Source organism: Paramacrobiotus metropolitanus, unplaced genomic scaffold (assembly GCF_019649055.1).
Source record: "Paramacrobiotus metropolitanus isolate TYO unplaced genomic scaffold, Prichtersi_v1.0 Parri_scaffold0000015, whole genome shotgun sequence".
NCBI classification, from domain to species: Eukaryota; Metazoa; Tardigrada; class Eutardigrada; order Parachela; family Macrobiotidae; genus Paramacrobiotus; species Paramacrobiotus metropolitanus.
In genome coordinates, this window is record NW_026570235.1 from 300,215 (window position 1) to 1,385,545 (window position 1,085,331).

General features: G+C 41.2%; 171 protein-coding genes, 8 long non-coding RNA genes and 1 pseudogene across 354 annotated transcripts in view; 80 read left to right on the forward strand and 100 right to left on the reverse strand.

The window, feature by feature from the left end:
• The first annotated feature begins 298 nt into the window (after positions 1-298).
• LOC129585125 (gamma-aminobutyric acid receptor subunit beta-like) lies at positions 299-16,998 on the forward strand. Of its 6 annotated transcripts, XM_055477686.1 has the most exons (13): positions 299-1,802; positions 1,887-2,086; positions 7,302-7,591; positions 12,015-12,082; positions 13,546-13,741; positions 13,988-14,030; positions 14,157-14,239; positions 14,367-14,516; positions 14,579-14,698; positions 15,090-15,550; positions 15,995-16,185; positions 16,362-16,388; positions 16,462-16,998. In XM_055477686.1, the coding sequence occupies exons 2-13, from the start codon at positions 1,941-1,943 to the stop codon at positions 16,544-16,546; spliced, it is 1,860 nt and encodes a 619-aa protein (XP_055333661.1). In that variant the 5' UTR covers positions 299-1,802; positions 1,887-1,940; the 3' UTR covers positions 16,547-16,998. The 6 variants fall into 6 exon arrangements, with proteins under 6 accessions (XP_055333661.1, XP_055333660.1, XP_055333663.1 ...); XM_055477685.1 differs by having other exon boundaries at positions 299-2,086; XM_055477688.1 differs by lacking the exons at positions 299-1,802; positions 1,887-2,086 and adding an exon at positions 2,219-2,339.
• On the reverse strand, positions 9,203-11,269 carry LOC129585126 (uncharacterized). The gene is made up of 3 exons (XR_008689971.1): positions 11,120-11,269; positions 10,750-10,942; positions 9,203-9,328 (listed from the first exon to the last, which is right to left on the reverse strand). It is a non-coding gene; the product is annotated as an uncharacterized LOC129585126 (long non-coding RNA).
• Positions 16,999-18,391: 1,393 nt separating the features above from the next.
• Positions 18,392-23,321, reverse strand: LOC129585123 (N-alpha-acetyltransferase 16, NatA auxiliary subunit-like). Its single transcript, XM_055477684.1, has 17 exons — positions 22,915-23,321; positions 22,677-22,761; positions 22,417-22,521; positions 22,197-22,285; positions 21,616-21,976; positions 21,435-21,548; positions 21,265-21,360; positions 20,778-20,884; positions 20,640-20,715; positions 20,212-20,381; positions 19,992-20,144; positions 19,806-19,934; positions 19,591-19,740; positions 19,280-19,531; positions 19,105-19,213; positions 18,945-19,043; positions 18,392-18,842 (listed from the first exon to the last, which is right to left on the reverse strand). The coding sequence occupies exons 1-17, from the start codon at positions 22,984-22,986 to the stop codon at positions 18,688-18,690; spliced, it is 2,322 nt and encodes a 773-aa protein (XP_055333659.1). The 5' UTR covers positions 22,987-23,321; the 3' UTR covers positions 18,392-18,687.
• A 288-nt stretch (positions 23,322-23,609) lies between these two features.
• On the forward strand, positions 23,610-30,599 carry LOC129585048 (polyadenylation and cleavage factor homolog 11-like). Its single transcript, XM_055477563.1, has 13 exons — positions 23,610-23,803; positions 23,968-24,238; positions 25,693-25,818; positions 25,880-26,044; positions 26,117-26,251; positions 26,422-26,804; positions 27,078-27,973; positions 28,215-28,542; positions 28,665-28,879; positions 28,949-29,118; positions 29,398-29,511; positions 29,646-29,786; positions 30,135-30,599. Exons 2-13 carry the CDS (start codon positions 24,029-24,031, stop codon positions 30,300-30,302), a joined length of 3,051 nt encoding a protein of 1,016 aa, XP_055333538.1. The 5' UTR covers positions 23,610-23,803; positions 23,968-24,028; the 3' UTR covers positions 30,303-30,599.
• Positions 30,600-31,237: 638 nt separating this feature from the next.
• LOC129585128 (protein SERAC1-like) lies at positions 31,238-34,034 on the forward strand. The gene is made up of 2 exons (XM_055477697.1): positions 31,238-32,472; positions 32,878-34,034. Exons 1-2 carry the CDS (start codon positions 31,569-31,571, stop codon positions 33,801-33,803), a joined length of 1,830 nt encoding a protein of 609 aa, XP_055333672.1. The 5' UTR covers positions 31,238-31,568; the 3' UTR covers positions 33,804-34,034.
• A 1,026-nt stretch (positions 34,035-35,060) lies between these two features.
• On the forward strand, positions 35,061-64,384 carry LOC129585127 (fat-like cadherin-related tumor suppressor homolog). 5 transcript variants are annotated; one of them, XM_055477696.1, is made up of 32 exons: positions 35,061-35,112; positions 39,348-40,962; positions 41,937-43,052; positions 44,050-44,715; positions 45,138-45,338; positions 48,769-49,080; positions 49,178-49,239; positions 49,328-49,420; positions 49,639-49,866; positions 49,937-50,150; positions 50,492-51,589; positions 52,190-53,223; positions 53,328-53,736; positions 53,799-53,957; positions 54,260-54,658; positions 54,743-54,922; positions 55,139-55,564; positions 55,670-55,758; positions 55,819-55,957; positions 56,244-56,953; positions 57,163-57,498; positions 57,695-58,637; positions 58,749-58,939; positions 59,001-59,144; positions 59,565-60,642; positions 60,741-60,896; positions 60,960-61,117; positions 61,203-61,328; positions 61,452-62,742; positions 62,891-62,998; positions 63,094-63,120; positions 63,200-64,384. In XM_055477696.1, exons 2-32 carry the CDS (start codon positions 39,507-39,509, stop codon positions 63,895-63,897), a joined length of 14,247 nt encoding a protein of 4,748 aa, XP_055333671.1. In that variant the 5' UTR covers positions 35,061-35,112; positions 39,348-39,506; the 3' UTR covers positions 63,898-64,384. The 5 variants fall into 5 exon arrangements, with proteins under 5 accessions (XP_055333671.1, XP_055333670.1, XP_055333667.1 ...); XM_055477695.1 differs by lacking the exon at positions 35,061-35,112 and adding an exon at positions 37,979-38,062; XM_055477692.1 differs by lacking the exon at positions 35,061-35,112 and adding an exon at positions 38,807-39,136.
• On the reverse strand, positions 64,125-66,061 carry LOC129585129 (DNA repair protein XRCC2-like). The gene is made up of 5 exons (XM_055477699.1): positions 65,970-66,061; positions 65,750-65,807; positions 65,321-65,660; positions 64,880-65,122; positions 64,125-64,670 (listed from the first exon to the last, which is right to left on the reverse strand). The coding sequence occupies exons 2-5, from the start codon at positions 65,801-65,803 to the stop codon at positions 64,471-64,473; spliced, it is 837 nt and encodes a 278-aa protein (XP_055333674.1). The 5' UTR covers positions 65,804-65,807; positions 65,970-66,061; the 3' UTR covers positions 64,125-64,470.
• Positions 66,062-66,255: 194 nt separating this feature from the next.
• On the forward strand, positions 66,256-68,008 carry LOC129584830 (septin-10-like). Its single transcript, XM_055477163.1, is given in 2 exon segments — positions 66,256-66,658; positions 66,661-68,008. Coding segments are annotated over 2 exon segments (1,329 nt in total). The 5' UTR covers positions 66,256-66,444; the 3' UTR covers positions 67,776-68,008.
• Positions 68,009-68,561: 553 nt separating this feature from the next.
• LOC129584831 (26S proteasome non-ATPase regulatory subunit 13-like) lies at positions 68,562-71,667 on the reverse strand. 2 transcript variants are annotated; one of them, XM_055477165.1, is made up of 12 exons: positions 71,318-71,667; positions 71,084-71,165; positions 70,875-70,909; positions 70,747-70,805; positions 70,521-70,654; positions 70,280-70,451; positions 69,982-70,061; positions 69,784-69,912; positions 69,610-69,672; positions 69,373-69,453; positions 68,870-68,986; positions 68,562-68,784 (listed from the first exon to the last, which is right to left on the reverse strand). In XM_055477165.1, the coding sequence occupies exons 1-12, from the start codon at positions 71,413-71,415 to the stop codon at positions 68,683-68,685; spliced, it is 1,152 nt and encodes a 383-aa protein (XP_055333140.1). In that variant the 5' UTR covers positions 71,416-71,667; the 3' UTR covers positions 68,562-68,682. The 2 variants fall into 2 exon arrangements, with proteins under 2 accessions (XP_055333140.1, XP_055333139.1); XM_055477164.1 differs by having other exon boundaries at positions 69,763-69,912.
• Positions 71,668-71,854: 187 nt separating this feature from the next.
• Positions 71,855-73,567, reverse strand: LOC129585016 (protein unc-50-like). The gene is made up of 3 exons (XM_055477517.1): positions 73,292-73,567; positions 72,774-72,992; positions 71,855-72,579 (listed from the first exon to the last, which is right to left on the reverse strand). The coding sequence occupies exons 2-3, from the start codon at positions 72,903-72,905 to the stop codon at positions 71,938-71,940; spliced, it is 774 nt and encodes a 257-aa protein (XP_055333492.1). The 5' UTR covers positions 72,906-72,992; positions 73,292-73,567; the 3' UTR covers positions 71,855-71,937.
• A 193-nt stretch (positions 73,568-73,760) lies between these two features.
• On the forward strand, positions 73,761-79,658 carry LOC129584908 (serine/threonine-protein phosphatase 1 regulatory subunit 10-like). The gene is made up of 6 exons (XM_055477330.1): positions 73,761-74,287; positions 74,403-74,567; positions 75,013-75,286; positions 75,894-76,234; positions 76,417-76,518; positions 78,985-79,658. The coding sequence occupies exons 1-6, from the start codon at positions 74,017-74,019 to the stop codon at positions 79,332-79,334; spliced, it is 1,503 nt and encodes a 500-aa protein (XP_055333305.1). The 5' UTR covers positions 73,761-74,016; the 3' UTR covers positions 79,335-79,658.
• Positions 79,659-79,908: 250 nt separating this feature from the next.
• On the reverse strand, positions 79,909-93,427 carry LOC129584971 (myotubularin-related protein 6-like). Of its 6 annotated transcripts, none has more exons than XM_055477434.1 (15): positions 85,957-86,270; positions 85,589-85,787; positions 84,137-84,280; positions 83,806-83,968; positions 83,518-83,675; positions 83,327-83,455; positions 83,129-83,263; positions 82,934-83,066; positions 82,621-82,751; positions 82,328-82,450; positions 81,803-82,119; positions 81,248-81,382; positions 81,054-81,180; positions 80,718-80,975; positions 79,909-80,427 (listed from the first exon to the last, which is right to left on the reverse strand). In XM_055477434.1, exons 2-15 carry the CDS (start codon positions 85,658-85,660, stop codon positions 80,218-80,220), a joined length of 2,235 nt encoding a protein of 744 aa, XP_055333409.1. In that variant the 5' UTR covers positions 85,661-85,787; positions 85,957-86,270; the 3' UTR covers positions 79,909-80,217. The 6 variants fall into 6 exon arrangements, with proteins under 6 accessions (XP_055333409.1, XP_055333405.1, XP_055333407.1 ...); XM_055477430.1 differs by having other exon boundaries at positions 85,883-86,270; XM_055477432.1 differs by having other exon boundaries at positions 85,877-86,270.
• A 2,572-nt stretch (positions 93,428-95,999) lies between these two features.
• LOC129584893 (frataxin, mitochondrial-like) lies at positions 96,000-97,878 on the forward strand. Its single transcript, XM_055477299.1, has 4 exons — positions 96,000-96,463; positions 96,567-96,690; positions 96,753-96,847; positions 97,394-97,878. The coding sequence occupies exons 1-4, from the start codon at positions 96,210-96,212 to the stop codon at positions 97,545-97,547; spliced, it is 627 nt and encodes a 208-aa protein (XP_055333274.1). The 5' UTR covers positions 96,000-96,209; the 3' UTR covers positions 97,548-97,878.
• Positions 97,879-97,913: 35 nt separating this feature from the next.
• On the reverse strand, positions 97,914-100,129 carry LOC129584892 (snurportin-1-like). The gene is made up of 5 exons (XM_055477298.1): positions 99,775-100,129; positions 99,168-99,495; positions 98,807-98,998; positions 98,602-98,679; positions 97,914-98,539 (listed from the first exon to the last, which is right to left on the reverse strand). The coding sequence occupies exons 1-5, from the start codon at positions 99,915-99,917 to the stop codon at positions 98,207-98,209; spliced, it is 1,074 nt and encodes a 357-aa protein (XP_055333273.1). The 5' UTR covers positions 99,918-100,129; the 3' UTR covers positions 97,914-98,206.
• Positions 100,130-100,332: 203 nt separating this feature from the next.
• LOC129585095 (deoxynucleoside triphosphate triphosphohydrolase SAMHD1-like) lies at positions 100,333-106,198 on the forward strand. 9 transcript variants are annotated; one of them, XM_055477622.1, is made up of 14 exons: positions 100,333-100,772; positions 100,846-100,873; positions 101,025-101,109; positions 103,021-103,190; positions 103,274-103,307; positions 103,408-103,534; positions 103,726-103,841; positions 104,016-104,083; positions 104,208-104,390; positions 104,507-104,683; positions 104,819-105,169; positions 105,265-105,465; positions 105,594-105,728; positions 105,808-106,198. In XM_055477622.1, the coding sequence occupies exons 3-14, from the start codon at positions 101,073-101,075 to the stop codon at positions 105,937-105,939; spliced, it is 1,731 nt and encodes a 576-aa protein (XP_055333597.1). In that variant the 5' UTR covers positions 100,333-100,772; positions 100,846-100,873; positions 101,025-101,072; the 3' UTR covers positions 105,940-106,198. The 9 variants fall into 9 exon arrangements, with proteins under 9 accessions (XP_055333597.1, XP_055333600.1, XP_055333596.1 ...); XM_055477625.1 differs by lacking the exon at positions 100,846-100,873 and having other exon boundaries at positions 100,333-100,822; XM_055477621.1 differs by lacking the exon at positions 100,846-100,873.
• Positions 106,199-106,689: 491 nt separating this feature from the next.
• LOC129585094 (H(+)/Cl(-) exchange transporter 5-like) lies at positions 106,690-111,096 on the forward strand. Its single transcript, XM_055477619.1, is given in 16 exon segments — positions 106,690-107,382; positions 107,468-107,665; positions 107,731-107,879; positions 108,129-108,468; positions 108,471-108,496; positions 108,561-108,641; positions 108,714-108,896; positions 108,960-109,174; positions 109,257-109,398; positions 109,462-109,547; positions 109,618-109,854; positions 109,920-110,182; positions 110,245-110,366; positions 110,435-110,529; positions 110,595-110,637; positions 110,708-111,096. Coding segments are annotated over 16 exon segments (2,445 nt in total). The 5' UTR covers positions 106,690-107,165; the 3' UTR covers positions 110,756-111,096.
• Positions 111,097-111,401: 305 nt separating this feature from the next.
• On the forward strand, positions 111,402-115,195 carry LOC129584895 (protein FAM114A2-like). The gene is made up of 6 exons (XM_055477301.1): positions 111,402-112,027; positions 112,387-112,452; positions 112,796-113,519; positions 113,616-113,846; positions 113,937-114,372; positions 114,498-115,195. The coding sequence occupies exons 1-6, from the start codon at positions 111,795-111,797 to the stop codon at positions 114,878-114,880; spliced, it is 2,073 nt and encodes a 690-aa protein (XP_055333276.1). The 5' UTR covers positions 111,402-111,794; the 3' UTR covers positions 114,881-115,195.
• A 242-nt stretch (positions 115,196-115,437) lies between these two features.
• LOC129584998 (uncharacterized) lies at positions 115,438-129,859 on the reverse strand. Its single transcript, XM_055477473.1, is given in 16 exon segments — positions 115,438-117,500; positions 118,796-119,795; positions 120,948-121,168; positions 121,246-121,387; positions 121,577-121,681; positions 122,038-122,115; positions 122,221-122,387; positions 122,390-122,442; positions 122,520-122,656; positions 122,826-122,945; positions 123,135-123,266; positions 123,396-123,623; positions 124,141-124,295; positions 124,406-124,581; positions 125,487-125,606; positions 128,651-129,859. Coding segments are annotated over 16 exon segments (4,674 nt in total). The 5' UTR covers positions 128,740-129,859; the 3' UTR covers positions 115,438-115,749.
• A 14,902-nt stretch (positions 129,860-144,761) lies between these two features.
• Positions 144,762-147,981, reverse strand: LOC129585017 (glutaredoxin domain-containing cysteine-rich protein CG12206-like). The gene is made up of 4 exons (XM_055477519.1): positions 146,599-147,981; positions 145,984-146,220; positions 145,419-145,484; positions 144,762-145,210 (listed from the first exon to the last, which is right to left on the reverse strand). Exons 1-4 carry the CDS (start codon positions 147,136-147,138, stop codon positions 145,025-145,027), a joined length of 1,029 nt encoding a protein of 342 aa, XP_055333494.1. The 5' UTR covers positions 147,139-147,981; the 3' UTR covers positions 144,762-145,024.
• Positions 147,982-149,475: 1,494 nt separating this feature from the next.
• Positions 149,476-154,610, reverse strand: LOC129585011 (GRB2-associated-binding protein 1-like). Of its 5 annotated transcripts, none has more exons than XM_055477497.1 (8): positions 154,389-154,610; positions 153,781-154,054; positions 152,143-152,271; positions 151,901-152,081; positions 151,423-151,721; positions 150,699-151,353; positions 150,464-150,633; positions 149,476-150,188 (listed from the first exon to the last, which is right to left on the reverse strand). In XM_055477497.1, exons 2-8 carry the CDS (start codon positions 153,832-153,834, stop codon positions 149,898-149,900), a joined length of 1,779 nt encoding a protein of 592 aa, XP_055333472.1. In that variant the 5' UTR covers positions 153,835-154,054; positions 154,389-154,610; the 3' UTR covers positions 149,476-149,897. The 5 variants fall into 5 exon arrangements, with proteins under 5 accessions (XP_055333472.1, XP_055333475.1, XP_055333474.1 ...); XM_055477500.1 differs by having other exon boundaries at positions 154,471-154,595; XM_055477499.1 differs by having other exon boundaries at positions 154,263-154,400.
• Positions 154,611-160,098: 5,488 nt separating this feature from the next.
• LOC129584901 (calpain-15-like) lies at positions 160,099-164,583 on the forward strand. The gene is made up of 14 exons (XM_055477320.1): positions 160,099-161,079; positions 161,269-161,473; positions 161,551-161,693; positions 161,763-161,822; positions 161,891-162,035; positions 162,096-162,156; positions 162,227-162,352; positions 162,427-162,579; positions 162,837-163,001; positions 163,078-163,237; positions 163,300-163,330; positions 163,413-163,561; positions 163,649-163,728; positions 163,970-164,583. Exons 1-14 carry the CDS (start codon positions 160,267-160,269, stop codon positions 164,241-164,243), a joined length of 2,565 nt encoding a protein of 854 aa, XP_055333295.1. The 5' UTR covers positions 160,099-160,266; the 3' UTR covers positions 164,244-164,583.
• A 388-nt stretch (positions 164,584-164,971) lies between these two features.
• On the reverse strand, positions 164,972-165,711 carry LOC129585031 (40S ribosomal protein S21-like). Its single transcript, XM_055477541.1, has 3 exons — positions 165,551-165,711; positions 165,417-165,480; positions 164,972-165,233 (listed from the first exon to the last, which is right to left on the reverse strand). The coding sequence occupies exons 1-3, from the start codon at positions 165,598-165,600 to the stop codon at positions 165,099-165,101; spliced, it is 249 nt and encodes an 82-aa protein (XP_055333516.1). The 5' UTR covers positions 165,601-165,711; the 3' UTR covers positions 164,972-165,098.
• A 372-nt stretch (positions 165,712-166,083) lies between these two features.
• On the forward strand, positions 166,084-171,505 carry LOC129585032 (V-type proton ATPase 116 kDa subunit a 1-like). The gene is given in 19 exon segments (XM_055477542.1): positions 166,084-166,307; positions 166,520-166,703; positions 166,765-166,843; positions 166,916-167,013; positions 167,074-167,202; positions 167,397-167,500; positions 168,085-168,294; positions 168,359-168,452; positions 168,514-168,726; positions 168,798-169,088; positions 169,257-169,406; positions 169,474-169,656; positions 169,738-169,775; positions 169,838-170,084; positions 170,147-170,245; positions 170,307-170,417; positions 170,526-170,643; positions 170,706-170,877; positions 171,030-171,505. Coding segments are annotated over 18 exon segments (2,556 nt in total). The 5' UTR covers positions 166,084-166,307; positions 166,520-166,586; the 3' UTR covers positions 171,133-171,505.
• LOC129585029 (uncharacterized) lies at positions 171,417-174,360 on the reverse strand. Its single transcript, XM_055477535.1, has 5 exons — positions 174,108-174,360; positions 173,741-174,008; positions 173,077-173,675; positions 172,219-172,902; positions 171,417-172,137 (listed from the first exon to the last, which is right to left on the reverse strand). Exons 2-5 carry the CDS (start codon positions 174,003-174,005, stop codon positions 171,646-171,648), a joined length of 2,040 nt encoding a protein of 679 aa, XP_055333510.1. The 5' UTR covers positions 174,006-174,008; positions 174,108-174,360; the 3' UTR covers positions 171,417-171,645.
• Positions 174,361-174,450: 90 nt separating this feature from the next.
• On the forward strand, positions 174,451-177,040 carry LOC129585030 (N(4)-(Beta-N-acetylglucosaminyl)-L-asparaginase-like). 5 transcript variants are annotated; one of them, XM_055477537.1, is made up of 8 exons: positions 174,451-174,603; positions 175,070-175,310; positions 175,384-175,496; positions 175,747-175,859; positions 176,027-176,220; positions 176,328-176,435; positions 176,516-176,649; positions 176,717-177,040. In XM_055477537.1, the coding sequence occupies exons 2-8, from the start codon at positions 175,075-175,077 to the stop codon at positions 176,833-176,835; spliced, it is 1,017 nt and encodes a 338-aa protein (XP_055333512.1). In that variant the 5' UTR covers positions 174,451-174,603; positions 175,070-175,074; the 3' UTR covers positions 176,836-177,040. The 5 variants fall into 5 exon arrangements, with proteins under 5 accessions (XP_055333512.1, XP_055333511.1, XP_055333515.1 ...); XM_055477536.1 differs by having other exon boundaries at positions 174,455-174,603; positions 175,010-175,310; XM_055477540.1 differs by lacking the exon at positions 174,451-174,603 and adding an exon at positions 174,664-174,751.
• Positions 177,041-177,925: 885 nt separating this feature from the next.
• LOC129585082 (ragulator complex protein LAMTOR1-like) lies at positions 177,926-179,775 on the forward strand. Its single transcript, XM_055477600.1, has 5 exons — positions 177,926-178,350; positions 178,427-178,578; positions 178,695-178,772; positions 179,004-179,133; positions 179,372-179,775. Exons 1-5 carry the CDS (start codon positions 178,303-178,305, stop codon positions 179,462-179,464), a joined length of 501 nt encoding a protein of 166 aa, XP_055333575.1. The 5' UTR covers positions 177,926-178,302; the 3' UTR covers positions 179,465-179,775.
• LOC129585081 (leucine-rich repeat-containing protein 51-like) lies at positions 179,210-180,873 on the reverse strand. The gene is made up of 5 exons (XM_055477599.1): positions 180,735-180,873; positions 180,538-180,643; positions 180,187-180,395; positions 179,995-180,120; positions 179,210-179,792 (listed from the first exon to the last, which is right to left on the reverse strand). Exons 2-5 carry the CDS (start codon positions 180,584-180,586, stop codon positions 179,631-179,633), a joined length of 546 nt encoding a protein of 181 aa, XP_055333574.1. The 5' UTR covers positions 180,587-180,643; positions 180,735-180,873; the 3' UTR covers positions 179,210-179,630.
• Positions 180,600-183,853, reverse strand: LOC129585080 (E3 ubiquitin ligase Rnf121-like). Its single transcript, XM_055477598.1, has 8 exons — positions 183,585-183,853; positions 183,161-183,323; positions 182,601-182,742; positions 182,207-182,361; positions 181,961-182,139; positions 181,718-181,767; positions 181,273-181,406; positions 180,600-181,162 (listed from the first exon to the last, which is right to left on the reverse strand). The coding sequence occupies exons 2-8, from the start codon at positions 183,256-183,258 to the stop codon at positions 180,940-180,942; spliced, it is 981 nt and encodes a 326-aa protein (XP_055333573.1). The 5' UTR covers positions 183,259-183,323; positions 183,585-183,853; the 3' UTR covers positions 180,600-180,939.
• A 105-nt stretch (positions 183,854-183,958) lies between these two features.
• On the forward strand, positions 183,959-185,027 carry LOC129585083 (40S ribosomal protein S17-like). Its single transcript, XM_055477601.1, has 3 exons — positions 183,959-184,113; positions 184,172-184,323; positions 184,606-185,027. The coding sequence occupies exons 1-3, from the start codon at positions 184,111-184,113 to the stop codon at positions 184,943-184,945; spliced, it is 495 nt and encodes a 164-aa protein (XP_055333576.1). The 5' UTR covers positions 183,959-184,110; the 3' UTR covers positions 184,946-185,027.
• A 201-nt stretch (positions 185,028-185,228) lies between these two features.
• Positions 185,229-192,897, reverse strand: LOC129585079 (chromatin-remodeling complex ATPase chain Iswi-like). Its single transcript, XM_055477597.1, has 23 exons — positions 192,390-192,897; positions 191,403-191,832; positions 190,877-190,987; positions 190,657-190,808; positions 190,503-190,597; positions 190,323-190,423; positions 190,209-190,245; positions 189,885-190,027; positions 189,651-189,806; positions 189,273-189,583; positions 188,900-189,126; positions 188,720-188,841; positions 188,587-188,656; positions 188,398-188,480; positions 188,019-188,297; positions 187,659-187,946; positions 187,486-187,596; positions 187,304-187,429; positions 187,109-187,219; positions 186,784-187,043; positions 186,561-186,699; positions 186,107-186,460; positions 185,229-185,831 (listed from the first exon to the last, which is right to left on the reverse strand). The coding sequence occupies exons 2-23, from the start codon at positions 191,739-191,741 to the stop codon at positions 185,490-185,492; spliced, it is 3,957 nt and encodes a 1,318-aa protein (XP_055333572.1). The 5' UTR covers positions 191,742-191,832; positions 192,390-192,897; the 3' UTR covers positions 185,229-185,489.
• A 5,089-nt stretch (positions 192,898-197,986) lies between these two features.
• On the forward strand, positions 197,987-204,371 carry LOC129584948 (RNA-binding protein 27-like). Its single transcript, XM_055477393.1, has 19 exons — positions 197,987-198,209; positions 198,295-198,460; positions 198,660-198,787; positions 198,925-199,040; positions 199,123-199,196; positions 199,816-200,015; positions 200,108-200,281; positions 200,341-200,481; positions 200,546-200,739; positions 200,829-200,966; positions 201,957-202,088; positions 202,145-202,372; positions 202,434-202,565; positions 202,629-202,763; positions 202,930-202,983; positions 203,115-203,339; positions 203,466-203,558; positions 203,635-203,859; positions 203,940-204,371. Exons 2-19 carry the CDS (start codon positions 198,396-198,398, stop codon positions 204,003-204,005), a joined length of 2,520 nt encoding a protein of 839 aa, XP_055333368.1. The 5' UTR covers positions 197,987-198,209; positions 198,295-198,395; the 3' UTR covers positions 204,006-204,371.
• A 426-nt stretch (positions 204,372-204,797) lies between these two features.
• LOC129585119 (NF-X1-type zinc finger protein NFXL1-like) lies at positions 204,798-209,296 on the forward strand. Its single transcript, XM_055477679.1, has 13 exons — positions 204,798-205,098; positions 205,215-205,519; positions 205,815-205,948; positions 206,032-206,187; positions 206,297-206,319; positions 206,392-206,650; positions 206,853-207,054; positions 207,119-207,161; positions 207,223-207,371; positions 207,451-207,591; positions 207,671-208,114; positions 208,277-208,708; positions 208,765-209,296. Exons 1-13 carry the CDS (start codon positions 204,960-204,962, stop codon positions 208,990-208,992), a joined length of 2,655 nt encoding a protein of 884 aa, XP_055333654.1. The 5' UTR covers positions 204,798-204,959; the 3' UTR covers positions 208,993-209,296.
• LOC129585121 (post-GPI attachment to proteins factor 2-like) lies at positions 209,150-212,270 on the reverse strand. The gene is made up of 5 exons (XM_055477682.1): positions 211,817-212,270; positions 211,376-211,634; positions 211,063-211,281; positions 209,512-209,625; positions 209,150-209,444 (listed from the first exon to the last, which is right to left on the reverse strand). Exons 1-5 carry the CDS (start codon positions 211,967-211,969, stop codon positions 209,407-209,409), a joined length of 783 nt encoding a protein of 260 aa, XP_055333657.1. The 5' UTR covers positions 211,970-212,270; the 3' UTR covers positions 209,150-209,406.
• A 93-nt stretch (positions 212,271-212,363) lies between these two features.
• Positions 212,364-215,205, forward strand: LOC129585120 (rRNA methyltransferase 1, mitochondrial-like). 3 transcript variants are annotated; one of them, XM_055477681.1, is made up of 8 exons: positions 212,368-212,803; positions 212,953-213,211; positions 213,538-213,654; positions 213,756-213,835; positions 214,004-214,103; positions 214,242-214,368; positions 214,435-214,557; positions 214,624-215,205. In XM_055477681.1, the coding sequence occupies exons 1-8, from the start codon at positions 212,763-212,765 to the stop codon at positions 214,674-214,676; spliced, it is 900 nt and encodes a 299-aa protein (XP_055333656.1). In that variant the 5' UTR covers positions 212,368-212,762; the 3' UTR covers positions 214,677-215,205. The 3 variants fall into 3 exon arrangements, 2 of the variants coding, with proteins under 2 accessions (XP_055333656.1, XP_055333655.1); XM_055477680.1 differs by having other exon boundaries at positions 212,370-212,793; XR_008689970.1 differs by lacking the exon at positions 214,624-215,205 and having other exon boundaries at positions 212,364-212,793; positions 214,196-214,368.
• A 294-nt stretch (positions 215,206-215,499) lies between these two features.
• On the forward strand, positions 215,500-218,912 carry LOC129585122 (mucin-2-like). Its single transcript, XM_055477683.1, has 4 exons — positions 215,500-215,534; positions 215,959-216,311; positions 216,579-217,742; positions 218,020-218,912. Exons 2-4 carry the CDS (start codon positions 215,960-215,962, stop codon positions 218,613-218,615), a joined length of 2,112 nt encoding a protein of 703 aa, XP_055333658.1. The 5' UTR covers positions 215,500-215,534; position 215,959; the 3' UTR covers positions 218,616-218,912.
• A 228-nt stretch (positions 218,913-219,140) lies between these two features.
• On the forward strand, positions 219,141-223,107 carry LOC129584912 (autophagy-related protein 13-like). Of its 2 annotated transcripts, none has more exons than XM_055477334.1 (6): positions 219,141-219,905; positions 220,898-221,169; positions 221,242-221,338; positions 221,404-221,642; positions 221,840-222,251; positions 222,614-223,107. In XM_055477334.1, exons 1-6 carry the CDS (start codon positions 219,735-219,737, stop codon positions 222,863-222,865), a joined length of 1,443 nt encoding a protein of 480 aa, XP_055333309.1. In that variant the 5' UTR covers positions 219,141-219,734; the 3' UTR covers positions 222,866-223,107. The 2 variants fall into 2 exon arrangements, with proteins under 2 accessions (XP_055333309.1, XP_055333310.1); XM_055477335.1 differs by having other exon boundaries at positions 219,143-219,899.
• A 321-nt stretch (positions 223,108-223,428) lies between these two features.
• On the reverse strand, positions 223,429-236,945 carry LOC129584859 (uncharacterized). Its single transcript, XM_055477235.1, has 6 exons — positions 236,067-236,945; positions 234,859-235,029; positions 234,498-234,762; positions 228,730-228,928; positions 227,539-227,943; positions 223,429-225,889 (listed from the first exon to the last, which is right to left on the reverse strand). The coding sequence occupies exons 2-6, from the start codon at positions 234,986-234,988 to the stop codon at positions 223,676-223,678; spliced, it is 3,213 nt and encodes a 1,070-aa protein (XP_055333210.1). The 5' UTR covers positions 234,989-235,029; positions 236,067-236,945; the 3' UTR covers positions 223,429-223,675.
• Positions 236,946-237,490: 545 nt separating this feature from the next.
• Positions 237,491-240,991, reverse strand: LOC129584860 (protein hsr-9-like). Of its 3 annotated transcripts, none has more exons than XM_055477236.1 (10): positions 240,740-240,900; positions 240,416-240,501; positions 240,083-240,161; positions 239,566-239,772; positions 239,344-239,447; positions 238,966-239,061; positions 238,612-238,751; positions 238,352-238,545; positions 237,947-238,089; positions 237,491-237,802 (listed from the first exon to the last, which is right to left on the reverse strand). In XM_055477236.1, the coding sequence occupies exons 2-10, from the start codon at positions 240,492-240,494 to the stop codon at positions 237,621-237,623; spliced, it is 1,224 nt and encodes a 407-aa protein (XP_055333211.1). In that variant the 5' UTR covers positions 240,495-240,501; positions 240,740-240,900; the 3' UTR covers positions 237,491-237,620. The 3 variants fall into 3 exon arrangements, with proteins under 3 accessions (XP_055333211.1, XP_055333212.1, XP_055333213.1); XM_055477238.1 differs by lacking the exon at positions 237,491-237,802 and adding exons at positions 238,166-238,250; positions 240,977-240,991 and having other exon boundaries at positions 237,966-238,089; positions 240,416-240,900; XM_055477237.1 differs by having other exon boundaries at positions 240,122-240,161; positions 240,416-240,900.
• A 286-nt stretch (positions 240,992-241,277) lies between these two features.
• LOC129585028 (uncharacterized) lies at positions 241,278-244,451 on the forward strand. Its single transcript, XM_055477533.1, has 8 exons — positions 241,278-241,664; positions 241,818-241,979; positions 242,136-242,214; positions 242,337-242,439; positions 242,493-242,551; positions 242,635-242,895; positions 243,209-243,463; positions 243,740-244,451. The coding sequence occupies exons 1-8, from the start codon at positions 241,561-241,563 to the stop codon at positions 244,196-244,198; spliced, it is 1,482 nt and encodes a 493-aa protein (XP_055333508.1). The 5' UTR covers positions 241,278-241,560; the 3' UTR covers positions 244,199-244,451.
• Positions 244,452-244,835: 384 nt separating this feature from the next.
• LOC129584899 (60S ribosomal protein L8-like) lies at positions 244,836-246,265 on the reverse strand. The gene is made up of 5 exons (XM_055477315.1): positions 246,029-246,265; positions 245,806-245,947; positions 245,368-245,586; positions 245,166-245,281; positions 244,836-245,088 (listed from the first exon to the last, which is right to left on the reverse strand). The coding sequence occupies exons 1-5, from the start codon at positions 246,164-246,166 to the stop codon at positions 244,924-244,926; spliced, it is 780 nt and encodes a 259-aa protein (XP_055333290.1). The 5' UTR covers positions 246,167-246,265; the 3' UTR covers positions 244,836-244,923.
• LOC129584900 (E3 ubiquitin-protein ligase RNF4-like) lies at positions 246,115-248,507 on the forward strand. Of its 4 annotated transcripts, none has more exons than XM_055477318.1 (6): positions 246,115-246,379; positions 247,206-247,309; positions 247,412-247,465; positions 247,527-247,618; positions 247,715-247,849; positions 247,939-248,507. In XM_055477318.1, exons 2-6 carry the CDS (start codon positions 247,240-247,242, stop codon positions 248,077-248,079), a joined length of 492 nt encoding a protein of 163 aa, XP_055333293.1. In that variant the 5' UTR covers positions 246,115-246,379; positions 247,206-247,239; the 3' UTR covers positions 248,080-248,507. The 4 variants fall into 4 exon arrangements, with proteins under 4 accessions (XP_055333293.1, XP_055333291.1, XP_055333294.1 ...); XM_055477316.1 differs by lacking the exon at positions 246,115-246,379 and adding an exon at positions 246,490-246,794 and having other exon boundaries at positions 247,939-248,506; XM_055477319.1 differs by lacking the exon at positions 246,115-246,379 and adding an exon at positions 246,490-246,794 and having other exon boundaries at positions 247,724-247,849; positions 247,939-248,505.
• Positions 248,508-249,965: 1,458 nt separating this feature from the next.
• On the forward strand, positions 249,966-253,038 carry LOC129585018 (uncharacterized). 2 transcript variants are annotated; one of them, XM_055477521.1, is made up of 8 exons: positions 249,966-250,152; positions 250,261-250,814; positions 250,976-251,244; positions 251,456-251,603; positions 251,941-252,000; positions 252,092-252,235; positions 252,299-252,427; positions 252,492-253,038. In XM_055477521.1, the coding sequence occupies exons 2-8, from the start codon at positions 250,631-250,633 to the stop codon at positions 252,596-252,598; spliced, it is 1,041 nt and encodes a 346-aa protein (XP_055333496.1). In that variant the 5' UTR covers positions 249,966-250,152; positions 250,261-250,630; the 3' UTR covers positions 252,599-253,038. The 2 variants fall into 2 exon arrangements, with proteins under 2 accessions (XP_055333496.1, XP_055333495.1); XM_055477520.1 differs by having other exon boundaries at positions 249,966-250,814.
• Positions 253,039-255,155: 2,117 nt separating this feature from the next.
• Positions 255,156-258,677, forward strand: LOC129585002 (POU domain, class 4, transcription factor 3-like). The gene is made up of 3 exons (XM_055477477.1): positions 255,156-255,726; positions 256,328-256,618; positions 257,616-258,677. Exons 1-3 carry the CDS (start codon positions 255,529-255,531, stop codon positions 258,240-258,242), a joined length of 1,116 nt encoding a protein of 371 aa, XP_055333452.1. The 5' UTR covers positions 255,156-255,528; the 3' UTR covers positions 258,243-258,677.
• Positions 258,678-265,214: 6,537 nt separating this feature from the next.
• On the reverse strand, positions 265,215-278,681 carry LOC129585049 (uncharacterized). Its single transcript, XM_055477564.1, has 14 exons — positions 278,433-278,681; positions 278,156-278,274; positions 277,362-277,554; positions 277,202-277,291; positions 277,028-277,135; positions 276,803-276,961; positions 276,675-276,740; positions 276,293-276,608; positions 275,297-276,066; positions 271,158-271,653; positions 268,094-268,788; positions 266,464-266,722; positions 266,249-266,360; positions 265,215-265,963 (listed from the first exon to the last, which is right to left on the reverse strand). The coding sequence occupies exons 3-14, from the start codon at positions 277,545-277,547 to the stop codon at positions 265,822-265,824; spliced, it is 3,399 nt and encodes a 1,132-aa protein (XP_055333539.1). The 5' UTR covers positions 277,548-277,554; positions 278,156-278,274; positions 278,433-278,681; the 3' UTR covers positions 265,215-265,821.
• Positions 278,682-279,922: 1,241 nt separating this feature from the next.
• LOC129584842 (SH3 and multiple ankyrin repeat domains protein 1-like) lies at positions 279,923-300,481 on the forward strand. 5 transcript variants are annotated; one of them, XM_055477185.1, is made up of 16 exons: positions 280,374-280,477; positions 280,630-280,733; positions 283,692-284,066; positions 288,845-288,916; positions 289,802-289,927; positions 292,657-292,728; positions 292,907-293,015; positions 293,130-293,281; positions 294,163-294,330; positions 294,893-295,009; positions 295,244-295,388; positions 295,809-296,696; positions 296,929-297,030; positions 297,387-297,955; positions 298,459-299,761; positions 299,822-300,479. In XM_055477185.1, exons 3-16 carry the CDS (start codon positions 283,884-283,886, stop codon positions 299,869-299,871), a joined length of 4,056 nt encoding a protein of 1,351 aa, XP_055333160.1. In that variant the 5' UTR covers positions 280,374-280,477; positions 280,630-280,733; positions 283,692-283,883; the 3' UTR covers positions 299,872-300,479. The 5 variants fall into 5 exon arrangements, with proteins under 5 accessions (XP_055333157.1, XP_055333160.1, XP_055333156.1 ...); XM_055477182.1 differs by lacking the exon at positions 280,374-280,477 and adding an exon at positions 279,923-280,283 and having other exon boundaries at positions 298,459-300,480; XM_055477181.1 differs by having other exon boundaries at positions 298,459-300,480.
• On the reverse strand, positions 300,214-304,793 carry LOC129584843 (proton-coupled zinc antiporter SLC30A9, mitochondrial-like). 2 transcript variants are annotated; one of them, XM_055477186.1, is made up of 16 exons: positions 304,385-304,793; positions 303,971-304,253; positions 303,813-303,905; positions 303,277-303,359; positions 303,118-303,203; positions 302,999-303,048; positions 302,814-302,916; positions 302,696-302,751; positions 302,289-302,424; positions 301,927-301,966; positions 301,790-301,861; positions 301,495-301,705; positions 301,371-301,433; positions 301,139-301,268; positions 300,816-300,929; positions 300,214-300,623 (listed from the first exon to the last, which is right to left on the reverse strand). In XM_055477186.1, exons 1-16 carry the CDS (start codon positions 304,464-304,466, stop codon positions 300,579-300,581), a joined length of 1,647 nt encoding a protein of 548 aa, XP_055333161.1. In that variant the 5' UTR covers positions 304,467-304,793; the 3' UTR covers positions 300,214-300,578. The 2 variants fall into 2 exon arrangements, with proteins under 2 accessions (XP_055333161.1, XP_055333162.1); XM_055477187.1 differs by lacking the exon at positions 304,385-304,793 and having other exon boundaries at positions 303,277-303,354; positions 303,971-304,112.
• Positions 304,794-304,984: 191 nt separating this feature from the next.
• Positions 304,985-307,061, forward strand: LOC129584847 (microsomal glutathione S-transferase 2-like). The gene is made up of 5 exons (XM_055477191.1): positions 304,985-305,440; positions 305,655-305,754; positions 306,181-306,251; positions 306,426-306,507; positions 306,574-307,061. Exons 1-5 carry the CDS (start codon positions 305,338-305,340, stop codon positions 306,716-306,718), a joined length of 501 nt encoding a protein of 166 aa, XP_055333166.1. The 5' UTR covers positions 304,985-305,337; the 3' UTR covers positions 306,719-307,061.
• On the reverse strand, positions 306,975-310,245 carry LOC129584846 (uncharacterized). 2 transcript variants are annotated; one of them, XM_055477189.1, is made up of 7 exons: positions 310,091-310,245; positions 309,279-309,951; positions 308,890-309,060; positions 307,828-307,937; positions 307,647-307,750; positions 307,416-307,545; positions 306,975-307,346 (listed from the first exon to the last, which is right to left on the reverse strand). In XM_055477189.1, exons 2-7 carry the CDS (start codon positions 309,740-309,742, stop codon positions 307,210-307,212), a joined length of 1,116 nt encoding a protein of 371 aa, XP_055333164.1. In that variant the 5' UTR covers positions 309,743-309,951; positions 310,091-310,245; the 3' UTR covers positions 306,975-307,209. The 2 variants fall into 2 exon arrangements, with proteins under 2 accessions (XP_055333164.1, XP_055333165.1); XM_055477190.1 differs by having other exon boundaries at positions 309,279-310,245.
• A 99-nt stretch (positions 310,246-310,344) lies between these two features.
• Positions 310,345-312,786, forward strand: LOC129584844 (uncharacterized). The gene is made up of 8 exons (XM_055477188.1): positions 310,345-310,631; positions 310,693-310,845; positions 310,906-311,154; positions 311,386-311,505; positions 311,598-311,712; positions 311,833-312,089; positions 312,213-312,412; positions 312,501-312,786. The coding sequence occupies exons 1-8, from the start codon at positions 310,513-310,515 to the stop codon at positions 312,539-312,541; spliced, it is 1,254 nt and encodes a 417-aa protein (XP_055333163.1). The 5' UTR covers positions 310,345-310,512; the 3' UTR covers positions 312,542-312,786.
• A 238-nt stretch (positions 312,787-313,024) lies between these two features.
• Positions 313,025-315,398, forward strand: LOC129584918 (uncharacterized). Of its 2 annotated transcripts, none has more exons than XM_055477347.1 (2): positions 313,025-313,187; positions 314,100-315,398. In XM_055477347.1, the coding sequence occupies exon 2, from the start codon at positions 314,160-314,162 to the stop codon at positions 315,132-315,134; it is 975 nt and encodes a 324-aa protein (XP_055333322.1). In that variant the 5' UTR covers positions 313,025-313,187; positions 314,100-314,159; the 3' UTR covers positions 315,135-315,398. The 2 variants fall into 2 exon arrangements, with proteins under 2 accessions (XP_055333322.1, XP_055333323.1); XM_055477348.1 differs by lacking the exon at positions 313,025-313,187 and adding an exon at positions 313,548-313,684 and having other exon boundaries at positions 313,802-315,398.
• Positions 315,399-315,411: 13 nt separating this feature from the next.
• LOC129584916 (periodic tryptophan protein 2 homolog) lies at positions 315,412-318,447 on the reverse strand. Its single transcript, XM_055477346.1, has 11 exons — positions 318,391-318,447; positions 318,121-318,328; positions 317,860-318,008; positions 317,647-317,794; positions 317,431-317,587; positions 317,180-317,360; positions 316,906-317,053; positions 316,667-316,841; positions 316,158-316,382; positions 315,867-316,092; positions 315,412-315,728 (listed from the first exon to the last, which is right to left on the reverse strand). The coding sequence occupies exons 1-11, from the start codon at positions 318,405-318,407 to the stop codon at positions 315,635-315,637; spliced, it is 1,728 nt and encodes a 575-aa protein (XP_055333321.1). The 5' UTR covers positions 318,408-318,447; the 3' UTR covers positions 315,412-315,634.
• Positions 318,448-318,769: 322 nt separating this feature from the next.
• On the reverse strand, positions 318,770-319,942 carry LOC129585050 (periodic tryptophan protein 2 homolog). The gene is made up of 4 exons (XM_055477566.1): positions 319,544-319,942; positions 319,242-319,354; positions 319,000-319,094; positions 318,770-318,873 (listed from the first exon to the last, which is right to left on the reverse strand). The coding sequence occupies exons 1-4, from the start codon at positions 319,559-319,561 to the stop codon at positions 318,770-318,772; spliced, it is 330 nt and encodes a 109-aa protein (XP_055333541.1). The 5' UTR covers positions 319,562-319,942.
• A 140-nt stretch (positions 319,943-320,082) lies between these two features.
• Positions 320,083-321,458, forward strand: LOC129584919 (V-type proton ATPase subunit D 1-like). Its single transcript, XM_055477349.1, has 2 exons — positions 320,083-320,287; positions 320,372-321,458. The coding sequence occupies exon 2, from the start codon at positions 320,411-320,413 to the stop codon at positions 321,164-321,166; it is 756 nt and encodes a 251-aa protein (XP_055333324.1). The 5' UTR covers positions 320,083-320,287; positions 320,372-320,410; the 3' UTR covers positions 321,167-321,458.
• An 809-nt stretch (positions 321,459-322,267) lies between these two features.
• On the forward strand, positions 322,268-325,145 carry LOC129584921 (V-type proton ATPase 16 kDa proteolipid subunit c-like). The gene is made up of 3 exons (XM_055477352.1): positions 322,268-322,517; positions 323,909-324,095; positions 324,376-325,145. Exons 1-3 carry the CDS (start codon positions 322,439-322,441, stop codon positions 324,581-324,583), a joined length of 474 nt encoding a protein of 157 aa, XP_055333327.1. The 5' UTR covers positions 322,268-322,438; the 3' UTR covers positions 324,584-325,145.
• An 802-nt stretch (positions 325,146-325,947) lies between these two features.
• Positions 325,948-327,750, forward strand: LOC129584920 (40S ribosomal protein S3-B-like). Its single transcript, XM_055477351.1, has 5 exons — positions 325,948-326,118; positions 326,278-326,502; positions 326,750-326,844; positions 327,179-327,366; positions 327,505-327,750. Exons 1-5 carry the CDS (start codon positions 326,083-326,085, stop codon positions 327,690-327,692), a joined length of 732 nt encoding a protein of 243 aa, XP_055333326.1. The 5' UTR covers positions 325,948-326,082; the 3' UTR covers positions 327,693-327,750.
• A 1,096-nt stretch (positions 327,751-328,846) lies between these two features.
• On the reverse strand, positions 328,847-345,865 carry LOC129584915 (uncharacterized). 3 transcript variants are annotated; one of them, XM_055477344.1, is made up of 19 exons: positions 345,253-345,865; positions 337,197-341,482; positions 335,535-335,612; positions 334,511-334,684; positions 334,181-334,297; positions 334,031-334,123; positions 333,685-333,861; positions 333,348-333,398; positions 333,137-333,249; positions 332,953-333,041; positions 332,616-332,844; positions 332,015-332,183; positions 331,749-331,939; positions 331,172-331,468; positions 331,015-331,101; positions 330,505-330,721; positions 330,234-330,408; positions 329,718-329,888; positions 328,847-329,501 (listed from the first exon to the last, which is right to left on the reverse strand). In XM_055477344.1, the coding sequence occupies exons 2-19, from the start codon at positions 340,686-340,688 to the stop codon at positions 329,227-329,229; spliced, it is 6,195 nt and encodes a 2,064-aa protein (XP_055333319.1). In that variant the 5' UTR covers positions 340,689-341,482; positions 345,253-345,865; the 3' UTR covers positions 328,847-329,226. The 3 variants fall into 3 exon arrangements, with proteins under 3 accessions (XP_055333319.1, XP_055333320.1, XP_055333318.1); XM_055477345.1 differs by lacking the exon at positions 345,253-345,865 and adding an exon at positions 342,434-342,582; XM_055477343.1 differs by lacking the exon at positions 345,253-345,865 and adding an exon at positions 341,633-341,983.
• A 1,177-nt stretch (positions 345,866-347,042) lies between these two features.
• LOC129584977 (rho guanine nucleotide exchange factor 10-like) lies at positions 347,043-359,430 on the reverse strand. Of its 2 annotated transcripts, XM_055477443.1 has the most exons (21): positions 359,144-359,430; positions 355,145-355,560; positions 354,220-354,621; positions 353,092-353,183; positions 352,600-352,677; positions 352,353-352,538; positions 352,162-352,278; positions 351,987-352,079; positions 351,691-351,930; positions 351,010-351,095; positions 350,793-350,935; positions 350,486-350,589; positions 350,263-350,390; positions 350,106-350,197; positions 349,939-350,048; positions 349,536-349,870; positions 349,053-349,198; positions 348,811-348,956; positions 348,528-348,745; positions 348,374-348,453; positions 347,043-348,132 (listed from the first exon to the last, which is right to left on the reverse strand). In XM_055477443.1, exons 2-21 carry the CDS (start codon positions 355,437-355,439, stop codon positions 347,396-347,398), a joined length of 3,828 nt encoding a protein of 1,275 aa, XP_055333418.1. In that variant the 5' UTR covers positions 355,440-355,560; positions 359,144-359,430; the 3' UTR covers positions 347,043-347,395. The 2 variants fall into 2 exon arrangements, with proteins under 2 accessions (XP_055333418.1, XP_055333419.1); XM_055477444.1 differs by lacking the exons at positions 355,145-355,560; positions 359,144-359,430 and having other exon boundaries at positions 353,092-353,244; positions 354,220-354,391.
• Positions 359,431-359,574: 144 nt separating this feature from the next.
• On the forward strand, positions 359,575-361,459 carry LOC129584914 (COMM domain-containing protein 5-like). 4 transcript variants are annotated; one of them, XM_055477339.1, is made up of 6 exons: positions 359,575-359,977; positions 360,056-360,220; positions 360,356-360,548; positions 360,658-360,804; positions 360,874-360,949; positions 361,224-361,459. In XM_055477339.1, the coding sequence occupies exons 2-6, from the start codon at positions 360,064-360,066 to the stop codon at positions 361,317-361,319; spliced, it is 669 nt and encodes a 222-aa protein (XP_055333314.1). In that variant the 5' UTR covers positions 359,575-359,977; positions 360,056-360,063; the 3' UTR covers positions 361,320-361,459. The 4 variants fall into 4 exon arrangements, with proteins under 4 accessions (XP_055333314.1, XP_055333313.1, XP_055333315.1 ...); XM_055477338.1 differs by having other exon boundaries at positions 359,575-359,949; XM_055477340.1 differs by having other exon boundaries at positions 359,575-359,945.
• Positions 361,363-363,329, reverse strand: LOC129584913 (GDP-D-glucose phosphorylase 1-like). The gene is made up of 3 exons (XM_055477337.1): positions 363,015-363,329; positions 362,125-362,805; positions 361,363-362,062 (listed from the first exon to the last, which is right to left on the reverse strand). Exons 1-3 carry the CDS (start codon positions 363,144-363,146, stop codon positions 361,538-361,540), a joined length of 1,338 nt encoding a protein of 445 aa, XP_055333312.1. The 5' UTR covers positions 363,147-363,329; the 3' UTR covers positions 361,363-361,537.
• Positions 363,330-363,823: 494 nt separating this feature from the next.
• Positions 363,824-365,719, forward strand: LOC129584883 (vacuolar ATPase assembly integral membrane protein VMA21 homolog). Of its 2 annotated transcripts, none has more exons than XM_055477281.1 (4): positions 363,824-364,124; positions 364,459-364,664; positions 364,940-365,058; positions 365,235-365,719. In XM_055477281.1, exons 2-4 carry the CDS (start codon positions 364,483-364,485, stop codon positions 365,372-365,374), a joined length of 441 nt encoding a protein of 146 aa, XP_055333256.1. In that variant the 5' UTR covers positions 363,824-364,124; positions 364,459-364,482; the 3' UTR covers positions 365,375-365,719. The 2 variants fall into 2 exon arrangements, with proteins under 2 accessions (XP_055333256.1, XP_055333255.1); XM_055477280.1 differs by having other exon boundaries at positions 364,479-364,664.
• A 58-nt stretch (positions 365,720-365,777) lies between these two features.
• LOC129584882 (N-acetylglucosamine-6-phosphate deacetylase-like) lies at positions 365,778-368,458 on the reverse strand. Its single transcript, XM_055477279.1, has 8 exons — positions 368,058-368,458; positions 367,820-367,962; positions 367,675-367,729; positions 367,290-367,502; positions 366,914-367,002; positions 366,710-366,854; positions 366,431-366,607; positions 365,778-366,322 (listed from the first exon to the last, which is right to left on the reverse strand). The coding sequence occupies exons 1-8, from the start codon at positions 368,254-368,256 to the stop codon at positions 366,105-366,107; spliced, it is 1,239 nt and encodes a 412-aa protein (XP_055333254.1). The 5' UTR covers positions 368,257-368,458; the 3' UTR covers positions 365,778-366,104.
• A 300-nt stretch (positions 368,459-368,758) lies between these two features.
• LOC129584972 (LON peptidase N-terminal domain and RING finger protein 3-like) lies at positions 368,759-372,603 on the reverse strand. 3 transcript variants are annotated; one of them, XM_055477437.1, is made up of 10 exons: positions 371,872-372,603; positions 371,356-371,636; positions 370,521-370,714; positions 370,346-370,460; positions 370,168-370,289; positions 370,024-370,095; positions 369,727-369,959; positions 369,604-369,666; positions 369,310-369,450; positions 368,759-369,233 (listed from the first exon to the last, which is right to left on the reverse strand). In XM_055477437.1, exons 1-10 carry the CDS (start codon positions 372,446-372,448, stop codon positions 369,097-369,099), a joined length of 1,935 nt encoding a protein of 644 aa, XP_055333412.1. In that variant the 5' UTR covers positions 372,449-372,603; the 3' UTR covers positions 368,759-369,096. The 3 variants fall into 3 exon arrangements, with proteins under 3 accessions (XP_055333412.1, XP_055333411.1, XP_055333413.1); XM_055477436.1 differs by having other exon boundaries at positions 370,521-370,717; positions 371,872-372,602; XM_055477438.1 differs by lacking the exons at positions 370,346-370,460; positions 370,521-370,714 and having other exon boundaries at positions 371,872-372,602.
• Positions 372,604-374,297: 1,694 nt separating this feature from the next.
• Positions 374,298-379,600, forward strand: LOC129585100 (steroid hormone receptor ERR1-like). Of its 3 annotated transcripts, none has more exons than XM_055477641.1 (3): positions 374,298-374,864; positions 375,702-376,878; positions 378,192-379,600. In XM_055477641.1, the coding sequence occupies exons 2-3, from the start codon at positions 376,179-376,181 to the stop codon at positions 379,148-379,150; spliced, it is 1,659 nt and encodes a 552-aa protein (XP_055333616.1). In that variant the 5' UTR covers positions 374,298-374,864; positions 375,702-376,178; the 3' UTR covers positions 379,151-379,600. The 3 variants fall into 3 exon arrangements, with proteins under 3 accessions (XP_055333616.1, XP_055333614.1, XP_055333615.1); XM_055477639.1 differs by having other exon boundaries at positions 374,298-374,793; XM_055477640.1 differs by lacking the exon at positions 374,298-374,864 and adding an exon at positions 374,884-375,040.
• Positions 379,593-381,761, reverse strand: LOC129585102 (mediator of RNA polymerase II transcription subunit 7-like). 2 transcript variants are annotated; one of them, XM_055477644.1, is made up of 4 exons: positions 381,483-381,761; positions 380,577-381,049; positions 380,370-380,407; positions 379,593-380,263 (listed from the first exon to the last, which is right to left on the reverse strand). In XM_055477644.1, the coding sequence occupies exons 2-4, from the start codon at positions 380,958-380,960 to the stop codon at positions 380,008-380,010; spliced, it is 678 nt and encodes a 225-aa protein (XP_055333619.1). In that variant the 5' UTR covers positions 380,961-381,049; positions 381,483-381,761; the 3' UTR covers positions 379,593-380,007. The 2 variants fall into 2 exon arrangements, with proteins under 2 accessions (XP_055333619.1, XP_055333618.1); XM_055477643.1 differs by having other exon boundaries at positions 381,419-381,760.
• LOC129585101 (dnaJ homolog subfamily C member 17-like) lies at positions 381,659-383,251 on the forward strand. Its single transcript, XM_055477642.1, has one exon. It carries the CDS (start codon positions 382,116-382,118, stop codon positions 383,013-383,015), a length of 900 nt encoding a protein of 299 aa, XP_055333617.1. The 5' UTR covers positions 381,659-382,115; the 3' UTR covers positions 383,016-383,251.
• A 188-nt stretch (positions 383,252-383,439) lies between these two features.
• Positions 383,440-387,014, forward strand: LOC129584987 (xaa-Pro aminopeptidase 3-like). 5 transcript variants are annotated; one of them, XM_055477459.1, is made up of 10 exons: positions 383,440-383,659; positions 383,723-384,052; positions 384,310-384,540; positions 384,601-384,706; positions 385,121-385,639; positions 385,722-385,755; positions 385,838-385,885; positions 385,959-386,219; positions 386,428-386,614; positions 386,674-387,014. In XM_055477459.1, exons 2-10 carry the CDS (start codon positions 384,004-384,006, stop codon positions 386,775-386,777), a joined length of 1,539 nt encoding a protein of 512 aa, XP_055333434.1. In that variant the 5' UTR covers positions 383,440-383,659; positions 383,723-384,003; the 3' UTR covers positions 386,778-387,014. The 5 variants fall into 5 exon arrangements, with proteins under 5 accessions (XP_055333434.1, XP_055333433.1, XP_055333435.1 ...); XM_055477458.1 differs by having other exon boundaries at positions 383,440-383,583; XM_055477460.1 differs by having other exon boundaries at positions 383,440-383,583; positions 383,845-384,052.
• Positions 387,015-390,242: 3,228 nt separating this feature from the next.
• On the forward strand, positions 390,243-393,800 carry LOC129584889 (ubiquitin-like protein 3). 3 transcript variants are annotated; one of them, XM_055477292.1, is made up of 6 exons: positions 390,243-390,442; positions 390,784-391,166; positions 392,379-392,487; positions 392,598-392,684; positions 392,775-392,852; positions 393,176-393,800. In XM_055477292.1, exons 2-6 carry the CDS (start codon positions 391,137-391,139, stop codon positions 393,241-393,243), a joined length of 372 nt encoding a protein of 123 aa, XP_055333267.1. In that variant the 5' UTR covers positions 390,243-390,442; positions 390,784-391,136; the 3' UTR covers positions 393,244-393,800. The 3 variants fall into 3 exon arrangements, with proteins under 3 accessions (XP_055333267.1, XP_055333266.1, XP_055333268.1); XM_055477291.1 differs by lacking the exon at positions 390,243-390,442 and having other exon boundaries at positions 390,504-391,166; XM_055477293.1 differs by lacking the exons at positions 390,243-390,442; positions 390,784-391,166 and adding an exon at positions 391,270-392,078.
• Positions 393,801-394,281: 481 nt separating this feature from the next.
• Positions 394,282-396,282, forward strand: LOC129584994 (repressor of RNA polymerase III transcription MAF1 homolog). Its single transcript, XM_055477470.1, has 3 exons — positions 394,282-395,134; positions 395,241-395,365; positions 395,714-396,282. Exons 1-3 carry the CDS (start codon positions 394,721-394,723, stop codon positions 395,931-395,933), a joined length of 759 nt encoding a protein of 252 aa, XP_055333445.1. The 5' UTR covers positions 394,282-394,720; the 3' UTR covers positions 395,934-396,282.
• Positions 396,283-398,058: 1,776 nt separating this feature from the next.
• Positions 398,059-401,967, forward strand: LOC129585014 (platelet-derived growth factor receptor beta-like). Of its 3 annotated transcripts, none has more exons than XM_055477513.1 (7): positions 398,059-398,398; positions 398,662-398,944; positions 399,997-400,165; positions 400,332-400,565; positions 400,727-401,118; positions 401,240-401,451; positions 401,727-401,967. In XM_055477513.1, the coding sequence occupies exons 2-7, from the start codon at positions 398,711-398,713 to the stop codon at positions 401,920-401,922; spliced, it is 1,437 nt and encodes a 478-aa protein (XP_055333488.1). In that variant the 5' UTR covers positions 398,059-398,398; positions 398,662-398,710; the 3' UTR covers positions 401,923-401,967. The 3 variants fall into 3 exon arrangements, with proteins under 3 accessions (XP_055333488.1, XP_055333490.1, XP_055333489.1); XM_055477515.1 differs by having other exon boundaries at positions 401,240-401,475; positions 401,727-401,857; XM_055477514.1 differs by lacking the exon at positions 398,059-398,398 and adding an exon at positions 398,404-398,534.
• An 86-nt stretch (positions 401,968-402,053) lies between these two features.
• LOC129585015 (BTB/POZ domain-containing protein KCTD16-like) lies at positions 402,054-406,589 on the reverse strand. The gene is made up of 9 exons (XM_055477516.1): positions 406,182-406,589; positions 405,980-406,077; positions 405,820-405,839; positions 405,048-405,315; positions 404,918-404,968; positions 403,674-403,724; positions 403,406-403,577; positions 402,841-402,887; positions 402,054-402,692 (listed from the first exon to the last, which is right to left on the reverse strand). Exons 1-9 carry the CDS (start codon positions 406,324-406,326, stop codon positions 402,645-402,647), a joined length of 900 nt encoding a protein of 299 aa, XP_055333491.1. The 5' UTR covers positions 406,327-406,589; the 3' UTR covers positions 402,054-402,644.
• Positions 406,590-410,060: 3,471 nt separating this feature from the next.
• Positions 410,061-418,021, reverse strand: LOC129585008 (gamma-aminobutyric acid receptor subunit beta-like). 4 transcript variants are annotated; one of them, XM_055477492.1, is made up of 11 exons: positions 417,137-418,021; positions 416,873-416,994; positions 413,760-413,827; positions 413,440-413,663; positions 413,278-413,339; positions 412,541-412,561; positions 411,665-411,802; positions 411,268-411,420; positions 411,029-411,049; positions 410,722-410,963; positions 410,061-410,605 (listed from the first exon to the last, which is right to left on the reverse strand). In XM_055477492.1, the coding sequence occupies exons 1-11, from the start codon at positions 417,196-417,198 to the stop codon at positions 410,189-410,191; spliced, it is 1,530 nt and encodes a 509-aa protein (XP_055333467.1). In that variant the 5' UTR covers positions 417,199-418,021; the 3' UTR covers positions 410,061-410,188. The 4 variants fall into 4 exon arrangements, with proteins under 4 accessions (XP_055333467.1, XP_055333466.1, XP_055333469.1 ...); XM_055477491.1 differs by having other exon boundaries at positions 410,061-410,608; XM_055477494.1 differs by lacking the exon at positions 411,029-411,049.
• A 1,339-nt stretch (positions 418,022-419,360) lies between these two features.
• Positions 419,361-436,061, forward strand: LOC129585004 (protein furry homolog-like). 4 transcript variants are annotated; one of them, XM_055477480.1, is made up of 36 exons: positions 419,361-419,979; positions 422,303-422,590; positions 422,655-422,806; positions 423,075-423,392; positions 423,517-423,596; positions 423,653-423,736; positions 423,886-424,009; positions 424,071-424,307; positions 424,506-424,663; positions 424,749-424,905; positions 424,981-425,369; positions 425,857-425,997; positions 426,070-426,268; positions 426,505-426,807; positions 426,874-427,169; positions 427,341-427,520; positions 427,585-427,767; positions 427,825-428,150; positions 428,236-428,341; positions 428,418-428,571; positions 428,763-429,020; positions 429,114-429,554; positions 429,638-429,772; positions 429,838-429,912; positions 429,972-430,177; positions 430,291-430,482; positions 430,565-430,665; positions 430,883-431,710; positions 432,260-432,585; positions 432,646-432,843; positions 433,170-433,334; positions 433,772-434,090; positions 434,175-434,356; positions 434,652-434,726; positions 434,791-435,278; positions 435,483-436,061. In XM_055477480.1, exons 1-36 carry the CDS (start codon positions 419,871-419,873, stop codon positions 435,556-435,558), a joined length of 8,049 nt encoding a protein of 2,682 aa, XP_055333455.1. In that variant the 5' UTR covers positions 419,361-419,870; the 3' UTR covers positions 435,559-436,061. The 4 variants fall into 4 exon arrangements, with proteins under 4 accessions (XP_055333455.1, XP_055333458.1, XP_055333456.1 ...); XM_055477483.1 differs by lacking the exon at positions 419,361-419,979 and adding an exon at positions 420,814-420,927; XM_055477481.1 differs by lacking the exon at positions 419,361-419,979 and adding an exon at positions 421,374-421,519.
• Positions 436,062-437,026: 965 nt separating this feature from the next.
• On the forward strand, positions 437,027-442,304 carry LOC129585006 (gamma-aminobutyric acid receptor alpha-like). Of its 3 annotated transcripts, none has more exons than XM_055477484.1 (15): positions 437,027-437,348; positions 437,562-437,872; positions 438,315-438,555; positions 439,064-439,077; positions 439,149-439,202; positions 439,270-439,299; positions 439,403-439,608; positions 440,153-440,219; positions 440,621-440,636; positions 440,725-440,865; positions 440,995-441,109; positions 441,238-441,272; positions 441,343-441,378; positions 441,470-441,720; positions 441,809-442,304. In XM_055477484.1, exons 2-15 carry the CDS (start codon positions 437,822-437,824, stop codon positions 442,217-442,219), a joined length of 1,668 nt encoding a protein of 555 aa, XP_055333459.1. In that variant the 5' UTR covers positions 437,027-437,348; positions 437,562-437,821; the 3' UTR covers positions 442,220-442,304. The 3 variants fall into 3 exon arrangements, with proteins under 3 accessions (XP_055333459.1, XP_055333460.1, XP_055333462.1); XM_055477485.1 differs by having other exon boundaries at positions 441,500-441,720; XM_055477487.1 differs by lacking the exons at positions 437,027-437,348; positions 437,562-437,872 and having other exon boundaries at positions 438,459-438,568; positions 439,064-439,202.
• Positions 442,305-442,601: 297 nt separating this feature from the next.
• Positions 442,602-447,909, reverse strand: LOC129585007 (gamma-aminobutyric acid receptor alpha-like). Of its 3 annotated transcripts, none has more exons than XM_055477489.1 (17): positions 447,698-447,909; positions 447,091-447,323; positions 446,441-446,508; positions 446,250-446,369; positions 445,612-445,718; positions 445,494-445,523; positions 445,384-445,411; positions 445,063-445,087; positions 444,958-444,993; positions 444,758-444,871; positions 444,544-444,671; positions 444,341-444,424; positions 443,898-443,923; positions 443,668-443,720; positions 443,379-443,521; positions 443,027-443,283; positions 442,602-442,894 (listed from the first exon to the last, which is right to left on the reverse strand). In XM_055477489.1, exons 1-17 carry the CDS (start codon positions 447,706-447,708, stop codon positions 442,780-442,782), a joined length of 1,578 nt encoding a protein of 525 aa, XP_055333464.1. In that variant the 5' UTR covers positions 447,709-447,909; the 3' UTR covers positions 442,602-442,779. The 3 variants fall into 3 exon arrangements, with proteins under 3 accessions (XP_055333464.1, XP_055333465.1, XP_055333463.1); XM_055477490.1 differs by having other exon boundaries at positions 447,618-447,909; XM_055477488.1 differs by having other exon boundaries at positions 447,399-447,909.
• A 1,860-nt stretch (positions 447,910-449,769) lies between these two features.
• LOC129584885 (proton channel OtopLc-like) lies at positions 449,770-462,837 on the reverse strand. Of its 4 annotated transcripts, none has more exons than XM_055477283.1 (13): positions 462,700-462,837; positions 462,240-462,579; positions 454,603-455,187; positions 454,240-454,354; positions 453,590-453,835; positions 453,350-453,520; positions 452,789-452,836; positions 452,324-452,620; positions 451,913-452,086; positions 451,660-451,724; positions 451,017-451,527; positions 450,790-450,848; positions 449,770-450,427 (listed from the first exon to the last, which is right to left on the reverse strand). In XM_055477283.1, the coding sequence occupies exons 2-13, from the start codon at positions 462,482-462,484 to the stop codon at positions 450,352-450,354; spliced, it is 2,592 nt and encodes an 863-aa protein (XP_055333258.1). In that variant the 5' UTR covers positions 462,485-462,579; positions 462,700-462,837; the 3' UTR covers positions 449,770-450,351. The 4 variants fall into 4 exon arrangements, with proteins under 4 accessions (XP_055333258.1, XP_055333259.1, XP_055333257.1 ...); XM_055477284.1 differs by having other exon boundaries at positions 462,730-462,811; XM_055477282.1 differs by having other exon boundaries at positions 462,240-462,795.
• A 1,451-nt stretch (positions 462,838-464,288) lies between these two features.
• Positions 464,289-468,895, forward strand: LOC129585037 (proton channel OtopLc-like). Its single transcript, XM_055477548.1, has 13 exons — positions 464,289-464,392; positions 464,715-464,924; positions 465,463-465,732; positions 465,819-465,854; positions 466,114-466,192; positions 466,295-466,690; positions 466,765-466,818; positions 466,876-467,101; positions 467,213-467,691; positions 468,023-468,286; positions 468,342-468,403; positions 468,494-468,541; positions 468,697-468,895. The coding sequence occupies exons 2-13, from the start codon at positions 464,731-464,733 to the stop codon at positions 468,800-468,802; spliced, it is 2,214 nt and encodes a 737-aa protein (XP_055333523.1). The 5' UTR covers positions 464,289-464,392; positions 464,715-464,730; the 3' UTR covers positions 468,803-468,895.
• Positions 468,896-469,078: 183 nt separating this feature from the next.
• Positions 469,079-471,524, reverse strand: LOC129584991 (splicing factor YJU2-like). The gene is made up of 6 exons (XM_055477466.1): positions 471,289-471,524; positions 471,122-471,222; positions 470,964-470,995; positions 470,341-470,453; positions 469,828-470,144; positions 469,079-469,664 (listed from the first exon to the last, which is right to left on the reverse strand). Exons 1-6 carry the CDS (start codon positions 471,310-471,312, stop codon positions 469,253-469,255), a joined length of 999 nt encoding a protein of 332 aa, XP_055333441.1. The 5' UTR covers positions 471,313-471,524; the 3' UTR covers positions 469,079-469,252.
• Positions 471,525-471,669: 145 nt separating this feature from the next.
• On the forward strand, positions 471,670-472,676 carry LOC129585019 (aprataxin-like). Its single transcript, XM_055477522.1, has one exon. It carries the CDS (start codon positions 471,721-471,723, stop codon positions 472,441-472,443), a length of 723 nt encoding a protein of 240 aa, XP_055333497.1. The 5' UTR covers positions 471,670-471,720; the 3' UTR covers positions 472,444-472,676.
• Positions 472,677-472,960: 284 nt separating this feature from the next.
• On the reverse strand, positions 472,961-482,029 carry LOC129584969 (transcriptional regulator ATRX homolog). The gene is made up of 22 exons (XM_055477427.1): positions 481,113-482,029; positions 480,895-480,994; positions 480,629-480,710; positions 480,256-480,383; positions 478,868-480,133; positions 478,729-478,781; positions 478,484-478,612; positions 478,371-478,418; positions 478,185-478,308; positions 477,290-478,128; positions 477,123-477,230; positions 476,821-477,033; positions 476,553-476,699; positions 476,263-476,428; positions 476,058-476,195; positions 475,566-475,969; positions 475,276-475,343; positions 475,047-475,211; positions 474,770-474,964; positions 474,443-474,620; positions 473,923-474,387; positions 472,961-473,800 (listed from the first exon to the last, which is right to left on the reverse strand). The coding sequence occupies exons 1-22, from the start codon at positions 481,734-481,736 to the stop codon at positions 473,252-473,254; spliced, it is 6,189 nt and encodes a 2,062-aa protein (XP_055333402.1). The 5' UTR covers positions 481,737-482,029; the 3' UTR covers positions 472,961-473,251.
• Positions 482,030-482,574: 545 nt separating this feature from the next.
• LOC129584925 (alpha-N-acetylgalactosaminidase-like) lies at positions 482,575-486,360 on the reverse strand. Its single transcript, XM_055477356.1, has 12 exons — positions 485,483-486,360; positions 485,051-485,135; positions 484,879-484,961; positions 484,725-484,816; positions 484,503-484,640; positions 484,399-484,435; positions 484,231-484,325; positions 483,919-484,106; positions 483,665-483,845; positions 483,460-483,541; positions 483,160-483,386; positions 482,575-483,079 (listed from the first exon to the last, which is right to left on the reverse strand). The coding sequence occupies exons 1-12, from the start codon at positions 485,562-485,564 to the stop codon at positions 482,774-482,776; spliced, it is 1,596 nt and encodes a 531-aa protein (XP_055333331.1). The 5' UTR covers positions 485,565-486,360; the 3' UTR covers positions 482,575-482,773.
• Positions 486,361-486,950: 590 nt separating this feature from the next.
• Positions 486,951-488,635, forward strand: LOC129584926 (protein arginine methyltransferase NDUFAF7, mitochondrial-like). Of its 2 annotated transcripts, XM_055477359.1 has the most exons (3): positions 486,951-487,070; positions 487,189-487,582; positions 487,681-488,635. In XM_055477359.1, exons 2-3 carry the CDS (start codon positions 487,340-487,342, stop codon positions 488,602-488,604), a joined length of 1,167 nt encoding a protein of 388 aa, XP_055333334.1. In that variant the 5' UTR covers positions 486,951-487,070; positions 487,189-487,339; the 3' UTR covers positions 488,605-488,635. The 2 variants fall into 2 exon arrangements, with proteins under 2 accessions (XP_055333334.1, XP_055333332.1); XM_055477357.1 differs by having other exon boundaries at positions 487,029-487,582.
• Positions 488,615-490,627, reverse strand: LOC129584927 (proteasome maturation protein-like). The gene is made up of 6 exons (XM_055477360.1): positions 490,115-490,627; positions 489,932-490,047; positions 489,772-489,832; positions 489,455-489,556; positions 489,177-489,270; positions 488,615-488,990 (listed from the first exon to the last, which is right to left on the reverse strand). The coding sequence occupies exons 1-6, from the start codon at positions 490,115-490,117 to the stop codon at positions 488,920-488,922; spliced, it is 447 nt and encodes a 148-aa protein (XP_055333335.1). The 5' UTR covers positions 490,118-490,627; the 3' UTR covers positions 488,615-488,919.
• Positions 490,628-491,194: 567 nt separating this feature from the next.
• Positions 491,195-500,408, forward strand: LOC129584862 (vascular endothelial growth factor receptor 1-like). The gene is made up of 16 exons (XM_055477240.1): positions 491,195-491,965; positions 493,719-493,852; positions 494,054-494,237; positions 494,737-495,036; positions 495,113-495,255; positions 495,351-495,552; positions 495,719-496,006; positions 496,081-496,431; positions 496,648-496,986; positions 497,225-497,631; positions 497,715-497,868; positions 498,048-498,275; positions 498,558-498,812; positions 498,894-499,030; positions 499,100-499,311; positions 499,531-500,408. The coding sequence occupies exons 1-16, from the start codon at positions 491,869-491,871 to the stop codon at positions 500,165-500,167; spliced, it is 4,068 nt and encodes a 1,355-aa protein (XP_055333215.1). The 5' UTR covers positions 491,195-491,868; the 3' UTR covers positions 500,168-500,408.
• Positions 500,409-500,496: 88 nt separating this feature from the next.
• Positions 500,497-503,285, reverse strand: LOC129584864 (probable dolichyl pyrophosphate Glc1Man9GlcNAc2 alpha-1,3-glucosyltransferase). 3 transcript variants are annotated; one of them, XM_055477243.1, is made up of 5 exons: positions 503,182-503,285; positions 502,795-502,897; positions 502,562-502,617; positions 502,344-502,467; positions 500,497-502,222 (listed from the first exon to the last, which is right to left on the reverse strand). In XM_055477243.1, the coding sequence occupies exons 3-5, from the start codon at positions 502,580-502,582 to the stop codon at positions 500,613-500,615; spliced, it is 1,755 nt and encodes a 584-aa protein (XP_055333218.1). In that variant the 5' UTR covers positions 502,583-502,617; positions 502,795-502,897; positions 503,182-503,285; the 3' UTR covers positions 500,497-500,612. The 3 variants fall into 3 exon arrangements, with proteins under 3 accessions (XP_055333218.1, XP_055333217.1, XP_055333216.1); XM_055477242.1 differs by lacking the exon at positions 502,795-502,897 and having other exon boundaries at positions 503,182-503,267; XM_055477241.1 differs by lacking the exons at positions 502,795-502,897; positions 503,182-503,285 and having other exon boundaries at positions 502,562-502,739.
• Positions 503,286-503,418: 133 nt separating this feature from the next.
• On the reverse strand, positions 503,419-517,334 carry LOC129585051 (uncharacterized). The gene is made up of 15 exons (XM_055477567.1): positions 516,646-517,334; positions 516,445-516,549; positions 516,081-516,281; positions 515,478-515,612; positions 515,329-515,411; positions 515,184-515,260; positions 514,950-515,122; positions 514,015-514,447; positions 513,822-513,939; positions 513,006-513,754; positions 512,452-512,935; positions 508,980-509,177; positions 506,023-507,140; positions 504,721-505,632; positions 503,419-504,335 (listed from the first exon to the last, which is right to left on the reverse strand). The coding sequence occupies exons 1-15, from the start codon at positions 516,796-516,798 to the stop codon at positions 503,968-503,970; spliced, it is 5,307 nt and encodes a 1,768-aa protein (XP_055333542.1). The 5' UTR covers positions 516,799-517,334; the 3' UTR covers positions 503,419-503,967.
• A 480-nt stretch (positions 517,335-517,814) lies between these two features.
• On the reverse strand, positions 517,815-520,102 carry LOC129584865 (calsequestrin-1-like). The gene is made up of 2 exons (XM_055477245.1): positions 519,081-520,102; positions 517,815-518,796 (listed from the first exon to the last, which is right to left on the reverse strand). The coding sequence occupies exons 1-2, from the start codon at positions 519,817-519,819 to the stop codon at positions 518,021-518,023; spliced, it is 1,515 nt and encodes a 504-aa protein (XP_055333220.1). The 5' UTR covers positions 519,820-520,102; the 3' UTR covers positions 517,815-518,020.
• Positions 520,103-520,553: 451 nt separating this feature from the next.
• On the reverse strand, positions 520,554-522,230 carry LOC129584866 (zinc finger CCHC domain-containing protein 10-like). The gene is made up of 4 exons (XM_055477246.1): positions 521,934-522,230; positions 521,750-521,796; positions 521,384-521,498; positions 520,554-521,162 (listed from the first exon to the last, which is right to left on the reverse strand). The coding sequence occupies exons 1-4, from the start codon at positions 521,990-521,992 to the stop codon at positions 520,901-520,903; spliced, it is 483 nt and encodes a 160-aa protein (XP_055333221.1). The 5' UTR covers positions 521,993-522,230; the 3' UTR covers positions 520,554-520,900.
• Positions 522,231-522,541: 311 nt separating this feature from the next.
• Positions 522,542-525,837, reverse strand: LOC129585084 (myotubularin-related protein 2-like; annotated as a pseudogene).
• A 4,516-nt stretch (positions 525,838-530,353) lies between these two features.
• Positions 530,354-531,105, reverse strand: LOC129585088 (uncharacterized). Its single transcript, XR_008689964.1, has 3 exons — positions 531,040-531,105; positions 530,790-530,943; positions 530,354-530,712 (listed from the first exon to the last, which is right to left on the reverse strand). It is a non-coding gene; the product is annotated as an uncharacterized LOC129585088 (long non-coding RNA).
• Positions 531,106-531,209: 104 nt separating this feature from the next.
• Positions 531,210-531,651, reverse strand: LOC129585089 (uncharacterized). Its single transcript, XR_008689965.1, has 3 exons — positions 531,582-531,651; positions 531,444-531,493; positions 531,210-531,355 (listed from the first exon to the last, which is right to left on the reverse strand). It is a non-coding gene; the product is annotated as an uncharacterized LOC129585089 (long non-coding RNA).
• A 3,057-nt stretch (positions 531,652-534,708) lies between these two features.
• On the forward strand, positions 534,709-535,875 carry LOC129585087 (uncharacterized). Its single transcript, XM_055477606.1, has 2 exons — positions 534,709-535,274; positions 535,476-535,875. Exons 1-2 carry the CDS (start codon positions 534,947-534,949, stop codon positions 535,478-535,480), a joined length of 333 nt encoding a protein of 110 aa, XP_055333581.1. The 5' UTR covers positions 534,709-534,946; the 3' UTR covers positions 535,481-535,875.
• Positions 535,876-536,138: 263 nt separating this feature from the next.
• LOC129585086 (zinc finger CCHC domain-containing protein 10-like) lies at positions 536,139-538,021 on the reverse strand. 2 transcript variants are annotated; one of them, XM_055477605.1, is made up of 4 exons: positions 537,547-538,021; positions 537,363-537,409; positions 536,911-537,025; positions 536,139-536,613 (listed from the first exon to the last, which is right to left on the reverse strand). In XM_055477605.1, exons 1-4 carry the CDS (start codon positions 537,603-537,605, stop codon positions 536,358-536,360), a joined length of 477 nt encoding a protein of 158 aa, XP_055333580.1. In that variant the 5' UTR covers positions 537,606-538,021; the 3' UTR covers positions 536,139-536,357. The 2 variants fall into 2 exon arrangements, with proteins under 2 accessions (XP_055333580.1, XP_055333579.1); XM_055477604.1 differs by having other exon boundaries at positions 536,902-537,025; positions 537,547-538,011.
• Positions 538,022-538,266: 245 nt separating this feature from the next.
• LOC129585085 (myotubularin-related protein 2-like) lies at positions 538,267-541,494 on the reverse strand. Its single transcript, XM_055477603.1, has 5 exons — positions 540,616-541,494; positions 539,840-540,364; positions 539,267-539,662; positions 539,002-539,205; positions 538,267-538,914 (listed from the first exon to the last, which is right to left on the reverse strand). The coding sequence occupies exons 1-5, from the start codon at positions 541,321-541,323 to the stop codon at positions 538,573-538,575; spliced, it is 2,175 nt and encodes a 724-aa protein (XP_055333578.1). The 5' UTR covers positions 541,324-541,494; the 3' UTR covers positions 538,267-538,572.
• Positions 541,495-542,016: 522 nt separating this feature from the next.
• LOC129584896 (uncharacterized) lies at positions 542,017-547,082 on the reverse strand. 8 transcript variants are annotated; one of them, XM_055477306.1, is made up of 18 exons: positions 546,849-547,082; positions 546,537-546,575; positions 546,127-546,202; positions 545,372-545,508; positions 544,878-545,066; positions 544,654-544,804; positions 544,537-544,593; positions 544,375-544,434; positions 544,040-544,142; positions 543,805-543,890; positions 543,604-543,647; positions 543,290-543,391; positions 543,155-543,204; positions 542,872-543,023; positions 542,705-542,745; positions 542,446-542,599; positions 542,286-542,368; positions 542,017-542,192 (listed from the first exon to the last, which is right to left on the reverse strand). In XM_055477306.1, exons 3-18 carry the CDS (start codon positions 546,193-546,195, stop codon positions 542,099-542,101), a joined length of 1,572 nt encoding a protein of 523 aa, XP_055333281.1. In that variant the 5' UTR covers positions 546,196-546,202; positions 546,537-546,575; positions 546,849-547,082; the 3' UTR covers positions 542,017-542,098. The 8 variants fall into 8 exon arrangements, with proteins under 8 accessions (XP_055333281.1, XP_055333280.1, XP_055333284.1 ...); XM_055477305.1 differs by having other exon boundaries at positions 546,845-547,082; XM_055477309.1 differs by lacking the exon at positions 546,127-546,202.
• LOC129584898 (transmembrane protein 165-like) lies at positions 545,384-550,218 on the forward strand. Of its 4 annotated transcripts, none has more exons than XM_055477312.1 (7): positions 545,384-545,632; positions 548,238-548,526; positions 548,679-548,922; positions 549,069-549,167; positions 549,372-549,634; positions 549,704-549,809; positions 549,866-550,218. In XM_055477312.1, exons 2-7 carry the CDS (start codon positions 548,314-548,316, stop codon positions 549,946-549,948), a joined length of 1,008 nt encoding a protein of 335 aa, XP_055333287.1. In that variant the 5' UTR covers positions 545,384-545,632; positions 548,238-548,313; the 3' UTR covers positions 549,949-550,218. The 4 variants fall into 4 exon arrangements, with proteins under 4 accessions (XP_055333287.1, XP_055333288.1, XP_055333285.1 ...); XM_055477313.1 differs by having other exon boundaries at positions 548,254-548,526; XM_055477310.1 differs by lacking the exon at positions 545,384-545,632 and adding an exon at positions 547,256-547,407.
• On the reverse strand, positions 550,177-560,171 carry LOC129585052 (FRAS1-related extracellular matrix protein 2-like). Its single transcript, XM_055477568.1, is given in 16 exon segments — positions 550,177-550,477; positions 550,611-550,741; positions 550,882-551,305; positions 551,376-551,740; positions 551,876-552,046; positions 552,112-552,322; positions 552,467-552,538; positions 552,632-552,837; positions 552,985-553,167; positions 553,386-553,784; positions 553,865-554,203; positions 554,374-554,625; positions 554,824-554,952; positions 555,125-555,220; positions 555,288-557,860; positions 558,511-560,171. Coding segments are annotated over 16 exon segments (7,341 nt in total). The 3' UTR covers positions 550,177-550,348.
• A 1,602-nt stretch (positions 560,172-561,773) lies between these two features.
• Positions 561,774-569,197, reverse strand: LOC129584946 (F-BAR and double SH3 domains protein 2-like). 4 transcript variants are annotated; one of them, XM_055477390.1, is made up of 18 exons: positions 568,934-569,197; positions 567,906-568,214; positions 567,590-567,681; positions 567,122-567,167; positions 566,812-566,960; positions 566,552-566,702; positions 565,920-566,056; positions 565,788-565,827; positions 565,113-565,241; positions 564,911-565,033; positions 564,160-564,405; positions 563,956-564,076; positions 563,720-563,865; positions 563,398-563,592; positions 562,849-563,236; positions 562,552-562,772; positions 562,232-562,309; positions 561,774-562,078 (listed from the first exon to the last, which is right to left on the reverse strand). In XM_055477390.1, the coding sequence occupies exons 2-18, from the start codon at positions 567,948-567,950 to the stop codon at positions 562,022-562,024; spliced, it is 2,364 nt and encodes a 787-aa protein (XP_055333365.1). In that variant the 5' UTR covers positions 567,951-568,214; positions 568,934-569,197; the 3' UTR covers positions 561,774-562,021. The 4 variants fall into 4 exon arrangements, with proteins under 4 accessions (XP_055333365.1, XP_055333364.1, XP_055333366.1 ...); XM_055477389.1 differs by lacking the exon at positions 568,934-569,197 and adding an exon at positions 568,487-568,646; XM_055477391.1 differs by lacking the exon at positions 568,934-569,197 and having other exon boundaries at positions 561,774-562,075; positions 567,906-568,461.
• A 1,463-nt stretch (positions 569,198-570,660) lies between these two features.
• Positions 570,661-578,551, reverse strand: LOC129584947 (cyclic AMP-responsive element-binding protein 3-like protein 3-A). Its single transcript, XM_055477392.1, has 9 exons — positions 577,912-578,551; positions 574,295-574,514; positions 572,398-572,777; positions 572,110-572,259; positions 571,989-572,047; positions 571,858-571,926; positions 571,689-571,796; positions 571,346-571,513; positions 570,661-571,283 (listed from the first exon to the last, which is right to left on the reverse strand). The coding sequence occupies exons 1-8, from the start codon at positions 577,999-578,001 to the stop codon at positions 571,495-571,497; spliced, it is 1,095 nt and encodes a 364-aa protein (XP_055333367.1). The 5' UTR covers positions 578,002-578,551; the 3' UTR covers positions 570,661-571,283; positions 571,346-571,494.
• A 3,710-nt stretch (positions 578,552-582,261) lies between these two features.
• On the reverse strand, positions 582,262-586,901 carry LOC129584857 (glutamine-dependent NAD(+) synthetase-like). Of its 2 annotated transcripts, XM_055477227.1 has the most exons (17): positions 586,662-586,901; positions 586,425-586,485; positions 586,238-586,354; positions 586,112-586,165; positions 585,755-585,896; positions 585,524-585,612; positions 585,341-585,458; positions 585,150-585,281; positions 585,016-585,090; positions 584,800-584,930; positions 584,567-584,718; positions 584,109-584,416; positions 583,911-584,017; positions 583,722-583,853; positions 583,596-583,665; positions 582,898-583,203; positions 582,262-582,727 (listed from the first exon to the last, which is right to left on the reverse strand). In XM_055477227.1, the coding sequence occupies exons 1-17, from the start codon at positions 586,744-586,746 to the stop codon at positions 582,560-582,562; spliced, it is 2,247 nt and encodes a 748-aa protein (XP_055333202.1). In that variant the 5' UTR covers positions 586,747-586,901; the 3' UTR covers positions 582,262-582,559. The 2 variants fall into 2 exon arrangements, with proteins under 2 accessions (XP_055333202.1, XP_055333203.1); XM_055477228.1 differs by lacking the exons at positions 586,425-586,485; positions 586,662-586,901 and having other exon boundaries at positions 586,098-586,165; positions 586,238-586,300.
• Positions 586,902-587,106: 205 nt separating this feature from the next.
• Positions 587,107-588,413, forward strand: LOC129584906 (60S ribosomal protein L31-like). Its single transcript, XM_055477326.1, has 4 exons — positions 587,107-587,312; positions 587,404-587,529; positions 588,095-588,207; positions 588,285-588,413. Exons 1-4 carry the CDS (start codon positions 587,215-587,217, stop codon positions 588,317-588,319), a joined length of 372 nt encoding a protein of 123 aa, XP_055333301.1. The 5' UTR covers positions 587,107-587,214; the 3' UTR covers positions 588,320-588,413.
• LOC129584905 (ER membrane protein complex subunit 7 homolog) lies at positions 588,411-589,927 on the reverse strand. The gene is made up of 4 exons (XM_055477325.1): positions 589,500-589,927; positions 589,164-589,431; positions 588,967-589,047; positions 588,411-588,797 (listed from the first exon to the last, which is right to left on the reverse strand). Exons 1-4 carry the CDS (start codon positions 589,730-589,732, stop codon positions 588,660-588,662), a joined length of 720 nt encoding a protein of 239 aa, XP_055333300.1. The 5' UTR covers positions 589,733-589,927; the 3' UTR covers positions 588,411-588,659.
• A 5,057-nt stretch (positions 589,928-594,984) lies between these two features.
• On the reverse strand, positions 594,985-598,524 carry LOC129584936 (rho GTPase-activating protein 8-like). Its single transcript, XM_055477373.1, has 9 exons — positions 598,078-598,524; positions 597,588-597,828; positions 597,112-597,243; positions 596,921-597,007; positions 596,488-596,586; positions 596,233-596,337; positions 596,097-596,167; positions 595,708-595,914; positions 594,985-595,643 (listed from the first exon to the last, which is right to left on the reverse strand). The coding sequence occupies exons 1-9, from the start codon at positions 598,190-598,192 to the stop codon at positions 595,360-595,362; spliced, it is 1,341 nt and encodes a 446-aa protein (XP_055333348.1). The 5' UTR covers positions 598,193-598,524; the 3' UTR covers positions 594,985-595,359.
• A 752-nt stretch (positions 598,525-599,276) lies between these two features.
• On the forward strand, positions 599,277-601,259 carry LOC129584943 (uncharacterized). Of its 3 annotated transcripts, XR_008689949.1 has the most exons (4): positions 599,277-599,438; positions 599,642-599,671; positions 600,112-600,883; positions 600,949-601,259. It is a non-coding gene; the product is annotated as an uncharacterized LOC129584943 (long non-coding RNA). The 3 variants fall into 3 exon arrangements; XR_008689947.1 differs by having other exon boundaries at positions 600,112-601,259; XR_008689948.1 differs by having other exon boundaries at positions 600,119-601,259.
• On the reverse strand, positions 599,873-605,196 carry LOC129584928 (proton channel OtopLc-like). Its single transcript, XM_055477361.1, has 6 exons — positions 603,950-605,196; positions 603,201-603,312; positions 602,222-602,525; positions 601,845-602,014; positions 601,507-601,759; positions 599,873-601,143 (listed from the first exon to the last, which is right to left on the reverse strand). Exons 1-6 carry the CDS (start codon positions 604,981-604,983, stop codon positions 600,131-600,133), a joined length of 2,886 nt encoding a protein of 961 aa, XP_055333336.1. The 5' UTR covers positions 604,984-605,196; the 3' UTR covers positions 599,873-600,130.
• A 1,497-nt stretch (positions 605,197-606,693) lies between these two features.
• LOC129584942 (60S ribosomal protein L21-like) lies at positions 606,694-607,927 on the reverse strand. The gene is made up of 3 exons (XM_055477384.1): positions 607,695-607,927; positions 607,516-607,628; positions 606,694-607,017 (listed from the first exon to the last, which is right to left on the reverse strand). Exons 1-3 carry the CDS (start codon positions 607,821-607,823, stop codon positions 606,777-606,779), a joined length of 483 nt encoding a protein of 160 aa, XP_055333359.1. The 5' UTR covers positions 607,824-607,927; the 3' UTR covers positions 606,694-606,776.
• A 207-nt stretch (positions 607,928-608,134) lies between these two features.
• Positions 608,135-613,482, forward strand: LOC129585053 (large subunit GTPase 1 homolog). The gene is made up of 18 exons (XM_055477569.1): positions 608,135-608,390; positions 608,490-608,616; positions 608,684-608,804; positions 608,887-608,973; positions 609,288-609,374; positions 609,530-609,673; positions 609,865-609,949; positions 610,026-610,418; positions 610,485-610,586; positions 610,839-610,982; positions 611,062-611,194; positions 611,251-611,330; positions 611,776-611,952; positions 612,067-612,108; positions 612,197-612,238; positions 612,765-612,842; positions 612,966-613,073; positions 613,219-613,482. The coding sequence occupies exons 1-18, from the start codon at positions 608,298-608,300 to the stop codon at positions 613,336-613,338; spliced, it is 2,163 nt and encodes a 720-aa protein (XP_055333544.1). The 5' UTR covers positions 608,135-608,297; the 3' UTR covers positions 613,339-613,482.
• Position 613,483: 1 nt separating this feature from the next.
• Positions 613,484-618,792, reverse strand: LOC129584937 (uncharacterized). Of its 4 annotated transcripts, none has more exons than XM_055477377.1 (10): positions 618,627-618,792; positions 617,501-617,589; positions 617,258-617,368; positions 617,047-617,140; positions 616,915-616,975; positions 616,474-616,742; positions 615,297-615,365; positions 614,704-614,878; positions 614,031-614,638; positions 613,484-613,833 (listed from the first exon to the last, which is right to left on the reverse strand). In XM_055477377.1, the coding sequence occupies exons 5-9, from the start codon at positions 616,929-616,931 to the stop codon at positions 614,044-614,046; spliced, it is 1,125 nt and encodes a 374-aa protein (XP_055333352.1). In that variant the 5' UTR covers positions 616,932-616,975; positions 617,047-617,140; positions 617,258-617,368; positions 617,501-617,589; positions 618,627-618,792; the 3' UTR covers positions 613,484-613,833; positions 614,031-614,043. The 4 variants fall into 4 exon arrangements, with proteins under 4 accessions (XP_055333352.1, XP_055333350.1, XP_055333351.1 ...); XM_055477375.1 differs by having other exon boundaries at positions 617,247-617,368; XM_055477376.1 differs by lacking the exon at positions 618,627-618,792 and adding an exon at positions 617,787-617,985 and having other exon boundaries at positions 617,247-617,368.
• On the forward strand, positions 618,731-621,823 carry LOC129584935 (large subunit GTPase 1 homolog). Its single transcript, XM_055477372.1, has 11 exons — positions 618,731-618,883; positions 619,104-619,247; positions 619,444-619,528; positions 619,646-619,996; positions 620,063-620,164; positions 620,418-620,561; positions 620,641-620,773; positions 620,830-620,909; positions 621,040-621,216; positions 621,331-621,371; positions 621,460-621,823. Exons 1-11 carry the CDS (start codon positions 618,867-618,869, stop codon positions 621,599-621,601), a joined length of 1,416 nt encoding a protein of 471 aa, XP_055333347.1. The 5' UTR covers positions 618,731-618,866; the 3' UTR covers positions 621,602-621,823.
• Positions 621,824-622,181: 358 nt separating this feature from the next.
• Positions 622,182-623,905, forward strand: LOC129585054 (probable ATP-dependent RNA helicase DDX41). Its single transcript, XM_055477570.1, has 4 exons — positions 622,182-622,825; positions 622,987-623,205; positions 623,440-623,542; positions 623,605-623,905. The coding sequence occupies exons 1-4, from the start codon at positions 622,423-622,425 to the stop codon at positions 623,903-623,905; spliced, it is 1,026 nt and encodes a 341-aa protein (XP_055333545.1). The 5' UTR covers positions 622,182-622,422.
• A 494-nt stretch (positions 623,906-624,399) lies between these two features.
• LOC129584941 (50S ribosomal protein L20-like) lies at positions 624,400-625,766 on the reverse strand. The gene is made up of 5 exons (XM_055477383.1): positions 625,532-625,766; positions 625,339-625,449; positions 625,093-625,170; positions 624,903-624,968; positions 624,400-624,736 (listed from the first exon to the last, which is right to left on the reverse strand). The coding sequence occupies exons 1-5, from the start codon at positions 625,640-625,642 to the stop codon at positions 624,617-624,619; spliced, it is 486 nt and encodes a 161-aa protein (XP_055333358.1). The 5' UTR covers positions 625,643-625,766; the 3' UTR covers positions 624,400-624,616.
• Positions 625,767-626,279: 513 nt separating this feature from the next.
• Positions 626,280-630,216, reverse strand: LOC129584929 (uncharacterized). 2 transcript variants are annotated; one of them, XM_055477363.1, is made up of 5 exons: positions 630,032-630,216; positions 629,289-629,945; positions 628,634-629,097; positions 627,208-628,153; positions 626,280-626,834 (listed from the first exon to the last, which is right to left on the reverse strand). In XM_055477363.1, the coding sequence occupies exons 2-5, from the start codon at positions 629,829-629,831 to the stop codon at positions 626,367-626,369; spliced, it is 2,421 nt and encodes an 806-aa protein (XP_055333338.1). In that variant the 5' UTR covers positions 629,832-629,945; positions 630,032-630,216; the 3' UTR covers positions 626,280-626,366. The 2 variants fall into 2 exon arrangements, with proteins under 2 accessions (XP_055333338.1, XP_055333337.1); XM_055477362.1 differs by having other exon boundaries at positions 630,025-630,216.
• A 42-nt stretch (positions 630,217-630,258) lies between these two features.
• On the forward strand, positions 630,259-632,248 carry LOC129584940 (uncharacterized). 2 transcript variants are annotated; one of them, XM_055477382.1, is made up of 5 exons: positions 630,259-630,538; positions 630,622-630,725; positions 630,995-631,312; positions 631,405-631,677; positions 631,875-632,248. In XM_055477382.1, the coding sequence occupies exons 2-4, from the start codon at positions 630,650-630,652 to the stop codon at positions 631,662-631,664; spliced, it is 654 nt and encodes a 217-aa protein (XP_055333357.1). In that variant the 5' UTR covers positions 630,259-630,538; positions 630,622-630,649; the 3' UTR covers positions 631,665-631,677; positions 631,875-632,248. The 2 variants fall into 2 exon arrangements, with proteins under 2 accessions (XP_055333357.1, XP_055333356.1); XM_055477381.1 differs by having other exon boundaries at positions 630,260-630,538; positions 630,635-630,725.
• Positions 632,249-632,317: 69 nt separating this feature from the next.
• LOC129584939 (uncharacterized) lies at positions 632,318-634,732 on the reverse strand. The gene is made up of 3 exons (XM_055477380.1): positions 633,953-634,732; positions 633,322-633,788; positions 632,318-632,853 (listed from the first exon to the last, which is right to left on the reverse strand). Exons 1-3 carry the CDS (start codon positions 634,013-634,015, stop codon positions 632,715-632,717), a joined length of 669 nt encoding a protein of 222 aa, XP_055333355.1. The 5' UTR covers positions 634,016-634,732; the 3' UTR covers positions 632,318-632,714.
• Positions 634,733-636,788: 2,056 nt separating this feature from the next.
• LOC129584933 (ATP-dependent RNA helicase DDX19A-like) lies at positions 636,789-641,179 on the forward strand. The gene is made up of 12 exons (XM_055477369.1): positions 636,789-636,915; positions 637,143-637,301; positions 637,513-637,579; positions 637,655-637,793; positions 637,855-637,941; positions 638,193-638,295; positions 638,359-638,476; positions 638,548-638,725; positions 638,851-639,091; positions 639,183-639,345; positions 639,411-639,602; positions 640,742-641,179. Exons 2-12 carry the CDS (start codon positions 637,167-637,169, stop codon positions 640,825-640,827), a joined length of 1,509 nt encoding a protein of 502 aa, XP_055333344.1. The 5' UTR covers positions 636,789-636,915; positions 637,143-637,166; the 3' UTR covers positions 640,828-641,179.
• Positions 641,180-645,693: 4,514 nt separating this feature from the next.
• On the forward strand, positions 645,694-648,924 carry LOC129584938 (protein giant-like). The gene is made up of 2 exons (XM_055477378.1): positions 645,694-646,224; positions 647,611-648,924. The coding sequence occupies exon 2, from the start codon at positions 647,622-647,624 to the stop codon at positions 648,639-648,641; it is 1,020 nt and encodes a 339-aa protein (XP_055333353.1). The 5' UTR covers positions 645,694-646,224; positions 647,611-647,621; the 3' UTR covers positions 648,642-648,924.
• A 1,726-nt stretch (positions 648,925-650,650) lies between these two features.
• LOC129584932 (calcium-independent protein kinase C-like) lies at positions 650,651-656,371 on the reverse strand. The gene is made up of 14 exons (XM_055477368.1): positions 655,454-656,371; positions 654,387-654,450; positions 653,967-654,147; positions 653,868-653,902; positions 653,699-653,781; positions 653,501-653,630; positions 653,266-653,435; positions 652,984-653,139; positions 652,681-652,875; positions 652,462-652,616; positions 652,253-652,391; positions 651,886-652,074; positions 651,592-651,738; positions 650,651-651,506 (listed from the first exon to the last, which is right to left on the reverse strand). The coding sequence occupies exons 1-14, from the start codon at positions 655,790-655,792 to the stop codon at positions 651,270-651,272; spliced, it is 2,220 nt and encodes a 739-aa protein (XP_055333343.1). The 5' UTR covers positions 655,793-656,371; the 3' UTR covers positions 650,651-651,269.
• A 560-nt stretch (positions 656,372-656,931) lies between these two features.
• Positions 656,932-664,556, reverse strand: LOC129584930 (calcium-independent protein kinase C-like). 4 transcript variants are annotated; one of them, XM_055477367.1, is made up of 16 exons: positions 663,964-664,556; positions 663,202-663,541; positions 662,294-662,357; positions 660,715-660,898; positions 660,610-660,644; positions 660,441-660,523; positions 660,250-660,379; positions 660,017-660,186; positions 659,541-659,646; positions 659,337-659,464; positions 659,058-659,252; positions 658,829-658,983; positions 658,499-658,637; positions 658,227-658,415; positions 657,974-658,120; positions 656,932-657,868 (listed from the first exon to the last, which is right to left on the reverse strand). In XM_055477367.1, the coding sequence occupies exons 1-16, from the start codon at positions 663,966-663,968 to the stop codon at positions 657,629-657,631; spliced, it is 2,310 nt and encodes a 769-aa protein (XP_055333342.1). In that variant the 5' UTR covers positions 663,969-664,556; the 3' UTR covers positions 656,932-657,628. The 4 variants fall into 4 exon arrangements, with proteins under 4 accessions (XP_055333342.1, XP_055333340.1, XP_055333339.1 ...); XM_055477365.1 differs by having other exon boundaries at positions 659,337-659,476; positions 660,715-660,895; positions 663,964-664,555; XM_055477364.1 differs by having other exon boundaries at positions 659,337-659,476; positions 663,964-664,555.
• Positions 664,557-665,461: 905 nt separating this feature from the next.
• LOC129584934 (splicing regulatory glutamine/lysine-rich protein 1-like) lies at positions 665,462-669,838 on the reverse strand. Its single transcript, XM_055477371.1, has 6 exons — positions 669,253-669,838; positions 668,149-668,743; positions 666,346-666,508; positions 665,972-666,114; positions 665,829-665,909; positions 665,462-665,759 (listed from the first exon to the last, which is right to left on the reverse strand). Exons 1-6 carry the CDS (start codon positions 669,620-669,622, stop codon positions 665,678-665,680), a joined length of 1,434 nt encoding a protein of 477 aa, XP_055333346.1. The 5' UTR covers positions 669,623-669,838; the 3' UTR covers positions 665,462-665,677.
• Positions 669,839-670,003: 165 nt separating this feature from the next.
• On the forward strand, positions 670,004-671,658 carry LOC129584989 (E3 ubiquitin-protein ligase RING2-like). Its single transcript, XM_055477464.1, has 2 exons — positions 670,004-670,996; positions 671,061-671,658. The coding sequence occupies exons 1-2, from the start codon at positions 670,249-670,251 to the stop codon at positions 671,294-671,296; spliced, it is 984 nt and encodes a 327-aa protein (XP_055333439.1). The 5' UTR covers positions 670,004-670,248; the 3' UTR covers positions 671,297-671,658.
• Positions 671,659-672,591: 933 nt separating this feature from the next.
• On the forward strand, positions 672,592-681,689 carry LOC129584855 (ALK tyrosine kinase receptor-like). Of its 2 annotated transcripts, XM_055477224.1 has the most exons (29): positions 672,592-673,781; positions 674,365-674,590; positions 674,691-674,854; positions 675,127-675,258; positions 675,348-675,469; positions 675,769-675,939; positions 676,029-676,201; positions 676,272-676,327; positions 676,534-676,569; positions 676,636-676,695; positions 676,827-677,004; positions 677,118-677,467; positions 677,542-677,688; positions 677,825-677,857; positions 678,070-678,182; positions 678,307-678,394; positions 678,493-678,591; positions 678,690-678,923; positions 679,017-679,084; positions 679,312-679,506; positions 679,611-679,702; positions 679,769-679,861; positions 679,983-680,084; positions 680,157-680,181; positions 680,398-680,474; positions 680,592-680,627; positions 680,809-681,002; positions 681,288-681,321; positions 681,392-681,689. In XM_055477224.1, exons 1-29 carry the CDS (start codon positions 673,541-673,543, stop codon positions 681,450-681,452), a joined length of 3,600 nt encoding a protein of 1,199 aa, XP_055333199.1. In that variant the 5' UTR covers positions 672,592-673,540; the 3' UTR covers positions 681,453-681,689. The 2 variants fall into 2 exon arrangements, with proteins under 2 accessions (XP_055333199.1, XP_055333200.1); XM_055477225.1 differs by lacking the exons at positions 672,592-673,781; positions 674,365-674,590; positions 674,691-674,854 and adding an exon at positions 674,858-674,966.
• Positions 681,690-681,750: 61 nt separating this feature from the next.
• Positions 681,751-686,190, reverse strand: LOC129585009 (pleckstrin homology-like domain family B member 1). Of its 2 annotated transcripts, none has more exons than XM_055477496.1 (4): positions 685,788-686,190; positions 684,969-685,190; positions 682,409-682,629; positions 681,751-682,299 (listed from the first exon to the last, which is right to left on the reverse strand). In XM_055477496.1, the coding sequence occupies exons 2-4, from the start codon at positions 685,101-685,103 to the stop codon at positions 682,098-682,100; spliced, it is 558 nt and encodes a 185-aa protein (XP_055333471.1). In that variant the 5' UTR covers positions 685,104-685,190; positions 685,788-686,190; the 3' UTR covers positions 681,751-682,097. The 2 variants fall into 2 exon arrangements, with proteins under 2 accessions (XP_055333471.1, XP_055333470.1); XM_055477495.1 differs by having other exon boundaries at positions 684,969-685,193; positions 685,788-686,188.
• Positions 686,191-687,809: 1,619 nt separating this feature from the next.
• Positions 687,810-692,828, reverse strand: LOC129584984 (enoyl-CoA hydratase, mitochondrial-like). Its single transcript, XM_055477455.1, has 9 exons — positions 692,272-692,828; positions 690,393-690,577; positions 690,108-690,201; positions 689,773-690,013; positions 689,614-689,713; positions 689,045-689,149; positions 688,578-688,697; positions 688,445-688,512; positions 687,810-688,216 (listed from the first exon to the last, which is right to left on the reverse strand). Exons 1-9 carry the CDS (start codon positions 692,346-692,348, stop codon positions 688,154-688,156), a joined length of 1,053 nt encoding a protein of 350 aa, XP_055333430.1. The 5' UTR covers positions 692,349-692,828; the 3' UTR covers positions 687,810-688,153.
• A 364-nt stretch (positions 692,829-693,192) lies between these two features.
• Positions 693,193-698,959, forward strand: LOC129584981 (cell surface glycoprotein 1-like). The gene is made up of 12 exons (XM_055477451.1): positions 693,193-693,454; positions 693,526-693,615; positions 694,441-694,536; positions 694,729-694,820; positions 694,886-695,066; positions 695,193-695,305; positions 696,308-696,456; positions 696,770-696,951; positions 697,013-697,103; positions 697,439-698,293; positions 698,469-698,515; positions 698,603-698,959. The coding sequence occupies exons 1-12, from the start codon at positions 693,389-693,391 to the stop codon at positions 698,717-698,719; spliced, it is 2,079 nt and encodes a 692-aa protein (XP_055333426.1). The 5' UTR covers positions 693,193-693,388; the 3' UTR covers positions 698,720-698,959.
• On the reverse strand, positions 694,810-705,052 carry LOC129584982 (neuroendocrine convertase 2-like). Of its 3 annotated transcripts, none has more exons than XR_008689957.1 (15): positions 704,478-705,052; positions 703,574-703,675; positions 703,364-703,498; positions 702,978-703,086; positions 702,599-702,636; positions 702,428-702,504; positions 702,197-702,285; positions 701,877-702,052; positions 701,037-701,350; positions 700,518-700,751; positions 700,212-700,376; positions 699,918-699,987; positions 699,121-699,783; positions 696,285-696,505; positions 694,810-695,326 (listed from the first exon to the last, which is right to left on the reverse strand). XR_008689957.1 is itself a non-coding variant. In XM_055477452.1 (13 exons), the coding sequence occupies exons 1-13, from the start codon at positions 704,685-704,687 to the stop codon at positions 699,580-699,582; spliced, it is 1,923 nt and encodes a 640-aa protein (XP_055333427.1). In that variant the 5' UTR covers positions 704,688-705,052; the 3' UTR covers positions 699,095-699,579. The 3 variants fall into 3 exon arrangements, 1 of the variants encoding a protein (XP_055333427.1); XR_008689956.1 differs by having other exon boundaries at positions 694,811-695,326; positions 696,285-696,489; XM_055477452.1 differs by lacking the exons at positions 694,810-695,326; positions 696,285-696,505 and having other exon boundaries at positions 699,095-699,783.
• On the forward strand, positions 699,489-701,548 carry LOC129584985 (uncharacterized). Its single transcript, XR_008689959.1, has 4 exons — positions 699,489-699,991; positions 700,235-700,364; positions 700,643-700,739; positions 701,014-701,548. It is a non-coding gene; the product is annotated as an uncharacterized LOC129584985 (long non-coding RNA).
• A 1,236-nt stretch (positions 705,053-706,288) lies between the features above and the next one.
• On the reverse strand, positions 706,289-713,455 carry LOC129584983 (sprouty-related, EVH1 domain-containing protein 1-like). Of its 2 annotated transcripts, none has more exons than XM_055477454.1 (5): positions 712,903-713,455; positions 708,707-708,914; positions 708,091-708,259; positions 707,950-708,026; positions 706,289-707,579 (listed from the first exon to the last, which is right to left on the reverse strand). In XM_055477454.1, the coding sequence occupies exons 1-5, from the start codon at positions 712,923-712,925 to the stop codon at positions 706,551-706,553; spliced, it is 1,506 nt and encodes a 501-aa protein (XP_055333429.1). In that variant the 5' UTR covers positions 712,926-713,455; the 3' UTR covers positions 706,289-706,550. The 2 variants fall into 2 exon arrangements, with proteins under 2 accessions (XP_055333429.1, XP_055333428.1); XM_055477453.1 differs by lacking the exon at positions 712,903-713,455 and adding an exon at positions 711,216-711,705.
• A 1,754-nt stretch (positions 713,456-715,209) lies between these two features.
• LOC129584867 (low-density lipoprotein receptor-related protein 2-like) lies at positions 715,210-718,586 on the forward strand. The gene is made up of 5 exons (XM_055477247.1): positions 715,210-715,606; positions 715,774-716,197; positions 716,490-716,820; positions 716,891-717,212; positions 717,467-718,586. Exons 1-5 carry the CDS (start codon positions 715,219-715,221, stop codon positions 718,279-718,281), a joined length of 2,280 nt encoding a protein of 759 aa, XP_055333222.1. The 5' UTR covers positions 715,210-715,218; the 3' UTR covers positions 718,282-718,586.
• LOC129584869 (uncharacterized) lies at positions 718,440-721,438 on the reverse strand. Of its 2 annotated transcripts, none has more exons than XM_055477250.1 (4): positions 721,395-721,438; positions 719,946-719,985; positions 719,272-719,588; positions 718,440-718,936 (listed from the first exon to the last, which is right to left on the reverse strand). In XM_055477250.1, the coding sequence occupies exons 3-4, from the start codon at positions 719,582-719,584 to the stop codon at positions 718,605-718,607; spliced, it is 645 nt and encodes a 214-aa protein (XP_055333225.1). In that variant the 5' UTR covers positions 719,585-719,588; positions 719,946-719,985; positions 721,395-721,438; the 3' UTR covers positions 718,440-718,604. The 2 variants fall into 2 exon arrangements, with proteins under 2 accessions (XP_055333225.1, XP_055333224.1); XM_055477249.1 differs by lacking the exon at positions 721,395-721,438 and adding an exon at positions 720,140-720,245 and having other exon boundaries at positions 718,441-718,936.
• A 539-nt stretch (positions 721,439-721,977) lies between these two features.
• On the forward strand, positions 721,978-724,863 carry LOC129584870 (IDLSRF-like peptide). The gene is made up of 4 exons (XM_055477251.1): positions 721,978-722,325; positions 722,386-722,526; positions 723,837-723,989; positions 724,430-724,863. Exons 1-4 carry the CDS (start codon positions 722,160-722,162, stop codon positions 724,627-724,629), a joined length of 660 nt encoding a protein of 219 aa, XP_055333226.1. The 5' UTR covers positions 721,978-722,159; the 3' UTR covers positions 724,630-724,863.
• Positions 724,864-726,623: 1,760 nt separating this feature from the next.
• LOC129584868 (serine proteinase stubble-like) lies at positions 726,624-732,539 on the forward strand. Its single transcript, XM_055477248.1, has 7 exons — positions 726,624-727,422; positions 728,598-729,076; positions 729,523-729,973; positions 730,276-730,607; positions 730,840-731,206; positions 731,470-731,630; positions 731,994-732,539. Exons 1-7 carry the CDS (start codon positions 727,233-727,235, stop codon positions 732,228-732,230), a joined length of 2,217 nt encoding a protein of 738 aa, XP_055333223.1. The 5' UTR covers positions 726,624-727,232; the 3' UTR covers positions 732,231-732,539.
• A 513-nt stretch (positions 732,540-733,052) lies between these two features.
• Positions 733,053-740,306, forward strand: LOC129584954 (EH domain-binding protein 1-like). Its single transcript, XM_055477400.1, has 18 exons — positions 733,053-733,778; positions 734,852-735,061; positions 735,125-735,182; positions 735,973-736,122; positions 736,307-736,488; positions 736,555-736,766; positions 736,840-737,011; positions 737,146-737,218; positions 737,362-737,522; positions 737,653-738,355; positions 738,431-738,526; positions 738,855-738,993; positions 739,191-739,223; positions 739,350-739,450; positions 739,640-739,766; positions 739,892-739,950; positions 740,027-740,135; positions 740,206-740,306. The coding sequence occupies exons 2-18, from the start codon at positions 734,958-734,960 to the stop codon at positions 740,304-740,306; spliced, it is 2,580 nt and encodes an 859-aa protein (XP_055333375.1). The 5' UTR covers positions 733,053-733,778; positions 734,852-734,957.
• A 3,795-nt stretch (positions 740,307-744,101) lies between these two features.
• On the reverse strand, positions 744,102-747,150 carry LOC129585091 (uncharacterized). Its single transcript, XM_055477608.1, has 5 exons — positions 747,115-747,150; positions 746,907-747,036; positions 745,832-745,887; positions 744,438-744,583; positions 744,102-744,354 (listed from the first exon to the last, which is right to left on the reverse strand). The coding sequence occupies exons 2-5, from the start codon at positions 746,914-746,916 to the stop codon at positions 744,225-744,227; spliced, it is 342 nt and encodes a 113-aa protein (XP_055333583.1). The 5' UTR covers positions 746,917-747,036; positions 747,115-747,150; the 3' UTR covers positions 744,102-744,224.
• A 6,214-nt stretch (positions 747,151-753,364) lies between these two features.
• Positions 753,365-759,478, forward strand: LOC129584993 (homeobox protein OTX1 B-like). Of its 2 annotated transcripts, none has more exons than XM_055477468.1 (3): positions 753,365-753,939; positions 756,588-756,760; positions 758,470-759,478. In XM_055477468.1, exons 1-3 carry the CDS (start codon positions 753,759-753,761, stop codon positions 759,196-759,198), a joined length of 1,083 nt encoding a protein of 360 aa, XP_055333443.1. In that variant the 5' UTR covers positions 753,365-753,758; the 3' UTR covers positions 759,199-759,478. The 2 variants fall into 2 exon arrangements, with proteins under 2 accessions (XP_055333443.1, XP_055333444.1); XM_055477469.1 differs by lacking the exon at positions 753,365-753,939 and adding an exon at positions 754,554-754,653.
• Positions 759,479-759,528: 50 nt separating this feature from the next.
• Positions 759,529-766,325, reverse strand: LOC129584891 (GTP-binding protein 2-like). 3 transcript variants are annotated; one of them, XM_055477296.1, is made up of 15 exons: positions 765,884-766,325; positions 764,676-764,766; positions 763,877-764,202; positions 763,114-763,185; positions 763,022-763,048; positions 762,778-762,962; positions 762,343-762,439; positions 762,085-762,282; positions 761,590-761,654; positions 761,035-761,500; positions 760,900-760,958; positions 760,520-760,627; positions 760,351-760,417; positions 760,119-760,283; positions 759,529-760,006 (listed from the first exon to the last, which is right to left on the reverse strand). In XM_055477296.1, the coding sequence occupies exons 3-15, from the start codon at positions 763,877-763,879 to the stop codon at positions 759,860-759,862; spliced, it is 1,659 nt and encodes a 552-aa protein (XP_055333271.1). In that variant the 5' UTR covers positions 763,880-764,202; positions 764,676-764,766; positions 765,884-766,325; the 3' UTR covers positions 759,529-759,859. The 3 variants fall into 3 exon arrangements, with proteins under 3 accessions (XP_055333271.1, XP_055333270.1, XP_055333269.1); XM_055477295.1 differs by lacking the exon at positions 764,676-764,766; XM_055477294.1 differs by lacking the exons at positions 764,676-764,766; positions 765,884-766,325 and having other exon boundaries at positions 763,877-764,319.
• Positions 766,326-766,946: 621 nt separating this feature from the next.
• Positions 766,947-771,881, reverse strand: LOC129585097 (serine/threonine-protein phosphatase PP1-beta catalytic subunit). Its single transcript, XM_055477633.1, has 8 exons — positions 771,640-771,881; positions 770,478-770,518; positions 770,301-770,391; positions 768,427-768,657; positions 768,271-768,325; positions 767,980-768,101; positions 767,568-767,854; positions 766,947-767,394 (listed from the first exon to the last, which is right to left on the reverse strand). Exons 1-8 carry the CDS (start codon positions 771,692-771,694, stop codon positions 767,293-767,295), a joined length of 984 nt encoding a protein of 327 aa, XP_055333608.1. The 5' UTR covers positions 771,695-771,881; the 3' UTR covers positions 766,947-767,292.
• Positions 771,882-773,245: 1,364 nt separating this feature from the next.
• Positions 773,246-776,823, reverse strand: LOC129585096 (tetratricopeptide repeat protein 8-like). Of its 2 annotated transcripts, none has more exons than XM_055477631.1 (6): positions 776,243-776,823; positions 775,910-776,114; positions 775,685-775,841; positions 775,381-775,580; positions 774,550-774,634; positions 773,246-773,784 (listed from the first exon to the last, which is right to left on the reverse strand). In XM_055477631.1, exons 1-6 carry the CDS (start codon positions 776,664-776,666, stop codon positions 773,353-773,355), a joined length of 1,503 nt encoding a protein of 500 aa, XP_055333606.1. In that variant the 5' UTR covers positions 776,667-776,823; the 3' UTR covers positions 773,246-773,352. The 2 variants fall into 2 exon arrangements, with proteins under 2 accessions (XP_055333606.1, XP_055333607.1); XM_055477632.1 differs by having other exon boundaries at positions 773,445-773,692.
• Positions 776,824-777,624: 801 nt separating this feature from the next.
• On the reverse strand, positions 777,625-784,271 carry LOC129585099 (uncharacterized). 4 transcript variants are annotated; one of them, XM_055477636.1, is made up of 6 exons: positions 783,820-784,271; positions 782,729-783,149; positions 782,400-782,561; positions 782,202-782,239; positions 781,627-781,767; positions 777,625-778,074 (listed from the first exon to the last, which is right to left on the reverse strand). In XM_055477636.1, the coding sequence occupies exons 2-6, from the start codon at positions 782,820-782,822 to the stop codon at positions 777,877-777,879; spliced, it is 633 nt and encodes a 210-aa protein (XP_055333611.1). In that variant the 5' UTR covers positions 782,823-783,149; positions 783,820-784,271; the 3' UTR covers positions 777,625-777,876. The 4 variants fall into 4 exon arrangements, with proteins under 4 accessions (XP_055333611.1, XP_055333610.1, XP_055333612.1 ...); XM_055477635.1 differs by having other exon boundaries at positions 782,729-783,287; XM_055477637.1 differs by having other exon boundaries at positions 782,799-783,366.
• A 2,177-nt stretch (positions 784,272-786,448) lies between these two features.
• On the forward strand, positions 786,449-788,101 carry LOC129584992 (sorting nexin-12-like). The gene is made up of 4 exons (XM_055477467.1): positions 786,449-786,765; positions 786,851-786,946; positions 787,008-787,132; positions 787,589-788,101. The coding sequence occupies exons 1-4, from the start codon at positions 786,601-786,603 to the stop codon at positions 787,692-787,694; spliced, it is 492 nt and encodes a 163-aa protein (XP_055333442.1). The 5' UTR covers positions 786,449-786,600; the 3' UTR covers positions 787,695-788,101.
• A 606-nt stretch (positions 788,102-788,707) lies between these two features.
• LOC129584894 (troponin I 4-like) lies at positions 788,708-792,157 on the reverse strand. Its single transcript, XM_055477300.1, has 8 exons — positions 791,793-792,157; positions 790,281-790,329; positions 790,174-790,210; positions 789,865-789,996; positions 789,535-789,759; positions 789,363-789,448; positions 789,199-789,301; positions 788,708-789,115 (listed from the first exon to the last, which is right to left on the reverse strand). Exons 2-8 carry the CDS (start codon positions 790,319-790,321, stop codon positions 789,059-789,061), a joined length of 681 nt encoding a protein of 226 aa, XP_055333275.1. The 5' UTR covers positions 790,322-790,329; positions 791,793-792,157; the 3' UTR covers positions 788,708-789,058.
• A 1,076-nt stretch (positions 792,158-793,233) lies between these two features.
• Positions 793,234-799,770, reverse strand: LOC129584999 (uncharacterized). The gene is given in 11 exon segments (XM_055477475.1): positions 793,234-793,868; positions 793,932-794,142; positions 794,311-794,487; positions 795,154-796,321; positions 796,323-796,479; positions 798,411-798,478; positions 798,547-798,568; positions 798,678-798,729; positions 798,787-798,794; positions 798,888-798,893; positions 798,957-799,770. Coding segments are annotated over 11 exon segments (2,283 nt in total). The 5' UTR covers positions 799,132-799,770; the 3' UTR covers positions 793,234-793,629.
• A 1,522-nt stretch (positions 799,771-801,292) lies between these two features.
• LOC129584973 (uncharacterized) lies at positions 801,293-804,002 on the forward strand. The gene is made up of 2 exons (XM_055477439.1): positions 801,293-802,574; positions 803,152-804,002. Exons 1-2 carry the CDS (start codon positions 801,748-801,750, stop codon positions 803,651-803,653), a joined length of 1,329 nt encoding a protein of 442 aa, XP_055333414.1. The 5' UTR covers positions 801,293-801,747; the 3' UTR covers positions 803,654-804,002.
• Positions 804,003-804,491: 489 nt separating this feature from the next.
• LOC129585027 (uncharacterized) lies at positions 804,492-808,946 on the reverse strand. Of its 2 annotated transcripts, none has more exons than XM_055477532.1 (4): positions 808,696-808,946; positions 806,133-806,447; positions 805,583-805,849; positions 804,492-804,982 (listed from the first exon to the last, which is right to left on the reverse strand). In XM_055477532.1, the coding sequence occupies exons 1-4, from the start codon at positions 808,807-808,809 to the stop codon at positions 804,875-804,877; spliced, it is 804 nt and encodes a 267-aa protein (XP_055333507.1). In that variant the 5' UTR covers positions 808,810-808,946; the 3' UTR covers positions 804,492-804,874. The 2 variants fall into 2 exon arrangements, with proteins under 2 accessions (XP_055333507.1, XP_055333506.1); XM_055477531.1 differs by having other exon boundaries at positions 805,583-805,855.
• Positions 808,947-809,651: 705 nt separating this feature from the next.
• LOC129584909 (mucin-19-like) lies at positions 809,652-814,917 on the reverse strand. The gene is made up of 21 exons (XM_055477331.1): positions 814,777-814,917; positions 814,524-814,706; positions 814,365-814,464; positions 814,232-814,296; positions 814,007-814,163; positions 813,761-813,944; positions 813,480-813,672; positions 813,318-813,417; positions 813,181-813,245; positions 812,964-813,120; positions 812,730-812,904; positions 812,489-812,672; positions 812,324-812,426; positions 812,192-812,256; positions 811,966-812,122; positions 811,707-811,896; positions 811,446-811,617; positions 811,318-811,377; positions 811,000-811,205; positions 810,750-810,906; positions 809,652-810,576 (listed from the first exon to the last, which is right to left on the reverse strand). The coding sequence occupies exons 2-21, from the start codon at positions 814,603-814,605 to the stop codon at positions 809,969-809,971; spliced, it is 3,180 nt and encodes a 1,059-aa protein (XP_055333306.1). The 5' UTR covers positions 814,606-814,706; positions 814,777-814,917; the 3' UTR covers positions 809,652-809,968.
• On the reverse strand, positions 814,747-819,556 carry LOC129585055 (pneumococcal serine-rich repeat protein-like). The gene is made up of 21 exons (XM_055477571.1): positions 819,153-819,556; positions 818,939-819,003; positions 818,715-818,871; positions 818,482-818,656; positions 818,234-818,414; positions 818,073-818,172; positions 817,942-818,006; positions 817,717-817,873; positions 817,480-817,651; positions 817,236-817,416; positions 817,082-817,181; positions 816,944-817,008; positions 816,715-816,871; positions 816,470-816,653; positions 816,195-816,381; positions 816,038-816,137; positions 815,897-815,961; positions 815,668-815,824; positions 815,379-815,596; positions 815,009-815,177; positions 814,747-814,951 (listed from the first exon to the last, which is right to left on the reverse strand). The coding sequence occupies exons 1-21, from the start codon at positions 819,347-819,349 to the stop codon at positions 814,747-814,749; spliced, it is 3,057 nt and encodes a 1,018-aa protein (XP_055333546.1). The 5' UTR covers positions 819,350-819,556.
• Positions 819,557-820,359: 803 nt separating this feature from the next.
• Positions 820,360-834,774, forward strand: LOC129584854 (signal-induced proliferation-associated 1-like protein 1). 15 transcript variants are annotated; one of them, XM_055477213.1, is made up of 27 exons: positions 820,360-820,515; positions 820,748-820,862; positions 821,479-821,550; positions 821,771-821,875; positions 822,793-822,937; positions 827,595-828,080; positions 828,384-829,279; positions 829,487-829,663; positions 829,727-829,802; positions 829,878-829,976; positions 830,066-830,169; positions 830,246-830,403; positions 830,588-830,694; positions 830,934-831,071; positions 831,140-831,234; positions 831,316-831,467; positions 831,546-831,654; positions 831,754-831,891; positions 831,995-832,110; positions 832,230-832,409; positions 832,541-832,920; positions 833,149-833,378; positions 833,445-833,554; positions 833,677-833,771; positions 833,834-833,945; positions 834,016-834,127; positions 834,305-834,774. In XM_055477213.1, exons 6-27 carry the CDS (start codon positions 827,678-827,680, stop codon positions 834,515-834,517), a joined length of 4,200 nt encoding a protein of 1,399 aa, XP_055333188.1. In that variant the 5' UTR covers positions 820,360-820,515; positions 820,748-820,862; positions 821,479-821,550; positions 821,771-821,875; positions 822,793-822,937; positions 827,595-827,677; the 3' UTR covers positions 834,518-834,774. The 15 variants fall into 15 exon arrangements, with proteins under 15 accessions (XP_055333188.1, XP_055333198.1, XP_055333182.1 ...); XM_055477223.1 differs by lacking the exon at positions 822,793-822,937 and adding an exon at positions 834,231-834,243 and having other exon boundaries at positions 834,305-834,455; XM_055477207.1 differs by lacking the exon at positions 822,793-822,937.
• A 2,350-nt stretch (positions 834,775-837,124) lies between these two features.
• Positions 837,125-839,132, reverse strand: LOC129584911 (uncharacterized). 2 transcript variants are annotated; one of them, XM_055477332.1, is made up of 4 exons: positions 838,979-839,132; positions 837,906-838,552; positions 837,679-837,787; positions 837,125-837,587 (listed from the first exon to the last, which is right to left on the reverse strand). In XM_055477332.1, exons 2-4 carry the CDS (start codon positions 838,542-838,544, stop codon positions 837,544-837,546), a joined length of 792 nt encoding a protein of 263 aa, XP_055333307.1. In that variant the 5' UTR covers positions 838,545-838,552; positions 838,979-839,132; the 3' UTR covers positions 837,125-837,543. The 2 variants fall into 2 exon arrangements, with proteins under 2 accessions (XP_055333307.1, XP_055333308.1); XM_055477333.1 differs by lacking the exon at positions 838,979-839,132 and adding an exon at positions 838,696-838,904.
• Positions 839,133-839,461: 329 nt separating this feature from the next.
• LOC129585013 (uncharacterized) lies at positions 839,462-846,532 on the forward strand. Of its 3 annotated transcripts, XM_055477511.1 has the most exons (9): positions 839,462-840,016; positions 841,228-841,278; positions 841,460-841,812; positions 842,018-842,239; positions 842,503-842,865; positions 842,955-843,116; positions 844,951-845,064; positions 845,590-845,848; positions 846,056-846,532. In XM_055477511.1, exons 3-9 carry the CDS (start codon positions 841,494-841,496, stop codon positions 846,222-846,224), a joined length of 1,608 nt encoding a protein of 535 aa, XP_055333486.1. In that variant the 5' UTR covers positions 839,462-840,016; positions 841,228-841,278; positions 841,460-841,493; the 3' UTR covers positions 846,225-846,532. The 3 variants fall into 3 exon arrangements, with proteins under 3 accessions (XP_055333486.1, XP_055333485.1, XP_055333487.1); XM_055477510.1 differs by lacking the exon at positions 841,228-841,278; XM_055477512.1 differs by lacking the exon at positions 841,228-841,278 and having other exon boundaries at positions 844,954-845,064.
• A 1,921-nt stretch (positions 846,533-848,453) lies between these two features.
• On the forward strand, positions 848,454-850,526 carry LOC129584978 (heterochromatin protein 1-like). 2 transcript variants are annotated; one of them, XM_055477445.1, is made up of 2 exons: positions 848,454-848,489; positions 849,548-850,526. In XM_055477445.1, the coding sequence occupies exons 1-2, from the start codon at positions 848,469-848,471 to the stop codon at positions 850,154-850,156; spliced, it is 630 nt and encodes a 209-aa protein (XP_055333420.1). In that variant the 5' UTR covers positions 848,454-848,468; the 3' UTR covers positions 850,157-850,526. The 2 variants fall into 2 exon arrangements, with proteins under 2 accessions (XP_055333420.1, XP_055333421.1); XM_055477446.1 differs by lacking the exon at positions 848,454-848,489 and adding an exon at positions 848,533-849,133.
• A 693-nt stretch (positions 850,527-851,219) lies between these two features.
• Positions 851,220-867,557, reverse strand: LOC129584903 (uncharacterized). 3 transcript variants are annotated; one of them, XM_055477321.1, is made up of 35 exons: positions 867,169-867,557; positions 863,153-863,354; positions 862,934-863,092; positions 862,652-862,858; positions 862,277-862,380; positions 862,074-862,155; positions 861,714-861,905; positions 861,067-861,216; positions 860,809-860,991; positions 860,285-860,388; positions 860,131-860,206; positions 859,876-860,049; positions 859,293-859,505; positions 858,974-859,165; positions 858,808-858,911; positions 858,528-858,609; positions 858,056-858,415; positions 857,614-857,772; positions 857,274-857,492; positions 856,871-856,980; positions 856,531-856,777; positions 855,951-856,364; positions 855,716-855,880; positions 855,297-855,506; positions 855,039-855,227; positions 854,651-854,767; positions 854,221-854,583; positions 853,729-854,067; positions 853,508-853,669; positions 853,204-853,371; positions 852,552-852,920; positions 852,181-852,413; positions 851,889-852,113; positions 851,582-851,626; positions 851,220-851,516 (listed from the first exon to the last, which is right to left on the reverse strand). In XM_055477321.1, exons 2-35 carry the CDS (start codon positions 863,226-863,228, stop codon positions 851,382-851,384), a joined length of 6,327 nt encoding a protein of 2,108 aa, XP_055333296.1. In that variant the 5' UTR covers positions 863,229-863,354; positions 867,169-867,557; the 3' UTR covers positions 851,220-851,381. The 3 variants fall into 3 exon arrangements, with proteins under 3 accessions (XP_055333296.1, XP_055333297.1, XP_055333298.1); XM_055477322.1 differs by lacking the exon at positions 867,169-867,557 and adding an exon at positions 864,086-864,486; XM_055477323.1 differs by lacking the exon at positions 867,169-867,557 and adding an exon at positions 863,454-863,578.
• Positions 854,188-856,331, forward strand: LOC129584904 (uncharacterized). Its single transcript, XR_008689946.1, has 3 exons — positions 854,188-854,722; positions 855,077-855,237; positions 855,312-856,331. It is a non-coding gene; the product is annotated as an uncharacterized LOC129584904 (long non-coding RNA).
• Positions 867,558-871,567: 4,010 nt separating the features above from the next.
• Positions 871,568-893,196, reverse strand: LOC129585092 (toll-like receptor Tollo). 9 transcript variants are annotated; one of them, XM_055477610.1, is made up of 6 exons: positions 893,072-893,196; positions 885,903-885,964; positions 877,913-878,197; positions 876,944-877,232; positions 874,729-876,533; positions 871,568-873,589 (listed from the first exon to the last, which is right to left on the reverse strand). In XM_055477610.1, the coding sequence occupies exons 4-6, from the start codon at positions 877,215-877,217 to the stop codon at positions 871,988-871,990; spliced, it is 3,681 nt and encodes a 1,226-aa protein (XP_055333585.1). In that variant the 5' UTR covers positions 877,218-877,232; positions 877,913-878,197; positions 885,903-885,964; positions 893,072-893,196; the 3' UTR covers positions 871,568-871,987. The 9 variants fall into 9 exon arrangements, with proteins under 9 accessions (XP_055333585.1, XP_055333587.1, XP_055333588.1 ...); XM_055477612.1 differs by lacking the exon at positions 893,072-893,196 and adding an exon at positions 889,462-889,591; XM_055477613.1 differs by lacking the exon at positions 893,072-893,196 and adding an exon at positions 889,492-889,560.
• An 8,522-nt stretch (positions 893,197-901,718) lies between these two features.
• LOC129585034 (protein bark beetle-like) lies at positions 901,719-915,567 on the forward strand. Its single transcript, XM_055477545.1, is given in 14 exon segments — positions 901,719-902,552; positions 903,810-904,024; positions 904,231-904,421; positions 906,071-906,247; positions 906,395-906,556; positions 906,689-906,924; positions 907,212-909,383; positions 909,385-909,553; positions 909,556-909,765; positions 909,899-910,420; positions 910,617-911,671; positions 911,673-911,913; positions 912,145-913,128; positions 913,418-915,567. Coding segments are annotated over 14 exon segments (8,703 nt in total). The 5' UTR covers positions 901,719-902,231; the 3' UTR covers positions 915,466-915,567.
• Positions 915,525-920,264, reverse strand: LOC129585035 (C-1-tetrahydrofolate synthase, cytoplasmic-like). Its single transcript, XM_055477546.1, has 17 exons — positions 920,134-920,264; positions 919,930-920,041; positions 919,755-919,844; positions 919,587-919,666; positions 919,444-919,499; positions 919,133-919,306; positions 918,901-919,037; positions 918,462-918,694; positions 918,299-918,401; positions 918,144-918,229; positions 917,908-918,048; positions 917,510-917,578; positions 917,229-917,340; positions 916,730-917,012; positions 916,473-916,650; positions 916,082-916,342; positions 915,525-915,925 (listed from the first exon to the last, which is right to left on the reverse strand). Exons 1-17 carry the CDS (start codon positions 920,206-920,208, stop codon positions 915,836-915,838), a joined length of 2,280 nt encoding a protein of 759 aa, XP_055333521.1. The 5' UTR covers positions 920,209-920,264; the 3' UTR covers positions 915,525-915,835.
• A 470-nt stretch (positions 920,265-920,734) lies between these two features.
• On the reverse strand, positions 920,735-922,746 carry LOC129585001 (uncharacterized). 2 transcript variants are annotated; one of them, XR_008689961.1, is made up of 4 exons: positions 921,807-921,821; positions 921,441-921,687; positions 921,035-921,216; positions 920,735-920,809 (listed from the first exon to the last, which is right to left on the reverse strand). It is a non-coding gene; the product is annotated as an uncharacterized LOC129585001 (long non-coding RNA). The 2 variants fall into 2 exon arrangements; XR_008689962.1 differs by lacking the exons at positions 921,441-921,687; positions 921,807-921,821 and adding an exon at positions 922,730-922,746.
• Positions 922,723-924,043, forward strand: LOC129585000 (uncharacterized). The gene is made up of 4 exons (XM_055477476.1): positions 922,723-922,939; positions 923,013-923,106; positions 923,672-923,775; positions 923,866-924,043. Exons 1-4 carry the CDS (start codon positions 922,875-922,877, stop codon positions 923,945-923,947), a joined length of 345 nt encoding a protein of 114 aa, XP_055333451.1. The 5' UTR covers positions 922,723-922,874; the 3' UTR covers positions 923,948-924,043.
• Positions 924,044-924,211: 168 nt separating this feature from the next.
• LOC129585025 (DNA replication complex GINS protein PSF1-like) lies at positions 924,212-926,268 on the reverse strand. The gene is made up of 4 exons (XM_055477529.1): positions 926,007-926,268; positions 925,543-925,607; positions 925,125-925,443; positions 924,212-924,549 (listed from the first exon to the last, which is right to left on the reverse strand). The coding sequence occupies exons 1-4, from the start codon at positions 926,079-926,081 to the stop codon at positions 924,406-924,408; spliced, it is 603 nt and encodes a 200-aa protein (XP_055333504.1). The 5' UTR covers positions 926,082-926,268; the 3' UTR covers positions 924,212-924,405.
• A 179-nt stretch (positions 926,269-926,447) lies between these two features.
• Positions 926,448-927,688, forward strand: LOC129584967 (uncharacterized). Of its 2 annotated transcripts, none has more exons than XR_008689950.1 (2): positions 926,448-926,672; positions 927,034-927,688. XR_008689950.1 is itself a non-coding variant. In XM_055477423.1 (2 exons), exons 1-2 carry the CDS (start codon positions 926,842-926,844, stop codon positions 927,474-927,476), a joined length of 525 nt encoding a protein of 174 aa, XP_055333398.1. In that variant the 5' UTR covers positions 926,814-926,841; the 3' UTR covers positions 927,477-927,688. The 2 variants fall into 2 exon arrangements, 1 of the variants encoding a protein (XP_055333398.1); XM_055477423.1 differs by lacking the exon at positions 926,448-926,672 and adding an exon at positions 926,814-926,923.
• A 1,782-nt stretch (positions 927,689-929,470) lies between these two features.
• LOC129584965 (uncharacterized) lies at positions 929,471-937,740 on the reverse strand. Of its 3 annotated transcripts, none has more exons than XM_055477418.1 (3): positions 937,412-937,740; positions 931,426-932,062; positions 929,471-930,734 (listed from the first exon to the last, which is right to left on the reverse strand). In XM_055477418.1, the coding sequence occupies exons 1-3, from the start codon at positions 937,439-937,441 to the stop codon at positions 929,824-929,826; spliced, it is 1,578 nt and encodes a 525-aa protein (XP_055333393.1). In that variant the 5' UTR covers positions 937,442-937,740; the 3' UTR covers positions 929,471-929,823. The 3 variants fall into 3 exon arrangements, with proteins under 3 accessions (XP_055333393.1, XP_055333395.1, XP_055333394.1); XM_055477420.1 differs by lacking the exon at positions 937,412-937,740 and adding an exon at positions 933,982-934,310; XM_055477419.1 differs by lacking the exon at positions 937,412-937,740 and adding an exon at positions 932,268-933,374.
• Positions 937,741-938,937: 1,197 nt separating this feature from the next.
• On the forward strand, positions 938,938-947,696 carry LOC129584964 (eIF-2-alpha kinase GCN2-like). The gene is given in 29 exon segments (XM_055477417.1): positions 938,938-939,237; positions 939,296-939,347; positions 939,350-939,410; positions 939,493-939,595; positions 939,977-940,150; positions 940,223-940,303; positions 940,406-940,512; positions 940,588-940,703; positions 940,768-941,045; positions 941,394-941,674; positions 941,744-941,997; positions 942,073-942,370; positions 942,446-942,733; positions 942,968-943,256; positions 943,339-943,434; positions 943,520-943,708; positions 943,777-943,890; positions 944,174-944,410; positions 944,465-944,540; positions 944,604-944,722; positions 945,039-945,190; positions 945,265-945,448; positions 945,520-945,675; positions 945,738-945,818; positions 946,019-946,153; positions 946,261-946,365; positions 946,446-946,892; positions 947,183-947,349; positions 947,418-947,696. Coding segments are annotated over 29 exon segments (4,872 nt in total). The 5' UTR covers positions 938,938-939,129; the 3' UTR covers positions 947,542-947,696.
• LOC129585056 (glutamine synthetase-like) lies at positions 947,651-950,014 on the reverse strand. The gene is made up of 6 exons (XM_055477572.1): positions 949,816-950,014; positions 949,042-949,179; positions 948,696-948,857; positions 948,452-948,600; positions 948,168-948,312; positions 947,651-948,061 (listed from the first exon to the last, which is right to left on the reverse strand). The coding sequence occupies exons 1-5, from the start codon at positions 950,012-950,014 to the stop codon at positions 948,277-948,279; spliced, it is 684 nt and encodes a 227-aa protein (XP_055333547.1). The 3' UTR covers positions 947,651-948,061; positions 948,168-948,276.
• A 1,303-nt stretch (positions 950,015-951,317) lies between these two features.
• LOC129584968 (uncharacterized) lies at positions 951,318-953,843 on the reverse strand. The gene is made up of 2 exons (XM_055477426.1): positions 953,203-953,843; positions 951,318-951,604 (listed from the first exon to the last, which is right to left on the reverse strand). The coding sequence occupies exons 1-2, from the start codon at positions 953,323-953,325 to the stop codon at positions 951,347-951,349; spliced, it is 381 nt and encodes a 126-aa protein (XP_055333401.1). The 5' UTR covers positions 953,326-953,843; the 3' UTR covers positions 951,318-951,346.
• Positions 953,844-955,170: 1,327 nt separating this feature from the next.
• LOC129584966 (neuronal acetylcholine receptor subunit alpha-7-like) lies at positions 955,171-963,109 on the reverse strand. 2 transcript variants are annotated; one of them, XM_055477421.1, is made up of 14 exons: positions 962,444-963,109; positions 962,164-962,363; positions 960,341-960,489; positions 960,153-960,197; positions 959,186-959,295; positions 958,804-959,057; positions 958,691-958,743; positions 958,470-958,611; positions 958,088-958,174; positions 957,931-957,971; positions 957,803-957,871; positions 957,052-957,363; positions 955,592-955,710; positions 955,171-955,475 (listed from the first exon to the last, which is right to left on the reverse strand). In XM_055477421.1, exons 2-14 carry the CDS (start codon positions 962,219-962,221, stop codon positions 955,367-955,369), a joined length of 1,548 nt encoding a protein of 515 aa, XP_055333396.1. In that variant the 5' UTR covers positions 962,222-962,363; positions 962,444-963,109; the 3' UTR covers positions 955,171-955,366. The 2 variants fall into 2 exon arrangements, with proteins under 2 accessions (XP_055333396.1, XP_055333397.1); XM_055477422.1 differs by having other exon boundaries at positions 955,592-955,695; positions 962,164-963,109.
• A 213-nt stretch (positions 963,110-963,322) lies between these two features.
• LOC129584886 (fibroin heavy chain-like) lies at positions 963,323-967,805 on the reverse strand. 3 transcript variants are annotated; one of them, XM_055477287.1, is made up of 6 exons: positions 965,795-966,007; positions 965,452-965,540; positions 965,179-965,389; positions 964,974-965,111; positions 964,380-964,586; positions 963,324-964,229 (listed from the first exon to the last, which is right to left on the reverse strand). In XM_055477287.1, the coding sequence occupies exons 1-6, from the start codon at positions 965,831-965,833 to the stop codon at positions 963,831-963,833; spliced, it is 1,083 nt and encodes a 360-aa protein (XP_055333262.1). In that variant the 5' UTR covers positions 965,834-966,007; the 3' UTR covers positions 963,324-963,830. The 3 variants fall into 3 exon arrangements, 2 of the variants coding, with proteins under 2 accessions (XP_055333263.1, XP_055333262.1); XM_055477288.1 differs by lacking the exon at positions 965,452-965,540 and having other exon boundaries at positions 963,323-964,229; XR_008689945.1 differs by lacking the exons at positions 963,324-964,229; positions 964,380-964,586; positions 964,974-965,111; positions 965,452-965,540 and adding exons at positions 967,073-967,213; positions 967,303-967,805 and having other exon boundaries at positions 965,251-965,389; positions 965,795-967,017.
• A 93-nt stretch (positions 967,806-967,898) lies between these two features.
• Positions 967,899-970,370, forward strand: LOC129584963 (26S proteasome non-ATPase regulatory subunit 10-like). The gene is made up of 6 exons (XM_055477416.1): positions 967,899-968,275; positions 968,499-968,597; positions 969,143-969,289; positions 969,350-969,516; positions 969,650-969,731; positions 969,889-970,370. Exons 1-6 carry the CDS (start codon positions 968,138-968,140, stop codon positions 969,958-969,960), a joined length of 705 nt encoding a protein of 234 aa, XP_055333391.1. The 5' UTR covers positions 967,899-968,137; the 3' UTR covers positions 969,961-970,370.
• On the reverse strand, positions 969,800-972,337 carry LOC129584961 (protein canopy 4-like). 2 transcript variants are annotated; one of them, XM_055477411.1, is made up of 6 exons: positions 971,799-972,337; positions 971,227-971,340; positions 970,837-970,968; positions 970,623-970,710; positions 970,428-970,548; positions 969,800-970,348 (listed from the first exon to the last, which is right to left on the reverse strand). In XM_055477411.1, exons 2-6 carry the CDS (start codon positions 971,322-971,324, stop codon positions 970,176-970,178), a joined length of 612 nt encoding a protein of 203 aa, XP_055333386.1. In that variant the 5' UTR covers positions 971,325-971,340; positions 971,799-972,337; the 3' UTR covers positions 969,800-970,175. The 2 variants fall into 2 exon arrangements, with proteins under 2 accessions (XP_055333386.1, XP_055333385.1); XM_055477410.1 differs by having other exon boundaries at positions 971,227-971,347; positions 971,799-972,325.
• A 564-nt stretch (positions 972,338-972,901) lies between these two features.
• On the forward strand, positions 972,902-975,920 carry LOC129584960 (actin-related protein 2/3 complex subunit 1A-B-like). The gene is made up of 8 exons (XM_055477409.1): positions 972,902-973,142; positions 973,321-973,648; positions 974,456-974,563; positions 974,631-974,734; positions 974,813-974,994; positions 975,067-975,170; positions 975,239-975,328; positions 975,405-975,920. The coding sequence occupies exons 1-8, from the start codon at positions 973,040-973,042 to the stop codon at positions 975,499-975,501; spliced, it is 1,116 nt and encodes a 371-aa protein (XP_055333384.1). The 5' UTR covers positions 972,902-973,039; the 3' UTR covers positions 975,502-975,920.
• A 2-nt stretch (positions 975,921-975,922) lies between these two features.
• Positions 975,923-979,895, reverse strand: LOC129584956 (uncharacterized). Its single transcript, XM_055477402.1, has 8 exons — positions 979,547-979,895; positions 979,221-979,450; positions 978,598-978,854; positions 978,150-978,331; positions 977,696-977,979; positions 977,348-977,609; positions 976,914-977,210; positions 975,923-976,729 (listed from the first exon to the last, which is right to left on the reverse strand). Exons 1-8 carry the CDS (start codon positions 979,725-979,727, stop codon positions 976,299-976,301), a joined length of 2,124 nt encoding a protein of 707 aa, XP_055333377.1. The 5' UTR covers positions 979,728-979,895; the 3' UTR covers positions 975,923-976,298.
• Positions 979,896-980,346: 451 nt separating this feature from the next.
• LOC129584959 (casein kinase I-like) lies at positions 980,347-984,363 on the reverse strand. The gene is made up of 10 exons (XM_055477408.1): positions 984,025-984,363; positions 983,295-983,389; positions 982,774-982,884; positions 982,455-982,603; positions 982,317-982,388; positions 982,100-982,256; positions 981,840-982,010; positions 981,631-981,779; positions 981,432-981,555; positions 980,347-981,125 (listed from the first exon to the last, which is right to left on the reverse strand). The coding sequence occupies exons 1-10, from the start codon at positions 984,084-984,086 to the stop codon at positions 980,902-980,904; spliced, it is 1,314 nt and encodes a 437-aa protein (XP_055333383.1). The 5' UTR covers positions 984,087-984,363; the 3' UTR covers positions 980,347-980,901.
• A 328-nt stretch (positions 984,364-984,691) lies between these two features.
• Positions 984,692-987,715, reverse strand: LOC129584957 (probable Dol-P-Man:Man(7)GlcNAc(2)-PP-Dol alpha-1,6-mannosyltransferase). Of its 3 annotated transcripts, none has more exons than XM_055477405.1 (8): positions 987,043-987,367; positions 986,835-986,970; positions 986,585-986,758; positions 985,956-986,254; positions 985,642-985,868; positions 985,350-985,577; positions 985,245-985,273; positions 984,692-985,127 (listed from the first exon to the last, which is right to left on the reverse strand). In XM_055477405.1, the coding sequence occupies exons 1-8, from the start codon at positions 987,253-987,255 to the stop codon at positions 985,033-985,035; spliced, it is 1,401 nt and encodes a 466-aa protein (XP_055333380.1). In that variant the 5' UTR covers positions 987,256-987,367; the 3' UTR covers positions 984,692-985,032. The 3 variants fall into 3 exon arrangements, with proteins under 3 accessions (XP_055333380.1, XP_055333379.1, XP_055333378.1); XM_055477404.1 differs by adding an exon at positions 987,374-987,715 and having other exon boundaries at positions 984,695-985,273; positions 987,043-987,271; XM_055477403.1 differs by having other exon boundaries at positions 984,696-985,273.
• A 473-nt stretch (positions 987,716-988,188) lies between these two features.
• LOC129584958 (tRNA-dihydrouridine(20) synthase [NAD(P)+]-like) lies at positions 988,189-991,170 on the forward strand. The gene is made up of 2 exons (XM_055477407.1): positions 988,189-989,019; positions 989,839-991,170. Exons 1-2 carry the CDS (start codon positions 988,447-988,449, stop codon positions 990,592-990,594), a joined length of 1,329 nt encoding a protein of 442 aa, XP_055333382.1. The 5' UTR covers positions 988,189-988,446; the 3' UTR covers positions 990,595-991,170.
• On the reverse strand, positions 990,984-994,177 carry LOC129584962 (low-density lipoprotein receptor-related protein 8-like). Of its 3 annotated transcripts, XM_055477413.1 has the most exons (6): positions 994,069-994,177; positions 993,860-993,968; positions 993,429-993,495; positions 992,453-993,293; positions 991,975-992,195; positions 990,984-991,758 (listed from the first exon to the last, which is right to left on the reverse strand). In XM_055477413.1, exons 4-6 carry the CDS (start codon positions 992,701-992,703, stop codon positions 991,484-991,486), a joined length of 747 nt encoding a protein of 248 aa, XP_055333388.1. In that variant the 5' UTR covers positions 992,704-993,293; positions 993,429-993,495; positions 993,860-993,968; positions 994,069-994,177; the 3' UTR covers positions 990,984-991,483. The 3 variants fall into 3 exon arrangements, with proteins under 3 accessions (XP_055333388.1, XP_055333389.1, XP_055333387.1); XM_055477414.1 differs by lacking the exon at positions 993,429-993,495; XM_055477412.1 differs by lacking the exon at positions 994,069-994,177 and having other exon boundaries at positions 993,860-993,995.
• A 1,302-nt stretch (positions 994,178-995,479) lies between these two features.
• Positions 995,480-1,005,114, reverse strand: LOC129584861 (somatostatin receptor type 2-like). Its single transcript, XM_055477239.1, has 8 exons — positions 1,004,464-1,005,114; positions 999,589-1,000,073; positions 999,051-999,269; positions 998,002-998,233; positions 997,863-997,872; positions 997,614-997,699; positions 996,680-996,989; positions 995,480-996,387 (listed from the first exon to the last, which is right to left on the reverse strand). Exons 3-8 carry the CDS (start codon positions 999,249-999,251, stop codon positions 995,772-995,774), a joined length of 1,455 nt encoding a protein of 484 aa, XP_055333214.1. The 5' UTR covers positions 999,252-999,269; positions 999,589-1,000,073; positions 1,004,464-1,005,114; the 3' UTR covers positions 995,480-995,771.
• A 6,447-nt stretch (positions 1,005,115-1,011,561) lies between these two features.
• On the reverse strand, positions 1,011,562-1,020,962 carry LOC129585109 (uncharacterized). 4 transcript variants are annotated; one of them, XM_055477657.1, is made up of 14 exons: positions 1,020,263-1,020,962; positions 1,018,928-1,019,563; positions 1,018,090-1,018,695; positions 1,017,386-1,017,948; positions 1,014,960-1,015,277; positions 1,014,784-1,014,893; positions 1,014,610-1,014,718; positions 1,014,362-1,014,506; positions 1,014,204-1,014,297; positions 1,014,099-1,014,133; positions 1,013,927-1,014,034; positions 1,013,775-1,013,869; positions 1,013,333-1,013,548; positions 1,011,562-1,013,260 (listed from the first exon to the last, which is right to left on the reverse strand). In XM_055477657.1, the coding sequence occupies exons 1-14, from the start codon at positions 1,020,675-1,020,677 to the stop codon at positions 1,012,037-1,012,039; spliced, it is 4,674 nt and encodes a 1,557-aa protein (XP_055333632.1). In that variant the 5' UTR covers positions 1,020,678-1,020,962; the 3' UTR covers positions 1,011,562-1,012,036. The 4 variants fall into 4 exon arrangements, with proteins under 4 accessions (XP_055333632.1, XP_055333631.1, XP_055333630.1 ...); XM_055477656.1 differs by having other exon boundaries at positions 1,011,563-1,013,260; positions 1,014,960-1,015,274; positions 1,017,386-1,018,695; XM_055477655.1 differs by having other exon boundaries at positions 1,011,563-1,013,260; positions 1,017,386-1,018,695.
• Positions 1,020,963-1,021,231: 269 nt separating this feature from the next.
• LOC129585108 (dedicator of cytokinesis protein 7-like) lies at positions 1,021,232-1,041,744 on the forward strand. Of its 3 annotated transcripts, none has more exons than XM_055477652.1 (31): positions 1,021,232-1,021,643; positions 1,022,014-1,022,244; positions 1,022,313-1,022,436; positions 1,022,652-1,022,707; positions 1,022,961-1,023,055; positions 1,023,213-1,023,308; positions 1,023,523-1,023,645; positions 1,023,726-1,023,924; positions 1,024,002-1,024,082; positions 1,024,145-1,024,297; positions 1,024,365-1,024,580; positions 1,024,639-1,024,885; positions 1,025,062-1,025,196; positions 1,025,699-1,025,841; positions 1,026,101-1,026,208; positions 1,032,151-1,032,799; positions 1,033,367-1,033,963; positions 1,034,350-1,035,396; positions 1,035,530-1,035,789; positions 1,035,858-1,036,032; positions 1,036,109-1,036,210; positions 1,036,631-1,037,782; positions 1,037,850-1,038,145; positions 1,038,375-1,038,821; positions 1,038,973-1,039,233; positions 1,039,326-1,039,538; positions 1,039,659-1,039,742; positions 1,040,088-1,040,513; positions 1,040,739-1,040,903; positions 1,040,966-1,041,096; positions 1,041,289-1,041,744. In XM_055477652.1, exons 2-31 carry the CDS (start codon positions 1,022,185-1,022,187, stop codon positions 1,041,467-1,041,469), a joined length of 8,022 nt encoding a protein of 2,673 aa, XP_055333627.1. In that variant the 5' UTR covers positions 1,021,232-1,021,643; positions 1,022,014-1,022,184; the 3' UTR covers positions 1,041,470-1,041,744. The 3 variants fall into 3 exon arrangements, with proteins under 3 accessions (XP_055333627.1, XP_055333628.1, XP_055333629.1); XM_055477653.1 differs by having other exon boundaries at positions 1,025,702-1,025,841; XM_055477654.1 differs by having other exon boundaries at positions 1,025,783-1,025,841.
• Positions 1,041,745-1,044,571: 2,827 nt separating this feature from the next.
• Positions 1,044,572-1,045,103, forward strand: LOC129585057 (uncharacterized). Its single transcript, XM_055477574.1, has 2 exons — positions 1,044,572-1,044,889; positions 1,045,056-1,045,103. Exons 1-2 carry the CDS (start codon positions 1,044,572-1,044,574, stop codon positions 1,045,101-1,045,103), a joined length of 366 nt encoding a protein of 121 aa, XP_055333549.1.
• Positions 1,045,104-1,049,490: 4,387 nt separating this feature from the next.
• LOC129585111 (glutamine synthetase-like) lies at positions 1,049,491-1,053,840 on the reverse strand. Of its 4 annotated transcripts, none has more exons than XM_055477663.1 (8): positions 1,053,459-1,053,840; positions 1,053,037-1,053,260; positions 1,052,504-1,052,665; positions 1,051,312-1,051,473; positions 1,050,840-1,050,986; positions 1,050,535-1,050,701; positions 1,050,135-1,050,460; positions 1,049,491-1,049,957 (listed from the first exon to the last, which is right to left on the reverse strand). In XM_055477663.1, the coding sequence occupies exons 1-8, from the start codon at positions 1,053,524-1,053,526 to the stop codon at positions 1,049,822-1,049,824; spliced, it is 1,392 nt and encodes a 463-aa protein (XP_055333638.1). In that variant the 5' UTR covers positions 1,053,527-1,053,840; the 3' UTR covers positions 1,049,491-1,049,821. The 4 variants fall into 4 exon arrangements, with proteins under 4 accessions (XP_055333638.1, XP_055333637.1, XP_055333636.1 ...); XM_055477662.1 differs by having other exon boundaries at positions 1,050,535-1,050,617; positions 1,053,037-1,053,362; XM_055477661.1 differs by having other exon boundaries at positions 1,053,037-1,053,362.
• LOC129585112 (uncharacterized) lies at positions 1,050,332-1,055,856 on the forward strand. Of its 2 annotated transcripts, XR_008689966.1 has the most exons (8): positions 1,051,828-1,052,091; positions 1,052,466-1,052,579; positions 1,053,049-1,053,173; positions 1,053,445-1,054,110; positions 1,054,348-1,054,788; positions 1,054,979-1,055,143; positions 1,055,207-1,055,337; positions 1,055,453-1,055,856. It is a non-coding gene; the product is annotated as an uncharacterized LOC129585112 (long non-coding RNA). The 2 variants fall into 2 exon arrangements; XR_008689967.1 differs by lacking the exons at positions 1,051,828-1,052,091; positions 1,052,466-1,052,579; positions 1,053,049-1,053,173 and adding an exon at positions 1,050,332-1,050,433.
• Positions 1,055,857-1,056,314: 458 nt separating this feature from the next.
• LOC129585110 (negative elongation factor D-like) lies at positions 1,056,315-1,059,365 on the reverse strand. The gene is made up of 3 exons (XM_055477659.1): positions 1,058,502-1,059,365; positions 1,057,590-1,058,014; positions 1,056,315-1,057,325 (listed from the first exon to the last, which is right to left on the reverse strand). Exons 1-3 carry the CDS (start codon positions 1,059,079-1,059,081, stop codon positions 1,056,519-1,056,521), a joined length of 1,812 nt encoding a protein of 603 aa, XP_055333634.1. The 5' UTR covers positions 1,059,082-1,059,365; the 3' UTR covers positions 1,056,315-1,056,518.
• Positions 1,059,366-1,064,864: 5,499 nt separating this feature from the next.
• On the reverse strand, positions 1,064,865-1,069,905 carry LOC129584856 (uncharacterized). Its single transcript, XM_055477226.1, has 5 exons — positions 1,069,629-1,069,905; positions 1,069,375-1,069,542; positions 1,067,221-1,068,966; positions 1,065,979-1,066,991; positions 1,064,865-1,065,765 (listed from the first exon to the last, which is right to left on the reverse strand). The coding sequence occupies exons 1-5, from the start codon at positions 1,069,633-1,069,635 to the stop codon at positions 1,065,232-1,065,234; spliced, it is 3,468 nt and encodes a 1,155-aa protein (XP_055333201.1). The 5' UTR covers positions 1,069,636-1,069,905; the 3' UTR covers positions 1,064,865-1,065,231.
• A 668-nt stretch (positions 1,069,906-1,070,573) lies between these two features.
• Positions 1,070,574-1,085,331, reverse strand: part of LOC129584858 (adhesion G protein-coupled receptor L3-like) — a 26,104-nt gene continuing 11,346 nt past the window's right edge. For 4 of the 5 annotated variants that reach the window (XM_055477232.1, XM_055477230.1, XM_055477229.1 and 1 more), the window contains 10 exons: positions 1,079,045-1,079,208; positions 1,076,321-1,076,531; positions 1,076,124-1,076,233; positions 1,075,222-1,075,704; positions 1,073,544-1,074,515; positions 1,073,352-1,073,481; positions 1,072,782-1,073,172; positions 1,072,425-1,072,700; positions 1,072,185-1,072,337; positions 1,070,574-1,071,892 (listed from right to left, as the gene is read on the reverse strand). In XM_055477232.1, coding sequence (XP_055333207.1) covers positions 1,070,945-1,071,892; positions 1,072,185-1,072,337; positions 1,072,425-1,072,700; positions 1,072,782-1,073,172; positions 1,073,352-1,073,481; positions 1,073,544-1,074,515; positions 1,075,222-1,075,704; positions 1,076,124-1,076,233; positions 1,076,321-1,076,531; positions 1,079,045-1,079,129 — 3,759 coding nt within the window. In that variant the 5' untranslated portion in view covers positions 1,079,130-1,079,208 and the 3' untranslated portion in view covers positions 1,070,574-1,070,944. Of the gene's footprint in view, positions 1,071,893-1,072,184; positions 1,072,338-1,072,424; positions 1,072,701-1,072,781; positions 1,073,173-1,073,351; positions 1,073,482-1,073,543; positions 1,074,516-1,075,221; positions 1,075,705-1,076,123; positions 1,076,234-1,076,320; positions 1,076,532-1,079,044; positions 1,079,209-1,084,081; positions 1,084,313-1,085,331 lie in introns of those variants that run through there. The other variant, XM_055477233.1, reaches the window with a different exon arrangement.

Consider the following 1,085,331-nt stretch of genomic DNA (forward strand, 5'->3'; position numbering starts at 1 on the left):
GTTGGCCATGGCCGTTTGTTTAACGGCCACGGCGCCCGACCTGAAGGGGGTGCAAATTGGAACTGTAAATGGTTCTCGAGAGCAGGAAAAACTCCATGTTGACCAATCTGCCACAGCAGCCGCTCCTCCAATCGAACGCTACATACAATATATATCCACATTCAGTGTACACATGCCTACACACGCAGGCGAAACTGGAACCAGCCGTTAAATATTAGGGATTGTTCGTCAATCACCAGATAAGCAGACAGACCCATGTCACGTCTACCATAGCCGGCACGTATATAGTTTATATCGCCGGAGCGCCGGGTTACAAACTAGGCGGTTCGGGAATTGTACTGTTGCGCCAGCTGGTGCATTTGTGCCGTCACATTAGGCACCATATCGTTACCAACACACGGCGGTTATAGGCACTGGTCCTGCCGAATCTGATGACGTAGAAATTGCATTTATTCCTGCCAATATCACTTCGTAAGATTCGGGTTGCCTCTTGTTCCCCCTCCGTGCGCGCCTGTTCTGCTTCCCACTTGTCTACCGGGCATTGTTAATTCTGTCTTTGTGTACTGTATGTATGAGCGACCGGGCAGTGAAGAGGATGATGTAGTCTGCCCTGGAAAAAAACCAGCGCACAGCTGATTGGAAGCGGAAGTGCACAGTGCCGTCTGTGATTAATGCAACCTTTACTGTTATGCATACATCTTGGCCCATTCGCCGTTGAGCTGGCCTTTGAACTGCACGGTTTTGTTAGGGGGGAGAAATGATTTCTTCTTCCCTATTACTTTGACGTCGGCAATATTTTTCTAATCCTCTGCATCGTGCCGCCTGATGAAGACGCACTCTGTCAATTGCCCTCTTCGTATTGTGGGCACCGTCGATATACTTAAAGTCCATGTACTGCGCCTCCTTGTACCGGAATATGCTGTTTATTATTGGCTGTTTATTATTGGAGTAATTATGGGTATATACTGTCGATTGCCGACATGGCATTATGTCTGTTTGAAGTTTCATCAAACTGTTTATACAAAAGGCTGTTGGGCCCCGGCGATGATATTATCATAGAGTGCTGATGATGTGCCCAGTGCATATGATGCACCACAGCGGAACTAACCATAATCATTCCGGCAAATGCAGGCTAAGGAAAAAGTCACTCAATCGGATGTCATCATCATTGAAGAATTAACGACCGTCGATTTCCCGTCAAAAATGTACATGTGTCTAGTATTAGCCAGCGAATTGTCATCTCTAACTATAATGTGCTGCCATTGTATCCCCTTCGAGTGGTTAGCATCTCTATGTGCCAGCTCTATGCAATATACGGCCGGGAATGCCAGATAGCTATAGCGCGCGGGACCTTTTATGAATTCTGCTGCTGCTGTACATAACACGAATAATACACTTCAGACCGGTCCCAGGCCAGCGTCCTTCTCCGACGGCGGATGTCGCTGCTTTAGGGCAATCTGGCCGAATTATAAACGAAAATCTAAGCTAAAAAGACAGCTGCAATTGCCCGTGACGTCACGGCTGCAGACCCGGCGAATATATACGTTACGTTGTGTGGCTGGGTGCGCGCATTAGCACTGCCGCGCATTACACACAGCGTATACACTTGTGACAAGTGACTGGGCATTAGCAGCGCGTTGGGCTCCGTTATCCCCCCGAAATTTGGCCCTACAACAACGCTCTCTTCGCGGTGGTGTACGTGTGCAGTGCGCCCGCACGATGCAAACTCCTCGGTGTAATTACTATAATGCGGCTCTTCATTAACCCGATCGAAGCCTATTTGTGGCCGAGGAGCCTATTGTGTAAGCTTAGGAGGCAGATAGCGAGCTGGCTGCCGTTGGTGGCCATATAATCTTACTCAAACACTCTTTGTGTGTGTGTGACAGTGTGGTGCACTGCGCGTGTATTTGTTTCCTTCGCCAAGCGACGGTCGACGGGAGATGGCAAGCGTTGACGAAGGGAGTTATTGGATTAGAAGTGCCATGGCGGTACTATCAACCATTTGGCTAATCAGCCAGAATCACAGTAATATGTGGCTGATAGACGCTGCTACCGTGCAGCAGCTGGCAACGGAGAACAACACAAGGTACGTGGTCAATACTGGGTGTGTGCCTGTGTCGTGTGGTGTGTGCACATAATAACGTCATGATTGCAAACAGTAAAGTGCCGGTTGTCAGTCATTCCAGTGTAATGGTGATTGCGTTAGCAGCTGAGCGTAGGCAGCAGCAGAGGACAGCCCCACAAATTCATTGAAATGATCACATTTCACACTTTTACGTCCCCGTTAAGTGCATCTAAACAGCAATTTATCTTGATTGCTATTGCATCACGTTAGCCGGGTATTTTATTGCGGGAAATTTGTTCCGCCAAATAAATTTCTGGATCACATATATTATAAATGGACGCATCCATTCTAATGCCCATCCCACACTGCACTTCACGGTGGCACTTGCCGTATCAACTTGCGGATATGCATACCGTACTGTGCATGAATATGACAATAGATTATGTATATCAGCTGATCGAGTTATCAATACCACCTTCTGTACTTGCTTCCGTTATTCGAAAATGATAAACCCAAAACCAATACTGGAATGGACTGAACGACTTATGTGCTGATCGGTCCAACGCTCAAGAAAGAGCCGACGTAGCAGAGTGGACAAAGGGCAGTTATTTTGCAAATGGGAAAATGCGCGTTTGCCATTAAAGCATGGACAGCATTTGTACAATATCCTGTAGAGATATAGCACAGCACTTTAAATTCTGATTTGAAGTATTCGACAATTGCATGACTTACTAACGTACTTCCTGTACAACACACACACTGACACAACAGGTAAAGAAATCTGTAACAACAACATAGGCCAGTGAATCTAGATTCAAAGTTTGCTCGAGGTAGATGGATTATTTCTTGTATTATTTTTCATAAAATGTGTTTTCCAGAAAATCTTTACCCATTTGGAATATTGTGTGTAGAAACGAGTGCTTGCATGCTTGACGGTTGTACAATTCTGCGACAGCAGTGTAGTCTTTTCGCGAATGCTCTGTAAAAGAAAATTCGATCGAAATTGCAGCGGAAAACAGTGGCATGCTGGTGTAAACGGAAGAACTGGCCACCAGCGCTGCAGTAAATGATTCAACAGAAACTCAACACTAAATACATAAACAGCACAGTATTTTGCGAAACAATATACCGTCACGATACTTGGGCTATCGAGCCACGCAATCCATATTTTTGCTGCAATATTATATGCATAGCCATAACTGAGTTCTAATATGCTTGTAAGGAATTGTAAACGACCCACTTATGCATCCCTTGAGTAACGATTACTTCGATTAAAAAATCGTACCGTGAAATGTCGAAAATGACGATTTACAGCAGTACTCAACAGTCAGGACTCCGGATTGCGTTGTAAAATAAGTTTGTCAATGAATACTAAAAAATGTTACTTGATTGTTGTTCAACAGTATTCCCCGGCACTGTACTGTACTGTACATACATTTGCATAGGTACAGTACTGTACCTATGCAAATATATGTAAGGATTGATGGTTGGCTAGCTATCCGATATAGTTGTATGCTATTTTATTGTCATGAAAAGTTGTTTATGAAACCCAGAAACTGTGGTAAAATTACTTATATGTCAAAAATTGCTGCATAGTTCAGATACAGTACTTCTATACCTACTAGCGAAGATTTAACTATCAGTGTACAATTTGCAAATAATTACCGGCATCATTATCAGAGTTACGTACCCTTAACGTTCGTTTTTATGATATCTACTGCACTGGTTGTTTTAGCGTTATTGTTCGTAATGAATGATTAATATTGTTGCACTTGAAGAGCAGAAAAATTTCCAAAATTTTTTGAAGCTGTAATCAGACTGACATACAGTACAGTAATTATACATGATTACAGATGTTTGATTCAAGAGATAGCCGCACAATTGTGCATTATTTCATTATTTATTTGGTTAAATAACAAAATCATTAACTGCTGCCGACAAAAATTCCTCGAAGGTTGTGAAAAGTTAATTATAATTATGCATGCATCATTGTTCGTCAACATTAAGTGCTGCGTCGCCTGTCGTATGTACTCATTTGGCATACATATACTTTAACCCGTTTACTGGACGAATGTACATTTTTCAGATTGCATTGTCAAAAACAATCTTTTTCTTGTATTTATAAATGACATTCCGTGGAAGACCCGACTGCAGTGATTACCAGGCTGGTCATCGACGTAACCTAAAAATATTACCTCTGTTGTAGTATAATAAACAGATTGTGTTTAAGTGTAATCGCAAACTTAATTGACGAACTGTTTTGTATTTCTTAAAAGTTCGCTTTTTTTTATTGTCGGTTTACATGTGCACACAGTTTTAAATTACGAGCTACCGGTATATGTGATCAACTGTTAATTAAACGGTTGTGATGCACGCTGCTATTAATTTTTTAATTAAGAAAGTTATGATTTTGTGGTCTAGTATATTTTCAAACGTGGAAACTGAGTTAGCTTTTATTCATAATTTCTTTAGCTCGGTTTTTGACAAATACTAAAAAAATTTGAAAACTAAGAGTAGTCATAATTTTATGTACCAAGTAATTACGAGCTATGTAGAAGTTGTTTTTACGCAAGTGTAGCTAGCTATAGACAGTCTTTCTGTATAAACTCACCATAAGGGAATATTTAAAAAGTGTTAGCTGTACTTAGAACAAATTTTTCTGCCGTGTGTGCTTGCCGTACCTTTCTACTCTGCATACCTGGACAGCAAAGCCGCGTTGTTTATGTGCAGTTACCCTAAAAACTGTTATCCATGTGGATTACCTATTAAACATGTAAACAATTTTCCAAGATACTTGCTTTATAACTTTGTGGACCTCATTGTCTCGACTGCTTTTAATTTCATTTTTTTAGTTACTAAGAAAAATAGCGAAATGTGTTTTCTACGAAAAACAGGTATAATTAAGTTTTGCAAATTAAAATTTTATTTAACGTTTTAAGAAATTTATGGGCAAATTATGGTGAGGGACGACGAATACCTGTAATAGACCGCCAACAGTAGTGATGTCATAATGAAAGATTTATGGTGATAGAATATCTTTCATTATGGAAGTGCTGCACAATACTTAGTAAAGTTTTTGAAATTTTTGTATAGGTTATGGCACAGAATACAGTAGGAGATGCAGTTTTGGCATGTTACAAAGTTGATACTTTTTTGTACTGCACCTGCCCAATGACAAGTTCTAGTTTAATTTTTCTGCTCTGATTATAATGCTTGACTTGTTGCCACTTCAGTTCGTTGTTGATATTTTCGTGACGTCTGTTTCACAATTTTGTTAAATTAAGATATTAACAGTATAAAAAGCCCATAAAAAAATTTAATACGTTAAGACGCCGCACTATCGTCTGGATTCTAAATGCCCGTGTGCTGTTCTAAAATCTTGTATATACGATATGTCCAAATAATTATTTTTACCCACAAGCCAGCGCACCAACAATAACAATGAGGCAGGTAAACCTGTCCGTTTAAAACTGATATACACTGATCCCAACTGTATTGTAGATACACTTACATATATCTGTTCAACTTTGACTGCTTCGCAACTACCAAGCCGACCGTAAATTTTATAAGTGCGTTAATGCTATACTTTATTTCGTAAATTTTATAAGTATGGAAGTCAACTTGTGAACCCGGTGATTAACGAAGCCAGATTTGATTAATTAATACGGAATTGATTAATTAGTAGAAACTATATAGTATATAACGAAAACCACGCGTATATACCGGTACATGTACAGATTATTTACTCCCGGATCGTACTTCCGTCCGAAGTGCTGTTGTAAATAAAAACCTATCTGTAATTTATGGAAACCTCCTTGAGTTCCTAATTACTAAAAATTAAGGCAGTCAGCTTGCGCTTGGAACCGCAAAACTAATTGTTGTGCTTTGCTTAACGGCTGCGGATCATTCACACTGTTTTGCTGTGATCACCTTAATTTCAAACAGAAGTGCACTCCAAATTTTCCAGTTTAGAAGTAATTAAGTTGCCGGGTCGGATTAGAAAGTGTTGTTAAGGAAGCCAGTGATGCAGACGTAATGCAAACAAATGGGATGTACAGATGGCGCATTCATAGGGCCTTACTGCCTGGTCCGTGTACATATAAAAAGCGGCACACGTACAGAAAACCATATCAATCTTCCGGGCTGACGAGTAGCTGGGAATGACGGGTTTAGTTCTTTGCTGGGCTTTAAGCACACAGCCTCAAATCCCGATTGCAGCCTTAGCACAGACGAACCGCCGATCATCAATGACCGATCAGGGCCGATCAACATTTTCTTGCAGTATCACCGGGGTTTTGTAAGCAACGCTGCCAATGACATTCGCAGTGTTGGCTTAACATATAAATCCATCTCTGCATTTCATAATTCACACATGCTGCCAGCACTGACAAATATACAAAATCCCATGTCGTTTTCCCTCTTCTATTCGTGTGCTGCGTTTTTTTCTTGCGTTTTTACAGTGGAAATTAATCATAAGTGACGAATCTTACGGACAGAATCCTTAGCGTGTCTGGCGGCAGAAAAAGGATTTTCCTGTACGATCACCGACAAATATGCGTACATCCCCCACGCGTTGGGTGCATGAAGTATGATTATCATACACACTTGCACAGCACAGATCAGCTGCTCAACCGCTGTGCGAAATCGCCCATCCCTAATAGAGCCGGCTGTGTATAAGCATTGTTCAGAAATGCCATTATCAAGTGCCGACTAAGCATCCCCAACCACTGCACCAAGAGCCCTGCTATCCCGATTACAACAAATAGACATATTAGCTACTTGAATCCCAAGCAAGCTTACTCCCGTCCTTTTTTGGCTGCCGTTATTTGGCTGTCTGTCAAGCGAGGCATGTCGTATATGCGGCATTACGTGCCGACAGTTTCCGACTGACTTTCCACGGACACTCCAATCACCACTTCCCAGCATCTAAGTTGTTGCAGCCCGGGCAACGCCTGGCACATGGTCACTATGTGCGGAGGATGCTCGAGAATTTCCCGCGTTCCTTGCTACTTGTGTCTATAAACTGTAATTGCACATAGCGGGCACTCCAGAGTCTCTCTCCGCTCTCCCGACAATCATGTTGAGTGACCCCGAAGATACTACATTGTCTTATGCATACGTTTATGTGCACTTTTGACACATAATCGGTGATTCGTGTTTAAGTAATGCAGTACAAGTGAGGGAAAATTATTCCTGTGTAAAGACTTTGTGTGTCAGCTGATTTGTTCTCCCGCAGTCGAGACGCCGTTCGGGTCATGTCCGCCGCATCGGTATCAGCATCATCCGCCAAGAGCCTTCCATTTCATTCACTGCCTCTTATGCTGGCCATGTCCTTATTTATTAACAGCTCCACTTCGCCAACCACTTCAGGTATCGCCGGCGCTGAGCCCAGTCCGCTGCCACCTGGACATGTTGGCCCCGGAAGTGTGAGCGCTACGGATGATCCTCCACCCAAAGTATCCGTCACCAAACTACTCAATGATCTACTTGCCGATTATGACAAACGAGTGCGACCAAATTATGGAGGTAAGATCTGGAATAAATAACTACTTGGCTGGAAAAATTATATATTTTGCCTCCTAAAAATAGAATGTAAAACATTTTTGCCTTTTACAGAAATGGGTGTTGATTTGTTTTCCGTCTAGAATTTTACCCACAATTAACTAATTTATTAAAAATACTAGTATAAATAAGGCGCCGATCGGCTTTGATGGCGTAAAAAATCAAAGCAGTTAAACCTGCAGCATGAATGCATTCTACAGTACTCTGTAAGCATAAGTATCCTTCAATGAAAGAAATTCCTGTATTTCAGATTTTGAATTAAGATTAGAAAAAATTATGAAAAATGTGTTGCATCCTGTTAAATGGTAGTTTATGGTGTACATGTAACTGTTGCAGCTGTGTCTTAAGTCATTTTATATGAGGTCACCCTTGTAATCACCACGATCATGAGCGTCTTCATAGTACACTGTTTAAGTTTTTAAATTGGTAACTGTCCATGCTGGCTTCGTCTACATAAATTCCTGGTGCAGTTATTAGTGGGTTTGTTAGTTTATTTTATTAATTTGCTCTGCAAAGTGAACAGATTGATTTGAAATCTTTCTGGCTATAAATAAATGAAATTGATAAGTGTCTATAATAAAATCATGAGTCAACTTGAAAGGTTTTCGCTCGACAAAAATTAGATTTGCCTTGTCGGCAATGCATATTTTCGAAAAACGCTGTGACGTTTGTTTGGATAGTGTACTGTCACTGCTCGCTAATAATTGCTAGAATTTCTTTTCGTGTACCAGCGTAATCGTGCTGTCATTTCTTAGAGGTATAGTGCTTGCGTATTTTTAACTGCAAATTAAAAAGGAAGGATGAAAGTAGATTCTCTGTGATAAATACCGTTTGCGATTGTTAGGTAATAATCAAGCTGTTCCTTTGTAGTACTAACAACCATTTGCCAAACGCGCAGCGTTTTGCCGCTTGGCAAAAATGCATTTCCGCTTATACCTGAGAAAATCGATTTTTACCCGAAAAGATTTAGGTTCGTCTTTTTCTCTTCCTAAAATGTTTTTGCATTTTACGTGCATCCAGATTTGGAATAATCTGGGTGGACTTCTCGAATAGGCCTTGAATTTAGGATCAAGAATTTTGCGTGTATGGCTGCATTATTATGCAAGCTGACTTACCCATGCATTAATTCAGTAGTTGTGGCAGTTGCATAATACGTCAAAATTGTTGGGAATTCTGATTTGCAAAAAAATCGTCTTTCCGATCAGTATCTGCGTTACAGGCGGCGGCTTCGCGTACAAAAATACGGACAATGTGCAATGCAGTCATTATATCGTTGCTGGTTTTCAATGACAATAAGATCCAAGTTAAAGTGTTTCGGAAAGAGCGCAGAATTAATGGATTAGTACATTTCCAACTGTAAGCCTCCCTTAATCTTATTCCAGTCTATTCTTTAATTCATCCTTAACGAATCGAATGATATAGAAGTCAACAGGCATACAAAAGATTGCATATTTAACAACAGCATAAGTGTTTGGTCGTATTCCATCTGGGATTCGGTAAATATAGTCGATATTCAAAGATCCATTTTTTCCTTACAGAACACTTTTGAATTAGTTAAAGCAATATAGCCTGGAAGCCGGTTGTGACTTCTTGATAACGACACAGGAAAAAGAAATTAGATTTTCTACTGCGTCATACTTTCTGATTTGATTACGCAGTTTCTGGCTTTTGTTGTGCGGACTTCGGTACGCGGCTACAGCACTAGAATCACAAAAATAAAGATATGGGCATTTGAGGCAGTGAATTGTGAGCCATATTATAACATCGTACCAATACATATATCGTTGTTCATATACATCTTTCCTTCCTTACAGTTAGCTCTTCGTTTGTATTATTCGCTATACAACACTACATTTAAGCACAACAAAATAAAAAATTTGTAAGCTTGTGGTATTTGCTGATTTCGGTTTATTTGAAAAAGCCGAAGTAGACAGTATAATGTACAGTACAGTAAAAGCAGCTTATGGTGTGTCGGGAAAGGAGCCTACTTGTACTTTTACAACTACAGCCTACATTATATTATTTAAAAGCGTGTGTAGGAAACAGGCTGCCATTTCCTCGACAACAAATGTTCCTTGTGTAATTTGGTTGTGCGAGGGAATTCTATTATGTACGATTATTTATCACTCGTTGTTGTACCTGACTGACGTTTATCTACCTTTTTGTTCGGTGTTGAATAGCTGAGAGAATATCGATGCGGAAGGGTGCTATATAAGAATCGTTTGATTCCTATTATGCAAAAATCTGTATTTCAATTTCAATTCTTCCGTGCCAACTAATGTACATATTGGCAAAAAAACTCGAATTACGGACACTGCCTATTGATTGGACGCTAACTGAATAAATATCCGTTTGGAATATATTTTGGGTAAATCGTTGGGATTCATATGATTCCGCGGTCTGGTATCCCGCTAATTAAGTCAAATAGCCTCCGGTGGGGCTAACAACAAATGCAAACATTGTGCATGTGCGTGGTTCTTGATCAAGAGCTGCAACAGGGCGCATATTGGGTCTTTTTTCGATTACGGCGGCAATGTATTGGAAAGAGAGAAAGAGAGTTAGAGCATCTCTCAACACGATCCGAACGGTAACGGTCGGTGCCGGGAAGTAGTGGAGACGCAGATAATTTCCGATGAGCTCTTATATACTTCATCGATGTAAATACACTCCAGTCTTGTAGCTACAACTTTAGTCTTTATCGAAACTATATTTCTGTTTGGATTCTCATCCATTCGAATGTAAATGTGCAGCAGTAATCCGTCCAGTGCTCCGTTAACTACATTAACAATATCGATAATCATATAATTACGATGCTGTCAACACAAATTTCTATTAATGTTTGTAGTAGTTAAATATGCAATATGAAATGCAGTTTACGATTCCGGCACAGTCAAAAAGTGATAATAACATTCCAGTGTCAGTTGCGTGGGCATGTCAGCAGTAATTACCGAAATTACGGGGCTGATATATTTTTGCACGGCTTTAATTCGCCTCTTCCATCGCTATCATCACGAAATAATTTCCAACTTGATAATGGATAATTGTGATAAAATATACGCGTAACATGATAACAAACGTTATATGTTTGCATTAATAATTAAGGAGTGCCCTGTTCTTCGAACCTTTTTTTGCATTTGATCTTGGGTATTTAATTTGGTCCGCGAGGAACGTCAACCGGTTTCACTGCGTCTTTGTGCAGATGTACATAACGCTTGACGTAACATGCCTTCGATGCGGTGCTTGATGATGAAATCAGATGCTTCGTTTTGGAAATCATGTCGTGTCCCTTCGCCTGAGGGACTTATTATACATATCCTGAAACAAAATCTGGTGATAACTGTGACCGGAAGAAACTCATTTTTGAACTGTCGCGCTTGCGTGTTTCAGCTATTGACTGCGTTAATACAATGAGATCATGCTTCGATGCATCGATGGATAAATAGTTTTTCGTGCTGCGTCGTAAAATGAAATACTTCTTTTTGAAAAACATACATCATTTCACACGATGCCTGAGGACGCTAATTACTATCTCACAGTCAGCGCAAGACTGCGCCGAAAAGTGCAGTGAGATCTAACTAATCACCAGCTCTTCAGACTTCAGCTATATGCACCATTCCACATTTCATATTAATTTAAGTAACAATTTACTGACTGTAAAAAGTGCGATAGAATTGATGCGTTTTGCTTGCACTAACACCTACCTATATATACGAAAATGCAAATGCGAACTGTAATTGGTAACCGTCTTCCATTGATTTATGATGCAATGAGGAAATAGCCAAATATTCCATGCATGAGCAAACATACAAGTGCGTCAGAGAGTGATTACAGAAGATCTTGGTTTACAAATGCATGCCATTTTTTATGAATAACAGTTACTCAGTTTGGTAAGTTATACGCAAATAATGTATTCAGTTTGAACACTTTTACGGTCACAAGGGAAAAATTTTTGGTGTTTTGGTCAGCCGTGGCGGTGTGTTCCATGCTGACAACTCGTTTATTCTCAAAAAGCAGAATGATGTTAGCGCATCCAGTTGTCATATCAAATAATATTAAATTCCGTTTAATAGCTAAATGGAATCATCCATCTACTTACTGGTTACTTCCTTGAAAAATGGATACAATTTCTGAGTCGTGGAAAAATATACTGTACTAAACGGGACACGCGAGCACGTACAATATCTCTTGGTTTCAGAGAACATGCATGCTGTTAATATGCTCTCACATAAACTTTATACTTACAAGTTAATTGCAGTAGACTTTAAATTGAACTGCGTTCGTATATTGTGCCGATTACACTAAAGTCGTAACTGTCCAGTTATTTCTTGTACATTTGCGCGTCACGTTTATTGCTAGTCTTAGGCTGATCATTTTCTTATTTTTGTAGCCAAGCCCGTAGAAGTGGACGTTACGATGCATATTTCATCCATATCCAGCATGTCGGAAGTGGACATGGTATGTCGGCAGCTGTGTACCATACGTATATTGTACAAGTACATTCCAGGTCGACGCGCATTACAGTATTGGTCGCTAGTTTTGGTTTAAACTGGCCGACGAAAGTATTTGCTTAGCGCAGGCATTCCGTGCAGTAAAATACAGTTAAACAGGATTGCAGCTACCAGTCTCAGTCTCAGAATGGTAAACAAGAGACCATTAGAACGACGTTTTGTAGTATCAATAAATTATCTGTTACGAAGTATAATAAGCAAATGTTTTGTAAATTGTATACAGCCCCACGTTGTGAAAGCTGGATGTTTTCATGGACTAGAAGCGCATTGACCACACAGGAAATGAAATACTGCGAAGTTTATGATCAGCACGAAAAATAAATGCGCCCGCTCTCTCCATAAACTAACCAACCATGGGAAATCATTTCCGATTAAGTCTATATATATCTATTGTGTAAATGAGGATAAAACAAGCATGCCCTCCCGAAAATCGGCACGCTAACGACCAAAGAAAGCACATCTACAGCGTAACAGTCCAATATATAGCAAGTAATAAATGACACGAGGGGATAAGATCAGGTAATAAATATTCCTCGATAATTCCCACAGATTTTAAATTGTGACAAGCGGAAACGGCACATTAAAGTCATGCACAAAATCGATTATTCTCTGGCTTGGGTAGCCGGCCACATTTGTTCTGGCCGCTGTTTTTTCCACACGCACGCATGGAGCTTGAGCCGTGTACGCAGCGGCACAGACCAATTTACGAGGCTCGATAAGAAAATATTGTGGGATTTGATGGGATCTCCAAATTAATTGTGACTTCACAAATCTCTTATTTGTCCCAAATACAACGTTTCCTGATGTTCAACCAAGTAAAAAGTATTTTCGAGTATGTCTTGAATTAAAAGCGCCTTATTTGCAAATACCGGCAATAATGACCTTCTTTCGAACTTTCTAATAGAAAAATATTTTTGTAATGTGGTACGATGTAATAGCTTAATTTTGAGATTATTGTGTGGTAATAAAAAAGGACAACATATAGAGACATAATGCTTTGGAGGTGTGTAGGTAAAAGTGGAAATGAGAAAATCAGGTCTGAGGTCAGATCGCATTGGGAAAACCAATACAAGGAATACAATGGATATAGTATTTTGCCAATCGCTTCTACATTGCATAGCTCTATTGATTCTTCGATCGGTTTTTGCTCGAGGTTGTTGATCGAACGGGTTGCATATTGGTTATTCATTTTTTAATTAACCATAACGTTACTCTGAAAATACAGTAAGGAAACTGGGATCAGAAAGCAATCGGATTCGGAGCACGTATGTTCCCCGTGTCGTGAAGCTGTGAACTGTACGCTAATCTATAAACGATAATGATTTTATATATAATATGTGCTACCGCGAGTGGCTTACGCTTCACGTCAGCTCGTAAATTTTTGATGCATCTTATACCTTTTTCTAATAGGATTTCACTATCGATTTTTATTTCCGTCAATTTTGGAAGGATCCACGATTAACAATCGAAACATTCCCCAGCAAAGTATCCGGCGAAGAGCAGATAACCGTAGGTTCCGAAATGATGGACAAAATATGGATGCCGGATACATTTTTCCCCAATGAGAAAAATAGTTTCTTCCATCAAGCAACTACAATGAACAAATGTAAGGACTCTTACCGTAGTAAGCAAAAACAACATGGTAAAGCAGTGTTTTGTGAATGAAGGATTTTGAAAGAAATATAAAATATTTTGAAATAAGTGATATGCTAGTTGTATACGAAGTACACGCTTTGCTCCTGCATATGAAACTATAGGTCTGTTTGGTGGTTGCACTGGCCACCTTTGAAACTGGGAACCTAATTTATGTTTGGTGCGTTCTTATGACTTATCAAATGCGCCATATTTTCAGTTTTAAGGATAAAACGTGGAGGAAGTGTATATACGTCTGTACGGTAAGGTCAAACAGTTTAAATCATAATGCGATATGCTGTTAAATTTTAATTAGTAAATCAGGCGGAATTCACTTCATTTTATATGTATCGTGCACGTACAAGCTAAAATTTTCTTTCCGTTTACAGATTAACAACCACTTTAGCATGCGAGCTGGATTTAGCCCATTTCCCCCTAGATTATCAAAATTGCTCAATGGAAATCGAATCATGTTAGTAAAGTCGATCCTACTGCCGAAAATATTGGCGGATAGGGCCGATCGCGGTCGCGTTCGTTGTGTGTGTATTGCGTATATATATGGGAGCACTGGCCTAACTAGTCATTTCCTCTTTTCATAGATGGTTATGCAACTACCGACATTAAGCTGTTCTGGAAGCGCGATGTTCGAGTAAAGGACCAAGTCGAATTCAGTGCCAAGAAAATCAAATTACCGCAGTTCAGAGTGCTCAGTGCTACGCCCAAAAGCCGCTTGGAAGGGACAGGGACCGGTGTGTGTTTATCTAAGAAAAAACCCTTTGTTATTCATGTGAATGTGGCTTCTGTTCAACAGGAGAGTATTCGCGGCTGTCTTGTGAATTCAGCTTTTCCCGGCGCATTGGATATTACGTTATTCAGATCTATTTGCCTTCCAGCCTTATTGTTGTGATTTCATGGGTTTCTTTTTGGTTAAGTAAGTGACTTGTGGTAGGGACAGTGTACCGACGTGGTGTGCCTAGAAGTAAAATATTAAACAAATATTCATGCGTGTATTAAAGCGTAACGGGCCTGTATATGAAAGACCAAAATTTTACATGCAAACCAAACAGAATAATCTGACAGTTGGTTGCTTTCGTCAGTGAGTATTTACTATTTAGTCTTCAAAGTCTTCTAGTAAATATGGCATATTTAATACTGCTGTTAATCATTCGCGCGAAAAATTGAATCGATTATGTAATAAGGCGTCTACGAGAATATTATAAGGTGGGTGTGGTCTACGAGACCACAGAATGATTTAATAGTGATCACGCTATTATAAATCTTTCAATCAAAATTTACAATTACTAACTGAGCCGTTGATGTAGGCCGCGAGAGTACACCGGCCCGAGTGTCGCTGGGTGTCACCACCGTGCTAACGATGACGACTTTAATGTCCAGCACCAATTCCCAGCTGCCAAAGGTCAGCTATGCCAAGGGTATCGATGTCTATTTGGGAACGTGCTTCGTGATGGTGTTCGCTTCCCTGCTGGAATACGCCGCCGTTGGCTATTGTACCAAACGGATGAAGATGCGGGCCGCCAAGGCCGGCCGACCCATGGCACCGCCCGTGGGATCCGTCATAACCTCGCACAGCCATACGGCCGGGTCGCCCACGAAAGCCTTGCAGCATATTCTAGGCAGCAACCATTCCCTGCAACATCCTCATACGCAGGAACAGCAACCGTTAACTTGCCGGAATGCCCTCAGTTCACCGGGTTTGGATACCCATGCCGAGATCGGCTCACGCTATGCCGAACACGGATCTTTACACGGCAGGCGAAGCGTGGTTAGTTTGTTAATAGTGATTAATACCGTATTACAGATAATCTTGTTTATTTAATGAATTTCGCCATATGATGAACTTGATCATTATCAGCTGCTCACGGTAATTTTCTTTTTTCGTTTCCAATTTTTTTGACTATTTGCTTGTGGAGTATTATTTTAGTTAGTTGTGGAAACCATAACCATATTAGTAAATTGTATTGTCCGAATGTCACCGTGCAATTACCATGCGACATGCATATGCACTTCTTGCGCGTCCTTACACACGCATCCTTCGAATTTTTCACACACGCTGTGCTAAGGGTACAGTTTTGCGCCATGCGCGTTACGCGACGAATTCATTGCATGCCGTAAATGTCTTGCCGGTTTTGCTGTGTAAGATCCTATTGAAAATCTGTGCTCATTGCTAATGGATATCATGTGTATTCGTAATTAATTTCCTTGTCAGGAGTTTCGCTATAAATCGTGGGGGAGCGACCAGTCCGCTCACGCACATCCTTCGGGAGATCCCTTTCCTCCGCCACCAGGCAATGGGCCGGTCGATATTGAGACCGGACTCTGTAGAAGCTACAGCTTGCCAAAAGTTACTCCCAAAAAGAAAAGAGAATTTAAATCCAGTGAAATAGACAAATACAGCAGGTACGTGCTGTTCAAATAAATAGAGCAAAAAAATTTAACTAATAACCGACAGAGATAGCAACCGTTGTATGGAATGAATTTAAAGTACAAATGCGTGATAAAAACGTGTTACGTATTTTATAATACACTATGTCAACAGTACCGGCTTCTACATTACGTGACCTTTCCTTTTACAGGATTTCGTTTCCATTAGTTTTTGTGGCGTAAGTTTTCCTCCGTTCGAGCAAACACTGTGGAATTACTTATTTATTTAACATAGAACTGCTGTGGTTTTAGATTCAACTTGGCGTATTGGTTTATCTACCTTAACATTAGCGCTCCGCCAGGATTAGATTTGGAAGCTATACAAGACGAGGGCTGAGCCCCCACTGTTGTATGGAGTACAGTTATATACCTGAATCAAAACGGGTATCCATTTAAGCCAAATTAGAAATGCTCAAGAACTGATAAGGAATCACGCTAAAAGGAATTACCTCCTGGAAAGATGGATATAATTATCTCCTGGAAGATCAGCTTATGCACAAGCCTTCCAAACCCGTGGCCAAATTTCCTCTTTAAATACTTGAGCCTTTCCGTTATTTCTGTTTCTTTAAGTAAATTTTATTTGGCTCACAAATTGATTTTACGATTTTAAATCTAATAGCAGAAAGTATTAAGCACCGGCTTATGCTGGTTAAGATGGAATACAAAAGATATTGTGAGTTTGTTAATAATAAGCGCGAGTACAGGAAAACGTGACGCAGATTTTTCTATGATGGAGATGTCTGGAAATTCTTGTCTGTATAGTAAAAATTATGGCGTATAAATTTGCGGAAGCAGTGGTGTCTTAATAGTAATATCAAAGTTGATGCACCGCGGTACGATAAAGTAGCCGGCATTTACCAGGCCATTTAAACTAGAGTGCTCGGCCGTGAATCGCATATGTACAGAAAGTCTGCAACCAATTGATTTTTAACTCTGTGGCTCGGCAATTTTACGCACTTGCCTACAAATGCCTCAACACCAATTTTAAAAATTAGTGACCAATTCCTACGTACTGTATGGATCGGCAGATATCATCTGCGAACTAATCGTAAATTGACATATGCGAAGTTCGAGCATGATGTCCCCGATCTTTTCTAATATGCGCTACCTAAAATGCTGAAAATGGCTTATATTCAGCATGTATCATCAAATTAATTTAGGGGTGTCGTGTATAAGCGTTCACGCCGGTTAAGGCTCCATGAACAATCTTTACTCTTCCACGCCTGTAATGCTCAATCGGTAGGCACTCGTACTCTCAAACTGTAACAGAAAATCTATGGTGGAATATGACGAACGAATCAGGAACACAGGAACTCAGGAATCCCTCAGGAACGAGCTAACCACAACTTCCGGTCGTAAGTCCTGTGAGGATCGGCAAGAGCTAGGACGATTGTGTCACGAGCAAACCTGTATTCTATGCAATAATCCGGGAGCGATCATGTACATCAGAAGGAACAAGTATTGCTGTCTCTTTATCCAATTCACATCACAGTTCACAACGCTAGAAATTGTAATTAGAAGCAGTCTCAGAAGTAAATCTCAGACTACTGATTCCGATATTAGGCATCACAAGAACTTATATAGACTTCGCGTTATGACATCATATACATCGCTAGTAAAAGAGAACAGCAAATCACAGCAGAGATTGACTAGATTATTCGTTATGTTGCAGGTGGAAGGCGGACAGTCAGCATCCGTACGTACATCCGGCGTATGATCCTACTCCCATACGTCAGGGGTGCACGAAATCAGGTGCAGTACTCTGAAGTATCGCACTGTGTTTGCTAAAGACCTTTCACGTTTTCCTAGAGCAGGCAAAAGCACATTACAAGAAAATTCTACTTAGAAAAAGTAGGTATATCCTATATAGTATATACAGCGTGTGAACACACTTTATGCGGCTCCCGACATCAATAACTAGTTAATATTACTGACATAATATACAGATATGTACTTTACTCGAAGCAGTATTTATTAAAAGCAGCTAAAATTTGGTGACCTTGCCTACGTCTGTATTCTGTAAGATTAATGGAGCCTTTTTTGTAACATTAATGAGTTCAAAGCATTCAGTGTCCCTTTAGCAGATACAACTAAGTACAGATAAGTTTTGCATAAGGCGTACTTGGTTTCAAAAGGCTATCCTATTTTAATTGCCTATCAGTCATCGCTCTTTCATAAAACGGACAGAAGGATAATTCATGCACCGGAGAGTTAAGTCCACATTACTTCAGCACAGTAAAAAAGTCCGGAAGTCCACAAAACAGTTTTCCCCAGAAAGAAGAACAGTAAATTTCGGTTCATAGAAAACAAAACATTAACAGGTGCCGAAGTGAGCAATATTAAACACGGCGTCAGAGGAAAACAACACCCAACTGAAATCATCTGATCAATCGTACTTCATTCAAAAACGAAGAAGACACCGACCGACTAATATTCACATTAATTTATTTAAACACACTGTTTTTGGTCACATTTTCTTTAATGGTGATTTTCCACCACCCGATTATGCAGAGCATCGCCACTTTTTGTAAGACCTCCATTGTCAACCGGCAGCTGGCAGTTCTTAATTTGGGCGAAAGCTTCCATAACGATTTCCTGAATCGCTTCGGGAATATTTCCAGTTTGATTATCCGCTGCAAGAAATACAACGATATGCCAAAGACTGTGATTAATAAAAATAAATACTATATTAAAAGAATAAAGCTGGTCCAATAAGTGAACAGCAAAGGACTTACCGATATCCAAGTATAAACTTCTGTATTCGGCAAGTTTCGGGTTAAGAGGTTCCAAGTTTATCATCCGGACAAGCGAGCGCAAAGCCACAGCATGCTTGCCTATTTCGCCAAAAACCGTTTTAATTCCAAATGGAAGAGCATGTTGCACCGTAATGCTTACCTTTGCGGTGATACACTTCAAAGATCATCTGATGCAAATCGAACCGGGGGATGTCAAGAACAACCAACGGTCGAAGAAAATAACATGCCATTTCCAGCGGATCATCCGGCTATAAAAGAAGCATTACAAACACCATCACATCACCATCACATGAGACCCTGCAGCATAACGATACCTTAGCCAGTTTCTCTGGTATCAAGTCCTCTTTATGGGTAGCTGCTGGCTCATCATCGTCCTTTTTTAGTTTCGCCTGCGCTTTAGATTTTTCCATGGCTTCCTGTTGTAATTTCTCACTTTCTGCTTTCTTCTTCGCTTTTCGCTGTTTGTTCTTGAGTTTTCGTTTCTCCGCCGCAGAAATCGATGGATCGGTACCGATGTCGTCATCATCCGAATCAGACGGGTGCTTGTCGTAAATTGCTAAATAAATCTGCAGAGAAAATAAACCTGGCGCACAAATGTCACGTTTTGTTTGTAACGTAATCCCACCTCAGCGGCTAAGATGGCGCCATCAACATAAAACTTGTGCTGACGAACAGAATCCTCCATTCGTATTAATTTGACATAGCTCTCGATGGTTGATTTTCGAAGGCAGTAAGCGTGAAAATCCAACTGATCATCCACAATATCCAAAAAATGCTGCACACACACACAACACCCGTAAATTCAAGAAACACAAACTATGTAGCACTCGATGAGCGTACCCGATCCAGGACGTGTAGAAGTTTCAGTGCTTCACCGAACTTCCCTAACCGCTTCATCGCACGGGCACTTTCGATCATGAACCAAAAACATTGCATATCACACAAATTTTCCGAAGGCTTCATACCCTCCTGTAGACATGAAAGATATGCAATGCCATTTCAATGTGATCTTAATAGTGCATTTACTCTGGTAAATTTTCCCAAAATAGTTTCCGCACGTTCCAATAAATTAGCTCGCAGCAGGTACTTTCCGGCTTTGTAATTGATAAAACGATCTGATGTATCAAGCGATTGGGCTTCTTCCATGCTGGTAGCCGCTGCTTGGTGATCGCCCATATGCTAATAGTAAAGTAAGTAAACGCAGATCAGGATACAACGTTCCATCACCGTTTTTTAAACAAAATACCTTCAAGATCTTCGCTTTGAACGAGTAGGATTCCACCAGTGTTGGAGTATGTGCTATCGCCAGATCAATAAACTCCATGGCCTTGTCATAGTCTTTTTTCTGATCATAATGTTGAGCAAGGTAGTAATACAGCCATAGGAGTGTGCTGGGAAGCACCGAATCATCACCACCTATCAGCAAAACAAAAGAATATATTACCGAAACAGTTAATTGTAATCGAAGTGCAAGTAAATAGCCTTTAGAAACAAACGAACGAAAACCACTATCTGAAGTCACGGGCTCTAATGTACGCTACTAATAATTTCGACAAAATCCTGCACTGAACGTCGAATTCGAACCACATCTAATTCGAACGTTTTCCACAGACAGACTGGCAAATATACGGACAAACAACAGTCAGTTATAAAACAATGTTGGCAGCCACGTACCTCCTGAATTTATCGCAGCTTCTTTGGACTGTATTTCGGCAAAGATACGGAGAATTTCCTCTTCAGCTATCTGGGCCTGCACAAAAAATAAGCTCGAGCAAACGAATTATCCAAGCAGACTGTTAAAGCCAGACTTACTTTCACCGGATTTTCGTAGACGATTTTAATATCATTAAATAAAGCAGGTAATCCCTTCTCTAGGCTTCGCCGTAAATAGCTGCCAATAAACTGTCGAAATTCTTCTCCTAAGGAAATAAAAATGCCATAACACTCAATCAAATGGTAGCAAAAAACACATACCGTATTTATCGAATTAGAAGCCCAGGGTTACAAATATTTCAAATGACCCACGGGGTGGGCTCCAATTACGGGCATGGGCTTGTATTTAGGGGGGGGGGGTTCAATTTTTCAAACCAGCTTTTTGGCATTTTTTAATATTTTTTAATATGGGGTTTACGGTATTTAATTAAGCCCATGGGCCTCTATTTCGGGGGGGGCTTATAACTTTCAAACCACCTTAGGGGTGGGCTCTAATTACGGGGGGGGCTTGTATTTTGGGGGGGGGGGGGCTTCAAATTCGATAATTACGGTATCTGAGTAAATCTAGAGTAGTGCGGCCACTCACCTTCCGTCAAAGTAAGAGGAATTTTATAAGCAGTTCTAGAATAAGGATCAGTTTTCTGCATATCCACACAAAAATCCAATAATGAATTATATTTTTCTACAACACAAAAAAATGTAGATGCATGTAAATAGATTTCAAACCCGGCGTTCCACCTTTTTTTTCCACCTTACCAAAAGGAAATGTCAACTGGCGATAGTAGCTCCAGTTTTCGGAATTTCTCCGTATTAGCATTGTTAATATAGAATTAGCTTCTTTCGTCCTCTCAAGAGCGGCAAAAGCCCTTGCTGCAAAACAACGTTGCTAATAACAACTACAAAATGAAATCGTTTCCATGTGCTGTTTGAAGTATACCTCGTTTTTCCATTAGCGCAACTTGATCAAATATGTAAGATTCATAGCGAAGTGAATGTTCCACAACGTCATGATATCTGCCGGCTTCCAGCATCAGTTCCAGCTGATACAGAATATATTCTCCATATTCCACATCACAATCATCCTGTCGCTCGGGATGGGCCAACTTGCGACATTCTTCCATCACGCGAATAGCCAAATTAACGTCACCTTGTAGATGGAGTGCCACGGCGTATGCAAGCCAATGGCTTTTCTGACTAGGCCGAAGAACAGCAATTCGATAGCGTGTATCACTGAACCCATCTAAATCGCGCAGCTGTATCTGAAGGGTCGCTAAGTCACGCAAAATCTGGACGTTATCCTGCAAAAAAACGATACTATGCTCATTATCCTGACTACTGAAAATTATCAAACTACAGAAATAAATTAGTGATGAATATATATATAAATGAAAAAATTATATCAGTAATTCTATATTAAGATCACAAGTACGTAGAAAATTGCTGTACAATCTTATCGAAAATCACAGGTACGTAATCTTGCAAGATTATTGTTCCAAATCCACAAAAATATCGCCTAACCTTATCGATTTTTAACGCATTCACAAAACACTTCATGGCTTCTTCGTATTTCTTGTCCCCTCTTTGTAATAATCCATAGACATGCCAACCTAAAAACCAAAACAAAACACAGACTGAGCCAAGAAGCACTACTTCGCCAATACATTCATCACGAAAATTCGTGGTATAAAACACCAATGCGACGTGACAAGAAAATTTTGCAATATTTCGGATTACTTACAGACATAGCTCTTTAAGTCACATTTCAAACCCCGTTTGACATCTTCGTAGGCTTCTTCCTTGCGTCCCAAATAGCTCAAAGTCAGACCTTTCATAGCCAATGTTTCTGGATGAATAAAGGATACATCGTGAGCAAAATTGACCCAACAGCTGTTTCACAAATAACTGCACTACGTATTATTTTACAATCCATAATAAATTTTCCGGCAAGATTTTACTGAATAAAAAGATAACAAAAAGAAGAACATTTCTGACTCTCACCGCCGTGGTCCGCGCATTTCGGGTTCGACAGAATTTGTTTAGCAATTTTCAGCGCACTCTTGTATTGCTTCTGCTCGTACATTTTCTGTAAAAGAGACCATACTGATATAACAGAAGCGAGTCTATAATAAGGGCCTGCAGAAACGCTCAAGCGAAATTATTACACCGTGGGCGCTGCTTCGACCGGTGATAGGTTCGACGTCCAAACAGCAGGCTTCCCAGAAACCTGATCACTTACCAGCAATCTCTTAAACAGGGCTCCTTCTTTCGAAGGAAGCGTAGAATGGTGGTTCTCAGCTATTCCCGCCATCCTTAATTCTGTATGAACGGTGTGGTCCCCAGCTGTTCCGCTTTGCGTTCCAAATCAAAACAAAATGGTTATTCACTGGCAGGCAATCGCTGCAGTTCTTCCTCTAGATTTGATTAGCACGTCGTTTTCAAGTATCAGCCGCAAGATCATTAGTACGGAGCAGAATATTAAAAGAAATGTTGACTGGACAATTTGAACAATAACAAAACAAATGCAACATCAATTTTTGCGATATTTTTATGAAATTTCAAAAAAAAACATTCCACAACGAAATATCAGTTTTTATAAAAAACTTTTTACAGTTTTTACTTTCTGCTGTAAAATTGTAAAAAGCTTCTTCAAAAAGTTATGTGCTGCCTTCCGTTCACATTATTACTTATTCAAATATCATCTCTACCGCTTTGTGGTAGGCGACTTCCTGGGTTGATTATGGTATTCACGTTCGGTTCGATTCAATTTTCTCGAATATCAATGAGCCGTGTGCGCCTGGGCGGCTTGCCCGTGAGTCGGCCGTCGGATGATAAAACAGCCTATCATAGCTCTGCTATGCCTTTTCTAGTTGGCTGTTGCTGGGTGACTCCGCCCGCACAATTTGCGGATGCTGCCATGATGCAGTCATCGCAACGACAGCTGGCAAAACTGAGTCCGTCAGAACTCAAACATTTGCCATTTTGATAGCTGCGAACTTGATGGTGCGAGGTACTTCATCATCTGTTGATCGCTAAATTTTGTTGAATTAACGTGTCCAACTCGAATAATTTGTAAATCTTTCGGCCCAGAAACAGTTTCTTTGGTCTATTTTCGCATTTGTATGAAGGTAAGTCGTCCTTGAGAAACTGACACTGTTGCTGCAAGAGTCGTAAGACCGTAACGTTAAACTTCAGAAGGCGTCCAGTGTGATCATGGGTCCACAATTGTTATTGAATCTTTAGTAAAGTGTACTCTTTGTTCTTGGATTTTGTGAAATTTGGATTTTGATAGGACACATCAGACATTGGATGAAAGTTAAGGAACTTAACGTTACCAGTTCCTGCTGGAAAGGATGGTGATAATGATGACGCCTATGGCTTCGCATGACAGACAGGACCCCGATCGGGCCATGTTTCAAGAAGTCCGGGATTCATACCATGAAACTTTAACGGACCTGGACCGAAACGACAAATACAGGATCAACATGCTGACCATGTTGGCCGAGGAGAATTTCCGTTATGGAGCGGCTGTTGTAGATGCCATTGAAAGGCGTATCGAACAGGTTCATATTATACGTTAATATTTTTGTTTTGTTTTTTCTATTGATTTCTGCAATGGCGTTTTTTAACGATGAAAGTGAGACCTAGGTCCCTAAGCATTCGTATTGCGATTTCAATTCCTCACTTCAGAATCTCATTCAAGTCTTTCATGGCATGTGATATAAGACAAAGAAACGTTGTAATAATTTTGTGTAATCGAGTTCGCCCGAAGGCCAAAATCTCTTGGCTGAATTAAAGAAATGCTTGGCAACATTTCTTCAAGCGAACTCAGGCGTAATTACTAATTAGTCAGATGATTTACGGGAAAGTCTCATCTCAGAAACGGCATAGCAAAGCGCTTTTCGGATGTTTACCGTAGCGCGGCGCAAGAACTTTTTGACGTTAGTAATATAAAACTAAGTAAACAATATTAAATACCCATGTCACCCAAGCCCATCTGTGTCAACATCACAACTGCAAGCAATGAAATAACCGATATACTTTGTGCCGAAAGTCTGGGAAATATTGCGGCACAGGAAGCGTAAATATGAAATTCTTCCAAACCACGCTTTTTGAAGCCCTCATAGTTTCGCAACGAAAAATAGTCGAATGATGGTGGTGTTTTGATTGGGTGCTGACGAGAGAGACACGTTAAGAAGCAGAAAAACAGCTTTTACAGCAGCTTTTCTGGTGTATAAGTTATTTTGTGCAATTTTGTTCTCCTCCACGGACCAGGTTTTTGACAGTATAAACTTTTTTTTGTTACTGGTAGAACCAGAAACTCAGGTTTTTTAAAGACTGCTTTCCATTTATTCGGCAAATAATAGTACAGTTCCTTTCACTTGTAATTTTTTATGCTTGGCAATAGGTGGTATGTTTATTGAATTGTAGAAGATTAGATCTAACGATACATTGTCAGTTTGTCACAGTAATTAAAAATACTTCGAAATATTGCCTTTTACATGTTTTTTGGCACTTGAAAAAATGGCGCAGACTGCGTAATCACACCGATAGAAAACTGAGAATTGTACGTGAGACATCAGTATTTTTACGATTTATACGAGTACTATAGAATAGGGAAACGTTCCTTTTGCACCGTATTGATTGTGAATCAATCTTGTTTCACTCAACTTGCAACAAAATGACATAATTACAGTTGTCCGGTTGATATCATTATTATGCAGCAATCAAGCATCAACTATCTGCAGTTGGAAACACGATCGTTATCTACTGTAGAAAGTTGTAGCTGCGTAATTGTTGCTTAAAGCGATTACCGGATACCGAGAACTTGTAATACATACCTGTCATCCGAAGTTCCGAACTAGCTACAAAGTTTACCAACCGGAAATTAAACTACTGTAGTACTGATCGCTAATGTGATCAGACGATGATTGCGCGTTGAGGCTGATTCCAGTTTAAATATGCAATTTCCCTGACCAATATCTGCTTTTTTTAATTGATTTTCCTGAAATCGTAGGTCTCGCCTTCCCTAAAGCTGGTCTTGCTTTATGTGATTGATTCCATTCTCAAAAACAGTAAAGGAGATTATAAGCCGCTTTTCCGGCCGTACTTGGTGAAGATGTTCACAAGTATATTCAAACAGGTTAGGAGAGATTTTCGTCCGATTTCTTAAGTACAAAACACTATCAGATTGCGATTTTTAGTCGGACGAACGTATCAGGTCGTCTATGTATAAAGTACGTTGTACATGGAATCAGTTGTACGAACCGTCGTACCTTCAGTTGCTGGATGAGAAAGTTAATGAAATTGACCCGAAATGGCCGGTTATTATGGCTCCACCAGTTGTACCTCCCGTGGCCAAACTTCAGGTAAACAAATAATCTACTGTGCTTTTCAGTCAATTAACGCTCGCTAATTGCATGTCTTGCTTGTTTTTTTAGGTCATCGAAAATTCCTCTCCAGCTGTTGTTGTTAACGGTGTACCGGCGCCTGCCAGCGCGGTCCCGGCTCCGGTGCCGACAAGATCAATAACACCCCCTTTAATGAAACCAAGCCCATTCCACACCTGCCATGGTTCCTAATTTGTCTCCTGTAAAAAAGGTACGTAGTGCGTTCTATCTTTGCCTCGAGTATGCTTGTGCTGCAGTTACTTAATATGACAGTACCATTATGTCCATTTGAAACTCAAAAAATTGCCTTTATCTTTTTGATACAAGTGTTTAAATTTCAAAATTTGACATTTTAGGAAGCCGTACGTAACGATACCGGCCGCGTTCCCAGTATGGAGTCTCCGCAAAGTTCTCAGTCCTCAGACGGATCCGAATCACCTGAAAAGGCGGCGAAACCTTCGGCACCTGCTCCCCCACAGCCCTCCGCCCTGAAAAATCTCCCACGCATTCCGAAGAAGCCCGGTGTTAAGGACAGCATGAATACGGATGTCGCTCGACCGGCGCCGCGCGGGGCCATCCCGAGCCCGGCTGGGCTGGCCGCACGTGGGCGAAGAGGGCGTGGTGCTTCTCAGCCCGTTGTTGTGAATAAGGAGAAACGTTCTCTGGACCAGGCCAATAACGGATCAACGGATGGAGTGCCGCCGAAAATCAAAATCCCGAAAATCATTCACAGTCAAAGGTATCGTTCATAATAAATGAGAAAGAAAAACAGCAATAGGATTATGGACGTAGTGATTGTTCTGTTTTCTGTCAATCGCCTGTACCTATTGTTAGTTTAGATGCATAACGTCTTAATTTGAGCAAGTCCACAGAGATCAGTTATCAAGCCATAGTAATTTTGTGGCATACTTCGTAGTCGTTTTAATATGGCCATTATTTCATTGTGTTTACTCTGCATGTGATATGTGACTGGCTTCAAGTAAGGCTCCTATGAAGGTGTTCTGTGTTGCAGAGACGCATCGGAACCACAAGAGAATCACGAGAACTTCGCTGATGGACCCACAGCAGCGCCACTTATTCCCCGTCCTGGGACCCGCGGTGCTCCCCGCATGGTCATGCGTCCCCGGGGAGAGCTTCGCGGTGCACGCGGCGGTCGCCCTCCATATGCTCATCCAACGCGGCCGCACTTCGAGCGACCAGAGACCGGATGGCGCGGACATCACCCTGATAACCGCATGACGCAGCCGCATCATCTGGACGTGCCCATTCGGCCGCCGGTGGGACCGCTACTGCCCACACCGCGACCCACAGAGTCTGACGTATACGACTCGGAGAAAACGGAGATCGAGGGAAAGTTACAGCGGGGACATATCAATTTTCAAGACTACCAGAAGTTACTGGTAAAGTTAAAAGAAGACCACGAGCTGCGCTCGTTAAAGAACGCCATTAGCCGCTCACTGCCGGGACCTCATCCTACTGATCTACCAAGTGCTAGTAATAATGATTTTATATGTCTCGGTGACAATAATGAACTGTATGAGGTGCGGTGGTTTCGTGGCCGCACGGTTGTGATAATGAATGGGTTAGTTTTTGATATCAGTTTTAAAGGGAATGACGTTCTTTTTATACTTGATAATCACGTGTCAACCGCCATACCCTGTCAGTTGAATGAACCGAAGCGATTATTTTTTGGTACTGGATGGCATACAATAAAATTGGGTGGTCCGAACTTTCAATTGGTAATAGACGGTGTACCATTTCGTGTTGAGTTCACGCCAGAGCCAGTAGCAATTACTGTTGATCACCAACAACACTGGGTACGGCTGCAATCTCAAGAAATGGGAGGACGTCCGCCCATAGTGGACATTGGGTCAATCCCATTAAATGATGAAGTTTTCGGTGGAGGGGGTAAGTGAAATACCAGAAATCGGCATTTTCAATTCTTTTAAGTTTGTAGTTGAAGATTTGGTTTTCTAAATATACCTTTATTATATTAAAGCCTTTTGAAATCGAAAGAATTTTTCCAGTATTCACCTGTTTTAAACGTTTTTGTATAAGATATACAGTTTTCGGTTTGTTTTCTTTTGATTATTTCAGTTTGCTCGATTTTTACTTCTGTATCGGCTAAATGTGTATTTAAATGCCATAGTATCCGAAGAAGAGAAAACGAAAGAGCCGATGCCAGATATCGCCAAAATTCTGGCAGTTATTGCGCAGTTGTCTAACGCACCAGCCGCGATAGCAGCAGCACCGGAAACTCAGCCACCGACGCCTCCTCAGCCTTCCAGTTCCGATAGTTCAATGGAAAAGCCGAAATCACCGGAAGCTTTTGACTTCGAGATCTCGTCCGACTCGATTGCTGGCGTATTGAGAAGCAATATGTCGAAATCAGAGTTTGTTCGGCTACCTCTGCAGGAAAACGTGGTTGACCTGAAAAACTGGAACGAAACCGGCGAGATGAACGAACGTTTTAACCAGTAAGTAACGTTTTAAAGTTTAGGCAACACTGGAATATTGTGCAAGTTGCGGTGCTTTTCCTATCATGGTTATGTGGTGGTCTTCTCTTGCATTTGGGATTATCATAGTTTCTATCGTGCAGGTATTATCTGCCAACACTCGAAAAACTTGGACTGAAACTGAGCAGAAATGGGTGTTGTGGACTGCGTTTTATGGCGTCAGAAAGTGAAGCCGCGAAATGGGATCTGCTGATCCATGATGGATGGAATAAAAAGGACCAGGTTGACACTGGAGATTGGGATATTGACGAAAATGCATTTGTCCACGACAAGGCCTTCTTCGAATCTGATGATAAAGGTCAGTTAGCTTAAGCATATTTAAATATTTTCCTTTCCAGCTCTTATTAGAATTTTTGTGCCGTTGCAGTTATAGAGAGCATGTTTAAGGATTTTGTAAGATCACGTCTGCCCGAAAAGGCTAACGAAATTCTGGAAATACCGGAAATTCCCGCGGTCACTGATGATGCGACGGTAGTTGTTGCCGAAAGTGTCGACGACAATATCGAATTAAACCCCGTTGCGAAATCGAGAATAAAGGTTAGCGATGCTTTGAACATAGTGTAGAATATTAAACGTTAAAAAAAGTGGTAAATAGCTACAGTAGAGTACCGCTTTTGGGATCTTCTAAAGCGTAGTAAGATTGGCTTATGATGGTTATCCAATAGATCCTTCTGACGAGCTCGTACCCAAATCGCTCGCATTTATGGAGACAAATATTAGTCTGAGGCCATCTGGTTTGATTTGAGTTATTTGGAAACCGTTGGCACACTATTTTTTTATCAAAGTTGCGACAGTTAGTGCACGAGTATTTTGCAGGTTAATTGTGATCTTTGCTTGGAGCAACTGCATGATGAATATGTGGATGAAGACGAGGAATTCATTTTCAAGGACTGTGTCCGAGTGAAAAATCCTTTAGATGGAACAGAAAAGGTAAACGAGCGTACTCATTGTTAGATTATTCGTCGCCGTGACGCCGTCATTTGGTCGATGCACATCGATGATAGAATTGGGCTTTGCTGCTAACTTGTTGTGTATACCATATGCAGAAATTCTTTATCATTTAGATTTTTCATCGAGAGTGTTACGAGGAAAGTAAGCGAAAATCCGAAGAAGACACCGTCGTCATTTCTAAACCAAGCAGGTGGAAGACTGGTGTAATAACGGAGCAGACCCCAGTAAAGGCGGACAGTGTGCAATCTGGACCGGTAAGTGGGCAGTCTGCAATCTGGACCTTTATAAAAATTTAGGCTGGTACCTAGTTGTTTATGCCGTTGATTATCGTGTACCGTTCAATTTGTTACGGCATAGTACGAATGGCTTATGATGGTTATCCAATAGATCCTTCTGACGAGCTCGTACCCAAATCGCTCGCAATTATGGAGACAAGTTTCAGTCTGAAGCCATCTGGTTAAATTCATGTTATTTAAAAACTTTACCTGCTCGGGTTTTTGCGATAGTTAATTCTCGGGTAGCGTTACACAAACACGGTTTTTTAGCTTTAACCGGAATGGTACGTACGAGTAAATACTCTACTTCATTAATCAATATTGCAGTTACCGAAGTCCAAGTCTGGAACCGCAATTTCCGAGATATCGAAGACGAAGGCGGAATCGGTCCAGTCTACCTTAAATGATTTGGAAGAAAAGTTTGTGATTATGTTTGAGGATGATGATGAAGATGAAGGAGAGGAATCACAGGATCCGGAAGAGAATACCGAGTAACTTTAGTTTAGTCATAAGTGTTTTGTTGTCAGGATTGGGATTGGTAGTTAATATAATTGACCTCTTGATGCTGGATACCTTTGATATTGTACTTTGTATTTCCTTGCTACCTTTTCATTTGAACATTTCCGCGGACCAGAAATTTCACTATGATACTGATGGACTCAGGGCGATTGTCTTTGTATTCATGGTGGTTTACGTTCATTTGGTGAGATGACGCAGTTGCAGGCCTTATTTGTTTTAGAGAGGATTTATTCGATATTTCATTTGGAAATTAAAGTTTCGGTTGTTGCAGAATAGTGATTTTGTGCCAATACCAGCGAGAATTCCGAAAATTCAACTATAACAGCGTGAATTTAAGATTTACGGTGCTAAACTGCCACTCTAATAAGTACAGAGTAGGTGTGCTTAACAAAAGCGCGGTATGGTCATTTTGCGCCCAACTGACACAAAACTTTATGGCAAAACAAATGAAAAAAGGAGCTGACAATCAAGTGAACAAGACCCAAACAATAATAGTATTACAATACAAACCGCACTGGTAATTGTCACGGACCTACGGTAATCAGCATGAGCTTCCCAAAATGTGATACTTTGTTAAATTCTGCTATAGTGTGGGTGAAAAGCACTATAAAATCTACCCCTGAATCCTTGATCATTAATCATGTTCAGTCAGCTCCCGTCATCCCGATATTTCGAAAAAAAGAATACACAACTTCAAGTAATAATAACGTACACGACTTCAAGTAATAATAATAATATGTCCCGTACGCCGAAATCGTCTAACAATAATGATTAGCAGGAACTTTTTACTACAGTACATAGTTACTTTGTTTACTCGTAGTATTTGCTAAAGCAGCGCTGTGTGAAGTGTGATAGGAGATACGGCGGTATACCGCCTTTGTTATAACTTACATAAGCGTCTGTATTGATAACAAAACTTACAATATTAAAGCCAGGACTGCGTATATTTTTTATGGTTATTCTTAGGTCATTCTTAGGTTGTCTGTTTACTGGAACACTAGTTAGCTGTTAGTTCACTTGTTGCGGCATTATTATTATGAGTCGGATGAGACTAACGGCTATTAAACCGTAAGTTATACTCGGTAAACTGTTCAATGCTTTATTCTGCACGGTCTGCACCATAAGAGAAAAGTTGACGACGTAGTAGTGGTTGTTTCGGATAACGCTGAGAACTTTAAGGGCTATCAGTATCTGGATCGGTTTTATGGATCGTCGTGAAATGAGAGGAGTTTGTACGTCGGAATGCAGCAGTCGACGTTCTGGACTCGACGGCGATATTTCGTTATTGCTGGTGTTGGGAGTTTCTTCGTCGGTATCGCCACCGGCAGCTGTACATTATACGTGATACAAAAATGGCGTCGCACTGAGATCCCTTCCGTTACTTTGGATGGCCGTGAAAAGTACATCTATATTGAACGCAATAAGTCCACGCAGATTCAGGACCGTATCCCTATACGCATCGACAAGTTCGTGCCCGATCTGTTCAATGCATCCAATCTGGTGCGCGCCGTTCTCCTGGATGAGGAACGGCGGGGACGGATCATCGACGATCTGGCGCGGCGCTCCTGGATGGCCTTCGAAGCCTACCAGATCGCGCAGAAAGCCTTTGCATACCCGAAACTAATGATTTCTCTCGCGCGCGCCGAGAATTTCAATCCTGATTTATTGTTCCGACCTGGGAAACTCAAAGATCAATTCCTGCGAGAAAATCTGTGCGACGATTTAATAACTATCCTGAAAAAATGCCCGGCCACGAAAAACATGCCGCGCTTGGCTCTGAAGAAAGACAGAGCGTTGCGTTATGCTGCACGGACGTCGAACATGGTCTCTGAGTATTTAATGGGCCTAGCTGGGCCGCCGTCGGAAACCCAGAAGAGTAAATTCCTTCTGGAAACGCTGAGTGAAATGTCCGAACATCCGGAGTGTTGTCTCAAAATGAGGGATGATGGAATTATCCGAGTGTTGATTAGACTCTCCAAAGAGCTTTCTCTGAATATTGATGATTACCGATGCATTGTGAGAATACTCGCCAATGTTTCGGCTGTGGCTTACGACGATGCTCTGCTTGAAGAAATTACCAGGTCTGGTCTGCTGAAAATGTTAGCTGAATGGTCGAACTCTTCAGATTTGGATCTGTGTCTGCGAGGTAAAATATATGTTTTGCATTGGGCCTTTATATAATGAATTTACATATTATGGAACTGGAAATGACATGTTTTGTTCCTAACGTGATATATATGTAATTTAAAATTTTATAGTACTTTCTGTAAATGGCAACAGCTCGCGCCCGCTAATCGCTAGTACAGTACGGTTCAACAAGTGCTTTTCGATATTTTCTTAATGATTTTACAAAGAAATATGATCTGCATAAAAATAATAATGATGACAATTTCACTTTGCATTTGTGATGATCTGTTCGTGCTTTATAATGGATTATTTTGATTTTGTGAGTTTTGTCACGCAAATCTTAGCTGGTTAGGTGGATTTGGTTAGTAAATTTCGCCAGCAGCAGTTACGGTTTTGATTGCGTGCAGTATTATGCTTATTGCAGCATCCAAAACTCTGTCCAATTTGGATAAAGAGTCAGATCCTTACTTCTACACCAGCGGAGTTTACCTGCTTCATCCTCTGAAGTTGCCAAAGACGGAACCGGTGTTCGACATTGTGTTTGTGCACGGTTTGCGCGGTGGTGTTTTGAAGACATGGCGGCAAAATGATGCCGCCAGACGCAGTACGAATCGCCAGCAGCTTCCCATGAATGTGGATGAACCTTACTTACATACCCAGTGTTGGCCTAAAGATTGGCTGCCAGTGGACTTCCCCTCCAGTCGCATAATCGCTGTGGATTACGAAACGTCCTTTGTTCTGCCGACTTTCCCAGCAACAGGAAATGGTGGTAACAGCGGCGTTCTGGAACTTCGCAGTGCTGACCTACTGGAACGATTGCACTTGGCCGGAATCGGAAAGCGACCAGTGTTCTGGATATCGCACTCAATGGGTGGACTTCTGGTTAAGCAGATGTTGCTGTTGTCTTTGGAAAAACCGGAAACGTCCGATTTGCTGAAGAAGACCCTGGGTTGTGTCTTTTATTCGACACCCCATCTTGGTTCACCGTTTGCTGACCAGATGGCCCGCCTTTTCAAAGTCTCTCCAGAAGTACAGGATCTGCGGATCAACAATCCTTATTTGCTCAAATTGCAAGAGAAATTTTCCCATCTGGTTCAAGAGCATGCGTTGAATTTGCTGAGCTTTGGAGAGACACTGCCTGATTACAGGATAATCTCTACGCGATTTGTTCCCGTAGATAGTTCGAATATGCGAATTGGGAAGTTTGTTGAGCTGGGCGATGCGACGCATTTTGTCTCATGCAAGCCTTCTCATCCTCGTTCGGCCATGTATTGTGAACTGATAAATTTTTTGCGAGAATTGCTCATTTCTTATGAAGATAATGGAAAAGCAAAGCCTGATACCAGCTAGCTCGTGCACTAAATTGGTACAGTTTATATGTCTGTGTTAATTCTTGCTATGTGTAGCTTTACATTTTTCGGTTCGCAGTGTGTACTTGCTCAAGTCATTACTACTCAAATCTGTGATCGGGATCTTCGGCCATTGTATCATAATTAACATTTATGGATCCATAAAATTACTATCACATTTGCACTTTGCAGATGAATGTTAATCTGTCGCTCTCGCTTCGAAAAACTTGTTTCTCTGACAAAGTTGCGTTGCACAATGACAACCGCAAGCGCACCGGCCATTTATTTGGCGTTTACTGTTCAGTTTTCTTAGTTAGGTAAACCTTTTTGTGATAAAAGTTGTACGAAATTCATGTCTGCACACACAAGCACTTAGAAGTCTAGATATACAAGTAATTTGCTGATCCTGAATATCTAGATTATTGCAAAAACGTAAGATTAAGAAAAGCAGAAGGAGTTTGCAAAACTTCGAAAAACCCAGCTCGCAAAGTCCCTGGTACGGGCACATGTGACATTTCCAAAGCCGGTAGTTCAAAGTGTCGAGTACATTCAACTGGGATCCGGAGTTTGGTTTCCGCTAGTCACGATCAGAATTAAACCTTTATTAATGTATTTTTCTGCTCAAACTCAAAGAACCTATTTTTTGCTAACGCTTAAATGAGATTTTTACAATATTAATTTTGCATAACTCCGTAAAGGAAATGAATTTTCTGAAGACTTTTTGGCACACATGACCACAATAAGTACCTGTGGGCGGATTTTATGGTGAGTTGGCCAATGGGCAACGGTCATGGTGTTGCACGCCAAAATTGTGTAGTGTTGTCGTACATCCTGACGGCTGACGATCTGTCCGGAATAATAATATATGCAGATCGATACATAAAATTATTATGATTTGCCTCCCGACGGATTTTTCCTCACAAGTCAAGTAAATTCAAAAAATTTTCCTGCTTTCCAGTGAACGAGAAAATTTTTCAATTTTATTATCGGTTACTTGTAGAGTAGCAGCTGTTTGCAGCGGAGAAGTGACCATTGATTCCCGCTTTCCCGGCAGCAGAGGCCGCTAACCAGTATTCCGTATACCAACTGTTAATCAATCCTATCGGATTTCAAAATGGATTTCCACTTCGGACATACATAAACAATTTTTATTTGGTGTATGTCTGGACCTTATTTTTTAGTGTATGTCCAGTCCACTTATTATTTGGTATATGTGAGGGATTCCTGAATCTCGGGTTGACTTCGTGACTCGTCGTATTCGTAATCAGTGCAGTGGGATTTATAACTCCTCTGCAGGATTGTATTAGAAAGTGAGTAAAAAGTGTATATAAATATTTTGTTTCCTTTATACGTACAGCCATGTCGGAAGTTTCTTTTTTTTATACTCAACTGCAATATTAACATGATGTATTTTGTCTTCGCCCAAAAACTTTTAATTTAAGAACCTATGTACAGTACACATTCTACGCTAGTTGTTCTACCATGGACAGTTAAATCATGCACTTATTGGTATACATTATAATTGGTATGGTTTCAAAACGCATTTTGTATATGTTTCCATGCCGGTTTAGAAGGTGTGAGAATTTTAATGCTCTATTACATTAGTGACTATTTAATTGCTCTAGGCTGTTGACAAACATGTAGCAGAACATGCATTCGGCACTTCACCTGAAACGTATCAAATATTTTGTGCTTGTGTCATATAAAACGCAAAACGAATTTTAACTCTTAACGTCATTGTAATTTTGGATAAACTTGTTGCAAACTTTTGTACGCGTTTTGCGCATATTCTTGCATCGAAGTTCTGCTACTAAAAGTAAGGCATCTGGATGTACCGTATGTATGTGCATGATGATAATTATGTCTGCACAGCAGTAGCCTATTCGGACACATAATTTTGCGCAGGAAAGTATTTAATATTGTCGAACTGAACAACTTTACATTGCTGAGGCCTGGTGGTGGTGTCTGGTTACGTAAATAACACTTACAATGTTCTTTTTTATTATATTGTGTGCACAGTGAAGCAAATTAGATTTCTGTTTGGTCTTACCGTTAGTACGGGGCCGTTTTTTATATAACGCAAGCTTGATTACCCACCCCGATATGGTGAACAATCTGTAATATTTTGTATGAAGTATGGTGATCGCCAATAACTGCCCGAATCGAGTACTGTATTTGAATAGTGACGTTGTTGTCTCCATCTATTGTAATTACGATAGGCGAGTATGGGTTGGTGATTGTTATATCGAGTGTTTGCCCGGTGCTGCTGCAGTTCATGGAGTCTCCTCTAGCGACCATAATCCGTTTCATAAAGGTCTAGAAAGCTCTTTGTTCTTTCATGGAGTCTCAAATTGGCACGTTAGTGAGAATATAGAGAGAAAAGGCCCTGACATTACCCAATAAATAACGTCGTTCGCCGGCGCACATTATAACTGCAGTTCACTTAGCGGTCTGTTTCTGAAGGGCAGCTTTGGTCTGGGCGCGACTCCGGTGGAACAGAGGTGGCCATGCTGAGCCAGCTTGCTTTTGTGTCTGGCCGGGACACACTGATTAATGGTCGTCGAGGAAAAGGAAAAGAAAAGTGAAAACATGTGTTCGATAGAAATACGTGCGCAAATATATTCTGTTAAATTCGGCTATAGATACGTGTGCAAGACATCTCTGAATGACCATTCACAGTGCTGCATCTCAATGAAAATACTGAATTTTGCCACTAGTGTTTTGACAAAAGTGTTCCCATTTAGGCCCGGTATCTTCGTCTCTTTTATAAAATATAGGAATAGAATATCTTCAGTGTTTTTGCAGCCTGGATACAAATTTTCTAAACGAAACGTATATGTAATGTAATACAAGGTTTTATAGAAGTGAGTATTCGGATTGAGAAAAATAGATGCTAAACCGAATCCGACCAAAGATAACTATTAAAATCAAATCTGATCCTGAAGAGACGTTGATTAGCATTATGATGCGCATCAACCTCTGGCCAGTATGTCATCGGAATTCTTGGCCATCTGGGTCTCAAAGCAGACGCAGTGTTGCATCACTTCAAACATCACCGCACCGCTTGTAGCATTCATAATATTATTGTAGTCTTGAATTCCACATTACACCGGTGCGCATCAGCACAGGATATTAATACGTGTGAATGATATTGTACTATTTGCTCGAAAAGACCATTTTTTTCAAAACTACTGATAAATTCAGATATGCCGGCCGGCACTGGAGATTGGAGTGCTAACGGTCGCACTTTATTAAAATAGACAACTTTCAGAGTTCAGACTACACCGACATACATGTTGGTTCTAGTGCAAAAAAATCGTAGATACAGTAATAAATCAACGGCACATTTCAGAATTAACTAATTTATGACAGTTTGTCAGCTTCAACTTTAGGTAACCCCCTGCTTGCTGCTGTGCTCTGTCTACCAAGCGCTAACATTTAGTAATGTGCCATGTAAATATACTTGGCCAAAATCAACAGAACGTGGTCTGTTACACCTTTTATACGACACAATCTCTTCACATACTAAAAATTTTATAAAATTTGTTAAGTGCAACAGTTTATCTCGAAATTTGTCCCAGAAAGTTGTAATAAACGCTTAAGTGTTTTGTCTGCGTACGTGAAACGGATCTTTTGCAAATGAGTATTGGGAAGTTATTCCAAATATTTGGCACGACACAACAAGGTTTAACGAAAGGATAAAAAACGATTGATGTTTGGTATATTTTTCAATATTTGCTTGATGATCCGCGCTATTAAGCTGACCTAACAGCTGAGCTGACCGGTTTGACTTGTTATGCACAGCGTCGGATCTGGCATCAAAATGAACTGCGATCTGATCATCTCATTATTATATGGATCCTAAATGTTGATGTTCTTGTTTGAACATATTACCACTAAATTTCTCGAACTGAAGTACAAATTTCCCTGACGACGAATGCTAACTGGCCTAAAAGTCGGCTAGACGTGTGTCTAAAATTTTCTTTTCTTTGAACAATGTTTTTGTTTGTGTAAGATGATCTGCATCGTTGTTACGCAGATGGTCATTTGAGCCGGTCAGCTTCACTAACACCACTGCTTGGCTATGCACTTTCAATGTCACTGGCAACAATATCAGCATTGTGTGATTATGTATGGGGACTTCACGGAAAAGTGGTTAACGATGGACATCTATGTGTAAAACCTAACCTAATTTGAAGTCTCCTGCTTGAGTGCTCGCACACCTTTCCGTACCGCAAACACGTTTTTGTTCTGCAACTGGTTAGCAGCTCTTGTACTCGTATGTATATACGGCGTGTGGATTCTGAAAGATTCGATGGTGTTTTTTCTAAATTTTTTGCCTAAATTTTCTCAGTTTTCTCTTTGCAAGTACTGTATATATATAATTATCTCACGTTACACGCCGCAATCATGGGTATAATTGCGACGGTAATTCTACTACGGCGTTTTATTTAATTATAGTCGCGTATGCTGATCAATATTTAACCGTAAATTGAATTTATAAAGATCAAGATCAAACAGACACTATAGGATCAAATAAAATTTGTTTGTATGAGCCGGTAACGATAAATACTAACATCCGAAGTGTCGGTGTTGCACAACTCTTTTTTTCTTGCAAACGTCTACCTAAATGAATCTCGTGCACATAACAGCCCTCTTCTGCTGCGCACGAGGTAATTTTCTTTTCAGTTCAACAAGAACATTTTATAGGTATTTGAGTAGGCATACGATAATCGAGTAGCAGAAAATGCATACCTCGTTGTGTATATGGTATTTGTAATAGTAATCGATAAGATGCTGCCGGTATACTTTCCTGTTGACCGTACTAGCCAGTTCTGATAGAGAAAATGGACCAATAACATTACGCTGACAGCTTACTTCCTAACAGCACCGCCAATAACACATGTATCGTAATCAGACGTGGGCGTTTATGGATGCTAACGGCTGTGTATGCAGTGCCAAAGTGCATTATGACCAACTCAGTTTATCTGAAATATTTTACAGCTATTTTGTAATATTTTTGATAAGCGTGCATCACTTTTGAGAGCAAGTGTCTGCCTGCCTACTCATATTACGGCGCAGCATGCTTTCCAGTCGCCTTGTGAGCTAATCGGTCTAAGTTATGAACTCTTAGCGATAATAATAATTTCTTTGTATTTTATTCCCCACCAGCCATGCACTGGCCAGTTAGATGTCTTTGCAAATTGTATGCAGCGGAAGTTTGTATATGCCGTATATGTGTCGTCTTGTACTGGTTATTCTCCAGTGGAGCATGAAGCGAAATGACCATTAAAAAATCCGCGAGAGTGGCTTTAACGCGGTATTGATGTTTTGGTCTGTGTTATCGAAAACTTTCTCTTGCGACTTTTCTACCAAGCAGTTACGGCTAATGTTTTTTCTCTTTATTTCCGTCACGAACGCACACATGGCCTCCTGACGTCTGCATTGTGATTTTTCGCGCGCATCTCTGGCTAAAAAACAAGCGTAGAGTGATTTGTTGCCATTTGGCTATGCAAAAATCAATTGTTTTGCCTTGTTGTTGCAGCTTGGAATTAAATCCGGACTTTTCACATGGTGAATATTCAGCGCCGTCGCACGAGCAACAACCAGTCTGAATTCGTAATGAATGCCATGAGCAGACAGTTCCGGTCGGATTTTATTATATGGATGTGTTGAACTGCTGCAGCATTGCACGGCAGCAGCCATGTTCGCTCAATTCCGGAAATGGCGATGGAGGTGGAAAAGCAATTTTCCTACCGTTATTGCCGTTGTATTAGTAGTGCATTTAATTGTGGAATGTTGTGGCCTCAATCAAGCGTCTTTCAAATTTACCCAGCAGTCATACAATGTTAGCATTCCGGAGAGTCCGGACGGTAAAGCCTACGCGGTGCCCGATATACATGCTGAACGCATGGGCATTCCCATAAGTGATCCTAATGTGGAAATTAGATACCGCGTCATTAGCGGTGATAAGCGGAAAATCTTTCGCGCATTACCGGTCCGCATTGGGGATTTTCGCTTTTGTGTACTGCGACCGCGTTCCAGCACCGGAAGCCGGCTTAATCGCGAGCTGGACAGGTATTATGAGTTGACAATTGAGGGGACAGCGAAGGGATTTCCCGGTTTAGCGGCGCTGACGTCCGTTAATGTGACGGTACTGGATAAGAACGATCTCAGCCCGCTCTTTTATCCCACCAAATACACCGTCACAATTGACGAGGATGTACCGCTACATTCCAAAATCCTCCAAGTCACCGCAACGGACGCCGATGCGGGATTAAATGGCGATATTTATTATGTGATCCATGACCCGACGGCCGGCAGTTTTTTCACCATCCATCCCCAAAGTGGAATATTGTCAGCCATTCGGCCGCCGAACGTCGACATACAAAAAGACTTTCGAATCAGCGTTAATGCACACGACCGTGGGGTGAAAAGCAATAAAATATACATGGCCGGTGGAGAAATGCCGTCGAACGCCGACGTTATTGTTCAAGTTCGCCGGGCAAACCGCAACGCACCCGGCATTCTCGTACAGTCCCTGTCGGCACTGACACTCAAAACACATCCTCTGGCGGTGGGAATACTGCAGGTGACCGATCCCGACCCCGGTCTGCATGGTCAAATTGACACGGTGCAAGTGGTCGATAAGGGAAACTACAGTAACTGGTTTTACACGACACCTGCCGGCACGCCTGGCAGCTACTACATCCAAGTGCGCGATCGAGCCTGGCTGCAAAATATGGATAATATCGTGCTGACGATCAAGGCCACCGACCGGGGACTTCCGGCCCAGTCCAGCTGGAAGGTTGTCAATGTGTCCTTATTTCCGGTGAACGAGCATGCACCCAAACTGCAGATAGAGCATTTAACCTTGGATATTCCGGAGAATCTGCCGGTTAACACATTTCTCACCCACATACGTGCCACGGATGAGGATGCCGGTCGCAATGGGCGAGTGCGTTTTAGCCTGTTGACGCGAACGGACATATTCCGCATCAACAGCATAACCGGATGGATTATCCTGCTGCGCCCCCTGGACCGCGAAACAAGAAACGTTTATGAATTGGAAGTCGTCGTCACAGATGATGCACCCGAGGGACAGCAGAAATCTGACGCGGCCAAAATTACCATGAAAATTGTTGATGAAAATGACAATGGTAAGTACATGTACAACCACGCTACTATGTGGCGTTTAGTGAAACATAAAATGCGTAGCTTATAGAGCGGTCCGACGAAAAGTAAAAGCGCATTCGAATATTATAGGCTTAAATGCTTTAAAAGTTACACCTGCTCCTAGTCGCCGTTTAATCCAAAGCCTTAAAGCAAAGTTAAACCCCACGCCAAATTAAATGCGTAGTTTGTAATATTTGTATATAAATATTCAGGTAGTAAGGAAGCCGACACGTATACCTATGAATGTAAATAAAATTGCATTTTACGAAATCGTTTTGGCACAATAATAATTTTACATGACTACGTGGTCACGTTAAAATAATTATGATGCAAATCTGATTTCCGAAATTGATTTTTTTAAGGGAGCTTGTAAGCATTGTACCTTGTTTTGTTTTGTACCTAATTTTGCCACAATTTATACAACTCGGTAATCAAAACAAGATATTCTTTTTGCTGGTATTTCTGTTTTGATCTAACTGGGAAATAAACAAGACTACAGATTTTCTAACTGATGTCAATAATAATAAAACTGGCTAGACTACAGTATTTGGGTAATACTAATCTTTAGTAATCAGCGCAAACTACTGCATTTCATTTGGTTTGAATCTGTAGTACTTTCATGTGATTTACAGTATGGCACGCAGAAAATATTTGTGACTTGACCACAAATATGTGGCTGAGAAAAATCGATTATAGGGCACAAAGGATAAGATACTTTAAATGGTGCTATTGATTTGCCATAAAGCTTCGCAACAGTGGAATGCAGACGTTAAAAAAGCAAATTGCCGGACTTATCAATTTTCATTACCGCACTTTTTGCAGCATATGTCGTTGTACACTGGCAGATTGTATTGATATTTGATTACGATATTTCCTGCAGATGTCCTCATGTAGACTTTAGAAGATCTGAATGGTAATTACTTTCTTTTGTAATTTGTGTCTGTTGTATGATCTGTAGATCCAGTTTTCGCCGCTGCCGAAGTGTCAGTGGACATTGTGGAGAATGAGCCGGCTGGATCCATTATTTATACCGCATCCGCGCACGATCAAGATATCGGCGATAATGCGCTGATCAGCTACAGCATCGCTAATTTGAACGAGATTCCCTTCCAAATCGACGCACACACTGGCCAAATTAGGCTGCTTCGTAATCTGGATTACGAAGTCGACAAACGGGATTATTTGCTGCGCGTACGTGCTGCCGACCGCGGTCAGCCATTACGACGGGAAAGCGAGATGACCCTAATTGTCAGACTACGGGATCGCAACGACAATGCGCCTGTCTTCAAAAAACTCAACTGCCACGGCACAATTGCGGTCAGCAGCAGCAGTGCAACGACAGCGGAAAGCAATCTGTTGACATTATCGGCGATTGATGCTGATGAGAGTGATGCTGTCACTTACAAACTGCTAAATGACGAAGAACCCATTAGGAAATGCTTCGGTCTCAACCAGTCGACCGGTGACGTCACGTTAACGTGTGATTTAAAAAAGGATTTAATAGCCCTTAATGGGAATGATATTGCGCTGCGCTTTACCGCCACTGATGGCTCCTTGGAGGCCGACAAGATGTTGTGGGTCAACCTGACACTTAGCCGAACCGACGCCCGACTTAACACGCCGACCGACAGGTCAATTAATATCCAATGTCAGCCCAATCCCCAGGCGAGCCTCTTGGCCGGCATACAACAACAATCCGCCGAGAACAATGCCCGCATGGACACGTTTCCCCACATGCCCGAATTCGCGCTGACCAACCGACGCACACCGAAGTTTCCCACTGACTTCCCGGCCATTATCCATCTGGATGAGGATAGTGAAGTGGAGAGTAAAGTGCTACAACTTAATGCCATAGACGAGGATTACGGCTACAATGGGTTATTGCGCTATTCAGCTGTGTCGGATGACGATTATTTCCGCTGCAACCCCGAGGGACAGCTTGTGTTAGCGCGCCCGCTCGACCGGGAATCCAAGCTGATGCACAGTGTGAACATTACGGTGGAGGACAGCGGCAGCCCGCCACGGACATCATCCCGCTTACTACTCGTTAAAGTCCTCGATAAGAACGATAACAGTAAGTTAAAGAGTAGCCATTTCATCATCAAATTGTCTGCCCGTATATATACATGTCCGGCAAGGCAGAAATGGTCATCTGCTGCACATAGCAGAAGCGATGCGATTACATTCGATGAAATGTTAGTGTATATCGATCAATCAGTATGTTAAGCACATTTTTGACAACCGATTAAACAGCCGTTTCACTAGCGATGCGCTGAGTTATTCCGAAAACTTGTTTCAGCTTTAGAATGGAGACGTCTAACTAGATACATAAACAAGACTGTTAAAATCGTAAAACACAGATTTTGCATTAACGTCTAGCTGAAGGTTGCGGGTCGGCTATATCTATATGTTGACGCTAATATATTCAATATAGTCGAATAATGTTTATTGCCGGCTCACTAAAGATTAATTTGTTTTTTCGCTTTTCTCAAAATTACTAGCAAATTACAAAGAAATTTTATTTACTGTGCGAAACCGCTTACCGAAATAGGGCATTCTTTTGCATAGTGGAATGAGTGTTAAGTTGAATCCTAAATGTGCTGTTAATAAATAATTCATAGCATAGTCCTTATTAAATTTACTGGCGTAGAGAACGCCCAAAACAGCTTGTGGCGAGCCGTAAATTTAGCAAACCGGCACATATAAATATTAATTAGTTCTACATCGATCAAGCGATAAGTTGTATTTGCCATGTGAACTATGTACTCGTATTCTTTTTTGAGTCTCCAGAATAAAAGAATTTCCGCTCGATATGTGTAGTCTGGAAATTGAGTCTCGTTAAAAACTGTAGAAACAATCAATACAGAAAACATATTGTCGTGAGTGCTGTTTGCCGGTGAAATTAAACTGGACTTGCCTCACAGTCAGAAATTTAATAAGTAAATGAACATCCTTCTCTGTGCGCTGTTTTTTGCGTTTGCACGCTTAATCCGCAGCTGAATTGCTAATCACTCAATTGCCGTCAGTGTGTGTTGACTCTTAACACTGTTTTTTTGATTATAATCCGTTAGGTCCCCAGTTCGATCCAGTGGGCTGTGCGTTTTCCGTGGCGGAAAACAGTGCACATGGCAGCGTGATCGGTTTCATCAAAGCCACTGATGCCGACGAGGGTCTCAACGGAAGAATCACATACTCGACACCATCTGCACGTGAGCCCTTTGCCATTCATCCCGAATCGGGTGCATTAAGCATTCATGGCCGTATTGATTACGAAACGGTGAAGGAGTACAGATTCACTGTACTGGCCAGTGATAGCTCCGTGGACACAGCGCCGCGCACATCCTCCTTAGAGTGCTCGGTGGCGGTGGTGGACGCTAACGATAATGCACCACTTTTCCCATCAAGTTTGATTAAAATTTCCATCCCAGAGGATTTCCCGGTTGGAGCGGTGTTGACGTTTGTCACAGCGCTGGATGTGGACAGCGGCCACAACGGGCAAGTGGAGTACAGTTTGGCAGAGGAAAATGATATTTCCACGAGCGAGACGGCAGCAGCCGCTGACCGGAAACAAACAACTGAAGGCCATCAGCCGAATGCCGACTCACTCTTTGCTGTGCATCCACTCACCGGGGCTCTGACGCTGCGGCATGCGCTCGACTTCGAGATGGTGTCAGTTTACAATATTTCGGTTGTGGCACAGGATAAGGGACAGCCGAGGCTCTCGTCCACTGCTTGGGGTAAAACAGCATTTCTCGAATTACCACCGGGACAATCTTTCCGTATTAATTGTAGCAAACAAGTTGCAAATTAGCGGCATAAGTAATTTGCGAAACTGGATACAGATGTCGCAAAAATCAACATCATCTAATCAAGTCTTTTCAGTAAAGCGGTTTAGGTTACGGTACATACTACCCTACAGTTTTGCGTTGTTTTCAACATATTAAAACTTACTGTGCAAATTTTTTTTATCTAATTGGTCTTTTTATTCGTGCTTTTTGTGAAATACACATGCGACTTCCGCTGCCTAAACTCACTAAAGAAACTAGCTCGGTCGTCCTTACAAATGAAAGGCATTTTTCAAAACAACTTTATTTATTGTTTAGCCGGCAAAAAAATCAAGTTATGTCTCAGATTATGGGTATACTATTTCCTGTTTTAGTTGAAATTTTTGTGGAGGACGTGGATGAGAATCTGCATGCGCCGAAATTTAAAGACTTTGTATTGTCAGCCAGTGTTCTGGAAAATCAGCCGGTTGACACATTCGTCACACAGGTGAAGGCCATTGACGAGGATGGCGATAAAGTGGCATATTCCCTTGTTGGTGGATCTGGATTACACCTTTTCCGAATGGATAGTGACGGTACAGTAAAGTTAATTAGCCAGACAGTCTCACGTTCCATGGATTTTTCTCACAGAGTATCAGATAGAACGCACACACAGTACACTACACAACCCAGCAGTTTCAATTACCGCCTTACTCCAAAACCAGCATGAATTCATTTTCCGCTCTAAATGACGGCCGGCTGCACACCACTAGCAGCTGCCGGCAGAGAATTCCGAATTAGCTTATTGACAAATTTGCCGCTTGCGGGGGTGTTGTATGTAGCTGGCTAACTGTTTAATCTTTCAAAAATTGTCATTTTGACCTCAGCCACAGACCGAAATTGGGAGAAAAATCTTTCTCCATTACTCACTGTTAGCAAATTTTTTCCTTTCATTTTTATTTTGTCAATAGTACAGTGTATGGTTTAGTAATTTTGGGGCAGAATCATTGTACGCCGTTCGGCGGCTGGCGGGGATTTATTTTGACAATTAGGTCATCAGCGACCAAGCTTATTGGTAGCGCACATTTTTCTCCCCTGGATTACCACTTTTTGCCATATATATCAATCAGGTCCGCACATTTATTCAGCGGCTGCTAAATCGGAAAATGATAGTTTTGCCAATAAACTCTACTCTGCAGCCCTGACACTAATGGACTTGTTGAGTATATTTTCTGGCTATTTCGCGCGGAAATATGGAATTACTCCTATTAGTATTAGCAATTAAAGAGGAATGGCATCTTTTGAGATGCATTTATGTTAAGTTGACCTAATATGCCGATGGGGCGATGTATAAAAGCGAGGGAATGAGGCTAAAATGCTGATAACAAGATGTGGATTTTAACGCGCACGCTTATATGCATGGAGCAGGCATACACACTTATTTGGAGAAATATATGCATATAGCGGTCAGCGTTTGTCTAATGGCGCATGGCAATGTATGAATAAATTGGGTTATGAATCTGATAATACATTCGCCGTTCAATAAATGTGCCCGAGTACAGTGCGCGTCAAGGGCATTAGGTATTTTCGATTATGCTAAAGTGTATTTGACGTTACTATTAATAGAGGAAAAGCCGGTCCATGCCCTCTGAAGGAGCAGGTCCTTTGTGAGATGAAGCGGAAGCAATCGGTTTATAGTTCGATTGATAAATTGTCCCCTTGCAGTTTAATGCGCTTTCGAAAATGAATTAGGTAGTCTTCCTGGTTTTGGATTACCGCGCTCTTTAAGAAAATTTTTAAATATTTTAGCTTTCAGTTATTATTTTATTAAAAAATATTATCTTGGTGACTTGATATAAAATCACATGTATGAAAATTAAGTAATGGTTTGTGTGTATGGGATTACGCTTATGAGAGACGCATATAAGGCAATACTGGTTGTGAAGTTCAATAAAATTAGGCGATTGTGCCAGCTGTTAAACTTCGAATTCTACAAAGCTTGAGCCTTGAAGACAGTTCGAACCACCTCCACTTCTTTTCTGCTTTAATGATCTCCTTGTTTGTGCGTAACGACATACGTAATTTCACGACTGCAATAAAACATAATATCAATTATCGCCGCGGTGGTAAAATAATCCTCAACAGCGCCCATAAAAAGTTCAACAAGCACGTATACCGCTGCTTCTTTCCACATGTATTCGAGCAATCTTTTGTAATCTGAACAGCATGCGGTAAGCAGTGAGGTGGAAGTCGGTTATAAGCAAGATAGGTGGATGTAAACGCATCTACAAATACTTCAGTTTCTGCTTATTTTTTAAGACAACCGCAACATTATGTAATTATGCTGCCTGAAACAAAAAATTGCCAATATCTTGAAGTGGGGACTACAAAGCTCAAGATGTTTTTCCAAATGATATGTACCGCTAGCATAACGAAACTCTTGGCATCTTGATGTCTTTTCCAACGTTTCTATCAAATTTCCTTGAGTTTCGTGTAAATAGTGGAATTGTGTGACGCTTGGCGCCGCACAGGAAATTGTTTTATTATCGATATTTACTGAAGTATTCTCTGCAGGCTAATTCGATTGCCATGTACACAATCTCAGGTGATTTTGTGCATGTCTACAAATGCAGGCCGTACTCGCTTATTACTGACCATTTGCTTTCCTGGGCCAGTGCATATATTACAATTCCCATGCCAAACACCATTAATATTAAAAATTTACACCCGACACCGCGGTGATAACTTGTGTAGCCACACCGGCGCATGCTCACTTTTAACTGCAGACTTACCGGCATTTTCTGATAGCGCCGTAATTACATTTTATACAGGGATAAGATAATCACTGGGGTACTTAGCTGTGCATTTGGGCGCACTTTTTACGGTAGATCACGGCTTCGATTTTAGAGATAGTCAGATAGAGAACAGCAAAACAGAAAAAAGTAGAAGATATACGAATTACCAAATTTGTAGAGTTATTTAATGCCGTCCATTGGTTTGGCACACTAACACATAATAATTATGCCAACTGCATGTCCTAGAGAACGCTAAAGTTTTCTTATTTATATTGGCACTTCTATAAAACTGCACAGATGGTCAGTCCCGCAACTCTATTCAGTTCTGAAATCGGCTAAGCAAACAGAGCTGTTGGGGAAAGTGGTCAAACTTGTACGAAATATGGTCAGCGAATTATTGTGTTATAGGGTTATTATGCTAGCCGTTTTTACAAATGATATTGTCTGCACATTTGCACATACATGGGTCACTGTATTCAGGACACATGTTTTTCGAAAGGGAATACATTAATTTCTGATCAGTAATATTTTCTATCCGTCGGTAAACGTTAGCTTAATCACATGCTTTATCAAAACCTCATCCGTCATTATCAGATTCCGTGTGCGAAGAAGGAGCATTCCTTATCGATTAGATGATCCTTAATGTCAAAAAGAAAACTGTATATTAAGGAGAAGCTTGAAGTATTTTTATAGCGGATAGTGAAGCTTTTCCGGATGCAAATATTTGTTCTTACTCAGAGTCTATTTGCGCAATGTATGTTGAACGTTGATCAGAAATTTACAACTGAACACTTTTAATTTTATCAGCGTATTTGTATGCGCAACTTGACTGGGCACGTAATCTCAGAGTCTACATCGGTGAATAACAAAATTTAGAGCAAATCGATCAAATCATCGTGTCCACTCAGTGAGAACACTGCAGTACCATTTCCTCAGCACTCAGTAAAATCAGAAACTGTCCAAAAATGTTCTAAGTATTAATAATTGATGCTCGTGTTGAAAGAAGAAAAGAAACAGTGGGCCACTAAGCAGGTCACAGAGAAAAATCAAATTTGGACGATTAGTGATATTGCATAGAACTACTCCTTGAAAAGCTGCTTCAAGTTTCAGCTGCGATTTCATATTGTCAATGATATAATTTATGAAAAATCTAGGATTTTGTCCTCGTATTTACATTTGCTGTACAATCACTCTCTAATGATGGCTTTGTAAATTATGCTAATTTTTATAGGTTTAATATTGACCAGTGCCGTGTTTGATCGGGAAGCTCAGGAGCATTACTGGTTGAAGATTCTGGCGAAAGATTCGGCTGCTGTGCCAAAATATTCCGTCCTACATTGTTACGTGAAAATCGGTGATACGAATGACAACAATCCCATGACAGCCGAGCCGATCTATTATACCAGTGTACCAGAAAACAGCCCACCCGATACGGTGGTGGCCACGCTGGATGCCTTTGATTTAGATTCCACCAGTTCACAATTAACCTACAAGATCACAGCCGGCAATCCCCAGGGATTTTTTACTATTCAAGAAAAAACCGGTATGTTACGATTATTTGCTAGTCCCTTGTGTCACATGGTCGATTGAGTTGGGTGTACGGTTTGCAAAGAGGATGTTAATTTGAGAATGTCATGTAGGGATTATTCGAACAACGAACAGGAAATTTGATCGTGAGACCCAGGCTGAACACACGCTGGAGGTTAGCATTGCGGGGCTTTTCTGCAATACACGCACCAGACGTATTCCTGACTATCAGTGTCGCATTGTACGGTATTTTGTTTCGGCAGATCACCATCAGCGACAACGGTGAACCGACAGCGCTGCAGTCCACAACTTTTGTTGTGGTGACGGTACAGGATGTCCAGGATTCGTCTGTTTCTGTAAGAAAATAACTGCTTTGAGAAAATGAATACTAAAACTGCCTGCTCAAACCGCGGAGTGCAAGTAAAATATATACATTTAGGGCGCACATACAACTAATTATATTTTGACCATTTTCATGAACTGTTTAATAAAGCGCACATGATATGTGGGTGCTGACTGTGTTCCTTGAAAGAATGAGGAAATTAACTTTTTGTTATTCTATATTGTATTGCAGTTCCTTAAAGAACATGTGCAGAGATACGTAGTCCCAGCTTGGAAGCCACCGAAAGCGCTGCCATTATTTCGAGTAATCGCTTTCGACACTGACATCGGAAACAACGCAGAGATTCGATTTTCGCTCACCGGGAAGAAAGTGGAAAATGAACGCTATCGCATTGACACTCAAACTGGGGAAGTATTTGCTGCGCAGCCCCTGAATGTTGGCGAAGATTATAATGTGGTGGTAAGTTTTTTTACAAAAAATATAGTTTCTGTAACATATGCTGCAATAATTGAAGTAATTCACTTTAAAGGTCAAAGCGTCTGATCCCGAAGATTCTGCCCAAAAGAAAACACTTCGAGTTGTACTGGAAGCTTCAGCTATTCCTGGCTCTACTACAAAACCACCGCAGGTCACACCGACTACTGCTTCTGTGACTGTGTCCGAAACCAGTGCTGTTGGGCATTTGGTGCATTTACTGGAAGCCGAAGATCCAGATGGAGATATGTTGTGGTATTACATAGTCGGTAAGTTCAGCATGCTGACGGCTTGTTTGCTTAACGTTGTTAAAAGTTATTGATAAAATTATTCTCGATTAATTGATTTTGTCAGGAGAGAAACTTAACCGCAGGGCAGTTTAGCGGGCATGGATGTCTATAAACTATGAGCATACCAGTTCAATGCAAATTTCCATGAGATGACCATCTTATTGGTGCTGTATAAGATGCACAAATAATAAGATAACGAAGACTTATAGAGGCAATTTCTTTTATATACCGTTTGTTTTTATCGAATGCCATATAAATCGCTTGTATTTGATCAAGAAAGTTTGCACAACGTTGTATGTTGATTGCGGTTTCTTGTGTAGGTGGTGATCCCGAGAAGCAGTTCCACATCGGCCCCAACATGGGCAATTTAATCGTAGCCCGTCCGCTCGACTGGGAAGCCCATCGAAATTACACTCTAACAATTAATGTAACGGATGGTGTGCATTTTGTCTCAACTGTTCTCCTCGTCAAGATTGCCGATGTCAACGAACACCGCCCCCAGTTTATTAAACGCTCTTTTATCGCCTCCGTCCCGGAGAATGCCAGCCCGGGCAGCGAAGTGGTGCGTGTGGCCGCTTCGGACCAGGACGAGGAGCAACGCCTGCTATACAGTATACATGCCACCGGCAGTCCGGTCAGTGCCGGCAAATTTCATATTGACGAACACACCGGGGTGATCACGACAGCGGAAGCACTGGACAGAGAGACCGTCGCCCAGCACATCCTGACGGTAATGGTCAAGGATCGCGGGGCACAGTCGCGTGGCGATTTAGCTAAAGTTCTCATCAATGTCATTGACCTGAATGATCACGCTCCAGTATTCACGGAAGTCAGTCAGCCTGTTGTGGTGCAGAGAGGCTTACCAGCCGGCGCCACCGTCCTGACAATGCGGGCATCCGACCGCGACACGGGTCTCAATGCAGAGGTCACCTACAGTCTCACGGCATCACAGTCACTGCTGGAAATCGACGCCCTCACTGGTGATGTTCGACTACTGCAGAATGCCGAAAAATTGGGAAGTGATGAATTAGCTGTTAAGATAGTAGCGAGCGATAAGGGTATCCCCCCGTTGAAGACGGAAGCGCTTGTTCTAGTTAAACTGGCCGACGAAAATGCACTTGCACCGTTCGGATTTCCTCAGCGTGAACGAATGACCTTTATTGCGGAAAACGCGCCAGCTGGAACATTCGTGGCTGTCGTGGCCGTTGGGGTGCAGTCATTCGTAACATACCAACTCTCGGACCGTGGCAATGGGGATAAAAATGCCTTTATGGTCGATCCGTCGTCCGGACTGGTCACTACCAGCATGCCGTTGGATTATGAGAAACAACGCTCGTATGTCATTAATGTCATGGCCGTAAATCGGCATTACGAAACCGCAACATGCACCGTGTCCGTTTTCGTCAAAGACTTAAATGGTAAGGTTGGCGTCTTACGTTGGAGTAAAAGTGCGATCTAAATGAGTTCTGGCATTAAAAGGCTCATAATAATATTATCAGGTGCATATGTCCACTTAATGGAGATAAATGGCGCGTAGGAAGCTAATCAAAATGCAGAAATTTGACATCGGTTACATAAATTACTTTTCACTGAGAATAGCATCAGTAAAGCATGAAATTTTATAAGAGTGAACATATATTACAATTTATTATTTTGACATCAATGCGAGAACCATGTTCGATGTTTTATATTTGTCGAATTATTGCCGCCATGCTGCTTAGAAATTATGATAAGTACATTTCGTCAATTAAGTTGGCAAACATACCTTTCCCGAGCAATAAATCATGTATTTTTAAATATAGGCAGTAATATGCAGAAATACCGGTCGTATTACATGAAAATAAAATAAAGTTGTTTATAAATTGCATAATTAGCGGTTTCCAGATAAATTTAAAAAAAAATTTTTCTGGGTATGATATGAAAATTTGAATTATTTTTTTTGTGTATTTGCAATCTTAGTCTATTATCTTACAGCAGTAAACCATACGAAATTAATAACGATGTCATTATATTTGTAGACAACGCACCCAGAATGAATTTCACGAGCTTGATTGGTTCCGTTAGCGAGGCATCACCTGTCGGCTCTTCCGTTCTGGATCCATCGGGTCGACCGTTGATCCTAGCGGCATGGGATGCTGATAACGGTGTGAATAGCCTGTTATTTTTTGAAGTTCTTCAACCGGAAATTAGTCAGTACTTTGAAGTGCTGTCCAGCGGAAGTGTTCGTTTGCGTAGTCAGATTGATTACGAGAAGCACCGGCAGTTCCAGTTTCTGGTACGTGTATCCGACGCCGGCCGGCCTCGCCTGTCATCCGACCAGTCGACACAACTGACTATCAACGTCATCAATGTCAACGACTGCCCGCCGGTGTTCACGGCTGACGAATATAACTTCACCTTGACCATCCCTGTTTATCCAGCCATGCATGTCGGACGCGTGACCGCCGAGGATGCCGATCTGATCAACAGTACACTGACGTACAAAATCATCGCCGGAAACCCCAACCGTACCTTTACACTGCATCCCGCCAAGGGCGATCTGCAGCTGAACAACCACTCGCTGGATGTCAGTGCGGGAGAAGTGCGCTCGTTAACGGTGCAAGTGTCCGATGGACTGCACACTGCCACCGCCAAGGTTTTCGTGACATTTACCGAAGTGGAAAATAAAGTTCTCAAATTTTCACAAGCCAAATATACGGCAACTATCAAAGAGAACGACGAAGGGGGAAAGGAAGTGTTTGTTCCCAAATTAAATGGGCGCTTTTTGGGGGAAAATATCCGGTATGAAATGATGACTGAAAATCCCTGGACAGTCGTCGATTCGTTGACGGGGGCTGTGATGACCACAAATGTTTCGCTCGATCGGGAGCAGACGAAAACGATAACGCTTGTTATGGAAGCTGTCAGCTTTGCCGAGGCAACAAAACAAAAAGCGCGCACGGAAATCGAATTCACTGTGCTGGATGTAAACGATAATCCGCCCAAATTTAACGATTCTGTTTACGTTATGGCTGTACCGGTTTACGGCAAACAAGGATTAATTGTGGGCAAGGTGATTATTGCCTGAACCTATCACGATTTAAACGTCAATAATAAAATAACAGTTACGCGGTAAACTTTTTAGCTGATTTATAATAATTTCATTATGCTTTTTAGGTGACCGCAACCGATGCGGACGAGGGGAAGAACGGTGTTATAAGTTACGCAGTGATTTCATACCAACCGTTAATATCAATAAACTCTTCCACCGGCGATGTGAGTTTGGCGAGGGATTTGACCGAACAAGAGTTAACACAGGAATTTTCGTATACAATCCGTGCGAGCGACAGTGGTAACATCAGCCTGCATTCCGACGCCACCGTTCTCCTTCGCATCGTGGCGGATACGGTGCCCCTTTTCCCGCAAAATACGTACCGCACGAGTGTCTCGGAAGCCGCCGAAGTCGGGACACCGCTTCTTACTGTCAGTGCGACTTATGCCAGCTTGGTCAACACGTCCCGGGACATCGTCTACACTATCATGGAGGGCGACCGCTTCAATAATTTTGACATTGATTTCACGACAGGTATCAATATTGACGATATGAGTAGTGAGCTAACGGAAATATGATAGCGCCGGTAATTACAGGAGTGATTCGTCTGCTGGAGCCGGTTGACTTCGAACTGCAGAAACAGTTTACGCTGCGTGTACGTGCCATGGATCCGGCCAAATGGGAAACTTTATACTCGGATATTGTGGTATTTGTTGACATTCTCGACGCCAACGACAATGCCCCCAAAACCAAAGGTATACATGCCATACATCAATCAAAGAGTTATGTTGCGTAATGTTTGTTTTGGTCGAATGAGATGGATTTCTGTCATCTTGCCGACTCTTGCGAAATTTGTTTCATAAAATGATTCATTCTACTATACCTGATACAATGCAAAAATGAGCCATAATTAACGTGTACAGTAAACATTAAGAACCAAAAAAAATTTTAGTTTCTTAATATATCGGACTAATATAATTTACCGAATTTTTTTAATGAGAAATATTTCTCAAACATTAATCAGATACTACAGTGGTAATGAAATAATGGTTTTTAGATGGAGTGACCTTTCAAACAATCAAACTAGCCGAGACTACACCACGGGAAACAGAAATCTATCAGCTTCTGGCATCGGATGCCGATAGCGGCGAAAACGCGGAACTCCACTTCAGCCTGCAATGGTCGGAAGACGCTGCACGTGAAACCGTAAGCCGTATTCGCAACCGGAAATCCGATGAAGATGTGTTTTTCCGATGCGGCATCAAGAAGGGCCTTAGCGGTGCGGAGGAGTTCAAAGCCGGCGATTATTTCCAGATTGATTCCACTAGCGGCAAAGTGTATCTGATTAACGAACTGGATCGCGAGATGATTGACCAACTTGACCTGACGATAATCGTATCAGATGCCGGCCATCCTCGCCGCAGCTCAGCCATGACCCTGCGCGTCGTAGTGAAAGGTGAGATACAAGTGACTAAATAAACTTGTTTATCGGTAAGGAAAGTCCAACCGGCCTCTTGAGGGTTGTTTGCTCCTTTAACAGACATCAACGACGTTGCGCCGTGCTTTACCGACTCATCTTACGATTTTGTGGTGAGCGATGAGATATTTCCGGGAAAGTTCATTGGCGGTGTGGTTACCGTTGATCATGATGCTGAATCCGATATGCAGTATAGCATTGTTGATGGAAATGGAGATGAGCTGTTCACCATCGACAGACAAGGTACTAAACTCTTTTGCTAATAAAACATCATTGGCCGAAGGCATTTGTGAAAATCTAAAAGTATTGTAGTTAAATTTGCCTGAAGATGACGTCATCATTCTTGAATTTTTATATGATTTGCTTCGAAAATACATATATACTCGTAGACACATGCAAAACAAAGCCCATAATCTTCAGAATAAAAAACAGCATAATGGTAACAGAGTGGTTCTTTAGGAATAGTTGCGTTTTCCTCTGGAGCAACGGGTTTCCTGTGGAGTTCTGCCCAGCTGAATATTTCCGCGTCGGACGGTGTACATGTCGCGTATACTCAGGTGAACATTCTTCCGGTCATTTCCAATCGTCATTCGCCAAAGTTTGATTGGCCATTCTATGCATTAACTACTGCCGAAAATGCTCCACTGGGCAGTGTCATCGGCGCGGTTCGGGCCAGTGATTTAGACGCTGGACGCAATGGTCAGCTGCGATACTCCATTGTGGAAGATGTGTATGACGATCGTTTTGTTGTTGACGCCGAGAGCGGTGTCATTTCCGTGGCTGGTAATTTAGATCGTGAGCGTCAAGCTGATTACCTATTCTGGATTCAGGCGGTAGATTTGGGCGGATTACGGGACTTTTGTCAAGTCAACATAACTCTCACTGGTACTTAACCGCAATTTTTAAATTTATCTCTGCTAAGCTTCAACACAACCACCTCTTTCTACGTGGCCCAGTAAATAGTAACTGATTGATTAATTGGTGTTGCAGATATGAACGATAAAGCGCCAGTCTTTGCTAAGAAGATTTACACTGTCACTGTCTTCGATAACCTTGCTGCTGATGCAGCCATACTGAAGGTGATTGGTGAAAACGATTGCTCAAATATGACAGCGCTAAGAATTGTTTTTTTCATGAAGGTTGAGGCGACGGATCGAGATCTTGGACAGAATGGTTCCGTTGTGTATAGCATCAGTTTAGAGAATTCCAGACATTTTAATTTATTTTACATCGACTCCCGAACTGGCATAATTAAACTGAAGAAACCTTTTGGCACCGGTAAGGCACGCAACAGAAATTATCATATCATACATTTTTTACGAAGACAATTTAAGACATGCCGAACGAAGTGTCGGATCCGTATTAAATGAATTGACAGTGTTCACAGTGACACTGTCACCTCCATCCATTTATCAAATGTGTAATTATTTTTATGTTTGTACGAAGTATATGTATATACACGTGCTGCATGATTTAAAATTTAATCGAAGATATGGTTATGCAGTTAAACTCGCGAAAACAAAAATTAGCGTTGCATGTGTTGCACCTAATTTATTTATTGCAGAATTCCCAAACGAGAAGTTGTCCTTTTTCGTCGATGCATCGGATGAAGGGAGCCCATTGCAGTGGTCTTCAGTGGCTGTCGAAATTTTCGTGGTGGATAACACCAACATTCTGCCAGAGTTCGACCAGTTGCTGTATCTTTTCAGTATCCACGAGAACGCTCCAATGAACACAACTCTGCTGACCGTGAGACTGAAACAACCAAAGCCAGTCATTTTTACCGTGATATCCCCGTCGGCGTTAAACCAAACTGAACTGCCGTTTTCCATTCGCCAAGACGGCCGTCTCGTTGTGTCTAAAGAACTGGACTTTGAAGCGCAGAACAAGTATCGCTTTTTCGTGCAGGCGACGTTCAAAGACAATCCGCTGTTGGTCAGCCATGTCGAGCTTCAGGTCCGTATTAACGATGAGAATGACAATGCGCCCGTGTTTTTCGCCGATAAGGTCACCGTCCAGACGCCGGAGAACTACACCGCTCCGGTCCGATTAATTCCCATTTCGGCGTATGATTTGGATTATGGGCAGAATGCGATGATACGCTACGAACTAGTCAACGCGTCACACTTGCCAGTTGCGTTAGATCCAAAATCCGGATGGTTGACGCTGGAAAGGACGATAGATCGAGAGATGGACAGCAAAATTGTTGTGAAAGTTATGGCAGTGGACAGTGGCGTACCGGCTCTCAGTTCGACAATGATTGTGGAAATTGATGTAAGCCTCTGCAAAGCATTTTTCGTTTCTGCCGTTACAGTCGAATCACCGTACGGTCCGTACCACAACCTGTACACCAACCACCTGTACAAAGTTCCGTGCTAAAGTCATGTGTGCTTAAAGGCTTTGATAATCTTTTAGTACTGTACAGCCATACAATGTTTCTGCCTTTTCGAAGCAAGTGGCAGTTATATGAATTCCCTTTCCAGGTTCTGGATATTAACGACAATCCACCGTATTTCCCAGTGACCCACACTCAGGCTAGCGTCAAAGAGGAATTCGTTCCGGATATTCCCATTGTGGCTGTGCGAGCCACGGATTTGGATCAGACTGCGGCGTTGGAGTATTACATTACCAAAGGCGATCCTTCTCGGCATTTTGTCATCAATTCCAAAGGGGAAGTATCGGTAGTGGCCGCACTGGATCGTGAAGAAAAAAGCTCATATGATTTGACGCTTGTTGCCACTGACGGCTTGGGAACAGCAACCACGCAATTGCACATTGATGTTCTGGATATTAATGACAATACCCCTATATGCACCAAGGTATACATTTACCGTAGTTGCGGAATGGCAGCAAGTAATGATTTACTAAAGCTTCCGAAAAACTGCGTAATAATTTTTCTTGGTCATAGCTAAAAGAACCAAAGTCTATGATGTTTAATTTCGATTTTTTGAAGGATAATTTTGAAGTGATACCTTATAGTAGATGATTACAGCGGGCTTACTCATTTTTCTGTAGTCCTCCTTCCATGAAATCTTACCGGAAGATATGGACGTCGGCCACATCGTTCTCCGCATGCAAGCCACTGATGAAGACATCCGCAACGAAATCGAGTACGTCATTGTGGGCGACAATTCCGACGATTTCACCATGGACCGCGCAACCGGTCTGCTGCGCATTAAGCAACATCTGGATCGCGAGACTACCGATCGCTACGCTCTGCTGGGTATCGCTTCCGACGAGGACGGTCGCTCCTGTTCAGCCAGCATAGAAATCGTCGTGACCGATGTCAACGACAACGCTCCGTCATTTCCGGACAATCTTACGGTCGCTGTCTCTGAGAGTACCGCACCGGGCACTCTGTTGTATCGCCTCAAGGCCCGCGATCGTGATCTGGGTATGAATCGCCTTGTCAAATACGCATTCCTTCCTAACGACCAAGAAAGCGAAGATAACATCAAACTATTTTCTTTAAACGAAACCAACGGGTTCATTCATCTCACTGGTGCGGTTGATCGCGAGACAACGCCGCGCTACGATCTGCGCTTCCGAGCAAAAGATGCCGGCTCACCCTCGCTGTGGAGCATGGTGAACCTCAAAGTGTTTGTGCAAAATGTCCGCGATGATCCACCAAAGTTTTCCGAAGCGCAGTACCAGTTCAACGTACCGGAGAACACTCGAATCGGAAGCAAGGTCGGTCAAGTGGAAGCGACCAGCCTGGATGATGCTGTGCGCGGTGACCTTTACTATCGCATCACGGATGGCAACCAGTTGGGCGTCTTTGATGTCGACGGTCGGAATGGGGAGATGGTATTACTGAAGGAGCTGGATTTCGAGAAGCAACCGGAGTTCATCGTGTTCTTGGAAGCACATGATTCCAGCGAACCACCTTTGGTTGGAATTACACAGGTGTTGATCCATGTGACGGACTTCAACGACAACCCACCGATATTCTTGCAAAGTAAGTCAGGCCGGGTGTGGTGGTGGTGGTTAAACATTAAGGAACAGTGGCATATTCCGACGTTAAATACCGCATTTTTCCAGTCTTTCAGATTTTGCTTAATTTTTGCAGATCAATATGTCGTTAAAATATCAGAAGATGTGGACGTTGGAGCGCAGGTCATCCAGGTCACTGCCAATGATGTCGACACGAAGGAAAACGGAAAAGTCAGTTACATGTTTCCCGAAAACAGCACGTATCCTTTCCATCTTGATCCGGAAACTGGTTGGGTCACCGTCGCATCCGCACTGGACCGGGAGCAGGCAAGACATTCTGAACTCAAGAGATGAAGGATTGATTTTATTGACCTTACATATTTTGCAGAATTTGGTCTTCCTGTTGACTGTTAAAGCTATTGATAGTGGTACACCGGCTCTTTCAGCACTTACTACTGTGGAAATTGCCCTTTTGGACGTCAATGATTGCCCGCCACAGTTTAGTCAACCAAACTACACGGCAGTTTTACAGGTACCTGAGTGACCCTAAACATTTTGGCTAGTACGTACTTTGGTTGGGTGTATTTTTACATAAATTACGGTGTGGGCTGTTTCTAACTCTTGTCTTGTTCTCCTTTGTCTTGTGCTGCGTGAAGGCTGTGGCTAATATGTCACAAGTAAGTTACTACGTAACTCGATTAGTGTTGTTTTCTTTCATTGTATAACTTCGAGGAGCAAAAGAACCGAACTCACAAGCCACGTTCCTTCCTGGCAAAACGATTTTTAGTAACTAAGAGTTTTGAATTATTTCATAGTTCTCGTTCGCACAGACGCGTGTTTATAGATACACATAAAGGCAAAGTGCTGGTTATAAAGATTGCGATCATGGATAGTTCCTGTACAGTTGCTTTGTTAAAACTCATTTCAACTCTACTGGGCGTTTATCTTACAGGAGAAGAGACCAGGTGGCTTTACAATTCTTCGTTTCGATCTGAATGACGCCGACTTGGATCCGAATGGCCAACCGTTTGCGTTAGAAATAACTGCTGGTAACGACGAAGGCCTTTTCCAAGTGACCTCTAGCGATCTGTCACTCCGCACCACTCGCCCTCTTCTCGACCGGCGACATTCGGAATTCAACTTGACCATCACTGCCACCGACAACGGAAGTCCCTCGATGAATGCGTCCACATGGATTACAATCCGCATCGTCGAGGAAAGCCAGTTCCCGCCCAAAATCAACCCCACCCAGATCTCCGTTCTGTCCACGAATGGTAAATTTGCGGGTGGTGTCATTGGTCGGATTGCGGCAACGGATGCGGATATCTATGATCTGCTTAACTACGACATTGCTTCACCGGAACTGAAGACGTATTTCGACATGGACGCGCTACAGGGTAATATCATCGCTAAAGCCGGCGTCGTGCCAGGACTGTACGATTTGAATGTCTCGGTGACGGATGGACGCTTCACGACATTCGAAAAAATCCCGATCTCTGTCATGGATGTGAACAATGAAATGCTAGACAGCGGTGTCACCGTGCAGCTGGATGATGTGTCAGTGGAGGAATTTGTTAGCACGTACAAACGGGATTTCATCCGAGCGGTGAGGCAACTGTTCGGGCTGCGACGCAATAAGGATGTCCACATTATCAGTGTGCAGCCGTACGAGGTCAACGATCTGGACCGGAAGAAACGGGACATCAGGGATTTCAGTGAATCCGTGCAGGTGTTGTTTGCACTGTCAAAAGGGAAAAACGGAGACGGCTATATCGAGGCTGAGGAAGTGCGCGGGACGTTGCAAACACAGCAAAGCACTTTTGAAAATCTGATGGATCTGAAGGGTGTTCGGGTGGTGCCGAAATTATGCGCGGCGGATACATGCGTGTTTGGCCAGTGCCAGGAGAATTTAAGGTTACTCGATCATTCCCAAGCGCAATATGTTTCGGTCACCGGCAGTAATGGCCAGTCGTATGTCTATCCTCGACATGAATGGAGTTATCGCTGTGTTTGTCAATCTGGTTACAGCGGTAAGTGTGACAAAACCGTAGAACGTGGGCTTGCATTTACCTCGAGTCTCGGCGGTCTAAATTGAAGTAGATTTGAACTTTTGATTTTTCGGTTTTAGGTCTGCGATGTGAGCGCCCGTTCGACGAATGCGCTACTAAAGCATGTACTGCGCCTAAAGAATGTGTGTCCATGGGTAATGGTGAAACAAAGTGTTTATGTCCGAACGGCAAAGAAGGTCTGAAGTGTGATCAGCGTTCGCCTTTCGGCGAATATGGCAAGTTGATCTTTTGTGCAACTAAATTCTCCCAGAAAGTAATTATAAAAAATTATTCTTTAGATGACGAAGCGATTACATACAGTGGTAACAGTTATGCCTGGTACGATCTGCAAAAACCCATTGAGCGACACTTGAGCTTGTCTATGAAGTTCAAAACGAGGTTCGATTTCGGCAATCTGATGTACGTCGCTGGCCGGCTGGACTACAGCATATTGGAGGTGCGTACTACATAGTTGTATTATCAGAAAAGGTTACGAAGCCAAAAGCAGTTAAACGTAATGATTTTCTATTGAATTTTTTTAGATCAAGAGCGGAGTGGTGCAATACCGTTTTGACTGCGGTAGTGGAGAAGGATTAGCTAAACTGGAAGGAATTTATGTTAGCGATAATCAGTGGCATGAACTTACAGTCCAACGACATGGGCGTCATGTACGTGCTCTCGTAAAAACTGCATAACAATTTTTAGTAATCATCGCATTCATGCACTTAATATTTCGCAAAAAAACAGCCACCAGTGGTAGCAATTCTTACGGTAATCTGTTATGTTACCAGGCGGAAATTCGATTGGACGGAAAATTCGTTGCACAAGCTACCGCTCCCGGGATCAACGACATCCTCAATTTGGAAGGCAACGATGTGTTTTTCGGCGCTGAAGTTCCAGGTCGCTTTTCCGCTGCCAGCGCGCAGCGTTCTTCGCTGGAAAATATCATTCGGGATGTACGACGCGGCTTCATTGGCTGCATGAAGCGCATCCAGATTAACGGTGTCGAACTGCCCAAAGTCGGTCGCAACCCGGAAGCCACCCTGATCCAACTGGCCAACATCCGGCACGGTTGTCACATCACCACTGGTGACCTCGGTCCGTGCGCCTCCATGCCTTGCCAGAACGGGGCCTTCTGTGAGCCGAATTCGCAGACCGCGTTTGTATGCCGATGTCCGCCGCGTTTCTCCGGGACATTCTGTGAAAACGATTCCAACCCCTGCGCCAGTCTTCCGTGTCTGCACGGAACGTGCACCAACCGCCCACCCAACGATTTCCACTGCTCGTGCCCGGCTGGATTGACCGGCAAACGGTGCGAATACGGCCGCTTCTGTAATCCCAATCCATGTAAGAACGGCGGATGTGAGGAGGGCACGATGGGACCGATTTGCCAGTGTCTGCACGGATACGAGGGCACACTGTGCGAACGCGATGTCAATGAGTGTCTGCAGTCACCATGTCATAATGGCGGAACATGTGAAAATTTGATGGGCGGTTTTCGCTGCAACTGCTCCGTACAGTTCCGCGGTACCATGTGCGAAGAGTCGGTGTTTATTCCCAACATCACCCGCGGCGTTATCGCTGGTTGGACATGGATTGAGATCCTTATTGTCATTGGTATCGTTTTTCTCGTAACGCTGCTGGGTGTACTGTTAGTGTTATGCCGCAAACGCTTCCGTAAACGGCGTGCCACCGGACTGGAGTATCAGTTTTCCCAAGACTCAACCGGCTCGCCCACAACGCATACGATTAACAATGATATCAGCCGGTTGAAGCTGTGCAATAACCGGGTGGCTGCCGAAGATACGCTGCTAAAGCGAGGAAGTAAGATTTCGAATTTAGAAGCTGCGGAAGCGCGGCAGCCGATGCTGATAAACGAGCATGGCTCGGTACGAGGTAGTGGGACAAGAAATCGGCCTCCATTCCGCCCGATGACCCCGCCACCACCATCACATTCGGCAACATCGTCGGAAACAGCTTCGTTGCACCGACGCAGCAATATGTTTGATGGGGATGATGAGCGTAAGCGACACTCGAAAGGTTTTGTAGTGGATATGCCCAACGCAAAAAACACTCTTTCAGGTATGTATAGCTTATTTAAATGTTAATAATACCTCGCATTATGGTGTGATACTTTACATAAATTAAGTTCTGTCTAATTCGGTTTCCGGTGTTTTTGGCTTTTGTATTTGATGTTCTGCTGAAACAGTAACAAACTTTTTTATTACAGCAAACAATTTCCGGAATATTGCCAAAAATAAGAAAGAAAGTTCATCTACAATTAACCGAGCATCCAGTGCAACATCACCGATGATCAGCGACGAAGACGATCATGCAGGTAAATTAAAGTGACCTCTCCGTAAAACCATGTTCGTCTATCTTTTCGTGGGGATTTCATTTCATTGGTCTGACTGTTCTGTCCCTTTTGCACAGTTTCTTCATTGAACGATGACCGAAAAGGTAGCGTTCTCACTCACTTTGTCTTTTATGTGTAATGTTAGCTTTCGGTTAAAGTTTGAATTCATTGTGGTGTCTGTAGATCTTCTATGGGATCCGACCGGCACTACACTGGAAGCAGGCGATTCAAGCGCTGCAACAGCCACTGTTTCCGCGGACGGCCCAGACGGATCATCGTCCATCCATAATGAACTGCTGGGCGACGATGAACTAAGCGAGAGTGACTGCTTCGAAGTGGCGGATTTCGTGGAAGACGAAGCCGACGAGACGGCGGCCTTCCTGTCTCCCATTCAGCCACCGACACAATTCCGCGATTTACTGCAGAAACGCATGCACTTGCCCGATGACGACTACGTACTGCCGCTGAGCATGGCTAAGAGGTTCAGCGATTACATTCCCGCGGCCGACATTGATGGAAGTCGGGAGAACGTGTCCGAGGTCAACGGCGCCAAGCTGGCCAAAGGTGACTCGGAGCTGGATTTACCGGTTAAAATTGACATTCCCCCGCCGATGAAGGATTTGAACGGTTATGAATCGTTTCGCAAAAGACAGGATGCCGAAAGCCGGCGGCCGTTTCTGAGCAGTGAAACCCTGTCGGCAGCGGAAGCCGAGGATGATTTGGAAAACGGTGCCATGCTGAACGGACGCACCATGGATGACCTGTATCATCGACAGATGTCGTTGCCGGACACAAGTGAAGCTAGTGGCAAACTTTGGGACAAAGAACCTAGCCTTGGCACCAAATTGTCGTCTGCTTTAGGGAAGCAGACTCAAGTGTAAATCCGTAACGTTTGTTACGCCGTGAAGTGTACTCCCACAGACCAAAGTGAACTGCACTGCAACGCACTTGCAGCAGTTTGGGAGCGGTTTGCTGCCCCTTTTGGTGCATAACCAAATGGCCGACAATTGCAAGGACCAATTGTGCACACGCATCTTGTGTGTCATGTTTTTTCAGATACGTGCCAACGTCTTTCACAAAATGGAAATTGTTTGGGGGTAGGAAAGGTTATGGTTTTAGTTTGTAGCCTATAGCGAAGAATTGCCTTTGTACCAGGATCTTGTTTGCCTGTAAACTGCAAAATTCTGAAATTGAATCTGTAATTATTTTATTCATGATTAACTGTTGTCTTGTTGGAGTGTAGCGAGTTGTTTTGTAAAACAGTTTTGTTCAAATAACTTTCGACCTTTCGTATTAAATAACACAAGCTATGAGATTCATTTCACGAAGAAATTTAAAGCACAACGTTAATGTGGTGTACCCGTATAAAACACCCAAAAGGCAGCAAAAAGAAGACACCTTGTTTTTGGTTGTTTACCACTAACAACATTCTTCCCTTCCTCAAAAGGGTACTGTTAAGAAACATTTTCAATGAAAATGCCATCCTTTTGTATCGTCATTTCGAAATTCTTTTCCGTATCTGGCAGTAGTTCGGACTGGCTCCCTCGAATTTCCAGTTTCAGTTCGCGTTTATTGGAAACCAGCAAATCTCCGGTTACAAGTCGAACGGTGGGTAGTTTCTGCCATAATCTTCCCATAAAATGGCTGCCACTCACTGCAATAAACAACAAGTCAGACCGTGTACAAAATAAGGACTCCATCAGCAATTCACCATGACAGAATCGGTCGGTGAACAAACCCGAACACAGTCCCAGTTAGTCATAGAGCACCCAAATATAAATAGGATTACTCAGGTTAATAAATTTAAGAAATCTGAAATAAAAGTGACTAGCGCATTTTAATTTTCTCATCAAAGTTACTTACTCGGTTGTTGGAGAAGTGCCTGGCATGAAATAACAAACGACACCTGGTGCTCTTTCGATATCCGGGATATCATACCGGCTATCTTAGTGAAAACGGGATTTTCATCGCGAATAACCACCGGAAAATGATCGAGCGAACGAACATGCCAGTAAAAGGACGAAATACTGTCAATAAAGAGAATTCCGATGTTTTGATTTTGATATAGAACCATTTCCAAAGTGTACAGGATCCTGGAGAAATCATCTAAAATTTTTTTGAAAAATGAGGCACCCGTAATTGATTGGAAGTGGGTGTTACTTTCCCTTTAAACTCCATCAATTTTACATACAGTACTAACAAAACGGCGCACAAACCGATACAGCATTCAGCCTCCTATATACTGTAGTTACCACTAATCGCAACTGATCAGACGATTCTTTTCGGACGATATACAGTACTCACTCAAACCAAAACATTTGAAAATGCGCAGTCTTTGGAGGCAATTTTCCACGCGTTCCTCAACATTATCCACATCTCTGATAAGGAAGACTTTCCGCAGTACCTCAGACAGGCGTATTACACTGAAATGGTGATCCAAATCGATGAAAACCGCCTCGCATCCACAACCGCCGCAGTCGCTGTCCAAGATACAATTCGCAATTAAGTTTGTTATCAAGAGTGTCTTCCCAGTTCCGTAAGGTCCAAAAATTTCTACTATATTCCTGTCTGGCAGTGATCCTGGCGGAAACAGCACAGGATTCAGCGTGGAAAAGCACAGACTAACCCTCGACTCGGCCCGCAACTGCAACGTTTTGTTGAGTTTCACTCTATGGGCATGTGTTCCATACTTTTGCTAAAACACATAGTTCCTAAAAATATTACTATACTGACCTCAAAAACGGTTTCACTCTCAAACTCTTTAACTCCTGGATACTCGGACTCCATATTCCTTGAATTGCAGAAAATAATTTTAATAAGTATAGTCAAGACTCTTCTTCTTGCTCGTACGCTCGCTCGCGTATTCACTTATTGGACCAGTACACAATATTTCGAAAAATTTTAAAACTGGAAAACCAATATCGTCCCCTCATCCAGCAAGTATATAGAATACCTTAGCCAAACAAACTCAAAACGGGAATGACGCTAAGCCTCACAACGGAAGTCATCCAGTCCAAATATTTTTACAACGAAGCGCACCGGAAGTCGTTTTGTTTTTATGCGGTCCGCTTTTCTGCGAGTCCACACGGGCGTTGCCAATACTTACGTATGAGCCTACGCTTCGTAACGCAGCCGCGGCGGTCCCCTACGCACGGCTGTTATTGGTCAATGGTTACCGCGTTTACGTCTTTACGTAGCCACGCAGAGCGCATCGTAAAAAAGTTGACTGACACGGTTCCTGTGTGAACTATTCAACTGCATCTATTTGACTTTACATACATCGTCGCACTTGTTACCTTGTATCAGTTGTATTTCAAAAAATTTTGATGAGTGCAACTTGGTTCAAGTGGCAGTTGTTTATGCCAACAAGACTGTTAATGTCAAGGTTTGCTTGCGTTTCATTATCCATACCAAATCCTTGATGCTCAATGGATAAGGAGAATCATCCAAGTTTGCGTCTGCACGAGCGCACCGTCGATGAGTTTATCGATGCTAGAAGTGGCAACGACGAGCCCGCCTCGTCCAGCTCCTATCTAGACGATGAAGGGGTGCGGGTGCGCCATATTAAGCTGGGATCCAGCCAGTGTGTGGGCTTCGAGAGCCTCCCACAGCAGTTCGTCAATAAAGCCACTCGCGCAGGCTTCGTTTTAACATTCTGCTGGTGGGAGAGACAGGCATCGGGAAATCTACCTTAATCAATTCCCTCTTCAACTACGACTTTAAGTTACCAGCCGGGAATTATGAGCTGGACCACGTCGCTTTGGATAAGCATACATTCCACCTGGAAGAGGGCACCGTGCGCCTGCAACTGACGATTATCGAGACGAAAGGCTACGGCGACCAGCTGGATGTCACCGACAGTTGGCAGGGTATCATTGAGTATATCGATCAGCAGTATGAAGCGTATTTCCAGGAGGAGAGCCAGGTGCAGCGCCGTCTGAATGACTACAAGGACACGCGTGTGCACGTCTGTTTGTTTCTGTTGGCGCCCACGGGTTCCACAGTGCGAGCTTTGGACATTGAGTGCATGAAACGGCTCGGCAATAAAGTCAATATCATCCCCGTGATTGCGCGTGGGGATTCACTGACGAAGAAGGAGATGGCGGCGTTCAAGCAGCGCATCAACGAGGAACTGCTGCGCCATAACATCAAGGTGTACAAATTCCCGGAGGATGATAATGTAGTGGCCGAGCAGAATAAGCGGATGAACACCGATGTACCGTTCTGTGTGGTGGGCAGCTCGGAAGTGTGCGAAGTAGCGGGGCATAAGACGCGGGCCCGTGTCTATCCGTGGGGTATTGTGGACATTGAGAACGAGATGCACTGCGATTTTACGCGCTTCCGTGAGGCTCTGCTGCGCGTCAACATGGACCATCTGATGCAGACGACGCACATGCTGCATTATGAAACATACCGCGATCGACGGATGACGGAATTGGGATACGGGGATTCGCGCAACAACAGCTTCATGGACACCATTAATCAGCTGCGAACGAGCAATGAGCAGCGCTTCCGTCAGAAGGAGGAGGAGACCCGCAGCCAGTTTGTCCTGAAGGTACGCGAGAAGGAGTCCCAGCTGAAGGAGCACGAGCGGGAGCTGCATTCGCGTTTCGAGAATCGCCGGACGGAATTCACCGACCAGATGACGGATATTGAGACTCAGCGTACAGCTATGCAGAGGGAAATTGAGATCTTCAATCGCGTTAAAAGTGAACTCATCAACAATCCGGCCGGAACAATTAAGGGCAAAAAGAAGTAGTGAACTGTTGTTTCAAGAGGTATAAAATGGTTGTCTTATAACGGCAATAATCAGTGTCATATTGTGCAACACTTTAGTTTCTCTTAGTTCCTGACTTCCCTTTTTTTATGATTCCAGCGTCTATTTTTATAAAAGGCTTCGTTTCGTTTGCTTTGCTGTTTTTACTGAATCTGTTACATTTTGTTGATGTACTTAATTTTTATACCGAATCTCAGAATGAATCTGGCTTTTTACTTTGCTGCTCTTGTTGTCTGTTTTACCGTTAGCTTCACCAGAAACGAGCTATTTTCGTCTGCTTTGTCACAAATACAAGTAGTAACAAAGAATTATATCTTCTCATTTTCGCACGAAATTTGATTACACTCTACTACGGATTGGTTTCTACAGTAGTATTGTACTTGCGTAATATCTATATTCAGTATATTGGTATCAACTCCTATGATGCTGCTTTTCCATTGTACACTCAACAGTTACGGCACAACTTTTCAAAGTTCATGTGCGAAGCCGCTTCAAACGCTTTTTTCGCAGGCAATGCCCACGCATGGCATGCTTGTGTTTTCTCCCTTGTGGTCGTATTTTGCTACAGTACGCGGAGTAGTGAACCGTTCTGCGAGAACCTATCGCTCGCAAAGGTGACGGCGAATACAGAAGTGTGTATTTCATTCAGTACTATCCATGCCTATTCACGAGAGTGTACACCGACTATTTGCGTTCATGATTTTGGCGGTTCCGATCAGACTTTTGTTTTTTTCTTATTACTTCCACGTATTGAAAAAGCTACATGAGAAGTGGAGACAATTTTGTTTTGCTAGTATCTGGGTATTCGGATAACTACAACGGATTACGTATGAGAAAATAAAACAAATAACAGGAAAGATAGTATAATAAAGAAAAAACATTCGACATATTAAACTGCAGCCAGCATTTCATGGCCCCTCAACTGAATCAATCGCTCCATAACATCCACATCGTTGCACCAATCTTTTAAGTTCTTCGTTAATTTCGTGATCTGTAAAATTGGGTGATTCCATAATAAACAAATGTACGTATTCGGAAGGTAGACATACGCTGATGGTTCAAGAATTAACACCAACCTGCTCCATATTAAGCACTCGGGGCTTAACCCACGTCATGTAAAATGTCTGCGCCTTCTCATCGATATCACCGCGGATAAGTTTCAAAGATAAAGCACGCATCAACAACATTTCAACCTGTACAAAAGGAAATAATGTCAGGCAAGAGAATCAGCGGTTTATTAAATTAATCTGCGTGGGCAGAAAAACTGAGGTGCTCAAAAGCCGATCAACACTCGCTCATTATCATTATTATTAACTGTTATGCATTTTGATCCTTCGCAGGTTCAAAAACAATCAATTACCACAGTTCGCAATGGAAAACGGCGAAAGTCTTATGCACATGGCAACACGTAAAACTACGTCTGCATTCATACCATCCGAATGCTTTACTGGGCTAGCGGTAAAAAAAAAATTAATCCAAACGATTTCAGAAATTTATGCCTACGCTGCCTTTGATTACAGTTTACACTACTTCATACTACAACAGACAGTCGGTAGTCCGCTACGGGTAGAATTCGCACCTGGTCCACAGGAACATTACTGGTAGCAGCAATCTCCTTGAAAGTGAGATCCCGCTCGTGAGGGGGTCGTTTGAAGCCCATCTACGAAATCGAGCTGTATACCAGACGTGGAGACTGCATTGTGAACGAATAAAAAATGATTCGCCCGATCCGGGCGAATCGCCCCACACCGCGATAAATCGTACTCGTATCATAAACCAAATACAAAAGAACCGGCGGAACCTTTATCACACTAACCTCTACGATGCCCATAAGCTGCAACTTTTCAGTCATTTGCGGCTGAAGCTTAGTCGATTCCGGCTGAAAGAGCAAAACGTTTCACTGGTTCTCCACTGAGAACATCACACTTTGTTCGAATTTTACCAGACACATGCAAAATATCTACCACACATTTTTACGAAGAAACTTTACAATCTGTCGCAGCCACTGGGCTTTCAGTGCTTCAAATGCCTTTTGATCGCCATAGTTGAAGGCTTCCAAAGATTTCAACAGCCATTCGTATTTGGGATTTTGCAAAGCTTGGATAATCGGATGAACAAGCTGTCAACCGGAAAATAAGACATTCTCGTTTACCAGAAAATTATAACTGAACATTAGGGCGAAACTCACGAGTTCTCCAAAACTGTAAATATCATCCCCCAAAATGGCAGCGATAGCCAAACGCTCCGCTTGACCACGCTTCTCTTCAGCTAAACATGAAACATGAAGAAATTATCTCTTGCATAAAATCAAACGTCCAAAACTGCTCAATCAAATTACCACTACATAGACTCGCTAGAGTAACACTTGAATCTTGCACGAAAGACGAGTACAGTACAAATACAAACAGCCGAAGCTGTAAAACCTAATTACCGGTATGTTAAATCTGTATGAAGGAAATTTACATTAGCAAATAGGTGGAACCTACACGACAACTTTTCCAGATCCACACATCCCAAATATTTAAGCGCTTCCCGAAAATATTCGGCATATGTTCCATGCAGCCGGTAGAATTCGCTGCTCAGTTCATAAAACTGCGGATGTGCTAAACTGACGTTATCAATTCCGCGTAGTTTCTTCTCGGTCTCTTCCAGTAAGGTCTACAATTCGCGAAGTGCCGGGAGTATGTATAAGAAAAATCTCCTGTGCAGGTTTGGAAAAGTACAAACCTTGACGGCTGCGACATTTCCCTTTTTTAAAGTCGCAGTACCGATCGCAGTAAGAACAATACAATCCGCCGCAACATCATTCTTCAATTTTTTCCTCGTTCCTTCCAAAAAGGCAATCTGCTCATCCAAATTATCTACGAGTGCACCGACATCACACAGTGAAAGTTGACAAGGATTTTTGAAGATTTCTCGAATTAAATGTCTGACTGGACAAACAACATATTACCTGGGAAAATCCGCGGAGACAAAAAAGTTGCGGTTTCTGCTAGTTTATAAGCTCCAATTCTGAACCAAAAACGGAAATTCTCATAAGTTCATAACACACTGCGAGTGAGTAAAATCATTATTACCCACCTCGATTCCAAATCTTGAACAAATCGTCGGTAGAGCTGAAAAATAATTCAAATAACTAGATAATATCAATAAAAATACTGCATTCAAAATTCACTCCAGTCAGCCAATGAAACAACTACAATCTAGTCAATCTAGCTAATGTAATAACAATATTATAACATATTCCGATACATGCGGTAATAGCTCAGAAATACTCGTAGCAGTCATACCTCGCCATAACCTCCTGCGCTTTGTATGAAATCGGAACTCCTCAACACTTCTCCCAGTTTTACGGAAACCTGATACCATAAGCTACAAAATGAAAGCAGCGATAAGGCAATAACTGCATTATAGTATTATACTGAAAACTGCACGAATCTTCGAGGCCAGATGACAAAAATGAGAGATGGAGATCAACAGCCTCCATTCCCACAAATCGACAGATTCACTGGCGACAAACTTACCGGCGCTCATATAGATCTGACAGTTCGGCCCAGTTAGATTTCTGAGGAGATTCCGCATTGGCGGCTAATCTGGTAGCCAAATATTCCTGACTGGCCATTTCGATCTTCCCTAGCGTGGCAGCGGCTTCAGCTACAAGGTCTCAATCAACTTCGCCGTAGCTTCAAATTACTGTATTCCGTCCACCAAACAGCAGACTCAGGAGCGAATTGTGATGATGTAATATTGGTACGATGTCAAGTTTTCAACTGTAAAACACTGCCACACAGGACTGGAAGCGAAACAACGTGATCAAAACGAAAGTTACGAAACTCAGGCAATGAAATGAATAGATTGTAAATTTTACGACCTACGAAAACGAAAAAAGCGATGGAAACAGCATCGTGACAAGCAACTTTCCGTGCCCAATCGCATTTTAACTGCCATACGGAAGCGCTTGTCGCGCTGAAAACTTCAGTGTCTTGCTACCGCACACAGAAGCCATGCACCTTACATTTTTCGTTGGGTAAATAAAACTTAAAAACCAGGCAACTTCAGACTCACGAGTGCATTTTATTGCAATCGCCGAACAAATTAGCGAAAAACTTAACAAATTTTTTTATCGAAATAAATAAAAAAATCTCTAAAGAGCAAAAACAGACTGATAAAGGCTGACAACAGTGCGAGAAATATTCCATTGCATTACTATGCAAACAACATACGTCGCTAACAAGAGAGGAAGAAGCGTTAAAAATCTTTTCGTATTCCGAAGATATGGAAGGGAGGAATATCCCAAAAATGTTATGTACACATAATACGAACAGGCCAGCAGATAAATAGTATCACCCAAAAACACCGACAACAGATTTGTCGAGTTTAACACGTTTTCATAGAAGAGAGGCTGCACAACGTGAATGCAGGCCAAAAACGGGAACGCTGCATTCAGATGTATGTCAAACGAATAACCCCACTCAACATCCTGCGTCAGATCACTGCGAAATAAATGATTTGTCAATGTCCATAAGGCGGTGGCAATCAATAAGCCCGTCCCAATGCAGTCCACAAACACTGTCCAGGCCAGGAGTTTGAAAAAACCAGCCACGTATCCCAAAAACTGCACCGGGCCATGGTGAAACATCACGGTCATCAAAGCCGAAGACAGGCACAGAAATCCAGCAAACAAAACCAGAAAAGCAGGATCATCACGGGCAAACTGATTCTTTGTCTCTTTGCGACTAACAAAGTGGCGATAAACTTTCCGGGGAGCAATGATAAGATTGACCATCTGTAAAAACAGTTTCGAAATTGATATACACTGGAAACATGAAATCAGAGGTAATTATCCAGTTACCAGTTTGTCGCCACTGTACAGTAACGAGTTACAAATAGCTACTGGTTACATGTCAATGTGTGATGTGTTGCAAAACAAGTCACATTCGAAAATCGAAAACTCTTAATCACTGTTACAATCTTAAGCACCTGCCACGCAGCGAACTGAAAATCCATTTGGTCATAGCGCTTCAAACGTCGTAAAAATCTCCATCGTTTGGCGGCTGCTGAAAGTCTTTCACTACAGCCATATGTGGAAGGAATGGTCAGCGTAATTGCCATGGTCGCTAAAAGCAGCTAGACTGCTTCCACGTAATACATGCGACAGGTCCAGTTCAGATTTCCACTTGACGATGGTTGGACTTTTGTCTGTAAACACCAGAAACACAAAACAATCGAATGCCCACAAACAGCTGATCAAAACGACCAAGTCAGGCTCCGCTTAAATGAATAATGAATAAGATGCGATTATGAATAAATAAGCAAGTAAGTAAAGCACCATAATTCCATTTTTCCTAGATCCGGTCTACTCGTTCAATAATAATGATTTAGTGAGTTCAGTGACTTTAGTCTACCTAGTATCTATGAATATCCAACGAGCTGCAAAGTTCTAGCGATTAACAAATTTTTAAATGAGCAGAGACCACAGCGTATCGCATGTACTGTACCTTCTTGCAGCCTGAAAATCCAATTTTTTGTCTCTTCGTAAACGGTAAACAGTGAACTACGTACTAAAGATGAGTAAAAGAATAGGTTTCAAACTTTCAAGCCTCCGATAATCAAGTTTCATCAACATAAGTACGTAAGAAGTCACTATGAACTATGCACGGAATAGTTTGAAGAACCTTTGAAATCTTTAAAATAATCAAAGAGTAATCTGTAACATTCTAAAAATTATCTAAGAATTTCAATTATTCCGAATTTTTTGACATCGATTTTTTAAATACTTGAAGTAGTCATTTGATTGTTTGTGTCATGACGTAGCACCAGCCACTGTACTAGTGTGAGCACTACTCCAGTCGGAGTCGAAATCGTCCAACGTGGGTGACTCAGTCAAAGTCAAGCATTGCAAGCTGGCTCCTCATTGAATGAGTTCTGAGTGCCAAGATCTCGTGAAATCTATGAGCTGCAGTCACCAGACACTAGATGCCATCGTAGTGTAGTAAGATATTTATGCAATCGAAAAAAGTGACCTTAAATTCTGATTTTCTCCCACGAAGCTTGTTTAGAACTGTGAAATGCATTGTATTTGAGTAAACCTACTTATTATTAGTTCTTGGACTTGACAATACAAAACTCAAAAGGTTGAGGTACAAATACGAAACCCTGAACGAAAAAACCACACTCGACTGTCATCGACAAATCTTCCTTGTCGATAAGGCTTTGTATCAGAATGTCTAGCTACCTCGGAGGCCCACAAAACCTCACTTCTTTCCACAATGCATTAGATGGATTCAAAAGAAAGCCTTTTGAAGATACACTTGACAATGTAAAACGCAGGAAGGCTGACGCTGATGTGCCTAGTTACGCTGGCACAGGCCTTAAAAGAACGCCATCCTACGACGCACCTCCCGATTCTCAAACAGAGGATGCTCCTGTTAACAAGTATATCGCAGATGTTGATCAGCATGAGGAGGATGAACTGTCAAAGATTGACTGGTCCAGTAAGTGTTAAATTATATGTATTTTTCCATAATATATTTATTAACATTTTTAATTCTTGGCAATCGTAATAAATCTCCCATTATTGTCCGTGTAAGCCATATCCTGAATTTTTAGATGGACGGCGCCGAACGATTGCAGGACTGCTCACCTGTTTGTACGACAGGAGGAGAGAAAGAGAATTCACACCACAGGCCAAACCAGTGAAGAAGAAAGTTCGTTTCGTGCGCGATGAAAAATTGGTTAAAACTCGATTTTTTGAAATGGACGAAGAAGAAAGAGGTAAACTACGTGAAAACTACTTCCGCGAAGAAATCTGTGAAGGCATAATAAATGTCCGTTATGCATACGAGGAATTGTTTTGTACACATTTGTATTTGTACGTCCCACAGGCACCAGTGCATAAATTTTCCTTTTGCATAAACACAAAGTTCAACGCATAAGTTTCCTTTTTGTAATTAATTATTATTTCCCGTTGGGAAATTATTATTTGATCGTAATCGGGAAATTGCCGTTTAAACTGTATTGTCTAAATAAAATCTACTTGTTTTTAATGCTCCATAGGCTGGTTAAGGGGAGACTGGGGAGTCGAGACGGTCCTCAGACGGATAATCGTATTTAGTTAATATGTAATTATCTTACGTTTTGTGGTATTTTAAAGAAGGGTGTGCCGTGGTGGCAGTTTACAATTTTATAGAAATAATATTGAAGTATATCTTTTTTTTAGCAAATGTGTACAAGAACAAAATTCAGGCGGAACAACTTGGTATAGACTTGAAGCAGTTATCGGCGGAAGAAGAACGGAGGAGCTTGGAACAAGCTGCCCAGAACGAATTAAACCACCATGTGGAAAGTACCGATGAAAATCCCTGGTTTTCACCGCCTCGAATTGCCCGACTTCCGGCACCTTTGGTTGAACGCGGATTCGACAGTGTAGAGAAGCTGGTTTTTCATGCAAGACAAATGACTACGCTCTCCGCACTGTATCTTAACAGAGAAAAGTATGCTCATAAATCGCTATGTAGGAGAAACCAGAATAGTAATTCTGCTCTGTACGCTTCCGGTATGAAAGATACACTTAGGCAGTCGTTCTGTTGGGTTCATTGCACTGGGTTGATCTAGAAGTCCAGTCTTGTCGGGATGGTGGAGAACGCAGCATTGAAGTGCTTGACCACGTCATTGACATGATTCTTGGGCTTCCGGCACCAATGCGTTCGGCTCTTCCCGATCCTCGTTACCGAAAGAAATGCTAAACAACTGAGTGATTTCAAATTCTCATTTTTTGACGTAAAGGCCATCAGCTTGGTCTGAGGAAAGCTCTCGTCTGGCGTTCGTCCTAGGCGACAGTATTTACGTTGTTTCATTAGCCACATGATCTATGAATGCGCTGTAGTAACTGACTTCCGAAGGGCATCGAGTTTCCTCGCGTTCGAGAGCAGACATACGATTTTGTGGTCAAACGGTCGAAGTGCAGCTCAGTGCCCCATTAACTGTAGTGTTAATTTGGAGCGCAATGAATTAGGCCCAGCAACGCCCAAGGCTGTAATATACCACGGCAATTAATCGATTATGACCATAAATCTAATTTAAACTTTTTTTTTAATTTAGCCTCCCAGATAGTCCAGAAGAGCCAACTGAATCTCTGCCGACATCAAGTGTAAAACATGTCCTGCTAGTGAGGCCAGGGATGAACATGAAACAGCCACTGCCCGCCGAAATAATCCCTAGCGGCCCCTTACCGGAAGTGCCTGAGTTACCTCCAGCACCAGCTCCGGTTACACCTACCTTTACCGTTCAGCCAGTCACTGCAGCAGCTCCGGTGAATAGCACGTCGCACAATACGTTTCCGGTCGGTCAGTTGCTTCCGCCGAATGGTCTAGCGTTGCCGGCAGATCCAGTTTCCAGACCTGCACAGCTTGTTGCTCCGATGTCAGCACCAAAGTCCACAGGTAATTAGAGTTAGCAACTAGCATTCTTATTGAGGCTTAAAATTTAGAACTTCCAAATAGGTACTCAAATAGTCAAATGTAAGTGTATAGTTTCCGGCTTATTGTTAAAAAATGTCCAAACTAATGTTGGTGGAAGTAAGTGCAGCTGTGTGGATAACTACTATTACATTGCAATTGTTTAGGATTTGGAGATATTGCTCATTCATCTTCCGCAGTTCCATCCTTTGCACCCTCTAGGCCTTCTTTTCTACCGGCGCCAATAGATGCTTCCTTTCGCGCACAAGGTTCCCGTTGTTAGAGATAATCTCGAAAATCTCAAGCTGCTTCCGAAATCTCAGAGCACATGCGTCCGTTATTACGTGCTGTTGTACAGATCCTGCACAGTATTCTATATTGGTGATTTTTGTTGTTGCTCTTTGAAAATACGTACAGATTATTCAGGAATCTCCGGCGTAATTCCACCCTGTATATGCATCTCAGAGGTACAGTAACATTCTTCCGGTTGTTGAGTACATGTTCATGTACTGCAACTGGCGACCAGATTGAAAGTGGTAAGAGAGTGCCGTTGCGCGTTCGATGGTTTTCAACATTAAGTATAGGTTTCCAGTTTCCAACAATATAAATTACTTATGTAGCAAACTGGCAGTGAAGCCGAGGAAGCGAATTCGACTTCATATTACATAAGGACTGTTTCACCGTAAACTACATCGTTGGTATTCGGTCACTATACGTAGCAAGCAGCACATTAGCTGCGTTTTACATTCAGGGATAGATTGTTAAGGAATGCCAGCCCAAGTGCCGAACCCACAATCGCCATACTCTTTTTATCAAAATGTATCAAAGTATTGCTTTTTCTCTCGATTGAAATTATAGCAGTTTTGGCCAGATCCTACTTATTTTTAACGACCAGATAATCGATTACAAGCTGTGGTGATATGCCATACAGTGTAAAACTTGCATCCCAGACAAGTTGAACAACCCTTTTTGAAAGGTCACCGGGAGCATCGTATGTATATTGTATACCCATTGCTGTTTGTCAGTCTGCCCTTAACATTCTATAGTCTGTTTAAAGAAAATTAATTGAATTTATGTTAAAAATTGTGTAAATTTGGAACGAGCGAGGTATAACTACGGCATACGAATATTTTGCTTGAATACGCGTATTATTGTACGTATTACCGTAGCCTCCGAAAATTTACTGTATTTGGCATATGGTATAGCGACGGGCAAATAAAGAGCGTTGACGGACGGGCAATGGTAGTCGCTGAGGTCCCGCATTTTTTCGGCTCGTCCGGGTCTCATTTTGAGACCAGGTAACCAACAAATCCCGACCCGTATGATGTACTCTAGACGTATAGAAGTATTGTACATATGGCGATCAAAGCTCCGGCCCGTTTGAAGATTAGCAAAACGGGAGTCGGTCTCTTTTTCAATCCCAACCCGTAGAGTCATCACTCATCACTATTCGTGTGTCTCATATAATTTGGTAGTGCGACTGTGCCAGAACAAAAGCACTTAAAATTACGAATATCTATATTTTTGGGAAATGAAAGCACTTTCTTAATTGTCTGTCCTTGGCTATATATGATGCGGGTCACTTTTTTCACGGTGCTAATCCACAGCGTCATACCCTTTCTCAAAAACAAATTGTTAGGATTTCGCCTTTTTCGGGGTTCACCATGGTTCATTTCTGTTTGTTCCGTAGACTAATGTTTTTCATAATACAGATTAACTATTAAGTGTTGCTTTCTGATCCGTTCAACCATAGGGCTTATACCCCTCACGGTGCCATTTTGTTGTACGTGATAAAATCATAAAACATTATGCTCAATGTGTTATCGATCGCAGACAAGTTTTCCTATGTTTAAGAACTACCGTAATTAGCGATTTGTATCCCCAGGGTGGCATATAGAATATTTCGATCGCCTCACTGAGAAACCTTTTACTGCGGAGGGGTAGGGTGGACTAATAATTCGATAGACACGGTATTTTTGAAACTGAAATGATTATTTTGTTCTAATTGTAAGTTCGGACTTTACCTGTACTAGGCCCTTAGTGGTAATTACTGCTGCAGGATTGTTGAAGTATAAAACTTCTTTTATGGGAAATACATTCCCCTTATTTTAATTAGTATAGGAAAATAGTGCATTTCAAGACGTTCGATTAACTTGATGATGTGCATGCCTTCTTGTTTGGCTAGGACGACTGTGATTTTTACAGTATATTGGGTTTTTGCATGCACCGCTTTCTTTGCCAGTAGCCACTGTAGTTTATATTTATAGGTCTATTTTGAATTCACCGATGCATTGATGCAAAGGTCAAAGTGCGCTGCTTCAGCCTGCTTGCAAATGCCGACACGGTGTTTTGATGGTCACAACCTAGAGTAATGTCAGTACACTACATTAGAAAAAAATCGGTTTTGGTTAAAATCTGCATTAAAGTCGTAAGGATCTGTTAAGCCTTGTTATACAGTTAAAAGTTCAAATTTATGAGATTGTATAAATAAGCGTGTATTTATGGAATTTGTGAAGTGTTGTGTTGTTTACCTATTAGTATTAAATTTGTTCTGAGAAGGATTGTTCAATCTCAAACGGTATAATTTGATTTTAATATACGATCGCGACGATAACTATGAAATTCGTGTCTGACGATGTGCTCTCAGGTTTGGAAGCTTAAAATAATGAGATACTTCACTGGAAGTGACCTTTCAAAACCTGAAATGTGGAATAAAACAGTTGTTGTCTTTCTAGGAAGCGGAAATTCTGCCTTCCAGCCGTCGTTTAACGGAATTCCACAGTATCAAGTTGCCGGTGGACGAACGGACGGATACAGCCCGATTGCACCGGCGCCCCTGCCCTCTGCACCGTCCACTCGACAACCCGATTATCGTCCTGCCTTCCCTGCCCACAATGTTCGCCACAATGGGCCTGCTCCCCCCGTCCGGCATGATACTAACGGTTTTCGACCACATGCCGGCGATTTCGGTAGCCGTGGTCCACAGCAACGGCCGCCTGCGCGAGTGTGCCAATATCAACATTTGCCCGGAGGTTGCCGGAATGGAAATGCCTGCCGCTTCCTACATGTCTCCTCGAAACCGTAACCTTGGCAGCTTCTTGCGTTATTATTCTGGTGCATGAGTTTGTTCACTTGTTTGGTGACGTACGGTGGGGTTTGGCATTTGTTGGTGTCAATATGGACGATGAGATTTCGTTATTTTCCTAGGGTGACCAGTGCTATCGTCTAGCTAACACTATGGTTTTTGAATCTAAGCAATCTAATTTTATAAAAGGACGAACATGTGGTACCTTGATTTCACAAATGTTTGAACTGCCTGGTACGATTCTGATGGTATCGTATTAATATCATGATTATTATTAATTTTGGAAATACTACCATACCGTAATTTACTGAACTTGATAAACTGATTTAGTACAGTGTATGTTCGATGATTAAACTGATACCGTGAATCGTTCAGGGACTACCGGAAATAGTTGTGCAGGCAAATAGAAATGTTGTGAAATAGTTGTACTCGCAAAATCAGCATGCAACGGCCAACGAGTAACTTGTCACTGAATAAAGTCTGTGTCGGCTTTTAGCGAAATTCTTTCGAATTTTTGTAGAGGTTTTCAGTCATATTTTTTGCAGACTTTTTTTAGGTAAACAGAGTAGAACTTTGCAGTATAGAGCCAAATGCCAGGTAGACCGAAATGCTTTACTTGGGTTAATTGCACACCATCCCGTGCAGGCTCTGGCTACTTCCACATTGACATGGATAACTAATAAAACGAGTAACTGCACTTTGCAGACAACCAGTCACCGGGATTAGACAGAAATAATAAATTAATAGAAAACAATTTGATTTTAAAAAAGTATAACCATTGGTGGATATATATAAAATATCGTTTTGTAACAAAGGGAGCAGACCAAAATCAAATCACAATCAAATTGGGCAGAACAACTCGAACTTATACGAAATGGCAGTCTTAAGGAACCTTCTCGGTTTTTTGGCTCTTTTGTAGTTTGTCAGATTTCTCCGCAAAGGTGGCATTTTTTTCTTTGATGGGAGAAACGCGCGATCTTTCGTAGCACAGCTGGCATACCGGCACGGGTTTGTTTGAATAAAGGCCTATTAAAGGAGCGTGAGTATCCGTGCAACGACGACATACCACATCACCGCACTTCCAACAATGGTACTAAAAGAAACATAACAAATTGTAAACCCATACAGCATTTTTTAAAAAATGCGGTTCAGGAAGCATGTTTATGAAATTTAAATGATTACGTGAAAGTGGTCATATTACGAGTACTAAAGTTAGGTATAAAAAGAAGAGGGGGTTTAGAAATTAAAGCGCCACCAAACTGAAGTATACATTCCAATCTCCAGAAACACCATTTCTACACGGGAACTAATACTTCACATTCGAAATTTCAAACTACTACTGCTTTCGAAATTCGAGAGAAGCCGTAAAGGCAAAACACGCACCTTGACTGTAAACTGCGAGAAAGGTGTTGAGCAAACACAATATCTGACATAGCGTATGGGCTTCCAGTCAAGTGCTACGGATTTAATTATCACAGAAGCGTTCGGATAGTCATCCCAATTCATGGAAGAGCCCATACTGATGCTGCTCAGACTACCGTGTGGCGACGACATTCCCGCTCCGTTGGCTGTCACCGTCACGAGGGGATTACGTCGATGATGAGGAGGATTTGCCAGCATTTCCTTTAATAATGCTATTCGCTACAACGCGCAGAACACTATGTCACCGGCTGGAATGATGAAACCATTAGATGTAAGGAAAAAATCGCACACACATACACGTTCGAGGTACAACGCATGATCCTCCAGGGCACTCGAGTGATCAATCAGCGATGTTACCGTATCCAAGAGCGGCTCACGTGGATGGACACCCTCTTCGAAGCGGCTATAGAGGGTCACCCACAATCTGAATGCAATCAACAGAGTGCATTATCACATCAGCAACATCAAGAGGAAATAGTCGCTCGCGGTACCTCAGCTGCTGAGCTGAAATGTCAGGAAATAATAATGGAGTTAATCGGCATCGTTCCGGATCGTATAAAGGGTTCAAGTACTCGTTCAAATGCCGCTTCATGTAGCCCCATAACGAGTAGGTTCGCTCGGACAGCCTAACAAAGACACGAAACTGTAGACACTGTGTGGCATTTTTACAAAGAAAATTAGTGCCAAGTTTCGTTCGAAAATTAGTGCCAAGGTTATTCCAAATTTTGTTATAAACGTACGGTTCGGGAACCGTACGTTTACCCGAACCGCACGTTTATAATAAAAGTAGCTTGCTCTCCAGTATACTGTACAATTCCACTAGTGCAATAAAAAATTCAGTACAGTACTAGTAGTAAAAATAAAAATTATCGTTCAATTATTTATAATAGACTGTAACGGCTAATATTCAGTTCGTTCTTAATCTAATCAAAGCCCCTGGAAAAGGCTCAGCGTTGCCATTTCCTCTGCCTATAACCTATCCACCCCAGCGTGCACAAAAATAAATCACTGATGCGCATGCCGTCAGCAAAAGCCTAAATATTTACTTCAAATCTCGCCGCTCCTTCTCATTATTCCCAATGAATGTCCCAAACTGACAGCTATACAGATGATCATGTAGCACCAACAGGAAGCGTTCGTTGAACTGAAATGCGTAGGGCTTCTGACAGAGCAATTGCCAAACACAATCCAGGAACTGCGCAAACACCGGGCTCTGCTCCCTTGATGTATCAATAACCATGTTGACGGCACTACTCGGTGTGATGGCTGGACTGACACCTCCGTTTCCGAATACCGGCCGCAGGTGTCCGGCACGATCGGAAAACTTATGTCCAAATGCCAACCATTCTTTTTCAATCAGCGCCTAAAACGCAATACTTATGATGCAAAAATTAGCAAGATTTGCAACTACACAGTTATCACAGTAAGTTTACGACAAGTCAGCCCAGCAAACATGCATGCTGTTTTCTAGTGCTGCGTCGGCTGCGACGAAAAGGTACTGCTTAATCCCTTCATTATATTTTTACCGTTGTTCCAGTTTCTGTACACAAACATTAACATTTGGCACTCACCATGAATCCATGTAGCGTACGATAGTATGGATCCAAGAACAAACATGCGAGGGAGCAAGTCTGAGCAGTCCTATCCCAACCATCAGAGCAATGCACTAGGACACTATGACCTTCAGTTATTTTCTGCAAAGGACACAAGGTATAATGAAGACCTAAGAATCCGACCTCTCTAACTGTAAGAATTAGGCCTTTATACAGTTAGAACAACGAGCGAATTTTTGCGTGCATACCGGGAAAGGAAGTCCAGATACTGGAGTACAGAATCTCATACTCTTCCAGTTTGAACTACTTACCTCAGCAATAAATAAAGACGCATCCAAAATGGAACGAATATGTTTTAACCAGCCGGTGGCTTGTAACCCGCTTAAGAAGGTAGAATGCGAAGGTAAACTTAAGTCCTCGGATCCAGTTTTCAAATCACAAACTAAAAGTCAAAACATGGGAAGAATTATTGTATGGACGGTGACAGCGCATCCGATCAATTCTTATTTTTACAGAAATTTCCAAGAGTCGAGCGTCCACTGCTCTCATGGATGTGAGACGATCACTCACCACAGGGATGGTAAACCCCTTTAACGTAAGTAATTAGTTTTACACTTTACTAACCTTCAACCAGCTTCTGCAACCCGCTGCGCATGACATGGATGTTTTCAATGCTGAAAAATTGCACTTTCATTCCGACGTAATTTGCTTCAGTCTCATAACCTTTTCCTGTAGCTCGATTAGCCATCGCGTTGATCTATAAAATACAACGCATTTCGTAAAACAGACATTTATAAAAGGAAAAAAAACATTCCTTACACGGGGTCGAGTGTCGATTATAAATACGGTTTTCGACTCCGGTGTCGACCGCAGTATGCAGTTTAGCATTTCCTCGTCTTCCTCACAACGAGCACTGAAACCTGATAATGGCTGTGAACAGCGACAAATGGCAGCCTAAAAAATCAACAATTTAAAACCACGAAAAAGCAAGACAGGGCTACTACGTATCATCCTCACGTTGGTTTTAGGATACAAATACGATAAAACAGGAAGTCGACCCCGACTACGAAATCCGGCGCTGCCTAGCAAAATTTTTGGCGTTGCCGAGGAAGGAACGTAAAGAAACTGTGGATAGGTATCACAAACCTACGAGAGAGCATTAAACGTACTCGCAAACAATCAGATTCAAAAGCGTTCCTAATTCCTACTTCATAATGCTGGTTCATCTTGGACAACACCCAGTGCTGGTTTGGAACGCCGATTCTTTGATACTCAGACTGCAAGTCGAAAATATTCCATCCGGACGTTCGGTCAAAGCTCTCCTCGGGTGGATTGTATGAAAAACAGTACAGCTCTTCATATGTAGCTAAAATAATCAAAAACAGCTGTAAATGCACACTGGCATTAGGTCCAGACACCTGTGTAATTTGACCTGTTTTCTGGAGCTCACGAAGTTAGATTTTCGTTATTTTGAATAACACAGCACAAGTGTTCACCTGGTTGTGCTAAGCGTAAAAGAGCTGCATAAAGCTCCTGGGAATCTCTGTCTTTGGGAATGACTAGTATCAAGGACAGAAATGTTTTGCACCGGATCTGTAAGGGTGAACCGCCAACTGCCATCGATAAACGATCAACACTTCCGATATGCCCCAGAAGAACCTGCGACGACATTGCAAGTAAATTCTAATGTATAAACATGGAAAGCATTTCAATTTCTATTGCTAAATACAGCGAAACATTTATTGACAGTGTGAATTTGCTGAAATTTATGCAGTAAATGACTCTGCTTAATCAAGGAATGTGAATATTCATGACGATCGTATTTACCCAAGTTTCCCGCTTCTCGACGGGATTAACGAAGATTAGATGGGTCGGCGTCAAGTACAGGGTACCAGTGGACGGTGTCGTAGATTCCATAGCGTTTCGGTTTTGCCAATGGTAAAATCGATCAAGTACACGGACATTCTCTATCTGCAAAATAATGCTAATTGTACATCCGACAATCTTATGGCACCATGAGATTTGCACATCTCCAATCGACTTTTTTCGTTCGATTTTGCCCGGCCTGATGGGTTGCCGGCAGTGGGAATTACGCCAATGTTCCCGTATCCACGCTAGATTAATTCGGCTAGTATTTTCCCTGTCTAGATAACGGTTTTTTGATGAACCGGTGATAATTGTTTCACAGGCAGTGAAACGTAAAAACCATTTGCTAAAGCACAATGATGACGCCGGTGCTGGCGCATGCAGACAGTTGGACGCATTATCGATCCTGAACACTGGGACAACGCTATGATCCCGCGGAGAGAAAAGAACAGATTGTCGGGTCGGAGTAATGAAGCTCCCGTTAAGAATAACCCAGAATCCTTCTGACTTACATTAAGGAAGCAATTCCATTAACGCTTTCCTAATGTGCAGTTTACGTCGGCAAAAGACAGTACCAGTAGTTTAATTTACGTAGGATTCCAGCGCGTTAAAAAAGCTGAAGAGACAGGATAATTTGTCAAATTCCCCTCAAACGATTCTCACACCATTAAACTTTTTGACTTATGAGTACCACCCGGTATTTAATAGTTATATAGCATTTGTTGCATTTGCTGACCTTGCTTTGAATTTCAAACCTGGTAAAGTGGCAAGATTAAAAAGCAGCAAATACGTTCCCGAAAACGATGTCATTCATTCAGACAGTCATATGAAAACTGTCTCTGATCGAAAGTACACCTGGGTAATGCACTTTGCGGACACTCAGTAGTCAGTACTAAAATCGCAGAATTGTGAACTAAAAATTTTAAATAATACCATTTCGTTATAATACTCGTACTGTAAGTATAGATATTGCACACAGTACCGGTACAATAGTCTTCTCTTCGAGCTATAAAACAAATGTATCCCGAAGAGGAGATCACCTAATATTTATATTATTATTTATGGTTCCTGGTTCCACTCAAGATTCGATATCCACGATATCATACGCTACGCTAAGAAACGTTATGCTAAGAAATCCAGGATTAAAAACATGAATCTAAAAATGTACGTGAACTTTACCAAGATACGGTTCGCATACAACAAGTAACGTTGTACAGAAACGTAGTACGCGAAAAGCTGACAGTAACAATTTCGCTCAAAATTCATGTCTATCATTTTATAAAGAAACAAACAACAATATAACGCGTTTTACAGGTGAGAAAGAGACGGAATGCACTAAAAAGGCACCACCGTAAACACCTAAACACTCCTACAGTGCGCTGCAACTGCGCGAACTAAAAACTCTAGCTCTACCTGAAGCAATGGATTCTCCAGAATCAACGCCGTGGAATCAAGACCACCAACATTACGATAAAACGCTTCCATCCTTACGTCAGCTGGCTGTCAAACTTCAGTATTCTAACCAAACACTGATACTTGAAATTAACAGCAACAGCCAAACTCGATCAGCACTGCACTGCATCCAACCATCCCGTAATCTTCAACAGATCCTCTGCATACATTAAGAACGCTGATCAGAATTAGAGAGCCTCTTGCTACTTTCTACACACACAAACTTCACAATTCACATCGTCTGCTCACGTCCACCTCAAAGAACCGACATATCATCATGTGCTACGCGGCTATTGATCCAAATCCCGACCACTTAACGATGCACGCACATCCTGTTCCCGTCCGCTTTTCCAGCTTTTTGTATTAATGTCAACTTTGCGATTTACTGACAGAGAACGGTAGCACGTAAAAAGATCAGCAAACAAATCTACTTTTCCTGCTTTTATGTACGGGCAAACAGAAAACGGATAACAAGTGGATAATTTTTGACTAAAAAAGTGTAAATAAACGCTGTAATTGCTGTTTCTGGAATCTCAGGATTCTCAATCCAACGCGAAAAGGATCACTCAGCACAGGCCACAGCTGGCCGGGGTTGGAATATTTGCAGGTTGAATGAATGCACGAATGAATGGACCGCGAATGAATGAAATTGTAATCATGCAGTACCTCTCTACCAATGGCTTCAGTAGACGAATGTGTCGGCAGTGACTCGGCTCTGTCTGCAGCAGCCGAGCGAAGCTGATGAATAAAAATACTCAATATTATACAAATATTGAAAAAAATATACTTTATCCAAAATGAGATTTTTCAACTTTTAGGTGTCAGCAAGTTGTACAGGTGTAGTTCGAAGAGTTTATTCATGTACTACAAAAATACCGCGGGTTCTGCAGAACAATTAGAGCTTCGAGCCAAGCTGTTGTGCAATATACAAAGTACTAGTGTTGTGCTACTAAATAAAATTAAATAACGGCCATTTACTTAGTAAAAGTCCGCCTAATATTAAAAGTCTAGTAAATAGTAAGGTTTTGGAAATAAAGTAAGTAAAATGTGCTGACGGAATAGTAAAAAGCAAGTAAATATTAAGGTTCAGCGTTGAATAAATAAAAATCATTTACTAAATTATTTACTAAATCGTTTTATCAGCGTTACGGAAAACTGGCGTGTCAGCCGCCGCCACTCGCAGGTAAAGTGAGTGTGCGCAGTAGTCGGTAGTCGGCTGCTAGCCTGCCACCCTCCAAAGCAGCAGTATTTATTTTTCAGTATGCACCTGTATAGCTCGATTAATGCATAAGAAATTTATCTGCACTATTTTCAGTAGTCTGTTGCTCTTTGAAACTAACGCAATTCGAAACTTTCAATGCTAAATTAAATTTGTTTAGTAAATTTACTTTAATTTAGAAAGTAAATGTCCTTGGGAAAACTGAAATAAAAAGTAAAAGTAAGTAAAAGTCCCCAAAAATTTTGAATAGTAAGCAAAAGTAAGTTAACTTTCAAAAGCAGATAGTAAAAATAAGTATATTGGCAAGGATTTTTACTACCTAACACTACAAAGTACTCTGCATACCGCAAGGTGCCGCGATATTATTAATATTAAGTTTTGGTAAAAGTGTACTTACAGTGCACACCTACGAGTAAGTCAGCTCTAAACCGCCAGGCGCAAGCCATACGGTAAGACGGTGAGAAACAGTGTAAAATTACTTGTATTACAGGTATTAAATCGTATACACAATATTTTTGGCACAAATTTTAGACTAGGGATGAAAAATGTTTTTACGTGTACTGGCTTTTGCTGAATAAAACCACAATCAAATAGCTCCGTTTAAATTAAATTAGACAACCTTAAAGGAAAGGTTAGCATATGGATTGCAAACCCTTGTCGACCACGCCAGTGTCGGCTCGATCAATAAGATCGTCTTCGTATAAGATATAGCAACAGTAGTAAACAGCAACAGGTACAATATAATCTTATGAATTCTTAATTTAAATGAGTGAATATCAACTGTAGAAATTAATAGTGTCAAATCGAGATTGACGACTGTAAATTAACTGCACAACATTTTAATATACGTACGTCATTTCCTAAAAGAGACTCCTGTAGTATATATAGACGACACACTGATAGAGTTCTAGTGTTTCTAAACCTGACCTTTTCTAATGAATTTCTAGTTTTTCGTGTGTAAGTGCTCCGCATGCTCATACCCAAGTCGCAGCAATGATTGCGAACGTGATCTGTTGAATTGGATCTGATCCATATCCATTCAAACGCACGAAGTAGTATCCCAGTGATGTCATTCGTAAGCACTGTACCAACTGACTTTATTTTCCTATGTCGCTGTGAGCACAAAGCACGAAAGCTGCCCAGAATTGTTAAAACATCCGTGTTCAAATTCATTATGTTTAATTCCAAATTATCCGCAGTGCAACGGATATTTTGGAAATGAGCTTACCCAAAATTCTACATGTACAATTTCGGGTAATAACGTAAAAGCAAAAATAAATTATTCGAGAAGAGTCACATTTATTTTTGTTTTTCACAAATGTCTTTTAGGAATAATCCATTGCTATGTACATAATTTTCATCATCATGTACATGAAACAAATGGTTACTGTATATTATATTGTATACAACATATAACTGTATGGCACGCAACTTTGTCGGGATACTCGATCCTACTGTTCATAGCTACGCCATGTGCTGCAATTCATTTGATCTATACCGGCTGCCCGTTGAAGTCGCAACTTACTCGTAGATATAAACTTGATTTCAAAATTTGCACAATGCATTCGTTAGGCAAATTAGGATTGTTGTTGTAATTGATCACAGGAAGTATGATATGCAATAACAGTTTATAACTATCCGCTTTAAGACGCTTCAGCTGCACTATCCGATCCGGCTGAAATTCATATGCGGCATTCTGCATATGGTAAATTATTTCCGTCACATTGGCTCCAGCGGATTCCGCAAACTGGTTTATATTGCGCAAAAATAAATATACATTTGATTCAGATGACATCGACACCGTTATTAATGAGTTAGCGAATAAATTATTTCAAAACGACACAACAGCAGATGATCTGGTCAGATACAGTTAAAAAGGGGTTTTTGTACGTAGACTTTGAATTTCTGTAAACCACGCAGGCGAAATAAAGTGTAAACAATCAAGAACCGAAATGGTACGTTTTTCCGTCGCAGGCACTGGAGTAGTAATAATGTAAGCAAACGTATTGCGCGCATAAAAAGGAATTAAAAATTATTATAAATTGATAGTAATCTGAGCGTCACATTAAGCTAATCCATTAGCAAATACAGATCCGTTCGCATATGCAAATTGTCTGGTGTCGCACAAATATTATGTACAAGTACATCCCGATTATACATGCTATAATCGAATAATCAAACTGACACCAGTGATTATTTCACACACCAAATAATAATTTGAGGGAGGGACGTGAAACAAAAGTGCGGTAAATGGTCTGAAGTCGAAAATCCACCACGAGTTTGAGGCGGATTATTAATTGCCGTCAAGGTTTGTATTTGGGGTCGTACTACATGTACAGATATCTGTGCCACTGGATTCTGGATAACCCTGTGCATTGGTGTAGTATGTGCGTATGCATAATGTCCAGCAGCATCCTCGTAGTTCCGGTGTCGTATAAATGAGAGTGTTTGGGATACTCCCACAGTGTGATGTGAATAAAAGAGTGGATGATACACGCGCACATATGATGTACAACCCTAAGTGTGACACTACTGTAAAGGGATCTAATGACATGCCGACGCGAGCAGGTTATCGGCACTCCTTCAAAGTAATCAAATTTTGAGTACAGTACGTCATCCCTGCAAAATTCATTACAGAAATTACGTGAGCGGTTACGTTTTTTCGGGTAAATTGCTTTCCAAACGGTAATTGTTATTTCGCTAGCATTGTGGTTCCTCTTTTTGCTAGCATACTAACGCTAAAAATTAGCGAACGTTTGCAGAATATGGTTGAAATAAAATTATAAGCCTTATTTTATCGGTTATTATCTACCATGCAGTAATTCCTTTATTTATATATCGTCACTTATTATAGTTACGGCGTAGCAATATGCTTATCGGTATCCGGCTTTTTGAAGCTTTTCCCAAAATGAGATTCCTTGGGTATTGTATTTTTGAAAATTTTGTCCTCGTTGGACTTACACAAAGTTTCCGTTAGAACGAATCATGCCAGCCCTAGCTAACTGCCCCGCCACGAAATTGGCACTAAATGAAAGAAAGCAACAATGAAAACCCTGGGCTGCGTCATATTTCGCGCATGTACTTGTAAATAATTATAGCATGCTTAATTGCGTCATTATTCACTTCATTGGCGCAAGCATGAAAGTCGGAAGTGGCCGGCTCGTCAATTCCGGTAACACATACAGAAGATCTGGAGCAATTCAAATCCTTGCAAACTAAACATACAGGTCCAACAATAAATCCTGTTGCTTGAAACTTCAATTCTACGTGCAAATAATATGACACTGTAGCAGCAATAGTATGTACATAGCTTACGGTGAATTTAAGGACTGACAGATAATTTTTGAAGGTGATATGAATAAATAATAATATTACATTCCTGAACAGTTTGCAGGCATTACTCGTTTTATTCAAGCAGTATCCAAAATATACAGTGAAGTTATGTAAGACTCTGCCCGCGTTTACAAATTCTAAGTAACCCAGAATTTTACGACGGGAACACCTGTGAGGACCAACGCAAGAAATCGATTGACCGAAACTGACTTACGAGTAATACTTGTATTTTTGGCAGCTATGATCGTAAGGATACAAGCAGAAATTACTAACGCAATCATATAACGTGAAGCCCACCTACACATTCGGTTATGTGCTGTAATGGTCTATATTATCGAATTTGGGTGTAATACAGTGTATTCTACGTGTACGTAGTTTAATTCTCTTTCAAGTTCATGCAGCGAGCAAACTTCAAAACTACTCTACGGTTTATGCCTACGTAGCCTTTTCGGTGATTCGGCTAGAGCAGAAATTCTACTGTACTTACAATTAGGAAACAAAACTTCAAAACTGCTCAGATCGGGAGAAAGCCGGTTTAGCACCATATTACCAATTTCTCACAGGTGTGCCATAATCAGTGCATTTTATTATAAATAAACAAAAAAATGATAGCTGTATGACGCTATCCTTGATCATGTAATAATATTGGACATTGATGCGTTTAGGTACAATACGTGCCGTGCCAGCGTGTACAATACGTACACAGATTTTCAGAATTTTTCGATGTACCAGAGTTGCTATTCGAACCTTTAATGACTTACTATACGAGTTATTGTACAAGCATTCACTATCCATCTTTCAAACGATAACGTACCATTTCACACCCGCCATATATACGTTTTATTAACCTAGTTCAATGAAACCAACTTTTATCGGTATTGCATGGAACGTCGGTGTTACAATGTAATTTATGCTCATTAGGAGCTGTTACCTCACCTATGAGTATACTTGCCTATAGTAGGAATAAGGAAGTACTATAAGTACTCGTACTTACTTAATTATTCATCTTAGTAATGATTTTATAATGAATGTGTACGTACATACAAGCACAGTATGCGGTACGAGCAACAACTATTCAGGCTGCAGCCAAAGTCGCAATTCAATATAATATTATACTGTCGTATATTAATTATAATAATTATTGTAATAATTTTAGTTAAAATTCAAACAAGCAGGCTTGTGCTTTACATGACGATATGGGGTAGATATTTATCCCTTTTGTGAACCAGTACCCTACTCGAGGGGCTTTTTATACGTAATAAAAAAAGCCCCATGAATACTGTACGGTATTGGTGAAACAAAAATATACAGTATGAGTAATCATAAAAGCAGAGTCGGTATTAAGCTAACGCATAATAAGGTATACTGATAAAATTAAAATATTTGAATAATTTATTTACCTTATTTTTTTAATTTTTCAAGCCAGACGACAGTTGTGCTAGTTCTGAATAAGCTGTATAAGGATAGGAACATTTTCTTGAAAGCTTGCAACTTCATCACCAGGAAATAATACTCGTAATTATTTATGTTGTGTAGGTGTGTCGTTCGGTGTTTCTGTTCTGGATAAAATTTTCTCACAGTTTTATATTGAACAGTATATGTACCAAAACATACGTGCGTTTACTTGAATAGAGTCCAGTATTTGATTACATTAATAATTTCTTGATTATTCTCTTATAATTTTTCCACTTGATCTTGCATCTCGTGTAACAAAGTGATTGCATCGAAATGAGCTTTGCGGTCGGTAAAGAAGTATATAATATAGTATAAGTGGATCGCTCTTGACAAATCGACCCAACTCCTGTGTTAAGTATTATACTAGGCCATGAGTAGAATAATAATTTAATAAGATAGATCTTGTCAAATTATTATCTAGTATTTATTCAGGAATCAATGCATTTTTGGAAAATCAGATCTGTACGCTTGCGACGGCTTGCATATGCAATGCAAATAAAAACTCACAAAATGCCATCGTACGCGCAAAGACGAACGCGTATCTATGCACCATAAAATATAACTGTATTCGTTTGTGGCAGCAATTTACATATACGTAAAAGTACAAATTCGGTAATATAGATATTCGTATTTTGCATGCGGCAGTGCGAGACCCATACTGCTGTAAAATGACTAAAAAAACGGCTTATCATAAAAAATGCATCTGCTTTGAAAAATAACCTACCACATTTTTGCGGAGATGTTGGCTAAAGAAATGACCGTGTAGAAAAGACAGACTCCTTATGAATCTTATATTATCACAATACTGATTTTTTAAAAACTTTTTAACACACTGTGGAGTAACTCTTTCAGTAGCTTGATTATAAAATATACATACATCCAGCATATGCATAAGGCGGTTAACATAAGAAAAATAATAATGTTATTATGGATAGACCTCCTTGCAAAGCCGCGTGTTTATCGTACCTTTGCAGTTATTTATACAGTTTTTTGTAATAACTGATTACCTTCGGAGTTCGAATTCTCTCCATATAATCTTCGATGTGTAGATACCGAAGCAACCGGATGTGAAGATCGTTTCATTCCATCGACGCATGTACAGATAAGAGGATACCGAAATTTTTCATTAGGACTTGCAGAAATCAACGACAGCACGTCCATGCAGCACTTGAACAGTGACATGTATTTAATCGTTTTTGTACCCTAATGTCCAGTGGAGATAATCGTAAGTAAACCAATAAAGTGAATTACTCGTGTCAGTTTGCCAACAGGTAATTCGATTCATCCAACATGAGTGCCATATAAAACAGGTATTACCGTAGTCACCATATATACGTGAACTTATGGGCTGCATGTCCCGGTGGCTCGTTAATATACAACAACGCATATCAACGCTCGCGCCATATCTAGATCCAATTTCTCGGCTGTGACATTTACAGTTGTGGGATAGGTCCTCCATAAAATGGTGAAATATTAATTTTACCGGCAGCCACACACAACGACAATGATGCTGATTGTTGACATGACGCGGTCTCCACGTTGGGACAGGAAACATCTGCGTCCGCCGATGCTAGCATGGGGACGAATGCGTTTGTTATAAATGGGCGTTTGGCCCGAATATACCGGGAGACTAGAGGAAATATCTGTGCGGATGCTGGCAACATCGGCGGGAGTTGCAGACGCAGCGGCGCGGTGTGTATGTGTATTCTTAAAGAGTTAAAGAGCAACAGTCAGAGGAAAACATAACCCACACTTAATCCCCAATGCCAACAGGAACCGCTAAGCTTAAGCAGGCCATGCGACGAAATAGATCCGAATAAACATATGTCGACAATGGTAATCAGTTTCCCGTTTACATACATACTGTATACATTAATACATATTGTACAAGTACACAGACACTCAACAGTTGTTCACTTACTGTTAGCAAATGTTAGTCTGGCCCAATCGTGCAGGCCATGTAATTACCAGTCAGCAATATCTATTACGTCGTGCCAGTAATCCCGCTGTATAGTGCACGTGCGCATTGCCGATATATGTACACACATACGTAAGACGGAAGTGGAAAAGGGCTGGAGAATTGTGCCTTAAATAAGTTCTGATAGAGGCCGGTCTCAGTGGGAATCAAGTACTGTGCCGAACAGGACATCCGCGTTCAACGTGCTTTCATCTAACTCTAAACACATCCTTAGCCCATACAGCACGTCCAATTTTGCTGTTGCATTCCTCGGTTTAGGGCATAACGCTAATGTGTTCCTGTTTCCTGCATGATCGGTACGGGCGTATTTTGCCGACTCTTTAAACCCCCATATACACGTAACTATTCCAGGCCATCAATAGCGGAAAAATTACACCAGGATAACAACCATTCATGTATACCATATGACCATACCGATGGTTGTGTCAGCCGCTCCAGCTGAACGCATAACTGCACTGCAAAGCGGTTACTAGGGTCATAACTTTTGCGAAATTTGCAGCGGAAATAGCGGCGCAACAAAAATAGTTACACATAAATTTTCTAAATAGAAGTATTAAAATATCTTTTAATGCCACTGTTGTAACGTGAAAAGTCCTATCATCCCTGTCCAGTGCTGCCGCCGAAGCACCAATGATGACTATCCTGCTAAACACCCATTAATTGATTACAAGTAACTTTATACAGAATGTTTCACAAAAGATTTAACATTAACGCTTAGCGTTCAGATGATCTAGATGAAGAATCCATAAATTAACAGGGAACAATGTAGCCTTTTTATTGTTGCACGAACGTCAGACTTGAAACATAATATTGAAACATTGAAACATTTGGGAAAATATCATTTTCAATAGAAATATGAAGTGATCCGTTGTAACTTTAGGAGCTGTAAACTCGTTGTAAAACCCATTTGGGGGATGTGGTGCCTGCAATTCGCAGTTCCAGTTTTATCGAGCAAGCGTAATGACGGTAAGTGTGCAGTAAAATAATAGTTAATAACAATACTGATTATTGTATGTTTGTAGTCCACCCAACACACGAGATTTCTTGGACGATATGCAATTATCTGTGTAGGCTTATATAAAATGTTTAATTGCAACTTAGCTGAGATTGGCTATATTTTCTCAAGTTGTGACTCATGGCAGCGAAGAAAGAATAAATAAGTAAAACGATGACATAAGAACCAACCACGAAAAGAAAAACTGCGTTTTTATTGACATCTGCATTATAGTGTGAGCATTATGGTGTGAGCGTTACGTCCAGGTTGTTATACGGTGCACACAATACTTAATTGTATTTCGGTGCTGTGTTTACAGTAATCCCCAACAAGGGCGAAAACAGTATTATTAAAAAACAATATCAAATACACATCGTTGCTGTGTGTGACTAGTTGATTCCGCAACATTCACTAATTTATTTTGTTTTTCATTAATTCATAGCTGAGATTCAACTGGTTTATGCATATTCCATAATCCATGCATCCTGTTTTCTGCATTTTTTAGCCTGCTATCGCGTTATATAATTCCAGCATGTACGATCCCGCAAGCAGCCCAACCCGTGCAATCCCTAAATGGCTAAATATATTATATCGTAATTCATTAATTTCCGAAGTACCGTATACCGCCATTATTTAAGCAAGTTGAACGTCATCACATAAGAAATGTCTTATAACTTACATAAATAAACCAATTAAAATTTGATACTGATGTCTAATCTGATTTTCTTTTACGCTTCGTATGTAAACGATACTTAATCATCGTCGAACCGCTGTTTTCTCAGCTATAGTTACGATAAAGTAATTACCTATGTTCTTTTTATGCCCAGGATACAAAGGTCAAAGCGGATTTCGTACGTTCGCCTTACTTGTTAATTTTCCGCGCTCTTACCGGCAAAAGCTGGAAGGAGCAAAAACACGTCCTTTACCTTTGAGATATATCTGCCGGCAAAGTTTAATCGAAACGCATACAGAAGATTAAATTTCGAAGTTTAATACAAGAAACCACGATAATTTTGTATTAGCAGTCAGTTGCAGAATTCAATGGTCACATTCCGACTCACATAGAAAAAAATAACTACAGACTGTACTTCGTCACTTTCTCGCCAGGATCTGGAACTCAGTAAGCTTGGCCTGCAGAAAGGTGTACGGTTCAGGGTTTCAATGCTTGCTCAAAATAACGCAAAACTAACTTTTACACAAAATCATTATTGTGATCGTATTTTCTGGCTTCATCCTTCATAGGAAGTGTGTACTAATTTTGCGGTGCAGTTTTATTAATTAAGTACGAGTATTGATTTTTCGCTTAATTCAATTACTTTACTGCACAGTAAGGAACTGCCCCTCGTTGTGGTTGGTTCTACGAGTATCTCGCGATCAGCTGTAGCCTGTAGCCGTCCTGTATTTTACCTGCGAACCTTTTTCGGTTTTTGATAATACTTCGAATTTTTTTGTCTTTTTATCTTTCGTATCCAGTACTTGCATCCAGCTGCATGGAAGTTTTGTGGATTTCTATTGCTAATCGCTTTAAGTCGTAGCGTGTCGAGATAAAGTCCGCCGTGGCAGTGATTTGATATTTCGTTGTTAGATTCGCTATTGTTGTACGATGCTCACTAGTTTGCGAAAGCTAATTATAATCCAGAGACGGTACTACCTATACCACTCCCACAACGAATTGTTTATTCACTACTGGAAGACCTTCGTGCCTGGAAATACTGGATGGTACATTTTCTCTGCCCACGCCGTCGCTCGATTTTGTAGCCATGGATCTCTGGTAAACTGTTTTTCGAGAAGCGGAAAATCCTCCGGTTCGCTGTTCTCGAGCTTCACTGGAGCTCCTAAAACACCTGGATCGGGCTCGTAAGTTATAGTTAATGGTTCACATTTTTTCTTTTAACAATACTTACAATACTCTGAGTGTCGTGCATTGAACCCAGCTTCCAAAACACATTTCTGCGAACAGAACTGAGATGACCGAAAAAATGTACAACGAAATCGCGGACCATAGCTTGGATGAACTTACTGCACTCTTTGAAGAAATAGGCGATACGCAGCAGTGCCATCCGGAATACGATGTGACACTAGCGGTATTTTAACGATTTTATTTTTTTTGTTTTGATGTGGTAATCAGGATGTTCTCGATTTGCAGAATGGTGTCCTGACAGTCAAGATTCAGCCAGGCGAGACTTACGTTATAAATAAACAGAGCCCTAATCGACAGATTTGGTTATCGTCTCCCTTGAGGTGAAGGAAATAAAAAAAGCAAAAAAATATGTTATAATTAATCCGGTATGTTATCTGTAGGCTATAATATGTGTTCATATTAAGAAAATGCTTAAGGTACTTAATATAGATATATCCTGTTTAGTAGTAAGCACAATGTACGTATTAATCGAAATAAAATAATTCATAAATTAACTGCTCTCTAAAATGTTTCTCATCTTAAGAAATGTAGTGTTTGAAATTTTGAATTACGGTATGTTTCAGTGTTTGAAACACTGCTTGTAGTGGGATACAGTGTGTACAACACACTCATGCAGTACAGTATTGTACTTTAATAGCGTACAAGTACTGTAGTGCTTCGAGAAACGCGTAGTAGTTACCTTATAACAAAGGCAATACCGCTGCCGATGATCGGCAGCGCAAGGATTTCTGGTCACGCTGTAATAAGTAAACACTAAGGGAGAAAGCTGTAAAAGCAACGAAATGCTGATTATTTCTGTCCATACCATATTATTCAAATTGTCATTTCGTGGTTAATAGCGCGCTATCCTCGTTTGCATTTTGTAGTGGCCCAAAGCGCTATGACTATGCTCGAGGAACCTGGATTTATCTTCACGATGGGATGTCCCTTTATGACCTTCTCTCATCTGAAATTTCCAGTGCAATTGGAGCACCCATTGATTTTTCGCGATGCAGGCCAGGCGGCGCGAGCTCGTCCTAACAGTGCTGGTGTTCTATATTTATTACAGCAAAAAAACTGTTGTGCAGTCTGGTGAACTGTGCAAGTGTGCACCCTTTTGACGTTTCTTCTTTCCTGGTGTGATTCGCTTCTAAAATTTTATGGTTATGAATATTTATAGGCGAATGGTAAATTAGCTATCTACCTTAAGGAATTGTGTTATTTGGGCTCGAGCGTTCCATTCATATGGAATACTGATGACTTTTGCAAGTGCGAACGAGAGCTAAGTGCTAACTGCCTGGTGAGATGACAAATACGCACTTCCCTTTACCCGTATGCAACTGACAGAAGTCACAAAAAGGAAGGTACTTTCACTGCATCACGCGTCAGTTTTTCGGCTGTTTACAATTGCTATCACGAATTTATATCACATTACCAATCTACGAAAAAGAAAATTCTCATCACACAGCGCACTGACTGTACAAACACAATAAGGACCATTCTACGGTACAAAAAATTCCAAGGGTCATCTGATTTGAAGGAAGATCTGGCTTAAATAGTATAACAAGTCGAATTCAACAATAAACGTAGGCGGATAGGAATCTCATAGAATAAATTGAAAATTTAATCCGCAATTAATTATACAGGGCACGAAAGACAAAATCGCTGAATTAAACTCAACATATGACGTCCTGTGAACATCAACGTTTGCCTGGCTTTGAACTTCGTCGTTTCGATCGTTGAATGTCTTTCGCTCTAATATTTTTCTCATTCAATGCTAGCAGATGCTCCGACAAATTCCTATACCCTTCTGGCATGCCCTGCATCATGACGTCAGGAACAGGGATACCAAGTATCTCCGGAATCATAAACGGCTTCAACCAACACACCAACGGAGTTGTCCCAGGAAAATAGCAGCCATCCTTATGACAAAACATCATTCCATCCACTGTAAAGCTGCTCGGGCTCCTTTGCAAATGAGCTTCCATGTTTGTTTTGTCACATGGCACATATTCAAGGCAAGAAAAAGGCAACTACAATTAGAATGCAATTTTATAAGCTAGCTGCATGATGCTGAAGTAAGGTCCTGTCTTACTTCTTCGTTTTCTGATATGAGTGTGGTGTGGTCCAGTTCGCCGAGACGGCTTTTCAACCAAAACAATCGAAATTCAGCCTAGAAGCAGAACTCTGAGATAAACCGAAATCACAAATACTTAGACTTTTAAGATGCGTAAATGCAATCGGTCAGCAGGAGCCGTTTCATAAAACAATTGCAAGCACAACAAAATATAAATATTTACCGACTGATCCACTAATGAGGATCCATTCCAAAAAAGCACATCCAGCACGTATAACTGTCCATCTTTACTATTTAAAATGCAGTCGAGAACGCTGTAACACTGCTTATTGGGGTTTCGGGGGCTACCACCTGGCAAATCGGATGTTCCGTCCATAAGGAATTTTCCAGGTCGGGAATAAATTACAGTACGACCCTTAAACAAACAGACAAAAACAAATTTTTCAGACATCCATGTGGATGGAGAAAAGAGGACTGAGGACAGAAATCATGCTTAACTAATACAGATCGACACAACGCAGCACTAAGGAAAAGACAAACGGAAAAAGTAAAATGGCAGCATCATTACTACGATAATTTTCTACCTTGTTTGCCACGACTGCACAGCGCTTTCCTTCCGGACATATAGTCATAAGCCAGCTATCTTCAAAATCCGCCGGCACTTCGATCAGCCACTCCGACAGCATTAAACGAGGAGCCTTATCTTCCGTTCGACGTTTCGGACATTTGTTGGGCGAGTAATCCTCAGCTTCGTGCCCTGCACTGGAACTCTGACCATGTTCTGCCTGAATCTCGTTTGTTTCCTCTTCTGTTTTTGTAGCATAATCTCTATGATCTGCAGCGCCCTCGTTATCAGAAATTACATCCGCGAAAATGTTTTTGTATCTGCTTACCAGGAGAGCGTCACGTTTCCTAAAATTAGTAACGCAAAATTTACCGTAATCTGCGATTCGGCTAAGCGCAGTTCATTACCACTACCTATGTGACTTTAAATTAATTATAAATTAGTCTTTAAAATAATATGCTAATACAGTAAATACACACTCCACAATCTCCACGCCTGGACTGACAATCAGGATTTCGATTTCAAGGATGCATCCCATGTTTCCATATTTAGAGGCGTTTTTTTTCAATTCTACAGCTTCATTCAACTTTCGCTAATATAACGAGTACTTACAGAGTTTCACTTACTGTAAACGGAGATCTCGGAGCACAGCTCTTCGTCTATCTTCCTGTGTTTCTGCGGATCGACGCGACTGAGTGTAATAATCGGAGAAACGGTTTGAAGAGTGTCCGATTTTTTGTAATTCTGCGTTCAGGAGTTCGAATTCCATTTTTTTAAAATCCTCACAGCAACTGCGCTCCACTGATTCAGGGCACTGAAAACTAAAAAGCGTAAGTTTCCGGTTTAGTCTGACAGTAGTCTTATGTGTCTGCTGTAAGTCACGCAGAACCTAGTTCCTGGGAATATCAACTGGACAGAGCAAAGAAAAACTGATTTTGAGAGAACCAACGAGGAAAAAGTGCTAGACTAGCTAGTCACCAAATTTTGACGAAGAAAAGTAAAACTATAAGAAACTTTTCAACTTTAATACTTCTTTACGTGACTACGGGTGCGTGCGGTCGTCCGAAAAACTTTTTTCTCCAAATATGACGGCACACGGGGGCAGTTGTCTGCTTTTTCTGCTCTCCCGCCTGTCTAGCAATAAAAGACTCTACAGTCTACCACATTATAAAACAAACAAATCTTCCAGTTCTTTCCAGTTTCTCATTATGAATATCAGTTTTCTTGAAGAGCTAAAGTAGAAGTTATAAAGGTGCAGAAGTTCAGAACCATATTATCTTTTTATGGTTTGAGCCTGCTGTTACTTAAGTCTGCAAGCTTGCAGCGATAGCAGATCTCCTGGGTTTGTACTCTGCAGTTTGGACTGCTTGTGGAACGACTGGAAGCGTGGAACTGGGAGTTGGGACACCAATGTTCTATGATAAAAAAAGCTTGGAAACTGTTTGCTTACTGGTGACTTATTTATTCGTATTTGGGACTTTTTGAGTGGAAATTTGGAGCTTCTCTTCTTCCATAAGCTCTCATTTTAAAATCAATCATCTGTTATGAGATTATCAGTCTGGTTATGATTGCTTAATTCAAGCAGTGACTGGAAGTCGGGAACTACTGCACATAAGTGCTACGAGTAAGATTTGGACAAACTGATGGCCTTATAATAACCCTTGATACTGACTTGTGAGCTATGTACTCTTATACAGTGATTCATTTAAACTGCTGACTGGAATTGTAAGTCAATACAAAATAAAGTGAGAAAATGAAAATGATATGATATGAAAATGATATACAAAATAAAGTGAGAATATGAAAATGATATTAAGTGCAATTTGCTCATTTTGCTGCGTGTTGGTATCACGGGTTGCTTCTTGTTATATGTTAGTAACTGGGCAGTGGACTGTGGACTTATCAAGAACCAAAGCTCTTGAAAATGGAATCTGGCACTGCTGCTGAACTGTGGAAAACAGGTACGCTGCTGTCGTTTAAATTTGGATTGTTGTTTCTTACATGTTAGTTAATAGAGAGCGCTTGAGATTTCCACTTTTCTAACGCACCGTGTACAAGCACTAAGCGACTGACTTCTCATGCTGACTTATGAGAAGCAAGCAATGCGATTAAAGCAATGGCGACCAAGCATGGACAGATGGTTGGCGATGGTTGGTCGATGATGAACTTGGATGAGCGGCAACTTGCGTTCTAATTAATATTAATTCGAGTAGTTTTTGTGAGTTTCGCGCAATTGTGCACCTAAATGCTTTATCTTCTGCGCGTGGCGTAGCTAGCGCGACATTTTCGGCCTTACTAATAAATTAGTATGACCTGTTAGTTAGTAATTGTTAATTTGCAAATTGGTCTTGTTATTTTTACTATAATCGTGAAGTTTAAATATAGATAATCGACCTTCGCTTCGGTCGATTATCTGTAATTATTTAATTCTTAATAATTATTAATAATTGCGGTTTTCGCAAAAACACAAAAATGAATGCTGGTTTCGCATATTTAGTTGCTTACCATTAGGCCAGGTATTAAAGGAAAGTTAATTCTGCAATAATACGTTACTGAAACGGGCATTAAATGTTGCTAGGTTATGGTACGAGTACCTACAAAACCCGAATAAAAAATTACTTAATAGCAAGCCAAATTAGAATGAGCTGAAATAACTCAGCTGCTGCGCTCGGGTCTTCCCCGTACACACCACGATTCCCCTTGAGTTACGAGTACGACCTGTGGAAATTTTTTCTAGATACGCTGAGGCGAAAATGTTTTGTCGAAGATTGCAAAAGATCCGCTATTCATTCATTCAGTCATAAAGATAATGAGTGATCATTCATGCACGTGCGTAATATGCATAACATGCGGAATGCTGCTTACTGTTATTACAGTATGTAATTACGATTTTGCATAAATATTTGAATCCTGTCATTATTAAGTTTTAAAATCATGAAAATATGCCGATAACACGATGCAGCTTTTACATGTTACCGTCAGGGCATCGTTGACTGAAATACAGCGCCGAAAGGTCATTTCTTGCATTTGAATTCGTTTTCCGGGATTTATTACTACAATCTTTCCATCGAAAGAGTTTTAAAAGAATCCCGCGGGTAGAGGGGATTTGGAGAAAAGAGCAGAGGATCGCGAAAAGGTCTGACCATACAGTGAACAAACAGCGGTGGCAAGGTGGTGGAGGTATTTGCTTGCCCGCCGCTATGGTTTGATGGGAAATACAGATTTCGTAAAGTGCGGAAAATTAATGTGATACTCGTACATACATGGCGCTAGTGGAAACGATTTGCCAAATTTCGCGGGGACAGTCTAATTTATTTATTAAAGGCATGCGCGGTTCACGATTAAGAACGTGCTAGCGGCTTTTGCTTTGTGTAATAGATCTCGGCAGTCTGGCACCGTTTTATTGCTGCCGCGCCTGATTTATATGTTGTCCAGTTGTTGTACCACTGCGGGTGGTCAAGCCGGTGTGATCCCTCGGATCACAGCAGCATTAGGATGTAGCTAACTGTAAATGTAGCTAAACTTTGGAGGAGGTTGTTCGTTACTCATTTCTATCTTGCCAGTCTGATTCGCAAACCAAATTAATGATTAGCCTCGTCGTTATCTACCCGTAGAGAAGTGATGCCTAGTGTACGTCTTGCAATTTTGCTTTTAAACCTGAATTGCATTGTTATTGCTGGGTGTTGTTACTTACTGATGTTTTTATCTGTAATCTGTATTTAAAATTTTATGCTTCCGTGGGCAGTTATCGCAAGGTAAAGCTATTTTCGTATTACTGTATCTTTCGCAATGCGTGTTTTGGCAGTGGGATAAACCGAAATGCGTAGTGGCATGCCGGGTTCTGCTTGATAATCCACCTTTTTTCCTGCTAGATTCGAACAATTTGGACAAATTACTGAAGACCGATTCTGACGATCTTGACGACCTTTCACCAGAAATGCCTATCGATCTTCCAAGTGAATTATCGGACTATCTGGATATGGTCGGCAAAGGAGAAGTGCCGTTTTTATCCATAGATGACGAATGTGAAATATATGGCAAGGTGGTGCTTAAATTCTATGTCAAAATTCGCCTAAGTTATATAAGTAATAGAAAACGCCGTTTACACGAATCGATTTGACACAGGTTCTGAATGATGTTATCCATGGAAGTATTTCCCGTAAGTGTTGCTTACCTTTTGTTGCCGTGCTTACTGTAATTACGGTGCGAATCGGTTTCCGCACACTCCTGATGACCTTAATACAACAAGCTGTTTCCAGTGCATCCGCTGTTGATCAAATTTATTGACACCGAAGAGTTCCAACGCCTTCGCGAAATAAAGGCCCTTGGGATGACATCTCTCTTGTTTCCAACAGCCAATCATAAGCGCTTTGAACATTCTATCGGGTACGTAAACTGATAAAGAATATTTTCCGAATTTTTTCTGTATAAATGCTAGTAGCGCAGCTGCATTATACCTGACGCCAGTAAACGCGAGCTAATTCATATTTTTTTGCTTACTGCATTTTAAGGAGAAGGTCCACAACCGCGACCAAAATTTTGTATGGATATTTGTTCTTATGCGTTTTTGTTTGTAGTGTGTCCCATTTGGCTGGCCAGTTTGTTCAAGCTTTGGATCGAAAGCATCCGGAACTGGAGATATCGCGAAGTGAAATTCTTTGTGTTATGCTAGCAGGCCTCTTGCATGACATTGGTACGTGAATGTAGTCTTCTTTTAGCTGTTCGCTTTTAACTGTAGATTGTTGCCGACTGTCGTGCCTGGAACCACAACACCCGAGAGCTTTTTAACTACTTACCTCGCAGAATTATACCTTAAGGCTCACACTGTCATTTTCCGATCGCATTTTAATTCCTTCACGTTTCGCAGGTCATGGTCCGTTCAGCCACACCTTTGAAAAGTTCATGAGAGCAGCTAATCCAACTGCACAATGGACGGTGAGCGATAGTTCTAAATTGCCGTAATGTTTACTTAAAACAATTATTAGTTAAATTATCAGCCTGTTGATTATTTCTGTCCGGAACGCGTGAGGAATGTGATTATTTTGTTTTCGTTTATCAGCATGAACAAGCGTCATTGGACATGATCGATTACCTCATAACGAAAAAAGATCTACTGCCGACAATTAAGGCTTTCGGATTGGGAGATGAAGATATCCGTTTTATCAAGGAACTTATATTTGGGCCTCTCAACGGATGCCAAGAAGTGACCGCCCGCCCAAAGAAACGCCATTTCCTATACGAGGTTAGTTCCCACTCACAGTACTTATTCAAGCTTGAGCTTTTGTCTTGGAACAGTCAAATTTTTTCGTCTTATTTTAGTCTTTTTATATATATTATAGTTTTTTTTTGCTGTTGAAGATCGTGTCGAACAAGATAAATGGAATCGATGTGGATAAGTGGGATTACTTAGCCAGAGACGGCTACCAGGTTGACGAGGGAGGTTCATTCGACCATCAGCGCTTCATTACACATTCCCGGGTTGCATTTACTGGCACTGGTAACGACCGGCGTCGTTGTATCATGTTTCGCGACAAGGTATGAAGTGCTTAGGTTTAAGATTAGCTGCAGTGATATGAATTTCACCCGTTTGACACACACTGTATAGGTGCGACTGTTTCGGCAAAAGGTATTATGGAAGGCCATTCCCATGTTGACATTGATTTTTTTCAGGAAGTGGGCAACTTCTACGACATGTTCAATGCGCGATACCGAATGCACAAGAAGGTATACCGGCATCGCGTGTCCCTGATTCTGGACGAGATGATCGTTGACGTCATGAAGGCAGCCGATGGGCATTTACGATTAAAGGGCTTGAATGGAACTTTCTACAAGCTGTCGGAAGCGTTCAAGGATATGGCTGCATATGCACGACTGGACGACGGAAGCATCCGCACCTGGATAAAGAACGACGATAGCTTGGAAATGGAGGAAGCTAAGGCCCTGTGGAAGCGAATCGATGAAAGAAAATTGTACTGCTGTATTGGTCGTACCGAACCCAGGGAATCGATAGATCAGACCATTGTAAGTTTTTCTTGAAGCGGGTTTTGGCTTCTTGCAGCTTTCCTTATTCTATGGTAATAAATGCAAAGCATTATTGACTGCGTAATATCGTGCAGGACACAATCTTGGAAGAACTAACCGCTATGTTAGTAAAAATGCCAGATGCAAATTTCATCTCTGCGGAAAGGTTCAGGAAGAATGTGATCATTTTAAAGAACGAATTCGATTACGGGAAAAAAGATGAAAATCCGCTGGATCATGTGTTGTTTTTCGAAAAGAAGAAGCTGAATTATCCTAAAACAATCAGCAGCAACGAGGTATGAGTGTGCTGCGGACATTAACACTATCAGTTACCGGCTAAACTTGAATGCAAATCGTGTTGGAATTAAATCAGCTGGTTGTACTGTTGTTACTTGGCACTGATTAAAGGCTTGGGTCCACACAGGTATCCAAACTTTTGCCAACAACTTTTTCTGAAACGGAAATCCTGTTCCTTTACCGATCTGAAGACAAGATCGAACAGAGAGGAGCTGCTGCGGTTGTTGAAGCATGGGCGAAATTTAGCCATTTCAGCCTTAAGGTTAGACTTTTTGAACTAAATATACCTACTTAGTTTTCAGTTTAGCATTGATAACATTTAAAAAATGTCTTTGGTGTAGAATTCCACGGTGAAGTTGTCCGAGATTAAATACAGCAAGACGACCAAGCTTACTCCGCAGGAAGTGAAAATGAAAGAAAACGCGAAACGCAAGCTGGACTTCTATGGCAAGGGTTTGCCACTGGCGCAATAGACCTGTCCTGTAATTGTGCGGTTAAAGATCTGAGATCCTTGAGGTTAACCTGTTACTCTTTTAAAAATTCTTCTGGAGTCGACATCGATACTCATCGTACTTGGACCCTGTTAATTCTTAAGTTTCGTAATAGCTTTTCCATGTGACCCTTTTTGCACTTTTTACCAGATTTTCTTGTTTTATTAATATCGCGGCTTCGGTATTTTTTTTCTATACTGTTGTGTGCTTGTTCTTCGTTACTAATACACTGAAAACATTAGGATATTTAAACACGAATTACTGTACATAACGTTTTAGCGCTTATTCGTAAGCCTTAAATCAATGAAATCAGCTCCATACGAATAATGTAAGAGACTACTTCTACTAAAAGAGCAAACAATAAATTAGATGAAAAAATATTAAATTTACGAGTCACTTTTGTGAAGGATTTCAACAAATTTTTGTACAATGCATAAGTACGTTAAACCGTATCAGCGTATGCACCCTGCGTTTTATAATTATTTGTTGGCCGCCCCAGGAAGCGACTCCGAGTTTTGCCTGAATGTAGAACGATCCCACGAGGGGCATGACAAGCTGTTTTCGAGCAGATGGCTTGTTTAGCCTTGTTGTATCCTCTAAATTTCTGCCTGCAGGAACTAGATTTATTGTTAGGGCTCGTCCCGAATTCGAAGCGAATCTCGGTTCGATACAGCAACTGTTTTCGCGAGATGGCTTGGCCACATATAGCCACCTCGTGCGGTTGAGCAACCGTACCATAGCGAGATTCGCTTCGAATTCGGGACAAGGCCTTAGTTTCGTGTACATGCTTCTAGTCTGTTTCGTGTTAAGGATTATTAGGCCAGTTTTGTATTTTCTTTCCGTATTTTGATTTATATGGTTTGATTATGCGTTACTACGTCATGATAGCGTCTTTTTAACCTACTTTTCTTTGAAACTTACAAAGTTAGCATTAAAATGGCGGTATTTTAAATGCCTCCCATTTAAAGGATCGCATGGTTAAACTTTTGATCTGCACGAATTTCGGTCCAGTATCTTATCGCATCACGGGGTTTACAAAGGACAGACGAGGTTTACGCGGATGCTGATCCGTGTCATTTTAGTGGATGTGTTTTTCGCTATTGCGAAAGCTGTTTCTGGCGTCGTTTAACAGAGTCTGGATCAGAAATTCCGATTGTTGAATGATCTCGTGATCATTGGCTTCGGTGGCTGCTGATACCATTGCCACCATGGACGCCGACCGTTCGCACACCAACTGGGTGTCAATGGATCTGGGGGAACTGGATTCGCGTCGGGTCGATGCCCAGGGCGCCGTGAATTTCAATCCTTTCGACGTGGAGATGACCATCGATACGGAGCACACCGATCGAAGGGATCACGATATGCCCGTTCCGTCTATCGATAACTATTCCTACACGACGCTGCCAAACATGGCAGTCACATCCGGTGAGTTAAATCTAAAAAACATTTCTTTTTATAAATTATGGCGTTATTTAAAAATTGCATTTCGAGAAAATTGTGAACATGACAGGGGCGAGAAGCGGCCCGACTGTGTTTGCAAAGTATGATGATTTCCACACCATCGACTGGCTGCGTGATAATGCCATGGACCGTCAGCGTCATCGGCAGTTCAATAAAGTCAAGAAGAAGTCCATTCTGGACTACCTGCGTAGTGGAATGGATGCTGGATCAGCATGGCTGTGTGTCTTTCTTGTGGGATTGTTTTGTGGTGCGTCCTATTTCAGCACGGTTTATTTCACGGAAGTGTGACGGGAAATGTTTATTCTCGATTAGGTTTGTGCACATCCATGCTGGATATAGGGACGGCGTGGCTAATTGATTTACGGAGTGGAATATGCTCTGTGGGATTTTGGTATAACAGGGAACAGTGTTGTTGGCAGTCCAACGAATTAAGCTTTGATGGTGATTTTAACTGCACAGAGGTAAAATCGTTCTATCAGTATGGTTATTCGTAATTTTTTTAGTGAATACTTTGTCCAGTTAATTTTTTTGTAAATTCGACATACACTACAGAACATATATTGGTTATGATAACTTTTAAAATATGAAGTGTCCGTAATCCTGATCGTACAATAGTCATGTAAGTTGAAATTAGGTCAAGGCAAATAATACGTGCCACCTGGATTTTGTTTTAAGTACCTTTTTAAATTTTATGACGATAATTTTTCTAGTGGAGAACCTGGTCTAACTTGCTGGGCCATATTCCGGAAGATGCTGGAGCCTATGTTATCCAGTACTTCATGTATATTTTGTGGGCTGTGATTTTCGCTTGGTTAGCCGCCACGCTGGTGCGCGTGTACGCCCCTTATGCTAGCGGATCTGGGATTCCGGAGATTAAGACAATACTCAGTGGATTTATTATTCGTGGATATCTTGGCAAATGGACGCTGATTATTAAAATTATTTCCCTTATTTTTATCGTTTCGTCCGGAGTGAATGTGGGCAAGGAGGGCCCGATGATCCATATTGCTGCGTGTTGTGGAAATATTTTGGCATATTTATTTCCCAAGTACGGAAAAATGAAGCAAAAAAGCGAGAGGTTGGTTACAGGTTGCGGTGTTGAATCTTTTGACTTTTCGTATTTACATTTTGCATTTTATTAGATCCATTCCGCCGCTGCTGCTGCGGGCATTTCTGTAGCTTTTGGTGCGCCCATTGCCGGTGTTTTGTTTAGTTTGGAAGAGGTACGCAATTTACTTATTAACGGTACGAAATTTTAATTATTAACGGACACTTGGACCCCTGCGGTGTTTTAGATTAGCTATTATTTCCCCCTGAAGACTTTATACCGCTCTTTCTTCTGTGCTCTTGTTGCTGCATTCGTTGTGAGAAGCATTAATCCCTTCGGCAATGACCATTTGACAATGTTTTATGTGGAAGTTCGTAATCCATGGTTTTTCTTTGAGCTGATTCCCTTTATTTTTCTGGGAGTTTTTGGGGTAAGTATGAATTTGGCATGTTAATATGTGCTGCAAGTGCTTCTATAATAAACCTCTGTGTAGGGAATTTTTGGGGTTTTGTTTATCAAAGCAAGCGCATGGTGCTCCAAAATGCGCAAAACTACTCGCTTGGGACAGTATCCCATTTTGGAAGTCGTAGCCATGGGTTTTTTGACGGCCGTACTGAGCTTTCCTAATCCTTACACGAGAGAAGATAACAGTGCTCTCATCGCGCGACTCTTCCATGACTGTGGCCCGGCAGACGTCTCTGAACTTTGGTATGTCGCTGTTGTTGATCAATATGCTTGCGTAATCCGCGTGCTTTGGTGAAGAAGAAAACGATTATGATATCTTTTAAAGTGACTACAATCGCACTTACGTGTCAGTCACGGCTGACTTTGAAAAGGCGGCTCCGAATTCCGGAGTGACGAACGCGATGTGGAAGCTGTTTTTGGCTTTCGTTGTGAAATTTGTTTTGAGCATCATGTCAATCGGAATGAAGGTATGTTCATGTAAAATCTTCTGCTCAGCACGAACAAAATGTGAGCTGGTATGGTTCCAACAGATCCCGGCCGGAATTTTCATCCCGAACATGGTTGTCGGTGCCATTGTAGGACGGATGCTGGGAGTGGGTATGGAGCAGCTGAGCATGTAAGATTCTGTTGGGCCTTCTTTTATCCATGGTATCTATCCAGTGGATTAATCGCCGCTTGTCACTTAGGACTTATGCCGAATCGGCATTATTCGTCGCGTCGTGTGGCACCTCTACGCGCTGCGTTACCCCGGGATTATATGCCGTGATTGGAGCGGCGGCTATGATGGGTGGTGTAACACGTATCACCATATCCATGGTGGTTATTATGGTGGAGGTGACTGGCGGATTGCAGTACATTGTCCCTTTAATGGCGGCTGTTATGACGTCTAAATGGGTCGGCGATATCCTTATGAAAGAGGGAATGTACGGTTTATCACTAAAAGATTATTTATTATCTGTATGACAGCTTAATGACGATTTGTTCTTAGTTATGAGGTGCTTATTAACATGAATGGATATCCGTTTTTGGATAATAAAGTGGAATTCCATCACACGACAGTGGCGGCAGACGTGATGCGACCACGACCAACTGAAAAGGATCCACTATGGGCGCTGCCACAGGATTCCATGACAGTCGAAGAACTGGAGCATGTAGTGCAAAGCGGTCCCAATGGGTTTCCCATTGTGGTTTCGCGGGAAAACCAGTATTTGGTTGGCTTCGTGTTACGAAAAGAGCTGCAGATCGCTCTAGGTAGATGCTTCTCTTTAGATTGCGCTTTTTTCACTTGAGATGAAAACTTATCTGTGTTGCAGAAAATGTTCGCCATTCAAACACTGGCATCGTTTCCAGCTCCAAAGTGTATTTCGTAGAACATACGATTGCCAGTGATTACATCGGTCCAAAGCCGCTGGTTTTGACAAATATCGTGGACTATGTACGCGAGTGGCTTTATACTAAAAAAAATACTCCAAGCTTTAGGCTGAAGAGTTTTCGGCTTTATAGGCTCCCATAACAATTATTGATCAAACCCCCATGGAGACTGTAATAGATCTGTTCAGGAAAATGGGATTGCGCCAGACCTTGGTGACGCACAAGGGGTAAGTAAATTGGGCAGTAACATTCGATGGGTATTGTTGCTGTGGTTCAGTGTTTTGCTATTTAGGCGCTTGCTGGGAATTATTACGAAGAAAGATGTTCTCAAGCATGTAAGATTGCTTTTGTATAATGAAATTTTTTGAATTTTATTTATTACGTGGCTTCCATTTTGTTTTCTAGATCAAAGAAATGGATCACTTGGATCCTGATACGGTGCTGTTCAGCTAAGGGCTCACTGTCAGGCCGACTTAATGAAAATTGACCTCTGTTCCCTGTGTTTTTTCTTTCATTCCCGCTCAGCGACTGAAATGTCTGGAAGGATAGTGTGAACTCTACAGACTTATTTGTACAGTGACTTTTTTACGTCTGTTACTGAGAAACGTACAGTAATTTTGTGTAATTTTTAATTGTTGTCGGACATTTAATCGATTGGAACATCGACCCTGCGATTGCTAGCCGACTAGCAGCAGGTTTTTTTGAATTATGATTGTGTTAGCACGATGGAAAATAGGCAGCAGCCTTTGTTTTTTCAAATACAATTCTGGTCGTAAAAATAAATATTTTTGTGTGCGAAATTGGGGATTCAATACATCATTTCTTCGCGAAATGCAGTTATGCATGGTGGGATGATATCTGTCTATGCATGGTGGGACGATATCTGTCATAATCAGTTTTTGTTGCCGATGGTACGAAGCAATTCAAACAATTTAACAGTTAACTAGTGCTGATCAGACTGGTATTTCCGCCAGGAATCTGCTGAATATCGTACTTTGTTCGTTCTCTTAAAACTAACTTGCGGTAAACCGCTCCAGGGTTCGATTACGTTAATATCAGCGTCACGCTGCTTTGAGTGTTTTCCCATAAGATGCTCTAATTTATATATCTCTCACTCTGTATCAACTTTCCTTTTAGAGTTGTTTTAAATCGTTTTTGGCTAAGTTTCTAATCGTAAGGATGTGATCGTGATTGTATGAAAGATTTTGTGGAGATTAAACGTGATCTGCTGAGATGTTTTGAAAAGCCACTAATCAGTAACTGTAGCCCTTTGTGTAAGATTATCTGATGCGATCTACAATGAGAATAACATAGTGGTGCACTGCTGTACTGGCATCAGCAACACTGACGTCCTGTCGACGTGGTAAATTCCGCGTAGAGTCATACTAGGACGTCTTTCAAAGCACTGTCCGAAATGCTGGAATTGGTTTCCTAAAGATTTTCCTTGGACTAGTCAGCCCTCTCAGTCATCGACTTATCGCATCTCTGAAAAATGTCAGATTCAGAAGACAGCTTTCACAGCGTGGAAGAAGGCGCTGAAGATGTTTGGACGCGGGACGAAGAAGTGGATTCGGAAATCGAAGCGCAGAACGAAGAAATCAGGAATACTGTTATCCCGGGCAATGAGCCAGATTCCCAGGAGCCAGCTGAATCACTTCCTAGCTCTAGTTCAGAAACGGAATTCTTAAAAACTGATTTACCGGGGCTCGTGCGCAGTGAAGAAAGGTAATGTGTTGTACGTCCGTTTGTTGGTATGTGGTTGTTTATGGTCGACGGTCGTCAACTCATCGTTAGCGCAAACATGCTGATGACGAAGCTTTTTTGTTAGCGTCACAGTGAATCTGGTCTGTGTTCGTCGATTTGTTGTGAGAGAATAGACGGTTTTTTACGCTTGAGGATTTTGAAACGGAATCCGGAAAAAAAATCGCGTGTAACTGCAGTGAATTCATCATATAGATATTATAGTATTTTGATAAGTATATATACAGATAGATATACTACATAATTGTTTTCTACATAATACATACCACATTTTTAGACGTGCTTATAGAGGCGCCAGTTAATGTTCATTTTTAATGTTGCAGAAGTTTCTCTGCTCCTGCTGGACTAGACCAAGGCGACACCCAGCATGCAGAATCTGCGTTGACAAGGTGAATATTCCTGTTTATCTTTGTTGAAGAATGCTTGTGAAAACTAATTGTTTTAGTGAGCTATCAAAGTGAGTAATATAAATCACTTTGGAGCTGTTGTTAAGCATTCGCTGTTCGAAAGAAAAGGGCTGTTTTAAAATGCTAGAATAGCTGTTTCACTAGTTGATGGATATTTGAGCTTAATGTAAATAGATTTTGCTCGTACAGTTTAAAGAAGGTCAGCTTTGATTGTGAATTGATATGTGATTCACGGTTTGTTGAGGGCGAGTCTGGACGACGATTTTTGATCGCTTTCTAGTTCAGAATTTCGAAATCTGTATGATCTTTTTCTTGCTCTTTCCAGTGAAAAACTTCCAGCGATTCAAAAGAGTGCCCCTGCTATTCCTGTGAAGAACGAAAAGGGTGATACCGACCGCTTTCCGAATCCTCTGACCTTGCGCTCTATATCCGAAACGGAATTTATGGAAGAATGCATGGACAATCCATGGGATGAGGAATGTCGAGATTTAGATAAACTGATAATCTCCGCGCCGGACAGCCCGTCGGTGCAGTCCGACAAAGACAGTAACAGTGAAACGAAGGAATGGGATAAACTGAGTACCAACGGCACAGACAACGGCAGTGCGAAAGCCGCCATCAAGACTGCAGGAAAAGAAACTGTTGATCAGAGTTTATTAGATGAATGGGAGAAAGGATGGGATGATATGGAGTTAACCGAGGAGGATTTTATACCGGTTGCTCTGCCGCCTACAGTTTTGCATCCGAGACCGGTTCTATCGGAGACAGCAAAAACCATCTTAGAGGAGAGAGCTCAGGACGTGTCCAGTCCATTGAAAGCTCTGGTGTCTCCTCCTCCGGCACCCCCGGAAGCAAGCACTAGTGGCGGGTTGCTGTCTAAATGGGGCGGATGGGGAACGTCGTTGTTATCGACAGCCACAGCATCGGTCTCCACGTTATCCAGTCAGGTTGGACAAGGACTGAATGCTGTTTTGGAAACCGTGGAACAGGGACTTGGCGCTCCGAAGCCAGAAGAACTGGCCTCCATGGATAAAAGTAGCGTGGAAGAAGTGCGTCGGTATTTTTTATCGTTGTTGGTTCTGACATAATTGTAAAATATGTATTTTACAGCTGTGTGATCAGTTTTACAATGATTTTATTTGCAGAAAAGTCCCACCGAAGCTGCGCAATCTCCGGACGTGGATACCGGATCGAGCTGGCTGTCAGGAATAACGGCGAAAGTACAGACGGGAGGTTTGACCTTGGTTTCCGGTAGCCTGGATGTTTTAGAGGGCATTGGAAGAAAAACTATGGATGTAATTAAAGAACGGGACCCGGGATTACAACAGACTAAAGCTCTATTAAAAGGAAAGATCAATCAACCGAATCTTTCTGAGGTGCAGCTTAGATAGATTTGATATGAGTCCAAAGTTATAATTGCGCTTTGAGTTTTGTTGAGAATATGTTTTTTTATTTTTGCTTTTCAGGTTTTACGGGATGCTAAAAGTACGAAATCTGTCGCGGCTGGTAAAAGTCACTCTGTCTCAAGGGACGATCAAGTCTCATTTGTGCAGTTTTTCGATGAGGAACAAGGAGCAGGATCTTGGGAGGCTCTGGAAATACTGAGCCAGCAGTGCGATGAGCGCCTGCAACAGCGATTACAAACGCGTTTGGATCTCGAAACAGAAAAGTGGCTGCTGGAAATCGAAAAGCTCTGCGTTCTGTTGGATAATGAAGATTCCCCTCGAGATAGAAATTTTGTAGAGACAATTCGGAAGGAATTCCATTCTCTGGGTGTTGGTATTCCGGAACCACATAAACTGATTTTTGTCCATTCAAAAGCCGAAGAGTTCCTCAATGAGCACTCTAAAGCACCCGAATCGGATGTTGACCTTTGGTGCCGCAATGTCCACAAAAACGCCGGTAGGTCGACTTTTGAGTCATAAATGTTAATTTTATTTTTTTCTTGGCTTATCTTTTTATTTTTTTGTTGTTCATCCTTTCTGCAGTATATTGTGTAAAGACTAACGGTCATGTTTTTTTTGCAGTGCGCACTTTCGCTGCATGTACAGCGAAGTCTCTTGAACAAATAAGGAAAATTACAGAAATGATTTACTTAAATGGTTCCAGCGGGAAGCAGGATGGGATTCTACTTGTACATCGCGTGAAAATCGTGCGTGATATCTTGCAGAGTTTATGCGGGGAAGTGGACAAATTAGCCAATCAGTTTGCCGGCTGTTTGGCTTTGGGAAAAGGCGCTGCAGTGGATTCGAGCAAGATGCAGAAAGATATTACTGCTCGAATTACGGATATTTTTGTCGAATCAGCCAATAGCAGTCGATATTTGCAGGATGCCTTGGTGGCGCTGACGCCGATTTTTAAATTATCTTACCTGGATAGTCTGAATGCTCCAGAAAAGCGTACCGAATAAGCTTTTGGTTGAATACGTTGATACTTGAAGGTTATGCAAAGCCGGTTGGAATTTGCTTGCCGAAAACATTGTGTATTTTATAATTCAGGAAAACAAGAAGGTCCGGCGCGGCGCCTAACTGTGAGTTGTGTAGGGTGCGAATGGAAAAATAAAATTTTTACTTTGTTTTTTGTGCCATTTGTAACCGAATAAAGAATGGTTTACTTAGACTATATGTGTCAAATTATTTTGACTACAGGTTCCAGATTTCGGGAGTGACAGCTTCGAATAACGTTTTGTTTTCTGTTCCCCTTTTCGTAAAGTCGGTTTACAAGATGAGATGAAATTCCAATAAACGCGCTGAGCTTATAACTCCATTTTCTTAAAACTGAAATTGTAGTCATATCGTATGCCAAAAACTACAAAAATATGCCAATTTGGGTAGAAGATTCATGTGACGTGGACATGAACAGTATGTGTCGTGTCCATGTCGTTGGTTTAAGTAGTTACTGTACGTACTTTGTATTAATACCATTACCATAAGATGAGCGAATGTTTGACATGTATAGTAAAATCGATTTTCCTCTATAGCATCGTTTTAATCCCATCGATCGAAAACAAATTACACGCATTGTGACTGGATAAATATTTTCCACTCATGCGGTTTTCTTTTATGTACAACGTTAACAAAGCATGGAAAGGCGATCAAAAAATTCTCAGTAGTGAAGCCAGAGTAGGAACTCCATTATTAATTTTTGGTGCACAATGAGAGGCCATAAGAATGCCCACTCTCTCAGCATATCGATTCCACCCAAATCAAATCAATCTTCTCCAACAGAATCAAAAAAGAAACCCATCTATAAACAAATCCAGAAAACTGACTAGAGTATTCATTTGATGTGCTCATCATGACGGTGATCATGTTCCAGCGCATGACCCGGCTGCGGCGGCGGCGGTTGCACGGCCGCGGCCGTTGCACCGGCTGCCGCTGCGCCATTGCAGGGATTTCCTTCAATTGATCGTATGGTCTTCATTAGACTCGTCAGCGAAGCTGCCAATTTCGTGGCTTCCGACATTAGCAATTTGACAGCCGGATCGTGCAGACTGTGCTGGCGTTCGGCGTAATTGATTGCCCCTGTTGGACGGAATGCCGCTTGTACGGTACTGCGGAATGCCACCGCCACCAGCAGAATGCCCTCCACCAACTTGGTCGCCTCCCCGACCGTGGAGGAATACCGTGCCACGAGCGTGGCGGAATGGAACATCATGCCGATTAAATCCGTACACCGCACCAAACTCTCGTGGAAGATGGAGTACTGGTAGGATACCGCGCCGTTTCCGGTCAGCGAGGTGGGGCGACCGCGCTGGGGCGACGCTTCCACGTAGGTTTCATCCGGCGGCACGGCTCGCGCCTCCACTTCCCCGCTCAACATCACCGTGGCGCTTTTAACGAAACTCTTGGACGCCGTAACAAATCGCCGGGCTTCGGACACAAGCTGCTCACGGGCGTGGCGCATGTGACTGGAACTGGGCGTCACCGTCTCCGGCCGCCGGATGGAATCCAGTGTCCAGTCGATCTCGGAGACTATATCACAGATGCGCTCCAGGACCTCCCCGTCGGTTTCCTGCTGATTATGACCGGGACGATGCGGCAAATTGGACTGGATGTCCACACGCGTAATGCCCGAGGGACCACAGCTGGTAGCCCGCACCGCCTCCCCGCGTCCGGTCGGTTCATCGTCATCGTCTTCTTCGTGACCGTTGACATAGTTTTCTTTGGCTTCTGTCTGGGCTCGCACCGCCGCCAGACGTTTACGGATCTTCTCGCGAGATGGCGGTCGGGTGCGGTATTTCGTTTTCATATAGCTGGAACTGGGTTTGGTCAGGGCGAAGGGCAGAGTGGCATTGGGATGAATACCGCCCACGATGGGCGGTTTACGGTTGCTCTTATTATTCAACACCGGATTTTTCCGCCACATCACCGGCGTCGACTCTTCCGATGCCGAGGGTGTTGTCGATACAAGGTCCGATTCACTGCTGACGGCCCCCCTGCGTATGGCGATTTCACTAAGCTGTGCATTGATTTCCGCCACACAGTCTTTGAATGCTTCGGTGTTCTCGATTTCACCGCGTGGTGTTGGTTGAGTAGGACTGAACCGGGCCGTATTTACCGGCGAGGCGCTGATGTTTGTCTCGACCGCTGGTTTCGTACCGTTCGGACTAGACGCCTGCTTCTTCCCGCGCTCTAAAGATTTGTTGCGCGGCGGCGGCGGAGGTGGGATAATCTTAGGCTTAGGCGGAAGCGGTGGTTTCTGCGGTGAGAGCACTTCCGAGGTGTCGGTTGTTGAGTGTTTCGAGCAGCTTGGACTGACCGTGGCTGTGCTGGCCGTTGATGGGGAGGCGGTTACCGGCCGTGTGGGAGTGCGGGATGGCGGAGGTGGAATGACCAGCAAACGAATATCTTCACTGGTGACACGGTGCAAATGCGGGTGCGCTTCGTCCGGGTCGGGAATGGTCATGGCGGAAATAAAGGAATTCAGTTCATCCAGCGCACGGTCCAGAGCACCGGTGTCGGTGCCGGGTTTTTCGGGCATATCGTGCAGGAGATCGGCCATCTCCGAAGGGAAATGCCGTGGAGAGTCTATGGATTAAAAAGGAAAATTGAAAAATTGATCGGATTATGACAAGATACATCGATGGTCCAGTTTTACGACCCAGAAATTACTTGTTTGTGAAATCAGCCAACTGCACCCACAAGTCGCAGAAGTACATACAAACGAATGTAGTAATTCAGTTTGCATGCCATTGCCGCTCCTATGCCGTGCGGAAAGGTTATTTAAATTGATTAAAATCCTCGTTTTTCGAACCAATGCGACGGACGGCGAATACAGTATGTTTGGAAATATACGAGTATGCTTGCTTACTTAAGCGTCATGACAAAATTTTCTAAAAGGCTCGTACATTTGAATAATAATTAGAAACAGAAGCTGGTTTCGCAGCTGTCCGCATGTGGCATTAATTATGTTGATTGTAAGATTTATGATTTTTCGGAGCACAGGATGTACCCGTACTGTTCTTTCCAATCCGGCGCTGTGGAAACTTTTGCATCGACCTATCTTTGCATAATTGGCAATTTTTACCTATTTAATTTCTGCCCGCTTGCATAACAAAAGAAAGAAAGCATTTCAAAATAAGAACTGCTGCATTTTTTAATTATCAGATAAAAGATAAAAATTCTTTTATGCAGTTAAGTGACTTGGAATTATTGTTAATTGTTAACTGTTGTCACGTATGTATTTATGCTGTACACAATTTTCCTACATTTCTAGCAGGTAACTATGATTCCAAATTCGAATAGTATTAGCTCGGTATTTGTAAGTGTAACTACAATAAAGCAAAAGTATGAAGTATTGATACTGTCCCTTGTTATAAAATAAGTCTATAACTTTACTTAAGTCGAAAACTGATTTGTAATGCTAGTTCACGGAATTTGTATAGCTTAATTCTTTGCAGTTGTATGGTAACGTTTTGCTTCAAGTGTGTGAATGGGAAACCGACCGGGATTGGTCTCTTATGCACTACTATGTAAGAAGAATATCGGGAAATGAAGAACTTGACACCGTTGAAGAGTTCAACAACGCCGGCGCAATCTCCGCTCCATATTTAAGATCAGAGCGCAACTCAATATCGTAAGCACTTCTGCATTTTCCCTGATTGTGAGCACCATTCTATGCCTGATTGACTGACCAGAGTTCATAGTATAAAAACTAACGAATACTGCACATATACGGTGCCGGCGTTCGCTCGACAGGCTGCAAATCTACGCGTTAGAAAAGCTGGTTTTGTCACTTCCGGCTTAGACAATTATCCCGTGTACGCGCTAATCTTCTACATGCCGGTTACAAATTATCCATTGCAATACAATTAGCGCCTGACCTTCTTCGATATCGGGTAGCACATCGAATTCATTACTGGTCTCGCAGCCCGGGAACGGGATCAGCGGATCACGGAACGGTGTCGGCGGCACTTCCACGATGTCGGCATACATTTCCATGTAGCATTCATTAGCTTCTTCGGGGATGGGAATCTGACAGAGATCAATGATATCCGGATCCAAGTACAGTGATCCGACACTCTGCCGGTGATCATTACGACTATCAAACGGGCGCATCTCCATATCGGCCACGTTATCAATGTACACCTGAATACCATCGCTGTTGTACTTGGCCACATCATCCGGACTGTGCAGGCCGAAACTGGATCCGCTGCGGAAGAGTGTCGACGGCGGATTGGCGATGCGATGATGATGACCGGCTGCGGTGGCAGCGGCTGCCGTGCTGATGCGTGCCGCTTTTTCCGCCAGCGCCCGATGGATCGGGCTATCGGTGGGCGTCGTACTGACGCTGTCGGTCTCCTCGCTATCCGAACCCAACTCCATCTTATTCTGCCAGGCAAAATTGACATTATCGGCCGGTGTCGTGGGCGTCCGCAGACTGCTGAGTTTCTCGGCCAGTTCGGCCACGGAACCGGTCTGCGAGATACTGCGCTTGATGACATCCGGTTCGTTACCGGTCGGACCGGTTAAGTGCGGATTGAAGAGCTGCGGTCGGAACCGGATGACGTCGGTTTCGCGGATATTGTGCAGCTGCTGTTCGGCGCGTTTGAGGGCGCGCTCGGCGATGGGCGTATCCAGCTCGGACGATGTGGAATCGTCGATGAATTTCATATTGCGAACAATATCGGGCGGCGCCAGTGTTGTTGAGGTTGACGAGGGGGCGGGGACTGCAGTAATGGGTCCGGGCAGTGTGATCTCCACATGGGTTGGTATGGTGACCGTTGGCGGCTCGGGAATGTCCGCTGGCTTAGCGAGTGTGACCACGGATTCCGTGGACGACTGCAGAGAGTCGGATTTTATGGACACAGAGAGCGGATGTGGCTGCAAATGAAATATGCATCAGTAGGATGAATATTACAGTATGTACATGCAGTTTGTATTTCAAATTCAGCTTCTGGATATTTTTAGAGCGGCGCATACAGATAGGGTAGATGTTTGTGACCCATACTTGCTATGTTGCTATAATTAAACTTTATGTTTCCAGACACAATGATCTGAATGTGCGTATAACCACGAGAAGTTTTATGAATTTGTACTGTTTGCGCTTTTGTGGCATACAGGAAACTGCAACGCGTTACTATGTGTAACCACGTTACAACAGAAAGCGGAAATACAATTGTATCGAATTTTTTCTGTCACAGGAGACCTACGCTATAGTTTCAACTGCATTACAATGATACGAGACATATCTGGATGTTTATGACATATCTAGATGTCGGACGAGGTGTAGCGTAATGTCATATTATTGAATCAAATTAACATGTTAATTTGATTCATTAATATGACAATTACGCTACACCTCTGTAAAAAGCTGTACAGCTTTTACAGTGTATGTCTGTCTTTTACGGTATGCCCGGTCTGATAACATGTTATGCGCAACCCAGGTGACCAAACGTTAACTGACCAAAAGAAAATTATTTATGCTAATCCATACTGGTCTTATGGAAAACAAATATAAAAGAGTCGAGCCTAGCAAACCACTGTTGTAGATCGACATTCATAAATAAGCGCGGTAACATCCAATATGTGCTTGAATAGGCTGATTCACTTTCGACAAGATTGATTGCGAGTGATAAGTGTTATATAACTAAATAGCTGCAACTTAATATTATAACATATTAATTACTGTGAGTTTTAGCTTGCTGGAGCGCAATCTTTGTACAACTGGAAATGTGCTTGCTAATTACCGTAAAATAGCAAAGCAAATAATTTATTATGCATTATTTTAGTTTTAATTATGAGCTGTTGCAGTTTCTGGATACCTATGTTTAATCCTTAATTTTCCTTATTAACTGCGGAAGAGATAATGGCAAGTTAAAACCGCATGTTGGTACAGCAATACATAATGTTTGGAACAGAGCCGCTTTCGACCATTATAGACGATCACGCTTAGCATGTCTTAACAGAAAGGCTCGAAGTACAAGCAAAGTCTTTAAACTGAGCTTACGCGTATAAGTATAGAAGCACTCTTACCTGCGGTTGAACAGGAGCAACTGACTGGGATATAGTCGACGGTGCGTTGGCCTGATTATTAATGTTTTGTGCTGACAAGGGAAGATGTGAAAAATCAGCGTAATGCTCGGCAGTATTTTTGATAGTCTCTTCATTTAATTGGATTGTTATCGATTTGAGATCGGGCGGATAACTCCAGGGCATGGAATAGACAACATGATGTCCGTAATACGGCGGAGGCTCTGTATGTTCAAAGATGAAAAATAATTTCCTATATAAAGTGTTTATGGGGTGACATATATATGAGGCCCAACTGTACCGCCGGGTGATTTATTATCATCCTTGCCGTCGTCAATAACCAATACTCTCAATGGGATCCCCACAAACAGCTTGGAGTAACCGTTGAGTAGCTGAACCATATCATCAAGATCATCGCTACTTTCGGCTTCAAATCCAAACCGCTACAAATTTGTAACTCTCAGAGATCAATCGCAAAATACACGCAGCTTGTATTAACTGCATCGGCGTCGCCAGTGTATGCGACGATGTGTATAAATTTAGGCGGGTTACATCCGGCGCTAAGTATGCACGTCCGTATGCAAATGCTAAACAAGCCGCATTTCTTAGGGTTTCCATTACGCTTTCCTTACTTCGTTTAAGGGAGGCTTGATGTGGATCTCGATGGAGTGGAATGCGTCAGGAATTTCCGCCACAATGACTTCGCTTATTGACTCTAATTCAGTTAACATCACAGGCTGCAAAGACACGCAATATTATAATTATTACACTGTTCCAAAGTGGTTTTATGGTTTTAAATGTAAAATTATGAGTAATAAAGCGTTACAAATTCAGATATATTTTGTCATAACATAGATGAATAAAAATACCAATGCAGGAGCTTCTAGAGACTTTATTTTTGGGTATGATTTTTCCAGACAGGCTCTTTGTTAAAATAGAATCATGCAGAATAAATTATTATCAAAATTTTGTTGGATTGTTGTTTCCGAGTTTCGCCTAATCTGCATTTCAAGTGGGGAATTAATTCAAGCCCCACAAGTTGTGGGAAACGAAGCGCAAAAGCCAGAATAACAGGGAGAAGACCACAACGTACTGAGCCGCTCTTCGTGCCGGAAATTTGACTTATCCCAAATTTAGGCGATATCAGGATTAATCCATCGCTTTTGGTTTCCTGCAACACGATGGTTAATTCATTTTCATCTTGTCCCAGTATCATTATTATCTCTCAGATGAACTGATAACCTTTAGCGCTGTTGCGCAGTTTACATTGGCTTACCGGTATAGTGACGTTAAAGCAGCGTCCGCCAAAGGTGGGCAGCTCGCTAAGGATTTTTAGGTAATGAACCTTAATTTGCACTTCGCTTAGCTTTTTTTGCCCCGGCGTCGACAGTTGTTGATTGTTGATTTTTATTAAATGCGACAATAAACGCCTTAACTCTTTTGTTTCATAGCTTCGATAATGGAGGGAGGAATGAATCGCTCGAGACCACACTCTTTCCTGTTAATGTAACGAACAATAAGTCCTGAATTTTGCGTACCTGAAGTGAACTGTACATGTTTTGGGCGAGTACTTACTCGATTCGTTTCACAGATAGCTTTGCCCCAACGTTACTTGTTAAACCGTGCTGCTGCATCTGAAGCGCCGCTAACCGCAGAGCAACATCGCAGCGTAATTCAGTGGCAAATCTTTCATCAACAACATCGTTACAACACTGTAATGAGAACACAGAAGCATGACGTACAACATGTACAGTTTTAATTCCCGTTACAAAGGCAGATCATTTGTGCATGTAATTTTAATTAGCAATACTGTGACTGCTACTTACAATCCGTGGAGAAAAGTAAGCATAAAAGGCGCTTAGGTTGCTGTGTATAATTTACCTGCATATAAAAATAATCAAAGGCTATCGGGTCTCTTCTGAGGAGATCATACGCATCCCGGGGTACAAACACTACACGGAATAGACATCGCAGATGTTGGGCACCGGGTCGCGCTGCCACCTAAAACGCATAATGTTGCTTGACCTTTGGAATTTACCCCAAAGTTTTTTAATAATCCAAAACAGGCGTTGAATGCATAAAAATATATGCCATAACGCGCGTCTACCAGATAATCGCGCACTCCAAAGTTTTTTAGTTACTGTGCTTAATTAATTTCTTAGAGCTAACCTAAATAAAAACAAATCTAACCTTTGAGATGGTATCTTCGGGGCTCAAAAGCTTGAGCTGATTTTTCTTTAGGCTTTTCACATGTTCCACAACTAATGCAAAGTGCTCTATGGCTTGGATTGAAAGCTTTTCTCTTAAAGAGTTCATCACATCCTGCAAAAACACATACTTTACAAAAGGCAGTATATGATTAGCTATCGTTTTTGCTGATTTAAATGTAAGGCCGCACGCTGCATGCGCACAAACATTTCGTCCGCTACTTCGATATTATGAGCAACTTACTCGAACTGTGGTTTTATTATCGTATTTGAAAGACTTGGTTTGTCCATTTTCCAGGAATACTTTGAGAACATTGGGTATAAAGGGAGTAGAAGCGGGATCAGGGGCGCCGGCTGGAACAATATTTCCGCTGCCGTTTATTACCACTCCGTCGGCAAAGCGCACACGCGATGGCTTATTTTTTAATTTGGCTTTTTTTGCCGCACTTAAAAATGCCGATTTCCTGCTGGCCTACACAATGACAAACCCGGTGTAAAAATCAATATAAAATCAATTGCGTAAGAAATAAACAGCTTAAGCGACGTGTTCATAAATTCGCAAACTGGTGCGTGCTATTATGCAACTGCATAATACAATTATGCGAACTTGAGGTATTAAGTGCCTAATGGATGGCCACACAAAAGCAATGATCGTGTATTACAATGCAATTAAGAGCATGCGTGAGCACTTCGCTGTACATATATTACTGCAAAACGATGCGACTGCAGCATATTATATTAGTCCATTTTAAATTGTTGCAGAACTTACAGTCTGATTTACTAAAACTGCATGCCGTTTCGAATGCCAAAGCTGCATTAAAGTAATTCGTAATTTTAAAAAAAAACGGAGCGCAAAAAGTCCGAAAGAAGCTAAACTTTTTTTCAAAAATTATGAAAAAACCCGGAACGACAAAAATTTATTAATTTACAGAGTTATAAGTTCGATCGTATTATTGTGCTTTTAATATGGTATCGTTTTTCATACTTACGTTGTCACTTTGCGGTTGACATACGGTAAGCGTCACCGTATCTTTGCATGATCGCACCAGCTCGATAACATGGTCCCGTGGCGCTTTTTCCACGTCTTCCCCATTGATTTTGAGAATGAGATCAGAAGGAAGGAGTTTGCCTGCGCTTGGTCCATCTGCACGAACACAAATTATGTATGTATAATGTACATGCAAAATTATGCATCCCGTTGTGTCATTTGCAGTGGATCTATGGCCACCTGTTACAACAGCGAGAAACACTTACCTTCGTTTACAAAACGCACTATCACCGGCTTCTCGCTTCCTGCAACAAATCCAAAACCAATATTGGGATCACGGCGCAGGACAACATCCCGGGGAACGGGATAGAGATCCTGCTCGGAATCGTCGTCGCCTTGCAGCAGCCGCGGATCGTCGTACGTGGTGAATTTGTCGATATGACTATGTAAAAGCGTTCACACAACAAATAAGATATGCTTAAAAACAGATCTAAGAAATATTTAGCTCATAGATGCACATTAAAAGGTTAGCAATGCAACAGTTTTGCTTTCTTTTAATTTACCTGCGTATCCATTATAAATTTTGCAACGACAATCTTTGTTAAAACGTTTACAGTAGCTGTCACATGTAATTCAAGCAATTCAGTTGCAATGTACATGTATAACATGTACACTCGAGGTTAGATCGGAATGTCCGAATAGAAGAACAACAATTATCGCCGGAATAATTTCTTAGTTCGTAGTTCGTACGCGATATTTCAGTTCGGAATGTGTTATTACAGCACTTTTTTGCTTTTTAGTTTGACATATTCATATTAGATTAGAACAGGATAAAAAATTACGTAATGTCATGATCATTCGTTCCGGCTCATTAATGAAGTTCCAGCACATTTACAAAACTACCAAAAACCGACACATTGTTCTCCTTCTCAGGACGCCTATTTATTGCTCTTTGTAAATTTTTGTATAAAGTCTGAGTCATTTCTATCAAGTTTGGTTTGTGCTTGAAATAGTGCGTTAATTACGAATATTTACATTTTTGGTTTGTTTAAAGTTCGCTACTGTGATGGAGAATATGTCATTTTAAACAAAAAAAATTCCCGGTTTACATGAGTGTGGTTGATTTTCGTTAGAGTGCACTATTCTCGGCACTGGTGACATAGATCGTCGCGCTTGTTATGAGTGCAAACATGCAGAACAAAATAAGCCCGCACAACCGGAAATTGCCAAAAGTGAACCGATTTTCTCGTTCCCGTCTTTTACGAGATATTATTGTGGTTTCGCCGGAACGTAGTCTCCTCTACAGCAGGGCGCCTGTGGCTAAAAGCACACAGGGCGTACACGTACTTGATGTAATAGATCCGACCCTGCGAATCAGCTCCGCATTCCCATCCGTAAGGCAATCGCCAGTCGCCGGCATCCCAGTTTTCCGCTGGCGGTATCCAGTTGGTTGTTTGAGTCCCATGGCTACAACAATAAGCGGTTGGTGTGTCTGCATTCACATTACAACGTGACACTCTTTTATCATTTAAAATTTGCAGTAAACGAATGCATTTGCATATATGACACCTTTCGCAAAATCCGTAAATTACTCATAGTGTTTTTACTTTTTAGAGGTTTCAGCATGATTAAAAAATGAGCTAACAACTCTACATAAAAATTTTGAATCACCTAAAGCGCATATTATCTGCACAAAAAACATTCCAATATCCGCACGAAATGTGCCATTTCTGAGATAATTAGTGACTGTTTAATAAATACCATATATTACTCGTATGTTCACGTTCTCGGAGTAATTTTTATGACGTCCTTTTGTATACTGCCGAGTTGCAACTTGCAAGAGTGCAGTGCATGCAACCGCACTTATTAGTAGTAAGAAAAGCATGCAATTGACGATTAAATTACCAGAGTATACGATACTGGTTTTAATTAATTTGACTGTGGAATTTTGGAAAATCGAAAATAGTGCAACTGACCACTACCACAGCAGCGTCATTATCAGACTGGATTGTTGTGGAATCGATAACAGCTGATCTGTGATTCAAAGGTACTGCAAGCACACTGAACACTGTACAGCACCACATTACCCTGAGAAAACAGAAAACTTCAATGAAAATAAAATGCTGTTTTGCATAGAGCCGCATTAATTGACAGGGTTTTTTAGACAGCCAAAACCCCTGGGGTAGAATAACAGTGGAACACAAAGGACCCTGTCATATGCGTAAGATTTCCAAACACAAAGCAAAAACTCAGACAACTAGCCTCGTAAAAGATTAAAGTGAGTTATCGATAAATTTAAAATATCCCAATCGAATTCACTTGCGCTTAGCCCATTCCTTTTTCCAGTGTTTGCGCTCATCTGCTTCGCTTCTTTACCCTCGGGGCCTTTCACTTAAGCAAATAATTTGTTCGGCCACCCTGAAAATCGATTTATCATTTGGCGTATTATACAGGAAAGGGAAATTTAAGTCTAATAATTGTATCCAAGAAAAATTTAACGAAAAGGTACAGAGTGGTTGGGCGTTCTACTATATATAGTTGCGCAAAACTGGGTTAAACATATATGCATATTGCCGGCACATTGAGCGTTATCTTGTTGCTGGTCACTATGATCCTAGTCATGTAATGAAGCTATTGCAAATAACGCCACTCTTTGCACGCTTTTTAAACCATACTGCCACAAAGTTTCCAACCTCCGTTTTCAGGTTGCACGAAATTCCCGAAGAACTCATATGCACGTTCCTGTTTATCCACAAATAATAATCCCATCGTTGTATCCACATTACGCACACGGTGACTAGCGGATATACTTAATATGCAGTACAGATACGCTGGTTATGCTTTTCTGTAAATTGTATTTCAGCATCGGTCTATCATTGCGCAATAACTCAAGCTTCGATAATATAGAGTCACATTAATTAATATAACTAGCATCATGTCAAATTTGTTTGTACTGTATGTCTTGCTTTCCTTCCGAAAAAATCTTTTTCGCGAAAGAATCCAGGTCTGACAATGTGGATTACCAGTAAACTTTGATATGCCGTGTCTATATATAGTAAACACAAAGGGTCATTAATATGAAGAGGGGTCCGAGATTTTTGAATGAGAGAACGGGATAGTGAGTTAAGATACAAATTGTAACGCTATAAAAAGTTCTCAAGTATCGTTCAGGCAAAATTTTATCCAGTACAACGGTTTTCAAAAACTTCTCAACAGACAAGAAATCTGCAATCGCCACCGGAGCTTGTCGGGTCTGGATGCTCGACGTATAATAGATGGAAACGAGCTACTTCAAAGCTTCTTGCTCGTTTATTATCAGCCATTTGCCTGACACTACGTATCAGGAAACGAACCCCCAAAAAAATCAATGACCGACACAGCTGTATATCTTAAGCATACTTTAGGCCTTAAAACACATACATATACGAGAGCCGGCTCAGCATTCAATAACGCTCATAAGCAAAAATCAACAATTTAAATTTTCTTACAGAAATTTACAGAAACAGAAATCTGTACATCAGCTAGCGCGAAAAGTACGTGCACTTTTTTACCGTGAGCGTTAACATTTTTACGTTTTCTTATTAGTGCTCTACAGTCTACACATGACTTGATCCGTTGGTCAATCGCATGTGGAGTTTAGAAATTGAATTAAATGTGCAGATGTGCATCGCTTCTGTTTTTGACGGCGTGTAAAAAGCCGTCGACTTACTGTACCAGACTCATCAATATCGCAAGTCGATTATGACTTTAATGATTTTACTGGAAGCTAAGTTTTTGTTATTTCAGCCGTCTACCTTTGAAAACATTTAGTTGGTATTATTCCACGGTACGATTTCAGGTTTTTCGAGATCGCGGTTTACTAGCGGTAAATGCTAAAGGATTTTAGGTAGCGCCATAAAAATTAAGAATTATTTGAAATAAGTAACTACTGCAAATAGCTTCACCAAATGTAAAGCAAAATGTCTTTTAAACATAGTTTAGCTCGAGAGTAATTAAAGTAAGGTCAATTTTAACCATGTAAAAAACCGCAGTAACCCTTAAATGCCACTGCCATATTTAATGCAGTGTCACATTCCTTATGAATTTGGGCACACCGACGCTGCATTACATGAAAAATTTTGTAAAATGCTATCTAAATTGAAATACTTTGCATCAAATTCGACCTATTATTAATTTCCGCATGGAACACAATAGAAGTAAAGTAAAAACTTACATTAGTTTTTTGCGTTTTTATTTTAACTATGCAATTTTTCTCTGTAAGCCAAACAGGGGTTGAATCCGGCCGCATTTATGCAACATATTTAAGTTGAAGTGCTAGTTCCTGTTTTCTTTCCGTGCAGCACGAGCAGTTAGGGCAGGAAACGGTAATTTGACTTGGTCGTTTATTAGAATTAGTGTACTAGAAAAACGAAGTAGGCATATTTACTTGGTGTCATGCGTGCGACTTTGAGACGTTTGAAATTAGATACCCGTGATTAACAGATATTTCACAAGTACACGCAAACACCTACCTGACGCACGACACCGGTGCTTTTTTCGAATGATTAGATGTATTAGCAGCTTTTTGGCGATTGGTCGCATTACTGTGCTTATTTCCCATAATCGAGACAACACTCCCAGCATCACAAGCCGAACTCTAATTTCATTCCATGCGATAATAATGTAATGCAGTATGCAACAGTTATGCCTTCACACCAACATCGATCCCAGTTCTAGTACGGAATTTTAGGGAAATGTGCCAACTCTCGCGTATTCACATATTATTATGTGTATACTGTATACCCGGCATTTTCATTAAAATGACAGTCCAACGACCGAGCGCTGTTATCATTGTCATAATGCACAGATAGTCGGCAATATTAATTTCCGCAATATTTCTCGGTATTGCAAGGGTTCCACTGCTGGGAATAGGTCGATCAATCTTGGACTGGAATGTCAGAAAATACGTTTAATCGCCTTCAATTTCGCGCTCAAACAGAGAAAGACCAAAGAAGATGTGCGTAGGGTTACGACCCTGCCGAATGCTTCGATTGTGGCCACGGCGCGAGCGCGCGCGTTGCACAGTGCAGTCAGCAGGACAAGGAAGAGTGCAGGGGAGAATTTCTTTTCATACGGGAACAAGTCTAAAGGAAACTTATCCTAATGGATCTCATTGAGCCTGACACAGCATCTGCACCAACTCGTCCATCAGATCAGCTGCGATATACACATATCGCGCAACGCGCAATTTCATATCAGACTGTGATGAGCGCTCATAACTGCTGCATTTATCTCCCTAATCATATCCGTGCCAAATAAAATATCACTGTCTATGTAAAACGTATGTCCGACGGGATATCAGCAATTGTCAAATGATCAGACCTTCGGGTTCACACACAATGGTACACCCAATGTCACAAAAGATAGCATTTGCTATATATAGGTGTTGTATACAAAATACGGGAACAGGTCTCCATCATTTCTGCTACAGAGAGGAGCGCCGGGCTGGAGTGCAGTGGGAGCATTAGCATGTACGTGACTTTGAAGTGGTTATCCATTTATACATTGCCCAGGTACAACGAGGTGTTCAATATTTGCAAGCACTTAACACGAACAATTTAGTGCCACATCCCTGGCAGATACTGCATATGGTGGACAAGATTCAGATGACACTTATCTATAATATGTAACACGGAAAAATTTCCGCAAAAAAATAACACACTAGATCGCTAATAGCCGCCGACAAATGAGACATGAAATTGACCAGCTGGATGCTCATCATGAATTCACGAAATTGTCAACTACATACGCTGTGTCGTACAGGCCGAAAAGGATATTTCCTGTTGGAAAACGGCCCTTGTGCAGTACTACGGAAAATTGCTTGATGATCGGCGTTACGTACAAATTTACGAGTTGCCATGAATTGCCGAATCGCTATTCAATATGTCCCGTGTCATTGCCTATACTGCCCGACTACATGCAGTGCACAGCTACGTACACCACACAAGGAATGTATAAAAACACTGGTTAGCCGGCAACCGATGTTGTCCCCTAAACCCGCCTTTCCTGCCCAAGTTCAACGGATGAGCACTTTTGCCCTTAATAAGCGGCTATGTGATTGAGCTATTAAATTCAGGATGGCTCCATAGCCAGTGGAGCTATTCGTTCCGGAAAGTAACAGTGGTATGTTATAGGGTCGGTGTATCTGTATGTACACATGTGTGGCTGTCTTTAAACTCATTTGCCATGGTGGGTGGAGCTGATCACGGGAACATCCCTGAAACTCTCCAGCCCGCAAAGTTACACGATGTGCTGTATCCACCCGAACATGTGTGTGAACAGTGAAAAATCTTGACTGTATGCACTGCATAGAGTGTCCATGGTGTGTGTATGCATTATGCATACTGCCAACCACAAAACCCAAACTTTTACGGCTGTAAATGGTGTGCTTCCGGCAGCTATCATCGACAAGCTTCCTCCCCGCCTCTTCCTCTTATTCTCATTCTCTCGCATACGGACAGATAATTCCCCTCTCACTCTCTCACGTATTATACCCATGTAACACTGATACCGCAATGCGATCCCGCGCATGTATGCTGGCGTTTTTTGCCTAAGTCCAGGCGCGCGCGCGGCACATCGCAGCTAAGCCGCATCCCGCGTCTGATCGTTCTAGCGGGAAACGGTTTGACTGCCTATATTGCATCACAACACCGCCAGCGAGCAGTCAAATGCGAAATGCGCTGGATTAGGAAACTGTATAATATTTCCCAGTGGATTGTATTTAAACCTATTAAAAGTTCCAAATTTTCTCCTCTTCGTAATCCCCGGCAACATCCCCGGCTCCAGCTGCCGGCCCTGGCTTAATTGTATAACTTACGACTTTTAACAATTTAGCTCGCTGGAAAATGCTTCCACTGGGTCAGCTGACGCAAATCACACTGCTATCGTTCAGAAAAGATTTGTATGATCTGCATGGTACATACTTAACTAATCTGGCTCTGTAAATTAGTGTTCCGGGAAAAAAGTGCACATAAAAACCAAGAGTCGAGCAGCGTTATACGGCATTTATAGGATGCAGTACTACTCACAGCGAACGCCGGACATAATCACTAATTGCCGTTAGTGCGCCATCTTGTTTCTCATAGTTTTGCCACAGAAAGTTCATTTTTAATATTAATATTTTATACACGCATCACAACGGTCAAGGTCCTCCGTCCCTCGCCCTTTCTGTAGATGTCAGAACCATCTCACCGCAATGTGACAACGTATCAGTTGTTAAGAGCACTGTGGCGTTGAACGGAATCGGCGGCTAAAAATGTGTACTCCGAGTAACCCAATAAATTCTCGTACTCGTACCATCCCAAATAGACTATTAAGACACGCCATAATTTGGGAGTAAGAATTCTTGTCCAAAATTCCAGTAACGTAAGCAGTTCGTGATTTTCAAGATTATCGTAAGGAATACTGCACTATATAAAAGCAGTGCATTAAAATTTTCAGAGATGGTGCGAGTTCGCTGAATTTGGCTACATTGCCATCCAATGATAATTTTGCGCACTTTTCAATAGTAAGAAACCAGATGCTTTATTAAATTTTGCAACCATACATTTAGATGTTTGCGGAATGTAAAGAAGCAAAATAGCGCGCCGTACATCCCCGGCCCAGTCAGTGTTCATGTACATAACGTGTACAAATGTGGAAGACACAAAATACCGTTTTAAGACAGCAACAGCAAGAACAGACTTTATATATTGCGCGTTTATATAGGTTAGAAAAAGTAGAAAGGATAAAATCTCAAATGATGTGTCGTCTTTTGTTTTGATTCTCGTGTACTCGTAATTCCTTACCACCAGATTGCATTTAATATTACCAGGTCTTTGATTATATCTTTACACTCGTACAGTGCCTTTGCAGCTCATGATCATTAATCTTTGCAAAACGTGTCTGATAGTTTTTGCAACACTTCAAAATTTAGACATTATAATCATTTTACAATCATTTTGTTTTGCACAGTTGACCTGATCCTACCGTGTAGCTACGGTCTTCCCGTACAGTCTTACCAGATCTTTGGAAGATGTAACATAGAAATTTTTTTGCGTTTCGCAGCTGCTTTTTCTTTCTAATTTGCTCAGAAACAAAACATAGTTTACCATATCTAAATAAAACACATTCTTCGGTTTTTATACATCTTAATTCAGTGGAAAAAAGAGACGCAAAAAGGTATCCGTAATTGGACCTTGTTACAAATGTCAAAAAACCTCATCATTCAATGACCTCGCCGGTGTCGGCAAACCTCGCTCTTTGAGCGGTTACCATTAATATATATTCAAACTAAAGCAACAGTTTAAATGCTGCAAACTTGTGCACATGTTTGTGCCGTTGTTTTATTTCAATGGTCCATTGTGCCGGCTTTTCGACGCCCATGCTGTAAAAGTGTTGGTACATAAATATGTGCTCACGAGGGTACTAGTACAAATACGATATCTTTCATGAAGTTTTATTTAAAATGCAGCACTAAATTTGAGAATCAACATTTCAGAACAAAATTTTGTCAACGTATTGTTCTGAAAACACAGATGGATTAAAACGTATAGTAAGTAATTAACGATATGTATATATAGGGAGGGTCACACCAAATCGTGCAGCCTATAAAATCTTGTAAAATGATTGCAAAGCTTTGTAAAAATGCGCTCATCGCATTGACTTATTATCAGCGTCCTTGACTGCCTGCGTATTCCTTTGCGTCGTGCAATGTCAGTTTTTCTATCGATTAGGTTTTAGTTTCTGAAACCTGCAGTTTGATGTGAACATTAGATACATATAAATATACCTGATGGTAGCAAACTCAAAAATCATTTGCTGTAAGGAAAATTTGCATCAGAGCAGGAGAACAAGACTTGCATTACCAGGACTTATACTGCGACACCTCCCATGCAGCATCAAGTCACAATCAAAGTAATCATTTTTGTTATGTCTAATTACTTGCAATCAATGCAGATCAGGAGCAGCTAGGTTGGTACACGGAATAAAGCAGTAGCGAGTGAAGCAGTACTTGGCCAGTTCTTCTAGCGATCACTTTAACAATTGCAGTAAAGCCTGCATGGTCATAAGCTGTTGCTTTTCAGCTTGGCTAATCACGCCGCTCGCCGTAAGGTTCCAAGTTCCCATCGTATTTGCAAATGGAAAAAAGCATTGGATGTAAGGTAAATGACCTACACTCATATATATGCACAAGCATTTTCCATGAGGATTCCGGTCTCCAGTGAAAGCTCAGCGACTTTAAAATGGATGATAGTGTGACAGAGGTCACTCTGTATCTTGTAACAAAAACTGTGATCTACACCTCCTAATTTCTAAAATAACAGCGTTTTTTTCCGCGCGCTATTTAATTTATTTCAGGGAATATGACAAGCAGCAGAGTTATAATAAGAGCACAAGTTATTATGGTAACCATACTAATCGCATGTGATATACAATATTTACTCTCGAATCCCTTCTGCGTACAAAAACTAACAGTAGAGCTATAACAATCCTTCTGAACGGAGGGGCTATAGTCGCAGAAAAAAATTGTTAGGAAATCTGTAATTTCCACTTCCTGCTTTACTATTTAATGGTATTTGCTCAGACAATTACTTGGTGGCAGTTACGCACCTGCTGTAGTATATCCGACCGTAACGATCCAGATTAGCGGTCCATCCGCTAATTAAGTTGGTGTTAACGGATTTTACATAATCTTGCGATGGGAGTTTAGTCGGTGATGTTGGTTCGTCATGTGTCTGTCTGACGCTTACAACTGGGGCCGCCATCTACCGGTACGCCATACTATTCCTCTTCCAATCCGAAAAATGGTTTGCAAAAATATTCAAAGTATTTGACAGTTTCTGACAAGGCGATCCACTCTATATTCCAGACAAATTAGACTCCATCGGTACACCGATCAGCATTAAGTAGCGGCGTTTATTGGTTGACAACAGGTTTTAGATCCGACGTATTTTTACGTTGACGAATGCTTAATGATAGCTATTCCGCAATGGCAGGGAGATGATGATCATGATGATGATGATGCAGCAGCCGCTCTCTATATAAAACAGAGATAAAATGGTAAGATTTATGTACCAACTATCACTCGTTAATCCATTTCATTGCCGATGCCGCTATAGTGCGGTGATGGACAGAAGGCAGTGCAGACTGAGTGCGGCGTGTGCCCCAATATGATTTGAACAGTAAATGCGTCCTTATCAAAACACTTTACAGCCGGTTTGTGCTCCGCGGACAGGTAATGTGACAACCGCGATTGTACTTTAATCATGTTGATTCTAGTTTTAAACTCGCCAGTCATTCAAACGCCGCATTATGCCAGTGGTGTTCAGACGTTTTGGTTATTTAGCTTTTTCACTGCGCACCAGGCCGGCACAGCATCATAACAAACCAGCATGTGGCAGAATTAGCAGTTTCGCTTACAAGATTGTACAGCGCGGTAGATATTGATTGTATTGTGATTTTCAAAACGTTGTTATTAGCTATACAGTTCTGCAGACAAAAATAACCTACAGCCCAAAGTAAAAGGGGGTCAGCTGCAGTCACAATTAATAATCTGATAATATGCAACGATGGCAGAAATCACTATCATTAAGCGAAACAATAATATTTAATTTTTGAGCCCACTTAAAACTGAACCGTGCGCTCAAAAGCCAAAAACATATAGTAAGCGTTCAACTGTTAGGTATTAATTTATACCCCGATAATAAATCAAACAAATTGTACAATAACAGCAAAAAGCGCGGCATTATGTTACAACTTACAAGCAGGTACGTTAAATTAGTGTTCTGTGGCGCACCTTTCACCGCTTCACAGTAGGTACCGTTTTCGGTTATTGGTTTAAAATGTCCAACAGACTTACATAAACACTTTACAGACGATTGATCAATATACTGAACTGATGAGAAAGAGTGCCTTCTGCTGCGAAGCATTGTTTTCACTGTGTTCCATTGTAAAACGTTTCCACAAAAGTTACAATAGCTGTACAATATAGACTAAGTGGCCTTTACAAAGCTGAAATAACGCCACTGCGACTATGTTTTTAAGACTGTCGAGTCTGACTTAAAGTAACGTATGAGCAAGAACAATGGCTCAATAAAACATTACGTATGCGCTGCAATACGTAGTGCAAGCTTGATAACAATATACAAAAGCAAAATTTTAATGACACAAAAACAGAGATACACGTGCAATCATATTAAGGTTGTACTCGCACAGTTAAGCAATGTATTCTGCAAAATTTAATAACCATGCAGAAACAGCAATCTAAAATTATATAAGCTAACGCGCTGTTGATTATAGAATGTAGCATATCAAAATATTTATGCTTTGGTTCCTGAAACAGTAAAATATTTTAAGCATATTGACATTTTATCATTAATTTTTGGGTCTGCAGCTATCAGATGGAAAATAAAGGATAAACCCATATGCAAGCAAATCATTTCATTAAATTTAAATACGCTAATAGGACATACACTTTTATAAGAACCTCTAAGAATTTGAAAAAATGGATATCTGAAAGGGACCGGTCATAAATGAAACCGTACATTGGATCTATAAACCTGCGTGCAGTGGACCTTTGTATCTCAACTTGTTTGATCAGCTTGCCATCTTTAATTTATCGTATGTAATGCAACAGGGTGCAAGTGCTAATAAGTTACGGGGTTACTTTTTTATTTGTACATTGTAGTTTACGTTAATTTTATTTGTACATTGTAGTTTACGTTAATTATACGAATAGAACTGATAAATCTATAGCGGCATTGTAAACACTTACTGACCTTTCTGCGGTAAGATATCAACAGCATACACGCAGATAGATTTGCACTAACTTTAAATAAAAGGTACTCCATGCACATATGTAAGCATTTGAGGCATTAAGGTTAACGCTTCCCGAAACTGTTACGGTCTTAATGTTTATGTACATCAGGGGTTATATGGCAAAAAGCACTCTCGGGGAAAAGATCATATTTTCATTTGTAATCAAATTTTCCGTTGAGCTAATCGCCAGAAAGCCAGCTGTACTTGCGTATCTTTTCCCCTTATCCTGCTGTTAACCACCTTAAGCTAATTCGCCATGCACTGACTGCTTGTTACGTCATTACGTGTTGTTTTTTTTATTTTTCACACCTGGGTCCTGACAACAGATCACTATGTCCTATTTGAGAAATTTTTACCAAATCTGCGCTGGTGATACGACCAATTACTACCCTATATAATGACGAAAACTTCATTTCATTAAATAGAGGCCCCCTCTTGTAAGTTAAAGTGCGGTTTTGGTTTAAGCAAACCAGTCAACAGATTCGAATTTTAAAGTGTTTTTTAAGTTAAAGGATCTCTCTGGGTTCCTTTAAGACACAGAACATCATAACTTTTCGCACGGCAACAAACTACAGGCCGCGCGGAAACAAAACGCACTATGCAGTAACCAAAATCAAAAGTAAAGTTTCGGGATTTGTGGTCATGTTGTAAGCCAGTTGCGCGCTTATAAAGCAATCGGTGGATTTTTTATTTTTAATGTTTGTTTTAATTAATTTCATTAAATGATCAAATTCTCTTTTAAACCTTATACGACTTTTTTAATTTGGTCAGTATCTAGCACTGTAATGAGCCAGCAGGCGCTATTTTATTATATCAGTTATTGGCTGGTATTTTAGCTTAGGTCTAACGAATTATGTTCAAATCGTGTAGGCGCAACAATAATAATTTGTTGTATTGTACAGTACTGTACACGTTTTTGATTTACAAGCGTAAGCACTGGATTCGAAGCGCCAAAAACTTGAATAAAGTATTGATTTTCTCACTTTAACTGTTTTCCCACAGAAGGCATTCACACCATTAAGACTGTCAATAGTAAAAAGTGGGGTAAAATTTGCATGCAATTACATTAATGTCATAAACACAAACATTGAAATGCTAAATAAATTTATGCACAAAGAAAAATTTCCTTCTTGTTGTGGTAGAGCCTTTATATTCGTATATCTGCGCCTCTGACGGTGCAGGACAGAGTGTTTTGCATTTGACATTAAATGTATGAAACGCTAAAAAAAATCGACAAAGAAAAAATTAAAAACGTAAAATTTAATCAGTTCAAATTAAAATAAAATCCCCTTCAGGGAATGGCATGATTGATAAGCTTTTGCAGTTGCTGTACATATGCATGAATTATTATTACGATTCCGGTTCATTATGAAATATGATGCGGGTACACTGTAATCCATATTCTTTGTATACATGAAAACATCTACGTAAATACTAATATTTTATTTACGGATATCAAAAAGATCCAGAGTAAGATTTATGGGGATTTTACAGTCTCTGTAGATCCTTTCCCGTTCAGCCGACCAAATCACTAACTGGTATGATCAATAAAAATCCTTAGGTCCTACTTTGACGATTAAAAGCCGTGACCACATAAAAACTAACAAGAGATTAAAGGATGTCAGTGCAAGTAAGTTGCCGCTACGTGACCGTAGGCATTTAATTCAACGATCCTTGAAATTCCCGCCACTTAACTACCGCCGCAATTGCCACTCAGGCACTACGGTTAGCCACGGTTAAAGCACAATGAATTGTGATTATTCCGGTCAGGATCCATTATTTATTGATATTTTTTACGTGCCGCCCGCTGGTGGGGAAGAGGATAATAAATTTACCAGAATTGTGGAAAACACTGGAGCCTGTTCGTACCTATAAGAGTTTAATTCGCTACGTGCGCTGTAAAGTAGAGTGTCCGCGTTAGCGCTTTATGCCATTTTGATGGCCACTGACTAATAAAAGTCTACTTGCGCTATGTATTAATAAAGTCTTATCGAAAAAAATGGTAAATACAGTACGAAAAAAGTTCTGATTGTTATATTTTATTTGTGCTTTTTGAAAAGCGGGTATTGTTTTCTCGTGTTGTGCTCACACGAAGCTTATTACGCCGGTATTGACGATCAAGCAAGATTGTGGTTCATGGCTGCTACGCGGTACCTTCAGTCTTCAGATATGCACCGGTGTCCGACGGAACTCAGATTATACTAGTCTCTTGTCTCTACATGTAATATTTTACAGCTGTATGAAATGGGTTCTGAAAAGTTATACCATCGTTGGTTTGACACAGTTAAAAAATTTCAATATTTCCTTGTGCATCAGTTTAGGGAATACTGGAAAGACGCTCAAAGCATTCTAGGTATCTAGATTCCAAAAGTAACTTGAAACGATGGGCGCATATTAATACCCTTTTTAAGAACTGTTTGTGAACATATGTACAAGTTACAACTATAAAACGTTGCAATCATTATTACGTTTGTGGTTTGTACTGCGATCGTAGTAATTATGGAAATAACCAATTTACGAAAATTGTTTCTTTGTGGTTAAAGTTATTTGTAAAAGTGATGTGTAATGGGAAGTAAAGCCCCTGGTTTCTCCTAAAATATCTACAAATTTGTAATTTGTTTATCAAATACTTTTGAACTTATGTAACAATAAATTTTACCACGCACAAAATATTTTATTCTGTTTTTTTTTCTGGCAGAGATCGAACATGCCTGTGCGCGATACAGTAATTTTCATGTGGACACTGGCGTTGCTTTCCGTGGGTGAAAATGTGCTAAAATCCCATAACATGTATGTGTCCCGATTTCCTTAGAAAAAATCTTGACATAGTTCTTTATGTGGCATTCTTTGAAAAGCTAGCTAATGCAATCGTTGTGACTGTTTCGCAAAATGGTAGGAGCATTCGTTTTAAGTGTGAGCTTTATATTCAGCGCGGGACTACACTGTCCAACTTCAAATGGAATATGTACACTGTACATGCAACCAGAGTCAGCATTCTTTCGGTCTACCGGCGATGCACACGCCGGTCGTCATCATCCCGGCAGCCGTTCAATCGATATGCCAAGGTGGAGTGCTGACTACCCAGATTTTTACACACCAGCTTCTGTAATCCCGGTTTACAATTCCCATCCACATGGAACACTGCCTGCTGCCGAAAGACACACCATATACATGCTGCGAAGCTTCCTGTCAACTTTGTAACCTATAACCTTAATTGTAATAAAATGTCCCAAAATTACTGCACTGCCTCCAGGCAAAAGGGAAAATTTATGACTGCGATCGTAGAGCATACGGTGATGATGTGCGACTTTGTGACGTAAATTGGTGAAGTATGTACGATCAAAAGCACTGTCCAAACATTATGCGTTTTTATGCGTTTTGCAGAACCAGTTCATGAAATAAAGTTCAAAAAATACTGTGAGTAAATCCAGGCCTTCTTGATTATTCATATCGACAGCTTTTAGGGCACAGCAACGCTTGGTGCAACCCATAGAAATTACATCTACAGCTAGGAACAATTGATAGGACAAAAATCTTTTAATACAATTGTACCGGTACAATGTATTGTACCGGCAGTTTTTTCGGTGTCCTTGTCGGAATGGCACCGAAAAAACTGCTGCCACGCAAAATCCAAAAAACGTTGCGTATAATTTACGGAATTAATTTTCTTACAACTGAATAGCTTTTCAAAATCTGAATGCTGCTAAGAATGTATCGCAATGCGATAAACCAAGGTTTTTGTCAATTTAGGAGCGAAAGGATGTTCACATAAATGTAACATCAGACAAGATCGGCAGTTGCTTTAAACTAAAAACAATATGAATTATTTAACGAAACAAGCATCACACGGAATAATTTATTTCAGCAATCTGCAATACCTTCAGTTTTACAGCCCAGCTTACATTATTTACGTTCTTTTCATTTGTTCCCTGAGACTATCACCAAATACTACATACTGTAGTAATTGTAACACGCAACGTTTTTATTTATAATTACTCGTTCAAAAGCACTTTATGTTTGTGTTAAAAGCTACTGTGGTTTGTCCATGCTTTAAAATAATATTTGTAATAATGATCATGAGCGTTTTTTATCTGATCCATCGGTTACGTTCCAAATCTAAAAACGACCCCGCTAACCAGGCGCGTATGTTACCGTTTCGATGACGTACGATAAAAAAGGCACACTATTTCTCAATCCTGGAACCGGGTACGATAAAAGTTTGTTTTTGGTGATAAATATTGCATTAGCGGTGTAGAAATGGTTCAAGGAAGGTACCCATACATATTGTATTTTGAAGTTTACATGGTTAGACATATTAAATGAAATACAATTTTAAAAAATCCATTGAAACGGGGACGTAAAAAGCGGTAGTTTAGAAAAGATCTAGATGCAGTGGATTTGACTGACAAATGTACGGCTCAAAAGACCGAAGAAAATTTAGAGAAATTCGATTTTTCCTGGCAAATTACACAGAAAAGGGAGATATTCTATTACACTGCAAATATTCACGAATTCAGAGCTTAACAGAGATGTCCGCAGACTCTATTGGGCTGGTACCTAACAATATGCAAACAATAAAGTTCATGATGATATCTATAAATAATGTGCGGTTCGAGACCACGGATGATAGTCCGATTGAAAGCCGCACGTAATGAAGTAGTCAACAAACTTATTCTTCATTGCCTTGTTATTTGTTGCGCCCATTCATAACGGAAATTCGTGCAAGGAGTTGGTCAATATAAGACCGACAATGAATGCGCTTTTCATGGGCTCCCGTTTGAGGACAGCTTCTGGCATTTGTTCGGAGTTATTCACCATACTTTTACGCATATGTATGCAGCCTCCTTTATATATGAGCGGGAAGCCCTGCCGTACAAGCAGGAAATATGTGGAGCATAATTAGACAGTGCGGGATAGGAAAAATTCCCGTATAACTTGGTTTTTTGACGTCCATTCCAGGATATATAATTTCGTATGCCTATCACGCAATCTGTAAATATAACATTCAGGCCTGCCAAAATGTGTCTATATGGATCAGAGCAGCGGAGTGGACAGATTAGACCGCGCTGAGAGTGCGCACACGGCGCAAAACTATGGCAACACACATCCGCAACCCAGGAAAATTGGGAATCACTGTCTGGGATTGCTTCTAGCATTCTCGAGGGCGTAATTGAATAGAGAAAACATCAATAAGCAAAAAGTGATACTGGCACTATATGGCACATTTTTCCCTTGAATGCCGCGTATTACCGCATGTATTGTGTATACACAACCATATTCATACACACAGCCGCCTAATCAGTATAACGAGCATACACATCACCTCGGCGCGGTTGACAAATACGCTGACAACCGGCATCGGAGATAGCACCACTAATGTGCATGCAGTTTTACTATTTCGTCAACGCAATTTTGGTAATTTTCTCCTTACACTCCAAGGCACACCAAGCTGGTCCCGCATTGTGGCTCGAAATGATTAAAGTGAATCTTGACACAAGACCGGGAAATGTATCTTTATATCCTTTACCGCCTCCGCTATGCCCAGTAAATGATACTGAAATCTACAGTGATTTTTCCATAATTCATACTATGAGCCGACGCTTTTTGCAGCCTGCCACCGCCATAAATCTCAACTATTTCTTGACAAACGCACACAAGATTTTTTTTCCGCCGCATTCCTACCACATCCCTAGCATAATCATGAGCAACACCGTACCACAAACCTTACCGTGTATTATGAGCTTCCTTCTGCACACAACATTGTACATCCAAAGCATCCGACGTATTTCAAGAAAAATTTAACACTGAGATATCGCAGACGTTTATAATGATTAATTCGCAAATTTGGAATGACGTTAGTGATAAATACGAAAGCTGAGAGAAATATAAGGAGATCTTAAAAGGCCCTAGAGCGGCGAATTAAAGAGGCGCTGTATTAGGTCACAGGGGCAATTAACACAGCCAAATCTGCACGCAGTCCGGAAGTATGATGTCTGATCGAGATACACTTGTGCTGTTAAATCTGTGCCGGAAAGCATCTTCAGCAGGACAAGGATTGCTGGTACATGTTCCGGTTTTATCCATAGGACAAAAATTCCACGCGTTTTCTGTATATACATACACACATACATCGACGACATCTAGCACTCGATGCGCTGCTATCTGTCATGCCCGTTACCAGCCATAGTCATTTTAAGTGAACAGTCAGAAATGTCAGATATTCAACATGTACAAAACGGTAGTTGAGGGCGCCGCGGAGAAGCGCACACCAGGGCTAACTCATCAAAAATATCCGTTAAACATGGGTGCCCGATGTATGTTTTTCCCATGCATGTGGGGGGATATCTGCATATACACAATATATATTGTGCGGGCCCGCGCAATGCGGTGATGTTGGAATGTGTGTATATACACAGATGTACACAGCATACCAACCAATCATCCTGTCTTCCTATCGACTGGGTTGGCGTTGTGTGTCCCGTGTTGTGCTGTGAGTGTGTCATGAGTTGTGCTGTGCGCCGTGGTGCAATATTATTACCGATCTTCGATTCGATAGTAAGATTGCGTGTCAGGAGCGTATGAGCCTAAAGGGAATCATTTGAGGTCTTAAATATGCCATCATACATTATTTTACAAATTTACTTCTGGGATAAGCGTCGACGCTTAAGCGCACGACACGACAGGGCCCCGGCCGGCCAGTATGTGGAGCAACTTCTTCAAATGCGCCGGCTTCTGGTCTAAATCGGACAAGGATTACACTGTTCGAGAGCCTAGAGCCATCTGCTACCGGCATTAAAATCATGCTGTGGCTTTAAATTGTGATGCAGCGAACAAATTAGCAATATAAGCTAGGCCGTCTTTCCGCATAGGTTGCTCCAATTAAAGCTGTACCAAAATAAATTTGCGCTTCCAGAAGATCGGATTCTTATAATACGACCAGACGGTACTGCCTAATGAGATGCTGGCATGTGTCAGTGCATGTTATATACTTCCGCTGCGGAGCATGTATGGCTTATAACTGGAGCGAAAGCGTACATATTCAAATTCTTCTCTTTCCATATGGAAAAAAAGTCAATATCTCAATGATCATATTAATCAGAAATTATGGCAACCTTATACGCCACTCAGCCACTAACCACGGGCACGCTTCAACAATATCGCCTACCTTATTGCCATAATTGTGGTTGTAATTAGCAGAGATATTCAGGAAATCATTTTACATATTTTTTCACATGACACAATGCTATAACTAACAATAAAGTTATTTCAGTTTTTGGAGATTTTTTCAGTTCTCGATCTAGTTTGATTTTTTTCAAATTAACATCTTTTTTGCTTACATTTTTTATGCTTATTGTATTGTCCAACGCAAACGCGAATCGCCGAATTCTCAGAGATCCGCCCATTTTATTATATGATGGCGCTGTCATATGCATATGTGTATCACATCAGTTATTCTTAGGAAGCTCTAATAAGTAGCGACAGCTTAACTGCACTAATGGTAATGGATTTCCTGAGAGATTAAAAGTACTTTAGGGATGCTATTTGTGAGCAGAATCACTGCATTTAACCAGTCGGAAAATGGTTTTTATTATTCTATTTTACTGCGTCACATTATTCAAAATTTGTTGTGATCGATCTTTCTAAAGCGCCACCAGGCAAATTAATCAAGCAGGTATTTAATTATGTTCCTGCATGCACAGATAGAGGATAATTAAAAACTACAATCGAACGCAGCGATGTTTTACACTCTAATCGGCAACAGCAGCGGTTGATTACGGATACCATAATCAAGGTTGGCCAATGTTGTTTTTGGATGCAAGTTCATCTCCAGAATACTCAAAGGCTGTTTTAACCAACGGATTTACACGGCCGGCGCGATCATTCGATCTTTCCTGGGGGAAGTGTAGCGCCGAGTAGCGATATTAAATTTCTTTCTTCAAGCAGATGATTAAGTAATTGAAGGAAAAATACGTACTCGATCTGTTTATTATTACTGTACTAGACTGTCAATGCACTGGGCAGCCACGCTGCAGTCATCACGGCAAATGCCTCGCGGGAGAGTGGCGACGCGGTTTTTGGATACTTCGCAATGATTTTCCGGCTGATCCGGCCTGGATTGAGAGGATGAGAATGCCATTCGCATCTCATTCACTAATGTCAAGTAGCTTTGGCATATTTTTGGAGTCACTGCATGCCTTTGTTTCCTACAGATCGGCGGTGCAAATCCCAAGAGTATGGAAATGCAAGAAAGATTTCTATCACAGTCTGGCCGCACATACGCATAAGAAAACATAATCCCAAATAGCCCTAAAAGCATTTGCATATTCACCAGAAAACAGAAAACAGGTTTTTTTTGCCGGTCACGTGCCCGGAATAAATATATGACAAATTGCCGAATTTGTTCATCCTGTATTTCGTCGACAACAAAATTGCACAAATAATGCAGTACCTGCACACAAACAATTTCTTTGCGATAAACGGTATCAAATTATTTACGACAAATGCTAATACAATAGAAGTATGTCCTTACTGTCATTTGTTAGCTGTATTACGTACAGCACGTTTGACGAGTTGTGCATTTGTTAACCATTCCAAGCAATAATCTACCGTATATTCCAAGTATTAACGAGTAAGTATTACTTCCAAGAAAATTAATAGATAAAAAATTTCATGGTTTTTAAAATTAATATTCACTGACGTAGACGCAACTAAAACAGTGAGCTTTATTTATGACCTTTCTATTTGCAGTAATATTATGCACAGAACGCGTGAAAACGACTGCTCGAAGGCATAACGTTATATCGATGTTACAATTTAAATCCGAATCTTCTGCATCACAACGAAATTTTGTCTAACGTCCATAAAATGATGCATATTTTGTTACATCTTTTTCCGTGCAGCACATTTTCAGATATGAGCATTTATTCAGTACAGCTTTTTTGTTTTACCAGATGGTTTCAATCTATAGCTAATGCACAATCCCTGTAATTTATAAACAAAAAACTAGTATTATCCGTACAAAACATTCAAATGTGAGAATCATTTGTTCAGGTTGCACTTGTACATAAAGGGCACCGCTGCAGACCATTGGCATCACAGGAGGAGCACCGCAGAGCATGGAACTGATCCGTGAAAGCATTGCGGTGTGTGCTCTTCTTACTTCCGCAACATACGGTGCACGGAACGACGGAAAATCCACCACAACGCTGACATGGTGGAAGGACACCCATCATCTACAAAATTCCGGAAAAAAAACACATTATACTGACAGCAACATTCCTTGACCAAGATATACATATGTATATATGCAAATGACAAAGACGTCAAATTAAGATAGCATAATGTATATGCGGTTAAGTAGCATAACTCAAATTTTGCATTAGATGAAGCCAAAAAGTGTTGCTTCATTAGCTAAAGACACTTATGTAAGTCAACAAATACCTTGTAAGGTTTAAGCAGAATCCGCAGCTGACCACTCTCGTTAAGTCTCTGTATGACATCAAAATCCTATAAGATCAAAGCAATAATCAACGATTTATTTTCCCGGCATTCAGACAAGTTGTCACAAGATAGAGCTAGGATCGGCAAGAACAATTGAGTGACATGGATCTTCTAGCAGCGATCTTGTTTTTCATATGACAGCATATTCAGGATGTAACGGATACTGAGCCGAAAAAGATGGATTGGCTTTTAATTCTATTGGTACAGCCTTGATCCAAATGTTGACTGCCAAGGCAAAGACAACATTTGCCCATCGGCTCAGTATTTGGAAAAAGTTCTGTTTTGCAGTAGCACAAGGATGTATCCGACAGCTTCAAATCTTATTTGCACGAGGTAATGTAATGTTGCTCTTCTGTATGCGCAATTTTAGGAAAAAGAGAAATTATATGCGGCACTTCCGTACGTGCGAAATCTGAATACAGAATTATATCGTACACTATTTTTGTATGTACATTATGCATACGAGATTAGCAGAAGTACGAGCACTAGAGTAGTATGCTCTTACCCCAACATACTGTCCTTCGACAAACAGTTGTGGTACACCTTCACTTTTTTCGCAACCCAGCCGCTCCTTTAATTCCTGCTGGTAATCTCGATTTATGTAAAGATCACACTCTGTATATTTGACCATAAGGTTATGTAGGATTTTTCGTATTTCCAGACAACGAAGGAATGGACTCCGGCACACAGCAAGAGATGTCACATATAAGACGGCGCGTCCTCTTTCAATCAGCTGATAGTTCTACAAATGAGAAAAAATAGTGATTGAAGCTAAAAGATTCCCATTAATATCAGATAAGTCGAAGAAAATATTTAAGCATAATAGGATTTAGCCAAAACCGAAAAAGCTCGAACGAAAAAAACGGCAAATGGATTTTAAACAAACACTATGCTTTGGCCTTTGGATATTCGTACCTACTGCCGATTAGTCGAGTAGCATAAATATAGGTGTCAATTAAAATGACGCGGAGTACACAGTACTTTACAGTAAAATGGGAAATCTTAGAAAATATAAATAAATATCTAGACTTGCGTCCTGTGCAAGACTGCGTAAAACAACGGTTAAATACAAATATTTCAAGACGTTTTTATGTCTAATCTACTTGCAGTTTTATATAACCTTGCAATGGAGACCGGCGTCTGCGGCTTCGTTGAAATTATCGATGGTGGCTCTGACACGGCCCCGTACGCCTCGCGTTGATCCCTTCCGGCTGACGATGGGAGAGGTCCCACAAGGTGATCGTGTCAAGATACTTGAGGCGATAAAATGATCATCCGGCTCCATTTGGAATTCCTTACAGTGGAATTTCAGATGGTGATCGTATTCAAAGCCACTACTGCTGCTGCACGACACAGTTGACCCAAGGTCATCGGTGCTGGTCTCCGACTTCTCCGTCGTCATACTGACGCTATCGCTGGCAATTTCGTCACTGTCGCCGCACGACAACGACTCGTAGGGATTATTATTTCCGGTATAGTGATCATACTCCGCCACCGCATCCGGCTGACGATCATTAAGAGATTTGCGCTGCTGCAGTACAGCGTTGAGCGCTTCATGGGTGACCTTTGGCCGGAACGGAAGTCCCTTCTTGCTGAGATTCGTGTTGGCACCGTACAGGGAATGGGCAATATGTTTGGGTAACGCGGAGGCTGGCGGCATGATATAAATTGTTAGATTAATGCATAACCGTGCTCTGACGATATGGCCGGAAAATGCAGTCGTCGTAAATCATATAGAAAAATTCACCCATGGACATCAACCGGATATTGCAGGCACAGACCAGGCAGAATGGAAAACAATCTCCCACTCAATCGATATTCGCATATGACATAACATCCACCTTTATAAATGTAGTGTTTTAATTCCCGCTTGATGAGAAAACCGTGGCGTACAGCTCCGAAAACGAATCCAACGATAAGCGCTTTTCCGATGCCGTATATTAGATTTTCACTATAGCACCGCCAACGTAATACGATCCGGTGTCCGAATTGCCGTTTCAGCGCGATTCTCCATGTGATCGGAACAATAAGCGGCTTGTGGATCAATCCAGTTAATTATATGTGCACAGTACATCAAGCCTTGTTCCACTCAATTGGTTTAGTATTTTTTTCCATAACGGTCAGCAGCGACACAGTTGTACAATATTCAGCTACCAAGCATATGCAGATAAAATAATCATGAACGATTGGACAAATTAAGCTGTTTTAACTAATCGGCTTAGTGTGTCAGCAGGAGAAAAAATAACACACAACATTCGTCGTCGGACAATATTAACGCATCAATAAGACTGAGATATGTAATTTCATGATAAAAGAAACAAACGAATGATGTGGCCGGCAGTTATTCATTTTCCATAATGCACGTCCGTGATTATCATGGCCGGCAGCGTCCGGACACTGCTGATGCTTGTACAGGATTCTGCCGCGGCGGCGGCACACTGCACAACAAGTAGTGTCATAATATAAAAGTTTGAAATCACGATCGGGGGAAGTCAAACAGCAAACAAACTCTAATGCAAACTAATGGCTCAGAAATGCCACCAATTGCTTGACCGATTTTTGTGGCTGCTAAGAGTGCGATGCAAATAAGCAGTGGCCAAGGTAGTACAGTTGACAGCTCCTTCCTTGCCCGTCACAAATATCTGTATGTACATCCACAATGCTATAGGTGATGAATACAATACGTCAGACTGGACGTTTCCAACAAATGTCATTCACTCAAATTTTATTACGACTTGTATCACCGTGCGGTCTATCAGCTTCGCTAAGCGATGCGTTTTTTGCATTTCTTTTACTAGTACATAAAGACTCAACGATGGCCGATTTACAATGACATCTTCGGAATTTGAAAAACAGTTAAGAATTTATCACTGCACGGTGTATAGAGTGTTTACTGTATGCTAAGTGATGCTGCTCTTTTAAGACTGACTGAGTGTTTTGTGTTGACTGTTCTACTCACCTAAATGTTTCACTTCATTAATTAAAGCGTAAGTAAGAAGGAACATCACAGAATGCTACAAACGTTTTGCAGTGCAATGTCGGACTGCGTGTTGTTCAGTGTACGTAGTACCTACACGCGCGTTGTGGAATTTTCAGTATTTTAGCGTATGTTGGTGTTTATATTTTCGACAGAGTACTTACTTCAAACTTCAAAACGCAGCATGATACGAAGCTCTGCGAGTGTGGATTAGTAAGTTGCAATTAGTAAATCTGTTATTGTTCAGAAGCAATAAATCGATTGGAAAATGTGATCATGGATCTGCCTTCAGAACTGAGCATTCTGTTTATTCAGTATAAATGAAACATGCAATATGCAAAAGCTTGTGTGCAGAATTACAGATCTAGAAGCTTTCGCTTACACAAAAGAATGCGCCTGATTAGGCGGGAGAATGGACTAGCTGACTTTTGTGAAGAAAGTAATCCTGATGTTTGCTTGACTTTTAATAAAAGATAATTTCTAGTACATTATGATCAATATAAAAATAAAATAACTGGTGCAATACAGCGCTTGGTACAATAAAACAACTGGTACAATTGAGTATTGAATAGCCAGCATCAGAAAGAATTTTACAGTTCTGGAAAACTGACCAAGTGAACTCAGTACAAGTATCTGTTATGTTGCCCTTTTAAAGTGTTATAAATGAAAACTGTACATATGCTCTTGTACCAAATATCATTAATTTTAAAAAAAGTGATGAATATGCTACAAGAGTGATAAATGCAGCTTTGCATAATTGCCTGACGTAACAAGGCTATTACATTAACATCAGTGACCAACCCCAGCCGCACCGTAAACTCACTATATCTTCAGCGGACCTACTTTGCAATAATTACCACACTTTCACGCAATTTGGATACATGGTCAACGCAGTACAATTACTTGTTGCAATGAAGCATATATTATGCTCTTTTTCGATTTGCGAACCATCACCGAGCCAACCTACATAATCAGAAACTAAGCCAAAAGCAACAATGATTTTCCCAAACGTGCGCTCCCCAGTGTTAATGATGTTTATTGCACGCAAACTGTTCAGTGTTACAAACTAGCACTACAAAGAAACCACAATTCCTGCATTTCCCTTCGAACACCGAAATTAATATCATTATCTACACTCATGCTGATAATAGACTGATGCTACAATACTCCAAAAATACACCGTCGATAAACTGCAACATATAAAAAATTAAAAAGGACAAACGACAAGCAGTGCAAAACGGGGATCAGTAAGCGAACGCAGGCAACTCTTAACTAATCAAACGTAATATTTTGCATTTCATATAAAAATCTGTAAAAATCAGCAGAACGATTTGCACATTGCCAGTAACTATTAAAAAAATATGGAATATCAACAGATGCAGGACCATTCCAACATTCGGCATGTTGGCATCAGTAAATATATAATCAAGCACACGTGCAGCTTATGGACGATCCCGGCTCAAGGTTTCTACTTCCTTCTTGGTAATCTGCAGAGCTCTTGTCTTCAACTCATCGATGGGTTTATACTCAATACCCGCTGCACTGCCATCCGGAATCGTCTCCAGTGGAATTCTGGCAGGCTGTCTAGAAGGTGGTCTAGGCAGAGTCTTGCTGCGATAACTCGAAACAGGCCTCGAAGGAGTATCAGCGCTGTCTGAAAAATGGACGTCGATATATTCCCCTCCAAGGGCTTTCGGACTGCCAGATACTGCTAATGCCGCCGCAGTGTTCCGCTAGAAAAGTGCAATCATAATATTAATTATAAATAAATTAAATGTTGAATTTAAGACCATTCAATTATGTTTTAGATTTTAAATCCTGCGATGTTTCAGATATGATGTAACAATGGCAAAAGCAACGGTTTTCAAAATAGTTCAGAACACTCATGGCACTAACGAAATGCCTTATGAGCAGACTGGTGACACATAATTCTGCAAAACACAATCGCATGCAACCTATACATAATAAGCCAGCCATTACATTATTCACATAAACTTTCATTTCTTACACGCTGAGGGGGATCGCTTCCTCTCATGGCTGTAAAAGAGGCAGGAGTAATGGTATCATGGGATCCGCTGTACTTCGCTCCAGCGGATCTGGGAATCGTATCAGCGGCGTATAATGCAGCATGGCCGCCCAAACTGACAGAACGATCGGAAATAAAATTGTTGCGAACTCCTGCAATCAGGATCAAGATTCATTTTTCTTTAATAACTGAACCGGGCATCACTTTGATAACTTACCTGAGCGATCACCATGTTCTTCCCGAGCAATATTGCGCGTACGAGTTTTTGGCGCATTGGGAACCTGGTCATACAACGATAGCGAGCTTATCGCTACCGGACTTCTTTCTGCAGCACTGGTTTCATTCAGTCTGGATCGCACAGGAGGACGATCATACGTATTGCTATCTGTATGGCTAGGATAGTCTACAACGTCCATAGCGCGATGTCGATGCGGTAAAGTGTTGGAGATTTGAGTGGTTTTCATTCTCGGTAATTGATCATATGTGGCTGGTTCGACCACAACAGTTTCGGACGGCAGAGAATTTTTCCGGGTAACTTTCGCTGACCGCGATGCGATGCTATAGGTCGTTGCGCCTTCTGAAGGTCGTGGAGCGTTGAGATTGGGAACGTGGTCATAAGCATCCTCATACACAGCCGAAGATGTTGCAACGATTCTCGCCGAAACAACAGCTGGCTTAACGTTTTCTGAACGGGAAGGAGCGACATCGTACGTCTTTGCGATTGTGGGGCTCACCATTTCACTGCTCATGCTTCGCTGAGTTAATGGAAGATTCCGCCTGGATTTATCATACACTATGATGCGAGGAGGCTTTTTGTAAAAGTCGTCCTCCTCCTCCTCCATTTCCACAGTAAGCGGGGGTGGAGGTGCGGTCTATAAATAACAGTTAAAAGGTCACAGCGGCTTATTATCATTATCGTGAAAGAAATTTTCAGCTCTTACTTCCTCTGGAATGCTGGGTTGGCGTTTGATAATCCGATCACTGTTAGGAACATTTTCTCCGTTCTGCGAGAAAGGTCGAGATTTGACGAAGCAGTTCTTCAACAATACATACGGACTGTCTTCGGCACCAGAAGATGAAGGGACTGTCAGTCCATTTTTCAGGGCAGCAGTTCGCAAAGATCCCATCCTATCGTCAGATGGATCAGCCGGAAGGGATGCGTTACGCCTGGCATTTTCCGATTGTGCAGTAGAGCCAGAAAATGCACCAACAGCAGATCGCTGGCTACGGGGGTCAATTACTGAAAGTAAATAAGCACAAGCGTTTAAAAGCAGGACAAACCGATCGACTGATCTTGATCACTTCAAGCAGGAAGAAGCGGTGAAATTAACATAAGCGGCCATAAGCGGCTATAAATCGCTCATTCATTTCTGTCTATCTTTTGGGTTAATTATTACAGCAGAATTAACGCATTAGTACCTCCTGTCTGGTCTTCCTCTGTATCCGCACATAGTTTGCAAACCTCGCAGATTGTTTTGACCCATCGAATCACTTCGGCTTCAGAAGACGCCACAAGATAATAATGATCATGGATGGTTCTGACTTCGAACATATATTGATAACTGTTCGTCAAGTTGATACGGTGAAGGGTTCTCCGCACCTGGAACGTTCCAATATGACCACTGGTCATCAACATACAGCGCTGAAAGTTTTCTTCTTACCTCTTCGCACTTTTGCAAATCAATCCTTTTGGATAATTTCTTCTTGTTCTCATTATGGTAGTATTCCAGAACATAACGCCCGGGACTACTATTTTGTTCCCGCAGCACAACCCAACGCTTTTTCCAGTCCTACAGAACAGTTACCAACAGACTATGACTAAATGCATTAAAAGCTGTATATAAAACTGCATAATTCTACAAAGTCAGAAGATATACAGACCAGTTCTATATTACAAATTACATATCACATAGATCTAACAAAAACTACATTCTACTGCTACATAAAAAGCACAACAATGCTACCGGTAATGTCTCAATAAGCTAATTTTTCTGGTAATCATCTACCGGGTACGGGTTTTATCATATCACTGCAATGCCAGAGCACCGGTTTTATCCATCCGTAAACCGAAAACCAAAATTTGCGGATTACCAACTATAAAAATTGCAGTACCTTAACAGCCAGATCAACCAGGCCGATCAATTTGTTTAGTGATTCATGCAGTATAAAGCAGACTTTTGCATGGCGGCACGACATTTCGTACATTTACAGATTTACTTATGTCGGCGGCTAAAACGAGTACTCGAAGTAAGCAATAGAAACCCGAAAATGCTTATGAGTCATCGAAGTCGGATGAAAAGCGATAAGTATCACAGAAAGCTAAAGCCATTTCATTACGAGCTTCTTCGAAAAGCTGCTGTATTCCAGACGCATACCAGCCTTCTTACAAATTAATTCTATCACAAACAGTCACGAGCGCACATCGAAAAAAAAGCTTCCCCAATCGTAATAATCCATACTCGTACTGCGTACAATATTTCAAAAGGTAGTCCCTATGAGATGGCATTTGTAGAACTAGATAACGAAATTATACAAAATTACCTCGGTAGCTATAACAAGACGTATTCCAAGTGCAGAATGCAAAAACAACGTTATTTTTTTTACAATTTATTGTTAACAAGCACATCATTTTCAGGCAAGTATTCACCCGGAAACAAAGCAACAGGTTTTATTTAGCAACAAAATGATATTAAAGTTGTATGAGAAACCTATGTGGCAAACGTGAAAGTATTTTATTGATGCAGATTCCGCCGAGTCCTTTTAAAATGTGCGAGAAAAAAATATAAACTATCGTATAGTATATATATGCAACAAAATACGTATAAATAGATATTTCAATGTTATTAACGAACTCGACAATGGTCAAGTGCGTCAAGTCATGTATCTTGCCAAGACTCCCCGGCGTGCAAAGTACAGTTATGCGGTATTTATCAAACAACTCCTTAAACTTCAAAAGGTACGTAGGTGGTAGCGATATTGGTTAACCGATAAGTAAGTTGAAAGAGCAAATGTACTAACTGGAACGCAAACGAATACCGTACATATTCGTGTAAGCGAATGGTAGGAAAAAACACTATGTATTTACGATATTTATTAATTTAATATTGATTTGATGCGAATTTTGAAGCGCAAATTAAACAACCACACTTCGAGATTTATGCCAACTAAAAACTCATAAGCTTCCAGAACGATGTTTGGTAAAAGGTACAGTAAAATTGGTGAAAGACACATCAGTAGTGAGCATTCCCAGATTGCTTTTCTAGGCGGAGATGCTTCAATAAAAATGACTTACGGCTTACCGAAGTGTTAAATTTCCTGTTCTTGTACAAGTAGCCCTCCAGGAGAATTGACATCTTGGCCCGAAATTGGAATTATTAGAATAATTATTCGAAATTCCGTTTCACGGCGGGCCACGGTTGGTATTCCACAAAGATGAACAATGTCAACGGATCCCAGCTCGGTTCACGCAGACCTCCGTAGTTAGTGGAACATTGTACGCATACTTGGCATACCGTAGTTCATGGACTTTGCCTCCATAATAAAAACAGCCCAGCGAATACGTAAACAAACAGCCTAACAAAATTAGCAATAATAAGAAAGATCGCAAAAACACAAACAATGCGGATAGCCTATTGATCCTATTCATCCTAAATGGCAAAACAAAGTTGAAGAAATCCGTTCCACAACTTTAGGATTTGCGATGAATACACGTTGATATATATATTACTCTACAGACTACAGACTGCTCGGAATTTTGGATGATCGTCTAGTACTCACTTACTGTTAACAGGCTGCGCTCAGACAAATAAAAATGGGCACATTCCCGAAAATTAAAAGTATCAAATTATTTTTATTAGTAAACAAAACGTTCAACCACGATTAAATTTCAGACACTGCTAACACACACCTATCTGTCAAAGGGAAACGGAGAACCAAAGTTATTCCATGAAGTGACGAAGAATCCAAAATTCAAATTTTGCTGTACTTACTGACTGTTGGTAACTTGGCCTATTGCCAGTTTTAACTTAAAGAGTTTCGAACTTCCGAATTTCGATGAGAAGTACAAATTTACACAAATTTACGGTATGAAACGTTTTATGAAATCCTGCACATTATTGAAGTTTATGATTGCAGATTGTAGCACAAATTGGAATTTTATGCATAAGACAAACTGAACGCCATCTCCGGCGGTTACTGCAATCGACAGAAACTCACGCCCTTTCCTGTACTTACTAAAAATCTTCACTTTTGGCAAAAAAAACTTAATGCACATTACACATACCCATGCCGATAAGTATTAAATTGTGAATTTTTAATAAATAGCCTTGACCTTTTTGAGACAACGTTTAAATCTAGCGGTAGTCTGAGGGAATGCATCAGTGGTTTTGGATACACTGGACTCACGTCCTAACCATAAGATCACGAAGGACACCAAAGATTTTGGATGTTTTTTTTTAGCTGAAACTTCTCACGAGTCATTTTAGGTACTTTAAATATGCGCAGGCGTAGTGATATGAGCACTGGCTGGTGCCGAATAAAAGGAATAATTTTTATTGTGTCCACCTGCGCAGACCGGTTGTGACGGTACGTCCTAGTGTCCTGCATTGGACTGGAAAACCGAATCCAATCCGATCCAATCCATTATTTGGATCGGATTGGATCGGAGTAAGCCTTATTGAAATGGATATGGATTGGGTTTGGGATTGCGTTTAAGAATTTGGTATGGATTTGGAGTTTCCGTAGCACTCCTGAAACTCCATTATGAATAAATAAATTAAAATATTAAACCAGTTTTCTACGTACTAATTAAGTTTTTGCATAGCGCTGTCGTTTTTATTAGACCTACTTCTACGGACATTGTAAATACTGCATTATATAATATATATATGCGTTAAGCCTGATAAATTTGATATCGGTTTTCAAAAAAGATTAAAACATATCTGCTTTTTTACTCCGCGTTGAACAAAGTCCTTTCTAATGTCGCGAACAATCGAAGTTATGAGCGACGATGATGACCCCTCACCCATGCCATCTACACAAATACTCCAGAAAACTTATACGCATAGAGGGGTTGTTGCGGGATTAGCAGATGGTACGCTGGAAAAAGTACAGCTTAGTAAGCGTTCAGCAGTTTGGGCCAAGTTCCATGGAATTCGTGAGACTGCTTCGACTGAGTTGATTACCTATGTTGTTTGTACTGACTGCAACGAAGTCTTCAAGCACGTTGTGAAAAACGGAACGTCCCATTTGTCTTCGCACTTGAGAGAGACATGCCGGCCAGCTTGTCGTAACCAGCCAAAGATCGCATCATTTTGCCAAAAAGAACACCAACATGACGCTCCAGTTCCGAGTAGCGCCAAAGCTCTCATTACCGGTAGCTGCGTCCGTTACGTAGCAGAAGTAAGTAACAATACTGTTTAAGTATTTACTTATATTTAAAAACTGGGGAAAGTTATACCATGACGTTATTTGACTCTAGTATGAGCAGTTATTTTAATTCTTTCTGTATCTATATTTTTGCTTTAAATTTCTTTCTTAAGAATTAGTGAGATGTATAATTCAAATAAATCAGGACATATTTTTTAGGATATGCGTTCTTTCGAGTCAGTCAGCGGTGATGGCTTTGTGGGGCTTATACAGCAAGCGATTAATATTGGCGCAGAACACGGGAAAATATCGGCATCAAAACTCCTCCCGCATCCCGTTACCGTCAGCCGCAACGTCGAAAGCGAAGCCAAAAATGTGCGCGCAAAGCTGTATCCTGCAATTGTAAAGCTCCTGCACGAGGATGGTGGCGCCCTTGCGTTCGATTTTTGGACTGACAAGTATACGGGTGTACAATATATGGGGGTAACGGCACACTACGTACTTGACTGGAAATTGAAGGATCAAGTTGTATTTGTCTCGGCCTACGATCCTACTGTTCGAAAAACTGCAGTAAATGTGCGGAAATATCTGAGCGCCAGACTTGCGGACATCGGCTTAAAGGAGACGGAGTGCGCTTACGTTGCCTTTATAACAGACGCCGGCAGCAATGTAGTCGGCGCCCTGAAACTCCGAAATTACCCAACGTTGATTCGCTACCTATGTTCGGGCCATCTTTTGAACCGCGTATCAAAGAATGCCTTCAAAAAACTGCCAGAACGACATTCCCTTGTGTCGGAAACTGTACAAAAGGCCAAAGCGCTGGTGCGGCACATTAAGACAACCACCATTCAACATATGCTCCCAAAGATGGTTAAACAGCAAGTGGTTACCAGATGGAATACACTAGTCGACATGCTGGACTCGATTCTACAAGTTTACGATGAACTACACGTAAATCAGTTTCGGAGTTACTTAAAAAGTTATTTTTATAAAAACATACTAGTGCCTGTGTTATCAAAATTACGAAGTGAATGACTACGGAATACATATGTAAACGAATATTTTTTAAAGTTAGCATATAGAATACTTTGTAACGCTTATGCATTTACTCAGGTATTGTTGCAAGAGCGAAAGGAAGATGAACTGCTTCCTGAACCGCGAGAGTTCTTAGAAGAACTAGTTGGCCTTGTACGCCCTTTAAAGACTGCAACGGAGGAGCTGTCTGCTACGAAAACGCCCACACTTCATCTCGTCCTTCCATGGCGGAAAAAACTACTGCAGTTTTATGAATCGATTTCAACGGATATTGAAGAATCGCCTTCGATTGCTGCATTACGGAAGCAACTGCACTATTTTGTGGATCAGAAATTCACAACGGAGCCTGTTCATGACATTGCAACGTTCCTCAACCCACGAATGCGTAACCTTAAGATGATGACCCGCGTGGAGAAGGACAGGCTGTACGCTGAAGTTCGGGAGAATATTTGTGCCGGCGCGAATAACAATGTCCACACACCCAACTCGGTAATCAAATCGGATAAGAAAAGGAAAGCTACCGCGCTATCGGAATTCGAGGATGATGAACAACTGCCAGCAGAAATCGATGAAGTAACTCATTATCTTAAGCTTGCAGAACCAGTTGATGATGGCGAAGAAGACTGGATTCTCAGATTTTGGAAAGGTCACGAGACTACAATGCCGAAATTAGCTAAATTAGCTAAACGCATACTCGCAATACCAGCAACTAGCACCGGTTGCGAGCGCGCTTTTAGCTTGGCGGGATTTGTGGCAGACGAACGACGTAACAGGCTGAAATCGGAGAAAGTTGATGATTTACTCTTTCTGAAAAGTTATTATGGTAACGAATGAACTGCAGATTATGTTGGCCGTCGTGAAGCGTTATGTTCATGGAAGTTAATCGATAAGCAATAACCTGTTAAATTTATTAATAATTTAATTGTAAAATTTTAAATGGACTGGATTGGATTGGATATGGATTTTTAAAATATGAATGGACCGGATTGGATTGGTGAAAATAAACCTGAAATGGATTGGGAGTGGTTTTGGTATATTTTAAAAATTTTTGGATCGGAGTGGAGTGCGTTTTTTTTCAGTCCATTGCAGGACACTAGACTACGTCCATAAGCGACACTGGCTGTTGCCGATTGCCAAAATTAATCGCACAGTAAAGTAATATTAATTGGGTCCAGGTTCTGATTAATTTTATGCTGACACTCGTTTCCGGGCATTACGGCGGCGTCAATAGCAGTTTAACAAACCAAAAAACCCAAATTTCGCTTATTCTGACGGTCACTACAATTACACACCTGATTGTACCCACCCGTAGTTTGTTGACGTTTGAAGTTTCACTGGACTTACGTACACCGCACAACTGCGGTGACTATTCATACGATGATACGACTGCGCTTTTTAGTGCTTGAATATTAGTACTTACTGTACAGTAGTGTCTCTGCAACGGAGTCGAAAACTTCGTCCAGTCCGAACCGAACTATTAAATTTTCTCCGAACCCAGTCCGACTCGAATTTTCAAAATCATACTCCGACCACTCCGATCCGTAAATATTTTACAAATCCGAATCCAGTCCGATCCGTCTGAAAATTTTGTCATATTTATTTTTTATCCATTCCAGGAAAATCTACATATAATACCTATACTATCCGGTGCAACAATTTAAGATAGCTAACGCCAAGATATCAATAAAATTTCATTTTTTCAAAACCTTCAGAACGTTTATTCTAAATTTTTATGTATTCTCCGTTTAAATTCTGCGTCACTTTAGCCATAGATTGTTCAAATCTGAGCGTTTCTCGGGTAATGACATCCGAAAATTTTGTATTTTTGCCGTCGCAAAACAACAGTTTTGGTTGTTGCTTTCAGGTGTTATTGGCAACTCTTAGTTCTCAACAAAACTTCATTAAAGTTATAACTGGGATTTCCTTTTTGATTTCAGCCTATAAAGGGCACAGAGTACAGCAACTGATTGTGAAGTTAACGTAATAGTAGAAGTAGCTACGTTTAGTGCTTACCTGAGTTACACTGAAGCCCAAGTGAGCGAAGGACGATGCTTTTTTCCTAAAAATAATAGAAATTTATAAAACTAGTTAAAAATATAAATTTTAATTCGGATAATTCGGATTCATATTTACATCCGAATCTCGATCCATTCAGGCAAAGCTCTAAACTCCGAAACCACTCCGATCGAATTTTTTTAAAACAAATCATCAATCCGCCCGAAAATCGAGTGGATTCGAGCGGTTCGGATTCTACCAGTCCGTTGCAGGGCTCTACTGTACAGTAGTATTCCAATGCTTGCCTTCGGTACAACCGTACAGTAGTACAGCATTGAAGCTGCGTCATCATTCTGAGCACGTGCGTATTAATTTTTACTGCTTTAATGAGGACTGTCAAATATCAGCAGCTCGTTTGTATCTGCGGCACGACTGCTGCGCACGTATCGGTTACTCATTTTTCCGCTATGACTAAGAGAAAAAAATTGAAACATGTTCCCACCACTGATAACGGATACACTCGTAGAAATAAACACCAAATCTGACAGCACCGTGAATTCCGCAATAAATCTGCCTTCAGTGCCATTCACTACCATGGATAACGCAACACAGCAAGTGCAAGCTTATTAAGAAAAATAATTTCACATAGCTTAATGACAAGTAATTATTTTTTTCTTCATGTGTAATAAATTTGCTAATTAGGTGCTAAAAAAATCAGGTGCGAAATTACTAATTAGGGGCAGATTCGCTAATTAATTAGCTGCTAAATGTATGCTAATTAGGCGTGAATGACTCTAGTTAGTTCATCAAATTTTCGCTCAATTACTAATTATTAGGTGAATTAATTAAACCTTATTATCTTAAAACTTAATGACGAACTACAGTAAGCACAGCGTAATTACATACAGTTCAGCCTGGCTCACTACGAACGTTTATTAGCAGCGCAGGATAATTTTAAAGAGTTGACAAGCGGTCATGAATGTGAGCGCGAATTATAAAACCGAGCTCAACAGCTCGGTTTTCTAATTCAGCAACTGATTCTCCATCTGACCAATGCGCGCGGCGTTATTAGTGAATCTGTCTGACTCACAAATCAGTGCGTGAGTTGTTGCGCACTCGAGAGTTTTGGCCTAGATACGATTCGCATCAGAGTCCCAATACGTAGTATATTTGACAGCAACTAATAAACCAGATGTTAAAGTAATGTATGTATCCATGAGCTGCATTTAAACGCTGTAATTTTAATACGTATTAGCAAAATCTTCGCGTTAGACCAGCGTAAATGGCGCTGCTGAGTTTTTTTCTGTGATCTTATGAAGATTTAGTCCGTAATGTCTGACTAATCTGGATCCATTTGGTACGGGTACGATAAAAGTGTCGCACGCGAAATGTCTGCCGAAGCAACGCGTCCTTCTGTACCGAACTCCATATGGCCGTCTAGCCTGGATTCACTCAAAAATTTGGCGTCCGAAGTTAGCTCCAAAGTGACATCAGCAAAAAACGCCATTGAGAAACGCCTTCATGACGTCGTGGAAATGTTTCCCGTTATTGATTTAACCCAGGATGCGGCTCCAGTTACTTTATCCGAGCCGCCACGGTTTTATATTCCACAGGAAAGCAGTCAGACGCCGTCATTCTGGACATGCCCGGACTGTACCTACGCGTCCAATTCCGCCTCACGGGAACGGTGTAAAGTGTGTCAAAAGTCGCGAGCGGTTGGCACTGGGACAGTTTTTCGTCGTCCTTCACAGCACTCCGAGGACAATGAGAAGATCGGTTTGAATCCGAACACGTCCAATATGCATCAGTCAAAAAGCACAGGATCGTTGTATCCTTCACTTTCCAGCGTTGCTACTCAGAGTCCGTCTGTCAGTGATCCCTCAAAGTGGGCTTGTGTCCATTGTACACTCCTGAACAGTAATACGACGAGTACGTGTGTGGCGTGCGGTAACAGCAAGACGACTCCCAAAGCATCGCTGCAACGTTTATTATCCGCGGAACAAGGATGGGCTTGTCCGCGATGCACATTTCTTAATTCAGCGTCCGGAAATGTGTGCTTGATGTGTTCCGCATCCAAAGATCCCGCAGGTGGTCTGCAAGCTGTCGATAAGTTTGAAGGCGAAGATGTGGAAATTTTGCGGCAAATACACGAGCAGGAAGCGGTGCAGCAATGGGAAAACATAATTTCTTTCTGTCGTCGGGTAAGTGACTAATCGTTTGGTTCACCGAACCGGGTTTGTTTGAGGAAACCACAGCAGTACCCGCAAATTACACGTTTTTGAATATATACAGTAGTGACATTACACTACTATTTGCTAAGGATTATAGATTCCTCGGATTTATAATTAGTTCCTAATCCTTATAACTACATTTGCTTATTTTTAATTAAGGACAAAAATCCATTTGTCGATGACCGTTTCCCGCCCGTCAATGCGTCACTGTCTATCTGCAAGCCGCCATCAGAGTTTGCCAAAGTTCAAACCTGGCTGCGACCATCTCAGCTGAGGCAGTCACCCGTGAATGGAGTTGTGCCACTGAATCGACGGGATGCTTGGACAGTGTGCCGAACCCCGTTGGCTTCCGATATTCGGCAAGGTACAACAAGTTACTAAAGTTACTTCAAAAGGGACACCTGATCTTGAGTTAGTTACTGATGCCGCTTTCGTATATAGGGATTTTGGGAGACTGTTGGTTTTTGTGCTCCTTATCGGTAGTGGCAGAGCGACCGGCTTTGATTTACAATGTTCTTTTGACTAAAGAATATAACAAGGAAGGAGCGTACTTGATTCGGTTGTGTATCGATGGATTATGGAAGGTACATAATCAATAATACGTACTGTTCATTGTTATGAAATGTTCATGTCTGTCATGTAATTTGATTTAGGTGATTCTCGTGGATGACTTATTTCCAGTGGATGGGTACGGAAATTTGGCCTTTTCGCAGGTATACTGACACTGTTAAGTAATTTGAAAATCGACGACACGTATTGTATTTCTTTGCTGTTAAATTAGGCCGGGCGGAAGCAGCTGTGGGTGCCATTGATCGAAAAGGCTCTGGCGAAAGCACACGGCAGTTATTATTCTATTGAAGGAGGCTTCGTAAATGAAGGTTTGATGTTTTTGACTGGTGCACCATGCGAACGCATCAATCTTGATGGTAAACGAACACGTTCCTGAAGATTTTAAGCCGTTCTGCATTTTAACTTTTGCTTTGCAGCTACTTCGCCAGAAGAGTATGATTCGATTTGGGCTCGATTGCTCAGTTCCCATAGCTCACGGTAGTGAATTTTGAGTCAATTTTCATACTGTAAAGCGAATGAAAAACATTTCACTAAATTCGCTTGATAGGTTTTTAATGGGCGCAAGTTGTGGAAAACTGAATCAGTCGCTGAATGAACAGGAATGCCTAAGCCTTGGTCTTCGTCCGCGGCACAGTTATAGCCTTCTCGATGTCATGGATGCTGATGGAAATAGGTAAATTGTCTCTGCTGAATCTTTTTCGATCGATCGAGCGTATGGTTGCAGCGTTTGTTTTGAAATTTTGGTAGGCTCGTGCGATTACGAGACCCGTGGGGACGGCAAGCGTGGAGAGGAGACTGGAGTGACCGATCCAAAGTATGGACACCGGCATTGAGACAACAGTTGTTACCTCATGGTGATGCCGAGGGACTCTTTTGGATTTCTCTGAGCGATTTTGTGAAGTGGGTGAACGTTGTTATTATTCAATGGCTTGAGAAATAGTCATAGACTCATAGATGTATGTTATTATGGAATAAGAAAGTCAAAATATCAATGATGAAATGGATAATTTTTGTTTGCCATACGAGTGTAGTAACACTGATTAATATCGACACTGTATTTAAACTTGATGTCGAGTAATTGAAGTCTTACTGCTCACAAAGCTGGCGACTCTGGCTGTGATCGTCCAAATGACATTTAACATCTTTTCTATCGGAAGGTATTTCGAAAGTGTGGATATTTCAAAATATCGGGAACACTGGAAGGAAATCCGGGTTCAAGGAAAATTTCCTAACTGCGCTCTGCATACCAATTGGTCGGTGTGGATGTTGAGCGTGACCGAAACAACTGAAGTGGATTTCACGTTGTATCAACAAGGCTACCGGTAGGCTCAAATTACTGATGTGAGATCACAATGATTCTGCAAAAAGATGCTGATTTAAGGTGAGGCTTTTGAATAGGGGCGCTTCAACCGAAATGAATCATCACCATTTGGATTTGGCTTTGCTGGTATTTTCGATCAGTCGAGATGGAAAGGTGATGAAACTGGTGGCTGCTTCTAAACGCACAGCTTTCTCCTTTGTTGGTGAATCGACGCTGCTTGATCCGGGGCAATACGTTGTAAGGGCGCATTGTCTGAGTGTGCTATTTTAACCAGTGAGTCATACTATTTACGTTTGTAGTGTTGGACTATGGCATTTAATCATTTCAACGGTAAGTACGCTTGTTATCGAAATGGCTTATAGTCTGCCGGCACGTGTGATTTAGTTCTTTCAATTTGTTTTCGTGTTTGTAGACATGATTCTGCCGGAAGAAACCTTTCCGAAGAACGTGCTGGCAGTTCACAGTGCGAAATCTATCGTGGTGGAACGACTACCGGCACCCAGATTTGCTTTGGCGGATGCTGTTATTGCTTGGGCTCTGAATAGCGGATCCCCTTCATATGTAAGAGACCGCTTGTCTACGTCATGAGAATCTTTGTTTACCAATGAAGTACAGTAATTCCAGGACTTTATGTTGGTTGTTTTCCAGGATAGAGATGGAGTAGTTGCATATTCCGTTATGACTGGTGGACTGATTTTAGTCTACGAAAATCGATATCGGAATCACAAGTGAGTTCCGAACTTCCGATGGTATAGTATTCTTATTTAATACGTTGGCGTAATAAGGTGTAAACAGTCAACCGTCAGACCATACGGTTTCGAAAAGAAACAAACACTTTAAAACATTCGAGTATTTGCTAGAAAATTCTCAAACTAGCATATATTAATAATTTAACTCTATCGCACTGGGACTAGCTGAGTGGTATACTTAAACAAAAGGAAAGGAGGAATTTTTATGAAATTTTTGCAGTGTGCAACTGATGTGCGACTGTTCTAAGAGTCGTGATGTGGTCAGTACTCGTGGCGTCCTCGTGACCGTGGATCTCATTCCTCCGCTCTCAAGATGTGTGATATGTGTCCTATCTCCTTCTCACGGCAGCTCGTTTTATATTCATTATTTCACCAAACAGCGTGTAGCTAACGCTTGGGATGGTTTGGGTGATTGGGGTCCTCCTGGTGTGAGACATTTGCCGGAAGTTGATACCGACTTGCTCCGTGATCTACATTCCCCTCGTCCACTTTGAAGTCGATTTTACCTGCTCCTTCTGTGCAGCCAAAAATTTGAACAGGACTTATTGTTATTTTACAGACCAAATTTTGATTAGGCAGCAACGTTATAGCTGTACGGCCAAATATGTGAGATTCTTAATCTTAGTTTTTATTTTTTAATTTGCACTTTTGCCTACGGTAGGCTTTTGCCTTAGTTCCTTTTCGTTGTGATTCTTGTGTAACTCTGTAAATGAATATTTGTGGTTTAAAACGGTGTTTGAGGGGAGACGAATTTCCTTGTCAGCCGGTTTTAAAGGTGTATACTTTATACGTATACTGTATTTCGGTTTTAAAGTGAAATAAACTGCGCACAGAACAGACTAAACGAAAGTAGCCTGCTGGTAACTCAAACAGATTAATAGTTGGACGGTTTAGGTAATATATCGGAGCCTAATGATCAGGCCACTACCGTCCTTAATCTAATTAGCCTAAATCCAAACCCGTTACAATTAATTCAAGGAGCAAAAGCGTCAAAGCTTTTTTAGCAATGTCACTTCCTCACTACTCGTCATCGACCCGCTTCAGAATGTAAATTTTCATTGGGATTCCAGAGCTATCTCTCCGAGCAGGGTCACAGTGACTGCTCCGCTACTCAACTGCCGTGCCCTTGTCATAGAACAACACTGAAGATCAAAAGGATGATATTCGTGTCATTTTCCACTCCAATTCAGCATTATTATCTTATGTTTCTCTACCAGCTCGATCACTGGATGTTCTTTAATCATCACTGTTGGAGAATCGATACAAAACACTTTTCCCGTATAACATTATCCAGTCTGCTTTTGGAAATGACGCTGAACAGGCCTGCTCTTCCGAAAATTCAAAAAACCTTAAAAGGTCTTTGATAAGAGTCCATCGCGTTTCGCTAAGCGACTGATGGAATCGTCTGATTCACCCATCCTCCGTACTTCTCCACAAATAGCATAGGCTTTCACTTTTCCGGTTGCTTTGCCTTCGCTGTCCAACTATAAACAAGAAAAGGATTGCAGTTTCATCATTACAAAGCAAAGCCATGAATATGCTATAAAAACCGAAATATCCAGCAAAGACAGCAGCAAAGCACAAAGCATGCAGTACACAGCTGCTCGTTCAAAGTTCCGTTTAGCTATAACAATTCAGCGGCTAGGTGATCTTATATCAACGCTTACCTCCGCTAAATTTATCTGAATTGAGGCATTATCCTGGGCGGAAATGAGCCGGTTCGTGGAGGAACTGCAAAACATAGGTTCTTCATACGCGTAGGTCGCTGACAACCACAATACACCATATGCTCCATACTTACCACTTCCTTGGGATATAAAGATCCACAAATTCTCCGGCGTCGTTCTGCATTTTGGATGAATTAATGGACGAATAAATCAAGAAATCTATTTATCCCCAAAAGTGTAAGTACCAACAGTTCTTCCCGAATCTTTCAATGCAGGCAGCGGAATAATATGTGTCCGTCACCGTATTAACATCAGGGCACCAGAGTAGAACACGACTAGCTCAAGAGAGCCAGACCCCCAAAAATTAACCGCGTAATGCTAGAAGCTGATGTTGAGTAATCAGATAATGTTTTTATTTTGTAGCTGTCTGAAAACTGTACAACGGTTACATAAATATTTTCTAGCTGCGTTGAAAAAAAGGGTAATTTGCAACCCGACTGAGTGGCAATAGATTTCTCTCATATTTTAGTATTATTATTGGTAGGAGTCTTACGATTGATTCGGACATTCATCACAATTCAGAGCGTTTTTGGAGCGTCTGCATATGCCTCTACTACAGGCTACGCGACAACAAATTGATTCTGTTTCTGGGGAAGCATAGCAAAACTGGTTTTGTACGGTACAGTATATGAATCCTAACGTGAGCAATAATAGAGCCGCTCAGACGTTCACATCGCTGTCTGCTGGGTTGGGTATTGATTTTTTATCGGAGGTTTTTTATGGATTGAATGAGGAACATCAACTGCGCAAGTCATATGGTACAATAGTAGAAACCGCCTTATAATCTTCTCTACCAAAGGAGATATCTGCGTTTGGGATTTTGGGGAACATGTAAGTGAAAGACATGCTTTTAGTAATTTGTTCGGGTCGGACGCAATGCTTAATTTATAGTTCTGGAGTCTTGACGTAAGGTTTTAAAAAATTGCCGTGGATTGTTAACAGTATAGTGCATAATGTTGGCGTGAAAAATTTGGTAGTAGTGATCAGGTGACTCCGTTTGCGTATGTGGAGAATCTGATTTCATGCGCGTCTTCATCTCCTAGTTGAACCTTTCCGACCTTCAGCAGAAGGTTCACGACTTTTTATCCTCCGTACAAGGACCACGCAAAAATGGGAAGCTTATTTCGAAGTCAGGAAATGACTTTGTGTCAGCTCTTCCTGCAGTCGGAAGCAGCATATGCGTGCGTGTCGGAGTTGGGCGAGCTGGGCTTGGTCCAGTTCCGCGATGTAAGGCACTGCCGTTTTACGTCAGAGTTCGACGATTTGAAACTGAACCTTTCTTTTTCAGTTGAATCCCGACGTGAATGCATTCCAGCGGAAGTTCGTTAACGAAATTCGTCGCTGCGACGAAATGGAACGTATTTTGCGTAAGTCACATGACAGCCATTGCACTAAGGCGTACGTACCAGGCGGAAATGAAATGTTGTTGTGTGCCGTAGGATTTTTGGATAAGGAAGTCCGCAAAGACGGCATTCCGATTCTGGAGACTGGAGAGAATCCAGAAGCGCCACAGCCGAGGGAAATGATTGATTTAGAAGTACGAACAGAATTCGTTTTTGATAAGATTTTTGAAAAAAAAATTATTTGTTGAATTTAGGCGACGTTTGAAAAGCTCGAAAACGAAATGAAGGAAATCAATGCCAATTCGGAAGCGCTGAAACGTAATTATTTGGAGCTTACGGAACTGAAACATATTCTTCGCAAGACCCAGAATTTCTTTGATGAGGTTAGTTGTATTTGCTGTAACCGTGGGACGTTTTTTTAGCTTGCGTATTTTGTGAAGTATGTGAGTTGGTCAGAAACTTGTGACAAGTGCGCGCTTGTGGGTTTGGTGGTTTTCTTTTTTTGTTTGCTCAAATGGGTGGAATCTGGGCTTTTTTAACACAATTTATAATAACCCAGCTACTTTGCTAAACACAGATGCAGCAAGATACTAACCCTATGCGACCAGACGAGCATGCTGGTCTGCTGCAGCCTGCTGAGGGACCGACGGAAGTCAGCAGCCATGCTGCTTTAAAATTAGGGTGAGGGGTTTCACCACTGACCTTGCTTATTTACTGATAACTACAACACTCTTCCTAACGCTGCTTTCTTCTGTCAGTACGTACATAACTCCATCCGCATGTTGCAGAGGTTCACTAACAACCGGGCTCTATTTCTTTACTCATAACAATTAACCGGGGTGGTCGCTAACAGCCTTGATAGGAGGGACGCAGGACTTAAGTTGTTTGTGTCATTTTATTTTCGAGAAGACGCTACATAAATACTTTTGTAAAAATTTAGCGCGAAAGTGAACATTTCTCATCATCTTCGGAAGCGTCTGGATTGACATCAGATAAAGGTCTTTTTATTCCATCTGACGGACAGGGTCCGTCATCAATGGCCAGTAATCTTGGGTGCGTATGGTGGTATGCAGGAAAAAGCTTGATAAGAGAAAACCTAAAGCCTGGAACAAATGGTAAATAGGTATATAGAATGCCCGTGTGACTGAAGTACAGCTCCTGTTTTGAAAGGTTTGTGGTAAGGTATAAGAAAGCAGCGTTACTGATTTAAGGCTTTGTTGGTGGGACTGTTTTTGTTCAGTTTTTAACATTTGAGTTTCCTGTAGTTTTGTGGCTGGAGTTATTTTGCGTGAACGGATACCAGCGTTCGAACGGATGTTGTGGCGAGTCTGTCGGGGTAACGTTTTCCTTCGACATACCGAAATCGAAGCACCACTAGAAGATCCTCACACTGGCAATGAAGTGTTCAAGTCTGTGTTTATCATTTTCTTCCAAGGCGACCAACTGAAGAATCGCGTTAAGAAAATTTGCGAAGCGTAAGGCAGAGGCGAAAATTCGATAAATTGCCAACAACTGCATGCACCCTGGTGGTTTTTTTAGTTTCCGCGCAACATTGTACCCATGTCCAGAAACTCCCGCAGAGCGTCGCGAAATGGCATTTGGTGTTATGACTCGAATTGAGGACTTGACAACGGTAAAATAATTTTGTGTTGGCCTTTTTAATAGTTTCGTTAATGTTTACGGGATTCTTGCAGGTGTTGGGTCAAACTCAAGATCATCGTCATCGAGTGCTCGTGGCAGCCGCTAAGAACATCAATATGTGGTTCATTAAAGTCCATAAGATCAAAGCGATCTACCATACTTTGAATTTTTTCAATTTGGATGTGACCCAGAAATGTCTGATCGGGGAATGTTGGTGTCCGGTGGCCGATTTGGATCGTATCCGATTGGCATTGCGTCGTGGCACGGTACTTCACTTAATTTCACCTTTTGCCATTTTTGCTACGATAGTACTTATAATTTATGTTATGATTTGTAGGAATTGAGTGGTGCAACAGTTCCGTCAATTCTTAATCGAATGGATACTTCTGAAGTTCCACCAACTTATCACAAGACGGATAAATTCACATCTGGATATCAGAATATCGTGGATGCGTACGGTATTGCTAACTATCGGGAGGTTAATCCGGCCCCTTTCACGGTCATCACCTTCCCATTTTTGTTTGCGGTCATGTTCGGTGACACGGGTCATGGTGCTGTAATGGCGGCACTTGCATTCTTTTTGGTGTGGAAAGAAAATTGGATCATGACTCGGAGAATTGAAGGCGAGGTAATTAAAAAGGATAATAATTATCAATAATACTAACTACATTAGGGATCCCTGCTAACTGAATAATTTATGTAAATCACATTTTCAAAATTTTTCGAAGAGGTGTCAATAGCGAAGTGGAGATTCAGTTACTCAGATTCAGAAAATTCAGTGGTCACGTGATTGCAGATTTTTGGAACCATTTTTGGAGGACGGTATATTATCTTTATGATGGGATTATTCAGTATTTACACTGGTATAATCTATAATGACATATTCAGCAAATCCTTCAATATTTTTGGAAGTCGATGGACAGCCAATAGGTCTATTTACCAGTAAGTTCTCATTATTATGCGAAAATTTACTGTTTTATGTTTAATACCTAACCATCGTACTTCGATGCTAGCTACGGAAAGACCATGTCCCAGCGGAGGCCGATTACTGGCAATTGGATCCGATTTTGGACTACAAGAACGCTAGCGGTCCATATCCGTTCGGCATCGACCCAATTTGGGCTTTGGCTTCCAATAAAATCTCCTTCATCAATTCGTTCAAAATGAAGATGTCGGTTATTTTGGGCGTTATGCAGGTATGACTTCGATAATTAATTTGTTCTCGGTATGTGAATCATGCCTTACTGCCTTCATGAGTGCATTTTCCTCGCTTCCAGATGATGTTCGGAATTGTTCTTAGCTGTTTCAACCATGTGTGAGTAGTACATCGAATTTTTTCTGTTGGGATTGACCACTAAAAGGCGACTTCTTTTACAGATTCTTCGGGAAAATGTTGAATGTGTTCTGTGAATTCATTCCCCAAGTCTTATTCTTGATGTGCTTATTTGGGTACCTGGTTGTCCTGATCTTTTACAAATGGGTCAATTTCACTGCCTATGAATCAGGATGTGCACCGAGCTTGCTGATTGGGTTGATCAATATGTTTTTACTAAAATATCAGCCAAATCCTCCTCCTGATGGGTCTGGACGGCCATGCCTGAAGAACATAATTTATAGTTCGCAGGTTGGAAAGGTTTTTCTAGAGGCTCTTGAACGTTTTTTTTCTCAATTTATTTTCAATTGCAGCAAAGCTTCCAAACATTTCTGGTCTTACTTGCTCTGATTTGTGTGCCATGGATGTTATGCATCAAACCATTTATTATGTATCGGCGCTTTAAAAGAACGGTAAGTGATTTGATTGTGCACGACTAGTCAGTTCACCGAAAATGCAAAATTTGTTTTACAGCAAGCCGCAATGCCCTTGAATAATGTGGCTGATGATAGCAACCACACTGACCACAAAGAACATCATGGTGGTGGCGGTGGACATGACGATCATGGCGAGGGAAGCGGAACGGTAATTTATTATGCTCCCTTTTTTTCTTTGAGTTTTACTGCATTTAATAATTTTGCCTCGATGGAATAATTATTAAGTACTGTAATCTTAAAAACTTTTCTTTTGCAGTTTGATACCGGCAATGTGATAATCTACCAGGCGATTCATACCATAGAATTCTGCTTGGGTATCATCAGTAATACGGCTTCTTATCTGCGTTTGTGGGCGCTCAGCTTGGCTCATGCCCGTACGTTTTTGCCCGTTTAGCTTTGTGGATTGTTTTTTTTCAGCATAATTGAAATTTTGCAGAGCTCTCGGAAGTGTTGTGGACGATGGTGATGAAATTTTCGTTTAGCATGGATGGATGGGGCGGAATACCATTATTGTTTTTCCTCTTCGGGGCGTGGGCTGGATTGACTCTGGCTATTTTGGTTATGATGGAAGGGATGAGTGCGTTTTTGCATGCACTGCGTCTCCATTGGTATGTTTACCTTCTTTGTGTCCGCTTTTTATGCAAAAAGTACGATACCCTTTGTTGAGTAACCGTGATTACTAATAATTTAGAGTTTAACAGCAAGAAACGCGTAAAAGCAACAGTTCTTCCTGATGGCTGAACTGTAATTAATTTTTCAGGGTGGAATTTCAGAACAAATTCTACGGTGGACAAGGCTATGCTTTCACGCCTTTCTCATTCTCCAATATGCTGGATGTTAATAAGCCAGCTAACGAAGACTAGTTTTACGTACTGAGTTGAAACTGCAGTATCTTTGCAGTACAAGGCTTGGTTTGTTTGTAATATTTCTTTTGCTTTGATAATCTCGCTAAATTATTTACGTGGTTAGTGCTGTAGATGTTTTAAATGTTACTAACGTAAGAAGTGTTGTCGTATTTAGATACTCCGTATTCATCTCGTTGCTCCGGATAGATATAATTGTGCATTCCTGCTTGTGAATAACGTTTTAGCAAACCTGAGCATTGACGCTTCACCAGAGACACGCCTACTTACTCTAAAAATTTAAAGGAAGAACACTAATTTTATTTTCGAGTCTGTTGATCCACTCAACTAAATATTTAAGTACAGATATATGACATGAAAAGCTTCGACATGAGTTTCTCAACAGAACGATTATTATTTAAAAAGCCCAATGTAATGCCATTAAAAACGGGACTACAAACTGCTGTCCCCAATTCGCAAACTTGGAAAGCTATGAGTAGACCTGGGATGTATATACACAAAAATAACAAAACATCAAACCAAATTTTCACGTCGAAGCTGTTGGACATAATAACTGCAGTCCGAGTCGCTGATACGGAGATCATACGATTTGACATCCACTAGTTTGAGCAGTTCACGCAAATACAAAGGAACGAGGACTTGAAGTTGTTTCAAAGACTTCAGATAGAATCGGATGGCGGGCTCCAGCTCCGCGGAGTCTTGGAGAAGTTCATTTAATGTTGTGCCGTCAATATTAGTTTCGGTTGTCTTTAGGGCTACTCCTAAGCCGGCGAGAGCTTCTATAGCCGCGTCATAATACTGTGTAAGAATGCTTTTTTCATCCATAGCATCACCACGAACATACAGCTCTGAAAGAATCCGGACGTCATCAAGGCAGTGCAACGAGGGTGTGGCAAGAAGTGCTTTGCCTGCACCATCATAACGTTCATCCAGAGAATCCATCAGGCGTAAATCATAGAAGCTAGCCATTTTCATCAAGTATGAAATAACACCCCAGATCACATTCTGAAATTGCAAGTACTACATTATACTACAAGCACTACAACTGCGCTCCAAAAATTTCTTATGCCATGCTACAGCACAAACCTTAAAATGCGTCATCTCGAAATGTGGCAGTGATGTCACATTCTTAATTTTCCGCAACTGTATGGCATAATCGCGTAGCGGGCTAATCCAAAACTGAACAAAACTTCCCAGTTGAGTCAGATCCCGTGTGCTTAGTTTAACTGTGAAAAATTCCCTCAAAAGTGCTGTTTCGGTTCGAAAGCATTCATGTATTCCACTTCGCAACTGCAACTCCAGGTATGGTAACCACACCCAATTCATGCGACGTAAATCCTTCAGCACAGGAGGAAGGGCCACAATGTCGAAGAAATTCAACTGTGTAAATTTATGCGCGGTTACCAAAGACTGTTTGACTACGTCCAAATTAAACTGCCATAGACGAATAATGGCAAACGACAAGCAGTGATAGTAAATCCATATACGAAACAGCATCCCAAGTGGAAAAAGCAATGGAAAAAAGAAGAGTAAACCCAAAACGATCAAAAAGGGTTGATTTGGAACAGCAACAACGATGTTCAGCTTGTCTTTGATAAGAATTACTGCAGCGCCCTTAGCTTCCATTATGAATGAAATGGGGCTGTTGAAGAATTTTCTCCATAATGGAGTACCGGCAATTCCATCACGAAGCAATCCAATAAAAAATTCTCCTTTCCAGAACCGATATATGTCCACTGCCACAATCAGTGAATAAACGAATATGAAAGGCTGAAAACCAACAGGATATAATTGTGTTTCCGTTCAGTGAGAGGCAGTAAACGAATTTTCATACGAACAAATCAAAATTTTTTAGACTTACTTTAAAACTTCGTTTAGTAAATTTACGAAACAAAAATCTGATTAATGCCAATAAGAGAGTTCAGCCGAAGAATTCAAACTTACCACAAGAATCTTAAATAATATTTCCCAGAGAAAAATTTCCCACCACAGCACCGCTGTGCTCCGATCAGCTGCTTCTATCAGCTCCATTTCCCGAGTCAGACTAGCATTTCCATCGACAGTTTTCTCCACTGCGAGAGGAACATTCGGACGCAATGCCAACAGCGCCAAACATGCCAAAATCCACGGACCATTTAACAGTAAAACATTGTGAATCATTTCGGTTACTTTGGCTTCTCGGCGGATGAAAACCGGTGGCGGAACACGTAGGCAGCGTGCAAAATGCCAACTCGCAGCCACAGAGAGAAACAGCGTCCCGAAGACCGTTCGCCAACTGAAGACCGACTCCACACTGAACAAATGTTTAAAATCATGGAAAAACATATTCTGCGTGCGCAGATGCAGATGAATGTAGAACACATCGATGAATTTGGCAATGAAAATCCACACAGTCAGAAGGAAGAATGTGTAGAGAAACTGCCAGATAATGGCTCGTCCCAGTTTGGGCAACAGAATGTTACGGTAAAAATAATCCACAGGCGCCGTGATGATGCGGTGTCGCTCGCGCTGGCTGATCCTGAGTAACCGAAGACTGCCGGCCTCTGAAATTGCAAAGTCTGTTAGCGATTCTTCACTCAAAGCAAATCAAGGATTCACGGTAAATTACGCTGCTTATCGACAGTCTGTTCCAGATCTTGGAGATTCCTGAATTGAGGTTCGAAGACGCGACGGACCACGTTCTGAAGGCTGCTGGTGGATGAAATCACAGGAGATGGTGCAGCGGTATGCGCAAATGCCGGGCCATTGCGATTAGTGCCTAATCCGCTCATTCCGTTGGAGTTCGGCCGTATACTGCCCAGCGCGGTGCGTTGGAACTCTGAATGCGCATTGCCTTCCGCCGCGCCGTACGTGCCAAATGTACTCGTTATCATAGTCTATGACAGCAAAACTGATTTGTGGTTATGTCAAGCAGCTGTTAAGAGTTTATAGTCGCAAATGCCATCGTCGCCATGTATTCAACACTAACAACTTACGAAGTTACGGCTGATGGCACTGGTTGACTGGGTTTGCGGTTCACCATCCAAGCATCCACGAAGCGGGGAAATCAGTCAGACTGGCATTAAACTCGAACTCAAACTGACTCAATAAAAGTTAAGGTTCGTTACTTACACAGTATGACAGATGCGGATCATTCCTTTGGCTCTCTAGAACAAATCTGAAAACTGAGGAGATATTAAACTGCAAAAAGGGCAGCGGACGCGTTGGAAAAACAGCAGGCCAAAAGCTGTTTTGCTGTTGATGGGTTCATGCCAGTAGTATGGGAAGACATTTAGTGCACCGGCTGTGAGATCAGACCATGGTGAGACCGCGAAATGACCATTCAAATTTCAAATTCAGTTTTACTTTGCTTCAAAATTTATCATGAAGTTTTTGTGTTTTTACATTTTTATACGTTATCGGACAATTTTTGGTCGATAAAAAAAGCAGTGTTTACCAACCGGTGCGCACGAGTGGGCCACCACTTACCGCGTAAGTAACTGTAGAACACCAAAAACAATACTCGTACTTGTACAATACAGTATGTGCAGTAGCACTTTGTCCGTGTTTATTTTCTCTATGAATGCGCGGTGTTGAAGAGAGACTTTCATGCATAACTTGATAATAATTAATAATTAAGGTAAGTACTGTATCTTATCTTATCAAGAAATCTGATGAGATGTATGTAAGCGCGGAGCGATGAACCTGATCGGCTAAATCCTGCCCGCGTGAGCCATAATTCGTTGTGCACTATGTTCGTATGTTGTCTATGAGCCTTTATCACTATCGCTTGTTATTAAAGGGAAAATTTGTGAAAAAGCCGTCGTTATATGCTGTTAACTTGCAGTCAAGTTGTTTGACCATGTTTTGTAACTTACGACCATGTCGTTCTCCGTAGTAAAAGTGGATTTGCTCGTTCTCCATGCTGTTGTTATTTTATCTGTCTATGCAAACGCAGTGCTGATGTCCGTGCCAAATGCCAAAAGTGCAACCCTTCCCGTCGTAATTAATACATGGCCGTTTACCAATGCAACCCTGGTGGGATGGAAAGCCCTGACCGCACCCGGAGGAACCGTCTTGGATGCCGTGGAAAAAGGATGCAAGCAGTGCGAAATTGATCAGTGCGATGGCTCTGTGGGTTACGGCAATCATCCTGATGAGACGGGCGAAGTGACACTGGACGCTATGATTATGGACGGGTAAGCTGCAAAACTGCAAAAGCCTGTATGTCCGTAACGCTGAAGTGTCCACCTGTTGACTGATGTTTCGTAGGAAAACCATGGATGTGGGTGCAGTTGGTTGTCTGAGGCGGATAAAAGACGCGGTGTCAGTAGCGAGAGCTGTGTTGGAGCGCACCACGCATACATTATTAGTCGGAGAAGATGGTGAGCTTTTTAAAAGCTTGGTGTACGAGTTTTTCAGCGATCAAACGTTGCGCTATGGGATTTTGAGATGCATTCTCACCAGTGAATACTTTTATGTTTCTCAAGTCGAATAATGAATGTTTGTATTGGAGAAGGAATACGGAAAACTAAAATATGTGACGTGTACAGCATACTCTTACATACAGCATTGTGATTATCTCTGAAATACCAACTATAGTACCAGAGTAGTTTAATTATCTCATTTTTACAGCTACTAAGTTTGCCGTGTCGATGGGATTCGAAGAGCAAAATCTGAACACAAGTAATTCGGATTCTATATGGGAGAAATGGCTTAAAAATAACTGTCAACCAAATTATTGGCAAGTTAGTATTATGATGCTTTGCCTTGGAATTCAGTTTTTATCCCATTTTAAGTTTGCCTGAAGTAATCTGCAAAGGGTGAACTACACAATTGCACTGCCCTCTGGGTGATGCACAGTGTATTTATATCTCGCATTGCATGGACTTTATTGAGTGGTTAATAATTGTAGGATGTCAATCCTGACCCGAAGTCAGCATGCGGTCCGTATCACCCGCGGATATCGGCGAATAAGGCGTTCTCTTCGCGGAACGAAGAACTCGTCGACTGGAAAAACCACGACACAATTGGCATGATAGCCATTGATCAAACCGGCCACATTGCTGCTGGAACGTCAACTAACGGAGCGTCCCATAAAATTCCTGGGTTAGTGAAATTCGATTTCACCTGACGCTGTCATACAGACTCATACTTGTATATCAGATACCGTATAGGCGTATATAATACATAATGGATGCTGTAATCCTGTATAGACGAGTGGGTGACTCACCCATTGCGGGAGCAGGAGCGTATGCCGACGATAACATCGGCGCAGCGGTCGGCACCGGCGACGGAGACCTGATGATGAGATTTTTACCTAGGTCGGTTTATCTCATTTTGTTTGAGCTTCCGGTGAATATTTGCCTTGTTTGTTTGTGCCTATTTGTGTTCCCGATTGCAGTTTCAGGGCTGTATTAAATATGGGAAATGGTATGGACCCGACAGCCGCAGCTACCGAATCCATTAAGCAGGTTGCCAAATTTTATCCGGCTTTTTCCGGTGCTATTGTGGCTGCTGATAACACTGGGCGATATGGTGAGCTGTGAAAAAATAAGTAAAACTGAACCTTGATTGGGTTTTCTATGTGTTGTTGACGTTTCAGGTGCTGCTTGTCATGGTTTCCAAAAGTTTCAGTATTCCGTCTTTGCTGCGGGCTTTAAGGAAGTGTTCGTCGCGACTGTTGACTGTAGTCAGCAATCAGAACAATATATGCCTCCTTAAAATTTGTTAGTTACTTTTAATTGATATTTATGTGATTCCAGTCTGTGATCGTTTATGGGAAATTTGTTGTTGAGAGCAACTTTGTGTAACTGCCTTGGTTTGTACGAGTAAATACGAATATAGACTGCAAAGTACAAACCATTGCAAGTGTTTCAAATTTCAAATTCAGTTTTACAAAATGTTACAAAACGGCAAAGCCGTAAAAGCCTAACAAAAGTGTAACAATAAGCCTACGTTGGTAGTTTATTATCTGTAGTTTACGGATCAATGCACATCTGTTCCACATAACACTAATTATTAAATTCTGTTATTGTTACAAATTAAATTTATGCTGTGGATGCTGTGGAGGAGCGGTACATAACTCATGATAACTGCATATTGCGTTTCAGCGTAGATTTTCAAAAATACATATTTTCAAAACTACCTATCTTTTCAAAACTACATACATTTTCAAAACTACAATCATAATATTATTATTATCAGTTTGTATACGAGATTACGAGTACAGTATTTAATACTCGTATCGTATAAACGACTTACTACCAGGCTGCCCATTTTCAAAGCAGTGCCATTTTTCACTAAGGGGGGATCCATAAATTACGTACGCAGCGAACCAGGAGGACGGTCCAAAAACGGACAAGCTGTGACGGCCCCGGCGAACCCAGGGGGGAGGTGGTAGCCCATGTGTTACGATTGAGCGGACCAGGGGGGAGGGGTCAAGCAAACGTGACGGACCGCTACGAAGGGGAGGAGGTGAAAAAACGTGGGTTTGCGTATGTGAATATGGATGCCCCTGTCATCCAGCGAGGCGGTTAAGGGGATCCATAAATTACGTACGCAGCGAACCAGGGAGGACGGGTCCAAAATGACAAGTTGTGACGGCCCCCGGCGAACCTAGGGGAGGGGTGGTCAGCTCCGTATTATGATTGAGCGAACCAGGGGGGAGGGTCAAGCAAACGTGACGGACCGCTTCGAAGGGGGAGGGTAAAAGTCGTGGTTTTCTGCGTACGTAATTTATGGATGCCCCCTAACATGCCGTCCGATATGTACTCTGTACATGCATCATGCAAGACGGAAAAGAAATCCACCCGAAACAAATTTCACCAAGCAGCAAACTAGCATTCCGCAAATTTTAGCGAATTTTTTTTAGTTGAGGGAATAGCATTTTAATTCTTACAGGTTTTGATACGAAAAGTATAAGTTAAGTAAATGCACGACGTTATTTACTATAATGTTTGCTGACTTGCTGTTTATTCGGAATGTAGTACTGTTTGTGATCTGAAAAGGAGACAGCTGTGCTTGCCTTATCAAACTTCATTTGTGTCCGCTAAGAAAGGAACACAACTACTTACAAGTAGCCATACCTCATAAATCCCGAGCTCGTCACAGCCTCGCAGATTGCAACCGAATCGCATACACGATTCTGTTATTTGCATTCCGACACCAGAAGCTGGCCGCATTTTAGGAATGGGTATATGTGCTTCTTGTTGCGGCTCGGGAGATGATGCGGGTGATGTAAGAGAACATGCGCGGTCTGTTGATAAGATCATGTGAGTTGGATATTTATCAGTTTGTGTATGTTGTTGTCCAGCGCGATAGCGAACGTCAGGGACTCATCAACGGCATCAACAGCCACCCCCAACCGATTGAGCCCGTAGCGGGGGATTATCAGCGTACTAGCTCTGTGATCCGCAAAAATGACGAACAGAGTGCCATGAACAGGATAATCCATAAAGCAGCCAGGTGCGGAATTTATAAACAGTTTATACATTTGAATTTTGATGATCCTACCAGTTTTTATTTTGTACTGGTGGGGCTGCTCAGCTTTAGCTATATCAAGTTATTTTGTATTTTTCCAGTAATGTTATCGATGTTGCCGCACTGGATACGCACGGCATGGAACACCACGAATTCAGCGAAAGAGCCAAAACCTACAAGTAACTAAAATTTAGACTTTAGATTCCTGAGGGTTGTTTTTTTTTCCGGTATGCGTATTAATGCAGATACATAGTCGATTTAGCGGTGCGCTTTGCGTTTGCAATGTGAATCAGCAGAATCACGATCTTTTGACCGGACACGCGAAAACGTAGAGACGAGAATCAAGACGTGAATATATATTTTATTTCGCTTCCTAGTTTTCCTGGAACTAAAACGCTTTATAATTTTAGTTTGAAACTGAATAACGCCGGTCTACAGTTGCGAACTCGCTTAAGAAAAAAAGAAATTTTGCCGGAAAATTCCATTCCCGTTGATCGGTTAGCTGCTTTCGTTCCGCTACCGGTTCCCGATTTGGAAATGGTACGTTTTTTTAACGAAACGGAAAGGTTTAAAAATCTTACATATCCGGATTTGCCAGGTAGACTTTGGTGTTTATCTTAATTATGCGATGGTGATCATGAAGTAGAGTAGGAATTAGACAATTTTTGAAATGTAATGATTTCTTTCCGACAGCGAGCATTTGCCGTAATGGGCGTAGTAATACTTCACAAGTAGACAACTACCGTTTCGTGCGCACTCTTTAATTGCGGTTTTGCAGATCAACAATCTTTCGAGAAGCATGGATGAAGCTTTCCAGCACTTCGCGGTGAATCACACGGAAGATCTTATCGTCCAATTTCCAGTGGCTTGAATTTTGGAGCTTTGACCAGTTTTTATACCCGTTTCCGTGATAATTTAAGCTGTTGTATTTGTATTACAAGTAAATTTTGATCTTTTGACTAGTAACTAGTTGATTGTTGGCTAACTCGTTTGGCGGTTTTCATCGTTTCCTTTGGCAGTGTTGATGCTTGTTGCCGTTAATATCCTTTTCCGTGCATCTTGTTTTTCTGCACCGACCACCGTCGTCCCCACAGCTCTGCTTGCATTCGGTCAAATTCTGTTACGGCGCTGAAATCCATGTTCTTCAGCTGCCGCAGCCAGGATAAAACAATGAAGCGGTAGCCTGATGTTCGGTCTACCTAGGTAGAATTAAATCATGCACAATTTGCAGATTTTTAACTGTTATTCGCTAATGCAGATACTAGATGGTTCTACGCGCAATAATTAGTGCTCAATAAATTTAGCGTACAAGGGTTGTGTGGTCTCAAGTTTTGCTTCTTGTACTACGAGTATAATAGAAAAAGGAAATAAGTAGTCTAACAATAATATATGAATACTGACCGGATTTCCATGCAATGTTAGTGTCTTCAGTAGTGTCGCGCGATTCAGAATTTCCAAATGGGGAAAATCAGCGATAGCGTTCCCATGAAGGTATAGTATATGCAGATTTTTTAGCTGTACCAAAACCTGAAATCATCCTGTATTGACTGCTTGTGACGAACCAGAGGCGAATGGTTTAATGTACAGACAAACAGGTTCAACTCGAGTCAGCTTGTTAAAGGAAAGGTCAATCCATGTTATGGAATCCGGCATTGATATGATTTTGGGTAACGCTTCCATGAGTCCGTCCATGGTTACGAACTTGTTGTTGTTCAACTTGATAGTACTGGCTATGTATTTTCCGTCAGCATCCAAGGGAACTTCCTGCTGTATCTTATGTCGGGGCTTTTGTACAACCAGCTCTGCAAATGGAATTTACGGAAAATTGTCCTGTATAGATGTCATACCCAATACATATTTCTCCAGCATGCGGGCATAAAGCCTGATTTTAAACTTCTGTATGGTTGGAAATCTTTGTCATGAATGGTTCACATCTTGTTTTACCGCTCATAGAACTCATTTCCATAAATCCATAATCCAATGGAGTGGACATCACTGCCGTTCGACTAAAACAGTGCTTTTCTTTCCACAGTACCTGGCATCTACAGAACTGCAGCAGAACGGACGAAAAACCAGTACTTCTATATAAACAACCTGCAGGCCCACGAATTTTAGAATGCAAATGCGTTTTATATTCTGACCTTTGCAAGGTCACACCAATGTCACCAGGCTTTCGTATCACATCACGTTCGAAATTTCATTACAGTACACAATTTCATGGTATTCCCTAGCTGAACAAATAAATTAAAAACAAAAATAATTTACGTACAAGAAAAACTTTCAAAAAAAACAATTTGGTCTGGAGTACAGCAGCCCTGGGCAGGATCACCTCCGGTAGGCCGGAATTCAGGAAAGACCCAATAGTTCGTACAGGATACCATCAGAATAGAGTATCAACGGTTGCCACGCTAAGAGATATCTGAGGATATCCAAATATTGTCCGAGTAGAACGTGTGGACGGTCCCATGGGTTTTGGTATATTGCTTTGGTATTGAATCTTTCTTTACAATAAGGACAAACATCCTTTTTGCCAATGATACACCAGCCTCGTAGACAGAATTCATGGAACCTACCACATATCACATATAGCACAGCAAACAATGCTTTTTAAAATAATCAGGCACAGTGCGTTGGGCGCGCAAAATTGTGAAGATTGATTAAGCCATTGCAACAACTTACTGGTGGCCGCAACTTAAGCGGTACGTCTTTTCTACGGCTGTTTCTTCGGTTTCCGTAACAAGCAGGTAATTTCCACAAAGCGCACATGTGCGCGAATCAAGCTTTTTCGAAGGTATCCCTTCTATGGAATAATACTGCAGCAGAATAACAAGTTTCTCGTAATCATTAGTAAATGCAACAAAGAAACGCTCGATAAATCAATTAAAAATGAATGTACTCAGTATGCATTTTCTATGTCTGTATTTTCTATGAAGTACAACTATTTTTACATATAGTAGTATCTGTAGTGAAGATAAAACACAAGCACTGCTCATGAAGAGGTCAAAAACAAGATCCATCCAAAAATTATGGCTAATAATATTTACACTATTATTGACGTCTGTAACTCCATTAAACAGTCGCAACGTCTGCAAAAATTAACAACTGCTGTTCAGTGTTCACCTACCCCGATATGAAATGCCATTTTGTGGGTGACAACATCGGCAAAATCCCTGCCTACAATTATTCAAACAAATTTGTAAAGGATAAGCGATAGAATATGCACCAATAACAAGCTTCAACAAGGAGGTCAATAATTACGCTACAGATCAATTAAGCTCTTGAGTTTGAAATGCAGGACTAATACTGAAGACGAAAGTTATAAGTAGCTGCACGCACTGATTTTGCTAGAGAGTAGAAACTGACGTACCTATTACACCATAATAAAATCCATAGAAAAGAAGATGCAGACCCGTATCAAACCATGTTTTCGGATCCACGAAGAACAAAGCATTAAGCCCGAAAAGTCCAAAAAGCAGCATGCAGTATCCAGTCACACTGAGAAATCCACTGACCAGGTGGACTGCGTAGAAGTATTTGTACACCAGTCTAATATTAATAAAAAGTGCATGTTGGGGTAAAAAACTGCTATCCAGATTTGAAAAATATACCGTACCTTGCCGTAGATGCAGCTACCGGTTTCCGCATGCCTTTGCTCATAACCAGTGCCGTTATTGTGCAGAAGACAGACCACACCGCAACGAATCTATACCATGCATGATTTATCGAAATCACAACCGGCACGACCAACAACCCGACCAACGAAACAGCCTATAAATTTACAACACGATAATCCCTTCCAAAAAAGCTCTGCAGGATTCTGCAGGAATATGTATTTTTTTTTGCAGCAACATTTTCTAAAAATCCATGCCACAGTCAGCATTTTCAGGTTTTCTCCTATTTTGTGGAAATCTCGCTAACCTGCACAAATTCACGACCACTACTCTCGCAGTATATACCAGACAGCTCTCTTGTTCGTTCAAATCAAAGCATAGTAACAATCCACCCACCTGATAGGAACGGAAGTGACGTTTCTTCCAGATTGTCAGTGCTATGTGGGCCAGAACTAGCGTCACGATAAGGATAAGAAACATCTCTGCATGCATACTCTCATGTCCTTTGTGCTTCTCGTGATATTTTTCATGCTCTGACCTATGAAATATGCCAAAAAAGTTAATTTAACGGCTAATTAATGCGTTGCATAGTGTGTACACAAACTGGCAGTCACAAGTACAAAGCCAAACTGCTACTTATGGTCAGCTAAGCGTACCAAAACAAAAGCAAACACAAGCACGTTTCTTTTTTTCCTTAATTTAGTTTAATTGTACTCAGAGCAAGTAGCGCCTTTCCGGCTTGGCTGAAAATCTAACATGGGAATGATGGGATTTAAAACCCGACTCTGCAACTGAAAGCTGCTGCTAGTTTTTGTAATTCAAGAAAATGTCGTTCGCATCGGAGGAATTTTAAAAGGCGCATTCCTGACAAAATACCACCCCGCTTACCGTGCTTGACAGCCATAAACTGAGCTGATATACCAGGGAAATTATTTTTTCGCTGATTCGTTACTTACCCACTCGCAGCATGATCATGCATCGCTGGATGATCGGTGCCGTTCTTGCTGATTTTGGATAATTCAACCACTGTGGCTTTGCCGACATTAAGATCCATGTTTTCCCAGGTCGGAATGTCCAAATCCAGCAACCATGAACACAATTTGCAGTTTTGAAACTTCACTGTAAACAAAAAGACAACAACTAACGATGACCGTAGTTTTCTTAACAGCGTACAGTGCGACCGTGTAACCATCGACGGGAAGAGCGTCTTAACTCTACAGCGCATATGACTGATGCGTGTGATTTTAATCATTTAAAGTTTTAAACTAACAACAACTTAGTATGCAAATATAATCAAAAAGCGGGCAAGTAATCCCAAAATCAAGGATCTTGTAAGTTTTCTTCACACATTGAGGAAGAGGCTTTCATACCCACTCTTACCTAGTAACACCTAATCGAATGTTGCAGCTTTTGTTGAACAGCTGTGCGCTGGGTAAGGACAGCTAGACTCCAAAACAGTCTGTCAAAGGCTGTGATACTGAAGGACAGGTATCCTGTAACGGTTGCGCCAAGGCCAAATATCTGCGACTGCAATCGACTATCAAAAGGCAAAAAAGTCCACCGATATTCCCGAAATAAAGAAATACAAACAGCAATGCTGAAAAACTGATGTGATAAAATAATTATAAACTGGTTTATAAGTTTTCATATTATCGTGCCGTCAAAAATAATTGCAAAAGGTAGCGAGTCGAAGTTATTACAAGATCGGACCCGGTGTTTTGGACAGACTTGGTGATACTCTACTACTAATGCTTTTACGCTTAACTGCGCTTTTGCGGGACGTGCTTGCTTGTGGCGACACGCGGAATACCGACTGTTTAGCGTTCTGGAGAAAAACCAGCAAAAAAGTTGCTAACGGCACTTTTCTCGCATCTTGATCTTCCTGGAAGGACATTGATTTAGCAAAATGGTAAGAACTGCCCTTCTAAGTTCTGGAAATCTTGATTATCTTGGTTTTCGGTGGACAGGGTCGTGTGCGGACCAAGACTGTGAAGAAGGCTTCTCGCCTGATCATTGAGAAGTACTACACCAAACTCACGCTGGACTTTCATACCAACAAGAAAGTAATCGAAGAAGTTGCGGTTTTGCCAACAAAGAAACTACGAAACAAGGTTGCGGGGTAAGTGGATACTGTAGAGCAGATAATCTTGACTTAGGGTTCTTCACATTTGTGTTTCACCGGTTCTTGGTATCCCTGTATTTCTTCTGTTATAATAATATTATTAGCCTTTTCGGGTTTTTGAAGCCCCTTACGGTCCAACGAGCCCTAACCGCAATAATTAAGCTAAAACACGTTATTTTAATGCAGCTTTGAAAATTTGTCGACTGCTCGTTGATTTTCATTTTATTTTAATGCAGAGTGGTTGTGAATAATTTTAAAAAAATCGGATTGGTTACACAGATTCATAACACATTTGATGAAACGGATCCAGAAGGCTCCCGTACGCGGCATTAGCATCAAGCTGCAAGAGGAAGAGCGTGAACGCCGTGACAACTACGTGCCAGAAATCTCTGCACTGGACGCGCAGGATTCCATTGATGTCGATCCGGATACCAAGGACATGTTGGTTAAGCTTCTGAATTTTAATCCGAAGCTGGCTAATATTAATGTGAGCATGCCGAGTGTGGAACCGGGTGGTGGCTATCGTCAGCCGACGCAGCGACACACCGGCGGAGGCGCTGGACGAGAGCGTGAACGAGAACAGGCGGAAGAGCGCACTTTGTTGGTTGGTCAGGAATGAATGGTTTTGTTGAGAAAGTCTTAATGAATGCTTTGTCTAACATCTAGCTGTACGAGATGAAATAAACTTTTCCTTAAACTTCGCCGCATCAACTTTCGAGAAAGGTACTGCTAGCGGGGCCCGAATTCAGAAATTTTTATTTTTCGACAAAATTAGTTCGGCTCTACGTGTTAGGGAGCGAACGACCCACCAAGTATTTCTCCTTATTGAAGCCCGTTAATGTTAAATATCAGTAGTTTCAATCGTTTGTTCAAACTTCATCGTCAGAGCTTTTGCCTAAAATTGTTATTCAAATTTATTAATCCATTTAGCTGAATACATACTGGTGCCAAACGGTAAGATCAGTTTGACTTTACAACGATGAAAAACAATAATTGCTTATCGGAATTATATCCGGATATAAACCAAACAGATTGAATTGACAAATTGAAACGTCCGCGCTAGTTGCAGCGTACATACAAAGGGACTTGACAACTGACATTACCCGTGATAAATGCAAGAAAACTACTAGTACATCGTGTAAAAACTAACAATAAACTCCGGCCTACAAAGCAGTGTTTGGTCTTTTGGCTGAGGGTTTAACATTAGAATACACTACTTCCACTTCGTCATCATCCGTGTCCGAGTCAGTTTCTACTGCACGCTTAACACTGGCATTGGACGGTCCAGCTTTTGAAGCGCTTCCCTGTGCCCATGTCGGAATCTTGGAGATTCCGGGAGCCACCTTCTGAGTAGATTGCACGTTTTTGAACAACGAGAGATCGGCTTTATGAGCGGAAGATGTCGGAGGACTAATCTTTTTTATAACAACCGATGTTCCCGGAGGCACTTTCACATATTTCGATCCGGACGCAGCGCTTCCAGGCACGTTTGTCGCAACACCACCCTATACAGACGAAAGCTACGGTCAAGCGTTAAAATAACAGACAGTTCGCGCAAATTCATGTTTTACATTACAGCCAGCGAAAAGTGTTAACATCCGCTCAATTAAATCACCACGCTAGCTTTCTTTATGCTTTCGCCCGGAAAGATGGAAACAAAAGCCCCGCCAAACAGAATGCACTTTACTCATTTTAAATACCGTAGAAGTACGGATATGAGCGTATGATGCACACAGCACAACCAATGTAACGCAAGAATTCTCGACAGATAAATCTTTACCTCCAGTGCTTTAGTATCGCTGGACTTCAGTGTAATCGTTTTCGGATACTGTGAGCTTGTAGACTTGGTTGGACTTGCGTTTAACATGGACGCCAAGGATATTACGCCACTTCCAGCAGACAAAGATGGACCTTGACGATTCAAGATAGATCCAAACTTACTGGGCGACGGAAGCGGTTTGGGCATGCTCGTGGAAGCTACTGCGAGATTTCCTAGCACCTGCGTGTCTGGCCGGTTGGCTTGACCCAGCAGTCCAGCGGCGGTATTCGTAAAGCTGTACTTCTGGCTGGCTTGCTGCGGGTAAGCTTCACGAACTAACCAGGTCAGTAGTTGCTCTAGTCTCTCCTTGACGCGCTAAAACAACCGAGAAAATGCTTTGTTTGACAAGAATGCCCGTGCATGACTTTGATTCACTGAAATACTCAAATTTAAGCTTGTGTGAATCTTAACACACCTCCGTGCTAACAGCGCGCATAAGATAATCGAAACGGAAACGCGGGGACGCCCGAATAGAATCCCGAATAAACTCGTACATTTCTTCACATTCATCTTCATATCTTTCGCAAGCAGTTGCATAAGCGCAAAGGACAAACCTACAAAAATAATCATGTCACCAAGCCAAATAAAATAATCAGCCACAAAAAGATCAAAGAAAGTAACTACTACTAGCCACAAACCTGTCCTCTTGTTCAAACCAAGCAACTCGACCATTAGAAACGTTGGCCAAGCCCGTTGCACTATGTCGCTGACCATTTGGGTAGGGAATTTTCAAATCTTCCTCGGGGAAATCCGAACTGTCTATTTTCCGTTTAATAACTTCACGGCGTCGCTTTTGTTTTTCCTGCTGTTGGATCCCTTTTATGATCCGCGTTCTGATTCTTGCTGCGTCTGGAAGGCTTTCATAGTTTTTTAGAAAAACGCCGATATACGCTTTCACCTGGAAGAAAACTCGAGTTTGCTTTATTATTAGAAACTTGGCAAGCATGTTCACCATTTGCTAACCTCTTCAGACGTTTTGTCCGGAATCACAATTTTTTCCGGCTGTGCTGGACCGTAAATTTCAAAACCGCGCAATAAGTACGCAATATCTGAACGTCGCCACTGTGTGAAGGTCTACAACAGATAAGGGATTTATCACGTGCCAATTTATATTACTGTAATTAAACACAGTACTCTCAAACTTTCAAGCAGACTTACATCGCTGAGCAACTGTTGCTTATCAGCTTCTTCTTCAGCCGTCAAGGCCTGCGCATTGTCAATTTTTGCCTGTTCGGCCAATAAACGCTCGAGAAGTTGTGGCTCTAGTTCAGGATCAATATCAACCTTAAACAAAAACCAAATTATAAGACATTCAGCAGGTATTAAAAATTTCGGATCACCTTATAGCCAATAGCCTTTTTGTATGCGAGTTGTTCCTGGGCCAAATATTTCATAAGACGTGGAGGAGCAAAATGAATATCCATGAATCGATACGTCTGAGGTCTCGGGATCTAACGCAGAAACATATCATTTAGCTGAAAGTTAAAACAAAACAACAGAGCGCAAAGCGTACACTTGGGCGTTTCAACTTCTGGACGTTTTTCATGGGATTATACGGAGGAGAATCTCTTGACGAGCCGGCAATGGATCCACTCAAATCGTACAGCTGCTTTCGTTCGCGCTTCGGTAACGCAATCCAGTTATCCAAATCATCAGTTTTAGTGGTCGTCGTGTTCCTATTGCGATAGTTTTCACCTTCAAACTGATACAAATAATCAGCAGGTTTCTCCGTAAAATCGTTGGTCAGTCCGCGCAACCCTTCTTCCGTCTGCTCTGAATACTTCTTGTGCATTTCTTCCGTCTGCAACCACGAAAATCTATCGTTAATACTTAATGGTGCGAAGTAAATCAGTAATCGCTCTTCAGTAAATACCTTAGCTTTCCCCTTGGTAAGGATCGTGTCGATATCTTCATCCGTAATATTGCCCACATCGCTGTGGATGATGTTATTGGCATTAAAGCGGATCATCTTTAGAATTTCGTCCTTGTTCAGTTTCTTGGACACATCAACTAATCGACCGCTTTGAATAACCATTGCATCTAAGTGCAATTTCCGTTCTGCCCGTTCAATAATTTGTTCCTCTACGGTGTTTTCGGTTACCAAACGAAACACAGTGACAGGCTTGGTTTGACCAATGCGATGAACGCGATCCTATGAAGGCACATTAACTTATTCCATCAGTTTTTTGCAACGAAGAACCCGCAAATTGTTCGAAGTAAATCCGTTTAATGCTAACTCAGACGAAACTAACCATGGCTTGCAAATCCACTTGTGGATTCCAGTCGGAATCGTACAATATGACCGTATCGGCAGAGGTCAAGTTAATACCCAGTCCTACAAAAAACAGAATAAACCACAGAAAAAACATATTAATCCCACTTTACTTTTATAAGTTTTGAGAACCTGTAAGAAGTAAATTGAAGACCGCAAAATACTTTACCTCCAGCGCGAGTGCTCAGTAAGAACAAGAACTTCTTGGACCGCGGAGAGTTAAATTCAGTAATTGCCTCCTACGCCAAAACATCCCCTTTTTCGCAATGATTACAACAATGCAAATTTTCATCATAACAAACCTCTCGATCTTCATGTGCAGTGCTGCCATCCAGCCGGCAATATTCATAATTTGACCAAACGCAGTAATCTTCCAGTATATCTAGCAGCCTCGTCATTTGACAAAAAATTAACACGCGGTGCCCTACGAATTACAGGCATAATGTGAAACAAAATTAAATTTCGCACACTGCTACGCTAACCTTCATTCTTTAGACGCGGCAGCAATTTGTGCAGCAAGATCATCTTCCCACAATTGTCGACCAAGTGTCGATCGGTAGTGTAAGGTGGTCCTGGTTCGGCGCCCTCAAACAGGTAAGGATGATTACAAACTTTCCGGAGATGCATGAGAATGTTTTGCAGTGTTCCCGCCCCAACACCGTGCGAGGCATTCAGCGCTGTGATGTCCTTCAGCAAAACCTGGCGATACCTACAAGCAAACGTACAAATCAATAAATGGAACAAGTTCAGTTCAATCAACATTTCATTTCATCAATAATGGTAGTGACTTAAATGGATTCTAAAAATCTAAAAATCTAAAAACCAGATATCAAATTTTTAGCCATGGAAGCATACCAAGTGCGTTGCATAGGAGTTAGTCCCACAAACAATTTGATTTCTGTTTTTGGTGGCAAATTTTTTTCTACATCCGCTTTAATTCGGCGCAGAAGGAATGGACGTAAAATGCAATGTAACCGTTCGACCAGTGCGACGTCCGTAACGCAGCTTTGTTCATCAAACCAAGAATCAAAATCATCAGATGATTCGAAAACATCCGGAAGCAGAAAATTCAACAAGGCCCACAGTTCGTGCAGATTGTTCTGAAGCGGCGTTCCCGTTAAAAGCAACCGCCGATAGGACTTGAAAGATCGTACGGCGGCAGACAGCTAAGTGAAAATAAATGCTTCAATACACCCAATCAAACCAATAAACTATGAAGTATTTAGCCGTTACCATTGCCTGCTCATTTTTAATTCGGTGCGCTTCGTCAATAACTAAATAGCTCCATAGATGCCGACGAATAAAAATCTGTTCTCTAAGAGCAATTTCATACGATGTAACAAGGACATCCCATGTTCGCTCTTTCTGGCTGGCTTTCATGAATTCATTCTACGGCAAAAATGCAATAATTAAATTTCATAAATAAATGAGGGTACAGCTGCAAATGAAGGTCACACCGGGACATACCCTCTCATCTGGATCACCTTTCAGAACAGCTATACTGATTGTTGGACACCAGCGCGCGAATTCTTTACTCCAGTTGGATAACGTTGACTTTGGTACGATAATCAAATGGGGGTGCTCATTTCCACGAACGTGATTCATGTAGCCTATTACAAATATAAAAAAAATAAATACCAAAACCTGCGAAGAAAATGACCAATTTCTGACATTTCTCAATGATTGTACCGAAATTTCGGTACAACGGAGTGCACTCTGCACTGAAATGACTTACTAACAAAATCATTTCCCTTCAGTTCTTTCTAGTGTCCCTACAATAATCACACTCACCAATAAGGGAAATGGTTTGCAGCGTTTTACCCAAGCCCTGATAAGAATAAAACCATTGCGTAACGACGTTGCATAGGAGACGGATGAAAGTAAGTCTAGAAAAATTAGGTTTACCATCTCATCGGCCAGAATGCCATTAATACTGTTTTCGCATAGTGCAATCAGCCAGTTCAATCCACGAATTTGATAATCGCGCATTTCACCTCCTTTGATATCTGCAACGCAAGTTTAAGGACAACTGCGATTGTATATCCAGTAACTATCCTTCGAAGTATGTAAAACGGGCATATGTACAGAAAGGTGTTTTCTCAAAACGTGGGATCGCCTTCGTCTCAGTAGTCAGCAGTTCCATCTTTTCCTGCTCGTCATCCTTGTGCGCATGGCGATGACTGCAAAAACACTAGTAAAAGAAATACAGAACCATAACAAATGCTACAGTAAACCTCACTCAGTAGACGGCTGGCTATCGAAAGCAGTTTTTCCGTCTTTCCCTGCTCTTGTTGTTCGCTTTTCGGATTCAGTGCCTCCAGAGCTCATAAAATGAGCGAATAATTCACTCTGTTTCAATAAATACTCCAAGCGCTTCTTTTTGTCTTTTTTCTAGAGTTCACAGGCGTATTGAACAAAAGTCATTTCAATTTTAAAACAACTAGAACAAAAACACTTACGAGATCTCCTTCAGAGAGTCCTTCAACACGAGACTTTCCACTTTTATGAACAGTTTTCACCTCCCAGGTTTCAGTCTGTGAGGGTTTCGGTTCAGGAGCAATGGGGATAATCTGCAAGATAACAGCATTAATCTTTCGTTCGCTAACAATACATCGAATTTAAAACGAAAACATAATTTCGGGGAAAATTTTTACCATTTCCGCTGCACCAGTTAATTATGTGCTCAAGGAGTCAAACGTGTTTAATACGTATATGGTCACAGTATATGTTTTACAAGTCATACGCAACTAAAAAACAACAAACAAAAACAGCCTTATATCATTATAAGAACTATGGGTATTATTAGAAATATTTACGCAACTAAAAAAAACTTCGGCTCCGAATTCAGTATTTATTATAAGCAAGTAGTTCATTATTCGCATATCGTTGATACATTATTGGTATAATTATTGTTGCTGCATTACATTTGGATAACAAAAGCAAATTACCCTATCAAGCCCATCAAAATCGCGGTTTCAAATTTACCGTTTTCTTTCTGGAGGATTTAGGTTTATACACTTCTTCTTGATCTGTGTCATCAGATGACGAATACTCCCTCAGGCTGTGTTTCTTGGCAACCCTCGTGCGTCCGCTCCGCAGTCGACCAGCAGGCTCCTTCACTTCCGTTTCGGCCTCATGCGCACTCTTCGGAACGGTGCTGCGCGTCGGGCGTCGCTGTTTCGGGGGTGAAGGTAGACCGTCCATGGCCAGTTGCAGCACCTCGGGGGCCGTTAGGCGCTTACTCGACGTTGAGCCATCACTGAGCTCTTCAACGTCCGAATCTACCGCCACCTTCTTTCCACTTCGCAGCTTTTTAGTACTCATCGCGCGATCGAATCCTGATTACGTACTCGAAGTCTCAGAACCAACGGAAGGTAGGATGTTGCGGATTAGACTAATCACAATGAAACAAAATCTAAAAAAACAAAACCAGCATGTTATACCGCCTTATAAGAACCCATGGGCTCTATTTAAGTTAGACAAATAAGTACCTTTAAAAACTTAAAATGTTATAAATAAATAAGTTACAAGATTAACGCGGTCCATGCGGATCCTAGACGACAAGGGATCTTCGTTGTACCGACTAGAAATAAAACCAATTACAACTTACGTCTTTATTGTACCCGTATAATTCATTACATTTGAATATAATTATACTTCCTTAACATTTTTAATTTTGCACTTTGAAGTTTCATGGCATGCCTCCTGCAAAATGTTCAAGACAAAAGTGTTTGCTCTTCCTTGCATGTCAATCTTTTACGTCCTTACGGTAAATGTACATTACTACCGACTATTCGCCAAAACGTTTATTAGCATCGTTTAAAAATGAGGAAGACAACACATTCACTGATGTGCAACCGAGATACAGCGCATGAAAAGAGAACGGTCTGTTTGACTGAAATAAGCAGGTAGCAACCTGCGAACATGCATGCAGCTACAAGCCAGTAAAATGACCGGAAATCTCTAAATTACCTGAAGTTAACGTGTTCCTGTCGACCGTCGATTGTCGAAAGACCCGTCCCAACTTCCACTTACGCATACCAAAACATAAGTTACAGGACCAGTAGGTTTACGTCCAACAAAAAAAGATAACGAGTCGGATTTACATTATGAAAGCAAAGATAAGAAAAAAGAGCGTTTCCCAAATGCTGAAGTTCGGAGCTTGAAGAGTTCATCCGACAAAGTAGAAAAACAAAAAGACCTTCCGTTTGGCAACAACAAAAACGGTTTCACTCTTAAATACTTCCACAACCGTGTGCAATCTCACACTAAAAAGAGTATATTTTATAGAAACGTTGCTATCTAACGCAAATGATTAAATCGTCTATGTAATCAATTCGTAAATTGGCGGCAAATCAAAATGGTGAGGTTCTATTTTCCAGATAAAATTTGAGCGCGCAATTTTGCCCGTTGCGGATCCTGTCTATCTGATCGTATCCAAAACCAAAGCAAGTTCAAGCAGATCGAGGAAACCGCCAGATTCAAACTGTAGTGAGAGTGGGCTGTGACACCCCTTGGCTGGTTAACTGCTACCAACACTAATCGCTGAATCGGCCAACCGAAGTGAAGTTCGAAAGAAGCCACGCCCAGCAGTCCATAGTTGGTGGAGTAGCTGGTGAATGGTGACGTCCTACGTGCAAGTACCCGTGTTCGACTGTACGTACTACGTACTACGTACCAAAATTATTGTTACAAGCTCAACCTCGGCCTCCGGCCTCCGTTGAGAATTTTTAGAACTGAAGAAAGTGATGTGGTAGTTTTATAAAGATTTAGGAAACGGAATTTAGTTGGATCGGAAAAGTGGTTTGTTTTGGATTATACAAACGGTATATGTATACAGTGGTACATATATTATTGGAAACATTCATAATATAATTCAACATAACGTGAAACAAATCTTAATTTTTTCAAGAGTCTCTAATCATGGATGAATCTTATTGACACTTTTCCTACCCTCTATATCTCAATTTTTTTTTATATTATATGTTATTAATAGGATTGTACTATACACGTTCCGTTATAATTAATGGAACGTTTATCGGTAAGAGGTTGGACGAAGTGTATCACCATAATATTACTAAACTGAGAGGTATCCAATCGAGCGTGCACCTTGTGCGATGACGTCACGGTAGATAACCTGCACCATGCGTCGGAGTAAGCAACCCCTGCGGGTTTGGTACTTTTCAAAACTCTCAAATTCATACAACTTGTTCGTACTATGGCTCAAAAAATGGAGGGAAAAATTTAAGTTTGTCAATGCGAAAGCTGGCGAGTAGAAGGTTATCAAGAAAGCGAAAACTTCACGATTATGTAATTCTTGTTTGGCATTGAGGTCTACGAGGCAGCTCGCCATAGACATCAATGCTAAACAAAAACTACTTCAGTTGATCAAAAATTTAACTGTTTGGTTGTTTAATTGACTGATTAGAGTTCTGGATGTTTTGTTTTAATTAAGTGATTACATTTTAATGTTTTGATTTGATCACAATGAAAAAATTCATTTTTGTTTACCGTAGAGGTCTATGGCAAACAGCCTCATAGACCTCAGTGCTGAAACTGAATTACATAAATCGCAAACGTTTCGTTTCCCTGATAACTTTTACTAGCCAACTTTCGCTTCACAAACTTGAATTTTTCCTCCATTTTTGAGCCATAGTACGAACAAGTTGTATGAATTTGGGAGTTTCGAAAGTGCCAAACCCGCAGGGTTGTTTCCACCGACGCACAGTGCAGGTGCGCTGCCGTGACGTCATGTTAGTCGATTGGATACCTCTGTGTTTAGTAATATTATGGTATTACGCACTGAAGTTTGTTAATATTAATATTGATGCTGTAAGCCTGTATCTATAATATTATTTACCAGATAATATTCACTATGCTAGTACAGTAGTATTATAACTCTCGAGTAGCACTTATTGCGCAAAAAGCCATCAAAATAACAAAAAGTGCATTCGCGTAATACTAATCAAAATGATTCAGATATATAAACATTACAAAAACACCAAATCGTTAGCACTGTCTGACATTTTAAGACGCATTCAGCTTAGCAGCCCATTTCCTTTAACAACAGCCAAACCTAATCGTTGCTTCAAAAATGCCGTAGAAGTTCCCTGTCAAGCCGCGAATCTTTTTGCCAACAAAGCGAATGAACTCCTATCAAATCTACGGAATGTGTCAACTGCCAGGGGGTAAAACAAGTAGCCCATTTCGTCTAGGAAAGCGTATGTACGACGTTTACTGCCCTTCGCCAGATATGTGTGACGCTGCCGGACGCTTTCGAGCGTGCCCGCACGTCGTACGTTGCTACCGTGACCCAGCAAGCAGCATCTCACACAAGCGCTTTTCCATCACGTATGGCCCGTTACGGGGACCAGGATCGTCTCATCCGCTTGTTATGTCTGCCTTAAGGCCCCGTAGGTTCGCTTATATTATTTTATTCGACACGGGTAATCCGCAAGTTCCAAGGCTCGCTTCGTCTCCGTGGTCAGTTCGAGGTGCCTGGACCATCGGCCTTTGCTGCTGGGACGCGATAGGCCGTGGTGACCGTTATGACCACACGACTTTCCTTTCCACATGAGTTCGAAGTACGAACTACCGCTTACTTACCAGTGCCAGCGAGCTTATAACATACTGTACTTTACCGTTAGTACATAGTCTAGGCTAGTACAGTACCACAGCGGATAAATGCTTAGTTGTGACCAAACTATTAATATCCAAAAGGGCCCCAAAACCCAGCTACGCCAGGCGGGTAGTTACCGGTAGTATGATGGCGTAATCTCACGCCCTGCGCAAACGTATCTTAAACAGGAAGGCGGAGTGTGCAACTTACAAGGTCCGAGTGCGTGTGAACTACAAGGAGCGTGCAAGTTAGTGTTTTTAATGATTAACCACAAGGAATACAGGTTTCGAACAAAAAATCCGCACAACAGCAAATCTACCAATCCTGAAAACATGATAAACGAGATTAGCGAAAGCCTAAAAGACAGAACCCCCACATGTTACACAAACTAGGTCACTGGTTAGCGGTCGAAACGCAAAGCGTTGAATTAATAACCCCAGATCACATCTTGCGCAACAAACAGAAAATCCATCTCCAAACTTCCACGTCCCATTCGCCAGTCCACAGAGCTCGGAAGATTCACCATTCAAGAGGTTCATGAATATGGCCAAAGACAGTTGAATGAAATGAGCGAAGCAGCAGTGAAAATGTCCACCAGGGTTCCAGAGTTCAGATCCACGGTTCCCAACTTCACCAGACCCGGAAGAAGCCCGCACGGAACGCCAAAGCACTGCACTAACTAGTTCACTGGTTAATGGTCGAAACGCAGAACGTTGAATTACTAACCCCAGATCACATCGAGCACAGCGCCCAGAAATCCCCCACAATCCGCCTCCGTGGCCAGCTAATTCCTCCCCGCGGCTCAAACTCCAGCCCCCGCAGAGCTCCATAGAAAAGACGAGGAAAGGGTGCGACATCAGATCAGCAGTCATGAGTGAGAGCAGTAATGAGTATCAAGGAATGGAGAGATGCGCTGGAAAGCAGTAAATGAGGCGCTCCAGTAATGATGGGTTCGTGGTGAATGAATGCGCGAGATGGTTCGCCCCTGCCAATCTGGTTTGAACCAGAAATGGCAGGGCTTCTTATTTGGTCGAAAAAGCTCACCAAAAATTACTTAGATCGCAAGAAAAAACAAGAACTCTAGACAGTTCTGTCTAGAGAAAGAAAATTATATGTGAATTGCTCGGTCTGTTAGTTAGTGTTACGCTTGGACTACTCGATTAGCTATCCGAGTAGCTCAGTACAGCCAATCCGCATTGATACTTTGCTACAGTCAATTCGCATTGCCAAAGACTGCCATTGGTGGACACACGCTTTACGAATTGTTCCACCCCACGCAGATAACCTGCCGTACGCTGAGCACTTGGTTGCTCCTTAATCTGTTGCTTTCAGAAGGAAATAAAAAGGAGCAAATGAAATATCAGTTTCAAAACAAATAACAATCAAATATCAACAAAATGAACTTTCACGGGGATCAAATTTAAAATTACGCATGGCATGTCAGATCGTTCAGCTCCAATCGCAGTTCGCACTGCATGGCGAGATAACTGCAATTAGCTATGGTCAAAATTAACGAGAAAATTAAACTGCACCGCAAGTTTAGATACTTTACAGTCTAGAGCAGGAGAAATAATACTAAAAATTATTACTTTTATTAGAATCATTTCAACAACTATTCTTCTAATAATCTAATTCCTGTTGTTCGTATACGGAATCCCAGTTTGCTGGGTTCTGAGATCGGTAGCTCAAGAGAGGTACAGAGAACCCCTGCACACAGCAAAGTTATGGTTTCGATTTTTTACGGTTTGCATAGTTTGCGCTCGGCAAGTACAGGGACACTCAAGCAGAGCAGTTTCTGGCCTTGGGCCGTGTTTTAAAGCGCCTAACAATACAACTTTGGTCACAACTAAGCATGTATCCGCTGTGCTAGTACCACGGCCCCTCTAAGTATATTGTCGATGCACAAACTGTGTTAGGCGCTTTAAAACACGCCAAGGCCCGAAACTGCTCTGTCTGAATGTCCCTGTACCCCTTGCCGAGCGTAAAACGCATGAAAAGCGAAAAAAACCGAAACCACAACTTTGCTGTGTGCAGGGGTTTACTGTACCTCTCTTGAGCTACCGATCTCAGAAACCAGCAAATTGGGATTCCGAATACAAATTAACAGGAATTAGAAGAATAATTGTTTAAATGATTCTATTAAAAGTAATAATAATTTTTAGTATTATTTCTCGTGCTCTGGACTTAGAAAAGTATTTAACTTACGATGTAATTTAATTTTTTCGCTAATTAGACCATAGCCAAGGTATCTTCACTTAAGTGTAGATACCTTGCCATAGCTGACTGCAAAAGTTATCTTTCCCATGCAGTGCGATTGGATCTGAACGATCTGACATGCCAAATGCATAATTTCGAATTTGGTGATCTTCTCGTGAAAGTTCATTTTGTTGATATTTGATTGTTATTTGTTTCGAAACTGATAATTTAATTTGCTCCTTCTTATTTCCTTCTGAAAGCTACAGATTAAGGGAGAAACCAAGTGATCAGCGTACGGCAGGTTATCTGCGTGAGATGGGACAATACGTAAATCGGTGTGTCCACCAATGGCAGTCTTTATCAATGCGGATTGGCTATAGCAATGTATCAAGGCGGATTGGCTGCACTGAGCTATTGAGATAGTTAACAGAGTAAGTAATCCTAGCGTAACTTTCACACTCCCTGTAATTCACACGCACTCGGACCCTGTAAGTCACACGCTCCGCCCCTCTGTTAAAGATACGTTTGCGTAGGCGTGAGATTACGTCATCATACTACCCGCCTGGCGTTAGTGGCGTAGCTGGGTTTTGGGCCCGCTTTCGATTTTAGCACAGGTCGTACAAGGCTTGTACTTTCTGTGCTAGTACTGTACTCGTATGAAAGAAAGAGCTAAAAAAACATTATTGTCGCTGGTGTAACCACATCGGGAAGGCGTGTACTTCTCTTATCATTCCAAATTTTTCTCCGTCAGAATCTGGATTTTGGACGAAATTCTCACTGCTGCTTCAAGTGCGAGAAAATCTTGAAAGCCCCGATCTGCAGTTTTCGAAGATTGGAAAGTAGCGAAGAATTTGAGCTCTTCTATTCAGCAAGAGCACTTTTCCGAGAACTTTCAATCTTGTATCCTTATTAGTTGCTTATTCCAATTGGATAAAGTACTTATCGACAGAAGTACAGTAGAACCACAGTGTGCCAGGGTGCGAAATTGTCGTTTCGTTATAACGTTATTCAAGTGTAATGATTTAATTATCATCCCCGTTCTGTACGTTTTCTGGTTTACAGATTTATCGTTAATTATTCCTTTACAACTTACGAGTACCGTCACAGTAATACTTCGGTGCTGGGATTTATGATTTATCCAACCCACGACACAGGATTCAGGAATGACCATTTCTATTGAAGATGAACGGGCTTTTACGGCATGGATTTCATTAAAGCTGGAATCTCTGTAAGTTAACGAATCTGGTTGCGCAAATCCGTAGAGGTACTTAGTTTACGCGAAGGGTGATGAAAAACCAAGCTTTTGAAAATAGCGTGCAAGAACATCAAAGCAGTCCGTTGTCTTCTTTTGTTTGCTACCGAAATGAATTATAACACGACGGCCAGAGCAATGCATGCCCGACTCTGATTTGATTTTTGAATTTCAGGACGAAATACGACCCTAAGCGACTGAGTGCCTATCTTGTGGCAGTTATCAAGAAAAACGGAATTGACAAAGATTTCCAGAGTTTAAAATCCCTGTGCAAAAGAAAGCTGAATGCCTTTTTCGAAGACAGTATGTATTGTTGTCACTCAGTAGTTGTATCTGTAGATTGCCATCGTACAATACTTTTCTGTATATGATTACAGTATATGGTTCTAACTCGTACTGTAAGTCTACAATGCCTTTAAAAACATACTTATTTTGTACAGAAGCAAAACTTGATGATATATGTGAGGAAGTAGTCAGTGCCGCGGAAAACCATAAGTATGAAGAAGTCCGTAGTCATCCTGCCTACGCGAATACGGGTGAAGACGCTAATTCTGTGGTGGGTGACGAGATAATAATTTCTTCTGGTAGATTGTTTTGTGAAAATCCCAAGTATTTGTAATTTTGTATTACGCTTACAGATGTTAAATAGTGAATTTTCGCAAACTGAAAATAAACCTTATCGAGCGGATTCACCGGATGCGAAGAGAGCAGAGTAAGGTTGTTTCACTAATTTTGCGATATTATTTTGTCACACTGTCATTATGTAATGTTTTCAGCTTATCTTGTCTACACATACTCAGCAGTCAGCACTACTAACTATAAGACTAATAGGCAAAAGTCATCAAAAAAGCGAAAAAGTGTATTATTGCATATTCTACTGCTTAGTCATAATTTCTAAAATATTTGCGGCGGGTCTCTTTATCGTATTCAGCGACTTGCTCACTGAAGCGCTTGCAATCAGATACTAATAGAAGTACTTATGTTAAAGGGATGGCTCCGCACACCACGTTACACACACGAAAAATACAACATAACTCGTATTAGTCGTATATACGACCGACCACCGCATATCTTCGAAACTACGAGTATAATGTGGTGTCCCGAGACTGCCGACGTTTTTAATATATATGGTGGTGGCGTAAAAATGGTGGCCCGAGACAAAACGTGGTGCGAATAGTGGTGTGCGGAGCCTGGTGGTGGTGAAAGGTGGTGTGCGGAGACTTCGGTGGTAAAACGTGGTGTGTGCAGCTTTCTCCTTATGTTAACTGCCCTGTAATAATTTTGGTCCTAGAATAGTTGATTACTTACACGCAAAAGTTGTTATACTTCAGAATTCTTGGAAAGTCGTCTGGAGATGAGGAAGAATTCGGAGACGACAGTCTGTCGCAAGATAAATCATCGGTAAAACCTAAGACAAGATCTGTTAGTCCAGCACGGAATCCTGGATCCGAAAGCGTTCTGGTAGATGATGGGAAACGGAATAAGAGAACGGCTGTTGCTCCTTCGAGGATTACCTGCAAAGATTTCACTGGTAAATCGATATTTTCACGGTAGTCGAGCAGTGCCGAATTTTTAGTGTAAGGAAAATCGTTTGGATGAATAATAGAAAATGGTTTGTTCCAGAGCGAGGGTTTTGCATGCGTGGTCAATATTGTCCATTTGATCATGGCAGCGATCCGGTGGTATGGCAAAACGCCCGTCCATTAGAAGTAATTCGCTATACAGGGCCCCATATACCAGCCCTGCCTCCACAACCCGTGCGTCTTCCAGCTTTCCCGCCCATGCCTCTTCCCATGAGTATGTCACATTCGTTTCTTTCTGTTTTTGTAATTGTACGTTTCGTCTTGGGATTGTAGTTAGGCCTGTTCTTCCTCCGCGCTTTCGACCGGATGCTGCAGTTCTGCCACCTCCCTATATCCGTCCACAGAAAGCATCTAGTATGCGTCCTCGTGAACTTGTAGGGTTGTCCGTGGGTGGTTCCTCATCGTTCAATTTCGGTACTTGCGGCATGCATTCTTGAATTTTGGCCTTTGGATGATTTCTGAAACAGAAATTATTTAGGCGAAGGGTTCCGGGGGCCGGATATAACGAAACGCGAGTCCGATAGCTTGATGGATTCTCCTTTGAAGCGTCTGGCTCTTAGCGAGCCAACGGATAATTGTACTCTTGAAATTCGCCATGTGCCCGACCAACTGAACAATATATCGGCTTTAAATGCTCATTTTTCGAAATACGGTAGCATCGTAAACGTGCAGGTATTTGTTTTGATTTCTGTTCCAATTTTCACGTCGCAAAGGATTTGCGTTACAACTTACAGTTTTCTTTCTTATCGAAACGTTTTTAGGTGCGTTACGGAAGCGATCATAAAGCAGCATTAGTTACGTTTCAAACACCAGAAGCTGCTGCTCGTGCTTTTCGAAGCCCTGAACCGGTCCTTAATAACCGTTTTATTGCTATCTCGTGGCATACCGACCCTTCAAAGGTATGAAGATTTACTGCATTAGTCCGGTTCAAAATCGACTGAAAATTTAGTAAATCCTGGCAATTGTGAGAATTCTGCAAACGCTGAGTAACGCACGAGATAAGATAAGCGCTCATAACTGGTCCATATTATGATGATGCGGGCTTTTGCACGTGTCTATCCACGCCCCAAATATTCGTAAATGTTGCTTCTAGAAAAAGCTACTCGAGAGTAGCATATTCGAGCGTCAAAGTCGCCAATTTGGATATTTCTCATACAAACTCATATGCACACATTTTAATGCTTACATTTCACTACGATATACCGTAACTGTACACTTCAATAATTATCCTTTAATAAATACTGCTAACGCCTATCGGGCATCATCGACACTGCTGCGTGAACAATCTTAATAATAATTAATAACATTATAATTAGTGTTAATTGCTCATCCAAACACATTCTGGTAGCGTAAACCAGAAAGCGCGCGTAGGGCGCATAAGTCTCTAACAGAACTTATAAGTTACCACGACGTGTAAAAATGTCTAATTAAAATAATTAATTAATTACGGGTTCATTAGAATTAAAAGTTTTGCGGATAAATTGCGTGCAGAGTATTGATCAATTCGCTGACCGGCTGGCGTTTATTAACTTGCAACTGGTAGCGTTAATTAACTTTTTTAAATTAATCGTTAACTACAGTATCTTTTTTAATTAATTTGAAGCACTGAATTCGGTAGGCAATATATAGACAGCAGTAAGGTGCAAACTGCAAAGAAAGTTGCAGACTAGAAGGAAAGTACACCGTAAATCAAAATGTCGCATGTTTTTGCGCTCCCAAAAGTGCCCGCTCGATGCAGATATGTGATGCATCATTGCCGTGCAGTTATTTGATGTTTGTTAAGGTTCAAAGTTCGATTTTTTTAAGCGTGTGTCACAGATTTCCTTCGCTGAAATCTTCATGACTGAATTTTGAGATTCATGCATTGTTCTGCCAATAATTTATTCCAGGACACCACCAAAGTTTCCCCCATTAACAAAGTAGCGCCCGCTGCCACCGTGAAGGCAATTGCTCCAGCTCCCGCGCCAAAAACTGAACCGGATAATCAGCGGACGGATGTTCATACCGCTCCGTCAGCAGATGTAAAGAGACCACAGTTGTGATTTTCTTCATGCATACTAACTAACGCGGTTTTCAGGAAACCGTAGAAAGCGCAGTTACCCCCGGCTTCACGCGCGGTGTTCGCGTACGGTATCCTGTCGGTAGTCGGCGAGCGCGGGCGGGACGTTTTCGAGGTGGTGCGACGCGTGGAAGAGCAGTTTCGGAGAGCAATGTTTCACAGGCTAACTCGATTGCTACCCACCAGAAGTTGATTTATTCCACTTTGGAGGTCACCAAAACTGAAACGGAAATTGATAAAATCCAAGTACGCTGCACTTATCCAACTACTTATTGGATAGTTTGTTTTTGCTGTTATCTTTCTACAGGCGCAGATCACAACGCTGGACGAATTGATTAGTAAATTGAACGGATCCATCAGCTCGTACCACGGCATCAGCGAACAGTATCGCAGCCGAATGGAAACGGATCCCTCTGCAAAGAAAGAAGAAATTGGCCCGGTAAATAAATATTTCTAGTGCTACCTGTTTAGATCCTTGTGGATCGATATTTTGGCTTTATAGTTACTGGATAAAATAGAGAAACAGATTGCTCAGTGGCAGATCGAGCTGAAGAAACACGAAGAGGAGAAGCTGCTAGCGGTTCGGAAACGGACTGTAATGGAGCAGAAATTGAATCTCCAGCAATCTCAGAATGAAGTAAGTACCAGTTGAGTTAAATTATGCTCTAAGGGCTTTCTACAATGTTTTTAAGATTATTTACTGGGCGGTGGGAGAAAAGAGTTATTCAGGTTAAGAAAAAGAAAACTAAGTTTAGAAAACTTAGTTAAGAAAACTAAGTTTTATTCGGTGTTTTTTTCTTCAGATTCTGAAAGCCAAATTGGAAGGGGAATCGTCTGTTCGTGGTTCTGGGGATACTGTAAGTCAAATGGTCACGGGTGTGTAATGATGACTCTGACCTTACTCGTAAACTCTTAGTTGCGTAATATTGAAACAGTTGAAAGTAGTTTCCGGTTGCCTGAAGGTATGTTTACGATTACATGGTTTCAGCTGAAAGATGTGGATTCCGCCAGATCGTACTCAGCTCGCGCCGGTCATAATCGGCCTGCTCCATATCGGTCGCCCAAGTCGCCTCGTCGAGCTACTGGTGGTAGCAGATTTCGTCGTCCAGTACGCGGTGGACCGTTCAATCGAGTGATTGATCGACGTCCAAAACGGGTGAAAATTTCTGGATTTCTGGAGAATGAACGAGCCAATATCCTTCGACATGTCCAGGTATAATCCGTCTTTAGAGGCAACAGAATATCTGCTCGACGGTTACGTGACTCCGTAATACGGAGTCGGTATAGTGAATAGTATCAGTTACGGAATCGTACAACAGTGAATATTGCTCTTTCGTAGTCATGCGGAGCAAAAGTCATTTCAAACAGCACAAACCCCGATGAACCGCCTTCCATGGTGTTAGATTTCAACATTCGTTACGAAGGTGATGCGGTACGTTTACACAAATATGATCTGCAAAAATTGAGTTCTGAATCGCTTCGATTGGTAATTAATGTGCGTTTTGTAGTGCTTGCGCGATTTGGCCGGTTTGGTCAGCGGAAGAAAATTAGCTGTAATGTGGCTAACGGAGGCGGCAAAGACTGAAGAAGATATGGAACAAGCAGAGGGCACTGCAGCACATGAACAGACTCCTGTGGCGGAATTATCCGGCGATACGAACGATGTGGATTTGGCGACGCAATCAGATTTCGACTACAGCCACGCAGAGGAAAACCGTTCTTTTGCAGATGATGTACGCACTTAACTTGTGTGGATTAATCGATATGCCGTTGGATATGTGTAGTTTCTGAAACTTTTTTTGGCATTTTATAGAGTCTAGAGGGTGTGACGGAACCGGAAGGGGATCTAACGAAAGTTGTTGCAAACGAGACAACATGATACATATTTCTAACGCGTTGGTTGTGATTGTTTTCATAGCGATCTCGGACTGTGAAATGGGTTTCATAATCGTTGATTTAAAACTTCAGTTTAAACTTTAATAACTTTTGACTCTACGGAATTGTTGTATCGAACTGTCAGTTTACAAACCTGTTTGTCTGACCAGCCGCTGAATTTGTACAATTACACGTCCCAGCTCACTTTTAATGCTTTGTGACCGGTGGATTACTGATGTTCTCGTAGTACGCATCGTGACTTGTTGGTAAGCTTTGGATGCCGCTTGCGATTGTTTACAGCGTCTGTACGTGTACCTTTTATCTGCACGTTTTTTTAACCGGAATAATTAAATAAATCGCTTCGGATATGTATCGAGTTAAGCAAACATTATTGGAAACAAAATAATACATTGATACTAGTTTTCTTAATATCACATGGCAGTACTTATTGTATTGTGGACTGTGAAAAGTGACTAAGCGCTGACCGCAGTTGTGAGCCACACCTCACAGGTGCTGCTTATTTTAAAAGCACAGGTAACTAAGTCTTCAAGATGCAGGTATACAGCTGTTAGAAAAGATTACCTTTTGTCGAGAAATTTCAGAATACAATACATTAAAATAAACAATACGACTTTTCCAAAAAACGCTGGGCAGTGGGCACCCTTCAACTTCTGTACGTACCGAGGCTTCGCGAAAATTACAGCAGTATCATAAGGAGCAGCCGCCTGCAGATAGCAGTTGCGGGAAGTTGAATATCAACATTCTTTGAATAAAATTTCAAAAACCCTATCGATTTTAACCCGTACGGAGTACGTAATTTGTTCTAGGTCTAATTTGTAGTTGCAAATTGCAGGTCTGTTTTTTTTGGAGTCAACAAAGCATCGAAGCAGAAAAAAATAGTGAAAGTGTTATTGAGCTGGTTTCTTTGCGACGAAGATCTAATAAACTATTTTGTAAGATGTCGAATCGAACGCAGACTGCGTGGCAAGCAAGGCACGTTCCTGCCAAGAAGGATTCGAAATCCGCGGAACATTCCTCCGTACAATCTCGGCAAGGAAACGACAAGAAAATGACGGCTACGCCAGCCACCACGTCAGGTATGTTAACGATTTCGGAAAACTGAATTGTTCGGGGATAGGGGAAGTTCCGAATTGCGATTACATCTCCTAACAACATGCCGCAGCTAGATATGTAGTAGCACGTTGCAATGCAGGCTACAGCAACCTTGAACGGTTTGGCGCGATATCGAAGCAGCATCAAGATGGCATATCGAAGAAACTGGAAGAGCTTAAACAGAAACTTGGTGACGAGATTGATAGCGACGAGGAGGACGCGCCTCTGGCAAATAAAGAAGAAATTTTCAGCAACATTATACGGCAGTACAATGTGGATGGCAGATACGGTGGAAATGGCGGAGCCGGAGATTCCATCGATGTTCGCAGAATTCTTGGGAATGCCTCATCAGTCAGTGCTTCGACTTGTCTGGTTTGCATCAGTTCCTTGAAGCGGACCGATCCAGTAAGTTGTACCAGTCGAAGAGACTTGCGTAATTTTCGGCAATTTACAATAGCATGTAAACTTTTTTTTGTTAAATAATTTTCAGTTATGATTGTATCGTTATTTTTAATAAAAATTATTTTTTATTCACTTTATTTTTAAAATAATTATCGATTTTTTTCGAAAAACATTATGCTCTTTAGTATCGACACTAGTGTCTTACCATTAGCTGTGGACTGATGCACTACGCAAAATTACAAAATAATATGTAACTTCTGTGGGCTTGTTTGTGTGCATTACTTTATTTTTTTAACAGCTGTGGAACTGCGAAAACTGCGCATCCTCATTCCATCTCGGTTGCATTCAGAAATGGGCAAAGGACGGTGTAATTCGCAGCTCGTCGTTTCTTTCCGATGAATATTTTCCTGAGAAAGATCGATTTTGGGCATGGTAACAAAAGTCACTGCTTATGACTGAATCTGAAGTAAATTATTTTATCACATTGGATAGTTTCGTTTTTTGTACTATTACAGCCCAAAATGCCGATTCGAATATAAAACTCAGAACGCGCCGACCCGCTACTACTGCTTCTGTGGAAAGACAGTGGATCCGCCAAATGATCCCTGGATTTTGCCGCATAGTTGTGGGCAGTTGTGCGAGAAGCATCTGAAAAGTAACTGTGAGCACAGGTAAACTTCTGCAATTAAGATTTTCGGTTTTTAACAGTGCCAAAATGCCTTAGTGTGTAGTGTTTACATCGTGCATTACATGTAGTTGACCGTTCTTTTTGCACTGCAGATGCGTATTGCTTTGCCATCCAGGTTGGTTTACGCTTGTTTTACACTGCGAACCGGGATTGCCGTATATTGACGTGTATTTCATGTATGATGCAGGTCCATGCCCTCCCTGTCCAGCCACGTGCAGCATTTCTTGCTTCTGTGGAAAGAAAAAACACGTGGCGCGTTGTGGTACAGCTCCTGCCAGCTGTGGAACAGCGTGCGGCAAAATGCTGTCATGTGGAAAACATTCTTGCAGAGAAACGTGTCATCCAGGAGATTGTCAACCTTGTGAGCAAACACTACCAATGAAATGCGCGTGCGGTACGGAAACGCTACCACAGCCTTGTGGGACACGGGAGTGGCACTGTCAACGGTATTGTGAAAGAAAAACGAATTCAAGCAGTACATACAGTGTTAGGAGTACTTCGATTGTACGAGTATTTGTTTCCAGGTCATTGGTGTTTTTATACTTTGCTGACGTAATATTATTAATGATCAATCTGCTGTATTTTGTGCACTGCGGCTCCAACGTCTATGTTTCTCTTCCATGTGTGTACCGTGTCGCTCCTTTTCAGTATCTGCGGCAAAACATTTGCTTGTGGTGCGCATAAATGCAGCGCGCAGTGTCACAGTGGTTCGTGTGGACCATGTCCCCGAAGCATGCCGAGATCATGTCCGTGTGGTAAAACAAAGGCCGTTACTGACTGCATTGCAGAAATTCAACCGTGTAACAATACGTGCGGCAAGCCGGTTTGCGGACACCACTTTTGCTTAGAGGTACATACTAACCATGTTTAATTTTTGCAAAATTAATCTGAAACTATGAACTTCACTGTTGCAGCTATGCCATTTTGGTGAATGTGGACCATGCATGCAGTCGACAAGTAAAGTGCAAAATTTTTCTCGAAATATGAAAGCAGCATTGTGTATGACGCCTTTTTACAGAGAAAACATGTCCTTGTGGCGCAAAAACTAAGCAGCTCCCGTGCTCCAAGGATTTCACTTGCGATACGAAATGCAAGTCTATGAGAAATTGCAACCGGCATGCTTGCAACAAGAGATGCTGCATGGGAAATTGCCCTCCTTGTGACCAGGTGCAATTGCAGTTGTTTATGTGTGTTGTTTACTTGCATTAAGTGTAAAATTAATTACAAAAGCGTTTCTTTCTTACAGATTTGTGGGCGCATGCTCAGCTGTCGCACCCATAAATGCGACAGCTTATGCCATTCCGGTCCGTGTTATCCTTGCTCGCAGATGGTGGATCTTGGTTGTGCTTGTGGCCGAAGTGTGATCAGTGTTCCGTGTGGTAGACAGGTAATTACAGTAACTAACTGTAAATACATTTTGCCATTACCTGTTATCACAGTACTTGAGATTTTCGTTAATTTTACAGCGTTCTGTTAAAGCACCGAAATGCTCATATGCATGTGAGCAGCCACCTAACTGCCATCATTCCGTCCGCACCCGACATCCCTGCCATTTTGGAAAATGTCCTCCGTGTGTGCAGATTTGTGAAAAACGTCTTGGTTGTGGCCACACGTGTCAAGCTAAATGTCATTCGGCCGTGGAAGTAACTTTGCGGAGCGACAGCGACCGGCCGGCCGGACCATGGGAAATGAAGGCTGTGCCGGATGTGGAAATACGGAACTACCCGTGTCCTCCCTGCGAACAGTTGGTCCCGGTCCCTTGCTTTGGAGGGCATGACGAAACGCTTATGAAATGCTACCTGAAACGAATAGCTAGTTGTGGACGTCCGTGTGGGAGAAAAATGGACTGCGGTAATCATTTGTGTCCATTACCGTGTCACGAATTGGAAGGAGCGGCTGGTGATGTCACGGTACGAACGAAACAGATTAATTAATTTGGTTGACAGAATGCATTGCGATGATTACTTGTTCCCTGAGAGCATACTGTTTCGCGTTGACTTAACGTCTTTTTTTCGAACCGCCGTTAGGTATTCCATAATGACTTGTTGAAAGTCCAGAGTAAAATTTTTCAGGTTGACGCTGCCTGCGAAGAATGTACGTCTCTTTGTACTCGCGCGACCCCATGTGGTCATCCGTGTATCCTTCCTTGCCATCACGGTCCGTGTTCACAATGTGCGGAAATCGTTCGTATCAAATGCCACTGCCAGAGCATGATACTGAAGTTTTCTTGTGCCAAAGTTTTCGGATTGAGTGAAGAAGAAAAGAGGGTTTTGTTTTCATGCAAAGCTCAGTGTCCGAGTTTATTGACTTGTGGACATCCGTGCTCGAAGTTGTGTCATATTGCCGTTGAACCCCATTCCAACATTTCTGATTGCAAGAAGAAGGTGCAAGTGAAGTGCCCGTGTGGGAATTTGAAAGAACAACATTCCTGTAATAAAGTCACCAGTGGATATAAACTTGCATGTAACGCTGAATGCCAGGCTCTGGCAGACGCTAAACGAAAGGTGAGTTATTGTCGGAGTGAAGGTACCAGTGTGTGATTGTCGGTTTTGGTGTTTAGGAAGAAGAGCAACGTGTTCAAGATGCAGCCGATAAAAAATTAAAAGCTGAGCAAGAACTGCAGGAGCAGTACGACAGAAAGATGCGAGGTCGGAAGCGACGCAGAGATCGAAGGGGGTCTGCGGACGATCAGCAGAATTTTGTGGTGGAAAATTGGAAGCATCTTACTGGTGGAGCGGTCTTTCTGCTGCTGTTGGCGATTCTGCTGCGAAGTTTCCAGGTGATATGATTTCGGGAGGTTTTGCACAACTCCATTGAGGTGATTGTCTCTTTTAAGTTGACGACACGTTTAAATATTGAATAAAATGAGAACTTTATATTTATATAGTTGCACACAATGAATAACAATAAATCACTAATATATTTTAATATATCTGCTTCATTTATAGTCATTTTGTATGTTAACCAATTCGCTTAAAAGTGGACACATTAAATGTTAGGAATTGCGATCAGCTATCAACTAATCAACTTTTCCTGTCTTGTATGCGCATCCACGGGCTTAATATAATAACAATCAGTAAAACATAAAGAGTATAAAATTTTTAAGGCTGCCGCAAAAGCGTAGAAACGCTGAAATTTATCCCTCTGCAACACATCTGATGCGCATGGCAGAAACTGCAGTGTCCTCTCCCCGTGTCCAGATTCAGGCAGTATTATGGAGCTTTTTAAATGCATACGAGTCTATAAAATCACACTGCTTGAACTGGAAGTTATCACCGTCAATATCAATCCAAACGATTCTTGTGACCTTGATTAGATTTGGCTATTAAGACCACATCCTTGAAATCCAAATATGCGGTTCCATGAAAAGCGATATTGCTCAGCACGACCAAATATTCACAAATGGCAAACATAGTGTACACTGCAAACAAGCAAATCTGGGGTTACTGTACCTATGGTAGGTATAAGTCGGTATGACGATACAGCTAAACCATAGAAAAGAATAATACTGTGTAGTACGTGCGCTCGTAGCCGACCCTCTCTGCCAGTCTTAACAACCTGTGGTCGAGTTGTAATGAATTGTGCAAACAAACTGTACCCACAATTTGCTGATCGGGCGGCGAAGCAACGGCTCAGGCAATTTGCAGTTCAGAGCTGAACTAATTCCGAGCCGTAGAAGCACTTACAGTACTTCCATCACAGTAGCCGTTACTATTTCCAAAAAGGATACCATAAAGTACCGATCTTTCTACATCCGTCTTTAATGACAATTTCGTATTTTTTTAATTTCGGCTTAGTTGCCATTTGCAGAAGAACGCCGTGGAGTTAGGTACATAAGTGCTAGAATGCCTGCAAAATATCTAAAATTTGTAACTGACTCCCGTGGGCGGTTGCCAACATGAAAATTTAAATAGGTGCATGCTACATACATGTTATTACATACGTATTTTATGACGAAAAAACAATTATTCTCATTGCAAAGTTGTGCGTAACGTTAACATTAATTACGACGGATGGCCAAATACTGTCATGCAGAAAAGCCTTTTTCAAGTATTTTGATAAGTTATGCGCCAGGTTCTTGTACAAATGTACTCACCAATCACCAATATACGGGTTTGGTTGCCTTGCTGTTTCCAATATCAAATAAACAGCCGTTTAAAGGTACACAATCAGACTATATCTCCGAGATGTGCATTGAGTCCATTCAAAAAGATTTGTAATCATTAACCAAACACGCATCCATCCATATTTGAGTACAAAGTGGCATTTTAAGTTGCATAATATTATTATGTTGAGCTACAGAAATACACTGAGCATTTCGCAGAAATAGCGCGCTGGTCCGGCCGGTCTATGCAAACAAAGGCACACGTGCAGTGCTACTGGTCGGAACTGAGCCAGGAGCCGGACAGAAGGTCAGCATGCCCCATTGAGAATGCATTTCCATCCGCGATTTATGCCCCCCGTTAGCTTGGATAATGAATTATTTGCTTATGCGTATGTTCTTTTTCAAATTTTTTTTAAGATTCATTCTCCTTACGCTTTAACGATCACAACCGTCTGTTTAGTTTTTGAATATGACCACAATATCTCGAGATATCGCTTCTCATTAAATATGCAGGCACAGCGTGTTTACACAATTCATTACAACTCGACCACAGGTTGTTAAGACTGGCAGAGAGGATCGGCTACGAGCGCACGTACTACACAGTATTATTCTTTTCTATGGCTAAACTGTCTGCCACACAGGTGCACTAAAAATCAAGCATATCCAATTAAAAAAAACTGTAAAAAGCAGTACTATTCAACAAATCAGTATAAACTATTACTCTGGTTGACGTTTTAATGTGAATCCACTTACCTCCTGGCTCACAGTACCAGTTGTGCCGAAAGAAAAAATAAAGCGAGATAAGAAAAACGGAAACGTTGACAACGAAAAACACAAATTTATATCGCAAGGATTTTTTCAGGTCAGTATCGGCGCTGTATTCCCGGCATAAGCGCCAGAAAAGAAATAAAGTGTCGATCATGTAACAGACGGAGAACGCCACAAAGCATACGAACATTGCTTCATGTATCTCTGTAAAAAAATATCATTAGTTTCTTTACAGTACCAAAATAATAAGGGTTAAGCATTAACCCGGTATGCAAATATTACAACAACAAAAACTCACTGTAGTTTTCCGTCGAGGATACATATGTAAGAATTACAAGTGCAGCATTTTCCAGGAGATTGAGAGCAAAATTTAGGTAGGCTAAACGCAATAATAATCGATTGTGCGATATAGCAGAGGAGGTCCGATAAAAGTTGAGATACAGAAACGCTACGAACAATCGCGGCGCGCTATGGATAGCAATTCCGGTTCGCCAGATGTATCTCTGCGGAGTGAATCCGCCAATGGAAGAGCTAAGAGAAGGAAGATAGTTTGCAACCTAAAAAAATAGTCAACCATAACTGACAATAGCGTAACCACGGATAAATAATCAAGTAACAGGTAACTTAAAGTTGCAAATAACAGCACTTATGATCACAAATATCAGCAAAAAAGATCAAAATATTAAAATAAATAAAAGTTTTCCAGAAGTTGCAGAACAGTTTCCAGATGTATCCTCACGTTGCAGTGAGTCGCCACGGATCGTTCGAAGTCGTAATACAATGACAGAAAAACGCAGGCCACAAGGCTGAGCAGAGGAAGCGATAAAGTGATCACCGCAAAGGTCTCGAAGCGGACTTTTAAAAGTCCACCAGATAATGATTGGGAGGCCATTAGGAGAAGTCGATGTTCGGCAATCCACACAATATTCGGATTGCAAGTCTTTGACTACGCCACTTTGAGAATGTCGGAAAACGATCCAACAAAAACAGCAGAATCAAAAATTAAATATGCATGCAACGCACCAATTGCATGACAGCAAGAATTGCTACAGAATGAAAAGAAAACTAAGAAAAATAATTATCTTACTGTCCTTAGAAGTGCGAAAAACTCTTACAGAAAGTTGTAAGTATACTGCTACCAATTTACCGTAACTTTTGCATAAATCTTATGTAAACCTTTGTTCCGTTTTCGAAATGCGACTTGCCGTGTGACTCAGGTGTGAGAGAGTGCTTTGAGATGCCCGTGACGTCATCGCGAGGATCTTGTTGTGGTTTTGTATGCCAGATCATCTTTTCCGTTTGCTTGCAACTAAAAGTTACTAACCAACAAACTGCAGTTGTATAAACTTTTTCTTTATTTTTATTACTTTATGCAAACTTTTTTATTTCTTTCTTAAGCAAATGATGTTTCCAGTAATTGTACTTAGTATACTGTGAACAGCAAGCGTGGGAACTCCTTGAATCTTTGGGCTTTCAAATGGAGTACGTATCAGAATAATTTCAAATGTCGCTTGCGTTTGGTATCGCGATGCGGCTTTTTGAAGGACTTGGCCGATCCGCTGTTCAGCCACTGTTTCGCTCCTCTTCTTGCAAGCCAACAGTAATTCGGAAAAATCTCAGCAGTAAACAATGGATTACCAGTGACATTTTAGATATCGAGCAGAGGAACAGTCGGAATATTCAAGATGAAGAAGCAAAGACTCGCCCGTCACCGCGGTAAAATGTTGTATGTTTTACAATTTGCATTAATTCTGTAGCTACTTATGTATTACGATTGCCTCCGCTGTAATGACTTGGAGCAGTGCACAACCACACATGTTCGTAAAATTAGTCGAAATACTTTTAACCGCATGCTTCACTTTGCTCACATGTCAGGTTGAACCCTAAAAATCGAAGGAAAACAATTATGCCAAGTGAAATATCTGATGAAATTCTGTTCGGAACCAATCCTGTACTTCTGGCACTGCGAGCTGGACAGCGGCAATTCTATCGCCTGCTGATAACGGAAGCGAAGACCTTGTCACAGGAACATCACAACCAAGAAATCCTTCGCTTGTGTTCGGAACGAAACATTCCGGTCAAAATTGAGGAAGCTGTTGTTCTCAAAAAGATTTCTTGTGATCGTCCCCATCAGGTACGAATTTGATTGGCTGATGTACGTACTGGTGTAGTCATTTAGCGATCTAGGAATAAACTGCGTACATAAAAACTCGCTAAACGCTGTTGTCAACGGCAAAAGACCAGTTTGTTCTTCGTTTCTGTACAATATTAAGCGAATTACTCGCTTTGCTTGTTGAAGTTATTGCCGAATGCCGTACGGGAAATTAAAGCGTTCTTAATATGTTCCCTACCTGAATGCATAATTGCATGGTAGCATTGTTACATAACGTTTCATTGTTGTCGTAATGCGATTTTGTGAGCACTGCGATTTTTTATCGTCACCAGTATATCATTTCTTAGGGGTTATGTTTAGAATGTTCGCCTTTAGTGCCATCGGAGATGTTGCACTCAAAGCTTTCTTCCGCTCTGCGAGACGCTGCACAACAAAAACTTTGGCTTCTGTTGGACGGAATTTATGTACGATTGCGAAAAAAGTTGTTCTAGATGACTCATTTGCAGAAATTGCACGGACTGCGTTATTACTTGTTTACCGGCAAAGAATCCAATGAATCTTGCAGGATCCAATGAATCTTGGAGCAATTATGAGATCGGCATATTTTTTTGGCGTGGAGAGAATATTCTTGATGGAAGGGTCGAGGTTTGTTGTAAATTTTTCTACACTCTTTTAGCTGTAGTTTTTTGGCATTTGGGACATATTTTGGAATAAAAATGCGACACCGTACGGATGTCGCTTGCAGAATGGTGCTAAATAATTTGCTGATTGAATTACCGTAACTGATATAAGTATCTGAATTGGAATTCGTAGTTGTCCTTTATCCCCGATTGTCAGCAAAGCCAGTGCCGGTGTTATGGAAATTTTGCCTATCCATGTGCTGAAGAGAGCACAACTGAAGGAGTTTGTAAAGGTATGGCATAAGTCGCATAACCATCCAATCGACTGTATAAAAATATACGTAAATATTTAGATTTATTTCATATGCTGTATTTTTACAAGCAGTGTGATTGTGACTATCGGATACGGCGGAATAATCTGCTTATTGCAGTTGGCGAAAGAACAGAAATGGGACATTGTGGGCACCGTCAGCAAGAACGAAGCTAAACAAGCCAACCTGGCAGAACCGTGTTCCATCCATGAGTTGCAGCTTCCGGACAACGTGATACTTGTGTTTGGTAATTAGAAAATCTGTGTCCACGGAGTTTGATACAACTGTAATCGACTGATGCGCATTTTGTTAGGGAATGAAAATAAAGGCATTGACTGGGAGCTTCTTCAAGCGTGTCCTACGGTGGTGACAATCCAACCTGGTCGGAATGATATAACAGAGGGAGCTGATTGTCTGAACGTTTCTGTTGCAGCTGGTAAAGGCATCAAAGTGACGCCGTTACAGACTGGGTAAACGGAAACTAAAACGCTTTTCGTTGCAGGAGTGATACTAAGTCATATCGCTTGGCAGCGCCAGAAAAGTACTACTACATGATGTCAGCATTTCCTGTTCTGGTTTACCGCTACTGCAAGCCTACTCAACCTTCGAGTTTCGAAGCCTTCACAGTTGTATTTGGTAAAATTTTCTAAAATCGAAGTGTTGCTGAACGCAAATCTCACTTATTTTTGGGTGTGTGGTCCAAATTTGTGAAAAGCTGGTAAAAAGGTAATATTGATGACTGTTTTTTATTTTCCTGCTCCCTGTGCGAAACTGAGTTAGTACATGAATATGATTATGCATATCATTATATTAAACAAAAAGTATGTCTGCAAATTACAATAGTTGGTTACCGGAAAGTGCAGGGTTTCAAAAGCTTAACTTTGAGCCGAACTCACCGTGCTTGTACCGGTTTTCCGTTGTTACTAACTTATTACTAGTAGTATACTAACTACGCTTCTCAAAATAATAATTATTTCAATATTGTGCTTCTGAAATTTTTCAAGAATGTTGCTAAATTTTAGAGCAAGTCGCCAAAAAAAAGCAGTACATAAGGACGGATTTTTTTCGTTTTCGTCGTACGAAGCACGGTACGTTGTACGTACGGTGGCGTACGTTATCGTTCGGCCATCGTTCAAGCGTTAAAAGTTTCCGTAGCGTAAGATCAAAGTACTTCCTGGATCAGTGGAACTCAATTTTCAATAATTTTTGCTTCAAATCAGTCCTGGATCGTTTGGGTTTCTTTTCGATTGACGATTTACTGTTTATTTGTGTTTTTAGTTATTCCTTTTACAACATTTGTATTTGTGTGATATTAGTTTTGACTATACAAATTTTTCAGATTAGAACAGGTGCGTTACATGGGTTTGCCGTTGCAGGGAACGCGAAAGACCAGGTTGTTAGATCCTGCCCATGGTATAGAATGGCATGGCGCGCTAATCTTTCTTGAACTTTTTGGCCTTTGGGCAGTCCCGGCACTGGCAGTGTGATGAATTCTTCGAATTATAGCACCCCTTGATTATTTGCGATTTTTTTGTTAATTTTCGTTTATTTGCTGGTCTTGGCCCTTGGGCCCTCATAGTTTTTAGATTATTATATTCGAAACCTTCGGTTAATCTGTGTTTAGCGACTTTAGCGGAGTTTAGACTTTAGCCACTAAAAAAGTATTCCGGTACACAGCGAAACCAAAACTTTTTAGGTTGCTTGCAGTCTGCGTTCAGCAAGTTGAGAAACTAGACTGCTGAACCTGAAACTGAGATAAACTTTCACATTTTTCATCGGGGTGCTTAGTTAATCGTGCCCTCGTACCAGCGTTACATTAAACGTCGTTCGTTATTAGTATGGAAGGAGAGACCAGTGCAGAGCCTGCTGCTGTTCCGTCAGCTTCGACTGTCGCTGAGAAGCCTGCCACTGAAGGCAACGAACTGTCTGCATCGAATTCGACCGAAGCAGGACCAGTGGTACAACCACCTCCCGTTCCTCCTCCGGCTCCGGTGGTGAATCCCCCAGTTACAGAAACCTCTATCATTTTGCGACCCACCATCTCCACTGTGACAACCACGGCGACAACGACCCCAACAGCAACAGCAATATCCGTGGTTAATGCCACGGGAAGCGATCTGGGTGGACAGCAGTATTATGTGGTGGTTGGAGCGGATGGCACGAATAGCTTGGTGGCTGGTATTCCTGCGGGTATGTCATTGTAGAATTTTTTATAGTGGCGCGCAAAGTGTTAATCGTACAAAAAAATTATAGATTCTCTCCGCATTGCACCTGTCTCCGATTTATGTTAAAAGTTGTTTTAGATATTTTGATTCGCATTTGCATTCAGATTTATTTTTGTTTTGAATATCTTTTGAGGATTAATAGATTAGGACTGTAGTAGATTAGAGAAAACATTCTCGCTTTCCTCTGCGGTAAAAAATAGGGATGGTCATAATAAATATTTACAAATTTCAGGCATCACAAACGCTACGTCAGCTCAAATACAAGGAACCACTGTTATTGGCACGGTTGTCGGATCCACTTCACGCCCCGGAACAACGATCCCAACCGCTAATATTATCGCTCAAGGAGGTCCGGTTACGATTAAACGCGGCACTGTTCGTCCCGGCACCCTGACGACCAAATCTGCGCCTGTTCTCGCCAGAGCGGCAGTTTCCATTCCCAAGGGACATACCATCGTCCCTCGTGCAGGACAAGTGGTACCCGGTCCGGCGGGGACGAGTGCCACTTCGGGTATTGTTAAGATGATAACCGTGCCGGCGCTGGGGTCTACCGCGGGGCAGAGTACTGTATCTGTCTACCTTCCGGGGCCTTCCGCGGCCACCGCTACTCCCCTGGTGCGTCGCGCGTCACCCACCAAAGCAGTTCCCATAAAGACCATCACGCAGCCCGTGCAGGCAGCCCGCACTGTCTTTCACGCGCGTCCAACCGTTGCTGCCCCGGCTGCTACCACTACGGCGGCTCCTGTTGTGGCGGCTGTGACAACGTCGGCACCGACCACCAGCACCACAACGACAGTCACGCCCGTTATTGCTGCTAAGAAGCCCGCAGCTACACGAGTAGCACCGACGGCTGCTGGGAAGACAACGGTAGCCAAACCGGCTGCCGCAACAGCTGCGGCGCGTGTTCTGACGAATAAGAACACGACTTCCGCTGACCGCGCTGCGCAGTATCGGAAGGCCATCGGGGACAGCATGATGAAGCTGCACAAACTGGAGACGTCCATTATGAAGCTGAATCCCGATAAAGCCACACCGTTTACCGTTGGTGAAATTTTCACCCAGACCGCTGCATCTTTTGCCAAAATGGCTTCTTTGACGTCGCATTTATCGCTAGATAGTCAAGGGCCTGCTGATAAACGGCGTTGGTCTCCAGAATTGGTTACTAAGTTCATAACGACTGTGACGACATTTGCAACCAGTATGAAGGAAATTGGGGACGAGTTAAAAGGCCGTCATGAAAAACAGCTGATAGGCAGTTTGAAGCGGAAGGCGGAAACGGAAGGCAGTGCCCCCAAAAAGACGGCAGCGGTTTCAATTTTGAAGGTTCCAGTGGTCAGTGCTGCTAAAAATCCACCAGCTCCGAATGAAAATCTGGAGCCGTTGAAGGATGCAGCGGGTATGTTGGTCACTGTGCCTCACTCCTCAGTTGCCATAGTATGACATTTACCCTTTTCCTTACAAGTCGACTATTCTGTTTGTGATAAATGACTCTTCACTTACGATAATTTATATCTTCTTATGATTAGCTGAGAGAAGCTTATTAGCGGCTTTCATAAAAACATTGATTTGTTTAGCTGATTCTGTAAATATTGGATTTGCTGTTGTTTGAAAACTGAAAAAAATTTAAGTAGTCGATAAAAGAACATGTGTGCTGCTATTTTTATGCTTTTTAGTCAAGATGCCTTCTACATCAACCAGTACACCGGTGCCTTCCGCCAAGGAGCCAAAGGCTGGGGAAGAAAAAGTGGATGAAACATTAGCAACCGAGACTACAACATCAACGGCGTCTGCTGCAAGCGAACCTCCGACTCCTGCATCTAATGCTTTGGATAACACTGTTTATCTTACTCCTGCATCTGAAGGCACTCCACAACAATCCCACACTATGTCTGAAGCTACCAGTCAGCCATCCGAAAAGAGCGCCACTGTAGAGACATTGGAAACAGCGGAGCGGGAGAAGTTGCCTGAAAAAAATGCAGTTAGGGAGTCCCCTTCAACAGATATTGAACTTGGAAAGCCCGACGTGACGACGTTGAATGACCTGCCTGTTGCGGAAAACGTCGTGATCAGCGAAGGAATTGTGGAAGAAGGTGAATTAGTGTACGGAAAGGTGAGCAAAGTGGTTACGTTGGGCTTATCGTTTTTTCAGACGTTCTTGGAGGAAGCAGCAGTGGTGGAGAGCCAGAAATACGGTCCGGAGATCATTGACCGCTGCTCTCCGGTTATTGTCGAACAGATATTGGAAAGCTTCCTGAATAATATCTTTTAGTTAACGTGTTTCTCCTCTGGAGCAGTTTTGCTGGCCTGCCTTTTTGGGAATGTAAATTTTGCGTTCAGTTTTGATTTTTTATAGAATAAGCGCAATAATTTTCTTTCAGTTTTGATCTGCTTGGTGTTATGTTTGGTGCGCAAGCAGCTTTAGAATTTTAGGCTTATGAGTGATGAGCAGTGTATTGTTTTAGTTTTTTGTGTTCCGGATCCGCGTTAGAAGTGCGGTAATCTAAAATTTTGAGTTGTGGTCTACCGTTTTTTTCCACTCACTTGCAGAATGAAGAACAGTGCGTTGTATTGTATCCGGGGATTATAGAAAAATATTTAATTATTTCATAAGAAAACCAATTTTTTGTACCTTGTAAATGTACCTTGTACCTTGTAAATGGCTAAAAAGCGAAGATTCGGCCGGTCGGTCAGACGGTGTCGGTTTCGGGCTGTTCGATAGGAGGAGTTTGTTGGGTAGAATTTAGAACTGTACCGCCACTTTGTGGCCGTTTATTAAACTGGTAGACGCTCATTCCAGCGTGGCGCGTTGTAATTGGCACAACTTGCGCAGCTGTGGTATGTAGGACAAGTTTCGCAGACCAGTGTTTTGGTTTTTGGCGTAAACAACAATCAAACTTATTTCTTTGTTGGCCTTTGCAGAAATTTCATTAAAGTTAAACTAGTGCATGAAATCTGATGAAAGTGATGAAATCTTGTTTAGATCTTGTCCCGGACGATACAGTTATGATTGGACGATAGTCGATAAGATAGTGATGACATCTTGGTGTGTACAATAGTGCCACATTATCTCGGAACTTGCGTTTTGTTTTGGAATCTATCGAATCTGATTAAGCACTAGTCTGCACTGGAGTATTTCTTCTTCAGTCATTAATGGTAGTCAAAATATTTTCTGTCACCAGTCACCTGTCATGTTTACCACATTTAAGTTATACTTATCTGCACAAGAAAAGTGATTGTGGATGGAAGCATGACCGATAGAAATTGCAACATCCAGAATAACAGATGACTGCCGTTGGGAGTCCGGGATCTTGATTCTTCCAGCTTGATTTAGCTGAGCTGGCAACCTTGCTTATGAGATTGGTTTTATTTGCACCACATTTTACGAAGAATGTCGCAGAAAGGAACTGGTACCTGGGCGGTTCTTGATCAGGATGAATTTGACGATCTGCAGAAATACGTCAGCATACTCGCACAGAAAGCAGCCAGTTTAATTGTGGAAGCCAGAACTGGTCAGAAATGCTCGACTTCCTCGAAACCATCTAATGCGGATTGGGTAAATGTAATTGCGCGTTTTTCCAGATTTCTAATTTGAAAGCGTTTACTATTGTGGTTTTGTATCTGGATGCAGATTCACAGGTTTAATACCGCCGTTTGAATTTTAGACATCAGTAGATAAGGTTTAAACGTTGAAACTTTGAACACGCTTTGAATTTTCTTTTAATATTTCTGTGCTGCCGATTTTATCCAATAATAAAATTTTGGCTTGTTTTTTGCGAACTCTGAATGCAGATTTTTGAATTGAATCATATATTGACATCAAAATGTAGTTCGCGAGTTTCCACCCATTGTCCTTCTTGTTTGTTGTCGTGTGCTTCGCTGATTACAATCAACGTGCGTGAACGAACTGCTGGCAAAGTTCGACAGCTTCGAATTGCAAGTTGAAATCCGGACATGACACATCACAGCAGCACTTATGATTGCACAATCAAATCGAGTTTTGCTGTGTGTGGTCTCATTTTGACCAGCTGGTTGTGGTGCAAGGCTAGCTGTATTTTTGCTTTGTTTACATTATTATTTCGCTAATCCCTTTCTTTATTCTAGCCATACCGTTTTTTTATGGCCTCAGAATAATGATACTGTATATATCTACACAAAATAAGGGACAGCTGCACAACAGTAATACGCTGGACGCGATTTTGTAGGTCCTGTTCTAGTTCTACGATCGGCTTATAAATTTATGGTTCAGATATAATAAAGTATTCTTCAAATATATTAATTAGATATTTGGTATAAAAAATATTCTTCAAATTTGTGCACGGTGTCCTTATTTTACCGCTCCAGCGCAGTGACATGCATGCACATGCGTTTTGCATTCATATAAATCGTTTCTAACTTTTTCTGTGCCAAATCTGCTTTTGCTTCCTGGTTACCAACTGTAATACCGGCACCACGAATTTCAGATGATCATTTTCATTTTTTCCGTCTTTTTGCTAATTTTGCTCATGCTTTTGTGATGTACGATGAAGCAGCTGTACGAAATATGTTTTTCAGTTTGGACTGGCTGTGCGAGAAGTTCCCAATGTGCGCCAAGATTTCAAGGAAATGACGAAGGATCATAAAGCTGTTCTGGATAAGCCGTTCGGAGTGGAAATCATCGCCCGTTTGCCCACATCCACGGAGGAAATCCCAATAGAATATTGGTGGTTGTGGTTTGATGAAGACATTCGAGATCAAGATGTGCGAGTTCGGTACCTTGTATACAACCGGATGGCAGTTTTGTTGAAGTCCATTATTGTGAGCCTACGCGCCAGTCCTGTTAATAAGTATGACTACCATATACGGATACTTACCGGCATGCGAAAATGGAAATAGTTTACCCAGAGGCTGTGTTTTAGGTTGGTACGGCAGAATGATTATTTCAAATTTTCACATCGTCTGTTTGTTGGCAAGCCCAATCTGGACAGTTTGAGCCCTATTGCCAAAAACTATAAGGTTGGTGGTTGTGAGGTTTTTTGAGGAGCAGGCATCTCTAATTGATACTGGAATTTATTTTATAGATTGGACCATTAAAAACTCCATATGGCTCGATTTTTTTCATGGGAGCCTGCAGAGAAACGGCATTTTCTGAAACGCAGAGTCCACGCTCAGTTTCCGATCCAGTTCCGGTAGCGACTGAGAAGTTTTCCGGTAATCCCAGATTTGCATTCCATGGCCGAAGCAGTCTATCCAGAACTCCGGAGAAATCGCCGTCATCACACGGCAGTGTTCCAGCAGAATCGCCCGTATCCGAAGGCCGGTAGGTCGTAATTTGCCATAACATTTTGTTAAAATTTCTACAATTCAAGAAAAAGCTCGCACCGTTGGTTTTGATACTGTATTGCATACATTCGTATGAAATATGAGAAGTACAAAAGCAGGTCGATCTTGAACTATTTCGTAGAATAACTGGTTGAAGTGAAGCAGCCGGCAACCGAGTCTGTTGTAAATTTTCAGAATTCATGTGGAATTCGGACAGTTTCCGGCCCATCAGGATTTGCATGGCTACAAAAACGAGCAGAGAAAAGTTCTCCGCTTTGCTGATCTCCAGTGCACTGGTGCCTTCGCCGTTCCCTCTAAAAGCCCATCGGATTCTGACGACGATAGTTATGAACTTCCTGACAGAGCTTTTGCCACTCTTTACCCCTTTGTGGATGATGAAGACGATACGGACAATGCGGCCGTTTTACCAGAAATCAGCAAATCGTCTCCGAAAGCCGTTAAAGAGGCCCTGAAACGAGATAAAACCGATGCCGTCGTGGTGAAGAATGTGGAGTTTGTATTGCAACCTGAGATTTCCCTGCTTTCCCATGCTTCGTTTCCTGATGATGGATTTGATGAAGACGACGTTCTGGAAGCTGAACGAGTAGTAAGTTGACCGATTATGTGCACAAGTTTTGATGGATCACATAATTATTGCTTCTTTTTTAATAAAAGAAACTTTGTAAGACAGGGGTTTTATTTGTTACTTTCGTTCTCGTACGAATACATTTTCTTGTATTAGCTGAAGTCTAAAACTTTGTTGTACTAGCTACGTTGAGTCGTTGACTACTACTTTATTGTACTAACCACTACTCCTACTATTTAATTACTAATTCGTTATTTAAAGGCGATACCCTGAATGCATTCTATGCATGTGTCATCTTTTTTTAAGATGCACGCCTTTAGCTTAAAGGAGACCTGCCTCTTTACAGAGGACAATAAACATTGTTATTATTATTACTCTTTCAGAGGCCTGCATTTGCGCCATCTAGAACCAGAACGGGATCAAATGATTTAGCCAATTTTTATCATACTTGCCAACTGGCACCTGTGAATCTCAAATCGTTGGAAAAACGTGGAGTAAACCTTGCTCACACAGTAAAATCGTTGAACCAGAATTTGATGGGAATGGAATCACAGTTACATGAATTTGACAAATTTGTGGAAGATCTGCGGCAGATCGGTGATTCTTCTTGGGTAATGACGATGAGCAGTCAGTGAAAGCCTGATGGGTGCGCGTAATAAATGGTTAGAAGTTTATTCCGTTGAGGGGGCATGGGCATTTTCTGCTTTCAGTGACGGCCTAGAGTTCGGCCTTGTATAGTCACCGATTTATTTTCGGTTAGGTTTAACAAATGTTTTATCTTGTGCACTGAGTTTCAAAAATTTGCGGGTTTGTGTTTTTACGCGTTCTTGTACCATAGTTCTGTAAACATTGTCGTTTAATAAACGCCTTTATATGCTCTCAGTTTGGTGCTGCCGAAAATGAAACTTTTTATGTGCGGTTCCAATTTCGTGTGTAGGGAGAATTCTGTACAATGTGCACGGTGCGAAATGATGCTTCCATGGACCGCCGTCTGTTTTGATAAATTTGGCTGAAGCCAAACAATACGAGTCGTACCACGGTATGTATCTATATTTACCGTGTTCGTACTGTAATTGATATTTGAAATCCTGATTCACAGATTCAGTTTCGTTTCTAGCAAATACTTAAGTCGTAAACGGGGCATTCGCTCTACAATGTTTACTGCGCAAAATAGCGCATTCAAAATCCAAACTGTGTTGCTGAAAATTTAATCATGAACATTCGGATTTACCGCATACAAAGATCTTTCTCGTAATTTTCTCTTTTACCCATTGTGTAAACAGGACTCTTACTCCATAAATAAATCCGAAGTGTAAACATACACAAAATTTATACTAACTCCCTTGAATAAAATTACAAGATCTGCGTGAAAATCACACTATGCATACAAAAATGGAAAAATCAAGAATTTAATGCATAAAAAGCCCATTCGCCTTGGAAAATTCTCAAGCAAAACTGGCATTAACAATCTGCATTTCTTTCGACGACAGTCCTGAATTGTTCATTTTCGCCAATTCACTACTGTCCGTCAGCATACTGGTATTCAATCTTTTCCGTTTCTCCTGCGCCAGAATAACCCAGGAAGGAACTTCAGAACCACCCATTGCCGAGCCGCAGGATACCGGCTGCGCGACGGCTTTGACGGTCTTCGCCGGAATAACGGGTTTCAGCGCGGGCACTGTGACCGGTGCACTCCACATGGTGGCCTGCAGCTGGGCTCCCGAGAATGTGGCCGCTTTGGGCATTACAGTCTCCACCGCACTGTTTTCATTAGGAACAACGGTAACGGAAAACGGTTGCGCCAGGGCGCGGCTTTTAGGAACCGGTACTGTGCGGGCGCTGATATTTTTATTGGCATCGAAACGAGGAGAAATCGGTTTGCCAGTGTCCACCTTACTTTGAAAAAGTGCGGCACGCGATATTACACTACTGCGTCCGGAATCCGGTGGCTCATCCTCTCTGGGAGTGGTAACACTCTCACGATGGGAAACGACAGCTGTTTTCTCGGTAAAGACTGAACCGGAAGTGCTGTTATTCTTTGTGGAGGAACTGTCTTCTTTTCGCTTAATGGAAGGGACTTTTTTTAACGTGACAGGAAATACAGGTGCATCTACGGTGCCCTCAGTATAGCTAGCCGACTTCAAGGAATGCCGATGCAAAGAATTAGTTGTGCTGGCGTTGGATGTCCCTTCACCACTTTTGTCAATGGAAACTTTTCTCAATAATGAACCCCATTCTGCTCCTGTCGAATTAACTGTCGAATCCTTTGTCTCCAGGGATACTTTTCGGAGAGTGGATGCCACGGTTAATACCGGAACGTCTTCCTTATCAAAAGACGACTTTGCTGATCCGGTGCTTTTTTCGCGTAATAATTTGGTATCACCAATTTTATCACCGCTGAAGAAACTGCGTCGTAATTCAGCCGTAACTTCTGCTTGTGACTGCCGCTTTGCCGGTATGGGCTGACTGCGCTCCACAGGCTGATTCTCTTTATCTGCCGCGTCGTTATCTTTCGCAGTGGAATAATTACTTATAAGTTCCGGTTGTAAAGTCCGTCGAAAATTTATCCCCGATGGACTGCCAATTTCCATCTCTCTAAAACTCGGCGCTCGTTTCACGGTATCCGAAGAAGACTTTGTGCAACCTGTTTCAGTGTTAACAGCCGACAAAGTGTTGGTCAATTCCATATCCGAATTACGTTTGGCAAGCACTTTCATGAGTTCCTTCTCACCATTGTCAACCCGAACGGCATTGAGTTTCAAACGCAGGCGTGGCTTGGGAGAAATGATCGGTGGACCGGGACTAACGAGCTTGTGGACGCTTGGATCAACAGGCTGAAGGGGAATCACTTTACTGCTCCCATCATCAGTAGATCGATTATCACTATCTGCAAGATTAACCGGCACAACCGGCAGTGCTGTGTTTTCTTGAAAAACTTCCTGTACAGCGGGGATATGTGTCAGGGGAAGCGGCAGTTTTGAAACTATTAGCTCGGTAACGACGCCATTATCACTGGACGAAACCGTCTTCGACGCCGCAGTGCGGTGGTTGGTCGTGAATGGATCAAGCGTCTCCTTCGGCAATCTGGCATTATCCTGCACTTGCACCAGATTAAAAGTGTTTTTGCGCAGACTACTCGGCTGTGAGATCAACGATGTCGATGGCGGAGTGCCACTTGAACCGGCCTCATCCGACTGTTGATTAGGTTCGATGTGCTTGCGAAACTTGGTTAAAACTTGTAGGAATTCATTATCGTTGGCTCTGAAAGTTTTCGGGGGAATGGGCGGCGGATCGATGGCCATGGTTCGTGTTAGACGGGGACTGACAAATGATTTTACCGCGGGCGATGTCGATAGTGCTATGGTGGTGGTATGTGCATTCTCCGCCGGCCGGCGTGGAATGTGGAATGATTTAGAATACGTCATCGTAGCCGATGATCGTCGCACCGCGGGCTGTGGCGGTTCAAGTGGTGTCGGCGCGGGAATGTTGAACAATTCATAGGTGGCTTCCACTTCCGATAGAACAGTGGCCAATTCAGCAGTCAAAGCCTCGCTGGTTGTCGTATTGTTAGCATAATTCGGCACGGTCACATTGTCCGTCGCGGGTGCATAGTCTCTGAATCTCGCAACAGGTTTCGGGGCCACTTCGACTTCTAACTTCTGCAATGGAAAAAATGCGATGAAAAAATCACACCGCCCATTGATTTGTCGTTTAAGCGTATTCCGCCTCTAACTTGTCATCAACTAGCATCTTGAGCAATTTATGACCAACAATAAAAAACGACAGTAATTGTTACGTTCACGTTATTGAAGGCTACACATGAATAAACAGCCACTTTGCTTTTCTGTATACTGAGTAAGAACGTACAAATAAATGTAAGGTTACACAAGAACAATCGAAATAGCGCAAAAACAGTGTCACTTCTTAAGACCCCAAACAGCTATACGAAAATCAGAAAAATTAACTTCTGTTTAATCAATATGGAAAACGAAACCCCTGAAAACGATTTCAACGGTTTGAAGATATCGACAGTCATATTTCTAATTAACAAAAACATATGATGGAAACAGACAAACCAAGAATGCATGAATTTAACTACAAAAAATTATGATACATACAAAAGGCATAAAAAATTAAAAACAGTGTAAAATTCATGTGTCACAACTTCATTAAAACATGATGTCGGATCCCTTAACCACAAAAAGATTTTTAAAACGTCAATTTTATGGTTTTCACTGCAGCTTTGCAATTCATATGGACTGACTGCGAAATTCTGAATGCTTCGACACTTGCACTCTTGCAACAACATTGAGTATCGATTACGGCACAACCTCTTTGTGTGTTTTGACAATCCCGAAAGACGACAAGAGCAAATACGAGAAAAACAAACACCTTGCGAGAGAAATATGATACAACCAGGTCATTCAGTATTCGCAACAACCACGCCACATCTAGTCCAGTCACGACCATAATCATTACACCGGCTAATTTCCAGCGAGATCGCTGAGGATTGTTTTCAATGGCATGCCACGATACTCAACGTACCTACGGGAGCGCGACTAGCTACATGTTATTAGTTTTGTCAATAAAAACGGTCGGAAACGAGTTTCAAATTGATATCACCAGCTTACTTCCGCACTACAACAACAGAGAAAGCTGGCTTATTATTTTCCCCATCAAGCGTACATCATTTCATAACCTAACACGGCTGCGCTGTGCCTGTCGATCTAAACAAATCTAAAACCGGTCATTTCTCAGGGAATCACTTATCGAACTGATTGTGAGCACAAAATTCATCGCTAATGTATTACAATCAGCCACTCTAAACAGAGAGAAAATGGAGGGATGTCGTGTAAACAAACTTCAAGGCAGAACTGTAACGTTCGCAATGTATGTAAATGCGCACTCATGGAATGGATTATGAATACAATTCCATGCAGAATTCACCAACGCTACCACGATGCAGTTCTAAAAACTGGGACGGAAGAATACATGATACTGTCCTATAATAATCATAAAACTTTGCCGCCTTTCTACCCTGGAAAGTTTTAACTGTATCAGAGGGCACTAACAAAATTTGGAATCAAATAAACTTCCCAAATATCCTAAATCATCTACAAAACAAATTTCAGAAGCATAGCCCATAAAGTACACGGGATAGCATTTTCCTAACCGGCATTAAAGCGACCGGAAGTAAAGATATAATACGCAAACTGAAGTGAATTCAATGAAGCGTATTCAATTTAAGCGAAAACACCCGGAAATTAATCTGCCCACTGCAGCGGTACTGCAACCGACAAGCACGTACCGATTGGTAACTTTTCGGTCGTCGATTTTTGGGCTTAACCGCAATCCGATGCCGTGCCGCATCATTCGATAAGGTCTGAGTGGCATAGGCGACCGGCAATGTCAACGACAATGTCGGCTGCACGTCCAGACTGGGCAGTTTGCGATAACTGAGCTGTGTGCCCGTTTCCAGTGTGAAATAGGAGGCATGCTCCACTTTAGCCCGCTGATCAAGGTCTGCATCCACTGAGCCCGACCAGTCCACGCGGGAGCGGCCTTGCTCATGGCCAGTCGGCGTCATCAGGGAATTAACGTCCATGGGCATGGGAGAGGTGTTGGCGCGCGAGCGCTGTACACTCACAGTTGGGTCATTCGTTCCGGAATTCATGCGCTTGGCGCGAATGAATATCTTGTTTTCCAACTCAGCCTATAATAAAAATCGTTTACAAAAATACCAGACAAAATTTCCGAAAAACGGTAATAAAACAGACCCATTCCAGCTGTTTGCTCAGTGGTTATGACTTATGACGTTAAGCAAGCTTATCATTTTGTAATTCTGATAAAGCCGGTCTGCTGCTTTTGATGGACTAATCAGCGCTTTATGGATATGGAAATACCGTGGTAAATGACGATTTAATATCTTACCGCAGTGGACTGACAGTGTTTTTGTTACTTCAGTTCCTTATCTAAATTCGCTAATGGTATTACAGAGATGCCAGCTGTCGGTAATAAAGATAAAATCATCTCCATGAAAAATTTAAAAACACGAAAACGGTGTTTACTTCGATAGGATAAAAACGACCAGATCCTTACTGACCACTTGAATGCCAATGAATGGCTGAATACATGTAAACAAAAAATTTTTAAACCGAACCCACCGAAATGAAACACTTATTGTAAGTCAAATAGTGAAGCTAAAGGCAAAATGCGGTCGAAAACCTTACCGCAAAAACATCCAGCATAATCAAGGCAAAAAGAATAATAAGAAAAAAATTCTAATGAAAAAATAAAATAATAACAATTACTTATAATAAAGCAAACATTCATCAGAATTCATCTGTTATCACGATTTGTCAATTCAAATCACTGAAAATTAATATGGTGACACTGCTGACAAAACACGACTGTGTGACTGCAACAAACCACAGACAAAACGCCCAGAAAACGTTGTCATATTCTGAAAGTATCGAAAAACTTGTGGCCATGCACTTACCCGCACAGCACCATCCGACACATCCACAAGAGAACTGCTGGCTGTTCCATTTCCTGTTTTGCCATAATTCCTGGATGAAGGACGTGAACTACTTCTGAGCATTTTTCCTGACCGAAAGTTGTCCGGCTGGAAAACGCTGTCATGCGAGACACTGCGTAGGCCAACACTGTCCGCTTCGTTCAGATCCCCTTCACAATAACTGAAATCGACCAGAACGTCAAAATTCTTTCACTCATACGTCGTCTAGTCTGGAAATGCTGCTGTTTACTGCTGCATGCCCGCTTATGGAATGGGCCATATCTCTACTAAAGACGATTAGGTTAAACATTTTATTCATGCGCGACTATCGAAACTGGCTACCAGAAAGATAAAACCTAAAAGCACCATTGACTTTCTGCGCATATGCACGAGGGCATATCAGCAATTTACTTGATAAAACGGCACTGGGCAATACTAACCATAAAGCAGTGCCTGGTTACTGTTGAGTACCGCATATAAACCGTACGTCCAATCTGCATTTGCGGCTATTATGCTTGCATTCGAACAAGGCGGTCTTTCAAAGCATCCTTATAGTGCATCAGTGCTACTGCGTGGATAGTAAGGCCCGCCCAACCAAAATGACATAAAATTAAGTTTTTATTTTGCAAACATTTTTTTTTGCAATGGATAAGCGTTTTAATGGATAATTACCTCATTACCTGCCAGCGTTTTTAAAGTAACAAACTATTAAGTTAGAAAAAACGGCAGGAAGCGAAATATGGCAGAAGTATATGCACTGTAGTATTAACACTACATGTACAGAGTACATAAACATTCGCATCAGTTACGGGGTATTTAATATTTATGCAACCCTTATTTATTTTACCCCGAGTACAAAATTTTTGCGGGCAAAAATTAATAAAATCATGAGTAAATAGTAGCAATTTTTACAAAATAAAAAAAATTCCGCTATCTAGATAATTATATAATCAAGTTCGACGCCTAAAAGCGGACTTGGAATTCATCTTGCATTATTCTGAAACGTGTTATGTTGCAAGAGGAAGGGTCAATAGTACAGTACTACATTGCTGCTCGACGCCACCCTTTAAGTTATTATTATTAAATCAATAATTATTGAGTTATTTATTTTTTAGATTAATATTCACGACTAAGGTTGCACATGAATGATACGTGTAATTACAAAAAAGACAAGGATATCAAAATAAATTACGCAAGCTGCGCTTGCTAATGAAAATATAATCACACTGAAAATCATTTCGTACTGTATTGCTGTAATGTTTCGTCGTTGTTATTGTGAAGTTGAGTTATTATTCAACTTTTTCTGTTACCTTTTGCCAGTGTAAAACAGAATTGATCTATCACGACATGCTCGTAAAGACTTGAAAATTTGATGCTCTCCATAGCCTTTATATAGTATCATAAGTACATATAAAAACTAAGACTGCAGGCAACGTAAAACGCGCTTATTAAACGTAAAACGCACTTACTAAACGGCATTTTTTAAAATTAATTCTACATTGTGCACTGTGCAATACATCACCTCCTTGCCACGAATTATCGCAAAAGCAAACAACAAATTTCCGATACGTTGTAATGCAATAGAATAGAGACTGCTTATAACTGGATATTTTTTAGCTGATACACGCAGATCCTTTGCAGATTATAAACACTATCTCACCGTAAGGGCAATATAGCGGCAGTTTTAAAGAAATATTCCTACAAACCACAGGCTCTGGTACTAATACTTTGTACAAATGGCCAAAGCACCAATACTATGTGTAACAACGTTTGTAATATTACACGTGCGGCTCGTCGAGAACTGCCGAATTGTTGCAGATCAAATTTGGACATGCGCACTCCGAACATTTATTTATCGTTCAATATCGTTCAATAATGTCACCGATGAGTGATGTCAAATTAAATAATAACAGCGCTGCAAATTAACGATAGCTTACCATAAATCAAGTTCTTCGAAGATTTGTGCTACGTTGATAATTATGTAGCAGCTGAATGAATATGACTGTAACTACGAAAACACTTGTTCTGCAACAACGAACACTTTTTTATGAATAAATTTGACTCCATGACCGGTTTGGCATACAGAAACACAGATACAACGTACAGCATCTGTATAATATCGTACTCTAAAAATGTGTACTCGTACGTACTCGTATTACGGATTTCGTAATCATAAAAACTATTACGAATAATATTGGTATTTTGGCAAGCACAATAAGTAATGCGATATATTTTATACCAAAGATGTATTGGACATAATTGCAGTTTGAACAGTAAACTAACAGTATTACCTACTGCTAATTGCAAAATCGGCAATACTAAAGTATAGATGCACAATAAAAATTCTTGGTTATGAGTTATGCAACATAGTAGACACTAGATACCATACCGCTCCATAAATAATTTATGTAAATGAAGATTTGTTATTTCCCATTATTATTTATTAACAGGGGAAATAAACGAATCTTTTTTCGTCTCCTATTCTACAATATTTATTAAGCCAACCGTTTATCAATACCAGAAATAAAAACGGTAGCAACTGTCACATCAAAACATTGGCAACAGAAACCCAAAAACAATAATCGCAGGCGTACACTACTTGAAAGTCAAAATGTAAAAACTGAAGAAACAACCGAAGTCTCTGTCAACAGGCAATAATATTTCAGTATTCTCTGTTACTGCGCAAGTTTTGGTTAGTAATTTGGTTTATGCACTGCCAAGAAAAAAAAAATAATATAAAAGTAACATTACAACCTAATTCATTCAGCATTTCTGCTACCTACTCGTGGTTTATCATTCTCCGTGCGATCAACTGACCATCCAGTGCAGCCACTGATGAGAAGTCCAAAATTTAGCTGCACTGATAGTTATGGTAGACTTCTTTCGAACTGTAGATATTTATAATTGGTGGAGGTCAATTACATTTGGGTAAGCGTTGCGCGTCGCGTAACGGGAAAACGCGTAAAAATGTGACGTAACAGCGTGTAACCAAGCAAACATTCTGATTCGCAGTCACAAAATCTGGGATGGGTTTTCAGCTTACTTGTCCGCGTAAGCGTTGCGCTTCGACGTCGAAGCGCAACCATTACCCAAACTACGAGTAATGCTAGGGCCACACTTCAAGTGCGATGCAAATTTCATCGAACTTTTTTCCTTCGCACAGTTCGAAGCTTTTCTTCGCACCAAAAAGTGCGAGAGGTGCGAACCGAAGAAAAAGTTCGAACAAAATTTGCTTAAAATGTGAGCACTCACACTTCATCGAACTTTTAAAATAAATTGAGACTAGCTCCGCCTTGAGCAGGCCATGAGCGCAGAATTTACGGGATTCAGGTCGAGAGCCACAGCATTTTGCAGTAAATTTATAACCGGCCAAAATCTTGAATATTGTTAGGATAATAAGATAACCCGTAATAATATTCTCACTCCGAACTGAATTCTTCCCCGGAAAAATGCGTCCAAACATTCTGCCAAAAAAACGTTTGTTGTTGACCATTCTGCTGTCTAGCGTTTTGATCTCGCGCCATTTCGCCAAAAAATCCTCACGAAAATTTCATGTGCGAGACATTAATATTAATCGGGGCATAAATGGAGAGTTTGCCATTCTGATAAAAGATCTCCGTCAACACGATCCTCAGCGGCATTTCAATTACTTCCGCATGTCCCGCTCGACATTTGACATCCTTTTCAACAAATTAAAACATGGACTGGCTCGCTGTCAAACTCACAAATATCCTATTAGTCCTGAAGAACGGCTTGCGCTAACGATAAGGTACGGTACACATACATAATTTTATGCATTTACGTAAAATTAACCTTGTTTCACTGTAACCTGTCAACATCTACTGTACGTCAAAGTTGTATATATAGATATACGTGTAGCTTTTTGTACAAATACTGCATAAAATTATCTACAGGTAAATAATTTTGTTTACAGAATTTTGGCTAGCGGTTGTTCTCAGCACGATATCGCAATTCGATATCGACTAGGAAAAAGCACCGTCAACAAAATTTTTAAAGAAACTTTGGAACTCATTTGGGATCTTTTGCGTAAGGAACACGTGCCGGCACCTACGCTAAAAACATGGGCAAAAAGCGCTGAGGATTTCGAACGACGGTGGAATTTTCCAAATTGCTGCGGCGCTATCTTTGATAAACATCATTGGTTGCGTTCCCCACCATTCCTTTGACCTTTTGCCGCCCGTTCCTGTTGGCTTATATTTGAATGCGTTGCGGAATCGGGAGCGCAGACTTTCCCAAACGTTTTTAACATCTTTGACAGACCGTTTCTTGTCCACCAGTGCGGCCACTTCTTTCCATGCAGCCGCCTTCTTCTGTCGGTCTCTGAATTCTTCGGTACCACGATCCCACAAAACCGGACGGTCTCCCACTGCGTCGATCAAGTTCTCTTCAAGCTTTTGCTCCTCAGCGGTGGGTACTTTAGGCGGCATTTTATTCCAAGGTTTTTTTGGGTAATTGTTAAAAAATTATTTATTGATACGAAGTATACAGCAAAAATATTTTGCGTTACGAGGTACTGAAACTAATTAAAATCCCAATCATCCTACAAGATCCTACAAGGCTGGTACTACACGAAGTTGCTTTTCTATCTGTGCAAATGGTAGCTTGCCAGATCCGGAATAAATTAGCATTTTATTGCACCCGGATGAAACCGTACTATGGTTTTGGCAGAGGAATGACCTTTTATTGTTGATGCTACGTAATAACTAATTGCACAAATACAATCAATGTCTGTTTTTGAAATAATCACAACCACATCCGGATGCTCGGTATTGGTCAATTCCTTCGCACTTGTGCGAAGGAGGAAGAAAAATCCCCTCCCACCAAAAACGGTGCGAAGACGCTCTTCGCACTCGTTTTAAGAAAAAAGTGCGAAAGGCGCTCATACTTTTTGTTCGATGCGAAGGATCCCTTAGAACATTTTGCGCTCACACTTATTAGCACTTTTCGTCTTCGCACTGTGCGAAGGCCTTCGCACTTGAAGTGTGGCCCTAGCATAACTCGTAACTCTCCTGTACAGATTAACAAAATTTGTCTGTGTTTGGACCAAAAGTAAATCTAACGGCCCAGAGTCACAATCCAAAACTCATAATTAACTTTTTTGACGTGATACCACATTTACCACATTACAGCATTAAAAATGAGTTTTTCAGTTCCACTACGGTGTTCAATTTCTTTCTTGGCACGGAAGCGTACTCGACTCACGATTGGACGATTGTTTTTCTGCTGAGTCATGGCTAATTTTTTACGCGGCTCTCGATTACCCGACGCGCAACAGTTACCCAAATGTAATTGACCTCCACCATTATGTGTAAATCTGCAGTCCGAGCTGCGAAATTTATATACTCATTTCTCATAAAGATTATCTTAATAAACTACGTATTAAACTAAGTTAGAACCCGGCACATTAATACATTACGAGAACATCCTACGAGAACATTAATACATTACGAGTAGTGTAAGGCCCGTAGTGGGTAGGGTTCTTATTATGCCGCGATAGTACATTATAGCGATAATACTACTCGAGTAATTTTTATCTGTTCGATAGAATCTCTGTAATACGTGTACTGTAGCGAAAGAAATTATTTCTGTTCTTACATAATATATGTACTAGTATTATCTAATGCACAACAGAAAATTTTGTATAAGTAACGTTTATACGAGTGTTTTACGAGTATTTTCTACAATATGGTTTTGATATCGTAATGCATATCTATATATATGAGCCATACCTTGTGGATTTATCATCATCGGCGAAAACCGATCCCGACATTACCAGCTCACAAGTAGGAGAACTGGCTATGGAATAATCCAGATCGCCGCTGCGGCTTAAATGCCGGCAATGGATGATCAGCGACATGGTGGAAAAATTCGTCAAGATAGGTGTTGGCGACGAAATGGAAATGAATGGAGTGCGTGGTTCCTTGGCGGATTTCCGTCGCCGTCGCCGAAATAATTGTGTTACTAGGCGTACTACGCGTAACTTCTTAAAGCTACCTGTAAAGAGTGTCACGAAGGATGGCGTTTGTTGCACTTTAACACTTGATCTCTTATTAGACCATCATGTATGGCTAATTTTATACTCGCACTTACCGGTACTACGAGGCAAAGTGGACATTTTTTTACAGAAGGTACAACGGGCTCCGGACAGATCAAGCGCGGATATAAACTGGGAAGCCCTCGAGTAAACAGTTTGGCTGACAGATTGACTTGCACTGCTCATTAATCAGCGATGAGAAAAAATTATTTTAGTCCTGCTGACTCCTGCAAGAAAACCGAATCGATTCACTTTGCTATTATAATTATGGTGATTCGCCAATCGGCATCACGGTTTTATCAAAGCACAGAAAGTACTTCGAGCTTATCTTAATTTTAAATTTGCCTTTCTCTTTATTTAATGCAAATTTTTCGAGGTATACGTAATTATTTATTACCGAGCAGATCCAATAAAAAACCAATTGATAAGGCAATGCACATACGGATGTAATCTGGAGAGAAAAAGCGTGCTTGCAGGTTTTGCTCAACCTTGGACACAGCCTTGTGTCGGCGAAAAAAAGCAATGCGCACGCGCACAGCACGGTACGTGCATAAAAAGGATGATGGCGGAAACAATTAACGATAAGCAACAAGAGTAAGCAGTCAGATTTGACTGTGTCTTTTATTTTCGGCAAAATAATACCGCTAATTACAACTGCAAAAAGTTGGCGTAAGCAAATACAGGAAAAAGTATTAAACATGCACCACGTGTTTATGCACAATACTGTATTGTCACTTAGAGGTTGCAATGTTATGACAAAATGCGTATGTGTTAAAAAATTTATATATATAATCGTCGAATCGTCGAATGACTTCTGCAGCAGGAGCTGATAGCGATTATGTCAAATATTAAAGAAGAAATATGTATCTAATGGCAAGTTGTACGAATACTACCAGACAATAAAAGAACACAAAACAATAAATATGCAGCTACTAAAATTTTATTAGTAATATTTATCTTCAGTACGAGACTACGAGTATCCATGCAGATGCTTACAAGCTCCCTAATACCGCATCGTTTTTGCGTAAATTTTCGGATAAGCTTAAATAGCTATGCATTGATGCAGGAACTTCCCATTTTTTAATACTTCGTACTGTTAAGCACTTCTACGGTGAAAGTCTCAAAATATACTCGTGTCAAAAACGGTTTCCCAGCCTTACAGGTACCTGTATCCACTCATTTTGATCACAAGTAAAATCCGGTGAAAGACGTAATTTTATTGTGAACAAATCTATAACAACAATATTCTATGACGCTGCTGTACCTGCTTCGTGTGGCTTCCCAGCGGAGAGTTAAATGGCATTGGTACAATAGCCGAAGATTTCGAAATCCCTGTTCTGTCCATTACTCCCCATTCTTGCGTAATTTTCACAAAGCATGCAACCAAGATTCCGGGAAATAAAGAAAATTGTTGTCAGATCTCAGCGTTAGTTCACTTCATTTCGCAAATAGAAATATTATTCATATTTTATGACTGCCGTGTCCAGCTGACCAACGAGCATCTCGAGATGTTCGCAAAATCAATATGATACCAGCGGAGATTAATCAGCGGAGATTAATGACACAATGGCAAGAGCGGCGCGCACAGGTTACGCTATAAGGTTAACGTTGGCCTTGAATAGGTCATGGATCAGCTTTCCTAGCACCTCAAATAACATCATGCCCAAGAATAATCAGTTGGCAAAGCTAGACTCGCGACAAGTAAAACAACAGAGAAGGAACATCACGGCCACTGATTGCTAAATCGTCCGCGGGATACAGTCTGAGCAACTGCCACCGATCAATGCTGGACAAACAAACATACACACGCATGCAGGTTGCAAAAAATGCCGGCTTTATTAGCGTATGCCGTTTTGGCCAACCAGCAAGATTGCTCTTGATTATCTTTGTCGTACTGTAAATGTGGTTGATATCCATTTAGTCAGCAAACTGGAATGGCTAACAAAACAAATGACGGTGTCAATACAAACCCACTGTACAATGCTTGTACGCGGCGTTTGTGCAATTAAAATCTCCGGTGGGTGAACAAACCACTACAAAAAAGCGACATGACCTAACAATAAAAACAGAATTTTCAGTTATTGTCTGATTCTGGAAATAAATTCAGTAATGCAAACTTTACTTTAAAACATATAGCAGGTTATCACCGGCATACAACTAACTGCCTTTTAAAATTCACAGAACGATAACTGAGTCGAAAAGAGCTTTCGTACAGCATCTACATTGTTTACCTAAAACCGCTGCGCCTAAAGAATATCTACAAACATGGAAACCGCTTTAACAAATTCCACGGTATTTATGCAGAATACGCAGCACCAACCCTAAAGATGGGCAGGAAGTCTTATCCGGCTGAATTATCTATACATCATCGGCTTAAAACGTAAGATCAGTCGTTTTAAGTGTGGGATAATCTCGTGGATATGCATCGCTGTGCATGCAAAACAAACAGCACACGTACAAATGTATACAAAAGATTTACGCATAGTTATGTTAAAAACACAGTGGAGTCCGGCGCTCTTTTAAAAAAATTGAATGCATCGAACGACAGCGAACGCTACACTTCCATGTTGTGCCGGTATAGTATGCGCTACTCATGGCCACGCTCACGTAAATTGTCTCGTATTTCGCACTCCGGACAGACAGGTCTAGGATGTTGGGTATAATTTAAACACAGATTGCATATCAAAGCTGCATATAGAATTTTTATTAAGAAGTTAACCATTTAAAAAATCGAAGCGTTAAACAACAGTAAAGCACAGGGATCGGATGTGGACTAGAATTGATCAATACGATTATTCCCCAACATACAGTCAACACTTTAGTCGGAAAAAACGAAAGGTTGGAAATCGACAGCACGTTTCTGGATAATACACTGAATAAGCCACTCGGATCCTAAAACTGCCAGCCCGGCACTTTTTGCAGCATCTAATATCTTCCGGAGTGACAGTTCATCTTTTGCTTCATTTTCGTCCATCAGGATTAAAGTGCACGACTTTATGTCTGTAACGTGTACTATCGTTACGTTACTTTACATAATTATTATCTTTTTCTCGCTCTTAGCATCATTGCCATGCTTACATCACGACAATAAAATTTTACTGTTTTTCAGCTAATTGCTTCTTTCACTTGTAAAACAATGCTTACTTTGAAACTGATTCTTTTCGTCCAGGACAACGGCTACCGCTCCCGATTTGGAAACCTTTAGAGTCTCCGTATACATGTCGTTAAACCATCGTTCACCGCATAACCCAATCTGCATACCTTCCAGCGGGATCGAACAAGACTGCCTACAAACAGAATGTTGGTGTAAGGTGACTGAGAAAAGAAAACCATCAAACGTTTAATCATAATTATAATACTTACTGGTTAGTACATGCCGATGGCAGACTGTGATACGTAGCGTAAATTTGTAAAATACGCCATGTGACAATAATGCAGCAGTATGCCGCTAGAATAAACAAATTACACACGAAAATACTTGGGATACAAATATAATGCCAATCATACAATGCCAAATTTTACCATAAAAACATTTTTTTCATTCTTTACCAGCCAACTAACTCTCCGCTAGGTCTCGCAATGCCAGCCGGAAGTAGGAACTGAGTATAGTCGAACAAATGGTTGGAATTATAAACCGCATCCACCCATTTCTCCGAAATACAGGGAATGCTTGCTGCAAGGCACTGTAGATACTTCACCGTACGCAAAAATTCTGGAGCGATTAAGAGTTTTTCTCCTGTATCCTAAATTTGGCAAACGAAAATAAATGAAACTCATTTGTAAACGAATTTTTGAATTCAAATATTTGCCTCAAGGAAATCGCTGACATTGTTTACGATTTTTCCGCCCATTGTTACAATTTTCCCGATAAGTTGATCCCGTTTTTTCCATGATGGAATTCGATTAGCCTGGGTAATGATCAAAGTATATCCAGCTAGCAAGTTAGGATCTGCACAAAAATTGACAGATAATCAAACCCACAAATCATTTTTTGTGATGTAATGCTAGAATATAACAGTAATACTATAGAATAGTAAAATGCTGTACAACTGGCTATCAATCGGTTGCATAATTACCAAATTCATAGGCACTGCAGTATACAAAGCGGGAAATGCTAAAATTAACTGCCTTTGCACATTTTTTTAGATTCTAATAAAACTTACCTGTAGAAGTATTGTTTACCGGTCGTTTTGGACTAGATTCAGTGCGCTCTTCGGAAGATAGAACGGAGACAGATCTTTTTGAAAAACCTGGATCACCTGAAAGGAACGGTAGTGTCGGTTAGGTAATGGAACACTTTAGCCGTCATTCAATATTATTGTTTTCATATTTGGTCATTCGACCAAGGTAATTAATTAATTAATCTGCCTATACAACTGGCTGGCAGCAATGAACTGCAACACTTCAGCAGTCAGGTGTACCCAGATATTAGTCTCATATAAATTATATACTATCTGCAAAAAAAAAATTACGACATGGCTAAAGGTCATGCAGCGCGAATAAATTGCAGTCAACGGGTACTAAATATTATTCCAGCTTACGTGCTTCTGTACGAGTATGGTTTTGATGCGCTGCTGAATTCTGACGTCTCTGCAGAAACTTGTTCAACTTTGAGCCTTTAATCATAATGTCCTTTATATGGACCCTGTTAGAAAAGTGCATGAGCCAGTGCCGAGAAATTTGCCACTGCGGCCACTCCTGTACATAATTGCGCGCCATTTCGTTGAAATATATTCGTGTAATTCACTGTACCGTGGACTTACTGTATGATGGCGCCTTTCAGAGTCCGGCAGGTATGGGAGTTCTCGTCGCCCACATGGGTGATAACGGCATCCTCGTAGAACTGTTGCTGCTGCTGGGAAATCAGATGAACTAACAATCCTTCGCCCAGTATATCTTTTGGCAGTCGGATTTCTTGCGGAGCCAGCAAGGCATGGGTTTTATCCTCGCACCAAGTGACACTATACCGGCTACTCAACACAAAGCGCTTTTGGCTAGCTTACGATTAATATTAATAACATTAAGTAATAATTGTGTCCAACGCTCTAAAAGCAGAAGAGAATTCGAATTAAAACTGTGCATCATTATAATAGATTCACAGTTAACTTTACTTGCGGCGCTGACTACGAAACCGCGCCTTCATCAGCTACACCGCCTATACCCAAAATATTAAGCAATATTACAAAACATAGCAGCAATTTTTTTCATTATAAAAGCTTACAGAATTTTTACGAGCAGTTCTATTGTACACAGAAGATGTTATCAATTTCAGGCTCTTACTTGCTCGTTTGAACGTAATGACGAATTACTGCCGCGTACCATCGCTTGTCGCCATTGCACAACCCGAACACATAAGTTCCTGTCACAAAAGTGGGCAAAATATCAGAAATCACACAGGAAATAGGAAAACGTTGGGTAGGATGATTACTTGTACAGAAAAACTCCGGGCCGGTCACCGACACATTATTCGCAGATTCGCATTGTACAAATATACCGTACAACACGATGTTTGCATCGTTCATGTTGAATAGAACTGGGATCGACTATATTATAGAGTCGGTCCTGATAGAGCATATCCGCTACATTGTGCAGCTACGACCTATGTACTAGTACCTGGAGAGTAATCATGCGACGGACTTCCGTCTTCAGAGATCATCGAAGAAACTTCCGAGATTACGGTAGAATCAGCCATGGTAAATCTACGAAAAATATCGCAGTTTTAACAAAAACGATTGCAAAGGCAAGGCGTGGCACGGAGAGCAATCAAACAAGGAGTTTCAGCGCTGTGCCTGGATTAATGGATAACTCGAAACTAGTCAACTATAAAATTGAAACAAAATGGCAAGGGGCGCTTAACAGTTAATAACTAGTAAAACTAATATTAATTCTGTAAGTGCAATATTATAGTATAAAAACAAAAATGTTTATAAAACTGACGATGATAGTCATAGGATCGCGTTGTAGCTCTTGTAATTAATAAGGATGCGATCGGCCGCAAAACATGACTGGATTGACCATGCGCCCAGGTCAGTAGTGTCGGAAGACCTGCAACTTGGAAGTACAGTAATCATCCAGTGATCCACTGCGAATTTTGTTACCTAGGAAACAATAATCCCAGCATGTTAAATTGTTCAAATTGTGAAGTTATTTAAGCAAGTACGAGCATTAATTTACCATTAGGATTCCGGGCATGCAGCCCTGAATACTTCCTTTTACCGTTTTACATACTAAATCTTCGGAATGGAACCTGGACGTAAGTATTAGTACTGTAAGTATAATTTAATATACTGTACTGGTACTGTACGTGTACAGTACCCTCGATCGTGCAGTGCAGCTGCGCAAGGTGCAAAATAAATACACACTGCCCATGCACTACGCGTTCCTGCGCCATGACCCGAATGCACCTTTCCACTGTTGTTCCGTTGCGACTCGCGCAATCGAAAACCCTGAGAAATCAAACGATTGCGTAAACGTTTGATAACGATTCATTTCATAGATTTTAATTTTTACAATAGACAATCAAAAAGTGAGGTTTTGTTCTTGTGATTATTGATTTATTTAATTATTAGTAATAAAGCTTAAAGAGTTAGCGATGTGCATTTTATAACTTTTACTACCCAACAGTCACATTGTGTACTGTCTCATGGTGGAGTCAGCAGGAATCGTTTTTTACTTATCTTTGAATCGGTCCTAATTTACGTACAGTACTTTGGTGTGTCTAGTCAACGAAAGAGCCACGGCTGCGAGAGCCACGGGAGATGAAGAAGTTTGTCCGCAAAGCCAACAGTCCTGTTGGGAGAACTAGAAGCCTTTCTGAATCCAAGAAGTCGAAACCGACGGCACGTCCTCCTCAGCACACTGCGTAAGCCGTAAAGCATCTAGAAAGTTATAAAAAGATAAACTGATAAGTCATAAAAATTACCGTTTAATTACGTTCTTGTAATAATGTCGTGATTGCTGTTATCTCCATAATTCTAGCAGCGACCAGATTCGTTACATTGGGTTTTTCTTATAGCCACGAAGACAGGGATACTGTGGACTTTATATCGAGCAAACAATCTCGAGCTGGTCTCAGTGGTCTGGAACAGTTTGCCGATGAACAAATGCCATTTGGAGTGCGTTTTGAGGAGAATCAGACTACAACGAGGAACTACCAGTCTTCAGGAGACCATTCACGGTAATCCATCTTTTTTGGCAATCTGCCTGGCTTTTCGTTGTTTTACTGTTAAAAGTTTGCATTTGTTTGTGAATGTTTTTCGTTTTTGGATTAGCATCTGCATCACATTATTATGTGATTATTTACCTACTTTTTTGAATTGATTTTAATTTTTAGGCGTATAAAAAATGAGACTGTTCAGCAGTCGCACTATCATCACGAAGAGGAGGTTTTGCGAAGATTTCCTAAATTTAAGGTAAGACATTGTTATGCACGGCACGGCATAGTGTTTTGTATAGTAGTAGTACTGTATAGTGTATAGTGTATGCCTAACAGCCTAACATGCAATATTAAAAGCGGAGCATGTTTTGTTCGCAGATCGCTTCACCAGACGACAACACCACCTATTTAGAGTTGCAGGAATTTTTGAGAGAAAGAATTGAATCTCACCGGGCTGCATTTTCTTCGATCCAATCTGATGGTTCGTTTCATAAATTCTTTGGTCAAATTTCTTTTATATTATTATTTTTTTAGAAAGAGAATTCCACAGCAGATTCCAGAATTTGTTGTCCGAAAACACGGCACTCCATCGGGTAAACTTCAACGCACACTTCAAAAACATCGAGCAAACTGTTTTCGGTAAACCGTAAACAAATTCAGTTTCAATTTCCCGCAGGAAGAGCAACATTTGCACCGAAGCATGGGTGAAAGTGAAGCAACTATCCAGTCGCTGAAGCAGAAAATCCAAAAACAGTTAGATATTCAGCATGCTGTGGTCAGGAATTCTGCATTGTCCGAACGGGATAAACAGGAATTATCCTTGTTGCTGAATCGTCGAGACGCTAAAGTGCAAGACCAGATAAGCCACCGGAAAGGCTATCGGGCGCAGTTGAAAGGGGGCCTGAAAAAGCATCATCGATCACGGGATCAAGAATTTGTAAGTCTGTGAAATGGCTCTCATATCAACAGCCAGATATAAATTTCACATTTCTGGGTGAGCTAAAATAAATACCGCAAGATCATATCCGTTCCTTATGCGCGCGTAATGTTTCGTTTCCAACATAATACATCCTTGCTGATATGCATTAAAATCGCAAATATTCGTTTTCTTATTCGCTGTAATAAATACAGTAACTCTTATGTTCAATACGATACTGTAGATAAAAATTAATAATCGTAAGAATTTCGTGGACATTTACTGGCATTAATTTCGCTTATGATTTTTGAATTTTCTTTTCTGTTTTCTGCAGGACCGGCGTTTGGGGCACACGAAAAGCGCCTTCGAAGCAAGGTTACAAGACAGAGAAAGTCGATTGCATCGAGTGCGTGATGCTATTTCGGCTGATGATTCCGGAAGCAATTTGGTACCGTCCGCTCCTGCTGATTCCTCACCATCAAGCACATGGTCTTCGAGGGGTGAGAAGAACGTTCACGTCCAATCTGTGGATCGCAGCCGCGATTACAGACGGGTGCAACAAATAACGCCATCCAGCACCAGTTCATCGGTAAAGTACTGAAATGGAACTAAGAAACTCTAAAAGCTGCCCTTTGCAAAAAAATTTTCTTATGAAATACAAAAGTAATCAATATCTTGAGCGAAAAACATTCATGTGGTGTAACGGTCTTTATAGTCGCCATGCTGTGGCAGTAAATTTCTGGGCGACAGTTTTGGTTTATTGCTTACTACAAATGTCTGTACAGTGTACATGCAAGAAGCTGGAAATTGTTTCTCAAGTTTGGCGTTTGGCGTAATGCAAAAATTTGGTTTGGTTCGGTTTTAGAACATTCCGTTTCATAATCCGAGATACGCCAAGCGTCGCTCGAAATCCTATGATGTCCTGGAACACCGTGCCAAGCATCGTGTCCCGTTGGGAACTCGTTTACGGATGGGCTACGATCGGGGCGAAAGTCATAAGGCTGTGACTAGTATTAACTTGACCGATGCAATGAAAAGCGATGCGTATGTGTTGGAGGATCAGAAAGCAACACCCGATGGCTCCGTTGAAACTCGCTTGTACAAAGGTCAATTTATCCCAACGGGCAGCGGAGGGCGTTCTATGATTTTGCGCGATGTGGAAATATTGCGCCAAGAAGATCCGGTGACAACGCCGCGGAAGCCGGAATCGCTGATGAGTTGTAGCCCACTGCGAAAGGAAGCACTTGTCGGTGGTAGCCCCTCTAAACGGGAAAAAGTCACGCTGATTCGCGAAATTATTGAAGAGAAATACAGAAAGAATTAGTGTTTGCGTCGACCGTGGATGATCTCCAGTGTTGAATCTCACGGTAGCTGAGCTAACAAAGCACATTATGTTAATAAAGCACCCTTTCCTATGGTTATTACTGTTTTCTTTGTTCTTTTACCAGTCTGACTTAAATTTGAGTCGGTGTTTCTTCGCACCTTTTTACATAACTCAGAGCTGAAATTTACGTGTGAGTTACGAGTTGTGTGCAATATTTGCTTTTTGTTTCTCAGGTGTTCGTTTCGCAATAAAATTTCCCACTCTCGATGGCGAAACTATTTCTGTACGAATATTGTAGTAGCGCTGTTTTTCGTGAATAGCACTTAGGTAAAAATTACGGAAAATTTGTACGCGTACTTGCGTAGTAGTAGGCTGCTATCAGCGATCAAGAAAAGAAGTACATCAAATTAATTTACGATTTTTAACACTCTATAGGAGTGGTGATGGATACTGCCAAGTTACTGAAACAGTTTAGAGAATCGAAAATCTTAGAAAGCACCTGATGCTGAACAGTAAAAACCTACTTGGTAACCACTGAAAACGCAATCCAAAATCAAAATTACGTAAGTAATTACTGTCCTGTGGTAACAGTTTAACACGTTGCTAGTGCATTTTATGACTTCGGACAATCAAAACCCAACCAAATAAATCGCTGCTCTTTATTTCATATTTGTACGTTTTTAAGAATATACGAACATCGCGCACTCAGAATCAACCAAGAAAATTTATTCTTCTTTGCCTGTTCCAGCAATAACTTTAACACCGCGGATACGACCCGTCCGTCTGGCGGCAATAAGACCGACTTTCCGACCAGCAGATGTATCCCGGCGAACAGTGGAGGCTTTTCCGATATGTTGATGGTTACCACCACCGTGAGGATGGTCAACAGGCTAAACAAGAAAAACCGAAGTTCCCGAACTGCTTATCCAGTACACAAAAAATAAAATTCTGTGTCAGAGCAGCTTACATTCATAGCCACACCACGCACGTATGGCCAGCAGTTACGCTTAGCCTTGTATTTGAAGTATGACCGTCCAGCTTTAAGTATGGGCTTATCAATACGACCACCTCCAGCAACAATTCCTGGAAACGTATTACAATGCTCAAATCGAACATCCCCAGATAAATACTTCAAGCTGAATGGCCGTTTCCTATAACGGAAATCTCACCGATCATAGCCCGATTGGTCCAGTTGATGACTTTCTTGACGCCCGATGGAAGCTTCACCCGTGAAATTTTTGCATCCGGATTATGCGAGATAACAGTCGCATAGTTTCCGGAGCAACGAGCCAGTGATCCACCGTCTCCGTTCTTATGCTCCACATTGCATACGACAGTTCCTTCAGGCATAGCACTCAAAGGCAAAACATTGCCCACGTGGATGGAAGCTGCAAAAAGCTATCTTCCGTCAATTCAAACGTTTTCGCATTCTAAGCCATACCCAGTTAGTGTTTTTAACGGTAAAAAAACGTACTATTGGGCTATCCTTAGTGTTTAACGGGCTAAATGCTAAATGTTAAGACTTTAAACAAGGCCTGACAGCCTGCACAAATGCGTTCTATACAATAAATAGTAACCAAATCAAGCCACAAAATGAAAGGTTTCACCTTTCTTTCCACAGTAAACGAATTGTCCGGTGTGCATTCCTTCGGCTGCGATGAAAAGTTCCTTGCGTGTACGGTACTTGTACGGATCCCGAAAAGCTACAACGGCCAAAGGCGCTCCACGGCCAGGATCATGGATAATATCCTGAAATTTTTATAACATGATGACGCTATCGGTAACAATTCTAAGAGATCAACCTCGCTTGCACGATTTTGGTCTAAGTACCTTGACAACTCCACGGATGTATCCCTGTCGTTCCGCGAAGTCATATGTTCTAAACTTAGGAGCTCCTTTTCGGTGCTTGGTATGCGCTTTAAAGACTCCTCCAGCTCCTTTCCTCTGAGATCGAATTACTCGACCCATTTTAGATGGAAAAAGTGAAAAAACACGTCTGATCAGCAGAGAACCACAGCGAACTCTAAACTCCTTTTCGGAAACCGTCAGATACGGTGAAATTCGTGATGTAGGGTCGCAACTGGCTCATTCGTCGTCCACATTGAAGCTGCGCATGGGCAATGAGAACCGAGAGAATGCACATGTTGCGCAGCTTGGCTCAAATGATCGCTGTCGCGTATGGTATGGTACTTATAATTCATTTCGTGCTTGTGGTTTGTACCGAACGGCTTGCCCTCGAATGATTATGGCCCAACTTACGTTACAGATGTAACGGCAACAAAAATTTTATGAAATCGATTTTCGTCTTTTCCGACTTTTCGAACGTTTTTTGAACTTTTTTCTTCGCTTTTTACTTTTTCTTTTAAACATGAGTTGACTACGAGATCGTTCGATAAGCAGAGTGCATCAAAGCTCAGATAGAAAACTTTCTTGTTTTAATTTCTACGCTCGTACTAGCACTGTAATCGGGCTTTCGGAGACGATTAGCCATGAGCGCGATTTGAGTTCGCAAAGTAGACCATCCCGATTCTTGGTAAATCCGTTTCGATTTGAAGATTCCCTGGTACAAGTTCTTTTTGTTACCTTTCCTTAGCAAGTAAGTTGGTTGCAATAGCAACATGCTTAGCCTTAGCGTTCAGTTTTAAAGAAATTCACAGTTCATCTGAACTTAAGATGAGCAGTAAAGCTGTAAACGGAATTGAAGATTTAAGACTGGAAAGTTACGACTTAAAAAACAAAGTGTTACTATAAGTACTTAACATTTACTGTAACAAAAAAGTTACAAGAACTGCGAATGAACGCAACGGTATAACCGTTGACGCTTAGCAGCCTTCTTAATTGTGCCGGAAGTCAGAACTCTGGATTTTGACGGACTAGTTAAGGCAACCGTAAATCGTGGTAAACCGTAAATCCCTTAGAAGTTTGTCATCACAGTGACAAGACTAAGCCGTTAACTTAAGGGTAAGCAGTGTTCGTGTGATCCACTGGCATTCCGCATTTACCTTAGATTTTGTTTGGAGCCTGAATGATATACAATAAGGATGAGTGAGTCAGCAGCCCCACAGTCTTCAGGTCCGACCGTGGAATGCATTGATCTTACTGCTTCACCAGGTGAGTGGCGATCGTGAATCTGGTCGTGTTATTCGCTTTAATTGAAACCGTCTGTACTCGTACAAACCGTACATCCCTCACAGCTTGTCGGTTGTATCGTAGATGTCGCACCTGTTCGTACAGGCCGCCATCGTTCGCAGTCTGCATCCTCCAATGGTAGCGCAAGCACGGTGCATAATTTGGTACGATTTGCGATGTCCTAAGGTGATTTGTTTAGGAGATATTATCGTCGTCGGTGAGATTAAACGAAAGAAACCTGCGGTTATCGTGATCGACAGCCCTAAGAGTCGCTCCGGATCCGCTCAGAAGGTATTTGATTTTTTAATGGCTTTACTGTTGTGCATGGCTGCAGATTGCGGTACGCTCTGGGCTCCTTGTTTTGTTGCTGTCACAAAAAAAAGGTAGCTCTTGCAGAAGGGAAACAAGCGCAAACGCGAAGAAGCGTCGACTTCGGTTGCTGTGGTCCCGCCTCCTAATCCAGAACCTCCAAAGCCAGCGACCGTTTTCAAGTGTCCAATTTGTCTGGATACTAATGCCGAGGTACTGTTAGACGTGTTAGTTGATATTTAATATCCTTGCTATGTGGGATGCTGTAATAATCAAATTCTTATCATTATGTATTGTTGTAGTTGATGGAAAAGAACGTCAATCTTTTGGTGCCGCCTTGTGGTCATCTTCTCTGTAAGCCGTGTTCGCAGAGCTTGCCACCAGAATGCCCTGTCTGCCGCAAGAAGTACAAGAAAAACAGTTTGCGGCCGTTATTTCTATGAAACGTGGGCATGTGTAAATGGAAATTTGTTCTGCCCATCGCCGTAACTAATGATGTACAAAGCACTCAGTGGTTGTGGTATTAGTTCGTTTGGATTGTGCAGATCTGCAACCGTGATACTGTGGCCGACGACGGATCTTCGTTTTTATACTGTGCGTTAGTATTGTGTGTGTTTTACTTAATTACTCGTGCTCGGGGTCCTGCTGTCGTTGGGATGGATATTCGGAGTTTTCTTTATGTCTGGCATACCTTCATTTTACCGTGTATGCTTGTCTTGAATCGAGTGACTCCCAAAAAGTGTTTTTCGTTATTAAGATTATTACTTACTGGTTACTATTGCTGTATAGATCACTGTCTGATTTTGTCTTCCATAATTCCATTGATAATTTAGTAAAATGACGTTATTTCTTCCGTTGCGGCAAATTTGGCAGAACTGCCCAACCATGCTCGATATTACTGTGTTTTTATCTCCCATGGATGTAAATATAAGCAGTAATACATAGAAAGTACAAATTATCAATACGAAATTCGATGAATATTATCCGCTGTTTGTCCAGCATCTAGTAAAATCATTTCCCATTTCCGACGTCTGAGTCGGTCTACCGTCTTCTGACGTAATCATGGCTAAGGCTATGAATTTAATTACTTGAGCAATGCCCATTGACGATTCTCGCCAGGATGGCGCCCCGTGGCGGTTGGGAGCCGTACGCCCACGCTACGCCCAGAAGTCATCGGCCCATAGCAACACGTGCTTTTCCAGGCATTGTTTAAACAGCGCGAGTTCGCACATTATTCTGCTTACTAATGCGGCAATCACATAAAAATTAATATAACACTAAGCTCTACCAATTGGGCGGCACATGCCTGATAAAAAAGTGTAATGTGCCCCGTAAATTGTGCGGCAATGCCGATTGCCGTGGTATTACAGAACGCCTCACGTGCGACCGTTTTCGGGTGTTACATGGCGCATGCGCATTTCCCCTTTTGGCGCACTGCGAAATTCCTGTAGTTCGTGACGTCAAAATGACACACTGCCAGTCTGCAATCCCGGCGAGAATCACGAATTGCCCGATAGTCGATGCATGTATTAGCAGACCTCAGGCATATCCAGCTTTATCATTCCCAGCCTGGTATTGCTTTAACAATTTTTTTGGTTCGAAGTCCAAAGAGATAAGCAATAACCAATAACAACACATACCGATGGACTTATGCGAGCGATGTTTGAATGCTACGCTTACTAGTCATGCATCACCGTAAAATGCATTTACTTATCGTAAGACGATTTGCATGGGCGGCACCGGAGACTCGGAGAGCAGCGAAGGGATAAGGAATAAGAAATAACAGGAAATGATACTTCAAGAATTTTGACTAAAAGAACCTCATAATTTCCTTACAAAATAATTGTCGCTTTAAATTTTCTACCGAGAAGCTTCGTAGTACGTTGCTAATTGCGCGTATAAGAGGGATACAATTAGCGCGATGGATCAAAATGTTTTGCACCGCTCTTCTACAGAATGTGCAGCTGGGATATTTTTCGCAAAGAAGACTTCGCCTTTGTCAAAAATTAATTAATTAAGCAGATCAATTAACTAATTAAGCAGATCAGTTGCTAATTAAGTGTCAGTTCATTTTGTGCCGCTGAATGAAACTGGAAACGTTTACCGCTGTTAGCCGACATGGCACAGTACATTTATGAATTAACGCAGTGTAAACTGTAATTGTAATTAACGTAAGTAGATAAATTACCTAATGGTCTGAAAACAGGTGAATTTTTAATTGCTGATGTACACGCTTATATAGATATATTACATGTATGTGTATGTGTATGTGCGTAGTAGACTGTTGTTTTCATGCTTGCTGCCTGATGCCGTGATGCGTATTTGCAAAACGGAGCTGTTCACGCGGGTATTTCTAAAACGTGCCGTATCTTTCCTTCGACCAGTTAAAAAGCAGATCGGTTCGGATTGTTATGAATCATAATCCTGGTCAAAACAAAACCAGACCGGAGATAAGAAAGCCAAAAGTGTTTGAGGACGCGTATTGTATATGAAATGCCGTTGTTTGCAAAACAACTGTAAGGTGCCACAGTTAATGGAATGGCCACCTGGCTGTCTGACATTTGGGCCACCGTATATTTCGGTTTTTTAGATTATGGGCTTCTTAAGTTTCTTATTTTTTTTAGGTTTCTTAGGGTTTCTACTTACTAGGTTTCTCAGATTTCTTAGAATTCTTTAGGTGGCGCAAGTGTTATGTAGTCAGTGGAATTGGAAGCGCTCTATGGAATTAACAAGTCGGTGGAAAACGTGATTTGGCGCGTTTCTACTTTCTAGTTTTTCTTATTAATCTGCCAGGAATCACTGTTTGCTTATAACTTATTTGTAAAAATTTGTGATTTATCGTTTGTCTTGCAATTCAAATTGCAATGGTTTGTTACGGTTGTACCTTGTTAAACTGAGTCCGGAGTTATTTGCACATTTTCGAAATTTTGAGGCTTGTGTCTAAGTCTCGCCGAGACATTTGTCTATGCGAAGTGCGTGTACGTATACTGCACAATGTCAGCTGGGAATGGGAATACATTCAAACGTCCAGGTCCTCGAGCTGCTTCAGTAATGCCCTCAGGATCAACCCAGCCCACGGCCAGCAGCAGCAGTCCTAATTCCGCCCAAAATGACGAACGTATTGCTTTTGTGGACTTCCGTTTCAACGATATTCTGGAGCGTCATCGGTCTCGCGGAGGTAAGCACTAAGTTCGTATTTTCAGACTTTTTTAGTAGTACGCAGCTCTTCGCATGCATACTTTTTTTGCTATTAAAAATAATTACCGTATTTAAATAATTATTATTTAAACCCAGTATAAAAACTAACAATTCGAAAGGGTTGTTTTCTTTGAATTGCAGATCGCTTTGTCTTCACGGTGGACGAGCACGTTACTGCTGGTTCCATGGAATATTCAATGGGCTGCGTTCCAGCGCGTAGCAAATTTGTAAGGCCTATCGCGGCGGTTGATGGATTCTACTTGTTCCCGCTGCAGCGTGGAGAGAAAATCATGGTCAAGGACATGCAGATACAAACAGAAGATGTGTTTCGTACGGCAACGGTCCATTATGTCGTCAATTCTCCACTGGAAGAAGAAACCTGTATGCGTTGTGTCAAAGCTTACTTAAGTGTAAGTTTAAGTGTACTTGAGTACCTCTTGTAAGTTTTTTTACTACAAAATCAGCAAGTACCCTTCTTGGCAGAATTATAGGCGAGCGGATGTGTGGTTGCATTAAACGGTGCTAATGCTGAGCGCTGATGATAATTAAATTATCGGTTTTGTCGGATAAATACTCTCAAAGTGTTGCTGCGTTTGAAAGTAGTTGCGCTCGTTTCGTTAGGCCTTGCAGGACGGAGATCTGAATGCTATCGCGGATAAAGTCTTGGGTGAAGCTGAAAACGCTATGGAAGTGGACGCAGCCCAACCGGAGCCCCCTGTCGTCAGCGTTGAAGACCGTGCGTCGCGCGCCAGCACTGTGGAAGCTCCAAGTAAGATTCGCAGTTTCGCACTGAATGACGGTAATGAAAATTAAGATTCCGTTAATTAATATACAGTCGTTACTTTACCAGTCTATCAGCTGACACGTTCTCACGTGACGGTTTTTTCATATTTGTGAATGCTACAATTTCGGATCATTGAAAGTCTTGTTAATCTACGAACTTTTTCCTTAGGGATAGAACAGATTTACCGAATACCGGTTAAAGTACTAGTAATTTTCGGCATTCAAAATTGCAAGCCAAGTCATAAGACTACATGTGATATTAGCCTTTTTTTGAATTGCGGTAGGTTTTAATTTAAATTAAAAAAATGCGACTGTGTTTTTAGGTGCGCGTAGCTCTGTGGCGCGAAGCGATGCTGGAGACCGTGATTCCATGCGGATGGCCAGTGAGTTCAAAGATACTACGTAGCAGTTTTTACCCGCAACGTCACATTACGTTCGGAAATTCGGAATAGCATTATAGTGAGATTTTATCAGGTGTGGAGCGAGGCGGATATAAGTTTCCGTATCTCGAACGAAGTGTGGGAAAGGTGCCGCTGCATTCGAAATATCCGTTTTTTGTTGACCCACACGAATTGAAAAAACTGGAAAACATACAGTTTGTCGAGCATTACGTTCCAGGTAGATGGGCTGACACCTATGGGAATATTTAATTGTTTACAGTTTATGATTTGATTGTTTTAGGTTTGATGGATTTGCTGCTTGGACTGAAAAATGGCCCGGGTGCTAACAATCTGCGCACCCTGATTCAGAACTCCAATCGTGGAGGTGTAACAAACTGGCTGGGATCGCAGTTTCTTAACTGCATGAAAGGTATTAGTATAACGGAAGAATGGAAAAGTTTTGTCTCTGTGAATCTGATTGTTGCTTACTGCAGATCACATTTTCCCACTGGTGGAAAAGCGCAAACTACGTCTTGAACGCGGCAATAAAGAGGAACGGGTCACCTTCTTGGTCAATCAGCATTTGAATAAATTTAAGTGAAAATTGACAGCCGCAGTACAAAGAATGGGGAACGTGGAATTCGTTTTGTTGGACTAATTTCGGTTCAACGTTTTTTGGTGGATATAAGTACTGTAATTGATTGTTTTGTTGCGATATAAAATAGAGTCGCTGTGTTGTGAGGCGCACAGTTTTGTTATTTTGCCGAGAATCCTAGCGAGCGATAGCTCTTCCAAGCAATGGGCCAATGATTTTTGTGGTTTAGCAGTGGATACGTGACATACATAGTGAATGATAATTTCCTCATAATATTGTGGATATGAGTGTTGAATTAATGGACGTACCGTAGCTGTCTTCTTATTTTTATCTAATGCGATGCATACGAGTTGTTATCGGAATCGGTTTACTGTGCTTCAAAAGGATGTGTATATTTTGTAGTTTGCTGACTTAAGCAACGATTTATTTGTGTGATAAAATTGTGAGAACGACGTTCATATGGTGTGGTTTTGAATCGTACGATCACTGGCAGCGGCCAAGCATTTGAAGTTTTCGACCATCTATAAATGCAGTGCGGCCAGAGATTTCTAATTTAAACCTTTTATAAATTTTTAGTAATATCAAAGTTTAAAGAAACGAATCAACGTTGATTCGTTGCAGTACCCTCTTACGATCCATATACAGCAGCGCCATTTATTCTATCGTAATTTAAGTATAGCAATACGAGTACTAATATCTATATAAGTTAGATAGCAATATATATTGTCGCGAACAGGTTTTGAGGCACTGTCTGTAATTGTATCCATATTAATATCCAGCATTGGCGAAACGTTTACCTGCCCGGTGAGTATTTCGTCGAAGGGACAATGTACTATGCTGTTGCATAACGTTTAATTACAATTCCAGGCGGCGGTGAGTTCATCGCGACAGATGACCGATCAAGTCACTAAGTCAATTATATCTTAATTATTCGGCATAGTTGATTATTAAAACAGTCAACGAGGCGTAAATTAGCTATTTTAGTACATGCTGTAGCGTATTATGAAATGCTCGTTTCCGTGCGTTGTAAACCGCGGCCGTCCCAGCTCATCCAACACTAGCAGAAAAGAAGCAAGGAATTATTTACGTTTTAACTGATCCTTTATTGTTTCCGACGTATAATGCTGTAGACCGCGCAATTATCTATATTGTCAACTTGAATTATGGTGCTGAACATCGTGAACACATACTATACGAGGAGGGGGTAAATACACGGGATAGACAAAAAAAACAGCAATAATAAGGGATAACCATTCACATGTTGTGCAGCATGGCCAGCACCAAGGGGAGGCAATCCAGCGACACTACACAAAATTCAGGCTTTGAGACCCGAGCTGCCTTCTCCGTAGAATCCTATGTTATACTCAAACACCTGCATCTTGGACATTTCAGAATCAATCCGTGCAGTCTATATCTTAAAAGAACAAGAAATAATTAACAAGATTTTCGATACCACGCAAGCCGTGATCTATGAGAAACGAGACAAGTTAGAGCCAATTAAGTTTCCCATAGACAAAGCTAAGGAGCTTCGTGAAAGCAAGCCATCCAACTCTTATGCTTAGTCTACGAGAAACTAAAACAACTCAATCTTGCCTCAGTTTTGATGAGTGGCGAGTTATTTGGTATCAAAAATCTTGTAAATTTTTTCTTGTTCTTTTGAGCTATCGCTTGTGCGGATTAGTTCTGAAATGTGCAAGACGAAGGTGGTTGAGTTTAACATAGAAGTCTACGGAGAAACAGCTCGAGACTGGAGTCTCAACGGCTTTTCTGCACTGTGACACTTAACTGCCTTCTCTTGGTGGCTGGCCGTGTTGCACAACACGTGAATGGTTATCCCTTATTATTGCCGTTTTTTCTGTCTATCCCGTGTATTTACCCCCTCCTCGTACCAAAAATTTCCGTTTTGTATAGCCAGCGTCTACCTGATGCTACAGTAGATGATGTACAATTTGACAGTACAAATAACAGATGTACAATCATTGCGAATATTTTTTCTTTAAATTTTTCACTTCTAAAAGCATGATTCTACGGGTTCTATCGGTATAATTCAAATCTATTCAATTTAATTCTAGCCGGTCTGAGCATGGGCAGAATAAACTTCTAGCAAATTTATTAAGACTCCCAGTATGCTAGTCAATTACACAATTACACAATCCCATAAAAAACATTTAGCGAGTTCCAGCATTTTCCAGTGCATATCCGAGCGCTAGACAGCACAATGTCATAGTAGTGTATGTATTCAAGTCAATCTTCCACTGACTAGGCAGAAAAATTGTGCATGAGAGAAATACAACAAATACCCGGGTGTTATCGAAAGCGCAAAAAGGTCAAAAGGGACACACTGAAGACGCATATTTTCGGTTGCAATTTTAATGACTTGATAATTAACTTAACAACCACATCCCCATCCCCCGACTGCCTACACAGCTACGCGCTGAACGGCTGGCAAATGTAAACCACAGGGATGCTGCTACTGCTGTGTAACAGATCACAAGCAAAGTCAGCCGGCTGTAAACTGGAGCAGCAGAAGCTCAGATCGCAGCGCAGGGCACACACAGTGGAAATGGACCAATGTGCAAATAGCTAGCAGCACGTGGGATGCCGCACAGCTGCAGGTGCACATCCATATATATGTTATGCATCCCAGGCAGCGCGGCTCAGCGTCGACATCGCGGGAAAATATATATATCGGGTTGGATGACTGCTCTCCTCTTCCCGCCCGTCAATTGCCAGTGCCGCGTATACATATCCTTCGGGCTTTATCAGCTCATCCCTTTCTGTGCGAGACGGCTTTAAGTTCCGCTTGTTGTCTGTTAAACTGTTTCTTAAGCTATTTAACTGCATTAATCTTTGCATATTTTATAATCACTCGCAGCCGCTTTGTATCCTTGTTGCCGTCGAATTCGGCATAGTCAAATAATATACAACTTTACACAATGTCCAGCACAATATTCCATACATTGTCCCGAACACACCTTTCCGGCGACAGTCTAGATATGAGCAATAAAACGTTTGGATTACCAACTTTTGCCAGTCCGGCCGGACTGGCGAATGGACGCGGCGGATACAGTCCCACTTCCGCATATCGTGCTAACATGAACGCCGCCGATCAGATGCGCCGACAGATGCCAGCGGTAAGTTAAGTTTTAAATATTAATAATACACTATGGCGGCATGTGTAAACTGGTAAGAAAACTTACATTAACACCCAGACGGGAATGTGTAAATGAAATCAAATGTTTTATGAATAAGTGTACTGCCGCGGCACTAGACGAGGCTAACTGAATAAGCCATGCACCGGCTACTGTCCGGAAGCGATCTATTTAATTATACACAGACTTATTCAGCAAACGGAAATAAGTCATTGATACATGAAATATTTCAATGGTTCGATCCCGGAATCCAATTGAAGTCTGTGTATATGTATAGCGCCTCATTGACACGTACGCGTATGCAGTAAATGTGTGAATTTACTTTGTTGGCCTTCCCTTAATCGTCTCCATATTTTATGAGGACTGCTTATGTAGGGATCAATTCTGCCAGTGTAAACACTTGTACCTTTGGGCAATTTGATTCGGTACAGTGTGTGAAAGTTTAGATAGACTAGACCGACAGTAGTACATTAATAATGAAACAATGCATGCTTGTCTACTTTGTAAATTTATTTCTTGCATTCATGTATATGTTCATGACGCTTAAATAAGTTTTTCCTTGCCCCTGATTGGCGCCGGCCAGACGGGATTTTTCAGTTTCGACGATTCATCGCGTTTTCTTGGATCGGCCGACGCGCTGACTGCGGTTGATTTGAAAGGTTCCGGTACGGATCATGCAGTACAAACCATACAAAACATCAAAGCCGATCCCCATGTGTCAATGTATCCATCCGTTGCGACACATGCCAGCCGAATGCCGTCCACTTCTCATTCCATGGAACATGCTGGACCGATGGAATTTTACCACCATGATGGACTCACGGCTGCATTCACCAACTCCGGTCTAACAGGATTCGCTGGAGATCATAATGCGGTAAACAGAGAAGAAGTAGTGCTAAATACGCTAATGAGTGACCTTTCTGTCTGTGCTTATTTTGAGATCTGTAAATGGCAAACCATTAATTCAATCGTCCAGCGCCTCATAATCATAATTACGTAATTACATGCGTCTGTAGTACACTGCACAATATAACCGGCATCTCTGTAGTTAGCGTTTTAATTTATCGACAGCAAAACAAACCAAACAAACGGGATACAATCTCAGCGATACGAGATTAGCTATCATGATAATTTAAACGTTTATTAGAGGATCAAGCACAACAGATACTCCTGTGTCTAGCATATAAGTCTCCTTCATACGAGTCATATACGAGTCACTCGTATACTTCTTATCGTATTATCCCGAAAGTTTAGTTTGACACATTGTACTGTAAAATAAGCGATCCTATGGTCACTTAAGCAATCACTTTTTTAATTGCAAAACGCCAAATATGTTTGTCAGGGAATATGTACTCGTACATTCAAGCACATACACTGTCGTACAAAAAAAGATAAAAATGTATTGAAAAATGATTATGTCCGCATAACTGTTCTCTGTTCTTTACGAACAATTCTGATCATGCCTACTCCATAATAGTATTTCTAGTGTTTGTTCAAGAATAATTTTCCACCTTTGCGCATGGTTTTCAAAATTTATAAATCAAATTGCTGTGTCGTGTCTGAATTCATATTACAAACAGTCATGAGTATTATCACAGTACTGTAAGCAATCACGCAAAACACTGCGCAAATCCTCACAGCTTTGATAATTTAATAAAATTTTTTCTCCATCACATTACAAGCTTAACAAATACAGAAAACTGTACATCATCTGATACAAACACTGGACACAGTTAATAATTTAAATTCTCATCTTCTAAAAATTAGGCGCAGATAATCAAGGCGCGCAGATTGCGCAGCGATTTTCCTGATCCAATATGCACTGGTGACTGTTCATGTAAGGCGACAATACTAACACTCAGAAATTATAGGTATCGTCGCATAACCATGGTATCCATCCTTCGCTGTATTCGCACACTGCATTCGGCTCAATGGGTCATTCCAGCCTATCCGCTCACAGCCTGGGTCACATTGCGTCGTCCATGCATGACCTGAGTTTGGATACTGACCCCCGTGAACTGGAACAGTTTGCCGAGCGTTTCAAACAACGTCGAGTGAAATTAGGGGTCACACAGGCCGATGTCGGTAAGGCATTGGCTAACCTGAAAATTGCCGGTGTTGGATCACTTAGCCAGAGTACGATTTGCCGGTTCGAGAGTCTCACGCTGAGCCACAACAATATGGTGGCGCTGAAGCCCATCTTGCACGCCTGGCTCGAACAAGCCGAAAAAGAAGCCAAAGTCAAAGCCAAAGAAGGCTCTCCCACATCCGACAACTCCACGCTGAGCATGGATAAAAAACGCAAGCGCACCTCTATCGCCGCACCGGAAAAGCGTCATCTGGAGGCTTTCTTTGCCATGCAACCGCGGCCATCCGGTGAGAAAATTGCCGCCATAGCCGAGAAGTTGGATTTGAAGAAGAACGTTGTCCGCGTGTGGTTTTGCAATCAGCGCCAGAAACAAAAGCGCATGAAATTTGCCGCTGCCCAGCACCGATGAAGGTCACAATAGTATTACATATACAAATATACTGACTTCAGGAAAGTATTTCGTACAGACGTTTTTTATCGTTAGTTCAATGTGTTATTCCTTGCCATTCCTATTATTGTAAATGTCGAATTTTTTGTTCAAGAAATAGTCTTTTCGGCCTTTTTCTTTTGGTTATTTGCAAACTAAATACATTTCGGTATCATGAGCCGGCTAAAGATTTGGAGAGAAATATAATCAGCACGATGTAAACACGACTATGTCAACATCATTCAACCTAACTTGCACATTGTGTCAACCAACTACCTTGGCTGGATAACAGGACCCCCAATTTCCATAAACTGTCTGTTGATTTTAAATGCACTAGGTAGTCAACTGAACAGGATAATTTTCGCGCACGGTATTGTCATATTTCAGATTGCAATAAGAAAACATAATACGCTTGGCTTTTTATATTGTATAGCAAACATTACACAAATATGATTTGGCTTTTATTGTCCACAAAAATGCAATTACAACAAAGTGATGAGTTATGGACAGCAAAGTATCAAATATTCAGATGCATGCTTGACTTCACTAAGCCTTGCATAATAAAATATTTACCGAATTTCGTTGGAGTAGGGTTATTTTCAAGGAGTGTATTTTCTCGGCATAACCTGCGGTGCTCGCTCAGACCTTCCTGCGCGCGGGATGTGTTGTATAAATCCATTTTCGCACCGTTGCTTACATTCGTGCGAATCGGCCGTTAATGATTTTGATGCTTTCTCAACACGGCGAAGTGAACGAAGCCCAAGTGTTGCGTGACTGTGATTCCATTCGGGTAATTCACATGGGTATAGATGCGCACGTCAGTTTATTCCATTAAGACAATTAAGTTTTATCCGTAGATCGCGCCCCATGTCATTATTCTTCAATCAGTCTCGAATTATGATGCTCAAAGCATTTTTCATTTTAAGTACAAACAATGGAATAACCCATAGAATTCCTATACTTATGGCATAGTGTACTTGTGAATACTGCAGTGGAAACCGGAGCCACATTGCGCTAGAACGACCTGCGCATTGTACCGCATGTGACAGCTTTAGCATGTTGTTGGTGCGTTCCAGACATTGCGTTTAACAATACGTATTCCTTATTTGGAATCACCGGTGTTTTTCTCGGGAACCAGAATAATTATTTCAGGGTACGCAATACCCACAATTCTTTTAAACCACAGCGAAAAATTTAGTAAGCGGCGCATTAAATAAAAGGTGAAATTTTCATGTACAGCAACTAAATCGCTACAATTGTCACAATATTGTATACAAAACGGGGGACAAAAGCTAACAAGTAAAATTTCTTTAATTCTTTAAAAATATGAAGTTTTACGATAAAAACATGGCAGTATAATTATTGCGCCACAACAACACGGAATTGGATACATTCACAATAAACGACGCGGAACCCGATTTGTGATGGCATATAACTAATCCCGACGCTTTGCTACTGCTGCTCGAATGACGAATGACACCAATGTCGTACTCAATTTTGCCGACGTGGTCGTCAAGACTTCCTAGACAGTTTATGCTGACATTTGAAGGATGTGGTGATAATAACATCACCAGTCTATCGTCCATATGTACAAGGCAGCCACGCAGGATATCCAGCAAACAGATCGCGAACAAACCGCTCCGAGTTAATGTCGAATTAAGTCCACCAAAATGTTTCCTTTGACACCTCAGGAGATTCATTCATTCTCCAAATGTTCCTATCTAGTCAACCATATGTCACTTATTACTGGCTGCAATTTCGGCCATTGTCCTTGTTGTGCTTCATTTACTCTCTTACTAACCGCTGCTAAATCTAAATTGGCGAACTTAGCCGGAAATTTTGAGTTTATTCGTAAATTGCTAATAGCCCACGTACTGTACTTCTGTACTAACACAATATAGACTCATCTGTACATCGGTTCAATTTACTATTAGCAACATCAACTAAAATATAAAAAACTGTTTTTATTACTACAGTATATTATTGTTGGTGGCAATCGTGGCAATCAACTTATTATTCTGCAAACATCCAGTTTCATTTCTGCCCTGAAGAATTCCACATATTTTCGCATGTGTGCCATTCCTAGCTTGCGGTTCGTTTAATATACTTAAATGGTAAGTAGTGCAATAAATGTTAGCTGCCACTTTTTGTTCGTAACGGCAATCCGTCATATTCAAATGGGCGATCTTGGGTACATTTATTTAAAATAATGAATACAGTCAGCAACAAGGTTGCTCACAATCAGTACTATTAAAGGTTTGACGCTACAACAAGCACAACATACGTAATTAATATACTTTTCGCGCTGGGTGATCGCTGGTTTAGGTTATCGATATCGGTACACGCAGCAGGATGCCGATTACGGATCACAACCTCACGCTAAGGGGTCATGCCGAAATGCCATACGGAAGGGCGTTCTACTCGTGTTGCATTAAGTAAGTTAAGCGTTTGTAAAATTTTGTTTTTATTCACTTATACAGTAGTGAATAAACAATCGCTCAAACTGTGAAAATAACCGTTGTTATGTATGGCATTGCTGTATGGTGTTTGCCTCTTTACACAGCAACAAGATGCAAACTAGATTCGCGTGAAGTTTTGACCGTACTCATAGCAATACTCATAACAAATATAAGAAGAGCTTTATTGGAGAGAAAAAATAATTTTTCAAGGAAGTAAAAATATTTTCAGCCAAAAATTTCAGTCTGTAGTATATTCTGTACATGTATTTGTTAAGTTACTGTCGTCTCGTCCATCTTACTAGCGCACAAATTAGACATAAACAGTGAAGAATTCTATCACGCTGAAGAATTAAATGTAATCCCCTTATTGGTTGACTGCAACCGCAACGAAGCCTTTGTGAAAAAAATTCTGGTATGATAAGAAGCTGCTTATAACGATAACTGTTCCTGCAAAGCTAAGATATTTTACTCGTAGTTTGGCTTAAATTACTTTAGTTCAATTTAGCATTTCAGGAAATCAGTTCTGCATCAGCCCTTGTAAGCAATGTAGCTGACTTAGTATTATGATCTATTTAATTTTACGACGTTTTATCTTGACTGATTAAGCGTGGACACAATAAACAGGATGGAACAAATCACTATTGTGCGACGAAATAAATATTTAAAAAATTAAGCCCACAATTATTATTACTTAATTCCACATAACAACTTCCTGTAAGTTCCATATGTCTTGTCATAGCACGAAACATTAGTCATACATATAAGGTGGTGTTTGCAAATCATTACTTTATAATTTTTTGATTTTTATAAACAATTACGATGGTATTATGGCATGATTTTCGTGCGGCATATAACGTCAAACCATATACAAGTAGTTGGAGCTTTAGAACCGTCGAATGCGAACAATTAGTATGGTTAAAAGGTTACACTTTCGCAATAAATATCGAAGTATTGATTAGTAGAAATAAATTGGTAAGTGCAGCAGGAGTATGCATAAAGTGCTCTCCAAAATTTGCACAGTGAGCTGAAAAGTATCTACTCGTGCTACATCCTCCAGTGAAAATATGCGCAATCGGCTGCATCTGGAAAGCGGGCGCAACAGTCGGGAGCAGCCGGGAAACAAAGTGGTCAATATCATACTATCACGTACACTTCGGGAAGCATTATCGACATTTACTCGCCGCCTGTGAAGAACCTAACGTGCTGACATATCGCTACTCTTTCTCCGGAAATCCGATCCATCCCAGCTGGTGTTCCCATCCATAGCCAGGATGTACCACTTCTATCGTATGTATAACAGACAAAGAATTACGTAAACCTAGCTCCAGAAGCAAACAGATTCTGAAAAGAACCAATGGTCAAACACTGTTATATGCAATACTCACACTACGCCTGTTTAGCTACCACAGTACATTTACCGGCCCCATCCCAGTATATCCGTGCCAACTGCTTTCGCAGTTTGCACGGATCAAGCATTGCAAATCCCTTCCTCGGGAGGTCAGGTCAGTTTAATTACTTTACCAAAAAAGGGCCCATTATTATAGCGAGAATATGTGCATTCTGAGAACAACTGATAAATACTGATACCGGTAATTTATTTTGTGAACTATATCACTATGAACATTACATTTCCCAGAGTAAATGTAGACACAGTAAGATAAGATGTATATTTATACTTTAGGCCACAACACTGGCGTAATTAAATTTGACAATATAAATGTTATACTTATAGTTCTTACATTTTGTGTAGCAGATGACAAACGTGACTTGTATGGCTTGCATGACTCTGAAACTCTGAATTGTCAAGCTCAGCACATCAACGGCGCGTTTAGCAGATTTAAAATCGTAAAGACATCTGCAATTACGGAAGGAAAGATTCGCAATTATCGTTATCGTATTTTCAAAGACACCAATCAATTTTATGCCTATAAGAAACTTCTGCCAGGATGGATCTTATTGTTAATGCATCGAGTTTTGCCTTATTTGGATAAATGCTTATTCTGATACTGTCTCTTCTTCAATCGTCACATGTGCAAATTGGCGAATGTACAGCAGAGAACGATGTAAATGAAAACGAATTTTATTAATACGATACCTGTACAGTATCTCAGAACATGTACAGTACTGTCATATCACAGAACATGAACGGTCAAACCCGGACGACAAAAACAAATCCAAATTACATTACTTAACCATTCATTTATTTGAAGATGATTTGTTAGCGTTTCACAACACTGTGACAACAGGTATCAAATGGTATTATGCATCTATGCAGATGCGCAGGAACATAACTCTAATTTTAAAAGCCTAAAGACTGATCATCTTCGGAATTAACCATAAAAATTGCGTGTGTAAGTTACGTGCATGTTGTAAACATTCTAAGCGGACCCTCGTCATGTGTATATATGCAGTTTAACGACGCCTTTAAGTACGAGACTTGTTTTTTTAAAGTCAGCTGCCTCTGACAATAAATTATTGATATGGTTGGTATGTTAATTAACTGATCACGCAGTGCAAGCATTGACTGCGTAGGCTAAGTTTGGTTACAATTTTTATGTCGTGTATCTCGTACGCGTAAGCTAAGGTACAAGGCAGCTATAATGCCTTAGTTTGTAAATAATTTAATAACAAAATCCTGTACCGTGGTCATCACAAGAATTTCTGACAGTTTATCAGTTTAGTATCAACCTGCACGTACTCGTAACATGAAGTTTACAAAATTAATGAGTGCACGTGGGCACAAATCCAAATACATCCTGTAGTAACCTTCCAAATTCATACTACACTGCACGTATGCCATGCAGACAGACACCGTATGTGCATGTACGGAATCTGTTAAAAGGGAATAATATAATAACATCACTTTTCCGTCCACACCTGCTGAAACCAAAACATAACCTTCCTGACCTTGTTGCATACATTTGTTCCCCGTGCACCCGGTACAATACACTGGATAGGCATAATAACAAGCTGTAATTATAAAACCGTGCCACTAGAGCTTTGTCCAGCTGTGCAAGCTTAAATAGATACCGACATAAAATTTAAAATGGCATTTCAGACCGAATTCTAATCTCATAATTTTGATACTTACCATGCTAACAAGTATTAATTTTAGGAAACACGCTCGCTTATGGCTCTAGAAGATACTACGCGGTCACTAAACAGGAAGCCAGGTTACGAAAAATTCTAGTTGTTGAATTAGCATTAAATCTTCGCTTTTTATATAAAACATAAAAATAAAAGTACGGTAATTCGTTCTAAAAATCTTTGTCTGTTAATTAATATACGTTACTGTTTGCAGCATGGTCTCAGACTCTCAGCAATCAAACATGAACGCAGGACACTGAATTATTATATAACAGGTATGAAAGCATCAAGCCCAAATTTTACGAAAACCAAGTCAACTTCGCACACAAGTTTACATACCATAAAATATAATTATCGTATAATCCTACAGTTGTATTTCCACAGCTCCGCATATCACACTAATTCGCAATACCAAGATGTTGTATCCATAATATCATAACATATACATGAGATAGATGCAACAGTAGAATTATGAAGGCCAATCAACCGAAGAAACTATAAATTGATAAGTGTAACTGCGTAAGTGTTTCTTTCCAGCATTACTGTCGACAGGATTAAAAAACGATTGTGTTGCTTCATCTAAATTAACAGTGTTGCAAACTCTATCGTTTTATAAGTGGCAACGATTGAGAAGATCGGTAAACCAAGTTAGAAGAGACTGGATCCGGTGCTCTTTCAGCTTGCATTGTACCGTATGAAACTATGGGTACTTTTCTTGAAGTCCCGTAAATATTTTATTCATACAATAAATAATATATTGGAATAAGTTCAATAGGCCTGATTTTGTTAATTATTAAACAGCTTCCGTCAGCATTGCAACGAAACTTTAGACCGGCGATGGAATATAGATTACAATGTGCCACTGTATGCGTGCGCACTATGATTTCCTATAATCATATACTAGGGTAGCCTTGTCATCTACCGGCAGCTGCTCCATCAGGAACCTGATCATATTATGTTTGTCCCAATGTCGATTTCCGGTACTCCACTTGATCACTGTCAGGAACACCAACGATGTCTACTATACTCTTGTTAAGCTTCGGCGTAATATATTTTATGGCGCATAATATATGTAGAAGTATGAGTATGGATTCTCTGAGGAAAATTTCTTTATCTTTGATAACGACCACGGTGGAAAAGCTCATATAGTTTGTTTATTGATCTATTGCAAATTGTTCGATGCGACGACGATACGTACAAAGTATATACTGCAGTAGGAGAGGTCTAAGATTAAAACAACATAACCATTTTGTTTGTTGATGACTTTCAAGTCCCGATACTGATTATATACATTCCATCTTGACTTTATTCTTATATGTTTTGTTAGGAAAATTTTAGAACTTAGGGTTATTAAGCAGGTGGCGTGCCCACTGCGCCAACAAGCGCAGCATTTAAAATAACGTGAAAATCTAACAACAAACGCTTTATAACGCTGCGGGATGATGCATAGCTGAGAATAACAAAAACAACTTTTTGGCTTATCGGAAAGAGGAACAGATACCGGAAAAATTAACAATCGCAGTTACGAGAAAAGTACACGTACAAACACTACTGATTGCAACTTACAAAATACAGCTTAACAAAAAACAGAAAAACGAGCTCACAAACCATTGCCAGTGTTATGCATCAAACTACTAAGTACACAATATTTGGCACTATTTACAATTACTTTACACAAAACAAGCATATAACAAATTCCATAAACACAATAGGTTAAACAACAAATTAATCATCAATATGATAATAACTTGATGCATCGATTCAATGAAGGGAGGAAGACCGATGCGCGCGGCAGTAAGAAAGAAACTATCGTATTTGTACCGGAACCGATTCACCGGAAGAGTGCTGCTCACCGTCGGTGGAAACGAACACAACAGGATGAGAGTCCACGTTTGATTGTGGTTCAGGAGGAGAATGACCGGGACCGGTATTCGAACTATCCAAATTAATGATAGCTGATAATACCAAAGGTTACGGAATGACTGTAGAGTATTCCGAAGAGTTCTTAGATTAAATTAATGTTTTCGCTTCGGTCCGGAGAGAAGTTCCATTAACAACGTTTTGGTGCTGGCAGCTCCGGTCATATGTTTGTAATATAAATATTCTTCTCCATGATTAGCCATGACGGTTAGTTCCGAAAGCACCAGAAGAAGCTGACTGCAGTGAAAAAATGAGTTATTACTTAAATGCCTTGAAGCAAACAATTTTCTGCAAAATGCCGAACATATGGAGAATTTGGCAGAAGCGGACATATTTAACATACGGTATATGATGAACGCGTCTTTTCAAAAACGAGAAACTTACGGTGAATGTCGATGCTGTACAGCCACTCGATATCGCATCGTAAGTAAAATACATGAATAAAATACTAACTAGATAATTAACAAAACGCGTAATCGCATGTTTAAAATTGTAATTCGCAGCTGTTTTGCGTTTTTTTACCTAAATCTTTCAGGCATGTGTGGATAAACTCCAATGCAGTGTTCCAGAAATAAACGCTGAACATGCTCTTGACTTGTTCGCACGTGACCTCTGTCTATCAATCGAGGCACATCTGTAAAATATCAAACCGTTCAGTTAAAACCGCGCTTTTCTATTGTTAATGTTTCACAATCAGCTGAAATATAGGAATAAAATGCAAATGGCCGATAACTCACCAGATCTTAGGAGTAAAAGGAATTTGAAGCATACATAATCATTCCTGTCGAATTTCAGCTCTCGTAATCGGGCGGTAAAGCTATGTAACAGCTCTATGTTGGTATTGGCTCCCAAGATAACCAGGTCCAGAAAACAAAATGCTTGACCGTTGGGCAACGTTGTCTCATCCGGCAAATTGTTAAACAGACGATGATATACAAAATCCAAAATCACCATCTCACTCCACGAATGTTGGATTAATGAGCTTTGATCTTCCACCTGGACATGCATGCAGCGGTTAGCAGTCGTAATTTTGAGAACTGAGCTGTATACTGTGTCGAATTTGTAAATAAATGCCAATAAAAAATTGTAATTCGGGACATATTTTACAACACTTTAATAGCTAGTGATAATTTATTAACGTGTTCGATCTACAAAGATATTAATTTTATCATTTTGCGGGCGCCGGGCACTCAATTAACGCTGCCATGTTAATGTTCTGCCTAACTTTTGTTAGCTCCTTATTTTATTTGCGCATTCTATTGTTGGAAAGTTCAGTCAGACGACATTTTTCCAGGCTGTAAAATCTAATAACTAATGGCGGTTCTCACATATAGCTAAATGTTTAGTCAGGCTGATCTACGTATGTACTTGTATTAATTGTCTCGAAAACACAATCTGGAAGCCACCCATTAGTCGGCATACTATTTTTCCTACTGAAAGTTCATGACTTCGCCATAGCTGAGTGATTCCAACCAGAAAAGCTACTTTTTTTGTAATGTTTCAGGTTAACGTGATAATCATTCCTTCCGCTTCGATTATTTACAGATCATCCTTTTGTACGGCTCGAAAAAGCAGTCCGGCTTGTTAGCGGAGCCAAAACAATCAAAAAATTACTGCTTGTGCTGTGCACGAAATCAAAGCATCATTATGCAGATAATGAACTGTTACGTCTCATGATTATGAACACAAAGAAACAGTGCAATATATTAGCAATGCCTCTAGAAACTGAGCTTGTATCAGCTTGGCTATTGGTTATCAAGATCGATCTTAAATCAGCGTGGCTAAATTCTAAATGTTATGCACCAATTCAAACGGCCATACTGTCAGACTGATATACTGTTTCGTACAGCATATTAGTACTGCGTAATAATATACGGTATCAGACTGAGTTAATTCTGCACTGAAGTAAGTACTTAAAGGTTAAATAATTACATTATGATACGTCTTTATCATAACTAGGATTATCCACAGTAAAAGAGAGGGTCATCATCCTAACCAAAGAAAAACGATCATTTGGAAGTGTAGTTCAAAATGATGGCCACTCATCCAAAGAAAACCGGCAATCATGCCTGACCGCATAAGATAGTCTGACTAATATTCTCAAACCTCTAGGAAGCATCAAGTAACCTGTCAGTTGCCTTATGCCAGAAAAAAAGCGAGGTTGTTGTACGGGAAACAAGAAAACAGGACCGACTGCTCAAAGTTTAAAACCGTTAAATTATACGTCTGAAGGTGTGTGCAGAGTCAGATACTGCAATGGAAATACATAAGATCCATTAACCGATGCATGACCTTTACAGCTATACACGTACCCGGTACAACAATTGTCACAAGTTTTAATTAAATTTGACTAACTGTTTTAAGTACCTGCAGATCTTTGAAGTAGGCCGAATTTTTTGCCCATTCCACTTGCAAAAACGAGCATTGGTCCAAAACTTTGCACAACAGTTCAAACGAATCCACTTCGCACTGGTTGTATGTCTGCTGGTGGAGCAGCGCATGCAGATTATCCTGCCAGATCTTATCGTCAATTAAGGTCATCTGCAGTTCTGTTACGCTGCGCGGGAGGATTATCTGCCCCGGTTCCCCGGCCTCCATCAAGGGCTGTCCGGGGGATCGCGTCCCATGCAGGTGCATACCGCCAATATTTAGTAGCGCAATATTCTGATTACAAGGTGCGCCGGAATTCGGTGAACCTGTGCCGGACCACGATGCCGGTGCATGGGAATTACTGTTGGTATCGGCAGCCACCAGATGTAGGTTTTCTGGGGAATTCGTAGAGCTGAGATGGGGAATCTGGATCATTTCCGTTTTCCGAGAAGCCGATGCGCTATGGAAATCATACATTAAGGAACCGTTGCCGATGGGCGGGAGAACGTAATTAGCAGAATCATCCGATTTGCCGCTATTGGATCGGGAATGGCTTAAACCATGGTTGTGGCCGAGAGGATTGTACGTCAGCTGTTGACGGGTCCTTAAAGCTTGCAATTTTCTTGCACGATCTCTTTTGTACATTGGTCCAAATTTGTTTCTTCCGCCTCTCATTCGGTCAGATCTGACAGCTGCAGAAAAACCGCAATTGTGATTAATATTGCCCATTTAGCTACCTGAATAAGCCAGTCAACTCTTCAGGTAATTTAATGCGTGGGCATGTATCTGTATTAGCTTATTAAGGATTTAGAAATAATTATGTGGCGGCAAAAAAACACAATTGAGCGTTTATACGGCGTTAATATTAAATCATCTGTAAAAATTCTCAGCTTTATTGATGGACTACTGCCGTTTGTTTTAGTTTGCGTAGAAGAACTATTTTGCTTGTCATCCGACTTCAACTACCCTGGCTTATTCAAAACTACGTAGTATAATTATTTAATAAATGAAATCTTGCAAAAGTACTCATTTTACTATGGTAACAATAGGCTGTACCTCATACAGCTATTGGTTTCGTTCATCGCGATCTGCAGTAGTTTTTCTTATGATTAACTGTCGGCATGGTTTATGCATGGTATTTGCCTATACAGCGGTACATGATAATCAGAAATCATCAGAAACAACATTTACAAATATCAACATTTTAACTGTCAATACGGCATAATGAATTAGAAATCCTTGACCGAGATTGCTTTAAAACACGATAGCGCATAGCCACTCAGTTAATTGCCGGCTCTAAATGATGGAGTGGACGTAGGATAAGATTTTAGACCCCAATACGGTATATCGCCTGCATCTCACGCGATGTGTTGGTTCACGTGGGACGCGGCAACGGCAACCGGCAACGGCAGGTAAGTGGATGCCGGCACGACTCGACAGCTTAAACCATTTTTAAATTGACTGTTTTCTCATGCTTACGCACTCCAGCAGCCTGATCTCATTTTACCTTTGTTGTATACCTGGTTACGGACATGGCGTCATTTTTTGTATACTTGACCTAGTAAAACAGTTCCTCGCTTTACAAACAGATCAGAGCCGGTAGATTTGCTATGTGGAAAAAAACACTAGGAACACGGGCGCAGTTTGCATACGCACATACGCTGTGCGCAAAGCTACATAGATCCTTTTGTCATGCACCTAGACTGCGCTAATTTCATCTGTCGGCATCGTCGCTGCAGCTGCCAAATCACAACTTGTTGCGCGCGTTTGGCCTCGTTTTTTTAGCGTTTCTACATTTACTTTTCCTTATTCACTACTCATATTACAAAAATTTATTTTCCTTACTCCTTCGCGACACAGATAGTTGTTTAACATGTGACTAAATCTTGACCAGTCAAATATTTACCTGTTGCATGCGACTGACATGCTTTAATTTTTGCATTCTTTTTAATTTGCCGCATTAAGTCCGTCCCAAATTCCCTACAGTCACTACAGTAACTCTAATTCGACTCAAAAACTCACAATTTTAGTCAGCAAACGAATATCAAATCATCATTTGCAATACGATAATTTGACAATTTCGAAATATGCCTTCTTTATAAAGCAGGATATGTAACCGGTTCTAACATTAATTTGTTAATACGAAGAAAACTATTGTTAAAATGAATGAAAACTAGATTTAGTTTATCAGTTACTACATAGCCACTGTTTTAGGGGTAGGTGTGCAATATATCTCCAGTGCGGTTTTATATTAAACTACCAACCCTCCAGAAAACGTCAACATTTGTTGTCCATATTTAAAATTAATATACATAACTTATAATTATAATACTCGACGGTCCAACTGCGCAGCGTTATTTTAAAAAATCATTGATAATCTTTCCTAGAAAAATGAGGTAACAGCATCCCTTACAAAGATCTAGATGACGGCGTTGTGGGTACGGTTGCGGCAGCCAATGCCATTCCGCAGCATCGTCCACTTTACGGCGTATTTCGCCGAAATTGACCTTCGTTGGACTTTACATCGTCATCGCTTAACGGTAATATATTTTTCTAAATTTGTATAATAAATCTAATGATTAAGAGCAACCGGTTTGGTTACCGCAATATACTGTCTTTAACGCGAGTTTCTTCGCTTTATGCCGGTATCCCACGTTGATTGGTATACCGGCATCATGCTGTACTATGCCGGCGCTCGTCCATCTGATTATTAGCGTACACGCGAAGTGCTTCGTGAACTACGGTATGTTATCCACGAAAACAGGATAAAGGTAGTCCTTAGCAAACTAAGTATTCGCAAAAATAACTGAAAGGGGAAAGGAAACGCTATAAAAAAATGTTAAGGAAATCGCAAAAGTGAAACTGCATGCACCTGTTGCGTATGCTTATCTACTGAATACTGGTGCTTTTTGGGTATGTTTACCATCCATCTAATGGGTTTTTATTCCTATCTGTAATGTAGTGTACTGCTACACAGTGAAATCTTCGAACTTTAATTTTGCAGCAAAATTTTTGAAAACAAATAAGGTTTTCAGTCAAAGCTTGGAGTTCGTCATCTTACCTTCCAGCTTCATGCCAACTTCCAGACATTTCTGGAATCGGCAGAAAGGGCATCGTTTCCTTTGGCTTTTGTCAATATGGCAGCTACGTTCTCCGACGCATGTGTAGACCTTCTTATTCTGCACTGTCCGCTTAAAAAAACCCTTGCAACTTTCGCACGTCAGCAGTCCGTAATGATAGCCGGACACTTTGTCGCCGCACACCGGACACAGTTCATCATCAATGTCCACTTTGGAATCGGGCGGCTCACGGTCCGAACTGCTGCCGCTGGTGTTCCCTTCGGCCAGATCCAGTGTGGCGCTGCTGCTGCCTAATCCCATCATCGACATCCCGCCAAATGCTCCATTCGGATTTGGCGACGGAAGTCCGAAGCAGCCCGATGTGGATAAATGATGCGGGGACGGATGGCTGGGCGGGACAATGAGATCCGTGCCCAGATTGTTCGTAGAGAATCCGTAGAAGGATTCGTTCATTTCCAGCAACATAACCATCAATACCACAGATCAAGGAAAAATGCGTGGTGATTACAATGCAGCGCCCCTTTCGGCTATATTGATATTTCGCAGAAAGGAAGCGTTAATTAGACAAAAATATTTGGCTATAGCGGAAACATCAACTAGTAATGGAAAAACAGATGCGGTGCGAAGGAAGTACACCGGTAAACAGTGAGGTCCATGTGCGATTTACAGTCTCAACGGTCATGCAAACTGAGTCGCTGTGACGTAGGATACCACAGATTTCACACCGCTGCAGAGGATCCACAGGTACAATCCTCAAATTGTACAAGTGTAAACCAAAAACCTGTCTCCTGTGAAGTGCAGGTGGAAGTAGACAGGTACCGGCTGTAGGTACGATGAGTCGATGATCGTTCGTACTGTACAAGTCCACCTTTACACAGTGATACTTAATATACTTACTTCCAGTACTGCCCACTCGTAACGCGAAAATTATTTGTAAGTAAACAACCGCCTTTACAAACGCTAGTGCAATATTTAGAAAATTAAATCGTAAAATTTAATTTAATTCACAATTCAGTTTATGCAGCAGCAAACATTAAATTATAATTATTTAAAAACAATTCACTAAATCTTCATGATATCATGACCTGTGCCGATACTGTAACAAAAGTACAAAACCCGCCCCAGACGGAAATCCGTCACCAGTGACATCGAGTAAGTACTTCCGCAAAGTTACCGATCTAGTTTTTCATTACACGAGCGTAAAGCATATTTGCCTTTGTGCCAGACATATTTCCCCAAAAATTAAATGAGCACAGTATATGTAGAGGGTGCCATTATTGAATTTTGTATTTTCAAGCCGGCGCTCGATTCTTTATGCCGCACTGCATTACATCTAAAATAGTGGTAATCAACTTACCGTTTCTCTTTCATGCTGTATTACCGCACTGTACTTTTCCGTTTCGAAAAAAATTGACTGCAGGAATTTAGCAAGCTTTGCTCTTAAAAATAAACTTACAAAACTTTGGTAAACGTGCATGCGGCTGCATTTATCAAAAATTACAATACACAAAAAATAGAAATAATTCGTTTTCTGTCGATAATTTTTTTACATGGATCTATCCACACTAACCCATAACATCTAATCGCTACCTGAATAATTATAAAACTAATAAAGCTGCTGAATACGGTAAAGCTTTGGTTGCGTATGATAAGGAAAGAAATCAAATAATGCCATATGATAGGTCACATCGCTGTTGGTGAACTGTTGTACTACTCTGTATTTCAGATTGTAATCAAAACGACCGCGAGACAGAAACGAAAAAATAACCACCTAAAAAAATAAAGGCGAGTTATTTGATGCGGAAATGGGGATAATTGCAACGAGAGTAATCTGCATGGCGCGACTACGTGCATTCGTCAATATTGGCAGCCACGACTGGAACACACATCCAATTAGAAGTTCCAAAGTCGATGCCGGCTAATTTAAGGTATTCGGTACAAGTTTGAAAACTAGGAAGTGATTTTTGGTTTTCCTAATTTTCTCACACAGAGCAAGTGCAACTTGTGCAAGTGACCATAACCGAAAACGAAACTATCCAGGATGTTATCCACAGTCACATCATACATGTACTGGTACGAAAGGATCCGGCTTGGCGTAAGTACTCCACTGCATCCAGAGTACTGGCTCAACAAAGCCGGAGTTTAATAACATCTTACACCGTTAACATGTACGTACATCTTACAAAGGCACCCAGCCGTTACCTTTATGACCTCTCGGTATGACGATGGACCTGGATTACCCACAGTATCAGTTCTGCAGTTCCCGAAGCCCAGTGGTCACTCAAAACATCAATGTTGCGGCTGGATTTGTTGCTACTGACAATTTAGTGAGTGATGAAACTACCTTATATACATATTTCTCTTCTGTTAAAAGCTATGTATTTCTACTGGTAAATGGTTTAAATCCGCCCGCTAGTATATCTATACAAGAAACAGCCTCGGCTTCGCCTCCGCGTTTCTTGTGGTCCCCAGTCTACGGCCAGTTTATTTAAATGATTTCGATCAGTTATAGTTAACATCTTATTCCTTCAGAAAAAAATGGTCCAAAAATAGCGCTAAAACGCAGATACGATAAAACGTGAATTTAAGGCCTTTGTGCATTCAGACGCATTCACTTTGACTCAGAAGGGAATTTTTGTTAACTTTCCATCCCGATTCTGAGTCTTCCAGGTACTGATTTCAACATAAAGAATGCTTGCAATAGATGGTGGTGGTAGTTGGGTCACCCAATCACCTAGCGGGCTTCGTGTGCTGGACAGTAGCGGTAGTTCGGTCACTCGTTCACTTAGCGGGCTGTGTGTTCTGGACAGTACCGGTACTTCGGTCGCTCGTTCACCTAACGGGCTTTGTGAAACTGAGACCGTCTGGCCGGGTTTTGGAATATCGGCTTCCAGATTATGGAAATGGTTTTTGCTGATTCTGTACGGGAAAGCTGGGTTCGTGCTTTTTGTGTTCGTGTTCGGTCGCTCGTTCATCTAACGGGCTTTGTGAAACTGAGACCGTCTGGCCGGGTTTTGGAATATGGGCTTTCAGGTTATGGAAATGGTTTTCGCTAATTCTGTACGGGAAAGCCGGGTTTGTGTATCCCTTCTTATTTTTTTGTGATAACAAAAATCTAAAAAGTAGATACCGAATTATTATTTCGTGTTGTACGGAATAATTTATGGACCGGACCGTATATACTGATTAATTAATCACTGTCATTAGTTTTGCTCGGACTGCAATGAAGGATCAACCCGTTTGAACGATTACTGGGGTCAGTTTCTTTTGCAGCTGCCTTCACTTGGCTTTTAACGAGCGTTTGTATTCTTAAGTCATGTTTTTGAGCACTTTAAACTTAACGATATTTTGAAACGAAGACATCCAGTATAAGCAGCACCGTTTTTGTTACTGCTAACAGGCTTTTCTAGTTTTGGAGGAGTAAAAGTCTAAACCTTTTTAATTTGCTGATCTAAAAAGGTACTAGTTTAATAAATTTACTGATTTTTTGCTCCATGAAACCGGACTCTGAAATTGTTTTCAAGGTCACCTTGAGCTTTCAGCTCTACCGGCACCGGCGTCTGTACACGGGAGCCGGAGTGGATAATTACCAAAACAAAATGCATGTGACACAGTTTCCAGACATGCTGAATCGAATGGCATTGGCAGTTTTTCGATTATTTTTTTGGTTTGTTCTGACCAGATCGTACGGGGTTTTCCGTTGTAATATAGATCTTTACCTTGATATAGTTCCTCCAGGCGCGTAAATATCGTAATACAACAATTTTTCTTTTGGCAATATAAAGCAGATATAATCATCTTGATCACTGTAAAGCATAAAGAGCTCTTCAACTGACACCGAACACGTACTGCAGTAAAACAATACTTCCTATGGAGCGTGCAGCCTCACCAGACTGGACTTTGTTGTGCTATGGCATAGAAGTTGCCAAAGGAATGCACAGAACAGCTCAGCAACGTACCGAATATATTAAAAACAGTTAAAAACTCAACAGAAATCCTGCACAAAGCGAAGCGTTATCCACGCCCACCCGCCATCCACAATACACCGCCAATTTAACAAACACGGACAGTGACTACCAGGGGAGACTATTCCACAATCCTTTCATCCAATTCTAATCACAGTAGGACCGCCATTGGCCACCTCGCGTCCGTTCCCATACGGCTTACTGGGAATCGTCATTTCCATGGTGTGCGGCAAGCCGGGCCGAGGCGGACTGGCTGACGTAGCTCGGAGACTCTCGCGTTTAACAAGGCCATGATTCTCTTGACCTGAGGGACTTTTCACCGGTCCGTAAGTGTATTCCCTGGTATATTCCTGGGACGTTTCCACGACATGCATAGGCTGGGTCGAAGCGCGATCCTGTCCGCCGGTATTCACTTGTACATAGCTGACATATCGTTGATGATGATGATCACCGGAAGATTCATGGTCGCTAGGCCGAACCTTGTTGATCCTTCCGAGAGGGAGTTCGACGTTATCATAGAACGAAGGCGTTTGCGTCATCTGCCGGGAATGTGGCCTGGATAATCGTTCCTCCGATATGGGCCTCGGATTCACTCCGCTCATAATCATCATGGGGCTGGGATGGGAAGGATGCCCGTTGACAGGTCTCTCCCTCTCGTCGATCTGTGATGTTCTTCCAGACATTACACTGGAATCAATGACACGTCTTACTTGACCTACAGTAGGGTTGTACAGGAGACCAAAAGGCTTCGAAGGCTGTTCGTTCTCCACGGATACCGGGACGTCCAGTTTATGCCTTCTCAGCTCATCCATGCACTCAGTAAGGCTTTTGATCACTTCGTCATCCGCATAGCCGAAATCTTTTTCTAATTCTCGTTGTAGCAGATCTATTATGGACTCCATGGATTTCAATTTGGAAATTTGGGCTGAAAAACAAATATTTTCTTTTTCTAGCTTTTCAAACTAAAGAAAAAATACCAAGGTATCATGGACCAAAACTTTAAAAAAACCACTCAAATCATGAACAAGAAAAACTTATGCTGCACTGGCCCTGTCATACATTATGAGAGTTATAACACTTCCCAATATTATGAAAATTCAATCGGAGATATGATGTAACAATTTTTGTACGCAATAAACCCTTTTACTCACACTTGTGCATCTTGAAAACGTTGTACGCCATGGCAATAAGAACTCTTTCCCCTTCGTAAAGATAAATATCCCACAAACGCAAGGATAAATGAAACGGAACTCGATCCAGAAAGCACTGAAAGAACCACTTGACAGAGTAGATGTTGGTATGAACATCGTGTTTGTCCACGTGCTTCTTCAGTTTAGGCAAAAATTTTTTCAATATGGCATCGTGTTGCTGTTGAAATCGTAATAGTTTAGGAAATCCGGGAAGGAAAAACCCGTGCATGGCATATTTCCGATCCGTTAATAAAGCAGAAAGCCCCCAAAACGCATCCTCAAAAGCACAAGAACACAATCAATGAAGAGATCAAGCATCAGCCCACATGAAAACAAGATATACTTCGTCGTCCATATACATGAGCAAAAGCGCAGCAATCTGTGACATCCCTTGACAATAGCCCACTTCCTACAATATAAACGCCTATTTCATGCGCTCATGACAGTGTGTGAAAAAATCCCAACACGCACCGTATTATAAATGGAATAAGCTGCCAAGACGTCAAAAAGACTACGCTGTTTCAGGCCATAGCGTTCACGGAATATATCGTGGTTACGATATGTCCTGTTAACATCCAGATCAATTTGTCGGATTTCGGGCGAGTTCAAGTAGGCCTGATTCCGCATCGTCTACGGCAATTATCAATCGATGAAAACAAGCTGTGAAGCACTCACATGAAAAATAATGGCACCAACCTTATAAACGTCCACTTGTTCCTTTTTGATTTCGTCAATTTTAAGCAGCTTTTTCCACACCTCCACGCGCAACCGATTGGGAATGCCTTTGTAAATCCTTTTTCGGAACTGGAGTAAAGCATTAAATCAATTAAACATTCACAAACACAGCATCGCCGCCCGTGTATTCCGTACTTTATCCGTATGCACCACCTCGTCCCATTTAGCGATCATTTTCGTCCATTTGTCCGTCCGTTTCCATTCAACGGCCAGCATTTTCTGATGCTGTAACACGAAACATTAGCTAGCAATTGAAAAACACTACACCGCCGCTAATGAGACTGATTGGACGTACTTTGCTATTAGTTTTGTCGATGGAAGGAAGTCGTTGATCGTGGATGAAGCCGTAGCGGTCGGTTTTGTGGTAGTGCTCAAACTGTGGATCTTCCCAGGGATCGATGTTAGCTCCCGGTTCACGACCGCGCTTGTAGCGCTCCACAATTTCGCGCCGCTCTTCCGCAGCATTGTGTTGCGTCATCATTTAACCACTGCAAAAATCAGCCCAAAAAAATAAAAAAAAATGCCAAAGAATCAGAAACACGGAAAACGAAAAGACTAAGTAGTGCGCTTGGCTGCAATTTATACATCCTTGCCTAAACTCGCGCGTTGAAGAAAAGTGATTTCTGTGGTCTTTCTAAATGCAAATTCTCCATCGCAATGCATCATGACAAATTACAACCAAGTGCGAAATATTGATCAGCTTTATCGATTACGACGCTGTCAGTGCATGAACACTGAACAGATTCGGAAAGAAACCGTGCTGCAAGCTGCATTTGAAAGGCAAACAGTGTTTTCTGTTAGAAACAATTAACGTAATCAAAAGCGGAAAACAAAACAAATGAAGCAAAGATACATCCACTTTCTGCTAGTGAACTAGGCTCAGGGTCTTATGTAACAAACTGTTTATAATTCTTTAGGAAAACAAAATGAGCGAGCGAACTTCGCAGCAATACAATACATAATGATAACTGGTTCAAAATTTTAGTTGCAATGTACGAGTATTACATAAGACTTCGTAATCGAACTTCCAAAGAAATATTCACATTTTAATCATAGTGAAAACTTAATCATAATGAAGTGGGTCCTTACCTGTAAACTTCCAGTGAGAAGATCTCTTAGTACAACATGGCGGAATTCAAATCAGCACGCCAGAGAAAATCGAAAAGCCACGGATTTTCATCCAGCTGCGGAACAGTTTCAAATAACATCTGAAACATTCCCATTATTAAGCCACCGGAACGCTGTTTTAGCATTCTTGGTTACAGCAAAGTGAAGATTATCCAAACCTTTCTTTACAAAAAAATTTACGGATGCTAACACTGCAGCTACTATTAACGTTCATAAACGAAGCAATAAATCAGCTTACTGTATCGGTCCATATGGTTTCAACGCTGCATGACGGTTTATTTCAAACCCAGCTTGAAATTTCTGTAAACCGACGGAGGTGTCAGGAGACTCAGGATGTAACAAAGTGATTCAAATCAAAGAATTGTCGTTAACAGCATGAAGATCAACAACTGCAGAAGAGATAATTAAATCACAGATTAGCGCCACTAGATTAACCAGATTTAAAGCTAAAAACAGTCGTTCGACTGTTTTGGATTTTAGTTTTTATTTGATACCGTTTACGGTTCCGTTTTCGAGCGATCGCATGCGAGAATGTGGTTGTGGGACGTCTCGAAACAGGGAAATGGTCTTTTCAGTAAATCCACTAATCCGTTTGGTTTTACAATCACCAACAATTTAGCAGAATGCTCGCATCTCCCCGTTCATCCTGAAACGTTCGACGAGTGGTTTACAATTACAGGGACGGTCCCGGTTCCAGATTTTATGGCATGACTTCCGGTAGGTTTAGAGAAATCTGGAGTGTTGAAGGTACTTCAGCCGGTAGCTTAATTGAAATGAAATTTGTTTTAACGTAAATGCCAATACTGAAATTATCAAGCAAGTACTTTAGCGCTTTGACTGTTTGACTCACTGTTAACATAAAGCCAACTTTACCGGCGAAGCAAATGCGGTGGATCTTAGGCATTTTTATCGTTAATAATTTTTTTTCCTGTTTTACAACGAATTTTAGGAAATTAATTTTAACCCCACACATAAAATAAGCACTTTTATTAACCAGTCCGTAACTAAGAACTTACAGTGGCGAAATAGTGTCCGAGGCTCCAGCTGTAAGTTTCCTTGCTTTAGCGTCTGTTCTAATTCCTTATCACAAACTTAGCAAAGTGATTTTTAAGTTTAAAAAGTATTATTAATTTTATTTTACACCATTTTAGTATCGCCTTTAACTTTAGTTAGTCATTTGATTGATGTTTGTGTAACTGTAGGATGATCTCTAAAAGATTAATTAAGACTTTGAAAAAGATTTTGAAAAAGGTTAATAAGATTTTTAAAAGATTTTGCGCGGGTGATTATTATGATACTGACCGGGAGTGCAGCAAGTACTTTGTACATAGATTACATTAATCGCCAAATGCTTTTAAATACTTACCGTGCCAGAGGGCACTGCCTGATCACGATTGTCCACAAACCACACATAAATGCTTGGATTTCTGTAATTTTTAAGCATTACATAATTATAATCAATTTCAAGTTCAGTTTTAATACTCGTATTGGTGTTTCCTTTTGGTCTTACTCCTGTGACCTGTACGAGTGAATGGAAAGCATGGTTGGGAAATCTGCTGGGCGGGCACTGTAGAGAAACGATGATTTGCGCGTACACAGATACTGCAAGCAGCTGTGTGCGAGCATTGCGGTAGCAGAAGCAAACTGAACTGCTAAACTGACGTCCAAGAAACAAACTACGGGGCAATCCAATGAAAGTGTTTCTCATATCTCATAGGCTAAAAATTATTTCTGTGTGAACCAGTACCCTACTCATCTGAAGTTTCGGACCAAAATAGATACCAGTATGCGGCTTATCAGTGGTTAGTTTATCTACTACTATTTTGCCGCACGACAACTTGTACTAGTACTGTTATGTAGATACAATTTACAGAAACAGTAGTAATAATATTTCTCATGGATACAACTGGTCAAAAGGTTCATCGCCAGTGGTGCCTTTTAACGACTACAGCCGTTGTTATTGCGCTTGCCACTGGGATTTAGGATTCACTTCTCCAATGCGGATTTCAATGATTTCATTTTTGGAATACTTCACATATCGAGATACTGCATATCGCTTTGTGGTTGTAAAATTGCGGCTCTCTAAATGGTATGCGTGCGTAAAAATGTCGTTAAAGTTTATCAATAATGTGGGACACTTGTTCGATAAGATATGCAGTGCATGTCATATGCAATATGGACTTCATGGGCACGCGTCGGTATAATTTTTCTTAATCGCAAAATTAGATGGTCTTCGTTAACGCTATCTGGCACGAGCTTGCCTGATTTGGGATTCTGACTTACGTAAGGCTGTCGACAATATATGAACAATAACGTCGCAGAAATAGCGTTGTATGCCGCCGACGCCCGTCATCGATATTTATATTACTTATTATATTACGCGCTTTATAACTTGTAGAGTTTATCTCGTATTTACGCAATATGCATTTCTGCAGAAAATTACGACCAGCCTGTTGGACCGGCATGCCTGCAGTCCCGTTCCTAAACTGAGAACATTAAATTTTTATGCGTTCCGCCTTCTCACGGATATTATAATAACGTAAGTAGGTTATGCTATTAAGGGAGTCCAGTTTTTTATTTATGGCTCTCTGCTCCTGAATGTTGCAACAGAATAAGTTCGGTGCTTAATGATTACTGGTATAAGTAAAAGCCGTAGTGGTGCATTAAAATTGTTTATACATATTACGCAGGTGTTGTATCCCTGCGCGTACATTTGTATTGGGTAAATTTAATACGCATTGAGCATTGTTCTCGTTAGGGTGGGTGGTTAGTCATAATTGTGGTACTGATAAGATGTTTCTCAGCATGTACAGCATGAAATAATTTTTCTCGTTGTTTGGAATGATAAGCGTATGAGAGTTGCCAATGTTAACTGTAATGATAACATTTCTCATATTTTTATCTACTCGTACAATAATTCTTCCGTAGTTTCGTTCCGCAATGCAATAGAATCATCCATGATAAAGTTAAATTAAAAATTCCCGTATTTATTACAGGGTTTTTTCATAATGAGAATTTCTGGGGCCACTGTCAACGAAAAATGGTTCATTTTGCACACTTTAAATGAATTTGTCATAAATACTTGGCTGATACAGTAAAAACAATTCGAAAATTGAATTTTCCAATAACAGGAAGCGATCACCGATCATAAGCTCGTCCGCACCACCCACGTTTAGTGCAGTGTACTTCTGTGCTTAGCATTGTAGTTTGTCCATCCGCGGTTAATCAGTGAGCAGGCGTGGATTTATTAACATTTCAAAGCATAGGTGGAAGTGCCTATATTCCTGCTTTCTCCGTGGACATGTGGCGATCGATCACATCAGGTCGCCCGGTTTTATGAAAATTATGCGGGCGCGGTAATAACAAGCCATAGAGAAAGGCTATAAATGTTGCAGCCTCTACTCTCTTGTCTCGGCGTCATATTCCTATCCTTTTGGCTATTCATAACTACTACTGGTCTTCGTAAAATTCGGTCAGAAGAAAGGTTAGTTGAATGAACTGCGTGTGCATATGGATTCTGGAGCATATTTGCTCAAGCAGAATTGACAGTTGTTACAAATTCAGAAGCCGTCGCATAAGCCATTAAGTTGAAACTACGTTATGCAAGGCGTCCTGTACGACCACACAGCTGTTAACGTTGGTTGTAAGCAGAGAGTTAATTTTAATTGTTAAAGAATCATAATTGCACACCTTTAAATTCGCTATCCATTTACATTTTCTAACTGTCCACGACAGAATGAGGAAAACGTTAACGTTTAATAAACAGCAATGTAAAGCAGTCTACCAATTCCGCGGCACATGACTGTGCTCAATCACGGGTTAAAATTTGTATATTTTCATGTCAAATTTATTTATTTGTTAGCTTATTTCCTGAATGGACGAACATGTTGCCCGCTATGCAAACGTTATTTCTCGCATTACTCTCCACGTTTAGTATTACACAATAGCGTACATTTTTCAGTCCTGATGGACCTGACGGATTACTGATGGATTTCGCACCGATGTTTAAATTACAGCTAACGTGCTCGCATTAGCGTCGATTATGATATTCCAATACCGGTTGCGCCGATATGCTCGCAATCTTATCATAGCTGAAGTGCATCGCACTTTCTGTGTACGCACATGCACTTTAAAATTTTACTAATCCACTATATATCGTCTGTTTCGACAGCGGGCAAATGGATGAGTGGATTGTTATAAATGCATTGTGCGAAGTGCTGTTATTTTAGAGTCTACGGCACTGTTCTTTACAAAAGGGGATTTTTTACTGCCCATGGGATACACAACCACTATCTGTGCTATTCTTACGCCCCACTTTAATCCCGTTACTTCGCGATTTGAATTTAAATCTTGTTTACAAACTGTAAATAATTCACTGGAACTGTATGGCGATCTCTTATGCTGCGGTTAATGGTCTACAGTCGTTTTCCAGAGTACTCGTATATATGGGAATGGTGATCTAGTGAACTTAGTCCCGGCGGGACAAAATCAATTTCTAAAACTGTTTGGGAATTAATGTCAGTTATTCCCAGTGTCATGCACCCGATTTCGGCTGCGGCGAATCGAGGTCAGCCGCAAATCACATAATTAATTAGCCTATGCTTTACTGACTTCGGGGCTGAGTGTAGATAGATTTGTCCATTTTTCTGTGGCAATGCGATAAAATGGATTCACTGTACAAATTTGCACACTTTTTCTCGTGTACTCTCCGATCGCCTGTACACACAACCATTAAGTGTTCGTTGGCTTTTTACAGTTGATAGCTTTTTAGGTACACTCAACATACAACTTTGGCATTCCCGACAATTATTCAAATAACTTAAGGCGCTTTATCGGAATATTTCTGCTTACTATGGTGTAAAGTCAAAGTGACTACGAAGCATGCGCGCAACGGTATTTTTATATAAATTTACGTAATGATGCATCGATTCAAAATTCTTTACATTATCCATGTAATATTACTTCCGCACCGATGAATTTATGATCACACACCCGAGTTCGAGTAATCCTTCGAGTTCGAGAACTTTTAAGTGTAAAAGCATTCCAGGCGATTATTGGCTTTACAAGTTAACACTTTCTCCAACAGCGATCTAACACCCTCCATTATAACAGCGAGTTAAAATCCATGCCAAAACCGTGACCGGTTTTTGATACGTTTTATATCATTCAGTCGACTTGACCGCATGCAAACTCAAAGTTTGGATAAAAAATGACCGCAAAGGTGACTGTGATGAATGACTCAGGCCTTCAAGATACCGCTACGCCAAAATCTGATTAAAATAATCACCTTTCGTACAGCGTACAGCGCTATTCACGCTTCAGTTAAGAGTACTTTGCCGTTGTGCAGAAACACGAGTCACTTGCTGCTGTCACTATCAGTACTATGTACTGTTCATAGTTTACAACTTTGCAAAAATATCCATGCATGCAAGGACACCAGTGGATTGTTCGCGATATGTTTTGCAGTTGCTGACATTTGGCATTTTTGCACTTATAGATTGGCTAACGTCCACAGAGTTTCGATAAACAAGCCATCGATTTGAGTAGCGGAAACCTTTCGGGAGCATGGAAATTGGGTGAAAGTGGATCAAAGCGCCATGACGCTGTTGTTATGCTGGAGGAATTAAAATTACTCATATAGAGACACGTTGTTGATCATATATATATTCCTGTCGTTTAACTCTCCACCATGATGACGGGATCGACAGATGCGGATGCCGACAATATTAGCGCCAAAACACTAACGGCTAGCAGCAGCACCGGCACAGGTCGGAGCAACGGTTCCGCCGGCGACCGGAACAGTATCCAGGATGATACATTATACCAGCCATCGATTTTCATTCGCATCTTTGTCGGGGAATTCAATGTTACGGTGAGTGAGCGCCTGATTCATCCAGGTTGCATAAGGTTAATAAATAACCAAAGATGGCAGGCGATGATTATGTGCCTGGAATCCAGGGCAAACAGTTTCTGGACTGTGGCGCAATGCATTACCTAATGACCAAGTTTGATTGTGCTCCGAATATAGATTTCCGGTGCGCTGAAGAATTCGTGTTGACAATTGATCGTGATTCGTAACACAGACGTAATGTATGCATGCAAGATTCTGCAGCCGAGTTTGCACTTCGCAGAAAATGCAAAAATGGCATGAAAACCTTAATTAATTGGTCGTATTAAGGTCACATACACACTTCCAAGTATGATACGAAGATATCTGGAAACAAAAGGTTTTTCCATTGAAACGCATTCGTCCCAAACAAATGCATGTGACATTCGAACAGACAGTGCCTGCAATAAATTGGACGCGACTCATTACGTTTTCTTTAAATTTCCGTTTTTCCCTAATCAGGGAGCATGCGTACAGGAATTTGTTTATAGGTTTATGTCACACAATATTTTTTAAGCTTTTGAATTACAAGGTATAAATTTGTTTTTTTCCATATTTAAAATTAGCCCTGCGCGTAAAATCATATATTATTCTGTTATGCATATACGGAAGCGTGCTTATTATACTTTCAACAGAACCATAAGCCGCTGTGTCAGTTATTGGTGGCTCTCCAAAGTCCGAGATTAATGGACGTGCACATTTGAAAAAAGTCTGTTTTAGATTTTGCAGTTGCGCTTGTCAAGTTGCGTAATGTTTAAAAAAGCTGAATCCTTCGTTTCATTTCATAAACATGATGACGATGGCTATCGAGTTTTGCCATTAACCTACATACAGAGCTTCCAGAAACGTTGGCGTATCATGAATTCTTTAGGAAGCTTACGGCATTTATGAAGAAAGCATTTCGTGAAGATTTATCTTCCTGATTTGAATAATCTTTGTCAAGCGTTTCCTTTTCTGCGTGAAAAAACGGAATGATAGTGTGTATCTTTTCCAGCTCTCTCAGTGTAATTCGGCACTCCAGGTCATTGATTTCTTTAAATGATCGAAAGTGATCGTAGTTTACACGATTTATAGGCAAAATTTGTCTCTAATGACACGAATATTGCGCAACTATACCAGTGTATTGTTGCATTTGGTACTGATTAAAATATAAACAACCTACCCTGGAAAATACTACGAATAGTGGGGTGATATTGAAAGTAGCTGGCAAATCTGTTGTGTGCATTGTTGAATGTTCATATATTTATATGCTGTTCTTGGATTCGCAATCCTGCGGTGTCTGTACCTGTGAGAATGTAGGCGTCTTTGCAAATGGATGCTCTGTTTTAGAATATCTGTTCCGGTTCCTTCTTTCAATAGACTCGAAAATATTGTGCACAAGTGAACATGGGAAGGTGCCTACGGTACTTTGAAATTATCATGAGGTGTCTCTGATCATAACGTTTCGTTTTCCAACGCTTGCCAAAAAAACGTTCTCACGCTACAGTTTAAGTGGTTCTTTGGTTCGGCACTTATCAAGTGGAATGCTTTTGGGCATTGTCTCGCGCTTTTGTGTCTGTTATGTGGTGGGGCCGTCACGTTACGGCAGGACCCTTATGGAAGTTATAGGAAACATGAGTTACTGAGTATATCGTATTTTCTGTACGTTTTGTGTTTTAATCTATACTTTGAAATTTATTACATAATGAATATTACACACATTGTGGATAGGAATCTACCAATAATACGAGTATTTGGTACGATTGCCCATAGGTATAGGAGCGTAATGCGTTTACTTTAGATTTAATATACCGGTGCCATTGTACCTACAAATAAAGGTATCATGATATTTTCTTGCGCCAGTTTTATCGTTTAAATTGCGCATTCATTATAATATGCAGAATTTAGGTTTTTTATCCGCAGAAATATTTTCCTACGTAAATGACGATTTGTTACATATCGAAATATAGCATACCGCCGATACCGGTACCGGCGGTACGTGCGTTTTCTTGCATATGACAATTGTTCTGGTTCCACGCAGCTGCAACGTCGCCATTATACGGTTGTTCGGCATTCCTGTAGGGAAACTGGCATTGCCTTGGATTTTTTATTTACTCATTGCTAATCCACGCGTGTCGACCTCGTTCATTTGCTGCTATATCACATTTACCTTGCAATACTTGTACCCTTTGTAACCACCATTGAATTCGCTATTGGTTGGTTTAGCAGCGGTTTGAGTAACACGGTGTATTGATTTCTTTTGCAGCCATAGAGTGAGAACTTTTTTATACAGAGCACATTTGCGTTTTATGCAGATTTTTGAGGGAAGGCGGTAACTTGAAGTCTTGAACTAATAAGTTTTGAAAAATATGTAACATTGACAGTCGCGTTATTTGTTTACGTTGTTTACGCTTGTTTGTCTATACAGTTTTGACTTTGTCCTTATTAAAGTGGGCATGAGAAATGCTGTATCCGATGGAGTGTAAAATTTACATCATGCTTGTAAGCATTTTCACGGGCAAAGAGTAAAATATATATACACCACAAGCGTAACTTTCGGAAACTCTGAAATGTGAATCGTTATTATTAAATAAAGATTAATATTATCCTCTATTCCAGATATTATCAGATACTGCTCAGCTTAAAAGAAACGATCGCGAAATTTTGTGCCAACAGCTTTTTACTTATAGTTACAGCGGCAGTTGTGAAATTTACTGTTATGTACTCACAAACGGGCGCAATATCATTTCTGTGTGCACTATGCCGGGCTTAATTTTTGTATTTTATGATTTTCTAGAAAACAGATTACTACATAATCTGAAATTGCTCATAATTCATACAGTAATTTGCTTTAACAACGTAAAGAAATATCATCAGCACTCCTGTAGAGCTGCAAAAGTAGACAATAGGTTATCGATAACATCCAAAATGATTAATGCAGTGGTGCGGCACTAAATGTTTAATTCTTGCAATAACGCTTATTGTGGTGTAACAGAGTACCACCCATGCATAAGAAACACCAAGTTGAAGGTCGCCGTGGATTTGCTGTTGACTATATTGAGAAAATGCGGTAGCAGCAATTGATCACGAAAACATCGTTAGTAAGTTGACTAAATGGATTTAACCTAGAATACAGGCTGCATGCTGTTTTCTGGCCATCTACAAATTAATCGCATTGTATCAAAAAAGTGTAGCAAGAGTGCGAACTTTGATGCGCTAAGTCAATTACAAATTCATCAAACCATAAATAACAAACAACATGGCGAGCGCATTAATAATTTTCTTGGAGAGCACTTAAATAAAAAATGTGTTTTTTCAATATTTAACTGCGTGTGTTATCGAAGCAATCTTCTATAAATGTATAGCGGCATAGTTAAGAATTGTCTACTGAATGTCTATGGGAAACGACACTTCTGTAAGTTTTCGGTTTAACAAGAAGTGTGCTTAATTATTAATAATGGTCAGTTTAAGAATTTATGAGCATAAGCTTATCAATAAAAATCGTGAATTAATCTGTTACGCAATCTATTATTAAGAGCTTTGTACAAAAAGACCATTCAGCGAATTTACTAACTTGCCGTTGATCTCCTTTTCTTCTGAAAATCTTGTCTTAAATCTGCGACTAATTCATGCACAAGCATTTTATATGCCTTGGCGTTACCTTGACACGTACTTACGATTCACAGCTCAGTGGCTGATAAGTTACCGGTTCAATAAGATTTTAAACTTACGGTCTGATTGCCTAAGGTGCATTCAGTCGTGAATGTGTGCAGCATACAATGTTCTAGCAAAAATTGTTATTACTACGACCGCGTACTTGGTACTTGGAATTAATTTTTCACCAGTGAGAAATATGCCCTGAACTGGCTAGCAGAACCTGCTTTTCGTGTCGTCGTTTTTTTTAAAGTTTGACTTACTACGCACGTAGTCAAGATTTTTTCGTTCGTTTGTATACTATAAGCGAAAAAACTGAGAAATTCCTGATGGTTCCGTATTGCATCTCGATAGATCGTAAATGCCGTCGAGATTGCCGAGCAGGTGCAGCATTTTTGCCCCGGCCAAACACATGTACAGGCTCCTGTGTGTTTGAATATGACTCCGATATCAAGTGTCGCAACCGTATCACTTGACCGTTTCTTTCTGCATGTTTTTTGCCATCATACTGGTCAGAATGTTCTTCGTCAGTTTGTATTGATGGAATGATGGCACATTCGCACTGCTGCACTTGTTGCAACTTGATCGTAACGAGCGCCGAGCTTCTGATTGCTGTCACTTAATTAAATATGTATTTGCTGCATGAATAAATTATTCCCCTATTCACCGAATTTGGACAGCAGCCGGAACAGTGCTGCTAATATTGCACAATATACAAATCCGTTTTTTTGCTGTGGTTTTCCCAAATAGCATTTGAACAAAAAATTACCTGTTACGAAATACCATGGATAATCATTCACTATCACCATCGGAATTTGGTAGTCCAGATGATTATCCACCTTTAGCTAATCCCATGGATAAAATTTATATGCACACCCCGCGCTCCAACCGTGTCCATTTGGCCTATGTTGGATCGTCAGTGGTTATTATTTTTGCCAATGTATGCAGTACTTTTGCAGATTTCTCCGAATCTCTGCTTGTATTAACAGAGTGCATTTGAATTGCTATCAGCCGGAAATTCTTTTATGTATAATATGCGCCAGTCGATAACATGTTTGCTTTGATTGCTCATTTACTGGATTAACGCATTGATAAACGTCCAAACCAAAATTATTGTATTTTCTTTGCAGAAATGTCTTCAATTTCCACCCACAACGCCAATTTGGGAAGTCAAGCAGAAGCTGTTTGCAACATTGCCAAAGGTAACCAATCAATTTTATCCGGCAGGTATTTAAATCTACGATGCTTCACTACGTTAGTGCAAAATGATACTGTTGCAAGAGAAAAGGTAATATTATTATTTCAGTTTATTTATTTATTTTACGATAAGTTGATGTAAAATTGTTTTCTAATTCAAAACCCATCTAACAAATATATACCAGGTTTTTGTGAATGTAATATCACGTAGTGCGTAGTAATGACCGATACAAATTCTGTGATTCTTCGCTCAAAAGCATATGTTGCATTTATTATTTGGTTTTCTCATTGTCGTAGCTCACAGATTTTGCGCATCTGCAGATTATAGGCGATAAAAACCGGTTGCAAGCGACGACACAAACTTTTAAAAGCGTGTTATTAAAATTGTCACCGCGTTATTAATGATATATACGGACAGTGCGGTATAGTAAGATATCCGACCCTGTTCGTTACTTTGGTTTTGAACTTTCCAAAAAATTACAGTAATACCGAAGAGTGAAGCCACTAATGATGTAGTATGTTCTGATGAATTACTGATTTGTATAGCCAAGTGTGCGAAGAGTATAACGCATTCAAACAGTATTTGAGACATTTTTAGCTATGTTTTGGAAAAAATATGTACTTTTTGGTAAATAAAGTCTTTATGAAAATGCCTCGGAAATTTGTAATTTGCAGCAGCTGTTGCTTTCCGCCACCTTATCTGTCGCCTGTCGTCCTTAACTATCGTTGTTAACTACGTGGGTGCCACGTAATTAAACGTTCACGCACGGAAATTACCAAGTTACATTAGGCTTAACGGCAGTATTAATCGTTGTGCCAGCGACAAACGACAGCAGCGTAAAATATTTTTTGCCTAAATGATTATTATGAAATCTGTCTCTCTTTTTCAGGAATTGAAAGACAGCTTCAATTATGGCCTCTTCTGTCCGCCCTACAACGGTCGTGCCGGGAAATTTTTGGACGACGAGCGTATGTTGCAGGATTATCCGATGCCTGGACATGTTGGCTATTTGGAGGTACGCACACCACTACAAATAGATTTACAAACGCCGGCGCTAATCTTATGCCATATCGTCAACAATATCAATCATAACTGATTGGTTTAACGCAAGTTTTAAGAGAGCAGAATTTTGGCGAACGACTTTGTCCTAATCGTTCATAGTACCATATACCTTAAGTTCATTTATGATGAACCCGTCCATCTATGTCAAAATGTACATGGCAGTGTTAGATTGAATTACGTGATGTTGCACTCGCACTCGGCAGTTTTCAGTGCAGCCACCCGTTTGTCCATTGTTTCCTGTCATCAACGACTTCAGTTTCTCAAGATATAATAATTGCAGTTTACTTACATCAGATCATGCTCCGCTAGTTTATTGCGCATTATAGAAAAAACTGAAATGATTTTGTCACAGGTTAACCATTTCGTACATTTTTTTAATTTTAATCTGTTTTGCATTACGCTGGGAAAGTTAATATCTGCATTGTTTGGTTAAGCTACCTTTAAAATTTAAAATTTTTCATCAGATTGGCGTACGAATAAAACTTTATGAAGTGTTATTCATTTTCTTCGATATTTGCATTTGTTTTCCAAATATTCACAATCCGAATTTATAGTTCTGCGCCTTTCGCTGGTGCTTTTTATTGGATTATAGGCCGTATTCAATAAATATGATTCACTGAGCATGCACGCAAACCTGTTTTAATGAAAACAAAATACTAATAATTTTTGTATAACATAAAAACTGTAAAACTTTATGAGTAATGTAGCGATTCTATTATCGCATCGACATACGTTTTTACAACACTGCCGATGATGCAGTCACTTTTCGCAATGGCTCTGTCTGTATTCTTTATGCGCTGTGGGCATATCATAATACGGTAATTATTACCATGTCTTTACTTTAATAACGAATTCAAATTTTTTTCCCGTGGATCGTTTATTTGTCTTTCCGCCCACATTTGTTTTGTTGTTCTCATTAGCTGCAAATCAACAATGATACTTTTAGGTTCACTGATTCAGTTGTGAGCAAATGATCAAACAGGTTTCGGTATACCGGGGCGGATTAGCTGTGCGAAACGACAGAAGAAATGTTTGACTGATGATATTAAAAACTGTTAATCTGGAGGAAGAAATCTGCTTCTTTGTCATAGCGGAAGTGATGTGCGATTTTTTCCCATCGCTCACAAAGCAATAAATTGTGTGTGGCTTTTTTGTCACAGACTTGATTAAAGGTGTCGCAGTAGGGGGTGATTAGTTTTATTGATCTCGAAGCACTTACTAATTCATATGCATGCATACGTAGGTTCTTGCTGTTTCAATTTAAGAAGTAGTTCTTGTACTGTTTATCGCGACCACCCGAGAGCCCTAATATAAAAGAGTGCTGCAGATTCCCACTTTCCACATAATTCTTCGAATACCCTGCTCTTCAAAAACCATGGCTGCTGAAAATGATAAATTTTGAAATTTCTAATTTTATTAAAATTAAACTTCATTCGATAGTCTAGAAAATTTTAACCTTCGAATGATTGATATTTTTTAATACACTGCGGAACTGTTTGGATACATGCAGGCGTACGTGTATGCGCAAAGCCGGCGGACATTAATTTCCATTTTACAATCGAGCAACTCCTCCGGCTCTTAGGAAAATCTGAATTAAAATCAGGGTTAGTGGTGATTTTGAACTCTTGATCAGAGGGTAATTGTTTAGCGGGTTTTTTATTATCTCTATATGGAGTACGCACTACAAACCGTAAAGGAGGTTGCCGTTAAGATACCGGTTGACCGTGTTGAGCTGGGGTGATAAGTATAAGTATATTCTCCGACCATGTTTTTTGCCCCATCGCTGCTTTACCTTGTTTTGACGACCTTGATTTCGCTCAAGCACAGCGCAGCGTAATCTCTGAGAAAAACGAGTGAGTTACGGCAAATGTATGTAGTATCGCAGATGAAATAATATTGCATGCACAACCAACAATGTAAGTGCGTTCTACTTAAGGTTGCTGGATGATATACTGTACACGATGATTACAGATTGATGGTTGTAATTGTTATGTACGGCGCTCTTCTTTTTTTCTTACTTTCGTGTGCCGATCGGGCAATACATTCAAGAATGATGGAGTGAGGTGTTCGGTGTGATGGCGTTGCGACTTTCGGCTGGCTGTTTTATGTCACGGCTACCGTAAGCTAGATGAGCCAGAATCAATTGCTTGTACTTGTGTCCGAACTGCGGCTTCTGCGGCTGCATACTGGTTGTTTTTTTGTTAAACTAGACATCGTGTGGTTGCACAAAATTGGTACCTAATTAGAAATTAACTTGTTATTGGTGTGATTTTAAAATCTGCGGTCGATACTGTAAAGTAATCATCTAAAACACAGGCGGTTGCGTTATAAGTCCTTTAATCGAATTAGCTTCTGCGAAATGTTCTGAGACTGTCGTGGATATATCATATCTGGTAATATGCGAACATTGTTTTTTGCTTTTCTATACTTGCGTATATTTTTTCATAAAAGAATGCAGATGCCTAGTTTTGCATTTTGCATGCTTTATGAATTATTAGTCAAGAGTCCGATGCCGACTGCGGTTCGGTCTTGACTAAGTTTACTAACCCGAATTTCCGGCTCATTAGCGAACCGCAGCGGCGGCCTCAGCGGCGCTCCGCCCCAACATAAGTGACACCTTTGGAAAAAGATGTTAGCCGCTGAACACGAGATAGTAATTTTCTTTCTCTCTATGCATTGCAGCTCAAATACAAACGGCGTGTCTACAAGATGATGAATCTGGACGAGAAAGTTTTGAAACAGTTGCATTCAAAGGTAAAGAACTCGTCTCTTTGACCGGCACCGAGTACAGAAACTGTTATCATTGATAATACCAATATTGACGCACATTGTGTGCGAGCGGCTACTCGGCGGTAGTCCACTTGTTTGTGCTGTGCTTTGGAATATTATGCGCGGATTGATGCAAGTCCATCTTACGAGTATTATGCATTAGGCCAATCTGCGGAAATTCATTGACTATGTGCTCACGGGACAATCGGACAAAATCTGTCGGTTGTGCGAAAAAGGCTTGGATCCAAATTTTCATGATTTAGATTCTGGAGGTAAGGGAGGAAAGTCCGCTTTTAATTCTATCGTCATTTTTGAAAAAATATTTTCATGTCATCGTTAAGTAGTTATATCTGTATTAATACGAATTTTACACTTTACATTTTCAGAAACACCTTTAACGATTGCGGCTGCACTGACTGAGCCGGCTCCTGTTCTGGCGGCTCTCGTTAACGGTGGCGCACATCTTGACTTCCGGGCACTTGATGGCTGTACAGCACTGCACCGAGCCGCCCAACGGGATAACTTCAAAGCTTTACAAGTATGTTTAGTAGATTACGGCGGCATTAAATGTGTTTTGCGCTCCAAATTGATAAGATTAGAAGCGAGATAGGCAATCAATAGCCGTGTTATATAACTGACGCTGTCTTTAGCGGTGCTGCTGTACACTGCAATAACTGCTGTGATTTACGGCGGTCACGTTTAATATGGCTAAAAGCTGGGAATTATTTACCAGGTTTATAACCAGATAGGAAATAATAAAAGCAGTTTAATTATTCGTCCGTTAAACCGCAAACGTAATCATAGTAATTATTCAGAACAAGAGTGAAAACATGTGGTGTAATATACATTAATATCGGTTTGGCAAATGTTTTTGACTGAGTGGATTAAGGAGTTGATACCTTAAAGACGACCGTGATAACGCCATAATCTATTATTAACCTACAATTGTTAAACAGCTTTGCTGAATTGTTAAATAGTCTAAAATGAGTTTTGCTTGTAGTTCTTTTGTTTAACTTTGAGATGTCCATCATAAATTGCTGCGGTGATCCGCTTTAGCGGAAATTATAGCTTGTAATAAAAGAACAGAACGCATAATTATTTCATAGATATTCCGAAGTATACGATATATAGTGATTTATAACGAAGCTCGTTGTTCTTCTTTTATACTTACCTGTTCCGTTTCGTTAGCTTTGTAACGGTTCCCATGCTTTTGTCATTCTTCCGTACTCGTACAGATCATCGTTCGCAAATTTCGCACGCACTGTGCGTGGTAGAAGATTTGTATTAAAAAAACTTCTTAGATATGTATGAATACAAAATTAAAGCTGCAAAACGTTTCCTTTATTAAAATACGAGTAGTAGCGGCTGTTTGTTTGTTATATTCTGGATTAAATTACTGTAATTTTGACTATTTTATAGGGCTTGTTAGACTTGGGATCGTCTGCAAATTACAAAGACGCGAAAGGATTAACGCCTCTGTATTATTCCGTTACCCACGCAAAAGACCCTAATTTATGTGAAAAGTTATTACATAATTATGCGATTCTCGGCACAGTTGACTCACAAGGCTGGGAGGAAATTCATCAGGTAAATCATTGACGCATTATTTAATATTTGTGCTATATATATGCATGCATTTTCTTGACGTAATTTATTTACAAGCATATTATAGCCAAAACAAACATCCTGTTTATACTTAAACAGTTCTACTAAACATTTTTATTTCTTACCACTTGATCGGTAAAAATAATGACGACGGTATTTTGTGAAATCTCTGAATTTATTGAAATAGAAGCTCGAATTTTGCAATGGAAAATTTTGGAAAACCTTTAGCAATGTTACTGCGATTTTTACATTATGCTGAGTTAACCGCATTAGATCATTATAATTGTTGAAGAGTTATGTAAAGCACAATACTTACTTCTGACAGCTAAATTAGCTTCAGTTACACTTATGGCCAGTTTGTCCTCAAATCTGAGGTTAATCTGCGTAACTGAGCGTGGCGTTTGATGCCGTACAGCAGTGAAGAACACGATGTACACTCACGTTCCAGCTGTTTGCCCAAGGTCCATTGTCTAGTTCAGCGCTTCTGTAACAAAGCTCAACATTGTCCTCCTTTTGAGTGTGCTTGTGTTTTTTCTCTCGACAGGCATGTCGGTATGGTCATGTCCGCCATTTGGAACATTTGATATTTTACGGTGCGGATATTGATGCGCGTAACGCGAGCGGCAATACACCGCTACACACTGCCGCTGTCAATAATCAGGTGCGTGTATATGTGTGTATATGTTTGCGTTATTTCAGTTTTTTGAAGATCTTTATACGACCATCGGGAGTGTTGTAATAGTTGCGTCACTTTGCACTTTATTGATCTACTTGAGAAAAGGAAAAACTTGCCGTTCAGAGTACTTCCGGACAATGGCATATGCATGTTATACATTACATGATCTTCCATATATGGTTTATTAATCGATTTCCGTTGTTCGGAATCATGCTACAGGAGAGCTGTGCGCGAGTGTTGCTGTTTCGCGGGGCGGATAAGTATGCCAAGAATTATGCCAATCAGACCGCGTATCAAGTTGCGGTTATAGCGCAAGCCATTGAGCTAGCGGAAGTGATTAAGCGCCATTCATCCAAAGACGTCGGTACGTTAGTGTATACGCCATGCGGCGCTAACAAAATGCTACTTCGTCGTGTGTATCGTTTTTTATCCCGAGTTAAGTACCTGATAACTTGGTAACTGAAGGTTAATCTTTTGTAATCAAATTCAAAGTCATGTTTCGAAATTTTCTGCAACTTAATTCTTCTGCACACAGTGTGTAAATAGCGAAAAACGTTACTACAGATACTGCAATGTTTTAACTTGTAAGGGCATTTAATTGCGCATGGGTGCTTACTGCCGATGTGCAATTACAAGCATTAATAACTATTTCTTTAATAAAAACATATACTGCAAGTAACCACAAATCAAACTTTAGAGTAAGTAACATATTTCGAGAGGGTTTGTGTTAAATGTAAGTTGATATTTTTTTGTCAAAACTGCTAAGAAATCTTTCTCTCTTCAGTGCCTTTACGAGAGAAGCCGTCATTTAATCCGCGTCGCCGGCGCCGTAGCTGTAGTCCGAACAGCACACTGAGCCGCGCCAGCAGCGTCAACCGGCTGGGTTCGCGTTCGCCATCCCTGCGTAACGGTCCGTTAGCCAGTCCTTCGCCATCGATGCGCAGCAGCTGTCTCATGTTCTCCACGACCGGAAGTGTTTCGAGCAACGGTAGTAATTGTGAGAATTCCCATCCGAGCGAAGCGGACTTCTCCTCCTCCGGCGTGGTCACGGACAAGAGTTCCTGCAGCGATGAGAGCACCTGTACACCGATGAACCGGCCCCCCATCGCTACGACACAGCGCTCACGTGCCCATCATCCCAGCGTCTGCTCCGAGCAGATTCACACCCTCAGTCGGTCTTCCTCGCAGGCGTTCTCCGTCAAAAGTGTGCCGACGATGCGGGCCGATAGTGCGTTCTCCTCGGATTCTATGCCGTTCTCGTCACGTGATCCGTCACCGTCGGAGCGCGGTCTAATGGGTGTACCGCGCACGGTGACGCTGATGCGCGGGGGACATGGTTATGGATTTGTCCTGCGGGGCTCCAAGAGTGGCCATATGAGTATTAATCGGGATATTAATGTCGCGATGAGCGACAATCCGCCGGCGTTGCAGTATTTGGATGAAGTGGACCGCGGCGGTCCAGCTGATCTGGCTGGACTTAAAGCCGGCGATTATTTGTTGACGATAAATTCGGAAGATGTCAGAACATATCCTCACGAGAAGGCCGTCAGCTTGATAAGACAAGCTCAACATACCGTCACGTTGACGGTGCTTACTCCTCCGAGGATTCCCAGTCGCGCCGGAAGCGGAAGTAGCAAGTCTACTTTGGTCACAAGCAAATTTCGTAAAAATGGTAAAAGATTCAAGATAATTTGTTTATCCAATTTTTTAGTAACACTTACTTAAATAATGAATAATAATAGAAATTGGACATCTGTTCCATAATTAAATACATATTCAATATTGCGATACATAAAATAATGACCCAAAGTGCTGCAGTGAAAATAAAAATAAAATGCTTAAATCGTAAATTTTTTTCTTGTGGAGTTGTTATCCATGTATCTTACTAGTTGATCGTACTGTAGATTCTCGCATGGCTATTCCCCCGCCTCCGAGGAGAGACCCGCGAACTGCGCTGACCATTGGTCCGGAAAGAGCGAGGTCATACGTCGGCTTAAACGATATCGGTAAGTGTGAGAATTCGGTTCCGCCGAAACGAATGGCTCCGTAACTCCGGTTGCTGCAGTTTTACCGTCACTCGTCAATATGCGCATTGAAATTAACCTTAATATTATGGATGAATAGGTTTATTGCTTCGCTTCTAAGAACCATTAAAGCTGTTGTTGGCGCTTGAACATTAGGTCTACAGTTGTCATTTCCGCAGTTGACAAAGTTAACTAGAGGTTCATAATGGAGCAAGTGTTTTGTTGGTGGGCATAAGCCGAAGTATAATCGGTCTGGCTGGAAATGAATAAGTGCCAGTGTTGAGCCGTTTTTTTCGTATTCTTTACGATCCTGAACAATACACTAAGTGTTCTGTTAGGTGCAGCCAATCATGACACCATGACCAGTGAATCGGCAAAAATTGCCTCCATTCGCGCACGACCTTTATCGAAGCGCATAACGGCCAGCGAGATTGAGGAGCTGTTAGTGCGACAGGGTGCCGGTGCGGGCGGCGGCAGCGGCAGTGCCGCCTCGTCCACGGGCCGCAGTTCACCCGCTCCCAACTTATCGTCATTTGCCCCGCTGCCTCTCAACGACCGGCCCGACACCGTTCGCCATCTGCCCACTTCAGCGTCGTCATCATCAGCAGCCTCAACATCGTCGCGCGTCTTCACGAGTGTAGCCCACATGAAACGTCAACGCGCGGCACTTCAGCAGCAGCGTCGCAAGACGGATGTCGTTAGTACGGCCAGTCTCCATAAAGACTACCATAGCACTCCAGATTTGTCCGCTGAAGGAGCACCGGACGGTCTTGAGACGGGTGCCGGTGGACATAATAACGACGATACCGAGGAGCTGTACAGTGACACGGTCTTCCACGCCCACCACCACCACCCGGTTGCGGCTAATTATCATACGCTCAACAAAGTGCCCGATAGTCCTCAACAGGTTAGTTACTGATTTCCGCTATTGATCGCGTGGACAGTGGACATACAAGTAGGGAGCGCAAAAGTCGGCGGATAATTATGCCGCTAATTTGCACTATGCGACACTTAGCTGTGCCGGTCAATTGGCATTGCCACAGCCAGGGCGGTCAGTCACTTGTCGATTACGGATTGCGGTTAGCGCGCTTGGGCACGGCATGCTCTTCCTTGTCAAACAATAGAATAAATTGTATGGTCAGGATGTTTGGTTAGCCAAACAGCAACTGCCGTTGATTACACGGTCTTTTCACGGTGATAAGTATCCGTATTTGTTTTAAAGCGCGTGCCAAGGCAGACGCTGTACTCATTGACGCCTGAGAATGCCATCTTTTTAACAAACATATTTGGTCAGCTCATTAAAAATAGCTTTTTCACACACTGACCCACATACCGAGTTTGACGACATTATTTAACAAAGTTTGATCGACATCTACAATTGCAACAAGATCATATTGGCTGCTTATACAGTTACCGCATCACAACGGTTACCGCAGCGTTCCAACCACGCCCTCCGAGCATTCGGCATACGCGCGGCCTATCATCGCGAATCATAATACCGCCAGTGCCAAGCCGCCCCTTCCGCCCAACCGTCCCCCTTCGCACGCGGCTGCCGTGCACCATCCTCCTCCTGCACAGCAGCAGCACACGTTAAACCGCTCAACCGACCGTGCTTCCTCGCAACCGCGTTTTGTGCTGACCTCCATGAAACCCAGTCAAAGTCTGGATGAACGGGCATACGCGCAGGTGCGCTATTACAACGCCCCGCCCACCGCCGCCCCGGAGGATCCGGAGCCGGATTACTTTAGCGATGAAGACCGGTTGTCCTTTGCCTCGTCCGGCAGGAGTACCTCCACCGTCGCCACGGCCAAGCCCACCCCGATGCACGCCACCAAGGTCGTGCCGGCCACCGGCGCCCGCATGATGGCCAATCCACCGCCGCCCCCGCCGCCCCCCGTTGTCACCACGGGCGGTCAAACCTCCTTCGCCGCCGCAATTGCCAAAGCCGCCCAGGCCCGCCAAGCGAAAGCGGACGCCCAGGGCGGTGGCCAGCCGACGCCGTCGGCCGTGCCCCTGAAACCGGTGCAACCGGTTGCCGCTGCGGCTGCGGCAGCGTCCACGCCCGTGGGAACTGCCACGCCCAAACTGGACGGGTTTCAGTCGGAGCTGATGCGCGCCATCCAGCGGCGCAGTCAGGATCGTGATAGCGAGAGCCGGCGGAGTAGTACGGATGTTGACGCGGTTAACACGAAAGACGATACGGCGAACAACGCAGCGGCATCATCGGTGAAAGATCGGATTAGTTTTCTTGAGCGACAGACAGTGAGTGGACCGCGGAGTGTCAGAATCACCGGCATCACCAACGATCAGTCCTCGACGGATAACGTGCCGGATGCCGGTGATGTTCGAAGTGGCACAGACGTGTCATATGGGCGGAATGCAGCAGCTGTCACGTCGCCGATGAATGTCAGTATTCGCGCGGGTAAACCTGACACATGTCACACGGTGGGTGCACTGCTGGTGGGGGACGCCAGCAGCGGCTACAGTGAGATCGACGAGGGTACCGCCACCCGGTTCGGTGTGTTTCGCACGACGGGAGTGAACACATACCTGCGTGACCATGATTCCGCCTCCATCAATTCACAGTCCTCGGCGTCGACATTGTCGTCCGGGTATGAATCTCCGACGCTGAAGTACGGTTCAACCGGTGAACATTTGTGGACGGATCATCATCATGTACTGCGCCCGGTGTATGGGAATAAATTCAGTCCAAGTATAGACATCTTACCTGAATTAGTACCAGTTCCGCCCTTAGATTTTAATCCTACTTTAGATTACGAATCGAACGGTGTGAGTATTGCGCCTCCGCCGGAATTTTCTTAAGAACGGACGAAAAAGAGTTGAGAGAGAAACGGGACGAAAAGATTGCATCCGTGCATGGTTTTCGTTCGTTTTTTGTAGCGCTTTGTTGTTGATTAGCACGTTCGCCCCCGATTGTGATAGAAGTAACGACGAACGATGAGAACCAGGGATGTTTCCGGGAATACACTGTGCAATAACTGCCCCGATCTGGATATTAGAAACGTGGAGCAATTTTCTGATTTGCAGAGTTTTGATTTATTATTTTTGCTTTTTTTCTGTTTTTTTTTTCGGTGAAGATTGTCTGAGCTATATTTATTTGTGTGGTTCTGGTTTAAAATACCTGTGTAATGAATGCGTGAGACTGAGAGTTCGGGCCTAAAATACAAGTTGCCGAATTTACTTGATCAAAGGCGAATGCGTGCTTAACTGCATGTGCATGCACAATCCAACTTTTATACACTGCCCAGTGCCCATCTGCTCCTTGTTTCCTTGTTACCGATGGCTCAGATCACTTTAACACAACAAATTTGTTACAAACCGGACCGGGATTTCAAACGGTTTGACCAAACAGACGCATACATATAAACAATAATGTTCAATTTCTAACAAATAAAAACAGGAGAATAAAATCTTCCAACAAGTTCCAAAGGCATGTCCCGGAAGCAACCATACTGTTCAACATCCAAGGTAATCAAATGCATAAAATCTTTCCGTATACGGTATTTACATCACAGAACTTCAAGATCAACGTGGCGTACTTCCGGATATTTTTTCTGCAAGCGAAACCGGTGAAACTTCTGAAGCACACCTTTTCACGGAATTAAGGTTTCATTAAGGTAATTAATCCTTGGCGTTTATGCGCTAAACTAAGAAAGATTTCGAAATCTCGTTTCGTTTTTCACAACCCAAATTTACAGCACGTGCACAGTTAGCAAACAGTCAAAACCTATTCGCTCCATAATTACCTTGAGATTGGCTTCGATTCTATCGACTTCGGATCCCAGCAGATCAACAATGTTCTCGCCGTGTTTACTCATGAAATTCTCCAGCTCGTCGATCGTTTTAATATTCTGCACTTCCTGCACAAGATCAAAAGGAGGTCATGAAAGCTGTTGACATATTGGGCAGCGCCGCCATACAGAGTAATACAAACTACAAAATTGCTGCAGAAACTGGGCCTATTCATTTACATAGTTTACGCAGTGAGCGCTGCTGCATAATGAATGCGGCTCACTAAGAGGCCTACTAAGCCCACAAATACAATATTTGCCTTCAGCTCGATACCAACCTCCATCATCCTTTCCATATCCTGCTTATCGAGATATGAGCGTGTTAACTGGCGACCATCAAAATCAATTTCCGCCTTATAGCGAATATTCAGCCCACCAAGATCAATCGCTTTCACATCATACACCGATCTACCAAGCCACAAACACACACTTAATGACATCTTGATCCGGTCATAATCACCAAAGCAAATTCACTATTCAAGCAGAAATCAAGCGGAAAAACGGACTCACCGTACAAGGACATCGCTTTCCAGAACTTTCGTTAGATCCTGCTGTAAATCCAGCGGAATTGACCTTTAAAAGAGCCAGATGCGGTGAGAGACAATTTTTTTAAAAAGATGCTTTCAATATTCACCTTCCCACAAGAGCGACAGTGTTGGTGTAAATAATAAAAGAAGCCACCGCCCCCAACAAACCTCCAATGCACAGTGATCCGATACAGTCTGGTAGATGACTGTTATAATGTGTGGCCAAACCCATGGACAATCCACAAATACCCACGCCGAGGACGGCCGCTAGATCTTCCAGTAGAACCACGTTAACATTGGGGTCCTGACCACGCAAAACTGGAGCGAAATTGCGAGAGATGATTAAGGTTCCAGCCGCAGCTATTAACACATGTAAACAGCAACTAACGGTTTAAAACTTACCGTAATTCCATACAGTAACCCCTTGTTGCCGCGCATGTTTGCGAATTTGCCCAAGTGCAACCATCAATGTGCCTACAACCATTAGCAAAATACAATACAAACACATTTGGAAACGAAAAAAAAACTTTTTTCGTCACCTCCTTCCGATAAAAGGGATCCACCCAAAACAAAAAATGCCTACAAGAAGACGATTATGAAAAAATCAGTGTAATCTCAAAACTCAAATTTCAGCAACACTGCTTTGCACGCAACCGGGAATCGCAATTTCGAAATCGTAAGCCGACCTACACTTTTTTACCCATATCTACCCGGGAAGTTGAAACCTTTTTCATATAATGGATACTTGTACAACACACGCAAGCTCCGCGAGCGTACTTTTAATTCTAACAGTAACGTAATTCTTAACGAATACAAAGTGATACTGACAAAACATTTGGCTAGAAAGCCTTCTTTAATGTAAACGTAACACCCACCACCCAGTCATTGTAACTGTACATACCCAATATAACGACTGCACCGGTGCCGGATGGATTAAACCCATTATTCCGTGGTAGACAGATAATCCAAATCCAAAGAAGAAAATTCCCAAGCCACTGACCAAGGAAGACACATACCGCAAACTAGAATATCCGTATCTACAAATTGCATCATATCAGGAACTGTTCGAAAACACATCCAGGTAACGATTTTCAGGCTCAAACATCAAGTGATAAAGAACTTTGTCATTTACAGATATTGCGAACGGTTGTTCTAACGTAAAGAAGTTGTTTATAGCTCCAAAGAAGTTTATTTTCGTAATCTGACAATTTCTCACGTAGTTCTAATAGCACAAGGCTACGCATTACAGACTTAATATCACGAAACATGCTAGAAGGTAGAAACTAAAAATGCGCATCCAGTACATACGGATGCAGTCGATCCGGTTTTTTTGCGGATCCCATCAGACCAACGCCCAAAATAATCTAGAATGCCAATATAACAATTTTATCCATAGTTACATAAAGATCAAAAACATTTTTCTCACCTGATTGCAGGTATCCGCGAATGAATGGATAGATTCAGCAAACATACTGTGCGAACCCGTGTATAACCAGGCCAAAAACTTGAAAGCAAAATTTGCGGCGTTTCTGTTAGAAAACAGAGGGCTAGAGTTACGCATTTTACAGCAGACATCTAAACATAGTCTATGTACGACCACTACAAACTTACATCACAATAGCGGAATATACAACTCTCCTGGATCCTTTCAACATATCATTCTGTAAGAACGTCCTTCATATAAGCATATAAACGTTCGGACCGTCAACAAGTTAACAGCCAATGCCAACCTGAAAAGCATCTCGATCTTCCTGTTTCCCTTCTTGGCCGCGTCCTCTGGCAATATCCCGCAAAAGACGCTTAACGTTAGAAACCTCTGAAAACGAGACAAACATCAGCGACATCTGCAAGAAAAGAAACACAAAACAACCAGTAAGAACTATACTTACGCAAATTGTATTCCACATCGGCTTCACGTTTTTTCTTCTTTTCTCGCTGCAGAGCTTCCATACTTCCCCAGACTTCAACTGCTCTAAAGGGACAGAAATACATTACATGCTTGTCATTTGCCCGAGAAAAATCGTGTAACTTACAACTGTTTGTGCTTTTTTTTAAAAGTAGTACTTTTCAATGCTAACTGTGGACTTTTCCCGCAAAATATTTTGTAATATACAAATATCCCGATGCAAAACGGAAGAAAAACGCTATTTTATCGGTTTTTAAAACAGCTATCATACGACTTTAAGCAACAACTCCCTCGAGTTCTGAACAATTTCGTAGTCGAATAAAAAGTGCAAGAGTATGCAGGAGAGTATAAAACCCGAAACTCTAATAAAATTTTGCAGTAATTCACTAAATCCACGAAGAGAAAATATCATGCAAAATTATTATTTTGCGTACTTCAACGATAAAGTATGCAAAATACTTTATCGCACTGCGCGTACGTAGAGATAAATTACGTTCGTCTTAGATAAGCAGTCCTTACCGTTGCTCGACATCTTTCCTCAAATACACGGTCAAAGGAGGGGTATCCGTCACCGGGCTGCGTCGTGTGGTCTTCCGCAGATTCTCCAGATCTCTGCAAATGCAGGCCGCCCTACAGTGCGCAGTAAAAACGGTGCAAGAGCAGCAAGGCGCGTCTACTTGGGTTTCAAAAGGTAGTCCGTCAGGGCACGCACAGCGGGAATGTAGTTGTTGTCCGTGTAGGCCTGGCTGTAGTCGATCGGCACCCGCCGCATCCTCTTCGCCTCCGCCTTGGCCCGGTCCGACTCTTCGATGCTCTTCGGCGTCGCACTGCCTTCGGCGGGCTGCGTCGTGCTCGCACAGCGGACATGCGTGATTCGCGCAACGACGCTGCGCTTCACGTACCACTGCCACGAGCTTTGTGTCGATATCGCGAAGGGAAAGCCGACGGTGTGGTAATACTCTGCAAGCAAACGGCAGAAGGTTAGTCACATACGTTTTGGCAAAATAACACGGACTGAACAGAATGTCTGCAGTTTAACAGTTACAGTAATTTTAACGTCTTCAGTGGTGGTAAGAGCACTCATGACTTACGGCAGGTTCTGCATCCCAACCTGAACACGTCTTGGATTCGCAGCAAATTCGTACACGGGAGAGAGTGGATGGAACGTATCATGGTGGGAAGTTGGGAACATTAACAATCAACAATGCATGCGGAGAATGGATCTGGCAGATTTTGTTACTTTGAGATCCAAGAAGAGGAGATACACCAGTTCAGTCAACAGAGGCGATCGTAACTAACGGCAAGTTCGCAACATCCACAACGAGCCTTTCCGCACAAGTCAACGGTGATACTTCGGGATTCGAAGATATCACTGAGACCGCAGAATTCCACGGGAATTTACAGAAAAATCAACTGGTTTTACCAATAAACGTCTGTCCGACAAAACACGTAAAACTTCTGCTGAAGAAAAGATAATTACAGTAGCTGCCCGGAGCAAACAGCTAAATTAACCTGCAAGTTGCAACTTGCCACTGGTAGCGTTAACGTTTAAGGTAAATGAAACTGCCATTCAGGGGGGAAGGGGCAAAGCATACAGCCACCCTCGGGAATGGGTGACGTATGCATGCTAGATGTGGCACGTACGTACTGCACCAGGCATCGGGATTTGTACACTCACAAGTCACAGCAAACCCAAACAAACGCATACAATTTTGCGCAGTAGGGAACAAATTATTCGCCATGTATCCGGCTGGAAGCCATACGAGAGATTAAACAGAGCGATTGGAAGGCATCTACAGGAAGCAGTCCTGTTTCTCACAGCTGCATGTGTTACAGGAAAGACCGGTGTTGCATATTCATTACTTTCCGGATGTGGACCATGCAAACCATTCGGTTTGCCAATTGAAAACGCTCAGTCCTGCGCTATACCTTTGTGCCTGACACTTTGCATTGTTGTGAATTGCAAACATTTTCCTGGTTATTACCACATATAGATATAACTTATTCACTTTCATCGCAACAAACGTTGCATTTGGACCTGAATATGCCGCCTTTATCCCATTTCCTCCAGATACCGACCAAGTCAATCAATCAGGACACTTTATGCCTCGTCGGAGTCGTAACATTGCTTTCCGGTTTCCAGCTAGGTGAGAAAAATGCCAGTCAAACGAGCGATAAGTTACAAGTACACGACTTTTTGTACCTTTTCACTTAGGGAAACATTGCTTGTGTGGGTTTAGTCAGTTTAGTATTTTGGTTCATAGAAGCTCAGAGCGGTAAAGGTACATTTAATTGCACTTTTTACTAAATTTTTATAAATCGCATAGGGAAAATTCGCTGCATATTTTTCTTTCTTTTTAGCAAGTTTTGCTAAAAGGGTCGGTCACTGCAGACGAAAATATAAAATTACACCACCACGAATTGACGGAGAGGAAGCTTTCCAAAGATGCTTTCGAGCCCAGTAAGAGTAACAGTTTTTATATCGGAATATGATGCGCTTCTGTTACATTTATTATTAGCCATGTAGATTTCCGGTCGGCTTATTTTGGTCGCTCTAACGGGTAGTGTTGTGATTTCCGTTGCATATTGGCCCATACAAATTGGGCTGTTTGTACATTCCATTTCTTATACAAAAAAGGAATGACGGAAGGTGTGCGATCATTATCCTCTTCATTAGCCGACTGCCGGCATTATGCACCTCCCCTTTCATACTGTATAGAAGTATTTATTATTATTAACCTGCTCAATAATTATGGCAATGACAATCCAGGGACAGAAATATACCAATGATTTTTGAAAGGAGTTTCTCTCTAGCATTACTTTATTTTGTGGCGGCTTGTCTAGTTAATTATTTTTCTCTATGATGTGTAATTTATTCTACTTGCAGGCAAAACTGTTTGGAGTTTTTCCCGATTTTTATGACTGTTTTGTGGCTGTCCGGCATATTTTTCCATCAGTGTAAGAGACGACAAAAACAATAACTATTGTACTACTAGTTGCACTTTAATTACTACGGTAGCTTTTAATAACGGATCTGATCTAGCTTGCGGGAGTTAGCACTGTAACTTATAATGACGAGTTGCCAGAACCGGAAAGGTTATGCATTCTGTTAATTTTACGTAACTGTTGCAGTGCCGGCCTCGCTGCTTGGCCTTTACTATTTATACGAAAGGGAAAATTACTTCGTGGATTACAGCAGAAATAGCGATGGAAGGTGTGCTAATAATCTTATTAAGGCATTATTATCCCAAAATTTGAAATAATCCCAGTCTGTTGACAGGATCACACCGTTCCGGCGCAGTGCGCAGGCGTTAAGAGCTATGGCACTTTTCTCTGCTCTTGGCCTTTTTAATATCCTGGTGCGCCACGTATTTCATTGGGATTTACTGCAAACCCTGACGGACACCATCAATGTTCCACTGTGACACTTGACTTCCTGACCACAACGCAGTTGCGTATTTTACAACGAAATTCAACCGATTGGCGGGATAAATTTTGTATTGCACCTCTTATGAGACCACATTGGTTTGTGATCAACAGGAAGGAAACAGAATTATATACGTGTTTTCCTTGGCATTTGTTAAACAATTTTGTTTATGTATTTTATAATTTGACCTTTTGTTTCACATAATTTTATTTTCTAACCATAAGTATCACTCTGAAAATTTGAAATCTGAGTTAAGCGGGTTTGTAAATTGAAATTTTGACTATTGTTTTTATTGTGCTCACTGGTCAACAGAACAAGTTAAATAAAGATTTTATGCGTTACAACGGCAACTACTGTATCTTTGTAAATGCGTATTCTTCTGCTGCAACATCCGTTCAAATAATCGATTTGATGATGGCTTTCTATTTTTGTCGTTATTTGCAGAAATGCAAACAGTCATCTCGTCAATGAGTCAGTAATTCACAGTGTTCAAACAGAGTTGAGGAAATTGTGCAGATTTCTCAGGGAATAATCGTTGCTGAGAATGTTGGCCAGCTCCGGTAATCGTTGCATGATGCTTCTCCCGCAGAGTTTGGCGTAATCTTTCATAAGATCTACAATTAGAGTTAAACACCAGGGAATAAAGGAAACCCATTAATCGCGACATGGTATGGTAGTGACGGGAAAAAGGATATCATGCATGAAATCAATGCTGATTTCGCAATCGCCATCCACTCCGCTGTCGATGCCTTGCAGCTTTCTCCAGCCGTCCGATCGGAAAGCGGGATGCAGCATTGATTCCGCGCCCTCGGCTGCCGTTATCTCCTGCAGTGTGTGCAACGCATTGCATGCAATCGGTAGCGGTATTTAATGCGCGATGAATAATTCATGCGCGCTGCACTGTGCAGTTAGCTAATCTCACGTACAGTGACGGCTTGCCGGAGATTTTTAATGTTATCCCGTCCGCTGATGGGAGCCAGAATCCGGTCAATGCGAGCCAGTGTATCCGCACATGTCTCCGGCACGATCTCTGCAAATATTTAATAACATTGTCGATCATCCAAATGTCGAGGGCGCCGCACTTGGCGGTTTTAAGTGGATTGATACTTGGACGAATATCCAATTTGGTCTTCTCTTGTGTCGCTTGGCGGGTGAAAAACTGCATTAGGACGGCCAATGTCGTGGGATTTTCACAATGGAAAACCAGCTCCTCTTCCCTAAAATGAGCGTAAAGTAAAACCGAGCTCGAAAATTGATCAGCTGCAGTACGTCAGGTGGCGTTGCAGAACCTAAAAAAAGTATGCTTTATGGTGCTTGTACTGTTGTACATTCGACCAATGTTTATCACGCTCAACTGTGGACGATTGTTAATGAAAAGTGCCTTTGTTGAATAAAAAAGCAGAGCAATTGCAACCTTTCAGAATTGAGAAGTGTTAGTTGTAAATACACTCACCGGCCGAAACACGAAATTTATTACTATATCATTGCACGGTGCTAATATCCGATCAAGCAAAATTTACTAACTGCAACCACAACTTCTCCGTATGAAAGTGGGTAACCGAAAAATGTTCTCGAGTATTCGTACGGCAGATATTGTGAACCGAGCATGGAGACAACCGCACACAAAATAACATACGGCATCCAAAAGTTCACAAATCATTGTCCCATGTTATTTAATCTGGACTTTATGGAGCAACCCAGTAATAAATTACGTAAGCTTACTCTAATATGCAGTAAAGCATACGACCAAGGGGTAAGTATGCAGAACGCAAAGGTCATACTTAGTACGAGTGACTTTTAATAGATCAATTACAGAGTGCATGGCCGAGCGATGTTTCTAATTCAGAGATTTCGTTCCTGCATCGTACAGTAATTTTTTAAATGATATGATAATATTTACTCTGCTTTATCTACGTGGTCTTTATCGTAGCTTAGCAAATAGCGGCAGTGTGCTTTTTACTCGACTGAAAGTGACCAAAAGGTTTGTAGAACGCTGCCATCGGAGAAGCGGTAAAATGTCTAAGTACTTATATGAGAAGTTGAGAACAATCATTTTTGACAGTTTAGTTAGCACTAAGCGGCTCCCAGATACCGCACATTATTACATGTATACTTATTATCCTTTTTGAATGGTACATGATACATATACTAACTGGTAAACATACGTACTTGATCTGGCACAAAAGGTGCGATCCAAGCAAAATAGATTCAAAGCTAAATGTTCCTTCATGGTCCGATAATTTGTACCCAAGTTTTTCTATGTCTTCAAAGCAGCTGCTCATCCAAGACTGCACTTTCAACGGGCTGAAAGTTCCCTTGATCTGAAGTATGTTAAAACTCCTGCAATGAAATACTTATTGCCATTCAGATGCCTGTTGTCACACAAAACTGTTAAAACAAGTTCACCCGTCAGTTTACATTTATACGCACGAGTAAAACAAACAATAACCAAAAAAACCCAGCCGTAAAAAACTACGATGCGGGTAGTACAGCATGTGTTGTGAACTTACAGTTAGTTTTTTACCCTTCATCTCAGACAGTTTTCAGTTAAAACGTACCTGCTCTGGTCAACCGCAGAAATCCGCCGATACGTTGACAGCGGTGCAATACGAATGGTTTCCCGTTGTGTACATCGGCCGGTGCTGTTGACAGCGGATACGAAGATCTCCAAGAAACCGCTGCATCCTTCGACGGTGCGAAAACAGAATTCCGCACTGGTACAGTTCGGGCGGAAACGCAATGTGGCATTGAATTTGTTACCCAGTTTCTGTTCTGTTTCCGACTCGGTTTTGGTCATCTCGTACGATGCTGTGGCCGGCACAAGAAAATGAATCGGTGCACTGCAACTGATCCATGCTCCTTCCAGCGCAACCGTGGCTGCGATTCGAACGGCATAACATTTATTCTTCGGCTTATCTACAAGCTCGAACTGAACGTTCAGGTCGATTTCGGGTTTGGCAATTTTTCGTTGTACGTAAATCTGCTTCCCTAGAAATTGCTGCGCTAGACTGGATCCGTCCATTTTTGAAGAAAGCGAAAGAGAATTTCACATTCTTACATATTAGTTAATATGGATATCCACAGTTTCAACTTTCACACTGTGGATAAATCATAATTCGATTGCTCCACATGTACATATGTACAGTACGCAATACAAACAGCCGTGTCCATAATCATTGGTGGTTGCGATCGATAGTATCCCACACCTGCAGGACTATACCATAGGAATGTCTACAGGTAAACAGGACCACTTTAGGAATTATGTAGGTTTGATTGATGGGTTCGCACAAAGCCTTTAAGCTTGTTAGTACATTACTACAGTATGTTACACATTTCTTGCATGCTACAGTGGGTACCGTTTCTATTTTACCTTCCAATAATTACGCCAAAAGAGCAAAAGTGGGAAAAATATTTGGGAGCGTATGATCCTGGAGGTTTCCGGCTTTCAACGAAAAGAAAAAGAGTGATTAGGTCAACTCCGTTTGTTCCTTCTGTTCACATTGCAAAATTGCAGTATTACTACTGTCACTAGTAATACCGCCTGCGCGCAGCAGTATATTGAATTCTAGCCGACCACGCCTTTCCGGTTTGTAACTTTGTATACAGTAGCGCAAGTAACACCTAGATCGGATATCATCGCTATTGCTCAAATCCAGGGAATTCCGGGACGCACAGCTGGCGCACTCTAGAATTTCTCGCTTCTCCAGGCTTCTGAACCAAAATCCGGTTGAAAAGTTTTTCTCTAGAGCTTCGGCGAAGCTAGAGCGAATCTTACCGTGCACCAAGCCGAAAATGTCGATCGGTAACAAGTTAGCCATTGATAAGCTGGACTTGAAGGATAAACGCGTCCTCATGCGGGTGGATTTCAACGTGCCCCAAAAGGACAATGGCGAAGTTGCCAACAACCAACGGTAGTTCTGCACAGATTTTCATCTCTTTAATTGGCGTTCATGCGAATGCTGCGGGTTACAGTATTGTTGCCGCGCTGGATTCTATCAAGTACGCCGTGGATCATGGAGCAAAATCCGTGGTTCTGATGAGCCACTTGGGTCGGCCGGATGGACAGAAGAAGGACAAGTACTCCCTGAAACCAATTGTCCCCGAGCTGGAGAAGCTGTTAAACAAGTGTGCATCAATCTGTTCATTCGTTTTTTTGTTGCACTGCATTGAGTTATGACGGTTTAGGAAAGTGACGTTCCTGCCTGACTGCGTCGGAGCAGAAGTGGAAGAACACTGCAGCAAAGCGCAGAATGGTGAAATTATCCTCTTGGAAAATCTTCGATTCCACCCCGAAGAGGAAGGCAGTATGGTAGATGACTCTGGAAAGAAAGTGAAGGCCGATAAGGAGAAGGTGGAGCAGTTCCGGCAGTCGCTGACGAAACTGGGCGACGTTTATGTTAATGATGCTTTTGGTACTGCGCACAGAGCTCACAGGTACTGCAGCCGTTCGTACTGATATATCTATCTTTCCATTTTTCTTTTCACTGATATTTTATACGGAATTTCTGCTCTTCGTGTAAATATTTTTTTCACAGTTTTCTTAAGTGGCGGCACCACTTTTGTCGAGAAATTAATTGAAAATCAGTATGTGTCTTACTCTTTTTTTCTTTTTTAAGTAGTTCTCGTAGTTGTATAATTTTGTTTAGCATTTCCCATTTATTTTAGCTCCGTGGTGGGAGTGAAACACGATAAGAGAGCTGCTGGCTTCCTTATGAAGAAAGAATTGGAAATGTTTGCACGTTGCTTGGAGAAGCCAGATCACCCGTTTCTTGCTATTTTGGGAGGGTATGTTGAGACTTCTATTGCCAGCATGATGCGTGAATTCCTGTTGCGTATTATCATTAAAATTATTGTTAAAAATTCTGTTGCTGTTGTAGTGCAAAAGTTAAGGATAAGATCCAGCTTATTGAAAACTTACTGGATAAAGTGGATGAATTAATTATTGGAGGAGGCATGGCATTTACTTTCTTGAAGCAACTGAATGGAATGAAGGTACATACGTGTAGTGCAACGATTTGCAATAAATTCGGAAAGTTTTTGACTGGTGCAACCGTGCAACTGTACAAAACTGCACTGGTACATATACTGTTTTGCATAGGCTGTTTTTCTTAGATTGGAAACTCGTTGTTTGACGAAGAAGGATCGAAAATTGTGCAGAATTTGATGGATAAAGCCAAATCGAAGAATGTTCAGATCCATCTGCCGGTCGACTTCGTTACTGGCGATAAATTCGAGAAAGGTGCTAAAGTGGGCGCGGCAACGGCTGCCGAAGGAATTCCGGATGGTCAAATGGGCATGGATATAGGACCCGAAAGTATCAAAAAATTCCAGGAAGTGGTCAATAAGGCCAAACTTATTATCTGGAACGGGTGAGCACTCGATTGTATAATAGTTTTAATTACATATTTTGCAGTTAGTTAGTTTGGTGTACCAGTATTGGAGCTTCACTATCATGTACATGATAGTTTTTATTAACCAATATTGTATTACAGTCCTGTTGGAGTTTTTGAATGGGATAGTTTTGCCAATGGTACCAAATCGCTTATGGGTACAGCTGTTGAAGCCTGCAAAAAGGGCGCTGTAGTGGTGATCGGTGGAGGGGACACCGCTACGGCAGCCGCCAATTTCGGTGCGGAAGATAAGGTCAGCCATGTTAGCACCGGAGGAGGGGCTAGTCTGGAGCTCTTGGAAGGTAAACTGTTCTGCTTTCACTTTCATATAAGCTGATTCGGGATAATTAGTTCTATAACTTCTATTACATTTCTACCTGTTGATTGCAGGCAAAACGCTTCCTGGTGTGGCGGGACTGTCGGACGCTTGATAATCAAAACCTGTGTGGATGGATGCTTGGTGTTAAAATATTATGCTCGGTTTTCAGTTGGTGTATTACTCCGGTAGAGCTTTCGTACAAATGTTGGTTTTCAATGGTTTGCAAACTGTGCATATCTTTGCTATATGGTGGATTGCGGTCAGAGCTTAAAAATACAGCGTAAATTACTAAATATGCAGTTGAACGTGTGACTGCATTATTAAAAGTGGTGAAGTTATTAAAAAAACGAAAACGTTCGTGCTGTGCTTCGCTTGCGCTACTAAAAATTAATAATACACCAAATACATGCAAATTGCAAAGAGTTTGATCTAGATGATATTATTTTACTTTAACAGACCGCGGGTGGCAGTCGGCTCCTGAAAAACTATGGAATGTGCAGCGACTTTTTATTATTTGCAGTCTGTGGCCCTGGAATGTGTACAATAATACATATGTGACACAAAGCCCGTTTTTTCAAAAGAAGCCTGAGAAAATTTTAATATAGTTATGTTACTTGATTATTGTTACTGTACAAGTTTCAAATTTTTACGGTTAATTGCAATTTTACCGTTGGCGTTATGTATTATGAATGTAAAATGATACATAACTTACAATTAAGTGATAAGTACTAGTGACTAGCGTGTATCTGTAGATAAGCCTAGATACGGTATTAGGGAAAATCCACTTTTGTCACACTTGGTAACTCTGGGCGTATGTGTATCAGTTTTGTAGAGAAAAAAATCTAGAATTTTTTAGAATCTTCCAAATACAAAAAAACATAACGAATTTGATGCAAAAGTGAAAAAACTACCAATACACGCTACAGCATAGGGTCTATGGGGAAGCACGAAATTTAGCCGTGCCAAACAGAAAAGTAACTGAATGCGCACTGCCAGTAGCACCATTAGAATTCACTTCCGTTTGAGCTTATCCCGGTGTGCGGTAGCCCTAACGTCGCCCATCAACTTTCAGACGCTTTTAGGTCATCTTTGGCGACTTCCCAAAACTCAGAAAAAGCTTCATTTGCTAGACACTTGCAGTTTTATAAAAGTTTAAACCTAATTTTTACGTTTTAGCTCAGGCAAACACAGTATAAAGCAGTCTGTCAGTATGCCATGGTTCGAGAACCTAACCGAGAAACACAACGTTTAAATGGTGGGTCACAGTTTCGAAGATTCGGAAGAACTCGGGGATTTCTCTCCAATAAGCTCGAAAAAAGTTTGAAGAACTTAATATTAAATATCATTTAAACTTGGTTTACTTCTACTTTAGGCCACTGATTCGAAAGATAAATGGAGAAGAACACTGGATTTCGCAGTGTGCAAGAGGGTCTACGACTGTTTGCACGGTTCGGCTTAGTGGTATTTCGGGCACACCATACACCATTAGAAAGAGCATGGAATTTGCTATCTGATTGGTGAGGTTTAATTACGATCCAATCAGAAACCCGACGGGCAGGGCGACGAGAAGTACGAGCATACAGTTTACGAGTACGAAGCACGGCTAGCAAGTCGGTTCCGGTTCAGAGTGGCTGAATATACACACGCTGTAATACCGTATCTAGATAAGCCATTGTTTTACTGTTTTTGGTGTGAGTGGGTTTCTGGCGGTTTATTTGAATTGTCGAGGAATGGGCGGTCGTCGTTGTTCAGCATTTGCCTGCCCAAACGTTCGGCCAAGCAATCAGTCAACAATCTCTTGTGTTCGGACGTTTCATAAGTTTCCTGATCCCAGACACGATGCATATCGACGGTCGCTGTGGATCGCTTTCATGCGGCGCGGTCCTTCGGGGAAACCCTCCACTTATTCATATCTGTGTTCTGACCATTTCCTTAAAGACTGTTCTGAAGAAGGTTGTACAGAACGTTTGAGACTGAAGTCCACTGCAGTGCCAACTATCGCGCCGGGTCATGCTGCATTACAGCCTGCTGGAATCTTGGGCGTCGAACCTAACTCTAATTTCGCCAACCACTCACCACTGCTCGACAGCAGCAAGGAATTCAAGCCACTGGTTCTGAGACGCGGTAAACGACTCCTCCACGCAACCAGTGATGCCCAACGCTCCAAGAAGAGCAGCAATTCCGACGAAGTAGATGATTACATTTCTGAAGATGCTTCCACTGGGGAAACTGGACGCAAAGATGTTTGCACACAGAAACCCGAAATTGAGTGCAAAGTAGTTGCACGGACAGTGGAAGATTTGTTCGATTATACGAGGCTGGAGAGCAATCTGGATCTGGTGCGCCTTCCACCGTTTTGGAACGCATGCGTATTGGAAAAGGGAAGCACGGTTGTCTTTCTGCGACTGGATCCTGATACCTTCGAAACCCTTTTTACTGTCGCAGTTTCGGCTCGGCTGGAAATAAAGATTCTTGTGCGGAATCGCCCGTACACTCCCGGAGATTTTTCGGTTCGCAAAGTGGTCAGCTTCCAGACTATTGCTGATTTGGCGTTCGCCTTGGAAACGAGCACATTATGCCCATTGTCGGAAACAAAGCTAACAAATTCCCACTGTGATCTCGCATACCGCGGAAAAAAGGTGAACTGCCCATCGTGCAAAAGATTTTGTCAACTGCATGCGGCTGCCCAGGAATACGGGGCATGATTGTAGTTAGTATCATTTCGGTCTACCGCGGTGATTCAAATAGTGGCTGTGATATTGTGGACCTGCCTGTTGGGCTCAGTTCACAAGAATTAACTGGAAACGCTTATCTTCTTTGGATTTTCTGAGTCGTTGCAGAAGCAACTGATGGCTGTTATGATCTTGCTAAACTTTTCTAAAATTCCTGATTCCTGAATCTTCTGTTGCTGCCTTTTTGTACATAAATGTGGAAGCCATTTCGCACGAAGTCGAAATAAATACAGGAGTTGCGATCCTCAAACCCGCAGTCGTGGTCAGTTTTGTACGTACAGATATATCTATATATGAAGCAACAACGGGAATAACAATAATTCCGGCTTTTCAAAACTTGTTAACTTTGAATAGGTTACACGCACGAATCGGCACGATTATTGACTACGAAACCATAGACAACAAAAGTCAAACAAAATTCGATATTTAACACAAGCAACAATTCTGAACACGCAATCTTCGGTTCATCCACTTCACTCCTGCATCACAGATTCTGTTGTGGAATCAGCTTGCGCCAGTTTCATCAAAACTTCGGCATATTTCAGCGACGAGGCATTTCGCTGGGCGCTGAAAAAAGATTTGATATTTGTTACAAACAGTGTTTCCAAAAGATGACACTGTGATAATCAGACGATCATTCAGTCAATATATAAAGAAAGCGTAATACAAAGTACTACAAATACAATAACAATTTAATTTTCTTACAGTTTGAGAAAGTCATCCTTTTTTCTCATAAGAGCTTTCTGCAGTAGATGCAGCAGGGGCATGATGGCTGCAGAATTTCTTTTCAGTGCCGCACCGTACTCGAATAGCAGTGTTTGAATCCATGTCAAGTAAAACTCCAAATGGCGTGATCGATCCAATTGCAAAGCGCAAAACTCAAGAAGCACCCGGGCATATCGTTCGCCGATAGCATGGCTGATTAAGGGTACTGCAACAAAGATATTGCTGCGCAGTGCACATATAAAGAAAATATGGTAACCAAACACCATTTACTTTCAGTGACGGGAACCGACTCCACAGCTTCTGTCGTCAAATTTAGCTCGTTCAGTCGTAATGCCATGATGACTGCCCGGCCATAATCGCAAGGTACAGAGTGCAAAGCGTTCCTGACACTTTCTGGCGTAATGGAAGGGTCAAGATCGAAAGGATCAAATAATTCGTCTGTGTGTGTTGAATATACTAACAGGCCTTCCGTTGTGCAAGCAGCCCAAGATTGACCTGCAACAAAGCGAATATCCTTTAGAAAAGGAAAAACATAAATATAAACCATTAACAGCTACTTCACAGATTGCAGAGTAAAGTAACTACCACAAATTACGGGCTGCAATACCATATCTGCAAAATCTATGCGAACAAGGAAAGCAGTTCCTCCGTTTTTCACTTTTTTGTTGTACTGATACGAGCTGCACCACTGCAAACTATACCATAAGTGTAAATAAGTTATTGTCTAATACTAAGAACGCTAATCACTAAAACAGGGAAGAAAATCGAAAGTTAAGTACCGGTTGGTGAAAACTGGACGGAGTAGACCTTGACTTCCGGCTTAAAATGGCGTGAAGCCATGTCGCCAGATTTCACACCGGGCAAGCTGAGTGTTCGGCGATCCGAATCATCTTCCTCCACATCCATCATAGCACGGGCACCGAATTCAGTATTCGTACGGCGACTGAGGAATTCCTGCAAAGTTTCAGTAAGCACAAACCGCGTTTACGTACTCGTACTAAAAAACCGAAATCCTTACCGTCAGTCCGGTGAATGACCAATTTTTTGATACTTCGAACCGGCGAAGTAAAACGTGTTCCTTCGCGTGATAAATACAGATATACTTCGTCTGACCACCTATTAAGATCCAAGAGCCATCCGCTGAGTAACACAAAGTTGTAAACGACCTGCAACAGGTATTATTACAGCGAATACAGCACCAGTAAATCTTTTATGGAAATAATGGAATGCATCTACAAAGGTTTAAATGAATGAAATTACAGAGATAATTAGGATAGTAATCGATAGCTTACCTTCCCTGGGATGCCGTTTTGGCTGATACCATATCGGTTTCCCGGCGAAAGCGGCCAAGGTCAGCTTTAGCTTCAATCAGCCCGATTTGTAGTGAAGAAACGGGCTCGTAAAAATGAATGGTACAATTCAGAGCACAAACAGCCACTTCACTGCCGTCTGGTCTGAAGGCAACGGCCAAAACTGAAACAGTCTTAATCAAAAACATAATCCAAAACAGCTATTTAATTTCCGCAATAATTTATTTACGTACCCTCAGAATGTATACGGATGGTTTCCTGCTGCACTTTGCTTTTAAAAATGTCCCAAACACGAACAGTTTCATCCCATGACGAACTAACCAAGAGCTGATTGGCGCCACAATTACCAAAGGAGATGCCGCTAATGGGTGCCTCATGACCGCTTAGAATCTAAAATATCCCCATGCTACTACTATTCCGAATACAGATAACGCAGAACCCAAGCTCACCTCCATCAAATGTCCATTTTTCATCGACCAGACAAATATTTCAAAAGAATCTTGACTTCCTGCGCAAACCACATCACCACTTGAATCCACTGCTAAACAGCTAAACTGCGCAGGACGCGGCGAAGTAAATGTGCGAAAGTTTCGATAACTAAAACAATACGTCGAACTTACAGTATGGTGACTACTGTAGTGGCTGAGCAAGTAAAAACCTACCGTATTGTATCAAATGCACGCACTGTTCCGTCTAATGATGACGAAATTACTGCTTTACCGCTTTGAGCGACTTTTACCGCGGTAGTGGCAGCTGTGTGTTCCGAAAATGTCACAAAACAAAAGCCCGAAGAGGTATTCCACAGCTTCACCTGTAAGAGTGGCTCTAATTACACATACGAAAAATGGCCAGAAACGAGTTAAATATGTGCAATCACAAAAATATTATAATCAAGGTCAGGTACAGTAATCTTAATTCCGCACCTTCCCATCTGCTCCACCTGTTGCTAAATACTGGCCATCCGGGGAATATTCCAGCGCCAGCAGCTGATCATAGTGTCCTTGTTGTTTCAAAACAAAGCATTGGCTCTGCCATTCCCACACCACCAACTGTCCGAGATCACTCGTACCCAGTGCTAGCCAGTCTCCAGCCCGATTAAAGGTTGCAGTTGTTATGCTTTGCTCGCCCAAACTAGAAAAAACCTTGATGCTCATCATATGTGATCACAAAATACAGAATCAACAATTACCTACCTTAGAGAATGCAGCATGATGAAATCGGGCAACTCATGCAGAAAAAAAGATCCGTTGGAGAAAAACCGAGAATAAAAGCTCATCAATATCAGTTCACCGAGTTCGTTGTTTCCGCTGTCCATTACAGAGTAACACAACTGAACCCGAAGTAGTAATGGATTTTTCGAACACTAAATCCAACGCTGAGAGGAAAGCGAACAAGCTTATTAGTGCTATCACGGTAGTATCACCCAGTAAAAATCAAAAAAGAAAAGCTATTCTGGTAGCATGGTCATAAAAAATAAAAACCGCCAAAATACTGAAATTTCAATTCTGGCCCATTCACAAACGGTTGAAAATATCTTTTTCAGACAAAACGTTATCAAACGTAACAAAACACTTACTTTCCATCCGGGCTGAATTTGATATCCAAAACTTTCCTGTTAAACCGATGCCGGTGAAGAATGGACTTGCTTATTAAACTGATAAGCAGGGCTTCACCATCTTAAAAAGTAAAAAAAGTGGCAAGCTTGCACGGTCAGTTTATACGGACGAACACAATTTATTTCACGACACAGGTACTTTTTAAAAGGCCAATTCAAGCGAAAGCGCACAGCAGCGCAAACGTACCTTCTGTCACGCCGAGCAAGATTATTCCATTCGGAGACAATGCAATAACGTCAAAACTTTTGTGGGCTTCAAATGGAAGAGTTTGCGACTTATTCCTATAAGAAAAATCCGATACTAGAAACCTTATACAAATAATTTGCGATGAACTGAGTGGGAGATTGGTATTCGTTCCGGCCAGTATCGACATCCACAGAAAATCTAACATTAGTAAAGGATTAAAATCCAAAGGAATTGGTGCTTACTGCTTCAAATCAAAAGCCGTAACGCGGTTTCCAACTGGGCTCAGGAGCCGGTTGTCATCAGCTGTGAACACCAAATTCCCCTTGTGATATACGGTCCCCAAAAGGTTCGAGAACTGCAACCAACAACGATTAATGCCTTTGCTCCGTTACCGTGAAAGTTGAAACCCACAAAAAATGATCTAAAAAACTCGGAAAGTGTAACATTTAAAATCATGCATTAATGAAAACGCTGCAATACGTCAAAGTCGTGGACAAAACTTTCATCTGCTGCGTTGCAACATTGAACAATAAACGTTGCATACCTTGTAAGCGAACTTCATTCTCGCGGCTGCAAACTAAGATCAATTGAAAATTCAAGACATACACTGGCTATGCTGCGTTGAACTACGACGATCACAAAAGATCGCGAAAGATCACAGCAAAGAAAAGCTGAAAAAATCTATAAAAAATCAAAAAACCATGTCAGCGGTTTCCAGACTTTTGTATTTCAGATTCCCAATATAAACGTGTGATCGCAAGTTGAACAAATGCATAGTCGCTCTGTTATTGCGCAATGAGATGGTAAGCCACACCCCTGTAACCAAATGGCTGAGACGATGCCACTCCACTACGACTTTTCAACTGCCCTTTCTGCTTCACGAGTTTCATTTACAATAATAACGATTTGCTTTACAGATCTTCCGCCCTCTTTAAAAAAATTAAAATCATTTCAGCTCTTGAATCAAGCTGCAGCGGCACGTTCAGACTTCGAACGTTGCCTACTATTGATGTTCGAGCAGCAAAAACGTATGGTGACTTGTGGAGTATGGTGTTAACTTGCAGCTGGCTGGAGGCGCTCGCCGCTCGGGAGGGGTACATGCTACCGACTAAACGTAAAACGAAGCAGGCACAGACTTCTGGCATCTCTGTTTGTCGCCCACACCAGACTTGTCGTAGAAATTACAGTTTCCTTTGGGTTCATGCAGTTTTAGTTCTTAATTTTATTTTCTTGTTATATCGCAAATCCTGAGCTACGTACGACTCCTTGCGGTTCATCGGAGTGATCGGTAAGTTCAGCCTGAACATGTCCTTGAAAGGTGGAGAATTACAGTCAAACCGTGCTCACGTGAGCGCATGTGGTCGTTTTGCAGGTTTTGCTACTGTGCAAATATTTTTGGAATCTGCGCAAGATGTCGGGAAAAGACGAGAAAATCAATATTTTCCCCTCGCGTATGGCGTTAACATTGATGAAGACGCGTCTGAAGGGAGCACAAAAAGGGCATTCGCTGTTAAAGAAAAAATCAGACGCGCTCACAATGCGATTCCGTGCTATCTTGGGCAAAATCATTGAAACTAAAGTGCAGATGGGAGAAGTGATGAAGGAAGCCGCGTTCTCACTGGCGGAAACGAAATTTGCTGCTGGTGACATCAACCAGACGGTGCTGCAGAGCGTGGCGAAAGCCCAGATCAAAGTGCGCACAAGAAAAGACAACGTTGCTGGTGTGAATTTGCCAGTTTTTGAGCATTTTGTGGAGGGGGGCGACAGCTACGAGCTGACGGGGATTGCGAAAGGTGGTCAGCAGATCGCTAAGCTGAAGAAAAATTATCTGACCGCCGTGAAACTGCTCGTGGATTTGGCATCCCTTCAGACATCCTTTGTAACACTGGATGAAGTTATTAAAGTGACCAATCGACGTGTCAATGCCATTGAGCACGTGATTATCCCCAAAATTGAAAGGACTTTGGCTTACATCACCAGTGAATTGGATGAACGAGAAAGAGAGGAATTCTTCCGACTGAAAAAGATTCAGGAGAAAAAGAAACAAGCAAAAGATAAAAAAGAGAAGAAAAAACAAGAACTCTTATCACAGGGAGCGTTTGCGGAAGATATTTCCGAAAAGACAATATTAGACGATGAAGTGGATCAGGATGTTCTGTTCACATGAATCTTTGAGAGCTGCTGTCTTTACCGAATTTTATTTAAATTGTGCGATAATTACACAAAATCATTAACTTCATCATTTGATCAGTTTCTGCATTCCTAACGTAATGTGTGGCTTTTGGTTTTATCCAGTTTTAGTTGCTGTGTGTTTGTTTGTACTTGTGACACTGTGAAAGATCATACAGAAATGATTGTGAATTGTGATTGAGTATGATCCAGTTATTATTAATTTTATTATTACGCTGTTGTGGTTATATGAGATGAACCCCTTATTCAATAATGATTACTGAACCGTATTTTCGACGCCCTAGCTTAAGAAAATTAAGGATTCAGTGCTATGGAGTATGGACAATGCACATTCGAAAGTACAGTAATGCAAATTAAAATTTCGAAGCATAAAAATCTATTATCCCGATTCCCGAAAGGTCGCTTGCTTTTTGGTTATTAGTGTAGTTTTGGATTATTAACGTAATTTGGTGTTTTATTCATGTAAGTGGATTGCGATAATTTTTACGAAAATATTATTTTACAGTGAAATACTTAAAATCGTTAACTATTGTGAGAGACTGAGAGCACTAAGTAGTTGTTGGCACATTTTTATTTCGTTTAGAGGGTACTGTAGAAGAAAACTTTTAATACAGTACAGATACTTACAATTGTTTAATAGTTTAAATAACAGTACAGTAGTACAGTACTGTACTTATATTTTATTTTCATAATTTTTCCGTTATTTTCTGAGTGGGCTGTGGCCTGTGGGATTTGTTTACAGTTGGCGCGAACAGCTTGACATATCGCTACCAGACAGCCGATGTGGGAGGATGACGCTGCTGTGCAAACCTCAAAGGCCTGATGGCAATTTTTGCACAGGTTCGTATAAGCCGGAACTTGGAAACGAAGCGAACGTATGAGCAATAACCGGGATAATACCATAAGCAGCCAGTTTTAAATAAATGGTCCCATACCATATTTTTAACAGTACCTATCATAAGGTTCCCTGTAGCACGACTACGAATGATGTGGGCGGACTGTTTTCCGCGTCGAAGCACCGGGGCGTTTAAAAACTCCTTCACATGCGAATTCTGTAGCACATCGCCTGCTCAGGGAAAATCGGCGCTGATCAGTCTGCCTCTTTGAATTCTGACGGCAACATTTTATTGATCATTTCCCAAGTTCAAAAAGAGGAACTTTGCTCCAAGGATTCCAGCTCAAATCGTTGAGTTTTTTGTTTGGATCCTTGTTTTCGGCAGCTCATCCTCTTTTCTTACCAAACCCAAAAATGCCCGAGCACGATAAAGCACCCCAGTATACTCCTTTTTTCGGTGTCATGGGCGCAACATCTGCCATGATTTTCAGCGGTGAGTGCCGTTCCCGGATAGCGCTAGTCTTGTACCTATAGCTCTTGTTGAAGTCTTGTAATACACATGTCCCGCTCCCTGTGTGCTCTTGTGGGTGTTAATCGATTGATTTGGGTACTACAAATTCAAGTTTATTTTTCGTTCGCTCGACAGTAACCATAATTTCATTCTTGCCCATTTTTGTGAGACTTGAAAGTAACCATTCTGCAGTAATCACTGACGCACCATAACCTATGTGATGCCTCTTGTGTCTTCAACCTAGCTTTTGTTTCTATCCAGACAGAAATTGGCATTATAATATGATATAATTTTCTTTAATTATGGGAGGCATAGGTTTTCTTGTGGCGCCAACCACTGAAAGGGTGTTATGTTGAATCACGTGCTTGATAAGCGGTCGTACCCCTTCCGCTTTTCGTGCTTTTCGCAAAGACTCCAATAATGTTCACATATGTTCGCAGTTATCTATAAAAGGTTCTGTTAAATTCTTTCAGACTTTGATGATTTCCAGTTTACAAAGAATTGCATCGATTTAAAATCATGTTGATCAAGGAAGCCGCTTGAAGTACAGCTTTTTGATTGGCACTTTTGTAGTGCTCACCAGCTCACGTGTACTATTTATCAGGGCTACTGTCGCAGTATGTACTTTTGTTTACAAAAGGATTATTAGTGCCTCTTCTATCACTTAAAAATTTGTTACGATAATGCTTCTGTTTTTGTCAAGGTAAAGTAAATTTTTTTATTTATTTAAGAAAGATTCAGTTGTTCTTAAGTTATTCGGATGATGAATTAGTCAGAGCACGTGACGCTGGCTTTCCGATGCGAAAGCTCACCCACCGAGCAATATGCGTTACCTGCGGTGTAATCTTGGACATTCCTGGTTCATATTACTCCTTTATCTTACCTAACAATTTTATCTTCACACCTTTCTCGTAATTAGTTAATCGTTAATCATTCGAAGACTGAAAGAGGTTAAGAGCCAGAATTGATACTACTGCACTCTGGCACTGTTGATGTGCCCTGTGAAGGATGCTAATTCGTACTTTTTGGCTTTTCACAATCATTCATTCATAAGCAACACCCTGGGACTTTGCAATGGGATGCATTATGGTTGACATCCGAGTTCTTGTTGGTTTCCGCCTGACTGAGTGAGAGACATGTGTAGCGTGCGTGTTCCCTTCACGGCAGTGGTAATCAAGCAGCCATATTCGGATACTAGATACGGTGTATCTGTGTTTTACCGTAAATCCATACACTGCATCAATGACGTGGTCACGTGGATCCTGTATTATCTTCCCAAATCACAATGGCATAGAGTCATAGACTGAAGCTTTCGTTATTGATCCGTTTTATTCATTCAAAAAATGTTCACACGGTGCGTTGGTCCATTGCAGCGTTGGGAGCCGCCTATGGAACAGCGAAATCCGGCACGGGTATTGCGGCCATGTCCGTCATGAGGCCGGAATTGATCATGAAGTCCGTCATTCCCGTCGTCATGGCGGGTATCATTGCCATCTACGGGCTTGTCGTAGCTGTGGTCATCGCCGGTGGTATCGATAGCGCCGAATACAGCCTTTACAAGTGAGTCCAACAAACAGATAATCCTTTCTTCATGGCAAACAACTTCCGCTTATACCATCGCAGTGTTTTGACGTTAATGCCGGTTATAAGAAACGATTACCTTTAGTTATTTCGCAGTTCTCTTGTGATAGCAGTAATTTGATACTATTCTGTGTTGGCTGCTAATATTCACATCGCAGACTTGAATGTCGAGCCGTTGCTAAAATTGTTGATGGAATGTACGGAGGATGGAATGCTTGTTTTTTGTGTAACTGACGTTGTGCGCCTTATGCTTTCGTAGATCTTTCATGCATCTCGGTGCCGGATTAAGCGTGGGTCTGAGTGGTCTGGCCGCCGGCTTTGCCATCGGCATCGTGGGAGATGCCGGTGTACGAGGCACTGCGCAACAGCCCCGATTATTCGTGGGTATGATTTTGATCCTTATTTTCGCTGAAGTCTTGGGTCTCTACGGACTCATCGTTGCCCTGATTTTGGCCGTCAAACAGTAAAAAGGAGGGAATTAGGCTTTGGAGTTCTCTTGTGCATCACTACACAAGCCGTTGCACCTGGGCACAACAGGCGGTTATTCCTTGCTCTCTTCTTCTTTGATATGATTCCATCATCTCTTATCTCCCCATTCATTTGTGTGTGCAAAGTAACAAATAATCATACTCTTTCGTAAAGTAATTATTTGAGTTAGACTGTTTGCGTTGTCCTTGTATGTTTCTGATGGGTCACCTTGTCTTGTTCCTACTTGAGACGATTCCAGCGCGATACATAACTTAACTTATTTCAAGTATTTGAATGGTTTCTCATTGGGAACAGTCAATTCTGATCTAATGATCACATCGAGTGCATGCGCTGTATTTGCAAATGTTGTCTTTTTGTGTGGAAAATGCAATTGTTGTTCTTGCAACTGTGAAACTGGTCAAAGCTGGCATTCCACCTTGTGATGTTTTAATATGTTGATTTGCTTTGAATTCATTAGTGTTAACGCTGTATGTTTTATGTTTGACTCTTGAATTGTGGTGATTTGTGGTCGGATTTGGTATAAATGATCTTATCGTTTTACTGATTAGACAAAGATCTGTTGATTTATGATTACCACACTTCATAAAATTTAAGTAATTAGTACGGTACAAACTACAAAGTCATTACAATATCGAAATTATTTCTTTGCATCGGGGGTGAATCACTTAACACAACGGGTCATGCAAAATGTGGAAGAGTGAACAGTAAACCTTGACATTTTAGTCCTACCTAGGTTTTTGTTAGAATGATAATCAGACTTCTCATGATCAGTTCTCACGCGATGCAGAATTGCACCTTGCAAAATAACAATTATAGCGACATTGGTTTGCTGATGCATGATGTAATTCTATAATATCAGAAACAATAAATGGAACAAAAGCGCTTAAAGGGAAAAAAACGGTTTTTGCTTTTAAAAAGCTTGCAAGGTCCTGCGACGCTGTAGATGGACACTGGACAGTGGACACGCAAATACGAAAAAACCGGGTATCAGTGAGCCACGGTAATAACACAAAGTTGCAAGCCTGGCACAAACTTTCATGCTTTATAAATTTAAACTGCAAAGGCTCCAGCATGACTTTTGGTTTTGGAAGCTTTAATAAAAGTATAAAATCTTGGAACAATCCCGTTTTTATCGAGATTTAATAAACAACTACAGATAGAGCAAATGATAAGCAACAGAGCACAACAAAAATCGCGAAAGATTGGCGCACGGCAATGTTCTACTCTAGGAATTTTTTGTATGCAGCGCCATCTGTTGGATTCTGGCACAGTGCACCAAAGTGTACCAGGCGAATATATTCACTGTGCTTACGGTAAGTGCGCTCAGTTAGTGCAGTTTACGGTGTACCGGATTGCTGCGGAAGTCGCGTACATCTTGATTCGTGGAGAATTCGCCGCGTTAAGAGCAGGATATCATCTTGTTAATTGAATTTTACCAGATTCCTTAGATCATTGGTATTCCCTTTGTTAAATAATCATGGCGAACGCGGGTCCGGTATCGAAAAAACGTAGGGTAAGTGCATGCAGTACGCGTGGAGGAGAGCCAGTACGTCTTTCGGGTTCCCCACTTGGAAACTTGTGTAGAAATTGGTTTGGAGGTTTTACATTTTCTGGGCCCACTTTAGCCGTGAACATCGTTGCTGCAATAAGAAAAGATATTACTGATTTGCAGTTTATCAATAATGGAGTGTTCAAAGCGGAATTAGATGAATTCCTTAAGCGCGAACTGGCGGAGGACGGCTACAGCGGTGTCGAGGTCCGCGCGTCCCCCACCTCCACGGAGATCATCATCCTGGCCACACGCACGCAGAATGTCCTGGGAGAGCGCGGAAAGCGCATCCGGGAACTGACCTCCGTCGTTCAGAAACGTTTCGCTTTCACCGAGGGAACCGTAGAGGTGCGTAAGCCGACAGCGTTGCATTGTGCTGCTTGGTTACCCTCCTGATTTTCGCTCTTTTTCCCACAATGAGCGCTTTATAAATTACAGTTTAATATTGCCGCACTCGATGTGGATTTATGTTGTATCGTATGGAGGTATTATTTCTGGATTTGCTGTGATTTCTTACTGTCATCCGTTTTATTCTGTATTTTGCGTATCGGCTTTGGATTCGAAAAAAAAATATGACATGATTGTGGTTTTGTAGTTGTACGCGGAGAAAGTGGCCCACCGTGGACTTTGCGCTATTGCCCAGTGCGAGTCTCTGCGGTATAAACTTCTGGGAGGACTCGCTGTTCGTCGGTAAGCAGGAATTTATTGAACAGACGTAACCTGGTTCTCTAGTTGGTTACCTCAAATAATTGGGCAAGTCGATTTGTTAGCTTACAGATTGACTTATCATTTTGAGGGAAAGTAAAGTCTTGATTGATCACTCGGGGAATCTGATATTCGGCTGGGTTTCATGATCATGAAACAGTCTATTAGTGAAAATTTTACATGGCATTGAGTTTTGGTATGACATATTTTGTGTTAGTGGTCTGTTCTTATTGTTAGTGTTTTCTGGCGTTTTTATGTAAAGAAAACTGCAGGTTGTAGCTAAATACCGCGTTAATAATGATGTTGATTTCTTGCACAGAGCCTGTTACGGAGTTGTCCGATATATTATGGAATCTGGCGCCAAAGGCTGTGAAGTCGTTGTATCGGGTAAACTCCGTGGACAGCGTGCGAAGTCCATGAAATTTACGGACGGGATCATGATTCACAGTGGTGATCCTTTGAATGATTATGTCGATCGGGCTGTTCGACACGTGCTCCTACGGCAAGGTGAGTTGATTTTTATAATGGTGTACTTATTACAGAACATGAAGAGTTTCGTGGCTGACTGGATCACCAAATACGTGGCTTTATTCCGGTTATTACTGCCTTCCCTTTCATCAACTGTAATATTATGTGTTTTGTTAGGCGTGCTCGGAATTCAAGTTAAAATTATGTTGGCACACGATCCGGCTGGAAAGACTGGACCCAAACGACCACTTCCAGATCACGTGACGGTGTTGGAGCCTAAAGAAGAGGAACCGCAGCCAGTTCCTTCGAGCGAACAGAAAGAAAATATTGGTCCATCTGTTGGCGGGATGGGTCCAGCTGTATGATTATAACTGAATTTTTTGTTAATGGAAGGGCATTAAGGTAATAAAAAACAGAAGTCAGCTTCGGTTGTATCCCGTTTCCGTCTTCGTGAAAATTTGGTTCTGCAGGATAGCATGAAGTGAAAGTACAAATAAAATCATACTATACGTAAATCAGCTATTGGAATGCAAGTAGTGCTTACATCCTCCCGTATACTTGACAAACAAATTATTTGGCGCACTCTTAATTTTTTCCTTAGTTTTCTGTTACTGTGTAACGTAAAGGTGTTGCACACTTAATTAACTTTTAACTAAGATATTTTGCAATGTGCACAGTAAGTATGACGGGAAATTAATTTTGGAGTCAACACTTCACAGTTTGCAGTATAATCGGTAAGTATTAAGTACTATTAAGGTACGTACTTGATTTTTGAATAACGGAAATTTTACTTTAGAAATTGGAGACTATAATTATTATCACGATTTGGGTGATTACATCCACTAAAGTAGCAGATGCTGGACTTCCGATTATTGGTGAGGCAATTCCTTTTGCCGCAGTAAAATTTTTCGGTAGCTTTCTGTTTCATAGATATAATATAGGTATGTAATACCGTACTTCGCAGTGTTGGCCCGACAAACTGTCGGCGCGGAAGTATCGGAACTGATGCCGACTAGCTGTAGGTAAGTCCCGTTTACGACACGTTCGTTTTTTCGCGACGGGAGCGCTCGCTGTCGGTCGGGAGTTGTCGGGAACGGGAACTTTCTAGGTGCCGGAAAATCCCGATTCCCGTTCCCGTCTTTAGGCTAGATGACATCATACTTCAATACAAAAAAATAGCTTGAAACTTCAAAAGCATTTTTGCTCTTAGAGAAAACTACGGCGAATTTTTTTCAAATCAAAACTCTACTTCTCTCGCTTATTGACGCAAAAAACTTTATAACTGTTAGTAAAAAACCTGCTCGTAAAAAATTACTTCGAAAATTTTTTCGAATACGTCGGGACGGATCGGGATATTTTGGTTGTCACTTGTCGGGAACGCGAACGGGTCGGGTCGGGAGAGATCAATGTCGGTCGGGACCGTAGGTCATACGCCGATTGCGCTGCCGGGCCAACACTGGTACAGTGGTACTTAATAAGTGTACCTAGATTAAGGAGGACTTCCAATATTGACCAATACGTGTTATTTAATACAAAAATTCAGTCTGTGCAATCAAATCGTTATATGACTAGTATAAAACTTTGAAACCAAGAAAGCAGAGCAAACATATTTCGGTACCTAAAGCAAAAGCATAAGCACTATTTACAGACAGACACATTCATTCATTCCGCTCAAGAGGTCAGAGATCCGATTACCTCTACATCAAGGTGTAGTTTCGCGAAATTACTAGATCAAGAACCGTCTATGTACACTTCCAACAAAATTAAATCCGTGAAAACCCGGCGGAATGCAGTGTTACTTGAGGATGTGGGACAATGACCAGAGAACGACGATCGCTGACGGAACCCAGGAACTCGTGTAATGAGAATTACAACCTTGCGAATATGTGTTACTTTTAATTAACACTGCCACAAGAGAAGATGGTTGGTGCTGTCATCCCTCCCAGCTCCGTCGGTTGTCCCGGTAGTGGCTGCCACAGAGAATGATGTACTGCGGAAATCCTCATACCCGTCGCCACCGCTGACCACCAGCATCTTAGTCCCTTGAACGGCAGCCGATGCCGAATGGCGTCTATTGGAACGATTCCCGTTAGTACTCTGTCCAATGCTCCCAATGATATTCTGTTCCACGCAGTGCAAAAAGCGGACTTGTCCCGTGTGCCCATGCCATATGCCTATTTACCAAAAAAAACATGTTACGTATATTTGCGCGAGCGAACTAACGAACTACTCTGTAGTTTAATAATTCTATGTGCAGCGTTAGTAAATTCAAGCTGTCCATCAGTCTCCTTGGCATAGTATACCGGTTTGTCTCATAATTAAATTTTCATCAAATTCAACCGGTATTTTGTAGGAAACATTAGTACGGAAATACAGTTCACCAGTTATACCTGTTAAGGTTGGGGAAGAATTTAGTCTTGTCGTTCCTGGCTGAATATGCGGCAGATTGACCGTCAGGATAACTCCAGCGCTGGTTCCCACCCATAGCAATTCCTTGCACGCTAACAAGGCGGTAATACGGAGGCAGGCAAATTTATGCTGCCGAAGAATTTCATCACAACCTAAGCAAAATATAATACTTTATCAGGTTAATAACACAAAATCATTGCTTTTGGGAAATATGACTGTTTTGGTGCACAGGGACTTCGGAAATTGGAAAGGTCACAAAGTAGTATATATACAAATCAACTTTGGAGTTAGCGCTTTTCAAATTACATCAAAGGCTTCTGCCAGCTGTTAAAATGAAGTTGGCCTTATTAAACGAATTGCGATATTATTATAGTGTTAACTGCAAAAATCAGTAGGTGTAAGCTTTTGGTTAGCCTGGTTCACTCATTTTATATTAATACTATTATATTTCATTCATTACTATTTACGGGGATCTACATACTCGCAAATATTCTTACCGGCCAGCATTTTCTGTACACTGGGTGTCAGATTGATATCCGCTAGGAAATCGAATGTGATCGCATTGCACAAGCGCAGCACAGCGCTGTTCTGGACTGACATCCACACACCTAATCCACTGGCGGCCATACAGGAGAGCGGTCGACTGGCATCCGATCCGATGGAGAACGTATTCTACAAGTCAAACACTCGTCATAGCACCGGCCCCGGGGGATCTGCCATCGCATACACGTAATACGAGCGTTTTCCCCAAATATTGTCTGTGCATACTTCAACTTTAAGTGTTGAGGGATTGATGACGTGAATGACATTGAGACAGGCGCACCACACTTTGCCGCACGCCAGTGTCATGCGCTGGACAGGTGCGGAAGGAGATCCCAGTTGGATATAAACCGGATGCGTCGTCTCCCAGACACCCTGGGATGATCGGCTGTACACTGCCACCTGACCGTTAGCCAGACCAACGAACACTGTCTGATCCGTATACCTATTCATATGATTTACGTTTAAACAAAATTAATATAAGCAACCTGAATACATTGTAATATATAGCTGACGGCTGTGGTGATCATAAGCCGTATGCGAAACATTAAAATATTTGTATACGCTTTTTCAAAAAATATACAGAATACGTTTTTATAAATCAAATAAATAAAACCTTTATGTAGACATTTATTAAATAATACATCGCCAAACTCCTGAATTAGATGGATGACATAGAAGTACAATAATTAAATTAAATGTTGTACATAACCCTTGTTAGGTGGTTGCGCGACTTACGCTATACTTTGGACGGCGGAAGAATGCTGCAGCTTTAGTCGTGGTTTCTTGATTCGGATGTTGTCGTTGCAGTAATATACCAGGATGCTATTTCAGAAAATGTCCAACGTAAGTACTTGTTCTATCATACTGTTCTTGTATTATTCTGGCAATTTACCATCCATCTTCGGTGCCAATCCACATTGTGCCTTGCGATGGATCCGGAACTGGGTTTTGAGATTTTCCGGCCACTGACATGAGCAGTTGTTCGTGGTCATCTTCGGACATTAGCAGGAAACTGTCCTTATCGCTGTTGGGCAGACTCCGTGAGTGGTCGTCGATGCTGGCGTCCTCATCGGTGGAGTCATCACTGTCCAGTTCCAGATTGAGTGTCGGAGGATTATGAGTATCGCCACTGCTGCTGTGATCGGACACCGGACTGGTATTACGCGAATTAATCACTGATCCTTTTGATCTGTATAAAAATTTTAAGCACGACTATTAACAATATTTACACTTTAACCCGTTGTTTCGATATGATGCGTGTTCATTTGTAATATAAAAAAGTGTATAGTGTTTACAGAGTTATGTAAAAAAATATAACAATTCCAGTAATTGATCCTGTTTATTAGAGTTATTAGTGCAGCCTACGTACAAAATCACACGCTACATTTTATGTGGTTACTTATAAAAATGTCCGATTAAAATTCTTTGAACTTTCTGTATTTTTGAGCCGCGGTTTGACCTTCACTTACAATCCCGTAGAAGCGGGCACCGATGCTATGCACGTGATTTTACATCCACACGCGGTTATGCACGAGGTCAGCGCCGGTTCCGGCTGCATACTGAGAACACAGATTTGGCCAACGTAGCCGTCACTGTTGCATACCCACACATCCCGTAGGTCGCAGGCGTTCAGATCGGTTGTTGCCGCTGAGCAGGTGATCTGCAATCATGCGATATTGCAGCTCTTTGCTGCCTAATGATACTATGCAGTATGCGGTGCGGTTAGTGGCCTTGCCTGCATTCCCGCCCGTGTTTTGCGGATGGGTATGGAACATAGGAAGTCAGGAGGTGGTCGCCGGTCGATTGATAAACCCAACACTTGCTTGGCTTCCAGAAACGCCTTTTCCCACGCATTCTTCTTGCCGGCCGATAAGAAATTTATAGAAATAGCTTCTAAGCCATGCCTGTAATGCCGCAGTGTCATATACTTTGTTATCAGACTCACAGTGATGATTCGAACTTCATTTTAAGAACTTATTCAGTTATTATTTACCTTTTTCAAACTTTATTTAATTTAAAATTTATTCCAACAGTTAAAAATCTGTTATCAAAATTATGATTACTAAATTTACTTCGCAAATGTATGTGTATAACGCCACAAATTTAAACAAAAAACTTGATCATAAACCACAAAATAAAATTAAGCAGTTTCCCGTTTTGGTAAGCATTCTCCAGCAGCAGACAGGGAAGTGCAGCTGATAATTAAAACCGTCCATCAGGTGTTAAGTGTGCGATTATAAGTGACAAGCGCTTAATAATGTAAGCAGCAATAAACCAAACATTACCCGCCGCTGCGCTACTGCATCCCATAAATATTTCAAGCGTTCGTTGCTTACTGGGTGGGAACCGTGAGTTCCAGCTTGGATAAATTAGGATCGTGTGAATGCGCTTGTCGGTCGGTTAACTGACGATTAACCACAGAGATCATATTGCGCACTGCATCATCCAGCGGCTGATGGGATGCCGATAAGTTTCCGGTGAGTTCACTGATCTTGTTCAGAACGCCGAGGTCACTTTCCAGTAGATCGCGCTCAACAAACGGCTTTTTCGCCGTTGTGAGTGCCGCTACAATTACATCATGTGTTACTCGTATAACTCAAAAACCATGCCGCTATTGTGTTATCGTAGGCGGGAGTTACTAATGATTATGCTTCCGCGATTGCTTTGACTTACATCGTGCTAGCTCCAAATCAGCCAGGGAGATCTTCATGAGCAGCTTGTACTTATTATTTTCCAGGGTAGGATATAATTGCGGGCTACAGCTGTGAAAGGCAGTAAAGGTCATCATGGTGCAGCTACCCATTAAAGGTCGAATCATTTATCGACCTTCGGCTTTTCGTCATTATTTACTGCTTGCCTGTTAGAAGAAGGTTTTCGAATTGTGCCCGATTTACGCTTTAAATTGGTAATTACAAGGAGATCCGAAAATAAGAAGAGGCAGCGATCTTTTTTGAGTCCCATATTTCCACTCTACAAGATGGAATGCAGGATAAGTGATCCACTTGTAGTTGTCGCCAAGTACGAGTATGCAGAATATATGAGCCTATCTAATTTTATTTCTGACTTACAGCCATCGTCACCATATCGAATTTGAGGAACTTCCGATTAGGTTCCACCAGCTGCAAAAATAGTCTGTTTATTCAAATGGCAATTAAAATTGCAGTACACGATGGTTAACTTTTTATAAGCGATGTTCAGAAAATCAGTACAAAACGTTCGATTTACTCAGGTGACTTAACAGGAATGATCTGCCGTCAAGGATTTAAGGTTGATCTTTTTATCGGCATCTGAACGGATTACTGGCAGACTTTAATTTGCTATCGTAGACGCGGAAGTAAACTTAATGAAAAAAATTTTAAATAACACTTCAAGGGATTCTTTTTTGCCGATACTATCGTCACTTACGTCGTTCAATCCATCAATGTACATTTCCAGCTCTTTTAATCGAATCATCATTCGTTCGGCTTCGTCAACCTCCGCTTCCATGGCATTGATTTTCAGTGCCAGTTCATGAACTTGATTCTGCGCTGACTCTAAATCTATCCGATCTGGATGATCCTCGGCTGTGTGTTTCAGTAATTCCTGAGGAAGAAACACACGTACGACAATGATGATTGATCATCACAAAAAAATACTTTGGATGGTCGTATTTAATAATCTCCTTAATCTTTCTAGTTGTGTAAATCATGTGATTCAGTTCGCACCGTTATACAAATTCGCACAGATTTTGTACTACGCACGTTCTACTGACCTTTATGAGCAATTCGTATCTGGGAATGCGTTGTACCGGCATAATTAATAATGCATCCAAGTTTAATTTTCCTCGGTGTTCCCGTGCACATTGCTAAAATTTTTTCCGGTATTATTATTTAATTAGATGTCCAATAGGTATCAAGAGTACCTCCAAAAATTTGGCGAAATTAGGTTTCGTGATCTTCGCAAGTTTAATAGCATCCTTCGCCGTTTTCCAGTTATTTATGAATGCCGTATATGTATCGATAACTGATTCTTTGGTAAACTGAAAAGCAAACAAATTTGGGAATGTAATCATACAATCTTATGTGATATCATTTTTATAGGCGAAGTTTAACGTATTTTATTGCATATAAATCTCGCATCTATAACCAGACACTACTGACGTTGAACGTTGAACCCAAATAACCAATACCGTCTTTAGTATATAACTTTTTATTAGCAAAATGTACATGTGCGGCACATTTGTAATTCTTACTTCGTGCACTATGACATCCCCAATTTTTTGTCGCGTATCCCAGCACTCCATTCGTCTTTTCAGCTCTGTTAGAAGATTTTCGTGATGGCATTTGATTGCCGGGATTTGATAGAACATGTTTTCAGCTAAGGTTTTCTCCACCAAATCCTCATTGCCTTTTAGAGTTTCAAAATACTGTAACAAAAAAATTACGTGTTGTTATCAAATACAAATTCAATAAAAAAAGAAGGAAACTAGATAGCTTTTGGATAACGACTCTTTATATTATATCGTATAATTAGCTAGTTTTGAAATTTAAAACCGTGCTCTGCAAAGCTACATTATTGTATCATACCTACGTCAACAGCGCTGTCAACGCAAACGGTAACTTAACTTAAAACAAACACGCTAAAACGATAAGTACGACGTATGATTGTTTTGTGATCTCTGGCGATCGTTCGGGTACCTACTGTTCAGCCGCACTGTTAGGCAACGTAATTGGTAAATATAAAAACCTTCCCATGTAATTACTTCTTTCCGTACGAGATTTATGATAGATAATACGGCGTGAAATAGATTAAAATAATATATCCAGCAATGCTACATTTTGATGATAATAACTAATAAGATTTAACATCGGCTGCGGCACAAAATTGTTAATTATCAGAAAACTGAATGAGGTCTTTGCGTGCTGATTTTAATACAGTTACGAAGGTTAACTCGTAACGGAAAAACTTTTTCCATTGTATTGTTCAGCGTGCAGCACAAATTAAATACTAAAATTGGGCATTGTTAATGCGTGACAGTTATTTTATAATTATTTTATTTGCCACTGACCATGAGGGTACTACACAAGAAAATATTGACTGCGGGATTAATAAAAATTAATAAAAGTATGCGCGATATTTTGAGTTGATGAAACTACCCATTGTTTTTGTAAATCATACATTACTCGCTCAATATATAGCAGCATATTAAATTTTACAAATGAACGTATGAATAGTACTTAGTAATGATAGTGATAACGAATACTTATACCACTTACCTTTTCCAAAATTTGAAGCGATTCCACATAAGTCTTTTCAGTGTCGTATAACTCTTTGGCGATATGAGTCCGGAAATCCTAACAAATGATTAATTAAGCGTTTAATCAATAATCACCATGGGTAGCTAACACGAAACCGGCGTTTTCTGCCAAAGCATTCGATAGCTAATTCCATAGTGGTTGCCTTACCGTGTCGGCAAAAAGAACAACACCGCATGACACCATTTTTTCGTGCTGCTTGTTAGGAATGATTGGGAAAATGTTTTTCAACATGCTGTTCCGGATAATTGTAATACATTCACTCATGAATCGTGTAAGCCGCACAACACAATCCCTTCGATCGCTTTTTAATTGTCACTTATGGAATACAAAACATGAAAGGAGAAATCTCAACGTCATTACACGGGAACACTGTGTAGCGGAAGCCGAGCTTTTCATGTGGAATAAACCCACAGCTACACTGCAGTCAATTGCCTTTGGCGTCTGATCTGTACAGATATAAGACCAACCGGAAGGACTCATCGGGAGTTATGCCGTTCAGCTCAAGTAATCCAAACAAACATAACCATATTTCAGCAATTTTTCACAAGCCCGTCTTTCATTCCCTTGAGTATTGACCTTACTTTATCTACAATAACCATCGTTTTGTCTATGCACACCCGTCAACCGAAAAACTTGCCGCGCTGATGACGAAAGAAATATGTAGCACTCCCTAAACTACCCTCCCCGATCGGCACAATGCGTGTATATATCCCTCTCGTAAAAATAATATATTCAACGGCAAAATGCTAAATAAAAGTTATCCCTGCCGCAACGGTGATGTTTATATACAGTTATACACCGCTTCCCGATGAGCAAATGGACCGACTACGTAAGTGACGTTGAGGTGCGAAATCCCGGACTCGGGACCTGCACATGCCGATCACAAGACCGGGTCGGTTGATTAATTACTGTTTTTCGCACAGTTTACGGCGAATGAAGCCTGATGTAGGGAGCAGCACTTGTCAATATCGGCCCGCTATTTCCGGAATAGTTTGGCTAATTATCAAGGTGTAATCCTGTGAAGACCATTGTGATTTGCCTGCGTCACTGGCAGAGTTGAGTGCACTCGTTGCCCGGTGCGATATGCGATGCGATTATTACGTTGTTACTTGTCACATTTCCTAAACCCTCCCATTCGGATCCCAGTAATGATTGCTCTATTATGTCGTAATGCTTCAGTAAAAGCGGGACCGGCTTAGTTACTTTGTCTTTAAGGTTTCCGGCAGACTATATGGCCGATCTGCCGGAGCCGGCAGTTTTACGTGTTGAATGCCATGCAACTTATTTTTAGTGATCTTGAATTAATCTAATCCTAATACGAACAAAATTACATTTGCATAATTAGACAACTAACAGCAGCGTAGTAATTTTGCACAGTACCGATAGCCGCTGTTATGCGGTTCCTGGTATGCGTTAAATTTTGTTACTGTATTACCATGAAATCTCACTAGCGCTATTGACAGCAAATTCGGTTTTTAATTTTGGATTACGCTCAAATTTTGGCTTTCCGAAGCAGAACGTACTGTAATCAGTTATCCAATTACTTTTGCAAGTAATTATTATGCTTATTAGATTATAATAGATTATTAATAGCCCTGTCATCATCTTATGTTTTCTTACCGTGGCTCGCTTCGTGGAAGGATGTAATTTTGCTCGTGAGCTAATTGACTCGGACGACGGCACACTTTCCGTGGATCCAGAATACACGGCACTGTCAGTGTCGTCGCTGTGTTTTTTCCAGTTAGTGGCGTCGGCGTCCGACGCCGACCGGCAGATATCACCCGGTCGCAGTGCGCTCCCCGCGGAATCACTGAGTCCCGCGGCTGCCACCACATTAAAGAACAAATTGGGCGACGACTTCATTCCCACGTAGTGTCGCGCCAATTTCTCCTCCGCTAACAACTGCGCGGATTGCCGGCGTTTGGGCATGTTGTGGCGTTCCTTACACTCCCCGTTCTCCGTCAATTCTGGCACTAGACCATTTTCCGGCATGACATGCTCGGGTGTTCCCGGTGATGGCTCGGGACTGTTAAGGAAACTGAGATCATGGACAAACTGTCGATTGTAGCCGGCGCGTTCGCGACGCAACTGCTCTTCCTGTAAGCAGATCCCGAATGGACCCCGCGGTTGATGCTTGTCACCATGACGAAAGCTGGCATGAAATGCCGCTCGTAGATTGTTGGCTTTGCCCGGCGCACTGGGAGATATCGCGGCAGTTGGGCATGCACTTCCGTTTGCCGTTTGTTTTTCCCCGGCGGCCGGCGCTGTGCCGCACACGACGTTGTCAGCGCCGGCATTGTTATGGATAGCACTTTCACAGCCGGGCCACGCCCTGGCATCGATTGTCATAATTCCGCCGCTTTCCCGTATGAGGTCGTCTTTGATGCTCAGCGGCAAAGTGATACTGCGATCGCTGTTTTCCGCCTCATCGACACTCTTTGCTGCACTATTGGTCACGTCACTTGTTGCCGGGGCGTTAGGGAGAACCGGCTCGCTGATCGAATAAAGGGCAATACTGCCGGGTTTGGAAAACTCCTGGGCACTGGGCGTCGGGTCACTGTGGTAGCGCAGTTTACGGGCGTCGACTTCCGGGCGTTCCGTGTCGGATTGAGCGGACTGGGTGGCACGGGCGCTGCTTTCTACCGAACCGGGATCCATGTACGAACGCAGACTGGATGACGCCGCTGTGCACGTGCTGTACACACTGTCGGTTAACGAAATGGAGCTTTCAGGAAACGACGACGACGAAAGACGGTTTTCGGGATTATCAATGTCCCAGGACGACGCTGTTGTGTTGGCGATAATATTGTTGGAAAACTGGTTTTCCGGATAGGATAACCCGCCTTTTCGTGGTTGTGGTGGAAAGGTCAACGATGACCCGTTCACATAAGCTTTGCGGTTACTTTCAGAATTTCCGTTGACATACACTTCGGTTTTTGCCGGCAAATCGGTCGTTTGCATATGAACCATGTGCGCACCGGGATCAGTTATATTTTCCAAGGTTGGCAGTGGTGTCTTCTCATCAGTGTCAACCGCACGCGACTCTTGTCGCTTGGATGACAATGCATGAATGGAACCGGAAATGAGGTAATCGCGTTCACTGAGCGCACCGTTAAAGGCGCTGTGCGTCGTGGACACCGTCGGGCTGAACGTGAACGATGAGGATGTGGATTCGGTTTCCATGGTCTCATCCACCGGCCCGGTGCTCTCGGAATAATCGTCCGACACAACGGAGATAACATAATCCGAATCGCGTCGATTTGTCGCCGGTGTTGCGGGGCACACCGGCACCGTGTTGCCGCTGTCATCATGCAGTCCATTGACGGACTGTGTATCCGTATTAATATCCTCGCTGAGCGGCGGCTTGTCAACAGTCGTGGTTGCCGTCCGCAGTTTGGTATCGGTATTTGTATCCACACCAGCACTGGCGACGGGCCGCGCCGCCAGCTGAGCTACGTGATCACATTTTCGGTACAGCTGGAAGTGCTGACGAATGTCACTAATTAATGATGCAATATCCTCCGATACTTTATACATTGTGCCGGCGCTGTGCTTCATGGCGGGAGCGAAGAGTGTACTTTCACGATCTTCGGACAGCGTCACACGTAATCGCTCCTTACGTATCACTGGAATGTCCGCTTCATCCACACGCAGAATTCCGAGCAAATGATCGGAATTTTGATCGTTTTCCGGTTGCGAAAGTGCTCGCATAACTCCATCTGGCGGCGGTAACCTTGGCTGTGCCGTCTCATTAATAATCGTTGCATGATCCGCTCTCGTATTACACCCATTAATACCGGCCTCAGTGTGCAGTGAATTTTTTTGACCCACTTTCGCCTCTTTGGCTCCAGCTGCTGCTGCTGTGGCCGCTGTCGGAACGGCCGCCTGTCGGCCCGTGCGTTTTTCCTCATTAGGCGGACATTTCGACGCATGCTCGCAGGATCCCAGCCGGTCGGTAATGCGAAACTTGGAAAAGTTTAATCCCGCTAACAGACTCTCCAACTGGCTGGTATCCTGTTTACTGGGCATCTTTCCCAAATGAAATTCCAAACCGTTGCCGTTCTTCAGTTTGAGTTTGTTGAGAAAGGCACAGGTGCTGGCAAATGTCGGCATACTACGCTGCACTTCCCCATTGGTCCCATTATTGTCAGCCGTAGGCAGGCGGCGCCCGTTGGGCGGTAGGCCTGCCGACAGCGGGTTTTCACTGTAGACCGTACCGTCTGGGCAGCGCACGAGTAATCGCACCGCATTAGGATTAGCTCTTTTACTGGCCTTACTCAGGCAGTCCACGCAGGATTTCTCAGGGGAATTCTCGGAAAACAACTTTACCAGACTATCTACGGAATGATTGTGCTCATCAGCGGTGGCCTTGGTGATCAGTGACACTGGAGAGGCATTATGCGGATTGTGCTGGTGCTCCGGCGGCCCTGTCCGACGGGTTGCGTGGGGGGATGTTAAGGTCAAGAGTGCTGAAGAGCTGCTGCCGATAGTGGCCGGGACGGAGCCTTTACGGCCGTACTGTGTACGCGGCAGCGACGTGGCGATGGTCGGGGAGGATGCTGATGATGCGGAGAAGCGACGCGCACTGGCCACCGGTGATGTCGTAACGCCGTTCGAACGCAGCTTCTTGGATAATGGCCCAAAGTCCGGCAATTCATCAACAATAAGTTTATTTGCATTATCGGCTGTAGTGTGCTGCTGGACAGTTGCTGACATGTGATTGGCATTGGCAGATGTTGTCAGTAAATCCAACTTGGTCGGACGTGCAGCCGCAGCTGAGGATTTACTGAAGCTCAGCTGTGTTTCGAACAAACGCTCCAGTAAAACTTTCTGATTCCGTGAGCGGGATTCCACGTCGGCGATTAAGGCATTAAATTCTGAGACTTTTTTGTCAGCTTCCGTGGCGAGTTCGGTTAAACGTGAATAGTTGTTGCCGTCTGTACTGCCAACACTCGTACTGTCGCCGGTAAGCACAAACAGCGCTTTGCCGGTTTTCATACACGTCTTGGCTCCGTTTGCCGCTGCACAGGATCCGGACAGAGTTGGTGCCGAATGACCATTAAAGATTTTCGGATACTCATCAGTGGCGATATTGATAGCAGTTAGTGACATTATTATGGCAGCATGGAGAGATGTTTATGGATAATTAGGCGGCAAATATAAACCATATCCAAATGTTGTAACCCAGAGCAGGCGGTATAACTGGGTTTATATACAGTTTGGCTAGTAATTATCAGATTAGCGGCAAATGGCAAAAACCAATCCAAAATAGCAGATGCGGTTTTAGAAAATCCAGTGGTTGTGTTTTTTTTGCAATTGGACGGTGCGCTTACAGTAGTGTGCATATTCCAAGTAGTCGAACTGTTCAAGCCGGTCAGATTAGCCACTTCGACAACAAGCACTCAAAAAAGCGAATATATACACACATGCACACAACAGACCTCCCGAACGGCGAGAGCGAGGTCGCGTAATCACGTATCAACCAGCGGGCACGGAGAGTTAAATGCTCTGAATATTACGTGACCGACGTCGGATATCGGATGCTGCAGCAGAGAGAAATCTCCACATGTTGACTCATAAGATCAGGCGGATGATGCGGCGGTGGAATACCGGCTGAATGGCTGCACCGGTTGCCAGCCAATAAGTAGATGACTGTGACGAATATCCCGAAAACAACCGCTGATTATTACCCAATATGATGGCAGCTGTGGCGGCCGTGGCGCGCGGCGCTCCAGATAAACTTCAACTCATTAAAACCAATGATGACCCTGATGCGCATGTGGGGTTGTGACAGTCCGCGCAGTGTACAACGAAAACACACACACAGACTGCACCGCCGCGTATGTTGACGTATGCAGCGCAAATCCTGGGAAACGGCACTGTTAACTTTTGACGACAAAATCTATCTGCAAAAACAAATATGAATGTATGCACCGATTTGTAAACAAATTTCTTCGTCCCCGCATAACACTGGACACCACTTATCGGAAATTGTCACCTTAAAGCAAAATTTGGAAACACTTGTGTGTACTGTATAATCCCGGCGTGCATCTTACCGGTTGGCGATCGCCGATCTGTCATGTAAACGCTGTATACACAGACTTTCTATACACGATGTCACATGCATACTTGGCGGATAAGATAGCAAAAAAATGTTGCTTTTGGCAGGTTTACTGTAGCCCAAAATCCGGCTAAATATGTGGGAGAGGAAGTAAAATTATCGGGGAAGGATGATTTGAGCAAATTACATGGGCTGCTGCCACCACAGCATCCCCGCTGTGTTATTTCCTCAAGGCACACTCATCTGACACATTCTATTACCATCAGGATCATCTTTCCGATTAATCATCTTTACTTTCCGCACAGTAAATTCTAAGCGATTTATAATAGTTTAAATATAGTCATAAAATTTTGCACCAGTGGATTTACTGCCGGTCGATTCAAGTAGTGCTAAAACGGCATGCACGAGCAGCACGGCTAATACACAAATTTGTTTATCACCTGACCGGTGAGAGAATAATTTTATGCAATCGCCTTGATTAATTACTCAATCAAATTCTGTGAATATTATGGAAATGAGGCTTATCTCTAAAAGATGTTCCTGCTTGCGTACATTTCGCAGTATACATTTCGATATGTACAATATGATGCAATTATAATTGTCAGCCAACTGCACAAGAAAAACGTGGAAATCGGAACTAGTGACTAAACCCAGCTGTAACGTTAACACAATGATAGAATCAAAAAAAAGCAACTTACGGTATACAAGAAGAAACAATAAAAAATATTCCAATAAAATAATCCATTAAAAATATGACATTTAAATGTGACAGTTAGTTATCATATTTTTAATTTACCTTTACAGAAAGGTTAATGTGAGCTGCAGTTCAGCAACAGTTGGCAGGATATCTCGATTTTGGGTGCAAACTCACTTTTAAAATTCAAGAATTAGGAATTCAGTAATAGAAGTCTCCATTTCACATTTGCCGGTAAACATTGATATCAGATTAATTTCAAATTTTAGACAACCGAGTGACCGTACTGCGTATTAACAATCTGCCGGTATCTTGATCGCCATGCACCACATAAGCTATTACTACAGTATCAACGCAGTCAGCAGAAAATGTTCGATTAACCGCTTGAACACAATGCACTAACGCCAATATTTACACGGACCGCATGAGATATGGCACATCCTGTCAAAGGTGGACCAACGAAACACAAGGTTCTCCTGCTTACATAAAGAGAGCAACACTTAGGAAAGAATGAATCTATTTAGCCCCAATTTGCCTCTGTTCAGTTTCTTCTGTTTCGGCTGTGAATCAGTGTTTATGCAAACAAAACCAATGATAGGGTAACATTTATACAAATATATGTAATTACCTTTTTTATTACGAAATTGCAATAAAATTGCAAGGAAAATATTTATTCAGAGAAATATAAGGAACAAAGTAAAAATGTTTCGCGGCTAAAACTTCAATGTGCAACTGCACCGTATATACAGTACGTGTATGTATATTGTACATCTAATAATTGAGAAATGTGGTGCACGTATTGTGTCCGTTCACACGGCTACACATTAGCGTCCAATTTTTCTGGTCCGCACATAACCAACAAATGAAACAGGTGAAGTGGCCTTTCCGGTCATGCGGGCGTTTCCTGTTTGGGATTGAAAAATCATGCACTTGACTCGCTCATTAAACATTGACTGCAAGCATCCACAAGTGGCATACTTCTACATGCGCAAAACAAATCTAGCACAGTGCAAGCTGTATGTATCGTTTTCAAGTTCAAGTAAGGTATTACTGGACAGTGGATACTAGTGACGTGGACCTGCGCTATGAGTCATTAAAAAAAAACTTCAACAGGTAGCCACCGGATTCATACACACCATAACTAGGAATGGTGCAGGGAAGGACTGGGAAAACTTCAAACGGTTTGTGTAATGTTGAGCAATTTCAGTTACTTGATTGTACGAGGTATATAACAAATCCCACGAATATTTTTAGCCGCTAAATAGTAAACGGAGCACGAACAGGTACCGTATAGTCCGTAATACATACATGCGCGTACTTCCGGATCATCGAAGCGATTTGTTGAATATTACGGCTATATACTGCAGACTGATTACTGGTATACCTGATATGGTTTATGTGCTAAGATCATTACCCAGATTTCATTAAGAATTATGCAAAAGCGCAACCTATCTTTCGTAATGTGGGATTATTAGAGCGTTACAACATTGTGCATTTAAATATGCAAATCCGCAGACTACGTACGCGGCACTGCAACGGCAATAACATGGTTCCATATTTATAATATTATAATATTATTGTTAACGTACGTATAATGAACCTATTTGATCATATTATATCAGTTTATCGGTATTTTGTATAAAAATTTTGGTATTTCAATAATAGAACTGCGAAGCTAGTTTTTATGGAATAATTTTAAAACTGATTCTGCCATGAAACATTTTTTACGGAAGCGTTTATTGTATATCATGGTGCATATGCGAATCTCACTTTACGCTTCTTAACAACCACAGTTACCACGCATACGTATCTACAAGTACTATAAAATATCCCTGTACAGTAGGAGAACAGCCTGTGATTATGAAACCATAAACTTTGTATTCGCGCGCCTATGTGCAATTATGTTAAGCTTACAGTCCCCTTTCCCCAAATTTATATCTCTTGTAAGTCCATGCGTGATAATTAAGTACAGTAATTATAAGCTTATGCAATGCGCCGGTGCATAAATGTAATAGCTGTTATTAATATTTTGCTTCAAATTTGGAAAGTAATAATAGTATTTATGATCATATTATATCTCTAAAGCAAATGCGCGTTTACGTTAAACAGACAAATAAAGAAAATCTGTATTTGCACAACTGCCTGCTAAATCAATATTCGTTCTGACTTGCAGATGATCTGCTAAAAATGCAGAGCAAAGGAGTCTGGTGCACGGTAAATATTGGTGTTTAACTGCATTAGCATTTCTGACGAGGTGGTTAACCGTAATTTCTGCATTCGCAATCAACTGCAGACGTTCACCTTATAGCGCCTTTTAATTAGTATATGAACTTCCGGTAAATAAAAGCCTCACTTAATTACCGGTTAATCAAGGATTCACTTCTTTGTGTAAGCCGTAGTCCATGACCCAGTGGGACCCCGTACGATCTGACTTGTGCTACTGATCGTATTGAGCAAATTAATAATTAAAAGTTACAGTATGTTTTTGAAAAACCTAAAACGAAAACCATAATACGTTTCAAAATGCTATAAACAAGTAACCACGTTGAATGTGTATGTATACTGTATGCTTACTCGTGTATCCTTATCGTAAATATGTACATCAGTAGCAAATGCAAATGGAAAACATGAGGAAACACGATCGTGATTAATGCTAAAAATTAAAATCGCTTATTGTTAATTAAAAACATATCTGCCTTAATGGTAGTCTGTCACACGGTACTTTATAATCACGTAATTCATACTCGTGAGGTGTTTCATTCAAGAAGTTATTTCTAAAAAAAATTCAAGCGTGCAAGTTGGTTTCATAATAATTGAACCGAATGAGTTGACTGACAATCTGACAATACGGTAAGCATTTTTCTAGTGTCAAATACGTATGCGCTTTACATTAATCGAGTAATTACAGCAATGCTGCATACCTGTAGTAAAAGTTAACAGCGTTTTTGGACTGGTAATTTGCCACGGCGACCGTGTGAAGAAGGCAGACGTAAATCCGGCAGGATCAATGTCGGCAGCTTACTTGACCACTGTGCAGCTCTGCAAGATTCCGAAAATCTCCGGTGTTGCGGCGTTGAAAAGATGGAAATTAATGATCGAATCTCCCAAACTGCTTCCATATGCCAGGTAAGATACTATAAGTCTGCCGTTACAACTCACATGTATAGTATACCGCACGTTCCTGCGCCGGTGACTTCTCAATGCACAATGTCCTTATACACAATAAAGGAGCGTTTATTGTCGGACCGCGTCGCTCGCTAGACAATCACACTTCAACAGCTCCGCCCTCTTGTCCAGCAGCAGGCTTGTCTTTGTAATTCATTAATGTATTCCGCTATTGACAGTCTGGACGTGATATGACGATGCCATAAGTGCAGAGAAATCTGTCAAGTAAAATTCTGCGGCAAAAGAAAATCCAATTTCGCATGCGCGCTTCGGTTCTGAGGGCATTTAGCATAATTCCACGCTAAAAATCTTGCCAGCCTCCGCTGGCCTCCGCTTGGAATCAAGGGAGTATGTTGGGCCACCCCCATTTCTACGCTGCAGCGCTTGCACGCATTTGATCGTTTCCAAATATATATAAGACTGAGATAGTGGTTCTTATTATAAATATCCTAATAGAGCTATATTTTATTTTTCTGTGTGTAACAGATTCATAATCAACGATGCGAAGACGGCTACGTTTTCTAACAGATACGACATGCACATCTTCGCCTGTTGCAAACAACAGTCAGATACAAAATGCGACCCTGCCGCATAAAGTGTAGACCAACATGGGCTAAAATGATTTTTTGCTCTTTTTTCTTACATTTGTTTACCGATACGCAATAAGCGGCTGTTTGTTTATTTTCCGGTATGTACCTGCACGATCACACCGTCATGTGGGTATATATGTGCTAAATACCGGTACCGGTATTCTGTTTGAGTTTGACGGTACTGAAATTATAACTATAACCCGGGCAGCGTGCCTCGTAAAGCATTAAGCGCCAGTTTTGATATCCGTTATCTCTCCACATGCAGATTCTTGAACACACATATCGAACAAATTTTCCAAAAACATTTCCGTATTTGAAGACGTGCGTATATTTTACATTTCCGACCTGCTTGCATTGTTTAGTGTTTACTGTTAATCCGATACAAACAAAGACACTACCGCTTTCGACACTTTTCTCTGTAGTGGTGTATTGCTGAACTCTGTAATAAATACTGTAATCAAACACAATTGTTAAGAAAAGGGATGCAGAACGCTTGCAGTATCTAACCGTATGCGCTTGTATATATGACCCAATCTGTCAAATATTACATTTGCATAGTCTTGCATCTGTATAAACTTCATGAAGTTGCATTTTATTTTAGTATGTCCGTACCCAGTCATTGGCATGGTTAAGGCTAAAGTTGTGGTTAGCTGCATATGAAGTTCACAATAATCAGGCAGCAGAGGAGTAAAACGTTAGCGCCGTACTGTTTGATAGGTCACTCGTACAGATTTTATCAAATTTTTAGGAGCTGCCAAAATAATTGTATTCTTGCATTGGGAACACGGTAATTTGCTTTTGCTCCAGTGTTCATATATTTGTAGTATTTGACATCGAATAGAACAGACCATCGACGACCTGTTAATGTATGCTGCCATTCCATGCTACAGTGTATTAATATTTAATAGCTCGCTGACCGGCACACTTTTTGCAGTGATTCACATTTCACGCCAATGCTCCGTAATTTATGATTTATTAATATGCTCCGTCACACAGTCAATTCGAAACATTCAGTCATACAGTGTCGTACACATCAAGTGGAAAATCATTATAAAACACACCATTCTGCGAGCATGCAGCGCTTGAGCAATCAGTTAAAAACGAGGTAAAATTCATTAATTCACAAGCACACAAAAATAGCCTCTGTGTCGAGCAGCCAACGAAATCCAGCGTGAGTCACCGGTAGTAAAACGACGGAATACAAATCGCCGTCTCTACAATAACTAAAAGAAACCTTATAAAATCACGCTGGCAGTATTCTTTGGTTTAAAAACAATAAAAAGGTCCAAAATTAAAACTCACAACAAACTCAAACTTTCATTTCCCAACCAACAACACACAGACTTCCGTCATTCTGATCATTCTCCGAACTGCCCCTCCACATCCGATATCCCGACCCCGCGGAAATAACAATTAACGTGGAATGCCACTGTGGTCCGAAAATACTTCGTATGCCATCCTTTTCCATTTTGACGAACTTTGGCTTCACAGATTTTTTACCGACAACAGCTGGTCCATCCATATGGTCGCTGTCTTTTGAGCTGCCCTGTGACGGTGTGCTGAATCCGTGCCAATCAGATATTGGAGAAAACGATACCGGCCGACCTTGTGGATGGCCGGTGGGCCGCTGCGCCATGGAAAGCCGCTCGGGATTGCGCAAAAAAGACACGGGACGCGGTGAGTGGAACTCTGCATCGACCGGTAGGTGAGGAAAACTGTGACGGCGGCGCATGTTCAAAGAGGAAGCTTCCCGACTTGAGAGGTCCTCTTCGGAACTGAAACTTCCGCGCATTAGTGCGCCGTACATTCCTATCACATCAGGAGATTCGTCCAACCACATTTTGACCATCTGATTACCACTGGATGCCGACAAGCGACAGGAAAATGGATGACTGTCCAGGAGATCAACATCGGCAAGTGATGAGCGGGATGGAGCAGCTGGCTGCTTGCGGGTCACAGTTTTAGGCTGTAATGCCATAAGCAGAGAAGCTGGACCCACGTGAGAGTGTAAGGACACCGCTGGTCTGCTCAAACTAATCGGTACACCTAAAAAGGTAATAAATTTTTGTTTACGACTTAGCGAATCTCTTAATCCGGAAACACAAAACTTTTTCAGAAGAAAACTGTTCACGTGTTTACGTTCTCCGAAAGACAACCAAATACGAACTGCTTTCACTTAAAACATGGTGCAGAGCTTCTTCAGACGTGTCAATAATTATGAAATCGATTTTCTGAATCTCGAAGCGGTATTCTACAATACATACAAATTCGAATGTTTTTCACATACCATCAAGTTTCGGCAACGTTACGTGCACAACCAATCCGGAGTTAGTACCAATCCATAACGATCCTCTGATAGCCAGCAAACTATAAAGATTAAATAATCAAACTTACGTATATACTGTAAGTCAGATGTTGGCAAAAATTGTGTGAACACATACCTAGTAACGAAGAGATCTCGAACAGAGCGCTCGGAGTTTTTTTCCGCAAGGATACGGTTAACATTGGGAGCGATATTGATATCCTGAAGGTGCTTAAACGTTTCACTGTGAAACAAGCTGATAATGGAGCTGTTCTTGTAAGAAATCCATAAGCCAATGCCGCATCGCGCCATCTTTTCTATGACGATTTCGGAAGACTTTCTCGGTTGATGTTTATCCTGCGCAGAATTTAAATGAGTGATAGCGTGGTAGTGTATAGCATGTACTGTGAAGACAATCGTACCACAATAGTATCATTTGTGCAATCCAAAATGTAAACGTATGAACCGATAGCGCATAAGATTTTGTTTGGTAAATCGACGGTGAAACTAAGAATTCCCGATACCACGCATTGTATCGTAGCAGCAGGCCTTAATTCCCACGTGCCGCCTAAAATTGGAAGAAAAACATTTTATGTTCAACTGAATCAATTCCCTTCCTGATGAAAAAATGTTAGACAAATGCCACAAGAATCTGTTTATTCACCTGCGCTTCTTTTGAATATTTTAACTGAGCAGTTGGCCAAGGAAACGTAAACTTTATCACAAGAGAAGTGTATGCTACGCACGGGTGCATCGCAGCAATATGAGCCCAACGAGGAAACCTTTGCCGATGCAAGGAAGACCATGACACTGCAAATAAGGAAATGTCCACAAAACTAAGCAGTTTAAGTTTGCTATGATGGATACCATGCATAACTTTTAACACTAACAAAAGCTACAAGAAGTATAAAAGATCCATTTGTCCAGTTATATTCCCATAATTGTGAGAAAAAGTAAGTACATGTAGCGGTATGTGATAAACCGCTTAAACAAATTCTAAACTTTAAGCTAGAAACTATGAAATCTTAAGCGCATGTTATACATATCCTGTTTTTCAATTGTGATCGGATACAGAGCTTCTCAGCATTTGTATCTAAGCCACCGTAAAATCAAGGTGATATCGTATGTGATAATCAGATCAACTTACGTTCCACTTTCTGTACCCAACCACACTGAGTCATGAGCAAGAGATCCTTTGGCCGACACAGTGAGATCCACCTCGTAAATTCCGGGAATCCACTCACAACAGCTGATATCGGTTTGCGTTAAAGTAAAGCTCAGCAATTCAATGGAAGATGTTGCATCCTGTTGTTTCAAAGTGGAATTTCGCAAACGCCCTATGGACAAAATGCTCACACGGGAGTTCAATCCGTCACCGCTGCACAAGTACACCAAGCCATCGGGCTTAGCCGGCAGTTTCGCTTTAGCTTTGGCCGTTGCCTCTTCTTTCGGTGCAGTAAAACAGTAACATCCACACTTGTACTAAAAGATCAATAACAATGTATAAGTTATTTATTATGACCCAAATAATTAAATCAAAAAAGCACTACCATAAATTTTCTTTGTCCAGCTTGACTGTGGAGAGTTTTAGATAAGAAGAATAAAGGATGAGTTATCCCTTTGATATCAGGGTCATCCCAACACGGATTCTTTTTCTTATCTGCAATTTCGAAGATCATTCATTTTTAAACAACGTAGAGATTTAGAAAAAATTTACCATAGGCAAGTCTTGTTAAATGTAGCAGTGTAATCCATAACAACTTGTCTTTTCTTTTACTCGCCTGCAGTATCAAGCGGATTTTTTGATTCCTAAAACCAAAACAGCCTCTAGTGTCTTATTTTTCGTATAGCTGACAATAGTTATCATCACCCACTTGCTTTTCCCGTTAGGAATGAGTATCTGAAAAGTGCAGTGATCGGCGCGCGCAGCCTCTTCCATTTTAACTTGTATAGTATTTTGAATATCATTTAGCAGCCTCCTTGTTTGTCCACTCCGAAGCTCCTGCAATACACCAGATACGTATTACTATGACATACAAGGAACAACTGGGTAAAAAAATTATGTAAAGCGTTATTGTAGTCGTTTTCTACTCGTACAACATAATCATATCGCAGTCCTTCGACGATGTCGTGAATCCGTTTTACGGCTTCGTAATCTTGTCGTAAATCCGCCATTTCCAAATACAGCTTTGTTATGTGATCTGCCAAGGCACAAATATATTATGCAGCAATATCGACAAAACAATAAAAAGGCTCGCGCTCTTACTCGAACTGAAATATTTAAAGCATAAAGTGTCTGCAGTATATTAAAGCTAATTAATATACAGTGAGCAAATGTATGCGCCTGCAATAAACCATATAGGCAACGACAGATTTCTATCATTTATTCACAGTGCACACCAACCTCCGGTTGGCTCTTGTTTCGATGATTCGGAAGCGGCGTTTGAGATCTGGTAGCCCAAAAATTTTACTGGCTTCTCATCTATAACTTGCATATCAGCAATATTAACAATCCACTGAAGACTGAATCTGTCGGATAACTCGTTCCTGAAATTACAGCAAACGAAAAAAATTGTTGGTCGTAGGCTAATCCGATATAATTACCATTTTTTTAGGCTTACCGTGGGACAGTGCAGATCAAAAGATCATTTAAAAGAAACAGACGCCGGGTCTTTGTCCGCGATATTCCTCCAGACGCATTCAGTTCCTAGGTAAACAGACATTCGATTATCTCATGACGCACTGCGAAGCGTAACCGCACGTGATCTCTTTCTGCAGAAGTCGAAAACCAGGTATGAAAATGTACACGTTTACGCGCAAGCGACCGCTGCAAATCCATTGACATAAATAAAAAGTGCTCAACCGTATTACAGGGTACAAATTCCATTTTCAAAAAATTATTAACCGAGAATTTTATTTTCCCCATCAAACTACAAATTCCAAACGAAAGAAAAGCAAAGCAATCTTTTTCAATAGATATTGACAAAAAACTAATTTTTGCATTCAGACAAGCCCAATCTGACTCAACGAATATTAACGAATTAATTTAATTCTCCCTACAAGTTCGGGAGAACTTATCACTGCAACCCTCCAAATGGTGGATTCAGTAAGTGCAGAACTGCAGATGTTGTATTGATAGATTACTTGCAGAAAACTACAGATCAGATGCGACAGCAGCGAAATTGAATGAATCAAGTTCATCTTCTGACATCACCGATAATTACTCCCTAGCCGGCGACTCATAACCTGCTAAATATGAATTTTTTGTGATGACTTAAGCTCAGTTGTATAGATAAACCTACCAACTCGGTAAAATCATCCTCTGCAACAACACGACGCACAAGTTCATCGGGTCCACCGGCATTTGAGTTGCGGTATCCTGCGGGAATTTTAGCCCACTTCAGCACATCTTTCGCTGACTTCTCTTCTTCATATTCCCGCTTTCGTTCATTTAGGCAATCAGCCAGTGTCTCCAAGTGTGTCAGAGCAAGTTGCAGCGAAATCCGATCCACATTATCGGTAGGCGTGTGCTTTAATAAATCCTAAACCAAAAAACAGATGAACCCAGGAAATGCAAAAGACAAACTGTTCCGCTTACCTGGAGCAATAAAATAAACTGCGGAAACCTTTGTACAGGCTTGACTAACAGACCAAACAGCGGCAGACGATCTTTGCTTGATTCCTGCCGTGTCTGTGCAATCAAGAGGAAAATCGTATTTGTCAATCCAGACACATAATACCGTCCACCTGCTTGTCAAACCACAATTGCTTACCCGTAAAAATTCCGCGAACACCGGTCGCTCTTTTGAGATTTTCTTGATAGTTTCGATGGCATTGGCAAAATTACAAACATATGCAGCATATGTCTCGGCCACATAAGGTTTGGAGAACTAAGCAAATACAGCGTAGGTGTTGCACGATACACATATCTGGAATCTGTAACACTTGACAAAATTTCACTTACCAAACCAACGAAGACATCACCGAGTTCGCTTAGCTTTTCCGTTTTCCATTCGTTCATTAGCTTACTCAAAGCCGTCCGCAGCATCAAGTGGATCTGCAGAATCTGTGGTATTTTGCTGAAAATGCTGTTAATCTTGCCCGCGCTGATGATCGGTGGGACCGATTCTTTCAAAGGTTCTTGATAGTCCTACAAAACAAACCAGGATTAAAAAGAACGTTGTCAATTTTTTTCAGATTTTAAAACATACCCTAACAAGTCGAAGTAGGGAATCCACGTATGAATTTTCACTATCTATTATCGAGCCCAATACGTGCCGTCGTACTATCTGTAAAATAACCATTTCAGTTTTTAGGTTAGCAGAATATTCCGATTAACATAATAAATGGAGCGATAAGATAATCAGGACCGATACATTCCACTTTGTTTTACGGTCTTTTTATTCAAGAGATGAATAAACAAAATGCACCAGACCTAAACCGTTATCGTTAATACGAAAATTAAAGGCTACGATGTATTAATGTTATTAACTGAGTACACTGGTAGTGTATTCATGTTGCACATTATTGCACATACAACCTACAATTCAGGGTTTTTTAAAAGACTGATTAATATTTTAAAAGGCTGAGTTTGTCTCACCAATACGCTTGGTGAGAAACGGCTAATCCTTTCCGGAACGAGCAGATAAAAAAAAGACAAACAAAAAGGAAACTGAAAAGGACAAAGGCGTGAACACGTTTACCTCATCCCGTTTCATATTGGGGGAAGCTGCCGGTAACTGTGGAGGAGGACAAATCGGTCCGGTCAGTGTGCATTCTTCTCCAGGACTGGTTTCTACAATAAATTTCGTTTTAATTTCCTGACGATATTGGCTAGCAGTTCTCCAGAACTGGCCCTGGAAAAGAGGGAGCATCTGCTTCATGGGAAATATTTTATGTCCAACACATAGGTCTAATAAATAAAATAAATAATCCGGCTTGGATGCTGCAAACGCAGTCCATCTCACTGATATGGCTATGGCACTCTATGTCATGATCGCTAACAATTTCTCATGTATCCACGGTATGAAAGATCGACTACAACGTCACATGGTTCACAAACAAGTCTGATCATGAAAAAGAAATGGAATGCCAAGTGCCGTGACCAAACACCTATTAGGCATACCATCACAGAAAACCAAACAGCAATCAGTAAAAGGCCTGATTCAAGGTGTGAGAGTAATAAAATTACCCAGCGTACCGATAACGCTCAGCAATCGCGCGTACTATTTTCACCACAGCTGGTTCAGCTAAATTCAATTCTTTTTCAGGCTACAGCTATAATCTTGCAATTGCATGTCAACCTGAACTTTGAATCTCGGAAGCTGATATTATACAAAATCAACATGACAAAATTTGATTTAAAACACGTTGAATAACAGATAAAATGCCATGAATATTGATGTCGACAGACATACCGATAATGTTACGGCAATGTTCCATTCAGTAGCCATAAAACAGATTGAATACAGGTACATGTAAAGGTTTTTGCCGGCGGAATCGTTTGACTTATCTCGGCTGAACAAACGTGCAATTATTGACCTTACAACTCCACTTTACGCTCGAACTGAATCGCACGAAATTCGAAGATTGACAGTGAAAACGGCTATCCTAATTTGAATATTATGCGACGCATTTTTGAACTTAACCGCCTATAAAGCAACGCTAACAATAAACTCTAGACACTCGTACCTCATTTATGAAAAATGCAAGTTAACACAAGTAGAATACACACAAAATGGATTTCACTGAATACTATGAGAAATACCCAGATATAACACAACAAGAAGGATTTCAATAGTAAATTACAGATATATCTGATTAGCGATTACCTTCTTCTGCAAAGCACCGGTCAGTTTCCAACTGGAGATCATATTCACGCTTCCAAGAAATCGTGAAGCGTTTTAAAATGGAGTGTCTAAGATTATGCCTTCGAAATTTTTCTGGAAAGTCGTTGCTGACAGATCTCGAAAGTTTTGTTGGTGACGGTACAAGTTTCTCCACAATGACCTTCTTCTGCACAAGCTCCTGATCGTTTTCCTTCAAACAGGCATCCTTCACTGATATACTGCTGTTTTCGCTGAGCATAACAGTATCAGCAACCAGGGTCTCATCTTTATCTTCCAGCACCGACGTACAGGAGCACAGCGACAAAGAATCCAGCTCTTGCTCGTATTTATAAATAGGTGATGTCACCCCGCTTTCTTCGGAATTTGTAGATACGGAATAGTATTCTATCGAAAAAACACAGAGCAAAAATTAGTACTGCACGGCCTCGTTTGTCCTACACTTCATGCATGGTCGATTTCGCCAATTATCGCACGGAGCATCTTAGGCGCCATACTCAAACTTTTTAAGTAACATTTTGACAAGCGCACGGAATATGCAGTCAGTAAATACAGTTAACAAGTGTCAAATTCGATCGTTGTGCTCTTTTCAAGCACCAATCTACTACCTCGACAAAAATAAGCAGTAAAATTAATTAAATTAAAACATAAGCATCAACTAAAAACAAATAACCTGACCTAATTAAACATTATGTTAATAAATAATACCGAATCGCTTCGTATCTGGAAAGATTACTCATGTGCATTCATAAAAATCGTTACTTAATCCGTTACTACTAAAAAAAGTATCCAATGGCTGATGTTTGTTTTTCTGCATACGACAGAGAAAAACCCGAATTAACAAATCCAAAAATTCAGCTAATGCATAAATTCCAGTTATCAATACTGAGGATCACATAATAATACTCACCAGGCTCCTCGTCGATGACCTCGGATGTGTAAACAGAATCCGAATCAAATACTTTTTCCGCAGATTCCCGGCGTTCGGCATTCTTATGGCGCCCAGCAGGATCCTCTGTGGACACCAGGGTGACCATTTCTAGTTCCTCGTAAACGACTTCCGCGGCACGATCAACGGTATCACCATCAACGGAAGCCTTTATCGTGGCTGTCTGCACATCGTAATTTTCCTGGTTAATTTGTTGCTCTTCAAGTAAAATATTAGGTAATGCTCCGCTTGAGACATCAGATTCCGGTAAATCCATCAGGGCACAACGAGCAGCGTAAAATGATATGTGGTATGCCGTTTGACGGACGAGTGTGTGGTCGCTAAGCTGGCGAATCGCATCTGTTACGTTTCACGTCAGCCTCCGAGCTTGACAAGATCTATAAAAAACACCAGCACTGCGCCATTATTAGACCGCATATGTGGTATTTTGCAATAGAATAATTCACAAATATTTGCGGCTGGTATGACTGACCTGTTTCGCAAAGTTTAACCGCATCAAAAATTAAACTACTTACCTCAATCTGAGACACTAGTTACTACAGAGTACGAGGAGGGGGTAAATGAGCTCGATGCACCCGAGCAAGGGGTAACAGAGCTCGTTATCTGTGACCGTGCCTGTGCAACACGGCCAGCCACCAAGAGACGGCAGCCCGTGCTATCACGCAGAACACCTGAAGCAGTCACTGAGCCCGATAGATTTTTGTTTCCATAGACTTGTATGCTAAACTGAATCACTTCTGTTTTGCATATTTGGGAACGAAACCAAGCAAATAACATTCCAAAAGAATTAGAAAAAATTCACGAGATTCTTAATACTAAACAAGTTCTGATTCATGGTGCAGGACACAAGTTATGGCCATTTATGTTTCTCGTAGACACAGCATAGAGTTTGTGCGTGGAACCCAACCGTTGATTCGAATGCTATGCTATGTCTACGAGAAACGCAAATGGCTATAACTTGTATCCTGCACCAGGAATCATAACTTGTTTAGTATCAAAAATCTCGTGAATTTTTTCTGATTCTTTTGGAATGTTATTTGCTTGGATTCGTTGGCGAATGTGCAAAACAGAAGTGATTCAGTTTAGCATACAAGTCTATGGAAACAAAAATCTATCGGGCTCAGTGACTGCTTCAGGTGTTCTGCGTGATAGCACGGGCTGCCGTCTCTTGGTGGCTGGCCGTGTTGCACAGGCACGGTCACAGATAACGAGCTCTGTTACCCCTTGCTCGGGTGCATCGAGCTCATTTACCCCCTCCTCGTACAGTAGAAACGGTACAGTACTATCGGCGATAGTTCAGCAGTACGAGTACAGTAAGTACTCATTTTTAAAAGATTTCCCGGTACATCACGTCAGAAATGCTATGTTTGGGACTAGCTACAACCACTGCGAATAAAAATCCGAATCCTGCCATAAGATAACTTCATTAAGTTTTTACTTGTAAAGCCGTATAAAAATAGTGCATTAACTTACGGGATCGTATATTATTAGATAAATAATTTAGTATGAAGTGTTTACTCCCTTAAAATAAAATCCAGAACGTTCTGCATTTGACATCCTTTGTGCGCTTACTATCGAACTCATGCTTCAAAGGACTCGCTGCCCCGCCACCGGCCACGGTCATCAAACGAAAGCTTCAAATTTGTGCGAAATAGCAATACCATAGTATTTTCCTGTAATTTTTGCTGCTTCACAAATTCTGTAAATTACTTCACCAGAATAACGCTGCGTTTATTTCACATCAATTTAAAACACTGCTTGCCTGAGGAAATCCATTATACAGCTGAATGTCGGATGTCCAGACTATCTAACACAATCTAGTTAGTCACAAGTTCGCTACCGAATTAGATTCCGTAATGGCATAGTAATTAATATGCGAAAAAGAACTGCAAATCTGCGACTAAAAAATACTTGCTAGCAAATATAGGAGCGGAAGTGGAAATGTTTAAAGAAATATTGGCGTTTTTGCTTCATAAAATATTTGAAGTGGGCGCCTTACAATTAATTCATCTCATTTCCTTAATTTCATATTTTTACCTGAAACACAGCGACCAATACTTGTATGTTATTACACAATTATACATTATTATACCTCTAAATCAACAAATTCCGAAATTGATAACCTCGAAATTTCAGTAAGTGAATTTCAAGTTCAGAGATTTAGGTTTCTAAAATACGTCAACAGAAATACATACTGTAAACTATAAAATAAAATATTTACACTGTTACGATATCAAATACATGAACTGGCACTCTGCTTTTTGGATTACACGGGTATGCACTAAACACTATGGCGCCGTATAACTATGGCACCAGTTCCTTCAGTCCGTATTTAAGCTGTCTAAAAACGTTTTCCGGTACTTCTGCAGTTCCACCGACATTTAACCGTAAGGTAACGCTTACAGAAACGAAAAACAACAACGTGTAGAAAGAAACGACAGCTAATTGTAACTTGTTGAACAGCAAGATCAAACACATACGTGCTCACGCTCAAAGAAAAAACACCATCTCAGCAACCGGTTAGGCGACTTAGATCATATAATAATGCGATTATCATGCGCTGCACAATGCGTACGCATAATAATGTTAGTGTTTTATTTTCCTTCGAATGGAGTACAGACAGTAATCAGAATGGTAATACGAGAGCAGATATACTAACAGTGCAGAAGTATCGTTTGTGGCAATTTTTATCTTAAATTTGTCTGAGCCGCAGCACCGGGATAACATACCGAGGCGGTGAGCAGGCGACGGGCAGTACTGACAATGCTTTACTCAATGTGACTGCTGCCAAATTACGTGCAAATTTTAAATATTCAAAAATGTTTAACTTTGTTTGTTCTTAAGCAAAAATTGTATCCATAGGCTTGAAAAATTTATAATAATATTTACGTTTAGGCAGTATGAATGCAGTTTTTTGGTTTCCGTGCCAAAGCAGTGTTATGACGATAAGAAATTAGCATACCCGTCTATGGCAGACCTGGTGCTGGCTTTTCTCTATTTTCTCGTAGAAGGCTATGTTAACTGCGGAGAGTCATATCATTACTCTGCAATCAAAATAAATAACTCCATGCATACTGCCTAAAAGTATATATTATTATGTACTTTTCAAGCCTATGGATACAATTTTTGCTTAAGAACAAACAAAGTTAAACATTTTTGAATAGTATTTAAAATTTGCACGTAATTTGGCAGCAGTCACACTGAGTAAAGCATTGTCAGTACTGCCCGTCGCCTGCTCACCGCCTCGGTATGTTATCCCGGTGCTGCGGCTCAGACAAATTTAAGATAAAAATTGCCACAAACGATACTTCTGCACTGTTAGTATATCTGCTCTCGTAATACTCGTAATAAATGTAAAAAAACACAGCCGGTACTTTGCGATTGCTTTATGCGGCTAGTTGTTTCGAAAAGATCATTAAGATGCTAACATGTAAACCGTACACAGCATCTAGATATCGTACCGTGCCCACTGTAACTGGTAAAACTGAGAAAACCAATAGCTAAAAGGTACCTAATAAGTAATAACTAACTGGTACCTAACTGAAAAAGAGAACAGATGTATTTACTAAAATATATTGCGCAAATCACTTTGTATCGGCTTAAAACAAAATCCTCGAAGAAATTTGTAACAACTTACAAAGATGCTACAAAGGTACAGACTATGAACCATTGTTTTACCATTTGATTACTTCTGCTGGTACGATAATATTTTGCTTATTATTGAAATAAATAACAGCTACGTGGGTTCTCAGCGAAATAACAATTTGCCAATTTTTACACCGACGGTAGCGATTACAATCATCAGGTGCATTACAACAGACGCTCACTTCCAGGAAACAGTAACCATTGGGCACGCTAAATTTCCATAGAACAATTATTATTCAGGCAAAAAAGAAATGCCGTACATTACGGTACATAAGATGGTTACGCCGTTACAGTGCTTACGATTTTGGTTCTTACCGTAACAATCGGGAGAATATGGAAAATCACACAATTAAACGCACCAGTACAAAGCAACTGAGCACTCCGTAACTCCATATAAAAGTGCAACAATTCAGCGGCGAAAATAGCGGCGCTGATCCTTTCAAAGCGTTACATCCAAGTTCGTAACTGCAATAAATAATAAATAATACCTTTCAAAACATGTCATAAAACCTTATCGCTTTGAAGCATGTGGTAAAGGTTTTAGGTTTCTTATTTCGCGCCATCGTTTTCTGCATGATAGAAGAACGCTCAAAATTTATCGCTTCAGATAACGATCGGAAATTGAAAGGATATCACAACACATGGCTCGAGACTCGAGTAACGCTGATGGTTCGAGTAAGTCGAACTTCGACTCGGGTAGTCGACCACTTCGCTTCAGAAAGACCGAAAACGATATTTTTGTGAAAATGAATTGTCCTAATAAAAAGTTATTAGAAATGTTAAAATTTTAAGAAATTTCTTGCCTTGGGTTAGTTTTCGTTTATATACGTTTCAAATAAAACTGCTGTGGTTCCAAAAGAAAATCAGCGAGTTGCGCCATTTTAGATGGTTACAGAAGGATTGAACCAGTGTGATGCGTAGAAAAAAATTCGTTTATGCAGTTTGCTTTTTTCACCCGAGAAGTCAGCTGTCGTTTTGACTTTGTCTTCGAGAGTGCAGGCGTCGTTGCAGTATTCTTTGAAATTTTAAAGACGGTATTTTTTAAAGACGGTAAAGACGGACTCGTTATTCTTTAGAATTTTAAAGACAGTTCTGAAGGGAAAGACAAAAATAACTGGCAGGTACCATTCGGAAGCTTTAAAGTTGAAAGTAATTATTTAATATTTCATCAGAACTGATTGTAACTTATAACATAATAACTGGTATTAACTACATTTAATTTTTCAGAGATCAAGATGGCAACAAATGTGTCAGCCTCTCATGGCCGAGCTGGAGATGTGTCCAAGAATACTCCGATGATGGTATCCGCGAAAGCTATCAGAGTAGGGGCTCAACTGCGAAAGATGATCGAAAAAATTACGAAGCTGGACGAGTCGAAACAGTTGTTTCAAGGTGAGTTTGTGTTTGCCTTTCTGTTTTCGTTTCACTTATCATAAGTATAAGTATAAGTAGGGAAACTGTCTTATATGACTCGCTTGGGGTCCCATTTCTTAGTTTATGGCTTGGTTGTTAACTTGTTATTTACAGTTATCGGCGCTGGAGCTAACTTTAGTTACGCGCAGTTAGCCAACAAACCCATCGTGAACCGTATTGCTGGTTTGAGTGATGAAGAGACAGCGACATTTGCCGCTTTGGTATATGCGTTCTTTGTGGAAGTAGCTCGAAGTCGAACCCAAAACAGCAGCAAGACATCGTTTTCCGACGAACTGCGTGAAGCAAAGTAAGTTAAGTCTGTTAGTGTTACTGCAAATTTCTTGTTGCTGCTTTTGTTTGTGACTAATTAAAATATCACTTTCCGGAGTTGAAATATGCGGAATTAAAATTCTTAGGTTTCCTGCTCCGGTGATTGAATTCATATCCGACGCCGTGTTCGATTACTCGCAAAATTCCGCTTCTTTATACACTATTGTACCACAAAATGCAGTAAATCGATTGCACCGATTTACTTGGCGCTTAGATGTCATAATAACATCTCAGTAAGTTAATGGTGCTTTCTTGTTTTCTCAAATTGAAATGCACTGCATGCATGGCCCTGTTCGTTGCAGTTTGGGAAAGAAAATTTTGGAGCCAATCTTTCTGGTGAGATGCTTGACCACTACCGGAAAGGATGTCATTTTTGAAGTAAGTTGCATAAGGAATGTTAGAAATTATATGAAAGGACGGACATAAGTCGTTTATTGTGCTTTATCGCACGTACCATTTTTTCAAAACTTTGAATTGCTTTTTTTCTAATGTATTTCTTCTGATAGTAATTTTTTTCTGTTAGGAACTCTGTCGTTGCCTGAACTAGCAGGTGACAAGTGTTTCGAAATTTATGACAATTTATGGGATGTATCAAACGTTAACGCAGTTCCTAACTTCCAACAAAGTACAAACGGGCGGTTTTCACTTTTAGATTCCTGTCGCTCACTTCCACAGACTTCGCGTTACGATATCTACAATTCTGAACCAGATGAACGGGTTAATGTCCCGAAAAGTGCTGAATTCGTAAATAACTTGCTGTCAAACTAACGATACTTGGTTCGTCAGCATTTATCGTCTGTGATTTTTTTGTGATTATTGTGAATTGTCATTTATAAATTTAATCGAAGGCGACAGTCTTCCTTCCTTCTGTAAAGAAATATACGTTTGCATAGAAAGTTACAAAATTAAAACGTATAAAAAGAAAGATCTGAGGCTTGACTACAAAAGGAATTGTCAAAACTGCACTTATACTAAACAAAACATAGTTTCAGCAAGCGGTTTCGCTCTAAGAAACGTTTCTCGAGAAACTTCCATTAAAACTTTAGATGCTTCCTCTTCCGTTAAAGTCGCGAACTCCTTCTCGGATTTCACAGGCAAATGACCAGATAGCTCGCACAGAGCAGCATTGAAAGCAGCTGAATCTTTCGCGCCGTAACAGAATTCTCTGGTCCAAATGTAAAAACGAATAACCAGCTGCTTCCTCGATACACTGGCGTCCAACGGCATTCCACGCGTAATAAAAATATTATGTGGAATCTCTTGTTGATGCAGTTCGCAGATGAATTTATACATATCGGATATGAACACGTCTAATTCCTCCAACAGAGATTCACTTTTTCGTACAATCGGAGGAAACTGAAAAACAAATCCCGATGCCGGATACTGGCGGACAACGAAACACGGACCGGCAAGATGTTCCACCGGCAGACTTTCAGTGGGGAGATTATACTTCAAGTAATACGCATGACAATGTAAATGATTGACCGAAGCCTATAAAAGACAAAAACACGATAAATATCACAGCTAAATAATCAGTTTAAAATCACGTTTACCATGGCACCCAGCGAGTTGAATCCCACGCGGAGCCTCCATGTACCGCTAAGGAGCAAAGTGTGCATAGCCAGACGAAGGGCATCAACGGTGACCACTTGAGGACGACATGCGTGTAATTTCGGCACCAACAGAATGTTACAATATTCCAATGGACTTACATTGGCTATAATAAAGTCCTTCGCCTCTTCGGTGGTCCGGTCTCCGGCCGTTTCATCCTGATTCTTGGAAACACCATTTCCGTTCAACGAAAAGAAGATTTCGTCCTTTTTTATTTTCGTGAAGTTGAATCGACTGGGATCGAAAGGGTCTTTCATGCTATAAAACGGCTGCGGAGCCCGTCTTTCTAGCGCACGCTGCGGATTCAGTTGGGCAACGAATCCGAGTTTCCCTGGGAGAACTTTCGTTTCCAGTGTATTGAGTTTGTAACGGAAAACATTGTTGTCTGTAGCAATTTTCCATGAGGACTGCAACAGTAGGTCGAACTGAGAAGGAGGAGGTTCCGTGTTGAACACATAATCACTATATGAGATCATCCACACAAAATCTTTGGCACTGTACACGAACTCCCGTATATCATTCTCGGACATAACGATGTGCTGCTTAACAACAGGGGGAAGCTGCGGTCGATCATTTACAGGACCATTACCGTTTAACAGTTTGGATAAAACGTCCTCGCTGCTCTATAAACGAAAAATACTGCAATACTGAAACCTTACGAAGACTTAAAACAATCAACCAGACTTAAATCTTAAGGGTTCATGTTGCTGTAATTTCGTAAACACTTCGTAAACTGTCTAATGCATAATGGGCTGTACAGCGTCTACAATGTACTGGTGTTGGTAACCAACCTACCGCTATCCATTTACGGAAACTGTGAACTTTAACTTACTTTGCGGAAACGCGTGAACGAGGAATTTTCCACCGCATTTTCGTCCGAGATATCGGGAAGGGAATACCGTCTACAATTAATATCCAATTTAAAGTTCCAGCACTTGGCGTAATGATCACGAGCGGAAAGCATGTTATGTTATCATTTTTGCAGTCACCGATAAAACTGACTACAACGACGGTTATTAAAGTTCTTATTACTAATGTAAACCAAATCCGTAACGGTAACAGGTGAAACAGCTTGCTACAATCGTGTATGAGTTTGAAGTTTGAACCGACATTTATTATTATTTATGAAGCAAACTAAAGTCAGCATAATTTTCACGATTCGATATCGGACTCCACAAAAGACTGAGCAGCGATTGTACAATACGCCTGTACGCGTACGACCTGCACAGTGAGCAGATCACTTCCGCTCCCTTGCGAAGTCCGGCATAGCATATACAACATAATAATTACACAATACCCTTTAAATACAAGAATTTTATATTTATTAGAATTTTCAAACCAATTAATATCTGCATAAAATTTACGGTTATAAGAACTAGTATGAATTAAGCCACTTTGGAGGTTGCTTTCTTAAGTTTTTCGTTTAGCTTTATAAATCTTTGGATTAGATTGGGAAAACTGGAAATACTTACTTAAAAGGAACGCAGGTAAAGAATTTTCTGTAACATATGCCAATCCCCCAAGTGAGGATCACACGGAACTAAAATACGGCTTCGTATGTCAGAGTAAAATCCTGTTCCAGCATGAAGGACCGGGTGGAAAAATATATTGTGGTAGTTGTGCGCCTGCTCTGCAGTCTGCGCGCGCCCGTATTCCGCAAAAAGGATTTCAGGAGAGCGGTCCCCATGTTTTTCGTTATCTTAGTTTAATTTAAAATCATATTTATCAGCAGTTAATGATAAATCATTTATCATAAATGCTATACTATTGAACTACTGGTACTGTTCATTGTGTTGTTCGCAGTTCGCTTAATTTTTTAACATACTTTTAATTTGCCTGGGGATTTGTTAACTGAGGCAAGATAATTTCGGGTGTTCTTACTGCTTGATACTCTACATAGTTGGTGATTAGAGCTGGTTGGCTGATTGTAATATTCGCAGAGGTAAGACTCTTGCCGAGGAAGGGCAGAGGGGCAAAGCGGCTAGATGACTAGATCCATAAAATAAGAAGATGATTCTGCGACTAAATGATTATTAAAGCGATAGATGCAAATACTGGCGGTATGAACATGAGCGTACTGAAGGTGAAAAGGTTTTTAGGTTTGTTATTATTATATTATATCAAGTTTTTTCTAACCATAAGTACCTTATAAGTACCTTACGGCCTTCCCATACTTTTATAATAACTATAAATTAACATGAATTATAAATAATTATGTGTTAGAGATCTGTAATGCTCGTACAAGGTTTTTGCGTGATATTGATACTCTCGTACAGGTTTGATTTTGTCACAACAGAATAATGTCTACTTCACACACACCGCGACCGGTATTGAAAAGCAGACCGGAAGAAAATGATGATAAGCCAAGAAGCGAAAGCCCAGACAAAGCAAGGAGCGAAAGCCCGAGCAAAGCAAAAACGGGCAGTCCTGTTAAAGAACGCAAGCCGCGAAGCGGAAGTCCCGTTAAACAACCCAAGGAACTGTAGGTTTTTCTTTGAAACAGTACAGCTTTGACAAGTAGTAATTTCTCTGAGTACAAGTTTATGAGATTTGCGTACAAATTATTTATCGTGTGTTTGTGAATTGGATTATGTACCACTATTTCGTGTGTGCGCAGTTTCGAAGTTAAATTAACAATACTACTAATTATTATTTTAGTGTAAGTAAGTACTTACCTTTACAATAGACGCCGGTTGCACAATCGCTTTCGCGTTTTATTATTCTTGCTGCATACGTTCATCTTCTTAACTATTTCAGGAGCAGTGTTAGTGACGACGAAGTGAGCAGTATATTCAAAAATCTGACAACATACACCCTGCTTATCGTGTTTCTCCCTATTGCGTCATATTTCGGGGCCAAAAAAGTTATATTTGAGCGTGAGTGACGCATGAAATACTATCACTGCACTAAAACCAAAATGGAATCACTGTTTAGCAAATGCCTGATTTATCGTTAAATGTAGCAAAATGTGCTATCTCATTAAAATGTTTCATGTTAAAGCTCTTACCAGTACACGTTAGAAAATATTACCAAAACAGTTTCTGTCCTCTAGAGTATCTCGGAATTGCTTCCGGACAAAGTGCCATTTACTGGGCTGTTCTTGCCGTTGCGTCCATCCATGTTGTACTGGGCATCATGGTTTACCGGGCATACCGGGAAGGCATTAAACCTCGCAATATCAAGCAAGACTAGTGGTTCGGAACAATGCAACTGTTTCGCTACCACAGTCTTATTATTTAAAGGAATTCCTTTTGATGTGTTATTTAATACGGATCGGGAAAAATTAACTATTGACACATGCTATGGTGATTTTTTTATGTATTTTCCATTTTTATCTGGGTGCAGCTGTTGTCGGATAACGCGTTTGAGTATTTGTAGGAAATTGGAACTAGGAATGTTTGCAGTTAAAAATTTTTAGTACCTTGCCCCTGCTTATGTGTTTAAATAATTTAGCCGCTGCTCGTGTGTTTAAATAACCAAACACGAGTACAGTCGATACCGATGGCAAAATATATGAAGAAAAAATTCTAACCGCTAGAGGCATCTCGCTCCAGTAAATGTGACTAACAGTAAATTTGACTACAAGATACGAGTATAATAAGTAATCATTTTACAGTAAGATATTCTAAATTCTAGAGCCATTAAGTACGCGTGCAGAAGTTGGAAAAATTAGGCGTCAAACTCTGATACCACAAAGTGCAAAACTAACACTGCAAAAAAGGTATAAAAATCACCTGAACATCTTGGTTGATTACATAGTCGCAAGACAACTTCAGTAAATAAAACGAACAGATCTCTTAGAAAAATTCGGCAAATGGCCATCACAAACGGGAAAGCGCAAAAAAGCACCGGTCTGACAATATGCAAGATGTAAATATTTATATCTGGACGTTAGTGCAGCTTGCTATCCGGATCGATCTCATCACGCGATAATCGGGAATGGAAGAACTGGAGAAGGGAAGGTATCACCTTGCCAAACACACTCTCCGGCAATAAAAGTAGCCAAAACAGAGAGCTGATTATCCAGAACGACAAAATCAGCATCGCTGCCAAAACTCAGTGTTCCCTTTCGATGCTCGATATGAAGCATTTGAGCAGGGTGAAGCGTAGCGCTTTCCAATGCTTGTTCAACGGTGCAATCTGCACAAACAAATTCAGTCGGAATGTCTGACACGAAACAACAGTCTGGAGTCTTTTCGGATCAAGTTATAGCGCGCGTTATCTGTTAAAAGTTTGTAAACACCTAACCTGTAGCTTTCAAAAAGTAGCGTATGCAACGATCCATCGTCGCAATACTACCACAAAGAGTCTCCGTCCCAGCTATAACTGCACGATTTCCAGAAATATGAAGTTTCGATCCTCCCAATAAATGGAATCCTTCACTAAGCCCCATGGCGGAGATTCCATCAGTAACCAGTACGACACCTATGCGTGCATGGACTGTGCCATTTATACAAATCAAAACCAACAATGCCTTTCTCGTGCAAACAATAATAAATAATAATAACATATCCATATCTATTTTACCTCTCGGATGTGTGCGATATGCGATTTTTAAGGAAGCCGCGTGAGTGTGAATACCATCAGGAATCATGCCGTAAAATACTTGGGGAACCGCCCCGGTTGCCGACTGAGCAATCAATCCAATCATACCGGGATCACGGTGATGAAACTAAAAAACAGAAAACGTAAAGCACACCAATCACCGTATTTAACTGAAATGTTATTTACGGGTGGCATAGCATTGAACAAATGGGTCATCGATGATGCGCCGCGATGGACAGCCTCTTCCGCCAATTCGATGTTCGCTCCTGAATGTCCTAATTCAATACAAATCCCATCTTTTACTTAGCATATTACTTCTTATTAAGAAACCCGAATGTAACAAGCATTCGCTAAACTGCACAACAGCTTCGTTACTTAAAGCTGCGTAACTGCAATACTACAGTACAACTCAGTATCCCAATTCACGGATTAAACCTTTTAAAGCGAGGTTATGCATTTTAACCGAGCACGAGATCGTAATACGCCGCAGGCGGTTCCATTGCTCTCAAGTCTCAATCAAACACCAGCGCCGAACTAATCGCTTGCAACGCACGGAACCTACCTAGAGAAACAACGATTCCTTTTTGAGCCAGCTGTTCAATCGTTTTCAAGGCGCCATTTAATTCAGGAGCCATGGTAATAATTGAAACGTTACTGAGATTCCCATATACAGCTTCGACGTAGCCCATGCCGTCAAGCATTTCGCTCTGGATAAATTCCGATCGATGAGCTCCTTTTTTGCTCACATTTATGAAAGGTCCTTCTAAATGTAAACCTAAACAAATACACATTTTTTTAAAAAATACTGATGCCAATTTGGTAATAATAAACGGTACACAAAATTCTATCGTAGCAAAAAATCAAGCATCGAAACTAAGTACCATAATAACCACTGGTCCACTGTTACCGAAGACAGCTTTTATCGATATCAGAAAGATTTTCCGTACCAAGAATTTCAGCTCCATGGGGGCCTCCAGGATCTCTTTTAATGTGCGGAAGAATCTACACAGAAATTAATATACTGAAACAATGGCGACAAGATGCACAACGAACAATCGAAAACTACAAAAAAATAAAACATTATATCAGCACCTGGTGATAGTTGTCAGGCGAAGAGGTGATAACGGTGGGACAGAATGAGGTAACGCCATGCCGAAGAATTCCTTTTCTGACTAAATCCAGACCAGCTTTGATATTGTCTGCAGTGCAGCTCGTAAAATCCACTCCAAAAGCACCTGTTGAGTTAACAACGATTTTCGAAATGTATACAGTGTGAACTGCACAGTTGCATACGGTATGCAGCATACCAAAGTACGTAACCAAACCGTACCGTTTATCTGCGTTTCGATGAAACCAGGAGAAATTATAAACGGACAATAAACATTAATATCTGCAGAACGTTGTTCATCAAAGAAAAGCGGTTCGGGGTCCAGAATTTTTCCATTTCGGATCCACAGATCTTCCTTAATTAAAGATCCATTTCGTAAAATTGTACAATCTCGAAACCTGATCACTTTATCTGGATCCATGGAGTCATACGTCGATATTTTCAATACTGCAATTGCGTCAAAATTCAAATTGAGGACCCTCTTACAATCTTACAAATCAATTTCAAAAAATTATCGAATAAACATATGCAGGTTTCCGTTAATCAAACTAAAAGCCATTTTGGAATTTTTGGCATTTTCCTTGTATAAAAATAAAACTGATGGTAGAATCGTGTACGGTGTAGTAAAGTTCTCTCGCTATTAAATTACAAAACTGTATTGCTTTGCTTCGTGCTGAGAACGGTGATTCGAATCGAAGCCGAAGACGCGCTGTGACGTAGGAGAGGCGCTTCGTTTAATAATTAATTTATTGAGCTTCCCGGTACTTTACCAGAAATTCTGATTTGTAATGTACATAACATTGTTTTTTGTTACTGTACTACTGGAGCATGAAGCTTTTCAAAGGACAGAAAGGAATGTATCAAGTGGAATACAAAATGCTGGATATTTATTAAGCACTTATATTAATGCATTCTTCGGAAACTTGCAAAAGGAATAACTGTCTTATTATAAATTCAACACTATTCCGGAAAGTTCTCATATCATCATATTATATAATATTAATCACTTTGTCAACTTTCAGTTAAGTACTACATCTTATTAAAGACTGGGAGGTGAGTATTATCATCGTCTACTATTAAGCGACAAACATATTTACTTAGTCTGTACAAAAAGATCGGTCTATTTCACATTCGCAGAGACAAGGCACTGTTCGCACTTTTGTGGCACATTATTCAGTATTCGCCGTAGGAAACAGACTAGATCACACGCCACAGCAATGAGAGCTAGAAAGTTTTAAAAATGTATAAGTTGAGGATGCGTTTAATCGCGATTAATCAAGTGGTGGACCATCTGCAACCGAGCCTTAACGCTGGTTTCCTTTAGCAGATTCAAGTTCCAAGAAGGCAGCGCCGATTTACTCTCCGTAAATGCAGCATACCACCATATCCAAGGTGGACCTGCTCAAACTCCATTGTAAATTTCACAAAATAAAAGTCATCACAAAAGTCAACGGCAAAAAAGTTCGCATAATACCATTTTCCGTGTGCACGCTAAGGTCACCTTTCGCGGGAAACGGACCAATATTGTCGGTCAAATGAGCCAACGTTGCAGAATCAAGATCAGCCAGTTCTTTCTCAATTAAACCATAATATTCATCCTCCAGTGCACGCACTTCTGTAAGACATATTTCAGGTTATCTAGGCCGGTGTTAATCACACAGTATAACTCTGGGTATACATGTAATTCGTTATCAGTATAGCAAAAAGACAAAATACACGGCAGTTTGCCGTACGAGATAAACAAAGCTCAGAAGTGCGGGGCACTAACCTAGTATTTCATCTTCCAGAAGAACCCTGTCAGCAATGTACTTCACACGAGCGGTGTGATAGCCTGGCAAATAGATTTAGCTTGTTGCAAGTATTAATTTTTTGCCAGTGACTTCGCTCTAACCTTCTCGCATACTGCGACTGAGCACCCGGAATCGCCTTTCCCCCTTACAATGCACAAAGCATCTACCATCTTCCTCGTACTCAATATGTTCGATCCGAAGAATTGTTCCATAATCGGCGAACACGTCAGTCGTATTGTCTTCGCTGGGTGGAGCACAAGCCATTCCAAAGCGGTTCGATCCAGACTCCAATGCTTGCCGCACCATTAACCGATAACGAGGTTCAAACACGTGCCTAAACCAACGAGCAGAATACGGAAATTAATAGCCACTCCAAGGTCCCAAACGTGGTTACTCACAGAAACAGCGGAATATCCGGCCATGCAACAGTTAGAACGAATACGGGAATTTCCGCCTCGTCTTCACTCAATCTACAAAAATGATCATTTGCGCCATCCAAACCAAATTGATTCGCAATTCCGCATGTACAAACTAACACATACCGTGCCAATTCTTGCATTTCTGTATTAAACATGTGAACTCTTTCTTCGAAGACTTTCGGAAGCAAACTTTCGCAAACTTTTTGCAAAACTTCAGTCGTTGCAAAACGTTTCTCAGCCAGATACTGAAAACAATGCAGCTAAGGGTTGATTCGAAATTCACTATTTACTCGACAATTACATCCGAAAGGTCACTCCTACACTGAGGACAGGATGGCTTGAAATCCAGTACGCGATGCAGACATTGCTTACAAAATGAGTGCCCACAACGTGGAGTAACTGGTTTATAGAGCAACCTGAGGAAAACGCGAATCGAAATTCTGTTCATTCGTGTAGGGAAATGTAAGCAGAATTACCTATAGCATAAAGTACAAGTAAGAATTTCCTCTACAATATCAAGACCGACGTCGACTGCGTGTTCTTTGGAAGCAGATTTCGGGCAGCGGTTCATCAAAGAAGTCAGAACGGCAACAGCTTCCTCAAAGCGCTCTACCATTTTTGAACACCAGTCGGCAATTCCTTCCGTATCAGTCGTGACTTCCATTGTGTCCTCCTTGAATGGAAGTTAAAACAAAAAAATAAACAAAAAAGCGAAAATCTTGATATCGTCAGATCTTAACTAATTTGAATATTATAATCATGTACACACTGCCTACACGTAGAAAGTTACTTGAATTTAACAATATACGACTATGGCGAATGCACAGTTAGGAATCGATCGGTCCTTGAAGACAAAAATGGCATGAACATTTTTTAACTTCTGGGAAGGTAAGGTTGATGTGCTGATTGTTCTTGCAATGATCTGATAGAAATGCAAATCACCAGATACAAATCATTCTCGATCAGCCATTCCGAAAGCTAAGACAAGTTACTGTTGTTCTGGTTCCATATCATAAAACGACCCGACTTTCGAGAACAGACACGACACTGCATTTCCAGGTTGCATCTCAATGCTAAATCTCTTCTTTCATATTCATACCTACAGAGCAGGAGGTAGCTTTTCGAAAATAATAACTCGAGAAAAGCGATGTCCAGTTATTATTATTATTATCTTCCTGGAGCAATGGCTTCCTTCCTTTTCCTCTTCCAAAAGTAAAAGCGAAGGAAGCAAAAGCTTCCTCTTCCTTATGGTAAAATATGCTAAATCTGCTAAATCCACCACCAGTCGCGTCGTTAATCGATTACATTTACCTGGGTATCAGATTCCAAGGTAAGATATTTCCACAATATTTTTGGCAGAAGCTCCCTGATTTGAGGATTTTCTCTGTCCAAAACTGCCATCTGAAAACCTGTCGCCGAGCAAGACGCAAACTGTGCATCAGCGAACAGCGCCAAGGCTTTCCTGTAGTACGGCTTTGACCACGACGGTCTCAACTCTATAGCAGCATCGGCATCGCTAACAGCCTCCTCGTTGTTACCCAGCACAAAGTAAAGTTGAGAGCGATTACTCAGAACGGACGCCTCTGGACCTCCTACAAAAACCAAACAGAAACATCTAATCTTGCATTATTTGCTTACTTCAACTGTTCATTGGTAACAGCCGGCATTCGCAAAGTTATTCAAAATTTATTATTACCGTATCGTGTTATTATTACTTACTTATCACCCGATGATTACGTTGTGCGACTATATGTGCATACTCCGCACTGAAAACCACGTGTTATAATCATAGAAAATTTTTTTACTCAAATGGATACTCCGTCATACCAACTCGAACAGCTTCGTTGTATTTCGATAACGATCCGTAATGATCATTTGCAGCAAAACATTCGTTTCCCTCCCGCTTCAGTTGGTAGGCCCTTGCAACATCTGGGAAATAAATTTCCACCAGGCGACCGACCGCGAACGACGCATTAGCTTTCTCGCTAAATGATGCTGAAAATCTGCTTTGACAAGTGGGGCATCTGGAGGAACCCGACTGAGCAAGCGCTGTAATGCACACTTTGCAGAAAGTATGTCCTGTCTCCTCGCAAGGAAGAGTAACAGGCACTTCCAAAATTCTCTTACAAATACCACAACTCAGCAAGCCATAGACAAGATGATCAGTTTCACTTTCACTTGCGGTTTCGGCGCTGCCGCTAATTGTCGGAATATCCACGGATATGTTATCAATAAATCGGCGGACGAAAGAGGAGAAATTCTTGTATGGAATACAACCATCAAGTGCTCCTTTTGCATCCAAATATTTTAACAATGCGCTTCTCAGATCTTTCTGCTTTATCAGCGTGTCCACTTCTTGCAACTTGTCCATTTGAGCCTTTATGAGCTTTTCTGGAAGGTCCATGATATTGTTAATCGTTCAGATCCACGGCTTCCTATAAAACTTGAAAAAATATTACTAAGAACGCGGTGAAAAATGTACGGTAATAGCACAAATCTTTTGTTGAAATGCCAAAACTGGCAACTGCACAAACCTATTTCCTGACAAAATTGGTTGTATTTGGGAAGCTTGTGCCCGCCACCTAGTGGCAATCGCCAATCATTAATACTCGTATACTTAATATACAAGTACAGTAAATTCCTCTATAAGTTGCACCTACTCTAGCCTCTAGGCACCTAGTGTATCTGTACATTGTACAACACATAATTTTAAATTAATAGAATACTTGATACAAATATGAATACTTAGTTACTTACTTATCAATGTTATCATTAATTCCTTACAACAATTTGCATTCACTATTCTGGGTGAAATGGAATGTAGCACCCCATGCCACCAACCAGCCGGAAGTGGGGCTTGACGTATTCAGATCAGGTAATGGAGTATGTTACAAATTTAAAAAAAAACTACTTATCGTTAATGCCTGCATTCACTTGACAAATTTTCTTAAAATCTTCAGTTACGTACGTTTGTACGTTTGTCCGTACGGCATTCTACAAGATCTTTGCAGTATTTCTTTTGTCGAATTATATTGTGCCCATTATCATTAAGGGACGGAAATCTCGCAATAATTTATTTTGCCGCCTGTAAATGAAAGTTCATGAATGGTAACGAGCACGTGGAACGTTGGGCATATTTTTCAAATTTGTACAGTAAGCAGAAACTTTTAGAAACTTACGATACACCAGATTGTACTTATGAGCCAGAGTGTTACGGTTAAAGTACGGTAAAGTACTTAGTTTATGAATGATCGCCGTATCATTTTTGTTATTAGTATCTGTAATCCCTCAAATGTTGCCGGAGTTCTGACAGATCGCATGCTTTGTTGAATTACCGTTTTTCCAAAAAATTTCCAGGTAACTACAATGTAGACTTTTACATTGTCTACTTTTACATTAAGTGCAATCAAAGAAGAGCACAAGGATCGAACGCGAAGCGCCATCAAAGTTGCAGTAGCGGCTTAGCGCAAGGAACAACTGGCCATCGCTCAAAACACGTGATAAGGAAACGCCATGTTTTGCTCCCAACGTTTCAGTTTTCTCATTTCTTCCATGAATGTGGCTGTCCCGATATTCTGATGCATAGAATCTTTCAGTCAGTTACTGTAAAACATTCGACGTGTGTCTTATTTTCTGTTTAGTTCTTCTTTAATACAACATTTAAATCCCAAGTCGGCTTTTAATATAATATTTTCGTCTATCTTCCGCGCTAACATTTTGCGCGGCCTAGCGTATAGATGTTTTTGTTTCAAAACTGCAGTCACCCGGTGGGTGCAAGTAGTGCATTTATTTTCGAAGCATAAAGCCACAATACTTAAGTAATGTCTTTTCGATTTCGAAGTATCGTAAGTATCGACGGTACTACGTACTGCGGCAAAGCCGGTTTTTAAGACATCACTGCTATCAGACAAGTTAGTGTCTATACTTCGTAGTAGTGTATCCCGCTGCATAGTGACGTCGTCGTCGTATGTAAAAGTGGGATAATACGGATGCCGGTATCGGACCGCCATGCAGCAAATGCATGGAATGATGGAATATTGTACCTTCGGTCCCACATAACATACAGTACCATCGCACAGCGTAGCTGCTGTGGACTTATAGTGCGGCAGTTTTAGTCTTCAAGTTCAAGGTCGATCGGCAAGTTATATAACCAGCTGGAAAGGTTAGCCTTAAAATACAGTGTACAGATCGATTTGCAGCGTACAAAGCTTATGTTTGTTTTGCTTGCTAGCATTTTGTACTGTTGGGCCGTCGTACACACTGGAAAAGAACCTCAACCAATCCCAAATCGTTTTGTACAATACATTTGGTTATGTAATCAAAATCGTCTGCAGTCTCGGCCGCCTTCGCGGCAGAGTACGGAGCGGAAGTGTTCTTATTCGTGGTGGGCAAATGCATGTACGTTGTGCCTAGGTTTTATCTAGCTAGATATCATTATTATTGCTACTATCGGCCAACTATCTGGAAACCAGTCTGGTTTGTTTCTGGTTCTGGCAGGGACCACCCCAGCTGACATTTGCAACGCATCGCATTTGCAAAAGAACATCCGATCGCGAGCTCTGCAAAGATAACATATTAAGCACAACATCTACCATCTGCTCTTTATATCAAGAAGTGCTTAATTGTTCTTCGCCGTCCCTTTACAATTCCACCTTATCGGGCTTAATGCGCTTGCCATTATCGATATCTATCCCAGAAGATTATTCCCGGAGCTCGGCATCCATGACCAATGTCGCTGTTGTTGCAAATGTAATTATTCAGAGCTGTTACTATATATTTTACAATACTTCCTGTTTGTATTTGTGGACTCTTTATTATTGGTAATAAAAAATTTGCACCTCTTTATGTCTTTGTCCGGCGTTGTGTTATCAGACGTCGATTTCAAAATAGATAAGCATTTTCGCCGATATCTTTTGGAAGTTCAATCCCTTAAACTGCCTTTGGCCGCACTTTGTGCTGTAATTGTAATACCCATTTTGCACGGTAGATATGCTAGGTAAGATTTTCTTCGTATACGCTGTCCTGTAAAAAATTATTCTCAGATTTTGTGAATTAGTTTTTAAGTAAAATTCTTTATTGGTAGCTCTTTTACCCCTGCGAATCCGTTATTCAAACCTTAGATTGTGGGCAAATTTAATTTACTTCAGATCTTTATTATGCTCAACGTACCTAGGTTTCTTTTCTTTCTTCGAACAAATAAATTAAGAATAAGTAAGCATGTTAGACCTGCATGTGCATATGATTTATACTGTTGCAACATTCTTAATATTATGTATGTATTTTGCTACGATAATTGCGTTGTTCGAAACTTCTAATCACTAGTTAAGAAAGAAAAAGAATTTTGAAACATCGGCCCGTAAGCCGGCAGTTGAGAAAATATTGTAGTGAATTACAGTACCTTACAGTCACAAATATTATTATCAATAATTATTAATGAAATTCTAGCGATTCATTAACTGATCTAATTCTGCCTATACACAAAATTAGACTTTTTGGTATGCCGCAGCAGGTTTACATCTGACTTTGCTTTCAACTGTGCTATAGCACCTGTTTCGTGTTCCTTTGGGGCGTTGATATCTGTAATATCGTACCATTTGTTTGGCGAAAGGCTGTTTAACATATCTGCAGGTGCTGTAACGTGTATTCCTGTATTGCAGAAACCGGCCAGCATAAATACGGTGCATCGTATCAGTCATATGCATGTACAGTATCTGCACTTACCTGTGTTTGTGGTGCAGCGGTTCGCAGTGAGCATCGACGCTACCGGTGAAATTCACCGGAATGATCAGCATAACCGGAATTTTTCCGTAAAGCATATCCGTCGAGTGTATAATTACACCAAACGTCTGACGGATTCTTATCACTCGAATCAGCAGACGCTCAGGCCTTCCAGATGCTTCTTTAGCGATTAACACGGACACGGACGGCTTATATTTTTCTGTATTAACTTCCGTGTGTATGGAATAACTGCCACTCCTTTGCACAGCTGCCCTTCCTGTCTCCATACCTGCTCACCTGGCCTCGCGATTAATAACTACCAAAGGGGATTTTACGTGCATCTTGGCAAAATTGATTTCTGGTATTTTCCACATGCTAATTATGGACTGGCTGTATTAAAGCCGACATCCGCCAGTATGTACAAGCCACGCCACTCCCACAGTCCACCGCGACCATCCACCATCCGCGTCAGTGGTCATCCCACGACAGTCCGCCATTCTCCATCGCCCGCGGAAGTGGTCCACAGCACATCGGGTAATCTGCACGATCACGGTCTGGACATTGTGGATTCGGCGTCCTCCGTCAGCGTGCACGGCCAATCGGAGGAGTCCCATTCGGATCCGTATGGACTGTCGGGCAGCGGGAGTTTGTTCCATGAACTGCGCTCTCGGTGGGAGAAACCGACAGCCAGTGCGACTGTGGTGCGCTATGGCGGCGGGGAGCATTTGGAATCGGCCAGTGGGCATGCGGTGGATGAAGTGTTCGCGTCGCCCGCGGCTGGCGGCTCCAACGGGATGCAGCGGATGACGTCGACGGGATCCACTTCCAGTGCGCGGGATGACGGGAATGGAGTAGCCAGTCGCACGCGGGCCGGCACGCACAACAAACATCCAGCAGCGGCGTCCTGGTCGCGATCCGGAGTGCAGCCGAAGCTGATGCGCGGAGTGAGTGATGAGGATATGGAGGGACCAGGGAGTAGTGTGCAGGGCGAGGATGAAGGCAGTAACTCCAGTCTACAGGGAAGTTTTCATGGAGAGGAAGCTGGCTTTTCAGAAGAGGTCTCACGGAAGCGGAAGTGTCTTGTCTGCGACGATTCGGCTAGTGGCTACCATTACGGTGAGTTCATAAGTAGATGGATAAATAAAAAGCAGCTTGTAGCTAACCGTGCTTTTTACCCTAAATTAATGGTGTGCAAGTATTGAAGTAATTGTGTGCAATATAAATTTTAATTGAACGCACTTTCAGCACTAATATTCAATTATACCGGTGGCTGCCAGTCACATATACAGATGTGCTACTGTTGGATTATCATTAATTTTATCAGTCTGCACAGTCAGTTAGACTTTTCAAGTGTTGTGTGAACACAGTAATTTATGTCAGTGTGACATGTTGTTGTTTTGCAAATTAGACTGGCTTATAAATGTTAATTTAATTTTCAGCATCAAAAAAATTAAAAAAAAGTTTTTTGTTTTATTATTTGATCATTTTCCGTCATTAATTTTGTAATAATTCAGCTTGAAACGATTTACGGTTGTATAATTTTCGATGCTCTCACGAAATTATTGTGGGCGCAGCTCACAATCAGAAGTAATTGTTTCCATCAAACAACTTTTAGTTACCTGCTACTTACTGGCTACTGTGATGATCCTTTTTTACCATCGTTTCCAGTAGTAATTGCATAGAAAAACCTGTTTGGGTTGGAAGAACCTGTTCTGAAGCTTTCTGCGGGCTGTGTTTTTTACATTCAATGCTGCCGGTATGCTTACGTACCGCACGTCAGATGAATGTTGTCAGGTAGTAACGTGGAAAATGAGAACGTGATTTCCTGAACGTGATGCACAGATCAGACACCGTTTTAAAAGGAATTATATAATACGAGTAGCACTCTAATTTCGGTACTTATTTATTTTAAGCAAGCATTATGAGCATAATTACAGAAATCATTTAATATGCAACAGGCTTGAATGTATGTAGATCTGGTGTTTTAAAATCAAAACCTCGTGAAAAGGTATTTACGTATCACAAATTAGGAGTAGCGTTAACGCTTTTTACACTCTTTTTCTTTTTATTGGTTAATTTGAACTGACAGTAAACAAAATAACGATTCGCAGTTGCGGAAATCAAAATGATGAGGAAGTCTGAAAAACTATCATAATAAAGTAGTGATAAGGAATACTGTACTTATGCGGAGCTACGGTATGACCACTGCGATCATAACTATCGCGCACATTTTTATCTGCGGACTGCGTGCTAAATAACGGTCAGAAATACATGTAAGCCTAGGGTAGATTCGTTATGTAAGAGCTCCAGTATAAAGATGTATTTTCTAGGAAAGTTTTTTCATTAGTTGTATAAGCTGTATGCGATCCAGTGGACCCGTTGGTACGCTGTGCTGCATCGGTGACACTTGTTTATATTGTTATCTTTAGGTGTCAGTTCTTGCGAAGCATGTAAAGCATTCTTCAAAAGGACTATCCAGGGGAACATTGAATATGCCTGTCCTGCCAATAATGCCTGTGTTATTGACAAACGTCGTCGGAAAGCTTGTCAAGCCTGCCGGTATAAAAAATGTCTGGACGTGGGCATGCTAAAGGAGGGCGTCCGTTTGGACAGAGTTCGCGGTGGCCGGCAGAAGTACCGGCGCGCCGCAACTGGTGACCCCATCATTGTTCAGATCCCGCACGCCTCGGCTGTACGCAAGTCAACCACATCTCACGAAGTGAACCAGTTGATCGCAGCATTGGTCTCCTGTGAACCAGAAAATATTCCTGCCAATATTACGGACCGTTTGGATACTCCGCTGAAAATACAGTCCGTATTGTGCGATTTAGCCGACCGCGATTTGGTTGGAATTATTGGGTGGGCCAAACAGATACCCGGCTTCCCGGACCTGCCGTTGAACGACCAAATGCACTTGCTACAGACAACATGGTGCGAGATTCTAATGTTCAGTTTGTGCTTCAAATCCATTGATGCTCATCCACGGATTCTCATGTTTGCCGAAGATTTCCCGGTGGTTGACCAAATGTCCCGGGAGGCTGGATTTGAAGAAGTGCATACGCGGGCTTCGCGCCTTGTGGATGGACTGTCCGAATACCATGTGAAACGCGAAGAGTATGTATTAATTAAATGCATTATTCTGTTGAACGGCGGATGTACACTGGAATGCGTGCAGGCTCGGAATGCGCTACGCGACACCATTGTCCAGTCACTCCACCAGTTCGTAAACGGCACAGCTCGTGCTAGTAGCCTACTACTTTTGCTGCCTCAGTTGCGTGTACTTGATGGGTTAGCCAAACAGTTTTGGTTTATGATTAAAAATGAGGGAAAGATCACGATGCACAAGTTATTTCTGGAGATGTTAGAGTCCGCACATCAGCTCGTGTGATGCCGTCGACCAATTGCGAAGCTCTGGATTGTTCTGACAGCCCACGACCAAGTTGCCTATACGAAAAAAGCACAATCGAACCAGTACAGTTTCGACATTTTTTATGCGTTCTTTTGTTTTTTCGGTAGCGTCCAGAGGAGAATCCGAATTAGTTTATCCCGTTGGCCCGAATTTGAAACCTTTCCCTTGCTCTCCGTTATGTGGTATTTTGGCACTGCCGCGCTGTCGTTTTCAGTTACAATTGCCGTGGTCATAAGTTTCTTGTTGGTATTTTTATGCCAGATTGGTTTTTTTAATCTGGATAGCGATCTCATGGTTTTGTCGCTTAACACTTTCATTCATAGTTTTATTTTGTTACCGCAGATGTTGCTTTTTTATTGTTCTAAAATCGATATTCAACCCGAATGCAAATAAACCTGTCTTCGAAAAATCCCTAAAATTATATAATTTCTTTAATCTGGATTCGGAAGCTGCCAAATATCATCACCCCGTGCTGACAGATGACAAAGATGTTTGCATTTTCTATCGGAAAACCAAAATAATATTTTCTGAAGAATTAAAAACTACAGATATAAACGAAACATGGAAACGAAACGAGACAACGACAAACCGGTAAAACCATTTAAAAATTTTACAATCGAAAAGCATGCACATCATTGCGGGAAACCATGCGAAACCAATAATACAAATGTGGGAAGAACATTGCTGGCGTATATAATACAATAACTCTATAAGTAATAACTCTAAAGGTTTAACTAAACTATTTACAAACTTACGAGCACTTAACAGTTAACCGCAAAACATTCCGAAACCATGAACAAAATGAAGCATTACAGTACTTTTAAAGTTCTTGTTGGTTATTGGTTTTTCCATACGAAGTCGAACAAAGCTTCATCGGATTCGGTTACGCATTCTTGCATTTCTTCTGAGTTTTCATGGTCATTTTTCAATTCCGCAAGCCTGGCCTGTTGACTAGCTATTTCCCACTTGAGATTAGCGGCTAAAAGTTTCTGAGCTTGATCAGTTGTGCTAGTTCCCGAAAATCCAGCCACTTTTTCGGCAATCATTTCCACGTGTTTTCCCAAACGATCCGTTACTTCGTTTGTATGCCGCCTAAACACAAAAACAGTAATGAATAACAGATTTAAAAACAATCACAACAATAAAGTCGAGGTACGGCCATCGGCCAACAACTCAGACCACCGAACAGTAAGCGCACCTTTGCACCTCCATCATTGTGCGTCCGATTTCTCTAGCCTAAGGAAGTCAAACAGCATTACAACAATGGAACGGAAACGAAAAAATACAAGTTTACACGACACAACCTAATCCCCGTGCAGTAGAAAATATATCGTTAGTCAGAAAAACTTTTGTTTCCGAGCTTCAAAAAACGCGGATTTTTTCATGCTAACAAATGCAGAAATACCTGGTGCACTCTGTATTCATTAAGGAGATGTTGCATGTGGATGAAGAGTAAGGTGAGATCTTCTAATTTTTCGTTGCGCTTTGTAGAACGCGGACATTTGACCACAGTATCAATGAGATCGAGAAACATCGCCAGTGCGGAATGGAGAACTTTTTTCAGTTCTTTCTTCCGATCGAAATGTTGAGGATAGAGTCGTTTAATGCCCAACGTCTCCAGCGGCCTCACAATATGATCATCATTCCACTGCGGCGAACCGAATGCATGAAACACTTCTCCCCGTGGAGGTAAAGGCGGAGGTCCGGGCACCGCACCACGACTGATATTCTCATCGGTGTACTGATTATAATACACAGCAGGAGGGGTAGGAAAGGAATTAATCGACATTCTCCAGAAATCGTAATTCACCAGCTGGATATTCTTTAAAGTTCTTTTATCGACACATAGTGGTCAGAATTGAGAAAGCGTCCCGAATGCTGAAAAAAGAAAGTCAGAAATAAAATTCCGTAACCCACAGTTTGACATCAGTACTCGGGCTACTGCTAGTGTGCTTGCTCGCTCAGAAACGTTTTTCGGCACTTGGAGATATTCACGACCAATGCAAAACCGATTTACAGCAGTTTTATCAGGTGTGGAACAAGAACATAAGATTCGCCTTTACTTCGTCATCGCGAGCCGCGAGGAAAGGCACGAAATTAAAATTAGAAGCAAGTGTCAAGAGACTCAGGACTATAATTATTAGTAAGTACACAAATGTGGGAAGAACATTGCTGGCGTATATAATACAATAACTCTATAAGTACTTAATAACTCTAAAGGTTTAACTAACCTATTTACAAACTTACCGCTTACGAGCACTTAACAGTTAAAAGCAACGATTAGAAACTAAGAAAACATTCAAAAACTAACGTTGACAGGTTCACAGAAGGCCGAGAATTACACATTTTGGCATTATTCTGCCGATTGTTCAGGAGAAAACGTCGTCAGTCAGCACAAAAATCGAATAGCGACTGGTGTACCAAGGTAATAAAGCCAAATAATCAAAACAGAAAACGCGAACGTATTAGTAATCGTAAGAAAAAAGTTTCAAAATTGTAATAACAAAAAATTTATTAACTGTACTGTATACGTTTTGATTTCTGAATCCGTATCGCGTAGTATCGGTATTTTCACTTATAAACTAACGTGAAAATACCAACCTACCATTTGGACTCAGGTTTACGTGACTGGAACTTTTGCACTAAATAAAGCGTCGTAGTAACGCACGTATTATTAAACGACATATGCCAAAAAATTTATGATCTGAACTAGTTCCTTTTTAATTTTAATTTCAGAACGTTTAGTCGATTCTGGTTTTAAAGTTGTAAAAGTTCTTGGCTGTTCTAGTGTTCTTTTGGTGCTAATTCTTCTGGGTATCTTAACTTTTCTTGTTCCATTGCCTGGGGCCGCCGCAAGTCTATAAACATAAACGATATACGAATCCAGCTGGAAGCGCAATACTTGATACATTTTCGAGTTTCTCAAATCTCACTGTTTTCAAAAATGAGCCGGACAGAGGCACTGGACAAGGTTAAAGAAATGGATCTGTACTCTTTGCTAGGTATCGACGAAAATTCCACAAAGGAGGCAGTATCCAAAGCGTATCGGAAAAAGGCCCTGCAGTTTCATCCGGATAAGAATCCAGACAATCCTAAAGCCGCGGAGATGTTTCATCTTTTAACCCAAGCTCTTGAAATCCTTACGGACATCCCTGCCAAAGCTGCATATGATCGATTCTGGAAGGCCCGGAAGGCTGCCGAAGAGCGGAATGAGAAACTGGACAGTAAAAGACGCAAACTTATCGAAGATCTCAAGGCGCGGGAAAGTGGCACGACAGCCTCGCAGAAATCCGAAAGAGAGACATCCCTTTCTCAGTTAGAGCGGGAGATACAGCGACTCAGAAAGGAAGGCAGTAAATGGGTCGAAGCAGAGCAAGAACGTCTCCAGCAGGATTTGCGGAGACAACAAAGTGAAGCGACCCAGGCTTCCACACGTCTCGCTGAGCCTGGCTATGGTATCAAAATTCGATGGATTGTGCCATCATCGGACAAGACAAACGCCGGGATAACCGAGGATTATTTGTTGGCACTCTTTAGTCAGTATGGAACTGTGAATCACGTTATCATCTCGCCGAAACGTTCGGGAAGTGCGATTGTGGAATTTCGAACGCACTCTGCAGCAGAGAGAGCGCTCAAGGAGGAAGGCGGCCGAATGTTTGATTTGAGTTGGGTACGGAAAGACGACCCGTCATCCCGGAATGATGCCGGCGCAAGTAGTCCCGATATTCCACATTCGCACTCGAAAACCCCTGCTAAACAAATGACACACGATGAGCTGGAGGCAATGGTTTTGAACAATATTAGAATGGCCACCATCCAGAAGAGGAAACAGGCCGGCGTTTAGGAGTGGCTTTATAAAACTACAGTTAATTTAACGCCGGGTGTTGATCTGTTCATTCTGTTGTTTATTGTTAAGCTGCTGGTATAGTTTTTTATGACCTTACTTCGATAATCCAAAATATTGTCTTGTTATCGAGCTAACCGAAAAAGTTTAAGTTATTTTGCGCATGTTTTCTGGTTGTGCGTTGTAACTTGTAAAGGAACGGAAACCAGTAATTGTACTGGTATTAAACGTGTGTCACATAATTTTCTCTGTGTAGTTTGCACTTTGTTGGGTACTTCTAAGATAATCAAGCATGTACAGTACGTAACTTAATAATTTAAAAGTCAATATAGATATAGAAAAATATACAGTCATATATATATATAAGTCAATATAGATATACATATATATATATATATATCTATATACAGAATAGTAGCGGTAACTCACTTTTAGCGCATTATTAGTACTTGGTTACGTACCTGTTATTACTGTTGGTCTCGTCAAAGTCTCTTCAAGATAGACTCTTCAAAGTTCGGCCCACTACATACTTTTACTGCAGTAGTTTTGGACTTTCAAAATTATATATGTAAGTATCTCTTGTTTAGTGTTTACTGTTTACCCGACTTCTTGCTGAAAGTTTCCACCCAAGAAAAGCGCACTAGGTAGAATATATATGTGGGATATCTGACTTACCACAACGCAAATTTGCATTCTTTCTTTGACAGTTAAAATATCCTATGCGTTTGAAGTACTGTTATGGATATGAATCATATGATCATATGGACATTGGACATTTTTTATTGTTGCATGTTCTTCCGTGAATACTGTGACTCCTTTATATTATCAGATTCGACAAATGCTAAATAATACGGTGGAAGCTTAAAAATCTGGAAATCGTACGTCGCCATAAATCTATGCCTTTGATAGCATTCGCTTAAATTCGCCGTTCGACAAATTTTGACGAGCTAACGACTGTGAGTTTCCAATACGTCCACGAGTAAATAAAATGGCAAAACTGCTTGCTTCGGTCTTCATTACCTTCGGAATCCGGGCACGTAAGTGTAAAGAAACACAGTTTCAAACATTCAACGCTGCTGCACTTGCAAAAATTGTTAGTTAAAAATACTAGCATTAGTAAGTAGTAAGTTACTAGTAACTACTCGCAGATGTAATCAAAATTGTAACCGCAGCTTGAAATTACAGAATAATTCGTTATGGCAGAATACATTATATATTGTACATGCAAACACTGTAATAACTGTACGTAATGTTTGTCTGTGCTGTTGTTTCATATGTTCTGATACTTCTGAAGGATCTTGGTCCCAGTGTTTTGGATATCAAGAACTGAGAATCGCTTCGGCTTGTCGGATACACAATGCAGCCGGTTCACTGCGGATTCCCACGCGGCCTGCTTCTGTCGCTGTGTCAGAATTTCAAGTGCGGCGTCATAAATTTGTGAATCGAATACGCAAAGCATCGCCTACTCATATCCAACAGCATTTGATATGTGTTCCTGGAAGCAGACTGGTTTACATGGCAAAAGGTTAGAGAACCAGAATTTGTAAAACTGTTTGCCCTCACTCGTTGATTTTCTTGTCTGCAGACGTTCCGTATGTTTTCCGCCAGAATTCCAATTTTCGGTATTTGTGTGGAATTACTGAACCGGACTGTCTGCTAGTATTGCACTCGATGTCCCCTTCCGAGTACAGGTTAGAAAGATTTGGTGTTATTTTAGAATTATTTATGGCTTTGATTTGGTGTTATTTTAGAATTATTTATGGCTTTGAAGCCTTTTACACTACGTTGTAGCGTCTATATGAATATCACGACTGCAGTTTTCTAATAACTCTACTGAATATCTTCTTATTACTTGCATGCTCGCGACGGTATACGGCAGGAATTTTCGAAGTTTTGCATGCCCCTGGCATAAAAAGGGGCATATAGTACAAAAAACATATAACATAATAACAGTATCCCACAGAATCTTGTCATTCTTGTGCAGGTGTTTTCGATAAAATTGCGGATTGCGTATTTGTGTTATTCAAAACAACCAAGTGCAATCAAATACTTAATGCCTTTAAATGAATGCGTTTCTGCATCTTTCTGATATGGATGTTTCTCAGATCCCATGTATTTGTTCCCCAGCATCCAGCGGAGGAAGAAGTGTGGCACGGCAAATCTCTAACGGAAAATCAAATTCATGAGACGTCTGGAGTCGATTTTGTGCACGCTTTATCTGATCTGGAGTGTTTTTTGGATAAATCTCTGAAGACTCTTCACGGTACCTCCGTGGGCCTTTGGTGCGATCCTGTCGCAAGACTGTCACGGCCGGCCAAACTGGACGATAGTCAACTAAGCGTGTTCCCTGCATTGGACGATTTTTTATTGCAGAAATCGGCGAATTTTATCGTTCTGGGCACTCCTACGCTGTATATACAAGAATGCCGGCTGGTGAAATCATTAGCCGAAGTTGAGCTAATGCGGTGTTCTGCGGAAATATCTGTATACGCATTAAAATCAGCTATGCAACGGACGCATTCAGGAATGAGCGAACGACAACTGTGGGCGCTTTTGGATAATGAGTGCATAAATCTTGGAGCAGATAGACTTGCATTTCCTCCAGTTTGTGCTTCTGGATCCCGGTATGTCCGTTGTTTAGGTTATCGTGAAGGCGCTCATTGAGAATCAGGGTACTGAAATCCATTTCAAACTTACATTTTGTAGAGCGGCAACGATTCATTATATAAAAAATTCGGAGGTGAACATTCAGTCTGCTTGAAATGAATCTTCCTAGGATTGCGGGATTTGCTTTTTATTGTCGATTTCTTGGCATTTGACAGGTCATGGAGGAAGGCACGATGGTGCTTGTAGACACTGGTTGTGAGATCGTAAGGGCTGGAAAACCTGCAAAGAAGATTTCAATGTTTAACCGACGTTTTAAACAAGAGCTTTTGCTTTTAGGAAGGATACTGTTCGGATGTATCGCGAGTGTGGCCAGTTGATAGCGGCACTCAGACGGATGCGCAGGCACAATTGGTGGAGATTGTATTATGGGTGCAGCAGACCATTCTGAAACAGTTGTTCCAATTAGGAAATAATTATGCGGCTTATCCTACGCTTGACAATTTATACCATCGTATGCTGGAACTGCTAGCTCGGCAATTACGGCAGCACGATTTGCTTCTACCAAGAACGTCAGATCATTCACGGGATACTGCTATAGTGAGCAAAATCTACCTTAAACCGAATGAAAATCACCGGTTGTTCTAGTTTTTGGCTATATAGTATGTACACTAGCATGAAAGTTCAAAAGAAGGTATTACATAAATTGCTGTACTTTGTCTTATTACTTACAAAAAAATTAAAAACTTTTTTTAACCATTGGTATTCATATTCAAAAATGTTTTTTGTGCTATTAATAATGCTTTAGGTTTCCAAGCACTTTTGCCCTCATCATCTCAGCCACTATCTTGGAATGGATATACACGACTGTTCAGATGTTTCCCGTAGCCGCCCGCTGCAAGAAGGAATGACTTTTACAATTGAGCCTGGATTATATATTGCGGAAGACAGCCAGTTCGCTCCGTTGGAATACCGTGGAATTGGTGTTCGAATAGGTAAGAAAATGTTGTTTACTGAGCCCGTGTTATAATTGTATCTTGTTTTGCTGTTTTAGAAGACGATATTTATTTGGGACCTCAGGGCCCAGAAGTCTTAACAAAAGGCTGCCCTTCTTCTTTGTCGGATATTTCTAATTTACGCTGTGAGAAATTTGACTAACCAAAAGCACTGAACTGTGATTCGATACTTTGTTGGTTGCATTTGGAAAAAAGCTTTTTTTTAAGTGATAACCATGAGCTACCTCGTCTTCGGAAACATTTTAAATTTTCCGCTGTTGACGGCCAGTCTGCAACTCGCCCTCGCATTGTGATTATTCTTTGATTTCGCATTTTCGGATGTTTTTGGTTAAAGGCTGAACATCAGCGATATGGCCCTGAATTGTCGTTTGTAATTGGGTTCAGCCCGTAAAGTCAAATGGAATGGCTGAAATCTAAACGAGAAAGTAATCGTAAGCCTGCTTAATTGACAGTTTGCTGTAGAAATGTGGAGGCAAAACCGAAGCCGTTGCTGGTGTTGCACGTTAGTACGTACATAATTGTTATAAAATTACTTCTACAAGTCTTTTGTGCGCCAGAATCACTAAATGATTTATAGCGAGCTCTGAATCTTACCACCAGATTACGACTTGGCTTATCGTAGGTTCAAATTTTTTCTCACTTCGGATTGTACATGTACGTACTCTTGATCATAATATTATCTTCTTTACTGTAGCAATTACAATCTCTTGTAGATATGTTGGATCTTGCGACCTTTGACAGTTTTGACTTACTTTTACATTTAGCTTACGGTGGTACTGCGCGCTGTGCTCTTGTTACTCACCATCAGATCACAGATGCGTACAGAGAATGCACCAAAATGTGTGCTTACATCGATGGGACCATAGAAATTTTCAGTGCTGCGAAACCTCTTCATGCCTTAAACGTTATATTTTAAAGGCGTGATTTCTGTTTCACAGCTGCAAGTTTAAGACCGGTGCCATTATGCCAAAGGTGACAAAACGTCAGGTTTTAAAGGCTCGAGCAAATTCACTATTATAATATAAAACGGCTGTCAAAAATAAACGTAGATAACCGTAGTGGTCAGTCCTGACACAAATTATAGTTTTGTGGCATTTCTTACTGATTGATCATGACCAGCCGAATTCAGTAAGTACTGATTGCATGCGTCACCTTTGATATTTATTGTGGTGATCTTTCTTAAAGCACTCTTAAGTATTTGAACGGCACATCGGTAACCGTTGTAATTATCCGTTGTAGAATAATATTATACTTAATAATAATTTGTGTATTGTGCTGCCATTGCCACGCCCGAGTAAAACAGCTTGTAGGAAAAACGTTAGTTTAACATTTAAGTACCGCTAGGTGAACGGATGTGTGTCAATTTTAGCCGTTTCCTAACGTTAAGTTAACGTTTTTTTTGCAAGTTGTTTACTCGGGACGCTCAAACAGTAGGAGTACGAAATGAATTGTGCACCCATTCTTCGATGAATGACGAAAAGAATAAGTAGACTTGCAGAACATACAATAATATTATTAAATTAATTGCAGACGTGTACGAGTACGTTTTCAAACTAGAATAACAACACACGAAAAATTCAGAAGCTAGCGAAGTTTTTTTCAGATGTTAGTTATGGGGTATTCATGCTAAAAGGTTCAATACACAAAATCTATCGTAAGTTCAGACTTTTCCGAGTAATAAATTTACGAATTATTTTTGGAAATTCCCAATAAATTTAATTCCAAATGTTCATTTTTGTAATCAATTAAGTAGCCTGCGGTATTTTAATAACTGTTATATATATATGTTATAACCTTATGTGCTACTGCTTGGCGCCCTCATTGTACACTATATTTAATGGATTCTTTAATACGACATATAGATAATATAAAGTTCATATCTATATCTAAATTGCAGCAACACAACGTGGGATTACCGTAGTTCATGCTTATTGTCAAAATATTTCGATAAGTTAAATATGGAAAATTTTGGCGACTTTGAATAAATATTTTGCACAAAAGATCCGCAAAGACACAGGTACTGTATTTACACGATATTAAGGCCTAGGGTCAGAGGAATCCCCTGGACCCACCGTACTAAGCTATCGGTTCCTTCGACATGCAATGGCGCCGACGAATAATGCGGGCAGTCCAGGGGATTCCTCTGAATACAGTATGGAATTCCATTTGAGGGATACCAGCATGCCGGTCCATGCCACGCCAAGCACGGTCAGTGCTGAGTGCATGCGTTTAGAATCGAAGGTTAGAAGATTACAAGTTATGGTTAAACTTTTAGAATACATATGAAACGTGCAGAGATACCGCTGTAATAATCTGCATACCGGTGGTCATTTTGCTTTTTGAATTCGAGCACACGAGGCACCTCACCATCAGTGTTATGGTTGAGCTTTCTATAGTTGCAAGAATAATGTGCTATATAGATACGTAGCTAGGCTGTCAGCTACAAGTCTAAATTTAGGCAGAACAATATGTAGCAAGTTTGCAGTTACATTTCCGTACTTTAAATTGTTGTTACAAAGTACTGCACCATGTCATTCGCATTTACACGGCTGCGGTGAATCTGACGATCCCGTAATAAGTGTCACAACATAGGTTTGCAGCAGTTCACTGAATTTTCTTGCCTTGATCGGACATTGGTCAGCAATCTCGGCATAGTTCCGCAGTAAATTCTACCATAGGTCCGCACCATTTTAAGTTTGCCTTTTATGCTTTGTTAACATCCGAAAACAGTGTTACATTTCCTGCGTTCTACGCATTCTACGCATGCGATTTTAAATGTTATCTTTAAAATTATTAATTACCGATATCTAGTAAATATTTTATGTTTGTAAAATCTCAAACATTTGCAGCGCGCCATGTTTGCTTTTACAGTTATTTTCTTTTTCTCTGCCGACGTCTGTGCCACCCACGCTTTAAAAATTGCCTTTCCTTTAGGAAGACTGGATTTGGATTTTCGAAACAGCTAGGTGCATACTGTATAAGCAGTGTGTCAGGGCTCAAGATTTTAATGAAAGTGCTCTCCCATGAGTCGTAATTATATTCATGCTCCCTTTAAGATTACAAGTAAATTTCTCCTAACGCTTTTAAATGCTTATACAGTTACACTCGTACGATAATTATTAATTAATCATGAATAAAATAAGTTTTGTTAATAATGATTACTCCAATTGCAAACATAATATATAATTATTTTTATTGCGCACGTATGTAAGTATAAAGCACACTACATACAGATGCAATGAACATGAAATCACTCCGATGATCGATCCAACGATACAAACGGTATTACAAATATTTGTGTATATACAGATATATAGATAGAATCTGATATAGATATAGATATAATGCAAATATGTATTGGAGTGTAGATATGTAGTATTACGTACAGTATTGTACTGTATTATTTTACAGAAATATGCAGTCTACATTCTTATTAATTTAAACGCATTAAGGAATTGTATCGTACCATTACCATTTACCAGCGAATATAGATATGCTGTATAATTTATGTTGGCGTTATTGTCATTACTGCACATAAGAATTATCATTTTGTACATAAGAATGATTTGTAAATAAACCTGGATCGCAATTCACATTCTTATTTTGCTGCCATGGCCTCTACTACGTCTACTGCCCTACGGAATTTCAAACCGTGCCCTGCACCCAAAAATATAGTTATTATATTTTGTTATTAAAATAATTTCGCCTAGATTTTTCTGTTCCTATACCGACTATATCTTATTATCTATCATTCTCAATTATTTCCTTTGCGCCTTAATCATCTATCGCAGTCGATAATTTGATGAGGTTCGTCGTTTGTCTGTCAGTGGCGTGGTTTGTGACATCACTGCTGAGACTGCTGTACTGATAGTTTAACCTAGCTGGGCTGCACTCGCGGAAACTGCAGCTTGGTGTTGACTTCAAGCTGCGTTCCACACAGCCAGCTCTTCAACTAGATTTTCAATCTCGCGACCGCGGTCGTAGTGCTGGTTTGTAACTTGTGGCCAAGTCGTTAGATGGGCTCTATGCGACATCTTTTTGCCAGTAATCAGCCGTACAGTCGCTGATAATTATTGGGCAACATTTTGTACTGTATTTATCTTCGTATTGTTAAACTCTGGTGGTAGCCTGTATGTTGGTTCTTTTAGCCTGCCCGTTTCCACACGATTTCGCCCAGTTGTCGAACACCAGCGTTGAACGCGGATGCGTTTTCACCTTGTCATGCTGGGCCGCAGTGCTAAACAGCCCCAGTGGAAAACAGGCTAAAATGTGCTAATATTGCCGTGGTTACTAAGGAAGTAATTGATCCCAATTAGTCGCCCCTCCGTCCCCAAGATCAATATGGAATCTATCCTGCATGGTAATAATCCCTAATTGCCTGTGCCTTATTCCTGTTGGATACTCATCTCAGTCCATCTGATTGCAAGGAAATTTAATATACTTGCTTATATTACCTCTTTTATTATCATTTTGTACTCCGTTCACCCCGCTATACTTAGCCATGGGATCTCGAAAAATTCCAAGTGATAAAGTAAGTGATGTAACGTACATATGTGCTGGGGGATTTTACATTTTTTACGCTGATGCCACTGTAGTGTGCTCTTGGATTCGTTTCTTCTTACGTCACGATTTCCTGTGGGCTTAGTATGTGCTTTTGACTTGACACTGCAGTGGTGCGAGTGATGCGAGAGAACATCAGGAGAGAATGAATGCATTTGGTTAAGGCATCGGCGTGAATGTGCGCGCCCGATCGATTTCGTTGAAGTCTGGCTTGAAATTTCGTGGATGAGAAAATGATTAGGAATACTAGACTTCCTGTTGGAGCTCTCATGTGATGCTCTGTAAAGAGCCTATGTGGGAGAGCCATGCAAGCCTGAATGACGGCGTTATTATTCGCTATACGAGTACTCGTAGTCAGGGCTAACTGTAATTTATCGGATTCTTACGTAAGGTATCGGAAGTAATGATTAAGAACCCACAGAAGGCAGCTCATATTAACATATTACAACACTTTACCTGATGTCTAGAGTACTTCACACTCTTAATTATTAATTTTTTTTTAGATAGCTCTTGTTTCTAAACTGGCGGGGATTAATATGTATCTCTGTTTCTCGTTTCACAGGATTCTTGTGCACTTAATCGAAACAGCAGAAACAGTTAATTGAGTTTTGGTTTTGGGTCGGATCAGAATGGCAAAACTTATATAACGGATGGTTGTTTTATCATTTACCGTTTACGAGTGCTTTTCATTTTTAACATTATACACCTGCAGCGGATATTTGGAAGGAATAATAATATGCCGACGATCCCATATTTATGTGTTTTAACCGTGATCTGCTTGGGAAATATCCAGAAGACAACTTCCTACGTCCACTAAGTTTCATGCAGTTTTGCTTTCATTCTGAAACTGTCCGGACCAATGGCTTTTTGTGTATCTCACGATGTACAGTTCTATTTTTTCTGAATGTCTGTTTACTGAATTTTTGATTAATATTTATCTCGCTTAGGATTTCAACATAAAAACTCGTCATGATAATAGTGTAATTTGCTAGTAATCAGCCCGCCTAACCGAACTTTGGCTGCATAACTTTTCAGTTCGTACTTTGGACAGCGGTATTCAGTTGTAGCTGGCTTTGATTTTCTTGGCACCTGAAAGCAGTGCGCAGTTATATAAGAACATGATCTTGGAAACAGTGTGAAGTTGGTACTTGAGAAATTTACATAGGCTTTAATTTTTTTGCAGATCAATCTTAAACTCATCCTTGTCAGTGGGAAAACAAAAGAATTTCTCTTCAATCCTTCCACGTCGGCTGCCGAGATTGCACATAATGTTTTTGACAATTGGCCTGACGGTACGGTTTAGTATGCGCCGTAATTGCAGCTGTGTTTTCACACTGAATTATTATTACGTAAGCCGTACTACGGTAACATTCTTTCTTCATACTAAATTTTCACATTACAGATTGGGGAAGCTGTCCTGTTGACAAAGGTGAAGTTCTGCGACTCATTTACCACGGCAGATTTCTACACGGCAACGTTACTCTGGGAGGTACTTACCATTAATTATTCGAAAAGAAACCAAGCATGAGGGAAGATTATTAGCCCGGATCTAAAATTTAATACAGTATTTTTTGTTTAGCATTAAATCTACCTGTGGGCAGAACGACTGTGATGCACTTAGTGCCCAGAGAGCATTTGCCAGAACCAGCATCTCAAGGTAAAAATTGTATAAACAAAGGGGAATTGTAATGCTGTTAAATTGTGTAATTGGTAACCTTTCCGAACATGAGCAATTTCCTGGTATTTTTCAGCACAATGCTGTTAATCGTTTACCGTAGAATCTTGGATCACTCTAGGCGTGAAATAAGTGTTACAAACTTCAAACTATGTTTGTGATTACTCCATAATTATGTATTGGTCCATCATCCCAGCAGTTCATAACAGTCAAGCAGTTTTGTGCGCTTTATAATAAAACTGGTGTGATAGTTGCGATTTAAAAAAAATTATGTTACACACTTCAGTGCTCTACTGTTTTTGCAGATGATCCAAAACAGAAGAAGTCAGGCAGCAGGAATTGCTGCAGCTGTACGTGCTGCAGCATCGTTTGATGTTTCTCTGTTTTGACGAAGCCCTGTTAATCTTTCCTGGAAGAGATGTGGTACACATAGCGGTGCACAATTGCACATTGCCATATATAAATTGCGAGTGTTGAGCTTGCTAATTATGAACTACTTCCCCGTCAGCCATGTGGAATACATAACCTATGCTCGTTATTGGCTCCTGTTGTTCCGGTGGTACACAGCTCCTAAAGATCCGGGCATATAGTTTTTTTGCAAAAGTTGGTGGTTTGATTGCAGTGCTGGATTTTTGGTTTCCTTAGTGGAAGTGACAATTCCTGGCTCGCTAACGTAGCGATGGACATCACCGCATCCATTGTTATTCAGTTACCAAAGTTCTTCGTTGATGTGTTTCCCTAAAATACTTATGCAGTTAAATCTTTGTTAAGTGATTTGCATGCTTTTGATCTTTTATCTTATTATCAGTTTGGTTATTTCTTGTCCTAATTTTTCGTGGATTTGCTTTGATAGTGTTGGATTACTGATGAAAAATACGGCCTTCAGAGATTATAATTACTTGTAAAGTTAGAATAATGATTTACATGTCCCGTGGTCGAACTGCCGTGAACAAATGCAAAATGAATGAATACTTCTGTTCGTAACCCGAGCCTTGCCGAATGAAGTATGGTTCGGTTGTTGAGTCACGTCCTGCTGGGGAAAAACTGTACGCATATCTTCTGCCTGCGGCTCTACTTTAAATGTGTGGATTCAGAATTTTTTACCCGTAATAACACTACTTCAGTACAATGGGTTACAATAAACGCAGATACGATGTTATTATTATTGGTGCGATTTATGTTTTAATGTTTCTTCATGGATACGATTTTTTATAGTATTCAACCAGTTCTTTTTCGAAAAATAAAAAGGTGTGGCTTACGAGCTGATTCCAACAGAAAGGCGTGGCTTGATAGCACGTTTTCGTGAGACTGGTCCCGTTGGTGGGCTGCTAGTTCGCCAAACGTAGAACGTAGTGTAGTACTACAGTATGAAACGTATGAGTGTATTCATAAGTGATAAGTACGTATGAAAACATGCTTCCAGCACCTCAGGCTTCACTCTTCAGGTCAAAATTCTGCAAACAAGTTTGGGCTCCGATGTTATCTAGGAACTCACAAACATCCGTGCGTAAAGCAGTTGTAAGTTAACCAAGATTTCGAATCAGCTGTAAAATTGCAACCACATTTGTCATTTTTGTGACCTGAATTGACTCGCAACCACAGACCATTAGTCCGTTTCGATATCCTTTTGGGAAGATGCATCCTTGGACGTTTCAGCTCTCTTTGTGTCCGAAATTGGTATCATATCCAGCCAGAAGTGTATTTCGAATAACGCTTTTGCAATTGATTTGCTAAACAGTAACGTTGTCGTATTCGTCAGTAGTGTTTTCCTCTCATTCAAACAGCTCAGAGAGTATTAGGATACTCTGCTGGTTTTTCCGTATCAGATCTATCTTTAGCTGGTGTGTAAGATGAAGCTAATCGAGAACACCAAGTTCGAGACAATAACGAGTGATCTCGCTGCTCTGGAGAATGAATATCGTCTGGAATCTCGTTTGGAGATTTACTCATGCAAATCTGGGACGACCACGGAACGCAAAGCGTTCAAATCGTTCGTGGCTGCTGCATCACCATCAGCGCCTGATAAGGACAAAGAATGGCTGAGCCCTCCAGACTGCGTGTTCAATAGTGGAACGAGCCCTGTTAGCAACGGCAGCTTATCGGATACTGGAGGCACATCCGCACCCAGTGGTGGTATCCTGTGTGATACGATACCGAAGAAAACGTTCTGGTATCTGATGGCAACTTTGAACGCGTCATACGGGATTGATGCTGACTTTTCCGATGTGAAAAGTCAAATGTTCAGCCGTGAGCCTAGTGTCCAGGTACGCTTCAGCCTGCTACAGTTTTGATTTTGTCTCATTTTCGGAAGCGTAGACCATGTTTGATTTCCATTCGGTAAGTACTTACGTTCGTTCTGTTATTTGGCAGTGGGTGATGGATCGCATCAATATGAATTTTACTTTGGTTCTCGGAGGCGATTTTGACAGGATCCGCCCTTACATCTGGAAGGCTGTTGACGAAGCCGTTGTATTACGCGATTGCACTGTGTATAGGTGCGCCACTATTATTCAACTCTACTCGTAGTATTTATCGTTAATTTCTGTACTTAAGTAATTCTAGCGTGGTACGCATACGCAGAAAATAAGTAGTGGTAGCTAGCTGCCTTGCATCTGCTACACATCTGCTACACATCAGCTATGCATCTAAATAGACTCAGTAGAGTGCATTAATTGAAAAATTATTTTATTAATCCAAAATAAGTGTATAACTTAACCAGTATCATTACTGTGGGTATTATGATTGCTGAATAAATATTTAAAACATACGAATTATGAATATCTGTTTGCCTTGGAAAGATATTTTTTTTAATTTTGTTTTAAACTGGTTTGACTCGTTGTTAGCTTCTCGCCGGACATCAGCTATGATCCATACGCACAAGAACATAATCTCTGGAAATTCTGGTACTTCTTCCATAATCCGGGTCTGAAACGTGTATGCTTTTTCCAATGTCGTGCAGTGAAAAATGGAATGGGCTCAACGATGGAGCCAGAAATGGAAGGATATTTCAATTCCGAAGATAACGAAACAGCCCGTTTCCAAGCTCCTGTCAGTACTTATTGATGATAAACTGCGCACGACATTTGGAATTGTATTATTTAGTAGGAGTAAATCCTTCACAGTGTCACCTAAGTGTTGGAATCCTGGATAACTAGACTTTGGTTTGTTGAAGCACTTATCTGCGTAAAAACGGAAATTGTCGTATAATTCTGCCTTAGTGGAGAAATATATTTACTGTGCAAGCATTATGTTACGTATTATCACCGATCTCTGTGTTCCTGTCAACTGAATTACGATTACATTGCTTCCTTATGACGTGTATTTTAAGATTCAGTTTTCATTGAGTATCTCGTATTCATAATTTTAGGCTTGTTGTGTTTCTGTAGCTTAAGGATTAGTATAAATGACAATAAATTGTTTTTGCTGTGTAGTAGTCACTATTCGTAGGACTTGCTTGGACTGTTCGACGTATGAGATAGCAACGAATGTCATGGACAGTGATTGAACAGCAGTTTAGGTAGCAATACTGTACATCGATTTTACGATCCCCCAAATAGAAAACCGGCGTTTTCGACTCCAACCAAGTTCTGCTTTGCCGTTTTTCAAAACGTCATGAAGTTGAGCTTGACTTTAGCACTACTTGGTCTGAAGCCAACATCGGATTAATTGAATAAAATAAATCAAGGCAAATGTATGTTTGATAATTGTAATCATAATTTAAATAGTTAGTTCGCGCTGTTTTTTTTACGAATAAGTCGATGTAGTTGTTTGGAATAATGTTTTCAAAGGAATTCTCTAAACGCAACTTGGAATTTGAAATTACAAAGAGTATAAAAGTCACTAACGCTAATATACTAGTGAGGTAAGTGAAAGCAGGTGAGTGCGGCACACTGTAAATTTGTAAGTGCACGCAGTAGCGTAACGTTGTATATTCCTTCCAGATGGGCCATCAAAGGAGGGCACGATACTTACGTATATGTAGGGCTGTGAAATCAAGCTGTACATGCTATTTTTTTCTGTACAAAATAGCAAATATAGATATAGATTTTGGTTGGAGTCAGCGTTGGTATCATGTATGAACGCACCGGGTATACAGGATGACTTATATTCCATTTCATTTGGAGTATGAGCGGATCTACAACTTGGTTGGACTGCGCCCAGCTAATGCGACATAGCCTAAGGTAGCTTCTGCATAAGCTGGTTACGAACTTACGACTCAGGACATGTAAAATTAGCGATCGATATTGTCACGAGAAAAGTCTCCAGCCAAACTTCGGATTCCGTCTAAGTTTTTTTTATGGGTCCGATATCGTTTGGTACATAATATATCGGGACATGAAAGCGCGTACTAAGTTTTTATTATTACGAGCACTTATTATAGCACATATATTAATATATGTTTTGACAGGCCAAAAAATCGTACCACTGCAATTATATATTACACTGTAAAGCGAATATTTAAGCGATCCGAAAACAATTAACTTGGTATGTATTATTTGCGGAAACACCCGAAAGTGAAGATCACCACAAAACAAGCAGTTTCAGAGTTTGTCCTGCACTGCGCGAAATCAAAAGTCGTACACAAATTTGGCACCAAGTATCTGGTCCACTTCCGTTAAAGAACTGAAAAATATGTGTAAGTTAATAAAAATTAATTTCTGTATGGCTGTCGGTTTTACCGTGTTGGATAAAAACAGAAATTATTACGTTCACTACAACAGTTTTATCCTGCCGATGTAGTGATGCTAAAAAAGATAGTTATTACCTGAATCTTTCCTCATTTTACCTGAATCCGTCTCATGTAGCACATTCCTCTCAAAATTAAAAGGACAGCATGAATAACCCAATTAATTACGGCTAATTATGAAAGCGCTTAAACAGCTCGATTGCCTCAAGCTGTTTTAAAATAGCATTCTCCACTATTAATGCTGTCATGATTTTGTTTTTATTAATCATTCTTAGCACGTTATGTAAATATGGAAGTGTGGCGCAGTAACAAGTGTGACTAATTGGAATTCACGTGCGTGACCCCAAATGGCAAACAGCGAATGCTTTATCGCCGAGGTGGGTCATCCTCTTATCACTTGTTTATTGATGCGTTAATTCGTAGTAATTTAAAGGATTATTTGTAATGGGTGGAGCGATAACGCCTTGTTATCTAGACAATAAAAAAGGTAGTGCAACTAACGTAAAGCGTTATACAGGCTGCCAAACACAGACCGGCGCAGCATTTACCTAATTATTATTTGTATATACTAGTACGCAGACATGCATACTGTACTCGCACAAACGTAATGCTCGCATTGTGCTCAACTAGCGAATAAAACAACAGAAATCAATGGACCAGTATTTCGGCGAAACTTGTATAATAATTTCAATAAGTCGCAACATCTAGCAGGGATTTCAGCAAAATTATTATGGTGTGTCCTCCTTTCTATGCCCGATGCCAATCAATCGGTTATAATATTGTTCGCGTTACCGGGTACATCGTTGCAATCTCACCTGGTTCGGATTTTCTCCTACTCTAGGTAACTGGTTGACATTTTTGTATGACAAGGAAGCGTAATAATTATTAGTAGTTATCGTTTCTTCCCATAATACTTTTGCGAAGTATGTATCCACAATCTCTCAAGGTTTTGCCACGGATTACTTCCACTGCTTATGGTTAGTCTGATTTCGCGACGACGGTTGCGCACTCTCCGTATTGATGCCAAAGTCTGCAAAGTGCAAACTGCACATAGAATACTTTAATTTGGCGTTATATTTGTGTTGTTATTCGTGTTACTTCCAGGTGTAGACTCTAGACCTGCTAGCATTGCTACTGTACTTCGATAAAAACCATGCATCCATCGGTCAACAGTACTTCTACCACTGCCGATGTGCCATCTTCTGTAATCGACGGCGCTTTTCTGGAAAACAATAACAATGCCACTGCACTATCTGCAACACCGGGCTATGATGCCTACGGAAATCGAAGCGCTTCAACAACCTACATTGTAGCTGCATGTATTGGTTTTGGGCTACTATTATCAGCTATTTTGGGCGTATTATGTCTTAGGCATCGCAAAGAACGGGTGAGTCGGCTATTAAACTTATTATAAATAAGAAAACTGACCAGGTTACTGTACTTACCATTGTACCAATGGATCATTGTCTTATTAATTTTTGTGTCACTGTTCAAGTCTGATTAAATTACTATTGCGCGGTCGGGCGTAACTCTGGCTGTGATAGTTCGTCAATGTTAAATCCTGTCATGAGATTACGAAATTGCAGCCATTATATTTGCATTTGTTGCCCAAATATATATCACCCTGAGCTTGCAGAGCTAAAACGGGTCATTGACCCTTATAACTACTGCCGCAATCTTTTTATCTTTAATTTCAGGTACTGTAATAGCTTGGCAGCTGGGCGGCGCGTTAGCTGTAAATTAACCCCCATTAATGGGGGTTAATTAATTTTAAATCTTAAATTCTTAATTCTCGTGATACAATACTATTGTATCATGAGAATTAAGAATCTAAGATTAAGGTGACCGCTCCGTTTATTCAGTACACAACACAACATTTCGCGTCCCGCGTTCTCTACTTTTACTGGCAGATCCAAGTCAGATGTTATTTGTCTTAATCAACTGGCGCTCAGTTTGATTGTTGCTCACTTAAGCCTGCTAGTTTAAAATTGTTTCTTGCCAGATTCTGTAAGCGTAATGGAAAATGCTGCTGTTTTACGTAGATAATTGCACAAAGTACCGACTATATACATATCTATATGTTCTCTCCGCAATACATTTCGATTTCTCGGCATAAAATCCAGAAATTCAAGTATTTGCGCAATAATAATGAATAATCCTTTTGTTATTATGAAATTATGTTGCGGAAATCAGATTTTAAAGCGTTCTACCACTTCTGCCCATGAGGAAATGTTGAAAAAGAACACATGAAGTTAGCATTTGCGTAAGTTAGGTTGTGTACCGGCCGAGTGAGAGTCTCCGACAAGTTATGAAGGGATTGGTCACCAAAAATTAAAAAAAATATTTCTTGATGGCTGTCATTGTGCTTAAAAAATTAATATTCTCATATGATAAAGTACCGGTAATGCCGTTTAAAAATTCTGAGTGAATTTGTTGCAGAACAGTCAGAAGGAATTGGTAAAGGTCGAAGGGATGTTGAACATTCCGCTTTTGACACGACCGGTAAACGTGAACATCGACTATTCAAGATCACCGCAAGAACAGGCAGAATATCTGCCGTATTATCCAAAATTTGAGATTCCTCTTGAGCATTTGCGTATTGACAACGGTAAAAAATGTTTATTTGCAATAATTCACTTACGATTCTTTATACGAAAATAACGTATTAGACCACATATATTTCGCACAAAAAACATGGGAATTAAATCAGGCTTTTTTCCTGTTAATTGCACAAATGGCAGTGGCCCGTTAATTAACGATAAGTAAATGTGCAGGTACAACGCTAGGAAAGGGTAATTTTGGAAAAGTGATCAAAACGGAAGCGCAGATTGATGGCCAGTGGCTTACAGTAGCAGTGAAAATGTGTGGAGGAAATACATCACAATCGAGAACAAAAGAATGTTTAGCAGAGAAACAGTTTTTGGAAGAGATCAAAATTATGATGCATATTGGTCGACATATTAATATCGTCAATATCTTGGGGGCTGTAAGGAGGAACAGTGAAAACGGTAAGCACAAAGCAGTACCATGACGAATTGCAAAACGACGCAGTTTTGAATTGTATACAGATGATACAGTAGTTAAAAGGCACAAAAGTTACAGTTATTATTTTGAAATATACCCAGTGTAGGATTATTTATCATGTTATTTGTGCATGAATTAATTCTAGATAAGTGCTACATGATCTTGGAATACTGTCAGTATGGATCGCTTCTTTCATACCTGAAAACATATCAAAAACAGAATCGATTCTGCAACATCGTGGACAGCGCAACTGGAAGGATAAACAGAAGTTTACTCGCACAAAAAACTGCTTTACAACACTACCTTCCCGAAGACAATAATCACGTTTTGAGTACCGATGACCTTTTGTATTTTGCATACCAAGTCAGTAAGGGAATGGAATATCTTTCAAAAAAGCGTATCACACACCGTGACTTAGCCGCAAGGAATATCCTTGTATCCGACCACGAAACCGTAAAAATTGCCGACTTCGGCTTATCCCGATCTGAATCGGAATACCAGGACAAGGGTAGTGTTAGACCATCTCACAGCATCAAGGTAACTCGTAAAACAGTGCTTACAATATTTAATATCACTAGTATGATACTGTACTTACAACATCACTCAACAAACTGGAAGGGTGAACGCATTTACGCAATTGTCAAAATGTATCGTACAGGAATTTCCTTGGCGGTATTTGGCGCCGGAATCACTCGCTGGATTAAAATTTTCTATGCAAAGTGACGTCTGGTCCTATGGAATTTTGCTTTGGGAAATATTTTCCCTGGGTAGCGTGCCTTATTTCGGAAGGCGTTGTGACCAGCATTTCATCCGTGGAATTACAAGTGGAAGTTTACGTTTAGAACGAGCATATCTGGCTCCAGAATTTGTGTAAGCAACATTATGTAAATACAGGTAAAAATGGTAAAATACAAGTATGCAAGATACGTATACGCTTGCGTAGCCATTATAGCCCCCGAACCTGTGATTAATGGTATATGGCATACTCTGTAGTATACCATAATATGATGCATGATGCATATTCGTCTATGCGAGTAACATAAATATTGTAGTTTTTTTAAGCGTCCCCTGTTTTAATTTTACTAAATATTATCGAGTCAAAATCATATCGCACATTTCCGTGCGACAGGTAAAATTATTTTCAGGTACAACATAATGGTGGGTTGTTGGAATGGAGAACCGACGGACAGACCAGATTTCGCAACTGTTTCTACGAGATTACAGGAACATTTGGATGAAAATTTATTTCAACGGTACATAGAAATATGCATACCGTACGATGAATACAATCTAGAATTTAGTCGTGAGCAGGAAGAATATCTTAATAATAAACATTTTTAAAATTAGCGGCCTGTTTCAGTTTCTGCATTAAACTTTGGCTACCTGTTTAAATGCCGGTTTTATCCTTTGCGAATGTTTCCACCATTTTCCACGTTCTTTTCGCTTGTATTTTACAGCTTTCATTCGCCTGATATATATAGGACATTCAACGACTTTACAAATGCACAATTTCGGATAAAGATTTCTGTAGTGTGTTTACGCACGTTTATATCCCATCTCAAAGGTAATAAAAAACAGAAACTAAAAATTTGGGTTGGACATTGTCATTTACTTGCACTCGCTACCGCTTAGCTGATGCACGAAAAAGGCTAAAGATGGGTAAACAAGGGTAAATTGTTCAACTATAACAGCAAATCCAGTTCTCCGCCTAAATCTACTAAATTTACGGGTCCATGTACGTCGTACAACATTTAACCGCGAATACAAGTACATGACAATGTGTAACGAACGGAAGCAAATTTTTTTGATTAATGAGATCCATTATTTCGTGATCATGGCGATGCCATCACTGGTTGCTCATTGCTCTGCAGAAAAGTATATGCAGCGGCTGGCAAAACTTACTGAAATTTTCTCTTAATAAACATTCCTAATGCTTGGATGTCGCGGCAAACAGTACTTAATTGCAAAGGTTTCAGGAGCAAAGGAAAACAAACACATAATCCACGCTGCTGCACGCACGTTTTGCTGTTTATGGAACAATTTCCGGTGATCTGTTCCCTGTATTAAAGGCGCTGAAATGTATATTCATTGTAGTGAGCCCATTTGTTTTCCTACAAAAAGAAAAATTTGTTGGCCTTCAAGTGGTAAAAATATACCGTATAAAGAGTTTTAAAAATTGAAAACCACGCAAAAGTCAAACAGCTGTAAAAATTGAGCTCTTTGTATGTTGTAGTCTGTTTTATTATATCGTATTGTCACCTCGTGGTCGGATCCTGGCTTCGGTTGTTCATACGACGAGTTAGTTCCTATGAAAAGTAAATTGAAATGATGAAAACGATCAACAAAAAGAACCATTGCAAATCGATTCCATTTGTATAAACAAGCGCAAACGCTGCGCGTCTATGCAGTGCACAGCTGTATTACGAGCTACTTCCGGTATGAGCCGGCAAAACGGCGGCGTCCGTTAGAGCAATCTTACCATCAATTGCACAATATCGCAACCCCGTCGTATTGTAATGCAAAGTCGCATGCTGATTTATGATATGATAGACTTTGATAGTTAAATTAGGCTTAATATGCTGCTTAATAAGTGAAATATGTGAATGGAGAAAAGTTTATCACATTTGAGTTTTTCCTGTTGCTGAATGATTTGAAGATTGATATCAGCATTGCGCGCGGACTAAACCCGGGGATTCTTTGTACCCCGTAGAGCAAGAATAACACTTGTATGATGTGAAGAGGGGTTGCGTATGTTTATGCTACAGAAGCTCGGTTCTAGTGCAAATCGATCTTTTGGAAACATAGATGTAAGCACTGTCCACACCTGACGCGCAGCCGCATATCAGCCGGAAATTAGCAAATGCGAGTTGATCGAAAGCCTGCTCCAAATGGTTATGTTTCAAGAAGAATCGCGATGAATACCGCTCGTTGGCTCCGCGGTCAGGGTCACGGGATTCATTTAGGGATTCACCAAACACTTCTCTGCAAATTGCAACCTAAACAATGGACAAACCATGGAGCGTTTCCGTTACACCATTTGAACTGCTGTCGGTTGGGGAAACACATGTTACTGCAAGCAATACAATCCTTACTTTGCCGCATACGAGGATTCGGGACAATTTCCGAAATTTAACATCCTTCGCCTAAAAAGTATTAGCGTAATATTTTAAAATAATGCAGAATATAAGTTATAGATTCCGTGAACTTCTGGATAATGATTGTGTCCGAGTGTCATGCTGAACGTCTTACGCAGATTGAAAGTGCATTCTCGACTACAGTTATAAGCTATACGTACCATTTCCAAGCAAATTGATCATGTACATAGTATGAAGTAATACGATACAAGCTACCACCATGCTTAAACATTTTTTAGCATTATAATACTCGTATTATCTGTAAATGGCAGTTTTATTCGATTACGTATTATGTTTTAACATAGCTTCGAAGGGATTTCCGAACTAGCCGTATAATACAGTAATCCGCGTCAAACAAAGTAAGCGTTATGGATAATATCTGGCACTAATCGATCGCATTACGAACACGCTAAATAACAAGGGATAAGGACAATATACTCGCTGTTGGGAACATCACTACAAATGGTTTACACCATAAGACTTCAAACTTAGACGGGTCGCTTACAAAATTTACGAAAGCTTCTGCCGCAGCACAAACGTCACAGCACCCTAATTTCTTTTTCATTTAAGATAATTCCAGAACATAGAACGTCTCTATCTGGCATGTTTTATGGTTATACGGAAAAGCGGAATACTGTGCAGTGGATACACACCATCTAATTTTGCCCGTTTTTCATGGTGTTGATCGCGAATTATATAGCGCAATAATAAAGTTGATTAGCTTTGTAACGTTAAGCAAACAGAAAAGCAGATCATGGTTTATGAACTTCCAAAGCTCCATGTTGCGACTGGTATCATTAAGGGCACCGTGCTCCGTCACGTAGTAATTTAAAACCAATGAGTCGTAAAGTGCGTTAGGAATTGCATTGAAAACGACGACTGTATACAGCGAAGTTATCCGTGCGTACGTATTTGCCGAATACAAAAGAGCGGCTACAACTTAAAATTTTTTTATATGCATATCAAACAAAACTAGTTTGCTTAAAACAGCTTTGAGTATTCAGGTCTACAAATTTAATATCATTAGCATATGTGCCTATGTTACATGGCCATGGTAATATGATGGTATTATACGGCTTTATTACGTACACACTCATTTGAAGAATTTAAATAATTCATTGCAACAATGCAGGATGCACTACTTCTATGCTAACTGCAAACAATTATTACAAGAAAATGGAATATCGACGGAAACAACTTACTTCGGCTGGGCCAGTTCCAGAGAAGAATGTTCCTCTGTATCCCACTGTTATCTGTAATTGAGCAGACACACAAGCTTATCAACAGCTTATGTACATAGTGGGTAATGGTGTTTTAGTCACAAATACTTACGTAAGCAGGACGCTGCAGGTCGGCGCTGGGACTCAACGGCAGTGACTGCATGGAACTACTCAGAGATTGATTTTTATTGGGCATAAGCGAATTAGATCGAGCGCCGGCGCTGCCCGTATGAGGAGTGTTATCCACATTTTTAATCATTTTACGCAGCTTGAAATGATCGGCTTCCGCTTTGAGACGTTCCTTCTCATAGAAATTCTCGGGTAGTATTAATCGACCCTGGCGTAGATAGTCGAGAACATACCGGAAGAGAACCCCGTCGCTGTAGTGTGTATAAAATGTGTAATCATTACTTGTTTTGCTTAAACAGCTGGACAATATTACGGCATGTCAGTTCCAACACAAGAATCTCTTAATCCCACACGTCAAACTGACAATTGCAAGCCGGTTACATGACCTTACAAATTGAATCATGTCAAATTAAAATCATCATCACTATATCGAGCCTATTGAACCGGCTCATCATTATTCATAAACATAAACATCCTTAGCCGCGCGAAGATAAGTCCGGTGCTGGCGCTTAATTATACTAGGCCTTTCATAATTTTATCATCTAAGAAAAAACTGTCATGAATACCGCGGTACAAAAGGCTTTTTTAGCCCTTTACGTTATATATGACAAGCATACTGCAAGCGGGTTTAGATACCGCATCCAAATATCGCTTGTATATTTTGCACCAAATTTTAAAAAAACTAGAAAAATATAGTTAGTTTAAGGTAAACTGTAATTTCGCTACAAATTTCTTGGGTAGCACTCTCCACTTACCGGTCCAAAAAATATCGACCCTAAAACATTGTAGACTTAGAAATTCTGCAGGGAGGAAAACGGCGCATTGTGCTCATGATCACGAATTATTTGTACACATATGTGCTGGCTCAAACCGACGGTGTTAAGATGTATTATCCTAATTACTTCAAACACGTACCTTGGAATCTTTTGGTAAGGTAATTGCTGATCCGGATTGAAACATTTTGGCAAGCAATGATTCGGAATCTCTGACTAACGTGCTTGTAGTAGTAGAGTCTAAATTACAAGTACAGTTTTGATTATTAAGAAAAGGTCATGTATATTTTGAATGCATGCATATTATTCGAATTCCACATGCTGAACAAGACGCGGTTACGTACACAGCACACCGCCAACATTGAGCTCAATCACTTCGTTGGATGAGCCGTAAATTAATCCTTTTGCTGGCGCTTCATCATTGCTCACATAACTATCCCGACCTCGATCGGAATCCACAGTCACTTCCGTTTGTTCTACTGTCGACATATTAAATCAGAACTTATATATATGTGGTAATAGACTTAGTCACGAGCGGAAGCCAAAACAATGTCGCGGAAAATGTAGTAGCTTAATCTATGGTCTACTGCTGCTGCGACGGTTGCTGTGTTGACGACATGGGGAGATCGGATATCCAAGTCAAATTCCTTGCAGGATAACAACTTGCAATTGCGCGCGCGACCATGATGATCAAGCCGTCCATGGGAATAGCTAGGTGCAAAGCAATTCTGGATTTGCCCAGGCTGTCCTGTGCAGTGTACATATATATATATGCATGTACAGTATACACAGACTACTGTGCATGATCATGAGTAGACGCTCTCAGCCAACATTATCGACTTTCCGGGAGAAAGGGTCTAAATATCACACCAAAGCTGCCTGCTAATACAGCCGAATACTTACTTTGCTCAAATTTCCGTGTTTATGGAATTTATCCCTACATAACGGATATTATGCGGCACACGGAGACACGCAAACGCGCGTAGGTCTATATCAAGTGGTAATATGAATACGTAACTACAGTATATTAATAAAGTATCTGAATTCTAATTACGATTTCTGGTGTTTTCGCAGCTGCGAAGGAGGAAAACAATATCAACATCTACATCACCCTTTTAAGAAACGACTAGCTATTTCACCTTTAAATAAGTAACAAAACATGTTTTTATTTTTTTGCATAATAAAATTTGTCTAAGAAAATTTAGTGGTGCAATCGTACCTGTTGATTTATCGTTCACCACAAGGGGCTTCCATGCCATTTGCTTACCGGCATTCGTGCTGTCTGTGTATTCGGATATTATATTTTATTAGGTTAGTGGTTTACACAAATGTATAAAGATTTTTTATTGGTTATAAAGAAGTTACAAAATTACACCCAGATAATAGTGTATGCTGATATTAAGTTCCGTTGTGTGATAACTTAAACATTCCTTAATTAGATACCATAATATTCAGCCCGCCAATTAGTGTAGTAATTACAGTCGAGGGATCAGGGGTCATAAATCCCAAAGGAATTCTAAATTGCGCTGCTGCTGCAACAACAAGGGGTTTGAATATTGAAAGACCTTTTCCAAAATTAATGGGTTAATAGAAAACTGCTTATGCCTTATACCCTTTAGAATAAATTATTAACGTGGTATGCATAGTATCGGAGTTGTGCCTAACATTGCTCTGTTTGGACTTCATTTCTAGGATGGGTGAACTGTTGCCATACAGATTTTCAACGAAAGTAATTACTTAACGAATTGGTAAAATTAATGGTAAAGGTTACAAGTAAGTGGGTGCAAGTACAACAACTTGTGCCCTTCAGCCACTGTATTGGATGCTGATAATAGCGATGCCAGTCAGTGCCAGTCACTAATGTAAATCATTTAATTGTGCACAAACGTGATCACGATTATTAAGCATTATTATAATGCCTTTCTTATTAGTAAGACTTTTGGCGTTAAATTTTTAACGTCTATCTTAATGTGTAGTGCATTATGATGGTACAATTATTTCACCAATGCGCTGCAGTACTTTTATGTGTATTTGCACCTGCATATGCAAAGTGGCGGAAAGACCTCGCGCTTTGTTTGTTTCCTAATTCCTACATCTTGAACATATATGGGCATCAGCATGGTTTGAAATAATTAATATTCTTTTGCAGCTTGGTATGACATTTCAACATGTCTTGCAAATGCATATCATCATGCGTGTAAAAACAGCCAGCTAGCTGTTAAAAAGGTTGTTGGAAATTAAGTATTGCTTGCATGCTTAAGCTACTTTTGTGTAAATTAAATCGGTAACCCCCTGGGTCTCAGCTGTCTACTACAACAAAGTCCATCCATCCCGAACGCAGTCTTAGGCGCACTCATGCAAAGCTCGTTTCAGGAGGATATAAATCAAGAAATCTGACTTGCCAACAGTATTTTATCCGGATCCCTGTAGCACAGTCAGCAAACGGTGTAAATGATGGCTAATATTGCATCTGGTCGTCGTCTGTGTAGATCCGCTACTCTGCTGTGGAAGTCTGGAAAGCGCTTAAGGGAATGCGTAATTGCCCAAGTACCGGTCCTCAAGTTGCAAACATTTGACGCACTTGCAAGTTGCAAGTTTGTTTGAAAGTAATGATCACTTACTAGCAACTGTACATATTGTGCAAGTCAAGAACTCTTCCAGTACTCTTTCTTCGGAAAAATAAACTAAATATGGATCAGAAAGAATGTCATACCTTTAATAAATATCATAACACAAGTACAAAACCAGAAAGTATTCTGACTTTTTTTACTTCGCAAAAATCATCATCATACGGCCGTATACTGCAACTGTCATTAATGCATTTTGCAAAATGCATATTATGTTGAAACCTAGTTACTAAAGGTTTGGATTTTGGTATCCGTATCCATGTATACCTCACATAATATTGCTATTATTGGTATGCTTAATAGGAAGGCACTTTACTTTTACAAAATCTATTTAATTTTTATCGGCATAAATAACATGATAATTCTTTTGGGTTTTGCTCACGCGTATTCCAGTTGTAATATGAATTCATGACCCTTCTCAAACAACATATCAACACGACTTAAGTAAACCATACAATGATACTTAAACGAGCCGTTCTGTTTGTTTTTAGAAATCGAATGGGTCTATATGGCCCTTAGAAAGTGTTTTGCCCTTTATTTCCATTGCATTATCCCACTGTTACGCAGAAGCGTTTACAGTACATGCCGTAAGTACGGAAATGCACAGAAAACTAATGAATGAGCATTCCAGCATTTCGAGGTCGGCTTAATCCCAAAATCTCTTTTGCCGAAACGAAAACTGAAATTTACAATTAGTTCAAGCGCTTTTGAATGTTGGTATTTATAACTGCAGTGTCAGAACTCAGAAGTTAATGTAGAATCAAAGCCTTGCTCCAGTAGTATAGTATCAGAGTGAATGAATGGTCACCAATTCATTCTCTGATATTGATTATTATTATTGCTGGAACGTGGCATTGATGAAAAAGTGCAACTATTAGTAAAGTGTAGTTACACACTGAAGTATCAACAATTCCACGTACTCATACATTTCACATTATTTGTGCTACCATATACAGCCTAGTGCAACAAATTCTGGAGTAGTAGTAGTAGAATGACAGAAACTGTATAAAGGTTTGATAACTTAAATTCGCTGCAACGTTGAAAATTCAGAGTGGATCGGTTGAATTTGATTACCTACATTTTTTGCTATCCATAAGGCAGAACTGTAGGGTACAATATACAGATATGGTGTATACGACGTATGTTACTCGTTTGTTTATAGCGAAGCAATTCGTTTGTAATCCGCTTTCTTCATTGCCTTTTGATAGTCAGTTCTCAATTGTACTGATGAAAAAAGCTAATATATATAAGCAATAACGCTTTCTGCTGCATAGAACAAGCAGAATTCAACAAACGTAGCCAAAATATTAATCCTTTCTATCTCGAGGTATAGTAATCGGCAGCAATAAAAACCAGTACTGTAGAAGTTTACCCCAAAAACATTGGAAAGCAATCCAGGCAAAACTGAGAAAAGCCTCATTTTCACTTTTTTCGTTTTTCAACACAAAAAAGCTAACCATTTTAATTTTTTTTCTGACTTCGGGTATTTTCTTGCTATCAAATCTACGAACTGTAACTGCGCAAGTAACTGCGCAGAGGCGAGTAACTGCGCAGAGGCGAGTAAGTAACTGCGCAGAGGCTGTCATCTGTGGCACATTTTATTTACATTCATGCTTGGTCAGCGAAAAATATTGATGCAATCTTTCGAAATCACAGGAATCTTTCAAATTACTGTCACACTGAAAATGCGAAAATGTAGCGCTGGAGCAGGTTTTTGCGTTTTTTTAAATGAAGGTATAGAAACACCAGTACACCAGATTGCATATAAAAAACGTTAAAGGGAAGCATAGTCGACTGTATCTGTCGATCTTATTTACATCTTGGATTTTTGGCAATACTTTCTGCATTGTGGTGAAGCGCTTGCGCACACTTTGAAACATTCGCCGTTTTTGAGCGGAGTGACCTATTGGACGAGGCCGTCGAGCATAATCAGGGTAGGACGTTGTGGATGGATAATTGGCGGCTCGCGATCTCATAATCGATGAAGGCGGAATTGCTTTGCGAGTAATAGAGGCATTGATAGTGTTAGTATCCATATGAACACCGGCTTGTCCATAAGAGTTTTGTGCTTGCATTTGCCGTTTTCTTAAACTGGGAATCGGAGACATTCGTATGTCGTCAAATCCAAGCATTCCCCCGTCCTGCTAAAATTCTTACGTTGTCTAGGTGCAACATTAGATCTGTATGTACAGATAGTGCGTAGGCGTTATCGGTCAAGCGTTTCCGGCATGCGCAGAGCTTTAAGGTCATGGCTTACCGAATATATGGTTCTCGGTTGACGACCTTCTGGGATGCTTTGCTGTTTAAATTTCTTTGCTTTTTTCTTTGCTCGAGCTCCCCAGTATGTGTAATTGACCAGAGCATATTCCAGTAAGGCAGCGAATACAAAGACAAAGCATTTCACCAAGTAGATATCAATGGCTTTGACGTAGGATATTCGCGGTAAATTTGAGCGCACCCCTGTACTTATAGTAGTCATGGTCAGGACGGTGGTAATCCCTGCAAAGAAAAGATATTATGAATTCAAAACTACAACATGTAGCATGTGTAAATTGAAGAATTACCTGAACACGGACTAAAAGAAGCTACAACCGCAGCTTGAACATGAACAATTGCTGTGGTACAATGGATTTGATCGAGATAACAGCATCATAAAAATTAGCTTCATTGTTAATCGTTTCATAGTACTGTAAATTTATAACAACATACAAATAAATGGGCCATCAATAAAGATGTTTTTTTAATAAACCTATAGCTAAGATACGTATAATGACGAATTACGATCAAAGCATCCATAACACACCTAAAGCCACTCTTGCAGATGTCGCTTCGTGATTGATCCAAAAACTAACCCATGAGAGCATCACTATCAGAATACACGGCAGATACGTTTGGAATACAAAGTAGCCAATGTTTCGTTTAAGGGTAAATTTCAGGAAAAGCCTTTGGTAAGCGCCTGAAAATACACAACATACAAACAGCTTGAACACGCGTGTAAATTGCATATGTGGTACGCTAAATTGTCTTCAGCGTACGCTAAATATTGAACGCTAAATATTGTCTTAAGCGTCGAGAAAGCCATGTTAGTTTTATTTTATCGATGTCTTCACCCGGATCACAATCAGAACTACGAAAATGCAAGCTTGAAAAAACTGCATCTATGCGATAGGTATGATCTGCAAAGAAAAGTGTCGGCAAACCTGTTGCTAATGTGACTTGGTTGTCATATGTTTCGTAGTGGTCAATCGTAAACTGGGGAATATCAATGCTCCTGACATCGTGAATGGAATTAGTTCCGTTTTTCCACGTCATATTGACGTCCGCAGTAGTGTAGCCATCTGAAATGGTTTTGAGTAAGCATAAAGAGGGAAAAATCAACAATTTAATATTTTGATATTTTAATCCATACTGGGGCGAATTTTGACGGACAAAATTTAGATATACTCCCATTTTTAAATATGCTTCCATAATATAATAATAATATAATTTGGATATACTCCCATGATATAATAATGATAAAAATATAATAATTATATAATTATATATGATAATAATTATATATGATATAATTTAGATATACTCCAATTTTGACGGAAAAAATTTAGATATACTCCCATTTTTTGCTCCATGATCGCATCATTTAATCGGAATGATTTTAAATTGGTCACCGTATCATGTGCCATACGCAATTTGTAACGCAAAGGTATTTGTTAAAAATACATATCTAATATTAAAAATGATGGTTTTATAAAACATGCTCGTAAAATTCGTCGAAACGTCTTAGCCATTCACTTTCTTAAGAAACAAAAATCCAATCGAAAAACCAAGATTAAAATTAGTTGGTTCCAGCCCTGACAATGAAGAATTGTTAAATTATTGTAAAACTCTTTTTACTCTATTGTAAAACTCTGTAACTAACTATTGTAAAACTGAATTGTTAAACTCTTTTTCACTTAAATGATTTTCGCAGTATTAAAGCTAGCGCATCAGCAGTTACAGTAGGAGAACTTCGCATGGTGGTACATACCGCATTCTTTAACCAATAATTAAAGGCTTATTTCAAATTGGACACTTACAGCTCTCAATTTCCACCGTACCTGGAAAATAAAGAAAAGTCAAGCTTTTTAACGGCATTTGTCCGTACACCGATGTGCAAAAATTACGAAACAGTGAATGGGATACTATATAACTGGTGTGTAGTAAAGCAAATTAGCTTTAATATTGTTTCCCTAAGTTACCTCAAAATCAACTAATTTCCTAAAAATCTAAATCCTAGTACAAAATTTACTAATGCACAGCATTAACTGCTGCAATCATTCAGGCGTATGCCATATCTTCGGGAAGTATCGAGTGTCGCAAAATATGACATCTTTTGCATCCAAAAAGTGAACCACTTGATTGTTACTGCCATGAAAAGCGCAATTAAAGCAACAATTGCCGAAATCTGCGAAGTAAAGAAAGTAAAAAAGTCAAAAATTATTGACAAAAAATTATTAGGAAACCGAAAGAGCTCTTTCTAACGTAAAAAGCTAAAAAAGTAATCCCGAGACTGCAATAATGGTAGGAAATAACAATGCATGCATTGAGTTGGAGAAACATTGTAAAGCTTTGAAAGATAAACTTCCCAACTTTAAATGGGACCGCGATGTTGCAAAATGACCGCATGCGTGTACGACGTGACTGCAGTAATTATGCAAGATGTGAAATTTATTATTTATTGCTCTAAAATGATTCAGTAATCTTGCAATTATAACATTGACCCGTACAGTTGGCTTATATACGCGGCTGTACCATATTTCTCTTAAACACTCACAGTTCTGAGTATCCAGAGGGTAGTAATGCAGATCCATCATACATGCCAGCGTTGTCGTGAATCTGAAAAAAAATCTTATGATAGCTTTTTTGTCGAAAAAAATCTGTTGCGCGACGCAGAACAATTTAGCGTGACACGAGAACACCAGAAAATCTTACTGACCTCATGCCGTATTCAACATCGCCATCACCGGAAAGGCGAACCATTTTATTTTTTTCCGTAACATCATGTAGAAATGAATGCTTATCGTTTGCTAAAAATGTATCAGGCACCCAGATCTGATTAGCAAAATCACCGGAAAGTGTAATCTGGACGTTTGTGTTTGGCGCAAAAGCCAGTCGGTCGTCTCTCCAGTACTGTCGCAGATATAAGGTCAGGGTGTAGTCCTTTGAAACAGAAACGCGATTATTGCAAGTAAACGCCAATAACTGTTATTGTCTTTTGTCTCTTTCATTTTCTGTAAATTTCGATTTTTCACGTACCATATTGACTTCCGAAATACTTTCGAAACTGGCAACAGACAGTTCCATGTCCAGGTGCAAGGAAGGCCCTGCAACACAAAAATAAGGAAGTAAGAATTTACACGGGGGTTTCACGGGAGGTAAGTGGCGATTTCACGGTTACACTTTGCGTCTTCTGTAAAATTCTGTATCCAAGGATAATGCTAAATTTTAGAATTTTGAAATATGTATTCAAACGTTGATCGTTCAAACCAGATTTCCGGATGCGCTAATTGAACGGATTTATTTTAAACGCCTTGCATTTTAATTCAACCAGTTCGCTTAACCTTGAAAATTGTGTATGGAAAACAATTAAAATTCTCTACTTAATTCAATTTCGGTTTAATTTAAAGCTGCAAATAACGATTACTCTCGTTTGAACTATAACCAACAATAGTGCACTGTGTGCACAGGTAACCGATGTGCCGATACTGATAGAATATACACAATCACTTATATACGAGTATACGACAAACTTTGTCGACAGACAGTCTGTCTGTCGACAAACTAGGGACATATTTGACCCAATTATGTGGTATACTTAGTCCGCTCGCATTATTTTTGATTTATGATTCCGTGTAACGTACGTACATTAACATTAGAATAAACTATTTGGCATTTGTTCTTAGAATTAACATTTCAGCACTTACAAGTCATCGTAGTGGATGCGTTTACTTAGCAGAACGAAAAATGTGATAATAATTAGGTTAATTTTATGTTTACTAGCTACTGCTTAATATTCCTGTAGTACTGCAAGCGTGTGTTTGCTTGGTTGTGATTGGAGCAGTGTGTTTGTCTGGACGACACAGGACTGTTGACGTAATGCTTATCGGAAATTGAGGAAATCTCAAGATAGCTTTTTCGGCAAACAGCCTTAGTTGACTTAAACAGGAAAAACAAATTGTGTCTCAGAATGGCAAAAATACCAAAGTGAGGTTGTATATATCTATTCCGGGACGCGAGAGAGGGCACGCAACATTAATGTAAATGTATCCAGCAGAATGAGCAGATGCAACAGCGTGGTTGTACGAGTACAATGATGAGACGATGACGGGGAGTGCCCATATGCGTTCTTCCGTCTTCACTGAGTCCCTTGAAAAGATATTTTCTCAGCTTTATGCAAAGTAGAGAAAAAGCAAAGAATGTAAAGCAATATAGGAATGTGTTCCCAAAATCATAGGCGTCGCTCGGTAATCATTATTGACAGTAAGTAATACTGAAAATGTGTTTTACCGGGCTTATGGCAATGATTCACAGACAAATTTTGCAAAACAATAGTACAATATATTTTTGGGTTTTGCTGTGCTGTTACCCTAAACCAAAGTTATTTACACACATAAAAGTAGCGTCGATATATACTTAGTTTGTGTTAGGCCGCTTAACACAAAACAAATGCCAATTTTTCAGTGTCGAAATTAGCCACGCAGAGCAATTTTATAATCTAGGAATTGTAATGATTGTAATGATATGATTTGACAAAAATTTAATTAAAATAATGCATAATATCCACCCGGATCAGTAACTACTAACTACTAATCCAGCAAATAATATCATGAACGGCAAAAGATTTTATCAATGTTATTTTATTTGTTTTCGTATGTATTTTGTTACATTTTGCGTATTCAAAAATTTTATAGACGTAATTTGTATGCCACCTGTACGAATTACCCGTTAATGAACTTCGCAGTTCTTTCAAACTGCTTGATGTTTCCATTAATCTCGCTTCCGCAAATTATTTACTTACCACTTTTAGTCTGAATACGTACAATAGGCACTCCTGTTCAATAGGTTTTTTTGTTGAAATTTCAAATATAGTTTTCAACTTTTGACTATTATATGTCTTAAGATGTCGATATATGTACTCTGTAGTCACCGGAAACATACATTAGTGACATTATACTGACGCGATTGAACAATGCGTACAATTGTTAGCTTAAAATCTTAGATAGTTCTCTACCAAAAATCTTAAAATGCCTCAAAACAGTCAGCTGGTTAAAGTGGGAAAATTATCTTTTGATGCGCGGTATTGCGGCAAGTTAGCTCGTATTAGTTCGACTGATTAAAAAAAGAACGATTACTCAAAGCATGAACCATTTGCATTGACGACTGGTACACGGCAACTGCGCGTTCGTGTTAAAATCCAATAATGGATTGAGAATACCAATCTAACAACTCCGATCACAGGCAGTGTCGTAATCCCGTCAAGAATCAAACGCCTGGTGTCCGAAATTCAATTTAACAGTCCGCAAAATCCAAAATACGACGAGCACGACTACGCTACCGGCTTTCTTCATGATGGCGTTTTTGTGCAATAATATCCAACATTCCAAAGGGTTCATGTTACAGAAAAATTTGATACTTGTGTCAATTACGCTGCTAATCGTATCCAGCCTTAACATGCTACTCGAGTATTATTTTTTGTCGAAAGGAGACAGTACGTTTCATGCAAAAATACAATAATTTTACAAAGCACTTTTAGCATCATAAAAATGGGTGGAGAATGTATGTGCAAAGGAAGAAAATGTTTTTATTCCGTTGCATGTAAGCCATATTATGCAAATTTTAAAAAAACCATTGCCGCTTTAGTAATTGTGATAATTTAAGTATGCCGACGTAAGACTTTAATTACTACGCATAACGAAACGATTAGATAAAATATCTTTTCTGTTAAGCAGTCGCCTTCCTTGTACTTTTGATTTGGAAGCATTTCACTAAAATGGGTTATATGTGGTTAGAATAATAGTTTTTGCATATCATGGCAGTGTTAATCTAGAGATCAGTTCTCAACATTTACGCCGCTACATAAGAAGAGCATATAGGTATATTCATATTCTATTAAATATATGAATGTTGAATCATCAACTATAATTTAAGAGGCTAACAGTTAAGTTGATGACTCATATAGGTGCATTATCCCGATTAATAGATAGAACTTGGTCATGTGCCGCGGTAATATCCGGAAAAGGGGCAACAATGGTGGCGGTTAATTGTCTACACATAATATGTCACATATACCGGCAGGCCCGACCCGTTTGCAAGTTTCTCGAAGAAAAGTCTGAATACTTTGAATATCGGGATTTCGCCTGTAAATATACCTCCAAAACCTGGCCGGAGTCGAATATCATAAGAACGAGATAGGTTCCTTAAAATGTGCGTCATATTTTCCAGATCAAGTTTTTCCAGGTCAGATATGTAATCTTTTGCAGTGAAAACCGCCCTGAAATAAATATGGGTTGAATATTGATTAACAGTTTTTTTTTAAAAAATGGTTAGTATCACTATCACTATAATTTTGGTTAATAATTTCCCCATGTTCCCAAGTCAATAAGCACACTCACGGTGCTATAAAGGTCACTTACTTGAAGGTAAGGAAAAGTATCGTGTTGGATATCCAAAACAAAATCCATATATTTATTGACATCTCCCCTTTAAACTTGGCGATTGCCGACTTGGAGCTTAATATAGAGAAATCGATCGATGTAAGAACATGTATGGCCTATCCCTTCCTAGTGAGTTCCGGACATTTTTGCCACGGGCATGATATATCCAAGTGACAATCCATATGACCGCACGGAATGCATGCGGATATACCACAAATGTAAAAAATTCACCAGACATCAATATTATGTGATTGTGAACTTTTTATGCACAATATAATTCCCAGACATGACATCCAAAGGGCTAATGCATGCGTAAATTGGAGATGTGCATAATGCCGACGCGCAGGATTCCTAACCAGTAGACTGCATACAATGTCATGTCGTCTGGATGGAGAAAATGCAAATCAGAAGAACAAATACTGGCCATCGAATTGGAGAATAGCTTTTCATCCTTATATTTTTACTGATTGGATTTTATTATTCACACACAGGCAGTTGGCGGAGGGGGAGAAAATGGTTTTTGTGGCCCAATGGTTGGTCCAAGGATCAAACATATCAAAAGGAACACAGTTTCGCTCGTCGACATGCAGCTACATAGTACAATGTATGCAGCAGCGCTGCTGTGTATACGCGCGCGGTCACAATGCAGCTGGAGCCGGGTCGCATCGTATTGTACCAGTGAGGCGTCGGTCGTCGTAACTCATTTTATTGCATAACCCGTAAGTCTTTTCTCCCTTGGTCTAAGTGGAATGCCAAGCATACAAACGCTAACCAAATGAGATCAAATATCCTTACAGCCGGATAGATGGGATAAGTGGTAGCTGATACTGTGTGAGAAGGAAACAGAAAGGAAGTCGTTCCCTATCCGCTGTTAGCAGTCTCTGTCGCCCAAGCCATTTTCTCCCGAAGGGAAACAGCCTAAAAGCATAAACCCGTCGATATTCGTTGCCCTGTTTTTTTATACGCCGTGGATGCAAAAGTGCAGTGGAATATTTTTTGATTTGTCCACTGACAGCTGCATATACATATATGGACCGATGTAGAGTATTCGTCTATGTGTTGGTTGACCAATATTGATTTCCGGGACGCTTTATGTGCAAAACTCCATTAACATGTACAGAAGACGACTAAGTATTGTCATAATAAGACCGATGATTCTTTATCATATTTTATGTCCTAGTGGATGTTTTGCGATTTTGGTTTTATTCAGTCGCGTATTTATGGGCTATCGTGACAAAATGTCGTCCGCGCAGCAATGTTTTCGCATGCAAGATCAACAACCAGGCAGTGCTGACTGCTAAGGGGGAAGCATCGATTTTGAAGTTTCAGCTATATTTACTTTGTTAAAAATTAGCTAGATAGTCGCACCCTTGTCTATGACTATGGTAAATCTGATAAAACTATTATCAGAGCCGTAATTTAAATTAACAGTACTTACTTTGATAAGTGAATTAACAACTGCCGCCTATCAGCAACCGTCAGCAGCAGAGCATTAAAATACATATACAGTACAGTGTCATAATGTACGAGCATAGCATTGTGGCATCGTAGCATTGTGGCATGAGCTATAGCAGCACATTCTTGCTACAGATCTACAGTATCCTAGCTGGAAACAAATGGTATTTCTTAATGGGCTGGTATTCTGTAAGACATATTCATAATTACAAGAAGTCAAGAAAATAGTTCAGAGAGCACATGGTATATCTATATAAGTATGGCGGTTTACACGGCTACACCATTTTGAACTTTAATGCAACTAATCGCGTGCGCACTTTGCAGTACAAACGCCTTGAATGCCAGGTGAAAATTGTATTCCCCAGTGTCCTCAGAAATTTGCAAACAGAAGATATACATGAATAACTACCGCTACCTATCCGGTAGCCGTTAGAATTAACCGGAAATGGTTTTGTTCGAATTATTTTATATTTTATAGCAGACACACCGTACAGTTCCGGCGTTACACGTACAGATATATTGTTACCGACAATGGTCTTTCTGGTTGTATCCTGGCGTTCCTTCGGCTTGTCTCGTTCTCCCGAAGTCGCCGTTGACCAGCTGGCTATAATCCGCAATAGTCCATGTGCGGTACACGGGCGTACGTGATAAAGGTGACTTGCGGTGAGATACGGATCCCGGGTTTTGTTCCGTTGATCTGTTTGATTCTGCAGCAGCTTCCTTTTGAACTGCTGAACTTCCTTTTTGAAATCTAGCAGAAACGTAAGACAAAAATAATAAGGGACGACAAATTCTCTTGGGTAAAGCATAAAGCACGAGGAGAACCCTTCTTGGGGCTACCTACCTACCGGGACGCGTCTACGTGCCTTGCAGCATATCTTTATACAACAACTGACAACAGCGAAAATTTGTTCCTGTTTGTAATTTTGTTTGGATTGATTACACAGAGATATTTTGATAATTGGATTCTTCTTGTGTGTGACAAGATTTAAACACCCATGCTTCACAGCTTTAGGCAGCTTATTGAAGGAGTGCTGTAAGATTCTTATGTTACGTAGCGCCACAGTAAGAAGGAACAAAAACTCGCTCTGTGGATGGGAACGTGTCTGTTTCTGAATTACACTATACGTTGTCCTTCGTATTCGGAGAGTATCATGACGACTTTGAGGAGCCAAAGCTGAAGCTGAGGGATAACTGGAAATTAGTCTCGAATACCCTTTAATAAGTCAGTGAAGAGTGAACATCGATAAACGGGGAAATGGAGCATGCCCAGACAGCCCAGTCAAAGGGTTCGGACAGTTCTCTACGCGAGGATGGCCTTGCCAGATCCGGAATGAGTGCGACCAAAGCGAGTTCGTTAAAGCTGGGTGAGTTTCAAAATTCTGTACAACGCAGGTAGATTGGTAGAATGGGCTGTTTTAATAGTAGTTAAGCTGTTCTACATTTTTAGCTGTCTCGTACTGTGTTGCAAATGTTGCGAATTTATTATTTATTGACAATATCTACACGCGGGCGTCGCACAAAGTAAAACTCCTCAAAGTCTACGTACCATACAAATCATAACACACAAGTTATCGACACAACTTCTGTACAGCTGAATTGGTGCTTAAAGCTTTTAAAAAATTTTATTTTTTCCAAAATTGTTGTTGTTTTTAATACAGCACTGTATATTTTAATATATTTTAATATCCTGTTGTATTTTAATACAACAGGAAATAATTTTTTTTCTGGTTTGGCAGTTTATTTTTATCGAAAGATGTTTGGCAGGTAGAGACTTCACGTTGTCATTATTATAATTTACTATCTTGCGAAATCACCGTACAGCTTATTTTAAGTGATAACAGAAGACATTGATTTTGTGCTACTATTTTGTGTAATATTTTTGTTTTCAGCTTTGAGTGCACCTCATGTCGAATGTTACAAAGAATAACTCGCTAAACAGCTGAATATCATTTCTTGAGTACTATCTTGCTTGTGGCAGATGTTAATAGCGCTTACATAGGTGCAGCACTCAACAGCCAAAATATTCTGAGATTTTCAACGAACAATGTTACTTCGCTTGCGATCTGGATTTTCTGCTTTAACCATAAGGCATTTTGCCGGATTCTTACTGCAAAGCTGTTAAAATAAGATGATCAACCGTCTAACTGGTTAGTCTGCGAAATTGTATTTTGTAATTCGCAAACGATCGAAAGTCTGTGTGCTACGCGTATTCGAGTAATTTTATTGTCAGTTGTCGGCCTTCCGAAAATTTGGTTATGCACGTGAATTATTTTTGTATTTTGTATATTGGATACTAATATTTTCCTTAGTCGGTAAGGGCGTCGGAAAATCTTTTCTGCCATAGTTAGCGATTTAAAATCTAAGTGTGTAATACTTTGGGCAAACGTAACCTTTATTTTACCTTAAAAGTGGTTGGTTAAGGGTTTTCTACGTTTTCATTCTGAAATATGGAATGAGTCTATGCATTAACTGTTGTGCAGTATTGTGCGATGACGGCTGAAAACAGTAGAGTAAGTGGTGAACTTCAACTTGTGATTTTAATCTGCTTTAACAATATGCAGTGACCACGTATACCTAAATCTGATGATCTGTAACAGCTTTTCGGCGCTGCTGCATAAACATGTCGGATTGTTTTTAGGCTTATTTTGTGCACTCCGTGTTAGTGTCCACCCAGCGCTACGCCCGTGAGTAACTTGTAAAAAACAAGCCGTCAAGTTTGAAAGGCTCAGTTACCACAATTGATTGCAACTGTGCGGCAGATCTGGCTACTGCCGAGTTAGATCCTATAATTTTGCTTGCATTTGTTTCCCATCTTAAAGTTGATTGTGTCTTATCGATTTCTTATTATATTGTTGTGGTATTATAATTATAATGTTGTGGTTGCAGCCAGAGGAAAACATTGTGGTACGCGTTAGTATTTAATATTTACTTCTTTAGAAAGCGGTTGACTTTAAAATTAACATTCATCTGCGGTTAAACCGGTCATCGATATGGCTGATTGTTAAAGAGAATGGCCACACGGCGCACATCTGAAGGGTTGCCTTTTTGATTTTACACTTTTTATGCTCGTACATGGTATCTTTATTGGAGAGCTCAGAATACAAATTATGTAGTTTCGTATCTCGGGGTAAAAGAATAAGTAATTATTTGCATACCCGTATTGGATTTAGCGATCGTGCGCGAAGGTTTTTCATTTTGTGTGGCATTAGAGTGGTGTTCTGTAGATTGAATAATGGGAAAGTAACCATTCAAATCGATCATTTGCATGGCTGTCGATTAGCGCTCATGATCGCTGTTAATTTGTCCTTCGTCAGATGTAATGTTATTGCTAAAGGCTCTCTAATTGTTGCACCAGAAAGCTTAGAGGCACGTTTTTTTCTTATTAAAGTGTCTCGTTGTTTCTTTCTTGGTCGATCAGTAGTATAAGCGCTGTATGCGATGTAATTGTCCTTTATAAATCATTTGCTGTATATGCGGTTATATGGCACGGGTCGATGAGCAGGTGGCACTAATATGGTGAGTACTGTTGGCGTTCATTGAAGCACAACAAGCGCAAACGCCACCATGCTCACAGCTGCTAAGTTGTGTTAGCGGATGTAGAAAGCTTTATTGCAATCCGTCATGTACATAGTAACATAAAATTAGTTGAACAGGACGTTTTTATGAAACTGTTTTTTGTCTCCTTAGAAAATGAATCAGATGATACGAATGTTGCTGACGACGTACTGTCAGTGGCGGACCGGAAGTCAGCTGTTGGTGGTGGTGGTTCTGCTGGTGACGACAGTGCAATGTTAGACCGATGCAGTAATAATGTTGAACGACCATCTGTTTCGGCGGCTTCGTCCAGTATTGCCGAAAATAGCGGAGAGTCGAGAGCGCGATCTATGAGTGGTTCTGGCGTATCGGCGCGCGAAGTGATCGTAGCGGTAGATGGAAGTCAAACTGGGGAGTCGCTGAGTGATTCTGGAGGATCAGGTTGGCGCCTTTCTCGAGATGGAAAATGCTGCAGAGGATGGTTGTTTAGATATAACTGTTACAGAATTTTCACTTCCGTGGGGACGATCTCGCGATCACCAGGACAGTAACCACGGAATAACCATGCTTGCTGGTGAATATGTTTTACATTCGATTTTTGTGGACTTCACACAAAAAGTGGACAAGAAAATCGATGGCGTTCTGGCTGAGCCGCTGGTAAGTTACTGTTAAATTTTTTTATTAAAGCGAAATAATATATTGTCAGTATGCGCGGAAAAGGCTTACTATGCTCGCATAACTTGTTTTCTACCTGTATTTAAAAGACCCACATGGGTTGCTGTAGATGGATCCACTCTTACTTAGTGCATGTAATAAATTGTATCATGGGCATCATAAATTATAACTTCCGTTTCGTCTGCTACAGTTTTGCTGCGCAATTTTTAAACAAGCGTCCTGCGTTGGATAAAAATGTTGGTTTTTTTAGGCGCGGCCGCTGTCCAAATCATTCCAACGCGGCGAAGATCCCCAATTTGATCAGCTAATTAGCTGCTTTTATTCTGTGGCCGAGTACTGTCTGCCCTCTTTATTACGGACATTACTGGCATGGTATGAATATCAGAACGTGGACTATTCTCATCTGTCAGTTCCGGAGAGTGGTAAACAAAAATCGGATTCCTCCAAATCTGCCAGCGGAAGTACAAAATCGGCGCTGGAACTATCGGAAAAAGAACATGTGGCTGATAAACGGAATTTGGCCGTGGATTATTTGTTCGCCTTGGTTTTAATCGAAATTTTGAAACAGGTACAGCAAACATGTCGTCGCATAATTACGATTACGGCCTTATGTCGCCGGTAATCTGAATCTATTTGCAACACTGTTGTGCTTTTACTGAACTGAGCATTCTGAATAATTTTTATTTTTTCAGTTGCCGTTTCATCCAGGCCATGACGAGCTGATTGCGCAAGTGGAGAGTTTGTCGTTCAAACATTTTAAATATCGCGATCCGTAAGCGAAAGATATGGGTTTCCGGTTGAAAACCATTATAGAATATTTGCTTACAGCATTGTTGTTGGACCAAATAACATCAATTTCCATATCGTTTCGGATCTGTATGCTGAAGTTATCGGAGTTCTTGCACAGTCGAGGTAAGAAATGCATGTGTATTTGGCCATCTATACCGCTCAGTGAATCGGTGTCGTTTTATATTTTCTTATGCAAACGTGTATAAATGTGCGGCCGATAACATTACACGAGCTTGAACAAAAACAGATCTTTGTTGTTCATGGTTTTGCAGGTTCCAGTCTGTCCGACGCAAATTTATGGCGGAACTGAAGGAGCTACGCTTCAAAGAGATTTCGCCGCCGACTGTAAACAACATAATTGCTCTGCTAATGGGCATGAAATTTTTCCGTGTCAAGGTGAAACTTCTGCACCATTTACTGAAGTGCTCCTTGATAAGCAGCTGATTTGTACGAATAGATGGTTCCTATCGAAGATTTCGAGGCATGCTTCCAGTTTATGCAAGAGTGTGGTACGTACTTTCTGGAGGTTAAGGAGAAGGATATTAAACATGCCATGGCGGGATTATTGGTGGAGATACTCATGCCGGTGGCGGCGTGTGTCAAGAATGAAGTGAACGTGCCGGTTGTAAAGAATTTTGTGGAAATGCTTTATCCGACTACACTGGATATGTGCTCGAAAAAGAAGCACAGTTTGGTAAGTATGTGTGATAGAATTCAGTTTTTGTGAAATCTGGTTTTATCGTGAAAAAGCACCGTATTGCATTGCAACTTGCTTTTATTTATTGAGTAATTTAATACATCTTCTGCCTATTGACTGCACATATATTTACGGCGCAGTTTTTGTATAAATTAAACTTGTCGTTCTTATGTAATCATGGCCTTCGTTTTGTAGGCATTGTTTCCGCTGGTTACATGTCTTTTATGTGTCAGTCATAAACACTTTTTCCTACACAACTGGCACCACTTCCTGACTCTTTGCTTGTCGAATCTGAAGAACCGCGATATCAAGATGTCAAGAGTGGCACTTGAGTCGCTTTATCGTCTGCTATGGTAAAACGGTTTCTACTTTATATGTGGACCCGATGCACGTTAATTGCCGGATCAATTCTTTAATCCGCGTGTTTGTTTTTTGTAGGGTTTATATGATTCGCATTAAATGCGAAAGTAACTCTGTGACTGCCAGCCGATTGCAAAGCATCGTCAACAGCTTGTTTCCCAAAGGCTCTAAAGTTGTCGTACCGCGCGATACCCCACTGAACATTTTCGTCAAAATCATCCAGTTCATTGCTCAAGTACAAAGCCGGTCTTATGCAGAGTGTAGTGGCCATTAAAGAAAGACTAATCTCTGATTGCTTTTTGCGCTGTAGGAGCGGATGGATTTTGCCATGAAAGAAATCGTCTTTGATCTGCTTTCCGTCGGTCGACCGATTCGCGTCTTAATGCCCGAACGGATGAGTATTGGGTTACGCGCTTTTTTGGTGATTGCCGATAACTTACAGCAAAAAGAAGGCGAACCACCCATGCCACGAAGTCTCGGTATTTTGCCGTCGGGTAATACGATCCGGGTAAAAAAGATATACGTCAGTAAAGTTCTGACCGATGAAGAGGCCAAAGCCATCGGTATGGCCAGTTATTATCCGCTGATACGGAAAACATTCGAAGAAATGATCCGCTTGTTGGATGCTCAAGTTGGACGGACAATGATGGTTACCTCAAATCTCAACCAGAACAGCAAGGAAACTGATGAACAACTGACGTATGTCGGAAGTTGACTACTTTTACTTGAAAGTTATCTGATATACAAAAACTAAATTTTGTACACAAAATACGAAAAGAGGTTATTGTAGTCGTAGGTTAAAACAGGAAATAATCAGTACTATACGGAAAATTTGCAGTATAAAAGTTTAATTTGTTTTTGTCATTTGTGACTTTGCGAGTGCGCAAGATTGAAAAATTCGAAATCGAAGGCTGGTCGAATTAAATTTTGAAATGAATTTCAGATTTTAAAATAAAATTTCTTGCGTTTAAGGAAAACACGTCAGCTTTGCGCTAGTGTGAATATACTTATTACTTTAACAATGCAAATAACAATTCAACACAAAGCTGATTTTTTCGCGAATTATTAGCAATTTTTCAGTATTGGACGATTTAGTCCATTTACGCTACCGCTTGGTTTACGATGAGTGCTGGCAAGGGTGTGCTATCTGAACCGTGCAATAATGATCGTTATTTTGCTATTGCAGTGGTGAACGAAAACCGAAGATTGATTTATTGAAAACTTGTGTGGCCGCTATCCCACGACTTCTTCCGGATGCCATGAGCATAAGCGATCTAATGGCATTTCTTTCTCGTTTAACTGTGCATATTGATGAAGATTTAAGAGGGTAAAATTGTGATTTGATCATCCCATTTGATTAGCAGTTTTTCTGCAGTACAAACGTCTGTGCTTTAAATAGGCTGGCTTATCAAGCCATGCAATCGATCTTGGTCGATTTTTGCGAACATCGGGAAGTTGTTATGCACGTACTCATCCAGTTTATTGTCACGGATATCACTGACGCCTATCCTGGCTTATTTGACACATCGCTGCGAATGGTTATTCAATTTATTATCGCTTGGAGGAATGCCCTTTCGATCAGGGCACCCCGACCCAAGGTGTGTTATCATAGTGTGTGCCGTTCGCCTTTTATTTAAAAAAGATTTGGGAGTTGTAATTTTTAATCAAAGATGTTTTCCTGGTTTTTCATTGTAAAACAAACTCCGCATACGAAAAAGTGCGCGTAATTCAAACGTTAGGGATGATTGGGAATTTTCTTCTATAGTTGCTCTATGGCATAGTAAAGATATCGTGGTGATCTTGTTGCATTAGTATCGAATTAATTTTTTTTCAGAATCACGGCTTCCGAAATTCGGGTGATGGAAGTCTGGCTGTCATGTCTCTGCCGATGGTCTTGTATGAAATTGAATCGCTGGCATTGCTTCTTCTTTGCCAAAGCCGACACACCCCACGCCGTCTAGCGGTTGTCGTTCTAAAGGAGACAAACGCCCTGCGACAGTGTCTGGGCGTGGGAAACTACATTCCCAGTGCGGGGAAGGGAATGGGGGACAGCCGAAGTCTGCTAGATGTGATTGATTCGTTCTGCAAAGTGGTTGTGGAGCAGGAATGTCTGGCACAGCTGCCAAGCAGTGAAAAGGTTGAGCGACGGATTTTTTTGGCGCTTGACAGAATGACGGTAACATGTATTGTATTTCGGCTGCAGGTTTTGTTTTCTCCGGCGCTGAAGATTGATCTCCAGTGGGTGGTGGATCGGGCGGTGAATGTGTGGAATGCTGGCTTTGCGGATTCTAACGTACCGCTAATGCAGATTTTGGATTCTGCCGCCTCGGTCCGGTCGTCTTTAACACCGCCGAATAATAGTGATGTCTGGACGAGTTTCATTTCCGGTCTAATGAACAAAAAGGGCTTTTTGGGCAGTTGCCCTCCAGCAATTCTGGCTCACATCTGGCCGATGGTCTATTCTAGATTGCAAGCTGTTTTGGCCTTGATTGACTTAGGGTACTACAATAATCACGTTAGAAAATGGAAACAATCGTTTTTTCTTAAAAGTCGATTTATAAGCTCGTAATGCTTGTGCTACCGTGAACTATTATAAATCTATAATATGGAATTTGATGATAGCAGCGAATTACCAATTTGCTTCACGGCCTTACAATGCTTTTTTTGCAGACCGGCCAACGAAAATCGAGCGTCTTTGGTCAGCTTAAAAACTGTGCGCAAAGTGCTTACTGAGCGTGACCTGTATTTTTCATTATGGAAAAACTACCTGATTGTGGCATGCAGTGTCCTCCCGCCTCACACTGTTTTTTCGGGTAGTTTTCGCTGCATATCTCCTGATATTGCGCTGAGGTAATGCGCAATGCATGTGTCATCTGTTTTTTGTCACATATTCATCCGTATGTTTTCCTTGTAGTACATCGTCTTCAGAAAGCAACTGCTCTGAAAAGACAGAGGTACGCTTCCCCGCAATTCAGATCCCGGCAGTGACAGCTCATGGATTTTATAAAATGGCTGTGCGACTTCTCCGATCAGAAGCTATCGACCTTCCAGAGTCTGTAGTGCTTGGACTGGGTAAAACAAACCCGGAAGCTCTGAGGTATTTATTGTTCACTTTTAAAGGAGCTTCTCGTCATGATTGCTGTTTTTGATTTAGAGATCTTTTGGAAGAATTGGTGCCTTTAATTAAAGAAGCTATTGACCGTAAACAGGAGAATGTTCGACGGAAGAAACGAAAAGATGCTCTGCGTTTGCAGTTAATAAAAATGTTTTACGTGCTGGCCAAGGAAGACTCTATTGTTAGTGGCCCATTGTACACGAGCGAAAATTCCAAACAGTCCTTTTTACCGGCGTTTGCTGAATATGTCGATGGGACAAGATTATATCTGGAAACGGAAACTGATAAAGAAAATCTCATCGTTCTTGCCAGTATTCAGCTGCATTTCTGTAAATTTATTCACTCTTTAATCCAAAGCTTTTTCAGTAAGTGCAGATATTCCACTGTTCTGTCCGCCTGGTTATTATCGTTTAAGGCGTTTGTTTAGTAATTTGGTTTTGATTGTTGCAGTTGAATTGCGAGAACACCTATTTATACCCACTCAGCGACAACTATTATTCAATCTGTTTTCTGGTTGGACAGGACGGTTTGCATGCTTTCCAAAGGATTCTGGGAAGTAAGTAAATCGAACTCATGTTTTGAATTTTGTGATACCCTATCCATTCACCGAGACCCGATTTTGATTTTCACAGACCAGCGATTCCTTCTGCTGAACTAGAATTTTGTGCACTGCAAGCTATGTCCTCGGTTCTTTGCTGTGGCAAAGTTTTTGATCGCAATCTGTTATCGGAAGATTCTGCTTTGTTTCGTTGGTTGGATATGCTTCTGGCTTCGTCATCCGATACGGTACGGCAGAATTTTGGACGTCTGGCTAACAATAAGCTAGTTTAATTTTTCTTAAATCATCTCATGGTGCTATTACCTTGGTGCTGTGTTGGAAGATTAGGTTTGTTTGGTAGCAGAAAATGTTTAATTTTTCCGCGTAGTTAGTGGACATACAATGATCTTGTTGAGTGATGAAGGATTGGTTGTCGTAGGTGCGGAATTTGTCCCAAGAAACCGTCACATTGTTGTTATGCATGAATCCGGATACGCCGTTCCTGCTGGATTGGGTGGTAGACCGTTGCTACACCGGATCCGAGGATGTAGCTGACAGCTGTTTCCAGGCTTTGGCTTCCGTGTTCTGCTCGAGAGATTATCCTTGTGATCAGTTTAGCTCCATCATCAATCTGGCTTTAATGAACACGGGCTGTCCAAGAGTGACAATTCAAGAATTGGCGCTGGAGTTGTTACAGGTCTGCAAAAAAACTGATAAACAAAGAAGCCTTGGTTAAACAATTTTCTGGCCTTGTGTTAGATGTTTCATCAACGGTAATGTTATTTTTTAGATTTTGGATAAGCGCTTTTTCGGACAGATGCCCGTTTATGGATCTCCAGAGCGCATCAATACCACGACAGACTCGACTGATTCTATAAAGTCCAATGCTAACCGCAGTACCTTGAATGATGTGCTGTTGTCCGGTGGCAATTACACTCGTAACCAGGTGTTCTTGTCGGAGCAGTTAGCCAAGCTTCATCCGGACTTGACCATGTCCATTTTCTCGGAGATTACTTACCGTTTTCAAACCGCTCGGCCTTCCGTTCGTTACAATCTGCTAACATACATTGTTCCCTGGATGTACAATTTGGAGTTGGTTGACTTTAGCTTTCATGGAACTTCTGATGACGTTCCCGTTTCGGATGTGCCCGTATCCATGCGGGGTCAGGGCTGGGGCTCGCCTGAAGCCACGGAAATGGTGTTGAACAACATGATGTATATTAGCACCAAGGTGCGAACCGTTTTGTACCCAAAAATTAGTTAGCTCGCTTTAACATTTCCAGTGAATCAATTACTTAAATTTCTGCTTTATAGTTTGGAGATGAACTGCCTAAGGAGATTGAGTGCATGTGGTCTTCGATTTGCTGTGCTTGGCCCAATAATTTGAACATTGTATTGAAATATTTGGTTATTGTATCCAGTTTATCGCCATGGACCGTACTTCCTATTGTAAGGAATTTTTTAGTATTGTAATTTTTTTTAGTTGATGGAGTATGAGCTTGTTATTTTTTTAGGCGAAACGTGTCGTTCGCTATATGGCCAGAGCTCGTCCCGAGAGACTTATTGACCATTTAATTGATGATTTACAGGTGAATTATTTTAGCCAAACGTGACCGTTTGATTTAGCTATAAACGGACGTTGTTACAGTCTATTGAAAACGTGTGCGTAACGGTGGAGAAAATTTTGACGCCACCGTTTTTTCGTGTTACCGGCGTACGAAAATTGCCTGTCAGTGGAATTGTGTCTGATAAAAGGATGCTTACGGATGAATTTACATCGGGGACTATCCATACTAAACGCCACGTTAACGAAGATAGCCTGCTGACTAATGCTCCGGATGATATGTCAAAAAAGTTAGTATAGAATCTATAAACCCATTACAGAAGTGTAAAGGAGATAGAGCTGATAATAATGATTGGTGATTTGAACAGCCTGTTTGCATTACTGGAAATGTTTTTTATTGCAGAAATAGTTTAAACTCGCCCACCACTAGCACTCCACTGGAGATGTCCAGCAAAACTGGAGAATACCCGGAAGACGCCTCAAATTTCGTTCCTTTGCTACCTCATCCTCTGCCCATGCCTGAGTACGGTGGATATTTTGCGCCGATGGGGGATTTGCTCAACGAGCCAGGTGCTAATATTACCACAATGCACAGGTAAGATTGCTAATGTGACGTAAAACTTGTTCTCATTTTGATGCCTACGGCAGCCTCGTTTCATTTGGTCTACCAATTTCAGGTGTAGCTTTGCAATTTCTTTCCTTGGTGATCTCCTCTTGGACGGGTTGAATGTGGCTTGGATTGTGCATTTGCCCATCATGTTGCATATTGCTGTTCTCGGTTCGTATTGCATTTTAACGGGAATTTTCTGATCGATTTAGGACTTTAATTTTATAATGTAAAATAATATGCTGTCGGAATAAGCGTTACGAATATTGTTTTGCCATTCATAGGAAACCCAAATGTAATAAAATGGTTTGTGTTTATGAGAACGCAGTCTATTTGACTTTGTGTTACTGTATATGGTCATCAATACGACAGTGCTTTTGTTGGACAGGTCTCGACAGCCAGCGTTCATCCGTTTACCAGCACTGTCGCAAGTTGTTAGAGAATCTCCTCGTGGTATTTGCCTGCCACAACGATCACTGCTCGGTCGCGCAGCTTCTTTTAGGAAAGAAATCTGTTCTCCCGCCCAGTCGCTACTATACCGACCGTACATCACGTCGTTCCCTGGAATCTCTGTGTTACCTGGGCTATGTAGCGGAATCCGTGGAAAGTCTGGATAGCTCGATGACTTTGGTGGAGAATGAAACAGAGTCGAAAACGGATGACAGTGTGACCAATAACATCGAGTATGTCGTTATGGAGTTAATTGATCTTCTGGCTTCCAACACCACGGCAGCACTGTGGGCCTTCGAAGATATTACGGCCAAGATGTGGACGTGTAAAAGTGTGGTGCAGCTTAGCCGATTTGTGCGGTGCATCAATCGGGCTTTTACCGCATCACTGCCGCTATCACGAATAACACAGCGTTGGGCCGAGATCGCCTTTCAGTACGGATTGAATTCGTCATCCAGGCATTATGCCGGGCGGTCCTTGCAGATTTACCGGGCGCTCGATGTCCCGTTCACGTTCCAGGCTCTTTCGGATATTTTGTCGAGGCTAGTTGAGACGGTGACGGAGCCAGGGGATGACATGCAGGGATATGTAACGGAGTTGATGTTGACGCTGGAGGCTTCAACGGAATCTCTTTCTGTTGAAGAAGTAGCGATATCATCGACGGAGGAGGTGGCGGTAAAAATGGAGAAAACTCCTATGAAACAAGAAAAACATGGCCATAATCGCACCATCAGCTTCCACTTGCCCAAGGGCGGACAAGATGCTGGTAAGGATTGCTTATTGTACTTACAATTAACTTGGGTTTTTGACGTAAGCTAATTGCGCTAGATATGCATAACAAGAAAATGGATCTATCGCATGACCTGCCGCACTGTAGAATCTTGACAGAAAAACTGCAGTAACAAAAACCCTAAACGCAAATCAAAAGTGGCGTTGAGTTGCGTCCGCCCTTGCGTTTTATTTTTGAAAACAAATCCGCTCTGAGACGTTTTCACAGTTGCCGGTACCGATAGAGCTGGAAGTTTAAGGTGGTCTCGACAAATTCCACGAAGTTTGTTCTTTTTACTTCTGGGATGAGAAACACTTTTAACGAATAGAGTGCGGACATAACAACGTATGATTAGCAAGATTTGCGACCATGATCACAAGATGTTCGGATGCGAAACCGTGGCCTTTTTTTTACATTGGCATGCTGAAAGGTTGCACCTGATTTGAAATTTGAAGCTTATGTTTGGTTATTGAAAAACATTGAATAAATAAAAATACCATAATGCAGACATGCAGGAACATTTGATAAATTTTTTTGCTGTTGTAGATTATCGCCAACGGAGTGTGAGTGATTCCGGTTCGAATATCCACCGCAGTTACAGCACACAAACCTTGACCAATTTTCCTCCTGTTACAACCGACGGAACTCTATCCCTGGACGACAAACTGAGTTTGCTGTCATTGCTGTTCTGGATTTCCATGTCGGCATTGGAAAGCGATTACGAGCATGAATTTTTGTTGGGATTACGTCTAATGGAGAAAGTGCTGGGTAAATTGTGCTTAAGTAAACCCGACTGTCAGGAACGCGTTGAAAAGGTGCGTGTGCTGGCCAAATGGACAACTTTCCCAGGGATTCAGTCGCTGGTGTTAAAAGTAAGACAGCTTGTAATGTGTAGTTTTCTCTCGCCATGCAGTGCACTCTTCGGGTTGCAGGGCTGTACATCGGCTTCCACTTATGAGCCTACTTTGCGGGTTTTGACAAAGTTCTCACGGTCGCTGGATAATCCGATTGTTGATCCGCACCGCATGGTCGGATTCCCGTTGAATGTGCTGGCTTTCTTGCCGTATCAGATGCTACATTTTGATGATCCCAATGCACTTTGCCTTGAAAGCGCTAAGGATTTTGCCGAGGTCTGTTTTTTAAGGTTTCTGTACATACTCTGGAACATTCCGTGAAGGATTAGCCAGTTTATCGAGACGATGATTTGTCAAGCATCAAAGCTATTTATTTTTAAAATGTGCATGCTGATATTCTTTAAGTTAAGTTAACTATTTAATTTAAATTTGAGTAAAATCAAATGTTTTGAATGCTTATGATGCAGATTAATGAAATACTGCTTGTAATATAATGTGGTAGCAGTGTGAATTATACACTAAAAATGGTCTACAAACGTGTCGGGTAGTCCAGATGTGTGCTGTATACACACTGTTGAATAATGCTTAACTCGACTTTGTAGGTGTCGAAATCCTCCGATCGGCTGGAAAATTTCTCAGCTGTGATGCTACTGTATCACAAACGGACTTTCAACAAGGATGCCAAGCAGTGGGGGAAGTGTGTTGTTAAATATTTATTCGACGCTTTCCACGAACATATTAACAGCCTCATCACGTTTCTAATTGAGGTGGGTACGGACAGGAAGAGTTTGTCCGCTTTTTTTCATCCGCAAATATTGCAGTTTGCTCTAGCTAGACGCTTGAACAAACATTTTTTTGTTGTGTAACTATCTGTGTGTTTGTGAAACTAATAAAATTAGATCTTAAGAATTTGATGGGGAACTCGCGGGATTTTTGTTTGGTGTTTACGGTGTTGTGGTCGTACCAAAGATTAATAGCGCTATTGAACATTTTTTTCGAGTGATGTTACTACAGTTTTTCCTCGCTTTATCTCACGATATTCACTCAGAAAATCAACCAAACTTGAAGGATTTCGTAATTCTTCAGAAACCCAGAATTAGTTCATAATTTTGCTCGATAGGCTTTTTATAGTGAAAGTACTTACCGAGTACAGATCTGAATTGCAAGGAACGTATTGGATATGAGCATATTTGGGTGATTGCAGATGATGGAAAAAGGCCCCGCGACAATTCAGCATCACACGTTAAATATCGTTTATTACTTCCTGCACTATGTGGATATCGGTGTGATGTCCAATAGTGTTACGGCGGAACTGTTGCGCGTCGTGACCAGGCTGGTTGACGGGCCGAACTGGCGTGAGTGCCAGAATTTAATCAAGTTGGCTGTGATTCGCTCGTCAACATTGATGCCCCCCGGGAGTAACATTAACGCCCAGAGCTCGTCCATCTCCTTCGAGACGGCTGGCCTCATGTCTCCGACCCATTTTGCCGAAGCGGAAATCGTTGTCAAAAAACAACTTCCAGGTAGACTTGTCTTACTGTGTGCGTGCGTTGTGCCTGTGTAATGGGAATGATCCTTATATAACTTGGCGGGGTTTTGCCGATTAGGGCGTACTCTGGACTTTGCCTTTGATGTTTCGGTTACACCCATCGTGGGAAGGAAACATGGAACCAGTCACCGCGCTGGGGAAAATGACATAAATATTATTGAAATGTTTGGGGAACTGAATCGAAAGCAAAAGGATGTAGAAGCTTCTCAGTCTGACTGGCGCAGATCAGCTTTGTCACAGGTGAATTTTTTAAAGCAGTTTAGTAAATGATCTGGTATTTGTTTTATTTGAAAGCATGTATGGGTGCTATGGTGTCGTGAGTAGCGAAATTGCCATAATGCTCGACAACAGCTCCCGCCTGTTTGAAAGTTAACTGGGTGTAAAAAAATTAAAATACCAGGATTATACGGAACATGAAAAACTTCGAAATCAATTGCGATCTAACTGCTTGAGCAAAACAAAAACTTCCTTTTTTTCACGCTGCAAAGCCTTTCATATAAATTTTTCCTGGTGTTTATTTCGTGGTTCTCCTTAGTCACGAACCCGGGAGCGTTTGGTTGGATTATTGGCGGTGTGCGGTCAGCGAGTGGGAATGCCAAAGAGCCCATCGGTAATGCCGAACAGCACAGTTGATTTTGAATTATTTTATGCAGACCTCTTTCCTTTTGTTACAGATTGTCTTTAATCAATTCGGCGATACGGGCGAGATGAGTGTGTGCAGCAGTTCTGACGATGCCACATCCACCATTGTGGGCGGAGATGCACAGCACCGCAGCAGCATAGCCGGGGAGAATTCACTGCGGGATGATCGGTCGACCAGTGAAAATACATTCACCGTTTTCAAAGACTTTGATTTCCTGGAGTACGAGCTGGATAGCGGGGAAAACGAGAGTATTGATAATTTCAACTGGGGCGTGCGCCGATCGCTGTCCAACGTGCGCGACGTCCATGTGACCGATGGGTTTGCGCGGGTGCGGCCGCGCAGTGCCACTGGAGAATTGTTGAGTCCGCGAAAGGAGCCCGAGTCATCGGATGACGAAGTCGGCAGTGTGGAGATTGTGGAAATGTTGCATGATGAAAGCAGTGTCGATCCTGTGGATGGGGAACTGGCTGAGGAAGCCGTTGAGCAGTCTACAAGTATCAGCGATCTGACTTTACCCAGGTTATTATAGTTGATAGATAGTCATGCTTAAACATTTTTGTTATAAAATTTATGTCAGTATTCGTTGTTTGAGATTTTCACGTCAGTGAAATTAATAAGGTAAAGGAGCTTTGCATTTATCCGAAAACGTGCTTGAGCCGGTTTATTAACACAAAAAACTATTTACGAGACAAAATAATATTTCTATCTACTGACTGTTTTTAGGCCTATGGAAGCGGCCGAACACCCGGAGCAAGAGAATCCTCAAGATAGTCCTGATATACAAACTGCCATACTATGACCTTTCCGAACCGAATAGTTGAATAGAGAAATTCCTTGCCTGTGATAAATTTTTTCCTTCAGCAATCTGTTTTGTTTCGGTGGTTTTATTTCTGTTTCTCAGAGACTTCTAGTCCTTCGCGTTTGCGTCGTCATGGACTCTGTGTATGGTACTGGTTCCTTTTTGTCCACGTTGGAATGCCCGCGTTGCATTTCTGGTGAATGGTTGGCCATGTGTTTTTTGTTATAAAAGTTATTGCACAGAATTTTATTGTAGCATAATGACTGAGTACATAAAGGTTAAAACTGTTTTTTTTGTGACAAAGTCCTGACGTTTCAGTCGGATGGCTGCCATCGAAAGCGTACAAGCCGATTAGGATAAAACCGGGCGTTAACGGTCCACTCACCATAGCGGTTGCATGCATAAATACCTCGACGCACGGAATGGGATTTTATGTGATGTTATTCGCTTGATTAGCTTGCAATCGTATTAAGGGAGTATGCAGCACCGATAAATTTGCCGGCTTCCCGTCTGACTTTCCAGATGGTTCACCGGAAAAAAATTGGTACAGTACGCAGTTCAGTAGGACATTCGACAAGCCCTCACGCCTACAAACTGGAAGTACTAACACATCGCTTGCTTACTTCGAATTTTCTTCAAATACAAAGCATAAGAAAGAGCACGAATGTCTGATTTCATGTTTGGATTTAATCGCTGTACATCGTCAGAATTATTGACCGCTGCATAATGGAAGTGTTCTTCATTTAGACGGTGGCTTTTTGCCCTTTTTATGACCATACTCTAGTAACACAAGCATTTTTGCGTAGCTAATCAAATGTTAATATGTATTATTACATATCCCCTAATGCGCACGTTTTTAGACGTATCAAAACAGCCAGTTCTGCTAGAAACTGTTGTAAATAATTTTTAATGATATATGGATTAACTTATTGTACGAAATAGCTACAAAAACAAAATCCAGCCGAAAACTTCCATAAGTGCCATTTATTTACAGCCCAAGTTCCGTGCTTGAGTATACTTATTGTCTGCCACGGAAATGTCATATTTCTTTTTTTGGTGCCGATGGAAGTCGGTTGCTTAATTAAAAGCATCGTTTTTTTGCGACTAAGCGTAATGCACTGCAAGTTGCAACGACTGATCACGATCACAAAGTTCACAACTCCGGTTACCGAATCAGCTGATGAGATTTGGACCGCCTGCTGGAGAAAAAAAGATAATTTGATTTAATTCTCCTCATCGTCCCAAGCATGCGCTCTATTAGCGTAATCCTTTTAGTCCCCATCTTCACATGCGCATAGAAAGCGCTGGATGAGAACCTAAGACGACATTTATCCGTTTTGTAAACCATTTGTCTTATATACGCACATTTAAGCCGATACACACAAGGCGCGGCATACGGCGCTCGCACATTACGTCACATTTACACGTGCGGCGGTATAGCGTCAGCTCTGTTTTTTCGCCGCAACATTTCTGTAATCACAGACGTATCTCCAAAGTTAAATTTTTTACCATACAAAGGACATCTAATTCAATATAAAAATAGCGGATCATTGAGCTGGATAACAGGCCTGATCGACAATGATTGCCTGTGGAATCGCCCAGCTTCCTGTAGTGTTTGCCGTAGTAATTATCATCCTGCCGCCAAAATAAGCATGATTCTGTCAACATAAGTGGTGATTATGTGTAGTCCAGGGGATGCGCCACTGGAGGGCACTTATTCCTCGCCTATGGCTATTTAATCAGCAATTTTGTGGCCGAGATGAGTTAATCGGAAATCCAGTTATGCTCCAGTAAGTGACGGAAGCTGGCAGTTGTGTATAGCAAACGAAGCACTATAGGCTTGGTGAAGCTAACTCTACTTCTCATACATGCAGTACTAGAGCAGTATGTATGTAGTATGTATAACATGTGTACAGTATACATACAGTATATCTATATAACATATCTCACAGAATATATTGTTCAATATATCGTATATAATATTGTACGTTTTGTCCCCATAGTCAGCCTACTTGAAAGCTGTCGATCCCCATCGCCCAGTGTATCCTTCAAGCTTGTCAAGTTATCCAGGAAGGAAACTGTCCTTTCGGTCAGATAGCGAATCCCTTACTTTAACAAGATATCCCGCTCTCTCTTCATTACATCCAATAGAGCTGGTCTTCACTTCCCTTGTCATATCACACACTGACAATCTGCACCATTGTTGCAATAAAAACAGCGCAGAGGAATTCTTCATCTCGAGGACGGTTTAATTTTCTTCAGAATGTTGATTACGGCGGTGCAGCTGTTTATGTCGGCGATTTGGTTTATACAGGTGTGTATGTATAGTACCGTGCATAATTAATGTATACGATTTATTGTAATCGTTTCCGCTTAACGTGTGAAAATGCAAAGAAAACCAACTTAAAATTCTTTAACTTTTAAGGTTGGAACTTGGAAGTTATCCTTTTCCGACACTGTATTATTGCAATTACATTCTAGATTATACTGCAAAGTATAACATCTACAATGACGAAATTCTGCGCATGTTTTAAATTTGCTTGGTAATTTACTGCCTGTAATTACAATTACAGTCTGCTTTGCTATATTTGAGTTATTTTTATGGTAAGGGTATAGCTAGTGATTTGCGGCTGTACCGTCACAGGAATTCCGAATACAGATATGATAATCAAGTAATAAGTGGTAAATTGTGGTTGTTTTTAATTTTAACGAAAACCGTTAAGAAAATGGCATTTCTTCATGATACCTGTGTGCAGCTTGGCGCACGATCAGCTGTTTCCGCTGACCATCAAGGCACGCCATCATACCGAACACACACGGACAATATGGGATTTCGCAATGTCTTCAGCTTCAGTGCGAATATCGATGACGCTAATCTGACGTCCGTGACCATGATCCCCACCGCGACGCAGGCGAACGAATCTACGCACATCCAGTCGGTCACGGACATCATCGATACTTTATTAATGGATTACGATATCAAAGCTCGTCCACCAGGTTAGAGGCAAAGGTGTGCCGTTGTGCAGTAAATATAAACGAGACTACAAACTGTTAACAAAACCGTTTTAATTTCTTTAAAACGCATATAATTTTGAGACTCCAGAGTAGACCTAACGCATAGAAATAACCATGTATTTCGGTATGCATGGGGAAATAAAATTAAATTTTAACATACACAGCATCACATAATATGTAAAACGTATTACTCTGAATTATTAGATTTGGAAATAATTCGAACAGTTAACTCTTCAGACTAAATCAATGCGCATTTGTTATAAAACTTTGGCATGTACACAGCGAATGGTTTGTTTTTTAAACCTGACTTTCTTAAAACAATGTAAGGTCATTTTTAATGCACCGATAATGTTAACAGATTTTAAGATTTAAATTTTTATCTGCTTGTAATAGCTAGATTAGTATAATGCTCAGCACATAAATTATGATCAGCGGAGATAGATGAGCTACTCCATGAGATGATATAGTAATGCATCCACTGTTTTTTTAGGACCGACAACGGAAGTGAGCAATGGTGTCAGACAAAAAGCGCATACTGATGAACATGTACATTGGCCTGTCTGTCTTTTTGAAAGGTTCTCGTCGACATCGTTCTGCGGTCTATGGGAACCGTTAGCGAAAGTCAATTTGTTGAGTAGTTCATGTTTCATTCATAAGCAACGTATTAAGTAATGCCATCTGTTTTTGGTGAAATAGGAATACAGCATTGACTGCTATTTCCGGCAGGTAAAAACATGCAAGGCACACGCAGTCAGCGCCGATTGCATTTGCCTTTAGTGTGATTCGATCTAATCCGGAACTTAAGCGGATGGTATTTGTTTTGTTTTAGTCTTGGATTGATCGCCGATTATCGTACGGTCAGTTTTCCAACATCTCAGCGGCATTACTTCCGCTGGGCGTAACCGTTCTGCAGAAAATTTGGAAGCCGGATACGACCGTTTTTAATGGAAAGCCCAATTCTTATGTACATGACATCACTAGTCCCAATAAATTTATTAGAATCTATCGTGATGGGACGCTGATATATTCGCAGAGGTACACGTCAAGTTGATGAACAATATAAAAAAAATATCACGGATACTCTTAGCAACCTTTAGCTTTTTCAAAATTTTTTATAAGTATATATACTTCGATTAGCTTGCATTTAGAGCGGCTTCATTTATGAACCCGTATTTTAAGGATTGTTCTGTTTTGGCAGGTGCCTAATGCTGTTAAAAAATATTTTCTGTGTTTATGACACTTTTAAGAGATAAATATTGGATAAAGACTACGACTTTGGCTAACTGAATTACAATACAAATAGCCTTTCTCATTTAGACACATACAGACAAAATTAATTTGTTTTCAGTGTTTACACACGCGCGCACGCGTTTGCGGGTTAATACTTTATTTTGTGTAAGCGTTTGATATGAGAGCAAAATCGAAGTACAGAAAACGTTCTTTTAAAAGGGTATGAAATTATGCATCTTAATTGAATTTCATGACTCACTCTGTGCGATACATAAACTGTCATATTTTTTGTACTCGTATGTCGTATGTAAAATTGCCTGCCAGTTTTAATCGCCTTTTTATCAAACAGGTTGACCTTGCGTGCCCGCTGTCCAATGCAACTGCAGAGATATCCGATGGACACCCAACATTGTCCGGTAAACAGTAAATACTCACATAATACAAAATAGAATATGCTGACGGTCCCAAATGCGCGGGAACAGAATTTATTGCAGTGCACTACTAAAACCTTTCAACCTTCAGCTTTTTAACATGTAGGAAATGATTCTCCCTAAAATGTCGGAAAACGTTTTTACAAATTTCCTTTGTATAAATGCAGGTATCACCATATAAACTGCTTGTTTCAACATCTACGTAGCTAACTACGTACCACCAGCAAGTTCGTGGAGCAGTTTGACCTTATCGCCTAAAATGCGGTTTTTTCGTGTTACTGTAGCAAACTACCCGATAGCTGAAATACGCAAATGTAATCATAAAATGCAGTCTTAAATATAAATGTTCGTAGAAAGCAGAGGGCATGACTTTGCTTTTGTTGCAGTTGGATTTGGGAAGCTGTAAGTAGTGCCGGGATTCCATGCTATCTGAGCCCCATGCCGAAATGCTGCATACAGTGCTAGCATGGTCAACATCTGCATTTTGTAGTTGCTTACACCAAAAAAGATGTTGTTTACAAGTGGAAGTACGGGAATGCGAAGGCAGTAGTTTTAGCCGAGGACTTGAAACTATCTCAGTTTTATTTGTTAAATGCCGTTGGATTCAATTCTACCAGAATAACACCTCTAGGTAAAGAATAAATACTATGAAATTAGTATTGATATAATTTTCAGATTATCGTCAGCTGACATATAAACAGCAAAACCCAGATCAAATGGCTTTGATCAACTCTAAAAATGCATCGTTTTTGTGTTTCAGGTGAATATTCTATGCTTTCAGTGGAATTTACTCTGCAGCGCCATTCAGGATATTTTTTAATTCAAATTTATGCTCCGTGCATATTGACCGTTGTTCTGAGCTGGGTACAGTTCTGGTAAATTTGTGTGCAAATACAGAATAACACAAAGTAACTGAAATTGAACGTATTATTGTGTAAACATATTCTGCATCAGCCTTTTTGATAAATCAGATTTTTAGTTCAAGTCCGATTTTGTTATGTAGGTTAAATCGAGAAGCGTCGGGGGACAGGATAACACGTAAATTTTACTGCTTATATAAACGCCCTCAAATAACTACGGGGTACAACTGAAGACTGTTTTATTGCAGTGGGAGTTACGTGCGTGTTGACCATGACCTTTCTCGGTAAATCGCTGGTAATCTGTATAGTAACATAAAACGTAACATAAAACCCTTTTACAAAATTTTGTATTTGAAACTTTGTTTAAAATCTTAGCAGTTTATAAAAGCTTGGAAAAATATGCAGGAATTGATACTCGAAGTGGAGGAGATTATCCACGTGTCTCGTATATGACAGCTCTGGATTTATTTGTATCCATGTCCTTTGTATATATTTTTCTGTCCATCGTCCTGTATGCTTTCGTGCACATTAATACCAAATACGGCACCGGCGACAGTTACCATCGCTGGCCGGCGGAAGTGTTATGCTACGACACCCCAGAGAGACGGACCAAATTCTATCAGCGGGTATGTCCGTTAAATAATAGATAACAATTTTACCAAATTAACACTATTTTCCACTATGTGATGGTTATATATATGCTATCGTATACAGAAACTATCACGCGCGCTAAGCCAGACGTATGGATCGCGTCGGCGCTATTCCATTGCCAACTGTTCTCGTGTGGATGAACTGCATTTGCGTGAGGCGGATTACGCGCGCGATATCAATGGCGGTCCGTTGGGAAAGGAGCTAACCGAGAGTCCAGAGCGGAAAGATTCGATATTTTCTGCTTTTCTAGCCGGAAATTCCTGTCAGAAATTCTTACGTCTGTGCTTTGGTATCCACCCATACCGATCGTACTTCGATAAGGATACGAAAAAATTTGTCGAAAACATGTCACATGGACGGATCAATAGTATTAGTCAGATTGATCGGACATGTCGGGTGGCGTTTCCAGTATCTTTTACAATTTTTATGTCTTTCTACTTTTGGTACTATTCTAGCGAGTCAAACGCTAAATAATGCACACGGTAGTATTGCGTTGCCTTTTTGATTGCGTTAATCAGAATACTGACATGTGAACATACATCGTGTACGAAATAAAAAGAACGCAACCGGCAATTCATGATAAATCGACAGCGATCCCGAATCTTGTAGATTAACATTTCATTCGGCGATAAATCCAAACGCAGTGTTACGTTCTGTACAATAATTTCTCTTTACTTCGGCGTAATTAACATAAACTTCTCCTATGCGATTGCTTGGTAATTGCATGAACGCCGGTTCGGCATAACACGTACTGGCCGGCATAATATGCACAAATTCATAAAGTGTTCGTAGCACTGGGCAAAACTGCCTCACATTTTTTTAAACCGCTTTTTTTTGTAACTGTATCAAAGCACCTGTGCTCGCAGTTTTTATGCAAATATGCTGATGCAGTTCTGCAAAAAGTAATAAGCATAATGTTGAATTACAGCAATTCTTAAAGTTAAAATTAAGATAAATAAAATCACAGATTTACGCATTCTATTGTAAGTATATGCATACATGCAGATACGAATAACAGCGCTGCAAGAAACCGTTTAAAACCATACAAGATATGCGCGGGGATTACCGACCGAAGTTCGCGGCGGTGTTTCCGAATAAAGAAAGGATATCCAGTACACGAGATTTACCAATCCAAAAGTCAGAGGGAAGCTATAATTTCAAAAGGCACAATAAAGGTTTGAAACGAATGAATAGATGCATGCATATATTTGAAAAGGTGCATTTATACTTTATTGAAAAATTTATGTAATACCATAATTATGTGCATATGCACACGCATACCCTATTCTTGATGCCCGATCCAAAAGGCTGACCGAATTAATCGAACTAGTCCGATATTTTCCCCGTCGTATCAATTCACTACGGTAGTTCTCATTCCCCGTTATACAGTAAAACAATTTCTGACAAAATGTTTCATTTCCGAATGGGCGATCCAATTGTTCTTCGCTGGTCGTGATCACAGTCTGGTTTATTTTTACCACACTATGGTGTTTAGAAGCGCCTATGTGGTTGCTTTGATTCTCTATGGTTGCATACAGCTGCAAAAAGACAGTGCAGAGAAAAATTAAAGCGGACGGGTTAAAGAGCCCGTTGTACAAGGTATTGCGTTATTTTGAATTATAGCGCCGTTTACCTTTGGACTAGAAAGATTCCCCAGCATTTCCGCTAATTCAACTTCCGGTATTTCCTCCCAGTCATCTTCGCCTCCCGTGACTGCTTCTCTGTCTTTTGGAAAATTTAACTCTTCAAATCCAGTTTTTGTAAAAAAATGGACAGCTGCAATCAAAGCACATAAGACAAGATTAAAATATTGCATGATAACCAACACCATATTTCACATGAATTTTCAGAAATATGTTTTTAGGAAAATAACATCGGAATTGATCATGCAGATGCGATTCCAATTTTTCTGAGGTACTTACCGGCAAACTGGATTATACTAGCGCTGACATATAAATTGCAGATCAGTATATACCTGTAAGTGTAAGATTACCGGTTCATGAATAATATTAATTACTGCAGTTATATGCAAAGCTGGTTATTATTATACTCGTATAAATCGTGTCACTAAATCAGGAGGTGCAAAGGTCACTGAGTTACTGTAATTATATGTTCTTAGGGTTATTGTTGGTCAGTTTGTTTTATTGCTCACCATTCTAACGCCGTGGGGTATGAAGTCTGAAAAGCCGAAAATATGGCATAACTAACATATTCACGAAATACATACATACAAGTATATCTGGAGACAAACAAAGCAAATTCAAATCAAAACTGGTTTCTTGTGAAAACGTCCATCTGCTACAACGACACGGCATTCTGCATAGTTTACCCAAAACAATTTAAATTATTGGTATATGATAATCACTAATTTTGAGCAAAAGAATATTCGAATTCGAATTACCTAACCTGTTTGTAGAGTAGCTTGAACGCTTTCTAGCAGATAGATACTTTAATAATTTATACTTTTATAGAACAAAAGAATTTAAGAAAAATCAGTCATTTATAATTTTAACAAAATTTAGATTTTTTATCACCAGTCTGTAAGTTTGCTTTATGCATCAAGATGTTTTGTGTTAAGATAAACATTTATATTACCTTGGGCAGTACATCTTTTTGATCCTGATTCATTGTAGCAAGCGTCAGCAGCGCTGTAATTCCTAAACTTAATCTTTCTGTAGCCTAGAAAACCGTTATGGTGAATCAGACAACTGTTATCTAAAACTTTAGTTTTGAGTATAAGTGTTATAATACTGACAACTGTGAGATATAATATATATTTCAGCATTCCACTGTATTACCTCACGGTTAAGCCAGAACGACACCCAGCTAAGGACAACGATCAGCATGCAGGGTAAGTATATTTGCAGTAGAAAATATCCCATTCGTCGCTGTAATATAAAATCCACTCGGGCCATTGAGTAGTTCTCTGCATCAAACGCCAGGCCAATTTCAACTTAATTAAATGATTTGCCTTCTTTAAATCAACAGACCAGACCCATCTTCTTTATTTACCTTTCTTCATGCCGCTATCAAACTGAGCAAAGAAATTTTCGCAAGGCGGTGGACCCTTCAATTCATACTGGGATAGTGTTAAACCGGCTTCTGTTTTTACTCGGTGGTCGGGATCTGCATACATGTACTCGTATGAGTGAATGTGCTCGCTCTTGGATGTCACAATTTAAAAAAGGACAACACGCTGCACATCCCCTTACCCCAATAATACAGGACTTCGTGAGCTTGATAGGCGACTGCGGGAGGTAAAGGGGAACATTCATAAAAATATTTATTCAATTATAATGGATTTTCGAATGACTTACAGCTTCCGATGATCAAAGGGCACGACTGCAAAGAAGCACACCATATACTAGTAACTGCTACTCTAAAGGATGTAGCAGCATTACTCTGAACAGTAATATTAAAAGTACAATGCGGTTTGCGGCATCGCGTTAACAACAACCATAAAATATGGTACTGTAACTCATAATTTCGCATACTTTCGGTCTGATTGAAACAATGTCTTGCATAAAAAATAATTTTAATAGCCATACAAAATTAATCAACTGATGCATTTGTCTAATACCAAATTAATTAGTTAATGCATTTGTCTGATGTGTCGAATTACCGTATGTATGTCTTACCTGAATGTCTGCCGGATAGAATGATAAGCTTAAAACACAGCAATCAATTAGGCTATTTTATTTGTCGCGACGATATTACCATTTTATTTTTTATTTAGCAGTAAACTTACCGCATTTGGCACTGCGCACGAATTCTTAATCTATAAATGTAAACAGTTTAAGACCATATGTCTACCGCTCTCGTACATTAGCAAGTTTTTCTAACTTGAAGCAAAAATAGACATCTACCTCATGCTGTATAAGATGTCTCCCGTAGTTTGCAAGCGCAGGAGTTTATTTGCGGTTGTAATGGTGTGAACGTAATACTCTTTCCCGTTCCGAAAATAAGTATCCGGCTATCAAAAGTTGATATTAAAATATGGCGGAGGGAGCTCGTATTACAAACTTCTTATGCGGCTTGGTGACACTTTCACGTCAACAACATGCGTTAAAACAGTTTGTAAATCACGGAAGAAATATGCAAACAAATTAAAACGGCATATTTTTATACGGTCTGTGCCAAAATAACTAACGTAAGTAGGAAATCTTGATTTGAACTCGATTTGATCAGCTCAACTGGATACATCTCGAATGCCGTGCACAAAATGTCATGCAAATGAAAATAATGCATCAGTACGAGTACTTTAACAAACTCCTATTATGTGCGGTATTTGCGTGTGCGGTTAACATCAACTTCATACTGTAAAAAATTGGCTTTGCAACGTAATTTTTGTTATCAAATTTGGGACTGCTAATTATTATTTTCATCCTTAATATGTGTTCTACAAAGTGAGTAATGGGTTCTCATCCATCTTTCGTAGTGTGAAAATCATTGTTGCGTTTAGCAGTGCTATAAGAGCGTTTATGTAGTTTGCCAATAATGATACCTTCCATATGTTATCCAACATGAGATTGTTTAAGGCCAGTTCTTTCATATCTTCCGAGCCGTTAAACTTTAATCGTTCGTCCCTCCACTTCTGTCGAAAGTAGATGTCCATAGAATAATCCTGGGAATAGCAGTGGGATAAATTGCCCTCCCATTTGACAAGTGCTGAAGGTCATGCTTGATTGAACTTACGCTGTTCAGCTCGCTAATTGGCCCCATACTGATCACAACCATATTGATCCTTACTTGCGTTGGACCATCTGGAACAAACACATTAAAATTCCACTAAGCAATACATATTAGATTTATATTAGTTCAAGCGTACGTATAATATGTTGTCATAAATGCCAAACAATGATAAAATATTCTTATAAAACTGTTGCAGTTTTGCCCATTTTTCTGAGCATTTATTCAAAATAAAAGTATCAGTCCCAATACTACTAGCAGAACTGGCTGTTGGTACCGTTTAAGTTAATGCGTCTTCACAATTCTACTGCTCTGGTGTCAAATTTAAGGTGATTTTTAAGAAACACATCACGCTGTACGTATTTTAGTTCTTAAAGTAAGATGGAACATGAGATTGTAAGTCCCGAATCAGTAAATAAAAATGTAAATCCACTTCAAGCCGATATATTATGCTTAAATTAATACTTAACGTGCAAACTAGTCAGTCATCATCTAATCATATTAGCAAAACAGTAATTCAATATATGCACGCGTATAAACCATACATAATCCGTCATGCACTTTAGAACTGTAATTAAAATAGCATTGGTAATTATAATAAACTGCGGCATAACAAAACGTCAAAAATTCCATCTTTCGGTTACGTGGAAACTTACGTCCGTAGTTGGGCCGAAACGTTTTGTTATATCTGTCAAAAAGTGAATTGAGCAGAGTGGTGACTTTGCTGCTATAAATGTCATTCTGTGATTCTTCCGGGGCACGGCGCAGTCTCTGGTGTCTTTCCAGTGATCTGTTTGTCCCCGAAATAATGGAGTAGATGTACGTCCGCCTGACAGGTTTACTGTCAGGTACAAGAGGATCAAGGATGATTTGGGTGCCGACCAGGACGCTATAAATATGAACGCAATACAAACACACTCCCGCGTATATATGTGTTTACCGGGGTAATTACAATGATACTCACCAATACTGAGAGGTCAAAAACGACAAGACAACAATCAGAATAGGATTTAATATTGACATTTTTAGAAAAAGTTGACAGTAATACTAACAGTTAAGAAAACAGCAGAACTGCTTGTCAAATAAAATTGCAAGCAAACTGCAAGCAAGACTGTATAAAAAAATCAGACCAATCAGAAATTATAGGTTGTGCATATAATTATGTATGAGGCGATTTTTATACCCCCGCAAAATTCGTTTAAAATTTCCCGCTGCCAATTGCCGGCAAACGAAGTGACCAGATTTTTCGATTCTCCGACCTACTCATGGAACATTTCTTTGGCAATAATTATCAGTGGAAAACACTAGCATTAACTGCAACATCCAATAAACTGGGTGTAACATGATCAAAGCGTATCACGCATGAAACAAGGGATATGCAAGCTGAATGTACGAAAGAAGGCAACATGACTGTATAGAGTTCTACTACTATACATTCGATATGTACATTCTCATCCCGAATGGTTCAGAGATACTTCCCGTTGATATTTGTCCGAGAAAACGTTGAGCGCCTTTTCCGTTTGCGATCCGGCACTTGTGTGTGAATCCAGCTTGCAGCTGTCGCCATAAATCGTTATTTTACAAGATTTTCGCGGCGGTAGCAACGTTGCTACTGTGGGATATGGGTGATTGAAATTGAGCGTGAATACTATTTTTCCTCTCTTTCCCGCTGACCGTTCCAGTGTAATAAAGTTAAGAAAAAAATTTCATTAGTTTGCGGGAAGAGCTTTCTGTAGTGTGATGTATGCTGTAAAAGCTTTGCCGGGGGCGAGGACGCATCTTTACCGAATAAATAGCTCAACATGCATCAATCTGTTTTTGATTGTGCCGCTTGCTGTTGTGACTACCGTTGCTATTGATTCAATCCCGTAATACTGCAGAGCCGTTAATCTATCAGTTATTCTGTTGATTGATTCTGTTATATTATAGCATTCCATAAAAAAACATTTTTGTTATGCCACTTAACACCTTTTAATTTAGAAGTTCTAATTAAATAATGAAAATATATTTGTTAAAATATGTTTTAATTACCGGAAGTGACACAATTAACGCCCTAACCAGCTCGCCTTTCAAGCCAATCAACTGTTATCTTAAGTTTGCTTTTTATGGGCGATAGCCACCCGTAGCAAAACATTTGCCCGCGCTAGTAGACTATTTGATAGAAAAATTAAAAAATTAAAAAGCAACCATTTACTTAATTAAGCTTCTTTTCTGGAAAACGGCTTTCTGATGGCATTATTGGCAATATGCTTGCAGTTTTCATACACTTGATAATAAAGCCGCGTCATATCACTATGTACATGCCACACGCTTAGTGTCTTTTTTTGCTTTTGTGTCATAAACATTATAAAATTGCATGATTAATTCCTATAAAGTACTGAAATACTATCTGCATTTTGGTTTGTCACGTTTGCCGCAAACGATCACGGTTTGACAGCCAACCACAGTTGTGAATTCTTGTTATTTCACATGCATAGCTGCCTTGAATTTTTTGTACTGCATGTACTGAACGTATTTTCGACAAAGTTTACTAAAATAAGATTATTTAATCTACATTATTTTAAGTACATCATATTATGTTTCAGCTGGAGCCATGAGACAGATCTCCGATCTGTACTATAAAGTACAGATATGTACATTGTACACTAGTGTTAGTGTACTATATATAGATCTACATTCTTGTACATATAGATATATCTATACGTACATTCTTGTACACAATTAATTTCTTTTGCTGCGCCCAGCATGAGACGTAGATGTCGGTGGAGCAGTTTTTGGAACTTCGATGAACTTTTGCGAACCCCTAATTCGTTTTGAATCTATTTCTGTAGAGCATAATTGTTGACGGAATTGTATAGTCTTGTCATTCGAAATTTCCGGCAGTCATATCTGTATGCAATACATAATATTAATTGTGTTGTTTTATGTCGTACACATCGTAAAAAATAAATTTTTACAATCAATATGCATCACAATTATCACAGGGACAAAAAGCACGGGCTAGATGTTTAAACGTCCTGCGAAACTGATGAAGTAGGGCCGCCTGTGTTTGACAATAAGCTTTAAATTTCCAGTTCGCAAAAACAGCGGGTAAATGGCAGGTAGGTGTTTCTTTTTTATAAATCGCTGAATTACCCGTAATGTAGAGTACCCGTAAGTAACCCGTAATGTACTCGTTTCTAACTTCTTACTCTGGGCTCTGTTTTTACCATAGGTGCAACCTTACAGAGATATTCTTTAATTGTCAATGTTTGTGATAAGTAACAAAAATCAACTCCTCATTCTGTAAGGTGCTCGTAGAACAACTGCACATTCCATTACAAATGCAGTCAGCATTAACGAAGGTTGAGTTCAATACGATCCAAACCGTAAAGATTTAACTGACTCGGACAGGCAAAACGAAAGATTCAAACAGCAGGAGTATTTTGCAGACGATCATAAAACGTATAAACAAAAACAACAAAACGTATCTTTGCGGAACATGGTTATGCAACGTATATCATAGTAAGACACACCCACGGAACAAAATAAAAGATCTTTTAAAGTAATACTAGAGGAGTACAGTAATTATTTTCGAGTGCAACCAGTCTGCAGTCCAGATCCTTTCTTCGCGCAGATAATATTATTGATACACACATTTTTTACGATAAAAACAACAAAAATATTTTGTTTCTGCTTGTCCGCCCACTTGATTCACATCCAAAGCACATAACGAGTACGACGCCACTGGACACACGCGGTAATGACTATCGGCCAATTTGGTTTCCATTCTGTGCAGTAATTGTACGCTTGGTCCGCTAATGCATCTGTATATGCACCCAAATGCAATGCAACACCACTGTTCCGCTATACAGTTTAATTTGCTAAACGTAATCGTTGTTTCAATTTGGCAGTTTCGCAATTCCATGGTAATGAGATCACGAAATGACGACCGGCGTCGATGGGCGGCTTTTCACTTTCCAGGCTCTTTTCCAAATTTCAGAGAGACAGACGCTACAATACACGAACCACCATTAGAATCGTCCTGCTGGTGAGAAACAATGCCTTTGTGCGAGCAGAACACATTTATGAATGAATTACTCGTATTAAACACTTAATTAGGCCTTATACTCAAGCAAGAGAGAAACGCTTGGAAATTTACAGTCACCGTTTATAATCATATCTCAGCATGATGAAAATTACTACGCAAGCAATAAACATTTCTGCACCATAACCAGCAAAATTTCACACTGATTTTATGGATACAATAAGAAAACAGAAAACACTGAAAGCAATGTGGCAGCGCAAAAAGCAGTTATAACTGAAATAAGGTAACTCAAGAAAGGATAAGGCCGATAAGCAGCTTCTGCGTGTACCTGGAATGGAACCGGTAAAAGATGGTCAGCGGCATCGATATATTCATGATGATGGTCCACTACAAAAAGGAAAATGTCATTTACAGCCTGTATAATAGCATGTAATTGGGTCAAGCCGAAATCCATGTGAATGAGCGTAAACCATCAAAAATATACGTATCAACATTTACGTCAATTTAGTTAAATTAGCCCAACAGCGGCGCTGTGCGGTTGCATTTGTGACCTACCGACCAAGAGCCGTAAAAGCGCTGTTGCGCAGGATAGAGCTGTTGCTTCCAGGCCTCTAATGATTCGACAGCCCACAGGCCGAAATTGCATACTAAGAGAAATGTGACCAATTCGCGGCCAGGCTTATCGCGTAAGTGTTCCGGTTTATAGGGTCGCCGACGAGTGGCATCCAGGAGGAACAGTGTTTGTACAGTGGCCTGGATGGCTTCCAATAGGGCCGATAAGAGGGCAAAAAGATCACCCCGCTGTGGATCCTCAATAACCGTGTGATGGCCGGAAATGAGGATGAACGTGCAGAAAATATACACACCAAATTGGGAGATTATCAATAGGAGATCATTGAGTGCTGATCCTTCGCGGCTCTCAAATTTCAGATCACGCATCTGCACAAAAGCCATACAGACGGCCACAAAGGTCAGAGTGTAAAGGGAGATTTCCACTACGTAGGCCTGGAAGACTGCCAGTGAATAATATTCACTGCGCCAGATCCACACAAAGAACAGGATCATACTGCAAATAAACCGTTATAATTACCAACTGCCGCTAAACTTTTATGTTACTGCCGTGGTTTTGTATCCGCAAAATGTGTCCACAATCAATGTAGCAGTACCAAATTGTTCGGTTGTGCTAGCTGGGATGTACCTTATAATTGTCACCACGATCATTAAAAGGCCGATAAAAAGCCCTTTTGTTGCGCCGTGGCAGTCCTGAAAAAATTAGACCAACATATAAACAAAGAATACGCTTCTCGGTCATAACGGACCGAAGCGACACGTGCTCACTGAGTTTCCCAAACGGTTTTCGTACGAAAATGTTCTCCTTCTGGTTTCGATTTGTAACAGTTCATTTCCCACTGAGGTTACGTTTATGTTAGGCAAAACATATTTACACATACCACGGTGTATCTTTGTCTTTTCCCACCGGTTGCGGACAGCGACATTGCTGACAAAGATGTCTCTTCCGCATTGTAGGTTTTGCTACGCGTACTTATGGATCTCCACATGATATACAGCATCGCAGCACAAATTAAACTGTATTCCACAATGCAGGGGTAAAGGAATGGACTCGCCTGCAGAAAAACGGAGCACTTTTATCAAGAAAATGGGTTATGCATCTTGAAAAGGGAGAAAGCTAGTTCTCCCGAGAACTAATTAAACGAATCAATCACAATTAACTGACCGGCAAAAACAAAGCATTATAATTTCATATAATTTTTACAGACAAAATCCATTCTTAATTTAAAACTCATTCTCATTGTCATATGAAAAATTAGATAATATACGAGCATCCAAAATACACGTAATACCTTCTGCAAAATATTCCCAATTATCGTCTGCGCTCTGCATGATTTGGGATATACGGTCAAAAGGACATTGCTGGAGGCCATGGCAGCTGTCTTGGCGTAAACATGCAGCGGCTTTTTATAAACATTGGGTGTGCTAGACTGATTGCTGATATTCCACCAACGGAAGCCGATCGGGTAAGGGTGTTCCTCGAAACCTGCCGGAGTGATGCGGTCAGGATCGGTCAGCGTCAGTTCAAGTTCGTGCTTAGTTTCCCCAATCAGAACACTGAGCCAAATGCAAATATTGGTGGCCACCATCTGCAATGCACACGTATATTTCCATCAATACAACAGGTCATGAACATCTGTGGTCTTCACAAGAAAGCGTCAATATCCTCACTACGATAAATTTCGCGGTAGTCATGTCACAGCAGCCTTTGCCGCACTACAGCGCGCAACTAATGTTGACAGAATTATGATACTCACATGCATAAGTCCAAACCAAACAAGTTTCGTGAAGCGGTCAACGCGAATCTGAAAAGACAAGGAGAGACCTTTTGACGAAATGTCTACACGTGGAACAAAACTATCTCTTTCTATGGGTGAGATCGACAATGGTTTACTGATGGACAACACCATTAGAATGTGCGCACGTGCTTTCCGTATTGAATTACGTTCTACACTTGATGTTTCCGGTTATTATACCCTCGAACTAACAATAACATGGCTTTCTTTGTGAGAATCTTTGCTAGCATAACACAGTTCTCTCTTGCGCAACCATGCGCCTCTATCCAAATTACGGGGTGATTTCGCTTAATGTGCTCAAATTTCAACGGCGCGGAATGCAATCCAAAATATCCCATTCAATCCAAGAAAATGAAATTGCTTTCACTCCTGCTTAAATTCCCCAGTAGGACAACAGACAGATAATTTGGTACAGTCAACAAGTTGCCGATAAAACGTAAGAGACAAAAGGTCTTTTCATTTTCATGAAATTTACTAAATTAACACACGAATGACGGTGAATAAGGAAGATAGACGACTTACCTTTGAATTCAGGAAAACGAAGTACAACTGAATGAAGGAGAAAAAGAAACGGCAAGCGGGCACCACGGCTACAAGAATGTCGTTGCATTCGGAGTTAGCAGGAATCTCAAAATATTGACCAAATTCCAGGCAGGAATAAATCATCGACCCCACACCAAACACCACCGCCCCCTGCAGACAAATCAACACTGACATTAACGGGAGTAAACGGAAATTTTTGTTCTGCTACAAGAAAAGTACCATGCGCAAGTAGAAGCTGCCGGATTTGACATTGGTAGCGGAAGGCGAAAGCGACAGCCGCTGCAAGCCGGCCCCTTTGGCTTCTGTATCGGCGCTAGCACTCTCGACAGTCTCCATGTGGTAACCTTTCGTGCCTTTCTGGAAACTCAACAAGGGCTTCCGGTTGCGCCGTCCCGTTTGCAGAAGGAAAATATAAGCGAAGATCAGGAATAATATCGACACACCGAACAGGTACACGTAGTACGCCTGGAAAACAACTATGATCAACTGATTTCCGCGCACTGTTTTTGCGGTGCATTCTGAATAAGTAAATAAAAAATTTAATAAACCAACACTATTCATCTCAGTATATAATCGGCTTAACAGCATAATTAACTACGACAATTTTTATACAGTCAAGAAATTAATGACATGATGTGCAATTTAACGGCAAAATTTCGGAAGCTGGCAGTGCACTAGTATAATAACTATTACGTGTACTTCCTGCTGGCATCCTGCGTGGTGTAATCCCTAATCAAAACAGCCACCGCGACTCCAAGAGACATTTGAGAAACAGTAACCGCTCGTGCTCATTAATCGAGCTTTAAGTACAATATCAAGGAAAACAACCCTGGAACACTAATCGCACGTATTTCCGGAGGTATTAATACCTGGTAGAAGAGCGGTTTCACTTGAGCAGCGATGATTTCGGACGTTGGAAACGCTGTGCCCAGGACAATGAGAAGCAGGGCGTACAGCAAGCTGAAAAATCTCCAGGTGGTGTTGCTATAAGAAAAAACCAGTGCGAAAAAAATATTATAACAGAATATTTAATTAATAATTGGCGGTTTGCAAATAAAAATTCAAAACCCTATAGTAGTCTACAATCGAAAATATTCTACGAAACAGACTTAAAGCTGAATTCGTATGCACAGCAGGTGCTTGACCTGCACTAATTTTCAAGCTAACATTTAATGTGTCAAAAATTATGCCCGGTACTTGGTCGTTAAATTAATTCGGTCTAATAGACATACGAGGATTCTTCTCGCGCTCTTTCCAGATCCATTTTCGTCGTGGATCCCATACCAGTGGCGATGATGGGAGTGGGCACGCGCTCGTCCGCCTCGGCATCCAGTCCGCGATTGGGAGTGTTTAAGAGCTTGGAGGATTCCGTGGCGAGATGGGTTTCAAAGAGTTCGGTGCTCTTTAAAAAGGGCTGAAATTCCGATGATACCGTGTGCGGCTGGGCTGATCCATGTCCCGAGTCATGACCGGAATCGGCCTGACTCTCTTGGGATGCGGTTTTAATTTCATGGATCAGTCGGCCAGGACTGCGCATTGGATGAGCGGAATCGTGCCCCGCCGCACTGGTCGAGGTTATTAAACCCGTTGTTGTCTTGACCACGCTGCTCGACTGCTGCTGCTGCTGCATGGCTGATGTGCTGGTGAACTGGCGGATGGGCACAGGGGCACTAATGTTTATGCTGGCATTCAGCGGACTAGTGGAAGGAGTACTTGTGGGTGATCGACGGTGACCATTCTTATCCAGGCCTAAACTTGTCTCCATAGTTCTGGGGGAATAGAATACAGATGCACCGGGATATGGAGTGGATGTTGCACTGCAATGTGCAAATAACAGATAAGACATCAATACTACTATTGAAAACCAATGGCCGGTGTCCAAACTTGCTTCCAGAAAATTTCAAATTCAGATTTTCTATGCTGAGATGCTTCTCATCTCTTGAAAATCTGCACACCAACACACAACCAACGTTGTAACACACTGCTATGAAACAGTACAGTAGTGTACGGGAAAATGCGTGGCGCTTGAGTTCGAAACAAAGAGGCACGCAGACTGACAATGAGCCGACCATCCACTTTTTGCGGTCCGGCAGACCATCAACAGCATGGATGGTTTCCGGCCCAGACTTACAGTAAACCGGATCATCCGGGTAAGCCAGTCACCGATGCAGAGGGATTATATTTTTTTCTAATAGCCTAGTCAAACATTTGCTACAGATTATGCTGAGAGATTAATTCTCCATTAAATCTTATCCATGCGAGGACAGACGCACGTATCTCTTCGTTAAGCAGTTTGATATCGCACGAGTACTAAAACATAAACCTATGAAAGCTGTTAATTTTTTACCAGAATTCCTGGGGTGTACCAACAAAATGCGGCGTACAAAAAGACCTACTCGTAGGCACCGGGCCGAACAAACAAACTATGCCTTTTGTGTATCAGTTTTCGGGATGGATATGTGACATTCTGCGATCTTGACTAACTAAGTACGCGTACTTGTTATTGTCACAAACTTCAGTAATTATGGACGCGTCATCTACCCTATGCAGGTTTTATTCTTAAACGCCTTCTTCCCGGTTTTGATTGATTAATGATTAATGCGCTTGGATTCCAGAAAAAATCGAATGCTCAGTGTGTTTGGCACTAACATCTGTCAAACAGAAATGGTCAGCCAAGCGAGTATTCCGCCATATTGGAAATATGCACTTTAAACCATATTTTCCCATTTGCCATCCCTGCTTTCCATATCTGAAAAGTGTGTCAAAACCATTTGTCTCCCTGCTTAATAAATCACCGGCTTGTCAATTTACTCCCCACATTCTCAAGACAACAACGTATTAATCTCAAATTACATTTTCTGTACCCTTCTTAGAATTTAAATCTACAAACATCGTGTGATCCGAATTTTTCTGTACTCGTGCATTTTGTTAATAAGAGATGTTGTCGAATAAATTATGTTATCGCTTTCCTCTAATATACGTTTTTACGGCCCACATGGGTGAAAATAACGCATTTTCGGGGAACTACTTGCATAGCACTGCGCGGAAACATTTTCAATTAATCTGCAGAAAAAGGATTTTTTTGTTCGTTTTACTGGTAGAAAAATTAGGGTATTTATATAGTTTTAATTAAAAAAGAAAAGCCCCGTTAATACCGACGTTGGGCACGGAAAGTATGTCATATGGAATAATTCGATAATCCCTTGTGCGTGTGATGAATTCCATCATGAGCCAAACAAACTAATTGCATTCTGCGCCGGACATTTGTACCGTTTCTGGGCGCAATTTTCTTTCTAAAATATCCAAAATGTCCTATTGACAAGGCAAATGTTCCTTCCTTTGATAATCACTATCGTGACCGAACTGGGCTGTGTAATTACGATAAACGATGTGCGTCGAGATAGTGACATACGCACTGACAAGAACATTGCTGGACAGAATCGAGGGCGTTAGCGTGTGAAAAACTGCAAAACCACATGCACCACTGCAATATATCCCGCTAGCCTGAACTAAAACTCTCCCTCCTGACTTTTCTCTCTTTTCAGTATAGAGAATTACGGGAATTTAGAAAATTAAGGGAACGCATGGAGTATGTGGCAATAAAAATAATTATTTAGCGCTACTACACACGTTCTTTTTCAAAGATCAGCATTTTATGTCCTAGTATAAACCAAATTGCTTTGTAGATGAATTATATACTACAATTGCAACACTTTGAAAAAATAAGTAGCCTTGTTGAATATACTGAAGGAGGAAACCCAGTGGGCACTGTACAAGGCGCCAATAACCTCCGTTTCCCAACTAATTGTATCCCGCAGCTGTCAGGAGCAGTGCTGTAATCGACATGTGATCGTACTCCGCAGTGTGCACATTGCAAACAAAACGGCAGTTTGCCATCTTGTGTAAGCAGAAGCCAGGTTTGCTTCCATTTGCATTGTTTGTGCAACCAGAGCCTATCGCGGAGGATTTATCCTTCTCAGCACTGTACATCCACAGTTGCAACTGCTTTGCTCCCTTCGATTACCACACCGTTATTTACGCAATGCATACGCATGCGCGATGCTGCAGATTGTCAACCAAAATTCTTATACGCAGTTTTAAGCAAAGCTGCAAAACTAAAGCATGCAACTTTTTGTAAAAACATAACAGTACGCAAAAAACATCAAATAATATTAAATTTTATGATTTCTCAATGCCAAGTCACGCATTACTTATTATACAGTGGACCTATTGATTACAACCACCAAAAACAATTGTGCGTGCAACGAGATATTCTTTTCAGACCAGATGTCACAAAACTCGAAATGCAGATTAAAAAAGCCCGTGCACTGTCATCAGAATCCTCTTTGAAATTTTATTCATCTAAATCTGCAAACCAGGATTTCAATATTTGCGCGTCGTTTTGAAAACATGTATGCAACACGGTATACTTTTTCAGTAATCGAAACCATAATGCGAGCTAATAAAGCCTTAAAAATGAACTTTTAATATATAAAGTAATTAACATGAGAAAGCATTACACAAATTTGCCATGTTCAGCAGATCAAACTTACCGATCGTTGACCGTGGCAAAAAAACTAAGCGAAGTACATTGATATTTCTGGTTCCAAAACGGCGCTCTTACGCCATGATTAAAAGATCACTCCAGAACCTCGGAACAATCGATGGTCAGCGCAACTGACCACTGCATGCAAAATGTATAGTAAGTAGCACACTGACACTTCGCTATCTGTTGCCCGGGTTATTGGAAAATTTACACATTTAAACAGCGATGCAGGGTGTATTGATTGGGGAGCAGAAAGGCAATGAACAGCTCGCTTGTTTCTAACTATAAATTTCCTTGATGATGATGATTTTAGTCCGGATGATGAGGATCAGATGGCTAGCGCGGCATGCAGCGCATGCGGCTCAACTGCAGCAGGGCTCGCGTCGAATCGTACGGTGATAAAAATCGGATATATGTATGCATCGCACAGTGCGGTTTCCCCAATCCCCACCCGTTATTACGGCTGTGTGTCCTGCTTTGAACCACTGCGCGAGGGAAGAGGGAGAGTTGGGTCATATATTGTATGTGTGGACACAGGAAGCACTATTTACCAAAGCCCTGGACTATTAGCAAAACCATGAAAGATATCTGGTGCAGATTCCTGCATGTATATTTATTATTGTGAGAACGCAAGTTGAGGCAGCTAAGTTGAAGCATACTGGAAGCCAATCGGGTTCCCGCCGCAACACACTGACCGCGCATATTCATGACCGATAAAGTAATGATCATCGTTTGCGACGCTGCGCTATCCATGGCGTAAGCAACTGCCTGTAGTGCAGTATTTAGATTTAAATTTCGGAGTGACCAAGGATTGAATTTGCATGTATTACGGACATGCAAATACAGTATTTGCCAGTGGATTTAGTTTTACTGGTTTCGTGAAATGTCGCCGGTTTGCTACCAGATCGACGAAGTTATAAAACCTGAATTTTAGAATGGGTTGCGACACAATCCTTTTTACCCCAGAGATAGAGTACATACTGAAAGTTTAAAGTTTGAGAGAAGAATGAAATAACAGTATATCCTGATTCTGATACGTACAAACAACTCATATAGGATAATGATTCAGTGTACGAGTACTTGTAGACGTTATGAACTTTTTAAAATAGCAAATGTGACCCATGTTTTTGAAAGCTCGTCTCCCATAATTCGTTATCCTTGGGCATATTAATCTGACCCGGCAACGAGTAGATATACCACGCTGCCGGACTTTTTTGAACATTTTTAAGATTTTTTTTCTCTGAGAAACCGTTTTAGCCTTTGTTAAATTAGTATAAAATTGTTTGCTTTTTGTAAAGCTAGAAGATGTATTTGTATAAAAACGCCTGCTAATCTTCGCTCTGGAAGAAAATTCGGCGGGCGCAGCATCCACGAATTTGAATGCTGTGCAAGAGCTCTGGTGTAGTGCAACTGCAACTGCAACGTGTGCATAGGGCAGTACAATGCAGAATGTGCGTTCGCGTTTCAGTGAGTGACCTACTATTGCTACGGGTTCAGGAAATACCGTCAATCGATAAAATCTGATTCATATTTTCTTTGTGCAATGTTTTGAGGCCCTACCTATGTATACTGATGGACGCATAGTCCAGCTGGGAATGGATGCTATGCCTGATCTAACATTCGGCATGATTTTACGGAACAACGGTACTGGCACGTTAATGCGATTGTGCACGATGGATATCCTTTTCATGGCGATGCGAGCACCAAAATGCACAGTAATTATGCATATGGCACAGACCGCGGCTTATGGATAATTCACTGCACCGCTCTGTATGTACAAGCTCCAGTAAACAGTGCGCGGAACATTCATTCGCAATGCAAAATGGAAAACTGCACAAAATTTCTTTTGTCGTACGTGTCGAAGCCAAAGAAAAATGTTAAATTTTGAAAATTAGAGTCAAAAATCACGAGTTCTTGATGATCCGCACTTGCAGTCTGAAGATCTGTGCGATGTAGATAAAAGTTAAAACACCACTAATGCACGGTAAAATATGCCATGATACCACTATCGTACCGTTTGTTCTTGAATTCCGCAAATTTGCAAAAAGCATTTTACTGTAATGGATCCATATCAATAATGCCTGCTCTTTATACTGCTCTATCGCAAATTGATTGTAACAGAGCCTCATCAAAATTTCATGGACAGCAGTACAGCAATGACCTTGTGCTAACTGATCAGTTCAACACTCATCCATCTTCATGGATGCATCGTCATATTTGCAAGAGATAAAGTCGCCTGCAGCTGTTCTCTTGCAGCTCATCCTGCTCCGCGGTCAAACATTTCCATGACACACACACTCACCGATTGACTGTATGCGTCCACATAAAATATATATTTACAGTTTTATGGGTAGGACGGGAAAGTTTTACTAACATTTGTAAACTAACCTTATGCTGGTCAGTTTCGGCCAGATGCGCGATATGGTAGCACATTTCACCGTTTGCGATCACGATCGCGCCGGCCATAGTCACAGAACATCGATCTTTAAAATTAAGTATGGATAAAAGCTTGTTGACTGCCTCGTTAACGATGCACCGCGGTGTCATTTTCTCAGTTTTTGTATTAATTTTAAAACTGAATGAAAAGAAGCAGCTATGACTGTTTTCACTCTTTCACAATCCAGCTAATCAAATGTGAGTGGAGACCAAATCTTGACTATGTCGGAGTATCGCATATATGATATAGCAATAAACAAAAATTTTGTAAAAACATATCGTGTATGAGTGCCATCTGATTCTGGAGGGCCTAATCAATATTTTAATTTAATCATTAATAAAACTAATATTGTTTGGGCGTGGGCTTCAATTTAGAGATTAGCTCATTTCCATACGGCTGCTTAATCCTGTGTACGAAGTGTTGCCTCTCAGTATTTTTGATTATCTTTTCGTTTATTAATTTAATTAGCCAAATAACCTGCTGTATGCACACTGTGATGTCCATCCTCGTAATCCTATCACCCATTTCCCTCCCATCAGGACGCGATAATACTGTGTTCAGCAGGCACCTTATTGAGTGAATACTCTTGGGAAAACAGGGTCGTTTCCCATGGAATTCCCGACATTACACCCGTCATTACTTTAAGGCAGTGATAGAATATTTGTTTCTTTGAAAGACTTTGTTGACATATACCGTACAGAAGAACTCTGTGGCATAATCTATTGCGCTAGCTACAAGTCTTAGGATTTATATTAGTACCAACGCCCCTAAAAGTGAGCTTTGCTTACAGTTGCTGAAAATCATCGTTTAAAGTTAGCGCTCTAAGCTGCTAAACAGATAAAGATGCTGAGATAATCCATACCAATTTACATAATGCAAAAAGAATAAAGACTATCGAGGCGCTAATCTGTGATTACGTTTCAAGCATCCTGTATTGCATGCGGCGTTCGTCAAACTTCCAAAACTGCATACTATAACCAAAATGCGACTGCATACGGACTCGAAACCCGATCAGCCAGCTCTTTTGATTGAAAAAAAAAGCACTGCCCGTGAATGAATGCAATATAATTAAAAATAAATGTCAAAAATTGTTACAATCATTTCACGCTGTCGACGACAAACTGACAAAGCTTCTCGAAAATGCGAAGACAAAGATACGTTTTTGACAATCGAATAATGTTTCTCCATATTATGATAAGTGAACGAAGCTGGAGCTCATGAAAACTTTGCACTTGTTTTATATATAAGCGAATTGTTAGTGCGAGTGACCGAATCTTACCAAACACCCGGCCCATGGTAAGCAATGCAGTTGTGATCAGAAACGTAAAGCAAACCAGAAACAGAAAAGGTTTTATGTTATACATTTCATCTTTGAAAATTCATGGTCGTAAATGCTTATCTGTCATTACCAACAAAAATGAAATTAAAAATCCGTACAGAAAACTGCAAACCTTTCCACAGTACGTATGGGATAAGTACAATCATGCAATTCATCTTCCAAATCGATTGCTTTATTTCACTTAATTACGTTCAAAGTCAATTAGAGCTGAAGTGTGTGTACTGCGTAGGCCAGCTATAGGTCGCAAATGTTCAAACAGAAGTAAAGTATACCATAGAAGTATCGTTTTTTGCGGAAGCCGGGAATTTCTCCATGACAGTTAATTTAAAAATCAACCAGTTAATTTGACTGAAATGGGATTTTTTGTGGTGCGGCTTTCCGCTTAAGATAAGTACAATCAAATTTTTATCTCGTCTCATTCTCATAAAAAGAGCAAACATACACTGTTTGGAGTACATGAAAAGTTTATGAATATGGGTATACACGAGTTTAAGAGCTGCAAAAATTGTTTTATTACTAACAACCATTAGTACATTATTTTCAGTACCTATCTTCGGTTCGGTCGCGCATGCTACGGCCAACTTTATACGGTGACCGCCGCGGTGGATCGTCGATATCTGACGAGGATGTTCCTGATCCGAAAGATTCGCCTAAAGGTATGGGATCTTTAAACCGATGATAATCCGAATCAAATGAATTTCGCGAAGATATCTCCCGCAATTTCTCGCTCAAGGAACTGTCAGCTTCATCGGAATCAACATGGTGGAAATTCGCAGCGTGATTGTAATCCATGGATGTGAGAAAACATTCCGTTCAGTACTGCTGCATGCCGCCGTTGTTGACCAGTTGATTAATGGCATGAACGGTTAAAATAACTACAGACCAATCTGTGCAATGAATGGAGACATTTTTAAACGGTGCTAACAAGTTGGCTAAGTGGCAACTCCGCGTATGAAATAATTCCCACTTGTACGGTTGCAGCAATCACAACATCACGATCATCTTACCCATTTCCATGTTGTGTATATATGTCCCACCTTTTTGATTTATCGTCCATGCATACAGTTTTGGCTGACAGAGGTGGGCATCTCTGTTTGCACTCAGTGCACAGCTTACTAAAAAAGGACTACGTATTTATTTGAGACTTCTAGCCAATACGCTGCATCACTGTTCTCATGTACGCATTCGCTGTATATTGTACAATATAAATAGTCTTTAAGAAGCGTGCATGTACATATTTCGCGATATATAGAGGTCGGCATATGCAGATGAAAGACTTGAAGCGAACCGGCAGAAATATGAACCAATGTTCGCACTTCGCAGTAGAAGGCTGGACTTTATGCGACTCCGGGGCGTTTTGCCTGTCCTGTGCAACTTTCAGATTAACTATGTATTATAGTGATTCCTTTGTTGCGTTTCTTACTATGCAATAAGCTAACCATGTAGTTTCGCTTCACTGACCACTGTCCTGTGTCTGTGCAGGATCGGTCTATACATGCGCGGCATTACTGATGCTACATTTAAAATGAGCGCTGAGAAACAGTATTAAGTTTTTACTTAACCTCATGCTTGTGTAACACACTTTAAAGGACTGAATGTGAATCACAGCCTGCGTGCGTGCTTCTGTCCGCAGTTGTACCTTTATTGACAAATATTGTTAAAACTGCACCTGAAAAACAACATAAAATATTTTATTGTGCCATACGTATAGTTCAAACATTCAAACAGTGCATCACTTAAATCTAATTATAAGGTATGCTCTGCGGCATGCAGTCACGAACGATACCGAAAAAAAACTTCAACCAAATATTCTAAATAAAAGTTATGGTTTAATTGCGTGCGGACGGCGCAAATAGGACAATTTTTAAACAATAAACTTTGTTTTCAACGTTGCGGCCATGGTATCTCTACTCTGATACTGCTTTGTTGGGTTATTTAATGGCCTTGTCAAAGCGTAAAGCTTATTGGACTAAAATCACAAACTAGCTCGTAAGATATTTAATCCGGGATGATGTGACTTCCTTATTTATTTAACGCGCGATTGTACGTAGTTACAACTTATCAGGCCTTGGATACTGCAGCGTCCCGGTGTGCTAACTAAAACGTGTTTACGTATTCTGCGTTCATAAAATAACATGCGTCTACAAATCTAAGGTGTTTCTTCAAGTTATCCTACATGCACTTGTCTAAAAAAGTATAGCGAAAAATAGTAGCTGCGGTTGGGTAATTCGCAGAAATCTCGCAAGCGCCATTTGTACGACAAGTACAGTTGTACTGCTTGTAGTCTGTTTCTACCGCGACAAAATGACTTTTGAATGCTCTACTCGCGAACTGCCGATTAGAGTATTAATTTAGAGAAAGAAACAAACAGTATCGCACAGACAAACATTCTCATCTTAACCCGTACGATACTTAACTTTCAGCTTAACTACAGCCCACAGGTAAGCCGGGTTGGTCATTTCCGGTACTTTGTTGGTCAACCTGTGCCGCGTAAAAGGCGTCACCCAGACGGAATCCAATACCACGCTCGTAGCCTAATTTGTTATTCGAGATACGCACACTATTCATACTCAACATTTTAAACTTGTCAGTGTGACAAGAAGAAATTTATTAATATTATGTTCTAAAACTGCCATAATTGATCAGTTTGGCAGCTGCCCTATATACGCACATTCGCCTTGCATGAGAAGGCAACGGCAGGTAAGACGCTTCGAAACTAACGTTTTCCTCTTAGCTTAATGTGGGACAGCTTATTCACACAAGTACATAAAAGTAGTAATATAAATCTTTGTTATTATTGCTCAACCTTATTAAAAGCAGTCTGCTGTTTTGCATTTAAATTTTGACAATTTTTTGAGAGTCGTATGGAAAACAATATTTTTTCCCCATTTCGTTAGAAATCAACTGGCGATTTTGATTTGCGCAATCACAACGATTGCACTTTTGCAAAGGATTTCGCATTTTTTTGTATACTTAATTATTGTGTTGGGATGCCGCATAATTATTGTTTATTGGAATCCAGCTGATGTATTTTCACAATGGACATTATTGCCGGAAGTGCAGATGCTGTTCGGTCTATCAGTACGACAGAACTCGTTCATCCGGGCTACCGAGCTGCCCGACGACATTGTCGCCACCAGTCCGATCCGTCATCTTCAAGAGTGCAGCCGTCAGAAGATTCTGGCATCTCCAGCAATCCGAAACCAATTGACTCCAACTTCTGCAGCGATCGGTGATTTCAAATGTCTCATAATATATGCAATATAATATTTTACTTAAACTGCATGACAACGGATCCTTTAAACAAATTAAGTAGTACATGCCAGTGACGGTTGCCACTATAGCCCGTATAATAATGTGTTATATAACTACATTATACTACGTATAAGCTTCAACTTATAATATACGTATATTCAACCATTATATAAACTTCATGAATGATGAAGGCGACGTCAGTTATAATTGTATTGTACCTTTGCCTTATAAATGTGGGCTAGAAAAACGTACACACAAAATTAAAACATTTTATTGCATCTGTTAAAGCAAATTTGACTAACGTCAATTAATATTATGATAACCACTTCCTTGCTAATCGTTTATTCTAACGGTTTTGTATGAGTAGCTACAGGGAATGACAATATGACAGCATGTTTTGTATGATAATCAGCTACAATCCGCGGTCATCAACTTATTTTCAACTTATTTTTTGCGGTCATCTGCTTTCACTTATTTTTGCCATGCATTGTATACGCATACTTTTTACTTACTAGGTTGCACGATTCATTGAAAAAACCGGGCAGCACAGGAAATTTACACGAAGCTTATAAATGTGAAAACGTTACCATAAATTCCCGCACCATAACGCGTTTATCGTCCAAATCTCCCGAAAGTACCGAACGGGAGTTCGACAACATCAGCTATGGACTGCGTGTACGTCTGGGACGGAATCTTCGTCATTCCCATCGTAATTCCTTTGCTAATCAAGTTGAACAGCTCTCCAGTCCCTTCTCCACACTGCCGCCGTTTGATGACCAATGGGGGTAAATAATGCTCCAAGTAGGACGTTATGTTTACCTAGGAGAAATATGATAATTAACTATTGACAAACTGTTTCTTGTTTGGACAGAGCGGAAATATCACAACCTTTAAGTGCCCTTTACAGGTCAGTAGGCCAGCTTAATGCTGGCTTGTTTATTCCGGCTTTAATTAACAGCCGAGCTGGGCGCTAATTTGAGACCTAATTGTTTATGTTTGACAATAATAAGTAGACACAACTTAATGAAAATTATGCACATAATCTCATTCAAGGAATTTAAAATCTATAAAGGCAGTTTTTGGAATAAGACGTCAAAAACTTTATCGTTGTTGATTCACTTGATTGTACATAATCTGCATATCGCGCTATAATTCGTATTTTACAGCATTTTGATTATCATAACTGGTGCGTGTTTGGCGTTCTCATCGCAGCTGACGTCCAATGTGGATAGTATGTACTGCCGGGTGAGTGCAGGTTTACCATAATTTGAGTTTCGCTTTTTTATTGTGAAAATTATTAGGAATTAAGGTAGTGCATTTTATATAATAAATTTAAAATCATTTCAGTATTTCGATTCCGCTCTCCTTTCAATCGGAATCTTCTTTCTGCTAACGTCCTTTGGATTTTTCTACCGTAAGCATAGCTACCGACACAATATCGGCTTTTTCAACATCAATGCCAAGACCAAGGATTCCTGTGACTCCAGTTCGGAAGAAAGTGTCGGTGGCTCGTTTACCGGTTACTTCCGCAAGCAGTTTCTCTGCATATCCGATCCGGCCTGCACAACAATAGAACAGACATCGGTCAGAGTGACGTACAGTGAAGAGGACAGTGCCAGCTTTTATTTGAAAATGGGAGCCTTATCGTTTGCCGTTGGATCCATGATCTATGCCTGCTTGGAACTGGGCGTATTTGTGGAAAATACTAGTTGCTTCAACACCGTAATGGGATTAAATCCGGTTGTAAGCATATCATTCGTGAACGTTTTTCGAAGCTTGAAAAAGGTCACAATTTCTAACGCCGAGTTGTGTTGCAGCTCTTTGTCTGCTTTATCATTCTCCAGTTGTATTTTATCTTCCTTAATTCAAGGGTACGTTTTCCATCCCGATTTTCAAAATTTTTACCAATATTCTGTTTTTCTTAATAGTTGTCACTCAGAAAAAACCGGACAATTGGAAGATTCGTGCTCATGCATTTGATTAGCGCCAATCTGTGCATTTGGTTGAGAACGCTTATTGATGAAACCCTGCATGCTTTTGGAAAAATTCGAGAGAAAAATGAGCGGATGATGTTAATTAACAACAATGAAACCACGACCCAAACACAGATTAAAGAAGACCTTCTGCAAATGCACGACGATAGTCTTGGTCAAGGTATATTATGTTGATACATGCAGTATTCGTGCTATACATGCAGTATTCGTGTTACTCTGTTTTCGTTCTGTTATAAATGCTTGTATCTGTAAACCGTGTCTTGGGTTGCAGGTGGATACAATCCGCTGTGCGTGAATGATGAATCCGTTATGAAAAAGATGATGGAAGAAGCTTCGGTATTTCTTTATCCCTGCATAATCGAATACAGTTTGATATCCGCCGGCATTCTATACAATATGTGGAGCTACGTTGGTTATCCACAGCCGTCGCATCTGCAGCCACACCGCACTGGCGGTACTGTTAAGAAATCCTACGCCGTCGACTGCGACCAAGCGGCCAAAGGGTTGTTTGTCGGCATAATTGTGGTTGTTATGACGGTGGTATCGCTGATCCTGTATTTCCTTTTTCTGGAAAAAGACCACTACGTAGCTATGGCTGTTTTTCAAGCACAGCTCACCGAAATCGCACTGTACAGTATCGGACTGGTGGCAGTGGTCTATGCGTTTATCAACATTACCAAAAACCTGCATAGGACACCAGTGCGCTCCACTACGCTGACGCTGGATGACACGCTTCTGAAAGTCTCAATGGTGAGGTCGGAAAGACCATATTTGCATAACTGCTTTACATTTCATTTATATGTAAATGATAGCGCCAAAATGAGAAAAGGAAAATGTTTGCTTTAGAAATTTATTACGGGACTATACTCTTAATTATTGTTTTTATATGAAGATCTATTTAATCGGCATTTCCGAGTTTAAATTTAGTTTTATGGCATGTACTACTATTTAGTCAACAATTTTATATATAAGCCTAATTGGGCATTGCGAAAAGGTTAACTGTTTAAAAATAAAATTGTTTATTCTATAAAAAACACGTGATTATTGCTTTACTCTTCGGTTAAATGCTTTGTATTTGCAGGTTGGTGTGTACGCTTATTCAATTAGCTGCATAATTGGAGCGTACACAGACGAAACCAACTCGGGAATTCTCAGCATTGTGGTGGCCAGTTTATGTTTGGTCCAAAGCACAGCACAAACGATCTTTATTTTCGATGCCACTCAAAGAACGCTGATATTTAATCCTGGTTATACAAAGCTGTATAGTTCCCCAAACAGGAAGAAGCCAGCAAGGGAAACTGTGACCTTACTGTTGATTATCAACTTCGCTTTATGGGCGACAAATGTACGTACGAAGATGTGCGTATCGAGAAATCATTTTATGAATACTTTTGTGCTAGGTTTTGTGTACACTGCAAGCGGAGTCCAGCCCATCGCAAACCGAATTTTATGGAGTACACCAGTAGGTTTCAGTAGCTGGCTATTCCTTTGAAAAGTACCGCTAGTAAATTTGCGTGAGGATTGGTCTAATAAGGTTTTTTTCAATTTCTAGATGGACTGTTATGCTACATGTTACGGTTCCATTGGTAATCTTTTACAGGTAAAGCGGTAAATGCATCATAAAATTCATTTTGTTGTAAGTATGAGAACGCACTAAATGCATTCAATTACGCAATTCGAGTATAGTCTGTTTAGCCATAGCTTGTGTTTCCGTACGACGTGCGTATGCACTTACTTCTACTTTGAATTCTGCAGGTTTCATTCAACTGCTTGTTTATTTGAAATATGGAAGCGAGCATATAAGGAGAAGCGTCCAGCGCTGAAGGACCATTCGCTGGCCGAACATGTGACCCATGTGTAAAACAGCAATAACGAAATACATTCATGCGACTGTGTATTGGACCGATATCAACACACCGATCTGCTCCTTAATCAAATTTAGACTACAGTACCTTCTTGATTTAAATTATTGAATCTTTCATCAACCTATGCTACGAACTCGAAGCGTGATCGGAAATTCTACGCAAGCAATCAAATCTGGTTCTTCCGGTGATCCTACACCACAATAATTATTTTTAGATAATGTGTTAACGTCAGGAACAAATTAGCCGAATTTCAAAATTTTGTTTTACGATACATTGAGGAAAACTTGCACTTAAATACATACAGGTTCTCGCTTTATTGCATTTCTTTCCAGAATGACGCTTCTAAAACTGTTCAATAAAATAGTTTAAGCAATAAAATGTTGATTAAAAACGACTTTACAGTGCCATGTACTGTGCATATGCAGCCAATCATAATAAGGTGAAATCTATTCCTCCTCGCTGGAACTTCCGTATTGGGCGAGAACACATAAACTGGCTTTCGCACTTTGAGGCTTGCCACTGGATGAAGACGCAACGGCTGCTGATGTCGCCGTAACACGCGTTAATTGACTGGGGGAAGCGGTGGGTGGATTCCCAGTTTCTGTTGGTTGTTTAGGTTTTATAACAATCCCAGCAAATCCCTTTCCCATCCGCAGACTTCCCACACTTTTTTCCCAAGACGGTAAATCCTTATCAGTTTTCGGCTTTTTTGCTATCGACGAATCCGATGTAAGGGGATCCACATTTGAACTAGGAAGAACTGGCATTTTCTTCAGATCATACTCCTCCTCATCGGAACTATCGGAATCATGAAGGCGCTTAATGGTGTTGGAATCGTTGTTGTTGGAGAAAATAGATCTGTAATTAGCGGAACCGGTTAAAAAAGGCCTAACCTTAAAACTATCAGGGTGCAATTTCAGCAGTCTTTCCACTACTTAAGCATAATTCAAAATGACTGCACACACTACAATTATAGTATAAACATTGAAACATTAACAACCATAATCATCAACAGACGTACTTTATAAACGCTTCATCTTCGTCTTCCTGTCGCTTTAGTTCCTGCATTTCTTTTTCCACAGTCATTTTAATTACTTCATCGTAGTTGATGTTTGCCTGGCGGGTGTTGAGGTCCTTCAGTTCCTCCAGAGCTTCGAGCCGGTCCATTTCAAATCTGGAATCCTGTGTCCGCCGTTCCAGTGCCACCATGGGATTTGACTTCTCCTCTTCAATGCGCGCTTCTTCCACCTTCTCGGCCTGTTGTTCTGCCAGACGAACAGCTTGAAAGTTCCTCGTTGCACCATGCTCCAATTCGTAATCCATTTCTTCCAGGTTTGTCTACAACAAACGGTAAAAATCAGCAATCGCTCAATAAAACTCGTTGTTTTTTATACATATAATGCATGGTCAGACTCGCTGTGCAATTTATATAAGCCATGAAACCAACACGATACGCTTTTACACAGGCAAAAACAGTTGAGGACAAGGCATCATTATGCACAGTTAATTTCAAGTAAAACCATGATGAACTTACCTTGAAAGTGATTTCCGACATACATCGCGGACATTTTATATAAAACCGATAAATGCGCAGGCCCAAGTAGCTTTCTCCATCCACGGTTTCTTGTCTGGAGTTAAATTTCTTGCCTACAAATCAAAATGCCATATTAGTACGGTGCAGCGTATAGATACGAGTATAACTACGTAACTGACACTCTTCAATGAATGCGAAAAGATGCTAGCAATTACAATTCATGCGTACAAAAAACACACTCCCAGTATAAAAGGAAAGATCCAGCAACCAAACTCAAGATCAGGATCGGTTACTTATTTATGCTTATATATTTATCTGTATACGCTTCTTGATCTTTTTCCAAAAGGTTTAAAATTCTGGAATTAGAAAAAATCAAACCCAGGAAAAGCAGTATTTCATCTTTCGTATATCCTCAAGAAACACAGGTGACAGTTTTGGTCCATCAACCCGCCGTTACAGGAAGGTAAACTGAATAATTAGTGATAGAAAACAAAGTTTCGTGTAAATTAACCATCCTCCAAACAAAATATTCTGACCTTATAGTTTCAATGGCAAAAAAAAACTCGACGATAGTACTTATCAAAATGCTTGGTTTTCCTTGCCATAAAAACTGCTAAACATACCTTTGTAGATGTACTCTCCACACGTATTGCACCTGGAAGAGCGCAATGTTACTGGAATCAACATACTGCCCAGTGCATAACGACAACTAAAAAGTTTTCTGGCAGTGGAATATTCGGGGAATGCACAACCAAAATTCAAAAGCGGACTCGATACTGACTTCATGTTGCAAGGCGCCATAATGCGCACATTGAACTGGCGGTTCTTCTGGAGACGCAGTCGCGGTAACTTTGATGGATCAAAATCCGGTGGATAATATTTCTACGACAATAAAGCATTCGTATAAGAAACAAATCCAGAATTTGCGAGAAGGCACTCACTACTTACATTCAAAACCTTCCGTTCCGTCATCGTGGATCACAGCCAACTTGTACTCCAGAAGTCCAGATATCAACCAAAACAGACCAGAGTGAGTGATCTTCAAGTACTATTAACCATGAAGAAAATCCTCTCACAATGGCACACTAAAATTTCAATCCGAAATTTCAATCCGAAGAAAATAAGAAGTGAAAAACAGAACAAACATAAGGGTAAAAATATGCATTCCGTTTCTCCTTCGGTCGTTCTCAATGCTTTTCTGATATGCACTTACGTGCGACAACTCAGCGCGCACACTCGTACAGAAAGTAACTGTCTCCTGGCAAGGGCGCACTTGACGCACCGCTTGTTTACGTTCTGGTGTGTTGTCTTGTTCTGAGTCTCTAACTCTCTGACAGTCTGACCGCAAAAATTGGGAGGGATAATTTTGATTTTTGCCGAATGTTGGTTGCGTTTCTCATTTCCAACCGAACTACTCGAGACATTTACCGAACAATGAGCAAAAAGCGGCCAGCTGGTGGAGAGAATGATAAGCTACCGAAGCGTGCGGCTTCGGGATGGATGATGTCGCTGATATCCGCCATCCAAGATCCGCGGCTGCACATCTACTCGGACAGCCAAGTGGTCGTCATCCGTGACAAATTTCCGAAATCCCGGCACCACTACCTGATGCTACCGCGATGTGCCATCGACACACTGACAGACCTCACATCCGCTCACATTCCTTTAGTAGAGCACATGATTGAGCAAGGAAAGCAGTTTACTGCGGGACACATTACGCCGCGCACACGGAATTCCGTTCGATGTGGCTTCCACATGATACCCAGCGTCAAGCAGCTGCACATGCACATTATCAGTCAGGATTTTGACAGTGAATGCCTGAAACACAAAAAGCACTGGAACAGTTTCGCCAGTGAATTTTTTATGGAGGCGGACACCGTTCTGGGCATGCTGAAAGGCGAAGAAAAGATTTTGGTGGATAAGAACAGAGGCGAACAGCTGTTGAAACTGGATCTGAAGTGCCATGTTTGCCACGTGAAGTTACCCACTATTCCGAAACTGAAGGACCATATCCGAACGCATGACAAGGACCGAGGAGCGGACGGAAAACTTCAGGAAAAAAAGATTGAAATCCTGACTTTGGATACAGAACGTGTTGCTTAACGGTACTTACTGCATATTTAAATGATATTTTCTTGTGTGTTGGGCTGTTGGTTTTACGAACATTATAAGAACGTCTACACATCGGCGTCTTTCGTTATATGACGAGTGAGAATCTGTGAGGTGTGTGATAACAAACCGTTCCACGGTTACTGAATTGCTGAGTTACCAAAGTTCGCTGTATCATAGAATGGTTCGTCCATTGTGCACAGCCAGAAATACGAAATTAAAACGAATTGCAGCTTGAAGAAGGCAAACTTTGTTCTACAAATACATATGGGATTTATACTTACAATTGCACTGAGATTACGATTTGTCGATTACTGAAAAATGTCGAAGTCGAACAAATTTTAAATGCTGCATAGTGCATAATATGTTGCTCCAAAACGGCACGGAAAAATAGTTAAACGGCTATCACACCCAGGATTTTCCTTTTAGTATGGAACTATAACTCTACGGTATAAGTTATACTTCGAGATAAAATGCATTCTAAGTGACATTCATTCAAGTGACCGACAACTTCAACAATCATAAAGATTTTTAATTCGATTGGATTTTTTCACATGTATGAACTATTAGTCAGTTAGCGCTATAAGCAACGATGAGGAACGAAAGATGGAAACAAAACGCACGTTACAAGTGATACAAAAAACAACAGAGCAACATCTTATCACTATCCAACACCCACTGGCAGGGGCGCTGTGGCAGTTCAGTATGGCAACTTCGGCGTTTCCACTGGAAGATGTTAACTAGGCCTTTATTTATCTTCCAACAATTCTGCTCACGTGAAAGTTGAAACCATCCTACATCTTTACAAAGGAGGCAGACGAAGTGGAGGAGCAGGCGGTAGACCTGCCGGCGGTCTTACATTCTGCTGGCCGGCTGGTTGTATATTCGTATAAGGCGGTGGACGGCGATCAGGAATGGGCATACCCGGAACAACCGGCTGAGGTGCAATCAACTGGGCTCTGCGCTGCACATTATTGGAAATATCATTCACGGAATTTCCTGGATTACGAGCTGGTGCAGGTGGGCGTTTAAAGGAAACGGCAGGATGATTCGGCCGGTTCGAAGTAACTCCCTGCGATGTACTGGCTCCTTCATTTATGCCGTAATAAGCATGAATGTCCCGCACAGATCCGTGAAAATTGGGACCCGTAGTGCCCGGTGCAGGAGGGCGTGGATGATAGTACGGGTTAGCCGACATATTCGAGTAAGCTTGTGCGTTATTCTGCATGTATGCTTCGCGCTCTAGATGCATCTGTCGCTCCACAATTTCCGAGACTTTCTCGATTATCGGCCGATAAATTTTGATAAAAACATCTCCTCCATTCTCATTTTCTTTGTTTTTGTTCTTTTTCTAAAAAGCAAAGCGACGAATTAGCTATAAAAATAAAAGCTTTGTTCATAAGAAAAACGGCTTAATGTGAGCCGTAGCGGTCTAACAAATAAGGACAGTTCAAATTTACAATCTCAGCTTACCCAGAGGTTACGAGTAAGAGATGATACGAGATGTTTAACACTCGCAATATCGTTAACAACCAACTCAAAAGGTGCAACATTCTGTTTGTTAATTTCATTCACGGCTCGTTCCCTATCAATCGCGGCCGTTCTGAGTATATCAGTTGGTCCACGTTCTTCAATTTCAAATTCAGCCCAGGCCACCAGCTGCTCTTCAAACGATAAGCAAGGCTCTACAGGTTCCAACAAAGAGTCGAAATTTTCCGTTCTGACAATTTCTTTCGTAAACTTTTCCAGCAATATCTGCATGACCTTATCATTAGGTGGCAATGGCGGAACAAACGCAGTCTCAAACGGATGCTCTCTGTATGTGAAGAAATCTTCACCGAGGCAATTAAGAGGTTTAGCATGCTTTTCTTCCAGCACTCTGTTAAACATCGATTGCTTGTCAACTTGGATTTCAAAAATCTTTTCTTCGCAAATACCCTGCAACCAAACAAGTGCATTACAGCCGAAACAAACCAACTAAAAGATTTCGTACAGCAGTGACGAGCCGATAAACATGCACAGGTTTCGTTTGGCCATAACGATAAGTGCGGAACAATGCCTGACGATCTACAGTTGGATTCCACATAGGTTCCAAAAGTACGACGCGATTGGCTCCAGTAAGGTTGATTCCTTGACCAGCTGCTTTGATCGACAGAAGAAAAATAGAACAGCTAAAAGAAGCAACACATAAGTTCGACACAGATAAAACAAAACAAACCAAATCAAAGTAGAAACATTTAGTTTCTTTCGTACTCGTCTATACCAACTTTCATTTGGTTCGAACGTTACTGCACGAAATATGCGTTTGGGGTTCAATTACTTTCGATTAGAGTTGAATTTGTTAATCAAGCCCTGCCGTTTCTCTTGGGGCACACTGCCATCTAAAGCCAAATAATTTACTCCACGAAGCATCTGGATCTCTCTCCCATTTAAAGTCAGCAATTTTTCGCAGTGGATCTTTTCCAAAAGCTCTTCAACAACCGCAAGGACAACTTTTCGGTCTGAGAAAATCAACCTACAAAAACCCAAACATCGTAACAACGAAACGTCGCAGAAGTATACCGTAAATAAATGCAACAGCGCGCAACTACTCATACAATTTTTCTTCATTGATGAGACACTGCACGATGATTTCCCGCAGGATCAGAGTTTTGGAACCGAGTGTCACGTCCAGCTCATCCGCAGATGGCAGCAAATTGTCAAACCAAAATTTAAGCGGTGCAGCGGCATTCTGACCTTCCACATCGGATACATCGGAATCGCTGTAAAATTGCAGGATACCATATGGTAAACAACCAAAGCTAACCTTAAAAAAATATCTCTTGCCTTTCAGCTCCGTCACCGTCCTGTTGTCGTGATGCACGGTGCTTCCTTTGTTCAAATCCTTTTTTAGCCTGCGAACACTGTAACTATTACAAAATATTACTTCAAAATTTTCTGATGTTTTAAAAAACCAGAAAAAACACAGAAAACGCATAGGGTGTTACCGTTTAGTTTTTGAAACAGAATTGGAACACTATACAGATAGATGCTCAGTACAACACGGAAACATTATAAAAAGAAGGCGTAAATGGCTAAAATCAGAAATTGTGCAAGTACGTAATTATTAAATGTACCTTACGAATTTCGTTGTCCAGATCCTTTTTGACGCACCGTGGATTAAAGCTGATGAGCTGCACACTCTTCACGCAGTACAATACTTGCCCGCCTTTGTAACCATTTGCAATGCCGGACTCCTTGATATACGCGCGGTAAAGCGCTTCCTGTTCAGCGGTCAATCGGACACGAATAACATGCTCGGTCTTAGCAGGAAGACGTTCAGTGAGAATGGAAACACCTCTCAGTTGCAAACAAGCCGACAGGGTCTCCCGCAAGACGTGACTCCGCTTCTTCATGACTGATTTCGTCTGAACCTCAGCATCCATTCTAGAACCAGCCTTGATAGGGACCGAAAATCGGTTCTGAAACTCTTTCCTGGAGCCCAAAAGGCTGGGCTTAATAAAATTCACCATTGTCCAATCTGCAAAATAACTGTAGCACTAGCAAAATGTCATCGAGTAAGTATCACAACAAACTGAAAACTGAGCAATAATTTCATGGTCACTCACATTCGTCTAAATTATTTTGCAAAGGTGTCCCCGTCAATGCTATGCGCGCCGTGGTTGCGATTTCCGTAATTATTTTCGTTTTTAAGGATTTTGAATTCCGTAACTCATGCGCTTCATCACAAACCACAATGTCGGGTCCTACGGAAAAAGCCGTAAACGAATAACCTCTTCACGCTTTACAGTGACCAAACCATTAACTAAGTACCCGGCTCCAGCAAAAATTTGCGGAATTCTTCGGACAAAGGGGCACCCGCTTTGCACATTGTTGAAAACATCATGTACGACATCATCAGAAGACCACCGTTTGATTTCCAGGTTTTCAATAATTTCAGCCTTGCAACCGGAGTTTTATATTCTGTGAACGTATATGCCTAAAAAGCAGAGTTAACAAAACATCATTACTTGTAATTATAAATTTTGAAAGAGGTCAAACAAGTATCCAAAATACAATATCTGATGCAGATATAGCAATAATAAATATAATCTTCAATTTACCTTGATCGTCAGATCTTTCGGGATACCTTTCATCCATTGGACACACTCGTTTTCCCAATTTCCAATAGTGGAAGCAGGACACAAGACCAAGCAAGTCTCAAGATTGAGAACTTTATTGGAAAGAATCGCTTGCATTAAAGATATAACCTGCCGCAGTAATCAAATGTGGTCATCGCTTTGAGGAGGCTATTAGTACTAGCAGTTTCGCTGGTATAATCTTACTTTAAAAGCAGTTATAATACCGTATGTGTATCATATAGACACATACCTGCACCGTTTTCCCAAGTCCCATAGAATGCGCCAAAATGCAGCCACCAAATGGATGCTCACAAGAAAACTTGTATGATTCAATAACGTTCCTGTACATGAATTTAACACCACTTTTCTGGTGCTCCTCCAGCTTGTTCCATAACCGTTCGTAGACTTCGACTCGATAAGGTATTTCCTCTTCCACAAATTCATCCAGAATATTGCCTTCGTACTAGAAATCGAGGGTACAAATTAACTCAAATTCTTTAATCTGGCCAAAGCACCCATGTTAAAAGACAATGGCACAAAAAATCTCCTTACCATTGGTAATTCTTCCAGTCGTTTCTTCCTCTCCTGCTCCGCCTTAAGAGCATTTCTACTCTCTTTTGACAAATCTTTGTCTGATATAATTTTAACTTTGCTGCGAACCTGTAAATCCTCTTATAAATTATTTACCGCTACCAAAGCATCGATTACAAGATACGTACCGGTAACCTTTTCTTTTTGGACGTCTGAGAAAGCGGTTTCTCCTTCACCACATGGCTGTTGAAGTTTGGCATATTACTTACAGAAGTATCTGAATCCGTCACGTCTTCCTCTTCACATCGAGAATCCTCAGAACTTAAGTCTATCATTTCAATATCTCCGCCACCACCATCACTGTCTTTGTCCGGTTCGTAATCGGAATCCGATTCCAAGCGTGATCTGTTTTTTCCGGAGGATGATTTTTTGGGACTTCGTGTCACAGGGGCACCGAAATCATCATCCGATTCTCCAGATGTGCTGTTCTCTTTGTCTTCATCGGTAGAAATTTCTTTTACAGAGGGTTCCCTCACCGATTTCTTTGGCGAACTTCCAGTTCCAGTCTTGACTAGCTTCTTAGGAGAATTACTCCTGGAGTGGACGACAATAACCGAATCTTCCTTTGATTTAGTAGCAGAAAGGCGGATTTTGTCGGACTTCTCACGTCGTTTGATTTCATCCGCTGCAGGGTCTTTTCCAAACAGTTCAGTCAAGCCGGCAAAAATATCCGCATCCGACATTCCATTTTCTTCGGCAGCGATTTCGGGTTGTTTTTTATTGTTCTCCGGAATCACTGTGGTTTGTTTACCACTTTCTTCCTCTTCTTCCTCTTTCTCGGAATCATCAAAACCGGATTCTTCGTCACTGTCAGTGTCAGACTTTCCATCTTCCATGTTTTCAGCAACGCTTCCGTTTACTGCTGCATCATCTTTTACTTTTTTCCGCTCGGCCTTCAAACGGGCTTTTTTAGCATCTTCTGCTTCTTGCACATCCTTCATAGCATTGTTAACAAGTTCATCCACATCTATTAAGAATTCGACATAGTCGCGAGCAGAAATTTCAAAAAACAGAAAATTCTACCAGAATCCAATTCGATTTCGTCCCCCAGCAGAGATTCCTCCGACCATTCCTGTGTGCACGGCAAATGCGGATGTTCGACTTTTAAATCGTCTGATTCCTCTGAATCTGAGAATCCGTCCGATTCCTATACAAAGCAGAAGTAACATGTCAGTGCTTTTCTAGATTCAATCCATTTTCCCTTCTCACCATCTCAACATCACCCGCCGTTTTCAAGATATCATCGAAAAAACTGTCCTGAAATACACGTACACATTCAAGCACTACAGCCACTGGACATACAGAAAAAAGTAGATACTAACAAGTAACGCAGCAGCTTGCGATTTCTTCGCTTGTCTTTTTCTTCCATCGGGATTCTCGCGCCTCTCTGTTTCAGTCTTCTCAGTAGATGCAGCATTTGCATCGTGTGGGGTAGCCAAAATTTCATTGACCTAAAAAAAGGCAGACAACTTACTATGGCCGGTGGTCATCATAGTATCATTAAAAAATTCAGCGACCCCAAACAAAGCTGTGCAATTGTCTAGTTGCTATTTCTTGCAATGCTTACCACTTGTGCGATATCTCCTGAGTTACAATCACCGTCCTCGCCGCTGCTGAGTTCTGTGGAATTTAATGAAAATAATTACGACCAGGTAGGATACATGCGAGTGATAACAAGTAACTGCATTTATATAACCGACACAAACCTTCGTCACTATCGGAAACGTATTTCAAAGATTTCACGGCAGCCGATACCGTTTCCTTCTTTTTAAATAAGGATTCCTTCTGGAAATCGAGATCATCTAACTGCTTTTCAGTAGCGTTCTTGTCCAGTAAAGCATTTAAAAGTTTAGCGAATTCATCATCACCATGCAGTTCTGGCATAATTCCAGTGGACATTTTAGAAGCACCGGATCGCTGACGAGATGCTGACTTCATTTGCTTGGCTTCCGTTATATTCGATCTCTTCTCGTTGTTTAAAGTGTCGGCGTTGTGAGCAGCACCGTATTCGGCAAAATCTTCCGAAGTTGGCGGTGCTGGAGGCGCCAAAACTTCTAATTCAAGATCAGGCATTTCCGAATCCGGAGAGCTTTTCTCAACTATCACGGTGAGATCATCTGTCGAGATCGCTAAGTCAGGAACATTGTGGTTTTCCTTCGACGATAATACTTCGGCATCGGCTTTATTTACAGTTCCGTCATCGCCATTGTTTCGAGATGCCGAATTTGCAAACTTAACTAAATTTTGCGGGAGTTCTTGAGCATGAGCACCAGATGACGGCAATACATCTCCATTATCGCTGCCGGTCTGCTCCTCCGGGATAATCAGTTCCATACCATTAAGAGATCCACACTGGCGCAGAAAATTCAAACAAAATGAGATCACATCAGGATTTTCGGCCGTTATCGGTGCCTGAACGACCGTTCTTTTGGTGCAGATAACTGGTTCATGTTTTCCGAAAGAAAACTTGATCGTTTCTTCAATAATAACGGGTACTGGTGGTATCTGCGACTGTCCAGTCAAAACTCCAACAGGTGCCGTCGGCACCGATGCAGGCTCTATGTTACGCAGTGGTACGCTTTCCATTTCATGTGAGGACAATATCACTGGAGTTAGAGAAACGCTTTTTTCCAAAGGTTGATGCGGAATATTTTCCACAGATGTTGCTTTTCGCAGGACTGGCAGCAGTACAACGTCCATTTCACGTGAGGACAAAACTGCGGGAGCAGAACTATCTATTGTTTTCGAAGACTGATTTGAGACAAGGCTGAGTTCCGCGGGTGATGCTCGCTCGGGAAGCGCATTTTCGGCCTGCTTTGGGAATGCTGTCGTTCGCTGATCTGGCAAAACGTCGTCACTCGTACCCAAATCCATGGGTTCATCTACCGAAGCATCACTTTCCACGACAGCGCCCACACTATTTAGGCTCACGTCATGGATATCAACATCCATAGCCATTTCCAAAACAACCACTATAACAGTTATAAATTTATAATCAAATCACATGCCAGCTAACTGTATAGCAGACACAAACATTAAACACCAGATGCCGATGATAGTCAGATGCACTAAAAATCCGTTCAGGCCAACATACCTTGAGAAGCGCTGGAAACATTCAAAATGCTGCGATTCAGTTCTTGCTTCACTATCGGTTCGATCGTGCTTGATTTTGCTGCATCGTTCTCCGAAGGCGTTTTCACCGTTCCCGTCGCCCTATCCCGGCTTTTGTAATAGAAAAACGTATTAAACACCATGCACCCTAATTTGAAAGAATAATAACAACTACGAGTACACTAAACAAAGAAATAATAACTATTTATATTCGTATTAATCGTATATACGTTCGCACTAAAATTTAATAAATGGTAGCGAGCAAAAATGTTTGCTCCTTATTCTCTCTCCAAAATTAAATTAATTAAGTCTCCCAAATTACTTAACCATAAGCTAAAAATTATTAAGTATTATACCTTGGGCCTTCCACTGCAATCTGTTCCGAAGATCTGCGACCCACCGTACCATCCATTACGCGCTGAAGGGAAGTGCCCAAAACTAAAAGACGCACAGATGTAACTCGGCGAGAGTGCACACAGGAGAAAAAAATCATTGTACAAGACTGGGTTTGCCGAAATAATTGAAGTACCTGTATAGTAGATCGCTGCTGCGAACTGACTGTTGTAAAATTTATTGCTAAATTGTCGCCGTGCTAAACTAAATTAAGCGAATTAAATCATACCAAGCGTATTATTAAGATCCCTGGATGAAGCAGAGAAACCCGTCGAATCATTTCCCTGTGCCCCGTCCAAACTGAAATCTTTAATCGGGCTGACCGTGAGCTGAAAAATTAATAAAAGCAAATGTGATCAAAATTAAGAATGGGAGTTCTCCTGGTCAAGACTTCAAGCTTTTTCATTAATTACAATTTACAACCACTTTATTAAAGGCTTTAATTACCGATGGAAGATCAGTAGTTTCAAGGCGAGCGCGTTTTGGCGTGGACGTTAGCTGCATCTTTGAAGCAGCGATTTTAACAATAGCTGGTGGTCGGCTTTTATTCGTTGTATCCTTCAAACTCGTGGCTGCAGCACCAGGTTTCACTCCGCTGCTGGTGCTTGATCCAGATGAAGAAGGTCCATCAAGTGTCGTTTTCACCTTCGCGGGCACGGGCACTTCTTGAACAGCGTCATCACCTGATGCCTCTCCGCCTCTAATTTTGGGACGAGGAAATCCATTAGACGTGCTGGGCTGCGGAATGGTTTTCTTGGCAGTAGCTCGTTCCCGAGTCGAACCAGACAGAACTCGCGGTTCTTGTACAAGTTTTTTCACAGTCTTCTCCGTATCCGCCGACAAGGTTTTAGTCCGGCAGACGCGCTCAGTTTCTTTTAGCTTTCGATTTAACCACTTGACGCGCTTGTCATCGTTCTCCGTCGGCTGAAAGCCCGTGCGCTCCATTTCATCTTCGCGAACCCGTTTCAATTCTTTATTCAGCAGGTCTGTTCTTTGGATAGCAACTGGGTCTGCAGCTTTCGCCACCGGTCCCTGTGCTTTGGGAAACCTTTCCGTGGGAATATGTGGCATGCGTTCGAATTCACTGACAAATAAGAAATTTCAAATGGATCTTCCTTTCAGTTTCAGACTGTCGGAACTAAGAGAGCCACTGTTCTAAATCTGCATCACACGCGAACTCGTCGATGCATGCACGACGGGACTCGAGATTCGGCGACAGCACAACAGCATATTAAGTTCTTTAGGTTGATATCGAAATTCGGGATTACATCTTCGGAAGTGCAAAATATAAGCAAAACCACTATCAGTTGTTCGCAAAACGAAAAACAGCAGACAAACATGTCATCCACTGGCCCACTTTTCAGTTTTCGATGATGTTTTCGCGCCAGTTACGCATAGTCACGGTATTGACTTGCTTATATAAGTAATTGCGCGCAAACGGTAGGTGCCCGCTCAAAATATGTGGCGGTGCCGGACGCGCAGGCGACCTTGACCGGAAATGGTTTTTGATCGTTTTTCTCCAATCAGTATTAGCCTAGCAGACTTGACGTTCTCGTCGTCCCGACTGTAATAATTGCTTAACAAAATAGTGGGGAACAGACACCTGGAAAACGCACTGACAATGAGATGTTTCATGGCTGAAAAACCAAACGGACCAGTCACCCGGTCATCAACACTCATACCGGCATACGGGATGAGCCAGGTCCCAGGGGGCAAGTTTTAAGAGTAGGCCTGCACCGCCCACAATACGAGGCTGACTTCCTCTGATTTTTCTTTTATCTTGCGACCTGTAGTCAATTTTCTTCTGATACTCGTACTGAGGAGATTACCTGAATTGTGATTAGTGTCAGAAGCAATCATTCGGAATTTCCACAGAGAAGTGCGAACTTGGAAAAAGGTGAGGCATAAATCGCTACGAGTAGTTCTTGTTCGTCATATCTACAGTTTTTAAGGCTATGTACTTAATAAGAACACCTTGAGTAACCAACATTCTTTTACGTTAAACTATGATAAAAAAACAACTGAGTACTGAGTAACCATAAAGATCTCCACCCAGAGATTCACAGTTCCGTAAACCATGGTTTAAAAAATAAAGCACTTTAACATATTCACACAGTGTGCGCCGTTCTAAGCGAAACGGAATGACTCCTGATACCGGAATTAAGGTTTGAAAGCATCCTACGAAAAGAGCGTACCACGTTCCCCAACCCTAACCGTAATCCTACGAGTCTAACAACAATTAGGAGAACACATATCACAGCAATAACTTTCAAGATAAACACAAATGTCTCTCCACCGGGAGAAACCGACGTATCCGAATCTGGCAGGACATGATGAACATACTTCCCGGGATCCATTTTTCTTTCATCTCGCTTTAATTTCAAGCGATCTTTCAACAAATCCGACTCTTTCTTCTAGAAAAGATTAACAGTGCACAAAGGAATGAGTAATATGCACATTAACATAAGTTATACAAAAATATAAAAACGCTTACCTTATGATGGTCTGTTCCAACAGCTACCGCCAGCGTAGCCTTAAACATGATCACGCTCCCAGCTGGATTGATACGGAATGGAAGAACATCAGTAGACTGCATTAATCCATAATCTTTTTTCGTGAAAAGATCTTTGATATAGTAACCCCCAGAGTGCGTCAAACCATAGAATGCTAACTGTTTGTAGAACGCAAAAGGAGTACCATCCACGCGGCGATTCCAGCAGACTATTAACAATAGCGAAAAAATTTCTATTTTATTGTTTATTGTCAGTTTGTCAATAATTGCAACCCATCATACCAACGGCAAAGGAAGCCCACGTTTCGTTACCAATCTGACTCACTGGTAATACCGGCCGCCGCCAAACTTCGACTCCTTGACCCTGAAAACAAAGCACACACATTCCATGCATTTCTATTCGCTCAATCAAATGCACCGATGTCTGATTGCCATTGAGGGCATTTCTCATCTTTTTTGTTAAAAAAGCGGCTAGGAATGCACTTACTTGTTGTGCTGATAATATCTGACGTCCTTGGATCCCCAGAGGATCCTGATCAACTTCGATAATATCTCTATTCAGTAGAATTTCTTTGAATTCCGGCCTAAGATTCCTGAGATCATTGGACATCATAAGAGGAGCAGCCAAAATAGCCCAAATTGCCATTTGCGACTCCGACTGGCCCAACCTATCAACAAGTTTTTAAAAAAATTAATTTTCATGGGTAGCGCGAATAAGTATTTGAAATTCAATTCACTTACGACAAACCGAAATTTCCTATTATCAACATGTCGGGATCGTTAAATGCGCCTGGTCCAGCTATTGCGGTGAGCACATCTTGATTCGCTGCGTACCACTGAATAATTTCCGTGATGGATTCATAGGTATCTTGAATATCCCCATAATTTCGCCAAAGATTGCAGTTCTCACGTATGCCGGTCCAGTTCACCTGTGTACAAAACACATCAAGATACGTAAAGATATACAAACATACAGATTAAGCTTCCTCCAGAAATGAATCGAGCCAGCCTATTAATTTACAAGCGAAAGATAAATTTGCAACGTATGCGCACCATCATTTTGCGCTCCACTTGGTAAGCAGGCCAACTGCAGGAGTATACGATTTTTCGACCAGTCTCGTTGAGATATTTTCCAAATTTAGGATATGCTGTAAAATCCAGTCAAGTTACTGAATAACGTACAGATATTTCTGGTACGTACATCATGAAACAACTACTCACCGACATCAAATTCTTTAGGGTCTTTAAAGCAGCCATCCTGCAAAGAACAAAATTATCAGCACGAACTGCAATAGAACTGAATTTAAATTAAACACTAAGCGCACAAGTTTGAAGTAATCCACATCCCATGAAGCAAACGTATCCGCATCAATTCTCTCATAACCCTCACTGCCAATAAAGCCGATACATGTTTTGGTCCCAATATCTTGATATATTCCCAACTTCAATCCGAGAGAATGAACCTGTGTCGCATTCATATACGTATTGCAAAAGTAAAACAAAAATTCGACGTAAGTTTCACACAATCAGCGGCCCATGGCACCCACATAGTCTGCCAAATATTTAATGCCATGCGGAAATCTGCCTGGATCGGCCTGCAGTCTACCGGCGGAATCTCTTTCATTCAACATCCAGCAATCTAGAGTAGAAAAAAGCACAACAGTCCATTTTGTGCTTTTACCGAATCGTCAGTTGACATACCGTCAATTATGACGTAGTTGTAACCGGCTTCCTTAAATCCATCTTCAGCTATACGTTTGGCCATGGTCATAAACAAATTTTCACTACAATGAAAACAGTCGCACAGATGCAAAAAAAACTTTAGGAGCATACTGGCATCGATACCACTACCGCGCAAAACGGCAAAACATACCTAATGCAATTTTCCGGATCATTTTTGCAGTCCATATTGCAGCGAAACCTTTCCCAAGCCAACCAACCCATTGGCGGAGTAAGAACTAAAAATATATTTACAGCTGAATTAACTGAAAATAATGAAATCAAAACGAAAAGAACAACAAATCTATCCTTGACCCATATAGTCGGAAACCAAATCTAACTCATTTCCTTTACATTATCCATAAAACTACAAATATGCATGCTTGACCAATGCGCAAATGCTCAACTCTAAAAGCGAGGTTTGTACACAAATTACAACTGACCAACTGAATTCGCAGAAGTCCGTAAATGGGTCTTCACTTTTCACGATCAACAACAAATTTCATTCACAGTGTGATTACTGACTGAACAGGTGGATTTGCGCCAAGTACAAACAGTGTAATTTTACAACCTGTGCTGTACTTACCCAACCCATTGTCCAAAGATTTTCCGGTCGGTGGCAGGAGTAAGAATCCACATCCCACAATTAACAGATTTCTTAAGAGCATGATCGAGCATTGCGTTAAAAATACCGGAATTTCTCAACTGTGGATGGATGGATGGATGGATATCCAAATTGAATACAGTTTGCAATCACGCCACCATGTGGCAGTGTGCGACAGGACGCAACAAATCCAGTTTTTACAACTACTGTAACAGCAGATAGCTGCAGGCGATGCAGGGGTGTACCTGCAGTTTACTGCCGCTGCTTTGTCATTGTGAATTTGTGCTACAAGCGAGGCAAAAATGCATAATCAGTTAACAACTATAATAACGAGGTATCATATTAGATCCTGTCAGTTTCATTCACGGGACATCATAAGGAGAAATCACGGGAAACAACAGATTTAGAGATTCTTCAGAATCGAATAAACAATGCTACGACCAATCTGAGGAAGCATCTGCAAGCCGATAGCCCGATACGCGCAAAATAAACTTTCCAAGTGGTTAGCATATATCACACATTGCGATCACGGCCTCTTTTGCGCAATGAATGGAAGACCAAGAAAATAAAATGAGAATGACCGAGACGTCACGGACTCACGGTTGCGTTATGCCGAAGGATGCTGCGTGTGCAAGAAGAACAAACAAACGAAAAATGAATGTATTTGTGTGATAAGATCGCTTCCTGCGTTAGCAAACTGTAGCGCAAGTTAAAAGATCAATCACACCACACCAAACCCGAAGATTACAATATTTTCAAAAACTAAGCAAAACTTTTTGTGAATTGTCGTAGCTTGCAAACTGCGTCGAAAAACAAACAGGTGACGAAAACGATAAGTACTTTTAATAAACCAAATTAATAATAACAGTTGCAGTAGTCTGAGTAGTGGCTTCTTATGAGCGTAAATCACGCGTTCCTCACCAGTGCGGGAACATCGCGATGATTGGCTGTGATCTTAACCAATAGAAATTGTGCAACACAACGTACTGTATTATAACTTTAGTAGCACCTATTTAGTGGCACCTAGACATAACTGACTGTGCTGTATTCAAACATTTAGTAGCACCTAATTAGTGGCACCTAGACATAACTGACTGTGCTGTATTCAAACATTTAATAGCACCTAATGTGTAGCACTCACACTACCGTTTTAAAATACAGCACATAGTGTCTAGGTGCTACTAATTAGGTGCTACTAATAGTTTAATGCAGCACAAAGAACATAGTCAGTTATGTCTAAGTGCAGCTGAATAGGTGTTACTGCACGTTTTAATATAGAACATAGTCAGTTATGTCTAGGTGCCACTAATTAGGTGCTACTAAAGTTTAATACAGTACGTTGTGTTGCACAATTTCTATTGGTTGTAATCGCAGGCTTTCACAGCCAATCATCGCGATGTTCCCGCACTAGTGAGGAACGCGTTGCACGCATCAGCTGTGCGCGCACCCCCGGGGTACAACTGGATGGCCTGGCAGTACGAAAGTCTGCAGAGAGCAGACTTTCTCAACAAATTTTGGAATTAAACAACGTTACAACAACAAACAAGTTCAACACTGGTAATTAGGAAAAGTAAGTAGTTCTTCACCTAAAGTTAAAAATTTAAATTTTTTAGCAAATCGGAAAATTTAATTATCGTGCTAGTTGTCTTCTGTTGTTCTCCGATTTTGATTATGAAGAGCATATTTAGAAGCAGTCTTCTATCCCACTGGACGTCTAGGAGAACACATCCGAGAAGCGGTCTGCTGGAAAATGTCGCTCGTTGCCTGAATCAATACTATTCCTCTGATTCCCGTGAAAGCCTTCCGCGTTATCAGGATGACACCAATCGACGCACCGATATGTCCGGGGAATTCCGTCAGTACCTGGGACAGAGAATTAAAGCAACAGGCGCGATTACTGTCGCGGAGTACATGAAAGAATGCTTAACTAATCCCATGTATGGTTATTACACTCGTAAGAATCCCATCGGCCGTCAGGGTGACTTCATCACTTCTCCGGAAGTGTGCCAGATATTTGGAGAACTACTGACACTGTGGTGCATTAACGAGTGGGCCATAGCCGGAGCTCCTACCGCGTTCCAGGTAATACACGTTTCCTGTGAGCTGCCTGTGCAGAAGAAATAACACGAAGTACTGACCGGCGGCTCTGCAGAATCTGTAAAGCCTGCTTTGTCGTTTAGATTATCGAACTTGGCCCCGGATCTGGAATTCTCGCGTCCGATATTCTGCGCATCGCTTCCTCTTTCGCGCAAGTCAGAAATCACTTTACGTTGCATTTAGTGGAACGGAGCCCGGCGCTTGCCGGAGTGCAAGCGCAGCGCCTGGGCATTGTAAATGTTGAAAGGAAGAGTGAGGATGCCGTTCCGTATCAACACGGTGTCAGTCAGTACGGTGTGCCCGTATCATGGTATCTGCGCATTCAAGATATCCCCAAAGCACCGGCGTTTATTGTTGCCAATGAATTCTTCGATGCGCTCCCCATTCACAAATTCCAAAAAACCGAGAATGGATTTCGGGAAGTGATGGTTGATTTGAACCGTGAAAACGGCCAGCTAATGTTCGCGCTGGCTCCGCAAAGCACGCCCGCAACGCGATTGATACCGTCCCCATGTAAACACCGCGATCATCTGGAGTTTTCTTTGGAATCCGCTGTAATATTGGATGACATTGCTGACCGGGTAGCGGACTGTGGTGGCGGGGCGCTGATTATTGACTACGGCCATGAAGGCACAAAAGGAGATACGTTTCGCGGATTTCGGGAGCATCGTGTTGTGGATGCGCTAGACAGTCCGGGTGGTACGGATTTGACGGCTGATGTGGATTTCTCGATTTTGAAAGCATTACTGAAACCCAAAGCTGTAACTTTTGGTCCTATTCTCCAATACGAATTTCTTGCCAATATGGCCTTTGAACGAAGATTTGACGCACTGATGCGAGCTTGCCGAAGTGATAGCGAAAGGCAGCGTCTTGAAAGTGCTTGTGATGTGCTGATAAATCCCGCCAAGATGGGTGGACAGTTTTTTGCTTTTGCTGTTGTGGGCAAAAGTAGGAGCTCGCTAGGACAGTTATCTGGTTTCACGGCAATCAAAACCGAGGGGCAATAAAAATTGTGAATTCATGGTACTTCCAAGTTTATTAAAAATATAAAGTAGTAAAATCAGTCCAAGTGCCGCATCTTGCGATTCTTAGCATTATGACTGATTTACATTGTCGAACAAATGCCAAACAAAAGAAGCTGAAGAATAGGAAACATCCTTCAAATATGAAAAGATTTAGCTTGTCATTATCATAAAGGTTACATTATCAGAATTTCGTTCCATGAAGTTAGTCTTAACCCTGAACTTCCTTCAAAGCATGTTAAAGTTAAAACGAAAAATATCGGTTGATGTTATTCAGTGCTGTAAATCGTACAAATTCCTTCAGTTGCTCGCGTCTAATCGTTTTTCCAACAACAAATGAGGATGTACTTCCTTCTCCCAGTATTCAGGTGCTAAAAAGCAACGAAAACACGTTAATGAATCTTATATTAAGGAGTCGTAAAGGGAAAAACTAAAGAAGAAAGCAACGCGGGCAGTCTACGATGGAAGTTTCTTTAGAAGACCGAAAACCAGTGCTTTTGCATAATCGCTTCTTAGTTCCTACGACCAGCCGATAAGTAACATTGCACTGCGCGTACCATTGAGAACGTCTTCCAAATCAATAGTTTCATCTTTGCCATTCAGAACGTCCAGATGGAGGTTGGATGAAGGCATTACCGAATTTCGCGAAGGCTGCAATCACAACAAGTACAACAGAATTTACGGGATTTTATTTTCTAATATGAACCGACCTTGGGCAATTTTCAATAGTAAAAACAGCAGCTGACCAAAAATTTAGAGAAAAGCTTCACAAAGTCAGAACTCCAGGTTCACACTTACAATGATACTTATAAAAACCACAGTTCAACCACAGTACCTGTTTAACCAGAAATTTTTCCATCTGTAGACGCAGAGGAGCATGGATTCCTTGAGTCGACCGAAGCATGGCGTAATTCATTCGATCTTCCTGTGTATCATGCTATAAAGAAATTTGTTCGCATTATTACCGCATACAGATTGGTTAACCGTAAACAGCGATCTGGTATTCGAATACAGAATTGTGAGTGTTAGAATACTTTTTACGCGTATCAGTTCATATGCCACTCCTCAGACTCCTGCGTTCATGTTTAAGTACTCGTACTGTCAGTTTAGACTTCACTTCAGAGTCGGAGACTCAGGGCATACAGCACTTACATATAATTCAGATATTTCCAAAGGATGAACATCCACCGCCTTTCGTGCTACAGAGGACAGACTGAAAAAGCCAGTTTTACAGTTAAGACTTAACAGCAGCGAAAGTCTTGACAGAGACAGTGACGCGGTTATGCAGATGATCGACAAAAACGAAACGAACCCCGACTGCAGAGCATCGCGAAGTCCGTGGGGATTAACGCTTTCTTGCTCGACTGCGCCGTCGATACTCGCATGATTACTAGCACCTTTCGCGTGGAAGGTAGAATAACCGAAGCTCTGGAAGCAAAATTTCCGTTGGGAACACAAGGCAACACAAGGTACGCAAGGCAAACAACAGACTTACCATTTCTCAGATTGCAGAGATGAACAAATAAAAAAACCAAGTATTATCTCAGTCAACTCAGCCTCACCGTCAATTGGCCAAAATTTACTGCTATAAGATGTTCGTGTGATACAATTGCAAAAACGCTTTTTCGCACAATCTAATAATAGGTACGAATTCCTTCACGAAAAATGGCACAATTAAAATATTGTTCTTCTGTCAAGTGTCAAAAACTTCGACAGTCAGGGTCCGCTATCCTCCACGTTTTCTGCTATGTCATTCATAAACATTTCTCGTTTGTCGCCACCCAGCGAAGGTAGCGACGTCGACGCAGGAGAGGGCAACGACTGTCGTCATTATTGTCCTAGCGGGCAAACGTTTTATCCTTAGTCCCGGGTTCCGACTCAGCAGGTGGAATTTCGTCAGGGTTGCTTTGAAATCATGTGCTTAAAATGAGTACTTTCTTTAAGAATTTTACTATACGAAATCCCAGATACCCGGTCTGTTAAAGCATGGCATACCGGTAGTTAAAGTACAGTACTCGTAGTGTAAGTAATCATCTTCGTTCCCATTGGTATCTGATCATCTGTTTTCAATTAAGTTCAATAACGTTAGTTGTCCCGTGTCGGCGACTGTTGCAAACCATGATACCATCCGTTGTCTTTCCATTTCTCCAGGAAAACACGGTTACGCCGCCTAATCGCTTTCCGTCGTCTCTTGCTAACGGAACGGTAAGCCAGCTTGCGAGTTGCGAGACGACACGCGGGACTTGATAGCTGAAGCGGTTTAGGTACGGTTTTTCAAAGTTAACATTAATATTAATACGGTTTCAAAGTTATTGTACTGTAGTCCGCATTTGCTTTCATGTTTAGCGCCACAACCAGTACTATACGGTACCACAGGACTGCTACTGGTAAACAGTATGCACTATTGCACTTGATACTTATGGTTAGTTAATACCTATGTATTGTACATACAAGCCGCACCGGACGCATATTGCACAGGTGAAACATTGACAGAAAACAGTGCCGCTATTTATTCCACAGTCTACGATACGTCTGAGCCGGTTTGGCAAATGGCAGACGCCGCACATGTGGACCAACGTTCGGTACCATACGTATTTTACGCCTCTTTTACAGTACTGTACAATAAACTTGTTTGAGTTGTGTGCAACATTTGCTATACTTACTCCGCTGCATGCCATAACATAACTCATAAAAATAACGGCAGTGAAGAATGCTAAACGATGCTTGAAGTTGGGTTTGTTTTGCTTCGAAAGTGAAAGCGCTCCTCAATCTATCCGTAATCGAAGATTTCGACGGCAGAATGTGCAGAAAAGGATTATTTTCATCTGTTTCGTAATTTGCGAATCACTGTTCGGAATTACAATTGCTGTTATTTATGAATGAATGACCGAATGGTTTAACTTTAATGTACTGATGTACACGACATTTGGCGCTTTACTTCACTATCAGAGCAGTGCTTCTGGAACCAGCATCGATTATCGATCATTAACCAGGAGTTCGTAGGTTGGGTTGCGACAGTTGCCCACACCCTTGGTCATTCACAACAAAATTGTGCACTGTTATTAATGCCGATATGGGTATGGACTCCATTTCCAAGTAGACCCATATCCTTTAAATTGTGTGCACTGTGCAGTACTGTGTACTTGTACGATGGCACAGACTTGAACTCGTTCGTCACCTGTTTTTCGCGAATCTCTTTAACTGGACAGCGATCGAGAAGAAACCGGTGTGCCCTGTCGTTGATCTGTTATGTTCGTCGCCATGGATTTACCATATCGGAAGTTGCATATTGGCATAATAGAATTTTCGATTTATCTTTTGCTCCTGGGCTACTCTTGTGCACAAGGTAAAAAGCTGCATGTGCAGTTGTCAGTGATTAATAATAAAAAAGGTAAAAATAAAGTATCCACCCCAAAAACATTTCTCGTGGAGCGGCAGGCGGTAACTGCCGAGAACTGCAAATATGTATGTATCACATGTTATAATAATGTATAATAATATTATAGTATATGTGGTATATACTATACACCTGAATTTTAAATGTTCTTTGTGCGACTGGTCATTTGTAAATGCGTCCAGGCTCCAGATATACTCGTACAACTTAAAACTGCTTGTGGTAATCAAAATAAATTTTCATATAATACAGTATATAATTTAATCAGGAGAACGAAATCCTTAGTTTTATTTAATACGTCCGCAGCCTGCACAGCAAATGTTGGTTTTGGACACCGCAACGTCTTTTCTTTGTGAGGAATTGATAAAAGTAAAATACTATTTTATAATGGAATTGATAAAAGTAAAACACTATTTTATAAAATACTATTTTATAACTTTTCATATGGTGAATACAAATATGACGGAGTTTTAAATACGCATGGAATCCGTGTTTTTTCTTACAGTTGTTGGTTGTTTGAGTTTCTTTATTAGACTGCGAGGTTTTTAAATAAATGCTGAAATGTCATTAAGTGATGCTAATACAGTAATTACGTCTAGGTACTCGTATCTGTCTTGGTATCCTGGTTGCGTTAAATTTATTTTCATGAAAAAAAACGCAACATAATTTTCGACAGTGTGTCCGTATTTTTATGAGGTGCGGCATGTGAACCTCAAGTGCAAAAGTCTGAGAACCAAGGAAAAACTACACCTGTTATCAATAATGACTCTCATTTTTTCTGATAGTTTTGGTTAAATCTGTTTATTTTTTATCGATTCACGTTGGCCTGTGGAATTTGCTCCCAATTAATGGTACACTGTACATCCCGGTTTTTAAAATGTCGCTATTTCATTGATCCTTCTGTGATGTCATGTTGACCACAGTGGTTTAGACGTTAAAGTGAAGGACTTTTCAGTCTTCTGAGAACACGAGAAATTATCAAAGTATGCATGGATTAGTACCGGTTTGTGCAAGGTGATTCACCCAGATCGATAGGGTTGTGTTTGTAAAGTGGTATGCGTCACGCATTCAACGTTTGTTCATGACGTTCCATTTGGCCGAACTCTGTCGGCACGCTCATGTTACTCCATTTCGCTGTATGGAGAGTGAGACTATTGACTGTTCATCAGCAGCGGATGGAGGTCATATCAGTCCACGGTTTGATTCAACACCAACGGGCTACGATCTGTACACATAATATTATGCGTCCACAAAAAAGCGCAGTGCGGTGTCCATAGAAATGGACAGTAGACACTGCTGGTTAGAGAACTGCACGTCAACGTATGCAAAAATTTAAATGTACTGAAATTTCGGAATAAAAAACGATCATCTTTGAAGCGTCTGAAATATGAACTACGACCGGAAGCACAAGAAAACTGCAAACATGTTTGATGCACTCGTTCTGTGTATATATGACGCAAATCGATTGCTTTGCTATAAAATTTAAAATTTAGAGATCAACTCCTAGAATTTAGGAGTTGATCTCTGAATTTTATTATAATTAATCGTTTTACATTGAATTGCATAGTGCATACATACTTACGTTAATAACTTACTATGTATGGACTTGATAGCTTGACCATGAATTATTACTGTAGCACATCTGGATTTTCGTTGAATAAGTTTGTTTATGTGTGATACATGTAGCAACGGTGTGATTTTGCAGACAATGATATTCGGGATCGTCCTGTGTTGTCTCCGGGTACACCATTTATAGACACTCCAGCCGGTGGAAATTTTGAATTAAAATGCAGGGGCGTTCAGACAATTGACTGGGTGCTGCCGCGAGAAGCTCAGCGGGTATGTTATCGCTAACTCCGTAAGACAGCCTTCTTTACCAACCGAAGAATTTGATTAAACTATGAATGTATTGATAAATGCAAGCATACATATTGCGGTGTGTTTATGCCTAATATAAAGCAGCGTATTCCCTTCGGACCGATTTCATCGTGCCGAGATCCGATCAGACGTTTTATCTTTGTTTACACTCGTGTTTTCCAGAATGATAACAAAGTTACGATTGATACGATTAATCTACCGGAAGGCGTTGTGTCCACACTGACAGTTAACACGGCGACTGGATCCGATACTGGCCGGTATCAATGCAAATATGTCGGTTCTCCGCCGCAAAAAGATTCCAACGTCGACGAGAAATACACTCGCTCTATTTACGTTTTTGTTAATGGTAAGTTGGTTAAACTTCTTTATTTCTTACTGAAAAAATCAAATTGGTTTTTGGTGCGATGTTTGTACATGTTTGATGCGTATCACACAATAACGATTTGGATCTGGTTTAACCACGAACCGCACATTTCCTAAGAAACACTTGCACATGGGCGATTTCTAGAATTTATTGATGCTAGCATAGCATGAAATTGAAACTGAGCAAAAAACCTTTCAAATGTATTTTGATTAATTAAAATATGTAAAACATTAGATTTGACTTCATATGTTTAAATGTTAACAATAACTGTGCGGCAACTGCAACTGCATGATGACACTAATGCAATCAGGAAATGCTACTGCCGAAAAAGCTGGTAATTATATTTAATTTGATTAATTTGCCATCTGCGTTTGCTGATTAAGTAGTCGTACATATATAGTACCTGTAATATACTGGTGCGTCTTGTACTGAGTCATATTTTCGGCATTATTAAAGAATTGAATTAGGAAGTTTTTTCTAGATCCAGAACAGCTGTTCTTGATTGAGGATGGTGCACTTCCCGATCTTCCGGAATTTATCACACTGAACCAGGGCGTGCCGTCCATAATTGCCTGTTTGCCGACATACTCCAATGCTGTCGTGGAGTTATTGGGACAAGGAAATCGACCGTTAACGGAAGATCTTCGTTATGATCCAACCATCGGCTTTACTGTTTTGTACCCCACGGTGTTTTTCTCCGGCGGTTTTACTTGTCGTTTCAAAGTAAAAATCGGAGGAAAGGAAAAGAAAGCTGATAAAAGCCTCCATTTTTATTACTTTGGTACTGATTTTATATGCTGAATATACGTACTTATTGGAACGTGGTCACTTGTTGCAGTATTTGTTTTTCATTACAGAGAACAGCGACCCACCCGTGCCTCACATCAATACTGAATCCGTTCGACATGTCACTCTGGGAAAAGATTTTTCCATATCGTGCGAAGTGCATATTAAACCACATGGGGTTATTGAACTGGACTGGACACTTCCTTCCGCTTCGGTAAGTCAAATCACCCAACTGCAGTGTCTCACCCGGTTTTCGAATAACTGTCCGAAAAAAAATTACCTTAGGTGTTTTAGTAAGTTTTACTTCAGACAGGGGGAAGGAAAGATGAAAAGGAGGAAACGGAGGACAAAGTCGGGGCAGAGAGCGGTTTGCAGTACAGGGTGGTTAGAAAAATACTGACTGTTCGAACATCCGAGTTTCTGGACAATGGAGACTATACTTGCTCTTCAAAGTTTCCTTCCAATACGGCAAACGTGAGATCGCGTACTGTGTACGTGAAAATTTATCCAGGTGAGATGCTTTGCACAGCTTTCGATCGTCGTGCATAGTAAGCCGAACAAAACTTTGTGTAGTTCATGATCGTATTGCGTTCGGTGGTGTATATTTTTGAATTCTGATTCCTAAAGCCTTAAAATGTACACTTCTGATAGTTACGATGGGTTTTGACGCTTCTTAGGAAATAGCCATGTGACACTGGGAGTGCCTAAGCCGAAAGTGGAGGTCATTAAAGGCGCACGGGCCGATGTTTACGTCACTATGGATGCCCATCCGGAGCCAAGACTGCAGTGGTACAAGAACGAGAAGCTGGTGGCGGTGGGACAGGGCCGGATAATGCGTGTGGGATACGCTAATATGACCGGCATCCAGATAGTTGGGGCGATTGGGGAGGATGCCGGCAACTACACACTAGTGGCCACTGCTCGTGGCGAAAGAGATACAGCCAACGTTACTTTGATTGTCAATGGTATGTATGTTGAAGAAAATGCATGAGCAAATTACATAATTATACAATAGGAACTATTAAATTTTATTTTACAGAGGCACCGACGATTGAAATTATTTCACATAAATCTAAGCCGTTTTTTATGTGGAACACGCGGGTTGAGTTTATTTGTTCGGTGACCGCTTATCCCGCTCCGCATGTTATTCTACTATGGGCGCCATGCTCTCGGACGTGCCTGGATAGCGGACCAGATGGAGGGGAAAACAGATTTGTGCTTGTTCCGAATGAACAATATACTGTTCATACGGACATCACTGGGCGGTACACAACCGCTAAACTGTCTAAACAGATGATTGGTGATTCCGGATTTTTGCGGTGTATGGCAGAAAACAATTTTATGGGAAGCACCCATAAAAGAACGTTGGATCAAAGAGTGTTAATTACAGGTACAGGTAGTTTATTTATTGCCGCGTATAAAATAAGATAGTGTTTCGCAGACTGTCTGCAGTAATTATTATGATAGCGCTGATTGTGCATGATAGAAAAGTCGAAATACATGTACGGTAAACGTCGACGTTCCGTAACCGTAACAGTACTACGAGGCGAAGATGATCGGGTCAGTTTTTGCCATTTGTGGATTTAGTTTACAATTTCTTTCGTAGATGTGGAAGAGGGATTTCAAGCAACCATGGTCCCGGCTCAGCCTGTTCAACACGAAAACGTCACTTTCGTTTGCAAAGCAAACAACTACGAATACAGCTACGCAAAGTGGGAAAAACAGCCGTTAAGCAGTTGGAATTATAATAGTGGTTTCCAAGCAGTGGAGCAGAATAGCGGCATCAGATTAGCCACTGGCGATGTGGATGATATCTACTCACACGTCGCTATACTGCGAATGGATAAAGTCCAACCGGATATGGAAGGACAATACCGATGCATAGCTGGCCGGGCTGGTTCAGTTGATGTACGACGGAGTGTTCCCTTCGAACTGAAAGTCCGAGGTATAAAAGTATTTGCTGCTGTGTTTGTGGGGCCGCATGTGCACAGTTGGATAGCTGAAATTCATTTATAGAAACCATTTCTGCGTTTTGCGCACATGCGCTTTCGGAAAATGGCCAAAATTATAAGCCCAGTTTTTATTAGAACTTAGAATTACGATGACTGAATTATAATGACGTGTTTCTTGAACAACATCAAGTCACACATTGTCAACTTATTTGCAAAACTGATGTCCTATAGCCCCTACCGCACCAGCGTTTGTGTCACATGTCCAGGAGGACGTGGCGGAAAAAAACGTTGACTATCAAGGTCGATTGGAATTGGACTGTGAAGCGACCGCTAAGCCGGTGCCTTGGTATACCTGGACTAAAGATGGCCGACCTGTGTCTACGAATGGAGCTGTGACCATCGATAAGAATGGTGCGCGATTGATTAATGCCAAGTTCACACATGACGATCAGGGACAGTATTTATGTGTGGTGCAAAATGCCGCCGGGGAGATCTCCAAGACCTGGAAAGTGGTGGGTGGAGTGTCTTACGAGGATAGACAGAAGAATTTGGCCATGATTGGTGGGATTGTCGGGGGTATATTTTTGATTTTCACTCCGATTGCGATATTCTGCTGCCTGCGCAACATAAAACAGAAGGTACGCGGTTGGTTACAGTTATAGATTGCAGTTTACCATAAAGAATTTTTACCATAAACGTAATTTTGATAAAAATAATATAGAACAGGATTGCGGAATTGGTGTACTTGGAAGCGCTGCTGCACAACGACACCGCCAATCCGGCACTGATTGATCCGAACGTGCCGCTCACGGACCAAGTGGCTTTACTGCCGTATGACGAAAAATGGGAATTTCCGAAAGAAAAATTACATATTTGTAAGTTTTGTGAATTTATTCGCAACATTTCCTTGCTGTTCTTGGGGTATACTAATAATACACCAAGGTGGCTGGATCAGATTGTCGACAAACAACTTTGTTAGCACGTGTGATTAGATTCGGTTTTCAATTATGAGCAAAATATAATAATCATTATCATCCTGATGGTCGTCTTTTAGTGGGCAAAGTGTTGGGTTCTGGACAATTCGGCAAAGTGGTCAAGGCAGAAGCTGAGGATTTAAACAATGTTCCCGGCCGGACCATTGTAGCCGTGAAAACGCTCAAAGAAACTGCGGATATTGTTCAACGGAAATCTCTATTGGGAGAAATCAAAATTATGGCGCACATTGGACAGCATTTGAATGTTGTTAATTTACTCGGAGCGGTTACCAAAAATTTGACGAAAGGTAATTATCTAAACGCGTTTCCACAAATTATTTATTACTATTTTTATTCTAGTTAACCATGGCATGCTGTTATCATGCGAAATTATTTATATTAATAATACATGTCCAGTATTACAAATGTCAGCAGTTTCGCGCTTTTTCTATAAATAATTCAGCTGCATGGAAAAAGTTCCAAAAAATTACCAACATAGTGTTCAGTGTATTGTAGTGTTTTCTGGTGCTTTTATGAAATGGTTTGCTAAGCTATAGTTAGCTTTTGCGACAGCGAGGTCATTTGTTTAGGTGAATTGTATATGTTAATGGAATTCTGCCCAAACGGGTCACTGCGCGAATACCTTCAGCGCCATCAAGGTCATCGTTTCTTCAATCAAGTGGATGTCATTGAAGGCGTTTTGTTGCCGTTAACGGACGATCAGCTGGACGAAATCGAGAAAAAACAAATGGAATTACAACGTCAAAAAGAGAAGGATTTTGACGGGCGCATCCTTACGACACGAGATCTTATTTGTTACGCTTTCCAAGTTAGCCGTGGAATGGGTAAGGTTTGGTGTACTTCTGCAGATATGGAGATACCCAATAAGCCGCACAACCAAATGAATTTTTTCGTTTCTGCTTCAGAATATCTTGCTTCTCATCACGTGATTCATCGTGATTTGGCGGCAAGAAACGTACTGGTTGCCGACGACAACGTGGTGAAAATTTGCGATTTTGGCCTGGCGCGACAAGAGTACTCGGTTTACACAAAGAAAAATGTGGTATGGACTGATTTCTGCGGAAACACTTCAGGTTTTATTGTAAGCCGATGTATAAGATAATATTTGCAGTTTGAATTGCCTGTCAAATGGATGGCCATTGAGTGTATCTATGAGAGCGTATTTTCCACGGAGAGTGATGTTTGGTCATTTGGCATATTGCTGTGGGAATTGTTCACCCTCGGATCAACTCCTTATCCTGGTCTGAATATTGACCAGGATTTCGTCGAGAGGGTTCGGGATGGATACCGCATGGAGCGTCCGTACCTGGCGCCTAAAGAAATGTATGTTGGTAGTATTTCTTGTTCCCTGTAGTGATAATGAGCAAAAATCAATCAATAAGTGCAGTCGGTATTATTAAATTGAAAAACGCATGATAGGTCTGTTAGCCATGCACCAATAAGGAAATGGATTTTTGAACTGGTTCAAAAATGATTCGCAGTCCAGAGATTTACCTGTGAAATTCGGTTGAGAATTATATGATAGCTAATAAATTTTGTTAGGTACGAAGTGATGAAACACTGCTGGGAAGCAGCACCAAAGGCGCGACCATCATTTTCTGCCCTTGGTGTACATCTTGGCAGTTTATTGGAAGCGTCTGTACGGAAAAAATACATCGACCTGAATATTCCATATCAGGATCAAAATGTCGCCAATCAAATCGGTTCCGATTATGTTAACGATGAGTTCCGTCGACGCTCACAGGAAGTACCCACAAGCGTCGTGGATGGACATGGTCCAGTGAACAACCAGACGTATGTGCCAACGTATAAGGTCCTTCCCGGACATACTACCGAAACCCCAACGAAACCCAAGCGCACTGTGCGTCCTGTTGGCGCAAAGAATGCACTGGATGATATGGAATTACAGCCAATGCTCTCCCGGTCACCGAATCCCAGTCGACCAGGTAATCTGATCGAAAACGAAGATTACCTGAACGATCAGTTTGTCACTATACCGGTTAATCGCTCGGTGCACAATACGGCGGCACCCGGCGTGACGTATAAGCCGTCGTTTTCCGATCATTCCAGTGGATTTCATTCTGATGTTCCCGATGATCTTAGCCCCGTTGTAAATTCCAGAGCAAACTATTTGTTTAATCAGAATGTTAAAAGGAAACCGAGTTCGTCGGAGGTGTGAATGCATTCCTGATGTGCGGAGTGACCGCATTGTTGTTTGTCTGTGTCTACTGTTATAAGTCTCTTGTACCAAAGACATTCTGTTATTTTTACGTTTTGGGTGTTGAAAGTTAATTATGATAATGTGGATAAGAATGTATTTACTTTCTGCTCAAAAGTGGACTGCTTTTGTTGTTTCTGTGATTTTTCACTTGTTTTTATACCCAATTGAATTGTGCGTTCGCAATAAAGTGATGCTGTGACTGAAATTCTCCCAGTATGTATACAGTTCTTTGTGAATCAACCGAGAAGTGGCAGAACAGCCATAAAGTAAAATGAAATGTGCAAATTCCCAGGGTTTTAATGGCTTTTCGGGTATAAACTGGTTAAAACATACAAAGTAGCCTCTAAAATTTTTTAAAACTCTTTTCCTCAAAGGCGTAACAGCCTATCGGAAAATACTTAATTTATCGCATACCAGAGAGCAACAACTTGACATACGCATACACAACGCCAAGAGCACTGTATGCGGATGTGATCATGAGAGGAAGGAATGGCAGGTTTCTATCCAAATGCAAAACAAAATGTATACACTCTCCATATAAAGCCACGGCAAAAAATCCCAAAATATACAACGATTCCGCAGCATTCAGCAATGGAAACACACTCCATGCCGATTGACTGAGAGGAAACCGATCCTTCAACAGTCGAAATAAAACGTATCCATATAAAAACAGCATCATATACTTAAGGGACACTTCCGGTGCGGTGAACAGCAGCGGGTGGAGTCCAAAATACCCCGCCGTCGTCAAAATCAAATAAATCTTGGCATCCTTATTGTTATTAATCGCCAGCCACGTATACGGAATGGTCACCAGCAGAATGGCTTTTTCGTGCACATGCCAGCCGAAAAGGAAGCTTGAGAGTGTGCAGATAGTCAAACCCTTGACGAACTGATCCCCCGTTTTGGCATTCCACAGCATGCACAATGCCGGCAGCATTCCCAATACGGTAAGCAGCATGGTCACGGACGGAGTAATACTGGGCAATAGAGTATGCTCTTGCCCACCCACCAAGCCTCCTGTTAACGCCGCCGTCCCATTCGGTAAATGAATAAACTGCAGTTTCGTCGCGCCGATCGTGAGAAATTTATCCGCAGTGTTGTACAAGGCCCAAAAATTCGGCGCCCAGTAGGCGTGCGTTAAACCCCGTTGGAAAGGAAACAGTCGGCTGATGACTTGTCCCAGCTGATTTAAATAAATAAACGGACCCAGGGAAACTGCGGAAGCGGCTAGAAAAATCCCCCCCAAAATGGCAAAGGCTTTAATATTAAAATTTTTGAGCGAAATCCCCTCGGGAAAGCAGCATTGTCGCAGGAGAAATATGCCGAACGGCGGGGCCATGTACAGAAAAATATGCTTAAAATTCAACGCCACACTGAACCACAGCGCCGCAGCAAAATACCGTTTCTCCACCATCCGAATCACCGCCAACTGGACAAACCCCAATAAAAATCCATTATACTGAAAATGAATATGATCCACAATTAACAGGCCCACATTCCACAACATCAGACAGGCATAAATCGTCCCGGGTGAATACGCCGCGCGGCTCTTGGCGCTCAGTGCGCGCTGCAGTAAATAACGATAACCTTGGTATGTCGCATACACGAACGTCGCATCCAGCACAATCACCGAGACGCGCTGAAAGACGACGGTGGCGTGGCTGGCGTACGGCAATTTGGTGATCATCAGCATACGGGGATCACAGAGTCGCGCCACGTGGGAGAGGAGATATTCCATCCAGGCGAAGAGCGGCGGATAGTCCAACGTCCACTCTGACGTGGCTTCGACGTACCACTGGCGCACGGGCAGCGAATGCGTCACAGCCAGCCAGTTGCGGTGCACTTCGAAGTCGGTGGAACGGTAGGCGGGAATAAAGAGGAATTTCAGTGCGGTGACACTGACCAGCAGGAAGATAAACGGACCGCTGCGTGAATCGTTGCGATCGAACGTGGGACTTTTCAGCGCTGGTGCGCCGTAGTTATCACCGCGATTGTCGCCCAGAAACAGTCGTGCTGCAAAACCGAATTTTTCATATTTGCGTAATTTTATTTAGAACATTTGTGCGTTCTGCGCGCTTGTGAAACGCTATGCTACGGCCAACTAGGTGGTTGTGGAGAATTCTGCGTAACTTACGACGCGGTGCGAGGTTCTCGGGCGACAGTGGATTGCGCGGATATGCTCGCAGCGGATTCTGCATGCCAGCATCGCCACTTCCAGCGTGCATGCCATAAGAGCGAAAACGTAGGGAACCAGGAGGCTGCAAAGAATTCGTTAGTTACCTGAACGCGGCATACTGGCACACTCTCCAATATTTTTCTGCACGAAGATTAGCGTAATGTCTACGATCTCACCTGCATGTCCGAAATTCCCATTCAGTAACGGGAAGATATGTATTGGAGTCACTACTCTATAACAGCAGGAAAATTTTTGCAAATAAACTGGAAAAATAACGAAAGCAAAATTTAGTACTGATAAAGTTTATGCGCTATTATTGAAGAGTGACACTTTATAAACACGAGAGCAGATACAGCGTACAACACTAAAAACAGTGCTACTCGTATGCAGAATGATCTATGGTACCGACAACGATCGGTATCATCCGAACAACATCCAAGGCGGTTGTCCTTGTGGCTGGTCTGTGCCAAATGATCACAAAAGTATTCTTAAGCAAAAATCGTATCCATAGGCTTAAAAATACATAAAAAATTTACTTTTTGGCAGTATTAAGGCAGTTACTTAGTATTTATTTTGATTGCAGATGCAGAGTATTGTATTGCTATGACGCTTCCGCAGTTAAGCCTTCTGTGAAAAAACTGGTAAAACGTAAAAGCGCACTACTAGACGGGAGTTATTACCGTATTTATTTACTCGTTTCAAAGTATAGAAATGAAAATGAATAATTATGAATTTATAACAGCTGTTGTTTAAGGTACCGTTCAAAGAGGTACGAGTAAGTATTTGCCGTACGTACTTGTTAAAGCAATTTGTTCACGGTTCCGAGTTCGATTTTGGTTTTATTTGGATTTAGAGCAGTATTAATAATTTCGTAAGACTCTTAAGTACAGTATATTACAAGTTTTAATTAGTCTTGGCAGATATTTGAATAAAAAGTATATCGTGTAGCAACTGACATAAGTATAAGAGTCTATACTTCTGTTATGAAGCTTTCAAGCTACACTGTTGTTACTGCAAGTATTTAATGGGAAATCTAGCCAAGCCTCTATTGCCGAATTCATTATGCAGATGCATTTAAGCATGTTTATAACCCGTACCTTATCAGACATCATAAAGCAACACTGCTTTGAAAGATAAAGCTCCATAAATAATGCCAAAGCGCTAAGACATTTTACTAAAAATGAGCGCCAATAAGTACGATAGAGAAAATTAACATACTATAACAAAAAGGGAAATTACAAGATAGTAAACACGAAAAAACAATCTTTCTGTATCCACCATGAAACAAACAAGACTAGGCGACAAAACCAGTGGCAAACGGCGTTCATTGGATCACTTATTATCAAGAATCCGCACGTTACTTACTGCAGCGCTCTAATTCGGTCAGCTGTGGCATTTCACAAGAAAAATCAGCGCATGCATTACACGGAGCGATGCCGGTACTTCCAGCGAAACACTACACTGATTGTTTGTCAGATTCCACTTGAAAACAAATATAACAACGGGGGAAGAGTACAGCTGGGATGAGAAAAATAATCAGGGACAGGGCGCGCAAAGGGAGAGAGAGGATAAGAGGGAGGTATCATTTGCGCAGGGCACTGACTTCCACATCATCACAGTTCTCCAGATCACTGGCTCTGGCGTCACTACTGGTGTCACCAGCGTCTACTGGAATCGTCGTCGCCGTCGTCGTCGGACCATTCATCAATCGCCCATTGCTGAAGGCCAGAATTGGAGTCGTGTTGCGCTCAGCATCACCGCCGTCCAATGCGCCGATTAGAAGCGTGGGATCCAAATTATCACGAGGCAGTGCTGACGGCTCACTGCTATTGGACACCTCGTGAGCCGTCACAAAGGCCGGGTACGAAGCTCCCCCATCACCGTCCGAACCGCTGGAGCGTGTTGTAGGGTTCTGTTCACTCACGCTCTGCCAGTCTTCTTCTTCTTCGCCTAAACAACATTCGGCCAACAATTATTGACAAGGCGAAATACTCAGCGATTAACAAATCAAATAATTTCTTTAGCAACGAAAGAAATAAACTGCTGGAAAGTAAACTTTCACCTTAACTACACAACCAAACTTATAAACTTTCACCCTAACTACACAACCAAATACGTAATCCAGAACGTTCTAACAAATACCCAACAAAATAAGTACAGTGAGTGCTGTTAAATAAATAGGGGTCTAATAAGCGCTTTATAACTAATATACTAAAAAAACTACAGTGAATGCGATTTAATTATTAAGGGTTTAATCAGCACCAAGAGTGCGAATAAATGCTTCACTTAATCAATCTGACATTACGCTGCTACACAACACACATTCGACATTTACCGCTCGCATCGCCATTATCCGCTTCATCTGAATATTCATCAACGCGATATCCACTTGGCAAGTATTCATCCAGATCACTGCTTGAATCATTGGATGCCGGCCCATCGCCATCCTCTGCCGAAGGGGACCTGACTTCCGGGAGGTTGGGGCATAATTTGCGCGTCAGAGCCTCTTCATCGCCGGTTAACCAAGGGTGATTCAAACATTCTGCTGCGGCAGCGCGCTGCTGCGGATCAAAATCCAGCATCGGCAGCAAAAAATCGCTAAAGCCCGCTGCATCCCTAGGGTGCCAGCGATACTTTTCCACTAGCACATCAAACATTCCCCACGGACGCAAATCACTGATATTGCGCAATCCACCCTGCCGGGTGAAATATTCACGACTGTATGTTCCAGCCAGGGCAAGATGGCGTGGAATTGGTCCTAATAACTCGATAATATGGGCAATATGATCCTCGTCCCGTGAGTAGTCATCGCCAGAGTGCGGTTCAAAGAGGTAATCGCCCGTTGCCATTTCAAAGGCCATACAGGCCGTGCTCCAGATATCGGCTGGTGGCCCATAGCCAGCCCCAATAAGAACTTCCAGCGATCGATATTGACGCGTCTGAATGTCCTCAGTAAAGTGCAGGCTTGTCCAGCACGCGTTGCCCAAATCGGCGATCTTCACCGGAATATCACAAATGTCGTGTACAGGATCCGGCCGCTCGGTAATATCGTTCATGAAACCGCACGGTGTCACATTTAGAGCTTTCTGCGGCACCATCGAACCTATACCGTTGCCAGTCAAATTCGGTAATATCCCATTGCAACCGTTTTCATCCAGAGAGCGGAGATTCTGTTCCAGAAGGGACAATGCCGATGGTTGCTTATGAATGCTGCCACCTGCACCGCCTTTGGGATTCTCACTGATACCTTAAAAAGGAAATCAAGGACTGAAACCGGAAGCTACATAAAATCAGTCTGGATATATGACAACATTAATAATTATACTTGACGTTGAATGCATCCACATGATTACGAGTATTTTGCTGTCTACTGACTCTACTCTATATTTACAATGGTTTCGTATTTATTGCATTCCATATCGTCACAACCCCCACTCATAACGATATCACAGACTGCGTTCCTTAACCGTTCTGAAGAGCAGTTGAACGAATGCGCAGTTCTTGCCTATTTTAAAAGCATGACGCCCGACTAATCCATATGAGAAACAGCGACCAATCGCTCTAATATATCACATAATTTCTACCAGCTATAATGACAACTCTACAATTAGCCATGGTTGGCGCGTGTTAATCTTACCGTTTCCCTTTGGAGAATGCGGCGGATTGTCTGCTGATAAATTCATTTCGCCCACCGGAGCTAAATTGGGCACTGCCAGTTTCTCACTTGACGCCCCAGTAATCTCATCATAAATGGCGTCCATGGCATGTATGGCCTTGCGCTCTTTCGTGCCCGGACTACGCGGCGCACCCGCACCATGTTGATGTGCATCGTGATGCCGCGTAAAGCGATCATCATGACCCGATGCCACACTTGGAGGCTCATCGGAGGCCTGACGATCCAGTTCAAGCAACTGCTTTTCCTGTTCCTGCATCAGTAGCTCTTGACGTTTCTGTTTCTTCTTGATGCGCTTCCGCTTCTTCTTCGACATATCGCTGGTAATCAAATTGGTGCGCTGATCTTTCGGAGCGGTGGACACCACCGAAGCCGGCAACTGACAGCCCGCCCGCTGCATTTCAATGGTCTCCGAGGCCAGTTTCCGCACATCGCGTTCATCCACACATAAGAGAATATTTTCTGGTTTAATGTCAGTGTGGATAATCGAGCATTTAGAATGAAGATAATTCAATCCCTCCAACACTTGTCGAATGATACAGCGCACGTTCTCCAAAGGGATTCCACGATACTTACTGCGGATAATTAACTTCAACAGATTGCATCCCAACACTTCGAAAACCATGCATACGTGAGTGCCGTTAATGCCGGAGATTTTGAAGTCATCAAGCAGTTGCACAACGCGACTGCGATGCGGATCTGCTCCATCGGCGTCCCTGACACAGCGCAGTAACTTAATTTCATCCAGCGCGGTCTCAGTGTAATGACTAGCGCTTTTGACCACTTTCAGTGCCACAAAACGCTTTCCTAGCAGATCCCAGCACAGCCAAACGGTGGAGAAATGACCCCAACCTAATTTCCGCACGACATGGTAGCGATTATTGAAGTAGTCACCAATCTTCACAGGATGATAGCCACCCTTCCGGTAGTCTTTGGGATCTTCTTGCTCTTCTTCATCTGACCCTTTGGCTGCTTCGTCCTCCTCGTCTTCATCTTCCCGCTCATGAAGTGCCTCTTCTTCAGCGGGAGGAGAACTGATCTCCGCCGATCCCTCATCTGCTTCCGACTGAGAATCTACCTCCCTGCAAAATAACCCTGCATTAAAGCGCATCTAACTACTGGTTCCTCTGTCAATGAAGAAAGCTTCGAATTAATAAATCGGAATTCCAAACACAACTCTAAACGCTTAAGATATTCCCGTAAAAAAACAAGTTACTTTCGAAGTGTCGAATAAATATGGAAGTAATTTTTCTAATTCGCGATACTGGATAATGGTCGCAAAATTTCAACATCAACTACTATCGAAAGATCCGCTTTACTTCTCTTTGTACTCGACGATCACGTCTGAAAGCGTAAAAATGCCATCGCTTCTTAATTGCGTGTCTGTCGCGGGAGTCAAATTATCGAAAGCAACATTTGTTTATTTACTGCTTGGCACTTCCTATTTTCACATACGAGATTTCAACACACTCAATCGCTTCTTAAAAAATCGGAAAATTTGCAGGGCACCGGCTGTTATCACAAGTACGAAGTACACATAGTATGTACATAACACATCACTTCGATCGACCAAGAAACAGCATTTTTGGGTGGCGCTAACATTACGTACATTCTTTAGGAAGGTATATTTATTCTGCACTATCCTAACGGTAACTAACTATTTGCATAAGCATATTCAAACAACAGTATCAAAAGTGAATAATCAAAAATTAAACAATTCTCGATCGAAATTATCTACAAATGCGGTCAATGTAGATAGAACTCAAAGTGGGTACCCAATAAACGCACTTTCTTTTCAAATTAAGAAACCAATCAATAATTTTTTGTTTCATAAGCTAATGGTGTCTGTTTGATTATACTACTATACGCCATACGCATGCGCTATTACCATAGTTCCTACAACGCAAAAGCATACCCATCTAAATAAACCGAATTCATCATCCAGAACTATATTACGAAAATCCGATGAAGACGCACGATCTGCCAGTATCACTCATTTTGCAAATGCAGGATTATCCAAGTGCATAAAAGTGATTTCGAGCTCCAATACAGGGCGCTTCGCCGATGGCAACTGCATACAGTAAATGAAACGTAATCCGAAACTCTACACAGCGCCATAACAATTCACAGCAGTTGTAAGCAGATTATTTCATCAGCAAATAAGTACAAACAACCCCCGGTAACTGTGTGGGAAACTTTACGCGGCGAAATCCAGTGCTAAGCTTAGCCCGAAAATACCATTCGGTTAATCGGACAATGGATTTTCAAAATAAGCAAAAGCAAACTCACTGAGGCGCGAAATAAGCAGCGATCTTGAAAGAGTAATCCGACGGATACCTTATACAACTGTCAGTTTATGATGGATAAAGTGCAGTAAGCGCACGATATGGCAAAAAGAACCCCGCGAGACAGTCAGCGAGCGAGCAAGCGCGGAATACCCTTGCAAATGTCGATCCATATTTCAATTCTATTTCAATAGATGGACCAACATGTAATCTATAAAGCCACTTCGTTTCTTGTCGCCAACGTTGCCGAACTGAACCGGCATGACGGATGCTGTTAGAGCGCATCACATCTACCGCCGAAAATGCATCGATCGCTGGGGTTGCCAGCAGCATCTCTTCGTAGAAGAGCGGCCAGCAGCATCCGTACGAAAGCAGTGCTCTAACTAACTTCACTAAACACTCTAACTCAACTAACAACATTGCTCCAAATTACTGGCGAACAGCAGCGAATAATGGACGCAATGACACAATTTGCAACCACAACAACACGCGCCTTTCACATACATACGCACGCATACAGCGACGCGTATTCAAAAGAACGGCACAGGAACACAGCAGTACCACTCGGCTTATTAGTAATTTCCGTTTGGGCCCACTACGAGCAATGCCGTGATTCATATTCCCCTGAAGACTTACTCATTCTTCGGATCATCCTTTTTCGCTGCACCACCTCGATTTAATCCAGACGAAACGGTTGCTGCTGTTGACGGCGTTGACGCTGCTGCTGGGCCACTGACACTGCTCTTTTTCTTTGATTTGATCCGTTTTTTACGCGCCTGGATGGCCATTACTTTCCGGTTTTCGATTTTCGAGCTCATTGCAGCGGACAAGTAGCTGTATCAACGATACCATTAAAACACAATCAACAAACGAATCAACTAACCTACGATGCATTTACCAGCCAGCTGGAAAACTCTTAAACCAACGAGTGAAAAATTTTAACTGCATTCCAATCGGTTGCGATACTTTTTCGTAGATTTTTACTGTAACTGTAAGTAAACAAAATTTTCGATACTAATCTATCGAATCTAATCGTACCATATTAGTACTGCAACAATGGTAACATTTAGTTGTGTTTAGGTCAATAAATTTAAGGAACTGATAGGGTAAGTAAAAATATTATTAAAAATCGCTGTTACAAAAGAAATGCCAATTTCAACAGTAAAATGCGCTTGAATCGTTTTCACACATGCCGCATTTCATATATATCAGGTGTTTGTAATAATGATTCAGCCACATGTGTCTAACTTTCGCAAAATTAAGCTAACCTCAATCTCTCGACATTTCTCGAATGTCGGCTATTCATCGCCGCGTTTATAGCAAATTGCTGGTATGAAAAGCGTCGCTTGTTTTTGAACCGGTTATTCCTTACACGGTTACCATCGATAGGTTCGTTATCTCGACAGAAACATCAGAAGATCGGACGATTATGCAAACTGGAAAATTATCGTCAGCACGTGTAAGTACTGCCACAGATCTTGCGTAATCTCCGCAACTTGTATTGCAAAAAAATATTACGGTCAATATTTATAGCGAGTAAGTTATGTTATAATTATTGTAATTTCTTCTAAATCTCAACGGAGTCAGTTCCGACAACAAAATCGCCCAATGTCCACAATGTAACCAGTGGTTATTCACAGTCAATTCCACTATGTATGTATCCGCTGCCAACAACAACTTGAACAAGTTAAAAGCAATCTGCAATCGATTAAATTATTGAGCACCTATTAGTCATTCTAGCTTTTAATTTTTGATACGAGTTTCCGTCGGCGTTTGTGTTTTTATAATTTTATTGATTTGTTGGCCCAATAAGTGAGTTAATTTATATTTTAATACGGTACATATTACGGATTACCACAAAAAAATGTTTTTTAAGAAGCTGAACAAGCACCAACGGAGAATTCCAACTTCCCTGATATTTTCAACTTTTTTACTTCTTTCGATCTTCCAAGAGTCCCGCCGACAATTATGCTGATACGTAAAGAAAGTTTAACTCGATTCAGAGACTACTGTTAATTTTCGGCTTTTCGTTACAAAGTTTACCAATAATTTGGTCAGTGCTACCTGCGCGAAACTTGATCGAAACTCATATTCACCTGGCTATCTTCACTTCAGTAACTTGGGTACTGAAAATTTTAAGCTTAAAAACATAAACAATTGAATCAAATTCAGAATACTCACGAAAGCAAGTTCAGAGCGGTGGATTTCTTCACCAAGAGACAGGTACGAGAAGGCAGTTATCCTGCTTCGCTCAATTCTCCATAACTCTTAACTGCCTCCAGATTTCAGCATATTTTCCTCAGCTTGTTTTACCGCATGGTAATAATAATCTCAAGCCACAAGTCGCAAGTGACAAGAGATAGCGGAAACAATGTGTTACACACGAGCCCAGACACTTCCAACTTATTAAGACAAGTAACTCAAACTGTGTTATCAAAAATAAGTAACGTCGCGAAGTTCCCCAGTCGTCCGCTTATTTAATGTCAGTCAGTTTTCATCTACCGACCTCCTGAAAGGCTAAATAAAAATTACTAAAGTAAGAACTTATTCCCGACATGATTCTATGCAAACGTCTAAAGACTTGATAAATTAAAAATAAGTAATTCATCCAAGGTTCTCAAAAAACACGGGGTACTGGCACTGCAATATCCGCCTTGAGCGATTTTGACATCGCAGGTTGATCAACAAACTGCAACAATTGTGCCTTGAGTTCGCGGAGAACCATTGGCCACGAGAGGGCACTGCGAACGCTTTTCGCGTTTTGTATTGATTATGAATGCGTCTCACTTCAGTCTTCAACGGAGTTCAACCGCAGACTGCAGACTGGTCTCGTAGACGTACTGTAGTAGTCATTGCACAACGTCATTACTCTATAAGTTAATCAACCGTCTGCCGCCCTGGGTGGTGTGCAATAGTGCACCATCACCCCCTTCTTCCAACAAGAAAAAGTGTGGGACAAGATATTTTAACTTGAAGGCCGCGTCGAGGGGCTTTGCTGTATCACATACAAAAAGTTACGTAACCTTTTTGTAAGTAATACAAAAAAAAAGTATCTTTTCGTATGTAATACAAAAAGCCGCTTGTATGGGATGTAACCTTGGCAGATACAAACGTACATTGTCCAGATTTCAGGATGCCGGGAAGTGCAGCAGGAACACGCGAAAACCGGAAGTTGGAAAAGTATAGCGGGATGGCAGACCGTTGCGTAGTACAACCGCTGGAGTTGGAAACTACGGGCACATGGGGACCACTGATGAAAAAATCTTTTAAAGAATTGTCGAGAAAGATTAGCGATTGCATGGACAAACCTCGTTCGAGAGAGCCTCTGCGCCAGAAAACTGGTATCGAGATTCAGCAAGGAAATGCAGTTTCTGTTCTCCGTACCTCCAGCGATATGGTTGAGAAGGAAGTTGTGTATTTTGCTTTTAACTTAGCTGAACGCGAATGATGTTATTAGCTTTTGTTGACTGACACTCTTGTATGTACACTAAGACCATAGCAAAAATTAGTGTCCGGGATCCATATTGTAAAGCCTCTTGAGCAGGGCTTGGATGACTTTATTACCAGTACGAAGTACTAGGGTAGTAGTTGTACGGTACCAGAATGAAGGATAATTATAAATTTATAACTTTTATTTGTCTGCCTGAACAAATACTATGCTCGTACTGTAGTAGCGCTAAAAATGCGCGCTGTTCGTCATGCGCTAAAAATCTAAGACAGAAGTGGGAAATTTGTCGTTAGAACCGAAGACACATGGTAGAATTTTAGATATCTCAGTGCAACGTAGCGGCTGAACTCACGGGTCAAGGCGCAGCTGAAACGAGTTTCCGCCCGTCAAAGGCGAGATCTTTATTCTACCAATATTTTTAGTATTACAAGATTCGTATTTAAACTGACACTTATTTCGTCTCAAGAGTTCCGTCCTTCTGAGAAAATCAGTCTTTTATTGAATCGTTTTTTACACTTTTAAAATGTCAAAAAATCGAACCTGAAAAACGTTCACAAAAAATTAAAACTTCGTTAATAAAGATTTTAAAATATATTTAAGACATCTTTAAAACGGATACATCATAGACACAGAATACTTCAAGAGAAGGAACCGGAAAACTATGCATTCCTGAGAGCGTCTGACAGTCTTCTCCTGGAGAATGTTTCAACTTCCTCATCGGACTCATCATCATCATCTCCGTCCTCTGGCTGCTGAGGCGCTTTTTGGTATTTCGGGCCATGACCATTACTCATCAAAAGCAGATTGGCACCTTTGTGACCATCCGAAGACATTGCTTGTAGACAACAGAAAACTACTAATCCAATGCTAATTATCACAGTGCAGGCAATCGTTGCCGTCAAGAAGTAGGCGCTTGACGAGCTGAAAACTTTGTGTTTCCCGTAATCACCGGTATCATTCCCAGAGCGCACGACACAAGTGCCGTTCTCTGCAGTAAATCCCTCTGGACAATTGTCCAAACACTGCCCAAACAGAAGTTTCGGTGGTCTGCACGAGAGGCAGTCTTTAGGCAGCGGTCCCGAGCATGTTAGACATTCTGCATGACATGGCTTGCATTCTGTCAGCCGATGGTCAAAGTATAAACCTAACGCAGAGCATAAGCACGTTAATACCTAACAAAGCAAAAAAGCGGTGATTAAAGTGAGTCAGCATACCATGCAGGCATTCCTCGTCCATATTAACATGGGTAGGCACGCATTGACTTCCTTGTAAATTATATCCAGACTGGCACGCTAAGCAGACGCCAGTGCCACTGCACTGTACACACTTGGGTGGGCACGAGTGACATGTCATAGTGTTGTTCACCGGGTAAAAACCACGCGGACAGTTGAGAAGACACCGATAATTATGTAAGTAATTGTTCTTGAAGCAACTGTTGCACTCATCCACGTGCTGGCCATGGCATGTTTTGCAGGTCAAATGACAGTTGTATGCCGATTGTTGTGCGATCTGCGGTTCCGGAAAAGCAGTGGCCACATCCAGACGGTTGTCATCCTTGTCCAGAATCTCCCGGATGGCTTTGGGAATCGGCTCTTTATCAGTTCCATAAAGCACCATCGACCACGAGACAAGCACGCTATTTGCCACCGAATTCCCGAATTGATTTCCAGCCGACGTGTCAAAAACTTCAATCTTCCACGTTCCAGAGGGATTTTCCCCCCATGACTGGACGCTCATAAACGGCCACTCATTAAATCCTTGATTGCTGGTATCGAGTTGACGTTCATGAAGCATAACGCTGGTTGTTTTCATCGGCGACGTCACCTTGACCATTAGCGCTCCGCGATGCACAGCTTTTATGGAGAGGACAGCTTGAACATGTTCCAAAAACACGACAGAATTTGGATGATACTGACATCCATCCGTGGAAATCTCCACGGCAATGTAGCCATTCTTCACCTCCCTATGAAGGCAGCAAAGCAATTTAAACGCATTCGCTATTAAAGACACATAAATTTACCATAACCTACGTTGGCTGGGCGATTTTTTCGGTATAGCAAATGTGCTGCTCAGGCACGGTGGTCCATTTTTCAGCCAGCTGAACCATTCGATCAGCATCCATTAACCCGTATCCAAATTTAGTGCTCACTGCAAAATGTCAGTGTAATTATCTGGCATAGATTGTCATGCACATCTGCTATTGATGTGCATTTAAACACGTACCTTTTCGACCGACCCCGTTTATAACCCAGTCATCAACTAGTGGTTCGGGACGGGCTGACAGCATTGTCAAATACTGTAAATCCCGCCAGTTCAGACTAGGATTTGCCTCCAGGACAAGTGCGATGATCCCAGCCGCCAGTGGAGCAGACGCCGATGTTCCGGTATGCTTTGTGGTGCAGGGACGCATTCCGTTTCCGGGCATATTGAGATCCGTTGTGACAATGCTTGGCTGCATCGTGCCGCCGCTACTGTACGTCGTAGCCAATGTGGACGGGCATTCCTCCAGATACCAAGGTCGAGTGCCATCTTGAGCGGCACTGCTAACACTTATGGTGTAGATCGAATTCGTATATCCGTCACAGCTGCAGCTATCCTGACTTTTACCCCCGTTACCGGATGCCCACACAAACACTGATCCCAATCCTTTTCGTCCCTAACGAAAAAGTAACAGGTCAAACCCAGTGTACGTGTATTATTTTCAGATAAAATCAATATTTGGGAAAACGCCTGGAAACCATCTCTAGTACAGCGCGAGAAGCTCAAATCAACGCCGCAAAAGCAACTAATGATAATGTTTGTTTTGTCAGTTAAAAGGAAACAGGTTTTCATGAATAACCCAGAAAGATCAACACTGACGTGCGTAACTAGAGCGTCTGAGTGGAAATAAGTCAAATGACACTAGCCGGCTATGCGTATCAAATGCACAGTGACCGGAAGCTGGTACTGGCGGCTGCGACAGCACCCTTCCGTACATCAAATTTCCAATGAGAAACCGGTAAATGGTTCATAATTTCAAACATACTTTTTTACCAGATATCATACCAGGTGGTCTACCATTATGCAGCATAGCAAATCAAAAGTAAAGTCTAAACTCTACAGTAAGATTTTAATACGGCCACCAGGTAACCAACTGGAGTTTTGTTTTTTCGACTCACGTATTTTATGCCATCCTCAAAAGCTTTTTTCGCCAGTGGTCCAGGTCCATCGACAGTTTGGCCATCATCATTTGGACCCCAGCTAGCGCTATAAATATGTATGTGCTGCGGATTGAGACTCAGGGCTGTAGCCTCGATACTGTCGTGTACATCGCCGTCCAACATCCGCACACCTATTTATAATTCAGCTTTCGTGATAAAAATAATACCAGTGATGCTATCTCCAAATCTCACCTCCTATTCCAGAATTAAACGCAATGCCTACACCGCAGTACTCATTTCCGGCAACAGCAGCCACTTCACCGGCACACCTGTAAATAAAATTATATTCACCAAAGTTTGTAGAAAGCTTCATAGCAACTCGTTAACGCAAGCGCACCGGGTGCCGTGCTTATTATTCCCGTCGTCAGTTGGCGTAGGATCGTCATCTTTACCGTTAATATCCAGACTGGCTTTAGGGTCCTAAATTACGTATGACAACTGCGTTAATAATGCGCAACGGGAGAAATCTATAAAAATCCTGCTCACGTAGTTCTGCATTAAGTCGGGATGATTAGGCTGCAGACCGTCATCAAGAATGCTAACGGAAATTCCTCTGCCAGTGTAATTTCGCCTCCAGGCTTTCTCAACATTCATATCGAAGTTTCCATGAGCGCCTTGGTGCTGTAACGTGGAATAACAGCGTTATTTATAATTGAATAATTCCACGAACAAGGAAGAATATTAAAATTCAAAAAAGAATGCAGCCAGTGAACGTGATCAAAGTGGATGAAATTGAAAGCCTATGACAGTCAGCAAAACATGCTTTACATTTCAATTATGAATTTATGCACACAAAATGACTGCGGAAAACAGTGTCCAAAGTGAAAATATTTGTTCCAGTTTTTTGTCATCCCTTCAGGTACGTATTCGCTAAAAACTTGCTTGCTGATGTAGCTTTCTTCTTTTATTATTGCAAAACACCAGATAAATATGTCGATCCCATTAAGTTTAAAAACTCTGTATAATACCGGTTTTCTTAAGCCATAGTTATAAAAATGCTTAAAGACGACGTAAATTGTACGAAAATCATAGCTCATAATCTCCACGTCAGAAAGCACAACAGAAGATAAGGTAACAAATCTCACTCACCAGATACCACTGTTGCGCATACAGCGGATCACGAAACATGTACTGTTGTTTGTTACGGGGCATCACAGGATTAATGTTATTAATATTTCCAAAATTTGGTAAATTTGGTCGAAAAACCGGGAATGGTAGACCGCCTCCAGCGCCGCTGAGAAGATCCCGTTTTGTGCGTGGTTTAATAATCTGTTGTTCCAACCATACGACCTACAACAGGAGAACACGCAGAGATGAGTCATCCAGGTATAGTCGTAATAACAACGCCAAAAACAATCCTCATAAACAATTTAAAGTCCAAGGGATAACTCACAATTTGACACGATTTTTATAGGCCCTAAAAACGGGCATTCAAAAATAAGATGGCACTCACTTCAGGGTCGTCTGTTAAACTCTGATGACTGTCACCAGAATCTGTTAGCGATCGTTTGGCGATTCGTGTATGCTCGAATAAGTAATAATCCTGCAGGCTCCCCACCTGATCAAACATCGAAAACATCCGTAAATCATGTATAAAATAATCTATGAAATGGGTACGGGTTTTTAAGCATCATTTTGCGGTCCAATATTGTACCTGGCCCACATATTCGCAAGCATGTCGCTTAGCGAGTTCTCTGGCTTTTTCAGGGCCACCAAGAATTTTTACAGCAATCTGGTTGGAATAATAATGATCCGACTGGCCAATACATAAAGTGATCGCACTCAGTACCCAAACAATGCTTAACATTTTACAACCTGACGGATGTGAGGAATTTTGTGGTATTCGGATACCAGCGATAATGATGTTGGAATGCAAATCGAGACAGTAGTTTGCACGATATCATGTCATGAGATCAAAGAAGTACTTCTAAAATTTAAATCAACAATACTCATTGAGATAAAATTAGCAACAGCTAGAATAAACATAAAGGAACCACAACAGATAAAAAACTACAATTCCTGTGTAACTAAAATCATCTTTTCATAATAACATCTGTTGTGGAATCCGCGAAAAATAACTAAATTTCAGCAGAGTGCTGGTTGGTAACTTGGTCAATGAAGAAGTGCAGGCAGGCAGCGAGCAACGTAATCACTTCTTCAAATTAAAAGTGACGGCACAGCTGATACGAAATCAAGGAGGCGGGATCAACTGCAATCCCGCCACTGCCATATTACGTCTGGTTTTCCTGCTGGGCAGGATGTCCCTGCGCATTTATCTCATTGATCTTAATCAGGCATTTAAAATCAAGGGAAAATATTACAGGTTCAAAATTTTAATAAAAACTAGTCACTGTAATTTTATATGCTTTTACGATGTTGCTAAGACATCGCATTTGTCTTGCTACAGTAGCTACATAAACATTCCTTACCAAGTAGCAGTCTAGTCAGTACTCAGTAGCCACTACATATTTGCCGGCTACAAATCTAATCGTGGTTGCACGGAATTCGTTGTGCAAGGTTGCCATTTTGGCCTAACAACAGAAGAAACACCGATTGTCAGCACTCACAATTAGCAGTACGTAAGTACTCGTACAATACTTTTACAATTATTTGTCAGATATTCACAGAACCCCGAATCATGATTTCTGGAAGCTTCGATAATAATCAGTTTGATTGTAATTCTGTTAGTACTAGTGTGTAATACGTGCAATCTGTTTTGGTTTTGAGTACGAGTGGTCAGTTTAAATTTGAGAGAAACAAATTGAGATACTCTGTAGTTGCTGTAGCTGGATAGTACCGACTACCGTAGTAAACAAATTAAAAGACTGGTTTAATTTCACTAAAAGTCCAAAAGCAAAAACTCACCACAGGTAAAAGCAACCAAAAACGTTAAAAAATCATTTTTCGTTATTCATCGGGCTTCAGTGTAAAAAAGGAACGCATGTTCATATTATATAACCATGCAAAGGAAAACAGCACAGACAGCACGGCGTCAAATGAAATACAAAAAGACAAAACTTCTTCGCAAATCACAATTCACTGTGCTTTTTCGCATGTGATTCAAGATGGCTACGACTGCCGAAGGAAGTCAGATCGTGCTCAAATTTCTTGGCGGGATTCTCATATCGCACCGGTTCAAAATCACGTTCCGCTTTGCCGAAGTAAGGCTTTTCTTCTTCAGTCCAATCCAGCTTCCCCTCCCGCAATAACGATCCCGATGCATCATCGCCCCACCCATCCTGCACATTGTGCTCAACTTTTCCCCGCGTCTGTTCCGTCTCTTTTTGCAGCGCATTCAAATCCACCACCTGGCCTTCCAATCCCTGACCTATCCGTTCATCTCTGCGCCCATCAGAGGTCGGCACGCCTGTTTCCGGGTCAATCTGCTTGCCGTGCTTCAGCGTCACTGTGCCGTTCAGGATGGAGCCGACGAAGTCCGAAATGGCCCGTTCGTTCTGGCGTTCAGAATCCTTGCCTTCGGTGCTGTTGATGTGTCGTTCATCCAACCAGATCGCCGTGGAATTGTGCAACGCCACGTAGCCCAGCACCGGCTTGGAAATGGGATCCACACGATAGTATCGCCGCCAGTATTCAGCCATTCCCGGAAACTGATCCACGTCGATGACACTGATTTGACATTCTGTGCTGTTCAGAATGGATCGCCGCAGAAGTTTATGGAAGCGGGACGCGTGCGGAGTGTGCGAAGCGGAAGTCAGCAAAACAAACTTGGGCTGGTCGGCTTTTTCGCGCCAGAACGAGTAGATGTTCTCACTGGTCAGGCGATGTGTTTGGAAGTACGACTTGCCTAGAAAGAGTGCAATGAGGAAATTATAAAAACAAATCAAATTAACCAAATCAAAAACGTTCAAACTACAGCTACACTGCTTTGTCCAAATATCCAAAAATTTAGTATGAACTACTGCACGTAAAAAAAACGTATTTCTTACAGCATATGTCCATGTTATCGTAATAACCACTGTATTTAATAAAAAAAATAAACAACAACAGTTGGTGTAGCCTTGAATTAATCCAACTGCAGCCATAAAAAAACCACCAAAATCACCAAAACTTAAGCTTTCAATTTCTTACCGGCTTCCTCCCGCACAAAGTCGATGATTTCATTGGCAGATCTGGCATCCTGCAGCTCAGCGAAGCTCATCTCGCCAGGTCGATGAACCTGTACTTTCCCTTCCACCAATCCATAACGCACAGCCATGGCATCGCTGATAATCACGAAAAACTTCACAGCAGGACCAAACGCCAAGGATGCATTAGCGTAAACACGGGCGAAAGCACTTCCGGGTACGACATAGGCCAGTACACGAATTTTATCCGTAAGGTCAAACTGCTTTTTATCGGCTTTTCCTTCAATCAGCGTGAATTTCGGGCACTGCAGCCGTTTGACGTACGATACCAGGGCGTCACTCGTTCGCAATCCATAGTAGACGATGCGGCGCAACCGGGAATAAATGTGGATAGTGTCGATGCTCGTTTCGTTGATCCCTAGTGCACGCGTCACGGCCAAGGACTCATTGGTGATGGGGAATTCGGCAATGGGAATCCGTAGACGATCTGCCGCTGGTACGAGAAACGATTCCCTCATTAAATAAAACGGGAGCCTGTCGTGCTGCGATATGTTTTTTGGGTGGAACCATACGACACTGATGTTATCTTTATTGGACTTTAAGAAACTCACAAACGACGACGGGGTCAAGGAATGTAAATGTCTTGATACATTAGCCGATGTAGAAACTGGAAATTCCGTCCACGGCACACCACAAACTAGTACAGCCGGTAAAAATATAAAAGACGAGACAACAATATTCATGATAGCTGTTGTAAGGGAAAACGGTGACAGCCCGTGGTAGTTACCAATATGTAAAATTATAGAACTAAATAATGCACCGAAGACGTGGCCGGAAAATTTTTCGACAGCTGCAGAACCTGTATTTACACTCAACAACAGGATTGGAAACAGACTGGACGTGCGCGCGACGAGTCTGACGGTTAAAAAATCGCATGTGAGGGAAAAACGGATGTGAGCGATGCAAGAAGGCTCTCGAATCTTGACCCTCGTACAAAGATTTTAATCTCGACCAATAAAAATAGCTGAAGTATACGTATTGTACGTTTGGTGTAGCCCGAATTTGAACGCAATTTGCAAAAAAAAGACTACATAGTGCAATAAATTATTGGTCAAATATTTTTTATTGTAAATCTGATACCCTGCGAGTACGATAATTAATTATCTCTGATAAACTTTAAAAATGTACTGTACTCTAATTTAACGACGGTTTTTTATTCTCGTCACAATTAACGAACATTTGAAGAACACACGGTTTACAGACTTCCGTACTCGTACAGCTTATTACAGACGAACATCAACAGCGGAGAAGTTACGGCAGGGAGATTACAGTATGGCTGGTAACATTCTGATTACAGTATGGCTACCTGAAAACAATTTGGCACTAGTGACCCAGTACAGTCAGTACTGTACGTATTATATTGGATAATATTATCACTGCGCTTTTTTATCTTTCTACATTTTCAAAACTTGTCGCCTCGCTGTAACCGCTTTATTAGTACTATAATCCAGAATCGTGACCGCTGTCCACAAAATTAATTCACATTCCACAGTTATCTAATACTAGCACCTGTATCAAACAATTTTCTAACAAAAATATAAAACAATCAAACGCCAAAACGTATTTCCACACAAAGCAGCTAAACAACATGCACCCAAACCAGTAAAACGTTTTTAAAAATATTGTTAAGTACCAAGTACGCGTTAAATCGCAAAGCAGATTCAAGATTATTTCCATAAGCAAGCAAATTAAGCCGCACTTCAAGGAAACACAGAAAAAGAATCAGCAAAATCATCCATACCGAACCGGAAGTCCGTTAAGCAACTAATCCCCTTCGGAATCAGCTTCCTGGGCCATGTCCGCGGAGTCCAACGTCGATCCGGAAGACGATGAGGGGTTCCTTTTCGAGCGCTTTCTGTCTTTCTTAACCAGCTTCTTTCGATCAGGTTCCGATTCCGATGACGATTCCGAACTACTGCCGGATGAACTGTCGCTGTCAGACGATCCAGAAGAAGAATCCGAACCACTGGAGTCGGATTCGGACGATGAATTTTTCTGTCGTTTCTTTTGTGGAGCAAGTTCCTTTCTGAAGAATTCGTGGAATTCACGTTGATAGATTTTCATTTCACATACTCTTACAACGGAAGAATTATTCTAAGTTCTCTCAAAACAAAAAAATCGGAATCTCGCTACTTCGTCAGGAGCTACTTTTAAAGAACATATGACAAGTGCATACTCGTACTCAATCTTTTTCTCAAAAATAAATCTGCTGTTAGTCTTTTATTTAGTTTGTTTTCCAGCACTTACAGCTTAGCAATTTTTTGCTCCTCTTCAAGCTGTTTGACGCTTTTCTTCAACTCTGTCGTTCTGGATGGACGCGACGCATACTTTGCAGGTTTATCACATTGATACGTCCAATGCCCTGCAAAATAATTATTTAATAGCAACAAATTATAAGTAAACCGTTCAAAAGTTATCACGAATCTGTATATTCACGTTTCGTTAATAATAAAACCAAACCATTCGAATTATACTCGTATTAAAATTTTAATATTAACTAACTTAATATCATATCCATTTGAAGAGGAAGGAAATAACAACGGGAGCTGAATATGTGCTTTAGAGCTAATCATATGTAAAGTAGCTAAACAATAAACTTTCGTGATTTCATACCTTTTTGTAAGCATTTTTGGCATCGAATACTTTCTGGAGCTGGTTGACTAGAAAAGACACAGGCTTAGCTTCTCAGGCAAGTCAGGAAACAGAAGCATCGGACAGCAAATGTTTAGTATTTTGCTTCTGCAGTTCTGCTTAACAGCAAAGGACAAATCTTCGCGAACAAACGTTCAATACTTACCTTTTTTTCGTCAACGCCAGTTTGGTGAGAATGGTTCCCGGAGCAGACGTCGGAGGCATTTCAAACAACGAAACTTCCGTTACGCAGACACCTTACTTTTAATAAATGAAGTCTTACTTGAAGCACCAAACTCTTGAGTCCAGAACAAAGGCGACGAGACTATTGATTCTGTTGTTTATTAGTTTTTCGTAACTTCTTAAGCGATATTTCGGTACGAGCATAACAAACTTCGAAACAAGAATAGAAAATTCAAAGCCAAAGGCCCAAAGGAGTGCGAAGACTAATACTAGTAATAAAAATTTTGAATTAACGGCCTACCGATTCACACGCGCGCCGCACAGGCGGTTGCTTATGACTTTCATTTTGGTAATTTATGTACTTCCAGTTCCCGTATCCTTGGCCCGTACTTGCTTCCTTTCCGGCTAACGGTGCTGCCAGTTTTAAAAAATTAAGGAAAGCTTTTTCTCGCCGTTCCAGATGTTTGACGAGCACTGTGTATGAATATGCAAAACTTCAAACTACTACCGAGTTGCTACTACTAACTACTTTCAGCTCCTACGCATCTTTTGAACTTCATCTAGCTGAACTACGGCTTATCCGACGTGCTATTCACTTTGTCTCAAGCTTTATTCAACTTTCGGCCTTTTATTCGACCATAAAGCAGAACTTTCTGACTTTTGTATAGGAACGGCGGTTAACAGCGATGTGACGATGTCCTTAATAAAATTAGGTGTTTAAAATAAACAACAAACAGAATTTATTTTTCAGTGTTTTCTTCGTGGGTCATCACTAGACGTCATCCTGAACGAATGCATCAGTCCCAGTTACAGCAGTGGTGAAAAGCAAGTACGGAGATGTTTTGTTAATTTACTCTAAGGCAAATATTTAGACAGAACAAAGTAAATTCCACTAAATACAAAATAACAGCAAAACGTATATACATTCTACGTTCGAAAACCAAAAGTTTAATATCAGCAACTACCCAGCAAATGACCAGTGCCCTTTGAACATGGTTTACATGGGAAGGCGAGGTACCTTGATTAAAAGCCATCCTAGATTTTTTTGAGGCTGCTTCTTTCTTTAAATTATCTCTTAGCTCGGTCAGCTTATCTAGGGCATATAACAGTTGATGATAACGTTCTTCCATCGGTTCCTGGAGTCTTGTAGAAGGATCCCACCGAGCATAATAGCGAAGCCAAAGTTGTAGGTAACGAAGTGTGGTTAGCGGGTATAACACATTAGCTTTCGTCGATTCTTCTGAATCGGAAAGATAGAACGGATTTCGGTAATCGTTCAAATTAGAGTTAATGAACGACCAAAGGGATTTTGTTTTTGTGCGTAATCCCTAAATAAAAAAGAAAAATAATGAACCACAGTAAACCTTGCAGTACGAGTCACAACATAAAAGCAGGATCAGCGCATGACTACAAACCTTTTCATGAATCTCCTTTTCAAAATTGCAAAGGAATGTTCCATATCGACAGTTAAAAAAGATTATCCAGAATGGCAATCAGAAGCCTTTCACTGAATTCAAAGGAATTTGGGTACTGCTGTGTTAGCTGCCATACGCAGTCAATGAACTGCAGAAATACCGGCGATCGATCGGAATCCGCTTTTTCTTCGCCATGCCCAATTCGCTAGAAACAAGTTTCACGGATATTTTCAGTTTACATGGGTGAAAAAGATTTCGACACTTACGTGGGCAAACTTATGGCCAAAACTGACCCACTCTTTCTCTATCAGAACTTCAAATCCGCGAATGGTACGATAGTAAGGATCCAACATAATCATCGCTAAAGCAGTTAACTGCGCCGTACGGTCCCATCCATCGCTGCAGTGCACCAGAACGGAACACTTATAATTCTCAATTTTATCCACAATTTTGAGAGCACCGGCAAGCACAGTCTTGATATGGTGTAACCAATGACTGTCATCCAAGTTCGATAAGAAATGGTTAGGATCCTCGATCTTCGGCGTGCACATTTCTCTCACTTTACGGAGACTCTCTCGCATGACATGGATATTGTGTATGTCCAAAAAGAGCACCTCCGTGTGCGGATAATTTTCTTCTGTTTCATAACCTCCACCTTTCGCCTACAATCATAATCAGCAGAAATCATTGACAAGAACTTATCAATTTAGGCAAATAATTCTTATCGGGATTTTCTGAGGCTACGGTTAAGTAATTTAGTAGTTTACGCCCAGAAATTTCCAGGCGCATAAAAACGACCTTTACGAAAGTGACGTTTATTTCGCAGTGAAGTCAGCTAACCTTATTAGCAACTGCATTCGCAAGAGGACGTGCATCCATAATGCACAGATGTGGACACACCGGATTCGCCTCATGAATCAGGCGCACATAATATTCATCGTCCTTACTCCGGCGACCATTCAGTCCAACCATCGGCTGGTTGCAGCGTGTGATCGTGGCATGGCTCACCGGATGGATCTACGACAGAACGGGTATCCTAGATCGACTGCGAAACGCTGCGACACTATGTAGCAGCTCATTTGATGCTTCCTTCGGAACAGCTATCACTGCGGGATAGGTTTCACATAATCCGTATTTTAAATTGATATCGGGAATCCGCCACATGTCACGCCTTGGCGCTTATATTCCGCTCTAGCATCGTACAGTGCCCATCCATCGTGTTCCTTTTTATAATCCCTTTTGTAGCTGAATGCAAACAGCTGCCCCTTGTAAGTTACTGGAAAAGCGTATTTTATCCACAAAATTTTTCAATGAAGCCTTTTCCGATCCTTTGGGCAAACTTAAGACAATCTGCAAAGATATGAACCTGTCGATAAAGATCAAACAAACTATCGTGATCCTTACTGCAGGCGGGAATGATGAGAAAACACAATTAGGTAATCGGAAATCTGCAATATCAGCCACACCAATACGTAAATCAAAACAGTTTGCAAACGCCTCTGACAATGGCCGGCAAACTGCGAACTACTGCCCTGACAAGCCAGAACATTCAAAGAAATCGTGTGCAATTTCTGTGCCAGTTAGTTACAGCGTTTTTACCTTTCGCAAATCTTTGCACAAAATCCGCAGTTTTAAAGAGTTATCTCCTCGATTTCCAGAGCCGCTGCTAAGCTTTTCGATAACCTGAATATTCGATAAAGGAATCTCAAAAGAAGCACTGGTATCCGGGCTGGCTTCGAAGAACACTCGGAAATTCGTCACGGTGAGCTTGCCCGATTTTGTCGTCTCTGAATACGGATCACTGTACTGCACATGCGGACAGTACAAGCTGTCCACTTTTGCTTCGCCCTCCACTAACGGCAAGCTGTTGGTGAAATCGTTAAAACTGATTCTCGGATCGCGGGCCATCATCATCAATCCCTCCCCGCTGGCCGACAGCGAGCTGGAAGACGAACTCTTGGTCGAAGGAGCAGACGCTGTACTGCGCGCTGTTCCAGGCGTCCCTCCCGAAGTGAGGGATTCCTTGTCGAAGCGACTAGCCAGCGTATGCACGCTCTCCGTCTTGTAGGTGCCAACCTCAGCAAGACTACTGCCGCTCTGGAATGCCGTCAGCGAGGATACAGAATCTTCGCTCGGTCGACGGACAGGTGGAGGTTGATTGCGGGATGCAAAGGGATTCGGAGGATAATCGGGTTTCATTTGGTAGCCAGGATTGCTGGATACGGAAGACGGTGGTGCAGACACTGGTGGTGTGCTGCGTTTGGCACGCACTGGTGCTGAAGGAGCTCCACTCCCAGTGTCACTCATTGGTTCACAGCAAACAGTCCAAAGTTCCAAACAAAACGATAGTAAGTAATTAAATGGGTCAGACACAGGCGGCAGTTGCACGTGGAAGCAGTAATGAACGCGAGTCGGTTGTTAGCTAATATAGATATTACTGAACGATAAGCATACTATAATTATGTACTGAAAGTATTGTATTGTACATATTACAAGTTCCGACCACCTTGTTTAGATTCGGTCCATTCGGAACCACACACAGTACTGTTCGAGGCTCGAGAACACAAACGACAACCATGCATACGTCACTGGGTACACAATAGAAAACCCATTCAGTTCTTTTGTCGTTTCCTGATTTCGTTTTTTTATTAAAGATACAATGCAAAAATTTCAAAATGAAAATTCTTGCGGCGTTACTAAAGGTTGGTATGGCCGGTTGTGGCACAATACAGGGGTCATGCGGCATTTTTTTGTTTTTGTTTTCGCGGCATTTTTTTGTTTTTGAATTCATTACTGGTAAATGTACTGACGATTAATTAATTTGCACGGAGCGCGAAGCGCGAGGTGCTGCAATTAAGCCTTCGTCAAGGGGAAAAATTTTGTCTGTCGCCCACGAAGAGCGTGGGTCACGCTTTTCCAATTCCACAAGTTCTCACGTCCATTGGAGTGGTATTGCAGAGCAAACGTGCTGTTACAAGGATGTGATTTACATCGCTTTTTAATGGTGCTGGAAGCGCGCAATAATTCTTGGTGTCGTTAGACTCGTTATTAATTCTGAATTTAAATTTTCATGGTTTTTGATTTTATAATTTGTATTGCGAAATCTTGTTGGTGAGAATTTCAATAAAACCATTTACTTTTATTCCCAACGAAATCTTTTTCGAATGACTTACGAAATGTACATGCATCCTGGCAATCCCCAGATAGTCTGCAGATCTCGCGATCGTAGTATTATACGGTGGAGTACGCCAGCTACACCTTGCAACCTCGACTGCCATCAGAACTGGGGTCGCCGTTTGTCACTCGTCCGGATCTTCTGACTATGTCGGCCGGTTGGGATAAGGTGTTACTTTTCTGACAGGTGAGAAGAACCCCCCGACTAAAATGCCTTTCTAAGTTTAGACATTGACTAACTTCAAACTCGAGACCTGTTGTATTGGCCTTTCGTGAAGCTCCGTTGTATGTGAGTTCTGGAAATTTACCGTGGTTCGTGTATACCGGACTGTCGTTAGTGTCGTACTTTTACAGCAGTTTTGCAATATGCACAACTGATGGATGGTAAACAGTTTTTTTGTTATATTGCGTCGCCAGTATCAAGTTAACCCGGGGAAGTTCCTCTCTGCTCTTTCTTTTTTGACGGAATCACCAACAACTGCCGTCGACGACGTACAACAGACGAAAGAATGGTCTAAAGAATGGATCCGCTGTCTTGTGAATTTGTACAAAGATACCGAGAGCTTCGAGTTTTTGTTGACACTTCAAGAGAAAGAAGAAAAACGCTTGCGTGAAAAAGGACCCCGCTATCTTGACAAGTTTGAGGATCTCCTCCCGTATGCTAGAACGTCCGTTGGCCGGAGCCTTACTTCAAGCCGTGCGGACCTGTCCACTTCAACCACAATTGAATTTAAATTGCAACGAAAGCTTCAGTATCTCAACGCAATTAAGGCAAAGATCAGTGAACTTGAGAAAAAGAAGGTGGTAGCCGATAAAAAAATTAATTTTGAATTGAAACGTGCTGTCAAAAATGTGACTGGGTTGTGTGATATGGTAAAATTCGAAGCCCATTGGGAAGAATACGCAGCGCTGAATGTTGTCGATAAACCTAAGCCGTATTTTTTTATTGTTCGACCTGATCAAGAGCATGCTTGCTCTGAGGCAGGGTGCCACAAAATGTGATTGTTAGTTTCAATAAAGATGCTTTCAGTTAGATTTTTAGAATGAATTGTGGGTTATGAGTTCGAATAACACATATGCTGCACTCCAACATGAATGTGAACATTTACCGGAAAACAGCGCTCGCGCTCGGTGCAAGAATGTGGTTAACAACCACCACTAGTAATAGCTACAATAAGCGTCAATCGGAATTCCCATCGCAGCTAGCTGTTGGAAGCATCAAACGCGCGTTTGACGTTTCCGGTTTCTTATAGTTTACAACTTTACATGCAGCTCTTTTTTTGCGGCAGGTTCATTGAACCGTGACAGGTTCTTATATGCGGTATACGACTAGAATCAGTCGTAGCATATATGAAACTGTAGTTTCGGTTTTTGGTCTTCGATATCCGTGTGTAAACAAAAGTAATTTTTGGCGCCCGTAGAGTACGGAAGGGTCCGGCCGGTTGAAGGAAGCGGTGGGGCCCAACAGTCATGTGACATGAGTCATGTGACATGAGTCGAGTAACGATGCGTGAAACTTGTAGATGGCGTTGTTAGCTCGGCATCTTTTTTAGTTTACATTATGTGCTCCTACATTATGTAGGAGCACATTGGAATGTGCTCATACATTATGTAGGAGCACATTGCATCGGTTTCATCATTTCTTGGAGGAGAAAAACGGAACGGAACTGTAGTATCCAAACAAACGTAATCCAATATGCTCCTGCAATGTGCTCCTACATATGTAGGAGCACATTGCAATGTGCTCCTACATATATGTGCTCCTACATATGTAGGAGGACATTGCAATATGCATCTACATAATGTAGGAGTACATTGCAGGAGCATATTGTATGTGGAGATTATAAGGGGTAGGTGGTAATTATTGTGGTGTGAAAAATGGTTGGAGCATAATGTAGGAGCATATTGCATGAGCTTATTGTAGGAGCATAATATTAGATACAAGTATCGGGTAGTAAAGACAATAAAGATGATATGTTTGAAAGAAACTGATAATGAAGGGGTGAATGTTGTAACAGAGGGAAGGTTGTAGGGGATTTTACTGTAGTCTGACATATGTGTATTCGACTTATTGGTTGTTCATACTCCATAGTTTAATGAAGTGTAACAGGAAGCAGAATGTGTTGTGTGTTATGAGTTGTGGTGGTGGATGGTGATGGATTACTGTGAAAAATTCATGAAAGTTCGAGAAAGTTGATTGGTTAATAGAGCAGACCATGATGTTCTGATCTGATGGTTATGGATGCTTAGTAACAGGTGGTTTTTATGGGAAGGAGGTTGCGATGTACATTAAAAAGTTGTTCGAGAAAGTGTTAGGGTGATTCGGTTTGTTGACCGGATTTTTTTAGTTCGGTAGGTATAGAAGGAATTCCGGAATAAGCAGAAGTTGCGTGTGAGCTGTTATGGATTTGAAGAAGTTTGCAGTGAAGAAGATTTTTCTCCTGTTGATTATTTTGTGGTGGTTGGTTTGGATTTTAGTACAGTGCTGATTCAGGCTGCCGTGTTTTGTTTGACTTTAGTACGTTTTTTTAGCTTCTGTATGGGTTAGTAAGTTTTCTTGCACAGAGATCTGCGTTAAATGGTTTTATGTATTATTATCCTTAAATCCTTAATAAAATAATGGAAGGTGATTCTAATCGGAAGAAATATGCGTGAATACATGCGTGAATATAGAAAACGTAAAATGCAAATTGAGGGTAATTGGAGTAGGAAGATAATTGAAGTAAGTAATGCTGAATAAATAGGTTTATGAAGCGCTAACTATTTTGATTTGTAATAATGTGTTTTATGCGAACTGAAAAATTCGTGATTTGGAAAATTTAGATACCAGTGTGGCTGAAATCATCATGAAAATCGGTTTTATGGATAGGGCTGCTTTATTAGATACGAATGATGTCATACCGCTTAAGTGCACACAGGGTTATGAACGTGCTTTTCCAGACCCAAATTAAATTATAATGATAATTTATTCTGGGTCTGAAACTGAGACCCTGGACTAGAAAAAGAGCTTATCTTTGTTATGGTGGTTTACCAGGTGATCGGCTTTATAATGTTTCACCTGAAAAATATTTTAAATTACGTCTTACTTAAAGTGCAGACAATAGGCTTCAAAAAGATTGCCCCTACGTTTTTCGAGCTCTAAATCTCTATCAACGGGATTAGTTAAAACGGAAAATCAATAATGTTCTCAAAAAGGACAATTTTTGTATAGGAAAAGATTAGGTAACAAAAGTGTGGCTAATTATTTTTACCCAAAAATTTTGTACTATACTATTTTCCTGTTTATGTACTATACTGTTCATGTACTATGCTCCTATTCATGTACTATATTATTTTCGATAACAAAAGTTTCAATTTCAAAGCCATCAGATTAAACGTCCTATTTTTATAAAGCCATTGCCGGCATTGGTGTTATCACTGCCACTAAACAGACCGACCGTTTCATCCTGGATAATGAGCTTTATTTGAAATTAATTCAACAATGAACATATAATTTTCATTCTCATCTGGAATTCTGTATGTATAGCAAAAACTTGACTACTTTCAGTCAATACTACAGAATTCTGTTAGAAATCATGCTGTTAGAAATCAAAATTATAAACCTCCTCGAGGCTGCAGTTAGATTTAGTTGGGCTCAGTAGTGCACACAGTTACAAATACGATACTCATAAATTATTTATATTATTGTTTTTTTTTATGAACCTGCCGCTGTACAATCGAGTGAAACGAGATTGGGGCCACGTAGTGTATATTTTGTTTTACGTGTAGTTCCGTCGTTCCGTTTGGAAACATTGCTTCGTAAACCATTCCGTTCACCTTTCTTATTACTGTTTTATTGCTGTTCACTGTAACTACAGTTATTCACCTTCGTACTATTGCACAAAAATAAAAAACAAAATAAAATCACATTTTCATCAGGTAATCTAATGCAACCGCGGTTTCCGATCCTTCTTGATAACACAGGAATATTTCCCGTAGTGGATTATCCAAAATCCGGATATACCCAATAAGAAAAGCATGAATTCCCGAACTTGTGCTTATATGGAATCACGTTAAATGCAAACGAAAACTTAAACTAAGCATTTAGTACCCCGATATCCAATACCGCTTGAAAAGCGACGGCGATGGATATTCAAGAAGAAGCGTGATTTCTTCCGAATGCGATAAGGTGCTCTAAAAAACGAGCTGCTTATTTGTACGTATATCGTTACAGAATTCTAGTTTAAGTCACGGGTTAATTATATTTCTACCGTAAATAAGTTCCGTAATATGGGAATATGTCGGATAAAATCGTCAAATAACTTTGGTGGAAGAAATGAATTACGGCTGTACTCGTCTATGAGTGATTCCAAAACCATCGACTGCGCCTTCCCGCTGATGGTTACACTAAATATTATCCCGGATCTGCAGAGTAGCAAAAGCCGAAAAGAAGTTAATCGTATTAGGCAAATTATAGTGACTTGTCTGCTATAAATGTCGGCAACGCTTCAGAATAATTACCTTCGCCTTGAGTTAATTTCTGCACCGGCAATTGCTTACGCTGCAAAGGTCACCAGGAGGAACAGAAGTTTAGACGATCGTAAAACTTATCATATGATAACTGATGTCCAAACTTATTCCTAATCAAAAGCAACTTATTTGAATAAATATACGGTGAGCCATACAGTCAGATTTTCCGAAGACATGGAGAATAAACGGGGTGCTTGGGAAAGGCTGGCTGGGCGTTGTCCATGGGATTTTTCGCTCCCCAGAGTGAATTTTTGTGCCACATTTGGAGCCGAAGTGGTACGCACCAAGGTTCCAATTACCATTTTATCTGAAACGAAACACAACAACAATTTATCTGAAACAAAATATCAGTTTTAATAACAAAAGGAAAAATGCAATAATAAGCTATGCAATACCCTAATCAAAACTGGAGCGATTTGAATGCTGCGCGAACTGACCAAAGGAACTGTAGACATAACCAAAATAAAAAGACAAGTAATAGTAGGACAACTTACTTTCAAGCAGTCTTCATATCAATTACTGTATATAAATACTTATTCGCCACTTCCGCTGCTCTTTGGCGCACATCTGGCTTTCTGATCAGCGTACGCATCGAGGATAAAATAGTTCCAAAAAAGCATCACGTCAGCTTTCTCTGCAATAACAGATATATAATACTCGTGAATCCCAACAAATGGACAATCGTAGATAATGCTAAACAGATCGGTCGAAGCACAAGAAATTAAGCTAATTTGGCCACGTTAGGTATCTCTTGACCAGAACACACAGAAATCCATCATACTATTAATCTAAGAAAGTAAACTACAAAGTGGATTAGAAATGATTCAACTTCGTTTTACAGTAGTACCCTGTTCCGTACGTTTCCAAGAGGCAGCACAGCAGGAGATTCTCCTGGAATCCATAATAATATCGGCATAATAATTATATAACAATAAGAAAACAAGATTTAAGCTGTGGTGTTGTATTTATTATTCGTAACTTATTAATCGCAAATACTTCTACCTATAAAATGTCATAAGTAAATACTACCACGCATTTCCAACATACCGAACACAAAGTACCACACTTGTCCACAAAAGGTAGTAAGATGCGCCGTCATTTGCCGTTATCCCTACGTTTTGGGTAAACACTTATCACATGTTGTTCTATTTATTATAAAGTTTAATACGACACAATGTCCTCATTTATACTAATGAGCCATACCAAGCTAATAATTCCAAATTTCAACTCATTGCCGTCAAGTAAGTAGTATGTACATGGACAGCCAAGACAGCTGTTTTTTAAATTTTTTATTCTCACTGTCGAGATCCTTTCTGCTGCGAAAGCCATTCTTATGAAGAAGTAGATATTTGTACACCGGACCATGAAGGGAGCAGAAAGATGGTTAATCATCAGCATTTGCTAAAATGTCTCAACATTCGAACATTCCATTGAATATCAGAATATAATAAGAATATTATGTCGAACATCAAATGCTATCAATTCAAAATGAAATACAGACAGACCAATCTTTTCGCATTGTTTTGTTAACGGCAATGTTTAGGGCTTTACATAAAGATCTCCGTGCTACTAGGTATGCATTCCCATGCAAACCAAACAACTCATTATTTACAGTGTCTAGGTTTTTTTTTATGGGATACGAGTACTGTTGTAACCAAAATGTAACCAGCCATACTCTAATATCCCTGGGGCCTGTATAAACTTCTCAGCTAGTGCTGGTATAAGGCGGCATCCATAAATTACGTCACGCAAGTTGGGGAGGGGGAGGTCCTGAAAGCGTTACTGTTGTTACAAAGGAGGGGGGTATTAAAAACTTTGTTATGATTCTGACGTCACCATGCTATATCTATGGAGGGTTCTAAATTTGTTACGTAGCGCTCAGGGGAGGGGATCTGAGTTTGTTAGCACTGGTGACATAGGGGAGGGGGGGTATCAAAATGTCGAATTTTTGCGTTACGTAATTTATGGATGCCGCCTTTGAAGCTGCCATAACTAGCATGAAGTCGTAATTACAGACTACGGAAGTCTGTAATTACAAGGTTATAACCTTGTGTTCGTTAAAAGTTCGTTAATTGTGACGAGAATAAAACCGTCGTTAAATCAGAGTACGAGTACATTTTTTGAAGTTTTCAGAGATATTATAATCGTTCTCGCAGGGTATCAGATCTGATACCCTGCGAGTACGATTATTGATTATTCGTAATTGGTCAATATGGTTTATTGTAAATCTAGATTTATTAACAAATATTTGACCACTTTTTGCACCACTGTATTCGTGCTTTTGCATTCAAGTTTAGGCTACACCAAACGTACAATACGTATACTTCAGCTATTTTTATTGGTCGAGATTAAAATCTTTGTACGAGGGTCAAGATTCGAGAGCCTTCTTGCATCGCTCATCCGTTTTTCCCTCACATGCGATTTTTTTAACCGTCAGACTCGTCGCGCGCACGTCCAGTCTGTTTCCAATCCCTGTTTTTGAGTGTAAATACAGGTTCTGCAGCTGTCGAAAATTTTTCCGGCCACGTCTTCGGTGCATTATTTAGTTCTATAATTTTACATATTGGTAACTACCACGGATTATGGCTGAATTCAACAACAACGCACACGATGATCACGAGCTGAATGCAGATGGAGATGACGCGGTATGTTGGTAACCGTAAGGTCAATGATTCCGATCTGATTCATTCCATCGCTTAAGAACGAAAAATTTTCAAACAAAATATAAAGAAATAAATTATTTGTTAAGTTTCAAATTTTATTTCAAATCAGTTCCATTTCAAAAACGGTAAAAATGTGTTCGGGTTTGGATTTAAACTGAAGTAAGCTCACTGTAGCCGACCGAACAAGTTAGACCGATGTCTGGTCCGGGCCTTACCCTGGGGCCTGGGCATTCCACATGCTGCGATCAGCACGTATAAAATATACGTACTGCAGAGTTAAACCCTGCACTCGACAGCACTTTTGTACTAGTACTGTACGATCTGAATTGTGGGATGAGAGGTGAAGAAAGATATATTGTTAGTGGCGTTTTGTGCAATTTTAAAATTTGTTTGAGTTGCACCGATACGTACCGAGGCGGTGAGCAGGTTGGCAGTATTGACAATGCTTTACTCAATGTGACTGCTGTTATTCGTGCAAATTTTAAATATCAAGATCTTTTACTTTGTTTGTTGGGCAAAATTGTCCATAGGCTTGAAAAATTTATAATAATATTTACTTTTAGGCAGTATGAATGCAGTTTTTTTGTTTTCGTGCCAAAGCAGTGTTATGGCGATAAGAAATTAGCATACCCGTCTATGGCAGACCTGGTGCTGGCTTTTCTCTACTTTCTCGTAGAAGACTATGTTAACTGCGAGAGTCATATCATTACTCTGCAATCAAAATAAATAACTCCATGCATACTGCCTAAAAAGTATATATTATTATGTATTTTCAAGCCTATGGATACAATTTTTTGCTTAAGAACAAACAAAGTTAAAGATTTTTGAATATTTAAAATTTGCAATTACCTAAGCAGCAGTCACATTTGAGTAAAAGTGCATTGTCAGTACTGCCTGTCGTCTGCTCACCGCCCGGTATGTTATCCCGTGCTGCGTTCAGACAAATTTAGTTAAATGCCACAAACGATACTTCGCACTGTTAGTATATCTGCTCGTACGACACTGTAGTATTGGCAAGTTTTATTATAAAGTTTTCAACTGACTCAACTGCAAGCCTATAATTATATCCTTTCACTACGGTACTACAGAAGATTTTAATTTTAGTACGTTCAGAATCGGGACAGTCTCTCGAGGTTTTTATCAACACCAGCCCCTCCATAAGCACGCCACCGACCGACAGTACGCCTCCTCCTGCCAGTACCTCGTCGTCGTCGTCGTCGTCATCGAGTGAGAAGATGCCCAACAGCGGCCCCTCGTCGATCGCGCCCGGCCGCGTTGCGCAGGAGGATTTGAGCCCATTGGCATTGCAGATGGAGTTTCGCCAAGGCATGGGCTCGTTGCGAAAGGAAATGAGTGAAGGACGAAAGGAAATGAATGAAGGACTTTACAAAATTCAGGAAGGACTGAGCGATCTGACGGCTTACTTGAAGGAATTTTTGAAAGACCAGAAACGCAGACTCAGCACCACGGAAGAGGCGAAACCAGTTGAATCCAAGGAGGCAGAAGCGGAGGGGGCTGCAGCCAAGAATACTCAGACGGAAAAGCCCGATGACGCTCAGCAAGGTACGTTCAACGTTCTTATCCATCCTTAGAGTTTATGTTAGCTCAAAAGGTCTAACGACAGTCGACGGCTGCTCACGGTACATTGTTAGGGAAACTAACCGTGACACAGGTGTGGAGCGAGAGAAATTCGGAAAGTTGAGGACTGCCCGTGTTTTGTAGTAGGCAGATTTAAGGCGTTTTCGTACATTTTCTGTTTTACAGGCTGATTAACGCTTCGATAATTCATGCGCGTCCTCACTCATGAACCTCGCTCTAACTGATCTTCACAGCTTCTGCCCTAATCTGTAATTTTTACTGTTTATATTCATGGAAGGATTATTGAGGTATTCCTGTTCGTGTTGTAACTTGTAAGTGGTCTGGCTAAACTGTAATAAGCAAGCAAGCACATCAGTAGCTCAGTGGCTAGTTATGTAGCGAACGTTATGTATAGGTACTTTTTGCTAAGTGCGGCTGCGTTTTTTTTGCGTACTTGTTCCTGTCGAGAGCGATCCGATTTTGTTTCTATTCAATACTGGTTTTCCTTTTCTGGCATTTGTGTTAAACATGGCTACCGTGCTTTGCAGTTGTGCGCTGCGTAACACTAGTAAAAGGCGTCGACCGTTTTGAACACAAACATAATTATAACAAACTACAGTAACAATGAAATTAATTCTACTAAACAAACATGAACAACAAACTGAAATGAGTGAAATCCGCTGTATTATCTACACAGTACGCACTAAAACCGAATCCGTTGGATAATTAAGCACATCAGTGGCTGGTTACAGTATGTAGCGAACGTTATGCTGTGTATAGGTAATTTTTGCTTGGTGCGGCTCCCTTTTTTCTACGTCCTTGTTCCTTACTGGCGCTCTTACACGAAAGCCAGAAAGTTCTGCTTTATGGTCGAATAAAAGGCCGAAAGTCGAGTAAAGCTTGAAGCAAGTAAATAAACAGGAATAAACAAACAGAGTTTAGGAGCAGGACGTCGGATAAATCTCAAAAGATAAGTTTATTTCCATAAGCAAACAAATTAAGCCGCACTTCAAGGAAACACAGAAAAAGAATCAGCAAAATTATCCAAACCGGAAGTCTGTTAAGCAACTAATCCCCTTCGGAATCAGCTTCCTGGGCCATGTCCGCAGAGCCCAACGTCGATCCGGAAGACGATGAGGGATTCCTTTTCGAGCGCTTTCTGTCTTTCTTAACCAGCTTCTTTCGATCAGATTCCGATGACGATTCCGAACTACTACCGGATGAACTGTCGCTGTCAGACGATCCAGAAGAAGAATCCGGACCACTGGAGTCGGATTCGGACGATGAATTTTTCTGTCGTTTTTTTTGTGGAGCAAGTTCCTTTCTGAAGAATTCGTGGAATTAAAGTTTATAGAGTTCCATTACTCATACTCTTACAACGGAAGAATTTAGTCGAAGTTCTCTCAAACTAAAAAATCGGAATCTCGCTACTTCGTCAGGAGCGACTTTTAAAGAACATATGACCAGTGCTTACTCGTACAGTACGAGTTATTTTGCAGGGCATTGGACGTATCAGTGTGATAAACCTGCTAAGTATGCGAGTCGTACTCAATCCTTTTTCAAAAACAAATCTGCTGTTGGTCTTTTATTTAGTCAGTTTTCCAGCACTTACAGTTTACTGAGTTTAGCAATTTTTTGCTCCTCTTCAAGCTGTTTGACGCTTTTCTTCAACTCTGTCGTTCGGGATGGACGCGACGCATACTTAGCAGGTTTATCACACTGATACGTCCAATGCCCTGCAAAATAACTATATCAAATTATCAATTAATTAACAGCAACAAAATATAAGTAAACCGTACAAAAACTATCACGAATATGTACATTCGCGTTTCATAAAACCAAATAAACTGACAATTCGAAAAAAATAAAAATCATCCAACGTTTTTTGAATGTTATACCAAATTCACTATTATTATGATTTATACTCGTATTTAATACGGTATTCGCTAAATCAATGTCATATCCATCTGCGAGCTCTGAAAAGGAAGGAAATAACAACTGGAGCTGAAAATTTTCTTTAGAGCTAATAAACTATGTAAAGTAGCTAAACAATAAACTTTCGTGATTTCTTACCTTTTTGTAAGCATTTTTGGCATCGAATACTTTCTGGAGCTGGTTGACTAGAAAAGACACAGGCTTAGCATCTCAGGCAAGTCAGGAAACAAAAGCATCGGACAGCAAATGTTTAGTATTTTGCTTATACAGTTCTGCTTAACAGCAAAGAACAAATCTTCGCGAACAAACGTTCAATACTTACCTTTTTTTCGTCAACGCCAGTTTGGTGAGAATGGTTCCCGGAGCAGACGTCGGAGGCATTTCAAAAAACGAAACTTCCGTTACGCAGACACCTTACTTTTAATAAAAGAAGCACAAAACAAAACAAAACACAAGCACAAAACTCTTGAGCACTATTTGAAGCACAAAACTCTTGAGTACAGAATAAAGGCGACGAGATTTTTGATTCTATTGTTTATTAGTTTTTCGTAACTTCTTAAGTGATATTTCGGTACGAGCACAACAAACTTCGAAAAAAGAATAGAAAATTCAAAGCCAAAAGAGTGCGAAGACTAAAAATTTTGAATTAGCGGTCTACCGATTCACATGCGCGCCGCACAGGCGGTTGCTTACGACTTTCATTTTGGTATAAAGTTATGTACTCGTACTTCCAGTTCCCGTATCCTTGGCCCGTACTTGCTTCCTTTCCGGCTAACAGTTTTGCCAGTTTTAAAAAATTATAAAATGTTTTTTCTCGCCGTTCCAGATGTTTGACGAGCACTGTGATGTATATGTAAAACTTCAAACTACTACCGAGTTGCTACTACTAACCACTTTCAGCTCCTACGCATCTTTTGAGCTTCAACGACTTTATCCGACGTGCTATTTAGTATTTACTCTGTCTCAAGCTTTATTCAACTTTCGGCCTTTTATTCGACCATAAAGCAGAACTTCCTTACTTTTGTATAAGAACAGCGGTTAACAGCGATATGACGATGTCCTCAATAACATTAGGTGGTTAAAAATAAATAACAAACAGAATTTATTTTTCAGTATTTTCTTCGTGGATCATCACTAGACGTCATCTTGAACGAATGCATCAGTCCCAGTTACAGCAGTGGTGCAAAGCAAGTACAGAAGTGTCTTGTTAATTTACGCTAAGGCAAATATTCAGACAGAACAAAGTAAATTCCACTAAATACAAAATAACAGCAAAACGTATATACATTCTACGTTCGAAAACCAAAAGTTTAATATCAGCAACTACCCAGCAAATGACCAGTGCCCTTTAAACATGGTTTACATGGGAAGGCGAGGTACCTTGATTAAAAGCCATCCTAGATTTTTTTGAGGCTGCTTCTTTCTTTAAATTATCTCTTAGCTCGGTCAGCTTATCTAGGGCATATAACAGTTGATGATAACGTTCTTCCATCGGTTCCTGGAGTCTTGTAGAAGGATCCCACCGAGCATAATAGCGAAGCCAAAGTTGTAGGTAACGAAGTGTGGTTAGCGGGTATAACACATTAGCTTTCGTCGATTCTTCTGAATCGGAAAGATAGAACGGATTTCGGTAATCGTTCAAATTAGAGTTAATGAACGACCAAAGGGATTTTGTTTTTGTGCGTAATCCCTAAATAAAAAAGAAAAATAATGAACCACAGTAAACCTTGCAGTACGAGTCACAACATAAAAGCAGGATCAGCGCATGACTACAAACCTTTTCATGTATCTCCTTTTCAAAATTGCAAAGGAATGTTCCATATCGACAGTTAAAAAGATTATCCAGAATGGCAATCAGAAGCCTTTCACTGAATTCAAAGGAATTTGGGTACTGCTGTGTTAGCTGCCATACGCAGTCAATGAACTGCAGAAATACCGGCGATCGATCGGAATCCGCTTTTTCTTCGCCATGCCCAATTCGCTAGAAACAAGTTTCACGGATATTTTCAGTTTACATGGGTGAAAAAGATTTCGACACTTACGTGGGCAAACTTATGGCCAAAACTGACCCACTCTTTCTCTATCAGAACTTCAAATCCGAGAATGGTACGATAGTAAGGATCCAACATAATCATCGCTAAAGCAGTTAACTGCGCCGTACGGTCCCATCCATCGCTGCAGTGCACCAGAACGGAACACTTATAATTCTCAATTTTATCCACAATTCTGAGAGCACCGGCAAGCACAGTCTTGATATGGTGTAACCAATGACTCTCATCCAAGTTCGATAAGAAATGGTTAGGATCCTCGATCTTCGGCGTGCACATTTCTCTCACTTTACGGAGACTCTCTCGCATGACATGGATATTGTGTATGTCCAAAAAGAGCACCTCCGTGTGCGGATAATTTTCTTCTGTTTCATAACCTCCACCTTTCGCCTAAATCATAATCAGCAGAAATCATTGACAAGAACGTATCAATTTAGGCAAATAATTCTTATCGGGATTTTCTGAGGCTACGGTTAAGTAATTTAGTAGTTTACGCCCAGAAATTTCCAGGCGCATAAAAACGACCTTCACGAAAGTGACGTTTATTTCGCAGTGAAGTCAGCTAACCTTATTAGCAACTGCATTCGCAAGAGGACGTGCATCCATAATGCACAGATGTGGACACACCGGATTCGCCTCATGAATCAGGCGCACATAATATTCATCGTCCTTACTCCGGCGACCATTCAGTCCAACCATCGGCTGGCTGCAGCGTGTGATCGTGGCATGGCTCACCGGATGGATCCACGACAGAACGGGTATCCTAGATCGACTGCGAAATGCTGCGACACTATGTAGCAGCTCATTTGATGCTTCCTTCGGAACAGCAATTACCGCGGGATAAGTTTCGCATAATCCGTATTTTAGGTTGATGTCGGGAATCCGCCACATGTCATTGGGTACGCCTTGGCGTTTATATTCCGCTCTAGCATCGTACAGTACCCATCCATCGTGTTCCTTTTTATAATCCCTTTTGTAGCTGAATGCAAACAGCTGCCCCTTGTAAGTTACTGGAAAAGCGTATTTTTTCAGATCATCCACAAAATTTTTCAACGAAGCCTTTTCCGATCCTTTGGGCAAACTTAAGACAATCTGCAAAGATATGAACCTGTCGATAAAGATCAAATAAACTATCGTGACAACGTTACTGCAGGCAGGAATGATGAGAAAACACAATTAGGTAATCGGAAATCTGCAATATCAGCCACACCAATACGTAAATCAAAACAGTTTGCAAACTCCTCTGACAATGGCTGGCAAACTGCGAACTTCTGCACTGACAAGCCAGAACATTCAAAGAAATCGTTTGCAATTTTTGTGCCAGTTAGTTACAGCGCTTTTACCTTTCGCAAATCTTTGCATAAAATCCGCAGCTTCAAAGAATTATCTCCTCGATTTCCAGAGCCGCTGCTAAGCTTTTCGATAACTTGGATATTCGATAAAGGAATCTCAAAAGAAGCACTGGTATCCGGGCTGGCTTCGAAGAACACTCGGAAATTCGTCACGGTGAGCTTGCCCGATTTTGTCGTCTCTGAATACGGATCACTGTACTGCACATGCGGACAGTACAAGCTGTCCACTTTTGCTTCGCCCTCCACTAACGGCAAGCTGTTGGTGAAATCGTTAAAACTGATTCTCGGATCGCGGGCCATCATCATCAATCCCTCCCCGCTGGCCGACAGCGAGCTGGAAGACGAACTCTTGGTCGAAGGAGCAGACGCTGTACTGCGCGCTGTTCCAGGCGTCCCTCCCGAAGTGAGGGATTCCTTGTCGAAGCGACTAGCCAGCGTATGCACGCTCTCCGTCTTGTAGGTGCCAACCTCAGCAAGACTACTGCCGCTCTGGAATGCCGTCAGCGAGGATACAGAATCGTCGCTCGGTCGACGGACAGGTGGAGGTTGATTGCGGGATGCAAAGGGATTCGGAGGATAATCGGGTTTCATTTGGTAGCCAGGATTGCTGGATACGGAAGACGGTGGTGCAGACACTGGTGGTGTGCTGCGTTTGGCACGCGCTGGTGCTGAAGGAGCTCCACTCCCAGTGTCACTCATTGGTTCACAGCAAACAGTCCAAAGTTCCAAACAAAACGATAATTAAATGGGTCAACCACAGGCGGCTATTGCTCGTGGAAGCACTAATGAACGCGAGTCACGGTTGTTAATAATAACAGCTGAAATAAGATAAGCCTACTGTATGTACAGAATGTACTGTGTACATATGAAATTGATGCCTTTTAAATAATGGTATTTTAAGTTACGATCACCGTGTGTAGATTCGGAATCATACGAGACTCGAGAACACAAACGACAACCATGCATACGTCACTGGGTACACAATCGAAAACCCATTCAGTTCTTTTGTCGTTTCCTGATTTCGTTTTTTTATTAAAGATACAATGCAAAAATTTCAAAAATAAAAATTCTTGCGGCGTTACTAAAGGTTGGTATGGCCGATTGTGGCACAATACAGGGGTCATGCAATACCGGAATTACAGCTTTACTTTCGCGGCATTTTTTTGTTTTTGAATTCATTACTGGTAAATGTACTGACGATTAATTAATAATAGCTACAATGCGCGTCAATCGGAATTCCCATCGCAGCTACCTGTTTGAAGCATCAAATGCGCGTTTGTTGTTTCCGGTTTCTTATAGTTTACAACTTTACATGCAGCTCTTTTTATTTTGTTTTTGTTCCGTCGTTCCGTTTGGAAACATTGCTACGTAAACCGTTCCGTTCACTTTTCTTATTGCTGTTTTATTGCTGTTCACTATAACTACAGTTATTCGCCTTCATATCATTGCACAAAAATAAAAAAACAAAATATAATCACATTTTCATCAGGTAATCTAGTGCAACCGCGGTTTCCGATCCTTCTTGATAACACAGGAATATTTCCCGTAGTGGATTATCCAAAATCCGGCTATACCCAATAAGAAAAGCATGAATTCCCGAACTTGTGCTTATATGGAATCACGTTAAATGCAAACGAAAACTTAAACTAAGCATTTAGTACCCCGATATCCAATACCGCTTGAAAAGCGACGGCGATGGATATTCAAGAAGAAGCGTGATTTCTTCCGAATGCGATAAGGTGCTCTAAAAAACGAGCTGCTTATTTGTACGTATATCGTTACAGAATTCTAGTTTAAGTCATGGGTTAATAATATTTCTACCGTAAATAAGTTCCGTAATATGGGAATATGTCGGATAAAATCGTCGAATAGCTTTGGTGGAAGAAATGAATTACGGCTGTACTCGTCTATGAGAGATTCCAAAACCATCGACTGCGACTTCCCGCTGATGGTTACACTAAATATTATCCCGGATCTGCAGAGTAGCAAAAGCCGGAAAGAAGTTATTCATATTATTCATATTAGGCAAATCATGGTGACTTGTCTGCTATAAATGTCGGCAACGCTTCAGAATAATTACCTTCGCCTTGAGTTAATTTCTGCACCGGCAATTGCTTGGCGCTGCAAAAGGTCAACCAGGAGGAATAGAAGTTTAAACGATCGTAAAACTTATCATATGACAACTGATAACCAAACTTATTCCTAATCAAAAGCAACTTATTTGAATAAATATACAGTGAGCCATACAGTCAGATTTTCCGAAGACATTGAGAATAAACGAGGTGCTTGGGAAAGGCTGGCTGGGCGTTGTCCATGGGATTTTTCGTTCACCAGAGTGAATTTTTGTGCCACATTTGGAGCCGAAGTGGTACGCACCAAGGTTCCAGTTACCATTTTATCTGAAACGAAACACAGACAGCAATATATCTTATACAAAATATTAACTGAAATTAAATATCTGAATTATCTGAAACAAAATATCAGTTTTTAATAACAAAAGGAAAAAGGCAATAATAAGCTATGCAATTACCTTGGTCAAAACTGGAGCGATTTGAATGCTGCGCGAACCGACCAAAGGAACTGTAGACATAACCAAAATAAAAGAAAGACAAGTAATAGTAGGACAACTTACGTTCAAGCAGTCTTTAATAAATTATATAAATACTTATTTGCCACTTCCGCTGCTTTTTGGCGCACATCTGGCTTTCCAATCAGCGTACGCATCGAGGATAAAATAGTTCCAAAAAGCATCACGTCAGCGCTTTCTCTGCAATAATAGATATATAATACTCGTGAATCCAACAAAATGGACAATCGTAGACAATGCTAAACATATCGTTCGAAGCACAAGAAATTAAGCTAATTTGACCACGTTAGGTATCTCTTGACCAGAACACACGAAATCCATCTTATTATTAATCCAAGAAAGCGAACTATAAAGTGGATTAGAAATGGTTCAACTTCGCTTTACAGTAGTACCCTGTTCCGTACGTTTCCAAGAGGCAGCACAGCAGGAGATTCTCCTGGAATCCATAATAATATCGGCATAATAATTAAATAACAATAAGAAAATAAAATTATGCTGTGGTGTTGTATTTAATATTCGTAACTTATGAATCGTAAATACTTCTACCTGTAAAATGTAATAAGTAAATACTACTACGCATTTTCAACACATACCGAACTTGTCCACAAAAGGTAATAAGATGCGCCGTCATTTGCCGTTATCCCAACGTTTTTCGGGTAACACTTTATCACGTGTTGTTCTATTTATTATAAAGTTTAATACGACACAATGTCCTCATTTATACTAATGAGCCATACCAAGCTAATAATTCCAAATTTCAACTCATTGTCAAGTAAGTAGTATGTACATGGACAGCCAAGACAGCTGTTTTTAAATTTTTATCCTTACTGTCGAGATCCTTTTCGCTGCGAAAGCCATTCTTATGAAGAAGCAGATATTTGTACACCGGATCATGAAGGGGAGCAGAAAGATGGTTAATCATCAGCATTTGCTAAAAATGTCACAACATTTGAACATTCCATTAAATATCAGAATATATAATAAGAATATTATGTCGCATATAAAATGCTATCAATTCAAAATGAAGTACAGACAGACCAATCTTTTTGCATTGTTTTGTTAACGGCAATGTTTAGGGCTTTACATAAAGATCTCCATGCTACTAGGTATGCATTCCCATGCAAACCAAACAACTCACTATTTACAATGATATGTATCCTTACTTTGTGATATAAGCAGGCTCCCAGAACGTAGCATTCAAGTCTCGGGAACAACCGAAAAACCTAGAAGCAAAACAAGCTAAAACTGCTACAAGCAAATTCGTCAAGTCATACTTATTAAGAAATTAAACACAACATGCATAATTCAAATGTACAAATACGCACATCATCCAAGTATTCTGCTGCTTCGAAATGCATAATTTCTCGCTCCAGCATATCCTGCTGCAATGAGTCACTACTGTGGAAAACTGTTCAGAAGATTATACATTAAGGGTATCCCACCATTTCTGTATCTTTCTTGTAGGACGGAATAATTCGGGACCATTGGATATCGTGCACTGTATATCTGTCACCGGAATTCGCGCTCACTCGATACAATGCACAGATAATCATTCCGTCGAGGTCACTGCGAACCATCACTTCTTCCAGGCTCCTGATTACAAAAAAAGGTGTCGATCTGATTGTACATACTGCTAATTCGGAAAAAAATAAACGAGAAAATGAACCTTCTTATATTTGATGCCGAAAAACTGAGGATTGTGTGAATCGTGCGAAGAAGGTTTTTACCGGCTCCCGCATCATTGACAGAATTAAAGCCGTCCACTGCAGTCCCAAACATTACAATCAGACCGCAGACGTCATCTTCAAGAAACGTTACTTCCACATCCGAAACACCCACACACATCCGAACAGATCTACGAAAAAATATGCACAACTGGTACGTACAACTTTGGCCAAGACATATTGATGGTGAAGTGTTGTGTGCGTATGTGCCCACCACAAATAAAAGGAAGCTAAAACTATAAACACTGTTATTATTTTACGACTATTAACGATAAGATCTCATCTTCTTATTACTTTCTTACTATCTTAGCCGTGCGCTAGTACATACATATTGTAAAGGCAGTGAATGGTAGTTGTAAATCATTAAAGCATAGTTTGTGACTTTAGTGTGTGATGTCATCTTTGCGAACAGATGAGCGTACAAGGCTTTTCTTACCCAACGTTAACCGGGGTCTTCAGTGAACGAATTTCCGGCACCAAGTCCTGATTTCGGTTGATGTCCCATAACGTAACAAATGCGCCACGGCTTGCAATCAGGGTTTTGTTGGAAGAAGGATGTGCATACAAGATATCCTGTCAACGTGACCGGAAGTATGGTTTTCAGCCGTCCGATTTTTCATAATATAGCGGTGTTATGGGATTACTACCGGCCTTGGGCTTTGGCCATACCCACGCCAGACATTTCAATAGCTCCACGGTAAGTTGAATTAAAAAACAGAGTTGTACATATCTATATAGATATATAGTATATACGTACATACAACAGATACAAAAAAAAAACGGTCATTTGCTATAGAAGTATAGATATACAGTAGGCTAAAATAGCCTGTAACTCACTTGCGATTCTAATACCTGTAGTAGCAAATGTTACGTACCGTCAGACCGCGTACGGTGATTTGCTGACTTGCATAAGCAATTAACCATAAGACCTATACTTCGGTTTTGTTTTCAGATAACTGATGTATAATACACATAACATTGTACTCGTACATAAATGATAAAACTAAAACTATAAAAACGAAGCTTAATGATTGTCTCCTCTTAAAAATATATTAATAGTTTTGTTTGTACATACATGTACAGTACCGAGTACAAACACTAACGATAAAATATTAATAGTACTGTACTTTTCGTTGTGGTCATTCAATTACAATTTAAATTCCCAGAATTATAGAGAAAAAGAAACCTTACCTGCTGGTCTTGGTTATTCTCTGTTTTTAGAAGTTCTTTATCAGTGATAACGAAGAACATGTGCGTCATGACCACCCTGACAAGTGAGCGGTTATTATGCACTTAGCAATGTAAGCAGGATGCCACGGAGAAAAAATGGTACATTGAGTTAGAATATCAGAAGATATTGGCTCTTCATTCTCTTTTCATTAGAATACCGTTTTGATATACAAACACTAAACAACAACGTTAACACCCAAATTTCAGGTCCAAGTGAAGCCAGGATAATAATTCAACATTGTTTGTGTAATAAAAGCTGCACAAACTTTCCGTTCACAGCACATGCAACTTTGTGGTACTACACCAGTACTCTACACCTTGCCGTGTTCCATCGCTTTTATGTTATAGTTTGTTTGGCAACTTTGACTCACACTAGGAGCAGCCGTCTTTTGAAGTTGCTTCAGCTTGGCCTGTAAAGTTATGTGCTGAGTGTGTACGATAGCCATAGCTTGGTAGATTATAATATGTAACCGCATTTCAGTGTCAATAACAATAAATTTACAAACCAACTGTTAAACTGTTAATCAACCTGGCTGTTGCATTTTTTATCGCCAAATATAGTATTTTCTGAACAACTGACAAAACAACAAAACTATTCCACCGAATACCGACTCTGTATCAGCAATAATTTTACGCTATCACACTCCGGAGGGACATGGCGATAGATTCCGATACTTACTCACACCGAAATTCTAATTTTACGCAGATAAGCCATTTTGACAGTTGCTCTTCTGAGTACGAATTTTAAATGCGGTCTCCTCTTAAGTCTGCGCTTTGCAATCAACCAAAAACGAGTAACGGGTTATTGAAATTATAAATAAATCATCATCGCTTCCTTTGAAAGCTCAGATCTCGAAACTTATCATCCCATACAAGATCTCATGGACCTTGTTGGTTCAAATAAGATCAAAGTAGTGATTATCTTCCAGTTTTGCTGTCAGGCTTTATATCCTCCAAATTCTTGGTCCAAAAACTGCAGAGTGGTGGCAGGTTAGGACTACCAGAGTGTGTAAGCCTTGCGCATACTACTTCTTACATAGCCAATTGAAGTCGATAAGTACTGACTCGTAAATCGTTATTAGTCATACCGGTTTTGTAAAAAAATCCTGTGTTTCGTCAGTAAAATGAGTAAATCAGTAACCCTAAAGTTAAGTGAAATAAAAAAAACTTTTCAAAAAAGCGACTTGCGGCAATATTTGTTTTCACGAATTTGATATTTCCAGCGGAATATCAATCGAAGTGGTAAGTTGGAAACCCGGAGTGTTTAAAAAAACTAGAGTACTGTAGTGGTCACTTTGCAACTTGTTGTCTTTTATTCACCTTTGGTATAACGTACAATTAAACACTTTAAAACATCGCAAAAGTTTTTTACAACATTAAGATTTCATTAAACTTTTCCGCTCCTTCCATCGTCCCCATAACTGATGCCGCATTTCCCCGCTGTATCTCCAGCGATAATCTTTGACGTAAAAACTCATGGGAGCGCGCTTCGCCTGTGTGTTGTTTCAGTCGCTTGCCAAGTTCTTTAATAATCGCAATGGCCGACGGTCCCCATGGTCCCATTGTTTCGAAGGCGATTGGCGCAAAAATGTATCTGCCACTCAAATACAAATAGAATCTTGACTTTTTTTCTTCTGCCTCCATTGCAATCGCACCTGCGTTGGCTGCTGATGAGTTAACGTGTGAAGGCGCGACAGTGTCTTCACACAGTGACTTTGCAACTAAGCGTTTCAGCCCTAGGTTTTACTACTGTGGCAGTGCAATGAAAGAAGCGATTCCCACGATCTTTTTCGATATGATCCAGAAAATGGTTTTCTCCATAACAATAACATGTTGAAAGGAATACTTAATTTTTTCTGTATTATTGGAACAGTTTTTGCTATATTGACTAGAATAGCTGAGACATTGTAACATACGGTCTGCCTTCTACCTCGGACTGTCGCTTTTGTCTGTTTGTATGCTGATAACTTCTGATTTCCTTTGGCTTCTACGTGGAAGCTGTATAAGTTATTTGTTATAGCCTTAAAGGCAGCTCTGATTTACCTGTTGAGATTCTTTCATGGTACTTGCAGCCGGAATTGTGTACAGATACCTGCGGTTATGCCAGTATCTCGCTGATCTTGATTTTGGTGGCTGTTGATACGCATAATGAGATTCTCGTCTGCGATTATGCCGTGGAAACGTGGCATCCCAACATCGACTATCAACTACCAAATAATTGTGAAAATATTTTTGTTTGGTCTGTGCCTTGCCTTCGCGCTCGCCAAAAATGATTCGGGAGCAGAAAGTAATCAGATCAAGAGCGCGGATGAACGATCTGATCCGGAAGACTCGAAGGCGGCCGAACCTCCACCTGCACAAGTCAGTAAACGGTTATGATGCATTGTTTGATGGTTGTTACAAATTTTTATCAGGGCAATAAAGCGCAGTCTGTGAAATTAGCTCTTGAGATTTCTATACAAAATAAGGATTACCATCAGGACAGCTGTGAATAGTATGTGGAATTTTTGTAGGCAATGGAAAATCCTCCTGGAGAAGTGAAAGCGGAAGATTCATTCCTTGATAAATATTTTCTAAAACGAGAACAAGTGGATCATGGCTTTGTCCACGCATTCCTCGCATCTTTGTCTGTGATCATTGTGTCCGAAATAGCGGATAAGACGTTTTTCATCGCAGCTATTATGGCTATGCGCCATTCCAGGGTTACTGTGTTTTCTGGAGCTATTACGGCATTGGCCATTATGACAATCCTTTCAGGTATAGTAATAATGTAGTTTCGAAATATTGGATAGTCAGCGATTTTTGCACCTCTACTGTGGTATGGTTTTATCGATTAGAATGAAAAACAAGATAAAAATAAAATATGTATAAATTATATTAATTTTTGAACTTTGATTTCGTAGTATTCTTGGGATATGCGACTACAATTATTCCCCGCCTATACACGTTCTACATTTCAACGGCATTATTTGCGATTTTTGGATTGCGGATGCTCAGAGAAGGTAAATAATAAATGGCACTGTTAGTTGCTTTATAGAGCACTTATACTCGTTGCGGACGATTTCTTTCTTCGGTAACGAATGTTGGCACCGAATTTATTAATGATTTGTAAGGTAATTTAAACTTATCAGTTTCGTTTTTCTGATGCTTGATCACATTTCTTAAGAACTCTGAGAAGAGCATTCTTTATTTTTTCTCATTTCCAGGATACTATATGTCCAAAGATGAAGGTCAGGAAGAAATGGAGGAAGTGCAAGCTGATTTGAAACGACGCGAAGAGGAATTTGAACGGAAGATGCAACAGTCGTCAGTATCCGACGTGGAAGCCGGTCATGGTCGCTCGCTTGCCTTTCGGAAAACCCGAATTGCTATGCAGTCACATGTATTCGTCGAGGCTTTGACGTTGACATTTTTGGCGGAATGGGGAGACCGTTCCCAGCTAGCAACAATCATTCTTGGAGCACGGGAGGTACGGCGTCAGTCTGCTCCTTGATGTGGGTGCTTAAGTGCAGTAATGATGAATGTCTAAATGACGCAGGATGTTACGGGCGTGACAGTCGGTGGAATCCTTGGCCATTCAATTTGTACGGCTATGGCTGTGATAGGCGGTCGTTTTATTGCCACGAAGATATCGCCTCGGACAGGTGCATTTTGTGCGATGAGTTATAAAGAAAGAAATAAGCAGTTATTGTATTTGTAGTGACCATTGTCGGAGGCTTCGTCTTTCTTTTATTTGCGGTATCGGCGCTGATAATGGGTCCGGGATCGGAAACTGCGGTATAATTTATTTTACTTCACTGATACTCATTGCGTCCTAATCTCCGCAAAATACATGCAAGCACATCCGATTCAAAAAAGTTTTATGAATTTGGAGACTTTTAAATGGTTTTACAAATATTTCCACTGTTTAATTTTTTCTTGTTCTTGCCTCTGCTGCAGATATCGCAGTGAGCGCATCTTCCGTTGTCTTACCGATTTTTTCCATGGATATCTTTTAAGAATAGCGAACCGCTTAACAATTACTACTGTAGTACATAAATCGAATGCGACTGATAGATAGTGAGCAATAGGAAATAAATGCCATAATTATTTAAACACACATGCAGACTTATATTTAAGTATTCGATCAACAGCATAAAAAATTTGGCAGGACAGGAAGGAAAAATTATACGAACATGCAGTTTTATTTGTAAGTTAATTCCATCACATTCAGAGAGAGCGTTATAGGCGGACGAATGTCGCAGGATGAAAAGGATGTTAGTGGAAATTCACAGGGCAGTAATGTGATGTTGTACAATCCCATATACTCCATCTGCAAAATTACTCGCGCTGTAATATTAACGATCTCGTGCAAGCGTCGGCGAAGTAACTCTTTTAAAATGTTAATTATTACAAATTGTATTATGTGGTGCAGGTTACGATTTCATATAAATATGTTAACGTACCTTAATCGCCCTTATTGAACTAAAGCGCCACAGCTGTTGTGGGAATGGACTGTTGTCTTGAGTTCTTAGAAGCTTCAGTTCGAACTCTGTTGATGGTGATAACGTGTACATTGCTTTTGCTGCAGCAGAGGCTGAAAAGTTAAAACACAATTTGGCAAATTAGCAACAATGTTATCCGAAATGTTAAGATTCAGCATGATAAATAACGTTTTTGTTGTAGTCAGCAGCAGTAATTTACATGTTTTAAATCGTTTTTTTATTTCAACTTTACCGGTAGAGGAATGCGTTACAAATTTCCCACGGAATTTAGTCTTTGTTTTAAAACGAACGTGAAGTTTTGTTCCTCCGTCCACGACCTTAACGTGAAGCAATTTAATATCCGCTGCAATAATTGCACGAAAATTAGGCAGAGGCCGCTAAACTTTCCATATACTCATAGTGGCTGCCCTTTATGTGATATGTTATAATGTCTAACCTGGAAATTTCGGTACTTCCGGTTCGACCATTTGCACTGGACTTAACAGCGCACTATCCGGTGACCAAGCAGTCATTACGCTGTCATAAGAATACACGATATCCAGAATGGTCGACTGATCGAAATGCTTCCATGGTTGTCCAATTGAGTTCGTGAAATACGCGTACGTTATATACAGCGGCAACTGCATCGACACTTCCCTTCTTGTTGTCGGTGGCACCTGAATTAATTCACTCAAGAAATTGATAACCCATTTATGATAGTGACATTGGGAAAAACAGCGCTCTTACAATTCTATCTGTCAGTAGTTTGCCTCCACAAACATTGGTAATTTCCGATGTGGTGAAGGTGCTAATAAATGTCCACCGACAATTCCGCAGATTCAAATTGCGATAAAACTCTACCGTTCGATTGCCGCGTAATTTGTCGTCAAACTGGTGCGCCGTAAGGTTATCGTGATTTGTCCAGTGTTTGAGAAAGCCGTCTTGTGTGCGGACTTCATTGCTGGACAGCATATTCGAGCAGGGATGCTCGGCCACTCGGGTGCCTTCGTTAAACAGCACCATGTGTAAATCCATAATCGGGGTTGTGGATACCAGTGGAACCAGACCGACACGGTGTGGGATACTGACCGTTACTTTAATTTTACCGTCTTCTAGACAGGCAGAAAAACAGTTGTTTCATCTGTTGCTCACAATATTTTATAGTTAGGTAAACTCTTTCATTTTACTGCGATATGCCGCTGTGTCAAAATCACATGTTTCAAAATAATAGGACAGATTTTTCTTACTTGTATGCGAAGTAGCCGCCTCGTACGCATCAACATTGACAGCATTGTGGGAGATTTTCGAATATGGGCATCTGGCATCCAGATTGACCGCCGTAACCAAATCGCTAGTTGTTTCGAAACCTCCGTGACCTTTGCTGGTAACTGCTCGGGCGGAGCACTGAATGACACTTCCTAAAATACCATATGCAGACATTTAAAAACACTGACATTGCTTAGCATATGCTTAGGTTTTTTACCATTAGCAAAGTAGATACTGTCCAGAACAGGAGCATTCAGTGCCGCGAAAAATGCCGAACTGCGAAGATGCTGCAGCGGCTCAAAACTGAGCGCGTTCATGCCCAGCGAATGAGAGACTTTCCATTCGTATATCGTCTGAGAATCATCGATGCTTTCCAGTTCACATATCAAGCGTGTGCGATCATAATCCGGATGGACGGGATTACAGGTCTGTAAGATACAGTATATGTGCAACGGAAATATAAGTAAGTTAAAAAATAAAAAGTATTTTATATGAAACCGTTTATTGTGCAAATACCGCGCTGCAGCTTTCAACAGAGGTCATTACGAAATGTAATTCAGTAACGTATTTACCGTTATGCAGACCACCGGTTGTCCGGCAGCCACCCAGCCTCCTGCAGCAGGAGTGTCGTAGGTTTCCAGACTCTAGAAACAAAAATGGGACAGGATCTATAAGCCGCGCACAATATTTGGTATTAGCAAACACCCATAATCGAGTGCACTTATATAATCACTTACAACGACCAACGGAGCTCCAGGAAAACGGACATTCTCTCCTGATTGCTCTTCTATGGTAACGACCGTCAGACCATCCTCGATTATCGCTCCGGTACGTTTCAGTGCGTACAGATTGACCGTAAAATTTTCTCGAACTTCTTGCACTTCATCGTATACGATTCTAATCTGGATCACCTCCTGACTGCGATTTACCCCGAAGTTGATCACTGTAAAACAATTTCGAATTACTAAGGGACCAGCATAGCTGCTCCGTCAGAATTCAAGACCGTAACCATGAACTGCTAGCGACAAGTTCTTTGTAGGAATATAAGAAAGGCCAAAGGGCATCGGAGTGTCTACGTGCACGGACTTACCTGTATCGATGGCTTCGTAGTCTGGTCCGGCTTTGGCTGATCCATCTTTTGTGATTACACGAACAATGTCGCTTCTCGACAGATTCCCGGTTCGAACTATTGGGATGCTAAGCCACTGTACGGTTCTTGGGGTTAGTGGTTCCACGATTTCGTAATGTGGTTTGGCAAAAGAAATGTAAGAGACTAAAAACGTTCAATTGATATGAGTTGACTTATATTATAAACTTGTGACCTATGGAAAAGCCTATTTATACCGTGCGTTCGTACTTATAAATTATAATTATCTGTACTAGTACTTGTGCTTGGTACAAATAAGCCTAACAGCATCGGTGTAAGAATATGGCATATTAGATGCGTTATGTGATGTCAGTTTTAATTAACACCTAATTCCAACTTCTTACCATTTGGAAACAAATACTGCGCGCTTCTTGTTGTTGGCGGATTTGGCGGTTTTCGGTCGCTGGATTTATTTCCACCACGTAAAACCGGTTGCTGATCGGCACTTTTTTCGTCCACACTTCCTTTGGGTATAAAACTTCGCTTATCATTTTTGTCGGCTTCCTCGGCTTGCTTCTCCGCCATCCCAGTGGAGTCATACTGCTGCATTTCCATTTCGTCGGAAGTCCGTGAATACATGGGGCGGCTGTTACTCGGCACATTATTCTCGGGCATCAGCTTCAGTTCAACGATATCGTTCGGACAGTTCGTGCAGCCTTTAACAGAACCACCAGGTAGTTCGTATGCTGCCAAATTCCCTGGTTCGTTTCCCAGCAGAATAATATCACTGGCCGTCAGCGTCCCTGAAAAATTAAAACGTATATTTTCTACCGTTTGGGTTGGTTGATGTGTTAGTTAAAAAACAAAAATTGTAATTACTCACCTCCGACCGGCGAAAGCATGGTAAGGCTGATCTGCTTTTTGATGTGGACAATAGCGTAATTCGGCTGCGCGAGTTGCGCGAAATGGGAATTATTGAGAAACAATCGAATGATACTCTTTCCCGATTTTTGTGCAACACCGGCAACATCTTTTAAAGTAACACTCTGGATTTCCTCTCCCGGACCAAAATACACCATTTCCAAGCGTTTTCCGTCCGGCGAAGTGATTTCGACTTCGGAAGGCTGATGCAAATCTCCGCCCTTTCGTTCCACTTGCACTTCGAGATGCGGCTCCAGTATTGTCGTGTAGTACTCCTTCTTACCGAACTTGATAACCGGCTCTACAATTAAACATTTCTTCAAATAATACCATAGCTTTTCTCTGTGGTTTTTTCAGTACACAGTGCATGTTGGGAATTCTTCCATGTGAAACTGATGATTATTTCCACTGAGAGACATAAAGCGTTTGACGCTTTGAATGGCCTCTGTTGTTAATTAAAAATAAATTTACCATCGCGGAAATCTCGTTTGATAATAATTTCCGTTTGGGCATAAATTCCCACACGGGCACTGCCCATCGGCTGGATATTGACGAAAAAGTTTTCATCTTCTTCGGCAAACTGGTCATTCACAATGACGATGGGACAGGTAGCAGTACTCTCGTTGGGTCGGAACTGGACAGTACTAGAATGAATATTCAAGCGGGAAACGAAATCTGGTCGGAAAATTTGTTGTTGTCGAGAAATTGTGCCGGTTGCCGTACCTGTAATAGAATAATAATAACTGCTGGTGTTTACTGCAGTAGTCCACATTGTACAGACTGTACCAGAGACATTCTCAATTTTGTACCGGAAAAATCAAGAGCCGTTTTTTGTTTTTGCAAGACCATTCATAATAACTGTAAAACTGGAATACTGAAGTATGTATGCACTTTACAGGATAAAATTAGTGTGTAACTTACCGTCGGTGGTATAGCAGATTACGGATAACGGATAGGAAATATCGCGGCCACCACGGTTTAACGTCAAATTGTATACGCCGATATCTTCTTGGACGAAGTACAACGGATTTGGAATATAAATTACAGCATCTAGAATTAAAAATAACAATTAGATCGTAGCCAAAAGTATGCTACAACGTAACCCCACATAATATGGCGAATGCGCGCTTAAATTGTAGATGCTTCCCAACTAAGGCACCTTGTATACTTGTACATATGCATTCTGCAATTCACAACGAATAACGATATGAGTGCTACTTACTGTCATCCCGGTCAACAATCGAAACGGTCGTGACGAATGGCTTGCGGATGTTGGCAAATTGCGGCTCTTCCAGGAACAACTGGAACAACTCGTCGTCTTTCATGACACATTTCTTTGCAAAGTTCGTAACTGCTGTAAATTCTCCTTTGCGAAACGCCATCACCACGTCCATCCATGGGATATGCCCCGCTCAAGACCTTGGATTTGACTCCAAATTCATTAATCGCCTGTAGCGTGAAAAAGTCTCCAGTGGCATGATTGTTGTCGGCATTGGGGTGCAAAGCATAAACAATGTTGTGGTCAGTTAAGGAATTTTCCGTAAACATATGAACGACCCTTTCCGGCTCCCGCAAATCCATAAATGACCCAAATTTGGGCGCTTCGAGGATTTCAAAAAGAAGCTCTTTTGGGGACGATTCGTTATTGCGCGTGATATTAATCATCTCGCTGGACATTACCGCACCAAGATATTTATTGGGAAGGAAGATCAGCGGACCGTTTCTTTCTATCAAAGTAATATTAGGCATCTCTTTCCGTTCCGGCGGAACAAGTTGAGTAGATGAAAGAGTTTTCAACATGGACAGATCGCTCATGTTGTAAAACTGCACTTCCGTTTCCGGTCCGACCAGCTCAACAGGTGACGAAATCACTTCAACCAATCCGTACCGCGATTCGTGATAATCGTCCAGCGCTCGCTCTTCGCCACGAATAACGACATGAATGGTTTTCTCCACAATATGCAAACCATCGGCCACCCGGATAGTGAAATCATCCCGATGGGCACCGGCACTACCATCGTGGCGGTAAATAATTCTGTCGGGTCTCCCCAAATCCGCGTTGGAAAAATTCCGAACTGGGTGAAAAAGCGGCTCAACCTGAATCTCATTAGGGTCATCCTTCGTGGCGTTGTAGATAACCATCCCGCGTTGAGGGAATTTGACAATATCGATGGTTAGGTTGTCTTCCGGAATATCCGCATCCGTGATGTAAACAAAAAACGCCAGTGCCACCTGTTCGCCAAAAGACACCTGCACATCGCTCGACGTGATGACCGGCGATTCGTCGTTGGCTTCGTTAATTGTCACCAAAAGTTCTAGCCACACACCGGCACAATTCAACCGGAAGAGGTCAGAGCGCGGTTCAATATCTTTATGTTTATTTTGTTGGTAATAAATCTGGTGTTGGAAGAGCTCGAAATTAGTAAACGTGGTAATGGGAATATTGCGGATGACATCGAACAGTTGCCCGTACATGGGCGGCAGAATTAGCGAGCAGGTTGTGGTTCCTGACTGTGGCGTCGGCATCACTAAATGTTCCTGGGTCAACACCCCACTTTCCCCCTCATTGACTCTGAACGGTTTACCCAGCGTTGTGGAAATGACTTTTTCCGTCAGCAATACCTGTATTTCCAAGTGATCGATGATCTTATCGCCAATGACCCAAGGATCATCGACGGAAGTGATTCTAAAGGAAAGGTCATCGTCGAATAGCGCATTACTGGTCGCGCCGCCGCGATTTTGCGCGCGATATTCCACAGCATCATGTTCAATGTCTCTCCACGAGAATTTCATACTATCAGTGCCGTTGACCAGGAGTGAGCCTTTTTGAGCGGGCGTCTGTAGTTCAAACTGCAAATCGCTTGGTGGATAGTTGTCAGTTTCGGCAGAGCCTAACAATTTGCTTCGACTCAATTTAACTGTGCTGTCTTCTGGAACGGTTAGCACCATTCCCAGTTTGGAGAGACCGAATTTTTTCGGCTGATCGGACTGCGTAGCCGGTATTATACGGAACTGGAATTCCGTGGCCACTACGAGACTATCCCCGGCATCATCGGCGGTAATATTGAAACGGACAAGATCTTCCGTGGCGGTATGTGTTGTTTTCATGTTTTTATAAATCAGCCCACTGGACAGATTAGCCAGATGCGCGGCCGTGAAGTGGTCATGAAGGATGAGCGATTTGTTATTTAACCACAGCATCCCCATGGCCGGCGCTTTGTCAAGAGTAAAGTGAATTGCTGCCCGATCGATATCGGGATCAGATATGAGGAGGTAATGATCGCTGATTGATGCCATTTCTCCTTCCTTCACCACAATCACCCGGCTGGTCGCCGCAGGGGGCTTCACCAGCCAATCACTGCTGTGACGTCGCGGCTTACTGGCCGCTGCCACAGGGGGCGGTGCGATGACTATGCGCAGTGTCTGATTGTACAGCACATTCCCCTGTTTGTCCTGCACATCCACCATCAGTTGATCATACTGCAGCGCATCCGTGTTAGGCAGCGCAGCCGGCGCCTGGTAAGCAATTTCTCCATATGAGAACTTGGACTGTGGGAACGCAACAGGAATGTGCTGGTTATGCTGATCTTCTCGATTGGTCCATATTAATGTGCCTAATTGCGGCGGTGCACGAACAATGAGCAGGAGATCGCGGTCGCTGGTGAAATCATCAACAAAATGCAGGATCCGGTTACCGATAATTGCCACTTGTGAGGCGTTCACATGCAGATGCCGGGATGCGCTGGACAGTGAGCGGGGTGGCTGGGTGTCCTGGGGAATGAATGTGACACTTAGAGGGTGTAAATGGGCCGATAAATTAGGAGGATCATTGCCGTCCTGCAGGCGAAATTCCGTCGTGTACCATGTACTGGAGATCTGAGATGGATCGCCTTCGTGCTGGTAGAAGAGATTTCCGGCATCGATGTCCGCTTGTGTCCATTTATCCACGCGGTTCTCTCTGAAATTCAGCACATCAAATTAAACATGATAATGACCAATGATCAGTGCAGGGCGTAGTAATTAACGATTCTGCAACACCTGCGCTTGTAACTCAACTATTCGGTCTGATCCAAACTGGCCGCTAAAACGGAAATGCCGGCAATGATACTTATATACCAGTTATCACCCAGAGGCCAACGTCGATATTAAAACAACATTGCATATTAAATTTGTATATTCTAACAAAAGCGGTGAATGCGAAAGAAATACTATGGGTTAATAATTACACAAACATAAACCGTTTCGATTCAGCTTTCGATGTATAAGCTACAGAGTATCTGTACAGACTGTACATACATGAGTTATTCTTGGTTGGTTAATAATTCAACAAGTGCAAATAAACTATTTTAAAAATGAATTCCGAGTATCTTTGCTGAAGTCTACGGATTACATAGTACACTGACCCTACAGTGACTAAATTCACCGGGAACATTTTTCTTCGTAACAAACATACTGATGCAAATTAGTTAAAACTTTTTATGTTTATGAGTTATGATAACTTCGTAGCCCACCTTTTTAATACGGCTGTTTTCGTTGTACGAGTAGACGATGTATGTGGTATACTGTAGATTTACACAAATAAGTGCAGCCATCAAATCTCACCTGGACGTTTCGATATCTTTGTCATTATCTGTGAGAAAGAAGTATCCCCACATTGGCGCGCTTTGCGTAATGTGAAAGTACACTTGGTCATTTGCACATTCCATATCTTTGGCCCGCAGTGTTTTATTGCTAATCTTGACCATCTCGTGGGCGCTATGCACGAGAATACCGGTGTTAGCCAAGAGCACCGGTGGCTCATCATCCACCGGCAGAATACTGATGGCCACTAAAAACTCCACTTGCTGTTTGTCCACTGCCGACGTGTCCAGCTGACCGTCGTCCATCTGCAGTAGCAGTGTGTCAGCCGCCGTATCCGATCCATCATGCTCATATTGAAGTGATCCGATCTCAAGATCCCCAGCTACAAACCTCTTCACACTCCCTTCACGGCCGGACTGCAGGAGGCGCCCGTGCGCCAGTCCACCGATAACACGGAATGAGATGTTAGCGTAATTGTCTTCGTCAGCCACCGCCAGATTCCGGTGCCGCCACAGTGTGGCTGCTTCCCCTTCGTACAGCGTTAATCCCGTGTTGAACACGATAAACGGTCCCGGATAATTGCCGGGTCGGATGTTGACCATCAGCAGCACGGATTCCGATACCAAGCCTTCCGGATCCACCACTTCCAGGAAGAACTCCGCCACGTTGTCCGGTTTCGGCTGCAGTGGTGGGCGGAAGGCGATGCGCTGGGCGCTGATGTCTTTCTGCGTAAACGCTTCGATTGGATGCACCGGATCGTCCACGCGAATTAAATATCCGTCTGTTGCTTCCGGCGCTTGGACCACGTGATACACTAAATTTTCACTGGGTGTTTCCGCATCTTCCGCTAAGAGGATCTCCTTAGAAATGCTCTTAATGACATAACTCTGTACGTCCAATAACAGCTGTGCCGTAAAGGCGATTTTGGGCGGCGTGTTACTCGGCGTGTGGTCAATTTGAATAGGGAATTGAAAGTATTCAACCACGGGACTGGACATACTATCCAGTGTCTCCAATTTCACAATAACATAATCGCGGTTTGTGTACACTTCCGTTGTTAATTCATAATACACTTCCCCGGCAAAGAACTCACCGCACGTCAGGGAGTGCTGACCGATCGTCAGATGACCGAAGCGTGGGAAACGCTGTCCGCTGACGACAGCAATATGGCAGTAATCCGGCAATTCATCTTGACTCATTTTCACCGAATTCACCGTTACCGGCTGGCTACGATGCGTTGATTTGTTGACGCGCAATGGAAAGCCTTTTAGAATTATATTCTCCGGTCCAGGATCCAAAATGCGAATTAGGGCAAACAGTGTATATTCCAACAGATCTGTGGGAGTAAACACAAACAAACGGAATTTCACGGTGTCTTCGCTCGGGCTCTCGTAGCCGTAATGCACATAAGAGACATTTTTTGCCGCACAGGAAAAAGCATTAGAATTAACGTTCCCGACCAGTGAATATATTGGCTCGGTTTGGATCACTTTGATAGTGCAACGATGAGAAGGATCAGTAATATTCAGATGCTGCAAAATTCCGTCAAAATTTAGCAATACAGATTTCCCAAAATTGACATCAGCCGATAAGGTCAAACTGGATGGCAACGGATAATCAGCCGACAAAACCGCCGTGCAAATGCGGCATACGATAATTATATGTAAATAGATCAACCGCAGGATCATTTTTGATAATCGGTGTTATCAGTTAATCATGGTCAATCATTCAATTACCTTTTCGTCGCATTCGAAATGATCAAAACTACTAGATGCAGTTGTTATGGTTAAACAATCAAACGTTTCTAAACACGACGTTTCACAGGCTCATAGAGCGCAGATCAGGACTGCATTGAACATGGAGAAATGCCACACAATGATAATCTCGTTTGTATAACCAGAGCCAAAGTGTATCTTAAATGGCCAGTGGGCGGTCTCACGAGTATTGGCTTCTGGTGGCTTATTATCACAGCAATGAAACTGACCAAAGCAAACAATATTTGTTTTGCATTGTAAGATTCCATTTGGCTTATCCATTTACTCGACCTTACTGCTTAACATTAACATGGTTATTAATTTGAATAATTAATAATATTTAATAAATAAGAAAAAACCTTTCAACGGTCAACAGTGACACTAGATGAAAATTAGTTCTACGTAATAACTTTGGAATGCCGGTTGACATCCTCATATTAGATAAGATATTTTGGTAATTTTTTACAATATTAATGTAACTTTTGAATTTGTTCCACAGCTGAACGGTCAGTTATTCAGCATAAACGTTCGACTTAGTATATACCAATCTTACATTTTTATATGCATTGTATCAGTACAGATACTGCTGAATAAAAGTTACCGTTTTTTACATCGACAAAGCAGAATTTTGTTTGACAACGATAAATTTCGCTATGTTTGTTAATTCGCCGGGTGATTTACTTCGCGGGTCTTTGGTTAATCCGATTTCAGCCGCGTAAAATGTACCCCACTTTACAGCTGTGAATATTGGCCAACGTCCGATAAGAGACTGGCAGTTTGGGAAAGATTGGTCAAAACCGCTAAACTTTACAGACAACATTTTACGATAGGTGTGCACTGTGCAGCACTCGCCAGTCAACCTGTATAATTCAAGTAAATAGTGAAATGATACAATCCAGCACAATTGGTAACTTCATGTATAATTTTCCGGATCATTGCTGACCGCATTCTTGTCAGTTTTGAGCAAGGTCTCTTATTTAACGCACTGCGTGGATGTGTTTAATCTTGAATTATTGAATCTTCAGAAATGAGTATACAGTTTTATTTGCTTCCCTTTTCTTCGTTAAATATTATTGCACTGGAGGGTCTATTCATGTTCGCGACTGTTAAAATGCTTTTGACGCTTTTGAGTGTATGGGCATATACATGGAAAACGGCGGCTTTTTACTGGCCTCTTGAGCACTTCACCGCTCCGTTTTGTGCAATGCTGCTTCACTACGAAAGCTTTTCGTCGGTCAATTTGCAAACACTCCAGAAAATTTTCGCACAGTTGCATTGGCTGTATCATGTCACCGAATGTCATTAAAAAATTATCTGGTCAAAAATGTGCTCCTCTACTCGAATATGTAAAATCGTTTTTTTAGCAGTATAAAATCGGGTGTGGGCTTCTTTTACCATTATTAATATCAGTAATATTGATAATACAAAGTAAATAACACTATTACTCTGTGCAATAGAAAATGCGGCCCTTTACCTATAACATCCAGTTGAAGTGTGGGTGGCACAACATATTCGACTGCGGAGTCGCAGACTAAATTATGTCGGAAGTTTAATGTTCAACCAGGTCCTCAAAGAAAATCCTTTACAATTCCTACGTCTATCACAACAAGCATATTTCTTACGTATAAAGTAGCCATACATGTACACGCAATTTCTAAGGAAACGTTGTAACTGCAGTGTGCACAAATAAAGGAAGCTGATGTCTCCACTACTGCCGTATGTTAAAAAATCAGTCAATAGAAATATAAAATAAATGCGACTAGCACTCGACACTGAGATACAAATCACCAAGGTCGGTCTGGAACGGAAATCATGGAAAAGGAATGTTCGGCAAGCCCCTGCTAAAACATGACTTACTTTAGCTCACTAAAATTATGCGAACTAGCGGATGTTATGATTCCATACAATAAAGCAATATTTTAAGTAGAACATTAAGTACGTAAACTTTAAGTTACGTTTTGTGTGGCTTGTGCGATGTGTGATTCATTCGTTACCTGTTGCGTGTAACCAGGTAATGGCGATGAAGTGGAGGAGAGCGATATTCCTCTATCACTACTGTTATCCGTATCAATCTGGAAAATCACATCTAATTGTTACTCGTACTGTTTGTCAGTCTGGGAACTGCACAACCGCGACCAGCGCAGAAGTGCAGTTGCAGCTAATACGTACTATAAAAAATAAGGAATAAGGAAGTGTGATTTATGCATAACGATTGAATTGTTAGTTTATTTTATAATCTATCCTTAGTTTAGAATAAACATTTAAAAATACTTCCATAGCATTTTTGGAAATGCGAAAAACATAAGAAATATACCAATTCTTCTGTCAACGCTGACAGGAATAGTCCAACTCTTCCATTCAACTCTCCTGTCCAGTATCCGTCATCAACATCACCATGCGACCGGCTAATAATCTTTATCACGTCGCCTTCTTGAAAGGATAAATCTTCCGGATCATCCGCGCTGTAATCGTATACGGCTCGGCAGTACGCAGCAGTGGGCTCGGTATACGTATCACCAAACGAGGTTTCCGTAACTGTGTAAACAAAGTCTTCTAATCTGATGCTATAAAAACCCCCAAAAAAATTTTACTAGAAAATTATCTAAGTTACCGCTAAGTTGTGGCAGTTCATGGTGTTCAGCAGATCCCACACGCTGCTGACTGCTCACCGAGGACGTCCGGTTGGTTAACCCCGATTCGCCGCGCTGTACACTGTGTACGGAATGACTGTCGGACGGTGTTGTGCCGTCTTCCGTGTACTCATTTTCGTTCGTGGGCGATTCGTAGCTGCTGTGTGTTATACGAATGCCATTATCAACATGATCCCATAGAGCACCGTTGGAGCCCGCTTCGTCATCCCAGGAAGGCATACTATACGCCGAAAAATCCGGTCTTATTTGGCTGTTGTTTGCGACAAGTGCATCTACGCCGTCGTCGTCTTTCTTATAATTAACGTATGTCTTCGGTACATATCCTTGCTGGCCAGAGGAATTTTCCACCTGCATTAATATAGTTTAAAATAATATTCAGATGCATTTAATTACGATTAAAAATTCAGTTTTACTCTTAGCCCATTATACGTACTTCTATGTCTAACTTTTTACAAACATTGTGCAGTTTACAAAGCATGTACATAATTATATAATTGGAAAAAACATACCAGAAGCCATTCGGCGTCAGTGGTACCGTCAAGGACAGTAAGTTCTTCGTTAGCGGTAATCGAGAGTTCATCTTGCCGGTCAGCACTGTAGTCATACATGGCTGTACAGCGCACGCTCGGACCGCCGGAAGTTGAAGTATCCAAGGCTTGCGTGGTACTTGTGTCCGAAATACTGATTTGATTAGTTGCATTCTCCTGAAAATGAACCAAAGTAAGTGAGCTGATTATCTATCTGCAGTTTTAATTGTACAGAAAACCTTTTTCAGAACTACCATACTTTTTCGCGATTTTGACACAGTTTTTTTTACGGTTATTCGCTTACAGCGTTGTTATCACTATGAATTGTGGAGTTGCTGTGATGTCTAGGCGGAAGCGGTAGTGTTGTAATAATTTCCGGTCCAGAGGATGCTGCGGTAATTTTCTCCTCTACGGCGATCTTTGCGCTAGCCATCCATGTGTCCACATCAACTGTGCAAGGATGCAAGCATGGTAATTATGCAAGTCAGTAAATAAAATGCATATCCAAGCAGTTTGTAAGAATGCTCATTCATTTTATACCTCCGGCCTGTTTTAGCGTATCCAGTATTGCCTGAGCAGTGTGCTGTAAGTTTGTTTCGTTCCGTAAGTTTTCTTTTAGGGAATACTGTTTTGTTTCAAAGGCATTTTTTCCCTCTTCCGTCTACAGTAGTTGAAATAAATATGATGTTTCTAAAAAAATTATTGGCATCTTTTCTTGATTGTAGTTTGCTGCCAAAACAATACCGTGATGTCAACGTTTTGTTTCTCCAGGACGTCTATTTGCTCCACGAGTTTTTTCTGGGCTAATTGACTTTCCAGCAAGCGAATTGCCCATTTTCGAGCGCACTTTTCCATCGCGGTTGCGGCATCCCCGTCCAAAAGGATGCTGGACACCGTATCACCAGAGCACGCTTCGAATGTATACTGGACCGGTTCTTTAAACATACTGTGGGCACTGATTAGGGATTCGATGTCCTTTCGATTGCTTAACTAAACACACAAAAATTAGCGAATTAATATGGTTTACGTAAAAGTACTTACTGTCACTGTCATAGCATAAGAGTTTTGCGCATATAAAACCTTGCTATAGAAGTATAGTAGTCAGATGTGGTAATAAAGCAATAAAAGGCTTAAATGCAATCGCGATCATAAAATTTTAAACAAAACTGACAAATGAATGTACTTCTAAGAACAGTTGTACAGAACTGGTTGTCAAAATGAAACTAATCGTGACGGCGTGCTGCGAGACAAGATAATCACTATAGCCTAACACATCATTTCTGAATTTTTTTAAAGTGTCGGCATTACGAAATAATTTTTTTGATTTAATGATATGTAATTTATCGTTAAGCAAAATGTAAACAATTTTATTATAGCGCCGCACCGTACGTATCCTGGTTAGGCTGACTCGTCCGCGTTAAATATTATTTATATGTTTGTCTGCCAAAAAGATAGCAAAAGCCTGTTTGCAAATAAACATCAATTATTGCCTTACGCTCTGGTTCTCAGCGTTGAGCTTAGTGTACACTTCGTGCGCTTCCGGTATTATGTGTAGTTCACAATGAAGGACTAACGCTAAAAGGTGACGCATCCCATCATACACGTTGCCGTTCATCATCTGCAATCCAAAAAATCGCTGCACAGCATATAACTTTGCGAAAAAAATACACATATTTCTGTTGATTTTTTACGCCTACATCCATGATGTAGGGTAGATCATGGGAGTAGTAGCGCGACAGTAAGGAATTTGCTCCGATAATTGACAGGATGTATTCATTTCGGGCTGCGGTGGCTCTGGGAGTCTGGTTTTCTAAAATCTCTGTGACCTGAAAACGGATGAACATCTAAGTAAAAACTAAAAATGGTCGCTTTACCAATGCAAAACAAATATTTTTATGCGCTATTGCACCCGTTTATTTTACTTCACTGGTGTACATGCGTAATTAATGGCTTAACACTTGCTTCGTAATGCATAAACCATAAATGTAACAGATCAAATTAATACAAGCCAAGAATTATGAACTGTATTTTTTAAAAACTACCTATTTATAATATTTGAAGGTTGTTTTACGATAGGTTTAGTGTTCTTGATCACATGTATACTCGTATACAGGTTAAATAATGCATAGCAGTATTCTTTAATACATGAAAATGTTCAAACCAACATAGGCGAAAACAACTGACAATTAAGATGATTTTACGACAGTCGCGAACCTAGCAAACACAGAGACCGACAGAAAAACTACGGAAACAAGCAGCCAGAATCCACAGGTGCCACACCAACGAGCTCGCTGGTTAAGGGCCAAACGCAGAGCGTTGTAAGTTCATACAAATAATGCATTATTTGTATGAACTTCCTGTAATTACAGTACCTTAGCCGGCGGCGTAACTGTTTTTCCTTTCTTTTTTGCCCTGCAAAGTTGATGATGCCCGTTTTAGAGGTGTTGGACTGACCATGTGAGCATAAGCCGTAGTAAGAACGGCACTCAAAGTCGTGCTCTTACTTCTGTTCTAACTTTTTTACTTTTTCTTTGGCTTCTTGTATAACGGACTCGGCTTCCGTGTACGATTTCCTTGAGTGCGTTATCATGTCCACGACTCTGTTACATTCCAAATGTACCTCCAGCGCAGTGTCCATAGCCTGAATTCGAAGTTATACACATTCGATAAAATTCACGCAAATTTGCAATTGCAAATTAAATTAGTTTAATACATTTATAAAAATTTTAAATATTTGCATACATAAACTAAACCTTGCACATTTCAAATGCTTTTCTTTACGCGGGGTAACCGTCCGGCACACTTATGCTTATGAAATATTGACGCTGCGTAAACGAGAAGGAAGACATATTTCATAACTAAGTCCACAAATACGGCAAGAGAATTTAATGTTGACATAATTATTACAATCATACTTAGAATTCAGTTAGTGCTGCAATAAAGGGAATATGGTCATTAAAATACTTTAAATGATATGGAATATCTTGCCGGTTCAAAATCTGTCTGGCGAATGGCGCTATTACGTGGATATATAGCGCTGTTTTATGTTTTATATTTTATTATAATTTAGCTCGGCCCAAAACATCCCTTCTAAAATTTAGTTCCATAACGTTTTCGATTTATTATGTAAACGCACTTGTTTTACTTGACGAGTCCTAGTAGTTTTTGGTGTTTTCAGTTCATCTGATGTCAGTTTAATTATTTCGTCATACTGGCTGATTTTCGATGTTTGCAACTTCTGGAGACCGCTCATGCAATCTGTCCAGAACTCCGCCAAAGTTAACTCGCTACAAAAAAAAACATTTCTTTGCATAGCCCGTATCTTTTATATGCATTTATTTGATTTATAGCGCTAACATGTAATTTATTCCCTTACTTGTTAAATAATTTGTTTACCTGGCAGTTGGGGGGTCATTTTGCACTTCTTCGGGATCACTGAGTGCCGTTGCCGAATTTTGCTTAAGTGCACCTTTCCCATGCAGTGTATCACAGTATGTCAGAAAATCTTTTCGGGAAGTATGCTGTGTGATAAGTTTTTGGAGGGCCTAGAGCCGGAAATTTATTTAAGTATTTGTAATTGAAACAGATCCTTATGCAAATCCAAATACTAATCATAATATTTATCATAAGCGCACTGAGGATGCAGTACTCCAGAATTTCTTTACAGCATTATTAACTTTAAGCCAATTAATCTTGCAATACGTACCACAGCGCAATCTCTCTCAATAGTTGCTTTATGTTTCAGGAACGACCTAATAACAGAGAACATGATTTCAAGTTGGTTTTTAAAAACTACAAAGAGCGGGAAAGTCTTATAATTTAGCTAATGACCACTAATATGAATGCAGGAGAACTAGCATTTGCATGGCATAGTGTGCTTTGAATTATGGCGCTTTCCGCAATTTCTTCACTTTCAATTTTTACCAGCAATCAGCAGATAGATACCTACTTGATTTTTTTAGTGTCAGGACTTGCAGAAACTTGTATACTAATTAGGAAAACTAGCTGCATTCGATAATTTAAAGCGCAGATTAACAATTTGGTGAACGTTCTTGCGGCTTTTCAAACGATCGTTTTACGTATATATTGAATACTTCCATAAATCACTGGACAGCAGCCATAAAAAACTTCGTAGAGTGCGCTGTCCGAAACACAAAGAACAATCAAAACTTACCGTATGTTCTCGACAACGGATGCTTCCAGAGCAGCTTTTTGCTGCAATTTCTCGAGCTGTATGGCGTGTTTTAGAATTGGCGGGGAAGGAATCTGCAGGACAAAAAGATGTGTGATGTATTAGAAAATTTCTTGTATAAATTTTCACGACGAAAGATGTTTAACGTTACAACGTTTTCAAGGGGTTAGATCAAATTTTTTGCAGTATGTGAAAGAAAGCAGAGACGTCTAGACTCTAGACAGCTACAAAATTTCAGTCCAAAATATAAAACTATCTACAAAATCCAGTTGTATTTATTGTAAAAGCAGTTTCATACCTTTCTGACCGCCATTTTCGGGGCGGGCTTTGTAGTGTCTTTCATTTTCTGTAGTATCAACGCGAAAGAGGATGTTCCAGTATTAGTGATTAAAAAAGGTCAGCATCGGCTTATGGTAAATAAAATTTCGGGAATTACAAACACTATCTGAATGGCTGCAGAAACCATTCATTGGCAATCGGAGATAATGTTTCCCACAATTAACACGAAGGTGTATAAATCCGTTCACCAAAATTTAAGCCAACGGACTTCGTATGCACGGAACACAAGCTGCACGCGCAGTGTGGATTCCACAACAATCACATATGACTGCAATATAAACCAGCACTGGTTAATTTAATGTCGCGTGTAAAAAAAGACTAATGCAACGCCGGGTAGGATAATTGGAAGCGCATATAATATTTGTAGCAAAGGTGTTGTAAATTGCAGTGGCGGATAATTATCGCTCTGCCGTGGGCACAATTGTTGACTTGCGCTTAAGAGTTCCTTTTGAACAGTCGTTATTCCGTATATACAAATGTTTCGTTCCGCGTTCGTTATACCACTGATAATCTTAAGTTTACGTACAGAAATTTACTTACTCGTAGGAACAAATGCATTCCAACAGGTACAGTTAGGTGCAATGCAGCGAGAACCGAAGTCTTAATAAAGGTAACGAATACAAGTTGAAAAGTGCAGTAAGTACGGCAGATACGTATAGCATAAATATCCCGCGAATTCCGATCGATCACCGGTAAACACCAAAGTGGATCACACGCGATAAGCTACTTATCACCAATTGAAATGCCGATATGCAGTACCTGGCTAAAATTCTTTTGTCGTTGGGTTGGGACGAATAATATGTAACTATTGAACTGTTGCGCGATATACGTTGTAAAATGGCAATTAACAAGTGACGCCTAAAGTTTCAATTGTCTTTTTGGTATTCGGTTTCAAGCAAATATCACGCAACTTAATATTGCCGCTAAATTTATTGTTTATAAATTTGTTCGATTAAATGTAGTAACAAAGACCAGTGTTTGCCGTACCTGATCGCGATCGATTTGTACCGAAGAAATAATTTTAACCCAACTTGGCCGGAGAAACACGCTCAGCTGTATAGATTGTTTAATGATACACATATAAATCTGATTGATACATGAAAGCACTAGTCCACACTAAGGATTCACTATTTCAACAGAAATTGACAATTAAGAAACTGCCCGATCATATCCGTCATTAAAACATGGGACCACTTATGAGATTCGTTTACACCTCTACAACGGCGCTCTTCCCACGCGCGTTAATCCATTTCGATATATGGCAGGCAGATGAGCAGAGCAGGCCGACTTAATGTGCACAGGCCACAGGTGCTAGCACTGAATGAATACACCGGAAGTGAAAGACTTGCCCGATAGGTGTTATTGATTATTGCGATTTCATCAAACCTTAGGATTCGGGTTTACGTACAAGTGCATATGTTCTAGCAGCTCTTTTCCGGCTGTCAGGATTTTGCGGCGATCTGGCACACGAGAGAGGAAACTGCATCGGCAGCCCCTAATGCAAAAAATATGCTTTGTAAGCATGTATATTACTTAGAGACGTCAACCAATATTCATCGCTCATCGTTGAATTTTGCAAAGGGCTAAGTAATTATAACTGTATACAAAAGTCGGCAAACCGCAAACGTTGTGCTCTAATCTTGTGTAATTGGCATTTTTTCGTAGCCAGTACTTCAGTGTACAATTAGTTCTAAAAAGCGGTAAGCAGTACATAAACTAGCAAAAATAATGCATATTAATTATTGAAGTAAATCGCAAAGCGAGACATCTGGTTTTGGAAAGCTACAAAATTTTTTAATCTTGTGCATTTTTAAACGCTTGCAGTATACTTACGTATTTTTTGAATATTTTGCATTTTTAAGCGCCGCAGTATATATATATATATATATATATATATATATATATATATATTTAGATGTTTTGCATAATGCAATTTGTGGTGGTCAGCTAATAAGAACTTAGTTTTTCTCGCAAATTATAGCAAAACTGGTAGTTGCTATAAGTAATTAAGCACGTAAAATACGATCAGGTATATATTATTATGTAAGTAACTAAATAAAGTATGCTTGCACTCACGCGAAAAGGTCAGATTAGTAAGGCTTTACTTGGACCCTCTATCACGGTTATCAATACCGCGTAACTCAAGACACCGTGAAATACTACCGCCATAAAGTAATTCCGTAGCCGGCTACTTCTTTCGTTTAGGTATATAATAAATTATTTTAGGACAGATTACCTAGACAGTCTTTTGATAAACACCGGCCGGCTCGGAACGAATTAGAAACGGCCGGCTCGGAAGGAAAGAAATGGGGATGTGATAACATCTTCCCATGGCCACAGGATAATTAACTCTGGATTAAATGGATGAACTGCGAGAAATCGATTCGAGCACTTCTACAAGTACTTATGTAATCTATCCAACTTATTATGGAAACAAGTATTTTTTGACCATTAAAAACTTTTGACCATTAAAAACTTAGCGAAGGGGTGTACTGTACTTTAAGAGATCCATAAGTTTAATGTTTCTCAAAACATAATGCACTGGAAGCGTTCTCATATTATGCTGCATTATTTGGTAATAAAACAATATTTCGATCCCGTCTAGGTAAGTAATTAAAATATCAGCCATTTCTATCTGAAATTCACAATTTGTAATGAGGTTCCAAGTAAATAAAGGTTCTAAATAAATTAAGTAGCGTAAACATTCGTCAAAACAACCGCTGGTGAAATCTTTCAAGCTCGGATTCGTCTGAATTACACTATACATACAGAAAAAAGATTTGGTTACTGGCTTTATCAACATCAAGCAGGACAGACATTTATAAATGAATACAGATATCTGGTAAAAAATGCACAAGTATACACAGTTTTCTAAGCAAAAATAATTACAGCAAAGGAATGTTGCAGTATGGGCATGCGAATAATAAACTGGACGAGTTAATATAAAAATACGGCATTTTTCCAAGAAAAAGACATTTCGAATAATCTCGGATCAACCACAACGACGATCACAAAGAAAGAACGACAAAAAACTATAACCGGTAACAATAAATTAACAAAACAGCATAACGTCTTTTTGGTCCTCCATCAACCGTGCCGGTAAATTCCTAATACACAGAAAAGCCGCGCAAACTCCCGAAACCAACAAACAAGACGAGCAACGACGTGGGCGGAAACTTGGAAATTGGTCCATATTCAATTCGCACAGATGTATCCACTCAACATCCCAAAACATGCGAGTACCGCGCCCAAGTACAATGAAAGCCAATGGATTTATGTGCAAAAAAACTTTGTTGACTACGGAATAACACAAAATGGCCGACAAAGACAGACAAATCTGCAATCAGACATTACCAGTTAATTACAAGTCCATCTGGGAGAATGGAAGAGTTTCCTTACCGGAAGCACAGCGAAGGAGAGCCGTCAGAAAAGACAGCAAGCCAACTCAGTTAATATGAAAAATGCCTGAATGCTTCGGCGAACAATAAATACGTCGCGGGTAATATTTGGTACAAAATTCGTTTGGAACGCTGCTGACTGCGGCGGAGTTACTCCTGCTTGATAACCCTACAAAACAATGCAGAACGTTTAAAAAATTCATTAGAAGAGCACCAGATGATATTTTCCATTTGATGAACAAATTCCATTCTTATTCATTAGTGCCGTAATACTTATTTTGGACCTGATTTAAGAATTTATATTAAAGAAGTACGTAATATAATACATCTCTACGTTAACTTACTTTTCTGTTTGATTTGGGACAGCCCTTCTAATGCTAACTGTGGCTGCGGGAATTTGCACTTTGCCCTTTAGTAGGGCTTGATATTTGCATAACTGATCCGCAAGGGTTCTGGAAAAACATCGGTAGCTCAAGTAACGACTCGCGTGTACAATGGTGAACAGTTCCGTACCTGTTAGTAGCTTCGCTAGTTTCCAGCCTTCTCCGCAGTTCGCTGTTATCTTCATTTAGATTTTTGACTCTTAAAAAACGAACATTCAGTTAAGAATCTCTAAAGTTCTGAAATCAGCACAATGCTCTTACTTCTTTTCCAAGCTTTCAATATACTCCTTTTTCTTCCGACGGCTTTCCTGGGCTGAAATCTGCAATACAAAGAAAAACCATATAACACTTTCGTTCAGTCTGTAAAGCTAAGTAGGAGTACCTTATTTTTTATTTTTCGTCTTATGCGCTTAAGGGATCGCTCTTCTGCTTTGCTAAGAGGAAGACGTGCCGGAATGGGATAGCCTTCCGCAATTAGCGTACGCTTCTCTTCTTCGGTTAGCAATAAAGTCCCATCTTCTGATGTGGCCAACTGCAAAAAAACCTCCTAAATACTTTTAAAATATACATTTATTAAGGGCAGCTTTTCGATAGGCCGATAGCAAATGCGGTTTCTTACTACGAACACCCGCCGACCTATAAAAAAGGTCATCATCAGTGGGACACTTACGGAAGATGAGATTGCGGTGGCTAACGACAAAGAGGCAATATTCCCCGGTGATCGGGAGGGCGTGTTTAGTGGAGAGGAAAAATTCTCCCCATCACTACTACAGGGTGGTGTGGGTGGTTGCAGGGTAAAGGGCAAAATCCGGGCCTGGCCGGTGGAGACGGGACTGCGCCCCCCGGTGGGGCTGGCGACACTGCTGGTGTCCGAGTCCACCAGGTGACCATCGGGGCCCAGCCACAGACTGCGTACCGAGCCCGCATCCAGAGGCTCGGTTTTTATGACAATACCGGCGGGAAGTTGGAATGTACTGTCGGGAAGCACTGATCCGTTCACCACCGAATTAGCGAAACCGTATAGCACACCGGCTTGATCCACATCAACATCTGCCAAAAATTAAAATAAATATATTAAATTTTGTCAGTTACAACACGCTACCATTTAAAAAAATCTGCGTTTCTACGGCGTGTTGAATTAATGGTCAACCGGAAGTCGGGGCCTCTACTCTCAGCCTTTATTTTGCAGATGCACAGTTTTCAGTCACTAAGCGACAGTAACTTAATCGGTCTGGCTGGCAGACGTTTACGATTCGTCTTTTTATTGCACAACATAAGGAATAATCGCTTCTGTTTTAGTGACGCTATTATTCGCCGTTGTTATGACAAATGGCAAAAAATATTTCGTAAGAGAAAGTGTATTAAGTTTATTCTCTCGCTTATAAAAAGGGATACTGTAGCTTCGTTAATGTTGTTGATTGTTTACATAAATTTCCGGAAGTGCATGCAACCGGCGGATCGAAGAGCCCACGAATCAGTACAAAGTCTGTAGTGTTTTGACTATCTGCACATTCGTTACAATAACCTGCTGCTTTTTGCCGGTTAAGCTATTCAGCTGGGAAAGAATGCTCGTGAATAGTCAAAGGTCGCACGGTAAAGAATATGATTCAGATTCCTATCCGATTTTTTACGATTGCGATAAGACAGGAAGTCGCTCAAGGTCGCTAACATGTGGCCACCGTTATTTCTTCACCATGTTGTAATGCGTGCTAGCTCGAAGGGTCCAAATAAACGAATTCGAGGAAAGCAAAAAATTCTTCATTTTCCTGATTAACTGTCAGTCAAATCAGACAGAAAAATTAACTAAAACGACGGTTACTAAATCGGTAAAATACATATTCATCTTTTATTGGCAAAACGGATTAAGGCTAACAAAATTTAGGAATGAAACCCAAACATAAAATTCACAACTTTACGACCATCCGTATCTGCAGACCATATAACCATTAACCACCAATTTTAATCGTATTAAGTCCCTATGTGCTGACAAAATGTAATAACTGAAGATGTTTTCTCCTTTTTGCCGGCGCATATTACTGGACAAAAACCGCTGACCGCACTTGGTGGTGAAGATCCAAAATTCACATTTTCAAGAGCTTTTACGCCGACACTAGCAGTTTTACTCGGTAACACGCATGTCTGGAGCAAAGTGGGCCGCAGATTTTAAAATGTGATAACACACGGATCGTTACATAATATCGCCCAGCGACCATTGTAACGTAACTGCTTTATCATAAGCTGACACAGTAGCTATTCTTATCGCATTCTGATTACACCGACAAATTTGCCGGCAAAACTGTTACGGCAGGTGAATAACAATATAATATTCCTGACCCACTCCGAAACAGAATAAAACTAAATAACTAAATCACTGCATCTATGTCTTAACAAAAAACAAGGTAAATCCTAGAATAAGTAAACAGGTGAACTTCAAAAAGCGACAAAAAATCAACAAAAATAGCAATATCATTGAAATTCGATCTTGAAAAATTAAGGGTAACTCTTTCATATAGGCCAAAATGGGGCACGAAAGTGATTTTCAAAGAACACTACAAAACAAGAATTACCGGAAGCGGCATCGCTGGCTGCACTGGAAGGTGAGCTGTGTGTACCACTGCTAGCGGTACTATTGGAACGGTCACATTTTGACGAGAGTGCCAAAAACAACTGACTGGCATCGTCTTCATTTCCCCCGCCGCTTACGATGGTGTTGATCAGGGGTAGAAGTGGGTCGGATTCAAGGAATGCCCCACGATTAAGGTAGTCGATTTCTTCGTGCCGGTAGTTCTGCAAACATGTCACAATACGGTAAGTATGTTGCTACGGCATTGTTTCGATGAAGTTAAGACTCCTGTGATGCGCTTGCTTTCGAATAGCAAAAAAAACCGAACCTTACGATACCATGAATCTTCTAACACTTAAACGTCAAGAATTTCCTGCGATTTCGATTCACGCAGGACTATATATACAGATCTGTATATATATATATCTGGCTAAATCTATGCGGCCACAATTATCTTTGCTAAGATTCTCCGTGAAGCCGGTTACAAAACGCGCTTTTCTTTAATGATGCCTTATGCTTCCTTTATTGGTTTGAGTTTGGATTTAAACGCTGACATTTGTTGATGTCATTATGCCACTTCAATTTTTTGTAAAATACCGATGAACTATAATATAAATTTTCGAAAAATCCCTGCAGGCAATTAAGTGATCAAAATCTGGTTTGCACACTTCATAATATTTTTAAGACAACAAGCATTCCGAAACATAAACAAGGGATAATTACACATTTACACACATAAACAAGGGATAATTACACATTTACACTTTTACACTAATCGAATTAAAAGCAATGCAGTAACTGTACGCTGCTATAATCCGTGATCACGCAGAGATGCGCCGCACATAATTGCGCAGGTAGGAGTTATGAATAACCCAGTTATCATCCGCCTGTTGATCGTAATGCCCGCGGGGGATACCGGTATGTATGGCAGAATGGAAAGGTTAAAGTATTACTCGTACAAAGAATACACAGCGCTTCAAATATTTAACTCTGAATCAGTCTTGGCTGTAGCTTGTATAACCAGAAAAATTCACTTTCTGGCGTATGACAAGATATTTTAGGGTCATCGTTTGTAGCTTCCGGGGTAAACAAGAAAGCATCGCACTCACCTAAAACTTTTCAGATTAAATTATATTTCTAAGTTCATCCCAAAAAATAAATGATTTGAACTAATCAAATCTTTCATTTTTTGACTAAAAATGGTACTTATAAGAATGAATAAAAATACGAATAACGACTATCCACTATTACCTGGTAAAATATTATACAAAAAGGAATACAAAAAATGCAAGGTTACTTGACACTAAGCAATTAAGATACGCATTCTCTATTAACAAAATTTTTTCACTTCGATTAACATTGTGTACGAGTTCGGTCAAGGTCATCATCGTGCACACCACATGCGTTTCCAATTTGCCCCACATTTAGTGGTTATTCAGGCAAAAACAAACGCCAAAGTTTAAAGCAATGGTTGTGGTTTCAACTGCAGACAGCTTTGCTTGACCGGCACCGGTTTTCAGCTTCAACACCGCGAACCATAAGAAGACATAAAAATATACTTGTAAGTTTCCGCACAGCTATAGCTTACAAGTTACTATAGCTTACAAGTTACACAGGGAATTAACTTTGCTTCAAATTTTACGTTCCTCAATTTACCAACATCAAGAATACCTGCAACAGCATTAAAAGACCGGCGAAATCAAAAGTAGATACTTATTACAAAAAGAAAACAAGAAACGGCTAACATAACCCAGTTTTACCGGTACAACAACGGAAAATAATGGATTTAGGTATTTTCATGCAGAAAAAAGGAAACGATAACCGCAATATTCAGCCTAAAGCAAAAAAACCTACAAGCCCGTACCAATTATCTTTAAAAGTTGCAGCGGTGTGTCGCAGTAGCAGCGCTACTCATCATGTTAACCTAGTTATGGGGTTCCTATAATAAATTGCCGGTGATCCGATACCGGAAACATATATATTATGAGAACGTCAAATGTGCAGCAGACAATCGAATATTCGAATCAGAAAGATGAAAACATTATAATGTACAAAAAAATGTGGATGAATTATCATGATTTTACGGCATGGACAAGACTAAAAATAATGTATGCAATCTACATAGCGAAGCAAACATAGTACAGAAAACTGGAATTACATCGTTACAATATGCAGCAAGAATTCGGGAAAACAATGCTTATGGAAAACATTAATTTTCCTGTTATTAATTTTCCTGCAACCAACCATAAGCACACGAAATGACTGTTGTGCAATTAGGATTATTGACGCAACTAACTGAAAGTTAATTACAGTTTTATGAATAATTTCAGACCTAAACATTTTCGCACCACACGGTAAATTATTTGGCTGTAGTACGCAAACATGAATTTGATGTCCAATCAAGGATGTGAAGATATGACTGCCTGCGGAAACCTGATCACATCCAGTTTGATAAGGCAAGCAAACACAGCTACCCGTAGGTTTGCATGGCTGCGATAAGAGAAATTTCGACTTAAAGCGAGTCTAAACAGTGGCTTTTATCTTTTCGGACAGGTCTGCAAGTAAACTGAACCGTAAGTTATCCACCAAACAAAAGCTGCATCTGGATAGCTAAGTAAATTTCTTAAAATGATTAACATGTTCATTAACGAATCCTTAATAATTACAAGCTGTGTGATGTCCACAATTTACAGCTCCCCTGTTCTGAAGCAAAAATATAATTTTCCCTGATATAATAAATCAATCTTTACAGATCATTCCAATTTCGAAACAATAATTTTTACATTTTTTTAAATAAAAAAGTTTATCCGAATTTTCTTTTTTCATTTTGCAGACAATGTCCTTCTGACAAAAGCTTTTGACGTAATAAAATCTGCCAAACATCCTTTTCCACTGTCTGAAGTTCAACTGTATCAACACCGGGCACACCTCACAAACATCGACACCATAAATCTCCGTTCTTATGAGTTTCGCTTTCGACTGTAATTTTTGTAAATCGGAAATATTCAGACGTACGGGAATTATATCTACAAACGTCTGCTGATAAAAGATTCACCGGCGAAAATTACAACCCTTATTGCAAGTTTCTTATGATACCTACATTACAGTAAATAAAAAATATAAAACACTTTTCTGGCACTAATAAGCTCGAATAACTGGAAAAAAACATTCCGGTACCATAAGAAAACACAAGAACTTATCCGGAAGAGAACCGGAAGTTTATACAGCGTAGCGCTGGTTCAAGTTAAAATGATTCACTTGTCACAAGTTGTCAGTACAGTAATACTATCGTGTTTACACCAACTGACCACCTCGGTGCCGATGGACGAGAATACAGTATCACCTACTGGAAGTTTGTGAAAGAAACTTACAAAATTCTTCCAAAACAATTTACGTTGCTATTTTTTAGCTGCAGTCCAAAACAATCCAGTTGACCACTCGTATGCAGCGTATGCTGGACTAAATGGATCAATCATCACCATATATCACTAACTAGCAGTAAATATGATAGGATTGTACATCCATATTCGATTTCTTCTTGTCTGTCTGTATGGTGTATCTGTTGCTTTTTATCCAGACGTGCTGCCTAGTGGGTTAGCTTTGGATGTTTTACGTGCGTACCTCTTCTAAAAGATCTACTTCCATCAAAGTACGATCCCACAAGCCATAGTCTGCCATTCCATCATCCGTATCCATAACAACCGAACACATCGTGCAAGAATTTACGCCTCACCAGGGTGTCTGATCAAGGATGTATGTAGTGTCCGAATAAAAATATCGGCTGGATAAGTATTAACTCCCGGCACAAAAAGGCTATTGAGCCCCGTATGCCCTGTATGCTTTGCTGCTCGTAACAACAGATGAATTGATATATTAAAATGATAAAACTATTCCCGGAGAATCAAAGACAATGATATCGCACCGTCCGTCGGAGATGGTTCCAGTGTCGATGGCTCGTTAATTGCAGATAATAATTTGACAGCAAATGCGCCGGGATCTGCGGGTTAGACAAACAAATGACGGCTGCAGACTTAAAAGAGCCTACTTGCCGACACGAATGTTTTAGTCTCAAGGACTAAATACAATTACTTTGTTAGTTGCGTTTTTCTTGCCGTAATGCTACACTGCGGCTTGCATACAAAACACACTTGTTAAAAGTCGGATCGAAATGTTTCGTCACGGTAGAGGGTTGCACAATGACTTTCGTAGGTACACACTGTTCAACAGAATGATAGTCGTATGAGTTGATGTAGCTGTAAGCGAGTACGTACAATACATACTGAACCGCTTTTAATATTACTGTAAACGAGTAGTTCAATACCACATTAAAAGAGTTCTCAAGTTCGTACAAGGTGCGACGTACAAAATGCTCAATCTGCAAAGTACAAAGTGCGCTTTAATAATAAACTACTTTTTATCAATTTTAATAATTTACTAGTAGCAACTAGCAAGTAATACACACGTTACCCTGCACAAGAAATGTTATAGTGTAATACAGTACTGTACAGTAGCCAGTAGGTAAATCCACAAAAAAATCATTGCAATTGCCGAAGACTTACTCCCATCTCGAATTTATTAATTATCTTGAATAGGTGGTAATCTTGAATACATGTATATGTGCATATGGTTATCAGCACCGGTAATATTCAGAAAATGATTGCTCCAGAGCACACTTCCAGAACTGACTGTGCCATAGTAATATACTTACATCGAGAAAAATATAATTATAATGAAATTAATATTTTATGAATCTTATGGTAAGATTACTTGCCTGCTAACGCAGTTTTAAGGCTACTCGGACAGTGTTGTTCAACAAACGCTACTTCACTGTTTCAGTAGTTTTTATGAGATCAGTTTTCCGGGAGTTGTGTCAAAATGAGAAAGTTCATCATTTTTATTTTCCCGTCATATTTTATTGTTATATAAAATATATTTTAAGTCGAGTACACGGCTAATTGCAGGAATAAACCGACCATCGCCTTTGCTGATATTTCCTGTTTTGTTGCGGGTTGAAAGATCTCTTCCCGATATGCAATACTTCTATGCACGCATGCAACGTGAGTGTGTGTGAGATTCTGTGTTGCAACTTTTATCAGTTTGTCAGTTGGTAATAAGGAATATCAATTACGAGTTTTTAAAACAACAAATGAAGCGCAAACGATTAACGACTACGTTAATGATTAGATGTCCGCGGCACCATTAACTTAACAACTAGCAAAAATAGATGACCAAGCGAATCATCAAGTTCGTTTACGCAATTCGTTATCGCTTTTGTTCTGTAACAGCATTTTTTGGGGAAACGAATTTCAGAAAACCACTTGAAACAAACTGCTTTAGAAATTCTTTTTTTCTATTTTTAAATATTCGTGAGAGTAATTCCTGTCCGAAACTTCAAGAATACAAGGATTTAAAAAAATGGAAAAACGCAAAGTATCAATAAGAGTAGAGTAATATTCTTACCTTTACACTACTGCATACCGAAAATCACTTTACAGCATGCTGCAAAGGTACAAACCAACATTTTATGGTCTATGTACCCACCACATATTGACTATGGGTTACTCGTAAAAATTGTTATTAAATTGTCTGAGCATAACAAACTGTTTTTGTGCATCATATATACCGAGTATTTCACACTTTCATTTACGTACTTATTGGGTTGTAGCGTCTGCACGATTGTGTCTGCTTGTGCGGACGCAGACGACAGTGCATTTGAGTTTCGGATTTCCTATACGAGTCGTAAAACATGCCGCTTATAAAACTGACCGGTGCTGATGAAACCGGATCAACAAGTGATGCACTCTCGCCTTGCGAACACGAAAACCCGTCAGGATGCAGAAAACAAATGGTTAGTATTCAAGTGCCGATATCCAAAAAGTCGAACGATTATTGTTATTATGTGATTCGATACGCTCAGTTTAAGCGGAGTCCAACGACTCCGTGTTACCATGGCTGGCGGGAATCCTTCAAGATCGCTGCACTTTTATCATATGATTCATTTTTTATAAAATTTTTCCATCCTTTATTTGGCTGCCTTAATCTCTTGTAAAGCATACAAACTATTAATTCGAATGATCAAACAGATTTGTATATAAACTTCGCAAGTACTGTACTGCAACTGCAGTTTCGGCACTGTGCCACGTACAAAACTTTACAATATTGTTAAGTTTCCATATGGTTGGGCGCGGTGCACTTCTTTTACTTAAGCATAGTGTATACTCCAACTGGAGGGGCGGAGCTCCAGTCAAACTGATGAAATGAACAGGTTCAATTCGTCAGTTCGGGCCTCCAGTTGCTCCAGTAGGGGCGTTCCCATCAGTTTCAGTTGGAGTATACCTCATGCTTTACTAACCATTATCAACCATGTACTGCAAGATTTGCAATACTGTAATATTAATGCAAAACAAACCGGCAGTAAACTGACCCATTAAGTTGTAAAAGCAACACTTGCATAGTTTTTGCCTCAGACACTTGCTTCGTTAAAAGATCATACCGGAATTTGCAAAGAATTCCGTCTTGAACTTTCGGACTTCCCTGAATATTAAAATGGAAGCCTCACCGACATCCGATATATTCTGTGTGCATGTGACGATGCGAGAATAGCAAGGTGTTTGGGAGTATTTGATTACGGTTCCGGTGTAGCCCAAATGGTAAAGGTGCATGCCCTTTGGCTAAGCAGTGCCTTGGTGCCAATGTACTCCTTGTAGCAATTCCCGTTGGCAACTTAGTACTGTACTAATTCGGAAGTTACCGGTGCAACAGCGCCGGCTGCGGAAAATCGAGATTAATTTGGTCTGCTTCTGCATAATCCATATACGACTGATAACATCAGATATTTGCAGCGTAATTATTGTAAAAAGTATGGGTATGTAGATGAACTGACATCAATTAGCAGATGTGGATTGTCGCCACCGACAATATTATCGTTTTTTCAAGGTCATGGAGCAGTACGGTGGTACCGCACCTGACTACCGGTGCAGTATAGTCAACAGTACGACTCACGGGCCAGCGGAACGATAGCGATTACGCACATTCAGCAGTATCAAGACTAATCCTAACAGACTAGTCTGATCAGGAAGTTGGTGTTTTGTTTGCTTGCGTACGGTCAATGCACTTTTCCGATTCAAAAAATTTGTGGGAACCCAGAAAAGAGCAAGGAAAATTTATAAATAATGGTAAAATTTCACACAGATTTGTGCGGACTGAGCGGCACTAGAAAATTTTGCCATCAGCTAACGTAAGTTTGAAGAAGCACGTACGCTTCACTAGTCCAGTTCACGCAACTGACATGTAACCAAAGCAAGATTAATATTTTAAATCTTTAACTGAGCTTTAAAGGCTGAACCGAAACTGGATCTACAAATTTCACACTAATTATAGTGGCTCACTGTTTATAATTATTATTCTTTACGCGGAAAGAGCAGTCGTGGATGGCGTTATCTTCAGCATTTACTATAGTTAAATTTTTAGCAAATTTACTCAAATTTTTTTAGCAAATTTTTAGCAAATTTACAAAGTCTTAATGAAAAGCAAAAATAAACTTCGCTCGGGAACGAGCGAATGTCCGGTATCTTTACACACTCAGTTTTGCATTTTGAAAGGAGATCGCTGCAGTTTGCAATCCATTATCCAAGCAGACCACAACGCAAAAATTATGGTCCATCAATGAACTACAGTCGATAGTTTATGCATACTTTCCAAACCGGTTAGCAGGCAATTATGTCGTTAATGGCGCACTCGCTACAGGACGATTTCGACTTTTCAACATGCAGCAGCACTGCTCGCAGTGGCATGCAACCGGCCATCTTCCCGCCGCGAGGCAAGTCTGAGGCCGACCACCTATCTCAAACAATATATTCGACTGTATTTCAACCGTTTGCCAGATGATTCAGTGAGAACACTAATTCTACAGTAGTCTTCTAGGCTCATTGAATTCAATGTCAAGATCACCTCAAGTAACCCATCCAAACGCAGAGTTTGACAACCTTTAACCAAGCAAATGCAATCGTAAAGCATCACGACCCTCTGCCTTCACCATATCTATCTATCCCGATAAATTCAAGAAAAATTCTGCACAAAATCTAATAATCAACACCAAAACCAAATCAACAAAGTCGCTGCACACAATAAAACACCAAAAATTATTGTACTTCTATATGATTAAGCAACAAATATCACAACTATAATAACAAATTAATTATTTATCGTAATTTCTCACCACTGCAGTATTACACCGTACTCTAACACCAGATGCGGTAATCTTTGCTGATTAGCCTTTATTCGGACAGTGCAGAACTGCGGATTCCCCAATCGGCGCGGCTTCAGACGAATGCACTTTGTTATCCTTCTGCTTGTCCTGCACTGTCATGCAGACGGAACCGGTCGGCTGTGTACCTTCCGGCACTGTGTGTTTTCGACGTTCTTCGAGTTCAGGGACCTACGGAAGGAATCATATGAGAACAAAAATCCTTTGCCGTCGCACTTCAATGACAAACATTTCAAAAATCGTAATTCATTAACTTGTGCGCATCATCCTCGCAAGATTGATATGCGCTATAGCTGCCAATTTTCATTCTGGCTGCATTACTAAACTCCACAAAAACTTACTCGAGCATCGATAGCCTGGAACTGCCAAGTCCAACTCGTATTGTAAAGAAACTGCCGGTGATCGAAGCGGTTATCGTCCGGACTGTACCGTTCAGCGTGGTAGGCGGGCGTGAGTGTAGTCATCTTGTGACGGTTGATAGAGTAGGTCCGGAAGAAGTGCTTGACTTTCTCGGCTACCTGTGTTGGACGGAACATTCCCGACCACGCGTGCACTAATTTGCAGAACATAGAGTACGGCCCATAACCGGCGATTTTCCGCAAACGACCGTAATCTGATAATTCCTTATACGACATTCCCATGTCCGCCTGGAAGATAGAAGAACAGTTTCATTCAGGAAACGATCAATAGACAAAATTACAAAACTACGCCCGCCGAAAGGAAAGAAAAAAGCTCGGGTAACAAAAATCGATATTATGTGCAAATTAATTAACGCTAACATTGCCGAGACACTGGTTTCTGGGTCACTGCTGACAAAAATATCATCAAACAGATCGCCCAACCTCCACTTTTTCAAGTTGGCATTCTCCATAAATCTTCTTAATGCTATTCCACTTTACAACAATCATATTCGTCAAAAATGTTAGACTTCGTAATTAAGCAATTACAATTTTTGCAGTTAGTGTTCGCCTCAGACGTAAGCAATACATGAAAATCATAATTCACAAACATAACCCGGGATAACTGCAAAATCGCGTACCTCATCGGTCTGCGTTACTTTTCCCTGCTCTAAAGGCTCCAGCTCGGCAGTCGGAGGAGCTTCCAGTAACCTATATCAATCAACCATTTTTCATTTTATAACGCACAAGAAGCAATGTACACGTACCCATCCAAAACGTCGATTTTATATTTTTGGGAATAGTAACGTAGAAATTTTTTCAAATCCGTTTTAGAGATACCCCCAATGGGATTAATGTCTGCGCTGGAACAATCGTACTTCGTGAAGTAACCTCGCAAACTGCAAACAAACTGTAACATAGTCATATGGAGCACTAGCAAAGTCAAGCTGCCGTGCCTTTCGTCCACATTAGCTGTTCCCAACACAAGCAGTCCGCCTGGCTTTCCTTGCGCCCATAGCACCAACTGGGCAAAAAGATAAGCAAGGACCATTCGCAAGCGAGCCTACAAATCGCTCATTAACCATATTTTCAACTTCATAAATAATACTCGTATCATTATTAAACAGCAAATATCAAAAAAATCGATAGCATACTTGAATATTTTGTAGGGCTAGATTCTCTCTTATTTCTCCTCCATGTGCTTTATACCGAGGTCGAGCAAATCCAGACACCGATGTGAATATTTTTAAAACGGCATCCACCGCGACGTCAATCACGATGCTGCGGTGGGTAGCACCAATCTGATCAGCCAGAGTTTGCGCACGTGCTTTAGTTTCTTCGGACGAGTTCTCTGTTCCCATATAAAATGTGTGTAAAATTCGGCCACAAAATTCTTCGGGATTTGCAGGCACATAATCGTTGTCCCCGACGATATGCTGCGCATCCAGAAGTGTCTGCTGATCTAAAATAATTTCCAATAACGGTAAAACGCCAAATACACAGATCAGCACCGAAAAATTTTCGCATTCACACATAATACAGCAACCAATGTAAATTTCTCACGACTGAAGCCAATCCGCATATTCAAATCAGAGTTACGACGTGCGCTCACCTCCGCGCTCTACGGCCTTGCAGACCTGCCGGCACATAGAGTGCACAATGCAAGCTACGCTGCTGCTGTCAATTCCGCCACTAAGCGGTAGAAAAAATCCATTTTGCCGGCTTCGGCGCAAGTAATCCCACAGCCAGCACGCGGGTCCAAGACTGTGAGAGAAACCCAAAGAAATAACAGATAAAAAAACATTACAAAAGTTTTCTACAAATACAAATCCAACTTCGGCTCACCTTATTTCTTCTTCCGGTGTGAAGAACTTGGGCTCGACGGGTTCGTATGATGGTAGAGTAACATCGTGCACATGGCTCGGCCCGAGCGCAAACTCAACATTTATTCTAGGATACACGCTCGCTCGAGTGGCCTGCAAATTCAAAAGGATATTTATTCAAACGGGGCTTCTTCTCTAACAAAGAGAAAGTTCCATCACTTTTTGCAGCATTTCTTACCGACGCAGAACGACTGCGGATACGATTGCGGTACATGCGGACGTCTTCCAGATCCAAAACCGATGTAACCACTTCCTTCACATATGTAAAACTTCGAATTCAGCACATCCTTTGTACAAGAATAGCATTCTCACCACTTCGTTTATTTCAAAAGTGTGTCCCTGTGCGACGATCTCTCCGTTGATCGCGATGCAGGCGCCTCCACTGTAGAATACCCGCTCACCATCACAGCCTCGCATATTGGCGTACAAATAGATTCCACCACTCTACGCAAACAAACCGAAATTAACACCGACTGCGAAGGAAGTCGGTTGCTAAACCGTACCTTCATCGAAGCTCCTTCGATCAAGGTATAAGCAGTTCGTAGTTTACGAAGCTCATGGTAACTTCCGCTTGCATTGGTGAAAATCTCCACTCCGTCAAGTCCCTGTGGCACATGGGAACTGCAAGACCCCGTAGCCACATCACAAAATTCAGAAACACAGTCACTGAAAACTGTATAGTATACCTTTCTGCAGTCCACAGTTCTTCACATGTCTCTGCTCCAATACAAGTATCAAGAGTGGCAATGACTCCGTCTCCAAACGGCACTTTCGTCTAAAAAATATTAAACCTGCTTTGTAACAACTGCAAATATGCACTCACCATCAAGTATGACAACTGATAAATAAATTACAGTGATTAGTTGACATACTAATAAGATACTTAAGTACATGAAATGTCTGCAGAATAAGTCTACCTGCTTCGTAACATCAGAAATCATGCGAGGAAGGTAAAAATCCTCCAGCTGTCGTCGTTTGCACCAAGGCATAAACCACCGCGTTTCACGATAGTTTCCGTCATCACAGTTGGACATTTTCGGTCGAATCAACAGAATCTGACTACATAAAAAAGTTCTAAGTGAACTACAAAAGTGATTTTAAAATGGGTCGAAAATAATATTAAAATAATTTGTTATATTCAAAACCGTTTATTTAACTGAAACAATTTTCTTAATCGCAGGAAATGACACAGAAACGTAGCGATTTTTGAATAACTTCTATTCACCGACAAATTTAATAAACAGATAAAAACATCTTTACCTTAAACCACTAACCCGTTTAGTGTGATCACTCGGCAATTATAAACAACATCTTTATGCATCACGGGCCTAATAACAAAACAGGCATTAAAGGAAGCCTTAAGTTCGACAACAGCGCAGGCAAATGGGGTGTGTTCTCACATTCCAATATCGAGAATAATGTCCCGACACTGAGGATCCAGAAGGATTTTCGCTAAAACCTCCCATGAATGCAGAATCGTGTCGCTCTCCAGAAAATGATCAGAGCAGCCATAACCTCTGCAACGCACACTCTCCTTTCGAAATTTTAGACAAATCTCACGCATGTAAGAATGTCACATCGACTTACGGAATTTCCAGCTCCGGACCAAGTCGGAATCGTGCGCCTTTAGCCTTTGCTTCGTAGATGCCTACATATGAAAACGTAAAACCCTTGCACAAGCTGATATTGAAAACTGCGACTCAGAGCCGGCTGTCATAACAGCCATCCCCAAAAACTGGTCCAGAGGAACCCGTCAAAAACTGAAGTTCGGCACAAAACCGATGAATCCCAATGCCCATCCCATCTTTCGCAATATATGCTCACTTTTGATAATCCTTTCGTAGTTGCCTGTGAAATCCATGGCCCACTGATTGAGCGAACAAGTCGCTAAAATCACTTTTCGACCCATTTCTTAATCACCCCGGAATCGTCAAAAGATAATTGAACAAACTTGCAAAAAGCGGTCAAAAATACGGCAAGAAGATCTGTAAAAACGTCATGCAGAAACCAAAACTATCCAGAAGTCCAAATTACTCCAAATAAACCCAAAACGTAAACAAGAAGGGATTTTAGGCAAATCTTTTTTCGAGTGAAGGCAGCCAGTGGAGTTGCTTCGGCGCATTGGCGCGCTCTATTGCACCATGGCAAGCCGTCTATTCCATTTTAACGTAGCGTTAACTGTTAGGGAGCTTCTCCTGGCCCGGCTTATCGTACCACTCGATATCTTCGTTTTTATTCACCCAGTGACTTTTTACGGCCCAACTAGACGGCGCTACGATTCCACATTTGCCGTAATCGCAAAAGATTTTCTATTTCGTTCTTTGGAGATCTCCGAAGAATATAGTTTGGGTGTCGTGAGTTATTTTGGATTGTCATCATGAATCGCAAACGAGAAGGCCGTCGTAAGAAGGGAGCGACTAACGAGGTTGTCACTCGGGAGTACACCATTCATCTTCACAAGCGGCTCCATGGCGTGTAAGTTTCGTAGTACCGACCGAGACTGAGAACGTGTTTTTCCCGGTCCGTCTGGTTCTTCGATGCTGACGGTAGTTATCGTGATTTATAGAGGATTCAAAAAGCGAGCACCTCGCGCAATCAAGGAAATTCGGAGGTTTGCGAAAGTTCAGATGGGAACAGAGGACGTACGCGTTGACACCAAATTAAACAAGTTCGTCTGGTCGAAAGGAATAAGGTGAGTTCTGGCACTTACAATAACTCAGAACATACTGTACATATATTTCAGAGCCGATTTTAAGATTTGTCGTGGTAATTATCACCGACTGCCCAGTGCTTAACTTCTACTATTTTACAGTCTCAGCTCAAATCATGTAATGGCTGTAAATTTGTTTTCAGGTTCAGTAGTAACTGAATAGTTGGTTTTTCTGTTTGATTGAATTAAAATATAGTATTGGGGAAAAAAACCAGCATTGGTATAACATTGGTAAATGTTTTACTGTTTAACATCCAGGAAGTTTTATTTAAAACAGAATTATTGGAATATCCTAAATAAGCCGTTCGCCAGTTCGTTTATTAAATGAAGTCAGTCCGAATTTTTCGTCGCACTATCTAGTGTCATTACGTTTTTATAATTTCATTATTTTACTGCTGAAATAATTTAGAGTTAGGCACTGGTTTTTGTAACTTAAATGTGTCCGATCGGAAATATTATTCAAATTTAGTACGGCTCACGACTGTACGTGTGATACGATTTACAAAACTGATACAATGGTTTTCAGTGCGTTATTTTTATTTTTCAGAGGCGTCCCTTTTCGCGTCCGTGTCAGACTTTCCCGCCGTCGAAATGAAGATGAGGATTCTCCCCATAAACTGTACACCCTTGTTACATGGGTTCCCGTCGAGGAATTTAAAGGTAATTCGCAGATAGGCATGGCTAAAAGGTGGTTGAAAGCAAATGAAAATGAAAGCTGAACAAACTTTTGTTTGCAGGTTTGCAGACGAATAATGTTGATAACGAGGAATAGATTTCGATTACTGTTTTCATGTTGACTATCGGATGTTCTGGAGCTTTTCTGGATGGCCTGTTAGAAAAAAACGCAAAAAAACGAATTCTGGTCACTCGCCTGTTCTTTTAATGCGTACTGTATCGCATTTTTTACAAATTATTACACCAACATGAAACATGCAGAATATGGCAGAAAATATGACTAGGATAAATTATTAAAAACAAAACTTAAGCTCTCAGCCAAACAGTCAATCGTAAACAGGAGAAAATTTTGAAAACAATCCAGAGACACGGATGTAAATCAAATAGCTAAAGAAGAATACAATCTCTGTACAACGCGGAGAGGAAAATGCTGCATACTACTCTCTTCTTTTTTCCCTTTTCTCGGTTTTTCGAGTTGCTGGTGCTGGTTTCGCCGGAGCTCCGCCGAAGAAATTTGCCATCAACTGAGACATATCTGGAGGTTGGCTGGCCATAGCCATGCTGGACTGCAGCTCCTAAAATAAAGAGAAATGTTAATTAAACTGCTCTAGCGTTTATTGAGAGCTGAAACTGAAGTAAAACAGCAAACTTATCCCAGTTCAATTAAATGGCACGTATTCAGGAAGTCATGGGTTTGTGACTTTGTCTTTGTCGTTAATTTTTCAAGCAGGAGAATAAACTTGCCTTGGTTGCTTCTGGATCCACCGTCGACAACATTTTTGGTATCACCATCAATACCACCAAAGGCAATATCATCATGAGCACCTGTAAATAACACAAAAAATATAAGTACGGTACGGTAACACTATTTTAATGGACAGCCAAAACATGAAATTTTGCAAGCTAAATCGCTATTTTTAGATTCTGTAATTATCACTGACCATCGGATTCATGAGCATATCCGTCAGGCGCCATGCCTCTTTCGCTTGAAAATAAGATGCTCGACGCAGCAATTTCAGCTTCAAGGGATAAGGTAGTTGATTCTGGGCCGCTGCACTTCCGTCAAGAATATCGGGTCGACGAGCCCGAAATTTGCCTTTCGACGAGATATCCACTCGAGCGCTTTCGAAAATACATTCGGGATGATACACTTCAATCAGATATGATCCCGGAGGCACTCCGGAAATAATAAAGGACTCTCGATCCTCGCTAAATGGTACACACGGAGCGTTTTATTGCGCAATGCTTCGGAAACTGATAAAAAAGGAATGACTTACCTCAGAAAGCCGTAATATTCTGATCCATCTGCAGCAATTTTGGTTCTTAAACTGTCCACGGATTTCGTATCCTGGGATTTAACATATACCAATTTCCCTTCTATTGTATACAATTCCTCTGCTTGTGAGGTGGGATTTTCACGATCATTTTCGAGCGCGGATGAGTAAGGAGTGAGTATGGATACGGCGATAACGCAAGCACTGAACCAACTTAAGCACATCGATAATTCCATAATAATTTCTTGTTCTCACCACTGTGCCAAAAAGCTTTCACTAATGTACTCTGCCACGTCTATGTAAACTAATGTGGTTCTGTGATGGAAAATTTATGTGGCGGAGAAACAGCCAAGGAAAAAAGTTTAAATCAGCGTTAGCTCACAAAAGTCAGAAGGCTCAAAACTTCAAAAATAAAATATCTAGTAATTTACAAGATAATTGCATTTACAAGCCCAACCTCGGCCTCCGGCCTCGGTCGGGAAAATGTAGAAATGAATTTGGATTATTGGTTTATTATTATAATTGTCAATAATGATTATAGAATTATTAATTAGCAAACTTTACGGTAATATGATGAACTACCACCTCTCAGTCTAATCGGCGAAAATCCTTGCCCCTTTGTTTGACCGGCGAAAATCCTTACTCTTGTGTCTGACCGGCGAAAACTCCTACCCCTCTGTCTAACCGTCGAAAATCTCTGTCCCTTTGTCTAACCGGCGGAAATTCATACCCCTCTGTCTATCCGGCGAAAATCCTTACCCATGTCTCCGACCGGCGAAAACTCCTACCCCTCTGTCTAACCGGCGAAAATCCCTGTCCCTTTGTCTAACCGGCGGAAATTCCTACCCCTCTGTCTATCCGGCGAAAATCCTTACCCTTGTGTCTTACCGGCAAAAACCCCTACCCCTCTGTTTTACCGGGGAAAACCTCTACCCATCTGTCTAACCGGCGAAAATCCCTGCCCCTGTGCTTGACCGGCGAAAATCCCTACCTCTGTCTAACCGGCGAAAATCCCCGCCCCGTGCTTACCGTCGAAAACCCCTCCCCCTTTTTCTAGCCGGCGAAAATCCTTAACTCTGTTCAACCGGCCAAAATTCTGTGCTGCTGTGTCCGCATGCTACAATTTCCCTTGCCGAATTGATTTTATTTTACAAAACCACTACTCGTAGAATGCCGAAATTCCCGTTTGAAACACGAGTTATTGCTGCTCGGTCCGCATGCTAAACTTTCTCTTGCCGAACTGACTTTATTTTAAAAAGCCATCAGAATGCCGAAATTTCCGTCCGAAACAATAAGTAAGTGCGTCCACTTGCTAAAATGTTTTTAATTTGACATGTATTTTGCATTTGGTGATCACGCGTGCTAACTGAGCAATCGGTTTTCGAGGCAATTATTATAAATACTGATTTTCATTATTATCAGTATTATTATTCATTATTATTATAGTTTGTTTATTTCTAATAGTAGATATATTATTCCTTATTAATTCTAAGTATTACTTTTTTGTTTTCAATACTGAGTACAGAGCTTTGTTTTGTATTAAAGGAAAAACATTTCTGCTAAAAGAATTAGTTAATAAAATTATCGATAGAACTATTATCTAGTTTACGCCTTTACGGAATCATATAAGCAACAACAGTATAACGAAAGTCCAGCCTTATGCTGCGAGTGAATGTCCGCATAATGAAATTTGTTACATGTGCTGAAATGACTTCTTGGAGAAATGGAAGAGCACCGAAACACCACTCTTCGATTAATCAGTAGAGTGCCAGCGCTTGCAATTTTTTGTTGTTTTATTTTGATGGCTGCTGCATATAAAACCACATATCAAATAACCTAAGCATTTTTGTGCAAAACTCTGTTTCCGGCTTCGCTTCGGTCTAATAGTGCTAGCAAAAAGCGGTGCACTTCCCTAGTAGTTTATACGTAATCCGTTGCCGTACAGTTATTTGCGCTATACTGGTTCCTTTCCTTTTTCCGCCAAAGAAATCATACTGCATTATCGCTCTGCCAATTACGAAATTTCGACAAACAGGAGTATTAAATTTTACTGATTACTGATGTACCGCAGTTTTTATGTCCCAGTTTGCCACGCTGTGTCAGCAGTTTCCGTTCGAAAATATACGCATTTCCGCCAATCCACATTATCCACTAATAAATACTTTCTGATGAGCCAATCAGCGAAATTCGTTTTGGCCATGTTTCGTAATTCGAAGGAAAAGAAGATCGAAAAACTAAAGTTGTAGGGACAAACTACAGGATTTTAGCCGTTTTTTAAGCTATCGAATGAAATTTTGCGCCGGACAGTGTTGGAGGAAAAGGGAGAAAAAGAAACGGCGGAGTTAGGATTAGCCAATCAGCAAAATTCGTTGTAGTCGTGTTTCGTAATTCGAAGAAAGAGAAGATCGAAAAACTAAAGTTGTAGGGACAAACTACAGGACTTTAGCCGTTTTTTAAGCTATCGAGCGAAATTCAGCGCCGAACGGTGTTGGAGGAAAAGGGAGCAAAAAAAAACGGCGAAGTTAGCATTGTTTGCACCGAGCGCGAAGCGCGAGGTGCTGCAATTAAGCCTTCGTCAAGGGGAAAAATTTTGTCTGTCGCCCACGAAGAGCGTGGGTCACGCTTTTCCAATTCCACAAGTTCTCACGTCCATTGGAGTGGTATTGCCGAGCAAACGTGCTGTTACAAGGATGTGATTTACATCGCTTTTAATGGTACTGGAAGCGCGCAATAATTCTTGGTGCCGTTAGGCTCGTTATTAATTCTGAATTTAAATTTTCATGGTTTTTGATTTTGTAATTTGCATTGCGAAATCTTGTTGGTGAGAATTTCAATAAAAACCATTTACTTTTATTCCCAACGAAATCTTTTTCGAATGACTTACGAAATGTACATGCATCCTGGCAATCCCCAGATAGTCTGCAGATCTCGCGATCGTAGTATTATACGGTGGAGTACGCCAGCTACATCTTGCAACCTCGACTGCCATCAGAACTGTGGTCGCCGTTTGCCACTCGTCCGGATCTTCTGACTATGTCGGCCGGTTGGGATAAGGTGCTACTTTTTTGACAGGTGAGAAGAACCCCCCGATTAAAATGCCTTTCTAAGTTTAGACATTGACTAACTTCAAACTCGAGACCTGTTGTATTGGCCTTTCGTGAAGCTCCGTTGTATGTGATTTCTGGAAATTTACCGTGGTTCGTGTATACCGGACTGTCGTTAGTGTCGTACTTTTACAGCAGTTTTGCAATATGCACAACTGATGGATGGTAAACAGTTTTTTTTTGTTATATTGCGTCGCCAGTATCAAGTTAACCCGGGGAAGTTCCTCTCTGCTCTTTCTTTTTTGACGGAATCACCAACAACTGCCGTCGACGACGTACAACAGACGAAAGAATGGTCTAAAGAATGGATCCGCTGTCTTGTGAATTTGTACAAAGATACCGAGAGCTTCAAGTTTTTGTTGACACTTCAAGAGAAAGAAGAAAAACGCTTGCGTGAAAAAGGAACCCGCTATCTTGACAAGTTTGAGGATCTCCTCCCGTATGCTAGAACGTCCGTTGGCCGGAGCCTTACTTCAAGCCGTGCGGACCTGTCCACTTCAACCACAATTGAATTTAAATTGCAACGAAAGCTTCAGTATCTCAACGCAATTAAGGCAAAGATCAGTGAACTTGAGAAAAAGAAGGTGGTAGCCGATAACAAAATTAATTTTGAATTGAAACGTGCTGTCAAAAATGTGACTGGGTTGTGTAATATGGTAAAATTCGAAGCCCATTGGGAAGAATACGCAGCGCTGAATGTTGTCGATAAACCTAAGCCGTATTTTTTTATTGTTCGACCTGATCAAGAGCATGCTTGCTCTGAGGCAGAGTGCCACAAAATGTGATTGTTAGTTTCAATAAAGATGCTTTCAGTTAGATTTTTAGAATGAATTGTGGGTTATGAGTTCGAATAACACATATGCTGCACTCCAACATGAATGTGAACATTTACCGGAAAACAGCGCTCGCGCTCGGTGCAAGAATGTGGTTAACAACCACCACTAGTATATATATAATATATATAATAACACTGCACTATGTGACTATGAAAGCACATATGAAAAACCCTAGCGGGGCGTCCCCCCGTGGGGACTGTTCCGAAGGACGAGTTTTATTACATAATAACTGCAAAAAACTTCTGTTGTGGAGTTGTTTACTGGGAAGATTGCCTGAGTGCAAGCTGGACGGCTATTTTAGCGAAATAGTCTGCGGCAAGTGCAACCACCTCGCGTACGCGCATACGTGTATTAGTCTCGACTTTGGGTACGAGTACCTGATTCCGACTGCCACTATCTCCAAAACTTGCAGCATCAGTTTTTCGTTGTCACTTTAACAAACCTTCCCAGTTAATGTTTCAGAATAGAGAATAAAATTTTAGAATTTTTTGATATTTTGAAAGTAGGTTTTTATGGAGAACCAAGAAAGTTAGTTTTGTTGTGGTTTCTCGTAGACTTAGCATAGGTCCGTCCGATGGAGGCGTTGCTTGCACCCTATGCAATGTCTACGAGAAACCAAAACAAGCATAACTTTCTTGGTTCCCCACAAAAACACTTATCAGAGATCAAAAAGCGTCAAATTTTTCTTTCTATCTTCTGAGATGTTGGTTAGGAAGTTTTATGGAAAGGTAAACGAAAAACTAGTGCTTGAAACTTTGGATCAACTGACGATGACATTCAGTGCGTTCTTTCACTGTTCACATACATGCTCCACCTCTGCCTCTGCATCTCTGCCCATCCTGAGTTACAGCATTTCTGTCTCTCTTGAGTTTACAGTAAATTTCTCTCTATTGTCAGTAAACGTTCTGTCTGTCCTGTGTTACAAACTTACAAGTTACAATATGACTCGACATGGATCCATACCTACAGGTATATATATACATATATATTATATATCCCGTGGACGTATGCAGCGCTACGTCCTTCGGAAAACAGAAAAAGCACTATCCTCAGCCGCCTTTGCGGACTGCTACGTGTGACCTGGCATTGTATGTACAAACAGTAGTGTATACAGGGTAGTGCAGTGGTCATGGCCGTCATGCTGGCATTAAAAAATATATACGGTCACATTACGGTGATATCCTTATTAAATTTTGTAGTTTACCGGACGAAGGTTCTTAGACAAAGCCAAAGTTCCCATCTTTAATTATGGAAATAGGGAACTACCCAAATGAAATTCCTGCCTTCCTTCTGTCGGTGAAATTATAACACGAAAAGTTATTGTTGTCCATAAATAACAGCTGAACAAATCTGAATTGTCGGCATAACATTTACGTACTGTACAATTGTATATATTCGTCTGTTGCATCAGGTTCTCGAACTTAAATTCTTCAGAAGATTTAAAAACAAACTGCAACAGCAGCAATGACCTGTGCTTTTCCGTAATACTTGGATGACCTAAAAACTTCTAAGCAATCTACTTTGAGCACGGAGATTATGCTTTGCTGGTGGTGTTTTCATTTATTTTCAGACGCAGAGTGATTCCAACCCATCACAAGACAGCAAAACCAACTTTTTAAACAAACATTTAAATCCAGTAAAAACATATCGACAATTATATAAAACGCAAAGGTGTATAGAACTGATATAACAATCGTTTATCGTCGTACAACAGAATGTACTGTATCAGGTTGAACAGTTAAGAGATCTTTCGAATAAAGTTGCAACTGGCAAGCTGTCCCGCACCGCACATTCTACACCGGCTAGTGGATGCTGCTCTGGTACTGCAGCGCACAAAAGAATGACAGAAAAGAAAAATCATGTATGTACAAATGGCGACTGCAAAACTGTATGTGAGCCATAAACACATTGGGAATACATGCATCAAGCTGCCGAACTAAAAACATTGGGTGCGTTTTCAATCAGCACTTGAGTAAAGGTATTGATCGGCGCCAGTGACGCCAAGGAGACCTGTTCATCTTTGGGCCATATAAGATTGGGGCCGAATACAATGGCTAGATTGGAAGCCGTCATGTGATTAGTTTCCGACCGCAGCGACACTTGATGCAAAAATTCCATGATATACCGCAGAACAGCGTAATTATCGTCAGGCAACTGATCGTTCAATATTAACTTCACCACGTCGGCCCGGCCAGCTGCGGCAATGCCTACAACTCAAGAAGCTAATCAGATAATTAGTTACCATAATGCCTTCCTGTTTAGGACACGCACCTTGAATTCCTAAAACCTTATCATACAGCGAATATGTCAATAGCGGTTCAGGTAGTTCACGGAGGAAAGCTTTCAACAAAACGGCTGCCAGGTGGACATCGCAGAGGGCACTGAAATCCACGTCATCACCCCGGTTCACAGTTGCCTGGACGTCTTTTACAGCCACAATACTTGCAGAACGCCGAAAGACATGTTCCACTTCCATCCCTGACAAAAAAATGAAAAAAAATGTCAAAATTAAATCATCACCATGCATGAGGGAAAAAGCAATTAAGAGAAAAAATGCACGAAGCTAAAAAACACACAAGTAAACAGCGATAAAACAACTAAAACTGCTAACAATTCACAATACAAACAACCATAATTCCAATTAACACAACATAACTCACCACTCAACTTCAGATACTCAATCAACGACGTGACAATCGGCGGGATCACGCAACCGCTGTGCTCCTTAATGCTGCAAAACACCAACAAGAACACTACTATTCCTTTATTTCGAACCACACATCAAAATGCACTTACAAACTCAGCGAAACACCGAACTGTTGAGTTGGTAAAGTCGCGACATTTGGTAATCGCGGCATAGACGAACTTTGCTTAATGGTTTTTCGTACAGTCTCATCATGCCTACAAAAGCAGCAATCGAAACTATAATCACATGGGAAGAGTAGAGGCCCGATGATCCGCTGCACATGCTGCGGCAGCGGAGTGACAGAGCCTAACTGCAAGACTCCTTCATATTATACTCCTTTGCGGGATACGGCTTAACACGCCTACCTAAGGACAGGCTCGGGAATATTGATCTGTGAAATATCCAGATACTGCTTCAACTCATCCAGAGTCTGCACGTAGATCATCTTCCGACCGAATTTGTAGCTGCCAAAACCAACCAATCAGCGCTTACAAAATCGATAACATTACGACATCCACCATATTCCGTAGCAAGCCTTAAACCGAATTATCCTGCAGCTTGCTAATATGCCTTTGCATACTATGAGTAGATCGCAAAGACCAGAAAATCAAAACATTACAGACTACTTCTATCTTATCTGCATGCCAAATGCAGTCCGAAATATCACATTTTTCCGAAGTATCGTAAAACAATGGCTTACGCTGCGGCAAACTTTGGATCAGTCACTTAAATCAAAATCAACGCTCTCCGAATTAAGCCGGTACACAATGTAATGCCGAAGTGTCTCAGCAAACTCACCTTATAAACACTTTCATGCAGGAGTACATAATTTTAATAAAATTCGTCGGATGGACCAGATAGAGATTTTTCAGGTTCTTCTTATATCTGCAAGTAAAACCCATGTGACTGGTTTAACTGAAAAAAAGTTTAAGATTAGAATTCAAAGTTTTATCTTCCAAGCACAGAGCGCAAATGCGACAGATACTCACTTCCGGTCCAGCAATTTATATGCCTGAATTAACCAGCCAACCGGCAGTTTATTCTCACTGTTCAGCCCGTAGTGAAAATAAACAAGCACATAATCACTTTGGACGTAGCGATCGAGCATGTGGCAAATGTATCTGAAAACAAAGTAGCCTTTCAAGAAAAATATTCTGGCTCATACGATCCGCGCACGGCATCAGCAGTTTTCCTAGGATCCATGTACGAATGAACCCATTTAATCATCCTCTACGTAGGAAACATAGCCCGAAAAACCTAGCCCATGATCGGTGGCGTTTAATTTAAGTTCTCATGCTACGAATGAAGTGCTCACTATGGAATATGCGTTTTTTCCATTAAATAATTATAAAAAGTCCATCGAACATGTATAGTCAACAGGTAGCCAATAACCATTCGGCCTACAGATTTTTAAAAACACTTTCATCTACTTTTCCGAAGATAGATATTACTGTTCCATACATACTCGAGAAGTAAATGATGATCGTATGATTTGTTAGACGGCAATTTGCATGCGCTGATGCTAATAATTTTCCGGCCAAATTTATCATCACCGGACACATCCACAATACCCAATTTCGGAATGTCACCAAATTTCGTCAGCACACTGAAGTCGGCGACGGGTGCTCCGAGCTCTTCTTCGAAATCCTCATCGAACTGCACGGCTGACACAGACGGCTCGGAATCGTCCAGCTCGTGGAAATCAGCTATAAGGTGTGACAGCAACAAATTATTTTAATTATTAATTTATGTACGGATAACTGAATATCGAAAGTATGACAAAGCTTGAAAACAAGTACGAACTACAAAATTATCTACAGTTCAAATCATTACCAAATGGAAAAAAATTACTGGCACAGCTGTTTTCGATAAACGAAGGAAACAACCAAATTTAAGAGATTTCCAAATTCCATAATCAATCCTTTACACCCAATCAATTCCATAATCAATCGTACCGTACTCATCCAAGACTGCCTCTTGTAGTTGCAGTTCATCATCGTCAAACTGGAGCTGCGGTTCCTCGAATTCCAGTTCCATCCCGTTAACATTAAAAGATTTCTTGGCTGCCATACTTCAGATAAATAAACCACTTCAAACTCCCAAATCTATAGTCTCGGAAGAAAAAAGAAAAACCACCAAGCCAGAAGAGACGAATAACAAAAACAGCAAACAAGAAGCCCTGGTCGCCCGTCTTCAGGTTAGATACTTCTATTCTTTGTTAAATTTACCGATAAAAATTGAGAAAGAAGGTAACTTAAAAAATTACTGTATTGTAAAAACCACTAAAGACGCACTTTATTCCATTTGGACGACATTTGGCATCACAGTTTTTGAGGACAAAATTTGTTATTAAACGTTTGGAACCGTTCAGAAAGGACGAAAACTACAGCCTGAAAGACTACTCGTACCTTCCATATACTGGCTATACGATAAAACCAACAAGTACGGCATGTCAGCTATCCACGTGTTGTGAAACCGACTGTTGTGCAGAATCACAGGTAGTAATATTAAGGGATTTGGCCCGCGGTACATAGCACCAAATTCGTGTACATACACGGGAACTTTCGCTGTCGCGCACTACCAAACACGTTTTTGCATTGCTTTATGGTATTTTGTAGCCAAAAGATTGTATACATAGGCGTGAAATCCGTTTTTGCGCGCAACATCCGGTTCGGGAGTTATGGCTGTTAGAAAATTCCAAAAAGTTTAAATGCATTCAGGTGTACCAAAAGTCTCATTATGGACCGATCCCTTTCAAATTTTGCACGTAAATGCACATAACCATGAAGATCGTCCTTACACCGATCCACTGTTCTAGCATGATTTTCAAATTTTAAAGTGAATTTCAAAATTTTAAAATTCATTTTAAAATTCGAAAAAAATCGTGGAAGTCTGGATCCGTGTAAGAACGATCTTCATGGTTATGTGCATTTAAATTGAAGTTTTCGCAACATCCGGTTGCGGGTTATGAGGTAACAAAATTCCAAAGTTTAAATGTCATTCCAGGTGTACCAAAATCTCATATGCCCGATCCCAGGCATGATTTCGAGCGATCCGCTGAGTGCTCGAAATCTGTATCCATTTGTGCTCGCTAGGCGAGCCTACGAAATCATGCCTTGGGATCGGGCATAATGAGACTTTTGGTACACCGGAATGCATTTAAACTTTTTGGAATTTTGTTACCCTCATAACTCCGCAACCGGATGTTGCGCGCGAAAACGGATTTCACGCCTATGTATACAAATCATTTGTCTACACATTGTCAAAAAGCAACCCAAAAAAGTGATTGGAAGTGCGCGAAAGCGAATATTCCCGTGTATGTACACGAATTTGGTGCTATGTACCGGGCCAGATCCCTTAAGGAGTGTTTACAATAGAATAATAGGGTAGCAGCATGTCAAGCCATGTCATTTTCGTAAAAGTTGTAAAACGTTATGGTTTTTATGATCCTAATAAAAATTTACATTACTAGAAATTGAGCTGGATTTGTGTGTTACTTAACCGATTTTAATTTTTTAGGCGCTTCCGCCGCTTCGACTAGGTAGCTAGGTAGGTATCATTTCCCAGTGTAAAAGCACACTTGTAGTGAACAGTGCCATATTTTTTTCTTCCTTATTTGGCTTCTTACTCCAGCTGAACTTATTTCGAATCTGCAGAGTAGTGTTAATAAGTAGCGGGTGTAAAGGCAAATCTAGTACTCGTAGTGATTTAATTATAAGCAAAAAGGTAACTACATATTTTACGGGAAAACCTTGCCTGATTTTGTGTTTTAATTTACGCAAAATTTAGATATTAAAATTACAAAACATCGACGCTTTCCGTATTATTATTATTGTCAAACATAAAATATTTAGCACGATCGCAAACCGATGTGCAGTTAAAAATAAGGCATTCTACAAAAATGGAATGGTAGTGGCATTTGGTCAACGTTTCGCGCTCCGCTCGAAGACAGGAAGTTCTTTTTGTTGACCTTTATGTCAATCGTATAGTCAGTAGGTGTCAGGCTGGCTAATGACTTTCTGCTGGCTGATATGCCGATCTCCAAATATCCACCAAGCAGACGGATGAGTGGAAGCGGTAAAAAATGGTCAGCGGAACGGACAGATGCGATATGATACTCCATTCAAACTCGCCGTAAAACAGCATCTGACTGGGATTCGTTTCCGATCGTTTGATCTCAAATGTACTGAACGTCCACATGGCTACGTTGCACACAATGAGGAAAGTGATCATTTCGCGACCAGGCTTTTTACGCTGTAATTCGGGATTATTTGAGCAGCGTCGCAGTCCATCAAAGATGAACGTTGTCTGCAGTATCACTTGCAGCATCGAGGATGTATTCACGACGATGGAGAGATAATTACATGCCGCAATGCCGGCAATAATACTAAAGAAGCTGAAAATAAAAAAGCACGGCAGCGCAACGAAAAGAAGGAAATCATCCAAGGTATGTTTCATAGCTGAATGGTTCAAATCCAACCGGGATGTTTGCCTGAATGCGGCGATTGTGACAACTGATGTCAACCCGAAAAGACTTAATTCCGACACATTATTGATAATCAGAGCCGTTGCAGCATATTCTTCGGCGGAAATCGTGACGAAAAAAATTATTATGCTGATGACTGTGCCAACCAGTACTAGAATTCCCGGGAACAGGCCACGATTAGTAGACCGGCAATCGACATGGATCATGTACAGTGACGATCGGATGCTGTGCTCAGAATGATCGTCACGGCGCTGGCCATCTGGACGATTAGAAATGTACGAAGCATTTCCTTCGTGTGGCGAAATTTCAGAAGTTGTTGAAGTTTTACTGGGCACTTCAGGTGAATTATCCGAGTGGGAATCGTTGTTTCCTATATTGCTCCATATCATGTACCACACGGCGGCGGCAATCAGTGTGTATTCGATTGTGAAGGGATATAAGTATGGAGCGGCTTCCTGAGCTATGTTTGCCAGGACAGTTTCTGGCATACAAGCCGCTAAAGCAGCGCTGGTGTGATTTGTATCGACAGTGTGTGCTGCAAACAAAAATTAATGTCAAATTACGGTGATATGCCGATTAGTTATTATAATGAAAGGTGAATTTTTTTGCAGATAACTTTTCAAAGAAAATGGCCGTTTAAAAATTTGCAAACTAAAAGCCCCGATAAAAATAATTAATATGTTGTTGAAATACAGTATCTGTACAGATATAGATGTACATCATGTACTTATCGTTAAATATTATAATTAATTAAGGCCTATGGGTAAAGCTGTAAACTTCGTAAGAAATATTGTGAAGCGAAGTGTAATTTATGCTATGGCACCTTTAAGGCTGGTGTTCGTATAAACGCATCGCACATCTGAATACAATATAAAATTTTTTATTGTAATCTTCATACCTGCTCTTGTACCGGAGCCAGCGGAACCGGAAACTGATGCCGGTGCATGCCATGCTGCATCTTCCGCCATAAGTTTCAACGCATCCGGTATCCGGCTGGCCGCATCCTTGTTTTCAAATCCCTCTCCACTCCATTTACGGGAAAACTCGTCGATGGTTTCGTCGACCAGTGTCCGAAACCAAACACATAAATTAACGGCAATGGAATGCATTACTCCTAATCGTGCCACTTCCTGGTACCGGTTTATCACAATCTATCAAGATTATGAATAAATATTAGATGTTGATGCGTTTCAGAGTTCCTAGTAATGAAGTAAAGTGCCAAAATTGCCAACTTACATTAGAATGCTTAAAAATAAAATACAACTGATAGAAGGAGAAAACTAGGTTGAGGGCCGGTGTAAAGAGATCAATAATGTTCATGCACGATGAGTAGAGCTGAGTGACCACCAGATCAAGTCGTTTGCTGAAGACTAGGCCATCGTGGATCATGCTTCCAAAGCAAAACGCTGAAAAAGATGCAGTTGTAAGTACAGTACGAGTAGTAGAAATGTTGTTTCTGAACAAATATTTTGAAAACGTGGTTGCAACCGCTAACAGATAAGCGTTTCAGTAATTATAATCATTATAATCATGTATGACAGTTTTACTACACATATACCGAAGTGCGGAAGCAATTAAAAGTGCCAGTAAATAGACGGAGACCAAATGCTTACCTACTGCTCCAAGCTTTAAGTAGAGACTTCCGGCGTGCCTTCCCGTTTTGAATTCATATGGTTCTTTCTTTTTTCGCAGTTGAGGTTTAAGAGATTTATTATTTTTAGAGTCATGACCATCCAGTCCTAAATGGCGGCTGGGCATTAGTGGTAATCGATTACCCAGAACGCCATGCGATCGCGAGGAGTTGTTAACAGCACAACTCGTCTCGTCCACTCTTTCGTGCTTCAGGTAGCGGCGAATATCGATGTGAATAAACATATAAAAGGTAATTGCTATCATAAACAGATAGACTTGAAACACCTAAAAATAAAAAAAAAGTTTTGTAACTTATGAGACTATTTGTCACTTCGCATATTCAGGGATCTGCGTACCGCAACCGACTTGTGTACCCATGTACAAGTACCGTATGTTCCATAATGCTGCACAGTGTGAAATGATTTCGAAAAAGTGTGATTATGTTAAGAATTTTGTTCGTGCGTGCCGACGCGTAAGATTAGCCAACTCTGTAATACTCTCTTCGGGAAAACCTATTTTTTAAATGAAACAAATCTGTTATTCTCTACCCGGAATTTCACCGAGTCGCTGTGAAGTGCTGGCTAAACATATGGATTACGTTATCTGCATTGTGAAAATGGTGTTAGCAGTACGCGAAACCAGTAGCTTATGCAAGAAACAATTGATCTTTGAGTACTGGCTATTTTTGACAATTTATTTATTTCAAGGGTTAGTGGACGAGCTGTGAAATCGACATGGAAATGTTGACTTGTTACATTGTGACGGTTACTCGAAACCTGAAACCCAGCGCATTGTTGTGCAGCAACAACACACTGGACATAGGAGCCCATAAACCGGCTTTGTTCTGGTTCGAACGGGCCTTTGTGATAGTGTTATACGGGCGGCTACTTGGCACGAGAAATATGAAAAGTGGCAGGTAGCCTTTGACTCTGTAATGCTATCCTAATCGTGTCATCTTACCTCGACATAACTGTGTCCGACAGTCCCAAGCACATCGTTTACATACAGTATCGCTCCCAGGACAATGACGAATATGGCATATACACTGCTAAGCGTCTTGGTAATTAAGCGTCTGCAACCAAAAAACAAATTGTTTAAATTATTACCATGTAAAGTGCCCAGAAAATTAGCGATCTGCAAATATGTGGGCATAAATTACGGATGTAATTATGCCGCTGCTCCGGTCAGTGTCAAACAGCCGAACTAACGGCGTATCATGTTAGTATTGAGTGAAGGTCAAAAACTTTACTTTGCTTGACATTTGTACGCTCATATCCACAGATCCAAATACCCTTGCATACCAGATGCGGAATTAACCGTGCCTTGGTACGGTTTTTCATTCAAAAATACCAATAATTACTTTTATTAGCAATTATATTAACTATGTAACAATAACCGATAAAAAATTGCTGCTGTTCGACACACTGCGGCTCCACGGATCAAACGAAGTACTCTTACACGAATCTGTTTTTAGCTTTTCTGTAATTCGTTGTTACCATTACTGTAAAGAACAAAATGCACTGCAGTAAAGCAAAGATAAGAAGCACGATGAATATTCTTGAAATATTAATACCATTTAAGAGAAAATTAGCTTATTTGTATATTACTACTAAACGTACAAAGTATGAGCGCATGTAATACCAATAGCATGTACGAAGGCGATTAACTGTAATATTGACATGCACAATAATTCAAATGCCATCGCCTACCGGAAGGTTCGGCTACTTTCTTCCTTTTTCGCCCGCAAGGCATCGTCGCTGTTCTCCGCTTTCTCCAAGGAGTATGTTTTCCTTAAGAGGTTTTCGTGAGATCTCCCATAGTTCGCGGATGTGTTGTTGGTGGACAGACTGTCGGTATGAAACACTCGTGACCTTTCCGGGACGACTGGTTGTTCGGCATCCAGCGCCCGGCGCAGAATTGGATAATTCGGACTGAAGCAGTACTGAGACGATGCGCATGATAGATTGTCGCTTCCGGAGTGAACGTAATACGGCGAATACGGATCCCCATAGGGTAGCGAGCGTTGATCCGGCGCGCACACCGACGAACACCCCGGGTGATTGCGCGATGATACTGCCAGGTGAAATCCCGGCTCGTGTTCCGCAAAATTCCGCGGATGCTCGTGTGGACCATGTAACGAGGAACAGCGTCCGTGAATGGGATTAGCATGAGGTTGAGTTATAATGGGGAACGTGTGAGAAGAGGTTAAATGTGATCGGCCCGTGAGAAAAGCGGATGGCGGGCGCGAAAGGCAGGGATTTACTGTCTCCACGATGGTCGGCCCATGGCCGGTATGTTGAAAACCGGCAACCATGCGGTCGTTTAGATGTTCCAAATGGATGTCGGTTGACGGTGGCATTCGTTCCGGTAGCGAGCGGGCATCATCGAAATGCTGGTCGACAACGGGAAAGGTCATTTGTCGGCGGGCTTGAATGTCCCTATCCGAATACGGGATCGATTGGCGCGATGTTGCCGTTCGGTTGGCGTTACTGTCCGCGCGACTCCGATTATAAATCGGCTCCATATCGGCGATGCGGGATGCCGAACGCGAATTATGGGAAGCATTGTCACTGTTGTTGCCGTCATCCGGTATAACAATGGCTGAATCGGTTCCACTGCTCAGGCATTGTCGCAGTGCCGGTTTATTATAAATACATCCTGATCGATCTTGAGACGGACGCTCGCTGTGAAACTGCAGATTTCTTCCCGGTGATTGTTCGTTTTCTACTGCAACTTCATCCATGGTGTAAGAAATGTCGAAGAATTCACTAGCGGAATTTATCTTTGAAAGCGATACAACCGCACATTGTGACGATTATACTCCAGCTAAAAAATATAAAAAAAGTATCGGTGTCTTCACTGTCGTATCGTTAAGCGACTGATGTAGAAGTACTGCATGCGCATGCGACTGCCGTAAGCTTCCGGGTCCGCATATAGCGGTATTGTATAAGCTCTTGTAGCGTTTCTGGTTATTTGCTAGTCAAAGCTGAAAATATGGCAATTCTATTACGATATGCGCTAGCATTTCCATATGTTACTCTTACCTGGAAGTTACAGTACCTCGCTGATCTCCGAATCTTCGTCATATTGTTACACATATTATTCGTAACAAACTGGTTTCGTACGTACGGTGTCTGGTTGTTGTCGCGTGCTTTTTGCAAATCTCTCTGCATACATATTCATATGCCAGTAAACCTGCATACTGCGATTTGCGAATCCTAATTAGCACGATTTTGCTATAACGTCTGTCAGTGCCTATTGTACGTTTATTGTAAAAACATGTTTTAAAAAACTAATCAATTATTCTTTCTCGAAAACAAAAAGACGTTCATATGCAGTATATAATATACAAATAGGTTCGTAAGGGGCATAAAGGGTACGAGTGTAAAGGATGCTGATGTGTAAAAAGCTGACCCGCAGCAAAAACAAAACTGGGCACTTTTCTGTTATTTTGGATATTAAAATACATGCGACAAGTTAAGACCCGCATTATGTTACATTGCGGTAAGTATAATCAATCACAATTGGAAATAAAACTGAGTAATCCAGAAAATGGTTCCTTGCGCCCGTGCCGGGATCCCTACGCAATTTTCGGAACAATTACTCGCGATATCGCGGCGTAACCTCTTTGGATATCGCACCGGACATCAATACGTGTACCGCGTTAATTATGTTTGATTGATTTTTTAGTAGTGTTATAAATGAAGGACCTTAACTATAATTTTAATTAAATCATTCGTTAAGTCGTATAATTTTCTCGGTTAGCAATTTTCTGAGAGCTGAGGACAAGAGTAAGTAGCCAATTTGCCGAAGAGTAACTCGATCATTAGCTGCAATTAAATTATTAACCTGTAATTAATAGAATTACGTTGTGCTGTCCCGACGCTAAATGGTCTGAAAATATTTTGATAATACTGTAGTTGACCGATCGGCCTAAGTGACCAAAGGGGTCGGTGTCAGTTCCCAGTTACTGTACAAACTCGCAAACAGAACTTCTAACATTCTAACATTGGGCATGAAAACTGTTTACTATAGTTTGGTGCGTCACTGCGCACGCAAACCAAAGGCGCAGTGTTTCACTTTCAAACGGCCTAGCGCAAAAAACTATAAAAAGTGAAAATGATATTAATGAGTGATATTATTAATCCATCACGGTTCACGGGTGCATGTCCATTCTCGTGCTGGAATGCTGCAAATTGCAAGTGGCTTTGCTGTTTCTTCGCCTGACTGCACCAAAAATGAATGAATGATGAATCTGCATCCAGACATCGACCCGCTAACCGGTAATGCGCCTACGGCAGCGATTGCATTATTGCGAATGATAAAACACGGGGGTGAAAAGGGGTGGCTACTGGCTAGAGAGATTTCGTAAAATTAATGGCGTGTGAAACAAACTAATTTACGATAACGAGTTGAACAATGAAGTACCAAAAAATGTCCCAGCACACTTCGGTTTTATATTTCAGAATAAGATTTATTGAAAATGACCGCGATAGCATCAACTTCAAAGATCAATCGAAGTGTTCCAATGAAATTTTATGCAACAAATTCATATGGAAGAGGCGATAAGAATTCCGGTTCATTCTTGGTGGTCTTGACCACGTGTCGTTTTCGGGGTTCCACTGGTCGTCGCTTCAACTCCACGATCTTGTTGCTGGCTCGGGCTTCCTTCCTTCTCTGATCGTTGTCCTTGACGCGAGCGACAAAATCCTGTCGGCATTTGGAGTGGTGGACGTGCTCGATTCGGACATTGATCTTTTTGGGAATTATACGGGTTCTACGGTAAAATTCCAACCATTTTAGTACTTTGTGAGAGATTCTACTCAAGCCGCTCGCACCAATGGATCAAATATCGGAAACTCCGGTTGCGATGCTTGCGAATCAGTTACTGTTTCTTAAACTTTAATCGAACCAGAATTATACTTCAACTGGAACTATATAATATAGTACTTATTACAATAATCCTTATTTCTGTGCTCGAGCAAACTCCAAAATTAATAGTTCTGGTCGCCAGATTCGTCAAAAAATCGCAATACTACAGTTCAAGGAAAATAACAACTTCGTTCAAACCTCTTTTCATACAACCTGCGCAACAAGACTGCGAACGGCATGAAAATGCAAAAAAGTAGGCCGCCACAGAAGCACAAAAATCAAAATCAGTTCTGAATATGAAAAGCTGAAGAACCTCAATAAAACCTCGGCACCCAAATCCCTGTACAAAACCATCTGGAGCCCATAGACACAACAGGGCTACTCGAGCTCAATTATCACATACCTGACGCGTTTATTAACGATCACTCCAACAGCGCGCTTTGTGACGTTGAACACACGTCCCGTTTTCCCGTGATAAAATTTGAAAGGCATGCCCTTCTGGATAGCACCGTTGCCCTGTAGAACAGAAAAGACACCGCTACACTTCGTTCACCAAATGGGGACCAAAGACTTCTCGCTTACTTTGACGTCCACGAATTCTCCGATTTTGAACACCTTCATATACGTAGACAGCTTTTCGGGACCATGGTTGCGGAATCCTCGCGAAAACATATACCGCGTTCCGCGGCGATATCCTTTCGTATTAACCATTTTGCAGGAGCGATTTTAATCCAAATCCACAATCACAAAATTGAAAAACTGTTAACCGTGGAGGAACCCAACACTCACACCATCCAAGATATGCAGTCAGTATCCGGCAAATCGCTCAGCCAATATTGCACAGTGCACGCTGCTGCTAAGCCGTGCTTATGCGTTTGATTTGCTGCGCAATGTGCAAATTTTTAGTCTGTAATGTGATATGTCACCCGAGGGTGGAGGTGTATTCGACTGTTATATTTTTGTATGCCACCACCGGAAGTCAGCTGGCTACACGGAAAGAATCTTCCGTGAGAATTCCAGCCTGGAGTTTCCAGGTTCGGGAATTTGGTTACGAGTGGATCTGTGGATAGTGAAATAAGTACTGTAGTGGATTCAGGTTTCGGGAACGGTATTCTGTTCTTTCGGTAAATTCTGTGTACTGCTTTGTTAACTGCTGTATTAGAATCATAAGATTAAAAATCCGAGATGCCTCAGAGCCGAAGCAAGAATAGCTCTAACTTGGGTCGGGCTATGATAAAAAATCGTTTCCAATCCAAACGAGCTCCTAGTGATCAGTGGGTAAGGACTGACTACTCAAACGACTCTCTTCTTGCTTTGTTGTCCAGTGTCCGGCATTGTGTGACTTGTGTCACATTCTAAAGAGCTGTGTATCGGCAGATCGCTCCAGCAGATGCCACTTTTACAGCAGCACATAAAAGCGTAAACTTAAAATCTACCACGGATTCATCAGATTTGGAGGAATTCCTGGCATCGGCAACTTTGGCAGGAACTGAATTTGAAGCTGGTAAATCGTACATTGGATGACATTTGTTCTCACGGCAGCTTATGAAGATTTTCTGCTGCTGTTACAGAACGTTATAATGTGAAATTAGTAACTCCGGATCCTCGGAAAGGAGTATTATCTCCCAGTGAAGCTAAACGCGTTAAAGAAATGCATGACACATACAAGAAGTTCTTAAGCATTCCGCGACGGTGGGCTTTGATTTCGGCAAAAATTCATATTAATTTTGGAACGCCTTGTGATAAAGTACAACTGCTGTGGTTGTTTACGTAGACCGCATTGGGAAAAGTCTACTGTATCGGCTGATCTGGATGCTCGAGAGCGGGGGGATTTTCTGGAGTGGCGCAGACAGCTGTCCGAGTAAGTGGTTTACGGCTGCCAAATTAAGTAGTGGCTTCCGTTTCTCAAAAGAAAATTATTTTACTCGTAACGCAACATGACTTGCGAGCCGCTTTTCCTCAGTCGTTTGTCGTTTAGCATTGCGTTACATATTTTGGTCAGCGTTAAATTGTTTTGATTAGCCTTCAGTCGTATTTATGAGCGTTGACTCGTACTGTATTTGCGTTACTGTATTGTACATGCCGCATCATCATACATTTTTATGACTATGTATGCTTTGCTTACGTATGTACTAATTAACTCTGTATCGTATAATAATTGCCTTTTATCAACAGAATTGCTGAAATTGAAGGATTGATTGTGACTCCGTATGAAAAAAATTTGGAAGTATGGAGGCAGTTATGGCGGGTGTTAGAAAGAAGGTAAACGGTATTAATCGTAATTTGTAGACGATTAATACTCAACAACTGTGTAATTTGCGTCTTATATCGTGGTTTGTTAGATACATCTCAGCATCTGGGTTTGATATTGTATATCTATATGAACCAATCAGCTGAAAATTACTTTACAATTGTAGTGACATAGTCGTTCAGATTGTGGACGCAAGAAATCCCTTGCTGTATTATTGCGAAGATTTGGCCAAATACGTTGCTGAAATCAATACGGGGAAAGAGCATTTTATTTTGATCAACAAAGGCGATTTGTTGTCGGACGTGCAGCGGTAAGAACGTTTCTGAAAATTTGGGATCACTCTCTACGAATACAAGCAGTAAACGTTAATTTTACAACTGGTGCAAGGATTATATAAACTCTGGCCAAATGGTGGTATGTACAGCAGCAGCTTCGGCTAAATTGCTTTTTGCCGAATTTTCTATTGTAGTTTGAGCTTCGTTATGATTTACACTGATGCAGGCAAACGTGGGCTGATTATTTCAACCAAGCCGGTTTAAAAGCAGCGTTCTTTTCGGCGCTCCAAGCCTCGGATGCCAACGTAGAAGTAAGCTGACGAAATCCGAAAGTTTTTATAAGTTATAACCAGTACCTGAGATGGATCTAGTAATTACTATAGATAGGTAGTTTTGTTTGTTGCTCCTACATTGTTGGTTATCTACAGATCCTCCAAAAAAATTAGCGAAGAACAGGTGGAAAATATTTCCAGTGAATCCGACGAAGATGACGAAACCGACACGTCCGTGGAAAGTTCAGAGTCCGACAGCGAGGATTTTCAGAACGAAGAAAGTTCTGAAAGCGCAGATCAGTCGGATCGGTTTAAGACCCTTGTACCGGACGATTCCGAATGTCGCGGCGGTTCTACAGAAGGTGCCACAGCACCTCTTATAGCGGCAGTTCAAGAATCCTATCAATGTTCCAAACGTGTCTTGTCAAGGGATGATCTACTGGAACTGTTCCGAATATTGCGTCAATCAGAAAATACCTTCATGGCAGATGTTACTACTGTTGGATTCGTAAGTTCTCCTCGCGACTTGCTTATCAGTATCCCGACCGGCAGTCATCTGTATTTTGATGGATAGGTTGGATATCCCAACGTAGGAAAAAGTTCCACCCTGAATGCTCTCATGCAGCACAAGAGGGTATCCGTATCGGCTACACCAGGAAAGACAAAACACTTTCAGGTATGGCTTCCATGTAGTGACTGTGTCGTAAATGAAAAAGTTTGTATACATATTATGATCTGGGCTCATTACCGTACAAATGGGTGTTGAAATTACTGCCGTTTTGTTTGTTAAGAAAAGCAGTTTATTGGAAAATGTGTTATCTGAAATTATTTTGAACAATAAAATGTTTATGGTACGCAGTATTACGCATTCGTTCTGATACTCACTCGTCAAAAGTTCAACCGTTTATACCGAAATATCCGCTCGTAGACCATGTATGTGGATAAAACCTTAATGCTCTGTGATTGCCCGGGATTGGTCATGCCTTCCTTTGCCTCCAGTGCGGCGGATATGATATGTAATGGAATTTTGCCTGTTGACCAGCTGCGAGACCCTCTACCGCCAGTAAATCTAGTAAGAAAACATTTTGGTGAAAGTTTGAATCCTATGTTCATGGAATACCGCACGCATATCAGCAATATCGTGTTCGCAGATCTGCTCGAGAATTCCCAGAAGCGCTCTTGAAAGTAAATATGGGATTCAGTTGCCATTTGTTAAAGAATATGGCGTGGATTATGAAATAATTCCACCGCCTACTGCGGAAGAATTTCTTAATGCTTACGCAAGTGAGTAATGTCGTGTCGAACTACAGTTCGTGAAAAGACGGTCGTATTCTTGTCAGGCATGCGGGGATTTGTGACAGCTCGGGCACTTCCTGATATCTCACGAGCTGCACGACATATTCTGAAAGATTATATAAACGTGAGTATTTTGGCCTGTAAGTGGCAAAATGAAGTCTATTCTGACTGCTGTTAAATTTCCTACAGCATACTCTAAATACGGAGTACAGATATTTGCTAAAATTTTTGTCCTGGAAGCTGGTATGTTCAGACCTGGGCAGTTATAACTTAACTCTATAACTTAACGCGAGTTATTTGCGAGTTATCGAGTTTTAACGTAATTCTGTAGCGTAACTCGCTCCCAAAAAAACTTAACTCTAACGTAACTCGCCCAAAGTCTGTATATATTGTCTATGGTAGCGTAACTCGCGGTATAACTCGAAAGTCAGTTTTACTTGCATAAATAGCGTAACTCGTAGCGTAACTCGCACGCTACCTGTAACTCGTAAATTTAACGGTGGGTGCATTTTCCATAACTGCCCAGGTCTGGACTATGTCTATGTCTCATTCCAGTTTTTTTTTAATAGGGCGAATTGCTTTACTGCCATGCTCCACCCGGTATTAACCAGGACACATATCACTCGAATGAAACCGATACGGAACTTCAGTCAACCGAATCGGGAGTCCAAAATGAGGAAAAGCATCAAAAGGCGGAAGGTGTTTTGGTTTCCAGTGCGTCCACGCTACCGGCTGAGTTATCGACAGTATGTGTAAATGTGCACTCACCATCAGACACTGCAAATGCGCGGACAGTGCAAGAGATCGCGAGTGCATTTCTTGATCCAGTGGTTGTTTAATGTGTCTGGTTCGTTTTATAGAATACGCGAAGTGGAAGAGTCGACAGGGAGTTTTTCGCTGAGGTTTGTTTTTGTATTGTCGGCCAGCAAATTCGTTTGCGATGCATAGCTGCCTTGAGTAGCTTCTAGTAATTATCGCTGATTTGTGCAGAGTGGAGCTGGAATTTACGAGAAGCGTGGTGGAATCAATAAGGTACGCGGACCGGTGTCCGCAGTGCCAGGGGATTCGCCGGCAAAAAAACATTTCAAAAAGAACAAGAAAGAAAAACTTCGACGTACTTTTCGCCACTTAGATGTGCATTAGTTGATTGGAGCATTTGGCGTTGCCAGTTTGCAGTCAGACAGCAAATTATCTTGCATATGAATTTGTTAAATGAACGTTTTTCCTGCAGTTGCATCGGGAATACTTCATTTTGAAATCCGGTATCGTACCGATATGTTCTTAAAAGCTCAAATCGTTTATAAGAAGAAAATACGAAGGTTTACACAATTTGCGTGTTCGAATCAGCTGCGACGATACGCTAGGCGAATCTTCGAGATCTGTATGTTATGTCACGATGGGGCTTAATTTTTAAATGAGCTTTTTCGCAGTGTGCACGAGAAAGTTGTCAGTTGTGTGTTGTAGTGATATATTTGGCATTAATCACATCTTGTTCATCATGAATAAGAAATATGATTGTAGATGCATGCATTCAAATTGCAATTGCCTAATATTGTAGCTTAGCATCACAAGGATGGAAGGAGCTTTGACGCCTTTTGGTCTTCCCTACGAACAGTACATGGAAAATCTCGCTAAGGTATGCGGTTTTTAGTTGATCATACATCCATAAATGCTGCACAACAATCTGAATGCCTGATGAACCAGTTTGTGATGTGTCTCTGAGACTGAAAATTTATTTCCTTTTCTGCGCTTTATACAGATGAATATCTTACTGAACCGGAAAATCTTGGCCGATTTTGACATTTGGGAGCCGCGGACATTTCGAGTAGGACTAGGTGTCAGAGAAGTGCGAAAGTTTTGTCATCAGGTTGTTCGAATCAGCTGAGCGTGTTTTCTCGCTGGTAGTGGCCATTATGCCAATCTCGGAATGCTGGAATGCCAATCTCGGAATTACTTACTAATTCCGATTATGCGAGAAGTCAGTAATATACTTTCGGCTTTTCTGTTTGCAGTCTTTGACTACTCTGGTCAGTCACAAGTGTGATTTGGAGAATGTCACTACTTCCGTTCAAAAAGCCGTGAGATCATATCCAACAGATTCGGTTTTAGTGCGTAGATGTCTTGAATTTTAATAGCGGGTTTCAGTTTGTTGTTCCTGTTTGTTTCGTGAAATTAATATCATTGTTAGTTCGTTATAACTATGCTTGTGTTCAAAACGGTTGACGACTGTTACTAGTGTTACGCAGCGCACCAACTGCTAAGCACGATAAAGTAAATTGTACAGATGTTTATTTAATACAAATGCCAAAAAAGGAAAACCAGTACTGGATAGAAAACAAAATCGGATCGCTTTTGACAGGAACAAGTACGCAAAAAAAACGCAGCCGCGACTAAGCAAAAAGTACCTATACATAACGTTCGCTACATAACTAGCCACTGAGCTACTGATGTGCTTGCTTACTTATTACAGTTCAGCCAGACCACTTAAAACGCGAACAGGAATGCCTCAATAATTCTTCCATGAATATAAACAGTAAAAATCACAAATTAGGGCAGAAGCTGTGAAGATCCGTTAGAGCGAGGTTCATGAGTGAGGACGCGCATGAATTATCGAAGCGTTGATAAGCCTGTAAAACAAAGAAAATGTACGAAAACGCCTTAGATCTGCCAATTACAAAACATAAGCAGTCCTAAACTTCTCGAATTGCTCTCGGTCCACACCCGTGTTACGGTTAATTTCCTCAACAATGTACCGTGAGTATCTGTCGTTAGACCTTAATATCGTACAAGCATTAATTTTTGATTATGAAATATGAACACGTACCGACGGAGCAGGATTACACAGCAGTGCCTTCGCCGGCGACAACAGCGTCATCCTTCTCTTTTGCGCCAGTATCCGCCTTCGCTTCTTCCGCTTTGGCAGGCGCTACTTCATGGTTACCGTTAGTTTCGGGCTTTGATTCTGTAGTCGGCTCTTCCGCGCTTCCATTTTTGACAGCCTCATCCGCAGTGCCGTTCTCCATGCGGGCTATCTTCTTGGCAACCGTATCCTCCTCCTCCAGCTGTCGCTTAGGAGCTTCAGCTCGGTTCTCAGACTCGGTTGTCTTGAGTGCTCCACCGTCCGCTTCCGCCTCGTTGCTAATCGGTGTCGGCGCAGCAGTAGATTCAACTGGTTTCGCCTCTTCCGTGCTGCTGCCGACCTTCTGGTCCTCGTTAGCCTGCTCGGTAACGGGAGCAGATTCCACAGAGGACGAGACAGCGTTTTCCTCCTGTTTCTCCGCTGGCGTGTGCTTGGTAACCACAGCGTCCGCTTCGAAGTGACCGTTTGTTCCGTTGCTGACGTTTTTTTCCTTAGCCACACCGTTTTCGGTTGTGCCGACAGAACGATTGCCGTTCTGCATTTTGTAGACTTCCACTCCGTTGGCAGTTCGTCTACGCAACAAAACAGATAAACCACACCATAAAGACCATGAAATCTCGGTACAGAAAATACGTACAATGCCACAATGGCCAAGTGAGCACTTAAAACAGAAATCGCAAACACCACAACAGCCACAACAGTCGCCGTGATTAGGATTTTAGAGTGGAAACGGGATTGTTGTTGGATTTCCAATCTGATATCTTGGACAATCTGTGCGCGGGTTTTTTGTAGTTTTTCCGATAGATCCACATCTGCCAGTAGACCAAACTGCTGACTGACCAAACCAAACTGACAAAACCAACCCGACTCTACTCACTAATGTATTTAGCATCAAGAATAATAATTCTTAACTTTTTAATCGGCATCAGCCAGCGGCGTAACGAGATCAAAGGTTTGGGGTGGGCCACAAGTACTGGCTTTGGGGTAGGCCGTTCCCATAGACTCTATGCTATAACTTTTCGTTAAGGGTGGGCCATGGCCCCCAAATTATTAGGCTCGTTACGCCACTGGCATCAGCCATACACATAACAATTCGCCTGTGCGGGTTTACACTAAAAAAATTTCAAATTTTAAACATTGAAAAAGTTTTAAACAAAGAAAAGAAAGTTTTCCCAAAAAGCTGAAAATTTCAGTTTCGTTGTTGGAATGTCGACAATTTCCGATATCTACCTGATACGAATCGAGGAGATGGAGGAGGAGGAGGCGTTCGTACAGGCACACTATCCAGTGAGCTAAGTGCTACAAAAACATTGAACAATTTACACATGCTGCCTGCGACGAAACTTACGGGCCAGTACGCTAAGCAATTCAGAGCAACTACGATTCCGATTAAGAAATTTTCTCGCAGAAACTAGAAAGGCTTTAAGGTGGCTTGAATTTAACAAGCACGCTCAATGGCGTTCACTGCAAATCGCTGCAACGGTCGGCCGTAACCTACTGCTGGTTCAACTATGATCACGTGACAGCCAGCCCTTAGCCTTGGTGAGTCGGCCCTGCTACAAGCAGGCGGTGCCTTCTTCCACCTGCACTAGAGTTCGCAAATCGTCAAGATTTCGTAGCGAAACGGAAATTTTCAGCCCTTTGGAAAACCTTCACGAAACTTAATTGTAAATTTCGGAAAAAAATAACGAAACTTAGGGATTTTACCAGACCACTTAACGAAACTTGGCGGTAACGGAAAATATTTTGCTTACTGAAAACGAAACTCAGCGAACAATTTTAAAAGAAAAAATACTTCCTAAAACTGGATCTAAATTTTGCTCATGTCCACTTCAAACCAGGCAAAAACTGTCGAAGGCAATAATTTATTGGAAAAATGAAAGAAAATAGACTAATTTCGCGCGAAGCTGACAGACACATTTGTTTAAAATATACCAGAAATTTTAGTAAAATCCGAAAAAATAGCAAAATTTTTACCGAATGAAAGTAGCAGTAATAACTAGACGAAGCGAAAAGTTAAGTTGAAATAGCGAAGCTTAACGAAACGGTGTCTTTTGGCCCTGAAAACCTGCGCGACGCTTGACGAACCGCTTCGTTAAATATCGTTACGCTTCGTCATTTTGACGACTTCCGACTCTAACCGGCACCAGACATAATACTGGCAGTATCAATCTTCCACGGAACTCCTTCATTGTTCTCCCAGCACTGTTATCACTGCCACAACAATCAACTAAACAGCAATGTATCGTATATTCACAGATAAATGTTACTAGTAGTAATCTCCCAATAACTACTGACATCCACGCGTACAATCACAGAATGATTACCATTGGATAATCAGATCGCAATTACTAAATCAGATCGCAATTACTAGTGTAATTGTTGACCTGTGCTGTTACCACCTTACCCAGCGAATCGGCTGATTTCCGATCCAGCTCAGTGGATACGGGCGTATTACTGGATGCTGAGTCTCTTGCACCGAATTCCTGGTCCTCGCTGGCCTCTTCACCAACAGGAGCAGATTCAACAGAGGACGAGGCAGCGATTTCGTCCTGATTTTCCGTCGGCGTGTGACCGTTTGTTCCGTTGGTGGCGCTTTCCTCCTTAGCCACACCGTTTTCGGTTGTGCTGGCAGAATGATCGCCGTTCTGCGTTTTGTTGACTTCCACTCCCGTCCTGTCATAAAATCGATCTACTGTAGTAGTTCGGCTACCGGTACATAACGACACTGACAAAATCGTAAAAAACTAACACCATAAAGCCGAGGAAATTAAAAACTACAGAAAATACGTAACAAAGACCGTATACTGCAATACCCTGTGTAGAAGTTAAGTACTACAGTACTTACATTTCAGCGGTTTCCATTATTGGCGAAGTATTATTGGCGAAGTCCACGTGACAGCAACACACTGAAAACAATTTTTTATTTAAATTATTCATTCAATCAACATTATAAAAAAATTCCGGTTCAAATTCTCACCTTCTCGAAAGCTCGGAGGAATTAATCGCCGCGGTCGTAGTGCTTCTTGGGTTCAAGAAGAAGCTCGCAGATTCGACCAAGTGTAAACGGCGCGCTGCAAAAACAACAAATATGTTTCAGGCAGAACATGAACATCTTCCTTGAAACTGCAATTCAGTTCACTACAACCAAAATCTGATTCACGTTCATTAAATACTTACCAAAAACGTACATGCACTTGGGAACAGCGGGAAGCGACGCGATAGGCTGCTCTGACTCGAAGGACTTAGCGATTTGTGTAAATCTGGCAAGAACAATGGCCCTGACCTCGTCCCAAGTAAACCTAAACGCAACAGTTAATGATGCGTCACAATTCGCAGACGGCAACAGTCAGAACGAACAAATGACAAATGCAACTCTCAACAGTCAAGTTATACGTATCCGGTACCAATAAACACTCGCTGCCTTAACTTACCCGTCGGGAACTTTATTTTTGCAGATAATCTCAAAAGGAATCCAGTGAATTTTTCAGACCGTTATCACCCTCAACGCGAGCGGAAAAATCTGCAATAAAAAGAATGTATTAAAAGCGTGCGCATCGCAGTAAATTTCGAATCCTGCTCCTGATGAAAAAATTTTTTAAACCAAAACACGAAAAGGTTCTATGCAGTGAAAAAAAACGAAATGCTTCATCAGACAGCATGGACGAGTTTGTTGCCATTTATCGTAACTTTTGCGCCACTACAATCCGCTGTCTCAACTCTGAAATTAAAGTAGACTGGTCGTATTGGCTCGTTTTCACGATTCTGCGCTTCCGTGAGGACGAAAAAGGTCATCAACTTTCTTTTTGGCTTCCACACGGAACACACCACTCTGTCTCTGACTGATTCATTTTCTGCCCATAACTAACATAAAATTTTTCAAAATGTAGACCCTGATGTGCTAACAGGAACTATAAAATTGGCTGGGATAAAGCATAAACACTCCCAATCTCACATTTTAACTAATGCATGCTACTGCTAGTACACCAGATCGCATAATACCGATTACGATTTAATTTATTTTTTATGTAATATATTTCGCTTATAAAAATTCAACGCAGCACATGTTCCAGTTAAGTAAGTACTATCAGACAGCTACTACTGCGCGCTGTGGAAACAGTTATGACAATCGACCGCCGGAAATGGTGCGCCAAAATTTTCTGGATTAGTGCCACAGACGCATTATGTACTAGATCGAAATAGATGCCCAGCCTCATCAACCACACAATACACACTATAATTCCAAATCCGGCGACAAAGGCACCATACTACGCGCATAACAAAACAGAAAACTACCATATTTATCCTAAATAATAAGTTATCTTAATCCTATTCAATCATAATGCTTAAGATCAGACGAAGAACCCGAATCGTGTAAATCGAGCCAGAGCATTGCCCCACTTAATTGTCGCTGCTCATCTCCGCCGGCTCCCAGAACTTTCTTCAGTTGATAAAGATTATCAGAATCCGACAATTCTATTCACAATTCTAAGATGTATTTTTGAAAACTTCTATTTCTCATAAGTGTGAACATAGAAAAACAAAACATGAAAAACGTACCTTCTAAATTTCAGCGGTAAACGATGGAGAGCGAAACACCACGAAATTTCGGCGGTAAGCGATGGAGAGCGAAACACCACGAAATTTCGGCGGTAAACGATGGAGAGCGAAACACCACGAAATTTCGGCGGTAAGCGATGGAGAGCGAAACACCACGGAGCAGACTGATCGAAAATGCGAGAACGAGAGTCCCATCGACTAGTTTTGCGCAAACAGCTGTAACACACTTGGTACTTTACAATGCGGGATTCTTACTGGTTAGGGCGGAAAAATGTACGTACAACTAATTGACCATGGGCGCGGCCTGACACGGACGTCGGACGCGTATATTGTGCAGTAGTGTAAGAAAATCATTTGTACGACAATAATCGGGAGGAATGATTTAATTTTTAATAGATCTGCAATTCTGCATTCTTCACTTCATTGAAGTTTATTCATTATTGAAAGAATCAGCTGAAAAGTAGTTTACAATTGTAGTGACATAGTCGTTCAGACAGTGGACGCAAGAAATCCCTTGCTGTATTATTGCGAAGATTTGGCCAAATATGTTGCTGAAATCAATGCGGAGAAAGAGCATTTTATTTTGATCAACAAAGGCGATTTGTTGTCGGACGTGCAGCGGTAAGTGCGTTTCTGATATTAGTTATTGTGATCACTCTCTACGAGTACGAGAAGCAAACGTTAACTTTACAACTGGTGCAAGGATTATATAAACTCTGGCCAAATGGTGGTATGTACAGCAGCAGCTTCGGCTAAATTGCTTTTTGCCGAATTTTCTATTGTAGTTTGAGCTTCGTTATGATTTACACTGATGCAGGCAAACGTGGGCTGATTATTTCAACCAAGCCGGTTTAAAAGCAGCGTTCTTTTCGGCGCTCCAAGCCTCGGATGCCAACGTAGAAGTAAGCTGACGAAATCCGAAAGTTTTTATAAGTTATAACCAGTACCTGAGATGGATCTAGTAATTACTATAGATAGGTAGTTTTGTTTGTTGCTCCTACATTGTTGGTTATCTACAGATCCTCCAAAAAATTAGCGAAGAACAGGTGGAAAATATTTCCAGTGAATCCGACGAAGATGACGAAACCGACACGTCCGTGGAAAGTTCAGAGTCCGACAGCGAGGATTTTCAGAACGAAGAAAGTTCTGAAAGCGCAGATCAGTCGGATCGGTTTAAGACCCTTGTACCGGACGATTCCGAATGTCGCGGCGGTTCTACAGAAGGTGCCACAGCACCTCTTATAGCGGCAGTTCAAGAATCCTATCAATGTTCCAAACGTGTCTTGTCAAGGGATGATCTACTGGAACTGTTCCGAATATTGCGTCAATCAGAAAATACCTTCATGGCAGATGTTACTACTGTTGGATTCGTAAGTTCTCCTCGTGACTTGCTTATCAGTATCCCGACCGGCAGTCATCTGTATTTTGATGGATAGGTTGGATATCCCAACGTAGGAAAAAGTTCCACCCTTAATGCTCTCATGCAGCACAAGAGGGTATCCGTATCGGCTACACCAGGAAAGACAAAACACTTTCAGGTATGGCTTCCATGTAGTGACTGTGTCGTAAATGAAAAAGTTTGTATACATATTATGATTTGGGCTCATTAACGTACAAATGGGTGTTGAAATTACTGCCGTTCTTGGTTGTTAAGAAAAGCAGTTTATTGGAAAATGTGTTATCTGAAATTATTTTGAACAATAAAATGTTCATGATACGCAGTATTACGCATTCGTTCGGATACTCACTCGTCAAAAGTTCAACTGTTTATACCGAAATTTCCGCTCGTAGACCACGCATGTGGATAAAACCTTAATGCTCTGTGATTGCCCGGGATTGGTCATGCCTTCCTTTGCCTCCAGTGCGGCGGATATGATATGTAATGGAATTTTGCCTGTTGACCAACTGCGGGATCCTCTACCGCCAGTAAATCTAGTAAGAAAACATTTTGGTGAAAGTTTGAATCCTATGTTCATGGAATACCACACGCGTATCAGCAATATCGTGTTCGCAGATCTGCTCGAGAATTCCCAGAAGCGCTCTTGAAAGTAAATATGGGATTCAGTTGCCATTTGTTAAAGAATATGGCGTGGATTATGAAATAATTCCACCGCCTACTGCGGAAGAATTTCTTAATGCTTACGCAAGTGAGTAATGTCGTGTCGAACTACAGTTCGTGAAAACACGGTCGTATTCTTGTCAGGCATGCGGGGATTTGTGACAGCTCGGGCACTTCCTGATATCTCACGAGCTGCACGACATATTCTGAAAGATTATATAAACGTGAGTATTTTAGCCTGTAAGTGGCAAAATGAAGTCTATTCTGACTGCTGTTGAATTTCCTCTAAATACGGAGTATTTGCTGAAATGTTTGTCCTTCAAGTTGGTATGTCTCATTCCATTTTTTAAATAGGGCGAATTGCTTTACTGCCATGCTCCACCCGGTGTTAACCAGGACACATATCCCACGAATGAAACCGACACAGAACTTCAGTCAACTGATTCGGGAGTCCAAAATGAGGAAAAGCATCAAACTGCGGAAAGTGTTTTGGTTTCCAGTGCGTCCACGCTACCGGCTGAGTTATCGACAGTATGTGTAAATGTACACTCACCATCAGACACTGCAAATGCGCGGACAGTGCAAGAGATCGCGAGTGCATTTCTTGATCCAGTGGTTGTTTAATGTGTCTGGTTCGTTTTATAGAATACACGAAGTGGAAGAGTCGACAGGGAGTTTTCGCTGAGGTTGGTTTTTGTATTGTCGGCCAGCAGATTCCTTTGCGATGCATAGCTGGCTTGAGTAGCTTCTGGTAATTATCGCTAATTTCTGCAGAGTGGAGCTGGAATTTACGAGAAGCGTGGTGGAATCAATAAGGTACGCGGACCGGTGCCCGCAGTGCCAGGGGATTCGCCGGCAAAAAAACACTTCAAAAAGAACAAGAAAGAAAAAGTTCGACGTACTTTTCGCCATTTAGATGTGCATTAATTGATTAGTTTATTTGGAGTTGCCAGTTTGCAGTCAGACAGCAAATTATCTTGCATATGAATTTGTTAAATAAACGTTTTTCCTACAGTTGCATCGGGAATACTTCATTTTGAAATCCGGTTTCGTACCGATGTGTTCTTAAAAGCTCAAATCGTTTATAATCATAAGAAGAAAATACGAAGGTTTACACAATTTGCGTGTTCGAATCAGCTGCGAGCCTGCGACGATACGCTAGGCGAATCTTCGGGATCTGTATGCTATGTCACGATGGGGCTTAATTTTTAAATGAGCTTGCCGTAATCTATACATTTTTCGCAGTGTGCTTGCGAAAGATCAATAGATTTTAGAGAATTAATTAATGTCAGTCGTGAGAAAAAATTACAGTACTGTACTGTAAATTTAACATGCAAACTCACTCTACAGGTGTAGCGTACTGATAACGTGCGTATCTTCAACTGCAGTTCCGTGCGGTCGTGCTAGTGTTATGGAATTATGAGTGCTTGCAGATATGCCCCCCTTGGTAAGGGGTATATCTTGCAGCTTGCCTACGAATAATACACGCACACGGAAATACAGAATCTGATGTGAAATGTTTTTGGTTTTAATTAAGGTTAAAACATCGTTTTTGGACAATTTTGGTTGATTGATTGATCTAGTTGATTAGACCTTTACAGTTAGAGTGAGTTACTGACTTAATTCTGGGTTCTGGCGAAACTATTAATTTAATTAGGATTTGTTTGGTGACGATTTAATCTGCGCCATTTCGGGCATCGATTTTCGCATCTACGTTGCATTGGGGAGATTTGAACGATGGCGAAGCGATCGCATGGCACTTCACAGGATAACACTTCACCAAAACATGACAGCGATGAGGACGATTACCAGCTTTATATTCCGGTCAAGCAACGTAAGTTAATGAAATTACAAGCAAAACTTCCGGACGCCACGAAGCCCGCGCCCCAGGAATTCTCCTCTGAGTTGCCTGAGTCAGATGATCCTGATATAATCTCCCGCGTTGGACCGCTGGGCAATGTTAGTCTTCTCGACCAGCATGCCGAGTTGAAGAAAAAAGCCGAGCAAGTGATAGAGACCGAAAGGGAAAAACAGCTTAAGGAAGAAGAAACTCTCCTCCAAGCCGTCGCTGAAAAACGCGCTCTGATGGGTGTTGGAGAATTAGCCAAAGGAGTACAATATGAAGATCCAATCAAAACTGGTGCGTGCGACAATGAGACTACGAAGAAATTGTGATTGGTGTGAATTTGTACAATTAGACGTTAGAAAATTTAGTTTATTTTAATATTGAAGTTGAGTCAATGGCGTCTTGGTGGAAGTTTACTACTTGGCAGTTTGGCCTTTATTTATCTACCATTTCAGGTTGGAAGCCCGCAAAACACATTTTGAAATATTCCGCTGAACGAGTGGAACGCATCCGAGCGAAATATCAAGTTGCTGTGGAAGGCGATGATCTCCCGTTCCCTATTAAAACTTTTGAAGAGATGAAATTCCCTAAGCCTATAATATCGGCGTTGAAAAAGAAAGGAATCGTCAAACCTACCCCTATTCAGATGCAAGGTTTACCGACTGTATTATCAGGTGAGATTTATACACTTGTTAGATTATTGGGATTACGGGGTTTAACTAACCTCCCTCACTAGTTTGCTATACAAAAATTCAATAATTAGTAGCAGATTAACCTGCATTTTAAAGAAATCTATCGGAGGGTGCATGTTTCTTGAGGCAGAATACGGGATTTTTATCCTTATGTCTGATTTCTCGGATTGCCTAATTTCTCAAATTTGTTAAGTAATAGGAGCATTTGGGTTTTAGGGCGAGATATGATAGGCATTGCCTTCACTGGATCGGGCAAAACGCTGTCTCGTCCTCTGTGGAATCTGCTCCCGTTACCGAGCAGGCTAACGAGGACCAGAAAGTCGGCAGCAGCACGGAAGAGGCGAAACCAGTTGAATCTACTCCTGCGCCGACACCGATTAGCAACGAGGCGGAAGCGGACGGTGGAGCAGCCAAGACAACCGAGTCTGAGAACCGAGCTGAAGCTCCTAAGCGACAGCTGGAGGAGGAGGATACGGTTGCCAAGAAGATAGCCCGCATGGAGAACGGCACTGCGGACGAGACTGTCAAAAATGGAAGCGCGGAAGAGCCGACTACGGAATCGAAGCCCGAAACTAACGGTAACCATGAAGTAGCGCCTGCCAAAGGGGAAGAAGCGAAGGCGGATACTGGCGCAAAAGAGAAGGATGAATCTGTTGTCGTCGGCGAAGGCACTGCTGTGTAATCCTGCTCCGTCGGTACGTGTTCATATTTCATAATCAAAAATTAATGCTTGTACGATATTAAGGTCTAACGACAGATACTCACGGTACATTGTTAAGGAAACTAACCGTGACACGGGTGTGGACCGAGAGCAATTCGAGAAGTTTAGGACTGCCCATATTTGTAATTGGCAGATTTAAGGCGTTTTCGTACATTTTCTTTGTTTTACAGGCTGATCAACGCTTCGATAATTCATGCGCGTCCTCACTCATGAACCTCGCTCTAACGGATCTTCACAGCTTCTGCCCTAATTTGTAATTTTTACTGTTTATATTCATGGAAGGATTATTGAGGCATTCCTGTTCGCGTTTTAAGTGGTCTGGCTGAACTGTAATAAGTAAGCAAGCACATCAGTAGCTCAGTGGCTAGTTATGTAGCGAACGTTATGTATAGGTACTTTTTGCTTAGTCGCGGCTGCGTTTTTTTGCGTATTTGTTCCTGTCAAAAGCGATCCGATTTTGTTTTCTATCCAGTACTGGTTTTCCTTTTTTGGCATTTGTATTAAACATCTGTACAATTAAATTAGTTACCGTGCTTTGCAGTTGATGCGCTGCGTAACACTAGTACAGTAACAGTCGTCAACCGTTTTGAACACAAAGCATAATTATAATAAAGTAACGATGAAATTGAATTTCATGAAACAAACAGGAACAACAAAATAAAACCCACTGTATTAAAATTCAAGACATCTACGCACTAAAACCGAATCCGTTGGATATGGCCTCACGGCTTTTTGAACGGGAGTAGTGATATTTTCCAAATCACACTTGTGGCCGACCAGCGTAGTCAAAGACTGCAAACAGAAAAGCCCAAAGTACTTATATTACTGACTGCTCGCATAATCGGAATTAATAATTCACAGCATTCCGAGAATGGTCACTACCGTCTACCAGCGAAAAACACCCTCAACCGATTCGAACAAGCTGATTATCAAACTTTCGCATTTTCCTGACACCTACTCGAAATGTCCGCGGCTCCCAAATGCCAAAATCGGCCAAGATTTTCCGGTTCAGTAAGATATTCATCTGTATAAAGCGCAGAACAGGAAATAAAATTTCAGTCTCAGAGACACATCACAAACTGGTTCATCAGGTCTCCCGATTGTTGTGCAGCATTTATGTATGTATGATCAACTAAAAAACCGCATACCTTAGCGAGATTTTCCATGTACTGTTCGTAGGGAAGACCAAAAGGCGTCAAAGCTCCTTCCATCCTTGTGATGCGAAGCTACAATATTAGGCAATTGCAATTTGAATGCATGCATCTACAATCATATTTCTTATTCATAATGAACAAGATGCGATTAATGCCAAATATAATATATCACTACAACACACAACTGACAACGTTCTCGAAATGCACCAGAAAAATACCTACTTACACCTTACTACTTACATATCGCTTCTCTCGACTCGTCATGTGTCGACCCCACGCTGCGAGAAGAAGTTGTTTTTCCAACTGTGTCCTCATAAGCGTCCAACAATTCCTACGTCGACCTTTCATGTACTGCAAGCATCGGTTTGAAATAAGAAAATATCCAAGATTTTGAAGACAAACAGCATAAACTATCGGTAGTGTGTGCACTTACGGCCGCCAAACGAAAATGCGGTTTCTTCCTGAAGAACTGTTCGGGAGCTGGATGTTTTGGCGTCCACAAAAACTGGTTCCGCACGGCGCTTAAAATGGACGAGAGCTTCATTGTGAAAATCTGATTACAAAGCTGTCTTACGGAAAAGGGCTAAAACAGAACACCGTTCGAGCAATAAGAAAAAGAATTAAAATTAGTAAGGCTAAAAGCCTTCAAAAGTTCTCGTAATTTTTGTATTGGCTTAACAAACCGGAAATTGTTTATCTGCGCATTGTAATGCCCCAGCCCGACACCGCAGGCGGTAGTCCATTGATTTAAACGTATTTAACCTCTTCAAGGCTTCAAGCTTTAGCTGATCCACCGCTGTGGCGGCTCTGCCGTTCAAGTTCGTAGGATTTACGAAGTACAGTACATACATACTTTACAATTAATGCCCATTTCGAATTTTAAAAGAATTTTGCAGACGGGCGCCGGTACCGTTGAACACACTATGAAATTATTAATTTTTTATTATTCAACTGTATTTTTCGAAGAGGAATCTTAAAAAAATTTGTCAGCTCCAACTGTTTCACGGGCTATTCCAACATAACAATTCTTAACCGGGTTAACCCACTACTGAAGTATACATATATTTACATAACTTACAAAATGGCTCCCTCTCAGCCTCCACGTATTTTGTTATCCCATTTTCGTCACAGCCCTCTTTGAGACACAAGATTTTTGAGTTGGTCGCTCGAAACTTCGAAGCATATTTTTATTCAAATTTGTAAATATAGTATCTAAATAATCTGACAGTGGGAACAGTGTCGTTAACTCATCAAAAGCAAACCAACAATCACAGATTAATCTGCCGATTAAAATTGACAGCTGTTGATAAACCGCGAATATTTTTCCAGTGTAACTTGTCAGTATAAAGATCGGCAACCTGGACTGGTTGCTTCAAACGCACATAAATCGCCCGTAGGTTGTAAGCCGCTTCGAAAGCACAATCAAAATACAGCCTTTCTTCTTTGGAAGCTGTACTTGAGGAAATTTGGGACAATCTCAAGCATTCTTTGTAATAAACGATCGCCGACGCTAAATCCCCGTATAAGTGACCTGCGCGACCCTTGTTGTACATCACTTCTGGACATAGACCTCGCCGTAAAGCATACTTCTCCATAAACATCATGCCCAGACTGTAGATCTGAGATCGTTTCGTCAAATGGAATTGTGCGGATATTCTAACATATAGAAGTCCAAGGTTCAACAAAACCTGCCAGGAAGCATCGTTGATTCCTTCGTTTTTGGCGATCATTGAATACTGAAAAATAAAAACCCTAAACCGTTAATTAGTAATATACAACATAGTAAATACTGCACGAGTACTAGAAGGCAGCAGTAATAATAAATAATTTAGTAACGTCACAGTATTTCAAATTTGACGTCCAAAAATATTACTATAATGCAGTAAATTTAACAGTTTTAACTGACATGGTCTTCAGTTCGTAAGTAATATTGCAATTTGTAGAAAAAGTCAAACCAGCAACGTCCCAACACTTTCTGCGTACGAGACTACGAGGCTACGATACAAGATTCAGAGCAAATGATATTTTTCCAGTGACACACTTATATTTTTCCAAATGATCTACTTATAGTAGCAATTAGTAAGTAACACAAGCAGCGTCACAACGTACCAGATCTAATGCGTGGCGGGATTGCCCTCGTCGCAGCGAATCATTGGCAATAAACATAGTGATTTCCTTCGAATATCCGTAATTCTTGCACCATCTGGTCGCCCACTTCATCAACGGTATAGTATGTTTCACCTGCGATACCAGTAAATAAAACAAATTCCAGACAGGCACACTGTAATCCGCTTGCTTCTTTGAGATGAGCTGGTCACGGAAGTAACCAACGGCGAAGCGCAAATTTTTTTTTAGATAATACAACCCAGTGATGATACCTAACTTCATTATGTCAACTTTCTCAGGAAAAGGTCGGAAGTCCGCAGTGCACAAGGCATGGAAGGTTATCACCAGAAACTCCTCATACTGCCGACTGTCCAGAGCGATTCGACAGCCTTCTACACATATATCCCAAAAATCTTCTAACGGTACGTCCTCCGTGGCAATAGCTGGGGCGTATAATAAGTAATCTTTCAAATTCTGTTCAACTCGGAATGGACTTCCTTCCAGCTTATCGATAATGCGTTCCGGCACTATTTCGTCCAAATGGGCGAATGTCGAGGTCACCAAATCTACAGAACATCGCAACATCTCCATTTTATCGTCACGTAGTTTCTGTTCCATGTAGTTCTCGAAAATCCTTTTTTGCAACAAGATGGTGCGTTGCCTTCCCTCAACAGTTCCGATATTTTTCGAACTAGGTACCGGTAATCCAAGTTTCAAAATCCTGAACCGCGCGGTACGGAAAGACGGTTTAAGCGAAACTGCCCTGTTGTAAGCGTGCAGGGCTTGTTTGATATCGTTCAGTCTCTCAAATATAAGTCCTAGTTGATAGTAAAACTCAGGAGACTGAAATTCCGGATGCAACTGCAAACGTTCCATCAGCGACCGCGCATGCATCACCATATCTTTTCCCAACAGAACATTGGCCAGGTGCAGGTATATCTTGCTCTTCCTGTAAACAAAAGTCCAATAAACGAATGTGCCACTGAAATGAAAAATCCAAAAAACGAAAATGAAATGCATTCAAAAATTGTAATGATAACAAAACCGGTATCGCTTCAGCCTATAGCTGGCTAAATTAAGTATCTATTATGTAATTAACGGTAAAAAATTTAATACGGTATGCCACAATTGCAGCGGCATGCCGTATTAGATCACAAAATCCCGAATAGAGAAATTCCAAAATTTCAAACGTGGAAAATTCAGGTCTACTACAGCAAAACAGAACCACACTATTCAGTCTATTTGCCACCATAAACGCGGATTTTCACTACATAATGATACTTAACTTGTTCATTAGGAACTGGTAACGCATACATACAACTAACAACAGTACAGATACGAGAGTATAATCATCTTCACAACACAAATAAAAAAACGGCGCAAAAATTTATTGTCGAAAATTTACAATCACAACGCATGTCAGGTTTACCCCAAATTAATAGCGCCCAAAATGCCTTTCTGTAGAAGTTGTTCGATATTGGAGGAGATGCCAAAATCCAGCATAACAATACAAGCCGCTGCAATCAAAGCAGCAGAACTTCCGTCCTTTACCGTAGCGCTTGGAAAATCGGTTAAGGAGAACGTTCCGGACGCATCGCGGACGTCCAGCAGTATTACGCCTAACTCGATCAGAAACTGTGCAGCTCGTTCCGATTGTTTCGTTTGCAGCAGCACCTCCACAAAAACCGTAAGAACAGATTCTGGCAAATCGTTATTCGGAATCCTCTGTGGGACGAATTTCTCCAAGAAAATCAAAACATCTTGCGGTCTTTTCTCTGCATAAAGCCACTGCATCACGTTCACGGCCAGGGAGTAATCCGGTTGTAAACCACTCCACAATTCCGCCAAAAACAAGCGACTTCTATATTTGTTGACCAAGAAAGCTTCCGAGGGCTAAAAAATAAAAACATCAGTAAAACTCACAAGACGGCAATGAATTATGCAGCACATAAAGCTAAGCCATTAAAATAAAATTAAAAAATGCAGATAAATAAAATTAAACAAATGCACATAAATAAAACTAATAAGACTAATTAATCTTGCTTAAGTTAATTCATGTTACCATGTGCAGGAATACGACTTACGTCTAGCAGTGATAGAAGACGTCTCAATTCCACCGCGACGTTTGCAAGATTACCGACATTCATTTTAATAATATGTTTGAGCGCATGAATCTGTTCCTCGTCGTCTTCCAGAATATCAGCAACTTCCGCATAACGATTCCACGCTTCGATATATCTCGGATGCAATTTCACCGCCGCTTTACAGCAGCTCAAGGCTTCGTGTGGTTTGCCTAAATTCTGATAGCAGTCCGCCATGATGTCGTGCAAAGGCGCATAGTTCTTTACACTCTTGGCAATATCCTTGAAGATCTGTAAAGCTCCGTGGTAATCCTTCTCCAAATATAAATCGGTTGATCTTTTATACACCATAGCGAACATGTCCGGCAGTTGTGGTAGTTTCTTGACTTTCTGGTTGCTTTCATCCATTGCTGATGGAGCATCCTTTTCCGCTTTGGCATCGTCGAACTCATCGTCCTCTTCCTCGAAACCGCCATAATCCTCGTCATCAAAGACCTCAAGTACCGATGACATACGCCCAGAAACCGCCGCAGCGTTCGTATTCATTTTGATTCAAACTTTGAATCAAAATGATCTTGCTCTGAATTTCCAAGCAAGGGTTGTATAAGATCAGGAAATCAAAAGTACCACAGACCTCGTTGATAAACCTCATCCCACATGCTACATGCAGACAACATTAAACAAAAATTAATGTATTCACTATTCAGGTACAGTACTGTATTTATCCACTATTACCAACCTATTACCACATCATTGAGTCATCGCGTATCGTCCCAATGCCGCGCCAGTGGTCACTTGGGTTGTACTGTACGTTTTTCCGCCAATGGCGGAAAAATAAGCATACAGGCTGATGATACAGCCGAGATAATTAAGTATTCGAAAAATTTTTACTACTAGTACTCTACTACTTTATATACAGCATTTACAGTGTTTAGGTGTTTAGTGCTTAGTGCTTACTACCATACTATTAAACCATAAGCAGGTTGATGGTTGTACGACTGCACCTGATTTCGAAAGCGGCGGCAGAAGCTGACAGACGGGCGGAACCTTCCGATGGACCGATGGTGAAATAAAAGTGTTTTAGTCGGTAATTTTTTTGATTGGGAGCGGGAATTTGACTTTCGAAGTTACTGCCTTGAGTGCCTTCAACCGTTTTTTGTGCATCTCTCACCCAGCCTGTGCGAATTCACCCACCTTTACAGTTTACGAGTTACAGGAAGCTTGCGAGTTACACTACCAGGAACGCTATTCAGGCAAGTTAACGAAATTTTGAGTTATTCCGAGTTACGGTACCATCAAGAATACGAATACATACAAAATTTGTGAGTTTCGTTAGCTTTTTCTTGTAGTGCCGTCCAGTGACCATGGCGACTTCAGGTCAAGGAACTTCCCCGCCTCAGTCGCCGGGAGTAAGTGGTGGCGAATCTGACGGTATCGTCGGTATGTACCCTTGATCTTGAGGTTAACGTCCACATTCTTCGAACTGAACAAATTTTTAATCAATTTATCATCCATTTATTATTTTTTTCATTTTCATCAATTTTTCTGAATTATTTATCGATTTATCCACATAATTATCTCGAAGAAAAATGTGTTGCTGAACATGACACTCTTTTGTGGGTACACGTGCTCTGCTTCGCTCTGCTGTGTAGCGTGCATCCGATCAGCTCAGATCCGAAAACACCTTCGTCCCATCTCGATATTTTTAGGCCAAGACCTTGAAATACTATCCAATTCCGATCAGTTATCGAATGTGGCAGTGGGAAATTCACCTGTAAACATGTTAAATCCTGTAAATCAAAATGATTTCCTGCCGATATCCCCAAATCCATTCTCCCCGGCAAGCAACCCTACCGTGCGTGGCGTTCAGGAAGAAGTGGCGAAGTTGGGAGAAAAACTAACGGAACTGGAAAAACTGGCGAATAAACAAGTAACGGAACTGGAAAAACTGGCGAATATCCAGCGAGAGAATGGAGAAAAACAACTTGGAATTCTGGAGAAAATTTTATTTGTTCTTACTAAAACTGGTAAGGATGGTATAGCTGAGTAAATTTCCAATGGGTATACACAACATTTTCCACTTTTAACTGTTAACATGATGTTACTACTACTGCTGCAGAGCCGGAGAGTCAAGCTAAAGCTCCTAAGCGACATCTGGAGGAGGAGGATACGGTTGCCAAGAAGATAGCCCGCATGGAGAACGACACTGCGGACGAGGCTGTCAAAAATGGAAGCGCGGAAGAGTCGACTACGGAATCAAAGCCCGAAACTAACGGTAACCATGAAGTAGCGCCTGCCAAAGGGGAAGAAGCGAAGGCGGATACTGGCGCAAAAGAGAAGGATGAATCTGTTGTCGTCGGCGAAGGCACTGCTGTGTAATCCTGCTCCGTCGGTACGTGTTCATATTTCATAATCAAAAATTAATGCTTGTACGATATTAAGGTCTAACGACAGATACTCACGGTACATTGTTAAGGAAACTAACCGTGACACGGGTGTGGACCGAGAGCAATTCGAGAAGTTTAGGACTGCCCATATTTTGTAATTGGCAGATTTAAGGCGTTTTCGTACATTTTCTTTGTTTTACAGGCTGATTAACGCTTCGATAATTCATGCGCGTCCTCACTCATGAACCTCGCTCTAACGGATCTTCACAGCTTCTGCCCTAATTTGTAATTTTTACTGTTTATATTCATGGAAGGATTATTGAGGCATTCCTGTTCGCGTTTTAAGTGGTCTGGCTGAACTGTAATAAGTAAGCAAGCACATCAGTAGCTCAGTGGCTAGTTATGTAGCGAACGTTATGTAATATGTATAGGTACTTTTTGCTTAGTCGCGGCTGCGTTTTTTTTGTGTACTTGTTCCTGTCAAAAGCGATCCGATTTTGTTTTCTTTCAGTACTAGTACTGGTTTTCCTTTTGGTATAGAAGTACTTGTGTACATTAAACATTTGTGCAGTTTAATTTGTTACCGTGCTTTGCAGTTCGTACTTGGTACCCCTGCGTAAACGTTAATAACGATAACAGTCGTCAACATATTTTTGATCACCAACATAATTATAACTAGCTAACAGTTTCATGATACTAAACAGGAACAACAAAGTCGAACCCACCGAAATCAAATTTAAGGCATTATTGACGCGCTAAAACCGAATCCGCTGGATATGATCTCACAGTCACGGCTTTTTGAACGGGATTACAGTAGTGATATTCTCCAAATCGCACTTGCGGCCGACCATCAACTGATTCGAATAAGCTGATAATCAGAATTTCGCACTTCTTTGACAGATACATAAAATGTTAATACTCGAAATGTTCATGGCTCGAAATTTTCGTGCTCCCAAATGCCAAAATCGGCTAACGTTTTCAGTTTCACTAAGATGTTATTCATTCATCACAGAGCGTAGAACCGGATATAAATTGTCAAATGTCAACACATCACAGAATGGTTCATCAGGTTGCACGCGCCACGCATGTGAAAATGCAAACCATTCAAATTCTGTTCAACTCGGAATGGGCTCCCTTCCAGCTTATCCCTCCCTTCCAGGTGCAGGTATATCTTGCTCTTCCTGTAAAGAAAAAATCCAAAAAATGAAATTTGCAACTGAAATAAAGAATCCAAAAATGAAACGTATCTAAAATTTGTACTGGTAGTAAAACCGGTATCGCTTCAGCCTGCAGCTGGCTCAGTTAAGTATCTAATATGTAATTAACTGTAAATAATTTAATACGGTATGCCACAATTGCAGTGACATGCCGTATTAGACCACAAAATCCCAAATACAGAAATTCCAAAATTTCGAACGTGGAAAATTCAGATTTACTACAGCAAACACAACCGCACCACTTACTTAGTCTACTACCTCGAACGCGTATTTTCACTTGCATATTGACACTTATGGTTAATTTGTTACATAAATACATACATACATACAAATTACAATAGTACAGATATAAATCATCTTCACAATATGAATCAAAAACTGCGCTTAAATTTATTTTCGAAAATTTACAATGACAACGCATGTCAGGTTTACCCCAAATTAATAGCGCCCAAAATGCCTTTCTGTAGAAGTTGTTCGATATTGGAGGAGATGCCAAAATCCAGCATAACAATACAAGCCGCTGCAATCAAAGCAGCAGAACTTCCGTCCTTTACCGTAGCGCTTGGAAAATCGGTTAAGGAGAACGTTCCGGACGCATCGCGGACGTCCAGCAGTATTACGCCTAACTCGATCAGAAACTGTGCAGCTCGTTCCGATTGCTTCGTTTGCAGCAGCACCTCCACAAAAACCGTAAGAACAGATTCTGGCAAATCGTTATTCGGAATCCTCTGTGGGACGAATTTCTCCAAGAAAATCAAAACATCTTGCGGTCTTCTTTTCTCTGCATAAAGCCACTGCATCACGTTCACGGCCAGGGAGTAATCCGGTGGTAAACCACTCCACAATTCCGTCAAAATCAATCGACTTCTACATTTGTTGACCAAGAAAGCTTCCGAGGGCTAAAAAATGGAAAACATCATTAAAACTTAGAAGACAGTCATCCAACAACGGAGGCCAAATTAAATTCTGCAGCATATAACATCAAGCTAATAAAACAAAATTGCATAAATAATAAATTTAAATAAATTTGTTAATTTGCTTAAAGTTCACGGATTCGACTTACGTCTAGCAGTGATACAAGACGTCTCAATTCCGTCGCAACGTTAGCAAGATTACCGATATTCATTTTAACAATATGTTTGAGCGCATAGATCTGTTCCTCGTCGTCTTGCAGAACATCAGCATCTTCCGCATAACGATTTCCACGCTTCGATATATCTTGGATGCAATTTGACAGCCGCTTTACAGCAGCTCAAGGCTTCGTGTGGTTTGCATAAATTCTGATAGCAGTCCGCCATGATATCGTGCAACGGCGCATAGTGCTTTACAATCTTGGCAATATCTTTGAAGATCTGTAAAGCTCCGTGGTAATCTTTCTCTAAATTCAAATCGGTTGCTCTTTTATACACTACAGCGAACATGTCCGGCAGTTGTTGTAGTTTCTTGACTTTCTGGTTGCTTTCATCCATTGCTGCTGGAGCATCCTTTTCCGCTTTGGCATCGTCGAACTCATCATCCTCTTCCTCGAAGCCACCATAATCCTCGTCATCAAAGACCTCAAGAACCGATGACAAACGATCGGAAACTTCTGGAGCCTTCGTATTCATTTCGAAAACACGGATGTATCAAAAGTATCACCAGGGAAAATAATCTGAGAAATAAAATCACATCTGTACTTGAAATTAAAACGATTTTCCTCTGGTATCAGATACTAGTAATCACATTCCTTCGACCTCGTTCTTGAAAATTCAAATCGAGCTAACGCCAGATAAATAATTCATGACAACGGCATGATAAAATTACAAAGCAAAAACAAACAGAGGAAAGCCTGGAAAGCCGAAAGACATCGAAATCCTTCTTGGTAGCGGCTTCCCGTCTCCGGTCGGCTTCCAGGTTTTGGCCCAGAGACACAAAAATTTTGGGCACGCAGTGCACCGTAGACTCTATGGTATAGGGAAAACCGCCCTAGAAAGCGGCTACCCAATCCTGCTCCCTACCACCCAACCAATCCGAATTGCGCACAGCTGGTCAGTACTCCAGATTATTAACTGCTCCAGTACTTAGAATTCTAGCGTTTATTATTTGTGACTACCAATTAAAATGAATTCGAAACAATACATTTTTCTAAAAATATTCCATTAGCAGAGATGAAATATCAGAGATAGTGCTTTCACATTTCCCATTAACTGAAATCGAAGAGAAGGAATATAAATATTAACTAAAAAGGGCTATGAATTTTTTTAGTGATACACTGAGGTAATGTTATTATATTCACAGGTGATAATGAGTTTAAGCACATCAGATTTTTAATTATTCACAGAAAACTCAAAAAAAAAACTGTTCATATATCCTGATAAATTTTATTATTCTCTGCAAAGAAATAACGGCAGCATTCTATGCCATACGAAAGCAGCATACGCATCCCAATCACAAGAAAACAAAGTTTTTACTACAGGCCGCACATTGAGGTGTACTTCAGGCTGTACGTTAAGTAAAACTACAATCTGAACATTAGGCTGTACTACAGGCATTTCCTTTAAGTAAACTTAGTGCACTACAGGTTAAACTACAGGTTAAACTACAGGTCATACACGAGACTGTACTACGGGCTGTACTACAGGTTGTACTACAGCCAGCACATTAGGCAAAGGAGTGCACGCCGGACTATGGACATAATGCAGATGATATCGGCTAAGGATCATAAATATTCTTAATTATGTCCAATCACAAATTAATAAAAGGACATTAATAAAAAATACATATTTTTGTTCATTATATTTAATCACAACAGAATCATTTAAAGCATTAGAATCACATTAACGTAAAAATAAAACCGGTGGACGAAAGAATAGATAAGCCAGGCGTCTGTCCTTTTATTAATTTGTTATAGGATTTGACTTTTGTTTCTGGTACGGCCCGATGCACCGCTTAAATTCATTAACACCTTTTTATTGCGTACCAAGAATCTATCCATGCTTCCGGTTTACGAATTTTATTTTACGCTTCGAATTATTACAGTACTAATGTGATTGAATATAATTAAGAACATTCACGCTGCTTAGGTGATATCTTGTGCATTATTTCCATAGTCCGGTATGCACTGCTTTGCATAATGTACTGCCTGTAGTACAACCTGTATACATCCTATAACACAATCTGGTGTATGACCTGTAGTTTAACCTGTAGTGCACTAAGTTTAGTTAGTAGGAATGCCTGTAGTATAGCCTAATGTTCAGCTTGTAGTTTCACTTAACGTGCAGCCAGAAGTACACCTCAATGTGCGGCCTGTAGTAAAAACTTTGTTTTTGTGAATTGAATACAGTACTTATGCTTCTTTCGTAGTCGTATAGAATGCTGTCGTTATTTTCTTGCACAATATATTAGAACTGATCAGGATATACTGAACGGTTCTTATTTGTTTCTTCTTAGATAATTAAAAATCTGATGTTCTTTGACTTAACATCATCTATGCAAATGAAAATTATTTATGTATATGACTCTACAAAAAAATTCTTAATATTTTTCAATTACGAGTCCTTCTCGCATACATGCTCCTTCTCGACGCTTTTCGCTTTGTTAGTTAATGGGAAATTTGAGTGCAGTTGTGGCTGATATTTCATCTCTGCTAATAAAATGTTATGTTTTTATTCAGAAAAGTTTTTATTATTTCGATTTTATTATTTTAGTTGAATGTCACGCGTAATAAGCTCTTGAATTATAGGGCTAGCAATGAACAGTCTGAAGTACTGACCACTTGTGCGCAATTCGGATTGGCTGGTGGTGGTGAGCAGGATTGGGTAGAAGATTTCTAGGGCGGTTTTTCTTATACCATAGAGTCTACGGTGCACTGGGTGCCCAAAATTTTCGTGTTGGCCCAGAGCTATCAGATCCATTTTTCAGTCATTTCGAACTGACTAAGCAACTTTTTTTACGGAATTACAAGATTGGAAAATTTGGAAACACTTGAAAACAGGCCGAGTTTTTATGGTTTATTTTGTTGGATGACATTTTTAGATTCTCTACCGAGTAAGTAATAAGTTGCCGAAATCATCCCAAGCGTAGAGGAAATTTAGTGTCATGATTATTGTCGGTGTCAGTGGCATCTCATTCAACTCTTCTGCCTTCGTGTTGTGAAATTTGTGTAGGAGTCAGTAGGACAGCCGCAACTGGTCCAGAGTTTATCTACGTTGCTAACGTTGGAAACTGCAGAAGTCCCGTTGTTATGATAATTTGTTGTTCGTTTAATTAAATAGTCCTCCATCCTCGTCCGACCGAAAATGGGTGACAAAAGTCGAATGATGGAAGAGTACTTGCGCGCTAAGGAGCGGAGCGAGAACCAGGAACAGCAGCGGCGCGACAACATACGAAACGCTCTCTGGGACGACGAAAGGGGTGCAAATCAAGATTCTTCCGTAAGTATTGGGCTCCGCTCTGTCAGCAAATTTTGGTGATTAGTTCTATTCAGGATTTGTGCAGGCACATAAATATCGCTTAAAGATGTAGGTACTGATCGTGAATATCAAATTTGTCCCAGTAAACATGAAACTAGACAGCACCCAAGAGGCTAATGTTGGGAGCACAATATATTAGAATTTTATTTGAGTATTTGTTTCTAATGTCCAGACGGAACCGCATGCTGCAGGAAGTGGTGTGGACGCGGAGGGACGCATTCCCACAGCAGAGGAAATCGGTAGGTCATGCGTTGTTTTGTTTACGAGAAAATAGCTGTAAATGCAAATTAATCCTACAGCTTTTTCCGTTACAGCTCAACAGGCGGCTGATGACGCTCTCATGCAGAAACTGTTGCAGTGTAAACTGCTGGTCGTGGATCCAAAAATGCTCCGCGTGAATGAAGAAACGAATAAATTATGGCATACCAAGTCCAGTTGGCAAGAACTTCACGTGTAAGAAGTACGACGGAAATTCATGGAATAATTTTTATGAACTGAGATAAATTGTTTTTAGGCCGGCTACGATTGTCCGAGGCTTGCTCCTAAGTGGTTTTGATACTCCATCTCTGATCCAGTCAGTCGCGTTGGATATTTTGTTTAGGTAAAAGGGAAAAACTGTTATTTGCGCTAGTTTCAATGTAGAATTAATAAAAGCTCACTCAGCTGTACATTTTCTTGGGGTTCTTGTACTCAACAAGCTAATGGATGTGATAAGAGAAGCTGTATTCGGTAATCATGAAGATATATTCTAACAGTCGAAGCTGTTTACAGTTTACGGGGCATTGGTACTTACTCCTGTGCGGCCTAAATTTAATTATGATTAGTAATGACATGTTGATTTTTACTTTTTAGAAATCGAAACTTAATTGCGCAATCCCAAAGTGGCACCGGAAAAACTGTTGCATTTGTTATCGGCTTGTTACACAAAATCAACCCCAGCGACCAGTTTCCTCAAGTGAGCAGCAACGGAAGAATGTGAATCTTTATTTATGCAAAAAAAAACCGTTTTCTGATTTAGGCGGTTGTGTTGGAACCTACTTTTGAATTAGCGCTACAGACTGCCAATGTTATTCGAAAGATTGTATCGAAAGCAATCAGTGTGTCCATTATTGAAGCCGTCCGCGGAGCCAGGCGCTGTACGTGTCGACATGTGTTTCGTTGATTTTTGTTATATCCGCATGAAACTCATGAAGGTTTTTCTGTGTAGTGGAACGCGGTGAAACTGTTTCGGAACAGATAATCGTGGGCACCCCTGGAACAGTGCTCGACTGGGTGACTCGATTCAAAGTCTTCGATCCTAAAAAGATCAGATTCTTCGTGCTGGATGAAGCGGATGTGATGATTGCGCAACAAGGGCATCAGGATCAGTCCGTGCGAATATACAAGTAATTCTTTCTACTTTTGTTATCAAGTTATGCACCGTTGTGCATGAATTTGATATTATAAATTAATGTCCTGGGTGATATCAGCGTTTTGTACTACGAAGTACATGTCATTTTTGTTGGGATAGAATGATGGACCAAGCCGCGGTGCAGACGGCATTATTCTCCGCTACCTATGATCCTCAAGTAATGGATTTCGCCAAGAAAATTGTCCGTGATCCCGAACTGATTACCGTGAAAACTGAGGATCTCAGCCTGGAGAACATTCACCAGTATTATATGAAACTCGGATCGGATGATGAGAAGATCAAAGCACTACGCAGTCTGTATGGGGTAGTGACCGTGGATAATGCTATGGTATTTTGCCGGGTAAGAAAGCCATCTCTTTTCGGTGTAAATTTTGTAATATGCGCAGTTTTGTAATATGCGTGTAAATTTGTAATACACTCTTTTGCGACAGAGCCGAGAAATGGCGCATCGCATTTACGACGCGCTGAAGCCCGATGGGCATCCCATTGGTATCTTATCGGGCGATATGGATGTCCAGGCGCGCGCCACCGCCATTGAGCACTTTCGGGAAGGTCGAGACCGGTTGCTGATTACGACGAATGTTTCCGCTCGCGGTATGTAAACTTTGGGACCCCACTGGATGTTTCGAGAATGATAAGCATGCGGTTTCTCATTGTAGGCATTGACGTCATGTCGGTCAACTTGGTTGTAAATTTCGATCTGCCTTTGACATTCGATCATAAACCAGATTACGAGACGTACATTCACCGCATCGGGCGGACCGGTCGTTTTGGGCGAGGCGGTTTGGCGATTAATTTTGTGAAGGGTGAAAAAGACATGGGTGTTCTGAACGCCTTCGAAAAGTATTTCCGTAAGTAGAACGAGTTATGTTTTAACGAACGAACGAGTTTTTAACGAAAACAGTAATATGTTTTAACGAAAACAGTAATTGTATCACTTAAATTTGAAAATTATCCATGATTTGTGAGCGCAACCTAAGTTTTATAATATTTGGTACAAGAAACCGCTGCGGCTTCGCCTCCGCGTTTCTTGTGATCCACGGCCGCTTTGAACAAATCATTCCATTTGCAGTAATTCGTTAGTAAATTCACTAACTGCCTTAGCAGTTATTGTAGAACTTCTTAGGCAAGGAATCTAGCTCAGTCCCTCACTCAGTTAGCAACTTGGTTCACTGGACAGCGGTGGTAGCTCGGTCACTCACTAATGGTGTCACCTAGCAATTTTATTCAGTGGACAGTGGTGGTAGCTCGGTCACTCACTCACCTAGCGATTTTGTTCACCGGACAGTGGTGTTAGCTCACAAGTCAGTCACTTACTCATCTAGTTTTGTGCACTGGACAGTGGTGGTAGCTCGGCACTCACTAACGATGTCACCTAGCAATTTTGTTCACTGGACAGTGGTGGTAGCTTAGTCACTGACTCATCGATCTAGCAATTTTGTTTCACCTAGGGTAGTGATTTATTGCTCGGTCATCACTCAGCTAGTGATTTCGTTTTGTTCACTGGACGGTGGCGGTAGCTGGGTCACTCACTGCCTTAGCAGTTTTGTTCACTGGCTTTTGTTTCCTTCGAAACCTGGGCTAATTCAATCAAGGAAATCGGATTTTTTAGGCATTTAAAAATTGAACATTTGAGCAGCAATCACGCGATTAAAATTCAACATGTTTGCAAATAAAATAACTACAAATTTATTGTAGTACATACACTTTAATAAATGTTCTAAGCAACTGGCATTGCTATTATTCTTAAGGTCACCTTGAAAGCTTTACCGAAGCCAGTTCTGCCGAAACCGGCATCGGTGGGACGGGTTTAAATAATTTTTTTAAGAAATAAAATGCATGTGACACAGTTTCTGAACATGCTGAATCTAATGGCGTTTACAGTTTTTTTTTATTAGGTTCTGGTTTTTCCGATCTCGATGCCTCAGCTTTTTTGTAGTTGTATTATAGATCTAGTTCCTTGATAGGTATTTGGCTTTTTGTTTTTTAGAGCGGCAGATTAAGTCTCTGGATTATCAGGACATCGATCAGCTGGAACAACTGAATGACACGCAGACGGAAGGAGCCAGCTCTTAAAATCCCTTGATCTGAAATGGCAGTGTTATCCTTAAAGTCGAATAAAGATTCCCCTTCTATATAAGCGAAAATTTCTTGTAGTGCATTTGTTCGCAACCGAGATGCTGCTGAAGGCTTTTCGGTAAACTAACAGTGATAAAAAGATTGCTTTAAAGTATGCTTAATTGATGTTGTTATCCATTACTTTGTTATTTTCTAAACCATTAAGAATTATTAGTTGCTGGTCTGGTTATCGGAACAAGAATAAGCAAACATCATGTTTCGACAAAATTTTTAAATGCGGCTTTGAGCGAGTATGCTTTCTTGGTCAACGTCGATGTGCTTCTGCAGGGTAACTAAACGATATTATTAAGATTTAAGGCGAAACCTTTGTAGTCCACCTGTTGCATAATGTTACTGCATCCATGCGACCGCTGTCGAGTGGAAGTATGGACGTCGAGTGGAAGTATATTAAATTATTAACGTCACTTCTAGTCTACGCATCTCTCAGTCTTATTATGGTTTGTGAACGGACATAAACTTTGTTAATTGAATTTGCTTTAGTAACGCTTCCACAATATGCGCTGTTGCATCGATTGCATGATCATTAAGACCGAAGTCAATCCCACACTTCTCAAGTTACATATCATTAAATTAATGGTGAAAGAAATTTCTGCACGAAATGCAATACGTCGAATATGGTATCTGCGCTTGTGCTGGATGCAGCTGGAAACATAATTAGCATTTAGCAACCTTATTTAGCCACTAGTCTGCAGTTTTGGCTTACCGGCAATGGTACTTTGCCACGGCATGTCTGCACCGGTTGCACGTTAGCTAAGATATGCGACCATTGCGTTCACAATCTTTGTTTTAAATTACTTTCTCTTTACTTTTCATGCACAATTATGAATAAATTTTTAGAGAAATCACTAAAAATTATAAAATTTGCGGTAGCAAGCCAAGCCGAACAGCTGCTGTTTTATGCTTTTTCAATACTGCCAAGCGAGGGTCGTACCATAATCATACGTGGACGATGGCGACATGCCATTCAACATTACAAGCGCGACAATTCTAAATTTGGCAATATGCTAGGGTCAATGTCCTTTGAGTGAACGCCGTGAAATATGGAGACATGTGTACTATACGCTATGATTGAAGAATTTTAATTGACAGTTTTAAGCAAGGATTGCCGCAGTCCAGTGCATTTGAGCTCATGTTGAATCAAAATGACCGGATCATATAAGCACCAGGCACAGCCGTTCGCTTTTGACGTAGCATCAGGCAAAGTTCGCATCAGGTTGCGGTTTATCGCTAAATGCACATGCTCTATTGAGTAGCCACCGGTCAGCTGCTGCTGGCTTCAGTGTGCTAATATAATTTGAGGATTGGTAAACTTCCCTTCATCTGACGCCAGATTTCCGCGTACCGTATAATATTGCTGCACATATTCGCGCTATTATACAAATGCCATGAATTTTAACTCATGATCCGCCTGTGCATGCAAGAGAGAGAACGGCCGAGGTCAGTGTCCTCATCAGATTGGACATTTCCATATGCACATCACCCTGCGCCGAACCCATGGTCACTCTTTGGAAATTACAGTGGTCATTCGCCGACGTATATGACATTTTTCTGGTTCCCATATTGCACTTTTCTTACAGAAGCAAGGGTTTGGCGGCCGTTGAACTAAAGCATATTAAACACTCCCGGACCAGCAAGTGGTGGCGGGTGCTGTTAAGATATGCGGTCACAGTGCAAGTGAAATATTGTATAGCGTTATGGGTTTGTTTTCCCACTGCGACACACAACTGTTGAATACGCATTACGTCAGGACAATTGATGCTGATTAAGTGATAATGCACGGGCGTCGTGAGAGAATCCCGGAGAATGCGCAATCAGATTATTGTCCTTAGCGTTCGGCACATTTTTGCCCGTCTAAGCCGTTATAACACCCACCCGGACAGCGCCATAGTAATGCTATTTTCTGGACATAATTACAGGACGGTTAATTCTTGAGAAAGAGCGTTACATATCTTACCTATTGTCCAGTTATGGATGTAGGTATCGTTTGTGCATAGCTACCGCAGATCGCTAAACAGTTCGCTTTGTAAGATCAGTTCTACATGCAGTATTTGCCGGTTGGGTGCAAAAATCTAAACTGTAAAAGTTTAATATGTCGCGCTTAGTCCGCATGCAGGAAAGATTTTATAAAGCCTTTTACAATGAATTTTGTTTTTGTTTTTTAGCTAGTTTTTAAAACAAAATTTTTTCTTCTTACATAAATGTATGCAGTTCTCAGTTGAACAAGCAGAATCTGCAGGATTTCTTAACGCATTGAATTTTCTGTTGAGAAAGAATATGGATGCTTCCATAAACATTCTATATATACCGTTCTGACAAAACCGATAGGATAGACTGATTGACTGATGCGGGGTGTCCATGGCGTCAGCGAGGATGCAATGACCTCGGATGGCATCGCATAATGAACAATGGTTCTCCTTAAATGGCCTCTGCGCCTCCTTGTTTCACTTGCTCACCCATCCACAACTGTTCTGCCAGTAAAGTGTCTAGCCATGCCAAGGCAAACACATACAAATCGGTCTAAATATCAGGTTTTCGTTATTGCATTTCCCGCCATTATAATAGAATAATCAGGAATAAGGAAAGGTTCATCGTTCGGGTAAAAGGGCTGCTTCTGCGATATTTGGCCACTTAAGCAGTCGAAGCAACAGTTGATTGCACGATAAAGCAAAGATGCAACTTACAATACGTTTTACTATCGTGTGCATAATTATTATACTTCCTCTCCAGTCTCCACACACACAACTGTTATGGTACTCAGCACAAAAAAATTGAAACAAAGTTTCTAATGATTGAAACTGCCGAATGTTATGCCAGAAACTAAAATAACATTCTATGTTTTAATATTGCCCGCAATTTTTATGGCGCATAATTTTCGGTTGCCCAGTTAATAGATAAGCATAAATTACGCATGAAGTGGACATTATAATATTCTGTATTAATTCTTCTAACTGTAACACTGAACATTAATTCTTTCAAACATACTTCAAGTATACGTAGTTCTAGATTACAATATCTTATAATATAAAACAAACAGACTTATTCAGCTTTTCTAACAAAGGAAGTTTTTATAAGTTTGACATACTTAATATGTTCGAATTTAATATCCACAAAACAGCAGTATTATGATCGGTTAGCTCACTTAGCTGTGCCTTTTTCTATTATTTTTTATTCCTTTCCCAGCAAAATTACGCTGTCATGATGGGAAAAACACTTCGGAGAAAAGAGATCTTATGCTCTCTTTGGCAACACTCAAGCTTTTATGTTGAATAATGGCCTTTTGCATAGATGTACAATACTTGCAATTTGCAAATGACTGTTGGCCGTCTTGTTAATCACCGTTAGCTAAATGAGCGGCTTTGCCATTACAGCAGTGCAAACACTGGTCGTAACCGACGTGTAATAAATAATCAACCTTTTATAGCACAATCCGTGTGAATGTTTTATACCAGCTTGCGCCTGCGAGATAATTACAGATCTGGCTTGCTAAGTATGCAGTGTGCTCTAATTTGACTATGCCGACTAATAAAAAATCGCCGTTACGATATACAGAATAGATCAGATATATTAATGTCTGGCAGACGCCTTTCGAAGTACTTTCGGCATCTTTTTGCAGCAATTAAGTATGGTCATAACAAATTCTTCTCTGCTGATCCGAAAAAAGCAATAGGGAAAAGATAAAATTAAGGAAATGATACACAAATTATTTTATAGGCATGCGCATGAACGATTGCACGGTGTGAAAGCTTTACCGGAAATGCAGACTCTACCATCACATAATAATTACAGCAAACAATTTTTCACACACTGTATATATTTTGTAAATGTAAATATTCACCGATTAGATGGCACCGGTGTTACCTTAACTGATAGCATGTTTAATGCGGAACATGGCTTTACGACGTTTACGTGACGTGTATACACGTACGGTACACAACACCTTGGGCCATTGTATTACTGTACATATTTCTACTTATATCTATATGTGTTGATCATGAAGTATTTTTCTATTTCGGTACTTCTATAGTAAACGCATGAACTTTCGTTTCACTGAGTATATACAACGATCGTAGAAAATAATTCATGCTGTAATTGCTTATAGTATGCTGGGTCGGACTGGACGAAGGTTGCACTGAGCCTGCAGATGCTCCAAAATGCAAAAAAGTGTCAGCATATTATATCGGCAATTATACTAGACGGAACACGATTGTGGTGTTAATTAAAACAAATATGTTTTTAACGATTCAAAAGCAGTTTGATTTACTATCTGCATTTATTATCACGGTATGTACCAAAGCAGACAACCCCAAGGGGATTCAAATCTGAACGAACAAAAACAGTTTTAGCGCTGGCGTAAAGTTAACACATAAACACATAAATAGACTTGTAGATGTCCAAGCGCAGTTTTACAATGAAATACGTAACTGATAGCTGTGTCCGACAAAACATATGTACGTACAGGTTTTAATACTTCAATAGTTGTAGTTGGAGTAGAAAAAAGAAATCCACTAACAAGTTACAACATTTTGCGTTTGTAACATATTTTATAAACGTTGTTGGTGGAAAAGGTAAAATAAAACTGAATAAGTGAAGTAAATTAATACATAGTTTTCATAACATTGCCAAGGCAGCCTTATTGTCCTAGCCATATTATTTTAAGTTTTAGTATATTACGTTCCTGCAAAGATTTTGTATAACAACGAAAAGTCTCTGACTCTCTACTCGAGCATTTTGCACAACGCATATGCGTTGGCCGGGTGTTCCAAAGTTGGTCGTCTGGAAACAAGACCACGGAGACGTCCGTAACTCCGCCCGATTGCGTTGCGACGAGGTGACTTCCATCCAGTCACAACGCTGACCGTCTGTTACGTTAGTCTATCAAGTCTCGTTGCGCAGACAAGCACAGTCGCAGTCCGGCCACAATAAAGTGCACTATGATGCATTAGTCCTGATACAGATTACTGTACTTATTCTGCACAACCAATATACGAATCCCTTGCGTTGGTTCAAGTGCTTCCAGTGAAAGTCAGCATCCATAATCCGAAAGGCAACCAGTTGCATCAAGAAAATTTTTCCCGTCAGTTAATGTTGCCTATCCGAACATCGCTTTTCTCCAGACTTTGGTGGCTAGTGTTACTGCAGCTTTTATTTATTCTGAGACAAAACGTTTTGTTGAAAGAAGAACAAACAACGGCTAACTATTGCATCACACGTCTTCGCTAATCTCGTTTGCAAAGCTGTGAATTGGAATTATTGGATCATTGCCAGCACATTCTGCAGGTGCATCATTACGATCGGTTGCGTGATTCTCAGGAACGGGAATAATCTGATTTCCTGGTACGTGCAATCTGAGTTATGGCAATTTAAATTTATGCCGTAGTGTGCTCTTTGATTAGTAGTAATTACCATTGCTGCAAAACTAGTGTAGCATAGAGTGATAAACACGACGTAGGTAAGTAATTGTAGTACATATTGTAAGTACTATAACTCAGGAAACGCTGTATCAGGATTTACAATTTCGAAAGCCAATATTTTAATCTGTTAATCTTTTCTTGTCGTATTAAAGTGCAGTGAATAAAGAAAAGCAATGAATGTTAAAAATCAAATATTGCCAACGATAACTTTTGTGTGAGAAATGTGGTTCAAATTTCAAAATGATTTTAAAGTTTATGTGCTTGTTCCAGCTATTTCACTTTTCTATATGTCTTAGACTATTAGGGGAGTCTGTTATATGGCCCAAGCGACGCATGTGCTTGCGCCAGCCAATCCGGCGAACGCGAATGTGTTCTTGCTATTTTAAAACCACAATCCGTCTCCTTGATTTGCGACAATATTATATCGCCCCCATACCACGCACGTGGGTCATAAATTTTAACAACAGGATTTGCCCCAGCTCATCGGGATAGACGCTGCACTGCAATGCGCATCTGACAGTAAATAATAATCGTTATGGAAATACCGGTATTTAATAATAATAATTTATTAATTTACCATTATGTGCAATGCCGCCTGCTTTTTGCTTCTTAGTTTTTACGCTATTAATCCGTCCACAGAGCAAATAATATACTATGGTACTTACATAGCTGATTCCTTGGTAGAACCTTTAATAGAAGTGGAACCAAAACGATATTTGGTTTCAGCAACGTTAAATTGATTTTAGATCTGTTTTCTACACGGATACCGAATGGCCCAGAAAATACAAAACAAAGCACACAAATTTGTGCCATAGGTCACAAGTATTTAGGTGATAGCTCGTGAGTCGCCGTTACGTCATAGCAAGGTATATAAGAGATAAATATAGGATGTTATAGGATGTTCTGCTTTATACTAAACAGAAATTCCAGAAAGGTCAAGAATATCAGATTTGGGATACAGCGCGCCTGCGATCAGGGCACCAAGATAACCCTTCTTAGTTTTCAAAAATCGTTGATGGAATTTGCACTTTGAATAAAACTTTTTTAGTTAATTGCGCCTTCAAACAGGTTTAAATATCATGCATTAAATTAAGTTATTTTATATATAGCTGAATTCCACAATTACAATACTACTTGTATTAAAAATTTTTTATTGTAGTATATTTTTGCTATACATGCAGCTGCTCGCGCCCACATTTTGAAGGAAGCTAAGGATGTGCATGCTGCATAGTTGAATAGATCTTTGTGCACTTTTTTACACTGACTTACTTCTGCTTAGCACCTTTGTGAAATCAAAATCGCTTTGCAGATAAGCAAAAAATGTCACGCAACAGCAACGCGCGCACGTCAAGTTGGCTAGATAAGGCGGCAGCCAAACCTGAACCTTTGGAGGACATGGATGCGCCGTTGGACTTCTCCAGCAAGAAGCGACGCTCACCCGACATTGCCGATGACACCGCCAGCGAGGGAGGCGCCAGCAGCACATCGTCTTGTCACCGCGCCGAATCACCACCGGCATCCATGGTATCCGCCAGCGGCGCGATGAACCCTTTGCTGCGTTTCAACGGGATGGGCAACTACTTCGCCAACGTCAGCAGCCATGGTATGCCTAACTTTCCCTTTGCCCAAAACCTAACGGAACCGCGCGCCAAGGGCGGTAATAAACCGGTGCGCCCGTTCAAAGCCTACCCGCGCGATCCTCTGTCGCTGCCCCTTGGATTGTACGGTCTGCCGATGAATCTCGGTCTGACGCCGGCCGGCATGCTGGAATCCCTCTCACCGGATCTTTTTAACGGGTCAAAAGATATGTTCGCCCAGTATAAAATTGGACCAGGAGCACAGAAAAAATCCCCACCGAGCGATCCGCACGCCGCTACGACCCCACCCACCACAAAATCGCGAAAGGTCAAACACACGGATACACTCGTGACGTCATCGGTGAAGGTATCCAAGAACGACAATCATCCTTCGCCCTCTTCCATGGTCTCCGGATCGCCTAACGCCACCGTAGACTCCACAGCGTCCACTACCGCCTCGTCGCCCTTGCGCAACGGGAAGGAGGACAGTGAAGAGAAAACCCCGGAGCCGGGATCGGAAGAAGATGGAAAGGGCAAGAAACGAGCGCGCTCCGTGCCGGATGATAATAAAGACGATGCGTATTGGGAGCGCCGACGGAAGAATAACGAAGCGGCTAAAAGGTCACGGGATGCCCGCCGGGCTAAGGAGGACAATATCGCACTGCGCGCGGCCTTTCTGGAGCAGGAAAATATGCGATTGCGTATGCAAGTCACGGCTATGAAGAGCGAGATTGATAAGCTGCATTGTATGCTTGTCACTTAATAACGCTTCCTTGTGTTTTAATCCGTTTATGCAGCTAACGCCTCATGTAGCAGCGCAGAATGCGTTATGGTGGTTTATTGGTTGCCTATCCCAGTTCTACTCCAGATACTAGATTAGCCTGGCCGTTCAATGGGTAGTATTTGGAAATTTTTAGAAAGTTTAGATCGCTTACATAATGTTATCACATATGCGTGGAGGTATGAATCTCGCGATTTTTTGGCTCTTATAAGTACTTTTATTCTTAGCTCTCAAAGTGGCATTCATGACCTGAATGAATTGCTCAACGGCATTCTGTATTTGTACATAAATTCCTCATGTATGCAATATACAAAAGAAATAAAAGTTGATTTCCAACTGCAGTTTCAAGTTTGCAATAAAAGTTATTGATAAGGCCGTAAATAATAATACATAGAATTTTCTGTTCGGTATGCGACAGCTATGACGCAGTGGAATAATTTTAACTTTAAGCAGCGTTCAACTTAAGGGAAGCGCTACGGCTGTGCGTGTTACCTTTTAACCCATAGGAAGAAAGAGACTTTGGATTTTTTAATGTTTGAATATTTTTGACAGTGGAATAATGTACCCGCGTTTGCACTTAATTATTTCATAGCTGTTGCCTAATGTAGGAAGTAATTTCAACTTTGTACGAAAGCAAAAAAAATTTCTGTGCAAAAACCAATACTGTGCACAAACGCTAATGAAGCCCATAATAATTTTCTACGTACAAAAATAGTCGTACAAAACTGAAAAATAACCTTGAACAACAAAACAAACCTCTTTTTTCCTGCAAATGCATTAATTGTGCAGTTTGGTGTGTTCTCAGCCACTGATATCGCGTACATAACTTCTGCATAATCATTACCCTAGTGCCGTTGTTGGGAACGCAGCAACGCTTCGCCCCTTGAGTAGATTACATTGCGCAACCCGATCGTAGATTAAGGCAACGCTAAAACAAAGTGCAGGGCTCGACCTGAGGTAACCCCTGTCGTGATTGCTGCCGATAGGAACATTACGTACGACGCGCCACATCAATCTTCATTACGCCGCCCCGGCCCAGCCACGTCGATGGCCATTTTTGCGTGATTATGGAAGTTAACTGCATCATCCGGCAGCAGACCCGGCATAAATTACCATTAAGTCGTGAAAGAAAAAAGCAAAAATACAAGATTGATGGCTGAGTTAATTAAGCTTTTGCTGCTGTCTACTGGTAGCTAGCGTATATATGAGTGTACGAGAAGATATTAATGGGCCACCAAAATGATGAGACAAACTAATAATCAGTTATCACAAAGAACAATCGTCGCAGTCATGCACACTCAACAGTTAAGACATCCTCCTTTTTCCTTAATGCTGCAATGCAGGTGCAAGAGAGAGTGAGTGTGACAGCAGCCGGGAGACGCAGTTAAATTAGCTATATCCGATAGCGTTCCCATGATCTGGTAATGCACTTGGTAAATATACGTTCTTTTATACGTATTCCCCATCCCCAAATTCGTTCACAAGAGAGAGAAAGACCGGAATTTGTATAGTTGCGCCGGGGCAACGACTTTTTTCGTCCAACCTTAACTAAACTGTATTGTTCTACGATTGGCTCATTTCTGTTATGTCAGTGCACTTGGCCCGGCTGTGAGAACATAAACAACAGAATCCATATCTCCTTTGTTGCGTTAGTGACTCTTTAATTTGCCAGTGCATGGCGCTTTCATGCGGAAAACGCATTGTGCTTTTAATGTTCAGAAGACTAATTATGCTACATACAGTATGTAGTTATACAGCAATGCTTACAACACATATAGAGTATGTGCACTGAGTTCCGCAAACCATGCAGAAAGCCAAGTGCAAAATTTAATGAAAAAAATTTACCTAGACGATACAAATCGTTCGGACAAAATAAACGCAAAACGTACGCGCTGTGGTTACTATACGCTTATCAATCACTTAAAAATTTCCATTTACCGGCGGTATGGTTTGTTTTTAAAATATTACAGAGCAGATCTATCATACGCCAAATTTATTCTCGTGCCTCTCCCAAAACCTTCATACTTTTTCCGACTTGCCAGGCAATTTATACCAAGCAAATTTCGAACCACACAATAAATATTCAATGTTCACATCAATGTAAAGCGCAAAAATATAACAAAAACTCGGATACAAGACAGCTGCCACATGCAGAATACTGCACAAAGGTTTGAAGGAAAGAAGACAGACCATTCGTTTTCAGCAGAGGCATTAAACAATCTACTGTATAAAACATTTCTTCAGGTATGCTCAAACTCGACTGGCAACCGGGAAAATAAAAAAAATCTATATCAAATAAAAAATTAAAAAGAGCATTGTAAAATCAGTCGATATCGTTTTGGTAAGTAAACTGGCGGAGTCATGGCTAGCAGCGGATAAATGGCAAGACCTTTCATGCAAAATAACAAACAAATAACCGTACTGGAATCGGTCCTGGTGACAACGGCTGTGCAAAGCAGCAAACGTAAAATAAATCGATGGACGGTTATCCGGAACATTTGTCCGATTTGGCTAAATAAGTGCAATACTTCCGGCGGTCGAGAAAGATGCCGAGTGCGAAAATTTAGTAGATTCTTTGAGTGAATCCCAAACAAACCAGTTTAACAGGAATCAGCGTGGTGGATGCATTAAATTACCGTTCGAAATGTTCGTTAAGTTAATGTTGTCTGACCCCCTGCTAACCACGGAGCTCCGGTTGTTATCGCTCAGAAAATCGATATTGATAAAGGAGAATCCGACAAATTCTTCCTGAGTGATGCCCTGCACTATGGTCGAATCAATGGGCGTCAAGACGGCATCTTCCCTTGTGAATTCCGGATCAAAATTCTCTGTAGTCCGCTTTGATCTCTAAAACATTAGAATCTATCAGCTCAGGAAAGCGTCGAAACGTAAAATGCGTTGTCGGTTCGCGCAGAAATGAACTCATACGCACAATTTTAGGTTTGAAGGGTGGTTTAATCTTGCGCTGTTCAAGTGCTTCGAAATCAATATCCCGAAAGAACGGATGCAAAAGAACTTCCTGTTCGTAACCTCGAGCCTGGATGCATCCCAGACGCTTAGCTGGATCTTTTGTCATAAACTGCAAAAAAATGTGGCGGATGCAACAACAACTTATGCACTGTACCCAGGTAAACAATGAACACAAAAAACCGCAGTCACTTTTCAAGTACGAAGTCCGCGGAAAAATGTGCAGCAGAGAAGTATAATCCTCGACTAATAAGCTTACGTCTCGCAGAATGGAAACTGCGTCTTGGGATAACCATACAGGATACAAAACAGCGTCGTTGAGTATGGATTCAAATAAATCATCCTCGTTATCCGCCTCAAAAGGCGGCTGTCCAGCCATCATTTCATACATCAGAACACCCATCGCCCACCAATCCACCGAAGCGCCGTACTGCAATTCTCGCAGAATCTAGATTATGAAACAAAGCTTTACGACACATTCGCAATGAGCTTTTATTGTTTGAGAAGAGATTTGAAGAAAGATTATTACCTAAATATGTCATACCTCAGCGAGATGACTGAAAAATATCTCTTTCAAAGACTAAAAAGCTTGACCAATTAGTTTTAAATAAAGCAAACAGCATTACCTCTGGGGCAATGTAATCCGGCGTTCCGCAAAATGTGGATGTCAAATTGTCATCGGCTATGCCCTCCTTGCACATCCCAAAATCTGCCAGCTTAACATGACCCTCGTTGTCCAAAAGAATATTATCAAGCTTGAGGTCACTGTATTTGGCCATAAAACGGGAAAATCAGGAAAGCTAAAAACTGCAGGACAAGCTGTGAAAATAATTACCGATAAATTACTCCGTGGCTGTGGAGGAATTTCAAGGCCAAAACTATCTCTGCAGAGTAGAACCGAGCTCGCGGTTCGTCAAACCTGCGGGCTCTCTGAATTTGAAACATCAGATCTCCACCGTTCACGTATTCCATGACGAAAAACAAGCGATCCTAAACACCAGTAAAAGTTCCAAAAAACGCGCACGACTGGAAGTATTCAACAAGGTAGTCGTACGGGCGTCTGAAAGCAGCAGTAAAGTGCAGTGAGAAAGGGGTATCGAGCCGACATAGCCAAAATACGTTTCTCGGTCATAATACAATCCACATCATCATCCTGAATAATGGTGTCCTTTTTCAGAACTTTCACGGCGTAATATTCTTCCTCACCGCCGCTGGACTGTGATTTGTTCACCAGTTCGGCCAACATAACCTAGAAAACGTTTTATTTACAGAAAGCAGCACCGCGAATATTTCCTTAAGGATATCATTCATCACTTCATTACAACCCATGGCAAGTCACTTCATTACAACCCTGTACCTTTCCGAAGCTGCCCTTTCCGAGTACTTTTAAAAATTTGAAATCCGGCAACCCAAAGTTTCCTGTCGCTCTGATATTCTGCCCAGCAAGCTTTTTGGCAATTTCCAGACTTGCAAGTGCGTGTTCATCGGTGGAAGGAATACCAGCGGATATTTGCTGCGAAAAAGGATAGAACTAAAAGACGTGTTTTCAAATCGTATTCGCACATCTGCTTTATTGTATACTTTGCTACAAAATAGGAACAGACAACACAAGGATTTGCCGATTATGCAAAAAACCCACCCGAGGAACCATCTTGCGTCCATCTGATTGCGTCCTGACGCTTTGGGATCTGGTGGAAGCATTCGGTCGCAGACCCATCTCCGAGAGAACAGCTGCCATTGCTTTCGTATCAATTCCACAATTATTGGCCACATTCTTCTTACACCGGTGATGCACATTCAATCCACAAGCTATACTGACCACAAAAATTTATTCAGAGAGTATCCCATTGGGCACTGCATACACGCGACCTTACTTTCACACTGCACTCCCTGTTTCATGAATCCATACAGCAACGAGCCACAGTGGTCGCAGAAGGTCGGGCGTTTGTAATTATGCGACGTGAAACGATGCGGTACATTCATATTAAACCGTGGCGAAGAGGTCTGCAAACGAAATCTATACACTCATATCCCAAAAAACGCAAACGCACAAAATATACGGATTAACGTACATCTTCTACAGCAGACTCCTTCATGCCAGGACATTTCCAGACCACAGATTCATGGCAGCGTTTATGCACAACGCAGGTACACACTAACGACATCAAAAATACCAGTAGTTGTAATAACGAATACCAAGAAATAAATTAAAGTGACTGGCAAAAGGCTTCTCTCCCATACCTTGGCACTGGTACGCTTGCTTCTTGAAAACGCCACTATTACACAAACCCTTATTAATATTTATCACAGATGAACGAAGAAGCGTATTCAGCTGCGTACAAAATGAACTCCTTGCACTGCGAACAAAACGTTGGCTGTCCAAGAAATGTAGCCATAAATTTATGACCGTTAATTTCGTGCACACGTCGACGCATAGCACCGCGACGCTTGATGAGCACTCCCTGTCGTTCCTTAAAAACTCGAGGAGATGCCATGGTAGTCGAATGGATACCGTCAGCAACTACAAAAAGAAAAACCCAATAATTACATTTTACCAGTATGCAAGTTTATCATCGTAGCAGTCAGCGTTTTACAGCATTTCGTTATAGAATTTATTAGTGCACGAGCACATGCACAATTACAGGTGCGCACACTACAGAAGGTGGTTTAAAAGTCGACTGTTGGTCGCACATTGGAAAATCTGCCGGAATCGGCGGAATGGATATCCACATTTCAGCAGTAACCATTATCCACACTTACCATCAGATATCTTTCCCAAAAGTTCCATAACAATATGTATTTTACCACATGGTTCCAGTTCGAACTGTAAAAGGCAAAGCTATCTGGATTGGCAGAGAGATATTTGATTAACAAGTTTGTATTTCATGTATCATGTATGTATCTAATCGACTGACCGACTGTACAGGTGTAAGCATCACATTTCTATAAAAATGCCGCCAATTCACGTTGCAAACAATTTGCTGTTTGCTTCTCCTTTAATAGTAAAAAGCATGAAATCAACATTACATTACGTACCATTAACCAATATCATTTCCACATTTTACATTAAAGGTATGCCGATAATGCAAAATAAACTGTCCTGTGTACTGTATTTAATTTTCGAACATTCGGAGGAATTTACAGTAATTTTCTTCAGGCTATTTACTAACGCATATTCTCGAATAGGTAATTCCCGTAATCGCCGATGCCGAGCCATGCAGTACTAGTACTTAAAAAAAAATACTAGTACTAGTACTAAATTAAAAAAAAAATTAAAATTACTAGTAAATTACTAGTAAAATTAAATTACTAGTAAATTACTAGTACTAGTACTTAAAAATAGCGAACTTACACAGCAAACAGAAGAAATCGAGCTTTCTTTCCACAACACGCGGTTAGCTTTCTGAAATACTTTATTTCGCAAAACGTCACAATAGAACTCATTCAATAACTGAGCAATGTCATGCTCTGGAATTCTTACTTCTAGATCAAACTGATTTCTAGACTTCTGATTTCCTCTGTAACACTTGTTTGTTACCGAGTCAAAAGCTTTTAATGCAAATCGGACTCATTTGTCCGCACTCGTTTCCCAAAAAATAATAAAAGAAATAAGAAACACAAAAAAAAGTCAGAAGGTTTCACTATTTTCGCGCATTTCGAAATTAACAAATAAAAAATATAAGTCTCGCTGTTCTGATATTTTTCACTGCATGTATTTGTATTTTGTACTGCACCTGTGCACAAAAATATCAATATGCACTTCTACAACACAATTCCGTCAGACCAAATAATTTTCCAACTACCTATTCCACGTAAAATGCACGTACCCAAACATCGGAAACAGTCTGGCCGATCATGTCATCGAAGGCTATGGTGCAGTCGGCGACAAACTCATCGGGCGGAAGTGGCCGATCATCGAAGACGGCCAGACTGAGCGCCTGGCCGCCCTGCACCTCCGCGCAGAACTCCTCATTCCACACGGGCGTGCAGGTCTTGGACTTGGTGGTGGTCTTGAAGCACTCGGGCTGGCCCTTCTGGATGGCGATGGACACGTAGGGATCCAGAGTCGTCTTCTTGGTGCCAGGCAGTCGAATCGCGTACTCGGTCGGCTTCAGCTCCGTCGCCTCCACGATGCGCAGCTTCAAGGTGCCCGTAAACGCCGTCATGCTGCAGTTGCACGATTAGCGCTCTACCACCTATGGGCTATGCGACAACGTAATTCCGAAAAACCAAATTCTCAGCATACAGATCGTAAATTCATTATCTCAGCCAGGGGGAATACAACGGAGCTCCGTATTACTGGCTGTCGTCACAGTCAAATCCACGCTCTTTAGCACCTGGACGGATTGTCAGGAAATTTAAAATAAAGCTGCCTCATCATATTACTACTACTCTGCATAAGAAAAACCACAAAGTTTTTCCCAATGTATCCAAATGATAATCCTGATAGTCTGAGTTCATACGATATGTCCAGTCGTTCCTAATTTAGATGTGGATCCAACAAAGAGTTGCGTTGCAGGATATTTTACGCTGAACACGGGCCACTGGGTTCAGGTCAGGTCTTCAGCTATAACGGAAAATCGAGCCGATAGCAAAAAATGGACCCTTAGAAAACATGAAAACAAGCTCTCACAAACCACAATTCACAGCACAACAACGACATTAATAAAATATTGTAACAAGTATATAAATAATAAATACCGTTATGGTCTATTATGATTCTGCTGTCACTTCAATCAGCTGTCGCAGCCTGAGTGTTGTACAAGTGCAGACTGTACATATGCTTCTACGGACTCAGCGAAGTATTGTACAACGTGGGGTACGGTACGTAGTAGATTCTTGAAAGTTTGTTTCGCGGCTTGATGTATTTGACCACAAGAATGGATCTTAAAAGTTTCCATTAATTTGATCTATTTTTTATGTCACTATTTTTACAGATTTTAACTTGGAGAACGAATGAATTTATTTTACTACGACACTGTTGCATGTAAATATTTCAAAATACTGTACTTTCATATTCCCAGTAATCATTATAAGAAACCTTTTCATAGTAGCAAAACGTAAAGTAGCAAAACATCTAATTTTCATTTTTCACTGAGTGGGCAGTTAAACTAAAATGGCTATCGGACTGGCATTGAACACTTAAGAAACTATGCACGTGTTAAAGGAAACTACAAATTCGTTGTATGTTTTTGGGTCATATCTGTGGCTGTGCCGCGCAGTCCTTTGCATGAAACAGGCACAAACCGGGTGGCGGGTAGTTCCTTCCTTTCTGCCGTTAAGCTAGCCGTGACCGTTGAATATGCGCGTTAGCGGTTTAATTGTTCTGTCCTTAATTTTCGTAACAAATAGTTATGACGGTACACTCTATACATACAATATTATCCATTCAAAATAAAGAACAACAAATGCCGTAACGACTACACCGTGCAACAGTATGACAAACTGTCCGACAAATAAAAGTGCCTCATGCAAAACACAAAGCAAGAAAAAAAAACAACGAAAAACCAGTTTGTAAAAATCCTTACTGAGTCGGTAGAAGAATCATAAGCCTTCTTTCGATAAATCACAAAGTTCTACTTGCGACCGGGAGAACATAACACGGTAAGAAAGTAAAACAAAAAACAAGGAGAAAAAATTAATTTTACGACTATACGACATCGTTCCGACGAGTGCGTAGCGCAAACGCCGCTCCAAACTCGATGGCCACGTGCAGTTTTCACAAACTACACTAACGCTTCGAATAACCGGCAAGAACGTCCAAAGGACTAAATAACCACGAGAGACAACCGCACTGGAAACGTAGGACTCGTGATGGCCAGATGAGTGTTTGGAAAGAGCAATAATTAGCAAAATACATTCTCTGACGGCTGTCCCGATCATTTCTTTGTTTTGGCTGAATATCTGCAATACTTTGGGCAACCTATTCCAGTGGTGCGAAGGTGAGAGAAAATCGTCAAATTCTTTGAGCGGATAAGAAACATCGGCCACACCATTCGGAATCAACTTAACAATGCATCCATCGAATTACTGTTAGAATTATTCGTTACGCTGCTGTTGCCCGACGCACTGCTAGCCATGGAGTTGCGCTTGTTATCGCCAAGAAAATCGTCGTTAACAAAAGAGAATCCCACAAATTCTTCCTGATTGATGCCTTGTACGATGGTGGAATCAATGGGCGTTAAAACGGGATCTTCCTTGGTGAATTCCGGATCAAAATTCTCTGTTGTTCGCTTCGATTTCTGAAAAGACAGTATTCAAAATTAATTACTACGGGTTCGCGAGAGCGTAGCACAATTCCCGTCGCTGTGAATGTCTATGTAAATGCGATTTTTTGCATTACGTACGATTTTTGGCTTGAAGGGTGGTTTGATTTTGCGTTGCTCCAAAGATTCAAAATCAATCTCTCGAAAGAACGGATGGACCAAGATCGCTTTTTCGTAGCCTTGGACCTGGACGCATCCCAACCGTTTCACGGGGTTTTTTGTCATAAACTGTAAAATACACCTCATTAACACTGGTTTGCGCACGTATAAGCATATATGCTGTTGCAGACGAACTCATTAAAAGATGGCCATAACTATGATAAGCAAAACTCACTCCTTTAAGAACGGAAACTGCCTCTTTGGATAGCCACACCGGATACAAAACATCGTCGTGAAGTATGGATTCAAATAAATCGTCTTCGTTATCAGCCTCAAAAGGCGGCTGCCCAGCCATCATTTCGTACATCAAAACACCCAACGCCCACCAATCTACCGAAGAGCCATATTCCAACTCTTGGAGAATCTAAAACAACGTCAAAAATTACGCCCTACCAAATACCAACATCTTTCAAAACCCAACAGAGAAAAGCTAGTCTCCTAATTTACTTCTGGAGCAATATAATCTGGTGTGCCGCAAAATGTTGATGTTAGGTTCCCGTCAGATATGCCTTCCTTGCACATTCCAAAATCAGCCAACTTAACATGGCCCTCGTTGTCCAGTAGAATATTATCAAGTTTGAGGTCACTGTAATTAAGCACAAGGCCTTCAGTCGACAGAACAACCAAAAATAATAAGGTAAATTCTACAAAAATTCACCGGTAATACATGTATTCCAAACCAAACCTTTTTATCAGTTATTCTTATCAGGGATTGCATTAGGACGCTGTAAGAATACATTTTTTATGTACACAAAGGAAAAAATAATAAATATTCACCGATAAATTACTCCGTGACGATGAAGGAACTGAAGTGCTAAAACCACTTCTGCAGCGTAAAACCGCGCACGTGGCTCATCAAACTTGCGAGCTCTTTGAATTTGGAACATCAGATCTCCACCGTTCACATATTCCATGACGAAAAACAAACGGTCCTAAAACGTACATCAAAAACTTGACAATGACCTTCAACCGCAAACCAAATCATTTCAAAATCAGATTATCATACAGCTGTCTGGAAGCAGCAATATAGCGCAGTTAGGAAAGGATGTCGCGCTGACAGAGCCAAAATGCGTTTCTCCGTCATAGTGCATTCGACATCGTCGTCCTGAATAATTGTGTCTTTTTTCAGCACCTTCACGGCGTACAGATCCTCGCCACTACCACCTGGTTCAGGTTTACTAACAAGTTCGGCGAGCATAACCTAAAGAAAGGCCGTCCGTGACGTACTTTCCGCAGTTTAAAAACCCCAATATCTAATTATTACAGAGTCGGATCAGTCAAATACCTTTCCGAAGCTGCCCTTTCCAAGGACTTTCAAAAATTTAAAATCCGGCAATCCAAAACGCCCGGTCGTTCTGATGCTTTGTCCAGCAAGTGTTTTGGCAATTTCCAGGCTCCGAAGTGTCTGTTCTTCTGTGGACGGAACTTCAAAAATTCCCATGTTGCTAGCAAATAACCGAATGGAAGATAAACAGATGTAATGACTTACCAGCTGATGGCAATGATCCAGACTTAGGCTTAGAGAACGGAGGCTGTAATCCACCAACAGGAGCACTATTCGGTTGGGATTCCGTGCTACCACCAGCGGAAGTTTGCTGCGAAAAAAGAACATCAAGCTAACGGTACAACAAATATTATGTAGAAAGCCCTTATTCAAGCATGCCTAGATTTACTAAATAGGATTAAAAACGAAGCTTTTTGTAGTAATATACCGAAATCGGCTAAAGGACTTCCAGGTCACAAATTTTGCCTACTTTGTGATTCACCCCGAAATAATAATGTGCTAAAATTGAGTCCAAACCCATCCCACCTTCAATACCAGTAGATACTACTGGAGATAGTACTGGATATTAGTTTTATTGCGACGATTAGTAAATGCATCAAAACAAACTCCATATCGATATATTAGTAAAATTCAGTGCAAAAAACGCCAAACAGAATACATGAAAAGATTACTGTACTTACTCGAGGACCTAACTTGCGTCCATCGGATGACGGCTTGACGCTTTTGGGTCGGGCAGAAGCGCCTGGACGCAGACCCATTTCCAAGAGAACAGCTGCCATTGCTTTCGTATCAATTCCACAATTATTGGCCACATTTTTCTTACACCGGTGATGAACGTTCAGTCTGCAAGCTATACAAGCCAAAAAATTCTTCCGGGTGAGTCCCATTTAACACTGCACAAAGATCAGCCTACTTTCGCACTGCAGTCCCTGCTTCATGATTCCATACAATAACGAGCCACAGTGATCACAAAATGTCGGCCGTTTGTAATTGTGAACCGAAAACCGGTGTGGCACATTAATACTGAATCGTGATGAAGACGTCTGTGGACAAAGACTGCTGCTGACCAGCTGTAAGGAAAGATACGAAAAAAGATTTGCTTACATCTTCTGCAGCTGACTCTTTCATGCCAGGACATTTCCATACCACCGATTCATGGCAACGCTTGTGCACGACACATGTGCACACTGTATACACCCAAAAAACCAAAATCATTTAAATTGCGTAACAATATGCACCAATATTCACTGGCCATGCCAGATCTCTTCTGTACCTTGGCATTGGTATGCTTGCTTCTTGAAAACGCCCCTATTAAAAGATTTACAATATGAAAGTCTTACATAGAAAGTCACCGATTCTGCTGCACCGAGTTGCATACCATATAAATTCCTTGCAGTGTGAACAAAACGTTGGCTGGCCAAGAAATGTGGCCATGAATTTGTGCCCATTAATTTCGTGTACTCGGCGACGCATAGCACCGCGACGCTTGTTGAACACCACGCCCTGCCGTTCCTTGAAAACTCGGGGCGATGTTGTTGCGCTTGCAGGGGCATTGTCGACTGCTGGAAAAAAAGCAAATCAAAATAATCAGCACAGCATAAATCATGGATCATTTTCGGTAAATCACAAGATCTCCCAAAACCAAAGCAAAACAATCCAAAACAAAGAAACTTCCGTAAAACTTTTTCGGTTGCCAAATCACTGAAAGGTCAGACTGTATAGTTTACTGCAAATCAGTACCTTTTGTATTAATTGCAAAAACAAAACCAAATTAACAACGGTGACGCACTCTGTTCTCTGCGTATGTTTTTTTTATCTCTGTTTTCTTTATGCCTCCAAGCTGCTGTACTCTGTACAAGGTGCCGGTACAAAAATACTGGGCACCGGGACTCTGATTTATGCAAAAGTGCATAATACTGGTACAGCTGTTTACCGAAGACCAGCAAATGTTGCCACTCAAAACGCCATGAAAGTCAATTCTTGAGCTGATAAAAGCGACACTAGCCGAATCATAAATTCAGCATGAGCTTTGAAGAGTATCTCCCATCAGAGCAGGGAGAAATATTGATCGAAGCACTACTAGAATCATCTAGCGGATCATTATATACAGTTTATATACATGCGCTCCAACCATACCACACCGAATCAATTCACAAATCCCTGTAGGTACAACAGCTCACTGAATCGTGCATACAACGACAGATTTTCCTCAAACAACTAATAATGGACGATTGGGAAAAGGTTTTCTGTCTACCGTGCTCCGTAGATGTCTTTTACGTTTGACATCAGCCCCCGCGCTTTTATCGAGCGCAATGGGCTCATGGCGAGACGCATTTCAGTGACCACCTAATTAAATCCTCTTTTCAAGCCGGTAGCAAAAATCGCATCTCCCAAATGTCAACCACAATACCATACCGCCATACCGACGTTTTAGAATTACCATTTATCCATCCTCATCAAGCCCAAGAATTAAATGCTGCATTCAAATCTAACCGATAATCCATACTGTACCACCTTACTGACCTCAAGCAACAAACAATTACCGAAAACCAAAAGCATTCATACTAACAGGTTACAAGCTTAAAAATTATCTTGCCTATCATTTCAAATTTTCAAAGAAGAAATTAAATATAAGCAAGCTTAACATTATATGCAAATATCTCAACAACTGTTTCCTGCTGCTTCGAACTGGAAGTAAGATACCCAATAGGGCAAATTAACACTTTTTTGATTGAGCTGCATAACTACACAAGAGGAACAATTGCGCGCAATTTGGTCCTGTCAGTAATCTAAAGTCTAATAAACTCTGGAAATTGAAAACAACGATGTAAGCTCGTCGGAGCATCGTGCCTCCGCTGAATGGAACAGCATGCAAAACAAGATTATAATAGAGCGTAGTGCATTAGCACACTATATTTATGGAGATTTGCCGGAACTGATGTTCGTTTTACACTTACCATCAGAAGTCGATCCCAGCAGTTCCATAACAACGTGTATTCTACCACTGGGTTCCATTTCAAACTATAAAAGCCAAGAACACCCAAATTGTTGAGAAAAGACCCAATCATCAAGTCCCTATCATATCCTACATCTCTAATCAATAAACTGTCCATCAAGTCCTTTGTAAGATACCATAAATCCCTCACATTTCCAGATGATTGCTACCATCTTCTTATTCTTTAAATTTCAACCGTTATCTCTTTTCGGACTAAGCACGCAATTACAGCCGTACCTTTTAAACTATGTATACCCATTTCATACACAAACGCAGTTGCGCTGTGAACTGCAATAACCTTTTTTGATTATTCGCTGACTAGCTAAGGAGCTATGTAAAAATATGCGCTTAAATGAGCACAAAATAAAACAAAAGAGGAAAACAGAACAAGAATAGTCTGTACCGAATGAATAAATGAAATATGACTAGTTCACGATGAAAACAGAATTTTTTAAAACGCTTCCTTTCAAATTAAACAAAATATGTCACCGGTTATCTCTAAACAGGTTAATGAAAGTGCAATATGGTTGCAATACTACCCTAGTATTTATTCTGGGTACATATTAAAAATGATGTTTTCAATTACAGCAGCGACCATGAAATTAACATAATGCGTCGAGTTAATGTGATTCTTAGGCACATTCTCTTGATTATGTCAAATGCTTTCAAATGCGCAGTTGAAGTACAATAACCGCTGGAATAATTTCAAAATGTCTTCACGCCTGCGCATATACTGTACAACCATACAGTCATCGTGATCCAGTAAGTAATACCCAAGATAAACACGCAATGCATGCAACATAGATGCATGGAAAAGGAAGATTTAATTTCTCTAAACGAACCCATTCATCAAGCACATACAGTACATACCCAAACATCGGAAACAGTCTGGCCGATCATGTCATCGAAGGCTATGGTGCAGTCGGCGACAAACTCATCGGGCGGAAGTGGCCGATCATCGAAGACGGCCAGACTGAGCGCCTGGCCGCCCTGCACCTCCGCGCAGAACTCCTCATTCCACACGGGCGTGCAGGTCTTGGACTTGGTGGTGGTCTTGAAGCACTCGGGCTGGCCCTTCTGGATGGCGATGGACACGTAGGGATCCAGAGTCGTCTTCTTGGTGCCAGGCAGTCGAATCGCGTACTCGGTCGGCTTCAGCTCCGTCGCCTCCACGATGCGCAGCTTCAGGGTGCCCGTAAACGCCGTCATGCTGTAATTGCACAATTAGCGCTATCCCCGCTCTAATTGGCACTTCCGTAATTAGACCAATTCCCCGCGATTACGTACTCCCCTGCCCAGAGTACAGCCTGATCGATGCTGATCTGCTTCTATTTTGGCAACATGTATGAGGTAATGATCAATAATACAGGGAGAGAAAAAACTCTATCCACTCGTCACAGAATCAGAATTCTCAGCATATAATTTACACACAAATATGGATCAACCAGGAATGCAGCAGCGCTTCAGATCGCTGATCACAATAAAATCAACAGCACGCTTGACTGAATGGATCGTCAGCCAACACAAACCAGGACAATCTTATCATAACTGAAAGACCGTGGTGCAGAAAGCTGTTCCCTGTCAGTTCACCTGGAAATTCTGATCATGCACAATGATAACGGTGCCGCTCACCTCATCCAGTCGCTGCACGCGGGATGCGAGTAAGCATGTTGGCGCTACATATGTCTGCCAGACTGAGCATTGGGTTTCAAGTGTGCGATGCACAGACCAAATGATACCATTGAGAACACTTCCCACTGTTCAATAAATGCAATTTAATGGACGTCTAGAAAAATCTCAACCAGTACAGCCCGGATGTAGAGGACAGGGCTTAATGAATCAAAAATGTTCCCCTTATAAATCGTGAAAAACACTCAGAAACGGGATAAACAAGTTCAAATGTCCAGAGCGGTGCACAGAGGAGTGAAAAATATTTTGTTATTAAATGAATTTTAAATCCCTCAAGCTCACACACGGAAAATCGAGAACAGGGAATTGGCCAGTATTACAGACAGGCACCACGCCCTGGGCTGGCTGTTCAATGTACAATTTATCAAAAAACAATGATTCAGTAAACAATTCGCAAGGAAGCGGTGTGTTAAAGCGGTTGTAGATATTCTAGTTTTTTCGAAGCAAATTAATTTTTAATATCTTTATTAGCCCTAGATTAAATAACACAGAAACAGAACGCATAGTCGGCAATTTACTGTGACCGCTGTGTTGAATATAAGTAATTGAACGCAAGCTTTGGCGAAGAAATACCGCTCTGTTTCGTGTCGTGACACACTGTATCCGCTGTTGCACCGCTCAAGGGTGGTACGAATAAGGAATAAGGATTAGGGAACTGCAACCGGAACTGTTTTACTAGGTAGGGACAACAGGGCTTGAGCGTATGGCAATGCAAAAAGTATCTACTGTATGTATTAAAAGAACCAGTATGCTGTATGTGTGTATGCCTGTCTCTGTGCGCCGGGGCTCTGTTTCAAATGGCTCAAAGCTACTCGCTGAGCGTCTCCTCGTTTTTCCCAAAAACACAGTCGGAAGCGATCGATAGCGCTATGCCGAGCTCAACACTCACTCACGCACATACGCACACACACTCACACTTTCACTCACACACAAACGGTATAGCCGTCAATCGATTGATCGGCATTCTGGAGAGCTGCAGCCCAACCATACCAAAGTGCGTAATCTTTTTTCCTAAACATCTTACATTCGTCTGAATATTACATAAACTCAGGAAATGCATGGCGCTTCTACGGAGCATCTGGTCCGTACACCGTCAACAGGATCATTGTGCGGCGCATAATCTTTGGCACGGATACATACATAGATGCGACCAGAATCTTCGTGTGGTGGTTGCATTCTTAAAAATCTGCAACTTACGAGATAACAAATTTACCCTTTTCAAAGTACAAGCGGTATCTACGAGAATATAAAAGTAATAATTATTATGAGTGTATTTGCAGTGCTCCTATTACAGCAAAATGTACCGGCTTTTACAAAAATAATACGATACATGTCACTTTCAAATGTACTGTAGTCTGTACTATACTGCTATACGCGAGTGGTGATAAATGTACCTGCTGCAATCAATACCCATCGCAACGCGTTTTAATCCATATTACCTTACAAGTGCACCTATCCGGTGGAGTCAGGATGATTAGTAACTGCGCTACGGTTGATTCGGGTCATAGCATCATTCCGAAAACTAACTTTAACAAAAACGAAAGTAGTCAAATTGTAAAACATTAGTGCCGGAACCGAGAGCTCATTTACAATTACAAATCTTCTAAAATTATCCAGTAGTAAAGTAAAGAGAACATCATTGTTATATTACACAGCTCTACGGGCTGGATTCCATGGCGTCACTCCGATGACTGGCCCGGCTGGGTGATTTTCCCCCCAAAGAATCGGGCGTTTTAGACCTGGTGAGGTGACAGTGAAAAACAAATTCAAAAACTCATTTACTCAGGTGACAATAGAAGCCTGCTTACTTTCGAGATTTAACTTTGGCCCCGGAACCGTTGCCGTTGTTTTTCGCATCCCGTTCGCGCGACCGAGATCGGGAAGAATCCCTGCATAAAGAGGTGTAACAGTTAGCGGAGCTCTTGTGTAATACCGGACGAAGACACCCTACTTATGTTTGCGCTTCTTTTCTTTCTTGTGCTTCTTTTTGTGCGAAGGTCGTTCCTCGGATTCTGACCTATCACGCTCCTTTTGCTTTCGTGACTTCTCTTTCGATCTCTCCTTGTCGCGTTTCTCACGCTCACGTTCCTTTTCCTGTGAATCGTAATTTGTAATTTTGCTCGATAGACAGTATTGTTTTGCATACTGGGTAAAATTCATTACTGCATCACAATAACATTTTCTGTAACAAACAAATTTCCCGAACCGTGCAAACATTTTGCTCTGGATAATCTTTTTTGGAGAAATCCGTCGTGAACGACTACTTGTCTCAAAGCGAAGTGCAATACACAAACAAGTAATATTTAAATTATTGGTCAACCTTACCTTTTCGCGTTCTCTTTCCCGTTCTCGCTCTTTTTCTCGTTCGCGCTCACGTTCACGTTCTCGCTCCCTTTCTCGTTCTCTTTCACGCTCTCTCGATTTTTCTCTTTCTTTTCTGCGATTTTCAATGGAACGTTCGCGGCTTCTGGAGCTTCTACGGCGTCGACTGAAATGAAATTTATAATTAACACGAACAAAGTGTTAATCGAGATACACTGCAAATACGAATAACTGGGACGCGTTCAGTGAATTGTATACATCAATCCATCCACGCAGCAACGTGATCAGGTAATTGCAAAACACAAATTTTTATTAATTTTCTTCTTACTTGTTAGCTGGGAAAACAAGGATAATATTTTACTTGACCTTTACAATTCACTAACAAATACAGCGTAGGCCGGAAACCTTTTGCACGAAGAGGAAGAGAGCATGCACAAGTACCGTTGTCATCACATGACGCGCCGTCAAATTAAAGCATAACTAACTAATTAAACAAGGGAAAACGAAAAGGCACATCTTAAACCATGTACTTGAAGCTTTGTCCGGGACACGAAGTAAAGGTTCATTCTCCGATGACAAGAGCACGAAAGACTGCTAGTTGTGTAAATGCTCGCTTTATCTGCTGGGAAGTTTTTCTATAGACTGATGCGAAAATGCTTAAAAATAAATGAAAACTTGTAATAAAAACCAACCCATATTCTGTTAACGAGTCTGAGGCGGTTTGTGTTAGAGTGTTAAAAACTCACGAGATCGAACCATTATTTATTTTGGAAATGCGAAGACCAGTTTTTCGTTTAAAAAGGGGTTATATATGAACAATTTTATAAAAGGAGTGGGAAAATTCCAACAGTTTATAGCTTTTCCTCTTATATAAAAATTTATTATCGCGTAGTGACACAATCGAACGTTTCGCTTTCTTTGCGAAAATCAATAAAGTATACAGAAGAAGCCAAAGAAAATCCAAGCAATCCAAAGGGTATCGCAAATGCTCATCATCATATTACTCTTACATATTTTATACCAGCTTATGTCCAAAGAAGGATCGAAACTGTACTTCGCACTAACCTATCAATCGAGGTTCATGTAACGCACATGATAGTTCTTAATATGTACTCTGTAACTTGTAAGTATCTCAAGTACGATTATTAAATGTGTTAAGTGATACCATTATCAATGTTACTTGTCTTGATCTTCTACTGGCACTTAAATTAATTTTCCTAACAAAGTCTACGATCAACATTATTAGTTTTGGCTTTTAAAAATAGTCGCAACTTCTGCCTAATTCACCAAGAACCGTTATCCACAGGCAACAAGCAGTTGACGCACAGTTTAAACGAGACATGACAATGAGGAATAATATATGATTATAATTATTATAATGTATATACTAGTGAGAACTAGGGTAGCTGTTAGCGGGCACTGTATAACCGAGGCGCAGCACTGCTGATGTTAGAGCGATTTTAACTAACAATAAGTAGGTACATAATATTTCATTTTCTACAGAGCAGCCTGCAGCCCTAAATTTGGGAAATGGGCATTATGAAGTTATAACCGGGACGACCGTCCGGATGTATGAACTGCCCGTTGGTCGAACGAGCGACCGCTGAAGTTTGCCCGGCTAATTTTTTTTAACTTCGGTGTATTCTGTATAAGCCCCCATACCGGACGCAGTTAACAGAGCTCTGCAGTTTTCCAAACTGACAGTTTTTTTATTTCGACTTCGGTAATATTGTTAATTTTGATAGAATAAAACTCAACTAATAGTAAAATTTCAAATGCTTATCTGTTACCGTTCTAACCGCATACCTCGACCTATCAGGGGATCGGGTTCTGGACCGTCGCCTGGGTGAACGACTGCGACTGCTCCGTCGACGCGACGACTCCTTTTCCGACTCACGGCGACTGCTGCGCTTTGGAGGCGGCGAAGGACTTCGCCGTTTCGGAGGAGGTGAACGGCTCTTGGTGCGTGGCCGAATGGCCGATTTGTTGATGCTGCCAGGCAGCGGAATCGGATCGGTGATGGAGGCATGGGCAGTAATGAGACTTTCCGCTCGTCGCACCTGATCCATGGCGGCTTCAATCTCCTTCTGAGCATCCGAATTACTCTTCAGCTGAGGTTTGTCAATGAGAGAATTGGAAAGACTAATACGGATTGGCTGTTCACAGAATAGCACACCGTCCTGGCTCAGTGCTTCCTGTGCAGAGGCCTGGCTGGAGAATTCGACGAAAGCGGCCTTCACGGGATTATCGCCAGCCAGACGAACGTATTTAACTTCGCCGATTTGGTTGCAAAAGTCTAGCAACATTTCCGGTTTGGACACCGCATCCGGCGATAAATTGTCAATGTACACGGTGCGACTTAGTTCGTCACTAGAATCTGCAAAGGCATCCATCGACGCACCTACACATGAGGAGGATAAAATTAATTGTCAATTCTTACGTCTTATCTAGGCTTGCAAAGTTATAACAGAAGCATCGAAACAAAACCAATTGTACAGTACAATTACACAGTAACGCTAACAAAATTTACTAACTTTTTAATTCGTACTAAGAAGTAAAAAACTAATTTTTTAGTATGCATTACATGCGAAATTTCATTTCCAGTGTAAGACAAATTAACAATCCTTAAATAAGATGCTAAGTTTAAATAATTACTGCAGACAGACACAACAATGCAGACAGATAGACGCATCATTAATATTGTCAAGCATTTCTGAGTTTTTATCTATTTCCGGCGCAACAAAAGAAATTTCTCAACATAAAATCGTCTCATAAAACAATCATACCAAAGTAATCTCAAGACTGCAGATACAGATTACAGATGTAATTGCCCGTTTTTAAAAAAAATCTATGCCTGGTCTCCGTAGCTTAAGAGTTAAGCCATAGCTAACCGCTCCGGTGCAAACGTACCGTCAAGTTGGCCAAAAACATCGTTGGCAGATGAGTTTGTCAGGTACCCCGCGTATCCCATTTGTGCCGCATTTCTCAGACCTTCCTGCTCATCCGGAATGACTCCTGTCTCTACGGGCACGACTATTAGTGCCCGGTCAATGAAGACGGTGTTGGTCAGATGCAGGGCCACGGCTGCGTCTTCTTGCTTGTGGAATTTAGCGTAGCACACTTTCGTGGTTCCCGGACTCATTCCGCCTGGAGTGATCTGGACACGCTCGGGATACAGGCGGATTTGCTCCAGTCGACCCACAAAGCCAAGAAACGTCTTTAGCTGTTCCACATTGATATTGGGGCAAATATTGGTAACCTGCACCACCTTCGTCTCCATTTCTAGAGGCAGACGGCGAACTGGAACTCCTCAAAGGAACAGAGTATCAAATCACCAGCCCACACGACGCACTTATACTGCAGGGTTCTCTGTTGAAAAAACGTTTCGGATTCCGAAATTACACTTAGAATAAGACAGAGTGACAAACCACGAAACTTTTTAAGGCTTTACTTCCCACAAGGCTAGTTTTGATCTTTTGAAACTCTTTTGACTTTTTCTTTTGAATCGTTTTTGAGTTTTGAATGTCTGTGTCGAAGAAAATTTTTCAAAGCTAACGTAATCACCGGATGGCAGGGTGGCGCCTTGTGCGTCTTTGTCGAAGTCCTGTGCCACACTACGAATACGGGATAACGTGTCCGTGTCCGTAGGCCTGCCGTGCAAGCATGGCCAGCAGTTTTGCTTACTTCAGCAGCCAGCTCTGAAAGTACTGTAGTCTATAATCGCAAATGCAAATCATCGAAGATTCGAATATGGAAGTGTCAGTTTCCCACTTAAAATTCGTATGGGAATTTATGGTTTCTCGTTAGATTGTCGTGACGCTCAACCACCGTACAATGTTTATAATTGGTTAACCAACTAGCTCGGGCAGGCTACTTTCCGAGGAATCGAGAATTCGTGGTTGTACAATGGAAACAGAACGAAGACAGTGGGAATTGACACCTTACGAGAAAGTCCGCCAGCCACAGCCAGTACCTCAAGGTAACCGTGAAATCACCACAACTCAACGATTTCTGGAAACAGAATTATCGTGCGCCATATGTCTGGACATTCTGCGCAACACGCGTACCACCAAAGAGTGCCTGCATCGCTTCTGCGACGAATGCATCAGTCAGGCTCTTCGCAGTGGCAACAAAGAATGTCCAAACTGTCGCAAGAAGCTGGTCTCCATGCGCTCACTGCGTCCCGATCCGCTCTTCGACGAGATCATCCGCACTCTTATTCCCAATCGCGCCGAACTGGATCGACAGCAGTCGCAGCTCCTGGCCAAACTGGACAATAAGGCGCTGCTGAGCAGCATGGAGGAGGGAATGCGCCATCAAGCGGAGCAGCGCGGCGCCAAAGGAACGCGAGCGCCGCGCCGTATCAGCAAGGAATCTTCGCAGGAAATGATGGGGGAGAGTATGGCGTCCGCTTCTACCTCCGAAGCAGGATCGGTGCGGGGTGGCTTCTATGATCGCAATTCATCGGAAAGAGGCGAATCCGCCTTGGGTGATGATATGTTGAATGGTGCTCCCAGCAAGAAACGCAAAAAATCCAAGAAGACTGAAGAACGCATGGCCAGTATGAAGATTGTGCCTTTTGAGCCGTCTAAACACCGTCAGTTGGTGGATAAATGGGGCGTTCGATTTGTGAACGTGAAGGCGTGTGCGACAGGTATTTTTAAGTTTTTGTACGAATTTATGCCTCTGTTTTCATTGTTGTGTACTGCTTTTTCTAGTGGCGCACGTGTGCCAGTACATCGTTGTACGCCTAATTGCGGAACAGAAGCATTCCTCAGATCTTACCAGATTATCCTCAATTTCCGATAAATTGGTCAGGATGTACATGCGTGTGGGGAACAAGCGCTACGAACCTTTGGACCACTCGTGGCGACTCAGCGATATTCAGGAGCGTTATGGTGTTTCGCAGATGAAGCTGGCGTTTGCCATGAATGGAAGCAAATCTAAGCGCTGATTTGGGGATGTTACAGGCACCTTTAGAAGCTGTGCGCGCGATGCGGTGTAAATACTGTCGGTTGGGACCAACTTTTGTCTGATGGTCGTACTGTTTATGAGTTATCTCGAGTTGGTTTCTGTTTTGGTTGTTTAAAATTTTGAAGGTTAAAAATTCCCCTGTAGATCCGGAAGAGGATATTTTGTTTTACTACTCAGTGACTTTCTACCTGTTTTTCTAGTTGGTTCGTGAGTTTTCCATTTTGTAACTTCTGTTTATATCTTTATGCATCTTCTTTCAAGCGGATACAGCATAATAGCACACGACAATAAGACGGCAATGTTCTGGCATCATTAAGGTCACTGCTGAGGTTTCTGAATTTGTAAGTAAACTTCAGTTAATCTTGTCCTTCGTCGATTTACTAATTGTTTTACCTTTTTCATCTCACAATCAAATCCATGCCAGTAAGCAACGCTTAAAACTACGACTATACAGATACATAGATATTTTTATGATCCTTCAAAATATTGTTAAACGGAATTATTACGTGTTACGGTGCAGTGACGGCCACCGGCTGACGCTAATGGGTAATGACTGAAAGTGCGAGCCAGTTGTCAGCTCCGCCCTAGAGCGCTTTGAATTTTTACAGTTACCGGTGCAGTTATAAGTATCTGTATCTCTAGGGTAGCTGTCATAATTATGAATAATTTTGTATGCCCATGAATGGAAATTAAAAGCACAATTACTCACAGTTTAGTACAAAATTAATAAAATGATGGTAAAAAAGAACTCCATTTTATGATATCTGTCGGTTCGCAGTTCAAACTGGCATAAGTTTTGTGCTAATGTCGATTTGCATTATTTATGAGTCGGAAATTATGACTACTTATAGGCTATAGCGATTACAGTACTAAAACCTTAAGGAAAGATGGTAAATTTCGGATTTTCGCATCTCAGATGTTGTACTGGGTACAAACTGAATACATCTGCCAGTGCCAAGTGAATTACAGACGGCATTGTATAAAGGACTCCCACTTGAAAATGGCGCTAGCGCGGTTCAAGGATATCGAGGGACGACCCCGACAATACCGCATCGACAACTGGATAAACAGCCATTTTTTGTCACTTTGATAACATGACCAGTGCTCGCTCAATATATCGAGACTGGCGGAGCGAAACCGCGTACAGTATAATTAGATTACTATAATTTAGCAGACCTTGTTCTTAAAGAACACACGATACGCTTGTAACTCTCCGCACCAGTGACGACGGAAAGAAAATTAATATTAGCAGGAAAAAAGGGATAAACCAGCACCGCGCAGTAATACGATTGTTTTCCCAGACACCACTTCCGTGGTATCGTCTAATCCTGCACTGTCGTTAAAATTCCTGACATACAAATCTTTGTTGATAACGCCGACACATACCGAATGTGGACATTTGATGTGTTCTGTAAAAGACGATCGCGATCGTTTACAAGTTAATGCGTTTTTCCGCGGCTGCAGCATCACAACGCTGCACCGTAAAGCCGCCCTGGCAGCTGTACTTCCGTTGATTCACCCCTGCACCGAGATCCGTACATTGACAGATTCTGTCAAGCATTCAGGGTTTGTGAGTGGCTAATTAAGCAGGCTATCTGCTGACTGACATCTTTGTGAAAACATACATACATTCAGGATCTGCACTGGCAAGGGAAAGGTACTTATCACCCGGGCGATTTGATGTAGTGCACAACAGCGGCTGTGGTTTTCTATGGGGCACAAATCAGTTTATTGATTGTGGGAGCTGTTATTTATCCTTAATGTCACCGCTGTCGACGTTTACCATATAACGTGCCATTGTTGGTCGGCTTTGAATGGGCTTTTACTGGATGGATAAAAACTTCCATCCGATCGCATTTACAGCGTCTTTTGAATATGTCCAGATCGCAAAATTCACAAAAAAGCCGGGTACGTGAAATTCAGTGCACCGATCAAAAACTGGGAAGTTGGAATATCATGATCGTTTCCTGTGCCGGCTGTTATTAGCATTGCCGGTTGTTTTTGATGCGATCGCTGTGATCTTGTGCAAGCCGAATTATGCCGGTCTTAAATTCACAGTCACTTCTCACTTGTAAAGGAACACGTGTACGACTGATCCAGAGATTTGACCAATTAATGCGAATCTGAGTGTCGGTCGGAAGCGTGACTTTGTGATCATCTTGGTCTGTAATTATTTTTACATGACATTACCTGAAAAATAGCTTTCGCTTATAATGCAGCAGACATGCCGCCGATAATTTTGTTTATTTGGGTGTTGTGTATATACGCAAATAATCCAGACGCGGCTGCAGTCACGGTGGAAAGGAGATGTTCTTTTGATGGGAATGCTACCTGTTTTATGTGGAATTTTAAACATAATTTATCCTTATCTGTGGATGTGCTTAACTTTGACGACCAGATCTCATCCGGTGTAAAGCAGATTTCCGACGGACATTTGTCGGCTCAAAATCTCAAAACTGAAACAGGTAAGCCATGTATCTGATAGTGCTCCGTACCTAGTATCTGCAATCTTATTCTAAAATGTAAAAGTAGCAATGCTGTTGATGATTACAGATGCTGCAAATTTTTAATATGGAATATGTGCATACATAATTGTTTGGTTTGCAGGAAAAATTAAATTGTCAGTTTTAAATAATCACTTACTGAGTCGCCTACGAGTAGTAATTTGGCTTTTTTATGGATTTGTGTTTGCAATTTTGAGAGCAATTACATTAGTAGTGATTGATGGTTTTGGCAACCAAATTGAAACAGCTTTCATGCGCACGAAAACTTCGGTATCGATGGCCATTAATCTGCAATTGTGATAACTTTCTTTCGGCACTTCGATACTCTTGATACCCTCAATTTACTACTTTGCTCACTTGGGCAGCAAAGACCACTCTTATGTTCTCCTCAAACATAAATGAAATTAATTAGGAGGATCTTGTATCAGTGCAAATAAGCTTGATCACACTTGCATTCATACGTCATAATGTTTCTTTATTGTTTCAGAAACCATACCTTATACACTTCCATAGAAAGTTGCAAGATATAATAATTTTTTTGTAGGAAAAGTGTTGGTAGCAAAATGTCCCACATCCGAATTCATAGCACCGATCATGGTGGAAAGCGTATTAATAAATTCCACATCCAGCAGTTGCGCTTTCACGTTTGATTTAATTGTATTTGATCATGGTTTACTGGAGACCTTCGAAGTAGTTCTCCGGAAAGCGCACCCCAGCCGGGATCAAATTTTGTGGTCAGTGGCCGATGAAGCCAAGACTGTTGTCAACAAGTCAGTAAGAAATTTTAGCCGGGATTCTTTTTTTAACTTATTGTGAGGCGTGCCGTAGTGTGTATATATCTAGTAAACACACAATCATATCGTTATCCAGGTGGCAACATTATCGACTAGCGTTGGGAACCGTGACCGAAACCTATCAGCTAATTCTGGAGATAATGTGCGTCAATACATCTCCGAATCTTTCACGTGCTAAACAGCATGACTGGAAACCGCTGCTGGCGTTGGATAATTTGAGTTTCGATTACTGTTTCCCAGGTAGGGGTATCCACTTCCGGTGGTGACCTTTTTTGCAAATACCCATGAGACCGGCTGTTTATTTTACCATTATTCTAGCACTCGCCTGCATACTTCGCTAGTGTTTCAATATGTAATTCTTTCAGAAAACAACTTTTTGAAATATTAATGTTTTCATTCGAATACCTTCTGCATCTTATGCTAGTACGCACATGTTTCAATAAGGACTCATTTCCCGTGAAAAATAATCGATTTTTGATTTGCTGTTTTTTATCTCTTTGTTTTCCCCGCAGAGCCCATGCGCAATAACTCGTGTGCGGAAGGCCAAATCGCTTGTGTGCCGCTGCAGTCGTGCCTTGATACTGATGCCGTTTGTGATTACATTAATGACTGTCCCAATGCATCCGATGAAGCGAGCATCTGCGGTATGGATACTGTATAATAATAATTGGCCTCGCAACTATCCGAAATGTACGAGTACTCCCACTGGTCGCCTAATTATCTCTACTTGCAGAGTCATTTCCACAGGGAAGCCGCTGCAATTTTGAATTAGATTTTTGTCACTGGTATCAGGCCGATGCTAAAAACGGTCATCCAGTATGGGGACGGGAAGAAGCCGGAAATAGCACGCTTCTGGTAAGATCGGGCAACATCCGCTAAATCTAATTCTGTTAATTGCGAGCGGCACCTATTAAACCTATTTTTGCTAGAAAAAACTTTTAAGATTCTTGTCGAGCATGATATCAGGATAGGCAACTTTACTGTAATATATTAGGAAAAGCATACGAGTACTGCAATAGAATTAGAGAGAATACTGCATATGTAACGATTTCAGATTTTCAAACAGGCGATATATTTGGCGTTGGGGTTGATCATGAGGATTGTTGTTTACTGCTAAGCCTTTCGATCAATTTTTCAAATTATTTTTCTTTCAGGGGTTTGTTGGCTACGAAAATTTGGTCGACCATACAACTGGAACCCGCCGTGGTCGCTTCCTTTATCTGCATATTTTTCCCACTCATCAACAGGAAGCCATATCCGAATTTCGAAGTCCGGTCTTCCCGGCATTTCCTCAAGGATACAATGATTCAAGAAATTCTTGCAAGGTCAGAACATTGTTTCTATTTTTGTTTACATCCGACGATGCCCAAAACAGAAGCAATCGTAAATCCGTAAAGCCATTTTGTAAATCTAGGTTCGATTTTATTACATGGCCACCGGTGTGATGGACAACGGAATTTTTTTAACAGTGAATTATTTCAAATCGTCATCACTACAGCATGAAATAGTATGGAAGTATCGTTCTCGCAATGTTCCTCGGAGCGGCTGGATTCGCGCTAATGTTCCACTGCGCAATTTGCATTCTCCGTACGTATCTGTATTTGTTGTACGCACTGCGAGTATTCAACAGTATCTATTTTTGATGTGTTATTTACAGATATTTTCTACGATTTTGGGGCATACCTGGACAAAGAACCGGCAACTTTCTAATTGGTAAATCATTGCTACACTTTCAATATAAGAACTGAAGGCTTCTTTCTGGCATTTAGTTACCACGAAAATTTTTTATTCGAAGGAAGTTAAGCCAAAAATTTCTTGGGTACAGCAATATTATGCTCCAGCCGTACTTCGTACAGTCACTGTAGTCTACAGGCACTGATATCCAATCAAGCGTAATCTGACCAACTGGTTGTTTTCAGACGACATTTCGCTCAGCTCACCTTGCTTTTCAGCTGGTAAATTGCACGAAAATTCTCAAAATGTTTGTAAGCCGCAATTCGGTAATTCTGACCTTTTCACAGACGCACAAGAGAAAACACCCATGGGAAATAATAACGACGACCCCTTTGACCTACATTTCGGTAAGTCCCTGACGTATTTTGGGTAATCGCTGGAATTAATTATCGCAAGGGGACAATATTTTTCTTTATATCGCCTAATATGGGCATAACAGTGGTACGTCTATGACTGTTGTTTGTCATAATTTTATTAGAGACATCGTTTACGATCACAACGTGTGGACGAAGTGGCCCGCGTGGACCAGGATTACATGACTGCACTGGTCAATACGCTGCATTAAACCAACCAATAGATTTTGTCCCGTCAGATAACACTCATAACAGTACCACGGGGGTTCAACGCTGGCGAGTTCCCATCACGAGCATATACAAGTATAACCTTTTAATATTTAATCAAAGGTTTACTGTACCTTTCATCTGCTCTGGCTCATAATATTGATACTATTCAATCATAACTGTATAAGAAAATGTTATTTGGTAAACAGTATCTCGGCTGCTGGAGCTAACGGAGGCGGCCACAATGGATGTCCCGCTAATACAGCATCCTCATTGATTTCTTTACGAACTGGAGAAGAGTTGTTGTTTCTGGTCGGACAAGAAGGAGAATCATGCACGGCAAAAATTTCGTCGAATCGCTCTCTGTGTCGCACAGGTGGCGGAGGCGGTGGCACCTTAGTTTTTAAATTGGATGAAGGAACTGGACACGCGATACCTCTGATAGCAGCCGGCGGTGGAGGTGGGAGTAGCTCGGTGGAAACAGAACGGAAATGCGTAGGGCGAACGGTCCAAATACGATCAGCAGATCTGAACGTGGCAGCCGCAACAATGCTTCCCGGTTTGTCATTTTACTTTTATTTATTGGAGAAAACCGTGGAAAGTAATTTGATACATTTTCCCATGGCAATTCAGGTCAGGGAGGAAGTGTGGTCAGATTGTTTGGTAACCAGTCCGAAATCAAAGGACTTCGCGTGGAAGGTGCCACCGGAAGCCGGTACTGCGCAGAAGCGCACCTTGTGATGGCTGCCGGTGGTTACGGAGGAGGCGGCGCGGGATGTGGTAAGTTAAATGTCATGTTTAAGTTCACGGGGGCAGAAAAAATGTATTACATCTATTTTCCGTAATCATTTTAAGCTGATGGTGCACCTTTATTTGGAAAGTTATACGACAAAACTCACATTTATATACATGGTAGAGTCTTTCGGTGGAGGAGGAGGCGGCTACGAAGGTAAAGTATCTGACACAAAATTTAATGAAACTATCATCTGGATGCATAACATTGCTATGAAAACCCATTCATTCTTTGTTTCGTTGGAGATTTGTAAACTTGATTATTGTGTCAATATGTAAACAGTGATTCATTGGACTAAACCTGATTTAGTTATCGAATTTCGTAATAGTCCGCAACTTTGTTTAATTCGAATTCTAAATTTGGTTCAGGTGGACGACCTGGAACCGATCACGAACCAGCAGAAGCAGGAACGTCCGCCGTTAACCTTGATTATGCATTAGCGTTCAGTTTCTGGCCATCAAGCGACTCTCTGGGTGGACGGGTAATATTTTGCGCTGAATGACAATGTGGAAGATTCTTAATCGCTGAATCTGGCGACATCGTCTTTGCATGTGATTGACAAGATGTATTGTACTGCATTCTTACAATTCCCTTATGTTTTGCAGGTTACAATAACTATGGTTTGCAATTGCTCCGTTCCTTGCCGCATTCGCAAGGGATCAGCCGAACTATACTGCCCGATGCATAATGAGGGTAACATGTTTTTTCCTACCTTCTGTCCTTCTTCACATAACAGGAAATAAAAATACAGGAAGCAATAATTGAAATACTTGTAAATTTACCATTGCCAGGCTCGCAGAACTCACTGTCACAAACGGATTCGCTAATCCTCTTAATTGTCCTGGGAGTATTATTTTTCGTAGGAACTGTGATTGGGACTTCAGTTTGCTGTAAGTGCAGCTGATTAAGCAGTCAGCTTCATCGCTCATCTAGCTTTATGAAATGATATGCGCAGTGTACAGAATTCTATTTTTTGTTTTTTCTTCAGTGTATTTTGGACTTCGAAAGAGCTCGGCCAAGCGCATCCATCGGAAATCTCGGATTTGGTCATGTGTGTCTGGTTCACCGGAAGTTAATGCAGATCCGACCCTTCTGCAACGACTGAATAATCATAATAATATTGAGCTTAATCAGTTGTATGGAATTAATGCCGTACATGGATATGGTGACCTTAAGGAAATACCGAAAAAGACCATTCAGCTCAAGCAATCGATCGGACAAGGTGGAATTCAAATGATTTTTGTCTAATTACAGCTGCTCGGATTAGTATACAGCCATGTAATCGATTACATGTTTGTCCCCGTTTTGCTGTCAGGTGCCTTTGGAATTGTCTATCAAGGACTGATGAAAACCGATACCGGACTAATATCCGTGGCTGTGAAAGTATGTGGTGAATGCGCACGAGGTGTTTCGTTTTTATATAATCGGAATAAAAATATTTCATTCAAAACTTATTATGTGTAAAAGTAAATATTTTGAATAGTAATACATTAGTAGGAAATATTTTTGTGTTTATGACAGTTACACTGAAACAGAAAACTATTGTTTCATTTCGGGCGCCGGTATCGTTGAAGGTCTATAAAATTACGCTAAGCTAACTCATTATTTAGTCGTTGCCAACACATGCAAACCCAGATGCCGAAACGGACTTCGCGGCTGAAGCGCTGATCGTCAGTCGTTTCCATCATCCCAACATTGTCCAATGTTTCGGCGTCAGCTTTGCTCAAAACCCGAAGTACATCATCCTGGAATTGTTGTCTGGAGGAGATGTGCGCTCATTCCTCCGCAGTTATCGAAATTCAAAAGTATGTCACTTTTGGAAACAAGTAGCACTTTTGTATAATGCAGTATAAAATCTTTCAGCGGTTTTACCTCATAGATATTATTGTCACTTGTGCATATATTTCAGACTTGTACAGTTACTATGTTGGAACTATTGGAAATTTCTGCCGACATTGCCAAAGGTTGCCAATACTTGGAGCAACATCATTTTGTGCATAGGTGCGAGATTTAAGCTTGTTATGTGTCCAGTAGCGCAGCACTCTTTACCGTATCCAATGTTGTTAGGGATATAGCAGCAAGGAATTGTCTGCTGACAACAACCGAGCGCAGTCGAGTAGCAAAGGTTGCCGATTTCGGAATGGCAAGAGATGTCATCAGGTACGAAATTAGTATTTACAACATAGACTGTCATGATGTATGCCGCGTTAGATTACATGTACATAACCGGACTATGAACCAATAAGTTTTGCGTTATTAACAAAAATTTGTCCCACTATAGATCTGAATACTATCGCAGAAACACTCAGCTGCTTCTGCCGATTAAATGGATGCCACCGGAAGCGGTGGACGAAGGAATTTTCAGTTCGAAATCCGACATTTGGTAAAATTCTGTTGATTTTGAATTTGACTGCATTGTACTGCTTTAGAGTGTACAGTATATTATGTCATTCAGGGGATTCGGGGTGCTGCTCTGGGAGGTGAGATATGGATATCAAGATTCACAAATCTTTTTGTGCGAGTGTAATAAGAGTTTTATCTGGGTTTCAAAACACTCTGCACAATAATACGCGCCAATAACAATTGTGCTGGATTTATTTTCGCAAATAATCATGAAGATGAGCACTTATGCTGATACTTCGCATATTGACCACTCTTTTATTAAATCATTATGCGAACTTGTGCCGCTTGTACAGGTATTTTCTCTGGGATGTTCGCCGTATTCATCTATGAATAACGCTGAAGTGGTCAGCTACATACGAGCGGGAGGACGGTACATGAAAATTTGTAAAATTAAAATTCTATTTGTGTAACGAAAATACGTGAATTGTTTAGAAAAATAATATAACATCCACGGGTTTCTGGTTTTTATCGCTGCTCTTTTTTGCAGGCTAAACCTACCAAGTAGCCACTGTCCCCCTGAAATGTTAGTGCTTAGAAAATTGGTGTACTTGGACAAATTTTATGTGATAGATAGGGTAACCAAATGCACCTTTAACGGCATAGTTACGTGGGGGAATCTTTTAAAATTCATGACTAAAACTGGTGGTACGATACAGAGTATACATAAATTGTGCATATCGGTATGTAACTTTCCACTGTTGCAGATACGATCTTATGCAGGATTGCTGGCACAAAAATCCTGCAGATAGGAAAAGCTTTTCTTCCATTATCCGTAGTTTATTGGGATTTATGGGATTGACAAGCGTGATCTCCGCTCCAGTGCCGGATGTAGATGCTCCGCCGCTTCCGTTGCTTGAAATAAATTCAAGCAAAATGCCCGTCACGGACAATCCCTTATGTAAGTATCCAAAGAATATTTTGATGAGCATGAACAAGCTTACTTATCGCATATGTTACTTACAAGACATACATGACTTAGAGATATTTCAAACATTTATTAACGCACTCTCCTAAAACGAAGATTTGACTATTTGAATATTTTGATGTGACTTGCTAAATGAATACAAATAAAGAATAGTGTACTGCATTTAAACTTGTTCAGTGCTTCTTCGTATCACCAACAGACAGTTTAGTCTGTATATTGTACATGTAAGATGCTATGTACAAAAAGAATTTGTTGCAGGTCTTTCATCTACTCGTAGTATTTCCCTGGACCGGTAAGCAATACTCGTGCCTTGCACCAAAAAATAATAATTGCTAATAACTACAGCTTGGATCTAATTGCAGTAACAGCCATGATACTGACTGGCACAGCGGAACAAAATTGCTACCAAATCAGTCAAGCTAAGGCGTCGACTCTCCCAACGCTTAATTGAGCGTGTTTGGTGGCGCAGTAGGATTTCCATAGAAGCCGCTGGGATGTTTACATATGCAGATTTACTAATAATCAGTGCAAATGTGTGGTTTTAAAGAAACCCTTTTTTTCTGCTGTTGACATTGCCATCCTACTGGGTGTCAGGACAGTGTCTGAGAAATAGAATGCACTGTACAGTTGGAAAACAGTTTGGTATCCGAAATGAAAACCGTGGCGAAAATGAAATTTGCATAAAGTATGGTTTGGATTACAGTGTAGATTGTATACCACATCAAAGTAAAAGTAGTTTATTACAGATTGCAATTAAGAAACAGCGACTGCCAAGGTCTAACAGAACATCTTGCATTATGAAACAATAACATATTTTGTCAAACGCCGCACAAAACAGTGAAAACTGTCTGTTGTATTAAAGTGGAATAGAACATTTTCCGGTTCAGGAATCAACACTACAGAGCAGAACAAGCTGTGCACGATTTTTCGCCCAGTTTTTAAAATATGCAAATCGTGTTTTTTAAATGCTGACACCACGTTGATAACGCTATGTTTTTGGCCATATAAACTCCCAAAATATACACGGGGAACAATGTGCAGTCAGACAGCCGGCTGTGCGGTGCAGACTTATTTGTCTTTGTTGTCAATAACCAGCATAAGAAAATCCAGCCATATACGCAGAACTTCCGCTGTGGGCGCCATGAGGACGTAGCTCTTTTGTGTGGTTTTCAAGCAGAACTTGGGCTCTGATCTGGAGGAAGAGTCGGTGGAAACGCCCATAATGTGACGGAATGGGATAACCTGGGCGGAGCCGTGCTCTTTATTGGTCCTGCACGAGCAAGCATATTAGGTGGACAAACGTGGAAAAAACAGACAGCCGTTACGATGACGCAAAACGGCAATATACCACGCAGACAAATGTCAAGTATTGTGCTTACTTGTAGTAAATCAAAGTTCCGGCCCGCCAGTCGAGAACAAACCAGCGTCGGTTCCAGACTTTCCAGCGATGACTTAGCTTTTGTAAGTAGCCGCGAATCGTCGAATCCTCCACGCGGACATAGCTTTTTGACGCGTCCACATTGACACCCGTGGATTCCAGATAGCCGCGCAAATTGAACTCTGAACTATGGATGTGGGATAAGCTGACACGAGAGTGGTTCTGCAGAAAAATCACAAATGAATAAATATTGAAAATTTACCTGCTTGTAGTCCATAAAATTTAAAATATGCAGCCACATCAACAACGACAGCGTGGAAATTGAAAAGCGTTCAACAACTGAGCTACATTACTGATTCGTTAATTAAGAAAAATACCAAGCTGTTACTCATCGTAAACATAGGTACCTATGTAACTATCGCAAAGAAAAACATATAGAACTTTTGCGAAACAGCACTCTCAGCGGGACTATTCACCAGAGTAGTCGTACAGCAGCTGACAGTAATTTTACTGCACTTTACAACATTTATGCGACAAGTTAACAATTATTTGGTCTCACGTACGCAACGTAAAGTACAGTATAAAAACTTCATGCTCGTGAACGATATACACACACAGATGACAATTAGACAGTGCACCTACTACAACGAAGTCGCTATCGAATTTATCTGCAAAAACTGTGCATAACGAATACAGTACTAGATGGAAAAGAAAGTTATTGTTTATTATTAATAATATTAATAAGTTAATTATAAATGCATGAATTTAATCTGCAAGTCTTCGACTTAAGCTGTTTACTGAATGAGTGTGCTGGAGATAATTGCTTAATTTTTGTAGTACAATTGCAATGACGAGTGTGTCATCAGACATAATCGATCGATCAGCAAGAATATTTGATGTACACTGTAGAGAACTGCAGCTGGAGCCATTATCCGTGGTGTCTCCGCTTTAGTAAAAGGCGATCGGAAGTGTGGTGCCATCAAAAACCGATGATGCAATTTCGCCGTGTCCTCGTTTACATGGATTCGCCCAACATCTGATGCCGGCATCGAAACGGCAAACACACTTACGCGCGCCAGCGTCCAGAGACTCATTTATCAGCCAATCTTATCGTTTTAAAGGAAAGCACTTTTTTCTCGTTTAAGCTTTCACTCTTGTCGACATCATTAAGCTAATAATAATACCACAATCCTGGTCAAAAATGTTCGTGTATTAGACGATAACTCTTGTAAGCTAAACTAAATATAGATATTTCGAAAAAGCTTTGTAAGCAAACTAAATAAATATAGCGCATATAACTTTCCCTTACAAAAGTTGTCTGCAATTCCAGTATATGCCTACCCGTAATTTAAAACTTAAAGTACCTTTTCAGTTATAAGCGTACCGTAAAACTTGTCGAGGCCAAAATATTGCTACGTTTTTTAACTAAATAAACAAACATGAGCTTTGGTTTCAAATATGAATTGAACATAGTGTTGGCAACAAGTATTTTGAGTGAGCATAATGCCTAATGAACCAAAGTGTGAACCTAAACTGACCTTTCATACCACACAGTTGGTAACAGCAATCCGCGATATCGCCGTAAGAGTTTATAAGCTTATAAGTCGCTGCGAAGTTTAAACTAAAAAAGTGTAAGGAGTAAACTGATATTTCCGATTTATCCGGATCAGCGATCTAGTTACTTCTGCACGTTTGCTTTATGTTGCTGTAAAAGCGATAATCGTGCTGCATGTCACGACTTCCATCGACTATAATGCACATAAGCTACTCCTAAATGGCGTAAAACTATCAGCCTACAGAGTTTATTTTGTAGAACCTTCTGAGTGCTGCATCCACTGCTACATAAACGATTTAAACGATACAAATGTTGCTAGCTTTATAAAGCACCGAAAAGGTTGCGGCACTATTAAGCAGAGTTGTCTTGAAACTGACAATCCGATACGGAAATCTGAAAATTTTAGCACAAATTGTTGTCTTAGAAATTTCATTATATTGTTATTTTACATTTGCATTACAAGTATTTGGCTTTTCTTAAAGTAAAGTTATAACTAGAAGGATTCAGTATAATTACATGCACAGGCCTATGTACTAATATCCTATACTGCCATACGTACTTGCGAATATTAGTATAATTTCAGCCAACAACATGTAGATCTATATTTAGCAGATACGTTGTCAAACCAGAAAGCAGGTTATCATACAACTGATTTACTTATTGTACGTAACATTTTCTTATTGTAGTAACATACATAATTACCCTTCCTTCCAAAAATTATTTTTAACCTATTCCTAACCATAGCTCGCAGCGAACAATTTTTTATTTTATGTTCAAATCTACTGCGGATACCACAACAAAATAAATCATAAATAAATTATTATACGTAAGCAAACTTAAATTATGTAAGTATCGTGTTTTGCGTATCTGATTAATTTCTAGGTTAGCACTTAGCACTCTCACGCTGTACGAGGAAAAACTTTATCCGTATTTCATAGTATACGTTGACCTCGCACAACCAGTACGTTTACAGTACAAAGTTGTACAAATTCTATCGCTACAGTACCTTTGGGATGGCATGGACGTCGAGTGACGCTACACTTGATGAACGGGATCTGTCTTTGGATGCTGCATGGGTTAAATTGGCATTCTTCCGTGGCTTTTTCTCCTTTTTATCAAATTTCACAAACATAGTCGACATGATGAGAAGATTTTGGAATGATACAATATATTATAATGAATTACGGACTGATCCACAAGTTGATCAACGCCGGAAAATGCTGAGCACCTACTGAAATAAAGTGCTTATTGAACATGTAGTTTTGTATGGGATGCATAATCTGACACAAACGAAAAGGCTAATTCATGGAGCAAATTTCGGCAATTTTTTTACAGTGTAAATTAATCGATCTGTTGAATATCACATTTATGGTATATTGAAGTGAATCCACGAAATCTCAAACTCCTACGGTAGGTACTTGTAATTTACGCACAAGCAATTACTGAGATCAGTTAAACGGCAATTCCATCCCACTCTACGATATGGTAAACCCACCGGCTCCGATTAAAGAACATCAGCCGATTATTTTTCTGATGTTAGCGTAAATGATCGATCGATTTAGTCGCACCGATATTGATTGCACCGGCTAAATACGAGTGTACGAAATTATAGTTTAACAATTTTTATTATACTGATAAAATATGTATGTTCGATAATCTGTTAACAGTTACTACGAGTAAAAGTGCCACAGTTATGTGACAGTATTATAACTGGTAGAATTATGAATAGCATTAGTAACGTACTAACGTTATCGTTTCAGTTTTTCACTATGCATAGAACAATATACTGTAACTCACACTGGGTAAATTCCATTAGCCAACTTACCCAGTTTATTTTCAGGCAAATGAGTATCTTTTTAGATGTAAGACATCAGCCAAATATAGTTTCTTGGCAATGTCGCCGTCAAGAACCACCCGTCAAATGCATCTTCATAAAATGTTAATACCAACTTATAACAGAAGACATGTAATCACATTGAAAAATATTGCCGAGCTGTGTTTCGAACTTTGACTGCCTGGGAAAGGCTACTGTATCTTCTTCCGCCGGTAAAAAATGAAATCCTACAGAATATGGATTGGATACATAACGCAGAATGCGCGCGCGCGCCGCATCAGAAATGCCTCGTAACTCATAAAGCGAACCGGAAAGGAAGAAGAAAGCACAGAGAGCAGTTTGACATCTGCATGACAAGATGCGTTGTGCATTTGTATTTTTATATACGAACTACCCGAGCTTACGCGCTGTGCACCAGCATTACATAGCCGGCACGTCGTTCCGTGTGTACGGAATTCTATAGCGTTTCCCATAATTTCCCGCCCAATGGCGTTAACTTGCCGTATACGCTGTGCCTGTAGGGCCCAGTTGTTTTTCTTTGCCTTCCCGCAGCATACATCTATATACGTTTCAAAAGATGATCAAGAGAAAGCATCTTAATGGTATGGTAAGTTAGTCACGGATGAGGGCTGGATAAACATCCATGTTTGCGGTCATAACGGTGGCCGGTATAGACGAGTCGAGATGGAATAGTTGTGTCAGTTGTTGAAACGGAAGAATGCACCCGATCATCCCCCCATTGCAGTGTTTGTTGCATTTAACATCATTGATTCGCTGATCAAAAATGTTTTCTCTCAATTTAACGAAAGCGGAATACCCGTCCTATCCACAGCGTCAATGAGAAATAAATCCAAGCATTTCATTGATCAGCCTACTTGTTTGCATACAACCGAATACAAATATGCAACAGCAAATTTTACACATGACGTATCGCTTCTTTCAAAAGAAAGATCGAAATTCACTGACAAATCGCTAATGCATCCGCATATACCAGATCTATTGTTATTATATTGACTGCATATATTTTATTACCCGTTTTCTTAATCGCCACAATAATTTCTATCGTAGGCTGTAACTTTTAAGTTAGTATAAGTTTCGATGCGAAGTCGCATTCCAACAGCCTGAGACGTCAGCAAATTGTAAAATAAATTAAATTCTTAAAAATTTGGTGTTAGTGTTAAGGAAGCTCCGGGTTATGGTTCGTGCATGACGGACGATTAAGACAATCTACAGAAATTCCTGCAGACAATCCGTTTTGTCACAAAAAAATTACTGAGATGAAGACAAACGTGTAAGAGATTTCACGGCAGATTGTTTTCACATTAACCGTTGAAACGCTTTCACATTTTAAATATTGGCTACAAAAGAATGTGAAATAACTAATTACAGTACTACGAATATGGTATCACAGTTACTGGTAATTCAAAGCCAAAAATAGATAGTGCAAGGAAATTGTTGAATGTGCATTAACGTTTTTCTTTGCCGGATATTATTCCCGCTTCGAGAATAAAAGGAGTTTTTACAAGGCAATAGTGATCTATAATTTACTTGACTGGTTGTACTGACGACAAAGCATTTGAATAGGTCGATATCTGCCTGGTAAAAGGGCAAGTTTATAACAGTAAGAGCGCAAGGCGGTGCTGTCAAACTGGAATATTAAAATGTCTCCCAAGAGTATATTTAGTCCGGTATGGAGGATAAAAAATTCTTGGCAGACAATTCGATTGCGTGTGGCTTGTATTAGGCGATTGATTAGAACAGCCGTACCAACGACGGAAGCAGGGACCATCTCCATAAATCCATGCTGTACGTCAAATGTCACTCGGCTTCCGTATTTAATTGTATTTCCAAATTGCTGAATTGTCGCCCACATGATCTCAGTATACCATATGATCTACGTTTTGTCAGTAATATGGTACCTTTAATCAAATAATAAGCAAGCGAAAACCCGGCGTTTAAACAAATATAACTACAAAAATGTAATCATGTTGACTAGTTAAAGTACTGATCGCGGCTCCCTTCCAGGGATTTTCCGCATTCCCTAGTGACGCTGTACTTTCCACGCAGTGGATGGGATCTGACTCCGATCTTCACTGCATGCTCATTGCAAACTACAAAACATTGTGTAAAAATACTGTCGTATATTTGTTACATTTAAGGTCAACCTGTGCTATTTGGTTGAAATCGATTTTTGCTATCACCAGCATTTCACATATGTTTGCTAAAGATGTAAAACAAGTAAAAGAACATTCATCTCAACATCGGTAATTCCCAAATAGTAGATCTCCTGTTACATAGGTTTCATGGTCGTGATTTATCTTGAAACCTTGTTAATCACAAATTAAACCTTTTCAGGATCAGTCTTGAAATTTCGGCGGCCTTTTGGACACAAATGCTGTCATTCCTTCGTGAAAGTCTTTCTGCAAAAATGGTAACGCTGACTTCTGAAACACTTTAGAAGACAAAAAATGTAGGAGGTTGACCATGCAGTAACCACGCGCGCGTTACAAAGACATGCCGAAACTAATGTACAGCAACAACAAAAACAACTGTAACAGCTGTGACAACTTGCTTGGAGCTGTCTAGTTGCTTAACCAAAAGCAAATTTAAATAATTTCGATGAAATAAAAAAAGTTGTGCAGTCTAACCGTAGCTCGAGTGGCACAAGACAGTACACCTTCCAACAACAGCCCTTGCTTGAGCGAAGTTTCCTCAGCTGAAAATGATAACGGAGAAAACGTATAACCAGATCAAGCACAATGAAACGGCAGAAACTTTTACAAGCTTTAACGGCTTCTTTTGCCATAAGGACAGCGATTCGCGGCTTTTTCGCAATTTTTTCAGCTAGACTGATAGCTTCCGGGATGACACGCCCCGGGGGAAACACCTTGCTCACCAAACCTGTAAAACAGCACGGCTGTATTATTGAATCATAGTCAATCGATTCTAAATTCTATATCCCCCAAAAGACTTTGTCACTTTCCACCATTAAATTTAAAATGTATAGGACTGTGTACAATGTGCAGGATTTTTATGTAGAAGAAACATTTTGTACTCTGCGGTCAGACTCCTGCTAATGCCATATTTTTGCGACGTGAGACAAGCATTAAACCAAACGAGAACTTGTTCAAACTGGAAAAGAGTCACCCACCTATACACCTGTACACTACAAGGGGTTCAATCATTCGATCAAAGGAAATCAATCATATTAATCCGTAAAAACCTGAATATCGCTAGTCGTTAATTACCCCATGCTTCGGCTTCGCTGGCCGTTATACGTTGCCCAGTCAGGATCATTTCCATGGCTTTCGATTTGCCAACAGCTCTGGTCAATCGCTGCGTTCCTCCAGCGCCTGCACAGTTATCGAAAATCAAAAATAGAACAGCTTTCGAATGGTTATCTTCTCACCAACTTCATGCTTTTCTTATAAAAAAAAATCGGAGAGACTTTCTTACAGAAAAAAAAAAACAGAAAGAGTCTTTCCGATTTTTCAAAAAGAAAGATAAAGTCCGGTTTTGAATCTTATAAACATGTTTATTCCTCTTTCTCAAAGTGGAATAAATAATTTTCAGAAGCCTTAAAAACTGAAAGTGAACACCAAGAAAAGCTATACACGTCCTACTATTTTTACATTTCTGCCTACTGCCGAATCGTCGCTATTACAGTACATTATACAGGAATATGATTTCATTTCTTTATACCGTAGTTCCAAAATCTAAAAACAATTTTTACTTCTCTTTAACGTTCAATTCTACAAACAACTGCCCCGCAGTACCGTGCCGTATCTGTATGTCCATACAAAAATTCAACTCGTACCTGGAAGGGTTCCAATATTAATTTCAGGCTGTCCAAACTGAGCTCGTTCACCAGCATAAACAATATCACACATCATTATCGTTTCGGTTCCACCGCCGACCTAAAAAAACCCCCGTGAAAACGTAGGAAAGTTTAGGTTACCTAAATCAAATTTTTTACGCAGTAACCATTGACGGCAGCTATAATGGGCTTTCGGAATGTGTACAGTTTATCCCAGAACGCGCTAAAGTCGCCCTGAAAGGTGCGGAAAAAGCGCAGGAATGACATTCCTTCCATCTGCGTGATGTCAGCGCCAACGGTGAAAATCCGCTCGCCCCCCGTGTACACTACCGCGCCGATGTTGTCATCGTTTTCAAAAATTTCCAAAGCACGATGTAGTTCTTTCGACGTCTCGTACGAACTGAAAAAGAACGCACCGGAGTATTCCGAGCAGGTGGAACCCGAATTACCGCTGCTTAAATCAAGTTACAGTAGAGTATAGATGCCTGCTTTACATAGCATTGTGCTGCTTTGGACGGTTTAGCTGGATGTAGCCAACATTCTGCTCGCTGCCTTTCCTACACACAATAACGTTCTGGAATGACGTGTCTGCAAGAAGAACCCAGGTTTGAGTGCTGTCAAAAGCGAAAAAAATAATAAAGTATTCGTAATTTCGCATGCAGCTGCAGCTCACCAGCATTCTCATGCTCTTTCGGCTGCAGTGTCTGATTCGCAGAACTTGCAAAATAAGAGCGGTGTCTAATAAAGTATTCGTAATTTCGCATGCAGCTGCAGCTCACCAGCATTCTCATGCTCTTTCGGCTGCAGTGTCTGATTCGCAGAACTTGCAAAATAAGCACAGCGGTGTCTGGCGGTAAACAGTGATGGAAATCCATCTGCCACGCATTTCCCGATCCCGCGTAGCAGGAATGAATTAATTCCCGGGATCATTTTCCGAACAACGAGCAATAAAAGGAAACAATTTCTGCAGAATATTTTGTTTGTGCCTGTACTATACGGTAAAAAATTTAAAATTTCAACTGTATGGACAGCTGATCCCTCCTAAGTGACTGCCAGCCGCGGGAAATCCGTATTCTACTATTCACTTTTTAGTTTTTACTTACGAAAAGCGGGATTCTTTCTGTGGAGATTCCAGAAGGGGATCAGGTAAAACACGGTATTAAACTAATAACTACTGTACTTATAAAAGTACTCATACTAAAGAAATACTGCAATATATAAATATTACGGCAACATTTCTTGGATTCAAATTCGATTTCTGAAACGCTACTGTACAGTCTGTTCTCGTACTCGTATTTGTACAGACAAATTTTTAGAGAAAACTTGTGACTTTTCTACCCCAGATCTGGATTAAAGCAATTCGTAGAAAAAAACTTTAATTAAGTTTAATAGTTAATTTTTGTGCCTAGTGGCTACTTCGTATCGTATCGCACTGTATTTCTAAAGGCTTTCGAAAGTAAAGTTAGCTGATTGTCAATTTCGTTCCTTCTGAATACTCTCAGCTTGCGAGTAATTCCGTATGTCCAGAACTGTTTATCATTAATTTTCATGATGTCGAAAAGAAAAGTACAGGTTAGCAAAGTACACGCGAATGTTCTCTTCTGCGGTGTGCAAATCTGAAAGTACAGAGTCGGTGGACATTATTAATTTAAAAACACCGTGCAGCTCAAATTACTGTATTGTCGAGTCAACTTGCCACCTTTTCTTACAGCGAGTTGTATGCTAATCGGATACGACTCACTGTAAAAAAAGGTGGCAAGTTGACTCGACAATACAGTAATTATACGAAATGGCTGTGCGCCCCGACAAACCGGGCGCATAGAATTTAGCTATGCGCCCCGGACTCTCTATGCGCCCCCGGGCGCATAGAATTTAGCTAGCTAATCTCAGGACACTTAATAGGTACGTTTTCGTTCAGTTAATCGCCTTTTTATCGGCTGGTTTATTGAAAAAATTTCCAAAACATCACAGAATCAATCTGACAGATCCTGATTTTCAGTAGTTTTATAGTAAGCAAATAAGCAACACTGGTTTGTCCGTCATGTGCGTAACAACGGCTACAGGCCATCTAAGACGACACGGAAGTCTACTGATTACTATGCATTTGGAAAGCGCCTGTTGCCTAAAGTCTGGATGCATTCTGGTATATGACATCATCAAACAATATAGCGTATTCTACAACACGACGGGAAATAAGTGGCTAAATACATAAAAGAAGCCAAACAAAGTAAAAGCGTCAGAAAATTAGAAAATCGCCGATATTTCTGGCGATTTTCTGCGCCCGGAAATTCGGGGCGTATAGCTAAATTCTATGCGCCCGGTTGTCGAGGCGCATAGCAGTCACCTTAATTATATTGCCCAATACAATTAAGCTAGATTGAGGCAATTTAAATAGCAACGAAAATATATTAGCGTAGAAGTAGTGAAACCGGATTGGAGTAACTCCGAACCAAAATACTGCTTTGAAGTCGTGTTGCATAACGTGCCATTGTACAAGTTCTGTAGTGGCATTCAAGTATATGCTTCCCGTGTATTCAGGTCAGTTCCGTAGACTGATACTGGACTTGTTAGCAAATACTTACGCAAAGCGAGCTATCAACACTTATACCTGCGCGCAAGAAAGTGTTTTGAAGCGATATCATGGGGCTTACGACTTACGAGAAAAGATTCGTCAAGAAGGGAAGGAGTAGATGGATGTCCGTACAGATGCTGCAAGGTTGTATTACACGCTCCATAGACCGAGTTAAAAAATACGCATTACGTCAGAGATTACACGCCTTGCCATATTTAGCCCGAGCAGCCCATCAGCCATCGGAACGAAAATAGCCGAAAAATCCCACAGAACCTACAGTGCGCACGGTATGTTTTGAACTCGACCGGAAGCGCACACGTCGGCTAATGCCAACTTGCCCATGTTGTTGGCCATGCGTATGTGTACCGTATTATACCGTCAGCTTGTCTGTACATATGTCGGGATGTATAAGCATAGCACGCTCAAGGACATAAGTATTGGCGCGTCGAGAGATTGCTTACAAGTTCTGGTAAATTGTTTATCGCAGGCTGAAAGGGCATATGCAATATGCATTATGTACAGATAACAGTATACAAAAACAGGAAAAAATCGTTGCGGCTAGTTTAAATAATAGCAAAAATTCACAGAATGAAAAACTGATGCCTCAAACACGGGGGAATTGAAGATAACAAACTTGCCTTCACAAAACCACAGGACACACCTTTACATATGAAGATCATGCTACGGCAGCTATAATTAAGGGGTGCTTCTAATTAGAATGAATTTCGGTTATGTATGCAAGAAAAACGGCTCAAGAACACACAATTTCTGTGCGATTTAGTTAATTTTTTAAAGAAAGACTTTGCGTCTAGGAACAGTTTATTTTAAGAGCATTACTATAAATCAAAGCCGCCAAACTTACAGACACTCGGGAGCTGGGAGTGAACACTGGAATGTGGTTGTGCATGTGTCAGCGGAACCGTGAACAACGTCATTAAATACCTCCCACACCATTGGTGGGTATTTTTCACATGCTTGCGTTAATGGAAAGTTTGTTTGCTTAACCAAATTCTAAACGGCCGGGTTGGTCCCACAAGAGTCATTGCAACCGCTTTTATTTCAAGTAGTTTGTGGCGAAACCTGAATGAGATTGTTCTAAAATATATACTCTCAAATTTCTGCGACAGGGAAGAAAAGCCACATTTGAATTATATAGCCTTGTGCATATCCTTACGGTTTCCCGGAACATCGCTTAACGCAGTCATGGATCCGGAGATTCGCTACGGGCGGGCGTATGTGCCCCGTTCAACGTATTCGTACATAACAACGGTACAACAAAAGGCGTTGTCTCAGCCAAACGCATATGTATAACTTACCGTACTTCTGCCTTTTATCAACAGACAAATCTTGACCGGAAGTCAAAAAATCGAGGTTACTCACAACCTCCGACGGACCGCGACTGGAATCCAACCACGACATACTGGATGCCGGTAAGGCTTTGTATTGGTGTGGGCGTCTCGGTTTTACCCGCTTGCTCCGTAGTCCGTACAGTACTTATTCCCGAAATTTCTTTTTGGGTGGTCGTTTTCATTCTTGTGGACAATACGCGTGTGCGGTGTGCCTATTGCTACAGCTAGAACTGCAGCTTTTTTAAGAGCCATTGCTGTAATAGCTTTAATTAACAGAACTTCGGCTTGCTACCTAATTTGAAAATTATAGCAAATAAGCAAAGCAACACATTTTTAGCAAATCCTGCTTATGAGACTGCAATGGGCAAAGCCCTGGTTTTCCGATTGTGCTACAAAACTTTGTATTACAAAACTTAGCGCTTTTACGTGGTGTAGCTTCATATCCGAGGATTAACAGGGCATAAATACCAAGTTTGTTTTACAAATAGCAAAACCTTTAGCAACAACAAGCTCGCAGTATAATGTGTAAATCATAATGGGTGTTCAATATGCGGGTTATCATTATTTTATTCTTGTGATTTAGAAGGTGTACTTAACATTTTTACAAAAATCATTCAGAAATTGTCTAGATTAACGCAGTGCGGGATGCATATCTGTAGATGCATATCGGATCTTGTCAGTGTTCTAAACATCTGGGCCCGTGACATAACACGCGTGCAGCATACCACAAAATGAGTGTCATCTAAACGTTCGTTTTCTCCCAGCAGCTAAAAATATATCAACCAAAAGCGCTTTTTGCCTTCGACCTTTAAAAACTGTCTGACATTTTATGGTGTGCCCATAGAAAAGTTGCAAATTTTCCAAATCTGTCATAAACTCTTGGGACTGATTGGCGGCTGTTTACAGAAGCGAGACTGGTATTATGGCGCATACGAAGATTTGTACGCTCCATCAAGCAGTTTAAAGTCAAGGCTGGCGTCGAAAGATACCAACATCAGCCGGGTAAGCCTTTCCCACATCGTTGGAACGTTAAGGGAAACGCAAGTGCAATATCATAGCACAATAAATAAATGCAATTGTACTAAAAATAGTTACATAATATTGCGTATCTGTTGATACATAAACTATATACTTAGTGGTTAACATGAATGAGAAGATATAAAATGTGTTGTAATAATAGCTCTTGTGCTGTAGAAACGTTTGGTGGACGATATCCACTATGAATTGAACCGTTTTCGTCCGCCGCATCTTGCCTCAGACGGCCAGTTTCCCAGCAGAAAAATGCGGTAACCTTTTTTGGCTGACATGCTTTGTATATCGCAGTGGGAATTACAACTCGATTTTATTCCAGGGATGCTAAAGCCGATACGTGGCAGGATAGGCTGGACATGTACTATCCGGCAACTAACGGAAGACCCTATGTGTCTGATTACGTTAAGGATAATTTTTCCAACGCGCGACTGAGTCGCCGATCGCGCTGGAACAATGAAGCGCTGAACGATCTGCACTACGATTATGACGTACTGCACCGGGTACACAAATTTTAACGGTCATAAGTCGTACTAATCCAGAGGTTGCAGCCAGTACGTTGCTGTTAATTCTGTTCTGGTTCCGTGACCGTGACCTTTGCATTTCCGTATAATGTTCGACGTTTTTAGGGACGCTTGAACGATCATCCGGGCCTTCCGCGCCGATCGCCCTACGGACCGATCAGTGTGCAGCCCAGTTTGTATGAGGAAGTAAAGGACTATCTGTTTCCTTCGCATCGTCCGTAAGTGGATCCCTGTGTGTCCTAAACAGTCAACAGTGTCTGTAGCACGATCACCGCAAATGTTCTCTCTTGTTCCTTGTTCCCATCGCATACCTACCACAATGAATGAACTGTGTTTTTGGTATTTGACTTCACCATCAGGTTTACCCAGCGTTGGCCCTTCATTTTCACCATCTATGATCCCAACGAATACCATACATACGCTTAATGTACGCGCGGCTTTGTTATATTTTCCCATTGTTGTGTACCATGGTTAAGTGTGGAATGTTTGTCCTGCCTGTGCATGTCTAATTGTTAGCCATCAGGTTCTGTGTGCTCGTTCAGTCGTAGGTCTTGTGTTCGAAGGCCCAAAACTTTTGTCGTGTGATGTTCAGTAATCAGCAATCAGCTGCCTTTCTGCTGCCCCAATAAATAATCGTATTTAACCAGTTTAGTTCTGCGATGCATCATAAAAACTAAGTGAGCAAAATCGACAATCAGTAAAATACGAAATTAACATATAATACATAAAGATAAAAAATAACATTAACATTGAGACATAATATTTGCACCAGATTATTGTTACTGATTTATCTGCAAGAAACACCTCAGTTTGTAACCCGTAACCGTGATTGACCGGTATCCAAGAATTTTGTTGCACACCCGCTACTAATCGTCCCCAACAAAAGCCCTCGAACTACGATTCTCGTTTGATCATACTGAACCTGAAAAAACGTAAGAGTGATCGTGGTCGTGGCACTCTTGATCAATCTCCTCCAACATGAACGGACAAAAGTAAAGGAAACTGCACGCACGACCTTGTATTGCTGTTACACTATGCAAGTGATCTCCACCCAGACACAGCACACATGCGCTTGTTAAGGACTGCCCAGTCGGGTGTATAATGTGCGGTGCTATGAAGGATGAATTCAGTTCGTCACGGACGAGCTGGCCGTTTGTTGTGGTAATTATTGAGTAGATTATTTGGCGATATTCTTACGTGAATGTTTTTCTTTCCCTTAGGCGGCCGCGGAAGCCCATTAAAGGGCTATCCTATTTGGATTCGCATGAAGACTGGGTCAAGACGTCACCGTTCGATTTCCAGGTGCCGGACAGATATTTTGGTGCTCCGTCACCGTCGACACGCAGCTATAGCACTGGTCGTCCAAGCTGTACGTAAAATGCTCAGTCCATATCAGAAAATCCTACAAGAAATAATACCTAAAAAATACAAATTATAAAATCAGTATCTGGCTAATCTTTTTACATAATAATACAAGATTATTGGACACAGTATCTGAAGATTGCCATTATTTGCTCGTCTAGGCAAGAAAATGACATAAAATGAAATTCAAAATATTATGATCAAAGAAGACAAATTTAATATACAGTACTAAAAAAATTCAAATCCTTAAACAATAGACCCAAAAGAGACAAAAACACATCTGCAAAATCATAATTTTATTAAGTTTTTGTCATTTTTAGCGTATGGCTACTCGTCACCGAGCCCAGGCTATCGAGGACGGTCGTTCAGTCCGACAAAGAAATACAGTTACAAGACACGCGAGCCAGCATCGGTCGACCGAACACCAACACCAGCGTACTCGGCTCCGGAACGTAAACCGTACCGCTCCGAACCGGAAGAACCAGCCAAACCCAGAACCCCGGTAATTCGTTTTAGTGGCTTTTATGGGATCTTTGCTTTTACCGTGCTCCGCTTCCTTACAGAGGGTTACATCGTTCGCAGAAGAACCGGTTTCCGAAAGGCCGAGAGCACGTGAATCACGGCCGACCCGAGAACCTTCTCCACCGGCACGAGGTGAGCTTTAGACTGTTTCCAGAAATCTTGACACAGGCCAGTATTATTGAAATATCATTTAAAATTATCCTAATAAATTAAATTCGAAGAATGCTATTATGATAGCTGTTTCCATGTTTTTCCTTCTACATACGTATTGACAGCTGTATCTGCAAGCTGCATAGCGCGTGAATTTCGTAGCTAGCAGTTGCAGGGTCACTTGCAATACATAACGATTTTAAACATGTTGTATACTTACAGTTATACATAATCGTTCTCGCTTAGCCAGCGAAACAAAAATTTTTTTCGTATCGCATAGAAATTTTCGGCGGTTTTAATTTGTCTTTTTGCAACAGAATCACGACGTAAACCGGTGGAAGAAGAGCCAGAAGAACGACCAAGCCGACCGGAACGTGCTGCACCCCGACCAGAACCAGAAGAACCGAGCCTGGAGAAACGTCGAATTCCTCCGCTCGAGCCACAAAAATCGGTGGAGGGACAGAAAACTCCCAAACGCCCATCTTTGGCCGAAGAGCCGCCAGCCACTCCCAGATCGCCCCGCCGATTCGCCGATGAAGAGCCCAAATCACCCGTGGTCAAGTCGCCTCGACGGTCAGTGACCGATGAACCACCAGCTCCATCGCCTCGCGCGTCCGTCAGTGAGCAGCCCTCAAAACCGTCAACTCCACGGCGGTCGCTGGCGGAAGAACCGACACCTCGCGCCTCCGTCACGTCGGCAAAATCCCCCAAACCATCTGTCGCCGAAGAACCAGAAGAAGAACGGGAACCCTCCCCGGCGCCCGAAGAAGAACCTGAACAAGTCTTTGAGGAACCCGAACCCGAGCCGGAACCGGAACCAGAACCGGTAGAGGAAGAACCGGTGGAAGAAGCGGAGCCTGAACCCGAACCGGAACCGGAGCCAGAAGCTGAACCCGAACCTGAACCGGAACCCGAGGAAGAGGCCCCGGCGGAAGAGGAACCAGTTGAAGAACGCGAGGCATCGCCTGTGCAGGAAGAAGAGGTAGAGCCGGTGGAAGAAGAAGAGCAGCCCGCGGAAGCTGCCGAACCGGAGCAAACAGAGGAAGAATTCGAATGGCAGACTGAGGAAGAAGTCGGCGGCCGAAAGGTCACTACGACCACCACGACTAAAACAACCACAGAGACGACGTATGAAGAGGAAGTAGTGGAGGAATATGAAGAAGAGGTTACAGGTAATTTGTGCAAGCTTTAATTAATAGAACATGACATGCTCCCGTAAAAAAATCCATTTTAAACAATGGCATGCGCCAGTAATCTGGTGTATTTCCGGTTGGATAGTCTGTCCCAGTCAATTGTGTAATTTGAAAAGCTGTTTGCCTAGAATATTATATGTTATACTTTTTGTAGAAGAGCGCGAGTTTATCGAAGAAAACGGAACTGGTGACGCCCTCGAAGTAGGTTTCGTTTTTCTTGATTGTTCACATATGTTTATTTTTTACAATTCACATATTCTTGTACGATGAAACCATATTTTTAAACAGTACGAAGAAGAGGAGGAAGAGAACATCCCACCTGTGACAAAAAAGAAGCGATGGAGTGATGAAGATATCGGTGATGTCAATGGATCCGAAGAAGCCGTAGAAGAAGAGGAAGAGTAGCTTACTTATAACCCGAGAGAGTGCTCATAATTATTATGTCCGTGAACTTGCCAGTTATTATGCATAATTATACCAATACGTAACTAATAACCGTAATTTGCTAAATATTTTAGCCCTTCAGAAGCTCTACTTAACGTTTTTCGTTAATGCGCTATCCGATCATTATATAATTCGAATTGGAGCATCATGTTCATGTGAGGATACAGGTGTCCGCTGTTTTGTCTTAAACTGCAATTTGTCCCTATCATCACACTCCCAAAACCATCCCTCATATTAATCATATGTCTGCACTATACTGGTCTAGCATGTATATATTACAACGGTCTATCTGTATATTAGCATACAATTAGCAGCAGCGATTCTGTTTTCATCCCGCACATACTGCTGCATACTTTACTTACATAGTACAATTAATCTCGATTTGAAGTCAGTTCAGGCGATGTTGCCGATCTACCCATAATGCATAACAGCTCAGTTGATAAGATGGAAAGTCAGTTCCAAATCAAAACCAGATGCCTTCATGATCTTATATGCATGCAGCCACGAAAGAAAGACTAATAAAATAAGTAAACTCTTGTAACAAAAAAAATCTAGCAGATGCAAAGGTCAACAGAGAACCGGAAATGAACTCAAAAAAGCCGATATAAAACTCTGGAATTAGGCAAGCCGAATGGTTTTTTGATCTGGTGGATTTAATTTAGCGCTAATGTCGACGTGTGCTTTTGGAATGGAGTGCTGTAATGATGATAAAACAGTATGCAAGTAATCCGTTGGAAATTAGCAGCGAGGTCACATTGTGAATGTGCTTTCCCGGATGGGCGATCTATGTACGGCGTGTACATCTGATGCTCAGCAACCACTCAACGGCGATCCTCGTGAGCTTTCTTAACAATAGCCAATTTAGAATGAGGATCAGCCACAGCTAGATCTTTGTATGGCGCTTCACGGGTGCCGTGCAACAATAGATCCCATTCCTTGATGAAGCCAGTCTGTGTGTTTGGGCTGTTGAATTTGATTTCCAGCTTCCAGCGCCCCCGTGGATTTTCACCCCACGTATGAGTTGTCTACGTAATATTAAAAACGATGAGCGAATATTATTTCGATAACGCTATGACCTTTTAAATGGTCAGTTGGGCCGTTGGAGCAATCCATATTATCCAAAGAAATATCGAAAACTTTACAAAATGAAAGTATGTACCATAAATGGCCATTTGGCAAATCCGTCCGTGTGATCGTCATCGTTCGGTCTGCGACTGAGGATCATCGACCTTGGTAAGCAAATTGCCAGAATTGAACAAACCGTGCAAAATGCAGTATCGTATAAAGAATAATTAATCCTGCGTCAATGCTACGGCGTACAGTGCAATAGTACTATCTCTCACACTGTGACCTTTGGATTTTCATTTCGAGCCATGTTAAATAATGGCCAAACGCGCGGGCAACTACTGAGATATACAAATAATTACTAATTATCAAAATAAAAAAACCTTACCGTGTGCCCATTGGTGAAACCAGATGCATTATCACTTCACCCCGTCTGGAGCTATTCAGCGTAATGACAGCCTGCACATGCTCCAGATAGTCGACTTGGTTTTCCGTGCCCCGACAGGCGTGGGTATCGATGAAGAGCGTCAGGGATCCGTTGGTAGGTATCGATCTGTGTGAATGTTACAGACCAACATGGTTGAGACATGATCTATGTAAATACCGGAAATATGCCGGCTATTTTTCATGTATGGGCTTGGTCGGCAATAACCGTATAATAATGCGTTATTTATGCATTATATGTATGACTTACAAGGTTTTGTTGACTTTACCGCCATCACAATGGTAACGCTGGGGCACGGTAATCCAGTCCTTGGCCATAGCTACCATTGCACCGGCATCCAGAACTCCATAACCAAATAAATGATTGAATTCCAGACCCACACCGTTCATCTGCCACTTGAAATAGCCTTTGCCATCATACAGCGAGTTCCGCTTTGACGTCAACACAGTGAGATGTTGGATGTCCCGCCAGGTTAAATTTCGGCTGCAATGTGACGTCGTGAAATATATATGCATAGGCGCTATACTTGTGACAATTAATTATTCCACATTTCATCTTGAGAATGTGAAAAATGAAATCCGTGAGAATGCGAATATCTGAATACGTAATAATGCAATATATGGGATACCGTATGAGAATCTTCAATAACTATAACGCGTGCTGATCATGTCAGAATTGACGTTGGTGTTCGTTCAGTAATTCTACAGATCAAGTCTTAATCATAAAAAACTCTGTAATGCTGCAGGTGCCGCAGTAATAAAACCTTACTTGACTTCGAGAGCCAAAGCAAAAACACCAGCTGCTTCCGGTGCCGCTGCGGAAGTGCCGGAATGGGTCTTGGTGCAGCGGCCATAGAGATCGGTTGTGGCGACACCGGTCTTCGGGTCACCTCCGCCGTTGCTGAACGTCGACGCTAAGGTGGATGTGCAGGATTCGTCGTAATGGGCATTTTGCCCATTATTAATAGCTGAATTAATAGAGATGGTCCACATGCTGGCAGCATATCCGTCACAATTACAATCATCATCTTCGCCGCCATCGCCAGAGGCCCACACATAAATGTTACCCAGCCCGTTCCTTCCCTGCAAAAGCCGACTTGTGATGTACAGTTAATTAATTCCCCAAAATAAGTCGTAAAAAAAGAGCTTTGCGATAATTTCGTTTGGCTTGATAACAATTAAATGGAAACATAAATAACTTTGTATTAGTGATTTATATTGTCTATCGCGAACTTTTGGTGGAGAATAATGATCGCGTATGATGGTACGCAAGGAGGGTGACCTTTTGGTGTTCTTATTAAGTGGTAGCGTAGTAGCGTTTTTAAAGTAACAGAAGCCTGTCTGACAGCATAAGGCATTATACAGAAGTTTAAATTAACCCTTGAATGATTAAATAATTGCTTATTAATAAAGGCATAACAGTTAAGCCTAGTGACTTAGACTACTGTAATTCTCAAATAAATTGTTGCAGGCTGTGTCTGATTAATTAGCTGCAATACTTTAGATCGGCTGAAAGCGCATAATGCAGAACTTTGGCGATGAGTTATTATGTGGTGACGATCGATACGTTTGCGTTTTAATTTACGACACAACTAGATGACATTCATACTTCGTTGACTCCTTTGACAATTGCGCGCATTGTGGCATTACGCGGCCCGTCCACCGTCTTTCCGTCATCGGTGGGACCCCAGCTTGCGCTGTAAATGTCGATGAGATTGGGTTCATGGCCCATGGAATTGGCCTCAATCAAGTCGGTCATATAGGGCTGATCGAGCATCCTAATGCCTGTTGTGCAGAGACAATCATACCACCGGAATTAATCAGAGCCACAATCTGGCCGCAGCACAGTGCAGCACACATATACAGCCGTATGCGGCGTAAGACCAGCACCGGCATCCCGAAAACAGGAAGTCAGCTACATTTACGCACCAGCAACTTTACTGTCGTACGCCACACCCACACCGCATACTCCATTATCCCGCGCAGCCGCCACTTCCCCGGCACAGCGCGTTCCATGGCTGCACGGAGAGAAAAGGGAGAATTATTGATTTACTGCGAGCTGGCTGGTATCCGTATATACTGGTATATATAAGAAGTGCTTGACAAATACATTAAAGGTTTCAAATACGGAAACATATGGTGGTTTAATGCGCGGTTTACCTGTTGAACCAGTCATCAGTGTAGCGGGGATACGGAAATGGATCATTACTGCTGAAGTCATAGCTGGCCTTTGCATTCTGCAAAATGTTAAAAGATTTTGATTAGCAGTTACGCCAACCGTGTATATGTCGCGTGGTTGTTGATTCCACGAAAAATGCTTGTTTGTCTTACATAGTTGAATTTTAGATCGGGATGAAGATAATCGATTCCTGAAAACGCGTAATAGCAGACGTTAATGATAATGTTCAATTTCGTTACGTATGCACATCCATTATGGATTATAAACATTCCCATTTTTCTACTTAGAGAATGCGAAGAAGCCCACGCTCACAGAACAAACACACACCAGAAAATTATTCTAATCAAAATAAATGTGGGCAAACGGTAAATAACAAAATATCTCATAATGGCAATAAGTAAGTCATCAGATGTTTGCATTTTCTTTGCTTAATGCAAGCAGATTGTATGGTGACTGATGCCAACAATATGGCGCATAATTCCGACAGCGCATATTTGTTACATGTACAGAGTACGTAATTATTTTACCTACCATCATCCATAATTGCTGTAGTGATATTCTTCCCTGTGGCACCCTGTGCCCAAGCAGCTTCCACATTGAGATCCAAGCGTGGTTTACCACCGAGACTGCCGTCATTTTTCTAGAATGTGTAATATATGTAATAACGGTAGAAGAGACTTTACGTAATTACATTACGAGAAAAACGCGAGGAACGCTTCCAATTGTTAAGTAGCTTAAGATCCGATGTCAGAGTAATAATCCATTTGCAAATGTATATGTCAGAAACAGGCTTGCACCCGCTGGTTACACTTGTGAAAAGGCGTTAACAAAATTCTTCCGACTAGTTTTGTAAAACGTGCGTCTGCAGCATTCGTATTTCATTTTTAAAAACAAGTACAGTAATAAGCTCGACTTACCAAATACCATTGGAACTGGAAATAAGGATCGGTTGGCTCTGCGGATTTGTCGAGTGCAACCTGACCTTTATGTATAAGAGGTCCATATCCGCGCTTAGAACGTTTAAATCCAGGTTGTTGAGCCACTAGTTTTATCTATAAAATCACAACAATACGATAGTTTCCTCTATCATATCGACGTGCTTATGGTTATTTAGATGCGGACTATACCTTTTCGTTGCTTTTCAGGTTTCGATGATGAGGAATACTGCGCTTGGATCTTGCCGGCAGCCCGCGGTGAATGAAGTGGTATTCCCGTTTGGATCTCATCAGCTGTCAAATGCAATTGAAGAATAGTGTCAATTAATTATGCAAGCAGCGAGACGATTATGTCTATGTGATACCGGAAGTTGCGTCAAATACGCGTTCTAGGAAACAATTTGCAGTTTTGACCTTCATTAACAGCTGTCTTTTATTGGTCAAGTGACGAAGTCCCAATGAATTCTAATTTGCCAGCATTAAATTTTATGAAATTACTTGTAATAATATCAACCTGTTTAAAACACGTAAAACGGAAACCGGAGTAGTTTTCTGCATTCTGCACCATTTACTGTTTAGTAATAAGTAAAGGAATCATCCAACGATAAATGAGAATAATTGATGGTTTGTCGAGTTGTCATGCTATGAAAAGTCACAATCGAAAACCAGAAACTCAGTTTTTCGGTTTACTGGTTTTTTTTCTTTTTTCGTTTTACTGGTTTAATTTACTGGTTTTTTTTAATGATAGCTCACTCTATCTATTATTAAAATTATTAAAATAGATAGACCTATTATTAAAATCCATAACGTACAGTCTAACTCTTCAAAAAACCAATAAACCGCAAATTAGAGTGAGATTAGGAAAGATGCTTTGACGAATTCATCACGTTATAGATACTGAATTTACTTCCATAACTGAAAACATTCCATCACTGCGATTGGTTTACGGTCTATTGAATTATCCTGTATGAACTTGCACAATTAGCAGAACGCAGTACCAATATGTGGACAGCATGAATTATGAGCGAACAACAACAAGAATTGTACTTCTGGCTACTTTCGTGTGCCATATGGACACCTCCGCAACCCGCCTTACCGGTCCCGCGTTCTCAAAACCATGTTCCCGAGCAATCTTGTCCGCTTCACTTTTACTGACGTCATCATGGAACTCCACCAGAAAGGAATTGGTGAAGACGCGCGTAGCACTAGCTGGTGCGGGTATCAAGACGATTATTATGCCACAACTAACTAATATCCCGGCAAATACAGCAATATTATTCATTCGACAACATCGTGGAACCGACATGCTATCCCTTCGAGGGTGACCTTTGAGTATATATATACCAGCAATTAGCACAAACTTATTAATGTGCAAAACACTGGGCTAATTTAGGTGTAAACTGGCGCCGTAGTATATTACTGACAATGCATAAACTAGACGCTAATATAAGGATAAGACCGACATCACACCATATGACTACAATAACACGAAATAACGGAGTTAAACGGAAACCTAGGTTTTAGACAAAACGGTGCTCGCTGCTCTCCAATATACGAGCGCGTGACGATAATAGGATATTGAAAAGGCTTTCAGTCTTCTCCTCTCTTTCGCTCTCTATCTTGCTGGTATTATCCTGCTCCAAAGCGAACCTTTCCGCAAAAATACTCGCGCACAACAGGATAGGATGTTAATCATAGGCAGAGCAAGGCTCTTCCCACTCGCTGGCACGAGCAGTGACGTAAGTCGCATTGATCGTCCAACAGTACGGCAGCTAAGTATTGTACAATGTAGAAACATACAATCCTTATGCCGTTACGTATCTGTACACCGGACCCGGTATCCAGCGTTCGTTCCTGTGCGTATATACCGTTTGATGCCAAGGATTTGCCAGCGCGTCAATCGATGTTGAGTCCTATGCTGCGTGCAGCAAAATACCGTGATGGGAATAGAATGGCGCACCATATGCAGCGGTTAGGGGAAGCCATTTGCAGACAGAAAACACACTTTTTCGCATGAACATCATGCACCATATGGGATCGCAGCGATGACGATTTGAGCGAAAGCTGGTATTTTGAAAACGTTGCCAGTAATAATACAAGTTTGTGAAAAATACATCAACTTTATTACAATAGGCTAATAATATATGCGGGCGGTTTGATTTTCAGAAGTTACAAGCCGAAACAGCTGTACGTAATCACTTACAGGTTTTTAATGCACGTTACGGCATTTTGCGCTTCTTGGATTGTCTATTGAGGCCATGGGATCGCAAACTCTGAAAGCAAACGCCGTGTGGTGGGCGTGCTGGATGCAGAAATAAGCTTATATTACATGTTCCGATTACGGAAGCGAAAATAAGGGTGCGATTGTTTGTTATGGTGTCGGCAACTAACCTTGTTTCTTAACCGCATAGTAAATTAATAACGGCAAGTCCTTGGCTTATTAGCAGAATCACGCATCTACATAAATAAGCGCTCGAGATATTCAAAACCTGGGACACACTCGGAAACAGTTCGATCCTGGTGAAGTAGGTTAATGAAGGATAAAGGACGCCAACAAAATATCCTGATACTGCAGGCGGAAAGAGTTGATTTTAGATAGTTTTAACTCCAGAATAAGAATTACAACCGAATATCGCCTCGATGCACGTACACGAGCTTTACACAACCTTTATATTTTTATTTGTAAGCGTTACAATCATTGCGAAGGCATAACTTAACCATTATACTCATCACTATGTGTTCACTTTAATCATAACCTGTGTTTTGCATAAAAGCATCTTGAAAGTTAATAATTTCTTTGTGCGCGCGTTGACGTTATAATACACGTTACAAAAACACAAATCTACTGCGTACTTGCAGGTGACTACAGGTATGGTGTACAAAAACAGCACCAAGAAGATCCCCACATTCTATTCAAGTTTTTATTTTCACATCGCCTACAAAAAACAGGTTGCTCATCTACACAACGCATAAAAAAATTTATATAATCATGAACCGCCGTAAAAGTACATAATTTTATCACTTGTTCAGCATGAGGACAGTCTAAAATTAAATATATTTCCGTAACAGTATTCATAACATTGGCAAACTGCAAGAGCGCCTGCTGTACATGTACAATTTACATTTATTGTACACAGCAAAAACAACAACCGTAAGCAACCTTCACGGTTCACCTATGATCCATAGGCTCGTGCTTGCCCCCACATACTCCACAGGCCAAGCCGAGTTCATAGCATCCCTTCAGGGGATAATAACAACACAAACAAGGCATAATAAGGGATAAGGCAGCAACGATTAACCAGCGTCCAAAGCAGCTCTTCCCAAGACTATCACAACTGCACGGATGCGTCCCTTCGCCCTCGGGATCCCGCATACAATGGCACAGAATCCGTCCCGCAGCCGGTACACAGGTAATCTGGTTGATACCGTCCTTCACACGATCCGGCGCAAATTCACATGCCCCCCGCTCATTGTTATCCAACGAGTAGAATTCATGGCAGTATTTACACCGGCTCCTTTCACTGCGGCAGTATTTATTTGTGCCACTGCTGCGATTATCACGTTTTTTGCTGCGACTGCGTTTGCTTTTGATGGGCAGCATCGGCGGCCGATGACTGGCCATCATGTCCAGATTGTGCACTTTAATACTGCTAAGAGAGTCGCGTTTACCCGGTTTCTGGCCCTGTACACCACCCACAACCGGATAGTGGTAGTCATGCGATTGTGTTGAGCCGCTGGCCGGATCGGAATGGGTGGCCGTTGATGAGCGATCGTCGTGTTTCGTGCTGATAACATCAACATAGGTGTATTTTTCCATGGATGTTGTGCTGGGGGTGGCGTTTGAGTATGGTAACAGTGGGGCCTGTGCTGCATTCCGGACACTGAGACTGCCCGAGGCCGCTGGCGAGAGAGTGGTGGAGTTGCGCAGTGCAAATGTCTCGCGCTGTACCGGTACGGTGGCGTTATGTAAAGGGGAAGAAAGAGATTTGGTCATGTTGGCTGGCAAGGACAAGAGTCGTTTGGCGGCTGGTTGGGACAACATTTGAGCGGACTGATTGGAGCGCGTGGTACGCAGAGGTAAAGGCACGGACACGGAGGACAGTTGCGGGCTAGCCGAGCGCCGTTCGCCAATTGTAGGCTTGCCGAGAAAACCGTACGTCTGCCGGTTATAGGAGCCTCTAGATGGCTCATCGCTCTCCTGGAAAATGAATTTTTATTTACACAAATAACACTGGATAAACAACCGGTGAAAAGCACAAAACATCAAGGACACGGTAGAATACTAACGGTAGAATACCCGACCGAGTTAACTAACAGTACAACAATGGTACCAGCACTGCTTCATTCAGTTTTAGAATGAAAGCACTGATACAGTACTGACAACAGCAGAACGCAGACGTAAACATGTATAATTCCGAAGATGTTGAAGTCAGATGCCAACAAAAAATGATCCAGCGCCCAGACAGACGAAAATCGGTAGAAAATTGATTAAAAGAAGTTATACCGTCAGAATGTGTAGAAATTAATGGAAATTTAAACCTAAACCACAAAGGACAGCTTTGTCTTACCACGGAAACGCTTTCGGTGTCTGAGTTGTCCAGACTCAGATACGCCCTGCTGGACCGCGGAGAAGGTTCCGGTGTGACTACAATGAAAACTTAAACTTACTTTCATAACTCGATGAACGGATAGATTTACAAGATACTAACGCTCTTTTAATTCCGCAATGGCACCGATAACGGCCACGTCAAATGTTTTTGCATCTCCCTGGGCTTGGAAAGTCAATCCAAACTTTTTATTCTGAATTTGCCAGTGTCGAAAAGTTGGTGTCACTTGATTGTATTGTATCGGTCGCTTGAAAGCACAAGAAAGGCACACCTGTAATAAACGATAGGCACATCTGTCAGAACTGAATTATGGTGTTAACAGTAATCCGGTAAAAGGAGCATACAGATAATACATGCAGCTCCGTCCAAAATGTAACAACGCTGACTACTCAAAGCTGCTAAATACCCACCAAAACACAAAAGATCATGTTCACAGCAAAGTTTAAAACTAGCTTCCAAAACAGCAATTTCCCCACTATCTTTCCAGGGCCCGATATAAAATCAATGGCTAAGTTTGAACATCACTTTCAGAAAACCTCAAACAAATATTAGGTAAGCAACTCGCCAGAAGCTAATCAGAAAACACCAGCGCACAAATTCAACAAATCAATAGCTGCCGTCAGTGGTTACGCAGATTGTTTTCGAGGCATCGACAACCAGGTGCCCATCTAGGCCGCGTAGGATCCGAGGGAAAAAGTTGGGAAAACAAAGCACTTACGCTGTTATCGGTTATACGACGTCCGATGATAAGAAACTCAATTTTTGGTTTGGCTGGCTGATCGCTGACGTTGGTACTCTCCCCGGCTAATAAAGCAATACGCCGAAGTTCCACATAACTCAATCCACCTCCTCCCACAGGTACCCATCCACCGGTGGAATCGTCCCGAGTCATAACTTGCGCCCGAACACGCACCAAGCAGGTATCACTAAAAGAAATCCACAAGTAGCCTTCATTTCGCTGGACACGTAACAAACCGGCTAAATTCAGTTAATAATGTGTAATCACTCCGATCAGCATACCTTGATGATCAGTAATCTGACGCATACAGGCTTCGCAGAGAAAAGAAATGAATATTAAAACATCAAACCACATTATTACAGCTAATTTGCGGGAAATGCTTAGACGTACAGAAGCTGCAGTATGGCACTCCTCCAAATAAACATAATATAGATATTATATCTTTACAATACTAGCCCGCAAGTATGTGGCGGTTTTTAATAAGACTACTCGTATTTATGGGCGGCGAAGGCGACAATTAAAAGCTACCCATACACTGCTAAATCAAAGTACACAGTCCCCGAATGTTCCATTCTGGGTTATTCTTAAAATTTTAAGTTGGCAATAATGATCTATTCCGGTACTCCTATTCCTTACAATCGGTTTTGCAAAGCAGTTCACGGTTTCGTTGTTACACATAAATCACATACTGACGGCGTTTTTCATCGCAGTCAGTAACCAATTAAGAAATAAAAATGTACGGTGAAAGTTAAAATTATATACGCTGCTACCAATGCAAATACCGTACAGAATACGTATCTCATAAAATCAGCGAATTAAAAAAAGTAAGAATAAGATCTGCGAATTAAAAAAAGTGCGCAATGGGCGACTCCAGACCGCAAAGCCTTACAGCGAGGCCCATTTAAAATCGGTAACTAATAAGTTTCCTCCACTTTCCTTTTTTCCCGGATTATTTTCTTTTAATATTTGAAAAGGAAATTTATAAATAACATGTATCATGTACGTTAGATAGGTAGCGGGTTTTTGGTTAGCCAGAGAAAGTTGATCCGTAACTTTTAAATACTAACTGGTAAGTTTAATAACATACAATACAGTACTTATGCATATAGGTAAGTTACTGTGTTTTGGCTTCTTTCTACTTGCAGCTATAGGGAGGGATATTGCAATATGATAAACTACTACTACTAGTAATACTACTCTGGCCTGCGCGCCTTGCAAAATCGGTAATAAGTAATAAAAGTAATGTACTCTGTATTTTTTTTCACAGCTCCATGGAAAGAGTTCGTCATACCCTAAAAAGTAAAACAGTGGATAAAAAATTAGAAGTTGCCAACCTGCTACTTTCAGAGTTTACACCCAAGTTAACCCTTTGAAAGTCCCAGTGTTTAATGTTCTGTAGGGTGATAAAGCCGGTAACCAAAATGATGCAGTCACTGCTGTCAGTGCTGTGCATGAATTCTGTGTCCGTTCATAGTCTTTTTTTTATTGTACTGTAGTGGCTCGCACATCTTGTACCACAGAGTTGGTGTACGGGAAAAATGTGCATCCAATATACACACTCTAACCGGGCAAAATGCACGCCTACGAAATAATGCTTGATTTGACTTCAAGATGAACTCTCCTTCTGAATCTGTCCAGAATCAAACATTTTCTTTAAAATTGTAATTCACCTTAGAAAAGAAGCTCTGTATCTGAGAACTCGAATTGTTCTGTAGCTGTAGAATGTTGACGCTGAACGTGCCCCTCACTCTGCAGGGCACCCCAAAACCACAACAAATCAGTGTTTGAATTCGAGCTGATAGCAAGATTTAAGTTAATGGCAGCTTTTGAGCATAAATTTAGTTAATAATTATTAGAGCTCTAATTTTTTTAATATTCAAGAAGGTTCTCCAGACCAGAAGTTGAGAAACATCAGAAATTTATCAATGCACGCCGATTGCGAATCGTGCGTTTTGCCCGGTTAGAGTGTGTATATTGGATGCACATTTTTCCCGTACACCAACTCTGTGGTACAAGATGTGCGAGCCACTACAGTACCAGACTGATAAGAGCAAACAGTCCATAAATCGCTTAGCGGCAGCGTCAATTTGTGACTGACTAATTATCAATTATATTTATTTAATTACCTTGCTGCTGTCAAGGAAAGTGTCACTGGACGCGAAATTGCAATTAATATTAAAATAGTTCAAGGTTGCTGTTCCATCGTGCACACATACAAAGTGCGATAGTGCACTTCTGTACTGTCTCGATGCCTGTCTTTTACGCTAAACGCAAACACCTGCAGGCATATTACAAACGTCAAAAAGCAAGCTTCATGAGAATAACATATCATCAATTCGCACGTTTATTCACTATGCTTATACAAAGCTCGATTACGCAACATTGCCTTTCCAACTGAAAGATGTTAAACAACGGTAACGTTGTAATAAGCGTAACACGTCACGGATGACCACTTCCTTAACGTGCTTTAATGAATGTGAATACGTACTACGCCATGGTCTCCCTGTAATGCCATATAGGCCAACAAGACTTCATGTCTGCTGAACTGACGGGAAAATCAACACGGTACAGTACTGTTGCCGATCACCAGATGTACAGCTAGCTGGAGCAAATCTCATCAAAACGAGTTCACTGGAAATGAATATTTCATGTCCAGACAGCACTTCGATCTAATTACTTCCTGCAATGCGGTAAACAAGCAAGTTCACTTGCCAGACCAGTTCATACATTAATGAGCGTCGGATTTCATTTGTAGCTTTTAACATGATCCAACCAACAAATCAGCGGAAAACGATAAGAAGCGCGATAACATAGAAAGAATTTTACTGCCAGCGATAGGCGCGGCACTGTGCTTGCGCTGAAATGATATAATTCGCTTTCAGAGCATGCAGCAAACAATAAATTACAAATCTGCAATGTCAAGTAAAAGAATAATACCTTGCAATGGTTTGCATGTTTAGTTTTACGATATTCCCCCTAAACGAGTAACTTAATTTAAGAGCAAAAACAGACTCAGTAGAAAAACCTATAGCTAAAGCCTAAAGGAGCACTATTGATACTTCTATGCTACAAGCTACTGCATGTCATCTTGCACTAGCATAAGAAAACAGAAAAAATTCTGCAACAACTAATTATATTAAAAAAATAGTTGCGAGCGCAGGTACACTATGTCACAGTTAAAATTGAAATATATTATAAGTTACTTGGAAAGCAATTTCGTTCTTCACGATTTCTATTTCAGTTCACAACAAACACAAAAACCACGCACAGACACCATTTGCGCTGCAATCGTGCTCTTGAAAACTGCAACACTCGTGCATCTTAGATTTTTTCAAGAGCGCACACTATCGTTAACGTTGATGATAATCCTTGAAACACTGAATAAAAAATCAATTTTAGTAATTTAAAATTACGTAGTTCACTGTTTCTAAGATTTTTCAAGATCGCCATCCCGCGTAAGTTTCTGTCTGAATTGGCCTATAAGGACCAAAATTATTAAAATATTACAATAGTGAATAAACCTACGTACAATTACAGCTTCGAAAAACAGTGTTACAGTACACAGTTGCTCACTTGTGCTTGTACAACAATAACAATACATGAGAAAATGCCAGTTTATGCTGGTCTGCTGGAGCCTGGAACGAAGTTTTGAAACGGATTTTTTTGTTAAAACTGCTCATGCTGTGAGCCTCTGCAGTCTGCAGATATCCAGTATATGCATTATATTATAAGTACGACAGTGCGATCAATAGAACTTTTCAATATTAGCCGAAACAAATAACAATGTTCCTAATTGAAAACAAAAAATATTACTGCGATACTCAGTACGATTTACAGCTCACGTGTGTTCCATTTGAAAGTTGAACTACTCAAAATTTTGTTTTATCTTCTTTATATGGATGTTACAGTGGTAATTTTCAACCTATTAGTATATACAGCATCTGTAATCAATTGATTACTGAAGTAAATAACAATAATTAACCAATTACCACCGATTTAATTATTCCGATACTGCGCATAGCATATCATATTATTGAGATAAAATGTACCACTGCAACCATTACATGCGACACTAATTTTACTAAGTCACAGCATACAGTATTAAAAGAAAATTTCAAACTTAAATCAATGTCGACTGGTATTGAATTTACGATTAATTGGCACACGTACAGTACCTGCTTAAGCTTTCTTCATTCATGACTGCAAGCTTATTAATGCCCACTAAATCCTTAAGGCTGTTGCTGTTGACATTCTGCTGAACTCGGCCACAACAAACTGGTTGTTCCAAGACGTATTGAACGGCTCCGGATGTGTTGGATAACTGGGCCAGGCTTCCCAATGTCAGCTTAATGGACCATCATTTCCACAGCGTGGAAGCAAATTCCGAATGAAAACCAAAACAGTACATTAACGGGCCACACCGCTACAGCATGAGGACGTTCCACTACTAAACCGAAAATCCACTACAAAATGAATGGACCTATGAATCCAATTTACGAACTATGCCAGTAGAGATTTTGGCCATGGATTCATTTATGCTATTGCTGAGTTTTCCTCGGAAGAACCAAAGCCATATGCAGAAGCTGCGGAACTGAATGGGAGATAACGCTATGGGCTGTCGATTTGCCACTTTTCCACATTGAATAAGCCACACAGACCGGCTCAGTTATTAGACAGCCAGTACGGTCTCATACGGGCTGGTCTGTCCTATTTGGTCCATTCTCAAATTCGATTGATAGACAGATGAATGAAGCCAGAGCACCGATTCACAACTTTTCTTCGAACACGCCCATTGCACTTGCAACTTGCACTTTGTGTGAGCGCGGTGAGTCACCCGGTGCGCGGTATAAATCAAGACACTGGAAATGGCTGGAATTCATTGTTACCGGAAACGTTCATAATAATAAAGCGCGTGCTACGGTACGTCGAGAAAACAAGAAACATGGAAACAAAAACGCTTACCAATATTTAATTTTAATCCTGTTTGTAGGAACTCTTTAACATAACACTTTATACAATACAGATTAAGAGACTGATAGAAAACTTGTATTTCATTCTTCTAAGTTAAGTTCTTTTTAAAATAGAAAACTATTTATTTTGTCAACAGCATTTTTCTAGCGCAGTCCCTTCTACCTACGCAGGCTGAATGAAAATAAAGTTCTTTATTATATTATTGTGCATTTACATGCAGTTCGAGTGACGGCACTGCTAATTTATCAGTATTTACAGAAAGCGATACAGTAAGTAATAGTTTTAGAAATTGGTACCTAAAGGCTAAAAGCCTAAAACTAGACTTAAAATTTTTCTCTTGGTAATGCGTGGAGGTCCTAAACAATAACGATCAGGGCGTACTATAACGCAACCGAATGATTATCGGTTAAAGCCAAAACTTTGCTATTTCGAATGATAAAGACGAAAGTCATGCTTTTTTTGCTGTAACAGAATTGAACTTACTTACAGTTAAAGTAGAATATGCCGACAATTTTATGTTCAATTTTCTGCATCCATGGCACAAAACTTTGAACAGAAGCTACAGGTTTCATACATCTAATACTGCTGAAAAAACAAATCCGGCTGGAAAACATTGGTTTCCGAAAAACCATCGAAACATTCGATCCCGATGTCAACAGCTAGGTGCGATCTCAAAACATTGCACTTCGTTGTACAATACAAGGACAAGTACAATAGTTTATTGTTGACAGTAGTACAATATTTCTGCAACTCCTTCTGCAGCCCTTCTGAAACGAACACGGTAAATCTAAATTGTGATTCGGGAGACTGAAAAGGCCTGATTTTTTTAAAGGTTTCTTCACACATTTCTTTTCCCACTTGTGAAAGGTTGTGTACAATAATGTATGCAAAAAATAATATCGTTTTTATAATAATAATATGCGGTTTTGCTGGCAATACACATGTTGTTCGACTTTCGGATACTTACCGCGTACTATAATTAATAAATACGGTGTTTTTTATCATTAATCAGCGACCGTGCGCTCGCAGTTTCATAAGGTGTGGCTCAAATGTGAATGAAGCAAATGCCTCGTTTGTATATGTAGTATCGATGAAAATAAGGTCAGCGTCTGGACAATCGCTGTTTGCATGTGTGTCTGGAAATTTGTATGTATGTACTGCAAGACAAAGTAGTATGAATAGCAAGATAGTAGTGGCGCAACTGTATCCCTCTGGAATCTTAATACAAGCAATTGCGTGAATAATGCCCAAAAGTACGTAGCATATATACATCAAAATAATTTTCTGAAATAACTGCATTCACTAAATAATGGTTTGCGTTTTAATTGATTGTGCTGTTCAGTGTATTTAGTGTCAGACTTTTAGTTTATGTTAATGTAAGTTCCGACCAGCGATATAAACATACAGAATTCAAAGGTTAATTGATCTGCAAGATTCAGCTCCAGCCGCTTAAATAAGCGTCTGGATGTTACCGCATATCTGTGATATAATGACCGCTACCTGGTTGCATCACAGGTCATATGTGCATTCCGCTACACTGGAAGTGCGACAACGCCAAAGATTGTCCGGATAACGAAGACGAAGACGTGGAATTATGCGCAAAGACGAACGCATGCTTCGTGGGTGAGCGAATGTGCGCCAGTAAGATGGAGTGCATCCCTCAGAAAGAATGGTGCGACGGGAAACACGACTGCAAAGACAGGTCCGATGAGGAGAACGATGAGTGCCGCTCGACAACGCCCCTTCCGCCTTGTCACGGAAATGAATTTCGCTGTGGAAATGGGCGTTGCATACCAGGAGCGTGGGTGTGCGACGGGACCAAGGACTGCGACGATGGTACGGATGAAACCCTGGCGGACTGCAGTGTCAGCAAGAAAATAGACAAAACTGGAGGCGGATATATGGCCGGTAGGGTGCGCTTGGATAATTTTTTTCAGATATATAGTTTATTGTAGATTTATTGTTGTACTTGATATAACTATTTTTATAAAATCATTTGCCAAGATACAGGTTGATTAAGATGATAAAGATTCATGGTTAATGATTTGTAATACAGATTCATGATTTTAATGCAGAACTTGGAACGGTAGAAATCTCCACAACTGCTAGCTCAGCGCAGTGTCCGAGTACTGATTTCGCTTGCGCAAATGGAGAGTGCATCCCCAGGTCGTGGCGGTGTGATCAGGGCGCTGATTGCGCTGATGGCAGCGATGAACACAACTGTCCGGGCGCGTGGACGCTGCCTCCCAATTCCGCAGCTCTCCATGCCGTGTCGGCGTTGACCTGCGCTCATGACCAGTTCCACTGTGATGCCCTAAACGGGACCGCAATGTGCCTGCCGTTGAGTAAGGTTTGCGATCATCATAATGACTGTAAAAACGGAACGGACGAGGGCTTTGGTTGCAAACTGGCGGAGAAGGAGTGCGAGAAGAACAACGGACAATGCAGCCATAAGTGTAACCTTACTCCGGCGGGTCGGAAATGTTCTTGTCCTCGCGGGTATGTACTCTTATAATGTAAATTATTGGTAAATACAGTATTACCATAACAAAAATTAATCTGCCTTTGATCTAACCAACAAAGTTTTTACAATTGTTTATTTACTACTCGACTGTAACTTTAAATTGTTTAAACTTGAGTACAAAAACATTCTCTGCGTTTGCAGAGAGAATTTAAAGCCATGGTGATTATAACGGTGACGTGTTATTGTTTATATTCTTACTATGAAACTGAAATACTACGACTGTGAAGTACTATTGCTGCTGAATTATGTTGCAAATTCCTTATGTAGGTATGTTCTGTCTCCCGACGGAAGAGCCTGCGCTGATATCGATGAATGTGCAACAAGCGGCTCACAACTTGGAGGCCCTTGCAGTCAGTTGTGCATCAATCTGAAAGGCTCGTACAAATGTCACTGCGCTCCCGGTTTCCTCCTGGAATTTGATGGTCATACGTGCAAATCGGCCCATCACGTTCCGTTGCTCATGTATTCCACTGACGGGGAGATTCGGTACATGGAAACGGAGGGTTTTCGGCATAATGATCTCTTTACAGAAGGGAAACTGACCACCATGACTGTAGGACTAGACTGGAAGCAGAATAATAGCTTTGAATCCAGCACGGTAGGGAGATATTTAGTGCAGATGCAAGTCTTTGGAGATGCTTGCTATTTGAGATGACATTATTTTCCAGATTTTCTACAGCGATGCTGACCGGAAACACATAATCCGCTACGAATCTACCCACGAACGGAGCGTTGTTCTCAAGAATATGGTCATGCCGGAAAGCATCGCATTCGACTGGGTCAGCGAAAATCTCTATTACGTGGATGCCGGCAAGCCGGAGATTGGAGTGTGTTCTGTCAGCAGGAAATCAGCGCATTGTGCTCCCGTGATCGATGCTGAAATTGATAATCCTCGCGGATTGGCGGTTCATCCAGGAAAACGTTTGTTGTTCTTCGCTCAGTGGGGATCACAGCCGAAGATTGAGCGTTCATGGCTGGACGGTAGTGCAAGTAAGTAACGAAGTCATGGGAAATACGAAAAAATTATGTGAATTATGATTTGCTAATGCTAAAACAGCTAAAAAGTTGGGAAAAGAGCTTACGAATAGGTGTACAGTAGTTTGTCGGTTTTTTTTGCAAGAAGTTGAAAATGACGTAGTGCTTGTGATATTGATTAATAACTACCGCGTAACTAGAAGGCCGAATTCTGGCCGCATTGCTTTTTTTTGTTAAATTTCTAACTGTGCACATGTTTTATTGTTTAGGAGTTGTTGTCGTTTCCCATAAAGTGTTATGGCCGAACGCTTTGGTAATCGATTATATCTGGGATCGCTTGTATTTTATTGATGCTCAGTTAGACTGGATTGAATCAGTATCATACAGCGGGGACGACCGGCGCACGGTTTTCCGCATGGCATCCTCACATCCGTTCGGCTTAACAATGATCGGCAATCGTCTCTACTGGACGGAGTGGACGCACCGGGGCATTTACAGCGTACTGACCAACGGGAGCGATTTCCAGCTAGTGCACGACATGTCGATGCGTCCGTTGGGAATAGTGGCTGTGCATCCATCGCGGCAGCCCCATTTCGATTCTCCTTGCGAACCCGCTGTTAGTCTCTGCGACCAAATATGCCTGGCTCGTGTCTCTCACTATTACACTTGCGTCTGTCAGAGTGGCTATCAGCTGGTGAACGATACCAAGTGTGTGCTCTTGGATGATCATATTCAGCGGGAAGCTTTGGTTGCGCCTAATCAGGGAAAGTACAGCTCGTCCACCGTGGCCGGAATAATTTGTGCGTGTATTTTGTGCGTAATAGTAATCGCCGTGGCTATTATTATATTCCGAAAACACCTTCGCCGAGCGGAATACGGTGATGAGAAAAGCCTTCTTTTCGATTACGACGTGGAATCACTGCGACCAAAAGCACGCCGTCAACCCTCTTGTATCACCGGTAGCCAGACCAATCCGTGCTACGAGAACATTCCTCATCCGGGATATGTTGTAAAGTTTCACAAGGACCGCAACGTTACGTATCCGGATGCGTTAGAATCACCTGCCGCCTCCCTTCTTGGCTAATTCCAGAGTAAACGATTTCTATATTATGAATGCTTTTTGTGATATTCTGGATTGTTCCTGGCATATTCGACCCGTGACATTTGTTTCTGCTGGAAGATTTTTATACTTTTTTCTATTGGTATTGTATTAGGTTTTTGTCTTCTTTGGATGAATGTTGTTTATCATATTTACTAGTTTTTTACACATACATGTGAAAGTTTGTGCACCTTGTAGCTTTTGTAATTTTTTCGCATGGGTATTAACACTGGCGATAATATTATTTTAGAACCAAGTTATGCGAGTATTAAAGCTTTTGCTCACTTTTACGTCACCTTCGTTTTCGTTCACCGAGGCACAACGTCCGCAGCGGATGGCGCATTCTGTTTTTTGCCGTTGATCTTTACTTTTGGGTCTTTTTTCTTGGCTAATTTGTCATGATCTGCCGAAACAGCATTAGCAGATTTTTTTATCAGGTCATTTTGAGCTCCGGCCAGCCCTTGTTGCAGTATCTCTATAATGTTCTGATCTTTCCGCATGTATCGTTCGTCGTAATAATTAAGGCGAAGCTGGCTGAGTTTATTATCAGTGCATTCTCGGAATGGACCAATTCGAATCCTGCGTCCTTTTTGTAGACTTGGAAGTTCCTTAATGAACCCATTTAGCTCCCATTGCTTTGCTAGGGACATAAGAAATTAGTTTCATTAATTTTTTTTAAGTCATAATAAATACAGTAAGTTTTTTTCCTCCTGATTCTGTTGTTTTGAAATTAATTATCGCGTTAACCACTGGCACGGGAACATGGGCTTAAGGAAAATGCAGATTTACTGCAATTTGCAAAAGTAAAGTTACGGCGAACTGGACGAATATGAAGACATAAATAAAGCCCATTAACTTCTATAAACAAGTACTTAACCTATACAGGTAACATCCAATCCTGCTTCCCATCAGGCAATATCCACCAAAATAGCAAAACTGCGCTTCTAATTGTATCTATCGTATTTACAATGTTACCTGCGCTTTTATGTATTATCCAGTAATAAACTTCATCGCAGTAGCCGGCAGTGCGATATCTGTATAGGTTTTCGATATTTTTGTTCCAGCTTGCGCTTTCTGCTACACATTGTGGCTTAGGGGGTCGGTAAGCCAAGTTCCGGTACTTATCCAGAGGCTCGTTAATTAAATCTAAATCTTCCTTCCCCTTCAAGGCTCGATGCCCACTTATAACGTCTTCCAGTGGCAGTTGTTGTTGCGTTAGTGCAGTAATCCAGTCTTTCAATTTCAGGTAATGCGCAATGTGGGCGTTCTTATTTTTTGCCGGTTTCATGAACCTTATGAGGCAAACGTATTTTGCAGATATAAATATATTGTTTTTGTATCACGTGTCACATGACTAATAAGCTGAACAAACAATACGCAAGAGTGTATGGTGAAGTACGGCATTTTTTCATTGCCATCTTTTGATTACTTCAATTGACGTAATAGTTATTATGGGCTTAATTAAGCGTTTGCAAACACCGCTATTGTCACAAAAAAACTTATGTTTAATTTTATTAAGTTTGTTACTAAGTCTCACCTCGGCATATGTCATAATTATGTAAATTCAAGAAAGAATTGTCCGTGCAAAACAAATCTACAAAAAATGCTTTTTTCGCACAATTATTGGTAATGCTTTTTCTTGTACTTACGTGTCTACATAGTGTGTTAAGGGCAACGTTAAGTGGGCCACTGCAACAAACAAACATTCAAGGTGACCATAACAGCAGCTGCAAAAATGAATTGTTGTTCCTAAAGCTCTTGCGATTACGTAGATGCATGCGGTAAAATTCTCGTTTAATTTGAGCCTGAGAAACCTTAAACGGTCAAACCAGCGCTTTCGTACTTTTTAATTAAAACTGGGTTGGTTGAACTACTTCGAAATACGAATAAGCCTTGGCTAAATTTATTACAGAAGATGTTGCGCACTCGTGTGGTAAGTTGAAGGTGCCACGGAAAACCCACGTAATACTTTGAAGGTGACCTTCTAAATCACACACTTGAGCACAAATCACCATAGTAATTTTATTACAAACGTTCCTACTGCCTTTGCTTTAACTCTCCACGTTATTTTAAAAATAAAAAAATAGCCATCCGTATTCTGAATTCTCGAGAAAATGATTTAGCTAAATAAGAATTCTCCACTGCTCAAATTGAACGTCCGTAAATTAAACGGACATAACATTTTGTGAACATAATTCAAAATGAGTGAGGAATACAGACTGTGATTTATATTAATTTTATAATTCGGTTTGGTGTTGAAGAATTCGGATTGAGACCGGTGTGGAAGAATAATATCACACTAGAAACAGTCTGCATGTAGGCATTAGAATGTTGCGAAAGACTTGCTGCGAAGGCAGAGCTGCCGGCTTCCAGTCGAAGTGTTGACTTTTCGTGTCCGACGTGATTTTCTTTGGTCACTCACAGAGCGCGCTTAATTGTACCGAAGCACCAAATTCCACGTGCGCTATTTGCAGATTACTCGAACATTTACAGCTGACTTCCTGTACAGATATTCCTGTTCCGGAATAAGCTGTATCAACAAAGATTTTCAGATAAATAATTATATGTGAAAAAAAGTATTCTCTGAACTGGAAATACAGTTTCGAAAGTACTGCTGTTCCAGAACCAAAGTAATAATTTTCATGTGCAATGGAATAAATACAGGGTATACGACAGCAATTTTGCAGTTTACAACTGTTCTGTGTGACAATGATTACTGCTGCACTGCACCCATGTGGCTGCGCTGCTGAATACTGTCCCTTCTTTGGCATTGTCGCTGTTTCGAAGTCAACAATTCCTACGGGGTATTTTTGTATTCCCCGAGTCTCCCTGGGCGTGCGGGCTTTTGTTCGCCAATAAATGCGGCTGGCCGGTAATCTCAAGATTTGTCAGATTCATAAATATTCATCCACAGTTTATGGGTGAACATTACAGTAAATTGAAAGGCTGGCGTTTTAGCGTTTCTAGCAGCCTGCACTGCTACGCATGTTGCGATAGTGAAATAAATACTAATGTTATTACAAAACCGAAATGGAATCATAGATCCTCAGCAAAATCAATGGCTAACTCATTTTTAATAAGATCGAAATTCGAAATACCGTTTATCCGTATTGTACACAAGCTGAATCTAATACGTGGGAATTTCGAGGACACTTTAGACTTGAAAAAAATATCGTGCAACCCAGCTATTTTTACATCTGTATTTGGAGGTGATAAATGCAAAAAGTGTGTATTCAAGTAATCACGCTGTCCGCCCTCTATGCCAGTATATAACAACTAAAAGGTAAAATTATGGGTACACCGGCGCAGCTGCCGATATAACTCTGTTTGTGCAAGACATTAGCCAGAATTCCTGTTGAAATGGCATTGCATATTTATTAATCCCGCATTTATACAGTAAAACCCATTAGTATTCGCTTAAGTGCATCATGAAAATATGGTTTTTTAATTTGGAAATCAACTCAACAGACATTAACTGGCCGTGTGATGTTTGGACTCTATATTACCGTCACGAAATCATTTTGTGGGCACAGCATTACTGTCGGCGGATCGCACCAGCACAATGCGTTGTTGGCGCGCGCTGCGCCGGCTATCCCACAGAAGGGCGTGATCTAGCAGCTTCCCCGAGTAAAGTGATAATCCAGATCAGGTCGCACACAGGCAAGTGCGTCACTAATTCATCCCTCTCTTCCTCTTCAACTGGGTTCCTGATTTATTAAAGACCTCGGCATATTCCAATCTGTGAGCCAGTAAGAGCTTTTCTCTTCACAGGTCACACTGCAGCGAATATTCTAGTGTTCCGGTTGAACATATTGGGGAAAAGCCTTACTTGCTCTTTTATTTTTTGATATTCCGAGTCAATCATGTATAACTGTCCAGCGACGAGTCTAAAGGTATGCTTTGCATTGGTGACCTTTGCAATTTGCCTGTCTGGAAGTCGTGGATATACCGAGAACGTGGAGAACGATCCCAGTGAATTCGATAATTTTGCTCGACTTCCTTTTGGAATACGATTTGTCCGGCGCAATGGTAAGAATACTTTTACATCTATATGTGCCAAGTTGACCTTTGTGAAATGTTTTTCCAAAGCGGTAGTGGCTGCCTGTCCTCCCACGGAACCGTTCATGTGTCCCGGAATTGTCAAAAAATGCATCTCTCTCGGCTTCGTATGTGATGGTAGTCCTGATTGTCCGGATGGATATGATGAAAACAAAGCCTTGTGCTCAGCAGGTAAAACTGAATGCTCGAGCCAACTAACGGTAAACTAGGAACGGCTACCGCTAAGCTCCTTACTGAGTCGCTGTAGAATCTGATTGCTGCTACGTTATAATTCTTAAGGATTTAAAGTTAGTAATCCCGGCCGCGTGGCTGTAAAATTTGTCCTATGCTATGTTTATGTTATGTGAAACTTTAAGGTCAAGGGCAGAAGTCCCGCACGCACTCTTACATAGACTGCGCGAACTATCCTTAATAACCAAGATTATTAAATTATTTTTCTAAATTATTTGACAATTTTTATTGCCTAACGTTTGAACAGATGAAGTACACAAAAAGGCCGAAAGTTATAAGGGTATATTTGTATATGTAGAAAGGGCAACTTTATCTTGCACTACTCGTAGTATCTATTTAAGTAGCAACTTCCAGTAGTGGAAAACGTAAGCCGGCAGCATGCGCAACGCGGATATGTGTTGGAAAGTACTCAAATTACAGAATATAGATATTATACTGCACGAAATTCAATATTAATGGCTCATATAAATTTAACACCCCAGGGCACTTGACGCAACACTCTACGCTACTCAACCATCTTTTACTGGAATTACGCTAGTATAAATCATAAAATAAATTTAATGATCCATGAAATTGGTCCATAAATGATGACTTCAAGCAAATCAACGGGAGAAAACCCGATGCATTGTGCTATTGTGGCCAAGGGCGCTTGTCTATCCCAAAACGCGTCCCTTTTTGCACTCACGCACATTTTAATACTTCTCTTGCTAGACAATAGTCACGCATGCCGAGTTTTTAGAGCATAATACTGACTGGTGAGCGCACCCTTAATTTTCATCTGTTGTAGTTAGTTTTATATGACTCCTTAATTCATCATTACAGACGCTAGCCCTCCTTGTGTAGGGAACTTCATTTGTAAACGTAATTAGATAATTGACAGACCTGATTTGCTTGTTGTCAGATTTACAAAGACAACAACGCATCTATATTATTATGAAAATTAATAAATTACCAGTGTACAACACTGGAAGTACAAGTAATGAGCTATATAATGCTCATGAGTTTATATAATAATGTATGCATATAAAAAACTAAAAATTATTAAGCACCGAATATGTACGTCTACCAAACAGAAATAACTCATATGAAGGATATATTAAAAAAAATCACCTACATTTGTATTTAATTTCAGGTATAACACATGCGTAATTTGGTCCTGAACGCAGACAGCATTACAAATATAGACAGGAAAACAGTATTACAAATGCATAATAAATACAACTGAATTATTAAACAGTGTGTCTTAACAGCAAAGCGTCCACCTGTCCAAGAAACGGCGACTTTCTTTCATAACCTCCTGAAATCGCATGGATCGAACTTTCTGGAAAAGGTTTTCGGACCGGTGGCAAAAAACAACATGGAAAAAATGGGTGGAGTGGCTAATGTTGCTGTTGCTTTGTCCGGTAAGCTCATATGGGGCCCAATATTTGAACCTGATCATGTAATTATCAATCAAAGACGGTAGAGAATATTTGGATCTTAAGGTTAATTTCATACAATGTACAATTGCTTAACTGCAAAACCACTACTTACCTTCTACTGGGTAGTTAAAATAAGCTTGTCCGTATAAAACTAGTCTATTTCGTCTAACCTGAATTGACGTTACTTTTAGAACAAATTTCCACACTTATTTAAGGAATAGAGAAATATGCGCTTTTAAATGTTTACACAGTCCATTTTCAAATCGAAAATTTAAGTATTAACGATGCACTCTTACTATGCTTACGAAATTTTTCTTAGATATGATCGAACATGCGCATGAATGATGCAACCCACAAATATAAACCCCATCAAAGATATGACAAAAATATTTTACTCAAACACATCCCATTGCTTACTGCAGGAAGCCCAACCATCAACGACTTTGGCGCTGCTACAAACATGGGTCAGGAAAACATTGAACGATTTCGAAACATTTTAACTGCCACCGAATCCGGGAACACAGAAGATCTCCACGGGCTGGGGATTTCCGATGCCGAATTGTCCGATATTAAGTTCTTCTTGGACAAGCTGATTGCCACCGGATTTGTGGTTCAACGATAGATGTTTATAGATAGCCTTGAACTAAAAACTGTTAACTGACATGTCAAGCCGCAATTCTGATACATTCTTTATTTTCGAATCGCTACGATCTGACTTTGACTTTTAAATCTTTTGCTTTAACTTTAATTGTGTTGTATACCAATAATTTATGGTAAGGTGGCTCCAGTGCATTCGTAAAGGTCAAGTGGCTATGCAGTCAATATATTTTGTTACCTAAATGCTACGGTTTAGTAAGCAACTTCCCTATATAGCTGAAGTGCCTTTATAATTGTAAGCGCAAAAAGGCTAATGTTTTTGCATAAGGTCACTAGCAGAGAGTTACCCTCTCTGCTAGTGACCGTGCAGTAAATACTGTGCAGTATACAGTGCTATACAACATACTTGATTATTAACTGAAATACATGACAGACGGTCCTTAACATATATGCGCATGAGTTTACCACTTTAAAAAAAGCACTAAAATTAATTAAACTATGCGGGGAGCATAACAGTATAACAACATGAACAAGTTACCGGTTTTAAACGCCATAGAGTTGTAATGCAGTACGTGACACTCGTACAACAAGACAGCAGACGGCGAACTGCGGAAAGCACACTGCGGAAAGCACACTATACAATACAATGCAATATCATACAGTATTGTACGAGTACATAAATTTTCCTTATTATTTCTTACCATTACAGTTAGCTTTTGCTGTACCTTGTACCCTATTACAGTACTGCATGTGCATCAGTAATGTCTACCACAGCTGCAGCTGGTGATGCACAATTAGCGTAAAAGTGTCGATACTGTCCTGCCGTGCTTTTTCTTGATCACGGAATGCTTTTCTTAACAAGCGTTGACTGCCTTTATTTATTTCTCGTTAACCCAATAAAAAATAATTGATTCGCAAAAAATTGTGTTAATGTTGACGCTAGACAGCTACCATCAATACTGGAAACGTAACACTGCTGGCTAACTGCATGGATTGCGAAGAGCACTTCAACGTTTTTTACCAGATCATTTTTCACCATTAGCTCGCCTGCATATTGTGTATCTGGCACGTATATTTTCGCTTTCGTTAAGATATGCGACACATATTATTAAACTTAGAGATAATTAGTGGATGATTAATAGAGGCGGATGTCGGACTAGCGATCTGCACAGTATTATTATTAATCACAAACGTTATTATTACGTCGGTATCGTTTTCGTTTTACTTTGACTTTGGCAAGAATCAAAACACGATATACTGTTTACTCGACTGAATTGCTATTAATGCCGTTGCATAGAATGGTTCTCTACCCTTAGATTTTTTCGTTGTAGCATGTCTTCTCCAGTTTATGTGGAGAAAGGAGCTTTGATATAGAACTTCTTGAAGTTGTGGTTTTAATTTACGTCACGTTCTATACAGGAAGAAGTTGTCCACATGGAATTCGATGTGAAAGAAAATTGCTTTCATATTAAATTCTATCTTACTAACCGGCACAGGTACACTGTTTCGGAAAAAGATCGATCTTTACCTTTTGAAACTGCCGGAAAACAGTCAGTTGCATCAGGACAAAAAAGCTTTTATAGCGGTATACTGCACAATGTTTACATCTATAATTATTATGTGATAGGGGAAAGTTTTGAAAGTGATCTTCGGCAGTTATGCAAAATTAGATGGATGGTGTTATTAGTCTGCACTATACAAAAGGCTTATAATTGCGCAGCACGGCGCTTACAACCTGCAAGTACAACCCAGTCGCTAATAGCCACCGGCTTAATCATCGGATTTAATCAAGAAGAACATCAAAGAAACACCAACAATAAAGTGTTCTTTAGCTGTAACGCGGTCTCAATCATCTTCGCATGTCCAGCGCATTATATTCAGCATAAGAAAAAAAATGCCATCTTGTCTACAAGAAAGAGTAGACTACGCTTACGATGCCCAGTGTGTACCTGTACATGCAGCGCACCGACAACGTATTCGATCAGCATCCGTCGGTAAACGCTAGTGATCAACGGCATCTTTCAGTCATTTGAAAGGTTGCGCCTGTTGATGTGTTCGTGCGCGTCTGCTCGGAAAAATCAGAGAGCGTGTATGAAATCTTCTGATTCTTGTACGATAATTCATACAATTAAGACCTAGTTTCCGATGCCACCTTATTAAGGCCACGATATTGTTGTGAGTTTGTGTGTGAAGACAGACGCTCGTTGCAGATGTCTATTAGATCAACTGTAACAGTATAAGGCCAACTAAACTGTACAGATTATCGGTTGAATGCCGACTTCATTCGGTGTGTATTATATTGTGTGTCTGGAGTAAATTGTTAAATTTACTGTGTTTTGCGTGGTTTGTTACCCACTTTTCTATCGGCATCATAATTTCTTGAGCAACAAAGCCTAATCAAGCGTGACAGTGATGCCGGTGGATACTTATGCTTAATCGGAATTAAGTAGCGGATATGCGCACGCGTTAGCATCTGCTTATGGTTGTGTGATTTTGTGTATTCATGTTGCATATTGGAATTTTCCGGAATACAGAACATTGTAATTATATCGCCACTAAACGTCCACAGTTGTTATAGTCCGCTTTTTTCCGCTCGACCTGTCGTGTGTGTGACAGGTTGGGCTTGAAATGGTTCCGTATTGGCTGTTGACGTTTTATCCCGCTGCTTTTATTGTAATTTGCCCGCTTCTCTATCTACGCCCGGTCGATGCTCAGGATATTCAGTCCGCCCCGCTACAGTACATAAGTTACAGTGCAGTTCCGAGGCTTCCCTTTTCCGAAAACCTTTTACGGTTGCGGGATGGAACTAACATTATGGGTATGCGTATATAAAGTTTCTCGTATGCAGATACTCATTCTGATTTGGCTATTATTTCGTCTTCAAACACCAACCTATGCCGCGGCATTTTTATTTATGGTTACGTCTTAATCCATGAACTACACGCTGGCTGTATGGCAACTTCGAAGAGTTCGAGAGTAGTCGTACTCGTCTAGCAGTAAAATAGTCACTCTAGGTAGTAGTATTATTTAGTGTTTTGTTGGGTTGGGGTATATTTGAGCTCACCTACAATCTGTATAATTTTTATTCGTCCACTATGTATTTGTCCGTTTAAATTTATCACGCAGAAGCTTCCGAAAATTACTTTTGATTGTCACAAAAGCGGAACTTCAGTAATTGCGTTTGTACGATAAGTAAAAATTTTTATTGATCAGTTGCTATTTTTCATTTTACTTTTTCTCATATATTATGCAGGGATAATATAATTCATAAACCCTGCAAGCTTGAGCAATACTTATAATCCTAATACATTTACTGATTTATTTAATTGTCTTCACTTCATGGCAATCTTATTAAACCCTTACTGCCAGTTGGTCTCTAGCTCCGGTTTTACGAACGATGCTATGTTTCGCTTCGCGTTTTTAGAAGATGATTTTCAATTATCCAGCAATATTTCGCTGTTTACTTAATATGCAGACGTAGGAGTAGAGATCCAAAGGACATACACTTCCATCTCACTTACTTTGCTTACCAGATGTTTGTTCCAATATACGTTTCGTGATCTGGTCATCAGAAATGTATTTTGATAATTAATGTTGTACTTATTGTTAACAACTCTGCACCAGTGCTTGAACTGATGGGAATGTACGAAATTTATGTATTTATCGCTTTGTATAGATATATATACTTAATATGCAAAGTTGCAAGCCACAGTATTAATTTTTAAATCGTACAAATACATATATTCGAGTATATTTAGTAATTTTATGCAGCGAGAGTTGCGCTTAATGGCTTACGCATTGGTTAATGTGTCCGCAACGGGTTATTAATGCGTACGGCACCGGTCGCAAGTTCTTTTAACTTGTCAGAATCCTCACTTCCGTTTCCTCTGTGTGTGTATTGACATACTTAATGAAGCGCGATGGGTAAATTTTGAATTAGACTTGGCAATCAAAAAAATTTACGCTTAATAATTGCTGTGTGCCATTTTGCAGGTGCGACCAGAACCGCCCGAACGGAATCACTTCGCAGCTACGATACATGCCCGGCCAATTCCGAGTGTACATTTATGTCCAAGTGCACCACATTACGCCGTGTACAGCCGACGGTGCGCTGTGATGTAGCACTCAACGAAATGCAGTCGGCCATTAGTATGCGTCTTCCGGGCGGAGTGTGTTGTCGCACCAAAATGTCTGCCGCTAGCAGTGCAGATACGATGGTCAACTCGCAAACATCTCTGTTTACCCCCGTCACTTCTGGAGAGTCCAGTTATCTTCCCAACAGCAACCGGAAATCAGGTCATCTTGTGAATTTTGTCCAGTCCCCCAATTCCGCCGGCGTGCATTATGCGCCCGGTAGCAAAACCCCGCTGATTTTTACCGATCCTGGAAAGGAATCGTCCGTTAGCTACATTCCAGGAGAAGCGCCGGTCAATAAAATTAAGCAAAAAATGGATGCAGTTGTGCCTGCTGCGGTATGTGTATACAGCGCACTCCAGTTCGAATTTCCGTTATTTGCACGCTATCACAGCATATTGTATCTACAGTAAACCGCGCCGGTTTTTTTATGTCAAATTATGGTGGGTGAGCTTTCCATAATTAAAGAAAAAATTAGGTTGTGATCATTGAAGACTACTAATTAATATTAACTTTGTTAAGCAAATGTTAAGCATTTGTTGGTACTCCTTGGTAAATTATAGATTATTTTAATTACTTTCAGACTTTCAGTAATATTACTTGATAATCCTTCATTCTAAATAATTATTCTTGCATTTTAAATTATTCTTGCATAATTATCACTATAAAGTACATACGTGCCATATTTGATTGCGAGTTGCCCAGTAAAGCCCACCAGTAAATGTACAACTTAACAGCGGCAACAATTCATAACAGTTTTTTTAACAACCGCCTTTTGATATAGGACGAGTTAATGATACCAAAACCAGTCGCAACAGAGCCTTCAAAATTACCGATTGAGGGCTCAGTGCCTCTTGCCGTCCTCACTCCTCCGCCGCCGAAACCCATCAGTGCAACTGCAAATCAAAATCCACCGCCGCCATCGAACGACGCACCAAACACCCAGGTGTTGTTCCAAACCGCTGCCATCTCGCAGGAAACACCACCGCCCAACACCACTCCCCAACCACTTCCTGCAGGCGGGTTTAGTCCTCCACAACCCCAGTGGGTCTACTCAGTACCAACGAATCAGCAGCAGTACAATGCACCGGTACAACAAATTTACAATGCACCGGTTTCCCCGCAGCCACCGCAGATGCCTATGCAGTGGCCAGTACAGCAAATACCGGCCGCGCCAGCGCAACCGATGCAGAGCACAGGTGTCCAGAACACAATGGGAATACTGCCCAATTTAGGTATAGTAAATTCCATCTGAAACATTTTTGAAAACGCTATATTTAAATACAGAATTTATTGGGTGACGTGCGTTCTAGCTTGTGCCTTATTATTTACAACGCTAATAAATATTACTGCAACCTTTCGTAAAACGGGGAAAACTGCTGCACATTTGCATACGTAACAATTATCACACATAAACAAATCTACTGCAGCATCTTAATCGGCTAATGTTATTTTGCAATGATAAGACATATAAGTCACATAGACAGTTGTATAAATACCTGTTTTGTATGTGTTTCATGACAACTTGTGATCGCAGCTGGCAATCCATTTCCCGCTTTTCCGGGTGGTCAAAATCGACCAGTAATCGAAATGGTGCAGCAAAATGGTCAGCTCATTCAGACATTCTCCGGTTTTCCTTCCGCCCAATTGTTCCAACCAGCGCAGCCTGCTCAGAATTACACAGTTTTGCAACAAAATCCGCCAGTGCCACCGCCGATGCCCGCACCAGCTCCATCCAGTAATCCACCAGGGATCCCTAGTGACACTCAACAAACATTTTGTGGAGTGAGGGATAATTTGTTCACACAGGGACGGTCACCGCGAGTATTGGGAGGACGACCGTCTGAATTTGGTGCTTGGCCGTGGATGGTAATTAACCACAAAACGTTGTAAATTTTGCATTCGTATGTGTATTATTCATAAATTTAATCGAAGATTAAAATTTGCAAGAATGTTTGTGTGACTTATGGATTGTGTTAACATGCATCTGTATTAACTCGAACTAACTTACTTTATTTTAACTCGAACGTGGTTTTATTATTTTTATTTATTTGTTATTTGTTTGTTTAAAAAATTATTTGATTTCGATTTTCATTGGCAGGCAGTGATTTCCAGTTCGAAACGTCTGCGGTGCGGTGCAACAATTCTCAATGAACAGTTCCTCGTGACCGCAGCCCACTGTGTTTACAAGAATTTTCAATATGGCTATTATCAGGATCTCAGCGTGCAGATCGGCATCTTCAGTATGGATGATTATCAGCCGCCGCAATTCCAACCGGAAACCGTCCGAATCCTGCGCGTTTTCATTCATCCACTATTCAATACGTCGCAGTCCTCCTTTGATGTCGCACTCATTCAGCTGACACAACCCATTGTGTTCAAGCCACATATTAAACCAATCTGTTTACCCAGTTTTGAGCACGTGGGCGAAATGGGAACAGTGCTGGGGTGGGGAAAAAGAAAAGAAAGTAAGCAGTACTTTCTTTTACAACATTTTGCACATGAGGAGTGTTTCGCAAAATATATTAAGTGGCAAAAAGTTTTATCGAGTGCATATAATTATTATTTCATCCTTTTGACCTTTACGTCGATTCAGCATAGTGTAGCGTAACGGGCGCCGATGTACTGCACCTGTATAGAATAGATAAACAATCTGGGAAGAGTAACTGTTCTGTAAATGTCTTAGATAGGCCGTAAGCGTAGTTTTTTCTGACGATCTTGTTTGGCTCAGCTGATGACCGCTCCAATTTACCGACGGTACTTCAGGAAGTCGACATGCCGATACTTTACCCATGGCAATGCATTCTCGAACTGCGAAGCAATAAGATCTTCGACGATGTTGGACCGCAATTCGTTTGTGCCGGTGGCAAAGCCAACCAAGATGCTTGTCGAGTGAGATCACGATTTTGCCATAAATCATTTTCTTATCTGGCAGCTCCGACAATTCAGGGCAAGCAGTAGTATAACACTTGTAGACTCGATTAAAAGGTGATACGTATTATGTCTTACCAACGGGTACTTTTCCGATGTCAACTTTCGATAAAAAGTGAGAACAACCACAAGTATTTCATTCGGAACGCGTGTATCATAAATTGTTTTGTATGTTGATCAAGTTACAAAATTTTTTTTGTACGTAGAGTACCTTTTATTTGTGGCAGGCCTTTAATTGCTTAACAAATGCAATTGTATGGGCTACATGTACAGTGCACACATTTTTTTCATCCGTTACGTACGTTTTCGTGTTTATTTTATTAGGGTGATTCGGGTGGACCACTGCTCGCGCTGACTAAAGGTCAGTTTTGGGAGATTGTTGGAATTGTCAGCAAAGGTTACGGATGCGGAAAAGAAAATGTACCGGGAATCTACACCAATATCTGGTTCTTAAAGGACTGGATTGAGACAACTGTTGCGTCCAACTGGAATACTTTCAATATATTTAATCCGTTTTTTCTAAGAGATCGTAGCGATGTTTTCAACAATTATTTTAGATAACATCAGACGAATGCGTGTAAAAGATGGAAATGGTCTTTCTCACTAAGGTGCACGGAATTTAAGTCGGCGTGCTTCAGATGTAAAAGGTCAAGGATTTGGCACTCCTTGATAAGCTGACTAACCGTGAAAGTGGTTCGACCCTTTTTGTTGATCTGTGATTGTTATTCTGTTTTTTTAGTTAGTAGTCGCACCAGATTCATCCCCGTTGATCGAAAAGTAGTTTATATTTTGGGTTGTGAGCTGTGGGAGTTTTTCGTCTTGTCATAAGTTGTCGCAGTGTGTCAAAGCCAGTTATCACTCATTTGTATGTGAAGCATCTATAATTAAAACACAATTGCAAAAACCGCCATGAACACTTGCCTCTGTAATTGCAAATTTTTAGAATTTCGCACAGATGTGTCTGGAAAATTATTTGCTTCATACCATTTATAAAATACCGTTAGTTTTTCTGTGCTCTTCACAGCCGAATAGTACGTAACTGGTATTGATATATGTAAAATCGTAACCGAATATTATAGCCTACAATATTCCATATTAACCGTAAAATACGGCAGATTTACATGCAGTCTCTCGCTTTCCCTTGGAATTCCTTCATGAAATTTGTTGAGAAACATACAGCAGATTTTGCTGCAAAATGGCGTTATGGACAACTTCCACAGCTACAAGGGTCACTTAGGATTGAAATCGTGCCCGCCCTGTCTGGCAGTGGCTGCGGGATGCCAGTCGGTATGCCATGTGGTGAGCCGAACGCACTGGAAAATGTGTAAGGCACCCTTGGTGCACCATTTGGATGTTGCTCGTAGGAACTGTTTATGAGGAACTACGTGCAATGCAGAATGGATTTTTTACCCTTAAAAATTTAAAAATAATAGGTTTTTTATCTTATTTTTCTGTTCCCGTTGTATCGGTGCAGCTCTTGTTGGACACGTTTTAATCAATAACACGTTGATTCTAATTCCTAGCTCGTTTACCCAGTAGGCCAGTACCACTGTACCAGTAGTGTTCAGAATAAGCGTTTAACATCTTCTGTTTATGATTGCTGGCGCTTTCCCAAAGGAAGTCTGAATTAGAAACGTAAAACGATTCTCGTTTTTGCTGTTAATCTGATTTTGATTGATGATCGTAAAATCATGCGGAATTAGTTGAAATAACTTTGTTGGTGCGTTTTGGTGGAGCCCTGTCCAAAATGTGGAGAAATCATGCATTAATTACCAGGTAGACAAATATGAGGCTGTTTTGCCGCTTCGCTGTTATTTTATCGCAAATTTGTTTCCAATTTATTACCTTGTTGTCTTTGTTTACTATTGGTATCATGGCTGATTCATGGACGAAACTCACAGTTAACATTGGATGACGCATCACGACACAGACAAATAATCATCTGAAAGATCTTTTTGCCACTCGTGGCATCCTTCTGGAAAAAATTCGAAGATATACCTTTGTTGGTTTGGAATTGAAACCTCCTGACTCCAGTTTCTTTCATCTTTCCATTTTAATTTCCATAACTGCTGGGACTTGCGAGGAACGTCAAAAGTTTACCGTAGAATGGTAAGAAAGTTATTTAATTATTTAATTGCATGTTTGTAATTTTGTTAGACTTCAACGAAGCTTGCTTTTTTCCAGTTGGAGAAAAAAAAAAACTTTTCTTTCTCAAGCATTCAGCACGCGAACACGTCGCCTGACGCGCCTAGTAATGTTTTGTTAAGAAATTCTGTTAAAATTGATTAAATCAAGTAGGGTTATCATTTTAATTAGACGGAGGAGGTGGCATTAATTATTATTTTTCGGTTATTTCGGAATGTAAGCAGTTTTCCCGTGCGCACATCGGTACAGAATCACAGCTGCAGTAATGTTTACGTAACCGTCGTAAATCAGTGTTCTGCGCGGCTAATGGCTGTTTGTTGTGGAAATTCTAGTAAGCATCGGTTTGCAAGTATAATCTGCTGATTCTTGATCTAAATTTGTCTTATAGCCATAGGCGGTGCAGTGGTTAGATGACCAAGTTCAGCTTCCTGACGGCATCAGTTTTCAGCTGCATCCCCCACGCAGATGATTGTGTACACAGGGCTGAAAACATGCAAGGATAGAATACATCAGTGATACGGTACACCGTCTGATGTACCGCATGATCGCTGGCTGCGATAAACGATATGTCGTAAATGTGGATAAAACTGTTTTAAACTTGGAGGAATATGTCGGCGCGACCGCGGCATGATGCCGTTCGTCTGTTGACAGATATGATTATCTGGCTTTCTTTAAAACTTCCAGATTGCATCAACAAATACAGTTTAGTCGCTTTGATTTAGCTCATGGTCAGCTAGAATAGGTCAGGAATTTCACTCCAAATTTGCTTGTCCTCTGGATAAATTTTTCGTGAAATTTATTGTGAATTTTCATACTAAAACTACTGAAGCAATTTCTTGAGATATTTTATCTACAAATGGAGTGGATACAGGATAATTTATACACTGCACTCTGATTTTCCGTTTATATCTGGAACTGCTCGCATGCTGGAGATGAGCACTGTCTTCTGGAGTTCCTATAAGCGAACATGATACGATAAAAAAAGATTTCGCATTTCCAGAATTTGAATTTTGGTAACAGTTTTTTTGTTGTTTCAGCGTGGAATTGACTTATAAGAAGCGCCACATTTATGTCGCTGTTATTTATCAGGATGTGAGGATCGTTGTGATACTTTAGTGGGACCATTTTTGAGTGCCGCAGAAAATGAGCGTCTGGAAGCGTTTCCAGCGTGTTGGTAAACACGCCGGGAAATTTCAGTTTGTTGTATCGTTCCACGAGCTAACACTGGAGTGCACTAAAGGCACATGGTTCGTATCGATTGTACTTTTATCCATGTGTGGTGTCGGATTTGATGTGTTTGTCTTTTGAAGGAAACCAAACAAGCTAGGAATTATGATTTGTCGACGGAATCGCCGGTATTGTACTCAGGTATTTTATGAAGCATGAATTTTCGCTTTTTACTTTGCGCTTTTAGCAATTTAAAGTAAATGTTTTTATAAAAATAAAACTAATGTATATACCAGCCAGTTTTTCACAAGATATTGCGAAACATCAGTGATCAGGCATACGAGACGCGATCATATATATGCATGCGCGCTCCAGTGTTCGTCAGAAATGATTGATTTACAGTATCTGTTCATAATGGACGTGCAATCTGGGAAAATTGTCCGTTGACCTTGGAATACAGTCGGAAAGTAACGCCGCCGAAAGAGTTAATGTGAACGATGCTCTTTTGCGGTTTGAGCTTAGTGTTTATTGGAGTCGTAAATTGTTTTTTGTAGTCAGGTAACATTTTTACTTGAACTCGAACCATCAGTCGGTGAACTACTTACTCCATCTGATTAGCAACCGCTTTTGTTACTACTACTATTTCTACCTTACGGGGTTTGTAAACGAAATGAAGTTGTCTAAGTGAATTTGAAATTGAGATATCGAATATCGGTCTAATGATAAGCAGCTTCTCGTGATAAGAAAAATTGCCGATCGCAGTCTCTGTATTATATTGACAATTTTTGTGCACCGAGAACAGTGCTGGAATATTTCTACTGATAAGTTGCAGAAATTAACCGTCGAGGATGGAAACTGTTACAGTTGTTGCTGTTAGATTATTTGAGAGATTCTTGGTGATGTGGTTATTAGGCACTGCTATACAGTTTTTCTAAATGAAAAAGTTGAAATTTGTCTATTGATCGCGATTGGTTTCCATAAAATTTTACAGGCTCACGATTGGGAACCCACTATTAGTAACCTGTTTCGGGGGATTGTCGTGTGGACTACACCAGAACGGCTGGAGTTCACGTCGACTTTGTATAAAGATAACCGAGCCACGGAATTTGAAAACAAGGACTGGCAAATCGTCCTTGAAGAGGTGCTTTCAGCAGGGATCGTTAAACTTGACTCTGCGAATCCTGCAGGCGCTCGAAGATTATTAACTTTATTATAAAATCCGTATGATGCTCTTGTAAATTGGTTTATGTGTTACGATCTTGCGTAATGGTAGTGTGCCGAAATAGATGATCGTTTTTGTTTACGATGTATATTTGCCTTGATAGATTGAGTCTCTCGGCAAGAGACGACCCTTGGCGTGCGCCAATGTAAATATGAAGTTATATGCCTCACTGGAGCCTTCGCAAACCCATGCCGTCATCAAACTGAAACCCACAAATAAAAAGGTTTTGGAAGCCACTATCAATGTGACATTCCTGTCGACTCTTTTACGGGAAGGAAAAGCTACGTAAGTGAACTGTTAGTTTTTCGTTAATTTAATCGACAAATGACAAATCACGTAACTTGTGTTTAGCGACGAGGATATGCAAAGTTTGGCTAGTCTAATGAGTCTGCAGCAGCCATACGCTGATATTGGCAATATGGCGGATTTCGATGATGAATCCCCGGTGGGGACGCTGAGTCGACGGCAGACATCACAGAAGATTTCGGAGTTGGCTTCGAGCTTTGGCATCTTTAATGAGAATCTCAGCGACAAAGCAGCTTCTAATGGATCTCACAGACAGTGTAGGTTTTGGATTGAGGCATCGTCCGATAATTGCTTGTTACAACCTGCAGATGGATGCCTTGGTGTTTGCAGCGATTTCCAGTTCCGTTCACTCATCGCACTCACTGGATACGATGACAAGTGGGGATACAACCAAAACGCCCAATCGACCAGATTCCCTGCAGCTGATGGATGCCGCAAAAGCGTCGCCTTCGCCTTTCCACCGTCATCTCAACGGGAGCACGAGGGATAATAGAACAAATTGGTAAAGTGTGTAATTTTTTCTGTTGAAATGTATATATTCCTGAAACAATTTCGTTAAGTACGATAAGCGAAGCTAGTGTCTGGAAAAGTGCTTGATTTTTTAAAATGCCAATTTAGCAAGTGTTGACATTATAGGGCCACAGACACGATATTTGAACAAACTCCCGATGCCCAACCGGAAATGAACGCAATAGGCGATGGCGATACTGTATGTTTGTAATTGTTTTAGAACTTTAATAGCATCGTTCCGTGTAATCAGTTTGCACTTTAGAATGTCGTTATTGTGGCGCTGTGTTGGATATTTTTTTTATATTTTTCTGCCTCAGTACTACTACGAATAACACATTGCAGATCAGCAATCGAATTGGGTCTGGTCAAGCGGAAGATTTGCTGGCATGGTGTAAGGACGTCACGAAAGGTGCCCGTGGTGTTCGCATTACGAATTTAACTAGTTCATGGAGGAATGGTTTGGCCTTTTGTGCCATCATCCATCATTTCCATCCTGATTTAATGTGAGTACGACAAATACGACCCGATTTTTTAGCCCCATGCCGTTGTACGGGAATCTTCATATTTTATTATTTCAGTTGAAATCGGCAGTAATTGTGAACGTTTAACACTTACTTGTAATAATTTTTCCAGAAATTACTCAGCGCTTTCCCCGCACGACATAAGAGGCAATTGTAAATTGGCATTTGACGTGGCGGCCAGTTTGGGAATTCCCAAATTGATTGATCCCCAGGATATGCTGCAGCGCCAGACTCCTGATCGTTTAGCTGTGATGACCTACCTGTACCAGATGCGTGCACATTTCACTGGACAACACCTGCAGATTGATCGAATAGCGCGTGATGCCAAGGAAATAACGTATACGCCGGTAGCAGAAACTCCAGGTGAAGGGCCCTTGAAAAAGGGCACCAACTGGAAACACCGGTTGTTTTCCTTCGAGAAGTCTTCCCCGCCCGGAGTTTTGAAGGAATCATCCCCAGTGAACGGCGAATCGCCGCCGCATAAAGAGCGAAAAATCCTCTCCCCGAAAGAAAAAAAGAATTTCGATTTTGGCGGATCGCCGGTGAAATCGTTAGTGCGCCAACTGAAGAAGGACAGCTCACCCAAGAAAATGGATGCCAACCACAGCAATGTGCCAACCAGTCCGAGTGTAATGACCAGGCAGCAGTTGGTCGATCCATTTTCATCGGATGACGAAGATGAACCTAAAAAGCCAAATGGCTCCATACCGAAAGCAGTCAAAGAAAACTCGCTAGAGCATGTTGCTGTGACAGCAACAGCAACGCCAAAATCGCCGCCGACAAGTCCGCGGGCGGTTTCTTCTCCTGGTAGAAAGGTAGCTGTAATGTTTTTACGCCTGATCACAATCTTTACTATTTTTGACAGCTGACTGTGGTTTTGTTTCATTGAGGCCGTGAATCGGGAAGAAGATTTGAGGTTACGGGCTCGTGAACTCATCGAGCAGGCCAGATCTCATCCATCATCGCCTACTAGCGATCTTAGTCCGGTAATTCCATTGCTTAATGTTTTTTTAAAGTTCGAGTCGAGCTGCAAGTTAAAATAGCGAGAGTTGATATTTGCTCGATGAGTAAACAGCAAATTATGAGATTTTCGTACATTTTTATATTATGATATAGCCGAAGAAATCATTGTGAAATTTGGTAGCGATTTTAGCTGGACGAATTCAAGTAGTTTTAAGATAATTTCTTAGGGACTTTTTGCACTTGCTTTTGGGATATCTCAGTTAACATTTAGTGCTATTTATAGTATCACTTCTGCTGGCTTGGTCTTGGTAGTTAAATTCGGCATTACGGTTTCAAAAGAGATTATTTTAGGAGGAAGTGGAAAGGCAGAAAGAACTGAGAGAGCGTGCTAAACGTTTGATGGACACAGCCAAGAAATCCAGTCCTACATCGCCCGTGTCCATTCCAATTTCGCCTGCACTGCGAGTTTCTAAAGCCAAATCTGCTGCGGGTACACCGTTATTATCCCGTTCATTTTCTGTTCTGATTATTATTTTTAAATGCTTGCTTCTCTGGTTCTTGCATGTTTCTTGTCTTCCTTCACGATTTTAGTTGATTGACCATTTGATTACGGCATTTTACTATCGTTTGCATTTCTTGCATTCTCATCACTAACTCGCACTTTTATGTTGCATGGATAAATCCCAGTGTCCATCCAGTTTTACCAGTTCAAGAAATTAGGTGAGCCTTATTGCAGTTGCAAGCTTTGTTGGTTTGTTTGCTTATTTTAATTGCACCGCGGCTGTGAAGCTATTGGATTACAGAGGTTTGCTCATAGTGATGATAAATTTGTTTCCTTTTTTTCAGTTGATTCTCCGGTTGCCGTTGGAGAATCTTCTAGCGCCGCCACCAAATCTGGTCAAGATGCAGTTTCTGTGATTCGAAATGTTCCAGAATTTGAGCCGAAGGTGGGTGGTAAAATTTGGCATGAGTTTGTATGCAGATGTGATTAAATGCCGGAAAACAATGAATCTGTTTTGCTTCGACGATCGGCGTAATCGCCCGGGTGTACTGATACTGATTGTTTCGTCGGTCGACGATGAATGGTGAAATGGTGAGTATTTTTTAATTTTGTTTTACTTTTTATTTATTTTTAGGCCAGGAATGGCGGTGAATCGAAAGAAGGGGTTTTACGGGATGCAGTTCCGAAAGCTGCCAAACATGCTGCTGTGATATCCAGTCGTAACGCATCCGAATTTTCGCCTTTATTAAAAGATAGTAAAGGTATCTTCATTTCTGAATCTGTGGCCCGTTCTCGTTTCTGAAACACGTTTTATTTGCATGCAGAACTCCTAGCAGATTAATAGTGTTTTGGGTATACGGGGTTGTAGCAACCGTTTTTTTTTCAGATGTATCCAAAAACCTCATGACCATGAAAGAGAATGGGCAGAATTCCGAACCACCTACGGTAAATTCTTGCTTTCATTGTAATCTCTGTTCGATAGATATAAGGCGACAGATGAGACTGCTTCCGCTCTCTTCAGGACCACCGAAGTTTGGCGGAAGAGATTGCTTTGCTGGAAGCTGAACAGCGACAGATAGATTCCCGTGCGGCAGAAGTGGAGGCGCGACTGCGAAACGCTATGGAACCAGGTTAAATTGACCGAATTTCCTGTCTGTGCTCTGCGTGCGTCATAGTGAAAATGACCAATTTGTTTTGCAGGCGCCAATGAGGCCGAAGAGCCGATTCTCCAGGAATGGTTCATACTGGTTAATAAGCGCAATGCGATTATCCGCGAACTTGACAAGCTGAACAATATGTAAGAGTTGATTAAGTAGTGCTAATCAGCTACGTCCACCTTCGCAATGGTGTATATTAACTGATTGGGGATTTCTGGAAAGTCCATCTTTCCATGACGATGGCTGAATGAGTATGAGAGAGTGAGCTTTTAATCCTAAAAACAAGGATTGCCTCCTTGACAGGGTTAGGAGGATGGCTGATTGATAGGTGCCGGTCACGTGTTAATATTCGTTGCACCGTGTGTTGTGTGTATATTTTTCGGATTTGCTGGCGGAAGCCGCAAGTGAAAATATTAAGGAATCTATATGATGATTACTATACAGATTAGAAAGGGCTACCTGGCGACAGGATGGGTACTGCTAGTATGTGTGACAGAGATGACAGATTGGGATAATATTCAGTTCGGAGGGATTAAAGAGTTTCTGTTTTGATCGCTGGAATTGCTCGTTGTGAATTTTAAAATGCGTGTGCAGCCTTCAGGGTAAACCTATTAGCGAATTAAGAGTAACTAAATGTGACTTCGGGAGTTGTGATTGTGCCTGGTAGAGATGACTTGCATTTGGAGGAAAAAACGAAGTCCACTATAATATTTCGTTGGGGGGTTGCAGATTGTTACAAAAATGATATGTATTTCTTTTCGGTTTACTTTTTGTTTAGTTTTTTTAGAGAAATTATTTGCCGCAGTGAGCCAAGGTTTTCGCAACAGGAGTTATTTTGTCTTCGTAAAAAATCACCACTTTGGCCGGAGGGACTGCTTTGTGGTTGTTCCGCATTGCTTTCTCGGTTTCTTCAGGTAAAATTAGGGGTTGTGGCTTGTAAATCGTAACATTAAGTATTTTGTGCACAGATTTTGAAGACGCACTTCGGAATTTTTCAGCTTCAGCCACCGGTTTAATAGCCTTAATTCATGGTTGATTGGATATGTGGTGAGAGAGTAAAATATGTGCCTTTTAAAAAGCCTGGTTGTGGTGGCCATCTCTGTACACAGGGGAAAGCAGCGGGCAAAGCCTGTTAACTGCATAAATAAGCGTCGGTGCGATGCGCATTTTCAAGTGATTCGAACGCGGCAAGATGCGCTCTCGTCTCAACTGAAGCCCTTTATTGTGCACACACCTCAATAAGGAAATAGGTATCTGCTGTGGCGGCAGTATTTTATAATTGTTTATTGTTATGACTGTCATGGTGCTTGAGGAGAGTGGGCTATTGACAGTTTGATTATTGTGTCGCTGCGCCACAGAGACAAAGAATGTCCCGCACTCTATTCAAGCGTTATTAGGCGCTGATGAGGAAGGCGGGCACAGAGGAGCCGCAACCGCAATGAAAAGTGCTTGTATCTTTCGGGGACAAACGAGGGAAAATGTGTATTGTCTGTCTGAGGTCTTCAGATAATTGATTCCAATAGAAATGGGAGATAAATCCCTGTTCCCTGTTTTGTATTTTTCATCTTCATTGCTATTGTACACCCGCCTGTCCCATTCTGCATGGAGTGAGAGCAGCGCGGGAGCAGGCTAATATGTGGTACAGATGGAAAAATCTGTCAGTGCGTTTTCCAGGTGAATGAGCCATGGTTGATTATCTTGTATGGTTGGGTACCAAGTGGGATTTTGATTAATTGCCTTCCTCTTTCGCTCTTCACTTGTAGTGCGTGGGGGGAGGAAAAGAGGAGTAAATTGGCCCCGGTCGGGAAATTAATTGGGCGTTGATGCATGTCGTCTGGTTGCGGTGTGTGTGTTGGTTAATTATCGAGGCCGGTTGTCAAGTTTAGTAAATCGTTACTCTCTCTCGTATAGCAATTTTCTTGCTGATGATGGGGGAAAAGCAGTGGGGGTGTTATGAAGGTTTAAGCCGCTTATATGGCGAATAAAAGTTGAAAACGGTATCGTTTTCTCCATGCGTCCGGCGCGGTGCAGACATGCCGGATACTGATCGGACGCCATGCTCCCCAGTTGTTCTTTGTCGGGAGCGGAACGTAAAAGTAGAGTGGAAACAGTGGACATAAAGCCCCTGGCTGTGGAGTTAAGATGTGGTTATAATGCCTGCCGTTCGCTAACAATGGGCGAGAAAGAAGCAAATGGCTCTGCGATGTCAGTGACGGCACTGATTTTTGCGTATAGGCTTTTCCGTATGTGCGCATATCCCGATAGCCATCACCGTGGCTAATTCTCTTTGAACGTTATTAAAACGCCAAGGAGAGTGCACTTGGCGACACACCTTTGGATTTAGTATAGTTGGTTATTGGAGGGAAGAGACAAATCTCTCACGATGCGACGTGATGAAGACATGGGATTGTCACCCCGCGAAAGCGGCATCAGCTGCAGCGGAGATTGTAGCTGCGTGCGCTGCACGAAAAAGCGCCGATGATTAGGATAAGCTTGGGGGATTAAAATTTCTTCTTGATTTGACAGAGCCGCGTTTGTGTTAGAGTAGCATTTTGACTGGTGCAGTGTGTTGCACCAGGGAGACTAATTACAGAATCAGACAGTTGGATGAGGACAATTGCGCTGAGCGTTTTGAACAGGTTTTACTGATGAAAGATGTTTTGGATTAGGAAGTGCTGTGATTTGAAAGAAAATTTTCGCAGCAAAATATCCTTGTAGATAGTTATCACGACATAATAACTATTCATTGGGCAGATATTGGCGATTTTTCACTAAGTATTTTCAGAAATCGAAAACAGGTTGGATTGCCATGAGTTCGCCTCACGAAGAGAAACATGAAATAAGTTAGTATCTACAGATAATCGAATATCCCGAAAATAAAAAAATTGTACAGATAACGCGCGGTAGCAGTTCCGCGCGTCTGGCGTAGGTGGATGACATGTAATTCGGAACTGACATTTGTATGCTTCCAGCTTATGGAAACAGTGGGGTTAGGTGTTTATTTGGTAAAGTGATTAATTAGTTGCCTACTCGACTCGAGGCCCCGGTTACACTACTTCATTAGATTATCCGTTTGTTGTCTGGTGAAAAGGATAGAAAATCCGGTCTTTAAGCGTTAATAAAGTTAGCCCAGTGTCCTCACATGCATTGTACTGTATTACAAGGTGATGTAACTGACCTTGCTCGTTCATTGACGACAACATGCCGACCAGATGTGGACGTAACTGGCGGGGGATGATCCCCTTTTATTAATTAACTTGGTATTTGTGTATTTCTCACCGAATTACATGATTTCAGGGAAAAGGAATCGGACTTGGAAGCCCGACATGAGAAACTTAACCAAGAGCTGCGATCGCTGTTGGCGCTCGAAGGTGAATAAAATTGGCCTTGGATTTTCTACCAAATGATAAACATTTATCTTATTATATTTTATAAACTTAGAATTCCTCATTAGTGTTTAGTAGGCTGTCTAAATTTAGTTCGTCTTTCATAACCCATCGTATTTTCGTAAAAATGTGTGATTATTTGTAGATTGGCAAAAAACCGATGCTAACCGCCGCAGAGAACAGATGTTGATGGTAGAGATAATTGGAGAATTGTCATAAAACAGCAAAGGGATGACAACGTTGGATTGCAGACGTTGGATGCCAGTATTTGGTGAAAAGAGAATTTTGTGTTGCGTTTTGGGAAGATAATTCTCTTTCTTTGTTTTTTCGTTCTGTTTCTGCAGAGTTTGTTTAGAAATAAAATACCGTATATTATCCACGAGAGTTACCCCATAATGTATTGATACCTTGACCGAAAGCACGGACGCGTTCTTCTAACTCTAAGTTTTGCAGTTTATGGGCGCGTTGAATGCAGTTTTAACAAAACAGATGGACTTTACACAAAACTTTTTAGCGAATACTGTACAACGAATTACAGATATTTGGCTGTCGGAGTGTTGCTTACATAAAAACTGATAAAATGCATAAGTTTACCCAGAAATCACTGAAGCCATAACAAATACTGTTTGACCAAATGTGCGTGTTTGATGATCAGGCGCATGGCATTCCCTGATTCTTAATGCTTGTTATGGGAAGCACGGCAGGTCGTTTTCCGTTTCTGACGCAATGTACAGCCATGCGGAAAAACGGCCATGTATTGCCGGGGTGCGCAACAGTAGCCGGCGTATATCAGCAGCAGCAACGGCCTAAAGCAGTGATTTATCCAGTCAAGCGGGTTTGCCTCCCATCAATTTCTTGTTGACGTTAGCAACGCGGTCATTATGCTTACTGATCGATTTTAAACATCTGCTCCTGCTGCTTGTGATAAGCATCGGCGTTTTGTAGCGGTTGACGCGCGCTATCTGTCGTTTTGGGATGTTCAGCTGCACATGTACGGTACATGTATTCCAATAGCTGCGATTTTTCCGATGTCGTCTGCAAGAAAATTATTGCTAATATTTATCATCATCAAGTTTTCGTTGGAGGTTAACGAGTTTCAGACTCAGCTGTCGAATACTTTCTTGAAAATTGAAATCATACGAAAACGAACGCAATAGACTGTTAGTTCTAGTAACAAAAATAAATTCCAATGGGAATCAAGAACGTTATAAATTTTTAATTTCTTTGAATATGATGTTTATATACTGCACACATAATATCTGTGCGAGCGGTATTGACTGTTATCCAAACGACAATTCTTTCAATTGGAAAGCAATAACTGACCCCACAGATTGCATGTTTGATTACGGAAACAGTGGTACTATCTGAGCCAGTGAGCATAAACCATGGGAATCACTGCAGCCGGGCACAACGCGGCGTTCTGGATCAAGACCGCTGTCATCATCGGATCAATTAATTTGTTTAGATTGTGCGCTTTACTGCCTTTCAAAGTCGACAAATTGTAGCATACGATAGCTATTTCCAACAGATTAGTTCACGTGTCTAAGTATGCACTTATTCCGGAAGCGATCGCTGGATGCAAAACAAAAACACTCTAGAAAAGGTCAATGCTTGATTTATTGAAGATGCGGCGCTTTCGCGTATGCACGCATATTTGGTATGCCTTTGTTGCCTTGAAATCGTTTTCCGTTGCAAAATGCAAAACACGCTGTGCTCTATGCGCTGGGAAACGAAAAATGTGCAGAATCGCAAAAGTCATCCGAAAAAACGCTGAGCGTTCAATTTCAGTTTTTGTTCGGACGTTCTAGATTGCATAGCCACATAAGTGATAATTGATAACATCAAGCAAGGATTTCTATATAAGACGAATTTTCGACAGGGCAACTTTAAGTGACCTTTCTTGGTGGGGTAGTACATATGCTTCCAAGCTCGTTTTATCCGAGCCCACCGAAAACTCTCCGTTTATCTTAAATTATTCGCCTGACCTTGCATCGTCTGGCTATTACAATACGACACGAGACTTGTACATAGCCGAAGCGTAATAATTTCGATAATTTGGAATTCGTAAAATATACCGCGCCATCCTTTACACTTGTATAATAAGTACAAATGCCGGTTACTGTTTAACAGCAAAACATGCAGTGCACGAAAGGTAACCTGCAGGCAAACAATCAGTTCCGCCAGAGCACTAACAATGCGTTTATGTACTTCTTGAAAGAATCTAGTAGCAAGTTAGGATTGAACAATATGATATCGTCTTCAAAATATAATTACGAAACGTACAGCGCTTTTGTATCCGGACAAAGCCATATTTTCCAATAATAATCGCATCCAGTTGCCTGTTGGGTGATAGCATCAATAAATTTGTGGGCAAAAGACTGTCTTATTATTGTCAGCCATCATTGCCGGTTGTAGACGGGTACCCTGTCTACCCTGAATAAATTTTAATCTGGCTTTTTCAATTTTGTTCTATTTCTAACTAAATTCTAATTTAGTTTTCCATTTGCAAAACGTCCAAGTCATTGCACCAAATATCCAAAGGTACTTAGATATCGTGGTGCTACTCTGTATATTCATCAAGACCACTAAAATATTCCGATCAAGCTACAGATACCTGTACAAATAATTATTCGCAAAGCAAAATTTTTGGTTTTGTGAATGTTGACTGTGACGATTACATAATTAATTTTGCTAGCGAGCTTGAAAAAGCGTAAAAACTGCAGAGTTTGTTATTTTACTTATCATAATATAATTTAATTTTATCCTACTGCTTAATTCAGATGTTTTTTCTTCCGGTTGCGTGAGTTGATCACTGTTGTCGAATATGACCATAAGCCAATATTAATGGCAACATTGGCCACCACGTATCTGATTCGACTGTCGTTACACGATGTCCATCACTGGAGCACTCGACATAGAAGTATTGCACAAAATAGTCGTTCGAGTAACCTCTTTTCAATATTGCGCTATAACTGCTTAACAAACATTTCGCTTTTTACTTGCGCAGAGAAAAGTTTAAAGCAGCCACCTGTGTTGTGAACAGGTTGCCGACAAGTAGTCATTTATTACGCCATTCTTGTCAGGATGGTGTAGTATTGCACACTTAAAGACCTTTTAAACTGCGGCTTTTGTTAGAGCACCGCAAATAAACTTGCTGTTCTTTGATATGCTACCCTTGGCCTGCATTACTATTATGCTGAAGAAAATGGTCCGGCCTGACTTTAAAAATTACAACCATGGAGCACAGCATATATATTATATATGCACAAAAGTGGGACGATTGTTAATAACGAAGTTAAATATTACTCCAGTCTATGCTGTGTGTGCAATGATTATTATGATCAAACGATTAAATTACCTGGCTGCATATATGTATGCGGATGCAACCGGAATTATTCGGCTCAGCTCCTGCACTGTCCGTCAGATGGCGGGAAGGTCAGGTTCGGATGGACATAAGTATGTCCCGGTGTCCCAGCGGCAGTGTCAACCTATGCGCATGCACGGAACTAAAATATTAGACCATCACTTTTGCAGCTAATTCTTAAAGTCAACTCGATTGTGCATACTTTCTATTCTTATGCGTCCAAAGGAGCAGATTTTCCTTGAAACAAAAGTAGTCACTTAAACATAGGTATAAACATTTCGAGCTAATCCACAGAACGTGTCAGATTCATAAGTCTGGTAGAGTCGAGAAGATGCCTACATCAAGTTCAGTTAATATGAATTAATAATTCCTACACTGCTTTCCTTAATGACACGTTGCAGAAAGCGGTGGTGACCTTTCAGATCCGCCTTTCTTCGGTAGTTAGGAAACATACATAACGTTATTATTTACTTTTTACTCATAACATATTATAGGCATTTTTTATAAAGGCTAAAAAAATTAAGAATAAGATAAAAAAAATTGTAAAGAATAAAAATATAAACTAGAGTAGGCTGTTTCAAGAAGTTACATAAACAAAAAGAGACCAAAAGAATCATCCCAAAGCACACGTATATGCTTTATTCTTCCTTTTTTAATTATATTGCATTATATTGTACGTACATTAGCACTGATTTATGGCGATCCGTAAATGTGTTATTAATCTTTAAATACTTATTCGCTCAAGTCTCTTTCTCACAGTGTAACATGTGCAAAAATCCGTACATATGCGGAATAATTTCTCACTGATCTTGGAGTATAATGGACCCTGACTCGCTCGTCTTCTGATTGTGAGGTGTCCTTTTTCATTAAATTGAATAAACTGAATAAAAGAGGCTCAATCTAGCAGTCATTCTTTTCGATGGTTCAATTGTGGCTGTGTTTGTTCAGAAACGATTGAGGTGGTCAGAAACAAAAACGTCTATTCCAGTGTATTCCAATTGGCAAGGGCTGAAATTAATGGGTCGGGATGTACCATAGATCGCGTATGCGGATGGTGCACCTACACGATCACCTGGATCGGAGTGTGAACCGAGCTGGAGACTGGAAGAAATACTATAGCTGAATCATATAAAAGATTTATTCTTATGTTAATTCACATTTCTCTTTTACGCACAAAAGATGCTGATAGTCAACAGGCAAAAAGAGTAAGTAATTATACAAGTGATGATATCGTGAATGAATCTGTGCAATTGCTGAAACGAGCTGCTGGGAGTTGAGAAATTTACAGAGATACAACGCTGAACCCGCGTTTAGTAAACAGTCACAGTACAGACTTGAATATTGCGACCACCGAGTTACACTACAATGGCAGAACAGGCTTGGCTTTTTTTCATTATTGTTAGGTTTGCACTGATCTGATCTGAGCGCATGTAATCAGTAACTGACGTAACCTGCGCAGAACAGCATAAATTTACTGATGCGTAACGTAAGGGCAAAGTTAATCTATGTACAAAATTTTTAACTACAACTAACATTTTCGTGCATTAGCCAAAATTTAGTTTTATTTGTCTGAATTTTACAAAAACACTTATTTTACTAATTAAATAATTTGAAATTGTAATTTGACAACATTTTTAATTGCAGTAATGAGTTCGTTGCAGCAAACTGAGACAACCAAGAAAAATCACAAACGGATCCTTTACTATCATAAAGTACCTTTTAAAAATGTACTAACCTCAAAAAAAAGAAGAAGCCGGAATAAATTATAAAGGAATTTTTTTGGGAGATTTTTAGAAACATTAATATGGTTTCACATCAAAACGTTATGCGCTACACAATAGGCAGGAAAATGTTTCACCCAACCATGAACTATTTTCGCGTGATTTGCTTTTTAAGGAGTTCTTCACTTTGAGAAATTCAAAACGAGAAATTCAGAATGAGAAATTCAGAATTTCATGAAACGGTTTTACGGGATGTACTGCTAGGGCACGGTATTACCTTATAGGAGATGCTTCATCGTAGAATGTATGTCCACATTATCCAATTTGACGAGTTCCGTTTGCTTTCAAACGTTATCACACTCTCGGATTGGTCAAGGGAGATTTCTCGTACACGGTCAATGTAAGCACAGTTTCCGGTGATCCGTGGCGCGCAGTTAAAACATATTCCGATATCGGCATGATGCAGGGGAATCTTTGATTTAGTTGCTTGTTACGAATACGGTCACATCAAAATCATTTGATTAGTGTTACTTCATGGCAATTAACAAGTATTCTAGCTTGTTTCGCAGTGGACTGGTTATAACGAAACATTAAAAGACCAGCTGAATAGTGTATTTGTAATCTGTCCTGACTGATTTACCGCACTGGCATCTTCCGAAAATCGGTAGCAGTGCATTTGTTACCATCATCGCCAACCGCTGCTTATACGGAATCACAAATCTTTTGTTTGTTACACGTATAAAGCTGAAGGCAAAGAAGAAGGTATAAGCCAATGTAAGTAGGATTTTATTGCAATCCTTGTTTAAGTTCTTCGTAAGGATTATCCTCTGTATTCCGCTGAGCAGTCGATGACAAACGGTAAGCAACCATCTCGCGTTTTACCGCAATGGATTTATTCATTACACATTTGCATGGCGTTACACCGGTATGGACAGCTGTATAATATGTATCGCGCATTCGCGCTCAAAGAACACATCCGAATAACCTACACACCGTGCTTGTCATATGTATTGTGCATTTTTTACGACTTACCATTAGATACTGTTCCACATGTAACTACCGCTGTCGTACAACAGAAATTTGAATAGTCGATTCCAATCATGCATGACAGTTTTTGCCTGGTAATTAAACTTTAACGAAGTGATTAGCACTTCGCCGTCGTAGAATTGTGCCAATACAGGTAGAAGCCATATTCGTAATAACGGTGCTTAAAATTCGAAACCGTTTATACAAAATCAGCTTTTTCCATATTACGAGGTAAAACAAATCTAATTATTTCAAAAATTTCTTTCTGCAAATTTAGTATTTGTTACGTCTAAGCAGCCCAACACAGTAGCGGACCGCTGTTATTCTGCCGGACGGGGCAAGATGCACTTACGATCAGCGGCACATTCGCTGTCCGTCAATATTTTTCAGTATCCTGTGTAAACTTTAGAAACACAATCTAGGAAAATCAAATATACGTCTCCGTGAATGCTTAGGCTGCTTCAATATAAACACTGCATTCTGACTTTTTATATATATGGCTAATAATGGCTTTGTACTGCAAGGTATCGACACCGGCCAACCGCACAAGTAAATCTCTCCACAATTTATACGAGCATTTTTATACTTACTACTGAGATACATAAGCTGGCACCAATCAACATAGTATACATTTTTAAAATTTCGAATATCAAACGAACGTAAAATTAATACTCAGGAAAGTTACTGTACAATATGTATCGGCACAGTACTCATAATACAGAGTACAATTGTTGGTCGTATTACCCCAAGCGTAGCTCGGTTTCTTAATATTCGATTCGCCGGTTTGATTATGAAAGCTTGACAACTGTGATTTTGCAGTCTATCGATATCCGCTACACGATAGCCTGAAATTATTGACGCTGAATGTCGTCAGTTTTGGCATAGTCGTTTAAAACAAACACGATGAATGTCGATGCGTGGGTGATGGCAAATTTCCGTAAAGTGAACAATCAGTTGTGCTGATATGAGCTAATTTACGTGCTATATGTGCAATTAGAAACGCTCAAGCTGCAGTGATAAAGTGTTTACGCAGCAATTTGCGACGTTCTTGTTAAAACAACTCAGAGATTCGTTCGTCCCAGACAGCCAAACAATATATATATATTTTTCTGTCTTCGTGGTTCCCTTGTGGCATGCCGCTCCATGCACTATACATTACGAAAGCTGACCACTCTGTCAAGTCTGATGCATTAAGTTGCGCAACTTCTTAACCTAAGTAAACGGCACAGCCATGGTTTGCTTTTCCCCCATAAACATAGAAACACATTTTCTCTGCAAATTTACCAAAAAGTATGGAAAGAAAGCAATGGTCAAAGGCAGCTGTAAAGATTCACTAAATTCTTATTTAACGATGTTATCAGGAAAGAATTTTTTAGCAAGGTTTGCTAACGATCATTATAAATTTTGCAGACTCTGATAAAAAAAATAACTGTTCATCTTTCCCCGGTCTTGACATAAATCAAAACAAAACAGAGTATGCCGTATAAATACATGCAAATTTTATGAATTAACTACCGTCGACGTTGACCGAACATGGAAAAGGTATTATTGGAAAAGTGGTGTAATTATTTTTCTACAATTTTTTGCATCTTGGCGCATTAAGTGCATATACAAACTGCAATAACATTCCGCAGTCATTAGTTCTCATGTCGTTAAGCAGTGATGAGTCCGCTAATTAAAGAGTTTTACTCTTTGTCTTGCGGTCTTTGTGTGCAGCCACGCCAGTCGTCTGCTGATTGAGATCAAACCAAATAGCAGAAATACATATTCGTTCACAGGTAATCATGCCACAAGCGGAAAAAGCAGCAACAGCGGCCAAGGTACGGAACGGTAGTCTGCATTGTATTGTCCGCATACATTTATGCATTCCGCTGCGCCATCAAAATTAATCAAGTCGAGTGAGCCTGGCAGGCAGCTTGTACTTGTAGGCAGTATTGCATTGAGAGAGCAGAGTCAAGAGGGAACAACGCAGCGGCCGGCATACGTATCGATAGGCAAATTGCCTGAAAAACGGCAATTGTTGCATTATATGCAAGAAAAGATGCCCACAGGCGGGAACAGCCTCACCAATTTACCGGCCATTTCCAGGTAGCTTTCTGCCGGAATATAAATAGGCTAAATTTTCAGGTTCAGTACATAGATAACGATATTGCTCTTGTAATTTGACGGGGCAGAACGACGTCTCACCAGAACCCAGCTATTGTCCGAACTCAGCTTTGCTGTGCTTCTGTGCAACTGTAACCTTAGCGCATTTCTTTTATAATAACCAAGCGGTGTGCTTGAATGCTTATAACAAAGCGGTAATTTTTTAAATACTGCAGCGTAAAATTAATAATTCAGGCATTGGCGTGCATACTTAACCCGAGAAAAACAAAATAACTGTAATGATTAGCGGTATATGAAGCTTTATAAAATACTGGATTTGTGCTTGTTTAAAAATATCAGAATTTATTGCGTCGGGTACCGATGTCATATCTGTGGCATCAGTTAATTAGGTCCGTGTTTTTTCGTAAACAATGATTGACTCCATACTCCTTGTAAGGTACTTGCTTTATTTGTAGTTTCAATGCAGATATCATTTCAACTACACACCGGCACGTGCGATCATGTAAAGAATAAACTTGTTGGTAGAAATGCAGAAATAAACAAAGTGGAGTGCATTCATCCGATTTTACTTGAACAGTTTCAATTATTCGCCAATTTCAAGAGGTGTATAAGTTTAGATAAAGTAGCAGCTTGAGTGGATAATTTCCGTTCCATGTTGAATGTGCCGGGCGAATTTCAGCTCCTTCAGTCGGCGCGTTTGTGCCGCCGCTTTCCGACATATTCTGGTTAAAATCCCGCAAGCACATCCCAAACAATTACTATGCCTTAATGAGACCAATTTGCCGGCACCAGTAAAACAATTAATTATCACTTCATTACGACAAATTGACTGACTGCCTCCAAATGATTGATTATATGCGCACGTCGTACAGCAAGTCTTATAATTATCGCAAAAATCAAACCTGTTGAAATGCATAGGTAAAAATTAAACAAAGATAATATGAGAATGTGCAGCTATGGATACTTTAAAATTGAAAGTGTTAAATCCGGTTCAAAGTATTTTTTTATCATATTTTATCTACAGAGTATACACAAGCTTGTTTATAATCGTAACCGCACACAAATGCGAGCACAATTAATAATTTCTCAGTAAAAAATGAATGAGGAACACTGGCGTTTACAACATATAAATGGTAAGCGAAATAAAAAGTTTGCAGTAACCATTTCATGGGTAACTGTACAAAACGGGCTTATATTAACGCATAAATATACAGGAAATTATTTCTTGATTTGTTGCAGCTACTTTGTTGTAACTTTGCTGCAGCTTTTGCTATGAAGCACAATCCGGTTAAATTAGTGTTGGTTAGCAAATTAATTAGCTATCGTGAAGTAGACAATCTAATTATGTGCTTTTGAAATGGTATTAAGTACTACTTAATGCAATAGATGAGCTTATCAGAATGACCTTTAGTTCTCCCGAATAGCTCTGATTCAGAGTGTTAGCATTCATTGGACAACGCGTCGTCAGATAGGGGTGGACAAGCCGCAATAAGGGCCAATCAGCGTACGACTGAGTAATTTAGCGTCATTATGTGAGCGGAGAGCATATGTCTTCCTCTGGCTTACAGCTACGGTGTGTAAATTCTGTGTTCACGCGCATCAACTCAGGGTTTTACTGGCTTAACTCAATAAAACGATGGTGCATGTGGCCGTTGTTTCCGACCTTTCTCGATACATGAAGTCCGTGTGCTAATCAGCGTCCGACAATAATCTCTGCCTTTTGTCAAGTGCGTATTGTAAATGCCTGCTTAAATATTTTTTCTTTTCCAAGGGATTTTCTCTCCTAACCGCGGCGCATCACATTTACCTGATCATATCAAAATAAATCCCGTTGTTAAGCCGTGGACAAGCGACAATTCTGTATCCTTATTTGCCGATATCTCCACTTCTGATAATCCCTTATTCCTTCAAACCATCTGCAACGAATTCGGATACACATACACACACATTTGGTCCTGAATAGGAGCTCTAATCGGATGCCAGCGACGACCGAATGATGGCCTACATGAAATCGGACGGTTATGGTTCCTTAAATGGACTAGGCGGCATGGCAGGAGCCGGTCCCAACTCATCCTCGATGGCCTACCTAAAAAGTCAAAATCCCTACTCTGTCAACGCCATGGGACTCTCCACGGCGGCTGATCTACTCCATCAGAATATGGGCTACACCAATGGTAAATTGCAACTTTATCATTTATTCGAAAATTACTTAGAGCCATTCAACTGGCAAGTGGCAACCACAATAATACGGTCACGGAAACTAATTGTAAATAGGTTGAACATTTTAAACGTCCTTTACTACAAAAAATTAATTTAAAATAGGTTTGCATCAAATATTTGATTTGAATTACAGTTTACGACAGATTTAGCGATTGTACATGTGCTTAAACAAAACTTCCGAGTACGAATATCCTCAGCAACAACAACTTGAAACGGTTTTGTTTTTGCCGAAATATAGTTAATTCATCGGGACTGATCCAAAAAGTGCAACTGCATATTCGCAGTTGATGTAGAATGCAAGACATCAAGTAGAAGTACTCTGTATGCGACAAAAATACGGAAGTACATTTTGTGCCACGGCCTCAGACAGCAAAGTTGCGGCAGCGTCGGCTACTTATATTTTTTTGACTGGCCGCAGGCTGTATATATACACGTAACATATGCAGTTGCCAGACAAAACTCCATGTCATGGAGCATTTCGTATACAAAAAACGGATTTGAAAGTTTGACTGTAAATTATAATTGCAGCTGACTTGGATATTTCATAATTATTTTGACTATAATTTAGTAAAACTAAAACATACCACACGAATTAAAAACATAAACAATATCAGTTTTTAAAACTGCGACATTCGAATTGTGGAATGACATCTCCGAAATGCAACAAGGTAAATGAAATATAATAGTTTTCTTGTGCGCTTCTAAACTGATGCTCGGATGCAACAGCTCGGAATGTTGCATAATAAAGTCAATTGGTGGAATAAGTAGTTTTCTGGTTTATAACGTTAAAATGTGACCATAACGCTGAGCTGTAAGTGATTATACCAAACATTGTTTTCAAATTGGATACACACCGCCTTGGCCAAAAGATAATCTAGAAAAATCCAGATTTGCGCTCGGAAATTGCGAACAATGCGCACTGGCACGTATGCTTATCCCCAGAATTGACTAAGCAAAGCCGAGATCATCCTATGTTCAAAGCGTTATCGTTTGTCTTTTTCATGTAAACTTACCTGGGTCTCAAACACCAAACGGTATCAGTAATGTGGATGGAAACACTTCGGTGTCTAACGTGCTGAATGGTTCAAAATAACTTCTAATCATCTTATTATTCTTGTTGCAACTATCATAAAACCATACTAATTGCTCAAAGCGTAAGAAAATGATCAGGATTTCATGGCACTATAAACTTTAAATCGGCCATTCGCTATTATAGCTTATTTATCATTCATCGACATAATTATATCAATAACTCGCTCATTTTTCAAGTAGTAAATGTTTCAGCAAGGTAGCTGTCATTCCATATTATACGCTTAACTTTAATTATTACACCTGTAAATGCTCTGAATGTGTAAGATTTTATTGTTATCATCTGCATGCCGTCATTAGGCGACATATTGCAGTACAAATTCATTTCTACTACATTTATTTGAATATTATTTTAGTGTATATAGCTGCTTCTTCTGTTTATACGCTCTTGTCGATTACACGTTGAAAGGTTACTTGGTGCACTTTACTATTAGGATTATTCCATCTCATACTTGTAGAGGTATATATAGGTATATAAGAGATCTCTTATATACCTTGCTCGTAGGAATGCAGAAAATTTGCCTATCTAGTTTTTTTCCTATATTGGAAGTTCGGAAAAGATAAGTAATTAATTACAGAAAACTACCAAGATGAGAAAACCTGAGTGACCCTCTCAGTGAAGGGAAACCGGCGTTTTTTGAAACCGCGCACTGAAGTATGTCCTTAATTTACCAACGCCATTATTCATTGATTTTTATGAAGTACTAACATTTACTTGAGATGATGATGTTAATTGCACCATGTTTACCATGGGGAAATTTGACGACACACACACATAGAGTTCGTTTGGCGTAGTCGTCGGCTGCGCGCAGACTTAAGCCGCGGCGCGCAGTTTCCGCTCTTTTCCTTGCTGTCTTTATTTTCCCTTTGTATTTGCACTCCTTTGCTCGTCGGTTGCTTTTTTCTTGTGTGTATGTGTGTGCTTGGTAGGGCCTCTTGAATTTCATGTATGTCTTACGAGAACGTGGGGAAAGACAAATGACAGTAAAAAAGCTTCCATGCAGTTTGCACAGTCCTTGTGTTGACGCTGGGGATTAGTGTGCTCGTATTTTTACCGTAGGACGATCCTTGAGCTTGCAGCTGTCTCTAACCGACGTAACATTAAATTACGCCAAGGTTTTCTTTTCAAACATACTGGTTTCATTGGTATAATGCGGGCATGGCAGAATGTGTTGCCTTACAATCGTTCAGTGGAGCTGGACGAAATGATACAAAATTTGCTAGCATAAAAATGGACGCAACGCGAGACAAGCTGTCTGACATGGAAAGGTCAGCTGATCTAGTTTTTGCATCACGGACACACTAAAAACACTAGCAAATTTTGCACACAAGAAATGAGGATTTAAAGATAGGAAAAAAAGGGATGAAAAAGCGTTTGTGTTTATGAGACATGTGATTCCGTGCAGAATTCTAGGTACACAGCAGATTAATAAAGAATGAAAAATTTAATCTGATTAGGTTTTACAGTCCGCATTCAGTTTTTTAATGGCATATTATTTTCTTTGTGCAACAGATTCCTTTTTTCCGCCTGTTACCGCACCGCGCAAACAGCGCCGAGAAAGGACGACCTTTACGCGCAATCAGCTGGATTATCTGGAAGCACTGTTTTCCAAAACTCGCTACCCCGACATTTTTATGCGCGAAGAAGTGGCTATGAAGATTAATTTACCGGAACCCCGTGTACAGGTGAGAGTTGATCTGTAACGTGTGGATTCAGCATTTTCTATTACGCGTACCTAAATGAATGTACACGACGGACTTATCATATGATAATGAGCGCTAAGTTTCTTCGTGATACTGATTTTGATCTGCGCGTTATGCGGCGTATTACAAGCAGATTAGCCGTTGAAACCGTGACGATTATGAGATTAGAAAAACCGCAGATAAAACCCAACCAGATAACAATGGGATTATAAATGTAGCCATTTAATTTTTTTGCGTGTTGCCTCCATATATTATGCTGCGGCCGCGGTGCTACACTATGCCAGGTACACTTAAAGATTACTCGACGAATTAACTGATGACTGTTGACAGCGCGGATTTTCCAACCGTGTGTGTGCTTTCTCCCAACATACACAAAATAGGTCGCCCCAGTACACACAAGTGCGTCGGTTGAACAGGTCGCGCTGGATAAAAAAAATGAGCTCAAGCACACGCCAATTGTGACAAAATGTCTTGGGTTGAAATTTAAAATTCAAATACCGGTGGTAAATAAACGAAATAAATTGTTTGTATGGCGGAGCGGTCAAGTGGTTCATCTCGCATTCGGTACACACACTCGCACACATATACTGTGTCGGACGCAGGCCGTTAGCGCGCCGACTGCATCGCCAACTGCAGCTGACCGTATCGGGCCATGGCGACGTGATTGAACGCGCATGCAAGCAGCGCCGGTGTAATGTGCGTCCCTTTTAATCTGTTGTGGTATGTATGACGGCCGGGATGAAACCTGGGTTGTCTGTATGTCTCTTGGGAGCTGCCATACCATTGCCGAGTGTCATGGATCTGTTTGCATCGGGGCAGTGTAATAATCATAAATTCTTCACAATTCAATTGCCACAGGCTGATGCTGGGTGTTTCGCTTAAAATGTCGGTGGTACAGTCTGTGCATGCATGTGTATAAATGTAACATTATCGCTAGCAACAGTTCAGCTTAAAGACAAACAGCAAACATACACAGATATATTCCCTGGCAGGACATACCATCAGACGGTAGGAATGTTTCCCGGGTGCACTGTCGACATCTCCCGAAAGTTAATCGACTGCAACAAATTCTTGACAGTTCACTGCAGTTTGAATTTGCCTTTCCCGGGAACATTTTTCTGACAGCAGTTCCCGCCATAGTATTAACTACCGCGGAAGCCGTTTCTACAGTATTTATCTTTGACAGTACAAACGTGTTAAAAGTCTGGGTGGGCTCCGCTAATGTTACAGTTTGCACATACCACGAAAGGTCACACGATGCACCGCTTGTCTCAGCCGGCATTCACGCTTCCCACTGCCGGATGCATGGAACATTGTCACATTATGATACATACGCGAACTTCCGAAGTAAAGTGACAGTTGCATACATCGTTGAAGCAATCAAACAGTCTGGTGGATGTTGACGATTCACAGATCTTATATGTCATAAAAGGAAATAAGTGTTACAAAAGATGAATTCGCAATGAAATACTCGACCTTTAACGGATATATGCTACACGCAAATTTTTAAGGTCACGGCGCGTAACTGGCACATGTGCGGTTAACAACCCCGCTATAATCAAAACAGAATGTTGTTCTGCAATTATTCAGCGTTATTCAAGCTTTTTCGTATCTGTAATTCTGCTAAAAAAATGAGTGACGTCTGTCCTTTACGCATTTTATCTTTTACTGACAGTCAAACTGAATTACAGGTATGGTTCAAAAATCGAAGGGCTAAATGCCGCCAACAGCAGCAGCAAACCGGCGCCCACCAGACCAAGACACGCCCAAAGAAGTCCAAATCCCCCACAACCAACTCCAACGGCAGCGCCTCCAGTACACCCGTTTCGTCATCCGGCAACGGCGGCGCATCCACTCCACCGAGTGGCATCAAGACGGAAGCCACCCACTCGCCACCGCCTGCGCCTGCTTCCTATAAAACCGGTCATGTACACAGTAGCAGTGCCAGCCCGGTGCTGGCCGGCAGTATTACCTCCAAATACGAGAACAACCCCGCCAATGCCGCTGGTTCGGCCATCTGGAATCCGGCATCTATCGCCCATGCCGCCGCTGATCTCAGTGGGAACTGCATGCAGCGCAGCGCCGGACCCGGCTCCTTCGCCGGGATGCATCAGAATAAATGCCTGCAGATGGCGGATTTGCAGCCGGTTGTCAGTCACTGGTCGACCGGCGCGGCATCCTACCCGTCACCATATAATTATCCCAATATGAGCGTCGAATACCTGTCTCCCATGGGCAGCGCGCCCAATCACCATCACCATAGTCAACATATGCCGCAGTTTTCCCAGCATTTACCCATGGCCGGACAAGGTCATCCCATGTCCGGTCATATGTCCGCGCTAAGTGCCGGTGGCCAGCGGAGTGGAGGGGCATTTGTCAGTGACCTTTCATCCATGGACTCATACGGCATCTATCGATAGGATCGATCCGTAATAGACCGTAAAGCTAAAATTGTTCCTATATGACTTAATGGTATTTCCCCTGATGTACGTACAATACTCAAAAACAATATTGAAATATGGATTGTACACTCTGTAAACTAACGGACTCCAAATGGACAGTGACATGAGCTAGATGGCACGGTAGCATTTGAGTTCGTGAACTGATTACAAACATAATAATGTCAAGTTCAATCTATCCGTGTGCTAATATGGCAGTATAGCGGCATGAATGAATCCCTTTTTGCTCTTCTTATCCTGGTCTCGCATTCTACAAACTGGAAATAAATTCGCACTCTGACTCCGATGCCTTTAATAACTCATACTCAATAAATTCTTTAATACGATCTTAAATACTCGCATCCTTTGCAGTAATACCAATAACATCAAACCATAACAATTAACTGAAAGGTACCATAATAGGTGTATCCTCAAAGGAAATCTAGGACCAGTTATGCTCACGGGATACTGACTGAATACTACAGATCTGCACTATCCACCACCAGATTCCAATTAATTACTACGAGGCGAACTGAAAATCGTCATCGCACATTTTGCAACGAAATGTAGGCACAAATGCCAGCATCCATTTTCATAACGAAACACAATATATATACACGAAGCCAAATTGCCAATCACTGTTTTATGACAAGGGCACAACAACTTCAACGATCCCGAACGCCTTCAACTTCCCATCACGAAAGATGAACTGATCACCCGGCCGCAGACATTCCGGTTGTTTGATGAACTTCAATCCCACACTGGTCGGGTTAGCAGCCACTCCGCCATTCTACGGAAGCAGAAAATTACCATCAAATACATCTACACTGTGTTTCATTCATCTTCCCATCCGGGAATTTATATTACTATGCGCAGGAAGACCTTTATGTTCTCTCTTGTACCTGACTATCGACATGTGCAATCACAGCTGTCTGTCGAATATAACCGCAATGCACCGTTCCCTGGAGGCCAGCTGAGACCAGTTTCGTGTGCGTGAGAATCCTTAGGACTGCGCTGAATACGTAGCACGGCACCAGCGCCGAGGTAGGATCAGTCAGTACCATGCCCTGGAAAGAAACAACCGCAGCTGACTCTGGGGAAAAATTGGATCACGCGAATCCAGGTAGCACTTACTCGTCGGATAGGAAACCTTTCGTCTTCCACTACCAAACCAACTGCGGCAAACTGGCCGGTTCGTATACTGCAATTACAATACATTTCTGCTAACCTCCGAAAAACTATAGAAAACAAATTCCCCAAAGCAAAAGACACCCCAGGAAACGGATTGTTGTTCCTTTCTTACATTTTGCAGGGAGCATGACTGCGTTGAATGCTTTTTATCCGAGCTTTGGTGTACTGGCCATCGGCTGTAGGGCCAATAACTAGAAGATCATCAGCAGAGATCGAGCCCCTGCGAAAACCCAGTATCGTGGTAAAGTCAATGCAAAATCACAATGCAACAAAGAAAAAATAATGAGGCGTTATGCATACTGAAGATAAATAAGCCAGGCAAACAAATTAATAAAACTTGATCAATCTTAATGTGACAAACACAGGGATACAGAAAGCCGTATCGATACACGGATGCCATCAAATTGATACATTATGCTGATTTCCATTTTAAAGCGATGGCGAACTCAGGAAAATGCATACAGACATGATAGGGTAACGCAAGGCCATTACCTCATTAATATTCCCGTAATAACAATGCCAACACCATCCATTTTATAAGACTTATGTATCTGCCAAAAAATACGGTTAGATACACAACAGCGCTTTAGCATAAAATGTAGTAACAGGTGAATGAATGTTAATTACCTGAAATTCTGCGGGCTCCTGCGTCGACAAATCTCTCGATTTGGCGGCCACCGTGCATGGAAGCATACTGAGAAACTTTGTCAATAAATTCAAATTTTGCCCAGTAACATTTGAGATACTGAATACGGGGATAACGGATTCGCAGGCCAATCGCAATGCCGCGCCGATACAATCATCTTCCGTTCCAACCGGCAGTAGTGTATTCAGTCCCAAGGCTGACACTTCCAAAGCACTTCGAAGGGATTTCATAACCACTGCCAGTCGCGCAGCTTCGCAACAATCTGCTTTCGTTATCACCACGAACACCGGCAGTCGAAGAGCTGCTACCAATGCCAAATATTCCGCGGTGTTCTGATTGCAATCGCTGAGACCACTGATCACTAACATCACAAAATCTGGCTTCGAAGCCATCAGGCCGGAAATAGTCGAGCGAAAATATTTCTGATGACCGGCAAGATCCGTAAATCTGCATACCAAAACGAAATTGTCAACATATAAGGTGTTGCATATGCGCAATGCACGCTCTCATTGTTAAAAATGCGTGCCAAAACTTACGTAATGAGCTTGAACGACTGCTGAAAAATCTGTTCGGGCGTGTCCGAAATACTGTAGTTAACCACCTGAAGAAAATTAGTCGACAATCAAAATCAGTTTTAGAAAAACAGTAAATGAGTTTTCTTATGAGCAAAAATCCTTACAATACTTATTAAGCAGGAAATCGTGGTAAACATGTTGTTACAATATTCCTTCACACGGCTTTTACCGTGGAAAAGTGGGATAGAATTGCAGACTACGTGCTCACTGCCCAGCTATCGCGCTGTGAAACTGTCCAACGTAATGTTCATGTTTTAACTTCTTAGTAAATACTAAAACTTTTTAGTAAATAGTATAAATAGTAATAATAGAGTTAACGAAAAATCCGCAGAACTCGACAAACTTTCTCTACTGTTCCTGTTTCAGAATATCGAACAAAATTGATAATTCATAACCTATGCAAAAAATCCAGCATTACCAAGAAAAAACTAACTATGCAAAGGAGTCCAGTATTACCTGACCGTTTGTTGAAAACCCGATCATTTCCCGACACACGCTTGACGTCCGCCCGGTCTGAATTTCATGAGGATGTTGAAAAAGATTCAACCTTGCTTTTCCGCGACCGTTATCCAGTTCTCCAGACGAAAGAACACCGATTGTTGTACTTTTCCCACTGTCAACCGCTCCCAGAACGGAGATTCGAAAGTCCACAAACTGGATTACAGCAGCGTTATATATTTTCTTTTTCCATACATGTCATCTGTACACTGTTACCTCATCTGGATCATCTGGAGTCTGACGAAGCATTACTTCGGCAATTCGCTTTCCATTATGAATGAACTCTTGTATCAACAGAATCTCTGCCCCCAAACTGTAACATATACAAACCATAATTACACACATGAAATATACGCAACCAAACAACAAAAAGACTGAAACTGCTGCGATATAGATTGCTAATTAGGCAACATACTCTTGTTGTCTTGCAGTAATCACTTACAGTAATGAGTAATCATACTAATTTCAATCAAATGCAAGCAAGTTAACGCCACCAGAATAAAATGTAATAAAATGTGCAAAACTGGGAAGCTTTGCCAAATGCAATCCAATTTAACCAAATATTATCCCGATGCACAGAAATTTGAAATCACACGATGCATAAAAATCAAATCACTGTTTATCTGAAAATTTGCAATAGAAGTGAAATACTTTTTTGCCATCTGACTGATGGTCGACAATGATGCCTCCATCTCTTCGTCGCTCAACCCCACCAGCTTCCCATCGTCGCCCACACCGATTTCGTAGATGGCTTCTCCCAGACCCTCTCGTAATCGCCATTTCAGCTGCGAAGTCAGGTGTTGCAGGCGGGTATCATTAGCGGGAACGAGCTTGAGCTGTCACGAACAAAACCACATTATACTAACCAACCACAAAATGCACGAACATTACTCACCTTATATTCGATGTTGCCCAGAGGAGGCTACAAAATAATCATAAAAAATTGAAAATAAATGCAACCACGAAGCGACGTGAATATGACGGTACCTCAGGCGGCAATTGTCCATTTACGACGGGAAAATGGAACCCCAACTGGGCCACTTCAGGCACATCGAGGGTCTGCAATCGACAACAACCGCTCACTTAACATATCAACAAACACATTTAGAATGCAGAAAACCACAAATATACGAAATACAGCTGCATTCCGCTCAATCCACTTCACCTGCACACGTTCCTCTTTCATAACCATTACGGATCAGGTTTAACAAAACGAAACAAATCTAACCTTATTACAATTGTGTACTACAAAGCGAAAAATGCTAAATGTTTAAAAAATGCTACAACAATGAAACCCAGTCAGAAACAGCGGAGCGGAAAAGATATGACGACATCGTGTCTCATTTTAACGCAGATCTTTTTCGCTGTGCGATAAGATCAAAAGTGCGTATTTAGTGAGTTGTGACACATCCTATTTTATAAAGGGAAAAGCAAATTAGTCAACATTACTGATTACTTCGTCAAACGCTCATTTTCTGGTTATGATTAATTTTCATTAATGTAAAAACCATCAAGAACACAAAACACCAACACATCCCAGTTATATATTTCCAGATTTTATTAGAAATAACTACACACTGGTGACACTGGATATAAACAACTAACGCTAAAATGCTTGTGCCATATCTCATGATGTCATTTTCGTGCAAGAACTTATTGTTAGAAAGAGTTTAAGAAGGATAAAAAGGGAAGGATAAAAACTACTGTAAGACTGTAACTCAAACTAACCAGTAAAATACGAGCAACTTACCATTTATGAATTATTGTTCTCTCGTTTTGGTGTGATCGTCGCGACAATACTTAATGGAACTCCCAACGAAAATCAAGAAAATTCGAATCCCAGGCCTCGGCCCAACTAGTTCAGTTTTCTCGTTCCAATGCTGTTCTCATTAAGACACTTTCCACAACCACAACAAACGCTCAGTTTGAATGACTTTCAAATCGCCCTTTTCCAGCTGACTGCGGTTAACGAATGTTGGTGCTATTTTCGGATCCAGTCAGCCAGAATCCAGATCCGCCCAGAATACTGTTGGAAACGTGCAGCACCAACAACCGCAGGCTTGGTTCAAAAATATTCTACAACGAGAAACTTAATTGATAACAAAATACAAATAATTAATCCGCTTCGAAAATGGAACACCAAATGAACAGCATTCGCAATTTTATAGTGCAGAAAAGCACAACGTATGTACGAGGTTAGGGGGCATCCATAAATTACGTACGCAGAAAACCACGCTTTTTTCACCCCTTCCCCCCCCCCCCTTGGTAGCGGTTCGTCACGTTTGCTTGACCCCTCCCCCCAGGTTCGCTCAATCGTAATACATGGAGCTGACCACCCCCTCCCCCTGGGTTCGCCGGGGCCGTCACAGCTTGTCACATTTTTTGGACCCGTCCCTCCCTGGTTCGCTGCGCACGTAATTTATGGATCCCCCCTTAAAGACTTGTATCGTAGTTTGTATCGTATCGTAGTCGTAGGTATTGTATCGTAGTTTTTGTTCTGCTATGGAGTATGGACGTGTGTACAGTACCAGTACGTTCAAAAGTCTCACCAGTCAGTACGGTTCAAAAATACGGTCGTACGCGCTTCACGTAACAAGCGCCCGGGAACCTTTTCATATTATCGGAACAACAATCCAGTGCCTGAAAACTTGTTTTTATAGTGCGTGGGCTCTCGTAAGTATATGATGTGTTTAATTTTATTCGTGTGATGCAATCTTGTTTTTACAATTACTTGTACAATTATATCTACACATATAGTGCTGTAATCGGCCAACGTTTCAAGAATATGTAATTGTACCACATTGCTATTATTTTATTTGTTTTAATTTAACCACATAAAGCAGCTACAGAGTAGAAGTTTTTGGTATCGCCAGCTGAGCTGTCTAATATAATGACGTCAGCGCGCGTCACCTAAAGGGTTCAGCAAAAGGAATTCGACTTTTAGGTATTTAAATAAGTACACTAGTTATCGTTATCACAGATTCACAGTACATTTTTTCGAAATTTACACGTAAATACATACACCACCACGCTGCGTCGAAGTCTCGAAGACGGTTCTGACCGTTCTCGACGTCGTAAAGGTACAGTACTTATGGTTAGTACTAGCCGTTTTCGAAACAACCAGCCGAATAAAGCAATTGCAAAGTACGGCTGTGTTTTTTCACATGTGATAAGTATTGCCGGCCTAATTCTGTTATGAATCATATCGTAGAAGTCTAGAATGATGCAATAAAAAGGGAAGCTGATGCAATCTCACCAGAGCAAAATTATTTTCGCTGCGGGTTAGTAAACGTTACTGCCCAACTGGATAAATTACAACAGGAAAAACCACAACGAATCATCTTTTTCAAGACCAGTTATTTGTGGATACTGATTTTTTCGCTCGTCATGAATTAGTAAACCGCAGAAGGACTGTTTAAAAAGATAAGAACAAATCGAGGCAAGCACATGCTGCCTACTATCTATCACATTCGCAAACTTAATCATCAGGTTCATAACCTTGAATTTTATTTATGACGTTATGGGTCGAAGTCCAATGACTTCATCCAAAATACCATACATCTCTTCAGCCTGTAGTCAAAATTTCAAAAATACTAGAACTACGAGCATTAAAATTAATGAGCTAAAGGGATATGTACGAGTACATCTCGTGACCTGCTACATTCACTTCTTTTCAATTGCAGAAACTGGGGATTTGATGAAAACAGTAGCTAATTAAAAAAATGTCTGTCTGGTTTAACTATCAGAACTAACTCACCTAATTTCTAAGGATTCATCCCTCGAAGCATCCGGTGAAATCAGAAATTGACAACAAATAATAAGTGACATCGCCGGTAGTACACGTTGTATCGCAAAGTGGGGTAAAGGGTAAACTCGAGCAGTATGTAGTCTGGACCCACGGTCAGCAAAACGCGGCACTTTTTATTATTTTCGCTGGTCGCATATCAAATACTGTTATCCAATTAAATTAATAACAGATTTCTGGAATGAGTAAGAGTTTTGTTTAATCCTCACAATCCCGAAATGTACATATACGTTTTCCATCAGGCAATTAAATTACTGTACGAGTGGTACAAATTAAAGGGAAGCAGCAAAAATCACGTTTCAACTTTTCAAGCTGGCACGCGAAATGCCCATTAAATGTTTGGCGTATTAATCGTAATTTCGTTAGTGAATTTTAACGCAAGTCAATCCAGTTTGATTTGATAGCGGTGAAAAAAATGATACTGATATGATCAACATTCGACACTGAATCTGGTTGAAAGTTTTTTCCGAATATGACAGAGCTATACATAATACAAGTAATTTCAGGAAATTTGCTGAATGCTGCCGGCAGCGGTCGAAGCAGCCATAGACCGAACTTTCGAAGCCGGAAGTAGTAGCAGACGGTGTCCCTCTTGAAGTTGCAACTGAGTGTTTTAAAAACGCTTGTTCAGGTGCCATGTCAGATTTCTGTACCGCTTGCATATATCTACCATGTCAACCGACTATCACTCACGTACGTTCTGAAATCAATTTGTAAATGATTCGCCTTCGAACCTTCTAGCTCCCTTAATTTTAACTTAATCACGTTGCAGACCTGTCGCAAATACTGTTGCGTGTACACTGCCACGCTGGGTCTGACTGCCTAATCTACTTTTTATTCACGGCAGATTGTTCAGGTACCTGGAGGCTGGAAGTACAGTAATTTAAATTTCATCCACTGGAACTACAGAGCCATTCAGAACAGCTCGCTTGAATCGAAAAAGATGACATTGAGATTGGGGCTTACAATCGAAAGTATTTATTTTTACGGAAACAGAAAACGGTATCCGGCCACCTTCAAACCAATATTTTATTACGGTCGCAATGCCTAAAAATAAAGCAATGGGGCACGAAAGCGTCGGTAAACCAAAGCCACACTCAATGGGCAAAAAGGAATCGCTGGAAAACCATGGAGAGCATATAGCAAAATAATTACAAAGCAGGTTGCTATTATATTAAAATATTGACAATTCCGTAAGAAATAATGAACAATTGTCCTGTTCAGACAGCCGATGTCATTATTCCTCTATCAGATGAAAGTATTAAAAAGGCGCAAAACAATCGTCGAAGACTCGGTCATATGAAGAGCCGTGGTGACGATGTTAGTCGGATATGGAAGATCGAACAGCTGTGACACATTCGTTATTTCTTATTGTTTTTTGCGTTACGCGGGGGCGTTGTCGGTCGGCCAGCTGGCATTCCCCCGTACTGATATTTCGCTTTCTTCTCGGAAGGCTTTAATATCTACGGTGATAAAAAACTGTGTTAACTTTGAACCACCTCAGAATGGACACACCATAACATAACAATGTCAAATTCGTACGATCTCTATGGTTAAATTCAACGACAGTCAAATCTTCTTCGTACGGTCAAATTCTACGAAGAGGTCTTCAGCTACCGTACATAACTCAACTCACCTGAAAGGAACACATTAGGGATTCGTCAACCGACATCATCCCGCCGGCATTGTCGAATTCTCCGCAGTAATTTGGAGCCGAAAACAAGGTGACTAGTTGTCGTTTTGCAAAGAATTCGTAACCATCCTCGACAACCTGGTGGGCACGACAGATGAGATCTAGATCATGGCGGTTCAAAAACTTCGTGACGATGTCGGCTCCGAACGTGAATGACACTCCGCGGTCGTTTTCGCCCCAACCTACAACATCTTTATCCGGATCCGACCACAGCAAATCGCACAACAATCCTGGAACGAAAATCATGAAAACTCTAACTTATCTGTGATAAAATATTTCGTGCCTTCACCTACACGCTTCTTCTACCTCTATAAATTCTCACCGAAATTACAGACAAAAAGTTACATTCACGCACCTGTGTCTGGAACATCCGTGGGTCGCATAATTCTGCGAATCTGCTCCATCGACTGAAGGTCAGGAGAAAGTCCTCCGTGACAACAAAAAATCTTTTCGTCAATTATAGCAGCTATCGGAAGGCTAAAAAAGTTCTAAATATAACAACCTTCAATTGCATAAACAAAAATAATAAACCAATTTTCCAGCAACCAGTAAGCGAACACAAACAACTACTATTAGCTATATCATAATAATATTTACTCAATCGAGTTATGGGTTTAGCAACGGAATATTTAGTGAAATTACATACCAATTGAAGCAATCTGTAAACGTTTTCCATAATTTGATATTATAACGCCGCTTGCCTAAAAAATACCGCTTTCAATGGTACAAATAACACAGTGTGCTCCATCAGAATCCTATCTCATAAAAACGAAGTTATGCAACAGTACGACATAACACATACATTCGTCATAAAATCCATATATGCGGTTTATACTGGCGCATTCGTGATTGCCACGAAGAAGGAAGAAATTTTCCGGATATTTGATTTTATACGCCAAGAGCAAACAAATTGTTTCCAATGACTGTTTCCCGCGATCCACATAGTCGCCCAGAAAGAGGTAATTGGCTTCTGGCGGAAATCCCCCATACTCGAACAACCGTAACAGATCCGTGTACTGACCGTGAATGTCTCCTTTAAAGGAAAAAACACGCTGATAATATCGTGATGCTCATATACATAACAGTAACAGCAATGAAACCGGTTACAAGCCATCTTGTCGCTAATTTGGAAAACAAAAGCGGTGTTTCGTCAAAGCATTCCGTATTTTTAGCTACTATGCAAAATGTCATATGACGCTCACCGTATGCGGAGATTAGGAAAACTTACTTTCAGTCCATTTTAAAAACTATTAAGCTGTTTAAACTCCACAGAATTCGAATGGTGGTAACACAAACGGTTAACAAAGCAACGAACTGCACAAAGTCAGTTCTCGGATCTTTCTTGGTGAACGGCTGATGTGACGATGTCCCTAGCTCTAACTTCCGTACACACTAACAGCGATCGGTAATTGCGATCGTTGCGTACATCATTTCAATAATTTTTATTTTGTTTTCGTATTAAATGACGACGGCAAGCAATTACTCGCAAACCACGGCAATAGAGCTGATGTGTTGCACAATCAATGTTGCCTACAAATTTACTCGCTGCATCATTCCAGTTCCTCGTGCACAACCTCAATAAGAAGTCAGAAACACTGGGGTTGAGTTTTGTAAACAATCAACAAGACCCGAAAACCGCCAGAGCGATTTGCCAACGATGTTGTGAAGTCAAATAGCTGGGCGTAGTACAACATCAGAACTTTAACCGAACCGCGAAAGTGTCTAAAAGCCCCAGAGATTTGCGATTTTGCACGCACTAAATACGCGGCTTCAGCCCCCGTAAGTCAGAAATAACTCCACACACTAACTAGACCGTCAGCAACTTTCCGAGCTTGCAAAAATTCTTGGCTACTGTGCCAAAACCACTTACACCGCCGCCTGGTAAAAGGTATCAATGGTTAACCTTGGAATCACCCCATTGTATGTATCAAATCACGAGCAACAACACGTAACTGAACTCGGCGCGACCAACAAAAATACAAAATGACACTGAAACGCGCTGCTGACACAGCGTACCACTTTTCGATATATTACAAGTCTGTATGACGATTGATGCAGCAGACAGGTAGACTGCCACCAACGCACTCCGGAGAGCAACTGGCAATCAGCACAGCAGTCGCGCAAAAACAATGTCACTTCGCGCACTCCTCTCCATCATCATACACCTACACCACGATCCTTTAATCCCCAGCCGAGGTCTTTGATCAGATTACAATGCATATCCATCCGAGTGTCATACTTCCAGTTGACAACGCTCACATTGTCATGCAAAATCATATATTGTATGCATATTCCCAAAGGATGACGGCCACCACTTCCGCCCAATACGACGCGAAATCTGACTGCAGTTGGCTACTCTATACAACGAACGCTGACAAGTTACAACCATCTACTTGACCGATAACATCTTCGGTGTTCGGTTCGTATCGGGCAATGAAGAAACACTAGATTAATCACCACGCTGCAGTAGTCACCGACAGATAGCGACGGAACTAGACCTTATCAGATGTAACTGATATTTGCCGATGTGACAAACAGAAAAAATCGAATTTCGCAAAAAGTACGCAAGATGGTACTGCACCTGCCAAAATACTCAACACGGAGCAATGCGCAGGAATCGCTGTCTTTTGTGCACAAACCAAACCAACTGATTTTTTATTTCTGTTTTTCTCTTACCGCATATCTTTAGTGGAGCTTCGAGTTCCAGTAGGATAGGTTGTGACAGGAATATTTCACGAGATTTTATACAGAGTCCCCGTACTTCTGCCTGCAAGAGCGGATCACTTAAACACACCGAAAGTTCATCGATCAACCATCATCAAGCAGAGCACTTGACAGCTTCCAATTCCATACCTCCGACATCTGCACGGTCTTTCCCGGCCGTAAGCCCCGGACTGTAAAAGAGAGCCAGAAATCAGATCAGTGCTTAAAAGCTGAATCCATCTTTCACAGAATTAGCACATGCAGTCATAGTGAATGGCCAACAAACAACAAGGCACATTTAACGAGTAAATCGCTGTTCACAGTCAAGGCCGATCGTTCTGTATCTGCAAATTTGCCCTATCCTGACTCCTGAGAATGTTTTCTTGCAGCTTAGAGCATACACAAAAGCGAAGGAAAGAAGTTCAGATAACAAGTTACTACAACTAAACTTGAATTAAGTTTCAACGGCATAATGCAGACACTAACTTGCACAACAGTTACAGGTTACTGCAATAACACACACGCACTTAACATTCGCAGAGACAAAACCAAGTCAATTAAACTGACAAACAGACTCAACCGAAATGAATTATTTTAAGAGAATACTATAATTATTACTGAATTAAAGCAGGAATTTATAAATTATATAAGCAGGAATTTATAAATTATAAATATCCAAGATTATCTATAAAATTAATTCTTTATTTACTTTTTAGAATGTTCTCGTATTAGGTATTACACTGCAAAAATATTTTTTGTTAACGAAATTAACAGTTAAAATAATGACTTAAGGAAGCTAAGCTGAAAGCCAACTGCTATTAAACCCTTTAATTTTCAATTCTGAATATTTATTGCTGCTCGTATAGCGCACATTCCAGAAAATACAAATAATTATACAATCATTAAAATATGACTAAATCAGTTTAGTTTTTTTGCTGCAGCACTTCTACAGCACTTTAGGCTATTTTCCAACAATAAACATCAGCGCAAATTTTAGGAAAATTCAAAAGTTTTCAACTTCATCGCCTGCTCGATATGACGTTCGATACGTTCTACAAAATCTACAATCTTATTTTCAAGTCAAATGGTTCAAATTCTTTCAAAGTTTAATTCTCCAGAATATCCCTTTCCACTCTCATGACCGGTTAAAATATTCTTATTTTCAGCTCTTATTATTAACGGCAGCACCAGGCGTATAAGCATACAACAAGGAACACAAATTTTTATCTGAAACCAAAATAATTTCTGCAATTCACAGCGCACGACTACACGCACAGCAAGTTCTGTAAGGGTCTGGCAAGAAAGTTCGTACCTTCAAGTAGGCGACTTATGAGATCGTCCACATTTAACTGCTCTCCTTCCACCATTCCTGCAGATGACGGCTAAAAGCCCGTAAAAATTCTAATAATAATTACGCTGAAGCGATAATTGTGAGAAACAGTAGAGAAAAGAGATGGATCACAGATAAACGTGAAGAGAAGGTGTCAATTGGCGAACCTACGACCGAAACCCCAAAATTGCGGAAATTTCACAAACTGAAATACTCAAGTGGCGTCGAGTTAAAAAACGCTAGAGATCTGCTCGCTTCAAAACACAGTTTAGAGGGCGACACTGTCGCTCACTCGTCCTCTGATAACTAAGCTCTGAATCGTAAGGGCATCGTATGGACTACAGACTGCATGGCTTGGTGCAAGCTCTCTCCTCAGGCTTTTGTCAACCGGAAGTTCTGAGCCCGGGTTGACCGATCAGTGCACCGTGGAGGCTGGATTTTTGCCAGGAAATTTTGGAATGCCGTACCGTACTTGAATTCCCCAAAGCCAAAGGCGCATTCTTTTCACAAGTTGCAACTACACTTTATGGAGTGCCGCAATGCAGCGGAACTTTCTGCGCATGTATTTATGATACCGTATGGCGTATTGTACAGTACTACGAATACCGCTAACAGCATACTAGCCACCGAAAGGTCCGTATTATTTAAATTGTAAGTAAGTACTGCTGTTTCTTTTCGGAACAGCGAAATAGGAGCTGCAAGTCGTTGGAATACGTTGAAATCTGGGATATTCTAGAGTGCGAGTCCTGTTCTCCCCCAGAAGACAGCGATCACTGCTAATAAATTAAAGATTCCTTCTACTTTAATTCTATTATTACAGTAATAATTATCACTTATTAATTTAAGTTATTATTGTACGCATATCAGATTTATTCAACGCACTTAACGTACTTACTACTTAGTAAGTACTAAGTAGTACTTAGTACTTACTCCGGTTATTCAATTATTTACTTAACTGAATATTAAAGGTTAATTGAATATTAAAGGTTTGATTACTGCACTTACTTTTATTTATTACATTACAGTATTTACAGCCGTAAATTTGTTGCACTGTATACTGCAGGCCTGCCGGTGGTGCAGAATATTTTCTCTTTGAAGTACGTAGTTTAGTACAGTAGTTTAGCTGACCGATGATAGTTGCAGGCTGCAGGGTATCTTCACTTAACTGCAGGGGTTAAGTGAAGATACCCTGCAGGCTGCAACTTGCAGCCATCAGTTCCCTCGCAAGTTATGTTACACACATTCCCTCGTACTTGGAATAATATTGTCACATTTCAGAAATGTGACCAGTAGCGCACCTGGCTACCCTTTTCGTAACTACTCGTACCGCCGGTACCATTAAACTGGGCAGGGCATCGTGGCGGGACGTGGCCAAGCATTTTATCGCCACTGCAAAATTTTTCAAAAACTTATAAGCTGCGTTTGAATCTTACTTATAACCGAAAGCTACTGCAATTTAGTCAGTAGATTGTTCCCCAGAACAACGTCTGAAGTTCGCTGAATTTCGGCATCAGAATTTATACAATATTTTTGTATATGGAAAAACATACGAGAAACAAATCCCCTTCAAGTTCACAGGTCATTTGTACATCCCACAGAAAACGATCGATCTCTAGAACTCATGCATCGTTTGTTAATCCATCGAGTCGTATTCAATTTACAACTAAGTAAAACTACAAAATATACGTAGGTATTTCATAAAGCGTTGACTTCTGCCTGCAAGCGAAAAAGTACATCTTTAATATCCTTGTCCCACTGGCCCAGACCGCTTGGATTATCGTGAGCCAGGATAGCGTTTTTCAACGCGTTGTCGAAATCGCCCAGATCTTCGTAGCAGATACTGAGGTTGTAAAATATTTCATGCGATGCATCTTCTTTGGTTGAAGCTGTAATGCTGGCGTTGAACAAGGTAACTGCCTTTTGACGGTCTCCCTCATTATAGGCTAGTTGACCTAATGCCGCCAAAGCCTCCGCATTGCTGGGACTGCAGGATACAGCAAGCCGGAAGCATCGCTTGGCGTATTCCATTTCGCCACTGCATATGCAGATATATCCCAGATTGTAATACAAATCGCCCAGCTGATCTTTATTGGCCATGGCGAAAGTGCTTTCGAAAGCTTGCCACATCTATCAGTTATGGTTAATACAGTTACTGCGAGATCGTAATATTTCTACAAACTGCAAGCCGAAGCATGAAAAAGAATTTATAATTCCAAAACAGCAGGTGCTGTACCATGGCCAGTACTGATATCAAAGCTTTATGAGCGTTTACAAACTTACGGTAAAATTGTACGTAAACAATTGCAAATACTCAAAATCTTAATAATTAATCACATGAAATAGCTGAGAACAATTACATATTTAAAAATAAAAAAAACAAAACGGCTATCGTTATAAGTTTGCACAAACGCATTAGTGACTGCGAAAATACAGTACTTTGTAGTTTTCTCCGGAGCGGACTGACACCAGTTGGCAGTCGGTTAAACTAGAATAATTACAAAGACTAGTCTTTGAAGACTAGTCTTTGTACACTATTTAGTTTTTAGTTTACGGCTTGTTTTCGTCCGGTCTATGGAAAAAGTCTGTAACCAAAATGTTACACGATTCTGATTCGCACATTTTAGGGGGATGGTTTAGCACAGCACAAGCATCAAGTTACACAAAGGAAGATACTGTAAGGGACTATCTAAAAACTACGTTCCCGAAAATTCGTTCTGTACGTAGTTTGTGTATGGTCCCTAACTGTACCGTTAATTACAAATTTATAGTACACGAATAATACGTAATTTGCACAGCGAGTCCGCGACGGAATGTTTTCGCTGTCTGCGAAGCAGACAAGAAAACGCCACTTCGTGTTTTTCAGTAGTATATTTTGTGTACTCGTACTCCTACCAAGTCCATCTGGTGACTGACAAAGCAGCACATTCCAACGTTGATGAAAACCTCCGGGCTGTGGGCACCCATTTGCAAGATTCTCCTGTGAAAATATAAACACCAGTTTTTTTTCTTTTTTACAGCGGAGGTTCTCTGTAAACGGTTACAAAGTAAGAACAGGCCCCTTAGCTTCTCGACCTTTGCGAATAATTTTGCTTCTTTCGTTAAAGTCTGCGTTGTGGACCCCAGAGCAAAAATGGCAAGTAGTAAGTCTTATTAACACTATGCCCAAGACAAGCCGATAAACAGCACCCCGACTCTACAAAGTCTGACGGCAGCAAAAAGTTTCTTGCATAGAAGTGGCACTAAAAAACCAACAATATAATTTGTGATGTCATGAATGTTTTGTGATTGGAAAATTGGTGGTATAGTGTAACTCTAAGTGCGCGTGATATCCTAGCGCAGACTTTGCGGAACAGTCTTGACCTTTCATCATACTGGGAACAGATTTGGACAGCGGAATAGCCCTCGTTCATATCTATATAAATTTATATACATGTACGGTGTACCGATTTTTATGCACTGGATTGAAATTAAACTTGCATCAATATGCCTCTCGAGTATAAACAGGACATACCTACGTTTGCAGGGTAAACATATTTATTGCTATACGAAAAACCGTTACAACTGCGCAAATACTTTTATATTGAGGGCGTAGGAATTACGCTTCAGTTTGGGGCAGCTGTCAAACAAAACCAGTATCGTTTCGTATTTACGCAGAAACCGGTGTTGCAGTAAAACGTACTCGTATGCAAATTAAAGATGGTGCAGCATGTCTGCTGTACATACCTGTAATAACGCAGAGCGAGCTCTGGCTGATCCGCATAGTAATTCTCCATCCCGACGCATGCCAGCGCCTCAAAATTCATTGCATCGATTTTCAGGGCATCGCGGTAGTAGAGACTGGAATTGGTTAAGTCATCCATATCTTCCAGTATCCTGGCGGCACCGATTAGCATGGCTGGTTCCATGGGAAATGTCAGCCGACCCTGAAAAGCACATCATGACCGGCGCGCGCATAATATGCAAATTCTACTTGAAACCAGGAAGCACATCGCATAGATGGAGAATCAAACAACACCAAGGCACCAACACTCTTATAGGTTTCGATAGCCTGTATGGGCAGATCAATCTTCGCATAAATCTTTGCCAGATATAGGAAGTGTTCAGGATGTGCTTGGAGTTTCATGGCTTCTCGAATGTCCTTTTCCGCTTCTCGATACAGGGCCAGTCGATAATGACAGAGCGCACTGAATAAAAGAGTGCAGGAAGTCACATTAGCCCGTCGAAGTGTGCCAGTTCAAGGACGGGAAATTACCGTGCTCGATGCCACCACCAGTCTTTATCATCCACTTGAACACCCTCATTAGCCATCTGCAGACCCATCGATGTTTCATGATCGTGATAGAAAATATACTCAAACAGCGCCTTCGCGAGGTACTTCTTCTGTGAGTATTTAGTGAGGTTCAGTCGGGAAAGATTTATAAATGGACCGTTAGGCGATGTAATCATGGATGCCGTACCTAATTCGACGCAAGAAATTTACTTGACTGCGTAAGAAACTGGGAAACCACATACCAATGGTAGTGCCTGCCACTGCCTAGTATTCTAACTTGTAACAGATGTACAAGTAATTCAGTTTTTCACATGCCTTGTCTGAGCATCCGGCCAATTTTCGCACTCAACGGCTGACCACTCACCGCCCTGCCGGTGGTCACTTTACCCAGCCCTGTTACCGTGCGACTGGACGGTCGCAGCATTCCGCTGACAGGTCGACCCGTGCGTCGCGACATCGGTCGGGCTCCGGCTCCCGGTCCAGGCTTGGCTGTCTGGCGCAGCGAAGTGCCTGGTTTGGGATTGGCGGCCATGGCGCTTTCATCCATCAGCTGATCCACAGCGCCATCGTACTCCATTTCGTACTCGTCAATGTACACTTGCTGGGTAAGGGCACGCATCTTCAGGGTCCAGGCTGCTTCGTCCTGGGGGTTCCTCTCCAGGAGAGCTGTGGTGATTTTGTTGACGTCATCGTACTTGCGCATATCAAACAGCCGAAGACACACGAAAAGAGGATCCATGGCTGTTTTTTTAAAACATCCAGGAATCACAACGAGTCCTGCACGGAAAAGTGTGCGCCTGCAGTAGAATGAATTAACGATGCCACTACTATTATAGGTCAAAGTGTCACTGCAACACCTGCAAAATTTTGCACTGTTTTGATTTTGCCTGTCTGCACTGCCGTTGCAGCTCTGTGCAACTGTGCATGGCATGGGATGATGGGATAACCAACCATCAATATCTGAAAGGAATCAGGTATTCAGGCTGTGTACGCCCGATGTCTGCTGTCACACTTACCGGTATACTGCACTATAACGGGTTTGCGGGAATAGTGATGCTGGTCTGGGCATCACACCTAGCATGCTCCAGGTGTAAAAAATTATAATAAATTACTTATTATTAAGTCTATGAGCCAGTATTTAGAATTGTTACGACACATACTTACATACGTACCATGACTTCTATAACAACTACGATAATTTATATGTTATACGACACTATAAACCATGTAATCGTAAAACGTTCTGCGGGAGCGGTTATCTTATGGTCGAACACACTAATAAGCTTCAACCAGTGTTTCTTTTTCGGGAAAAAAAGATAAATTTGATTAATGTAGAAATGTGTATCGCCAATCTTAAAGTTCTTTAATATAACATCAAAATAAAGTAAATAAACTGGTGCAGCTCTGTACGTACAGTTATGTCAAATGACTGATTCAGTATCGGTGTGGCACTGTGGCGTGCAAAATTATATATAGATAACTGACATTATATAATTATATACTTACGTACAATACTTAATATTAATTTTTGCATTTATTGCACGATTTGCTGTACGGCATGATAACTTCTTCTGGAGCGCGGATATCCTGCATTATGTAAAATTTGTCTCAAAAGGATGGATCCTGTAGTTCATTTGGCTAATGAATAATGCATACAGTCAATTCTATTTTCACTATTTATTGTTATCCTAATTAAGTACCGTCCATTTAGGTTGTGTCCAAATAGTACCGTGCAGCGCTTGCATATATTATGTAAGAAAAATCGTGCACAGTTAATTAGTGGTAGAATCAGCTTTTATAGCGCAGGCATGATATACAACCATCATCTGCAGAAACTGAAGTAGTACGAAGGATGAAGACAGATTTTCGACTAACGCAAATGCCAGCATGGGCATAATTTAGAATATAAACATATATTTTAAGTCTCGTGCTTTGGGAATTGAAAAGAATCACACTCCGCAGTGGCCATGTTCGGTGTCTTCTTCGGTTAATTCCAAAGGAATTTCGGCACATCTGAACTCGGTGCTTTCGTAACCGACATGAACGCCGCAACTGTCTGAGTACTCGGGATCATGCTCGTCGTAAATGTACATCACGTCGTCGCCATTAACGAGCACGTTTTCGTTATCCTGAGATTCCTGACCATTCTGAAAAATAAAACCATAAAGATTGTTAAATGTTTCACTTTGCATACATTGTTTCATAACTATAGACATATATCGTATTGTTCGATATCCTACGTCGGTTCTTACGAGTCACGACCAGCTATGACCAAGGTAAAATGAGTGCCAGACGCGGACTGCTTTATGTTAATGACCATTAACGCTCTGCACGTCAAACCGGAAATGGCTCACTGTAGTTTGGTGCTATAAATTTTACGCGCAATGTTTCTTGTTCTTATTAGTTTCTGTTAACCCATTTTCACAAGTTTCTTTGTTAACTTTAACGCTGGTCACTAAACATTCAACAAGACAATGCGGTATCTGTGTTCGGGAATCGGGATCATGGAGGATCAGGAGATCAATGAGATTTGTCTGCTGTAATAAGCAGTATGAGCCCATTTTGTCCTTGTTTAGTGCTATGTCGCTATATTGCTTGTGTATTTGTATTACATGAACGCTTATTGTTGATGCAAGTGGGTTCGTCTGAATGCAGCTGAAGCCGCTTGCCGACTTCTTTCACTGACACTCTAACATCTTAATAAATTATTAAGATGAATAATTATAATGAAGAATAAGTATAAAATATGAATGAATAATTATAATGAATAATAATGAATAATATGTTGAATAATTATATGAATAATTATAAATTATTATAATTATTAAGATGAATTTGTAATTCTATTTCTTCATACGATGAAAGAGAGTGAGGCCAGAAATTATTCAACCAACTGCATATAAAATAAATTTATAATATGAATGGGTACTCATGATTTAGGTGTTTTCATACGTCGACCCCGTAGTAGCAAACTTATTAGCTTTGGTGTGAACATACAAGTTATGAGTTAGAATTTTTATCGAGTCAGAACTACCTGGAGTTTAAGCAATGTCTAGAAATTTAGAAGCAGTACGAGTAGGAGTTTCGACCGCAGCAGCAGCAGCAGTTTTGAATATTAGCAGCTATAAAGAAAATACTGATCGAGCAGTGATACCGGCGCCAAATGAACCGTATAAGCTTTAAACTTACTTCACTGCATATAGGGAATAGTAACACACGTACAGATACAGTACACATTTTGTGCATTCATTGTAATTAGGACAAAACTTATTAGTGATTAAACTCTCAACAGATGAAACTGATGTGAGCACAATTTTGTGCTCCGGAAAAGCAAGCGCGTAGTACAAGCATATCCTTATTTGCTTACAATGAATTCGAGTCGTAAGCCGCCGATAAGGCATATTTACAAATTTGGATGTGAAATTTACATAATACGAACTATACTCGTCCCATAGGCTGTCCGTAGCTGACAATTGTCAAATTATACCTGCTTTCAAAAAATCGAAGCTTGCGTTGCCGATTTGCTGTTTGCTCATTAACAAAAATTATGGATTCTTTAAAGCCGAATGACTTTTTGATGGTTACGAAACGTTATGCATTTTGACGAGTGCCGTAAGAAAAGTCCAGAAGCATGTAATCGTGCGTAAAAGATTAGTTTATCAGTCCCCGGAGCTGTAACAGCTGTGGAAAGACTAGAGGGGATTATTAGAGATTTTACCAGCTCCTGCTGAGCGTCGTACACTACACACTTCAATCCACAATTATCGATCTGAAAACCAAAAGATGTTTCGCATTCATGCATTAATGAAAAACTTGCACTGTTTGAAGAATATGTTCGTTAAAGGTTACACATGGAAATTTTGGCAATTGGACACAATAAGTGCACTGTATACATAAATTGACGATCAAGATAAACTTATAAGTGCCACTGAAAGTAAATGTAAGCCGGCTTATATAAATTTGGTGCTAGCTTACAGGATACACTATGAATACCGCATCTACAGCTACAGTAGCTGACGTTATTCTTATGGTCATTCGTTATGCAGAAATTCCCTCGAGACTAGTTACAGTCGTTTCGTACTTAGACGAAGGACTAGCTGGAATAAGTTGTCGATGTAATCCTCGAGAACTATGTCGGAATTAATGAAAGCGATTCTGGATTAGTTCTGCATGCACTACTTCTATACGTGGGAACAGCAAAAGCAAGTTATTTACTGTAACACATCACATAATATTACTGTACGAAAGTCCAGTACGATTTTTTGGTAAGCGAGCTTTGATCCGAGTGATAAGCTAATGATTCAACCGCTTTCCTTCCTTAAGCAGTGCTGAACTTGCTAGTTCAGGCGGTTTTTCGTAATCTTGTCGAAATATATATTTAAGTATGTAAGTAAAAACTTCACAGTTTAGGAGATCAAACGCCAAAAACTAATTATTCTTACAGAGAGAAAAAACATTTTGGCATCCTGTGCGTTTACTATACGTCAGGCCTTAAATAGATGACGATTTGAATATCTATGTACAAAAAACTGTAATAACTGATCAATTGCATACTACTCTGTGCATAGTTTGTACTCGTACCGTGATACTTAGTGTGACGATTTCAATACTTACACAAAATTTTTTACATGAAATTAACGACATTTTAATCTAATATAGAGCTTAATCATTTTAATCTAATATATCTTTTAATCTTTTAACGACATTTTAATCTAATATATCTTTTAATCTTTAATCTAATATATATATAATTAAAACTTGTAAATTATTGTTAAATAGGTTTGACATTAGTAAACTTCGGTCGGCATTTTGAGTCACAGACCTACTGTTACAGAAAAGTACGTCGCCTTCCGATGTACTTTAACGTTTGAATAAATCTCTTATATCTTTGTGATGTCTTTTGATTATTTAAATCGTTAACTCACTGTTACTGCACGTGTTTTGAGTTTCTGACATCGCCCATTACACCGATAAAAATTAATTGCACAACTGCGTAAATTTTGCAGGTACAGTATAGGGGTGTGTTATCGTTGCAAATGAAGTAGCTATGATAAAATTAATGTTACCAAGTTATTGTCAAAGATCATACTCGTATATCGGTAAGACACACAGATTATTAGTTTTATTATTACACAGTAGTAGTATAGACAGTAGTAGTTAGTATTATTATTACACAGTACTTAGTATTATTGCACACAGATTGCATAAGGCGCGGTAGAACAAACTTAGATACTTACTTATAAAAGCAACAGACTATCTATTCCAATAAATCATATTACGCTGAGAAAATGTTCTGTCCGCTTTTACAAGCGGATGGGGCGTTAGTCAAAGAAATAGGAAAACTACATCTCTGCCGAATAATAATACGATTACAACACATAATATAACGCCGCAAGGCTGCGTTAAAGTGTTAATTTTATGGGAAAGTGGTTTGTAGTTCTCGGATCGTTATTGATGGATTTTAAAACAAACGACAGCAGATTAGGCGGCGCGTTGATGGCAAACCATTGTACTTTGCCTCATAATGGAATATTTACGAGTTTTAAAGTAACCACCACTGCTGGATCCGCTACTGTTTAATTACATTTCAGTTGTACAAAGCAATCAATAGTTTCTTTTAAATTCCCATCGCTGTCGTAATCCTAATAAGACACTGATGATCGCCTTCTCACTTTTCACATGATGCTTGCATCACTTACATCTTGATAGTATGCTTCGGATTTAATGTCCATGTGCAGTGCTTTCCTCACGAAAAGTATCACTCCGAATATAAAGGTGGCAATCGCCGCACAGAATACCGGCACTTTCAGGCGCTCCAGACCGTCGTGTTCGGTGTTATACTAATAAAATGCTGGAATTATCAGTGGATAAATTACACAGTAAACGTTCTGAAAAGTGTTGTACCTCGTCAATACTAAATTATAAGTGCTGTCTGTATATGAGAGAAAATGTTTGCTAATGACAAAATAAATGCAAATACTGCTCGTGAAGCACAGAATTTGGACTTCACAAATAAACATGCAATAAGCAATAACCAAAGTCCGAAATTAGCAGTAGCACAATGAATGTCAAGGGAACCTGTCGGAATAACGCTGCTATCTCTACTCCTTCAGTATACATAGTACGTACATCCACAATAAAAAATATTGCCGGAAAAGTGTACAAAATATTTATTATAATTTATCATATCTCTTTGAGATGTCAGGCAATCGGCGCTTATTCTTCGTTTTAAAAAAAAAACACGAAATTTATTCCTGTCGATATTTGCGCTAACCTTTGTGTTCCCTTCCGGTGTCTTCATTTCTACAAGATCTGGAAAACGCAAATAAAATACGATAGCTTTGTGTGCAGTCAGTATAATATGTTGGAAGACGAGTCTCCGAAGGGGACTTCTTTGTGTTCAGAGGACGTTATTCAATTAGAGTAAATTTATTTTGACGTTTCTAAGAGAGTCCGTATTATTTAAACATACTTTGGTCACTTCGCAAATTCGCGTGGGAAAAGGGAGGATGGATAGCCACAACAACATTTTGATTGTGTTTGACTTCCTCCGGTGATCGGCTTCCGTTGGTCTGTATAGACGTGTAATATGTTTGGTTGACAGGCATTCTCCCATCATTCCCATCTGCTGCCGCTATACAGGAATGAGACAAAAACACAGTGTTATGTAAAATCCTAAGCAAGAAAAGTAGTTGGCTCTAGCCGGCGCATTTATATTGGCACATTGCATAAGTCGCATTAGGCGTATTTTTCCCCATAGAACCACTAGTCGTTTTGCCGTATATAATCAAATTTCCGTACGATTTGCAGGAGATGATGACACGACAGACAGAAATAATCCCATTTCCACTCCCATTGTCATAATAATTACTTCTCTGCAGTCCGGAAATCTCATGGTGCACTTTAAATGAGATCGTCAAGAAATGGAATTCGTTCACGTTGGCGGTAGTATCGATAAGATCAGCACAACAGTCCGAAGCCACTCATAAAACATCTTCATGCAGATAAATTAAAAATATTACTTCTTCATTACTTTGCGACAATGTGTACGCGAAGTAATCATATTCTGTTTTTATACGAAGCATGGTACCATCCAGTAATAGCGTATGAAACATTTATCCCTTTTCAGAATACAATGTACATGGCAAAAAAATTTCCAAATTAAATATCCCAAAAAAACATCCGGCAGCTTGGGATGGTTCAGCAGTGTGTCGGCATTTTACTGCAAACGCAGTTGATCGTGATTAATAACAGTTATATGACCATTGAAATGCCACTGAGGATACTCCTATTAAACTTCAGAGGGAAAATGGATTGGCCAAACCAAAACAGATGCGGTAAATCATAAATGCTGATTTCGCTGCAAGGATTGCAAAAATTAGCATATGAAGTTTATATTTGGAATCCCAGATTCTTGGGTCGAACAACTCTGCATGAACCTGTAAACTTACAGCTTGCCGACATCCCTGTTATCCTTGTTTTCGACTTATTAAAATAATTATTTGTGGTAGTTCCTCTGTTACAATTATCTAGCTGAATTAAGCAACCTTATTTAAGTGCGACTATAACGCTTTATAGTTCTATTTTCTGCGTCGTGCACTTCTCTTCTAAATAAAAAATGCACCATTTGGCACAGATCGACACCGCAATAAAATGTTTATGACTACCATACGTCAAAAGTAAACATATCGAAAGGTCAAAGCTATTCTGGCATAATTAATTAGTAAACAGCTATTATGGACTAGTGCAGTAAATCTATAAATCTACAGTACCTACGGTACGTACCGGTTGCTTATTTTTAATATTTTATCTGACCAGATTCTTTAGAAGTACTAGTACAGATATACCGGCGTGCAAACAACGAGAAGGCCGTTCATATTGTGTATACAGACCCTAATCGAGGACGGACATCCAGTCGGGTCCCTTTCCCGCACATCCACGCATTATAATATTCTTGTTTTAATAAAGCAGATTGGTTCCTCAGTAAAAGTCAGAAGGAGAAGATTATTAAGATATCCTTGATCCAGAGTACTTTCAGTGCAGTATATAACAAACAGCTCAGCAGCCTCACGGTCAACCAATGCAATAATAAGTACGAAGGGAAACCGCATCCGTAAATGCCCCACTTCCTGGAGCTCATATGTACCTAAGATTATGCATAAAAACTGATAGACTTAAAACACTTCCATGGCTGAACAAATTAAGGACTGTAGTTTCCGTAAACAAAAAACGCGAACTGAATTAACAGCGTTTTTATAGATGCTTTCCTGCTTTAAAGTCTGTTCCTTGAAAATTTATGTGTACATCCGCGTACTTAGTTTTTCTGAGGTACCGATTCATCCTGTTCCTGGGCGTGTTTTGTGATGTGGGTGGAGCTATGGACGAATCGACGAAGTGGCCGCGCCACGTGCACAATGCACATCCGTTTCCGCTTTCACTTGCAACGTTCCCGCCTTATACCGTACGGCGGGTAGAACCGATGGAACGTGCTCTGCTCGTTTGCTACTAACCAGCCGTTTGTTGCAGACGTGCAACGTTGTCCGCGGTGCAGACGTGCAGTGCAAACGGATCAGTGCAACACGTTCAGACGCGTTATAAGAAAGTACACTTTTGCCAGCTGAGCGTATAAAAGCCAAACAAAGCGACCAAAACAGCGCATTTTTAGTTTTGCCATTTTTGGCGCAGTTGCTGCTGGAGATAGTGACAGTCGATACTGCACTTTGACAGTTTGACTTGAGTTTGTTGGTATCCTTCTGCGGTTCTGGTCCGGTCAGACTACCTACTGAGTTCTCGCCTTGTAAGGTCACTAAAGCTTCTCCACTAGAACTTCTTTGAGCTTTGCGGAGCAGCAGACATGTCGAGCCAGAACAGCGGAAACAACAGCCAGCAGAGCGGACAGCCGCAGGGAAACGGATCTTCCTACGGCCCACCTTCCCATCCCGACTACCGTGTCACTAGACATGGCACGAATCAGCAGGTTAGATTAAGCGTTTTTTTGTGGCGTGATACTCAGAAATTTTAAGAACGTATGCTTTTGGCATCTGTGGACTGTGAAAACGTTGTGATGTTTTTCCAGGGGAATCACTACTGCACCCGAGATTATGGCGGGAATGCCCCTAACTCGTACCATTACTCCAACTCCAATGGATCTTACTATTACCAGAATCCAAACGGTAAGTACTTACGTGATTTGGTTGTGCCCGTAGTAACTGAGTAGTTATCTAATAAATAATGATCAAAAGTAATACGACAGTGTTTTCGCTGGATCAATTTGCTTATCATTTCCTTGACTGCGTTCGACATAATTATTGGGCATTAATCGAGACAATTCATTTCGATCAGTCGTGACGGATTTCTTGTCTTTGTAGGAAGCCAGTACTATAACAATGGCCAAGGAGAGGCCTGGTACCGCCGCTAAGACCGAACGATCCGTGCAGTCGTGAATGGATAACTCCTGTACGAGTGGCGTTTGATATTTTTTCTTGCCATAGTTCCAGTTCTTTCTTCTTAGCTATTTGTTTCCAGCTTAAAAATGTGGACCTATTGCTTTGTACGTGGTTGCAGAAATTTTCTTTTTTGACATGAGTTTATATTTTGCTGTTTTCGGTGAGGTAGCAATGCAAATTTTTCTCGGTAGTTTCATTTGATTGGTAATTTTACATGCGACGTCTTTTTATGGTTTGTACTTTTTGGAATACAGGAATGAAAGAAAAGCTAGCAGATTCTGATTGTAAGCGTCGTCATAGTGTTATCACCTTCATCGCTTTAGGATGTGCACGAGATCTCCTGACTCCTGTTATCAATGACAATATCATCGATAATTTTTTTAAATCAATTTGAGCTTATCGGGACTTCGGAAGCCTGTTAGGGCTTGGAAGTTGGAATCATAGTTTGCTATGCTATGTATGGCGTTTTTTTGCGCTGTGGAGGATGTTTTGTTTATTCACGTCTGTTGACCTTTCATGCACCCACATGCAATGCAGGTTTCAAATATAGTATTTATATTTCGATAAAAGCGATTTCAGTTTTCGCCTCACATAATGGACAAATGACTAAATAAGTAGGTATTGATGACGAAACAAAAAGCGTAATCCAGTGCCGCAAAACTGCTTTTAGGGTTCGACGTTCTAATTTTACTAGAAATTAACAAATACGTAATTATGTAGATTTCCAGAGATGCCCCCATCTTACGAGCAGATACGTAGTTGAAAATACTCAAAATTTAAAATACCTTACAAACTTATGTCATAACAAATACTTCCAAACTCGCAGTGCTTAATGATTTACAATTTTACTGGCATCGTTTGCAGCTTGCAGAAGTAACGTTAAGTATTTAGAAGGGTCAATTAATGCAATATATATTTAATGAAATCAATGATAATATGCAAAAGAAAATATTTAGAAGTGTTTAGTATTATTAATTTTTTGAATAATAACTAATAAGAAAGATTTGCTTATGGTGCACCACTTCCGGCTCGGACTGCAGTTTCCCTGTAGTGATACTAATGCTTCAGTCGATCATCTACCCTCCCCGAAAACAAAACTATATTTTCCGTGAACTGCGAAGTGGCTTTTTCATGGTCTTTGGCAAAAAGTGAGTTTTTTAGCGCAACACCTGTTTCAGAACCTTTACATCGGACAGTTTATCTCATTTAAACCACCAAAGCTTTCAAATGGCCGAAAATAACTCGGAAGCCACGCGCAGACTGAATGTGAAGCGACAGACCTTGGACGACGCTTACGCGGCCCCTGCTAATTTTCTCGAGATAGACGTTATTAATCCCGTTACCCACGGACTGGGAAAGAAACGCTATACCGACTACGAAGTTCGAATGCGGGTAACACAGCCGATAATGCACAAGTTCGCCGAAGAAAAATGTGTTGGTAAGCCATTCGTGACGAGTGTTTCGTATCTTTGAACAGACAAATCTTCCCGTGTTCAAGCAGAAGGAATCCAATGTCCGCCGTCGTTACAGCGATTTTGAGTGGCTCAGAAATGAACTGGAGCGCGATAGCAAGGTGGGAAATTGTTTATTGCTCTTGAAACGGTTTAGGTAGATTCAAGGGATGGTTTTCGCAGATCGTAGTGCCTCCGTTGCCTTCCAAAGCGTTCAAACGACAGCTGCCTTTCCGACAGGACGATGGCATCTACGAGGAAGAGTTCATCGAGGAAAGACGGAAAGGACTGGAGGTCTTTATCAACAAGTGAGTGAATTTTCTTTGTGCAGAGATTTCTCTTCTGTACGGTTTTTCATCAATGGCCGATGTAGTACTTGCTATATGTAAGTTTTCATGAGTGCGTTAGAACTTGAAACGAATGACTTTTAATGTTTCGCCTGTAATCTTGGGATTCCTTGCTGTTTGTATCGTATTCGTAACTGAATTCACTGAAATCGATATCATACGGTATAGCTAGGCACCAAAGTAAAGTGTTAAAATTATAAAAACGATTTAGAATTGATGACCTAGCTGCATTTTCGCGTAGTTTAATGCTGTTTTAGGAATATTGGTACAGTTTTTGATATGTCCATAAGCAGGAAATGTGTGTGATTACTGTTAAAGCAGCTTATTGAATATGCTCTATTTGTGTTTGTGTAAATTGGCAATTTTACACTGATTAGCAACTGTTTATTTTGTGACTTCTTTGAATGCTTGTTATAGGATCGCTGGACATCCGCTTGCGCAGAACGAACGCTGTCTGCATATGTTCTTACAGGACCCGAATATCGATAAGAACTACGTGCCCGGGAAAATTCGCAATACGTAATTGAGTTATTCCGGAGCTTTTGAGGATTATACGGACCCGCCTGGAGTAGATTAATAAGAATTCACCGAGCTTCGTTGTCCGCCAACCATGGATGTTTATTAATGACGTTGTACCTGTTCATTCCTTACCCGTTCTGAAAATGGATTTATTGACAAGCTGATTTTCTCGATTTAAACCGTTTTATGCTGCTTTACTCGTACTTGCACACTCGGTGGTTTTGTATGCACTTCCCTTTACTTATTTTTATGTATTTACAATCTAATCTTTGTATTTATTGGTTTTCTTATTTGTGATTGCACATTTGAGTGAATTACGCGAGTATAAAAAGGTGACTTTGAAGAAAAACGGCTAAATTATCGAGCATATTGTATGTGTTTGCTATACTTGAATGAAAATCTACTGATTAATGTTTTTGATGAATTGGTTAACAGCCATACATCTTGCAAAATTCGACTAATTATGATGTTAGACCGGTCAGCGGTTTATCCTCTGTTCCCGACAATTTTATGCGAAAGAATCGTCCGATGTCGAGAACTGCACGTGTGAAATATTATCAGTAAGCTCTTATTAGTACGTATATGATATGTCTGCAATTACGAAATTACTATGCGAAAGTTGATGTCATTTAGAAACTATCGGCGTTAATCCGGTGCGGTAATAAAAAACCCCGCTTATTCGAAGAAAACATCATGCACAACTGGAGTAATTATTTTTCATCTGTCGTTAGAAAGTATCCAGAGTTCAATTCCAAATACGTTAATAACTTTACCGATAATGTTTGACCGAAAAGGCAAAAACTTACTACAAATAGTATTAATGTGTTATTGTGAAAGGAGAAAGAGGGATATTTTCATGACAGCTATAACTTTTGACGGGCATTAGAGTATGATAATCCTCGCACTTTTACTCTGTATTTCTAGTTTCCTGTAGGCATTATTTGTTACGATCAGGCAAATATCAGTACAATCTTCGAGAGCTGAATTTGAAAGATGTAAATAATTCCCACATTTCAGCACCTTTGTGGACAGGTAGAAGTGCCAATGTTTTATGCATTATTACGGTTTCGAATGGAAAACTGAACGAATGCTTGATACTCAGCAGAACGATACACCATCAGTATCAATAAAGTGATAAGTAATAAAATAGCGCTGATGCTACAGGTTAACCGCATTTCACCATTGGACAGATAACATAAAAAGTAAACGACTGAAGCTGCTGGGAAATTATGGTTATCATAGTAGAAGGCTCCGTTACGCATTTAACGTTCTCCGTACAAATATGACAAGCGGTTTCGCCACAATTCGACAGTTTTTTTTGCATATTCCCAAAAAATACACAGCGCGCTGTCGCAAAAAGCGGATGATCTAAGCTTCCACAGCTTCCTCCTCCTTCTTGGCAGCCCATTCCGGTTTGGTTTTATCCTGTGAGAAAAAAATTTTGACCTTTTCGTGTGTCTTTGTTAGACTGTATTTGACTATTTGTGAACTATTAAACATATGCGTACTTTAGTTTCCTCCTCCAGTGCAAACTTGTTGATACCCGTAGATTTGAGATTGCTTCTGAAATCCACTGCGCCGGCTTCGCCTTTCTTTTCCATTTTGGAAAACCTAACAGAACATTAAAATGCCGACAAAATTTATATTAATAATTTGCATAATGTTTTCATACTTGGTTTCGTATTTGGCCACTTTCTTCAGCGTGGGTTTAACGAATTTGCCTCGTAAATCGTTGACTTGGATAGTCAACTCGTTCAGCTGTGAAAACGAAAACCATTGCAGCTAACGTTCAGCAAAATACGTACATTCTCAAGATACACTTATTACGTTTACGTGATGCATACTTCGTAATCCTTAGCGCGAACTTTGACTTCCAGGTCATATCGTGTCTCCTCCAGTTCGCGAATGCGATCGTGATATTTCTTGCATACTTCTTTGAGGTGTGACTCCGAATCCACACCGTTATGCTGATCGGCACCGATGCGCTCTTCGAGAATACGACGACGTTCCTGTGCTTTGCGCTCTTGTTCGGCTTTCATATCATCAGCGGCTTTTTTCATCAAAAGAGTCTGGACAAAAGTGCAACATATCACATAAACAAACTGCACATGAAAACATGCATTTATGCAGTAACTGCGCAATTAATAAACAGGGTTGCTGCTGTGCATGCGTACTCTGAGCTTGCGCTTGCGTTCGGGATTCAAGAAGCCTTTCTTGACGCCCTTCTTGGCCTTCGACGCCTCCTCCAAACGCTTCCGCACTTCGGCTTTCTTACGCTCCTTCTCTTCGCGTTTGGCACGGGCTTCCTAAAATAAACCGCAACGGTTAGACCAGAGAAACACTATAAGACAAGTCCAAACAACGGAAAGGTCACGAAGTAAATAACTGCGTGAAACGACATTCTTCACATGTATAATACACTTGAGAGAGGTGAGTTGAATTAACGCAAATGTCAGACGTAGTTATCGAGACAATTTCCTTACATCTTCGGTCTCCTCTTGGGACGCTTGGCCTCGGCGACTGCAAATCGAGAAATGTCTTGAATAACTTCTCTTTATGCTGGGAAACAGCAAGGTGCACGTGCACTTACGCGTCCCGAGCCGACCTCCGGGCATCGCGGTCGTCCGACATCTTGATAGCTGAAAATTAACGCAAATATCCAAGTGTTTGAATGTAAATCGGTAAATTAGATTGTGCGTATATTTGGTTGCTTATTTTTTAATTACGCATACTCGCGAACAGGAATCGGCTTTGCCGAACCTTAACTTGGCAGCACTACGTCAGTACGAGCACCTTAATTATGTTTGCTCGATACGTCTACAGTAATTAAGAACTTGTTTCGCAAAACTGTTATCGCAGTTTTAAACTTCTTCTTACAACACCGCAATAAATTATAGCGTATCGCTCCTAGATTTTGGGGTAAGCAAAAACTTTTACGTGCAATAATGTCTTACAGTTTGTCATAAATTACGAAGTAAATATATCCGACAATGATGCCGCGAAAGCAAAAATCGCCTGTCAATAAATTGCCTGTACGGTTCGCATTCTGCCCAATTCGAATAGCAAGTTTTTTTTCAGTTTAATAGATAACAAATTCTTATTACCGAAGAACAAATCAGAATATTAAATATAATTATGATCATAGATATAGATAAGTCGAAAATCTAAAATTACTTGAACTGAATTAATCCTTGGCTGTACCGAGTGGTTTGTAATATTATAAAATACATATGTAACACCTATAGAAGTATGGAATAACAGCGCAAGGAAAGGAGGGGAGTGTTTAATAATTTGATACAAAGTGTCATCCTACTGCATTAGCGGTCAGTCGATGGACACAAACTTAGTGAACACAGGTACACAAACTCAGTGAACACGAAACCATGTTATTGTCACGATTTAATTTAGAAATCATACCAAAATTTTATCGCTCTTGAAATTGTATGACCTGTGCGCAATTCAGCTTGTCAAAATCATTGATGCCGCCTGCCAGAAATTATCAGCTTACGTAAGTAATACACCTTTGAAATGCAAGCTGGCTAAGGCTATTGCAGAGTTTACTACCGGACGACGTTCTGCATCAACTTTTTATAAAGATTTTTTATATAATTTTGTTTTTGTCTATACAATAAGAAGGCCATTTCAAATCAATGCATTAAATAATTACAGTGACATGTTTGTAGTACGCTGGATTTTCTTAATGCAACTTATAAATCATGCATCCCTCAAAAAATATCTGAGCAACTGAAACCAGCTACCAGTTGTTAAGTACGTGTTTTTTTTTCAAAATATAAATAAAAAATAAAACCTGGAATAAAGATTTTGATTATTTTACACGCAGACTACCAGCCGTTATTAGCCGTGCTTTAATTCGGAGCATATTTGACTGGTAAAGTTAGCTCGGCAGTCGGCGGAACCGGCACATTCAGTCAAATTTTCATTCAGATTTTCTGCTAACCAATAAGGTGGGCTGGTAAATTGTATGCCGCAAAAAAAAATTAATCTAGCCAGGGTTATAATAAATGTTGTTTTAGCTCATATACAGATTCTAGACACTTTGGGCACATTGTTAATTTTAATGATCATATTGACTGATTCTTACCTGGTAGGCCTACCGAATAAACAGCAAATACAACTGGAAAGGCGGATCTACGTGGTTATTCCCAAGTATATCCTTGTAATGAACAATACGTTGCGCTGTTATGCTGTGGATCCTCCAGCCGCCCAAATTAGCCAAGATGTCCGTTTAAAGCGGAAGCACACTGCACACACGACACGAAGTGGGCGAGGATGTTTCGGATGATGGTGGTGACCACTTTTGCTCCCTATCTGCGCTGTGTTTGCGATCTGATTACGCAGAATCTTGATGATGCTGCACAGCACCAACAGCGGCCTATAAACTCTGTAAACGCGCCTACAAGAAAAAAACCGCTTATAGCAAGCGGAGATGCAGACGCCATATACAACCGCTACCCAGCCGGACGTGTATAGTGCGGCACACAGGGCCGGGTAGAGCTCTGAAAAATATCATGGCGTAATGCTCCGGGAATCTAAATTTATCCTTGGCAGATTTCTGTCTCAGCTCTTCATCGAGAGACTTCGGAAACAGCATGTCTGTGAAGGCCCTTCTTTATATGGAAAGAGTGTGCAAAGTATGCGCGGGGCCGTTCAATTCTTCGCCGTGTGCGTAGTATCGCTCCGGTATGAGTTATGACCAGTTGAAATGGTTGTACAGTTCGAGAGCGTGGCATACTGGGATACTTCCGACCATATTGCTGTACATTTGCTAAATGCCGGCTGTTAGGTGAAAGTAAGGTTCAGCGCGAAAAACTTTGGTGACGTGCTTTTAAGAAGAAGGTAGCCAATAATTCATGCACTGCAGTCATTAGTTTTTATTGCTGCAGTTTTTTGATATGGGAAGCGAGCAGAACAATCATGGGCGGCGCTTATTAATTCTAACGTCACATTACATGTCGAAGATGTCCTATATCCGTAGACTGTAGGTTAAAACACCATACTGATAACAGATTTATAGATTATGCTGTAGAGAATACTGAATACATGAGAATTGTATGTTTTAGAATGTTTAAATTTATACGCGGTTTTCACGTATTTCTTTCGAGAAAATCTGATTGTGCATGCACTTTGTTTGCGGTGACGCACATCTTGCAGTTCGGATTCAGTGACTTTCAGTCCTCATGAAAAAGACACCAGCAGCGATATTACAGACTCAAACATCAAAATGCGGCGGAGCAGAAGTCAAAGGCGATCCAGAATTACAGCGAAATTTTTCTCATAGTTAAATAGCTATTATTTTCCACAGAACATATCTTTTCATGATAAAGAGTTCAGTTCAGCGTATTAAAAAGTGCGTCAGATTTTGGTTATGGTACCATTTATGAAGCACAGTTTGGCAAAACCGGCACTAATAGTGTTTGTATTAATAAGTTCACTTTGTCGTTTTTGTTAATTGGTATTAGCGGGCGTATGTGCTACCAGTTTCTACGTCGGAAACACAAGTCGGCAGTAAATAACATCGAATCTTCTAAAGTTTTATATTCATCGCACAATACTGTCAAACTATTGGACGGATTATTACAAATAATCCACATAACCAGTTAGTTCTAACTTCTAACAACAATTTCTCCGGATTCCAGGCAGAACCCAAAAATAAATACATTTTCAAACGATAAATTTTCACTTCCCGGTGCAAAACATCAAAATGGTTCAGGGACGGTGCGTTAAAAATCCATAATAATATCACTGAAAACTGCGAGACCGGCGGCAAATCCATCTGGCGCACGACTATTCGCACAATGATTGCCAAAAACAATTGTCAAAAATTGAACGAAAAATACAGTTTTGTTAATCAGTTTCCCCTACACAAATAGCAAACTCTATACAGAAAGACAAATTTAAAAAACCTCACTATTCCTCTTTCATTTATAATTATTTTCATCCACTTTCCATTGCTCATCTTTATCCAGCACTATTGGTGCGATACATTTCTTATGCAGTTCATTAAGAGCGGTCAATTTGGGCATCAAAACATTCACGTTGGCCATCATCTCATCCGCTATTAAGGCAGTACCACGCCGTTTGAACACCTGATACAGCGTGTGCTGATACAGATTTCGAAGGGAATGTACGTTTTTGGCATCACCTAAACCTTCCCGATCTGCAAAGCAAAAGCAGCAAACTGAGTCAAAAACAACAAAAGTTAAAGCTAGCTGTTACTTACATGGACAGGCAATTACAATGGCTTTCAGAATGTTCAATTCCAAAAATGTGAACTGACACGGATTAATTTCATCAGCAAATTTCATAATACTGTCGATCATCCTCTCCGGTAGAAACTGTGACATCCAGTACCGATTGTACTGTATCGTACGTTCCGGTGAGCGGAGCATAATATAGCTTTCGTTGTTGACAAGAAATGCAGCATACTGAATCTACAACCAGCAAAAAAATATTACGAATCAAGTAACTCGCAGTTAAGTAGCAGCTTTTGGCATTAAACATCGTCAGTTTCCATCGACAACATGGGAATTATTATTCTCATCTATAATAATCACACACCAAAGAAGTTGACACCGAGTAACTATTACACGAAATCTCACCATCCAAATTTCGAAGACACACTGCTCCAATAAACGCTGGAAATCCGTCTCAGGGAGATCTGTTGTACCGGGTAATCCAGATGCAAACTGCATAATGGAGCTGACAATCCGATCCAAGCTTATTTTAATATGATCCCGAATCACCAGAACAGTTATATCGGGATCATTAATCCGTTCCTGAAAGAACTGCGCATCAAGTCAACAAAATTTCCAGCCGTAATTGGAAGAGGAACAGATGACAATTCAAAAGCTGTTATACACCACTGAATATCTATTCGGTTGTTCAAATTATGACAAGCAGGTTAATGACAGAAACAGCATATTAAGTAAACCTTTTTAACAAAATAATAAGCAAGTGATTTGCGGAATATTTCATCAGATTCTCATGATTGCCATAAACCTAAAATCTGACTTGAGCAGTTTACAAATTGTAAATAACAAAGGTAGAAAGATACAACAACATAACTGCAATCAACATTCAATACGTACCAAAAACCGGAAAAGAAATTTTATTGTATCTGCTGCTATTATGCCGAGTGATTTATTATATCTATTTAAGGAAAAATGGTGAATCTTTAGAGAATATTGTGAAGAAAAAGATTTCATAGTTTTCGCTGATTCATTACTTTGATTTGATTTCATTCATATCTATGCATGTTAGATCTCTGCCAAACTATAATGAAGGTCACACGCAATCAAAGAAAACGACTGAAATTAAAATGCAGTTTTATTGTGCACCTGACAATAACGACAACCGCAATTACTCTACTATATATATTCCATATAGAAAGGCAGTACGTATTTATTCCTCACAACATTGTGCGGCATTCAAATGAAGCTTACCGTTCCATTCAACCGGCCTTCCTGCCACATTTTCACCATGAATTCCACACTGTCACTGGTATCCTGTTGGTAGACATCATTCCCAACCCTATCGATCTTGACTACCACATCATCCAGCAAAGCCGCCCGGTCCTTATCCGCGACATTAGCAAATACTGACAGTAATGTACCATTGAGGTGCCGTGAGGAGGAAAGGCTGTCGTGTGGTGATGGTGCCGGCTGTTGGCCCACAGGGTCGCATTTCATCCATGAATGATTAAATGAATCTATTCCCTGATTAAAATGATCAGGACCGGAAGCAGCAGATGCTACAGCAGCGGTCGAATTCAAATCTGGAAAGCTTTGGTCGTCGGTAAGATCGATATCAAAATTACAGCTAGTAAAGGTGCTCTCTGGACGCGAGCCAAATCCCGAATCGGTTATGCTCATACAAGACGAAGACGCACCACCACCACACGCTTGATTACCTGAGTGAGTCAGGGGAGTTAGCGGGAGAGATAACGATGAAGGCGCCGGTGAGCACTGTCCAAACAGATCGCGCTCCGTATCATTCTGACTGATACACAGACGCATTAAGTCCGGCTGGGAATATGTTGCACCGGATGTTGGCAGGTGTAGAGTATCCAGAGGTGAATGCACAGAACGAAATGTATTTTGTACAACGCTGGATACCGTCCGCGGACCATCGGACAGTGAGCGAGCAATTTCTCTCCGTTTGACAGCTTCTGAACGACTAATATTCACAGCCTCTCCTCCGGAAAAGGAGGATGTTGGCACGGGATGCGAACGATACGGTACGAGCTTCGGGTGGCCGCTGGGTATTTCCGCATGACTTGTCATGGGTTTCTGACCGGTCATAGTGTTATCCGCATACCAGCTGCCGCCGTAACACTCCACAGACTCCCTCTTCACGGGAGAATGCAAACTGCTCGTCGACGGTAGAGAGGCTAGCCAATGGTTGATTTCCTGCCCGTAATCACCATTCCGGACATCGTCCGTCGCTTTGGCACTTTGTTGCAGTCGTAGCACAGATGGTACGTCAGTCGCCGAGGAAAATGCAGGATGAGTGATAGATGGTGCACTAGGAGGATTCGAAGGCGGAAATACTTTTGCAATTGAGGTGCCCATAATAGGCGCGGATGAGATAGGACTGGACAAGGGTAGTAATGTCGATAACGGTATCGAGCTGGCGGTGGTGGCGGCTGGTGCTAGCGTCTTTAAGGCACTTGGTAGGTCGTTCTTCGGACGAGATCCCTGCCTCCGATGCTTCGAGGAGGCGCATAGCGCGCTCTTTTTCGCCTTTGGGAATTCGGCCCATCTTGACCGCTAAAGTGAAGTGAATAATTTCTGCCACATTTAACGTTACCATTGCACATCCAGTATGAACCTCTAGTGCCGTCTGACGAGAATTCGAGGATGAAAAACGATTATGAATAATATGCATTTTAATCATATCGTATACGGTCTAAGACCAGTTTGCATAGAAAATGCAGACAAAGTCTGCGACAGCAGTTGGTAAAACTCTGACTAGCTACCACTCTTGCCAGGAATCGATGGTAATCTTCCTATCAGACATCGCTTCAACTTTACTCGATCTTCAGCACACACAATAGGTAAGACGTTTTCTTAAGAGCTTTGCAAAATTAAAATCAATCACTTCCGCATTGAACCTCAACAGCTGCGAAAATGAGTATTACGATGCATTTTGCTTAATTTTTCCATAACCAGAAAAATTGGATCCTCAGAAAAAGTTCGCACACTTGTACGCAAAAAAGTCCCAAAGGAATACAGAAATTCAAAACTACACTTCAAGTGCTGTTTGTGCAGTATCTGAATATTTAAAATACAGACTGGTTGCGGCGTGCAATATCTATACAGTATAATTATAATTCCATTTTTCTATTATGTTAAGAATGGTTGCAGCGTGCGTACATCAGAAAACCTCAGTATAGTACCCGTGAAGTCGTGTGAGATGATTATCATTGCCCTTTGTGATTTATGGCGTACCGAAAAATTTCAGTTAACTGAACGAACTACCCACAAATGTTTACGATCACTATAAACATTTGCCAGGTACAGATAGGTGTTATGTTCAGAGCTGTATGCCGTTAAAGAATTATAGCTGCCGAACACAAATTGTATACAGATCTCATCGATTATCAGGCGTGAGCTCGCAGAAACGGGCTTGCACTGAAAAGACCGGCTTCGCGAAACATTCTGACGTCAAAATATGCTGACAAAATAAATATGCAGGGAAAAGTTATTGTTAGTAAGTATTTCTCACTGGGCGACTCCGAAAGATTTAGTGCAGTCCTTCGCTAGCATGTAACTTCCTATCCTAACCACGAAATCTCGATTTATTTAAGAGGAAAATGGTGAAATAATCCGAAACACACGCCCATATAACTAGTACACATGGTACTAATAGCCTGCAGCGTTCCTAACGATGACGGAACGCTGCAATGCGGTGAAACCAGCGAAGAAATCCCGGAATCTGCCAAAATAGTTTAATGCTACGGCGCATATCGAGACTTTTACTCTACGCAGAAGACTTCAAGATTAACAGGTGTGGTATAAAATACATTTTAAATTGCAAAGTGACCAAAGGCTAGTTCAGCTATGAAAAATTTCACTGATTTCCCATTATCATTCGCGTATAGGTCCGACAGAATCCAAATACGGTCAAATCAAAATGGTAGCATCAAAAACCATCCTATATACCATAACAAGCAATAAAAAATTCAACTAAAATATGTCGCAACAATTGTTAAAAGCAGCAGTAAATATTTAAAGCAACACTTAAACACCTTTTGCGTTCTTCATTTTTCTTTGATACATCTAGTGGCAGATGCCTACAGGCTGATAAATTTCAAGACTGTCTTCATACTGCAACGCCTTACGGCAAAAAAACCATGCCGCCGTAAAACGGTGTAGTCATCATAGAACATAACTTGATATGCCGAAAGCCAGCAAAAATTATTCCGTATCAACCACAGTCAATGGAAAGTTTGCAGATCAAAAGCAAGAACATGCCGCTGAATGAATGAACAACTTAAATTCTACCTTCCTCTAAAACCATGCGATACAATTCTACATTATGCATGGCACATTTTTTCATCGAGATGGTCTACGATATTGATGGTTTACTCTGATCAGACGATAGTGATACTAACTATGTTAGTTCGAATCGCAAAAACACAATCAAAGAAATTACAACAAATCTGCGTAAATAATCGTAGTTCAGGCTGCAGACTTACCTTCCAGTGCCATACCCACTTGGACGCACCTCTGGAATCTGCATGCCTTGCAGCGATTACGGGTTTCCCTATAGAAAAGAAATCAAGTTTCTACCGGCCACTTCACTTCCAGATTTCCAGTTTTACTCCAGCCAACCTATTGATTTCGCAATCTCCACCTAAACATAAGCAGCCAGATTAGATTTATTTTATTTATAATTTATTTATTCATGGTTCTATACATTCATAGACTATTATTTCAAAATGCCAAATCAACATATCACTCACCAAAATAGCATTTATAATGTTGGCTCTTCGGAATGCTTCGTTTGAAAAAGCCCTAATTAAAGAGTCCGAATGAAACACCACTCCAGCTGATATGAATTTCGTAGCTTACCTTGCAACCTATAAAGCGATGCAGGAAAGCAAAAAACCCGTGTTTAACCCAGTATTCGGCAATCAGCAGTGAAATGCAATTGTGCAAGTGTCAATACGCACCTTCACCTGAAAAAATCACAACGTTATGAATACTGCATTTTGAAAAAAAAAGAAACACTACGGACGTACACGTCGCCACGCCATAGTGGACGCCGGTGGAGGGGGATTTACAGACGCGACAGGCGCTATCCAGAAAGGGGAATGCATTGGGTGCCTCATGACGCTGAACAGCTGACGTAGCCGCCGCAGCTTTCGCCGCTGTTTTATCTGCCTGAGCGCTGTTCTTGCTGGGCTGCGAATTCATAACCGCCGTGTTGTACTGATTATGCTGTCAGGCCCCGGCCGAATCCTCGGGATATATCCTTTTTTACATATATGTCCGCTAACACAATTACGACACAGGACAGATCATAATGGGCGCTGCGCATCCCGCGTCATCGACTAATTTTCGAAGGTGAAAGTTCCGGAACGACCAGCTGTTAAGCACACTCACTGACATAAAACGCGCCGAGCTGCTGCTGCGCGCTGCAGGTTTTCGTGATGTTGCCAGCGTTGATGGTTAACTTGTATATTATGGCTGTAAGGTTTATCGATTGAATTCCGCACATGGAACCCACTGTGCATACCACAAGGACGGGGGATAAAAACACTAAAACACACGGTTAATTCTTAGATGATGCATCCAGGAATCAATAAGATTATTAAACGCAAGTCACAAACTGTAGGTAGCATCACAATATGAATGGAACTGGAAATGTAGCTGCATTTACAGCCGATCGACCATGTGTACACACACGTCACATGTTCAGAATAAACGTTCTGTATCGTACTTGTAGGGTTCCGACTTCCGAAGTAAGCACGAGTACTAATTCAGAAGCGGCGACTTGTTAGTACAATCGATATTCATAAGTATTTCGATTCAAAAATATTCTGAACCATTTTGTGAAGTAAAACCGTTGAGTGCTCTGTGCTTTTAATCCTAGGAATGCATAAAAAAGGGATGTACATGTATCTTATATGAACATTTTATATTAAGTATACTATATATCTATAGATGTTCATAATTTAACTACTCCAGTATTACTCTAGTAATTAAGCCCAATTTCTATACAACATCTATGCATTTACATTTATATGTTTACATTATTTTCGTTATAATTCCGGTGCAAAAACATAACAGTCCGAATTATGTGAGTTCAGTGATCATTAGTACGTTAATAAGTTGTCTAAAAACATTCCTTTGACTTGCTGGTTGCGACACTTCTTACAATATTCTTACAGTAAGTAGATCTTACTCTATAACTCTAGTATACGAAGCAGTGCCTTTGATTTTGACTTTAAAAACATTAATTTTTGTATTATGAAATCAGCGCTGCAGCGTGCGTACCAGGCTACCAGCTATCATTAATAGTACTCGTATATAGATATCATAAAATTCTTGGCTCCAGCCGTACGTTTAATTTGCCGGGTTGAAATGCAAGAAATCTGTAAGGAGCGTGGTAATGTTGTGCCGCAATTGGATCGAAAGCGAAAGATTATACGATACTGTTACTGTACGATTACTCGCGTATCTGCAAACCTGTTGACAACACCCATAGAATTAAATATGTTTTAAAAAAAGAACTAAAAATTCAGATACCAAAAAAACAAAATGCGACTGGTTCATATGGATAATCAGGAATGTTTGTGATGATACATGTAACCGATTCTGGATGACAGTGGATTCGCACTACATGCGCATTAAATTAATTTGCTGATTGACATTTCTGGACTTGCCTCGTAAACTGATCTTGTTTTATGACCACAGATTTTCTTCACTGTTCTGTTGCAATCGTGAAATTTGGATTACTTACTACATTTTTAATACAGCGCAAAAGCCTATATAGATATTTGAAAATTTTAACATTCATATAACCCAACTTTCGAAACTATCCGGGTAGTGCTTTCTTACACAATAACTAATTAATTATAATATCGATGAATGATTAAAGATACGTAGTATTACCAAGGCAATATTGCTATGGCAGTACTGTACTATTTCGCTAGTATTTTAACAGATTTACGTATTTTAACAGATTACGGATTAGTATTTTAACAGATTGCTGCATTACGTTACAGCAAGTACATTTTTTTGAGTGGGACATGTGCCTCCACCTTATGTAAGTAAGTAAGTTCAATCAGTTATAAAAGTAAAACCTACGGTCGGCAGAAATGTTTCTCACACAGACACAACAGTACAATAATGCATAAAAATTATCTGTGTCATTTTCCGGTGGTAGCTCGGTGATCAATATTTGAGTTTCCACCGGTTCTGTTAATGTAAAACGACTAATGTCAGCACATAACCTTAAGGTACAACCTTTGCTAAACTATACCGTCACCGCTGTAATCGGACCGATTCGGGCCGAATTCAAGTTGCTAACAGTAACCGCTGATATTGCAGTATGTAGTTGTACGCAATTAAATGTAGATCAATAGGTGAAAACAGTGGTTCTTTTATGCTTTTGTCGATGTACCCGTCGCACCGCTAACTGAAGTGCAAACGCACCACCTCGCTTCGGCCAATAAGCAGTCGCTCCGACTTACATGATCATCAGATAATTATTGATATGGGCCTTAGATGTGTGCTATATTATGAACAATAATCGTATTATTGATTAAAAACCAGTGCATTCCGTGCAATTCCGAGGAGCGTGGATATTTTCTTGGGAGCAATGGCATTTTTGACATGAACGTTATTATAATAATCGTTTACTGACATATAGCGCACTGATAAGATGCGATAGCTGTGCTATGCTCACGCGATATTTAAGCAAACCGCGTTCGGAATAATCCCATTCTGTGTGAACTGTGAAAAACAGGTTTCGATTGTTTTGCATTTGCTGCACACTGGGCGGCAAATTAAGCAGATCGTTAAAAAATGTATTCCCAAGTGAATTTGTTTTTAACCGGTAAGAATGCATTCACCCGCGTCATCGTCCCGTTGTTCCTGATCCTGATCTGTCCGCCGTTCACCATGCTGATCTATCATACCAATGTCCACCTCGACGGCTCTTTTGCACGTTTGGGACAAGAGATACAGGAAAAGGGCATTCTTAGAGAAATTGCTGACGTATGGTCGCCACGCTTCTATGGCTCGGTGACCGCATGGAAAATTATCGGAATTTTTGCGGCACTGCAAATTTTTTTAATGCGCGCATTACCGGGAAGGCGATATTATGGGACCATAACGCCCATGGGAAACCTACCGGAGTACACTGATAACGGTCTGTCATCGTACATTGTCACCTTTGCGCTGTTTTTCACGGGATCTCTCGGATTCGGTTTATTCAGACCGTCTCTCATCTATGACAATCTTGGCGATATTCTCGGCGCCTTGAATCTGACGGCATTGGCATTTTGTTTGTTTCTCTATTTTAAAGGCATTTATTTTCCCTCGAGCACGGATAATAGTTCAACGGGAAATTTTATTTTTGATTATTACTGGGGAACGGAACTGTATCCCAGGATTTTAGGATGTGATGTGAAAAAGTTTACCAACTGCCGGTTTGGAATGACCGGTTGGGCCGTTTCTGTGACTTCCTTTGCTTTCGCACAGAAAGAGATTTATGGGAAAGCCGACTGGTCAATTATTGTTTCGGCGTCGCTAATTGTTATTTATCTGTTGAAATTTTTCTTGTGGGAATCGGGATACATGCGATCCATGGATATTATCGTGGATCGAGGAGGTTTTATGTTGTGCTGGGGGTATGTGACGATGAACTCGACCAATAAGAAAACTTCAATAATGCAGGCGTTCACTTGATCAAATAAATTATTCATAATAAACAATTCACATTTACATCACTCACCGGGGTTTCGTAAAACATGTTATTTTATTCAACAAGTACCGGCCATGAAAATTACACTCATAAATACACGGGTGCTGCAGACGGGCAGACGAGCAACATGCTTCTTATACATGCATATGTGTACGTACATATAGTAAATACCTAAAGTTATTCAACGGTTATTGGTTAAATCACGAATGATAAATATTTTATAATACGTAGTACAGATGTCGTGCGAAACATAAAATGCAGCAGAATTTTAACGTTTACCTTTACAGTGATTACTAAGTTATTTTTCGATTTTTAAACATTTATCTGTAGCTATACGAATATTCGATCAAAACACTGACGATACATTTACTTCGGTTACAGAATCTTCTTGAAAATTTACGCATGGTTATACTGTAGTTTTCTGATTTTAATTTAGTTTGTTTGCAGTTTAGAACTTCAAATGTTTTGATTTACAGCACATCTTTAATTTTCGTGTTGTGCAGGTGTATGATGTGGGTGCCGGCAGTGTATACATCGCCGGTCATGTTCATGGTGCGACATCCCGTTGGACTGTCTTTTGCAGCCGCTACCGCTATTTTCGTCCTGGGATTGGCCGCCATTCTGGTCAACTACTGGGCTGATCACCAGCGCCAAATTGTACGGGCCACACATGGCAACACGAAGATCTGGGGAAAAAAGCCCGTCTTAATTGAGGCGGATTATTTGACCGAAACCGGAGAGAAAAAGAGTAATTTGTTGTTAGCATCGGGTTTCTGGGGCATATCCAGCCATTTTCATTATCTTCCGGAAATCTCCGCGGCATTCCTATGGAGCTGTGCTACCGGTTTGGATTACTTTTCACCCTTTTTCTATACAATTTTTCTCACCGTACTGCTTACGCATCGCGCCTTTCGGGATGAACTGAAATGCAGTAAGAAATATGGAGTATTCTGGCAGCAATACCGTCAACTGGTGCCCTACAAAATAATCCCGGGAGTCATTTAAGTTAATATTTCCTTGGCTTGTGGATGCCTCTACGGATTTCGTTCCAAGCGTGGATTGCTGTATTAAATGATCTGCAGCCTTTGTTGCAGAAAAAATATACTAATAGAAAAGAAAATATTCGTGTGAACGTTTTCCGGACTATAGTCAAAGTGCTAAACAGCACTACGTGGCATGTTGAGATTAACGAATTGATGTAGTACCAGCACTGCAAATGCATTTATAAATTATAACTGACTGCCTAGTATTGACCTTTTGTCCACCTGTGTAGCAGAAGCGGCGAAAACACTGGTGCGATTTTTTTTGTTACACTGATTTTAAACAAATTACGTACAGTATCATCGGAGAATGCAAACTGATAATGGGTTGCAACTGGGTGATAATTCACACCCACTCTTTGCAAAAGCTGCAAAAGTTGACAAAAGCGCCGGTTGTTAGCAAAACAAATGCTACATTCTTCACCTGGACAAATAAGACTGAAAGTAGGAAACATAATATTATAATTATGCAAAATCTGAATGCACAACACAGGCGTTACATACCACCCTACCTAACAACGTATATTATATTAATTTCAATAAAGGTCACAGATTACGCTATGCCAACTGAACTGATTATAATAGCGCATGGTTAATCTAAAAATAATTACAGTAAAATAGTACAATTTCATTATCCATCAGTCAGGTCCGGTGGTGACTTTGCCATTCTTGCTGACTAATTTACTGCAGTATGACTGTTCCGATCCTAACGGTTTTAGCAAAACCTTATTTCTTTCCACTTCTGTTATTACAGATTTTATTCGTGTAGTATAAATGTATTTCTGAAGAACCGAATACGCAACACTTTATTCCTTACGCCAACGAAACTGCAAGTTTGCATAACAAAATTGATCAGGAGTATAAGCAAATTTCACAGCACCACTGGGATTATTATGTACCTCTGCTGAATTAGCCTTATAATTATTAGCAAATACACGATGTGCGGCCCTTCGCGGTATTAAATTGTGTACCACAACTGACACTTATTGCTTTCACAAAACATCCACAGCATTATATCACTGCACAGGAAAAATTATTACTTCAAACAGTATGGTTGAAAAAATGTATTAAGAATTTATGGTACGCATACTGCAATTACTTTCATAACAAATTTGTAGGTACAAAGTAGTAGAAAACCAGCATCAGAAGGCTTTTCTTCCATCGTGAAGTGCAGGCTTGTGCGGTATTATTCATTTATTCGGTCTTCCACCAGCGCGTGCTTTACACTAATAATATATCCCGGATAAACAAAGGTATTCATCAGGGATTCGAAGCACGCTTCTACTGTGACCAACTGCAAAAACAAAAATAGACAATAGAAGTACACATTTAAGTAAGTACCCATCTAATTTTTCAACCAGCACCACACCTAAAAGCTTCAACTGAATGCTTATACAAAATATATATTATGCAATTGCGTTATTAGTATTTACACGTCTAATAAAGCAAATTTAATAAAGAGAAACAAAGTATTGGTGAGTCTACGTATAAAGAGTAACGTATATTCCGTACAGTACCTAATTTAACCATTGTACAAAGATATACAAATTTATGAAAGTTTTTCGTATACATAGCCATCCCATACTGTAATAACTAAGAGTACAATGTTGTGCAGTTTTGCAAAATTATTAAATGTTTTAACCTATGCTCGTAATTTACCGACGCGATGCAGACGTGAGGACTTTTACATTAAAAATCATAAGCATGCATACAATGACGCATAATTAATTATGGTTAATTTTCTGCGGCCTTCCTATCATGAAGTACTGTACATACTGCAAGAATTATCAGTTTTCTGTTACTGCTAGTTTTCTACTTTTGCGCTTAATAATTTCCGTTTCAGCTTAGAGATCATAAATAAATCTGTACATTACGGTAGTTGGTGCGAACTTACACGGCCTTTGCTATCCTTGACGACAACGTTCCACACTCCATCCGGTGATTTGGGCCACGGGCCAACTTGCACAATTTCACCGCAGTCTTCGCTCCTGTCATCGGGACTGTTAATACTTATCAAAAAGGGATTGATCTTTGATTTAGGATGCTTGTCACGGAACATGGCCGATGCCTGGTACAGAGCATCGGAAATCGACATCTGCGGACGTAACGACACCGTAACACTGTACTCTTCCCCTTCCTTGTCGTAGACTTTCACGAACACCTGCAGCTGAAAACCACCGTACAGCACAGTGCTACTTGTAAGGGCGCCCTGTACGCAAACTGATGTAACAAATAAAACATATATTGAATAAAAATTAAAAAATTACTGTTTTCACAAAATAAATTATCATGCTACTGCTACAAGAGCGGAGCAGTTTGCTAAGGCTACCTAAAATCAGTATGTTAGCTGTAACGGTAGCTCAACCGATTCCAGGTATACGGTACATACAGCACGAGTAGGTGTTATTACAGCATTGTAACTACATCCGAATTATGATTTTTACCGGACGCAAAGCCAGTCGTGTTCCCGGTATTTTGTTGGTGAATCCTCCTGGTCCGCGGCGAACAGCAAAGGTCGTGTCAAACGGTTTCGTATTCCAGGGCAGTCCATACGATGCGAAGGGTCCGGTCGGCAGTTGACCGGTGTCCCAGCCGGCAATACTCAGCGACGGCAGCATCAGCTCGGGACCAATGCGTGCAATGGATCGCCGGCCGCGGAACAGCCGGAAGAGCGACGACCCCGAATGTGCCGGCCACATGCACTGCGCATCGGGAGCGCATGTTGATGAAACACGCAAATGGCTTAAACGATTCCATCCCTGTGAACAAAACACACCTTGCTCACCACTCCCGGTCATTCATAAAGCTGGTGTTGATACCAATCTACTGACAGCCAAAATTCGCAAAAACTTAGTTCATTTTTCAGATAAGTAATTTATGACCTTGCATTTCTCATGTAAAATTATTCATTTTTAAAATTATTCCAATCAATGAAGTGGATTCTTCAGCATCTGCAGTGCTATCTGCCTAATTGCAGTGTTTCATCCCACAGCCCAAATATTTACCTTTGCAACCGGAAGTAAATTAGCTATCATAACAAGACTACTGAGGAAGGTAGTACTCTGCTCCGTATCGATTGGCTGTCGCCCTGGTCTGTTAGTTGGTGGGTTGGGTGTTTATACAGATTTTCACCTTTGGGAAGTTTTTATAAAAATACACCCGACCGGAACAAACACATGTCTCCGGGCGCCTGTTATCAGATACGCTTGGGAGCCATCCATCCTTGTTAGTGATACCTTTTTTAGCAGCACTTAATCAACTGATACAGCATGTAAACTAATTTGTAATTATCCGTAATACTGTCCCGGATGTGTACTTTGTCGATGAGTGACCGGACGAAGTAAGGCACCCTGACGAAAATTGTGTTAAAACAACTGGCCTGCTGCGACACATGTAGTGAGTTTCGAAATCATCCACTATCTAAAATAATGTTTCCAGTTCTTCCATAACTCGTGCCCCTTAAGTTTTTGTATACTTATTAGCGGTGCCGTATGATGTTTTAGACAGTGCTAACTGGTTCATTGCCGACTCCAAAAGTGATCGAAAGCTTAAAGCTTGCGATACTTTCTCACTATGCACCGCGTTTTTGTTTTCCTTGATTGTGCAAATCTGGTAATATTTTGCATTGAATCAGTTTACACTGTTCATGTTGAGATATAAGTAAAACACATAAGATGCAGTAGAAAGTGGTTCACACTGGTCAGTTCTCACGAAGATTGCAGCTTCTGGTAGGCCTGCAGTCCTACATATACCTAGCTGCTCATAAAATCCAGAATTAAAATTAATTAATTGTACTGGACATGACAGCTTATGTTTATTTATTTTATAACGAATCAGGAAACAGGAATGCACATATTACTGTTCCGAAGGCGCTAACATATCAAGACTTGCAATAACCATCTTAATGGAAAAGCATTATTGCACTACAAAATGCAGCCCAAAAGTGACAAAATATCATTAAGGGGATCCCTATGAGATGAAAGTGGGTCTGGCAAAACATGAATAGGTTAAAAACAACTGGAAGATCATTGTTTCCATTGTTCTGACTGCATGCGCAAAGGGTTTGGCTACACAATGGTGTATTGCGATCTTGTCTACACTCTCTCTGGACAGAGCTATTCAAGAAACAAAGGAAAAACTTTGAATTCAAAAGTCGAATGAGAAAGTTTTTTCAAATTACAAAGTAGATGTGATACACATCATTGGATGTGTTTTAGCCTAGAAAGCTTATATTCTCCAACATGCTAATAAAAAATGCTGTTAGTTTACAAAATCGAGAAAACACTTTTGAAAAGTGTTTTTTGAGTTTATTCAAACATGCCTTATTGGACTATGGCAGTGTCTCGGTATATAAGCTTTCTAGAAAATAACACATTATCTGATGCCCATTTGGAAAGTGTAGCAAGTTTTACAATGGAGTTATCGATTTTTAAAGCCATTTCACAAGTTTTGGAAAACGGCAGCTGAATGAAAGGCTTGCTGATTGACCGGCAGCAATGTGTGGCAGAGCCGGCTACCCAAGCCCGCGTTTTGCAGGATAGAGATCAGACAGAGCATAGCTAGAGAGGGAAGAATCAGCTTGGCTCCGGCCACAGGACAGCATGAGGCGTTCTGTTCTGCTGTCCAGGTCTATCTGCCATGCGGCTGGCCATGGCTAGCCGATAACATCATTGCACTTACTTCGCCTATGCTGACCCGGTCTTGTTTTTTTACTAATAACTTATGATCGCAATACAATATATCCCATCGAGACATACTATTTGAAAGCCCGAAAAATTTCCTACAAGCTGATGTTAATACCGATAACCCATTTATATGAAAGTTATCTCATAGTGATCCCCTTAAATCTTCAAGTGACAATGTCAAAGGTCATGAATATGCAGAAAGCATTGAGCTGCTTCCCAATAATATTCCGCAGAAATAACTGAAATTTTAAACAATAAACTAAACTGTTAAATCTTGACCAGTAGAGCAAACTGAGCGCACTAAATCAAAGTACATTCTTACCAAAGCGTTCCCATCGTCTGTAGTACGAATATGAAATGCCGGGCGAAACGGTAGACCAGAAGTCAGCGTGGAAGCCTGCAGTGCGAAGACAACAAACGATGGAATTAATAGCATTGTCGCTTTTCTGGATAAAGTCGGTATGTTTTGTTTAACCCTACATGTTGTTCGAGGCAGAACAACAACTTTAACAAAGCGATGTAACAGAGAGCGTTTCACACAGTATTTACATGGATGCGGATAAGAAGCCGTTTCCTGCACAGTGACGGCTTTATACGATTTACATCACGTCTGTACTTATGTACGTATGTGGGTGCTGTATGATAGCGCCGGTTAGCTGTTCCAGACCGAAACCCAGCTAATGCCCCCGGCCCAGACCGGAAGTACAAGTTTGTTTGCGGTATCCCAATCCATTAATCTTCTGTGTATTCGCGTTAAAAAGTGAGAGAGGGAGCCCATTACGTCGCAAATTTCTCCCCAAACTGTAGCACATCGCATGCTGCCAACTAGTGCGCACAAAGTTTGACGTTGGTCACTTGAGTCCTGTCAATCGCAACTACGCCCGTAAGTCAGTGACGCTGACAACACCGCCCGGAAATTTATTTATGAGAAGGGCGTTGTTTGGTCTATTCTTTTAGCACAAATACAAAACACGCATTCGACAGCCCCGTGTTAAACTCGTACGGCAGCCTTCAGGATCGTTTCCGGTCAATCACAATTTCCCCAATGCGAAAAATTATCGCACCAAAAATAGCACAAACATGCGTGCTATTTGCCGCTTTGGGATTTTCTCACGGCAATGCCGTATCTCCAGTAATTATCATTATCACCGTGGTCACTACCACTCTTTTTTTTAGCGAAATCTGGTTTAATATAATTTTCTGACGGGAAAAACTGGGAAAAACAGTACTTGCCAGGAGACGCCCTTACGCATTGCTTACCCTTTCAGAACTGTTTAATGTGTACGAGTACTGATTATCAATGCCGATCCCAACAAACATTATTATACAACAAAGTAATTCTTTTTCTGCATAATAGTCCTCATATGAAGAAAGTGATAGCATAGGAAACAGGCTATTAATAAGAATACATTTACAGTGAACAGCATCAGAGGCGTATCAAAAGGAAACTTCTGTACAGTAAAAGGCAACCATGTGGATACAAAATAGAGAATCCATTCCAACTATACAATCAAAGACAAAAACTCACTCCAGTTCCAATCAGCAAAATCACTCACAAAATCATAATGGCCAACCAACGAGATCGCTGCCTTCGCTCACTTGGATTGTTTTGAAGTCTCGGACATGCGCTTGATGACGTCGAGAATAGGTGTGCTGTTAAGATCCACCACATTCGATGCCGGCTGCTTCCTACTGCGTGTGGCATAACGCGCTCCTTCAGGTGGCGGCACTAATTCTACACTGACCTTGAAAGCTTTCTTCGTATTACCCGACGAGTCCGGAGCCTTGCGTTTGGATCCCGACGTTTTGCCGGTGGACGAGTCAGCCGGTGACTGCGTGGTCCTGACCGGTTGATCCGGCTTGAACAAATCATTCACAGCCGATTCAAAGACCTTCACACTGTTGTCAAAGCTAACCGATTTACGCTTTCGTCCAGCCGTCGCCGATGTGGGCTTGTACTCCTCGTCGTCCTCGTCGGACGGCGGTGAATTGGGTTCAGAGAATTCAGGCGATTCATCTTTCGACTTGCCACCGCGATGTGTTGCTGAACGAACAACGCCGGTACCGCTGTTCGCAGCCGGTATACGCTTACGCGTTCGCGCCGTGGGTGTTTTGTAATCGTTCTCGTCCTCGGGCGAGAGAGATCGTTTCCGGAAAGTCACGACACCGCCCATAAATGCCTCCGCGTCCGCCATGATTTGTTCTGTCGGTCAAAATCAGAATCAACTTAATTACTTGAAATGACAAGAACAAAATTCATAACTAATATATTAACAATACACCATGAACATTCCCAAGCATGTTATAACAAAAACAAACAAACACTTGGCAACAACATGCCCATACAACCATACCGTTCACAAAATTTTAACTGACCTTTTGAGCGTTCTCCAGAGAACAACAGATGCTCCCGATCAAGATATCTGGGTCTTTTGCTCATGCCGTACTCTCTAGCTGCTTTCTCACGCTCTTCCGCGCTAAACAAATCGGGATACATTTCACTTTTTCGCAAAGACTTCGGCGCTGGCGGAAGCTACAAAACCGCTGTTGTATCATCACGTCCAAAAGGATATACATACATACACCGGCACATTCACCGTATGGGCAATTAATTAACAGTAAGTACTTTTGGTGCAGAGTTTTTGATTCGTTCCATCTGGATAGCCTGGATTACCCTTTCCCGTTTTAGCTTTTCCATTTCAACTCTTTCCTGACGAATCTCTTCCAGTATACGTGCTTTTTCCTCCATGTTCTTCTGCTTTTTCATCAACAGAAATTCTTGCAGCCCAGACATCTCCGCGTCCAGGGAGTTTTCATTTGATTTCGACTTAGCTAAAAATATAGCACAACATCGGTGAAACGCTCAGTAATAAATACATTCCACCATAAAGAGAAAACCCACAATCGCAGTGTTACAATGAATGATACTTTTTGCAATACTTACCCCAATCGTTGGTAGATTTAGATGGTGACGTCGCATTATTCCATCCACTGTCACCACTAGCTGCAACCGGAACGTACATAAATAAATTATTATAAAAAATTAAAATTCAGCAATCAAATTCGCCATACGGGCAGAGTCATCCCAGCCGCCACCAGAACCCGCAGCAGCAGATTTATTGTCAGAATTCTCCCAACCGGACGATGCGGCAGTTGAAACAGCAGTACCACCAGCGGATTCACCCCAACCCGACGCATCATTATCAGTAGAGGGCTTGGGAGCAGAATCCCAACCAGAATCATCCTGTAATATACCATATCCCGTCAAGAGGATGACTGGCTTATACAATCAATTACCATTTTACTCCGTTATCAGATCATCAAAAATCTCACCGGCTTGAACATAGCAGAAGGCGTAGAAGAAGCAGCCCCATTACCAGGGCAGTTATTAGCCCGATGTCCAGGCTGGTGGCATTTGAAGCAATTCGATCCCCCACCTCTCGCTCCAGCTCCAGGAGTACTGTTTGCGCCACCTGCACGCGGTCGTGCCCAACTAATCCGCAAGCGCGAACCATCAATATCCCTAACGAGAACATAATCAATGAACACCCCTCAAACTTCCAAGTAAATATAAACTGCAAAAACGACATACTTTCCCCCTAGTTCAGTCGCCGCTTTCTCACATTCGGCTACCGTTTCCATTGTGACGAAAGCGAACTTTCCCTTCTCGCCGTCTTTGACAAATGTGTCTTTCACGGTTCCGCATGATCCAAATACAGATTTCAAGCGCTCGGCATCAACAGACGGAGCTACAAAAACATACAGTTTACCGTTGACAAAATCCAGCCAGGCTGGGACAAAAACACAGAAATACGTACCGACACAAAAGACGCTTAATTTAAAGCCACCGTGTCTGTCATCCGGACAGGGTTCGCCAGTAAGTCTGAAAAGATCTACCAGTTGAGCAAGACGAGTAAATTCATGTCCAAAAATCATTGTTCAACAATTACCCCATGCTTCGATTGCGCCCAGCAATGTCCGAGCTATTAACACTGCTCTCCCCCGCAGTGGATGTGTGTGAGTCTGATCCCCAGCTCTGACCGACACTGCCACCTAAAACATAGAAAATTTCAAATAATAAAAATCAATCCATCACCCGGCGAAATACGACATACCCGTAGGCTCGCCCCAGCCACCATCAGAACTAACGGCAGCAGATTGATCGCCAGACGGAGGAGCACCCCATCCAGACGACATGCTATCGGTAGACGGTGCAGCGGTAGCATTTGCCGACTCGCCCCAGCCAGATGAATTTTCAGTAGGTGCAGACGTCGGAGCGGAATCCCAGCCAGCATCATCCTGCACCAATCGACATCAAGTAACGAATAATTTAGCACCAATCATTATTCAATGTACCGTTTTGGCCGAAGGCGAGGAAGAATCAGCCGCACCAGGACAGTTGTTTGCCCGATGTCCAGGCTGGTTGCATTTAAAGCAGTTGGATCCACCTCCTCTCGCGCCCGGAGCGCCGTTGCCGCCGCCAGGACGCGGTCGTGCCCAACTAATTCTCAATCGCGAACCGTCGATATCTCTAACGAGAATACAACTGTTAAAAAAATGCAATTTAAGTTTAATATAAATACCACATACTTTCCACTCAACTCCGAAGCTGCTTTTTCGCATTCCGCTACTGCTTCCATTGTGACGAATCCGAACTTGCCTTTCTCTCCGTCTTTAACAAAAGCGTCTTTCACGGTTCCGTATGCTCCAAAAACAGTCCTAAGGCGGTCGGCATCGACAGACGCAGCTACAATAGATTGGTAATAACTGCAAATGCCAGCCTGAGCGAAACAAAAGGCAAACATACCGATACAAAAGACGCTTAACTTAAAACCACCGTGCCTATCATCTGGGCAAGGTTCGCCAACAAGCCTGAAATCTTGAGCATTTAAAAGAAGAGAACAATTCATAAAACACGTCATAAAACATCGTTTAAAGACTTACCCCATGTTTCGATTGCGGCCAGCATTGTCTGACCTATAAACAGAACCTGCCGAAACAGACGCGTTGGAGTCCGATCCCCAGCTCTGACCGGCACTACCACCTGGAAAAAATTAATATTATATTGAATTTCCGCAACTCGGCAATGCTAAATATATGACATACCCGCAGAGTCTCCCCAGCCACCAGAACTATCGGCAGTAGCTTGATCGCCAGACGGTGGAGCACCCCATCCAGACGCCGTGCTATTATCAGTTGACGGAAGAGCAGCGGTAGTACTTGCAGAGTCGCCCCAGCCAGATGAATCTTCAGCAGGCACCGGATTGGGTTTGGGTACGGAATCCCAGCCAGAATCATCCTGCAACATCCCATATATCGTCAAGAGAATGACAGTCTCATAATCAATTACCATTTTAATTATTTATAAAATTGCCAGAGCATCTCACCGATGTGGAGCTAGCAGAAAGCGTCGAAAAAGCTGTGCCTGAACCAGGGCAGTTATTGGCCCGATGCCCAGGCTGCTGACATTTGAAACAATTCGACCCCCCACCCCTCGCTCCAGGAGTGCCGTTTGAGCCACCTGGACGCGGTCGCGCCCAACTAATCCGCAATCGAGAGCCATCGATATCTCTAAAGAGAACTTTATCAATAAAAACAATTTCAAAGTAAACATCAACTGCAAAACGACATACTTTCCATTCAATTCCGAAGCCGCTTTTTCACATTCTGCTACTGTTTCCATTGTGACGAATCCGAACTTTCCCTTCTCGCCGTCTTTGACAAAAGCGTCTTTCACGGTTCCGCATGATCCAAAAACGGTTTTCAAGCGTTCGGCATCAACAGACGGCGCTATAAAAGTTTAATAACAAAACATTAACAATAAAACTCACAGGCGGGAATAAAAAGAAAATACACACCGATACAAAAGACGCTTAATTTGAAGCCACCGTGTCTATCATCAGGACAGGGTTCGCCAGTAAGTCTGAAATAATTTACCAAGACGAATAAATTCAATAAATTCACGCTCCAAAAATACTGTTTAACAGTTACCCCATGCTTCGATTGCGTCCAGCATTGTCTGACCTATTAACACCGCTATCCGAAGTGGACATGCTTGCGTTAGATCCCCAGCTCTGAACGGCACTGCCACCTAAAACATCGAAATTCTTTCAAAAAAATAAATTCAACAGCCGGCAATGTATGACATGCCCGTAGAGTCGCCCCAGCCACCATCAGAACTAACGGCAGAAGATTGATCGCCAGACGGAGGATCACCCCATCCAGACGACATGCTTTCAGTAGACGGTGTAGCGGTAGTACTTGCGGAGTCGCCCCAGCCAGATGAGTTTTCAGTAGGTGCAGACTTCGAGCGGAATCCCAGCCAGCATCATCCTGCAACGTTCGAGGATCTCGTAAAAAATGTTTACCAGCATCAATCATTATTTAAGTATTCAAATGTTACCGCTTTGACTGAAGCCGAGGAAGCATCAGCCGCACCAGGGCAGTTGTTCGCCCGATGTCCAGGCTGGTTGCACTTAAAGCAGTTCGATCCACCTCCTCTAGCTCCCGGGGCGCCGTTACCGCCGCCAGGACGCGGTCTCGCCCAACTAATTCTTAATCGTGAACCGTCGATATCTCTATCCAGATCACAACGGTTAAGAAATGCAATTTAAATTTATCATAATATCACATACTTTCCACCCAACTCCGAAGCTGCTTTTTCGCATTCCACTACGGTTTCCATTGTGACGAATCCGAACTTGCCTTTCTCTCCGTCTTTAACAAAACCGTCTTTCAATGACTCCAGCATTTCCGATACTGCGCTCAGCATTTGAGACGGCAGCCAGAATGCTCTGATCGATACTGCCGAAGATTTCGCCAACCACACAGCGCCAGGAGCTCAGCAGAGCAGCGTATCAGTCGCATCGAATCCAGCATTCATTGCTCCCTCAGCACGCAAGAAGCCGTGCGAGATGCCCTGTAGATACTACTGCAGAGTCATGAAGCGCTCGCTAGCAGAATTCAACCAGAATTGTAACCCCAGCCATTCGATTTTCATCGTACTCAGGAATTCCAGAGGTAAGATTCGATAACCAGTTAGGAATGAATAACTGACTGCGGCCGTAGAAACAGCGCTTGGTCCAGGACAGTTATTCGCTCGATGTCCAGGCTGGTTGCATTTGAAACAACACGATCCACCGCTACCCGCTCCAGGAGTGCTGTTACTGCCACCAGGACGCGGTCGTGCCCACCCAATTCGCAACCGCGAACCATCGATATCCCTAATGAGATTTTTATCAGGGAAGACCTTTCAAATCGATTGAACGAAACATTAACATCAAAACTGACATACTTTCCCCCCAGCTCAGCCGCTGCTTTTTCGCATTCGGCTACCGTTTCCATTGTGACGAAAGCGAACTTTCCCTTCTCGCCTTCTTTAACAAATGCGTCTTTTACGGTTCCGCATGATCCAAAAACAGATTTCAAGCGCTCGGCATCAACAGACGGCGCTATAAAAGTTAAATAATGAAAATTCCCAGTTACCACTCGCAAGCTGGAATAAAGAGGAAAAACCTACGTACCGACAGAAAAGACACTTAATTTAAAGCCACCATGTCTGTCATCTGGGCAGGGTTCGCCCACAAGCCTGAAATATTTACCAATTAATAAAGATGGTCTTAGGAGAGTTAATTTACATTAAAAACGCATTGTTTAACAATTACCCGATGCTTCCACTGCGTCCAGCATTGTCTCGCCCATTAACAGAGCTAGCCGGAGTAGAAGTGTCCGAGTTCGATCCCCAGCTCTGACCGGCGCTGCCACCTACAAAATTAAAATCAATTACAAAAATAACTGAACACCCGGCAATGCACGACACACCTGCAGAGTCTCCCCAACCGCCCCCACTAGAACTATCGGCAGCAGCTTGCTCACCAGACGGAGCAGCACCCCATCCAGACGTCGTGCTATCGGTTGATGGAGCAGAGGTAGTACTTGCAGAGTCGCCCCAGCCAGATGAATCTTCAGCAGGTGCAGACTTCGGAGCGGAATCCCAGCCAGCATCACCCTGCAACATCCCATATCTCGTCAAGAGAAAGACAATCTCATAATCAATTACTGTCTTCAATATTCCCCAAATTGTCAGAATGTCTCACCGGCGTGAAGCTTGTAGAAGGCGTCGAAAATGCTGTACCAGGGCAGTTGTTGGCCCGGTGCCCAGGCTGGTGGCATTTGAAGCAATTCGATCCCCCACCCCTCGCTCCAGCTCCAGGAGTGCCGTTCGAGTCAGCTGGACGAGGTCGTGCCCAACTAATCCGCAAGCGCGAACCATCGATATCTCTAATTAGAAACTTGATCAATAATAACCCTGAACGAAACATGAACTGCGAAAGCGACATACTTTCCCCCAAGCTCAGCCGCCGCTTTTTCGCATTCGGCTACCGTTTCCATTGTGACGAAAGCGAACTTTCCCTTCTCGCCGTCTTTAACAAATGCGTCTTTAACGCTTCCACATGATTCAAAAACCGTTTTCAGGCGCTCGGCATCAACAGACGGCGCTATAAAAGTTAAATAATAAAAATTCCCAGTTACTGCTTGCAAGCTCGAATACAGAAGAAAAACCTACGTACCGACAGAAAAGACGCTTAATTTAAAGCCACCATGCCTGTCATCTGGGCAGGGTTCGCCAACAAGCCTGAAATGCTTAACCAGTAAATAAAGATGGTCTGAGAGTAAATTTACATTACAACGTATTGGTTAACAATTACCCGATGCTTCGACTTCGTCCGGCATTGTCTCGACCATTAACAGAGCTTGCCGGAGTAGAAGTGTCTGAGTTCGATTCCCAGCTCTGACCGGCACTGCCACCTAAAAAATTATAATGCAGTTACAAAAGTAATTCAACGGCAATATACGACAAACCTGCAGAGGCGCCCCAGCCACCATCAGAACTAACAGCAGTCTGATCGCCTGATGGAAGAGCACCCCATCCAGACGACGCGCTATCCGTAGAAGGAGGAGCGGTTGTGCTTACCGACTCGCCCCAGCCAGATGAATCTTCAGCAGGTGCAGACTTTGGAGCGGAATTCCAGCCAGCATCATCCTGCAACAATCGAACATCACCTAACAAATGTTTAATTTAGCTCCAACCATTATTCAATGTTACCGCTTTGGCAGAAGCCGAGGAAGCATCAGCGGCACCAGGACAGTTGTTCGCCCGATGTCCAGGCTGGTTGCATTTAAAGCAGTTGGATCCACTTCTAGCTCCCGGAGCGCCGTTGCCGCCGCCAGGGCGCGGTCTTGCCCAACCAATCCGCAAGCGCGAACCATCGACATCCCTAATAAGAACTTGATAAAAAAAAACGCTAAAGGCTAAACTACATCAACTACAAAAGCGACATACCTTCCCCCTAGCTCGGCAGCCGCTTTTTCACATTCGGCTACTGTTTCCATGGTGACGAAAGCAAACTTTCCCTTCTCGCCGTCTTTAACAAATGCGTCTTTCACGGTTCCGCATGATCCAAAAATTGTTTTAAGGCGCTCGGCATCAACAGACGGCGCTATAAAGTGAAATAATAAAACATTTAGAGTAATCACACGCAGGCTGGAATGAAGAGGAAATACACACCGACACAAAAGACGCTTAATTTAAAGCCACCGTGTCTATCGTCAGGACAGGGTTCGCCAGTAAGTCTGAAATGATTACCAGTTAAGCAAGACGAGTAAATTCACGTCCCAAAATAATTATTTAACAATTACCCCGTGTTTCGATTGCGCCCAGCATTGTCAGACCTATTAACACCACTGTCCGAAGTGGACATGTTTGAGTCGGATCCCCAGCTCTGACCGGCACTGCCACCTATACAAGCCAAATTCAGTTACAACATAATAAAATCGGCGCCCGGCAATATACGACATACCCGCAGAGGCGCCCCAGGCACCAACAGAACTAACTGCCGTCTGATCGCCAGACGGAAGGGCCCCCCATCCAGACGACGCGCTATCGGTTGATGGAGCAGCGCTAGTACTTGCAGAGTCTCCCCAGCCAGATGAATTTTCAGCAGGCGCAGACTTCGCAGCGGAATTCCAGCCAGCATCATCCTGCAACAATCAGACATCATGTAATAAATGTTTAGTTCAGCATCAATCATTAATTATTTAATGTTACCGCTTTGACCGAAGCCGAGGAAGAATCAGCCGCACCAGGGCAGTTGTTCGCCCGATGTCCAGGCTGGTTGCATTTAAAGCAGTTGGATCCACCTCCTCTCGCGCCCGGAGCGCCGTTGCCGCCGCCAGGACGCGGTCGTGCCCAACTAATTTTTAATCGCGAACCGTCGACATCTCTAACCAGATCACAACGATTAAGATGTGCAATTTAAATTTAAGTTAGATACCACATACTTTCCACCCAACTCCGAAGCTGCTTTTTCGCATTCCTCTACGGTTTCCATTGTGACGAATCCGAACTTGCCTTTCTCTCCTTCTTTAACGAAAGCGTCTTTTACGGTTCCGTATTCTCCAAAAAGAGCTTTTAGGCGCTCGGCATCGACAGACGCCGCTATAACAGATATGGAATAACTGCAAATGGCAGGCTGAGACTTAGAGAAAAAGAAGGACCCACATACCGATACAAAAGACGCTTAATTTGAAGCCGCCATTTCTGTCATCGGCGCAGGGATCGCCAAATAGTCTGAAATGTTTAAGCAGCTAAGCAAGAAGAATGACATTAAGCAAGAAGTTTTCTAACAGCGGCGGCAGTGGTATGGGTTACTGGTTTAATACAGTGATTGGTTTTGGCAGTTTTTCTGTCTACTATTTTGCAGATTTCTTGTTGTTTACCTGCGGCTGCGGGGAGCTTCAGCCCAGATGTTTCCGCGGTTCCGTCTTACTGCTGTTTGCGAATCCTGTCCATTTGCTGCTTCCGGTGGGGTGAGCGCAGCGTCAGAATCCGTGAAACCTACAGGTTCCACATACGGTGGGGGATCAGCCATTTCTAGGTCGCCGTAGGATACGGCTTCCCGGCGCGAGGAAGCCATTACAGCGGTCTTCGTATTTTAGGTTTTCTTGTTAACGAAAACTATTATGATTACTCACAACTATGAGGAGGTCAAAATATCAAAAATGAAATCACTTTAGCTTGCGAAAAGTGTTTATTCCAAGAAAGTTCTGCAAAATGAAGTACAACCTGCATTTCAGTGTTCAATAGTACTTATTTTTTTGCTCGAATAACCAGTCGGATACTGCGAATAAGGTCGAACTCAGTTCCGGGATAAAGAAATCGTAAAAGCCGACACAGATATATGGCGGGCCGTTTGGGTCAGCTTGATCAAATTCTTATGCATCGAAACACGAAACATCAAAACACATGCTTTCACAGACATCAACTTCATGAACCACACACATCAAATCGTCGGTGATCAGTTTCTAAAACATCAATTACACAAACCACAAACATCAAATCACCGGTGAGCAGTTTTACAAACATCAATTACACGAAACATCGGATCTTTGGTGATCGATTTCAAAAACATCAATTACACGAAACACAAAAAATTTTCGGACTTGGAAAATTTTTGGCGTTTTTGAATACCACTACACCCTTTGGTTTTTTTGTGTTTCGCGTATTTGATGTTTCCGAAATTGATCATCGTTGAATTGATGTTTTTGTAATTGATCTTTGTAAAACTGATCATCGAAGATTTGATGTTTATGGTTCCGTGTAACTGATGATTTTGAAATTGATCACCGGTGATTTGATGTTTGTGTTTCGTGTATTTGATGCCTTGGAAATCGATCACCGCAGAATTGATGATTGTTTGTGGTTTGTGAATTTGATGTTTCAAATCTGACCTAAACGGCCCGCCATACAGATAAGAACAGGGTACAAAACCTGCGCATTGATTTTATTCGTTGCTACATATTTCTGGTTTTTATTCGCTTTTTATGCGGTCGTTTCTCTGTATATCAATCATATGACGACCTGCTATACGGCGGTCACCTGCTTGGACATAATAATTTCCCAACAGTACTGGACCACTTGACGCTGACGTTTGTTTATTATTTTTTCCAAGTTTCTGAAATCTGAAATGTGAATTACAAAATTAATACAAATTTTAATGAACAAAGATTTTATTTTTGATGGGTACGACCGTACGAGTACGGAATACATACGCTCGTTTTTCATTTTATTACCAGGGATTGGGTAGGTTTGTCTGATCATTGACATATAATGATGATAATAATGAGGATAAATAAATTAATAATTACTGATTTATTATTTATCCGTACTTAGGGAGCATCTGCATTCTACAGTCTTTATACCGCCCTTTTTGATTCGGAAAGTGAAAGGGTTGCTTTCCCAGTTGAAATGGGTCTTTCACCAATGAAGTTGTTTTTTATGAAGGCTCTAGTGCAGTTACTAATGTGGTTTCCAGGATGAAATGGAACGTTTGAAGCAACTTTGTTATCCGTTTGCATGCTATGCGCACCGAACGCGAAGCTGTCAAGACAAGTGAGAAGCTGGACCTTCATGTAGAGGCTTTTTATTTGGTAAGTGAGGTTTGTTGGGATTAACGAATCGTTTTTGCAGCTGCATATGTCACGGACATGTTGCCAGTGTATTGGCTCAATTCAGTATAGTCTGTAGACTATCCGGGGCAGAAATCGATAATTTCCGGCAGCTGAGTTGCGACTGATGGGAAGGGTAGTTTCTTAGAGACCGCTTGTTTCCAGTGCGGTAATGATATGTTGACAAAATGTCGCTTCTATATTTATCTTCATCTGTCGGTGAAAAATGTCGTATCGTGTCACTGAACAGTCGTGTCAGCTGAAAAACCCTCCTGCGTGGGATTGCGGTTGTGTACGAGCGGTTTGAGAGAAAAAACGATGCCTTTTTTCCACTGATTTTCTCTATGTGCTCCATTAAGACGTTACGAGCTACTCAAAGATGCAGTCTTAGCGCAGAAATTCTCCAGTTAACTTCGACACAGGATGTTATACTGTAGCGACAGTAACGTTGCTGAAAAGTAACGGTGCGTGCACTTTAAAACTAACTGTGACTTTGGGTTACATCATAATGCTGTCCGCTTAAACAGCCGCACACGCTTAACTTCAACGGAATCGTAAATTTTTCAAATGCTTATCACTCATGCTGAAAACATTGCAGCGACGCCGAGTCGAACGTTGAGAGCGGCAATAATATCAAAGTACGAAAGCACCAGCAGCGGCGGTTGTGTTGGTGAGTGAATATCGGCTTTAGAAGAGTGTCTCTCTCATGGAACGCTATAATTTACAACTGTAGCTCGAGGAAATATTATTGCACTGCCGTATTCTGTCGCGTAGCGGAAAAAAGGCGATGGTAGTTGCAACAAATTAACAGTGGGACATTGTTGATTAGATTATGAGTAACTGCCAACGTTTTTATGATTTCCTTGTTCATTTTTCTGTTTAATCTTCAGTCTTTGCTCATGGAATCTGGAAGCACAAAATGATGCGATAGGATTATCAACCCATATCAAGCTGCCCAGTGTACGATATTAAGTCCGTTGGAGCTTGGAACGAAGGTACAGTGGAATCGTTACTACTACCGTGCTTTACCACGGAATTCTTTGCAAATGAAATTTCTCTGGAGTTTCTTCAGCTTACAAATTTAATGTCTAGTTGTCTGCTTTGAACGCACCATTTCCAAAATTTTGGCGAATGTCGATTCCTGCGTATTCATGCAATTCAGTGGGCAGGATAATTGAGAATGTTTTTGTACAATTGAGTATTTGACGAATTTTTTCACGCGCTGATATTAAGTCGGCGCGTTAAATATCGAATTAATTAAGTGCGTAATTAGTAAATATGTAATTCGATTAAAAGTAATCGCTCCTTCGACACTTAATGTTTCATTTATTGTGATCACTTTGTCAAAATTCAAAGGATATGCTGCTACTTTTTTGCGCTGAGCGGTTTTTTTTTGTTATATCACTAGAAAAATACGACGAATCATTGACGAAATAGGAACAATTATTAACAACAATTTAATCGCCAAGATACCGATTGGCGATTGCTCATAGTTATGCCGTCACTCACTTATGCCTACACTGATAAACCTCTTTTGTACTAGTAATTTTATGCGTTTTTATTAATAATAACAGCGCTGTTCAGGATTTGTATCGTTTTTGCAATGATACACTTATTTATGTATAACCAAATTATCACGCGCACTCGCGAACGATTTGGACGGAATGGTACGGACTGTTCTGAGAATCTGGACCATACCGTAAATATTCATTGGATTCCAGTATAAAGCCACTTTTTGCATTGGCTGGCATGTGATTACCGAACTGTGTTTTAATGTGAAATCGATGGACTAAGGGAAAGCCGCCTATCCGAAATACTAGCTAGAGGAAATTATAAGGATTAGGAATGTGGAATATGCTTACAAATGACCATCTGTTTGGTTTGGGCCGTAATGACAGGACGCTTATTACAGACTTGACGCGGACTCAGATGATGTTATTGATACGGGCATTCGTTTATGGTAATCACTCTCCGTCGGTGCATGCAGCTTGTCCGAATGTGCGTTTCAGCTGTTTGATTCCATATGCCGCTTTTCGAGGGTCAATATGGGGCATCCGGTATGGAGCACGCTTCTTCCCGATTTTTTTGTAGTGTTTTCAGCTGGTTTAGATTGATTATGAAAAGCTGGTCTGCATTGAGATCGCTTATTTTCGTTTAATAATTGATTCGTTCCGTAGAAATTGTTTTCTGACTTCTGTTGCACCAAGTCATATTTTTAGTTAACTGTAAGTATTTTAAATTTTGTATGGTTTGTATGTTTTTCTTAAGAGTTTAATTCAAAAAGTAAAAGTATGCGGCGGTGTAGTCTCATTTGATCATTTTGATGTGCTTTGGGCAAAATTGCGTTGTGTGACTTCACAAAGATTTGCTTTGGTAGTTTGACTGAATAAAAGGCATGCAGATGTGCGCATGCCTCTTGAGCAGTAATGGACTTATTGACCCATGGTCAATCGCTTGTGTGCCCACACTGCAATTTTGCCAATGATCGTTTTCCTGTAGTTGCAAGTGAGCATGTGACGCTTTCTGGCATGATCCAAAATAAAGATTTTCTGCACGTGTGGAGCGTTTCATGTACATTTTAAAACTATACCTTTGCGACAGAAGTGCGTGCACTGCTTACTTGTACACATGTACGCCTAACCTATTGCACATCAGTGCAATGTAGTTAGGTTTAAAATTGCTTTCGGTCGTGTAATTTCAAATTTATGCAATATGATTTATGTAGAGGCATAATAGTATAACAAGAGTTAAGTATTCTCCTTTCTAGTACTCTGCACTCGTATTGTTTATGTTCTTACATACAAACTGGATTGATAACTTTAACAGTGCGTTACTTAGTGGTTTGGCTGAGGCTCTCTGTATCATCGGTCGGTTGATTTATAAAATTTGTCATGCCCTAATTTACCAGGTTTAAATTTATAATGGCGGAACTTTTTTCCAAAAGGTGCTGTTATTGGCAGGAGTAATATGCTTTCCACCAAGAATGGCTTATTGCCAAGCTGTTGTTCGGCCTCATAATCACATTTATTGATGTGATAAGCAAGCACGAATTGGACCATTAAGTGGTAAGGTGCACAGTTTTTTCGTAAAGTAAAGCGGATTATAGGTCGTTAAGCTGCTGTGGATTGCCCTGCGTAGCGCTCGCGAGTGGTGGTCAGAACTTCTAACTGGATATACCGGCAACTTTGCTGTTCTTTTTAAATTTTTTATCGCTTTATTTCGTTTCCGTGGCTGTCGTACGGTTTTTCGTGCTGTTTAATCGATCACAATAGATTTGTTTACTTATCGTTACTTTAATTTAATTTTACAAACACTTGTGGATCTACCGTATGTGCTGTGCAGATTTCATTGCCTTAAATAACGGAAGTGATTCGATTCCCTTGTTAGTTGTTATCCCTTTTGGTATGCCGTATATGTAACTTGAACCTTGGTTGAACTTTGTGGAGTTGTGGGGCTTGTGGGAAGGACGTTTAGTACGACGTTTCGTACCTACTACCTACCAGTTGTATGGCTGTTGTGATGTAAAATTTACAACACATTTTAGCGAATGGAAAGTTTCAAGTTCGATCTTTTGCAACAAGGATTGTTCCATAGCATGTTTGATAGGATACCGGAAATTTAAGTTATTTTTAGTTTATTTCAGTAGTTGCACATTCATAGTAATTATGCATTTACGTCCTGATTCCTTATACAGTCACATTACAGTGCGTTTATACGATGAACCACGGGACAACCTGCACCATGAGGTTCCGTATGGCTGCTGTGGCACATTCTTAACAATTTGAATTAGATTGATAGCCAGGAAAACTGACAGATATTTGCCGTTCGGAAATTTTATATTCTTTAGTGTGTGTTTGTGCGACTTTTGACTTCGCCTGACTGTTAACGATCGTGCGAAATATCGACCATACTTTTGCATGAGGGCCTGGGAAATTGCATTTCTTCAAATCTGCTTGACGGTAGTGTTTGGACGCACTTAAGTGGATTTATGCAAAACTCGAACATTTCACGAAAATAATGGGTCAAAAGATTATGACATAACCATTGTTCCGTAAGTGATATTTTTTGTCAACAGATTTTTTGTCAACAGGTTGCGCTGGCTTCGCTGTCCAGTACTGTACTTAAACTTGAAATTTCCATGTTTTACAGCGATAACACCCAAAACTTAACAAAACTGTTTTAAAAATTGTTTGTGTGAAATATTGCAGTAAATTGGAAGACCTGCATTTGGAAAAGCTTTGCAGACTGGATGTGTAGTACACCACGGTATTCTGCGGTTGTCCATAAATTAATATTACATACGCAGTTGTGCGAAATGCTGACATTATGTTCAGTACAATAAACTCCCGCAAAACTAATGTTTCGTTGTCTTGAAGTACGTGTACGGGCATGTGTTCGCTTGTGAATTTTGCTTTTTTTTCTGAAGCAGTTAAGATCATTCTGTACGCTTGTCATGTTTTATTGCTCGATTTGTAATGTAATGCTTTTATTGTAGAGTGTTACCCCAGCTGTGTTTTTAGGCCGAACGATATTTGCAAATAATGGCTACCATTAAGATGTGATGCGGTATATTAACACATGTATCTCTTGTCCTACTTTTTTAATTTATTTTCAAAGGGCCTCGTTTCCGACATTTGTTCATTATTTCGGTGACAGCTATTACAGGTCACGTTGTTAGTGATACAGATTTAATGTGCGATTTTCATGCGTTGGCGCGCAAATTTTGTGGCTGCCGGCTCCATACCGTTTGATCGCAACGACGATCTTACCTGTGTAAATTTTAACTAGCTGTTGGTTTGATTGATTTGCTAACTGTCGGATTGGAATTAATGGTTTTAAATGTTCTCGTAATTAGTGACCACAATAAGGTGCCACATGTTTGAGGTTTTTGTTAGGCTTAATTAAAAATAATAGCTACGGTTTCCGGCATTCAACTTCCAGTTTTAATTCTTTAGTCAAAGTATACGTACTTCAGTACGGTACTTCGATATAAAGTATATATTTTATGATATGCCACTGAAGGCACCTTAAATTAGCAGTATTGTCAACAAAAATCTTTCTAGCGGCACGCTCTCTGGCTACCAGTAAATTCAGCAGCATCTTTGCGAAAACGGATTCGTTGGCGTAGGTGTTATTTTGGCTGTTTATATGAATGGACGAAAACGCTGACTTATATGAAATCGTGATCACAAATTCATTTGCGATATTGACATATTGCCTCATGCCGTACCGCGACGGTTGTTGTGCAAATATGCAAGCTGTGTATGATAACCGTACTGCAGGTTTTGCTTTGCGGGTTGAGAGGGTAATCGTATATCGTGCGACTTGAAGCGCTTTGAACAGTCAAATCACGGCATCACCGAAAGACAGGCATACAGTATAGTGCTCACAATTACACATTTCGCACAGTCTCTTTCGCCTTGAAAACCGGCTGTTCATGAGCAGTTATTAAGTGTTGGTGCGGAATTTTGGGCTCAGTTGGAATAGTAGTTAGATGATTGCTGTGATTATCTACTCCTCGCGTAGATTCTAAACTGGTGTTGCGTAGTTTTCGTGTGTCAGTCAACGATAAAAGTCGTATACGGAAAACTTGGGAATGTCGAAGCGAGTTTTACGCCTCCAGACGCCGTACCAATTTTGGACGGTCACTATGTATCTGATAAATGGATAATGGAGCTAAGGTTTACCGCTGTTCGTTCATGATTGTAAGTTACTAAGGATATGCAGTTAACTAATACCTGATATTTTTAAGCTTTTCGGTTACAAAAAAATGTTTTTCGTTTCGTATAGCTCGCTGAATATGATATCGGTTTCGGCATGCTTTTTGTGGTTGTATGTAGTAATAATTAGGAATGTGGCAGTATTATTTACTGTCATTGTTCCAAATTTTAAATTGTGGAAGTTTTTTATTTCACGTGTCGTTTATTGGTTTAATATATGTTACCTAATGCCTTGTTACTGGATAAAATTAGACTTTTGTTTAAGATTTATCAGAAGACCTGATTAGTGATTACGGGCTATTTGACTAATTGTAAGTTTTCAGCATACCTTATATGGTACCATCGGTGCATTCATTTACAGGATGTGTTACGATATTAATATGCTCAGAGAATTTATAGCTAGCATTTCGTGTGATGGTCGATAGAATGTATGCACGGCATTTTGCGGATGCGTAGTGATGCATTACCATCGGTTAAATTAAATGCATTCGCTTTCTGTAAAGATGGCCTGTTTCGAGCATCGTTTGTGCAGTAGGTTGACTTGTAAACATGAATTGTATGCAGGAAAAAATACTAATTTCCTAAAATCATTTTGCACTTTAATTTATGGCTACCTGCTACCATTGCTTTCCTGCATGGTTCTTGTCCGTAACAGCAACAGTGTTAATTTTTTGGCCGTTTCATTTGGTCTCAGATTTCCGCTCATGCTGATAAGCAACGTGATCAGCGAGGCTGATTGAAAGATTATTAGATATGATGAAAAAGAGATTCATTTAATTAGACCATTTTCATGCTTTTGTCCTTGCTTTTGTGAATAGGTTGGTGTTCAGTACAATCCGGCTAATAGAGATACCAGTTTACCTGTGGGGTGCAGTATGGCATGCCGTGATTGTTCTCATCCTTGGGGAAATTTGCTGCTTTCGTATCGATGGGAACGACATTAATAGCGCATTGTAGAGCATATCGAATTTCACATTCTCATTCTGTCTTACAGGACTGGTGGCATTATGCGTGAAGAAAGCTAAATAACTATCCCGTGGCGCCCTGAAGTGTTCTCAATACGGTGCTGCTACGTCAATGTCGGCTAGTGTGGATGCGGGATTTTATTATCAGTCAATGCAAAATACAGCTGCCATGTCGGGAATTCCAATAGGACAATCTATCCCAACTGGATACGGAGGCGGATTAGCGCCCCCTCCGTACAAGGAAGCATTAGCCCGCAGTCCCAAGAGTCCACGGCACCTGACGGCCGTCGTTCGACCGGTGTATGATGATCGGTCAGCCCGAGCCGTTACAGTGACTGGCGGTCGTTACAAGGTGGCCGATGCGGAAATCATTGCTAATCCAATGGCAAGACGGTATCATCATCATCGCAGTGTCAGTAGTTTGGATGTGTCAATGGAAGAGGATGACACCCCCAAGCCCACCTTGCTGAAGGAATTCAGTGGAAGTGCTTCGTCAATTGACTTTAGCAAAACAAGTACGTAAGAATGGGTGGTTTATTTGAGCCGGTTAAGGAAACATGCTAACGCAGCGATTATGTCTTTTATTTTATCATGAGTTGCCACGGTCGCAAACGTGGTAAAAGCACGGCTGTCTGTTAACTAATACTCAGCATTGTACGTGTTTTCATTTGAATTTTTATTGGCCACAAATAGTGTGCTTAATTCTTTCAGGACGAGAGTAAAGACGCGCACTGCTCTGTACTCTGCATATTTTTATGGTGTCTTTCAAATCTTATTGATCCTGCCTGCATGATTATAGATGGTTTTGTCTTTTGCAGTTGGTGGAAATATTAGGATGATTTTAGACCAGCTGAAACATGGAAAACCTATTACCAGTAACAGCAGCTCAAATTCCTTGGCTTCTTTACAAAATTCCGACGGCAGTGGTTCCGGGATACTATGTGCGTCAAAACGTGCAAAAAACGGGAAAGATAAGCCAAAGAAAAGCTCCATCCGATCACGTTCATCCATTTTTCGTAAGATGCGTGGTGGTTCACAGTCGGAAGTCAGCTCCGGATTGATCGAGCCTGAACCCGCATCGACCACATCCGTCAGCGATGGGGAACGCATCCGCCGCAGAATCTTCGCCTATTATGACACGCAGAGTTTGTTTACGAAATTCGGTCGAACGGATGAAATGCAGATGGCCCTCTCACGGAAACTAGTCACGGGAGCATCAGCGGCCCATCTCACCACCCGTTGCGTCCTACCATCTGCGGAGAACAGTTCGGACTCCCATCCGGGTATTGAAGCCGATGAAGGGGATGGAAAGTCCAATGCGCTGGTGACCAGTTGTCCGTATTTTCGTAACGAAGTCGCTGCGGAGAATTCCTCACAGTCCGAGTCACCAGTGTCGACTTATAGTGGGATAACTATCCGCAGACCTCCCGGAAGAAGAATATATCCCACGGCGTTTCGGCCATACTGCGGATCGTTAGTTTTGGAAGATGATAATCCCAGTGCGAAGATTAAATGTGTGCAGTTATCACAGCCGCGATTTGAGTTCATTGATAATGGAGCCTTTTATTATCGAAAGTATTTCCATGGAGAAGAGCACTGGAATTATTTTGGTATTGATGAGACGTTTGGACCGGTTGCGGTGAGCTTGAAGAAAGAAAAGCCTTCTGGAGCAAACAGTCGCACACTGTATCGGACAATCGTGCGTACCAGCGATGTGAGTGACAGATTTAATTTCAAATGGATGATTAATTTTGTTGTATTTAATTAACCGTATAACTGGTAACAATTTTGTGAATTGTGTAACTTCCATAGATTGACCGTTGGTTAATATTACTTGTGGTCACAGTGCATCTTGTAGTTTTAGCCGTAATTTTGCCCGACATCCTGCTGCTAAAGTATGGTAATTTGGTATTTGATACAGCTGGCCGTACTGCGAGGATCTGTACTGGAAAACAGCCTAGCACGATTGAATAAAGATGGTGTGAAACCTAAGGATGTTTTGGAATGTGTGGCCCCAGAAATTCAGACATCCTCCCTTCGTTTGGGAACGGCTGATCTGAAAACCGAAGAGCTGCTGCTGAAGCTGGATGAGCAAACTGTAAGATGCAAATCTTTAAGAAAGCCAGTCACTGGTTTGAGATTGAGCTAATTTCATGTATAGGTTCCTAAGCATTATAAAGTTGGTATCATGTACTGCAAAGCTGGGCAGTGTACGGAAGAAGAAATGTACAACAACGGTGAGTGAGTCTTGACCTGTTCTTCTTGCATTATAAGATGAGATTGATATGTTGATGAGTGATTCACATGCACAGAGACTGCCGGACCTGCATTTGACGAGTTTTTGGATCTGCTTGGTCAGCGTATACGATTGAAAAGCTTTGATAAATACCGTGCACAACTGGATAATAAATGTAAGCCGGTTCCTAATGCTTTTATTAGCACTTGAAATAATCTCTTGTGCCTTGTACATCTGTGCTGACGGTGGTCGGTCTGATTCCAGCTGATTCAACGGGTTTATATTCGCTATATACGACCTTCCAAGACTATGAAATCATGTTTCACGTATCAACAATGCTTCCGTTTACGCCCAGCAATAAGCAACAGGTGGGTGGTTACCTAGCTCACCTTGTTGTGTCTGTTTACCTGTGCCAGCATATGCATGATTGTTTGTTTTGCGCAGCTTCTTCGGAAACGACACATTGGCAATGATATTATTACCATTGTCTTCCAAGAACCTGGAGCGCTACCATTCTCACCAAAGACTATCCGTTCCAATTTCCAGCACGTCTTTATTGTGGTGCGGGTGGAAAATCCGAATACAGAATATACACGATACAGGTAAGGTGTCACATTTTTAAACTTACCGCATGAGCTATACGCTTAAGAACACGAGTGTACAAGGAAGTTTTGAAGAAGGAAATTAGTTGAGCTGGTGTCAGTTTAGAAACGTCTCATTCAATTTGATTTATTAGAGGGGTACTTGCAAAAGTAATGAAAGCGATGACCATGGTTGAATTCATAGGGTGTCTGTGTCGAGATCGCGTGATGTGCCGCAGTTCGGGCCGCCGCTACCGGCATCTGGCGTCTTTGCTAAGGGATCCGAGTTTGTGGATTTTATTTTAACCAAAGGTGCGTTAATAAACAGTATTCCTGTCTTTTCGTTACAATCGATTCAAGCATGGGTAATTGCAATTTTGGTAACACGATTTTTTAGTAGGTGAGAAGCGTATACTTTTTAAAACTTCGCAACCAATAAAAGCGGTCGTTTCTTGGGAAAGGTTTATTTATGGGAGACCGTTGAAATAGCATAAACAAGGGCAGCTGGTTCACGCGTGCTATTGTAATTTAATGGATGGACTACCTTGCAGTGATAAATGCGGAAAATGCTGCGCACAAATCGGATAAGTTTATGGCGCTAGCCATTCGCACACGGCAGGAATACCTGAAAGAGTTGGCGAACAATCACAGCACCCATTCCGGTATCGACATGGGTCTCGGAAAATTATGTGAGGCTCGATAGTACCGACTGACCAGAATTGACTTATTACCTGACAAAGTATATCTCGCTTTGCAGCCATGTTTTCGTTGTCACATAAGAAAAAGGACAAACCAATAATGAACTTTCTGCCCGACGCAACGTTGCGGGGTGCCTTGGCCTGGAGCGTACAGGTATACGTTTACTGTCTAATGAGGCGATTTAGTTATCTGTTTGCGTGTTATTGTATTATAAGAATCATTGCTCATTTGTAGGCAAGAGAGTCAGATCTGTCGGTACCGCTCAGTGCGCGGCTGACTTTAGGCATTTCAGCCAATTACGTTGTTTTGATGGATCCTACATCAGGCATGGTAATGAAAATTGTCCCTAACAGCAATATTATGGCATGGAAAAGTCAAGAAGAAAGGTAACGCAGTGCGCGTTATGGCGCGAATTTTAGGTTGTTCTAATTATCTTGTGGCTGACAATGCATTTACTTATATAGTCTGACGGTGTATTACCACGTTGGAGAAAATATGCAAATACTGTGCGATTCCGCTGATGATTGGCGCGAAATTATTCAACGATTGAAGGTTGTTACAAGTGGATGTGAGGTGTGTTTTATTGCCATTGTTCATTCTTGAAATATTAACGACAGTCGACTGAATGATAATGTGACTGCCGATGTGAGAGTGTGTTGCTGTTGGGCTTAGGTTATTGAATTGCCACTATCGAGGAATGCTCATGGTCATCTCGGTTTTCATACTCAATTTAACGGCATTATTACGGACGTTGATCCACATAGTAATGCTGCTGCTGCAGGATTACGAAAGGGATGCCGGCTGCTTGAGGTGAGGCAATGGCGCTTGTTGGCCTTGTCGCGGAGACAAGTGGCCACTAATTTGTTACGACTTGCACGCCACAGTTTAATATGTGTTTGATGATTTTTGACAGATTTGCGGCCGCAGTGTCATTTCTCTTGACCATAATACCATGACTGACCTATTGCGGCGTACTAATCCTGTCAGTGTGGCGGTGTTACCCCCGCTCGACAGCGGACTGCCAAGACGGTGAGCTTATCTGCCGGGCAGAGATGCCGTGTGCTCTTGAAGAATGTTATGCGTTTTTGTTGGATGTCGTTTATTATTATCCGCAGTATATTTATTTGTGGTTTCCAATTTGTTTGCAGCGGATGTAGTCGTCCGGCCTGCATGAAACCACCGGAACATATTTTAAGCGCTAACTATGACAATCTGTCGGATCCGCTTACGATGCCAGAACAGATGCCGTCACAGGCGACCACAGTACATCCGGTGGCCAGCCGCTCCACTTCAGGCGTTCTGGATGGTCATATTGCATTCTATTTAAAGTAAATATACAATGATACTCATTCCTGCCTTACAGTACGGATCTTCGAATGTATATATTTCAATATCGCTGATAATTAATCAGTGCATATGGTTTTTAAGTACAGCAGTAAATTTTGTATTATCTGTATAGATCCGAGTCTCCTGTTGTGGCACCAGCCCGTGCTGTCCCGGTTCCGCCTTTTGACTACGACTCAGAAACGCAGCCCAGCCTGGACGACCTGGAAGCGGAATCGCGCTGGTGGGTTCTGCAAATGTCGGAAGCGACGGCTCGATTGGATGATATGTTAACTCAGGCACCACCAGCGGTTGCTCCCGTGTGGGAGCGAGCTTCTTTGCCCCGCGAACCTTTGCGCTCTTACGGCGAACTGTCTAATAAAGAATCTTTGGATTTGCATCCAGCACGGCCTTTTGAAAGAAAGTTGTCACCTAACACTGGATTACCGTTGTTTGATTCCGGCACAGACACGATGTCCAGTACGACCAGCAAATCGTCCACACGATCCCAGAAAGGTAGGTTTCACTACTATGGCGTAAAAGTTGGACGTTTTCCAGTTTCCACTTATTTGGAGATAACTGATTATTCGGTTCTTTAAATTGAAATGTTATCAGTTTTCTTTTGTCGTTAAATGGAGAATTATGCTAAACGAATTTAATAATGTGATGATGTTTTTGCAGTCAAATCATGGTGCTTGACGTCTGGTTGATCAATTTTAAAGCAAAGCGTTTGATTGTTTACAGAGAATAATGGTGTTGGGCAGTCACTCAGTCCTTCAGCGCGAAGACAGTTTCGCCATCATAAAACTGACCCAGGTTTCCGACCACCACCGACAGTACAGTCACCTCCCTCTCGAACAGCGATCAGAAATAGTCCCAATAAAAGCTCTAAGAAAGGGGCTCGACCGGTTGGCAATTTCCAGGAGGATCTATTGCGGCTGATCAACCCTGATCTGATTGACACGGATCGTATGGTAAGATTTAATAATCAGTGCTTGGGTACCGTACCTTCGGAATAAAATTGCGTAATTGCCACACAGACGTTCGGGGATCCTATACCGTCGTATGTTGATGGAATTCGTCGAGCGAGTGATGAAACTTCACATCGTCGCAGCCAGCCGGTTGATGACTTACCATTGCCTACTTCCAAGTAATTGCGAATTTGTTCACGTGAACTTCCTTAAATTTTATCGTTTCTTTTAATATTGAAATCATCCGTTTTTCTGTTAATTCGGCGATCAGGGCATCATTAATGTCTGTATTTATTGCTAGATCTCTTGAAGCGCTTCCCATTCCGCTGCATGCTCAGCCGCTTGACTGGAGGACGCTAGTCAGTACAGCCGAACGAGCTGCGAAAAACGCAAATGGTTAGTGTGGAAACCCGTTTTTCTGCACAAAGAAAAGATGTTGAATACGGATCTTATTGTAGATGTCCCATATCCCCACGTCAGCTCGGAGTCGTCCTCGACGTCTCCGGATATGTTGACGTCGGCCCCCAAACCGTCCCCTCCTCCATTGCGCCCGCGAAGTTCCTCAAGAAGGTATTGGATTTAAATTTAATTAATTGTTTTCCCGCTTATGATTGATTTACGAAATTTTGTGCGACTGCAGGCACCTTTCACGTCCTGTCAGTGGGGAATTTCAGCCTGATCGATTCATGTCGGATGCGAGAATTCGAGAGCTGGAAAGCACCGTTACCAAATTAATACAAGATCTCAATAAGGTGCGTAATGAAACCATTTGTTTTGGTCACTGTCCTGTTTGTGTTCTCTTCTGTTGCCCCTTGCCTTTCTTTTCTTTTAAATGCTACTTTATGCTCCTTACAGACAAATGCATCTGGTATGCCTATCCCACTTTTAGATGAGCGACATTATGAAGGATTTACCAGTGTATTTTGTAGGAAAGAGAGGATAGGTTAGCCCTGGAAAATCAAGTTCGTCAGCTTAAATTCGACAGTCAGCGAATGCAGGACGAGGGTCCCACCAGTACCAAAGTTGCGACAGCGTCGTATAATCCAAACCTAGCACCTGTGTATAGTGGGTCTCCCTACGGGAGCCATGCCTTTTCCACGCTGCCCAGAGATCTTCCCGGGATTGATTCCATCCCGTTTTAAGTTAAGAAATGTTTTATTGTACAGTATTCTATTGTTCCAATATTTTTTGCTCCACTGCCGCGTGTGTACGCATTGCCGTGGATCTGTGTGTTACAAACGTTTGATGTTTTCAGTGTTCATCTTGTACATTTGTTTTTTAAAGTTTTCCTTTGTTAGCCAGAAAGATTTCTACTTGTAGTTCTTTTAAGGAGATGGTGGTACTGGCAGCGGTACATTGAATGTCTTCCAAATTGAGTGCTCACTCTTAGTATGGCATCCCTGATGTCCCGTTTCTGTGATAAAAGTTGAACCGTACGGTGTGTTTTGTGTTATAGTGATTTCTTGGCTTATTCATCTTTCGTATTTAGTATTTGCATAAAAAGTTTAGTTTTTCTATATACTGTTTGTTGTATTTGTCCTCGCGCGTACTGCCGCATAGTTTATTTGTGATTTTTTTAATTTTGATTTGTAATCATTTTGTTTTTCGTATAGGTCCGGTGCGCGGCGCGCACCTTATCTTCGGCCATTGGTAGCGCAATGGCAGATGCGCAGGTTATCAACCGTTATTGAAGGTCTTGCTGGGATCGTTAACCGTGTTAAGCATTCGCAGTCGGAGACAACCATTCTGGAGGAATTTGATTGGGAAAGATGTGGACTCTCTCAGAAAAATATTTTGAAACCTGCGCACCGCCTTGTATTGCAAGCGTTTGTAAATCTTATGGAAGTTTTCAATGCATCGTTTAAGATTCTGCAGACGGCCGACTATCCTGTAATTGGAGACGTTATTCCTATTTTATGTGGACTTCGCAGGCATATCAAAACATGCCAAAAGAATATAGACTTCGTGTTATTGCAAGATTTTATGAAAGGCTTGCTGAAACAACTAGACGAAAGATTTGGTGCTGTGGGAAAAAGACAAGCCTGTACCTTCCGCTGCTTTTTGGATCCCAAATATAAGCCTGTGGTGTAATAGCTTTGGACCTGAAAATCTGCTGAGATGGTTATCAAAACCAAGGCGCTCATGGTATGATGCAGAAGTTGGCTGCAGTCAAGACGCAGTTTAAAGAAAATAAGTGAAAAAGAATCACAGTTAAAACTAATTAAGTATTAAGTCGTGTTTGAATTTTACTGAATCATTCGTTTATTCTTTCCGCATATTGATTATTTATTTATGTTTAGGCAGAATAGTTTTGTCGGTCCGGATTTCCTGAACTTTTTATACAGAGGATAAAGTATAGCTTGAGCGGCCGTTTGTCGATGCAACAGGACAGCGGAAGTGACAAAACTGCAACGTGCGAAACTGAACTAGAGATGTATATTGCCTCTTCGTGGATAGGGACGAACCCCTGGAATTCTGGAAAAGTGCTGAAGCGGCCTGCTTGCCACGTTTGAAAATTCTTGCCAAACAAGTTTTATGCGCTCCAGCAACGACCGCTGACGTCGAACAGATGTTTAGTGTTGCGGGAATTTTGCTCAGTAACGGGAGATTAAAAACTTCGGATGAGCATTTCGAGATTACAGTTTTGTAGTATTGATACGCGGCGGTTAGATGGTGATTTAAATGTGGTGGTAAGAGAAAGCTGAATAGTTGACGGTGATAATAAAATGTACGGCGATACTATAATTTCAAGTAAGGGTGAAATTTCTTAAAAGTAAGATTTACGATGCAGGTTGAAAAATAATAACTTTCCAAACGTATGGCATACTTGAAACATTTTAACAAAAAGGCTGTAACAATAACATGGTTAAAAAATTGATGGTTGAGGTCGGAGTCGTGTGGACTGTTGATGTTGCGTGAAAGTTTTGATTGAAAATGGGACATGCCAAACGACAGGCCTGATGGCCAGTGATGTCCCGTTTGCAGTTTTTCATGTCCCGACCGCACTTTCACGATCAAAACTTTCCTGCCCCGCACCTGAGCGCTCGACCGTCCTGCAACCCGCTCCGTTCCCTGATTTTCAATGAATCAATAATTTTAATAATTGTTACAAATCTATTACAAAAAATTTTGTGACAAAGTTTCGTCGAAAAGTTTAATGGATACGCATTTTTTTTAGAAGACTATACCTGCATGATGATCTTACTTTTACTTTTCAAAAAAACTGAACTTGGCTCTTAATTATAACTTATACAATTGCCGTAAATATATTTTCTTTTCGAAACCGACGTTTGCGTCACAGGAGCTACGGAGCTAGCCGCCGCTTATCAAATCGCTGTATCGCAACTGGATTCGCTTTGAATCAGAGACCCACCTAAGACATTAACTTTCGCGCGAAGCGCAAGCTGACACACTTTTTTGGCTGCGAAAATTGCTAGAAATTCTATAAAAATTTTTAATTCAAAGAAATCCCGTGTTTTTCCCGAGTAGCGGGCGGGCGTACTAATCAGGCTATATTCCCGACCGCACCCGATCCGAGCAGAAAGCCTCCCGCACCGCTTTCCGAGCAAAAGCGGGTGCGGGATGCGGGAAATTCCCGTGATTTACCGAGCCCGTGAAAAAAACGGGACATCACTGGATGGCATCCCTGATAAAATGGCGATTTGTAATGAGTTGATAAATTGGGATTCGTTGGTTTTTTTAACCACCTTTTCTTCAAAATTATCGATCTAACATCGCAGATATCGTTATCAATTTTAATCCTTATTGAGTGCTGAAATACTGAAACGGTTATAGCAAGAAAACTACCCCAAAAATCTTCACTCCATGTTAAACAGAACATGGTCCAGAGATGGCAAGTTTTCCAACAGCAACAACTTTACCAAAATCGAAGATACTGAACAAAGAAGAGCCGAGCCGCAGGAAGTTTCATTAGTATGTTACTTTTAACTGATAATTATTAATAAAAATTAAGCACGTAATAAAGATCCTCAGTAACAGTAATAATTATTAGTTAAATACGCTATCATGAGAAAGTGGGAAACTATACAATGCAAGAAGAGTGAAAAAACGTGAAGTGCGTCAGTGATTATGGCTGCCAAAATACGGCTAAACTGCAGGAAACTTCATGACTGTCTTCATCCCTCCGATGAAGCAGCAATCCGCGGTTTTACATGCGGGCGGCGAGGACACGATAGCTGGCGTCTCCACGAACTACAAAAAAATTAACAAGGAGATGAATGTGATACTTGCAGCAGAAAACATGGCAGCCTATAGTCTTTACACCCAGTTTACGAAAACATACTCTTCAGAACCAAGCTCATATCCCGCGGCATGACTGTCACGCGGCGCCCGTGAATAGCTGCTAAGTTAACGTCCTCGAACAGTGAAACCAGAAAGAATTCCGCCGCCTCCTAAACGAAACACATTCTAATTAATTTCAAGTCAACGCGCCTCGCAAAAAAATTTTTCGATACACCAAAAAGCACTGTCACATGTTTGTGCTGCCAAAAAGAAATTATGCTGATTTACCTGAATGGCCTGCAGTGCAACGGGCTGGAAGCGCATATCTTTGGCGAATTTGGCGGTGATTTCGCGCACCAGCCGTCCAAAGGACAAGCGCGGAATCAGAAGTGCCGTGGAATTCTGCAGACGACGAATATCGCGCAGCACCAACACGCCCGGGCGCGTGCGTCGCTTAGTCTTGTTAGCCGGGCGACTGCTGGACGCGGAATCCTGTGAGCTGACTTTACGGCTCTTGTTGCTCTTGTAGGCCACCTGCTTCGTCGCGGAACGATGGCCTTCCCGTGTACGCGGACGCGGCACCTCCGGCTGCGAGGTGACGCGCTTGCGGGCCATGTCTGCGCTCTGACGGACGTGCTTACGAGCCACCTGCGGACGGGTGCTAGTGCCCGTTTTCTGCGACGAGGCAGGCGCTCGTGATGGCCGTTCATGCACACTCTCCACAACGGTGGTATCGCTGGCCGCCGACTGCTGACTGGCCGTGTCCTCGTCGTCGGTCTGCATGTTCTCCTGCTCCTCTTCCTGCTGCTCCTCTTCCGGATCCGGAGTGGACTCTCGCTCTTCCGGGGTCTCATCGCGTCGTCGCGGCGCAACGATGGATTTACGCAGTCGACCCTGCGACGGAGCAGGCTGTTTGGTGCGCGGCATTTTGAGTCCTGCAGAAATACAGCTGAGCATCAATCAAAATGGTAGCCGAGAAAATTCGTGAAATTACGAAGGGGCTGATGTTTATATATTGCGTTCTTAGCAAGCTCAAGAAGTTAAAGTAAAACAAATCCCCAACGGAACAGTTGAACACCTGCTATGCAGTGCCCAATCCCATACAGACTACAGAGCAGCACTATTTACAAACAGTGGCAGTCTGATAATCCGAAAATGATTCAACGGTTAGGCAGATCACAGTATCTAGATTTTACATTCGTTCTTATTTAGAAGTGTTCGTGAAAGAGGTTTAACGTTAATATCGAAAACAACCAAAAATAAAACTGAAGGCGGTGGCAAATCAGCGAAAACATCAGAATCAGATCCTTTCGATGCAGTATCTGAATTTCTGATTCGGCTTACAGTGTGACACTACTTACTTTAGGCGACTTTCAACAATCGGCAATAAAATTACCACAAAAACTTTAAAAGAAACCAATGTTGCATTCAAAAATCAAGAAATTATGGGCACTTTTACAATTTAATAACTCTTCAACGTTCTGCAAGACTGATAGGCTGACAGCGAACTCTCAAGTCTCAACTGACAAGAACAAAACGCTCTAGTTCGCAACTTCGCACTTCCCACCGTCACGTAGTAAATCTATCGATAGTAGTGAGTTAGTAGACCGTAAAGCAGTCACAGAAGCGCCACCTACGTGTAGAAATGGGTGACACTATAGTGACCACACCTGGCACGGCGATTACGATACCAATTTTAAGGTGCCGGTGACGGCCACGCCCTAATTTCTCAGCGGAGCAGCCTAAGACCGTAGCACGTGCGGTTGCTAAATAGACAGGGCGCTCAGGATCGAAAAATGGGTGGTTACTGGTTAGGAAGTATACTGAACGTCGTGAGCATAAGCCTTGGCAAAACGAACTAGTAGACTGATCGAGATTTTAGAGAATAGATTCAATAGAAGCTAAGAAGTTTAGAATTTTCAACAAAGTCAACACATTTGTTATTTAACTTCAAGATTTTGGAAGTGGGACCAACAGAATCCAGTTATTGTTTTATTTATCTGATTCCGATTTTTGTGACAAATACTGCTGGTTTTGGAGTACCAGCAGCTTCTTCATTCAAGAAGACTTAGAAGACCTCCTTTTTAGGAATGGAACGCGTTCCTATTGTCAGCTGTTTATTGCGCGCACTGTCAATTGGACTTGTGCACTTGCTTTCTTTGCAAGCTCGATTTGCCTAAATAAACTACATTAGTATTTTCTGGAGACAGTACAGCGATATCCTGATATTTTCCTTTTTTTCCGACTTACGGTTACAAAAATGTAAATTAGTAAATACTTAATCTGTTCAGTGGCTGTTTCCTTGGTGTTGTGGATTTTCCGCATCACACCTGGCGAAATGCTCGTCCTCCGGAGTTTTGGAGATCCGCGCTAATATGCATGATTGGCGCTAAACTCTGGTAAGTGGTAACTCCCAGCTGCGTATTTTTTTTAATAACAATGGTGTTTTCAATTCTTTTACGCGCTTTAAATAGATTTAACTGAATTTTGGAACTTGAAGGACATCTTAAAATAAGCCGTGAAGTTGTTGAAGTACTGTTTCAGGTGAAATAAAGTCCGAATTAACCAGCAAGCTTTCGTTTTACTTTGCCGAGAACGACTAACGTGTGGTGCGTGTATTAACCGATCTGCGAAATTTGTGTGACTTGTCGCTGATCTATTTTGACAAAAAATCGAAATGCGAGCAACCTGCAGAAAAAATCCTTAGGCTTCTAGCTAGGACAGAAATTTTGTTATTCGTCGTTTTTGTTATTCGGGGTCGACATATTTTCTGATTTGGTGTAATATTCCTGCTGCTTCAGAAGTTAGCAGACCTGGCGTGTATTGTGTGTCTGCTCATTCACTCTGCTACAGCTTAGTTTAATGTTAATTAATTAATACTTGCACGGTACTTTGCATATTACTTCATTACTGAATCGGAATGTTTGCTGTTTTCTGTTGTTATTTGTGTTGGTTAAAGTTTACGAATCACAATAATATTTTAATAATTTTATTGAGTATGCTAAACAGCAGTAAGCGCACTCGTAGTCGTGACGGCATAGCAATTTGGTCACTTATTGACGCCTGTATCGTTTGGTGCTGATGATGAGAAATAAGTTATGTTTTTAGGCTTTTTGAAAGACATTCATGTTATAGTGACCGAAAAAAATTGCGGGATCAGATTATATCGACCGATATTACAGTAAAATATACTGAATAAGCTGAAAGCTTAACTTTGTGCAGGAATTAATTGTACGGTGTAATTATTGTGTCACAGCAGTCATACCTTGCTCGGACTCTAATTAATTCGATTCCAGTAATGTCGTCTATGTTAATAAACGCAGTTACACAGCTGTTACGGTAATAATCATCCTATTTCGTGGGATTGTTATTGGTCAAATGATACTTAATACACAAAATAATGAAAAGAACCTCGTAAAACTACAAAAAAAGAATTTTCTCATTCAATTTATCCAGCCCGCCGCGTTTCCCCGTTGAATTTCTATCGACAAGTGCTGTCGCAAATTTCATGGGAGCGTGCTTCACCGGTGTAATCATCCTTCTTAACACTTGCTACTTTTTAATAAGCAGATAAGTATGTGCAACAGTAGTGACCCTCATTTTTTTGTAGAGTTGCCAGTGCAGGGTGGAAGTTTTACGGTATTTATATGACGTTAAATTGGTTAGTACAGATATTGTTCGCATTCAGTTGATTTTGTGATCGTTTGTTTTGTTTGTTTGTCACAGGCTAACTTGTGAGAGTTAGATCTAGATGTATCTCGGTATCTTTGATCCCATTGTTTCGCCAGCTTCCACAAAATAACAAATGCATTTTCTTCTCCCTGATATTTATGATATTGTAGATGTAGCGAATATTTGACATTTTCGTGAATCCCCATGGCCCATATCACCGGCAACATGGCAGATAGCGATACCGACCGTCAGAAGGCCACGCGATACATTCCACTGGGCGACTTCTTCGGTTTCGTCGGCAAGACACCATCTGCCGAAGAAAAAGAAAGGCTCAGGAAAATCGTTAGAGTCCATGTGATATTGACCAGCAAGATAACGGGGATTGACAGTGAGACGAGCCGGTCACCGTATCCAAATCAGCTAGCCGGCTCTGTTATTGACCAGTCGATTGCCGCCGCTTCCAATAATGCGGTCCACTCTGATCGAATCTCACACAGCCCCGAGGATTCAGTCCATGACACCAGTACGTAGATTTACTGCATAATTATAATAGACCGGAGAGGATATTTTGTTTCTCTCAGTTCTGTGTAAAAACTTTTATTCCTTCACCGCTAATTGAAATTAATGTCTGACAAGCGAATGTTAATTGAGTTAATTGGGTTGGGATATTGGTTTTATATTGTTGATTAGGGTTGTTATACCCTTTTATAGCGGCATGTCTTTCGCAGATGAGCTAGCGCTGGACGCAGCGGACCCCACGCCGGCATTCTCTCCTGGACCAATCTCTGTTGAACGCTCACCTGCTGCCGAAACAAGAGCCGACGCGGAAGTTGTGGAGGCCAGTATTGACTCTTCCTGCTATGACCCGGAAGGCTTTGTCCTTCCCTTTGCTTCCTGTGTGTTGTCTGTTAGTGACGGCACTCGCATGAAGAATCATGTACAGTATCCAGGTCAGTAAAAATGAAATCGAACTGTTAACGTTGTGGAAGAAAAATGATGCGCTTTAATTTTTTATGTATTGTTTATTTTTTGTTACTGTAATTATAGTCGTATCCAATAGGAGAACGATTTTTTTCGAATTTTGACTTAAACAGTTTCCGACTTGAACCGTTTTGTTCGAATAGATATTTTTAAAATACAGTATTGAAAGTTGGATTTACATAAATATTCACATTCCCGCATTATTAAGTAACCAATTAAAGAGAAATTTTAGATGGAAGGTTTATGGGTACGTCGTCGTTGCGGAAGGCGAAGTCACGCTGGATGCAGCGTTTTGATAATGAATACAACATGGTGATGTTTGGAGAAGTTCCTAACGGTTCTGCATCCTTCACTGGAGAAGATGATGCAGACATGCTGAGTTCTGGAGATCACAGTTATTCGACACAGGATGCTGAGCCCAGTTCTCGTGTTGCTCAAGAAACGGCGGGCTCAACTACAGAGGCATCAGTCAGCGTAGATGGTGCAGACTTGTTCCGCTACGGCGAACATAATTACGCTAGACAGGCGGAAGAGGGTGCTGAATCCAGCACCTCAACTGTTAAAAAAAGGGCGGCCTCGAATGAAAGCAAGAAAAGTAAGGCATAGTGTGCAAATTTATGAGCTAAAATCGTTCAGTTTTCGAATACCGTGAATTCTAAAATCTGATTCTGCTCTGCCTTACAGATTTGACAGATACTGATATGTGTGATCTCTTGTCTTCCCCACCGATTGTTGCCAGTCCAGTTCCGAAAGTGATTATCCATACTGCGCTTAATTCCTATAGCCGCAGCGGGAAAAGTCTAGCGCTGTCGTCAAAGTTTGCGAAGAAGCTCAGTAAAAGTAGTGGTAAGTTTTGACAAACTGCTTCTGTTTTGAGAGCTTGAATTAACAATAAGCTTGTAAACTTCTGACTTTGCTAATGAGATGCTGTTGTTTTGCTTCATCCGTGTTCGCTCTTCTGTTGCTGATGTGTTAATTTATAGTTCAGTTTTGTCTTTCTTTTGTAAAATTAATGTGATAAAAGAAAAGCATCATCCGTGTCTGTTTAATCGTCAGTTTCCGAGACAGAATTATCGTCTTGCCCAGCTCGGTGTCGCTTCCTTGTGAGGGTCTGGTGACCCCAGTTGTAATGTAATAAGACTCTTATCGAGCTGTTATTGTTGTACAGTGCGGTTGTTTTTTATTTGCGCTAGTTGGTACGACTGGTCTGATTATCTGTTCTGCATGGTTTCTTCGCGTTCCTGTTCTTTGTTGCCCACGCTATCACCGCACTGTTATTTGGAAGAATCTTACTCGGGGAAAATAATCTCCTTTTTAAAATCGAAGATACATAGTGTCGTGATAGTGATGAAAATGGATCAGCGAATTCGTTTTTACTGCATGCAAATTTGTGTACAAGTACGGGCTGTACGAGTACTCTGAGTCTTGACTTTGATTTCCCTTGGCTGAAAAATGTTGCTGCTTGACTGCATGATGCTCGATCAGCTAAGACCTTGTGGAAGAAGCGGTCTTCGTTTTGGCTTTTGAAGACTTTATTTTTATAGTCTTGTACAATAAGTTGTATGGTATGTACAATACACATGCTGTAATCGTGCTTTGAATTTTGAGTACTTGCGTAAAAATTACGTACGTACAATACCGTAAAATTAATTATAAATCGTGGCGGTGTGTGTGGTCATCACTATCACGATGATCGGTATCAGTACTACACATGCAGCATATTGCAGTTGGTCATCGTCGATGGTGTTTTTACGTTTAATTGAATATTAAACACTTGTCAGGACCAGTCAGGTGTACAGCCCATTGCGTCGTCGCTTCACTTATCGCTTTTAATCGCAGGCGCAATCCATAGCATGCCGGTTGGCGGTTGAGCACGTATCACATATGGCATTGTACTGCATAGCTTATCACTTCTACTGTCTACACGACTCTACGTGCTGCTTATTCGATAAACCGTTCTGATAACAGAACATAGTTATTAGCGGATGTTGTTGAGCGGATTCAGTCGACCCTGGTTGACTTATTATGACTGGATATTTTACTGACAGTTCTGACAATTGGATGTTTTACTACGACCCGTCATCTCGGTTTTGTAGTTTGCACAGTCATTACGATACTTTTCTAAAAGGCAGGAGAACGCATGTTTCCGTCATCCGGTGCCGTATCAGTTATCATTACTTCTGTCCCGGAATTTATCCATTCTTGAATCTTGCATGATCCATTCTTGCATGACCGTCAGAACTCAGACAATTGGTGTTTCTGAAGTTTTATCAATATATGTGTTGAATCATTAATTGCCTGTTAAACAGTTTAATGCTCAGTTGCTTTGTGAAATTGTGAGGGATTTGTTGTGTCTCAACTTGGTGTCTTCACTCTTGCATCATTTGATTCACTGACGGTGTTGTGACTGTTGTTCGTGAAGGTACGTAAAATGCCAGATGCAGCTTGACCGTTGTGAATGATTGTCGATGTTGCAGTACTCGCGCTTTAGGGTCCGAGGCTCCGAGTGGTTGTACTTTTCCATAATCTGTACACTTGTCTCCACATTTCATACATCACTCATTTCGTGCCTGGTGCTTTCAGTAGAATGCCTTAATTTGCAATTTCCAGATGTTTGATCGATGAGTAAAACTATTGGCAAGAACGTAGTCTCAAGTTTTATTGATGTTTCTCCAATCAGTAGGAATGGAGCTGGAGAAAGAAGGATCGGATAAGAAAAGAACCGCAAAAAAAGCCAGACGACGATTGAAGCCTGAACATGACGATTCTTGCAGTGATGAGGCAACGAATACAGGTTGGTTTACGTTCCAGGCTTCACAGTTTAAGGCTTTAAGCGAGATATATATTATCTTGGTTTAAATGTGCTAGGAAAAGATCAGTGCCTTAATTTATGAGCGAACCCGTATAAGTATTTTGGGAACTTTTGCTTAAGTTGACATAGTAACAGTTTCCTTGCAGTGCATATAAATTAGTAACTACTGTAATTAGCGCGTTTTGTAAATATTGCATAGTGGCCGTTGTATTTTTTGACGATCGACAATAAAAAGCAGTTTAGCAAATGTCAACGTTTTACGTGATTGTTGGCTTAAAACTCTTAAATACGCCGTTACATGTTTCAATTTCTTAGGGGGTCACCATTAGAAAAAAATAAATGGTTTAGAAATCTGTTTGCGTAACTGCAGAAGTTAATGGTGTATCGTCTTACTATTTTAAATGTGGGAGAAGTATTTTTTGATTTGACATAATTTGATTTTTAATTTTGTGTAGAGTTACATTAATCATTGATACGATAGGGACACTATTGTTTTTCCCTGTTTAGGCGGAACGGTTAGGGATTTACGCGCTTTGGCTTATTCCCTGCGGAGCAAGCCCCGCCAAGTGCAGTATCACTTCGACGAGGACGCGGAGGATGACAGTGACAGCAGTGAGAGTGCTCCCAAGGCGAAGAAAAGAAAGACCGTCCATGCCCGCAAGAACCGAAACTCCACCGGCTCGGGATCGGATTTCTTATCGACGGAGGACGAAGGGGCAGCAGAACAGAGGCCGGCTGTGATTGCTCCTGATGGGTCGGCGAAATGGTGAGCCAGTGATTGTTCTGTTTTGTCCTGTGATGGCGCCATGCTAATGTGGCATCGCTTAATTGTTGTAATGATGATAATTTGGCTGGCGTACGCCGCACGTTCAGCTTCGGGATTTTGCAGCAGTCGCACAGCCCGGTTGATTGTGCTGCTAGAATTTTTTCCTGTATAATTTGTGAAATTATTATTAGTGTCATTGTATTGTAGGTGGGTTGAGAAGATTCTCGGGCGACGAGTCAATGAGCACGGTGGCGTTGAATATTTTGTGCAATGGATGGGATATGGGCCGAATTATAATTCCTGGGAACCCGCGGAAGGTTGTGAGTGCGAGACTCTGATTGACGCATACAACCGGGAACATGGATTAGAGGACTGAAAGGGTTACATCCTGTCATGAAAATATCGGAATTGTTTTCTAGCATTTTGTTCATTGTTTTATAGTGATCTGGTGAATGCATTTGTTTTTTGGAGACTGAAGATGCCTTACGTTGTTGTTTTGTTGTCGTTAAATCCTTACTGTAAAGAGATTATTGTTGAAATTTGAGTTTTTGTTCCTTTCTTGGGAGATTTGTGATGGATTATATTTCCTGAATGCAGCAACAGTTTTGATGCAAATTTCTAAACGTACCGGGACTGCCGGCAGATGGAGTTTTTTGGATTTGCAATAAAAGTGCGGTTGGATGGTTCCCATTTTTTTGCAGTGACAGGATTACTTTGCGGCTCTACACATTTTCCATCACAGTAAATACTTCAAAAAATATTAAGAATTACTGTTTCAAATAGAATGGCTTCTTTTAGAAAAGGAGAGAATACTTGACTCGCTAAGTTTTCATAACATTGGTAACGTTCTACAGTCTACACTGGCACCGGTGCAAATTTGCAAATTCTACCTTAGGGTACAATATCTGCAGTTGAACATGTCAGCCTAAGTCTGCTCCCATTTACAACAGTCATCATAAATAATAAAACTGCACCAAATTTATAATGTTTTGTTAATTTTATGCCAGATCTAGTTTTACCACCAATGTTCGAGTTTGTCCTGTATTCTCGAATTTTTGATCGGCAAATATGTACTTACATTCACCTGTTGCTCCTTTTATGCCGCATTGTATTCTCGTTTGAGTAACATACGAAATTCTATATTTTACGATCCAGAGAGCAGCTGTAAGTCTGCACAATGTTCAACATTCGCTCATGTTTTATTCGCCTGTTTCCACCGTTTATCGTGTTAGCAGCGCATCTTGGGCTCTTTTGTCCAGTTAGCACAGAAACGTCAAACAACTTCTGAAACTCCTGCTATAAGATCATGTTAGAATGCTTTTTTCGACGCCTGATACATATGGATCCGATACGATCATCACTATCTTGAGCTATCACTACGCGAAAACGATAGGATAGATTTACCGGCAACAAATTCAGTTGGAAATCGGTAACCTACCACACATACAGTTTTATTATGGCAATGATGTCTTTATGAGTGTAGGGAACACTGTTATGCAATTAGCGTAAATTATTACGTTAGCGCAAGTAGCACTACGGTATAATCCAGAGATATCCAGTAAAGAGATTTCCAGGTTTTAATTTCATATGGTACGCATAATCATAATGGAGAATTTATTACACATTAAAAACAGTAGAGAATGTTGAACATTCGGACGCTTTTCCATCTTAAAATGAATATGAAATTACAAATTTTAAAGCTTTAAGTACATAATGCTAGACAGTATTGAGTACAAGTTAGTTTTAACAACAAATAATGATCTTATGAATAATTGTGCAATACTGGGAGTTTTTTTGACTTGCATGTGCATGTGCATACATCTAGATGCAAAATACAGTGCTTCTATAGGTAGGTTGCACCAGTTAGATAAGTACAATATAATAATCACATGCACAAATGTTGAAATGACCGCGTGACGTGTAGAACATAATTAGCGACGGTTCATTGCAAGATGCTAAAACTTGTTTCCTTCCCATTCTTCGAATCTGAATGTTTTGATTCGCATGTAGTGTATTTATAGAAAACCTATTTCTACAGTGCTTATATTCCAGCACATCATTCTGAGGATGAAAAAATTATTAACCTGTACGTAAATGCACATCAGTTAATACGTATGATTAGTTCTCCGCGTACTTCTTTAAAGTAATGTACGGATTCAAATTGAATTCGTTTACTCGTCGAGGCGGGGCAACGGTCGTGTTTTTCGTGTACGAATTTGTGGCAGATATTAACTTTATTGTACAGTAGTTAAACAAAGCCATTCGTTGTGTTATTCTGAGCGAAAGTGCCGAAGTTTAGAAATATTTTAATTATTATCGAAGCAAACGAATTTGTGATGTGATTGCATATGCTCATACTTTCAATTTTCAAACACCAGTCAGCAGCAAACAGGGAAAGCAGAGCCCAGGAAGGGCAATGTTATAGCTGTTACTGTTATCTCATTTTCGGTATATGTACATTAGTACATATTATGGTATAGTGTGGCAGTTATGTTTCGATGTTTTCTTCCTGTACAAAAGCCACGCGGACATATCCAAAGAGCATATGGTCTATATGATTTCATTAGGTTTCGCATTTGTTGCGCGCGTGCAACGTTGTGTTGGAAATCGAGGTGTTATCATGCTGATCAAGGAACTTTCGGTAGTGTCTTGGCCTCGTTCTTTTACCAATGTCGAAAGTAAAATTTTCTTATTAATCTGTGTTTGGAGAAATTAGTCAGGACAACAGAAAGGTTAAATATAGGTGAACGCCCGCGTTTTACTGCACGAAGAGTTTCTCGATTATTGTCACTGATTATAATACACATGCGTTATATTTTGCACAGCATATATCTGTCTGCTAATGACACACACGCGTAAATTAAACCCATGGTCAAATAACACTGTGAGCCGTATATGTGCACATGGCAAGGTATGAAATGATAGATTTTCGGCAGAACAAATGATTGTCCATGCATTGTTGGTTGTCACTTGTAAGTTGCAACGGATGACCTGATTGTTCTTTTGCGATGCAGACGGAAACCTACGGCTGCCGGGTATCATATAAAACTACAGATATCTAAAGATCGGCATGCTATCTGTACTATGGTCGCACGGTTTGTAGCGCCGACCATCGGTCTGCAGTTAGACTTTTTGCGCAATATATATACAGATACACTGGAACGTTTTTTCTATTGAGTAAGGTTTTCTTGCGTCCCAGACTGGGCACGCACAAGAATGGGAGCGAGTCTTATTATCGATGATGTTAGCTTCGATGAGATATTTATCACGGATTTAGATAATCCTGTAAGTTCTACAATGCTTCCAAAAATATTGATCTCCGGTAATTTGCCATAATTACGGGCGTAACGCCGACTACGATTGCATTACTACAAAGTAGTAAACCTTTTATTCGCGGGTCAAGTGTCGCCAGCTTTTGATTCATATGATAAGTTGTGTGCAACTGTGTATATGTTGACGTGGTATGACGCCGACGTTGAGCGTCGACGTTGGCTGTGTCTATGAATAAGTACTGCATCTTCGTGTGTGTATTTGTTAAGCCAATTTATTAAATATTACTAAAGCCATTTTAATGTTTATCCCGTGTTTCTCCTGTTTTTGATTTTCGATCAAATGCGTTAGATCCCGTCATATGGAGTTTTGGACATTTCAAAAGCAGTCGCCGAAGATTTTATTCACAGTGTTGTTTGTGGATTGCAGAAAGCCGGGACCACGGTCATGGCGGAAAAATCCACTCCCCCCAAATCCGTTTGTCCTGCCACAACAGAGAAGCCTAGCACGCCGACACCAAAGTGCCCCCAAACCAACGGCACGGATGACCCCGATGAGGACTGCACCATGGACAGCAGTTATTCGGATGACGCACGGGCCGTGTGCATGATCGACGAAGAGCCCTACTGGCTGGTGGAGGAGATCAAAGACGTCAAAGTCGACGTCAAGGGCAAACTGACCTACCTAGTGAAATGGGTGGGCTATCCCGATTCAGTAAATTCCTGGGAACCCGAGGAAAACTGTACCCTGGCCCGTCGCTTGATTGCGGAATTCCATCAGCGCATGTCGGAGGGCAAACGAAATCTCCTGGCCCAGCAAATGCTGGCACAGAGCCGTACCAACCGGCCCGCCCGTACCGCCCGCCGGAAGCACCGCAAACCCGACGGCTTCCCACCGCAACGGCCGCGCAAAACGGGCAAGGGCAACGGGAAGGGGTTGCGAAAAGACAACGGCGACACCGATGCGGATAGTACATACAGTACCGGTAACGAATCCGGTCCGAGCACCTGCTCCAGCCCAACCACATCCACCGGTTAAGCCCGCGCCCGGCCCGTTAGCGGGCCGCTGTTGTTTGTAGTATTTATGTGCAGCTTGGAGCAGGCAGCCGCTTCCGTGATTCGCCAAACTTCCTCTTCTACACCAAACCGATTCCCGTTCTCAGAGTTCAGTTCTTTATGTACGTTATTATATTTGCGTATTGCGTGCAGGATCACAAATTAATAATTCAGCTGAAAAAAATTTACGGTAACGTTTCGAATGTGTTGAATGTTTGTGTTGTTTGTGAAAATGTAATTTTGTTTTGTGGTTTATCAGCCAAAACCGTGGTGTGAATGTTTGTAGCCGCGTTGCGAAACAGAACCTGGTTCAATTAGCTGTACCATGATCTAAAAAAATAAAGCGTTTTTGGTATTTAATTACGAAAGTCTCCGAATCAAAATGTCTATATTATTCTAAATATGGAATGTCAGGATGAGCACACATTTAACCCAGAGACAATTACTTACAGTATATAATCCAAAAGTTAGCAATACAAGCCGCACATACGGTAGAGACGGACAAAAATTGGCAAATTCGCAAACTCGGGTAAGGCACGACAAAATTTAACATTTAGCATAACATTTCTGTGAATTTAAGCCAATCATACATACCTTGCTATGGGCGTTGTGACTCGATGTTCGACGTTCGCACACGGTCCTAAGTTATTGCATACAAAAAACTGTGCTGCAACGAAATACATCAAGAAGGTCAGTTGGATTTTGCTGCCCAGGGCGAAGCCGGTATGCATTCGCATGCATCCAGGTCGTGATCAGTCCGCTGCAGCTTGAGGAAATTTTTATCACAATAAGGTGCATTACGTGAAAAATAAAATCTGCACCGAGAAGGCGTCAGTTGTTTGGATGGTGCTTGCAAATCTTCTGTGACATCATGCATGTCATTAATAAAAAGCAAAATTATGATGTGTTTACGTATTGCTTGTTATGACGGCGTCGCTGTTGTTTTTCCAATCACGAACGCGTCGACATTGACCATAACGAAACTCATCATCGTTCATGAATTATAATTAACCAATTCCCGCTTTTGTATTGTTTGTAAACTTGATATTTTTATTTTAAATCTGAGGAGCATTAAAAGGTTCAAAGAGTAATTTGATTAATAAGACTCAAGAAAAAGTAACATTCAACAGGAACACCATATCTGAAAGGTCATACATAGTCTTTGGGCAAAAAAAGCGAACAAAAATCGCTAGAAATCGGCAATAAAATCACGAATTGGACTTTGCAATATCTAAATTGTTCGATTTCGGCAGTTCGTATATGTGATCCAAAGAACGGCCGGAAGTCACTGTGGAATGTGTGACGTAATCGTTTGGTAAAGTTTTCACAATTGGTTCCGAAATCTATTTAGGTAATTTGCATTAAATAATGATGCAAACAACAGACCAGCGGCTGAATATTAGCTTACCGTTTGTTCGTTTGTGTAACTACCGGTCCGTCTTCTTCGGTACATCTGTAAAAAAACGCTTAATGTACGTTTTGGTTACAACATCAAAACTTTTACGCCATAACTACTCAATATGTGGAAAACTTAACACATTTTTATATTTGCGCGTTTTTGTCAAGTGATAAATATTAAAATCGTGAAATACGCGCTATATAATCTGTCGTGCCAAACTTAAGCGAATAACATTGCATTTTAGTGCACGGTTACCTGGAAGTTGAAAAACATTCGTAAAATATCAAGTAAGAATTTTTTTTAAAATTGCACTTACAAAAATGCCGATAAGTGCTGCCAGAATAACTGCAAGCACCAGGAGTGCCAATAACGGAAGAAGATCGGGATCATGAGCTTGCACCACTGGAACATTGGTGGAACCGTCGGGCTGATGAATTGGCAATAACGCTCGATTTGGCACCAGGTCATTTCTATTTGTGTATTCAAATTCCGTATGGAACTGCAGCAGCTGTAAGTCGGCCGCGGACGTACTGCGGTTTAGCTGAAAAGACACAACACACGAAAAATTACTAATTATAGCAGGAATTTTATGTGGTTAGGGCTTATACCATTTTAGAGAAAAAGTATGCAACATCCGCCGAGCGATCTCCGCGTAAAAGCATGGACAAGGCGATGTGGTGCTGTGCTGTGGTTAACAACATGTTGTCCACAATATTTTGATGAGAAAGGTCATTGAGCATTTGGGTCATCGTCGCCTTAATGAACTCCTCCGTCATTTCCGGTTTGTCCACATTTGGAGCGAATCGCATCAGCACTCGTACTGCTGCGATTTCAACAGGTGCTATAAAAGAAAGATGGATACGTATACTGCACGCTGCAGTGAACTACAAATGTAACACGGTTTAATAAATAACCAGGCTGTTTTTATTGCGGATAAGCCGGTCAGTCGCTTCTTTTCAAGAAGTTTCGATCCACATACCACAATCGCGTTCTCCACGGGAGAATTTGCTCTCGTCCAGGGCATTTCCGGATTCATCAACGCACCAACATTTTTCGGAGAAATGATCAGCAAAGCACTGAAGCGGTCGGTATTTGCCATTGTCATGACACTGAGGATGATAAATATCGGCCATAACGGAGCGCTCCATCGATTCGTGCTGGCATTTCGTTGGCAGTGCATCGCATCGCAATTCGCGGCCCCATTTGTCGACAAATTCGGCCTGACATGTGCATGGATTAACACGGCACTGCGCCAGTGGGTGCGCACATTTGGCATTTTCGCACAGTCCGGTGCGATTGCAGGTTTTCACACCGACGCCAGATGATAATTTTGGACAAACCAGTAATTCTGAAAACACAAATGCGGTATTATTATGTCCATGAAAAAAACAGAGGCATGAGAACAATAATGTGTACAACTACAGCGCCAAAAGCTTAATATCCCTATGCTTCGGCGTACACACTCATATTCAACTTAATTCACGAATTTAAATTGTTACACCAAAAATATAACCGCACCTTGAGAAATAAAGCAAAGACTGTTGAGTTAAGATAACCGATTAAAAACTGGAGAAGCGCTCGGCTTCCAGTTGATCGAAGCTTAAACCATTACCAACCTAAAGGTCACTTACGTGGGCATCTTGATTCGCATGCTTCTTTAGTATGGAAGTTGTTGCCATTGCCGTGACATCCTCCATAACCAAATTGCTCACACTGATGGGTATTTTTGTTATAGAACCAGCGGTCAATTAAAGCACGACACGGTCCAACGCTCATATCTTGCATGCATATATCTTCCGCTGCAATACATTTTACTAATACAAAAATTCTGCTGTTTCCTGTTTTTGTCCATGCATTATTTTCCACAAATAATTATTGATGCAAAGCAGCGTTCTCTGTGAAATGAAATTGCAGATTTCCGTGATCAGCACTTACGTAAGCATCTTTCTCTGCATTCATCCAGGTTAACAAAGTTGTTGTCATTACCATCACAGCCTGAATAATTGAAAGAATGACATTCTTGGGTAAACATGTTGAAATGGAACCGCTCCAGGCTTCCGTTGCATGATCCTGTTTGGACTTTTTGGCTGCAGGTATCTACGAATTAATCTCGTCGTTACCCACGTCAGTACAATTTCAAAGTGTTTACTCAGTACCTTGACAGTCCACGCTTTTACCAACGGAATCCACAAAGGTCACCGCACATTCGTTGCACGGATCAGCAGCACAGAAAGCGTCGGGACGGTTTGGACAAGTGGCATTGCGGCAGGCATCTTGGCATACCTTGGGCGGCTGGCCAGCTGGACACAGCGGTCGGTGGGCGCCAGCAATAATTCCGTTTGAATTACACTGAATTTGTCCGCGAACAACGGTTTCCGGTTTGACACTGCCCTTTTCATCCACACACCAGCAAACCTCACCACTGCACTGTGTCCATTCGTAGTCGCCTTTGATGTTGCACGTTGGCAGATACACCGGCATCAATACATGTTCCACTAGAAGCAGACAATGTTTGGTACAATTTTTTCAATATTTATACAGTTGACGATTTTGTTATTTAAAGAGTAACATGTTGCGCTATTTAAGCTTTCTGTCAGTTTACCAATTTAGGGTTATGCTTGAATATAATTTACAAAAAAGCAGCTTACCAACTGGTTCTGTGCAGACCAAGTCACAACTGTTCTGAGAGCAACATTTGCTGTTTCCCGGACATTCCAGATCGCTAACGCATGCTTTAGTGCAAGTCCGTACATCCTGCGGTGAAGCCGGCGAGAGGCCTACTACGTCGCCGGCATGCTGGAAAGGGCACTGGCCGGGTTTCGTGGTCGCCACTGGGATGGCCGGGACGCACGTGTATCCACACCCGGCAAAACAGCACTTGGCATCACCCTGGCACTGTGAATCCCCGTGGCATTCAATGGCACAACCTTCGTGGGGCATCGCGAAATATGGTGGGCAGAAACCGGCCTTATCGGATGTGACATTACCGGGCGGTACGATATGAACGATTTCTGTAATTGTTACAAAACCTCTGTAAGAATCTATGCTGCTCATGCACGTTGAAGATTAAGGACTTACTCGATCCATCAGCGCTTGATTTCGTTCCGGGAGCCATCAGGGGAGGAGGTATTTTGAGTTTAGCAAAGTTCGGTGAGTACATCGCAGAGAGAAAATCTTTCTGACATTCGGTGAGTCCTAAAATCACACAGACTAATATAAAACAAACATCATAACAAAATGACTGGCGCTTATCAGGACACGAAAAAGTCAGAGGTTCACGGTAAATTTAATAAAATTTTTATCGACTTATACAAAACATTTATTCATGCTTAGCCAAAAAAAGAAAGTAAGCAAAACACAATGCATGCAACAGCCTAATCTACGCCTTCTGATCTTTGGCCAGCTGCATTAATTTCCTTCTGGCCATTTAATTTCCTACAGTCTGAGCCATTTATTTACTACTAACCTTCGAAACAGTCGACTTTTTCGTTATTTCCGCCGTAGAAATCAATTCTGCATGCTCCGCATGGACTGACTTTACACTGAGCTTTCGGATTTCCCAGACAAATTTGGTGATGGCACATCTGAGGATCACAGAACTGTACTGGCTCGTTCTCTGAGCAAATTTCCGCGGAGACATTGGAAGCTATCACGTCTAAAAAGCGGTAACGTAAATTTTTTTCGCCCGCAAAATGTCTCAACCGTGCAACACAACACTGCATACTTCTGTTGCAATCAGGATAGCCCCGTACGGCTGTGGACATGTCGGCCTTTCCATCATGATCCACACACCAACACAATCCCAGCGCTGGCTGACATTGTACCGGCAACCATGAACCATCGTACTCGTCACAATCCGGGATAAACACCGGGACACGACTGACTGTCTGTCGTTCAACTGCGGTCAGCCGTTCATTTTCACACGTGGACATTACTACAACAAATAATATTATAGTACGAGTTGTATAATGACAAATTATTGTAAGTAATGTAATGTTGTACTTATTATTAGGATGAAAAATATTAATTTTATATGGCACTCGCCAGATATGTATGAGTATCTTGGTACTCTTATGCGTTGCGACAGTACAAAATTAATACAATTGTATAAATGCGAGTGCAGATAAGGCACCACCCAATTACCTGGGCACAAGTCACGACACTGAGTTTCGGATGCAAAATTATTTCCATTGGCGTCACAACCGGAATACGTAAACTGTAGGCAATTCTTGCTTTTTTGATCGAAGTAATAACGCAGAATGGACGAAGTACATGTTCCGCGGACGACAGGTAAGAAACATTCATCCGCTAGAATGAAAACATGACGCTTTTACGCTCACATTATGTTAACGCAATACGGTCACCGAAAGTTTCTTACATGTTTTCGGGCAACACATAGTGGTTCCGGAATGGTTCGTGCACACATGACTAAGAGGGCATCCAGCGTTTCCACCACACAACTCCGTCGAACTGTCAGAGAGCGATACAGCGGTCGGAGCCAGCGGTTTTCCCACCAGACAGAAATCCGTATCCATTCGTTCTTCCGCTGGTGCGTGGGTGTGAGAGAGCTGTTTCTTGGTATGACCGGTGGCGGTTGGAGAATCGGTGACGGTGTCCGTTGTGCCGACACTGCAGATCTTCTCGCACTCCTCCGTCGTGGCAAAGTTGTTACCGTTGCTCTGACAGCCGCCATACAAAAATGTTTTACATGCCCGTTGGACAGGATCGTAGCCCCAGCGCGGAATGGTGCCGCGGCATGGACCGGTTTCCAAAGGTAACAGACAGACGGTGGCTAAAAGGTCAACCATATCTTCAGAATGAAATTCGCTTACACCGGCGTTTGTTAACTTGAAGTGAAATAAGCAACAAATTTAAAACAAGGTAAAATAATCAACATAACATCATTACTGTATGCGCATAAGTCCTAAATAAATATATAATTCTGTCGCGAAGCATACATTCTTTAGAGCAACACACTCCAGCACGGTTTCCGGTGGCTTTGGAGCACGTATATGCACTGGGACAAGCGCTGTCGCTGACGCATTCACGGGGCTGATTGGAATTAGCTGACCGAAGTGGTTCACCAAACGGACATGTCTGCACTGGTGTGGGTAAGGGAGCGCACACTGGAACCCGCGAAACGATGCCATGTAAAGAGGGAAGCTCCATCACTTTGCACTCGTGAAGAGGCGGGCATTCGTACATCTAGAAGTAAATGCACAGGCGTAAGGATTTTCCAGTAATTTCTATATCTGCATTTCGTTGTCGTTTTCGACAAAAATATTTTTCGTAACGCACATCGCATTTGTCTTCGCATTCGCATTCAGGACATCCATCAGTCGCATTACGTACAAAACCAAAAGGACAATCCATTCGGCACATCAGTGTTTGGTCACATGCATGTTCATCTAAAGCGGGAACGAACATAATAAACACCATTACCAAGTGGTGCAATAAATGTCACCATTCGATTGCGCAAACGTTTGCTAATAAATTATAATAAGCATGTTCTACAATCTGACTTAGATAATCTTCTATAATCGCAAACTGAACACTCGTACCGCGCAATCCCGTCAATTACTCATATTCAGATACAAATCAATTACTCATTTCAAAAATGAATTGTCAACATCCTATTGGCAATTTGGTGCATTGTACCAAATTGGTGCAGTGCAATAATCTGTGCAAACGTTAACCTTACCCAACATGGCGCAGGTGACATTCTCGGCAAACTTTCTCCGTGTTCCGTCGATTTCCTGTCCCCGATCATCAACACACCAGCACATTTCCTTACGATTATCGCATTGTTGCGGTTCAAAAGCCCCACCCGGAAGACACTGGGGAATAAAGAGTCTGCCAACTGAATCCGGCTTGGCAAATTGAGACATTCGAGTGTACAATGATTTTTGCTGATCGCACACTAAAAGCGTAAAAACAAATCATGAAGTGCTCTTTACACGGATACCTTTTTTATGGCAGTTTGCCGAAATTTGTATAGCAATGTACATACTAATTGACAAACTGTTTCCGTATTTTCTTACCTGTTTGGTAAGCTCCTTCAGTGCAGGTGCGTCCGCAACCGTTGGAACAGCATTTCGATAATCCCGGGCAGTCGCCATCCGATTCACATTCTTGTTGGCAACTGCCGCGGCCATCCATGGCCGGCACTGGACAGTGTCCAGGCTTCTTTACAACCGGCCCTGCAAAACAAGAATTAAATTAGCAGACGCCGGCAAAATCGCATACTTATTTCGCGCAGTGCAAATTATATTATACCATTCGGTTACACAGGATGAGCCACCCAGCTTGCTACACAATACAAATCTATTTTTTTAAACTTCGACAGTTTATTTAAATTTAATCAAAAAATGTTTAAAAATTTATTTCCCCCACAAATTGTGGCACAGTGTAATTCGTAAATCCTAAACAGCTTAGTTCTGTAACTATTTAATAACTCCCCAAGTAATAATTACTACTAAGTACCTTTGCATAAGGAATCGCACAATTCTTTGCTATGGAAATTATTCACGTTCCCCTCACATCCACCGTACAGAAACTCCTTGCACTCTCCCAGCTTATTGTCATAATACCAGCGTGGGAATGCCGCTCGACATGGTCCAGAATCCTTAGGAAAACTGCACACGTCCACGGTTTCGCGCTGACAGCACACACCATGCTCGGATTGCGCAGGATCCAAAACACACTCGTGCGTAACGGGACAGTTGGGCTGTGCTGATTTGGGGCCACACATTATGAGACTGCGAGTGCGCTCGTCTTCCAGTGCACTTCCGAAGGAGCATGGATTCGTGGCGATACTAGCATTTGACACTTTTTTCTCCGCACCTATGATGTATACATGCTTAACACAAGCTCCAACAAAAGAATTTTATCTCACAAAAAAGTCCATTGCTAAAATCATGTTCACCAAAAAAGTTTAAACATTTCCCATACTTACACTGTGGAAGATTTGGGCATGGATCTTTAGCGCAAGTTGTCGTTACAAGTTTACATTCACTTCCAGTAGGACAGTTGATATTCTACGGACAAATACGCAAAACTGAAACTACTGAAGACAAGAAGTTATGGCATGGTGTTAAGAAGGAAAATTAAATGTTTGGTATAAAGCTTTCGTTCACTTCTACTCCTCCAACAAACGCACACCATGAATACAAGAAAATACAAAAATTATGATGTTTTCTTATGGTTGCAACAAGCTTTTTATTTTCTATGCTCACTCCGCAAGGATTGGCGCAATCACAAACCGGACAACCGGTTTCCTCGTCCAGTGCTAAATCATACGGGCAAAATATGCGGCACTGTGGATTGCATTCTCGGGGCTCTGCAATAAAACGAAAAGAATTTGGATGCCGTAATAACAGTCCGGAACAATCCTCCACATACTTGCGCAGTCCAGCGGCCGGCCTTCCTTCGTTCTTGTGCCAGGCTGTTCACGGCCAAGGTTATCAACACACCAGCATAATCCATTAAAACATTGTTGTTCTTCATAGCTGCCTTTGGCATCACAACGCGGTACGGGCAGCCGTGGCGATGTTGCGGCCAGCTTCCCAAACAATTCGGCATGCACTTGACAAGCTATATGGGTTGTCAAAGTAAACATGTACAATTTGCGTTCAGTCACACTTGACAGTTATTCCGTGCTTAAGGAAATATGCAAAGTTTAGTCATCTTATTGCCAAGTACAGTTTAATGAGAAAATAACCTGTTTTGGTAATGGCGGCCATGCATGTCAATCCGCAAGCGCTTTCACAGCATTTCTCCGTGTCCGAACATTCCCGATCCTTGCTGCATACATTTCCGCACTGTTGTGGACCGTTAGGATTGGAGGTCACCGCAGGGCACTTTCCGAGGTGATCAACTGGTTTCGTTAATTGCAGCTCGTGGTTTGTCGTCTTTGCCGGTTTCGATGGAGTACCTACAGAGATACACATTTTACTACAGCGTACAGCTGCCTATACGTAACTGGTTAGTGAAATTTAGTGTAATATTTAATGCAAAATTAATTATTAATTTTTGCGGGGATTTAAAGCGAGAACAAAACTGCTTTGAATTTTTGCAACAATTACGCGGTTATCGTTGACATTATTTGGAAAGATTACTGAATGTCCATGATAGATGACGTACAGATATTAAACTTTTAGCTACATAATATAAAAACGAATACTCGTATTTATGTGCAATACTCAATTCAGCGAATAACAGATAGAAAAAACTGGAAAAAAATGCCATTGATGACACATAATTAGAAAAAACTGTTTGTATTCTATTACGCATCAGATGCTTACCTGGTAGCGGACAGCAGACACCGTGTCCTTCCGCATCCATCGGTTCACATTTGGTATGATCCGGGCACTGCGTCGCATCAGCTGTGTCACCGCAAATCATGTAATCCTGCGTTCGGTTGTCACGCGCCGGCGAGCCGTAAATGCACGGATGGTCAATATTACGGCCTTCTTTACCTATACAGAAAAAACCACGCTTTGCCAAAAACAAAAAACAGCATTAACGGCGCAAAAATTATTTGTTTGTTTGCTGTTTACATGTTGCAATCGTTGGACAGGACGCTTCACCGCAATCAAGCTCAAGAAGATTACATCCATTTGGACAGCCCATTTCCTGATAATAAGCACAATCATGCTTGTTTATGTCACTTCACAGGCTAGTTTACAGTATACTGTGGGTTTAATCATTTACTTCGCATGGTAAGTGGCAAGCGCAAATCGGACAACCATCGGCATCAAATTGGTAGCCGTGTGAGCACTGCAGATCACATTTCATTTCCCCGCAAGATGTTGGAGCTGTCACAGAAAAAAACCGTTGTCGGTGCATGCTCAGCGGCAAAAAAAACGCGTGCAAGCAGTATAGCGGCTAAGACATAAGCGAATAACTATATAGTTTAGAGTTACGCGAAATACCACTCGTTACCTACTTGCACATACAGTATCATGACAAGATAATATTCAATATTCAAGCAGCTTATACGGCAGAAAATTAGGAACATTTTGTGAATATAATGCTAAAGCCGCACATCTGTTTTACTTAATCATAAGCAATCGTTGGCTTGTAAGGAAGCAAGAAAAATTAAAATCTAATTTTGACTTTCGATAATGCGGATAAAAAGTTAACACGTACGATATACCATGCTGTCTACTAGTCATATTTAAATTGTGTTTAGTACTGATTATGATTTTCGGTCGGAAATTAGCTTAATTCATTACCCGAGCAGTTCGGTCGAGAGCCATCCAGCCGTCTCGTGCCGAATTTCTCCACCCCCGTCACCGCATCGACGCACCAGCATTTACTGCCGAAGCACTGGACGCCGGCATATTGACCATTGGGGTCGCAGTGCGGTACGAAGACACCGGGAACTTTCTCTGAACCTCTCCGCTGTGCTTGACAGGCTAAAATAATCAGACTGATGACTTGGGCTCGTCAACAGATAAACACGGCTTATTTATAGCCAAAACCGTTCTTACGGGTTATGGTCAACGGTGCTAAACAAAGCGACGTGCAGTTATCCGAACAGCACTTGGCATCATCGTAACAATCTTGATCGACTTGGCACTCAACCACACAACTGTTGTCGTTAGCGCGCTGAAGAGGCGGACACTGCCCCGGCTTGAGAACTGAAAACACAAACATTTTAATAAGAAACATAACACATAAATAGCAGTTACCCTGCTTCACAATCTTCGATAAAATTTTGTGAACATTTTTCGCAAACAGTTTTGGTCAAAAGCTTTACATACAATATATTCAGACAACATTATGTAGACACATTTTTCTAGTGACATTACTTTTTAAAGCTCTGCATATTTGGAAATCATTAAGAAGTAATTTCCTTGAAATTTTTTGGTTTATGGGTTAAAGGAAACAAATTATTTTTTGACATTTTTAGGCGAATTTGCTGCAACTTCAGTTCCGCGAAGGCTGTTGTTTACCCGCACAAAAATCACAGCGTAATGTCAAGTGCACTAGGCAGCATTATTTAAAAAATTAGTTCTCTACAGCGTTCGTAGCTGCTGCATTTTTTATCAATCAAGTGATCATACTCGTATATACACCTACAAACGACATATCAACACCACCACACAGCCGACTAATAAATCAGTTCTCAACGTACTGTTCTGCGGCGTCTGCGGGCAACAGACACCGAACTCTTTGTTAGGACGAACGTGGCAATCAAAGCCAGCTGGACATTTGGATGTTTTGATAGTATCCAATAGGCTGCACAGGAAGTAGTCTTTTCTGTTGCTATCAACCAGCGCCGGAAGACCGTTCGGACAGTCCACATCGTCGACGGCGCGAGCCGCACCTGTCGCCAGTCAAAGAAGAACATTACACCACTCTGATCGTATATACGGTGTACAAATGATATCGAGTGGCCTAGTGAATGATATCGGTGCTTGTCAGAAAAAGTGTCAATCTCGTGACGGAAACCTAATCCGCGCCGGTCTGTACGGTGTAACATGCGTGGACGTACATTTGCTAATAGGAGGACATGGATCGGTTACACATCTGACATCTTCAGTGATACAGCGCGTACTCCTTGGACATTTGATGTCCTACAAGATTGATTCACCCCATCAGTTTGGCACTGGTAATGCGAGTCAAAAGGCGGACAATTGCCGCTACAAGATCAGTCTGTTTTTTTCGGACTCGCTTTCTCAAGTGTATAGTAATTACTTCGCACGCGTCGTAGCACGAGCACACTGGACATCCGTCTTTGTCCATTTGGAACGACTGCGGGCACAGCATTCGGCATTCGGGATGCGGACAGGCACGCGGAGCTGAAATTAAAGAAACCACTTATTAAAAATTTTAAAAAAATAATACGAGCACAACAAATATACAGCATATCTTTACTTTTATGCTAGTAATTAAGGAAAACACAATTACAGCAAAATATACTCGTATTACAAAAATCGCTTGCATTTGATTAAAAAATTTCTGTACTTCTAGTCCACATTCTGAATTTAAGGATAACAAAACTGGATATTCCCTGTTTATGATCTACTTAAAGCTAAGAAATTTAATTAAAAATCAAGAATCAGTTCTTACCGGAACAGTTAATGGGTGTGCCCAGTGCGGCTCTTGTTCCGGGAATTTCGAATCCGGCCTCATCGACACACCAGCAGCGATTCTTATTTTCACTGCACTGGATGGGAGTAAATCCGCCGGTTCGCTCGTCGCATTCCGGCTGGAAACCAGCGGCTCCATCTATACTGCGAGCGATTTCCACCACCGCTGTTTTTTGGTGTTGACAGGCTGGAACGACAAGAATGGTTTTTACCGCGGAATTTCAACCACGAAAATCATTCCGAAAATTGTCGGACGGCATACCGGTAAATGCTGGCTGCGGTGGTGAGCAAACTTTGATGCGACTCTTCGATTCGCAGCATTTGAGGTCATAAGGACAATCGAGATCATTGGAACATTTCTGAATATCGCCCGTAATAAACAGTTTATGCGGCGGAGCACATAATCCTTCCTTTAATATATCTGTCAAAAAAACCGCGTTCTTCCGAGAAAAAATCACGTATTTAGGAATTTCGTGCTTACCGGCAGAGATTAATCGCAACAAACAGATAAAACAAGATAAAATCAACGAAAAACAATTTAATATAAGATTCCTCATGGCGGTGAATTATATCCCAGTCAAAATAATCCACTAATAAGGAAAATGATGAAGTAGACCACCATCCAAAATAATGATGAATATAAGAATCCAGTGCAAGTTAACTGTAATCAGCAGAGATTCGACCTGAAAATTAAATCGAATGCATTTTTAATTCCGGAATCACAGCAGCGTGACATCAATAGTGGCAAAATGAATAATATTAATGGGTCAATTCAGAGTTACCCAAAGCAACTGTGCGGCAATGAGGAGTAATGCTGTAACTGTCTGTAACCGTTAATATGTAATGCTATTGTAAGACAAGTAAAGTGATCGTAAGAAAAGAATGGCATCATAATAAACCCAATGAATAAAGCTTTGCGACGAGTGTCGCCGGCGAAAAAAGCACAATAAAGCCTGTCCACATAGAATAATTATGTACGTGCGTCACAGGTACATGTTATACTCTTGCAATAAATTGCATAATGTTGTCGAATTACGGTGCACTTTAATAGGCATCCAACTGCCATGCCGGAAAAGCGAGTGATGTGCATGCCAGCGAAGTATAAACATTTAATAAATTTCGTAATTAAATGCTAACATCAGATCATGTTTTATTAAAACGGAAAAATTGTTTAAGGTTGAGATAATAGTAATCGAAAATACATCACGTGATTCACGTCTTGTAAGTGATCGACTTTTTTTAAATTGTACTCGTACTGCATAGAATGCAGAGCATCTTAATTTAATCAAGAACGTAAACATATGCTGCCGTCCTTGTAAAATCATTTTAATTAAGAAAGGAACTCAATTATTATGGAACACTTTTCTTTTACATTTCTAAAAGTTTGCAGGAGAAGAGCGGTATAAAAACTCACACAACTGTAGCATCCCGGGATATCACCGATAACCGATTGCAGTCACTGCATAGCGGCTGTTACTTCCGAAGATTTTGCAACGAAATGCCGGCAGAATTCGTAAAATTTGGTAGCACGTATACTGCATATATATGTGTAATCAAAATAAAAAAAATCACTCTAATGGTCAGTCAGCAGAACAGAAAAGTTAGTAGTGATTAATTAGAACATCTGCATAAGTCAGATATACAGTATACTATATAACGATTAGTAAGCGTATTCATTATACGCTGCGAAATTGAGTAACAGTTCCGCGAGTAAACAAGCATCAAAGTGCCAAATGATTTGCAGTCAGTTGTGCAGGCAGATGTACAATTAAAACACCTAACAACGAGGGTTTAGAAAATGAACATAACTGCAACAAATAACAAGTGTGCAGTAAGTAACTGACTGGCCCATCATTAAATCGGTCTATAACGAGCGCCAACCAACTTTCGCATCCGGAACCGCAGTGGACATATGGGCACATAAGCGGCGAACTAACGCGGAAGCCAATCAGGCTGCACCACTGTCTTAAGCATGCACTGAGTCATTTGCATAGAAAAGAAAACTAGTCGAAAAGTGGTGGGCTCGTACGATTAAGTGAAAACCACCTTGCAGATCCTCCATGCTTAGACGGAAATGCTGCGTACAGCTTACCAGCTGACCATCGACCGTCGAAAAGCAATTACCATAACGGCAGGTCAATATTTTCACGCATTTACATTAACATCAGTATTAACACGAGCTTTTGAAAAAATTATGGGTACTGAGTAGTTGAAAGATAACTTTCTTTACTGATTGCAGCAATCTAGGTTCCTTACTTTCCTGGGTACTCGTATATATATATATATAGGCACCTCTTCCCACTCCCGCACATTATAGGCACCACTTTTCGCACCAGCTGGCTAATTATACTTCTAGGGATTAAGCGCCCTTTTTCCATTTCAGTTTAAGAAAATAAGTAGCAGTAAAATTCAAAAATGGTACTTTTTATTCGGGTACCGCGAATAAATTATGAATTTGCCCGTTAAAACACTTAGCTTTTCACTTTTCAGCCGCCGATAATTAGGGATTCGGTATGTCACCTAATTTAGCGAATTATTAATGCGTCTTCCACAGTGACCAGAAGGTCATCTCTGGCGTTCGGTAGCCCATTTGCCAGCTTCCTTCCTGGCCGCCCTGGGCGACGTGCAATGTAATCGTTCGGCCTTTGCAGACTGTATCACTTTTGCCTTTTGCCAACCAGCTCCTCTTCGTCATAGCTTCGGAAGCTCCGGATACGGCGAATACGATGTTAAAGGGCGATGGTCCAGAGGCCAGTTCGACCAAGGATATATTCGAACTTTTTGTCCGTACTCTTCGATTCCGGCAGTCGAAGCTGGACCACCGTCTTTTGTTTGAAATATACAGCATCAAAAGCTGGAGCTGCACTTGCGGCGACAGTAGGATATTCATATATTGCTCTACATGTATGGATATATAACTTCTCCGACAGAATTTTACGCTTTAAAATGCGAAACGGACTTATGTCGTTCTCACTTCTCCGCCAGGTTGACGGTTTTCAGTTTATCTGTTCCGTTGCTGTCTCCAGTGGTGGTGCATATTGTCGCAGAGATTTAACCGCGAGATGGCTTTACCTATCTAATTATCTGTAATTAAAGATCCAGTTTGCGTTTCCTGTTATTATGCGAGTATGTTATTTAATTTATTGTCTTGTGCAACGGGATGTTAATTATGGAAAGTTCTTTCTCGCATGTCGATGGTAGTACGCGGTCGTTCTGTGCTCTGCTTTGTTTTTAGCTCATTGAGAACAAGCGGGAATTCCAAGGAAGACTTCGACATCCACGCTATCTCCCCAATTTGTCCTTGTCGCTGCTACAATACGTAGTAAGGTGCAAAAGAGGTGCCTATAATAAACGGGGCGGGCAGGGTGTCCACATTGACGGTTTCCTACTTTATTATACCGAACACCAACCGAACGAAATCTTTCAAGCCACGGCAAAAAGACAATGCATTTTTTTGTGAACAACTGGAGTCACGGGAAGAAAGTGAAATCTTCGAAATGTGTTCGCTATATAGATATATAGTTGTATGTACAAGAGCAATCATGTACTTTCAGTTAAATAGTCACTATTCTGTCAGTAGAAGTACAGCATCGTTCGGGCTTTAAGCAGCAACAGGTGAAAAAAGCAATCGGATTTTACCGGTTGCGTAATACGGAACGACAGGTAAATCTGTCTCATACATGCAATACACGAACGACCATAGTCTGTAATCAAATCCATATGGTTGACCAGAAGAACGAAATAAACCAGGTCAATCGTAATTCTCAGATCTGTTGAGATTACCATTTTATGAATCAGTCATCACCACTACCCGGATCTTACATAATATTTAGGGTTGTACTCAATATTTACGTTGTCATCCCAAAGTAAACTCATTCGATTCGCAAATGAAGTACGTACAAAATTAGCATGCCTAAAGTGGAATCGTAATGAACGCACTGTAACAAATAATAAAAAGCCATTTTCGGAAATCTTCCGTGGCCACTGGTCAGGTGAAGCATTGCCTACCTTATTTAATGATACACTAAACAATTATACTGTATTGCACAATAGATGTTTGTTCTCTGCGGGTGGCAAAAAGCTAGATGTTATGGAGATACCATTTTTATTTGGAATTTTAAATAGTAACAAAATGAGTGAAAAGTGTTAAAAAACCGGTAAGCTGTGATTGTTATTCCCAAAACGCAACACAAAAACTATTATTTTATTTATTACGGTTTTGTTGTGTGATATATAAAACGTTGATTAATGCTGCTGCAAAAACATGAAGCCGGGCTTTGGCAGAAGACTGCTACCAGTAGGGAGATTAATGATACTTCTAACACCGCGAAAAATATTCGCTAAATCAACAAACTGTTCAATTTATTTTGATTATATTATACTGAGTGGTGCTCGTTGCTGTACATATTGAGAATAAATTTGTATTTATTCGTATTTCATAACAGTCTTTTAAATCACAATTCAGCTCTTTTTATAGACGCATTGTGTTGTACATACCGTAAACGTTAATGAAGATTCAGATAACGCAGGGAGACGTCAGAATGGCATTCGAAAACGTAGAGTAGGGTTCCTTTTTCTAGCCATAAGATTCCGTGACAATCGACCAGCGATGTCAGAAAAAGTCCAGCTTAATCACAAAATCACCAGAATCCAGCCCAGCGAGTCGACTGTTTACCGGAATGCATCGGTCATTGCTTCAACGCTTAGTAAACAAATGCATGGAATGTTGATCGGCAAAAAATTGTAGCATGCGTAAATGGTAATTGCAAATGGACGGCGGTAGATTGATACCAAAAGTATGTCAAGATATGAAGGCAACCAGAGACGAATCTAGAGATTCATGTTTTTTGCTGCATTTAGCGTCTGTTTCTCACAACGCACCGTAACTACATATGTATACGTATTTATTTGCGCCGCCTTGAGACTTCTACACTCACCGCTGATTGGTACAGTATGTCTGTATAATTTTACACGTGCTGTTACACCGGCACATAAATACTTACAACTTTTTCTGTCATAGCTAATATATACATCCGTAACATTACACAATATTACCGCGCCACCCATGTGTTTCTTGAAATAATCAATTAGTATTATCACTGACAAGCGCCGGATAGTTATCTAATTCTGATTCCGCGTTCAAGATAATCTTGACGATGACAAATAACCCAAACGGCATCCACCGCTTCCCGCTAGCCGCAATATAAAAGCACCATTTTTTGACGTAGATACAATACAATATACAGATTCACCGGCATCATGGCATGGGCCACGGATACTGCCTGATCATGAAATGTGATTTAAGGGTTGGTAATAACTTAGTATTCACTAATTTACCATCCAATCGTGTGTAATGAAAGTACAAAATTTGAACTGATATTCGTCACGGACATGAATTAAATTAGTGCATGAAAGCTGATTTCTTTGCCTCCAAATAAATATGCTAACAGAAGGCTTTGGTATCGTAATCGGCGGCGAGTAGCCCCTTAATTTTCCAGAAATTGTAAACGTAATGCTTTTTTCAGTTAGCGGTTCCACAAAATATCACAAAATTCCACAGACTGTTTCCATTAAAATTTTGGATTTTTATGATTTTTCAGGCGCATCCTGTGGTCACGAAGAAACAACAATAATTTCAAAACCTCTGTTTTGCATCTTTAACACCCGGTATATACTTTCAAATCTTACGAGAACTATAATCAGCGGTACTTCTACGAGGGATTGTTAAATGTGTCTAACTGCCCAATTCCGACGTACATGATGCGGTACTTGAAAAATATATTACAGATTTCTGTAAGGAAATTGCCTGGCGCAAAGTAAATTTGCTCTATGCGCCCGGAAATTCCTCGCCGAAATTTGTTACTGCTACCATTAAGGTGCATAGGAGATTAAATCTCTAATATATTCCAGCTTGCTTAAAGAATTCTTAAAAACAAAGCAAAAGTTGGCTACAAAGTTGTAGATTAGCATAAAGTATTGAATTTGTTGATGCTTGCAAATTTTAAAATTTAAAATTCGAGGCAAGCAACGAATGAAATCAAGATACAACATTTCGCCAAGTACCGGCCAAAATTTTGTCTTCATGATAAGTTTTTATGCCCACTAAAGTGTCCGCCGAAAACAGAAGATTTCGGATTACGGCAGCAGCACGAAAACCCGGGTGGACAAAATTTAAGATCAAAGTTTGTTTTAGTCGTCGAAAAACCGTTTTACGCGAGAAGTTCGATTTTCCTGGTGAAAAATCAGATCTAGAAGCGTACCAGAAGTTCAGAACCACCAGACCAGGTATACTAGTAAAACCGTAACCTTGGTCAGTAAGCTGCATCCACGGTCCACCGATCCTTTTGCTTTAAAAAGATTGGGTCAAATGCATAGATACAAAAGGCGAAAGAATTGCAACCTTGCAGTTTCATGAAACCTTCCTTCGCACAGGTGCGAAATGTGAACGTTAAATGCGAATGTTTCTGAAGGATGGTGACTTCCAAAATCTCAGTTCTGGACTTTCGGTTCCACTGAGCGCGTTTAAAAACTGTTTTAATACCAGACTAAACATTTTTCAATCGCGCAGCTCAAAAACTGTTGTTAACAGATCTTCAAATTTGGCTCTGAATGAATAACGCCGCTTCTGCTGTGAATAGCGGCTCTTAAATACTAAGGTTACTTCCGTGTGCAAATCACGTACAGTATGAAACTACGAGTACAGTACTTCTAATTTTAACAAACAAAATGTAATGTAATGCTAATTGTAAGTACAAATAAACAGCGGGTTAATTATTTCGAAATGGAGAAGATGTGTATCAGAGGAAAAGTGACGCTATTATTTACTAGTTTATGAAAATCTTTAGTCCTGTTGTAGTTTTTGTCGTAGTAAGTTGTGCGTTAAAGTAAAAATAAACACAACCTGACAACGCGCCAGGAATTTTCCGGGCACATAGCAAATTAATTATGCGCAAGAAAATTTCCTAACGCATAGCACTTTCGGTTATTTAAATATATAGTCTATTAAACTAAAAGATTTACTCGATAACACTCGCACGAAAAAGTCAGACAATTTCTACATCACCTTATATGCAAATGGGATCAGTCAAAAAGTATACCTCGTCGATAGTACTTTCTGAGTATATAAAATTGCCAATTTCTATTTTCGAATTTTGGAAGAATTTTGACACAAAGCCAGCTATACTTGCTGTGTTATTGAGAAGGTCACGGGCCGGCTGGTGGTGATCACTGCCACTGTGAACTGCTGCTAATGGGGTTCTTGTACAAGATGAAGAAGAATTTAAAGCCGTCTCGCTAAACGGTCTTGATTAATTTTTAGAGTCTGCTATCGATGGCAGAGATCGCATCTTCAGTTTCGGAAGTTTTTGAAATTCTGCCTATGGCAAAAGAAAATCTGGCTTCGAGCTCAAAATTCTTGCAATATAAAAGATTACCACAGCCATCGGGTAGCTACAGTAATAAAAAGACACGAACAACTGCGCCCATGACCCAGTACGTGGTACCATATTCGTACTCGTAATACATCTTAAGGAAACTTTCGCTTTCGCGCATTCCCAAACAGATTTTTGCATTGTTTCATTGTATTTAATAGCCAATTGATTTGTGCATACTGGTGTAAAATAAGTCTGTGTGTGCAACATCCGGTTGGAAAGTTATGGGTGAAATAAGATGCAAAACTAAATGCGAACAGGTGCACCAAAAATCTCATTCTGATCGTGAGTCTCACTTCACCCAATCGGATGTTGCGCACCAAACGCTTTTCACGTCAATGTGTTCAAATAGTTTGGCTAACTTGGCTGCAAAATGTCATGGAAAACGCAAAACAAAACAGTTTGGGAGTGCGCGAAAGCGAAATTCTAAGCGCAAAAGCAAAATTTGTGTGGATGTCTACGAATATGATAGTAACGAATTCGAATATGATATGTACCGGGTCACTTTCCTTAATTCGACGCAGGCGATCAACATAAGTCAAATTGACGCATACAGTGCAGTTGCACGGATGTGTTGTAGTGTGTAGATGTTAGGAGCGCTGTCCAGCCGGAAATCATTGTTTGTGCACATTTTCGATGCAGTGGAATCGGAACTGCCGCAGGGCGGCATGAGCCTTTTTTCCTCAAATGACTAGGGTAGGTAGTTGCGGTGCACTGTACCCACGATTACGAAACGGCTAATTGAGCTAGGATAATGGCGATGATAGCAATGCTCTCCTACAGTAACTGCATGTTGCTGGTTAACGAGTCCGCCACCGTGACCTTTCAGAAAATTTATGAAATTACATAGGCGTGTTGTTCACAAAACGCCCTTTGTCGCTGTTCTTATCTGCCATATGAATTTTCATGCCCCTTTTATTACTGTTGATGAGTGGGTTCAAGGTTTGAGAGGAGCAGAAAAACTGCATGTCAGATTCACTAATTTTAAATATTGATTTGTGGTAACACGTGCACTTCTTGCTTTCCCTTTTTCTTGAAAGCCGAAAAATGTGAGTGTTAAGAAGTCTTATAAAGATCGATAAATGTTTTTTTTGTCATTGTATGCCCATGATATAAATGTCATTAATTTTTTTGTAGATCCGGTAACAGTCAGGTTTGTAACTCTAGCGGAAATTACAAAACGGATATAACTATTATCGTGTACGTTCTCATGATTTTGCATTAATTATCGTATATCGTACATTACTGTGCGTCGTGTTTTATTTTAAGTGTTAAGTGTACGCTTGTTATTGAGTAATTATTTTAGTGTACAGTATAACAATACAGAATATAATATCATAAACATTGTACAGTACAGTCTTGTTCTTATGTCTCCGCAGCTTATCAAAGTACCGTACCAGCTATCGTTGTTTTGTGTGTGTGTAACGCCGTACGTTTCAATGCATATTAATCGCCGGAACTGATGATAATCGTATTAATTATCACATTATTTTCATTTCGAGAAAATTTTGGTCAGTCATGACGGAAACAAACGCAGAGCAAGGAACAGCATCGTGTACAAGTTACAAAGAATAATTCTAACAATTCCCGCAACATCTGGCGCGGGCCGGGAAATAATTTGTACAGAGAAAATGCAGCCAGCATTAAAAATTAATTATTATTCAAATTAGATCATCAGGAGAAGAGACAAATATTCCACCACTAAATAGGACAACCAAAATCAGATCAATCCATTTACTTCCCAGCATCCCGCTTATCGCATCCATCATAACATACACAACGCTCATTAAGTCTCTCTGTCTCTGCATTTCCTTCGCCACCACAGTTGAGCAAACCCCATTACGAAACGCATGCACACACATCCATCTATCCCCTTCCCCGCTGTCTCACAAATCCGTAATGGGATAACTGTAGATATGCCCATTTCTCACCGAGGACAGCGTCCGTGAATAATGGTCCTCCAGAACCGGTTCCGGATCCGGAAGGGCGTAGTACAGCTTCTTCCAGAACATCTTCTCACCCCACTGCAAGCAGGGGTTGGATTTGAGATACATCCGCAGATCCACATCCAGATCCTTCATCTGGATGTTCCCCACCAGGACAATGATGATTTTGTTCTTCCGGTCCTTGAACACCTGCTGATGCGCCAGCCGGTAGTCCATTTTGGCCCATTCCCGCTTCAGATAATTCTCCGACAGGATGAGTATGGTCCGCCGGCTCAACTGTACACCCTGTATAATTGATTCCGGCGTCCGTACTCCCAGTGGATAATCGCGATAATGGAGGAATAATTTGTATTTCGGCACGCCAAACTCCAGCCGCGGCGCCAATTCCCCCAAGACCAGCGGATCATCCTCATCCGAGTAGGAGATAAAGGCATCACAGATCTTTTCATACGCATAATCACTACTCTCCTCATCCTCATCGCTTAATGACGAGCATAATCGTACCCGGAAGCGCGAATGCAGCCGTACTTGGATCTCGTAGCGGTAGCGCAGAATCACCACCACCGCCACGAAGGCCACCACACAAACACACCCCAGGATGGAGCCTACCAGCAGCAGGACTTGATTGGACGATTCACTGACCACCGGGAATGTATGCTGGCCGGTCTCACGGGTCAACGCCTCCACGCTGGAACAGCGCTCACGGGGCTTCTTCATATCGCGCAACAGCGCCGGATACTGACTGCGATCGTAACAGTGCATGTTGGCCATGTCGGCGATGCGCGCCGTATTCTTCTCCAGCCACTCCGTCAATGTCTTCTCGCGCTCCTCATTGCACCAGCACTCCCACATATTATTGGCCAGATACAGTTGCACCGTATTGACCGGAAGCGGCAGGGTCACCAGCGCATCCAGCTGATTGCCGGCTAAATTCAGCATGCGCAGTCGGTTCAGCGCGGTGAATGTATGGGGATGAATGGCGTGGATGTCGTTCCACGACAGATCCAGCATCTCCAGTGACTCCAACTGACTGAACTCGTATCCCCGGAGGACGGTGAGCTGGTTGTGATGGAGGTGGAGGATCTTCAGATGGGCTAATCCGTTAAATGTTCGATTATCAATCCGCTGGATTTGCGAGTGATTGAGGTACAGTGCATTCAGCCGGCTGCGGGCGATCAGCGCGTGCTCCGGGAGTGCGGTGAGGATGTTGCCGTCCAGGAAGACGTCGGTGGAGTCCATGGGCACCATCAGGGGAATGGTGTCCAGTTGACGGGCGGAGCAGTCGATGATGTTCCTCTCCCACTTGGCGTCATGATAGCATGTACAGTTATCCGGACACGTCATCTTGCAGTCGCAGGCGGCGTAATCGCAACAGTGACAGCTGGGCACACACTGCTCGTTGTATGGGCAAACAAACGCGTCGTCCGGCACGTCCAACATCCGCCGGCTGGCCTTGCTCCGCATCTCAACGCATTCCACGCTGTCGAGGTCGGCAATATTGGGATTTTCGCGCAGATAACTCTTCAGGTTTTTGCTGTTCATCTGCAAAAAAATCAACAATTAATTACCAAAAAATACCGCAGAATGTATACTGTTTATACGACCTTATATTCGTAACAGTGAGCGTTTTGACGTTAGACAGAAGTCGCAGAACGTTTATGATTTCAAAATATCTCAAAATTCTGACTGCGCACTGATTTAATAACAAATCGTCCAAATTTTGGCAAAAGCTGAATAAAACTCATGGGTAATTAAATTACGGATGCGCTTTCCCTCTGCAGTATACTACCGCACAATAGTTGATATGAGTGACATGAAACCAATTTAATCAAATTATGCAGCCATAATTACCTGAATAAATTACAATTATTGATCAGGCATAAATTAATCACAGTTATCGCATTCTGTATAAATAATAATTCCATCGATTATACGAGAATTCGAAACAGCAAATAATAAATAAATAACGAATTTCTATAACGAATCCAAAAATAAATATTCGACACCAGTGCATAAAAATCGTGATTCATTGTCTTGGCGCTGGCGGTCACAATACAACAGTCTTGCTCACTTTACTTTTATTTCGATAATAAACCTACAATTTCGTTCATGGACATTTATTATTATTTGACAAAATATTTTTAGATCAACAACTGCTGCATTCGATACGCCTGAAAGGTAAGCAGTACACATCAGCAAATGGACCATGAAAATGTTATTACAGCCTACAGTCTCCGACTGGCGGCCGGCATTTTGTGAAAAAATGGATTGTACAAGTAAATATTCAACAAATCGCATTAGGCAGTAAATTTCGAAACGTGAATCAGCTTTAAATATTTCTATTTCAGTACAACTCCCTAAAAAGGGTCACCACGCATTCGTCTAATAGTGCTGGGAAAAGCGGTCAGCTTTCGCACAATAATTGATTTTCGTAAGTACATTATTTGCCCAAAACGATATTGGTTAATCTGTGACAAACAGAACCATTTACGGAAAAGATCACATCACTGTCCTACTTGCATAATTTTCTTGTTGCACGTTCGTTGCCGCCTGCTTGCACCAGCTGTATAAGCACAAAACTGCCACCGCTTGCCGGCAGCAATAGCAGCTCTATATCGATTCCTATGCTTAGTCAAGCGCAACAGTATAATCAGAGCTACTGTCGTGTGTATGCTTTTTACCTTTTTCATGTAGACCATTTGACAATCACATAAAAAGGGATTGCTTCCGATGTGGAACTCCGGAAGCTGCTCGCTGGCTTCCAGCGGACTGATCTTAAGGGCATACTCATCCAGCGCTTCCAGCCGATTGCGTTGCAAATTAACCGCCGCTAATCGGGGCTTGTTGTAGAATGTATAGCGTTCAATGTTAACAATACGGTTGTCAGCCAAATTGATAACCTGCAATGAGGCCGGCAAATCTTTGGGGCCCACACTGGTGATTTGATTACTGGACACATCTAAATGACGTAATTGCAGCTCGTTGTAGTTGTGCGCCGAGGCGGCACTGGCCAGGCTTAATTGTACGATGGAATTGGAATGGGCATCCAAATGCAGTAAGGAGCGCGGCAGATCCGCCAGTTGTAATTGGCTAATTTGATTGTTAGACACATTCAGACGTAACAAATTACTCAACTTCCCGGCCGTCCAGTTGCCCACGGTCTGCAGTAGATTCCCATCCAACTGCAGGTCTTCTAAGCGTGTCAGACTCCCGTCGACAATATCCTCGCGCCATTCACTCACGTCATTGTTGGATAATATGACAACCTTTAGATTTGGTTTGTTGTTCAACAGTCCAGCTGGGAGACTTTTCAGCCGGTTTTCCGACACATCCAACACTTGCAGATCAATTAGATTGCGTAAAAGCGCCGGCTGGAGTGCGCTCAACTGGTTACGGCTTAATCCCAGCCATTGCAGCGCCCGTACCGGACTGAAGACATCACTGGATAGCTGCTGCAGCTGATTATGGCCCACATCCAACACCGTCAGCTTTTTCGCATCAGCCAGCAAACCATCCGGCAGTGATTTGAGCTGGTTAATGCTCATATTCAGCAGCGATAAGGCAAACAGCCCATCCAGCGCCTCATCCTCCACACTGGCCAGGAGATTCTGACTCAAATCCAACTGTTCCATTTTGTGCTGATAAGTGAAAGCCTGCGGTTCCAGCCATTCAATACGATTATGATGGAGATGGAGTTGATTTAAATTAAGCAGATTACGCAGTAGCGAACGGTCAATGTGGGTCAGTTGATTGTGGGATAAGTCGAGTGAGTGCAACTGCAGACAATTTCTTACCAGTTCCCCATTGATCCACTGATTGGTTAAGGCATTCTGACTCAAGTTCAACACGCGCAGCTGGCTCAACATGACAAATGCATTAACCGGAAGGGATTTGACTTGATTCCCGTTCAACCATAGGCGCTCCAATTGGGTCTGATGCTGCAGTAGCCCGTCCGACAGGGATTCCAGTTGATTCAGCGAAAGATCCAGCTCGGTTAACTGCTCCAGCCGGGCCAGTGCGCTATCACTCACGCTGTCCAGTTTGTTGCGCGATAAGGACAATGTGCGCAGTTTCGGGCTGAGATACTCGGCCACATCACTCTCCAACGTCCGGACACTGTTACCATCCAAATACACCGCTTCTAGGCTGGTCAAACAAGCCCCACTTGTGCCTAACTGCAGCAGATTGTTCACACTGTTGTCTTGTAGATGGAGAAATTTGAGACGCTGCAGTGCACACAATTCCCCGGCCGGAAATTTGGCGATATTGGAGCGGTGCAGGTCGAGTGTTTCCAGTTGCTCCAGACGGCGCAGTGCGCCCGGCTCAATGTGCATTTGGGCAGTGGGCGAGCGGGTGCTGATGGTCAGTGTCTTGAGATTGCGCAGCCCGGCAAAGGCATCCTTCGGGATACGCGTAAAAGCGCAATCCACCAGGGATAGCTTCTCCAAATCAGTCAGATGGGCAAAAGCTCCTTCAAGGAGTTTACCTAAAAATTATAACATTTAGGCTATGCCAATATAAATAAACGCTTCACTATTGACACAAAATCGACTCTTGCGCGTATACTCACATGTATTCACACAAGATACTTTATCATATATATGAATATTTTAATCTAATAAGTTTATTCCACGATATCTCAAATTTTTTCAGTTCATTTTATCGTCCGTTCTTTTTTTGTAGGGCATAGATCTGTACAGTACTTTTATTTTATGATTGCGAAATAAGTTTATTGATATGAAGATGTGAGTTCGCGTTTTTATTGCCTTATTTTTTTGAAGTTTTATTACTCCACCAGTTCTTCTGTTATTTTCCGGTAGAATTTCTTTTTATTACTATCGAGTAATTCCAGTATTTCGCTATGCGCAAGGTCATAAACGTCGTATTATAACTCACTGTCAAGATGCCGGGCATCGCACTGAATTAGGAGACCTTGCGTGAAGTTGGCCTGGATAGCCCGGAAATCCGACCATAACCCAATGGACAGGAGGGCACATTCCACAAACACCCCGTTTCTCAGCGTCGTCTGACAGTGGCACTCTTCGGGGCACTGATACGGATAGTCGACCCGCGTGGACTGGGTCCGGACGACGGCCAGACCGATGATCAGTTGCAGCCATATCATAGCGACCATATCACATCTGGCCGGAGATCCCTTGCGGCGAGACATCGTTATCGTCAAGCCCTGCAAAAATTTACCCTTGCAGAACATTCCGTAAATATTTGCAATCTGAGACGATATGCCTATGATTTAGCCATAATTTGGAAATACCAAAAATAGGCTGTTGTGTACACGCACGGCGTTTATCCATCCCATCACCTCCCTCGTAATCATGTCATATTATGTGAAACGGATGTTTGCAATTACTACGGGCTTATGCTGTAATACCAGCGTAAATAAATATTGCAGGTAATTTCGGATATTGACCAAGAAAAATCTGTCACAGTGCCGATCGCCAGTCTATGCTGAACATTACTTATTCAATATTTTTACAAGCTAGACCGGCAAAATGCTGTATGGTGTGCGCGGGCCACGGTACACACGACCAAGCGGTCGGAAAATACGATGCTACAATTTTTCTGTTTGATAAAAAAATTGTTTTGCCGAACTAGATGATACGTGAACGCGGGCTTTTTTCTTCCATGTAAAAACAAATGAACTACCACCTGTTTTTCCGTGAAGATGTGTAGATGTATTCCGAACCGGTTTACTAGTTCACACATGCCATGCGATGGAAGAGCAAACCGGCACAATGGAAAAAATTCCGATAGCTTATTATTTGACATAAAAAGTCATCTGGTAGTGTGTGTATGGCTTTTAGCAGGAGCTTTCAAGTGTGAAATTATGACTTGACTGCTCTATACCTTCAAGTAAATGATGCTCTCGATTGTGCCAATTTATATCCACATAGTAATGCAATCGGGCGATGTATTCTGGTCAGAGCGCGCAATTAATCTTTCTCGCTTCCCCAAATTATATCCGTTGAAGTGGCAAATAAGGTTCCGGGCAGTGTAGTATTCCCGATAACGTTGACCACTGGTCAAGACATTCACACCATCATCCGCGACGCTTTAATCACCAATAGTACAAGTCAATTCGTTGACTGACGGCGCTGAAATGCATGCGATGCTGTGGATAAGAAAATTCTCCTGCAATAATCAAGATTAATTACTCGACAGATATCCACGGTAGCAGCAAAATCGTTAGACGAAATGCTTGAGATATTAATTAATTATACACAGAGATGTGTAGTACTGATAGTCGCTGGCTGTCAAAATCTCTTAGAGAAATATCACATAAGCGCATATACAAAGAGGTCGATATCAGCCCCCAGTCTTGACATGAAAGGTTAATCGTGTAAAAGTTTTGACCAAACGCATACGCTTGCCAGTTTGATTGCAACATACAGCTCATCAAACTCCACTTAGGTACATCCTATTCATTAATTTTATTTGATAGAATCATAGAATAAACAACAAAACTTGAAAAGTTTTAGTTTTAGCTACTTGTCTATTAAAAAATTAGCGTTTTACAAATTATATTTTTACAGTCAAGGATTCCGCAGCTCTTACACCACACTTATACGGGTTTTGGTACAATACAGAATTATTAAACGGCAACATTTCGTACAAACAAGGAAAAATTCTTTCATTAAGGAAACGTTTTGCATGCACGGGGGTAAGGTAAATACGTGACCTATTGTCGACGGCCTAATAACGATAAATTATTCCCACAAATATCTACCGGTAAAGGTTTCATATCCGGCTAGAAGGCGGCACTTATCAAAGTATGCATTTCAAGAATCCCACGCAAAATTCACGTCGACATTCCCCACAGCACGAAAAAGCAGTAAAACTGACAGAAACACGCTAGCTAACACAGCTTGGCTTGTTTGACTAGTGAGATAAACGCGTGAGAGGTAGCTGCACTAGGGCATCCCCAATACACTGTTTTCACTGCGAATTAAAACTTTTATGACCAAACAGGACAGATCGCGATGGCTGTGATATATCGCGCTGGCAATTCCTCTCTCTGGCACCGAAAATTGATAATCAAGCAATTAAACTCAAGTGGGTCTATAATATTGAGCTAGCTTTCAATAAAATCCTCCTTTGCCCTTTTTGCCCCATTAATGCTCCTGTTTTACGAACACTGATTGCCGGATTCGCCTGGAGGAAATTTGCCCAGTCAACAGCACGCAACCTTGCTGTTACAGTCGGGAAACAGAGGAAGCAGAAAAAAATCATTATAACGACTTCCTATCGACATGTATCCACTGTGTGGTAACCTGAGCAGCATGGAACAACAAAGTCACCGCGCGCAAATGCTTTTATACGGTTACGTAAAAAATAACATTTAGGCACAGATGCGATGCACCGTGCCGGGGAAAGTGCGCGCTAATGCGTATCAACAACGATTGACCAGCTTCACACCTCGAAAATCGAAGCCGAAAATGTAGCAGCTGCATTAAACGTTAACTCTGTTTTCACCCCTCGGTATATACGCCAACGGAACCGGTAATCGTGAATTGTCACCAGTGATCCGCTAGTAACCTCACTTCCGCTGCAGTCTCAGCATTCAGGAAATGAAGCGTTTTGCCCAAAAAATAGCCAATAAAGCGGTGGAATTTTTCTGTTAATCCAACTGCACAGCGAATAACAAGGTCTAAAGTGAGTGTACATTAAAATACGGAAAAAGAAGTGATGCAAGAGGAATTAAGAGTTTCGGACAACAGAGAATATACATACTTTATACGCTGTTGATTATACTGTGCAAATAGAAGCATCGCTCTCCAAATGTTCCTAGTGGACAATTGATCATATTGTATCGTATCCCTCCAGCTATCCATTTTTCCTGATAGATTACGCGGACTGCTTTTCAAAACTCCAGCAACATTTATGCAATCCTTTTACTAATGCAGTCAAGAGACAAAACAATTTCCCGAAAAAATGTTTCCCAAAACTAAAGCCTTCCCGTTCGCCCCACTACCGCTACTGCATTACCTAATTCCCACAATCCCGGTCTAAAGGAATTAAGCTACTGCGGTAGCAAATGTATATCCGAGTCCCGAAATGACTGTGATGCAGTTCAGTGGTGCGTGACTGGAAATTTCGATCGACCAGCAGTGAATGTTATCAAGCTGTTAGATGCAATGTTTACATGGCCATCTGACTACAATTTTCCCAGTAAAGAAAAGAATAAAGAAGAACAGATTTGATTAAACACTTTAAAACGTTCGCATTGACTCGGGCGCACTGGACAAAAGAATGGGAAAAATGTTTTGTAGCCAGACGACTGACATTTTACGGACGCTGGAGACCGCTTGCTGTGCCGATGGTGTCCGGCATGAAACTGGCTGGCTGGCACACACTGCCAACTGAACTTCGTACTTAATCGATCACTTTCCTCTGCGAGCGGCCCATTACCACAATCCCAGTCCATTATGTGCTTCCTAACCACCAAGGCAATCATTATCCTATAGCTGGCGCTATAAAGATGTTAGGGGAAAAAACAAAAGCGCTAGTTAAAGATAAATTTAATTTTCCGTTGCAATCCCGGCTAACGATGACCGGCTAACGAAATTTCTCGTTGACTCAGCAGCTCAGATTATCTGCAAAATTACGCGCAAAACATCTATAATACTGCGATGATCAACAGCTTCGCGAACCGTGTGTACGAGTTTGTAGTGGGAAATAAAATTAATTTTTCAGCTTACGCCGATTTTGTGAATACGATAAACAGAGGCAGACCGGATACATGGATCGGTTATCGAAACTTACGAATCGGAAGAAATTCAATCCGAGCAACGTTAAAACAAGGTAAACGTAAGCATTGCAACAATATGATAATATCTAATTCAATTCCTGTTTATGCTGTGTGATCTGCGGTACGTGTACAGATCACACAAACACGATTCATGGGAAAAAAGGACTTTACTGACCATGAAAGTTTTTTGGCTTTCCCATTAACACAGCAGATCAATACACGATGGATGACAAAATGTGGACTCGCATGACGATTCCTTTTACAGCGATCTGGTAATCATAATCAAAATTCAATATTCCGTTCGCGCTGAGTTTTTGTGGTTAGTTAACGCACATACACATGCAACCGATTTGCTGTCAAAAGCAGATAAGCAAATGATCACATAAAAACAATAATCAATGCAATGATTTATGGAGGGATGGATTGCAGATTTCAACGGCACATTTGACAATGGTAGTGTTTTTTACCCCCCATCCACCAAGTATTAAATATCACGCTGCAGAATCATACCTGCATCGTAGATACCATGCCGAACGCTTGCAATCAAAAACGGTTACAACAAAATATTAATCGGTTCACTTCGAATACAAAATCATAAGCACATAAAATCCCGCAACGCACTGAATAAGAACTGAGAACACTTGACTGAGGATATGATCCGAGCCGTACTCGCATGAGCAGCCGTTTCTCGTACGGCACACACATGTATACACAATTACACATACATACAAACTCTGCCTACATTTCAATCGCGGAATTACTGCGACAGCGGATGCGAGTACATAACCGGCAATTCTGTGTCTTAAGAATGCATTGATCTTAGCGCTGTGGCCGGAGAAAACCTGTGCATTTAACAAAGCGCTGGCCACAATATTTGCTATGTGTCTGTATATACGCACGGATCCATATTTGACCAAGTTAATCATTTCTGTCTGTCAGGCCTGAGACATACATCCACTGGTCAGTTAAGTAGACTTCTCTGGGCTGGCTTGAAGACCCGACTCCTCAAAACGCAACACAAAGAGCGATTCGGGAGCCGGTTTGAGCATACGGTAGCCACTGCCATTAAACAGCAAGGAAATGCGAAATCGACAGAGAACTATACAGAGAAGGGGTTGTTCTATGTTAACCAAGCGAGAGATGCCTTGAGTTGTATTTCCCTTGCACTTCATAAAACGTGCGATAGCCACAATGGCGACCCTCCCATACCGTCAAGGTGTTAACCGCAAATACACAATGTAACGATGTGGAAACATTCGATTTCAATACCCCGGCGCTGACCGGTTAGCCGCAGGTCATCTGGTCATAAACTTCCTTTACATATTGGCAAACGCATGTGCGCTCAATACAATTTATTACCGTTGTATGCTGAGCGCACGTATCCTTACACTTAACTCCCACAATCAGATAAACCATAATATCAAGATTCAATAAAATTTGTACCTCCAACATCGTCCACGTACAGTATATTCTCGCTGCGCCTCTGCATATGCACTGATCATAAATGGGGATCGACCGCCTAATGCCCACTAGTAGGTGTACACCGAAGCGAAGCAAAATGCAATTATTACGCCGTTACACAGGCACCGGAAGTGTTTTATCTGGGTCAATATTCTGTGAAAATATTACAGCTATCTAGCCTCGTGTTGCAAAAGTTTTTGAATACCGTGACTGTGTTATTTACCATTTGGACGATGGTCGCTATAAGCTGAAACACAATAAACTGCGTCGAGTCATTCAGTTGGATAACACAGTGAAGTATCGTCAAGTAATGCATAGTAAGGGCTGCAAGGTTACACTGAAATTAGTTTATATGAGATAATAGGCTTTTGACCTTCTTTTTAAAATTTCTTTGCTTCAGTGGAAGCTTGCAGTGTGTGTGCCAATGTTAATTTAGCAGAGGCAATATTAATATAAATCACTGGCGGGAGTGTGCAGGTGAGAGATCTATACGACAAAAAAGAATCTTGTGTATGTGGAGACGACCTGGCACATAAAAGGCACGTGTTTAGGATACCGGTCGACGACGAGTTGTAGTTTGCTAAATCAACAACGATACGCTGTCCGAAACTGCTAGCAAACATAAAAACTTTTTCATATGTCGCTTGTTAAAAATTTCCATGAGGCTTTTAATGTGTACTAACATTTCTCGAGCTAACAGTATGCGCGCGGAAAACCGTGTGATGCACACAATCGAAGAAGCACCACACCATGGCTAGGTACAATTAAATCTACACCGTACAATTTTTATAAAATGTTCAAAAACTGATTTAAAATCTACCGTCTCGAGTACTCATAAACACTTCGAAAAACTATTACATGAATATTCAGCCACTTTTACGTGTGACCTTCGCACGACCTGTGTTGACAAGGAACGGGATCAAGTCGGCCTGCATATTTGCAATGCCCTTAAACGCTTACTATCCTCGAAAATTGCACAGTAGACTGAGTCGATAGCGTATTATGAACACATTGAAAAGGTTTTCAGGAATAATATGCAAATAATTTTCAAATAGGTACATTCTTAAGAAAATGTGAAACTGCTACCGATCTAATACAGCGTGGGAAGTCAATGTTTATTCGCAGTCGTTGATAGCTCATCTCACCAAAGGTATGCCCCGAGTCGTACCATTACCGGCACATTTCTCATCATAAAATTGTCTGCTGTGCCGCTTCTTTCTCTCCTTCATTTCTCGATAAATTCTGATGTTAGAATTTTATTCATGGTATCTAAAATCTATACGAGTACATTTTGCTGAAGCTACGTACCGTAATTCAAAGTTATCATGCAGCCCGTAGAAGTCTCACCCGTAAAATTAACAATGTGTAAATTGGATTTAAATTTTCCGAAGCACATGGTTACAGAAACACATTATACTTAAAAATGAATAACAAACTAATTTTTCCGTAAAACAACACCGTTTTTCAAAGCTTCATTTACGCAAACTGATTAACTGTTCATGAAAGTTTTCTATTGCAATTACAAAACCTCCTGATTCGTAATCTGGATTCTGGACCACAAAGCGCTTAGCAATTGATAATCGATGAAAAAGTTATATTATTCTACGCCAGAGCCTGATCGGTTTTAGCATAAAATTTAAAAAGCAATATTTCTTTTCAAGCTGAACATCAACCAGTGCAATACAGTCATATCCTTTTACCTGCATAGGCATGTGTAATTATGCAAACAGCATCTTGAATACTGCCCATCATAAAACCGTTAAAACTGTTTACTTTTGCTACTGCTGCTTACAGATGCGAAAGATGTTATTACGAAGTACATTCATTTGTTGGGGATGTGTCAGACCTATCAGACCGCATTCCCCTCTACGAAGGGAAATGTTTGTACCGGAACACCCACCATTAGTGGATCGGTGATGCCATCCAAATGGACAAAAGGATTGCTACGGCATGGTCAGCCTAATCGGACGGGTTGGCAGATGACTCTTTTCAAAAATGTGCGAAAGCGCCGTGTAAGCAATTATGAATTATCAATATATAAATTGTTTATCCGAGAAATGATATAAGGCTGTCAATTTGGACAACGTCCAGTGTACCAGAGGAAGTCCATTAAAAACTCCAGTATGCCAGCTCCACATGTTATCACAAACTACAGTACATAGCTTCTACATTGGCACCTTCTGTCGGCAACTGATGAGAATCCAACCGGAAACAATTCGAAAACCATAACTTCAAAAACTCATAAATAATTATTCTTTTACGTTAAACGAAGCCTTTAACAAACTCCAAACTAATTTCGCACAAAAAAGAAGCCGCACGTAGAACCGAACACATTTAATAAACAGACAGACAATATAATCGTTATGCGTCGTCAGCGTTGACAATAACTTAAGCACATGCTTCCAATAAATAAAAACCATAAAAATTATGTCGTATTTGTTTATATTAGTTCAATTCGTCAATAAAGCGACATGATCGCTCTGCTACTAGCACCATAGCGTTACTGCGTTGCTGGGGATGTTCATAAAAATGTATCCGAAGTCGACTCGCACCGTGAACAACCAAATATTACAGATACACGAATCTTGTTTTGCTCTTCGCACTCTGCAAGAATTATTGCGCTGTCTGTCAGAGAGTTCACGCCAAGTGACTTCTGGTCAAGTAATTGTTTCAAGTCATATATTTACTAGTTTTATAGCTGGCATCCGGCGCGGGGCCAGATAGATCTTCTACTACGTATAATAAGTTAAGATGCAGACGGGAATGTCTGTATCGCTAGCGGATCGCATTTCTTATCTTTGGTTAGATTCTGACAATCACTGAAATGTCCGTCTAAGTGGTAAACTAGCTGCAAGGGAATTAACTGTCTATCGCCTAGGAGGCCCAACTGAATTCATTTCATCATTTGTTTTCCAACACAAATTCTCATGATCTGGCGCGTTTGGGCATAATGTCAGCGCAAAAGGGAACCTTCAAACTTCTAGCAACTAATGAATGAAACCAAAGCACATTTCTTGTTTTCTCGCCCGTCGCCCACTTTGTTTCACATAATTGTCTCTGTATTTACAATATAAGTGTACCCTTGGTAAAATTACTTCCTGAATGTTACAAATATGTGCAATGCGGGGCAGCATCCTACCAGTGAAGTATATATATGTATACGGCAAATGTACATTTCGATGATACAAGGCCGCTCAATTGTTTCTTATCTCAATGAGTATGATAATTAAGTTAAGCAGGATTATTTGATTAACCCCATATTACTCTACCGATCTCCATTGGTTCATAAATACAAGATGGTGAATCAGTAAAACGTAAACATCGTCTAACATGAAATCTTCCACACAGCCTCAAGCTTCCATCTTCATAAATCGATTTTCAATACTTGCTAGTCCATAACAACCCGGCTTATTTAAAGCACTTCCTTACTGTATGCACCAGTACCGTACCGGAAATGCACCGCTTTCGGTGTTGACCGCGAATAAAACAAAGTTCACCAGCAAATCACAACATCTACAGTTTAATGAACATAAAATGAGCATTTGCTCTCAAAAAATGTTCCCAAATGAGCCGATTAAAGCCGCATTTTCCTGTATTTTGTAAATCCTTTAAAGAGAAGTCACTCACCGCGTAAGAAATTCCAGTTCCTCACTTTCGCACGTGTGCATCAAACGGCAAAATATAGATTCCTAGAACAATTAAGGTTGTTATCGACACTGGAGCAAAAAATGGAGCAAATAAGATGTCATACACACGAAAAATGAATATGAACAAGCAGGCTTATTTGACAGCACTACAGAAATGTTGCAGAGCACATTATGTTCCATGATGCAAGTGTACTGGTCATTGTCTCGTTATGCGTTCACGCAGTGGTCATTTATGACAAGTACTGCCACACTCTGGCAATCAAATTGCAAAAACATAACTACAACAAACTTGCTCGATGCACGGCAGTGGCAGTGAAGAGAGCGAATTCATAAATTCATATTTCGCGGTCAAAGGAACGTTCAGGCAAAGATTTCAACTTGCGAACGCTACAATAAATGATTTGCTGGATAATGATTGTAGAGGCTATAATGAACTTGTCCTGCTACAAAATCGCATGATACAATATGCGACTGAATCCTCCGGTGATTTTACATTCGGTTCTGTCGCCCCAACGACCATAAACTTCAAAGAAAATTTATGCCCACGCTCAGAATGCTGAATTAACCGGCAGTATATGTATATTCGCACCTCCACCTTGATGGTATCTTTTATTAAGTACACCCGCACACAGAAAAAACGGAACATAATTTATCGACAGACTGGCAATTTTACTGCCTAATAAAAACATAATTACAAAGAGGTGGAAGAGTTTTCAGAAAAATAGTTCTCACGAAGTATACTTCGTACTCGTACCAGCCGTATCGCAGTTTATTTACCCACTTTTACCTCAGCAGTTAGCAGACAAATGACATATCATGGCAGCACAGCTCTATAAAAGCATATGCACGGTAGATTTTAACTGAAATTAAAAATCTAATTAAACCAGAATTTCATATATTCAAGTAGAAGCCTATACTCCGTCCGCACCTACATAAGGCTGCTATATATATAATAATATACTTATATACAGTATGTCGCAAAGTGTATTTTACGTATGAGACATTACCATATTTACATATCTCAACATATATCCGCGAACGTTCCGCGACTATTCTGATGATATATGAACTCATTGACACTTATTAGCTACCGGACTATAATTAAAGTAACTCTGCAGATTAGTGCCATATTCAGACAAACAAAAAATCTCGAAAATGATCAATGAAACTCGCAGCATGGGCACATACCAGCGGGAGTTCGTAGGGTGTGGATTCAAGTAAATACGGCGAGTATTATGCAGTTGTGAAGATGTAGGAGCGATAATTGCTAACATCGGGCCCAGACAAATCCATTACTGATTTCGCATACATTTGGCAGAACCGGTCAAGTAAGAAGGAAGTGGACAGCTCCAAACGGCTACTACACCACTGGAAGCTGTATAGCAGAGATAGCCGCGGCTGCATATGTAATAAAGCGATGGGCCAGGTCCTGCCAGACCCGTCAGCAGTTGTCAAAAATAAGGAAATTAAGGATTTCAAGTATAGTTCATGAAGTTTTACGAGACGGACCACGTGCGGTGGACGCAGATGTTTGATGGTGCGTAGAAGATGAAGTAGAAACAGAGGCAGGAGAGCTATATGCTACTCTCCACAACTACACATGAGCGGTATACATGTCAATTTCCAAGCCCAGCCACAGCGATGTACACACAGCACGTGCCTGAAGTGGTCAGGCAGTCGGTCATATCAAAATCCGTTTACAGTGGATCTCATGGGAAGTGACCACAAGAGTCCATCACTCCTGTCAAAAACGCCGATATCCTGCTTTTCCCCTTTTGCTGCCAGTAATCTCTCTCCTTGTGGGAAGAGTAGTTAAACGTATGCAGCATGAACGATGCTGTCCAGTTGCCGCTTGTACATGCGCACATATGTCGGTCTATTGAACGCACTGCGCAATGTGCAATGTCCGCAACACCCAAAATGAGATGCAACAAAAATAACCGCCGGCTTGGACACTTTTCCTTCCCCTGGCCAGTTTCAGTAATCCATCAATTTTCTACTGTGCTCTGACACCTTATATCTTCACTAGCCGCCAGATTGATTACCGCTATTTTTCCACAAGCACAATTACAAAATTTGCACCCATTCACTAATCTGTTTCCTATTATCCTATTCATTTGGTTAACACTCGGCGTAGCCGAACATCTATCACCGAGCCCATACACAACACGCAAAAGGCGGTTTAATCATCGCCAATTTAATGTGCATAAATGAGTAAACGGCTACGCGGGACAACGCCCTAACTGGCACAGAACAGTTAATCAGCCGATTCCAATATTCAAAACAAGTTCAAACTTCGATTTGAAAATGTGCTACAAAGTCCACAGTCAGCGCTTAACGACAGCGCCGTACATTTTCATAAATTATTGTGAGCTGTGTCACTAGGATACTGCACGAACAGTTAGCTTTACGGTATTCGCATTTTGGCAATGAATACGCCCAAAATTTGTACCAGAAGCGAAAACAGAATACTACCATATGCAGTCCTAGCACGGATCAAGCACGAAATCAAGTCCTGTTTTAAAGTTTGACCCAATTTAGTCTTGTGAATTCTTAACAAGATCCCTCTTGTAACAAATTTCCAAACAGAGTCGACAGCATAAGATTTATTCCGTAAGCCTGGGTGATTTATCAAGTCACTCGACCACAGGAAGTACGACTGCTACCGCGCAGGACAACTTGACGTTTCTTCCTTACAACCGCAACACACTCCATTATTGTCGACCAGAAGCAGATCGCGTATCGCTCTAAGTGGCAATTAATCAATTAGAGCGTTCACAAGCAGTTTTCCAACTCCTTAGTACACTACCGCATTATTCTCGTTATCGGTAACCACTTTAGCTAATCCGTTATAGCAGCTGCACTTCCTAAGCCATAAAGACCGGAGTTTTTCTATTTTTTCTGTTGTTATAATTGAAAACTTGCTTGCACGCACGGAACATATGATCTCATTTTAATTATGCGCTACCAATTCAACTTACAATTAGGTAATGCAGCAGCGCTACAACTTTACTGACTTGTGAGAGCGGTAATCCAGTATTTTCTTTCGATACTTCGAAGTATCAATAGACCAGTTAAAAGGCAAATTTTTTTTGTTCATTAAATAATTTACAAACGACTGTAAGATACCAGCGGAAAAAAACCCGCACGTGCTACGTATACGCAGAGTGCAAAATCGCGTCAACGACTCTAAACAGCGGCACATACTGGACGTGTTGGAGGCTGTGGACATTTAGCGCCAAGAATTATCCTCCCAACGATTTGAGGATATTATTTGCAGTGAAGTAATGTCCGAGGCTGTCTTCAGAAAATCAAAATCTGTCAAGATCTGCTTAAGCGAAACCGTAATGGTTAAATGATTCTCCAACCAGCAGATGGTGTGCAGCCCTTCAATCACAAGCCAACCTGAACAAAGCTATACCCTATCGTATGCCGTTTCGACGGGCTTTCATATGGCCTAAACCCCCCAATATCTTTCAAGAGATTGCTTGCCCTGCATTTTGCAACTATACACGATATATGTATTTACAAGACGGTACCGGACAGAGGCCACCAAATCCCTTAACAACCTTAATTCCATCGAGCGGGATGCTCAGTTTTCCCCAGCACTAAGCGGTCATCGTCGGTCTTCCTGTGGATCGATTTTCGATTCTTCAAACAGCAGTGGAATCGCATGACCGTTAAGGTTACAAACGACGCCGAACCTTAAAATATTATTTAACTTATAATACTTCCAGCTGACGGTGTAGAAAATAAAAAGATAAGATTGTAGCAGCAAACAGCAATCGATTGTGTGCAAATCTTTCATCCAATGTAAGTGCAAGTAGACGTCCCGCTATTTAGATTGGGCAACTACGCGATAGTTTTATCGGTGAATGCAAATTTTCCGGTCGACACAACAAACAGATACACATTATCACACTGTGCGAGCCGGAAATTCAAATCGCCAGAAAGTATTTACAGAAAAGTAATCACAAAAAAACGTATTCCACAATTAACGGGACAAATGTTTAATATTTTGCTTAATAAATTTATTAACGAATGTAATTGTGTAGTCAGTGTAGCGTTCGTTGTAATGACAGCTCAAAAAATGGGAAAAAAATCATATCGCAACTGGCCGCTCAGTTTTCAAGTCATCCTATAGGATGACTTGTGTGCAAATAGCTATTTGCACACAAAGAATTAATTTTGTAAGATTAGTATTTTGTATATCCCACAAATATCCTAAAAGCTCGGCACTCTTTCCTCCACTCCGGCTACTACCGTTAGCACAAATCAACAATACCGGCGATTTCGGGCACAGCTGCAAGGAAGCATTAGGGAACGTGTTGTAAAAATTCCTGACAACCGACATCCAGCAGTCTGCATCTTAAATAAGCCTGTGGCAAAAGCCGCTAAAATGTATTCAGCCAGGATGAATAGACTGAACAGAGCGGAGATAAACCAAACGCTTTGCAAAATTAAACGAATATTTTCAATCGTAAAGAATCAGCAAAATGGTCAGTTATTCCATCTATTATAATCTCTAATGTTATCAGTGGATGGATGGCAGAAAGAATTCCCCAGTCTGAGAAAGAGCGCTCCTGACTACGATACACTCACAATCGTCATCAATCATACTTAATGCCTTAATGCTCTGCTACCAAGATGCCCATGGGATCTGAATTAAGGATTTCCGAATCATACCACAGTTTGTTTGGCTTACACAGTACTGTACACAGAATGAATTTAAAATATACCAGCGAAAAATCCGAACTGTTTCCTCATCTCTCGCATTATGCGTGCATCCTTCCCGAGTAAAACAGTTTGTAAAAAAAACGCTAGCTAAACGTTAGTTAAAGGCCAAAATTCGAACATGTTCGAATTTTGGCCTTTAACTAACGTTTGACTAACGTTGAACAAACGTTTTTTTAACAAACTGTTTTACTAGGGCTTACAGTTACAACAGCAGATTTATTGTCTTTCTGATAACCGTACGTAGCTGAAAAATTGGAAGGGATCGCTCGCAGGGGAAATTGGAAGGGATGATCGATCGCATTAATTTTTTGCAAATTTGATTTCATTTTTATTTTTTTAACTGGGACTAGTGTGCTCCTAGAATTTCATGTGCTACGTAGATGCGGTTTAGACTTTAGAGCACTCAAATTTATTTCTCGTACTGCTTTATGACGGTTCCGGATTGTGCTCAGTACAAAGGCACGTGTATGTACACTCGGCGCACGTCATACGCTCATAAAACGCCAAAATTATTACAATGTCGAAGCCAAGGTTTATCAGCCATTTACCGGCCACCTCGCATAACTGATAGAAAACGAACGGCTAAAGAAAACAAGGATTATTCATCAGTCTGGCTTAAAATATTAAGGAAAACGAAAATACACGATTACGAATCGCGGCGAAGAATGTCAGGTATGCACAAGAAAACTCACCATGAATGGGAAAACTAATCATAAGTGATCGCACTGGCCAAAAGCAGCGCAAGGCTGTCCAGACCTATTCAAATTATTTGCGACATTGTTGTCCATGCGTAAACATGAAGGAACGATAATTATTACTTTATCAATCCTTAGTACTCGTGTTAGTGATCTACATTATGGAACACGTTATAAGCATGCAAGATCATCCCGCAAAAAATTACATGCAATTTTAATTTAATACATTACGCATGGTACACAAGTACTACGAAGCCAAAATTAAAAATACTGGATGTTTCCTAAGCAAATTTTTAAAACTGAATTATTAGCGATTACCTCTCTTATGATGGAAGATAAAAGTCACAGCTACTACAAGATGCATGCAAGCACTTTTTTTGCAACGAACAAAGGATTACTGCTACAGAACTGATTCTTTAGTTGTATTGCGCTACAGAGTTATACAAGTCTACCGTACAGCCGTCTCTTTGATATAAATTATTAGCACAATATTTAATAAGGTGATGAAACTTGTTTTATTTCCTTCGCTAATTGAAATAGACATTTTCATTGTTTGTAAAATTGTCGCACATTGACAAAAGCGGTCCAACGGTCGGGTGCCGGCAGAAAAATGAATGCCGTACCGAATAAATAATAATGCTCACGCTATTTGTTGCCCTTTAAAAATGGTTAGCAACTGTCATTAATATTAAAGTTGTACGTAAGTTCGAATTCTTTAAACTTTTGCTCTCATCTATAACGGCGCAAGACCACTTCTAAGTTCGAAGCCATATCCAGACGGCAATTAAAAATTTTATCATAAAAATACATTGAAACTGGTTGTTAGTATTCGACAACAACAATGTTAGTATTTGTAAATTACATGGTATAAATTAACCAAACATAAATAATCGCACTGCACAGTGTGCACGTGGTCAATAACGCATTTAAACTTACTTTTTTATAAAAAATTCTCTAGCTTAACTTTTATGGATACTTAATCACATAATTTAATGAAGTTTGACACATTTAAACGATCTTTTAAAATGTAACAATAAAACAAATTCAACCGCTTAAACGGCTTTCAAACATCATTTTTAGAAACGCCTTTTTCAAAAGCCATCGCAATGCAAAGGCACTGTGGATGCTGTTACCGATTACAGTCAAGCAGAAAGTGGTAATAAACTAATAATCAACCGATTTTAAGTGTCCTTACGCGAATTTCCATGATTAACAATCATCACAGTTCATTTGGCGGCCAAGCAAGCGAACTTTATTTGTTATCATACAAGAAGCATTTGATAACTACGACGCAGCTTCTTGGTGCTGTATTAAAACGCGTGCGTAAACTCTATTCAGTTTTGAAAAGGCTATTTAGCAGATAGACGTTGCGTGTTAAACTAAGGTGGACACTCGTCTCAGCTGTCCTGAAGAGCGATTGTTTACCTTTCTCACTAGCTAAAAAGAGCGACTACTTCAGTCTAGGACACAGGACATAAATATGTACATGCACCTGAAAATTACCGGTTTGTTGAGAAAATTTGCAAACTGCTCTGCAACATTTAGGTAGGCGGCAATCAACATTCAACCAAAAAAAAACTAAAGCGAGCGCTATCGTAGTAACAGCAGTACAATATGTACATGGCAAAATAAAATCAGCGGATTTTTCATCACTTTCGGCAGAAATTTCGAAAGCATACCAAACTGCAAAGCACTGCAGCTTTACGGCTCTACTTACCTAAACAGGTATCCTTTTTCCATCACATGTAGATCCTCCAGGAGCCCAAAAGCTTCCGTAAATCAAGGGCAAAAGGCAGGAAAAACTTGCGATACTCACTCTACAACTTGAATAGTCCACCCTCGCAACTGTGAAATAATTATCGAATAGTTGACCGTATCTGCAACCGCAATTGCTGGGAAAAGCCTTTATGCATCATCGTATGCCTGCACAATCAGCTTGGCGGACTGTTTGAACCGCCGCTGAAGTAGGCGGCCTTTCGTACCGCCTCATCCAATAGAATGCACTGAAGTGACCGGCAACCAGGATCCGAGGCGGAGCTGGAGCAGGGTTATGCATATTCCCTAGAGAATGACCAGTCTAGGCATATAAGTAGCCAGTGTCCATTGTAAACTGCTTCGCCTTGTAGATACCAAAGAAATTCAAGCTATGAATTTCTTCTTAACTTATCCAATTACTGTAAATTTATGCACATGCAGTTTATATTTTATCTCCTGCTGCATATACTGTACTTGACTCATATTTTTGCGTACGCCGTTGCTTTTGTGATTCTGTTTATGACGGCATTACGTGATAAAGAAACGAAAGCAATTCACTGAACAATCGTCTGTCTTTCTTATTTCATAAAGCACGCTTTTCCCCTAAAAATTTTAAAAGAAATTTACAGTCGTCTGTATTGTACCGTTGCACAGCTTATTACTGTTTCAGCTGCAAAGTCGGTTAAAATAAGCCCGATTTATTATTGTGCATGTGGCATTACGCATATTCTGCGTAATTGCGAACATTTCTCAAAAGTTTGTTTTGTGCTGTGAAGTTGGAGCGACGCAGGTGCAGACAGCTACTTCTGTTGCACTTGCATTATATTGCTTTAACGATTTTCAAGTTTCTCCGGCTGCATGTAGCGGTTTAGACTTCCCTCATCAATAATCCTGAAGAGCAGAATGATACATCGTACTTTGAATACTTACCTGTCAAAAACAGCAAAATGGCTATAAATATAGATGAAAATCTGGACTGTTTGTCGTGGTTGTAGTATTTGCTCAAGTAGCTAATGCGGTCACTGATGACCACTCGTGAAGCGGACGGCAAAACGGTACAGGAACGCCGCGCGGCGCAGCATTTACATTTGTGGCCCCTAATCGGTCAGATTTGCTATGGTCACAACAACATCCGCCGATGCTTCATAACTTTCTGACATTGAGCTAATTTTGTGATTAATCTATTCAATCTCCATTACGTTGTGCAAACCCCGGCAGACAAAGAAGAAGCGTAATATCATGTCACTGTTTGCGCCGCAGCCCGAGTCCAGTCGCGTATCGGCGCAGTCTGGCGCGTTGGGAGAGGACAGCGGAAATTGGAAGGCATGCACAATATACTTGCAATCTGGCGTTTAGTTTCTCGGATACTTCATCTTCTCGATCGGCGCATTAATCCCGGCTTCCTAATTAAGATCTACTGTGTGCACGCGCCAACATCTCCTGTTGTGGTTTCAGCTGATCGCTCCGTCAGATGCATGAAAATTCTCACCAAGGTTATCAGCCGAATCCCATGCGCATATGCTGACCCGTAAAGCAAATACAAAAGATCAAACTTGCTAACGTTTAATGCACCATGAATATGCGCTGTGCCCACATAATTTGTGAGAATGGTTATAATTACCGCGCATCGAACGCTCTGCGAAAGCGCAATGTTTGTACGGTAATTTTTATGAAATCAGCTGCAAAAATGGTTCAAATTTTCTTTTAGACTTACGCCTGGAATTCTCAGTATTCCAACTTTTTTGTCCGATTATTCGATAAGAGTAATTTCTTAGGCAATTTAAGGTACAATACAATTGAATACATTAATAATAACTGTTACTAATTTACAAATGCATGCTTGTAGACTTGACAACATGTATGTCGTGACCGAGTTGGCAGAACGACCGGTTGTTGTTCATATATATCTTAAGTTATGTCAATGAATCGTTTACACCTCAGTAAATTTGCAAAGACCGGCAATTATGCTTCTTCTTGTTAACGCAGCTCATATTGGATTGCTTTTCTTCCATTTCGAAACCAATTACTACCATATGGAACAACTGCTTTACATAAACATAAATACGCTTGGTTGACCACGGCCAATAGCGACCACATGTACCGATGTTCATACATGTCGTGTTAGCCAAATAATGGATACTGCACACCTATATACCAAAATCTAATTTAAGAAAACAAAGACTTCCAAGCGCCATAAAACTAATGTCAGCTGCACTAACATACGCATCTATTATATATGTTTTTCTATCCCGCTGTTTTGGTAGTGGCTATGAGTTAATTAAAAATATCAATGGCTTGAACTTAATTTCAGAAACACAGATGCAGATGCAAAATTCCCAGTGTGATATGTAGACCTAAAACTGCAATTAAAACTTTTCATTCATGAACAAAAACCGTCGTTTCCAGGCAAAGCAAAGTACCGACTGAAAATGCGATATATAGATTATAATAGCATAAAGTTAGAAACTGTACATCGTATTTGTATACGAGTACAATACAACTGTGCTTTATTTGTATTTACGATTCATATACAGTACAGCACAGAGTGTTTAAAATCTTGGGCGACATGTATACGTAGTACGAGTACACGTTGTACACAGATATATAATAATTTCGTCGCGATAGACAAGGAAAATATTCGTCTACCTTTTTCTTTACAACAATATATAGGCGCTGATCCAATCTATTCGGAAGTTTTCATTGAAATCCGTCGCTATCATAAACCTGGCGTCATTCATTATTATGCACGTTTTCGTGCTTTTATGGACTCGGTGTGGATGACAAATGCCAGTCGTCGACCTGGCAGAATTTGGCAATTAACATGCATAAGCCGTTTAAGTCTTTAAGTAAGCCAACAATTCAAGGGTTTCAGAATTCCTCTTATGAGGCCTGTATCTATTCTCCGGCTAATTCCTCTTGGAGAATTTATTGCAGGTTGTTCCGCACTTTTTGCTACCGTGGGTGGTATAATAATAGCAGCCGAAATCACTGAAACCTGTGGCCTCCGAAATGCGTACTGCTGCCTTGCCTGCGCACTGCTCCGCTTCTCTGTCCCTGTCTGCGCCCGGCCTGATGGTGCGAGCCATCGCGACAATCGCAACCCATAGTCTACACTGCTTTGAAGTAGAACAATAGCCAATTCAACTGAGTTAATTATCGAGTCCCCAAACAGATCAAGCCTCTGAACAAACTTTTCCGAATAAAGGTGGAACAAGGCAACGCCAATCTGGAAAGGCATATAAAAACTTTCTGCCAAACGATGTCATTAACTTGGGGGTGCGGGATTCAAAGATGAGAACAGTTGGCAGGACAATTTACCTAGCTGGATGGCAAACAACCATTCTTTTTAGCGGTGTTGAATTGTAAGTCTGCACCGTAGCATCCGCACAGTGGTGGAGAATAATCGGCATGCTGGCAACAAAATGTGTACGGGATGCTGTATGGCGCCCTTTGAAACAATCGCACAGTGGACCATCGTCACAATTCAACACCAGGGTCACCGCGCGTTGAGCAGGTGCAAAAGCTTTTAGCAACAAAGATAACATTTTTTAAAATTATTTACATTTAACTTGCTTGGGATCGTAATTCTTTCCACAAGGTTTGCATTTATATGTACATCACTTAGCAGTTGCCAGTATAATTACGAACATTTCCTGTAATTAGGGAAAGGACGTGAACACCGCGCTATAAGTATCCCTTTTTAAGTATTTTATCTTCGCACTTCCTTCTTTCCGTTCGTAGTCAACGGTTTTATCGATTTCTTCTATCAGTTCGTAACTTCGTATTGAATTGGCGGTTTCGCAGGTATTAAAGATTACTGCACTGTCGTCCGTCACTTTGTTCAGTAATAATAATCACTTCTGTTGCGCTCAGCTGTCTGTTTCCGGTATGCCTTTCCATCTTTCCTGGGTTTCCATCTTTCCTGGGTTACAAGATAGTTGTGTCAAGATGTATATGGATCTAATCCTTATATATATGATCTCATCCTTATATACTGTATCTTGGTCGAGTTCAACCTTCATCATTTTGAGTAGTGTTACGCGAATGCACTTTTTGTTATATTGATGGCCTTTGCCCAATAAAAGAAAACCTTCATCTCATGGTCAGATCTGCACGGTACTGTATACTATAGCGGTGACCCTAAGCAGGCCGGTACAACTGAAAATTTATGTTTTCGTCAATAAGGAATTCAGCACATTATGTGCTATCACAAACATGTTTCTGTGGTTTCTGTTGACAGAATGACGAAGAATTATTTGACAAATATTTATTTCGCAATACGTGTAGAATAATTTTATATAGCAAGTAGTGCAATTTAAAGATCTTCTAGTGTCAAGAACATGCGACTAGGTACTAGATAGAAAGCTTTGCAACGAAAAATTGCAGGAAACAGCTAGAAGTACCAGACTACCACCAGTATCTGCAACAGTGGATGTAGAAGGGAGTACTTAGAAAAATTTCCCATAACTTAATGATCTGTGTACGATTTTACCGAGTTACTGTAGCTGTGCACCGACAATAAGTAAGGCCCCGGGCCAGCATATTCTCTGTTTTGCAAGTTATATCAAGAGGACTCTGTCGGGACTTACCATCCATGCAACGGTACGGGATATTCGCGGCGGTGGTAATTCCGATTCAATTCCGACTGGTGCAAAGCCCTGCTTCGAAATAAATTATCAAATACTGTAACTACGGTCACAGCGACACGGCTAACGCACGTGGACAGTCTACCGGCTTAGCTACGGGATTTTTTTCGCAGCAACATTGGTTCAGCTGGAGAACAGTAATGGGGGCCGAATAAGATGAGGAAGCGTCAAACCTTCACTCAGGACTGCCCAAGGGGCACAACTCTGGGGTTTGGGAGCAATCGAACCTTTAATTTCAACCGGAAGGCGCGTATAATCATAGAATTTGCATGGGAAGAAAAAGTATCACAACCCTTCTACAGATTTTTAAAGACGTTCTACAAACAGCTTTAGATTGACACATGACCTATGACCTTTCTGTAGAGGCAAATTATAATGTAATTGTTAAGTTTAGTTAGTCGTAGCTTCACGTCGGAATGGTATAAACACTGAACTGTTCTGGTTTCGTAATGCGCATTGCGCAGCTTTCCATGGTATCGTTTTTTTGTGGTAGTACTTTATAAGTTATAACTGAGTTGTTCACTGAGTCTTGAGAAAATTGTAAACGCCGGGACAGAGGTGTAATTGTGCTGGGACTGTGCGTAGCTTCCGATACTGACAAAAAGTATTTGGGAGTGCGCCATAGCGAAGTTGCATGTACATCCATTTGGTGCCATATACAGTACCAAGTCACGAGTCACTTCCATTGTACCGTGTTGCACGTGTTTTTGGTCGCGAAGATTACAGTACCGGTTGGACATTCGTAAATGAATACAACAGCTCCCCTAATTCAGCAGCGAAACCAGAATTTTATATTATGGAAATCTCACAGAGAGATTCCAAATCTCCCGTTCACTTTCTGCCGAATACATGATACTCGTACATTTTCATCTACGATGCAAAATGCATTATTCCTGTAAAACCACTGCAGTATGACAGTAAATCTGTTATAGAAACCTTCGCAGAACCAAGAGAGCTGACGAATTCGGTATACCTACTAGGCTTGTTCTCGACCCCATAGTACTTACTAGTACGTACACTACGAGCACAGTAGTAATATTGGGCTGTGCTACGAGTAGTATATGTAAAATCTAGTATATGTAAAATCTCCATGTAACAAGGTATTATACCACTTAGGGCTCAAGAGAACGATCCTGGTCATCTGTCAGTTGAAATCTGCGGCAGTTTTGTCAGTGGAGCCGCAGGCAATGGCTAAAAAGTTTTTGCACGGTTCCACAGGAAATGGCTAAAAAGGTTAGACAAACCCGGCACGTTAGATATTTATTGTATGTCATACCAGTTTTCCTATACCTTGCATAAGAACTTTTGGTTAGAGCTGCAGCACCTCCACCATCCGGCCATGGGATATTGTTCGTTTAACCACTCCCTGCTATCAATGAACTTCCGCAAAACATTCAGTATATATATACTGTCCAATTTCATAATCTATTACCTTACCTCAGATTTAACCCATTTCTAAACTTTATGCCCTTATATAACTTGTACGTGCGACCAATATTTTCCTATATATATGTCGTAATTGAAAGTTATATACTGTATATGTCGTTCCCGGATGGAAGCCACTTTTCCACGCTAGGCCTCACTTTCGATATCAATCCACGTTACTCCGTTGCCCGCGCCGCGCCTCGCCTGCAGAGTCCTGGCGTTCTTCTTGCCCATGTTGCCCGTTTTCAGATCAGCCGGCAGGGGAACTTCCGATCCGAATGGTCCGTACTTTCTTAAGGCCTGTCACTAGTGTCATCATAGTACGGGACACACCACATTAAACGTAGTCTTAAGCGCCGTTCTGCGGTTTCGTTCTGTTCGGCTTGTGTCGCTGCTGCTCCGGCCTGCGTGGATGCTGCAGCTGCTTGCCAGCTGATGTGATCTAGGCCCCGGCAGGTCCAGTACACACACAACTACGATCTAAGGTCATGTCAGCATTCTGTTGCTGTATGAAGGCGAATCCATCGGAGTGTTTGCTGTCGGTTCTCAGTACTCTGTATTTTCGATGGTCGGAGTTCGGCTTCTATGGGGTGGTTGGAGCGAAGTTAGCCCATTGACGACCGAGTAAACATCGAAGGATGTAGAATTCTACTCTCGAGTTCAAAACTGTTCAAATCGGGCGACATGTTGATGCGAAGGTCAGTGAGTATTTCAGTTGAGCTGTCGAGCCGCTTTGCTGCTTTTTTTATCTTGAATGGACAGAATTCATTCGATCCTCAAGTTTTTGTTATTTTACATATATATATATACCCGTATACGCAGAGGTCTCGGTTGAAAAATATTGAATGCGCTTTTAAAATACAAAATTTTACGATTAGGTCTTCGTATAAATGTAAGGAATAAGACATGGTTTTCATTCTTGGAAATAGCCGGATTTTCGGCTAATTTAGTACGTAGACTAAATCGTTTTGGAAAACTAGTCGAAACGATGACCTTTTCATATACCTGCCTAAGGCTGCCTTAATACTGTACAGCAGGTATGCATGGCCTGTTAATCCAGTGCGCGGGTTATTCGAAAACGAACATAGTGTTGGTTAATATATTTCAGTTACATTTTTAAGTCATTTCAAAACTGCTGCGGCGTGCATGATAACCCCGCTCAACGAAGTGCTGTGGGTACGTCGTTTGCCATTGCACTACGATAAGTTCTAACGTTACTGTTGCGCTGTTTAATTGTACATGTGTACTTAACGGCTCGCTAGTGGTGCATCCAACGATTCCGGCAGATACCCTGCGAGCAATTTTCAAAACCGAAATGCAAATAAAGTACAAGCACACACAGGGACTTTATTGGTCAAATCAAAAACGCAATGCATAAATATATGAAAAGAAACACCTTAGACTAGAGACTAAATCCGCACACACAAACATTATTAGCATAAAACGACAAGACATTATACTGTGGATTCCAAAAATAATATGGAATACTTTATTTTATATATACAGATATATTTTATATTTTATTTTATGATCAGCTGCATGCGGGATGCATTTTACAATTGTTAGTTCAAAACTTCTGACTTTTTTGTTTCCAAAGTATTGTTTACTTTGTAGTTGGCTCCAGACACCCTAACTTTGAAGCATAGTCAAAACAATTTTTGCTTTGCATGCAAAGCACAAAGCTGTGCATCGGTCTAAACATTCCTGGTGCGCACCAGGAATGTTTAGACCGATGCACAGCTTTCCCGAAATATAATCGCAAAGTCACCGGAGAAGTTCCTCCAGCTGCGTTTTCGAAATTAATCATTAAACATTTTCATTCCTTGGTGTTGCTGGAAATGTGTTTCGGTAAAACAAATGCGCATACACATTGTCCGATAACGTTAACGATATGATACCAACGACAAAAATACAAATTATTGGATCAGAATGTTTTAGAACCTACTTATGGTGTGTAGTTTTATATAATTATTTAACCAGCGCTGATGTTTAGCTCCTTGCATACCAACTCCTTGCTTGCTCCTTGCTGTTTAGCTCCTTGCTTGCTCCTTGACGGGTATCCTTGCAATTCGATTTTGCTAAGAACTAACGGTACCTTTTGTGATTGCTTCTGCTGAAGTTCTAGTTTAAATTATGATCGTTTAAATGAGTTGCTGTACTCTGCGGAAATTTACGTATTAATTTTATAAGAACGCATTCGTATTCGGGATACCGTACTTGCATCGTTTCCGTCCTGGCAAGTCTGTTGTACTGTACACAGTTTGCGCAGCAAAGTGCAAACTGCAACATTGACCCATCACCATGCAAAAGCCAAAAGGGTACGGTACGTACTGGACTGCATGCATCATACAATTTTGAGATTGACCACGCCCGCTATTGGTGATGTGTATGCATTGCATTGCACACATACAGTATGTATGCAGTGGCCCTAATCTCTTTCGCATGAGATAAGCGCCCGCCGATATGGATTATTTGCTCAAAGTCTAAGTCATCGCCGTTATCAGAATTAGTCAAAAATGTAATTCATATGAAAGCATTTTGAAAATGCACGCGTTGGATAATGTGCGCTATGGAGGCCTGATATGATCGCCTCATTTCCCAACACCTTGCTTTTCGTTTCTGCTGCATTTTTTGAACCGTTATGCAGCATTCATTGGTCACCATAAATACCTTTCTTATCTGAATGGACCACCTAAATTAGGCTGTTTATCGCGTAATACTCTAGCCAATCCGCCAACAGAATCCTGAACCTCAAGATTTGGAAGACTGCGAAGTGCGAACCTGAGTATTTCCAAGATTTAAGGAATTCTTCCTTTCACTTTTCATTTGGATGCTCCACTTTCGCCAACACCCTCCTATTGCAACTCCGTTCAGAGTACTTGGGGAAAACTCAAACTTTACGTTAGATATTACTGTGACGATGTCACTGCATCGTCCATTATCACGAATTTGGGCTCAACCATCTGTTGCCACTTGGAAAACACTGCGTTTCCAACAACATTATTGCTTTAATGTTTGTTACTTGTCTTAATTGCACACTTGAACTGGAAGATGGAACCGGCATTTATCCGGCCTCCATCCAGCCGCATATCCCACTGTGTCCGCATACACCGGCGACCAGTGTCCTGTATCAGCAGTATATTATTACTGGGAATTATCTTGTCGATGCCGTTTGCATCCGGACAAACACTGCTATCTCAACAAGATATCCGGTCATCTGGAAACACAACATGGCAGCTGACACAGAGTCCGTACCGTGTCCAGCAGACGCTGGTCATTCCCAAAGGAGCTCTTGTGCTGATAGAAGCCGGTGTCCGATTGGAATTCCTTCCGGGCACGGGATTACTCGTCCAAGGGGCACTGCGCGCCACGGTAATGTGCAGTGTGTACACGGCTATAAGCCGGACAAAATACAGCACAGTAAACAATGTTGTCCAAGTAGTCCGAATGTCCATTATATCAATCTAATTAGCCTGGGTTAACATGACAGATGGACATGTCGGAAATTATTTCCAGTTCTGTTCGACAGCATATGAGTGGGGACTCTAAGTGCCTCTTGTCAAAATATTACAAACTTGAACCGGAACAATACTGTTCTGACTCATGACTAGCTTAAAAATTCAGGAAAAACTGCCCGTTTTGACTTCTGGTAATTTTTACTGGTATATTTAACTCAGCAGATTATATCGCGTTCAAACCGTTGTTAGAGCTGTCACCTCGGCGTTCTACAAAAATCTAGAAAATATATTTTTTGCTGCTTTTTGTGCTCCAGATGAAACATTCATCTTTTGTTTACTATTACCGTCAAATTCAATATTTCTACCATTTTTTCTATCATTTTTGCGTGCGGTTGTACCCAAGAATAAAAAACCTCATGTTTTGCCTTGTCAGTGAATGCATTCAAGTCGGCAGCGCGTGCGTCAATACTGCACTCTGATCAAGAAGTCAAAACCATATTTTCACACACAGCTTCATAAATTACTCTGATAAGTCTGATTGCACTCGAAATACCAGAAACCGGTTTCATGTTTTACTATCCCTTGCTCTTTTCTGTTGTGCCGGCTGAATTTTTACCACAGCAAGAGTTGATAGACCCCTGTGAGAAAAACAAATTTTAGATGCTCCAGCTGTTCTCAATTTGATTTACCTTTAAAGGAAAGTGTTTTACCTTTCGCCGGATTTATTTGTACTGCGTGCTCTTGAACAGAAAAGCATCCAGACTAGTCCGCATCAGATTCATGTTTTACAGAACTTTAGCGACAAATTAAACTAAATACACCCATAGTATGTGTTTGCAGTACGCGCATATGGGCTGAGAATAATTGCTTAAATGAAATTTCGGAATTATAGGTGCAAATTTTTAATACTTAATAAATTAAATATGTATTTGTATTACTGCCATTACATATAAAAATCTACTCTACGCAATCTAGCAGTAAAATGAATGAACAACTACAGCTACTACAGCCAGGTCTTTAAACTGGTCTATTTGAGTATGTATATCAGTAATTCTTTTTTTGCGAATTTTATTACAGGAAAACAGCACCTGCATTCCAATTATAATAATCATTAACGTTAAGTTCTCACAATTTTTGAATTAATATGCATAATTTATTCCTATTATTGCAGGGAGAACCACAGCGGCGTATCCTAATGACATCCCACACAGCACCGGCCTTGCCACGTGTTGGTGCTCCCGACCTAACCGTGCTTCCCACTTTTAATGACGAAATTTTAAATTTTCACCGCCAAATTCGACTGGTCCGAGGCACCAGCCCGGCACACGGTCAGATCCAGCTATTTCATCGCAACAAATGGAGGAGTGTGTGCACGCATTCATATAAGTAAGTTCTAATTGTCATCCGGCTACAGCCAAACGCCTCGCTATCATTATTCGTCACTCAGTGATAATGCCAAACGTCAACATTTCCCTTGTCCTCTGTCTACACGCCTTTCACATCTCTTTATCAATGAAAGTTATGATAACACATTTTTCCCATTTTGACGGTTATGCATTATATTGTGTATTTATTATTATCATTGTGTCTAGCTGGACAGCTGAGGATATTCGAGTCGCATGTGTCCAGATGGGATATCTAGAGGGACTGTTTGATGCATGGATTGATCATGCTAACGATACCGACTATATGCTACTCCAACGACCCAGATGTTCTGGAGTGGAAGGCAGTCTCATGCAGTGTGCCGATTACAGCAGTGTCCATTTGGGCAAAAGAATTTGTGGTATGTACAGAACAGTGTCAGGAATAATGTGTGATAGACCAATTGGGAATAATAAGAGCCGGAAATCACATCACTTCATACAGCAGGAAATTTCCATCAACATGCTCGTTGTCCAAGAAAAATTTGCACTTAAATACGTGGTGAGCGTAAAGGCAAACTACCAAAAATCTTATCGCAATGCAATGACTACTTTCCATTTCAAAATTCCAAGCCCGGTTCGATGTTAAGTTTCCCATTTGAAATTTATAACAAGTGCCAGTAACGACAAATAATGACGAAGAATATTTCAAAATACCGTTTAAAGTTTGCTTTAATTAAATGAAATTATAAAAAGTTGTTTACGTATTCCGGTGAGACTTGAGCCGCCAATTAACGCTTTTTGTGTGGTCGGTTTCCGTGAGAGTGCCGGGGAAGCGGAAGAGTTTTTTCATTCGAGCACAACGCAATCACAGTAGCGCACCGGTCAGCAGTTAATTTAAGGGTTAAGAGGATTTGAAAGGGTGAAAAGTGGATGGGTTGGTACGAGCAGGTTGTGTTTAAACTGGTGAGCTTTACCATCTGGTTTATTGTTTCTTCATTCATCGCCCCGCCGGGGCCAGACACATTCTGGCCCAGATCGACTTGAACAGTGAAAATTATCTTTTCATACCAGACGGTGTGACCGGTGGTGGTAAGAGAGCAGCCGCGCAATTTGGATTCGCTTCCTGCATCACCGATGATCCATGCCGGCCGTTATGTACAAACTGCCCTAACTCATTCATAAAGCGGCTTTAATTCTACGTTGCTTATGGGACTGCCCGTTGGTCTTCCAATGAACTCACAGCAGGCGACCTTTGACGGGATTGTATTTGTAATGGACTTAATGTAATATTTTGAAACCCGACTTACCCAAATAAAAAGAGCATAGAATGCTGCTGCTTTCTAAATTGTTGTGAATTTCTTGCGAAACATATCGAAACTGCTGCGTTCAATGTAATCAAATGAGCAGCACTGATGCAGCACCAATACAAGTACTTCCAGTCATAACAGTGTACGCCGAAAACTCAGAACTTAGAGATTTGTTGTTTGTTGATTCAATAGTGTCTTTTACATTGCGTTTCAATTTTTCTTATACGCTACAATGTTTTAGACCTTTTCTGCTTTCAATGAATAAAACGATAAATAAAAAGAATTTCGATGAATAAAATAACAAAATTTGATAAGAACAGGTCGTGGACCGGAAAAGATAAAATTTTTGCCGCAACGATTGTCTATCGCGATGAATTATGAATGCCGAAAAACAATGCGTAGTGCAGCCAGAGCATACTGCAGTGATAATCCTCGCTTTATTGACCGTCGGTCAAAATCGATATCGCTTCTGCCATCAATGTCTCGTATCCGGATCCCGCTAAAATGCAATTACTTTAGATCACAGGTAGAGATTATCCGAAAATTAAAGGTAGGTATGGGTGCTGTGAAACGCGCAGGCGAAATTGAATATTTTGGCTGATAATCCCTGGGGCATGTCGCTTATGAAGTGATAAGGCCCAGCGTGACCGGTTTCCTAAGCTCTCAGTGTGGAAGTTGGGCGCTGCGTATCCCCCTACTTCACACATTAAGTATTCACACTAAGCACGCATATGATTAATTGCCCGGCTCGTTTTGCTTAGAGGGTCATCCGGACATGTTGATTCGATGTTTACGCCATTCTTCCCCTATTCAAACCCGCCACTGGATGGGCATACACTTTGCTAATGCTTCGTATACAACCCAGTTTCCCTACGGCCGGACACTGGAAGTCAATGTGACTCAATCGTTATTGCAGCACGTGGACGTTTACTATGCGGGTAAGGCCAATCAAAGGATCATAAAGTGTTGCCGCAATTGCAGTGGTTATTGGGAAATGGTTGTAAGAGTTTACAGTTGCTGATTAAGTGACATGAGGCCGTGTTATAATTTGCAATAATATGTCACCCCCGTTCTGCGTTTCCCAGGATCCGGCCCTAACGGCCAGTTAAGCTCAGCCATCGAGGCAATTGGGGCGCCACCTATTGTCAGGCATTGTACTGTCCAGTTTTCCGCTTTCAATGGGCTTAATTTTACCCATACAACCGGGTCCATTCAGATTTATGAATCCAAATTCAGATGGAATAAAGGTAAGTTATATGCCGGTGTTATAGCATTTCCATACGATTTAAAGTTTACACGCAGACAGTTGATATTGTCAGCTTAGAGAAAGCAATCATGTTTATAAAATTTTAAAACTGACATTCTTCTCCCACACGCAGGCCATGGTATTTCGATTAATTCCACCGAGGGGAATAGCACTATTCACAATGTCATTTCTGAGTATAATGCCGGCGATGGAATTCATTACGTTCACAACGACACCTTCTTTCAACTTCCGGACAATTTCAATTTCTGCACCAGACCACACTTGGGCATGAGTCAGTCGTATCCTGTTTATGCTAGCATAAATCGACCTGGTCGAATGTCCGCGCCCACTGAAGAGCAATGCATACAGGTTAGATTTCGAACTATGACCGCATTCGTCGAGCTCGTTTATTAACAATTTTTAACAAAGAATGAACAATTTTTTTGCAAATTATTTTACTTTGAAATAATCCAGTGTAAGAGAAGATAAAACATTTTTTCTGAAGTTTTTTCATCGAGCAAGAAATTATTGTAGTCCCATAATTAACTAATCAAAAAGCTACCCGTAGAATTGTGCTGAAACACGTAAAAGCAATTGAAATTCAAAATAAATCCCGCTGAGCTACTCTGTATTTTATAAGGAGCTTTTAATTACAGAAATTTATTGTCCAAGAACCGTACATCTTCACTGTCCACTTTCTCCTGGTGGAAGCGTCGGGAACAAACAGCGGCTACTTGGAAGTGCGCGATGGCGTTGACCCCTACTCGCCACTACTCGGTGTTGTGGAAATTAAAAACGGCACACGCCCGGAAAGTGTCAGCACGAACGGCAACCGCCTCTGGATCCGCTTCCGGTCCAATCCACGCCATACAATACGGCTCAACATCAAGATTACCGCTGGTCTAACGAAAGAATACGATCTGAACGTGACCAACAGCATGATCACCGGCAACCAGGGTCGCGGTATCAGCGTCACCAATATGCGCAGCGGAGTGAACATCGAACGCGCCACTATCCAGGAAAATACCTACCGGGCGGGTGTCCATGTGGACGGCGGAGCGGGTGATGTTAATGTCACTTATTCATTGATTACCAAGAACACCGGCGATGGTATCAACGTGACCTATGTGGGAGGCAGGAGAAACATTACCATATCGAAAATCACCCAGAACCAGAAGCGCGGCATTGCCGTCGGATTCAACGAAACCTACCCGATCCGGTCGTTCGTCCAGGAGACGTACGTGGCGCATTCCTTCATCGAGGAAAACTGGTTGGGTGGAATTTTACACGGGAATTTCTGTGCGCACGCCAGTATCGTTAACGTGACAAATACATCCTTTGCCGGGAATCAGAACACCGCCGTCGAAGTGTGGTCGTGCTTAACGCCCAACCACACCTACGATAGGAATACAATGCTGTTTCTGTTGGAATGGAACACCTTTCAAGACAGTAACGCGTTGGCCCTGAAAATCAAACCAGCGGCATTTATTTCCGCCCATATTGGTAATAACACATTTGTGCGGCATCGGCGCGGTGTTGTCTGGATTCAGAATATGAACCATCCTTTCGATAACGAGTGGGACCATCTGCCGGCGGATGTGTCCATCGGGGACAATATTTTTTCCTCGAACGAGGGACCGTTTGTTGTACTGATCGGTTTGAGTGACACAGCTCCACAGCAAAACGGCCAGTTAAAGTACAATTATTTTCGCGATAACATCATCATTCCCGCCACCGCTCATGTCCGCCGGCATCAGTCGGAAGGCGTCGTGATTATCGGTTCCAGTAATGTTGTGGTCGCACTGAATTCCTTCGATAATCCTCGCAGTCCAATTTGGCTGGCCTCCCATTTGCGGCATCCGGGAAAGACTATTAACGCAACCGCCAACTGGTGGGGAACCATCGATGAAAGTGTTATTTACACGCGGATATTCTCGGGCAAAGACCGTTACGATATTGCCAATGTGATTTTCCGGCCATATTTATCTCGACCCGGCTTAGTCGACCCCGAACCTATTGCTCCGCCCCCGGAACACCGTCCCCAATTCGTTCGGGGCAATGTCATTGGGGGCATCTATGGCGACCGAATGAACTCGATCTCCGGCGAATACAGTGCCGATTCCGATCTCATATTGCAGCCAAATTCGATTTTGACTATCCGAGCCGGAACCCGTTTGCTCTTCGATGCCGGTATCGGGATTTTGAGCCAAGGGAAAATTGTTATTGAGGGCACGCTCCAGAATCCAGTGACCTTTGAAATGAAGCCACCCGCACGGTTTGGCGGATTCAGCAACGAGAGTCTGGTGCGGTTAGTGGGTGGTCCCAGCCAGTTCGAAGGCCGACTGGAGGTGTTTGTCGATGGGGAATGGGGCAGCGTGTGCAATGAAGAATGGACGATTAAGAACGCCGGCACAGTATGCCGACAATTGGGGTTGGCGCACGCTCCGGAAGATTTCGCCGGTGGACTTCTACACTACGGTCCAGGCGCCGGTCCCATCGTCCGCAGCAATGTCCAGTGCGATAACTGGGACTGGGATATTATAAAATGCCCGCATTATGGAGTGCACGAACATGTCTGCACGCATCTGCAGGATGTTGGAGTCAGGTGCCGACTACCGGGCTGGGCGGGGATGCGCATGCCCATCACAGCGGAACAGAGTATCATCGAACACGCGGTGTTTCGACAGGCCGGTGTTCTGGATTTCGATACGCAGTCGGTGTCGTCGGCACTGCAGATTGACTTTAACGTGATGCACCGGGTGCGGAACTGTGTTTTCGAGGATAACGCCAATGCCGGTCTGGTTATACTGAATAATCATCTGCAGTCGGGGCCAGAATGTGGTGCAGGGTGGGCGGTTTCGGAGAAATTCCGGTTCGGGTCTAGTCACTTACAGTCCCGGTTTGATGGTGGTGGATGGAGAGTTTATTCAAAATGGGCGCAGTGCATTTCTCTATAATCCCAAACTTACGCGCTATCAGCAGCGAGAATTCGTTGCATTTTGGAGAGAAAGAATAACTGGCGGACAGTGGTCATTCCTACACGCGGTGTACAGTTGAGTATGCAGGTTGATCCTCATCAAGAAATTCTGATCAAATCCACTAACAAGCCTCATGAAGCTAATCAAAGCGTGTTAATTGAAATGGTGATAAAAGATATGGGCTATGTTTTCGGCCTTCAAGCGCTGAATCCCCCGCTGCGTGGAACAACCGGTAAATTTTTTATTACGTATTGTTATAATTATAATTACTACTTCGATTAAATTACCTAAATACGTGCAGAATGCACGGTTCAGAATTACCGCAAGTAAAAATATGAGTTTCATTTAATGCCTTTTTGTCATAGAAACCATGAGAATCTTCAATGGGGATCCAAAATCATCCGATGTGGAGATCTGGCTGCTGGATGAACGCGTCAACCATTTACCGGCAACCAGCGTGTCTTATAAAATCGTTGTCGAATATCACAGTGGGCCAAACCCATCCGGCAACATTATCCTCCAACTCACACCTGTCCGTAGAGATTTCGCTGTTGACCGGCAGCATGTGATTTCCTTGGAAGGATGTAGCTTTGACAGGAATAAGCGAGCCATTGAAATGATTCACTATGACCTTTTGGATCAGCACGATAATCCTTTTGAGTTTCCTCGCCGATTCAACAACGAAAGCATTCGCATCCTAAATACCAAAGTTATGCAGTCGATGGATGAAGGCTTGAAGGTGTCCAACGTTCAGCCGTGGATAAATATTATGCGGTCGTATGAAAGCGCCGAATTTTATTTGTTGAAGTCGTTGGCACAAATCTCGTATCTTATTAATGGGACGACTTTCGGGCAGAATGGCGCAGGGATTTCTTTTGTGAGAGAAGGTCAGCAAACACGAACATTACCTACTGATTAGGAAAGTGACTGAATAATTAACACCAAGAAGGTTGTACTCTGTATACAAAAATATATTTAAAGTTTTCGATATAAAAAAATTTAAAATATATAAGCACCAAATAAAAACATCAAATAAGTAAAACAAATGTTATTACAGTAAGTAAAGGCTTTTTTGGGATGCAGGTTATATGAACGTCGAAGCATCCGGCAACATTTACCAGTGGACAATTACGCAAAGCGCAATTGCCGACTCCACCGGACCCGCTTTCACGCTGGATTTTCCCGTTTCTTTGGGCAAACGCAACTACGCCATGTGGGATAAACGATATATGCGCGCCGAAGCATTAAAGCTAGAATACGATCAAATGATGGAAAAATTCTGGCAGATCGCCTTGGGCCAGTTAATGTACGGCGCCACCTATGATTTTCGCTGGATGGAACAGGAACATCTTCGCCGTCTGGGTTACGCCTCGTTCCATGCGTCTACCGAAAATCTCCCGCCTTTTGCCGTACATAGTCTACAGATGAAAAACAACCGCATCACTGGGAATCGTAACACCTACGCAAAAATCGACGGGGACTTTGTGCGGATGATTTTCAGCGGTAATGATGTCTCACGTAATTTGTGTCCACCTCAGTGGGGTCTGCTAAAAGTGTCGGGAATGGAGAAAGAGCTCATTATGGGGGATAATGTCTTTGTGGAAAATCAGTGCCGGTTCGTGGTGGAATTCGATATCTCCAGCCATACTGCCAGTACCGGGCGGGTGCCGGCTAATTTCGTCCGCAACGAGTTACGCGCCAACCGCGGCAATGTTAGGCGCACTGCTGTCGTCCCGGATACGAATCCCAACAGCTTTGGCGTGGCGGTGAAGGGTCTCCAGCGGGTCAACGTGACGCGAAACATTCTGGAAAATCCCGCGATGGACTACGAACTCATCTCCGGGTTGTTGACGGACCAGCTGGATATGGAACTGGAAGTGCGGGAGAACTGGTGGGGTACGCATAATGTGACGATTATTCGCGGACGGATCTTTGATTTCGACGACTGGAACTGCTATGCCCATGCGCAGTTTGTCCCTTTTCTATCGGCACCCACGCGGGATGCTGGTTTAGTGGAGAATGTGAGAACGGCACCGGTAGCCTCACCCGAAGCACCTACCGTTCTCGGAGGGCGGTTACAAGAGTCCATGGTTTTGAAGAAGCGACCAGTGCCGTATATTGTCAATCGGGATTTGACCAATTTTACCGGGAGTGACGCTGACCATTGAAAGCGGAGTGCTGATGGAATTTTTTCCGAACGTAGGGATACTGGTCTTGGGAGACTTGCAAGCTGTTGGAAGAAAAGGCGATCCGGTAGTTTTTAAGCCGGTCTCGCGGTCGCTTGCCCAGCGGGCGCTGTTCCCAGCTGTGCTATCACAAATAAAGTACACAACCGATCTGGGAAACGTCCGATTATTTGGAGGCCTGCAACCAACGGAAGGTTTGTAAAGCTTACTCTCTTTGTAGTAAATATTTTCTCAGTATACATTTCTTTATTTCGCTTTCTTTTTCAGCTCATATATTTTTTACACACTCTACTATATTACACAGACTTGCTTGTAATACCATTTCTGCAAATTTCTAAAAAGTAAAGCATATTGTTAAGTTAATGTCCACCATTCCTCTAAATCGTAACACACCATGGTTTGGCCCTAACTTTGTTTTATTGTAGGTTATTTGGAAATCTTGAATACAACGACGAACCAATGGGTACCGATATGGCATGCCGACTTCAGCATCCGCGATGCGACTGTTGTCTGCCGGCATTTGAACTTTCCCGTGGACGACGTGCAAGTGTGGCGTGGGCCGCGGGTGGAAGACTTCAGCTACGTGCGCACATGGCTACGCCCTTTCTACTGCATTGGAAACGAAGCGCGAATACAGGACTGTGACCTGCCGTTAATGGACACCGTTGTCCCGGCCAAAGAACAGATGAAAGACCTTTTCATTTTTATGCGCTGCCAGGGCCGGCACATCCCGATGGATTCGGAGTACTGGGGCGGAATTCGGTTTGCCAGGGCCGATATGGAGTTGGCGGAGAACGGTCCGGATGTATCGGTCTTGGAAGACGTCGAGATCCTGGCGGCCGGTATGCTGCATGGACAACGAGCGGCAGGTGCAGTGGAAATCATCCACCGTAATCCGAAGATCGAGCGCGTGAAGATTGCCCGCTCCGCGTCCAACGGAATAACCGTGATTAATCCGACTGGAAACCTAGTACTGCACCATACAACCGTGGACAGCAGCGTGCTGACTGGAATCAATATTCTCTTACTGCATGGTGACCTTAAGGGTGACACGGACCTGTCGACATTCGATCCGGTGCGACATCGGCCTCAGATTGGCATGGGATCCTTACCTCCATTAACGGCACAGTTTGCAGCCGGCATTGCTCTGGGAGCGAATATATTCGGAATGGTGGACATTTGCAGTGCGGATAAAGTGGTGTACGTACGGAAACGCGTGCTGGTGCTGTTTAGATACGATTCGCCATCCTTGCGAAAGGACTGCGTGAAGATCTTCCAAGTAGTGGGTATGCGCAAGATGAACCGGATGCCAGATGTACCACCACCCAAAGTGGCATTCCGCCTACTAGAATGGAATATGCACCAATCAGAGTTCCTTCCCAATTCTGATTTTGTCGAATTATACGAAGGTACTGTATATGAACTAGCAACCACCAGCGCACTTGGTTATGACGACCGCTGCGGCACACGAAGACAGCACTTAAATGATACGATAATTCCAAAATAAGATCTCAAAATTATCAAAGTGTCCGAAGTTTTAAAACCGGTCGCGGTAAATGATTATGGTGATATACAGTAATGATACGAAAAATAAAGGGGAAAAGATAAAAAAATTTTTTGTTTGTACACGTATGAATTCGGATCGTACAATATTCACTCGTTCCAAATTTCTCACAGACTACCTCTTTTTTTTTGCAGGAAACGTTTATAACCAGACGGATTACAGACTTTTGAAACGGATCAACGCAAGCAGCAATGTTCGGGAAACATTTGACAGCGCCAAGGAAACCTTAACCGTCCATCTGTCCGCCACAACCGCTCCCAATTCCCTAACCTACGGCTTCATCGCCGAAGTAGTGACCTTACCACCGGCTTACGTCGGCGTCAGCCGCGAAGCCAGGCTTAACGTTACATCATCCGTCCTCCAGAACAACCGACGCGGTGGCCTGCATTTGTATACTACCGGCGAATTCAACCCGGTCATCGGAATCGAACGCTGCCTCTTCCACTCCAACGGGGAAAAGGTCTTTCACAATTTTTCCACATCATATCGTGCAGCTTATTTGGACATCCAGAACACTCCACACATCGAGCTGCACAATAACAATTTCGAGAACAACCAAGGCGGATTGCATGTGGTGGCGAATTCGATGACGGCGGCTACGCGCAGTCAAGCGCACATCCGCGGAAATGTCTTCTACGGCAACCGCAATACACCGGCATTACTGGTGTTGGGGCGCAGTATCAGCCCTTATCAAGAAGCCACCATAACGCACAATTATCTCTTCGACAACACCGGTCAGTTTACCGACAATATCCATCTGGGACGCATCGTGGGAAATTTCTCCGTAAATCAGGTGATGTTCAATTTGGGCCGGTACAATATGTTCCTGGATGGATTCGGGCATGTTCGGCTAACGGACTATCAAACCATATACAAGAACAGTTTCATTCGCAATGCCGCGTACGGCCGACCCGAACTGCATTTGATTGACTTTAAAGCACGCGACAAAGCGACCATCTTGGCTACCGGAAGCGGACAGACCATCACGTACAACGTGCTGAACAATCCAGAAAACGATTTAGATCTACACACCAGCAATCAGACTGAACTGTTTCCCACTCTGCCGGGTGTTATTAACGCGCGGTATAATTACTGGGGAGCGTCGTATGAAGCCGGTGTGGCTGGAAAAATTAAGGACAAACGCGATGATCGCTGGTTACATGAAGTGGAATTCACGCCTTTTCTGCCGACAAACACGTCACTGATGGATGGGAAATGTTACCCCGGTTTCACCCTCCTCCAAGATTCCTGTTATATCTATATCGGTGGTGTAACGACTTTCGCCAAAGCTTTGCAGTTTTGTCGTATGATCAATGCATCTCTACCATATGCTGATAAATTAGAATACCAATTAACACGCTTTATTCACGACCAGCAACGCAATTTCGATTGGCGCGTGGATGGTGCGTGGGTGCAGAGTTACTCCTATTCCAACCCCACGGATCGCTGTGTATATTTGCGCAATCAGCGGGCGTGGCCGGCCGAGAACTGCGATGAACCGCACCCGTTCATCTGTGAACGAGACACGGCGTACGTTATCACCTCCAAAGCCTGGCATACGCGGATGGCCTACTTAGCGGCGATTGTCATTGGTTTGGTGACCTTAGTGTTTGTACTCGTGCTTGGATGTTGCTGGTTGCGCAAGTCAAAACAGCGCCGGAAAGAGGCCTTTAAGCGCCGCGAGAGCATCCGCGAATCCATCCGTTTCAGCCGAACGAGTTTGGCGTTTGCCTCCACGACGAATCTTAACGGAGGACTGAATGTCTCACGCACCAATCTGCTCCAGATTCCCAATCCACCGATTGTCGAAACCCACTTCCCTTCCAATGAGGATGCCAGCAGTATTTCTAAGAGTAATCATACGTTTAATTCCTCGGTGGAAATCAGTCCCGATTATGAGTTTTTCGAAGCGCGCAACGATGCCCTGATATTCGATCCGTATTCGAAAGTGGCTCACATTATACGGAAACATCTGACACCCTCGGATCTGACCTTTAATAATGTTGCGTACATCGATAGCTCTAATAGTCGGACGAGTACGCGAGCGGATACGATGAGTTTCGATACGATTGATGTTAAGCCGGATTTCTCTGCGGCGTTTCCGGAGGACGAAGAATATGAAGACGAGAGTCCCAGGACGCGCCGCTATCGCAACACCGTCCTGCTAGAAACTGATATGTAGTGCTATGATCGGTGTTGTAACTTTCCTGTTTACCAAAGTTTTTTTAAAATTTGCATCTTTTATAACATGGTTAATTTGTTACTGCAATTTTTACTGATTAAATACACACAATTTATACGAACGAGCATGGCAGAGACAGAAATAACGCATACACCGAGCTAACCATACCATATAAGTATCTTTCTGGGTTAAAACAAAAGCATAAGAGCCACTTTTAAGCACTGTAACAAATCGACTGCCATCGTTGTTGAACAATTTTTAAACTGTACGGGTAAGTAATTGTTGATTCACAATTTCGTTTGGCGTGAACAGCTCACACAATGAATAAGTAGACATCCACACCAACTATTTCTTTTGAAACGAAAACGGATTAAAACAGTCCTTGCACCAAACCAGTTTCCGGATCCAAATCAATATCGAAAAAGGCTGGGCGCGTTGGAAGCCCCGGCATCTTGGTTATCTGAAAAATAAACTTCGGTAAGCTTAATCGAATACGAATACTCGTAATTTTGTAACATTCCATTATGCAAAGACGAGTAATTTGGCGACATTGAGCTGTATGCTGTAAATTTGTAATTTCGTAGTTGCGTAATTGGAAACTTTGTAAAGTACTTACCGTGCCAACAAGTGCGCAAACAAATCCAGCACCGGCACTAGCCCAAACCTCTCGAATCGGCAGTACAAAATCTTTCACCACGCCTTTTTTCTCTGGCTCATGGGAGAATGACAAATGTGTTTTCGCCATACAGATAGGCAGTCGATCAAATCCGTTGCGCTTGACGCGGTTCAACTGTTCTTGCGCTTCTGGAGTAAAACTGATATCCCGAGCACCATAAATTTTTTGAGCGATAGTTCGCATCTTCTCCTCCAGTGGTAGCTGCAAACAAAGTAATCCAAATTTTTATATTATTGTTTTCGTGCCAATGAAATTAGAAATCTATGGGTTTCGCTTAAACTGCTTAAATGAAATCAATAACACGTAGAATGCGATTACAATATTATAATACCGAAAGGTCATAAAGGAATTTGAACCGGCTGGCCGCTTCCGTCGCGCGTACCACCGATTTAGCCAGTTCTACGGCTCCCTTTCCGCCGTCGGCCCAATGGGAACAGATAACTGCATCGTAAGCGCCAGCTTCTTTGGACATTTGCTGAACCAGATCCAGTTCCGCCTGAGTGTCGGTACTATAATTACAATTTCCACATTATTCATTTTTTTACAAGTGTATTAACTATAAGTCGCGTATGCACTAGTGCTACGTACTGGAAGCTGTTTATGGCAACCACCACGGGCAAGCCAAATTTCTGGGCGTTTTCAATGTGTTTGCCCAGATTAGCAAATCCATTGCGGACTAGTTCGATGTTTTCTTGAATATACTCATTGGGTAACGGTGTGCCGGCTGTTACTTTTGGCCCACCACCGTGCATTTTCAGCGCTCGGATGGTGGCCACCAGTACTGCGGCATCGGGTACGAGGTTAGAGTATCGGCATTTGATGTCGCAGAATTTTTCCATGCCAATATCGGAACCAAACCCGGCTTCGGTCACTATAAAAATTTTAAACTGAGCCGGTAAAAACGTTTAATTTCGAAGGACGATAGTCTATGAACACTTTGAGATAATGGAAAAATAAAAGACTGAGCCAAATTTTTACAATTCAGCAATACCTACGCTCGACATAATTCCAACCCAAAGCAATTATAAATTGTATTACGTAAAAACTCATGTGCAAGAATTATATTCTCTTTCACTCCGTCACTTACCAACGAAACCATCTTGTCCTACAAGTTTCAGGGCAATTAAATCGGCGACAATACTGGAATTTCCATGGGCAATGTTAGCAAACGGTCCCGCGTGAACAAATACTGGTGTTCCCTACGTTCAGCAACAATTAAACCACACTATGCCGCACGGATACAGTTCAGAGTTACTTAATTAACCTAAGAGCCATTAACTAGGAACTAGCTATTACAAAAACATTTTCACATACCAACACAAAGTAAAAAAGAGAGAAATCTGTCGTCAAAATACAGTATGAACTTACTTCGAGAGTTTGCATAATGTTGGGACGAATCGCATCCTTCATCAAAACTGTCAGAGCGCCAGTTATACCCTAGGAAACAATCTCATCGTGAAATCAGGCACGGGAAATACGTATAAAACATAATAATATTTTTATGTTTAATACAATAACATAAAAATACTAGGAAAGTGCACTCGCTTCTGGCGGGCACTGCATGACCGAAGCACAGCAGTAAATTCACAAATATTTTCATGTACTCAGTAGTAAAAACTGGCAGAAATAAGACTGTTGCGATTATGAAGTACGTATGTAGAGTAAAATCATGTAACCGGTGAGGCCTCCCAGATAATATAATATGCGGTGATAATATAATCTTTTATATTATAAAAGAAATTACTGACTATAGCTTTCATACTTACTAAATCGTCAGCCGTCACCGGCACACCACTCTTGCTGCTGGCAACGACCATCTTCCCAAACTTTTCCCGCATATCGGCAACAGATGTAGCCAAAGCCAGCACGGCCATGATCTCACTGGATACTGTGATATCGAATTGTGTCTGGAAGTTAGGCCAATATGACTTACATACGCGGGTCCAAAAGTTACCAACACTAAAGGTGCACGAATTGTTCCAGAATTCCTGAAATGACTAACCTGCCGCGGTGGTATTTGAGGTTTTTCCTTGAAAACAGACTGGCCAATCGTGATTTCGCGGAGGAACTGGTCATTTGTATCCATAACTGGGGGCAATTTAACCAGTTCCAATTTTTACTGTGAATACTGGCGTTATTAAGTAATCAAAGGCATACCGCGGTTCCATGAAATTGTGGCCGGATCAATATCTAAGCGAACAAATTTGCCCACTTCTTCCGGGGTCAGCGCATCGGGATCGGTTTTATCGATACCCAGTCGCTAGAAAAGAAATTTATCAAACTTATCCGGCATAGAAAATAAAGTTAAGGAAAAAGCTACCTTAAGTCTGCGAATCTGGATGGGAGCGAAGGTTTTGCTTCCGTCTTTGGCAGCGGGAACCAGCCGACGGAATAACGCGTCGTTCTTTTGGGTGCCTTCGTGCAAAATACGGGCATCAATGGCAGCTGCCAGAAGGTTGTTTGCAGCAGTAATGGCATGGATGTCGCCGGTCAAGTGTAGGTTAAATTCCTCCATGGGGATAACCTGGGAATATCCTCCGCCAGCAGCACCACCTTAGCACAAACGTTAACAAAATTTATAAGAATTGTTTATGTAGACTTGTATTTCTATAAACCGGATGCATTGTACCATAAAAGTGCTTTTCGAACTTGCAAACATTGCAGTTGCTCAGTTTGCTGTGACTGCTTGCAGCTATCGAATTGCTTATAAAGATTCCGAAATCCAAAAAAATTACCGAAAGATAAGCTTGCAACTCTACCTTTTATTCCAAATGTTGGGCCTTGTGATGGCTGTCGTACGCAGGCAAAAACGGCTTTCTTCAAATGCGCACCCAGAGCCTGGGCTAAGCCGATAGTTGTCGTACTCTTTCCTTCTCCAAGAGGAGTCGGAGTGATGCTGTAAAAATACGACAGCTTCACATATACGGATAAAAAAATTTGATGCATTAGATATGAAAACTAGTCCGAAGATTTTATATCTTTAAATCGTACCCAGTTACGACGACGTATTTCCCGTCTGGCTTGTTTTTCAATCGCTGGTACGTTTCCAGTGTGACCTTTCCCTTAGTTTTGCCGTATGGTTCAATCTCGTCCGTTAGAATGCCCACTTCCTGTGCCAAAACAGCGACATCTTTGGGCGTTTGGGAACGTGCGGCTTCGATATCACTGAAATTGTTTTGAAAGTTAGCTGCGTGATCCAGTCTCTAGATTTAGCAGATTTATTAACAACTCTACCGTCAAACCTTGCCGATCTAAAGGGTCCAGTTTTTAAAACGTTAGAAAAAATCATTTTGTTTGTTTACCTGGGTACAGGGCGTTTCAGGTCCAATTTCAGTGGTTTTACTTTCCAGATCGGCTCCTAAATTGCGTTTGATTGAACAAATACCTGAACTGTTGGTGTGTCACCAGAGAAATGTCAAGAATCAACGTATGCACTCAAACAAACCTGTTCGGCTTTGAAAGCTTTCTGAGCGGCTTCCACGGTGTTCTCCATCAACATGCTGACAGTCATAGGGCCAACTCCGCCTAATTTTCAACAGAAAAAAATCCATCCTAGTTCTGCATTACGGAAACCGTGAAAAGCATAATGTATAAGTTATAACAGCATGCAAACCTGGGACGGGGGTAATCCACGAAGCCCGCTGCTTTGCAGCCTCGAAGTCCACATCTCCCACCAGGCGACGCCCATTTGGTGCTTTTGAATCTACAGGTACATCCGTACATGCAATGATCTAGCTTACAAAATAATTGCATTTTCATTTAACATGTAAATTTATTCTTTCGGTTACCTTCAACAGAATTAATTCCACAGTCAATCACCACTGCACCTTCTTTAATCCAGTCTCCTTTGACAAAATTGGCTTTTCCAATCGCCACCACAAGAATGTCTGCGGTTTTCACCTGGAAGCCACGAATGGAAAAGAATTTGCTATGATCAGTTAACGTTGCTACCCAGTAGCTATACATGGATTTGTCGCAGCAGTACCACTTACAATGTCTTGCACGTTTTTGGTTTTTGAATGACAAACAATGGTTGTTGCATGATTCCATAACAGCACTTCCGACATCGGCGCGCCGACAATTTTGCTCCGTCCCAAAACTACGGCAATCGCTCCTTCCAGTTTTACACGGCACGGATTTCCTTAGTTTCCATTAGCATAGCATATCAATCATCACAATATAGCAAATATATCAATTTTAATTTCGTAACAAGTACTGACTTCGAAAAATCCCTAAACGATACTTTATGTGCAGTAGTGAAACCGGTTTGGCCAATCAATTCCAGAGTTGTCCATAAGGAGTGCACAATAAAATATCAGTGGTTCACTTATGTAGCCGAATGCAACCTACTATAGTGGTAAAAGGCGGTCAGCATGCAACGATTTATATGCCCGGGCGAAGTAGATATATGCATATGATAGAAGTTCGCATAATAAAGAACATAATTTACCCATCGACATCCTTTAAAGGCGAAATACTTCCTGTTGCTTTTTCGGTGTCAATTGAATCTTTCGAATCAAGTGGTTAATATGCATGGACGTATCAAAAAATACAAACGTATTCAAGTAAGACTGCATAAATTTCCACGCACTGCAAATGGCTAATCCAGGCGTGCATCCTTGCTCTTTCAAAGCGGAAACCGTGGTAGCCACATGTTGCTGCGTCTCCCTTACAAATTTATATATGTTAATTGCAATATGTTTTGTTTTTAAAAATTTATTTAGTTGAAATTGTTTGTTCGGACACTTCAAAACAATATCAGAATCACATAAAACCTCACATATATAGCGCTGCGCATTGTTATTCCTCGTTATGATGTGAGTTAAACTACTTTTGCTGCATGCCAGATTGCCAGTGCTGCAATCTTGCTTATGCTCTAAATCCATCACTCACTTCGCGATGCTTTTTCCATCCAGAATCTGGCCAAATGTAGTGCCAACCATTGTGATGAATGCAGCAAATCACGGAATCCTTCAAAATATAGCACCCAGGAGAGTTTAGATTATCTGCAATGGTAACGCGCAGACGGGTGGCCAAGATTATGGTTGAAGAAAGCGTAAGCGAAGACGTCGGAACTGCAAATTTAAGAAGACAGTATTCGCTGCAGAAACTGGACACTTAGCTTTATAGTGTAAATGAGCGCAGAAATTTTTATCTATTCCTACGGCAGGTATTACAAAGATGCAATCAAGCAGTTGATTTTGTGGGCTGATTTTGATTAATCTGATTGAAATGGAGCATGGACGGCTAGCTGCGCGATAAGAGTAGCCTAATACTTGTACAACGACGAAATACTCACACTGCCAAGACACGTGTAAATACGAGACCGCACGATGATATCCGGTGCCGAACTGTACGGTAGTGACCAGTCCAGTTCAAGTGTATAAGCATTAAGCGCTATCGATAAGGAATAAGTACTCCACGAAGCGGCAAACCGTACGAAGTTCTGTTTTCAATTTTTTAACAGTTACCACATGATTAACTTTCGATAGCGATACAGGGTAGGGTACCATGCACTTGCCTTCGTAGATGTCGGTTAAGAAGCACTACAATAAGGTTTGCAAATGGTTAGCTAGTACTCCGCGTTTTGGACTGTTATTAATTACACCACAACTCGGAGCAATATCCACAACCGGATATGAATTTTTATCATGAATGTACTTACTACACCGTATTATGTATCGCACTTTCAGTACTAGTCAGTAGTGTTGGCTTTAAATCGGCAGCAGGTAGAACAATTATTATGAACGTCCACAATATTGATGGAATCTAATATAGATATTACTGCGCTGAACTTGTACACTAGAGAAATTAGGAACACAGCACGATGTTATCATACCCACTTTTAAAACCAGACCAGAACCGGTTGGTGCCGTTCACAATAAGTCAGCTGCTCCTTGCCGAAAACGCCGGGTTCTGAATACATCTTAAGAAAACCGTATATACGTAGCACGTAAAGAAAGTGCAGGAGCAGTTTATAGTTTTTGATTTTTTTTGGTCAACAGTTTTGCAGACTAAAACTGTAACAGAGTCATATTACTAAATTTATGACAAACAGGAGATTTTGAAATCAAATAAAAATGTTGATAGGGCTACCATAATTCATGAAATTCTGAACTGAAGTTTCGAATTTAAAAAATGTACCGTGACACGGTGACAGTGAGTGTGCCGCGTGGGGCCTTGTCGTTCTGGTATGAATGTACTTCCAAGACCAAAAATAATCCTGTTTGCTTTTGATATCGAATCGTTACGATACTACTTACTATCGCATATTACTGAAAAAATGAAAATCAAGGGGAAAAACCGAAATGATTAATAATTATCCTTGTCTCTGGATTTACAGTACTCCATCGATTAAGTGCCGCCACCGAACAATAACAGTTTGACAAGTTCCCGCCTAGAGGCACTAGCTTGCTAGTGACTGCTACGTTGCTTGAAAGAAACTGCCATTCCAGCTGGGAAACCTGTTCCTCACTGACTCCAGTAATAAATGGAATTTACAATACAGTAAACTCGTTAATTTGATGGACGAGTTCATTCGGTTCAGTTCCAAAATTCTGACTACTGCTTGTCTGCGATATCACTTACTTCGTCTTGGAAATTCAGTGCATTGCAATTGCGTTTTGCGGGTGCCCGGAGGATCTTCCCGCTTTTGGTTGTTCTGAGTGTTTTAGCCTAGCTAAAAGCGTTCGTGAGCCAATTTTCCAGACATTCACCATCTGCTCCATTCAAAATGGCCCAGCGTCTCACCCTTCGCCGTCGCCTTCCTTACAGCACCGCATCCAACAAACGGAAGATGTACGTCCATAGGGTTCTCGCGAGAGGCCGCGGTACTTGCTTTGCACGATGGAAAGCGTTTTAATTATTGTAGAGTCAAAACTCCTGGAGGACGATTGGTGTATATCTACCAGAAGAAACTTGCCACACCAGCAAGATGTGGCGACTGCAAACGGGATCTCCCTGGTGTAAGTGCTGTTGTAGCATTAATAATTAGTTTGTACTGTAAGTGTAGTTATTCATGTTATTAATTTGTTATTATTTTGTCATTTTTGTGATGACAGTACTTAATAATACATGTTTTATGGTTTTGTAAAAATGCAGATACTGTGGTTAGTGATGCCACAAATTTGTTATTTGTGATGACAATACTTAATTATACATACTTCGCTTGGCCCATTATTTTAATCAGTACCGCTTTAGGGATCAATATATTAATCACTTTTACTGCATAGATGCAGTGCTGGTCTTACTGCATAGATTGCACACTGATAAGCTGCGTAGGCTGCATAGACTGAATGGTAATGCATATTGCATAGACTGCATTTCAGTCAGCCGTGGTTGTTCATGTAGCCGCCCGCCACAGAGGCTCTCAGTTCGGTAAAGTGATTAATATATTGATCCCTAAAGTGGTACTGATTGAAATAATGGGCAAGGCGAAGTATGTTTTATGGTTCTGTAAAATGCAGATTTAATTGTTCGCTAGCGGGAAATTCGAGATTTCATCACGTATTGGATATTTATTTTGTTCAGGTTATCCGCGCTCGCCCGAGGAAGTTGCATTCAGTTAGCAAGCGTCTGAAGCACGTCACTCGCAGTTACGGAGGTTCCCGATGCCATAGCTGTGTTCGTCAAAGGTAACTTAACAACTGACTAGTTAACAGAAAACCTCAGTTTTTGCTGTGTGACACTTCGAGGGTCTTTTTTTGATGTGCCTTAATTTGCAGGATTGTTCGAGCGTTTTTAATAGAAGAACAGAAGATCGTACAACGAGTCCTGAAAGCCAAGGAAACTGGAACAAAAAAATAGATGTCTCATAATCTTGTTTTTTTGCGACAAAAAGAAATGAATGAATGCTTTGCGGAGTTTATTGTATGATCAAGGAAAATAAAGGATCCATCTTTGCAGTTTGATGTACTGGAATGCAGCAAGAAGTATGAACGCATCGTATCAACTGTAATAGCTTAAATTAATTAGTGAAATTTAATATAAACATATTAAATTGTATAAATGCTAAGCATACACACGTATTACCCGTTTTTGTATTTTGGAAAATACAATTAATTTACTCCTCATCGTCGGCATTTAACTATTTGTAACAAGCATATTGTGTATCAACATTCAATAGTACTATTTTCATCATTCAAAATTGAAAAGCGAATTGTACGGAAAATTTCGATACAAAATGAAGCTTTGCGAAGCACATGAGAGCTTTAAAAGTGAGTAAACAGCGCGTAAACTTTTAAATAGTGAATACTGAACAAGATTTAATTGACCACGTGCTCAAGAATTCCTTGACGGATAAGATCTTCGCATTCCATTAATGGCAGGACGTGCCGAGTGTTCTTGGTCAACTGGATGCAGCTTCCATCTTCCAGTTGATATTCCCCGAAGTCTTTGAGAACTCTCACCTGCACATAAGGTCATAAAAGTATCACCGTATTATTTTGGTTTTAAACAAAAGTAATTTGTATGACATTACAAAAATACAAACCATGAAAAAAGCACGTTGCTAACTTGCTACCGGCTGCATTAACGTTTGATGCACTGTACAGTACAGAGTACAGACCACACAGTAAATTCTTACACTGTTTCCTTTTTTTCTTTCTAGATATTGTATTATGTATAAATTAGGTATAACCTTTAAACCGTCTAATATTACCAAATGCGACTGACAAATAAAAATAATTATAACCCTTCTAACTTATGTACCGTAAAACGGACGTAATGATTGCAGCCAATAAAGAATAGTTTCATACGTGAAAATAGTATGAGTGAACTCATGAAGGCACTGTACTATCTTTATGGCACTATGGTGAAATATGTAATTGCGACTTGATTACTGTTCAGTGACTTTTCTTTACAACACCAGCAGAAGCAATAAGATTAGGATAAAAAACAAATGTAACATGTTTAATCAAAGATTTAAAGTTCTTTATACTTATTATAAAGATATGAGATTTGTAAATGAAAATTATCTACGTACGTGAATGTAGAGGTCTTGTGGTGGCTTTTGATGAGCTGGTAAATTAAGTCCGCTGTTATCTTGCATAAAACCAGTAAGCAATGTGTTGTAGCTGTTGAACCATTCCACCTCCTTCTCCGACAGCGCGGCCCGCACATCTCGCGGAAGAATACCTCCGAACGACCAGCGTAAATTTCGCAGCCGTTCTAGTCGATTATAATGGTACGCAATCAAACAGCGCAGGTTGCGTTCCTTCGCGAGATGACGAAAACTGATGGCATTCTTCAGGTCTTCTGCAGCTTTATCTTGAGATGCTGCTAAAAGGCTTTCTCGACGTCCACTAAAATTTCAATTTTGTATTGTCCATAATGATCAACGTGTAGACCCAAGATTTGGTAATAAAAAAGTTTTAACTTTTATGTGTGTGTTAACAGGTTACCTGTCTTCGACATTGTTTTCGTGAATAGTGGCGATTTCCTCGCAAATCAGTCTAACCGCTTCTGCCTGTTAAAATTTTCAGCATCAAAGTTGCAGCCTTGCAGGCAATTTCATGAACGTAAGTTAAAGTGTGCAGAATAAAGCTGGAAAGCTCGTAAGCATCGTTTATCAGACTCAGAGTAAACAAACAAGACTCCAATTCCATAATGCGGATGAATCCGTATTTGTGTTGATCATCTTAAAACTGATCCTTATGAAGCTATAATTCTTTTTTAATTTCTTATGGATCTTACTTCTTACATAGAGAATTCTTACGGTTTTATACCCTTAATTCTTGGAGATACGTAAATAATTAACTCAAAGAACCAACTCTTTCTAGAGAAACAATTATCTGTGAGGTTCTAAACTGAATTAAAATTACAACGAAGCTTTAAGGTAAGCAATCTTCGCTAAATAAAAACTTACATTATAAGGAGGGATGGTTTCGTCTGGTGCGCGAGCCAAACTGCGTATCAGGTCTTCTGCTCGACGGCAAAACATGTTGCGGTTTCGATCTCAAATAACGTTTCACTGTTTTCAGCGTACGTAAATGAAGTCATGTAAGCAAACCAAAATCCTTTCAGTTTTCACCACGTTAGAATCTGAATTTCAGCTTTGCAATAAATCGGACGAATAAAAACCGATTCAAAACTCAAAAGCGAAAAGCAAAACGAACTGTGAAAGGTAAAGTGCGAATTCGCACTGGCCTCCTAAATGATAGAATAACACATCTGCGCCAAAAAGCGTGACGAGCCAAGCCAATTAGGCGTAGTCTTAAAGACGGACTGCTGGTAGTCCTTTACTACTACACACCGTTTTCGAGACGTCCAATTCCACAATTTTTATGGACGTCTTCGATACCCGGCAGATCTTATCTTGCTTCCCTTTCCACGATTTTGTTTTCCGTTGTCCCATTTAACTCTGGTTTCGATAATGGGTGAATCAAGATCACACAGAAAGTATGGTAATTAATAAAATTAAATTAATTATTAATTTAAATTAAATAGCAAGAGCTATGGTTCAAAGCGTGTAAATCCTCATCCGGTTCGTTTCCTGTTCTTGTTTTGTCCAGCTTGGCAGCAGACTGAACAGGTACGGTTGGTAGTGCCGTAGTGGTACGGTATTCTGTTGATTCTTCGCGAACCACAGAGACTACGTAGAACTGTCTAGAGAGCTTTACTTCTGTCTTTCTGCATCTACATATACAGTATCTGTGAAATATATATGTGTCGTATTTTATTATTCGCTTAACTGTCGGAAAATGTCGTATTCAGCCGAGAACGTCATACTCGACCCGAAATTTTTTCCATTGTTTGAAAATATCGTATTCCGGTATATATTGGGTAAAAGCTGTACTCGTATTGAATGATTTGAATCTAATTATCTACAGTAGATTATCTACAATTAAATCCTGAATTTAAATAAAAAAAAATGTTCTAGATTTTTATTTCAGTGTGTTCAAAAGTCCCGGTCACCCCCGAAGTGGAAGAAATGTGCGAGGAGCGGATTGCCGGCTGGTCGGAGACATTGGTTCACATCTATGAAAAGTATTACGAGGTAAAAAAGATGGAAAGATCGTATTTATGGTGGCAAAAACAGATAGCCCAGCGCATCCTGCCGGCCAACCTGCCGACGAAATTCCGGGCACTGCTTGATGTTCCTGATTTTCCCTTTCCGGAATACTTGTCTGAAGAAAAGAAAGAGCGGCACGAAAGTCTTAAATGGGGATTTTTAATGGATGTTATTACCAGCCATTGCGACAATATTCAGGCGGCACTGAAAGCTCTTGCGGCCGAAGAAGTGAATATTACAAGCGCGGCAGAAAAGCACTTGCGTCGTGGGGAAATACTGGAATTGAAAATTAAATGTCAAAAACTTGCTATGTTCCCTTTTTAGAATTGATGACCTCAAGCGAAAGAACAGGTACAAAAAAATGGATCGTTGAATACTGCTCCGATGCTAGCCGTTTAAATTTTCTTAATCATTTTCGTTTTGTACAGACGTCTGAATTACGAGTCCATTAAATAAGCAGTACCATACCGGCTTTGCGTAATACTTTTCTGTGCTCCGTTGTATTTCTTAATGACCCAAAAATTGATATTAAACATTTACTCGATGATCATCCAATGATTTCTACGCATTATTGCAACGAAAGCGTTCAAACAGTGTCATAACATCATAATAAACACAACAATGAAAATGTGTGATGTGTAAAAGTAAACGAAAGTGCTATGCGCCAGGAAAATTCCTGGCGCATAGTCAACTTGCTATGCGCCAGGAAATTTCTCGCAAAATTAAAATGTAAGTGTTTTTAAGTTGTTAATATCCCTTTACGAAGTCTAATCATAACCCACACGTCCGATTACGATTACAGCCCGAGCCTTCATCAACTGTCACTTTAACACAGTACATACTAAATAGTGATCAACAGTGCTGGTAAGAAGTTTTATCAACTTGATGGTTAGATCAGAAAGGCTGTAATGCCAGTTGTTTATACGGCACACCGTTCTTTACATCAAGACGGACTTTATCCAGGACACCCCGAATTTTTTGAAACTGGCTTCCGTTTTCAATAATTTCGTTTAACCAGTTTCGAAATGTAGACTGTTTGGCATAATTCGCGCTTTTGATGTTCGCATTTTTTGAAAGGGCATGTTTGACGCAAAACGCTGGTGCATATACCCCACAATTACTCTAACCGATCTTTTGTTGCGGGACGGAAGGACACTCAATGTGCATTTCGTTTCCTTGAGTGCAAAGTAATAATGTATGTATCCAGGTTTACAGCTTAATACAAGTCCATCGGTTTCCGTCTAAGTGTGCATAGGACTCGCGATTTTTGGGATTAACCCATTCCAGTACCAACATGCAGGCCCGCGCTGGGGTCTTTTGGTGAGGGGGGGGGGGGCGGAATGCCGCCGGGAGGCGGCGTTTTGGCTAAAATCCGCCGGGGTGGCGGCCAGAAACTGGTCGGGGCAGAGGGGTGGAAGGCGCCATACTTTAAATTCGCCCCCCGGCGGTCAAAAACCGAAAAATCGCCGCCCCCACGGCGGCCAAAGATCGAAAAGGGGGGTGGCGGCCGCCCCCACCGCCCCCCTCCAACGCGGGCCTGCTAACATGCCGGTGAGACCGTTGCTTCTTATTCCTTTCGACTGTTGGAAAATCGTGCATGCCCTGCTTTTTTGCTGATTTGTAAATACGGCAAAACTGTACAGTGGTGTTTTTACTTTTCAACGCGGCCATAACAACACATTGCATTCCCACACATGCTCGGACTTGGATTTCTAAAACTTGGACTTGGATTTCACTTGGACTCTAAAACTTGGACTTTATGACTTGGACTTGGATTTAGGCGTTTCTCATGTCTTCTTACGTTTCTTCATGTTTTCTCAGGTTTCTGAGGTTTGTTGGATGTTCTTAGGTTTCTGAGGTTACTAAAATTTCATAGTTGTCTAGGTATTCTTTGGTATTCCAAGAAACCTAAGAAGCCTAAGGAACCTAAGGAACCTAAGGGACCTAAAAACCTAAGAACACCAAAGAAACCTAAGAACACCTAAGAAAACATGAAGAAACATAAGAAGACATAAAAGACATAAGAAACGCCTAATTCCAAGTCTAAGTCATAAAGTCCAAGTTTTAGAAGTCCAAGTCCGAGCTTGAGCGCGGGCCTTCTGCTCGAGCAGTCGCAAATGCTTCCTTAGGTCTAATGCCCATCTAATGCCCATCACAAGTATTGCTGGTGCTCCAGTTCTTAGTTTTTCCTAAATACTGAGTTCTTGGAAAGCGTAGTTTGTGCTTTTTGTAATGAATCTCACGTGTTGTTATGCTGGCTATATAAAAAGCACTTTCACCAAGTGACAGTATTATGTTATTAATAATTGAAAGCGATAAATTTTAATTTTGGCGGCGAATTTCCGGGCGCATAGCAAAAGGACTACGCGCCACGAATTTTCCTGGCGCATAGCAAATTGACTATGCGCCAGGAAATTTCCTGGCGCATAGAAGTGACCAAAAGTAAAACGCAACACCCAAGTCAAAGTGCAATTCCTGTTTTCCAAGTCTGACGCTCACTAAAAAGATAAATCATATACAATTTGCAGACATGTTGGAACTACGCGTAAAACTTCTATCAGGAACGCACAACATCAAGAAAACTTTTATGAAAGAAACTGAACGGCATAGTTAAAACAATAAAAATTATTAGGTCCCTGTGGTGGAAAAGCCGAATCTTGCTCCACATTCCCTAAGAGCGGTCCCCAGTGCGCGAGCGGTAGGCAGCAAATCCCTTCAGTTTGTACTCCAGTGCTACCGCTGCGGGATCGGACGATTCCGTGATACCGCGACCCACAATAATGACATCTGCGCATTTCCCCATTACTTCCTGTGGCGATGAATAATTCTGTCCCAAGCCATCACCCGCCGCTCCCATGTGAACTCCCGGTGTCATGCGAATAAAAGCCGGATTATCAGTGCAGTTTGTCTGGCACACCAGACCCACCACATTCTCGTTGTGCTGATCGCATATCTTGACCGTACGCTTGGCGTAATCGCCATCGGTCAGTGCACCGCTGCTACTCATCTCCGCTATAAAAACGAATCCGATCTCCCGATTTCCCTGCCGTTTAATGCCCTCCTTCAGTCCACTGACGATGCCTGGCCCGGGCAGCGCGTGTACCGTCACGAGATCGGCCCAGTTGGCAATGGAATGCACACCGCCACTCATCTGGTGCGACACGGTGAAGCCGATATCAGCGAACTTACGATCTTCCATTAGGAGAAATTTATGCGCCTGTGAAATCTTAACGAGTTCAGTTATAAAATCAGCTTTAAAATCTTGAATAATATCGGCATGCAGTTTCAGAAGACAGATATGCGGACCCAAAGCTTCGGCCAGTTGCAGTATGCCGGCAGTAGTCGTGACATCCACAGCGACGGCCAATGTAGTATGTTTATTCTCCATGATCTCGAAGAGATGCCGGGCGACTGGGTTTTTGGTCTGCTTCGCGCGTTCTGTAAACGTCATCTGCAGCCAGGATGACGTTGCAGGTTTCGGGGACGACACCACGCCGCTTGTACCATTCGTGACTTCCGGCTTCTTTCGGCTAACAGCAAGGAAGCTTTTGACAGCTTCGTAGACTGGGATCGGAATTTCTCCTGTAAAAAGTTAATTACTGTAGATTCGTCCAGTATTAATGTAACAATACTAACAGCATTGTAACAATAATGTAACAAAACTAATAGCTTACACACTAATAGCATGTCCAAAGTTATTGTTACACGAAAATGTACTTCTTTAGAGTAAATTGAAACTGTCAAATTCTTAACAAAAGCAAATGTCAAAATGCAATCAAGATGCGCATCCAAGCTGGTCGTACACGTCGAAGGTGTTCAACGCCCGAGGAAACGTTTAAGCGTTTTGTTAGCAAACCATAATATCAATTTTTAAAACAGTTGCATCATTTAACCACTGCAAAAATAAAAAAAATGCAACCAATAAATTATTCAACCATTCTGAATAAGAAAAATGCGGTTTCTAATACTAGTATGCAAGCAGTAATAATACAGCATTATCAAATGCAGCAACGGGCTTACAAGTTTACAACTACCGAATCAATAAACTAGTTACATTAATACAGGTTTCAGTTATTCAAAGATTGCACCTTTGCAATTATTGTGCTACTCTAAAATTTGAAACCTGTACAATTTTTCAACAATTTCAATTTTTTACCGTAATTTAAAGAAATAATACTCTGCTTGTCGACCGGTTAGAAAGAAATAAAAAGGGGTTTATCAGTTCATGCAGGCTTAATTACATTAACACGGTATTTCTCATTTCTGTGTTTACCTGCAGCCACAAGAGTACTGCAAAGTTGGGTAATGTTCAGGGCATAATGCAATTTGATGCCATTCTGCTGCAAATATTCCGCTCCCCCGCTTTCGCGATCCAGCAATACCACGGCATCCTCCACAATTAACCCCGCAGCGCGAAGATCCTCGGCAGTTTCCAGAATACTCTGCCCGCTGGTGCACACATCATCCACCAGCAAGCAGGGTGCACCACGCTCCACCTTTCCCTCGACAATCTTCTTCGTCCCGTGATCTTTCACTTCTTTGCGGCGCATAACCATGGGAATGTCCTTATCGCAAGCGATGAGCGTGGCAATGGGCAGTGCGGCGTACGGCACGCCGCACAGGACTTCGTGCACCACCGCGTCGGTCTCGTAGATCGCTTTGGATATCAGACGGGCCGCAGTTCGGAGCAAGCGCGGATACGAAATTATCTCGCGCAAATCAATATAGATGGGAGATTGCACGCCGGATTTTAGAGTAAAACTACCAAATTTTATCACGTTGACTCGGTGGAACATCAGTATGACATCTCTCAGTGATTCGGCATTGATCATATCGGGAACTACGAATTCGTGTGGGTCCATTTCGTGTGCGAAATGTTGTTCAGAATTAGGTAACACAGGATGCGGAGTCTGAAAAGAGGTCAGTTATTCTATCCCAGAAATTATTATCTGTCGCAGAAAATCTGCAGATCTGCAGATTTATTGTGCGTCGGTGTGCTGTGCACAAAAAATAATAAGTTGCTTTTACAAGTACCGTACGAAAAATCTGAATATCACCGAAAAATTTTTCAACTGTTTTCGTAAACCAGCTTTAGTGAGATTTAATACCACCAACCATGATGCCTGAGATACACGCGCGTGAGCAGGTAACCGTCACCCAAAGCTGTGCAGGGCCAGGACAGGAAAGGTCGAGTAATAACCGTAAAACGTAAAATACCGCCACCGGTAATATTTCTTCAGTCTAAAGTCTAAAGTTATAGCAAGTTTACAAGGTCATTGTTGACTACCAAATACCATTTAATGTGTAAAAAGTTGATAAGGGCTTTAAACTAGTAAAGAGAGAGTCGTACAGTCGCATGAATTTGAAAGATCTTTGGCTACATTAATTAGACCTTAATCAAGGTGCTACGAGATTTATACATTATTGCATTTAAAAACCGTACCAATGACAACAGACGACGGCTTAAATATGTTGATTAATGCCCGGAAACATAACTGCAGTCTGTAGATATTGTAGCGATAGTATTTGTACGAACGATAAGACCGCCTAGTTATGATGAATCATTCCACCGCGGTATGAATTTGTCCACTTTACCGGCTAGTTTCCTTTCTCATGAATTTCTAGAATTCAGTCTTGTGCTCAGCTTGCTACAGCTTGCATCTACTTGATTGTTCCTCTTGCTGAAACCCTTGCTTACAACCTTGCTGTGTTCTTGATTCCCTTGTCATTAAACATGCCTTGAGTTACGTTGTTGCGTTTGACCGCTTGGGATGAACTAGCGTCATCCCAATCGGAGCCACCTGTGTAATTGTGTACATCAGTAAGAGCGTCCTCGGCCAGCATCGTTGCCGGCCGTGCCACCTTTCACACCAACAGCCGTTTAATCGTGGTAAAGGCTGATCGCCACCCCACTAGAACAGTAGCCAGATAGGCCACTGTTACATGGCGCTCCTGTAAAGAACCATTCCACCTGGACGCCTGCATATACCAGCAATTTCCATAATATCACCACTTCCCACACCAACCAGCGGAAGTCCCGGAACGGATCGCCGTTTCGTGAGTGTTTACTGTGTCCGTTGACGCAGTGAGATTTGCTTTTTTCGGTCTTGATACATTAATAACATCAAAGTTTTGTATTAATTTTCCGAACGCTAAATTAATTAATATCACTGTTCCTGTTACGATGCCATTTTATCAGAAAATCTTAAAACTGCGAATATAGAAAAATAATTTTTGCTGCATTATTTGTTCGCGCTTTTGCTAACCGTTATATTACCGTTGTTCACCCTGCGCCGCTGTGCCGCCGTGGTCTGGTTCGCGCCAAAACTTCCTTGTGTATCGTAAACACTGGTCTAGATGCTCTGAGAGCACAACATTAACTGTCATGGTCCACCAGTTCAATGGAATCTGAGGAAATAAATTTGCAGTCTCAGCTTGGTGAACTCACCAAGGCGCAGTTGCAGGACATCAGCAACAGTCTAAACGTGTACATTAATCGGAAAGTCTCTAGGTCAGGTTATGTTGATAAATTATCTTCCTACATGTTAAAGCACAACATTACTTTGCCGAACACTTGTATCAACAATGATAACACTGGAAAGATTAACGCGCTTTCCCTGTCGACATTACACGCAGCGTCAACGTCTGCTGTCCAGTCTTGGTCCTCTGCCCAACCGGCCCGCAGCCTTACACATGCACCGTCAAGGGAAAACAGTGGACAGAGCGCAGTGCGTGGGAATACAGCATGCACTCACATCAGCCACACAGAACCGGTGCTTCGACACGACAGACTGGAGCAACGTTATAAACAGGAAGAAACATTAATTACCTTTTCAGATGATGAGCCTTCCGATGAGTCACTCACTCAAACTGCTTTGCACAGCGCTCCGTTAGCAACCGCACAGAGAGAGCATGCCGCGCACACAGCCGCGCAGCACGCCGCATCCGCTCATACCGATACAAACATTACTACTGTACAACTGCCGCTTGATATTAACCGCTTGGTACAAGTGCTCGCGTTACAGTCGCGTTACGGATATACTGCAAAAGATTTCAATATTAAAGTCTTTAATGATACTCCTGATTATATTATCACTGCGTTCTTTCAACAATTCGAAAGAGCTGCTGACGCAATTGGATGGAGTTCAGAAGATAGAATTTGTATCTTTCCTACATACTTTGGTGATAAAGCACGTCTGTATTTTGAGCGCAGTTGGCCCACATGTTCGAAATTAAATTATGAAGAGTTGAAATGCAAATTAATTGACCGCTTTTTCCCTGAAGATTACTTAATAAAGAAACGCATTGAATTATCAAAAAAGGTGTTCAAGAAAGGGTCAAATATTGAGACATTTCTGATGGAGTTGGAAATTCTGTTTAACGAAATAGATCCTCAAATGTCTGATTCGCATAAACTTGTTGAACTTCACCGCGCATTTTACAATATGCCAGAATGCAGGAAATATCTTATAGTTTCTCGCGCAGTTACTTTCTCTGAAGCTCGTTCTGTACTTGAAAAAGTAGCTGCTGCCGACACCGCAGTAAACACTGCTGTACAGTCAGCTCAAACTGAAATTAAACTCTCCGACACTTGTAACCGTCACAGTGACAACAAGGGTACCGACGCCCAGCGACACCGTACTCGCCAGGAACATTATAATGCTTCAGATGACCATCGGTCATCCAGCCCGAGACGGCATCTTGTACGTGCTGATTCTTATCACCTCCGTAGAAATACTAATGGCAACCGGTCACCCAGTGAGCACCGCCGCTGCTCACGTTCCCCGAATTACCGTGCTCAGCGCCGTCCCTGCTCGCCCGACAGCGATTACAGCGCTGATAATCGCCGTACACATTACCGGGAACACCACAACCACACACTCGAGAGTGATCGTCGTTACACATTATCGTGACCAGCACCGTAGTCCTTCGCCCAAACGTGACTACACAAAATACTGTAATCGAAAAATTACAATGCGGAAAAGAGAATACATCCTAAATTTATTGACTTCGACAGCTACAGATTAAATAATGGAAAATTGTTTTGTCCTAAATGTCTGGATTTCTTCCATTCGTATGGAGAATGCACCAACTACAGCACCAATGACAAATATACCATACCGCGTATATGCCCTGATGACATTAAAGTTAATGTTCAAGGAGAATATGACGATTACATTAACTGCACGGTGGAACGCAAAGGAACTTCATTTCTATTTAGTAGGCAGTGGAAAAGAATGAACACCTACAGGAAAGGAGGAACGTACGGCTATGACTATGTACCTCCCGTGTTTTACAGTGTTACGGAAATTAATCTCTACAGCAGCCGCTCAGATAACCCGGCATCTCGCTGCAGAAAATTGTTAGCCGAACAAAAAGCAGAAATGAACAAACCTGATCTGTTAAAACCGCGGACACCGTACATCACAAAATTAAACCAAAATGTATGTCATTCGACGAATTCAAGCGAATTATCGACTACAATCCCGCAGAAGGTGGAATTATGTGAGACATTACTGAGTGAAATTTTAACGGAACTGTTAACGCCTACATTACAACCGACAACCGAGACTAAAGCATCTTCGCAGTCAACACACACTTCCGTTCTGCAAGAAGTGCCAAAATTAAATATTCGCCACCAACGATATTAAAAGAAAAATTAAAGGAAATGGTTTCCATAATACAAAGTATTCGCTTGTCTTCATTTTACCAGCGATTAATGAGACAAACGCATATTATTTTCCCAAACGCAACTGCACCGACATCGCACGAAACCTCCACTACTTCCCCACAGCACCGGATAAACGCGGAAAATTTCCGGATACCGTGAGGGACCCTTCAATCCCGGACATATCCAGCGGAACCTGATTGTAGGATTCTTCCGATCGCCGGATGGATTCTCGTGGTAGTTCAACGTGAGGGACCACCACGCCGTACGTTAAGGATCATCCCGGACCATTGTGTTGTACAGCTTACTAATTCCTAACGCTTAATTTTCCTGTTTTCTTATGTAACTTTTGTTTTGTTGTCTTGATGAGACAGGTATATCTCATCGCTACCGTGAGGGATGTAGCGATAGTATTTGTACGAACGATAAGACCGCCTAGTTATGATGAATCATTCCACCGCGGTATGAATTTGTCCACTTTACCGGCTAGTTTCCTTTCTCATGAATTTCTAGAATTCAGTCTTGTGCTCAGCTTGCTACAGCTTGCATCTACTTGATTGTTCCTCTTGCTGAAACCCTTGCTTACAACCTTGCTGTGTTCTTGATTCCCTTGTCATTAAACATGCCTTGAGTTACGTTGTTGCGTTTGACCGCTTGGGATGAACTAGCGTCATCCCAATCGGAGCCACCTGTGTAATTGTGTACATCAGTAAGAGCGTCCTCGGCCAGCATCGTTGCCGGCCGTGCCACCTTTCACACCAACAGCCGTTTAATCGTGGTAAAGGCTGATCGCCACCCCACTAGAACAGTAGCCAGATAGGCCACTGTTACAATATATCGCCAGTTCTGTGTGCTGGCTGGTATGTAGGTACTAGGTACAGTGTATTTCTTTTATTCTGTCGGCGAAGACGTGCTGACATATTTCCGCATTGAACCTATGATGCCATGAAATGCGTGTGAAAGTTGTTGATATTTATTTCCGGGTTTCTGCTCAATTCATGTCATTTGTCAAATTAAAAGAACTTGACACCTGGTAGAAATCGTATCAGTATAGGTATCCGTGCCAAATTTTGCGGAATCTTGTGCTGGTTGTAAAGCATATCCAAGTGCTTTAACACTTAATCAAATCTTGTTAGTAATTTTGTTTGTCGTCATCGCCAATTATATGCCGTCATGTCAGTATGTGCTTTGTTACCGGTATATGTCGCCTTGCAATTGCCTTGCAATAATAATGCCATACTGTATACCACTAAACCAATTATTCCGAAGGACGTAGCGCTGCATACGTCCACGGGTATATATATACTTCGCCTGCTGCCTTATATGGGCTCCCCTTACCTTACTTTTCCTTATCTGGGCTCCCTCTAGTTAAAACAGCTGCAAAACTGCAAGTACTAATGTAACCGCGCACAAGGTCGGTTGCGCGCACTTCCGGCAGCATTGACAGTATGGGCAACCGACCTTGTGCGCAGTTACATTAGTACTTGCAGTTTTGCAGCTGTTTTTCTCAGAGGGATCAAGAGAAATAAAAGAAAGAAAGAATATAAGAGCAGCTATAATATATGTATGTATATACAATATATACCTGTACCTGTGTAGGTATGGATCCATGTCGAATCATATTGTAACTTGTAAGTTTGTAACACAGGATAGGGAAAAACTGAGCTTGTAACTGAGGACAGACAGAACGTTTACTGACAATAGAGAGAAATTTACTGTAAACTCAAGAGAGACAGAAATGCTGTAACTCAGGTCTCAGGATGGGCAGAGATGCAGAGGCAGAGGTGGAGCATGTATGTGAACAGTGAAAGAACGCACTGAATGTCATCGTCAGTTGATCCAAAGTTTCAAGCACTAGTTTTTCGTTTACCTTTCCATAAAACTTCCTAACCAACATCTCAGAAGATAGAAAGAAAAATTTTACGCTTTTTGATCTCTGATAAGTCTTTTTTTTGTGGGTAACCAAGAAAGTTATGCTTGTTTTGGTTTCTCGTAGACATAGCATAGGGTGCAAGCAACGCCTCCATCGGACCTATGCTAAGTCTGAGAAACCAAACAAAACTAATCTCTTGGTTCTCCATAAAACCTACTTTCAAAATATCAAAAAATTCTAAAATTTTATTCTCTGAAACATTAATGGGAAGGTTCGTTAAAGTGACAACGAAAAACTGATGCTGCAAGTTTTGGAGATAGTGGCAGTCGGAATCACGTACCCAAAGTCGAGACTAATACACGTATGCGCGTACGCGAGGTGGTTGCACTTGCCGCAGACTATTTCGCTAAATAAGCCGTCCAGCTTGCAGCCTTGCACTCAGGCAATCTTCCCAGTAAACAACTCCACAACAGAAGTTTTTTGCAGTTATTATGTAATAAAACCCGTCCTTCGGAACAGTCCCCACTGGGGACGCCCCGCTAGGGTTTTTTGTCTATGCACGAGTCTCGAGCATACATGACGTATACTTCTAGGGCCAAAGCTTTTTTAAATTGCTATAATTGTAACCAATACAGAATAACTATAAACTTCAAATTACTGTAAATACAAGATTATTAAATATTACATCAAATCAGTAGGTTACGGAGTCTACTAAACAAACCACTGAACCAGCAATATTATTGTAAACAACAGATTAGCAGCACTCGTACCTTCCAAATGCTCTTAATTTATCCACCATAGCTATTCCCGGCTTCCCTTCACGGTTATCTCAAAAATAAACTGCAAATACGAAAGTTCAATTTTTAATACACGTATTAAGCTCTACATTAATATTGTGGTACTGTACATTTTGTGAGTTTTCAGAAGTAAGTATTTGTATAAGCTGGGACAATTTGCATTTTCGGCATGCTTGCCGCCGCATGAATCGTTAGCAAATAACACTGTAATCAGCGACATTTATTAGTTACACATAATTAGATTTTATTATTAATTTTTCTTCTTAAACAACTAATTTTCTGCGATCAATGAATAGTTCTGTTAGCTGCGAAAATAATATGAAAGCAATGAAAACGACAATCACAATTTCTTACTCGTATTACTGTAATTACATATTATTATTAATCGTAAGTAAATTTGTCTACAGTTGATACACTGCGTTGCCGTACTGGGCAGACTGCAACTTACCGACAACTTATTAGTACCGTCAATAATGACGCACTGCTATCTGGATGTGATTTACTTACTTGTTACTAGTACCATTCAGTAGATTCCTTTACGGTTTAAAAAATAAAGCGCAGAAGTTCTTTCGCTTTCAAAATATGTATACTCTATAGCTTGATGGATTTATTTCATGCTGGTGGGATGCACTACCAAAAATGAGCGAAGACGAATCCATCGAAGAACGCCAAGAGAACGAAGTGAATGCCATCAAAGCGATATTTGATCCGTATGTTGAGGACCTGCGCGAGCAAGATGAATGGAAGGTATAGTGTTTTTCAGCTTTTAAACTTACCCTATCGTAAGTTCAAATTTTTTCTCCAGGTTCGCCGGTCTCCTGAAATTCAGATACGATTGTTCCCACAAGAAAGCATGCAGGAAAAGAAGCCCACGTTGAATTGACGCTGGGTGTGAAATGCGGAGAACGATACCCGTTCGTGTGCGTAGAATGTTGTTCGCACTTCGCAGTGATGATCGTTTGTCCGAAGGTCCGAAGGGTTTGTTAACGATTCAATTTGCAGTGCGCCGGAGTTGCGTTTAATAAATCCTAAAGGGCTGAGCGACGTTAACGTTAAAAAATTGCTAAAAGATTTGGAGATGAAGGCAGATGCAATGAAGGGCCAGGTATTGTCGTGTAAATCATAATGAAATCTTTTACGCTGATTAACGAGTGTAGCTGAAGAAATTTTTTGCATTCGGATCTAAGGTGAAAGAAAATCAATTGAATCGGACAAGTTCTATTTTATCTCACACTATGTGACTATGGTCTAATTCTGCGATTTTCTTATTAATTTTGCAACGTTCGCTCAACTCACACTGAATTGTATTTTCTGTGCATTTTGTTTGTATTAATTGTAATTTGTAATTGTACGATTTTTTTAATTTATGCAAAGTGGGCTTTAATTATTTGGTGGTACCGGTGCGGAAAAGGGACGGAAGGGATAATTTTATTGGCCCTTTCGTTACTTCAAATCTGAATATTGTTTCCGCTTCTTCGGTGTGTAGGAAATGATATTTCCGCTGGCGGAAACCGTGCAGGCTTTTTTGTACGCCAACAATAAACCAGCCGACAAATCATTTTACGACCAGATGATCATGAAGCAGCGAAACGAATCCGAAAAGCTGGCAGCGGAAGAACGACAGAGAAGGGATTTTTTGCAAAAGCAACAGGAGCACGAGGTGGATAATAATTTATTCTGTGTGAGTATATCTGTAGACTGCCTTCGTGGTAATCCTTTGTATGCTATTCAGATGGAGCAGATTGAACAAGAAATCGAAAAGCGTAAATCCTACATGCAGCAGGAAGAGAAGAATGTGCGATTTAAAATTGAAGTAACTGCTGCTCCATGTGTTTTTTTTGTGTTTGTTTTTGACGTTTGAATCATGTGCAAAATCTGTTTTGGATTTGAGTGATGTTTCGTTTGTATGTTGAAGAATGATGCTTCTGAAGATCAGTCCGTCGAACCTGTCACATTAGTTGCTTCGTCTTCGCCTTCAAGATCATCCACGCAAGAAAAGCCGCAGTTTCCCGTTCCACAAAGGTATCACGTGAAGAAATACCGGTTTTACAAAACGGAAGATGGTTTGAATTCATCCAGATGCGATCTATTTTACAGCAGATCTCGGTCAACTGAGTCGGAAAGTCAGAGCAACCTTAGCCACAGAAAAGAACCCTTCGAGTTGGAATTGCGAAGTGGTCGGAAAAAGCGGTTGCAGATTATCAGATCGTTCGGTATGTATTTCGTTGGCATTAGTGTACTTGGCTCACGTGATAATACTGGAGAGGTCTGCGGCAGAAAAGGAACTCAATGGTTCATTCATCCACCACGCTCTTGATTTGGACCGCGATAACGCCTTGATTGTGGTCGGCGAATGGTTGTTCCGCTGGCGACCGTGGCGCAAGAAACCTAGCGCACAGCAGCAGGAAATTCTTGCCGAAGAATCCAAGAAATATCTGAAACAGCTTGATATTATGGATGGAGAATTTCAGCAACTGCTCAGACTGCGACATTCGGGTTTACGGCATTATCTGGGATGGATGTATGGATTTGACAAGGATCACGTTTATGTGCATGTTAGTTAAAACGTTCGATGCTGATATTCGATGCTATGCGCCCCAAAAAAGTGAAGTAGAATTACCTGTGCACAAATAGTTAATTTGGGCGCACGGAATTTCAAGTGATCTGTATTTACTAATGTTGCAGCTTATAGTTTAAAAAAATATAAAAAAGTATCCGGTTGTATTTTTTCGCAAATATTTTGTTGGTGCGATGACTGTTTAAAATGTTTGTCATAATGAAGTACTGCAAAAAATTATGATAGTCGATTGTGGCTAAACTTTACTCACTAGGTGGTCATTATTGTAAATACAGTACATCTACCGTATTTGCTAATCTCGGTGTAATGTTGTTTTGCATTTTAGGTGCTTAAAGAATACATTTACGGAACTTCTCTTTCCGCTTTCCTGAAGGATCATGCTCCGTTCTCTATGGAACAAGCCCGGCTTCTTGCTTCCCAGCTTTTAGACAGCCTTAGTTACCTCCACAAGAATAATGTCGTACATCGGCATTTGATACCTTCTTCTGTGATATATTCCGATAATGGGAAGTTCCTGCTCGGTGATTATGCGATCGAGAAGAAACTGGAAGAAATTTACCAGTTTTCACTGAATGAAGCTGGAGATATGGTTGCCACCATAAAAAGGTATTCGTATAACCACACATAGTCGAGAATGCCTTCATTTTTTAATTTCTAGAAAAACTTTTTCGACAGTGGAAAGAAAGCCGATATTCTTCAGTTTGGTATGCTGCTGGCGTCGGTTCTTGTTGGATCCTTTATTGTCCAGGAAATTTACGACGTTCCTTTGACCGTTCCAACCGAAGCCAAAGATTTCTTGAGTCGCTGTTTGATTCAGTTTGATAGAGATCGTTGGCCCGTAGAACAGCTACAAAATCATCGTTTCATAACATCCCGAACAGCAATGGTTGAAAAACTGGAAATTTTAGTTCCCACAGAATCCGAAAAAGGCAAAGAGCTGATCCCTACGAGTAGTGTTTAAATGTGTTTGGAGCTACTGTAAATTGATTTTTCTACGTTTGTAGGTTTTTTCAAAAATTTGCCACCCGAGACACCGGATGGAGAAGATTCTGACCTGGCGTCACAACTGGCCAAACGGTCGCTGGCCGTACCAACTGAAAGTCGACTCAATCGGGAATTCGACATCATCCAGTTTTGCGGCAGTGGAGGATATGGCGATGTGCTGAAAGTGAAGAATCGTCTAGATGGACGAACGTACGCTATAAAACGGATTCCCTTGAAAGAAGCCAAAGAAAAACTCAATCAGCGGATCCTGCGAGAAGTGAAATTATTATCCAGATTAAACCATGAAAATGTTGTTCGGTACGGTCATTACGGTGTATTTAACCTCCGCACGATCTTTTATCGTTTGTCATAACTTGGCTGCGTGGTTTGTAGATATTACAATTCTTGGATTGACACCGTAGTTGTCAGTGAAAGCGGCACCCAGGAATCATCGGCGATTACCACCGACAGTGCGGTTAGAAACGGAAAAGGTCCAGTGAAGACACCGGAAGGGTTTGTCAATTCTTTTGGATTCTTGCCTGACGATATTGAAAAAAACGCACCTCCTCCTCGAGATGGTTCCGTAGAGTGGAGCGACGATGAACTCGGGAACGGCCCTTCGCTCTTTGCTAATGATGATAGTGTTAACGATGACCAAGACTTTTTCGGCCCTTCGTATCCGTAAGTAAATGTTTTGTTTGCATTTTCGGAAATTTGGAGTACCACATACAGTACTGCTGTATTAGATAACGACATGTATTAATCTTGATTAAATAAACTAATTTTGAGAACGTACTTGATTGATATACATATATTGGACTAATGATTTTCGAGTCAAAGGGTGTTCGTTATTATAAGCAATTGTTGTTGTTGATTGATTGTTTTGGATCTCGGGGTTAAATACGCGATTTTTAGCCAGAACAAACGACGTTCGCCCGATTCGTCTTCGATACTGTTTGATGGTTCGCGTGCGGAAGAACCATCATCGGACTCCAAGGACACAACGAAAAGAACTGAAATTGTCACGGCCAGCAGTCAACCTTCCAGCAGTCCCGCGCCAATGGCCGTTTTGTTTATTCAGATGGAATACTGTGACAAGAGCACCTTGCGAACATGTATTGATGAGGGATTGTATAAAGATCAAACAAGGGTGTGGCGTTTATTTCGAGAGATTTTGGAAGGTTTGGCGCATATTCATCAGCAGGTAAAATGGAATTATGCGAATCGTTGTATTTTGTATGCATTAAAGGATCGAGATAACTAAGAAATGGGCGTCTGTTCTACAGGGCATTATTCACAGAGACTTGAAACCAGCAAATATTTTTATCGACAGTGAAGATCATGCTCGAATCGGAGATTTTGGTTTAGCTACTCACCGACTTGTAAGTGCCATTTTTTGGTTTGCCAGTTTCAGTTGTTTTGACTTCAATTTTTTGCATGGAAGGTTATAGCGCTGCTGTTTTGCAGGCAAATTATGCAGATAATATTGGCGAATTGAGTGGATCGCGAACGGATACTATGGCTACGGATGAAGCCAGCCGCACTGGACGCGTCGGAACGGCACTATACGTTGCACCGGAATTAGTGGAAAATGTTGCAAAAGCGACGTACAGCCAAAAAGTGGATGTGTACAGCTTAGGCGTATCTTTTTTTGAGGTTAGTGGCGCATCTTGAAGCAGGGGGTTTGAAAACTTGAATGCAGTTACTATTGGTATCTCGCGCAGATGTGTTACCATCCTCTTCCTACCGGAATGGAGCGCACGAAAGTGCTTCAAAACATTCGCAAGTCACCGGCGCATTTTCCGCTTGACTTTGATTTCTTCGCTCTGAAACAACAGGTTTGTCTTTAATAAATTTGCGAATCTGTGAGTAGACGTAATGTGTTAATGTTTATGTGGGTAAACCGTATACGTATAGATGTTGTATATAAGTACCTATATGCTGATATCATAGCATTCCAACCAAAACGAAGTGCTTACACATTCCGAGCAACAGCTTTGTCAGTTATGTAGCCTTTATTTTAACATCTATACATTTAGTGCGCATTTTTTACAACAGACACAATGTTGAACGAAATAAACAGTTATTTTGCAAAGTTTTGCATTTCTTCACCATCGTTAGGCTTCACTGCTGATGTGGATGCTGGAACATGACGTACAAAAGCGTCCCCACGCTGTTGATATTCTTCAGTCAGATATGCTGCCTCCTGTACAAATTGAAGAAGCGGAAGTTAATGAGATCATTCGTCGTACCGTGCATAATCCACAGAGCAAAGCTTACAAGCGGCTAATGCATTCGCTTTTTGCGCAGCAGATGAGTGCTGTCAATAATCTGACCTACGATTCTGATATTCAGAAGGTACGTTGGGTATTTCAGTTTTCTTCGTCATATTTGAGCGTCTTTTTGAATTAGGGTTCTGGCAATATGAAATGGTTGTTGGCGTTTGAATTTGTCGAGCGGAAGGTTACGCAAGTGTTCCAGCTTCATGGTATTTGTCGGCGTACAAACAAAAGGAATCATTGCACAGAATACAATTTCAAACAATTTCCAGGAGCTAGCCGCTTTCAGACACCTTTATTAACTCCAAAATCCGATCAGCACACATCTTTGGAAAGTGTCAAACTTGTCGATGCTTCTGGAGATGTCGTTGTGTTACCACAGGATCTTCGGGTAAATGCCAGATCTTTAATTTTAGAACTAATATAAATAATTTGCGCTTAGCACTTTGTGAAAGTAATAATCGTGCGTGTTTTTTACAATTAGCTGTACAGGTGGCTTGTAATGATTAATCGTGTTTAAAATTTTATTTATTTAAGTTTTTAAAATTGTATTTGTATTATGTTTTTTAATTTGTGTTTACGTTTTTAACAGTTTTTGTTTTGAATTTTGGCAGCTGTTTTCTGATTGCGTATTAGCCTATTTTATTGATAGCTCACCTACGCCTTGGCATCGTTGGTTCTCATATTGAATATTTATTATTTTGTAGGTTCCATTTGCTCGGTATGTCGCTCACAACGGGATCGTCAGCATAAAGCGTTTCTGCATTGATCGTGTTTACCGCGATCGTAACATTATCGCAGCTCATCCCAAAGAACTATATGAGTGTGCATTTGATATTGTAACCTCCTTTCCAGAGAGGTGAGTACTTCATTACTGATCGAAATAAATCATTTTAATAGCAACGATATCTTGTGACGTTATATTTTTGACAGTTTCCTGGCCGACGCCGAGTGCGTATCAGTAATCAACGACATAATTAAGGAGTTTCCCTCATTAGCTGATCGGAGCTATCATTTACGATTAAACCATACTGATTTCCTTCGGGCTGCTTTTCTCAACGCCGGTATACCGGAAAACAAATTAGACCTAGCGTTGAATCGTTTGTGGGACACCCGGGTAACTCACCGTCCCTACCGATCGATATGAAGATGCCGCTTCAAAACTAATTGGCTCGTGATGTTTAATAGCATGAGAAGAGCAAGCAGAAAACACGATTACGCTGGAATGAAGTGCACGAAATGCCTGAACACAGCCATACATTTCTTGAGAAATTCCTTGAACAAGAAGGCGGGTTGGCTCAGATATCGGGAATGGTCAAAACTATTATTCAGCGAAGAGGAACCGTAAGGATTCATGGCGGTTACCAAGGATTAGTTGGTGCATATTGTGATACGCGGTATTTTAGGCTGGATCTTTAGCGAAAAGAGCACTATTCGAATGCGAAAGCTTTTTGGGAATTCTCGAGAAGATGGGCTGTCCTTTTAAGGTAACTTTTTAGCATAACCTTTTTTAGCTTTTTTGTATTTCTATAGATGTATTATGCATAAGAATTTTTCAAAGTAGGCTCTTATACGAGTGCTGCTTATTAAGCGATTCGTGAAAGCCGTACGAATGCAGTTGGTATTTTAGGTTTATGTAAGGTGAAAGTTTATGTATGTTCAGTTTAAATATTTTGCATGTCGTCAGGTGGATGTATGTCTGCAGCTGTCCGATAAATATATTCGAAGCGGTATTGTATACCACGTCGTTCAGCGTACTCAGAGTCCGCATGGAGATAAACCACTTGGAACCCTGGCAGTGGGTGGACGCTATTCTTCCCTTGTACGTCATGCACTTCGTCCATATGTTAATTTCATTCTTTTTTTCTGCGCGTTGAATTGGTTCTTCTTAGTTTTTTGTGCGCATTTTTTCAAAAACAGTTGTTGCAGGTTCAGTCTTTCGTTAAAAAGAGCTCCTTAGATTTTCGACCAGTGGCCGTTGGTATAAGCATGGCTTTCGATAAACTGGTGAATGCCTTAACGAAGTCTGAAGAGGTAGGCTTTGCGCGGCAAATTCTGTGCTTAACACTTCGAATTTTACTGTTATTCTTATTACTGTTATTTACGGTTAATAGTTTGAATTGGAGAGCGCAATCGATGTTCTGATTTGTGCCGTTGGCAGTTCGCCTATGTTGAAGGAACAAATTGGTATCCTGCATGGTTTGCGTAACCAGGGTATTCGGGCGGACATTTTAATGGATCCGCATCCGGTGCTGGAAGATACGCAGGATTTTTGCAAAAGAATGGCTATACATTTAGTGATTATCAAAGACAGTGCTTGTACGGTGCGTTTCATGGAACGTGATCGAATAGTCGAGCGTAAATTAGCGCTGAACGAAGTGACGGACTGGATCGGGCAGAAGATGTCATCCACTCGTACTGAGCCGTCTGATTCTGTAAATGTGCCAACGGAAAACATTGTCGCAACCCCGGTGCAGGCTTTACCTGGAAATCGAGTGAAAGTGTCTTTTATAACGTCCGAAAAAATGCATGGACGGGATAAAAAGCGTTATTCGACGCATGTAAGTATTTTTATTAACGAGTCTTGTCCTAGTATAGTCGTAGTTGTTTTTCCACAGAAATACCGGTCGAATTTAGTTGAATAATTTCCGGGGGGTATTCAGATACCGTTTGTTGTTACGATTTATGGGTCTTTTTAAATTTTTATTATCATTTCAGTATCTGTAGTAGTTTGTATTACCTCTGCCCTCTGGTATGAGTATCTAATTGACCTCTAGCTGAATGTACATACCGTTACATAAATACTACCGTTACTTCTAGCTTACCGTTACATAAATACCTCATTGCTTAGATTCTGACAGTACTGGAGCAGACGGTTGCATCGTTTTCCTCTCAAACAATTCTGGAAATTTTCGCTTTGGAGCTTCCGGGTCCAGTTGTGAAATGGCTGCCGGCTTATATGTCTCGATCCGGTAGTGGGACCGTTCGTTTCGATGATTGGTCTCAGTTGTGTGATAAGTATGAGCGCGTTGCTGGTTATCTCTGATTGCCAGTGTATTCGTGTTGACAAAGATTCATGTTGACAGGTTTCCGAAACACCGAAAATACTTCAAGCAAATTCAGGACGACCTCTCCGATCAGCCTTTTGATACAAAAGCCCGCTTGATAATTTTTAGTATGTCGGATGACACCTACAGGTTTTTAATCTGATACATTTAAATGTAGATTTAACCTTTTTTTATAATTTTTGTATGATGTATTTTAGTGCGCCCTAATGTTGTATTGTGATACGTCAAAAGTTTTATGGTGTACAACGGTTCCTGCCATTTTTTTTTACCACTTTTGGAACAAATTCTTATAAACTCTTTCCAGAATGCGGATGACAATTATTACTGTACAGATATTTTACAGTTAATTTTACAGGCATACAGATAATTTTCCTTACACACTGCAACGAGATCACATGCAAACAAAGATCTGGACGGAATGCAGATTTTTCAAACTAACTGGATTAGTGAAAAGAAACTTTTTTCAGCTTTTCAACGGCCTCATTGATGGCCTGTTGGCCAATCCCGGGAGTTCGCATAGCTTTGGTGCTAAATCTGACAGTTATACTGGCATCAGTGCCACTCCAGTCTCCCGGTACCGATTTCGGGTCGAAGGACACTACAACTCCGAAATCTTCCGCCACACGGAGTAAGATGTATCGAGCCATCCACAATTCGTCTGCCTATTGGGGGTAATTCCTTTGACATTGTTTTATTAAAATGCAATACCAGAACGTGAGAACGAGCGTTTAGACGCAGTTTTAACGCATGATGCACACAGAAACTTACAACCGAAATGCCGTCACAAGGTCCAATCTGGAATTCCCACTGTCCCGGTTTTACACCGGCCTTGAACCCGGCAAACTGATCCCAGCATGCAGGCAAGCATGACAATGAGCTATCGCGATGTCTGCTCCCATCGCGCAGTCATATCCTATGAATATCAGAAAATGATTATTTCGTTCAGTAGTATCCTTCGTAATGCACCTGAGTAAACCACCTTATCTCCAAAGCAGATGATAAATACAGATATATAACAATATAAGTATATTCATTTTGGTTTCTTGCAACACCTTGTGACTTCGGAGATCCACTTTGCGCTCGAATGGTCGACCGTCAACGTCCAACAACGAGTATTTTTGCTCGATTCCAAACCGTGGCTCAAAATACTTTGCTTGATTCATCACATCGGCAATTCGGCATGATCGGCGCTTATTGCTCTCTATAAAGAATTTATTAAAAAAATTTTCAAGTTTTAATTTGCAAGCTATTATCATTCTTTCGCACTACGGTATAGGCTTCTTCGTAATTGTTAACCTGTCGGCATCTTGTCGCTTGTAAGCGTTTCGCACAGTACGAGCTTGTTTTTACTGCCGTTAAATGGATCCGCATACAATGCTACAGGTTGTAGATAAATTTCGCTGCTGCTTCCTTCGGCCTGGTAAGTTTTTGAACCATCGTAGCTCCAGATGGGAAGATCTAAACGTAAGATTACAATACGTAAAGTCACCCCAAAAATGTTCTGAAACATCTCATCAGCCTGAGCACTTTCTACGCTTATCTGACCAATTATTCTGCTCTACGCTTGCAAGTTGCAACATAGCACTCTTCACTATTTCAGCTTCCGTTTGCTTGTTAGCTTATTATCAAAGTATCAACTCACCTTCCGGGCTTTTCGGCTCTGAATCCAGTGTCTTGGATTTACAGCGAAGATCTCCATGACCGTCAGTCCATACGTAACATGCAATAATTTTGTCTCCTTGTGGCAAATCCGATAATAGCTCAAAACGCTCTGATAATTCTTGTTAGTTTTGTTCAGTAACACGCGGGAAGACGCAGAAGGTGAAACAGATACGCCTAAAAGAAAAATTTTTAAATTTCAATTTTAAAAATTAACCAAAATCCACAGTTCCACAAAATATGATGCGCGGTATATTTTGTGAAAGTGGATTTTTGGGTCGGGAGTGGATCTGGTGCTGTGATGACAACATGCTGTCATTACAGCAAAACCTTACACGATCAAGTAATGGTTTCGGTGTTTGAAATTGGCAGTTTAGGCTTTTCGCGTACATGATTATAATCTAAAACAATTTTCGGATTCTCAAAAATTTTCGGATTCTCGCGTAAATCTTTTCGTATACGATTCGTAACAAAATAACGAAAATCAAAAGAACGAAATAACAAAATAAAGAATAAAAATAACGAAATTACAAGTCGGCTACTTGTCGTTTTCGCGAAAATTCACTTAAATTCGTATGCGTTACGAAAACGAATACGAAAATATTTTCCTTCGGCAAAACTATCAAAAATAAAGAATGGAAAATCTCATTTACAAATTACAAAAAACCTGTGTATTGTGCAGTTGATATGATTACTGCCCATAATGCAGCTCATTTACAGACTGTACGAGTACTGGTATGCTTATGCTATTGCTTACTGTCTTTCCCCTTAGACTTCTCGTAAGCGCTCGCCGTCCCGACCACGACGAAGCTGCCCATAAATCCTGCCACTCCAGCCCGGAATCCAGCTGCACCCAGTTGTCGAAAATTCTGTCGGCGAAGTGAAAACCCATACAACGCAGCTCCAACCATCCCCGAACAGGCTCCCGCGGGAATGCTCAGCAGACCAATGTCCATTGTACGATGCTGCTTGTCGGGAGGATACAAACAGCAGCAGTACAGCAGTGCCCCACAAACGCCACCTCCCGCAATTCCTGCCAATTCCGCAATACCGGAAAACGAGTATTCCAGCCGGACAGAAGACGCCGTAGTGCTAAATACCCAAAAAACGACTGGTGTCATTCAGGCTACACAGTACACACACTGCACAGCATGTTGCAGTTGCAGCATATATCCCGCCACTCTGGAATAAGGTCTACATACCTGAAGAACTTCTTGACTTTGAAGCTACGAGATAAGGATGCGGAAACCTTATTTGGTACGAATCTAATAAATGGAAGAGACATGTTCGTTTGATTATAAAGAGAATTTTTGAACAATTAATGTTGCAAATGTGTAGAAGTGTGATCCAGATTGTAAAATCGTCAAATCTGTCATTCGAAGAACAGGACATATTCCTGGTGCGCCTAATAGCCATAGACCGCCTATGCATACGCCTCGTACCGCGTTATTTTTGCAATTTCCAAAGTGATTAATATTATTATAATATTAATCGCTTTGCAATTTCTGAGCGAAAAATTCTGAATGTTCATTTACGCTGTGTCTTGCAACTATTCAAGTAATATTATCTTTAACTCAAATCTGCCTCTGTAATAGATTATCAAACTTATAGTCGCAGGCCGCACCGCACGAATGACCTATAATTATATTGTTAGCTTTATTTACAACTAAATTTACTAAATCAACTACTTCTACTGATGTTTGTATGTAATGATTAAAAATTAAGCATGAGTACATGTTTTAATTTTAACCGCGCACTTTTTTTAAGCCGTTAAACTAATAAAGTAGTATTCCGAAGTGAAAAAACTAATAAAGTGAAAACTAGTAAAGTACGAATTTTCATAGTATTCCACAGGACGGCAAATGATAACTAAAGACTGAACGTTGTGTTACAATTTCCTGTTAACTGAGTGATTATTTCGTTTATACGAGTATAATTATGCGAGTAATTATACTATGTAGTAGTAATGTACTTTGTATTTAATTGTAGCGGCGCATAGCATTCACTTATGACACAATGCACAGTTTAATGATTGAATTACCGGAAGTGGAAGCGCTACATGATCTGCTTCTCTCCTTGTATCGTTAATAGCGTACGTAGTGACTAACTGCTGCGTAATCACCAACCACGTCAACAAAACTTTATAACAAAATTGTAGGCAGTTTTCTGTTGCACAAATATAAAAACTAGAAAGTAAATAAATTAAGAAGCTCAATATAAACGAGATCGTAGTTTAACGCCATTTTGGAATGTCGTCCAGCGGCCAGCAACAATTCGAAAACACCGGGCTACGTGTTCTGACGTCTTCCTCCGAAGCAGGACACCGAATTGAAATAGCACAGGATGGACCGGCTGCGGACATCGCGTGGTGGAGTGCGTTTAATCGGCGGCAAGATGCTGTAATTGTCGGGATACGTCGCGGGACTCGGCACGCCGGCCTTGACAGCACTAGCGTCGTCCGCCGCTAATGACGCCATTAGTTTCATTTCTGCCATCTCCGGACCGGAATAGGCGGTGCGCCGGTCATAGACGGGGAAGAATGGGGCCTGTGCGACATACACAAGACATTAATGAATGAATGGCGCTTGTGGCGGAAGTGAACCAAGGTATGTTGCACGAGCTACCGGTATTCCGATTAGGAAATGTCTCTAAATATAATTAGCGCCTGTTGTGTAATTATAGCTACCTATCCAGCGTATCGCTTATTGATGAGCACGCCTATTTCCCAAAATTGTTGATAAAGGATAATCGTTCAAACTAAACAAAAACGTGATGTTCAAAATTATGGAATACAACAAATATGCGCAACTCATTGATATTGTATTGGTTGTCGTTTAAGTATGTTATCCGCCAAATCGATATTATTTCGCCGGTTTTGACAACGTTTTAGGTGCGCCGCAGCAAAACTGATGGTGAGAAGAACGTTCTATGACGTAGATGGCGGTCTTATCTATTCTTATAACAGTTTTAAGATTTAATTCCTTTTAAAGCGCAGAACAAAACTTTTTTGCATCTGTCTAAAATTAAGCACAACTAATTGCAGTGGGTATCCGTATTCAGAATATGGGGTATTTTGTATGGTATTATGATTACCAAATTTAGTGTTTCGGTTATGCGTAAGCGAACGTGGCTACCTTGTGATTTACGAAGAATTATTAGTTCGTAAATTTCCGTTTCATGAAGGAAGTACACTTAAACGTAACTAAGGCTAGGTTAATCCCTAAAGTTAATTATCACCCGATAGGTCAATTCGCAGTGCAAAGCGAATCTGATCTTTCTACGAAGCGATTACTGTACAATGTGTCCATGTTTCGCATAAACGGTAAACTGCATTGTGTTCACAGAACTGTATTGTGTCAGCACTGTTTCCGTTCCACTCAAACCTATCCACATCCGCAAGGCGTCCAGCTGCGCCATTTGTGCTAAATTGTTGGAGCAATAGCAAAATAAAAAAAAGCTAGGAGGTTCTAATTATGATATGGGCGGATGATTTTGCGGATCGATGTGAATCCGTGTTGGTTTCTGGGTACATTTTGTTTTCCGGCTGATCCCTGCTGCATTTAGATTTAATCATAAAAATCTATTTCAGTCTTTTGGTGATGGATGTTACAGACAGTCTATAGCTTAACGATCCCCGTTTCGCCTACGGCCAAGATCAACTTCAAATTTTACGGTCTTTAGAAATGGAATCAAAACTGGATAACCTGTAGGACAAGTTAGGTTAACAACAAGGCTTTTTGTATCGTGGTAGTTTGGTTTGCGTAATGCTTATGCTGTACGATATGCAAGATGAATTTTTCGCGGCGTTTAAGATACAGTAAATCTTCGCAAAATTTCAACGGTTTTTTTTAAATTTCCAATCAGACGTAATACTTTTATCTTGATATTAATGTATTAATTCTTGTATCTAATTAAATTAAGATTAAGTTTCGAGTCTTCAAAACTTACACGTGTTACGCGTACGTAGTACGTAATTAACTCGCAAAGTAAAATAACAACGCAACCATTACAACCTCACTGATTTGACTAAACATCAGTCCTTTGGCGCCCACGTATATTTATGCTTATCAGTCGTATATATTACAAAAACGCTTTGCTTAAAATTAGTTTTTAAAATGGCGTAAACTATGTGCTTAGTGCTTACCACATTTTCGCTCTGGTCGAAAAGGTCAGCGTCATCCAGTGCCGGCACCGGCACGGCAAAACACTGCATAACAACCATGAGGATGGCGGACGCCAGGATAGCAATCAAACTGCTTTTGTCCATAATTCAAATTGCGTATAAACCACACTTTCCTAATCGAAACTGAATGCTGCACAGAAATGGCGTGGGGAGACAACTGGTCGACAGCGGAAGTAACCACGTAATGTCCGCCAAAAATTACCTCTAATGTCAAAATGGCAACCCGAAGGCTTTAATATCACGGCACAGCTGTGTAATGCGGAAAAGCGTACAAGAGCAATTATTGACGAAAGCGCGGAAATAACGTTACAAGCAAACAAATACTAATCATCTCCTTTGGATTCCACTAACAAATAAGGACGGGGTGTTGTAACACAACAAGGAAGATCGGCCACTTATATACACACATTCACCGTGTCCATACCGGCAATTTCATTGACGCGCTGTGTATCACCGCGTCATCATTTTCCACTCGGCACAGGATTTGCCGGGTGTCACACCTCCTCGGCAACAGGTAATGTACGTACTTGCGCCCGCCGGAGATTATTACACTGGGAATAACAATTTAACGCGGGAACAGTAGCTGTACCGGACACTACGTGCTAACTATAGTAACCCACTTCTTTTAGCACCCGGCGCTCCGCGTATAATCATTTCTGCTGAGCCAACGCTGATGACACACTTGTCATCCTGTTGCACGATGCTGCTGGGAGTTAAAGAAAGCCGGGTGTAAATGGGTTTTTAATTATTGCTTCTAGTAAGCCGAAAACAGGGATGAGTGCTAATTACGTTCGTAGGCAGTGGATTTTAATTTCCTTGAGGTTGCTGTGTTAAGCAGCTTTTGGGCGGGGAATGTGTCGGGGTCAGATTTTGGGAAATGACTGTAACATGCGGTAGGGAATAGCTTTTCAGTACAATGAACAAAATTATTTTGTCCGCGTGTTACGCGCAGCGGGACATGTATATAAACACCAGGGAGCGGAAGTGACTTACTCGTTACGACACCGGCTGTTCGATGTTGCTAATTGGACAGAGAGACACCAGCGTCATTTAGAAGACAACAAAGTTACCAGACAGTATCCCAGTTCGGCAAAACGTGCAAAAACATTGTCAATCAAAATAGCGAACAGGATGGCAGTTACCGGAGATTAACTTTTCACCTGTGCAACTTTGACCTTTTATAGTGATGCGCATGTTTGTAAATTGCGCTAAGCCTGGACATTTTTCCCTTGTAACATATTTATTTGGGAAACGGCTATCAGTCCTTAAATTCCAGTTGATAGCTCATACATAACAGATACGGAAAACCTGGGCTTTGAACTAGCATTGGTCAGCCATATCAGGTGATATTCTGTAGCTGTCGTTAAAGCAAACGTTACCGTACAATTATACAAATATGTATATGGCAGCGTTGGGAAACGAGGGCAGATAGAATTGTTTTTTTAATTGATTGTTTTTTGATTGTTTTTCAATTTCCGAATTTTAAATTATGAAATAAAGTAATCAGGTTTGCCTTGTAGTTAATCGGGTGCTATTGCCTTTTGAACTGAGTCCCAGATGCTCTGTAAAGAATAAAGCAAAACATGAAATACTTGAAATTCAGAACACGCTCAGAAATTTCGTAAAAAAGTGTAATTTCATCCTAACTTGTTATCGTTTAATTATGCGTAATTATTATCCGAGATTGCGCAAAACACAGGAGCAATCAAACTTTGCAACGGTGATTGCTTTCTGATTCTCAAGTAGGCATTAACTTTGTGCATTACATGGTTGCTCCACAGCAGAGTAAATGTACAACTGTAGGAAGAATAATTGACATAAAGCGCATACTCGTAAAAAAAAAATTTTTGGCACAACTTTAAAACACTTTTAAACTGACGACCAAGCCTGCAACAGAAACCGAACGTTTTTGCAAATTTAATGGGAAAACTTTGTCATACAATTTTACACACGTGTTATTCACTCCCGGATGACATGTCGCAATGACACAACTACAGAGCTGCTTAGAAAGCGAACATCACGTTTCATTTTAACGTGTATCCGTAAATCGTCATGCTGAAAATGAATAAAAATTGCTGATCAGCTGCTGAAATTAACAGTCGCGCCAGCCCTGTTGCATACATGATTACACTTGAAAATGCGGTGCCGACATGAGAACACCACCCGTAAAGCCAATCGTAAACATTACGATGATCCATAAAAAAAGCCGGTCGAGGACCATGGCGGCAAACTTCCTGCAACAGCCGCAAACATGTTTACCACGTGTCACACACAATTGCAAGTAACAGAAACTGCGATAAACGCGGGAAGTGAATAAAGTAATTATGTGCTAATCTAAAAAATACTGTACCAGTCATTTGTCGTAATCATGTCCGTATCTTCTGCTCGCATCCGATCCGCCACATATCGCACTTCGGTTAAAATATCTTCCACATTTTCCACACGGCCTGACTGCTGCAATTGTATCCGCTGGAATTAGTACTCGCACATTTTCATTAAGTTTTCGCGTACAAGACTACGCGTGTAATTGTACTTTGTGTTCTGTCTTCATACATAGAAGTATTGTAGAAGTTTATCAGAGTGTAAGCAACTTTTATCCATCAATACCATACTTCGTATAGCAAAAAAACACGAAGAAAGGAAAGGAACCGACAGAAACTAAAGAAACAAAAAATGTTTAAAATTACTAGCTCCTGGAGCACTGGGAGGATACCATGTGTTGACCGACAAATTTATTTGCATCAGCAAACCTTGACCCACTGTAATTCTTTAACATATAAGCCAGTAATTTATATGATTGTAAGGAATCAAACCTGGCCATGGAACAACTGTGGTACGTACATATACCTGGGTGCACATTTTACTTAACTTTTGACTGGTATTCAGACGAATTTTACCTGTTATTCACCACAGTGTCACATTTTATAATTTTAATGCTGTCGAAAACAGTTTGTTTTATTTTACTGTGAGGACTTGTGTGAATATGTACACAGAGGGAAAAAGACGGTATGATACTTTTACGTATAAGAAAACTTTTTAACAAATGGTTATAAAATGAATGCTGTTGGCGGTAAATATAAGACCTTTATGATTATCGGACAAATCTTTATATGACTGCACATGTACAGAGTATACGGCACAAGATGATTCTCATGCCGCTTTTCTGCCATGAGTAGAGGTACTCAAAAAGTGATTTTGCATGCACTGAGACTCATAGCATGCAAAATTAGTTTAAACTAAGATTTTATGCGCCTGACTAAACGAATCACAAGAAAAGCGAAGAAAATGCAGGTAGCAATTAACTGCAATACCGATAGCTTTCGAAACAATGGGCCCATGGGGGATCTTCAGCTTTCGTCATTGTTAAAGAGCTGGGCAAACGACTGCATGAAACAACACACTGGCGAAACCCGTTCCCATGAATTTTTACGTCTGAGATTATCACTGAAGATCCGACAACGGGGGAACGCAGCATCGGTTTTGGGAACAATGGAAGGAGCAGAAAAGTTTAATGACGTTTCAATGTTTCAAAAATTATGATGTTATAGATAATACGTTTTACCACAGGTGAATAAAAAGAAAACTGCAATAATTATTAAAAAAAACAGTTGAGAGAAAAGTTAACATCGGCCTTTGCATGGCATATAATTAACTCTTAGTCGCCGTCGCACCGAGTTAACAAAGTGGACACGATTTTATACAGCTTAATGTTCGCTATTATCAAATTTATCCTTTAATTATGCTGTAGTAGCGGATGCGTTCATGTACTGTTTAATTTAATAAGCCAATAGAAGGTTTAACATTAGTAACCTGAGGTCTGGATCGGCGACGTACGACGTACTGATGATCCGGAGAAGAAAAAGTGTTGTGATTTAGCAACTGCAAGGATTTTGGCCGGTCATCGAGCTCCAGTACATTCGCGAGCAGACTGCACGAGCGCGACTCTAGATCTAAGGCATTTAGGGAACGACCGTGATTTTTGTCTGAGTTGACGTTGTTAGCATTGACGGTTTTAAAGCAGGAACGGCAGATTTTAGGTTTTGGAGGGCACATATTTGGCATGGGTCCAGGACGCTTCAAGCCTAAGATAAAAGGCAGCCAAACCAGCAGTATCTTGCGAACCTGCAAAATCGACAGATTAACACAACTCATCAGTATTTCATTACAAGAGAAGAGATTAAACTGTAACTATTTAATTAATACTTAATCTTATAATGCTAAATGTGAGATCGAAGATAATTCAAAACATTAAAATTTATCAGCGACCGGCAACGTTGTTCGAATACCACAAGTCACGCGGCATCCATGTTAAGTAAACCGTATACTTTTTATAAACTTTCATGTCCCCAATTTTTGTTGCTTTTTATTATGCCCTCTAATAGAAAAATAAACACGTGCGGCAATAATAGTTTTACAAGAAATATGGCGGGCTTTTGAAGGCACCCGCATCCGTACACGAGACAGCTGATAACAAAGGAAATGGCGGAAACACGGAGCGCCCCGGCATACACTCAAAGGTCACACAAAAAATGTTTTCCCCAATTAAAAAATAAAAACTTACCCAAGGATGCATAACGTGCGTTTGGGGAGTACGAAAGTGCACATTTAAGACAATCACCGTAAGTACCACCTGAAAAGTAATCCATGTGATCAGGAAAAAATCACGGGTTTTTGTATCGTTCTGCTTACGGAAAGCCCGGTCATCATCATAATGAGTGAGAAGTAAGTGCCTATATTAAAAACATCAAATGACAAGATGAATTTCCATTAATGGCACTCTGATCTGCCGTATTTTAAATATCGAAAACAAATTTCTTTTGTGCAAGCGTCAATCCATCATACAGACCTAAAAGCGGTACGGCATCCGAAGTAGCCGGCATACTCTCAGCAACCATCAAAAGGAACACAGTAAGAGAGAGCAAAATTGTCACACCTGTCAAAAGTAATGCATTTAACAGACCAGCAATAATGATCCAAAAGTGACCGATACGAGTATTTGTATTGTATTAATAACTGCATAATTAAAAATCAGTACTAATCAGTAGGCACTTCTATTTAGAAGAACTAAATTCTTGACGTAACTACTGTAAAGTATACAAAAACTAAATTATACAAATAAATTATACAACGCATACAAATAAATATCAACAACAACAACATTATTATACAAATAAATTAATATTATTACACAACTAAACTATACAACATCTAAATTATACAACTTGTACCTAAGGTCAACTTTTCTCCTGATTCAACCGGCAAACAGAATCCCAAAAGTGTGATGGAGCTTATTAAAGCACATGGAAGCACGAGATTGAAAACATAAAACAACACCCTTCGGCGAATAATAATCGTAAAGGTCACATCCACCTACGAACAACCATGGTTTCTGATTTGAACTTTGATGAAATTAAATTTATACTGTCTAGCATAGATAATGCCATCTTACATATGGTTCAGGGCAGCATTCATAAGTGATAACGTTTCTTTGAGCAGGTACTCCTAAAAATGACTCTTGAAAACGTTTCGCCCATACGAAGTAAGGGTAAACGTGTTTTTTACCAATGAGTTCCCATTCGCCATTCTTCATGAATCCGGATAGATCTGCTTCGTTCTTCTTCAGCTGCAGATCGATCCTATTGCCGTCGTAACTCCAGGAGCCGAATTTGAGCGTACAATGCTGTTCGTCAAATGGAAACCATTTTATGTTAATCTTGCAAGTGCTCTTGAAGATCCCGGGAGGTATGTACACGCAGTCACCCGTACTGTACACCACCACATTAGAATGAAATGTGTTCTCGAAGCGCTCATCAGCACTGCAACCACGAATGCACAATATCATTTGAGTATAAAGAATATTGCTCATTTTCAGAATTATCGTATAAGATATACATACTCTGTACAGATACTGTACTATACTCTTATTTAATTGCTCTTTACCAACCTGTTGTACAGCAGGACATCCGGCTTCCAAACCTTGTCCGGATGCACCCGTATGTCGGATAATCCCCCATATTCGCTGCTGTTCCATTTCAGATTGTAGTCATTCCACTCCTGTATAAACATAAACATAAAATATTTTCAAAGTTTTTGCACAAGCATCTTTAGAAAATGTTTGCAGTTCGGTAACATTTTTAGAGGCTCCAGACGTATGCGACATTGCGGCCAAACTGATACTGGCTGCATTACTGGTTAAAAAAACGGTGGTTTGATTTGCAGAGATATTGTGTGTTTTTTTACTGTTGTTTTACTGCGTATTCCTTGTTCACTTTCATCTAAAAATACCACATTAGGGTTTAAAAATTGTCCTTTAATTTCAAAGCTATCACTGTTGAAAGTAATTAGAAGTTAGAACAGAGTTTAACCAGCTTTACCAAATCCCATTCAGTCTTCACTTATTTACTATTCCGGAGTCTCATAAATTCTGCCATTTAAAATTAGAGTAATTCAGTAACAACAGCGCAGACGGACATAGTGACGTACAGTATTCCAAAGAGTGATTCAGTTATTCAATGAATTTTAAAAAAATTGTATATACACTAATTATCCATCCTGTAATTATTTCCACGGCAAAGAAAAGGCTTAATTTGCTGTTCCCGCATAAAAATTAATCCAGCCCATGATATTTAGTATCTTCAAAAAGATTCAACTAATTTTTACATCGATAACAAAAAATTACTATTCAACTTAATTTGCCCAATATCCGCTTATCTTATTTAGCATAATGTTAGTTATTAGGGTGGCTGCTTGCTGCTAATTTAACTGCAAACGGAACATACATCTACTACAGCAAGGCCTATTATCGTCTGTACAAATACTGCAATCGTAATGCACGCTGCAGCATTTCTTGCAAAAAGTAAAAGGTTTTTCCAAGGGGCCGGCATAAATTTGAATGTTACAAAAGCACGAACCATTGTAATCCAGAGGGTGGTGGAGAGAAGCTGATTTCTTTCATCCTGCAAGATTGCTCTGATCATTACTAGCAGATATATCAACTTATCAAGGCACTGCGGATGAACTTTCGATAAAGAAAAAAACGATACGTATGTAAATTACAAGGGGTCAAACGCAAATGCGCAGTCAAGTATGATCGACATACCACATCCATAATTTGCTGTAATGTTAAACCGAAATGAACTGGAAGAGCGAGGGACTCATTAAGGATGGGCCGTTCCATGTTACTGTAATTCGACCCCGGTCCGAAAAAACTGTTTAAAAGACGCTTTTCGTGATATCCTTGCAGAGAATCTATAAAAAATAGCTTTGTTAACATATGAATAAAATTATATTTAAACGCGTTACTCAGTTTAACATGCACAAATCAAAGTTACGAATACATTACGCCGAAAATACAACAACAATAAACATACAGCATAAATAGCGCATTAATATACACACCAGAATCAGGGTTATGTACGGTGGTTATTTACTTAATTCAGTTTATCCCAGAAATTCGACTATAACAAAAAATAATCGAAGTTGTAGCTGCATTTATTTACTTTGGAAATCGGTCGCATAGTGCTGGCTACGTAAGGCTGCATACGGCAACCGTCAGCTTGGTATATGTATATCGTTAAACAACGTTTACATATGTTTGCATATATCGGACAAATTGGATCTGGCACAAATGTTGACGCAGACGATTACCAAAACTTTTCAAGTATTTTCGGGAATACGATCCAGTTCCAGAGAGCGTCATAATTTTTCATTTAAGAGGCACACAAAGGTTTGGTACAGATATATTGATTTATGAATGTACTATACGTAGCGTAGCATTCATGGCTAGTTGGTCCCAGAAAAAACTGTAGTATAAATCGTAACACAGAGCCATATGACCAGCTCAAGATTAAGGAAACAGAATAGGGTGCGGACAAATATAGCTATTATTTTCGGGAGCTAACTTTCGAAATATAGAACGCAAAGCCAATGCTAATTTTGTAAAGGTAAAAATTTGCTGTTAGCTTTGTAACAAGCTCAGTAGAACCTGTACATCAGCATTGTCGCAACCTGTAGCATCTGCGGTCTTCTGTAGAATCTGTTAAAACTGACTGCCCCGTCTGCCCGTAATCTGTTATCCGGCACAATAAAAAATTATGAGCACAGAAGAAAGAAAACTTTATTACAAAATTTTCAGATTACTAGGAACTATCGATTTCTAGTGGATGACCTAGACAAACTTGGAGTCCAAAACTTAAACATGCAGCAACTGCTAGAAAAGCAGTGTTTGTTTAATTCACAAGATTCACGGGACTTTCTTACGCTTTGACCGAAAAATAACAAAAGGTAAGATAAGACTGAAACTTGTTACATAATAATACTAATATTAGCCTCAACACTGTAGTTGCCAGAACCTTTTCCGACCTGCAACAAAAAATTGCAAAATCAAATATTTTTGAAAACTGATATATGCAATTTCAGTCAGATACATAATTACCAATAAATTTTTTTTGCAGTTGTTTTGTTCAGCCAAACTGCGGTCTCCCGTAAACAACGTCACTAGAATCTCATAGCTCATATACCCCAGTTATGTACTTCTGCCTAACAATAAGACTTCACAACCCAAATTATGTCGACCTGTCGTAAATGCTAGTATACAGTGTATAGCATTCATAATAACATGTTCGCATCTACAGTAATACTCGTATATAAAGGGTAAGTAATCGTCCAACTGCACACAAATTATGAATCAAACTATTTCTTCCGGTAAGCGTTCTCTTTATTATTATTAGTTAATTAATGAATATTCTGCATTTGATCCGCTTTGGTAATCAGTGTGCTAAAAAAATGAACATGCGGATACGAGACATAGTCGGACGCTTCAATTAATGCACGCTATCGATCGCGACCTTTACGTGTGGCAAGACTGCCGCATGAGCGCCCTGTAAATTCTACCTCAGACGAAAGACGGAATTGAATGCATACCTTTACAAATGGACAAAAGGCCTATTATTCCAGCAAGAACATTCAGGGAACTCCTCATGGGTGCTCATGTAATATAGCTGGTAAAAGGTCACAGTGAGTTGCTGTATAATCGTGCACGAGCACAAACGAGCCCACGTTTGCAGCCAGCTGCAACCTATAGCTGTGCGATGCATAGGAGATGGACGATAGTGTCAGGGAGGCTGTAATTAGGCAATATAAAAAGTATGAAGACTATACGTCGTGTGAAGGACTGTCAACACAGGAAATGGTGAGTAGTTACTTGGCCAGCACCGTTCCCATGATTTAATAATGTATTACTTCCCATGAGTCCGCTGCAGCAATATATATGTCCTGATAGGCAATACACGCATGGCGACCAAATAGCCGCATCCCAAGTATTTTGCCGGTTTTGCATATACGGCGGGGTGGAGCATCGGGGGGACAGATCAATCTGTTAAGTGCATTTCAGAAATCCGTTTATCGCGCAAAATGTTTCAGAGATTGCCATCTTGTAGGGATCTCAAAAAAGCCACTTAAAAGCTGAATCGACTCTTCAAACGGTTCATGCCTCTTGGCTCACACACAGACACGCGCACACACATATGTAAGTATAGCCGCATCATTGCAATTTTCAATGTATACGCTTGATTAACCAGATCATAACGTAATCGGGCCAATTTATCGCGGGTGGATTTAAACTCAATTAAGCAACAGGCTATCCCGTAATTGGGTTTTTCACCAGCAGTTTGTCGTCATCTTACACGTTTCCTACTGCCTGACATATGCCGCACTGGAGCAAACGGCGCTGTTCAAACAGGCTGAGTCCACCACACAGTTGGCAAATGTTTCCGGTGACAATTTAGCACACACACATAAATTAGCGTTTAATGCAGAATACAGCGGTAAAAACATCTACTGATAACTGCTAAGATCGACGATTTTGTTATTTACACTTGCAAAATACAAAATACATGGCAGGAAAAAGTCACGGTATGCCGGTGAAAACTCCGCCAGCACGAAACAATAATCGATCCGGCTTTTTGAACGTCACAAGTGACAGCTAAATGAGAATCGATCTAGTGATACTATACGCATTGATTTGGTTTTTGGCTGCAACCACTGTTGCGTTTCCCACTCACCATTATCCATAACAATCAATTTTTAATCAAAAAACTCAGTTATATTCTGCAAACAGACTTATAAGGGAAAAGACAACAGTCTCACATCACGAATCGCACAACTTGAGCTAACAGCCATGATTTATGCCACTCGTGCTTTTCTCACGCGCACAGCATATATATGTACACAACGGTATTACAAAAACATACGGTAGCACCACGAAATGCACTATTTACAAACGTACTTTTCAAATTACAAAAAAATATAAAAATTTAATAAAATTATTATACATCTGTGACATCCTGTTAGTATTGTGTTCACTAATCACATCGGTCACCGAAAATATTGACATTTTACGAAAGCGTCAACATTAGAACAAGAGAGGAAAATCCTTTTCTTACCAACTTCACGAACGAAGATTTTACCAGTGAAGATTCTGCTTACAGATCATGGTACCTTAAAAACAGAGTTCCATAAATCAAAACTTTAAATCCAAGAAAGTACGACAGATTAGCACTGTTGTAGGTTGTTCCCACCGGGCCACCGGTTCAGTCCGAGTCACTGGAGTAGCTGCTGGAGGAGCTGCTACTGCTCCGATGCCCGTAACCATGTCCGCCATGATGGTGGCGATGTCCCATTGCGTAGCCAAGGCCTGCTCCTCCTAGCCCAGCCGCCGCTCCCAATCCCAAACCAGGCAGTAGGCCTCCTCCACCGCCGTGCGCATGATGACCATAACCAGGTCCATAACGATGGCCCCCTCCACCGATCAAGCTGCCTACCGTTCCCAGCAGGCTTCCCGTACCTATACCGCTGCCGCTGCCGCCCATCGGTCCAAACATTCCGTACTGTTTACGACCTTTATGTTTCATTTTCTTCTTCATTCCGGGATAGAATAGTGGCGCGGCTTTTGCCGCCAATCCTCCCAACGCGCCCAAAGCTGCTCCGCTCTACATGTATTCAATTTACCAACACCAAAACTTATTTATGCACCAGCTTCAAAAATCAGATGCAGCACCATTTATTGTGACAGATTTAACAAACCACAAACAAACCAAAGATTTAACAAACCATTTACTGTGACACTTACACAAACTTACCGTAAGCAAACTGGCCATCGAACTTCCTGGCGTAGTGGAGCGCTGATTTTGCGGCATTCTTCCATACTCCGGTGCAGTTGTCTGGTAAGCGCCGTTCGGTGGGGCACTGGACGATGGAAATCCTGAGTATGAGGCCGGCATCGGAGGAAATCCTGACTGAGAATTTCCGTATAACGGCGCCTGAGGTGGCAAAGAATTCGAAGAATTCTAAATTCACAAAAAAATGGAGAAATTTACAATATTATCGCATAACATTTCAAGAGGTAACTGCGTGACCGGCTAGGTAATAGCATGTCAATTTGAACGAATTTGCTGACTGTCAACTTCAACAAAAACCACCAAATCCAGTCAAATAATATTCCAGTATAAGAAAAAAACCATTCGCAATACGAAAACTGTACGAACAGTACGGGCAGCGCTTGACTATCCCCAGACAGAAACAATATTTTAACTGTAGCCTGTAAGTAATCTGAAGCAGCAAATACACGTCTCTTGCCAACCGTTCTTTAAGCACAGTATTAAAATTACTAGCAGTATGTATCTAAACTTCTCCTTCGCACAAGTGGAATAACTGAATGTTTTTTAAACTTGTACCTGGGCTGTTTGAGCTCCACCGGGAAATTCTAAACGAAGAACATTCACCGTTACGCTGCCATCCATGGCGATGGCACGGATCTGTGTAGGGTCCATCCGGTGTGGAAATTCACAAAAATGCTGATTATTTAATGCAATCTGTAAAAAATCATCAGTGACGTTTAACACGATAACCTAACATTCAGAAATCTGAAAAAAAATTCACCATGAAAGCTCGTCTCTGCACGAGGATGAAAATCTGGAAGGCGTCCATTTTATTCATTGGACAGGATGAATAGTCCATTGGCGTTCCCCATTGGTTCCGTTGAATAGTATTAACGGAGAGGCGAGAATTGGGCGACAATAAGAATCCCAGATGGAGTGCAACATCGTCTCTGGGATTCACCGATGGACCCATCTGTAGGTTGACAGCGAATCTGAAAGCGGAAGCAAGACATGAATCTCTGTCTCACAGACGCACTGTGGTCATACGGCGCACCCTCGGCTATCAAAGGGAACAAATCCTTCTATGACGAACATCCCGTAATCAGGTAATGTACCAGGAATCTCGTACACGCAGGGCACAGTCTCCGAAAAAAGAAAGTTTTAAAAGGGATAGGTTATAGGTAAACCGTAAACATCTACTCTATATTAGAAAGCGAATGCAGCGCAAACTGTAGTTTAACACCTTTAACTACTAACCATTAATAAAACAAAGTGGACATCGCTACTTCTATAGATATGAATATATGGTAAATTAACCTAAAAGCTTTAATCCACCCTTCTTATCTTTCTCATAATTATACGATATGCAGAGCTGCAGACATGTACAGTATAATTACCGGGCCAATGACAGGGGAACCATAGTTTAAATGCGGCATCACAAATGCTAAATCGTAAGTATACTGAAAAGCAACCGACAATTAAAATAACCAGTGGAATATTTAGATAAAAATATGAATGGAAAGTACGGTAATTCACTTTTATTACGGGAAGTACGAGAGAAACCACAACACAGAAGTCATAACACTCAAAAACTTGCGAAATCACAGCGCCATGGTCTGTGTATATTATACACAGACCATGACAGCGCGCTTCTGATGTTGTGCAACACATGTGATGTCATATCGTAGCATTCAGTAAGAGCAGTGCATAGCACTTCACTATTATGGTATGACAAAATTAGTAATTGTAAATCGTACTGTAGATCACCGTGCGGCGTCGGCAATTAGCATAACTGCAATCGCCGAATTATTTTCCCATTTCGAGTGTTTTCCCTTTGCAGTAGCGATAGCTGATGGCCGATGACACATTCGCAGTTGTTAAAAACGTTTTGAAATATTTATTCCAGAGTTCTTAAACAAAGAAAACGAAAATACTGTTTCGGATGCACTAGTAACATCCAATTTCAGAAGTCCATGCGGCAGACACTTTTTAAACAAATCTTCGCGGTATCAAATACGGTTCTGTGTTTTTAATTTTCGAATTCAACAAACCCTGAATCTAAAAACAGGTAAGCTTTCAAATGTAAGAATTCACAGGAATGCAGCAAATAAAAAATTAAGAAATAAGAATCCCTCGCAATACCGGCACAGTTAAACAGTCAACCACAACTTTGGCCATTTCATTTGAAGTTCTCATTCACTCCTGTTTTTGCGCTTTCGACGAGCACTTCCTGATTCTGAATTCGGCAGGCGTAAAACTTCTACGGACAAATTAGCCTCTGCAATCTTATCCCGTTTACTGACAAACTGGTTGCCGAGAATATAGTAGCGCCACGGCTTAGCCGCCCATTCGGCGCCGTATGAATCAATTCCGATCCGCGGCGCGGACACTACCGTGATCGGCTGCTGGGTAGTGTCATCTTCGAGCCATAATTCCCGTTTTTCCGTCAAATCCCGCCCATTAAATACAGCTGTCGTGATGTTGAAGGCCTGGCATAACCGTCCTGGGCCATTGCACAACTGCAGCAGTTTAACACGATCACCGTTTTTACGGAAATTCCGAATGGCTTCCACACCGTCCAGCGGCTCGATAGCGCGAATTAGCACTCCAGCACCGGGTTCTAAACGAATCTGCTTTAATTATTTAATTTTAAATGCGCAAGTAGGCCTTCGTACCGAGAGCGCTGATGTTGAAGCAGTCATACATGCCGTAAACAAAATAAACATACGCGGTCCCTGCTTGTGCAAACATGGCTGCATTGCGCTTAGTTTTCCCGTTGAAGGTATGGGATGCCCGATCCGTTTCCCCGGGATATGCTGTTAATAAATTCGACTATAAATTTAAGTTCACGTCTGACGTCTCCACCAAACGAGTGCATAATATATCTGCAAACGAGTGATTTTACCTTCGGTTTCGACGATCTTCCCTTTGATTAGAGTGCCACTTTCGAGCTGCCTGACCAGAATTTTCCCTAGCAGCGCCTGTGCAAGGGTCTGACAAGGAACTGCGTAAAACACAGAAGTTAAAGCTATTCGCTGCACAGCGGATCTCATCGCCGGACGGTCCGCACAAGCAGCTGCTGATGGCGTTATAGATAGTGACTCCTCCACAGGTGACTGAGGCGAGGGATCCACTGTCGGAAGAGAAGAAAAATAGTAGGGAGACGAAACGAAAGCGCCAATTTCACTGAGGCTTCGTTCCATTCTAAAGCAGCGATAATAAAAGCGCGCCTGCTGCGCCGTTATCGTTTAAACTTCGTCGCAACAGCAAAAGTTAAAACCATTTTGTAACTAGCAAAGCAATACTTCAAACTACATAGAACGAAGCGGCTAAAATGTTATAAAAATGGAAGGAACTGGCAAAAAATAAAAGAAAATTGGAGAGTGGAGACGAAACAGCTGACGACGAGCGAGTATGTATGCGGCTGTATGTCGTTTAGCCGCCTGACGTCATGCCGTTGTTGTGGTTTTTGGCTTATCATTTTCTCCGTGACAAAGCATATTTCAGTTTTTGATAGAAGGCACCGCTACACAGTTAAATAGCACAAAACACTTTCACGGACCAAATTTTTTTTTGCGCTACGAACGGCTAGTTCGATTCATATTTCTTTTCACTTTTAAACGCGAATAATAAGTAAATTTGGGAGTAATCGTTTGTTTTGGCTTGTCGTTGTGCTGAGTGCTGAGTAACTCATTTGCTGAAAGCAGCCTGTGCAGGGATTTTGACTCAATTTTGATGATATGGTTGGAGAGAAGAGACTTCCTGGATTGGCAAGCAGCTGGCAGCCCAGCTTGGGACAGAAAATTTACGACGGAAAGATTCAAGAAGTCAAAGATGTGATCGAAAAGGATAGGTCAGCTGCGACAAAGCCCGACGAGGTATGTCCTAATGAACCACGTACTGTAACGTCCTGGATGGATGAAACATGTAGAGGAACACTTTGAACTTTGAAGTTCCCTTTCGTAAGTGCAGCACAAACTTGTAATATACAGTACAACTTCACATTAGATAGTGTAATGTTTACCGACAGTGTAAATACAGTACATGCCCACATTTATTATCCCATTCGTTGCATTTTGAGCTTGAATTCTTTTATTTTAGAGCGGTCGAGCAGCGATACATTGGGCATGTTCAGGCGGGCATAAAGAATTTGTGGAGTATTTGGTTAATCTCGGCGTTCCCATCGACGAGCCTGATCAGGTAGGACTCGTAAGCCGTGATCGTTACCGTCTGTTCCACTGTAACTTAATTGCTCCTTAAAAATGCTTTTCGTTGATTCTTTTAAAGGTTTACTAGTAATACCTTCAGCACTAACTGTCGATTGCATATTTTTAACTTTACCTGGAATTTTTGTTGTAATTATAAGTCACTAATTAGCATATTACAGTTAAAATAAATCACTCTTTGCAACAGATCGAGCTTTCATATGCGTACTTATATGGCGTCACTGTTCTATATATTGTAATACCCGAGTGAAACAGCTTGAGGAAAAACGCTAGTTTAACGTGCAACTACCCGTTACTACCGCAGTACCGCTAGGTGAACGGATGTGTCTCAGCTTTGGTCGTTAACGAGCATTTAGCTAACGTTTTTGCTGCAAGTTGTTGTACTCGGGGAAATGCTTACTACTTGATGGGTTTATCCTTTACTGGTAGTTGATCGTTGCAATGAGTCTTGAGATCCTGTTTTCATTTATTTTGATCACTAGAGAGTAATTTTATGCCTCATGAAAAAAATTGCCATAGAATGGTTGGACGCCATTGCTGATTAGCGTTGCGTCCGGAAAGGAGGAGTTAGTTCGCTACCTGGTCTCCAAAGGGGCCAACATCCGGCAGACGAATGATACTGGTCAGCAGCCGATCCACTACGCAGCCTCCAAGGATAAGCTCCCTGTACGCCTTTTCGAATTTTTCCAGAAGATATTGAAGTCTTTACTGACATATGTATTATAGATCGCTGAGCTTCTTTTGGAACTGGGTGCACATTTGAACGTGAAGGATAATTCCGGTAGCACACCTCTTCATCGGGCTGCTTCCCAGGGCCACAGCCGCATATGCCGGTTTTTGATACACAACGGAGCAACGGTTAACGCCGTTGATAATTTCGGGAACACGCCATTGTGAGTTATTTGTGCACTTACAGCTGGCCGTGGGTATAAAATTTTACAACTAATAGAGGCTTTTCGCTAATAGACTTCGTTAATCTTTTCGTTAAAAGGCTCATCAATTATGGTCGTGATTTTTTTAACGCAGACACGTAGCTTGTGAATCCCAAAATCCAGATGTTGCGCGAATACTGGCAGAAAATGGCGCGTCAGTTGAAATGAAAAACAAGGTACAGTAATTATTAATACTAACTAACAATAATTACGATATTCCTGATACTTTAAGATTCAAATCAACTCGTATCAGTAGCATATCAGCAGTACCTGTTTTATAAATTTTGGTCCAGTTTTGAAATGACAGCAAGCTAAATTAAATTGTGATTGCAGGATGAAAAAACACCACTGGATTTCTGTGATAAGCAGTTGAGCAATTTGTTATCGCGGCTCACCGCTGGCTAACCATAAGCTGCAAAAGCGAGGCTGTGCAGTAAAATCATTGCTTCGTATTAGAAAAACGCATGCGAGTGCAAAAAGAATGGAAGCCACAATCTCATCAAAGGTCCAAACCCAGATCCCACAATTAAAAATAAATAAAAACGCTAAAAGTAAATGATAAAGTACTATACTCGTAGTTCAATATCCATCCTCTCTTTTTCTATCCCTATTGAGTATCCTCACAGCTCCATTTTTCGGTTTTTGATTTCTTGCCATTCTTTGTCTTTCCCTTCTAGCTCTTCTTGCTTCCATTTTTTAACTTTTTGCCGACCCTCTTCTCGTTCTTGCTCTTTCTCTTCTTCGGTTGTCACAGGGCGATCACCGTACGGCTGCCATTTCTCGTCCAAACACGCTGGATAAATTGAAATGCTTTACTCTGAATTCTGAAATATTTACACAGTACGAAAAATGTCATATTATGGTTCCCATACTTTGATTTTCTTTCTTCAGCAGTCTGTCTCGGCATATAAAATCGGTTAGCGGCTTCGTATCTTGTTGCTGAAAATACCAAGCGCTCAGATCATCTTCGTATTTCTCGACCACTTCTTCGCACTGGAAAAAAAATAATGTAATATTATTAATTTTGCTTCCGAATTTCCACTGTATATAGTGCCAGCAATTCTTACTTTACGCTTTAGCGCCATTATTTCCTTATTCGCTTGTTTGTCCACGATTTCCCATGGCATTCCAATTTCAACTTTCACTCCTTTTCGTCTACGCATTTAAGGCAAACAGTTTTGAAAGACAGCTTACGAAAATGAGATCAGACTCACGATCTCCCTTTGTTATTTTTCATAAAAGTGCAAACGGTTTTTTACAAAAATTTTACATAATACACACCTCAACGAGTTCAGAGCATCCAGAGTTTCGCTTTCCTGCTTGGCAAATCTCTGCATTCCATCCTTAACATGCACGTAGTACTGGCTAACATCGTCACAAGCAGTGTCTAAAATTTCAATCAAGCGAAGCTCCCTGCAAGAAAAAGCTAGTAAGCAAATTATAGCGGAACTTGGTAATAAAACCGTAAAAACAATATAACTGCTGCGTCACATTTTTACTGATAGATCAGTATTACTGTCTAGACGTAAGTGGCTAACGATTGATGAGTAAGCAATAAGTTGAATATTTAGCACGGCGAGCACCGAACAGCCCCATCCAGGACACTGGTCAGCGTAATAAGGTACTCCACTACTGCTACGGAATACTACGAATCGGTGAAACTTCACATACGATCGACTGTAATCCAGCTTGCGCGAATCCGGCCCTTCCGGCCGCGATCCCAAATCCAACTTCAATTTGGCTGCTGTTTTTTGCATTTTTTCTTCCATTTCATGGACTAGTACTCTGCAAACTGATACGTTCAAATTTTTCACTGTACAAAAAATGCAGACAGTACCAGTAATTAGAACGGTGCTAAATTTATCAAGAATTTTTTTTACAATTAAAGATGCATATACCGGTATGTCAATAATATTTTGTTAGACTCAACGTCATTACAAAAATTAGTGCGAAAGAAAATTAACGGCAGCAGGAGTGAATGCTTTGTTCTTCAGGTTTTCAGTCATATTAATTTGACGGTGAATCGTTCGAAAAATAACTAATACGTTATTTACCGGTTACAGGCCTAACTGTAAAGAATAAGCACGAAAAAGGGCCAAAAGTGACAACTACGTTATTTGCGATAACATTATTTACAATCAGAAGAATTATTAGTACAAAAAAGTCGTAATGTCTTAATTTTTTAATGTGTTCATAATAATTTCATTTCATACAGTTATAAAACAGCTGATTCTTCATCCTACCTTCGCAAGGTGTAGGTTGTCGTGTTTCTTTCGGTTCATCTGGAGGAGGTCTCCGATCTCTTTCCCGTTCATGATGGCTATTATCGTCCGCCTTCTTACATTCGTAGCAAAAACTGCTCAGATATATGAGAAAAAAGACATAAAACGAGAAAGACATCCATTGCGGAAAAACTCTGGTAGTCCTGTGCATTTTGCGGAATGCGGACAAGCGCAACAGCACTATTCCACTAAAAAGATTGCTCCTAGTCGCAACAATTGTGTCCAAATAATCGTAAATGCAGACAGGAACTCGCCAATGAACCGGTTATAAGCAGACATATTCAGTGGTGATCGTTGCGCATGATAACAGGAACTACGACAAAATCGCTGCCAGCAATTTGAAATTTGAACCGTTTTTACGTGTGGCATTGTGGTTGGATAACTCACGGTTAAAATCAAAAGCAGTATTAAAGTGTTTCTCAATCCGTCACTACTGTAAATAACTCTGACATTTTTTCCTACAATTAGTATTAGACTATTAACACTTTAACAGAGTATCAGTTATTAGTCAATAAGACGTTATTAGACGTTATTATTTATTAGACGTTATTATTTATTAGTTATTAGACCAATCACATAATTTTTAAGCCAAAACGCATTTTTAAGCATTTTTAAGCCAATTTTTAAGCCATAAACATAAGCGAGGGCTTAAACCAATCACATAATTTTTAATAAATGCTTCAACAAAACAAAAATAAACAGTTCTCTGTTCTCATAACTTTATACAGATATGAGATATTACTGTCCAGTGTGCACTACTTTTATTGAACAACCACGTCAGCTGACAATGAGACTCAAAATAATTACCGTAAAATTATTAATAATAGGCTGTAAAATACAGTAAAGTGTAAACTACGGCAATTGAAACAAAATAAACAAGTAATTTTTGTTTATTTTAAAAGGTTTTCGGACCAGAACTACCAAGTAATTACCTAGTGCGCCGTTTTTATCAGTGCAGAGTCAATGCAAGAGTACCAAACACAGCGTGTGCAGCTGCATCTTTGTGATTATGACCTTGTGTTGTCGCCCACTTCCGATGCGTCACAGCTTGAATAGAGATGATGGAAGCCGAAAACCGTCTGCCGTCTGGTTTTGCTGCATGGATGTTTTGCAAATTGCGAATTACGAAGGATTAATAGAATTTTTCGTTTTTTTTTCGTTGTGATTGATTTTGTCTTCCTACAAAATTATAATATTCCTACATGGTGCATTCAAATATGTCAAACGGGAATTATCAGGTTGCAGAAGCTCATAGTTTCGGTTTAGAGCCTATCACTTGTCACGCATGGAATAAGGATCGAACAGGTACTGGACGCATGTACACGTATTGCTGTTGTAGATATGGATAATTCGATTGTGAATACAGGGTAACTAGCGGAGTGAAATGCCAAGCATGGACGCAGCAATGTTTACACTGGTCGACTTGTAGCTGTACCATTTTGATTTTTTATCATCAGTACTTATCTGCTTGGTCATTTTGCAGAAATTGCCTTCAGTTTAAACAGTAATGATGTAATCATCTGCAAAAATCACAATGGGCATTGGAGTACAATAGCAACACTATCGGCCCACGACCTCCGAGTGACGAGTATAGACTGGGCTCCGAATACCAACAGGATCGTCACTTGTGGGGCGGATAGAAATGCGTACGTGTGGACATTGAGCAATGGATTATGGACTAAATCCCTTGTGCTGCTAAGGATAAACAGGGCGGCTATGTGCGTCAAATGGTCGCCTAAGGAGAACAAGTTCGCAGTGGGATGTGGAGCGAAATTAGTCGCAGTATGCTACTTCGATGAGGAAAACGACTGGTGAGTCGTGAGTGATCGTCACTCAATTACTATTCCCGAACTGGGCGCCGCAGCTCTTTTCTTTTGCGAATTTATCCAAGAAAAAATTTGCTTTCTCTGGCTTCGGTGTACAGTTTTGCAAGACAGTAACGGAGATAGTGCGACAGTTGGAGAGAAATTTATATTAAACAGTTTTTTGTGGAATTAGAAATTTCCTTATAATTGAGTATTTGTTGATCTTAAATCCTAATTAAAAGCGACTGCGGTTCGCTTTTGTTAAAGGGTTTGGTTTACTTAGCCATTTCATTTTATTGGCGGTGTTCGGCATGAGATTAAGGAGGAAAAATATGGGTGACTCAATTACTCACTACTAGAATGGGTGGATTAAAGCTTTTTTGAAAGTTCGTAAACAAGGGTGGGCGTTATCTCCTGCTCTCTGATCGTAATTGTAAATATTGGACACCTACGTACGCTGACTGAAACTTTTTTTAGGAAATGCAAAGTTGTTTTTGTTGTGTAAGCTTTAAGTGATTCTTGCAAAAAATATGAATTGTGTTTTGCAAGCTAGTTAACAATTTAAAAATAATTAAAATTAATTATATATATTATATTATATTATAATTATACTTTATAGATATTATATTATAATTATTAATTTTTCGTTAGCCCTTTAAGTATACTCTGTAGGCAATGAGGCATCGAATAAACAGTAGTAAAATCATTTTACGGTATTAAAAATACTGTATTAATTACTATAATGCATGTTAAAGCTACACAATGATCATTGTGCATGTGAGCGATGTGACCCACAAGCTTCCTGTGTTTTAGGTGGCTTAGTAAGCACATAAAAAAGCCGATCCGATCCACTGTTACGTCCATAGATTGGCACCCCAATAATTATTTGTTAGCAGTTGGAGCTACAGATTTCACTACTCGGTACGTTACGAACTGAGCAAATGAAATCAGTTTAGTGTATTAAAATCCATCGAATAAATTACTGTAGAGTGTTCTCAGCGTACATAAAAGAGGTCGACGATAAACCATCGCCCTCATCATGGGGAGATAAGACTACGTTTGCCAACATGCTCAGCGAATACAGCCGGTCCGGTAAGTGAAATGGTGACAGGCGCAATCATCGTCCGCACTCAGGCATGAAATATGGCTACTGCATTATTTGTGTATCAGGTGGCTGGACACACGATGTACGCTTCTCACCTTCTGGTGACAAGCTAGCCTGGGTGTCGCATGACAGTTCTATCTCGGTGGTGGACTCCAAGCGTGACGTCAACAATGCCGTCACCCAGAGGACCATGTTCCTACCGTTTATGGCCTGCATTTGGCTAAGGGAGAACCATATACTTGCGGCTGTAAGAAGCGGAAATAACGTGGAATCAGATTATTGTGGCTCTGTTTAACGAAATTTACCAATTGCTTGCCAGGGCCATGACTGCTGTCCTATGTTGTACAAATATGACCAAAGCGGGAAGCTTGCTTTTGAAATGAAAGTGGACCAAGTTCAGAAGCGAGAAACTGGGGGATTTAGGTATTGTTTCGCTGCCCTGCATCTTTATTGGCGTTATCTTGTAATCAGAATTGTGCGTTTTGTTCTAGTGCTTTGAAGAAGTTCGCAGATATGGATAAGCGGGCAACTAGCGAAAATGTTGATGTCCTTTTAGATACAACACATCAGAACACCATAACGTGAGTGTTTTATTTTTAATAAACAATAAGTAATAGTTTCCATAATTTGAATTTTGAATGTATGCCCAATTATTAGGCAACTTTCGATGGCTTCGTCAAACAAAAACGACACAACAATTTGTTCTACCGGTATGGATGGATTAATGGTTATTTGGGATGTTAGGGTGAAATGAATTACCGAAAGAGATGTTTTTCTATTTTTTGTCCTCTTTTTTAACCGCTATTTGATTTTCTTAATCTTTACCGTTGACTTGTTGTTTGTCCGAAGAGATTCATCGAATGCAGTGTCTCTTTGCTGGCAACAAAACCAACATGTAGTCGGTTTTACTGAGAGATATCCTGATCATTGTGATTGGGGATTTTTAATCGTAGTTCTTGATTTTTTTCTTACATTTGCTGCCTTGTTCCGTTGTTGAATGTCATTTTTTACTGAGGTTTGAAGTGTTCTTACTGACCGTGATATTGACTGCTAATGCCAATGCGTTATGGTCGGCTCAGTAACGATTGCCATTGTACTGCCGACGAATAGTTGGCGGTGTTTGTATACTACGCAAGTCACCTCTACCGTAAAGAATAAAAAATTTATTATTGGTCAAAAGCCGTGATTTACAAATATCTCACAAAATTCAAGCAAATGCTGCAATATAATGGAAAAAATCCAAATAATGTAATTACACAATCAAAACCAAAAGAGTACATACCGAAGGTAAAGGCTTCAAACAAGCATACCGTTTGCAGCAAAGCTTTTATAATAAAACTACATTTCAAACAACAAAATCACAAAGGAAATCACAGTTAAGGTAAAAATGTCCAGTAACACCGGGCGGTCTGAAGAGTTGCTGCAGGCAGCGTATCCGTAAATCTATACAACTTTCCAGCTGTGTTGAGATCATGCATATGCATCCCAGTCTCCCCGTTCAATCCGTGCAAGAATGCCATCGGATTATAGTGGTCCAGATCGGGACACGATTTAAAGCGTTATCGGCGGTAAAAACGGCTGCTGTTTCTCCTGCACGTCGAAATCATTAGAGAAATTTCTGAGTCCTGGCCGCGATATTTTAACATAGGCCATTTCATTCGATATATCGCTCATATCCGTGTAATGAATACGAGGCATCGGCTTCATCCTTTGGGAAGCAGGAAGCAATTTCACTGGACCAGACTGCATGACGGGGCGCACAACCCCCGGCCCCTTCCTACGTTGCCCACTGGTCATATTCCGGCCGGGAGGGAATGGACGTTGGGGATTGGGGTTCAGTACGCGAGAATAAACTTTTCTTTCTTGGTGTACAACAGGCAGAGTTTTCGGTTGCAGCACCAACGGCTTCACTTGCACTTTGGCGGCAACGGGGATACCTTTGTTGTTGGGAACACCAGGTCTCCTCAAAACTGCTGTGCCGTCTATCAAGCAGAAAAACAGTTGGACTATCACAATAAAAAAACCAAAGATTAGTATAAACGAAAGACTGAACCACTGCTCAGTAGGAAACAACAATTGTTTCCGCTGCAAACGACCAAACATTCGCCAATAGTAAATCCACATCACATTCAATCTACTGTAAATGGCATTATCAAACCGGCTTACTCTGCTTTCCAAGGCGGTAGACGTAAGGTCTCGGTACTCGACCATTCCTGGACCGGTTAACCATTGAACTAACTCCCGATTCGAGTCGGATTACGGGCATTTGTTTCGGAGGTGCAAATGGAGAAGGATTAGGATAAATAACTGCGCTTGTGTTTAAAGGTCCGGTGATATTAGCCAGCGGGTTGAAAACTCGCCCTGCCATATTCATTTGCGGCGGTAAGACTCCGCTTCGATTATTTCGCACCAGTGGAATTTCTGGAGGCATGATGGGCGGTGGTGTCATGTAAGCGGCTGGGTCTGCGTTCAAAATACTGCATAGGTAAATTGTTTTTTTGCAAACATTTTAAAAACTAGTTTTACGTTTCTAACTTTAAGGATATTGTCAGATCAAAGCCTACAACTTACAAGGTACAGTATTACTATCAAATTCTTACCAGCAGCTGGAGGTAAAGGTGGCGTTGGCAGTCCATAGCCGGCACCCACTTCTAGCGGCACAACCGGTGTCCCTCCCGCACCAAATGCTGTCTTTGCCTTCCGACCAGCCCGTCGATCACAAACAAACTCTTGCAGAGGTGTTTGATGAGAGCTGCTGGAAAACGATATCAGAAAGAAACTGCGATCCTCCACAAAAAGAAAGTCCACTTTTTTAACGTCTTCGAAGAGTGATTCAGATGATCCTAACACGCTAAGGGATCTCTAATATATCAAACACACAAGGGTAGAAAGGTAAGGAAACGAGCCAAATACGGCAAATTTGTGAATGTCGTTTAATTTACTCGTACCTCGTTGCCGGTGTGCTGAGCAAGCACGATATTACAGCACGGCGATGGGAAATGATAGAAATCAGAAACGCCCTTCACGGTCAAATTCTTAATGGGGACAAACTCATTGCCGTTCCATTTCATAGTCAAAGGAGTGCTTGGGCAGAATTTAAAATTAGAGGATTTTTTCGATATGGCCACAAATAACCCGAGTTCACGCTTCGGATTAGTGTACAATTCCATTCCATTCACTTCACACAATTTTAGTGATTGAGCTAAAACGAGTTTCCACTCCGTGGGCGATCCTGTGAAATACAATTATTGTACTGTACCAAATTCACAAATGAGGAGAAAAAAAATATAATTTTTTATTTATCATTTTGCGTGTGCTAGAAACCGTAATTTGTTCAAGTTTCGAAAAATTAAAATTTCTTTACAAAAACAACGTGTATGGGCAAGTAAGGAAGCTGCTTACCGGAAGAAAGACAATACAGAAGTGTGTCCAAGGGACCACCGCTCCCTCCGTTACTGTTCTGTGCGAATATGATCATCAAGCACTGGCCACTTTCGAAAACGACAACTGATACGGAATTAACGGTATCCGCGGTCATTGATGAGATCACAGAGCGGCTTAAAGGACTCCAAACATGAACCGAACTAAAAAAGCAGGCGGTTGCAAACTTATTCTAAATTTTTGGAAAAACATACTTAAATTAATAACCATCAATTTACCACACTTCTTCTAATACATATATTCAATCTCGGTAGTTTTGTCTTAACTACATTTTTTTTTAAAGCCATTCCTTTTTAAGCCATTCCATTTTTTTAAGCCTCCCATTCCTTTTCTAAGGGCATGTGTTCGCAGCTGTTTACAAAGCTACAATTCCAGTGATTTCAAAATGTATAATGATTTTCCCACGTACCTGGTCACTTCCTTAGGTCGCGACGGAGATAGGGTGGTCGACTGGGCAAAGGCGAAAATAACTTGTTCTTTGTAGCAACTTATGCTGATGTCGGCGACACCTTTCAATCCCGACAACTGGGCATTGTGCGCAATAACGTATTCCTCCATGTTTCCCGGCTCCACTGGTTTGAATACCAAAAGCTGCACATCGGATCCGATGCCATCTTTGGTAATCAGGACAACGATATACGCTTCCGTGTCGTCGCACGATGCGGCCTGTCAAAACGGCATCTGCGGTTAACCGCCGACAGTTTGTCTGGTCAGACCAATATCCGCCAACATAAACATTTCGAAACCAAGGAAATTATTCTAAATTATCAGATGTCAGTAATTTGAGTGTTTCCCATTAATTTTTAAATTTTACTCTGATTAGTGATTAGTACTTACCTACCAAACTGAGTTATTCGAATTAAAAAGCCTTCGCCCCGCAAAAACTAATGCAGTAAATAACAATTAGAGTTAAAATAGTTTCAAACGATACAAAATGCAACAAAACGCCCGGTAGAAAAGTTTTTCAGTAAAATCAACATTCCGAACCTGTACCGACAAAATAAACTGCGTACGCAGATTTCCACCACTGACCTTAATTCCAAGTGGTTCATACTGCAGCTTTGTCGACGCTATCAATTCAAACCGAATTCCCGTGGACAACACATCCAGACGAAAAACGTCGATGGTGCAGTATTTTCCGTTATGCAGCGAAGCACGGGCAATATAATTGTATTTCCCTAATTTGAACTGTACGAATATTCCTTTCGTCGGCTCTTCTTCCGCGTGTACAGGAACAACAGAAAACGCGCAAGTCGGGACAACTGTACACAAGATAAACACTGAGTGTCAGAAATCTCCACAAAACGTGACCGACTCAGAAAAGCCACACACACATCACGGTGACGGCTTCGACTTACAGGAAGGTGGTTGCAAAGAATTAAAAGACAAATCGCTCCACGGGACAGCCAAAATGTTGGTACGTTCTGATTCTTTTTCTAGTGTTGACGAGGAAGCAAAAGCTCCCAGAAAGCGCGAACAAAGAACAATCAAAACAGACACAAAAACGCGCCCCATCAACATCGATTTTTGTAATGCCATTTCCAAAAATCACCAACAACTAAGTTAGTACACCTGATACCCAACCACAAAAACGTACCGGGTAGGATCAATAAACAGAAGAAATAAAAAAATATCGACCGCGTTATTTTCACCTCCCCCAAAATTATCTAACCGTAAAATAAAAGAATCCTGATCTCCGCAACTGCCTGCCGCCTGCGACAGTTCAATGCCTGTGCACTGGTCAATGCTACCATGCAGCACAGTGGTTACCAGAGCATGGGGAATAAGTACGTACTGTACGTAAGTACTGCGTCACTGCGGTCACGAAACTATTATGTCGTAAGCAGGTGTTTCCGCGCCTTCCTCCCGAAATGGTGACATCTTGTACGGAGGTCGATGTTACGTACAGTACGAGTTGCATTATGTACTTGCATGACTGTATGACGTAACAAGATTACGATAATACGGTAATTATAATAATAATTTTATAACATTGTGTACTACTGTTGTAGTAACTGCAAATTTCTTATAATTTCTACAATCAAAACAACTGTCGGCAATGTTCAAGAAGTGCCAATGCCCCGATGCAAAAGTTTTGGAGAAAAATCTGACTGTAAAGGCCTCACCAGGTCACCTGGATCAATCAATGAAGTCTATTATTTTGCTATGGTAATATAAAGTGATGAAAAACTAGACAAAAAAGACAAAAAAAGACAGAGGTATAAAAAAGACAGGTCACAGGGCACTGCAGACCACAGAAAATTCAACAACCCTGTATTCTGGCGAAATTATTTCTTGATCTGAAATTCGTCAAGATGTTAAGACACCAGCCACGCGTCCATTGACGATAAGCTTAAGGTCATCAAGCAACTATACAGTGAAAAGTAAAAAAGTAGTCAAAAAGTAAGAATTTAGCAGTTCACTTACGCATCATCAACAAAAAGAGCGTGCTGAACATGCAGCTCTCATCAGCATCAAAATGTGAGTAACAAAGGATATCAAAGTACTCAAAAACCAGTTGTACAAAATGTTTCAATGCTAAACAACCGTGCACGTACTGGCAAACTGTTCGGCTAAACAGCCGAAAAGCTACGAGTTCCAGAACATGTGTAGAGGTCAACTGGCTCGACAACGAAGGTTAACGCGAAAGTAGGAATGGCCACAACTTCTTTTGAAGTCCGAGATACACAATAACTCGTAGTTCAACAGCCCATCATCGCGTGCCGAACAGGTACTGCGTTTTCGCATTTCCCCGTTGTGCCAAACGGGATGCTTGTTCGGGCGTGACCTGATCGAGACCTCGACTGTTCCGTACTAAATTAGTCGCACGATAGCGAGTATTATTAGATCCCATTGGCGGCACCGGAGTTTTACCCGTACTCGGTTTTGAAAGCCCGCTTGTGGCAGGGTTCGTGGTGATCGATGCACCATTCCAACCTGCAACAGTAGAAAAAATTTTTTTTAATTGTTTTATTGACAAATTGTACAAGCTAAAAGCCATTTACACTTGAACTTGAAAAAAAATTAAATAACTTCCTGGTATAGTTGTTCAACTTGTACAGGTATACATTGGTTCATTCCACGATTACCATCACAAAGGAACTGAAAATCAACCAACTGTTCTCAACAGAACCTACTGTTTTACCGAAATATCCCACACGCGGCATCAAATGTTTCTATGCTACGAGTATTATGTACTTGTACAGTTGTACTATCACTCTACTTCTACCATCTGTAAGTTACCTGTGCTATCATTCTTTGGCGAGATCATATTATCGACACGTCTCCCTCCGGAATTCCCGGACGTACTCAGGCCAGGAAGATCGTCCTTCCTAACTAGCGTGTTTGTGGATCCAGCAGCAGAGCCCTAAGCGCAAACGCAATGACATTCGAAGTCCTGCCACCTCTGTAGACTAATGATCATTTAAAATAATACTCGTACAGCTGTCTTGGCGTGCCAATCGAAATTGTAATCGTATGTGTAACCGCTACGGGAAAATAGGGTGCGGAACATTTGGCGAAGGTAAAGGTAATCGGGCTTCATATCAAAATCTATACTGCGGCAATAATCCAAATACTGACCGAATTCACCTGCAGCATAGACATGGGTAAAACGAATCACTTAAAAATCTGTCAATCAAACAAACATACGGGGATAACCACGACAGAGCTCATCCACAGGAGTGCCAATTTTCTTTTCGCTGATTTTCTCATATTTCTGCCGTTTATTGTTGGCTTTCAATCCTTGCCACGGGAGGGATCCTCGTTGAAAATACATCAAGACATATCCCAAAGCTTCAAGGTCGTCACGCCGGCTTTGTTCTAAAATATTGCAAAGTAAAACGATAAGAACACTACCGTAGCATAAAAAGGGATGAACATTCATGAAACCACACAACCAAAATTTTTACCGATTCCTTTGTGTGTATTGATGGAAACGTATCGTGCGGTTCCAGTCAGGTTTTTATTGTCTCGGTAAGGAATATGTTGATGGCTTCGTGGATCCCGATACTTCTTTGCCAAACCAAAGTCGATAATGTACACAAGATTTCCTTTTTTACCGAGACCCTAATGTACGATAACAATTTATGTTGTTGCACTCATGGATTTCGATGAAAGTGTTTTTACCATGAGAAAATTATCCGGTTTTATATCGCGATGAATAAAGTTCTTATTATGGACAAACTCAATTCGTGAGATCTGAAAAACGAGAAAATGCGACTCAAAACTCTAACCAATAATTAAAATTAGGAACCCAATTCTTACCAATTGGTCAGCCAAAAGTAACACAGTCTTCAATGAGAATTTGCGATTGCAAAAGTTGAACAGATCCTCCAAACTAGGCCCCAACAACTCCATAACCAGCACGTTATAGTCGCCCTCCGCTCCGCACCATTTTATAATAGGTATTCCCACTACAACTCACGTGTTACCGATGTTGAAGGGATCATTTTCTTATTATGTACAATGCCATAATAGTAAACCGAATAATACGAGTAAAACATCCATTATGCAACTGCACGTGATACTACGCGTATATGTTCACATCCTGAGCTAATAATTGTCAAAAATTTGTTGTTCTCACCTCCTCCTTGCATAATTCGGTAGAATTTGCTCTCGATGTGCAACTGCGGATGCTTAGTTCGGATGTATTCCAACTTAATGGCAACTTCTTCTCCGGTCGTGACATCCGTACCTGCAAATTCAAAGGAAAAATGCCGTACAAAAACTGACCGGTGAAATTATTATTTATTATCGTGAGACTGTGAGTCAATACAGTTGCTAATGAAGGGAATGACGAAAGATTTCATTTCTTTCACTGTAATATTTACACTATCATACTGTTATTCAAGCATAAATTAAACCGATATGAATATACAAATTTTATTCTACAAAAAAATAAGGGGATATGGAAAGCCATACCAAATTGAAATGTCACAAACACAGGAAGCTTATTGCATCTGTACAGTGATACGTAATACTAACACAAAAATTTAAACGTAACCAGCAAAATTTTGGAAAGCTTCGCAATCTACATATTTAACAAATAATGGAAATTAAAAAATTGTAAATAATAAATAATCCTACATTACACATCACACATACCGAGATAGATGTCACCAAACGATCCGGAACCAATTTTCCTTCCTAGTCGATACTTATTTCCCACCCGCAGCTCTGTCGATGTCATCCTTTCAGTGCTGAAAAGAGAGCACGGCACGCATTATGTAAGTGGAGCAAGCAGCACACAAGCAATTAAAAAGGAAAGCCTGCTGCAATTTGCACTGGGACTGGGCCTTCCGCTGTGACTGTCAAAATCGTTAATTTTTAAAAACGGAAAAACTACGCAGACTGAAGGATTTTTCTTTTGTTAATAACAGCCTCAGGAGGACATCAAGGATAAAGACCAAACCCACCTGACGGTCGCGGCTGCCGAGGAGAGACGAGTGGCACGAATAGGATGCCTTGCTGATCACTCACGCTGCCAATCCCATAGTGACTCTACAGTCTACATCCGCGCGCAGCCAGTGTTCGATGGTTTACTGCGGAAAATGCTCTAACACTAACAGTCTAACTGTATGCAGCAGATAATACAACAGAAATTGCCTCATTTTTTATCAAATATAACAATCTTGATTATTGCACGTGTAAAAGACAGAAGGAAGACAGACATACATCAGAACACCTTATTGACTCATTATAATCATTGAGCTTATTAATCTGGCGTCAGCCAGTGAAGAAGCATCTGGCAGATCCGTACGAATAATGAGCAAAAGATAACGACAAAAACTAGGACAACGGAGCTTACTTCACTTTATTGCTAATAATCACTTACCTACAAAGTTCGATGAGCACATCTGCAGGGCTTGACAGCGAGATCGTGTTATATGGCAACATTGCCAAACCACATTGGTGAAGTGTGGTTCTGCAACTTCTGCTAACAATAACGAGTGATGCCTTGATGGTGAACGTGCCAGCAATGTCTTGAAAGCGATACAAAATTTGTTCAAAACGCACGGTAAATTAACCAAAAACTGCAAAGAAATGGAAATCTGCAATCATACCAACAAAAAAACGACTTCGCAAGAAGTTCTCGTAACAGAAACAATGGGCACGCTGTGGAAAACAGTGTGAGACGATTGTACCACTCGGTTGACTAGAATCTAGATTGACCGAATGAAGTGGAGCCGAGCCTCGAGTAAACAAGCGGAAATGGTTCTGTGCCATTCAATCTACCATCCTTTACATATGGTAAACCGGTTGGATTCCATTGTATCCACGAATAATTCCGTGCTTGTCGCTTGAGCCTTGACGGTACGGGCAGGAATATACGGTATGAAAATGGAAATTTCTCGTTCGGACATAATAATTTTATGTTGCAAAGCCAGCAAATAATATTAACAAAAATATAACGCAGTGTGGTTTAAAAGTATTTGTTAAATAATTCGGCACATAATTTCATTGCTAACATGCATGTTTTAATGTGTGATTTCTTTGCGCTACTTGTTGACTGATAATTTGGGGTGCAAAATTTAAAACCAACATAGGTAAACAACCGGTTTAGCATTCAACAGTTAATTATTCATAACCATTATAAAGTTCATATGGAATCACCTTTAAGAAAACTGTATTGTTTCGACTGGCCACTGTACTTCATGAAGTTTTCATGAACAATAACCAAACCTTCTGCAAACGATGTCTTCTGTTTCTTTGTAATTCTTCTACCGCACTTGTACGTTAGACGCAGAAGTAAGTACAAAACGCAATCTGCCGGAAACAAACGAAGTCGCTTTAAAAGAAGCGCTATACTACTAGTAGTTTTTACCAATGTAACATTATCTGCTCAAATACTCGCTTTCCGCAGAATAGCGACCACTGTATCAAAACGTAATAAAGACTCTTGAAAGACATTAGTCGGCCGCAGGTTTCGCCGAAATCCTACGAATCCATACAAACTGTTAATAACTTGAAATCCTTGCGTAAGTAAGTGGGGAACATATTTGCTCTCGGCAATTATGTGCGTGAATGGCGCATCTGACGTAATATTATACGTACGCAGATCCACTGTTTCGGTTTTGTTGTATCTACAAAAAGCCCAAATACGAGTGTGTACTGAAGCTATCGGTGCCAAGTAAAACAACGATTTTTAAATAAACGTACATCCATTTGTCGTTCATATGAAGAAACCGGCTCACTCCGTTCTGACAACTGAAGTTATCCAGAAATAAGTGAACACTTTTTGTAGAACTTTCAATTTGATGTAGCTCGTAAAGCGCATCTCCTCCCCGATAATTCCACGATGATATAAACAAGAACATGGCTGCTGCCAAAAGGTTGACCAAAAGATGCGCCTTGCAAAGAAGGGAGGAAAATCTGTTCGTAGAGCTTCTGAAATTAAATTTCCACGACTTAATGAAGACTAGCAAAGAAAACCTGACCGGAAACAACTTACATTCGAGCGCATGCAACAGCCGCGCTGAGATTGAAAACTGGTACTATGTAAATGACGAAGCGCAGCTCTTTGTGTGGCAAAAATGAGTATGAGAAGACAAAAAGCAAGAAGGGTGCAATTAAGTTCAGGATGTTCCTGTTTTTTAAAGTTCCATACAAAGATAATGGAAGGCTTGCAAGCGAAAGTCTTGGAATCACGGAGTAAAAGTACCATGCGAATGGAGAAGTCTGAAAAAAATCAGTTTAATAATTCTGTCTAAACACCCTGATGCCACTGGCTAAGAATGTCCAAAACTTGGTTGACGGACAGCTTACACCCCAGTTTGAGCTCTGATTCTTGACAGTGTTAAACCAAAGGACTTCCCCTTCAGGCCATACTGGTCGTCCCCAAAAATATGAATCCACGAGAAAGGTTAAGAGGAGACTGGCAGCTACCGCTTTACCACCTTCGACGAAACCCCTCATAAACGAAATCTTCTTCCGGAGCAATGAAGAAAGGAGCATAGGGCCAAACAGTAAACACAATTCCGATCGGAAAATAACAGTGGCAAATGCGCCGAAGCGAATTGTTTTCGTTACTTGATCATCAATCCAGAAGGCTGTCGCTAAGATCACTAAGCCACAACCAATAGAAAAGAAATTACGTTGAGGGTTTATTGACACAGTAATATTTAATATCAACGTAAAAATACTTAATCAAAAATTTACAAACTTACTGTCCCATTTTGTCAATGTACGACATTCAACAAAATGAAACTCTAAAACTACCCGGACGCCGGGAAGAAACAACAATAAAAAAAATAGTTTCGCAAGTAGGAATAGGAAAAATACAGCATTACGAAGGGACAGTGTATATGCAGTATACTATATTATAAATATCTGCAAAACTGTAAATAAACAAAACTTAAAAAAGCGTGCAGAAAGCGGAGACACAGAAATTTTACCTAGAGGAAGTGCAAAAATGTTTGCAAGTGGACGAGTTGCATAAAACAGGAAATGGAACTGCGAAGCGGTTATTAGGGCTGTCCACAGTGCAACGTCCTGACCGAAATGCTTCCTAATAATTCTGAGCAATACTTTGAAAGAGCAGATCACAAGGAATCCCAGTGAACATCGTGCTGCAAACAGCAGATCCATATTACGAAATAAATAAGCCTTTTTCGGCAAACATTTTTTCCCTCAGACTCCGCGTACCAAAAGCGAGCGCCGCGACTTTGTTGAAATGCAGGCAGTCAACCAGAAGAAATTTAGGAAGCAGACTTATGGATGCCACGGAAAACGCTCCAATAAAAGTTCTCGGAACAGGTCCTGGAAATTCTTGATGATCGTACTGCAACAGAAACACGTGAAGGGAGAATCACTTCGCTTTGCGACAGATCTGATTATTCTAATATTTACCTACCGCCGAAATATTAAATCCATGAAAAAGAATATCGTGGATAGCCTGTGTGTTGAAGCTCTCCTCCACTTTAGTCCATGGGCAAACAGCAAGGTGAATTCCAAATGCGCTCATGAATATCAACTCCGGCAGGAGCCACGTTCTTTGGATGTGCTGCTTCTGCTTCGGTTTTGACGCGGGCTTTGCTAACTTGCGCGTCTCTGAGCTTTTCATCATGAATATGGTGCGTCTTCTAAAACAGATTTAAGCTATTCCCAAAACAAGCAACGAATGCAAACTTGAACCGTAGCAGCAAAACCAAACTCGTTCAAGATACAAGAAATCACTAGTGTACCTAGTGCGATTTGCTCCAAAGCAAAATGCAACCGGAAGTCAAAAATGATCGTGCTACCGAAAATTGAAATTGACGTCACGCCAAGGAAGCTGTGATTGGTTAGAGTTTTAGCTCGGCTCGGAAATTTGCCAGGCTATGCATTTTGGCTGAACCTGGCATCTTCTGAAAATTCCGAAAAACCGACTTTTTGGAATTTTCATTTTCCCGTCTTCGGGGAGATGCCGAGAGTGTCTGAAATTCCAAATTTACTGTGTCGTCGTGCCGTACTCCTGTTGTCTAGCAGTTACGAATAACAATCTTTGAATTTATGTTTCTCCGTGCATATTGCTACTGCCTTTTTTCAGTCGCACAACATCTTTACCGACTCACTGGTAGTGAGTCGGCGATGTCCGCCTGGGGAAGCAACCGGGCGCCGTAAAACGCATTTAATCAAGGGAGCAGACAGAAATTCGTTAGACACACGCTCTGTCTAACTCTGTACTTTTGATTAAAAGCGGTGCCCGTTTTACGGTTTACGGCGGATACCGCCGACTCACTACCATGTCAAACTGCTTAACTTAAAAATATTGAAAATTCCAGTAAAAAAATGGGCGTAAATCCAGTTAATGGTGCATCTTGAATTTTGCCACAAGCAGCACTTTGTCATCGCACGCGGTCTAGTACTCAAAAGCCAAAAATGGTAAATGAATCGGAAAACAAAAAGCACAACAGTGGAGCGGAACTGGAAACGCACCAGCCGATCAGCTGTCGGGTAGTCGTACAGTATGCCGACCGAACCGACTGCCACTGCCAGACTGACGAAAGAGATTATTTCATTTATAATTTTGATAATCTTTTTCAAAATTTACAATCAGCGTTTCTCGGTCAGTTCTCAGTCTCATTTCAAAATCATTTTTCTGCTGCTGAAGAAAGATCCATTTCTGTTGTTTCATGCGGCACATGATTTGATCGGACATTCGAAATACACCTGTTTCGAAAAACTAAGGCCACGAGCATATTAATTCTTACAGAGCCGCTCTGAAAGGTATCCGACAAGGACCATACGATTGTTCAGAACAGTTTTGGATTTGGGAATGGCAGATACGGATGCATCCCGCCGAGGTCGTTTGGAATACTCGGGGAAGCACATTCTGGCTCCCATGGTGCGAATGGGAACACTACCATTCCGATCCTTATGTTTGGACTATGGAGCCGATATTGTTTATTCTGAAGAGATTGTGGATATAAAATTCCTTCAATCAAAGCGAACTGTTAACACTGCCTTGAATACGGTGGACTACACCATTCCCAAGGAGCTTATCTTTCGAACTCATCCTTGTGAACATTCCAGTGTGGTACTGCAGATCGGCACTTCGAACAGCGATCAAGCAGTACAAGTTGCTAGAATGGTCGAGAACGATATTGCGGGGCTGGATATTAATATGGGCTGCCCTAAGGATTATTCGGTCCGAGGTGGTATGGGGGCCGCACTGCTGAAGACCCCTGATGTTGCAGAGGATATTTTAAGGAGAATTCGGGCTGAGTTTAAGAAGCCTTTGACTTGCAAGATAAGGCTGTTTCATAACATGCAGGACAGCGTTAATTTTGCCAAGCGGATGGAAGCAACTGGGATTGAGGCAATTGCTGTTCATGGTCGTACAAAAGAGGTACTTTAATTTTTAATGGTAGTGTTCTCGGCTCGGCATTTAATTACTGTACTTCTAATTCTGTACATTTGACTTTAGAGCTGCAAATTTTGAAAGCTGTCTTATACTAGCGCAGTAACGACAGCCACATTTCTGGTAGGGTAAAAGTCAGGTTTTAAAAAAAAATTATTACATAGTTAAACTTTTAAACTTGAATCTTTGAATGCCGACCGGCATGTTATTACGACGCCTTTCGATATGCATATACAAATCGGAGCGTTCGTAAATAGACCCATAATTTGAGTACGTTATATTTGTTAGCTGATGCTTCCCCGACATATGGCAATGCTGTCTAAAATTGAAATTTTTCTCCAAACGAAGTGTTTATTGAAATTAATAATATTCATTGTTTGTCATACATTTCAAGTGCGGAACTTTATGCTGTTTGAGAGTTCGTCAGAGCCTTTTGCCGGAATTGGTGCTACCTTTTGTGTCGTTGTTTTTCTTTGTTTAATACTTTATTGAAATTATCGCTGGGGTATTAATTGGCATTTTACAGGTTTCTTTCGTTTGAATACTATGTTAATCAGCAATCGGTAATAGTTTTAAAATGTCTAGTGAGGCAGCTTATTAATGTAAAAGTTGCATAGGTTAAAAATATTATTACGATACATGTTTTGAATCTGTGATACCGAACAAATTTTATGTACATGCTGCGTTAGATGTTTTGCGTATTTCGTAGAGTCTGTTGCTGCAAATTAGTGTTTTCACCAGTCAGCTATATACTTTTACTTTTCTTAAGATAGTCGCGGGTTTACATTAGATGGTTTTGCTTATTAGGAAAGACCAAGTCATAAAAACAACAGTGCCGCCATCCGAGCCATTGCGCAAGCGGTATCGATTCCCGTAATCGCGAACGGCGGCTCTTCTGACATTCGCTGCTATAACGATTTGGAAAAATTCCGATTGGAATGTGGGGCGTCTTCAGTAATGGTGGCGCGGAGTGTACAAACCAATCCTTCCATCTTTCGTCGCGAAGGTTTGCTAAGCCGAGAGCAAATGATCTCCGATTTTCTTCGAAAATCTATCGATTTTGATATTCCTTTTCGTAATGCCAAGTATGGAGTACAGCATCTCTTTGGGGACACCAGCACCGAATTCGGTCAGACTTTTTTGGCCACTCGGGATTATCCTGATATGTGTGAGGTCTTCGGCTTTGAAGATTATTATGCACAGAAACATGTGTCGACACCAGAAAAAGATCGTCTCGTCGTGGAGAAAAAATCGTGTTCCCTGAAGAGAGATCGGGAAGAAGACATCGTAGTGGAAGAAGTCGACTACAATCCCATATCTAAAAAGCTGAAAAAGGCGCTGAATACTTTTACGCCCAAAAGCATTTTACTGGAACACTGCAAGAAGCATTCCATCGCTCCGGCGCAATACAGTTTTACCAGTACCGGCAAGACGTTCTGTGGTAGTGTCCTGGTTATGGGAAAGACTTTTATTAGTACGGTGCCGCACAGAACTAAGAAAGATGCCGAACAAGCGGCAACAGTAGTCGCGCTTCGGCATATTATGCCGGAATTCAGTTTGTAACAATTATCATTATTTTTATGAGAGACTTACTCTGTGATAAAAATTATTATATGTATTGGTTGCATAAATTATATTTAGTTGTTGAATAGTGTAGTTTGGTGTGTGTTGCTGTATAGTATAAAGTTGACGGGTAGTTAGATCATATTAGTGATGTTACTAACGGTTTATGTAGCAACGGTAAAACTTTCGGTGTGTAATTGTGTATTGTTCGACTGAATGCAGGCGGATGCCCTTTTGGGAATGCATGTTAAATTATTTCCAGTTTTGTAGCTTAGTTGGTGTTGGTTGGTGGTGTTGGTGTAGATTATTAATTTTAGTTTGATTTTGCTTATAATTTTCTTTACGATCTCCGAGAACTTTTCGATCAGTTTTACGAAATTCACTGCAGCACAAGCCGCTCAGAGGAGGCGCTTAGTTGTTAGTGTTAATCGAGCGTTTGAAACGACGTAAAACAATACAGCACTTACTGCTACCGGAAATGACTATTAACAACCAAAATTAAAGTGTCAACATGACAGAAAATCATTCACAAGAAGCTGTCCCAATCGGCCACAACAATATCCAGTATATATTAACATCAATTATATACTGTAATGTCCAAACAAAGATTTCGTTCAGACCCCCCTCAAATCACAAGCAACATACACGACATCAACACAACAAAAACAGACTAAAATTAGCCAGTCCATAATATCAGTTCAGCATACCGCTCGGCCCACAAAAATACAAAACGCAGTAACCTGTGCGCACAAAACGAGACTGAAATGAGATCTGTCGATCGGATTAAGTTCCCTTGCACTTTCCCAACGGCCAGTTGTCGTGGACAGGGACAACAGTGTCGTGAAAGGACGCAACGGCTTCTTTGCAGACGATCAACGTGGCGGGAACATCAAACTCTGACTGGCCTACGGGTAGTGTTTGTCCTTAAACTGGCCAGATAGCCGGGACACGCTAGCTCATTTTCGTCCAGTTCGTCCGGACAGTCGGGTTTGCCATCACATATCAGCGCTCGCGCTATGCACTTGCGGTTACGGCGGCATTTCCAGAAGCCGGGCAGGCATCCCGGCTGATTAGTCTGACCGTAACAGCGCTTTGCATTGTCATCTTCGCCGCCTAGACAGTCGGCGCTCCCGTCGCATACCCAGTGCGCCGGAATGCACTGGCCTGCAATTAAAAAATCAACCTTTAACGCCTTCATAAGTCGCTAAACACAAAAAACAAAACGAGTAAATCAAATCATAAACATTTTGATACAAACTGAATTCCATTATTTCGAGAAAAATAATATGGTTATGGCTGAACAAGAATAGCGGCAATAAAATCTCTTTTCCAATAAAGCTCAAAGTCATATTAAACACTAAACAATAATGCGGTACGTACTGTTTGCACATCGAAAATGATCTGACGGACAATCGTCGTTTTCGCATCCTTCCTGATCTTCGTCGGTTCGATCCCGGCAGTCTGCTCTACCGTCGCAGCGCCAGTTGAGGGGAATACACCGATTGCTATCGCACCGGAATTCATCCTCTTCGCAGGGAATATCACCACAATTCGCCTCATCCGACTTGTCGCGACAGTCATTTTGGCGATCGCACACCCAACTGCAAACAACCGAATCAGTGAACGCAACAGGTCTTCCATGCGCGGCATGCAAATGGCGTGCAATGGGACCGGTTTCAAAGCGCAAAGATGGACCACCAGCTAGCCATCACGATGCACACAATTCGCCAGGGAAAAAACGCTCTACAAGTGCAAAAGCAGGGCCTCCGAAAAACGGTACTCGCGTATTCCCGCAGTTCTGCGTTACGCAATCGCGCGCGCAATTCCGACGGTGCCCTTCGTTGGCTGCACAACTCACCTTTTTCTGATGCATTCGCCGTCGTTGCAGCGAAAATTACCGTATCCACAATACGATTCATGATCGGGTGACTGTGAAGGGGGATAAAGCGTGGAGGCATTTGCAAAATCGCTGGATAAGGGAGCACAGCCGATCGGGCCGACATCTAGATAGCTCCACAGTATTATTAGGAAGAACAACGGTACTGACGGTCTAAGCTCGTCAAAACAGTAATGAAACATATTTAGATAAAAGGAATAACGTAGAACCATTGGATATTAATGGATTAACATGGGGGTGTGATAAAATTCCGGGAAGTTCCTTACGCCGGTATGCAAAACAGGCTTAAAAATTTCGGTAAATTCAACTTGTTGCGTGCGAAATTAGAAACTTTAAAAGGGGCGGTCAACGCGCGCCTAGACGAATGAATGAATACTAGGGACTAGGGAGTGGTTGGATAGTGGATACATATGGCTGCAACCTGCAGGCGATTCGCGTACCGGCCAGACACCGTAGTCGGGGATTCAGGTGAAATTGCGGTTTTCGCGTCTGGCTTTTTCATTATTCTTCGTCAGCGAAGGAATGTGTCTAGCCCTTTCTTCGTTTTCTGGTGCCGGGAATTTTGGCCAACAATCATGTCTGCCGTCATCGGAAGTGTTCTTGGGTGCTCCTATACATGTGGCCGTTGTGATTTTGTTTGGCGGGAAAGCCAGACGCGGCTGCCAGGAATGCATTCAGAGCCGCCAGTCACTCATCGTCGTGCATGAATACCTACTACCTAGAAATCTTTGAATTTATCGGACGCCTTCTAACACTTATGCGGGGATTGGAACTTCGATTCTCCGGAATCCAGACTTAGCACCTGTGTCGGGAGATAAATTTCATGTAAACTCTGCACTGCTTAATTGATATAAAATTATTTATTGTTAGTTAAAAATTTTTAATTCCAGGGTACGTATGACTATGGACTAAAAGTGAGGTTTAGCTAATACTGTACCTTAATTAAATTTAACTTTGGTTGCTCACGTTTCGAAACAATCTCAGCTGCTTGTGAAGGTAAAAATCTGAAAAATATGCTATTTTAATTTTATGGTGCAGTGCAGGCATTCGTAAAAACTTTCACCGTAATGAGCTACGCCCACTACTTCACATGCACGGTAATCATGTAATAATCTATAGCAAGTATGACTATTAATTTTCATTTATTATAATTAACAGAAGATGACGAAAAGTTTTTGACGTCATAATGTTTGCTCATGGGCACGATTGTAGTGTGGTGATACCGGATACGGTCATAAGCAAGCTTATTAATTCCAGCAATAGTAATTTATACATTTACACATAATTTTGTATTTATTGATTCTGACGGTGAAGGTACAAGACGGCGCTTCAAAAACTGTGGGTTTCTGCACGCTGTTTATTACTTACCTCTGTAACTTCAGGGACGGTGTTCATAACTTCGCATACGGTCCGCGAAAAAAATCTTTGACAGAAGTATGAGGATGGTGGAACACTTCACACGGAAAATTATTTTTTTCTAGAAACCGGTAATTAATAGCCTGTTTGTATTCAGCGAAACAAAGATATTATTAATAATGTGTGCAGACCGTGCAGTACTTACGTATTGTAGTACGTACCGGCTTTTTTACACACGATGTACTCTTATGCATACTACGATGTATTTATCTACATACGGTACTGTGTTCCAAAAACCACTGTTTAATTATGTTCCAAAAACCACTGTTTAATTATGTACTCGTACAGTCGTCCTAATGGTAAGTAATTTTATTGTTAATAGCCGATAGATTCTTAATTACATATGCAGATAAGGAGTTCTAAACAATGCGCTTAACTTAACGGCGTAATACAAGAGTAAACCGTGGCGCAGAGTGTACTGTGCGATACCGTACTACTGTATGAACAGTAGCTATTAACGATAAATTTATTAATATAGATATTTACATCTATAGATACTGATGTTGTAAGTTGGTGTGCTGTGTACGTACAGTGCTTCTATTATTACAGTAATTACTTTGTAACAATTTATGTTTTAATACTTAATTTACTTCAATAATACATATTATTATTATGGTTATTATTACATCAACCACTGGTTGCCCGGCAACCGTATGATTGGTACAGTTGAACACTGTAATTATACCCTTTACTAGCGACTACGGTATGTGTGTGAGTCGGTATGACCTTTGTGAAGTTCCTATATACTATATACAGATAGTGGTAATAGTAATACAGAAAAAAATTACAAACACATAGTTGAATGGGGATTTCCAAGAACATGATTGTTTCATACTGACATACTCATACTACGTGTGTATTGTACAACGCCGTAGTAGTGCTAATATTTTTATAAACACGTTCGTTGACCTTTTTGAGATTACTTATTAGGGATGCAGCATGTGGGTGTTGTACTCCATTTTACTGTTCTTCGCAATTAAGTACTACATTAAAATCGGGAATGGAATACGTTTAAAATTTTAACAGTGGCACACAATTAATGAACTTAAAAACACACTACTCCAAAATGTGTTTGTGTAGTATGTTGATGGTATTTGTACGAACGTTATTTTGCTTGTCATGTTCGACATCCTAGATCTTTTAGTGTACGTATTGTACCTGCATTTCATTGCACAGCTCATTTAATTCAGTATTTTAATACGTACTGTAATTAAAGCATTGTGCTATACTTTGTACATACAGATATAGCTTCATGTTTATGTGCTGTACTAATTTTTTATGATTAAAAGCAGCAAACTTGTTAAGCTGATACTTAAACGAAACTTGTAAACTTCTAGACGAACCACATTAACAAGTACGAGTAACAACGTAGGGATCTGATTTCCGCAGAAGGGTACAGTACTAATTTAAGGGTGAATAAGGTTAAGTTATAAATTCGTCACACCTGTCCACGACCTCAAAATTACATATTGATTTTGTGTTCACTAATTTTAAGCTGGTTTTTGGTTTACTGTTTTTACCGAATTACGTCTTTTTAAAGGTTTGGGTAAGTAGAAACTAATTAACTGGCAGATCCTGAAGGATATTGTTTCGTCCAACACATGAAGTTAGGAACACCTAATGTTACAAATAGTAAGTACATATATTATGCGACATAAGTCAACAGACTCGAGACAAGAAAGAAAAGCAGAATTAAAATAAACAAATGAAAATTCCCTCTTGAAACCCAACGCGAGAGAAACCATAAGTACTTCTATGCATAAAGTTGCTTGAAAGACCTGTCTTCAAGTAAGGACAAAATGGGTGTAACCTGTAAATGTCATGCACATTTGGCTTTGCCGGTCGATCTACAGTTTATGCTACTTTATACAGCATCGTCTTTTTCGCCCAGCGGAACACTGGCCATAGTGGTAGTGGTAACCGTAGTGGGAATGTTCCCGAAGTCCGTCAGAGATCCGTTACGGTAGCGGATCTCGGTCGGCGGTGGAGCCAGCTTGTTCGTTCCGTTGGTCGTCGACTTGCGTTTCTGTGACCTTTTCAAAAAACTGGTAATCTCCAGCTTCTCATCATTGATGTGCATAGTCGGGCTCTCATCGTCATCCTCGTCATTATGCTGTTGAAAGCGCCGGCGAATGGAATTGCGAGAGCGTGCAAAAATGTTACTGTGCTGATCGGGGACGGAAGTGCGCTCAGGCTGTAGCTGGTCCATGTTGTGACCGCCGCGGCCCCAACAACAGGCGGCTGCGAAGGACTTTTTAAAGTTCTCGCTCAGCATGGCGTACAAAATGGGATTGACGCTGCTGTTGGTGTAGCAGAGCGCTTGCAGTATGGTGCTTGTATAAATAATCGCATTACGTGCGGCATTTTTGCCGTCGTTGACCGCTGCTGTTGCCGCAGCCGGCTTCGCAGAATCACAGGACGGTTCGGGATTAAGATAACTCGTAATCGACGATATGTAAACAAGCAACACCTGCCAGACCCTGCAACAACAACGCACCACTCAGGCGATGAAATAAACGTGTGACCACGCGCTGGCCATCTGTGCTACAAATTTACTCGAGAGTTTACATGGATAGCTATTACATCACCTTTATACTTCTAATCTGGGCGCAGCACGCAATGATGTAATGCATCGCAGAAAATCGCAATTTTAACCTTTGTTACAATTTTGACACATGCAAAAACGCCCGCTTATTGTATCCATAATTTCAGTAATTAATGCGATAAACGCGAAAGTATTATCAGTTATCACACGTGCAGTCGTGTACCCACCAATAAGGCAGCCAGCAGATAACGTACGCCGACACCACGGCTAACACCATAATTGTTACGCGCCGGTGTGACCTTCGTCGGCCATCGCTGGTGGCCTGTGAATTTTTCGGGCCGAGTGTTTTCAGTTTGCGTAACACCATGGAATAAAAGGCAATGATGAGAAGCAGCGGAAAGGTGAAGCCCAGTACCAGGCAGTACAATGTGAAGGCTTGCATGCCGTCAATGTACTCGCCTCCCGGCCACGCAATGTGACACGTCCCATTCGATTCGCCTTCGGATTCCAGTTTGGCGTAGATGAATACCGGTATCACTGCGAAGAAAACGATGGCGTTGGATTCTTTTGGGTGCGAGTTCAACAGCGTTTTTACCAGAGCAGCATTTTGTGTAAATCAAGGAATTCGAAGGCATTGGTCAACTGTTTTAATTTAACCTTTACAGTACGTACTCCAGGAATCTAACGATTAATTTGATCTAATGATGCGCATTTTTGCTAATTAACCTGATGAAATGCATTTACGGTGTATGTTACATGTATTGCAAAATGTTACAATACTTGTTCATAAAAATTAACGGATACGGCGAAAATTTTGTAGTGCCAAAAGCAATCTTAGCAGTAATATCAGGTGCTCCGTGGAATTACATTATTCCTGCTTATATCTGTATGTGCCGATTAACCAATTTTCCACATGGACACATAGGAGGCGCCGCGTTGCGCAAGGTAAGACTGATCGATACGAGACAATGCATGTCGATATCTGTTCGTGTCCCGGTCGCAAATAAGCGCATTTAACATTGATCGTCCTAGTACATTCGTGACCTTTTTTAAAGACAAATCATAGCTAGGAGGATCTACTTTTTTCTTCTCTCTGTGGAAGACCAGAAGGACTGGGAAAGACCTTTGCTTAGAGCGTATTTTTTTTCTGGAGAATCTTACTCAGAGTTGCCGACGTGAGCCACGTTATGGCGCAGACGACTTTGGCGGCTTTGGCAGTGCGGTATTTATTGCTGCGGATCGGATGACTGCAAGGCAAAATGCATCATCATCAACAGTGTTCTACCAGGCATACGATGGGGCTACTTTAATTGATGAGAACATCAACATCTGGAATGCCGACGGACGGTGCACGTGTTGAGCCAAACAGTGCAGAAAGAGAGAGAAAAACTGATCCAAGTGTGTACTCACCAAACAGCAACTGTAAAAAAATACAACAGTGTCTTCTTAAGAATGCCGTTGTTAAACTGTTTGCCGGTAGTACTTGGAAATTTATTTCATAGCTAAGCTGAATAGAAAATAAAAAGTAACCATGTCGATGACAACGTACAATATCGATCAGCCGACATAACCATGAGGAAGAATGAGGACGCAAACTGATTAACCGTTGTCATTGTGAAGAAGATCCGACAATAAATATCACCAAAGATCCAACGGTCTTTGAAGGTTGTGACCATTACCAAGGGTAAATTTAGCAGGAACGATAAATCAGCCAAGGCCAGTGACAGGATGAAAAAATTTGTCACAGTGTGCATTTTGGAGAAGCGCCATACGACATAGATCTGCAACATTTCATCCTTATCACAGAACGTAATTATTGTTTTTGCACGAGAAAATTTTTACACGCTAAAAGCTTAAAACCTAACTGTCACAGATTTTAAGAATTTGCTGTCGCATTTGTTTTCGTGAGCCGTGAACGGAAATTTACAAGTTAAGATCACCCAAAATTTTTATAACAAATTTTGTTTGATAACCCGAATTTTACTTGATAACAAAATGGTAAAAGGCTACTCCGCCCATAAAAAAACTGTTGGTTTGAACTCGAAAGTGTGCACTTGATTTGCAAATAACTGGATGCTTTGCTACGCTATCCAAAACAATTCACTAGTCAAGCATTATACCATTTTAAAACTAAGATACAGTACTCGTGCTAATACTACGCCCTTTTTTCAGGTTGTTCAGATATTTTCAAATATTCACTTCAAATCATACTTTTAATCAACATATGCTCGAAAATGTTCTCATATTCGAATTTTTGCATATTGTTTCGTGGCAACTTTTATGTTTTTAAATTTTCGATCAAAGGATGCACGGTTAATTTTTGTTACTAGATCTAGAAAGACATTTTGCATAAAGCATACCATTTTATTCATAGTTGCTTATAACTTGTAAGAAAGGCAGTATTGCGGTCAAAGCATTCTAGCGCACAGAATGATAATAATTATAATTACAAATTACAAACACGGGAATCGCATCACCTGCTGTTAGCGTAAATGTCTATATATTTATCTACTCAAGAGCGGTGAATACCGCGGTCACTGCGCTTTAAAAGTTATTATTAATCAAGCAACTAATAGACACTGCACGCTGTTATCTTACCACGAGGCTATTCCCACACATGCCCACAACCCAAATAATTCCATAATACAGGTTGACCATAAACAGCAGGGATCCCGGCTGGGTGTCATAATAAGCCGCGGTGTTATTGCCGAAGTCGCTACCGGCTGAACAGTTGCCGGTAGCTGGATACAGTGTACGATTGATTACGTAAGTGTCCAGCGGAGCCGTCATGTTGGGCATCAGTGTGGGGAAGACTTCCTGTTATGAATTTGTTTTAATCGTTATCCCCATATGTAAAACATGGTAAAGGTTTCCCTCTATCGGTATGCGGAATGAAAAGTGGAATAAACCTTTTACCGAATCATCCGCCATCCATATTTAATACGGCATGCATACATGACGGCGTATCAATTTTCTGTATTTTAGCCGATAATTCGCCCAATCGGCAAACCGAAATACAAAAACGTGGCTATCACCATCACGTATAATAGAAGGAAAATTAGCTTAATGAAGACGGTGTTAAAAGCCGTAAATTTGCCGCATGACCGTCAACACACGTTATACGTCGGAGACTCACCTTTAGCCGTTAACGAGGGCCGGATGCCGGTAATGAGATCAGTGTTTCCTGATCACTTTATCCAATATATAAAACGTGATGACGGGCACCGTGTGTGTGTGATGTGTGTGTGACAACACAACGTAAACGGGGACGGTGTTATAAAACCCGGGACAGAGAGAGCGCGAGTGCCGATCCGCTCAAACTAATCAGAATATCCGCAAGGGATACAACAGCGCCGGGACTCGTTCAAGTAGCCGGGCTATCAGCACGATTTACATATACGGGGAAAACGATGGAATTTGTCCTGGGAATATGAAGCTGGCGGAGGCCGGGGCGCCGGATGTGTTAATGTGCAGGCGGCTGGCGTTGCCGTTGCTTACAATGTATACAGAGTCCGGTTTACTTTGATATTTTTTATACGTGGAAATTTTCACGGGATTAGGTCAATACCAATGAGGCGATCACTGAGAAGACCGATGATGGGAAACGGCAGGTTGCAACGTCTGTAAAAAGTCAGAATAACAGTGGGCCATTGGAAAAGGTCACCGGGTGTATACACAGTAGCTTTCGCCTTAGTAACATTGTCATCATTTCCCCTGAGGACAGACTTATATACACTCCCACATGGACACCAGGTTGCTCTATTATTTTTAGGCCGTACTAACAAAACTTTGGTTAAAATCCGTGTCCAGTGTCACGACACTGAACCTACCCAGTGGATGATCTATCCGAGCTATATACAGTAGTGGAGTATTCTCTTCCCGAGACGTTATTCAAGAGGTGGGAAAGGAATAGGCCAAATGAATGAAAGACGAACAGTGCAAACACACGCAGTAACAGTACAGCTCCACATTCCCAACGAATTTCCTGAAATTGATGCATATTGTACGGGGGGGAGGACACACCACACTGTGCGTTGTCCATGGGTAGACAAAACTGTTTACACTAGCAATCAATATAGTCCCAAAAGAAAGAAAAACAATGCATTGTAATTGCTATTTTTTGCGTTAAGTGCAAACGCACTGGTCAGGACTGCAAGTGCTTATGGTAAAATATTCATAGGTTCTGGATCTCTGCTCCATTAATTATTCGCAAATGCCGGTGTAAAATGCATCGATTTGGAAGTACAATTGTGTGTACCGACCACATACTGCACACATCTGCCGGTTTCGCTTTAACGCTGCAGCGGATGCGTGCATGTTCCACGGATCACGTATGAAAATTGTGAAATTAAAAGCCAAATCTGAATACTTAAATTTAACTCAAAATGTTTTTTATCCAGTCGAGATCAGAATTTAAATTATTTTACATTCTGAAACTGCTGCAAACTGCGGCGATTGGAATATTCGAAATAAAAACTATACTCACAGCAACAGCGGCATACGAAAGTCAGTGCCTAAAAATTACTCGTGGTTGCTGCATTCTGAGGTACTCGTATTTACCAGAAACTTCAATTCAATTCAAATGGACACTTCCGCGTTCATTTATTTATTAACATTTCTACAAAACGGTATATGTATAAAAAATGTTTTACACGCTCTTTAATGCTATCCAGGTGTGAAACAATATAGAGGCTACTCTTGCCATAATAATGCAGTTATAAGATTCAAGTTAAGATAACCGACTACGCTTTAACGAATGTTAAACATAAAATAGCTCCATCTTTGATTCCATTGAAACCCGTTTTACTTGCGAGTACCTATTTTGTGACCTTAGAATTTTTCTAGTCATTATGCAGAAATGCTTAATGTAGGTATAAATGTCAGGATTGCAAATATTTCACCTGACATGAGTAATTTTGAAATAAATAGCATTTACTTTTGTAAGTGTTCGCAGTGCAAAATTCAAGAAAACAAAGTACAGTCATGTAGAAAACTTAATTTCTTTTATGTCCTGTGGTGATAATATCCAGTTTTGGACTGGTCCAGATACCTTTTCCTGTCGTTTACAAACAAACAGCATGTCGTATCGAGTCGTACAACACACTGGTAATTTTTGCGCAAGATCTAAATTCATTTCGATCCGGAATTTTAAAGTTCTACAAGAATTCTAGACGGTATGCAAGGTGATTCAATAATATACAATTTATAACCATAAAATTAGAGAGCTTCATGCAAAGTAACGCAGAATTTTGGCTGTATATAACGGCATCCGATATTCAAAACATACCTAAATTATGCTTTTTCATCGTCTCCTATTTTTAGCAGGACTGCAGTAACACATACAATCTACGTCGAGTACAAAAAAGTACTTAAGCGCCACCGGCAAACAAAGAAGTCCATTGATAAACCCCACGTCCAACGAACACACTACTAAAGCATGCAACATCCGACTATCACTCACCCTTTTAACCCAGCAGTATGAATTCTAGTTGCTGTGTATTTGTTCTTGGACCGTGCCTCACAATTAACGGGACAATATGAAAACCGTTAAAGTAAAACCCGAGGGGCACTTCCGGTCTGATTGGGTATTACCCGGAGCACAATAAAGAAAAATTTACAGCTATAAAATAAAAAGCAAAGTAGCACGGAAAAATAAAAATGCCGGCGTTAGTGTTCAGAATGCGGACAGTCTGGACGTTTAATACACCACAATACCGTATCCCAGTTTTATGAGATATAAAATTCTGCTGTTCCTAACAACCGTATGCCGCTCGATTATTGACGGAGGGACAGCCAAGTCGGTAACCTGAGTACGAACTGTGTAAGCTCCTTTATTTGCACACAGAGAATTCGACGAGGCGAAACCAGAGACCGGACCGCTCATAATTTCCCAAATTGACGACAAGAGCATCAGCTGGATCAACCCAACATGATCGACAATATTTTTCCGATTTCTATGTGTGTATATGAGCTTCAGTGACATCAGGACACAGCCATTTCGCTGTTCCATACGCCGAAACATGCGTCCCCAGAAAAGAGACCTTTACAATGCTGTCGACTATAGCAGACGCAAGATCTATATATCCCTATGTGAACGGAAAAAATCGAAATTATGCTACTTGATATGGGGTACAAGAAGTCCAACTACATCTACCTAATTTCCAACATATTTTCACAAACAGGATGATCGAGTTTCCATAACAGCGTCGTTGATGCACCGGCGTATATATGCCATCCATCAGTTAAGGGACTCGCACGGCAGAGAGAAAAAACCCTATCAATCGGGTCACTCAACACCAGAAATTTCGCTAAGGTTTCCACTGGGTGATGATAACGTGCGTCTACGTTAGTCATAGGAGACTAAAAATGTCATGCAATTATGTTCATTAGGTCTTTTCAGAAAGCGGAAACCACCCGTATTGCTATATACGTGCATAACTGCGCTTGTACCGTACCATACGAGAATGGAAGTAAAAAAGAATTTGATGATCTGCAGTTATCCATTATCACTGCCATTATCCAAACGAAAATAAGCCTAAACACCGCTGCATCTTTGCAGTGATTTATCCAAAGATACTAAAGAATTTTAAAAGTAACTGAAAAAACAGAAGTAATGAGTAACGCTTTATGGAAACTTTTAAAGAAAAGGTAAATGCGCTGCGAACGAAACCCGACCTTTTCTAGGGTTGATAATGACAACCGGAAGCAAAAAACGTAGATTTCGGATTGCAAAGTGAAATACCTAAAACTGTTGCATATTCGTAATACAAGGAAAACTTTGTGCTTTCTATTATCAACAAGGAAAGAAACTGTCATAATGTTATACACACACACCAAGAAACAGGCTTTCGTCTAATTTTTTAAATGCATGAAGTTTAACTATTGCGAAGGTTGCTTCTGCGTATACGCAAGGCAAATGAATTATATGGGAGAGAAACTCCATTAACATGCACATGCATCAGTCAAACTCAAAACAACTGCACATGTAATGCCAACGTAACAAAACGTGGATGACACCAAATCCCTACGCTGCCGGCTTTCGTGATCCGCTGCTTATACTACATAGTCGCATCCCGGTAATGACCAATACGGTATACCGTATACAGCTAGCACTATTGTACCATATATGGCGCAGGTTACAATAATGTGTACGCCTCCTCCGGTCACACAGATCCAGTGATCTATCCTTAAAGCATGCCCTAACTCAATAATCAATGTTATAAATAAAAGGGAAGAAAATGTCAGGAAAATACGTTTAATTAGATATAATTAAGTATCCTTCTCGCTGCGGGTGCAGCTGATGCTACGTCAGCGAAATGGATTTTTTTGTTGCCACAGATCTCAGCAGATTGCTATATATGTCTGTGCGTATAGAACAGGCACAATATAATTAGCATATCGATCAAACATATTCCAGGCCATAACGCAATAATCCGGAAAATAGTTAATTATGAAAACGACGATTTATCTAAATTACAAGGCGGGGCTTCCACCAATAATCTGTGCAGTTTAGAATTTCAAAATTACTTTATAATTATTAGTCTATCGGCAAACATCTTGGTTCGTTTTCGACGTGAAATATATTTCACATACATAAAAGCCTAAACCAATTTAGCTCAGAAATCACCACGATATTAATACCGTACGATTTGTCGCACTCCTTGAACGTTTTTAAAACCTTTTTCTGCTTGGCCTCATGTGCAAAAAAACGTGTGAAGCAGATCGAGCTGCACCTTTATGCAGCAGCAGCGGAAGTTGAATGGCTCAAGCATCTCGTAAGCGAAGGCCACAAACACACAATCCACTATAAAAGCGAGAACTGTCGCGCAAAAGCCATTTATTACCGTGCGAAAGCACTCCAATCAATAGTATTTAACCGGGAAAAAAATTTAAGTGGCAAAACAGCACTAATATGATTTGTCGGTTATTATGTTAACATTGTCATTATACCGCAGCAAAAAAGAGCATCAATCGCAATCCAATAAACCCATATCTACCATGTTTCACTTACCAATTTACTGCATTGCACAGGTTGCAGCGGCCATCGCCAATAAACTGGATCATCAATACGTTACACAGAAACTTAGAAACCGATATGAGCTGATAATGTCATCCCATGATTTGTATTGTATAACCGGCGTGTATATCTCTTCTGCAATATGTACTTGCATCATGATCGAAGACATCCATCGATGCTTGATGTGCGTGTGCTTATTAAAACACCGGTCAGAAATTCACGCTTTTGCACATAAATCCAACGACAAATTGTCGAGCTTTTGATAGGAAAAAAACCCATCACCAATTTGCATTTTGGTTATTCGTTAACGCGGAGAAAATTTGTGGTGCATGAAGCCGGTGTAAGTCACTGTGTGGGCAAAAAATGCCGGCTAATAAGCGGCTTGGATATAGCGCGGGCTTGTCGTGTGCGGATAATCAAGAAGCGGATTTGTATATTGCAGTCAGATAAAAACGAGAGCGAAATGTCTGTCAGGGAAATTTACATTAAAAATCCAGCATATGCTATACACTTCTATTGCAGTGAACACAGGGACCGAATGTCAACATGCAACAGCACTTCAATCTATATAATCGGCCTATTCCCGGGTTTGCTGTTAAGCTAAACATATAGCTCTCCCGTATATTAGCGAATCCCGGCTAGAAATAGCCGGCTACCGTGATGCATCTCTACACTTTAACTACTACGTAAACATACAGTAGTGGTTTTTGTCGAGCGGGCCGCCGATGTGCGCTGTCTTGTAAATCTTTTCCACCATAGGCAGATATTGTACATACAAACACATAAGTGCATCGTTTCCACTATACGCACATATCCAATGCCGCAATAAATCCTACATTAAATTCCGTGTCGATTTTCGATAGGCGGCAATGTGGGGCTACTACTGTATATATATTTGCATTTCTCTCTGCGTATATATGCTAACCGCTGTAAACGGGGCTACCAAAAAGATCCGGCGCGCGATTTTTGATAGAGCTATTATGGAGGCCCAAACGACTGATCGTCAGGACCCCGATCGGTCTAATGACTGCTGCAACCCGGCGTTCAATGAAAAGCGCTAAAAGACCGGGGTTTGCCCCCGGAGAGATCTTAACCCCGGCGCAAGCTGGAGATATGGGCGCGCGTGTGTTTTTTGCCACCACTCAATGAATCATCCTATCACCAGGTTGCGCTCCATAAACAACACCCAAGCACTTCCTATTGTCCAGAAATTGTGTAACGTCAATAATCTAATAAAAACAGATGTGTGATTTTATTCCAGCAGAGGCATTTCATTTTTATCGATCCAAACCGATCAGATTTCAAGAAATTGCAATTCGTTACCAGCAGCGATATTACTGTTTTGATGTAGCAAAAAATAACAATGCCGGCACTAAATGTGTTGCATATTATATTAACATTGCTGCTTGCATTAAAGTACTGCTTACGGTATAATAATTTATATCCACTAAGATTTCCAGTAAGATTGCCTGCCTGTAATAAGCCTGCCACGTCCTGTCGTAATGGAATTCAGAAAATTTAATATGTCAGAGTTGTTGATGTAACACGTAAGGAAATGCTTTTAAGGAATGTTACACTTTCTGCTATGCACGAGCAGTTAGTTTTCACACATATGTGCAATATTCAGAGCTCACTTGTCAAAACTAGATGAAGCAGATCATATACTCTGGAACTCGGTCGATTACATACCACACTGCAAACATTCTCGGAATGCAAGCCGAGCCAGTTTTTGCAACTAACCGTAATGAGACCCTTGGGAAGACTGCGAAAATGTTGGGTTGGGTCCCGGATTAGTTAAATATTTTTTATCCGTACTATCTGCCACAGTGTGGCCACTGCGGTATGTTGACCTTACACTATGGTTCTACACGTGACTTGTGCGGTATTAAGTAGTTAATTAATTTAATGCGGATTAGCCGTTGAGTCCAACATCCAGCGGTTTTATATGACAGACCACTAACTTCTAATGTTCTTTTCCTTAAAACCGCATAATATACCCCCAGCAGCAAATGGAGCCACAGTGCCTGATATAAGCTGAGGGAAGAAAGTGTCAAATTCTCCAGGACTTGTAACATGTGCTAGAAGGAAAATCGATGGGACTGTATGACCGGGGATGAATAACATGTAGACGATCTCATTTAATTTCGTCTAATATCCAAACGTCTAGACAAGCTTTTGGGCTTTATTGTCAAGGCGTGCACTGGCCGAGTCGCAAAACGTCAAAACAATTTTTTGACAATCATATTATCAGGATGTCGTCATATTAAAGCAGTGTCTTGCAACTTGAACATGATCGTCTCGATAAGACGATGTCCTTCCGCATCCCTGAAATCAACTTCTGCCACAAAGCTGACAGTTGTAACGCATACCGAAGTAACATCCTCTAATGCAGGACTTCCGATGCAGTACCTTGCTGTAAAAACCGTGCGAAATAACCGAGAACTAATTACCAAAACGGCTAGCATATTAGCGACTGCTAGCTAGAAAAAGCGTTTCTAAAATTATTCACTTTATTATGTAGATGCGGATAACGGGATAATTATTTCAGTGAGACATAAACCCGATCGCGAAGCCTCGATACCTGCAAAATTAATGGTGAATGTTTTTATCGTATGAAAAAACGATCATGTAATTAAGCAATCATTTTATACTGTATACGTTTAAGTTTCGCCGTTTTGCAATTTTGGGTTGATTGAAATAACTACCGTTAACGGCTAGGGCCTGCTCACAAGTCAGTGTCTGTTAAACTGAGATGACCATCGTATATGTCTGTGTACAACAGCCGGTAGAAAAGAAGATCCTGTTAAAAGCAAATGTTAGCGTAAGAATACCACTAACTTCCGTTAATTTGCCCACGTCAATGCAACCTCGCTACAGGGTTAGAATTTTAATTGTACCAAAAAGGAAATCGCATCGCATCTTCCACACTGTTTTGCATTACAACAGAAAACCATCCTGCATGGTGACATTACAGTGCGTGCATGCGAAACGCCATTAAAACCGGCTGCACACAATACGTACATACCATCAGCCGATGCATGTTAGGTAATATATTACAGGGAGAGGAGTATTGGTAACTGTTTGTGTCCCATCTGCCAATATCCCGCAGGCCCGCACTTATTCATAATCACTTGGTAGGCGCGCAGGAAATCGTCTGTTAGTCAAATATCACTGCTGCTATGGCGTACAGTGGAGACGAAATTTCCCAGGGTTTCCCTATGTAGGGAAACATACACGTAGACGTACGTATACCGACCGACCGGGTGAAACATCCTGTTATTTATATTAACCGCTGGGAAGACAAATTGCTTTCTATAATTTTCCACGTCGTAAATAACTCTATATCCTTTTTAAAGGCGAACGACAGCAGCAGACGGAGGGAAATGTATGCCAACATAAACGGCATAACAAACAAACACGCGTAACCGCAAACTCCGGGTAAACGCCAAATATTATTCACGTGGGTTATTTTCATCTCTGCTCTGTATTTTTTAACGAAATCGCTCGACGAAGGACTAATGAAAGAGCATTTAAACGACAAACGACACTGCTGACAGGCAGTGTGACTCGTTTATAACGAGATGCAAACGTCCTACCGAAAACCGAAAAACAGTTAAAGTGTCCTGATTTATTGATTTATTTTAATGTCCCTTAAAATATAAACAATACAAACAACAACATATGTAATTCCATTAAAATTAGAAACTACATGTATGATCGAAAAATTGCCGCAGCAACACAAATAATCCAACAAAAAGAAGCGGTGTGTTTTCCCCAACGGAAAATCAAATCAAATGGAAATTATGTTAGTTAAAATTTACAACCATTTTTGCGCAGCGCACAGTTTTTACAGGACTGCTGTGGACAACGTAAACCCAAAACAGTAGTAACGAGCCATTTACGCTCGTCAAGTGTAATCAAAATACACGACTGCGTTAATTCAGTGAACAGCAAGGCGTGAATGTAAACACCTCGGAATCTTCTTCTAATTTTACACGTTTTTTTCCCATCTTAAACTATATCTTTATCCATACAGCTCACTAATGCCATCCCACTCAAGACTGCTCAGCCGTCGAAACAAGATAACACACAACGGCCCTTTTCCGGCGCGGGGATTAATTATGCCTTTCTGTAACCACGCACTTCGTTCTCATTACAACATCTTTTCACTGCACATTAAGGCAACCCCAGTCGTCTCCATGAGCAGGAATTCAAAATCCCATTACGCACTTTGTATTCGTATATTATAACTCACAGTGCAGGATCATCGGCCGGGAAAATGCTACTTTTTTTCCTTCTTTCTCATAATGTGCCCAGGCTGCGCATCATGCCTACTTGCACAATGACAATGTTGGTGCGTAACCGGCATTGCGGCGGGCCCCAAGGTTGTCTGCGTACTTCAGCCTGCAAACCGGGCACTAAAATGCCATTTTCCTGCGCCGTCATTCAATTTCCCTGGAAACCGATCGTTAATGTACTGATGTTATCAATATGCGCTTGACTAACGGGAAAAATCATTTGTCAGTCAAACGACAAAAAAACATACTCCAGTTCCGGTAAATGTGCAGGCAATAAAGGTCATCTGTAGATATACGATAAGAATAACTACACCGCCATAAACATTTGGACATTGCCATGCAAATTAAGACGCTATGATGTTTCAAGAGATATGCAGATGCTACAGCAAATTAGGTACTTCTGTTCCACGTTTAAAGCAGCTCCGCTGCTAATTTGCTACGCTCCGATACAAACATGCGGGATCTGATTGCTACACAGAATTATTTATTAAATACTTCGACAGTAAAAATACACCAGTGTTTTCCAACTCGTAGAATGGTTCAAGACACACATGCACATAAGTATACACTTAGCATTTTATGAAGGTCTTTATGCTTAACACACAATACGATCATTATTTTAATTAAGTAATACAGATAATAGGATATACAGCGCAGCAGTTCCAAAATACTACTGTAGTGCGACTGCGCACCGGTCACCGCTATTTTCACATTGCCAAATCCATGAAGGCGATGATGTGCTTGTAGACTTTGTAGTCACCAGGTTTGCGAAAAATAATACAAATAACTTACAAGAGTTTTGTGGAAAAAAGGCCCAAAATAATTCTGTGTAGCAAAACGATTTATTTTTCGCACACCGTTCTGTTATACTTTGTGGCTTTTTGCAGCCGTTTAACTTGCCTAATATCTACTTTCTATGCGAACACGAATCAATACTGCTTAACCGCATGAGCTGTTGTCCATATCGGAAAACGTTTAGAAGTCCAAATTAGTCACGAAGTTCAGCATGTATTAAACGGGACCACGATCATGTAAATACGCACAGTGTTTGATTTTTCAACCGTATTATGCTGCAGCGTAATTAGTACATTCAGCATAAGTAAAGAAAGCCGTGTAGAAAAAAATGTGAATCTAACGGAGCAAATTTCCGCTGGAAACTCCGGGGTTATTTACTTATTCAATATCCATTGGAATTTGTATAAGATTTACTAGTTACTACAAATAATGGCCCAGTCGATATAGCGAATCAGCACACTTTCTACCGAGCGTATTAAGCTTTTGTCGAAAGTGCAAGATCGACAAGGATCATTCGGCATGAAGAGAAATGCAAACAAGCATCCCAGCCTCATTTCATATGTAACGGAACAAAAACCTCGACGTCTCTTTATGTGACTTACATAACCGAATCACGTCGCTTGTGTAAAGGTCGTATAACCCGGATAAAGTTTCCCCTTCTTACATTTCTCCGCATATAATTGCCATCCAGAAAAAAAGTGAAAATCCGGCAAATTTCGCTCACATCGCGAAGTCAAAACATCGTTTTTTATGCGCAACGACACGGTAAAAAACAGCGGATATACGCACACTAGCGATAACAGATCAAACGCCCCATTAGCCGGGACAAGATCAATATGGAGTAATTACACCCACGGATAAAAAATGTCCCCACACCCATCTTCAAGCAGTCAACTTTTCATTTAACTCCTTCTTAAACCACTATCCACTTGATGAGCAAACTTTATCCAAGTTACATTATAATGTGGCAATAAAAAATGTACCCGCGTGTAGAGGCCCGACAAATATCGGGATAAGAGGCTGCGTTCCAAGAGGGTGCGGATTAATTCAACTGGAGTGTATATATGTATAAGAGGCGCAGTGGACGCGGTGCTGTAACACACTTTTCCACAGGCCAATCGATCAAGCCACCGTATAGATTTAATCCCACACGCCGGAGAGTATAATTAAAAGTAAAAACGGGACCACCACCACCCTTTGCACACGTACATTACCCATGCCGGTCAGCACGCCGGTCGGTACTGGGAAGAGAGCGCAACGTGTGTATCTGTGTGTAACAGTAACCATCCGTTGGCAAACAACATGTTTATGTGCCATTCTGCCACCGCCAGTGCAGTGTCTTGTACAAAAGAACAAGTTTCACAGGCCCCATCGTCATCGTTTTTTCCCCGCACACACAATAGGCCAATTACTCCGTATTTCACTCCGGTGAAAAGACACTTAAACCAAATTGCATAGCGATATAAGTATTCTCTCCCGGGCCACAACTGAAGGGGCCTCGGCTGGTAGTGAGAAAATTAAATTTTCATGTCAGAGAGTATAAAGTTATTAAGCTACATAACCTATTCAAGTATTTCTGATACCGTGTCTCCAAGGCATAAATCGATAAATAACCCTGGCCGCATTTTCTCAAAATTGTCTCTTGAACAGCCCGTCTTCCTCCCTTATGCATCCGCTCCTAATCACAAATAACGCAACGTCCCGTCACACATAATCACCTCCACTGCCAAACCCCGACCCTCAAACGCAACTTATAGCTAACCACTTCCCAGTAATTATTAATGGGAATTCCTAATGAATAAACAACCTAATTCCCAGGAGATCATATTACGTGCTCCTGTTCACTATTCGCTGATACCTGATAAAGTGGTCGTGCGGAAAGACCCAACGGTTTGCGGAATATATATTTGTACAATTTAGATGGTTAATCAAAAACTGCAGCTGAATTTAAAGATGACTTTTCTTTGCTTTAGTAATCAGAAAATTGTTTTATGCCTCAGCCAAAAGCATCAAGAGAATAACCAACTAAAAGAATCGACATTAATCAGAAAGAACATCCCGCCAACAAAACGAAGAATGCGTGAGAAATGAACATACCGGCAACCGTCGCTGCTCGAAGTTTTAAGAACGTACTCTATATATTGTAGAGTAGAATCGATGCAGTCGGTACCCGATCGATCACACCTTCCAACTGTTGTATTAAAACGAATACAGAAACGAAACTGCAAAGTGCAATCAAAGCACTCTTTGGTAACCAAAAATTTCCCCACAGCGTAATTATTAAACAACTCAAAAAAACTATCACGGCAAAGAAGAGCTTATTCCGGATTGTAAAATAATTCAAAAACTTAACACAAAAATAAATATTTTCGCCAGCATCCATCAACTGCATAAGGGTGCTCTACAAACGTAGTCGCCAACAATCAACAATATGGTGAAAACCTCTAAGCAACAAATTCCACGCAACATGAAATTTATGCCGATGTACTCGTTGGATTGGACACCATACTCTCCTGTTGCACACCGTTCTCCAGCCTCTGCTGCTGCTGAACATCACCCATCTGAACCGCCATCGCACCCATCTGGCCACCACACACAGTCTTGGCCTTATTAAAAGATTTTTTAGCGCCCGCCGTTGGCAGCCCCGGACCCGCCGACAGTACAGAGAAACCCACCAGGCTCGTCGGCGGGACACCTCCTCGCATCACTCCGGATGGTGATTCACTGCTAGGCGCCGTGTTCCGCAAAGGTGCCAGCGTCCATGTGGGCAGCGGCGGCTGTCCACTGTCCATCATGGGTGCAAAGCTCCGCATCGGGGGCGCCCGCATTATATGCGGCGTGTTCGGATTGGTCGGCGCCGGTTCGTAGCTGCGGACCATCACCGGCGAACGCACCATAGGCCGCGGACGGGTGGGAGAACTTTTGGGAGAGGTCAGCGGCGAGCGTGTCTCCATAATCGGACTATGGAGCAGGGGCGACGCCGCTTTGGGCACCAGATCACTGATCGAAGGCAGCCGCAGCGCGGTGAGCGTCGATGACCGGGGTGGGGAGATGGTGGGTGACGTCACGGGACTGGACATGCCACTCGACGAGATCAGGTGATGAGGTAGTGGAGGGATCAAACTGAAGGCTGGATGCGCGAGAACGGGACGGGTCGGGGGGAGCAGCTGATTCGTTTGCATAAACGTCGATGGTGGGGGTGGACGTGGTGGACTATTCATGTGGTTCTGCCCCATTAAGCGCATGGCAAATTCCATAGCCGGCGACTGACTGACAGGAGGCGGAGGAGCAGTGTCTACAGGTGGTTCACTCGGTGGGGGAGCCGGTTTCGGCTTTCGCGGGGATGGTTTCTTCGGTTTCGGTGGCGGTAGTACGGCTTCATTGTCCAGAACAACAGCAGCAACACTTGCAGACGCGTCTGTTTCTGGTGGGAGTTTCTTTGGCTTAGCACGCGCCTTCTTGGGTTTTGGCTGCGATGGAAGCGGAATATGAATATCCAGTGGTATCATATCTGATATGCTCTCATCCGTAACTTTCTTCGGCTTGGCAGCCTTCTTGGAGTTCTTTAGCGCCTTTTTCCTGTCTTTATCTGGCTCTTCGCCTTCTTCATCAGAAACCCATTCACCATAATATTTCTGCCGTAGAAAGCGCAGCACGCGACTAGTATTTACGAAAAACTGGAGAAAGATATCGGAGATCTGCAAAACAAGACGAGATAACACATTTAAGTCATCAGTACAACGGCAAACAAGGTGCACAAATCTTCGAACCTGAACTACTGCTTCATCTGGCAATACGCAGAAATCTCCGTAATGCAGCACTTTTTCGTCTACCGTAATGGGACGTCGACCGTGGTTTTCGATGCGAAATATCCCATTTCGTTCCAAGATGACGTAACCCTGCAGCCTTGACACTCGTCCTGCATAGCCTTCTACAGAAAGATCAACGTCCACAATATGCCCGGGCACGCAGCGACCGAATGAAACCTGATGAAACAAAAACAATGCATTTCCATTTGTTAAGTCTACATAATAATACACTATGGCGTAACCGCCGCATCAATTCAGCAGGTTTTTCGTTCTTATTTTATGTTTTTAGTAGTGTTTTATTTTGCGCCCATTAAAAGCATATAACTAATCAGTCTACTTTCCAGTTCTCTTTTACACAGCCGACTGTCGAGTAAGTCGGCACTCAGCAGAAACAATCTCTTACTTTTCCAGTTCTTAATCCATATTTTGCACGCTGACCAAGAAGCACCGCAACAAAACTGCGATCTTGGGGTGAGGAAAACTCCGGTCGCGTAAAATCTGTTCCCCATAATAACAATTAATATTTGTAACAGCATTAAAGTAAGACAAACATACCCGGTAATTCGTAATTCATGGCCTTTTCTAAAAGAAACCGTAAATGCTCAATTTCTTTATCCACATTCATCAACCGTTCCCTATTCTGCCGGTGGAGTTTATCCATTTCTGCAGCCATGGTCGGAAAGTAAGAAAGCGAATTCGTAATGGCGTACTCGATCTTCCTACTTACCATAGGCGAATTCACCACTGACGTGCGTCCAATTCCTATCAAAACAGTCACGCATCATTTTAAATCTAATGTACTCAGTTTATGAAAAGGCAATAGGAAACTTACTTCAAATCCGCATCTTTCATCTTCGATTCCATTTCAGCAAAGCTGGTTATCCGCTCGGTGTTAATTACGACACTATCTTCTGGTACCGTGCAAACTATGATAAATATCGACATTGCGATTTATAAACATAAAACTTTACACGACTGGAAAACCCTTACTCGTGTCAGAATTTTCAATCCGCCCTTCGGCCAGCAACACTTGCCAATGCTTGTAGAGATCTTCCGCCACTCGAAACGGTGGGAAAACGTTCGGATTAGCTTCCAGCATCACTTCGAATGTAGAAATGTCGACGGGTTCAGCAATCTAAAAAGATCAATCTCTGAAAACTAACACAAAGTAGCACTCAAATCAACATATATTCTACGACGATAGGCTTTGCAGTGTGCGCTAGCAGAGATAATCCTACCAACGGAATTTCCAGCAGCAACGCCTCTTCCGCTTCGGTGAACGGGGTTTCTCTTTGGACACTGCGCATGATATCGGGAGGGGAGGAACGCATTGCTTGGCATGCAGCCCTGGAAATACAACAGAACAATAAAAATCTGCCATTCAATTTACTGCAACAATTTCAACATCATACTTGGCAATTTTCTTGTTGTAGAGAAGGTTAAACCATCTTTCCTGTATTTCCACGTAAGTGAAGTGGCAAGAGAACTTCGCGTGCTTGTGAACCACCAACAGATCACGATACTAAAACAAGAAATTAACTCGATTACGTAATTCCTTCATCCTGTCCCAGAGTGTCATTAGCCTTACTTCCAGCACCGCCATAATCAACTTCATGTCGTCTCTAGGCTTCCATCTGCCGAGATCCGTCAGCGGCATGGTACCAATCTTGTGCACCTCCTTCTGGGCAGCACTCTTTTTCTTATGGGAACCTTTCTCTGTCGCAGGGGCAGCAGTCGTAATCTGCGAAACATCATTGGTTGGCACGATATTATTCAGAGGAACAGGACTGGCCACATCCATTGGTCCATCAGACAAAACGGACATGGATCGCATTCGAGTGCGGAATCGTGTATCCTGTACTTCTTCCATAGGTTCTACAGATGGGCAAGGCACGGAAACGCTCTGCTACAGAAAACAGAAGGTTAAAGCAATACACTGGATAAACAAACCCATACGGCACGATTCAACTATTACGTAACACAAGAGGATAGGGAGTGGTCCCACTTTCACTACTTTTTGTTTCAAGGGCTGGACGGTCGGAAAGGTGTGTTACGTGACAGAAGGGCATCACAGAAAATAACGAACAAAATCAAAAATTTTAATTAATTTTTATAGGAGGATAGCTGGGTTTCCGCTGCGTCTGCGACACGGTGGGTGAAAATTTGGTAATGCGAGCGTTACAATGAGGAGTGGGGAATGCGGACAACAAATCGTGTAAGAAAACGTTAAGCGCCCAAGAAAACGTTACGCCCCATGTAGCATGAACTTAAGATTAGAACTATCAAAAAATTTCACAACACGAACTAAAAGAATTTTCAAGTAAATACTTCACATATTAGTATGAGCAGTTTAACCCTAAAACTCGTACAGTAAATTCGAAAAAACACCAAGTAAATTTAATATTTTAAATTCTGAAAGCACCGGAAAAGAAAACCCTTAAATACGCCAAAGTCGCATACAATTTAACGACCTTAACCCTCCAGCGGGCGGTACCCGAAGGAGTGCGAATTTCCTTCTGAAAATCGGGATTTCCCGATGAAAAAAATCAATTAAGATAGGAAATTTTTTGTGAGCTTGTGCTGACCATAGGTCAGCGGTGGTGACTATGTCGTTTGCCAACACCAATGCCCATGGACAGTCTACAGCATAAAAATGTTTAATTTTGTAATAATTAGGCAAACGGCAATTACGTAAAAGCAATAACTTGACTAAGTAGCTCAAAAAAAGTGCTTTAAAACCGCAGTATGGAAGTGGTCAACACACTGACCACTGGTCAGCAAAAAAACTAAAAGCTGCCAAAACCCGTTTCCATGTATTTTGACTACTATTACCCGATAGAATACATAAAAAAATATGCTAACGATATTTCTTTGCCATAATGCTTAATAAAATTGCATGTGGTACTGCACTAAGCACTCTCTATGAAGTTTGACATTACACTTGCTGCATTTCGGGCAAGCGTAGCTGCCTTTATGATGCCTGCATCGTCCGCGGTTGCACTTTCCCTGGATTTGGTCGCAGGTGGCACTGTCAAAGACGGCGAAGATGGTGCAACCGAAGTGATGATAGGCACCGATTCAGATATAAGCTATCACTATGCACTAGCAATTTTTGAATAGCACCATTAGCCGGAAGTAACCCGTAAGACTGCCGCTAAGGTCAGCATCGCCACTAGCAATGTGCACATTACAGTTTGCAATCACTAGAACTGCTATTTTCAAATGCCAGAGGCTGGTAAAAAGTAAAATTCTTCTGTTTTCCAAAGCTACCGGGCTCCCTTAATTTGTTTGCGTGCACCGCTAGCGTAGGTAGAAACGCGGCAGTGCGCAGAAGTGCTTGAACGTTTTTTTGTCCGGAGGCGGACAACGTTTGAAATGATTTTGCATCTTCGCCGACCGCCCGGGGTGCTGGTCTGAAAAAGGGCTTTCTGGCTTTTGCCAGCTTCCGAATGACGTTCTGACACCTGCAACCGTGTGGCGCATGTCTGTGTACAAACCGACAACAGTTTGATCCGATTACGTAATAAAGCGCTGATGTCGCAGTTGCACCCGCCCGTGTATTCAAGACCCTTCACGGGCAATGGTATTGGCAGACGACACACGTTTTTGACGGACTGTGGTCATCTATGGTTCAATCTTCTGAACCCGTGTTAAGCGTTTTTAGATAAAGCGTCCTCACTTGTACCTTGTTGATTTATCTCCGGTTTAATTATTCAATCACTAATTAGATAATTAGCAAGACCTACGACAGCTAGAAAAGTCCAAAATTAACGATTTTCGCGGACTTGCCGTTCGTAATCAACTTGAGACAATAGTTTCAATTATATTTTTACTGCTGCTCACAAGCCCCTTTTTGCTTGTTATGGTACGGGATAACGATTAACTGTTGCCGATCTCCGGGGAAAAATTTTCAAACACCTTGTCGTTTCCAGACACCAATGCCCGTCAACGGGTTAAGATAAAAAGGTCACCTAAAAGTCACCGACGACGGTATGTGTGCTGGATTTCACTTACAGTTAATAATTTCCGACTTGTCAGAGAATCAACAGAAAGATCGTCACTAATCAAACTGGAACAGTCATCCTCCGAATCACTGAAATCTTCCATACTGACAAACACATACGCCAGTTTTGGTATGTCCGGCTTGACCTCTACCGGTGGAGCAGCATCAGTCCCATTACTGGCCTCCTTTCCGTTGGTCTGCGGAACAGTCGGAGTACCCACGCGATTTTCGGACTCATTCGTGTCCGGATCCATCGGCATCGGATTGGAATCGAACGTCGGCTTCTCGCGTTTTACTTCATCCTCAACAGAATTCGGTTCAGTTTTGATAGTCACTGTCCCGGGTGAACTGCTACGAACTGGCTTCTTCTCTCCATAATTCGATGCTTTTTTTGGAGAACCAACGTCCTTCTTGCTTTTCCGTCCCGATGAGCCTTGGATAGCCACCAAGGGATCCACAGAAGCTCCTCCATCTATTTTCTGGCGCTTATTGACAGGTCGTTTGGGTGAGTCGGGATCTTTTTTCGTCTTGCGATTCTCCCTCATCCGAGCTTCAATTGCTTCTGTCTCAGAGGCTGTCAAAGTAGAATCAGAATCAATTGAGCGCACGAAGTTTCCTTTGGAAACTTCATCAATTGTTTCATCCACGTGCGATGAAGACATGGAGTCCACGACCGCAGGACACATGTCCATTGTAGCAACAGAATTAATAGTACCTGTTTGAGCTGGCTTAGTCTCAGCGGTAACGGTCGAAGGTGGGATATTACGTGATGATTCCGTAGATACAACAGGAACATCCGGTAATGGCGCTTTATTTATATCACCTCGCCTAATTATCACACTGGTACCCGTTGGTATCTTTTGAACAGACTTTGCTGCCTTTTTGATGGTACCAGAATCCGACAGAGGAGGAGTCACCTTCGCCTTCTCAGGTGAAATATGCGGCGAAATGGGATTTGATCGGAAAGATGGTGTGCTCTGTCCCACAGAAACAGGTGTGCGAACACAAACGGTAGGATTTTTCTTGACTTTTTGCAAAATCAACTTCGGTATTTGCTTATTAGCTATCTCTTCTGACGAAGCACTGTGCGACGAGCTGGCACGACTGACTTGATCTTGAGACACCACAAGTCTGCCCGGGCGATTAGATGATCTCGGGTTAACACTGGGCTCAATTTTGAGTGTCCTCTGTGGTGGTTCATTCGCATGGGCAGGAGGTTGTACGGTGTTCTTTTCTGTAACACTGGAGACACTTTTTCCGCTGGAAGCTCCAGTAGACGCAATACTGACGCCACTTGATCCGCTTATGCTTCCGGTAACATCTGCATAATACAAAGAATCAATTTATTCAAGAAGTGCTTCAACAAAAAATGAGGCGTATCCATAATCAGTTGATAACTCATTTTTAGGACCCTGTATCAACTTACTATCTAAATAATGAATAATATTAAAAATCACAGTCGGATATATACACCGTGTGGTAAATGTGGCTACATAAAATGTACAGCTACATATCTATACAAAACCTAAAACAATCCCAAATACAGTACTTACCGCTATCATCGGGCTCTTTTCTGCTTTTTAGCACCGCACTCGCAGAATCGCCTGACAATTTCTCCGCGACATTGGTTTTCTTAGGCACATGTGATGATACAGCCCGTGGTCTGGTGATCCTCTCCACAGTGAAATCGCCTTTGGACGGTGCTGCAGGAGGCTTCCCATTATCGGCAGCCAGCTCCTGCTTCCCTATTCCTGTGGAATAGCGTCGCAATGGAACGGGTTCGGGAGTGGTAATCGCATGCTCGATTTTGGCATCTTTGGCTTCGAATGTCGACGGGTCGCGAAAAGGAACAACCAGTCGGTGCTTCTCGGGTTGTTCTGCACCAGTTGTGGAACTTCTTGGTCGGCCAACCGAGAGAATACTGGCGTATTCCTTTCCCTCTGCTCTTACCGGGGGTTTTACGACAGCCGCAGCCAGAGGAGTTTTAACGATGGACGTCATTCTGGTGGCTGGTTTGGTGAAAACAGGCAAACTTGTACCCGATCGCTGGGTGACAATAACTGGAGACTTCACTGGACGGGAAACGGCAGCAGCTGAATCCAAAGATTTCTCGCTGGCCAAACTACTGGTTGAGGCAGGCATTGTATCTCCACTAAGAGGTGGTCTCCCTGGTGGCCTGCCTGGTTTCCCTAAACAGCAAAACTGTTCATGGCAAGTTCATTAGCAATTCCATCGCCTTCTCGTTGCACGGACGCCTTTGCCATCTATATCTTACATTCCTGTGTATCTATGCCAGAAAATAAAACAATACTAGCTACGAAAAACAAAAGACTATTATAACACAGTACACAGATAGTTACTAAGCACACTGGAACTTCAAACCATCCAAATTTTAAGCAGTAACTGCAAAATAACAAGCGCTTTCTATCGATAAACCTTCGAACTGCTTACTACTTACTAGTTCACGAAGAAAACAAGAATGATCCCCGACTCATTGCCGATTTCGATTGGGAAAGGCAAAAGAAACACTATTTTTTATGCTCTGGATTATCGGTTAATTTTTTCAAATGAAATAAGACATCGTAAAATATTATATCCCATGCCATCGTAAAATAATATATCCCATACTGACACATAAACGTGATTAAGGCGTCGTTAAAAAAAGTGACATAACTCAAAACTGTAATATGGCTTAATAGGGTTAGTGCAAAAATGAGTTATTTGTCCAAATCCAATCGATAACTAGCCCAGCGTATATCATTCGAATGCCTATGAATTTATTAATGTCAGCCTAATGAAAACCGAACCGTAGAAATCGATTAACGGATTATTTGTGCAACGTAAATGCATGTATGTATGTCTATGGGCAGTACATGCCATCGGCTTACGTTCGAGCGAGCGTGTGTGGGCCAGCCTCTTGGGCACGGAGCTCTTGTTGGTCTGTTGTTTCGCTGCTGATGAGCCACCAGCTTCGCTGTCTGATATCACGGCTGCAACAGCAGGAGCCTCATTGTCCATCTGAGATACCGTTGAACTGGAAGACGAATCCGTTGCAAGCTTGTCACCAGCATTCCCAGAAACAACTTCTGGGTCTTTACTAGCAGTAGCATGTGCTTCATCATCAGTAGGTTTTGGCTTGCACGGTCTGCCACGCTTGTTCTTTGTCCCGACAACAGCAGCAGCATTCGCGCTAGCGGGTGGCTTTTTCGTTTCAGTTTCAAAATCTTCATGAAGCTTGGACTTTTGATGGGGATCCCGCGTTTGCAGGCGGGCTGAACGGCGAGGTTCCTGGTTTCCAGACATGCTCAGAAATCAGACAATAAACGAAGCAATCAACGCAACATTGGAGTGCGATACTAGTCGTGGAACTGAGCGTACCCAGAGTGATTTTCACAAAATTTCTATAACGTCCTGAGCAATACAATCAAACAAATGTCGATTATCTGAAATCTGAATCAGTACACGCGGCTCCATCATCTTAAAACTTCCGGTTATAAATCACAGAAAAGGAATGGAAGCACTTTGATTTGAAAATAAATGACAACTTGGACTAAGAACTGGAATTTTTGTGTTTGCTGGTTTGCACATTAGCAGTCTGCACTCATAGGCCAGCTTGCCATGATTCATAAAGCAGCCCGAGCGAGGGAGCGCAAACAATTTTTGGCAAGCGGCTCTGGAAGATATTCAAGCCGTGAGGTAAACGGTCTGACCGACCGTCTAGCCGACCATCTGGATATGGCCCTTTTGTGCGGGCCAGTGCGGCTCTGTTCAGTCTGTTGCCTGCATGAGCAGAAGCAGTTCGATTCGGATCACTAATAAAATAATCGGGTCGAGCTGACGGCCCACCTCCCGAAATCAAAACATTTGCGTAGCTGCAGCTTTTTACATTTTACTGATTTTAAGAATCAGTTTTTCTGTTTTCAGTACGAAAATGATCGTTTATTAACCTTTTTATCTGCATTGTGTACAGTTTTTTCGAAATCGAGAATAATATGTAGAAAAACGAAAACAATTAGATTTTTAAAAGAAGATTTTGTTGTTAGACTGTCAAAAACTGAACGAAACGGACCCTACATGTGTCTTTTGTTTCTTTTGCCACTTTTCTCATTTCAGGGACCGTTAAATCTTTTAATTTTTGTTTTATATTCATAATTTATTTATAGTTTATATCGACGTTACGTTTACCACTTGCCCATTGACCAGTTTTATCGATTTCATCACCAATTGAAGTTATAGGGATCGTTTCCTTTTATGATGCAAGCCGTAACGGTAAGCATTTTTGGATTTCAGCCCAATTTTCAGGGAAGCTGTTGTATATGTGTTGGCGAAATTTGACGGCATGCGCATGCGTATGTGGCAAATCACTGACTACGAATTTGATTACGTATTGTGTTGAATCTGATAAGGAATTAGAAGAATTTAAAACCAAAAATGAATATCTTCTGGAATTTTAATTCAGTTGTTCTTCCAACCAGTTAGAGTGCATTCAGGCTACATGATATGCTATAACTCTTATAAGGGCTAATAAGGCACATCAGTCGTCTAGACTGTACACTGCAAATTATAACATTTTATTTTTGTCGTCTTTTTATTTTGTGACGGCGGTAGCACATGTACCGATGTATAAAATGATTTTCAGCACCGAAAATAATACATCTGGAGGATAATTCTTGGAGAGGCTGATCCCAGAAATTATCCGCTAGCTCGATTCCGCATGTTTAGTACCGGTACTGAAATCTTTCTCCTCTGTTGGATGTGCTGGTGATTGAGCACTGCCACTCCGAACAGTAGTCATAGGCCGTGGAATTAAATGGCCGACATCTGCCGAGTTAAAGCTATCTACGATTTCGAAAAGTCGAACACGGACGAGGTAATAAATTAGAAGTTTCTCTTGCATGACGTTTACATTTAACAATAAGCCTTTGTATCCAATTGCAGCTGAGTTTTCGTCGCGGAGATGTGATTACTATTACACAGAAACTGGAAGGTGGTTGGTGGGAAGGAACGCTGAACGGTGAAACCGGATGGTTTCCGTTAAGTTTCGTCACCGAATATCGCCAAGGTTGGTGAAATTTTACGTGTTTTAACGAATCTTTTATCGTATACGAAAAAGAAATAGATTTTTGATATGTAAAGAATTTGTTAAAAAGATGCGGAAACCAGAAAGCATATTAAGTACTACTCGGTAGTAAACTGTGGTGAGGGGCACTACTCTGGAAATCTGTAGTATATACGTACGATGAAAGGTGAAATTGTTCAACAGTGTTCTCTGTGCAGAAACCCCGGTGAAAAATGGACCTGTACACAACCCGCGTCGAGAATATCGCGCCATGGTAAGTTTATCGTCGTTTACGTAAATTTTGGTAGTTGTCTTCAGTTACCAAATATGACACTTATATATATATCGATTATCGTAAGAAATGTACTGTGCAAAAAATAAATTGTGCGATTATGACGAAGTACGTTGCATTCTTTGTAGAAACACTTTATTTTTGATGAACGTATTTGCCTTGCGTTACCCATCTGTCTGTATTCTCCAGCTGATCATCCTTATGCTTGTAATAGTGGGTATTCCGTTGTTTATAGGTACTGCGCAACATTATTGATAGCGAACGAAAGCATGTTGCGGATATGCAAATGTTCCAACGCTCAGTGCTTTCACCAATAAAAAATGCAAACTTGTGAGTTTCGGTTAATATGTTCGCGTTTTTGTAATTTACGTTGCCGAAGCAGTCACCAAAATGATACATAAAGCAAGTTAGATCGAAAGTGTTATCGCAACAACTGATGCTATTGGATTTTTTTATTCAAAAATGAGCTGTCATTTTGAAATTTCAGGTTGCCGGAAAATGATTGTAGCATACTGTGTGGCAACATTGATGAAATCATACAGCTCCATGAGTCTCTTGTCTGTCAGTTTGACGACATTCTTCGGTAAGCGTTGAATGGAGGGAATTTTAGAACCAACTGCTTTCTTTTTCTTCGCTGTATCAAATTAGTTATAAACACCAGTATTATGATAGCTTTGAGTGTATTCGTCTTTGTGTCACAGCTTAACTTACGTTATATACTCGTATGCTTCGATAGAAATGTGTCAACCCCGCTGCTAAAACTGTTTACAGTTTTTACGATCATTTTTATTTTGTAGCACACCTTCTGAGCAACAAACGGTTGGCGGGGTTTTCATGAGTGCAGCAAGTGCCCTGAGAAACGCTCATATGAAGTATTGCTCAAATCATCCCAGAGCTGTCCAAATGCTAAATCAGTATAGGTAAAAATTTAATGCAAACGTTTGAAAATGCAACTTTGCGTGGTATATTGAAATATTCATACATTTTCATTCTTCTGTAGAGAAATGCTAAATACATTCTGTGAATCATTGGTTGGTGGACGTACCGGTGTGGTTATTTTAACCGCGGAACTTAGTCGTCCGTTTCGGCGTCTGGATAAATACCCAAACATGTTGCAAGAACTTGAGAGGCATCTCGAAGACTTCCACTTTGACAGAGGCAATACCCAGCGGGCTGTCATGGTTTACACAGAAATCGCGGTACGTCAGTTAATAAACAGCACCATAGAAATTACTGCGTTTTCCGATTACTGTATATAATGCTCTGTGCGGCGTAGAATTCCTGTGCGGAAATCCGTCGGCAAAAAGAAGTAGAGCTGGATATTCTGAAGGGAAACATTCAGGATTACCAAGGACCAGTAGGTTACGTAGCTTTAAGGAGTCCCGCTCATTTAAATGACCATCTGGATTTCGTCGCTAGGAACTTAATTCGCTGGGAGATGTTCTGCTTATGTTGCCGGTGGGAGTTCGTGATGACGTCCATGGAGTGCGGCAAGAGCGGTTTTTGGTCATATTTGAAGACTGTTTACTGATTTTGGCCGCATCGCCTCGTATGAGTTGTTTCATGTACATGGTAAGTCCCAGATTCCTAGTCGGCAATTTGGGACGTACGTTTACAGCGGCAGTTGCAAAAAAATTAGGCACATTCACCGCTATCTGGACTCAAAATGGTTCCGGTGGACAAGCCAGAGTCACCGTTAACCTTTGAAATATGGAGTAAGACTATGGACAAGAAGACTGTAGACTGCAAAGATAACGTAGCCTTCAGTCAGTGTTTGGAAGTTTTGTCCAGTCAGATTGCTAAAATGTCAGCAATGCGACCATCCATTGGAAAGTCCAATACACTTCCAAAACCGGTATGATTGCGATTAGTAATGGTTATTATCTGACAAGGTAAAGGTTGGTATTTCACAGGCGAAACTTTTGTCAAATGGGCTGCCACCTAGCCCACCTAAGGGTGTGGGAGCGCGCGAAGTACCATCGACAGCGTCACACGAACAACATTTCAAGCCACCCATTATTACCAATCCGATATGGACTGGTTCGTGCTTACGCCCGTACCCACCTTTACGAGGGGAATTGCCATCCAAGGAAGAGAAACCAGCGATTGTCTCCCAGAGTCCTAAGCTGGCTAGAAAGTTTTCTACTCGAAAAACAAAAGGTACTGTATTTGTGTGATATAATGTGTGTAATAAGTACCGACCGGATATACTGCGACATGCTGGTACATAGATTTGTTTGGCTTTCGTTCACGTTTTAACTGAAGGACACGCGTCAGGCACACCGATAATTTTGTTGTCTTCTCCTTTCGACCTAAGTTGATCTCCATGCTTGTAGATCAGTCTAAGTCTTCTAAAACGGACGATCAGCTTTCTTCCGAAAAAACTCAGCAATACGAGAACGATGCGCTGTTGTTGGGTGTTATAGATGCGTATTGCATCAGTTCCAAGAGCCGCCATAAGGTTACTTCGGGTGAGAAGCAACTATAATGGCATTCATTTGCTAAATAGGAGCAACTATTATAATAGCGTATTCAGTTGCTTTGGTTTCCTAACGCACTAAATGGGTATACGGGCTGTGTTATTTCATTGGATGTGGGGAGATGCTTGCTGTTTGGTACTTCGGCTTTGGGACTGCTACTAAACATGTTTTCCTCTTAAACATTGTGCAGTTGATGTTCATTTAATCCCGCACTCTGAAGAGTCTGAAATTATTCTGGAATCGGAAGAGATATCGGGCTGCCTTCCTGCTTTTAAATGGATCCGGCCATAGTTATGGTGGCTTCTTTCATCCAGTCTGTGATTGACGCGTGCGTTTCTTGTTTATCGTTTGCTTTGCGGTGCGGGTTGCTTTTAATGTTTCCTTGCTAGTTAGCAAAGTTTTCCGGCATCTTACAGTGGCTTGGCTTCTTCTGCATTTGTCATACTCGCACCGTTGTGTTGTGTTTAAGTTGTTTTAATTTTTGAACGGGCAGCAGAATTGTTGGACTCACCGCATGTACTAATCGCTGAAGACGAAAAAATATTTATCGAGGGATCTGATGGAAATTTTCTTGAAGAAAAATCCTTGGTGGATACAGTCTACGCCATGAAGGATGAAATGCGAGATATGACTGCAGTGAGTTTAAGAATTAGTGATTGTACTAGTATCCATCTTCTTAAAACCTTTAATCCACAAATGGATTTTTTGTGTTGTGATATCTTTTGAATCGTGTATGTGTATGTGCGTGAGACGCATTCGCACTGGACCTAGAAATCATTGGAAAAATTCTTTTGCATTTTAGATAAAGCGCTTCAACGTTTAATATTTCTCTGGTTATCTACCTTAATTTTCCAACAGCATTTTGAATGCACTGTGTATAATTACTTTATTTTAGGAGATTGTGAAACTGCGCAAACAATTAGATGAAGAGCGGAAGTGCCGAAAGCAGCTGGAAGCTACTTCAATGCGCAACGGTGTGAATGGCGAGAGGATTTCCGAAGTGGTGGGTTAATAAATATTTATAAAAGTGTCTTTTATTGTTTCAATTTTTTTACCTTTTTATCAATAGTTTTTATGCAGTCTTTGTGTGCTTAAATTTTGAAGTTTTTGCATGTTTCCTTTTCGCAAATTAACCAGTGATCTCTGTATTTGCCTATATGCTGCTTAAACTAAGCTGGTGTTTGAGTGACAAGAACAATTTCTGCTGATGACAGTGCATTAGCTAGTGTATTTTATAACAAATTTCGGCTCGGAATATGCGTTAAGAGGCATGGTTTTGCATCATCTGCGGCTTCGAACGATCTAATAAAGACCTCTTGTTATTTTTTTTGGTTGATCGACCTTACCGCATGTTTTCAAAGATAACCTGTAATCCTCTGCGCCGTGTTCAAAACTTTTTTGACGCATGTATATTTGAACTACCACAAAGTAACGCTCGTTGCCACGCGCACTCCTGACGATCCACAAAGAAGTTTTTGGTCGACAACGCCCTGTATGGAATGACATTCTGATTCTTTCTACTATTGCCTTTAGTATCCCGATGTGGAATATCTTTTTCGGCAGTTATCCCTGATTTGAATGACTGGCTCTGCAGGCGCATTTAGAAATAGTACAAAAATTGTTTGATTCGTTTGCAACATTTTCGAACAAAGTTGATCTTTTGTTAGCCCACAGGCTACAGCTGTCTATATAATTATAACTGTACAATACAAATCTTTTTGCATCATGATTCTTTGTAGTTTGCGTTCGTGTCATAATACAATAAGGTGCCTGTATTTACCTATTTGCTTATCAATATTTATCTGGATATAGAATTTAATATGCCGGCGTGAAAACTAACAACAGCTCAGTTAAATGTACAGATAACAAGTGAAGTACAATTTGAAGGTACTTATTATTTTACCTTTGTCGGAAAATTACTCCCTTGCACACTATCTGTGATTTCCCCCAGTAATATGCACATGTGTACACTGACACCAACTGTCTGATATTTTGCGGTTTGACCCATTCCCAGTAATAATTGGCGATCAATTTCGATCGCACTACCGCAGTTATTTGATAGTTCGACACACATTAAACAAGTTTGCCAGTCCCGGCATTCCGAACTGCCCTTTATGATTAATGATGCTACCCGATGCTGTAGCCACACAGTGCCACCATCAAGTATATTTAGCGCCGTCGCAAGTGCAGTTTTCCGTCAATCAGCAGCCAATTTTCAGTATAGTGTAATATGTTCCCGTTTTTTTTCGTTCTACTGTATTTGTACTTGCTGTACTGGGTTACCGGCGTTGATGAACTGGCTGGCCTAGCCGCGCGTACACTTTCCCAGTAATTCGTGAAGGATGGTTTCTGATCGTTCAGTTTATCGGGAAACAATTGTACTCGTAAAATTTGCGTACATCCTGCTGGCCATGATATTTTACCCAACAGCTTTCGCTGTCTAACAGGCACATTTTTCCGAAGCTCTCTTCTTATATCACGCACACAGTCCAGCCGATAAAACAATTTTTTACTGTTTCTGTAATTTAACTGGTTTTCGCTGTTACACTCACATCAAAAGCTGTTGAATGCAATCACGACTGTCGTAATATTTTGACTGCGCTGTCCGCACCAGAAGTCTCACCCAAGTCAGAGACGCCACCGGAAGGTCCGAAACAATCATCTAGCCCCGGCCGATATATGCCATGGGTCTGCTCCCTTATACGGCAAATGAACGGAAAAACAAAAAGGTAGGTTGTATTTTGTCATTCAAAATCTTTCTTGACATGTAGATGGACCATGGTAAATTCATACTAATTAGTAAGGTTCATGTACCGTACGTGTGTAATACTAATAAGTGATAACATGACTCTAAATTTTATGTCAATTTACTCAGCTAATTTACATAAATGACTCTTCGAAATAAAAAAAACAGAGCAGTACAGCCTGTAACTGTCGGCGAATCAATATCTTTTAGCGACTGTGCAAATAATATACGGGCTAACTTTTTCACATGGAATCGCGTGCATCGTTTTGTTTACCTGATGGTTTGCTCATAGTTTGAATGGCAAAAACAACACTTCATTCTATTGCCACAGTTTACTCTGGTAATAGCGCAATTATTCGGGTCACGCTTAATTAAGTAGACATGTATAACGCTTAAAGGTGATGGCGCGGACTTTTTGGAACACCCATAATAATGTTACTGTTCGCTTCAATATATTATACTACCTTATAGTCTAATACTGTGTGTTAATGTACCGATTACTTAATTTCACTTGTGTCAAGCATGAGGCAAAGCGAGATAAAAGCTTTAAAATAACTTTACTTTAATTTGTTGGTCTTGACCAATGGAGTGCATGTACGATGTACTGCATACAAAAAGTACGTGCATTACTTTTTGCATTACTGTGCATGCAACCTTACTCGATCATGCATCAACAAGTAAACAAATTTTGATCTTTGACTGTGATATCTGCATTGGCAGTACTGCAAAACTGTGAAGTTTTCGTTGATTTTCCTCAAATAAATCAACAATACTTTGACGTGTGATGAGAACAAATTATCGCTGACGTTGTTCAAATAATTATATCACCTCACGTTTCGTTCTGCTTGGAATTATGAAGTTCAGTGTGAAACAGATTCTGCATGATAAGGTTGTGGATATCCAGCACTGAGGCCATGGATATAAGATATATCCATGGATATATCCGCATTTTTGTATCCAATATCCATATCCTCAAATATCCGCAAAATATTAGGGCGAAGGGCTTGGATATGGATATATCAGGATAGGATATTGGATATGGATACAGTTTGGATATTGGATATGCAACATCCTTACTGCATGAAATATTAGTACATAAGTATATATTCTTGTTGTGAACATAGTATCTTTCTTGACGGTGTGAAATGCAGTTTACTACACTCTTCTGTGGTCCATCGCATTACCGTCTGTATTCTAATTATTTTTGGATTTTATATTTTCAAATATCTGAGCAATAATTGCATTCCCAATTATCTGGCGTAATCATGCCGCCAGCGAAAAATTATCGATTTGACCAAGGGACACCGCCACATCGTCACCTTATTTCCTGTTGCTGGTGCTGTCCGGTTATAATACACCGCTCCGTGACGAAAATGTTTTTACTTGGTGCGAAAGCTGATCTGCAGGTAGTTACAACAATTAGTGATAAATGATTGTAGTGCGAGCAATAAATTAATGTTTCAGCTTTATTTTAAAACGTCTTAGGATACGTACATGGAAAGTTTTTTTCTGGAAAACATTATAAGCATAGCATTAGCATGCGACAACGTTGACGGTGTGCAACCGGTAAAGCCCAACCACCAACCTAATCGCTGGGATCAGTACAGTACTTCTTCACTCTAGACTCTAGAGTCTAGAGTAAAGGCGGCCCCATAGTCAACCGTTTTCTGAGACGGAGAAAAAGTTTCTCGACGGGACGGCACTGACGGAGTTTCCGTGGTCACGGATTTCCCACGACACGGTCACTCCGACTTACCGTCCCGTCGTTGTGTCCGAAAGTTGTGTTCCTCATAGTTGTCCGTGCTTCGGCTATATTCTTTTGACAGGAAGTAGGCAACCGCCCGTTGCAACGGTTGGAAGTCACCGCCCAGGGCGGTTGAAGGCTGCATTATGGCAAGCCGGCATTAGGCTTATGGCAAGCCGAGTATTATAGTATGGTTTGGTAATAAGTACAGTACATATCGATTACGAGTAGGATGAGTGAGTAAAGGCTTTGCAATAGGTCAAACAACATTTCAACAAGTAAGTAACTATGCACTTTATACTGCATAATTTGCCAAATCTGAGAAACTAAATTTTTCATAAACTTTCAATTTGGCAATCTACCCACTCACGGTACTTTTTGACACAAAATACCTCATTAGTAGCTTTCTATATTAAATTATTGTTATCTCCAAATGCCTTGCAATGCTTCACACAGCTGCTCTAAATTCCGAGTTATTCGGTATTAATTTTTTTATGCTGCTAATGTTTTACGAGGCATTTTGCTACAGTTTAATAAGCAGATGTAAAACTTACGTAAACTTCCCAAACGGCTTACAGATGGAAAATCATGTATAATATGTACTAACTTTCAGATATGGAAAAATGTACGTACAGATGTAACTATTTTAGTAATTAAAATGTCTGTTTAACAAAAAGGGCTTGTGTTAGATGTGGATTTATGTAACAATCAGTACATACGTATAGGTACAATACATGATATAAGTGTATTAATAATCTGGGCGTCCAGGTGGGCAGTGGCCGCTTGGGGCAAACGTATGTATGATTGGGCGAAAAAAAACGGAGACTGTATTAGGGAGGAGCCATCCTCTCCTACACCGAAGTCGTCGAAACCACGAATTTCGACGACTCGGTTTCAACACGATCATGTTCCCTCATAGTCATCCGTAAAAATGGGACGGAGAGTCGGGGAATGGTGTCCTCATAGTTATTCGAAGTTTGGACACCTTTTAGTCGAAACTGCCGTTTTCGGTGAACTATGAGGCGGCCTTAAAGGACAAAGCAGATATATTCCAGGGTGTCCTTTTGGTATTCGTGAGCTTGTTGTGGAAATCTAGCTTCTTGTGGATATCGCTGTAACATGCGAGGACTTATATATAGCATTTTTTTATTTTTTAGTTTTTTGCAGTATTTTGCTATACTTCGAAGTATAGTTGAATAACGATAAAACATTGTTGGCTTCCGCAGTGAACCATTGTACTCCTAACACAAATTATATTAAAAAATTTACACCACTTTTACAGTGCAGTATTTATTGCAGTTCATAAGTTAAAAATCTCAAGGATGATAATGTTCTATAAAGTATGAATGCTGTACGAACAATGATGAGCGTAAGTTGCGAATTAATCGTAAGAATTCTGTATATCGTCAGTCGGCAGTAATGCCGGCAACCCGGCATATTAATCAAAAACCTTCAAACCGAACAGCCTTGATGTTAATTAGCTTTTTGTTGGTCTATAATAATAATTATTATCGTATTCCCGTTCCCAGCAGGAAACGTTCCAACAATTCCGTGTTCCAGCTATTCCATGCCCATTGCTTTGCAATTTGCATACGTACGGTTCTGCTCATCCTTAAATATTCAGTTCGTGTTCCCCTGTCCACTATCCTCTGTACCTGCAACTTCCAGGATGGTTTTTTCGCTGATATTCTAAACAATCAGCCGGCTAGGCTTGCAAATTTTAAACTGCTGCATAGTACCAGTAAGTAAGTAAGTATTCAAAATGTCAAATAAAGTTTTTTCAGTGACTTTTGCAGAAGACGCATTTCCCATCAAAACTTACGCCGTAGCGGCAATTCTCTCTCCATTCACTTGTCAACAAGATTATAATACGGTGCAGTATGTATACACTACGAGTATACAACATTCGTAGTCTCGTACGTTAGACGCTGTGAACCAGTTTCTTTTGCCATTCGGTTGCCGCTGCCGTACGGAAGTCGGCACGCATATCATGCGCAACGTGTGCTACTTTCAACTTTCTGACCGATAAACCATAAAGAGAGAGAAATCCGACAATTAAATTACAGTGGAAAGAATGCTGTGGTTGTTTATGGTCATTGGCAATCTCTTTCACCGTGTCAAATTCTGTTGTTGCGGTTAATTAGCGTATCGTTTAGCCAGCGTTATGGCTAATAATAATACCCTGTGAATCGTGATCATTGATTTGGAAAAATGTGCTCAGAAAATCCGCACGAACCCCATGGCTGATCAGTGCACAGACGCGTTTTATTGTATTTGATCGCTATGACAGTGTGTTTATCTAGGGCATGCATTGTATTTAGCTAGACTGCTCTCTCGTTGTTCGGATTTTTTCTCCCAACTGGAACAGTTAACAGCATACCGTTCTGTTATGGCGTCGTTGTTTGTGTTGTGGCGATAAATTCCTTAAAATAAATTCCTCGCTGTTTCTGCCCAGATGGCCACCGCGACATCGGGACAGCGTCGAGCCTTCGCGCAGAAGCTGAACAAATCGCAGGCGAGCGAAGTCCGCCGTCAGATCCAGAGTGCACGCGGCGGTGGCAGCGAACTCCCCAAAAGCCTGAGCATCAATGGCACGCTGGCCGCCAACGGTGTGCTCAGCGCCCAGGTGGCCGCGCGCTACCTGGACAGCGTGGAGCCCGTGGATTATGAGGAATTCATCCGCTTCCACCAGAGCATCATCGATCGCGATGCCCTGCGGCATCTCCTGCAGTTTCCCATTGATGACATCGAGGTGAAGAATCTGCAGAAGAAGACCCGCACCGTTGTGGCCGTAGTGCCGGAGAATCTGCAGGAATTGAATAGTCGCGAGAAGGACTGTCTGAGTCAGTACAATGCCAATTACACGCTGGCCGTCCGCCGCTATCAGCGCTACGGGCCCTGCGAAGTCCTGACGGATATGGTGCAGAAGCGGGATGAACGCATTGATCTCATTCCCCGACAGATCTACGAATGCGACCAGACGCATGCCAAAGATCGCAGTTCCTATGTTGGACCAAGCGGCCCGATCACGGCTGCTTTCGATGAGGATCGGACGCGGAATTCCTGGGCCAGCGGGGTGTTTGATTTGCGACAGTCGAATCCAGGTAAAAAGCTAGCTGGCAGTACTATATTTTGACTAATTTACGGTGCTAATATTTAGAGCTTTTCTTGTATTATCAAGTAAGCGAAAAAATCTTTCCCTGGTTCGCATCCGATTTTTTTCGAGAAAATCAGTTAGTCATCGTCTTTTCACATTCGTGAGCGTTACTGTGGTTGTGAGTGTTTTATGTCGTTTTGAGACGGATCGAGTATTTGTTAGTGAACGTTTATTAAAAATAATAAACTGCATAATAATAAATTGCACTGAAGCGAAATATTAATTTAAATAATAATTCTAGCAGTTTACGAACTAAAAATATATGGTATGGTTTTAGGGTATTTTCCGATCATGTTGTAATCCATTGACTAAATCCACAGAACGGCATGTAGAAAAACGTGGATGCTTTTAGATCCAATTGCTGTCAATTTGAGTGAATTTTCAGGATTTTATTGAACTATGACGGTTAGCAGTGCTCATTGATGTACTGGTAAATAAAACAGTTTAAAAGATCAGGCTCGATTAAATGGACGTTTAAACATGCTCTGCATTGACCCGCATGATGCGATTGCAGATGCCCTCATTCCGGGTTTATTGGATCGACTTCCTGCGGAAGACCGCGATGCGATCAACCGGCGTAAGCGACAGGATAAGCGCCAACCGGCAATCTTTAGCCTCTATCCCTCACAGGATGAGGAGGAGCAGATCGAGCGGCGCGTAATCCCCGACATACCGCGTGAACAGATTGGCCACAGTATTTCCGTGCGTGTATTGCAGCTGAAACTGGATCTGGACATTGAGCCGGTGTTCGCCAGTATTGCCCTGTACGATATTAAGGAGCGCAAGCGGGTGTCGGAGAATTTCTACTTTGACTGCAACTCGGATGCCGTCAAGAGAATGATTGAGATGCACGTGCCGTGCGAAGACATGAGCACCATGTCACGTGCCTGTGTGTTTAATGTGCTGAACGCATCAGTGGATTTGGTGTTGGTGGTGCGGCTAGAGAAAACACTGCAGCAGGGTGACGTTGCAGAATGTGCTGAAGTTTATTTGAAAGAAGAGAAAAACAAGGAGAAAGCCCATATGAATGCTCAATACTTTTGCGAACGTCTCGGCAAGTATCGGATGCCGTTTGCCTGGACAGCCATCTACATGACAAATGTCGTGCAGGGTGAGTTTGTTTATTTAGAGACGTGTGGACGCCACATTGACCGCTTTGCTTATGTAATGCCTTTCCGGTTTATTCAATAAGTTCACATAGGGCAAGAGTTACCAAGTGTATTGTTTACATATCCAGCTGATTGCTGCTGCTGCGATTCAGCTCGTCGATGGCAGATTTGTTATAGAGACCAAATTGTAGTTGTTAACTGCTGCAAAGTGGTATCCTGCTGGTACTCAAAGAGGCATTTCAATCACGATCTGACAAATGGACAAATTTTTTTCTAAAGGATCGAAAATAAAAATCTTCGAAATTCAATTCTCTTCTAGAAATAATAGAAAAGACGAAAAATGACGGGATAAGAACTGATTGATTGCTTTATTATTTAAATTGTGTAGGGGTACCAACGAATTCTGTCAACGAAGGAGATTCAAATTCGATGGGGACAACACTGAGTGGTATGGGGATTCAGACAAATAAAAGTGGTAGTCTGGATCGATCCTTAAAAGGTTTAGACGTACTAAAACTGGGAAAGCTTCTCGGGTCGACTGGATCTACTGGGGGAACCATTGACCCGATGGGGTCACTACCGCGTAATGCAACGCGTGCTGGCAGTATTTATGGCGAAGAGACCATCCAGAATCTCGATAGTTTTCGATCTGTGACCGTATCGCTGCCAACATTTTTCCGACATGAAACCGACAAGTTATCGGAAGATGATCTTTTGAAAATGGTAGCGGATCTACGTCGGCCGACATCGTTGACAAAGAAACTAAAGTGTATCCCGGGTTTGTTAAAACTGGATATCTCGCCATGCACGGAGAACTTGCCCGTCGGTTGTTTGACGCCGGAACTAGTCCCGCTTCGTCCGCTGGGCGAAGAAGGTGCGCGCCCTGTGAAGGAGATTCTGGAATTTCCCTCCCATGAAGTCTACTCGCCTAACTATGCGTATCGGAATTTGTTATATGTTTATCCCAAATTTGTTAACTTCTCTAGTCGACCGGGTTCCGCACGAAATATTGCCATTAAACTGCAGTTGTTGGGGGCTGAAGATTGTCCCCTGAAGGTGATTTATGGTCGCTCAAGCTGTCCCGAGTTCTTGTCGGAAGTGTACTCGTCTGTGATATACCATAACAAAACCCCTGTGTTCTCTGATGAGATTAAGATTAAGCTTCCAGTTAATCTGGATGATCGCGAGCATGGTTATCATTTATTCTTTACGTTTTATCATATCAGTTGCCAGAAGAAGGGAGATGCCAGTGAACAAGTGGAAACACCGATCGGTTATACTTGGTTACCACTGATAAATGTGTGTGGTGCTGATTCGATGTTGATTAGTGGCGATTATAATTTACCTATCATGTTGGAAAAACCATCGGCCAGTTATTCAAGGATCAATCCAGACGTTCAACTGCCTAATACCAAATGGCTGGATAATCACAAAGGTTAGTAAAATGTTGGTTGGAATCACTCAAATATTCCGGTCTTTTCGGAATAACGGCTGTTTGGTTTTTTAAGGTCTTTTGTGGAACATCATTATTTTAAAATTGTTGTTAAATTTATGGGACTATGTTTTAGGTCTGTTTAATGTGACGATACGCCCAGTATCCACAATTCATACCGGGGATGTGCGTTTGGAAAGATTTCTCAATTTATGCTCCTTCATCGATAGCGCTAGGATTCCGAATTACATTGGCGAATCCAATATCGAGAACAATTTACGCGATGCTATCCAAGATCTGGAAATGGCTACCCGAGAGCCTCTAATCCGCTTCCTTAACGTTATTATCGAAAAACTGCTGACTTTGATAGTAAAGCCTCCTCTGGTACACGGCCAGGTAGGTGGAGTGCATAACGTTGTGACGTTTCGACACGTTTTATTTGAATGCGATTTTTGGTTAATTAGATTATTAATGTGGCATCGGCTGCTTTCGATGGGTTGGTGGGGATTGTGCACATCGTGTCGATATTTTTGGAAAACCAATGTGATCAGAACGGCCGCAACACTGTGCTTTTAAGCTATATTTATTATCATTGCGGGATTAAAAAGTTTTCGTTTACTGAACAAGAAATTGCCAAAGGTAATGTGTCCCAAAAAAGCACAACTGTTGAATGATAACTGTCTGGCCTAATTTTGACGTTGACATTCCATTGCAGATATGTATTTGCATAGCCGGAGTGCCAGTGAAATTATGGCTATCAACCATGCCGTATCCAGTTTCGAGCGCACTGGAAGTGTTCGTGGGACGTCTGATACTAGTAAGTTAATTGGCCGGAATCGAGTTTCACATGGCGGTCATGTTGTGCCATTTTTGTTGGCAGTCAGCTGGAACTTCTTCGTTTATGCGCGTGGCTGACGTACAGTTCTTGAATATGTATTGCCGCGTAACCGCAGTCTGAACTCTTCGTTATTTTTCTGAGGGTGCACCGGACAGTAAACTGTTGAAAAACATTTACTTCGGGAATCCGTTTCCAGTCTTAACTTCATTAGGAGTAGTTTTTGTGTTAATGCAGAATTACAGCAGCCGTTCCTTAATTTTGTTATGTTATCGGGAAAATGAGTCAAAAAGTGTGACACAGTAAATATGATATGGCCATGTATGATGAGGAGTGAGGATAATATGGATTTACATGAATTGTTCAAATAGCACGTTAATTGCGTTGTTCATTTTTCGTCAGGTTCCCTAATGGGACCGCATGGACGCCGGCTGCCCCATGAAGAGATCGCCTACCAGTGGGCAGTATGCGCCAATCCTCAACGGGATTTCAGTTTGCGACATGCATGGTTTTTCTTTGAGCTGATTGTCCAGTGCATGACCCAGTATCTGACAGCAGCCCAGCGTTTGCACTATCCTCGCAATGCCCGTTTCAGTGAGCGCTTCATCGACAACATCTCCACCCTGATACGCTCCTTCACGGACGACATCGTTTCGTCATCCGCGCATGAAATGGGCCGATTGAATACCAGTCTGTCTTTCTTCTTCTATGATTGCCTGTCACTGTTGGATCGTGGATTAGTGTTCCAGTGGGTGCATGCCTATTGCAAAAAGATCAACGCCAAGGTGGTGGCGCTCATGGAACCAACTCATATCCTGAGCCTCAAGATTGACTGTTTACGAATCCTGTCTTCGCACGAACATTTTTTCCCACTAAATCTGCCGTTCGCCCAGTCGACCACGTGGATTCGCTCGCAACCGGCGTCTCCGTGTCCCAGTATATCCAGCTCGACATCACAGAATTCCGTAAATTCTTCGAGCAGTATGAACAGCTCCGTCGAATTGTCGAATAACTTCCGGCAGCAGCATTATTTGGTCGGCTTGGTGCTGTTTGAATTGATGGCCATCTTCGAGGTGCCTAATCCCGCTTTGCACGTGAAGGCGGTTAATGTTATTCGGAATTTGCTAAGCTGGCATGATGCGGATCCGCGGTATGCGACGAAAGATCTGCGTCACCGGTTGTCCTACTTGTATCTGCCGCTGATTGGCATTATTATGGACACCTTACCACAGCTGTATGATTTTGTGGTGGATCACCGTCATCGCACAGCAGCCGGAAATCTTCCAGGCATTCAGCATTCCGTGGCAATGGCTATTGCGGGAACTGCGGGTACTATGGTCAAACGCGATTCCAGTGAGGTTTACGATGCTGGTCAGACCCGGCGACCGCAGTTGAACGCCGAGGCCACACGGCACCTGCTAGCCGGTTTCATGTGGATCTTAAAATCGGCTGACGAGCAGACGTTGCGGGGTTGGTGGGAGGCGTTGCCGCCGCACCGGCTGGCACAGCTCTTGGAGATTTTCCAGATTACCATTCACTGCTTTGAATACACCGGTATTAAATTAGCATTTCGTATTGTTATTCGATTACGCTGTGCTGATATTTGAAAATTGAACTGCAGGCCCGAGGAGTGTCCACAGCCGGGGGCATGTTGGTGTTCAAAGGGAAGAGCTGAAATCGATGCTCGGGGACGCTATTTTAGGGTCCATTCATTCCAAGACCAGAGGGACAACGATAGGCAGTCAGCAGAGTTTGACATCCGCTGGCGATGGACTGCGGTATCGTAAAGATCAGCTGTGGCGGCAGTTTCCCATTACTGACTCCAATGGATTGGTGGAACAGGAGGCCATTTTGGAAAGTGTACTCTGCGCGGAGATTAATTTGACGATTTTGGACAGTCTTGAGCTAGTCTTCCAGGTGAGCATATTATTGCGTGGACCGGTGGACGCGTATAATGTTATGGCAAACATTGCTGTGTTTCAGGCTGAAATTTGCGCTTTATTTAGCGGATTTTGATATTTGTATTTATTACATAATGACAAGGGAAATGGCATGGGAGCGTCGGTTATATCCTTATTTATTAAGTTCCGGATTCGACAATGTAGCAGTTACAACTGGTATGTTCATAGCGTTGGTTTTTTTACAGGTCATATCTAGTCACGGGGTTTTACAGGACCAATTAGCGGCGGCTTTCCGGGTTCTGTTACATGCGCTGGGATGTAGTCAGAGTGTATATGTCTACGAGAATTTATTTGCCTGTCAGCGGTCTATTGTTGCAAAATTTCCTGAACTCGTATTTGAAGCGGAAACGGAGTATTGCGCTGATCTCTGCTTGCGTTTACTCAGTCACTGTAGTTCCAGTATTGCGGTGGTGCGATCCCAGGCGTCGGCCTCATTGTACTTGCTCATGCGTCAGAATTTCGAAATCGGCAACAGTTTCTCTCGAGTGAAAATGCAGGTGACCATTTCCCTCAGCTCTCTTGTTGGGACCATAACTGATCTGAACGAAGACTATTTACGACGATCTCTGAAAACCATCTTGACATACGCCGAACAAGATGCGGAACTGAAAACTACGACGTTTCCAGAACAGGTGCTAATAATTTTGCTGTTTTACTTTGTATTAAGCCTTTTTTATAATGTCCTGAATGTGATTTACTGCTTTTACTTTAAGCTTTACGACACCTGCGAGCATTTACAGAACTCTTCTGGGATCTAATCTTTTTTGGGACTGTTTTGTTTAGGTGCGAGATTTGGTGTTTAACTTGCACATGATTTTGTCGGACACTGTCAAAATGAAAGCGTATCAGGAAGATCCGGAAATGCTAATGGATTTGATGTACCGCATTGCCAAAGGCTATAAAAATTCGCCGGATTTGCGATTAACCTGGTTGGCTAATATGGCACAGAAGCATTCCGAGCGCGGGCTGTATGCAGAAACTGCACATTGTTTGATCCATTCCGCGGCACTTGTATCTGAATATCTGCATTTGTTGGAAGATAAGGTGGCTGTACGAAAAGCATGGTTTAACTTAATTCCTCTATTTTTGTGTGATCCTTTATGTGTATCATGTTCAAATTTTGTTATTATTTGCAGAAATATCTGCCTTTGGGTTGCGCGGCTTTTGAAAAAATTTCCAGTAATATTCTCGAAGAGAGTGCCGTGTCCGACGATATTGTATCACCTAATGAAGAGGGCATTTGCACCGGCAAGTCTTTCACCGAGGCGGGATTGTTGTCGTTGTTGGAACAGTCCGCAAGTGCCTTTTCCTTAGCCGGAATGTTTGAGGCTGTGAATGAAGTTCATAAGGTTAGATCAGCCACATTCTACGCTGGTAAAACTTGTGATAGAGTAACGTTGACAGTTTGCACTGGTAACTCTACAGTGGAGCGAGACCGCGTGAGAACGAAGTCTTTTGGTGTGTTGTAGATTGTGATACCAATTGCGGAAACTCATCATGATTATGCTCAACTCGCGTCGATTCATAAGACCCTTCATGAAGCATTCGTGAAGGTACGGATTACGGCTGGTTCGACGAAGTGTCGGTGTCTATATGTATTGTTTGCCAAAATTATTCGATATTCAATAAGTGGTAATTTTGTTATCTTAATTATCTGTTTTTACTGTTATTACTGCGATTAAGTTTTTATACGGTAATCATAATAAAAAATTTGTTAGCTCGGAAATATATTTGCTTCCGTTATAACTTTGATGCTATCTGTTCATTCCGCTAGTCTTGATGCTGGGAATACGTGCTGACATACCTAGTTTTTTATGAAAACTACGTAGCACAGTACACATAGTTTGCGTGGATTACTGACTAAGTCTTGGAATTACATTTGAAATTTCTTTATACAGATAGAACGGATGGCTGGAAAGCGAATGTTCGGGACGTACTTCCGTGTAGGCTTTTATGGACCGAAATTTGGTGATTTGGACGGTGAAGAATTTATCTATAAAGAACCGGTCATCACAAAGCTACCGGAAGTCTCCAGTCGCCTGGAATCCTTTTATTCGGAAAAGTACGGCGCTGAATATGTCGACATCATTAAAGATTCCAATGCCGTCAAACGGGAACTATTGGATCCGGAGAAGGTGTATATACAGATTACCTATGTGGAGCCGCATTTCGATAAATGGGAACTGCGCAATCGCGAAACTTTCTTCCAAAAGAACTACAATCTCCGTCGATTCGTGTACTCTACACCGTTTACCATGGATGGCCGGGCTCATGGCGATTTACATGAACAGTATAAGCGGAAAACGATTGTTACGACCGCCAATGTATGCTTCGCAGCTGATTTAAATGATTTTTCTTTGCTAATGTTTTGCCATTTGCACAGATGCCTTTTTTTACTTTCATGCAACGTTTTGCGCGTAGGAAACTTGATATTTAGACTAGGTGATATTTAATTAATAAAATTTCTGTTAGGAATAAAGTTTCTTCGTCTTTGTTGTGATTTCCGGTTGTTTTGGTCACCAAATAACTTCGATATTTTTCTTGCCTAGGCTTTTCCGTACGTGAAAACGCGAATTCAAGTTATCGCAAGGGAGCAGTCGGTTCTGACGCCGATCGAGTTAGCGATCGAAGATATTCAGAAGAAAACGGAAGAACTACATGCGGCCATTAAGCAGGAACCTTCGGATGCCAAAATGTTGCAAATGGTTCTGCAGGTTAGATTTGCTGGTGTTTACTTGGAATGTATCTAAGACTTGAGATGCATTTGCAATCGTAGGGCTGCATTGGAACAACGGTTAATCAAGGTCCTTTGGAAGTAGCCGCAGTTTTCCTGTCGCATCCACACGATCAACCAATGACGGCGCTGCAGCATAAATTGCGATTGTGCTTCAAAGATTTTTCGAGACGGTACCAAGTTACCAAACCGGAATAATTTTGCTGTTTTTGCAATTACTTCTTGTTTCTGCGGTTTTTGTGTTTTTATTTTTTCATTTTACCGCAACGCAACCGCAACACCACAACGCCGCCTGTTGTGGTGTTGCGGTTTCAGCAATTTTTCAAGTGCTGGAATTTAACGCTTTTTATTGATCTGTTTTGTAGGTGTGCGGAAGCTCTGAAATTAAACAAAACCCTTATCGCGGCTGATCAGAAAGAATATCAACGGGAACTAGAAAAGAATTATCAGCGCTTCCATGATTCCATCAAACCAATGTTGCAGTACAATGCCGAAATGCTGGCTGCCGATGAACTTGAAAATTCCAACTTGAATTCGACTTGTTAATCTCTTTTGTTTTTTCTTTTGTTTATAGATGTTCTCTACGTAAGAATCTGATTGCACTTGTTACTTATGCACAACGGGAATGTTTGAACTATTGTCGGGAATCTCGATTTGACATCTTGCAGTCTCCAAATTGTTGATAATGTGGGTCAGTTTATTTTGGTTTGTTATCAGTCTTGTGATTCGGTTCCAGTTTAAATTTTTTTGTGGGTGTTTAAACTCACTACAACGGGAATAAGTAAATTTGAAGGAGGTATTCAGAAAAATTGTTTTATGGCTCAGCCAACAGCGTAAGAAAATTATCAACTAAAACAATCGACATAAATAAGGAAGAAAGTCCCGCCAGCAAAACGAAGAATGCTTGAGAAATGAACATACCGGCAACAGTCGCTGCTCGAAATTTCTTTAAGAACACACTCTATATATTGTAGAGCAGAATCGATATAGTCGGTATCCGATCACACCTTCCAGCTGTTGTATAAAAACGAATACAGAAACGAAATTGCGAAGTGCTAATCAAACCACTCTTTGGTAACCAAAAAGTTCACCACAGCGTGATTAAACAACACAAAAAAACTATCACGGCAAAGAAAAGACAGCCATGTCGAATCTAAACGCTATCAATGACGAAAAAACCTTTTTCCAACGGGAATCCACTTAAACTGACGGCCGCATTGGTTCTCGGCTGGATGGCGTGCCATATCCGGGATCGAACCACCGATAATAGAAGAAAACTGCCAGGTAAGATCCCACCAGTGATCCCGCCATAAACCCACCAGCTGCGCCAGCGATGCTTCCTATGGGTCCCGGATAAATAATGTTCCCTTTAACAGCTCCTGACACAGCTCCCGTCATCATTCCCACAGCAACTCCAGTTTTCGATGCTACTGAAGGTTCTCTGCAGTAACAACCAACCAGGCCCCCAGTAAATCCACCAAGAATTCCGCCAACCTGCAGTCCCAACAAACTCCCTGCACGCAGTGCAGCGTTCATTCTGAATCAGAAGCTTAAAAACGACGGCAGCACTTATGAAATACAACAAGAAAATTATGACAACCTGAATCACTAGCACTAGTAATCACTGTATATAAATACGCGTGTTTATATGGTATGCGGGGAGGCGAAATTATGTTGCATAGAGTCGTGTCGCGTGTGATGATGCGCAAGCGCAATTGACGATCTCGCCAGGATGGCGCCCCGTGGTGGTTGGGAGCCGTACGCCCACGCTACGCCAGAAGTCATCGTAGGCCCATAGCAACACGTGCTTTTCCTGGCATTGTTTAAACAGCGCGAATTCGCACATTATGCTGCTTACTAATGCGACAATCACATGAAAATTAATAGAACACTAAGCTCTACCAACTGGGCGACACATGCTTGATAAAAAATTGTAATGTGCCCTGTAAATTGTGCGGCGATGCCGATGGCCGTGATATTCCAGAACGCCCAACGCGTAACGTGCGACCGTTTTCGCGTGTTACATGGCGCATTTCCCCTTTTGGCGCACTGCGAAATTCCTGTAGTTAGTGACGTCAAAATGACACACTGCGGCTGTCACTGCCAGTCTGCAGTTCCGGCGAAAATCACGACCCTGCGCAATGGGCAACCATTGCGCCTCGCGGCGGTTGGCAGGCGGCAGCCAGATAACTACGGGCATACACAAAGCCTCTAGGCATACATACACACCGAGCCGTCCTTCGCCACCGCCCAGACACTCTCCGTTCCCACGGCAATCTGCGTTAGTAAGGATGTGGTTGACGGGGCTTCCACCAGCATCCACGAGACCCCGTACGGCCGATCCCGATTGATGCCGCTGCGCATCAACGCCATCCCGTTGGCGGTGACGAGCGGAGGCGAGACTGCAGTTGCGACGGACGATCACCTTGCCGTTGATAGTGACAGCCCATAGGAAGATACTTCGCGAGCTGTGGGCAGAAGCGTCACATCCTCCAGCGGAAATGTCCATTAAAGCCAGTCTGACATCCGCGAGATCGGTCCTTGTTAAGGGAATCCAGCGGTCGGTGGTACGGTAACGGCATGTCCGTGGACCGTGTCCAACGGCGACGGCGCATATAGTAATTCCAACGCTTTTCAGGATAGTACGTAGAGGGAAAGTCAATGGCGTATGTCCAACCCTGGGGAAAAAACGCAAGAGTTTTTTTCAGTCACTCTCCTATTTGGCTCCATCCAGTGGCGATTAATACATATTGTGATGATACTGTTTTTAAAAATTAATTTTGCAAATTTTGTAATTTCTGTCATATTTCCATAACAAAATAATGAATCCACAAAAAACAACGAGCAGTACGATTAAAGAAATTTTAACATCGCGACTTAAAACTAACGCTAGGTTTGAGAAAGATAATAGACCATGTGCGTTTGTTACTTTTTTTTTGTAAGGCTATTTTTATTTCACAAAATGCGGTAACATCACAGTTTCAGAACAACAGATCAAAAAAACAAAATTTCATTTAATTGTGCCGCTCCCTCCATTGTCCCGAGCACGAAAGCAGCGTTGCCTCGCTGAATTTCCAGCGACAATCGTTGACGGAGGTACTCATGAGAGCGAGGCTCACCCGTATGTTGTAGAAGCCGCTTGCCAACTTCTTTCACTAAACGGCTAGCTGACTTTCCCCATGGTCCAAGGGTTTCAAATGCCAGCGGTACGAAGATCTGCAGTTGCCATGCTGGACACCAAGGTCACAGAGGACAGGCAATCTCGTGGCATCAGTGCCACTGCACTACGCCACCAGAAACAGACGCGTCTGCAAGTGTTGCTGCTGTGGTTCTGGACAACGAAGTCGTACTACCAACACCGCCAACGAAACCTAGGAAACCATCCCCGCGAAAGCCGAAACCGGCTCCCCCACCGAGTGAACCACCTGTGGATACTGCTCCTTCGCCTCCTGTTAGTCAGTCGCCGGCTAAGGAATTTGCCATGGGTTTAATGGGACAAAACCACATGAACAGTCCACCGCGTCCACCCCCACCATCGACGTTTATGCAAAAACGAATCAGCTGCTTCCCCCGACCCGTCCCGTTCTAGCGCATCCAGCCTTCAGCTTGATCCCTCCACTACCTCATCATCTGATCTCATCGAGTGGCATGTCCAGTCCCGTGACGTCACCCATCATCTCCCCGCCCCGCTCATCGACGCCCACCGCGTTGCGGCTGCCTTCCATCAGTGATCTGGTGCCCAAAGCGACGTCACCCCCGCTCCATAGTCCGATTATGGAGACACTTTCGCCGCTGACCTCTCCCAAGAGTTCTCCCACCCGTCCGCGCCCGATGGTGCGTTCGCCGGTGATGGTCCGCAGCTACGAACCGGCGCCGACCAATCCGCACACGCCGCACATAATGCGGGCGCCCCCGATGCGGAGCTTTGCCCCCATGATGGACAGTGGACAGCCGTGCAACAGGAGAGTATGGTGTCCAATCCAACGAGTACATCGGCATAAATTTCATGTTGTGTGGAATTTGTTGCTGAGTAGTTTTCACCATATTGTTGATTGTTTTGTTGGCGACTATGTTTGTAGAGCACCCTGATGCAGTTGATGGATGCTAACGAAAATATTTATTTTTGTGTTAGGTTTTTGAATTATTTCACAATTCGGAACAAGCTTCTTCTTTGCCGTGATAGTTTTTTGAGTTGTTTAATAATCACGCTGTGGAGAAATTTTTGGTTACCAAAGAGAGTGCTTTGATTGCACTTTGCAGTTTTGTTTCTGTATTCGTTTTAATACAACAGTTGGAAGGACCGACTATATGTCGATCCTATCATCCTACTCTACAATATATAGAGTACGTTCTTACAGTACTTCGAGCAGCGACTGTTGCCGGAATGTTCATTTCTCAAGCCATTGTTGAAACAGGAAATCACGTTGTAAATCACTTCGTCCAACCTCTTACCAATACAGAACGTTTCCTGTACACATGCAGCATTGCCTCGCATTAAAGCAATACTACATAATTTTCTGCTTCAAGAACTGACCAGTGAGTGGACCGCTTTTCTTGTGTCCGCTCAAAAAGCATTCTACCGAGCGAAAACATCTTACAATTGGATTCCTTAATTACCCCATGCAGTATGCACCCATTATTTCAAAAACCAGAGCAGAAAAATTGAAATTTTCACGTAAAAATCCGTGCTTCTGGTTCTTCTTTGCTTCAGCCATGGTGGCGGCGGCGCCTGCCTCTTCGGACGTCCTCGCGATATAGGTAATGGCCATACTATCCGGGCAAGTGACATCCCAAACCCAAGACCTTCCGTGGCTGAAGGGAACAGAGGTGGTGCCGTCCGGCCTTTTGTTGCCTTGTAGACATGGTATCAGAATTACTTGAATAGGTTATGTAGCTTGATAACTTTATATGTACTGTACTCTCTGACATGAATGGGGGCTTGTGTCGGCGCTGTGAAACTTGTTCTTTTGTGCTTACATTTGTACATTCACTGCACTGCACTGTTGGTGGCAGAATGGCACATAAACATGTTGTTTGCCAATGGATGGTTACTGTGGATGGATGGTTATGGATGGTTACCCACACTCTGACACAGATACAAACGCTGCCCTCTCTTAGCTCCTCCCAGTACCGACCGGCGTGCTGACCGGCATGGGTAATGTGCGTTTGTGAGGGTGGTGGTGGTCCCGTTTTTACTTTTAATTATACTCTCCGGCTTGTGGAATTAAATCTATACGGTAGCTTGATCGATTGGCCTGTGGGAAAGTGTGTTACAGCACCGCGTCCACTGCGCCTCTTATACGTATAATTATACACTCCAGTTGAATTAATCCGCACCCTCTTGAAACGCAGCCTCTTATCCCGATATTTGTCGGGCCTCCACGCGCGGGTACATTTTTTATTGCCACATTATAAGGTCACTTGGATAAAGTTTGCTCATCAAGTGGATAGTGGTTTAAGAAGGAGTTAAATGAAAAGTTGACTGCTTGAACATGGGTGTGGGGCCTTTTTTTATCCGTGGGTGTAATTACTGTACTCTATATTGATCTTGTCCCGGCTAATGGGGCGTTTGATCGGATATCGCTAGTGTGCGTACATCCGCTCTTTTTTACCGTGTCGTTGCGCATAAAGAAAACGATGTTTTGACTTCGCGATGTGAGCGAAATTTGCCGGATTTTCAATTTTTTCCTGGATGGCAGTTATATGCGGAGAAATGTAAGAAGGGGAAACTTTATCCGGGTTATACGACCTTTACACAACCGACGTGTTTCGGTTATGTAAGTCACATAAAGACATCGAGGTTTTTGTTCCGTTACATATGAAATGAGGCTGAGATGCTTGTTTGCATTTCTCTTCATGCCGAATGATCCTTGTCGATCTTGCACTTTCGACAAAAGCTTAATACGCTCGGTAGAAAGCGTGCTGATTCGCTATATCGACTGGGCCATTATTTGTAGTAACTAGTAAATCTTATAATACAATTCCAATGGATATTGAATAAGTAAATAACCTCGGAGTTTTCCAGCGGAAATTTGCCCCGCTGGATTCACATTTTTTTCTACGCGGCTTTCTTTACTTTTACTGAATGTACTGAAGTCCATACTTAGTATATGAATGTACATGTGTGCCTTGAACCATTCAACGAGTTCGAAAACATTGGAGTATTTCTACTGTCGAATTATTTAATAGATAATTCTGTGTAACAATCATGATCCCGCATGTTTGTATCGGAGCGGAATTGCTTTAAACAGTAGCATGCAGCAGCAGCAGAATTAGCAGCAAATTAGCAGCGGAATTGCTTTAAACGTGGAACAGACGTATCTAATTTGTTGTAGCATCTGCATATCTCTTGAATACATCATAGCGTCTTAATTTGCCTGGCAGTGTCCAAACGTTTATGGCGGTGTAGTTATTCTTATCGTATATCTACAGATGACCTTTAATGCCTGCACATTTACCGGAACTGGAATACTTCTATGTTTTTTTGTCGTTTGACTGACAAATGATTTTTCCCGTTAGTCAAGCGCATATTGATAACATCAGTATATTAACGATCGTTTCCCAGGGAAACTGAATGACGGCGCAGGAAAATGGCGTTTTAGTGCCCGGTTTGCAGGTTGAAGTGCGCATACAACCTTGGGGTCCGCCGCAATGCCGGTTACGCACCAACATTGTCATTGTGCAAGTAGGCATGATGCGCAGCCTGGGTACATTATGAGGGAGAAAGAAAAAAAGTAGCATTTTCCCGGCCGATGATCCTGCACTGTGAGTTATAATATACGAATACAAAGTGCGTAATGGGATTTTGAATTCCTGCTCATTGAGACGTCTGGGGTTGCCTTAATGTGCAGTGAAAAGATGTTGTAATGAGAACGAAGTGCGTGGTTACAGAAAGGCATAATTAATCCCCGCGCCGGAAAAGGGCCGTTGTATGTGCCATCCTGTGTCGACGGCTGAACAGCCTTGTGTGGGATGGCATTAGTGAGCTCTATGGTTAAGATATAGCTTAAGATTGGAAAAAACGTGTAAAATTAGAAGAAGATTCCGAGCTGCCGTTTGGGAGATCGTAAACGGTGTTTACATTTACGCCCTGCTGTTCACTGAATTAACGCAGTCGTGTATTGTGATTACACTGGACGGAGCGTAAATGCCTCATTACTACGGTTTTGAGTTACGTTGTCCACAGCAGTCCTGTAAAAACTATCCGCTGTTTAAAAATGGTTGTAAATTTTAACGAACATAATTTCCATTTGATTTTGTTTTCCGTTTGGGAAAACAAAATATAAATAACAAAACATATAGTTTCATTAAAATTAGATAACTACATGTATGATCGCAAAAATTGCAGTAGCAACACCCAACAAAAGTGAAAAACAAATAATCCAACAAAAGTGGAAAAATCTGTTTTCAATAAAAGTAAATTAATATAAAGTAAATCAATAAATCAAGACACTTTAACTGTTTTTCGGTTTTCGGCAAGACGTTTGCATCTCGTTAAAAACCAGTCACGCTGCCTGTCAGCAGTGTCGTTTGTCGTTTAAATGTTCTTTCATTAGTCTTTCGTCGAGCGATTTCGTTAAAAAATACAGAGCAGAGATGAAAATAACCCACGTGTATAATACAGTATTTGGCGTTTACCCGGAGTTTGCGGTTACGCGTGTTTGTTTGTTATGCCCTTTATGTTGGCATACATTTCCCTCCGTCTGCTGCTGTCGTTCGCCTCTAAAAAGGATATAGAATTATTTACGACGTGGAAAATTATAGAAAGCAATTTGTCATCCCAGCGGTTAATATAAATAACAGGATGTTTCAGCCGGTCGGTCGGTATACGAATGTTTCCCTACATAGGGAAACCCTGGGAAATTTCGCCTCCACTGTACGTCATAGCAGCAGTGATATTTAACTAACAAACGATATCCTGCGCGCCTACCAAGTGATTACAGTATGAATAAGTGCGGGCTTGCGGGATATTGGCAGATGGGACACAAACAGTTACCAATACTGTACTCCTCTCCCTGTAATATATTACCTAATATGCATCGGCTGCCGCTGATTGTATGTATTGTGTGCAACCGGTTTTAATGGCGTTTCGGATGCATGCACTGTAATGGTCACCATGCAGGATGGTTTTCTGTTAACGTTGTAATGCCAAACAGTGTGGAAGATGCGATGCGATTTCCTTTTTGATACAATTAAAATTCTAACCCTGTAGCGAGGTTGCATTAACGTGGGCAAATTAACGGAAGTTAGTGGTATTCTTACGCTAACATTTGCTTTTAACAGGATCTTCTTTTCTACCCGCTGTTGTACACTCATATATACGATGGTCATCTCAATTTAATAGAACTGACTTGCGAGCAGGCGCTCACACCGTTAACGGTAGTCATTTCAATCAACTTAAAATTACAAAACGGCCAAACTTAGACGCTATGATTACTTAATTACACGATTCTTTTTTCATAATAAAAACATTCGCAATTAATAATTATTACCTTAGCAGTTAGCACTATACACAGTTACACACCAATAACATATTCCCACAATGTTTAAGGATAACACCACTGAGAAAACTAGCAAAACTTCATTTCAGGTATTGCAAGACGAAGTCGTGCAACCGATATGGCTTATGGCAAGGAATAGGAAAATAGCGAATTTCCCATTAAAACATCTCCCAAAATAAAATGCATACTTCAAGTCTACGCTAAAACTGAAAAATGGATGGATTGCAAATCTTTTAAAATAAAAGCGGTAAAAGATTCGGTTCGGCAATGCTGCAAAACGACAAGTAAACATTGCTATCACAAAACTGACCAATCTATCAGACAACAGAAATAAAATATGTCATGTTATCAAAATCGCTAAGAGGCATGTCCTGGTTCCAAGTTGACCTGCTAATTTCTATTCCACAGTCTGATCCAGGCAAGTAGTGCGCACGGTAATTTCCTTTGCAGAGTAAGGGTCACAATTGGATGCCGGTCGACGATCTTCCAGATAACCGTGCCCATCTTCGGCAACCTGACGCGGAATTCGGATGCTAAAAAAAAGACATCGGTTAGTCGCAAGGAACTTTAGCCAGTTTAAATACCACTCAATCAACTGCAAAGAAATAAATGCAAATACAATGAAAAATCTCGTTTTAGATGTTACATGCAACGAAAACTTGTTGCGTTATCCATAAATTTCGTAGCCGGACTATCTAACAATACTGTACCTGCATCCTCTGTTGGCTACACCCGCGGAAAAGTCATGGATGCTGGACGTTTCATGACGTCCAGTCAAGCGACGCTGATTGTCCTGGCCTCCTTTAGGGTCATAATTGCGAATGTGATTAGCGTGGACTTTACCCAACTTTTCAATGGCATCTTCAATGGCCTGCAAGCTTTTTCCTGGAGTTCTCATGGCTTTCGTGCTAAAACTCATTTCTCCACCGGCGACATTCCAGTCGCCCCTGGCCAGTGTTGGGCTGAAGGAAACTAAAACTCCGAAATCTTCCGCCACTCGGTGCAACAGGTATCGAGAAATCCACAATTGATCTCCCTACAGACATCGATTCATCCCTGTATTTTCAACGCCGTATTGATTTTGTGTACTGAAAGCGAACAACTTACTACTGCAGAAATGCCTTCACAAGGCCCAATACGGAATTTCCACTGAGCCGGCATTGGTCCAGCACTAGCGAAGTGGATTTTAATTCCTGAATATAAACAGGCCCGATAATGCGCTTCACTAATATCGCGCGCATAAATCGCGTCTGCCCCTAACCCGCAATAATGCGGTCCTAAAAACAATGAAAATTTCAGTGCTACTGAGTACTGAGTATGCTTCATGCAGCACTTGCTAAAATATATTTCTTTAATTTTTTTTATCCTTCTACAAATTATATACTTCTGCAGCTTTGCTGCTAGTATACTCGTACCAAGTGATCCCGCCAATCCAGTTTTCGGGCTGACAAGTGGACGGCGGTCCACATCCAACAGCGAGTATTCTTGCTCAATTTCAAACCAGGGCTCAAAATCTTTAGCTTGAGTCATCACATCGGCACAAGCTCTGCGCTTATTGCTTTCTGTAAAAAATAACAAGCTTGTAATTTCCGGCTAATTAATTGTTTGTAACAGTTTTACAATCAAGCATCTAGTACTAACCACTGCAGTACGTATAAACATTTGCGCACGGAAACATCTAGGTCCAGTCTGTAGGCTTATCATCACGAAATACAACACATGCGCCAATTCAGTTTACTTACAAGAAGCAGTACCGGCAATACACTGTATCGTTAGCCAAACAAAGCCGCTTTGACTCTGTTTAACATCCTGCAGGTATTTTCATTACACACAATATTTTATTCTTTAGCGCAAACGGCTCTGTTGGGTCCAACGTCTAAAGTTTACCTGTTGGCTTTTTGTTGTAATTGTACGTTTCGCACAGCACGAGCTTGTTCTTGCCACCGGTGAATGGATCCGGGTACAATGCTACAGGGTGTAAATAGACGTCGCTGTTGCTTCCTTCGGCCTGGTAGGTATGCCAACCGTCGTAGTTCCAGATGGGAAGATCTACAACGTTAAGATTACAACGTAAGATTACAAGTCCCCCAAAACACCGCACCGGCACCAGCTCACCACGGTAGCTGGCTGGCTGTAATAATGAGCACATAAGATACAAATTTGTACCTATCTAAAACTGACGCCCAGTTTTGCACGTTCATTAGGTATTTAACGATGCGGCTGCAACTATTCGACAATACTTCAAAAAGTGCAAAATGTATGATTTACTGTACTGAACTAAGGTAAAAGGCAATGTACACTGTTCGGTATGAGATCAATCAACAGAACTGCTGAATCACAAGGGCTACGAAATTGCAGACAATTCTATTAAATTGTATTCTATTAATAATTTATTGAGAGCGAGTATCACAGGCATTTCCCGCAAACATCCATTAGTTGCATGCCAGCATTTGCCGCATCTTCTCTACCCCAGTGTAACGTAGTGTACATGAAAATCCTTCTACAGAATAATGAACTTCCTGTTATAACCTGCAATGCTTTCCGGAAAATGCACCAGAACCAGTGAAACTTTCAGAAACCATGAAAAGTCATTTCTGAAAATTCCGAAAAACCGCGCCGAACGGCTGTGAATCGTGATATGCTGTATGGCTATACAACCAATATGCGGTAACGAAATCATTTTATCGAAAGTGATGTACGCGCATACTTGAATATCCCTTTTAAAATTATCTGAGTATTTTATATTCCTTTTAAAATTACGATCACTATCTCCACATCTAACTTGTAATTAATATAATAGGTGAATGGAATTTCAAATATTCAACCCGTATAAAAACGAATGTTGATTTGCTCTGATGGTTTAAATACGCTGTACTGTATATGGTGCAAAATTAACCGAATAACCATCGATCAGCTGTTTGTACCACATGCAGCCAAACGGCAGTTTGTAACACGTGCAGTGCAGTTGGTCCAATTTTAAACCTTGATATTTCCATCTTTGCTGTATTTGAACCATTTTCAACGACCTTTCACTGTTTCAGTTTCCATTCGACTTCCAACTTTATAATTATTACACTACCTTCTGGGCTTTTGGGCTCTGAGTCCAGCGTCCTGGATTTACACCGAAGATTTTCATGGGTCCCGTCGATCCATATGTAACATGCCGTAACTTTGTCTTGTTGGGGTAAAGACCGGTAAAACCCGCGTCTCAAGGAGATGTTATTGTCAATAAAAGACCGGTCTGTAGACAGCGAAAACGTCACCAGCACGAAATAATAATCGATCGGGCTTTTCTGATGTCACAAAGACAGTTAAATTAACAGTATTTCAATATTTCTGATAACTTACACTTTAGCCATATGACCGCACATTCCGGACACTGCTCAGACAGAAGTTCTCGAGAAAACTTCTTTTGTGGTTCATGAAATATCAACGGCTGCCGCTTGAGTGATTGAGTAATCAATTTCAAATGCATTTAAAATGCTTCTTACAAGCCATGCTAAGAGGCGAACTACTGTAGCAGAGTGTCCGGAATAGGCGCTCGTATAGCCAGTGTCCCGGTATAATATTAGAAACGTTGAAGTGCCAATTTCGACGGAAACAGGATCTTACGTTTGTTTTGAGGCTGGAGGATGTGGTATTGCTCCAGAGCAGGCCCGAATACGAGCGCCGCTAGGAAGGCGAATACCGCACCTTTTACCCCTGAAATTCCCAGAGTTGTCGCATTGGCTCGGCTAAGGGAGACACCTGTAAGGACGCCCGTAGCAATCCCCGTTGCCATCCCACAGGGAATGGCCACCAAACCGCCGCCGATCAGCTCTTTCTTGGGATGCTCGCTGTGGAGATAAAATGCACCTCCAACAGCGCAGCCACAGAGCGTTCCGGTTAAATTAATGATATCCAAAATCTTATACTTTGTATCTACAGCCGACAGGCCTCTAAAAAATCGGAAAAAAATGCGATTCGTTGGATCCGAAATGCACATCATCTAACGTTTAACATTTTATCTCTTCCCGATAGCGGATAATGCTCACCTAGTGTTCCACTTCGGAATTCCTTGCACTGAACCCAGTCGGATAAATTTCTTCATTGCCTGAATCATGTTGAATCCACAAGCGTGATATTGTCGTGAGTAAAGAACTGATCAGAATGCGAGAAGTGCTGCGCATCACCGTGGATCCAAGAGTGCGGAAATCCGGGAATCGGCTATCCAATTTTCGAGTCGTATCCTGCCCTATCCCATGAGTCGTCAACGGAGTGCCGCGAGCCAAGACTGAAAACAAACTCGGAGCAATTTCACCTCGGTCAACCTAAACGCATCGTGATTAAGTCAATGAAAGCTTGCACTATTGTCAAATAACTATAAAATTATATTATAATTAAAAGCAATTTTAATACAAACACCGAGAACGAAAATTAAATCCGGTGGTGCAATACCGTGGCCATAGCACTGGCGCTAAATTTAAGAATACTGTAAAATTAATATTTTATCACATATTTTTTTCTCGTTTGCAGGGGATGGTTTTCTGTCAATTTTCATGTATCTGCCCAGTTAACAAACAGCATACTTTGCGAGCGCGCGCTATTTAAAAAGTGCCGGGATAAGCACTTGTTGTTATGGACCTACAATGACTTCCCGGCGCACCTTAGGTGCACGGCTCCCAACCGCCACAGGGCACCATCCTGGTAAGAATACTAGTAGTCAATTCTGTTTCTTAATTCTTCAAGCTGCTTGAAAAATCTGCGATGTAGTTACTCTGTAGTTACTGTAGTAGTGTATGAAGTTGAGGACTCTGGGACTATCTATTCATTTCGCTAGACTTTATGATGGGAATACGTGTTGAAATAGTTTTGTTTGTGAAAACTGTTTTACGTGGATTACGAACGAAGTCTCGGTGAAACCTTTGATATTTTTTTATACAGATAGAACGGATGGCTGGAAAGCGAATGTTCGGGACGTACTTCCGTGTAGGCTTTTATGGACCGAAATTTGGTGATTTGGACGGTGAAGAATTTATCTATAAAGAACCGGTCATCACAAAGCTACCGGAAGTCTCCAGTCGCCTGGAATCATTTTATTCGGAAAAGTACGGCGCTGAATATGTCGACATCATTAAAGATTCCAATGCCGTCAAACGGGAACTGTTGGATCCGGAGAAGGTGTACATACAGATTACTTATGTGGAGCCGCATTTCGATAAATGGGAACTGCGCAATCGCGAAACGTTCTTCCAAAAGAACTACAATCTCCGTCGATTCGTGTACTCTACACCGTTTACCATGGATGGCCGGGCTCATGGCGATTTACATGAACAGTATAAGCGGAAAACGATTGTTACGACCGCTAATGTAGCTTCGTAGCCGGTAAATATTTTTCCCTTTACACAAAAGCATACATGTACTTACATGCAGCGTTTTGCGCATTGGAAATTTGATATTTAGGCTGGGTGATATTTAATTATTGAAATTGCTGTTATGAATAAAGTTTCTTCGTCTTTGTTGTGATTTCCGGTTGTTTTGGTCACTAAATAACTTCGATATTTTTCTTGCCTAGGCTTTTCCGTACGTGAAAACGCGAATTCAAGTTATCGCAAGGGAGCAGTCGGTTCTGACGCCGATCGAGTTAGCGATCGAAGATATTCAGAAGAAAACGGAAGAACTACATGCGGCCATTAAGCAGGAACCTTCGGATGCCAAAATGTTGCAAATGGTTTTGCAGGTTAGATTTGCTGGTGTTAACTTGGAATGCTGCTAAGACTTGAGCTGCATCTGCAATTCGTAGGGCTGCATTGGAACAACGGTTAATCAAGGTCCTTTGGAAGTAGCCGCAGTTTTCTTGTCGCATCCACATGACCAACCAATGACGGCCCTACAGCATAAACTGCGTTTGTGCTTCAAAGATTTTTCCAGACGGTACGAACAAAGAATGGCGACGGCTTTTCTTGTGTATACGGCTTTTCTTGTTTTGCGTTTTCAGCAGTTTTGGTAGTTGCTGCGATTTAAAGTCTGTTCTTGATTTGTTTTGTAGGTGTGCGGAAGCTCTGAAATTAAACAAAACCCTTATCGCGGCTGATCAGAAAGAATACCAACGGGAATTAGAAAAGAATTATCAGCGCTTCCATGATTCCATCAAACCAATGTTGCAGTACAATGCCGAAATGCTGGCTGCCGATGAACTGGAAAATTCCAACTTGAATTCGACTTGTTAATCTCTTTTGTTTTTTCTTTGTTTATAGATGTTCTCTACGTAAGAATCTGATTGCACTTGTTACTTATGCACAACGGTAATGTTTGAACTATTGTCGGGAATCTCGATTTGACATCTTGCAGTCTCCAAATTGTTGATAATGTGGTTCAGTTTATTTTTTGTTTGTTAACAGTCTTGTGATTCGGTTCCAGTTTAAATTTTTTGTGGGTGTTTAAACTCACTACAGCGGGAAATGAGTAAATCTGAAGAAGGTCATCTGGTGCACGAATAACATTTACTTAATTCAATACGATGAAAAAATTAATAAATTTTTCGTATTACTCGTACAATTCCTCGTACAGAAATTAATATCTGTGCTTGGGAGAGTAAAATAAATTTCTGGGAAACCGTCAGCACGTGGCTTGAACATCCTCTATAGTACAGACCGGGAATTTAATTGCATGCCTAATTTCAGGAATGAACGTCATTTTGTTATGCTTTCCAGTCTGCGGTTCCATAAAGAACGCCTAGACGGTTTTAAATCGCAAGTTTTATGATTCCGTATATTTCCCAATTCGATTTACGCTTCCCTTATTTTTGATTCTGTATTTTTTCCATTACACTGCTTTTTTATCTCATAACGGCATACTTAATTACAGTTGTGCTTTCTGGAGACATGTTCAGTTTAAACGACTAGTGGGAAGACTCATGTCGCGTTTGTTGGATTAGGACACACCTACTTGGACAAATATCTATATACAGTTCTTTTGATCATGTACAACACGTGCGAACATCAGACTGTATTCAAATTTCAAATACCGTGAGCAAACGGTAATCTGTAGCACTGATAAAATATGAGAACAAAGAAACATTATCGAAATCAACAATAATCTGGAAAACACTCCAACTACGTTGAAGCTTTGCAATCCTGTAAAAACACAGAAATACTATCTTTCCCATCGGCCGTACGTAGTGTTCCCGTAATATCTTTATCCGAGACAAGAGGCAACAGCAACTGCATTAACTCATCTGAATAAGGCGGCGCCATAATATCAACCAGCTCCACAACAAAATGTCGAAATAGCGAAACATCGGTATCTTGTTTGGCGTAGGCGGCACGCACAAATCTGAGCACAGGTAGTACACATCCACAACTGACCAAATGGATCATCCGATCCAGAAACATTTTCTGTAATTCGAGGCGGATGAGCATGTCCATCTGCGGCCAGGCGGTTTCAAACAATTCCATTAGCAGATCCAAGATTTTCTCGTGGAGATAGGGATGCAGGCTTGCAATCTCATCGAGTATAATCAAGTGCACCGGTGTATTACGGGATTCACCGGCAAATTTAAAATAACTGGCCTGCTTCACCGTTTTCCCAATCCAGCGAATCATTCCCATGGAGATAACGGGAAAGCGCAGAACCGTAAAAATATTCTGCAGTTCCGTGTGGATATCATTCGGGCCTTTGGCGATGAATTCCAAGGCTTTGCGGATCATTTCCTGTGTGACTTTCACATCGTCGCGATTGATCTCCAGTCGCATGGGAATCGGAGATTTCTTACTGGGTGTTGTCCATTTTTCCACAACGGACGCGGCGTAAGCCAGCAACGATATATAACGGATGCGGTGATCCGAAGGTATCTTGGATTCCAAACTGAAGAGACTTTCCACTAACAAATCAAGAAAGTCCCGGAAGCGTAGCAAAGCCACCTGAAACAACCAACAAAATCAAGGAAACCATTACTGAAACGATTTTACGGTATAATTTTTCTTCGACTGTAATCCGTGGAAGCGCGAACTTGCCTGGCAAAAAGCGTGTAACCGGTCAAATCGGTCAAAGCAGATGTTTTTAAATAAAAAGGAGTACTAGCGAGGTATAATTTATCGCTACTTCAACAAATTATTCTTTTGCTAATTCATCTATCAAAAGTCTTCATTCGAAGCACAGAAAAAAAGATGTACTACAGTTTTTACCGGAGGTGGGCCCAGAGAATCCGCGGGATTGGCGATAATGTACATCTGATGTAGAATGTGAATGTCTGCCGGATTCAGGCTCTTCTTGGACGACATGGAAGCGACGGCTTGCATAGCACGCGGCCAGGCCGCACCACGGGCAATAATGAGGAGAATGTGGAGGATGTGTTGATTTTTCACACTGTCACTGACATCCTGCATGATCCTCATTAGATTCAATCCACCCGGCGCCTCGTATGCGAGACTGTACATCACCAACTGGGCGACGAGGAATGTGGATTCACCGTTCGCCACCAGACGCGCGAAGTCCAGCAGAGCGTTCTCCTGCCGGTCAATCAGTCGGCCCATGGCTGAGTCGAAGACGCGTGTGAAAACATCCGTCTGACTGACAGCCGTGATGGTCGTGGGGATTTCGTTCTGATGTCCTTAAAAATACCGAAAAAACGAAATGAGTACCGGTACACGCACAAAAGTTCAGCCGGATAAAAATTTTGGAATAAAACGTATATATAAACGTTATATACGTTCGTAAAATATAGGTATACGTTTAATTATTTTGAGCAATAACAGTAACCGAAGCTAGTAAAGATTAAATATGTATTCAGTAAACCAAAAGCGTAACAAAGAGGAGTAAGTATACGACGCAGATTTCTACAATAGAAAAGAAAAGAGAAAATCACAATTTGCGCAACAATAGAATCGGGTGGTAAAAGCACACAAAACAAATTATTATAAGACAGATTTTTGAGTACGAATATACAAAAATCAATTTTCTTTCTTTTGCAGCGCAAAAAATGCGTACTGCACATTGCATGTTTTTTGCACACATTTAAAACTGAGCGTAATTTTTTATGATGTAGTCATTTTGATTTAAAACAACTGCGCCGAGAGAAAATTGTGCGACAGTTTTACCAGCATCAGCAATCAATTTGATGGTAAAATTCAGCATCAACGATTCTCCATGGGTTTCCACCAATTTATAGATCATTTTCCGCCAGTGTTTATGCTGAATTAGATCATTTAACCAATGTGTATTGCCGCCTTCCTGCAGGAAAATCCGATCGGCTTTGCGCGGATCAAAACTGCTCACCAGGATATTTTCCATGTAGTTCTCAATTAGTTCCTTCACTTTCGTCGGCTCATCGCCCAGAATGATCAGCCACTCGGCGAACAGATTCACATACTGCGCCAGTCCTTCGTAGGACGTCGACAGTGCTTCGATCGCTGAGGCCGCATCACCATCCGATGCAAAATACCGATTCAGGAACTCCATCAACGACGGCTCCATAATGAAATCCATGGTACGGAATTTGCTTAAGCAGAAATCACGGATTTCGGCGGCGGGTGCGGATGTGGAGAACTCCAGACTGGTGTGATCGAGTGACGACGGTTCATCCGCGTCGTCGTCCATGTCGTGATCAGCTGCATCGTCGTGCACGTCGCCGTCGTCTTCGGCGAAATACTCCGGATCATTCTCATCGTCCCTGTCCATTCCGCAGTTCCACTGACTATAGTACAGGAAAATCGTACACAGAGCTGCCAAAAACTGAAGGCATGCGCGATGATACACGGGGATCCCAGATATGGTAGAAAATCACTTTGGCCAGTCGAACTTTATTTAATGCTTTCTTAATAGTTAATGGACAGTGCCGCAATGGCCAAATACAATGCAGCATACTAAGTGAAAGTGTAATAAAAACCGTAAAGTTCGCTCAGAGATTGTACACAATGTACAGTAGCACAAAAAACAAATAAATTTCTAGTTTTCCTAGTGATTTTTTGTAGTCACAGGCTCACAGCCCGTTGTTAGCCAGACAGTACAGACATAATAGATTGTGTTCGCTACACACGAACGATAGACGGTCCGGTATACGGTGACAATATAACAATTGCAGCTCTGCGGAAAAATGTCTTTCTTCATGATATGACGCTACCAGCGCGCGCAGTGTCGAATCAAGGGAAAACTCAACTTATGATGATTGATCGTCAGAAGAAAAAAGCCCGATGCGAATCGCACATCTTGGAATTGTATATGGCCATCTGCCGAACCGAAAAGATACATTTTGTGAGCAAGTTGTCTACATAATCACCATAATCATTGCAAATAAATACTTACTAACCGCATAGTCCGTAGTATATCAGTTTAAGAACACTAATAATACAAAGCCGTACTGGCAGACACCGGCGTAATCCTAATTAAGTGATGTAATTTATAAACGCGTTAGTATATGTATTGCATTAACAAAAAATCATGTAATTTTTTCACAGATGCCCGACGCATGGGCTGTGCAGTATATATTGCACAAATTCGCCCAGCCAGAATGCTGTCGTATTCAGCAACAATCGGCGATAGTGTTGGACGGCATTTCTATTGGATGTGTACCGAGGAAACTACCAGAGAGATTAGAGAAGAATGAGGATAAGAAGAAAAAATTTATAAAGCTGATGCTAGACAGTCAACACTTCTACCAGAGTCAAGATGCTCCACAGAATGCCGATTCTGTGGATGCTGATCCTGGGGATGATTCTGCTGATCCTGATTCAGAATCAGATTCTGATTCTGCTGATGCTGAATCTGATCAAGCTAGTATAATATCGGGTATTTGTTATGTCGCGGTACATGGGCCATCCAGGATGGCGATTGCCGACGTAAGTGCAATTTTAATTATTCTTATAAAATAATAATTATTATTTGGATGGTTGTTTGTATTACAGATCGTTTTCACAGACGATTGGGATCCTGATTTGCAGAAAAAATGTCGAGAATTACTTCATAACGAGGGTGTGGACAAACGCGTACAAGTGCACTTTACCGGAGAGCGTGGATTTCATGAGACCACATTGGGAAGGAACGATCTGTTGTCACAAAAGCACTAGGATATCGAAGAAACCGAGACTATAACCTATCAGTATGTAAAACTGGAACTGTATGATGGTGTATATACTTATTATTAAGACACTATTCCGACAGTAATGAATATGAATAATTATGTAGATATAGCCTGATTATCAAGGTTTCTGTAATGTCGCGTGGTAAAATGCGCCGCCGTATCTGTATTAATTTCGAGTCCAGATAGTACTAATATATATGCGCATGGCATCGCATAAAATGTTAAATTAGTACTGAATAATAGAATATTACGCCATAGTTAATAACCAAATCACATTTTCTGGAATGATGATGGTGATTTGCTTTGAGTGTGAAAGAAAATCATCTGTCGACCGAAGGTCACAAGAAGATGGCACCGATTATTATATGTGACCGAACATCGAAGATTCCCGACAACAAACATTGTTCTGTGGAGGCAAAAGATTTGGCGCGACTGTACGGCGATGAAACTGGCGATGAATTACTACAGCTGGATATCCGTAAAGCCTGTCGAACATTGTCGGTTATCGAGACTGTATATGGGCTTAGTGTGTATATCGATGCGTCGTTAGTCACAGCTATGAAACGATACGAACTGCGGATAAGGGGTGCACGCCATGCGAATATTTTCACTTTTGTCCGTGATATTATCGTCCCGGCCTTCAAGGTATGTAGTAGATCATTTTAGTTTGTTTCCTATTAGATGTTAACTATTTATGTAATATCTATCATATATAAATGGCTCAATAAACAATAAACTGTTGTAGAATTTCGTGACCTTTAATGCCGAACTGGTGCAGCATTTGATGTTGGGAACAGCTCAGCACAAGGATCTTTCGACCACCGATCACGTTAACTACACTGATCATAAACAGCAATGCAGGCGTGAAAAGGTGGGAAAAGATGAGCCCCAGTCAACGGTTCCTAAGGAAAGTGTTGCATCGTTACCGTTTTTTGTTCCTTACGTCGAGGCTGATCCCCGCGGAATCATGCCAGCATTGCTGCCATCAACAGCCGTTGATGCCGTAGTGCAGCCTATTAAAGATCGTGCTGCCCTTGCGACGACTGTTGTGGATGTTGAAGTGCATACCAACCAGCTTTCACCGCCATCAGTGAATGTACATCTACCTAGTGTCCCGTTGGTGCTTAATCAGGAAGTTCAAACCAACGTTGTTCATACTGTCAGCCGAGCCAGTTCACCAATAGCGGACACAGCTATGATCGATGGCAGCGAGGCTGTTCTTCCGCCGACCGTATCTGCACCAACCAGGAAACGAAAACACCGTAGCGGCCAGGGAAAGAGTAGTTTGTCACCTGCGACATCTTCTTCTTCACATACGGTACCTTCGTGAAAAGCTAGTCGTGCATCAACTGGCCTATCGACTGCATCGTCGGGATCAAGTGCCGATCGTAGTGAAATTGGAGCCGGTCATCCTCCTCAGTCAAACCAGCCACTATTCCGAAAGCCTTTATGTATGATGCGACCGATTGTCGACGGTCTGGCCATCAGTCGACCAACATCCTCTTCTTCCGTTAACAATGCTGATTCGAAATCTGGCCATCCATAAAATCCTCACACGACTCCGAAATGAGGTACCCTTAGGTAAATTGGCATTTTTACAATCATCTATTAGCATTATATTGTTGGTAATGATAAGACTCACTGAGCATAATTAGAAGAACTAATTTGTATACATGAGTATGTTTATGCGCATTTTTGAAACAATTACGTACATTGCGTCTGTGTATGATGCGACATGGTGATGCAGTCATTTATTTTTACAGGGCATAGGAAATGGACGTGTGCACATATCATGGTATCGAGAAGGAGAGAAGTTGTTTTTTTCTTATTATGCTGTTGCGGTGAGAGTTATTGGTTTACATGTGTTATGCCCCAATAATGGGATTGTTTTTCTACGTGTTTATTTTATTTATGTATTAAATTACTTGTACTATAAAAAATTTTTGTATTATCAGTTTATTTATATACAGTACATTGTTTTCTTGGACACTAGTGGCAGCGGATTATTTGGACTTTAAATATTCATCTTTTCCATGCGGGAACTGAATAGATAATGTTTTATTATCATAAAAAAAGGTACCATCGTATAATTCGTATTACTGTATGTTCGTTAAATCAGTACTAGACAACTAGTCGTAAATTGAATGACAAAGAATGAGGCCCGTCCGAGTATAAATGTATAATATACGTATATATACCGGGAAACGTATTTTATTCACAGCAGCGTTTATAATAACAAACTAGTGCATGCTGGTTGCAAATCCGATAACAAAGAATTCAATTTAATAAGAAACTAACATGTCAACACAGGTTAACATTATTTGGAACAATATTAGTTACATACGCAGCCGGTAATCATCATGCACGCCTTTGTTTACCGGTAACGTTTTCAAAGGGGTCACAGTCACCACTGGTGCACTAATCCGGCTTGTCGAATTGGTCTGCTGTTGTGTGTCAATCGTTGAGTACTGTACTGTATTAATCCGGAACCATTTGCTTTTGCTGTATTTCGTCACATTTTTAAATGCTGCGATCAGTTTTGCTAATTTTCCATATAATCAATTCCACGTTGATTATAGTAGTTTTTATTTCCGTTATACTAAGATACTGGAATTTTGGGTGAAACGTACAGTTGCCGGTCATGCTTTGTAATTTTTCCATATTCCACCCAGATACCAATCGCTCTGATTCCCCACCTGCTGCTTATAAAGCACCAAACGTCTCACAAGCCAACGGAACAAAATAACAATGATCAACAAAAGACTCATATTTCTTGTTCTTGTCCCCAAACGCTTGTTCGTCTCCTGCGCCATCCAAGATGCTTTACATACTCATAAGATGGCGCACGGCGCGATCAGCGGAAGTTTCGCGTTGGCGTGCCTTCTGGGTTTCCATAGTAGGAACCGCCTCATCGATGCCACGGCGGCCCACGTGTAGTGTACGCTTATTGTATCGTGAATGTATGGCCCACCTGTAATGTACGCTTATTGTATTGTATTGTGGCGGCTGTGCCCACAGCTTCCAGGTCCGGTTCTACAATTCCCACAGCCGCTAGCATTTGAGTATCCGGAGTCGCCTGTACTCAACAGAAACACTCATTGCCATTGGTCAGAGTTCAATGCATGCAGGTTTATCGGAAACTTTTTTTCAAGTCATCATTGTCATCATTATTATACGACACGATGGGACACCGTACCGTAACCACATCGTCTGTAATTGTGAGTGTTCGCACTCATCCCTGCTTACAAACAGTAAACGATGTACGGTCTAATCTTGCCTCGAAGCGAAACGCTGCAAGTTTTAGCCAGCCTCGGTGCATCTGTGTTTGCTAAACTGCATTTAGTTGTAAATCCAATGAAAATTAAAATTCTATATTATATTTTGATACAAAAAGCTAAATTTAGGCCCCAATAAGTGTTTCTATGAGCATCTGAAATTAACACAGGCGTCTACGCAGTATGGGTGAAGAGCTCGCGCCGAGTACTTCGACTGCTCCGTAAGCTTTTCATAGTAAATTGAATTAGCTGAAGAATCTTTTGTTTGTGGACAAACTGCTCTTACTTAGTATCAAAAAACTTCTCTTTCTTCTCCGAATTTTCTCTTTCTTCTGATTTACTCGGCCTGCCAATCAACAATTGACCAATTCACATATTAAACCACGTGGTAAGCTAGTCACGTGGTTTCAGAAATGCTGCAGCAGTCTGTACAATCTACACCTGCTGGACGATATTAGGCAAACAAACCACGTGACAATCGACCAATAGAATGCTAGTCCGTCCTATATGTGAATTGGTCAATTGTTTAAACTTACTGTAGCAGCTCGAAAGTTACGGGATTTGGCAACTGCAGCCGTTCTAATCGACGCAACTGCCGCCGAGAGCGGTTGCTATTTCGCAGCACTCAACGGTATGCTTGACGATATCTAAGCTTTCAACCGTCAATCCTATCGTCAAACGGTCCGATAAGAGTACGCCGTGATGACGTGCAAGAGCCTATCGTATACGTACCGTATATCGTAAGCCTTTTTGTGCTTGCGAACACAATCTAATATGACGTGGTATAAGTTTGCTGTAGCGTAGTGGCAGCAGTAACAACAATCGCCAGCTCATGTAACACACGTCCCGCACGGGCTGTCTATCGTTTCTCGTTACATGTCGAATGATTCCTTAAATAAATCATTGTCCGAAGTTTATGACATTGTTCTACTGCGATATTTTAGTATATGCGTACCAAATACCCTTTGTTCGTGTAAATGGAAGCACAGTTTACGGGTCTGGAGTACGAGTGTGAGGATCTTTCGCGTTTAAAATTATTGATATAAAGATGATTTCATACCGGAAAGTGTGTACTTATGCATATTTATACCACCACTCAGATGTTCCGAAAAGTCAGGTTTAACGCTTCTCACAGACTCCCAGTCAACAGCAGAGATCTCCAACGAAATTCAAACCAACAAAAAAAACAGATAGGTAATAGTGGTTGCTTCATAAACCAAAGCTTTTGCAAGCTAATGCTAAGTACTGTACAAGATGGACACATTATTTTAACATTAACGCGCCGTTGGCACCCTGAGTCAAAAACAAACAAAACATTAATCGACAATACAATCAAACCTAAAACGCAGAACTCTAAAAATATTTCTTTTACTAAGCTCAGAAAGACATAACCACCTAACCTAAAAGAGTTACCATTTGAAATGAAAGACAGCCCATCACAACAAAGATTCGCAAAATTCATAGAACAAATCTATTCTAATACGGTGGATGCTTTTCATGCATGTGACGTGCATGCGGCCCCGGCCGCAGAAAACCAACCCGGCATTCTTCACAGCGATAGGGATAATCCTCCAGCGCTAAATCTTTCCGGCTGTTCCGCGACGGCACTTCCCCGCGGCTCTGTTTCGCCAGCAATTTCTCTTTGATTTTCACGCGCATTTCCGTTCCGTGCATGTACTTGACATGTTGTCGCAAATATTTGGACGTATTAAAACGCTTCCCACAGGAATCGCACAAGTAGTTCAACGTTTGGGTATGCGTTTTCATGTGCCATTTCATCTGGAACCTGTTTTTGATGATCTTTTGGCAGACTTCACACACATGCAGCTGTGAGACATCGTGGTTCTTTTTAATATGGATCAAGATGGATTTGTAGCTGACCGATAGAAAATCACAGCTCGGACAGGGATATTTACTATCCTTTACATGTTGTTTCTCCACATGCTCCAGCAGTTCCTTTTTCTTTTTGAAGCGTTTGGCACACATATAACACTGCAGTACTCTCTTTGTCTGAAACGAACAATGACCGTTATTAATAAAATTAATAATTTGTAAGTTCGTCGCATGTCTTCTGTATTACCGGCAATTTCTTCAAAAACTCATACCCTTTTTAATATTTAAATCTGCTTCGATACAGAGAATTTTGAAACGGTTATAATTTTATCCACATGTGTAAACCAAACTTTACGACGTATCTCATATTTTGTATTGATTCAAGCTTACACATTGATGTCGCTTCAGGACCAGCTCCGAGGGATAACGTAGGAAACAGCGGGTACACTGATAAGGAAAATCCAAGGATATTTTTTTAAAATGTTCCGGATGACTCGCTCGTGTGTGCTCGACCATAGAAGGAGTAGTGTGACTGTTGGAGGAGCGGAAGGGAGCGTTACATCCACCCACAGAACAAATACACTGCGGATCGCCAGCTCGCACTCCGTGTCCGGTGATGTGCTCCGCTAGGTTAACACTATCCGTGGCCACGTAATTGCACTGCGAGCAGACCAGTGAATCACTTGGCACCGGCAATCCCGCACAATGCACCAAGCGATGCTGCTTCAACAAAAATTCTGTACAAAACCATCGCCGGCAATCAACGTTGCTGCAGGGATGAAAATAGCAATGGGGGTGGTCAGCGTGCTCCGGATCGGATCTAATGACGGCCGCATTGTCGTCCAGAATGACACCATGTTCGTCCACATGTTTCGCCAGCTCGGCTTGATTCTCACACTTGTGATTGCAGTCGATGCACTTCACCGGCGCAGCATCCCCGTTTTCCAATTCCGTTCCGTGTTGGTAGCGATGGAATGACAGCAGTCGGGTGCTGTAGAACCGCAGCGGACATGCCGGGCACTGATAACGATACAGAAACGCTTCGTAGTCTTCTCTAAGTTTTTCGCGTTCTGTCCCCATGTACTGTGCGTTTGGCTTAGGTTTCTTCTTTTTCATGGATTTCGATTTCTTGTACGTTCTGCCCAGCTGCACGTTGGAGGTTTTCGCAGTTGTTGATTTTTTATAGTAATATTTTCTATTTTTATAGTATTTCTGCTTAGCTCTGAGCTTCTTAGCTTCCAGCGCCTCCAACAGTCTTGTCTGTGTTCGTGTTTGCCGTCGTTCTGGATTTGGAAGTTTCACCACTATCCGGTTTGTAGTTGGTTTAATAGCACGCTTAGATCGTCGGGTGATCGTTTTCGAAGAAATAAAATCACCACGGTCGGAACTGACATTCAAAGTATCTGCAAAATCGTTTTCAATTTATTTGTATTCAATAACCAACACAACCATGAATTCACTTATTCACCAGTACAAACTTGACTAAATCGCCCGTCCAGGTTTTTTAAAAAAAATATTTGTTTGTACTAAAATTTGCAAAATTCTCTTTTAGAATGCTTAATTACAAATCCGATAGCAGAAATACTGATGAGTCAAAAATACTCGCTATAATTACGAAGTTTTCTTCGTTACCATTTTCCATCACAGGATCGGCAATACTGGCGTCAACATTTCCACTAGCCATTCCGCTGATCGGAGCACTGCTCGTAGGTTCATTCTCGCCGTAATTACCGGCACCATCGACATCATCGGCGCCATTTTCGCCAATGCCACTTTCGGTACAAGCGATTTCACCATAAGAATTATCAACGAGGGCGTTTTCGCTGCTATCACCATCGAGAATCATATGTTCTACTATTTCGCCACTGATTTCACCAGCAGTATCCTCCGAATTCACAGCAGTGATCCCATCATTGTCAGCAAGGCGAGGATGCTTTCGTGGTCGACCTCGTGGGCGTTTTACAATGCTGGTATAGCTCGGCAATTTTGGCGGCTTTTTTGTACTGCCTGGTGGTCGTCCTCGAGGTCTTTTGAATGGGTTTTCAACGATCATTTCGTCATCCATAAGAGAGCGTGGCAATTTTGGAGTGTTTCTGGTGCCTGGAGGTCGCCCTCGTCCTCTTTTAATCGGGGTATCGATAATAATTTCATTATCCACAGTTTCAGATTTCCTTGGTCTCCCCCTAGGCCTCTTGAATGGATTTTGGATGACAATTTCAGTGTCTAATGATACTTGCTTTTTTGGCCTTCCTCGTCCTCTCTTAACCTGGCTGTCAGCTTTAGCCATGGCCTCCTCTAACAAATTCAAAGAATTGTCGGCCGGAGATTGCTCATCTCCTGTCTGATGATCTTCGGTTTGATCAACAACGTCATCGGCATCACTGTCAACGACAACTGCGTCTCTGCAGGACACATAAGAGTTAGCGGAGCTTGTGGAACACGTTTCCGTAGCATCCGAATCATAATCCGCATACCCATTTGACGCATCAAAGTTCCGCTCCTGGTGAATTTTTTCTGGTTCATTAGACGACTGTCCCTCGCTTGAAGGGAGAAATGTGTTCGAGCTTGAACACGGAAAGCTATTTGCAAAATTTCCACTAAAGCCTGCGGAATGTGTGCTCGCGAAACTTCTTCCCGCGGCCGTGGAGCACGAGTTAAGACTTTTCACAGCGCTGATCCGTGTACTGAGCCGGAGCCTACGGCCAGAAAACTCTTCCGAACAATGGAGATCTACAGGCGGATAACGTTCGTCGGCGTTTTCCTCCTCAAAATCAGTATCAAGAGGCAGCCCTGCCCCTCTGTACTCGTCCGGTTGTGCACATGCACCATTGGTCGGAATTTCGGATTTACGTGGCACCCAAGAAACAACAACCTCCGCATGGGCTTCCGACGAAGTGGGAAGAAATACGTCATTTCGCAAACCCCGTGCATTTTTCAGAGAAACCGTTGCTGCTGCCTTTTCCACACTCGCACTCTTAGTGGTAGTTGTGGTTACAACTTCCATACCGACATCGTCAGAGTCAACAGTGATATTCGGTGTATGGTGAAACACAGAAGCCGCATTATCCTGTACATGCGCTGCCAAATCCACAGGAAAATGGATCTTTAATTCCTCCCCGGGATCAATGGCGCGTGTTGTGACAAACATAACATCATTATCGCGGGAACACACGGCCATATTCGGCTCTTCGCTGGTCGCGGCGATGCGGACGTATTTCATCCAGTTGCAGAAATAATCATTCTCAAACTGGAAACACTCGAATCTTTTGGCAGTTGGTGGCGGACCATCCGTTTGGAATTCGGAATGGACCGACGGCGCGATGACCGGTCCAAAAACAGTCTGTGCGGGGATGGATGAGCGCGTGTACACGGATTTGTCTAAATAAAGCAACGCACAAACAGTCACCGATTTATTTATCAACAGCAGTCAGGCCACAATGCCATTCCTCCTCATCGCACTCCTGCAGCTACAATAATAATTTCAAATCTACAGAAATCTTGGAATTATATTTCTGTAATTATAAAAAAATTACGAATATTCCGCTGCACCAGAAACAAAACGGGCAGCTTAGCAAAGTATAATTTGACACAAGTGTCTGGCCGAGAGAATGGCTAGCAAATTCCCGCTATTACCGCACTCAGACACAAACTGATATAAAATGCTGTTAGACGAAACTAACACCTATCCAAGTACTGTGTTGGTACTGTAATAAGTCCCTACTGCAGTATGCTGATATGCATTTTCTCAGTTTCCTCGAAGAGAGTTGAGCTGCAATTTGAACTCACGATCAGGAAGCAGTATGCCATTTTGCTCCGCCGTTCCATCTGCAGGCTCAAAATACAGCTCCTCGGGCAGGCTGCTAATCGCAAGAGGAATGCTGGGTCGATCGGGAATGGTGCGCGCATGGATCCAGCACGGAGCCAGGTGAAAATCACGGCTGCATTCGATGCAGTCTACAAGATGTGGAACATGAACAAACGGTCTGACATTCTGCCAGTACGTAATTTTCTGTAGTAAAGCACTGTCGGTCGGTACTCACGGAACATCTTGAAACAGCGATATCCAGACGGTGTGGTCCAAAGAGTAAGAAATTACAAAATACACGTAATGGCTGAAGTGCCATAAACGATGTTTTCGAATGATAAGGACGTGGTAATACATTGTACGTCTGCTGTAAGTGCTGTTATGCGGATGCCAGGCGGTACGAAAATATGAAAGACTATTAATTAAATACACCGATCATGAGCAGAAACTGGAAGAAAAGGATTATATTTTCGAAACAGCAAAAAAATAGAAGGAACCTTCTATCAGCTCTGTCAAACTTGTCACGATTTTAGCTGCAAAACAAGGACACATTCCTTTTATTGGCAATTTCGGCACTCACCGTGCGCAAAATTAGCGCCCGCGCTGCACAGCGAACCGCCCGTAACGGTGACTGGAATACAGTTTTTGTCACCAGAGAAAACGTGGAAGCTACACTGCCCAGTGCCCATTGTCCCTTCCCGCGTTGGTGTTTGCCAACTTGCCACTGGTAGGGATGCCAATGGAAAACTCGTTCAAAGCGCATATGGATCTAATCATCCTATCCCCTCACTAACGCAGTTATTATAATGGTAAATAATAGCACAGTATGTAAAAATAAAAATTAATACAATTCTTTGCGTACGTATTCTGAATACTTCTACTCGCAGCGCTAATGGTTATGCCCCGAACCGGTCTCGTCGCCGAATAAATTTATGGCTTTGACTTTGTAATTTATATATGATAATAGCATACTACAAATGACAAGTGTTTTATTCTTTCGACATCGTTCCCTATCTTTCTCAAGCGAGTTGGATGTAGATCTGTAGAATGTAGATCTTCTCTTCCGTTAGCGAGCCATGTTTTCTCGCTGCTATATACGGTTTATGAGGGTCACGATCAAGATCCGGATGATCGGATCCAGTACTTCCGTTCACGATACAATAAGCGTAACTTACAGGTGTCAAATTAATTTCTTGATTACAATTTCCAGTATACAGAACTTACATAAAGACACAAAACCGTGAGCACTGGTTAACAGCTGTCCGGAAGAACAGCATAAAACGCAACACATAAAACTGAAAAACTGCTCAGCAAACTGAGTTTCGTCTCTACATGGGATAAAACCACGGTCGGGTCAGCAAACGAACTCGCACAAATCATCAACAAGAACAAACTCTATAAAAGGAATTCTATCACATTTTGGTCCACTTTCCTTGTCCTGCCAAGTGGAGACGATCCACAACGAGAAAGCAACAGAATTATGGCACACAACGGTGCAACCGCGCCTGGAAGAAATATTTGTCGAGTGATTGGATATCTTTGTCCGTCCGTTCAACATTCGCTGTACGATAGCGGCTGTTCCGGTGGCTTTGGCATGAGCGGCAAGCGTCTCACCATCTTCGATCCATCACAGAACGAAGTGAGCCCGAATGCATTGTAGTTCCCCTGTTGCAGGGGAATGTTCATCGTCCCAGGCATCCCAACTGCTGGCATTTCAAGCGGCAAGTGGCCGTGCACGTTAGGCATTGCCGCTGAGTTAACATACGCTTGATTGTCCGGGATGAGCATGACGGGTTGGCGGGGTGCGGTATGACGGATACGATGGGAATTGGTGGAGCAGCATGACCGGCAACCTAATGAATGCTTGCCATCCACGGGCATGCGCCCCATGAAGTTAATCAGCGGTTTATGCTCACTGGTCCCGGTACTGCTCAGGCTGGGTCGATAGCTGGGCACTTTGCGATGTCCGTCTGCCTCGCACACCCAGGGCATCCGGCGCGAGTGCTCTTCGTCCGTACTCATATCCGACCCGCCCTGCTGGTAGATGGACGTGTTGGACTCGTCTGATTCACTGTACGGACACATTTCCTCTTCCAGCTGCTGAGCATCAATTTCCGCGTAAATATGCTCATTAGGATCCAGACAGTGGCGTCCGTACAAGTGGCGGGCGTTGCGGGCGGCAACACGTGCCGCGACAGCCGGATATTCTGCTTGCAGGACTTGGGAGGCCTGCTTACGGGCCACGGAAGGGGGATACAAAGTGCGCTGGTGGATGTGAATGGGCTGCATGGGCGGTGACTCAGCGCTGGGACAGGAGACAGATTCATGCCCGGAATCCCGATTGGAACTGCGGGTGGAGCTCTGCTCCGGGCATTCAGGGTGTTCGCAAGTGCACTGCAACACGGGCGCTGGAGAGTGAGGCGGAAGCGTGCTGGTGACGGTGTTGCGGCGAGACGTATCGTAACGTGGTCCATAATAAGGAGCATAATTATGCATGTACTAAAAAAGACAAATCCAAAGTTGAGTACACATTCGGCTGCGTATTCAGTAAGAACCGTCATCAGTTTGTTATCAAATCCAACTCTATCGTCTCAACATTTTCCAAAAATTTTTAAAATGAGAACATTCCTTCTAAGCGTTTTGAAAACACATCAAAGTCATTCGGATTACAAAATTCGGAACACCAAATGAAAGTCAGGAAGTCAGTAGAATGAAAAATAAACGTATAAACCATGTGCTGACAGCCCTTAGATTGCCTTGATTGGGAACCGCAATTTCAAATTACACATACCGGTTGTTCTTTGTCCAGAGGCGGCGAGCACTGGTAAAATCCTTGACCAGTGGATGGATTGTTGTCGGAAAACGATGATGTTGAACGTGTGCATATACTGCTAGCAAAGCGCTCGGACTGATTGGAAATAAACTGCCTCAGAGCGATTTTAACCTATTTGAGAGACGAAGACAAACATATATACTAACCAATAAATCAAATCATTGCCCCGATAATATGAAATTGATCGACCCAAATTACCTTATCGTTTCGCAGACAAACGAGCACGAAGATGAATAGCCCCTGCACACTATTCAAGAATGTGAAGATATATGCAAATATGATCGTCTCCAAATTGCCAACATAAAGGAATCCAAAAACCCATGTAATGCTCATGAGAAACGTCAGGCCAATTGCACCGGAAATCCATGTTTTGATATGCATCCACGAGCTAGGATCACGCGCACGCAGTGCCGTTTGTCGTCCATGATTTTGGCACATAAAGTACATGGCCATTGAAAGAAACATGACGTTCAGCTGTCAAAGAAACAACCATAATTACCATGAATTTTCCTGCGCAAATTGCTGTTTACGACAATCCGACCGCCGGTCACTTACCACAATAATTAGTCCAACAGGAATAACGAAACTCAGAATGAAGTAATTGTCGGCGCGGAGCCAACAGTAATCCGGTGTCGCATAACTGCGCCAGTCCACCGCCAAACACACGGCCACAATTAGCAATGGGACACCGTAGCCAGCCAGATAATAATACACGCGACGCGATTTTTCGGAATCAAAAACTTCAACCAGCATCCACCATAAATTTAATCCCTCAAATAATGACCAGGCAAACGTGGCCAAGAAAAAATAATGCATCAGCGCGGAAAAAATGTGACATCCCACGGGCAGCTGGGTCTGGTTAATGCCGGAAATGAACATTATCTCCGCCATCATCAAGCAGAAGGCCAAATTTTTGTGAATGGTCGTGCGCTCCGATTGCAGGCTTCTAAACAATCAAGCAAATGAGTTGGAGTTGTTTTCAGCAATGTAAATTGTAATTCACTAAGAGCAGCTATAAGTAACATCTACTTTTTAGTAATAATTTAACAAAACCATAAGTATAAGTGATAGTATGCATACGCTTTATGTGATATATACACACTGTTTAATCATATTTTAACTTACCGGAACGACCAGAAGATAATTAAAGTAACCAGCAAGCAGACGATGGAGATTGAGCAACCTATGATCGTTATTTTGGTCAATGCATCGTTATGGGGCGAGGTCCCTATCGTGCCCGTAACATCCATCAAAACTAAAAAAATCAAATGGTAAAGTGTCGAATGAACCGAATAAAGTTAATCTGATGTTAATTACCGGCAAAATTCGTCAAATGGTCGCACTCGCACACGGTCTTATGGCTGTAGCTCTTGACCACCACACAGCCGCGCGTCGACCAAGCTCCTTGGAAATTCATCTCCTTATCGTTTTTGTAATCCCAAAAAGCACACATGGTTGGCTGGCCATTTGCCGGAACAGTGTGTTCGAGCGTGATGATAACCGGTTCCTTCAGCTGAGTGGCTCGATGCACACCATTGATTGCCGCCGATATAACCTTCGAATTGACAACCATACCAGCCGGCACATTACCGGTCGACGTCGTGCCCACCGCTTCCAAATATTGACCAACATTGTTATAGGACAGGAATACCAGCTTGACCATATTTTCCTGGGTATGATCCTGCAATGCCGCCGCTGTGAACTCTATGCTGTCCGCGGTGTATACTCCCATGGTATCGTTGTTCTTCGGTGGTAACTTGTAATTTCTTTCCATCTGTTTCGTATGAAATTTCCCAACACCCATGACGATATTATTATCGAAACTCGTCAGAATCGATCCCACGGGAACGTTCTCCGCTAGCATGAACGCCGTAGTTTCCAGCGATACGATCAGTGTCGTCGCCGTCTCAGCGCGGTTCTCCTCGCTCAGTTCCACCCAGGAGGCATTATGCCGTACGTCCAACAGATTGCTTCCCGCCTTCAAGACCTGTTCCCCCAATTTCTGCACGCCAATATCTTGTGTGTCATCGGCCACCATTCGTGCCAGCGCCCGCTGTCCTCGTACCACGATCTTGTTAATAAGGTCCACCGCGCTCGACATGTCACCGCCGGATTTCAGAGCGTTTCTAGACGTCTGGCGTGCCAACTCCTCGGCAAGCTTTTCCGGTTGTACGTCCCCGCCGGCCTTCCGGCGGATGTCGTCCATCCAGGAACTGGTGCACTGGCGGATATCGGGGAAGCCCTTCCATCTCGGCGGATTGGTGTCCTCGCAAGTCCATTCGGCGAAAGCTAATCGAAGAAATAAGATACACACGTCAGATGAAGTAATGCTTAACCGTTACACAAGTGACGCAATAGATGTATTCTGCGCTATGTTGCTTTGGCCGATCCCCTAATCTCCACAAATCTGGCGGTATTAATCAGAATTACGCGCTCGCTGTATTGTGTAGCACCAATACGATCATCATTCACGCACATTAAGGAAAAACAGTCACAATACCGCTTCTACCGTGCAATCTGCCAGTGAGCATTGATCCTGCTACTAATATACCCAATTGCGTAACATCCACGGACAGCTGTTTTGGTTAGGCAACACGCATTCGTGCGTGTGAATTACTCATATTAATTTTCAAGTCTTCCGGCATACTCCTTTTACTCTCTGTGCCAATCCATTGTCAGATGTGGAAGCCATGTGGAACGCCATGAAACAAGTAATTTGGGATGGGTGGTGGGCCATTGGGGTGAGGTCTAATTTAAAAGATTTTCCGCTAAGCAAACATTACACAGGGATCGCCAATAAATGTGGCCACAATAAACCCACTGATTTAACCTAAATTTTCCTTCAATGAAATGTCCACCCGTTGTGGCAACAGGTCATTGCTCGACTGTAGCAAGCTAACTTAGCTAGTGAACGTGATATATTCGTGCCAGCATCGGCAGCACAGCGGGTCTTGATTAATACGCGCTGGTTGGAACGCACTATTTTCTCTCATACCTTCAGAATTCTGCAGACACTTTTGGAAGGCCGTGGCTCCCTTTGGTGTAATGGGCCAACGGATGCCTAGGCGCATGACAGATGGACAGGATTCTGTCGCTGCCGGCGACTGCACCGAATCGGACGGCTGCTGCACAAATTGACCCGGAAGATTGTAACTCGGTGCATTGTTCGACTGAGGAGAATCTTGCATCCTCGTTCTCCAATTCGGCCTGCCTGTGATTGAACCGGTGTCAATCAATGGCTCGACAGGTGCCGTTGTCGGGGGCTCGGCAATTAAATCACTTGTTGTCGGCTGTGTGGTGCTTGTTGTCGGCGGTGAAGTGGGTGTTGTGCTCGTTGGTTGAGTCGGGGGGCTTGTTGCCATTGTTGTACTCGATGGGGTGGTAATTGTGAAAACGACACTGTAAAACGCGGCTGCGGCCGGTCGTGTGGGCAGCGCTGGCTGCAATGTCTCCGTTGGCCTCGGCGTTGCAGTGTTTTCTATTAAACAAAAAAATGGAACATAGTTAAATCAATGGAGAAAACGGTAAACACCTTTAACATTATCCGGATGTTTACAAAATCGATTAGTAAGTAAATAAATGGGTGGTACATAAACTAAAAAAACCATCTCGATTATTTCTGGATTTTACGGAATCACTCAGCCCGTTTAACTTTCGAAATCAGGATTTAAAATTTGTTTGGCGGCGCTACTTATTACAAAATTTTACAGTGCGCGGTACTTTGAGGCAAACTGGATAAAAATAACTGCCGCAATAAAAAAAGCGCTCTTTCATTCTGATTAGTATTCAAATTTCAAAGCTGTATTGAGTCACTGACTGTGAGTATTCCCATTATTATAACACTTGAACCACAGCCGTGGCGGTGTCAGTGCAGAGCGCAGCATAATTTCAACATACCGGAAGTGCACTCATAATGAACTTCGAGATATTTGAAGGTGTCTGGGCAAGGGTCATCACCGAATGTCCGATCGGCCACTTCCACTGAGCAGGAAGGCTTTTTACTGCATCTGCAATTTAACAAAAGGAAAAATGCATAAATTTGCCGGCTTTATCCAAACTAACATCAGCTGTCAATATGCTCGTATTATTCATACTTTTCGGTCAAGACTGGTACTGATGTGTGCGAGGTGCACTTTGTTGACCAGCTGGAGACTCCATCGGGATTACACACACTGACGCTAAACCGTCCATAATTGGCACGAACGATGCGTATTCGCTGGCCGGGCTCCTCTCCCGGATTATCACATTTTATGTTGAGAGTGGCTCCTTCGCAAGCATAACTCTGTCGTAATGGCCGCGTATTGCCTGCAGAGCAACAAATAAATAAGCATATTATTAGCTAGCATCCACACGTCAGGCCTGCTTGCGCCCGATTAAATGCAGCTGCCCACTGGATGTGAATCGCCTTGGACACTGGTCAATAATTACATTCCATGTCGCTCTTAAACTCGATTATCACTTAGCATAAATCAAGTAACTGTGTCCGTAATTAGCCTCTTGCTCTTCCCACACGCACGCAATACACTCGAACCCACGCAATGTTTCCCGTTGATCAGTAATTTCCAGTGCCACTTAGCCCATTCTGCGATCGGTCAGGATGACCAACGTAACCCTATCATTCTTCACCCGGTTTTTGGCACAATTATAATTTAAAACTGCATGGTTTTCGACTTTTCGTATTTCTGTCCCCGCCAGTTTCGAGCATTTATTTAATGTCGTGAAATGCTGACCTCACTGCAACAATTAGGTTTTCACAACTATGCGTTCTCACAAATATATACTGGATAAAACATCTCCTTTGTTGTTTTATTTATGTCAACGGGACGCCGATCAATAGGGAAAACGCTGATATAATAGAACTTATAATTGAGCAATTATTAGGCTCCAAAAAAAGCTGTTTGCTGCAACCGCACATTTGTCAACTGTAATTATTGACATTTACACTTTGATATTGATTTTTTGTGTCTATAATAGCCAGCAATTCGTCGTCCGTACACACGGAACGCTCTGAGCGCGTTATGTTGGCCGTAGGGTTCGTTTGATGGTGCAAATCAACAGTTCAATACAACCCAACAGTTTCCCGCCAACGATCTGCCTATATCGATTTAAACTGAAAAAAAGGACCTCTCCTTTTCCTCACCACAAACAAGCAAAGCAATCAGCACTATGGTTTATTGTCCGATATCTAAAACGTTCGTTCGCTCTTTTCTTATTTAACGGAGAGTTTTCCTTCCGCGCGCGAGAGAAGCAACGGAAACTTTTAACAATGTTTTCATTTCATAACGGTTTGGACTTTCCTTCTGCGTAGATCTCTTTCCTTTCCTTACAACTAGAAGACATAAAATGCAACCGGCCTGCCTAGTTTAATTATCAAACAATAAAATGCCCCAAGCGTCCGATAAAAAGTCTTTTACACATTTTTGATGCTTCACGGTCCTCTTGCACGTACAAAATGAGTAAAAAGAGCAATAAAAATTTGTCCTACGGATGGGCGATCAAAAAGATTGTTTTTGCACATCTCACATGAAGTACCATACTATAAAGAATCAGCCGGCTAGCACATCCGCAATTCTTTAAAGCTGATGTATTCTTTTGAAGGAACGATCTGTCCATCATGATTTGAAAAGAATTTCGTGTCATTATATCAAAAGAGCAGAAAAATTTGGAAAACAGCAATCGTGAGGACACTTTAATGCACCGGCAGTTCTCAAAGAATACCCTTTAACAACCTGAAGACAACCCGATTTCCTCGATTAAACTGACCACTCTCGGTGACCACAAACAAAGCGAATAATATATCATAACTATAACGCTAGATACTCCTGCACTGAAAAGAAACTGTAGAGATTGACCTTGGATAATCAGGTATTGATCGGGTGGGAAAACCCTAAACTGTCAATACGTAATCCTTCTAATTAACGTTTGGGAATGTTAATCAGGCTCTGAGAGACAAATTCTTTTTCTTAGGGGACCGGATTAGTGATGCCTTGCATGTTATACTATGCATACGAGCAGCTGTCTCAACCAGCTCATGTGATAAATGCCAGACCTCACTCCAAATCAACTCTCAAGATCGATGCAAAACAACAACAATACGCGATTTCTCGGCTAATCTGTCCTTTGAAAAAGTCAGCTAGACGTGATTAAAAGTCTGAATCACTGCCGGATCTAATTCAAACATTTGAGAAATTGCTGATCCATTCTTTAACAGATGATTCATTTATTCTGACGAGTTTCAACAAAAAAAAAGTGGGAAAAATTTATCAACGAAACTGTCAATAATTGATCTTAGGCGATAAAATAACAGACAATACGCTGCAACACATTTTTGGTAGATGGTCAAAGCTATTACACTGATGTGCCGTGTCTCTCGTTTTCTCTGCAATATTGAATAACAAAAGCAAATGCCGCCGGTCATTAATGCTACACTGAAATAATCACTGTGCACACAGGAAGCGAAATGATTGTCGGCTAGTTACACGCAAGAAAAAATCACCCATTACCATTTTCCTTAAAGATTGACTGATGTCCGACAATGGTAGTTAACGAGTCTGTGCAATAGTCTTTATGGCACATACAGCGCCGCTTGAATAATTACAGTCAAACATTCAAATTGCCGATTATCGTTAATGAACACCATACTGAATTTACCTCCTCCTCTGTCTCAAGAGATTCTACAGTTTCTACTATCTCAACTTAAATTTTAATAAATTGTGCACCTGCATCGACTAAAGGCAGATAAAAACATTTTGAAGTGATCTTATTAAAATTTAGACGAGTATTCAAACAGCGTTTTTCGTTCGATATCAAAAGCTTACCAGCAGCGTTTTTTATGAATAATCCAATTAACACAGCCAATATTATGAGCATAGCAGATTTCCGGAAAATCCAACTGTTCGCCATGGTGTCCGTTGCAGAGCGTTAAATTCCGCTGTGTTCAGCAAGCTTTTCTTCTATGAAAGCGTCATGGGATCCGCATCATCTGCACAACAAAAAATCGCTTGTTGTAAACTTATCGCGTTGCGTGTCAAGCGCGAAAAAATGAATTAATGGTGTGTCCACTTAAGATGCATCGACACGAATTACTAATTTCTCTCATAATAACTTGACACAGATAAAGTGTTGAATAATGACGGTAATAAATCGATTATCAATAACGTCGACAAAAACGCACACTGCCGTGGTGGAAAGCATAAACACCAATGCCGTAAAATGTACAGATACAACATATTCGGTGACCGGTATCATTTGGCGGCATAAGTTACTGTGTGAAACCAATTTGGTCAGCGTAGTCGAGCAAACATGCCGTAACATCATCGATCATCGAGATCACCTAATACCAACAAAAACAAACACATGTTTTCCCACTCTGAACAGCAGTTTATATTTGCATGTTAGAGGAGAATTCGCTGTATTTTTAATATCACAGCTTATATGGGTTTAAACTGCTTGTTGAAGGAAGTTTTGTACTGGCTAAACTAAATACACGCAGCGCAGGACATGGTCATTTATAAACTGCACTATTCGGCCACCGAGGAAAAAACTGCACCTTGCGAAATTCTAACCTTGTTAGATTAGGGATGTCTCTAACCGCAATGAAAAACTAAAATCTCATTTTCCATCGACATAAAGCTAATGGAAAGACATCGACATACTCTATTTAAGCATGGCGGCAAGGTTGTGGACTGGAACATATTACTTGTTAATTCTATACAGAATGATGTGGGTATGCCGACGAAATCGGCCAGTAACGCGTATATGATGCTGTCCACCACCCCTTGAACGTCTCAACATGGTCTTTTCTCAACTTTTGTTTCTTCCAAAAGAATCTTCAGAAGGTTTGCGCTCTCAACCCATCCCTACCGATATTCAGTGCAGTTCAAAAGGGAAAAGCGATAAAAGAATAACTTAACTCGTCTTCAGACATCGATTGTCTTCAAGATCTCCACCAGATTATTCTCTTCCATTCTGCATTGGATTCTCACTAAAGTAACCTGCCGAGCAATAGGGGAAATATTATAATAAAACAAAGAAAACTCCAGCAGATATTTGCCCAAGTTGATTGCACTCCTTACTGACAACCGAGTCCATCCACCAGTGCCGGTGGATTGTCAAGTTTAACACCTGCATTTTCTTTTTTAATGGGCTTCTAATCAGCCAAAACCATAAACCCAGCATCAAGCCGCAGCCGCTTTACGAGCGGCTCTAAAGTTATGTTTTGACCGTTAAACATGGTTAGTAAACGATTGTTAAGTATTGCAGATTGCTTGGCTTATCAGGCAAACAGCCAGTTTTACCGGATGGATCAAGATAAACCATAGAGAAAAGAGTGAAATGTGTGGATATAAGGGAAGAAAACTTGTTTTGCTTGCGTCAAAGACAGAGAAATTGCCGGTCTATCGAGGGAAATTTTTGTTTGGATATGTACACCTGTAATCCTTCGGACAGTGCCCTGTACAGGCCGCGTCTGGCTGATTATTATGCTGGCTGTAGTGTGCGAGTATGATCGAAATGATCAACTTTCCACCCCTTCCCCAAACTTCAACATGCGCACACACAGGAAAGGGCAAATGCACAATAAACATAAATGTCCGTTCTTCCATCTACCAGCGAAAGGCTCTTATAACGGAACAGCTATGGGTCAGAAAGGGTTCTAGCTGCTCCATCGACAAATATAAATGTTAGATCATGTTTACTTTAGGCCCTGAATGCCTTTGAGGCGATAAATTTGATCCTGCATCCCATTACCATGTGTTAAGCTGACCCGCTGATGGCGATACGATAGACTGACCACCGTCCAACGTGCACATAGTTCTTTTAACGAGTGTCAGGGCAAATCGACATTTCTGGGTTTTATTGTTTCACCAACACTGAACGACTCCAAGTGCCATTATCTTTCTAGTTAAAGGAAAGTCTTTGTTTCAGCCGCAAGTTTATTTTGTTTCCATTTAATCGCGATAAGTCCCATACAGCAAAGGGCATGCGAACGGTAGATAAAGAACGAACAATAATTAGCAGTATCATCTTAATTACGTACGTCGGCCAGTATCATTTGCAATTCGCGCGCGGCAGATCATTTGATCCAAATAAACTAGAAAACGGTCAACCGGAAACAGGTCCATGCAGTTTACCTTCGAATCGCCAGAAAGGTTAAATTTGAGAAAATGCTAATACCGCGGGAAATATTTTCGAAATAAGTAATCAATCAATTCTTAATTTCCAACATTTAACATTTATCTAACCACGAAGGCGAAATTATTAGCCACCAAGATGAAAAGGTGCGTGCGCTGAATTAAAGAAAACTTCAATTCTATAAGGAAAGGGTTTAATGACATTAATTCGCTTGTGCATGCTAAGCCATGCTTGCAGTTTGAGACGTTGCAAGCTGCAACATAACAAAAAGAAATAAACAATCCTAAATGAGGAATATTTTATTGCTTTTCAAGGTGCCTGGCGGGTTTGGTGAGCGAGCAAGTCAAGCATTACAAATTACGGCCAATTACGAAGACCATAAAGCATCGAGCAAGCGAACACCGTCACGTAACACAGACCCGTATCATCATGGAGCTCCTTCCAGTCAAATAGCCACTGACTCGTAACCAATTCTGCTTTCAAAGCATGTAGCGAATAACTGACCCTAAAATTCTATCGCGTATTACATTGACAAATTTTTACGGCTTTGGTTTTTCAGCTATCTGGTAGGAATAAGAACGATTCTGTAAAGCATATTGATACACTATGGAATTAGCAGGTCACTACTGACAAACCAATTAGCTTTCCAAAGCATGAATTATTTTTGCACTCTGCGCATGCACCATTTCCTCTGCAACGACGATCCTTCATAGCTGACAATTAACATTCGAAACTTTAAGGTGCTTATATCGATACTGCTTATAATCATGAGAAGAATTTTAAAAAAAATTGTCACTTCTGTACTGGTGAGCCGCTGCAAAAGCCAAAAATAAATTTTTAGAAAGTCCACCAATCGGCGACTACCCAAAACGAACACATACTGTTTAATGTAGGTTTCTTTAATTTAAAGGACATAAGTGGAGTATGGGTTCAGAATCCTGCAAGCAGTTTTCAGTTTATCCTTTGTCCAGACATATTAAGTACTGACAGGTTTAAGAGTCTACAACGGTCGAAAGCGCACTGGACTGTGTGCACCTTCTTTGAAGTTTCGATCAGATTGGGCCTACTTATGCCCATTTTCTCATGTACCGCAAGTCCAGCCAAAGTCAGCGCGGTCGCACAATCATCCTAAACAATACGGGTTGTCCATCTTATCACCACGGCGCCATTAGACATAATTGACCAGTTCTGTTAAATTTCAGCCAAGCATCATGCCACAAAATGCGCCCATGCCAGAAGACCATTTTCTCAACAGTGGAAAAATGCTTAGTATGCAAATATACAACACATTCATAAGTTCTATAAACTCTTACATAGTTAGGTGAAAGTTTAAAAAGCGTTCAACAGCAGCTATTCGGACTTGGAGTCAACAAAAATCGAGCACTGGGCCAGTGGCAACGAGCATGATAGAGAGGTGAAGATGCTCAAGAGCCTCTGTTGGAGCGGCTCTACAATTAGTCAGATCCTCCTGACTGTGTAAGTTGAAAACCTTTCAAGTCCTCAATACTATGTCAAATATTTTGCGCATTGCAAACATTTACAAATATTATCACATCTCGGACAGTCAAGTCAGTCAAAACAAGACCGTAGCAGCACCGGAAATGGCCGAGATGCGGTGAAAGCTTCCGATTCCGATTTCAAAATTGAAGTACAAAAGTGTTAATTTGATGCAGTGCAATTAACAACACGCTCATAAGTTGCAGTACTCAATGAATACTTAGAATAAAAAAAATAACTACTTTTTTCGTACAATATTATTAGAGTTAGAGTTTCTGAGGTAAAACCGTAAAATGTATTTAACCTGGCAAACGTTTTGTGCTCAGCATCAAGACAACTTCCGGTAAAATCGCAGGTCTGAACCGTATCACTTTCTGCCACTTTGTGAATACAAATATAGCACAGTGTAAGCACATTTTCCCAGTTATTCTTAGCATGCTGGAGCCTTTGAGAACAGAAAACTCTTTTCATATCGTACACCAAAAATATTTTTACTGATAAATAAACATTAGAAATGAAGTTTAGGGTAGAGAGGAGAACCAAACCGTATTTCCATACAGCCAGTAAGCGAAGAAATCATGCCATACAATACCAATATGGCCGGTCCGATCGAATATTAAAGCCACCGGTCAATAAAGATTTTCGATCAGATTTCAAAATCAGTTAGAAACAGAATGCAGAATCATTCCTCTCGCCACGACTATCAAATTACTTTCTATAAAATAGTTCGTATTGTGTACTCCGTGGAAGCTTTGTGTGTTTGCAAATATGACACAATCACTCTACTTTATTTTCATACTATATTAAGGAAAAGCATAGCTTTATACAACTACAGTACAATATTTAATCTTACCGGTTCCCAAATCATCGAATTTCTGTTCAACGTAACAAATTACCCCACAGAATTAAATCAAACTGTCTTGGTGTATACCCTGCTAAACAAATCTCTATAGAAGTACAGATGGTGTGCAATAACTTGAAAAAATCGTGAAACCAATTTACGTTCTGCAACCAATTTACGTTCTTTCAAACGAAAATCGAGAAACGAAGATACTTCTACAACAGTACACGTTATTTAAAGCTAGTAACTATCCTGCGCACGATCTGATCGGATGAGTTATTAGAAGATGCTGCCAAAATTATTACTATTTCGTAGAGTATTACGGATTCTGAATTTTGTATACCACGAAGTTATAGTTGTCCCTCACAGGAATTGTAAATCTTACCACATATCATAATCCACACCGCGTAGCCATTGTCCGAAAAACTGCGTGCACATTAATATCCATAACGATCCATTAGTCTCTATGCAGTCAAGGGAAGATTTTCTTAATCCATGTTATTTACAACAATATTTAGGTTTTTGTAAATAAGCCCGTTATACAATTGTCAGGAAAGGAAATTGCGAAGGTAATAATTTAGCGATCAGTTCCTAGCCAAGATGCTAGCTAATACAAGTTCCAGCACGCATTGGTAGACTGAGTGGGGATAAACGTTAACGCAAACGTGATGTAGTGTGAATACTATGAAACCCCAATAAGCGAATGAAGCAGAGGCGGAGTACTGAATCAACGACGACCAATCATAACTGAGCATGTTACCGCCAGTCTTGACCGGCGTCCGGTAAGCAATGGTGGACGCAAGGGGAAGCTACCGATGACTCATTATCCTTCCACTAGTTAGCGGCATTCACGTCGTATGTATGCAGTGTGGTATGCAGTGTGGGAAATGGTAATTTTGGGTTTTTTAGAATTACTTTGTAGCAATAATTACACTTCATAGTCAAGCTACTCTGTATATGCAGAGCTTTTATGCTATAGTATAAATTTTTTGGAACGACACAGTGAGCTATGAATTTTTATCTTCTAAGAGCAGTGTAAGAATAGAATAGGTGGTACATAATAGATATATACAATAGTACATGCTTATTACCGAATGCAACTTCTGGACAGCCGAAGCAGACGTGTAGTGACCACACATTCAATAAAGCGACAGGGGGTAATGTTCTGTTGCCTGTAATAATCACAGCGGTGCGCGAATGTGTTTCCCCGATCGACTACATATTTGCGGGGGACTGATGGCTAGGTGGATATTCTTGTGGCATGCCATTTTGATTCCTTAACCAGCCGCGTCTTGCAGATTAAAGATACCGGTTGGAAAAGCTAAGACCGCAGACAATCTAACACCGATCGACGCAACAACTGACCTTCGTCTGAGTAATGTAACTTTAGCAAATAAACACGACCCAGATTCCGGTAATTCCTCGTTAAGTCTTGTGCGCATTTTCGATTTCTTTTCAATAAAAGCCAAATCTACTAGATGGGGAGAGCTCTAACAGCATGCCAAAAGGCACACAGTGCTGTGAATCATTTTGTTGACAATCGGAACAATAGAGTTGACTAAATTGGATGCAATAATGTTACGATCAGGGGCTGTAATTAAACGGAGAGCGGCAGGTGCATCCTGCTCGAATGGC

Coding starts and splice junctions, on each gene's coding strand:
- LOC129585111 (XM_055477661.1), bottom strand. CDS start 1,053,526: ATGATTCAGGCAATGAAGAAATTTATCCGACTGGGTTCAGTGCAAGGA. Junction 1,050,461..1,050,534: donor CTTGTGAAGGCATTTCTGCA/GTAGTAAGTTGT, acceptor CGATGTCTGTAG/GGAGATCAATTGTGGATTTC. Junction 1,049,958..1,050,134: donor GTAGCCAACAGAGGATGCAG/GTACAGTATTGT, acceptor TCTTTTTTTTAG/CATCCGAATTCCGCGTCAGG.
- LOC129584869 (XM_055477249.1), bottom strand. Junction 719,589..719,945: donor TTAACACACTATGTAGACAC/GTAAGTACAAGA, acceptor TTGCCTCATAAG/GTTCATGAAACCGGCAAAAA. Junction 718,937..719,271: donor GATAATACATAAAAGCGCAG/GTAACATTGTAA, acceptor TTATGTCCCTAG/CAAAGCAATGGGAGCTAAAT.
- LOC129584989 (XM_055477464.1), top strand. CDS start 670,249: ATGGAAACAGAACGAAGACAGTGGGAATTGACACCTTACGAGAAAGTC. Junction 670,997..671,060: donor CGTGAAGGCGTGTGCGACAG/GTATTTTTAAGT, acceptor TGCTTTTTCTAG/TGGCGCACGTGTGCCAGTAC.
- LOC129585000 (XM_055477476.1), top strand. CDS start 922,875: ATGGCCCAGCGTCTCACCCTTCGCCGTCGCCTTCCTTACAGCACCGCA. Junction 922,940..923,012: donor GCATCCAACAAACGGAAGAT/GTACGTCCATAG, acceptor TAATTATTGTAG/AGTCAAAACTCCTGGAGGAC. Junction 923,776..923,865: donor CATAGCTGTGTTCGTCAAAG/GTAACTTAACAA, acceptor CTTAATTTGCAG/GATTGTTCGAGCGTTTTTAA.
- LOC129584867 (XM_055477247.1), top strand. CDS start 715,219: ATGTGCATTCCGCTACACTGGAAGTGCGACAACGCCAAAGATTGTCCG. Junction 716,198..716,489: donor AAATGTTCTTGTCCTCGCGG/GTATGTACTCTT, acceptor TTCCTTATGTAG/GTATGTTCTGTCTCCCGACG. Junction 717,213..717,466: donor ATGGCTGGACGGTAGTGCAA/GTAAGTAACGAA, acceptor TTTATTGTTTAG/GAGTTGTTGTCGTTTCCCAT.
- LOC129585002 (XM_055477477.1), top strand. CDS start 255,529: ATGTCCAGCACAATATTCCATACATTGTCCCGAACACACCTTTCCGGC. Junction 255,727..256,327: donor TGCGCCGACAGATGCCAGCG/GTAAGTTAAGTT, acceptor GGCGCCGGCCAG/ACGGGATTTTTCAGTTTCGA. Junction 256,619..257,615: donor TCGCTGGAGATCATAATGCG/GTAAACAGAGAA, acceptor CAGAAATTATAG/GTATCGTCGCATAACCATGG.
- LOC129584939 (XM_055477380.1), bottom strand. CDS start 634,015: ATGAATATCGGTAATCTTGCTAACGTTGCGACGGAATTGAGACGTCTT. Junction 633,789..633,952: donor GTCTTGTATCACTGCTAGAC/GTAAGTCGAATC, acceptor TCCATTTTTTAG/CCCTCGGAAGCTTTCTTGGT. Junction 632,854..633,321: donor TTGGGCGCTATTAATTTGGG/GTAAACCTGACA, acceptor TTTTCTTTACAG/GAAGAGCAAGATATACCTGC.
- LOC129585019 (XM_055477522.1), top strand. CDS start 471,721: ATGTTGGTTGCGTTTCTCATTTCCAACCGAACTACTCGAGACATTTAC.
- LOC129585013 (XM_055477511.1), top strand. CDS start 841,494: ATGGCCCATATCACCGGCAACATGGCAGATAGCGATACCGACCGTCAG. Junction 842,866..842,954: donor CTCGAATGAAAGCAAGAAAA/GTAAGGCATAGT, acceptor TCTGCCTTACAG/ATTTGACAGATACTGATATG. Junction 845,849..846,055: donor CCTGATGGGTCGGCGAAATG/GTGAGCCAGTGA, acceptor ATTGTATTGTAG/GTGGGTTGAGAAGATTCTCG.
- LOC129585050 (XM_055477566.1), bottom strand. Junction 319,095..319,241: donor ACGGCTTTTGATTTGAAGCA/GTAAGCACCAAT, acceptor TTTTTCTTATAG/GAATAAGTCGCAAACTCTTC. Junction 318,874..318,999: donor CTTGCTCGGCGTGACAGAAG/GTACGTTTGCGC, acceptor TTACTTTTTAAG/ATGGTGAAGCCCTGCTTATC.
- LOC129585128 (XM_055477697.1), top strand. CDS start 31,569: ATGCAGCAGTCGACGTTCTGGACTCGACGGCGATATTTCGTTATTGCT. Junction 32,473..32,877: donor TTTGGATCTGTGTCTGCGAG/GTAAAATATATG, acceptor TGCTTATTGCAG/CATCCAAAACTCTGTCCAAT.
- LOC129584932 (XM_055477368.1), bottom strand. CDS start 655,792: ATGACGGCGTTTACGGGCACCTTGAAGCTGCGCATCGTGGAGGCGACG. Junction 653,782..653,867: donor GCAAGCGTACCAGTGCCAAG/GTATGGGAGAGA, acceptor TGATGTCGTTAG/TGTGTACCTGCGTTGTGCAT. Junction 651,739..651,885: donor CAGTTTCCATTCTGCGAGAC/GTAAGCTTATTA, acceptor ATTTTTTTGCAG/TTTATGACAAAAGATCCAGC.
- LOC129585007 (XM_055477488.1), bottom strand. CDS start 447,457: ATGTCAATATTAAATCCTATTCTGATTGTTGTCTTGTCGTTTTTGACC. Junction 443,721..443,897: donor TACCCCACGGCGTTAGAATG/GTGAGCAATAAA, acceptor TTACACTTACAG/GTATATACTGATCTGCAATT. Junction 443,522..443,667: donor TAGTATAATCCAGTTTGCCG/GTAAGTACCTCA, acceptor CTTTGATTGCAG/CTGTCCATTTTTTTACAAAA.
- LOC129584940 (XM_055477382.1), top strand. CDS start 630,650: ATGGCGACTTCAGGTCAAGGAACTTCCCCGCCTCAGTCGCCGGGAGTA. Junction 630,726..630,994: donor CGAATCTGACGGTATCGTCG/GTATGTACCCTT, acceptor CGATATTTTTAG/GCCAAGACCTTGAAATACTA. Junction 631,313..631,404: donor ATTTGTTCTTACTAAAACTG/GTAAGGATGGTA, acceptor CTACTGCTGCAG/AGCCGGAGAGTCAAGCTAAA.
- LOC129584948 (XM_055477393.1), top strand. CDS start 198,396: ATGACCATTTCTATTGAAGATGAACGGGCTTTTACGGCATGGATTTCA. Junction 199,041..199,122: donor GTGAAGACGCTAATTCTGTG/GTGGGTGACGAG, acceptor TTACGCTTACAG/ATGTTAAATAGTGAATTTTC. Junction 200,016..200,107: donor TACCTGCAAAGATTTCACTG/GTAAATCGATAT, acceptor GGTTTGTTCCAG/AGCGAGGGTTTTGCATGCGT.
- LOC129584928 (XM_055477361.1), bottom strand. CDS start 604,983: ATGGATGAAGTTGCAGTAGAAAACGAACAATCACCGGGAAGAAATCTG. Junction 603,313..603,949: donor GAAAGTAGCCGAACCTTCCG/GTAGGCGATGGC, acceptor TTTTGGTTGCAG/ACGCTTAATTACCAAGACGC. Junction 602,015..602,221: donor CTTAAAGCTTGGAGCAGTAG/GTAAGCATTTGG, acceptor CATCTTTTTCAG/CGTTTTGCTTTGGAAGCATG.
- LOC129585017 (XM_055477519.1), bottom strand. CDS start 147,138: ATGCCGCCAGCCTCCGCGTTACCCAAACATATTGCCCATTCCCTGTAC. Junction 145,485..145,983: donor TCGAAGGACAGTATGTTGGG/GTAAGAGCATAC, acceptor TTGATCTTATAG/GATTTTGATGTCATACAGAG. Junction 145,211..145,418: donor TTCTGCTTAAACCTTACAAG/GTATTTGTTGAC, acceptor GGAATTTTGTAG/ATGATGGGTGTCCTTCCACC.
- LOC129584889 (XM_055477292.1), top strand. CDS start 391,137: ATGGGATCTCGAAAAATTCCAAGTGATAAA. Junction 392,685..392,774: donor CGGCAACGTTACTCTGGGAG/GTACTTACCATT, acceptor TTTTTTGTTTAG/CATTAAATCTACCTGTGGGC. Junction 392,853..393,175: donor GCCAGAACCAGCATCTCAAG/GTAAAAATTGTA, acceptor CTGTTTTTGCAG/ATGATCCAAAACAGAAGAAG.
- LOC129584885 (XM_055477283.1), bottom strand. CDS start 462,484: ATGGATTACAATCACGCTGCGAATTTCCACCATGTTGATTCCGATGAA. Junction 452,087..452,323: donor TTGGGAATATTTTGCAGAAG/GTATTACGTGTA, acceptor GTTTTTCTGCAG/GCGAGTCCATTCCTTTACCC. Junction 450,849..451,016: donor GCTTTTACGGCTCTTGGTCG/GTAGGTCACAAA, acceptor TCCTTTTTGTAG/TGGACCATCATCATGAATAT.
- LOC129584886 (XM_055477287.1), bottom strand. CDS start 965,833: ATGCCGCATTTAAACTATGGTTCCCCTGTCATTGGCCCG. Junction 965,112..965,178: donor TGCAGAGACGAGCTTTCATG/GTGAATTTTTTT, acceptor GATTTTTTACAG/ATTGCATTAAATAATCAGCA. Junction 964,587..964,973: donor GTGGAGCTCAAACAGCCCAG/GTACAAGTTTAA, acceptor TTGTGAATTTAG/AATTCTTCGAATTCTTTGCC.
- LOC129584882 (XM_055477279.1), bottom strand. CDS start 368,256: ATGGATCCAGATAAAGTGATCAGGTTTCGAGATTGTACAATTTTACGA. Junction 367,503..367,674: donor CCATGGAGCTGAAATTCTTG/GTACGGAAAATC, acceptor GTATTTGTTTAG/GTTTACATTTAGAAGGACCT. Junction 366,855..366,913: donor TGTTCAATGCTATGCCACCC/GTAAATAACATT, acceptor TCTGTTTTTTAG/TTTCATCACCGTGATCCCGG.
- LOC129585049 (XM_055477564.1), bottom strand. CDS start 277,547: ATGATGACGCAACACAATGCTGCGGAAGAGCGGCGCGAAATTGTGGAG. Junction 276,609..276,674: donor TCATGTATATGGACGACGAA/GTATATCTTGTT, acceptor TGTGCTTTTGAG/GATGCGTTTTGGGGGCTTTC. Junction 266,361..266,463: donor CCTTTTACTCCTAAGATCTG/GTGAGTTATCGG, acceptor GATATTTTACAG/ATGTGCCTCGATTGATAGAC.
- LOC129584912 (XM_055477334.1), top strand. CDS start 219,735: ATGTCGCAGAAAGGAACTGGTACCTGGGCGGTTCTTGATCAGGATGAA. Junction 219,906..220,897: donor CTAATGCGGATTGGGTAAAT/GTAATTGCGCGT, acceptor TATGTTTTTCAG/TTTGGACTGGCTGTGCGAGA. Junction 221,170..221,241: donor CGCGCCAGTCCTGTTAATAA/GTATGACTACCA, acceptor GCTGTGTTTTAG/GTTGGTACGGCAGAATGATT.
- LOC129584865 (XM_055477245.1), bottom strand. CDS start 519,819: ATGAATATTGTTGTCTCGTCTTTTATATTTTTACCGGCTGTACTAGTT. Junction 518,797..519,080: donor CTTTGTGCGGGAGGAAGCCG/GTAAGAAATTGA, acceptor CACTCTTTCTAG/GCAAGTCGTACTTCCAAACA.
- LOC129584862 (XM_055477240.1), top strand. CDS start 491,869: ATGTTCGTCGCCATGGATTTACCATATCGGAAGTTGCATATTGGCATA. Junction 494,238..494,736: donor TATTTACGTTTTTGTTAATG/GTAAGTTGGTTA, acceptor AGTTTTTTCTAG/ATCCAGAACAGCTGTTCTTG. Junction 495,553..495,718: donor GTACGTGAAAATTTATCCAG/GTGAGATGCTTT, acceptor GACGCTTCTTAG/GAAATAGCCATGTGACACTG.
- LOC129584894 (XM_055477300.1), bottom strand. CDS start 790,321: ATGTCGGACGACCGCGATGCCCGGAGGTCGGCTCGGGACGC. Junction 789,449..789,534: donor TTCGCGCTAAGGATTACGAA/GTATGCATCACG, acceptor TCGTTTTCACAG/CTGAACGAGTTGACTATCCA. Junction 789,302..789,362: donor GTGGCCAAATACGAAACCAA/GTATGAAAACAT, acceptor ATGTTCTGTTAG/GTTTTCCAAAATGGAAAAGA.
- LOC129585048 (XM_055477563.1), top strand. CDS start 24,029: ATGGTGATAATGATGACGCCTATGGCTTCGCATGACAGACAGGACCCC. Junction 26,045..26,116: donor CTCCCGTGGCCAAACTTCAG/GTAAACAAATAA, acceptor TTGTTTTTTTAG/GTCATCGAAAATTCCTCTCC. Junction 28,543..28,664: donor ATGAACGAACGTTTTAACCA/GTAAGTAACGTT, acceptor TCTATCGTGCAG/GTATTATCTGCCAACACTCG.
- LOC129585082 (XM_055477600.1), top strand. CDS start 178,303: ATGGGTATATGTGCTTCTTGTTGCGGCTCGGGAGATGATGCGGGTGAT. Junction 178,351..178,426: donor CGGGAGATGATGCGGGTGAT/GTAAGAGAACAT, acceptor GTTGTTGTCCAG/CGCGATAGCGAACGTCAGGG. Junction 179,134..179,371: donor CGGTTCCCGATTTGGAAATG/GTACGTTTTTTT, acceptor GCGGTTTTGCAG/ATCAACAATCTTTCGAGAAG.
- LOC129585008 (XM_055477491.1), bottom strand. CDS start 417,198: ATGTCAATAAATATATGGATTTTGTTTTGGATATCCAACACGATACTT. Junction 411,050..411,267: donor ATCTGCAAGAGTGGCTTTAG/GTGTGTTATGGA, acceptor CTGCGGTTGTAG/CTTCTTTTAGTCCGTGTTCA. Junction 410,609..410,721: donor AACCGAGAACCATATATTCG/GTAAGCCATGAC, acceptor TAAGAATTTTAG/CAGGACGGGGGAATGCTTGG.
- LOC129585029 (XM_055477535.1), bottom strand. CDS start 174,005: ATGATAACGAGTACATTTGGCACGTACGGCGCGGCGGAAGGCAATGCG. Junction 172,903..173,076: donor TATTATTTAAGATTCTTGTG/GTAAGTTTGAAT, acceptor GTTGGTTTTCAG/CCTTTCATATTCGTTTATTC. Junction 172,138..172,218: donor TCGAGATGACGCATTTTAAG/GTTTGTGCTGTA, acceptor TTGCAATTTCAG/AATGTGATCTGGGGTGTTAT.
- LOC129585015 (XM_055477516.1), bottom strand. CDS start 406,326: ATGTCGACAGTAGAACAAACGGAAGTGACTGTGGATTCCGATCGAGGT. Junction 404,969..405,047: donor ACCTGCAGCGTCCTGCTTAC/GTAAGTATTTGT, acceptor GCTCAATTACAG/ATAACAGTGGGATACAGAGG. Junction 403,725..404,917: donor CTGGAACTGGCCCAGCCGAA/GTAAGTTGTTTC, acceptor AATACTTTTTAG/GCGAAGGATGTTAAATTTCG.
- LOC129584891 (XM_055477295.1), bottom strand. Junction 762,963..763,021: donor TGGGCAACATCGAATATAAG/GTGAGTAATGTT, acceptor TGTTCGTGACAG/CTCAAGCTCGTTCCCGCTAA. Junction 760,284..760,350: donor AAAGGTTTCCTATCCGACGA/GTAAGTGCTACC, acceptor GTTTCTTTCCAG/GGCATGGTACTGACTGATCC.
- LOC129585057 (XM_055477574.1), top strand. CDS start 1,044,572: ATGTCCAGTCCCGTGACGTCACCCATCATCTCCCCGCCCCGCTCATCG. Junction 1,044,890..1,045,055: donor GACAGCCGTGCAACAGGAGA/GTATGGTGTCCA, acceptor TTTTTGTGTTAG/GTTTTTGAATTATTTCACAA.
- LOC129584892 (XM_055477298.1), bottom strand. CDS start 99,917: ATGGAATTCGAACTCCTGAACGCAGAATTACAAAAAATCGGACACTCT. Junction 99,496..99,774: donor CTCCGAGATCTCCGTTTACA/GTAAGTGAAACT, acceptor TACTAATTTTAG/GAAACGTGACGCTCTCCTGG. Junction 98,680..98,806: donor CCTCATTAGTGGATCAGTCG/GTAAATATTTAT, acceptor TTCTGCTTCTAG/GCTGAATTTCGATTGTTTTG.
- LOC129584993 (XM_055477468.1), top strand. CDS start 753,759: ATGATGGCCTACATGAAATCGGACGGTTATGGTTCCTTAAATGGACTA. Junction 753,940..756,587: donor GAATATGGGCTACACCAATG/GTAAATTGCAAC, acceptor TTTGTGCAACAG/ATTCCTTTTTTCCGCCTGTT. Junction 756,761..758,469: donor TACCGGAACCCCGTGTACAG/GTGAGAGTTGAT, acceptor ACTGAATTACAG/GTATGGTTCAAAAATCGAAG.
- LOC129584936 (XM_055477373.1), bottom strand. CDS start 598,192: ATGGCAGCCAAGAAATCTTTTAATGTTAACGGGATGGAACTGGAATTC. Junction 597,008..597,111: donor TATAAATTGCTGGACCGGAA/GTGAGTATCTGT, acceptor TTTTACTTGCAG/ATATAAGAAGAACCTGAAAA. Junction 596,168..596,232: donor TTCGGTGTTTCGCTGAGTTT/GTAAGTGCATTT, acceptor GGTGTTTTGCAG/CATTAAGGAGCACAGCGGTT.
- LOC129585110 (XM_055477659.1), bottom strand. CDS start 1,059,081: ATGGACAGGGACGATGAGAATGATCCGGAGTATTTCGCCGAAGACGAC. Junction 1,058,015..1,058,501: donor CAAATTGATTGCTGATGCTG/GTAAAACTGTCG, acceptor GGTATTTTTAAG/GACATCAGAACGAAATCCCC. Junction 1,057,326..1,057,589: donor ATTCTCTGGGCCCACCTCCG/GTAAAAACTGTA, acceptor TGGTTGTTTCAG/GTGGCTTTGCTACGCTTCCG.
- LOC129584854 (XM_055477213.1), top strand. CDS start 827,678: ATGTCGGCTAGTGTGGATGCGGGATTTTATTATCAGTCAATGCAAAAT. Junction 829,280..829,486: donor CAATCGTGCGTACCAGCGAT/GTGAGTGACAGA, acceptor TATTTGATACAG/CTGGCCGTACTGCGAGGATC. Junction 832,921..833,148: donor GTCCACACGATCCCAGAAAG/GTAGGTTTCACT, acceptor GATTGTTTACAG/AGAATAATGGTGTTGGGCAG.
- LOC129584958 (XM_055477407.1), top strand. CDS start 988,447: ATGGCAGATACGGATGCATCCCGCCGAGGTCGTTTGGAATACTCGGGG. Junction 989,020..989,838: donor TTCATGGTCGTACAAAAGAG/GTACTTTAATTT, acceptor TTTGCTTATTAG/GAAAGACCAAGTCATAAAAA.
- LOC129584966 (XM_055477421.1), bottom strand. CDS start 962,221: ATGAGGAGTTCCCTGAATGTTCTTGCTGGAATAATAGGCCTTTTGTCC. Junction 957,872..957,930: donor TGATGATGACCGGGCTTTCC/GTAAGCAGAACG, acceptor ATTACTTTTCAG/GTGGTACTTACGGTGATTGT. Junction 957,364..957,802: donor CGCACGTTATGCATCCTTGG/GTAAGTTTTTAT, acceptor TCGATTTTGCAG/GTTCGCAAGATACTGCTGGT.
- LOC129585087 (XM_055477606.1), top strand. CDS start 534,947: ATGCCCAACAGCGGCCCCTCGTCGATCGCGCCCGGCCGCGTTGCGCAG.
- LOC129584908 (XM_055477330.1), top strand. CDS start 74,017: ATGTCTAGCTACCTCGGAGGCCCACAAAACCTCACTTCTTTCCACAAT. Junction 74,568..75,012: donor AATGGACGAAGAAGAAAGAG/GTAAACTACGTG, acceptor TCTTTTTTTTAG/CAAATGTGTACAAGAACAAA. Junction 76,519..78,984: donor TGCTTCCTTTCGCGCACAAG/GTTCCCGTTGTT, acceptor TTGTCTTTCTAG/GAAGCGGAAATTCTGCCTTC.
- LOC129584861 (XM_055477239.1), bottom strand. CDS start 999,251: ATGCCCAACATGACGGCTCCGCTGGACACTTACGTAATCAATCGTACA. Junction 998,234..999,050: donor TGTGTGGGAATAGCCTCGTG/GTAAGATAACAG, acceptor GAAATGTTGCAG/ATCTATGTCGTATGGCGCTT. Junction 996,990..997,613: donor GCTCACGTCGGCAACTCTGA/GTAAGATTCTCC, acceptor TTTTCTTCGCAG/TGATACCGGTATTCATCTAC.
- LOC129584946 (XM_055477390.1), bottom strand. CDS start 567,950: ATGAAAGACACTACAAAGCCCGCCCCGAAAATGGCGGTCAGAAAG. Junction 565,242..565,787: donor CAGTTACGCCGCCGGCTAAG/GTACTGTAATTA, acceptor ATCCGTTTTCAG/GTCACAGAGATTTTAGAAAA. Junction 563,866..563,955: donor TACGCTAAAACAGGCCGGAG/GTATAAAATGAA, acceptor ATCCTTGCACAG/TTGATGTGGACACATGGATG.
- LOC129585014 (XM_055477513.1), top strand. CDS start 398,711: ATGCATCCATCGGTCAACAGTACTTCTACCACTGCCGATGTGCCATCT. Junction 398,945..399,996: donor TTAGGCATCGCAAAGAACGG/GTGAGTCGGCTA, acceptor AATTTGTTGCAG/AACAGTCAGAAGGAATTGGT. Junction 401,452..401,726: donor TATCTGGCTCCAGAATTTGT/GTAAGCAACATT, acceptor AATTATTTTCAG/GTACAACATAATGGTGGGTT.
- LOC129584895 (XM_055477301.1), top strand. CDS start 111,795: ATGTCAGATTCAGAAGACAGCTTTCACAGCGTGGAAGAAGGCGCTGAA. Junction 113,520..113,615: donor ATAAAAGTAGCGTGGAAGAA/GTGCGTCGGTAT, acceptor TTTTATTTGCAG/AAAAGTCCCACCGAAGCTGC. Junction 113,847..113,936: donor ATCAACCGAATCTTTCTGAG/GTGCAGCTTAGA, acceptor TTTGCTTTTCAG/GTTTTACGGGATGCTAAAAG.
- LOC129585099 (XM_055477636.1), bottom strand. CDS start 782,822: ATGAGATTTCCGGACTGCAGAGAAGTAATTATTATGACAATGGGAGTG. Junction 782,562..782,728: donor GTCATCATCTCCTGCAAATC/GTACGGAAATTT, acceptor ATTCCTGTATAG/CGGCAGCAGATGGGAATGAT. Junction 781,768..782,201: donor CACCGGAAGGGAACACAAAG/GTTAGCGCAAAT, acceptor GCATTTTATTAG/TATAACACCGAACACGACGG.
- LOC129585122 (XM_055477683.1), top strand. CDS start 215,960: ATGGAAGGAGAGACCAGTGCAGAGCCTGCTGCTGTTCCGTCAGCTTCG. Junction 216,312..216,578: donor GGTGGCTGGTATTCCTGCGG/GTATGTCATTGT, acceptor TACAAATTTCAG/GCATCACAAACGCTACGTCA. Junction 217,743..218,019: donor GCCGTTGAAGGATGCAGCGG/GTATGTTGGTCA, acceptor TATGCTTTTTAG/TCAAGATGCCTTCTACATCA.
- LOC129584913 (XM_055477337.1), bottom strand. CDS start 363,146: ATGCTTTCCGCTCGTGATCATTACGCCAAGTGCTGGAACTTTAAATTG. Junction 362,806..363,014: donor CGTTCACGCGTTTCCGCAAA/GTAAGTTAAAGT, acceptor TTTCGTTTATAG/AGCAGCGAGGACGTTTTATC. Junction 362,063..362,124: donor TCAACTCGCTGGGTGCCATG/GTAAACGTGATT, acceptor TGTCTTTTATAG/GCTTCGGTCAATCATTTACA.
- LOC129584843 (XM_055477186.1), bottom strand. CDS start 304,466: ATGATACGTTCCATCCACTCTCTCCCGTGTACGAATTTGCTGCGAATC. Junction 304,254..304,384: donor GTTGGGATGCAGAACCTGCC/GTAAGTCATGAG, acceptor GTTTGCTTGCAG/AGTATTACCACACCGTCGGC. Junction 301,706..301,789: donor GGTTACTGTATGGAATTACG/GTAAGTTTTAAA, acceptor ATTTCGCTCCAG/TTTTGCGTGGTCAGGACCCC.
- LOC129585083 (XM_055477601.1), top strand. Junction 184,324..184,605: donor CTACGAAACAAGGTTGCGGG/GTAAGTGGATAC, acceptor TTGGTTACACAG/ATTCATAACACATTTGATGA.
- LOC129584977 (XM_055477443.1), bottom strand. CDS start 355,439: ATGGATTTACCGGAATCTGATGTCTCAAGCGGAGCATTACCTAATATT. Junction 351,931..351,986: donor AGTTTATTTTATTGCTCCAG/GTAAGCGGAACA, acceptor TTTTTGGTTTAG/GATTTATTAAAGCACACGCC. Junction 349,871..349,938: donor CTGGACAAAGAAAATTTATG/GTAGTGCTTTTT, acceptor TTGATCTTTTAG/TACAAGTGTGGATGTTACTG.
- LOC129585009 (XM_055477496.1), bottom strand. CDS start 685,103: ATGTCGACTATGTTTGTGAAATTTGATAAAAAGGAGAAAAAGCCACGG. Junction 682,630..684,968: donor ACGTCCATGCCATCCCAAAG/GTACTGTAGCGA, acceptor ATTTTTCTGCAG/AACCACTCTCGTGTCAGCTT. Junction 682,300..682,408: donor GGAACTTTGATTTACTACAA/GTAAGCACAATA, acceptor TTGCTCGTGCAG/GACCAATAAAGAGCACGGCT.
- LOC129584934 (XM_055477371.1), bottom strand. CDS start 669,622: ATGGAGACGAAGGTGGTGCAGGTTACCAATATTTGCCCCAATATCAAT. Junction 666,115..666,345: donor GGGAAAGAGAACGCGAAAAG/GTAAGGTTGACC, acceptor TACGATTCACAG/GAAAAGGAACGTGAGCGTGA. Junction 665,910..665,971: donor GAAAAGAAGCGCAAACATAA/GTAGGGTGTCTT, acceptor CTCTTTATGCAG/GGATTCTTCCCGATCTCGGT.
- LOC129585056 (XM_055477572.1), bottom strand. CDS start 950,014: ATGGACATTGGTCTGCTGAGCATTCCCGCGGGAGCCTGTTCGGGGATG. Junction 949,180..949,815: donor GAAGTCTAAGGGGAAAGACA/GTAAGCAATAGC, acceptor AAAACTAACAAG/AATTATCAGAGCGTTTTGAG. Junction 948,601..948,695: donor AAGCGACAAGATGCCGACAG/GTTAACAATTAC, acceptor AATTCTTTATAG/AGAGCAATAAGCGCCGATCA.
- LOC129585091 (XM_055477608.1), bottom strand. Junction 744,584..745,831: donor TGTCCGGATACAAAAGCGCT/GTACGTTTCGTA, acceptor ATTTTCTTGCAG/ACGACATCGGAAAAATCGCA. Junction 744,355..744,437: donor CAGATGTTTAAAATCGATCA/GTAAGCATAATG, acceptor TCACTGCTTTAG/GCCGTTGCTGCTGCTGATAT.
- LOC129584983 (XM_055477453.1), bottom strand. CDS start 711,262: ATGAAGTCTTGTTGGCCTATATGGCATTACAGGGAGACCATGGCGTA. Junction 708,915..711,215: donor TACAGGGAGACCATGGCGTA/GTACGTATTCAC, acceptor GATTTCTTTTAG/TGATACCTGCTTGGTGCGTG. Junction 707,580..707,949: donor ACACCGAAAGCGTTTCCGTG/GTAAGACAAAGC, acceptor TTCATTTTCCAG/GAGAGCGATGAGCCATCTAG.
- LOC129584957 (XM_055477404.1), bottom strand. CDS start 987,255: ATGATGAAAAGCTCAGAGACGCGCAAGTTAGCAAAGCCCGCGTCAAAA. Junction 985,578..985,641: donor GCTGTTGCATGCGCTCGAAT/GTAAGTTGTTTC, acceptor ATTTAATTTCAG/AAGCTCTACGAACAGATTTT. Junction 985,274..985,349: donor CATATGAACGACAAATGGAT/GTACGTTTATTT, acceptor GGCTTTTTGTAG/ATACAACAAAACCGAAACAG.
- LOC129584963 (XM_055477416.1), top strand. CDS start 968,138: ATGGTTGGAGAGAAGAGACTTCCTGGATTGGCAAGCAGCTGGCAGCCC. Junction 968,598..969,142: donor CCATCGACGAGCCTGATCAG/GTAGGACTCGTA, acceptor AAATTGCCATAG/AATGGTTGGACGCCATTGCT. Junction 969,290..969,349: donor CCTCCAAGGATAAGCTCCCT/GTACGCCTTTTC, acceptor TATGTATTATAG/ATCGCTGAGCTTCTTTTGGA.
- LOC129585054 (XM_055477570.1), top strand. CDS start 622,423: ATGGCGAAGCGATCGCATGGCACTTCACAGGATAACACTTCACCAAAA. Junction 622,826..622,986: donor TGAAGATCCAATCAAAACTG/GTGCGTGCGACA, acceptor CTACCATTTCAG/GTTGGAAGCCCGCAAAACAC. Junction 623,543..623,604: donor AGGCTAACGAGGACCAGAAA/GTCGGCAGCAGC, acceptor GACACCGATTAG/CAACGAGGCGGAAGCGGACG.
- LOC129584992 (XM_055477467.1), top strand. CDS start 786,601: ATGGCCGAAAATAACTCGGAAGCCACGCGCAGACTGAATGTGAAGCGA. Junction 786,766..786,850: donor ACTACGAAGTTCGAATGCGG/GTAACACAGCCG, acceptor ATCTTTGAACAG/ACAAATCTTCCCGTGTTCAA. Junction 786,947..787,007: donor AACTGGAGCGCGATAGCAAG/GTGGGAAATTGT, acceptor TGGTTTTCGCAG/ATCGTAGTGCCTCCGTTGCC.
- LOC129584905 (XM_055477325.1), bottom strand. CDS start 589,732: ATGGAATTATCGATGTGCTTAAGTTGGTTCAGTGCTTGCGTTATCGCC. Junction 589,432..589,499: donor GAATATTACGGCTTTCTGAG/GTAAGTCATTCC, acceptor TGTACCATTTAG/CGAGGATCGAGAGTCCTTTA. Junction 588,798..588,966: donor TGGATCCAGAAGCAACCAAG/GCAAGTTTATTC, acceptor TCTTTATTTTAG/GAGCTGCAGTCCAGCATGGC.
- LOC129585081 (XM_055477599.1), bottom strand. CDS start 180,586: ATGTCCACTCCATTGGATTATGGATTTATGGAAATGAGTTCTATGAGC. Junction 180,121..180,186: donor AGCTGACTCGAGTTGAACCT/GTTTGTCTGTAC, acceptor GGATGATTTCAG/GTTTTGGTACAGCTAAAAAA. Junction 179,793..179,994: donor TAACATTGCATGGAAATCCG/GTCAGTATTCAT, acceptor AATTCTACCTAG/GTAGACCGAACATCAGGCTA.
- LOC129584914 (XM_055477339.1), top strand. CDS start 360,064: ATGGCAACAAATGTGTCAGCCTCTCATGGCCGAGCTGGAGATGTGTCC. Junction 360,549..360,657: donor GACGAACTGCGTGAAGCAAA/GTAAGTTAAGTC, acceptor TAAAATTCTTAG/GTTTCCTGCTCCGGTGATTG. Junction 360,805..360,873: donor GATGTCATAATAACATCTCA/GTAAGTTAATGG, acceptor TGTTCGTTGCAG/TTTGGGAAAGAAAATTTTGG.
- LOC129584916 (XM_055477346.1), bottom strand. Junction 317,361..317,430: donor CATCCGTATACATTCTGAGG/GTACGTAAATAA, acceptor AGACTGTTTCAG/TTTTGGCCGTTGCCTTCAGA. Junction 315,729..315,866: donor AAGGATGACTTTCTCAAACT/GTAAGAAAATTA, acceptor ATCTTTTTTCAG/CGCCCAGCGAAATGCCTCGT.
- LOC129585016 (XM_055477517.1), bottom strand. CDS start 72,905: ATGGCAATTACGCTGACCATTCCTTCCACATATGGCTGTAGTGAAAGA. Junction 72,580..72,773: donor TTCAGTTCGCTGCGTGGCAG/GTGCTTAAGATT, acceptor CTGTTTTTACAG/ATGGTCAATCTTATCATTGC.
- LOC129585025 (XM_055477529.1), bottom strand. CDS start 926,081: ATGTTTTGCCGTCGAGCAGAAGACCTGATACGCAGTTTGGCTCGCGCA. Junction 925,608..926,006: donor AAACCATCCCTCCTTATAAT/GTAAGTTTTTAT, acceptor AAATTTTAACAG/GCAGAAGCGGTTAGACTGAT. Junction 924,550..925,124: donor CACAAGACCTCTACATTCAC/GTACGTAGATAA, acceptor CCTTATGTGCAG/GTGAGAGTTCTCAAAGACTT.
- LOC129584960 (XM_055477409.1), top strand. CDS start 973,040: ATGGTGCATTCAAATATGTCAAACGGGAATTATCAGGTTGCAGAAGCT. Junction 973,143..973,320: donor ATGGAATAAGGATCGAACAG/GTACTGGACGCA, acceptor GTCATTTTGCAG/AAATTGCCTTCAGTTTAAAC. Junction 974,564..974,630: donor GCTACAGATTTCACTACTCG/GTACGTTACGAA, acceptor AAATTACTGTAG/AGTGTTCTCAGCGTACATAA.
- LOC129585101 (XM_055477642.1), top strand. CDS start 382,116: ATGAGCCGGACAGAGGCACTGGACAAGGTTAAAGAAATGGATCTGTAC.
- LOC129584856 (XM_055477226.1), bottom strand. Junction 1,068,967..1,069,374: donor TGGCATACTGCTTCCTGATC/GTGAGTTCAAAT, acceptor TGCTTTATTTAG/ACAAATCCGTGTACACGCGC. Junction 1,066,992..1,067,220: donor CGATCCTGTGATGGAAAATG/GTAACGAAGAAA, acceptor ACGATTTTGCAG/ATACTTTGAATGTCAGTTCC.
- LOC129584935 (XM_055477372.1), top strand. Junction 619,997..620,062: donor ATGTTACTACTGTTGGATTC/GTAAGTTCTCCT, acceptor TTTGATGGATAG/GTTGGATATCCCAACGTAGG. Junction 620,165..620,417: donor GAAAGACAAAACACTTTCAG/GTATGGCTTCCA, acceptor TTCCGCTCGTAG/ACCACGCATGTGGATAAAAC.
- LOC129584947 (XM_055477392.1), bottom strand. CDS start 578,001: ATGTGTTCGGTTGTTATGGATACGGATGATGGAATGGCAGACTATGGC. Junction 572,260..572,397: donor CCACCGCAATCTCATCTTCC/GTAAGTGTCCCA, acceptor GTTTTTTTGCAG/TTGGCCACATCAGAAGATGG. Junction 572,048..572,109: donor GACGAAAAATAAAAAATAAG/GTACTCCTACTT, acceptor TTTGTATTGCAG/ATTTCAGCCCAGGAAAGCCG.
- LOC129585011 (XM_055477497.1), bottom strand. CDS start 153,834: ATGTCAATTCTCCTGGAGGGCTACTTGTACAAGAACAGGAAATTTAAC. Junction 152,272..153,780: donor ACAGGAAATTTAACACTTCG/GTAAGCCGTAAG, acceptor ACTGTTCTGTAG/GACTGGAAAAAGCGTTGGGT. Junction 151,354..151,422: donor AACCCAGCATTCCAGAGGAA/GTAAGAGCTGAA, acceptor TGTTATTTATAG/ACCGCACCTCCACCCCCGCT.
- LOC129584942 (XM_055477384.1), bottom strand. CDS start 607,823: ATGGTTAATACGAAAGGATATCGCCGCGGAACGCGGTATATGTTTTCG. Junction 607,629..607,694: donor GAGAATTCGTGGACGTCAAA/GTAAGCGAGAAG, acceptor TCTGTTCTACAG/GGCAACGGTGCTATCCAGAA. Junction 607,018..607,515: donor ATCGTTAATAAACGCGTCAG/GTATGTGATAAT, acceptor ATTTTACCGTAG/AACCCGTATAATTCCCAAAA.
- LOC129584847 (XM_055477191.1), top strand. CDS start 305,338: ATGCCGCCTTTATCCCATTTCCTCCAGATACCGACCAAGTCAATCAAT. Junction 305,755..306,180: donor CAAAGATGCTTTCGAGCCCA/GTAAGAGTAACA, acceptor TTCTACTTGCAG/GCAAAACTGTTTGGAGTTTT. Junction 306,508..306,573: donor AGCAGAAATAGCGATGGAAG/GTGTGCTAATAA, acceptor GTCTGTTGACAG/GATCACACCGTTCCGGCGCA.
- LOC129584981 (XM_055477451.1), top strand. CDS start 693,389: ATGGATCCGGAGATTCGCTACGGGCGGGCGTATGTGCCCCGTTCAACG. Junction 695,067..695,192: donor ATTATGACGTACTGCACCGG/GTACACAAATTT, acceptor CGACGTTTTTAG/GGACGCTTGAACGATCATCC. Junction 695,306..696,307: donor CTGTTTCCTTCGCATCGTCC/GTAAGTGGATCC, acceptor TCTTTCCCTTAG/GCGGCCGCGGAAGCCCATTA.
- LOC129584920 (XM_055477351.1), top strand. CDS start 326,083: ATGGCGAACGCGGGTCCGGTATCGAAAAAACGTAGG. Junction 326,845..327,178: donor GGAGGACTCGCTGTTCGTCG/GTAAGCAGGAAT, acceptor TTTCTTGCACAG/AGCCTGTTACGGAGTTGTCC. Junction 327,367..327,504: donor ACACGTGCTCCTACGGCAAG/GTGAGTTGATTT, acceptor GTGTTTTGTTAG/GCGTGCTCGGAATTCAAGTT.
- LOC129584831 (XM_055477164.1), bottom strand. CDS start 71,415: ATGGCCAGTCAGGAATATTTGGCTACCAGATTAGCCGCCAATGCGGAA. Junction 70,910..71,083: donor GCGCAGGAGGTTATGGCGAG/GTATGACTGCTA, acceptor ATTATTTTTCAG/CTCTACCGACGATTTGTTCA. Junction 70,062..70,279: donor GGATCTGGAAAAGTTGTCGT/GTAGGTTCCACC, acceptor TTTCATGTTTAG/CTGAAGAGAAGCGTGGTCAA.
- LOC129584937 (XM_055477377.1), bottom strand. Junction 615,366..616,473: donor GAAATCAGCCGATTCGCTGG/GTAAGGTGGTAA, acceptor ATGTTTTTGTAG/CACTTAGCTCACTGGATAGT. Junction 614,639..614,703: donor CACTTGGCCATTGTGGCATT/GTACGTATTTTC, acceptor TTTGTTGCGTAG/ACGAACTGCCAACGGAGTGG.
- LOC129584921 (XM_055477352.1), top strand. CDS start 322,439: ATGCCCGAGCACGATAAAGCACCCCAGTATACTCCTTTTTTCGGTGTC. Junction 322,518..323,908: donor ATCTGCCATGATTTTCAGCG/GTGAGTGCCGTT, acceptor GGTCCATTGCAG/CGTTGGGAGCCGCCTATGGA. Junction 324,096..324,375: donor GCCGAATACAGCCTTTACAA/GTGAGTCCAACA, acceptor ATGCTTTCGTAG/ATCTTTCATGCATCTCGGTG.
- LOC129584973 (XM_055477439.1), top strand. CDS start 801,748: ATGTATTCCCAAGTGAATTTGTTTTTAACCGGTAAGAATGCATTCACC. Junction 802,575..803,151: donor GGTTTTATGTTGTGCTGGGG/GTATGTGACGAT, acceptor CGTGTTGTGCAG/GTGTATGATGTGGGTGCCGG.
- LOC129584982 (XM_055477452.1), bottom strand. CDS start 704,687: ATGTCGGTTCCACGATGTTGTCGAATGAATAATATTGCTGTATTTGCC. Junction 703,676..704,477: donor GTTTTGAGAACGCGGGACCG/GTAAGGCGGGTT, acceptor TGCATTTGACAG/CTGATGAGATCCAAACGGGA. Junction 699,784..699,917: donor TTGCCAAATGGCCATTTATG/GTACATACTTTC, acceptor AATATTACGTAG/ACAACTCATACGTGGGGTGA.
- LOC129584893 (XM_055477299.1), top strand. CDS start 96,210: ATGCTCACTAGTTTGCGAAAGCTAATTATAATCCAGAGACGGTACTAC. Junction 96,691..96,752: donor AATACGATGTGACACTAGCG/GTATTTTAACGA, acceptor CTCGATTTGCAG/AATGGTGTCCTGACAGTCAA. Junction 96,848..97,393: donor TGGTTATCGTCTCCCTTGAG/GTGAAGGAAATA, acceptor TGCATTTTGTAG/TGGCCCAAAGCGCTATGACT.
- LOC129584909 (XM_055477331.1), bottom strand. CDS start 814,605: ATGTCGTCTGGATGGGGTGATCCTCCGTCTGGCGATCAATCTTCTGCC. Junction 814,164..814,231: donor ATTAAGCGTCTTTTGTATCG/GTGTGTATTTTC, acceptor AAACTTTTATAG/CGCCGTCTGTTGATGCCGAA. Junction 813,673..813,760: donor TTTCTGCTAGCTCCACATCG/GTGAGATGCTCT, acceptor GGGATGTTGCAG/GATGATTCTGGCTGGGATTC.
- LOC129585125 (XM_055477685.1), top strand. CDS start 1,941: ATGGCAAGCGTTGACGAAGGGAGTTATTGGATTAGAAGTGCCATGGCG. Junction 14,699..15,089: donor ATGGGTTTCTTTTTGGTTAA/GTAAGTGACTTG, acceptor CCGTTGATGTAG/GCCGCGAGAGTACACCGGCC. Junction 16,389..16,461: donor TTTCCATTAGTTTTTGTGGC/GTAAGTTTTCCT, acceptor CTGTGGTTTTAG/ATTCAACTTGGCGTATTGGT.
- LOC129584868 (XM_055477248.1), top strand. CDS start 727,233: ATGGTTCCGTATTGGCTGTTGACGTTTTATCCCGCTGCTTTTATTGTA. Junction 730,608..730,839: donor TTGGTGCTTGGCCGTGGATG/GTAATTAACCAC, acceptor TTTCATTGGCAG/GCAGTGATTTCCAGTTCGAA. Junction 731,631..731,993: donor CCAACCAAGATGCTTGTCGA/GTGAGATCACGA, acceptor TTATTTTATTAG/GGTGATTCGGGTGGACCACT.
- LOC129584900 (XM_055477318.1), top strand. CDS start 247,240: ATGAGTGAGTCAGCAGCCCCACAGTCTTCAGGTCCGACCGTGGAATGC. Junction 247,310..247,411: donor TGATCTTACTGCTTCACCAG/GTGAGTGGCGAT, acceptor GTTGTATCGTAG/ATGTCGCACCTGTTCGTACA. Junction 247,619..247,714: donor GCTCCGGATCCGCTCAGAAG/GTATTTGATTTT, acceptor AAAAAAAGGTAG/CTCTTGCAGAAGGGAAACAA.
- LOC129585120 (XM_055477680.1), top strand. CDS start 212,582: ATGTCGCTTGCGTTTGGTATCGCGATGCGGCTTTTTGAAGGACTTGGC. Junction 212,794..212,952: donor AAGACTCGCCCGTCACCGCG/GTAAAATGTTGT, acceptor CTCACATGTCAG/GTTGAACCCTAAAAATCGAA. Junction 213,212..213,537: donor CTTGTGATCGTCCCCATCAG/GTACGAATTTGA, acceptor ATCATTTCTTAG/GGGTTATGTTTAGAATGTTC.
- LOC129584903 (XM_055477321.1), bottom strand. CDS start 863,228: ATGAGGAATCTTATATTAAATTGTTTTTCGTTGATTTTATCTTGTTTT. Junction 858,912..858,973: donor CCGGCCGCTGGACTGCGCAA/GTATGTGGAGGA, acceptor GTTTTATTGCAG/AGCCCCGAGAATGCAATCCA. Junction 857,773..858,055: donor GTGCGATTCCTTATGCAAAG/GTACTTAGTAGT, acceptor CTTGTTTTGCAG/GGCCGGTTGTAAAGAAGCCT.
- LOC129584969 (XM_055477427.1), bottom strand. CDS start 481,736: ATGCCACATATTCCCACGGAAAGGTTTCCCAAAGCACAGGGACCGGTG. Junction 480,711..480,894: donor GGATCTTAATAATACGCTTG/GTATGATTTAAT, acceptor TGCGTCTTTTAG/TTTTGGGCACTTCCCTTCAG. Junction 475,344..475,565: donor TGGACAACGAAATTCGTAAG/GTACATTTAATA, acceptor CAGTGTTCGCAG/GCTAAAAAAGGATTTGAACA.
- LOC129585095 (XM_055477620.1), top strand. CDS start 101,972: ATGCACGTGCGTAATATGCATAACATGCGGAATGCTGCTTACTGTTAT. Junction 103,535..103,725: donor CGCTTTGAACATTCTATCGG/GTACGTAAACTG, acceptor TTTTGTTTGTAG/TGTGTCCCATTTGGCTGGCC. Junction 105,466..105,593: donor AAACAATCAGCAGCAACGAG/GTATGAGTGTGC, acceptor GGGTCCACACAG/GTATCCAAACTTTTGCCAAC.
- LOC129585051 (XM_055477567.1), bottom strand. CDS start 516,798: ATGTTAAGCATTGTTTGGGTACTGAGTGCGATCACTTTATGTATTGGC. Junction 516,282..516,444: donor GTTTAACAGACGACCCTGAA/GTGAGTGCCATC, acceptor CTCCTGTTGTAG/GTCGTATGGTTGGAACAACA. Junction 514,448..514,949: donor TTGAGGATGGCATAAAATAC/GTGAGTCGAAAA, acceptor CTTTTTCGTTAG/GGACGAAAAGGATTGGGATC.
- LOC129584898 (XM_055477312.1), top strand. CDS start 548,314: ATGAGATTCTCGTCTGCGATTATGCCGTGGAAACGTGGCATCCCAACA. Junction 549,635..549,703: donor TCATTCTTGGAGCACGGGAG/GTACGGCGTCAG, acceptor TAAATGACGCAG/GATGTTACGGGCGTGACAGT. Junction 549,810..549,865: donor GAAGATATCGCCTCGGACAG/GTGCATTTTGTG, acceptor TTGTATTTGTAG/TGACCATTGTCGGAGGCTTC.
- LOC129584941 (XM_055477383.1), bottom strand. CDS start 625,642: ATGAAGCTCTCGTCCATTTTAAGCGCCGTGCGGAACCAGTTTTTGTGG. Junction 625,171..625,338: donor CGAGTCGAGAGAAGCGATAT/GTAAGTAGTAAG, acceptor CTAATATTGTAG/CTTCGCATCACAAGGATGGA. Junction 624,969..625,092: donor ACATGGAAAATCTCGCTAAG/GTATGCGGTTTT, acceptor CGCTTTATACAG/ATGAATATCTTACTGAACCG.
- LOC129584987 (XM_055477459.1), top strand. CDS start 384,004: ATGGCAAAACTGCTTGCTTCGGTCTTCATTACCTTCGGAATCCGGGCA. Junction 385,886..385,958: donor TAGACACTGGTTGTGAGATC/GTAAGGGCTGGA, acceptor TTTTGCTTTTAG/GAAGGATACTGTTCGGATGT. Junction 386,615..386,673: donor TGGAATTGGTGTTCGAATAG/GTAAGAAAATGT, acceptor TTGCTGTTTTAG/AAGACGATATTTATTTGGGA.
- LOC129584860 (XM_055477236.1), bottom strand. CDS start 240,494: ATGGCTGATTCTACCGTAATCTCGGAAGTTTCTTCGATGATCTCTGAA. Junction 239,062..239,343: donor CCATACTCGTACAGAAGCAC/GTAAGCTGGAAT, acceptor CGTTCCTTTCAG/GTGATCCAGGTTTTTCAAAA. Junction 238,546..238,611: donor ATGTCAGCGATTTCCTTGAG/GCAAATATTTGA, acceptor TGCCAAATTTAG/GATACAGGAGAAAAACTCTT.
- LOC129585108 (XM_055477652.1), top strand. CDS start 1,022,185: ATGGCCGACATCTGCCGAGTTAAAGCTATCTACGATTTCGAAAAGTCG. Junction 1,023,646..1,023,725: donor CAAATGCTAAATCAGTATAG/GTAAAAATTTAA, acceptor ATTCTTCTGTAG/AGAAATGCTAAATACATTCT. Junction 1,023,925..1,024,001: donor TGGTTTACACAGAAATCGCG/GTACGTCAGTTA, acceptor TGTGCGGCGTAG/AATTCCTGTGCGGAAATCCG.
- LOC129584855 (XM_055477224.1), top strand. CDS start 673,541: ATGCCGCCGATAATTTTGTTTATTTGGGTGTTGTGTATATACGCAAAT. Junction 676,570..676,635: donor CTCACCTTGCTTTTCAGCTG/GTAAATTGCACG, acceptor ACCTTTTCACAG/ACGCACAAGAGAAAACACCC. Junction 680,182..680,397: donor TCGGGGTGCTGCTCTGGGAG/GTGAGATATGGA, acceptor CCGCTTGTACAG/GTATTTTCTCTGGGATGTTC.
- LOC129585129 (XM_055477699.1), bottom strand. CDS start 65,803: ATGGAGTCCGAGTATCCAGGAGTTAAAGAGTTTGAGAGTGAAACCGTT. Junction 65,661..65,749: donor AGAGTGAAACCGTTTTTGAG/GTCAGTATAGTA, acceptor AAAACGTTGCAG/TTGCGGGCCGAGTCGAGGGT. Junction 65,123..65,320: donor TTTCAAATGTTTTGGTTTGA/GTGAGTACTGTA, acceptor AAAAAATTTTAG/ATGATTTCTCCAGGATCCTG.
- LOC129584962 (XM_055477414.1), bottom strand. CDS start 992,703: ATGGTTCTACGTTATTCCTTTTATCTAAATATGTTTCATTACTGTTTT. Junction 992,196..992,452: donor GGCGAATGCATCAGAAAAAG/GTGAGTTGTGCA, acceptor GGTTGTTTGCAG/TTGGGTGTGCGATCGCCAAA. Junction 991,759..991,974: donor TCATTTTCGATGTGCAAACA/GTACGTACCGCA, acceptor TTTTAATTGCAG/GCCAGTGCATTCCGGCGCAC.
- LOC129584926 (XM_055477357.1), top strand. CDS start 487,172: ATGAAGAGCATATTTAGAAGCAGTCTTCTATCCCACTGGACGTCTAGG. Junction 487,583..487,680: donor GAGCTCCTACCGCGTTCCAG/GTAATACACGTT, acceptor TTTGTCGTTTAG/ATTATCGAACTTGGCCCCGG.
- LOC129584991 (XM_055477466.1), bottom strand. CDS start 471,312: ATGACGGAACGGAAGGTTTTGAAT. Junction 470,996..471,121: donor ATGGCGCCTTGCAACATGAA/GTCAGTATCGAG, acceptor GCGCTCTTCCAG/GTGCAATACGTGTGGAGAGT. Junction 470,145..470,340: donor TGTCGGAAATCACTTTCAAG/GTAAGTTCATCA, acceptor CGTTTGTTGTAG/ACAAACCTGGAAGAAATGGA.
- LOC129584994 (XM_055477470.1), top strand. CDS start 394,721: ATGAAGCTAATCGAGAACACCAAGTTCGAGACAATAACGAGTGATCTC. Junction 395,135..395,240: donor GCCGTGAGCCTAGTGTCCAG/GTACGCTTCAGC, acceptor GTTATTTGGCAG/TGGGTGATGGATCGCATCAA. Junction 395,366..395,713: donor CGCGATTGCACTGTGTATAG/GTGCGCCACTAT, acceptor ACTCGTTGTTAG/CTTCTCGCCGGACATCAGCT.
- LOC129584844 (XM_055477188.1), top strand. CDS start 310,513: ATGTCGATCGGTAACAAGTTAGCCATTGATAAGCTGGACTTGAAGGAT. Junction 311,155..311,385: donor ACTGCGCACAGAGCTCACAG/GTACTGCAGCCG, acceptor CATTTATTTTAG/CTCCGTGGTGGGAGTGAAAC. Junction 312,413..312,500: donor TAGTCTGGAGCTCTTGGAAG/GTAAACTGTTCT, acceptor TGTTGATTGCAG/GCAAAACGCTTCCTGGTGTG.
- LOC129585102 (XM_055477644.1), bottom strand. CDS start 380,960: ATGTCGATTAATTCCTTTCCTACCCCTCCTGCTGTGTATTATAATCAG. Junction 380,408..380,576: donor ATGAATACAGAGTGCACCAG/GTATTTCTGCAT, acceptor TGACTTCCTTAG/GCTAGAGAAATCGGACGCAC. Junction 380,264..380,369: donor ACAATGATGGAGGTGCAAAG/GTGCGCTTACTG, acceptor TTTTGTGTTTAG/GCGGCATACAAACGAAGTAA.
- LOC129585028 (XM_055477533.1), top strand. CDS start 241,561: ATGAAGAAGTTTGTCCGCAAAGCCAACAGTCCTGTTGGGAGAACTAGA. Junction 242,215..242,336: donor GAAGATTTCCTAAATTTAAG/GTAAGACATTGT, acceptor TTTTGTTCGCAG/ATCGCTTCACCAGACGACAA. Junction 243,464..243,739: donor CATCCAGCACCAGTTCATCG/GTAAAGTACTGA, acceptor GTTCGGTTTTAG/AACATTCCGTTTCATAATCC.
- LOC129584933 (XM_055477369.1), top strand. CDS start 637,167: ATGGGTGACAAAAGTCGAATGATGGAAGAGTACTTGCGCGCTAAGGAG. Junction 638,296..638,358: donor CCAGCGACCAGTTTCCTCAA/GTGAGCAGCAAC, acceptor TTTCTGATTTAG/GCGGTTGTGTTGGAACCTAC. Junction 639,346..639,410: donor GACGAATGTTTCCGCTCGCG/GTATGTAAACTT, acceptor TTCTCATTGTAG/GCATTGACGTCATGTCGGTC.
- LOC129584954 (XM_055477400.1), top strand. CDS start 734,958: ATGAGCGTCTGGAAGCGTTTCCAGCGTGTTGGTAAACACGCCGGGAAA. Junction 736,489..736,554: donor TTACGGGAAGGAAAAGCTAC/GTAAGTGAACTG, acceptor ACTTGTGTTTAG/CGACGAGGATATGCAAAGTT. Junction 737,012..737,145: donor AGGGATAATAGAACAAATTG/GTAAAGTGTGTA, acceptor TTGACATTATAG/GGCCACAGACACGATATTTG.
- LOC129584883 (XM_055477281.1), top strand. CDS start 364,483: ATGTCTACTTCACACACACCGCGACCGGTATTGAAAAGCAGACCGGAA. Junction 364,665..364,939: donor GTTAAACAACCCAAGGAACT/GTAGGTTTTTCT, acceptor TAACTATTTCAG/GAGCAGTGTTAGTGACGACG. Junction 365,059..365,234: donor CAAAAAAGTTATATTTGAGC/GTGAGTGACGCA, acceptor TCTGTCCTCTAG/AGTATCTCGGAATTGCTTCC.
- LOC129584956 (XM_055477402.1), bottom strand. CDS start 979,727: ATGGCATTACAAAAATCGATGTTGATGGGGCGCGTTTTTGTGTCTGTT. Junction 977,610..977,695: donor CTCAGCACACCGGCAACGAG/GTACGAGTAAAT, acceptor TTGATATATTAG/AGATCCCTTAGCGTGTTAGG. Junction 977,211..977,347: donor ACCTTTACCTCCAGCTGCTG/GTAAGAATTTGA, acceptor TTTTGAACGCAG/ACCCAGCCGCTTACATGACA.
- LOC129584919 (XM_055477349.1), top strand. CDS start 320,411: ATGTCGGGAAAAGACGAGAAAATCAATATTTTCCCCTCGCGTATGGCG.
- LOC129584899 (XM_055477315.1), bottom strand. CDS start 246,166: ATGGGTCGAGTAATTCGATCTCAGAGGAAAGGAGCTGGAGGAGTCTTT. Junction 245,948..246,028: donor ACATCCGTGGAGTTGTCAAG/GTACTTAGACCA, acceptor TAAAAATTTCAG/GATATTATCCATGATCCTGG. Junction 245,282..245,367: donor GACCAATCGGGCTATGATCG/GTGAGATTTCCG, acceptor ATACGTTTCCAG/GAATTGTTGCTGGAGGTGGT.
- LOC129585127 (XM_055477696.1), top strand. CDS start 39,507: ATGTTCGCTCAATTCCGGAAATGGCGATGGAGGTGGAAAAGCAATTTT. Junction 51,590..52,189: donor TTTCGTCAAAGACTTAAATG/GTAAGGTTGGCG, acceptor TTATATTTGTAG/ACAACGCACCCAGAATGAAT. Junction 58,638..58,748: donor CCCACCGATATTCTTGCAAA/GTAAGTCAGGCC, acceptor TAATTTTTGCAG/ATCAATATGTCGTTAAAATA.
- LOC129585092 (XM_055477610.1), bottom strand. CDS start 877,217: ATGTCTCGCCGCAAGGGATCTCCGGCCAGATGTGATATGGTCGCTATG. Junction 876,534..876,943: donor CGATGCCCGGCATCTTGACA/GTGAGTTATAAT, acceptor TATAATTTTTAG/GTAAACTCCTTGAAGGAGCT. Junction 873,590..874,728: donor AAATGGTCTACATGAAAAAG/GTAAAAAGCATA, acceptor ATTTTTTTGCAG/ATGAACAGCAAAAACCTGAA.
- LOC129584961 (XM_055477410.1), bottom strand. CDS start 971,988: ATGCACAGGACTACCAGAGTTTTTCCGCAATGGATGTCTTTCTCGTTT. Junction 970,711..970,836: donor GATGCTCTGAACTCGTTGAG/GTGTGTATTATG, acceptor TTAAATGCGTAG/ACGAAAAGGAGTGAAAGTTG. Junction 970,549..970,622: donor TAATGGCGCTAAAGCGTAAA/GTAAGAATTGCT, acceptor TTTTTTTTCCAG/TGCGAAGAAGTGGTCGAGAA.
- LOC129584984 (XM_055477455.1), bottom strand. CDS start 692,348: ATGGAGCGTGTAATACAACCTTGCAGCATCTGTACGGACATCCATCTA. Junction 690,202..690,392: donor GAAAGAGCATGAGAATGCTG/GTGAGCTGCAGC, acceptor TTCTTCTTGCAG/ACACGTCATTCCAGAACGTT. Junction 688,217..688,444: donor CTTGTGCCACTCGAGCTACG/GTTAGACTGCAC, acceptor CCATTTTTGCAG/AAAGACTTTCACGAAGGAAT.
- LOC129584965 (XM_055477418.1), bottom strand. CDS start 937,441: ATGATTCGACATGGATCCATACCTACACAG. Junction 932,063..937,411: donor ATGGATCCATACCTACACAG/GTACAGGTATAT, acceptor ACCTCTTTTCAG/ACTCCGCATCCTGTGTTACC. Junction 930,735..931,425: donor CAGTACTCTTGTGGCTGCAG/GTAAACACAGAA, acceptor AACTTTTTACAG/GAGAAATTCCGATCCCAGTC.
- LOC129584842 (XM_055477182.1), top strand. CDS start 283,884: ATGATGACGGGATCGACAGATGCGGATGCCGACAATATTAGCGCCAAA. Junction 288,917..289,801: donor TGTTTGCAACATTGCCAAAG/GTAACCAATCAA, acceptor TCTCTTTTTCAG/GAATTGAAAGACAGCTTCAA. Junction 294,331..294,892: donor GCTGGGAGGAAATTCATCAG/GTAAATCATTGA, acceptor TTCTCTCGACAG/GCATGTCGGTATGGTCATGT.
- LOC129585053 (XM_055477569.1), top strand. CDS start 608,298: ATGCCTCAGAGCCGAAGCAAGAATAGCTCTAACTTGGGTCGGGCTATG. Junction 609,950..610,025: donor CCTCGGATGCCAACGTAGAA/GTAAGCTGACGA, acceptor TACTATAGATAG/GTAGTTTTGTTTGTTGCTCC. Junction 611,331..611,775: donor TTCTGAAAGATTATATAAAC/GTGAGTATTTTG, acceptor TTTTTTTAATAG/GGCGAATTGCTTTACTGCCA.
- LOC129584870 (XM_055477251.1), top strand. CDS start 722,160: ATGTATAACTGTCCAGCGACGAGTCTAAAGGTATGCTTTGCATTGGTG. Junction 722,326..722,385: donor ACGATTTGTCCGGCGCAATG/GTAAGAATACTT, acceptor GTTTTTCCAAAG/CGGTAGTGGCTGCCTGTCCT. Junction 723,990..724,429: donor TGTTGCTGTTGCTTTGTCCG/GTAAGCTCATAT, acceptor TGCTTACTGCAG/GAAGCCCAACCATCAACGAC.
- LOC129584938 (XM_055477378.1), top strand. CDS start 647,622: ATGTCACGCAACAGCAACGCGCGCACGTCAAGTTGGCTAGATAAGGCG.
- LOC129584901 (XM_055477320.1), top strand. CDS start 160,267: ATGTCTGCCGAAGCAACGCGTCCTTCTGTACCGAACTCCATATGGCCG. Junction 161,694..161,762: donor GTATCGATGGATTATGGAAG/GTACATAATCAA, acceptor AATTTGATTTAG/GTGATTCTCGTGGATGACTT. Junction 162,353..162,426: donor ATGGATGCTGATGGAAATAG/GTAAATTGTCTC, acceptor AAATTTTGGTAG/GCTCGTGCGATTACGAGACC.
- LOC129584866 (XM_055477246.1), bottom strand. CDS start 521,992: ATGCCTCCGACGTCTGCTCCGGGAACCATTCTCACCAAACTGGCGTTG. Junction 521,797..521,933: donor CTGGCGTTGACGAAAAAAAG/GTAAGTATTGAA, acceptor TGTCTTTTCTAG/TCAACCAGCTCCAGAAAGTA. Junction 521,163..521,383: donor GAGCAAAAAATTGCTAAGCT/GTAAGTGCTGGA, acceptor CGAATTCTTCAG/AAAGGAACTTGCTCCACAAA.
- LOC129585086 (XM_055477604.1), bottom strand. CDS start 537,605: ATGCCTCCGACGTCTGCTCCGGGAACCATTCTCACCAAACTGGCGTTG. Junction 537,410..537,546: donor CTGGCGTTGACGAAAAAAAG/GTAAGTATTGAA, acceptor TGTCTTTTCTAG/TCAACCAGCTCCAGAAAGTA. Junction 537,026..537,362: donor CCAAAAATGCTTACAAAAAG/GTAAGAAATCAC, acceptor GTTATTTTGCAG/GGCATTGGACGTATCAGTGT.
- LOC129584859 (XM_055477235.1), bottom strand. CDS start 234,988: ATGAGCAGTGCAAGTCAATCTGTCAGCCAAACTGTTTACTCGAGGGCT. Junction 228,929..234,497: donor GATGATGATAAATCCACAAG/GTATGGCTCATA, acceptor GGTCGATTTCAG/TTATTGTGAAGGGGATCTGA. Junction 227,944..228,729: donor TGTCGGATGGTGCTGTGCGG/GTAAGTGCATGG, acceptor TTTTTATTATAG/GCTGAGTTGGAAAACAAGAT.
- LOC129585096 (XM_055477631.1), bottom strand. CDS start 776,666: ATGGATCCTCTTTTCGTGTGTCTTCGGCTGTTTGATATGCGCAAGTAC. Junction 776,115..776,242: donor TGGCCGGATGCTCAGACAAG/GCATGTGAAAAA, acceptor GCGTCGAATTAG/GTACGGCATCCATGATTACA. Junction 773,785..774,549: donor TCAGTCACCAGATGGACTTG/GTAGGAGTACGA, acceptor CATAACTGATAG/ATGTGGCAAGCTTTCGAAAG.
- LOC129584927 (XM_055477360.1), bottom strand. Junction 489,557..489,771: donor TGGAAATATCTGAATTATAT/GTAAGTGCTGTA, acceptor ATTTCTTTATAG/CATGATACACAGGAAGATCG. Junction 489,271..489,454: donor AAAAATTTCTGGTTAAACAG/GTACTGTGGTTG, acceptor TTGTGATTGCAG/CCTTCGCGAAATTCGGTAAT.
- LOC129585085 (XM_055477603.1), bottom strand. CDS start 541,323: ATGAGTGACACTGGGAGTGGAGCTCCTTCAGCACCAGCGCGTGCCAAA. Junction 539,663..539,839: donor CGAATGCAGTTGCTAATAAG/GTTAGCTGACTT, acceptor ATTATGATTTAG/GCGAAAGGTGGAGGTTATGA. Junction 539,206..539,266: donor TTGGCCATAAGTTTGCCCAC/GTAAGTGTCGAA, acceptor ACTTGTTTCTAG/CGAATTGGGCATGGCGAAGA.
- LOC129584971 (XM_055477434.1), bottom strand. CDS start 85,660: ATGGAAGCGTTTTATCGTAATGTTGGTGGTCTTGATTCCACGGCGTTG. Junction 81,181..81,247: donor ATTTCAGCTCAGCAGCTGAG/GTACCGCGAGCG, acceptor GATTGCATTCAG/ATTGTGGGTGACCCTCTATA. Junction 80,976..81,053: donor ATGCGTTGTACCTCGAACGT/GTATGTGTGTGC, acceptor TGCGCGTTGTAG/CGAATAGCATTATTAAAGGA.
- LOC129585055 (XM_055477571.1), bottom strand. CDS start 819,349: ATGGCTTCCTCGCGCCGGGAAGCCGTATCCTACGGCGACCTAGAAATG. Junction 817,417..817,479: donor CCTCGGCTTCTGCCAAAGCG/GTAACATTGAAT, acceptor CGATTGTTGCAG/GATGATGCTGGCTGGAATTC. Junction 814,952..815,008: donor GCTTCGGAGTTGGGTGGAAA/GTATGTGATATT, acceptor TGATCTGGATAG/AGATATCGACGGTTCACGAT.
- LOC129585035 (XM_055477546.1), bottom strand. CDS start 920,208: ATGTCGGAAGTGCTGTTATGGAATCATGCAACAACCATTGTTTGTCAT. Junction 917,579..917,907: donor CGGTGACGGCTGACGATTTA/GTAAGTATGAAA, acceptor ATTGTTTCCTAG/GGTATAACTGGCGCTCTGAC. Junction 916,651..916,729: donor GTTGCCATAAACAGCTTCCA/GTACGTAGCACT, acceptor TTGTAATTATAG/TACCGACACTCAGGCGGAAC.
- LOC129584929 (XM_055477363.1), bottom strand. CDS start 629,831: ATGAATACGAACGCTGCGGCGGTTTCTGGGCGTATGTCATCGGTACTT. Junction 629,098..629,288: donor GTCTTCTATCACTGCTAGAC/GTAAGTCGTATT, acceptor TTTATTTTTTAG/CCCTCGGAAGCTTTCTTGGT. Junction 628,154..628,633: donor TTGGGCGCTATTAATTTGGG/GTAAACCTGACA, acceptor TTTTGTTTACAG/GAAGAGCAAGATATACCTGC.
- LOC129584864 (XM_055477243.1), bottom strand. CDS start 502,582: ATGGGAATTTCGGACATGCAG. Junction 502,468..502,561: donor TGGGAATTTCGGACATGCAG/GTGAGATCGTAG, acceptor AATTCTTTGCAG/CCTCCTGGTTCCCTACGTTT. Junction 502,223..502,343: donor CGAGAACCTCGCACCGCGTC/GTAAGTTACGCA, acceptor TCGGTTTTGCAG/CACGACTGTTTCTGGGCGAC.
- LOC129584968 (XM_055477426.1), bottom strand. CDS start 953,325: ATGGACAAAAGCAGTTTGATTGCTATCCTGGCGTCCGCCATCCTCATG. Junction 951,605..953,202: donor TCGACCAGAGCGAAAATGTG/GTAAGCACTAAG, acceptor TATGTCGCACAG/GCCCCATTCTTCCCCGTCTA.
- LOC129584959 (XM_055477408.1), bottom strand. CDS start 984,086: ATGTTGCCATATAACACGATCTCGCTGTCAAGCCCTGCAGATGTGCTC. Junction 982,604..982,773: donor CCGAATTATGCAAGGAGGAG/GTGAGAACAACA, acceptor CGTGAGTTGTAG/TGGGAATACCTATTATAAAA. Junction 982,389..982,454: donor TACTTTTGGCTGACCAATTG/GTAAGAATTGGG, acceptor CTCGTTTTTCAG/ATCTCACGAATTGAGTTTGT.
- LOC129585121 (XM_055477682.1), bottom strand. CDS start 211,969: ATGGCCTCCCAATCATTATCTGGTGGACTTTTAAAAGTCCGCTTCGAG. Junction 211,282..211,375: donor ATCCTCGACGGAAAACTACA/GTGAGTTTTTGT, acceptor ATTTTTTTACAG/AGATACATGAAGCAATGTTC. Junction 209,445..209,511: donor AATAGCCAAATCTAATCAAG/GTCACAAGAATC, acceptor GTGATTTTATAG/ACTCGTATGCATTTAAAAAG.
- LOC129584978 (XM_055477446.1), top strand. CDS start 849,065: ATGGGAGCGAGTCTTATTATCGATGATGTTAGCTTCGATGAGATATTT. Junction 849,134..849,547: donor TCACGGATTTAGATAATCCT/GTAAGTTCTACA, acceptor TGTGGATTGCAG/AAAGCCGGGACCACGGTCAT.
- LOC129585119 (XM_055477679.1), top strand. CDS start 204,960: ATGTCGAATCGAACGCAGACTGCGTGGCAAGCAAGGCACGTTCCTGCC. Junction 207,162..207,222: donor ACCATGCATGCAGTCGACAA/GTAAAGTGCAAA, acceptor GCCTTTTTACAG/AGAAAACATGTCCTTGTGGC. Junction 208,709..208,764: donor TGGCAGACGCTAAACGAAAG/GTGAGTTATTGT, acceptor TTTGGTGTTTAG/GAAGAAGAGCAACGTGTTCA.
- LOC129585097 (XM_055477633.1), bottom strand. CDS start 771,694: ATGGTGGAAGGAGAGCAGTTAAATGTGGACGATCTCATAAGTCGCCTA. Junction 768,658..770,300: donor AGCTCCACTAAAGATATGCG/GTAAGAGAAAAA, acceptor TTTCCTTTAAAG/GAGACATTCACGGTCAGTAC. Junction 768,326..768,426: donor ATATGGATTTTATGACGAAT/GTATGTGTTATG, acceptor GGTATTTTTTAG/GCAAGCGGCGTTATAATATC.
- LOC129584967 (XM_055477423.1), top strand. CDS start 926,842: ATGTCGTATTCAGCCGAGAACGTCATACTCGACCCGAAATTTTTTCCA. Junction 926,924..927,033: donor CGTATTCCGGTATATATTGG/GTAAAAGCTGTA, acceptor TTTTTATTTCAG/TGTGTTCAAAAGTCCCGGTC.
- LOC129585037 (XM_055477548.1), top strand. CDS start 464,731: ATGGACATTATTGCCGGAAGTGCAGATGCTGTTCGGTCTATCAGTACG. Junction 465,733..465,818: donor CCGTTTGATGACCAATGGGG/GTAAATAATGCT, acceptor TTGTTTGGACAG/AGCGGAAATATCACAACCTT. Junction 467,692..468,022: donor CGCTTCTGAAAGTCTCAATG/GTGAGGTCGGAA, acceptor TTGTATTTGCAG/GTTGGTGTGTACGCTTATTC.
- LOC129584846 (XM_055477189.1), bottom strand. CDS start 309,742: ATGGACGGATCCAGTCTAGCGCAGCAATTTCTAGGGAAGCAGATTTAC. Junction 307,938..308,889: donor CACCTTTTGTGCCAGATCAA/GTACGTATGTTT, acceptor CGCTCATTTTAG/GGAAGAGGAGCTGGTTTTCC. Junction 307,546..307,646: donor ATCTCCGGCAAGCCGTCACT/GTACGTGAGATT, acceptor CACACACTGCAG/GAGATAACGGCAGCCGAGGG.
- LOC129585027 (XM_055477531.1), bottom strand. CDS start 808,809: ATGCTATTAATTCCATCGTTTGTTGTCTTCGCACTGCAGGCTTCCACG. Junction 806,448..808,695: donor CAGACGATGGGAACGCTTTG/GTAAGAATGTAC, acceptor TTTTGTTCACAG/GGATGGAATCGTTTAAGCCA. Junction 804,983..805,582: donor TCAAGGATAGCAAAGGCCGT/GTAAGTTCGCAC, acceptor TTGTTTTTGCAG/TTGGTCACAGTAGAAGCGTG.
- LOC129584906 (XM_055477326.1), top strand. CDS start 587,215: ATGAATCGCAAACGAGAAGGCCGTCGTAAGAAGGGAGCGACTAACGAG. Junction 587,313..587,403: donor CACAAGCGGCTCCATGGCGT/GTAAGTTTCGTA, acceptor CGTGATTTATAG/AGGATTCAAAAAGCGAGCAC. Junction 587,530..588,094: donor GTCTGGTCGAAAGGAATAAG/GTGAGTTCTGGC, acceptor TTTATTTTTCAG/AGGCGTCCCTTTTCGCGTCC.
- LOC129584911 (XM_055477332.1), bottom strand. CDS start 838,544: ATGCCGCGCACCAAACAGCCTGCTCCGTCGCAGGGTCGACTGCGTAAA. Junction 837,788..837,905: donor TTGCACTGCAGGCCATTCAG/GTAAATCAGCAT, acceptor TGTTTCGTTTAG/GAGGCGGCGGAATTCTTTCT. Junction 837,588..837,678: donor TATGAGCTTGGTTCTGAAGA/GTATGTTTTCGT, acceptor ATTTTTTTGTAG/TTCGTGGAGACGCCAGCTAT.
- LOC129584896 (XM_055477302.1), bottom strand. CDS start 546,641: ATGCGGTTACATATTATAATCTACCAAGCTATGGCTATCGTACACACT. Junction 544,594..544,653: donor ACAAGAAAGATACAGAAATG/GTGGGATACCCT, acceptor GACTCATTGCAG/CAGGATATGCTGGAGCGAGA. Junction 542,369..542,445: donor TATTACGGAACTTATTTACG/GTAGAAATATTA, acceptor CTCGTTTTTTAG/AGCACCTTATCGCATTCGGA.
- LOC129584972 (XM_055477436.1), bottom strand. CDS start 372,448: ATGGACCTTCCAGAAAAGCTCATAAAGGCTCAAATGGACAAGTTGCAA. Junction 370,290..370,345: donor GTAGGAGTGACCTTTCGGAT/GTAATTGTCGAG, acceptor CATTGTTTTCAG/TATCTGGCTGAGAAACGTTT. Junction 370,096..370,167: donor GAAATGCAAGAATTGGCACG/GTATGTGTTAGT, acceptor TCATTTTTGTAG/ATTGAGTGAAGACGAGGCGG.
- LOC129584857 (XM_055477227.1), bottom strand. CDS start 586,746: ATGGGTCGAAAAGTGATTTTAGCGACTTGTTCGCTCAATCAGTGGGCC. Junction 585,897..586,111: donor CGAGTGATCACACTAAACGG/GTTAGTGGTTTA, acceptor TTTTTTATGTAG/TCAGATTCTGTTGATTCGAC. Junction 582,728..582,897: donor TCCAGGCTATCGATGCTCGA/GTAAGTTTTTGT, acceptor TTCCTTCCGTAG/GTCCCTGAACTCGAAGAACG.
- LOC129585006 (XM_055477484.1), top strand. CDS start 437,822: ATGTTGATTACGGCGGTGCAGCTGTTTATGTCGGCGATTTGGTTTATA. Junction 437,873..438,314: donor CGGCGATTTGGTTTATACAG/GTGTGTATGTAT, acceptor ACCTGTGTGCAG/CTTGGCGCACGATCAGCTGT. Junction 439,609..440,152: donor ACGCTGATATATTCGCAGAG/GTACACGTCAAG, acceptor TTTATCAAACAG/GTTGACCTTGCGTGCCCGCT.
- LOC129584925 (XM_055477356.1), bottom strand. CDS start 485,564: ATGCTCTTAAGAAATCTGTTAATTGTGGGATGTGGATTCTTACTCCTG. Junction 484,962..485,050: donor GATCCGGAAAATTGCATTAG/GTATGTTTTGCC, acceptor TTTTCATTGTAG/TGAAAATTTGTTTATGACCA. Junction 483,846..483,918: donor ATAGGAAATTTCGGTTTGTC/GTAAGTGAATTG, acceptor ACTTGTTGATAG/GTTGGGCCAGTCGGAGTCGC.
- LOC129584918 (XM_055477347.1), top strand. CDS start 314,160: ATGGGCGGTCGTCGTTGTTCAGCATTTGCCTGCCCAAACGTTCGGCCA.
- LOC129584915 (XM_055477344.1), bottom strand. CDS start 340,688: ATGTCACTAACTGCTATCAATATCGCCACTGATGAGTATCCGAAAATC. Junction 334,685..335,534: donor CGCTTCAAATTTTGGAAAAG/GTAAGTGGTATA, acceptor TTTTTGTTACAG/TATTTTGAAACTCTAAAAGG. Junction 334,298..334,510: donor GGGATGTCATAGTGCACGAA/GTAAGAATTACA, acceptor TTTGCTTTTCAG/TTTACCAAAGAATCAGTTAT.
- LOC129585004 (XM_055477480.1), top strand. CDS start 419,871: ATGGAGCATGCCCAGACAGCCCAGTCAAAGGGTTCGGACAGTTCTCTA. Junction 423,597..423,652: donor CATTTTAAATATCGCGATCC/GTAAGCGAAAGA, acceptor ATTTGCTTACAG/CATTGTTGTTGGACCAAATA. Junction 429,555..429,637: donor TGATGTATATTAGCACCAAG/GTGCGAACCGTT, acceptor TCTGCTTTATAG/TTTGGAGATGAACTGCCTAA.
- LOC129584930 (XM_055477364.1), bottom strand. Junction 660,524..660,609: donor GCAAGCATACCAATGCCAAG/GTACAGAAGAGA, acceptor GGGTGTATACAG/TGTGCACATGTGTCGTGCAC. Junction 660,187..660,249: donor GCAGGGACTGCAGTGCGAAA/GTAGGCTGATCT, acceptor TGGCTTGTATAG/CTTGCAGACTGAACGTTCAT.
- LOC129585080 (XM_055477598.1), bottom strand. CDS start 183,258: ATGGATCTTAATGTCGGCAAAGCCACAGTGGTTGAATTATCCAAAATC. Junction 182,743..183,160: donor CATGATCATGCTGCGAGTGG/GTAAGTAACGAA, acceptor CATATTTCATAG/GTCAGAGCATGAAAAATATC. Junction 181,768..181,960: donor ATTTTATTATGGTGTAATAG/GTACGTCAGTTT, acceptor GAATAATTGTAG/GCAGGGATTTTGCCGATGTT.
- LOC129585079 (XM_055477597.1), bottom strand. CDS start 191,741: ATGAGTACTAAAAAGCTGCGAAGTGGAAAGAAGGTGGCGGTAGATTCG. Junction 188,298..188,397: donor AAGTGGATTTGCAAGCCATG/GTTAGTTTCGTC, acceptor GTGCCTTCATAG/GATCGCGTTCATCGCATTGG. Junction 187,044..187,108: donor CGGACAAAACGTCTGAAGAG/GTTAGCAAATGG, acceptor GTTTTCTTCCAG/GTGAAAGCGTATATCGGCGT.
- LOC129585123 (XM_055477684.1), bottom strand. CDS start 22,986: ATGGCGGGAATAGCTGAGAACCACCATTCTACGCTTCCTTCGAAAGAA. Junction 21,549..21,615: donor TGCGCTAATGGAAAAACGAG/GTATACTTCAAA, acceptor GTTGTTTTGCAG/CAAGGGCTTTTGCCGCTCTT. Junction 19,044..19,104: donor TGAAGTGTATCACCGCAAAG/GTAAGCATTACG, acceptor TTGGCGAAATAG/GCAAGCATGCTGTGGCTTTG.
- LOC129585109 (XM_055477655.1), bottom strand. CDS start 1,020,677: ATGTCTGGAAACCAGGAACCTCGCCGTTCAGCCCGCCTGCAAACGCGG. Junction 1,018,696..1,018,927: donor AAAAGAGCCCGATGATAGCG/GTAAGTACTGTA, acceptor TGTATTATGCAG/ATGTTACCGGAAGCATAAGC. Junction 1,013,549..1,013,774: donor ATGGATTAAGAACTGGAAAA/GTAAGAGATTGT, acceptor TTGTTTCATCAG/GTTTCATTCGGTCGCTGCGT.
- LOC129585100 (XM_055477641.1), top strand. CDS start 376,179: ATGTACAAGCCACGCCACTCCCACAGTCCACCGCGACCATCCACCATC. Junction 376,879..378,191: donor GGCTAGTGGCTACCATTACG/GTGAGTTCATAA, acceptor TGTTATCTTTAG/GTGTCAGTTCTTGCGAAGCA.
- LOC129585030 (XM_055477538.1), top strand. CDS start 174,994: ATGTCGTTCTCCGTAGTAAAAGTGGATTTGCTCGTTCTCCATGCTGTT. Junction 175,311..175,383: donor GACGCTATGATTATGGACGG/GTAAGCTGCAAA, acceptor GATGTTTCGTAG/GAAAACCATGGATGTGGGTG. Junction 176,650..176,716: donor TGATAACACTGGGCGATATG/GTGAGCTGTGAA, acceptor TTGACGTTTCAG/GTGCTGCTTGTCATGGTTTC.
- LOC129585031 (XM_055477541.1), bottom strand. CDS start 165,600: ATGCAGAACGACGCCGGAGAATTTGTGGATCTTTATATCCCAAGGAAG. Junction 165,481..165,550: donor CTTTATATCCCAAGGAAGTG/GTAAGTATGGAG, acceptor TATGTTTTGCAG/TTCCTCCACGAACCGGCTCA. Junction 165,234..165,416: donor TTCAGATAAATTTAGCGGAG/GTAAGCGTTGAT, acceptor TCTTGTTTATAG/TTGGACAGCGAAGGCAAAGC.
- LOC129585018 (XM_055477520.1), top strand. CDS start 250,631: ATGTCAGCTGGGAATGGGAATACATTCAAACGTCCAGGTCCTCGAGCT. Junction 251,245..251,455: donor GTGTCAAAGCTTACTTAAGT/GTAAGTTTAAGT, acceptor TCGTTTCGTTAG/GCCTTGCAGGACGGAGATCT. Junction 252,428..252,491: donor GTTTCTTAACTGCATGAAAG/GTATTAGTATAA, acceptor TGCTTACTGCAG/ATCACATTTTCCCACTGGTG.